The sequence below is a fragment of the Macaca thibetana genome, chromosome 15 (genome assembly GCF_024542745.1).
Source record: "Macaca thibetana thibetana isolate TM-01 chromosome 15, ASM2454274v1, whole genome shotgun sequence".
Lineage (NCBI taxonomy): Eukaryota > Metazoa > Chordata > Mammalia > Primates > Cercopithecidae > Macaca > Macaca thibetana.
Window position 1 is genome coordinate 42,742,454 of NC_065592.1, and position 1,030,811 is coordinate 43,773,264.

At 45.6% G+C, this 1,030,811-nt stretch overlaps 11 protein-coding genes, 3 non-coding genes and 4 pseudogenes across 41 annotated transcripts; 8 read left to right on the forward strand and 10 right to left on the reverse strand.

The window, feature by feature from the left end:
- Window positions 1-184,763: 184,763 nt before the first annotated feature.
- Window positions 184,764-184,867, reverse strand: LOC126938192 (small nucleolar RNA U13). Its single transcript, XR_007720015.1, has one exon. It is a non-coding gene; the product is annotated as a small nucleolar RNA U13 (small nucleolar RNA).
- A 45,605-nt stretch (window positions 184,868-230,472) lies between these two features.
- On the reverse strand, window positions 230,473-230,606 carry LOC126938161 (U8 small nucleolar RNA). Its single transcript, XR_007719987.1, has one exon. It is a non-coding gene; the product is annotated as a U8 small nucleolar RNA (small nucleolar RNA).
- Window positions 230,607-293,177: 62,571 nt separating this feature from the next.
- TOMM5 (translocase of outer mitochondrial membrane 5) lies at window positions 293,178-789,044 on the forward strand. Its single transcript, XM_050762280.1, has 3 exons — window positions 293,178-293,193; window positions 784,783-784,968; window positions 788,529-789,044. Exons 2-3 carry the CDS (start codon window positions 784,848-784,850, stop codon window positions 788,561-788,563), a joined length of 156 nt encoding a protein of 51 aa, XP_050618237.1. The 5' UTR covers window positions 293,178-293,193; window positions 784,783-784,847; the 3' UTR covers window positions 788,564-789,044.
- Window positions 308,969-457,618, forward strand: SHB (SH2 domain containing adaptor protein B). Of its 2 annotated transcripts, XM_050762165.1 has the most exons (6): window positions 308,969-309,707; window positions 361,501-361,621; window positions 401,936-402,151; window positions 420,575-420,746; window positions 427,921-428,040; window positions 456,746-457,618. In XM_050762165.1, exons 1-6 carry the CDS (start codon window positions 308,991-308,993, stop codon window positions 456,927-456,929), a joined length of 1,530 nt encoding a protein of 509 aa, XP_050618122.1. In that variant the 5' UTR covers window positions 308,969-308,990; the 3' UTR covers window positions 456,930-457,618. The 2 variants fall into 2 exon arrangements, with proteins under 2 accessions (XP_050618122.1, XP_050618123.1); XM_050762166.1 differs by lacking the exons at window positions 420,575-420,746; window positions 427,921-428,040; window positions 456,746-457,618 and adding an exon at window positions 418,103-418,962.
- Window positions 440,182-440,245, forward strand: LOC126938155 (U7 small nuclear RNA). The gene has a single exon (XR_007719983.1). It is a non-coding gene; the product is annotated as a U7 small nuclear RNA (small nuclear RNA).
- On the forward strand, window positions 471,277-488,387 carry SLC25A51 (solute carrier family 25 member 51). Of its 5 annotated transcripts, none has more exons than XM_050762231.1 (4): window positions 471,277-473,400; window positions 477,396-477,520; window positions 482,922-483,032; window positions 487,398-488,387. In XM_050762231.1, the coding sequence occupies exon 4, from the start codon at window positions 487,440-487,442 to the stop codon at window positions 488,331-488,333; it is 894 nt and encodes a 297-aa protein (XP_050618188.1). In that variant the 5' UTR covers window positions 471,277-473,400; window positions 477,396-477,520; window positions 482,922-483,032; window positions 487,398-487,439; the 3' UTR covers window positions 488,334-488,387. The 5 variants fall into 5 exon arrangements, with proteins under 5 accessions (XP_050618188.1, XP_050618189.1, XP_050618185.1 ...); XM_050762232.1 differs by having other exon boundaries at window positions 477,396-477,508; XM_050762228.1 differs by lacking the exon at window positions 482,922-483,032.
- On the reverse strand, window positions 488,543-495,405 carry LOC126938090 (bifunctional phosphoribosylaminoimidazole carboxylase/phosphoribosylaminoimidazole succinocarboxamide synthetase-like; annotated as a pseudogene). Its single transcript, XR_007719942.1, has one exon. The product of XR_007719942.1 is annotated as a bifunctional phosphoribosylaminoimidazole carboxylase/phosphoribosylaminoimidazole succinocarboxamide synthetase-like (transcript).
- On the reverse strand, window positions 495,186-495,868 carry LOC126937281 (bifunctional phosphoribosylaminoimidazole carboxylase/phosphoribosylaminoimidazole succinocarboxamide synthetase-like; annotated as a pseudogene).
- On the reverse strand, window positions 512,011-573,865 carry DCAF10 (DDB1 and CUL4 associated factor 10). 3 transcript variants are annotated; one of them, XM_050762129.1, is made up of 7 exons: window positions 573,235-573,865; window positions 555,444-555,557; window positions 532,345-532,542; window positions 519,390-519,592; window positions 516,664-516,774; window positions 513,838-513,983; window positions 512,011-512,875 (listed from the first exon to the last, which is right to left on the reverse strand). In XM_050762129.1, the coding sequence occupies exons 1-7, from the start codon at window positions 573,771-573,773 to the stop codon at window positions 512,507-512,509; spliced, it is 1,680 nt and encodes a 559-aa protein (XP_050618086.1). In that variant the 5' UTR covers window positions 573,774-573,865; the 3' UTR covers window positions 512,011-512,506. The 3 variants fall into 3 exon arrangements, with proteins under 3 accessions (XP_050618086.1, XP_050618085.1, XP_050618087.1); XM_050762128.1 differs by having other exon boundaries at window positions 512,570-513,983; XM_050762130.1 differs by lacking the exon at window positions 532,345-532,542 and having other exon boundaries at window positions 512,570-513,983.
- On the forward strand, window positions 588,756-612,039 carry EXOSC3 (exosome component 3). 4 transcript variants are annotated; one of them, XM_050762245.1, is made up of 5 exons: window positions 589,941-590,428; window positions 591,112-591,261; window positions 593,110-593,261; window positions 594,366-594,588; window positions 610,131-612,039. In XM_050762245.1, the coding sequence occupies exons 1-4, from the start codon at window positions 590,105-590,107 to the stop codon at window positions 594,565-594,567; spliced, it is 828 nt and encodes a 275-aa protein (XP_050618202.1). In that variant the 5' UTR covers window positions 589,941-590,104; the 3' UTR covers window positions 594,568-594,588; window positions 610,131-612,039. The 4 variants fall into 4 exon arrangements, with proteins under 4 accessions (XP_050618204.1, XP_050618202.1, XP_050618203.1 ...); XM_050762246.1 differs by lacking the exon at window positions 610,131-612,039 and adding an exon at window positions 594,902-595,030; XM_050762244.1 differs by lacking the exon at window positions 610,131-612,039 and having other exon boundaries at window positions 589,947-590,428; window positions 594,366-594,808.
- TRMT10B (tRNA methyltransferase 10B) lies at window positions 591,142-620,423 on the reverse strand. 5 transcript variants are annotated; one of them, XR_007719936.1, is made up of 11 exons: window positions 620,316-620,423; window positions 611,947-612,161; window positions 611,361-611,469; window positions 610,297-610,421; window positions 607,295-607,447; window positions 605,487-605,565; window positions 604,752-604,819; window positions 599,028-599,151; window positions 597,630-597,753; window positions 592,837-593,031; window positions 591,436-591,652 (listed from the first exon to the last, which is right to left on the reverse strand). XR_007719936.1 is itself a non-coding variant. In XM_050762207.1 (10 exons), the coding sequence occupies exons 2-9, from the start codon at window positions 612,130-612,132 to the stop codon at window positions 597,647-597,649; spliced, it is 951 nt and encodes a 316-aa protein (XP_050618164.1). In that variant the 5' UTR covers window positions 612,133-612,161; window positions 620,316-620,423; the 3' UTR covers window positions 591,142-591,235; window positions 597,630-597,646. The 5 variants fall into 5 exon arrangements, 4 of the variants coding, with proteins under 4 accessions (XP_050618164.1, XP_050618166.1, XP_050618165.1 ...); XM_050762207.1 differs by lacking the exons at window positions 591,436-591,652; window positions 592,837-593,031 and adding an exon at window positions 591,142-591,235; XM_050762209.1 differs by lacking the exons at window positions 591,436-591,652; window positions 592,837-593,031; window positions 620,316-620,423 and adding exons at window positions 591,142-591,235; window positions 618,326-618,455.
- FRMPD1 (FERM and PDZ domain containing 1) lies at window positions 626,103-734,567 on the reverse strand. 3 transcript variants are annotated; one of them, XM_050762064.1, is made up of 16 exons: window positions 734,526-734,567; window positions 680,131-680,235; window positions 664,916-665,073; window positions 663,987-664,089; window positions 661,084-661,129; window positions 653,111-653,218; window positions 648,550-648,645; window positions 643,133-643,258; window positions 641,885-642,004; window positions 640,551-640,687; window positions 639,394-639,520; window positions 639,158-639,253; window positions 637,249-637,431; window positions 635,770-635,917; window positions 632,135-632,941; window positions 626,103-628,618 (listed from the first exon to the last, which is right to left on the reverse strand). In XM_050762064.1, the coding sequence occupies exons 2-16, from the start codon at window positions 680,229-680,231 to the stop codon at window positions 626,238-626,240; spliced, it is 4,737 nt and encodes a 1,578-aa protein (XP_050618021.1). In that variant the 5' UTR covers window positions 680,232-680,235; window positions 734,526-734,567; the 3' UTR covers window positions 626,103-626,237. The 3 variants fall into 3 exon arrangements, with proteins under 3 accessions (XP_050618021.1, XP_050618022.1, XP_050618023.1); XM_050762065.1 differs by lacking the exon at window positions 734,526-734,567 and adding an exon at window positions 725,700-725,840; XM_050762066.1 differs by lacking the exon at window positions 734,526-734,567 and adding an exon at window positions 684,960-685,007.
- Window positions 789,045-802,907: 13,863 nt separating the features above from the next.
- FBXO10 (F-box protein 10) lies at window positions 802,908-871,812 on the forward strand. Of its 4 annotated transcripts, none has more exons than XM_050762084.1 (11): window positions 802,908-803,078; window positions 838,281-838,871; window positions 842,458-843,291; window positions 848,987-849,136; window positions 852,081-852,217; window positions 856,140-856,210; window positions 858,470-858,622; window positions 859,933-860,202; window positions 864,041-864,354; window positions 866,636-866,817; window positions 869,995-871,812. In XM_050762084.1, the coding sequence occupies exons 2-11, from the start codon at window positions 838,287-838,289 to the stop codon at window positions 870,167-870,169; spliced, it is 2,871 nt and encodes a 956-aa protein (XP_050618041.1). In that variant the 5' UTR covers window positions 802,908-803,078; window positions 838,281-838,286; the 3' UTR covers window positions 870,170-871,812. The 4 variants fall into 4 exon arrangements, with proteins under 4 accessions (XP_050618041.1, XP_050618040.1, XP_050618043.1 ...); XM_050762083.1 differs by lacking the exon at window positions 802,908-803,078 and adding an exon at window positions 803,236-803,396; XM_050762082.1 differs by lacking the exon at window positions 802,908-803,078 and adding an exon at window positions 827,876-831,150.
- Window positions 871,813-878,568: 6,756 nt separating this feature from the next.
- Window positions 878,569-896,966, reverse strand: POLR1E (RNA polymerase I subunit E). Its single transcript, XM_050762191.1, has 12 exons — window positions 896,768-896,966; window positions 896,094-896,197; window positions 894,918-894,994; window positions 893,149-893,234; window positions 889,470-889,528; window positions 888,486-888,630; window positions 886,906-887,013; window positions 886,187-886,283; window positions 883,953-884,086; window positions 881,312-881,393; window positions 880,415-880,546; window positions 878,569-879,218 (listed from the first exon to the last, which is right to left on the reverse strand). The coding sequence occupies exons 1-12, from the start codon at window positions 896,841-896,843 to the stop codon at window positions 879,059-879,061; spliced, it is 1,260 nt and encodes a 419-aa protein (XP_050618148.1). The 5' UTR covers window positions 896,844-896,966; the 3' UTR covers window positions 878,569-879,058.
- On the forward strand, window positions 891,139-892,218 carry LOC126938100 (60S ribosomal protein L21-like; annotated as a pseudogene).
- Window positions 896,967-906,143: 9,177 nt separating the features above from the next.
- On the forward strand, window positions 906,144-951,145 carry ZBTB5 (zinc finger and BTB domain containing 5). 4 transcript variants are annotated; one of them, XR_007719935.1, is made up of 3 exons: window positions 906,145-906,380; window positions 946,708-948,800; window positions 950,309-951,145. XR_007719935.1 is itself a non-coding variant. In XM_050762111.1 (2 exons), the coding sequence occupies exon 2, from the start codon at window positions 946,712-946,714 to the stop codon at window positions 948,743-948,745; it is 2,034 nt and encodes a 677-aa protein (XP_050618068.1). In that variant the 5' UTR covers window positions 906,144-906,380; window positions 946,708-946,711; the 3' UTR covers window positions 948,746-951,145. The 4 variants fall into 4 exon arrangements, 3 of the variants coding, with proteins under 3 accessions (XP_050618068.1, XP_050618070.1, XP_050618069.1); XM_050762111.1 differs by having other exon boundaries at window positions 906,144-906,380; window positions 946,708-951,145; XM_050762113.1 differs by having other exon boundaries at window positions 906,181-906,218; window positions 946,708-951,145.
- On the reverse strand, window positions 947,893-966,493 carry GRHPR (glyoxylate and hydroxypyruvate reductase). Of its 4 annotated transcripts, none has more exons than XR_007719939.1 (10): window positions 964,678-966,093; window positions 964,273-964,403; window positions 963,255-963,327; window positions 962,595-962,711; window positions 960,724-960,812; window positions 959,261-959,365; window positions 958,454-958,589; window positions 956,981-957,111; window positions 951,674-951,813; window positions 947,893-947,911 (listed from the first exon to the last, which is right to left on the reverse strand). XR_007719939.1 is itself a non-coding variant. In XM_050762217.1 (9 exons), exons 1-9 carry the CDS (start codon window positions 966,447-966,449, stop codon window positions 952,348-952,350), a joined length of 987 nt encoding a protein of 328 aa, XP_050618174.1. In that variant the 5' UTR covers window positions 966,450-966,493; the 3' UTR covers window positions 952,160-952,347. The 4 variants fall into 4 exon arrangements, 2 of the variants coding, with proteins under 2 accessions (XP_050618174.1, XP_050618173.1); XR_007719938.1 differs by lacking the exon at window positions 947,893-947,911 and adding an exon at window positions 951,135-951,490; XM_050762217.1 differs by lacking the exons at window positions 947,893-947,911; window positions 951,674-951,813; window positions 964,678-966,093 and adding exons at window positions 952,160-952,469; window positions 966,367-966,493.
- LOC126938096 (mitochondrial intermembrane space import and assembly protein 40-like) lies at window positions 952,476-956,974 on the reverse strand (annotated as a pseudogene). The gene has a single exon (XR_007719943.1). The product of XR_007719943.1 is annotated as a mitochondrial intermembrane space import and assembly protein 40-like (transcript).
- Window positions 966,494-1,030,811: the final 64,318 nt, after the last annotated feature.

Sequence of the window (1,030,811 nt, forward strand, 5' to 3'; positions counted from 1 at the left end):
GTGGGCAGGATCTGTAGGGACTTAGAAGGAATAACGGGCTTTGCTGTTTATCTGCATGCCCACTCGGCTCCCACCCAGATCTGTCCCCCAGACCCCCGACCCTGTGCCCAGAGCACTTGTCCTCCCTGCTCTGAGTGGCGCTTGACTGCCCTGGACCCACTTCCTGTCTCTCCTTTTCTCTCCAAGAAAGTGCACCGCTCCCTTGTCTCTTTACCATCTCTTCTTTGCTATATGCTAAGGTTAAGCTGGACCAGAACAATCCAGAGACCAATGAGGACGTGAATGGCCAGCCAGGGAGCCAATATCTGTTAAGACTTTGTCACCCTGTGGCCTTAGCCATGTTGCTTCTCCTCTCTTGGTGTCAGCTGTTTATTTGCAAAGCCGGGGCTGGACTCGACAAACAGCGCTCAAAGTCCTTTTGTAGTTGAAATATTCCAGAGGATGCTGTCACTTGGAAATACGTTCTCTCAGGTGAGTGAGTAATAAATGCAACTTGAGAGGCAGACAAAAAAGATGCCAGCAATAAGCCCAAGGGGGCGGGTAATGACAAGGTCTCTGGAGGTGAACAAGATGAGGACTTTTGGGCTGGGAAACCTCCAAGGTCCCATCTCTTTGTGAGAGTCTGTGAGTCTGTTACATTTCAAGTCAGCTTCAGAAAGCACTTTCTAACTAGCAAAGTGGTCCCATGATGGAAAGCACCACCTTGGGAGAGAATGAGCTCCCTGTCACCAGGGTGTGCAAACAGAAGCCAGACAAACCATTGGCAAGGACACTGTAGGATGGAGGTTGTAAACTGAAATGTGTTCAAAGGCCAGGAACATATTTTGAGAGAGAGAGAAGAGAGGCCACATTCACATAACTTTGATTACTGTATATTGTTATAATTGTTCAATTTTATTACTAGCTATTGTTATTAATCTTTTACTGTGCCTAACTTATAAATTAAATTTTATTGTAGGTATTTACATATAGGGAAAAACATAAGCTATGTTGAGTTTGGTACTACTGAGGTTTCAGTCATCCACTAGGGGTCTTGGAATGTACTAACACTTTAATCCTACCTGTTCCTAAATAGGGATTATTTTGTAATCTGATAATTACATGTTTATAGTAATTAGCATGTAATTTTATAGCAAATAACGTGTTTATAGTAATTCTCAGATCATTGGGTCTGACAGGCAAATTTCTTTTTAAAGCTTTGTTGGGAACAGGCCCCCCAAAATCTGGCCATAAACTGGCCCCAAAACTGGCCATAAACAAAATCTCTGCAGCACTGTGACTTGTTCATGATGGCCATAACGCCCACGCTGGAAGGTTGTGGGTTTACCAGAATGAGGGCACCTGGCCCGCCCAGGGTGGAAAACCGCTTAAAGGCGTTCTCAAATCACAAATAATAGCATGAGTGATCTGTGCCTTAAGAGCATGTTCCTGCTGCAGATAACTAGCCAGACCCACCCCTTTATTTTGGCCCATCCCTTCATTTCCCATAAGGGATACTTGTCGTTAATCAAATATCTATAGAAACAATGCTAATAACTGGCTTGCTGTTAATAAATACGTGGGTAAATCTGTGTTCGGGGCTTTCAGCTCTGAAGGCTGTGAGACCCCTGATCTCCCACTTCACACCTCTCTATTTCTGTGTGTGTGTCTTTAATTCCTCCAGCGCCGCTGGGTTAGGGTCTCCCCGATCGAGCTGGTGTCAGCAAGCTTGATGTTAAATATATTTTAAGTGATCATAATTTATTGAATTTAAAAAGAAAAGAACAATGGGGAGGATAAGGGGGACTACCATAGCTATAAACAGCACAATATTATTCAGCCTTAACAAAGAAGGCACTCCTGCCATTTGTGACAGCATGGATGGACCTGGGGTACCTTATGCTAAGTGAAATAAGTCAGGGAGATGATTCTTATTTGTGGATGTAAAGAGTAGCCCACTTCATCTGCTTCGGTGGATTCTGCATCATCACGCCATGAGTATGTCAGTGGTCGGATGTCAAGAGCAGATGATGTTGATGACAACTGGGCAGGTAGTATCTCCAGTGTGGAATGCTGAACAAAGGGATGACTCATGTCCCACGTGGGACAGAGCAGGACAGTACAAGATTTCATCATGCAGTTTAAAACTCATGAATTGTTTATTTTTGGAAGTTTCTATTTAATACTTTCATACTATGGTTGACTGTAGGGTAACTGAAATTGTGAAAAGTGAAAACGTGGATAAGGGGGCACTGTTGTACCAAAGTTTCTTTATCCATCTAGCCATCACACAGAAAGACAGATAAATACTGCATGGTCTCACCCATATGTGGAATCTTAAAAAGGTGAATGCATAGAAACAGAAACTAGAAGGGTGGTTACCAGGGGTGAGGGGTAGGAGAAATGGGGCAATGTTGGCCAAAAGGTACAAACTTGCACATGAAAAAGTTCTGGAGACCTAATGTACAGCATGGGTATTATTAACTATACAGTTAATAATATAGGACTGATCCCTTTGCTCAGTATTCCACACTGTAGATGCTATCTGCCCACAAGTCATCGATATCATCTGCAACTATAGTTAATAACTATATAGTCAACAACTATAGTTCATAATCAGTAATAACTGCTAATTAATAACTAACTATACAGTTAATAAAATTAGCCATCCCTGGCTAATTTTCATCCTTGTTACTGTACAGAATTCCTTGGTGTGACTATACCACAATTAATTCATCCACTCCTGTTGCTGGGCATTTAGGACATGTCCAGTTTCAGTCTGTTACAAATCATGCTGCCATGAACATTGTTGAATGCCTTTTGATGGCTGTGTGTATGCACTTCTGTTGGGTGCATACCTAGGAGTGGAATTGCTGGGTCACTGGGCACACATGTGTTTCACTTATAGTAGAAAATGTCAGTCAGCTTTTTGAAGGGGATGTATCCATTTACACCCTGATAGCTGTGGATGAGTTGGTTGCTCCAAATCTCCCTGTATTTAAATATTAACCACAAATTTTTAAACACCCTTTACAGGCCAAACAAAATACAGATTTTATCTGTAGCTGCCTGTTTTCAATCTCTCGAGTGGAGAGAATTCAAATGGCAGAGCAGCTGAGGATTAGACAAGAGCGTTTCCAACACCTCTTTTTGCTGGAGAGCTCAAAATTGGCTCCAGCAAATGGTTCAACTCTTTTCGATTCCTCCATTCCCACCCAATACCCGCCCCCGCCAAAGCTTGTAAAACAGGCTTCCCCCTCCCTACTTACCTCCCTAGACCGCTGTGAAGATTGACTAATAAATGTCTGCAAATCAGCCAGTGAAAAGAAACAGGGCTGTAAGTAGACAATAATCATGATATTAATCAGCATCACATCCAAGGGCGTAGCTCCATTAAGCCAGCCCTTGCCCCACCACTGACCCCCCTCCATTCAGCTGCTCACTCCACTATTCTGTAAGCAATTTTCAGGCATCTGCTCTGGGCTGGGCCCTCAGCTATAGGCTGGAGCTATAGCATGTTCCAGGAGGGCCTGGAAGAGTTCCTGGACTCACCCCCCATGGTACAAAGGAGGAAACTGAGACCCAGGAACAGAAAGGAATCTGTCCAGGTCACAGCACCCTTCAGGCACAGCTAGAGGCTGAAGCCCCTAACTCTAGCTCAGGCTCCTTTCTGTACCGGTGAGGCCCCAGACATTCTCAAACGACCCCCCTTTTCCCCTGGCACTGCCTCCATGCCACTCCCTGTGCGCCCCACTCCCTCTAGTCCCCACTAGTTCCTCTCTTTGCAGCTGCCTTGATGAGAAAGGGATTCTCCCAGCCCCTCCCAATTTCCCAGTCCTTTGCCTTCTCCTCAAATCTGTCAGGCTGGCAACGCTCTCTGGGTCTCACCATGCCCACCCTGCCTCTCTGTTTCTGCACTGAGGTCCTCCTGGGTGGAGACTCTTCTGAGGTTCTGGTGTCAGACAGAGCTGGAACTAAATCCTAACCCTGCCTCTCTAACTAGATGTATAACCTTGAGCATGCCAAGGTTAACTTAACCTCTCTGTGCCTCGTTCTTACGTCTGTGAAATGGGGATATCAATGGTACTTATCTCCTAAGGTAGGTATGAAGAATAAATAACATAAAGTGTTTGGAAACCATTAACCTCAAGGCCTGACAGGAGTTTTGACACCCAGAGAGATGAAGGCACCAGTCTGTGGTCACATAACATGTCTGTGGAAGAGGCAGGAACTGATCCAAGTCTCCTGGGTCCCAGCCTAGGCTCCATGCACCACCTTCCAGGGATTTCTGCTGGTTTGTGCAGACCAGTTGGATAGAAGTTTTAAGTCAGGCGGTAATGAGACTAAGCACCAAGAAAGAAGCCCATTTCCAGCCCTGACAAAAGGCTGTTCTCTTTAGTGGGAGCCAACCATATACTAGGTGTACACATGCTTTATAGTCATGAACTCTCGTCTTTGTTACAAAGGAGGCAACCACTTTACAGAAGAGAATATTGAGGCTCAGAGAAGTCCACAAGCCCAGTAAGTAGTGGAGCAGAGTGAGAACACAGGTAGGGCACGTGACTTTGCAAGACGCTAGGCTGCCACCTGCTGTGAGATTAGGTTGCTCACATCTGCATAAACCAGTCCTCAGATAATCGCATGGGTGCTGGAGACTGAAGTGGGTACTGGGACCTCCTTTATTAGAAGAGGCAATTGCATCTTGGATAGCCCCTGGGTCCTTACAGAATGACCTTTTCGGAAAACCTCTAGCTTCCCTTCCACACTCTGGCCCCACTACCTTCACCTTTGCCGTTACCTTCACTGTCAGCAGGGGACTTCAGAAAGATGCACTTGCTGTGGTGTTGGTAATCATATTCTTTTCTTCTTCTTTTTTTTTTTTTTTTTTTTTTTTTTTGCGAGGGAGTGGGGAAAATCTTTCCACGTTGCCCAGGCTGGCCTGAAACTCCTGGGCTCAAGCAGTCCTCCTGCCTCAGCCTCCCAAATAGGTGGGAAAATCACATTTCCTGTTGCTGAATCCAGATCCCACTCTGCCTGTTTCCCTCACCGGCTTCTGGGCATTTCCCTTCTCGCTCTTGACCTCAGTTTCCGCATCTGTACACTGACTCAGTGGATCCTTCAAAGTGACCTTGATTCCCAGGCAGCCACTCTTTCCTCACCAACATTTCCACCTACTCCAGGCAGGTGAGACTCAGCTGGAGGCCAGAAGGAAAGCAATGGATTAGAGTCATTCACACCAGGGAGTGAATGGCTGATGGCTCCCTACCACTCCCCTCCTTCCTTATCTTAGCCTTAAAATCAAAAACAAACACACACAAACAAAAACACCAGGGCAGCATCCTGGTGGCATCTTATGTGGACTGAGGAAGAGACGGGAACTAATGAGAAAGACAGGAGAGTGTGGGAACGGAAACCTCCACAGCTTGACGCCAGACCTCAGGCTCAGGAATCAGACAGAGCTGAGCTCAAATCAGTTCTGCCACTGACCAGAACTGTGGCCTTGGCGAGTTCTTCATCTCTCTGAGCCTCAAGTTCCACATCTGTAAAAGAGAATAATAACCGCTGCCTCTGTGAACAACATAACACTCATGCAGTGCCCAGCGCCGAGCTGCGCTCCTGATGGGTGCAAGGAGGTGTGGGGCCTCCTTCCTTCCTTCTTTCCTTTTATCCCACCATAGAATGTAGGCCTCCTCCCACCTCTACCCCAGGATCTGGGTGTGTAGGCCACGAGTAGGGTGGTCTGCCCCCACCATCCAGGATGGGAGTGTGGCAGGTGACCTCCCTCCCAGAAGCCCCTCACCCTACATTCTCTGGCTGGGCGCAGATTTTGGAAGCTGAGGGTTGGCTGTGGGACAGGCCTGGCTCCAGACTCCGGGGTGCCAGCCGGGGTGGCGGCGGGAAGCAGCTTGCCTCGAGGCAAGTTTGGCTCAGCCCACTGCTTTGTTTAGCTTCATGCACTCAACTCCTCGCTTCTATTTGAAAACCTGAGTCTGATGGGATGGCCTGGCAGCTGGCAAGAAATGTGGGGAGCTGCATCTGGTCAGTGGGAGGCCTGACTGCATATATGTGACAGCCTGGCCCTCTCTCTGCCTGGGATGGCATTCATTCATTTGGTCATTCAGCCATCAAATATCTACTAGGGGCCTGCCATCTCCCAGGCTCTGTTATAAATGCTGGGATCCAGCTGCTGGGCAAGACTGACATGGCCCCCACTCTCCAGGATCTGGGTGTGTTGGCTGGGAAAGGGCCATTAGTCAAAGGAAGCACAAGTTAGTGTAAAGTGCTCAGTGCTCTCAGGGGTGGGCATATACTATCATTAAGGTGCGTAATGGGCATTAACCAGATGGAAGGGACAGTGGCTCTGTTCCGGTCAATCCAATCATCCAACAATGACTTACATCCATTCCATGCTGGACCCTGTACTAAGCCCTTGATCAAATTGTCACTCTACTCACCAGAAGCTCCTTGAGGACTGTGTCGAGGCATAATTATTCTCCCCTGGACCTTCCCTGCAAGACCCCAGCTTGATTATGCAGAAGGGATTCAGATACTGGAACTGGAATTAAAAGTCATGCAGAAAAGCAGATAATCCTTCCTGGCTGAATAGAGATTTCATGAAGGATTCCAGATTACCACTGGCATTACTTTGAATGCTGGGGAAGTGAAAGACTCAGGATCGAGTCCTGATTCTGCTACTCACAGGCTGTGTGACCTCAGGCAAGCCCTTTCCCTCTCTTGTCTTTAATTTCCCCTCTTGTACAAGAAAGGGGTTGAAGCAGGTCAACTCCAGAGTCCAGGTCACAGAGCTCAGGACAAGGTCTAGTGCAGAACAGGGGCCAGGGAATGCCTCCGTCATTTGTCACAGGGGGGCAGATGCAGCCAGGTTTGGGGATGGGACAAACAGCACTAATTGGTGTCATTAACAGTTTCATCCTACCTGTTCCTAAATCGGGATTATTTTGTAATCTGATGATTATATGTTTATAATAATTAGCATGTAATTTTATAGTAAATAGCGTGTTTATAGTAATTCTCAGATCATTGGGTCTGACAGGCAAATTTCTTTTTAAAGCTTGATGTTAAATATATTTTAAAGAGATCATAATTTATTGATTTTTTAAAAAAAGAACAATGATAATATGGCGTAAGTTCTGGGACACATGAGATAGGATTCTAGATCAAAAAGGAAGCAGAGATTAGCTTCCAAAGAATAAGATGTAGAAAAGGAAATAGCAGCTTCACCATGGAGAAACCTGGCAGACTCCACTTTATCCAATTGATCCAGGTGAGCCTCCCCAGTGATGTCATGTGGCTATCAGGTATCCATTGGTATGATGTAACTAGAGGCCACTTCATCTCTGTTGAGCGTTTTCCTTAAACCTTAACCTGTCTAAGCATGAGAAGAACGTTAGACAAATCCAGATTGGGGACATTCTACAGGATCCCCAGCCAGTCCTCCTTAGAACTGTCAAACAGGGAAAGACTGAGAAACTATCCCGGACCAGAGGGGCCCATGGAGACTCATGACAACTAAATACCATATATGCTGGATGGGATACCAGTGCCAAAAGAGGACATTAATGGGAAGACTTTACTTAGTGAAATCTAAGTAAAGTCTAGAGTTTACTTAATAGTAATGTACCAACGTCAAGTGTCTTTGTTTTGATGTATATAGCATGATAATGTATAATGTTAATAATGGAGGAAACTGGATAAGGGGTACATGGGAATTCTTGGTTATATATGCAAATTTCTTGTAAATCTAAAATTATTGCCAATTAAAATGTTTATTTTTTTCAAAAAAAGAAACAGAAAAACATTTGGATACTAAAATTATTAAAGTCTTTTGGCAAAAATGGGGGAAGAATGATTAATAAACAAAGTACCTTACTTCTTAGAAAATGCCATAGAAAAACTCATTTCATCCTAGTTGATGGGGTTAAGATTTTTAGTAGTTATAAAATTACTGAGAAAAATGTTTGAAACTAAACCAAAATATGAGGATTTGTGTAAGATGGTGTCTTATAATCTCCATGCTTTGGCTTGGTGCTAAAATCAGAGCTGCAGAAGGTGCAGGAAAACAAGGGTCACTAACTCTGGAAGGGTTCCTAAAAGCTTTTTAGAAGAGGGGGCATTTTGAATAGGGTATTGAAGGATATATAAGAGTTATCAAGCTAACCAGAAAAGATAAGAATAGGAATCTCTGCAATATCTGCCTTCATGGTGTTTTTTTTTTTTTTTTTTTCTTATTACTTTCTACAACAGAAATTACACTGTGGTAATGATGGTGTGTATTTGTATGTTTGGTAGGTATCCTAGAACTATCAATCACTGGACCTGCCCACCCACTCTGCCCGCTCTGACTTCTAACGGATGACACTACTCCACATTCAGCCTCTGCTGCCCAGGCCTCCGTGTTCTTGCTCCAGGCTGGCTTTACAGGTATGAGACCTGTGCAGTTGCACAGGGCACTTGGTTTTTATGCTCTACTGTGGCTGTCTTGAAATTCTTAGTAATTTGGCCGGGCATGGTGGCTCACACCTGTAATCCCAGCACTTTGAGAGGCTGAGGTGGGCAGATCACCTGAAGTCAGGAGTTTGAAACCAGCCTGGACAACATGGTGAAACCCCGTCTCTACTAAAAATACAAAAATTAGCCGGGTGTGGTGGCACACACCTGTAGTCCTGGCTACTTGGGAGGCTGAAGCAGGAGAATCACTTGAACCAAGAAGGCGGAGGTTGCAGTGAGCTGAGATCACGCCACTATACTCCAGCCTGGGCAACAGAGTGAGACTTGGCCTCAAAAGAAAGAAAAAAGAAATTCTTAATAATTTTACTCTTCAACTTGGTTTGTAGTGAAGTCTGATAGTACAATGGAGCCTGCACGTGAGCAGAGGAGATATGCCGGGTAGTAAGGCATGCATGCGTGGGCTCAGGTCTGCAGGGACAGTGGACACTGTGCAGATCAAGCAGTTGGCGTTGCCACCTGATGTGCATACACACTATACCTGGGGCAGTCCAGGGTGTGGTAGGACCCTGAGGGGTGGCCAGACCCAGGACCTGGGCTCATATTGGTGGCAGTGGTGGCAGGAGTCAGGCTCCAGGAGAGAGGAGATGTGACTATACTGCTAATAAATCACCCTTGATGGCAAGTGAGCCCTTTGCCCTGCAGCAATATCATCAAGCCAGGTACCTCGGAGAGACTGAGCAAGGAGCTGCTTCCTTTCCAAGGGTGACCACCAGCAGGAGAATGCATCACTGAGTGACTAACATTATTTTCAATTGTGTCCATTGAAAAATGAGATTAACAGTATAAATTTTGATGATCTAAAAAATGAATTTGTAGAGAAATGAGCCAAAGAAAACTTATAATCAATCAAGATATTATTAAAGTATTATTAGAGGATATAGAAAAGAAGAAATAAGCGACTCTATAGACTCAAAACCTCAAAAACTAACTACTAATATTTGGGTGTATTTCTCCCTAGATTTTGCTATGCATATTTTTACACAATTTGAATAACATATATTCCATCAAGTGAATATACCATATTCACTTTCCTTGACATTTATGTAGTTTCCAATTTTTTATATTAAGACTTTGCTTTACATCCTTGTGCATAATTGTACTTTTAAATAGACTGTTCCATTTCAAAAAAGCATAAAGTTTTTCATGAATTTCAAGTAATTTTTAGGCGCAGAATTTCTGTTCTTTTTTCTCTATGGTCTCCTTAGGTGAGCCATTCACTCATGTGTTTGGTTATTTCAGTACTGACTTCTCCTTAACTTTATAATAATCAAATTTAATAACTTAGATGAAATTGACAAAGCCTTTGGAAGATGCAAACTACCAAAGCTTCACTCAGGAAGAAATAGGTAACGACAATAACCCTATATCTATTAAACAAATTGAATTTAAAATTGAAAAGCTTCCAATAAAGGAAACTCCAGATTCAGATGCCTTTACTGGTGAATTCTAATACCAAGTCATTCGAGGAAGAAATAATACCAATTCTACACGAACTCTTACAGAAAATAGAAGAGGAGGAAACACTTCTCATTTTATAAGGCTGACATTTCCCTGATACCAAAAGCAGACAAAGACTCTCCAAAAAAGGAGAAAACTACAGTCTAAACTTCTTCATGAATATAGATGCAAAACTCCTCAACAAAATATTATCAAAGCAAATTCAGCTGTACACACAAAGAATAATTCATAATTGCCACATTGGGAAATAAACTAAATGTCTTTCAACTGGTGAATAAATAAGCAAACTATGGTGCATTTATGTGATGGAATACTGCTCAGCAGTAAAAAGGAAGACTCAAAAGGCTTCATACTGTAGTCAGCTATTTATATAACATTCTGGAAAACGCAAAATGATAGGAACAGAAAATAGATGATTGATTGCCAGGATGGGGAGAAGGATGTTGATGGAGGCACAGCATAAGGGAATTTTTTGAGGTGATAGAAGGCTCTGTATCTTGATTGATGTGGTGGTCACACGACTGTGTATGTGTCAAAACTCACAGAACTGTATACCAAAAAGCATGCATTGTATTATATGTAAATTATATGTAAATACAACATGCACATAATACCTCATTTTAGTATATGTAAAGAATGTCTTAATTTAAAAAAGAATTAAAAGACCATCTATGCTTCCATTTATAACGTCCTGGAAAAGACAAAACTAAAGGGACATAAAATAGACCAGGATTGTAGGAGTGGGGGTGGAAAGAGGGGTCTGATTACAAACAGGCAGGAAACAGCACTTGGGGTGATGGGAATATGCTATGTCTTGATTATGGTGGTGGTTACAAGGCTATATGTGTTTCATAGACCTGTATACCTCAAGCTGGTGAATTTTAGTGTATGTGAAACCTTAATACACCTAACTTTAAAAAGTCTTATGCCCTATGACTGCTTGGTTTATCTATGGCAGCAATCCTTAAAAGGACATGTGTATACATTTTCCTCAAGGCATTTATTTATGTCAAATTATCATCAAATGCCCTGCCTCCAGATCTCAGTTTTTTAATCGGTAAAATGGGGATGTGGCCCTTGTTATTGTGTCTCTTAGTGGAGAAGGGCATGTGTATTAGGCTATTCTCTCACTGCTATAAAAAAATACTTGAGACTGGGTACTTTATAAAGAAAAGAAGTTTAATTGGCTCACAGTTCTGCAGGCTGTATGAGCACGGCACCAGCATCGGCTCGGCTTCTGGTGAGGATCTTAGGAAGCTTACAATCATGGCGGAAGGAGAAGCAGAAGCAGGTGTCTCACATGGTGACAACGGGAGCAAGGCTGGGGTAAGTGCCACACACTTAAAAAAACAGATCTCGGCCAGGCACAGTGGCTCATGCCTGTAATCCTAGCACTTTGGATGCAGAGGTGGTGGATTACTTGAGGTCGGGAGTTTGAGACCAGCCTGGCCAACATGGTGAAAACCTGTCTCTACTAAAAATACAAAAATTAGCCAGGAGTGGTGGCCCGTGCCTGTAATCCCAGCTACTTTGGAGGCTGAGACAGGAGGATCACTTGAACCTGGGAGGTAAAGGTTGTAGTAAGCCGAGATCAAGCCAACGCACTCCAGCCTGGGCAACAGAGCAAGAGTCCGTCTGAAAAACAAAAACAAAAACCAGATCTTAAGAGAACTCATCGTCTCGAGGACAGCACCAAGCCAGGAGGGATCCATTCTCATGACCCAAACACCTCCTACCAGGCCCCACCTCCGACACCGGGGATTACATTTCAACTCAAGATCTGGATGGGGACAAATATCCAAACCACGCCAGCATGGTTTTGAAGTTTGACAATTCTAAATTTAAAATCTGTCTCCACGACTTCCCAGCTGTGTGCCTTGGCACCTTAGTCACCTTACCAGGCTCCAGTTACAGTTATGATAAGCACTTGCCTCATAGGAAAACTGTGAGGACCAAATGGCAGAGTGCATAGTCAGGTGCAATGACAGGCACGGAGTAAACCTGCCATAAGTGGCACCAGTGTCTCAAGTCCTGCTAGCCCCAACCCATACAGAACTGTACAGGGAGACACAGTACTCTGGGATGGGCACCTGTGGTGGGCCAAATAATGCACCCCAGACATCCACATCCTTACCCCCAGGACCTGGGAATGTTGCCTTGTGTGGCAAACGAGACTTTGCAGATGGGATTAAGGACTCGAGATGGGGAGATTATCTGGCTTATCCAGGCGGGCCAAATGGAATTACAAGTATCCTTATAAGGGAAAGAGGGAGTTAGGAGAGACAGAGGCAGAGAAGCGGGCGTGCAAACAGAAGCAGAGTTCAGAGTGATGTGGGTCCACCAGCCAGGGAATGCAGGTAGCCTTGCTGGAGAGGCAAGGAGACGGAGCCTCCCCTGGAGCCTCCAGAGGTAACCAGCCCTGGTAATCCATTGACACTTCTGACCTCCACGAAGCCACCGAGTTTGTGGCACTATGTTACAACATCCACAGGAAATCAACACAGCATTTTGGGTGAATGGATCCTATTTCCCAGACCAGTGGGACTTGGTGTGGTACATGAAGGGCATGGCTCTGAATGTGAATTCCATGTTCTTGGAACTGGGCCTGACTGGGGCAATAGAGAATGCAGGGCCCCAGCACAAATGGAAGCTCTGAGCACAGTTGCTCCTGACATGGTCTAAAGTGTGTCGTCCACCTCCTCCCTCCTGGCTCACGGACCCACCCGGTGATCCTGCCTCTGTCCTCTCACCCCCACACCATGAAGCAGCTGCCGGTAGGCTGGACTGCCGTAGGGAAAACTGTTAAGTATGTGTCCACTCCAGAAGCATAACCCTCCCCGGTTTTCTCAAGGACCATCCTGAAAACTTCACCCTGCGTGTGATGACAAACCAGTATTGAATTTGGAAGCGATTCAGATCCTGCCTTTTTTTGGCTTTGTTTTGTTTTGAAGGTGCTTTCCACCTTTCCACTGATGTCCACTGGAGGGTGCTGTGCACATGTTTATAGGAGGCTCTGAACACAGCTCAGCATCCGCGTGGCATGCAAACACTGAAGTAGAGAAACACGGACAAAGACATATCTACACACATGTGCCTACATTCAGACATATGGATGCACACAGACCCACAAATCATCACACACATAGCACTCACACATATGAGGATAGATGTGTATATCTATATACAGTCATGTGTCACTTAACACGGATGCATTCTGAGAAAGGCATCATTGGGCAATTTCCTCTTTGTGTGAACATCATAGAGTGAACTTACACAAACCTAGATGGCAGAGCCTACTACACACTGAGGCTGTACGGAATAGCCTATTGCTCCCAGGCTACAGACCTGTACAGCAGGTACTGCACTAAACACTGTAGGCAATTGTAACACAATGATAAGTATTGTGTATCTAAGCATAACTAAACATAAAAAAGGTACAGTAAAAATACCATATTATAATTTGACTGGGCCACTGTCACATATGTGGTCCGTCATTGATGGAAATATCATTATGTGATACATGACTATAGAGGTACATACACACCAGCAAGTATGCACGCAAACATCTACTCATGAACACAGTCACAGGGCCAAAAACACACACAGAGGCACACAAAGCACATATCCACATACATGGTAGATATGTTCAGATACACACATACAGGTTTACATAGGTTCATCTATACACACATACACATATGCACACACACACATATACACACACACATATACACACACACATATACACACACACATATACACATATACACACATACACATATACACACACACACATATGCACACAGACCATTAATCCATACATGCATATGAGCTGATTATCACTGGCAGACAAACAGCCACGTGCAGAACGTCATGAATACACATTCTGACATGCAGACTTAAGCATAAAAACATAGACATGCATCTGTAGTGAAACACCAACACGTGTGCACATACATGTACTCCCTAGCCTGGGCCTTCGTTACTTCACTTGTTCAAAAAACGCAATCCCTTGAGGGATGATTAACACTGTAGTGTTTTCTAAGAAAAACAATGGAAATGTCAACTTCGTAGTCCCGATGGAACTGTTTATTTGTTAAATGTTAGTGAAAGGCATTTCTAATAATGCACTGAGTCTTTTAAGAGAAAAATAGTAGCCCTGCTCTGACAAAGCAGAAAACCGAAACCATAGTTTTGCAAACACCTTATTAACATATGGAAGGCTCAGAGCTACTCTAAAAGAGATTCTGTTTTTAAAAAGTGGAAAAATTTCAGATTCAGGTAAAACCAAACAATTATGTGAAGTTGAAGAATCTTTAAGTCCAAACAAGTCCTTCCTTCTCAGAAAGGGTGATGATAAAGAAACATGAGCCTTTGCAAATGATTATCAGATGGCCAGGCCTGGAAATTTGTCCTTGATAAGACAAAGGCATTAAAATAAAGGAAAACATGAAAGGAGAGAGAGAGAAAAGGGCCTATGAAAATAGTTGATCCTATAATAACATTGCAGAGCTGAGAAGTCAGCTGTCAGAAATGCATCCCGCTTGGCAGCCAAGCCCTGCCGTGAAGCGAGAGTGGAGCGTGCTCCAGCAGAGGGTCCAGTGGGGGTGTGAGTAGCTTTGCATGGACACACGCTGTTTACTGCTCTGCCTCTGTTCACAGGATCCTCAGAAGGCAGGGGAGGATGCTCAGGGTCTGGGCAGGACACCCAGGTCCAAGTCCCATTTCTGCCACAGCAGATCCCTGCTCATCCCTGGGTCTCGATCTCCCCAGGTATAGTGAAGAAGTTGCCGTCTCTAATCCTGAAAGTTCCTTCCTCCTCTGACACTATCATTACCAGCTCCCTGCACCTCTGACACCCCACTGTATCTGGTGACCAGAATCATTGCAAGTGGCTCTGTTTGTGCATTTAACAAAGTGCCGTTCCAGCCCATCAGCTCAATACCAGGGAACAATAGCTCAGGAACAGATAAAAGGCATTCATCAGGCAGCCAGGCCCAATTATCATGTCACACTGAATGAATGTATTTTAAAATCTTTTCTGACAAGAAAATGTTCCATGTAGGTACCTTCAAATTAGCTGGAAGATCCAGAAAATTTCCTATTAGGCCTTCTTTGAAGAATCTTTATTCCCCCCCACTGTTGCAGAGGAATTCCTTGGATATTATTAATTCCTTCCAAGAGTGTGACCTTGTGCCTCCTGCTGGGACTGAAACACTTTTCCTGTCTGCTCAACTCCACGGGAGCCATTGCAGAGATGACACACACATGGCCCAAATGGGAGATCACCTGTCCATCAGTTTCAAGTGTCGGGAGGGCGCTAGTGGAAATTCTATTCAATTTTGCTCCACCAGCATTTGCTGAGCATCTGTGGTGTGTCTGTGAGCCCTGAGATAAGAGCTGAGTCCACCCAGCTCTTGTCCCTGAAGGGAGACTCCACTAAAGGGGACATGCTTACAAACAGATCAGTGTCAGGGGAAGGTCATGTAGCAGAGTGGAAAGCCAGACAGACTTCATTTTGAAGCCTGATGTGGTCACTGGCTGTGTAACTCTGGGCAGGGACTTCACCGCTCTGAGTCTCACTTTCCTCACCTCCAGAATGGGGGAGAGGCACATAACTCTGGGGGTTGTTGTGAGGAGGGACAGTTTCAGGGGAGGCAAGCCATCCCTCCCTTTGACCCACATTGTGGTCAAGGCCTGGCATCCCCACCTTGTCCCTGGCTCCCTGGGCTGAAGGGTTGTTTCTGACCTCTTCTCCACTCACAACACACAGCAGTCTCTGCGGCTTTGTCTTCAGCTTCATGTTGCAGAGGGCTCCATTTGGCTGTGGTCTGGGAGAAGAGATTTCTTTGGCATGGCGAGAAATTGTGTCAAAGGTAGAGCTACCTGGAACTCACGGCTCTGGTGCGGAGATCTGGAAAGGCAACAGCAAGCACTTGGTGGAAAAGAGGTATTAGTACCCTGATTCAGGGTATTAATTTCCAAGTGAGTACAGAACAATTTGCTTGCATCTTCATGTGACTGTGGGTTTGTGCAGGAGCAGTTGCTGACTAAGGGAGATTTCTCATCGACCCACAGAATTCCAAGGCTGGAGGGGGATCTTAGAGGCCAGCTAAGCTCTTGTTTTACAAATGGGGAAACAAGTCCAGAGAGGGGAAGGGGCCTGCTCAGCAGCACACAGTGAGCCATGAAAAAGTTGGGCCTGGATCCCAGATGTCCTGTGCCCTTGGCCTCTGTTCCTCTTTTGATCCTGCTGTGCCACAGATCACCACCTAGAGGCCTGGGATGGGGCTCCTCTTTCCAGCCTTCTTCCTCTACACTGGAGCCTCTGGCTGCTGCCCCCTTGACTCTGGCCTGCCCGAGCCTACAGACTCTTCTCGTTCTCAGCCATGGGGCATCTCAGGTTCTTTAGTGCCGTAGTGTGGAGATCCTGTCTCCACCAGCCCTGGGGACCCCCAGGCCTCAGGAGAAGTCCACACACTCCCACTGGCACCTCTTCAGTGGGATTACTCCCAACTAGTCCAAATCAGGCTTTGTGGATGACAGAACCACAGAGTGAAGATCTGACTCCAAGTTAGCCCTCCATGAAAGGAGGAGCAATTACACCAAGAACAGATAGTGGCTCACGCCTGCCATGCCAGTGCTTTGGGAAGCCAAGGCAGGAGGATGTGTGAGGCCGGGTATTTGAGACCAGCCTGGGCAATACAGTGAGACTCCATCCCTACAAACAAATTTTTAAAAATTAGCTACTCAGGAGGCTGAGGCAGGAGACTTACGTGAACCCAGGAGGTTGAGGCTGCAGCAAGCAGTGATTGCACCACTGCACTCTGGCCTGAGTGATAAAGCAAGACCCTGCTTCAGAAAAAAAAGCACATCCTCACTGTGGCTCTCCCTCCATCCTGCCTCCCTCCCATGCCCCTCACATCTCTCTCCGGACTGTACTCCCTCAGCTGTGCTGACTCTGCTTTCTGAAGGACACGGTGGGGACACCTCGTGCTACCCCCATCAGAAAGGTTCTCCTGAATCATTCATCTCACACCATTGTACCCCCAGATCACAGAAGTGTCATGATCCAGAGGAGGGCTCAGGGTCTCAGCTAGGCAGATCTGAATGCTGGCCCCACCCCTGGCTGGCTCTGTAGACTGAGGAGGTTGCAGAGGTGGAGACTGGGGGACAGCTTGCTCAGCACCTTTCTGCACTCCTGGTCAGAGAGGCTGGAGAGCTGACCTTGTGTTTTCTGTGTTCTCCCCACTCTCACACAGCTATTAGGGTCCCGGAGGCGTCAAGTAGACACACTCCTATGAGGTCTGCAAAATGCAAGGGAGTCAGGGGTTACCTTCCTTTCTGTCTCCTTGGCTGTTCCCAGCAGTGGGCAAGGCTGAGGTTTTCCTGTGGCAATGACCCAGTGTCTGTTACCCACATCCCTGGGTGCTGGAGCAGTTGCAGTGGCAGAAGAGTCTGAATGTTTCCTCTGCACATCCCTGGTCAGAGTGAAATGAACAAAGTCTTATCTGGAGAAAGTACCAGGCAACATATGCTCAATTAGTAACTAGGAAGATGCAGATATATGTTTTCCTCTTCCTAAGGAACCACGGCTGAACTGACCCTATGTCTAGGGTGACACAAACCACTTATCTCTCTTTTTTTTTTAAGAGACAGAATCTTGCTCTGTTGCCCAGGCTGGAGTGCAGTGACACAATCATAAGCTCACTGCAGCCTTGACCTCCTGGGCTCATGTAATTCTCCTGCCCAGCCTCCCAAGAATCTGGGACTACCAGGGCGTGCCACCATAATTGGTTAATTTTTAAATTTTTTGTAGAGATGGGATCTCACCATGTTGAACTCCTGAGCTCAAGCCATCCTCCTGCCTTGGCCTCCCAAAGTGCTTGGATTGAAGGCGTGTGCCACTGCGCCCAGCCAATGCTTTAAAAATCTTAACTAAACCTGAACCTGCTTCCTCTGAGCCTCGTGCTTCACCCTTTACAAAGTGCTTTCTCACGCATGACCTCATGTGCTCCTCTGCTCAGCTGGGAGGTAGCAAGGGTGGGGAAGGATCACCATTCCCATTTCCAGAAGAAGCAGCATCAAACAGGACCAGTGGAAGGTGCTGGGGTCAAGGTGTCAGACTGAGCTGAGCATCAGCTGCATGAGGACCTGGGAAGGGGTGGTAGCGCCAACAATCCCAGAGCCCAGGTGTGGACTAAAGAGTCATCCAGACTAAGATATTTCTCATGTGCCTTTTACTACTTCTCTGTTTCCATAGAAACCTGGAGACTTGGGGATTGTCTGTGGGGAGGTTCTACCTTCTCTCCCACTTTCATAACCATACAGGGTCTGGGGACCAGCTTCATCTCAACAAGTAAGACGGTGGAACCTTCACTGCCAGTGCTGTCCAGTGAGGCGGGGTGGGTTCTCTGACTGATGGGGCTGTGCCCCCTGCTGGGGCAGCACCTCCAACCCCACTGTGGCCTGCCATGTGCATGGACTTCTATGCACTGGTCATTGCTGGTGTTACCTGAGAGCCTTTGCAAGCATCGTGGAAAAGAGACATACTCAGGAGCATGAGCTCTTTCCTACCCTGTCTCCATCACTTCCCCAGAGAGAAGAAAGGCTGGTTCGGAGGCTGGGCTCTGGCCTAATTCACTGTCCGAAAACAGCCATGCTTTCTGCCAGGCTTGCTTAGGGGCTGGGACATTCACTTGAAAATGGTAGGAAGGAAGACGCCCACACACACATTCCTACTGCATGGATTCAGAGATCCACCAAACATGTCCCAGCCACCCCTCCCTGTGGGGCTCCAAGCTGGGCTCTGGGAATGCCCGGAGAAACCTGATGTCATCCCCTGCTCTCAGGGCCCTAAAGCCCAATCGGGGAGACAGATGCACAGACATTAATATAGTCCACTATGCTAAGTGCTGGCTTCAAAGCATGCTCAAAGAGAAGGCACCAATTCTATCTTCCTAAGCAGAGAAGAGGGGGATCTTAAAGGACAGGCATCAAAGGTTGTGGGGAACAGCATTCCAGCTAGAGGGAACAGCATGAGTGAAAGCCCAGAGGACAGAAAGCACGTGCCTGGGAACAACAAGAACTTTGATCTGGGTTCACATGAGTGCGGGAGGAAGAGAGACAAGGCCGCCAAGGCGGGTTGCAGTGAAAGGCCTTGACGACAAGGTAAAGCAGCTTCCTATGACCTTGTAGGAGGGGGAAAGAGCAGAGTTAAAAACCTTCTGATCTCTAGGCAAGCTGTGTGTTGGGAAGGGCACAGATGAGATGAAATCCATCCATCAAACAACCAGTCAGTGAGCAGCAAGTCCAGATGGGGCCTGGGCCAGGGTGGGCCAGAGCACAACAAGCGGGAGACCAGGAGAAGTCTCTACAGCAGAAGGAATAGACCAACACCCAGGCTCTGGGCTAGGTGCAGGCTGTTCACAGCTGGATGTCTCCACCTCAGACTGTATCTTTCGAGGCAACACCTTCAGAGGCAGCCCCAGAGGCCCACAGCTGCCAGCTTCCTCCTATCTCTCTTGTAAACACAGATGTTTTATTACCTTGTCAAAGGAATATTCTTACAGCTTGCCTTGGGGAAAACAGAAATTCAACCCCTTCAGCCTCCTGAAAAACTGCCATTGTGGGTTCTCCGACTTGAACACAAAACTGCAGCCTTCTCTTCTTTGAAAGCAGAGGAGGGCCTCCCCACTTAGGCCTCAGTTCCTTCAGATGGGAAAGGTAGGAGTTGGATAAGAAGGCCTCTTCCTTACAGTTTGCCAGGTTATCTCCCCACTGGACTGGGGCCTGAAGGTGAGGGCTGTGTCTCCCAGAGCACCTGCCAAGGTGCAGGTTCTCCAGACCCGTTTGTGAATGAATGAATGAACACATACCTGAGAGTGCTTTTCTGCTGTGTTGTCTTGGGATTGCACAGCAGCCTGTGAGACACAACTCGAGGGCAGGCAATGCCCTCCACCCACTGGAGGGGAAATTTGGTGGCTGCTCCAGGGTTCCAGGCTTTTCTTGCCACCAGGTTTAGGATTGGCCGTGAACTTCCCGTGAGGTATTTCAGATCAGGGACAGAAAGGGCTGGGGCTACTCCCAAAGGACACACATTTCTCAAGGACAGTTGAATCCCTCAGTTACACACGACAGCTTCTGTCTGGTTTGATACCCACTTCCCATCACATTCTAAATAATGATCCAGAAGCCCCTGTTCCTGGGACCCAGTGAAGAATGACTGCTGAGGGCAAAGGGCAGCCTCAACTTAGCCTCTTGATGGCTGCCTCAGAAAGGCAGCTGGTATGTGGTATAAAGAACTGGACACTGGGCTCGGTGGGTATGGATCTATCTGACCCACCCCTGTAACTTTGGGATGCAGGCAAGTTCCTGGACCTCTCTGTGACTCAGTTTCCTCTTCTGTAGGAGAGGAGGAATAATACGGATCCTGGGAACTGTAGGCTCAGAGTGCAGGAAGTGCTTGGTTAAGCTGGGTTCCTGTCCCTGGGTTCCAGCTCTCCCTCCAGCCTCTGAGGGACCTTGGCAGGGTCACTTTCCACCGGAGCATCTGCAGAGCAGACCTCATAATATCCACCTCTTGGAGCTGCAGTGAGGGTTAAATGAGATGATTTACATAAAAAGATTTGTAAACTGAAAAGTTTGTGCAACGTAATGGGCCTAATACTGTATTTTTAAAATATCTTCAAACGAGATGACTACATGTTCTACTAAATCGAAAGTGTGTTGGCCTAGCTGTGGAGGTGATTTGAGTCCAGACCTGTGAGTTAAGTCACTTTCTCTTAGTAGGTCAATGGCTGGAGCGTAGGGCATGTAGTGATAGTGGGAATTTGGGACAGTGGTGATTAGGGTAGTAGGAGCTGATGCTAGAAAAATGGTGAATTAAGACAAACAGTTTTAGGCTTTATCCAGTAGGCAACGTGAAACATGGAAAGTCTTTGAGTGGCAGCAAGAAATGATCAGAGTTGGCAAGTAGAAAGAACATTCTCGTGGCCTGCATGGAGGATGGATTGGGGAGGGTGAAACTGGGGGCAGGGCAACTGATGCACAGTTATCCTGAGGTCCAGGAGGGGGATGGCAAGGCCAAAACAAGGTCTGTGTAACTCCGAGGTCCAGGCCTCACTCATTAATTAAATATAGGATGGGAGACTTTTTACTAAGTGCAAGGTTGAGGATAAGAGTATTAACCTTTTGTAGGAGGGGTTAAGTGTCATGAGCAGGAGACAAGCCTTGGTTGAGCATCGCTTCACCCCGGCCTCCCAGAAGGCCCCTCTCTGGCTTGGTAATGATTTCTTTGAAGTTATCAAACATGAACAGATTTGTACTTTGCTCTACTTGTTTGAGTGAATGTTTTTATTTAGGCCTTTATTTTTAAGGCCACTTTCTTCCATTTAAGGAGGACAATGGCTTCCATCATGGAAGTAGCACTTTTTCCCCATAAGAAATGAAAACCCTGCAGGCCCTGGGTGGATGACTGGGTCTCTTTGGGGGGTGGTTTGAGCAAGTGAGCAGCAGGATAATGTCCGTGGGACCAAGGCTGACCCCAGCCTCACTTTTGTCAATATATTCCCCCTGGTGTCCTCAATCCTGGCTCTCTGATGACTGGAGTCAATATCTGCTTTAATGTGTTTTGGTCTCATTAACATGGACTGGATTAACCAGCCCACATGGGCTTTTCAATTAGGAAGATAAATTTCTGACAGTGTTTACAAAGGGATTAGATACCTGCTTAGCATGTGACAGGCCTTGCCTTTTCTTCCTCCTTCCTTCTCCCCCTCCCTCCCTCCCTCCATCTCTTCCTCTCTTTTCTCCCTTGCTCTCTCCCTCATTCCCTCCCTCCCTCCCCTTCTTTCTTCCTCTCCCTCTTTCTTCCCTGTGTTCCATGAATGAATGGGCTTACTCTGTTTCCCTTTTAGGGATTGCTATGGTTTGGATCTGTGTCCCCACCAAACCTCATGCTGAATTTTCATCCCCAGTGTTGTAGGTGAGCCTGGTGGGAGTGATTGGGTCATTACGGTGGATTTCTTGTGATGGCTTTTCTGTCTCTCAGTTCCAAAGGTCATCTCAGAGAAGCAGCAGCAGCAGACAAGCTATGAGGGGCCCCCAAAAGCAGGTCTAGCACCATGCCCTTGGTGTTGTTCTCGTGACAGTGAGTGAGTTCTCCTGAGATATCTGTTCATTTAAAAATGTGTGGCACCTCTACCCCGTCTCTCACTGGCTCCTACTCCCACCATGTGACATGCCTGCTCCCCCTGTGCCTTCTGCCATGATTGTAAGTTTCCTGAGGCCTTCCCTGAAACCGAGCAGATGCCAGCATCCTGCATCCTGTATAGCCTGCAGAACTGTGAGCCAATGAAACCTCTTTTTTTAATAAAATACCTGGTCTCATGTATTTCTTCATAGCAATGCAAGAATGGCCTAATATGGGGATATTTGGCTAGATGGGCTGGTATGAGTAGACATGTGATTAATATCATTTAACCATCCTAAGTGACATCAGTCCAGCTGCCCAGCTCTACTCCAGCCTTTGCTTGCACACTTCCAGCCCCTGAGGGCTCACTACCTCAGGGGCCAGCCCATGTCACTGACCATAAGAAGGCTCTTCTCTGAGCTGAGCTGAGCTGAGCTGCCGCCTGTCCCCCAAAAGAGTTCCACCTCATGTGCTAGGCCTACTTTCTGGGACCTCTCAAAGCTTGTCTGCTGCTGTTGCTGCTGCTGCTCTGAGATGACCTTTGGGACTGAGAGACAGAAATCTCATGCCTCCTGGGGGTCTCCCTCTGTGCTGGACAGGGCACCCCTCTCAATGTCTCATCCTTTGCAAGGAGACACCGCTTGCTTCCTACGGTCACATGTGTGTATAGTTTCCATCATGCTATGAATAGCCTTTTGTGCTCTCTTTTTTAAATTAAAGAAACACTGTAAACATTATTCCACATGGTATGCCTACTCTTCAAAACACAGCTACTCTTTTAAGCACTTCAGAGTATTCTGTGTGGAGCCTCATGGCTGGCTTCCCCATCTTCCACTGACGGATGCATACCTCACTTTTCAAATGTTTTCACGGCATCTTTGTTGATTTGGCGTTTTCCTCCTATTGAATAATCTCCTCAGGAGAAATTCACATTAGTGAGATGCCTGGATCATTTATCTTGATTTGACTTTTGGTACATATTGTTAGATCGCCTTGCAAAATGTCTGCTCCAAGATAAGTCGTACCTCCCTAGCGGAGTGTATCACTTCAACTAGAAACTCATTTTAATATATATATTTTTTATTTTGTGGGAATAAAGCCATCTCGAGGTTGTTTTAATTTGATATCTTTCACTGAGGATTAAAGAAAAGAAAAGCAAAAGGGGGGAAAAGACATTTTTCTTTGTGTTGGATTGTTATTTGTCTTTCTCCAGTGTGAATTGTCTGTTTGAACCCTTTGCTCATTTACATATTGGGGTATTGATGTTTTTCTCACAAATTCCAGTGAGCTCTTGAATTAAACCTTAGCCTGTCCTTGCTTAGACATTTTCTTCCTAGAACTTTCACTTTTATTTTAATCATGTTGCTCTTCCTGTTTTCTGCTTGGGGGAGCCCACCATTTAGGAGACAAGCTTGGGCACTGACCACCCAGCTCCTACAACTTGCACCACTGAGGTCCAAAAGAAGAATATTAATAAAAGCACCGTACTGGATGCTCTGGGTATCTCTCTTCTACTCCTCAAAGTAACCCTGACAGGACCTCGTGCCTATGTTACAGATGTGGAGACAGGCTCAGAGAAGTGACATGTGTGTTGCAGGTCTCACAGCAGGCACACTAGAGGTGGTGCAGGTAAGCATTGTCTCTGGGTTTGTTACCCTTTTCCACAATACCAGCAGCCTGCAGAGGAGTAAGAAAACATCTGCTGCCAACGTCTCCAGGTTTGTGACTTCAAACTCCCCTGGCAGAGGAGGGAATTACCATATTTGGGGACAATTTACATCAAATTACCATGCACCAGCCAACAGCTGCCGCCTGGAGCGGGAGGCTGGCTACACAGAGCCATCACATTTATACACATGATAATGAAAACCTGCACACGGGCCTCCACAGTCTCCCATAAATATGGTCATTATGATCTTGTTGGCATTGCTTGTTGAATTCCATCTTGCAAATTGTTTCCTGGTTGCGTAGGGGAGCTGACTTGGGCTCTTCTCAGTCTCCTTTCCTCTAGACATGACAGTGTTTGGGGTTTGCCCACTGTCCTCAGACTGTCCTCTGGCACAACTCTCAGGACAGCCTCCACCCCATGCTACGAGCAGTCAGCAAGTTCCCACTGTGTGCACCATGTGTGGGACTGATCGCAGAGAGCCGCAGAGCTGAGAGGGCTCTCAGGGCAGCCGACAGGCCCACTCCTGCATTTCACAGACTGACAGGATATAGGACAGGAGTGGGGTCAAAGTCCAAGATTAAAAAGGACCCTTTGCATACCCTCCAGGTACTGAACCCTGGAGGGGTAGCACACAAACCTCCCCAGGGCACCCAGGGCTTAGGCAGGCCATGGCTCAAAGTCCCCATTGTAAATAACAGAAATCTTTCTCAGCTAGCTGGAAGACAGGGAGTGGCAGTGAAGGGATTTGTTATAAGGAATCCCATGAAATCCAGGGGCTAAATTGGGCCACATCTCCGGAAGGACTAGAAACAGGAAGTGGAAAGTCAATAGGAAAGCAGGGCACCCTCTCCAGCTCTTGTCTGCTTTTCTCTGCACAGGGACTCCGATCTCCTCTGTCTTTGAATGAACGTCCCCTGTTCCTCCCTCTACATGGTAGAACATGGACACCCCAAATGTCATGTTTCTATGTGATAAGTCCAGCCATCCACAGGGTGACTGTCTCTGGCGTCCCAATTCTAAATTACCAGAGAACTGAAGAATGGGCTCTAAAGGGCTCAGCTTGGGTCAGGTGCTTACTTCTGGTGCCATCACCTGTAGCCAAGAGGGTCAGCTCAGTTTCTAACACATGGCAGCTGACAGCCCATCCTTGTGGGCAGGACTGCAAGATTAAAAGGAAAGGGCACTGAGAAGATAACCAAATTGGCTTCTGCCCTACCTTCAGCCTAGTACTTTTTTTTGAGACGTGGTCTCTCTATGTTGCCCAGGCTGGTCTTGAACTCCTGGGCTCAAGGATCCTCCTTCCTTGGCCTCCCAAAGTGCTGGGACTACAGGCATGTATTAGTTCATTCTCATGCTGCTAACAGAGACATACCCAAAACTGGGTAATTTATAAAGGAAAGATGTTTAATTGACTCACAGTTCAGCATGGCTGGGGAGGCCTCTGGAAACATGTTCATGGCAGAAGGGGAAGCAAACATGTTCTTCTTCACATGGCAGCAGGGAGGAGAATGAGTGCTGAGTAAAGGGGGGAAAAATCCCTTATAATACCATCAGATCTCTTGAGAACTCACTCACTATCATGAGAACAGCAGCATGGGGGTAACTGCCCCCATGATTCAATTACCTCCCACCAGGTCCCTGCAACAACATGTGGGGATTATGAGAACTACAATTCAAAATGAGATTTGCATGGGGACACAGTCAAACTATATGAAGGCATGAGCCACCACACGTGGCCTAGCATTTTTTTAATAATTAAAAATTTTACTAAGATAACTGTAGAATCACATGCAGTTGTAAGACATAATGCAGAGAGAACTCTTATGCACTTTGCCAAGTTTCCCCTCAATGGTGACATTTTACAAGACCATAGTATAATATCACAATCAGAATATTGATATTGATATAAACCACACATCTTATCCAGATTTCACTAGTTTTACTTATACTCAATTATGTGTGTGTGTTAGGTTTTACACAATCTTATCCCCTGGGTAGATCTTTGTATGGGATACAATCACACCACAGTCAAGATATTGAACAGTTCCAATACCACCAAGATTCCTTGTAGAGCCTTTTGTGGTAAGCTAAATAATGCGACCACCAGTATCCCCCAAGATATACATGTCCTAATCCCTGGAATCTGTGAATGTTATAGGGACTTCGCAGATGTATTTAAGTTAAGGATCTTCAAAGGGGGAGATGATGCTGTTGGATTATCCAGGTAGGCCCTAAAAGTAATCACAGGGGTTCTTGTGAGAGGGAGGCAAGAAGGTCAAAGCAGGAAGTAGGAAATGTGATGATGGATGCAAGAGGCTAAGGTGATGCAAGGAAGAGGTCATAAGTCAAGGACTGCAGGCGGCCTCTTGAAGCTGAAAAAGGCAAAACACCGATTTCCCCCTGGAGTCTTCAGCGGGACTGTGGCCCTGCCAACACCTTGATTTTAGCCCAGCAAAACTAATTTTGGACTTCTGATCTCCAGAACTGAGAGAGAACACATTTGTGTTGCTTTAAGGCACTAAGTTTGTGGTCATTTATTACAGAAGAAATCAGAAATTAATATACCTTTTCATAAATAATTCAGCAAAGTTTCTGGATACAAAATCAATGTATACAAATCTGTAGCTTTTCTATACACCAACAACGATCAAGCTGAGAATCAAATCAAGAACCCAACTCCTTTTACAATAGCTGCAAAAATAAAATAAAATACTTAGGAACATCCCCAACCAAGGAGGTGAAAGACCTCTACAAGAAAAACTACAAAACACTGCTGAAAGAAATCACAGATGAAACAAATGAAAACACATTCCATGCCCATGGATAGGTAGAATCAATATCATATGACCATACTGCCGAAAGCAATCTACAAATTCAACACAATTCCCATCAAAATACCACCATCATTCTTCACAGAATTAGAAAAAAAAAATCCTAAAATTCATATGGAACCAAAAAAGAGCCCACATAGCCAAAGCAAGACTAAGCAAAAAAGAACAAATCTGGAAGCATCACATTACCTGATTTCAAACTATACTATAAGGCCATGTTCACCAAAACAGCATGGTACTGGCATAAAAATAGGCACATAGACCAATGGAACAGAATAGAGAACTCAGAAATAAACCCCAATACTTACAGCCAACTGATCTTTGACAAAGCAAACAAAAACATAAAGTGGAGAAAGGACACCCTATTCAATAAATGGTGCTGGGATAATTGGCAGGCCACGTGTTGGAGAATGAAACTGGATCCTCATCTCTCACCTGATACAAAAATCAACTCAAGATGGATCAAGGACTTAAATCAAAGACCTAAAACTATAAAAATTCTAGAAGACAACATTGGAAAAACCCTTCTACACATTGGCTTAGGCAAGGATTTCATGACCAAGAACTCCAAAGCAAATGCAATTAAAAACAAGGGTGAATAGCTGGGACTTCATTAAACTAAAGCACTTTTGTGTGGCAAAGGGAACAGTCAGCAGAGTAAACAGACAACCCACAGAGTGGGGGAAAATCTTCACAATCTATACATCTGACAAAGGACTAATATCCAGGATCTACAACAAACTCTAACAAATTATTAAGAAAAAAACAAATGATCCCATCAAAAAGTGGGCTAAGGACATGAATAGACAATTCTCAAAAGAAGTTATACAAATGGCTGACAAACATAAGAACAAAATGCTCAACATCACTAATGATCAGGGAAATGCAAATCAAAACCACAATATGATACCACCTTATTCCTGCAAGAATGGCCATAATAAAAAAATAATAGATGTTGGTGTGGATGTGGTGGACAGGGAACACTTCTACACTGCTGGTGGGAATGTAAACTAGTACAACCACTATGGAAAACAGTGTGGAGATCCCTTAAAGAACGAAAAGGGGAACCACCATTTGAGTTAACAATCCAACTGCTGGGTATCTACTCAGAGGGAAAGAAGTCATTATATGAAAAAGATACTTGCACATGCATGTTTATAGCAGCACAATTCACAATTGCAAAACATAGAACCCACCTAAATGCCCATCAATCAATGAATGGATAAAGAAACTGTGAGAGAGAGATATATATACACACACACACACACACACACACCCCCCACATACATACACACACACACACACACACACGATGGAATATTACTCAGTTATAAAATGGAATAAATTAACAGCATTCACAGCGACCTGGATGAGATTGGAGACTATTATTCTGAGTGAAGTAGCTCAGGAATAGAAAACCAAACATTGTATGTTCTCACTCATATGTGAGAGTTAATCTATGAGGATGCAAAGGCATAAGAAAGACACAGTGGACTTTGGGGACTCAGGGGGAAAGGGTGGGAAGGTGGTGAGGGATAAAAGACCACAAATTTGATGCAGTGTATACTGCTTGGGCGATGGTCCACCAAAATCTCACAAATCACCACCAAAGAACTTACTCATGTAACCAAACACCACCTGTTTCCCAATAACCTATGGAAATAAAAAATTTAATAAAAAAGAAATTAATATACCCTTTTATGACTGTATCCATCCTCCCCAGCAACCACTAATGTGTCTTCAATATCTGAAATTTTACCATTTCAGAAATGTTATATAAATGGAATCATGCATATGTAACCTTTTGGAATTTGCTAAAGAGGGCCAAGAAGGGCCTCTGGAGCTCTAGAGAGAGAGAGATTGGGTTGAAGATGCAGGTTCAGAGGTAATGGTGTCCCACAGCTACAGAAGCCCAGGGGTGGCTGAGATTACCCAGGCAGAGAAGGAGGAGGGACAGCAGATGGAGCTGGCAACACCTTGGGGATGAGTAGAGAAGGAAGATCCTGGGAAGGACACTGAGAAGGATCAGTTGGGAAGGGATGTCATCGCAGGACTGACCGGTAGGGTTCAACACTTAGTGGCCATGACATTTACTAGGGAGGGCAGGGCATTCCTGACAATGCTGCCTTCTATGGGGTACATTCTGTGTGCCTGGCCCTGCTCTGTGCACTGCTCCGTTCTTACCTTGCCACCTGCGAGATAGGTTTTTTGTTTTGTTTTGTTTTGTTTTTGAGACAGGGTCTCACTCTCTCAGCCAGAATGGAGTATAGTGGCATAATCAAAGCTCACTGCAGCCTTGACCTCCTGGGCCTAACTGATCCTCTTGCCTCAGCCTCCCATGTAGCTGGGACCACAGGAACATGCCGCCATGCTCGGCTAATTTTTTAAATTTTTTTGTAGAGATGAGGTCTCATTATGTTGCCCAGGCTGGCCTTGAACTCCTGGGCTCAAGCAATCCTCTCATCTATCGTGGCCTCTCAGGGTGCTGGGATTACAGGTGTGAGTCACTGCATCTGGCTGAAATAGGTATTATTACATCATTTTGGGTGAGAAGACTGGGGCTCTGAGTGGTGAAGGGACCTGCCAAGGACACCTGGTTGGAGTGGCAGAGATGGGAATGGAACCTGGGCTGTCTCTCTGGGCTCTGGTGATTGTGTATTAAACTCTTCTGAGTCAGAGAGAGTAGGGACAAAAGAATAGGATTTGGAATGAATTGGCTTGGACAAGTGCATGGGCTGGGGTACTGAGGAAGAGGAGGGCGTGGATCTGAGCCACAGCCTGCTGGCATCCGTGGTGAGGACAGCACCAGGGGTGGGAGGAGGGGGAATGTAGCACATTGTTGAAAGAGAAGGAGCCAGTCCAGAGGAAGAGGTTGCAGACTCAGGACAGACAGACAAGAAGACTGGAGGAGTGGGAACCAGAACCCAAGGGGCTGAAGGGCCAGCCCTGCGCCTGGTGAAGGATGCACTTTAACAAGAGGGCCCCTTCTGGGGCTCCCTCCCTTTTCCTAGGTCTCCCCTTAAAGGAGGGGAACTGGCTCCTCCCAAGCCTCCTTTGCCCCTTCTCTGAGCTATCCACACCCACCTTGTCGCCTGGTGAGGAGCAGCAGGGAATTCTAAACAAAGACATCAGGGAACTGGAACAAGAATGGATCATAACCATCCCAGCGCCTGCCAAGTCCCCCCACCCCTCACACACACACCCCTGGGCTCCTGCAAACACTGCCTGGCTCAAGTCCAGCGCGGGGCCTTCTGGTGAGAACCCCTCCCTGGGAGTGCAGCCTTCTGGGCCGCTTTCCTTTCAGTAGGACTGAGCTGTCAGGCGCCTCCCAGAGATTTCAAGACGGTTCCCCTCCCCCAAGGGATGCCTTTGTCTTTGTCTCCATAGAGGAGACAGCAGCAGGGGTTGGGATTTGGAAGAGGGGAAAGAGACAGGGTCCCTGTACCCAGAAAGTCTAATTGGGGTGAAGGGTGGCCAGACACGGATGCTTTTTGTGTGGGTCATGGGAGCTCAGAGGACTGAGAGTTCCCTGCCTTCTGGAAGGTAGTCAGAGAGGACTTCATGGAGGAGATGGCCTTTGGGCTGTCCTGGAAGGACAGTAGGTTAGATGGGCAGACATGAGGAGGAAGAGTGTTTCCAAGTGAAGGGATCACATGACCCAAGGCTCAGAGGTGGGAGAGAACCAGGGGTACTGGAGAACAGGAGGTGGGCCCATGTGAGTGGCCCTGAAGAGTATGGGTGGAGACGCTGGGGAATGAGGCCAGAGAAGTCCCAGGCCAGCCAGATGGCAAAGGGCTTGACTGTCAGCAGAGGAGCATGAGCCTGGTTTCTCAGCCCCTGGGGAGCACTGAAAGTTTTGATGAGGATGACAGCCCTGGTCCCTGGGGTGGAGAATAGAACGAGTAGGGTGAGGTGGAAGCAGGGAGAACAATGTGGAGGGGCTATGGCCTGGACAGGGCAGTGGCTGTTGGGGTGGGCAAAGATGCACATGTGAAAAGCACCTTCAACAGAAGGAAGAACTTAGAGAACATGGACTGGGGGAGGGGCGAGAGAGAATGGACCGTCAGGGATGATCCTCAGGCCACACAAGCAGGCCCTTGAAGGTGCAAGTGGGTCAGGTGGAGAGTGTGGTGGGGGCAGGGGTGGTAGTTTCCTGAGCACAAATGTCTGTGTCCCTTTGGGCATCTGTGGCTGGCAAGGGGGCTTTGCTCTGGGTAAGATGCAGGTGGGAGGCTCCAAGCATGTTGTATGTGGCAGGGCTAGGTGCTGTACCCAGGCAGACCCAGGACCTGTCACAGGAGAGGTGTCTCAGGGAAGAGAGCAGAAGGCACTAGGGGCAGGAGCAAGGGATGACCAGCCACTTGCCCCCACATGAAATGAGTAAAAGGAGAGTTTGGGGGATTTTGTCCCAAATCCAGAGGGACAGGTCAGGGAAGGAGCCCTCAAGGAGGTTTCCTCACAGGGACTTGGGGAAAGGACAATTCCAGGAGACACAGCCTGAGCAAAGGCCTGGAGATGGAAGTCCATTAGTGTAGACTGAGCCCAGGCGGATTTGGGAAGGGGAGCGGGGAGACGGGAGACGGAGAGACAGAGGAAGCGGCTCTAGAAAGGCAGATTCAGGTGGCTACAGGCGACCCGGGTTCTGGGTGCGGATGGGAGCTGTAGCGCAGGCAGCAAGGAGGGAGAGTGGGGTGGGCAGAAGGGAAGGATGATGGAAGCTTTTCATAAAGGCAGAGGCAGGGTGGTTGCTGGGCCTGAGAGGTCAGCGGGCCCTGGCCGCCTGTCTCGCCAGGACCTCTCTGTTTCCATTACTGCCTGGGTCCTGACTCCTTTATATTACATTTCTCCATCACCCACTCATAAATCCTCTTCCTGCCTGGGGCTGGGAGCCCTTGAACAGAGAGCAGCTTTGATTTAAAGGCAGGGCTGGCAGTAAAGGGGGAACAAAACTATCCAGAGAAGAGCACAGGCAGCACAGGCTTCCCCGGAGGCGACAGCGTAATTAAAGTGGGGCTGCCTCTCTCTTCCTGAGAGCTTCCTAGAGGATGGACAAGGGGAAGGTTGCCACCTGCTACATGGGTCCACTGGGCCAGCACATTCCCAGCTCCAGGAGGTGGGGGCCAAACTCAGAGCTGCACACACTAGGCTCCAGCTGAGCTCCCTGCTGTAGTCAGCAGACTTCTAAGATTGTCTCCAGTAATCCCCACCTGCTAGTAAGCATGCCTTTGTTATGTTGGGAGTCTGGGGTGGACCTAGTGACTTGTTTCTAATGGATACAGATACATAGCAAATGAGATGGGTGCCACTTCCATGACTGGGCTATTAATACAAAAGACTGTGAATTCTTTCTTGCTAACAGTCTCTCTCTCTCTCCCCCTCCCCCTCCCCTGCCTTTTGCCTTCTTGGTTTGCACACTTTGATCAAGCAAGCTGCCATGTTGGAGAGGCCCACATGACAAGGAAATGAGGGGGGTCTCTGGCCAACAGTTAGAGAGGAACTTAGGCCCTCAGTCCAAAAACACCCAAAGAATTAAATCTTGTCAACAATTGCATGAATAAGATTGGAAGGAGATCCCTCCCCAAGGCGTCATCAGATGAGACCACAGACCCTGGGCTGACACCTCCATTGCAGCCTCACAGAAGAGGCTGCATCTGTCATCAGATGACACAGAAGATACAGCTAAGTCATGCCTGATCCCAGGCCCACAGAGACTGGGAAATAACACATGTGTACTATTTTAAGTTGCCAAATTTTAGGGTAATTTGTTACGCAGCAATAGATAACTCATACACCTGCTGATCTGAGTCAGTCAATTCCTTGCTCTGAATCCCAATGTTCCCATCTGAATAAATGGGCTAACAATACTCAGCCCAAGGGACTGATCAAAGATGAGAACGAAAAGCAGATGGGAAAGAGCTCTGAATGCTGTAAAATGTTGTGTACATGGGTTGCATTTTTGTGAATATAACTGTCTCAGTGAGGGGCTGGGGAGAACATGGTTCTTATCTTGACTTCTCAACTTATCGGCTGAGAGGCCTTGTGTAAGTCAGTTAACCTCTCAGTCCGCAGCTTCCTCATCCGTAAAAGGGGTTTGTTGGGAAAACGAAAGGAGAATTCAGGTAAATCATGCAGCATGTGCCTGGCATATAGTAGGCACTCAGAAAAAATCATAGCCCTTCTTGATTCATGTTGTTACTGTTGTGGTGATTCTGAATGAGATGAAGGGATGAGGATGGTGAATGCTGGCTCTGCCCACTGCACTGGGGCAAGAGCCTTGGCATCTGCAAGATCTCTTGGCCACCAACCTGATCTCAGCCGAGTGTGCCTCTCTGGGGAAGCTGACAGCAAAGAGCAGATTGATCCTGCCCAAAAATCATCACCCTATGCATGAGCTTGTTAAGGCTGCCGTACTAAGGAGCCACTGGCAGAGAAGCATCTGACATGGAGGACGCAGAAGCAGAGCTGGCCCCATGGCCTGTTCTGCAATGGACTGGCTGCTGTTTATTCTGTGCTTCTGAGACCAGTTTGAGAGTGCTCTGGGGATGCCCTGGAAGTCTTTGATGGGAAAGTCAGGCCTTCTGAGGAGTGACAATGATGTTTTGGAACCAGGTCAGAGAGCATGTGTTCTGAGTTGAGGATGCAGAGTGATGATGGGAGATGAAGGAGAGGAGGGGTCAGAAAGGATATCCTGGGGACAACATACATCTTGGTTAGCCATCACCATTCCTGGCCTCTGTTGGGTGTTGGATTCTGACTGAATGGCCTCTGGACATCCCGTCACCTACTGGTGAAGGCCTCTCTGCCACCCTCCTGGGCCAAAGTCAGCTGGGTAAAGCAGAGCCATTGGCCCTGAGAGGCACAGTGACTTACTTGCGCAGGGCCACTCAGCCAGTTGGTGGAGTAGGAAGCAGAGAGTGTCTGTCCAACCTCAAAGCCCATGAGAAAAATCAGCCTAGAGGAGCTGTGTTTCGAAGGCTGGACTCATTCCTGGTCCTCGAAAAGAAAGGATGAAATTGCAGAATTCAGCACATTTTAATCCTGAAGTTTTTTATTCAAAGGATGACCATCCTACAAGGTAAGAGCCCAAGTGTGTCCTGTTATGAACAATAGCAGAGACAATGACTATAAATAGCTGCCATGAAGGTAAAGAGTTAGGTTCCGACAGAGAGACAATGACATAGGAGACAGAATTGGGGTGGGGGACAGGTATCAGAAAAGGGTCCTCTGAAAAAGCAACGTTTGGGCTGAGACCTAAAGGCTGAGCAAGGATCAACCAGGGGAAGAATAGAAAAAGAGAGTCACAGGAAGAAGAAACCGTGTATGCAAAGGCCCCGAGGCAGGAAGCTTCGGGGTGTGTACATGATGGAAAGGAAGCAAGTTTTCCTGGAGCTCTGTGAACAAGAGGACTATAGCGTGAGGCCAGAGGACCTTGAGGCCAGAGGCCAGAGGACCCCTTGATAAGAAGTTTAGATTCGATTCTAAGTGATCCAATTCCCATTGTAAGTGGATTAGACCTCAAGGAGTCTAGGGGTGGAAATAAGGGAGTGATAGATGGATTTGGTTGGAGACATTGCCATGTCCTGATATTAGTTAGAGGGGTAGTGTATCTGGCAGTTGATGAAGAGATGAGTAAGATAAAGGAAACTCATTGGAAAGCACCTAATGCCTTTGGATGGGGTAGCCTCAGTATAACTGGGCAGCTGGAGAGCTTGCTCCAGGCTTTGAAGGGCTGGACTGTCAGAAGCCATGGTGCTTGTCCATGTGCTCTCCAGAGTTAGTCCTTGCTCTCCAAGGCCATTTGGACATCTGGTCCAGGCCTGAGTCACCTTCTCTGCCAAGTGATCACATTGACAGGCTCTGCGGGCAGGAATCTGCTCTTTGCCTCTGTGGTAGTCAAAAGAATGCCTCGAGAGATATCTATGACCTCATCTTCAGAACTGGTGAATATGTCAGCTTGCATGGCAAAGGGAAATTAACGTTGCAGATGGAATTAAGGTCGCTAATCAGCTGACCTTTAAACAATGGGGTTATCCTGGATTATCTGAGTGGGACCAGTGGAATCACCAGGATCTTTTAGATGTGGGAAAGGGAGGTGGAAGAGGAGGTTAGAGTGATGTGATCCATGGATCTGAGGAGGACCTGATCCATGATTGCTAGCTTTGAAGTTGAAGGAAGAGGCCATGAGCTAAGGAATATAGGTGGCCTCTGGAAGCTGGAAAAGGCAAGATATGGAGTCTCTTCTAGAGCTTCCAGAATGGAGTCTCTTCTAGAGCTTCCAAAAGGGAATGCTGCCATGCCAGCACTTTGACTTGAGCCCACTGAAACTCGTGTTGGATGTCTATCCTATGGAAGTTTAAGATAATACATTTGTGTTGTTTAAGCCACTAACTTCGTGAAAGTTTGTTCTAGCAGCAATAGGAAACTACAACAGTCGCCCTCCCCTAAAAGGGCACCATCTCAGTGTGGGTGGGTGGTTTGTTCTCGAGCCTATAAAGTCACCTTTCCCCCAAACCCAGGCACAGTGGAAAGAGCACTGGACCTGAAGCCTTTGAAGCTGGGCCTCAGTCTCTGCAGCGTTGTCAACTACCTTTGAGACCTTGGGCAGCTCCCTCCCCTTCTCTGGCCTCAGTCTGCAAAGGGGCTAATACCCACCCTGTATGACACCTTGCAGGGGGACAGCACTCTGCAAGCCATAAGGTGGTGCACATGTGGAAAGGATATTCATGATGCAGGGGGGTGACATGCTTTAAATGTTTGTCCCCTCCAAATATTTCATGTTGAAATGTGACCTCCAATGTTGGAGGTGGGACCTGGTAGGGAAGGTGTTTGGGTCACAGGGGTGGATCCCTCATGAATGACTTGGTGATGAGTGAGTTCTCAGTTCTCACTCAGTTTCCTGAGATCTGGTTATTTAAAAGAGTGTGGCACCTCCCCACGCTCTCTCTTGCTCGTGCTCCCACCATGTGATATGCCTGCTCCCTGTTTGCCTTCCGTCATAATTGGAAATTTCCCGAGGCTCTCACTACACTTACTGTATAGCCTGCAAAACCATGAGCCAATTAAACCTTTTTTCTTTATAAATTACCCAGTCTCAGGTGTTCTTTTATAGTGGTGCAAAAACAGACTAACACAGGGAAGAAGTTCATAGTGCTCAAAGACGAGATATTTCAATGTAAGAAAAGACACAGGCATGAGGAAAGATAACATAAAGTGGAAAAGCTACAGGGAGATGTGACTGAGGGGCCCCCATTCAAGACTACAGCCAGGCAGCACTGAATGTGTACAGGGGACAGTGAGCCCCAGGACACACAGCTGGTGAAGCTCTGAGGCTGGAAAAGCAGGCAAGAGTCTGGCCTCGCAGGGCCTCAAGTGCCAATATTTTAGTCTGTTTTCATGGTGCCAATAAGGAAAACCTGAGACTGGGTAATTTATAAAGAAAAAGAGGTTTAATGATCTCACAGTTCTGCATGGCTGGGGAGGCCTCACAATCATGGCGGAAGGTGACGGAGGGGCAAAGGCACATCTTAGATAGCGGCAGGCAAGAGAGCGTGTGCAGGGGGGAACTGCCCTTTGTAAAACCATCAGAGCTCCTGAGACTCATTCACTATCATGAGAACAGCACAAGAAAACCCTCCCCCATGATTCGGTTACCTCCCACCAGGTCCCTCCCATGACACGTGGGGATTATGGAGCTATAATTCAAAATGAGATTTGGATGGGGACACAGCCAAACCATATCAGCCAGGCAGAGCCACCCAGCCTTTATCCTGAAGACAGATTCTGGGGAGCCCTAGTGGGGACCCAGTAACTTATTGGAAGGCCATGCCAGGGGGATGGGGCGCGAGGAGCACCTAGGAGACTAATATAAGAATCGTAGCTCGGGGTGGGAGGGCGGGTCCTCAGACAGGTGTAAATCCTCAGTTCACTCACTCAGGACTCTGCCCTTGCCAGCTGGGAGCCCTTGAGCAAATCACTTACTATCTGTAATCTCAGTCTTTCTCCTGTTTGGTGGGGCTTGTTGGTGGTGCTAACTCCATTATAGAGTTGTGGGGCTCACCCCAGAAAACATACCCACCACCCTTGATATGGACCCCCTTGTGCTGCCCAAACCTCCAGGCTCCGTTCTCACTATCCAACGACGTCCATCCCATCAGGTGGACATTTTGGGTCCCTTCACTGCCCTTCCATCCACATCCCGGCCCCCCGCCGCAAAAGCAACTTCTCTTTCCTGTTGACTCTCTATCCTTTCCCAGCAAGGGCTTCTGATGTGTGCTCCGAGCATCCCCACATTCTTCAAAAGACGTGTTTGGAAACAAGAAATTGCTAGAGAGATGATTCAGTCCTTGGCCTCAGCTTGTGTCTGGACATAAGCAGGCCCATCTGTGGAGGCCGCACTGCCAAATTCTGTCACTCTTGCTCCATATGGTCTGTGCCCCCCTCCATCTCCCTCCAAGAAGCTGCAGTCTGTGCCTGTCTCTCACTCCGCTGTGGTTGCTACATGGAAAATTCAGCGAGGGGTGTCTTGGTTCTAGTGAGCGGGCATCTCTGCTCCTCTCCTGCCTTGCCCGGGACCACTATGGGGGCAAACATTGGGGGTTGGGGGGGTTCTGGGCTCCTTTGGAACCTCTTCCTTCTTGTCCACATAGGGCCACAGTGTGAAGTCCTAGAGCTGAGAGGGACAGAGGGAGGCTGTCAGCTCCTGCCTTCGAAGTAGAGGTCTCTCCGGCAGAAAGTAACTTCCTGAAAAGCTGGCTCTGTTGTTCACGGGTCCAGTTCCCTTGTCCTAAACAGTGATGTCAGATAGCCTCTTCAACCACAGCCTTGCTGGCAGGCAGCTGGACTTGGCACTAAAAGACCTGAATTCATATCAAGCTGTGTGACCTTGTGTTATTGGTTAACCTCTCTGAGTCATCTTGTGACCGTTGCGAGTGGTTCTTCCTGCCTTACTCACCTCTTAGGTTGGTTGTTGGGGTCTAATAAGATGCCAATTGTGAAAGAGCTTGGTAAGCAGCAGGGCAGCAGATCTCAAAGTGTGGTCCCTGGGCCATCAGCCAGAGTATTACCTAGGAATTCGGGAAGAATGTAGACCTACTGGTCCTGAAGCTCTGGGGGTGGAGCCCAGCAATGTGGATTTCCACAAGCTTTCTGGTGACTTCGGTGCCCACTGAAGCTTGAGAAGCTCTGGGAAGAGGAGCGTATGGATGAGATCATCCCCATCTCCTCTTTGGTATTGGCTCAGAGAGTCACCTTAAGTGTGCCGGGGTCTGTGCCACTTTTGGCTGTATAAATATTTCATTGCAAACAGTCTAAGGTTTAAAGATCCGCGTGATTTCATCTGGGCAAATCCATTTCAAAATAAATTCATGGTGTTTATGGGCAGATAGAAAAAGCAACTTCCCAGGGAGATTTAAACCCAGGTTGGCAAACTCAAAGCCTTCGGGAGCTAAACAGGTGATGTGAATGTGGGAAGAAGTTGGGGAAGGACAGGGAGAGGCAGAGTCTGGCAGCACTGCAGAGCTCAGCCCTTACCTAATGGCATTAACAAACAACAAAAACCCGGAGCTGGCCAAACAAAACACATATGTTAGACAGATCTGGTTCAAGGTCTGCCAGTTTTTAACTGGTACAAATGCTGAGGGATGGGGAGGAGAAAAGAGATTTGGTCTCAACAAAGCTATGCATTGGCCACAGACTTAGTTGCCCTGGAAAATAGTGTTTGGCATGCAGTTACAATTCCCAGGTTTAGCCTGGGCTAACAATGGCATGATTTCATTAATTTGCTTGTTTATTTGTTCCACACAAACTCTTTTCTAGTGCCCATGCTAGGTTCTGTGGCCCCAAAGCTGAATCAGACACTTTCTCTCGAGGGGCCGGACATGTCTGTGGATGCCTCCTGTGCATCGTTTTACAGCATTCCACGGAGTGCTACTTGAGGGGATAATGGGTATTCCATGGGGAAAGTGGTCCAGGGTTAGCTAAGCATGGAAAGCACCTAGTTAAACAAAGTTACTTCACTGCAGGACTTCTCAGAGCCTTTACTATGTGAATGTGTATTACACATTACATGATCTCAAAGTGTCGGGGCCTCTGGGGTTCCTGATGGGCCTGTATGTCCTGACCTGTATTGGGGCTGGTGAGTAGGTGTGGGATCCCCTTGAGGTGTGGCAGGGTCAGGGACCTGCTGCAGTTAAGCTTGGGGGTGTCTTCTTCCCCTGGGACCTTCAGGATTTGCAGTGAGACACTGAGGGGACAGTCCTCACGGGGTGGATTTCACTTTTCGTGGCAGTACGAGAGCTCGAAGGGTTTAATGCAGAGGTCCCCTGGTTCCATTTGCTTTTGAGAAATATGACTGTGCTGGAGACGGGGAGGAGGGATCCACATTGGAGAATGGAGAACTGTCGGTGTCCCGTGCAACAGGAATGCTGAAACCTACTCCCATGCCAGTTTCTGTTTCTGGATTTTATTACCAAGAAAGGGTGAGAAAGCAATTTCTGTATTCAAACAGGGTTTGATCTCTTTTCTACAGCACATAAGCCACTGATCCACCAAGGAGCTTGAGGAAGCCTCAGACGGAAGGCCATAGTTTCGTTAACTGCTGCTTTTACAACCGAGACTGGCTCTGACTTCTATGAATAAAATTTAGAGGTTCAGGACAGATCTGAAAACCAATCTCTCCCTTTTTCTCTTCTCAACTCTCCCCACTCATTGTCTGAGGCTGGCACGCGTGCTCTTTTCTCTTTCTCTCTCCCCACCCCCTTTCTTGCTATCCTGCTGGCTCTTTCTCCCTCTGCAATCTATGAAGTCAGTCCAGTTTGGGACTCGATCTCTCTTTGTTCTGGAAATCCCCACAGCAAAAGGAGAATGAATTGCCCTTGGTCCAGGATAATCTTTTGCAGAATTAAGATGGAAACACATTCATGAAAAACCACAACACAAAACAAAACAAAACAAAAAATCCCAACTTCCCTGAAAATATAACTCACAGAGATCATGTCCAAGAATAACTTCTTGAACTAATCAAAACGGATTCCAAAATTGTCTCTGAAGTATGCTACCTGAAGTTCAGTTTCAGATACAGGGGTCTTATGTCTACAGTGGAAAGGGTGAGAAAGTCTCACTTTCTTGATAAATCAAGTCATATTTAAGAAAGGCCTGGGAATGTGAAAGTTTACGTTGGAAGAATCAGAAAAAGCTGGACGCAAGGCAGGGGCAGCGTTTTAAAATGTCTATGTGAATCCCCCACAGCGTGTGCCGCACTATTGGTGTATCCACGTGGAGCTCTCATTCATTTAATCCTCCTCATTACCTATGGTCTGTGGTCCAGGAAAGTCAAGCGCTTTCCCGAGGCCACACAGGCAAGAAAGGACAGCTCTGGAGTGAAATGCTGGTGTACCAGGTTTAGGCCAGTCTGTGCTGTGTCTGGGATGGACCTCAAAGGGTCTGTGCATCTGGAGGATAGCAGGAGAGAGAGGTTTCGATTTGCTGGAGCAGCAGGAGGCGCCTGCTGGCCTGTCTTTGTGACAGAAGGGAACAGGACTCTCCCCACAGACGGGCCTTGGGGATTTCTCCCCCTCACTCTGTCCTCAGTCCCTCCTTTTGCCAGCCCTGGGTCTGTCAGTTTGCAGGGAATACACCAGCCAGCAATCCCAAGTCATGCTCCCAGGCCAGTGAAAACATCACTGGAAATCTCCGTCTGGTCTACAGGACAGGTTCCCCAGACCAGCGGACCCATGGGAATCTGCTTGCGTGGATCTATAATACGCAGTGACAGCCTGCTCGGCCATAAGAGTCAAGGCTCACGTTTCTCAGGTGGCTGGAGGGGGTTCTAATTCATGGGGGACTCTGGCTTCCATCTGGCCAAGACTACAGAGAGCATCTCTTCCCATGCTGATGTGGCTGCCTCTTGCTTTGAGTCTCATCCTATCTTTGGTCTGTGTGCAAAAGGCAGGTTTGAGCCACGGGAGCAGCAAATAGGAAGCCTTTCTCTTCTTTGGAGTTTAAACAATTACTGATCCCACCCAAAAACAGACTTGGAGCTGTCCTTAACCCTCCTACGACAGAGACAAAGGAAATGGATGGCCTTTGTGTACATTAGAACATGGAGTCTAGAACAATGGAGGTCAAGGCCCCACCTTGGCCACAGCTAGGATGTCCTGATCCAAGTAAAACCAGCACCAAACGTGTCCTCATGGCTGGTGGGTGATTGTTTGTTTAAACAGGAGCCATGCTGCTAAAACACCTGCTCACCCAAGCAGTTTCCAAGGTCACAGCTACTATACTTTTGTGATTATTTATCCAATCCAACCTTTCCCAAAGCATCTTTCCCTACAGGATGTTAGTAGGTGTTGTATGGGGAGAAAGGAGGTTTCTACAGTAAAAAAAAAAAAAAGGTTGGAAGAATAGCTGTATTCAAGACTATTAATTAGGTTTAACTTAAAGGCTTTTCAGAGCCTTTAATATGCTAATATGCTTTATGCATCTCTAATGGGGGAGTAGGCAGTATCCTCCTCCCGCCTCCCACTTCCCCACCCTGACTGTTGACCATAGATCCTTTTTTTCTCCAGAACACCTCAGGGGACAAGGGTTTCATGAAGTACATTGTCGGAAAGTAGTTCTTTTTTTATATCTTTGCTATACCTTTCTCAGGATTGGTACTAACCACAGAATGGGAAAGCAGGACATCAGAGAATGAAGGTGACGGGAACATGGTGGCTGGACACCTCCAGACAGCTGAGAGGTTCCTAATGGCCAGGGAAGGAAGGGAGACACTGGGCCACCCTAAAAGCTATTGTTTTGTGTTTCTTGAGATGTTTTCACCACAGCTCCTTCTTCTGCCCCTAACCTGAGTTGTATATCACTTAATATTGGATTTGGTTGCAAATAGAGACTCCATAATAGTGGCTAAACCAAGATAAAGGTATATTGTTCTCTCACATAAAAGTGTGCAGAGGAGGCAGTTCAAGACAAGTTGGGAAAAGACAGTATCAGGGACTCAGACTCTTTCTGTTTTGTTCTTCTGCCACATGTAGCTTCCATCCCCAAAGCCACTTCACAGTACAGGATGGCTGCTGGTGTTCTAGCCATTGCATCCACATTTCTAGCAGTAAAAGGAGGAGAAGGAAGATAAAAGAGCAATCTCTCCCTTTTATGGGCTTCCAAAAATACTTCTGAGCTCTTCTACTTACATCTCATTGATCAGAACTTGAACACATGACCACACCTATTTGCCAGGGAGGTTGGGAAATGTATTAACTGGGCAGCAATATGACCAGCCCAAGAATGGAGGTTCCAGCTAGAAGGGGAAAATGGATATTGGGAGACAATTGGCACTCTGCTACACATCAAAATTATTTCCATGGCTAAGGAACTTTGGTTTGGGCCCAGAACCAATCTCAGTTCTTCCCCAGGTTGTTTTAATTTGAAGCTGGAGAAGAAGATTCTTTTTCTTCTATAGTTACCAAGCTGAAGAGGGTTTGAAGGGTTTAGAACCATGCTCCTCAGCATGCAGAGAAAGCTTATGTAGATGGAGAGAACAAAGGCAATATTCAGACAGATACAAAGGTGAGAGACTAGGGGAAAGAGAATGAAAGAGGGATTGATTGATTAATTGATTCCCAGTTCCAGTCATTCCTAAGGCCAGGCTCACCCCTGCCCTCTTCTGGTCACATGAGCCAATAAAGCCCCTTTTGACCTAACACTATTTCAACTTGGGTTTCCATCACTTTCCATAAAAGAGCCCTGGCTGCCAATATTATCTTTTACTTCTGAGAGCAGGGACCACATGGATCCCTATTTTAGTAAAGAGAGTGTTTTCCTAGAATTAAATTGCAGAGGGAATTTATTACTTGATCTCGGACATGGAATGACATAATTATACTCTTGCATGTCTGCGTAGGTCTTTACAGTTAAATCCATTAGCTCACCTGAGTGTCACAATCTCTCTGAGATGTAAGTTTCTCCCTCCCATTGTATAGACGTGGAACTGAAGCTCAGTGGGATAATCTGGTCTTTCTACATGGCTGCTCGGCAATGACATCACTCATTGTTCCAGCAGCATTTTGTGTGCAACCTCTATAAAGATGAAGGCAGTGTGACTCCATCATAATTTGGAGGAGAATGCATTTTATATGGTGGATGAGCTTAAGAAAGCTTGGTCCAGGTGATTTAATTCAGGGACAGGCCTCAATGTGGAGGATGACCATTAGACCATTAAATATCAATGGTTTGCATCAAGGCTTGGGCAGGTGTGTTTTGCAATTGATCCACAACTCACACCTGGAAGCCTTTACAACAAGATTCTCTAACAAGGGCCTGTTGTGCAGGCCTTCAGTGCGGCCGGTTAAAGGGACAGTCCTCATTGTCAGCACCTGGTTGCAGGAAACGTGTCTCTGGATTGTGAGAATTCCAGAGTTCAGTCTGCATTCTCATCCAGAGAGAAGGGCACTTTCAGCTGAGGTGCCCATCTCTCTCACGGAAGAACTTGGGTCATTTCGGAGCTTGCAGTTCTGCCTTATGTAGCATAAAACAGACAACTTTAGTTTGGCACAGCTTTATAGGATGAGTCACTGACTTTACCAGGGTTCCCCATTGCAAGGAAAAGAAACTGTGTCTTTAGCAAACATTTTTTTAAAAATAATCTATTGCAAGGATAATTGTATTTACAGAATCAAGAGAAAGTTGGAGGAACAGATTTGGAAATGAACAAGAATCAAAGCAGTTGTAGGTCATGAAGCTGGGGTAGAAAATCACATTTCAGCCTGGCCAGGAATGATGGTCCCAACAACGGACACGATAACCACTTCCATGAATGGTTCTGAATGTGTTCCATGTTTACCTCGCCCACTCCTATGAGTCACACTCCCAGGCAGGGGCTTTACTGGTTTGAGTGCTGTGGTTGCCAGAGCACAGAAAGCTGGAGATCCTCTCCCTTCACCTCTGTGGCAGAGGGGTAGACTTGGGTACCTCCCAAAGCAGTGGACCACTCTGTTTACCAATTACAGCTTTATTCATTTAAAAAGTGGTCCAGGTGGTTCTTAGAAGATGTTGGTTTTAAGATCTGAAAATAAAATGACAGAAGCCACTGTGTTTCCACTTTTGCCCTCTCCTCCCAGTCCCTTAGAGCCAAATTCAGGGGGTTGGCAGGTGTCATGGGTCACCATGCACATTCCCTTGTCCACACTGCCACCATACTTACTTTTCAGGACTGTGCACATCTGATCCTGCCCCTGGCCTTCACACACAGAACAAATGCTGTACCCGGTATTCAAGGCCTTCATTGTCTGACTGCAAACCAGCTTTCCCCTTCTCCCGCACCTCAGCCCTTACCACCTGTTCTCCTACCATGGAACGATTTACATTCTTCAAACACACTCCTTGGAACGTTTGGTTCTAGTCTTCTGTCTCCTCTTCCATCTAGGGAACGCCTGTACCATCCTCCCCGACCACTCCTGCGAGTTTTATTTTGACTCATTTCTTCATTATCTAGAATACTTACTGAGTGATATGGTTTGGATTTGTGTCCCTGCCCAAATCTCATGTCAAATTGTAATCTCCAGTGTTGCAGGAGGGGGTCTGGTAGGAGGTGGTTGGATCAAGGGGGCGAATTTCCCCCCTTATTGTTCTCGTGATAGTGAGTGAGTTCTCACGAGATCTGGTTGTTTAAAAGCGTGTAGCTCCCCCACCCTTCTCTCTTTCGCTTCTGCCCCAGTCATGTAAGACGTGCTTGCTTCCTCTTTGCTTACCACCATGATTGTAAGTTTCCTGAGGCCTCCCCAGCCGTGCTTCCTGTACAGCCTGCAGAACTGTGAGTCAATTTAACCTCTTTTCTTTACAAATTACCCAGTCTCAGGTATTTCTTTATAGCAGTGTGAGAACAGACTAATACAGTGAAGTAGGCAGAATGATGGCCCCCAAAAGATGTCTACATTTGAATCCTTGGAACCTGAGAATATGTTACATGGCAAAAAGGGCTTTGCAGATGTTACTAAGGTTAAGGATGTTAAGATAGTAAGATTATCCTGGATTATCCAGGTGGATTCAATCTAATTGCATAAATCACATCAAAGGAGAGAAACTCCTGGTTGTGATCACAAAAAGAGACGTGATTATAGAAGCAAGTCAGAGAGGTGGCAGAGAAGGACTTGCCCTGCCATTGCCACCGTTGGCGATGGAGGAAGGGGCCATGAGTGAAGGAACAGACAGCCTTGACAAGCTAGAAAAGGCCAGGAAACAGACTCTCCCCTCGAGCCTCCAGAAAGTAACCAGCCCTGCTGATACCTTGACTTTAGCCTAGTGAGAGACCCATGTCAGACTTCTGACCTGTAGAACTAGAAGGTGATACATCTGTGTTGTTTTAAGCCACTAAGTTTGTGGCAGTTTGTTACAGCAACAATAGAAAATGAATACTCAAGTAACTTGTTTTTTTCAAGGCTATGAAGAGTTATACTTTCTGAGGCTCTGGATATCTGAGAGTGTCTGCCTATTGCTGTGGCCTATGAACAATGAATAATTCAGCTGACTTTATAAAGGGTTATTGGGTCGTATAGTCTTTTAAACTAAAAATCTGCAAATGTTGTTTCATTGTTGTGCTGGTAAGGGCTAACACAGCAGGCCTGAGGCTGTATCCTCAGAAAAACGTGCTGTCAAAGTTGGCCCTTGGCTGGTGTCTGGGGGAACCTGGATTTCGGGAGGGTTCCATCATTCCCAGAATGGATCAGAGCAGCTCACTGTGCCTAAGCTGTACCAACAATATGCTTTATACCAAACACCTGTTTTTCTTCTGGGAGTCTGCAATTTTGGTGTGTGCCAGCCAGAGGGTGCCTTAGCGACAAGCCCCCGGCGAGTACTTCAGGCACTGAATCTCTAGTGAGCATCCTGGTAGACAGCATTTCACACATGTTGCCATTATTCATTTGCTATTGGAATTAAGGGTGCCCTGTGCAACTTCCCTGGGGGAGAGGTCTCTTGGGAGCTTGTGTCTGGTTTCCCCTGGACTTCACCCCATGCACCTTTTTTCCTTTTGTTGATTTTGATTTGTATCTTTTCACTGTACTAAATGTCCTCACAGCTATGTAATAGATGTGCTACTACATGCTGGGCCCTGAGAGTTCTCCTAGCAAGCCATCAAACCTGGAGGTTGTGTTGGAGACTCCTGACACAGATGTGTCATTGTAGCATTTAGTGCCATGGGGGAAAGCTTTGATGCCCGTAACTCCGCCCACCCCTTCATAGAAATTCTTTCTTTTCCTCCTTATCTGGATATTTATAATAATTTTTCTTTAGCCTTGAAATTAAAAAAAAAAAATCACCAAAGTCAGTCTAGATGCGCATCTCTTTTCATTACTTTTCCCTGGTAGTCCGTGATCATTTTTAATCTAAACATGCCAGTCTTTAGCTAGGGGAGGTTTTCATCTAGTGTAGCAGGTATCACTGTCAAAATTAAACTTCTTTTTTCTCCTCTAATTTGAAAGAGAAGTGGCACAGAGTCACCTTCATCACTCTTGGAATGTAGGGAAATTCTTTGTGCAAATAGCCTCCTCCCAAGACCACTGAGACAATTACAATGTATCATTGGGTGGGTGGGGCACCAGGCCTTTTATCTGAGGGCAGGGAGGTCACCAGGAATTGGGTACCCACTGGAGCCCCTCCTGACCCTGGATTACCATCCCTGGTTGTTGGTGCTGGTGAACACAGAAAGGACTGGAGTGGAAGGGCATTTGTGTCCAGTGCCAGGCACTAGCCAGAACAGAGCACCCAGTCCCTTCCACGCCTTGGGGTGCTCACCAAGGCGGTCAGTCCCCAGCCCCAGCTATCGCAGCTTGACTCACTGCCCGCAATATTGCACAGTTATTGCGTGGGTCACGGGCGTGGCCGTTCCTGTATTCCAAAGATGACAATTGATAATGCCCTCTGGCCACTGTGTGAATCAAGTGTCCCCTGTGTTTCTGAGATGACCCACCAAAGCCAGCTGCTACAGGTTAGTGCTGCCCTCACCTCACTGTCATAGCCAGGGATCACAATAACATGGCTGGGCAATATGTGAATTAGGGACTAGGAACTGAGCTCCTCATGCTGGTGATGGACTGGCTCATATTAGAGCAGATTCCACTGGGGAAAAAGAGTGCTCTGGAAATTCTGGCACATGATTATTTAATGATTCTTCTTGCATTTCTGTTATCTATTGTTGTATGACAGACCACTCCCACAATTTAGTGGTTTAAAACAACTGTTGGATTCATTATTGATTACAATTTTGTGTATTGGCAATCTGAAATGTTCTCCTGCTGCACTTTTTATCTCTAAACCTAAGTATCTTAAAACAGTTTCAATCAAACATTTATGAGCTGCAATTGTCTGGTGGCTTGATGAGCCGGAGGGTCCAAGGTGGCCTCACTCACATGTCCAGCAGTTGGTGCTGGCTACTGGCCAGTGTCTTGGTTGCCTTCCACATGGCCTCTCATCATCCAGTAGGCTAAACTGAGCTTCTTCACAACATAGTTCTCAGGCTCCAAGAATTAAAGTGGAAGCACAGAAGTCACAAAAGACCACCACTTCTGCATTCAGTTGGTCAAAGCAAATCACAGGCCAGCCCTAATACAAGGAGATAGACTCTGTCTTTTGCTAGGACTGTCAAAATTACATTGTGTGGACACAAGGGGGCATGACCCACTGGAGGTCATTTTTAATAATCTACCAGTTTCCTTCCAGCATTCCTATGATCTATAGAAATTCTATTGGGGTAAAATAGAGACCTAATCTTTTTTCCACCTGTCTGATCTTTTATCTATCATTTAAATCTCCCTTTATTTGTATGCACTGGGTTCTAGAAGAATATATCAAGCATATGTTTTAATTTGCTAATTTGATTTTTTACAGTGTCCAATCTAACTTTCACTAACTCTGTTACCTTTTTATTCATCAGTTATGCTTTTAATTTGGAAAAAGGCTTGTATGATTTCAGACCAATTCTTTTCATAGGTGCAATGTTTTCCTGAATGTAACTGAGAATACAACTTAAAGTATTATCAAAATTTCCCCCTATTTCTTGCCATAAGACTAATTGGAGGCAGCCATTTTGTCTCAGTTCCTCAAAGATAGTCTTTCTTTTGAACCATTAAATATTTTTATATCTGACAATTTTTCTCTATTTGCTCATCCTAACAAATGAGAAAGCTAGGTTTTGTTCAGAATTGGGAGCTGAAATGGGTTTATTTAGAGAATGTGTGACTGTGTGGTTAAGTCTTTCAGTTCCATGTGAACTAAGAAGGAAAACAATGGGGTTTTATGTGTTTTTACCTTTCCAAGATAGAATTTTTATGGAGTTAGACAGAAACAGTCAAAAGGAGCACATGGCCAGAAATCGTTTCTGATTTGTTGCAGCAACCAGAAGTAAATGCAGGCATCTCTAACCTGCACAGCTGCCCTCATTAGAGGCTAGTTGCAGGGGTGTATGATCTTTGCTTGTGGAGACACCTAGACCCAGTGCAGGCCGAGGGGCTGCCGTGGCCCACCACGCAAAGTCCTAGTGCCAGTCAACCTCCAGAGGCTGGAGGAGGATGGAGATTTTAACTCCTCTCCTTCCCTATACTCTTTCTTTCCTCCAGAACTGATCATTTTAAGTTTGAGGAAAGCACTGAGACACTCTTGGGGCCCTCGCTCCTCAGATGAGATTCTTTTTCATTACAATGATATCCACTGCAGTTAGCCTTCCCTCTTGCACAATGTCTCATATAAATGTCTCAAATTTCTGGCAAGTGCCACCCTTTGTTGGTATTCATCCCTGGTACAGACTGTTCCTACTTTATATTCCTTTGGTCAAATTAGTGGGAATTTGGAAGATGAGGGGAGTTAAGATAGTTTAACCTTGGGCTAATGACCATACTGGTCCACAGGAAATAAGGGCTGGATCCCAGACAATATGGAGGGTTAGAACCATAACTCCTTGTTTCCCGCCCAATAAGAATGGGACTCAAAGGGCCAAACTGTTAATGAAATGTGGACAACAAAAGATCCATTCACTTGTGTGTCTTGACCTGTGCCCTTAATTCCCACAAGTAAAGCCCACAGATGAGCTTATAGTGCAAATTACAAAAAATAAAGAGGAACAACCTTCAATAAGTGAGAATCAGGCAATATAACAAAAAGCAGAATTAGACAAGTACCTCAGATAGTTGAAAATCTGATAGAGATTATAAAATAAATACTTCATAATAATCAAAAACATTTGTAAAGGCCACACACAGTGGCTCACACCTGTAATCCCAGCATTTTGGGAGGCCAAGGCAGGCAGATCACTTGAGGTCAGGAGTTTGAGACTAGCCTGGCCAATATGGTGAAACACCGACTCTATTAAAAATACAAAAATTAGTTGGGCATGGTGGCACTTGCCTGTAATCCCAGCTACTTGGGAGGCTAAGGCACAAGCATCGTTTGAGCCTGGGAGGCAGTGGAGGTTGCAGTGAGCCGAGATCATGCCACTGCGCTCTAGCCTGGGCGACAGAGACTGTCTCAACAAAACAAAACAAAACAACAAAAGTGTAAAGGATACTGAAGACAAGTAAAACAAAACAATATGGGGGAGAAACAGGCAGATTTAGAAAAGAATCAAGTGGAACTTTTAGATGCTAAAATATAATCATTGAAATTAAAAACTCAATGGACAGAGAATTAGACACAACTAAAGAGAATTAGTGAAGAGGAAGATAGCTTTGAGACTACTACCCAGAATGCAGTACTGTGAACTAAAGAGACTGAAAATGTGAAACTGAAGTTGAGAAGATAGAATGAGTAGCTCATTCTAGGAGGATAGAATAAGGAGCTCCAATATACATTTAATAGGTTTTTGTATGGTTAGAGCTGAAAGGAATTGGGAGAGGCACTATTAGAAGGGAGAATGGCTGAGAATATTTGATAATTGATGAGAGACATGAAATCTCTAATGACTAAGGATATTCCCAAACTGATGAAAAGTAAGAATTTTCAGATTCTATAAGCACAAGTAACAAACAGGATTTTTGTTTTAATCCTAAACATATCAGAGTGAAACTACAGAGGACCAAGACAAAGAGAAGATCTCAAAAGCAAAGCAATGAGACAGACTTATTAGAAATGACAGTGAGGCTGAGCATGGTGGCTCACGCCTGTAATCTCAGGACTTTGGGAAGCTGAGGTGGGAAAATTGCTTGAGGCTAGAAGTTTGAGACCAGCCTGGCCAACATAGCAAGACCCTCTCTCTACATTAGAAAAAAAAAAAGATGACTTCTCAACAATAATAGAAACCATAGACAATGAAAAATAGAATTATTTTTAATTTAGCTGTTGCTAGCTTTATTCCCCAGCCTTATAAAAATATAATTGACAAATACAAATTTTATATATTTACAGCATGCAATGTTATATTTTGATATATTTTTACATTGTGAAATGAATAAATCAAGTGAATTAACATACTTATCACCTCATATACAGATTATTTCGTACTACTGTCTTAGCAATTTTCAAGTATATAATACATTATTAGTAAATATAGTTACACTGCTGTAGAATAGACCTCCTGAACTTATTCATCCTAATGGAAATGTTGTGTTTTCATCACCATCTCCTCATTCCCCCACCCCTATCTCTGGCCACTTGTAACCATTATTCTACTCTCTGCTTCTATGAGTTCAACTTGTTTCAGATGCCACATGTAAGTGAGATCATGTGGTATTTGTCTTTCTGTGCCTGGCTTATTTCACTTAACACAAAGCCCACCATGTCCATCCATGTCATCACAAACACAGGATTTCTTTCTTTTTAAGGGCTAAATAGTATTCCATTATATATACCACATTTTCTTTATCCATTGATGGACACTTAGGTTGATTCCGTATTTTGGCTATTGTGAATAACACTGCAATGAACATGAAAGTGCAGATGCCTCTTCAGCATACTGATTTCATTTCCTTTGGCTGTATACCCAGAAGTGGGGTTGCTGGGTCATATGGTGGTTCTATTTTTAATTTTTTTAGGAACTTCCATACCATTTTTCTTTTTCTTTCTTTTTTTTTTTTTTGAGAAAGAGTCTTGCTCTGTTGCCCAGGCTGGAGTGCAGTGGCACAATCTCAGCTCACTGCAAGCTCTGCCTCCCAGGTTCACGCCATTCTCCTGCCTCAGCCTCCCGAGTAGCTGGGACTACAGGCGCCCGTCACCACGCCCGGCTAATTTTTTGCATTTTTAGTAGAGACAGGGTTTCACCGTGTTAGCCAGGATGCCATTTTTCATAATGGCTGTACTAATTTACAATCCTACCAACAGCATACAGATGTCTCCTTTTCTCCATATCCATGCCAACGCTTTTTATTTTTTGTCTTTTGATAAGGCCTTTCTAACTGGAACAAGGTACTATCTCATTGTGGTTTTAATTTTGTAATTTTCATTTCCCTGATGATTAGCAGTAGTGAGCATTTTTTCACATACCTGTTGGCCATTTGTATGTCTTCTTTTGAGAGATGTTTCAGGTCCTCTGTCCATTTTTTAGTTGCATTGTTTTCTTGCTATTGAGTTATTTCTCTTTCTCTTGAGCGTGTCTACTAGTTTTTTTTCTCAGTGGTTATTACGAGGCTTACATAAAGCTGCTATAGTTATAACAGTTTATTTTAAGTTTATAACAACTTATCTTTGACTTCTCACAAAATCCTTACACTTTTTCTCCTCCCTCCCAAATTTTATGCCATTGATGTCACAATTTACATCTTTTATGTATTGTATGCCCATTAATAAATTATTATAGCTATAGTTATTTTTAATACTTTTGTCTTTTAACTTTTACACTAGAGTTAAAAATTATTTATGCAACTTTATTACAGTATTAGAGTATTCTGAATTTGAGTATATTCTTACCTTTACACTGAGTTTAATAGTTTTATATATGTTCATGTTGTTAGTTAGCATCCTTTTGTTTGAACTTGAATTCTCTTTAGTGCTTACTATAAGGCAGGTCTAGTGGTAATGAACCCCCATAATTTTTGTTTGTTTGGGATAACTGTAGACTGCTATAACCTATGCATTCATTAAAAACAAAAACAAAACTGTAAAACTAATTGGACTATAAGAAGGGTTGAAAAAGTCATTTTCAGACAAATACCAAGAAAGTTTACTATCAGCCGACCCTTTCTGCAAGAATTATGCTAGGATATGTTTTAGGTAAAAGAAATTCAAGACCAGGAAGGAGTAGTAGAATGAAAGAAGCTGTGTCAGGAAAGAGATAGTAAATATGTTGTTAATTCTAAACATGCATTGAATGTATAAAGTACTAATTATTATCTGAAGGACATAAAAATAAGGTGCCTTTAGCAAAAACTTGGAACCAACCAAAATGCCCATCTATAATGGACTGGATAAAGAAAATGTAGCACATATACAGCATGGAAAACTATGCAGTCATAAAAAAGAATGAGTTCAGGTCCTTTGCAGGGACATAGATGAAACTGGAAACCATCATTCTCAGCAAACTAACGCAGGAACAGAAAATCAAACACCGCATGTTCTTCCTCATAAGTGGAAGCTGAACAATGAGAACACATGGACACATGGAGCGGAACATCACACACCGGGGCCTGTCAGGGATGGGGGGTAAGGGGAGGGAGAGCATTAGGATAAATACTTCATGCATGTGGGGCTTAAAACCTAGATGATGGGTTGATGGGTGCAGCAAACCACCATGGCACATGTATACCTATGTAACAAACCTGTACATTCTGCACATGTATCCCAGAACTTAAAGTAAAATAAATAAATAAAATAAAATAAGGTGCCTTTTACTTAAGGCACCTAAAATACCTGACAACAATGAGACAGGAGGAGTGTATCAAAATCCAAGGTGTTCTGACATCCTTGAATTGTTTGGGAAGAAGGTATAGATAGTGATAAACTTGATACTATCCAATATACACATTACAAAATCAAAGATAACCAATACAAATGGAAGCAGTATGTTTTATCTCTTAATGAGAGGAGATGAAACATGTAATAAAAGAAGATTTGATCACACTGACAGAATGCAAAAATAAGGCATGGTGAAAATATAAAGCATTAAATAAGATGATAGAAATAAATGCAAGTATATTGGTAGTAACAATGTAAGTAAATAAACCAAAATTTCTGACGACAGAATACAGGTTCTCAGATTGCCATTTTAATAAAAAGTCCTATGCTGTGTATTCTAGGAAAATATTGACCAAAAGAAAGATGGTCTATTTTCCTTTGGCCTGGGAAAATAGACCAAAGTCTTTGATGACAGAATAGAGATTCTCAGATAGATGTTTTTATTAAAAGTCCTATGCTATGTATTCTAGGAAAATATTGATCAAAAGAAAGGTGGTATAGATATTTAGACAAAATTGATGTTAGTGTCAAATGCATTATTAGGAATAATGGTGGTCATTACATAATGAAAAAAGAAACAATGGATAAGACATACAGAAAGTCTCAAATTATACAGAAACCTAAGGCAGAGACAAGTTGGGTGAATTGAAGAGACAGAAAGATGGCCAGTATTGCTCTAAACTGCCCCATCTGGGGCATCTTCTCTTCTCACCTATACCTCTCTGAGTGTCATCGCTTCCTGTCTTGATCTCAGTAATCACCTACAAGCAAAGGACTTTTTCTAGACTTCAGATATATATGACCAGTTGTTTGCTGACCATTTCCCTCGAGGCCTCCAGGTGCCCCCCCACCCAATGTGTGTAACCTCATCGCCACCTCCTCCGCACATCTACTCTTCTTCCTGTGTTCCCCTAATCTGCATGAAGCTGTCAAAATCCATTCATCACCCGAGCTAGAGAACTGGGAGTCTTCATGTGGACCAGAGTCCGATGTTCACAGGTCTTTGCATGGCAAATTGACATGGCAAGCCACGTGGCACTTGGGAAGGGACTTGGGGGACAGGAATCAGCAAAAGGATTTAGATCATATTCTTTTAAATTTTTATAATTACAAATAATTCAAACAGAAAAAGTGTTTATGATAAATGTTGAAAGCCATTTAAGATCCCAGTTCCTCAAAGACAATCACTGTAATAGGGTACGGACAGTTCCTTTCAGACCTTTTAAATGTATAGGCATTTATAGGTATATGTATACTTATGTTTTGATTCTTTTGCACAATTGTGACTATATTACATAAAAAGCCAGTCCTTGCTTTTTTTACTGAATATATTTTTTATTTTCCATATCAATTTTTGACATGTGCATAATACATTTTATGCCTATATCTTAAATCATTTTGCAAATCTATATAATGTTTCAAGTTTTATATATATAAAATGTCTCAAATTATATATATGTATATAAAATATTCAAATTTCCCATTTGTACAAACAGCCGCAGTGAACAAACTTGGACATGTATCTTTGTGCAGTTGAACGAAGAAATCTGCAGAATACATAACTAGAAGTGAAATGCCTGGGTCAGTGGAGATTCACATTTTAATCTTTGATGGATTATGCCAAATTGCCTTTAAAACTTTCTCCCAATTTACCCACTCCCCGACTGGGTATACATTTCCCTACCATCTTACCAACATTAAGCTTTATCAATTTTTAAGTGTTTTGCCGATCTGATAGGTAAAAATATATTTTTGTCATTTTATTTATTTATTTATTGAGATAGAGTCTTGCTCTGTTGCCCAGGCTGGAGTGTAGTGGTGCAATCTTGGCTCATTGCAACCTCCACCTCCTGGGTTCAAGTGATTCTCCTGCCTCAGCCTCCCAAGTAGCTGGGATTAGATTACAGGTGCCCACCACCACGCCTAGCTATTTTTTTTGTATTTTTAGTACAGATGAGGTTTCACCATGTTTGCCAGGCTGGTCTTAAACTGCTGACCTCAAGTGATCCACCTGCCTCGGCCTCCCAAAGTGTTGGGGTTACAGGTGTGAGCTACTGCGCCCAGCTTACTTTTGTCATCTTAATCTCTACTTCTTTGTTTGAGCACTGTCTTTCTTTTAAGTGAATTTCTAGTCCAAGTCTCCTGCACATTTGCTATTAGGTTGTTGTTCTTTTTTATTGAGTCGTAGAAAGTTCTTTATACGTGAACACCATTAACCTTTTGTGTGTAATAAATGTTGAAAATGTTTTCCCTCCATTTGTCATTTGTACTTTAGTTTTATTTATAATGTCTTTTGCCTCACAGACATTTCAAATATTTATGTAGTTAAACCTTGTCATTTATTATTTCCAGATTTATTTTTATTTTACCACCTTGTTTTTTTAACGACCAGTAATGATTTTACTCTCTAGTTAATCTTGAGTTACTTGAGGGCATAGGCTGCCTCTCATTCACATCTGTAGATCCTTCTCAAGAAGTCACTCACCCTAGAGCCCTCGCTATGATAAGTGCTCCGTAAATAAGCACATGTTTAAATTTTATTGAATCGACAGAGTTCAGTGTGCTGTAAAATAAGCAAACATAGAAAATGTAATTCCAAGATTGAGGCTGAGGGAAAAGCTCCAAGGTGCTTTGGCATACAAAGCAAAATGTATGGTGAATTAAAACTGTAATTTTAATTGATATATGGAGTAAGATCAGGGTTAAATTCAGCTGGCAATAGAAAATTATTAAAAAGATCACAAGAAATGTGTTCTATATTGGTTTCACTTTAAAAGCTGTTTTTGTCCCTGAATTATCTGCTTTCGGAATCAGAGTTTAATATGGAAGAGTCATAGTTTAATATAAAAATAGTCACAGTTTAATATAGAAAGTCAGAATGTAATATAAAAATAACAAAGTGGGGAGTTGAGATGGTAATCTGGATCTCATGTAAAGCACATGCCCGGTGACTGGGGCCACTTTACCCTGTGTCTACTCTTTGAGGGTGACAGTCTACACTGATTGCGGAACACACGGGTAAGAGGAAAGACAGGCTCTTAAGTACGAGAACTGCACACCTCAAGGTATAAAATGGCGCTGTTGTTTACATTCTTAATGCTGCTCGTCGAAACTTGGAAGGCATGTGATGTTGGGGAAATCCCTGGGCCTCATTTTGGCTGTTTTAAAAACAAAGCAGGGTCACTGCATGATCTCAGCAGTTCCTCCCGAAACTGAGGTCCTCGGAGCGTACAAGACCCTTCCTGTAAAATGATTTCCAGGGCCCTGCCTCTGTGGAATTCCCCTGTGATTCCATCTGAGGTGTGAAGGCAAACCCATCACAGTTGTTACCAGCTGTTCTGTGAGGCTGCACCAGGAGCCCCCAAGAGCGTCAACACCAATGTCTGTATAAGTTAAATTAAATTCCAGGGTCTGGTGTGAAGCTGGAACAGGCCTTGATGTTTTTATCTGTCTGCTGCTGAATTCCTTTGGGGCCTATCGCCTCAGCTGACAGTGCATGAGGGAAAGGGAATGGAGTGAAAGGGACAGCCTTCTCTCTTTTATTTATGTACCTTAATAATCATTTTATTATATAAATTATACTCTGGTCACTTCCTAAAAGGACTCTAGATAATTCATGAATTCACTTGAATTATGGTACTCTATCCCTGCCCTGTGCCAGACCCAATGCTGGGGGCTTGGGGAAAGAGAAACACATGAAAAAATCTAATACTGTGTCTTACATGGTATTAGAGAGCCTTGGGGTGTAGAGGGTTATGGGGACACATGCAAAGAAAAAGCAATTATGATAGTCCAGAGGTGGGCATGGGAAGAGAGAGGGAAAGAGGATGTCAATTTCTTGAGTACCTTTTCGGAAGGAATATCTCATAATGACCAAGAGCACAGGATTTGGCAACAGGTAAGACTGGGTTCAACTTATTTAAACCTCAGTTTTCTCATCAGCAAAATGGAGTAATAACAGAATTTCCTTTATTGGGTTGCTAGGGAGATTGAGTGAAAAATGCATATAAAGCACTTAGCAGTGCTAAGTGTCCAGCACATGGCAAGCACACCATATGTGTTCCTGCCTTTATTATTATTCTGCTTATCAGTCAGTAAGATGCATTGTACTTGGTTTACAGATGAGGAAACAAAGGCTCAGAGAGCTTATATAATTTGCCTAAGGCCACACAGCTTGGAAATGGCAGAAGCAAAATTCTAATGAACTTCAAAGCCCATTTTCTTTCCACTGCTGTGCTGTGATGCTCCTGAAGGAAGGTTCCCAAAAGACCTGATATTTGAGTTGGGCGTTAAGGAATGAATAGAGGTTGCTTTGTGGGCCTTAGAGAAAATGAAATGCCCTACAACCTTCCAACCTCAAAGAGGTGAATTTGGCCAACAACCTGAATGAGCTCAGAAGTGGATTCTTCCCTCAGAGACTGCAGAATGGAGTGCAGCCTGGCTGACACCTTGAGTTCAGCAGACCCGAGCAGAGGATACAGTCATCCCATTCTCAGGCTTCTGACCTACAGAACTGAGAACAAGCAAATGGGTATTGTTTTAGGCCGACAAATGTACGGTCATTGGTTATGCAGCAATAGAAAATGAATACAATGATTCAAATATAAATATAAAATGAACATGGGTCAAACACTTCATTTAACTCAGTAAATGAGGAGATCCATCAGCTGTTACAACTCACTCAAAGGAGAATTCACAGAACTGCACATGTAGGCAATCAAGAATGTTGAAATGGATACAAACGTCATCAATATCCCCAGAGCAATAAGCAATTGCATCTCCAGTGGGTAAAATTCATTCCTGCTTCTTTTTTTTTTGCTTTTTTTTTTTTTTTTTTTTTTTTTTTTGAGATGGAGTCTCACTCTGTTGCCTAGGCTGGAGTGCAGTGGCGCAATCTTGGCTCACTTCAACCTCCACCTCCTGGGTTCAAGTGATTCTCCTGCCTCAGCCTCTCGAGTAGCTGGGAGTGTAGGCCCCTGCCACCATGCCCGGCTAATTATTTTGTATTTTTAGTAGAGACGGAGTTTCACCATATTGGCCAGGTTGGTCTCAAACTTCTGACCTTGTAATCTGCCCGCCTTAGCCTCCCAAAATGCTGGGATTACAGGTGTGAGCCACCACACATGGCCAATTCATGTGTACTTCTATGGACTGGAATTATTTGCATTGCTATCAGTTGTCTACAATGTATAAAATTGTAAGATAGCTTGAAAACAGTGAAAGGAGCAGATAACCTAAAAGGATGCTTTAGAAGAACATCTAGTAATCATGTTTTGCCCATTTTAAAGTCTTTCCCAATTTTTCCTGATGAGTGGCATGGAAATACAGCTTCAAGATAGGCCACGGCCACACACATTCCTCTACAATGTATTGCCTCCACTCAATCCTGCCACAGATAAATTGTGAAGTGACCACAGGCTGGGATTCCATGCGGCCAAGTTTGGCAGGGGCTTAGCCCAGCCTTGACCATTTACAAGCCCTGAAACACCCATTATCTGGCTCATTATTTTCTCTTTGCACAAGATTCCTGTGGGTAAGGCAGAACCAGTAACAATTATCCCCATTATCTTTCCAAGGAAACTGAGGCTCAGAGAGGAGGAGGACATGCTCAGGGTCACTCTGGGAGTCAATGACAGAACTTGGATATGACCTCCCTTTTCATCAGGGCTTACCTTCTTCACTGCCCCCTGCCTCCTTATCCTTTGACTGGTAAATTTCTGTCCCTCAGCCCCTTTCCTCCTGCCTGGTGGACCATCCTTCCTGCAGCCACATTGCAGGGTGGGGAACCTGGGCACTGGCTATGACCTTGCCTGTCCCTTGTTCAGTATGCAGGCAGCAATCCTGCTGTGCAAAGCCAGCCTGATCCAGCACCCCTGCTCCTACCAGACTCTCTCCCATTGTGCACTGAGCACATTCATGCCTGTGTTCCCTTCCCTTGCTCTAGCAGCCCAACAGTCCCCAGAACGATGCCCAGACATGATTTACCCAGACCTGCTGTGCCAGGGCCACCTGCTCTGCCTCCCAGGCTCTCCACCCTGGCCACTCGCCTCTGTTGGTTTCCCATTGGCACGGGGGTGGGAAGTCATCTGTGAGACCAGGCACGCCGATCTGCTGGAGACTCTTCCCAAACTGTCCTCCTGACCCCATGCCAAGCACTGGTGCAGGGCAAGCCATTGGTGCCAGGCTGAGCAGCTGGGCGGCAAACTGGCCACCTGCTCAGCTCACAAAGTATAAAGTTTTTATTTTGTGTTGACTTGTTTTAATTCGTAAACTTTATTTTAATCTTTAATTTAACAGAGATGAGGTCTTGCCATGTTGCCCAGGCTGGTCTCAACCTCCTTTTCTCAAGTGATCTGCCTACCTCAGCCTCCCAAAGTGCTAGGATTACAGGTGTGAGCCACAGTGCCTGGCCTGGATGGACTTTTGAATCCTGAAGCTGAGACTGTCAGAGCTGACAGGTTTTGAAAAGAGCCTTACACTGTTGCCATGGGGTCACAGAAGTCTAGAGAGGAGTAGGGACGTGCTCATTGGCTGGGAGCCTGGTGGTTGGCACTGCACCTGCCAGGTCAGGCGGGGCTTTAGAACTGACCCATCCTCACCATCTGCTCTTTAGAGGCCCCTGTGGGTGCAGATCACAGGGAAATAGGGTGCAGATTGATCAGGACATTTTGATTTGCTAAAGAAACAGAATGGCCAGGGAATCTGAGTGCTGAAATCAAGTGCCAGCTCAGGTGTGTAATGTCAGGGTCTCAGTCTCCCCACACCTCATCCCTTTCCCTGTCCCTGTATCTTAGGCTCCAGTCCTGCACGGGAGACACATGCTATCTCCTAGACACAGGACGCTCTTCAACACCACTAAGCCTTCCACTGTGTGTCTCCTGCTGCCTGTACTGCCCTTTTCCGATGCCTACTTGTTTTACGGTTCTGGCAAAACTCCCACATGGACCTCTGAGCGTTTCCTCCTGGCCACACTCCTGCTGCCGCCAGTGGAACTGACCTGCCTCAGCGGCCCCTCACCCTTCTCAACAGGTTCACAGCACCTGGAATACCTGCTTCCTCCCTTTATTCACGTGTCCCTAGAGTCTTTAGTTTGCAGGCCTCTGGGAGTGGTGGCCAGGCATACCTCCATACCTGCACACCTGGATGAGGTCTGGCACGCACTTAGTCCTGGAATCCAGTTTCAGCTCAGTTGTGTGACATCAGGGTCTTAGTTTCCTCACTCCTTTTGCCTAAATGTGTGTTTGCTACATGTCTGCTGAATGTGGGCTATACTTAGAACACAAAAAGGGAAAATATTTTCAGGGATATTTATGAAGGCTTTAGAAAACATCAAATGTATGCGATTATGGGGAACCATATGGAAATAATATAACCAAACCCTGAGAAATTTACCTTGGTAAAAAATGTCATAATAGAGAAAGGATCTTAAAGGCAATTTAATGAGTTACTGATCTTAACTAAATGGAATGTCTTTTTCACTTATTTTAAAATACATCCTATTTATTAAAATTGTAACAAATTTTAAAAGGCCCAGATGTCTTGAACAATCCTTGAGCATGAATATTTTTGAAATGCATTAAACTTTTTTTTCATCCAATCTGTGGGATGGAAAAAGGACATCTTTTTTTTCCTTTTTTTTTTTTTTTAATAAAGGGAGAAAGGAAAGAAGGAAGGAGAAGAGAAAGAAAGGAAGAGAGAGAAGGAAGGTTGGAGGGAGGGAAGGAAAATGGAGAAGGAAGGAAGAGATGGGAAGGGAAGGAAAGGAAAGGGAGAGAACAAAAGAAGGAAGGGAAAGAGGGAGGAAAAGTTGTCACAATACCGCTTTGGTTTTCTTCACTGTGCTGGTCATACGATGCCATCAGGGTAAATGACGCCACCTCTCTGGGTCTTGGCTCTTTCATCAAAAGCTAGAGTTGGGTGCTGTCGTGAGGGAATGCTGGAAGGGCAGATGATCATTGTATTATTTGTATTTCAATTACCTTGGGCCCAGTCTTTGGCTACTGACATTTGAAGCCAAATCTCTTTCTCATTCCAAGCCTCAGTTTCCCAAATGAGGGAGTTGGACCAGATGAGATGAAGGTCACTTTCTGCTTCCACAATCTGTGAACCAGTCTCTGGCAGGCTGATTGTGAAAAAACAAAAAGTGCTGCAATAAACATATGTATGCATGTGTCTTTATAGTAGAATGATTTATAATCCTGGATAAAGAATATGTGGCACATATATACCATGGAATAATATGCAGCCATAAAAAATGAGTTTGGGTCCTTTGCAGGGACATGGATGAAGCTGGAAACCATCATCCTCACCAACCAGCACAGGAACAGAAAACCAAACACCACATGTTCTCATAAGTGGGAGTTGAACAATGAGAACACATGGATACAGGGAGGGGAACATCACACATCGGGGCCTGTTGAGGGGTAGAGAGCAAGGAGAGGGAGAGCATTAGGACAAATACCTAATGCATATGGGGCTTTAAACCTAGATGACGGGTTGATAGGTGCAGCAAACCACCATGGCAATGTCTAACTATGTAACAAACCTGCACGTTCAGCACACGTATCCCAGAGCTTAAAGTAAAATAAAATTTAAAAAGAAAAAGAAAAAAGATGATATCAGAGCCAGGAAAGTTCCAGTGCCCAGGCTTGAAAGGAGACATCTCCCTCTTTCTCACGGTTTCCCCACTGTGTATAGCCGGACAATTCAGCCAGCTGCTGGGGACCTCCAATGAGTCCCTCCACATTTCGGATCCTTTTGTCCTTTGTGCCTGGAAGTCGTTCAGCTCACCCTGACCTTCTGCCTGTCCCTCATCTGTCAGAGCAGCTGTTGGAAAGTGAAGCAGTTGGATCTAGGCAACAGGGGAAGAGTTGTTTGCTTTAGTGCTGGGGAACGAAGAAACCCACACAGCTCCTTTTGTGGGTTATATTAAAATGCATCTGCAGGGGTTATTATTCCTAATTATAAGTAGCTTAATAATGTCTCTGAAGCCGAGGGTGTATGGAGATGGCCAGGAGCCTTGAATCTGTGTTGTAGCTCAGCTGGAAAAGAGGGAAGGATGCTCTGGCATAAATACATGGATGTTCAAATTGATGGCTCAGGTGTCCAGGGTTTACAGACCCAAGCTTTGGGAATGGTGGTGGGTGGCACCCACTTTCACTGTGTCCATGGCTGAGTCACACCCTTGGCCTGTCCACAGTCAGCTACACCTTCCCTGTCCTGGGCATTCAGTTTTGTGAGGCAGTTTTTTATTTTTATTAAAACATTTTTTATTTTTTTTGCAACAGAGTCTGTCTCACTGTTGTAATGCTGTCACTCATGCAGTGGCATAATCTCAGCTCACTGCATCCTCCACCTTCCGGGTTCAAGTGATTCTCCTGCCTCAGCCTCCCAAGTAGCTGGGATTACAGGCATGCACCACCACGCCCAGCTATTTTTTGTATTTTTAATAGAGACGGGGTTTTGCCATGTTGGCCAGGCTGGTCTCAAACTCCTGGCCTCCAGTGATCTGCCTGCCTCAGCCTCTCAGAGTGCTGGGATTACAGGTGTGAGCCAGTGCACCGGCCTTGTGAGGCAGTCTAGACAGAGCATGCTGAGTGGCACTGTGACAAGTAGAGGGACATTGAACAAAGCCATGCTAAGGGGAGACATCACAAGACCAGCTCAGTGTGTAAATGCAAACAGGACTCCTGAGGGCTCGGGTGAGTTTTCTATTTGTGTTCAGGAGGTGAGGGGACCAAATGCCTCAGAGGCTGGCGTTTGAGACCCATAACCTCTCCAGTGGCAGATGGGACACTGAGGCTTGAGCTGTGACCTTCCTGAGGTCCCACAGCTGGGCAGAGCAAAATGAGGTAGAAGCCCAGGGTTCGGCCTGACCCATTCGTCTCCCTTTTCCACCATGGGGCCTCCCAGGGTTTCCTCTTCAAGCCTCAAAGCAGGTCAGGGCTGGAAGTAGCACAGAGCTGATGAAGGGGAGGCAGTGCTGTGCTGTCTGCAGAAGTCTAGAACCTTGGGCCATTAAGGAGGTGCTAAGGAATAAAGAGACTCCTTGAGCCAAGAAATGGACCAAGAAGATACTTGCCCTGGGTAGGGGGATGCCCCATATCTAGGGTCAGATGTACATTTGACGTGATTTCTGCAGTTCACTGTTTGGCAAATGCTGACATTAGTGGGGCACACAGGGCCCAACAGAAAACGGAGCCCTGGCCTGGGAGGCAGGGAGCTGAGTGTGTGATGTGGTTCTCTCTCTGCCTTCCAGGCCCTGCTGGTTCAGTGCTGAGCACCTATGATGATGCCAAGTGCTACACAAGTGGCTTTCATCTGCTTCACTCATTCTGTCCTTGTGCTGTGTGCTTCCTGCTCCCTGGTGACCCCAAGACTGACTCGGGATAGAAGTGATAGGGAGGGGACACCTGGAGAAAGCCCCCAAGGTGCTGTGGGCAGAAGCAGGGTCCTTCTTACTCTCTGAGTGTCGGTGTTGACAGTGCTGAGCAAAGTGCAGTGGGTGGTATGAGGCCAGGCTCCCCTTTGTACACCCACCAATAGCATCAGCCGGGAAGTCAACATGCTACCGTGAGAGCTGTTGAGACCAGGGTGCAAAGATGCATGAGGAATAGAGTGAGTGCAGGACTGCAAGACGTCAACAGCAGGCAGGAGAGCAGCCCTCCGCCCAGCCCACTCTAAGGGTCCAGCCCTCTGACGGAGCCGCCGGCTGTGACTCTGGCTCTCTCCCGCTGTGGGCCCTCTCCTGAAGCCCCATCCCACAGACAGCTGGGCCACTCCCTTGCTCCCTTCCCAGGGGTGGTCAGCAGCCCAGAGTCCTGCCCAGCACTGCAAAGGAGGAAGAAACCTCAGCAAATGGAAGCCGAGGGGAGCTGCCAGGAGCTGTCCTGAAGGGAACTGAGCAGAGGCTGCTGGCTGAGCCACCCTGGAGGGGGCCGCTGGAGTCCCCCAGAAGCTCAGACTGCTCACAGGAGCCAGGGACTATCATAAGTGCCCTGTTGGTGCCGTTGAGCAGAAGAGGGAGACAGGGATGTATCAGAGGGCTCCAGAACCTGCCGTAGGAGCCCAGGCTGGCCATGTGAGGAAAGCTTCTGCTGGGCATGAGTCTCATTTTGAAGCTGGTCTCTGGAATCCAAGCTTCTGGAGTGTCCCATGTACAGGGTCCCCTGAAAAGCCCCAGGGTCCTGGTGGGAGCCTGGCTGCACCCACCATTCTGCTGTATAATTGGGAGCAATGGAGGCAAAGAGGATGCCGTGACTCACCAGGAATCCACAGGGGCAGAGCCGATCGAGGAAATGCCATGGATCCGGAGACTCGGAGAGACCTGGGTCTCTATGTGGTGAGCCAAGGCATGGAGGCCTCAGCTAGGCAAGGGCAGCGCTCAAGCTGGAGCTGGGAGGGAAGGGACACACCGGAGTGACTCAATTCCTTAAAATAAATCTCTCTCCCTCTACACACACACACACACGCACACACACACACACACACACACACACACACACACACAGACTCTGTTTCTCAGGAGAATCCTGACTAACACACATAGTGAAGAGGCAACCAAAGGTGGCAGCGTGAAAGCTACTGTGGAATTTTGGAACGAGAGATAGCAGGCAATGACATGCACATTCCCCACCTCCACCCCAGATGCAAAAATCCTGAGCAGCACAGCTCTCCCTGGCTCTCTGGGGGATTGCTTCCAGGACCTGCTCACAAATACCAAAATTCACACACACTCAAGCCCCTGATATCAAAAGGCATGGTATTTGCATATAACCTGTGCACATCCTCCCCTATACTTTAAATCTTCTCTAGATTATTTTGAATACCTAACACAATAGAAATGAGATGTAAATAGTTGTTATATGGTATTGTTTAGGGAATTATGACCGTATTTAAAAAGCCTGTATGTGTTCCGTATAGACACAACCATTCTTTGGATTCAGAGGGATGACTGTATTTAGGAAGAGACTGAATTTCTTATCAAAGGCAGGCTAGGGGTGTATCAAGCAGGTTCAATGCAGGGAACACAAATCCCACTGGCCCCTTAGGCGGGAAAGGATTTAACCAGGGCATGGGTGCTTACCCAGTCATGGGGAGGGTTAGAGGACTCGGCTACAGTAAGAACTCTCAGGACTACACAAAACTGACCCATTGGGGTTGCAAATGCCTCTGAGAACCCACTGGGGCTCTGCTTGAATACAAAAGCGAAAACTGCCACTGTTGCAGCTCCCGCTGCAAAAGGCTCTGGGTACCAGGAAGCTGGAAAATGGACAGGGAACCCTGCTGCAGGGAAACTGTGTTTCTGTGGCCTTGCTTGCTGGAAGAACAGAAAGCAGGGGTCAGGAAAGTGGGGCTTCCTCACTTCTGATTTGCAAAACTCATACAAGTGTACCCAGTGGATGGTACTCACTTCCCATCCAGGATTCTCACCACAGGACATCTGGGAAATGTCATCTTAAGCTGCCCAGCCTCTCCAACCAGAAGAAGGGTGGACTGCAGCAAGCCAGTTCACAGGACTGTCCAGGGAACTGGGTTCTGGAGACTGTGGGGGCCTATAGGAGTGCATGCAAACAGGAAAGCGAGGCTCACACAGACAACCGCAATCAGCCACAGGGTGAGCGGCCAGGCCTCAACCACGCCTGCCTTCCTAGGTGCAGGGGATAAAAGAGCACAGCTGCTTGGAGCAAGAAAGGGTTTGTTGCTCTCCAAGTGGAAGGTAAAGAGCATTTAGTAGGAGATGGGAATTTCGGTCCAAATGCAGTTGAGATCATATCTTGGCTTTGTTCCCCACAAACGCACAGTTATTTGTATTTCAGCATAAAATTCAAACTCCCAGAACCTGATTAACAAAGGCAGTGCACCACACATTCCCCCAGAGGCCAGCCAGATGGAAAGCCCAACAGAATTCCACTTTGAAGTGTTCTCTGTTATCTGACTCATTTGCAAAAGAAATGAGCTTTATGGGATGTTCGAATGTTTCCAGACATAACCAGTTGCCCCCAAGCGAGAATAAAGTTATAATCTCTCCTTCACCTCGTGCACATGCAGGCGGGCACGGATGTACACAGCACAGTTAGAATCAAAATATGCCTCCCTCGCCAGTCTCCCCAGGGGGCCGGCAGGAGAGGGAATAAAAATAAAAACGCCGCCGTGGATGAAGTGATGACGGATTTGTTTCTCCCCCACTTTGACGGTGGAATCAGAACAACTGTATGGCTAGTCTAACAAATAGCACACTCCTTTGTCATTAGGAAAATGCAAAATAGGTGTCTAGGTATGGTCAGTCATACAGCCTCCAAGGCTCTGTGATATCAGGAAAAGCGCAGATAGATTTGGGCTCAAATCTCAGCCCTGCTGATTCCCAGCCATATGACCCTAGAAAAGTAGCTTCTGCTCTCTGAGCCTCAGTTTCCTTTTCTGTAAAATAAGCATAAAAAAATTGATCTCACACTGCAGTTATGAGAAGAGCGTGAAAGGGCCTTGGAAAGCACAAAGGGTTGTGCATACCTCGAAATTCCTCCCTCTACACATCTAGTGATCCTGCCACCCCCAGGACACTCCTTTCCCTGAATCCAAGGAGCAATTTCCCACCCCCCGTGCCTTTGATCATGCTGTTCCGTCTGCTTAGAAGCCTTCTTCTGCCTATTTCCCCACATCCTTGCCAACATCTGCTGTTATCTTTTTTTTGGTGGCGGTGCTGGAGTGGACATTCCCCATGCCAATTCAGAAGGTGGAAATGGTGTAGAGGCTTGGCTGTGTTCACTTCTCAGTAACTCAGCATCTCAGGGAACCTGGAACATTAGAATCGAAAGGGCCTACAGGGACCATCAAGTCCAACCACTCATTAATGGGATAGGAAAATGGAAGCAGAGAGGGGCCAAGATGTATGTCCACCTATGCCAGGCACATCAGCCAGGTGTGTTGAGGGGCCCTGCAACACCTAGGTCACCTAGGTACCTTATTGGCCAAATTTCTGGGTCTTTTCTGTTTTTCCCCATTGTATTTGTCAGGGTTCCCCAGAGAAACAGAAACAAGGAGAAATATCTAATCTATATCTATCATCTATCGATCTATCTATCATCTATCTATCTATCAATCAATCATATAACTGTAATGAGAGAGAGAGAAACAGACTGACTGTTATTGTAAGAAATTGGCTCATGGAATTATGGAGACTAGCAAGTCTAAAATCTGCAAAGACGATGTCCTGTCCTATTTTGAAGGTCCTCAGGCAGGAGACTTTTCTCTTACTTGGATCAGCCTTTGATTCTAGCCTTCAACTGATGGGATGAAGTCCAACCCATCATGGAGGACAATCTGCTTTACTCATTTTACTAAGTTAAATGTTCATCTCATCCAAACCCCACCCCTGACCTAACAGGAACACCCAGAATACTGTAGAACCAACTATCTGGCCCAGCCAAGCTGACACATAAAATTAACCATCATATGAAGGTTGAAATGAAAGTTGAAAACCCTCAGGACTTAAGTAAGCAGGAGTGTGTCTATGAGATGCATATTTAAAACACAAGGAACAGGTACACAAAGGTGATAGGTGTGGTTTGGACATTTTAAAAAATTCAAATGTTTCTAAATGACATTTCCAGTTTTAAATGGCAGTTGATAGTACCCTTCTCCACCCCAACCACAAATGTTCACTAATGGAACCACGAAGCCACAGCATTGCTTGCAGGCACACAGACGACTCAGGTGGACAGACAACTTTCTGCTTAAATCTGAGAGGACACGCCACTAATGATAAGACAGGTGAAGAAGATTGAAATACCTTCTGGCGTTCACCTCCTGAAACACAGAATTACTTAAAGCAGATAGGGGGCTCCTGCATACCTCCTCCACCATCTGACCCTGGACAAACCTAGAGTCAAGACCAGTGACGGCACCTTCAGTGTCCACCCTCGTTCCCTAACCACTATCTTCCTACTTAATCCATGCCCAGGATCTCAAAGAAAAGAGCTGTATAAACCTCAGGGGTGTTTAAAACAAGAATGACAGGCCATTCGCACCTGCCAGGTTGAGGGGGAAGCCTGGCAACACTAAGCACGGGGAAGGAGATGACTGGGAGGCAGATTCACTAACAACTAGCCCCAAGGGAGGCCTCCTACTGCATGGAGGGCAGCAGAGACCATCACTTCACCGATCACCAGGAACAGGAGCCCAAGCACTCTTCCCACCGCATCTTGGACTGCAGTATTACCAACACCGGAGTCCGGTGAAACAGAACACACTCACGTGCAACAAGTTTATTACTTACAGGTAGGCAGCAGGGCACAAGAGAAACCTAGGATTCACTGGAAGCTGGTCCCCCAAGGCTCAAGATAACTGCATGGGGCAGATGGAGTCTTACCTGAACGTTTCCCACTTTGCATCAAACCTGAGAGGCCCTGAAAGGCAGCCCACTCTGGGTTTTAGACCTTAGGGGCAACAGGACTCACTGGGCAAACTTTGATGGACATCCTGCTTCCAGGGGAGACAGGAACACAGCCTGGACTGTCCCAGGCAGTTCCTTGCTAACTCAAGATGTTACATTCCCTAGAAGGGACAGGAACAAGGCCTAGGCTGCTCCTGGCCTCCTCTCTCTCAGGATATTGCATTCCCAGCACATTCTACAGTTATGCTTGAGAATTACAAGCAAAAAGAGGAAGGAATTGGGTTGGTCCAAGGCTACCCAGAGAACTGTCCTGCAATGACCTCACTTTAACCTTCACACTTCAAAGGATCATGGTAAATTTTGCATCATCTTCCATGGCTTCGCAACCATATTTGACACAATTGAACATTCCCTTTTCTAAAGACTTTCTTCCCACGGCCTCCAGGAAGCCATGCTCTCCAGTAGCTCCCCACCTTGCTGGATGTCACTTCTCAGTCTTTTCTGGTCCCTCTTCTGTCCTCCACTTGTTACTACAGACATACGTCATTTCATTATGCTTCACTTTATTGCACTTCACAAATATTGCTTTCTTAAAAAAACGAACTGAAGATTTGCGGCAACCCTGTGTCTCGCGAGTCTATTGGCACTATTTTTCAAGCAACATGTGCTCACTTTGTGTCTCCATGGTGCATGATGGCATTTCTAGTAAAATTTCAAATATTTTCATTATTAATATATCTGTAATTGTGATCTGTGATTAGTGATTTTTGATGTTTTATTGTAATTGTTTTGGGACACTACAAACTGCACCTATGTACGACAGCAAACTTAACTGATGGATGTTATGTGTGTATTGACTGTGTGTGACTGTTTTGACTGCTCCACTCACCCTGTCTCTCTCCCTGTCTTCAGGCCTCCCTATTCCCTGAGACACAACCATATTTAATTTAGGTCAATTAATAACCCTACAATGGCCTCTAAATGTTCAAGTGAAAGGAAGAATTGAATGAACATCTCTCTTTTTAAATCAAAAGCTAGCAAAGTGCTACTCCAGTGAACACATGAATAATAAGGGAGTAAAAGAGCCTTATTGCTGATAAGGGGAACGTTTGAGTGGTCTGGATAGAAGGTCAAACCAGCCACAACATTTCCTTAAGCCAAAGCCTAATCCAGGGCAAGGCCTTAACTCTCTTCAACTCTATGAAGACTGAGAGAGGGGAGAAAATTACAGAAGAAAAATTGTAAGCTAGCAGAAGTTGGTCATAAGGTTGAAGGAAAGAAGTGATCCCCATAACACAAAATGCAAGTTTAAACAGCAAGTGCTGACATGGAAGCTGCAGACAGTTATCCAGAAGGTCTAACTAAGATCATTGATGAAGGTGGCGATGCTTTTCAACAGATTTTCAGTGTAGATGAAACAGCCTTATACTGGAAGAAGATGCCATCTGACACTTTCATAGCCACAGAGGAGAAGTCAATGCCTGGCTTCGAAGCTTCAGAGGACAAGCTGACTCTCTCATTAGAGGCTAATACAGCTGGTTACTTTAAGCTGAAGGCACTGCTCATTTGCCATTCTGAAAATCCTAGGGCCCTTGAGAATCATGCTGAATCTATTCTGTCTGTGCTCTTTAAATGGAAGAACACAGCCTAGGTAACAACATATCTGTTTACAGCATGGTTTACTATTTTAAGTTCACGGTTGAGACCTACTCCTCAAGAAAAGATTCCTTTCAAAATATTACTGCTCCTTGACTCTGCACCTGGTCACCCAAAAGCTCTGATGGAGATATACAAGAAAACGAATGTTGTTTTCATGCCTAACCCAACATCCATTCTGCAGCTCATGGTTCAAGGAGTAATTTTGAATTTCAATTCTTGTTATTTAAGAAATACCTTTCATAAGGCTATAGATGCCATAGATAGTGATTCTTCTGATGGATCTGGGAAATGTGAATTGAAAACCTTCTGAAAAGGATTCATCATCTGGATGCCAATAAGAACACTCATGATTCATGGAAGGAGGTGAAAATATCAACATTAACAAGAGTTTGGAAGAAGTTTATTCCAACCCTCAGGGATGACTTTGAGGAGTTTAAAAATTCAGTGGAGGAAGTAACTATACATGTGGTGGAAATAGAAAGAAAATTACATTAGAAGTGAAGCCTGGAGATATGACTGAACTGTTGTAACCTCAAGATAAAACTTGAGTAGATGATTTGCTTCTTACAGATGAGCAAAGAAAGTGATTTCTTACGATGAAATCTACTCCTGGTGAATATGCTATGAACATTGTTCAAATGACAACAAAGGATTTAGAATAGTACATAAAATTAGTTGATAAAGCTGCAACACGATTTGACAAGATTGACTGAAATTTGGAATGAAGTTAAACTGTGATTAAATGCTATCAGAGGCTGGACACGGTGGCTCACGCCTATAATTCCAGCACTTTGGGAGGCTGAGGCGGGTGGATCACCTGAGGTCAGGAGTTCAAGACCAGTCTGGCCAACATGGCAAAACCCCATCTCTACTAAAAGTACAAAAATTAGCCTGATGTGGTGGTGTGCACCTGTAATCCCAGCTACTCGGGAGGCTGAGACAGGAGAATCGCTTGAATCCAGGAGGCAGAGGTTGCAGTGAGTCAAGATTGTGCCATTGCACTCCGGCCTGAGCGACAGAGTGAGACTCTATCTAAAAATACAAAACAATACAATACAATACAATACAATACAATACAATACAATACAATACAATACAATACAATACAATACAATACAATACAATACAATACTGTCAGCATTGTATGCTATAGGGAAAACTTTTATGGAGGAAAAATTCATTGATGCAGCAAACTTCTCTTTTTTTTTCTGTTTTTTGAGGCAGAGTCTCACTCCGTCACCCACGCTGAAGTGCAGTGGCATGATCTTGGCTCACTGTAACCTCCACCTCCCGGGTTCAAGCGATTCTTCTGCCTCAGCCTCCTGAGTAACTGGAATTACAGGTGCATGCCACAATGCCCAGTTATGTTTTGTACTTTTAGTAGAGACAAGGTTTCACCATGTTGGCCAGGCTGGTCTCAAACTCCTGACCTCAGGTGATCCGCCTGCCTCGGACTTCCAAAGTGTTGGGATTACAGGTGTGAGCCAGCTCATTGTTGTCCAATTTTAAGAAATTGCCATAGCCACCCCAATCTTCAGCGACCACCACCCTCATGAGTCAGCAGCCATCAGTATCAAGGCAGAAGCCTCCACCAGCAAAAAGATTACAACTCATTGAAGGCTCAGATGATCCTTAACATTTTTTAGCAATAAAGCATATCTTAATTAGGGTAAGAACATTTTTTTAGACATACTCTAGTGCACACTTACTAGGCTACAGTATACTGTAAACATAACTTTTATATGTACTGGGAGACCAGAATATTTGTGTGACTCACTTTTTTGCAATATTTGCTTTATTCTGCTGGTCTGGAACCAAACCTGCGATGTCTAAGGTCTGTCTGTTTTGGTATATCCCAGGTCTCAGTCCTCAGATGCTTTCTTTTCACTATACACACTTAGATGACCTCCTTAGTCTCATGGCTTTAATTCTATCTAGCTACTAACAATTACCAACTTTACATGACATCCATACCTAAACTTTTTCCTTAGAACCAGGCTTGGATTTTCAACTGCCAACCCAACATCTCTACTTGGATATCTAAGTGTATCCAACTCAGCCTCAGCTCAGGCTGCTGTAACAAAATACCATGGACTGAGTGGTTTAAGTCACTGAAATTTATTTGTCATAGCTCTGGGGGCTGGAATGGTCAGGCTCTGTTGAGGGCTCTCTTCTTGGCTTACAGACTGCCCCCTTCTCATTGTGTCGAAAAGTGGTGGGGAGAAAGAGAGAAAAAGCTCTCTAGCAGCTCTTTGGAGATGGGCGCTAAAACCATCATGAGGGTTTCACCCTCATAACTTCATCTGAACCTAATTACCTCCTTAAAACCCCACCTCTAAATATCATCACACTGGCAGTTAGGGCTTCAATATATGAAGGGGCTGGGGAGTAGGACACAATTCAGTCCATAGCACTATGAGTTGTCTCAAACTTCTGAGGTCCAAAGCTGACCTCCTGGTCATCCCCTAAACCATGCTACACAGTCCTCCCTCTCTCAGTAAATGACAGCTGCATCTTGGACTCAACCTTGGACCCAACTTGGACTCCTGACAGCAAATCCTCTTGGCTCTTCATTCAATATATATCCAGTCTCTTCTCACCACCTTCATTACTACCACTCAAGTCCAGGCCACTACTTTCTTTTTCTTGGAATATCATCATAGTCTCTAATCTAGTCTTCCCTCTCCTACCCTAGTCTGCCTACAGTCAGTTATCCATAGACACTGAGAGTGAGTCTCTTAAAACATAAGGCAGAGCATTGCATGTTCTTGCTCAAAATCCTCCATGGCTGTCACTTCACTGAGAGTAAACGTCAAGGACTCTATAATCACCAAGAAGGCCCACCATGACTGGCTCCCTGACACCTCTCTGACCTTATCTCCTCTCTCTCTCCCCATCACTCACTCTATTCTGATCACACTGGTGTCTTGGCTATTCTTTCAGGCCTCTAGGCACCCCATGTCAGGGCCTTTGCTCCTGCAGGCCCCCAGATATCCACATGGCCCTTCCCTCAATTCCTTTGGTTTTTGCTCAACGTCACTTCTCCATGAGGCCCAGACCACCCCATCTCAGCCCCTTAGCACTCTTTATTTTCCTTACTTGGGCTTATTTTTCTTCACAGCATTTCTCACTTTTGAATATACTATTAATTTATTTATCATGTTTATTGTCTGTCCCCCTCCAACCCCAACCCCACTGACATTGTCAGGAAGAATTTCAACAAGGATTGGAAAACAGGCAAGGTAAAGAAAGACCAAGCAGCAGCCAGGATTGTAGCCACAGTCCCTACCACTGAACCCTAGATGTGCCACCTGCACAGCTGGCATCCGGCCTTGGCTGCTGCTGTTGGCTCTGCTGGCCCTGAAAATTCAGTGTTGCCACAGTATATGGCCAGAAGCGGAATTTTCAAGACTCCTTACTTCTTTATATCAATAGGCCCTGACCAAGGCAGCTGCACTGACAGCTGAGCCTAGGCTCTAGCAACAAGAGAAGTGAGGAAAGCAGGTATTAGATACAATAAATGACCATCAGAAAGGGAATTCAATAATAAGCAGTCAAAAAAGGATAAATGTCTGCTATATCGGGGTACATTGGACCATTAAGGACCCAAAAAGTCCTAAAAAGTAGGCATTGTCATAAGATTACTTCATCATAATGTAATAAAACATAGCTGTCTTGTTAAACAGACAAAGTTCAATAGGCTATAAGTAGAAAATAGGCTTATTGTTTCCCCTGCTCTTCTGCATAGTTTATTACTTCCTCAATCCCTGGACGAAATTTTAGGTGTGTCCCATAACTTTTCCAGTCATCACTGGATAACACAAATAATTCATCAGTCATTTTCAATGTGTGCTAGGAAAAGACATGAAACTTCTAAATATTCCTCATTTATAATTTTTCATATCAATGGAGCAAAAGCCCTATTTAAGCTCACTTGAAAGAGCAGGTGCCAAAGAGAAACATAATTTTGTTTTAGAGGGTCATATAGAGCTTTTTAAAAATCAGCTTCGCTGAGAAATAATAATTTACATACAACAAAATTTAGCAATTTTATTTCTACAATCTAGTTTCATTGAATTTTTTTTGAGATAATTGTAAGTTCACATGCAGTTGTCAGAAATATTACAGAGAGATCCTATGTACCCTTAACCAGTTTTCCCCTAGTTGTAGCACTAATGATACACTAGTGTAACACTAATGATTGTGATACTATAACGTCATAACCTGGATATTGACATCGATAACACCCCACTGATCTTGTTTCGTTTTCCCTGATACTCACTTGTATGTGTATAGTTAGTTCTATACAATGTCATCACATGTGTACGTTGGTGTATTTATACCACAGTCAAGATACTGAAGAGTTCTATCACTACAAGGACCGCTCATGCTGTCCTTTTATAACTACACCCATATTCCCCCCAGCGTACACACATTGAGTTTTCACAAATGTACACAGTTATATAATCATCTCCACAACTTTAATAAAAACATTTCTAACCCAGAAAGTTCCCTTACACCCTTTGCAATCAGTTTCCTCTCCCTCATTCTGCACCCTAGGCAACCACCGATCTGCCTTCTATAACTGTAGTTTTACCTTTTCTAGAATTTCATGTAAATTTAGTCAACATAATGCTTTTGAGATTTACCCATGTTGTTGCAAATATCAGTAGTTCATTCCTTTTATTGCTGAATAATAAAAAGAATGAATATATTACATCTTATCTCTTCATCAGTTCATAAATGTTTAGCTTGTTTTTAGTTCTTCCTTATTATGAACAAAGCTATAAACATTCAAGTCCTCTCGTGAACATGATTTCATTTCTCTTGGCCCAGTAGTATGACTGCTCTATGGTAAGCATATATTTCAGTGTGGATAGTTTCTAAGGCTATAGCTTCACGTTCACTGATTTTTCCTTCTTCAGAATCTAATCTCATATTACTACCATCTGTGTATATGTGTTTCATTTCAGATATTATGTTTTTCACTTCCAGAAATTCCATTTGGAGTTTAAATTTTACAAACTTCCATTTCACTCCTCATCCTGGTCACATTTTCCTCCACCTTCTTGAAGCTATGAATCATAATAGCTGTTCTAATGTTCTTGTCTTCTAATTCTATAATTTCTATCATTTATTGGTTTGTTTCTACTAATTAGTTTTCCACCTGGTTGTAACCCACATTTTTCTATTTCTGTGCTTGCTGCCAAAGGGAGAGCTTGGGTGCTGGATATTGCAAATTTTACCTTGTTGGTTGCTGAATTTTATTATTTTCCTTTAAATATCATTGGACTTTGTTCTGGAGCATGAATCAATTGTATTCTTTTGAGGCTGCAAGAGCAGCTTTTAGGGTAGGGTTAATTTGGCCTCACTAGTAAGGCAATACCCTTCTGAGAATCCTACTCAGTATCCCGCGTGTTAGGAGGTCTTTCCACTTTAGTTGGGGAGAACATGAATAATTATCAGCTCTGTGTGAGCTTCAGGAACTATTCTGGAGACTCCTTGGCAGGAAACAGACATATTTGTTTAGGATTTTAAAGCACAACATTAAATGCAGAAACTGTAAAGTAAAAGAGTGATACATTTGACAACATAAAAATCTAAAACCTCTTCCTTGGGTTTCCTCTAGAATTCACTTCAATTCAGCTGCTGTTTCTAATTGATTTGAGGCCAGTTGGTAGAGGGAGAGTACCAGTGGGTCCTGAGGAGGCCCAGGGCCTGGGTCTGGGGCCAGCTCTGCCTCTCACAGTGTGACCAGAGGGTAGTCGTCCCCTCCGAATTTCACTCTTCTGACCTGGAAAACAGAGGACTGGATAAGCCATTCCCAGAAGTACTCCCAGTCCTGATACAGCCCACCCATCAACCAGGTAGTACCCATTTCTTGCTCATCTCTTTGCCTCTGTGATATCCAACTCTCAGGGACTCCATGCCACCCCAAAGCAACCTTCTTAGTCCTATTTCCCTTTTTAAATATAATTTAGTTTTTATTTGATTTATGGACTCAGTCCCAGTCACTAAACTTCATTCAGCTTGGATGGCTTATTGATTTTCAATAACAGTGGAGCAGAAAAATAAAGAGATGACAGCAGTACTTGGCTGCAGACCCAGGGCCGGCCACGGGAGGCAGGAATTAATCATCTTGGGGGTGATCACTCAGGCTGTCCCTGTCAGGGCAGCAACACAGGGAGCTCAGCTAGCCTGGGACAGCACAGCAAGCCATGCAATGATCGTCTGCTTGTGATAACATGAGCTCACCAGACTGTCCCATCTGGGTTCTAATCCCAGCATTACCGAAGGTAAGTATCTGCTCACCTCTAGAGACAAGGAGCTAGAGGGAAGCTCCACCATTTGGATTAACAGGGAGGAAGAGATAGCCATGTATAAAATTGCCAACATTCAGTAAGTAAATGCAAAGATAAACTGGTGATAAAAGATGAAAGGGATGCTGAGGTCCTGGCTATGTATGTTGATTTCAGCATGACTTCTCCTAGCTGCCTGCAGCAGCTAAAAACAGCAAGACTGGTCTGTGACTTCCCTGAAGAAGTGCACCAAGCTTTCTTTGGTTGCTAGACTTTTGCATGTGCTGTTCTCTGGATGATAATCCAGCCCTCTCTTTGCCTGGCCAACTCTTGTTTCTCCTTCAGGTCTCAGCTTACTTGTTGCCTCCTCTGGGAAGCCTTTCCTGATTCCCCCACCCCACACTACCTCTGGTTAGGTACCGTTACCCCGTGCTCTCGCAGGTTCCTATGCTGGCCCTGTTATGACATTCATCACACTGCATTACAACGGTTACATCAACAGTGCAATAGCTCATTGTTACAGCAATAACAATGGTCTGTTTCCTTAACTCTAGCCCCTACTTAACTCCCACTGTGCCAGGACAGGGACTGTGCCTACTTTGTTCACTCAGTGTGTGGTATATAAGATATAGTCAACAAATATTTGCTGAATAGATGATAGTTGAAAAGAATGATTTTCAACATTATTCGGTGATTCAAAAAATACTTATGGAGCACCAGTTCCACACCTCCTGTAAGTAGGTATTGAAGTACATTAATTCCCCTTCAAAATCTGCTTGACATCTCCTTAAGTGCATGTGTAATAAAACACCAGAGCAATAAGGTGACCAGCCTAAAGTCACACAGCTGGGATCTAGCCAGGCCAAATTGGAACCTGAGTCTGCAAATTCCTAATCCCAGTTCTGCCTCTTTCCTACCAGTGGAACTTAGTTGGTCTCTTCTATCCCAAAGACCCCACAGTTTTCTTTTCTGCCTGACGAGAGGTCATGCCAGACCAGTTCTTGACCTTTGAGAACTGATGAAAGCAATGAACTCTAACCCCTTTGCGTGTTCTGGGAATGCACATATGCACGGAAACATTTACATATAATTTCATGGGTTCTCAGACCCCATAAAACCCAGCCACAGGTTAAGAGGCTCTAAACTCACCAAAGGCCTTGCCAGCTCTCATAGTCTCTGGATGGTTTATGTTTCACCCAGTGACACCGGTTTTATGAAGTGGCAAAATTTTTTCCACTCATTTTTCAAAGTCTCAGCCTCACCTCCTCTCCCCAGCCCAATTGGCAGCAGTTTCTCCCTGCAGTGAGACTCTATTAGCCCCCAGACCCCAGAGCCCTGCCAGAATGTGGCTGTCACACTGAGTCCCAGTCTGATTTATTCTCCATGGTGTTTCTCTGGATGAGAAGTTATGCATAACAGCAGAACTCAGCCCCTGATAGAAGAAATGGCCAAGTTCAATCCTTAACAAATAAAACCACTGCCGTTCAGTAATTCCCATGGTTGATGAAAAATGTGATTTCCTTGCTGCAGCAAATGTGGAAGGCGGGAGATGTAAAGATGCTCCCACTTTGGTCTGTGGAAGAAACCGTAACACATAAATCAGTGAGATAGATAACCTTCTCCTCTATTCATTATCTGGGCAGGCCAGAGCTAATGTGTTTGTTTTTAAATCCTCTGTTGTCAGCCACCCTTCCCCCTCAAGGATGCCTGTACTTTTCTCAAACCCACGAGGAGCATTGCAGCAAAGAAACAGAACTTTCAGTTTCTGGAGATTATACTGATTCTCCAGGGTCTTAAAGGTTAGGCTGAGAATTTTATCCTGTGGGTCAGTGAGTTTTATCTAGGGGCTTCTAGGCACAGACCCCTGATGAAGCAGCTGGTGAGGGTGTTAGAACCAGGGTCTCATGCTAGAAAGATCATTCTGGCTCTGGATGGGGGCCCATCAGAGGGGCTAAGAGGGATAGGGGTGCAGAGAGGTAGGGGCTGTGGGAGAAGCCTGATGCAGTCAGGGAAGAGGGTTGAGAAGTCTAGGGAGATGTCTCCTTTTGTTCCTTATTGTTTCCACAATGGGGATGGCAGTGTGCTCACTAAAACTAGATGCAGATAGGACACTGCTCCTCTGTAGGTAGGAGCATCCAAGGAGATGTAGGGGGAAGCAGTTGGGCGGAGCTTCTTGGAAGACACTTTAGAAGAGGCTTCTAAACCAGTGGTGTCTTTTTGCCCTTCTCCAGGTCTTTTTTCTTCCTGTCTAGAATGCAGATGAGATGGCCAGTGCTGCAGCTGCCTTCTTGCAACCACAAGGGAAAGGCTAAGAGACCCAGACACCTCAACTCTGACATGCTTGAGCTACTGAGTCAATGCAAGACACGGCCTGCTTCTAGATCATTATGTGAGAAAAATCCCTGTAGGGCATCAAGTGAAGAAGTTATGTAGGTAGGTGGATGGATACATCTGGCACTCTGGAGAGTCATCACATGGGGTTAATGGAAGACACGAGGGTGGGCAAGATGGTGCAGGGAGTGGATAGGATAGATAGATAGATAGATAGATAGATAGATAGATAGATAGATAGATAGATGATAAATAAATAGATATTGATTGATCAATGATAGATGAATGGATAGAAAGACAAGTGGTAGAGATGAGTGAATAAATGAATAGATAGATAATAAATGAATGGGTGGGTAGATAATAGATAGATATAGATAATACGGATGGATGATAGCTGATATAGATAGATGCTAGATGATGGATGAATGGATAGATTATATAGACAGACAGATAATAGATGGATAGATGATAGATGATATTGATAGATGATAGAATATATTGATAGAGGATAAATGATAGATAAATGACAGACAGAGAAAGATAGAGGATAGATAGAAAAGATGGTCCTGGAGAACACCAAACTTCAAGCAATAGGCTGAGGACAAGGTGTCTGTAGAGATAAAACAGCCAGAAAAAGAGAGTACACTTGGGTACTGTGGAGTCCCAGGAGCAAGGGAGGATAGTGGTGAGTGGTCAACAGCACACACAACAGAGGGGGCCACAGGCTGACACCAGAGAAAAGGACTTAGCAGTGATCCTGACAAGGACTAAAGGGAGAGCCCTGATCATTCCACCATGAAATGTCAATGCTGGTCTGTCCAAGGGCTCTACTGTACCCTCCAGGCCCTCTCTGTGGGGCTGGGGACACAGGCTGGTGGCCACCAGAAGTCCACATAGAGAACAAGAAAATGAAGACAGAATACTTCCTTACCCCACTGCCTTGACCAGGATCTTTTTGAACATGGTTACTGTGATATGCTTCTCCCTTTTCCCAGCTTACATTCGGATGTGCTTTGTTGACCTTGCTAGATTTGATTCTTCTTTGCTCAGAGGGTGTGTGGCTTGGGTGTTCAACACCAGCTCTGTCCCAGTGCTCTGTGGGGCGTTAGGCAACTGGCTCAGCAAGTTGAAGGCAGAGCTCAGGCCTTCTAATTCCAAATCCTTGAGACCACCAAACCCACGCGTGGAATATTTCCTAGGTCTGGGTTTTAACAAGCACATCGAAATTGGCATGCCGCCGACAGTTTGCTGGCTTGGAGAGGGAACCAGGATATTTTTTTGCAAATTGGGTACTCTATCATGTAGAAAAACTTCTTTTCAGGAGGTAAAACATCTGGAGTTACATAGCATGAAAGGAGACTAAAAGGCCAGGTTACATACTGAACACACAGCTCTCCGGGTTTTAATGATGCTCAAAGATTTGAAATGTTCAGCAAATCTGTTTGTTGCTGCTCTGACTTTCGATGTTTCCCTAGGGAGAGGATGCTGTTTTTTTCTGTCTTGTTTAACCCAGTAGGATTCCTGGGGATGGATGCATCTTCTGAAGCTTGAAAAAAACTCTCCAGGAAACCTCCAGATCTCAGAATTGAAGTCACAAAAAGATGCTTCTAAAAATAGAGAAAGCCTGGCAAGGACAAGGGCCTTGGCCTACTCAACCCAGCCACACAGGCAGCCTTTTTCTTGATACCAAGCCCGAAGTTGTCTGGAAAGAGCAGCCCAGATTGGAGAGTATTTGGGACTTCTGCTCAAGGGCATAACTGCAGTCAGGAAACCTAACAATGAGCAAAAGACTGAAAAAATAACAGAAATATGGTAAAAGGGAATATTGCAAAGCTCTGAATGCTTAGGATTTGACCAGAGACTTACAAAGGACTGGTGCCCACTCAGGAAGTCCAACTCCAGTTCCAACTTGCCACTGACTCTCTGGATGTTTAGCAAGTCTCTTTCCCTCTCTGGGCTTCAGTTTTCCCATGTATAAAATAGGGATGGTAAATCCCAAAGCCCTATCTGCTTCCAGAACTGCTGGATGATAATAGATTTGAAAGCTGTACAGATGTGAGACATTGCACATAAAAAATAACCCAATTCTCCAGGGAAGAGTGCCAGCTAAGCCCATCCAGACAGCCCGAGGGGCTCTATGGGCAGCTGTGGAAGAAGGCTCTTCCATGTAGAAACACGTGTGTGCCTCTGGAAATGACCCTCCTTGTTGGGCCCATTTAAGTGAGTGTTCACAGTGATTGTGGTGGGTTATTCCTCAGCGTCTGCAGTTCAGCTGGGAATTGGCCTTGTCCCTCATCTAATCACCAAAGGGTTGAGCCTCAGGAGCCTAAAGTAGATACTACCTTTCTTCAGCTCCAGGGGGTACAGCTGATGCTTGTGTTTGGTGTGATTAAATACAACAAAACGAGAAAAGAGACTTGTTGGCAGGCTTGTGTTCAGAGTTACAGAAATTGACTTTGTCTTCAGAGTTTCTCAGTCAAGTCGCCTCAGGAGCTTCTGTGTGCAGGGGACAAACCCATTTCAGGTGTTTAAGAAACATCTTGCCTGATGGGAACTTCTGAACCTTGTATGTGAGTGTATGCACATGTGTGCATGTGTGTGCATATGTGGGTGTGCATGCATTGCATATCTATATGTTCATGCAGGATGTATGTATATGTGCATGGGCTATGTAGGGGCATAGTGCGCATGTGTGCATTTGCGTGTATGCACAGGCATGTTTGTGTGTGCATGTGTGTGTCCACATGTGTGTTCTGTGGGCCTGTGTGCAGGCATGTGTGTTTACATGTGTGCACGCGTATATACTCTCCCTCTCTCCTGAGCAGGGAGGTTTGCTCAGTTGCACTGTGGCCAGAGGGTGATTTAATAAGCCCTGGGTCTCCTTGTCCAACATGATGAGCTATGGAAATGGCAAAAAGCCTTTCCAAACCTGAAAGACAGATGAGTTCATTTTCAGGTTTTGCCATGAATCGGTGGTCCCTGGAATGGCTAATAGCTCAGAGAGGCAGCATTTGAATCCAGCAGAGCCAGAGCAGCTGTGGGATTACTGGCTGAGGTGTGATTTAGGATAGTTATTTAGGAACATCTACCATTTTCCTATAATGCTTGAGAAATTGCCTCTCCTGAGAAGAGAAATTTCAAGAGGGCCTGGAACAGCAATGGGGGAGGGTAGAGAAAATGCAGACTCCTCTAGTCTGAGCAGCACAGCTGCAGGCGTCCAGAAAGCCTGGTGTTCCAGACCCCTCTAGGCAGATTGGCTCCATCGATCGCCTGGCAGCCCTCCCTCTGCTCCCCGATCTGTGCACAGGCTCATCTCCCAGGACCTCCCCCCGGGGCACCCCCCAACATCTATCTGATGAAATTAGTATTTGAAATACAATAAAGTGATTAGTTCACTTGACTGTGACAAACATATTTAATCTTGGCCGATCAATAGTGTCAGAAAACCAGCACCATTAGTTAAATTATCCTCTGGACTCAGAAAAGCAAACAGCGTAATTGAAGAAGGCAAACTCTCAAGGCCTTCATTTCAGCGCAGACACTTCCTACCTTGTGCTTTTGGCAGGCTCCAATTTGAACATTCACCATACCCACTTTCTGTGCAGCCATCACCCCTGGGACCCTCTCTGGGCCTCAGTTTCCCCTCCTGTCAGTATAGGGCAGAGATTAAGAGGAGAGACTCTGGTGTTCAACCAATTCAAATCAGCTTCACTCAGTGGCTGACTGTGGGCAAGTGACTCAACTTCTCTATGCCTCAGTTTCTTCATCTATAAAATGGGGATATCGATTCTAGTGTCTGGTTCCTTGGGAGGTACAGGGAAAGAGGCCTGGCCTGGGTTCTTGTCTGGCCACAGTTTGACCACTTTGACCCCTTCCCTCTCTCAGGCTCCCCATCTATAAATAAGGAAGTGAGATGGAGCATTGTAAAGACTCTTGCAGCCCTGATGTTCCACGAGCCTCTGAGCCAAATGTCCTCGTTGATGTGCATGGGAGTTACTACAAGTGAGCTGGGGTAGGAAGGCTAAGTGATCTCAATAATCCAATGGAGGTGTCTTTTTTGTTTTGTTTTAAGATAGAATCTTGCTCTGTCACCCAGACTGGAGTGCAGTGGTGAGATCTTGGCTCACTGCAACCTCTACCTCCCAGGCTCAAGCAATTCCCATGCCTCAGCCTCCTAAGTAGCTGGAATTACAGGCATGCGCCACCACGCCCAGCTAATTTTTGTATTTTTAGTAGAGACAGGGTTTCTCTATGTTGGCCAGGCTGGTCTTGAACTCCTGACCTCAAGTGATCTGCCCACCTTGCCTCCCAAAGTGCTGGGATTACAGGCGTGAGCCACCGCCCCCGGCACAGAGGTTGTCTTTGAGGCAATGTAACTGGTGGTTTTGGACTTAGCAGGGTAAGAAGGTAGTGCTAATAACACAGGGAACCATGCCTTCTGGCTATGAAATAAAATCAATTCCACTTCATCTCAGCCCATGAAGCCCCAAAGGCCTTATGTCCACAATGGGTCTGTTGGTGCCAGGGGAAGGAAGTGCTTCCCTCACTTCTTTGTCCAACATTTGCTAGGTGTCATCTCTGTGTCTGACCTTGTACTGAGAGTAGAGACACAGGGAAGGGCCATCTCCAAACTTTGCCCTCTAGGACCTCACAGACTCATGAAAAACCAACTTTAATATGAGGCTGTGTTAGTTTCCTGTACCTGCTGCAACAAATTATCATAAACTTAGTGACCAGAAACAACACAAATGTATTATCTTACAGTTCTGTGGGTCAGAAGTGCAATATGGGTCTCAGTAGGCTAAAGTCAAGGTGTTAGCAGGGCTGTGGCCCTTTCTGGAGGCTGTAGGGAGGAATTCATATACTTGCCTTTCCAGCTTCCAGAGGCTGTCCGCATCCCTTGGCTGGTGGCCCCATATCACTCCACTTCTGCTTTTATCATCATATCCCCTTCTCTCTCACACTCCTGCCTCCCTTTTATAAGGACCTTTGTGAGTAATTGGGCCCATCTAGATAATCCAGGATAATCATCCCACAATTTTCTGAACTTAATCACATGTGCAGAATCCCTTCTGCCATGTAAGGCAATATATTCCCAGGTTTCTGGGATTAGGACATAGGCATCTTAGGGGAGTGGCATTATTCTACCTACTACAGATACCACATTCCCAAAGCTGGGGGGAAAAATAACAGGGACTCACTTTCCTCAATAAGGTGCCATTGGAAGTGGTCTCTGAAGCATGAGTAGGATTCAGGCTTTTGGAGAAGAGAGAACACTCCAGACAACAGGAACAGTAGGAGCAAAGGCCTGGTGGTTCCAGGGGCATATTATGTTTGGAGAACACCATATCCGGAAATAAGCAGCTGAAACAGCAGAGAGGCAGAGGCCAGGACACTGAAGGCCTTGTATGCTATGCTTTGGGGATGGGAAACCACAGAAGGGTTTTGAACGGAGCAGTCAGATCAGACCTGAATTTCACGAAGGTTATTCTGGCTATAAGATGGGGATTGGTAGGAGAGGGTAAGGTCAGAAACACCAATAAGAAGGCTGCTATCTAGGTCCCGATGAGATGATGATGCCTGAACTAAGTAATTGGCCGTGACAGAATTATCCGAGGCAGGGAGTGTGGTACTCAGGGCCTGGGATGGTTGGATATGGGGTGTGAAAGAGAGGAGAAGGCTTGGACTACTTGCGGATCTCTGGCTTGGGTGTGTGGCTAGAGAGCAGAGCTGGAGCCTATAACTGATAGAAGAGTCTTGTCTCTAAGTCCTTTCTTCAGGATGGCCACAGTCTCTGGCGCTGCGAATGTGCCTGCATGCTTCCGTGCTTGCATGCTTGCGTGTTGCTGTCCCCACTGTGACTGTGAGATCCGGCTATCCTGCTCCAGGAATGGCTGCTGTTCCCCTGCAGAGCAGAACACCGATACCCGGGGCCTCTGTCTGCTGGCACGCTGCCTGGGCTCCAGAGGTATTTCCACATGCTGCAGGCCAGGGCCCACTCCTTCTCCGAGAGGGGCATAATCCGTACTCTCTCCAGGACTGATTGTTGTTTGAGGAAAATCCACCTGCTTCCAATTACTCTGCAGGTCAGGCTGATAAAATGTTGGACTGAAGGTAATCTCCAATGAAGAAAATGTGTTGGCTTGGAGTGTTATTTAAAGAGAACCATCCACTGCACAAACACCTCCTGAGGGGAACTCTGTGGGGAAAGGGGCTTGAGCCCCTAGTCCTGGCTCCGGTTCCCCAGCCTGGGGGACTTGCCAGGGCTCAATTGGAAAAGACTGCAGGCGTCACCTGAGCTCCATCCCTCCCTCCCATCCATTCCATTCAACAAGAAACAGAGCACCGTGGTGGTCAAGCCATAAGCGTTGGGATCTCATAGCCACAGTTTCTGAATCCCAGTTCTACCAGTGACTGCCCATAAACATTACCCTCGTTGGAGTATCAGAGGAAAGCACTAAACCTTTGCCCTTTTGTACTTAGGACCTCTCCTGGACGTGTCTTACCCTTCAAGTTTCCTCCTTAATAAGAATATATGTGGGGGATGGGGAAAGAGCAATTAACACCTTTCCAGTCCTTGAGTGACCGGCCTGCCCCCTGCCAATTACTGCATCAGGACCCACCTGCTCTTGAAAGGGCTGACCAATTATCAGAAATAAGTGTGAAAGCTAGTCTGCAGCCTGGAGCCTCATTACCTGCCTCTCCATCAGCCTAGAGGGGAGGGGGAGCCCCAGTCTCCACTCCCTGCAGTGGGGGAGAATCAAGGAAAGATGATGTATTTTCTGAGAGTTCTTCCACCTTCAAGAAGGAAGGGGGCTCACTCTGCACTGCTATTATAACGAAGCAGAGGCTTGTGCATTTCTAAAAAATTATATATGCATGTTTCTGGAAAATAATGCATTTAGGTATTTGCCTATATTTCTTCTAACTGTATTTTCCCTCTCAGTTCCAGGTAAGAACCTAGCCTTTTCTCTCCCTTGACTTGGGAGGAGCTGCTTGCAGGCATCAGTTACTTCTTGGCTTTTGCTTTCCAAAAACCTGAGCTGCTTGAGGGTTCTGCGCAAGGGAGGGAGACAGAACTGGCCTGTGAGAGGGGAGATTAGCCATGGCTGGGAGCAGGACCCACTCCTCGGCAGTCCTCAGAGGGGAGTGGCTGGGTGTCCCCAAGGAGACTGGGTTCTGCCTCCACAGCATCCAGGCTCAGCAAAAATTCCTGGGCACCACAGATGGCACAGAGGCCTCAGGACTGCTGGCAGTGACTACGTGCAGGCCAGGAGGGGCAGCTGCCAGACAGAGGGCTGGGAGCCATTCTCCCCTTTCCCCTGCACCCTGTGGGCCTGGGGAGGTGAGATGCCTCTTTCAGTTTCTGAAATGACTGAGCTTGAGTGTGTACCCCCATCCTGACAGGGGTGGGGGACGGGATGGAGGCCGTGAGTTTAATTTAGAGAAAATAAAATAACATGATTTGTCTTGCACATTCACGTTTTTAAAAGAAGATATAGGGTGTGAAGGTTAGCAGAAAAATAGGCCATTCCAGGACTCTGGTTTGGGTCACTGGAAGCCAATATGAAAATGACCAGAAAGAAATTCACTAAATGTTAACAGTAGTTTTCCCTGGGTAGAAGAATTATGGGTGATTGACATTCTGTTCTTTTGTCCTCAATATTCTATAAATTTTTTCTAATAGGACATTTTACTTCAGTAATAAGAAATAACCAGAATTTATGTACACCTCCATCCCATCACCTTCAGTGGCCACTCATTACCTGCAGGCTAAAATGGAAATCCCTTGGCATAGCTTTCAAGGGTTTTCCTGCTCCCTGAATCTATCCTCTGCTTGTGCCGTTGGTCCCTCCCTGTGCTCCGCCTCCCCTCCCCATGCCTGGCCATTCATCCCTCAAGACTCAACTCTGAAATGCCCTCCACCAAAGAAATGTCTCCTCCTTGCCCACTTCCAGTGTGGCCCTTAGTACCCTGTGTTTTAATGTCTGTATCCAGCCACGTCTGTCTCCCCAGCCGGTCTGAGGAGGACAGGGACCAAGTCCAATTCATTTCTCTTCCCAGTGTAGCTCAGTCCTGCGCACACAGTGCCTACTGAATGTTTGCTGGATGAATTGTAGAGGACCTGGGTTCTTTCCCTCCTCAAGCAGGGTGAAGTGGGCAGTTTCCCCAATACATGCCTGCAGATGGCAAGATTTGAGTGGGGACAGGCCAGGCCAGTCCAGCTCATCTTTGGATATTGTCTTGCCAGACACTGCCTGTGCTTGCTGATGGGCAGATAGGAAGGGGGAGCCCCATGAGTCAGGCTGCGATGGTCTTCAAGCAAGTTATTCATGTTCTTCAGAGATGGCCACTGCCATGCACCAATCCCTTAGCAAGCCATGAAGTTCCAAGGCAAACTTCCCATCTTCAGCCTTGCCTTCCATTTGAACCTTCCCACACCTGGGGTCTTCCACACCAAGGAAGGTGAGGCCGACAGTGAGGAGGGCCCATAATGCATGCCACACAGGCTCACTCAAAACAGCATGGAAAGGAGAGCCTCCCTTGCAGAGCACGCCTCTTCTTAACAGTTGCCCCACTCCTCATAGACGCCTTCTGGACATGGCCTCACTGGGAGACATTCTCCACCGATTTCTCATGTTTCCACACGTCTTATGAGTGGAGGCACCGATAACTTTCTCTCCAGACTGTCTTTTCATGGGTGTTTTTTGTTTGTTTTTTTGTTTGTTTGTTTGTTTTTTGTTTTTTGTTTTACAGGTATTACCTGCCTTTTGCTTTTTTTTATTTGATAATATTTTAATGACTACCTCTTATCCAATAAATAGATCTAACTTTTTTAAGTTTATTTTTAATTGTGATAAAATACATATAACATCAAATTTACCGTCAAAGTCATCTTCAAAAATATAGTTCAGTGGCATTAAGTACATTTACATTGTTGTGCAGCTATCAACACCATCCATCTCCAGAACTCTTCATCTTGCAAAACTGAAATGGTACCCATTAAATACACTTCCCATTCTACCCTCCCCCTGACCCTGGGCAATCAGCATTCTACTTTCTGTCTCTATGAACTTAACTACTCTAGATATTTGATAGAAGTGAAATCATACAGTACTTGTCCTTTTGTGACTGGCATATTTCACTTAACAGAATGCCTTCAAGGTTCATCCGTGTTGCAGCATGTGTCAGAATTTCCTTCCTTTTTGAAGCTGCAAATGCATCTGCTTAAGACCCTGCTCTCCATTTTTTTACATATATACCAAAAATGGTATATATAGAATTGCTGGGTCTTGTGGTAAATTTTTTTCATTTTTTGAGGAACCACCATACTGTCTTCCATAGCAGCTGAACCGTTTTACATTCCCACCAACAGTGCACAAGAGTTCCAGTTTTTCTACATCCTTGCCGACACCTGTTATTTTCTGAAATTTTTTATAATAATTTTAATGAGTGTGAAGTGGTATCTCGTCGTAATGTTGATTTGCATTTCTCTAATGATTAGTGATGCTGAGCGTCTTTTTCGTGTGCTTATTGGCCATTTGTATATCTTTTTTTTTTTTTATACTTTAAGTTCTAGGGTACATGTGCATAACGTGCAGGTTTGTTACATATGTATACTTGTGCCATGTTGGTGTGCTGCACCCATCAACTCATCCTTTACATCAGGTATAACTCCCAATGCAATCTCTGCCCCCTCCCCCCGCCCCATAATAGGCCCCGGTGTGTGATGTTCCCCTTCCCGAGTCCAAGTGATCTCATTGTTCGGTTCCCACCTATGAGTGAGAACATGCGGTGTTTGGTTTTCTGTTCTTGCGATAGTTTGCTGAGAATGATGGTTTCCAGCTGCATCCATGTCCCTACAAAGGACACAAACTCATCCCTTTTTATGGCTGCATAGTATTCCATGGTGTATATGTGCCACATTTTCTTAATCCAGTCTGTCACTGATGGACATTTGGGTTGATTCCAAGTCTTTGCTATTGTGAATAGTGCCACAATGAACATACGTGTGCATGTGTCTTTATAGCAGCATGATTTATAATCCTTTGGGTATATACCCAGTAATGGGATGGCTGGGTCATATGGTACTTCTAGTTCTAGATCCCTGAGGAATCGCCATACTGTTTTCCTCATGGGTGTTTGTATAGTGAACAGCCGCCCTGGAAGATAGAGATCATTTTTCCTTCCAAAGCAGAGGGCAGATTTGGTTGCTGTCCTGTATAATAAAAATAATGTCTCACCTTTGAAGCAAAGATAGCTTTGCTTATAGGTCATAATGAAAGATTTGGGTTATTTAAACTTGGAGTTCCTAATTTTGATACACACCCACTATGCATACCACATCCACCAGGCTGCTCACCATCACCCCCACGGGACTTGGGGAGCAAGGAAAACTGATATAAATATGAAGCTCATGCTGCTTGCAATGCCATGGGTAATAAAGTCTTTTGTCTCTGGCCCTGGAGTCTCGTGTCTTCTGCTAGCATCCATGAAACTGTGCAGGGAAGCTTGGTAGCTTTCAAGTAGGGAAAAATTAAAGACCCTCCGCAGCTCTTGATGGGAATAAATTCAAAGTAAAGACTGAATTTTATAAAATTAGGTTCCAAGTTTTTTGAAGTTTTATAAAACCAAGAATAGGTGTGCAATTTGTTGAACAGCTACTGGGAGCCAGCCCTTTACATACACAATTTCACTGAATCCTCCCTATAGCCCTGTGATGCATGTGTGATAACCCCATTTTACAGATGAGGAAACTGATGCTCAGCTAGGTGAGGGGACTTGCCCCCGATGAAGTGCATTAGAAGCCCAAGATATTCTCCCTCGGCTGTGGTGCCTCCCTCTCAGAAAATCCCAGCAATGCAGAGAGCTCTGAGCAGGCATGGGAAGCCCAATCTAGGAGACAATGGGTATTTCTATAGCAACCAGCTCCCCAAAAAACCTTCACCAATACAACAAGCCTTAGCCCTAACTCTGAGGCCTCTAGGCTGCATCCTTAGGGGTCATCCTTACAGAAGGATTCTGCTGGCCTGTAGAATTGATTCAGAGAACGTCAGGGGAGATCTCAATCTTAGCAACCATTGGCATTGAAAAGTACTAGAATGCATGTATCCTTTTGAAATGGTTATCCAACCTGTGGCCCACAGGCCGCATGCAGCCCGGGATGGCTTTGAATGTAGCCCAACCCAAATTCGTAAACTTTTTAAAACATTGTAAGAATTTTTTGCGTTTCGTTTTTTTGTTTTTTTTCTTTTTAGCTCATCAAAGCTATCGTGTTAGTGTATTTTATGTGTTGCCCAAGACAATTCTTCTTCTTCTTCCAATATGGCTCAGGGAAGTCAAAAGATTGGACACCCCTGGGTTAGACATGACCGTAATGCAGTCGAGCAGCAAATATGAATCAAAGACCTAGTATGTGCCAGACATTGTTCTACGTGCTAGGCATACAGCAGTGAAGAGGACAGAAAATGTTTCTGCTCTTGTATTGCTTCATCTTTAAAAGAGGACACAGACAATAAAACGATAAATGCATAATTTAGTAAATGCTAGTGATAAGTGCTACCAGCAAAAACAAACAAAAATTAGCCTGGCATGGTGGCATGTGCCTGTAGTTCCAGTTACTCCAGAGACTGAAAGGTGGGAAGATTGCTTGAGCCTGGGAGGTCCAGGCTATAGTGAGCCATGATCATGCCTCTGCATTCCAGCCTGGGTGACAGAATGAGACCCTCTCTAAAACAAACAAAATAAAAATCACAAAAAACAAACAAGGTGAGGAGAATGAAGAAGGGTAATAGGGGAGGTGAAGGAAGATTTCTCTGAAGAGAAGAGGTTTGAGCTGACATCTGGTGGGCAGGGAGAGGAAGCCAGATACATATGCAGGGGAAGAGCATTCCAGACACAGAGGACAGCAGGTGCAAAGGCCGTGGGGAAGGATACGCTGGCCTGTTCAAGGAACACTGAGCTGGCTGGGTGGCTGGAGGGGAGTAACCAGGGTGAGCCTGTTAGAAGATGAGGTTGGACTGGGGGAGATAACAAGAAGATTCCTCCCACCGAGGCCAGACAGATCTGCATTTCTATCCTAAGACCTGCTACTTTTCACCTGTAAGTTTGGATGGCCTCACTTGCAACGTGTGGCCAGTGACACCTTCCCAAGTGAGATAATGTGTTTGAAACGTGATGTCCTGGGCTTAGTAGTGGCTACCGTAATTTTTATGTTTATTACTGTTTAATCTCAATGTCTTCTCCTCACTCTCCTCCCATTCCTGCACCACTAAAATTGGATGCTGTTGCTGCAGCAACTTTGGGCCTGTGAGCCAGGGTGCCAGTGGGGTGGAGGGTTGAGCCTTTACCAGTAATTACCGCTCCCGGGAAGCCCTCTTGGCTCAGCTCCACGCTCAGCGTGGCGAGGACGACAGCCACTTGTCAGAAGCCTCCCAGAGAGACCACCTGGAAATGAGAGCAGCCCCAACCGGGGAGCCGTGCTGAAGGGGGAAGGGCAGTGCGGGCCCCTTTGTCATTAGGCAGCCAGCACTGGAGGGATCACTCTGGCTTAAATTAAGGATTTAATGAGATGAGGCCAAATTAGATGCAATTAAAAAGACACTTTAGAGCTGGCAGACAACCAAGAGAGGCAGTAATGACTTTTGTAGAAGGGAATCCCACAGGCTGGGGGTGCGGGGCTGAGGAGGGGTTGGTTTTCTACTCCTGGAAACATGCAGGGCTGGGGGATGGGAGGATGAAATAGACTCCCTCATTGTCAAGGCTGATGCCCATGGAGGCATGCACAGCTGCCCAGGCTTTCTGTTTCCAAACTGGGATGTTTGCAGCCCCCAGGCCTTTAGTAACTTCACCAAGCATTGCCTAAAGAGATATTCTTTAATTATTTTAAATCTTGAAACAAAAATGCTGTGCAGGCTCCCAAACACTAGTTCAGGGGGCCCCTGCCGACCTGTGCCCTCGTGCTGATGTGCTGATGCAGTTCTGTGTGGATCTCAAGACAAAGCTTCTCTGGCCCTGCCTGGGGCCTCCATGAGGAATCTGAGTGGACACGCCATTGCCTGGGAAGGAGGCTCACACTGCTTCCCTTGGGTAATTCAGGCCTGGACATGAATTTGCACATCACACTGTCCATGTGAGCCCACTGTAAGGTGACTTGCATGCTGCACTCGATTAACTTTCCAACACAGCTAGGGACCCGCTCGACACCACAGAAGGGCTGGGCCAAAACCAAGGACTGGGGGCAATGCCCTAAGTCTTGATGTTATCATACTGGAAGAACCCTTTAGTGCTTACTGTAAGTGCTAGGCTCCACTAGTCTGACTTTTGTTCACTTAAATGGGCTCCATTTAGCAATGTAGGGTCACACTGTTACCTTGCTTATAATACTAGATAATGCATTTAGGATAAAACTGAATCCTAAAGCTTGGACTTAACAGGCAAAACAAAATGAATTTGACTGTTCAGAAAGTTTGAGCGAAGAGCTGTCAGACACAGGCACTGAGGCATGAGATTTCCTCAAATGACAACCCGGAACATCCTTCCAGCTACATTTGAAAAGTATTTTTTCTGCCAAACAATGAACATTTAAACTAAGAAACCTACTCATCATCTCCCTCCAAATGTAATACTCACCGTTTAAAAAATGAGAGCAAGACTTAGGTATTGTTAATAATTCAACCTGGAAACAAAATAACTGCCTATTGTTCCTCTTGAAGTTTCTAGATCCATTTAACTGGTGAATATTCTGAGATAGTAAGGTAAAGTGCTTTGAAAAGATGTTACCATTTGCCACTACTTTTCAGGGTGGATCAGGATTTTAATAATATAGAAAAACCAAATCAAAAATACTGAAATCAATTGGATATTGATGCTGATACTGAACTGTAACTATTAGTTATGATGTCCAATTTCAAATTATTTGGGTTATTGAAATAGTCTCATTATTCTCATTGGTTGACTTTATAATAAGTAGTGCTTATATATTTGAACTGAAACATAAATTTATAATGTCACTCTTGTCAGTTTTATGTAATGGATTTCCACCTATAAATGTGTTTGAATATTACTTATGAAATGGTTGGAAACCGCTGACCTAGTCCAACCCAGTCATGGTACAATCAGGAAACAGACCCCAGAGAGGGATGGGGTCTTGTTCAAGGCCACAGAGAGAGTCAGCGGCAGGATTGGACTTGGAGGCAGGATCCCTGACCTCCACACCAGGGCTAGGGCTGTAAAGAGGCCTTTGGGACTCTGCTGCAACTCTGGCACCTGCCTCTGCCTGGTGCAGCCCTCTTCTCTCTCGGTATGAACCCTGTGCTCTCCCTCCCTCTTCCATCCATCCCTCTCCACACAGTGACCAAGTTCTTTCCTTCAAAATCCCAGGGAAGATCAGAACGTTGGTCTGAACCCCTTCTCCCTGGAGCCACCAAGTCACAAGGAAGAGCCTGATGACCCCCTGTTGGGGGAAGGGATGCAGAGAAGTGCCAGCCCCCAGCCCCACTTCTGCTCTCGGGTGATAAGTGCTTGAGCACACAGTGGTGTGACACCACACCACGTGCCTGGCTTCCAAGTCCACCTCCTCTCTTACCAAATGTAAAATGGGTTACTTCTATACTGACTGTGGACTAGGGAGGTTGTGAGAATTTAGGGAATCCATCCATGTAAGGCATAAAGTAGTCAATGGCTGTTAGCCATTATGATCTGTTTTATAATAAGGGATTGATGTAAGCCGTGATTTTTAAAAAGGATTTGGCTGCTAAGGAAGTAGGGCAAAAAAATGGCTTAGAAGTTAAATGTAGGGCACTTGCAGTTCTTTCTCTGTTTTGCCTTCAGCCTTATCCACCCTCCTTCCTATGCCCCGTGTGCCAGTGCAGTGGTCTTCTCACTGCCCACAGATTGTGTGCCACTTTCTCAGGCCCCCATGCCTTTGCTCAAGCTGCTCCTTCTGCCTGGAAGACCCCTGCTCTCCTCCTGAGGCCTTGGTGTTATGCCCCCTCTTCCCAGAAGCTGCACAGGATCCCTCAGTAGTGGCAACTCCAGAATTCCCAGAGGAGGGCTTAAGATCAGGGCCATATTGAAAAGAGCAGTGAGCATGGCCCTGGGAGACTTGTCTGGAAGCTGTGTTTGCACAGCTCATTCACTGTGTTTGCTTAGACTGTGTGTTTATTTGGGTTGGCTTTGTAGGACTGATGGAGATCACAGGGAACTCAGGCACCTCGCCGCCACCTTAGAATGAAGCTCTGCTCCTTCTGTGTGCATTCAACGCATGGCTTGTGCCGGTCTTGTGGTAGAGCTGGTGTTTGGTCCCCAGTGCTTCCTCGCCTGCCCTCTGCCCTCTGCTCAGCCTCTGCACCCCCCTCCCCAGCCACGAGGCATGACTAGTTCATAAACCCCCTCAGAACAGTCACCAGCACCCAGATCCTCTGAGCTCATGCACCCAACCACCCAGCTCATTTCACAAGAGGGAAAACTGAGACCAATTAAGATTAAGGCCCTTGCTTCAGCTATAAAATAGGTGCTTGCAAACACCTTATGTCTGGAGCCAGGAGAAGGGATGTGCCATGGGACCAGAAGTCAATAACAGTTGGATTAATAACTCAAGCAGTAGATAGTGAAATAAAACAAAGTCCAGAACCTATTGAACGAATCAATAACACCTGATTGCCTGCTACAAGCTGAAAATACCAGACGCTGATTACCAAACCCTCAAGCCACTAGACAATTATCATTGTATGCAGTGGCTTTCAAACTCTAACATGTATCCGGCACCTGGGGGCTCCAGAAAACCCAGAGTGCTGGGCTTCACCACCAGAGTTTCTGATCAGCACATCTGGAGAGGGGCTCAAGAATCTTCATTTCTAACAATGTCCCAGGTGATGATGATATTGCTGGCCCCGGGGAACACACTCTGAGAATCACTGATCCAATGTTTTATCTTCTCCAACCCTGAAGACTACTGGGTGGCCCAGGTGGCTGCCACAGTGGGACTTGGGATTTCATCTGGAAACCAGAAGTGTAATGATCTCCCCCCAGCCTCCCATCCCCACTGCCGATGGTCCACTTAAAATAGATCGAACCAGCCTTCCTTTCACCCCAGATCCTGGCCCTTACTGCATGTTATTGAAATGGACCATTTAGCATCTTTCTCCCCCTTGTTTCTCCCTTGGCCTAGGAGTTCCTTCCAGGTGGGGACTGCCTCATTCATCTCAGGATTCCTGCAGCCTGGAATAGGGCCTGAGACTGAGGTCTCATTGGACCTTCCTTGATTGACGTTTGCGGTCACTGAGGCTGGTAGAGGAAAAGGGATGTGCCCACGCTCATGCCGGCAGTTAGTGATGGAGCTGGGCCAGAACTTGTCCCCTCCTCTGAGCCCAATCACCAGGTGCCCCCCAGGTGTGGCTTGTTCTTGGTTATTTCTTCCTTTTCAGGCACTCTGAAAAGAGGTTTCCTAGCCATGCAGCTTCCTATCCACATCTTTTGCTTTTCACTTTTCTCAGCTAGAATGGTCAAAGTAGGCACCCACCCCCCTCCCAGCCCCTCTTCTATCCGCCCCTGCCTTAGGGAGCACAGCCAGACTTTCCCACTCCCGAGGCTTTGTACCTGCTCATTTTTCCTCCCAGGTTGAGCTCAACCATTCTTGACCGTGCAGTTTATTCCACCTTAAAGCCCAGATCGAGTGTCATCTTCCTGCTACCCCTAGACTATCTGATACAGAAGCAGTTCCGCCTTTTCTGGGCACTGTCAGGCTTTTGTCCAAAATGTGTCCCCAGTCCCTAGGACAGGGCCTGATGGAGATGTGGGCTCAGTGATTGTGGTAAAGCTATAGAAAGGACCCTGGAGATGAAGCGCAACCCCTCATCCCACAGGTAGATGGGAAGAGATGTGCCCACGCTCGTGCAGGTTGGTCATCCAGATGCAGAGGGAGCTGCAGGAGTTCAGGCAGCAGTGACAGACAGACCCAGGGAGAAACCTGGGAAGAAGGGAGTTTCAGGGGGTCGGGCTTCCTATTAACCTTATATGATCCAGTGCCTGCCTGTGGTGACACTGGGAAGGTAGGAGGGAACCCACACCTACAGAGGTCACCTTCCCAGGCTCTGGTACCCAACCCACTGATTAGCCATTGTGATAAAGGAGTCCTCTGAATTGGGATGTCCCATCAGACCTGAGTTGTGAAGACTCTGATTAATTCACTCTTCTCTGCTTCCCTAATATAATCTAGACTCTCCAGATTCTCTACCTCCCCACCTTGGCTGAGACCTCTCTCTTCCGGAAGCCCTCGTGGACCTCTGCCTTCACTTCCTGAGCTCTCAACACTTTCTGCCTCAGTTACTAATATAATGAGACAGAAATAATACAAGGTGGTCACAGGAGAATAGAAAATTCCAGGCAGCAGTTTCACACACACACAGACACACACACACACACACCCCCGTTGAAATAGCTGTATAACAAAAATGAAACTGTTGACATAGCTGCAGAAGCTTGGGCCAATAAGACCCTGAAAATCAGGATGTGGCCAAGCTGGCTAACTCAACCCAACGTGGTACTGGATTTGACCTCAGTTTCACCAATGACCTCATTATATGCTCATTAACATAATCACACACCCACCAGTGCCGTAACAGTTCCGGAACACCCATATGTAGTATAATAATGGGTGGCACCACATTTCCAAGAAGTCCTCACCTTTTCCCAGAAATCTTCATGGATATTCCACCCCTTGGTTAAAGAAACCCATGAAGTTAGAAACCACAAACCCCCTTGTGTGACTCTCTCTTAACACACCCTCACTCCCCATTCTTGAGTGTGTACTTTTGCTTTGCAATAAATCTCTGTACTTTTACTATTTTTGACTGAGCCTTGAATTCCTTCTCTCGACAGTGTCTGGAGGCCAGGGTTGTGAACTAGGGTTCTAGATCAGGCCACACTTCCTTCATCTTTGGGATGAGGCTTTCGGCTTCACCTCCAGAGTCCTTTCCATAGCTTCACCACAATCACTGAGCCCTAATCAGGTCCTGTCCCAGGTGCTGGGGATAGAGAAGGAGTCCCTGTAACAAGGATTCATGTGCAAGTGACTTATCAAGAAGGTGCCTCCCAGAGAAACCAGTAAGGGAGTAGAAGCAGAAGAGGGAGGGAAGGAGCCAAGCAAGGGGGTCCCACAAAGGGTAGCTTCTTGCCGACCCACACAGCACTCTGCAGTGTAAGTTAAGCCTCAGGGTGTCCTGTGCCAAGATCAGGGAGTGAGGCATCACAGCCCCACACCAGCCAGCCGTTAGCTGAGGGGATTTATTTCCCAGGTACTTCAGTCTGTCTGCATTTACTGGAAAAGTTTCCAGTAGCCTGGGCAGGCGGCTGAAGAAGAGTCACAGGTGTGTAGCCCATTGAGAGCAAAACCACACAGCAGGCAGGGGAGTGCACAGAGCCAGCAAAGACACGTGAGGTGTGCTGGGTGGAGCCCCTACAGTGCCCACCTTTGAGACAAGCGCCGTTCCTGTGTTCAAGGAGCTCACAAAGGAGAAATTGGTATGCAAACAGGCTAATTCAGTTTCATCTTCGATCTTGGGTATTACTTATCCTCACCTTTCTGAAGATCACCTTTGCAAGATCACTTGCAAAACAGGGAGTTATAAACTGGAGATTGAAGCATGTTTTGCACTGGCAGGGAGGGAGGGTGGGGCTGAGCTGGCATTATCAAGCCTGATTTGCATCTCGCACTCCCCAACCCAAGTGCAGGCTGCCATGGCAAAGACGGCTGAGATGGTTAAGACACCTCAGGAATCACAGAGCCCTGGCTCCCCACAGACTAATTGTGAGGCCAGGATATCAAAAGGGACTGATTTACCCAGGGATGCGGGCGTGTTTTCCTAATTCTGACAACCTTTCATCCTCCATCTCTGACAGAGACAGAGGCATTAATCGAGGCATTAATCAAGTCATTTCCAGTACAAATCCACACTCCCATCTTCAGTTATCAGGGCCCAGCAGGTGGGGATGGGGGAGGAACAGGGGCTCAGGCCCTGAGAGGGCTGTCTGTGTGTGACAAAACTGAGACTCTGTGAAGAGGGGGCCCTGTGTCTTCTCAGTTGATGTTGGAACGCAAGCCTAATACTTGTAGGAAGTTCAGGTACTGCCAGAGCCAAAAAAAGGGGGTTGTTTCCAAGCCATGGTTTCCAAACTCTGTTCCTCCAAGCCCTCCATTGCAAGAAGGGACCACCAAGGTCACCAGGAGAGAAGGGACAAGAAACTGTCTCCACACTTCAACATATGGCATTCCATGAGAGGCCACTGGAAAAGGCATTTGCAACTGAAGCACCCCAGGTGCACTGACCTGGTGAAGCCACTCCTCTTAGGCTGCAGAGCCTGGGAGGGGCCTGGGAGAGGAGGGACGGGAGGGCTCCAGCAAGCTGAGATGGAGCCTGGCCTGGACCCACAGCTCCAGGTTCCTGGTTTATCCCCACCCCGTTATCCCTACCTCCAACAAAATCTGAAATTCAGTGCATGAGGCCTGAAAGGGACCCGAGAGGTGATTCCGTGCAAATTTCCTCCTTCCATCAGATGCCTGGATGCTCTCACAGCATCAGTGACAAATCCAGCCCTAGCTTGAACACGCCCAGTGATTGCATGCTCACTGCTTCCTGTGTACCTCCCTTCTGTCTTCGCATAGCTCGGTATGAAAGTCTTCCTCCATTGCTGCTGCCAGAACTGCCCATGGCTCAGTTTTCTCACTGTGCCGCTGGGGCTATGTGGAGATGCTGTGTCTCATAGAATAGAGCCCTTTAGGTAGCAACAGCAGTAACTACAACCGTAATAGTACCTTACTCCTTAAAAAGAACTTCTATTAGCCCTCCCACTCAATTTCTACCTTAGGGACCCTTCACAGTAACAGCAAAGATGTTTCACTGCTTTGCTATTCGGAGTGTTCTCACCTTCACTGTGCCTCGTTTCTCACAAGAACACTGTCCAGCGCGCACAGTAAGGATCCTGTCTGTCCATTTGCCAGCAGTGGTCAACAGAAGGGCTGGGATTTGTCAAGATTCAGCACAGATGGACCCCAAAGTTCCCATTTTCCCGAGATGAAGCGTTGGATGCTGCACCCCCATGGCAACGGGGCCCTCGTTCTCTCATCTAGCAGGTGTCCCCAGTGCTTCCCTCAAGGGCCCATCCAACTTTGCAAGCCCCCTAATTGGGGTGACATTGAAACGTGTGTTTGGCTCCTGTAGTTGTGATATTTGATATTTAAATCATCTCAGTCTCACATGGGAGGGTGGGGAGGTGGCTGCACGGCTCTGAGCCCTGGAAGAAACCCTGAGTCTGTGAGTATCCATCCCCTCTCCTCAGTCTGGCTGCCTGCAGTCATGTGGGCCCAAGTGGTTAAATTCCACATAGGGGTCTGACCTTCAGATACAGGGCAGCTCTGGCCTGGCAGAAAGCAGTTGAGTGCCGCTTACTCATAATGCCCCAGCTGATTCATTTTTCATTCACTTGGCCAGTTAGTGGATGAATTAAGTGATGCAGCCAGAATTAGCAGCTACAGGCTTCACTTTGCCAGCATTAACATCTCCAGTTTTGAGCTCCTTTAGATAGACACAGTGAGGGAGAGGAGGAACACTGGGTTGGGACTTAAGGTGAACTGGGTTCAAATCCCAGTTCTGGTACAACAGTTTGGTTGTATTGCTTTGGACAAATCCATTCCCTGTCCTGGGCTTCATTTTGCTGGTCTTTACCATGAAGGGATTTGCATCTGGAGATTTCAAAGGGAGATTTTTTCAGGATGTCACTCCTCACAGTCTTGTTCATGAACCAGTTAGCTAAATGGCAAGGACAGATAAGAGGTTGCAAACTGATGGCCCAAGGGTTGGATCTGTCCCATGGATGTGCTTTATTTAAGAAGCATACTGTTATACAAGGATATATTTTTATTTTGAAAGTGTTGGCCAGGCATGGTGGCTCACATCAGCAATCCTTGCACTTTGGGAGCCCGAGGAGGGTGAATCACTTGAGGTCAGGAGATCGAGACCAGCCTGGCCAACAGGTGAAGCCCCGTCTCTACTAAAATATAAAAATTAGCTGGGCATGGTGGTGGGCACCTGTAATCCTAACTACTTGGGAGGCTGAGGTAGGAGAATCGCTTGAACCCAGGAGGCAGAGGTTGCAGTGAGCTGAAATTGGACTGCTTCACTCCAGTCTGGGTGACAGAGTGAGACTCTGTCTCAAAAAAAAAAAAAAAAAAAAAAAGGATGTTTGGATGGGAAATGCACATTCCAGTTTGGCCCAGACCCCAACATCTCTTATTTTCCTACACCTGGCACGTTTTGGTCACTCATGTTACTCTATCTGGCATCTGAAGACATTTGAGTTTGCAACCCCCAGGTCAGTGGAATCACTTTCTATACACAGAATAAGAGTGAAGACAGCAATTCCCACATATGTTTTATGGTTCCATTTTAACTAAACCAGTTTCTATCCACTGAAGTGTTTGGCTTAATGCTAGGGTCTCTACACAATTTCACAACGTCTCAATTTCCTTATTTCTTTTTTTTTTTTTTTTTTTTTTGAGACGGAGTCTCGCTCTGTCGCCCAGGCTGGAGTGCAATGGCGCGATCTCGGCTCACTGCAAGCTCCGCCTCCCGGGTTCACGCCATTCTCCTGCCTCAGCCTCCCGAGTAGCTGGGACTACAGGCGCCCACAACCGCGCCCGGCTAATTTTTTGTATTTTTAGTAGAGACGGGGTTTCACCGTGGTCTCGATCTCCTGACCTTGTGATCCGCCCGCCTCGGCCTCCCAAAGTGCTGGGATTACAGGCGTGAGCCACCGCGCCCGGCCTCAATTTCCTTATTTCTATCCACATAGGATTGTGGTGAGATTCAAGTCAGCCATATACAGTGGGGATTACTTTTATTATTCCAAAATCTGCTTGCCAGAGTCATTGCATTTTAGAGATGAATGCTAAATTCACCTTAGTGGATGATTGCTTTGTTTGGGAAAACATACTAGTAGACCTTTGTTATCTAAAAGCAAGGTCCAGGACTTGGTTTTAAGGAGTGAGAAGCAGTGGTGGAGGTTGTGATAGATGGATAAGAACAGTACTGCTTCAGATAATAAAGTGAGATTAAGCCTTACTTGGGCAGAGAGTTTATGAAGTTAACTGATTCCAGATTTCTTGAGAGCTCAAAAACAAGATTCGGGGGGGCCTTAAGACACAGGAAAAACAACACAGGTAAAGGGTCTTGTCCCCAAGCAGGAGTGAACTTGAGCAGCATGGATCAAGGTGACTCCCCAAGAGGGTACAGCTTCTTTGACCACAATATTCATTTTTTTAAACTATAAATGTTAAGTTGACAAATGTCAACATACTAGAAGAGGAGCTGACAAAATATGGCCTGTGAATTCAGCCCACTGCCCATTTTTGTATGGCCTGAAAGCTAAGAATGATTTTTTTATATTTAAGCATTTAAAAAAACTCAAAAGAAGAATATTTTGTAACATGTGAAAATGATGTAAATTCAAATTTCAGTGTCCATAAATAGAGTCTTATTGGAACACAGCCATACTCATTTGTTTATGTTTTGTCTGCAACTGCTTTTGTACCACAACGACAGAGACTGTGTGACTGTATGTGGGACTCCGCAGTGTACAATCACTGCAGTAAGTGGGCATAGATCCCTTGGAGGAGAAATGGGGGAGTCATCACAGGATATACTTGCTGTGGTGTTTTGGGATCCTTTTCCCTAGGGACTAGCCTCCTCCTGGGTCAACAGACTCTGGATATGAAAACTGGCTCATGCCTATAAACCGAGTGGGTAACCATGCCCTCTTACTAGGGGGCCATCCTTAGCCTCCTGCTCCTTTATTCATGTGTTCTTCCTATTGGAGGTGTTAGGCAGCACCCTCGTGGGCTACCCATGTATTTTACTGCTAAGTATACTGTCTCAGTTGGCTTGGGCTGTGTATTCGTCTTCAGAGGAGACAGAACCTACAGGATAAATGAAAAAGGATTTATTAGGGAGAATTGGCTCACATGATTACAGAGGTGGGAAAATCCCATGATGGGCCATCAGCAAGCTGGAGAGCCAGAAATGCTGGTAGCATGGCTCAGGACAAGTCTAGAAGCCTCAGAACCAGGGAAGCCCATAGTGCAGCCCCAGTTCGAGGCCAAAGGCCAGAGAGTCCCCTGGAGGACGCTGATGCAAGTCCTGGAGGCTAAAAGCCAAAGAATCTGGAGTCTGATGTCCAGGGACAGGAAAAGGAAAGGTGTCCCACTCCAGAAGGGGGAGAGAGAGAATCCCTCTTCTTCTGTGTGAATGTCCAAGTCAGGCCCCCAGCTGACTAGAGAGTGCCCACCCATATTAAGGGTGGGTCTTCCTCTATCAGTCCACTGCCTCATAATTCGATCTCCTCTGGAAGCACCCTCACAGACACACCCAGAAACAATGCTTCACCAGCATCTGGGTATCCCTCAATCCAGTCAAGTTGACACCTAAAATTAATCATAGGTTGCAATGACAAAATACCATAGGTTGGGTGGCTTAAACAACAGACACTTATTTCTCACAGTTCTGGATGCTGGGAAGTCCAAGGTCAAGGTGCTGGCTGATTCTATTCCTGGAGAAGGCCCTTTTCCTGGCTTGCAAATGGCTGCATTCTTGATGTATCCTTACATGGCAGAAACAGAGTGAGCTCTGGTCTCTTCCTCTTCTTATAAAGGCACCAATCCCATTATGGGTGCTCCATCCTCATGACTTTAAACCTAATGAGCTCTTAGAGGTCTCAGCTCTCAACACCATCACACTGAGGGTTAGGGTTTCAACATAAGAATATGGTGCAGGTTTTGATTTGCATTTCTCTGATGGCCAGTGATGATGAGCATTTTTTCATGTGTCTGTTGGCTGTATGAATGTCTTCTTTTGAGAAATGTCTGTTCATATCCTTTGCCCACTTTTTGATGGGGTTGTTTGTTTTTTTCTTGTAAATTTGTTTGAGTTCTTTGTAGGTTCTGGATATTAGCCCTTTGTCAGATGAGTAGATTGCAAAAATTTTCTCCCATTCTGTAGGTTGCCTGTTCACTCTGATGGTAGTTTCTTTTGCTGTGCAGAAGCTCTTTAGTTTAATTAGATCCCATTTGTCAATTTTGGCTTTTGCTGCCATTGCTTTTGGTGTTTTAGACATGAAGTCTTTGCCCATGCCTATGTCCTGAATGGTACTACCTAGGTTTTCTTCTAGGGTTTTTATGGTATTAGGTCTAACATTTAAGTCTCTAATCCATCTTGAATTAATTTTCGTATAAGGAGTAAGGAAAGGATCCAGTTTCAGCTTTCTACTTATGGCTAGCCAATTTTCCCAGCACCATTTATTAAATAGGGAATCCTTTCCCCATTTCTTGTTTCTCTCAGGTTTGTCAAAGATCAGATGGCTGTAGATGTGTGGTATTATATCTGAGGACTCTGTTCTGTCCCATTGGTCTATATCTCTGTTTTGGTACTAGTACCATGCTGTTTTGGTTACTGTAGCCTTGTAGCATAGTTTGAAGTCAGGTAGCGTGATGCCTCCAGCTTTGTTCTTTTGACTTAGGATTGTCTTGGAGATGTGGGCTCTTTTTTGGTTCCATATGAACTTTAAAGCAGTTTTTTCCAATTCTGTGAAGAAAGTCATTGGTAGCTTGATGGGGATGGCATTGAATCTATAAATAACCTTGCGCAGTATGGCCATTTTCATGATATTGATTCTTTGAGATACCATCTCACACCAGTTAGAATGGCGATCATTAAAAAGTCAGGAAACAACAGGTGCTGGAGAGGATGTGGAGAAATAGGAACACTTTTACACTGTTGGTGGGATTATAAACTAGTTCAACCATTATGGAAAACAGTATGGCGATTCCTCAAGGATCTAGAACTAGATGTACCATATGACCCAGCCATCCCATTACTGGGTATATACCCAAAGGATTATAAATCATGCTGCTATAAAGACACATGCACACGTATGTTTATTGCGGCACTATTCACAATAGCAAAGACTTGGAATCAACCCAAATGTCCATCAGTGACAGACTGGATTAAGAAAATGTGGCACATATACACCATGGAATACTATGCAGCCATCAAAAAGGATGAGTTTGTGTCCTTTGTAGGGACACGGATCCAGCTGGAAACCATCATTCTTAGCAAACTATCACAAGAACAGAAAACCAAACACCGCATGTTCTCACTCATAGGTGGGAACCGAACAATGAGATCACTTGGACTCGGGAAGGGGAACATCACACACCGGGGCCTATCATGGGGAGGGGGAAGGGGGGAGGGATTGCATTGGGAGTTATACCTGATGTAAATGACGAGTTGATGGGTGCAGCACACCAACATGGCACAAGTATACATATGTAACAAACCTTCACGTTATGCCCATGTACGCTAGAACTTAAAGTATAATAATAATAATAAAAAAAAAGAAAGAAAGAAAGAAAGAAAGAAAGAAAGAAAGAAAGAAAGAAAGAAAGAAAGAAAGAAAAAAATAGCTGTATTCACACACACACACACACACACAAAAGAATATGGTGCAGGGAACAGACATCCAGTCCATAATAGGCCCTATGTTCTCTTTCCACCACTACAACTTCCTGTGGTGGGAAGCTCCAGTCTGGCTGGTTGTTACCATATTGCCTGCATCACCACCCCATAAGTGCTACCACCTGGCCTCTCTATTATTTCAAGACCTGTGATGTTTATGGCTGTCTACAAACCCAGCTCTGTGACTGCCTGTCCTCCTGTCAACCCCAGTTGGCAGAGGACAGTCACCACTTAGGGGTGTGGATGCTCCAGTCACCAGAACAAACTTGACGGTTTAGTGAATGTCAAGTCCTTGGGGCATCCCATAGAACATAATTTTCGGGTGGATCTTCTGGCCTCATATAAGAAATCCACTCCAGCATGTTTACCTACCTGAGCCTGTGAGCCCTCCTTCTACCACCTGCCAAGGTAACTCTGGCATCATCACCTTGCTCAGCTTGTCCATCAGCATTGCCAGTCTTCTTCTAATAGCCACCTTACCTGTGAATTTGCCTCTAACCTTGAAGTCCTTGCTGGGGTAAGTCTCAGAGTCCCAAAAAAGTGCCCCCAAGTCAACAAATTCTCTCTTAGTTAGTCATACGTTCCAGCCTCCTGATCAAGCACCCCCAAAATCCAATCCCAGGGCTATTCTTCTGGCTTCTCATGCTACATGCTAGCTAATTCTCGCACCTCCTTTGAGGTGTAATCTCTTTCCTCCCTTATCAGACTCAGCATGTCCCAAGCCAGGTTCTAGGATTTAATCCTGGTTATCAGCCTGGCAAAGGGGGAGCAGCAGCTCCTGAGGACAGGGCTCCTGCTTCCTTGAGGAGAGAGGGGTTAGTAGGGGCAGTGCAAGGTTTCTGCAGTGCCTTCCTACAAGGAGGAAATGCAAGCTTGTACTACAGAAAGGTGGGCCACCTCTGGAAATGCTGGCCATTCAGGAGGGGTCTACAGACCCTGCAGATTCTTGTAGACATCCCCCAGAGGTCCCCACTCATGTTTCAAGGTTTCATGTTTCCCTAACCAGAACCTGCCTTAGCTTAATAGACCTGTCTTCCCTGGACATTTGAACATCTATGGCCCTCAGCAACTCTATCAAGTTCTGAGTCTGCTTTCATGGCAAAGGTAATGATTTCTTTGTGCTCTACCGAAGTGGCAGCTCAGGCTCTCACACTTTAACTATTTGTTAAATGCCCTGAATTTCTCATTATCCCTCTGCAGGGTGTCACACCTTGGTCAAACCCGGCCAAATCCACAGTTCTTATTGGCCTTGTTCCCCCTATTCCTTCAAGTATGTGTATTATTGTACCATCAAGGGTGTTATTCTCCACTGGGACATTTTCCCAAGACATCACTTGTGAAATTTTCAGCAGTTGGGCCACCACCTTGTGCCAAGGACTATCAATGTCCCACATTCCACATGTCCCACTTGGGATGGAAGCCTCCTTAACACAGCCAGTCAGTGAGGAAGTGGGGCCCCAAAGCCCATCGTTCTACTGTCTGCTCTCTGACACTCTACTTCTGCTGGGGTGGGTCCTCCAAGATGCAGGCACCAGGATAGGGTCCAACGTGCAATAGATGTATTAGGAGAAACACCTGTAAAGGAGAAAGGGTGCTGGAGTAGGAGCAGGTGGGGAGGACCTTCAGACAATGATGCAGGTCTGACACCTATGGAAGGAGAATGGGAAGGAAAGATTGTCAGGAAGGAAGAGTATCAGATCCCGTGCAACTCTAGAAAGGTCTTGGCCAGGGAAAGTTACCAAATACAGGTAGCCTGTTAGAGGAATTGTGTGGTAGGCAGGAAGGGGCCAGCACCAGTATCCCTCTGTGCTGAGTCTTGAGCTGGGAGCAGTCCTGGAAAGCATGGCCTTGGGGTGAATGCTGTGATGAATTCAACTGTCAGTCAACTCCACCCTGTCACAGGCTCTCTTAAAGAGATCAACACACCCACTATAATATCTCCATTGGTTTGTCCCACCTTTTGTGCAATGTCATTAAAATTAATATAGTTTACTGACGGCTAGGCTTGGTGGCTCACGCCTGTAATTCTAGCACTCTGGGAGGCTGAGGTGGGCAGATCACCTGAGGTCAGGAGTTCAACACCAGCTTGGCTAACATAGTGAAACCCCATCTCTACTAAAAATACAAAAATTAGCTGGGCGTGGTGGTGGACACCTGTAATCCTAGCTACTCAGGAGGCGGAGGCACGAGAATCACTTGAACCCAGGAGGTGGAGGTTACAGTGAGCAGAAATCACGCCACTGCACTCTAGCCTGGGGGATAGAGTGAGACCTTGCCTCAAAAAAAAATCTATATATAGATATAGATTTTAGATATATAGATATATATTGATTTTACATATATATAGGGATATATACACACACACACACACACACACACACACACACACATATATATATATATATATATGAGAGAGAGAGAGAGAGAGAGACCACCAAGCCAGGCAAAGAAAGGCATGGAGTCAGATAAAATCCAATCAGGTGTTATTTTAAATTTTGTTATAAGTGATATCCCTGTCAAAAAGAAAAAAATAGAAAAAAATAGGGAATTCAAGTTGGTATTACACAAGTGATAAGTTAGATGAAACTAGGTACAACACAATTGTTGAGGGGAGGGGTGTCGCAAACTCAAATTAGCTACGTAATTTAGGTCATGGTGTAACTTGAATCTAAGGGGCCTGAATTGAGAGTCCAGCTGCTCTGGGCTTGGAACCCCTTGAAGTCACATTAAAAAGTGCTTGAGAGGAATCACCCAGGATAATTATGGTTTGAGTCTTCAGTGCCAACCACTACCTCTGGCCACCAGTACCTGCAGCCTGTGAGATGGTAATAATAGCATGACTGTAATGACTGACCCAGAACCTCAGCTCACCTGAAATGAGGGTGCTGTAGCTGGGTTGGCAACCTCAGTTTTCTTGGGATGAGAAAGCAGTTCCCTTAGTAAAAAGGTGTCTTTTTAACCCCTGGAAGGTATAAATTAAATACATAAATAATGAAGTCAATTAATAGTAATACATTTGTGTTAAACTTAGGAATGATCTGTATATACTTTGTATTTGTAGGTTTTGTGATGTGTAAGAGAATTTGGCATATCTGAGATTACACTGTAAATGTGTAATTAAGTAACTGATTTTTGACTTGTGATTTTGCATTAAAAGTTGTAAGATAATTTGATGAGTTTAGTAAATAGTATTGAAATGTTTATGAGAATCTGAGATTCATCATATTTATTACTTTATTAAATTTACAAGACTAATTTTAAGTGTTTGGAAAGGTTTTACTTGTTAGTCAGGCACTAAAGTGCCCCAAACAAAAACAGATGCATCACATTTATATACAAATGCACTTCAAAAGGCTTAAGGGGATTTAATAAAATGAGTTGTAAATGAGACTGTTTCAGGGAATTTGAATTTACAGTTAGGATAATAAAATTTGAAATTAATCTTAAAGGCTTAGGGAAAAATAGGTTCTTATAGTTTGTTACTTTTTTCTGCACGCAAAAAGTAATAATTCTGAAGTCATCAAGAACTTCCCCTGACACTTGCTATATCTAAAAATGAATTCAGAATTGTTCCCTACCCTAGGAGCTAAACATTGGCTCCTGAATGGCGAACAGCAGTACCACACACACAGGGGTTCAGATGAGTCCCGGGGCACCCGTGCTCCTTCCTGTCCTCCTCTTCACATCTAAATAGCCCCCTGGCACTTACACGTCCTTCACGCCCTTGGGATCTGCCCTCCTGTCTCCCCTTCCCCTTGGGGTAGCATCACCCCTGCCCCAGGTTTCTCATCTGCCTCACAGGGATCTCCCTGACTCTGGTCTTCTCTCCTCTCACCTTTCTTTTCTTCCATTAGAAGAATTGCAAAGACACTGCTGAGTGGAGAAGGAAGCCCAGCCTAACTGACTCTGGCTGTCTTTGTGTATCTGCTGGCCCTGACAGCCCCAGAAGTCTGTAGGTGGTCCACCCAGGTCTGAGTTGCAGGTTTTTGCCTACAATGTTACTGTCTTCCTCACCAGCCCAGCCTGCTTTGTTGTTGTTCTTTGAATCTTTTTAAAAATTTTATTGATGCATAATAGATGTACATAGTCTGGGGGTACGTGTAATAATTTAACACATTTATATAATTTGTAAAGATCAAATCAGTGTATTTGGGATATCCATCACTTAAATATTTGTCTTTCCTTTATGTTAGAAACATTCAAATTATTCTCTTCTAGCTATTCTGAAGTATACAACAGATTATTGTAAACTATAGACACCTTAATGGTCTAACACTAAGCCTTATTTCTTCTATCAAACTACGTTTGTATGCATTAATCAACTTCTCTTCATCTCCTCCTCCCCACTACTCTTCTCAACCTCTGGCAACCACCAATTTATTCTCTATCTTAATGAGATTCACTTTTTTAGCTCCCACTTATGGGTGGGAATAGGCGATATTTGTCTTTCTGTACTTGGCTTATTTCACTTAACATAATGACCTCCTGTCCCATTCATGTTACTGCAAATGACAGGATTGCATTCTTTTTTATGGCTGAATAATATTTCATTCTGTATATAAACCACGTTTTTTAATCCATTTATCCATTGATGGGCCCTTAGGTTGACTTCATATTTTGGCTGTGTGAATGGTGCTGCAATAAACATGGAAGTGCAGGTATCTTTTCAATATATTGATTTCCTTTCTTTTGGATATATAGCTTAGATTTTTTTCTAAGGTCCTTAGGTTTTTCTAAGTATATAAGTATATTACATTCCCAACAGTGGGAATGAAAAAAAAGCCATTTTATCTAGGGTGAGATGATATCTCATTGCGGTTTTGATTTGCATTTCTCTGATGACTAGTGATGTTGAGCATTTTTTCATGTATCTGTTGGCCATTTGTATGTCTCTTGAGAAATATCTATTCAGATCTTTTATCCATTTTTATATCAGATTATTTGGGTTTTTGCTAATGAGTTTTGTGAGCTCCTTACATATTCTGGTTATTAATCCTTTGTCAGATGAGTAGTTTGCAAATATTTTATCTCATTCTGTGGGTTGTCTCTTCGCTTTGTTGACTGTTTCCTTTGCTGTGCAGAAGATTTTTAGCTTGAGGAAATCTCATTTGTCTAGTTTTGCTTTGGTTAGCTGTGCTGTTGAGGTCTTACAGGAAAAATTTAGCAGAAATGCAGCATTTCTCCAATATTTTCCTCTAGTAGTTTTATAGTTTTATGCGTTATTTTTAAGTATTTAATCCAATTTTTATTTGATTTTTGCGTATGTGAGAGATAGGAGTCTAGTTTCTTTCTTTCTTTCTTTCTTTCTTTCTTTCTTTCTTTCTTTCTTTCTTTCTTTCTTTCTTTCTTTCTCTTTCTTTCTTTCTTTTTTTTTTTTTTTTCTCTTGAGATGGGATCTTGTTCTCTCACCCAGGCTGGAGTGCAGTGGCACGCTCATGGCTCATTGCAGCCTCAAACTTCTGGGATCAATTGATCCTCTGACCTCAGCCTCCCAAATAGCTGGGACTACAGGCATGTGCCATCACACCTGGCCAGTTTTTGTATTTTTTTATAGAGTTGAAGTTTTGCCATGTTGCCCAGGCTGGTCTCAAACTCCTGGGCTCAAGATATCTGTCTGCATTGGTCTCCCAAAGTGCAGGTGTGAGCCACTGCACCCAGACAAGTTTCATTTTTTTTTTTTTTTTTTTTGAGATGGAGTCTCGCTCTATTGCCCAGGCTGGAGTACAGTGGCATGATCTTGGCTCACTGCAAACTCCACCTCCCGGGTTCACCCCATTCTCCTGCCTCAGCCTCCCGAGTAGCTGGGACTACAGGTGCCTGCCATCACGCCTGGCTAATTTTTTTGTATTTTTAGTAGAGACGGGGTTTCACCCTGTTAGCCAGGATGGTCTCGATCTCCTGACCTCATGATCTGCCCGCCTCAGCCTCCCAAAGTGCTGGGATGACAAGCTTCACTCTTATGCATATAGTTACCCAGTTTTCCCAGCCTCATATATTGAAAAAATATTTATTGCATGTTCTTGACTGAAAATGCATGGATTTATATCTGGGTGCTCTGATCTGTTCCATATATGTATCTATACCTATCTCTATAGCCAGTACCATTCTAATTTGGTTACTATAGCTTTGCAGTAAGTTTTTTGTTTGTTTGTTTTTGAGACAGTTTTGCTCTGTTGCCCAGGCTGGAGTACAGTGGCATGATCTCGGCTCACTGCAACCTGCGCCTCCAGGGTTCAAGCAATTCTCCTGCCTCAGTCTCCCGAGTAGCTGGGATTACAGGCATGCACCACCATGCCAGGCTAAGTTTCATATTTTTAGTAGAGACAGGGTTTCGCCATGTTGGCCAGACTGGTCTTGAACTCCTGACCTCAGGTGATTGGCCCACCTTGGCTTCCCAAAGTGTGGGGATTACAGGCATGAGCCACCCCACCCAGCCTGCAGTAAGTTTTGAAGTCAGGTAGTGTGAGGCCTCCAGCTTTGTTCTTTTTGCTCAGAATTGTTTAGGCTATTCAGGGTCTTTTAAATTTCCATATAGATTTTAGAATTTTTTTCCCTATCTCTGTGAAGAATGTCATTAGTATTTTGATAAGCATTGTATTGAATCTGTAAATTGCTTTGGGTAGTATTGTCATTTTAACAATACAGATTCTTCCAATCCGTGAGCATGGAATAGTTTTCCATTTTTTGGTGTCCTCTTAAATTTCTTTCATCAATGTTTTATAGTTTTCCTTGTATAGATGTTTCAGTTCTTTGGCTAAATTCAGTTCTTTGGCTAAAATATGATTTCTGCATATTTTATATTCTTTGTAGCTATTGTAAATGGATTTCTCGATTTTTCTTAAATTATTCACTGTTTGCATATATAAATGCTACTGACTTTTGTATGCTGATTCTGTAACCTGCAACATTACTGAATTCATTTATCAGTTCTAACAGTTTTTTTGGTGGAGACCTTAGGTTTTTCTAAATAGTTGTCTGAGAGCAAGGCTAATTTGACTTCTTACTTTCCAATTGGGATGCCCTTTATTTCTTTCTCTTGCCTAATTGCTTTAGCCAGGACTTCCAGTATTATATTGAATAAAAGTGGTAAAAAATATAGGCATCTTTGTCTTGTTCCAGATCTTAGAGGAAAGGCCTTCAATTTTTCCCTGTTCAGAACAATGTTAGCTATTGATTTGTTATATATGACCTTTATTATTTTGAGGTATGTTCCTTCCATTCCCAGTTTGATGAAGGTCTTTATCATAAATGGATGTTGAATTTTATCAAATGCCTTTCTGGCATCTATTGAAATAGTCATATGGTTTTCATTCTTAGTTCTTTGTTCTGTGAATGTGATGTATGTTTATTGATTTGTGTATGTTGAACCATCCTTGCATCCCGGGGATAAATCCCACTTGATCATCGTGAATGATCTCTTTAATGTGTTGTAGAATTTGGTTTCCTAGTATTTTATTGAGAATTTTTGCATCTTGGTTCATCAGAAATATTGGCCTATAGTTTTCTTTTCTTGTTGTATCCTTGCCTGGTTTTGATTTCAGGGTAATACTGGCCTCATAGATAGAATGAGTTTGGAAATATTCCTCCTCTATTTTTTTTTGAAGAGTTTGAGTAGAATTGGTATTAATTCTTCAGCTTTGTTGGTTTGTTTTTTAAGAGACAGAGTCTTACTGTGTCATCCAGGCTGGAGCACAATGGTGTAATCTTACCTCACTGAAGCCTTGAACTCCTGGGCTCAAGTGATCCTCCCATCTCAACCTCCTGAGTACCTAGAACCACAGGCATACACCACCACACCCAGCTAATTTAAAAAATTTATTGTAGAGTGTCTGAATGATCTTTCCATTACTGAGAGTGGGGTGTTAAAGTCCCCTACTATTATTGTATTGCAATCTATCTCTTCCTTTAGATTGCTTTTCATATTTGGGATCTCTGGTGTTGATGCCTATGTATTTTAAATTGTTATATCCTTCTGAGAAATTGATCCCTTTATCATTATATAGTGACTTTCTTTGTCCCTTTTTACAATCTTTGACTGACTTGTAGTGTATTTATCTAACTATAGCTATAGCTACTTCTGCTTTTTTTTTTTTTTTTTTTTTTTTTTGTCTGTTCCAGTTGTATGAACTCTTTTTCTACCCCTTCATTTTCAGCCTATCTTTACAGGTGGGTTTCCTGTAGGCAGCATATAGTTGGATCTCATTTCTTTATCCATTCAGCCACTCTCTGCCTTTTAATTGGAGAATTGAGTTCCTTTATATTTAGTATTATTATTGACAACTAAGGACTTACTACTGTCATTTTGTTGTTTGTTTTCTGATTGTTTTGTAACTCCTCTCTTCCTTTCTTCATTTCTTACTGTCTTACTTTGTGGTTCAGTGATTTTCTCTGGAAGTATGTTCTGGCAGTATATTTTAATTTGTCTTTGTTGGTTTTTTTGGAGACAGAATCTTGCTCTGTCTCCTAGACTGGAGTGCAGTGGTGCAATCTCAGCTCACTGCAACCCCTGCCTCCCAGGTTCAAGTGATTCTCCTGCCTCAGCCTCCCAAGTAGCTGGGATTACAGGTACCCACCACCATGTCTGGCTAATTTTTGTATTTTTAGTAGAGACAGGGTTTTGCCATGTTGGCCAGGCTGATCTCAAACTCCTGAGCTCAGCTGATCTGCCCACCTCAGCCTCCCAAAGTACTGGGATCACAAGTTTGAGCCACCATGCTTGGCCTAATTTGTTGTTTTTTATTTTTAGTGAACTTACTATAGGGTTTTACATTGTGGTTACCATGTGGTTTACAAAAAAAAAAAAATCTTATAGATGTAACATTATTTTAAAGAGATGGTATCTTATTTTAGATCACATACAATAGAAACAAAGAAAAAATGAAAATAAAAGTTTACATTGTAACTCCATCCCCTCCACATTTTGACTCTTAGTTATCTCAATTTACATATTTTTATATTACCTGTCTCTTAACAGGTTGTTGTAGCTATTATTGTTTTTGACAGATTTATATTTGGGGTTTCATACTAGAGTTATAAGTACATTTCATACCACAATTACAGTATTATAGTATTCTGCATTTGTCCATGTACTTAATTTTTTACCAGTGGGTTTTATACCCTCAAATATTTTAAATTTTGCTCTGTTTTTGCATATTAGTGGGTTTTCTTTCAGATTGAAGAACTCCCTTTAGAATTTCTTTCTTTTTTCCTTATAGTGGATATTATCTGACAAGCTTTAGCATTTCTTGTAAGATGAACCTGGTGGTGGTGAATTCTCTCAGCTTTTGTTTGTCTGGAAAAGTCTATCTCTCCTTCATTTTTGAAGAATAACTTTGCTTGATACAGTATTTTTTGATGGCAGTTTTTTCCTTTCAGCACTTTAAAAATGTCATGTCACTCCCTCCTGACCTATATGGTTTCCACTGAGAAGTCTCTTGCCAGAAAGACTTTATGTTTTATTTGTTTCTTTTCTCTTGCTGTTTTTAGGATCTTCTCTTTGTCCTTGACATTGGAGAGTTTGATTATTATATGCCTTGGGGTAACGTTGTTTGAGTCAAATCTGTCTGGTGTTCTCTGGCCTTCCTGTACCTGGATGTTTATATCTTTCTCAAGTTTGGGGAAGTTTTCTGTTATTATTTCTTTAAATAAGCTTTCTACCTCTTGCTCTTTCTCAGCTCCATCTTGAACATCAATAATGCTTAGATTTGGTCTTTTGAGGTAATTTTCTGTATCTTGTAAGTGATCTCTATTGCTTTTCATTATTTTTTTCTTCTTTGACTGTGTATTTTCAAATAGACTGTTTTCAAGCCCACTGATTCTTTCCTCTGCTTGATCTATTTTGCTGTTGGGAGCCTCTAATGAATTTTTCAATTCAGCAAATGTATTTCTCCGTTTTAAGATTTCTGTTTGATTCTTTCGTTATTTCAATCTCTTTGTTGACTCTCTCTAATAAACTTCTAAATTGCTTTCCTGCATTATCTTGAAGATCCCTGAGTTTCCCTAAAACTGCTATTTTGAATTGTTGGTCAGAGGGCTCACACATCATTGTCTTGTTGGGGTCCATTACTGATTCCTTGCTTTGTCCATTTGGAGTGTTCATGGTTCTCTGTCTGCTGTTGGTTCTTGTGGATGTGTGTCTATGTCTTTGCATTGAAAATTTAGTTACTCATTTTAATCTCTATATGACTTGTTTTGCTTTTTATTGGATATATTTGCTTAGAGGTTCTTTATTGCTAAATCACTGTCTTGTTTTCGGCTCTAGATGGCATCTTAAGCCCACATTTACTTTGGCTATAGTAAAAGATTGGAGCACTGCCCTTCCTAAATGGAGTATCTCAGCAGTGTGGGAAGCCTGGATAGGGGTTTGTGCCCAGGGGACCTGTGGAATGGACCTCCTACAGCATAGTGCTAATGAACCACCACTCTGATTTAGTGTCTCCTTTGGCAAAGTTACAAAGCAAAATTTCCAGAGATGGGGATGCTTGTCCCACCTCACCACTTTCTCTCTGCCTGTCCTCAGTGATAGTTCTCTCTTTCGTCACTTGTGATGCTTCCCATGGTTTAGGCAGAGGTCTACAGCCAGGGAACCCAAGATGGTGGGGAAGCTGGTTGTCAACCTCGATCTCATTTTTTCTACTGTAGAAATTGTGTGTTGGGGAAAATATTTTCATGCTCTTGGTGCTGGGAAGAATGGGGGAAGGGGTTCACAATTGTGGAAGTCCAGTTCTTCTTACTGTCTGCTTAGAGATTTTTCAATTCTCTGTGGCCCCAGGAACTGTCTCATCTTCATTCTTGAGTTCTGGGATATTACTGGTGATAATCTCGGCACTGTATATTTGTTTTTGGTTTTCTATGGAGGGGGCAGTGAAACCAACTTGCTTCTATGCTGCCATTTTGGAACCAGAAGCCCAGCCTACTCTATTTTTAGTCATTGGCCAGGCTATGTGCATTAGGAAAGGTAAAGCCTCCTCCCTCTGCTTGTTTGCTCTTTCTTTTTCCTCTTTTTTTTTTTTGTTTTTGTTGTTGTTGTTGTTGTTGTTTTGACAGAGTCTCACTCTGTCACCCAGGCCGGAATGCAGTGATGCAATCTTGGCTCACTGCAATTTCTGCCTCCTGGGTTCAAGTGATTCTTGTGCCTCAGCCTCCTAAGTAGCTAGGAATTACATGTGTGCCATTATGCCCAGTTAATATTTGTATTTTTAGTAGGGACAGAGTTTCACTATGTTGGCCAGGCTGGTCTTGAACTCCTGACCTCAAGTGATACACCCGCCTTGGCCTCCCAAAGTGCTGGGATTACAGGCATGAGCCACCGCGCCCATCCTGCCATCTGTTTCTTTTGCTGCACTTCTGAGTTAGGAATGGAAGCCGTGATGAGGGTGAAGGTGACAGTGGCCACCTTCTCTGAGACTTCCCTTCTGCTGATCACTTTTCTCTAAAGATCTCATCACCCTGACCTAACTCAGTCTCCACCATTTCTGTATGCCAAGGTAAAGATGGGCATTGGCTGAAAGACAAGGAAGCAAGGAAAAGTTCTACATTTTGCAACCAGAGAGCATGGGAGCAAGTGCCCAATTCCAGCTCCACCATGACTTTCTGTGTGAGCCTGAGTAAATCCTTTCCCTCTCTGGGCCTGGTTTCCCCTGGCCCCTTATTAAGTAAAGAAGACCCTTTCATCCAGCAAAGTCACTTCTAGGTCTTTGCCTGAGAAATATGCTCTTATATGTGCCCAGCAGACAAATAAGGCTTGCAGCCTTGCTAGCAACCATAAATGTCAATCTAAAATGTCAATCTATAGAAGAATACGTGAGTAAATTAGAGTACACACAGACTATGTCAGTCACGGTCTGAGGGAAGGTTTGACTGTGTCCTCACCCAAATCTCATCTTGAATTCCCATGTGTTGTGGGAGGGACCCAGTGGGAAGTAATTGAATTATGGGTGCAGATTTTCCCATGCTGTTCTCATGATAGTGAGTAAATCTCACGAGATCTGATGGTTATTATAAGGGAGAATTTTCCTGCACAAGCTCTCTTTTTGCCTGCTGCCATCCACGTAAGACGTGACTTGCTCCTCCTTGCCTTCCACCATGATTGTGAGGCTTCCCCAGCCACATGGAACTATAAGTCCAATTAAGCCTCTTTCTTTTGTAAATTGCCCAGATTTGGGCATGTCTTTATCAGCAACATGAAAATGAACTAATACAGGGTCCGGTTAAGAAATACAATTAGGCCAGGCGTGGTGGCTCATGCCTGTAATCCCAGCACTTTGGGAGGCTGAGGCAGGTGGATCGCCTGAGGTCAGGTGTTTGAGACCAGCCTAGACAACATGGTGAAACCCCGTCTCTACTAAAAATACAAAAATTCAGCTAGGCACGATGGCAGGCACCTGTAATCCCAGCTACTCTGGAGGCTAAGACAGGAGAATTGCTTGAACCTGAGAGGCAGAGGTTGCAATGAGCAGAGATTGGACCACTACACTCCAGCCTGGGCAACAAGAGTGAAACTTCATCTCAAAAAAAAAGAAAGAAAGAAAGAAATACAATTACCACCAGTTATTTTCCTCACAACAGTCTGTTACAAAAATATTCAAACATAGCGGAAAATTTTTAAAGTTATAAAGCAAACATCCATATACCCACCAAAATTAACATTTGGCCTTATTTGCTTTATCATCTATCAATTGATCCATCTGTCTATCCATCTTATTTTTAAATGCATTTTAAAACAAGAAACTAAAAAATATGTTTTGCCCAGAAACACTTCAACATGTATATCATTAACTAGCATTCCATATGCATTTACAGATTTTTTAAGGTAAATTTTTATATTAATCAAATGCACAAATCTTAAGTCTACTATTCAAAGAGTTTTGCTAAATTCATCCACTGATGTAATTCAAACCTTTCATCAAGAGATAGAACATATTATTCACACCAGGAAGTCCACTCATGCTCTTTCCCATCCAATTCCCATTGCTCCCACCTCCACCTGCAAACACTTTTCTGGTTTTTTGGTTTTTTTTGTTTTTGTTTTTGTTTCCACCAGAGCTTAATTGTATCTATTCTAGGACATCACGTGAATTGAGTCATACCATAAAAGGCCTCTTTTAGTGAGTCCAGTGTTTTTAAGATTCATGCATGTGGATGTGTGTATCACTAATTTGTGTCTTCTTTGCACAGTATCCTGTTGTGTGGATATACCACAGTTTGTCCACTCTTCTGTTGATGGACACCTGGGATATTTCAAGCTTTTATCCATTGTGAACAAAGCTGCTGTGGACTTTTGGTTTTTTAACAATTCTTTTTGTGGTCGTATGTTTTTATTTGTCTTGGGAGAATACCTAAGACTGGATTTGGTTAATGTTTACATTTATAAGAAGGATAAAGCACCGCCTACCTTCATGTTCTCTCCCATCCTTTGCCTCAGTGTAGGTGTAAGCCAGCTGGTGCCATCTCCCTCCCTTCATGGTGAATTCTATGTTAGAGTCCTCTTCCTGCTTCATCCTTGTTATTGAGCCTTGCTCAGGACCACTCCAGGCCACCAGGTATGCTTCAGTACTTGTAACTCTTATAGGGCTGGAAGTCTTTATCGCTTTCATTTCAGGAGTCCTGCTTCCTTGCAAATGCTTCTATCTCTCCCTCAGAAACCTCCAGCCTCCCCACATCAGTTGATGGACATTGACCTCTAGGCTGATTCGAAGCTCTGAGTGCGCTCTAATGTTCTACAAGCAGCTCTGACTACCCGTGGTCACCAGCCTGAGTTCCTTCTGGGTCCATTCAGAGTGGCTGGGGAAGGAGCTGTGAGGCAAGGAGCAGACAGCTGGACTCCTGTGACCTGGTCCAAAGATGCAGACTCAGAGCCAACTCCCTGGACCACCAGACTTCAGCACTTCTTATCTCCCTTGGATGTCTGCACTCAGGCCTCACTGCCCACCTGCGGAGAGGCCACCATCTGCAGACTGGAGATGGGGCCTGAGTGGGAACATGAGTGCTCTCCAGCCTCAGTGAAGCTCAGCCTTCACCCAACTGTGTATCATACATAGCACCCAGGTTAAGAATGAGAACAGTGGACACAGACACCCTGGTTCCAGACCTGACTCTGGCCATCTTCACGTGTCTCCTATTGCTTCTGTTGTGATAAATTTCAAATATATTGCAAACTAGAGAGAGAGGAGCTGCTGCTGGCTCTGGCTGCTTTTGTGCACCTGCTGAGTTCCTTCTCACCTTACACAACCTGAGCTTTATGACCTAGAGCAAGGTACTTCCCTCTGAACCTCAGGTTTCTGTCTGTAAAAAGCCATACGAATGGCAGGTAGTGGGGTGTTACAACTGACCTATGAGCTCAGGCAGGCCAGGTGAGCCCAGGTAAATGGAAGCCCCTTCTACCATTTCATCTGGCCCCTCCCTCTTGAATTCATGCCCAGTCATTACCTCCATCACCCTCTTAATCCTCACCACATCCTTGGGAGGGGGTGTGGCCGTACAGGAATTATTAACCCCTTTTACAGATGAGAAAATTGAGGGGTAAAGCAGAAAACTGACCTGTCACATCCCCATGAGGGAGCCTGGGCTTCTGACTCTCTTTGTGCCTGTCCTTCTGTTTAACATGTTAATTTATGGTGATCTCTCACGTGTGGTGAGGAAGAGGGTAGAGCCTCGTGGCTAAAAGCCAGTTAGGAACCAGACCACCTGGGTTCCAATCTAAGCTCTGCAGCTACTAGGGCAAGTCACCTAACCTCTTTGTTCCTTGGTTTCTTTCTAAGTAAAATTAGTATTCTGAGAGTACTTATATTGTTAATAATAGTAACATTAGTCTTATTACAATACATTGTGAGAATTAAATGAGTGAACACAGGTAAAACAGAAGGATCTAGAACATAGTAGGTGCTATGATTTAAGTGTGTCCCCCAAAAGTCGTGTGTTGGAAATTTAATCCCCAACCCAACAGTATTGGCAGGTGGGGCCTAATGGGAGGTGCTTAGGCCATGAGGGCTCTGCCCCCATGAATGGATTTTAAAAATCTGCTATAAAGAGGATTGTGGGAGTGAGTCCTCTTTCTTCTGTTCCTCCTCCATGTAAGGACACAGTGCTCCTCCCCTCCAGAGGATGCAGCGTTCGAGGCACCATCTTGGAAGCAGAGGGCTCTCTTGCTGGGAACGTGAGGCTGAATGAGGGATGCAGAAATGCATGAGGCCACTGGGTACCTTCTCTCCAGTGGATGCAGGACTTGAGAGGAGGTGAGTCTGACTGCTCTGGGTGATGCCTGCTTGGAGCTACTTTTGCCAGCAGCCACAGGAATGTGCATTTCCCAAACCCCTTCCCAGCTGCCCTGACCACTGGCAGTTAGCCCGGGGAGCCACATTTTCCCACAGCTCACAGTGCCTCTCCAGCGGCAGCTGCAGAAAGCCCTCTCTTTGTTTAGACTCTGTTTCCGAGGTCAGATCTCCTCAGCCAGCAAGGCTCTTCAGCTAATGATGTCCATGGAGACAGAGGAGGCTGCTACACACAGCTTTGCCCAGGAGTTGCCCCAGGGTGAGACAATTGCCACGGGCAGTTCAGCCTGCAATGGAGCAAGGTTGGTGAGCACATCCCAAGGGGCAGGAGACCTGAAAGTCAGGGCTGAAGGAGTCTTTTCATGAGTATCCTGCAGCCGCCTCCTCCTTGTACTCAAGGAGGGCAGACAGGCCCAGAGACCTCTGTCACCAGGAGTCAGGGCAGAGCCAGGCTTGCAATCCAGGGCTGCTGCCTGCTCCATCCTCCAGACAGTGGACCCCAAACTTAAGCAGGCATCAGGATTACCTGGAGGGCTTGGTTAATCACTGACCAAGGGGCCCCACCTCCAAGTTTTGATTCAGTAAGTCTGGCATAAGGCCTGAGGATTTGCCTTTTAACAAGTTCCCGGTGATGCCTATGCTGCTGGTCCGGGAACCACACTTTGAAAAATCATTATTTTAGGAAGCTGCCTTGTGCCTAGAAAGGTGGAATGGAGCCCAAGAATGAGGTGCTGAGGAGGTAGGAATAGCAACTGCCTTCTGGAAGGAAATGGAGGACAGAGTAAAAATAAACTGGAAGGTTCTAGGATAGGCAGGCTTCAGGGGGAGGCTGGGTGGAGGAGGAAGAGGCGGAGCCTGGGTCCATTCAGACTAGAGTGAGGCCAGGTGCCTGGAAAGCAAAACTTAAGGAGACACTCACTCTTAGGTTTGTACAAGCACAAGGTCAGCAGCTGCAAGAACCTGAGAGGGACTGTCTCTTTAAACATTGTGGGCCGGGCGCAGTGGCTCACGCCTGTAATCCCAGCAGTTTGGGAGGCCGAGGTGGGCGGATCATGAGGCCAGGAGATCGAGACCATCCTGGCTAACATGGTGAAACCCCATCTCTACTAAAAATACAAAAAAGTAGGCAGGGCATGGTGTCGTGTACATGTAGTCCCAGCTACTTGGGAGGCTGAGGCAGAAGAATGGCATGAACCTGGGAGGCGGAGCTTGCAGTGAGCCGAGATGGTGCCACTGCACTCCAGCCTGGGCGACAGAGCGAGACTCTGTCTCCAAAAAATAAAAATAAAATAAAAAATAAAATAAAATAATAAATAAATAAAAATAAAATAAAATAAACATTGTGCACTAGCACCTGACTTGCTTCATTCCAGTCCCAGCTCTGCCCTTGAGGTCCCCATGTGTCTGTCAGGCTGTCAAGTCAGCAGTGCAGTCAGTGTTTTCATGAGTAGCGACCTTCTGTGGGGCTCTGCATTCCTGATGGAAAACTCCTCTTGGTTAGAAGCATGGCATTTAAAAGCCTAGGCCAGGAAGAAGGTAGGTGCACATGTGTGAAAGTGAGAGAAAGAGAAGACCTGTAAAGAAGGCAGCCAAAGGGACGCATGGCAGTGTGTAGACTCCCTTCTAATTGAAGGAGTCTGGATGCCTGAAACAGTGGCATCAACACCACCTGGGGAGCTTTAAAAAATTCCATTGCCTGGCCGGGCGCGGTGGCTCAAGCCTGTAATCCCAGCACTTTGGGAGGCCGAGACGGGCGGATCACAAGGTCAGGAGATCGAGACCATCCTGGCTAACCCCATGAAACCCTGTCTCTACTAAAAAATACAAAAAACTAGCCAGGCGAGGTGGCGGGCGCCTGCAGTCCCAGCTACTCGGGAGGCTGAGGCAGGAGAATGGCGTAAACCTGGGAGGCGGAGCTTGCAGTGAGCTGAGATCCGGCCACTGCACTCCAGCCTGGGTGACAGAGCGAGACTCCGTCTCAAAAAAAAAAAAAAAAAAAAAAAATTCCATTGCCCAGGCCACACCCCAGAATCTACATTTTAGCAGGATTGCCAAGTGATGTAGGCACAGGAACATTGGGATCACCTGGAGAGTTTTGTAAAATACTGATGCCTGGGCCATGACCCAGAGATTCTGATATAACTGCTCTGGGTTTGGTGTGTGCTCTGGGGTTTTAAAACTTCCCACGTGTTCTCAGGTGCCACAGAGTCTGAGTACCATTGGTGTAGACAGCTTCAGAGGTCTTTAGAATTGGTGTTGGAGGCAGTGTGACACAGGAGAACTCACACAGGATTTTAGTATTTGGAGTGCAAATTCCAAACTTGACTCTGCCACTAACTAGCTATGTTGGCCTTGGCCAGATCATTTTTCTCTCTCAATTTCCTCAACAGTCAAATGGGAATATTAACAACCTCCCTGGACCAAAAAGTTAATTATGATTAATTATTAGAGTTCAAGGGAGTCTTGGGTAACATTTAGTCATGGATCCTCAATTTTACCCTTGAGAAAGCTTAAGACCTCTCTGGGTTTCAGTTTCGCCACTTGTAAAATTTAGAGATTGGACCACTAAGGGCTGGTTATGGTTTAAATGTGTCTTCCGAAAGCACATGTTGGAAACTTAATCCCCAGTGCAGGGTTGAGAGGAGAGGCCTAGAGAGAGATGATTAGGGCATGAAGGTAAAGCAAATGCATGAATGCCATTATTGTGGGAGTGTGCTCCTTATAAAAGGACAGGTTCACCCCGTCCTCTCTCTCACCTTCACTTTGCCTTCTGCCATGGGATGACACAGCAAGAAGGCCGTCTCCAAATGTGGCCCCTTGATCTTGGACTTCCTAGCCTCCAGAACCATGAGCCAAAATATCCATCCATTATAACTTACCCAGTCTGTGGTATTATGTCACAGCAGCATAAAACAGAGTAAAAGAGGCCTTTCTCCAATCCACTGTGCATGTTTCTCCCATTGTGCAATGGTTCCTTCTGGCAGCAATTCCTGCCCTATCTTTCTTAATGCAGTGCTTCCTACCTTTCCACTCAAGAGTGGCTCCAGCACCCCTTCCTTCACGGTTCTCTCTCCCTGCACCCTTCATCCTGGCCTAATTAAACTATAGGTTTACATCTCTTATGGGCTCAGAGTTTACATCTTTTAGGGAGCCTTCCCTGACTCTCTCCTCTCAGGCCCAGGTTAGAGGTGCCCTATTCTCCCCAGCCCCTCTAGCTCTTTCTCTCGTCTGATCACCAAACAGATTATAAGAGCCCTGTGGGCACTCTGCATGTCTACGTTGTATCTCCAGTAGGTTTTCACCAATTAAGTGTCTGAAAGTTAAAGAAATAGCATTGGGAGTCTGTAATCAATCTATTTTACAACAAACTGTTGCTCAAAACTTGTAGCCTTTGCCATCTGCATTCAACTTAATGTGTAGAAGGTAACTGAAGCGTGAGGAAGGTCTCATTAATTTCATTAATCGAGGTTCTTCCCTCCTGACACTACCTCAATTATCTAACTGCTGGAGGAACAGTTTTCTGGATGGTGAAAGAGCAAGTGATTTACAGGCCTCGGTGGATCTCGGCCATAGCCTCTGTTTAGAATGCACTTTCCTATCTGCTGGCTGCGGCTGGAAAGATGGCAGGGCCAGAATGGTTATAATCCCACTACAGTAGGAACTGCTTGAGGGCCGGCATTGTGTCTGTTTTGTTCACTGAAGTATTCTTGGCACATGGTAAGCACTCAGTAAATATTAACATCTGCTCAATAAGAAGCCTTTCATACAGACGACAGAAAGAGCGACTTCGGAGGGCTGGGTGGCTCACCCAAGCCCACAAAGCTGAAGCTTCAGAACTGAGAAGTCCCAACTTCCTGTGCAAGGCCCCTTTCTACTGTCCAGGACATGCAGTATCTGACCTGGTGCAGAATTTATGCTCCAAAACGTACCAACATTTTATGTCCCTTTCACTCACACCATATCACTTCAAGGGCTGGAGTGATGGTACTTAATCCTGGTGCCTTGCAGAAGTCTTAGGAACACATTTTCCCATAGCCCAGCATCTTTGGCTTTGGCCTCTGTGGAGCCAACATGCTGGTGTGATTGAGTATGCCCAGCGACAGTTTGCTTTCTGGTCAGATTCCTAACTGCCCACCTCACTGTAAGCACAAAGCAAAAGGGTCCCCGCACCCCCTGCTCCAGCCCTCAGCTCAGCACCTGGCAGGGACACTTAGTGCTCAAAGAGAAGAGCAAAGAGAGGCTAAACGAAGCACTTCGCACTTTCTTCTAAGTCAGGCAGGGGCAGATGGTGGCTGTGACATGGCAATGGCAGGGGGCTCAGTCAGCGGGAAAACCATCCCCTTCATTATCCTCCAGCAGTAATTGATGGGAAACCACGACACCTGCCCAGAGAAGTCAACGGCCAACTCCCGATCACATTTCCTAGTTTCTTTTAACACTTGCTGTTAACAGGACAATTGGTGACCTAGAGAGGATTTGGCTTTTAGTCTTAGCTCCACCACTAACTTACCAAGTCCACCTGAGTCAGTCAGTCTGTACCATCCAGGAAAAGCTGCCTTAAAGGAGTGGAAATGAATGATAGCAGTAGCTATTATTTGTGTAGTACTTGATAATTTTTAAGTACTTTCACATACATCATTTCATTTAGTCTTGAGAGCAAGTCTGTGCACCCATTTTGCAGGGGAACAAGTAGAAAAATGGGTTAAAGACTTGCCCATGGTCAGTCACACAAGCATATGAAGCATGACGGGGACTTGAATCCATGTATTCTGACTAAAACTCTCATATTTTTTTCCTTCTTTCTTTTTTATCTTCTTTTTCCTTTGTTCTTCTTCCGTCACCCAGGCTGGAGTGCAGTGGCACAACCACAGCTCACTGCAGCCTCAACCTCCTGGGCTCAATCGATCCTCTCATCTCAGCCTCCCAAGTAGCTGGGACCTCAGGCATATGCCACCATGCCCAGCTAATTTTTGTAATTTTTGTAGAGACGGGGTTTCGACACATTGCCCGGGCTGGTCTCCACCTCCTGGGCTCGAGTGATCTACCTGCCTCAGAGTCCCAAAGTGCTGGGATTACAGGCGTGAGCCACCGTACCTGGCCTCACTTTTTTCTCTTCATTGCCAGTCAACTGACTTGGACAAACATTTTCTGATCATACACTGCAAGCAAAGCACTGTGGACAAGACAAACATAAAGAGGCCATAGTTCCTGCCCTCTAGAAGCCCAGAGTCCAGTGGCAGGATCAGGCACATACTTTACCAGCAGCCCTGGGGGGAACAGAGGGTGGCCATGGCAGAAGTGTTACAGGACAGGGGTCCTGATCCAGACCCCAGGAGGGGTTCTTGGATCTCCTAGAAGAAAGAATTCAGGGCGAGTCCACAGTGCAAAGTGAAAGCAAGTTTATTAAGAAAGTAAAGGAATAAAAGAACGGCTACTCCATAGAGCACACCTGAGGGCTGCTGATTGCCCATTTTTATGGATATTTCTTGATGATATGCTAAACAAGGGGTGGATTATTCATGCCTTCCCTTCTTAGACCATATAGGTTAACTTACTGAAGTTGCCATGGCATTTGTAAACTATCACGGCGCTGATGGGAGTGTAACAGTGAGGATGACCAAAGGTCACTCTTATCGCCATTTTGGTTTTGGTGGGCTTTGGGTGGCTCCTTTACTGCAACCTGTTTTATCAGCAAGGTCTTTATGACCTGTATTTTGTGCTGACCTCCTGTTTCATCCTGTGATTTAGAATGCCTTAGCCATCTGGGAATGCAGCCCAGTAGGGTTCAGCTTCATCTTACCCAACTCCTGTTTAAGATGGAGTTGCTCTGGTTCACTTGCCTTTGACAGAAGGGGTGGATGGCCCTATCAGGGTGGAGTGGGTATGGCTGCATGAAGGGGGTGATGTGTAACACTCCCTGGAAGGAGGAGTAGGGGCTCAGGAGGAAAGAGAGAGGGTGGAAGAGTCAGAGACATGTCACTGTCAGACACTAGGAGTGTGCAGAGGGGACAGAGGGTTCCCAGTGTCCAAAGATACAGTAGGAGGGGAAGCTGGAAGTTTCTCTGACCCAGAGCAGAAAGAGACCAAAGAGTTCAAATTTCTTTCTGCCTGTGGCTGGGAAATTGAAAGGCTTTAAACACTGTCACCTAGCTCAGATTTACTTTAAAAATTAATTTTAAAATGATGTTCTTGCTATATGTTGTTTACAAACAGAAGCAAAGGAAAAAATAAAAGTCACCTTTAATCACCTTGCCTGAAGATAACCAATATTTTCTACGAATATTTTTCTAAAATGTCATACAGTTAATACTCCCTTGTAAACTTTTTTCACTCATTATTTTGTGAACATCTTTCATGACATCAAATATCCTTCTTCAACTATGGTTCTAATTTTTGGAGACTCATAGACTCCGCTAAAGATGTGATGAGCATAGACCCTCTCCCAGAAAATGCACATTCCCAAACACACACCCGTCATGTCTGCCAGACAGAAATGCCGGCCCAGGGTTGCCATTTCTTTGGATTTTTCCAGGGAGCTGGAAATCCATTTCTCATGTTAAGTATTCTGATTTTTAAAGGTTGGCAACTAACTCAAAATATTAAAAAATAAAAGCAAAACTAAAACACTGTGGGGACCAAATAAACTTGTCGAAGGTCTCAGTCTCTTCTGGAGAAGCTGGTTTATAATCTCCGGCCAAGGCCAAGGTTGAAGGGATTTAGGGCTTATATAGTCAGATATGTTTCCAACCTCATCTCCCATGCCACACGTTTTCACAGAGCCAAAACGTTCTCTACCATTCCCACTCCCACACCTCTGCTCATGCAGATTTCACACATAAAATGCCCCCACTGTCCATATCCCACCCAGTCTTTGCAGGGCTTTACAACTCTGCTCCTTGGACACTTGCCATGCCTCTCTCTGTTCCTAGGCACTTGTCCCCTGCTAGACTGGGAACTCCTAGAAGCAGCACCATTTGATTCATCTCTTTGGACCCACCCTCCCCCATGCAGGGCCCCCAGAGAGGCTGGAGTGGATGCTCAGGAAGCACTGTCAGGGGTGTCAGAGCCATCAGCATTTATCCTGGTGCAAGTGAATTCTTCCCTAAAGCAGATGGATGGATAATCACAGCCTGGCTTTAGCAATCTGCTCTGCATTCACCCCTCAGGGTGTGTGAATTGCTGTGAAGTTCTTATGGGGGAAGGGGAGGAACAGAAAGCGACTCTGAAAGGAAGGTTTAAAAGGAGGAGCAAAGGTAGAAAAGCTTTTGTAAAAATCTGGAGCCCTGCCTTTGAGCCATGGAGAGAAGAAGACAGAACCAGACAGGTGCACTCAGGAGGCCCAGGCCTGCTCTGCCATGACTCTGGACAGGAGGCTTCCCCTCTCTGAACAGAAGATGCATAACCAGATCACCTCCTAGGGCCTCTCCTTTCCAAAATAATAAGATTCTGCATGGCAGTCAAGGGGATTTATGGTATCCCTGGTTAACCCAATCCAGAGGCTATAGGCACTGACTTCGGGTGGTCTCTCTCTCTGATGGGGCCTCTAGAAAGGAAAGTGTTTAGCCAGGAACTGTCCCCCAGAGCCCATTAGCACAGCTGCCCCTGCTAACTCTGGAGGTGATTGCTTGGTGAGGTCCTGCAGGCCCCAAAATGTTTCCAGGCCAAGGGAGATCATGCTGCTGGGCAGACTCCAGGACCAGCTCGAAATTCCTCCCGTGGCATCGAGAAGCAGTGCTAAGACAGTTAGTACCTACAGGACCTTGAAGAGGCCGCGAAAACTCCCTGAGCCTCAGTTTCTCCATCCACAAGATGTGAATGATAGATCCAATTCTGCTTGACAGTTGAGATTTTGACATTAAAAAGTCCAGCACAGAGCCTGGCACATGGCAGATGCCTAAGAAATGTTAGGCCTCCTTCTCTATTGGGCCTCAACTTGATAGGAACAAGTCAGACTTTGGACACAGCCCCAGGCAGTTCTGCAGATACCAGGAACCCGGCTTTACCTTCAACAGAAAGACCCCAGCCTCGCCCTGATTCAGTCTTAGCGAAAAGCATCCTAGCAGGACAAGTGGGCATAGGATGCTGACTGCACAGAGCAGCATTGAATGACAAAGGGAGATGAGAAGCTGGATCAGGTGTGGAGGACATGGAACCCCTCTCTGGATGTCAGAGACTGTGAGTCAGGGTGACCCCAGCCAAGGAGCTGTCTTAATTGTCTGGACCGAGCCTCAGACCCTGAGCAGGGCCCAGCTGGCACTTTCCAATGGCAAAGACTGGTGACCCCATGAGAAGGGACATGAGACAGAGTGAAGCTAGAACCCCCAGTTCACAAATGAGGAAACTGAGGCCTACAGTGGAGAAGTGAGCGCTCAGAGGCAGGGCTGGCACTCAAGTTTTCTGAGTCCTTCCTGGGCACCCGCTGCCTACCAGTAGAGGAAACCAGGAGGCGGGATAGGATAATGACTTCGGGCACACAGACCCAAGAGTTGAGAAAGAAGAAACCATTGCAAATGTCAAGTCAAACATTGCTCCCCCCGCCACCAGGCACTATGCTCACCTGTGTCGTGCAATGTCTGCTTCTAAACCAGCCAGTTTAGCATCACTGGCTTCAGTCTTAAAAGTTAATCATTATGTTCCTGCCTACTTTTTTTAAGTTCTGGTTTATGTGTTCAGCATGCATGCCTCATCTCAACCTCTACTGCTTTCTCCACGCATTGCTTGCTTCACTGCTGTACTCTTGAATCCTGCCTCAGTACATGAGACATAAAAGTCTCCATAAATGCATGTTAGTAGAGGGACAAGTTCATTGATTTATGAGCAGGTTCTGCGGCCAGGCCCTTTGCCGGGTGCTGGGGGCACAGAGATACATCTGAGTGGCTCCCTCATCCTGAAAAGCAACCTCTGTGGCTTAGCTGCTGCCACACATGGCTCCCTTGATTAGAAGCTCTCTGAGAGCCGATAGCCTGCATTACTCAGTTCTGTTCCCCATGGCACAGGTCTAGCTCAGAGCAGGGGCTCAGAGGTCATGGGATTAGGGGAACAGAGAAGCAGACGTTTCGACTCTGCCTTTTGACCCCAAGATATTTTTACCTTGATGAAGAGTCAATAAGCTAGAACTGCTACAACCCTTTATGTCTGTCTCCATCTCTCTCTGTATCTCTCCTTCTCTGTTTCTGTCACTCTCCTTTCCCCCTTCCCTTCCATCTTTCCTCCCTCTTAATGTCTGCCCTAGTTCATAAATTTGCTCACATTTTTTTCATGGGTTAACTTACAAATAAAGACAAGCTCTTAGTCATTTACCCAACATGTGATCATAAAGACTGGTGGCAGTAGTCAGCATAAAATGTTGACAGGGGCTAGAAGTCCACAGGGTGGAAATTTTTATTGACTAAAAATTGACCAAAGCTTCAAATCTTCTTGACACTATGTTGATTGGCTCAATATGACCCAGGAAACTTGGGCTTGGTGGAAATAATGGCCATAAAAGAAAAAAATATATATGACACTCTCATAAGTCAATTTTTTAAAAACAAACTGGTAAACCAAGTCTTCGTGGTGAAACAGTGATTGAAATAATTTTAGTAAGACTTAAATGGGAATGGGGAAACTTGAGAAGAAAACTAAACTGAAAAGTAATCAAATGAGTCAATTAACTTTACGGTGCTTGCTTTAAAAAATAATTTTTCCATAAGAATTCATCCGTGTTGATATAATTCTTATTAAACTGTTGATAGCAGCAGAGTCCAATCCCCAGGCTTGCGTTGCAGTGAGGGAGACACGGATGAGTGGCCTTGTTTTACCTGCCTACCATCTCTTATTACTCACTGTGCACACCCAGATGCCTGTGATGGGCTGCCTGGTTCCTCCTGATTTGTAATCATCATTGTCTTACCAGTGATTTTTGTACTTCCAAATGAGTTGAGTTTTTACACTAATCGCTACCTCTTTAATCAATTAATGAGACTTAAAAGGTCATCTATCATTGGAAATTGCAACTGGAATCACCAAAGCACTACATTGGCCCACAGATGCTAAAGAATTGCATCCTACATTAATAATTGTACTTTGGCTTTAATGAGATTCTTATTAACATATACATTATTAATTAGACCATTAATGCAGATGTCATTTTGAGTCACACCAAGATTCCCGATGGCTCACATGGTTATTAAACCTTGCTAATTTGCACAGTGAATTAATATTATATTAAAGGTTCTCTCCACTGTGTATACTAAATTAAAACGCTTACTTTCAACGTCTCACCCACAGCATCCACGCACACTTGTTAGGGAAAGGAGTAAGAGGGAAGGATTTCCATCCTAAGACCTGAGAGCTTTCTATCTTGCAAATAACTTGGTGTCTGCAAGTAGATAGAGAAGGAGAAGCTTAGGGAGTGGAGAAGAGAGAGGAAATCCCTCCCCCACACCCCACACCACAGAAGGGGCCTACTGTTCTTTAATTAGCAAGGTTTCCTAATGTGTCTAAAATAGAATATTTAAACTTTTTTCTCACTATAAAGTATCATTTATTTATTGTAAATAATTTAGGAAATACACATAAGCAAAAATGAGAACGTTTTCATTACCCATTCTTTCAGCACTCAGTAATTACCACTCTGAATATTCTCGTGTGATATTTTAGTCTACTTTCTCTATACTTAGACATCCTTTTACACGAACAAACCAATACTCTATGTACTGTTTTAGAACGTGTCTTTTTAACTTAATATTTCTTGGATACCTTTCCATATCATTTAGTGTTCTTCTAGAGCATCATTAATTATCACATTACACATATCAATCTATGTGATTCTTTCCCATGGCTGTGGGATGGTCAGCTTTGTATGTCACCTTGGCTAGGCTACAGTCCCCTAGTTATTCAGTCAAATACTAATTTAGATATTGACATGAAAGCATTTTGTAGATGTGATTAAGGTCCATAATCAGTTGTCTGTAAGTAAGGGAGATTATCCTGGACAATCTGGGTGGGCCTGACTCAAATCTATTGGAAAGCCTTAAGAGCAAAGCTGAGGCTCCTCTGAAGAAGAAGAAATCCTACCTGTGGACTGCAGCTTCAGATGATGCCCAAGAGTCCCAGCCTGCCTTTCCTGCTGGCTGCCTTACAGATTTTGAACTCTCCTAACCAAACCCCACAACTATATGAGCCAATTCCTTACAAGCAAGCAACAAGCAATAAATGAATATATAACCTGCTGGTTGTGTTTCTCTGGTTGATCCCTGATGAATGCAGGCTGCGTAAGATTTTACTACATGGCCCTACCATAATTTATTGAACCAATCCCCCACTGTTGGACATTGGGCTGGATTATCTTGCTGTCAGCTTGGCCACCTCCTGTTTCAGGCTGGAACAGCACTTCCCAGTATGTTGTTTCCTGTGTGGTTCCAGGATGGGGATTACTGATGGGAGAAACCCATGCAAAATTTGGAAGGAAGAAGGAAAAGGGAAGCCACTGCTGTTGGGAGAGAATGCCAGTCAGGCACAGTGGCAGTGTCACCAGGCATGGCAGCTTCAACGCATGCCACAGCTTTGCTGACCACCCCGTGAACTCTCACCCCGTGGATGCACTTTGGTGGCCAGATGCATGCAGTTCCTCAGACTTTCCCACAAGCTCATCCCCGCCACCTGCACCTGGCTTCAGACAGAAGTGGTTAGCAATGGTTTCTCCAATGCTTCAACATTCCCTTTCTAGAACCTCACTCTCACTACTACTCCCAGATTTGCATAAGCCCTAACTCCTGTGTTAAACCCTTTATTCCCATAATACTTATAATAGCTCTGTTTTCCTGAATGAGACCACTAGTGGTTCAGGGGAACTGGTCTTTAAGAATGGGAATGTGAAATTCTTTCACTACTATTATAATTAAGGGCATAAATGTCACCATTGCAAAATCATGGTAGTCCATGGCACAAAGTGGCAAAACATTTCCTTAAGTTATTACCTGTAGTCACCTGAAGTCAGGTATGCGGAAAAAAAGTCAGGTGACCCACTAGCTGCTGTAGCAGAACAGTGGAAATAGTGTGTAAGGACTGTAGGTTAGTTAGCTACTTCTGACTGTGCTGATGAATTTGAAAAAAGAAAATGATGACCCTGGGCTTAAACTGACCAACTCAAGGCCAGGTAGGAAAAGACAAGGCTTTTCCTTGTCTTTTGATGATGACTGCCCTGAAATAATCCTTTGGTTCAAGGTCACAGAGGTCATTGACCTGACCACATCCTCTAAACAGCAGGCCTGATACAACAGTGGACTGGCCTTTTAGAGGCTCATTTATGGCACCTGCCGAGTAACAAACCTTTGCAGGGCTGAGGTAATGTCCTGCAGAATGGGGTATATGCTCTAACTCAGTGACCAATGTCTGCTACTGTTTCTCCCACAGCCAGCATTCATGGGTCCAGGAATCAATGGGAGGAAATAGAAGTAGCTCATACCACAACTACCCTTAATGATTCACAAGCAACATTTTCATTTCTATCATTGTGGCTTTGAGCTCCCTGGTGCAGAAATCTTGATTCCCAAAGGAAAACCACATCCATCAGTGGACCCAACCATAGGTCCACTGAACTAGAAGCTCAGACTGCCACCTGGCCGCTCTGGGGCCCCCGTGCCATTTAACCAAGAGGCAAGGAAGGAGGTACTGTGCTCACTGGAGTGATTAGTCCTGATTACCAAAGGGGCAGTAAGCTGCTACTACACGATGAGGACAAAGAGGAGTCTTTCTGGAACACAGGAGATTTTTCTGGAATGCCTCTTAATACCCCCATGGCTTATGGTAAACATGCATTAAAAATAACAGCATGGTCTAATGCCATAGGCTCTTCAGGAATGCAGATGTGTTTCCCACCAGGCAAGGAACCCTTACCAGCCAAGGTGCTTGCTGAGGGCAAAAAAGATTAAGAATGGAAGTGGAAGGAAGTATAGAAGGAAATTTAAATGTTCCAAAAGCTAAGTAAACAGGTTCCCCTGCTTTAATGGAGCCCTCATATTGTGAGATATTCAAAATAGCAAGTTTTCCTAGCTGAGGTTTCACAAATCTTCAAATGACAAAAAGTCAGTTAGGCCACAACTTTCCCAAGCCTTCTGTACTGAGTGAGGAAGTGTCCATCTTTACCCTGTTCAGGGCACACAGCTCTGTCCTCAGAGGTTCAACCGCCAGTTCACACAGCATCAGAAGGCAAATGAGAAAAAGATGCCCCTTTCCCACATGAAGTTTCAAAGAAGCTACATTATTATTATTAATTTTTTGTTTGTTTGCTTTTGAGATAGAGTCTTGCTCTGTCGCCCAGGCTGGAGTGCAGTGGCGTAATCTCGGCTCACTGTAGCCACCGCCTCCTGGGTTCACGTGGTTCTCCTGCCTCAGCCTCCCAAGTAACTGGGATTACAGGCATATGCCACCACGCCTGGCTGATTTTTGTATTTTTAGTAGAGACGGGGTTTCACCATGTTGGCGAGGCTGGTCTCAAACTCCTAACCTCAGGTAATGCACCTGCCTCGGCCTCCCAGAGTGCTGGGATCACAGGCATGAGCCACCACACCCAGCCCATTATTTTTTTAATAATCATTATTATAACAATCATTTTGTATATATAACACAAAGAAAATTGTAGAACATCAAAGAATACTCGTATATTGAGTATTCTTTGAATACTCATTGAGTATTGAATTGTATACTTAATTGTATACATTGAACTGTATACTTAAAATTTCTGCACTGTATGTACATTAAACCAAAATAAAGGATGTTAAATGAAATAGAAATTTTAAACTCATACTCTCTGTAATTAGAACTAGAATACGATTGTTTTAAAATTGCTAAATATGTTGTACAGCACCCCTTTTGTGCCCCACCTCACATCCTCTGGGCAGCCTTTTCTACTCCAGCTGTTTTTGAGACAACCAGCGTGTGCAAGTGTAACCTGAGAGCAACTCACTCAGTCGCCCCTGTTCCCTCCTCAACCCTCTTGTTTTTGGCTTCAGGGGCTTTTCTGCTGTGGCCACATAGGGCATTCTGACAAATGTGCAAACTTTGAAGTACAAAGGAGTTAACCTCTCACAGGGCAGCAACCTTCGATCAGAGGGGGATTGGCACAAGTGCAGAAATATACCCTTCTTCTGCCCCATGGCAGATGGTTCTGGAAGGTATTCAGCATGGCTCCTCACAGGGTCCCACCAGATGGAGCGCAGGTGTTCAGGGCAGTGTCCAGCTGCATAGCTTGGATTGATTTTTTTTTTTCTTTTTCACTTTTTACAGTTTGTTGGGTGTCAGTTCCCACAAATAAACCACCTACCCACAAACTTTTGTTTTAGCCTCTGCTTTTTAGGGAAATCTAAGCTAAGATGTACATCTTGCTTTCATGAACACAGATTATAATCATTTTAACACTCACTTGCTCCAATATCTCATTTTCCCTAAAACTGGTTGCTAGATTTGACAGATTACAAACCTTAAGTAATTTAAAATACATTTTAATTTCAGGAAGCTATGTTCTCCATTGGCAACCAATATTGGCAAAGTTAAATATGTTCTGAGAGCCACAAAAGTGTTCGGAAATGCCTTTAGTAAATTATTGATGCAACTGTATTGCTAAACATCAATGGGAGAGTTCAGAAAACAATTTAAGGTTTTAGGTCCTCACAAGTTGATGTCCCATCAACAGCATAGCAGTTAATTTCAATTGTAAATTTTCACATACAGTAGTCCAAGTTCATCAAAATGCTTCAAGTTATATGTCATTTAGAAGAATGAAAGGCCATAATATTTTTCAGCATTACAAACCCTTCTAAAAATAATATTCTATTCAAGTTCTATTTAAAAATAATATATACAACTTGATTTTGAAATGTTATATGGGTCATAATCATTCTGATTACAGAATTCACAATTAAAATTGGTCTTCTTACTTTTTTTCTCATATTCTCTTCCTTAAAGAAGTTGGCATCAATGATCTCCAACTTGTTTAACATTAAGAATATATTTTCTTAAATATCATCATTTAATTTTTCTTTAAATAATTTTTAATTCCTCTCATGCTTCCAAATGCATTTTGGTTCCTGTATCTTCTTACTTCTACTACTAATTTTACAGAAAACATGTCAAATTGGAACTAAGAAATGGAATTTAAATGTGGATATTTTTGAGAGTATGTCTCCGGACTGCATTCTACAATCTATATTTTTGTAAACTAGGTCTCTCAATTACAAAAGTTGCTCCTCCTTCAAAAGTAGAAATGAAACAATATGAATCAACACAGTTAGAACAAGACATTATACTTCCATCTGCCAGAAAATTGTCATAAATGTGAATATAACCCATCCTGAAAGTGAAAAAAAAAAACAATATTTTCTAATTTTCAAAACAATGAAATTGCTTGCAAAGCAAATGGTGCCCTGAGACATGACACCCTTATGCAGTGTACAACCTGAACGGCTGCACACGAAAGCCCTGTGGGCAATGTATCTTCTTAGCATTTTATGCTCCCCCATAACCTGGCCCCAGCCTACCTTTCCACTGTCCCACTTCACATGCCCTCTGCTCCAGCTAAATAACCATTTGCTATGCCAGGCCTTGCTTGTGCTGTGCTGTTTGCTTTGGATGCCATTCCTGCCCTTCTGCTACATAGTAACATCTTACCCAGTAAACAGCTCCCTCTCTCAAGCCTCCAGAACATTGTTTGCAAGTCATCTGGGCCCATGCTCCTGACCAGACTATGAACTCTCCAATACAGGAAATAGATCTACAGATCTATTCTATCCCAACTTTCTGGGAGTCAAGCCTACTTCACAACAGGCTCAGAAAAGTGGGGTGAATTGAAGAATGACTAGGATCCAGGAAACTCTTTGAGGATCATGGCATTTCTTGGTGGTGGCACTGGCTGCTGTTGGTATGATGACAGGGCTGATTCTCTGAGGACCCTTCACAGGGGGCCCCTGTCCTAGGGAGTAGGGAGGCAGGGAACTATGAGGAATAAACTTTCTTCATCAACTTTCCCTGCAGCTGAGATCTTCTGCAGACCCAGGGCCTTTGGCAACTGCCTCAGCAATTTAGCATTTATTGAGCACCTACAGTGTGCTTGGCTCTGAAATAAACCAGGCAGACTCTGCCCCAAGGAATTCACAATCTGATAAGGAAGACACATGTGGATTTGTGATGACAGCCAAGTGTGTTTGTGTCAAGTGCTTTGCTAAAGGGAAAGTGTGTTAGTCTGGGTTCCCGAGAGAAAGAGAGAGAAAGAGAGTGAGAGATACTATAGAGAACTGGCTTATGCAGTTATGGAGGCTCAGAAGTGCCAAGAATGCTATTGACAAGCTAGAGACTCAGGAGAGCCAATGGTGTAAGTTCCAGTCTGCATTTGAGTTTGAAGGCACATGAGAACCAATGTCCCAGCTCAAAGGCAGAGCAAAATAATCCTTTCTTACTCAGTCTTTTATTCTATTCAAGTTTTCAACAGGTTGGGTGAGGCCCCCTCACACTGGCGAGGGCAACCTTCTTTACTCAGTGTACCAGTTTAAATGTTCATCCATCCAGAAACACCTTCACGGACACACCCAGAAATAATGCTTAACCAAATAACTGGCCACTCCATGGCCCAGTCAAGCTGACACATAAAATGAACCATCACAGAAGGACTATTTGATGCAGGCACACATCAGGCAGCTCCTGGAGAAAGAGAGATGAAAGCTGAGATTAAGATTGAGGAAGAGTTCTTCAGAGGAGAAAGTCTAGGGGAGAAATTCCAGGCAGAGGAGACAGCAGGTACAAATGCAAGATGTGGAAGAGCCTGTCCTTTTGGGAGAACTATGAGTTATTTGGTATGAGTAGGGTGATAGATAGGCCCTTGAGACAGGTACAAGTCAAATCATGCCTGGGAGTTTATACTTTATCCTGAAACCAGTAGGGACCCTTTGGTAGCAGGTAAGCAGCAGAGTGACATGGGCAGATTGGAATTTTAGGAAGATCATCTGGGCATGATCCACATGCCCTGAAGGCTGAGCCAAGCAATATGACCCTGAGGATTCACAAAAAGGAAGAGCAGATGATATGGTTTGGGTATTTGTGCCTTCCAAATCTCATGTTGAAACATAATCCCCAGTGTTGGAGGAAGGGCCGGGTGGGAGGTGATTGGATCATAGGGGTGGATCCCTCATGAATGGTTTAATGCCATCCCTTTGGTGATAAATGAAATTTTGTTCTGTTATTTCACACGAGATCTAGTTGTGTAAAAGTCCGAGACTCTCCTGGCCTTGCTCTCTTGCTCCCACTCTCGCCATGTGACATGTCTGCTCCCACTTCACCTTCCTTCATGACTGTAAGCTTCCTGAGGCCCTCCCCAGAAGCTGAGCAGATGTTGGTGTCATGCCAGTACAGCCTGCAGAACCGTGAGCCAAATTAACTTCTTGTCTTTATAAATTACCTATCTTAGGTATTCTTTTCTGGTAATGCAAAAAAACGGCCTAACACAGAGGGCATATGGGTCGCCCAGAGATCTTGTTAAGTCACAGTTTCTGATTCAGTAGGTGTGGAATGGGGCCTCAGATTCTGCACTTCCAACAAACCCCCAGAAGATGCTGATACTGCTGGTCTATGAACCACACTTGGAAGTGCAAGGGATGGAAAGCTATTTGCCAACCAAGTCACTGGGGGCTGTTAATTTTTAGATCACCTCCTATACGTCCAGGCTTTCACTCACACAGGGTTGAAGCCATTTTCACTGGGCCCTGCCTGTCCCACCCCTCTCCCATATACACAGAGGAATCAGAGGGTGCCTACATCCTGAGGTGGGAGCAGAGGGTCACTGGTAGATGGACATTGGGTCACAAGGTCATGTGACTCAGGCTGGTGTACAAGCAGCTCCTGGTCCTGCAATAAGCATTAAAGAGATGCATTCATCACATAGCCCTGGCTTCTGGAGTGCTGTGCTTCGCTCTGTGAGAGAGACTATGGTAAACCATAACACATCAGGAGTGGGTGAACAGAATGGGAGAGGATCCAATTCTGGAAGGACACAATGGCTGAGGGATCTGAGGCACCAACCTGGAGCTCAGTGGATCTGGGTCACCTCCAAGTCTCTGAGGGGTGTCACAGGACAAGGGAAACAGACATGATTTGTGATACCCAGTGGCTGAGCTAAGACAAATCGATGGAATGGAACTGCAGCAAAAGACTTGATCTCTCTTCATTGTAAAAAGCAAATTCCAAGAGTCAGAGCTACCCAAATAAAGGATGAGCTACCTTGAATGGTAATGAGCTGCTTGTCACTAGAGATGTGCAAGACTGTTTTAAATCATAAAAGGTTGAGTGGGATGACCTGTGAGTCCTAACACTCTCTTCTCTATTCATCCATCTCAGGAGACTCTAATCATTCCAGTGAGTCCAAACACTCAGCAACGCTGTTGCCTTCAGAGCCAACCCGCCCTCTGTACCAACAGTCAAGTGTTAATCATATTTTTACATTGTCCACTCATAACCTACTACCTATTCCTGGCTGTACCATGCTTCAGAGAAATCCCCACTCTGGGCTAGGAGTCAGGAATCATGTCACCATTTTGCTCTCTGACCTTGGAAATGTTGTGCTTCCTCTCTGAACTTCAGACCTGACATTGAATATCATACCCTGCCTGATCCATCACCAAATATGACAAGTGAAAGTCCACTCAGTTCACTTAAGTTCTGCTGGTGACCCCAGGGCCTTAAACATAGTCAGTGCTCAATAAATAGTTGATGAATTGGCTTATGCTCAACATAGTGACTGGAACTGTTGAATTGAACTGGACTGAATTGAATTGACAAACATGTATGGTACAGAGCAGCAGAATGTTGGTGCTAGATGAAATTTACAAATCATTTGGCCTCAGCCTCTCTTACCACCTTTCCTTCCTTCCCTATCCTATCCTCATTTTCCACTGAAGGACAAAGGGGCTGATGATCACTGTTCTCATTCCTCACAGAAAACACTGTCTGAATCATCTCACCTGTACTAAAGAGTTCTAATTTGTTGTGTTTGTACCAGACCTCTTCCCCAAGCCCCAGACCTGTTTGGCCTCTACCCACCAATACACTTATGATTATTCAACATGTACCACACAATCAATATATCTCACTCCCTTTACACCTGCCCCTGCTGAGCTCCCATAGCAGCGTATGGCACCACCATCCCCCAGTATCTTAGTTGAGAAACCTGGGGTCATCCTGGATTTTCCTGATTCTTTCTTAAAAACTAGGCTGACTCCTGGGAGTGGAGAGCAATGAATGATTCCTGAGTTTATTATTTTCCATCAGTAATAAACTCAATTTTACAAGCTTAGAATAATAATTTGAAGAAGACGCAGTGCAGAATTGATCTGAAAGTGCACCTTTCAGCAAAGCACACAAATATTTGCTGAAATAGCCAGATTATAAATTCCACATTCATCATAGTTTCTTCCGGGAGCAGCACCCCCTCCCCATCAGGTTGGCCTTGCTGGCAGCCACCCTGGATCACGCTTTCTTGCCTAGGAGGGGCAGAGTCTACTTGAAGGGCTGTAGGGGAAGTCGCTGAGTGGACTGGAAGTCAGATCTGGCTGCTTCTTTACCCACCTGTGAAAAGCACTCAGGGAGTTGGATCAGAGCATCAGAATGCAGATCCCTGGGCCTCCCTGAATCTGTAGCTGGGACCGTGGAATGTGCATTTTTAAAAGTCTTCCCAAGTGATCCTGATACAGTTGGTTTGCAGGCACCATTGTGAATATTACCTAATTAAACCAGCTCAAGAGGTCTTCCAGTTCCTGTGAGGCTGTGGACAGTCACCCCTGCTCCTATCCAATGCTCAGGATGGGAGTTGGCTCTTAAGTGTGACTGGAGCTGCTGCAAACCACAACTATGTGATGTCCCAGCACAACCTCCTTCTCAGGGTGGTGCCAGCCATGCCAAGGACCAGGTTAAGGAGTGAACTGGTAAGACCACTGTTTGGGGTATTAATTTGTATAGGGCACTAGAATATTTCTGAAAATATAACAAAATGTATTTCCTAAAATACTGCACCAAGATAGAACCATGCATGGCTAGAAAGAATTCTCTGCTAACCTGCTTGGTCTGGTAACAGAATGCTAAATTGCTTTCCAAGTCAGGGCTCCTACTAGCAAGCAACAGAAACAGTCTTCTAGCTGGTAACAAGCAGAAGGCAAATTTAGTGAAAGAACAGTGAGGACCTCACAGAATACATGGGACAGATGCAGAACCAGGATTAGAAAATGGACAGGGGCCAGGACCATGGCCAGAAGCTGTCACAGAGCAGAGTACCAAGAACTCCGCTACTGGCCCCAAGTCCTGCTAGCCACAGCTCACATAGTAAATCCGCTTGCACTGGGCACTGAATCCGCCAGCTTCCCTGCTGCCACCATGACCCTTGGAGGCTGGTGCTGCTGCTGCACCAACATGGAGCCTCCACTGTCTGTGTCACTGGAGCAGATGGAAGTGACTGCTTGTGGCCTCACTGCAGAGAGGCTGGAAAGTGAGTGTCCAGCCTTTTCTGCTTCTACTGTGAGAGTCAGGCTCTGCCAAAGCATAAGCTGGGCACTCAGATGCCAGGATACCTCCCAAAGGACAAATGTCCACTCCAGGGAGACCTGCTTACCTACAGAGCTCTGGTCTTACAGAATGGAATAGTCAAGAATGGGGCCAGAAGTAAATATTTCAGGAGAGTTAAAAGAGGATTAATGTCACCATTAGCTATCCCTTCTCTTTAGATAAATGTCAAGGCTTTCATTTTGAAGCTGAGTCAAGCTGTTAGCCTGCCTGGAGGGACATCTCCATGTCTCAGTTAGAGCCTGGCCATTTCCCAATCACGAGGTCTATCAGGTCAGGCCAGGAAGGAGAGTTAGACCCTGAGATTCAGGGGAGTCGAAGCTGATATCCATGGAATGTGTCTTAGTGACCCTCTATAATTGTGGTAACATAGCTTGGGAGTAGAGTAGCCTGCATTCTGGGCAATGCTCATTGCAATGGTATGATCTGTGGGAAGAAACAGAAATGCTCTGAAGTGGAGAAAGGAGGAGAATATAATCACATATGCTTTCATTTGTGCCACATGCTTGCCCACCCCAGGAGGGTCCCCTGGGACTGGGGATGACCCTGTTGCATGGTCCTCTGCCCTCCCCCACCTTATGGACTTTCATTTATCCATGGCTAATCATTCTACAGACAAAATTACCAAGGCCCAGAGAAGGTCCTCTGTCTGCCTGAACACAGAAATTGCAGGAATGCAGGCAGAATCAGGCTGCACCCTTTTCTTAAGATCAAGATCAGCTTGGATTCCAAGGGGCCTACACAGTCAGCTTCTGCTAAAGAACCTAACATGCCAGTGACTCACAGTGAACATTTATTTCTGGCTCACATCTATATCTGCTGTGGTCAGCTTTGGCTCTGACCCACACCGCCTTCATTTCAAGGCCTAGACTAGATGAAAACACCTTATTTTGGTCCCATGGTAGAAAGGAAAGAGCAGTCATGGAAATGTGTGACGGCTCTTGGAGCTTCTGCTCAGAACTGGCTGTGTGGCCAAACCTGATGTCAATGGGGTGGAGAAATTATACGATCTCCTCACAAGACGGGCAGGAAATAGTGGGAAGCAATAGCACAATCCACCGCAGAGCCGTCCTTGGGAAGCCGCCACAGTGGCCCCTCCAGCGTCTGCTGCTCCTGAGCCACTTGTCCTCCAGGTTCAGCCCCCAGCTGTCCCATGCCTCCTGCTCCTTCCGCTCTTTTCATAGAGTTTGACCCAACAGTCCTAGTCCCATCTTTGAGATGTGGGGACTGAGGCCCATGGAGGAGACACAGGTCACCAAACTCCTCCCTAATGCCCTTCCCTGGGCAAGTGGCTCCATGTCAACCCCCATCTTCTTCCTTGCATCCCCTGAGTCCCTCAGAAATACCTCTCTGTGGACCATCGGCTGCATGCTGGCTATGAAACTATATGCTTCTCACTGAGTCTTCCAACCACTCTGTGTGGTCAGTAATATCGATTATGCCCATTTCACAGATGAGGAAACTGAAGCTTCCAGTGTAAATGACTTGCCCAGGGCCATACACAGAGATGGTGCGAACCAGGTTTGCCCAACTCCAAAACATCCCACCACTGCCCCTCACACTGACTCGAATCCCTTCCTCCCCAGCCCCTGCCTGCATTCATGGCCACCCAAGGTGTCATCCGCGGTCGAGATATCACAGCCACAGGACTGTCTCCCTCCCCACCTGCTCTAATCTTTAATTCAGACCCACCAAGCCAGCCCTTCAGCTCCCATTGCCAGCCGCAGAAATGAGGATAAATGCGGCTGTCAGTGGCTTCCTGCCTCTTTGTTTTTTAATTTACTTAGAGTTGGGCCACAGAGATGGCAGGAGAGGAAGCAGATGGCTCAGCATGACAGATGGGATCCTATCCAGTGACACAAGGACAAGGTGAGGAGAAAGCGTGATCAAAAGAAAGCGCAGCCCCAGTGTGAGGGTGCACTGCTTGAGCTCCCGTGCCAGGATGGCAGCACTGCAGCCGGCCTGCCAGCCTCCGGGGCACAGACTGGCACCTCTCAGGACTGGGGCTCCAGACCTTCAGCCAACAGTAAGGACCCTGAGGCTGGGAGAGTGACTGCAACCTGCCTGGAGTCACCCAGTCAGCCATTCACAGAGCTGGGACTAGAAGCCAGGACTGGGTTTGAAGAGGGCAGCTCCTGTCCCACCTCTGTCCAACCTCCTGAGGAGGATGGCAGGTGAGGGAGTCGATACCTCATGGAATTTTACACTTGGGCCTCACCTGGCGCCCCAACCTGGGTATGTCCTGCAGGGAGAATGTCACTGTACACAGGCATGGCTGCACTCGGATGGGAGAGGAGCCGAGAGATGAAAGGCCCTTTTGTTCTTGCGCACACTCGGTAGACCCAGGCAGGCAAAGGTAGGTCCTGCAGAATTCCAGAGCGGGGGCTGGACCAGGCTGCAGAGCCCCAGTGCAAGAAAGTGATAATTTGGAGTTTCCAGGGAGAATCCTAGGAGGAGGTGAGAGGAGGGGGAAGAAAGGGGCTCTGGAGGCTGAGAGGCTGCAATGGCCAAGTGCAAGTTTTACTCTATTCGGGGGAAAGTCTGCTTGTTTTTGTGAAAAGAATGAAAAGGGCTGTATTTTCCACCTCCACAACAGCGTAGGAAAGAAACAGCACTGGTGAGATAAAGAGATGATTCAGAAAGGGAACTCACTCAGAGCCAAAGGTGACCACGGGAAAGTCCTCTGGGGATTTACAGTGATCTTGGGGAACACTGACTTTTCCTTGGAATGAAAATCGGGGGTTTAAGTCCATCTTATCATAAAAGGCTGCATTGGAGATATAGTATCATGAAAGCCATTTTGTAGGAGAGCGAGGAAGGTGGAGATGGCAAAACTGCTACAAGCATCAAGAGGGGAAGGATCTAAGGAAGCGCACTTGAAGGGCATGAGGACCAGGCCCCCATCCCAGCCCTTCCTGTCCATGACCATGTGTGATCCTCATGGTGGCCTTGGAGTGAGGAGACTATTGTCACTCCCAGTTACATATGAAGAAAGGGACTCAGAGAGAAGTGGCCTGCCCAAGGCCACCCAGTGTATAAGAGGAGGATCCAAGATTTGAACCCAACTCTATCCAACCCTAAAAGTTCACTGTTTCTTCTCATGAAACCTGCTTCCACTTAGACATGCTAAGCTTGAAGGCAGGGTAAGGTCTTTGTCCTCACTGACAGTAGCTTTTCTCACCTGCCCCCATGTGAGCCACATAATATACTTGGCATCTCTAGAAATCACAAGGCTAAGCTCCTGGGGGTGAAACAGGTGCCGTACACCCAAAGCAGCAGCCCTAACCCTAAGAACCCAAGAGATAGGAGCATTTCAAGCCGATTTCTGATGGGCCCTGGCTCCCTGTTACAGAGTAGGAGCCCAGGCTCTGCAGTCTGACCCAGGGGGTGCGGAGATGAACAAGGCTGTTCTCCAGGCACCTACAAGGCAGGATCTTCGCAGGAAACATAAGTCCATTCAAAGAAGACACTTGAAAGAAGGGACCACTACAGAGGTGTAAGCAGGATGTTGCGGCACCCAGACACTAGCAACAGTGGGAGCCACTGACACCCCTAGGCCTGAAGGGGCTAAGAGAAGGAATGCTGATTTTTTTTTTTTTTTTTTTTTTTTTTTTTTTTTTTTTTTGAGACAGAGTCTCACTCTGTTGCCCAGGCTGGAGTGTAGTGGTGCGATCTCAGCTTATTGCAACCTCCAACTCCCGGGTTCAAGCGATTCTCCGGCCTCAGCCTCCCGAGTAGCTGGGATTATAGGCGCCCCGCCACAACTCCTGGCTAATTTTTGTATTTTTAGTAGAGACAGGTTTCACCATGTTGGTCAGGCTGGTCTCGAACGCCTGACCTCGTGATCTGCCTGCCACGGCCTCCCAAAGTGCTGGGATTACAGGCGTGAGCCACCACACCTGGCCTGGAATGCTGTTCTTAAGAGCCTAGTGAGGCAGGGCCCAGTGGCTCATGCCTGTAATCCCAGCACTTTGGGAGCTTGATGCAGGTGGATCACTTGAGGCCAGGAGTTTGAGATTAGCCTGGCAAAGATGGCAAAACTCGGTCTCTACTGAAAATACAAAAGTTAGCCAGGCATGGTGTCACACACCTGTAATTCCAGCTACTTAGGAGGCCGAGGCATGAGAATCACTTGAACCTGGGAGGTGAAGGTTGTGGCTGCCTGGCACACCATGGTCACAGAAGGACCCAGACCCTGCCATGGCATGATCCTAAAGCAAGAAGGGAGCAGGGAAGAGCTACCCTGACTGTTCCTTCTCTCCTTCTCTGATCACCCAAGTGCCTCCCATGGGCTGAACCCAAACTAATGCCTGAAGGCAAAGGAGCCTAGATGATACCATCCATGTGGGTTAGCCCCCCAGAGACAGAACAGGGTGGAGAAAGTCGGAGGATGGCCCTGGAAGGGATTACAAATAGAGAAGAACCAGCCCACCCTGAAATGTGGCTATCAGATTTTTCCAATAAGTACCTCCTGATCAGGGCTTGACAAGTCCACTCTTACTTTTAGGTTAGATGTTAGACATGATAACCCTATAATTAGGGACAGGCAGATTTTCCTTACTGCTTCTTCCCTTTCATAAAGTTGTTGCTTTCATGATTGACCCTGAGCCTGAAGGGCCCTCTTGTCTCATATCACAAAGGTGAATATTATGGTTCAAGCTGGAGACGACACCATGTTCCCCATCCCTTCCAGTTCAGGGAGAGTGGTTGAGGGGGCTCCTCCCAGGTAGTAGTGGAGCATCTATCCTGACACTAGACCCTTTCTTCCAGGCAGGGATAGGCAGTGTTCCTTGAGGACTCAAAATACACAGTTCACATCAAGAACCACCTTCACCGATTTTGATTGTACACCAAAGACATCATGAGTCTCCAATCAAACACAGATCTTTCCCTCCCTCCTGAGCATCTCTCCTCTCCCCTTAGTCCTGCCCTGATCTGGAGCAAGTCACTAGAATTCAAAATAATTATTGGAGAAACTAATTTGAAACCTCTAAGTCACTCAAAGAGGCACAGATGGTCTGCAAAGCAATTTTCCCAGTGACTTTGGGAGAAGAGGGAGGAATGTGAAGGACAGCCCTGACTGTCACCATCTATGAGACAATGCAGCAGGGATTAGCAAAACCACATTGTTAACATCAGCCAGAGCTTGTTCATACTCAGCACAGATTCAACAAATCCAGTATTATTGCAATTTTGATATCCTATGATTTACATGCTCTATTTTCCTAGTAATAATTCCCAACTTACTTGCTTTCCTTCAAATTCCCCAAATTCTTTACATCCTTTAAGGTCTACCTTAAGAGGCACCACTATCATTCATTCATTCATTCATTTATTCAACTGATGCTTTTGAAACCTGCTTTGTGCCAAGTACTGGAGCTACAACTGTGATAGAGACAGGCTTGGCCCTGGCCCTTGGGGAGGGTTTCTCCATCACACAGTCTCTTTCATCTTTGACCTCTCCCAAAGCACCCCTCCCCGATGGCCCTATCACATTTGACCTTCGATGACGATTGCATAAGTCAGTGTCTAATCCTCCTCACGAGAATGTGTGCTCCTGAAAGACTGAGAGGGCGCCTTTCTCTAAATAGACCAGCATAGCACCAAACACACATTAGATTGGACTCTAGCGACATCTTTCAAACAGATGAAGTCAGTCGTTTAACTTCTGCCTCTTCATCTGTATAATGGGAAACATTATCTCGGGGTTTTCTGAGTCGAATGTTCTGAGTTGATGAATGTGAAAGCACTTTGCAAATTGTACGCCTCTAAGCCCCAGAGGGGAACAAGCCTGTATTTACCACCATGGCCACGCACAGCAGTTAACCAAAAAGAAACTCCATCCAGCTCTTCTGCAGATCCAGGACTGCAGTGTGAATCTCTCCGGAATCCGAGAGACAAAGCAAGTGCTGAAGAACCCCGCCCCAATCCTGCATCCCTCCTTGCAGTTAAAAGGCGGGTCAATTACTACTGGCTCATTTGTAATCATTACAGTTGTGAGATTTTCCTGCTGATTGCTCCAGTTAAGAAGCCCCTCATCCGTGGAAGGGGCTCAGGGCTTGAGAGCTCCTTTTGTCTTGGAGTTCCATCCAGTCCCACTCGCTCTGAAGCTGGGAGAAAGGGTGTCAGGAATGGGGTGCAGGTGCCAGTCTGCCCTCAATATCTATGGAGCCGCAAATGTTTTTCTGGGCTGACTTCTGATGGAGGAGCTCGGGAGATAATCCCATTATAGAAAGGGACCCCTGGACATTTTCATCAAGTTGATGCATATCGTCCATATTTCATCATCACCCAGGCAGGCTTTCTCACTCTTTTGACACGAAAACAGACAGGTGGGGCTGTTTTGATTTGGGCTGCCTGGTTTTTTCCCCCAGGGAAGCCACTTCCTCTGGCTTGCATGATAATTGAATTTCACGGATGGAATCTTCCACATACTTCTCAATTAGGGATGTGTACAGGCAGCAAGATTTTTCAGGTGTTGATCTACGATTGTCACTATTTTTTTTTTTACCTTTAATCTTCTTAATTTCTGCCAGCTCTAAATCCAGCTTTGCTAAATAGTATTATTCTGACTTAAATGATCTAATCTGTTTGCCGTAAACCGGGTACAGCTGAAAATCATGTATGCAGGAGACTCCCTCATTAATCACAGCTGACAAGAAATCAGAAATCAAGAAGCAAAATAGTCTCCGAAGGCCAAGTGGGGAAAAAGTGGGAAAAGTAGCCAACTGGGTCTGCTGGCCAAGCTAGGAGGGTGGGGGCTAGTCCCAGTTCTGTTTCCGAGGCTCTGGCTAAGTCTGCTTTCTGTGGGCTTCAGTTTCTACTTCCCTTTCTTAAAAAAAGGAAGGAAGGAAGCAGAGATGGGGGGGTGTCAGATTAATTGAGTCCACAGGGATCTTTTCAGCTGCAACATTCTCTAAGCCTATACATGACCCCCCAAAAATGCCACCCAAATGATATCTTGGTATTTAAATGCACAGCTGGGGCTGGGTGCGGAGGCTAAAGTGGGGAGATCGCGTGAGCCCCAGAAGTTGAGGCTGTAGCTCACTGCAAAATCACACCACTGCACCCAAGCCTGGACGACAGAGCAAGACCCAGTCTGAAAAAATAAAATAAAATAATAAATGCACAGCTGTTGTTGACTCTTAAGAACACTAAGAGAACCTATAGTCTGAATCACTTTATCACAGCATTTTCTGAAGTGAGGGAGGCAAGATGATCGCAGGTAGTAAAGGAACACGGAATTCAGTCACACAGCAAAGCTGCCCCTCTTTCAAGCCCCGATCTTCTCAGCAGCTCAAGGAGAAGGGCTCTGTTCGCTGCGAGCACATCGTTGATGCCCCTCTCAAGCCAGCTCATCTCCCAGCGTAACAGAGGCAACAGCCCTGGGCACCGCAGTTCCTCTGTCAAGCAGCCGATCCAGTTAGCCACCAATACCTGCTTGGTGGTGGGGCTCTGTGTGGTTTCTTTTTGTCCATATAGGGTAAAGGGTGTTTCCTTTTAAGACATATTTATTAAGGACCTGATTTTAAAGAATATTAAGTTAATGCAGAAGTTATGTGGCTATGGCAAAAAATAATGGTAGTAAGAATGTCTGGTTTCACAGTCTCTGGAAAAATATTTAGTGCCTGGTGGAAGACCAGGCACTATTCAGGCACCAGGAAGACAGGTGAGTGACATCCTTAGGTCCTTAACCTCCCTCCCAACCCCCTAGTCCTATTTCCTGAGTGTCCAGGCTACCCTCACACCCCCACACCACCCCCAGCCTGCATCCTAGCACTGATCACAGAGCCAGCACACTCACCCCCGTGGGGGCCAGGGTTTCATCACTCTGCAGTAGGTGACCAACTATACTGGTTTGTTTGGCCTTAGGCATTCCTGGGATGAGGGACTTTCCATTTCCAGGCAATCTGGACCATCTAGTTGGTCATCCTCCCAGTGAGCCCACCCACTCCAAAAGTCATGCCTCCCTCCAGCTTCCTCACCCTCACCTCCTGGCTGTAGCTGCAGCTGCGGTGGAACAGCCCCCTCCCCCACACCCGCAACCTGGCACCCTTCCAGATTCTGGTCTCTGCTTAGCACCGCCTGTCACCGTCTTTTATAACCCTCCCCCACTCCACTCAAGAGCTACTTCACACTTCCCCCGCCCTCCCAGAGACCCCCTCCATTCGCCACTCTTCTCTCCCGCCACAGATGAGTTTGCTCCACTGAAGATACAGAGCACCCAGGCAGCAGGGCTGAGCAAGCCTCCTCCCTCCCTGCCGACCCCCTCTCACCTCCCCCTGCACCTGGATGCAGGGAGTCCCACCCCCGCCCCCTTACTCTGTTCTCCTTACTCTGTCCTGTATCTGCAGTCACTCCCATCCTACTGGCACCTTCCTGTCAACAACGCCCTCTCTATCAAGCTACCCTCTCTCCTGTTGATCCCAATAGCTCTCGAGGGCTGTCTCCACTTCCCTTTCTCCCCTTCCGGTCACTCACTTCCCCATCCCTGCACTTTGGCTTCTGCCTCCTCCAAAGCAGCTCTCTCCAGATCTCTCTGATGCACACTGCTCATTGCCAAATCCAGTGGATACTCAGTGTCCTTTGTTCTGAATGTTTTACAGATATTACCTCACTGGGCCAGGCATGGTGGCTCACACCTGTAATGCCAGGATTTTGGGAGGCTGAGGTGGGCAGATCACCTGAGGTCAGGAGTTCAGACCAGTCTGGCCAACATGGTGAAACGCCATCTCTACTAAAAATACACAAATTAGCTGGTGTGGTGGCGGGCGCCTGTAATCCCAGCTACTCAGGAGGCTGAGGCAGGAGAATCACTTGAACCCCGGAGGTGGCAGTTGCAGTGAACAGAGATCACACCACTGCACTCCAGCCTCAGCAACAGAATGAGACTGTCTCAAAAGAAAAAAAAAAGAAAAAAAGTATTACCTAATTGAGCAAGACTATGTGTTAACATGAAATAAAATGATACAGGCCAGGCACGGGGACTCAAGCCTGTAATCCCAGCACTTTAGGAGGCTGAGGTGGGCGGATCACCTGAGGTCAGGAGTTTGAGACCAGCCTGGGCAACATGATGAAACCCCATCTCTACTGAAAATACAAAAATTAGCTGGGCATGGTGGTGTGCACCTGTAACCCCAACTACTCAGGAGGCTGAGGCAGGAGAATCGCTTGAACCCAGGAGGCAGAAGTTGCAGTGAGCTGAGATCATGCCGCTGCACTCCAGTCTGGGAGACAGAGCAAGACTCTGTCTCAAAAAAAAAGAAAGAAAGAAAAGAAAAGAAAATGATACAACAACTTAGCAAGATAGGCATTATTTACCCCCCACCTTTTACAGATGAGGAAACTGAGGAACAGAGAGGTTAAGTATCTTATCTAAAGTCACACAGCTACATGTGATGGAGCAGATGGCTCAGAAATCTGTGCTCCTAACACTCCCCTCTGGCACCTCTCTGCCATCTTCACTTCTGATGTTCATTGCCTTCCTCCTAATTTTTGTGTCCCCAGCACCTGGGATAGGGTCTGGCCCCTAGAGGCTGCTCAACAAGTGTTGTGGACTGAACTCACCGAATGCTTGTGGTGCACTCCTATCCTCAGGGAAGTCATGGTCTAGGGGAGGAAGCAGACAAGTGACTGAACAGCAGCCACCAGTGTGCTCTGCAGGATATTTTCAGAAGCCTCCAGGGACACAAGGAGGAGAAGATGACGAGAGTGATGAAGAATAATAATAGCGCCAGCCACACCAGAGTGGCCACTGTTTGTTGAATTCTAATATGCACCAACGACTATGCTAAAACATTTATGTTATCTCATTGAGACTTCAAAACAATCCTGTGAGGTAGGCATTATTTTTAAGTTCAGTTTAGAGATCAAGAAACCAAAGTTCAGAGAGGTTCGCAGGGAAAGCTAGTGGAAAAGGTGGAGCCTCAGACCTGGGGCGGGGTGTCTGGAAGGTGTTCCAGAGGTGGTGCCTCCCAAGCAGGGTTTTGAAGGACCAGTGGGAACCAGTCAACTGAAGAAGAGCACAGGGGTGCTCCAAGGGAAGGACACAGCAGCTACAAAGGCCCAGAGGCCAAGAGGCTGGGCCCGTCAGGGAACCTCAGACAGCTGAGCTGGCTGGAACTCGAGGATGAAATGGGGACTGGGAGAGCTGAGGCTTTCATGGGAAGCAGGTAGAGAAAAAGGCAGCATGGCAAGGCCCCCGGGAGGAATTTCAGCTCCATGGAGCAGAGGCTTTCAAATGGTGGTGTGTGTGTCAGAACTGCAAAACTGCAGCCCTGGGCCTCCCTCCCAGGTAATGTGAATCGGTAGATCAAGGACAAAGGTCAAGAATTTTTGGGTTTTTTGGTATATGTCTCATTAAGACTCAACTATACTTAACAGCTTTATGAAATATAATTCACATGAATACACTGTACATATTTAAAGTATACAACTTGATAAGATTTGACATATGTTTACACCCACGAAACCATCACCAAGACTGTGAGCTTCTCCTTCATCCCCAGAGCTTTCCTCTTGTTCTTCGTAATCCCTTCCCACCCCATCCTCACTGGTCGGCTTTCTGTCACTACAGATTAGTTTGCATTTCCTAGAATTTTATACAAGTGAAATCATACAGCATGTATTCTTTTTTTGTCTGGCTTGTTTCACGCAGCATGATTGTTTTAAGATTCATTTTGAGGTAGGCACCACATTTCTATCAATAGTCTGTTCCTTTCTATTGCAGAATAGCATTCCATTGTATGGATGTACTATAATTTATCCATTTACCTGTTGAGTGACAAATAATGCTGCTATGAATATTTGTGTGCAAATCTTTTAATGCATGTATACTTTCATTTGTCTTGGGTAAACACCTCAGAGTAGGATGGCTGGATCATAAAGTGTAAGTTTAACTTTTTGAGAAATGCCAAGTTATTTTCCAATATAATAGTACCATTTTACGTCAGCATCAGCAGTGGATGAGAGCTCCAACTTCTCCACATTCTCAACAACACTTAGTATGGACAGTCTTTTGACATTTAGCCTTTCTGACAAGTGCATAGTGGTATCTTATTGTGGTTTTAAATTTCATTTCCCTGATAACTAATGATAATAAGCATCTTATGTTCTAATTTGCCTTCTTTGAAGCATCTGTTCAACTCTTTTGTCCACTTTTAAGCGGGATTTTTTGTTTTCTTATTAAATTTTGAGATTTCCATATTCTCGATATACATCCTTTATCAGATATATGAATCCCAAATATCGATCCAGACTGTTGCTCAGCTTTTTGCTCTCATAACAATGTCTTTTGAAGAGAAGTTTTTGACTTGATTAAATCCAATTTATCAAATTTTTAATTTAATTTAATTTAATTTTTTTTTTGAGATGATGTCTTGTCACCCAGGCTAGAGTGCAGTGGTGCGATCTCAGTTCACTGCAACCTCTGCCTCCTGGATTCAAGTCACTCTCCTTCCTCAGCCTCCCAAGTATCTGGGATTACAGGGACGTGCCACCACGCCCAGCTAATTTTTGTGTTTTTAGTAGAGACGAGTTTTGCCATGTTGGGCAGGCTGGTCTCAAACTCCTGACCTTAGGTGATCCGCCGGCCTCGGCCTCTCACCGTGCTGGGATTACAGGCATGAGCCACCGTACCGGCCTCAAATTTGTTTTTATGGACTGTGCTTCTGGTGACATCGCTAAGAAATCTGTGCCTAATATGAGTTCACAAAGATTTTCTCTTATGCCGCTTTCTAAAAATCTATAGTTTTAGGGGTTACAATTAGGTCTTTGATCCATTTGAGTTAATTTCTGTATATAGTACAAAGTATGGATGTAAGTTATTGGTTTTGTGGTCTTTTTTGCATGTGAATATCTAGTTGTTTCAGCTTTTGTTAAAAAGTTGTCTTTTCTTAGCACCTTTGTAAAAAATCAGTTGTCCATATATGTGTGAGTTTATTTCTGGACTCGTTATTCAGGCTCTCTATTTTCTTTCATTGTTAGCTATATTTATATCAGACAAAATAGATTTCAAGACAAAAACTGTAAGAGGAGACAAAGGTGGTCACTATATAATGATAAAGGGTTCCATTCAGCAGGAGAATGTAACAATTTTAAATGTGTAGCACCCAACATGGGAGCACTCAGATATATAAAGCAAACATTATTAGAGCTAAAGAGAGAGCCCAATACAAAAATATCTTGAGACTTCAAAACCCCCCTTTCAGCATTGGACCAATCTTCCAGACAGAAAATTAACAAAGAAATATCGGACTTCATCTGCACCATAGACCAAATGGACCTAATAGATATTTACAGAACATTTCATCCAGTAGCGACAGAATGTACATTCTTTTCCTTAGCACATGGATCATTCTCAAGGATAGATCACATGTTAGATCACAAAACAAGTCATAAAACATTCCAAAAAATTAAAATAATATCAAGCATTTTCTCTGACCACAGTGGAATAAAACTGGAAATAACAAGATTATTTTTGGAAACTATACAAACAATGGAAATTAAACAATATACTCCTGAATGACCAGTGAATGAATTAAGAATAAAATTGAAATTTTTTGGAAACAAATTATAATAGAAACACAACATATCGAAACCTATGGGATACAGCAAAAGCAGTACAAAGACAGAAGTTTATAGCTATAAGTGCCTCAAAAAAATAAGAAAAACTTCAAATAAATAACTTAATGATTCATCTTAAAGAACTATAAAACAAACAACAAATCACACCCAAAATTAGTAGAAGAAAAATAATAATAAAGATCAGAGCTGAAATAAATGAAATTGAAATGAAGAAAACAATACAAAAGATCGATGCAACAAAAAGCTGTTTTTTTGAAAAAATAATTGAACAAACCTGTAACCAGACAAAGAAAAAGAGAGAGAAGACCTAAATAGATAAGATCAGAGATTAAAAACGAGACATTACAACTGATACCATAGAAATTCAAAGGATCGTTAGTGGTTACTATGAGCAACTATGCCCCAATAAATCAGAAGATCTAGAAGAAACAGATAAATTCCTAGACATGCGAAATCTATCAAGATTGAAACATGAAGAAATCCAAAACCTGAACAGCCCAACAAGTAATGAGATTGAAGCTGTAATAAAACATCCCAGCAAAGAAAATTCCAGTACACAATGGCTTCACTACTGACTTCTACCAAACATTTAAAGAAGAACTAATCCTGACCAGGTGTGGTGGCTCATGACTGTAATCCCAGCACTTTGGGAGGCCAAGGCAGGTGGATCACGAGGTCAGGAGATCGAGACCACCCTGGCTAACAGTGAAACTCTGTCTAGTAAAAATACAAAAAATTAGCCGGGCATGGTGGCGGGCGCCTGTAGTCCCAGCTACTCAGGAGGCTCAGGCAGGAGAATGGTGTGAACCTGGGAGGCGGAGTTTGCAGTGAGCAGAGATCATGCCACTGCACTCCAGCCTGGGTGACAGAGTGAGACTCCGTCTCATAAATAAATAAATAAATAAATAAAAGAAGAAGAAGAACTAATCCCAATCCCACTAAAACTATTCCTAAAAACAGAGGAGGGAATACTTCCAAACTCATTCTATGAGGCCAGTATTACCCTGATACCAAAACCAGAAAAAGATACATCAAAATAAGAAAACTATGGGTCAGTATCACTGGTGAATATTGATTCAAAAACCCTCAACAAAATACTAGCAAACCAAATTCAACAACACTTAAAAAGATTGCTCATCGGCCAGGCATGGTGGCTCACACCTGTAATCCAGCCCTTTGGGAGGCCGAGGCGGTTGGATAACCTGAGGTCAGGAGTTCGAGACCAGCCTGCCAACATAGTGAAACCCTATCTCTAAAACACAAAAATTAGTTGGGCGAGGTGGCATGCACCTGTAGTCCCAGCTACTTGGGAAGCTGAGGCGGGAGAATTGCTTAAACTCAGGAGGCAGAGGTTGCAGTGAGCCAAGATAGCGCCACTGCACTCCAGCCTGGGCGACAGAGCAAGACTGTCTCAAAAAAAAAAAAAAAAAAAAAAAAAAAAAAAAAAAAATTTTTTTCCTCAAGACCAAGTGGGATTTATCCCAAGGATGCAAGAATGGTTCAACATATGCAAATCAATTAATGTGATACATCATAACAAAAGAATGAAAGACAAAAACATATAATCATTTCAATTGGTACTGGAAAAGCATGTGATAAAATTCAGCATCCTTTCATGATAAAAACCCTAAAACAAAGCTGAGGATAGAAGGAACATACCTCAACATAATAAAAACTGTATATGGGCCTGGCGTGGTGGCTCGTGCCTATAATCCCAGCACTTTGGGAGCCGAGGTGGTTGGATAACCTGAGGTTAGGAGTTCGAGACCAGCCTGGCCCATATGATGAAATCCCATCTCTACTAAAAGTACAAAAATTAGCTGGGCATGGTGGCACATACCTGTAATCCCAGCTACTCAGGAGGCTGAGGCAGGAGAATCACTTGAACCTGGGAGGCGGAAGTTGCAGTGAGCTAAGATCATGCCACTGCACTCTAGCCTGGGCGACAGAGCAAGACTCCATCTCAAAAAACAAAAACCTGTATGACAGACCCACAGCTAGTATCATACTGAATGGGGAAAACTGAAAGTCTTTCCTCTAAGATCAGGAACACAAGTATGCCCACTTTCACCACTTTCATTCAACATAGACTAGAAGTCCTAGCTAGAGCAGACAAGAGAAAGAAATAGAGGGCATCCAAATTGGAAAGGAAGAAGTCAAATTATTCTTATTTGTAGCTGTCATAATCTTATATTTGAAAAAAACCTAAAGATTCTACCAAAAACTATTAGAACTGATAAACAAACTCAGTAAAGTTGTAGGATACAAAATCAACATACAAAAAATCAGTAGCATTTCTATACACCAACAGCAAACAATCAGAAAAAGAAATCAAGGAAGTAATTTTATTTACAACAGCTACAAATAAAATTAAATACTTAGGAATTAACTTAACCAAAGAAGTGAAAGAACTCTACAATGAAAATTATAAAACATTGATGCAAGAAATTGAAGAAGACAAAAAAAAAGGTAAAGATATTCCATGTTCATGGATTGGAAGAATATTGCTAAAATGTTCATAATACTCAAAGCAATCTATAGATTTAATGCAATCCCTATCTACCAATAGCATTCTTCACAGAAATAGAAAAAACAATCTAAAAATTTATATAGAACCACAAAAGACCCAGAATAGCCAAAGTTATCCTAAGCAAAAAGAACAAAACTGGAGGAATCACATTATCTGATTTTGAATTATACTATAGAGCTATAGTAACCAAAATGTCATGGTACTGGCATAAAACAGACACATAGATGAGTGGAACAGAATAGAAAACCCAGAGATAAATCCATACAGCTACAGTGAATTCATTTTTGACAAGGTGCTAAGAGCATACATTGGAAAAAGGACAGTCTCTTCAGTAAATGGTGCTGGGAAAATTGGATATCCACGTGCAAAAGAATGAAACTAGAACCCTGTCACTCACCATATACAAAAATCAAGTCAAAATGGATTAAAGACTTAAATCTAAGATCTCAAACTATGAAATGACTACAAGAAAACATTGGGGAAACTCTCCCAGACATTGGATTGGGCAAATATTTCTTGAGTAAGAACCCATAAGCACAGGCAACCAATGCAAAATGGATAAATGGGATCACATTAAGTTAAAAATCTTCTACACAGCGAAAGAAACAATCAACAAAGTGAACAGACAACCCACAAAATTGGAGAAAATATTTGCAAACTACCCATCTGACAAATGATTAATAACCAGATATAAGCCAGGCGCGGTGGCTCATGCCTGTAATCCTAGCACTTTGGGAGGCCGAGGCAGGTAGATCACCAGAGGTCAGGAGTTCCAGACCAGCCTGGCCAACATAGTGAAACCTCATCTCTACTAAAAATACAAAAAATTAGCTGGGCATGGTGGCGGGTACCTGTAATTCCAACTACTTGGGAGGCTGAGGCAGGAGAATTGCTTGAACCCATGAGGCAGAGGTTGCAGTGAGCTGAGATTGTGCCATTGCACTCCAGCCTGGGCAACAAGAGTAAAACTCCATCTCAAAAACAAAACAAAACAAAAAAGCCACACACAGAATACATAAGGAGCTCAAATAACTCTATAGGAAAAAAATCTAATAATCTGATTAAAAATGGGCAAAAAACTTGAATAGACATTTCTCAAAAGAAAACATACAAATGGCAAACAGGCATATGTAAAGGTGCTCAGCATCATTGACCATCAGAGAAATGCAAATCAAAACTACAATGAGATATCATCTCACTCCAGTTAAAATAGTTTATTCAAAAGTTAGGCAGTAACAAATGCTGGTGAGGATATGGAGAAAAAAGGACCCTCATACACTGCTGGTGGGAATGCAAATTAGTACAACCACCATAGAGAACAGTTTGGCAGTTTCTCAAAAAAACAAAAGTAGAGCTACTATATGATCTAGCAATTACACTGCTGGGTATATACCCAAAAGAAAGGAAATCAGTATGTCCGAGATAGCTGCCCTCCGATATTTGCTACACCACTATTCACAATAGCCAAGATTTGGAAGCAGCCTAACTGTCCGTCAACAGATGATTGGATAAAGAAAATGTGGTGCATATACACAATGAAGTACTATTCAGCCATAAGAAAGAATGAGATCCTCTCATTTGCAATGGTATGAATGGAACTGGAAGTCATTATGTTCAGTGAAATAAGTCAGACGCAGAAAGACAAACTTCTCATGTTCTCACTTATTTGTGGGAGCTAAAAACTAAAATAACTGAACTCATGGAGAGAGAGAGTAGAAGAATGATTACCAGAGGCTGGAAAGGGTAGCAGAGGCAGGGAGGTAGTGGGGATAGATAATGTGTCCCAAAAAAATGGAAAGAATGAATAAAACCTTGTAGTTGCTATCACAACAGGGTGACTATAGTCAAAAATAATTTACCTGTACATTTTAAAATAACTAAAAAATATTGTTTTGTAACACAAAGGATAAATGCTTGAGGAGATGGATACCCCACTTTCCCTGATGTAATCATTACGTATTGCAGGCCTGTAGCAAAATATCTCATGTAACCTATAAATATATAGACCTACTATGTACTCACAAAAAATTAAAAATGAAAACATTTTAAAAAGAACCTTACAATAGTAAATACTTCCATTTCCCCACTCTCAAAATTTCTCTTATTGTTATACATTTACTTTTACATGTTATAAATGCCATGTTGCATTGTAATTATTTTCGTGTTAACAGTAAATTATCTTTAATAGAATTTCAAATAATATTTAAAAATCTTGTTTACCATGCAGTTACCATTTCTAGTGTTTTTAATTACTTTCCATGAATTCATGATTCCGTCTGGTGTCATTTTCCTTCTGTCTGACCAAGTTCCTTTAGTGTTTCTTATAGTGTGGTGCGCCAACTAAGAATTCCCTCAGTTTTTTATGCATTTTTTTAAGTATTTATTTTGCTCTTGCTTTTGAATGATCTTTTTGCTGAGATGTAAACTCTAGGTTGACAGGCTTTTCTCTCTTTCAGTCCTTCAGAGGTGTCATTCCTGCTATTGTTTTTTCTTGTTGCTTTTCTTTTTCCTTTTTGTTTCTTCTTGTGGCTCCAGTTCCTGCTGCTTTTTAAAGTTTCTGTTTATTTTATTTTATTTTATTTTATTTTATTTTGAGACTGAGTCTCACTCTGTTGCCCAGACTCGAGTGCGGTGGCTCCATCCTGGCTTACTGCAACCTCAACCTCAACCTCCCAGGTTCAAGTGATGCTCCTACTTCAGCCTCCCAAGTAGCTGGGATTACAGGCGCCCGCCACCACGCCCAGCTAATTTTTGTGTTTAGTAAAGATGGCCAGGCTGGTCTCGAACTCCTGACCTCAGGTGATTCACCTGCCTTGGCCTCCCAAAGTGCTGGGATTACAGGCGTGAGCCACCACACCTGGCCTAAGTTTTTCTTTATCAAAAGGGTTGAGCTCTTAGATGCCTTAATATCATTTTCTTCATGTTTCTTGTATTTGAGGCCCATTGGGCTTCTTCAATCTGTAGCTTTGTATTCATCATTATTTGTAAAACACATTGTATACATGTTCAATCTTTTAAAATGTATTGACACTTGAAAACCAGCGCATGGTCTATCCTAGTGAATGTTCCACAGGTTCTTGAAAAAAAAAAAAAATCAGTATTCTACAGTTCTTGGTGTCAAAGTGCCTTATAATGTTGTTCAGATCTTTATCCTTACTACTTTTGTTCTGGTAGTTTTATCAATTCCTGAGAGCATAAAAACGATAGTTGTAGGGCCAGGTGGTAGCTCACACCTGTAATCCCAGCAGTTAAGAGGCCAAGGTAGGGGGATCACTTGAGCCCAGGTGTTTGAGACCAACCTGGGCAATATAGCGAGACCCCATCTCTACAAAAAATGACAAAATTAGCTGGGCATGGTAGCATGTGCCTGTAGTCCCAGCTACTCAGAAAGCTGAGGCAAGAGGATGGCTTGAGCCCAGGAGTTCCAGGCTACGGTGAGTTGTGATTGTGCCACTGCAGTCCAGGCTGGGCAACAGATTAAGACCCTGTCTCAAAAAACAAAAACAAAACTAAAAACTATGGTTGTGGATTTATCTATTTCTCCATGTATTTCTGTCAGTTTTTGCTTCATGTATTTTGAAGTTCTGTTATTACACACATTCGCATTTATTATTAAATGTGTTTAAAAAACAATTTATCATTCTTTTATTGTCCTCATGAATTGGACCCACTTTTTGTAATGAAGTGTGTTTATCTCTGATAATACTTCTTGTCTCAAAGTCTATGTTATCATCAGATAATACGGCCATTCCAACTTTCTCATAATTAGTGCTTTTGCCTAATCTCTATCCTTTTACTTTCAACCTATCTATGTCTTTGTGTTTTTAAGTATTTCTTGTATACAGCAGAAAATTAGCTCTTATTCCTTTAACCAGCCTGAGAATTTCTGCCATTTAATTGAAATGGTTAGTTCATTTACATTTAACATGATTTTAATACATTTAACATGACTTTAATGGCCATTTTGCTATTTGCTGTCTATTTGTCCTGTTCTTTTTTTCTGTTTTTCTCGTCGTCTTTGTGGTTAATCAATTTTTTTAGTATTCCATTTTAATTGCTTTATTGGATTTTTACTATTTCCAACATTTTATTTTGAAAAATTTCAAACATGCTAAAAAGTTGAAAAGTTTCACAACTTTTAAAAGTCGTATACCCCATACTTTCTTAATAAACCTGCTTTCACTTAAAAAACAAGTTGTATTCCCCATATACCCACCATTAACATTTTCTACACCTGTAGAAAAGAAAAGCCCTCAATTGCTCAACTCATCTTCTTTATTGGGTGCCTTATATCTTTATTTAAACAGAGTAGAGGCAACTACATTTGAAGAGTTTCATTATAGAAATGTAATTCCTAGAACATGGGAAGTGAAAGTCTCATCTTTACATATTTATCAGGCCTTACAGTGAGAGGAAATAGAACCATCTGGAGTGTGTCCAGAGGGAGTGACCAGGCACATATAGCAAGCAAACAGGACATAAAGAAAGAAACACTTATAAGTCATAGCCTTACAACCCCGTGGTGATGGGGTAGGAGGCAGGGGGCAAGCTGTTTGTGCGAGAATCCGGCCATCAGTGTTAAAAGGATGCTCCAGGGAAAAAATGTTAGTTCTTCAGTAAAAGGAAGATATATGCAAGAATTCTCTTATTCAACAGATACTTATTGAGCCTTTTAGGTTCAGACATTGGGCTAGGCACTGCAGATACAGTGGTGAACAAAACAGGCAAGGGTTCTTTGTCTTTGTGGAGGAGGTTAATATTAAACAATCCCACAGATAAATACATAACCATCAATGGCGATTTATGAGGGAGATTGGCTATGGCAGGAATTGGAGAGCAGGAGTAAATGCTTTGAGACTCAGCAGCGTAGAATCACGGGAAGCACTACTTAAGTGGTCACTTTTATTATTATATTATCATTAATATTATCATTTGTTTCATTATTCATTCATTTCACATTTTCTGAGCACTCACCTTGGGCTGTGCAAGGAGACGAAGCTGCAAGAGATAGAAGACTTGCCCTCCAAGTGGAAGGGCTGTCCAAGGGCTGTGATTAGAAACCAGGAGTCCTTGGAGGCACTGTCAGCCTAGGAAGCAGTAAAGGAAGTCCAGGGGTGGGAGTGGGGACAGGGAGGAGGGGTGCTTCCTGGGACAATGGGAGTGAGTTGGATCTTGAAAGGATGAGTGGAAGGAGACTTGAAGGATCGAAAGCAGGTAAACTGTTGGTATCAATTCCCCTCACACTCCCCTTCAGATCTCCGGGAAACCTGACAAATGCGAGATGTCCCCTCATCTCTCTAACCCCTTTCCCCTTCTCCCTTCTCCACCCCTTCCCACTTGGTGAGGGTTCAGCTCAGCTGGGCCCCTTAGCCAATTAACACTCTTTGCATCTGAAAAGCTCAAATCAGCTCCTCAGAGGTGTTAGAGATCAGAGTAATTAAGGTCTCTTTCTAATGCAAATCTAAACCAGAAATTGGATGTTTGTCTCCTTGGGAAATTAGGGTCCCCAGTTCTACCGGGAGCTAGTGAAACTCAGCAGGGGGAGGTGATGGCTTCAAGAAGCCAATTTATTTGGATGCTCTCCAGAAATATTTGATTCAATTAAATCAAAACTGACTCCACATGGCAGGGAAAGTGATCTTCTTTAAAGCTAAATCGGATCCCAACTCTCCCCCGGTCTCTGATGCACTCTAAATAAAGTCCAAGCCCCTCACCACAGTCCTGAGACCCAGCCTAACCGGCCCCTGCCTTTCCTCCAGCCTCATCTCAGGCCCGTTTATTAAGTGCTTGTCACACTTTGTGATTATTTTATTTACTGGTTGCCCTTCCCCACATCATTAAGTAAATACATCCCTGTTGCTGTTCACCCTGGAGCACAATATATAAAGTTGTCCAAGTGAAAAACAGCTCCATTGCAAATCAGCACTGGCAATTTGGAATGTGCCCTAGAGCCATTCAGAAGAGGGCTTGTATTCAAAACCACCTCAACACCATCTTTCCCTTCTCTGCCCTGTAGCACCAGCTGTCACCGACCTCTAGTTCCATCCTGGGTTCCCTCTTCTGGAGGATAACTGCTCACCTCTTTGCGATCCCCCTCAGCTTCCTGAGTACTCTTCCTCTATGGCTGCTAAAAACTAGCCAAACATATCCTCACAAACACACCCTCCCAATGCAAAGGAAATTCCTCCAAACATAGAAACAGACAGAGAAATAGCGTGTAACTAAATCGTTTGTTGTTCTTTATCCTGTCTCCCCAGTTGGAATGCATGCTTCGGGAAGGAAGGGACCTGTGTCTATCTTGGTTACCATCCTATCCACAACGCCCAGAGCAGTGCCTGACACTTGATGGATGTTCTAGAACTCTGTTTTAAAAACATGGATTTTTCTGAAACTGCCTATGTATAAGCATGGTGTTAGCACTATGGGTGCAGAGGAGGACAAACCCAGATTCAGCCTTCAAGTAGCTCATAACCTATTGGGGAGACCCCCCCAGGGCCAACTACTCCTTTGTTCACTAAGCACTTGTGTCCCCACTACAGTGGAGTCACACCATAAGTTCAAAAAATAAGCAAACGCCACTATATGAGTTGGGGGGAAAGAAAAGAAGCAAGAAATGACCATCTTCCCAAGGTAGGCAATTCCACTCAGCAATTACACCCCAAAATGGGCACAAAGTGGGAGACATGAATTGAGGTCTCTCCATACAGAGGGGAAAGGCTGTGCAGACACAAGGGCATGAGGCCACATGCCAGGGTAGGCATGTGGAGAAAAGGAAGGGGAGAAAAGAGTAAGTCACAGTGGTAGTAATAACTAATACCAGCTGCCATTTATTGAGCGGTTACTATGTGCTGGCTGAGTATCATGCTAAATGCTTTATACACATGTACTGTGTGGTCCTCACAACAACCTGGAGTAGAAATACTCCTATTATCAAGAAGTTGATTGTAGCCAGATTATGGAGGGCCTGCAGCATCAAGTCAGAGAGACTCGAGCGTACTGATGGGGTCAGGAGGAACAGGAAGTGTTTCAGTGATGGGGGAGGACATGTTCAGATTTGGTTCTTAGATTTGGGCTGCAGCAGAGGGATCTTAAAGCCCAACCTTCTGCATTAGGTGAATTCACCCTCAAGTCAGTCTAAATCGGCATCCTCATGGGAGATTCTGATGTCCAGGAAGGCCCAGAGACCAGGGATGGCTTGAGAGGTTGACTAGGCCAGCACACGGTGCAGAAGAGATCAATCCACAGCCCTCTCTCCTGTCCCAGCCTCGCGCACTCAGGCTCTCAGAGGAAGCTGGTGAGGGATCCCCGTCTGAGCCCTTAATATGCAGAGGGAAGACTGAGGCTTGGGAATGAGAAGGGACCCACCTAGGGTCAGTGGATGCATGAGGGAGCAGCGCGTGGAAGAACTCTTCCAGAGTTCTGGTAGCAACTTTCTCCTTTTCTCCTAGTTCATTTTCTCCCACGACTCAGAAATTGCAGATCTGATGTCAATGTCGTCTTCCCCTACTCCTTCTTCTCCCCACCTACCCCAGCAGGACAATCAATGGTGAGAAGACAATGAATACTGAAATCTTTTGTCTCCCAAAAGGTCACAGTGCTGCAGACAGAAGAGCGGTCACCATTTCTCTGGAAGATGCTGTTTGCCTTAATAATGTTAGTCCCTTGGTTATGCTAGTCCCTTTTAACATAAAATAAAAAGAACAAGAACCAAGTTTCTCAGCTCTCAAAGCCTTTTCCCAAGTATCCCCTCATTGTATTCACACAGTAGCACTAAGAACGAGGCAGTACAATACTGGTCCTTCCAGTGCACAAAAAGGAAACTGAAGCATAGAGAAGGAAGGGGCTGTTCAAAATCCTCCCTCATCTCAGGTTTTCATATGCCCAGGACGGTGACCATTATCCCAGACTGCCTCATTGAGTTTCTCAGCTCACTCTGACATAAAACCTAGCAGAGAGACGGGTCCAGTCTTTCTGGGCAGCAGTGCTAACAAGATGTTCCAGGAGTTTTTACAGTGCTCATATGTTTTAATCTTCTTCTGGAAGTCTAGCCTAATAAAATCATTTGAAAATAAGCAAAAACCAATGCAAAAGGATGCCTTCCCAACCCAGGTACTTATTCTGGGAGAACTGTGAAAAATTGGATGCAACACAAATAGTCAACAATAGGGTGTCTCCATATGATGGGAAATTGAGCAGCCATTAAAAATGGTATTTGTGAATAATTTTCATGACATGGCAGAAATGCCATTAAGAAGTAGAGCTTCAAGCCAGGCGTGGTGGCTCATGCTTGTAATCCTAGCACTTTGGGAGGCCGAGGAAGGCAGATCACAAGGTCAGGAGATCGAGGCCATCCTGGCTAACATGGTGAAACCCCATCTCTACTAAAAATACAAAAAATTAGCCGGGCGTGGTGGCAGACACCTGTAGTCCCAGCTACTCGGGAGGCTGAGGAAGGAGAATGGCGTGAACCTCAGAGGTGGAGCTTGCAGTGAGCCAAGATCACGCCGCTGCACTCCAGCCTGGGCAACAGAGCGAGACTCCGTCTCAAAAAAAAAAAAAAAAGTACAGCTTCATTCAAAAGTATAGAATATATGCATGCATAGAAAAAGACATGGAAGGAAAATTATGAAAATGTTAGCAGTGCTTCCTTTGGTTGTTGGGGTAGTAAGCAAGCACATCTTCTCTTTTCTGAACTCTTCATAAGTTTATTTATTCAACAACGGTCTATTACGTCTATTAAGCATTTTCCAAGGCCAGGCCCAGTGCCTGGCCTTGGGAATCTTATGGTGAACTGTAGAGGCCAATTATCTGCCATCTGGAGCCTGTGGCCCAGTAGGGGTGACAGAAAGTAACTAGGCAATCATAGATCAAAGGGATAAAAGCCATGAAGTGGCCAATACAAGGTGGCATGGGGTGACATAGCAAAGATACATATCTCTGCTTTTATAATTGAGGAACGTTAATGTTTAAAAGGCTAACCCACCATAATGAAGATGTTAAAATATTTTAAAGAGCTCTGCAGCAGCAGAGGCGACTGGTGGGGGAAAGGCCTGTGCAGGGAGAAACCCCTGGCCAGCCCCTTCCCTTCTCTGTGTGGTGGAGACCGAGGATAGAGGACTAAGCATCCCTGCTTTTATATTGCAACACCATTTTTGCAAGTGTTCCTCAAGAGACAAGATTCATCCAGCGAGAAAGCAGTGGGATTTGCCTCCTAGCAGGGGCCAAGCTACACCTGACAGTATCCAGCATCATTTTCTGCCACCCAAGGGTACAGAGACAGGCGTCTAGTTAACCCCTGAGATGCTGGACTTCTCAATGCCTGTAACACTCTGGAAAGAGTTTACAAGTGAAGCAGTGCCTCACAGGAGGCAGATGCACACAGCAGCAGGGCCCTGAGGGTCGTCGAGGTATTCACTCTGCCCTATCATCTCATCAGCTACCCATTCATAGATTATCTTGCTTTGGGGTAAGACATTGCCTTGCATCTCTTCCTAGTGGATGAGTCTTCTGGAAAGATAATATTCATTTTACATATGTTTTTGGAGGTTCTTTTAGTCACACATCACTATAACTCTTGCTACTCTCTTTCAAAAGCTTAGGCCAAAATGAAATCATGTCACTCCTGTTTTCCAGCCCCTGTACGTTTACTCACATTGTACCTTCTCTCTGGAGTTCCTTTGCCCATCTCTTTGTGTCCAAATCCTACCACTTGGTCAAGGCCCATTTCAGATGCTCCCTCTTTTCAGGTTCTCCTTCATTTAATCATCAAGCGTTATTGTTGTCAGGCACTGGGTTAGGCACTAAGAATGCATTTACATTAAAGCTGCCCTTGTCCTAAAGTAAATCAGTCTATAGGTGGGAAATATGGGTGATATAGTCTGGATGTGTCTCCTTACCGAAATCTCATGTTAACTTATAGTCCCCTGTGTTGGAGGTGGGGCCTGGTGGGAGGTGATTGGATCGCGGAAATGTATTTCTTATGAATTGTTTAGCACCATCTCCTATGTGCTGTCCTTGTAGTGAGTTCTTGTGAGGTCTGGTCGCTTAAAAGTGTGTGGCGCCTCCTCAACTCTGTTGCTTCTGCTTTTGTCATGTGACGTGCCTGCTCCCCCTTTGCCTTCTGACATGTTTGTAAGTTTCCTGAGGTCTTTCCAGGAGCCAAGCAGATGCCAGCATCATGCTTCCTGTACAGCCTGCAGAACCATGAGCTAATTAAACTTCTTTTTTGTTTGTTTGTTCATTTGTTTTGAGGCTGAAGTGCAGGGTGCAATCTTGGCTCACTGCAACCTCCACCTCCTAGGTTCAAGTGATTCTCCTGCCTCAGCCTCCCAAGTAGCTGGGATTACAGGCACCACCACCATGCCTGACTAATGTTTTGTATTTTTAGTAGAGATGGGGGTTTCACCATGTTGACCAGGCTGGTCTCGATCTCCTGACTTCAAGTGATTCACCTGCCTCAGCTTCCCAAAGTGCTAGGATTACAGGCGTGACCCACCATGCCCAGCCTAAACTTCTTTTCTTTATAAATGACTCTGTCTTAGGTGTTTCTTTATAACAATGTGAGAATGGACTGATACAGTGGGCAAAACTAAAAGGAAATGAACCTACTTCATAATACCATGTCATATATGGTAAAAATAGATTTATAGCTATACATACAGATAGATACATAGATATAGATATACGGCATCCAGACCTCTCAGAAAAGTGGGAATGAGTTACTTCAGGGGAGAGGAGAGTACATTGAGACAATGCCTGAGCTGGGTTTTGACAGATAAGTAGGAATTTCCTAGGCAGACAAAGGAGAGAAGGATGGCGTTTCAGGCAGAGGGCATACCAGGTGCAAAGGCATAGAAATGTGAACCAGCATGATGCATTTGAAGAGCTACAAGTCATTTGGGGCCATTGCTGAGGTATAAAGTAAAAAGGGAGATATGGAGGCACCAAGAGAAAAGTAGGAGGGCCAAGGTGGTGGAAGATTTCACCTGGACTTTATGCCTCAAGCCACAGGGGATCAGTGGACCAGTGCTGGAGTTTAAATAGAAGAATGAGGCATCAACTTCTGCCATGTAATAAGCAACCTCAATGTCAGTGGCTTAAAGCAACAATCAGCTTTTATGGCTTATGCATCTGGGGTTGGCTGGGGCTTGGCTGATTTGGGCTGGGCCTTGCTGAAGTGACTTGGCTCTTCTCCATGTATCTCTTATCTTACTCCTGGAACTGCCAGGCCAGCCTGGGCATGTCTTGCTCATGGCAATGATAGAGGCACAAGAGCACAAAAAGAAACATGCAAGGTGTCTTGAGGCCTGGCCTCAGAACTGGCATGTTGTCACTTCCACCTCATTCTGTCCACCAAACAAAGTCACATGGCCCAGTCTAGATTCAAGAGGAGGGGAACCAGTGAGATCTCCTACCAAGTCATGTGATAAAGGGCATGGCTATATGGAGAACTGGAGAGTCAGGTCCATCCATGCATTCTACCACAAACCATGTGATCAGGTCTCTGCATTAGGTCACTAGGTAGCTATGTGGAGGGTGCATTACAGGAGATAAGGCAGTTTCAGAGATTCAGGCAGGAACTGAACAAATGCCCTAAGATCTCACAACCTGCTCTTTCTATCTATTCTATGTACTGGGATTTAGCCAGATTATACAAAATGAAAGCTTATCTTGGCCTTTTGTTCAATTCTAAGAACTCAGCCCGAGCACTTTGGTGCTTGCAGCAGTGCATAAGAAGCCTTTGAAATAAACAGATATTCAATAAACTAGTGAACAAGAGTTTTCTCTAACTATCTTGGAAAAGACATCTCTGAGACAAAAACAGACCTGAGCTGCAATATTGGATAAGCCCCACTGATCACAAAAAATCCTAACATAGGTAATTGACTATTGGCAAATGCAATAGAACCAAATAAAGCAGGTAATTAACAATTATTGTACTCGGAGGTAATGGAACTACAAATCCAGGCTGCCTCGGCATTTGTCCTAGGCATCGATAAGAACAAAGTGTTTGTTAGTGGGTGGGTAACCCAGGTGTGAAATTCATTTTATTAGACTAGATCTAAAAATAGACTTGAACCAGAGAGTGGAAAAGAACAGAATTTATCCCCACTTGCTCACTAGGGTACCCAGGGAATAAATTAAAGGTGCTGGGTTTTTTTGTTTGTTTGTTTACAAAGGGGGAATTGTGGTATATTGCAAAAATGACCACAGTTATTTCCCTTTCTGTGTCTCTGCCACTTTGCAGATGTGACTTTGTAACTCTTCCTATCAAAAGTGGTGTCCTCAGCTCTTGAGTCTGTGACTAGTTTTGGCCAATAGAATGTGGCACAGGTGACATTGTACTAGTTCCAAGTCCAAGCCTCAAGAGGCCTTGAACACTGCCACCTGCTTTCTTGGGACCCTTATCTTCATGATGTGAACAAGCTCAGGCTAAGCTGCCAGTGGATGAGAGTTCATGAGTCAGGCCAGTTGTCCCAGCCAAGACCTTAAACATACACAAGAGCTCAGCCCAAACTAGCAAAACCAAACTGCAGCTGCCCCACAGCTAGCTACAAAAGCAAGAGTAATTCTAGCTGAGTTCAGAAAACTGCCAGCTGAGCCTAGCCTAAACAGCCAACCTACAGAATCTTGAAGCAAATACATGGTTGTTGTTTTAAGCTACTACGTTTTAGAGTGATTTGTTACACAGCAAAAGGTAACTGATATAGGAGTATACTGGATCAGGCCGGGTGCATTGGCTCACACCTATAATCCCAGCATTTTGGGAGGCCAAGGCAGGCAGATCACTTGAGCTGAGGAGTTCAAGACCAGCCTGGGCAACATGACCAAACCTCATCTCTACAAATAATAATAATAATAATAAATACAAAAATTATCCAGGCTTGGTGATGCAGACCTGTGGTCCCAGCTACTTGGGAGGCTGAGGTGGAAGGATGGGTTGTGCCTGGGAGGCAGAGATTGCAGTGAGCAGAGATTGCAACACTGCACTCCAGCCTACGTGACAGTCAGATCTTGTCTCAAAAAAGAGAAAGAAAGAAAGAAAGAAAGAAAGAAAGAGAGAGAGAGAGAAAGAGAGAGAGAGAGAAAGAAAGAAAGAAAGAGAAAGAAAGCAAGAAAGAAAGAGAGAGAGAGAGAAAGAGAGAGAGAAAGAAAGAAAGAAAGAAAGAAAGAAAGAAAGAAAGAAAGAAAGAAAGAAAGAAAGAAAGAAAGAAAGAAAGAAAGAAAGAAAAAGAAAAGGCCAGGTGTGGTGGCTCATGCCTATAATCCCAGCACTTTGGAAGGTCAAAGTGGGCAGATCACCTGAGGTTGGGAGTTTGAGACCAGCCTGACCAACATGGAGAAACCCCGTCTCTACTAAAAATACAAAATTAGCCAGGCGTGGTGGTGCATGCCTGTAATCCCAGCTACTCGGGAGGCTGAAGCAGGAGAATTGCTTGAACCTGGGAGGCGGAGGTTGCAGTGAGCCAAGATCGTGCCATTGCACTCCAGCCTGGGCAACAAGAGCGAAATTCCATCTCAAAAAAAATAAATAAATAAAATAAAAAATAAATAAATAAATAAATGAAAGTTTTCTGGATCCAAACAGAAAGAAATATACCAGATAAAATAATGACAACTGCTACCAATTACTGGGCACCTACTTACTGTATACTGAGAAGCTTGTGTATCTAAAACTGTTAGGTACTTCATTTATACCACATTAATTCATCTTTGAAAACCTTCTAAATAGAGTTATTTTCACCATTTTGCAAATGAGTACATGAGGAAACTGAGGCTAGGGAGACAGTTTAAGTAACTTGCCCAAGGTCACACAGCTACTGTATAGGTTTACAAACATACTCCTAGACAAGTTGGGCCTCTCAGAGGCTGAGAAGCCTGGGCCACTTCCAATTTTTGGGGTGCCTAACATAATAATAAATGAAGATACGAAGAAACAATTACCAGAATTGTGATATACAGTCATGCATCACTTAACTATGGGGATATGTTCAGAGAAATTCATCCTTAGGTGATTTTGTTGTTGTGTGAACATCATAGAGTGTACTTACACAAACTTAGATGGCAGAACTATGTGCCTAAGCTATACGGTATAGCCTATTGCACCTAGGCTACAAATCTGCACAGCATGTGACTGTACTGTACACTGCAGGGAATTGTAACAGAGTGGTAAGTATTTGCATATCTAAACACAGAAAAGGTACAGTAAAAATATGGTATTATAATCTTGTGGAACCATCATCAAGCATGCAGTCCTTCATTGATCAAATGTTGTTATGTGGTGCATGACTGTATTTTAAATCTTTACATTTATCAAATGAGCACTTTCAATACCAAAAAAAAGGCAATGAGGTATCATTGCTAATCACAAGATAATTCCAGTATGTATTTTAAAAGCATATTAATTGGCCGGGCGCGGTGGCTCAAGCCTGTAATCCCAGCACTTTGGGAGGCCGAGACGGGCAGATCACGAGGTCAGGAGATCGAGACCATCCTAGCTAACATGGTGAAACCCTGTCTCTCCAAAAAAAAATACAAAAAACTAGCCGGGTGAGGTGGTGGGCGCCTATAGTCCCAGCTACTCAGGAGGCTGAGGCAGGAGAATGGCGTAAACCCGGGAGGCGGAGCTTGCAGTGAGCTGAGATCCAGCCACTGCACTCCAGCCTGGGGGACAGAGCAAGACTCCGTCTAAAAAAAAAAAAAAAAAAAAAAAAGCATATTAATTTATAAGGTACTACGAATGGTGTGGTTCAGTAATGGGATGCAAATATTACTTTGGTGAACATTTCCTACTTTGATCTGGTGAATGTACCTCTTCGATGGGACATCTAACTTCCTTTGGAAGTGTTACAGTTCGGTCTGTTTGACCCCTCAAAATCTCATGTTGTAATTTGATCCCTAGTGTTGGAGGTGGGGCCTGGTGGGAGGTGTTTGAGTTATAAGGGCAGATTCCTCATGAATAACTTGGTGCCATCCTCAAGGTAATGAGCGAGTTCTTGCTCTATTAGTTTCCTGGAGAACTGGTTGTTAAAAAGAGCCTGGCACCTCCTGCCCCACCATGTGATCTCTGCCCACACAGGGCACCAGCATCTGCTTCTGGTGACGGCTTCAGGCTGTCTGATGGCAGAAGGTGGAGGGGAGCCTGAGTGTGCAGAGATCACCCGGCTAGAGAGGAAACCAGAGAGAGGGGAGGGAAGCACGATGCTTCTTGTATATCCTGCAGAACCATGAGCCAAATAAACCTCTTTTTAAAATAAATTATCAAGCCTCAGGTATTCCTTTATAGCAACACAAAAATGAGTGAAGACAGGAGATAACATCAAAAGATTAAATATAAGGTCTTTCATGAGGTCAGGCCCAGCCATGGGGCCCACCTGGCCATCGCCTGCCCTCAGCCCAGCCCCCCTGAAAGGCCTATGCATTAGCCAAAGGAATCCATCCTATAGCCTCCAGCAGCCCTCAGCTGAGAAATGAGCTCCCAGAGAGGGTTCTTATGGAAACTGGAGTTTCTGCTCTCATCAGAGAATTGAACCATCTTTGTTTTATATCACAAAATGATTATATTATGGGATATTTCACTCCATTTTGTCCAGGCTTACCCTGAACCAACCAAAGTAGAGATTTACCGAGATTTACCAAGAAGTCAGACAGGCTGGGTAGGGTGGCTCATACCTGTAATCCCAGCACTTTGGGAGGCCGAGGCGGGTGGATCATGAGGTCAGGAGATCGAGATCATCATGGCTAACACAGTGAAACCCCATTTCTACTAAAAATACAAAAAATTAGCTGGGTGTGGTGGCGGGCGCCTGTAGTCCCAGCTGCTCAGAAGGCTGAGTCAGGAGAATGGCGTGAACCCGGGAGGCGGAGCTTGCAGTGAGCCGAGATTGCGCCACTGCACTCCAGCCTGGGCAACAGAGCAAGACTGCCTCAAAAATAAAAAATAAAAAAGAAGAAGAAGTCAGCCAACACTGCCAGTATAGACGTAGAGAAAAGGATAGGAGATGCAGGGCTCTATGTGGTTCAGAGGGTTGAGACGGCATCTCAGAGATTACTCTGTGGCTCGATCTTGGAACATGAATAGGAGTCTGCTGGGTGGAGAAGATCATTACAGGTGGCTGAAATAGCACTGGCAAAGGCATAGGGTTAAGAAAGCACGTGGAGACATGGGAATGGTGCAGAGGCCAGTGTGACTATAGCCAGGGGTGGGTCGGGGAGAGTGGAGGCAGACAGAGCTGGAGGAGAGATTGGGGAAATACTGGAGAGAGTGTTGTACCCGAGAAGGCCTGGCCAGGTCTCCCTCCCTTGAGGGATGCCGCCTTTTGCTGCCAAAGAGTAATCTCAGCCCTAGAGTGCAGCTGTGTGCCCAGAAGAAATCCCTATGGGATGCATTCCATCCACTCCTTGCAGCGGGTCTTTTCAAAATATTTCAGCAGCCCCTTGTTTGCCTATAGCTCTTATGCAAGCTGCTGCAGGCCAGGTGTTCCTTGGAACCTAAATTCTGCATTTCTCATCTGTATCATTTACAAACCAACCTGGATATCTCCCTGCTTCTAGACAAATCTGAGGTCTTTTACACAGGTCAACCTGTTGAGAAGAGAAAAATGTAATAAGGTCCCGGCCGGGTGCAGTGGCTCACTCCTGTAATCCCAGTACATTGGGAGGCCAAGGCAGGAGGATCACCTAGGGTCAGGAGTTCAAGACCAGCCTGACCAACATGGCAAAACCCTGTCTATACTAAAAATACAAAAATTAGCTGGGCATAGTGGCCATGCTTATAAGCCCAGCTACTTGGGAGGCTGAGGCAGGAGAATCGCTTGAACCCAAGAGGCAGAGGTTGCAGTGAGCTGAGATCACTCCACTGCACTCTAGCCTGGATGACAGAGCAAGACCCATCTCAAAAAAAAAAAAAAAGAAGAAGAAGAAAGAGAAAGAAAAAGAAAGAAAGAAAGAAAGAAAGAAAGAAAGAAAGAAAGAAAGAAAGAAAGAAAGAAAAAAGAAAGAAAAGAAAAGAAAAATGTAATGAGGTTTTGAAATAACAAAGTCATAATTCCCTGATAATTTTACAGTCTTGAGAGTAAAGAAAGGCCAAGAAGGTTGGTTTGAAGGCAGAGAACAACTGAGGTGGTCTAGAATCACCACATCTTGGCATCTAGAGCCCTCAGGGTTCTCTGAGACCATCTGATCCAAGGATGGCAAATATATGGCACATGTGCCACCCTCCCCACATCTGGTGTCTAGGGCAGACATGGTTAATCTATTGCTACACACTCTTTAGCCAAGCATCTCTTCATTAAGCACAGTTAGCTCATAAGTGAAAGCCAGTTGATCATTCCTGATGGTTTCCATTACTCCCTTTTCACAGATGAGAAAATGGAGGCACAGGGAGGTTAAGGGGTTTGCCCAAGGAAACCTTTCAGATCCTCCCCGCCATTTCCTCATGGTTTGTGGAAGACAAACACTTTTATGCCTCAACTGTAATCAGGGAATGACTCCAGCACCTGGGATAGGGTTTTAAAAGCAACATAATTTTTTCCATTTCCAGTTCCAGTTGTTATATGACAATGCTTTGAAAGGTATATTTTTATTATCATAATAAAAGAACACATAACGGTTAGTAAGTTGTGCCCACACACTTAATAAAACCCTAAGGACTTTATTCATTCACCCAAGGGCCAGGCAGTGTACTGGGTATTGAGTTTATGAGGACACCAAAGACATCCCAGGGGCCCAGGGAACTAAAATGTCCAAATCTGATATTCTGCTTAGTTGGGAGAGGCGAGAGCTGGCCTCACAAGCAGGCACAGTGCAAATCCCTTCCCAGGGATGAAAAGGACCCAGAGGTTCCACACATGGCACCCCTCACTCGGTCCTCTATACAATCTTTTCCAGAGCCCCTGACAGGCCACTGTTCACACACCTCCAGGGACCATTACTTCCCAAGACTGCCAACTGTATCTTCAGCTGCTTCTACCTGCTACAAATTCTGCCTTTTGCTGAAAGGGAATGAGCCTCCCTGTAACTTCCACCAAACAGGCCTTGCCTTTGTCCTGTGAGGAACTAGTTTTCTGAGGACCTAAGAGAGAACGTTGTGGGGGAGGGGTGTCTTGTAAGAGAAAGACAAAGCCAAGAGGAAAGGAAAGGCACTAAAACTGTCCTTCCCAATTTATGGAGTGGCGAGACCATTTCCTATCCCCACTCATAATTCTTAAGCATATCAGTGGAACATCATCTTGCCCATTCTGCCCTGGCACACGCTGAGATCCTCGTAAATCCCAGCTCCTGCCGAAGACCCAAAATGCATTGTCTATGGGATCCTATACAAGAGAGCTGGTTGCTATGGTAACAACTGGAGGTAAATTTCCTAGCACCCCCAACTAAACTATTAATCAGAAAGATGAGGAAAGAGCCAGGGTGGTCAATAAATGAGGGAAGAAATCGGCTCCTACTGGGAAGCACACAGAGCAGGGCCACCCACCCCACCCCCACCCCCACTGAGGCCTCACTCATCCCTCCCTTTGATCTTCCGATGCAGGAAGAGAAGCAGCCAGAGCCTGAGGGGAAAGCTGCCTCCATTCTCCTCTCCAGCTCTTTGTTTCTCATCCTGGTGGAGTCAGAGAGGTTCCCAAGTGGAAGCTGCACCTGGCAGTGAGGGCCCCAGTTAGCAGGAACATCAAAGGTAGAAATGCTGGAACCTGAAAAAAAGAATGCTCTGGCCAGCTTGAAAGAAGCGTTCTACTGAAGTGTGGTGATAAATCCAGATTAGAATCAGCATTGATGGATCATAGAAGGATTAAAGTGACAGGGTCCCAAATCTTAACAAAAAGTTTGCAGATTTGTTTGCTTGGGTTTTTTCCAAGGACTTTATCTTCCTTGTTTTAATGTTTATCCTTGGCTGTCTTAATAAGGAGTGGTATGGAAAACCCTGGTGATGCCTCCTCCAAGTGAACTAGATCCACCATGCAGCCCTCTGCTGCTGTGGGGGGAGGGGGTGGGCAGCTTGCTCTAATTATAGGAAACACTCCTGGGAGAAAACACACCCTTTGCACACAGAATCCTGCAAAGGGAATGTACATTCCTCTCTATTCTTTTGTACAATCTCTCCCAGGTTGCTTTTTAGGTGGCATTGTGCCTCCCTTGCTCCCCACTTCTCTTGTCCAAGGATGCCATGCTTGGTTAGGCCCACCTTTCTCACAGAAGGAAAAATGGGGGATTGTCAGGAAAGGGTCCTAGGTTAGGCTTTGTGTGAAAGCCCATCACTCCTAGTAACACTGTGACTTTGACCTCAATTGGCCCAGGCTCTTCCTGTTCCTCGAGGACAGGAAAGAAAGTGCACTGGAGAAGATCAGCCCTGGCTTCACTGCAAACTCATCATAGGACCTTGGGCAAAGCCCTTCCTGTGTCTGGGCCTCAGTTTGCCAAACGGTGCAAGAAAGAGCCTCAAAGACTGTAACAGAGGCCAGCTCCAAAGGCCTCTTTGGTACTCTCTGGCTCTAAAATTAAAGTTTCTCAAGTGAGAAAAGAGGAAAGGAAGGAGATGAGAGGGTAGAAGGGAGCTTTCCACCCTGGAGGCATGAGGCAGAGGTGGAGAAGCTGAATTAAAGCCATAAAGAGAAAATAGGGCGGCACCGGCCTGTCTCCCCCACCACACACACAAAGGATCCTGCACGCAGGTCCTTAGGAAAAGCCACTGGCTGCATAAGCCGCTTTGGCTGCTGCCGCTGTTAAGGAAGCATCTCCAGAGAACTGTTTCTAGTCTGCCTGAGCAGGGAGAGCCTTGAAGGGCCCTGGAGAAGGGAACGGACTGAGCTGGGGTTTCACAGTGAGCAGGTGGGAGAGGCAGGACTTGCAAGCACCCTGGCCTCCCGCCTGCAGACTTATGCAGTCTCTACTGCCCCATGGCCAAATATTCTTGCACTGTCTTCCTTGGATCTTTCCTGTGATTTGTGCACATACTGCAGTGAAAATGGCAGAGAGAGATCCTGCAGGGATTGGTAATTTTTCACCACGGGTGGCACTGAGACTTCCCTGCTCCCTGGAGGAGGGAAATGAAGAGTTGATTAAGTACTCGAAACATCCCTGCCTGTGTACTATTTAATAAGCGCCTCGCCTGTCTCTCAGCCATAGAGCAGACATTTGGTTCGCTAATCCAATTTGGCAAGCCTCTCCCAGGCTGCGAACGCTAGCTGCTGGGCGCCATTTTGTTTGATGTGTTAGGAATCAATGCGGGCTCCCAGCACTCGCTCGCACTACTGCTTGACTCATTACTAACGAGACCTCTCCCTTGCACAAGTCACCGACAGAGAACCCCTCCATGTTCCAAGAAGCTCTGAGGACCTGGTGATCATCCAGTCATCCCCCTGATTCTCTTAGCAAGGAATCTGAATAAATCAGCAAAAGCAGGTGTGGGACTGCAAAATATTTGCTTCCCCAACTGTGATCCAAGCTATGTTTTCCACTTAGCAGGAGGAAGTCTGTAAGAAGGACAATATTTTAGCATCTTCCGTAAAAACCACAGTAATGGTATTTTCATTTTGATATGTGATATCTCTTATTCAGATGCAGAATTAGTGCTCGGCGCATCTGTTTCTTTCAACCAACAAGAGCTCTGTGAATTAGTAGGGTTTCTCTTTGCCATGGCCACCAGGAAGCTCGGATATAAATGCTGGTTGATAGTTTGAGATGCAGGCATATTTCTGCCCACTTAGTGAGCTTTCTCACCTCCTTTTTAATAAACATTTTAAAGTATTATATCATATGTGTTCCTTTAAAAAAATGAATGTGAATTTATCATTTTTCACCACAAACTTGCCTTAAGCTGTTGGAAAGTTCCTTTCTTTCCTTTTTATAGAGAACACTCTTGGAAAAGGGAGATAGAGTGAATGTTTATTTTTTGCCTCCATAATATTAGCTCCTCACAAGCGACAACCAGGATCTTCTTATGAGGTCCAGGTACCTCACTCTTAGTCTAATTGTTCTGGGCACTTTTCTACTCTCTGACCCATGAGAGGTTTGTACTTCTTGGGCCATGGCGATAGGGTTTGAGTGACACCTTAAACCCTCTCATTGAGTGGTTCAATGAGAGCAAAAGTCAGAATTTCTGCTGGAAAATGCTGGGAAAAGATTTCTATCCTTTTCTACAGGGTCTGAACTTAAAAGGACATAGGCTTAGGGACTGCTAAAAGCCATTTTGTGACCAAAAGGGAAAAGCCTGTCTGAGAATGAGTCAACCTTGAGGAGGAGGAACTGAGAGACAGAAACAGAAGTGCATCCTGACATTACTTGAGCACCTATATCAAGCTATTCCTGAAGTTTGATAGTGCAGGGATGTGAGCCAATACACTGACTTTGGGTCTGGTTTCCAGTGACGTACAGCTAAAAGAGTCCTGATAGTTTCTAGAGGTCAGCAAGGGATTCACTGCACCTCTGCCTCCAAGTCATCCTATCCCAAGCCCCCTCCTCAGGAGACCCTGTGACCAGTCTGGTATCCTCCCCAGGTAGGCAAAGATAGTCATGGTGGCACTAAAAGCCTCTTTAATGTCCTGATACAAGTGGGATCGGTCCTTTTTTTTTTTTTTTTTTTTTTTTTTTGAGGTGGGGTATCACTGTCACCCAGACTGGAGTGCAGTGGCGCGATCTCCACTCACTGCAACCTTTGCCTGGGTTCAAGCAATTCTCCAGCCTCAGCCTCCCGAGTAGCTGGGACAGGTGCATGCCACCACGCCTGGCTAATTTTTGTATTTTAGTAGAGATGAGCTTTCACTATGTTGGCCAGGCTGGTCTCAAACTTCTGACTTCAGGTGATCCACACACCTCAGCCTCTCAAAGTGCTGGGATTACAGGAGTTAGCCACCGTGCCCAGTCCAGTCTTTTGTTGATGATCTCTAGGCTTATGTCTGCTGATGGCTTCTGAGTCTATCTCCAGGTGGGGTCTCTCTACAGTTCCTCACCTGGTGCCTCTTGGCACCTTAGCCTTAGCATCTCCCACCACTGTGAAGGCACCTCTGTCCATGGCATCTCTTCTAACTCCGTTCTGTCACCAACAAATTGATCACCAAGGCCAAGCAGACATCTACCAGATGTCTCTCGAATCCACTTCTGCTTCTAGTTTTCACTATTTCAGCTTCGACTCAGGTCAAACACTGGTCTCCACACGGAAGCCTCTCCTCCAACTTACTCTCCACGCCTCCATCTGACAACTCCTCAAGTGCTGCCCTTACCTCACAGCTTCCCTGCTCATAACCCTCAAGGGCTCCCTCCCACCAAACCCCCCATCTGGAATTCAAGACCCTCATGATCTGACCCCAAACTGTGGAGACTGTAGCAAAAAGCACATCTTTTCCCACAAATAGTTCACTTCTCTTCTGCCATATTTTTGTTTACATGGTTTTAATTCCCTCTGTTTCTACTACTGAACTCCTACACATCTGTCAAAACCCAGCTCCAATGCCCCTCCTCTAAGAAAACTTTCTAATTATCCCCCTTTCACCTTAACAGTGGAATTGTACATTCCCACAGACCTAGAAAAATTACTTTATAAAATCACAGAGGCCCACTCTGACAATTTCAGGGCCCAGGACAAGTGAAAGAGAGCTCTTGCAGCCCACAGTGCCTATTCTCTTCTCTTCCACCCTCCCCACAACTCCATCCTGCAATGTGAGGGGTCTTGTGCACACAAGCAAGGACCTTCAAGCCCTCACGTCCAAGCTTCACCCCACACCCCCAACAGCCCCTTGCCAACTGCCCCAGTCACTCTTTGGCCATCCCTTGAGGTTGGGGCACCATGGCATGGGAGAAGAGGCCAACACAGGTCCTGGAAGCAGGCTTGGTCCCTTTGAGCAGTAAATCCCAGGGTTGAGAGTACAGGAGTGAGGTCCAGAGAGTGTGTGGGTGGGCCCTCTCCCCTGTGGGACGGGCAGAGCTGGGCCCTCTACAGTCAAGCTGTCCCATATCAGTGTGCACGTTCATGGGGAGCTCCTGCAAGTCTAACAAGCCCCCAGGGCACGAGGCGACTGCCAGGCAGCAGCCCACGCCAGGAATAGCAAGGGTCTGAACATGAGACCCGGGTCCAAGGGTGGATGGCGACATCAACCATGTGGGGTCTTCTTTGTTACATAATGGGTAAAATAAACTTGGAGCTGCAATTCTCCAGAATGAAGCTCAAAAATAGTAAGTTCACAGCAAGGGCGTCTTGGTCTCAAAGCTGTGCTGAGCTTTGCTGTTACAACTCGATCTCGCTTATGGATTCTCCAGCAGCCCAGAGAGGCTGTGACTTGGCAGGTTGGTACATACGGGGCCTCCTGCCTCTACTTCCAGGCCCTTTGTCTGCCTGGTGCTGTGAAGACTGACCAGACCCCATGGAGCAAGTATTAGAAAGAAATCAGGCCATTTCCTGGGTACATGACTCTGCCAGTGAAAACGAGCCTCCGTGTCACCCCCATAGAGCCAGGACCACCCACAGTAGAATCGTAAGGATGTCTCCCCAGGGGTCTTTGCTTACCCTGCACCATCTCTCCTGGATCTCATTGTATGTCTGCTTGAATTGAGGAGTTCCAGACCAGCTTGGGCAACATAGCAAGACTTTGTCTCTACTTAAAAAAAAAAAAAAAACTTAGACATGGTGGTGTTCATCTATCATCCCAGCTACCGGGAGGCTGAGGCAGCAAGATTACTTGAGCCCAGGAGTTGAGGTTGCAGCGAGCTATGATCATGCCACCACACTCCAGCCTGGGTGACAGAGAAACACCTTGTCTCAAAAGCAATAAGATAATTTTTAAAAAATGTATGCCCTCCCTAACTACTCAACCTCCTTCTCCCTCAGCAATCTCAGACACAGTTGGGCCTCCTCCCAACTATTTGGCCCCCAGGCAAAAAAAAATCTGGCATGAAGTTTGAGAAGTGGAGGAGGGGTAGGAGAAGGCAGAGTTTCCTTCCTTCTTTGTTGTGCCAGGAGTCTTAATCACCCCCTTAAGTTTAAAAATATATATATATTTTTTTTTTTTTTTTCTTTTTCTTTTTTGCCTTAGAGTCACTGATCATCAGGACTGAAAGTGCCCTAGTACAATTCTCTCACTTTAATGATGGGGAAACTGAGGCCCAGAGAGGGTAGTAGCTTGCCTGAAGTCCCACAGCAAGTTGGTATGGAGCCATGACTAGGACGCAGGTCTCCTCACTCCAGTCCAGTTCTTGTTCTGCCCCACACTGGCTCTTTGCTAAACTCACCCCTTGCCCCATGTGGCATAGAACAGACCTCACCCTCTTACTACCTGGGTGAGTTTACAAAAGCCACTTACTCTATCTGAGATTCAGTTTCCTTACTGCTCAGAGGGGAAGAGCAATTCTTACCTGCTGGAGTCATGCAGGTAGAGGAGCCAGCACAGGGCCCAGAATGTGGGAGGTGGTTGAGCCCAGTGTGGGTCCTTTTATTTGCCCATTATAAGCATGACAAGGAAAGAAATGGTCCTCAGATTAGCTTCCTACGGCTGCTGCAACAGCTTGTCACAGAGTGTGAACAGCCTGGAGTCTGTATGAATCTGCAGCAACTACAGATTCTTAGCCTCCTCCGAGGAAAGAATTTGTCCAAGAGGAGGCTAAGAATCTGTCCAAGGGGCATAAGGCTGAGTGAGAGATGGAGGCAAGTTTTTGAGCAGGAGTGAGTTTATTAAAAAGTTTTAGAGCAGAAGGCCAGGTGTGGTGGCTCACTCCTCTAATCTCAGCACTTTGGGAGGCTGAGATGGGGGGTTCGCTTGAGGCCAGGAGTACCAGTGTGGTCAACATAGCGAGATCTCTTAAAAAACAAACAAAAATGTTTTAGAGCAGGAACAAAAGGAAGTAAAGTACACTTGGAAGAGAACCAATTTGGTGACTTGAGGAATCCAAGTGGGCTGCCTGACCTTTGATCTCTGACCTTGTTTATACGTTGTCATGCTTCCCGGGGGTTGTATCTCTCCTTCCTTGATTTTCCCTGGTGCAGGCCGTCTGCACGCATAGTGGCCTGCCAGCACTTGGGAGGGGCCGTATGCACAGTGTGGTTACTAAAATTGTACGCATGCTCGCTCGAGGTGTTTTTCCCTTACCAGTTGAGAGTTCTCAGAGGAAGGTCCCATGTCAGTTAAACTCTGCCATTTTACCTCTTAGTGTACATGCTTGAGCCACTTGCCGCAACCTTTTTTTTTTTTTTTTTTGAGACGGAGTCTTGCTCCGTTGCCCAGGCTGAGATGCAGTGGCGCGATCTCGGCTCACTGAAACCTCCGCCTCCTGGGTTCAAGCAATTCTCCTGTCTCAGCCTCCTGACTAGCTGTGACTACAGGCGCCTGCCACTACACCCAGCTAATTTTTGTATTTTTAGTAGAGACGGGGGTTTCACCTTGTTGGTCATGCTGGTCTCAAACTCCTGACCTCAGGTGATCCACCTACCTCAGCCTGCCAAAGTGCTGGGATTACAGGCATGAGCACCGCACCTGGCCACTTGCCCGATCTTATTGGGAAGTGACTGATTACCAGCTTCAGGTGTTTTCTATCTATTGGAAGCTTGCCTTTGCCTGGCACCAGCTACAACCAATTATTATTTGAGAGAGACAGTGAAACAACCAGCTGACCGTCACCTGATCATCACCTGACATTCCTGGTGGGTGTGTGGAGCCTCTCCCGCCCTGCTCATGTCTGCCTAACTACCTATTCTAGCAAGAGGAACTTAAAACAACACAGATTTCTTATCTTACAGCTCTGGAGTCAGATGTCCAAAATGTGTCTCATGGAGCTAAAATATAGGTGTCAGTGTAATGGCCCAAAGGGTTCACCTTGCCCACTGCCTAGACAGAGCCCATTTCTCAAGACAGGGAAATTGCAATAGAGAACAAGTAATTCACGCAGAGCCAGCTGTGCAGGAGACCAGAGTTTTATTATTACTCAAATCAGTCTCCCGAGCATTTGAGGAGCAGAGTTTTTAAGGACAATTTGGTGGGTTGGGGGAGGCCAGTGAGCCAGGAGTGCTGATTGGTCAGAGATGAAATCATAAGGAGTCAAAACTGGCTTCTTGCACTGAGTCAGTTCCCTGGTGGGGGCCACAAGATCAGGTGAACCAGTTTATTGATCTGGGTGGTGCCCCCCTATCCATCAAGTGCAGCATTTGCAAAGTATCTCAAGCACTGACCTTAGGAGCAGTTTAGGGAGGGTCAGAATCTTGTAGCCTCCAGTTGCGTGACTCCTAAACCATAATTTCTAATCTTGTGGCTAACGTTAGTCCTACAAAGGCAGTCTAGTCCCCAGGCAAGAAGAGATGTGCTTTGGGAAAGGGTTGTTGTGGTCTTTGTTTTAAACTGTAAACCATAAACTGAGTTTCTCCCAAAGTTAGTTCAGCCTGCACCCAGGAAAGAACAAGGACAGCTTGGAGGTTAAAAACAAGATGGAGTTGATTAAGTTAGCTCTCTTTCTCTGTCTCAGTCGTAATTTTGCAAAGGCGGTTTCATTAGTAGGCCTGGGTCCCTTTCTGGAGGCTCTAGGGGTGAATCCATTTTCATGCCCTTTCCAGGTCCTAGAACCACCCACACTCCTTGGCTTGGGGTTCTCTCCCATCTTGAAAGCCAGCGGTGGCGGCAAGTCTCCCACACATCACCTCACTCTGACTCTCCTCTTTTACTTATAAGGACCCTTGTGATTCCACTGGGCCCCCCTAGATACTCCAAAATAATCTCTCCTTCTCAAGACCAGAGGATTAGCAACCTTAATTCCATCTGCAGCCTCCATTCTCCTTTGCCGTGGAATGTAACATATTCACAGGTTCTGAGGTTTAGGATGTGGAGAGCTATTATTCTGCCTATCACAGAATAGGCAGAAAAATTATTTTGGGGCTTGGGGCGTCTGAGGAAAATCAAGGCTTCACTTCCAGAAAAATGTACATGAAAAATTGTGGCATATAATCTCAGGGGATTCACTGGCACCCATTCATGGACCCCAGCTACGAACTCTTGAACTAAAAGGATAATGTGGGTCCTCCACCCTGCATGACATTTGTCATAGATTTATTAGTTGTGCACTCCCATGTGTACATATGCACACATGTGTGCATGAATCTACTTGTCGTGTATGCTGACTTATCCAGATACACGCACCTGCATACACATGTACCTGCCACACCATTTTCCTACAGAAATAGCAAGACTTTCTTTGGCTTCTCTTTGTGTGAGATGCAGCCAGGAAGGCACAGAAAAAAAGTCTTCCCCTGCCTTTGCCTTTCCATCCAGCTCATTTCTCCCCGACCCCAAGGCCTGTGGGTCCACGGGCCCTCTGGGCTTGTCCCTCTGCCTGACTGATCTTCATCAGCGGCCCTGGTAGATCTGACATGGTGAGTGCGGACCGGCCCTGGCTGGCAGGTGCCCTGTTGCTTGTTTTGCTGCAGCATGTTTGGCTTGCAGAGCAGCTTGGGGTGCTACTCTGCACTTGCATTTTCAGAGTGGTGTCCTTTTAGGGTTCCTGGCCCTCACACCTGTGAATTCAGAGCCAGAAATGCAGTCAACAGAGGCTAGTCACAAGGAAGACAAAAGGGTTAACTGCATCATGCACCTGCATGGACAAGAACACTCACTTCTAGGGCCACCATCCACCCCCACTCCCCCACGGCCGCCTGTGCATCTCCAGGACGGCAGGTCCCAGAAAAGAGGAAGTCACAGGGAAAAGAGTGGCCTAGCTCCTACCTCAGCAGGACAGAGATACACCATTGCCCCCAGCCCACCTCCCACAGATGCCCTCCTCTCACCCCCGCCATGCCAGGCTCCTCTGAGAGCCCCGCTTCTTCCCCAGCCTGTGGGATAAGCCGTCAGTCACTATTTACCTTGCTTGAGTCCTGCTGCTTGATCAGGTAGCAGACGCTCCAAGTCCCAGGGGCAGAGAGGAGAGAGGGAGGATCACTGTGGTCTAGCCTCAGGTGAAATATTGAAAAACTCTATCATGCTTCTGAGCCTACAAAAGGCAACTTCTTGCTGAAATATCTCCAGTAACTGATTATGTTAAGAGAGTGTATCTCTCCTTTCCAGCCTTGAGCCATTCACTCAAAAATCTGCTTTCCTTGATTATATTACCTTTGAAAGGGACAGGGTCTAAGACAGGAGGGAAACTAACTGAGCCACCCAGAGGGGGATCCCTGTAGCTGGTGAAGGGTCTGGTGGGGCCTGCACCTTCCCAGAGAAAAATGCTGCTCTCTGATCTATGAGGAATGCAGTAAGCCCTTCTGGCAGCTCTTCAGAGGACAGTCTACAACCAGTTGGCGACAATGACCTTCCACGCATGCATGGAGGAGGAGCAGTGAGGCAGGTGGCATCTGGTCTCTCTCCCCTCCCCACCTCACTGCTCATGCCAGTTAGCTGTGACAACCACTGGGCTCAAGGATAATGACATGCTCCTGGAGGTGTGGCTTGGGGAGCACTGAGGAGCCACCTAGGACTTCCTACTCTCACTCTCTTCATCCAGGCTATTGCAGCTCTGGCCGGCAGTGACATAAGGGAAATGGGGGCTCCCAGCTCGACATGGAGGCGTGGCAGGGAGGACCTAGATGTTGGGAGAAGGGAAAGGAGGCTGGGAGAAGGTCACTGCCAGAGAGAGAGAGAATAGGAGGAGAGGGCAGTGTAGCGGAGACTACTCGCAGCCAACCTGATCATGATTCCCCTGCTTCCTGGTTTTCCAGGAGTTGACAGTGTGCCCAGGCTCCACTGCAGCCAGCAGCAGCCACAAGATACAGTTAAGGCCAAGGTGATGTAAGCAGAAGCCATTTGAGGGGAGTTTCCAGAGAGCCTTTTTAGTACTGTCTGTCCTTAGACTCTGCTCTGGGCCTCCTGCTTCAGAGGGCCTCACTCGAATGTCTCTCTCTCTCTCTCTCTCTCTCTGTCACACACACACACACACACACACACACACACACACACACACACAGCTATGGTTTGAATGTGTTCCCCAAAGCTCATGTATTGGAAACTTAATCCCCAACGCAGTGGTGTTGAGAGATGGGGCCTTTAAGAGGTGATTAGGTCGGAAGGACACTGCCTTCCAGAATGGGCTAATGTCACGGTCTTGAGTTATCAGGAGTGGGTTCCTGATAAGGAAAGGGGTGAGGCACCCCGTCGCCTTTCTCGCACACTCTCACGTCATCCTTCCATGTTAGGATGCACCAAAAATGCCCTCACCGGGGACAGCCCCTCCATCTCAGACTCACTAAGCCTCCAGAACTGTAAGAAACAAATTCTTTTCTTTATCAATCACCCAGTCTCAGGTATTCTGTTATAGAAACACAAAACAGACTAAGATGGCCACACACACACACACACACACACACACACATAAATATTTCCTAACAAACACAAAGGTGGTCTCTATCATCTGGGATCAGGTCCTCAACACAGACACAGTGCAATCCATACCCCAAATATTCATTCTTACCAACACCATGCAAGCCCAGGGATACACACATTCACAACTCTTGCCCCGCCCTTGAAACACTCTGAGCCTGGAAATTTTGCGTCTCTGTGCCTGAGGACATTGGAGGTGGTTGCTGCTCAGAAAGCAGGAAGGATTTGAATGGCAGAAGAGCTTAGATACTGGAAAAACACAAGTTGCTTGTTAATTCTTTCCCAGCAGATATCATGGGTTTAACATTCCTACACAACAAAGTAGCATTTCCCAGTTGTCCCAAACATCTATTTTCTTGCTTCTTCTCAAGTTCTAGCCCACTATTCTGAAGGTCCTCACCAATTACAGGGCATTCATAGCAATTGTATCTGGCAGCTGAAGAACATGTTGCCATATTCAACAACTCATACTGCTCTGAAATCCGCAATATGTAGGTCTAAGTAGAATTGCATGAAGAATGGTACGAAGTCTTTACACTGGCAATCACATAGATGTTGAATGGTAGAAGGTCAAGTTTTATTTTCACAGAAATGTTTAATAAGATTTATTTAAACGTGTTAAATAAAATTTAGCTTTATTTAAGTAATGTTAATATGCATGAATTAGAATTAGTATTTTACCTTTTTAAAAAAAATTTTTTATGTGAGATGGGTAACGTGCTGACATCGTACCAAGGTTCATGAGGGTGATATCTCACACATGCATGTGAACATGCAATCATCATGCTTGTGAACTACAAAAGAATCTTACCTTTTAATTTGTTAAATTATGACTTCTTTAGGAAAAGACTTCTCTAGAAGATATATACAAAAAATAATTTTAATTATTGAACTTCTTTAGGAAAAAACTTCTCTAGAAGATGTATACAAAAAATAATTTTAATTATTGAATTTCTATGTTCACTTTTTTTTTTTTTTTTGAGATGGAGTCTCACTCTGTCACCCAGGCTAAAGTGCAGTGGCACAATCTCAGCTCACTGCAACCTCCGCCTCCCAGGTTCAAGCAATTCTCCTACCTCAGTACTCCCGAGTAGCAGGGATTACAAGTGTATGCCACCACACCTGGCTAATTTTTGTATTTTTGATAGAGATGGGGTTTCAACATGTTGATCAGGCTGGTCTTGAACTCCTGACCTCAAGTGATCCACCTGCCTCAGCCTCCCAACGTGCTGAGATTACAGGTGTGAGCTGTCATGCACAGCCATCCATGTTCACTTTAACTGACACTTCTTAATGAAAATAGATTCAAATTTTGTATATTTTGACTACAATTACATTAAAAAAATACTTTAGATCAGGGGTTGGCAACTTTTTCTTAAAGACGCAGACAGTAAATATTTTAGGTTTGTTGACCATACAGTCCCAGTCACAGCTACTCAGCTCTGCCACTGTAACATGAAGACAGCCACGGACAACATGTAAAAGATGGAGCATGATTGTGTTCCTTTAAAATGTTTTAAACAAAAAACAGTTGACTGGACTGCAGGTTATGGTTGACCAATCCTTGCTTTAGACAAACAGTCCCCAACCTTTTTGGCACCCGGGACAGGTTTCCTGAAAGATAATTTTTCCGTAGACCATGGTTGTGGGGGAATCGTTTCAGGATGAAACTGTTCCACCTCATCAGGCATTAGATTCTCATGCAACCTAGATCCCTCGCATGCCCTGTTCAGGATAAGGTTCCCTTGCCTACGAGACTGTAATGCCTCAGCTGATCTGACAAGAGGTGGGGCTCATGCGGTAATGCTTGCTCACCTGCCGCTCACCTCCTGCTATGCGCCCCAGTTCCTAGCAGAGAGCTGGTCTGCACCTTGGGGCTTGGGGACCCCTGCTTTAGAGCATTGCTGTCAACAGAAGACAAGTTTGTGAAAATGTTGATATTAACATAATTATTGAATTTTGCTCAGATGATAGAAAAATAATGTATGGAATAAATACATCATGACTTTTGAATTATGTATACCTTGGTTTTATTATAATACCTTGGTCTCATTCAGACTTTGCCAGCTCATCAACAGAATCCCAGATATATTCAGTCATAATTAAATTCAATTGTCTTTGGTGCTTCGTGGCTTCCAATCATAGAAAAACTATAGCTCAATTCCACATTGAATTTGGGCGCAAGAGAAAAAAAGTATAGCTTGACATGTTTTTGCCTTTGTCATTTTGAGGGCAGGAAGATAAACATATATTACTTAGTAGCCTGTTGGCTTGAATTATAACTTTTAAATACATAAACATACAGTAGCTAGACCTCCCTTTGTACTCTTTTTTTTTTTTTTTTTTTTTTATTGAGAGACAGAGTCTCTTTCTGTAGCCCAGGCTGGAGTGCAGTGGTGTGATCTCAGCTCACTACAACCTCCGCCTCCTGGGTTCAAGCGATTCTCCTGCCTCAGCCTCCCGAGTAGCTGGGACTACAGGCATGTGCCACCATGCCCAGCTAATTTTTATATTTTTAGTAGAGACAGGGTTTCACTACGTTCCAGGTTGGTCTCAATCTCCTGACCTCGTGTTCTGCCCGCCTCAGCCTTCCGAAGTGCTGGGATTACAGGCATGAGCCACCGCACCCAGCCTTGTACTCTTATTGTGGGCCCTGCAAAAGGCAGGAGCAGCCTGAGCCCTTTAAGAGGGGACAGACTTGGCTGACTTCCCCTTTTGCCTTCTTCCTGCTGCCTCCTTCCCCTTCCCTGGGACAGAGATGTAACTGTCGGATTTTGGCTGCCCTCTTGTGACCATGAGGAAGAGGCCAAGTAAATGGCAGAAACTTAGGCTTGACCACCCCCGCAAAGTGCACCAAACCCAATTCAGAAACCACCCACCCCTGGACCCTTACCATTTGAGGAAAATGAATCACTATTTGGTTAAGTCATTAACCAAAATTAGGGTTTTCTGTTACAAGCAGCCAAACACAAATTCCAACAAGGGTATGGGGTATGTGACTCTCATCCCACTGCTTTTCTGATGCATCTCTCCCAGCTCCCAACACACTGATACATTCATTCATTCATTCATCCAATAAGCCTCCCCAAGGGTCTATTCTGGTCCAAGGCCTAGGATAGTGCTGGGCCTACCATGAGGAACTGGAAGAAATGTAGGGAGGGATTGTCATAAGGAGCTCACGGCCTCATAACAGAGACAAGATGGAAACGATCATAGATCCTTGCTTTACCTACAGTGTTAATTAGGACACAGGTCCAGATATGTCATCAGGAACCCAGGCTAACAGAGGCTTAAACAAAAGAGGAGATCATACACAAGAGAATACTCTTAATCCATAAAAAAAATTAAATCCTGTCATTTGCAACAACATGGATGGAACTGGAAGTTATTATGTTAAGTGAAATAAGCCAGGTACACGAAGATAAATATTGCATGTTCTCACTCATTTCTGGGAGCTAAAATGTTGAACTTGTGGAGGTAGAGAGTAGAATGATGGTAACTAGAGGCTGGGAAGAGTGGAGAGGAGGATAAAGTGGGGTTGGTTAATGAGTACAAACATATAGTTATGTAGAAGAAATAAGTTTTCGTTTGATAGCACAATAGAATGACTATGGTGAACAGTAATTTATTGCATATTTCAAATCAGCTAGATTTGAAATGTTTCCAACACAAAGAAATGATAAATGTTTGAAGTGATGAATATCTTAAAGACCCTAATTTGATCACTACACGGTGGATGCATGTTTCAAAATATCACATGTACCCCATAAACATATACAATGACTACATATAAATAAAAAAGAGAGTTAATTTATCTCAAGTGTAAAAGTCTGGGCTGGTATAGCAGCTGTAGCTCCGAGGTTGTCAGTGGTCCAATTGTAACTACCCAATTGGGTTCACCTTGCCTGCTGCCTAGAGAGAGCTGATTTATCTTTATCAAGTCGGGAACTGCAATAGAGAAAGAGTAATTCACGCAGAGCCAGCTGTGCAGGAGACCAGAGTTTTATTATTACTCAAATCAGTCTCCCGAGCATTTGGGGAGCAGAGTTTTTAAGGACAATTTGGTGGGTTGGGGGAAGCCAGTGAGCCGGGGGTGCTGATTGGTCAGAGGTGGAATCATAGTGAGTCAAAGCTGGCTTCTTGCACTGAGTCAGTTCCCGGGCTGGGGCCACAGGATCAAATGAGGCAGTTTATTGATCTGGGTGGTGCCCCCCTATCCATCAAGTGCAGCATTTGCAAAGTGTCTCAAGTACCGACCTTAGCAGCAGTTTAGGGAGGGTCATAATCTTGTAGCCTCCAGTTGCGTGACTCCTAAACCGTAATTTCTAATCTCGTGGCTAATATTAGTCCTACAAAGGCAGTCTAGTCCCCAGGCAAAAAGGAGGTCTGCTTTGGGAAAGGGCTGTTACTGTCTTTGTTTTAAACTATAAACTATAAACTGAGTTTCCCCCAAAGTTAGTTCAGCCTGCGCCCAGGAAAAAACAAGGACAGCTTGGAGATTAGAAGCAAGATGGCATTGGTTAAGTTAGAGCTCTTTCACGGTCTCAGTCATAATTTTGCAAAGGCCGTTTCACAGTCTTCTTCCTTGTTGCTCTTGGTCACACCGGAGTTCTGTGGCCCACCTGGTCCAGGATGCCTCACCATGTGTCCACATTCCAGCCAGTGGGAAGGGGCAGAGGAGAACACGCCCCCTCCCCAAGTTGGACACAGCTTACTCCCACCTCCCACTGGGCACAAGTTAATTACAGAACCGTAAGTAGCTCCAGGGACACGTGGGAAAAGTGGTCTTTCCTCTGCTCAGTCTCGTGCTCAGAAAAATACTTAGGCTTGTAATACTACAGATGAAAGGAAAACCAGCCATTTTTATTACCCTTCCTAAAACTTTCCTGAACCACCAATGTAACGAACTTAGATGTGTAGGCGCCTCACTTCTGGCATCCCATTCCTAACAAGACACTGGTATTTCCTATATTCACCCCCCATGCCCTATTACCAATTAACTGTCTTTTGAAAATTTCATTAACGTTTTATTTATTTCCATGTATTGCACACACACACACACACACACGCGCGCGCACGCGCGCAACAAAATATAAAACACTGTTTTTATCACTTAAGTGGAGTTACCTGCTAAGCGATGGGAATGAAACCGCCTTTGCAAAATGACTGAGACAATGAAAGAGATTTAACTTAATTGACTCCACTTGCTTCTAACCTCCAAGCTGTCCTTGTTCATTCCTGGGCGTAGGCTGAATTAACTTTGGGATAAACTTAGTTTATAGTTTAAACAAAGACAGTAACGGTCCTTCCCAAAGCAGACCTTCTTCTTGCCTGGGGACTAGACTGCGTTTGTAGGACTAGCCACAAGATTAGGAATTATGGTTTAGGAGTCATGCAGCTGGAGGTGACAAGATTCTGACCCTCCCTGAACGGCCCCTAAGATCTGTACTTGAGATATTTTGCAGACCCTGCACTTGATGGATCATCTGGCCCCACCCAAATCAGTAAACTGGCTCATCTGATCGTGTGGCCCCCGACCCGGGAACTGACTCAGCACAAGAAGACAGTTTCAACTCCCTGTGATTTCATCTCTGACCAATCAGCACTCCTGGCTCCACTGACCTCCCCCTGCCCACCAAGTTATCCTTAAAAACTCTGCTCCCCAAATGCTCGGGGAGACTGATTTGAGTAATAATAAAACTCTGGTTTCCCACACAGCCTGCTTTGCGTAAATTGCTCTTTCTCTATTGCAATTCCCCTGTCTTGATGAATCGAGTCTGTGTAGGCAGCAGGCAAGGTGAACCCCTTGGGCAGTTACAGGAATTGAGAACGCCAAACTTCAGTGGGAATTGAACACTGGGCCTTCTGCTAGGTTCACTGGCTAGCTCTGAATCTTGGTTCAGGAAACTGGCCTCACAACTCAGGATTCCAATCCATGGCCTTTCAGGTCTTCAGAAGGAGCTAAAGCTGTGTGTTTATTGTTAAGCCTGTGAATCATAAATTTTTGAACCTGAGTGAGTGTTATGATAGACATCTGAGTGAAGCAGTCCATTTTGATGTGGCTGTTTTCATTCAAAGGACATGTTAACATGGTACTTTTAACCCAGGTCATTTGGGGCTATATCAAAATGTAAAAACTGTTTTCTGGGCAAGCCACCTTTAGTCCTGCCCTCTTTCCCAGCTTCAATCCACTGCTTGCTCTACTCCCCCCACGCTATTGTCATTCAGCTGCAAAATTTATGGCCTTAGCAAATCGCCCATAATAAATGGGCTCTAGTAAAAGATCTGTAAATCCGCCATTCCTCTCCCAAGGGAAATTTAATAAAAACGAACTCAGATAAAAACACTCATTAAGAATTGCAACAAAGATTGATACAGTGTTTAACTTATAATTAATACATGTCTTTCTCTAGGATATTTGAAAATATTTTATTCTCATGATTTTTGACCAGTATCGAAGTGGTTCCACCAGTTCTCACATTTTAATAATGCCTGTGGTGTGTCTTTTCTTTGTACAAAAAGATTATATTTGAGGTTTCTTTTGGGTTGGTCCTTGGACTGGCAAATTTCCAAATGGCTTTGACTGAGCCATTTGGAAAGGTAATTCTTAGCCATTACCTTTCATTTTCCTTTCACTAGCTGACCTAACATGGGTAGAAATAATGAGGTTTTGTGAGGTTTATTTTTGACAACTTTGGTGGCTTTAAATACGTATCTTTGACCCAATTTTTAAATGGTTGTAGATTTTAAGGTATATTATCTACTAACACATCAAATGGAACCTCTGGGTCTTTAGTTGTCACAAACAGAATCACTTGAGCTGTAAGGAAGAACTTAAACCACTTCCGTTTGGTGTTTTTAACTCTTCATTGACTAATTTCTTTTTTCTTTTTCTTTTCTTTTTTTTTTTTTTTTTTTTTTTTTTTGAGACAGAGTCTTGCTCTGTTGCCCAGGCTGGAGTGCAGTGGCACCATCTCGACTCACTGCAGCCTCCACCTCCCAGACTCAAGTGATTCTCCTCCCTGAGTATCAAGTGATACTCAGCCTCCCAAGTAGCTGGGATTACAGGCATGTACTACCATGACCTGCTAATTTTTGTATTTTTTTTTTTTAGTAGAAGAGGAGTTTTGCCATGTTGGCCAGACTGGTCTCGAATGCCTAGCCTCAGGTGATCCACCTGCTTTGGCCTCCCACAGCGCTGGGATTACAGGCATGAGCCACCACACCCAGCCTCTTTGGCTAATTTCTTTTACAGTTTCTTTCTTTCTTTCTTTTTTTTTTTACTAAATGGGGAAAAAGAAGACTGAATAGGTAGCATATAATCTATCCTGCTTCTAATCCATCACCACAGTTGGCTCAGTTTCCTCATCTATAACAGGGAATAATAATGGTACATAATTCACAGGGTTTGAGCACTCAACTAAGATGCATAAAGTGCATAGCACAGTGCCTCGCACATAATAAATGGTCATTAAATGATAGCTGTTGTTGTATTATTGTTATTCTTTAGCACAACATTAAATCCTAAATATCTTCCTCCAAAAGGGATTAAATTATGATTTAATTTTACGATTTGGTTTTTGAGGACAGGCTCTGAAACTGGCATAATGAAAATGGTGCCTTCACAATGGAGAAAATTGGAGGAGAAGATTAAAATTAAATCAACAATAGTGTGATGGGTTGACATCAGGAATGTAGATGACATTCCTGATAGAGCACATGGAAAGCACCCAGCATCATTTCTGTGTAATTCCTGCCAAACCTCATGTTGAAATTTTATCCCCAACATTGGAGGTGGGTCCTAATGGGAGGTGGTTAGGTCATAGAGGTGGATCCTTCATGAACGGCTTCATGAGGTTCTAGCCTCAGGTGATCCACCTGCTTTGGCCTCCCACAGCGCTGGGATTACAGGCATGAGCCACCACACCCAGCCTCTTTGGCTAATTTCTTTTACAGTTTCTTTCTTTCTTTTTTTTTTTTTTTTTTTACTAAATGGGGAAAAAGAAGACTGAATAGGTAGCATATAATCTCTCCTGCTTCTAATCCATCACCACAGTTGGCTCAGTTTCCTCATCTATAACAGGGAATAATAATGGTACATAATTCACAGGGTTTGAGCACTCAACTAAGATGCATAAAGTGCAATAGTAAGTTTTCACTCTACAGTCCCTACCAGAACTGGTTGTTAAAGAGAGCCTGGCACCTCTCCCCACACTCCCTTGCTTCCTCTCAGGCCATGTGATCTCTGTACACTCAGGCTCCCCTTCTCCTTCTGCCATGAGGGGAAGCAGCTTGAGGCCCCCACCAGAAGCAGATGAGCTTCTTGTAGAGCCTGCACCATGTTTCCTGTACAGCCTGTAGAACCATAAGCCAAATAAATCTCCTTTCTTTGTAAATTACCCAGCCTTGGGTATTCCTTTTACCAATACAAACAAACTAAGACAGCTTCTCTAAGGATAAGTCTATCAAAGCAGCATAAAGAGCCATCCCAAACAGGTATGGCCTTTGTCCTATTGGTTTCTGTGTGGCACCCGTGCTAAGGAAATAAAAATGTCTTGTGTGAACAGGTTTCCAAACTACTGCCACAAATTTTCCTTTGACCTGTCGCTGTGACAAATTGCATTAATGTACTTATTCATAAAGAGCCACCTTTACATTCCTGTAGTAAAGCTGACTTGGTCATAATGTAGTATTATTTTAATATACTACTGAATTGAATACTAATACTAAAATTTATATGGGATTTATGCCTCTATGTTCTTAAATGTGTAATCATCGTATTGAACAGTCTGAAGTCAGCAGGGTATAAATATAAAATGGTTTTATGGGTGTTTTTTTTTTTTTTGGTCCAATCGCTTATCTTCAAACAAATTCTTCCAAATCTCTTCTTCCTGTCCCATAATGACATTTGAACAAATCATGGATTTCTGGTCACTTTCAATTAATAAAAAGTCCAGGCCAACCTATCACCAGTTTAAAACTTCAGTTACAGCATCAGCAGTACTGTGTCCAAGTGCAAGGATGTCAAGAATGTTTCCTTATCAAACTTCCAGGAAGAATTTAGAGCTCAGACAGAACCCCACAGAAGCTTTTTCACAAATGTGCAGAGGATGCAAATAAGTGCCTTTGCTTGCTCTCCATGGTCAGCATGAGTTTACAGCAGGAATAAGGGCATTCAGAACACCTGGAAGCAGTAGATGTCCTTTGGAAAGAACAAGATGATGGTGGCCTCAGGCAGAGAAGCCTGTCTGCTAAGTACAAAGACCATGTGCACCAGTCTGATAATAGTTAAGGGAAGACATTGGTCTCTAGTTTACCAACCACCTAAGGAGAAAGTGAGTGAAATTATCTGAAATGAACCATGCCGAGGCTGGATCCAAAGCAAGATTCTTCATGAGTCTGGACTTGGAGGTCTCTGTAGTTATTCCTCCATTCTACTGGGGCTACAATCAGCCTGCTCACCCCCATCAAGAGCAGTGTGAAAGGAATGAACCACTGATACACACTGCAACATAGATAATCCTTGAAAATATTATGTGCTGTAAAAAGAGCCAGTCACAAGTGACATTATACTACATAATTCCATTCTTATAAAAGTCCAGAATGGGGACTCTAGAGAAACAGGAAGTAAATTTCTGCTTGCTTATGGCTGGGGGGCAGTGGTTGAAGGATAGGGGAGTAATAGCTAAGAGGTACAGGGTTTCTTTTTTCGAGATAATGAAAATATTCTAAAATTGACTATGATGATGGTTGCACACATCTGTGAATGTAGTAAAAAACCACTGAATTGTACCTACTGTTAAATGGGTGGATTACATGGTTTGGATATGGTTTGTTTGGCCTCACTAAATCTCATGTTGAAATGTGATCCCCAGTGTTGGAGGTGGGGCCAGGAGGAAGGTGTTTGGCTTGGTGCCATTCTCACAGGAGTGAGTTCTCACTCTTAGTGCCCAAGAAAACTGGTTGTTGAGAAGAGGCTGGCCCCTCCTCCTCTTTCACCATGAGTCTGCATGCCGGCTTCCCTTCCTCGCCTTCCGCCATGAGTGGAAGCAGCCCGAGTCCCTTGCCAGAAGTAGATGCTGGCACCATACTTCCTATACAATCTGCAGAACCTATGCCAAATAAACCTCTTGTCTCTTTAAATTATCCAGCCTCAGGTATGTCTTTATAGCAACACAAATGGACTAAGACATATGTTATGCAAATTATATCTTAATAAAGCGATTTTTAAAAAAAGAGAGACAGAGAAAGAGATGCAGAGATTCTGCCAACCAACGACAAAGTGTGCAAGAAAGACAACATGTTAAGGTATGGCAGGCCCATGTCCTGCAGCTCTTTACGTCTGAGATGTCTGAATTCAAAAGGGCCATCTGATTCATGTGGCAGGCACAGCTGGGGAGGTTTGAATCAATGGGTAATGAGGCAGGAGGCACATGCACATCCTCAGAAGCAAGAGGAAGGGGATGATGAATACTGGGGTACTCAGGCCTGTGAGCAACCCCCACCCACATCACAGAACTCCTCTTCCTGCTGTCTCCTCTCTGGGAAATACTCATTTGCTTCTGGCCTGGGGACGAGGAAGGGAGACAGGAAGGACTGACTTTCTAGAAAAATGTTTAAAAACCGTATCTGCAGTTGACTCCCTGTGGGCAGCAAAAGGGACTTTTCTTAGAAAAAGACTCTCTGAAGTTGTGCTTTCCTCCAGATTTCTAACATTCAGAGCTGCTTTCCCGCTCTGGCTACTGTGACAGGCCCCTAGCCACAGCAGTTTCTCTGCACGGGGAGTGGGCACCAGAAACCACCAGCACTGGGATTTCTTTCCTTTCTTTGCCCCTGCTTGGAATGGGGACTTCTGAGGGACATGTGCTCCCTGTCCACCCTCACCTTCGCCCACGGGGAGGAGGCCTGAGTCCTACTTATGCACAAGCCCCATGAATGTCACCTGAAAGAGAAGAGCACTTAGCCAAGGGAGGAGGAAAGCCACGGCTGGGGTGCAGTGTAAGCAGGATGGTCTGTGAGGTGTCAATGGCCAACAGTGATCTGGATGCTTTAGTCCTCCCTTGGGGGTGACTCGGATGGTCTTTGCATATATTGTCCCATCTACAGGGTTGAGAAAACAGCTCCTTCTGTGCATGTCCCCCCTTTTCTATCACATTCAGCAGAGAGAGGGCCATTCTGGCCCCTGTTGAGAGGCCAGGCTGGCTTTCAGGATGGGGGAGATCCCCAGGGAAGGGTACAGTTACCCATGAACCTTCCACCAGCCTTTTGTTCTGCTCCCCCTCACCAAGTCCCCAGGAAGGACAGGTCCCCCAGGTCTCTCAGGTGTGAGCTACCAAGTCAAGTGCCTGCTTTATCCAGACAGGCAATGCCAGAGAACAGCTGCTTCACCATCTCTGTGTCACCAGCAGTGATGACAGGGATGGACTCTCTGACTCCAGGGGTGCCATCCCTAAAGAACAGGCAGCTACAGCAGCCACCTGGCCACAACAATGGAAAGGAGAGGTGGCTAAGGGTGGGAGAAAGCCTTTGCCATCTTGAGCCATGAGAGCAAAGGGGAAACAGATGGTTCATCCATGAATAACCAGGTCAAAGACCCCACAGCAGCAGACTCTGTGGTCCCTACTCAAAAGCTAAGAATTCTGTTCCAGCAGCTTCATGCTAGACTTGCCCAGAGTGAGCACATGCCCTGGAAACCCTGTAAAGAGAAGCACCAGATGTCATTATCTAGAAACCTTCATTACATTGTGACCAGGGAAGTCAGACAGACAGACAGACACACACACACGCACACACACACACACACACACACACACACACGCTGCTCCCCAAGATTGACATCATTTGGTTAGTTTAGTTAGACTCTACTTGGTCCAAAAATAAGTTAAGGAGCCTCCAAACACTGTAGCTATGTGGCTAAAAGCCTGTGCTCTGTTCTCAGGCCATGTCATCTTGTCATGGCACAGAGCTGAGTTTGGCGCCCAGTCCTGTCACACAGCAGCTGTGTAGACTTGGGTCTGTGCTTCACCGCACCCAAGCTCCCGCTCCCCTTTGTAGGATGGTTACAGAGATGGGAAACTATGTAAAGCAATTAGCAATAATGGGAGCTGTTTTTGTTTAACAAAATACTTCAGTCGCATTTCCCAATGGGAGGTTATTTGCTGCTCCCGCAGCCCCCAGCTTGGCCCTGGGAGCAGTGAAGGGAGGGAGGGAATTTTTTCTGCTGCTGAGAAAATCTCCTCCTTGTCTCCCTTCATTTTCAAGGCTCAAGCCCCTAGCGCCAGTGTCACTTTATGTAACTGGATAGCTCTTGGGAGTGAGAAGCACCCAGTGAAGTGAGGAGCACTCACTTCGGCTTAGTGCATTCTTTCTGTAGCTAATGGTTCCACCGATTGGCCCCTGTGGTCAGGGCGAGGTACTGGTTTTGTTTGGTTAGTGCTTAGCTCTGCTCTGGGATGACAGTCCCATCTCCCTTCTGGCCCAGCACCCATTCATGCCCCCCGTTCCCTAGTTGTTTGGGGCACCCACTTGTCTGGCCCAGCCATCTGGGCATCCCCAGAGCCTGCATTCTTCCTGCACTTCACCTGTTCCTTCACATAGAGTACAGAGGGCCCCTTCTGCACACCCTGAAGGCCTTAGCCGTCTGGGAGGGCAGCCCCCACATCCAAGTCTTCCAGGCACACTACACCAAAGTCCTCACCCACCCTCTCAGCACAGGCTGCCCAGCAAATCCTCAGGCGAAGCAGGCGCTGTTCTCTATGTTCACAGTTGCTATGCGCTGAATTGTGCTGCCTCAAAATTCATATGTTGAAGTCCTAATCCCCAGAATGTGACCGTATTTGGAGACGTGGTCTTTTAAGAGGTGATTAAGGTTGAGTGAGCTCACTGGGATGGGCTCCAATTCAGCCTGACTGGTGTCCTCATAAGAAGAGAAGATTAGGTCCCAAGAAGCGTAGAGCAAAGATGATGCACACACAGAGGGAGAAGGCGGCCACCTAAAAGCCACAGAGAGAGGCTCAGAAGAACCCAATCCTATTGTGACTTGGACCTTGGAATTATAACCATCAGAAGTGTAAGAAGATTAACTTCTATCCTTTAAGCCACCCAGTCTATGGTATGTGTCATGGCATCTCTAGGAAACGGATACAGCAACCACCCCACACGTGCCCCAAACTCCTGGGGATGCCTGTCAGGCTGCCCTAGGGATCTCCCACCACACTGCCATCATCTCAGCCCCTCTTCTTGGGGTCATGCTCCAGATTTCACAGCTCAACCAATACCCACCCAACAAATGGGATCTAAGACTTCCTGCAGCCTCCACAAGTCTCTAGGAAGGATCCTCTGGGGTCCTCGCTTGCCCAGTGGGGAGCACACCCTCCCCTCAGTCCCTGATCCAGATTTCTGTCAAGTACCTTCTCCCTTCCAGTCCTCCGGCTGGAGCTGGGGAGGTTGCTGGAATGAGGAGAAGGTGGAAGGAGCCTGTGCAGCCAGCTCCTAAGAAATCCAGATGTAGGTGCCTGGGCCTCTGATGCTTTTTGGCTTTCTTTACAATGTGGCTGTGATGGTTAATTTTATGTATCAACTTGGCTGGGCTGTGGTGCCCAGATATTTGGCAGAACATTATTCTGGATGTTTCTGTGAAGGTGTTTTTTGGATGAGATTAACATTTAGATCCATGGACTTTGAGTAAAGCGGATTACCCTCTGTAACAGAGATGGGCTTCATCCAATCTGTCGAAGGCCTGAATAAAGAGAATATAAAAGATAAAATAATAGACTGACCTCCCCTGAGCAAGAAGGAATCCTGCCAGCAAACTGTGTTCGCACTGGAACCACAACTCTTCCCTGAGTCTCAGCCGGCCAGCACACCTTGCAGATTTTGGACTTCCAAGCTTCTACAATCCCATGAGCCAATTCCTTGAAACAACTCTCTCCATATACATATACACATATCCTGTTTGTTCTGTTTCTCTGGATAGCTCAAACAGGTCCAGTGGCTTTCTTTAGATCTACTGCTTTGGGTATCAATTACTCATTCTGAGGCAACTGGAAAAGTCCCACTCACTTCCTGCCACAAGTGAAATTGGATTATAGTTTTCTGGGATCTCATCCTCAGGTTTTTGGTGTAAAGTTATGCTATTTTCAAAAAATACGATCATATGCATTTCGTACTTTTCCCAGAAAGTTATCTATTTCCTAAAGATTTAAAATAATCCACCCATAAAACCACTTCCTTTTCTGAATGCAACTCTTTAATAACTTTCTTGTTTTCTTCAGATCTATTATGATTTGGCTACATTTTGCCAATTTATGTTTTCTTATATAATTCATTTTGACCATTTTTATACATTCTTTTCTCATTAAAAAATTTTATGTCTGTATGCACATTTCTCCTTTCTTATTCTCTATGTTAAATTTTTGATTTTTCTTTTTTTTTTTTTACTAAACTTGTTAGAGCTCTTCCTCTCCCTCTTCCCTTCTATTCCTCCAAAAGCCAGTAGCTATGGCCAAGCAAGGTCAGTGCCTGCAGGGGTGAGGGAGAGCCTTGGTAACCAGAAGCAGGCTGTCAGAGCCCAGGTGGAGCACCAAGCGCATTGTGCAGGGGTGCTGCCAGGCATGGAGTGCAGAGCCTGAGCGTGAGAATATTGGTTCAGAGGCGGAGGTGTGCAAACAGTGTGAGGCATCAGAGAATAAGAGAAAAACATTCAAGAGGGGATGCCTCTTGACATTCTGACAGCGTAGGGTGTCAGAATCTAGCAGGACGAAGAAGGCTTCCAGGTGGGAAGGGCAGACTGGTGCTCAGATGTGGTGGGGAGGGCATCTGCACAGGGTAGAAGGTGCACTTGGAGGTTGATTACATGAAGGAGATTGATCAAATAAGTAAATATGCAGTCAGTCTTCTGTATTTGTGGGTTCTGCATCCATGGGTTCAACCAACGGTGGATCAAAAATATTCAGGGAAAAAACAATAAAAAATAACAATACAGTAATTAAAAATAACAAATTAAAAGACAATATAGTATAATAGGTATTTACATAGCATTTGCATTGTATTCAATATTATAAGTAATCTAGAGATGATTGAAGGCATATGGGAATATGTGCATAGGTTCAATGTAAATACTATACCATATTAGATAAGGAACTTGAACATCCTTGGGGGGGTCCTGGAACCAATACCCTACAGATACTGAGGGATGACTGTATTAAGGATAATGTGAATAATATTTCTCACTTCCAGGGAAGGGAGCTATAACATGTAGAAAATAAGAGAACTAGAATGAATCCAGCCATATTGGACTAGGACTGGGGCTGTTGGTGTGAGCCCATTGATTTCAAAATATGGAGATAGATAGAAATATAGATGCAAATGTATATATATTAAGGGAGATATGTATACACATATCTTCAGAGGAAGAGCATAAAACTACAATGGCGAATCCTGGCAAACAGGAGGCCTATCAATGTCCACTGAAAGGGCCTGGGGTAGTGATACCCCAAAAGCAATGAGCACACCTAGTGTTCAGGTCTTGGCTTCTAAATGCCATTCTCCATTCAAAGGAACAAGAGTTCCCTGGAGAAATGGCTGACTCCAGAGTTTAGAAGGGGAAAGTGCAAGATATCCTGGAATGTACTATCATTTTAGAAAGCAAGGTAGCTTAAAGAATGATAGAAACATGTCAAAATGAATCAGCTTAAAGGCGCTACCAAACACCAAATCAGAGGCAATTTGGGCACTAAGATAAATAGTGATAGTAATAAACCATCACTTATTAAATAAAACAGAAAATCCTGAGACTATCTGACATAAATTAACAAATGAATATATTAAAAGTTTAATGAAGAATGGGACACACTCTCAAAATATCTCCCCACAAAGCACTTATTAATTACGTAGAGGAAAAGAGTAAAACTATAATGAAGAACCCTGGCAGATACAAGGTTTATCAACTTAGGTTATCAGCATGAACATTATGAACAATGGGATGAATCGGCATTCTGAGCCACCTGCAAGGTTGCAATGAGAAGGTCACAGAAGCATCACTTCTGTGTTATTCCTACTTCAGACACGTAACTTGAATCTAACTGTAAGGAAATGTCAGACAGGCCCAAATTAAAGGATATTAAACAAAATAAATGGCTCATAATCTTCAAAAGTGTCAATGTCATGAGAGTCAAAGAAAGACTAAGGAAGTGTTCCAAAGTGAAGGAGTCTGCAGAGACAAGAAACTAATCACTAAAGGCAACACATGACTCTAAATGGATTCTTTTTGATGTAAAGAACATTATTGGGATATTTGGCATAAGGAACATTATTGGGACATTTGGCAAAATGCAAATAGAATCTGAGGATTAGATGGTAATAAAGTATTGATGAAAATTTCCTGATTTCGATGGGTATGGAGGACTAGTAGGGAGGGTCTGTTCCTCACAATCCCCTCTGTTCTACCCTGTGCTTCCTCTCTTTTGTTGGGGCAAAGAGAAGGAAGATGGAAAAGGGAAAATGTCTCTTACTTAATTAGGCAAGCTTGTTATTTTTTTCCTAGATAATGATAACTGAGGTGTGTATATATGTGTATGTATGTGTGTGTTTTATATATTTTGATGCTATGTTACTTATAGCATAAAGATTTATAATTGTTATATATTCAAAACAACTGTACCCTTTGTCGAAATAAAAGCTCTTTAAGGCCAGGGTATGGTGTCTCATACCTGCAGTCCCAGAACTTTGGGAGATCAAGGCAGAAAGATTGCTTGAGGCTAGGAGTTGGAGACCAGCCTGAGCAACACAGCAAGACCCTCATCACTTAAAAAAAAATAATAAATTTGTTTGAGTTCTTTGTAGGTTCTGGATATTAGCCCTTTGTCAGATGAGTAGATTGCAAAAATTTTCTCCCATTCTGTAGGTTGCCTGTTCACTCTGATGGTAGTTTCTTTTGCTGTGCAGAAGCTCTTTAGTTTAATGAGATCCCATTTGTCAATTTTGGAACAACCCCATCAAAAAGTGGGCAAAGGATATGAACAGACATTTCTCAAAAGAAGACATTCATACAGCCAACAGACACATGAAAAAATGCTCATCATCACTGGCCATCAGAGAAATGCAAATCAAAACCACAATGAGATACCATCTCACACCAGTTAGAATGGCGATCATTAAAAAGTCAGGAAACAACAGGTGCTGGAGAGGATGTGGAGAAATAGGAACACTTTTACACTATTGGTGGGATTGTAAACTAGTTCAACCATTATGGAAAACAGTATGGCGATTCCTCAAGGATCTAGAACTAGATGTACCATATGACCCAGCCATCCCATTACTGAGTATATACCCAAAGGATTATAAATTATGCTGCTATAAAGACACATGCACACGTATGTTTATTGTGGCACTATTCACAATAGCAAAGACTTGGAATCAACCCAAATGTCCATCAGTGACAGATTGGATTAAGAAAATGTGGCACATATATACCATGGAATACTATGCAGCCATCAAAAAGGATGAGTTTGTGTCCTTTGTAGGGACATGGATGCAGCTGGAAACCATCGTTCTTAGCAAACTATCACAAGAACAGAAAACCAAACACCGCATGTTCTCACTCATAGGTGGGAACTGAACAATGAGATCACTTGGACTCGGGAAGGGGAACATCACACACCGGGGCCTATCATGGGGAGGGGGGAGGGGGGGGGGGATTGCATTGGGAGTTATACCTGATGTAAATGACGAGTTGATAGGTGCAGCACACCAACATGGCACAAGTATACATATGTAACAAACCTGCACGTTATGCACATGTACCCTACAACTTAAAGTATAATAATAATAAATAAAAAAAAACAACAATAGGAAGTGAAAAATCTAAATATCACACTTTCAACTGCTTAAATAAAAGAAAATATTAAAAAATTGAAAAAAAAAGAATAAATATATATATAAATAAAACCTCTTTGCTGCATTGAATCTGTTTGGTTTTGAATCCTGCTTAGCCTGAAATTAATATTAGGGCTCCTGCTGTCTTTATGTTTATATGTGCTTGATATAACCTTGCATGTCATTTACTTTCATATATATATTTTTATTGGGGAAAGTATACCATTTTAACCATTTTTAGGACTACGATTCAGCGGCATTAATTACATTCACAGTGTTCTGCAACTATTACAACTATTTTGAAAACTTTTTATTCTCCCAAACAGAAACTCTAACCATTAAGCAATAGCTCCTCATTTCCCCTTTCTCCAGCCTCTGGTCATCTCTAATCTACTTTCTGTCTGTGAATTTGCCTATTCTAGGTACCTCAGTATTTCTCCTTTTGTGTCTGACTTACTTCATTTCACTTAGCCTGTCTTCAAGATTCATCTGTGTTTTAGCATACATCACAACTTCATTCCTTTTTGCGGCTGAATGATATTCTCTAGTACACATATAACACATTTTGTTTACTCACCGACCTGCTGATGAACACCTGGATCACTTCCACCTTTTTTCTATTGTGAATAATGCAGCAATGAACATTGATGTACAAGTATCTGAGTCCCTGCTTTCAATCACTTTGGGTATACACCTAGGAGAGGAATTGCTGGATCCTATTTGCTTTTTGCATTACTGTTTTACTTTATTTTGAAAGCCTCTCTTGTAGGAAGCATACAATTCGAGATTTGTTGTCATAAAATAAAGGAATATAGCCCATTTACACTCATAGTTGAAATAGATTATTAGTATTATATCTATTACCCAAAAATTATTTTAATGCTTTCTTGCTTCTTCCAGTGTTTGCTGTTTGGTATGGTGACCAAGTATTCTTGACTTTCTATATTTTCCTCTGGGTGTGTGTGTATATATATTGCATATGTTATATAATTATATATTATTATTATTATTATTATTATTAAGATGGAGTCTCACTCTGTCACCCAGGCTGGAGTGCAGTGGCACGATATTGGCTCACTGCAAGCTCTGCCTCCCAGGTTCACGCCATTCTCCGGACTCACCCTCCCGAGTAGCTGGGACTACAGGCGTCTGCCACCACGCCCGGCTAATTTTTTCTATTTTTCAGTAGAGATAGGGTTTCACCATGTTAGCCAGGATGGTCTCGATCTCATGACCTCGTGATCTGCCTGCCTCGGCCTCCCAAAGTGCTGGATTACAGGCGTGAGCCACCGTGCCCAGCTATATTATATATTGTAATGCATTTATATTATGTGTATTTATATATGGCACATTTTCTGTCTCAAATTCTACAAATAATTACTTTAACTTTTCAAAAGCATTCTTTAACTCACATTTTTTTCTAACTATTAATCAAGAGTACATCAATACTTCCCAAGTTCTCTTTGCTTCTTCTTGAGAATATTTCTAACTTTTCAAATTTTGAGCCACTTTTTAAATTCTTTAGACTTTTCTCTGTTTAGCAGGCATTTATACCCTGTCATTTCATTTCATGGCTTCCCTATTCTTGATTCTTAAATGTGCTTCATCTCTTGACAATTTTAAATACTTCTCAGAGTTCCTTATTTAAAAAGGGCTCAGGGTGGTATATTTCTTAAACCCTTGCATATTTGAAGGTATCTTTCCTGAGACTGCAAACACTGTAAGTACCTTGGTTGGACATCAAATTACTGAATCACAATCTTTTCCTCTATTCTTCTGAAAACTCTGTAGATGTTCTTTATCCAAATTGAGGGCAATAAGAGCTTGAAGCCAGTCTGATCTTCCTTCCTTAGTAGATTTCCTCTTTACTCTGTGTATATACTTATAGGCTTTTAAGAATCCTGATTCTTCAAACATTTTTGTGGGGTGTCTAGGTAGAGGTCCATTTCCAGCCATTTTGTCCTGGGATATATCAATCTCTAGTGAGCTGCACACTCAGGGTGTGCATAGTGGTCCCTTATCTCTTGGATGATGGCTTCTCTCTGGTCTCACCCCTCAGAATCACCAAATTTCCTCTTGGTGCGTCTGTGCTCCCTGGTCTGCATATATATAGACTTTCCTCCTGCCTTTTAATTTCTGTATCTTTTTCTCTGCATTTTTGATGAGATTTCTCGACCTTGACCTCTACAGCACTGATTTAATATTTTACAGTACCAATTCTGTTCTTTAATCTCACCCAGGGATTAGTGGTGGGTTTTCATTCTGTGATTACATTTTTAGTTTCTCTGACAGTGTTTCCTTTTCTTATCAATTCCCTTTTCATTTAATCTTTTTTTAAAAAAATCTCATTCTATGGCTTTTTAAAGAATGCCTGTCCTTCTCTTTATGGCTCTCTACATTTATTTCATAAGGGTTATGACTTCTGACATGCAGAGTAGGATGTTGAGTACGATTTTCCCTGTAGACCAAGAACTGTTGTTAGCAAGACCCAAAATGAGGCTGAAGGGCTAGGTGCCCAAGTTCTAGCTAAAGGGATGCAGCCTATGTAGAGCCTCTGACTTGATCCTGTAAAGCCACCTCCTTGGGGGCTTTGGGCCATTCTTGGGGTTCCTGGACAGACATCTGGGCCTGCATTTCTGAGAACGCTCCCACAGAGCCATGACAAAGCACCAATTCCCAGCTGTCTCCCTACCCTTGAAGCTGTCAAAGGCAGAGTTTCCAAAGCCCAGGAGGTTTCTTTGGCAGCAAAAAAGCTCCAGGGCTTGACAGAGTCAACATTGTTTCCTGAGGGGAACTCGGTTTTTCACCAGCTTCTAACCAGAGCCAATCCTCCTTCAGTTTTTCCCCGGTCTTCCTCCTTGCCTCAGCCTGGGAACAAAAGCATTTCAACAAACCCGCAGGATCATGCTAATTGGCAAATAACTCAGGCTCTCGTGCCCTGAGGGGGTCATAGGTCTGTTGGGTACTGCCAGGGGAAGAAGAAAACCGAACACCTTAGCAAATGCAACATCTCCTATATTTAATTGTATTTAAATATGTCCCCTCCAGGAGTCTGCAGGCCCTCAGGGGTACAGGAAGTTATGAGCTAAAACAATTTCTCCTAATTGCTGAACCAGACACCCAAACAGAACCCTGGGTTTGAGATTCTCGTACAGAAATCAGCTCATTCTAATTACTGGATCAGCTAAGACTCTACCCTAGACCAGCGTCTCAAAGTGGCTTCCTCAAAGCACTCTTTCTATAAAATGTTAATAGGTGTTTCTGAAAATAGGGTTCCAATTAAAATAAACTTGAGATACTCACAGTAAACAGAGTGTCAGGTTCTTTCCTACAGGACTTCTTGGCATCTGGCATGCTAATTGCCTATTATTCAGTCAATCACTGGGGATACACTGAGTATCTGTTGTGTGCCAAGCATTGTGGAAACAGAGATTCCCACATGGTCCATGTCTGCACGCTTACAGCGAGTTTTATAATACCTTCGTACTCAGTACCTGCAACATCAGATGAAAACTTGTTAGAAATGCGGCTCTTCAGCCTTGCCTCCACACTTACTGAATCAGAATCTGCATTGTAACGTGCTTCCTGCATGATTAAAGTATGAAAAGCCCTGGAATAATGCATTGCTAGGAGAGAAAAGGAAGGAAAAAAGAATGGCCGAACTGGGAAGCCAGGAACTTTGCTATGGGGCCCAGGTAAAACCATGGGCAACCAAACTGGGGAGGGGCACATTGTCCTCACTTCAGCTTAGACAGTGAGGCTCAAGCCAGGAGGACTGAGAAGAATGCAGTTCCATTTTGGCATCAACATCTGTTGAGATAAGGTTCGACTTTGAGGAAAAGAATGTTAGAAATCAATTTTCGGTGCTGCAAAAGAAATAGCACTTGAACATAAATTTAATTTTATCAGCAAGGCAATTTTACTTCTATAAAAGGGTGCAACTCGTGGATGGAGCAATGGCAAGAGCACACCTGAACAAGGGAGGAGAACGGGTTTTTATTCCTGATGAAGGTAGCCCCTACTGCTATGTCGTTCCCCTATTGGCTAGGGTTGGTCCACACAGTCTAAGCTAATTCCGATTGGTTATTTTAAAGAGAGCAGGGGTACAAGTCAGAATGGCGGGATGAGTAGTTTGGCAGGAGGGACGGTTACAGAACAGGTGACTCAGGATGACTCAGGTCAGAGCAGGTGACCAGGGGTGAATCAGGATGGAGCAGGTGATACAGGCTAGAAGGAGGTCATTTACTGAAACTAGGGGCAAGGAGACGAAGAGAACGAGGAAGTTAACTTTTAAATGAAGAAAAAGAACAGGGAAGCTGTGTTAGATACAGTGAACTCCAAGTTTTTCTTCAAGGAATCAGTATGTCAGTATGCTCAGCTCTCTTATTCTTTGTTCTCCATTTTAAAGTTTAACTTCCTGGTTCTCTTCGCCCTCTTGCCCCTAGTTTCAGTGAACAACTTTCCCGCCAGTTCTAATCAGTAGTTCACATCTGTTCCCCTGGTCACCTGCTTTGACCTGAGTCACCCTGGTCCCCTGCTCCGTCCTGACTCATCCTGAGTGACCTGTTCTGTAACCGTCGTTCCCGCCAAACTAATCACCCCACCACTCCAACTCGTACCCCTGCTCTCTTTACAATAGCCAATCAGAATTAGCTTAGACTGTCTGATCCAACCCTAGCCAATAGGGGAACCATGCAGCAGTAGGGGTTAGCCGCATCAGGAATAAAAACCCCTTCCCCTCCCTTGTTCAGGTGTGCTATCGCCATTGCTCCGTCTGCAAGTTGCACCCTTCTATAGAAGTAAAAATTGCCTTGCTGACAAAATTAAATTTATGCTCCAGTGCTATTTCTTTTGCAGCACCAAAAATTTATTTATAACAGCTAAACGTACTGATATATTGGTTCTTTGGAGGGGATCTCAGAACTCGTTGTACTTAACAATTTACAGGCTAAAACATTTGAAGAGGAATCTATTATATCCTACAAGAAAAACCCCAAATAAGAGTCTCTTAAACAAGATAAAATGTTTACTCTTCTCTTACTTTCAAGAAGTCCAGCCATTAGAAGTACTGGGCTGGTATGACATACTGCAAGATCAAGGACCCATGCTCTTTCTATCTCATTACTATACCACGCATAGCTTCCATTTCCAAAGTCAGCTCATGGTCCGAGATGGCTGCCAGACCTCCAGCCATTACAGCTGCACTCCAGCAAGCAGAAAGGGAGAAGCTTGCTTTTTTTTTTTTTGACAGAGTCTCGCTCTGTCACCAGGTTAGAGTGCAGTGGTGCAATCTTGGCTCACTGCAACCTCCACCTCCCGGGTTCAAGCAATTTTCCTGCCTCAGCCTTCCAAGCAGCTGGAACTATAGGTGAGTGCCACCATGCCCAGCTAATTTTTGTATTTTTAGTACAGACGGGGTTTCTCCATGTTGGCCAGGATGGTCTTGATCTCTTGACCTCATGATCCTCCCGCCTTGGCCTCCCAAAGTGCTAAGCTCACAGGCATGAGCCACTGCACCCAGCCATCTTCCTGCTTTTAAAGGCACTTCCTTAACAATTATACACAATGTCTACTTATATCTCATGTGCTTAAATTTAATCACATAATCACACCTAGCTGCAAGGGAGGCTAGGGAATGTCCTCTTTATTCCAGGTGGCTATACGCTGAGTTAAAAATCAGAAGTCTGCTTCTATAAGCCATAGCATCTCTCAGGACCATGTTTGGGAACACTAAGATATGTAACTGACAACCGAAATGAGTAACTGAGACAAAAGTCTCAATCACTGAGGTTTGTTAAGCCAACTTTAGGGCACATCTAGGAAAAAAACATGAGCCACAGACACATTTGTGACTGCTTTTCCAAAGAGGTTTTCAGGAGGTTTAGGATTTATACATTCCTTGAAGAGGGGGAAGGCATGTAGGGTAGGCAGTAAGGAAAACAGTTACATTCTTGTGAGACTTCAGTTAGTGCCCAGTAAATCTACATTTTACATAAGGCAAGGTAAATGTTTAAAGAAAAAAAGGAAGCAAAGGAAGAATCAATTATCCAGTCTGTGGGTAGGTAGAGGAAATGAGTCTTGACTTTGTTCTACACCTGGGAAGATAACTTTGTAATAGACAGTATCAGTGTGGAGTTTTAGAAGCTAGACTTAGATTGTTGACCCAGAGTTACAATTGGCATGTCCTTGTTTATAGAGGCCAGCAAAAAATTTACTTATGAATGATCTGTAGGGGCAACCCTTTGCAGATGCCTGAGGCCTTTAACCCTACTCTGGGGATGCATAAGTTTAGTAATAGTTACTCATTTGGAAGAGGGGGCTGCAAGGACTCAGCCTTCAGGCTTAAGCTTCCCTTTTGCATAAGAAGTTTGAGGAGTTCAGCCAGGCACAGTGGTTTAAGCCTATAATCCCAGCACTTTGGGAGGCTGTGGTCAGTGGATCACTTGAGGTCAAAAGTTTGAGACCAGCCTGGACAACATGGTGAAACCCCATCTCTACTAAAAATATAAAAATTAGCCAGGCACGGTGGCACACACCTGTAAACCCAGCTACTCTGGAAGCTAAGGCTTGAGAATTGCTTGAACCCAGAAGGTGAAGGTTGCAGTGAGCCAAGATCATGCCACCACACTCCAGCCTGGGCAACAGAGTGAGACTCCATATCAGAAAAAAAAAAAAAAAAAAAAAGAAGCAGCAGCAGAGGAGGAGGAGGAGGAGGGGGAGGAGGAGGAGGAGGAGGAGAAGAAGAAGAAGAAGAAGAAGAAGAAGAAGAAGAAGAAGAAGAGAAGAAGAAGAAGAAGAAGAAGAAGAAGAAGAAGAAGAAGAAGGAGGAGGAGGAGGAGGAGGAGGAGGAGGAGGAGGAGAAGAAGTTGTTGTTTTGTTTGAAGAGTCCTGAGTATTTTTGTTTGTTTGTTTGTTTGTTTGTTTGTTTTTGAGACTGAGTCTTGTCCTGTCGCCCAGGCTGGAGTACAATGGCACGATCTCAGCTCACAGGAAACCTCCGCCTCCTGGGTTCAAATGATTCTCCTGCCTCAGTCTCCCGAGTAGCTGCAACTACAGACGCCTGCCACCACACCCGGTTAATTTTTGTATTTTTAGTAGCGACAGGGTTTCACCATATTGGCCAGGCTGGTCTCAAACTCCTGAACTTGTGATCCACCTGCCTCAGCCTCCCAAAGTGTTGGGATTACAGGCAAGCGCCACTGCACCTGGCCTGTCACGAGATTTTTTATTTTCCTTTGTATAACTTTAGACAAGGAGTCAACTCTGCCATAGATGATATTAGCAGCAGACACAGGGATGAGGCGCCTATTTCATGGGACCAAAGAGTGCAGAAATCAGTGGGGAGCCAGAGCTAGCAAACACAAGAAGACTGTGAGCATATGTGGGACCCTCTCATGGCACAACCTGGAGAGATTTCAAGATGGCTGAAGATCTAGCAGATTTTAAGTTATTATTATTAACACAACCTCCTTTCTACCCACAGTGTGTGAGAACCAGGGAGTTCAAGGTTACACTCGTTTCCAGCATCAAAGAGAAAGAGACATATGGCATAGTTCTGTCAGCTCTATTACTTTGGGAGATGGATGGGGTCATCCCATGCAATGGTTCATCATTTCTCAACTTCCAAATAATGAGAATAACATTAAGTTCATGGGGAGAATTTTGTGAATTTAAATTTTGTATTTATATATTTTTCCTTAAAACACTAGTGCTTGCAACTGCTTGCCTACTTTTCAGCAGAGGTTTTTTTTTTTTTTTTTTTTTTTTTTTTAAGTGAACGAATGGCAAATGGCAAAATAAATATTAATAGGAACAGAATAAAATTGCAAGTTCAACAAGTTTGCAATGAACACCTGGTTGTTACTACATTTTGCACAGGTAGAAGAGAGCCATGTTTGTAAAACTGTTTCTCACTCACATTTGCAAGATGAACTTAGATGTGTTGAGATTTCCTGGTGGACTACAAAAGGTAAAATGATGTCCAGACACTCTGTCCCTGAAAGGAGTGGAGGTCCACTGCTCTAGAAAAAGGCTAAAGGCAGGCTCTGAAACTTGGGAGGCCAAATCAAATGGCCCTACCATCTTCCATAGCCCAAGCCATGATGACCCCCACATGCCAGCAGTCACAAGCCCTGTTCAGGCCTCCCAAATGCCTCACTGTGCACCCCCTGCACCCTGAGAGGCTAGAAAACACAAGGCTAAGGATATGGACCCTGGAGCTGGACTGCCTGGTGCAAATCTCATCTTGACTTAGTAGCTGTGTAACCTTGTGCAAGTCTTCTAACTGCTCCATGTCTCAGTTTCTGCATCACTGAAATGGGAGTAATAATAGCGCTTATTGAAGAGGGCTGTGAGTGAATGGACCTGAAGCATATGAGCCATGTGGGTGTCGGCTCCTGTTACTGTCACCGCGGTTACCACCTTGTAGACCAGGCCTCATGGAGGCCATTAGTGTTCTCACCAGAGCCTTGGCCCAAACCATTGGACAGTGAGTGCCCAAAGCCCCGAGCCCTTCAGTCACCCATCCAAAAACCTCCAGTGACTCCTTGAGAGCCACGGAATTGAGTAGAAACTTCAAATCATCCCATTCAATGCTCTTCACGATATGGAGACTGATAGGTGTTGAAGGAGGGAAGGAGGAAGGGGATAGAATAAACAAATGCAGGGAAGGAAGGAAAAGAGTGACGGGGCACTGCATCATTGCTTCTGCTCATTGGCTACTGTCCTAAATGCATGGTCAAGTTGGAAATCAATTGTTTGGTTAAGCTGGTCATCTTAAGAGAGTCTGTTCCCTCCGTGTTTCAAAACCTAGACTGTAATTGGGTTAACGTCAAAAATAACTTATCACTCTAAGATAGGCATTTGGGGATTTTGTCTGTGACTGGCCAGGAGAACGTAGCTTTGTGGATCCCCTGGGTGTGCACAGCCCTTGACTGGTTGCATTATGAACAAGATCAACCTAACAGGACTTAGAGATGGACATCTGCAGAATTCACCTGCACTTTCTCTTCTGGGCAAATCAGAGACACCCAGCAGTACTGGGCCCATCCACCACCACCCCCTGCCCGCCCCGGCCCAGCCCAGTTTCCTGAAGACTGTCCCAGTTGGAGCAGGGAAAGCCCTGCATTGCAGGAAATCCCTGAGTTCCAAACCAGGATGGTTGGTCCCCGCAAGGACCTGGCATCAGTGAATTTACTCTGGCTCTCAGGGACTCCATGTTTGCTCTGAGAAGATACCAAAAGAATCCAAATTCCTCAGAACTGTAGTTCTAACAGAGGTTCACAGATGATGTGTTATCAGAGCTTCTGGGAAGCTGCTGGCTTCTAACTAGGACCTTCAGTGTTGACTGAAGTTTGGGCACATGTGGTCAGCCTGGAGCCTGGGCAGCTTCAACTTTTGCTTCCCCACATTGTCCCCACCCTCATAGGCCTCACCCCAGACCAGCTACATCTGAATCTCTGGGGAAGACCCCCAGGCAGCAGCGTTGTAAAATCTCACCAGGTGATTCCAACCCACAGCCAAGTTTGTGAGAGCCAGTGATCTGGAATAGGGGCTGCAAACTTTTTCTGTAAAGGACCAGAGAATGACAACTTTTAGCTTCACGGGCCATGTGGCCTCTGTCCTGACTGCTCAACTCTGCCATCATATGGCAAGGGTAGCCACATATAATACACGAACAAATGGGCATGGCTGTGTTCCAGGCAGAGCCAGCCTCGTGGGCGTTCAGCCCGTGCAAGCACAGGGCCCACACTTAAAAGGACCCCTGTGCCTAGCTTAGTGCTCTGCTATTGCTGTCTTGACAGTCTTAATAATTTTTGAACAAAGGGTCTCACGTTTTCACATTGCACTGCGCTCCACAAATTCTGTAACCAGTCCTGGTTCCAATAAAACTCAATAAAACAGACTTTAGGTCACATTTTCCCGTGGGCCACAGTTTGCCAACCAATCACCGATCTAGAGCCTTGTACCCAATGTTCAGTCCACTCGGAGTTGGTATGGAGACCAGCGACAGCAGCAGAAGCAGCTGGTGGCTTGTTAGAAACCCTGAGTCTCTGGGCCAAGCATGGTGGCTCACACCTGTAAACCCAGCACTTTGGGAGGCCAAGGCGCAAGGATCACTTGAGCTCAGGAGTTCGAGACCAGCCTGGGCAACATAGCAAGATCTTGCCTCTACTAAAAATAAAAGTTAAAAAATTAGCTGAGCATGGTGGTGTGTGCCTATAGTCCCAGCCTGCTCAGGAGGCTGAGGTGGGAGGATCGCTTAAGCCCAGTAGTTCGAGGCTACAGTGAGTCGTGATCATGCCATTACACTTCAGCCTAGATGACAGAGTGAGGCTATGTCTCAAAATAACAAAAAAAAATTAATCCCGAGTCTCAGCCCAGACCTGCTAAACCAGAGCCTGCAGTTTAGCAAGATCCCCAGATGATTCCTATGCACAGTAAAGCTTGAGAAGCACTGCCCAAAGAAAGGGGTTTAAAAATGGGGTTGACCACAGAAATGAAGTGGGGGTGTTTTAGGCAGGCATTTTCTTAAAGCTGGCTCCTTGAAGCTCTGTCTGTGTGCACGTGTGTGCACATACTCATGTGTGTACAGGCATGTGGAAATAAACGAAGGTCTTGGTTTGCTTGAAACAGAGCCAAATTAAACAAAAAGCTTTGTCCTCAATATAACCTGCACACCCATTCATCCATTCCTTCATTTACGCACCACACACATTCTCACACACACGCAGTGGTTTACGTTCACACGCAGGCACACGTTCCCAGGCATACCTGCTCACTCACCTGCACACACACATTCACACCACCATTGCTGCCCCCTGCAGGAAGGGCAGAGGAAATGTGGTGAGGTGCTGGCAGGGCCAGCCCTGTTGAGAGGGAAGAGGCATTCCCTGAGGGGATGCCAGCCCCCAGGCCTGGAGGGGAGGGTGCGGGGATCAGCAGTTTAGCATGAGTGGGGCAGAAATACAAGGAGTGGCGGGGGGGGGAGTCAGAAGCAAAGACCAAAGGGACCATAGAGGCAGGAGCAGGGCAGAGACGAGTGAGGGCAGCCCGGAGCCCCAGGAGCACTCTGAAGATCCTCAGGGCTGAACGTGACCCCAAGCCAACCATATCACAGGCTGCCAGAAACTAACACTCTAAGGAATAGTGAGATGTGCCCTCCCTTAGTGTCAAAGGGGAGCCTGAGACCCAGAGAGGAGCAGAGACTTGCCAAGGTCACACTGCTGGCAGACCCCAGGCTGAAGATCTGGTTATCAATCAAATCCTGCCTCCTTGCTTGCAAGTTTTCCCATCCTGGCTGGGGTTTCAAGACATTCCCATGGTGAAGGATTTCACAGTTTTGGGGCAGAGGGTGGCAGTGGCTATTCTTTGCAGGGAACAACCTGCTAAGAGCAGAGCATGGCAGCCCTGGAGGGACCCCCAGCTGAAGCTCAATAGGATGCACCCTCTGACCTGCTTCCCTTTGCACAGTGAGGGGAGGGATAGGGAGCTGACATTGTCCCTCCAGTCCCTGTATCCATGGAAGTCTCCCGAGACAGAACAAGCAGCTTTGGGTCCTGTCTGTTGCTGAGTGTGTGTTTGGTCAGGAGAGAGATCCTGGGAGAAAGGAAGCAATTATATTTAGTATTTACTGCCCCATACATGATTCAGTTGAAAAAGAATGTCACCTTTACTGTAAAAATCAATTTTAATTAGGGAAATGCTTCTACACGTGACAAAATTCTCAGCCTCGGGACATACAAGCATTAATTAATAATGCTGCTGCTCCATCTTTTCTGTCACCCCCAACCCCAATTCAACAGGAGGCCATGGGGCCAAAGAATTGTCATGCTGGAAGGGACAGGAACCAGCCCTGGGGGAGGAAGCCCTGTGCTCTGGGAACCGACCACTTCCTAACCTCCTGCACCAGCCAAGGCGCAAACCTGCCGGGAATAGGTTACTCCAAGAGACAAACAGAGTGGACTGTGCCAGGACCCAGGTAAAGTCCTCAATTTCCTGATTCAGCACAGGTATCAGCAAGGGGACCCAACACACCGCTTCTGCCCTCTGGGACTCAGTTTCCCCACCTGTGCAATAATGAGGGAGTTGGCCCTTCCAGCTCTGATGTTCTATAACTCTAGGGGCTAGACCAGGGCTGGCAAACTACAGCCTACAGATCCAATCAGGCCCTCAGCTGTTTCTGTATAGCTCCTTAGCTAGGAATTTCACAGATATTTTTAAAGAACTATTTTTTAAAAAAGGAAAGAAAACCACAAGGAAGGCTATGTGACATAGTCTGTATGTGGCCCGCGAGGCCTAAAATACTTACTATTTAGCCTTTTACAGAACAGGTTTGCCAATGACTTCCCTAGACAATGCTAGATTTGTGCTCCTCTCCATCAGAAGTCATAGAACTCTCTGGAACTCTTTGGGATAAGGAGGATTTATCTGCAGCTGTGCAATAGTTGCTGAATTCTCCCACCTCCACCGTCCTGTAAGCTCCTGGGAGGCTTGTTCATCAATGCTCTCCTACACCCCAGCACACAATAGATCTTCAGTTACTATTTGCTGAATGACCGAATGAACGAAGTCCAGGCTCTTACATCCTCGTAGCCTATATGCAGCCCCCCTCAGGCTGAACACTCACTTCGGTGTCATGCAGACTGAAACCATATGCTTATTTTACCCAATTAACCATCACTGAGCACTTTACTAGAACAAGGTTCCATGCTAGGCTGGAGCCCAGGCCTGGCTCTGCCCACCAGGAGCTCACAGTCCAGTAAGAAAGATCAGACACAGACACAAATAACTACAATACAAGATAGGCCACTATTCATACCCTGAAAGGAAGGTAGAGAAAGTGCAATGCACACACAAAAGGAAGCGGCAATTAAATCTAAACACGATTAACAGTCCACTCGATAAATGGGCAAAGGCAGGAAAAGACAATTCACAAAAGGGAATGTACTCCAATAAAACAAATATATTGGAAAGTCTTCAGCCTTACTAGTAACCAGAAAAATGCCAATAAAAATTACAATATATCTTTTTACGATTATTAACATAATAAAAAAAATCCATTTCAAGCCATAATGCCCCGTGCTCTCAATGGCACAATGAAAGGCTGTCTCGCACAATGCTGTCAGGTGGGAGTGGAGGTGAATGACTACTTGAAATCAATTTGGCAATCATATCAAACATCACAAAAATGTTCAAACTTTATGACCCAGTCATCCCCCTTCCAAGAATTTGTCCAAAGAAAATAATTCAAGTTAAGGAGAGGTTTGTATGCTAATACACGATATGACTACAGTAGCAGTTGTTTGGAAGCAGTCTAAAACCTTCCCGTGAAATTATCTTCCCAGGATCCCTTTCCTACACGAGCTACCTGGTCCTTTAAAGACCACCACGTTAGTGGAATCTGACCCTGCCCCCTTGCTCCACAGGAGGAGCCAGCTCCTGAAAAATAGGGTCAGTCTCTATTTGGGAGGCTGTATTGTCACATGTAAAGCTTGGGTGTGGTCAGTGGGTATTTTCTGCCACATGGATAGGAAAAGCAGAGGAAGCCAGTCTGCTGAGGGAGAGGGGAAAGAATGAAGCCAAGGCAGGCACCAGTGCCTCAGGCGTCTGCACCTAGGTTCCAGGTCCCCACGGCCCAACATTTCTAACCTTGGCTTCTGCAAGATGCCCCAGCAGCCTCTGCACAAAGATCCCTTTTTGCCTAAGCTCTTTTAGGTTGAGTTTCTGTCACTTATAACTATTACTAATATACAGTGGAACAGTGGATAACCATTAACAATTGTGATGTTATGAAGCAACATAGGAAAAGAATATTTTGACCTAATAAAGGGTGAAAAAGAAAAGCAGGCTGGGGGGCTGGGCACAGTAGCTCTTACTTGTAATACCAGCATTTTGGGAGGCCAAGGCAGGAGGATTGCTTGAGGCCAGGAGTTCAAGACCAGCCTAAGCAATATAGCAAGAATTCCTCTCTACAAAATAATGGGGGGGGTGGGGGGCGGGGAGAAAGCTGGGCATGGTAGTATGTGCCTGTAGTCTCAGCTAATAAGGAGGCTGAGGCAGGAGGATCACTTGAGCCCAGGCAATTGGGCTGCAGGGAGCCATAATCCTGCCACTACACTCCAGCATGGCTGTCACAGAGAGATCCCATCTAAATTAAAAAAAAAAAAAATTAGATACAACATTACATGTGCACTACATATACCAATATATGTGCACAGGGAAACTGGAAAGGGATATATTAAAAGTTGTGTCAATGTCAGTGATGTGATACGAGTGATTATTTCCTCTATGCCCTTACTTGCATTGCTTTTCTTAAAATAAAATTCTGATTGAGATGAGCCATAGAACAAAACAACAGTGATGCTAAGTGAACACTGCTTGTTGCCCAGAGAGAGGGTAGATATGGAGCTGGGGAACTCAAAAGAAGGATGTCTTTATTACCTCCAGCTGGAGAGATCGGAAAAAAAATGATGAAGGAAGCAGCATTTGAAATGGGGTTTCAGCAACGGGAAGGACTTGAACACAGAGCAAAGTCTGCCAGGCGGGAAAGAAAATCGAGATTGAGAGAAAAGGATAAAAGAGTGTGGAAGAGCACCGCATTTAGGGAAGGAGGAAACATTCCCTGTGGCAAGAGCAGAAGGTACAAAGTGGAGATCAGTAAGAAATCAGGCCACATTCCAGAGGTTTTAAGCTGGCGACCTTCAGGCCACATTGGCCCAGTTCTTTTTTTGCTCACTGGCGCATTGATGACATATTTCTAAATTAGGTGCTATGCCTCTCATCTCTAACCCTATCCACTCTAAATTTGCCTTTTATGATGACAGCTGGGACACTAATATTCTGCTTGGCCTGCTGACGCTCTTAGCCTCTGCCAACAGGGGGCGCTAGAGAGATATCGCAAGGGGGAGGAGCCAGGGAACCACACAGTGAAGGTGGGAGCCCTTCCTGATCTGGCTTTAACTTGTAGGGTTCGAATCGCATACGTCATATGATCCAGCAACCCCACTCCTAGGTACGTCTTTGAGAACCTCTTCCATGAGCCCTGGGAGGCATGACCAAGAATGTTCATAGTAGCGTTTCATGATAGCAAAATACTGGAAGCAAACCAAATGCCTAATACCAAAAGAGTAGATAATATGTGGTGTTTTACACGGTGAGATATTGCACAGCAGGGAAAATGAATGAACTAAACTACAGGCATCAACATGGATGAATTTTAGAAACAACGTTAGGTGAAAAAAAGTAATTTACAGAAGACTGAATACTTTACTGTAATATCAAACGGTATGATTGTTTCATAAAGTTGAAATGCAAATGAAAGTAAATAATGTATGGCTTTGGAATATGAATATATGTGCTAAAACTATTTTTTAAAAAAACAGCCAGGAAATAATAAACACCAAAACCTGGATTGAGGTCATTTCTGGGGGAGGCGAGGGGCTAGAATAAGAAAGAGGTACCCAGACACATGCAAGAGTACCAAGAAAGCTCTAGTTCCAAAAGCGGATGGTGAGCTCATGGGTGCTAATTTTACTATCGTGTTTTGCAGTGAATATATGCATTACAAATATTGTTCTGTATATATATAAAACATTTCATAATAAACATCTTGAAAAATTCAATCATAAAATAGCTTGTGACCAAGAAATGGTGTTTTCGGGAAGATCCTGTGGGCTCAGCCCACAAATGTATTGGTGGCTAAGGTCTGGGCAAGGATGGAGATGCTGGTTTGGACTCTGGCCAGCACCATGTCCAGGTATCCCACCTGTTTGCTGCATCCCCAGGCATAGCCAACCCTGAGAGGAGTCAGGAGAGCCTTGACCTGGACATCTGGACCAGCTTCCAGTTCCACGTCTAGCTTACCGAGTTACCTTGATCAAGCTCCCTCACCTCAGTTTTCCCATTTGTACAATGGGAGAGTAGGGAACAGGTGATTTCCCAAAGCCTTCATTCTAGTGTTATCGAGTGGCCCAGGTGCCTTGATGGAAAAGGTGAGTTAGGAGCTGATGGTCCTGCTGTCACCAGCTGGGGGACTTTGGGCTCTTTAAGAAGCAACTTAACTTCTCTCTGCTTAGTTTCCTCATTTGTTAAATGGGGATGGACCGGGTCTCTACCTCCTAGGATTATTGTGAGGATGAAATAAAATAATACTTGTAAAGCATCTAGCATAGAATCTGGAAAAGAAAGCCGCCAATAGACAGCAGTCATTGTGTGGAAGACCAGGCAGCCTGAGTGGCCACACCCATGCTGTGCAAGTGCCCTCCCAAGGGCCATGCTCCAGGAGGTGCACCTGGCCCATGTCGTGCCAGGCCTTTTCCTGGTATCACTATCACTGGCTCCCTAGTGCTGTCACGATTAGCTCCTTAGTGTGACATTCAGGGCTCCTGCCACCTCTTGCCAGCCTCCCTCCCAGGCTTCCTATAGTGCATCCTTCCTTCCTTCCTAGTGCATCCATTGGTGTCTGAGTCTAATCTGCTGCCCCAGGGTAGATTCCCACTCCACTTCAAACCAAGAGTGTTCACCCCACTCATCAGTAACAGGCCTGAGGCTTGCTCCACAGCTCCTGGGATGCAAGGACCATTGCATGCTTTCCATAATAAAACCAGTTTGCCCAGCCATGTCCATGGTTGACAAACAGTCCCTCCACCTCGCTTACATGTTACAGGAAGCCCCCAGGCTTACACAGTCCAGTTCTCAGGGCTACTGTCCCTTGTGGTCATGGCTACCCCGCTTCTTGCTCAGACCCCTGGGGGCCATCCAAAGGCAAGTCATTGTGCTGGACATCCTACTCCTCCTTCTTCACCATGCAAGGCCATGTGGGTCCCTGCTGAGGCTCCTGGGGCTCCCAGGCTACCATATAGCCCCCGTACCCACCCAAGGAGCCACACTGCTATGAGGCTCAGGCCCCTCCACCCTCTTAGGAGCTTGCCATGCCACCACCTTTCCGAGGCAGGGGATGGGGGAGCAGGACAGGCACTGTACCCTGAGGTTGGACACATGAAGTTCAATCCAGAGCATGGGTCCTCATGCCCCCACCTCACACAACCCAGTGTGATCACCTAGGCTCAAACCCCCCAACTAGAGATGGTCTCAGTTCACCTCTCCCTGGCAAATTCTTCACTCTGGACTTAAGACTCCAGAAAGCCTGTTTCCTTCCCCCAGTGAAAGGTCAAAAACAAAATGAAAAGCCCAAACTTTAGAAACATAGGCAGGTTCCTCCGTAGGCAGGGAGACCTGCAGGCTACAGTGAAGCCTGGGGGGAAAATGCTTTTGTTCCTCCTGGAGGGCCCAAGAGAGTCAACACAACAAAAAACCAATTAATTTTTCAATACTCCTGTTGGTTACATATTCAGTGTTAGCCAGAATCCAATCTAGCCCACTTTAAAAGAATAGTTCTTATCTTCTCCATCCCACAAAACGCAAACTAAAAGGATAGAAGGCTGTGCATAGCAAGTAAGTAATCATCTTTGGGGTGGCAGGAAAATGTCTGCCTCTTCAGCGGGAAAGCTTTGGAGACACATCATGTTTCCCTTTGACCCTGTAGTCCACTGAAGAATGACCCCCAAAATCTCCAGGTCCTAATCCCCAAAACCTGGGAATGTTACCTTATGTGGCAGAAAGGGTCTTGGAAGGAGTGATTAAATTAGGGATCTTGAGATGGGGAGGTTTTCCTGAATTATCTAGGGGGACCCTAACTGCAATCACAAGTGTCCTTATAAGAGGGAGGCAGAGGGAGATTTGCCACCAGTGGAGAAGGCAATGTGACCACGGCAACAGAGACTGGAGCGCTACAGCGGCAGGCCAAGGAATGGAATGCCAGAACCTGGAAGAGGCAAGGACATGGATTCTCCTCTGCAGCATCCCGAAGGAATGTGATTCAGCCCTGTAAGACTCGGTTTGGATTTCTGGCTTCCAAAACTGTAAGAGAATAAATTTCTGTTGCCTTAAGCTATTAGGTTTAAGTTAACTGGTTACAGCAGCCACAGGAAACAAACATAGCCCTGACTGCCAGGAACCTGTGACCAACTGCAACAATCTTCTTGGTCTAAGAGGTCTGAACAATTAGGTTCCTCCTGCTTTATCTGTAGGGTATAAACAATTTGTGTCTAGAAAGAAAGAGGCAAGTGAATGGATAGGTAAACTGAGGCTAGATCATAATAAGGATAGTCTCGAGCTCTTGACCTCATGATCTGCCCACCTCAGCCTCCCAAAGTGCTGGGATTACAGGCGTGAGCCACCGTGCCTGGCCATAAATGATCTTAAGTGACAATCTAAGGACTTTAGCTTTTACTCTGCAGATTGTGGCAAGCCATAGAAGTGGAGGAGGGAAATGGTGCAAACAGATTTCTTTTTAATACACTGCAGCTCTGTAGAGAAAGAATGGGAGGCGGCCAAACTATATGCCAGGACACGGGGAAGAAACTATTGCAATAATGCGAGAAAGAGAAGAGGATGGCAGGAGCCTGAGAGGTCAGGTGGGGAGACAACCACAGAGGCCTTTAGGTTCTGGCACAGAATGAAGAAGAGTAGCTTTTATAAGAAGGGGACAGAGGAGAGCAGGTGATTTTCAAAAAGGACAAGCCAGGTTCCCTTTTATTTGGATGAAATCTAGCCTAAGAAGAGGAAGGCATTTGATCACATGCCTCTGGATATATTTTTAAATGGCAAAAGCCAATCAAATCATTCACTTAAAAAGGAAACACTTTTGAAAATTCCAAGCAGATCAGCCCATCTCTGACTAGTATAGTGATCAATATAAGTCAGTTCACATACTTGCTTTGTGTCATATTTTGCAAAGCATCCAGCCGCATTTCATGTGGGGCTTTGCGTGATCAAGGCAAATGACATGCAGATGTGGGACTTTTACAAGGGAGGTGGCCTGCAGAAAGGTACCTTAGGCTGGGAGGCAGGAGCTCCTGGGTTCAGTCCTGACTTTGCCCCTAGCTGTGTGGCCTCAGACAAGCATTGGCCCCTCTCTGGGCCTCAGTTTGTCTCTAGAGCAGCAGTGTTCAAACAGGCGGCAGAGCTCGGGAATTCCTTTTTGTTTGTTTTTTGAGATGGAGTTTCACTCTTCTTTCCCAGGCTGGAGTGCAATGGCGCGATCTCGGCTCACCTCAACCTCTGCCTCCCGGGTCCAAGAGATTCTCCTGCTTCAGCCTCCCAAGTAGCTGGGATTACAGGCATGCACCACCACACTCGGCTAATTTTGTATTTTTAGTAGAGATGGGGTTTCTCCACGTTAGTCAAGCTGGTCTTGAACTCCCGACCTCAGGTGATCTGCCCGCCTCAGCCTCCCAAAGTGCTGGTATTACAAGCGTGAGTCACTGCGCCTGGCCAGAGCTCTGGAATTCTTTTTTTTTTTTGAGACAGAGTCTCGCTCTGTCACCCAGGCTGGAGTGCAGTGGCGGGATCTTGGCTGACTGCAAGCTCCGCCTCCCGGGTTCACGCCATTCTCCTGCCTCAGCCTCCCGAGTAGCTAGGACTACAGGTGCCCGCCACTACGCCTGGCTAATTTTTTTGTATTTTTAGTAGAGACAGGATTTCACGGTGTTAGCCAGGATGGTCTCGATCTCCTGATCTTGTGATCCGCCCATCTCAGGCTCCCAAAGTGTTGGGATTACAGGCGTGAGCCACCGTGCCCAGTCCTGGAATTCTTAAGTGCACTGGGGCCATACAGGCCTCAAAGAGGCCAGGTATCCCTCTCCTGCATCTTGCAGGAGGCCTGTTCAAAGGTAAAGGCCATTTGTTTTCTTCCTTTAGCTGACATTTATTGACTACTCACTATCTGCCAAGCACTGTTATAAGACCCTTGCCTGTGGTACTTGTTTTGCCAATGAGGAAACAGAGGCACTAAGAGATGAAATGACTGGTTCAAGGTTGCACAGCTAATACGTGACACAGCTGGGATTCGAACACACACAGTCTGGCTCCAAGGCCTGCAGTTTCAGAAGCTCGCTTCTTGTCTCTGCTTATTCTGTGTCCCCACAGCCTTCCATTTCATCCTCCATTGCACCTGGAGCATGCTGCTGTGGATGTTTGTGTCCCCCACCCCACAGCTTGATATGTTGAAATCCTAACCCCTAAGGTGATGTTACTAGGAGATGGGGACTTTAAGAATTGATTAGAAGGCTGGGCGCTGTGGCTCATGCCTGTAATCCCAGCACTTTGGGAGGCCAAAGTGGGTGGATCACCTGAGGTCAGAAGTTCGAGAGCAGCCTGACCAACATGGAGAAACCCTGTCTCTACTAAAAATACAAAAATTAGCTGGGCGTGGTGGCACACGCCTGTAGTCCCAGCTACTTGGGAGGCTGAGGCAGGAGAATTGCTTGAACCCAGGAGGCGGAGGTGGCAATGAGCCAAGATCACGCCACTGCACTCCAGCCAGGGTGACAGAGTGAGACTCTCAAAAAAAAAAAAAAGTGATTAGGTGATAGGACAGGGCTCTTGTGAATGGGATTAATGGGATTAGAGCTCTTATAAAAGAGGCCCCAGAGAACTCCTTTGTGCCTTCCACCATGCAAGGACACAGCAAGAAGGTGCCATCTCTGAACCAGGAAACAGGCCCTTATCTGACACAGAATCTACCAGCACCTTGATTTTGGACTTCCCAGCCTCCAGCACTGTGAGAAATAAATTTCTATTATTCATAAGCCACCCATTATGGAATTTTTATTATAGCAGCCCAAACAGACTAAGACACATGCTGTCCAGTATAACTCTAGGTTGACCTGTCAGACTCTTCCTGCCACTCTCAGAGCACCTCAAGGATCAGAACTAAGTCCATTTTTATCTCTGTCCACTCTCCCCACCCCCATAGCAAGCCTGACACCTGTCAGCTTAGCTATCAGTGACAATTACTAAGGAATTGTCTGAATGAAGGTTGAAATGAGGATCAGAGCGAAGCCCAGCAATAAAGCACCTCCTCTGCCCACATACTGGGCACCAACTCTGTGCCAGACCATGCGCTGGGCACTGTGGACACAGAGGAATTCGACTGGGCCCCTGACCTCTGGAAGCCCAGCCTGGCCAGGCAGACAGATCTGCGAGCTGATAACAGAAGCCCAGTGTGCCATTGTCTAGCATCACCCAGACAAAGCTCACTTACACTGGGGAAAATCATAACATCGCAGGAAACCTGCCTGTGCGTCTGACAGCCAGCCCCTCACCTCACAGACTTGGAGCCCAGCCTGTCCTGGGGGAGGGCAGACAGATGGTGACCCTTGCCGGCCAGCCCCCCACCATCCCCCAGAGAGCTCTTCATTCCCTCATTCAGTCAGACACGCACAGAGCAGCAGGAAGCTGGCTCCGGGGGACACAGATGAGATGAATCAGACACGGTCCACTCCCTCAGGGATGTCACAGGCTAGTGGTCAGGGTGAGCCACAGACACAATAACTGTCTCCCTAACATGCAGGACTCCCTGAGCCACCAGCAAACCACCTCCAGGTGCCAGGTGAAGGGAGGTTGATTCACATATTACAGCTTCCAGACACAGTTGAACCAAACCTTGACTTCCAGACACGCATTGAACCAAAGCTTGACTTTACTGTCACACAGCAGTCACTAGCAGAACCGGGACAGAAACTCAAGCATTCTCTCTCTTTATTCCCCATCCTCTGCTCCAGTTTGGAAAGTGGAGATGTTAGAGACTTAATAGGTACCTGTTCTCCCTGGCAGTTTTTGAAATTTGGGTGACAACAGACAAAAGAACTCAATGCCCCCATTTCCTGGGCTCACAGCGACAGTGGCCACAATTCTGGTGCAGCTATTGCTCTCACAGCCAGCTTAGCCAAGGGCCTGCTAAATTCCAGACAGAGACACGTGGGTTGACCCCAACCCACACCATCAGCCTGACCCAGTAGGTCAGAATCATGGCTGCCCCCAGAAGGAGCCAGCACTGTCCCCAAACCAACCTCCATTTACAGCCCCTTCATGATGCAGGCAGATGCTGTGATGTGTTGGCAGAGGCCTGGGCACACTGGAGGGTCTATGCTAAGGACAGAAGAGGCCTCCACATCCTGTGCCTGGTAGGAATCTTGAGGTTTACCAGTGCATGGAGGCTTTAAGTGGAGCTTCCTGCTGTGTGCAGTTGTCTAGTGAGCAGGAGCACAGGCTCAGGAGGACCGAACTTGAAGTAAGATGCTCAGCACCCTGAGCCCCGTTTTCCTCATCTGTAAATGGGGATATTGAGAGGAGCCTCGAATAGCCATAAGGACCGAGTGGGATAAAGCACGCAGAACTCTGAGCACAGTGCCAGCCTGTAAGCAGAGCTCAGCAGACCATAGTTGCTGGTAGTAGTAATCACAGCATGAGTTGTAGCAACAGTGGTATCAGAGCTGCTCAGTCACTGGAATGAACAGACGCTACAGGTTTCAGAAGCGGCCTGCAAGGTCTTCAGACTCCTAGGAGCTACCTCAGGACTCAGAGGCCACACGTTGGAATCAGACAGGGCTATCCCTAGAAGGGAGCAAAGCATGGGGCAATTCAGTTAACCCAGGGCCACCCTGTAGAGTCTACACAAAATGATTATCATAACAACACAGTCAGTGCCAGATGGTGTCCATCTTAGCGTGGTCAGTCAGCAATGCCCTGCAGCACCCCAACACCCCCCAGGCAAAGGGCCTAAGGGGTCTGGGCTTAGGGAAGTGCCAAATACTTTGGCTCATATTCTATTCCCAGTACCTAGCGCAGAGCCAGACACGCAGAGGACCCTTGATAATTTTGGTGGGATGAAAAGGACTACTGGGCAGAGTTCTGGCCCCTGTCAAAGGACCTCCCTCTCACTTCTGTTTTATATAATGAGCTTCTATTATATGGAAGATTTTCCTTTGAAGTAAAAGAGTTTTTAAAAAATAAAACTGAGGCCGGGTGCAGTGGCTCACTCCCAGGACTTCGGGAGGCCGAAGCAGGCAGATCACCCGAGGTCAGGAGTGTGAGGCTAGCCTGGCCAACATGCAGAAACCCCGCCTCTATAAAAAAATTCAAAAATGAGCCGAGTGTGATGGCGGGCACCTGTAATCCCAGCTACTGGGGAGGCTGAGGCAGGAGAATCGCTTGAACCTGGGAGGTAGAGGTTGCAGTGAGTCAAGATCATGCCATTATACTCCAGCCTGGGCAGCAAGAGCAAAACTCTGTCTCAAAAACTAGATAAATAAAAATAAAAAATAAAATTGAAATCCAATGACCTAGTTTATGCTCCTCCTTTTATAGAAGGGGAAGCCATGGCACAGAAAGGCATGGGGACCTGCCTGAAGGCACAGAACTTGGCAGTTCCCACAGATTCAGGCTTTCTCCCTCACCTGGTTAGGTCATGTTCCAGGATGCTGAGGCTGTGGGGCGAGCAGCAGGACTGGTCTGGGTGCTGCTAGAGTTACAGACGCTGGGCTCCTGGCGCTAGAAGGAAGGAGAGGTGCAGAGCATCTGACCCCCCCACTGCTGGGAGTGAGACACGAGTGCACCATCAGAGGGGCCGCCCAAGATTTATGCACCAGAACGTTCACCATCATCTTATTTATAATGTCGAAAAATTGGAAATGACCTAGAAACAGGTTAATAAATTATGCCAAAACCTTTCAGTGGAATATAAATCAGCTACCAAAATTTATCTCTTTGGAGATTATTAACTGGTGACTTAGAGTCGAGGCTAAACAAGGCTGACACCAATTTTTAAAAATACGTATATATAAAAAAGTGTTAAGAATAGTTTTTGGGGGAGGCTGGAGGGAGTTAATGAGTAATTTTTTTATGGTTTTACATATTGTCTGTTTTTTTCCCAGTTTCCTACAGTAAACATACATTGCTTTTAGACTCAAAAAAGTAAAAAAAAAAAATTAAGATTCCCTGCCCAAGGCCAGGTAGGACCCTCTGAGAGGGCCAGCCTCATTCATCCCTTAGTGCAGCAAACTACCACTGTCTTATTTCAGGCCCTTCTGTTTCCAGACACTGGAAATGTCTTAGACACGTGGATCCCTTTTTTTTTTTCTTTTTTTGAGGGAGAGAGGGTCTCGTTCTGTCGCCGAGGCTGGAGTGCAATGACTTGATCACTCGTTACTGCAGCCTCAACCTCCCAAGGCTCAAATGATTCTCCCACCTCAGCCTGCCAAATACTTGGAACTACAGGTGCGCACCACTACACCTGGTTAATTTTTGTATTTTTTTGTGGAGGCTGGGTTTTGCTATGTTGCCCAGGCCGGTCTTGAACTGGGTTCAAGTGATCGGCCTGCCTCAGCCTCCCAAAGTGCTGGAATTACAGGCGTGAGCCACTGCCCTTGGTCTTGGATGCCATCTTTAATCCATTTCATGAGTCAGTTGCCAAATATTAATAATATTAATAGGCTTCTTCTAATTGCTGAGGCAACCATTAAAGATTCTCAAAGTGTCATAATACATATTTTGCATTTTGGGAAACCGTTTATATGTTCAAACTTTAAAACACCAAAAGCGACTATTTTTGTCTTTTGTGCCCTGTAGGTTGCCCTTTGCATTTAAGAAGGAAACATGCCCACTCTTCTCTCTGCTTAGACTTTAGCAGTTCCTTTTTTCTTCCAGCTAAACTTATCGCTGGTGCTAATGGTCCCTGGTGCACTGTGTGACTTGGAACAAGTCACTTGACCTCCCTGGACTTCAGCTACCCCTCTATAAGGGCCTTTCCAGCTTGAGATTCTTACTCTCTCTCAGCTTCAGTTCCCTCGTGGCAGCCAGCTGGCAGTTTTCAGCCTCCAGCTGCCTTGGCTGCGCCCTTACATGGTGCCTCTCAAATGTTGGGTCAGTTGATTTCAGCATCCAGAGTTCCAAGAGAAGTCAGAGAAGAACGACACCTTTCAGGGGCGGTGCTAAGATAGATTCGGCATCCTAAATGGACAAATCATTCTAATCTAAATCTTTATGGGCTCCCAGTGCCTCATTAAACATCCAAGCCCCTAAGGCTCTGAATCACAGCTCCTCTTCCCTCGCAGCCCTCCAGGAGGAGTTCTGATTACCCCATAAATTACATGTTGTCAGAGAGTATCTGCAGGCCCTTCATCTTGCAACATTTTTACAGGATGTGGATCCTGCCAGGCTCCCACTCCCTCCATCCCCATGGTTACCAGGGAGAGTACCAGTCGAATGTCCTCCTTGGAGCACTAGCCAATCTCCACTGATGCTTCTCCCCTCTCGGAAATGCATTAAATTCTCCCAAATGGAGAAGTATTCATTCTCAGCTCTTCTACCAAAATGAAGTCCAGGTGGCCTGCAGACCCTGCTGCCTCAGTAAAACTCAGTAAAACCAAACAAACCACTTTATAGACACTCTCACTCCTCCTGGGTGTTCAAAGGGGCTGGCCCAGGGGCCAGAACCAGTACTGGGACCCCAGTCTCAGGGTCAGACCCCAAATAGCCATGGTGACCAGCCAGCCAAGCAGAAAGAATGGCCAGAGAAACCATAAAAACAAGGTGGAAAGGAAGGGGCCAAAACCCCCTCAGCTCACACCACAGGCTCAAAATCTCCATCTCTCAGCCCAGTGGTGGCTGCATTTGATCCCCAGGTCTGGTGTGCCTCCACCTCACCCCTCTGGCCATTTTGATCCATTGCCTACTATCTTGGTTTGGGTTCCCCCAAATGCTGACTATGAGACAAGGATTTAGGTATATTTATTTGGGAGATGACCCCAGAAGACTCCTCTTGGAGAGTGGGATGTGGAGCAGGGAAGTGAGTCAGCCAGCAAAGGGTACAGTGCAAAGCTTTAACCCACTGGGGAACTCTAGGAGCCAGTGCCAAATTCATGCCTCTGAGTGCTCCACACCCCACCTTCCAGAAGCAAGGAGCTGGGGTATGTGCACACAAACCTCAGTCAGTCATTGGCACGAGACTGCTGGGAGGACAAATTCTCCAGCGCTTGTGACCTGCCATAGACTCTGGCAGGCAGGATAAGTCCTTGGGCAAAGAGATGCAGATGCTGTACTTGGAAATCAGGTATCCATCATGATGCTGGGGATGAAGGATTAGCTGCTACACCTGTTTAGCCACTTAGAAGGCAGCTCACCTCCTCTGGGAAGCTGTTCTGGCTGCACATCCTGTGCAAAGTTAGACAGCTTTACTCCTTGTAACGTCATCTCCTTTAAAGGAGGCAAGAAATGTCAGGATGCTGGGACTCGGGGCAGGGAAGTAAGCTGCCAACACAGCCAGTGATTGCAGAGACAGGCTGCTGTGATGATCTCACTAGGAAGCATAGTGTGACCTGCACCCGGATGCCCCTCCATTCCCCATACTCAGGTGATGCCTTTGTACCCTAGGAAAACTTAGATAGCCCTGAGCTACATGATCTACGTGGGTTCCCAGAGTTCCCCGGTGAGAGGAAACGCCAGTCACCCACAATGGTCACTTGCTGATAACACTCCCTTTATTGGCAGCCTCCCTTCCCTGCTTCACTTTCTCACTCTCCTACATGTGTGTCCTGGAATCACCTTCCAAATAGACTACTTGCACTCAAACCTTTACCTGAGGCCTACTCTGAGAAACCCAACGGTGATAGCAGGCAATGAGCAGAAGTAGACGGACACTGAGATGCTTTTCTGGAGAAATCTCAGTAGTAAGACTGACTAGTATAAAAATGTGAGTTCTTCACAAGTTAAATTTTCTGCTCAATACAGTCCCATCAAAATTGTAATGGAAAAACACTTAGAACATCATTTTTAAAAAATAATTTTTAAGTAGTATATTAGCTTCCTACTGCTACTGTAACAAATTGCTACAAATTTAGTGGCTTAAAACAACACAAATTTATTCTCCTATAGTTGTGGGGGATCAGAAGTCCAAGATGAGTCTTAAGGAGCTAAAAGCAAAGCGTTGGCAGGGCTGGTGCCTTCTGGAGGCTCCAAGGGGTAATCTGTTCCCTGTTCTTCTGGCTTTTAGAAGGTGCTCGTACTCCTTGGCTTATGGTCTCAGGACTCCAATCCCTGTTTCTATGGTTTCCTCTCTCTACCACCCCTGGCTCCCTCTTACAAGAAGTCTATTACCCTATGTAATCACATAGGGCCCTTCCCAGATAATTGAAGATAATCTTCCCATCTCAGAATTCTTAAGGATCTTAATCACATCCGCAAAGTCCCTTTTGCCATGTAAAGTAACATATTCATAGGTTCCAGAGATAAGGACCTGGACATCTTTGAGCGGTCATTATTTAGCCCTCCACAGTTAGAGAAGACAAGTAAACGAGCTGAAATTGCAAAGAAATTTTTGAAGAAATAAAGAGTAATGAAGGTAGAATTGCTTACCTGATAAATAAACTCTAGAATCCTAATAATTGAAACTGTACTATTGGTGGAAAAATCAACAATAATAGGATCACAGAAATAGACCCAATGATATGTTAAAGTTGGTTTAAGATAAATGTGGTAGATCAAATAGGTGAAGAAAGGAAGAAGTTGTTATTCAATATACAGTCTAGTTGGTTAAGTTCCTGAGGACAAATAGTTTCCTTACAATTTAAAACAAAATATAGGTAAAGAGTGTAATGTTTAAGAGTTTAACCAATAAAGGGCTAGAAGGAAATAAAAGTAAAAATATTTACTAGCTTTTGGTATTAAGAAGGATTTCTCTGCCTGTAATCCCAGCGCTTTGGGAGGCCGAGGTGGAAGGATCTCTTGAGACCAGCCTGGGCAACATAGAAAGACCCCATCTCTACCAAAAAAAAGAAGGATTTCTCAGTATAAAATCAATAAAATTCATAACAGAAAAGGTTAATGAATTCAACTACATAAAACTTAAAGTCTCTATGTCAAATGTACCACAATATGATGGTATATTTGATCAAATAGCACATAAAAAGGAGTTTGACATCCTAAGTCATCAAGGAAATGAAAATCATTATTGCAATGAGTTGCCACTACAGTCCACGAGAATGACTAAGATTTTAAAAACTTACAACACCATATGTTGGCAAGATATGGAGAAACTGGAACCTCATACATTGCTGGGGGGAGTGTTAAATGGTACAATCACTTTAGGAAACAGTATGGCAGTTTCTAAAAAAAGTTAAACGTACACTTGCCATGTAATCCAGCAAACCATTCTTAGATATTTAGCAAAAAAAAAAAAAAAAAAAAAAAAAAAAAAACATATGTCCACAAAAAGACTTGTACAAAAGCATGCATTGGAACATTATTTATAATAGCTAAATACTAGAGACAACCCAAACATCAGCCCACCAGAGAATGAATAAACAAATTGTGCTATGTTCATACAATGGAATATCACTAAGCAATAAAGAAGAAGAGCGTATCAACCATGACAACATGGGTAAATCTCAAAACACATTATGCTGAGTGGAAGAGGCCAGACGCAGAAAAGTCCATGCTTTACAATTCCACTTGCATAAAATTCTAGAACAAGCAAGACTGATCTATGGTGATAGAAATCACAACAGTGGTTGCCTCTGGCAGAGCAGTGGGAGGGTGAGGATTGACTGGAAGAGAGCACAGAGAAACTTTCTAGGGTAATAGAAATATTTATATATATGTTCATTTTTTTCTTTCAAAGTAGTGATCGTCCTGAAGAATCAGATAGGAGTACTCAGGGTGTTGCAAGCCCTGATTAGGCAGAGGCATCAGTCACATTTCATGCAACTCTAATCATCATGTTCTATCTGCCTTCCAAAACGAGGAACAGGTAAGGATTATCCCACCCATCGACAAGTATCATATATTTTGATAGAAATGTGGGTTACACAGGTATATGCATTTGTCAGAATTCATGAAACTTACATTTAAGCTCTGTGTCAGGATGACCAATCTTTTGACCTCCCTGGGCTACATTGGAAGAAGAATAATTGTCTGGGGCCACACATAAAATACACTATTGTCACAGGATCCTTGAGGTGTCACTTTTCTGGCTGGAAACCTCTGTGGCTGCTGGCACCTTTGCCTGAGTTTTGCTTGGGCCCACTGGACTCATTCTGCCCACTTGGCCTGGCAGGCTTTGTTCACCTTGCACTACCAGCCTGGATCCCACAACTGCCAAGGGCGAGTCAGGTGCAGAGTGACAAGGGGTATGTGAGTGAGTGAGCGTGAGGTCTGGCTGCAGCAAATAGCCAGGCACAGCAGCTGCAGCAGGGCAGGTAGCTCCAGGCACTGGCATGGGTGCTGGTTCCCTGCAAGGCTGCAGCTGGACGAGGAATACTGCAAGCAGTTTCCATGGCTGGCACTGGGGAACATGGTGGTGCCTGGAGGCTTGGAGACTCCAAGAACTGTAGAGCCCAGAAAGGGTGTCACAGCCCTGGCTCAGGGAGCTCTTAGGTCTGGGATCCCCAAAGGGCTGAAGCTCTTCTCTCCTTCTCTGTTCTCTCCTTCTCATCTTCTGCAATGTGGCAAGCAAGGGACATGTTTCAGTCCTGTTTGTGTTACAGTTCTTTCAGCCCTGCCATTCAGTAGGTCCCAAATTCTTGTCCTGCATCCAGAAAGAATGAGGAATACAGACAAGTGGAGGGTAGCAAGGTGAAGAAGTGCTTTACTGAGTGACAGAACAGCTCAGAGGAGACCCGCAGTGTGTAGCTGCTGTCTGCAGGCAGGTCATCCCAACAAGTGTCCAGCTCTAAGCAGAGAGGAGACCCACAGTGGATTAGCTCCTCTCTGCAGACAGGTCATCTGTGCAGATCTGGCTGAGTCTGGGGTTTTTATATGCCTCAGAGTGGAGGAAGTATGTGCTGATTGGTCCATGGGCAGCCATGGGCAGACCCAGGAAAGGCACCATAAGTTCTCACTCTGGTTGGCAGATCTGGAAACCTGACCCCTAGGCCTCAGGCTTTCCCTGGCCTGAAGGTGGGGTTTCATCAGGGACCCACCCCTTTTTGCCGAGGAGCCTGTCTGTCTCCTGCTGCCATTAACCTGCCATCCATGGTGCCCACAGTGCCCAGGCTGTTCATGCTGAGGGGTGCCTGCAGACCCGCCCTAGCTGCCCTTATCCCTGCCTTGGCCTCTCTCCCCTGCTCATCTGCATTCAAAGTCTGGAGGGGGATGAAGCAGCAGGGAGCTGGCATGTTAGCACTGCCCTAAGTGTGCACATACCCAGCTGGATCATGACAGCACCCGGGCTCAGCCACAACTTTGCTCCAAAATTGGAGTGGGTGCTGGGAGTGGGGAGAGGCCAGGCAGCAGGAGCAGTGACTTCAGAGCCTACAGGGACGGGGGCTTCCTGGGACCCTAGATTGCAGAGATGCCTGGGTCCACAGCTGTGGCTGGGCAGCTGCAGCTGCCCCAGTAGGGTGGGGCTCCCACCCCTCCTACTTGGAAGTGGGCAGGGCTTCCACCTGTTCCCAGTTCTCACTGGTTCTGTGGAGTGGGCAGCCCTGCCTACGCCTCCCCCACTGCAGCCAGCAACACGGCAGCAGCCGGGCCACCACTGCCATCACCAACACTAACAATAGCTGATGAGCTAAAAACAAACAAAAAAAATCTCATAATGTTTTAAGAAAGTTTACGAATTTGTGTTGGACTGTATTCAAAGCTGTCCTGAGCTGCATGCAGCCCGTGGGCCACAGGTTGGACAAGCTCAATTGTGCATTTCAGTAATAAAAAGTGACACCAGGTGCATTGGCTCATGCCTGTAATTCCAGCACTTTGGGAGGCCAAGGTGGGCAAATCACTTGAGATCATGAGTTCAGACCAGCCTGGCCAACATGGTGAAACTCCGTCTCTACTAAAAATACAAAAATTAGCCGGGCATGGTGGGGTGTGGTGGGGCTGAGGAAGGAGAATCACTTGAACCCGGGAGGCAGAGGTTGCAGTGAGCTGAGATTGCACCACGGCATTCCGCCTGGGCAACAGAGCGAGACTCTATCGCAAAATTTTAAAAACAGTGAAAGAAACAAAATTAAAGGCCAATAAATTAAAAATAATGTTTGTGAAAATACGACGGTCTTATAACTTTAATATATAAAGGTTACTTGAAAGTGAATAAAATAATTAACATCCAAAAGAAAGAAAAATGAACACGAACAGTCAATTTCCCCCAAAAGAGATGAATACACACACACACAGACACACACACACACACACACACACACACAGATACACACAGACATGAAGGTATGAAAAGTAGTAATAAAATAGTAGGAATAGATATTACACATGTATATGTATATATATATACACACACATATGTGGATACATACATATATATGAAAAGTGATCAAATACATCTGTCTACGAAAATTAGTAATAAAAGAAATAGCAAGTATAATACCAATAAATCTAGATATCGAATTAATTAACAGCAATTGTTTAACAATGGTGAAACTAAATGGCTATCTGGATAAAGAAGGGGACAGTGCTCAGTAACTGCTCACCCAAGGCTTAAGCAAAATCCCTCCTCGGTTCAATCTGTTTTCAAGTCTGCAGCACATGCAGAAATGACACCATCCAGGTCGGCATTCTGAAACCCAGCCATCGCTGTCCGGGTCACCCAGAGCTCCATTTGGAAGCGGAGAGGTGGAGAACCCTGAGCCCTCCAGTTCCCTATGCTGCCCATGAATTACCATCCTGACTCATACATTCTTTCCCACCTCCCTCATATCTGCAGTCCACGTCATTACCTAGAGTCTCACTCATTCAGTTCTCCTATCTGTCTTCACTCTGTATCTCCTAAGTCTTTTCAATCACTCCCTCCTGGGTGTTCTCATGTCAAAGATAGATTTTGACAATCTGATATCAGTCAATAATTTCCCAGAAGATCATAGGGCCTGAGGAAAGAGGTTTCCCTGATAAGATATCATCTTATTTCCTGTGTATAAGAATGTGCTATCACTAAACGAGCAGAAAAGAAGACAGTTCAGAGAGGTGAAATGCAATTAATAAACAAACATATTAAAATATTCAACCTCACTGGGAATAAGAAAAACACAAATGAAATTAAGGCCTCATTTTTACTTATAAAATAAAAAAAAATTAATTTGCATTTACAATACCTACTCCTGAGAAGAGAATAATAAAATTGGGGGTACTGTGTATTGTATTGCCCTTTGAGAAAGCAGTTTGACAATATGTATTGAGTCATAAATGTTCATACTGTTGACCCAGCAATTCATCTTCTGGAATAGTACACTGAAGAAAAATGTCTAAAAAGAGAAGAAAAAAAAATTCACGTACAAAGATATTCACAGTTGTTCAGAAACCATATAAATAACCCACAAGAAGAGAGTTAAGTAAATTAAGGCACATGTAAAAAATGAAACAGTGTGTAGGCATTAAAGTATGACTTAATAGAAATGCAAAAGCAATTTACTGAAAAAATGATCAGCCACCCTCATGATTAAATAAATGCAATTAAAGTGATAGGGACATACCATTTTCCATCCTTCAGATGGACAAAGATTTAAAACCTCATTAACATCCTGTTGGAAAATCAGGGCATGTTTATTTACTGTTTGTGGGAGTGTAAATATTGTGACTCCTTGTGCATATGTGGGTAGACCATCCAAGCATACAAAAAATATGGGCAGTAATGTAATGAACACCTGTGTATCTCCTACTTAAGCTCCAAAACATTCACATGTATGTGACTTCTTTGAAGAGCAATTTTGCATTGCCTATCACACTTCTAAATGTATACATTCTTTAACTCCAATAATTGCATTCCTAAGAATTTTATGTACAAAAATAGTTCCACCTGTGCACAAAAATAAGTGTATTAAAAGGTATATTGCAGTATTCTTTTTAATGGCAATAGAGTAGAAACAACAGAAAGTCCACATAGTTGTCCTTTGTAGGGACATGGATACAGCTGGAAACCATCATTCTTAGCAAACTATCACAAGAACAGAAAACCAAACACCGCATGTTCTCACTCATAGGTGGGAACTGAACAATGAGATCACTTGGACTCGGGAAGGGGAACATCACACACCGGGGCCTATCACGGGGAGGGGGGAGGGGGGAGGGATTGCATTGGGAGTTATACCTGATGTAAATGACGAGTTGATTGGTGCTGACGAGTTGATGGTTGCAGCACACCAACATGGCACAAGTATACATATGTAACAAACCTGCACGTTATGCACATGTACCCTAGAACTCAAAGTATAATAATAAAAAAAAAAAGGAAAAAAAAATTCCAAAAAATAAAAATAAAAAAAATAAAAAAAAAAAGAAAGTCCACATAGTAGAGGGTTGTTGAACAAGCCCTGCTCCATCCCCACAATAGAACAGCATCCCGCTCTTGAAAGGGAGCGAATTCTCTCTATATGCTAATAAGGAAGTATCTCCAAGAAATAGCATTGAGTGAAAAAGCAAGGTGCAGAACAGTATGCGCAGTAGGATCCCACTTGTCTATTTTAAAATATATGCACATATATATTTGTATATGCATTAAAAATTTTGGGAAGAATTCCCAAGAAACTGATGAAAAGCAGTTTCCCTACTGGAAGGCAGACTGAGGGAGGATGGAGAAGACTTTCATTTTCATCTTTTATTCCTTCTGAGCTGTTTGCATTTTGTTTTACCATGTGCATGTGTTGCTTTTGTGATTTAAAAACTAATTTTAAAAGATAAGTATGAATGCTACATTGCAAATGGGAAATGCATATATACTAAGTGAACAAGATGGACTCTGCTCTGCATGTCATGCAGCTGTATACAGCAGGGTCTTGTGGAGACAAAGGTAATCCTGCTGCCTGTGTCCTTGACTCTGGCCCTGCCATCTACTCCAGAATCCCCTCCCTCTCCCCAAACTTCATCCTCTCCCTTGAGCATTAGCACCTCAGGTGTCTCCTCATTAAATCAAAACCAAAAACAAAAACTCAGCAACCTCTCTGGCTCCAGCACTCCCTGTTCCTTTCACAGCCCCTCCAAGCTGGCTTCCATCCCATCACCCCCTTGTCCCCAGCTTTTTCCAAGCTCTCAATTACAGTCACTCGATTGTAAAATTACTTTTCCATTACCATATCACTGGAGCTCTCTGCAGAGGATCACTTCCTCATTATCTCCTCTTGAGTCTTGGGTCGCCCTGGACCCTTCCTGACTCTCTCAGCTCCTGGAAGCCTCTTCCTGGCCAGTCTCCTCCCTGAACTCTGGCAGATTAAGCTCTAGCCCTCCTCTCTTATGTCTATATACAGTCTCCCTAGATGATGTCATCTATTTGAGCTGCAGAATCCTCACTTGTATAGTGAAGACACCTGACACCGCCTATGGATGCTGTACTGTTTCTTGACCCAGAATACATTCCTAGGAATGACAACTCACTTCTGCTTTGTGGAATTGCTCATTCTCCATTCCACACGGTCACAGGGGAACTGCCAATCACAATGACCCCGTCCTCTAACTTCAGGACTGGGGCACTCTTATTCATTCTTAATCCAGGCCAATCAGAGTTCTCCCAGAACTTTGCTGCTGGCAGAAATTAGCCTCTTTCCCCTGGAGATACTAAGCCTTTCTGGTGGAGAGAACCTACATGCAGAGTGAAGCCAAATACAGCCCAGCAGAACTGAGATGCGGAGAGACAGACAGATGGACAGACAGGCTATAACTGACATCATTGAACGTCACTGAACCCCTAGGTCCAGCCATGCCTAACATCAGAACCAAGCAGCCCCTGGACTTTCCACTTACATGAGCCAATAAATTACCTTTTCACTTGAGACAGTTAAAGTTAGAATTATGACTCATAACTAGAAGAATGCTGGCTAATATACTCCTAAACCACTATCTGAAGCTTCACATTTATAAGCACAACAGTCTGCTGGATATCTCCACTTGCAAGCCACCATGAACCTCAGCCCAACACGCCCAGAGCTGAATCCTTTGTCTTCCCTGCCCCTAGCCACCCAGCTCCTCCACCATGGTCTTTTCCCAGCCTCTCCAGCTACTAGACACACAAGCTAAAACAGAGCCAACAGAAAGCTTGAAATAATAGCTTTTTCTGCCTTGTTTGAGATTTTCCAATTCAATTTTGTAAACATCAAATACTGTATTCAGTTGTATGAGTTCCAGGAAACTAGGTTAAATGGCATCTTTAGAAAAATTGAGGATCGGCTATGCAGGAGCTATGCATCAGTGCCTCACGCAAATGCTTTCCAAAAGGTTAGACTTCCTCCCGCTTTGCTAGCCCAGAAATCATTGCTGATGAGTCCATGCAGACTGGATTTCACCTTTCCCAAACCTTATACTTTCAGCTAATGGCAGTCCCAACACTGCCATGAGAAGCAACTTGCCAATCACTGCACACCTCCAAGCTCATCACTCCACTCCTCAAGAACTTTCTATGGCTCCCCATCACCAAAAGGCTCCAATCACCCTGGATCATCTACTGCTCCCTGGACATACTGCATGCATTTCTGCCCCGGGATTCCACTCACTCTCTTCCTAGTCATTCTATTTCCACCTCGTCTCTGCTTCCATCCTGCCAAGGCGTGGATCAAATTCGCTCCATCCAGGAAACTGTGGTGCCACCTTCATTCCCAAGTAGGATAAAAATGCCTTCTTCTTCCGATACTCAAAGAACTTATTTGTAACTCTGATACCTCTGAGAACATATTGCCTTTGGTTAGTTTCCATGTGTGGGTTCACACAGCTCATCTCCCCAGCTAGGTTGTCAAGTCTACTTGAAGCCTCGCCTCAAAGCTGGATTGATGTCTTCCTCCTCTGAGCTCCCGTAGCAACGAGGTGCATCTCCCACACTGCCTTTCACAGTGACTATAACTGCCTCTTCCCAAATCTGGCTCTCCTCTTTTTGTGTGGGTGCCAGGCAAACTCATGTGTCTCCATCACAAGACCCCCGACACATTTGCTTGATGCCATCAGGTTCTGTTCCCTTAATCAGATGCCTTTGAGAGCTTGAATCAATTCAGCTCAGCCAGAAAGGAGCAGTGGCTGCCTTATCTAGGGTAAAGGAGGTGAGAAGGCAGAGATTCCTGCCTGGGGACATCCAGAAGTCACCAAAAATTAAGCGTACATTCACAGGGCTAGTCACCCCTTCAACTGCTGATAGCCCCTTCCCTGGGATCTCGATAGCAGGTTTGGACAAGGACATCACATGCAGAAAGCTGCCAAGTCCTCTCCCTTAGAAACTCTTCAGGAGCTGAAAGAAGAATGAGCAGAGACAAGGAGAAACAGCCAAAGGAGAGGAGAAAAATCGAAAGAGCCAGGTGTCAAGGAGGCAAGGAATCCATTTCGAGAAAGAGGGCTGAGAAGGAGCCAGAAGAAACTGGCTTCCCTGACCGAGAGGAAGTCTCAACTAGGCTGATGGGTTAGGGAGGATAGGGGTAAGTCTGGAGCCCGCTGGAATCCTTCAAACCTGCTTGTGTAACTAAGAAGGAAAAAGCCTTTTCTTTCTTTCCACCTCCAGCCCTTTGCTCAGGTGCAGCCTTCTTCTCCTCTAAAACCATTTCCTACCTGAAAAGTCCTCTCTGCCTTCACTGCCCAGCTTGATCTGACCCCTCCACGAAGCTGCCTTCTGGGTGTCCTGCCTTCCGGATTGTGGGAGAGATTCCCAGTCCTTTTAGCTTAAGGCTCTGACTCTTGATGATAAAAGGCATTTCATTCTGCTGCATGTCACACTTATGTGCGGCCTATCCTGCCCTCAAGGCTGTGAAAGCAAGCTGCAAAGAACAGGAGGAGAAGGGTAAGTGACTCCTGCAGACCCACTAAGTGCTGCACCCAGGCTTGGGATGCTTTCCCTTTCTGCTCTGAAAGCCCTGAGGCTCTGAGGATGAGACTCAAAGCAGCCATCAGAGGTGAGATATGTCTTTTCCTTTTAACAATGTATGCATAAAACCCCACACCCATTAGGATGGCTAGTCTCGAAAAGGAGAAAATGATAAGTGTTAGTGAGAATATGGAGGATATATGTACCACTGAGCGGAATGAATGGCACAGCCACTACGGAAAACAGTGCGGTGGTTCCTAAAAAACATTAAACATAGAATTATAATACCAACTGGGTGTGATGGCTCACGCCTGTAATCCCAGCACTTTGGGAGGCCGAGGTGGGCAGATCACCTGAGGTGAGGAGTTTGAGACCAGCCTGGCCAATGTGGTAAAACCCCGTCTCTACTAAAAATACAAACACACACACACACACACACACACACACACAAAATGAGCCAGTCATGATGGTGCACACTTGTAATCTCAGCTACTTGGGAAGCTGAGGCAGGAGAATCACTTGAACCCGGGAGGCGGAGGTTGCAGTGAGCTCCACTTCTTGGTATATACCCAAAAGAGTTGAAAAAGCAGGGTCTCAAACAGATATTTATGCACCTGTGTTCATAGCAGCATTATTCACAACAGCCAAAAGGGAAGACCACCCAAATGTTCGCCTATGGCTGGATGGATAAGCAGAATGTGGCATACATACACACAGTGAAGTATTATTCCAACTTAAAAGGAAGGAAATCCTGACACCTGCTTCAACACGGATGAATCTTGAGGACACTATGCTAAACCAAAGAAACCAGTCACAAAAAGACAAGTATTGTATGATTCCACTTCTATGAGATACCTAGAGTCGTCAAATTCGTAGAGAAGGAAGGTGGAATGGTGGCCGCCAAAGCATGGGAGGAAAGGGAACGGGGAGTTATTGTTTCGTGGGCACAGACTTTGAGTTGTACAAGACAGGAGAGTTATAAAACTGGATGGTCGTGATAGTTGCACAACAATGGAAATATGTTTAACACCACTGAACTGAACACTTTAAAATGGTTAAGGTGACAAAATTTTGGTCGTGTATTTTACCATAATTTTTTAAAAGCATGCAAAACTTGCATTCCACTCCATAATATATCCATCTGATCTTAGTATTAAAATGATTTATGAATTTTTCTCTCTCGAAATCTTTGGTAACAATTGATGTTCCAGGAAGATGCCCTGTGTTTATCCTGTCCCCGGGGAGGGAAGCCAGAATCCCTGTGTCCGCCCTTCCTCTGCCCTCCTCCCCCAGGTCCTCAAGTGCTCTCCTGCCTGCCAAGAGCTTCCTCCTTGCCTTAGGGAGGCAGAACTTTGTTCTGCATTCTTCTATGCTGCTGATGGTGGGAGCAGCCTACTCTGGAGGACCGGAAGCTTTTGAAGAGTATGGCCAGAGAAGGAAAGCTGAGTGAGATGTTAGAATTAGACCAAATGCAGCTTCTTCAGTTGACGAATTCAGTTTCACAGAGCAATCTTTTTTCCTTTGTTAGAGTAGTGGCTGTCTCCTGGCTCCCACAACTGCACAGAACAAAGGAGCTCAATTCAGCTAAGAATCGCGTTTCCATAATTGTGCATTGGAGTGCTGAGGCTACCCTAGGATACGCCTGCGGCTTCCTACCCATCCACTCCCCTGTCTGCAGTCTCAGCTTCTCCTCTCCACACATCACTGAAAGGGGATTCCTAAAACTGGGCCACTTAGCAACTTGATGTCCAACACAGCACTAGGCTCTACAGGTCATAATTGGACAAGTCTGACCCCATTCCTTCCCTGCCTCCTACGGCTCCCCCTGTCTCTAGGTCAAATCTGAAGCTCCATAGCCTTGTTCCAAGCCTCATCGCCTGCTGCCTTCCCAGTGAGCCAGAAGCTCACAGTTTCCCCCAAGCTTTTGGACACTCTGTTCTCTCCACTTGATTCTAAAACCACTGTCATCCCAGAGCACCATATCTGCTCTCTTTCAGGTCCAAAGAACTTGCTATTGTGTGCTTTGCTCCTCTGTTAAACTGTGGTCACCCTAAGTCTGAGGTTGCTCACAGTTCAGCTCTGGCCAGGTGTGGCATGGAGGAGACATTAACAAGCATTCTAAAGAAATTAACTAGAGAGGGCTCCCTTGAAAGAGGTTCCCAGACTCACTGCGATTTTCTGTCCTCTGCAGACAGTTCCCAGCACTTCATGGTTCAGGCCATGGGTGGGTGCCTGATCCAGCCCAGGCCGGTTTGAGTCCTTCTAGGGATTTCCCCAACAGGACCTGGGGAAAGAGGACCCATCTGTCTCTTGGTGTAAAGCTCTGAGCTGTGGGACAATGGAGAGTGGTCAGCACTGTGTCCTCTAGTGTGGAAAAAGCCATCAGAGGCACAGCTGACACGAAGATAAGCAGAGATGAAAGATGGTCCTGGCTGCATTCAGCTACAGGGACATGATTTGTTGACGTGAGTGAGGCATTTCTATGATTTTGTGACATGGAAAAGCCCAGTGTCTTTTCAATAACTCCCTTTGCCCTTGGCCTAAACTTATTTGTGTGGGGTTTCTGTGACAGCCAAAAGCATCCTGACCATAAATGACTGAGTGAACCAAGTGTATTCTGACTTTTTATTCTGACTTTTGTCTTTGCTGCAAGGAACCCTGAAGTCAAGCTTGGAAGACTCCCTGTAGGAAGAGGTCCCAAATATACCTTATCATCCACCTGGGGCAACAAGAGGCCTTTGCCATTGCCCCTGTTCCTTCTTCCCTGGACCCAGTCTCAGATGTTTTCCTCCCTCTGCCTTCCGTTCTAGAGAACTCCATGAAATTCCAAAGAACCTATCCCGACAGGCAACTGCCAGTCTGTCCTCTTTGGTTCCAGGAGCTCAAGCCCAATGGAGTTTCCTCCCCAAAGGAGTGGCCCAGTCCTATTCCTCACTTGTCCCCTGCCCAGGACTTTTTCCTGGGACCCCGCACAGACAGCCTGGCCAGCAAGGAGGGGTGACTGGAATGGAGGCCAGGGGTGACTGGAATGGCTTGGGTGAGGGGGTAGGGGTGGGGAAGTGTTTCTCTCACTGTACAAGCCAAGAGCTGTTCGGAAGTCGATTTCAAGATCCCATCTCAGTGCTATCTCTCCAGCCCCTCATCCTTAATGAGATGAGACAAGATGAAACAAGATAAGAGAATGGGCAAGAGACAGCCCAGAGAGCACTGGAAAACCCCTGGCTGGTGCAGAAGCCTCAGGCTCCAGTCCCAGCTCTGCCCTGACTGGCGGTACAAACGCATGAAAGCCCCTTCCTGTCTCTGAACCTCTCTTTCTCCAGCTGCAAATTGAGGGGGTTGGATGGCTTCTAAGGGCCCTTTCAACTATGATAGAGGAGGACTCATCTGTTAGATGGGAAGGGAGAGGGAACAGGGAATTCCCAGGGGCAGGGGGAGAGAGGGCAGCACACACATCAGAGAAGTGCAGCCATGTGGCAGCCTGGGACCCCAATCCAGTCCCATGCACAGCCGGAAACTGATGCTTGCCATCCTGCCTATGGTCCCTCCCTTCAGACAGCAGGGCGATTTGGGGGTCCCCCCAGAGATAAGAACCTTATGGACAAGGTCTGTAACTCCAGTGCCCTGTGGAGGTCCCTGCAGCCTAAAAAGGCATCTCTCTTTGCATCCACCCCACCACCTCTCCTCCTCCCACTTCATCTTGGCCCCCTCTGATGGCAGGGAAAAGAGATCCAGGGGATAAGCCCAAAGAACAGACACCTTTGAGGGAGGTTTCAGGAGAAGAGGGTGACAGGGAAGCCATGGCTGGAAGTCAGGAGACCCTGGCCTACCCTGTGCCCCCTGGTTAGTCCCTTCCCCTCTCCAGGCCCAGGTCTGTCCTTTGCACAATGAGGGGCGGGGCCACTAGGCTGCTGAGAACCCTGCCTTATGGAGCCTTTACCCTGGGAACAATCCTAGGTCCTCAGTCTCCCAGAGATGGTGCAGCTCGATAATCTCATCATCTCACTTACCTGGGGCATTTGATGGTTAGCCTGAGAAGGAGAGAGAGAAACAGTCCCATCCAGGCAAATTATAATCCTCAGCCATCACACGCAGCCAAGGAGCCAAGGACAAGACGTAGGCCACCTCCCAGTGCCAACCCTGCCACCATTCCCACCATCCCCAGTGTACAGCCTGCATCTTTTATGTGTACTGGAAAAGCAGGGCGAGGGGGGTTTGAATAGGAATAATCCTTTCCCTGCCCCAAGGAAGGCATGGCCCAGCCGAGTCACACCTGTGCTGTGGGAAGAGGCTGAGATCTAAGAGTCAGCTGTGCTGCCTCAGGCCCCAGGGAAAGGAGAATGGGAGGAGTCAGGAAGGGGAGGCAGGAGGAAGGGGCTTCTCCTGGCTTCGCTGCACCCAGTGAACCTCCTGGTGGATCCCCTATAAGTAAACACTCCCACATATAAATGTAGGCTCCAGTGCAGCCCAAGGGCAGAGAGAAATGATTTGTGGATTATGCACCTTCACCCTGTAGAGATAGATGAAGAGTTGTTTCTGCCCCAACTAGACCATGTCCGCCAAGGCCAGGGCCCTCTCCTGGGAACTGACCATGTCAAACCACTCAGATTTCAAGACTGTTACCGTAGTTAGTCCACCCTGACTAATACACAATCCCGAATGAGTGACTTGAGTCTGTTTCTTCTTAACTGTGGCTGGGTGCCTGAGGTTCTCCCTGGTAGTTTGAGGATCCCCAGGAAGCACTCCCATCCCTCTGGGGAGCCCCTCCTGTCTACCCTGGCTCTTCATGTCTGAACCCAACTCCATCCTTCTAACCCCCTGCATGTCATCATGTCCTCCCTCCGACTCCACACCTCACCCTCTTTCATAGACCTTCATTTCCCCAAGAACCATTAGCCGCAGCCACATACATCACTGAAGGTCTGAGGTTAACAGCAGGGGATTACTTTACAGAATAAGAAAACCATTTAAAATTAAACATCAGGCATCACTCTTGCTTAAAGCTCATCTGCCAAACTTACCATGGGGAGTCTCTTATTGCTTTGGCTTCTGATAAGATTCCAGCCACTTTGTGTTTATTTATTCATTCAACAATTATTGATTGTGCACCTGCTGTGCTCCAGGCACCCCCTCCTAAGTGCTAGGACATGCAGAAAACAAAGCCATCCCTTCAATCACAAAGCTTACTTTCTATTAGGAACAAAAGACAATAAACTAGCAAATAAACACACAATATACTGTCAGAGTTAAGAAAAAAATTATTCAAAACATGAAAATGATTCAAAACATTGTCTAACAAGCTGCCTAATTGTCTTGTGACTTTCTAGGGCTAGGCTGTCCAATACGGTAGCCATTTGCCACATTGGCCATTTAAGTTTAATTTATTAACTTTATATTAATTGTAAATTGGCCATTTAAGTTTAATTTATTAACTTTATATTCATTACATGAATTAAATATATTTATTATAATAAATAGATATATTTTAGATGGGGTCTCACTCTGTCATCCAGGTTGGAGTGCAGTGGTATGATCTCAGCTCACTGCAACCTCCACCTCTCAGGCTTAGGCAATCCTCCCACTTCAGCCTCCTGAGTAGCTGGGACCACAGGTGCTCGCCACCATGCCCAGCTAATTTTTTGTATTTTTGGTAAAGTTGAGATTTTGCCATGTTGCCCAGGCTGGTCTTGAACACCTGAGCTAAAGCAATCTGCCTGCCTCTGCCTCCCAAAGTCCTGAGATTACAGGCATGGGCTGTACCATACCTGGCTCATAAATTATGTGTTTACATATAATTTATATATGAATATTAAATTATTCATGTTATGTTATCTTAATATTATAGTAAAATACATATAACAATATTTAATAGACATTTACTATATTGATTAAATTTCTTAAAATTTAATTCAAACAACTAAAATTCTGTTTCTCAATCACATCAACCACATGTCAAGAGCTGAACAGCCACTTGGGGGCTAGGACTATCCTATTGGTTGGTGCAGATTTTCTTCATCAGAGAAAGTCCTTTTAGACAGCGCTGTTCTAGGAGAGTCACTTTGGCTTGACTTACTATTTACTATTGATTAGGGCCCAGACTCTAGGAAGTTAAATGTTAACTTCAAGAAGATTAATAAGCTGCAAATGATGTTTGTCCAGCAGAGATGCAAATGGTTTCTATCTGGAAGAAAAGATAACCCCAAAGGTTGCAGTTTTATCGTCCTATAGGACATTAACAAATTTAGTATCTAACTTTGCCATCTTATTCCAGCACTCTCTGTCCATTGATTACATATAGCAGGTTCTCATATCCCCTCTTGAACCAGCTCTGTCATTTTGCTGATTCCTCACTAATGAGTTAAATAAATCACTGACACATCCCACTAGATGCTTCTATGAAAGTCATGTTTTTGACTCTTTGGAAATTATACTTTGACATCAGGTAATGATCAGTGCTATGAAGACAATTTAAGCAGAGTGAAGAGACAGTGACCGTGTGTGATGTTAGCTAGTTAGGTCAGGGAAGGCCCTTTGGGGGAGGTGACCTTTGAGCAAAGACAGAATGAAACAAAGGAGCAGTCCTTTAGATACCCAGGGGTGCAAGTTCTGGCAGAGAGAGGAGCAGGTGCCAAGGTGCGAAGGCAGTGTGGAAGCTGGATTGCACTTGGTGTTTGAGGCAAGCAGGAAGTGGTGTGGTCCTGGTGGGTGATGAGGTATGGACAGATTTCTTAGGGCCTTGGGATCCAAAGGAAGGACTCTGGATTGCATTTTGGAGGTGCCTAAGGTGGGGTAATAACTACTCCCTCTCATACTCCAGGGGAGAGTTGAGGAACAGCCTTTGTGATCAGTCCTGCTGGGGTTCTCACTGGTGGTGGGGCTGGGGAGGGGCACCCTTCCCAGAGGGGTAAAGCTCCCTTTTACCCCCTTTGCCAGAGGGGTAAAACATGCTAAGTCCCAGAGGCTACATTCACAAGGCCATGTGGATGGGCCCGCAGAGGTGTGTGAGGCGGTAGACCTGGGAGTCACCTCCCCTAACTCTCTCTGCTCTCCCATTCCTCTATCTAGAGTTGCCAGGGCCCTTGCCCATGCCGTGCCTCATCTAAAGGCTCTCAGAGGAGTTCTCTAAACAAAGAAAACTTTTTCTATACCGATGATGACTTTTGCAGACCTTTCAGAAGGTTCCAAAGCAGCCAGCTTTCAAATGAGCAGTTTTGCTTCTCCTTCCAGATAGGGAAACTGGGTTTTCACTAGATCTGGTAATAGCTCTGGGGCTTCAGAGCACTGGTGAGGTTGCTAGTATGGGTCTAAGGATTTAAGCAGGTAAAGTGAAGGTAGGAGGGGCTAAGAGACGAGTGAAATGGGGTGAAGGTACAAAAAAGACCTAAAGATCTCTATAAGGTGCAGAGGGACCCTGTGGGCTGTGGCAGCTGAGGTTTCAGAGGTGGGGAGGCCCCAGGTGGTGTTGGTTCAGGCACTATGGTACTTGTGCCAAATTCCAGCTCTCCTGACTTGCATGAATTTGGGCAAATTGTGAATCCTCGGTCATGTGTAAGATGAGTAGAAGAATGATGCTCTGCCTGGGTGCAGTGGCTCACACCTGTAATCCTAGCACTTTGGGAGGCTGAGGAGGGCAGGTTACCTGAGCTCAGGAGCTCAAGGCCAGCCTTGGCAACATGGCAAAACCCCATCTCTACTAAAATACAAAAAATTAGCTGGGCATGGTGGCGCACGCCTATAACCCTAGCTACAGGGAAGGCTGAGGCATGAGAATCGCTTGAACCTGGGAGGCAGAGGTTGCAGCGAGCCGAGATTGCGCCACTTCACTCCAGCCTGGGTGACAGAGTGAGGCTCCCTCTGAAGAGCTATTGGGAGCATCAAACAAGATGATGTGTATGGAGAACCTTGAACAGGGCCTGGCGTGAGACAAGTGCTCCATTAACATTAGCTGCTGTGATTGTTATCAAAGGTGATCCTGGACTGTGGGGCTGAAGTGGAGTGTTAATTCCAGGGGACACTGAGGCCACCTAGGTTGGCGGCGGGATGTAGAAAGAGAGGAAGTGTGTGTTGAGTTGGGGCAGGAGGTGCCTGGGGGCCAACCGTTGGAATGATAATATGCCTGTATGGGAACCCTCCAGGGCCATGTTCCAGGCTCCTAGCCCCTGTCCCCTCCTCCCAAACAGAACCTAGAGTGAGGCTAAGCCGCTAGGCAGCCCTCAATGTCTCCCCACATTACAGAGTCCCAAGCTTTACATATATTATATCATCCTTAACAGCCCCGAAAGACAAGCATACTTCCCCCATTTCCCACCCCGATGCAAGGCCTGGGGTGAGTTGACCAGCCAGGTGTTAGGTGCTCAGCTAGGCAGAGACTTCTTCCTCGGCTTCGCTCAAAGCAGTCTCCTATTTATTGGTGTCCATATTGGACTTTCACTGAAAATGTTGCTTGATAAAAGGATGTCACAATTTAAAGAATAAACAAGCAGGGAAAGACTGAAAAAGGCCTAGGTTTGATCATCTTAAGGGACCCTTAAAACTCTGACCTTTCTTGGCCCCTTTGCATGAATACCTTCCAATTATCCCCTTAGCATCAGTAGGACCCAAAAGGTCTTTTCCTCCAAGGTCATTGTCAGGGATGCTCCTTTAGCCTCACACAGATCCATGAATAGGCAGAAATGCCTGGGATTCTAGGGAGACTCTGCTCAAGGGCAGAGGAAGCTTGAGATGGTGCTAGAGAGAAAAGAGAAAAGGACATGATATTGTCCCTTTCTAGATCCTTCTTGTTCATTGCAATTCTGCAGTGGCCTGCATGACACATTTCAATGTACCCCCCGCCCCCAGAGTGATGCACAGAAGGCAATGATCCTTGAAGCTTATCTGCTCACCCAGGCAGATCACAGGACAAAGGGCAGGCAGGGGAGAGCCTGTTCTGCTCCACCCCACCTCACCCCTGCCTGGCTCTGGAAGCTGTGTGCCCACTTGCACTGAACACCTGCCACTCCCCTTTCTCCCAGGACATGGAGCCATCTCTACCCTGGGACAACTTCATTCCACTGCTCACTCTGCTTCCTCCCTCGGGAAGGGAATGTCCTTCTGAGTCAGGAACCTCCCAACCTCCACCTCCGAGTATGGAAATGATCTCCCTCCCTAACCTTATGGGAAGTAAGATTTTGGTTACTTTAAAATTTTTCTTTTTTGCACTTTTCTGTGTTGCTTGACTGTGTTTAATTAGTAGGTATTACAAATATAAAGCAATAAAGCTATTAATTTTTTTTTTTTTTGAGACAGAGTCTCACTCTCTAGCCCAGGCTGGAGTACAGTGGTGCGATCTCTGCTCACTGCAAGCGCCGCCTCCCAGGTTCATGCCATTCTTCTGCCTCAGCCTCCCGAGCAGCTGGGACTACAGGTGCCTACCACCACATCCAGCTAATTTTTTGTATTTTTAGTGAAGATGGAGTTTCACCGTGTTAGCCAGGATAGTCTCAATCTCCTGACCTCGTGATCCGCCCATCTTCAGCCTCCCAAAGTGCTGGGATTACAGGTGTGAGCCACCATTCCTGGAAAAGTTATTAATTTTTTTTTTTTTTTTGAGGCAGAGTCTTGCTCTATCACCCAGGCTGGAGTGCGGTGGCACGATCTCAGCTCATGGCAACCTCCACCTCCTGAGTGTTCAAGCAATTCTCCTGCCTCAGCCTCCTGAGTAGCTGGGATTACAGGCACCCACCACCATGCCCAGATAATTTTTGTATTTTCAGTAGAGATGGCGTTTCACCATGTTGACCAGGGTGGTCTCAAACTCCTGATCTCAGGTGATCCGCCAATCTTGGCCTCCCAATGTGCTGGGATTACAGGCATGAGCCACCTTGCCCAGCCAAAGCTATTAATGTTATGGAGGTTTTTTAATGGCTAGCTATACTTCAGAGTCCAGAAAGCGTCCTAAGCCCCTGCCAGCAAGGACGCCTATCTCTTCCAAGCCCTCAAAGCTTTTCATTTTCCCTCTCTCATGTCCCTGAGCACCATTCATCTGCAGATATAGGTGCTTTGTCTAGGTCATAGCTCCTTCCTGACCAGAGAGTGTGCTGAGAACCAAAGTGGGGGATTTGTCTCCATTGCCCACACTCCCATAACCACAATCCCATAACCCTTTCAAAAACACTACAACTATAACCACCCACCAATATCATTACCACCTGCTCTGCCCCATTACCACAACCATTACCACCCTCCACCATCACTACACTCATCATCATCAAGGCCACAATCACCATGGTCACCACCATCATCACTACCGTCATTCCCCCTATGATGGGCCAAAAAATTATTCCCTTAAAGATATCCACACTCTAATCCCTAGAATCTGTATATTTGTTACCTTACATGGCAAAAGGGACTTTACAGATATGATTAAGGGTACAGACCTTGAGATGGGGGGATTATCCTGGGTTTCCGGAGTGGGTACAATTTAACCACAAGTCTATGAAAGCAGAAAACCTTCCCTGTCTGTGGTCAAAGACAGAGATGGACAGTGGGGGAAGGGTCAGACAGATATGACATCACTGGCTTTGCAACCTCGCTGGAAGAAGAAGGCCATGGGCCAAAGAATGGGTGTGGCCTCTACAAGTTGGAACACGAAAGGAAGTCGACTCTCCCTAAGAGCCCCCAGAGAGGAAGTAAGCCTGCTGACACCTTGATTTTAGCCTAGTGAACCCTATGTTGGATTTCTGCTCTACAAAACTGTAAGATAATAAATCTGTGTTGTTTTAAGGCACTAAATTTATGATAACTTGTTACAGCAGCAATAAAAAGCTAATACAACTTCCATCAACAATACCATCATCAATACCACCACAACCACAGCTACGCATCGACACCACCACTACATCCATCACCACTACCAGCAAAACCTACCATCATCATAAGCAATGATATCACAATCACTGTCGCCATAGCCCCATCAACAGCAACACGTTTACTCCCAAAACACCCATCAGCACTATTCTTATTCCAATCACCATCACAGATAACACTCACCACCACCACTATCTACATCATCAGCTCTGCCACTGATACACCGATCAACAACACCACCACAATCACCACTACCCATCAATACCACCCAACAACAAAAACACTCACCTACCACCACCACCGCCCACCATCAATACCACCACCCACTACCACCACTACACACAACATCACCAACACCCATCAGTACAACCCACCACCAACAAAAGCACCCCCTACCAGCAGCACCAACACAACCTACCTACCACAACCATCACCACCACCAATGCATCCCCCTCCACTTCCACCATCACCACGACTGAACATGCACACCATGAATGACTGGTTGGTTACATGAATGAATGAATATGTGTCTGAATGAATAAGTAAAGAAACAAAGAAAAAGACAACCTCAGAGTGTCTATGAAAGAAAGTCCACTCCACCATTTGGTGACTTGTGCTGGGTAATATAGATGGATTTGTTTGTCTGAACTTCATCTTTTGAGCACTCTTTCCTTCTTTTTGACATACCCCCATCTGCTGCCTTCTGCAGCCACTGCCCAGCACCCCCAAAAGCACAGTCATGGAGCAGCCTCCTCTAAGACCATGCCCAAAGGACTGGCCAGCCTTTGAGAGAGAGGAGCTGAAAGTCTGGGTTCCTGGTGATTGAAGCGGTAGTGAGCAGCCAGCTGCGGCTGAGCTAGCTCCTGGGCAATGAAATGGGACAGTCCAAGTGGCTCTGAAACAGCCTAGGTAGGGAAAGAGAAGGGAGAAACTGTACCATCCCACCCCAAATTATGGAGATGTTTCTGGGGACTTGGCTGTTCTCGCTGCCTAAGAAACATGTGCTCTTCCCTCCCTGCCACTCAGCATGCAGCCTGGTGCTCTGGGGTCCATGACTGGGCCAGCAGATCCAAGTTCTACCTTCTAACTCCTGCCCTGATGATGGCTCTCTGAGTCTGTCTCCCTATCTGAGCAATGAGGAACTCAAGAAAGACATGCCTGGTACCCCTCCAGCTCTGACAGTCAGTAATTTCACATTTCTACCAAGAAGATTTCTTAAATCAATAGGTGAAGTTAGTCTCCTCGGGTGGACAATTCCTCTCTGACCGCATCCTTGATGGCTGACATGATCCCAAAGTAGTGGTTAGGGATGAACATCCAAGAAGGGATGGAACCCTTTATCTGTAGGTCCCACGGGCTCAGGCAGTCAGGAATGTTAAAGCTAGGAGAACTTTAGGGACCAGCTGACCCAAGCTCGGGAGTAAAAACCTCCTCAAGACCCCCAGCCAGACAGCACAAGACTCCAGACCAGGGCCAGATGTTCCTGCCCATCTGAGCTCTTTGTGCTGCCTCAGGAAACCCAGTGGACCTCAGCACTGTTCTGAGAGTCCCACCTCATACTCACAGAGCTGCTGCAACCCATGCACTACCTGGAAAGCTGAAGCCCTGGGCTCCAGTGACGAAGCCTCAGGCCACATCATCCTATGGGCCCCACAGAACTTGGAGCCGGCAACAGCTGCACCTGCCTTTGAAGCATTTCCCAGGGGCCCTGAGGAGGAAGGAGGCAGGCAGTTGTAGAGAGGGCTCCATAACTGTAGTCTCCCTCGTCTCTGCTTCCCATGTCTCTCATGCACTGTCTGGTGGTCTCTTTCTGACTCTCTTTTGATCTCTTTGCTGGACTTTGATCATTTTTTATCTCTATCTCTTTCTGGCCCTGTGTCTCTTTCTTTGTCCCTGTCTCATTCTTTGTTTCTCTCTCTCCTCCTTCTCTCCTTTTTTTTCTTTCTCCCCTCCCTCTCTCTCCCCTCCGTCACTCCCTCCATCAGTGATTTTGCTCTCGGAATTTCAAAGATAAGTGCCGATTTCAAGGTCATATTAATCTAGTTCTAGGGAAATCCCTATTCATGAGAGAAAATATCCAGGAATTACAACAGTACTCATAAAACCCCACAGCCTGGTGAAGACGGACGAGCCCAGGGAATGAGAGCCCTGAGTTTCTTTCCCAGCCCTGCCCTGATTTGCTGGGTGGTCTTGGGAAGCCTTCTTGGGGCTTAAGCTTCTGCATCTATAAAATGAGTGGGCTGGAACACATTGATCTCAAGCACCAGCTCCAGCTCTCTAGAACTGGAAGGATCCAGATGCTCAGGCTCCACAGCTCAGCCAGTGGGAATCCTATCTGCGGGCACCATCGACCACTGGCTTTTGGGGGCACTTGCTGGGAATATCGCCAAAGCTCCCTGTGCCAGCAGGTGTCTGTGTGCTCAGTGACTAGCATCTTGCACTAATCCTTGCTTCTTCCTGCTCCTTTGTTTAAATGTGGAACATACGTTGGACTTGGCAGCAGATGAACCCAGCTGCCCTTCAAGAGGATCTATCTATGGTGGGTAGATTAAAGGAGGCCTCTCAAGTAGCCCTGCTGGGCAGGGAGACAAAAGCCAGAAATCCATAAAGAAGCCATTCCCTTAGTCACCAAATGTATACTGAGCAGCACCGATGTGCTGACCACCTGGCTGCATCAGACACTGCCCCTGCCTTTATCATGAGATGAAGAAGAAAGAAAACGATCTTTCTCTGCAGAGTGAATAACATTCTGCGGGAATGCACAAGTAACCGCATTTTTATTTGAATGAAGAGATCAAGAAAAGTTTTTCCAGAAAGTAACAGTTGATCTGAGGCTCAGTGGGTGACAACATAGAATGTCACTGGACACAGAAGAGAGGGGAGGGCACACTCCATGCACAGAGATGGAATCAGCAAAGGAATCGGGGGCCCATCTCTTCAGGAGCAGCTGAGTAGAGCAGTTAGGTTGAGACCAGACTGTAGCGGGGTGTGGGATGCTTGAAAAGGAGGTTAAGGAGATAACCTCGATGCTGGGGCTTTAGAAAGCCACTGAAGGTTTTTCAGCAGGGGAGTGACAAGCTCAGATTTAAGCTTTAGAAAGATCTCTGGGATTGTCAGTGTGGGGCTGAGATGGAATAGGAGAGACAGGAGGCAGAGACTTTCTGCAAGACCAAGAGAACACAGAGGCAGAAGCTATGCCAACAATCAGAATACATTTGTACATCAACACACATACCCTAGGCTATAGGGTAGGGGAAGAAGCCAAGGGGAGTGAGTCAGAGATACGAAATGAGGTCTGAGAAGGACTTGGCAAAGGAGAAACTCACCTTAGAAGACAAATCTGTCAAGGTAGGAAGAGAGCAAAAAAGGGATGTCTCAGAAGCCCCATGAATGAGCCTTGTAATTGAAAGAGACCGCAAGTGATAAATCGCCACATATCAGAGGTGGCAGGGGCCTTCAAGACTGAGAAATTCTTCATCTCCACTGTGTGGATGGGGAAATCAAGGTCCAAAAACCATAAAGAACTTGCTGGATCCCCTGGCAAAGCCCATGGCAAGCCTAGGCTACAATCAAGAGCTCCCACCTCCACATTCTACAGTTTGCTCCCTCTCCCACATTTTGCCAGGTTCGTGTGTGGCCCCAACTTGCCAGGAAAAAGAACCAGAGTTGTAGGAACCATAGGAAGGTGCCTGGACTCCTAGCTCCTCTGACAGCCAAATCTAAAGGCCAGGGATCAGAGGTAGGTGGGCCACGGTCGTATCAGGGACTGTTCCGCCACTCAGAGTCCAGTGAGCACACAGCTAGGACAGGGGCCCTGAGGGTGGAAAGAAAAGAGGGAGAAGGGGGCATTGTGAAATAAAAGTTAGCAGGATCAGGTGACTGATGCTCCAGGGTGAAAGAAAGCAAGAGCCCGGGCATGGACAAGCTCTGGCGATGTGGGACACTTGTGGGATGATATTGTCATTAGTGAACAAGGCCTGGTCGGAGGTGACCCCAAAGTGAGGGCACTAGCAGGATGAAGGGGGCAAAAGACAGAAGGATCTAGCCTGGAGTGAAATTATGAGCTTAGCTTGGACAGGTTGAGTTTGAAATGATAGTGGGGCACCAATGGTGAATATTTTTCAGCACTTACTCTATCGTGTACATTGGACACAGGGTATTTATGATATCTCCTTTAGCCTCACAAGAGCTCCTTTGGAAGACACTATTCTTATCCTTATTGGATAGATGAGGAAACAAAGGAACAGAGCTATAAATAAATTTGTTCAAGGTTCCCAGCTTGTAAATTTCCAAGCCAGGCTGGAAACTCAGGTCTGCCTCACTGTTTTGCCTTCCATCACTAAGGAGCCAAAGAGAGGAGGTCATTGAAGAAGTCAAACCAGGTGAACACTGGAAAGTAGAGAGGAGAGAGAGAAAAGTGAGAGTATGGCAAACCCTGAGCAAGATGAAGAATCCAGTGTGGAGTCAGAGAGGGGCAGACAGAGGTGGAGGGAGAATCAATAGGGTCTTTGTTACAGGAGCCAAAGTTGGAGAAAGTGTTCAAGCCAATGTCGAGGTAAGTCTTGAAGTCAATCCAAAGTGTCTTATGTGGTGAAGATATAGTGACCACCATGAACACAGAAGAACCTTGGGGGATGAGGAATCCCCGTGTTTCAGGTGCCCAGGCTGCCTGGAAGACTTAGAAGGTGCAGTTAGAGTTCAGAAGAGAGTCTCATTGGAGCAGGATTAAAACAACCAATTCTGACCAGGCGCAGTGGCTCATGCCTGTAATCTCAGCACTTTGAGAGGCCAAGGCGGGTGGATCACTTGAGGTCAGGAGTTCAAGATCAGCCTGGCCAACATGGTGAAACCCCATCTCTACAAAAATTAGCCACGCACGCCTAATGGGAGCTACTTGGCAGGCTGAGGCACAAGAATTGCTTGAACCCGGGAGGTGGAGGTTGCAGTGAGCTGAGATCACACCACTGCACTCCAGCCTGGGTGACAGAGCAAGACTCCATCTAAAGAGAGAGAGAGAGAGAGAGAGAGAGAGAGAGAGAGAGAAGGAAGGAAGGAAGGAAGGAAGGAAGGAAGGAAGGAAGGAAGGAAGGAAGGAAGGAAGGAAGGAAGGAAGGAAGGAAGGAAAGAGAGAGAGAGAAAAGAAAGGTCAATCCTGTGAGGACATATCAGCAAACACACCCTGGAAAGAAAAACAGACAAACTGGACTTCAGCAATCTTAAAAATGTTTGTGCTTCAAAGGACACTATTAAGAAAATTAAAAAGCCATCAAGTGGGAAAAAAAAATGTTTTGCAAATCAGGGCTATAGTGGTTCGTAACATTTAAGAAACTTAGAAACTAAACAATAAAAAACAAATACCCCAGTTACAAAGTGGACAAAGGATGTGAAGAAACAGACATTTCTCCAAAGAAGATATATAAATTGCCAATAAGCACATAAAAATTACTCAATGTTATTAGTCATTAGAAAATTGCAGGTTGGGTACAGTGGCTCACATCTGTAATCCCAGAACTTTGGGAGGCCAAGGCAGGAGGATCTCTTGAGCTCAGGAGTTTGAGACCAGCCTGGGCAGCATAGTGAAACCCTGTCTTTACAAAAATAAAAATAAAAATTTAATTATCCAGGCATGGTGGCACACACCTATAGTCCCAGTTACTTGGGAGGCTGAGGCAGGAGGATTGCTGGAGCCCAGGTGTTTTAGGCTGCAGTTAGCCATGATTGTGCCACTGCACTCCAGCCTGAGTGACAGAGTAAGCCCCTATCTTCAAAAAAAACAAAGAAAAAAAAACAGAAAAAAAATGCAAATCAAAACCATAATGATATATTACTTCACACCCACTAGGATGGTTATAATCAGAAAGACTATAACAAGTGTTGCTGAGGACACAGAAAAAGTGAAACTCTTATATATTGCTGGTGAAAATGTAAAATAGTATAGCCACTTTAGAAAACAGTTTGGCAGATCCCCAAAAAGTTAATTATAGAGTTACCATATGACCCAGATTTTTTTTTTTTAAAGACAGAGTCTCACCCTGTTGCCCAGACTGGATTGCAATGGCACTGTCTCAGCTCACCGCACTCTCCGCCTCCTGGGTTCAAATGATTCTCCTGCCTCAGCCTCCCAAGTAGCTAGGATTACAGGCACCTGCCACCACGCCCAGCTAATTTTTGTACTTTCAGTAGAGACAGGGTTTCACCATGTTGGCCAACTGGTCTTCAACTCCTGACCTCATGATCTGCCTGCCTTGGCCTACCAAAGTACTAAGATTACAGGTGTGAGCCACCGTGCCCAATCCTGACCCAGACATTTTATTCCTAGGTATATACGCAAGAAAAGTGAAAACACATGCTCAAATAAAAACATTTACCCTAATGTTCATAGCAACATTATTAATAACAGCCAAGAAGTAGAAAGAATCTAAATGTATATCAACTGATGAATGGATAAACAAAATATGGTATATCCATACAATGCAATATTATTTGGCCATAAAAAGAAATGAAGCACTAACATATGCTATTTTTACAGACGAACCTTGAAAATATTATGCTACATGAAAGAAACCCAATAAAAAAGGCATCATATTATATAATTCCATTCACATGAAATGTCCAAAATACGCAAGTCCACAGAGACAGAAATAAAATGGAGACAGCAACTGAATTAGTGGCCAGGCACAGTGGCTCAAGCCTATAATCTCAGTGCTTTGAGAGGCTGAGGCAGGCAGATCATTTGAGGTCAGGAGTTCGAGACCAGTCTGACCAACATGGCAAAACCCCATCTCTACAAAAAATACAAAAATTAGCCGGGCATGGTGGTGTGTGCCTGTAGTCCCAGCTACTCGGGAGGCTGAGGCAGGAGAATGGCTTGAACCTAGGAAGTAGAGGTTACAGTGAGCCGAGATCATACCACTGTAGTCCAGCCTGGGTGACAGAGTGAGACTCTGTCTCAAAAAAAAAAAAAAAGAAAAAAGAAGTGAAATTAATTTGTTGCTAGGGGCTGGAGAGACAGAGGAATGGGTAGTGACTGCTTAAAAGGTATGGTGTTTCCTTTTGAGGCGATGGACATGTTCTGGAATTAAATAGTGGTGATAGTTGCACAGCCCTGTGAGCATATTCAAAACCACTGAATTGTATACTTTATATGGTGAATTTTATGGCATGTCAATTATATCTCAAGAAAAGAGAGACAGAGAGCAGGTAGAAGTTTCCCAAGAAAATCTTGAGTGGTTGTTTAATCCCTCAGGGAACATCAGAGAAGCCATTTAGGCTACCCAAAAGAAAAAAAAAAAACACACACATTTTATTCGACTGTTAAATTCTTTTGAACTTATTACTCCGAGGGCTAGCTTATGTTGCATTTTTTACTACCTTTTTATAAAGTTATATATTAATAACAGCTGGATTTATAGAGAAATACCTGAAAAGCTTGTTATCTGAAATGTAAACAGTGGCTGCCTCTGGGAGATAGTATCTTGTGTGATTTTAAATTTATTCTTTAAGCTTTTATGTATCACTTACATTTTCTTTATGCATATTTATCAACTTTATAATCAATAAAATCCATAAAGCTCCTTTTGTTTTTGGGAAAAAATATATATATATATATTAAATTGGATATGTTGAAAAAATGTTAATAGATAACTTTTAAAATTCTTTCAACTTACATGAAACCAATGTCATTTTGGTAGTTGCTCCCAAGATGGAAAAACTGTCCAATTAGCCAAGTGATCACAATTCAGTTATTTTCTGAACACTGAACAAGGAGCTGTGTGTGAGAGAAGGACGTTTAGGGCATGGTTCCTGCATTCAAGGGTCTTTTGATGTAGTAAAGGACCTCAGATGTGTAAATAAATAACTGAAAGCAAGGCAGAACATGAAAGTCTAGAACAGAGGCACCCGTAAGATGCTGCAGAATCCCTGAGGATGCTATGATTCTCCACTGAAGGATTCAAAACGGCAGGTCCACGGCAGAGCTTGCCTTGAGGCTGAGTCGGATTTCACTGTGTGGATGGCAGGAGGGACAGGCAACAGCCAAGGCCAAAGGTGAAGCATTTTCAAGCCCACCCACCCTCCCTGTCCCTGTCCACCTCACACTCCATGCCCTAACCTTCCGGAGCTGCTGATTCTCCTGGGCACAGGCCTGGGTCTTGCACCTTCACCTTGCTGCTCACCTGGAATGTGCATTCCTCCTTCATCACCTAGTTCACTCCTGCTGTTCCCTCCAAGACTGGGGTCCCTGTCACTCTTTCAGGAAGCCTCCTTGACTGAACAGGTGGAGTTCAAAGCCTCCCGCCCAGGTTCTGACAGCATGCTGAGTCTCCAGCACTGGTGCACTTTACCCCCTGCACTTGAGATTATCTGTTTGGGTATTTGTTTCCTCCACCAGATTGTGAACTCCACTGAAGAAAGGCTGGAGCCTGGCACAGAAGTTTGGTGCCCAGTAAGTGCTTAACTAATGGCACATGCACTGTGGCTAGGATGTGCAGAGCAGGAATGGCAGCCACAGCTCTGTCTGGCCGATACATTGCCCTCCTCCCTCCTTCTCCTCCTCCCACCTCCTCCTCCTCCTCCTTCTTCTTCTCCTCCTCCTCCCGCCTCCTCCTCCTCCTTCTTCTTCTCCTCTTCTTCCTTCTTCTCCTCCTCTTTCTCCTCCTTCTTCTTCTCCTCCTCCTCCTCCTTCTCTTCCTCCTCCTACTGTTCTTCTTCTTTGATTTTTTTTAGAGACACTGTATCACTCTCTCACCCAGGCTGGAGTGCAATGATGTGACAATAGCTCACTGCAACCTCCAACTCCTGGGCTCGAGTGACCCTCCTACCTCAGCCTCCTGAGTAGCTAGGACTACAGGCACATGCCACCACACCTGCCTGGTTTTTTGCATGCCACCACACCTGCCTGGTTTTTTGTTTGTTTGTTTTTGTTTTTGTTTTGGTAGAGGATCTCAGTATGTTGCCCAGGCTGATCTTGAACTCCTGGCCTCAAGCGATCTTTCCACCACAGCCTCCCAAAGTGCTGGGATTATAGATGGGAGCCACTGTGCCTACTCCTTCTCCTCCCTTCTTCTAAGGGTCTATTCTGCCCTCCTCCTGACCACAGAGTCAGGCCAGTAATGCTGGCTGGGTCAGTTACAACTCCCCAGCCCCAGATTTAGTAACTGGTCCAGGGCTGCATTGACCCAATCCAGGCTAACCAGTGTTCGTCCTCTAGAGCAGCAGGGAGAAAACACTTTCCTTGATGAGGAGTTAGACTGACGAGGGCCACATTCCTACTATGTAAAGAAAACCTGTCTTCAGGAAAGAATGAGGCCATTACACAAGACAAGCAGAAACGGGGAGATGGCAGTTGCTCATGGTTTTGGAGACCCTAGTTTCAGTCTCAGAGGTCTCCAGAGCTGGGGCCTTTCTCCAATTCTGTGTCCTATGCCAGGACCTGTCATTAAATATCCCTGTAAGTATAAGCTAGGGAGCTTGGATTTCTGTCACTTATAAAAAGAACATCCCTTTCCAGTGCTGGGGTCCTGGGTACAATGTAAATCTGGAAATGTCAGCTGAGGCCAGGCTGGGGAAGACTCTAAATGCTGTCCTTGGGGATTTAGCATCTATACTGCAGGTGCAGTTAAAGTCTCATGACAGAACACCAGCAACATGTGACTTTCAAATCAGAGGGGAGGCAAGACTGGAAGCCAGTTGGAAATGCAAAATAAAACCACCTCCATATATCACAGAGGTCAAGGAGAAAGAAGATTGAATAAAACCCTGATTTTGTTATGTAGGAAAGAGCAGCAGGGCTTGTGATGAATGGGGAAGTAAAGGAGAAAGGTGGTCATGTCTAATAAATAGTCATTTCAGAAACACAGCCAACATCTCTGTGTGCAAACATTAGTCACTCATACAAATGGGATCTCAGGGGTTTTATAAACAAGCAAGCTGTTGCCAACACCCAGATCTGGCAGATGATACATCCATCACGTGTAAATACTTCACGTAGCATCGATTACCCTGATCAATTTTAGGCATCTGTCATTTTCCAGACCTGCAACCCAGCACAGGGAAATTACAAAGAAATACAATAGAATGCTCTGATCATTCTACCACTATGGCTCATAGGAAAACAGTGAATAAATCCATGGCAAAACTCAGGGGGTTTTCAAGGCATGAAGAAAAAAATTATTATTGTGTTTTTCCTTAGAATTTTTTCTTAACTAGATCAAGAAACCACTCTTTTCAAAATTCACTAAGAAAACCACCCTCATCTTGGGAGGGAGAAAGATCGATAATGATACATAAGAAATACGAACAAGAAATGCTTGACACTGGGAGCTGCAGTCCTCGACTCTGATACTGTAGTGTGACATGTCCTTAAAGGAAGAGGAAGTAAGACTAAGAAGGTGGAAGGCAGTAAGGAGTTCTATCTTGGTAGGTGATGGGGAGCCATAAGAGTTTTCTTAAGCAGGAAAAAGACATGGTCAGAATGGGTTCAGAAAGGGCCTTTCTAGACAGGCATGGGAGGCACTATGGCCCCTGCATGTGCAGAGAAAGTCAGCAGACTTGTAATTGTCAGTCAAGACAGATGATGGGCTGGGTGCAGTGGCTCATGCCTGTAATCCCAGCACTTTGGGAGGCCGAGGCGGGCGCATCACTTGAGGCCAGAAGGTCAAGACCAGCCTGGCCAATATGGTGAAACCCCATCTTTACTAAAAATACAAAAATTAGCTGGCCATGGTGGCACGTGCCTGTAATCCCAGCTACTCAGGAGTTTGAGGCAGGAGAATCGCTTGAATCCAGGAGGTGGAGGTTGCAGTGAGCGGAGATCGCACCATTGCACTCCAACCTGAGCGACAGAGTGAGACTCTGTCTCAAAAAAAAAAAAAAGAAAGAAAAAGAAAGACGATAGGAGGATGGGAGTCTGGAGTGGGATGTGAATGAGAAGCCATTAGGACTGAAGTGGTGGTGGAGGCCCTGCAGTGAGGCAGGAGAGAAGAACGGGCATCTACCAAGGAGGGACTGCGATGACTGGTCCTTTACTAGGTGCCAGGCACCAGGCACTACTAGTAGCACTTTCTCCACTGGATCTGCTTTAGTCCCTCCAAACAATCCTACAGTATTCCCAAATGCACATATAACAGAAAAGAGCCTCAGAGAAGTTGAGTAGCTTGCTTGAGGCCACACAGGTTTTTTGGACACAAAAGTCTGAGTTCATTTCAGTACAAAACATGACCTCCTGATGGACATGATTTACCCCTTTCAACTTTATCAGGTAGGTGCTGAGGCTCAGAGATTTTTAAATGCACCGACTTTTCCCCAGCTAGTGAGAGCCCCTGTCTCAGTGTGAACTCAAGCTCTCATTCCAGCCTCGCCTCCCCGACCAGCTGATCCTGTTAAATGAACCTTTGTTCCATCACAGTGAGGAGCTCCCATCCGATGCATTGTTAAGCCAGAAAGTCTTATTGGGGATGTCTTAAAAGGAATCTTGGAAGGGCCTGGGGGAGGACATGGGATAGGAGTGGGCTTCTCAGAGCCCAGAATATGCTCTTCCTCCTGTTCAGGAGGAGTCTCCTTGCCTTTGAAAATAATTCCTCCAAAGTCTCCTAACCCCCAATTCTCTATCCAGCATCCCTGGCCTGTCGTGGTAATTTCTAAAGCCGCTGCCTTGAAGGCTCACAAATCCTTCATTCATGCTCAGACATATAAATTGCATTAGCAGAGAGAAGAACTATGCATCTGGTGGGGTGATGGCTGAAGAGAGAAGGTACTGAGCTCAAGTACACACACGTGAGCATACCCAGGCCTGGCCCTCTCCAGGGGAGCCCAGACAGGAAGGATGGGCCTCTCCAGGCCTCTTCAGGCAGGGATGAAGGAGCCTGTTTCCCTCTTAAGAGCATCCCAGGTATGGGGGAAATGGAGCTCCTGAAGTAGCAAGCACACATGCACACTCCCGGGTCATTGGCGCTGGAATTAAGTTCACTCAGAGGCTGAGCCCAGAGGGTCTGCCGGAGTGCATGGGTTAAACATCTTTTCCTGCAGACAGCCCAAAGACTCCAGATCTTTTCTTCTTTAATGCTTCCAGATAGTCATTAGTATTCCAATAAACAAAATATTTTTCAATCCATGCATATTTATCTTGAATCCTTGCTCTGTTTGGGGTTTTGTGTTAGATTCTGAAAACCCAGACCTGAACTGGAAATAGTCCCTGATCTCAAGTTCTCGATCTAGAGGGAAGGCGGACAGTGCACAGGGTCAAGGGCTTAAGAAAAGGGCTCTTTGGAGACAGACAGGGCTGGGTTCAAATCTCAGTCCCCACGCTCACTGGTTCTGTGGTCTTGGGCAAGTTATTTAAATAAATGAGCCTCTGTTTCTTTACCCATCAGGTAAAATCTATCCAGCAGGGTTGGTATATGGGGGAAGAGGGAGGGAGGCAGGGAGAGACACACAGAGAAAGAAAGAGAGAGACAGAGAACCCAGCAGAGAAAAATATATGAAGGCTTCCTAAGGAGGTAAGTGGGTAGGTTTTTTTGTCTTTTGTTTGTTTTTGAGACTGAGTCCTGCTCTGTTGCCCAGGCTGGAGTGCAGTGGCATGATCTCGGCTCATTGCAACCTCCGCCCCCTGGGTTCAAGCGATTCTCATGTCTCAGCCTCCTGAGTAGCTGGGATCACAGGCGCCTGCCACCACGCCTGGCTAATTTTTGTATTTTCAGTAGAGACAGGGTTTGGCCATGTTGGCCAGACTGGTCTTGAACTCCTGACCTCAGATGATCTACCCACCTCAGCCTCCCAAAGTGCTGGGATTACAAGCATGAGCCACCATGCCTGGCCACGGTAGGTTTTTGACATATAAAAAGCCAAGAAAAGTCATTGCTAGGGACTCATGGAGAGGTTGGGGCAAGGGAGAAATCAGTGGAGCACAGGATCTTTAGGGAAGTGAAACTCTTCTGTATGATAGAGTAATGGTGGATACATGTCGTCACGCATTTGTCAGACCCTATAGAGCCAGGCACAGTGGCTCAGACCTGGAATTCCAGCAGTTTAGGAGGCCAAGGTGGGAGGACTGCTTGAAGCCAGGAATTCAAGACCAGCCTCGGTAACATAGCAAGACCCTGTCTCTACAAAAAAAAAAAAAAAAAAATTTAATTGGCAAAGTTTGGTGGTGCACACCTGTAGTCCTAGCTACTCAGGAGACTGAGGCAGGAGGATCGCTTGAGTCAAGGGTTCAGACCTGCAGTGAGCTATGATCATGCCACCACACTAGCCTGAGTGACAAAGTGAGACCCTGTCTCAAAACAAACAAACAAAAACCTATAGAATGTATAATACAAACAGTGACTCTTAAGGTAAACTATGAACTTAATAATAATGTACCAACATCGGTTCCTGATTCTAACAAACATAACACATTGGTTAAGATGTAGATAATAGGGGAAGCTGGGATGCGTGAGTTGTATATGTGGGAACTCTCAGCAAAAACAAAGGCAGGTGCCAGTGACATATGGCTGGAGGCTATAGTACCTGGAAAACAGTGAGCCTGGAGAGGTGGGTTGAATATCATGTTAAGGTGTCCATGCTTTATCCTGAAACTATGGAGGAAGGGCAATTATTTCATCAAGGGGCTTAACATGATCAGCCTGCAGTTAGATTGTTACCAGACAGACCTGAAGCTATGACAGAGGCCAGGACAAGAAATTATGAAGATCTGAGTGAAGACAGCAGCAATAGATGGAGAAAAGGGGCCAGATGCCAGAGATATCCTGAGGTTGTCTTGGATGGGACCTGGTGATTGATTGATTGATTGATTGATTGATTGCCATGAGTGGGAGAGGAGAAAGAGTCTAGAGAGTGCCCAGGTTTCTGGTTTCCCAGCTAGGTGGGTGGCAGAGCTCTGGAATGAAGAAGGGGCAGATCTGAAGACATGATAATCCCATCAGCTCCAACACAACTTTGAGAGAACATCATTGCAAATATTGTGCAAAATACTTCCTGGAATTCTTCCAATCTGTCCCTTTCTGGGGGCTCACTACCTACAGACATATGCCCAAGTTTGCATTCTTGGATGCTCAGCCTGTTATTGAGGTCTTTCCAATGCTTGAGCTGAGGGCTCTTTCTCTGTATCTTTGATTACTGGACCTACCTCTGCCCTGGGGGGGCCTCACAGACCTTCTCGCTCTGCCCCAGGGCAGCCCTTTAGAGATCTGCAGACAGTGCTCATGTCTCCTGAGTCTCATTCTTCAGCTGAACAGCCCCAGCCCTTCCCTTGCTCTCACACAAGATAGCTGCACCACCCTAGACATACTCCAGGACACGAAACCTCATGAGTGTCTGATGCAGCCCAGAGTATCTACTTCTAGACATTATTTCACTCTGAATGCCCTCTGGGGTTGTCTTAGTTCTGAGGGCGGCTCTTCATACCTCCTACTCAGCCAGCTGAGCTCTTCTCTCATTTACCTCTGTTGAGCCAGAATTCTGCATCTGGCTTTTCTGCATCAAGAATAGGACTTAGGGCTGTGCACAGTGGCTCACGTCTGTAATCCCAGCACTTTGAGAGGCTGAGGCAGGTGGGTCACCTGAGGTAAGGAACTTGAGACCAGCCTGGCCAACATGGTGAAACCTCATCTCTACTAAAAATACAAAAATTAGCCGGGCATGGTGGCAGGCGCCTGTACTCCCAGCTACTTGGGAGGCTGAGGCAGAAGAATCGCTTGAACCAGGGGGCGGAGGTTGCAGTGAGCCTAGATCATGCCACTGCACTCCAGCCTGGGCGACAGAGCAAGACTCCATCTCAAAAATAAATAAATAAATAAATAAATAAAATGAAGGGATTCAGCATGACATCAGCAAAATGTCAGAGTAAAGACTTCTGAGAATTGTCTGCTCCATATAAGCAGTGGAAATACTGCCCAAAACTGGCAGAATCAATGTTCTCAGAACTCTGAAAATTAACCACAGGCTTGCAGGAATCCAGGGAGCATTTATTCAGAAAAGCATATGTCCTTTCAAAGATGTAGCCATAAATGTTCATAGCAACATTATTCATAATAGCAGTAGGTCCCAGTGAACAACTGCTGAAAGGATAAATAAAATGCCACTAAATCTATACAGTGGAATATTATTCATCCTTCAAAAGGAATGAAGCCGGGGGGCTCACACAATCCCAGCAAGGCTGAGGCAGGCCATCTCATTTGGGTCAGGAGTGAAAAAAGCCTGGCCAACATGAAAACCCCAAGACTAAAAATACAAAAAATTAGCCAGGCATGAAAGAAGACTTGGGAGGCTGAGGCAGGAGAATCACTTGAAAAGGCAAAGGTCGCAGTGAGCTGAGAAAAACTACAAAGCCTGGGGGGCAACAGAGCAAGAAAGATCTGGAAGAAAGAAGAAGGAAGAAGAAAGGAAGAAAGGAAGGAAGGAAGAAGGAAGGAAGAGAAGAAAGGAAGAAGAGAGAGGAAGAAAGAAAGAAAGAAAGGGAAAGAAAGAAAAGAAAAAAATGTAGAACTGATCCATGCTACAACATGGATGAAGCTTGCAAACATTATGCTAAGTGGAAGAAGCCAGACACAAAGGACCACATAATGTATGACTTATCTATATATGAAATATATTTTAGATATATGAGATATCTAAAATAGGCAAATCCATAGGGACAAAAATGCATTTGTGATCATCATGGGCTGGGGGAGGGGGAAATGGAAAGTTATGCAAATGGGAATAGTTTTCAGGTGATGGAAATGTTCTGAACCATAGATAATGGTGATGGCTGCACAAATTTGTGAATGTAATAAAAATGACTCGGCCATGTGCGGTGACTCACACCTGTAATGCCAGAACTTTGGGAGGCTGAGTTTGGGAGGCCGAGGTGGGAGGATCACAAGGTCAGGAGATTGACACCATCCTGGCTAACACAGTGAAACCCTGTCTCTACTAAAAATACAAAAAATTAGCCAGGCGTGGTGGCACACACCTGTAGTCCCAGCTATTTAGGAGGCTGAGGCAGGAGAATTGCTTGAATCCGGGAGGTAGAGGTTGCAGTGAGCTGAGATTGCACCACTGCACTCCAGCCTGGGTGACAGAGTGAGACCCTGTCTCAAAAAACAAACAAGCAAACAATCAAACAACAGAAAACCCCAACAAAACCCAAGAGCCATTCTAAGAGCAATTGGGGTTATTGAAGAGCTTTAAACATGAGAGGTTTTGAACTCCTGGCCTCAAGCAATTTTCCCACTTTAGCCTCCCAAAGTGCTGGGATTACTGGTATGAACCACTATGCCTGACTGCTCTTAGAATGAGTAAGACCCTGGATGACCTAGTTCCTGCCCACCTCTTCTCCTCATCCACATCTGTCTCCCTGTTTTGCGCTGAAGCAAGGCTGGCCTCTGTTCTGTCCCGGTACTTGTTCCCCCTGCCTGAGACCCCCTAGCTTGCAGGGCTGGTCCATTCTCAGACACCAAGTCTAAGCTCACAATTCCCCACAAGGGCTCTCACTCTCCCCAATGTGCCTCCCTCAGTCGCTCTGCCTCACCTGCCTATTAGTCCACACCACGGCACTCCATACTCACCATTTATTATTTGCTTCTCTGTTATCTTTCTTTCCACCCTAGAAGGTAAACCCCATGAGAACAGAGACTTTGCCTATCTTGTTCACTGTTAGCACAGGGTGGACGCTCAATACATGCTTTCTGAATGATGAATAAAGGCAACGTCCTCTCAAATACATGATATTTTTCTGTCCACGCTTCATTAGGGGTTTTGGATAGCATACTTGCCTGATAATGGGATATTCAGATCCCCTATTTGAAATGTTTTAGGCCAAGATGAAATAATTACTATCCTACTGGCCACATTAGTAGCTTGAGAGGCACCAGGAGGGACTAGTGCCCAACAGAAGCCTTGCCCTCTTGACTGAACGACTCATTTTCCCTATTCATGGATGCAGATTAACGTGGGCTGCTGACTGTGTCCCTGCCCGCGGTAGGCTCAAGCCATGCTTTGCTTTGCAAGCTGTTGATGCCAAATGTAATCAGGGAGGAAGGGCTCATCTTGGGTGTTAGGCAGGAGATTCTGCTGGATATTTTCGAGACAGTTTTTTCTTTCTTTCTTTCTTTTTTTTTTTTTTTTTTTTTTTTTTTTTTTTTTTTTGAGACAGAGTCTCATCCTGTTGCCCAGGCTAAAGTGCAGTGGCATGATCTCGGCTCCCTGCAACCTCCACCTTCCAGGTTCAAACAATTCTCCTGCCTCAGCCTCCCAAGTAGCTGGGATTACAGGCACGTGCCACCACGCCTGCTAACTTTTGTATTTTCAGTGGAGACGAGGTTTCACCACGTTGGTCAGGCTGGTCTTTAACTCCTGACCTCAGGTGATCGCCCGCCTTGGTCTCCCAAAGTGTTGAGATTACAGGCTTGAGCCACCATGCCCGGCTGAGACAGTTTTTGCTTAGCCAGTATTGGCCCTTTCCTCAACCCAGATTTCCATACAATTTCTCATGCAAATGTCTTCATTTCTCAGGCACATAGATGATATCTACTTAGATTGTTTCCATTCTTTTCACTAATGCCCACAATACTCCCTTCTGTAAACATCCTTGTGCACACATTTTTGCACTTTTTTTCTTTTATTACTGCTCCCTGTGGAGCAGGGCTAACTCAAAGGCAGTGCACCCAGAGTCAGCACATTTTTGCGTTCTTATCCGTTTACTTCCTCAAATACATTCTTAGAAGTAAAATTATGGGGCTGGGTGCAGGGGTTCATGCCTATAATCCCAGCACTTTGGGAGGCCATAGTGGGAGAATCACTTGAACCCAGGAGTTCAAGACCAGACTGGGCAACATAGTGAGACCTCATGTCTACTTTTAAAAATTACCCAGGCATGGTGGCATGTGCCTGTGATCCCAGCTACTCGGGAGGCTAAGGCAGGAGGATCACCTGAGCCCAGGAGATTGAAGCTGTAGTGAGCCATTATCACACCACAGCATTCCAGCTCCAGGCGACACAGCAAGACCCTGTCTCCAAAAGAAAAAAAAAAGTAAAATTATTGAGTTGAAGAGTATTCGTTACAATTTCAGACATATTACCAAGTTGACCTCCAAAAAGGGTAAATCACTTTATGCTTTATCCAGTAGTATACCAAGTCCTGTTTTTGAAGTCGTGTTCCAAAAACTTTTTATTCCCAAATCCCACCTCACCATATTTCATTTCTCACAGAGAAGATGAAAGTAGACTCCCCGTCTCACTTGAGAAATTTGCTGAAGTGGAAACCCATCCTTTAAGAGAACAGCACTGGTGTTGGCTGGGAAGGGTCCTCACCTCCTGAGGTCGTTCTGGGGCAAACAGAACTGGTATCTCAGACAGACACCCTCCTTCCAGGTGGAAGTGCTCTGAGCCATGGCTGCTGTAAGTTCTCAAGACAGCAGAGAAGAAGTTACCCGCGACATGAGGCAGCCTTGGTGCAATTCCTAAACATTCCTGACACCTCCACAGAGCTGCCTGAAGAGGAACCGTGCCAGCAGAAAACTGTTCTCTCAGTGCCCTTCCCCACCTCCCCATTCCCACACTTTGCTGGTCGAAGTCAGACTCATCTTTAGTCAGAGAAAGGCATTATTCAGCAACAGCATTGTTCTCCATCAAAATGGCAAAGATTTAAAAATGAAAATAGTGGTGGCGGGTGTGCAGTGAGATAGAAGAGCTCCTACATTGTGAGTGGGAATGTGATGGGCCAGTAAATACCCAAGGCCATAGAAATGTTCACACTCTACGACCCGGCAGTTCCACTCCTCAGATTCTGCCCTAAGGGAATACCCAGATGCCATCACAGGTTTTATGTACATGAATGCTCATTTCAGCATTATTCATAGTAGCAACCAATTTGGAAACTACCAAAATATCTGACGATAATGAAGTGATTACACAAACCCAAAGTATTGACTATTAAACAGCCATCAAATATTATATTTTTAAAGAACATGTAATGGCATGGGCAAAGACCCTTGATATGTGAAATGAAAGACCAAAGTGCGGCCAAATTGTCTATATACAACGACTTCAATGTTGTTAAACATAGATACGAAGCCTGGAAGGACACTCCCTCAAATGTTTACTGTCGTTGCTCTGGATTAAGGATAGTCATAATTATATTCTTCGTCCTTTTTTGTTTTTCTCAAATTTTCTTTTAGGCGCATATATTTTTAACTTGGAAAAACTTATTAAAAATAAAAAGTGCTATCACATCTCAAGGCTCAGCTTAAATTATACTTTTCCCTGGAAACTGTCCCACATGGGTATGATAAGCATTACAAAAATGTGGCCATTAACATGACAAGTTCCTGTAACTGTCAGACCTAGTCCTTGAACCTTGGCCCCCTTGCACTTCTTCTGTGGCATGCACCTCAGCCTGTCTTGCTTGAGTTCCTTAATCAAGTGTCTGCCCCACCAGCTGCCCTTTCTCCAGCCTGTCCTCCAGACGAGGACCAGAGGAGCAGGGACAAGGCTTTTTTTCTGTTTTTCAGGGCTGAATACAGTGAATGTTTATCAAATTTGGTGAATATGATAAATCAGATCGTTCAGAAAATAAGAAATTCTAATTGTATGCAGAAAATCTAAGTCAGTGGAGCTCATATTCCAAGATAAAGGGATGCCAAGATTAGGGGAGCTCACGCCTGTAATCCCAGCACTTAGGGAGGCCAAGGCAGGAGGATCACTTTAGCCCAGGAGTTTGAGGCTGTAGCGAGCTATAATCATGCTGTTGCATTCCAGTCTGGGTGACAGAGCAAGATTCTCTCTCAAAAAAAGTGGGGGGGAGCGGGGAGGGAATGCCAAGATTAAGATCAAGACCTCTGCTTCTGACTACAGCCAAGAGAAAGAGCCCAGCCAGGCCCTCAACATCAGTGCCAGCAACAGTCCCTCTTGCTCACCACATCTTACACACACTTGCTTTCTTGCTTGGTCTCTGGGTCATGGCAATCTCCTTCCAATCTCAGGGCCTTCACACCTGTTCCCTTTGCATGAAAGCTTGGCCCCTTTCTAGCTGGGCATCTACTTATTCTCTTTCAAGTTTCAGCTCCATAACGGTCTGGTTAGGTCCCTCCCCATAGCTCTATTCTCTTCCTTGTACCATTACCACAATTGTCATCTGCATTTGTGTGAACATTTGCTTTATGCCCACCTCTCCCACTTCACTGTAATCCCCATAAAACCAGGTCCGTCTTGTTTATGGCCGGTCCCCGGCACCAGGCGCAGAGCTTGGCATAATTGTGGGCTGAATGAATGAGGTAAGATCAATTACATGGAAAGGACCTGATGTTTAGTAGGTATTTTTCCCCCATTTTCCCGCTTCCTCAGATCTCAGAGCTGATCCAACTCCCTGTGTTGAAGCTGATGATCTGATGGTGGCATCAGACTTTTAGAGCTGACTGAAGCTGGGAGAGGCTACGTCGCAGCGCTTAGCTCAGCTTGCTTTGCTGGGGCTGTTTATGGAGGGAAAGTACAGGATCCATTTGGCTCTAATCAGAGCAGAGGGACTAGGGTCAGGATCAGAGCACAGGGACTAGGAAAGGAATGCTGGGCATAAGATCCAGACCATGTGACTGGGGTGACCTGGGTACAGTCATGGGGAGGCCACACTAGCACAGTCAGGTTTTCACGCTGTAGCCCAGCTGGGGTACACAGCTTTTAGCAGTAGTGTAGGGCCCAAAGCCCAGGCTCCTGACTCCTGGCACAGTGCTCCAAAGAGCCAACACGTGGTGTTGGAAACAATCCCAGGCTGGGCTCTGTTTTCCCACTGCCCAAATCTCTTCCACGGAGCAGGTTTTGGTATGGTAGAAGGGAGTGGATAAAACCTTTTCTGCAACCCTTTATCACCAGTGCAGGAGATCCAGAGCTGCTGGCTTGGGTTCAGCTCAGTGCAATGACAATATTCCTTACATCTTTACACTGCTTTGTTATCTCCAAAGCATTGTCACTTTTGTTTTCCAGCCTCACAGTAATCCTGTGAGTATAGGAAAGCAGCTGATTAACCTCTTATCACGCATGAGAAAACAGAGGCCCAGAGGGGCGTGTCTGCTTGCCCAGACCTTCACAGCTGCTCAGTGGAAGAGCCAAGCCCGGAAGCTAGGCCTCCTGACTCCCAGTCCAGAGTTGGTTCAGTATTTTTCACACACAACCATGACACTCAAATCTGTGTGGTTTCTTGTAGCACTTTCTAGTCGGTGGCATCTCAGCACTGTTGGGGATTTGACAAACAGCCAGGGGAGGAGATGATGGGGTGATGGCTGTGCTGGTGTGGCCTCCCCGTGGCTTTGGCTGTGGCTGGGCCCCAGTTTCCACCACCCTAGTCATGTGGTCTGGATCTCGGGGTTGAATGTTTCTGTCCTAGCCTCTCTACTCTGATCCTGACTCTGATTAAAGGCAAAACAGATCCTGTGCTCTCTCCATAAATAGCCCCAGCAAAGCAGGTAAGACAGCTGTGAGAAAGCCTAGGGAGTGTTTTTGATGGAATCGGAACCAGGGGTTACTGGTACTGAAGAGGAAATGCGCTTTCTGGTTAAGAAGACTGTGAAACAAAGAGAAAAAGAATTCAGAACCACCTAGGAGTCTGATATAGGGTTCATTAAGAACCAAGAATGATACTGGGAAAAGCCCAGCTTGGGGGTTGAGTTCTGACCTCCAGTCTGGTTTTCATGCTGTAACCCTAAGGAAGTCATTATGCCTCTTTGGGCCTTTTTTTTTTTTCCCTTTTGAGACGAAGTCTCGCTCTGTCACCCAGGCTGGAGTGCAGGGGCACGATCTTGGCTCGCTACAACCTCCACCTTCAGGTTCAAGACAGTCTCCCTCTCAGCCTTCTGAGTAGCTGGGATTATAGACATGCACCACCACGCCAGGCTAATTTTTGTATTTTTAGTAGAGATTGGGTTTCTCCATGTTGGCCAGGCTGGTCTCAAACTCCTGACCTCAAGTGATCCACCTGCCTCAGCCTCCCAAAGTACTGGGATTACAGGTGTGAGCCACTGCGCCTGGCCAAAACTGTTGGGGAGGCAGAGAGCTGGTCACCCTCCTGGTGGTGGCCTGTCCCCTGCGCCCATCTTTGGGCTTTAATTTCCTCCTTTGTAAAATCGCAAGGGGAAAGGAAGGAATCAAGATATCAAGTGTCTGGTTTTCCCACTTTGTCCTGACTGACCTGCAAATTCTCACTGTGACAGTGTCCACACATACATTATATGAATGATCACTTCGTAAAAAAAAAAAGTCCAAAGAAAGTAAGTCTTTGTTATATGGGACACCCTAGAATATAGTGCTTACGAGCTCTTTCTCTCTCAGGAGCCAGCCTCCCTGGGTTCAAATCCAAGCTTGCCACTTATTAGCTATGTGACCTTGGGCAAGTTACTAAACCCCTCTGTATTTCAGTTTCCTCATACTTAATACAAGAATAATATTTGTACCATTGCATAGGGTTGTTATGGATCAAAGGACTTAAGAGAACTATAAAGCACTTAGGATAGAGCCTGACATATGGTAAACACTCATTAAATGTGACTCATCATTACCTAGCAAAAGCTGATACTCTCCATTCCACTTAAATGAAATTGAATGATAACTGAAGATTTCTCTTGGTTAAAATGTTTAAAACTATAATTATTTCAGACATAAATTAAGAACTATAATGATTTTGAATGTAAATCTTTCTAAAACACACTATAAAATGTCTTTTCTTCCTTTCTTTCTTTCCTGCTTTTTTTTGAGACAGAGTCTGGCTCTGCTGCCCAGGCTGGAGTGCAGTGGTGCAGTCTCAGCTCACTGCAACCTCTGCCTCCTGGGTTCAAGCGACTTTCCTACCTCAGCCTCCCAAGTAACTGGGACTGCAGATGAATGCCCAGCTAATTTTTGTATTTGTTGTTAGAGACGGGGTTTTGCCACGTTGGCCAGTCTGGTCTGGAACTCCTGACCTCAGGTGATCCACCCACCTCAGCCTTCCAAAGTTCTGGGATTACAGGCATGAGCCACCACACTCAGCCTAAACAGCATCTATTAATTATTATACTTTTCCTCCACTCCTGACTTAGGCTCAACAAGAATGGGAGCCCCCCCAAAGGCACAGGTCTCTGTCTCTGCTACCTTTCCAGTTGGCAGAAGAGTGCCTGGCACAAAATGAGTACTCAATATGCTTTTGCTTAGGAAATGAAGGCAGGACAGTCACAGGCATTAGGCTCTAGGATGTTTTATAGAGATGAAACTCTTGGAGGTTGATGAGGGATATTGAGCCGTGCCTTTTCACAAATGGACCCAGATAAGGGTCCTTTAGTGCCAGAGTTTTAAAGTTTCCTCACCTCTGTCTTTACTCTTCAGCTACCATTATCACCACAGTTGTCCTCCTAAATCCTGCCTTTGAAATCCTGGGCCTGCTTAGAGCAAGTCCCTTGGGGACCACCACAACCAGACTGCCATGGTGCAGGCAAAGAGAAGCCAGATCATTAGGACAACTGCCCTTGGTGACTGCTTATTCCTTCACACACACTAAGGCATCTACTGTTCATACACAAATGTGTGCGATTGGAATCATTATATTCCCATTTTACAGATTAAAACAAAACAAGGCTTAATGTGGTTAAGTGACTTCCACGCCACCAGTAAGTGGAAAAGCTGAATATAAAATCACAGCTGGCCTGGCGCAGGCGCTCATGCCTGTAATCCCAACACTTTGGGAGGCTGAGGTGGGCAGATCACTTGAGCTCAGGATTTCAAGACCAGACTGGGCAATATGGCGAAACCTGTCTCCACAAAAACTACAAAAATTAGCAGGGCATGGTGGCGCACACCTGTAGTTTTACTCACTTGGGAGACTGAATGGGAAGATCCCTCGAGCCCAGGAGGTCGAGGCTACAGTGAGTCATGATCCCGCCACTGCCCTCCTGGGTGACAGGGGAGACCCTGTCTCAAAAAAATAAATAAAAAGCACAGCTGGAATAGCTTGTTCAAAACCTAGCCACCAACTGAAATGGCCAGGTGTGAGGACAAAAGGCTGGGCAGTGGTGGGGTGGATAGGAATCAGGAAAATGGAAGATGAGGAGTACCAGGGCAGGCCATTTGGAGGTGGCCTAGAACAATTCCACAGACAGGGCATAGGCACCAACAGCAGCTTTGTATGAGATAACCAACAGGGGGATGAGTCAAGATCACTTAAAGGGGCTGGAATGAGGAGCCTGCCTCCAGAAGCTTCCATCTCCTTTTGGATTCACCATGGTCTAGTAATCCGGCAGCCAAATGTGTTAGAACTGTCTGTAAACAAAGAGTAAAAAGGCTAGGCAGAGCTGGGCATGGTGGCTCACACCTGCAATCCCAGAACTTTGGGAGGCTGAGGCAGGTGGATCACCTGAGGTCAGAAGATCGAAAACAGCCTGGCCAACATGGTGAAACCCTGTCGTTATTAAAAATATAAAAATTAGCTGGGTGTGGAGGCAGGCACCTGTAATCCCAGCTACTCTGGAGGCCAAGGCAGGAGAATTGCTTGAACCCAGGAGTCAGAGGTTGCAGTGAGCCGAGATCATATCAATGCACTCCAGCCTGGGCGACAAGAGTGAGACTCTGTCAAAAAAAATGCTAGGCAGAGTCTATTTTTTAAGTAAAGTGAACTTCCTAGTTCCTAGTTAAGTTCTTGGTCTTCAGCTTTGTTTTGTTAGGAAAGCTCACGTAAGTAGATGGTTGTTTTTATTTTTAAAATGCATTATGGCAATACATAATTATCTCTTGCTTTGATGAAGGCAATTCAGGCCCTCCAGTGCCCGCTGAGCCAAGGATCTTAAACATAAAGAGTAGAAGATCATGCGATTGTAGTGAATATATTCAGTCCGTGAAGGGCTCTCAGGGAGTGGAAGGAAAGGACCTGTTCTCTGTGTCTAAGAGGGCAGAGCCAGAACCAGCAGAGGAAAGCTACAGGTAGAAGAAATTTTTTTTTCTTAGTAAAGAACTTCTCAAAAATCAAGCCGTTTAAGATCAACAGGGTTGCCTTGAACAGAAATGATCTCCCTGTCAAAAGAGGCAAGCAAGCAGAGGTCTGATGAGTACTTGGCAGGGAGGTGTAACAGGGGGTCTGGGGCTCAGGGTTGGCCCCATTGACCTCTGATCCGAGTCCCCTCCCATCCCAAAGGGTACTGGTCTGCCTGCAAGTGAGGGTGCCTCCTTGCAGTAGGAATCTGTGCCTGGTGGATTTGCCAAGCATATTCCAGTCCATGAGACCTTTATTAGTGCTCCTGCTTTGGGGTGGATCACTTCATTTCTTCAAAATTAAGATATAATTCACACACCAAAAAATTCACCTTTTAAAGTATACAATTCAGTGGGGTTTAGTATATTCACAAAGCTGTGCAACCATCACAACTATCTCATCCTAGAACATTTTCATCACCCCAAAAAGAAACCCACACCCATTAGCTCTCACTCCTCATTTTTCTCTCCCTCCAGCACCTGGTAACCACTAACCTGTTTTGTATCTCTATGCATTTTCTAAGACTGTTTCATATTAATGTAATCATACAATGAGTGGTTTTTGTGTCTGGTTTCATTTATAATGTTTTTATGGCTCATCTACATTGTAGTATGTGTCAGCACTGTATTCCTTTTCTTGGCTGAATAACGTTCCAGTGTGTGGGTATACTCCATTTTCTTTATCCACTTATCTATTGATTGACATTTTATTTTGACTTGGCTATCATGAATATTGCTCCTATCAACATTTGTGTACAAGTTTTTGTTTAAACATGTTTTTAATTCTTTTGGGTGTATACTTAGGAGAGGAATTGTTAAGAACATAACTCTATGTTTAACTTACTGAGGAACAACCACTGTTTTCCAAGGTGGCTGCACCACTTTACACTCTTACCAGAAATGTATGAGGATTCCAATTTGCCAACACTTGTTATTGTCCATATTTTTATTATAACCATCCTATTGGATATGAAGTGTTATCATTATGGTTTTACATTTGCATTTCCCTGATGGCTAATGATGTTGAGCACCTTTTCATATGTTTATTGATCATCTGTAGATCTTCTTTGGAAAAATATCTGTTCAAATCCTTTGCCAAATTTTTTTTGCAATTATTTATTTATTTAGTCTTTGTGGGGATTTAAAGTTTTTTTGTTTTTTGTTTTTTGTTTGTTTGTTTGTTTGAGACAGAGTCTCACTCTGTTGCCCAGACTGGAGCCTGATGGCCCTATCAGAGCTCACTGCAGCCTTGACCTTCCAGGATCAGGATCCTCCCACTTCAGCCTCCCAAGTAGCTGGGACCACAGGTGAGCACCACCAAGCCCACTTAATTTTTTTTATTATAATTTGTAGAGATGGGGTCTCCCTATGCTGTCCAGGCTGATCTTGAACTCCTAGGCTCTAGCTATCCTCCCACCTCAGCCTCCCAAAGTGCTAGGATTACAGGCATGAGCCACTGAGCCCAGCTTTTCATTTTCTTGATAGTGTCCTTTGAAGCAAAAAGTTTTTTTTTTGTTTTTTTTGTTTTTTTTTTTTTGAGACAGAGTCTCGCTCTGTCGCCCAGGCTGGAGTGCAGTGGCCGGATCTCAGCTCACTGCAAGCTCCGCCTCCCAGGTTTATGCCATTCTCCTGCCTCAGCCTCCCGAGTAGCTGGGACTACAGGCGCCTGCCACCTCGCCCGGCTAGTTTTTGTATTTTTTTTAGTAGAGACGGGGTTTCACCGTGTTAGCCAGGATGGTCTCGATCTCCTGACCTCGTGATCCGCCCATCTCGGCCTCCCAAAGTGCTGGGATTACAGGCTTGAGCCACCGCGCCCGGCGCAAAAAGTTTTTAATTTTGATAGAGTCCAGTTTATCTATTTTTTTCTTTGGTTTGCTTGTGCTTTTGGGGTTGTATCTAAGAAAGCACTGACTAAGAAAGTCCAAGGCCATAAGATTTAAGTTGTATCTAAGAAAGCACTAACTAAGAAAGTCCCAGGCCATAAGCTTTATACCTATATTTTTTTCTAAGAGTCTCATAGTTTCATCTCTTGCCTTTGATACATTTTGAGTTAATTTTTGTATGTAGCGCAGGGAGAAGTCCAATATATGAAATCAACCTAAATGTTCATCAACAGATGAATAGGTAAAGAAAATGTGGTATATATACGCAATGAGATACTATTAGCCTTTAAAAATAAGAGAACCCTGTCATTTGTGACAACACAGATGAACCTGGAGGACATTATGCTAAGTGAAATAAGCCAGGCACAGATACAAATATCACATGCTCTCATTTATATGTGGAATCTAACAAAGTCAAACAGCTAGTCATGGTGACTCATGCCTGTAATCCGAGCACTTTGGGAGGACAAGGTAGGCAGATTGCTTGAGCCTACAAGTTCAAGAGCAGCCTAGACAACATAGGGAGACCCCATCTCAATTAATTAATTAATTAATTAATTAAAGTAAAATAAAATGACAAAAAACTCAAACTCATAGAAGCAGAGAACAGAATAGTGGCTACCAAGGGCTGGGGATCAGGGGTTGGGGAAGAGATTGAGGAAATATTGGTTAAAGGATCCACACTTTCAGTAGACAGTGAGAATAAGTTCAGAAGATCTATTGTAGAGCATGGTGACTATAGCTAATAACAGTGTATTCTATACTTGAAAATTGCAGACAAGCCAGGTGCAATAGCTCATGCCTGTAATCCCAGCACTTTGGGAGGCCGAGACGGGGGGGTCACATGAGGTCAGGAGTTTGAGACCAGCCTGGCCAACATGGTGAAACCCCTGTCTCTACTAAAAATACAAAAATTAGCTGGGCGTGGTGGCACACACCTGTAATCCCAACTACTCAGGAGGCTGAGGCAGGAGAATCACTAGAACCTGGGAAGTGAGGTGGAGGTTGCAGTGAGCCAAGATCGCGCCACTGCACTCCAGCCTAGGCAACAAAGCGAGACTCCATCTCAGAAAAAAAAAAAAAAAAGAAAGTAAAAGAAAAAAGAAAAAAAGGAAAATTGCTGACAGACTAGATTTCAAATGTTCTCACCACAAAAATGATAAGTATGTGATATAATAAATATGTTTATTAGATTACTTAGCCATCCCACAATGTACACCTATATCAAAATATGACGTACAACATAAATACAATTTTTTGTTAATTAAAAGTAAATTAATTAATTTTTAAAAATCAATTGATCATAGATGTTTAAGTTTATTTCTGGACTCTCACTTCTAGTCCATTGATCTGTATGTCTATCCTTATGCCAGTACCAAACAGTCTTAATTACTGTAGTTTTGTAGTAAGTTTTAAAATTAAGAAATGTGGTTTCTCCAACTTTGTTTTTTTTTTTTTTTTTTTTTTTCAAGATTGTCTTGGCTATTTTGAGCTTCTTGCATTTCCATATGAATTTTGGGATCAGATTGTCATTTTCTCAAAAAAAGCCAGCTGGGATTTTGAGATAAGTTGCATTGAATCTATAGATCACTTTGGGTAGTATTGCCATCTTAGCAATATTAAGTTTTCCAATCCATGAGCATGGGATGTCTTTCCATCTGCTTAGGTTTCTTTGATTTCTTTCAGTGATGTTTTATAGGTTTTAGTGTACTAGTTTTGCACCTTTTTTGTTAAATTTATTTCTAAGTGGTTTGTTCTTTGTGATGTTACCACAGAGGAATATTTTCTTAATTTCAGTTCTGGATTCTCCTTTGCAAGTGTATAAAACTGCAAGTGAATTTTGTATATGGATCTTGTATCCTAAATTTTGCTGAACTCATTTATTATCTCTAAGTTTTTTTAAATGAATTTCTTAAGTTTTTTTATACAGACAGTCCCCAGGTTACAATGGTTCAACTTAAGATTTTTTTTGACTTTACTATAGGTTTATCGGGACATAACTCCATCATAAGTCAAGCAGCATATGCATAGTAGTTCATGTCTATTTGCATGCAAAAGAGCTAGTTTCACTTTTATTCCTTTCCAATTTAGATGTATTTTATTTTTTTTTTCTTGCCTGGTTTCTCTGGCTAGAACCTCCAGCATAATGTTGAATAAAAGTAGCAAGAGCAGACATTCTTATCATGTTCCTGATGCTAGAAAAAAAGCTTTCAGTCTTTCTCCATTACATATTACATTAGCTGTGGGTTTTTTATACATATACTTTATCAGGTAGAGGAAGTTCCCTTCAATTTCTAGTTTCTTGAGTATTAATCATAAAAGGGTGTTGAATTTTGTCAAATGCTTTTTTGCATCTATTGAAATGATCATATGGTTTTTATACTTTATTCTATTAATATGGTTTATTAAATAAATTGATTTTTCTATGTTGAACCAACCTTGAATTCCTGGAATAAACCTCACTTGATTATGGTGTAATCTTTTTATATGTTGTTGGATTCATTTTTCTAGTATTTTTTGAGAATTTTTGCATCTATATTCATAAGGAATGTTGGTCTGTTGTTTTCTTGTGATGTTTGTCTGACTTGGGTATTATATAAGTTATACAGCTAGTATCATGATAATACTGGCTTCACAGAATGAGTTGAGAAGTGTTCTCAGTTTGAGGAAGAGTCATGTTAGTTCTTTAAACATCTGGAAGAATTTACCAGTGAAATCATCTTTTTTTAATGGGAAGGGTTTTTTTTTATTCACTATCTTTTCTTGTTATACTCTGTTCAAATGTTTTAATTTTTCTTGAGTTAGTTTCAATTGTTTGTATCTTTCTAGGAATTTTTCCATTTCAGGTTATCTAATTTTTTGGCATCAGTTTTTGTTTTTAAATGATCACTCTGGCTGCTATATAAAGAACAGATTACAGCAGGGCAAAAGTAGACATGAAAAGACCTGTCAGGTAGTTATTGCAACGATAGTTGGAACAAGGCCAATGGAAGTATGGATTGAAAGAAGTAGAAAAATTCAGGACACATTTTGGAGGGAGAATCAATAGGTCTTGAGGATGGATTAGCTGTGATAATGGGGAAAAGCAGGAAATAGAAATAATACCTATACTTTTGTCTTGAGCAACTAAATGTTTGAGCTCTTTGGTGAAAATTGAGAGGACATGAGGATAAATTGGTTTGGGATAGAGAATCAAGGGTTTTCTTTATCCCTGTTAAGTTTGAGATGCCTTTTAGATTTCCAAGTGGAGCTACAAATGTGGAGACACAAGTCTAAGATCAGGGAAAACTATGGGCCAGAGATACAAATTTGGTACTGTTTGGTGGAGAGATGATACTTAAAGCTATGGCTCTGGATAGATTGTGCAGAGAAAAGAAAAAAGGGCCCAGGTCCAAGTGTTGAAGTATTTCAATACTTTTAAAGCTGAGCAGAGGAGGAGCCAGGACAAAAGGCTGAAATGGACTGGTCATGAGGTAAGAGGAAATTCAAGAATGTGATGTCAGAGTATACAAGAGAAAAAAGAATTTCAGGAAGACGGGGAGTGGTTGTCCATGTCACATTCTTTAGAAAGCCTGAGTGATAGGAGAGCAGAGAAATGTCAGTTGCATCTAAGAAAAGGATAAGCCACTAGATTAGGAAAAAATGCTTTAAAATGTAATCCACAATTGTTGAATTTCAAATCTCCATCAAGTCTGTGTCTCTATGAATTGGAAAGACAAACACAAGGCATTCTCCAGTAGCTCAAAGGAGAACAGAGAACATCAAAGTGACTTGAATGATGAATCCAGATTTTAGTAGGAATTCCTAAAAGAAAGAACAGAGCAAATGAAGAAATGATCATCAAAGAAAAGGTAGAAGAAAATGTCCCTGAACTGAATAAACACTGTAGCTTTCAGATGAAAAGGGATTACAGAATACCAGACGACTCATTGAATAAATAAGATGTACTTTTTTATATAAACTGCTGAAATTTTTCTGTCAATGTAAATTGACTAAGTTCCAGCTATTTGTTACACATAAACAGAAGAAAACTTCTATAGGCTAATCAGAGCAGGAGAAAAATAGGTTATCTTTAAATGAAAAAAATCAGATTGCCACAGTTCTCTGAAATAATGAAGTCAAGAAGAAAATAATGTAACATCAAGAGTTTGAAGGGAAAAGATTGTAAACTAAAAATCTATATCCAACCATGTTGTTATTTATATACAAATGCAATGCTCAAGTAACTTTTGGGATATAGGTAAAGCCACATTCTGAGAACAATTTTTGGGTTTAAATATAGGTTTAAATACTTTTTGCTTTTAAATAAGAAAAACATTTTTTAAAACTCAGCATTCAACTAAAAAAGATAGTTAGGGGAAATTAATTCAATCAATCCAATTAGCAGATGGTAAAGGTAAAAGCAGATATTAAGGAATTAAATACCCACACAAACATGCACATACACAGGAAGTAGAATTAGTAAATACCTCCAAGAGCAAATTCCTTGAAAAGATCAGCAATAGAGGAAAGTAACAATGATCTCTAATCAGGAAAAATAGAGAGAAACACAAACAATGATGGAAATGAGAAATGTGAGAGATTCTAAGGAAATGCTAAAATTTGAATTAAAAGAAATAATCCTCTAAAAATATAAATTACCAAATTATTCTGAAGAAGATATAGAAAAGATAAACAAAAATAGAAAGGCCCAGAAAACTTATTTCTAAAATAAGCCCTTAAATAGGCACCAGGTCCATATAGTTTTACAGGTGAATTATTTTAAGCCTCACACAATAGATAACTCCTGTGCTATTTAGGTGGTTCCACAGCATAAAAGCTGAAATGCTCCTTAATTTGTTTTACAAATCTAACATGTCATTCATATCAAACCTCATAGCTTTTTATTCACAAAGATATACCAAGCACATTAAAAGCTAAATATTAATATCACATAAATACATTTGCAAAATAGCAAGTCAAATGCTGCAAATCAAATCAATATATATTAAACTATATATTCATATCTAATTCATTAAATATTGCATATATTTATATATGCAATATATTAAAAGAATAATATATCAGCATTACAAGTCTGATTCAATATTAGAAAATCTGTTGTTATAATTTGTTTTAATAGATTAAGAAAGAAAAATATGATCATCTTGATAAAAACCCAAAAGGAATTTCATAAAAATCCTGAAGATAAAGGATATGTAATTATATCCACATCCATTTAGAAGAAAAATTCTAAGCACAGATCTTAGAAAATCAGAAGAAAGAGGAGAATGAAGTATACTTATCACTTCAGTGTCTAATATTATCTTGAAGGGCCTAGCTAATGCAATCAACAAAAAATAAGAAAAAAAAAAACTAAGAACTTAACTCTACATTATTAATTAAACTTTGGTATAATCATACAATGGAAAACTCTGTCACACATATCAAAGAAGATGTAATGTCATGGAAAAATACAATGTATATAAGAGAGATAGTGATAGATGATACAGATTATAGATACAGGCAACATATTGAGGTATATACAACAAAGTTTTGAGCGGAGAATGTTCTGTTGATGGAGACAGTGGGTCGTCCTGCTCAGCTGGCCTCTCATTCACTATTCACTGGGGTTTCAAGAGATTTCAAATAAGAAGGAAGGGGTTTGCTCAGGAAGAGAAAAATCTGACCTAATTCCTATTCTTAGGATGAAAAAGATACTATAGTCCCCTGGTTAGTGAGGGACCCCCAAGACTTCACAGAGTTGATGGAAAACAAAAGAGTTCTCTTAGGAAACTAATCCCTTAAAATTGTAATCCCTTTATAATTTTATAGTCATTTGAGAGGACCAAGTAATATGGGAAATGAAAATAACACTGCATTAGGTTCCAGTCTAGCTGCACCACCAGCTCCAGTATGTGACCTCAGGAAAGTCTCCTTTTCTTTCTGGGCATCCATTTCTCCATCTGTACAATGAAGGTGCTCATTGTAGACTAGACCACTTCTACAAACCTACCTAGCCTAAGTTCTAAGATCTCACAGGTAAAATAAAAACTCACCTCCATCCCCCCGGGATGGCTCAGGCAATGCTCCGGCTGCAGTCCAGTCCTCCGCTGTTAGATGGTGTTCTGCTTTCCCCTGGCTAAGTCCCCAGGAGCCCAGCATCCATGCCTGTCCCTTCCATCTGCTCTGCTGCTGGACTCTCTAGGATCTTCTTTGGCCCTGCTTCAGGGTTGACAGCAAAGTTATGCTCATAGGCTCCTGTGTTCTCCCAACATGTTGAAACTCAAGCCCATTTGGCAAGAAATTTGGCACCTTGGTGCCAAGGATGGCAGTCTGCCCACAGCCCCACTGCATGCCAGGTTTGGCCTGCAGGTTGGAGCTTGCTTTCCTTCTATCCAGGGCTTGAGTCACACTGGGCAGGGACTACAGGGTCACCGGGCTTTCCATGTGGCCTGGGAGAGTTTCTGGTAAGCTTACGCTAGCTCTTTTGGGCCGTCCTTCTCAAAGGATGAGTGGTAGCCAGTAATAAAGTAGCTCCTTGCCACTGGCAGGAAGCCTCTTTACACCCCAAAAGGGAAAACCTCTGAGTTTTCATGGATTAGGAAAATTCTGCCTCTTGAGACCTTACCTGAGGCCAGGCTAGGCTTGAACTCTTAAGGAACATGGTGGAGGAAATCTTTCTATAGGTCCACAGGAAACGGAGGAGATGTTCCTGCTCGGGCTTCAGGGTCAAGCAGACAAGCCTGGTCCAAATGCTTAGTCCAGTTACCTCCTAACCTCTTTTGTGAATTCGTGTTTTTCTTACATGCTGTGTTATTTTTTTGGTTTAGTTCTTACATGCTATTTTATTCCTATAAAGGAATACCTGAGGCTGCGTGATTTACAAAGAAAAGAGGTTTATTTGTCTCACGGTTCTGCAGGCTGTACAAGCATGGCACCAGGATCTGCTCAGCTTCTGGGGAGGCCTCAGGAAGCTTACAATCATGGAGGAAGGTGAAGGAGCAGCAGGCCAATCACATGGCAAGAGCGGAAGCCAGAGAGGGAGGGCACCATGTTCTTTTAAACAACCAGATCTTGCGTGAACAAATAGAGTGAGAATTTACTCATTCCCAAGAGGACAGCACCAAGCCATTCATGAGGGATCCACCCCCATGACCCAAACACCTCCCACTAGGCCCCAGCTCCAACACTGGGGTTCACATTTCAACATGAAATTTGGAGGGGACATACATCCAAACCATATCACATGCTTTGTATGGTGTCTGGTAAACATATAGTACAGTAACGGCTTAATAAATGTGAGTTGACTCTTCCTCCTCCCTAAACCTTCCCCGTCTCAGATGCCCTGACACACACACACACACACACACACACACACACACACACACCTTTCCACCTTTCCCAACCAGGGCCCTGGAAGCCCAGATTACGGGGGAATTAGAAAATAGATAAAGGGGCCGGGTATAGTGGCTCACACCTGAAATCCCAGCACTTTGGGAGGCTGAGGTGGGTGGATCACTGGAGGTCAGGAGTTCAAGACCAGCCTGGCAAATATGGTGAAACCCCATCTCTACTAAAAATACAAAAGTTAGCTGGGCATGCTGGCACATGTCTATAATCCCAGCTACTTGGGAGGCTGAGGCAGAAGAACTGCTTGAACCCAGGAGGTGGAGGTTGCAGTGAGCTGAGATCCCACCATTGTACTCCAGCCTGGGCAACAGAGTGAGACTCTGTCTTTAAAAAAAAAAAAAAAAAAAAGAGGCCGGGCATGGTAGCTCACGCCTGTAATCCCAGCACTTTGGGAGGCCAAGGTGGGTGGATCAGAAGGTCAAGAAATTGAGACCATCCTGGCCAACATGGTGAAACCCCATCTCTACTAAAAATTCAAAAATTAGCTGGTCATGGTGGCGTGTGCCTGTAGTCCCAGCTACTTGGGAGGCTGAGGCAGGAAAATCACTTGAACCCGGGAGACAGAGGTTGCAGTGAGCCGAGATTGTGCCACTGCACTCCAGCCTGGCAATAGAGCAAGACTCCGTCTCAAAAAAAAAAAAAAAAAAAAAAAAAGAAAGAAAGAAAGTAGATAAAGGCACCAATCCACTCCCCACCATTCCCCACTCTCCAAATGTGACTCCTCCCCCTACTTCCAACCACACTGCCAACAGAAGGCCCAGAAGCCCTCTCCCTCTGCACCCCACAACATCACAATTATATTCAACAGTTACTGAGCAGTTCTCCTGTGCCAGGAGCTGTGCTGAATGCCTTTTGTGCAGGATTCCCCAACCCAGGAGCCAGAGCAGGCCACCCTCAGGGGTCCCAGCCAGGCCCTAGTTTTCAAGACAAAACCTTCTGGGACTCCTGCAGCCCCAAAGCCCAACCCTTCAGGCAACACCAGCCCCAAAGATCCAAGCAGGTGGACACGGTGGCTCACACTTGTAATCCCAGCACTTTGGGAGGCCGAGGCAGGAAGATCCTGAGGTCAGGACTTCAAGACCAGCCTGGCTAACATAGTAAAACCCTGTCTGTACTAAAAATACAAAAATTATCTGGGAATGGTGGCAGGCACCTGTAGTAATCCCAGCTACTCGGGAGGCTGGGGCAGGAGGATCGCTTGAACCCAGGAGGCAGGGGTTGCAGTGAGCCAACACTGCACCACCATACTCCAGCCTGGGTGATAGAGTGAGACTCCATTTCAAAAAATTTTCTTAAAAAGATCTCCAAGCATGGCTTCCTGAGGCTGGACATTACTAACAGCTAACCTTCGAAACCCAGTGCTCTCCCACATGCTGCCTTTTTTAATCTTAGGATTGTAATTTCAACTTTTTTTCTGAACTGATATAGCAATGTTCCTTGGAAAAGAAAAAAAATTGAAAATGACATTTACCGAAGTCATTCTTTCAACTTTGCTTTTCAGTTGGGTTTTACTGAGTTTGACAGATTGGAGATACAGGAACAGCTTTCTAGTCCTTTCATAAATATATAGATCTGCAACCCTGAAACTTGAAAGGAAAGGAAATTATCCATTCGAATAGACTAGGTTTGCCCAGCAGCTCCCTTTCCCCTTCCATTCTCTCCCGATACATAGTAACAGAATTTCATAAGAAGTCTCCTAGCAGCGTTTCCACTGTAATTAATTGCTTTTCACTCAAAGTGACACATCTAAGAAATGAACTAGCACAAAGAAAGATACATTTAAGAAATTGAGAGCTCAGTTAACTTTGCTACAGATTGCTGTGAAAAGTAGCTCTTCTTTAGAAACAGAGGGACTCTCGAAGATTAAAGAAATTTGCCTCACTTGGAAAAAGATTACAAGAAATGGAGCAAAACGTTATCAGGTGTTGACTCCAGGTGATGGAGGGTAGATACATAGTTCCTCGCTTCTAATGCTTTTGTGAGCTTTCTACATGTTCAAAAATCAGCATGAGTTATTCTTACAGAGAAAATAAAAATATATACTCGGGGTGATGGCTGCTGAGATTAAGACCCCAATGTCACAAGTCATTTCCCATCTCTCACTTCCCACCTTTTCCTGGTAAAAACATCAGAGGAAAGCGGGGAGAAGGTTGTACCATTGAGAAGGTCTCGTCCTTGAGTGAGCAGATGAGAATTCAAGAGATCACACAACTTGCCCATGGTCACGAGTCATTGGCAAAGTTATGATTGCTCTCTGTGGTTCTAGGTTATCAGGTTATCTGCCCATAAAATGGTGTGATACTTTCCCCATCGCTCAGTTCTAATAAGTAATTAAAAATTGCTCTAAGCCAGTCCGGAAACACAGGCACACCCATTAGAATAGACACTTCCAAGAAAACAGAAAATAACAAGTGTTGGTGAAGATGGGAAGAAATTGGAAGCCTTGTGCTCTGTTGGAGGGAACATATGATTGTATACAACTACTATGGAAAATGGCATGGTGGCTACTCAAAAAATTAAAAATAGAACTAACATATGCTCCAGCAACTTCTCTTCAGGGAATATTTCCAAAAGAATTGAAAGCAAGGGTCTCAAGAGATATTTGCACATACCCATGTTTACTGCAGCATTATTCACGATAGCCAAGAGATGGGAACAACTCAGAGGAATGGATGAAGACAATGCATACCCATATTATCGAATATTATTCACCCTTAAAGAGGAATGCAATTCTGATACATGCTACACATGGATGAACCTTGAGTGCATTACACTAAGAAATAAGCCAGTCACAAAAATACATATACTGCCTGATTCCACGCATATGAGGTATCTAAAGCCATTGAATTCATAGAAACAGAAAGTAGAGTGGTAGTTACCAGGGGCTGGAGGAAGGAGGTGAGAGCAGTTTTTGTTTAATGGGTATGGGTTTCAGTTTTGCAAGACAAAAGCCTTCTGGAGCGCTGCTTCACAACAACGTGAATATATTTAACATGACTGAACGGTACACATAAAAATGTTAAAACAGCCAGGCACGGTTTCTCATACCTATAATCCCAGCACTTTAGGAGGCCAAGGCAGGTGGATTGCTTGAGTCCAGGTGTTTGAGACCAGTCTGGCCAATATGGCAAAACCCTGTCTCTACCAAAAATACCAAAAAAAAGAAATTAGCTGGGCGTGGTGGCACAGGCCTCTGGTCCCAGCTACTCAGGAGGCTGAGGTGGAGGATTGCTTGAGCCTGGAAGGCAGAGGTCGCAATGAGCTGAGGTCGCTCCACTGCCCTCCAGTCTGAATGACAGAGTGAGACCCCATATCAAAAAAAAAAAAAAAAAAAAAAAAGATGAGATGGTACATTTTATGTTATGTGGGGTTTTTAAACCCACAATTTTATAAAGAAAAAGAATAGGTTGAAGACATAAGCAGGCTACTGTCTGTTTCCATGGGCTTAAATGCATTTCTCTAATAACCCTGGCGGTGATCTGATTAGCAGGCAGCCTGTGGTCACCCTCCATAGATCCCATTGGTTCCTTCATGTGACACCCACAGCAGGAACCAGACAGAGGTGTGACCAGAGCCCAAGAACAGGGAGGACCCTGAAACCAAGTTGACTTCCTGTGGATGCCCTTTAACTCCTAAGTGAGCACCCCCAGGGAAAGACAGGGTTGGCCTCAGAGCTCAGCAGGTCTGAGCCTTTTAAGAGAGGAGGAGTTGAGTCCCCTCCGGGAAGAGGAGGGCTGAGCGGCAGAAAGCTAGGAAAGAGTTACAGTCAGGACCCTGCAGAGTCATAGATCACTTGGGGCCCAAGGATTGATTTCCAAAGCAGAAAGAGGAATCAGAGATCAGCCCTTCCTCCTGCTGGGCTACCTCTCATGTTCAGGTCACTCAGCTTGTCTTCTTGGTTTCACTCTGATTCCTCCAGCCTCTGATACATCCTATTACTTACCTTGGTTCCTACCTCTCGTGTCTCCCTGATCTTACTACCGTTTGCACCTCTGCTCATGAATTTTTTCATTTATTCTTCCACTCATTCTTCTGCTTATTCATTCATCCATTTGACCTATTACAGAGGTTAAGAGCACAGACTCTGCAGCCACACTGCCTGAGTTCAAGTCCCAGCTCTGCCCTTGACCTTGAGCAAATTACTTCTCTGTGCCTCCATTTCTCCATCCCTAAAATGGAAATTAAAATGATGCTTACCTCAAAGTGTTACTAGAACATTAAAGGACTTAAATGCATGCCTGGCACATAGTCAGCACTCAAAGCATGTTAGCTTTGATCATTCATTCATTCATTCATTCAGTGAGCAAACATTCACAAAATATGCACGTCGGCATAGGTGAGACTATATTGGGGGCAACAAAGAGAAAGAATTTAGATACAGTCCTTGCCCTTGATTAGCTCCCAATCTAGTGCGGGAAACAGACTTACACACAACTAAACGTAAACCAAAATAGGAACATAAGCAAAACACAGTGGGCAAGAGAGCAGAGAGAAAGGAAGAAATGATTTGTTGGAGAATGTCTTCTCAAAAACGTGGCCTGTAAGCTGGATCTTTAAGTCAGCATAAGATTCAAGAAACTATAAGATATAAGAGGCTGGAAGGAGCCTCTTCCTGGTGGAAGTTGAGCCTGGAAATGTGTACCTACTCGGGAAATGAAGAGAAGTGCTATGCCCCTGGGTTAGGGTTGCCAGAGAAAATACACGATGCCCAGCTAAGTTTGAATTTCAAATAAACACACAAATTTTCAGTACTAACATGTCCCAAATACACATAAAAAAAATCATTGCTTACCTAAAACTCAAATATAATATAATCGTGCATCCTACATTTTTATTTGCTAACTGTGGCAGCCCTGTGAAAATAAGCCTGCTTTGAAACCTGTGACCCAGGTCACAGTTCTGGGGTCCCCCCTCACCCCATTTCTGGTTTGCTACCTTCATGAGTCATTTGGCATTCTTGACTCTGGGCTTCACAGGGAACTTTATGAACTGTCAGCAAATCATTTGGTGTCACTTTGTTATTAACAGTCACTGTCCCCATCCCCTAGGCAGAGATGAATGGAAAAATCTCACATTTGTTCATCCTATTGAAGGTAGCTGTGTCTTCTGTTTTTATGTTGGCGTCTTTATTTTTCTGAGATCTTATCTCTTTTTTCCCCCCCTTTGACATTCATTAACATCACGATGGGAAGGAATTCATTCCCTTCATGGCTGTCAGGAAGAGGGGCGGGCAGGGGGGATCCAGCAGAATGGAGTGTCTGAAGCCTGTAGCACTGGCTGTGAGGTGCACTGAGAGGACCGGGTCTTCAGGGTGGGCCCAGAGCTGCTACATGCTGGTGGCATTTGAGCCAACTCTTGGGGCGTGTCTAGCTTCCACACAGGCTGGGCCTTCCAGAGGTTACCAGCAGTGAGAGAAGCAGCTGCTAAACCTTCACCTACAGAAGAGTAGCCCAGGCAATCTGCAACCAAGTCAGAGGCTGAGGACATGAAACGCAGTCCTCAGGACCCTCCCCTCATCCATAAAACATGCCATGCAGAGTCATTTCACGCCCCAGCATCCACCTGCTGTTCCAGAAAGGTACACCTATTCATCTTTCTCAAAAATGTTTATGGAGAGGAATTATCAGCAAGAGAAAACAAATCCTCAGGCGAGATAGTGCCCTTTGTGGGATATCTATTTCTGCGGAACCCTGACAGTGGGGATGATGTCTGGCTTGACTGTGGTATGCCTGAGAGCACTGGGTAGAGACAGGCTTTAGAAACATCCCTGGGGCTGGGGGGATTCTGCCACCCTGATGCCTGCCTATATGATGGCTTAGCTGAAAGACAGGTGTTGAAATGAAGTTTCTGAGATTAAAGGCAAGTGGAAGGGGGTATTCTTTACCTGTTGATACACTCAAAGCTTGCACAGGCTCTCAGGTCAGAAGACACGAGACAAAAACTAATAATGGAAAGAAATGACCCCCCACTTGAACTCAGCTGCCTCGAGCAGAAGGATTTTTCCCATCAGGTGCCACAGACAGGACGGAGGACCTATGAGCTTCTCAAAAGCCTCGAAAAATGTTTCATGGACTACAAAAATTCTCACTGACTCCAAGTCACAAAATGAAAATTCCACAGTCAAAATGTAATGAAACGCCCTGAAATTCTGCGTTACATCAACTCTACACATCGTTATACTTAGTATCTGTAATTTTTTTTTATATTTGAAAACAATTAGCAGATTCTTTCACTTCAAGGAATTCCTAACTATGCATGATGATTTCTAAGAAATCATAGCCATTGAAAATAAAATTAGCAAAATAATCCTCAAAGCAAAATTATTAAAATGCCCCAAAAACTATTTTAGAGAAAACAAATTGCATTTCCAGTGGGATGTGGGGGCATTTTGGTGTGTGCTATGTCATGGGCCAGTGTATCTAGAAATTAGACTGCTCAGCTTCTACAAAGGTCTTTGAACAAACCTGGTCCCAAGGGACCAGGGCCCCCTCAAAAGTTGTAAAGAGAGCAGGTGTATACAGGCAGAAGTGAGAAAAACACGGTCTTTGCAGCCAACTAACTGTTTTGTTCATGTCACTCAGAGACCATTGACACTGAAAGGAATCCTGGTCATCATGGTGCCCAGTGCAAGGGTGGGGCTGGTCTCTCAGTCTCCGGACATCAAACTTATTTGGTAAGATGAGACACCTGAGACGCAGAGAGGGAGCGGTCACCTAAGGTCACACAGTACAAGCTTCCATCAGGGGCCATAGACACAGGATTAAGTCCTTGCCCAGATTTAGTCCTTGCCACTGTACTATGCCTGGGCTTCCTGCTTCCTTCTCCAGGACACTAAGTCATCCCTCATCCTTAGCAGAATATCTGGGTCACTGGACATTCACTCACTGATTTAATTTTGGACAGTCTAGCTCATATTCTTTTTTTTTTTTTTTCTTTATGAGATGGAGTCTCGCTCCGTTGCCCAGGCTGGAGTGCAGTGGCGAGATCTCGGCTCACTGTCAGCTCCACCTCCTGGGTTCACACCATTCTCCTGCCTCAGCCTCCCAAGTAGCTGAGACTACAGGCACCTGCCACCATGCCTGGTTAATTTTTTGGTTTTTTTTTTTTTTTAGTAGAGACGGGGTTTCCCCGTGTTAGCCAGGATGGTCTCGATCTCGTGACTTTGTGATCCACCCGCCTCGGCCTCCCAAAGTGCTGGGATTACAGGCGTGAGCCACCATGTCTGGCCTCTAGCTCATATTCTTAGATGTTTATTGATGTTTGCCATCCATCTGTTCATCCTTGGGCTTTCCTAACCTTGGTCCAGGCACGCTGCTTCCTAGGCCTTCTGGTTGGAGGCTGACCTTATCCTGTGCAAATCACCTAGGCCAAGATCCCCTTTCCAGCCAGGGCTCAACTAGCAGACCAGCCAGCTGGCTGACCCCACAGCCACGGCAACATTTTGGCACGTGGACCATGCCCTTTGTCACCCCCTTGTGGCCGCTGGGAGAGGTACACCGCCTGGGACTCAGGGTCCACCCCATGTGTGCCAAGTGCATTTGAGCCAGCTTGATTATTCTTTCTGGAAAGGCTTCCTTATTCCTGGATGACTGTGACTTGGGCAGCATTACTCTCCTCCACTCCTGCTCTCCCATTTAATTGCCCATGGCAGCCTCAGCCTCCCCATTTGAGTCATCAGTCCACCAACTCCCAAAGATTCTTGAGCACCAGTCAAAGGCTATAAATCTGTGAGGATGCAGTCCATGGCAGGAAGTTACAGCCGGTAAAGGGCAGCTGAAGCACTCACCAAAAATTTAAAAATAATTTGAGGTTCAAATTATACTGTGCCAAGAACTTCAAGAATTAAGAAATGGCCTAATGTAGCTGTGGACGCCCCAAAGAGAAAAGAATCAAATTGGTCTTCGGGAGACAGGAAGTCTTTTGAAAACAGAAGGAAAGGAAGAAGAGAATTCTGGAAGAAAACAAAAGCCATGAGAAGCAATAACTAACAGCCTGGGCAACATGGGGAAACCCCGTCTACACCAAAGATAAAAAAATTAGCCAGACGTGGTGGCGTGCACCTGTGGTCCCAGCTACTTTGGGGGCTGAGGCAGGAGGATGGCTTGAGCCCAGGGAAGTCAAAGCTGCAGTGAGGCAAGATCATGCCACTGCACTGCAGCCTGGGTGAAAAAGTGAGACCCTGTCTCAAAAAATAAAATTAAATTAAAATTAAAAAAAAGTAATAACTAAGGTAGAATTATGGTTTAAATAATATTTCCAAGGAAAAAGATAAAATGGAAATGAACAGTTTCTTTTTCTTTTTCTTTCTTTTTTTTGGGGGGGGGGGATGGAGTCTCACTCCTGTTGTACAGGCTGGAGTGCAGTGGTGTGATCTTGGCTCACTACAACCTCCACCTCCCAGGTTGAAGCGATTCTCCTGCCTCAGCCTCCTGAGTAGTTGGGATTACATGCATGCACCATCATGCCCAGCTAGTTTTTGTATTTTCAGTAGAGATGGGCTGGCCAGGCTGGTCTTGAACTCCTGACCTCAGGTGATCTGCCCACCTTGGCCTCCCAAAATGCTGGGATTACAGGTGTGAGCCACCGCACCCGGCCAAACTCTTTCTTACTATCTTCTCTAGGTGCTCAGATTCCTTCATTAGTTCTTTTTGCAAAGCATGCACCACACTCTGACTCTGCAATGTTTACATGCTATCCCTTCTGCTGTTCATTAAGACCCTCTTGGTTGCAAGTAACAGAAATCTAACTGAAATTAGCCAGGGCAAAAAAGAAATGTATGGATGGAAATAACTGAGAAGGACATGGATAACACTGCATAAGGTAAGCCTTCAAATCCAGGGCTGGCTCAGTATGATCAGTGTGCTCTCTCTTTCTCTCCTTTTTCAGCTCTGATTTTTGCTCTGCTTTTCACTCTTTGGGGGTCCATTCTCTCCTACCATATCTGGGCTTCCTCTAAGAGTCAGGGATAATGGCTTCCAAGGTAACCAGTTTCACGTCCTTCCAGCTGTGACCCCAAGAAAGAAATAGCAAGAAATGTCTTCCCCACTTGTCCCCAGGGAAAGCCTTTCCTTGACCAGCACCACTTCTATTCTCTCCCCTGGATCACAGGAGCTAAAAGCTTGGGAATTACATGTCCCAGAATCCCTGTCTTCAGAGTCCTGTATTGAAAAACACCCATGAGAAGCACCTGCCAAGATCTAGAAGGGAGAAAGAAGGCAGAAGCCAGATTTTTGCTCCTCTGGCAATGTCAAACTTTGGGCTTAGGCAGACAGGGCATTTTGCAGCAGTTTCTAGGTACTTTCCTGAAAACCTCAGACCTCAGGATTGGAGGCAGCTGAGATCATCCCTAGTAGTTTTCTGAGTTCCTTCAAATTCTCTATCTATGAAAGCTAGTGATAAAACCAGTGGCCTTCCTTGACCTTGGCTTTTCCAGACTATCTTTTGAGTTTTGTTTGTGCAGATTTTCCAAGCACCTGATTGCCTTCATTAAAACCCTTTCCACGTGGAAGGCCTAGAGTGGTTTCTGTTTGTGATCAATTCCCCCAGTGATTTATGCATGCACTCTTGTGCAGGGGGGGAGGAATGAGGGAAGTCAGGGAGAAAATGCTAGGAGCCAAATCAAGAGCAAATAGTCGAAGAAATGTTCCGGTAGGGGATGAGGTGAGACCATGAAGGGTACTGAGTGCCAGACAGTCAGACTTGATGTGCTGGGGAAAAAGGAAGCCAGGCGAATATGATGGCAAGGGCCACATTTTAAGGGCAACCCATGGTGGCATGTACGGAACAGGTTAGGATGAGGGCAACAGAAAGGAGGCCGAAGCGATAGAAGTGCCCTTGAATGGCGAAATGGGAAAGTACAGAAAAGGGTGCATCTGACAGGTGTGTTGGAAGAAAAAGTAGGATATTTTGGCGTATTGTTATTAAGGACTTAATAGTGGCTGCCATTTATGAAGCTATGATTAATTACGCATCAGGTGGTCTGCTAGGTTCTTTATTTATATTTGTTATAATCCTGCAAGGCCAAAACTATCTACATTTACAGAAAAGAAAACCAGGTTCTAGGAATATTCATTGATATGCTCAAGGTCAATCAGCCAGGGACATAAGCCAGAACTTGAGCTCTCCTCTGCTGCCCTTCACAGCGTATATTCATCCCACCAAACTGAGCTGCTTTTCTTCCCATTCCGGGCCTTTTAACAACATAAACAGCCATGCTCCATCCTCACTTGGTAAGAGGCAGTGGCAGACAATCAGAAGAGTAGAGCCTCTGTCCCCGTGACATGAAGCTCTAAGACGAAATGACCAGTCAAATCCAAACTGACAGATATTCTGTAAAACAACTGGCCTGGTCTCTTTAAAAAACGTCAGTGTTATAAAAGATCAAAAAACAAAAAAGGCTGAAATGCTATTTGAGATGAAAAGAGACTCAAGAGACTTGACAAGTAAATGCAGTAAGTGATCCTGGATTGAATCCTGAATGAAAAAAAAAAATACTATAAGAAACATTTTGTAAACAATTGGGAAAATAAACCAGATATCCATTAAATGGTACTGTATTAATGTGAAACTTCCCAAGTGTAATTATTGTATTATGGTTCTGTAGGAAAATGCCCTTGTTCCTTGGAGATAAACTGAAATATTTAGAAGTAAATCAACACAATGTTCCCAAATAATTCTCAGATGGATTAGCAAAATTAGTTAGGTAGCTGGGTAAGATAGGTACACAGAAAGAGAATGCAGATGTGGCAGAATGCTAACAATTAAAGGGTCAAGGGAGGTTACTATACTATGCTTGCAATCTTTCCGTAGTCAAAAATTTTTCAAAATAAAAATTTGAGGGAAAAAACCTTAAATGTATCCATTACCCCACCCCTGCAAAAGAGAGAAAGAAAAAAAAAGGAAGGCCTTTAAGTTGAACATGCCTGAGTTTACAACAAAGCGCCTGCCACTTCCTAGCCGTGGGACCTCTGAGCTCTCAGCTGGAGAAGTGTGCAGTAATGCCAACCCACCATGCTTCTGTGGGGGTGATGTCAGACACAATCGGTGTGAAGCTGGGAGCTCAGCATCTGGCACAGTGTTCTCACTGTTCATATTTGTTTGTTCTCTTCCCTTCCTCCTTCCTAATCCCCATTTCATCTGCAGAATCCATTAAACTGGGCACTGAGGGAGATTAGCTCAGGACAAATAAGAAAAACTATGTACCCTGTAGGGCACACAATGGAGACATGACACCCCTGCAGGGACACTGACTGCAGCCTGCCTGCCTACCTGTGATGCAGGCTGGCCGATCCTCCAAATGTCAGATTTTGGCTGGGGACATCGAACAGCCAAAAGTCAGAAATGCCTCCATCCCAGATTTTGTCACCCACAACTTGCTGGTTCATATCACAGATGAGAACTCAGACACTAACCAGAGTTTCTCAAAGTGGGGTCCTCGGCTCATCGGCAACAGAATCGGCTGTGGCTCATGTAAAAATACAGATTCCTGAGCCCCACTCAGCTCTGTTGAGTCGGCTTCCCTGGAGTGGCTGTGGGAGTGTCCATGCTAACACTGATGTCTATGTGGTTCCGAGGCACAGTTGAGTCTGAGTGCCCTGACCTGCACTGTGGCTGTGGGAGATGTGCTACCTTATTGCAAAACTGGTCCACTGGAGGAGTGAATTCCTGTGGAGTGCCTAATAATAACATGCAAAGGCTATAACCACCACAAAAATGTCTGTCAATAGGAGCAAACAGAAATACAAATTGACTTGTACATAAAGATAAAACTGAGCCAGGCGCGGTGGCTCACACCTGTCCAGCACTTTGGGAGGCCAAGGCGGGAGGCCTGAGGTCAGGAGTTTAAGACAAGCCTGGCCAACATGGTGAAATCCCATCTCTACTAAAAACACAAAAATTAGTCGGGCGTGGTGGTGGGCACCTGTAATCCCAGCTACTTGGGAGGCTGGGGCAGAAGAATGGCTTGAACCCGGGAGGTAGAGGTTGCAGTGAGCCAAGATCGCGCCATTGCACTCCAGCCTGGGCAACAAGAGTGAAACTCCATCCCAAAAAAAAAAAAAAAAAAAAAAAGATAAAAGCAGGAGGCTTAGGAAGAAAGCAGTGCTTCTCTCTGGCCTGTGCCAGCTCCTGACTCAAAGCGTGCAAATGAGACACTGCACAGCCTTGGAGTGAGGAGGCCCATAGTCTAGAGCCCCCAAACAATCATTGTCTGCATCTTAAGACTGAAAGGATCAGAGTGGGCTCGAAGGCCTGGGCAGAAGGAGCCCCTCCACCCACCATGACTCTGGAAAACTGCAAAAACCAACAGTTCTCTCCTTCGGACATTTACAATACGCAGTGATTCTACAGTATGTTGTAAACCCTAAAAGATCCAGAAATCCTAATGATGAGATGCTCACTTAGATTCTGCTCCAGATGTACCAGTGCCTCTCTGCACTGTGCCCAGCAGCCTCAGAGGACTCTCTATGGGGACGGATGCTCTGTCGGATGCCGCTTAGGTGAAGGAAGATGACAGCAGTCATCTGGGTTCCCTGAGGGCCCTGCAAGAGCTTGTTAGTGGATGTTTGGTTTGGAAGGTTACTGAGCTCCTTCCTCTCTCTTCCAGCCAGGAGATCAGACCATTTGGCCAGGAACATTCCCTTCCAACCCTGAGAATCCTCCATGCCAAGCTAGCTCCTGCTCAGGGCAGGCATCTCCCCACAGGGTCTGAGTTATTTTAGGAGACTTGATATCCCGCACTCAGCCCTAGGGAGGGTAAGAAAAGGACAGACAATTGGGCGGTATCCATCCCCATCCTCAGACTGAGAAAGACGACAGACGGCCATTTGCAACTTTAACTCTTTCTTGGCTCTGGCAAAGACCAATGCATCCTACTTAGCAAAGCCTCAGATGGCAGCATGGTAACCATTTCAATTCGAGAAAAAAAAAAAAAAACAACAAAGTGTAGTGGGAGAAAATTATGCATGGAAAGTGACTTTTAAAAATTGCCTTTAAATATTATAGCCAAAGTGAGAGGCTGGAAATTGCATCAGAACATTTTTTTGGAGTGGTTTAACACTGAAGAAATCCACCACTTTCCCAACTGCAGGGCTTCAAGTAATATTTCATCTTTTCAGGAACACCAAAGTTTAGTTTGAAAATGAGGAAAATTGGATTAAATGCTTCAGATTTAGGGTGTTTTCCTGGCACCCTAGCACATGAAGTCACTCACAAGTAAACCCAGGTAACTTTAATCTTAGTGGTTTCAATGTTTAATGCCTTTATGTTCTTTTTTTTCTTTTTCTTTTTTCTTCTCTTTTTTTTTTTTTTTTTTTTTTTTTGAGACAGGGTCTCACTCTGTCACCCAAGCCAGGCTGGAGTGCAGTGGCACAATCATTGCTCACAGCAGCCTTGATCAATCCTCTCACCTCAGCCTCCCAAGTAGCTGGGACCACAGGCACACGCCACCATGCCTGGCTAATATTTTATTTTGTATTTTTTGTAGAGATGAGGTTTTGTCACGTGGCCCAGGCCGGCGGTCTTGAACTCCTGGACTCAAGCAATCCACCCACCTCGGCCTCCCAAAGTGCTGGGATTATAGGCGTGAGCCACAGCGCCCGGTATGTCTTTTGTTTCCATTGTTACAGTCAGTGTGCGAAGCCCAGGCACGGGAGCTGGGTGGGTCTAACATCTGGACTGCTGTGCACAGAGAGGATGCTCTGCAGGAGGATGTGGGAGGGAGGCAGAGATGGATGCAGCCAGCAGGAGAGTCTGCAATGATTCTGCAAAGATAAAGGTGCCCTTTTGCATGTGGTGGTGTGGTTTAAGGCCAGAGGTAATAACTCAGATTTAAGAACTGTGACTTGGTGGATTTCTACTAGATTCAATCCCACACACAGTCACTGGGGCTAGCACTTGGCAGGCACTCAGAGAATCCCGGGTGGGCAGAAGTGAATAATGCACAGCCCCTGCTGCCTGCCCTCCAGACCTCTCTCAAGAAGAGGAGGATCACACATCCTGGGTACCTGGTAATCCCAAAGCTAATCCCCCATAGAAGAAAACCTAAAGGTGCTGGTTGGCTCATAGTATTTAAGCCCTCCTCAGTTGCAGAAAAACACTGCTGTGTTCTTGATCACCACTTGCTTCTGAAGCAAATCAAAGCGAGCACAGCCTTCCTGCTTCACTCTGACACCAGCCTCCTCCAGTCTGTCCCAGTTCTGGCCTGACCTGAGGCAGAAGCTCCTAGCAGAAGCTCCAAGCAGAAGCAAGGTCTGACCACCCACCCAGCCCTGCAGATATCCCCATATATTCTCTCTCTGCCAGCGCCCTTAGAACCCGGGGACTCCTTGGCACCTGACTGACCTGTGATGTCCTCCGACCAGGCCTGATTTCTTTTCTCCCCACGTTCACTTCCTCCTTGCCTACAAGCTTCACAGATCCTTCTGCCAGACCTTCAGGCTATCTGACCCAGACCTTTCTGCCCCTACATGCCCCTGTGTACTTCTGACTCTCACTGGCCTAACTTGACCTATTGCCACTAAGCCCCGGGTTCCAGTGGTGGCCTTTGAGACGGCTATCAGTCTGACGTTTGGGACTGAAAAAGCCACTGCACTCAGCGGATTTGCAGGCTTCATAATTTATGCTGCATTTGCCAGATGGCAGGCAGTTTGACCATTAAGATGCATCACTGCAAAGCAATTCAACTCATTTGCTCTCTTAGCACCCACCTGTAGATCAGGGCCCTGCGTACACAGCCCCTTGAGTAAGGTCACCAGAGAAAATACAGAGTATTCAGTTATACTTGGATTTCTGGTAAATAAATAATAATTAGCTATAAGTATGTCCCAACTATCTCATGGATGTCCTTTGTTGTTGTTGTTTTTGAGACAGGGTCTCCCTCTGTCACCCAAGCTGGAGGGCAGTAGCACAATCATGTCTCACTGCAGCCTCAACCTCCCAGGCTCAAGTGATCCTCCCATCTCAGCCTCTTGAATGGCTGGGACTACAGGCTTGCACAACCATGTCCAGGTAATTTTTTTTTTTGAAGGAGTCTTGCTCTGTCATCACCCAGGATGGAGTGCAGTGGTGCAATCTCGGCTCACTGCAACCTCCACCTCTGGGTTCAAGTGATTCTCCTGCCTCAGCCTCCCTAGTAGCTGGGGTTACAGATACCTGTGCCTGGCTAATTTTTGTGTTTTTAGTAAAGATGGGATTTCACCATGTTGGACAGGCTGGTCTTGAACTCCTGACCTCAAGCGATCTGCCTGCTTCAGCTTCCCAAAGTGCTGGGATTACAGGCGTGAGCGCCCAGCATAATTTTGTTTATTTTTTGTAGAGACCAGGTCTTACTATGTTGCCTAGGGTGGTCTCCAGTTCCTGGGCTCAAGCAATCCTCTCTTCCCTGACTTTCCAAAGTGCTAGGCATGAGCCACCATTTTTTTTTTCTTCTAAATATGGCAGCCCTATCCTAAGACACCTCTACTATCCTGAATGGAAAACAATGATCTGCCAGCTTATATTTTACAAACAGGGAAACTAGCCCCAGAGGTCACAGAGGATGTCAGATAAGAATGCAGGAGTCTTCACTCCAGACTGGAACTCTTTGCTTCCACTACACTTAACTTTGCTAAAGGCATATACCCTCTTCTTGCTAGAAGGTGACTGTCAGTTGCCTGGAGGTGATTTCAAAGGGTCACTGAGGTCATAATTTATGACCTCTCTGCTCCACCCCATCCTCACCTCCACCCCCTTTCCTATTGCTGTAAGTATCACAGAGGCTGTCCTGGGTTATGGCCATTCTGGGGCCACATCATTAATGGCCACCTCAGAGAGGAAGTGGACTGTAAGTGGCAGGGCCAGAGACAGCTGTGAGTGAGAGCCCATAATTGGGTAACACAAGGACAAGTGGGATTTGAAACAGGCAAACACCGGGCAAAGCATGTTGGGAGAGGCCCACTTAATTCACAGAGACACTTGGAATTAGCTGTAAATTCTCTGGGAAGAGATCAAGGCAGCGGCATAAACAGCTCAATTAAACTGTCGGCTCAATGCTCAGTGCACAGTAATGGTCAAAACACAGACTTTAATCTAGATATAGAGGATTATTTCTCGACCCATAATGAGATTCCTAAGATTAGTTGTACCTGATGTGGAGAGAACAACAGCTGGCTCAGCGACACTGGGGACAGGCTTGCATGTCAGCAGGACTGGGACTCATGTGGAAGGCGCTAACTGGATGCCACAACCTTCCTGGAGCCCCCTCTGGATGCCAGGAAGGCAGGGATGAGTCATGTTCTGCTTCCTCCATTTAAGAGATCTGAGAACAGAACCCCAGAATGCATGCGCTTCAAAAGTACAGCAAGTCAAAACAGTATGGCTCTGGCATAAAAACAGACACATAGACCAATGGAAAGAATAGAGCCCAGAAATAAACCTGAGTGTATATGGTCAACTAATTTTCGACATGGGCACCAAGAACACACAATGGGGAAAAGACAGTCTTTTCAATAAATGATGTTGGGAAAATTGGATTTTCACATGGAAAATAATAAAATTGGACCCTGACCTTACCCCAGACACAAAAATCGACTCAATATGAATCAAAGACCTAAAGGAAAGACCCAAAGCTACAAAACTCCTAGAAGAAAACACAAAAGAAAAGCTCCTTGACACTGGCCTTGGCAATTATTTTTTTGGGGTATCACACCAAAAGCATAGGCAATGAAAGCAAAAATAAACAAGTGGAACTACATCAAATTAAAAAGCTTCTGCATAACAAAGGAAACAATCAACAAAATGAACTGGCAGCCTACAGATTGAGAAAAAACATTTGCGAACCACATATCTGATAAGGGATTAATATTTAAAAGATGCAAGAAACTCACACAACTCAATAGCAAAAGGGTTTGTTTGCTTGTTTGTTTTTTGAGATGGAGTCTCGCTGGAGTGCAGTGGCACGATCTCGGCTCACTGCAACCTCCACCTCCCGGGTTCAAGCAATTCTCTGCCTCAGCCTCCCGAGTAGCTGGGATTACAGGCGCCCACCATGCCTGGCTACCTTTTTGTATTTTTAGTAGACATGGGGTTTCACTATCTTGGCCAGGTTGGTCTTGAACTCCTGACCTTGTGATCCACCTGCCTCGGCCTCCCAAAGTGCTGGGATCCCAGGCGTGAGCCACCACGCCCAGCTTTTCTTTTAATTATTAAGTAACCCAATTTAAAAATGGGCAAAGGGCTGGGCGCAGTGGCTCATGCCTGTAATCTCAGCAGTTTGGTAGGCCGAAGCAGGTGGATCACCTGAGGTCAGTCATTCAAAATCAGCCTGGTCAACATGGTGAAACGTCATCTCTACTAAAAATACAAAAATTAGCCAGGTGTGGTAGCGGGTGCCTGTAATCCCAGCTACTTGGAAGGCTGAGGCAGGATAATTGCTTGAACCTGGGAGGCAGAGGTTGCAATGAGCTGAGATCACACCACCGAACTCCAGCCTGGGTGACAGAACATGACTCCATCTCCCACAAAAATAATAATAATAATAATAAATTAAATTAAATTAAAATGGGCAAAGGACCTAAATGGACATTTCTCCAACAAAGACATAAAAAATGGCCAACATATATAGGAAAGGTGCTCAACATCACTAATCAACAGGGAAATGCAAATTAAAACCACAATGAGATCCCACCTCCCATCTCTTAGGAGGGCTATTATCAAAGAGACAAGAGATAACAAGTGTGGGTGAGGGTGTGGAAAAGCGAAAGGGAACCTCTGCACACTGTTGATGGGAATGTAAATTTAGTGCGGACATTATGGAAAACAGTATGAGGTTCCCAAAAAAATTAAAACTAGAACTGCCATATGACCCAGTAAACTGTCCTCTGGGTATATACCCAAAGAAAATGAAGTCAGCACCTCCTAGAGATGGTGAACTTCCATTGCAGCAGCATTCACAATAGCCAAGATACAGAATTAACCTAACATTCACTCAATGGATGAAAGGGTTAAAAAATTGTGGTGGATACTCCATTTACTCTGATGTGATTACTATACATTGCATGCCTGTATGAAAATCTCACATACCCCACAAATACATATACTTACTATGTACCCATAAAAATTAAAAATATGCTGAGTGCAGTGGCTCATGCCTGTAATCCCAGCACTTTGAGAGGCCAAGGCGGGCAGATCACTTGACCCCAGGAGCTCGAAACTAGCCTCGACACCATGGTAAGACCCTGTCTCTACAAAAAACTTAAAAATTAGCCTGGCGTGGTGGCACACAACTGTAGTCCCAGCTACATAGGAAGCTGAGATGAGAAGATCACTTGAGGCTGGGAGGTTGTGGCTGCAGTGAGCCAAGATCATGCCACTGTACTCCAGCCTGGATGACACAGTGAGACCCTGTCTCAAAAATAAATAAATAAATAAAAATTAAAAATAAAAAAATTATGTACACTCAATGGGACACCACCCAGCTTTAGAAAAGGAGATACTGCCATTTGTGATGACATGGATTAATCTGGAAGATGTTCTACTAAATGAAGTAAGTCAGATACAGAAAGACAAATACTCTATGATCTCACCTGTATGTGGAATCTGTTTTTAGAGAAAGTTGAATACATAGAAACAGAGGGGGGGGGGGGGTGGTTACCAGAGGAGGCGAGAGGACAAGATTGGGGAGAATGCGGAGATGTAGGTCAAAGGGTACAGATACGTAGAATAAATAAGTCTAGGACTATAATGTACAGCATGAGGACACAAGTTAACAATATTGCATTGGATACTGGATATTTGCCAAGAGAGCAGATTTTAGGTGCTCTTACCACACACACAGAAAGGTCACTATGTGAGATGATATGTTAACTTGCTTAATTTGACGGCAGAAACTATTTCACTATGTATATGTATATCAAAACATCATGTACATCTTACATATATATTTTTTCAAACATAGTAAGTCTGACATGCTCCTACCTCCAGGCCAAGGCTAGCAAGCTGAAGTGGACAGAGATGTCCAGCTGTGACCTTCTGTTCTTCCACTCTCCATGATATCAATCACTTCCATCCACTCATTCATTCAACAAATACTTATCATGTGCCTACAGAGTATGACCAGAGGCACTGTTCTGGACACTGGAGATACACAGTGAACAAAAGGGCAAAGATCTCTTTCCCGCTGTGGGGCAAGACAAAGAATAAACAAGAAATATACGTAAAATATACAGTAGGTAAAATGAGGAAGAGAGTTCTCAGGAAAATAAAACGAGGAAGAGGGATGGCAAGTGTTGAGCGGGGACTGCAGTTCTAGACACTGTGCCCAGGGGAGGCCTCACTGAGCATGTGACATTTAAATAAAGACCTGAAGGAAGTGAAGGGTGAGCCATGGGGATAGCTGGGGAAAAACACTCTTGGCAGAGGAGACAGCAGTGCAAAGGCCTCGAGGCACGAGTGTGCCTAGAGGCTTCAAGGAACAGCAAAGAGGCAGCTGGACTGCAGCAGGAGAGAAAGGATAGTATAACAGGAGGTTAGGAGTTTAAGGGGACCAGTCATACAAGGCCTTATGGGCCACTGTAAGAATTTTGGCATTTCCTATTAGGAAAATGAGGATTCCAGGGGGGATGTGAAGAGAGGAAAGACATAATCACACCCATTTTTAATAGGATCACTGACTGCTGGGGTGAGATGGAGGCAGGGAAGATGGATAAGACACTCCCACAATAATCCAGGCAAGAGATGAAGGAGTCTTGGTCCAGGGTGGTAGAGATGGGGGTGGTGAGTAGTGGCCGGATTCTGCATATACTTTGCCGACAGGCTGGATAAAGTAGGAATGAACTAAGGGGTCATGGATGACAGAGGTTTTGGCTTCAGATGTTTACTGAGCTCTAGTAACTCCCAAATCTATACCTCCAGCTCAGACTTGTGCCCTGACCCTCACAGCTGTTTATACAGGTAGCTAATGCCAAGTCAGCCACCTTCTCCTTCCTGCAGCATCACCTTTCACTGGGAAGTGGTTGGTCACCACTCACTAAGTGGCCCAAAGGCAAAAACTTGAGAGTCAGGCAGAGTCTGTCCTCTAAAATGACTTAACACCCTTTCACTACTTCAACGTTATTTATTCATTCAACAAAAGTACTGAGTGCCTTCTGTGCACTAGCTACTGTTCTATGCACCATTTTCTGGTTCCTTAATGTTCCTTTAACTGCTCTGCCTACTTTCTGTCTCTCCCCAAGAAATACATCTTCCACACTGCTTCCCAAATAATCTTTATAAAATGCAGAAAACATAAGGTAATTAATTTCCTTGCTCAAAGACCTTCAGTGGCTCCCTATTGCCTACAAGATAAAAAATTCTCCTGAGTTTGATATTCAAAACTCTTCCTGATGGGGTACAGCCTACCTTTCTACCCTTACCCACCATTCCGTGCATTCACAGATTCTCAGCTACTCCCACTCCACTTGGAAACTCATTATGGCCCAAGTGGTTTGCCACATGTTCTTGCTTCTATGCCTTTCATGATGTGTGGCTTCTACACCTCTCTCTCTGTGTAGAATTCTCTTGTCTAATTCTACTATATCATAATGCTACTCACTCTTCAAGGCCCAGACCAGATATCACCTCTACTAAGAACCCATTATGATCTACCCCGTCTCATAATTAAAATCTCCCTTCCCCATAGCCCCACAGCTCTTTGTCCCTTGTTCTGTCTTGCACTTCTCTCGTCTTGCCTTGTATAATTATTGGTGACAGACTGTGGTTCAGATGATCTCTGCATCCCCCAGGGCCTGGTACACAGACAGGGGACTGATGTTACCATTCAATGGACAGAACTGAATAATGTTATCTAAAAAAAAGTAGATGAGGCCGGGTGCGGTGGCTCATACATGTAACCCCAGCACTTTGGGAGGCTGATGTGGGAGGCCGACATGGGCAGATCACCAGAGGTCGGGAGTTCATGACCAGCCTGATCAATATGGAGAAACCCCATCTCTACTAAAAATACAAAATTAGCCCAGCATGGTGGTGCATGCCTGTAATCCCAGCTACTCAGGAGGCTAAGGCAGGGGAATCGCTTGAATCCGGGAGGTGGAAGTTGTGTTGAGCCGACATCATCCCATTGCACTCTAGCCTGAGCAACAAGAGTGAAACACTGTCTCAAAAGAAAGAAACAAACAAACAAACAAAAAGGGCTGGGTGCGGTGCCTCACGCCTGTAATCCCAGCACTTTGGGAGGCTGAGGCGGGTGCATCACGAGGTCATGAGATCGAGACCATCCTGGCTAACACAGTGAAACCCGTCTCTGCTAAAAAAAAAAAAAAAAAAAATTAGCTGGGCGTGGTGGTGGGAGCCTGTGGTCCCAGCTACTCGGGAGGCTGAGGCAGAATGGCATGAAACCAGGAGGCGGAGCTTGCAGTGAGCTGAGATCACTCCACTGTACTCCAGCCTGGGCGACAGAGCCAGATTCCATCTCAAAAAAAAAAAAAAAGAAGAAGAAGTAGATGAGTCTGTTGGGTTGGTGGTGGCACTCTTTTTCTGGACCTGTACAAGTGGCACAGCCTTCCTCCAGATACTGGAAAGAGGCGCAGCAAAGGAGACACCATGCCCCTGGCAGCTTGAGGGGCTCTTGTTCTAAAGTGATAGGCTAAGATAGAACAGAAACAGAAATAGGGCCATAACTCAACCTTTCTAATAAGAAAACTAGGGTGGGACTGGAGGAGGACATGAAAAGCAAAAATTCCAAAAATGATGGACACAATTTACAGCATCAGACAATGTTGAGTTTGTGATGTCAAGAGACTGGAGACCAATCCTAGCTGTGCCTCTTGATTTAATCTCTTCCCTTCACTGGTCCCAGTCTGCCCTCTGTAAAATGGAGTGGCTGGATCTCTGAAAAGAGAGTCCGTCCATCTCTTCCTTCCTATAGTGCTCTAATACTTCTCCCACAAGTGTTTGCCTTCCTAAACCATTTGGCATAGTCTTTAGGAAGCTTTTTCTATTTCCCTTCAGAATGATTATTTCGGACTCTGAGTCTTGGATAGTTGTCTCTACAAGCTCCTAAAGGAAAACACCCATGTGGTTTTTGCCTGCTTGAGGTAAATACCACCTTAGGCCAGCTACCCCATCTGTAAACTGGGAATAACACCAGATTGCAGGGATGTTGAGGAGGGTTAATTATATACAGAGTGTCTAAGGGTTGAGCAGATACACAAGTGCTCTGGACGTTCTTGGCATAATACTATAGCATTACAATAATTCTGGCTTGCAAATTACACCCCAGTAGAGGTATCACATGGGAAAGTGGATACGACCCTATGGCCTGCTGAAAGTGACATGGAAAAAATAAGTTACGAAATATAACGTCTCTTCCTGAACCTTTGGAAAAGGCAGAGATAACCCTTCCATGTGCAAGGCAAAAGAAGGGAGCAAGCTTCCAGATTCCAGAGAGGACTTTCTTGTCTCAGATGGCCTGGCCTATTGCCAGGATCTGAGCTCAGAAGTAGAAATGGGAAGGAAGGTAGCTGGGGAGGATTTGTGGTTGGATGAAAGGTGGGGCCTAAGACAAGGATGTCCTTGCCTTTCAGGTTTTCTACTGAGGCCTCCTTATATGCAAGATAATTAAGTGCCAATGTGACAGAGGAGCAATTTAAAGGGTAACAGAGATATTTAAGTCTAGGTATATTCAAAATAAACATCCTAGCCAGGTCAACTTCTGGGTCCTCTCTGCGTGCCCCAGACACATCAAACACGCGCGCGCGCACACACACACACCCCTTAGATTATTTACTGTGAAATGCTAAGTAAATAGATCTCAGGCAATGAAGAGGCTGTGTAGTTGGTGACAGTATCTGTGACTATGAGACATAGTGGGTTTGGAAAATTCAATTGGCCACAGAGGATGACAGTATTGTCTGACCAAGGAGGGAAAGGGCAAATAGCTTGATTCTGGAAGAACAAATTTGAAGTCAATTCCACTTTACTACTGTGTGTGGCTGAGCAGACGGAGGTCAGCTTCAGGATAAGACCTAGTTCAAGTCCTGCTTCTATCACTTCTGCGCTGTGGCCTCAGGCATGAGTCTGGGTGGGTTACAGAGAGGAAGCAGTAACAGCTCTCAGGTCTTCCCTGTCCAAGTGTCTCAGACTGAGAGTTTGACCTCCACTTCCAGCGTGGCCAGAACTACAATGTGATCAAAAGAGCCCCTGGCCTTGCTGTCTGCCCTCACAGTTCCCGCTGTTACTACAGGATAGCGGAAAAACAGACTCCCCCAAATCACATCTATAATAGATGGACAGCAAATGCAGATTCTTGATTCGGGCTATTGTTTTAGTAAATCAACATTCTTAGAGAATTTCTCAGCTCTCAGCTGCCCACATCTCAGAGTTAAGTCACATTTTGGGGCTTGCCCAGGCAAATTCAAAGCAGCACCAGGCACTAGTGGCAGCTACTTCATCTTCAGGCAGCATTTCCCTCTCAACAGGGAGCATGCCACCTCCCCTAGGTGCAGATCCCAGGAAAAGTTACACTGAGCAAACTGGGCCACTCCTTGGGCCTATTTCCCCAATTTTGGTTAATAATCAAAGGATGATCTGAAATCGCAAAGAAGAGACTCTTGGAAAAGACATAATTGTGGTGCCACCAGATTTAGGAACTGCCATCCAAGTCCACCTGTGTGACTTTCCCCTGGGCCTCAGTTTCTCCATCTGTAAAATGAGGTCATTTTTTTTTTTGAGACGCAGTCTGGCTCTGTTGCCCAGGCCGGAGTGAAGTGGTGCGATCTCGGCTCACTGCAACCTCTGCCTCAGCCTCCCGAGTAGCTGGGATTACAGGTGCCTGACACCACACCCGGCTAATTTTTCTATTTTTACAGCGGGGTTTCACCATCTTGGCCAGGCTAGTATTGAATTTCTGACCTCGTGATCCACCCGCCTCAGCCTCCCAAAGTGTTGGGATTATAGGCGTGAGCCACCGCACCCGGCCGAGTTCCTGTATTAAATGGAGCCCTGCCAGCCCCTACAACATAAGGCATTAAACGTTCCCACCACTTGCTCCGCCAGGCTGGCAGTGAACAGGGCTAAAGCCTCGACTTCCTCAGAGGTGAAAAGGTAAGCAAACATTCCGACCTCCCCTAGACTTGCTCTCGGATTGGTGCTGGGCCCGGCTCCCACCGCCTATCCCGGCCACATCCGTCATCTGGACTGCTAATACACTCATTAGCATAAAGATTCCTCCGAAGACCCGGTGCACGGGGCTGAACCGGAGTCTGTCCCTTTAAGGAAAAGGGGGACAGCCAGTCTGTCCCTAAGGACACTCGGCACTGCATTTCCTCCACACGGGCCACGCTGTAAACTAGAAAGGTTCCGTGTTAATCCACCCCCACTCCTCAACCCCGACAGGGGGATCCTTGGAGTGAACAACGCGCGGGGTCCCGGAGGACTGCGGACAGGTTTGGCCTCTGCGCGTAGCAGGCTCCGCCAGGCAACCTCTCGCCCGAGGCAGCGGCGAGCAGCAAGCTAGGCGGAGCCGGCTGCGCGGCGGGACCCCGGCGCCCTGGGGCACGACCCTGGTGCTGGCGCCTGGGCGGCCGCGGGAGGTGGCGCGTGCCGGAGCGGAGAGGTGCGCCCACCCCAGGCCCGGGCGCGAGGGAGGCGGGGCTTGGGCCGCGGCCCCGGGCCAGGCTCGCGGGGGTGGGCGGTGCTGGGTCTGCGGGGGCGGACGGGGGGCGGGGCGCGCGCGGGCTCCGGGAGGGCGGGACGGCGGCGCGGGGCGGGCTCTGGCGGCCTGAGTGTCACACACGCGGCGGCTCGGGAGGCGGCGGCGGCAGTGGCAGCGACAGGCGCCGCCGGGACGGGCACGGGCGCGCGGGCTCGGGCGGGCGCCGGCTGCCTCCCTCCGTCGCTCGCTGTCTCTCCCGGCCGCATTCTCCTCGGCTGCGCGGCAGAGCTCGCCCCAGCGCTCGCAGGAAGGAAGAAGGGAGCCGAGGACGCCGAGAAGTTCCCGCGGCAGCCGCAGATCCCGGCCAAGGCGGAGGCTGCGGCTCCGACGGGGCAGGAGCGCGCTCCACGGCGGGGGGCTCACGGCCACAGGGTCCGCGGCGGTAGCGCTCGGACCTTCCGCTCTCCCCCGGGCAGTGGGCCGGGACCCCATGAGACGCGCCCACGAGGGGCGCGAGATCCCTAGCTCGGGCGGCGCTAGGCGGAGGGCGGTGCTGCAGCTGCCGGAGCCAGAGAGCTGCCGGCAGGAGGCGGCGGCGGCGAGAACTTGAACTTGGCGTCGCGAGCGGGCGCCCCGGACGCCCCCCGCCGGGGCCGGGGCGCCGAGGGACCTGCGCGGCAGCGCTGCCCCCCGAATGGCCGCGGCGGCGGACCGGGCTCCCACGCCGCGGCCCTAGGCGGCCTCTCGCCATGGCCAAGTGGCTAAACAAGTACTTCAGCTTGGGCAACAGCAAGACCAAGAGCCCACCGCAGCCGCCGCGGCCAGACTACCGCGAGCAGCGGCGCCGAGGCGAGCGGCCCTCGCAGCCCCCCCAGGCCGTGCCGCAGGCCTCCTCCGCCGCTTCGGCGTCCTGCGGTCCGGCCACCGCCTCCTGCTTCTCGGCCTCCTCGGGCTCCCTGCCCGACGACAGCGGCAGCACCAGCGACCTCATCCGCGCCTACCGCGCGCAGAAGGAACGCGACTTCGAGGACCCCTACAACGGGCCTGGCTCGTCGCTGCGCAAACTGCGCGCCATGTGCCGCCTGGACTACTGCGGCGGCGGCGGGGAGCCAGGAGGGGTGCAGCGCGCCTTTTCGGCCTCGTCCGCGTCGGGCGCCGCGGGCTGTTGCTGCGCCTCCTCGGGCGCGGGGGCCGCCGCGTCGTCGTCCTCCTCCTCCGGCTCCCCGCACCTCTACCGCAGCAGCAGCGAGCGGCGGCCCGCCACGCCGGCCGAGGTGCGCTACATCTCCCCCAAGCACCGCCTCATCAAAGTGGAGAGCGCGGCGGGCGGCGGGGCCGGGGACCCCCTGGGGGGCGCCTGCGCGGGCGGCCGCACCTGGAGCCCGACGGCTTGCGGAGGCAAGAAACTGCTCAACAAGTGCGCCGCCTCAGCCGCGGAGGAGAGCGGGGCCGGCAAGAAGGACAAGGTAAGGTGCCCCTTGGCCTCTTCCCGAGGTTCCAAAAGAGCCACGGTGCGCACGGGGAAACCAAGGCACCCACCGCTCTGGTGTCGAATCCCTACTTCAGCTTCGGCCTAGGACCCTGGGTCGGGGCTGGCGTGCTGCTTCCCCGGTTCTGCCCCCTCCCGCTCGCTTTTCCTGGGACCGGCGGCCTCCTGACACCACCGCTTTCGCCGCTGCTCCCAGAACGTCTCCTCTGTGAGCCCACAGCCCGAGCGAGAGCGCCCGGCCCAGCCTTGTCCCAGGAAGACGGACCCAGCCAGCCCTTCCGGCTGCCAAGGAGTAAAGTCAGAGTCAGAGCTGTCAAGGACTTCAAAGAGCTTTGACTCCTGACTCCCCTTACTCCAGCCTCCACCCTCCGCTCACGCTCTAGGTGGGGAACTGAGGTCCAGAGCAAGGAAGGGACTCGCCCAATATTACACAGCATTCTTGGTGGCAGATCTGGACCGGCTGTCTCCAGCGTGTATATGTAAATCCCTCGCGGCTGCCCTGCCCGGCCCTGCCCCGCCCCGCCCCACCCCCAGCTCCAGGTTTCCAAATCCGGGCTGCCTGGTACCGGAGCTGCTCCGGGAACCTCCACGCGTGCTTTTCCGGTTGAAATGCGCTGCCTCCAAGAGCGCTCCTCACCGAACCCGTCAGTTCCTGCCGTTGCGCGCGGGAGGGGGTCAGCCTATCAGGCCCGGCTGGAAGGAGACCCCACCCCTCCTATCCTCACCTGCTTCCTTCCTGACCTCAACCCTACCCCATACGGTACCAGGAACACGGGGGGGACTTTGTGACAACCCCCTTCCTAACGCATTAGGCCATCTAGTTCTCTCCCTTTGAAGCAGACGAGTTAATTACAGCCAGACTAGGCCCCCTCCTCCTCCTTCACACTCCTGTGAAGCCCTCCCTTCCCCCATAAAATAATACTTGTTCTGTCTACTTCTGGTGGAAGGCAGTGTTTTGATTAAATCTGAGGCCCGGTGGGAGAGCTTCTTCCTTCTCAGCGCCCTGGTCCGTGTCTGTTGTTCTCCCCACCTTCTTCCCCCAAAGATAAACCTTTGCCCAGGCCTGGGCTGGGGGAGACAGATTAAGAGTCTGAGTTCCTTTTAGGACTGGACGTCCAGACAGCAGTGAGGCAGGCTCTTACCTGCCAGCTGGTGCTTGGAAAGGGATCTTATTTGTTTGCCAGGAGAGAGGAGGAAGGGAATGTCCCTCCTCTAGTTTTTCTGCCTGGCCTCCTCTCCCCGAGGTCCCCGGAATATCCCATCCCCTGCTTGATCTGCATGGGCAGTCCGTGGAGGATCCCACCTCTCCCTGGAGGCAGTTTGGGGCACGCCTCGGAAGCTTGGACTCTGGGTTTCCTAAGCACCCAGGATGCCACACCTAGATGACAACTAGCTGGGAGCCAGGTGGCCACCCAGAAGCTGCCTTGGGAGAGGGGGTAGATTTCCCTGGGAGCCACCAGGACCCTGGGCTTGTGGTTGATCAGTGAGGGAAACACCAGACAGGCTCCGTGCAGTCTTATGCATGGCCCAGGCTTGGCTTGGTGCAGGCACTGGGGAGGTCTTGAATATAAAAGAAGGCACGATAGGGTCACGCAACTGCACCGGACTTTATGCATCCTCCTTGTTACCCTGCAGCCACACCCCAGGTGGGCAGATCTCCTTTCTGTTTCACTGCTAGTGGTTCAAAACTTCAGTAAATATTTTTTTCCCAATTACAATTAAGACTGTTTCAAACACTGAGAAATGATTTGTTTTATAGCCAGGTTGTCAAGATGTTTAAGACTTGACTTCTTTTCATCACCAGATATTTCTTATGGGTCTTTTCTGTGCCCTCCCCTGCTGGGTGCTGGAGCAGAGACCCTCTGCAGTGAATGCTATGACAGAGGCCATAGTGGCATGATGGTGATGAGTGCTATGATGAGACCTTGTGTTACAGGGTTACAGGAAGGATGAAGGGCACAGGAGAGGTTGGGGGGTGTGCCATCGAGGAGTGCACCTTGGAGGCAGGGCCGTTATTGTGAGGGGGGTGGTGGTCACCATGGTTGGCTGGAGAAGAGCCCTGTGCTTCAGGGAACTGCAGGTGAAGTCCCATGTGACTGAAATTGAGAGGTTGAGATAAGTTGGGCAGGGCCTGGATCAGGGAGGACCTTGTAAGCTAAGCACAGAGGGGGCCTGTGAAGGGATTTAGCTGTGAGAGTGTTGTGATCAGATATGATTTTTTAGAAGATCTCTCTGGGCTGCTTTTCACCTACTAGGTTGTGACTGTAAGACCTTTGATCTTTTGAGAAGTTGTCCAGATGTTCTTTCTACCCAGGAGGGAGGAGGCAGCCAGAGAGGGTCAGCAGAACGTTCTAGTGCAGTGATCCTCAAACTTTAGTGTGCCTAGAGGGCTGGTTACAACAGATTGCTGGGGTCCATCCTGCAGCAACTAACTGAGCATGCCTGGTGGGGGACCTGAGTATTTGCATTCCAGCATTTCCCAGGTTGAGGGGAAGTGGCTGAGGGTCCTGGGGCCATGCTTTGAAAACCACTCATGCAACAGTGGCTTCTTCTTAACTGTCCGTCTGGGTCTTCTGGTCAGGGCAGCCTTGGAATGCAGAGACTCTGGATGCCCTTGTTTCTGCCATCTGTGTGTGGCTACTTCCTGATCCTTGGCCAGCACCCCTCCACCCCCACCCCATCAGGCAGTCAGGAAGCAGTTGTTTTCACATTATTTCCAGCCAGACAGCTTTTGGGAGGCCAGGCACACTGTAGATCCAGCCTTCCTTCTGCCCCTCACTCATGGATCCAGGAAAACCCACTTCTGGCTCCTCATTTAGTCTTTGTCCATTGTTAGAGGTCTCACCCTCTCACCTAAGCTGGAGTGCAGTGGCGCAGCTATGGCTCACTGCAGCCTCAACCTCCCAGGCTCAAACAATCCTCCCACCTTAGCCTCCTGAGTTACTGGGGCCACGTACTGTCACACCTGGCTAATTTTTTTATTTGTAGAGATCAGGTGTCGCTATGTTGCCCAGGCTCCTGGGCTCAAGTGATCCTCCTGCCTTGGCCTCCCAAAGTGCTGGGATTACAAGTGAGAGCCACAGCACCCCACCCACTTTTCCGATTGTAATTATTTGGAAGAAAAACTAGCCTTACTCTAATGGTTTCTCCCCTAACATAGTCCATTTTTCCCAGCATTTACTTTGTGCTCAGAGATGTCTTGGTATAAGTGTGAGGAGGGGAGGTAATGAAGGATGCAGGAGATTTGTCCATATCTCTGGCCTGAGCCCCTGGAGGAGATTGACAGGAATTTCATCCTTTGTTTCCCAGTGTTTTTATCTTGGAGAATTTGGGGAGATCATCACCTAGGAGGTGGCTTTGAGCTGGATCTAGAGTTGGAAGTGGAATCCCAGCGCAGGGGAGAGGGTGACTGCAGGCTGCAGGAGTGCTTATGTGTCAGGGTGTGCATATGTAAGTGTATACGTGTGTGTGAACATAGACGTGTGCATGTACGTGTGTGTATGTGTATAAAATCTCAACATGGGGCCTGTTCTTGGAAAGCAGCATTTTCATGCAGCTGGGCCTTGTTTGGGGAATGAGAGATGACAATGTGAGAGAGGTAGGGGCTTGAAGTTAGACCCCACAGGGGAGACCTTGAAGGTTGTTGAGCCAGGGAAGGGATGTACTCAGAGCCATGGTGAAGGGGCATCCAGGCTATAAACAGCTGCCAAAATCTGGGGATCGAAGTTAGGGCACAGCTGTAGTTCTGGTGAGAGACGGTAAGGGCCTGAGCTCCTGGGAAGAGAAAATGAAACTGGAATAGGTAGACACATTATTCCTTCAAGTTGTGCTTTATAAAAAAAAAACAATGATTACAAAAGAGGCCAGTTACTTTGGTAGGTCTCCTTTTGTGCAGCCAAACAGGTCTTATCCAGTTATATTTTCTGCTGAAGTCTTGTTTCTTTTATTATAATTAAATAAATGTTGTTTCCACCACAATTAAGTCAGGATGCATCATGACATCAGTTTTCCCGGGTTTTAAATACATACTGATGTGTACCAACACTTTATATTTTGTCAGCATCCAGAGTTGAGTTAAATAACACTTTTTCCATAGTTACAGAATAAATAATATCATGTCTAACTTCTTTTTTTTTTTTTTTTTTTAACATCCAGCAAACAGTTTCTAAACTGCCTGCTAGGCAGGGGGAGTTCAGAGAGAAATAAGTGGTGGCTAACTTTCCAAGAAGGAAGCTTCTCAGTTTGCAGTTGAATACCAGCTTCTCCTGGTCTAGTCAGGGAGACAGATACAACCAGAGAGACAATATCACAACCTGAGGAATGCCAGAAGTGTGTACAGAGGGCTAGGAGGGCCTGAACTTGCCTGGGAAGCCAAAGAGGGCCTTCAGGAGAAGATCGCCCTTGAGCTGAGCGTAGAAGGCTGAGTGGGAATTCCCGAAGCAGGGGAGTGGGGAAGAGGGCTTTTCATGCAAAGGGAATAAAGCAGCCAGTGCCATGGCCTGGAGGCTGGAGAGGATGGCTGGGGGCAGCAGGGCAGGTGTGGCGGGAGACTGCAGAGGGACTTTGGAGCCCACAAAGGGAAGAAAGTCTCATGTGCCTTGCTGCATAGTTGTGAATTATCATTTGTCCTGTTTCACATACAATCATTGATGTAGGGCTTGATTGAAGCCAGGGTCAAACATGAGTTGTCAGTCATTCCCATTTGATGAACAGCCACATTCTCAGTTCTTAAAGTGTCACTGATGGAAAAGGTCAGGGTCGCACTTGGTAGCTGTGGTTTGGCTTGGGACACTTTCCCCTATGAAGTCCCATCCCCTGAAAGTAGTGTGAGAGAAATGCTGCGTATCAAATCCAGTTTTTCCTGGTTGAGTCCCCAGAAGGGAAATGCATTCTCCAGGCTTCATAGTAATCACTTATTCGGTCATTTAATTCTCACCATCCCACTGGGAGAGGCTTGGCTGCTGTATTAGCTGTTGCTACATAACAAATCACCCCAAAACACCTGTGGTTTGATTGTGGGCCGTGCAGTCTCTATCGTAGCTCTTCAGCTCTGCCACTGTAGCTTGAAAGCAGCCATGGACGATATGGAAATTAATGGGAACAGCTGTATTCCAATAAAACTTTACAAAAAACAGGCAGCTGACCTGTGCACTGTAGTTTCCAACCCCTGCTTTAAACGATAAGCTTTTATTATAGCCACGAGCCTGTATATCTGAGTCATTTTTCTGGTCTCAGTTGGGCTCACTCATGCCTTTGCAGTCAGTGGGGGTGGGGTGGGTATGCAGCCCTGCTGATCCTGGCTAGGCTTTCTTACGTGTTTGGTGGGCTGGTTTAGGATGGCCTTGGGCTGCAACAATTCAGCTCTGTTCTGTGTGGTCTCTCCTCCTCCAGCACATGTTCGTATGACAGCAGCAGGGTTCCAAGAAAAAGCAGGAGCGCATGAGGTCTCTTGAGGTTGGAAACTGGCATGCTGACCCTTCTGTTGACCAAAGCAAATCATAAGGCCAGCCACGATTCAAGGAGAGAGGAGGAGCTGCAGTGTCCCATGGCAAAGGGCAGGGATACAGGCAAGCCATTAATTAGAGCCTTCAATGCCATCATCTACCTTATCCCCATATTCCAGGTAAAGAAACTGAGGCTTAGAGAGGTTGATGACTTGCCTAATGTCACATAGCTACAAAGTGATAGAGCAAGGATCACACCAGTGCAGTCTTGAGTTCAAAACCTATATGCTTCCTCTATTTTCCATGGTTTCAATGGAAATAAGTAGTATAAAGCTTGGATATTTACAGGAATATGTGTTACATGTCTCCTCCTCCTCTTTACTTAATGCTACTTGCAGCCCTCTGCCCTAATTTCTCCGCTTTCAAGCTTGTCTTTGGTGTCCCTAGAAGAGGCCCTAGATCTGGCTTTTCTGTTTCTCTCTCTTCCATCTGCCTCAGAGTTCCAGAAATGAGATGTTAATGCAGCACTTGAGTTATTTTATAGAGAAATTCTGAGCACAGAGTTGGCACATCCCAAGGGACAGCTGCACAAAACGTGAGTCTTGTAACTGTCATGTCTTCTCATTCTAACACCAAGCATTCCTTCCCTTCAAGGATTCGCCAGGCTGTGTGTGCTCTGTTTGGAGAAAGAGACTGGCGGTACACTGGCCCTGATCAACAAGGAACTTAAGTTTCCTTGAAAGAGATCAGGTGACTGTCCTCTCTAATCTGACAATCTCAGAACATGACTGATTACCCCAGGGCTTAACCCCCATGACTTGACCATATCCTCTTTTTGCCCCCAGAGCATTTCTGACCCATAAAAATTAGCTTTAAAAGTCAAATCTGAAACAGCTGTGGTTTCCTCTGATCAGTCAGCAAGGTTGAACTTGCCTGTGGTCAAGCCTTCCCCTGATTAGTTTAGCTTGTGCTGGGAGAGCCCAGAAGTGGTGACCTGTGGGGAACGGGTAGGCCAGCTTGGCCCTAGAAAATAAACTGGGACGTGTGACTTTCCAACAGAGCTGGGATGCTGGCTGGCTGACGGCAACACACCCTGTGGTTTTCTGAAGTTGGTTGATGGTGGCGGTAGGAGTGGTGCTTTTTTCTTTTTTTGAGACAGGATCTCACTCCTGTCCCCCACACTGGAGTGCAGTGGCACAATTACAGCTCACTGCAGCCTCAGCTTCCCGGGCTCAGGCGATTCTCCCACCTCAGCCTCTCAAGTAGCTGGGACTACAGGCAGGCACACAGCAGCACACCCAGATAATGTTTTGTTTTGTTTTGTTTTTTAAGTAGAGATGGGGTTTCACGATCTTGCCCAGGCTGATCTCAAACTCCTGGGCTCAAGTGATCCATCCGCCTTGGCCTCCCAAAATGCTGGGATTACAGGTGTGAGCCACTGTGCCCAGAAGGTGGTGCATTTTCCGCGGGACAAAGGCGGTGGTCGTCTTTGATATCCTAACTTTCATATGGCCTGTGCTGACTGAGGAATTGCTATATTCAGGCCACCATGAGGAGCTGTGTGGATACAGGGATGAACCAGGGCCTGGATAGTGCCCGCCCCTGAAAAGCTTATCTTCTGGTTGAGGACACAGGAACCAAGGTTCAAACTCACATCTGTATGTCAGAATTTATCTGTAAATAAAGTGGTGTGGGTGAGCTAAAAGCTGTCTTGGCACAGAGACTGTTCTGGGCAGGGCCTTGATTTCATGGAGCCACAGGAGAAGCAGCGTGAGGAGGCAGTATTTGAGTAAGAAAAGCACAATCACTTGAATTAAGGGAGCTTTCCACTACAGTAATATTAGCTAATACTTTTATTGTACATGCTCTGAGCTAGGTGCAGTTCTGTGTGCTTTGTATGTAACCTTACTCCTCACTACAGTCCTTTGAGGTAGCTACTACTACTGCTGCTACTATTCTTGTTTTTACGTATGAGGAAACCAAGGCACAGAGAGGTTAAGTCACTTGTCTAAAGTCAGGTCGGCTGGGCGGGGTGGTTCACGCCTGTAATCCCAGCACTTCCTGTAATCCCAGCACTTTGGGAGGCCGAGGTGGATCACCTAAGGTCGAGAGTTGGAGACCAGCCTGGCCAACATGGTGAAACCCCGTCTCTATTAAAAATACAAAAATTAGCTGGGCGTGGTGGTACATGCCTGTAATCCCAGCTACTTGGGAGGCTGAGGTGGGAGAACCGCTTGAATCCGGGAGGCAGAGGTTGTAGTGAGCCGTGATAGGGCCACTGCACTCCAGCCTGGGCGCCAGAGCGAGACTCCATCTAAAAAAACATAATAATAATAATAATAAAGTCAGACAACCAGTAAGTGGCAGAGATGAGATGTGAAGCCAGATCCAGCATCTATTTGTAACCACTCTGCCATACTACTGCACAATCGCATGCCCGAATTTGCTCTATTGTCTCTGCCTTATTTGTGGCTAGACTTACTCTTTGTAAAATATCCCCTCTGTTGGCATGGTAGAAGTGACTGATTTCAACATTTATGTAAGTGTTCCACAGCTTAAAGGGGGCAGTTTCACACCGGTAATTTGTTTGCTTCTCAGAGCCACTCTGTGAGGAACAGGCTGTAATCTCCCTTTTGCAGATGGAGAAACAGAGGCTCACGGGGAGGAGTGCCTTCTGCCCTGCCTCGCAGCAGAGGCAGAGCTGGCGGCCAGTATCTGCTGTGTGTATTGACCTTGTGTTGAGGCCAGTGCCCTTTGTGCCGGCGTGGTGTGGAGGTGGCGTGGCCGAAGCTGGAGTCTACAGGAAGGGTGACAGCCTGATTGATTTCCGCTTCTTCCTGTGTTTTGATTCTGAAACGCTTTGCTGAGACCATTAAGGAGCATTGACAGAGGACCTTGCTTCCACAATGGAATTTTCCTTCTCTTCCTGTTTGGTATTTTCCAGTAATATTTCTATTAATGTTTCACTTTCAACCGCACTAACTTCCTGAGAATTTGAGCTTTCCTAACTCCCGAGGCAGGAAGAACTGAATTTTCCTCTAAATCATTCAGTGCCTTTCCATTTTCTCCAAGGGGAGCTGTCTCTGGATTTCCCATTATGCTGTAAAGGAAGGATCTTGGAGGTGGGTCCAGGGGATGGAGAGAGAATTAGAGCCCCAGGGAGTGACTCAGGCCCAGTTTTTTCCAAGCAGCATATAATACTCCTGGTCAGAAAGGGGCTTCCCAAGGCGGGGAGAGTGACTCGACAGGTGGGCGGGTGGGTGGGGGAAGCAGATCCCCTGGCCCACTGCCGGGCCTTGACTTACAGGCTGGACCCAGAGTTCCCAGTGTGGCTGTGAGAGCCCATGCCAAGTCCTTTCTTCTCATTCACTCATTCATTGTTGAGAGCCTGCTATGTGCTGGGGATTGTTCTGTTTAGGTGCCGGGAATAGAACCATGAACAAAGCAGATAAGAGTCTATGCTCCCCTGAGCTTGCTCTCTCATGACAGGAGTCAGGTAAATATAGTTATGTCAGGGGTAGGGACTGTGAAGAAAGTAAAGAGGAATAAAGAGGTGAGGGCAAGTGTGAATTTGGGGTGGGATGCTTTTTGTATGGGTGCTCAGAGAGGGCCTTGCTAAAGATGGTGATGGCATGAACCACCCTGCTCTCCGAGGAGGGCATTCCAGGCAGAGGGAAGAGGAACAGTGCAGAAGCCTGAGGCAGTAGCATGCCTGGGTGGTTCGGGGAGCAATGCAGAGATGAACGTGACTGAGCGGAGCAGGCAGGAGGAGGTGTGAAGGCAGATGAGGGCTGAGAGGTGTGGGGCAGAGGAAGTCGGGCCTCACAAGCATCGAAGAAGCCTTCCTCGCTAACCCTGGGTGAGATGGGGGCAGCAGAGGGTTCTGAGCAGAGGGGCCAACCACGCAACTGACTTGGGTTTTTAAAGGGTGGCTCTGGAGATTTTAGAGCAGAGGGCACCAGCGGGCAGACCACTGGAAGCAGGGCTGTGGCAGCAGGTGATGAGAAGAGAGCAGATTCCCGTGTGTGGTGAAATTGGGCCTTGGGATTTCCTGACAGAGATGAGGGAGAAGAGCCAGAATGGCTGCAGGGTTTTGGCCCTGAGCAGCCACCAATGAAGCAGATTTAGCAGCTGAGGCCTAGGGGTCCAGGAGGTGCCTGAGATCCCAGGGAAGAAATGGATGGCCCTCTGTGTGGGCTCTGTGTAGGAGGAAATGGGGAAAACCATCGGGAAGAGGAGGCCTCATGGGAGATGGGTCCAGAGCAAGGTGTGGTTGGGGCATCCGAGACAGATGGGATCCCATCCACAGTGGCTGAGATTGGAAGGGGAACTCTGCTGTGTGCAGTCAGGGGTGGCCAGAGCTTGGGGCATGCCATGGTGTATTTGCCAGGGATAGGGGAAGGTGGCAAGGGGCCAGGCCCCACCTGCCACTGGTCTGAAATTGCCCCAATACTCCTAATTCAAAAGAGGCCACCTGCTGTGTTGCATGGCTGAGCTGGGCACCACAGGAGGGTGGAGACGGTGCAGTGATTAAGTCTCCAGGGACAGGGCTGGAGTAGCCACTGTTTTGCTCAGCAGAGCATTTCATTGCTGGCTGCTTCTGATAGGAAGTGGTCCCTTATATTCTGGGTTCACTGGTACATGGGCTACGGGGAGGATGCAAACAGAACTAGGAGGAATGAGAATTTTCAGGTTTCTCCAGGCTACAGCTAAATTCTAAAAATGAAAATCATCAGAAAGTTCTTAACAGTGAAACTTTACCATTTCGTTGGATGTGCACTGCCAGAAAACCAGACAGCCTGGTAATCCCTCTGGTGCATTCCAAAGCCACACATGTGATTGGGGACTGTGTGGCATTTGTGAAATGGCGTGGTGCCTACCTGCCCTGTGTGGGGCCCCAAGTTGGCTGTGCTCTGAGCCAGTTCCTCAGAAAGGGGCCAGCTTGCATTTTGAGCTATAGTTCCACGTTTATCTTTTGACTAACCTTTTACCCCTTGTAACAAAATTAAGACAAGTTTGGTATAGAAAATAATAAGTAAGCAAAACTCAGAAGCCAATCCTAATTCTATAATTCAAAGAAACCACCATTAACATTTTACTACTTTTTTATCTAGCCATTTTTCAGTGCATATATATATATATATGTTTGTTTTTTCCTCCACAAAAATTAATACCATCTATTTTTTTTAAACTTAAAGACACGGAAAGATGTCTACAATATCTTAAATATTTAACAATGGTAATTTAATAGCTGCATTGTATTCTGTTTACACGTTAGGCTTTTCCTCATTTTCACCAATTTAACAGTGCCATAATGAACATCTTTGTAACTTAATTGTTTGCATAGGTCTGTGATTATTTCCTTGGGATTGATTCTGAGAATTGTTGGATAAGACAGCAAAAAGTTTGATACATACTTTCAAATTGTGTTCTAGAAAGACTTTACAAGTTGACACCTGTTCTACCCTTCTCACACAATCCTGGGAATTCTAATGCAAGTTAGTTGCATTTGCAGTTTCCTGGATTCCTTGTGCAAATGTGTGTTGACCATTTGTGTTGCTTTTCTAAAATTGTTTACTTTATCATCTGTTCATTCTTTTCTGCTGCAGGGTTTTCTCTGTTGATTTATAAGAATGCTTTGTGGATTAACAATGGCAGCTCCTTGCCTGCCATTTGGGTTGCAGAATATTTTTTAAAGTTTGTAATTTGCCCTTTGGTTCTATATGTGGCAATTGTTGGTTACAATGAATTGTTTTCTATTTAATCAGTCTCCACATTCATGATTTCTTGAGCATGCTGCTGAGAAAAGTCTTCCCGTTTGGGCACAGTGGCTCATGCCTGTAATCCCAGCACTTTGGGAGACCGAGATGGGTGGATCACATGAGTTTAGGAGTTCGAGACCAGCCTGGGCAGCATGGCAGAAACCCGTCTCTACTCAAAATACAAAAAATTAGCTGGGTGTGGTGACGTGCGCCTGTAGTTCCAGCTTCTTCAGAGGCTGAGGCACGATAATTGCTTGAACCCAGGAGACAGAGGTTGCAGTGAGCTGAAATCATGCCAGTGTACTCCAGCCTGGAAGACAGAGCAAGACTGTCTCAAAAAAACGAAAAGTCTTCCCTACTCTAGTATTTATATTTTCTTCTAATACGTTAATGGATTTTCTTTTCTTTTTTCTTTTTTTTTACATTAAAATTTCCATCCCCCTAGAGTTTGATTTCATGGTATGAAGTATGGTTGTCATCTTGTTTTCCAAATGGCTAGTGTGTTTCTGGACACCCTGTATTGTTTGTTAATGATCTGTCTGTTTTTTCAGGTACCTTTTTAGACTTAAATATTTTGACTCCATCTTGCCCTGACAGTGTTTAGGTCTCATCAGTGATTATGATAAGGACGATGAAGGCCTGTCTTTATAAAATGACACCTTTCTTCAGCAGATACCCATGCGCTTATTACACATTCAACTCCTGACATCTGAGGAAAGTAACTAGGTATTAACTAGGGCTTCATCTTTACCCACCACGGCAGAATGCCAAACCTGCTGTGGTGGGTGGGATGTGGCCAAGACAGCCTTATCTTGCCTCTGGTGAAGTCGGCGTCCTCCTCTGATACCAGAGGCTGGGCTGTCTAGGTGTATTTGAGGCGATCACTTACGGTGGTCTGCCCTGCCCATGTGGCTTGAACCAAGTGAGTGTTTCAGTTTTCACAGTGATTTTTGTAGAGAGGGGGTGTAGTGTTCAGTCATCCGACCATATTCCAGCACTGCTCTGAGTCCTATGGGACAATCAGAGACGGTTAAGCCTGGGTGCTCTAGCTTAGAGCCCAGGAGTGGGTATTGGAGAGGGAGAAATTCATTGCCAGCGTAGACAGGCAGGTAAATGACTCCCTGAACAAACAAGAGAAGCATTTGGGCTGAGGTGGGTGTGGCTGGTGGGAGAGTTCAGAATGGGTAGGATTTGAAGGTGTGGCCTGTCCACACAATTTTGGTTACTCAAATTTTTTAACACCTGCAAAAAGTCCAGGTGATCATAATTCACCAAGTTCTTCCTCTGCACCCCACCCCTTTCTGTCCCCCATCAACCCAGGTGTCCCGTGTCTTCAATCAGTGAGAGATTTTTTCCAGACCACTCTAGCCTGTTTCTCTTTTTCTGGCTCATGCTGGTGTCAGGAAAATCCATCCTGCAGTGTTTGCTGTGAGGCTGATGACATTAACAAAATCGGTATTAAAGGAACAGATTAAGTCCAGGAGTGTTCATGGGGAATAAATCCAGGAAAAAAATGCAGATTTCTGAACACTGCTGAACACGACTGTGGTTCTAAGAGGCTGAGGGTGTCTGCCTAACTCACCGCACTGTGTGTCACATCACGTCACTGAACCCAGGACCAGCCCTAGCAGCACAGTAAAATTACCTGCACATTATTTTACAAATTTCAGTTCCCTAGGCTCCCATCCCAGATTAATTAATTTCTGGAGATGGGGCCAGGGCATCAGTAGTTTTTGAAGCTCCTAGATGATTGTGATCTGCAGCCAAGGTAGAAAGTGGCTGTCCTTGACCTTTGGTGTCCCAGAGAGCTGAGGATCACCCCATCCAACCCTCTTCCAAGCTGAAAACTTCCAGGGTTGAGATTTATCACCTTTTGTCCAGCCACCTTTGCACAGCTGAGGTTGACTTTTTTTTTTTTTTTAATGTTTACTCTAGCTTGTTTAGCACCTGGTATTCACAGGAGTTCTGCTGGCTGAACTTTTTCTTTGTAGATTCGACTACTGTCTTGGTTTAACTCTCTGAGGTCAAGTAGAACCAGTCTAACCTTGCTTCTCATAAGGACCCTCACATGTGCGATTGTATCTTCAAAGGCAGAGAGAAGCTGCAGGCTATAACATTGTTCACAGAGTCAGATTCCCAGCCAGGACCCCAGCTGCTAAGGGCAAGGATGCTTTGATGTCACAACTGTGGGGGTCTTGATGGAGCCCAAGTCTAGGAGCTTCCTGTGGGCAGGAAGTAATAGGCTAGAGCAGGTTCCCAGTGGGTGAGTTGAAGTTGGCACTGAGGTGTTAACTGTGCAGGCAGGTGACTGGATGGGGAACAAGGTCAGATTCCCAGGTGGATTTGGGGAGTCTCAGCAAAGGAACTGTCAGAAGTGGATTCCAGAGGAGTAGGTGGCAAGTGGAGCAGAGGTTGTCTGGCTGAAAGCAGTGTGATGTCAGGGTTGGGCATTCCCTGTCCTGGTTCTTGGCCGCCTTGTGGGGGCTAGCTGGCAAGGTCATATACCACAGGAGCCCAGGGCTGTTGCTCCAGACACAGCAGAACCCAAGTGTGTCCCACTGTGGTGGCGTGAAACACTCACTGGCTTTAGGGTCAGAAGTCCAGAGCTCAAATCCTAGCTCTGGTGCTTGGAAGCTTAGTAACTTGGGACAAGTGATTAAATTCTCTGAGTCTGGAATGCCCCATCCGCTATGTAGGTAAAATAGTAATAGATGGTGTTTCCTCACCATTCACTCTGTCACCATAGGCAACGCTTCCAGTATTTGATCCTTACTGTGGGTCTTTGAGGTAGTGCTATGAGAACCCCCATTTTACAGATGGTAAGGCATTTGGGAGATGAGGTTCTGGGGAAGTACATTGGGTCATTGTGAGGATTAAATAAAATCGTTTGTTGAAATGGCTGAGCATAATGTCTAGCATTTAGGAAGAGCTTTATGAATGTTTTATATTATTTTGGCCTGTGTGTCTTGGGCCTCAGTCCAGTTTGGAACTTCGGGCTTTCTATAGCCACAGTAAAGTCAGTGGGCTTGCCCTTTCTGGGCTGATGATGTGGTCCTCAAAAAGTGAACCTGTCCTTATCTTGATGGGTCTGCTTATGGTTAAGCTTTACCTAGGATCACTGCTCTGATCTAAGAGCTTGAGGTACGTTAGCTCACTGATTCCCACAACACCCCATAGGAGGCAAGTTCTATTAAGAGTCCCATTTTGGCTGGGCGCAGTGACTCACATCTGTAATCCCAGCACTTTGGGAGACTGAGGCAGGCAGATCACGAGGTCAGGAGATGTTAGACCAGCCTGGCTAACATGGTGAAACCCCATCTCTACTAAAAATACAAAAAGTTAGCCAGGCGTGGTGGCACATGCCTGTAGTCCCAGCTACTCAGGAGACTGAGTCAGGAGAATTGCTTGAACCCGGAAGGCGGAGGTTGCAGTGAGCTGAGGTCGCGCCATTATACTCCAGCCTGGGCGACAGAGAGTGACTCCATTTCAAAAAAAAAAAAAAAAAGAGTACCATTTTGCAGATGGAGAAACTGAGGCAAATAAGTTTGTATCTTATTTTAGATGACACTGCTAGTAATGGGCAGAGCTGGAGCTGGGGTTCCAGCCAGGCAGTCAGTCTGTGTTACACAGACGCAGGGGACAGTGATGGGGTCAGCTCTGTGTCAGCTGATGGCCATTTAGAAACCATAGCTCTCTACTGTCGATAAAGTGTCTGGTTTGGGCCAGGTACACTCCATAGGCATTCTCAGGACAGTGCTGCCAAAGGGGCATCAAGGAAGGCTTCATGGAGGAGGTGGCATGGGAGCTGGGCCTTCATGCATAGGGAGGATTTGGATATTTAGAGATTGGTGGATGTGGAGGAGGACTTCCTGAGAGAGGGGCCTTCTGAATGATCCCTAGTAGATGATGGAGGAGAAGCCAGGTGTGGGAAGGCCTTCAGGGCCAGGCCACAGTTTGGTCTTTAGTCTGTGGGTAATGAAAGGTGGTAGAGGGAGGGAGTGAAAGGGTCAGCTTCATGCTTTAGGGACACTTGTATGTCTGTAGCCTGAGGGGATAGTTTACAAAGGGTGGGTGGGGGGTGGCTCTAAGCTGGCCATGGAGGTGAGGACCTTAGTTAGGAGGACATCAAATGCTTTAGGCAGAGGCATCAAGGGCCTGAAATACTGCAACTGACTGCTTAGGCAGCTCTCAGATGACACTGGGCAATCAAGAGAAATTGACCGAGCGCTTGTCAGGAGGATAGATTTTTCTGTCAATAGCTGAGACATCCTCTGTGGGAGTTTGTGAGTTACTCAGTCCATCAGAGCATTTGTCCACATTCTGTCAGAGCCAGACGGAACATGTGCTGGGGTCACGGAGTCTGGGCCGGGAATGGCCCTGCTGGTCGGAGAGTTGGGCGGAGGAGGCCTCGTACAAGTCAGACTGCTTGTTTCTGTTGAAACACGAAGCAGGAAAGGACAGAGCTACCGAGCAGCACATCCAAAAGGAAAGACATGGGGGCACTAAGGAGATGGGGGAGCAGGCCGTGTGTGTTCTGGGGGTGGACAGAGCTAGTCACCTGCCCTTGAGATGGAGTTCTCCCATCTGATGGCAGCACCTCGTGGAGTTAGAGGCATTCCAGGATGTCCAGGCAAACGATGGCAGTTCGAAAGAAGCCATGTAAAGTTGCTGGCATCGTAGTTGAAGTCTTCAAAAGACAGCAGTGCAAGAGGGGAAAGGGAAAACCAGGGCTCTGAGCCAATGCAGGATGCTGACCTTCAGAGGACGTCCTTCCAGGGAGAAGCTCTTTGAAAAACAGTAAGTGCTCAGGTCCCCAGAGGGAAAGAAACATTAGCCTCGATGAAGATGTTTGCTGGGCTCAATCGAAGAGCCCCTTGAGGATCCCTGGACTATTCCTTATGCCTTCACTGCTCCATCAGAGGGCTACTCTGGCTGGCAGAGCTCGCTTTACAGGCTCAGAAGAAACACTTTGTAAAGATCTAGGAATAACGTTGCCATCAGTCAGCTCCTGCTTGCCGGGCTTCTGTGGGGCTCTGGATCATCTGAAAGCCATCTGTGGTGTGACTGTGAAGTGATGAGATGGTGGGAGTTGGTGTCATCACTTCCTCGTCACCCACAGGACTGCTGAGAATGCTGTCACAGCCTGGATGATATTCCCAGGCCTTGGGCCTGAAGGTTGTCAAAGTGCAGACACTCAACCCAGGCATGCTTTGAGGTCTTGCCTACTTGCCCCTTGTCCCTCTGCCTTGAATTTTTTTTTTAGTCGGAGTCTCACTCTCTCGCCGGGTTGGAGTGCAGTGGCGCGATCTTGGCTCACTGCAACCTCTGACTCCCTGGTTCAGGCAATTCTCCTGCCTCAGCCTCCCGAGTAGCTGGGATTACAGGCATGTACCACCACACCCAGCTAATTTTTTTATTTTTTAGTAGAGACAGTGTTTCACCATATTGGCCAGGATGGTCTCGATCTCCTGACCTCGTGATCCGCCCGCCTCGTCCTCCCAAAGTGCTGGGATTACAGGCATGAGCAACCCCGCCTGGCCTGCCTTGAATTTTATGTGCAACTTTGACTCAGATTCTTTGTCACCTGCAGACTAGGGTAGAAGTGGGCCTGGTTTTGAAAAGGCAGAGAAACTTTTCTTTATCCAGGCAAACTGTTTGGTTTGAGGAATCCTTACAGATGATTAGACTTGAAGCCTCCAATGGAAGCAGAAATTGTGACAACTCAGAGGGTGCTAAATAAGAAGTTTGGTAGTAAAAGATTGTAGTCAGTGGTTGAGGTGTGAAGGCACGTTCTTTTTTGTGTGTTTTATACTGTTTGGTTTTCTATCTGCCTGGCCTTTTTGGGAATGGTTATCCTAGAAAATATCTTACTCTTTGCTTTTGATGGTTTCTTCTGATTACACCTTTTTTCTACAAATTAGTGGACACTTAAGAGTATTGGATTTCTTAACATTCGGCGGCTTCTAGTTCCATATATATTCAAGCATTTCTTACTCTGAAAAGTAAATTTCAGTTGTATACATTGATTCATTTAGAGAGTCATTTTATGCTTGCACATTTCTGATGGCCGCCTTCATAGTTATGGGGAAGGGACTTTAGATCTGTGAAGAGTACTGAAACAAAACATACATTTTGTTCATACGTTATTGTGTCTTCCCAGACTTTTCTTCAAAAAAAATCCCAAAAAGGGAAATCAGGGCTTCCCTTGCAGAAAGAGGCCTGGCTGCCTTAGAAGATCCATATATTTGAATTTCAAAGGTTTGTTTGAATGTGAAATCTAAGGTAACTTTGCATTCATAGTCTAAATTCAGAGACGAGCAAATTAGATTGTCATTATTAAGTCTATTCCTTAGACTTAATTGGGCCATGGCATTTTCTGTTGCTTAGTTCTTTAGTGGTAGAAGGGAAACTTTCCCATTGCTGAATAAAAGAAAGACTACTTGAGCTCTTTTGCTGAAGGATTGTGCCATTTTCCTGCATTGGTTCTGGGGTTGGATGGTCAAGACTTTAACAGGTAGATTTAAGATTACAGGGTGAGACTTGGGGACCGTAGCAAGCTGTGTTTCAGATCATCATGCATTCAATTTTTAAATGTTGGCTGTGCGCAGTGGTTTACGCTTGTAATCCCAGCAGTTTGGGAGGCCAAGACAGGAGGATCACTTGAGGTCAGGAGTTCGAGACCAACCTGACCAACATGGTGAAACCTCGTCTCTACTAAAAATACAAAAATTAGCTGGGCATCGTGGCAGGCGCCTATAATCTCAGCTACTCAGGAGGCTGAGGCAGGAGAATCGCTTGAACCAGGGAGGCAGAGGTTGCAGTGAGCCGAGATTGCACCACTGTACTCCAGCCTGGGCAACAAGAGTGAGACTGTCTCAGAAAAAAAAAAGGCCCATGGTACCTGCTCCAATACTGGCCTGCCTAGGGGCCTATGAGGGAAGCAGTGTGGGCCAGTGAAGGAGCTCTGCCCAGGGTTATTCTGGGTTCGGGGTCACACTGTGACTGTGGGCAAGTCACTTGACCTCTCTGAGCCTGTTTCCTTTTTGTTTTGTTTTGTTTTTTGTTCGTTTGTTTTTTTGAGACTGAGTCTTGCTCTGTTGCCCAGGCTGGAATGCAGTGGTGTGACAGTTCACTGCAACCTCTGCCTCCTGGGTTCAGGCGATTCTTCTGTCTCAGCCTCACAAGTAGCTGGGATTACAGGCATGCCTCATCACACCCGGCTAATTTTTGCATTCTTTTAGTAGAGATGGGGTTTTGCCATGTTGGCTAGGCTGGTTTCAAACTCCTGACCTCAGGGGATCTGCCCACCTCAGCCTCCCAAAGTGGTGGGATTACAGGCATGAGCCACCACACCCGTCTGAGCCTGTTTTCAATGAGGATGTGGGCTGGGCTCTCACACCTGTAATCCCAGCACTTTGGGTGGCCGAGGCAGGAGGATCGCTTGAGCCCAGCTTGGGCAACATAGGGAGACCTCATCTCTACAAAATAAATTTAAAAATTAGCCAAGTGTAGTGGCATGCATCTGTGGCCTCAGTTAATTGGGAGGCTGAGAGGTAGGAGGATCACTTAAGTCTGGGAGGGTACGGCTGCAGTGAGCCGAGATGGCACCACTGCGCTCCAGTCTAGGTGACAGAGCGAGACTCTGTCTCAAAAATAAGTTAAATAAAACAAAAAGGATGTTCATTCCTGTCTTGAGATCAGCTGAGAAGGTGCCAGTGAATAGACTGTATAAATCAAAGTTGCCCTAAAAATGTTGTAGACTTGGTTTTAGATCAAAAAGTGTGACTGGAAACAGTGAGAGAGCAACGTGGAGAGGCTTAAAAGTTGTTACCCTGGGACCCCAGTGGTGCCCTCCTAGGGAAAAGCACCTAAAACATTTGGCAAAACCCCAAACTGGAAATTACCTGAATATCCAGCCATGGGAAATGGCTGATGTGTGGCCTAAAGTGAGAGGGAATACAGCCAACAAAAGCTGAGTTGAGTAACTCCACTGCAAAATCGTCAAGATAGAGAACGCTCAACGACGTAATACTTTTTGATTTTTTATATGTGTATTTATCATTATTATTTTGAGGCAGGGCCTTGCTATGTCGCCCAGGCTAGAGTGCAGCAGTGCCATCATAGCTCACAGCAGCCTCCCCCTCCGGGGCTGAAATCATCCTCCAGACTCAGCCTCCCAAGTAGCTGGGACTACAGGCACTTACCACCATGCCCAGCTAATTTTAAAATTTTATGTAGAGTCAGGGTCTCACTGTGTTGCCCAGGCTGATCTCAAACTCAAGTGATCCTCCCACCTCAGTTCCCAAAGTGCTGGGATTACTGGCATGAGCTGCTGCATCCGGCCAAAAGTAATACTTTTTTAAAGGCAGGATATAAAAAAATGATGAATATTTGTATTCTTTTCCAATTACTACATTCCCACCTACTTATGTAGAAAAAAGACTGGAAGGAAATTGACCAGAATGTATACACTTTTTATCGCTGGAAGGTTGGAATATTTTACAGTTCTTAAAAACAAGTGCAAATCGTTTAATTACTATTGGAAATTTTTTTTAAGTAGTAACATTGCAAGCACAACTTGGGGGAGGGGATGAGAAGGTGAGGTAAGGGAGCGCAGACTCTCCACCTCCCAGCAGAGTTTTTTGCTGGGGCCATCTGAATGAGTTGTTGAACTTCAAAGCTGCTGAGTGTCTCATTGTGTTGGAATGCTGGCAATGAGGATCGCAGGAAGTGGTGACAAGCCCTTTGTTATATAAGCTCACCAGGCTTGCTCATTGGTGCCAGCTTTGGCCCTTAGTGTTCGATCAGGACTTTATCTGTCTGTGTCCGGGGCCACAGCCTTAGCTCGGGCAAGGACCTGTGCGGGAACTGCATAGTCAGGCACAGGAAGCTGCAACTCACACCCTTGTTTGCTTAACACCCACTGGCACATTGGGCTATTCCATGAAAGGAGAAAGGACAAAGTGGAGGGATTTACTGGCGCTATTCCTGACCTGTAAAGATGGGGGATTTTCCCTTGCCTCTTTGGAAGAAATCTGTCTTGCATCCTCCAAAAGCAAGAGCAACCTGCTTTTTGATCTGCTGCTGTTTCTCAGTTCCTGTTAATTCTGTGTTTATAATTGTGGTCCTGCCGAAGACATTAGCCAAGAGGGGTAGGAATGATGCAGTTCCAGAGCCAGATTGCAGTTTTCCCCTCTGTTAACTTCCCTGTTGGAGGCAGGCAGGGCCAGTCCTCGCACAGGACAGGTGCTCAGTGAAGCCTTGCAGTCTCCAGGAGTTTTCTGTACCGAAGGGGAGGTGTGTGTGCACACTTGTGGGTAAGAATATTGGACTGTTGCAACTAGAAAATAGCTCAGCCTTGTGCCTGAAGTGATTAGCTGCTTTCTGTTGAGCACTTACTGTATGCTCTGCTCTGCTGGGTTCTTTAGGTACACCTCTCATTGGAGTTCTCACAGAACTCTGTAAGGAAGATACTATTTTTCATATAAGTAAGCAGACTTGGAGAGGTCAGGGGACATGCCCAAGACCTGCCAGACTTCTCTGTTTTTACTGACAGAGATAAATACCAGGGACTGGGCTCTTGGAGAACATGAACTCATTTTTCACTCACCCCCCACAGCTGGCACTGAACCTGAAACATTGGCCACTCTGGGTGTGTTGAACCTTGAGGTACCATGGCTAGGTGATGTTGGCAAGGCCCCTCCCCTCCCTGGGCCACGGTGTCTGCATTTGTAAAATGGCCAGGTATTCTTTTCTCTCACCAGGCCCCATCTTTTCCAAAAATTTCCCAGGACAGCCCTTAACAGCCCTCTCCAGACCGCAGGTTCCTGTGGAATGTGGTTTGTCTTGTAAGAGGTAGTCATAAGCCACAAGCAACGAAGGGATTTTTACTGTCAGGCCGAGGCCCAAACATTCTATGACTGTTGTCCCCAATTAATGAGACACAAGAAACAAAGTTGTGCAACTTTACAATGAAGCCACATCTCATTGCGATTTCAGTTCCTTCCGTGTTAGAGGCATGCGTCCTGCCCCTGGCAAGCTTGCACGTTTCATTCCTTGATCACCCACCTTTTCACGTAAATTGGTTTGGAAAAGCCGTGGGCAGTTTCTAGAAATTAAATTCACTCCAGAGTATGGAAGTTTGACCACCCAAGATGTTCAGAGGAATGTGGTGTCTCCTGAGGGCCCTACTCAGAGAAGGAGGACTGGGTTGGGGCGGAGGTGCGGGGGGGCGGTGGCAGCTTCAAGCATCAATATGTTGCCCTCAGGGCAACTGCTTGTACTTGTTTGCCTGTATTCAATTCTTATGTGTCTAACACAGAGGTCAGCAACTTTTTCTGTAAAGGGCCAAATAGTATTTCAGGTTTTGCCGCAATACGGTTTCTGTTGCCTCTGTTCACTTCTTCAGGGGGCCATAGACAATATATAAATGGACAGGCGTCGCCACGTTCAGCAGTGCTTTACTTACAGAAGTAAAGCTTTGCCGATCCCTGGCTGAAAACATTAGGCGCTTCTTTTCTTCTTTGTTCCTTTTTTTTTTTTTTTTTTTTTTTTTGGAGACGGAGTCTTGCTCTGTCGCCCAGGCTGGAGTGCAGTGGCCGGATCTCAGCTCACTGCAAGCTCCGCCTCCCAGGTTCACGCCATTCTCCTGCCTCAGCCTCCCGAGTAGCTGGGACCACAGGCGCCCGTCACCTCGCCCGGCTAGTTTTTTGTATTTTTTAGTAGAGATGGGGTTTCACCATGTTAGCCAGGATGGTCTCGATCTCCTGACCTTGTGATCCACCCGTCTCAGCTTCCCAAAGTGCTGGGATTACAGGCTTGAGCCACCGCGCCCGGCCTTTTCTTCTTTTTTCTTATCTCAGCTCACTGCAACTTCCGCCTCCCGGGTTCAAGCAATTCTCCCGCCTCAGCCTCCCGAATAGCTGGGATTACAGGCACACACCATCATGCCTGGCTAATTTTCATATTTTTAGTAGAGATGGGATTTCATCATGTTGGCCAGGCTGGTCTTGAACTCCTGACCTCAGGTAATCTGCCCTCCTTGACATCCCGCAGTGCTAGGATGACAGGCGTGAGCCACCTGTACTTGGCGCCTCTTTTCATAATCATGACCCATGTTGATTTGTCATCGCTGTGTTTTATACATACCCATTTTGACCTCATTGTTTTGACCCCTCCCCCTCTTGATTTCTTTCAGCTGTCTCTGGCCTAGACACGCTAGAAGATCTTTAATCAATTTTTACGTTGCACAGAAGTTGCCCACGTTCTCATGTCAAAAAGCGTATGTCTTTTTAAAATGCGTAATTTTTACTGTATGTGTGTTGTGCTGTGTAGGATCTCTCATTGTATAGTCAGGTTCATTACAAAGTGGTAGGAAATTGATATTAGTCAAATTGTTTATTGTTGTGGCTTTTTTTTTTTTTTTTTTTTTTGAGACAGGGTCTCGCTCTGTCGTCCAGGCTGGAGTGCAGTGGCACAATCCTGGCTCACTGCAACCTCTGCCTCCCGGATTCAAGAGATTCTTCTGCCTTAGCCTCCCGAGTAGCTGGGATTACAGCTGTGCACGCTCCACCTATCGGCTAATTTTTGTGGTTTTAGTAGAGACAGGGGTCTCACCATGTTGACCAAGCTGGTCTCGAACTCCTGACCCCAAGTGATCCACCCACCTCAGCCTCCCAAAGCGCTAGGATTACAGGCATGAGCACCTGGCCTGTTGTGGCTTTTACAAATGCTATTAGAAGAAAAGTCCCATACCTGATATCCCATGTTGCTGGAGTCTTGACCCTTTTGATTTGTCCTTCATCTTCTGTCTTCCGAAAATGAGTCTGGACGTGTCATCATTTAGACACTACCCATGGCTTCTATCATGTTCAGACTCATAGCTTGACATTCCAGCTGACCCTTACCTGTTGGAAAGGCTTCTTGTTACTCCATCCCTTCCACAACAGCCAGCTGGGAACCTCTGGCCTTACGCCAGGATGCAAGGCTCACCTGTATGCCTCTGTGTTTTCACGTGTGTGTCACACCTTTATCCTCCTCATCCTCTTAAGTTCAGCTCAGCTGTCCTGCCATTTGGGAGGCTTCCTGACCTCCCACCCCTCCCTCCTTTGTGTACACATGTTCACACCTCTGGCGGGAGCAGTCACACCATGTCATGGCTCCTGGAGAGCCACAGTGAGAGCCCTGCACCTTGTACAGGGCTTGACCCCAGAGTGGATGCAGGAGTGCTTGTCAGATAAGTGATCTCAGAGAGGTTGACTGAAGAGCCAGTATGCTGTAAAACCCCAGTAGTCCCCAAATTGCCAGTAACTCCAACATGAGATAAAACCTCCAAACTCCAGTGCCCTCCAGAGCAGCCAAGACTCTACGTTTTAGGCTTCTAGTGGCCTCATGCAGGCCTGTGCTGCCTGCCTTTTGGTGTGGTGGTGAGGTTTCTGGGTGAGTGTGTTGGTGGGCATTGGGAAGAGCAGCTTTTGTTCTCCTCAGTGGCAGTGGGAGTGATAATTAAAAACAGTTACTGAGCACCTCCTCTATGCAGAGCTTTAAGCTGGGGACTTGTGTGTGATCTGCGAAGGATTCAGGACCTGTGAGACCTTAGGAGTGCTTCACCTCCTTCAGCATCATGCTTGGCACATAGTAGGTGCTTAATAAACGTCTTATAGATGAATTAGACTGGAAAGAAACTTTTCTGGAAAGATTTGTTGCAGCCAGATTGAAGGGCTGCAAATACCATACTAAGGAGTTAATTGAGCCTTTGGCCCACAGGCAGTGGGACTCCAGGACAGGTTTGTGCAGGGAGGGACGGCTGCACAACATGTGTCGCACTCACCCCATTATTTGCCCTTTCCGGTGTGACTGAGTTGCCAGATAATGAGGTGTTGGGCTGCACAAAGTGCTTCCTTGTGCTGGAGGGAGGCAGAGCCAGCCTTGAAGCCAGTTGGCCACCGGCCTCCTCCCTGTAATTTATGTGCAGTGGCAGGTTAGAGTGGGCTGCCCGGCAGAACCAGGGCATGCCCGGCTCTCCGGGTCACCGCCTTGGTGTGCTGGCTCCAGCATAGGGGCCATGGCCCTGGCGTGAGGCTTGGCCCTAAGCTTTCTCTGCCGCCAGTGCATTCAGGGAGACTGGTTTCTTTTCTTAATTTTTTTTCTTGAGACTGAGTTTCGCTCCTGTTCCCCAGGCTAGAGTGCAATGGCACGATCTCTCCTCACCTCAACCTCCACCTCCCAGTTCAAGCCATTCTCCTGCCTCAGCCTCCCAAGTAGCTGTGATTACAGGCATGCGCCATCACACCCGGCTAGTTTTGTATTTTTGTATTTTCTCCATGTTGGTGAGGCTGGTCTCAAACTCCTGACCTCAGGTGATTCCCCTGCCCCGGCCTCCCAAAGTGCTGCGATTACAGGTGTGAGCCACCGTGCCCAGCCAGGTTGGATGGTTTCTATGGCAGGGGAAAGGGGAGCCCCGCTGACCCTTGATACCTTTCCCCTCCAGCTCCACATTCCCAGACTCAGACACCTTGGGTTTCTCTCCCACCTGAAAGTGGCCATCTTCACAGCGGTACTCCCAGTAATCGCTTTTTCAGGGAGGATGCAACTTACTGCTTTCAGATGGGGAAATGCACAGTTAAGATGTCAGTCTCCAGAATCTAAGTACACAGAGCAGTTATCTTGTTCAAAGGAGGGTGTTGTTTGTCTTTGTTTTGGGTTCAGTTCCCTATATGTTTACTAGGTAATGTCCCCAGGCATAGGCACAGTGGGGAATGCAGGACAGGGCACTGTGGCGAAGGCAGAGAGAAACTGGGGGCAGAGCATTGGACGCAAGGCCTTCCACTGCAAAGCAAGAGAGGGTATTGCAGTGTGTCAGATGGATTGATTCTGGGAGAGTAATCTGGGCAGGCTACTTGGAGGAGGTGGTTTTGGTCTGGCCTTGAACACTGGCTAGAGGAAGAATGAAATGTACTCTAGGCAGAGAACACAGCTTGGCCAAAAGCACAGAGGTTGGCAAGGACAAGTCGGGTCTGGTGAGAAAGGTGGAGGACTGGAGCTCAGAGTGGGAACAGGTGGGGCTGTGGGCGGTCTGGCAGACTGGGGGAGTTTGAGCAGCTCCTAGGGCCTGGCCAGAGACTTAGCTGGGTAGTCATGGGTTTGAGGAGCCTCTGTGACTGCAGGGAGCCCAGGAAAGCCCAGAGCCTGGCCTGGCCCGGGGCGGACATTTGGTGGGGATAGTGGGAATTAACAGGAATTCGACTTCGAGACTGGGCCACGTCGCCCCAGGAAAGCCCAGAGCCTGGCCTGGCCCGGGGCGGACATTTGGTGGGGATAGTGGGAATTAACAGGAATTCGACTTCGAGACTGGGCCACGTCGCCCCAGGAAAGCCCATGCTTGGCCAGGCTGGAATTGGGCCCCCGCTGTTCTGGCTGTGGCTGCTGCTTTCTTGGCCCAGCCTTCCAAGAGCCTGTCACAAGTGATTTCCGAGGGAAGCCAACAGAGGAGCATGGTGGAAATGTCACTCCCTTGGAGGCAGATCCCCTCTTAAACACCCAGCTGAAGGTGGAGGCAAGAGCGCGCTGACCCCCGCACCGGCCACAGCTCGCCTTGAGCTGCCCCTGGAGGCAGAGAGACTGGGGATTTCCCCTTCCCATTTTAGGGTTGGAGAAGTGAACTGCTTGGTCACCCAGCAGTCAGGGAATGCCTGAGCGGGGCTGGGGCCTCCCCACTCTGAACCCAGTGTGTTACACACAACACTGCTCCTCGGTAATTAAAGGGCATGTGTGCAGTTCGGAGGTGAGGTTGGCAATTAAATGATAACCAAAGCTGATGGGTGATTTCTGGATCTACTAATACGTAGTGAGCTCTTTCTATGTCCTGGGCACCATGCTAAACTCTGCTTTGCTTTGTTGCAGCAACACTCGTGGGTATTTTTGTTACCCTGATGAGACGGGCACAGAGGGTTTAAGTAACATGCTTGGTGACCCCGCACGGGACAGATGTGGCAGTCCCATCCTAGGGCCTGCGCTCTAAACCTTGATGCCGCCTCAGCGAAGCCAGACGTCGGCACGTTTCCCCCGTCTGCCCCAGCGCTCCTAGCGTACTTTATAATTAGAACAGACTGCAGCACCAGCTAATGATTTCCTCATGAGATTAATATTCAGAAACTCGGGAGAAAATTGAAGAACAAGAAAGGAAATAGGTAGAGAATGAGGTTGTTTCCACTAAGGCCCAAAGCACTATTTAAAAAGTATGTTTGAGAGCCGACTTCGGCTGCATTTTGGCAATTGGAAGGCTCGCACTGTGAGTACCTCTCCTCTGCCTGTGCTTCGGGCATTGAGTACTGGCCCCTGCCATGACCTGTTTGTGGAGGGCAGTGGATCACATCCCTCCTGTCAGAGCATAAGCCTGAACCACGAACCAGTTTGTCAACTTCTCAAAGCCTCTGGTGGCTTCCCACTGCCTTTCGGAATAACGTTGAGTTGCTTTAACCTGGCATCCAAATCTCCACCCTACCACCACCCCCAATGAGGTTTTCTCCACCTCCCTTTTCTTCCCTGAACTCACCCAAGTTTTACACCTCTACACCTGCCTGTGCCCATTTCTTCTTCCCATCATCTGTCCAGCCTAGCAAATGCAGGTTTGCCTCAGATTCTGCTACTTGGCAAAACTCTGTGCGACACAGTCTCCCTCTTGCCCCATACTCATGGGTCATGCCTGGGCCTTGTTTGTGACCACCTGGCCCATCTCATGTTATAGGGGTAAGGTTTTAGGTCTGAGTCCCTTCTCCATACACAGCTCCCGCCTGGCTGGCGGATTCACCAGTGCATGTGCATGGTTATGGGAAGGGAGCTGGGGTAGAACCTTTACTGAGCAAAGGTAAAATGCAGGCTCTTGATTAGGGAAAAGGGCTCTCCGGGTATCAGGCATGAAGGGGAAGGGCTGGTTTCAGCTTGTGTAGAAAGAGAGCAAAGAACTTGGTGGTGGTCACTTTTTGATCCTCCATCCCTGTGCAGAAGAAACTAAGCTGTGGCTTGTTAGCCTGGAGAAGAGGACTTCAGTAAGGACAAATGTCCTCAGACATCCTCTGCTTGGGTCCCACCAGGTGCCCAGTCCTGTGGAAGTTTAAGCGTCCCTGGGGCAGTATCTTCCATCCCAGCCCTGCCACGTGTCCCCAGTGTGACTTCGTTCCCACCATACCCCACCCTGCACCCTCCCTTGCCACTCATCTTCCAGAGTGCACATCATTCCTCTGCTCCAACACTTTCATGCTTCCTCCGTTTATGGCAAAGTCCCAGAGACTTTAGCATCTAGAGCCCTCAAAATCTATCTCCAAACCCCTTTTCTTCATTTGGCTGTATACCTCCCCACAAACTCTGCAACGTCATAAACTGGTCTCTTGACTTCCTCTTTCCTCACTTGCAGCCCCCCCCACCATGATGTGCCCTATTGCTGATACCCCTGCCTGAGCCCAGGGGAGACTGCCACCTCCTCCAGGAAGCCCTCCCAGCCACTCCAGCACTACCTGCCTGTCTGCCCACCCGCCCACTCACTCGCTGTTGGTGGTATGGCATGCAGTGGCTGGGGACAGGGGTAGCTCTTCACTTGACCAGAGCAGCAGAGCTCTGGCTGACCCTGTGCCCTCTCTGTCCCTCCACTGCACTGCGTGGGTGCTGACACATATCTGGGGATGCCTGCCTTCCCAAGCCCCCCTTTAGGGATAACGGCCGGCATTCATGCGGCAGCTTCCCGCCGTGGTCTCGTTTCCTCCTCACAACAGCCCTCAGCAGCCCATCATCTCTGTCTTACCCTTGAGGCAGCCAAGACTTGCCCAAGGTCACACACGTGGCCAGCCATTGGTGCAGTGGCGGCCACACCCCAGCCTTGCCCCATCGAGTTGTGCCCCCTCTGCTTCTCTGAACCTAGTGTTCAGCTGCCACTGACGGCGAGTTCTGAGCCTGGGAAGGAGTTGCCTTCCTGCAGACAGCAGACAGCGGCTGTGGGGAGAGACCTGCTGACCTGAGGTTGTGAGCTAATTTCTGAGGAGGAAAAACTCCCAGGCTTATCCGCCACAAATAATCACCACAAGAATTAGCCTGCTGTGAACACACCGAGGGCGTGGCTCTAAAACGTGGTCTCAGAACCCAAATCCTGGATTCTGGCTCAAAATAAGACTGGGGCCCAGGGATTAGTGGAGGTCAGGGTATGGGCCACCAGACTCTCGTGGAGAGGCCATTTGATGGGATTCCTCCTCCTCTCCCCTCGAGCTCCGGCTGCAAGTTGCCCCAGAGGCCTGTGGCCTACTGGACCAGCCGCTGCCCTTGCTGAGGCAGGAGGGGATGGCAGGCCTGGCCAGCCTGGCCTGGACTCATGAGGGAGCTGAGCTTCCCTGAGGTACTTCTTACATCAGGGCTGTTTCCGGATGACCCCCTTGCTACATGTTTTACTGCGGTTGTGTGGTCAAGTTAAAGAGGTTGTTCAGGAAGCAGGATTACAACAGGACCTTGTCATGGCTTTGTGACCTCTGCTCTGTAGATGGCGGGGACTGGGCCCACAGGGAGGCGCCAAGGGTAGTAAAATCCAGAATCTTAGAATCCATTCATTCGCATACTCCTTTGCCACAAAATGGGATGGGCATGCTTGGCCCCAGAGCCATGACCCGCTTTGGATCTCGCAAACTTGAAGTCGCAGTAGCACATACGGGTTAATGACTGAGCAGTTCCCATGATGCTGTAAAGTCTTGCCCTAGGCTTTCTTTTGTGCTTATCGTTCAAAATGCACTTTTTTGCAAAAGATCCCATTTTATCAGTTTTCTTCTTGTTTAGATGTAATGATGAATCTCAAAAGTGGTTTTTTTTTTAGGTTTTTTTTTGTTTGGAGATGACATTGGAGGCTTAAAGGCCTGACAGCAGTATCTGACAGGGCACTTTATCTTAAGGATGCTTTTCACCATCCCAACTATATATTATCCACATTTTTCTAGGGAAGAAAATGTTCTCTGGCCATCCCTTTTGTGTAGTGTAGTGTCCTGGGCTGTCACGCCCGCCCGCCAGCCCCACCTGATAAGCTTCAGGAGTTCAGAAACATGTTTTTCTTCACAGCTGACAGTCTATCTCAAAAAACTTCCATCTCCTCACTTCCTCGGGCTCCCGATCCCACCCGCTCCGTTCCTGCCTTTGTTCTCTTTGGCAGACACTCCCTCTCCAGGGTTCCATCTGCCTTTCCCCACTTCTCCTTGATACCTTTCTGGGGGGTGGCCCCTGCCCACTGTCGCTCCCCAACCCCAGTTTCTCCCTGCCCCACCCCCGTGGCCTCCTGTATGCCCAGGCAGCTCATCGGTTGGCCTGGGAAGCTGGGCTGGCTCGTGACCCGAGTGGGGAGCAGAGTGGGCTGCATCCCTGTGTCCTGGGGAAGGAGGCACTGGGCTGGGGCAAAAGGGAGTCTGGGAGTCAGGCAGACCCACTGCTTTCCTTTGCTGTGTGACCTTGAGCACATTTCTTAACCTCTCTGAGCCAGTTTCCTATTTGTAAAATACATTTTTTCATCTACTCAATACCTTACTGTGTGCCAGGTCCTGCATTAGATTCAGGGACCAAAAAAAGTGAACACAGGCCCTATCCCAGAGTCTCCATTCTGGGGTGGGGGAGTCTTAGTAATCATGGTAAGATGACTCCCTGGGTGTTTGGGAAGGGATAGTGACAGACACAGATGTGTTTTATGAACCGTACAGTGCACAGGTGGAGAGTGTTGGTTCCTGGGGCTCCCAGGTCCATTGCTTTTGTGATAGAATAGGGCCCGCCTTGTGGCACTCCTAAGTCTGGAGGTCCCCCATGCCTAACCTGACCACGCCTGGTGCCTGTGCGCCCCGCCTGTTGTGTGCTGCTGAGCTCTGGCCTGCATAGAATGTCTGGGCTGAGGCACACATGCATGGGGTTTGGGGTGGGGAGGGCAGAGCCAGACAGCCAGACCCAGGCGGTAAAGCAGGGCTAGGGGAAGATTCTGGGTGCTGTTTGGAGTTCTCCAAATAGAGTTTGGCCTGACTTTTAAAAACTCTTAGACAATGTGTCAGGAGTTAGTTAAACCACTTTTAGTCAGTAGGAAGAGAGCCAGATTAAAAAAAAAAAATCTTGTTAGAGTGTGACAGAATGTGAAATGTCACTTTTTAGCTCCTCTTCTAGCCCAGCCACCTTGTGTCATGGCTATTTGTGAGCCTGTGGCTGTCTCCCAGTAAGCCTGTGGCTCCTGCTGGAAGGACCACTCCTTCTACTCTGTGTTCCAGAGCCCAGCACAGGACCAGCCCAGGGAGGCTGAATGGGGGAGCAAACAGAACCGCAGGGCTCAGAGGAGAGAGGCTCACTTCTAGCAGAGGTGGGGGGTCTCAGAATGGTACATGGGGGCTGAATCGATGATAATGACACAGTTGAGCCCCTCCCGTTGCCAAGCACTGAGGTGGACTCTGTTACCATCCCCACTTTATAGTGAAGAAACAGGCCCAGAGAAGTTGAGCAAGCTTCTCAAGGTGACATGGTGTGGATTTGAACCCAGATCTCACTCTAGAGCTCATGTTCTCATGTGCCAAGCATTTGAGGTTAGATAGAATTTGAATGTGCAGTGATCAGAGAAGAGAGAAGGAGGGCACAGTATGGGCAAAGACCCACTGGGGAAGCTGGGGGCTGGTGACTCTGCGTGTGACTGGAGCGGGCAGTGGGGGCATGTGTTGGAAACAAGCTCACAGCCCCGTGGACCATGGACCTATGTGGAGGTGAGATAGGAAGTTTCCAAATGACGTGGAGTACTCCAGCAGTTGGTACTTTACACAGACTGCTGACAAGAGCCCTGTATGCCATCTCTTTCTCCAGTTCTCTTATTTGAGCCCGCTGTTGTGTCATAAGGAGGTGGCAGGATTCTTCTCTAGGAGGAGAGGGAGTTGTGTCAGCCTCGTAGGGCCCAAAGCCAGGCTGTCTACAGGGCAATACACAGAACTGCTTTTACCGCAGCTCCTGTGCTGCGTGGTCCTGCACCAGCCCCTTGCTCTCTCTCGGTCTGTTTTGCCATCTCTGCAGGGAGGAGTTTCACAGTAGAGTCACTTCTAAGTCTGTTGAGCATAACATTAAGAGACAGCACCCGACTTTGAATCACAGCTCTGCAACTTACTGCTTTGGTGACCTTGGACATGTTATCCAGCCACCCCATGCCTCGGTTTTTTTCATCTGTAGAATGGGGACAATATGAGAATCAAATCCTTAGGGATGTTGTAATAAAAGAACTGAGCATAGTCCCTGGTAGCTGCTGTCAGTATTTCTTGTATTATCATTGTGCTTGTCCCATCCTTGCTCTCTCAAGTCTCTCACTGTCCCGTGGCTCAATGGAGAGAACAGAGGGTCCGGGGCTCAGAGACTCTCCAGTTACCTCCACCAGCAGAGCTTCTGCTGGGCGGGGGATGCCTGGGTCTGCCCTGTCTGTCGGAGCTCGTTTGCTCTGTAGACGTTGAGATCATCACCGCCAGTGGCCGCCCAGCCTCAGCCAAGCTCTTGCAACATTCCCAAGGGCTCTGGGGGTTCCTTGTGCCCAAGTCCTGCATGGGCAGAGCTCTGGGCAGCAGCACGTTTTGGCAAGTCTTTAGTGGTGTCATTGGTAAAGAGTTTCCTGTGGCTGTGCTTGTTAGGACTGAAGAAATGCAGTTTTTACAGCACTCTTTTGTTCCTCCCCGATGCTAATAAACTGTTAGCAATTTTCGTTAAAAAGTGGCTGTTTTGGAAATTCATTCCCCTGTTAGTTTTAAGTCACTGAGGTCTGGTCTGGAGAGAGGGCAGTGCCCCATACGTTAGAGTGGGTCGAGGCGAGTGTGGCTGGTGTTTCTCTGAGGTCTTCACCTTCTGGGGCAGCAGGGCTTGAACATGAAGGCCCTGGTGTCCCGAGCTCTGGAACAGGAATTCAGGCCTGTCTGTGCCTCGGTGCTGCAGGGAGAAGATCTTGGGCTCAGATTCTTTGCCTCTTGACTCACTGTATGACCTTGAGCGAGTCACTTCCCCTTGCTGGGTTTGGGAAACCACTGGGGATTATGCTGAGGTTTTACCTGAGCCTGTTTCTGCTGGAGACCAGTGATTCTCAGTCTTGCATGGATTGTATCCAAGCTCCTAGGGGAGCTTTTAGAAATACTAATCCCAGGCCCCACCTCGGGCCACTTAAAACAGGATTTCTGGGGGCCACACTCAGGCATGGGTGCATTGTTAAAGATCCCCAGGAGGTTTTTCTGATGTGCAGCTATGTTGAGAACCACTGGACTAAACCAGGAGTACTGTGTGACCCTCAGGAACCTAAAATATTTTCTGTATGGTAATTTAAAGAAGAGGCTTGCTGACCTCTCCCTTGACTATCCTCTTGTTGAAGGTAGACACTGACTGAGCTTTGTCCTTCTGTCCCCAATACCTACCCCACCATGGGCATTGCTGAATCTCAGGATGTGATTCTGTGCTTCTCCCACGGCACCCAACCTTTCACATGCCGCTGGGGAAAGAGGTGGAGAACCTCTCCCACTGAGCAGCCTATGGAAGTGAGAGGGAGGGATGCAGTTTTTTAAGGTTAGACCAGTCTCTTCAACACTGACTCCCCTATCCCCAGTCCTATGCTTTAGGGTACCATAAAAATCTCAGGAGGACCATAGAGTTTCTAGTGGCAAAGGATCTCAGTCTAGGTCCTCCTTGCCAGGTGCTCAACCCGCTTCTCCTTGAGGTCGTCTGTGGCAGGGAGCTCACTACCTCCCAAAATACCCTGTTAAACTTTGAATAGCTCTTTGTCTGATCATTCTTCCTAAAATTGAGTTGAAATTTTTTTGAGAACTTCTACTGGTTGGTTCTCATTCTGCCCTCTGATCCCACAGAACATGCCTGCATCCTGTGCTAGGGGTTGACCACTGTCTTGCATGCCCCCAACAGACACCCCTGAATCTTCTCTAGTAGATAACCCTTGGTCCCTTCAATTATGCCCATGAGACGTGGAGGAGAGTCCCGGCTCTTTATCATTCTGGTGACCGCTCCTTAATTAAAGTACAAGGCCCAGGCTGGATGCGGTGGCTCATGCCTATAATCCCAGCACTTTGGGAGGCCGAGGTGGTTGGATCACCTGAGGCCAGGAGTTCTAGACCAGCCTGACCAACATGGTGAAACCCCATCTCTGCTAAAAATACAAAAAATAGCTGGGCATGGTGGTGCACACCTGTAATCCTAGCTACTCAGGAGGCTGAGGCAGGAGAATTACTTGAACCCGGGAGGCAGAGGTTGCAGTGAGCTGAGATTGCGCCATTGCACTCCAGCTTGGGCGACAGAGTGAGACTGCGTCTCAAAAAAACAAACGGACAAACAGAAAACACAAAGTATAGGGCCCGGAGCTGGACATGGTTCTCCATTGGTCCTCTGGTTTGTGCAGAGTGGAGAGAGACGGTCTCCTCTCTGGTGGTGGATCATAACATCATATCACTGTCCATGCAGCCTGTGGTCAGGTTGGCTGTGGGAAGCTGTGTTAGACCACATGAGCGCTGCATCACTTTCATAAAGTCCCAGGCAGTGGAGGCCTCTGAATTCTTGCATACAGGTGGCAAGTTATTACATTATTTCTTCCTCCTGTCTACCTGCATTTGGTTTTATGTGGGGTGTTAGCACACTTCCCAAAGGGCTTGCCCGCAGGGTGAAAGGTGCACACTGAACTCCCTCACCAGGTAGACGGGAAGTGTCGCCGTGAGAGAGCTTCAGGGGCCCTGGGTTTATGACATCGCTGGGCCAGGAATGAGGTTAATATTTTTAATGGCGAAGGGTGAGCCCCATGATTATCCGAGCTCATTCATCAATGGCAGAACCCGTTTTACCTGTTACGTGCCCTCGGTGTGGGTAATTCATGAATGGGAATCCAGTTTTCTTTTTAAAATCCCAAGCCACCTGCCCCTTCTTAAATCCAGGAGGTGGTGCTGGGGAGGGTGTCAGGATTTTACAGCAGATTTTTCCTGGATAGGAAAGGCCGTGGACAGCTTCGAGAGCCCTTCCTGCCTTATTCACCAAGCGTGAGCCAGTCCATAAGACTGAGAGTTATGGAGAGGCTGGGGCTGTGACAGCTCTAGTTGTGGGACCCAGGATAGATGGGAAACTCAGGACCACCTGTTTCATCCTGTTGCCCACTAATCAGAGGATGGGCATGACAAAAATATGGGCGGGGGGAGTGTAATGAGACCACTCAGGTGGACCCTCTCCAAGCCCTTCCGAAATGATTGGTCAACTGAGGTGTTGGATTAATTTTAATTTTTATTTTTTGTAGAGGCAGGGTCTCCCCCAGGCTGGTCTCGAACTTGGGGGCTCAAGTGATCCTCCCAGCTTCTACCGTCATGAGCCACCACAGCAGCTGGGGTATTGGTTTAAATGTCTCCAAGAAGTACATTTTTCTGGGATCTGTGGGTTGGAAGGGTCCCCTCCCCAAATTGGCTGGCCCCAGTCACTGGTGTTATCCCTGAGAAATGGGCATGATGGGGCACCCATAGAGGTGATGGGGTGCTCACTTTTATCTTAGGAAAGCACGGCTTTAAATTATTCCCAGATGCCCCATCGGAGCCAGCACCTGCTCCAATGGGGCATCTGGGCTGTGATTGCAGGCTGACCATGCTGACCCTGAGGGCCGCCGCCTCTCCTTAGATCGTCCAGTCCTCACTGCATCGTGGATGCTTGGTTTTCTAATTCAGCTGATCTCACGCTAACCAGATGAAAACGGAACCACCTCTACCATAAAATTCACTTTTTTTGCTAGTTCTGATGAGAAAAATCAGGTTTTCTTTACAGTCATCTTTGAAAATAACAACAGCCAGCATAGTTTAGCACTTAGTACTTAGTGCATGCTGGGCCCAGTACCAGGGCTCACTCTTCCTAGGGAAGCACGTTTCCCTTCTGGCTCTCATTCCCTCCCGTACCTGGCATGGATATGCTTCCATGTGCAGAGGTTTGGTGATGGGGTCCGGGGCCTCTCCATAGGGACAACTTCAGAACAACACTGGTGTTCATACTGTGTAACTTGAAGACAAGGACTCTGCCACACTGCACTGGTTTTGGTATGTGGGGAAGTAGGATCCCCTAGGCAGGAAGGATACGACTCGTATAGGGTGGAGGGAGAGGAGAGCTGGAAGCCAGGCCTCAAAGGCTGCAGGCGGAAGCACTGCTTCCCCAGGTGTGGCCCGGGCAGGGCAGGTTGCAGGTGTGCCGGAGTCACAGGGCAGCTGAGGAAGGGGAAGGGAGACTTCCAGCACTCAGCTGACTTAAGGGAGTTGTCAGGTGGCCTTTGCTCACGGTTGGCACAGCTGAGCCAAGTTTTCAAAGCTGCTGCTTCTTCCTGTCAAACTTCCCTTCAGAGATCTCTTCCTGCTGCCCAGAAGGAGCCTGGACTTAGAAACTCATACAACAGGCTGTGGGTGGCCCAGGAGGGCCAGAGCTTTGGGGTGATGCTGGCCTGGGTTGAAACCTACACAGCCTTCTGTGCTCTGAGGCCTTGGCAGGGTTCCTAGACACTTCTGAGCTTCGGTTTTCTCATCTGAAAATGAGGTGATGAGGAAGGATGAAGTACGACAGTGAACGTGAAAGCACAGAGCCAAGAGCCTGGCTTGTAGCGAAGGCGCTGTCTAGGCGGTGCCCCCACTGTACGTGTCGTCCCTCAGCCTCCTGCGAGTTCTAGTCCTCTAGAACACTCAGGCTCTTGGAGGGTCTGGTCCGAGGTTCTCGGGCCCTGGCACTGGAGGATCCCAGGCTCTAGGACTCAGTCCCCGTGAGTCCTGCCTGGCCCAGATCTTCACAGGGAAGTGGGTGAAGAGAGAAAGCTGGGTGGTAGGTTGAGGTGTCTTGTAATAGCCAAGTTGTCAACAAGGGGCCTGCCTCCCCATCACTTGATTTACTCAGCAGCAGTGGATCAAAGTTTGCTCTTTTGAAATGGGTAAGTCTGGGATTCAGTTCAAGATACCTTTGCCTCCCTTTCAGGATAGAGTGTTTCCAGTGGCAGGTGATTTATGACTTTCCATTTGGAAGGGGATTTTACAATGTGCATTAATAAATAAGGGCCATTCTGGGCCCAGTTCACACAGCTGTTGTCAAGTGCTGTGTTGGTGTTTCATGGACCAGCCCCCGTGGTGGTCTCAGGTGTGCCCTTAAAGCAGAAGGGACACAGGGTGGGAAGAGGGTCTGAAAAAGTCAGTGCTCTTAAGCAATAACGTGCACACCAGACCATTGACACCTATAGGAAGGCTTGGTTTCTAAAGTAATACTCAGAGGACTGAAACACCCACCTGAGGTAATGCTTCTGCAGAAAGCATGGTGATCTTCAGTGAAATTAGAAAAATGGACGGTTAGGGGACTTCTTATGAAGCTAAACTTAATCACCTTAAAGGACTATCCTTTATTCTCAATTTCCTTTTTATCTTTTTATTGTTAGATTGTTATTGTCTTCACCTTTTTTTTGTTTGTTTTCATTTTTGTTTTTTTGGTACATAGTCTCTCTCTGTCACCAGGCTGGAGTGCAGTGGTGAGATCTGGGCTCACTGCAACCTCTGCCTCCCGGGTTCAAGCGATTCTCCTGCCTCAGTGTCCCAAGTAGCTGGGTTTACAAGCGCATGCCACCACGCCCAGCTAATTTTTGTATTTTTAGTAGAGATGGAGTTTCACCATGGTTGGCCATGATGTTCTCAATCTCGTGACCTCGTGATCTGCCTGCCTTGGCCTCCCAAAGTGCTGGGGTTAAAGGCATGAGCCACCGTGCCCAGCCCTTTCCTTCATAAAATATGGGTGAGGACAGATGGTAGTTGGGTTCTTTTAGTGTTCGTAATGTTGTCTTTCCCCTTCTTTTTTTTTTTTTTTTTTGTATAACTTTTTTGTATAGTGGTCCATGAAATCCAGGATTCTGGCCCTAACAACCCACTCTACCCATTCTACAGATAGGGAAATTGAGGAACTGATAGAATGACTTAGCTAATGGTGCCCTGCTGGCAAGGGGAGGGGATTACAGTCTGGGCCTCAAGCTCCCCATGGAAACTTCTGGATGTTGGTGTTTGGGGAGGGGTCATCAAGATCAGCTACATAATTTACAGGGCCCATCCCACAAAAAATAAGAATGTGAGGCCCTTATTTAAAAATTATTAAGAATTTCCAAATGGTGATGGCAGGGTGTTAAACCAAGTGCAGAGGCCTTTGTGACTGTACAGGCCACTCACCTGTGAAACCAGCCCTGAAAACTATAAATGTCAGTCCCTGATATACTGGCATTTAAAACTAAGAACCTAATGTTCTTAACCCCAGAAATAAAGTGCATTGGGCCAGGCCTCTTAAAATCCACGTTATGCCGGACTTCAAGCATTTCCTCCGCTCTCTGCAGCCCTCTGTGAGGAAGCATGAGTTAGAGAAGGCCGCAAAGTGGGAGGAATCGCAGCGGTGAGGCCTCTTATAAACCTGGAGGAAGGAGGTGGGCAGCTGGTGTTTATCTGGGCTCATTTTGCTGTGTTGTCTACAGAGTGTGTGCTCTGGGGGCTCAACATCTCTGAGGGGGGATGTTGTAAACATGGTCCAGGACCAATGGAACTGGGGTCCCCCGCCCCAGGCCAGACCTGTGTGGACTTTGGTGGGCGGGCATTTGCTTTCTGACTGGGAGCAGCAGCTGGTGTGATAGCTGGGTCCAGCCAGATAGCTGGGTCCATTGGCCACAGCTGCTGGTCATGCCCTCACTGGACTTTGTGGTTTAGGGCAGACTGCAGCCCTTTTCCCTTTCCCCACTGGCTATGAGAGTGCACCCCATCCATCTCGCAGTGATGTGGAGAAAACCAATTGCAGTACGTGCTGTTGTGCTGAAGCACACGGGAGTGTGGGCAGACCTGCTTGTGTACATGCATGCATATGCACATCTAGGTGCAGTGGCAGATGCTGTGCAAATGTGTATGTATTATTTACCAAATACTTAAAACGGTGCTTACCATGCATATTGGTCTGAGCATCTGACAAATACTAAGTCATTTAAATCTCATAGCAGGCTGGGTGTGATGGCTCACACCTGTAATCCCAGCACTTTGGGAAGCCGAGGTGGGCGTATCACTTGAGGTCAGGAGTTTGAGACCAGCCTTGCCAACATGGTGAAACCCCGTCTCTACTAAAAATACAAAAATTGGCCGGACGTGGTGGCGCATACCTGTAGTCCCAGCTACTCGGGAGGCAGAGGTGAGAGAATTGCTTGAACCCGGGAGGGGGAGGTTGCAGTGAGCCTAGGTCACACCATTGCACTTCACGCTGGGCAACAGAGTGAGACTGTATCTCAAAAAATCAAATAATAAAATAAAAATAAATTTTAAAAAAATCTCAGAGCAACCCCATGAAGGTAGGTCTTAGTATTATTCTCATTTTATAAATGAGGAAATGGAAGCACAGAGAGATCAAGTATGTCATGTAAGTTGCCCAAGGTCATGCAGTCAGAAAATGGGCAAGCACTTGAGTAAAACCTTGCTTGTCTATACTGTTGCATGAATTGTCTCTTATTGGCAAGGACTTCTGGCTTTGCCCTGGAGAGAAATGGCCCCATAGACCCTCCGTAGATTCATTTTCTCATTGACTCCCCTAGCATTTACTCGCATCCCTTTATGCCAGGCTGGAGCTGGGCAGAGTTGATTGGACCACTTGGTGTTGAAAGCTTTGGGCCTGGTGGAGATTTCAAGGCAAAGGCTGTGGTGGAATAGAATCATTTACATGTTTACAAATAGGCATCTGGCTAGGATGCAGTAAGGGGTCCAGGGCCATGAAGGGGAGGCTCCAGGAGCAAGGAGGGTTCCCTGGGCCTGGGAAGCTCAGTGGTCCTGTGTCCACTCGTTCATGCCCTGGCCCTGGAGGGCTTGATCAGAGAGGAGCAGCGGGCAAGGTGCTCCCCTCACCCCACCACTCTGTGGAATGGCAGGTGACCAGGGAGGCAGAGAGCGTGCGTCTTGTGTGCTGTATTTCCTTCATTTCTTACTGGTCCTTTTTCTATGGCTATAAACACATTTCTTTGATGTTATATTTTAGAAAAATAGAATCCCTTTATAAGTACTGTTTTGAGACCTGATTTTGTCAATTGCTGAGATGCCAAAAAGGATTTTGTTTTAATAAATAGACACCTTAACTTCTTTCACTGGCTGTTAGTATGTTTCCTCAGCTAACTCACTCTGCTCTGGAGCTGGCCTTGCCGGGTTAGAGGTGCCATAGGCCTCTGGCTGGAGTTCCTCTTCCGCAGTTCTGGTGTGGCCTGAGCCGTATTTGTTTGCACAAAGGAGGAGATTGGTTTTAGAGGCAGTCAGGAAGGGCATCACTGAAGGTGGCTTGCTTCTTTGTGTGTAGGGTTGTGAGCAAGCCTGGGTTTCCAGCATCCCAGCTGCAGGGTGATGAAATGGGCACACCGTGGTGTTCTGATTTACCACTAGCCAGTCATGAGGGACTATGGCCTGGTCCACATGGACTTGCCCCTGAGGCCTTCATTGGTATCATGGGGTGCATAAGCCCATCCATTATTGGCACAACAGCTCTGGGTCCTCCTTGAAGCTGCCAGGCTGATGTTGCAGGCCTTTGCAGGGTCTAAAGAGGCCCGTAGGGTCCCCATTTGGTTTTGTCCATGAAATTCCTCAGGGAGGTGCCTGCTTAGTCCTGGGATAGGGCCCTAGACCAGGAGAAAATGATACTTGGGCTTTGGGAGGGGAGGCAGGCTGTACTAGGGAGGGTGGCTTCTGGGGACTCCTGTTATTCTGTGCAGTCTCCGATGCATTTGCAAAGCTGTTATTTGCTTCAAACCCTGGGTGGGAGATGGGACATGAGATCCAGGTTAGGAGCCAAGCAGATGGGAGCCCTGCACAGTACCGTTGCTTCAGCTGGGTAAACGTACCAGAAGAGACCTCTTGGCTCAGCTCCATCCCTCTCCAGGAGGTGCCCCCTGCCCTGGGCAGCAGTTGCTGTCAAGACCCCACCCTGTCTTTTCTGCCTCCCCAGTCTGGCCTTCTCCAGCTGACTCAGCCACAGCTCTGTGCCCGAGGGCTTTTCGAGAACATAGGAATGGGAATAGGTGCTCTGCCTACACCAGGAGCTCCCAGGAGTTGGTGCCTGACCCCCAGCTCCCTCACTCTTGGTAAGGTAATTCTGAGGGGTGGGTTGTGCATGGTTTCCCAGAGTTTCCTCTATCAGATCAAGCTCCAGTTGCCCAGCGTGGGTAGCTGGCTTAGTAACCCAGCTTTCCTGATACCCTTCTCAGGCCCATTTTCCCTGTCCCCGGTAAGTGTCTCCTCCCAGATCAACCACTTGCATTTGAGTGCCTGCTTCAAGTTCCCCAGACTAAGAGGCATGGCCTGTGGCCTCTAGAGGATAAGAGCAGCATCTTTTCTGTGTTCTCTAGTGCCCTTGCCTCTGCCAGCATAACGTGCCAGGCACTGTGTATCCCTTGGTTCATTGACTCAGCTTCTCCCGCACCGCAGAAGGAAGATGTTTTCCCAGGGGAAGTGAGAGGGCTCAGGCTTAGAGAAGGTAGAGCTCCGTAGCTGATGAGAAACCTGGAAGCGTTGGAGCTCAGGGCCCAGAATCCACCACCGTGGAGGCCCCGCCCTGCCCTGCCCTGCCCCTGGTTTCAGCCCAGCACACCTTGCTGGGGCCCTGCTGTGCACCAGGTGCTATATTGTAATAAAAAGGAAACAGAGCTCCAGAACCTGCCTTCCCGGTGGAGTGGAAGCAGACAGGCCTACACATAGCTGCAATTCAGGGCAGGGTGGGAAGGGCCCTTCACCCAGGCATTTACTCCCCCTGCCTAGCACATGCCAGCCCTCCTTGGGGAGGTGAACTGAGTAATGCCCATCTCCCCTGGGAACCTGGAAGCAATGCAAGAGCAGGGGGAGGAGGCCATCGCCTGGCACGTGGAGGAACGAGGTGATCGGACTGAACAGCGATGTGCACGATCACAGACCTGCTTGACATCGCGAAGCCCTAGCCACAGTAACTTTCCTGTACATTAGAAAGCTCCGAGTACATGTGAGAAACAGGCCTGTGAGGTGCAGGGATGGTTTCCCAACCTAGATGATGGCACAGGAGAAAGAGTTCATCAAGACTTGGTTGCTGGACGATACAGCATTATTTTTAAAAATGAATCAGCATTTATGGAGCACCTGGTGTTAAGCGGAATATAATTGGAAGCCCTGAGACACGGGGCTGGTAATTGTGGCTGATGGTGCGTATCCTCAATAAAGAGAGAGTGACTCTTGGGGAGAGCAGCTGTTTAGTGCTACTTGTGCCTTAAAGGGGCCTGGCCAAGCCTTTTAGCTCCCCTGTGGGAAATGTGCATGAGTCATCCTAATGGGCCCCATTCGGGGAGAAATGATCCTTCACTTGGTGCAGGTTCCTGCGCCTCTGCAACTGATCATTAAAACGCACTGTGCTCGCCCGATCTTGTGCTCTTCCAGGTCTGGGCTCTTTCTCCCCTTTAACCTCGGCTTCGAGCACAGGAAGCACACACAAGAGAGAGGGTGCACTTGGTGACTCCCAGGCCTTGGCTGGGACACGGACGCCTGGCTTTGAAAGGTACCACGTTGCACAGGAAAGGCCTTTGGCTCACAGGCGCTGCTGTTTTGCTTTTACATACTTCTCCTGTGAGCACACTGGAAGTTATTCTTACTGTACAGAGCCTTACGTTACCGTGAGAAAGCCTCGCGGGCATTCCTGATCCTTTCTTGGGAAGGGAGTGGGGGACCAACAGGCTGTGCCTATGAGAAGCAGAAAAATGCCTCGAATTACACTGTCTAAAGCGAGTTTGGGAGGCACGCTATAAATACGTAGTTCAACAGGTGACATAGGTCCTCTCATGGTTGGAATTTGGTGGGAGTCTGGTTCTGTCACCCGCTCAGGAGTGTTCTGCTGTGTCACTTGTCTACCTGGAGCCTCTGGTGGCTCCTCATCAACATGGGGAGGGGGATAGTCTGGATTTCTGATGTCCAGATGACCCTGGGCAAGACCCAGACTCTGCAGGCTGCCTGGTGTGTTGAGCTGATGATCACACCTGACATCGAGCACTTGCTGTGTGCCAGCCCTGTTCCGAATACACCATGTACATTAGCTCAGGTAGGCCTTGCCCCATACTCATTCCACAGATGAGGAAGCTGAGGACAGAGAGCTAAATGATTTGTGGAACCATCTGGCACCCATGACTCTGGGCTTAACTAGTGCCTTCCCCTTACCCTTCCAGCCTTCAGCTCTGAAGGAGAAACGAAAAGAAAATCTTGCTCTTATTCTTCGTGACCAGGGCTGGTCTGAGAGCATTTTCTAGACAGTGACCTCAGGCCCCTAGAGGAGCACTCATGCACCCTAGAGCAGGAAGCCTGGGAGGAAGGACTGTCTGGCAACGTGGACAGAGGTTGATGGAGTCTGCAGGAGAGCTGAGCAGAGCCAAATAGGAATTCAGGGGAAAATGAGGGGCAGCTCAGTCAGTGGTTCCACGGGGACCCAGCCTGGCCCAGAGCCCACCTCCCACAGAGAGCTGTCCAGAGCGATGGGTGCTTGGTCCCTGTAAGGGGAGGTAGGGAGGTTCTTCTGTGAGGGAGTTGTGGTGGATATACTCTGAAATTTTTAAAGATGATTTTAAGAGGAAAGTTAGCAGTACAGGTGTTGAAGAAATTGTGTGGACCTAGGAGTTCGGAAGCATGGGTTGGGTTGGGTTACCTGTTCCTGGCATTAACCTTACTAAGTTCATCCCCGCTCAGGGCCTTCTGTCCCCAGTGGATAAATGGTTTTCAGAGTGTGCTTGGTGTCCCTTTCTTCAGTGGTGCATGTTGGGATTCTGTGTAAGATTGTCGTTGCAGAAATCATGTACACACAAGAGTTTGAGATCTAGTAGAAGAGACCATCCCCCAGGGATCCTTTCTGTAGTGGCTGCAGACCCTTTCCTGGGTGTTTTGTCCTCAGGAGGGATGTGCTGGATTTTCTATCCATAGTCCCTGGCTGAAAGCACTTAAGAAATTCTAGGATTGAGGTATTTCTGAGTTCAAAATAGAACCTCCCACTACTTGAGAGATGCTGAAAAGCCTGACTCTACCACTTGAGGTTCTGGGGTAAACAGAGGGTGGAGCCAGGCTCTGTTCTCAGCAGCCTCCTACCCAGGACCCATAGCTCACTCTGAGGGGGTGAAGCTGGAAGACAGTGGGCTGTGTGTGTATGACGGGGAGAGAGAGAGAGGAGAGAGAGAGAGACCGAGCAAGCAGGCTTGAGAGGAGCTGACAGAGGCTGGAATTTGGAATGTGTTTTTCCTAACAAGTTGGAGCCTGCAGGTGTCTATGCAAGCAGTTGTGGCCGTGGGAGGGGCAGGACTGGAAAGACCAGTGGTGACCACTTTAACCCCCCACACTCCCAGCCTCCTGACATGTGGGACAGGTCACTGTCAGGTCTGTAAAGGCGTGTTTAGGACAGAACCCTTAGGTCAGTACAAAAACGGATAGTGGCTGCAGGGAGACATGTTTCAGCTCAGTGTAGGGAAGACCACTTTAGTGGTGATGGCTGTCCCAGAGGACTGTGTTGCCACATCATGAGCTCCCTGCCCCTGGAGGTGTGTGGGCGGAGCACTTGGCAGGGGCCTTCACGATGCAAGAGGGGGCTTAGAACTTTGAGGCGAACCAGTCCAAAGTGGAGTGGAAAAGCAACCTCCCCACCATCTGATTTCCAGCAGTTGCAGCTGAGTGCATGAATGTAGCTAATTAATCTTCCCTAAATTAATTTCCTTACCATGTCAGCAATGATTTATTGGCATGCCTATAAGGAGAGTTGGTCTGTGATGATTGTCAAAGCCGAGGACAGGAAGAGGCGAGCAGTGGGTGCTTGTGTGTGTGCCTGCATGGAGTGTCCCCGTATCTCTGAGTGGTGTAACAACCTGGTGCTGTGGACCCCTCAGGGCCCTGGATGCTGGCCGTAGGCAGGGATCACACTGCTGTCTCCCAGCACACAGGCAGAAGTGCCTTGAGAGTTGCGAGAGCTTCTCCACCATTTTGCCAGGTGCCTCAACTAGGGCATGAACCTCACCTAAAGCATGAAAGGGGGGAAAAAAGAGCATTCACAAATATTTTCCTTTTCGTGGTTGAGAAATAGGACAGCTGTTGCCATGCATAATTGTAGCCATTTTCCCTAGTAATCACTGGGGCCTTGGTGGGGGTTTCTTTTCATGTCTTTGTCTTGTCTTCCCTACCAGATTTTCATCTTCTCGTGGGAGAGACCCTGCCTCAAGGTACTTTTGCCCCTCACTGTACTTGCCTTCGTCCTGGAGGTGCCACCTGCTGTGTAACAAGGACACGGCCTTTTCTTTGTAAATTACTGACACATCTTGAATCATCTGATTATTTGCTCCTTACAACGTTTATGTGAAGCTGAGAAGGCAAACCACCCTGCTCCACTTCACAGGTGACCTGCCGAAACTCAGAGAAAACAGGTTGCCCGGAGTTACCCAGCAAGGGTGTAGCAGAGCCAGTTCCAGAGTTTCACTCGCCTGGACTGTCCCTGCCTGGCCACATCCTTTCTACACTGCCACCTGCCTTTCTCTATATTTACATAGCCTCGGGCAGCTGCTGCTGCCCAGCTGCCACTGGTCAGCCTTGGGGCTTTGGAAATGCTGCCTGCCTCGGCCATGGTAGGGGTTCTGCAAACAGCCACCCACTTAGCAAGTCCTTAAAGCCAGGGTTCTGCTTGGGGCAGCTCAGACCTCTACGTCCAAGTTGAGTCTGAGCTCTGCACTGTGTGTGCACTAGAAAGATACTGAGTGTGGCAACCAGTCAGCTGACCTTCCCCCCAAAACAGAAGCCCATCTTAGAGCCTCTGTTTGGACACCCCAAGCAGCAGGAACTGCCTTTCCCAGGCAGCATGTTCCTTTATTGGCCGTCAGTGTCCTTCCTGAATCACCTGGCTTGTCTCTGTATGGCTTCTGGGTCTGCACAGAACATCTGTCCACTGTCTCTTCTCTGAGCAGACTCATCATTATTTGAAGCCCTCTCCAGACCCCCAAATCTCTGTTTCTTTAATGTCATCTTTGTTGGCATGGCAACAGAGCCTCCATCCTGTGGACATCAGGCCCACCAGGGCCTGTGTTATGGTGGGGGGTCCCAAAGGAGGACTGGGACTTTAGGCCTCGGAGGGGAGACAGAGGCACTTGTGCTGCTGCTGCCGCCTCACGTCCCCACCTTCAAGGAGCCCTCCTGATCCCCAGAGCTGGGAGAGGGCCAGGGCTCCTGGCAAGCCAAGACAAAGAGCCCCAGGCCGTCATTCTCTCACAGTGACCCCCACACAGCCAATGACAGGTCTGTGTCAAACACCACACCGCATTTTTAGCCAGGTGAATAATGAGGGTTGAATTACGATGCAGTCAGCACGTCATGTCTGCGCACCTGCCGCCTTGCTAAGGCAAAGGAGAGAGTGTCTTATTTGCACTGTTCCTTACTGTGACCCTAGGCAGGGGGGCTTGCTTCATGACCTTCCTGTGATGTGCCCAACAACACTCTGTGGGTGTATGTAATGTGATGAGGGGAGGCACAACTTCATCAATGATCACATTCTCTAAGAGATTAGTGGCCCCCAAACTGTTAAGGAAATTAATGTACAGTCTTAAAGGTGAATCATTGAGAAAATGGTCTGGGAACATTGAGAACATTCTCAAGTGCATTCATATGTGGTTTGCTTTGGAGTAGAGCAAAAGTCATGGGCCTGGCAAGAATCAGGGGCCTTGTGGGGTGCTGCCCCCTCACTTTCCGGGGAGAGGAGAGCAGCACAGAGACCCTTCGGCCAGCAAGACACTCTCTCCTTTGCCTTAGCAAGGTAGTGGGTGCGCAGACGTGACGTGCTGACTGCATCGTAATTCAACACTCATTATTCAGCTGGCTAAAAATGTGGTGTGATTTGTGACACAGGCCTGTGCTGTCCCACAGACAGCAGGGCACTTAAGGGTGACCATGGGGCAGTAGGGACAATGTGGGCCACCCAATCCTGGAAGATGGCAGCCTGTCTGCCTCTCTCACCATTCTTTTTTTTTTTTTTTTCTTCTTCTTTTTTGAGATAGAGTCTTGCTGTGTCACCCAGGCTGGAGTGCAGTGGCATGATCTCAGCTCACTGCAACCTCCACCTCCCGGGTTCAAGCAATTCTTCTGCCTCAGCTTCCCAAGTAGCTGGGACTGCAGGCATGTGCCACCATGCCCAGCTAATTTTTGTATTTGTTAGTAGAGATGGGGTTTCACTATATGTTGGCCAGGCTTGGTCTCGAACTCCTGACCTCAGGTTATCTGCCCACCTCGACCTCCCAGAGTGCTGGGACTACAGGTATGAGCCACCATGCCTGGCCTCATCTTTCTTTTTTTTTTTTTTTTTTTTTTTTTTTGAGACAGAGTTTCGCTCTTACTGCCCAGGCTCGCCACAACCTCTACCTCCTGGGTTCAAGTGATTCTCCTGCCTCAGCCTCCCAAGTAGCTGGGATTATAGGCATGCACCACCAGGCCCAGCTAATTTTTTTGTATTTTTAGGAGAGACGGGGTTTCTCCATGTTGGTCAGGCTGGTCTTGAACTCCTGACCTCAGGTGATCTGCCTGCCTTGGCCTCCCAAAATGCTGGGATTACAGGTGTGAGCCACCACGCCTGGCCATGCCTCATCATTCTTTTTAGCAGGTTTGAACAATTTCAGCAGAGATTCCCTTTGTATTTCTGCAGTGGCTCCTCTTGGCAGTGCCACCAGCCCTTCCTGGAGCCAGGTGATCTTCCTGGAGTGAGTTTGCTGAGAGTAAAGTGGCCTTGGCCTGAAAGCTGCTGTGGGTTTCAAACAGAGAGCCTTGCCTTGCACACCCTCAGGGCTAGGATCCCTGTTGGGCCACCCCCTCACCCCCTCCCTTTCGGGGTGGTGGCAGGGCAGAAGTCTTTTTTTTCATTTGTTTAAATTTTTATTTCCATAGGTTATTGGGGAACGGATGATGTTTGGTTACATGACTAAGTTCTTTAGTGGTGATTTGTGAGATTTTGGTAGCCCTCTCCCCCTGCACAGGCCGAATTGCTCAATCTGGAGCCAGCCCACATGATTGCAGAGAGGTTGCCATTTCCTCCACGTCTTAGATCCTGGAGATGGCACGTTGGGTCCTCTCTTTCTCCAGTTGACCCCCAGGGAAGAAAGCAAAAGAGCTGCAGTTAGCACAAACTTCTTGCTTCACTTCAGTGAACAGGACTGAGCAATACCTGGGAAAAGTGAAATTCCAGAGTAATATCCGGAGGCTTGCCTCTAGACTGGTGGGGAAGGGTGCTAGCTCTAGCTTATTGTTTCCCAAGCTTTCCTGATAAGGATCACCTGGCTTGCTTGTTAAAATACAGATTATTGGAGCTAGGAATCTGTTTCCTTAACAAGCGTTCCAAGCCATTCCTGTCTTCAGGCAAGTTTGGGAAACTGTCTGTCTACTGTACCAAAAATAGCCTGTGGAAGAGGAGTGCTTTTAAGCAAGTTTAGTTTTGCATATAGTACATGAATAGGTTCTCCTTGTTTAAAAATGTTTTAACATTACAGAGAAGTACGTCTCTTTTGACTTCCCCTAAGCACCCCATTCCAAGTCCTTCCCTCCTCCCCAAAGAGGGGTCAGTTTGGAGTGTGCATCTCCCAGACCCTTTCTTTAACTTAATAGAGATACAGGTTTCTGTTTTGTTTTTCATAAGTAGGTATCATGTTGTAGTTATTCTACAGCTTGCTTGCTTTCCATTCAGAGCTATGTCATGGAGTGCTATGCCAGCTCACACAGAGCAACTGCTTTTTTTTTTTTTCAGCCTGCTGCATAATGTTACATCGTATGGAAATAGCACAATGTATTTAGCGGTTCCCCTATTGATGGATGTAGTAGTTTCGGGTCGTTTCTCATTATTACTTCAGGCAGCATCCTTGCCCATGGACCCTTGTGCACATTTGGGAATAAATACTGAGAAGTAAAATTGCTGGGTCAAACTAGGTGCATTTGGGGATTTTAATGGATTCTGCCCAAAGTTACCCTTGTGTCTCCACCAAAGTATATTTCCCCTGAAAGCATGTGGAGAGGACCTAATTCTGCTCACAAGTGCAGCTGTCCCACAAAAGAAACTAAAACTCTCACCAGTCCATAGGGAAGTGTGACCAAGGGGCAACACCCACCTTCCTCTAGTCCTTTCCTTTGGGGATGAACAGCTGCAGACGACTTCCTATCACAAAGTGAAGTTCCTAAGATAAAAACACAGGGGCCCCAGCAGTGTGTGCGTTCCAGAGAGGAGGCATGGAGAGGCCATCCCCAGGCCACTGCTGGTTTGCTAGGTGACTATGACGACGCCCTGCCCTCTGGGCTGCAGTGGGCCCTGTGGAAAACAAGGGGAGACTAGATCAGGTCTCCAGGAGGACAAACTTATGGAAGCCCTTTAGGGGCTTTGGGCTGACCTGGGGTCTGTAGTTTTGTCTGAAAGCAAGAAAGATGCTTGCCAGGGGTTTCGCACTCTTCCCAAGAGGCCAAGCAAACAAAAGAAGACGTGGCTCACTGGCTAAGCAGTTGCACTCTGCAGCCTTTTTTTCTGCTACTGCTCAGCTCTGCCTCTGTGGCTGCCAGGTCTCTGCCAATCTGAGACTAAAATCAAAGGAAAGCTTCTTGTGGACCCAGGTGGCCTGACCCGCAGAGGAGTCCTGGCTGGCTGCCTTTTGGTTGAATTGTTCAGTTACATATACAGGAGTTGTCCGCCAACTGGGAAGTTTTTAAAGCAAAGCAAAAGCAATCCCATCAGAAATCCAACCCCACATCTGGAGAAAACTCATTCCCTTTCTTTTAGCTCAAAAAAGCAGCACCCTTCACACAAACCTTCTGCCGGGCCATCTGGACTGGTGGTGAGCCCTGGGCAGCGTGGACAGTGGTCATACTGCCCAGTCCTGGTGGCTGGGGCCTGTGGTACTTCACAGGGCACTCTGGTTGACTGCCTGCTCAACTCTCCTAACACCTGGTTGAATTTTTATTCCCAAAACTAGGACATGATTTTGCGAAAGGTCAGACAGTTCAGTGTAGTGTTTGCCAGGTTTCAGGTTGCTCAAACCTCAAATTTCTTTCCCTCCACCAAACTCACTTTGAAGTTCAAAAGCAAATTGATTAAATATACATTTTAGGAACTTTCCAATTTGCTTCTTAAACTAACAGAATTCTAGACTTTTTTTTTTTTAATGGAAGGATTTTCAACTGTCAGCAGGTATAACTGGAACCATATGTCAGCAGAGACCAGGGGCTTTTCCTGGTTTTAGGATTTGTACATTCTTATTGAAACGGAAGTAAGTGGAGCAGGCACCTCTGGCTCCATGACAGCCTGAGCTCAGATCTCATTTTCATTAGAAAATATAGGTAGTACTCGCTGAATCACAGGCCTTCCAGAACTCCTGTCCCAGGGCAAACAAAGATTTGGTTTATATCCTGCAAACCTCTATGTTTGCAAATTACAGAGCACTTCTGAGAGCTGGAAGGGCGATTTCTAGATTACTGTGGAGACTGCAACCCACCTGCCCCTCCCACCCCACCAGCAAATCCCCCCAAATGATTTTGTTTTGCAGAGGAAATATTTTTTCCCTTCCTTATTGCAGAATAGATGGAGCATGTTCATGTTGAAGAGAGACAGTGAGGAAGTCTGGGACAAGAGAAATGAAATTAGATGTCCTCTGCAGCAGCTACATCATTTTCTCCATTTGGATGTCTGGCCCCTTGAACTCTGAGACACAAAACCCTGCACCTGACCAGCATTTGAACCATTCTGTTTGACAGCAGTTTACGTGTATAATTTTCTCTAATGTATTCTGCAAATGGTAGAGTAGAAATAGCAAATGAAAGACATTGCAAGGCCTAGCTCTCTCCCACCCCTTCTTTCCCTGGCCTGGTGTCATTTGAGCTCAGTGAGTCTCAAGAAAGGCTGCTATTACAATGTCAGTATCTGGAAGCCACCCCCACTGGGTTCCCCCTGGGACTCAGAGACTGAGCCGCAGCCGCGGAGAAAGCGGTGGAGTAGGGGCAGTGGGAGCCATAGATGCTCTAGTGCTGGGCACTCTGGGCTTTGGTCTTCACTGATGACCTTCTCTTGTTTGGGGAGCAGTGACCGCTGTGTGCTAAACCTCCTGTTGGCCTCCAGCCACTTGCCAGGGACATAGCTGCCGCCTGCTGTCCCTTTTCGGGCATCACATTCCTGGCAGCTGGTGGTCACTCGCTCACCCTGCCAGGACGGCTTCCACAAGCTGCCATTTACCAGGCAGACAAAGGGGGATTTTCCCTTCCCCTGAGTTTGCAGGCCCCTCAAATGCCTTACATTCCAGAAGCTGAGAGAGAGAGAGAGCAGGCTCCTGTGGTTTCTAATTAAACCCACAATTTAAATAACAATTCATGTAACCCCAAGGGTTGAGAGGAACGCTAACCTACCCCTCCCAAGAGAAGCAGCTGGTGGCACTGGCTGAGGAGCTGAGGGCTTGGCCTTTGCCAGATATGTGACCAAAGAGGGCAAGAGGGAAGTCCCAGGGCAAGTTTGTGATGAAGCGGGGCTAAGTAGGAGGGGCGTGGATTCGGTGGGTTCTGTGCCCCTCCTAAAGGTTAGGAAGTAAAAAGGGAGGAACACTTGCCATGTTTAATTGGAGCCTCCAATCGAGAATTTTTGCTCTTCTCCAGGGAAAACTTGGAACGGTGGTCTCTGAAGTGTTAGAATCCCAGATACTAAGGTTCTCATGGGAGTCCCCCCCACCCCCAGGTGACTCACTCTTTGTGAGTTGTAGAATTTTTCTCTGGGGAGAAGAGGCAGGGGCTGTGTTCTGGAATACAGACAAGCGGGGAGCTCAGGCAGGGCCCTGGGAGGTGGAAGATCTGGCCAAGCCTCTGCTCACACTGGACCTCAGTTTACCCATGTGTTGTCGAGGGGTCTTTGAGTCTGTTGCTTTCAGTGTCCTTTCTGGCCCTGGCTGTCTGTCGATCCTTGAGCTGCTTTTGTGTTTTTATTTGGCCTGTCTGTGGCCACAGTGATCTTTGTAGTACGTTGATCTCACCAGATTGTTGTCTGATGACCCAAGGCGTGGTTGTGTTCCAGGTCTGGGGAAATGGAACGCCGAGCCAATTATCTCTAGACAAGCTCTTCTGTGCCTCAGCCAGCACCAGGGGCTTGTCAGCATTTCTAGGCTTTCTGTGATCTTGTTTCCAACTTTTCCTCCACTTCCATTGCATTAAACCAAGCAACTCACATTCCCTGAGGATGCCCTCCAGGTTCTCACCTCCATGCTTAGTGCGTTTCAGATGCCCTTCTGTTCTCACCTCACTGTGCCCAGAGCCGGCCAGACATGCACGAGCCCAGAGGGCTCTTCCTCGCAGTGGAACCCTGCCAGTGTGGGTCCCATTCCTTACCCCTGTGAGACGTGGAGCTCCCTGAGTCCGGGCGCCGGCTTTGGTTCCTGCCTCCCCTGCCTCTCCTTGCTCATCTAGCTGAGGCCCAAAGCATAGCTGTGAAGAGATGTGAAACAAAGAAGCCAAAGGTGGACTCACACCTGCCGTCTTCCTCCCTGCAGGTGACCATAGCCGATGACTACTCAGATCCCTTTGATGCCAAGAATGATCTCAAGAGCAAAGCAGGAAAGGGGGAGAGTGCTGGCTACATGGAGCCCTATGAGGCACAGAGGATCATGACAGGTAAGCGGAGCTGAAGCACAGGGGCTCACGGCTGGGGTCAGGGGGTAGAAAGGGAGTGAGGGCACTGCTGGGTGGTCCCCAGCCAGCCTCAGTGGGGGCATGGTGTGTGCTTTCAAGTTGGTAGGTGGGGGCAATGCTGTATTAAATCTTCCTCACAGTTGACCTGCTTATGTTTCACCTATATTAGGAAAAAAACTGGCAGGGCACCATGATAGTCCAAATACAAGGATATCACGTGCAGTTAACCAGAGATAGGGGCCAAGAAGTAAGTGGGGAGAAGAGGGAGAAAAAGTAGTTCTATGAGCAATTTCTGAGTGAAGAAAGGTAGCATTTGAGACATAAAACTTTACTTGGAGCTTCCTAGTAGGCAGGGCAAAAAGGGAAGCAGGCTGGGTCACCTGGCTTTCATTGTTTAGTAGAAGAGAGCTTACCAGATTACTAGTAGAGACAAAATTATTTCTGATCACATACCCAGAAATCTTTGTTTTGGAGCTGGAAGCAGCATAAAGAACCCTGGTCTACATGACAGGGTTACAGTAAGCATGGAGACATTCCCCCAGTGGCTGTTTCTTGTTGGCCCTTGATGACAAAACCTTGTCAAAGGTATTATGTGGAGTCAAAAAGAATGTGGCTGGGTACGCAGCATCCTGGGGGCCTATTTTAGCCGGAATAATACAATACTTGGAGCATCTTTAAGGAGTGAAGGGTTATCAGACATCAGTTATCTTGTAGGCAGGATTGGGGGAAGGTCACAAGCAAAAGAGAAACCCCTGTTGTGGCTTCTCCTGGTTCAGGAGGGCAGGCCAGACACTGAAGAGCAGCTGTGTGGGCTGCCCCCGTGACCCCACACAGGCAGGGCCATGAGCAGCGACACATCAGCACATTGTGCTGCAGGGTGCAGGAAGGTGGCTGGGAGCAAGTTTGGGGCTGCCCTGGCTTTGGAGGCCTCTCGAATTGGTACCCTGTATATTCGGGGGCCTGGGGTACAGATACTGTGGCCCTCTTATTGTTTGTCCGGTTTTTGTTTGTTTTTTTGGCATTCCTGTCTTTGAGCACCTTCTCCTGATTCCTTCTTGAATTAGTAGAGACCCCATCTCTACTAAAACTACAAGAAAATTAGCCTGGCAAGGTGGCACGTGCCTGTGGTCTCAACTACTTGGGAGGCTGAGGCAGGAGGATTGTGTGAGCCTGGGAGGCGAAGGTTGCAGTGAGCCAAGATTTTGCCACTATACTCCCACCTGGGCAACAGAGGAAGACCCTGTCTCAAAAGAAGCCAAAGTTCCTCAGGTCATTTTTAGCCAGATGAACAACTACTCACCTTTGAGGTCTTCAGCAGCACCCAGTAGGGGACTCCAGCTCCATTCCTAAGGCACCAGGCAGGGGCAAACCCTCCATGAGATCGGGGCTCCCAGCAGATGCCATCTCGCATCCTCCTTCCATTCCCGAGTCTGGACTCCTATAACATCCTGCCTGTGGCTCCATGGGACCTCAGCCCCTGTCCCATGTTCTGTACTCAGAGCAAGCCACTTACTTCTATTGGTGCAACTCCAGGAAAGGAGCCGAACCTCTCAGTTTCCCTCAGCCTCATGATGAAGAGATATAATGAGGCTTAATGGGGGTGTATGTCAAAGTGCCCAGCATGGAGTCTGGTTGGTCTGGACTCATCTAGGCTGGTCTGGACTAAAGCAATCCTCCCACCATGGCCTCCTGAAGTGCTAGGATTGCAGGCATGAGCCACTGCACCGGGCCGACTTTGCCATTTTAATGAGGGCACACCCCACGGGGTTAGGTCCAACGCAGGGCAGTTTGATTGAGGCAGTTTGATTTAGAACCTGTTAAAGACCTTATGCATTCTCTCTCCAAAGAAGCATTCTAGCACATGCTGCTCTGTGTTTGCATCCTAGCTTGGCAGCTATGCCCTAGTTTACCCACAATTCTTGTTTTTTAAGAATATAGGTTATGAAAAGGGGTGTTTTCTGGTTGTAATGATCCTTGCTGAAGCTGCCTTTGACTCAAAATTATTTGTGTGTAATTCTTTGTGGCGTCACCCCAGTGATTGATGGCAGGGCTGAATGTGGGCTAGGATGAGCCATCAGTGCGTAGATGCCCCAGGAAGCTCGCAGAGCTGACGTGAAGCTCTTCGAAGGGGAGATGGTGGGGGAAGAGAGGGTGGTGCTGGTGACGGCAGTGGAGTGGGAGTGGCATGGAAAAAGTTTAACCTTTTAGAGTGATCCTTTTTGGATGATATTACATTTTATGTGTATGTGTGCATGTAACTTGTAGTTATAGAGCAGTGTCTTAAGTAAGTAAGCAAAACGCTGACAGGAAGGCTGTGCCCTCTGTGTGCCGCAGGCGGCGTACCTGTGCAGGAGGAGCCCGGGCGGGAGTCAAACAGATCTGGGATGGTCATTTGCCACGTGAATGACCCAGGGACCTCAGTTTTCCCCTGCAAAGCAGTAGCCTCAGAGCAGGCAGTCATTAGTGCTTCTAGCTGCTTTGGGCTGCTAACTGGCCGTGTGACGATGGGCAGCACGTTGTGTGCCCCCATATTTATGTATGGAATGATGGGCCAGTGATAACAACAACAGGGAGGCAGCTGGTAACAACTCTCGAGTACTTGCTTACAGCACTTGATGTCAGTTCTTAACTGGGTCCTCACCATTCCCCTTTGGAATATAGGCTGCCCCACTTGACCAATGGAGAAACCAAGGCACAGAGAGGTTAAAAACTAGTCCAAGACATCCCAGCTGGTAAGTCAGTTGTGGGGCTGACTTCCTAGCCTGTTTGAACCATCATGTGGGACTTTCTTTCCAGGGCCTCTCCAGCCCTGGTGCACTGCAGTTTGGTTTTCAGATTCCCCAGCACAGCCATCTTGGGCAGTGATTCACTGACGAGTCTTTGTCCTCTGTGTCCCTTGGCTCCATTCAGCAGCTGGTGGGGAGATTGGCCCCGCCTTGTGGGCTACAGCTAGGATGGAAGGCCTGAGGAAGTGTGCCTGTTTCTCCCAGGGGCTCCTCTCACCCCTGCCCTCTGAATGCCTCCGCTTATCCTCTCCACAGGCTCCAGTTTGTGTCACCTGCAGGAAGTATGTTCTGCTTCCAAGATGGATGCTCAGCCCTTCGCAAACCTCCGAGCCCAGTTGTCTGGGCCTCACTTGCCATCCCCATCGCGCCTCTCAGCCCAGCAGCATCGCTGGGGGTGTCTCCTTAAACGCTGCAGCTCTGTGGAACCTAGTTGGAGAGCTAGTGACCTGGTCCAAGCTTTCTTTTTTTATAGAGAGGGAAACTGAGGCTCAAAAAAGTTATCCTTTTGAGATTTTTTTTAGAAACCCACTGATTAAATGTGAAGCTGTCTTGTAAACCAGTGAACTGCCTATCCCCAGAGGTATCAAAGCAGAGGCAAGACAACCAGCATTGGGCAGTGACATGAAAGGGAGTTGAGTCTCAGATGGGTGGCTGGCTCAAGCGACTTCTGAGGTCTGCATTAACCCTGAGCTCCCAGGATGCCATGATTCACTGTGACCTGCCTTTCAAGCACAGTACCTGTCATGAGTCACCCAGGACCAGCCCCACAAAGATAGCACCTGAGACCAACTCTGAATAGGAGGGATCTGAGTAGGGCTGGCAGCTTCCTTTCGCAGTGCTGGCCTGGCTAATTGTTCAGTCCTGTTTCCCCTTTTCATCTTCCTTGACTCGTCTCTCAAGAGCAAATTCTGGTCTTGGACTTTTCTATGGCCTGCTGCCCATCTGGGCCTCAGTTTCCTCATGTATAATTTAAAGAGAAAGTACCAGAGTGCTTGCGGGTTTCCTTCATGCCCCAGCATCTCTGTATTTAGAATCCCCAGGCCACGCTTCCTGTTGAACCAGTGATCAGGCTGCTTCACAGCCCCTTCTTTCCCTCTTCCCTGGTCTTGATCCCAGGCTTAAGGTCCCCAGATATATGAAATCCTGCTGATGCAGCACGAAGGCTGCAGGACCCTGATCAGGCCAACTTGGGTGCCTGGATGGGTCAGGGTGCTTAGCCCACTGAGGGCCATGGTGTCATGGTAAAATAGGGCCTGTGATCCTGATGCCCATGTGGAAAACAAATTTTGCATGAGATTGTTGTTATTGGAGGACAGAGGGCCTGTTTGTCCTTCCTGTGGTACGCTGTGCTGTTGAATTCTCTAGTTATTCCCTGTAGGATCGCCTGCCCACCTGGAGGTAGGTTGCACTCTTGCCAGTGCTGGAGCAAGTGGTCCTTGGGTCCTCTGCAGTGCACTCGGTCATCGCAACGGCTCCAGGCCAGGCTGTGTTGGAGACTGGACCGAGTAACCTGGGCAGATACCACCACTGCCCCCCAGGAGCATCCACAAAGCAGATAGGCATGGACCTGGAGTGGTCAGTGAGATGAGCATGTGGCTCTCCAGGAGTTCAGAGGAGGGAACAAGGGCTTCCAATTTGGGTGATCCAAGTAGAGTGGGTTGTGGGAGGTGGTGGTGATGAGCACTGAGTCAGGCATCCCAGGCCAAGGGGAGAGCTTGAGAAAGGCATAGAGGTGGGCCCTTGTTGCTAGAGAGGAATGGTTGGAGATGAGGCTTTTGATAGGATAATGATAGGAAAATCTCATGGGGCAAGAGCATGTAGAGATTGACTGGGATCTGGAAGCCCAAGTTAACCTAAAGGCACAGAGTGTTTTTGTGCCTGAGATCTTCTCTCCACGGGCCTTCAGCCCTAGGAATTCTTAGAGGTACCCAAGGAGTTGTGGTAACATGACAGTCACTAGCTTTTGCAAAGGGCTTCCTTGTGTGCCAGGCACTGCTCCAGGTACTCTCCATGGATTAGCTCACTTAATCCTCGCCTATGAGGTATAGGGATGTTCATCATCCCCATTTTACAGAGGAGAATACCGAGCTTCAGATTAAATAAGCAGCAAAAACAGAATCAAGAAGCACCTTCTGGAGCCCTCGCTTGCAGCTAAAACGCTCTCAGATCTGTCTTGTGTTCTCCACAGGGTCTGAGGAATAATTGGGAAATTTAGTTACTTAGGCCGCCTTTTTAGATGTGACTAACCCTTCCTCTGGCATCCTTTATAAAACTGTTCAAAGTGTCATCTCACAGGATGAATCCTTAAGCATTAATTGAAAGCATTTTCACATAATTTTTAATATGTAAGCAATTACACATTAAAAAGTCCTTAGCATGTTTTTATTATTAAATCAACTTTATAGCCTAATAAGAGGAAATTAAAGTCGTTTCACACAGAGCCCCCCTGCTCTGACGTGGCTGTTTTTCCTTGCTTACAACTAACCTTCTGCCCTTTTTAACTGTGTGCTAGTAGGCACAGTCCAGATGAAACCAGTCACTGATTTTAAAGGCAAGAGGGGATGTTCTTTTGTATATTCTCATCCTCTGGTGTGACCTCTTCTAGTGGCAACATGCTCTCTGGGAGAATCATGGGGTTTATCATGTTAAAGACAATGTTCCAATTGTGGCCTCTGTGTTTCAGGAGAAAGAAGGCAGGAAGTACAGGTTCTGGCCTTGGCTCTGCCCCTGGCTCTGTCCTTGGGCAGGTTGCTTCTCTTCTCTGGGCTTCAGTTCCCTCATCTCTAAAATCAGATTCTGCCTCCTTCACAGAGTGTCAAGAGGATTCTTAGAGGTCATGGATCTGGAATGACTTCATAAACCCTTAGGTTACCCGCCTCTGCGGCCACACTGGGCTTTTCCAGCTGCCCTTGTCCGGCCTCGTTCTAAGTGTCCTGAGGGTCCTGCCCCACCCCCAGCCACCTCCATGTGGCTCCAGCCTCAGCCCCTCCCAAAAGCATGCATGCTGCCATCTCTGCTCTCAGGACAGACAGGACACCATTCTGGACAGCCAGCTCTAGAGGCCCTTCCTAGGACTCCTGTTCTCTCATTCTGGAATGAACTCTCCTGGAGACCGGCAAATGCTTCTCAGAAAAAGGAGTCTGTGAGTCTTGCCTGGGTGTCAGAGAAGCCGTCTCTGGCCACCCTGCCCGAGACTTCAGCCTTCCTCTCATGTTTGCCATCAGCCCTGACCCCTGGTTCCAGGCAGCACTGTTCTTCTGACAGCTGGGAAAGCAAAGAGCCTTCTGTCTGGGTCCTGAGTCCAGGCCCTTCCCAGCCCCAGCTCTGCAGTGCCGTGGACTCTGCTCCCAGGATGTCTACACACTTGCCTCCCTGCACAGCTCTGCTCCCCAAAGCCTGTAGCCTGAGCCCCCTCATTTCCTTCTGTCCTGCTGCCTCTCATCCTCTGCAGGCCTCAAGCTCCTCCCTCGCCTGCCCTCCCCACCAAGTCACCACAGGCTTCAGCCTGGCCTGGTGGTCACAGCTCTCCCCCAGCAATCATCTAGGCCCCAGCTGGATGATGGCAGGATGGAACTGTCCTTGAGGAGCAGTGCTTCTCGCCCCATGTAGGCTTCCTGCCCGAGGTCCAGAGAGGGGTGTGCACTAGCCAAGTTCACACAGCAGCAAGCCACGGGGCAAGTCTCCTGATTTCCATCCTGGAGCTCCTGGGCCTTGTTTTGAAATGTTGTGAAATCTGTTGTCACATCCTCCTGCCTGGTAGATAGCAGGCTTGGTCATGGACTGTGCAGAGTTCCCTGGCTGGTCTGTCATTTACCAGAATGACTTACCTATCGGACAGGAAGGAGATCATCAAGTGTAAATAGATTTTGTATTAGTCACCTGATGACTTTCCTATTCTTAAGAAACAACAGGGCTCACACACCCAGCCCAGTGGTGCTCACCCGCAGACCTGTGGGCGGGGAGGGAAGTGGGAAGCCTGGGTTTCCATGGCGACCTGCGGGCCCACTCTAGGAGCCACTTTCTTTTCTCTCACCCCTGCTCCCCTCTTGTCTTTGACCCCTGACACTGAGCACATTCAGGTTTTCAGGAAAGGTGCAGCAGGCCTGGAACAGGCCAAGGAAAGCAGACAGTCATTGGCAGCACCCTCGCTGTGGGTTGAGGGTCTTTGCCCTCCAGGTGCTCCTGTCACTTGGGGAAGGTGGACAGGGGCCCAGAGAACACTCAATGTCTGTAGCATAAAACAAACTAAGAAAAACTACACTGGAGAGAGAAATCTGGTCTTGGAGAGCACAGAAGAAGGAGTAGTACAGCCTCCGGGACCAAAGTGTGCTGCACAAAGACGGCAGCATCCCAGCAAAGCCACACTTGAGGTCCTGTCTCAAAATGGCCTTCTCAGGGAGGCCTTCTGGCCACTTACCTTACATTTCCACACCTTCCCCACTTCTCTGATGTTGTTCCTTGACACTTGTCGTTATTTCGCTTATTACATACTTTTTTTTACATTTTCCTTGTTTGTTGTCTGTCCCACCACTGAGATGTGGCCTTCACAAGGGCAGAGACATAGATTTTATTCCCTGTTGGAACCTGAAGTACCTGGTACAAAGTAGGTGGTCAGTAAACACTGGTTGAATGAATGAGTGCATTAATTCACTCCAGAAACCAGGGCTGGTCCACAGAGTGCTGGGTGCCCCTGAGGAGCCCAGGGACCTCCTGTCCTCCTCCAAAGGATGCCAGATCTGGAAAGTCTGAGTTTAGCCACTTGCTAGGTGGGCAGGGAGGCGCTGCCTTGGCCTCAGGGTGGGAGTTGAGTAGGCGTTCTGAGCAGTTCTGTTTCTGCAACTGGCAGACTGCGTAGGGATAGCTGATTCTGCCTCTTCTCCTTCCCTCTGGGCCGAGAGCTCTGTGAAGGAAGGGACTGGTTGTCACCCATCTTCATTTCTCTTCTGGGCCCAGTAAATATTCAGCAACTGAATGATTGAGTATAGGAATGCAAGTCTGTATGGAGAAGAAATGAAAGAAAAGGAAACAAACAAACATACTCACTATCAACAGCCTCTCCCGTTCTGCTGAGACTTGCTTGCTTGAAGTCACAGGGTCTGGGTCGGGGGAAAACGCAGTGCATTCATTCATTGCTGGGTGGCTATTTGCGAGCGCCTGCCAAGTGCTGGCACTGTTCTATGCTCCAGGGTCTATCCATGAACAAAACAAAGTTGTTCTCATGGAGTTAACAGTTGAGTGAGGGACCAAGGTGGCATTGCCTACCCATGATTCCCTGAAACTCATTTCCTAGACGCTGCGGCTCCAGGTTATCGAAGGCTGGAATTCAGGGGCTTTCTCAAAGTCAGGAGCTGAGTGGAGACTTGTCCCCAGGGCCAGGGCCATCTTCAGTAGGAAGGACGGTCTCAGTGCTGTCTTCTGGGGATAAGGGGGACAGCTGTGGCCCAGTGGCTGGCAGGTGTGTTCCTCTGTCCTTGGCCCCAGTAGAGGAGGAGCACAGGCCCTGAGGGTTGCCATGGGTTTTTCCCTTGCTGCTGGCACTAAGCCTCATAGGTGTGAGGGCGCAGCAAACAGATTGCAGTCCTGTTGAGCGTTTGGCAGCGAGGGCCCAGGCCCCTCGGAACACAGCCCTAACTCCTTGTCTTTCCTGGCAGCTGTGAGAGAAATGTGCATTTTACCCAAGGTAGAAATATAGAAACAAGAATGTGAAACGGAGGCGTTCACCTCCCCAGGCCTGCCTCAGCCTTGCATTTCAGAATCCCAGAGAGACATTAAAAGATCTGAAAGTGCAGAAACTGATGGAGATACCTGTCCTGAAATAGGCTCAGGGAGACTCAGGTTAATCCGCAGCAAAGCTCCTGCATCCTACACCCGCCCAGCTCCTTGCATGCTGGACAGGGTGTGGAAACCGTGCGGAAACCCACACTGCAGGGGTGTGGCACGATTAGGAAGTCATTTAGGAAAACAGGCCTGCCCGGGAGTGTGGATGGAATCTTGCAGCGCCTAGCAAGAGGCAGGGAGACAGGTTTTGCAGTTCCGAGGCTATAGCAATCATCTAGGCCAGGCCAGGGGCTGTGGGGTCAGGGTAGGTGTGGTGGACGGGCCCACCAGCCAGTGGGTGCTGTGTGGAAGGGAGAGGAGAGGGTGGGATGACAGCACCAGTGGGGTCCTCCGTTAGTGGGTGGATGGGAAAGTCAGTCACCTGATGGGGCCTGTCCTATCAGAGAAGGGAAGGGAGGTTCCTGGGGAGGAGTCAAGAGTTGAGATGTGGTCACCTTTGAGATGGGAGCAGCCAGCTGGGTGCTTGGGAGAGATTGAATGCATTCATGTGTGACGGAAGGTACTGGAGTCAGATCAGAGGAGGGCCCCAAACTATTCCAGGGGCCTGGGGGCCACCGTGAGAAGTCCTGGATTGTGTTTCTGGTCTGGGGAGAGGAGTAGTGTGCAGGGAGTGGCCAAGGAGACGGCCAGCCACAGTTCCTGACTTTCAGAAGCCTGAAGGAGGAGATTCTGTGATTTGCCCACACCCTATTATTTGACTAATTAATTAGTACTGTCCTCTAAGTAGGACTCAGGCTGCCTTTCTGGAAACTTAGAGATGACAGAAGTCTGTGTTTAAAGGTTACCTTTTATAGATGATACCAGGAATCTCCCTAAGGCTCTGAGAGGAAGCCGGTGAGGTGATTTCCATTTTGCAGATGACAAAGCCGAGTCGTCGTGGCTAACAGGACTTCTGGCCCCTTCTCCCTGCAGGGGTCACTGCCTGGTGATGCAAGGGAGGGATACTGAGTAACAGCAGGTCTGAGTCCTGCCTCGGTGGCGGCAGTGTAGCCGGTGCCTCGGGTTCGGTGATCTTCCCCACCTCTTGGAGAGTCCCGCCTTCTCCCTTTCAGCCAGCTTGGCCCGTGTGTGTTCCTGTGGTTAGTGAGGGCTGGCTGTGGTCCTTTTCCAAAACAGGCAGCTGAGCGGAAGGAAAAATAAAGTGCCGCCTCTTCACTCTCCCTTTCAGGGTATAGGCGTGTAATGGTACCTGGCTACCTAAAAAAAAAAAAAAAAGCACCAAACGAGGGGTCATCTCCCAAGCCCAAGCCTCAGCTTTTGGGCCTCTCTGTTCCTACTGCCCCCATCACCCCATTCTGTCCATATGCCGACCCAGCCCTCACCGTGTCCACTGTGATATATCTGCTAGACTGGGAGCCCTCGGAGGGCAGGATGGCAGGACAGGCCGGGGCTGGGGTGTCTTGCGCTCAGACTGTGGGTGCCATGTGTTTGAGGTTTTGGCCTGGAACTTTCTGGTGAAGAATGTCCCCTCATCCAGAACTTGCCGGTTTTGGGGGGAGCGGTGTGTGTACATGGTGAGTAAACGTCCCCACAAAGCTCTCAGCTCCCAGAACTGGGTCTTATGCCTGCTGGGCTGGCTCACCTCTGCCCTGGCCGATGGGGCAGCATGTATCCTGTCTCCAGCACCCCAGCTGGTCTCTCACCTGCTGGCCTGTGGTCCTGTTCCCTCCCATCTGCTAAGCCTCAAGTCTCTGTGTGGACACTGGCACATGCACTCATGTGCCCACACCCCCAGCCACACAGCCCTCCGTGAAGCCACCCTCTCTGGCAACTCCTCACCAGGTCGGGGGCCTTCGGCGTCTTTGTGCTGCCCTAGTGGGCCTGTCTTGGCCCCTGGGTGCCCCTTTCCCACCCTCTGCCCCTCGGGCTGGGTTCTGGAGTCCTCAACTTCCTGAAGTGAACGGCCTTCATCATGCCTGCCTTCAGCTCTAGCCTCTTGCTGCCCAATTCAGAATACCTCTCGCCTGGTCCCCACACCTTTGCCAGCAGAGCCCTGGGGGGTGGGCTGGGGGGCGGACTGGGGGGCGCCCACCTCCTCAGCAGATCTTTATTCACTCGGTTCCACCGCGGCCCTTCCCTTCCAAGTCCCACGCAGCCCCCAGCAGCTCAGGTTCACCTTCCCCAGAAGCCTCTGCACGCTTTAGGCTCCCTGACCTGCTGCTTTCCCCAGGTGCCTGTGACTCAAGGCAGAACCAGGCCAGTTGGCGTTCAGTTTTCTGCTCAGGTGGTGTTTATTGAAGCCCCGTGCTCTCATGCCCTTCACAGCATCTCTCCTAAACCTCCCTGAGGCCCAGGGAGGGAGCGCCTGGGTTGTTTCCATTTGCCAGTGAGGAAACTGGAGCAGAGGCTTCCACGACGGCTGGGGGCCCTGGAGCACCTCTGGGGGCCTGGGAGTTGTGTTCCAAAGTCCAGGAAGGAGCAGGGCAGGTGGTGAATGGGCCAGATGGACCCTGGGCTGAGGGAAGTACATGGTCCTGAGATGGATCCCCCGGGCCAGCTCGTGCCCTCCCCAGTAACAGAGGCAGCGGCCTGGAGCCAGGAGGCCCCAAGCAGTAGCCTCACCACCCCACACAATTGGGAACCAGCAGGTGGGCTTCAGCATCCTCCCTTCCTTGACCTCTTCTAGGATTTGCTTCTGTTTCTGTGCTATGTCCCTTTACCTTATGGAGAACTGCTTCTGCTGAGTGAGTCTTTGCTGGGGGAAGGGTTAGTGCTGAGCCACTGAGTGGCCTGCTTTGGTGGCCACTGAGGGACATAGTATTACAGTTGGGACAGTGTCAGACCTGGGTAAGATAGAGCAGGGGCAGCCCGGCCTCATGCTCCTGTCTTGCCCTTCAGGGTGAAGCACAAGAGGGTCTTTGTGGAGCGTCCGTGGAAGCCCTGCTGTTCTGCAGCGAGCACAGGGGCTGGGAGGTGGAGCCCACCTTGGCCCTCCCCTCAGGAGGGCTGTCCACCGGGGTGTGGCTTATGACTGCTGTCACATGTAGGTGTAGAACCCTGCCCTCGTGGGACCGGGGGCCGCGGGGCAGGTGTGGCCCATTCTGCTTGGTTAAGACTGGGTGGGAAGGGTGGTGGAAGCAGGTGCATCGAGGAGCATAGCCTAGCCCCAGGGTTTAAGGGTGGAGTTGGAAGGAAGTGGAGTCTCTAGCCTAGGACAGAACCCAAGGAGGTCACGTGTTTAGCTGAAGGGGACTCACAATTGTGAAAAGCACCCACCTGGGGCAGGTCCCTAGGCTTTTAGCTCTCCCATCCCTGCCCCGCTGTCACTCTCATCTCCATCTCAGCCCAGGCTGCCATGCAAAGTGAGCTGTCCTCCAGCTGATCCTCAGAGGAAACTAGACAATATTTTTAATTATTGTCTAATTTACACCCAGAAATTAGGAGGAAGGGCTTGGTCCTTATTAATAGTCTCAGCCTGTTTACCCCCAGACTTGAAACTAATTTTCATCTGGACCAAGATTTGTTGTAAATTCCCAAGGCTCCATACTAATAAAAAGTTTCCGGCTGCCTTTTGGGCCCCAGTTCTGTGCCCTGGACCTGGCTCCCAAATTTGCAGAAATGTATGATTTCTTGGGGTGAGACAGGGTGGATCTTAAAACTCACGGTCTCCACCCCAGGGAACTTGATGCAGGGTCCTGTATCTGCAGGAACTGGTACTGCAGTTAAAATTCACAGTCTGGTTTTAGCTCACTTTTTAACTGAACTGTATGTGATGTTGTTGGAAAAGCTTGAACTCGGGTATTAGAACCTTTCCTCTCTCTGGAAATCTTCCTTCATAGAGTGAGAATTTTAGAGCCAAGCTAGGTTGGGGGACTAGACAGATTAGTAGTGGGGCTAGGGTGAGGAGGGTGTGGGAGGATCGTTCTCACAACTGTCCCCTGAATGGTGGCCTGAGCTGAAGTCCTAGCCCAGGGCCCCTAGCAGTCACTAGGGTGCCTTCTTATGTGGTTCACGTGGTTCGGTAGTGCTCTTGCAAAGCAAGGCCTCCTGCCCTGCCTTCTCCTGTAGGAACCCTGTGCAGGTCAGTCATTTGCTCTGCCTCTAGGTCCTCTGCAGGGAGTGATGGCTTTTCCACCTCTCTGTTTAAGCATCTAGGAGGAAAACAACTTTGTTTCAGGTCATTTGTGGCTTTGTGGAAATTTCTAATTAATATTGTCAGATTGTTGGCATTGCTCTTATTTCTTCCAAGACCTTGGCCTTCAGTTATATGTGTGGGGTTATTGCTATCACCATTTATATTTATTTCTCTTTTTGCTGACTACCCATATCTCGTTTCATCATCAGAACAACCCTGGAGGCAGTCCTTGCTATCCTTTTCTTAAGATAGACAAACTGAAAACCAGAGAATCGAAGTGACCCACCCAGGGTCAGCCGGCAGTAGTGCCAGGGCTTGAGCTAGGGTCTGTTTGCTATATCACATCAGTCCCCATCCCCTTCCTCTCCCTTCCATTAAAAAGAGTCTGTGTGCAGAGCCGGGTGCTGTGAGGTGGGATCAGGGTGGATGGAAGTCACTCACCACCACTCCTGCCCTCTGGAGCTTATGGGGAAGATGCACATGGCCTTTTCTCTTCTCTCCTCTTCATATCCTTTGGGCTGTTATCTGCAGAGGTCTCAGCGGGTAAGTGTAGGTGAACTGCCAAGCACTGGAGTCATTGTTCTAACGCCATGGTAGATGCTGGGAGAGAGCCTTTCTGCCGGCGAGGATGTGGCCCCCAAGGGAACTAACCCTCACCCTCTGGGGCCAGCCAGTATCCTCCCACTCTAAGAGGCTGCTTGTGCCTCAGTGTCCCTGGCACCTGGTCTCACCATGCAGCGAGGCAGGACCACAGAAGACCTAGCTTGGAGAGTGTCCAAACCAACCTAGCTTGGAGAGTGTCCAACCCAACGCGCCTGGACGTGGCTTCCAGGTCAAAGCGTCCAAAGGGCTTGGCCTGGAGAAGCCGTCCTTGGCTGAAGGACAGAACTGGCCAGGCTCTCCCCAGCCCACAAAAAGCCTTGCATGTCCTCACATTCAGGGGTGAGGAAAGGCATAATTGTGTCTGGAAAGAGCCCTGGGTTTGACACTAGCCATGTAGCTGTAATTATCATCTTTAATTACACGATGGTGCCTTTGCCAGGAAGATGTGCTTGACGATTATCTCCTCTCCTGACAAGGGTGGTTCCGTCTCCCTTTGTAAGTACTGATGTAAACACACAGGCTCACTTGAGATTTTGGGATTACCAAAGAGCCATTCAGAGTTGCCTACCTAAGGACCCCTGCCTTTCAGAGGAGAAAGGGGCAAGCCAGGTATCAGCCATGCAAGTGCTTTCTTGCCTGCTGCTGAAAAAGAATATCCATATACCTCTGAGTTGACTTGATCTCTGAAATGGAAGAAAAAAAACAAACTTTTCCCTGATGCTTAAAATAAAGAAAAAAGGAAGAGCAAAAAGCCATGTAATAGTAACCCCTGCGTTTACATACCAAGCACATCCCTGCTCATTTGATTCTCACACCACCCTGGCGAGGCAGGCAGGACACGTGGTGCTACCTCTGTTGTATAGATGGTGAGATGAGGTCTCAGAGAGGCTAAGGGACTTTCCCAAAGTCACACAGGAAACCAGGACTAAAGCACCCTGCCAGCACCTTGACTATAAGCCAGGCTTTGGCACCTGCAGGGCAGTATTTTGGTACATTTTGTGAGATCCCTCAACCCCAACTCACTCTGGGGCTCCTATGTGGCAAATAAAGCCCCTCAGCCTTGAGGGGCTTCTGAGGGCCAAGTGTCATGCCCTTTATAGGACTGAATTGAGGGGCAGCCCCCAAAGACTTAGGAGGCCAAATGACAGTGCATTCCCCAATGGACTATACAAGTTAGCCCAGTGTTACAGACAGAATCAGCCCACCCGGCCTCGGAACAGCGCCACCGGGCAATCAGCACACAGTGCAGAGGATGGGAGGCTCGGTAGAATGCCCCCCGCCCCCGGGCTCTGCTCACCACACTGGGTCAAGGTGAAGGGCAGGCTGCCCTGAAGATCCATGAGTGCAGGGCCTTCCAGGGTCAGTTGGTACCGTGGTCAACATGGGGAAACAAGGGCAAGGTGGTGGGCAGTGGTGAAAATGCAGATTCCTAGGCCCCATCCTGTAGAGGCTCTCACTGAAGCCCAGGAACCTGCACTGCAGTACATGGCTCCATGGCTCTAGGACAGATGGTCCCATGGTTAGAGAGTCCCTGCTTTAGCAAAGGGCTCAGGCCTGGGGTCTCCTTCAGTTCTTCAAGCTGTGGCCTGGCCTGGCCTGGTCTGCCAGCAGCAGCAGTGCTTCCTGACTTCTCCCTCCCTCTCTCTTCTCTCTCCACTGCCTGTGGGAGGGATGGACATCCATTCTGTTGTCTCCTTGAAGCTACCTGTGCAAGTCCTGAGGGCCCAGCCCTGGGCCTATGGAAAGGAGTGGAAACCACTCACTCAGGTGTGGCGCCCCAGCCTCGTGGCTCTTCTTGTCAGCCTTCACAACGCTGTGATTCTTACGGGAATCTTGTAAATCTCTGAATGGCCAATAGAACAGGGCGGGGGTAGAGGGCGTGGGGTGGCTAGTGGAAAGAGTCATGAGCTGGAGGCTGCAGAAATGAATCCCAGCTCCTCTGACACCTGGTTTGAGCTCGGACAGGGCATTGCCTCTGTTTCTCCATCTCTGAAGTCAAGGCTTCAACCAGATCCTGAGGTGACTTTAGTGCTAACCTGCCCTGGTAGTGGCGACGGTCACACAAAGACACGCTGGATGCACACAGGGACACAATCTCCCAGAACACAGAAGCCCCCCAGGTGCTGCTGGTGGTTGGGCTGCTGCCTCGGCTGCCTTTGTTTGTCCCCAGTCTCCATCAGACCTCCACTCAGGATGTGGCGCCTGGTGTCAGCAGCTTCCACTCAGCACTCCGGAAACCTGTGTGTGAGCTAAAGTCACACTGGCCTCCCTAGGGCGTGTCTTTCCACAGAAGCCTACTTCCGAATTGGACCTAATTGTTGCATATATACCTTTAAATAATTTTTTTCAGTGTATTTTAAACAGCTGTCATTTTTGCACATGCATCATTGGAATATAGTGGAGCAGCCATTTGAGCTCCTGGTCACCCTGAGTCTGCAGCAGGCTCTCTCCTTGCAGGAGGAACACCTCAGGGAGGAGAGAAGCTAGGAGGTTTGAGAACAGCGTGAGATCAGCTCGCCTGCTGGGCTCAGCGCTTCCCAGATCCCTCCTCACTGTCCCCTGATGAGTTTCCCAGGCCTGGCTGGATCATGTTACTTTCCTGCTCAGAGATCTCCACTGGGTTCCACAGATCTGAGCCCAGACTTTCCAGGCCTTCTTCAAACCCCACACCCTAGAGGGTTCCCAGGGCCCAGCAGTGCCCCAGCACCCACTTGTTTCATGTGTAAACACTCACTGTCCTCTTCACTGAGGGACTCCCCAGGGCTCTGTGATCCCACAGGGAATTCCTCCCTCTTGTTCTGCCCTGCTGTTGAGTTCCTCCAGCAGCCTGAGCAGGGCCTGAGTGACTCACAGTGGGTTCCCCAGAGCCCAGCACAGAGCTTGACTCTTGGGAAGAGCTGGTTGAAACTGGATGAAAAATGGGCCTTTCCTATGCTCACATTTCATCCTTGCCTTTGAAGTCAGTTTAATGGCTGCAAATATATTAACCATTGGACTGTTGAATTTCCTGTTTGTCCCTGAAAAATAAGCATTCAAAATAGGATTTCGAGGACAGGCGGGGCAGCTCACACCTGTAATCCTAGCACTTTGGGAGGCCAAGGAGAGTGCATAGCTTGAGCTCAGGAGTTTGAGGCCAACCTAGGCAACATGGCGAAACCCCGTCTCTACTAAAAATACAAAAATTAGCTGGGTGTGGTGGCATGTGCCTGTAGTCTCAGCTATTCAGGAGGCTGAGGCAGGAGGATTGCTTGAGCTCAGGAGGTAGAGGTTGCAGTGAGCTGAGACCGTGCCACAGCACTCCAGCCTGGGTGACAGAGCTAGACCCTGTCTTTAAATAAATAAACAAAATAGGATTTTGAGACCACTGGAACATGTGCTTTCTTGGATTTGAAAACAGGCAATGCAGAGACCATGTATCTGTCCCTGAGGGTGGTGGGGGAGGTTGTGAGTCTCTGGGGCGCCGGCGGTTTTGGGAAGTTTGCCGTTTATGGAGCCCTTGGTGGTCAGGAATCCCAGGCCAGCAGGATAGCGGTCCAGCTCAGTACTGTGTTGGGGCCCTGGCCCTAGTGCTTCCCTCCCTCCTCCCTCTGAGCTGCCTGCTCCCGGCCACTGGTGCCTTGGAATTATAACTCAGAGCTCAGAGCAACAGGAATGCTGTAAATCTCCATCGCGCTCCCCTTTACAAGCAGGCAGTTGGGCACGGCGGCACTTTACAAGAGAAAGCAGCTCCACCACAGCAGAATGCAGTGAGTGCCTGTCACACAGGCTGTCTTGCCTCTGCCTCTGCTTGCTCTGTTGGACACAGTGGGTACCACAAGCCAGGAAGAAGCGTCACTCTTGTTTATCCCCATCCCATCCCAGAGCCCTCTGCCCCTTAGCATGGTCTCCTCCTGGGCCTCAGGCCCCCAGGGCCTTATTGTCCTTTCTCCCACTTGCCGTTGTCACACAGTGACAAGCTGCTGTCACCCTGGACAGCTGTTGTTTGACAAGCTGGCCATCTCCCCCGGGGTGAGGGAGCAGAGTGCCTTGGCCTCCGTGTCTCTGTGATGTGAGAGGTACAGGGCTCCAGTCCTGAGGAGGGTGGAGCTGGACAGCCCAGAAGGCCAACCACAAAGATAAGATAACTTGGAGTACAGTCCTTTAGGAGTTTTGCCCACTCTGCAGTCATTTTGCACCCTCCTGTGCCAGCTCCTACACTGGGCGTCCAGAGATGGACATAAATGAGACCCAGGCCCCAGTGGATGTGGACTCAGGTCTGACATGTCTTGGGCTTTACTGATGAGCAAGCCGGGGGGAAGGGGCTGTCTAGGCAGCAGCCCGAGCTCAGACCTTGAGGAGAGGACTAGTGGCTCTGGGGACCCACCGGTGGTTTCGTAGGTGCTGAACTGACACCTGAGTTGGGTCCTGAGGTTAACTCAGAGGTGGGTGCCATGTAGAGAAGAGGGAAGGGATGGCTTGCAAATGGAGATACAGCCTGTGGCCGGCATAGCTGCAGCTTCAAGAACTTACAAAGGGGAGACATGTGGCTGCCAAGATGTTCGATGACCAGTTTATAAAGGGCTTTCCGAGCCCCCTAAGAGGCTTGGACTGTATCCTCAGGACTATCTGGAGTTGTTGAACCTTCAGCTGCTCCGACCCACCTCCTGCCTGTCAGCTTACCATTTCCCTGACTCAGACTATTGAGCTCATTGAAATCCTACTGACACCAAGCGGACACACAGGTTTATCGCATCAAGCCTCTGCTCTCAAACCTGGGTCAAGTTGGAAAATTAGTCCAGGATAAGAAGGTAGATGTGGAGAGTCACAGGGCGGTTAGAGCCAGCACTGGCAATGTCTTTAGGCCTTGGGTGATTAATTGACATATGAATCAGACAGATAATTAGCACTACATTGGGGTGCCAAAGGGACAGAATTCTTCTTCAGGGTGGTTAAGGGACTACCGTAGAAGGAGGGGAGATCTAGGCCCAACCTTGAATGCCTTTGGGTGTTGAATGAGGAGCTGAAAGGAAGGCCATTGCTGGGTAGGTGGGGACTAGCAGGCTCCAACCTTGGCCCAGAGCCAGCACATCAGTGGACACTCTGTGTCTGTCCAATATTAGGAGATGGGGAGCCGGCTGGTGCTATAGAGATAAGGGCTTTAGACTCTCACCTAAGTGTTCATTGACTTACTAAATATTTTTAAAGAACTGCTGCTTTATTTAGGCTCTAGGCTCCTGTGTACATGATCACAGAATTCTGCACACGTACAGGCCTCAGACCTGAGTTAAGGACCCTCCACCCGAGGGCTGGACAGGCTGCAAGGCCGTCCCCTCTGGGTGCTATTTCTCCCTGTTGAGCAGGCTGCAACCATGAGTACCAGCTAAGCTCAGACTTGATGATCCAGGTGAGAAGCAGAAAAGTTCATCCTGGGTGTGAGGGAAGAGGAGGGGCTCAGATGCTCCTGAAAATGGAGTCGCTTCATGCAGCCTGTGGACAGATGGCACGGCGGCTTCCTCAGGAGGCTGTCCTGTGTCCACTCCCACCTGCAGACCCTGGCTGACTGCAGGCACACAAAATGGCTGCAGTCATTTCGGCTTGGACATTATTCAAAACCGCCATTTCATGTCGTCCACCACATAGAAAAATCTCCACAAAGCACCCTGGTACATTTCATTTTAAACAGTGGGAGCTTCCTGGTGAACCCTGTAAGAGGAATTAGTTGCAAATTAAACCCCCAGGAAGCAGAATGACTTGACCTATTGTATGGAATGGTTGGGTGTAAGCCAATTGGATGTTGAAAGACACCTGCCTAAGATGGTGATTTGGGTCTCAGAGCAATTGATCTTAAACCCCTCTGGCAGATGTAAGGGAGTGCCATCAAAGTGTCCTCAGAACAGTGACCTCTGCAGAGTAGATGAGAATGACGGGAATCAGCCAGCGTGGAACGAGGCCCCTGCAGGTACTGGGGGCTTTCTGGATAAGTTTGTCCTCCTTGTTTTGAGCACCCTTCATCTCATTGCTCCCTCTCCCCTAATACTCCTTCTGCTATTAATATACATGACATTGACAGTGAGGAAGGCAAGCTAGGAAGGCGGCTTCCCACCAGTGGAGGAGGAATGAGAGTAAAATGACCTTTGGGGTGATGCGAGACTCAGCAGGGCCTCTGAGGTCCTGTGCTTCCCAGGCTTGGAGCACTCTGTGACCCAGGCTGGCCTGTGCAGGAGCATTTTTCCAGACTGACAGTGGCCAGCCCCTCTACCAGAGCTGGGAAAAGCAGGGCCTTCTCCCCACCAGCCGTGGGCAGGTGGCTGGAATATCAGGCCCAGAGACCAGCAGGTATACACAGCAGAGGAGGGCTCACACTACGAGGAGTTTAAAGATTCCTTGGGAGGGTGGGGCAGGACTTCCCCAGGGAAGTGGCCGCCTCTTTGTCTCACCAGGACAAGGATGAGCGGGATGAGCTGGAGCCTCAGCGGTCATGTGGCCTGTGGCTGGTGCCTTCCTCCGTCAGGGGACGTGAGTGAAATCTGAAGTGCGTGTCTGTGTGGTGGCAGCTGTAATGTGACAGCTGCCGCCTGCCCGCCCTTCCCCCAGCCTGTTCTCGAGTGAGGAAGCTTGTCTGGCAGCGCCAACTCAGCTGTCATCCCACATCAGTTTTTGTAGGTTCCCAGCTAGTGGAAAAGTGCCAAACACAAGCAGATGATACACTTAATGAAACACTCAGGAAGAACGCTTCAGTTCCAGATATTAAGGGTTTGTGTGTCATGTTTCTGAGCCCTGGAATCAGATCATGCCTTCTCAGCCTTGTCACAGAGTACAGGGCTCTTCCTTTTAGGAGTGAATATGAGAAATATTTCATGGTGAAGTAGAAGTTTCTGCTATTGAAGGGCAGCATACGTGACTGATACTACGAAAGAAAAATGAAATGAGACGTCTTCTCCATGTGGACATAAACCTATTGACTGGTGAGTCACTTATACCAGATGTCAGCTAGAAGGAAGGTTGTGTGTCTGTGCACACTATGTATATTCCTTATATGTAACATCTGCATGGAGTTTTATGGTTACAGGACTCTTTCATATACCCTTTATTTTATTTTAAACAGCCCCATGAAGTTGATATTAATATTCTCCCCACTCCACAACAGAGGTTGCCAAGTCTCTACTGGGGCAAATCACTCCCCAAAGGGCATAGGCTGGCGGTCAGCACAGCCAGGGTTTGAACTAAGTCTCCTAAGTCCAGTTCTAAAATGAACTTACTGGTATTTGGAATTGCCAGTGTATTTCATATGTGGAATCAAAGGGGAAGTAATCAGTCATTTGAGTTATATTTGCATTTATTCTAACCTGATCAAGTTTGAATGAGGGATGGGACAGAAGAGAATAATATTTATATGCACGATGCTCTTCATTGGTTACTCTTTGATATCTACTGATGTCATTTGGCTTTTGAGGAGCTGGAAGCACAGGGAAGCTGGAGTATTTGCCGAGGTCATGCGGCTTGGAGTGGCCAGCTGAGAGTCCATTCCAGATCTCATGGTCACATTCTACTGTCTCACATTGCAGCGTTGCTATAACCATATGTAAATATAAAGTAACAAAGGGATAATATGAAAAAGGGTGATTCCGTAAATAAATGAACCACTGAGGCCGATCAGCTGCCTATGGTTCCATCATTTTGCAGACAAGGAAGCTGCAAAGGAGAGGGGGTGCTGTCTGGGGTCTCTCAGCAGCAGCTGGGGCCAGGCTCCTGACCCAGCCATGTTCCACCCATTGCCCTCCTAGGTCTCAGCTTCAGGTAAGTCTTCACAGTCTAAGTTTTTTGTAGGTCTTCGAGCCAATAGACAGGAATGCTCTTGGAGTTGATCTCAGTTCTGTATCGTCAGCTTCCTAGTTAGAAGAGAACCTTAAAATTCCAAAATTCAGGCAACTCCTCCCTACCAAGTGAGACTGTAAGCTCAGGCTTATATCAAAAATTCTGTATTTCTCAACGATGAAGTCCACATTTGCACTCCCAGTTATTTTTAGGTGGAAACTTTATATTTTCTGTTTCGTATCACATTGGCTTCCCTGCGTAACTGAGCTTATATTTTCTGTCTCGCAATAGTGTTGGAGAAGCCTTATTTTTAGCTCGGTTCGTTTTTCTTCCTGTGACTTCCTTTTTCTTGTTTAACACACACACACACACACACACACACACACACACACACACACACACATATTCAAGTAGGCATCCGTTCCCATCGTACTCTCCCTGCCAGTTCTCATTCACTTGGTCACAAGACTTCATCCAAAAGGCAAGTGTTAAGCCTCATCTCATTCCAGGAAGAAAGGAAGAGGAAGAGCCTTCAGCAAATCTCAAGAATCTACTTGTAACATGGGCTGCTGCTTGTCATTTTATTAAAATCTCTTCACCTGTCACTCACCTCGCCTGCCACCAACTCCTGGCTGAGACACTCTCGTGTGCACACCTGATAAGAAATGCTTTGGATCCCCCTTGCAGAGAAAACCTATTGACTACAGTTGGGGGGATGTTCTCAGGGGCTTGGGTCTTAGGCTCCTAGAGGGCCTAGAGTGTGAGACTGTGTGTGTGTGTCTGTGCGTGCGCGCATGCATATGTGTATGTATATGGTGCTCACCAGACCCTGTTTCCATGCCTGCCACCTGTAGCCTTTGATTCTGGTGGCAGGCACCCCCGGAGGGCACTTGCCTGTGGGCCTGTGGTTGATGATCCTTGTTGGTGCTGTCTAGTTCATTTACACCATGCTGTATGGTGGCAGGCCAGAAGTGAGAATCCAGTCTAAAATGTTAGGAAACAGGCCAGGGGAACATGGCTTACACAGCCCCCTGTGTGGGATAAAGTACGGGGCAGACCCCAGGCCCCTGCTCACCCCGACTCTTCCTCAGAAACCTTCAGTGGCTCCCTGTTGCCCCTCCACTGAAGTGTGAGCCTCTTTAACCTAGTGGTACTTGAGCAGGTGACACACTTAACTAGCCCCAAAGAAGACCACGTTTTTAGGCCGTGAGCTTCTCTAAAGCTGGACCAGGTTTTTGTTTTTTATTTTTATTTTTTTGAGATGGAGTTTCGTTCTTGTTGCCCAGGCTGGAATACAATGGCGCGATCTCAGCTCACTGCAACCTCCGCCTCCTGGGTTCAGGCGATTCTCCTGACTAGCTGGGACTACAGGTGACCACCACCACGCCCGGCTAATTTTTGTATTTTTAATAAAGACGGGGTTTCACCATGTTGGCCAGGTTGGTCTCGAACTCCTGACCTCAGGTGATCCTCCCACCTCAGCCTCCCAAAGTGCTGGGATTACAGGTGTGAGCCACTGTGCCGGGCTGGACCAAGTTTTTATTAAGTGTTTTCCCATAAAACAGCAACACAGGTGCTCACGAGGGGAGGAGTGAAAGAATGAACTAGTGAAGTGATGCGTCGTATCTGAACCTCCTCCTTCACCTACTCTAGCCATGTGTCTCCCGAAGCATGTTTCTAGTTGGGAGCCTGGGACCCTCTGTTAATCTGTGGGAAGGAACCTGTTGTGGTGCTGCCTGTAACCCCTTCAGATCCCTCAGTGAGGCATAGCCTCTTCTGACAGGGTGTCTGACCTCCTTCACTCCCAAGCACACCTCCCTCCACGGAGCGCAGCCTTTGGGTTATCGTCCATCTCAGTTTGGTTTTTGGTTCAGAGCTTTGCTGATGAAAATTGGGTGATGGGCATCACTTTGCCGTGTGACTTAGAGGGTATCAAGCTTCCAGAAGAGTGGGGCTCTCTGCAGTGAAACCATGGGTCCCAAAAAGTCATTAGGCCTGTCCTTGTAGCTGTGTTTTTAAGGAAAGCTTTCATCATTTCCTGTGCTGAGACCATAACTACGGTTCTTTAATGTGTCTTTAAAAATCGAGTACCTCTGTGGATGACCAGGGTCATGTTTGGGGCCATGTTATAATTAAAATGTACATCTTGGAATTGAAAACCGAAACAAAATTTGTTCCAAACTTAATTTCCTAAACTTCAAAATGTATAAACATTACATGAAGTGAAAATTGTTTAGAAATACTCATGAATGCAGAAGGCCGTTTCACTGGAATATTAAGTAGAAGTTGATGGAATTCCATGACAGTGTCCCCGAAAGCATGGAGCCCTGAGGAGAGCGTGCACAGACTCTGATCAGAAAAGTGGAGGTGGGAAATTCTAGCTCTGCCATACCAGCTCAGGTATCTGCCCTCTCAGTCTCAGCCTCAGTTTCCCCATCTGTCCTAGGGGTTAGTGTAGAACTCCTGGCACTGTGCCTCGTTCCACATAGGCCCTCAACAAGTGCTGTCACAGATATTGATAATATCAAACAGCAGAGTCTTCATATGCCACATTTGCAACTTCCTTTTAAAATTTTAATTATTGGCCGGGCGCGGTGGCTCAAGCCTGTAATCCCAGCACTTTGGGAGGCCGAGGCGGGCGGATCACAAGGTCAGGAGATCGAGACCACAGTGAAACCCCGTCTCTACTAAAAGTACAAAAAATTAGCCGGGCGCGGTGGCGGGCGCCTGTAGTCCCAGCTACTCAGGAGGCTGAGGCAGGAGAATGGCGGGAACCCGGGAGGCGGAGCTTGCAGTGAGCCGAGATCGCGCCACTGCACTCCAGCCTGGGCAACAGCGTGAGACTCCGTCTCAAAAAAAAAAAATAAATAAAATAAAATTTTAATTATTACATTAAGTAAATGTGCTCTGAGTAAGAAGATTCAGCATACAGGCTTATAGGAGGTAAAAAGTGAAATCTCCCTCCACAGACAAGGATTGTTAATAATTTGTTATGTTTTCTTATAGCCCTTTTCCATTTGCTTACAAAAATACACATCTGTGCATATCTGCAAACACAGTTTTCTACATAAATGCTATGTATGTTTGGTAGAAACATTGTTCTATGTCACAGATCTTGTCTGAGGCCATTTGTTCTATTGAACAATTCTGTGTGACTGTAGCATGATGTGTTCAGTTGTTTTCTTATTCATAGACTTGTAGGTTATTCCTAGTTTCTGGTCCTTTCATTCTGGGCTCCCTTCATTCTGTAGCAAACATTTGTGAGCAGTTATTTCTGCCTGTGGGTCTGGATATTTCCGTAGAGTAGGTTTCTAAAAGTGGAACTTTAGGCCACAGGATATTTAATTTTTGTTAGATCTACCAATTTTACCTCTGAAGAGGGCATTTCCAGTTTATACTCCTCCAACAGTCTATGAGTACGATTCCCTTCTTAGAATACACAAATGTTTTTTTAAAACATTTGTTTTCTGTGCTAAATTCTGAATTTGCAAAAGCCTGTTTGTTTATGTTACTCCTTCACCAGTATTTACTGAGCATCTGTGGAACTGGGTTCTGCTCTGGGAATCGCGCGAATGTGTTAAGTGGATTCGACTGGAACTTGACCCCCAGAGGTGGGGTGGGGTGGGAGCTGAGCACACAAAGGGCTAGAAAATGGTAGAAACCTCAAGGCTCCCAGGGTGGGGAAGAGACGACAGTGAGAATATCGGATTCATTTCTGAGCCCCCATACCACCTCCAGCACCCTTGACAGTTTAGAGTACCTGGTGCTCTAAACTGAACAGAGGCTGAGACTTGAAGCTGGGGCAGCAGCATGTCAGGCAGGGCACCTGGAGCGGACTCCGTTAGAACAGACCACCAGGGGAGATGAGGCCGTCTCCAGTCTCGTGTTCTGGAAGTTGATGACATCTTTCACACAGTCTGGAACCTCTTCAGGACGCCTTTTCAGGGACCTGAGCAGGGACTGTTCTTGTTTCTTCCAGCACAAAAATGTTTATTATCCAGATGTTTCCTTCCACATAATTCTTGGGATGGTTGTGTGGATGGTGTCATCTGTAATAGCTATTGACAGGAAAGAGCCGCCTGAAAGTAATTTCAAACAGTGGCAGCTTTCAGGTTCCTGGCTCTTGTGCATGACATCGCACACACACCTTTTCCTTCCCCACTCCTCTTTAAAACAAAAGCGAAAACGACGACGACGACAACAAAAAACACTGTAGTAGGGTTTTATGTACTGTAGAAATACACCAAGAAATACAAGAAGTGACGTCAGAGTTGGAAAGGCCATTAGGGTAGGAAGTGGAGACAAGGAATTGTGCCGACTGCTCACTCTGTGACTTTGGCAAGGCCCTTCGATTTTGAGTTTCCTGTTTCCCCGCTTAAATGGAGTTGCCAGTTCTGTCTGCAATCAGGTGATTACAAGAACCAAATAATCCGAAGGGTTTTGCGGACCATAAAGTGCTATATGGAAGGAGGGAGTCTTGCTGTTAGTCCTTTTTGTTCAATTTTGGTTGGCCCCTGGCAGGCAATCGCTTCTGGGCCAGGTGGGGAGCCCCACTGAGATCCTTGGGCTCATGGCGGCTTTGCTACTGTCAAGTCTCCTGAGTGTAGAATTGCAGATACTCTTAGGGAACTGCTGTTTGGCTGCATGCCTCATTCTTTGGGGTCAGGAGAAGTGGCAGACGGATCCCCCTGTAATGTGATAAAGATAATTCCTCATGGGCTTGACTCTGAATTGATCCAGTCTTTGCAGGAACTTTGTTTCCTAAGAAGAGAAACAGACAAGCAGCTAGTCTGAGGACCACGTTCTGGGTGTGTGGGGAAAGGGCTCTCCGTAGAGGCATGTGTTAGGGTTCTCCAGAGAAACAGAGCCAATAAAATGTGTGTGTGAGAGAGAGAGTGTGTGTGTGTGTGTGTATGTGCATGTGCAAAGAGATTTATTACTTAAAAAAATGGATCATGTGATTATGAAAACTGGCAAGTCCCAAAATTTGTTGGTAAGTTAGTAAGCTGGAGACCCAGGAGAGCCAGTGGTTTAGTACCAGTCCAAGAGTAAAGGCCTGGGAACCCGGAGAGTCAATGGTGTAGTTCAAGTCTGAAGGCAGGAAAAAGGCTAATGCCCCATCTCAAAGACAGTCAGGCAGGAGAGTTCTCTCTGACCCAGGGGAAAGTCAGCCGTTTTGTTCTATGCAGGCCTTCAACTGATTGGATGAGGCCCACCCACAACAAGAGGTGTGCAATCTATACTGTTCATTGTACCAATTTAAATGTTGATGTCATCCAGAAACACTCAGAATAATATTTGACCAAATATCTGGGCACCCCGTAGACCAACCAAGTTGATGCATAAAAAGAACCATCCCAGGCAGGAAAGCACAGCTTTGTGTATGGGAGAGAAGCTTCTCGGTGGGCAGGGTTCTTGTTGCATGTGGTGGTTAGATTTTGGAGGCGTTTGCTGGAAGGTGGTCAGGATGCCGGGTCAACGTCCAACATGCTGGTAGGATGGGTGCTTTCGACAGGTCCCCTTCCACCTTAACTTGTTGGAGCCACAGCATTAGCTAGTTACAAGAACAAGAAGAAGCCTGTGTGAATATCCACTCTTTGTAGAAGCAGACTGAGAAACTCTGGAGTCAGAAAGGCCTCTGAGATCATCTGGTTCAACCCCTCTCACCTCACCTGCGAGGAATATTAGCCCTGATGGATCAGGCAGCTGGCCAAGGTCACACAGCCGGTGAGCGGGGAGCCAGGCTGGTCCCAGGCTGGCAGCCTCCTCATTGTTATCCAGAAGGCAAAGGTTGTCTCTCAGTCCCTGGGGGGATTAGTGCCTCTCTTGAAGCAGTTCCAAAGTGAAGAAGGGTGGGCAGAGCACGTGCCAAGATCTCAGCAAGTTGCTTCCGCCGGGGCAGCTGTACTGGGCACTGAGCACATTGTCAACAGCACCCCTCAGCTTGAGGCCGTGACCCTGTGATGAGCCCCAGGTATACAGGTGGGGTTTGGCCACTTTGGCTGGGAAGGCTGGCATGTGGTGAGGGGTACCTCAGCCCAGGTGACCAGGACCCCTAGGGTATATAGGTAGAGGGGAAGGTCTTCCCCAGCAGAGGACCCTGGCTCTGCTCTAGGCAACTGGCACCCTGCCTCCACTGCCAGTTTGTAACCACTAAGCACCAGCCAGACTGGCACCAGCAGCCTGTGTTGGTCACCCCTCTGACGCATCTAGAATGTGCTGAATACCTCCTTGGTGGGCCACTCTCTTCCTCGTGATACCCACCTCAGGCTTTCCTCCCAGGCCCCCCGATCATGATGAATCCTGTGGGGAGCTGCGTGTGATCAGATCAGCCTCAAGGCTAGAGGGCGGGGAGCCTGAGATTACTCCAGTGACCCTGACTGATGACCAGCTGACAGCCAGAGGGAGAAAGCGACTTGCCTGGTGTCACTCAGCCTGGTGGGATCAGGACAGAGCTGGAGCTGGGACTGGGCTCTTCCAGCGCCTGCCTCTCTTGCTGACCTGAATGTGACCGTGTTCTTTTGTCCCTAGGGGAGTGGAGGGAACACCGACTTGGGCTGGAAAGGCAGGGTAGATGGCTGCACAGTTAAGGACATGGACTTCGGAGCCAGGCCGCCTCCATCCCTTCCTCGATTGCCGTGTGGCCGTCCATAAAATGGCAGTGTCTGTGGGGTACCACCTCATGGGGTTGTCTTGAGAGTTAAACGAGAAGCTGGATGGCATGCACTTAGCGCAGACCCCAGCATGCAGTGTTCCTAGAATGGTGATTACTGCACTGTTGACAGTTGAGTTTTTGAGACCTTGGCCCTACCACTGAGCTTGTCTGAGCTGTGGACTTGGCAGCAGTCAGGCGGGGAGGGGCCTGGTTGCACCACAGCCCCTCTGAGGCTCGCTCTGTGAGGTTCTGTGAGAACTGCAGGTGAAGCCACTTGGTGAGCAGGGAAGCCCCCACAGGGTAAGGGGTGTAGCCGTGACTGGTCTGGCGTGAAAGCCTGTCCCCTGTGGCTTTACCTCATTAGAGTGTGGCCCCAGGCCTCTCTGGAGGTGGAGACCTCACCGTGCTCAGCAGACTGGAAGATCGCGTGTGTGGGGCGCTGGCCCTTCGTGCAACTGTGGTCTGTCGATACTCAGAAGGCACAAGCTCAGATGCACATCTGTCTGTGTGTGCCGCTGCCCTGTGAAGTCCTGCTGAGCCCTGGCTCTGTCTGCAGCACAGGGACCCCGGGGATGCCCGCCCTGTCACAGTTGGCCTGAGGATGCTGGTGCCTCCCATGCTAGCCCAGCCCCTGCTCCTCATCCCGGTGGATGTACCAGCATTTCCACATCTGGGGGCTGTTCACAGGAGTGTGTTTTGCTTTCTGGAGCCCTCGGCATCTTCTGCCCACTTCTTGAAAGGGTGGAGCCCTAGTTGTTTGCAAGGCCCAACCTTCAGATTATCAGTATCTAGTTACCACACCCCCGTTTCCTGCCAGCTTCTTAAAGGATTTTGTGTATGTGAAGCACAAACCCGATGAAGGCTCCTGGTCTACCTTTCCCAGTTTCCTGCCTTTAGAGTCTGCACCCCTAGTCCTGGCATCCCAGATCCTCCATAGTCTGGCCCCACCTTCTGTGGGGGCCATTCCCTGTTTCCTTCTACCTCATGAGCATTAGGCTTAGGGCAACAGGAACCCTGATTTTCACCTCAACATCCCCCAGCTTACCTCTCTCCCAGACTTGGTTTATGCTTGTCCTGCTGCAGTTCCCCTTTCTCCTGATGGCCTCATCTTCCTCCTCGCCTGGAGAGCCTTCTACACCTGGGCCCACCCCTTACTGTTTGTGACACCAGGCAGGTCAGTCAGCATCCCTGGCCCTCAAGGTGTCTCCTTGCATCAGGACTTGAGATTCTGTGAAATGCCACCTCCACCCTGAAGTTTTACTGAATCCTAGGGCTGGATTTCCTTTCTGCCTCCACCGAGCTGCTGGTACATGCACCACTCTAGGGCCCTGGGAGGCAGGCAGAACTAGGCTTGTCCTGGCTTAGCCTCTGCTCCTGTCTGAACCTCAGTTTCTGAATGATAAAATGCATTATAACTCTTGCCTGTCTGTTTTGAGGAGGAGGAGTAATTTACTCCCAGTGCCCAGGACACAGGACAGTGCCTGGCACAGGCAGGCACTCACTCATCACTACCGTCCAACTCAGTGCTTACAGACGGTGGTGTCCCGTTTCTCCTGCTAAGCCATGAGTTCCCTAGGAGGCAGGAGTCTTATCTAATGCATCTAGTGCTCAGCATCTGGTCTCGGGTCCAACGTGGCATATAGCAGGGGCTCAGTGGGTATTTGAGGAAGAAAAGCAGGCATCCCACTTGCCTATGAAGTTGGATCTTGCAGTCAACGAGGATTTAGCGGTCTCCTAAGCAGACGTGGCTCCTTTAAAGGGAGGCCCATTCGCCCCCTGCTTTTGGCTCCCAGAGCAGCAAGCTCGCCTCAATGAGTCTCCACAGGGGATGGCGCCAGAACCTGGGCCTGCAGCGGCTCAGAGGCCTCCGCACGCAAAGGCAGTCACTGGAAGATGCAGAGTGACGGCAGGGCTGAAGGATACTGGATCATTGCAGAGCTGCACGGTGAGGTCCACGTGGCCTTTTTATTCACAATGAAAGCAGTTGGTCGTCATCAGGTTTGCAGGCTTTGTCTCTCTTCTAGTACTTCAGGCCAGAGGGGCTCACGAGAAGACCCTGTCCCTGTACAGATGACCAAGGGAAGGGAGCAAACCCAGGCACCCTGACTCCAGACTTGGGCCTTTCCCTTGCCCTCGGGCTGAGCATAAAAGATCAGGCAGTACAGGTTCAGCCAGGCAGCCACAGGCCCTGCTCTGCTTCCGAGGTGACCATTGTTCTTGTCCCACAGCCCTGCTTCCGCGGAGCCCGCCCTCTGTTGCTTGGGTGTTTCTGTGCACGCCTGGAAAAGAGATGACAGAAGAACTCCAATTAGTCAGTCTCCTGGCTCCTAGACAGCTCCGGAAACTAGACTAGATAGAGGAGGAGGAGGTGGGGCCTCCTGCCGTGTGACGGTTGGGGTGGCTCCAGCTCTGTCTCTGAGCTGCCCTGCCCTGCTCTGCCCTTGCCATCCTGCAGCATCCACCCCAGAGGCCCCCTGCTGTTCCGTGCCACTTGCCCTCAGCCTCTGAGGGACCCCTGAATTCAGACGCTAAAAGCACCCTGGTTGGGGGGAGGATTCTTCTCCAGCAGATGTTTGAATGGTTTAGATGGGGGGGAAGTCGTCTCCCTTTTGATGTGGCACCTGGAACTTGGCTGGTTTTGCCGCGTGTCTAATTAGGAAGAGCCGCCTGCCACTCCTGCGGAGCTCATCACTCACTCCGCGGAGCTCATCACTCACCCCGTGGTGCCCGGTATGCTTTTAACACCTCAGAGACCTGACTGCAATAGATGCCCTGGCCCCCAGAAGACCAAAACCAAGACTGACTGATTAAAAAAAAAAAAAAATGCCAGAAAGCATCTGGAAAAGGCCAGGAGAGCCCTGGTCCAGGAGTTAAGGAGCCTGGGGCCTAGTCCCTGTGACTTTCTTCCCTTCCCCTGGCCTCAGTTTCCCCATCTCTAAAATGGGGTGACTAGACATACATGAGACCTTCCCTGTGTGTTTTGTGTTACGTAAAAGAGCTGACCTAGAACTTGGCTCCTATGTGGGAGTGTCAGATTATCAAAGCGGCACTGGCCTCGGGAGTTGTGGACCCAGAAATGGGAACAGGCTTAAAGGTTGTTATTGGGACCCTCCCATTCCCAGTGCATTGTTGGCCTGTGAGGCTCCAGTCAGCAGGCCTTCTGTGGCTCTGCGGGCAAAGACAGCCTCGGAGGAGGAAGAGTCTGGGAGATGGGACTCCAAGGAAGTGCCCAGGAGTGGTCATTGAAGTGACAATATTCACAAAACACCTTCTTTGCACCAGGCAGTGTTCTAAACACCTGACGTATATGGATTCATTTAATCCTCGTAACATCCTTCCTCCAGTGGGTGCCGTTGTCTCCCCTCTAGAGATGAGGAAACTGAGGTAACTTGCCCCAGGTCACCTGTTGGAGCCAGGATTCAGGCTAAGCAGTCTAGTGGGATCGGTGTTTTCAGTACACAGTGCTGCTGTGGCTGTTGGTTCACTGGACCCAGGGCTTTGCCTCCCTCCAGGTAGTTGGCGAGGAGCAGCCCTGGCAAGTGGTAAGTGCATCATTCTAGTAATGCAGCCCTTCCTGACATCGCTGGGGCCCTGAGCCTAATCTACCTGCAACGCTGGCGTCTCGGGCACAGATCCCCGGTGGCTGCAAAGCCATGTGAGAGAGATCAGATGGCATGCCCACCACTGGCAGAATAGAGATTTCCTGGGCCGAGAGGTAGTGGCAGGGCCTGGGAATGGAGAGCCATACAACTCTACCTAGCTCTGCCACCCTATGATTAGGGAGTGGTATGGATTCCCAGACAAGCCCATCCGGGAAAATTAAAGGTGAAGGGCCTACAGGCCAGCGTCTATCATTTCCAGCGAGGCTCCTGCACGTCTGTGCCAGCCTGTGTCCTGCCCAGCTCCTCCCTGCCCAGAGGTACCTGGGCATCACTCCTTAACCACTCCTGGGGGTGCTGCCATGCAGTACTTTTAAGGCCATCCAGAAACCCCCTTCCATCTGCCTCCAGCATCATCTGTCACTGGGCACCTGTCAGTCCCCAGCCCTCCCGAGCAACCTCATGTATACCTTAAGCTTCTGATTCCCTAGACCTCTGCCTTGGTTCTTCCTCTGGTACCCATTTTCTCCGCCACATCACTGTGCTATGACCTCCTGTCTAAGTTCTTTAAGGCTCTCCCAGGTTCCCCCAATGGAAACCTGTCTCTTAGTTATCAGATCGTGGTATCAAGTCTGCTCCCATTAAGGAGGCTGAGTGTCTGTCCCTGTTGGGAGCTCTGCCCTCTGCTACCAAGGGCTTCATGAAGGCCAGGACTGCATCTCATTCCTCTTCGTCTCTTCTCCTATTGGGCATTCAGTAGATACTTGGTTGGTTGCGAGGACAGGTGGATGCCAGCACTGCTGGAAAAGATGGGGACTGGGCACCAGAGAGGCTGCTGATTTCCTTGCCCTCAGGTTTCCAGAGAGCAAACCCAAGCCTTTTTTCCTCTGTTCCTGAAGAGAAGGTAAAGAGGTAAAGAACAGGTTTCTTCTGATGTTTACCATAGGGCCTGTTACGTATCATTTCATTAGATGCTTATCTTTTTTTTTTTTTTTTTTTTTTTTTTTTTTTTTGAGACAGAGTTTCGCTCTTGTTGCCCAGGCTGGAGTGCAATAGCGTGATCTTAGCTCACCTCAATCTCCACCTACCAGGTTCAAGCGATTCTTCTGCCTTGGCCTCCCGACTAGCTAGGACTACAGGTGTGTGCCACCATACCTGGCTAATTTTTTTTTTCTATTTTTAGTAGACAGGGTTTCACCGTGTTAACTGGGATGGTTTCAATCTCCTGAATTCATGATCTGCCCACCTCAGCCTCCCAAAGTGGTGGGATTACAGGCATGAGTCACCACGCCCAGCCTGCTTATCCGTTTTTTTTTGAGACGGAGTTTTGCTCTTTTGCCCAGGCTGGAGTAAAGTGGCGCAGTCTCAGCTCACTGCAACCTCTGTCCCCTGGGTACAAGCGATTCTCCTGCCTCAGCCTTCCCAGTAGCTGGGATTATAGGTGCCTACCACCACACTCAGCTAATTTTTGTATTTTTAGTAGAGACGGGGTTTAACCATGTTGGCCAGGCTGGTCTCGAACTCCTGTCCTCAGGTGATCCACCCCGCCCCGCCCCGGCCTCCCAAAGTGCTAGGATTACAGGCGTGAGCCACCACGTCTGGCCCATCCTCTTTCAAAATAGAGATTTTGAGACTCTCCATAATAAAATGTTTAGGCATACTTCATTTTATTGTGCATCATTTCATTGTGGTTTGCAGGTATTGCATTTTTTTAAAAATGAAAGTTTGTGGCAGCCTTCTGTCTAGTAAGTCTGTCAGCATCATTTTTCCAACAGCACGCGCTCACTTTGTGTCTCTGTGTCACATTTTGGTAATTCTCATATTTCAAACCTTCTTTATTATTATAGCTGTTACAGTGGCCTGTGATCAGTGATCTTTGATGTTACTATTGTCATTGTTTTGGGGCACCACAAACTGCACCCACATAAGACGGCGAACTTAATAAATGTTATGTGCGTTCTGACTGCTCCACTGACTGGCCATTCCTCCATCTCTTTCCCTCACCTTGGGCCTTTCTATCCTGTAAAACACAACAATATTGAAATTAGGCCTATTAATAATTCAACAATGGCCTCTACATGTTCAAAGGAAAGGAAGAGTCACACATCTCTCACTTTAAACCAAAACCTTAGAAATAGGCCTACAGGGGAAGGCATGTCAAAAACCGAAATTGGCCAAAAGGTAGGCCTCTTGCACCGAATAGTTAGCCAGGTTGTGGATGCAAAGGGAAAGTTGTTAGAGAAAATTAAAAGTGTCACTCCTGCGAATACACAATCGGAAAGAAAGCAAAACAGCCTTATTGCCGTTATGGAGAGAGTTTGGTCTGGAGAGAAGCTCAAACCAGCCACAAATTCCCTTAAAGCCTAATCTGGAGCAAGGCCCTAACTCTTCAATTCTGTGAAGGCTGAAAGAGTGGAGGAAGCTTCAGAAAAGCTAACAGAGGTTGATTCCTGAGGTTTAAGGAAAGGAGCCATCTCCATAACATGGAAGTGTATGGTGAAGGAGCAAGTGTTGATGTAGAAGCTGCAGCAAGTTATCCAGAAGATCTTGCTAAGATCATTGATGAAGGCGGCTACGCAAAACAACAGATTTTCAATGTAGACAAAGCAGCCTTCTACTGGAAGAAGATGCCATCTAGGACTTTCAGAGCAAAAGAGGAGAAGTCAATGCCTGCCTTCAAAGCTTCAAAGGACAAGCTGCCTCTTGTTAGGGACTCATGCAGCTGGTGATTGTAAGTTGAAGTCAATGCTCATTTGCCATTCTGAAAAATCCTAGAGCCCTTAAGAATTATACTAAATCTACCCTGCTCGTGCGCTGTGAATGGAACAACGAAGCCTGGATGGCAGTTCCTCTGTTTACAGCATGGTTTATTGAATATTTTAAGCCCACTTTTGAGACCAACTATTCAGGAAAAAAAGATTCCTTTAAAAATATTACTGCTCATTGACACTGTTCCTGGTCACCCAAGAGCTCTACTGGTGATGTACAAGGAGATGAATGTTGTTTTCATGCCTGCTAACAACATCCATTCTACGGCCCATGGATCAAGGAGTAATCTCAACTTTGAAGTCTTGTTATTTAACAAATACGTCTCATAAGGCTATAGCTGCCAGAGATAGTGATTCCTCTGATGGACCTGGGCAAAGTGAATTGAAAACCTTCTGGGGAAGATTTACTGTTCTAGAAGCCATTAAGCACATTTGTGATTCATGAAAGGAGGTCAAAATAGCCACATTAATAGGAGTTTGGAAGAAGAGTCCAATCCTCACAGATGACTTTGAGGCCTTCAGGACTTCAGTGGAGGAAGTAACTGCAAATATGATGAAAATAACAAGAGAACTAGCATTAGAAGTGGAGTCTGAAGATGTGACTGAATTGTGGGACTCTTATAATCAAACTTGAACAAATAAAGCGTTGCTTCTTATGGATAAGCGAAGATAGTTTTCTTGAGATGGAATCTATTCTTGGTGAAGATGCTGGGAACATTGTTAAAATGACAACATAGGATTTAGAATAGTACATAAACTTAGTTGATAAAGCAGCAGCAGAGTTTGAAACATTGACTCCAATTCTGAAAGTTCTGCTGTTTGTAAAATGTTATAAAACAGCATTTCGCTCCAGAGAAATCTTTCGTGAAAGGAAGAGTCAATCTGTGTGGCAAATTTTATTGTCTCATTTTAAGAAATGTCCCCAGTTGTGGGGAGGGGCATAAAAAAAGGAATTTCCACAGCCACCTCGGCCTTCAGGAACTACCACCCTGATCAGTCGGCAACCATCAACATCAAAGCAAGACCCTCCACCAGCAAAAAGATGACTCCCTGAAGGCCCAGATGATTGTAAGCAGTTTTTGACAATAAAATATTTTTTTTATTAAGGTACTATATATTTTTAAGGCAGTGGTATTGCACATTTAATATACTACAGTATAATATAAATATAACTTTTGTATGCATTGGAAAACCAAAAACTTTTACAGGTGCCTACCACCATGCCTGGCTAATTTTTGTATTATTAGTAGAGATGGGGTTTCATCATGTTGGCCAGACTGGTCTCGGACACTTAACCTCAAGCGATCTGCCCACCTTGGCCTCCCAAAGTGCTGGGGTTACAGGCATGAACCACTGCACCCAACTTTGGTGGGGTTGTTTTTTTTTTTTTTTTTTCAGGGAGGCACAAAGTTGGTGAATACTGGAGCAAAGTATAGCTCGTTGCTTGCGGACTGGACAATCTTTTAAATCCCTATCACATCCTCTCAGGATTATCGTCTGCTCTCTTTCCCCAGCCCTTAACCTTCTCCACATTCCCATGGGCAGATCCCACCATAGCCACAGTCTGTGGGCAGCACACCCGCCTAGCTCTCCTAGTGAACAGGCCCAGGCAAATTCTTAGGGTCCCTTTCAGTTCTAACATTCTCTGATTCTAAAGAAAGTGCTTTATTCTTCCGTTCTTTCTATGTATGTAGTTCTACTTGCAAACCTTTCTGCTACAGAAGTCAACAGAAACCCCCACCCTGTTAATGTTTCTGCTCTCTGCCTAAGAGACATGAAATTACAGCCTGCCACCTAATATTAAAGGTCATTTTGCATGAATGTGTAGATGGTGATGTCCAGATAACTTGTGACTTAAAACATATGGTCACAGACTCCCCTGTGAGATCGGTCTCTGGACCCTCATGGATTGGCCCAGCTAGTAAGGAGGACGGGCCTGGTAGTTAGGCAGGAGACAGCAACATCTGGCAAGCTGGCCTGGCACAAGGGCCTTTGATGTCCTGGGGCTGTTGGTGAACCTCTCCCAGGAGAGAAGATGCTCCCAAATGGGCATTTTCTCAGGGAAAGGCAGCTGCTTCCTAAACACACACAGCTCCTGGAAGCCCAACCTGCTTAAAATCATATTTACTCTCATGGGGCTTAAAATCCTATTTACTTTCGTGTGCTCCTCATCTTAATCACATTTTTTCTGCTCTAGTGTCTTTATTCATTATTTAAAACAACTTTCAAAAATAATTATGCGATAATCCCTTCTCCTCTACACAGTAGCTGTTTACCTTCCTGTATTGGGTTTTACAGCTCTTGGTGTTGTGGATGTCTGTACTTACAACGTTGCTGTCATCACAGTGTAGATATTATAGGCCAAATGTGTGATGTCGGTATTTACCAATGCCCAGGCAAGGAGCAGAATTCCCTGTGGGGCCCTGCTCACATTGAGACTTGTTTAAAAAGCCAGCGTTATGCTTTGCCCTCCACACATAAACAATCTTGCATTTTACTTTTTAGCTTAGCATAATTTCATGCACGGTTTTCCATGTCACTACATAATCTTCAGATTTATCATTTTAATGGCTGCTTAATATTCCATCCAGTTAACAGGCCATAATTTACTTAACTGTTCCCTATTGTCTGGGCCTTAATGAAAATTTGAATTCGCCATGTAATATGGGGGGGAGGCTTGTTTTAATGATTACCGTTTTAACATCCCCTGCCCTAACTGCATGCCATTACTAGCCCAGCTTTGGTAAGGTGCAGATGCTTCTGGAACAATAAATCCTGCATGAGAGTGTATGTACAAGCCCTCTGATTTAATAGCTAATCTGTTCACTGCACATGTTTCCCTTTAAGGCTGGTGTTTATGTAGAATATCCATCTCTTCTGCATATTGTGTAACACTAAACTGTATGCATTTGGCATATTGTCCCAGATCCTTTATCACTGCTGTCAGGGACTTTCATAAAGTATCTGGAATTTGGGGGTAAACAGTGGTTTCTGGCTGCCAGTTCTCTTTCATTTATCCCACCACATTCACTGAGTATCTCTTTGGCGTGAGAGTGAGCAAAAGCACTCGTGATTATCAGGGCCCAACGGGAAGTACATCTGTGAATTGTTTGTGGTTCCTTTAGATTAAATGGTGAATTGCATGAAAAGTGCTTCATCAATTGTGTACATAGGAGTGGTTGCTGGTCTTGCTTTTGTGAAGGAGGGTGAAGAGGAAGGTGGTTTTCCCAGGTCAGTGCCTTCTCAGCTGCCGTATCCTCAGCCCCCAGAATTCTGCAGACAGGAGGCTAGACTTCACTCCTCAGAACTGAGGAAGACGAATCCAGGTGATGAGGACCCTACAAAGCAATAAGTAGCAGATTAGATAGTTTGGTAGATTTAGTGATTTATGAAGTTGTCCACCGTGCTTAACAGTTGGTCTTCACCTTAAAGTGACAAAGTCCTACCACTCTATAGCTTTTCCCTTCTCTTTTCCTGTTCCTCCCTCTGTAAAAAAAAAAAAAAGGAAGCATCATCCTCAAAATTAATAAATGATCCCAGTTTACTCATGGGACCCAGCAAAAGCTATGTTTACCAAAGTATGGGACACCTTCTCATAGATGTGATATTAGGTGTCCTGAGAACTAGTGAGAAGATTTTTCCCTTTTTTTTCTTTCTCTTTCTGGAGAGAGAACATTATTCATATTTGCCAGAGAAAGTGTCTGTTTGCTGATTGCATTTCCCAGTGGCTCTCCAACACTTGCAAATCTCCCCTCTCAGCAGAGAAAGCAAGCCCCACGCTCAACTTCCCGGCAGGCATTGTTGGTTCTCATTCATTCTGCTTAGTATCTATTTTTGGCAAAGAATGATGGCTTATGGGATGGTGATCCAAATTCTCCTTTTTAAATGAGTTATTTTATCTAAAAAGTGAGGCAAGATAAATAAAAATGGTAAGTAACCACCCAACTGGTAGGCAGAAATGGCCCAAGTCGTGAAGTCACATGACTCAATAAAGTTTAGGAAATACTAGCATAAAGCTAATTCATGTAAATACTAACAATCACAGGCACAGCATCCTTAGCTTCTGTTTCATCAGGGCGTGTGTCCACATGAGCCGACCTGGATCATAAAGCCCAGCCTGAAAGCAGCTCTCTTTCTCAGAAGGGCTGATGTCATTTGTGTGTGTTTTATCAGCTGCTCTTCAAGGAGCATAACTCCCGTGTCTTCTGCCATATCTTTATGCCATCAGAATTCTGATTTTGGGAAGGCCTCAAGAGAGCATTGAAATAGCTCACTTATAGTCCTCACCCTGTTTGCATCAAGCCTCACGTCTACTCCCTCACCTCCTTGGACCTGGTGCTCTAGCCAACATGGACAGTGAGTATACATAATGATAGAATATTAGCCTGAAAAAGGAAAGTCATACACATGCTACAATATTATAAAACTGAATGATTCCACGTTGTTCAGGATGTGCCTAGACTGATCAGATTCATAGAGACAGAAAGTAGAAGGGTAATTGTGGAGGCTGGGGAGGGATAATGGGGAGTTAGTGTTTAATGGGTACAGGGTTTCAGTTTGGGAAGATGAAAACGTTCTAGAGATGGATGGTGCCAAAGGTTACCAACAGTGTGAATGTACCTAATGCCACTGAATTGTACATTAATCATGGCTAAAATGGTCTTGTTGGCTGGGTGTGGTGGCTCACACCTGTAATCCCAGCACTTTGGGAGGTGGAGGTAGGCAGATCACATGAGGTCAGGAGTTCGAGGCCAGCCTGGCCAACATGGCAAAACCCCATCTCCACTAAAAATACAAAAATTAGCCAGGTGTGGTGGTGCACATTTGTGTTCCTAGCTATTTGGGAGGCTAAGACACAAGAATCGTGTAAACCCGGGAGGCAGAGTTTGCAGTGAGCTGAGATTGTACCTCTGCACTTCAGCCTGGGTAACAGAGTGAGACTCCATCTAAAATAATAAAATAAAATAAAGTGCTCAATGTTATTATATGTATTTTACCACAATAAAAAATGAAGTAGGCAGCAAGCACCTTCTTTCCAGCCTCATTGCATTGGCTTGTCCTGGTCCTACCACCAGGAAGCTGCCCCTCTCCTGTTTTCATTTGTCAGAGCTGACGGTTCAAATGCCATCTCCCTTCCCTCCTGCCCTGCCACTCCCAGGTCCTGCACTGAGTCCCCGTTGCTGCCAAGCATGATGGCAATTTAGGCACATGTTGTGGGAACAGTGGGGTTCCTGAAACCAACCTCCATGGTAAACCTTCCCCACATTCCCCGCTCAGGCCATGCACATAGTATCCATGATCAAAGAGCAGGTCAAATTTCCCTGTTTGACCGGGAAGTGCCTGATTTTAGCATCCTAGCATCCATCCTGCCAGCTACCACTGGCCTCCCAGGACTGAGCAGCAGACAAAATGAACACCTCCTGTCTGGGACCTCATCTAGACAGGCAGTCACCCCTTAGCCCACACCAGTGCCAGGCCTTAGCATCTTCTCTAGAAGATTAAGAGCTTTCTTTCTTTATTCAGAAGTGAAGCTGGACACCCTCTCAAATCCCTAAATGAATTCAGTCTGTTTAGAAGATGTTCTAAGGGAGGTAGAAATAAAGGGAAGGGGTCACTCAGCCTTTGCAGGAGAGAAAAGTGGCCTCTGGTCTCCTTGGGGAGGCTCTTGCTGGTTCTTTTAAATGAATGTGTGAGCAGGTGGAAACTGGGAGCTTGTGGGAACTGCATGGCCTAGTCTTTTCCTTGTACAGATGACGACTGAAAGTCCAAAGAGGGCAAGGAACTGCCCTAGAGGGAAAGACCCCAGCCTGCCTATGAAGCAAGGAGTCAGAAGCTCTGCGTGTTCTGGGTGGACATCAGGACACACCTGGAGCATGGAGCATCATGTTCACATCTGGGCTCTGCCTCTTAAGACTGAGATTCATGAGTGGATGGAGGCAGGGCTGTCATTCGGTCTGCCAGCCTGTGAGCCTTGTGAGCAAGCCTGGCCCAGGAAGAGCAGAGACACGGCATTGAGGGGTGGTGGGGTAGGTAAAACCCAGACAGAGGTCTGTCTCTCTGTCACCCTCACCACCCCACTGGCAGCTCTGAGTTTGTGGTGTTTCTGGGTGCGAATCCAGGTGAGGAAGTGCATACCACACTTCCATTTAATCTCTGCTTCCTTCCTTTTTGCCTGCAGAATTTCAGAGGCAGGAAAGCGTCCGGTCCCAACATAAAGGTATCCAGTTATATGACACCCCTTACGAACCTGAAGGCCAAAGTATTGACTCGGACTCGGAGAGCACAGTCAGCCCCCGACTGCGGGAGAGCAAGCTGCCCCAGGATGATGACAGGCCCGCCGATGAGTACGACCAACCTTGGGAGTGGAACCGAGTCACCATCCCAGCCCTGGCAGGTAAGGAGCCCTGACGCTGCTCAGGAGGCAGCTGCTGAGCCGTGCTCAGCACTCACCTTGGTCCCCACCTGCGCTCAGGACAAACTCCAGGACTGTTTAATAATCTAATTGGGTGGTGTTTTTTCTCAGTACCCTCAAAGATGTAGGCTGCAGAGGAAAGGGAGAGGTGAGGGAAGGGAAACCAGGCCAAGGAGAAATTCTGGGCCTGGCTTCCAGGGTCTCAGTGTTCCAGCCTCTGCACTTTTCAGAGACGGCTCAGATGCTGTCATTGTCTGGCTCTGTCATGGTGCTATTTATTGATAATGCCGTAGCTCACTGAAACCAAGAGTTTAGTTTTCAGTTTTTTTATTTTTTGAGACGGAGTTTCGCTCTCGTTGCCCAGGCTGGAGCACAATGGCACGATCTCGGCTCACCGCAACCTCCACCTCCCAGGTTCAAGTGATTCTCCTGCCTCAGCCTCTCAAGTAGCTGGGATTATGGGTGCCTGCCACATTGCCCAGCTAATTTTTTGTATTTTTAGTAGAGACGGGGTTTCACTATGTTGGCCAGGCTGGTCTGAAACTCCTGACCTCAGGTGATCCGCCCACCTCGGCCTCCCAAAGTGCTGGGATTACAGGTGTGAACCATTGTGCCTGGCCTGATTGCAGTTTTCAGAAGGAACTGTCTTAGAAAGTAAGAGGAAACCAGTGTGCACAGCAGCTTCTGTTGAACCTGAGCCGGCCCGGCGAGCCCACCCAGTGCTGCGAGCTGAGCTAGGCCTGCAGGGTTCACAGGGCTGCTGTGTCTTCTATCCCAGCTTCAGCGTGCACCTGCTCACAGAGCACAGGTGATGGGCAGAGCTCAGCCCCTCCCAGATGACCTTCCTCTGGCCAAGAGCCCTTTGAGTGACTTGGGTGTCCCCTTCCTCCCTACTCAGAGTTTGGTTTTTCTAGAATCTGGGTATCTGTCACATTTCTAGAACTCCTCTCCCACAGCCCTTTTGAAAAGTGATCTTGGGCATGTGCATCATAAATCATAAACCTAAGCCCACACCTTTTTATTCTAATCCCACTCCTCAAAATCTATGCCAAAGTTATGATAAAAAAAATTCAGAAGGCTGCGCGCAGTGGCTCACGCCTGTAATCCTGGCACGTTGGGAGGCCGAGGCGGGTGAATCACCTGAGGTTGGGAGTTCAAGACCAGCCTGACCAACATGCAGAAAACCCGTCTCTACTAAAAATACAAAATTAGCTGGATGTGGTGGCACATGCCTATAATCTCAGCTACTCAGGAGGCTGAGGCGGGAGAATCGCTTGAACCTGGGAGGCAGAGGTTGCGGTGAGCCAAGATTGCACCATCGCACTCCAGCCTGGGCAACAAGCGCAAAAGATAAAAAACAAAAAAAATTCAGAAAAGGCATTGTTTATAATCACGGAAAATTGAGAGCAACCCAAGTGTCCGGCAATGGGGGCTGGATTTCTGTGCGTCTGTGTGGTGGAATATTGGAATATTGTGCAACCTCTAAAAGGTGATGTTTAGCAAGAGTTCATAACAACCTAGAGAAATGCTTATGTCTGTTGTTAAGAGATGAAAAGCCAGATGCCAAACAATGTTTAGGTGTCTGAGAGTTTAGGCATGTAAAAAGAGAGACAGTGAGTGACATTTAATTCCTACCACACTGACAGTCATAAAGGGAAACTTTTTATTTTTAATTTGTTTAAAATTTATTTTGCCTTAAATCTCCCCTTTTTTCATATATAACTAGACCCTTTCTCCCTTTCTAACCCCAAACAGTGAGGCCTCTACCCTACCCTTATCCCAGGCCCCTTAATTGCTGTTCTAGCCATTCCAACATAGATTACTCACAGTTCCTTGAATATAGCATGCACTGAGCAAATCCCTTTTTTCTAGCTAAAATGCCCTTCCCTGCCTGTCTTATCTGGAGCAATCCTATGCCTCCTTTGAGGTCCAGCTTAAACATTATCATCTCTCCAAGCCCTCCCTGGTACACAGCCATGCACCCCACAGGCTTCCTGCTGCCCCTATGGGTCTATCGAGTTTCCTGCATACATCACTGGGGGAACATTTCTCACACCACATCAGGGTTAGTTCTGTTTTGGTCTCGCCTGCCAGGCTGTGAGGTCCTCAAGAACAACCTGTCCCATCACCTTTCTGGAGCCCCAGCTCCTGACTGAGAGCCAAAGATAAGAGTCATCCTGTGACTGGGGGTCCTTAGTTGCCCCAGGCCTCTCCTGTGCATTTTACAGCCTCCTCTAGTCCCTTGAACCAAAGGAATCCAAGGCCTGTGCCCTGGGAATGGCTGATCAGGGGCTGTGCTTCTCTGGGCATGGGAGGAACTGGGGCCATCCAAGAGCTTACTCTTTGCAAACACGAGTTTGATTAAAGGGCTAAAAAGGCTCATGTGGCAACTTTCCCAGACACCCAGGGCCCACATTATAATGTAGCACCACAGGCAGGTGTGGGGTCTCACCCTCCCCTGGACTGACCACCTGTGGGCCTCTCAGGGGCTGCCCTTGCCTCTGACAGTCTAGTCTAGCCTGGCATCTTGATACTAAAAGTGTAGTCCCTGAACCAGCAGCATTGGCCTCACCGGAGCTGGTTAGAAATGCAGGGTCTCAAGTCCCATCCCAGGCCTACGAGTCAGAATCTGTTATAACAAGATCCCAGGTGATTTGAGAAAGTGAAAAGCAGTTCCCCTATTGGACATCATCTTTGAAAACTCTCAGGCCAGAACTTGCCCACTTCTGCCCAAAAGTGGTTTTAGAACTCCTGTACATTTAGTTGTTCACAAAGGATCATAAGGTCTCAGATGGAACTGTCTCAGAATGAGTTTCTGAGCCCACAAGCATCCGTTTTTGGCCTGGGTTTTGTGGCAGAGTTGCCATCACAGGTGTCACGGTCAGTCTAAGTTATTGGGCTATTGATAGAAGATAGACACAGAATCACATCCAGGTCTGTGTCTCATCCGGTCACTGGCCTCTGTGGGTCCTGCTCCAGGGCGGGTGCTGGCTGTGCGTTTCCCAAGCAGCTTTTGGCTCAGTTCTGCCTCCTGGGGCATAGAAGAAGGAGACCATCTCACTCAGGGGCTGGAGGGGTCCTATGGGCACCAGCCTTCTCTCCCCATGTCTGTGGACAGAGTCCATTGGGTGCTTCATTGGCAGGTGAGAAGCATCCTCACTGTTTCCTGTCGCTGGAGGGAAAGTGGAGAGGTGGGTGGGCCATCTCTCAGGTGGCGAGGACGAATTGAAGTAGCTCGGTTAGATTGCTGATGTGTTGCCACAGCCCCATGGGTAAGACCAGACGTGCAGCTGCCCAGGAATGACAGCAAGGACCCCCACCTGAGTCAGTGTTGTGTGTGCCTGTGAGAGTGTGCATCCACCCGCATGTGTGTGCATGTGTGTGCAAGTGTATGCACTCACACTTCAGTGAGTCGTTGGTGTGGTCAGTGAGTAAGGCAGCTTAGCTGGGCCCCATCCATAGCATAGTACCTGTCGGAAATGCCCTGTGCAGTTTTTTCTTGGCTTTTGGGAGCTCTCTGCACTGAGTCTTTGGAGCCTGGGATGCAGGATCTGTAGCTGGAGGAAGAGCTGTATGGGATGGAATTGGCTAGCCAAAATCATTACCCTCTCCTTTCACCCCTTATATTCGCTGATTGTGCAGATTTGGCCTGGGTTAAACTTGGGCTGGGAATGGGGTCAGTGCTTTCAAATTTCCAAAGGGTGGAGAGTATGGGGGACCCTTAAGGGACAGACCTGGGCCTGCCAAGTGGGAGTCACAGGGATTTAGGGCCCAGGTGAAGGGTAAGAATTTTGGTTAGACCTGAATGTGTGTAATGAGCTTCCCATCACTGGGGGTTTGCAAGCAGAAGCTTGAGCAAGGCAGGGCTGTGACAGAGGGTGTGTCCTGGGAGGTCAGTCTGCAACCAGCTCTGGGGACGCATCCAGGCTTCATTCCATCAGAACCCCAGCATGCTGATCAGAGAGGGAGAGAGGGGAAGATGGCTGAATTATCTCCATCCATCTATGAAGCAAAAGTTCCTTGCAGCTTTCAAAGCACTGTCCCGAACTGCATTCATGAAAAGAGGCGCCTCTCAGACACTGCCTCAGCATTCTCCACCGGTGCGCCCTTCTTGGGCAGTGTTTCTGGAAGTCAGCACCTTCCTTCCCATCTCATCAGGCTGGAGCTGCCACCACGGAAGGCTCAGTTATCACTTCACAGCTGACACGAAAACAGCTCTTAGAGTGTGTGAGGTGGCCCCAACTTCTTAGGAATGAAAGTTTCCCCTTCTCTGAGAATGGCCGACATGGAATTTTATTAAGGATTCGGAGACTTGTTGGTGAGAAATACTTGGAGCTGTCCAAAGAGCAAACCCTGGGTGTTCGTTACCTGCTCTTCTCCAGGAAGCTGACTGGCCTCACCAGACCTCCACTCCCACTTGTGGGATCCCAATCCCCAGGACAGTGCCCAGTCAGGTTCCACCACTAGCTACTGGCTGCAGGGAGTGGACTGCAGCTCTGCCTCCACAGAGAAGTGGTGTGGCTTCCATCAGGCTGTCAGCCCCCTTCCCACCCGGCAGAGACCCCTGCCTTCCAGAGCAGGCTAGACTCTGTTCCTGGCCCACTTCGAATCATCCCAGGAGTCTTTACAGCAACCAACAAATTGCAAGGCTGGCAGGTGGGTCTAGAAATGGCCTTCTTGCTCTGTCCCCAACCCACCCCCGCCAGATACAACTCGGGCCCACACGAGGCCTATGTGACATCCCCTGCCCAATGTTGGGAAAGGGACAAGGAGCCTTGGATGATGTCATGATGTCTGGGGGTGGTGCAGGTTGGTGTGGCAGGTCTACCTGGTTGTCGGCCTTTGTGGCACAGATTGCAGGATGGACAAATGGAACCCGAGCAGAAAGTGGCCGCGTAGGGAGGGGCCCACAGGCAGGGACCAAGGAGCTGGGGCGGATAGCCTGTAGAAGCAAACTCCGGTGGAGGTGGCATGGATTTGGTGTCTTCACACCTCTGAAGGACCAGTGTGAGGACTGGGAATGAACGTGTCCTGGGAGTCTCAGTTTCCCCACCTGGGAAGTGAGACCAGTAGTTCCCACTTCAGAAGGGTCTTCCTGAGACTTGATGGGTATCACATCAGGAAAGTACTGGCATCGTTGCTAGCACTTAGCACTTTCTGTGTGCATTGTCTCATTCAGTCCTCACAATCACTCTCTGGGAGGTTAGTTTCCTCCTTCTACAGATAAGGAAGCTAAGGTCCCATGAGAAGAAATAACTTGGCCGGGGGCCCAGCCCATGGCTGGTCAGCAGCAGAGCCGAACTTTGAACCTGTCAGCTCCAACTCCAGAGCCCCTGCCCTAACCCAGTCAAATGTCTGGCCTCCCTGGTACTACCCAAGGTGCTGCAGGAAATGTGATTGGAGCTCTCATCCTCCCACAGCCCTCAAGAAGTATCGCATGCCCTTCATCTCACTTGCACTAATTTCTGCCACATCTACACCAGGATATGTTACTGGGTGGTGGCTTCCCACCTGAAATGGTTCCAGCCAGGGTTTCTGTAAGGGACTGGATTCTGGAGGTTCATGCCTTCATTGTAGGGGAGCCAGCGCCATCCCATGGGTTGGTCGTGTCCTGCCACCACTCAGCACAGAGAGGGGCCCACATACCATAGAGTCCCACTCTCCCTGTCCTTCTGGGGAAACTAAGGCTCAGAGTGGAGAAGGGAACAGCTGGAGACCTCATGGCAGAGCCAGTCAGGCCATACACAGAGGAATGACCAGCATTTCCTTTTAACCCAGTGGGTAAACGGCTATGTCTGTCATAATTTGCTCTTGTGTCTGAGAAGTAAGTAACTGCAGCTCTTGAGCTTGATGGAGGAGCCAGATGACAGGAGGGTGTGCGAAGGGCACCCCCCAGACCTTCTTGAGAAACTAAGTCATCTCATTTCGACTCACCCTCTGAAGCTTTGTCTCCATGAAAGTTACTCTTCAGGCAGTGTCCTGGGCTCAGTCAGGTCTGCCTTCCAGCAAAGATAAAAGACACATGACTCAAATCGTGCTCAGCATACTTATTTTGGGTACTTATCTGTCTTCCCTACTAGCTCCTTGACAGATTTTAGAAGTTTAGGTCATGTTGGGACCCACGGGGCAATGGGAGGAGTCATACAGTCCCAAGTTCACATGCCAGCTCCACCCATCACTGCTTCAGGACCCGAGACGGACTGTTCAGTCTCCTTGAGCCTTAGTTTACTTATCTGTAAAATGGGGATGGTCACAACTTCTCACATTGGATCTCTGTGATGATTAAATAAAAATAAAAGATCTGAACGAAAAGACAAGGTAAGCCCTAAACGATCATGCATGTAAGAATTGGTTTTGGTATTCAGAGAGGGCTTGCTATATTACATAAAATTCAATTTAACATAGAAATCATGCTGCATGAAGAAGTACTTAGTGGCCACAGAGGACCTGTTGCCAAAGCTCATTCCCAGTAATGCTTGGCAGTGGGAAGCAGGGATGGTGTGGAAAGCGACACTTCTTCAGGAAACCCCATATCTCAATCCAGCAACAGTTCTAACGAGTCCCGTGGTTCTTCCATTCTTTACTCAGTCCCTCTGAGGATTAGGCCGCTGGCCCGCCTGGGTGGGAGAGGGTCCCCGGGGCCTTTCTCCGATCCACACCTTCCCTCTTCTAGGTCTGACATGTCTGTGGATTTCTTTTTTGCCTGGAGCAGTGAGTCTTAAACTTGCAGGCTTCAGAATCACCTGGAGGAAGTGTTATACAGATTGCTGGGGTTCCACCCCCAGGGTTCCTGATTCAGTAGATCCGGGGTGAGGCATGGGAATTTGCATTTCCAACAAGTTCCCAGGTGATGCTGATGCTGCCATCTGGGGACTCCACTTTGAGAACATAGAGTATATAGAGTACATGCTTTGTATTAGGTGTGGAGTTGGGGTAGAGTTAGGGAGGGGAGATCACCTCCTCCAGGAAGGCTTCCCTGGCACAACCAGTTCCTTCCCCTCTGTGCTCCTACTACACCCCGTACTGGAGTACACTGGTTTATTCTGAAATAGCTAGATACACACTAGACACTGTCAGCCTGTGGGGTGCCTACGCTGTGGTGTCACCCCTTAGGCAGCCTCCCTCTTGAGTTTTGACACCTTCAAAGCCTCATCAAGTGAGGCTAAAGGGAAAGTAAGGCCCCAGGTATGTCTATTTCCTAAACACCTGTGAATCATCTCAGAGCCAGCTCAACTAGCTAATTTAAAATAATCCCATTAAGGTAAGGAAGGATGGGGAGGAACCAGGGACAGGAAATTAACATTTATTGAGCAATAATTGTAATTCCAGCGTGGGTTAACCCTACAGAGCCTTGCAAGGTAGGGGTCACTTCATTGTCGTCACTCAAATGACGGTACTGAAGCTCAGAGAGTGTGAGCAGCTTGTCCACAGTCACACAGCTGTGAACTTGGGCCAGTCTGACTGCAGAGAACTTGTTCCACTGCTGTGTTGATATCCTGTGTGTGGCTGGGGTCAGGCTGGACATTCCCTTGCACACCAGTACAAGGCAGAAGCAGTTGCACCCATACCGTGTTGCCCTCGTGACTTGTCACCGTCCCCCACAAACACAGTCACTCTGAAGCTGGTTTAACGCCACCATTGTGTGTGTAGGACACTGCTCCACACCTGCTATTCCCACCAAGCTATGTGACTCATCTTCATGTGCTCAGAATAAACAGGGCCCCGGCATCTGCAGAGGATCCCTTGGAGAATCTTAAACCCGGCCGCCACCACCTGTCCTAGCCGGGAAAATGCTGTCTCTTCCAAACTGGCTCCCCTTAGGCTCCCATGATGCTTCCTGTCTCCTGTATAGCTTCCCAGAATGCCTTGAGCCTGTGAGGAAATTAACAATTGTGTTTGTACCAAATGCTTTTTGCTATGTAATGAGTAACAGTTGTAATTAATGTTTAACACGTGTGAACAGCAGGTCTGCCCAGGAAAGGGGGGTTTCAGTGAGAGAACTGGGATCACTTGCTTCCTTTGGCTAATGTGTTACTGAGGGACAGGTTTTTCCAGTTGGTTTTTCTATTTGACGTATGAATAAATTCATTTAGTAATCTAAAAAAAAAGGAGAGAAGAAAAACATCAATGTTTAATAGCTTTGTTTCGTCTGCTAATTACAATGATAGAAATATTCCTCCCAGTGCCTTTGTCTCCTCAGTGGAAAAAAAACAAAGAGTTGACAGAATACCTTTGCTCTTCTGTTTAGCAGCTCAGAGATCTTCATGTGGATGTGATTTTTAAATTCCTTGAGGTCGGAGACCCTGCCTGTCTTGTTCACACATGTGATCTGTGCCTGGCCCACAGTGAGCCCTCAGATATTTGAGTAAATCAGGCCGGATGCAGTGGCTCATGCCTGTAATCCCACCACTTTGGGAGGCTGAGGCAGGTGGATCACCTGAGATCAGGAGTTCAAGACCAGCCTGGCCAATATGGTGAAACCCTGTCTCCACTTAAATCCAGGTCTCTACTTGAATCCAGGCCTCGTGAATCCCGGAGGCCCCTAACAAGTTCAGCATAAACCCTGTGTGTAGTGCAATACGGTCTCAAAAACAACCACGGTAACCACAGTGATACAACTATAAGTACTCACTGTGGCCCCAACTCTCAGTGCATAGTACCACCCCCACTGTACAGATGAGGAAACAGAGACAACTTGGCCCAGGTCATCCTGCCAGCAAGTGACAGCACAGGACTTTAAATCCAGATACCCCGGCCCCAAAATACAAAATTAGCCAGACATGGTGGCAGGTGCCTATAATCCCAGCTACTTGGGAGGCTGAGGCAGGAGAATCACTTGAACCCTGGAGGTGGAGGTTGCAGTGAGTCAAGATCGTGCCACTCACTCCAGCCAGGGCAACAGAGCAAGACTCTGTCTCCAAAAAAAAAAAAAAAAAAAAAAGATACTTGAGTAAATCGGGTCTCGGGAAAACCAACCCCGTGTTCTCTTAGGAGCGGTAGAATACCAATAAATCTCATGGCCTGCCCACACACAGACTGTGTTTTCATGTCTTTCTTGCATGCTGTATACCTGTCTCCTCGCTATGTGAGGCAGTGGGAAGGCATTTCTGAGTAGCCATTGACTGCTGTGGCTGCTACCTCTGGCCTCAACTCCCAGGGAGAAGTGGACAGCATGTCCCTGCCTGTCTGAGGATTGGCTGTGAATCCAGATGCCACATTGTGGACCTGGAGACTGGTGTGCTGGTCAGGTGCAGGCAACCCTGGCAAGCCATGTTTGTGGCCAGTACTTGGCCTGTCGCCCGACCACCACTCCCCATCTGTCCTGGCCTCCCTCACAGCCATCCACAATGGGCAGCAGAGAAACATGCACAGTGGGGCTGGGGCTTTGGGTCTTACAGACAGGGAGACTCATTCCCACAAATGCCCAGCCTGCTCCTTGCAGGTCTTTCAGCTCGTGGATGGGGAAAAAGTCACTTTCCCAGGCTCTAGGATTCTATATAAGTGTCTGTGGGTGTCTGCAGGTGAAAGTGTCAGGAGACATACTGTATCAGACGTGTGTAGGTTCCAGGTATGTTTGACAGATGGGCCTGGCCCAGAACTCAGGAAGGAACTCAGGCGCCGGGGCGAGGGGTATCTGGATTTAAAGTCCTGTGCTATCACTTGCTGGCGGGATGACCTGGGCCAAGTTGTGTCTGTTTCCTCATCTGTACAGTGGGGGTGGTACTATGCACTGAGAGTTGGGGCCACAGTGAGTACTCATAGTTGTATCACTGTGCTTACTGTGGTTGTTTTTGAGACTGTATTGCACTGCACACAGGGTTTGTGCTAAACTTGTTAGGGGCCTCTAGGATTCAGGAGACCTGGACTCAAGTCCAAGTTCACGTCTAGCTGTTGACTCTGGGTGAGTCAGTCCTTTTTCCAGCCCTCCATTTCCCATCTGCATAATGAGTTATGACAATAAATATGGCTTGCTTTGGCAGCCGTAGAGGCCTCTGCATTCGGGTTATTTCATCATCTTCATTGGGCTTTATCTTTAGATTTCCTGTAGCCAAGCAGCAGATCTTAGGGTGGGGTCCTTGCTCCCAGTAATAGCATTCATTTTTCTTCTGGGGATGTCACAAATAAGAGGACAAAGGCACGCCCCTTCTGCCAGGCCCGCTGTCCCCATCCCAGGCTTGGACATGTGTGTACGGCATTCCTGGAACCCAGGCAGCGTCCTGGCACCTGCCTCACAGCCTTCCCGCTTGCCTGCTTTGTGGTGAGTTGCTGGCTGCCTCCCTTCACAATGAGGACCTCTGTTCTCAAGCACCTCCCATCTTGAGTGGCAGCACAATGCCCTGAGGCCTGTGTGTGTCTTCCAGGCGAACACAGAGGCCTCTTGTTGGTGATCCTGGAAATACAAATCAAACATTTGCTGAGCCACTTGTCCTGCAGGTATCTGGAAGGAACCTACACTCACTGGGCAGGTGGGGTAAGTGGGTGAGCGAAACTCCCTCTTGAACTGGAGGGAAGAAGGGGCCTCACCTCTCTGGGCCTCGGTTGTGTCATCTATAAAATGGGAGTTCTCATACTTGTTTAGGAATTCTAATACTTGTTTTGCTGTGTGTTGGTGAGGGTCAGATGAGATGATACAGTACATTGTTTGGAAAGCTGAAACAGCAGAGGCCCACTGTCATGCAAACAGAGTTTCAGTCATCTACAGGTGTTAGTGCATTGTTGTGAAAGTTGATGGCATTTTCAGACTCCGGGGGTCATGTAGTCCATCCCACCTCCCATACCAATGCATAATCTCCCCTCCTTGCCCCTTTCTGGGGTTGCACAGCTCCCTGGTCAGCAGCCCCTTCTGTGCTCTCCACCCCAAGCTCTCCCCACTCTCACACACCTTTCCCCCTCACCAGCACCCTGGAGTCCCAGCCTAGCTGTCGGTGCTATGCAGGAACCCCTGCCGGGGACTGTGTGCAAGGCCCTGGGCACCTTGACTCTGCCTCTGTACTTTGTTTTTATAGAGTACTAGAACATTTGTGAACCAACACCAGGGCCAGAACAGCCTTCAAGCCCCTCCTGTCAGCCACTTATAGTTTACAAATGTGGCCCATGTGCATTCCAGCTCATCCGCAGAGGGGCTAAGAAGCCTGTGGCAGTTGAGAGCTCCTTGCAAGTCAGTCTACACACAGTGCCTTGTTTTTCATCGTTCCAACCTTTATTGCCTCTGCTTAAAGGAAACTTCATCTTATACTGGAGAACTGAGAGGGTCATAGACTTCAGGCCAGAAAGAAGCAGCCAGACAGTCAGAACTTGGAGAACCATACCAGTCTCCTGGGTCCTGTTGCTCCATTCCAGTTCTCTTTGAATGACCCCCTATCCCCGGGAGTCACTGCCCACCCCCTTGGTCAGTGGTGAGGACAAGAGGATGTGTGGCAGACTGTCAACTCTTCTCTCACTGTACCTCCGCCGGGAAAGGCACTCCTGGGTGGGGGAGGCTGCCCAGGGCTGCAGTCCCAAAGCAGAGGGCTCAAGGGCTAGCGCTGGGACCCACTGCCTGTCATAGCAACCTGTTCCTATTGCCCTGGGCAAGTTACCTGACCATACCAGGCCTCACTTGTTAAAACATGGGCAATAATAGCACTGACTTCATAGGTTTGCCACAATGACTAGAGAAGAACACGGACTTTAAGTCCTCCATGGTGCCTGCCCATGAGCAGGAATCAATAAATAAAGAGTAAGCTAGGCCAGGCGTGGTGGCTCCTTCCTGTAATCCCAGTGTTTGGGGATACTGAGGTAGGAGGATCACTTGAGGCCAGGAGTTCAAGACCAGCCTGGGTAAGATAGTGAGATGCCACCTCTACAAACTTAAAAAAAAAAAAAACTTAGCCCAGCATGGTAGCATGCACCTGTAGTCCCAACTGCTTGGGAGGCTGAGGCAGAAGGATGGCTTGAGCCCAGGAGTTCAAGGTTACATTGAGCTATGATCATGCCACTGCACTCCAGCCTGAGTGACAGAGCGAGACCCTGGCTCTTAAAAAAAAAAAAAAAAAGATGAAGCCATTTTTCAAAATTGTTGCCAAAGTCACTTGAGGAGTGAGTCCAGCTCCTGAGTTTCCTTTGTTGGCTGATGAATAGAAGATAATCCTGTTGAGCAGGGTGCAGGTTCATTCCTTCAACAGATGTTGAGCATCCACTGTACATCAGGCACTGTTTTAGGTATTGGGATTTTAGCCTTGAACAAAACAGAATGAAATGCCCTGTCCTCCTAGAGCTTCTGACTCCAGAATTTCAGCAGGAGCCATAGAAAAAGAGGTGGTTTCTGATACAGGCATTGTTTCAGAGCATAGATGTGGCCGTGGGTCGGGGTTACCTGCTTATAGGGGGCCTGCCTGGACCTTGGTACGTCATCTATTACCTTCACGGTACAGGTATTGTCAGCCCTGGTTTGCTGATGAGGCAGCTAAGGCTCAAAGAAGTTTAAGAAACATGCCCCAAGTCACTCAGTAATGACAGAGACAGGATTCAAACCCAGGTCCTCCTGATTCCTAAGCTGTGAGTCGAGACACTGCAGCTCCTCCATTCCCTGGGTGGGTTTCAGCCATGGGCCATTCATTGGAGCTGGCTGCAGGTCAGCCATGGGGAGACTCCAAGGAGACTGAGGCACAAGGCCCCATCTCTGCGAAGTGTCCAGTTGTGAGAAGACACCTACATGCCTTAGTGTTACAGAGGCCAGTGCCAGGACAGTGGTGCAGACTTCGGCACTCAGAGGAGGAGAAAGGAATTCTACCTGGGGGTCTAGAGCAAAACCTACCTCAGGAGGTAATGTTGGAGCTGAGCTCTGAAGAATAGCTGGGATTTTTGCAGAGAAATAGTGAAGTAAAGGGATTCTAGAGGGTAGACTTAGCCAAAGCAAAGCCCTGAAGACAAAAAAGCAGATGATAGATCTGGGGACTGCCTGTCCTTTGTGACTGGAGCCTAAGGGTGGGTGTGGAACCCACAGGGGTTTTGTAGGGGAAGATGCATCATTACATCAAATTCAGAGGAACTTGAGCACCAGAATGAATTTGCCCTTTGCCCTGGGGCACTGGGGAGCCAGGGAGGGTTTGCAAGCCCAGGAGAGCTATGCTTTAGAGATCCATCGGCTTTTTGGAGTTTGCTCTCTGGCCAGCTCTGAACAGTGGACAGGACAGTGAAAAGAGATCCACCCCGAAGGAACACATTTATCTCATCCAAGCACCTTCTCCACATGAAACTTCTGTGAGTTAGGGGCAGACAAGAGACTGGAGAGGGCAAAGGAAAGTAAATCCCAGGCGCAGCACCCACAGCACCCAGGCTGACTGGGAAGGGTGGTGTGGATGCCCCCTGAACTACGGGAGATATACTGAGGGCTGGGAGCCACCGAGAGGGAGACGATGGTTCTCTGCAGGTGGGATCAGGGTAAGCTTTGTGGAGGAGGTGGCATTTGTGCCAGACCTTTTCTAGACATCATTCAGATGGAGCAGAAGGGCAGTAATTCTAGGCCTAGAAGTAGGAAGTGCACAGCAGGGAGGCTAGATGAGGCCCAGCTCCTGCCAGACCAGCAGCCCTCAGGTATTCTTGTGGGGAAGGAACACCCAAAGGTGGGATGAGCCTGACCCTGCAGGCCTGCAGTCCTGGGCTCGACCCTCACCCTGCTATTTGGCCTTGAGACCCTGGAGGAGTTCCTCCTACCCTTCCTCTGAACCTCTGTTCCTCCCCTCTTACCCATGTGGCAGGGCCAGTAGGAGGGATAGAACTAAGCTAGGTGTCTTGGATCCTGTCTTCTGTTGTTAGCAGTGACCACACTTCAGGACTGATTGGTATAAAATCTGTAATACAAGCAAAAAGGGGACCAATCCAGATGGGAGGGCCAGGAAAGCTTCCTAGAAGCAGGGCACTTGAGCTGAGTCTCAAGGAATGAGTCCTGTCACCATGGCAGAACTTTTGGAAAGATATTGACCAGGCTCTCTCTCCCATCAGCCATGAGGATCTGGTCTCCATCATCGAAACCAAAGTCAGAAGCTTCAACCTGAGCCTCAACCTGCCCAGCTCTAAATCTCACTTTCCTCCTTCAGATTCCGACTTCCATTTTTAATTGCCCATAGGTGAAATTAATTAGGTTCTGTCATTCTAATGACTCACGGGGGTAGCATATTTTTTTCTCTAAATGCAGATATTCTTTTGAGGGATTGTGTCTTTATCTTTTGCAAAAAAAATTACTAAATTAAAAGAATTGCCATGTTAAATTGCAGATTAAGGAGAAACTTAATTAGAAGGAATGAGAGCAGTTGTGTTTGCAGCTTTTGTTCTTAACATTTTTTTTTCTTAGGCTGCCGAATCACTGCACTAGGAGTTCGTATATTTGTATTTTAGGTGAAATGATTTGCCTAATTAAGCCTGTCACTCATCACCACCTGTTCTCTCTAAGATATATGGCTATATTATTAAGCTTGCCAGCAAATGTATAAATTATTTCAGTGGGGAATTACAGTGTTGACTAGGATGTTACTAGTTTTTAATCCAATTTATCTGGTATGAAAACCAATTTTTTTCCCAATAAAGCAAAACAGCAGCTCATTAAGTTTCTTCATTTAATCACTTATTGAGCATCTGTTATGTTGCCAGTAACTGGGCTAGGCATGGGGGAAGGGGCACATGGTACAGCCCCACCCTCAGGGGGCTCACCGGGAGCCAGGAAGGACACGCAATTAGGGTGCTAAGATCAAGGCGAGTCTTGGGAGAGGTGAGGTCCAGGAAGTCTTCCTGAAATAGGTGACCTCTGGAGGGTAAGTGGAATGAGTCAGGTGAAGAGGTTGGTTGACCTGAGACTGGACAAGCAGCCGGGTCCTAGAGAACCTTTGGGGTTGTGCCAAAGAGCTTGGGCTCGCTCCACAATCATGTTCTGTGCTCCATGCCTCTGTATCAGGACATCGATTGTAGAGAATTATATTGGCAGAAATCCCCCAATCCTGATTTTAGCCGGTGGAGCCCCAGGATGTCAGGAGTGAAAGTGACTTATAATTCATCTGGTCCCTCGGTCTCCTGAGCCTGTGGCAAAACTAAGCCTAGAACCTCACTTGCCGCTTAGTCCCCTTCCTATGCCAGGCCACTCCGCTGCCCTTTGACACTGGCAGCCCCATGGGCCAGGATGCCTGCTGAGTTGTATCCTCTCTATTCCTAACAACCAGAAAATTAGCAGCAGGGAGGTATCGTGGAGAAGTACAGGCTGGTCCCATGCTCCCTGACCATATCCCCTTCTGTGCCCATCCCAGTGGGGAATATCACCCTCCCCCAAGCCAGAAATCTGGGCATCACACAGCAGTCATCCCAGGCTCACTCCCACAAGTAGTCAAGCTCCTACATCCCTGCCATCATTGAGGGGGTCAGCCTCCATCACCTTTCCCTGACTGTTCTTCCCGTCTTCAGGATTGACCCCAAACCCACCCTCCACCAGCACTCAGAGAGGTCTCTAAAGCCCATCCTCTGATTATCCCCATCCATAGTCCAAGCTCTTTAGAAAGGGTCTCCAGGATGACGTGGCCCCAATGGGATGTCTATCCATCCCCAGTCCTCTCCCCTGCCCAAGGTCACCCATGGAGGGCTCTGCAAAGTAGGGGCTCGGGTAAGAACCTGCTTCACCTCTTTCCTTCTCCCAACCTCCTGTCCAAGACCATATGTCCCATGATTTGTTGCCATGAGGGTGCTCTCATTCAGCCGGAACCCCAGTGGGAGATCCAGGCTACTGGAAGTCCAGGGAGGGGTAGATGCCAGTAGTATGTGTGTGCTAGGGCCCCAGCTCCAGGTTTTAGCCCACCACCACAAAAGCCCCCTTATCAGCTGATGGGAAAGGGCCTTCTCACTCTCCAGCCCCAGGACCTGTCCCCTGGGAAGGCCTTGAGGTCATTCCTGTCTGTGTGTGGTTGGACACAGGACGGAACTGTGGCCAGAAGGAAGGTCAGGAACCCCTAGCAAGTCCTCGCTCTGCCCGCTCTCCACGCCACCCACCCTGGCATCACGGAGCTGTAGGTGTCTCTAAGGCGTGGCCTCCATGCTGCTTTCCTGGAGTCTTAATTAGGGCCTTTGGTGAGTCTTCCTCTCATGGGTAAGGCCAGCCCATCCTTCTAGTGCTTAGGTAAACAGCCTGTGGTCACCCGTAGTCCTCCTCCTCTCACACTGCACTTTGCATGCACAGGCAAGTCCTGTCATCTCTGCCTGCAGAATGTGGCCAGATCTGACCACTGGCGGGCACTGCCTCACTGCCCTCCTGTGTGCTCTCTGTCCCTCTAATTAGCCAACTGTACTTTTTAGAGCAGTTTTAGGTTCACAGCAAAATCAGACAGAGTCCAGAGTGTTCCCACATACCCCTTGCCTCCTTCTCTTTTGAGCACAGCAATCATGTAAGGAAGCGCCCGGTCAGAACGGCTCTCCACGTCTCTCAGAACAAAGCCAGAGTCCTTCCTAAGACCGGGAAGCCCGGCTTCCTTCCCAACTCCCTTCCAGACACTCTGGGTCATTTTGTGTCTCACTCTAGGCACAGTCCCACTCCAGGGCCCTTCACTTGCTCTTCCTTCTGCCTGGAGTGTCCTTCCTACAGATGTTTCTCCCTCGCTTCAGGTATTTATTCAGATGTCACCTTTGGAGAGGGCTTTCCTGCCCTGCTGTATTTTTCTCAGTGGCACTTGTCACCAGCCGTTGATATGCAGATTGATTTATTGCTTGTCTCTCCTCACGAGGCCTCTGCGCTCCATAAGGCAGGGATCCTTGTCTCTTGCACCTACCGCTATTTTCCCGGCCTTGAACTGTGCCTAGTACATGTGGATGAGTGGTTAGGAGCGTCATCGCAGGTGGACTACCTGCCGGTGTCACTGCTTGGTAGCAGGCTGACCACACGCTCGGCACAGTCCTGAAAGTGGGTGGGTCCGGTGTCTCTGGAGCCTTCTGTTGGCAAGAGCCTCCCTTCCCACTGTTTTCCAAAATGGTTAATGGAGAAAGAGTGTCTTAGAGGGACAGAAATGCCCCATAGTCCCTGATAGGGAAGATGGTTCAGTAGCTGAGATGTAGAACAGGTTCATCACACTCCTCGCTTTCAGCAGACAGCACGTTTCCCCGCTGGCGCTGAGGTTTCTCCAGGTCCTCCTGTGAGCATGGGGGTTGATTGCCGTGTGTCTGGCCGGGCTTGGAGGATAGCTTGCCACAATCATGCTTGCTAATTAGAGGAGAGGTTTATGCCTTTGTGTGGCACAGCCAGGGACATGTTTGTGGGCCTGCAGCTGGCCTCAGCTTCAGGAACCTTCTTCTGCAGGCTCTGGCCTCGTTTCTTAGGCACCCTCTGTGTGTCAGGTCCTGGAGTATCCTCCCTTCTGACCTTCACAGCAGCCTGGTGGGACAAGAAACAGGGACTCGAAGAGGTTCAGTAGCGTAGCCAAGGCTTGCAGCTAATCACTGACAGGCTTAGGAGAGGAACTCAGGTTGGTTCAGTTGCTTCTATGAGGTGCCTAGTACTGTGTGTGCATTGAGCAGACACGATAAGTGTGATTTATAATAACAGACTGCGTTCCAGGCACACTACTAAGATTTATAGGTGTGTCACCGGCTTTAATCCCCATGGGGTGGGTGCTGTCATTATCCCTGTTTTTCAGAGAAGGAAACAGGCCCATCTGGATAACTGGCAAGGTGGACTACTGGTCTCCAGGAACCCTCTGGCAACTCTAGTTTTAGCTCAGTGCTTTCTGTTCTTTGTGGTGTCTCCAGGGTCTTCCTCAAGGAGCATCCTCCCCCAGCCTCTGGGAGTGAACGATGCTCCCACAGGCCCAGGGCGGGGAGAAGAGCATGTGAATGGCCCTTCCTGTGCTTTAGGCACTGCTTCAGCCTCACCTGGGCGCTGGATCCTGGACCCATGCAGGGGATCTGAATACAGGGGATGTAGTATGACCCCCAAGTGGCACTCTGTAGGAGTATCCCAGGGAAAGGGACAGATGTGGCCAATATGGCCTGAGGTGGGATGAGAGGAGGAGAGGAGCCACTTGGAGGCAGATTTTTGGCCCAATACAAGAAACAGCCTTTTCCCCTGAGAACTGTCCTGAGGACAGAGCTCCCCCAAGGCAGTGCCATGCCCCACTGCTGGAGGCCGCAGAGAGGCTCCTGTGGGGGTAAGGCTGAGCTCAGTGGCCTCCGGAGGCTCAACCAGCCCCTCACATGCCCCATTGGGCTGTGACCACGTGGGTGTCCTGTCTTAGGAAGCCAAAATCTTTTGTGCCATGTTATTTCTTTGCTTGAAACCCTTCCTCCTGCAAGTCGTAAAGTGCCAAATAGAGCAACTGAACGTTACCCTTCTGTGCATCACAGTAGCTCCCTGGGCTGAGCTCTGCTAACCCTGCACTTTCTCTCTCTCCCTCCCCACAGCACAGTTTAATGGCAACGAGAAGCGGCAGTCATCCCCCTCGCCTTCGCGGGACCGGCGGCGCCAGCTTCGTGCCCCTGGAGGGGGCTTTAAGCCTATCAAACATGGGAGCCCCGAGTTCTGCGGGATCCTAGGAGAAAGGGTGGATCCTGCTGTTCCCCTGGAGAAGCAAATGTAAGTTCTGAGGGAGCAAAGCCCCACCTCACCTCCCAGTTCACCTAGTTTTTGCCCTCTCTTTCATGTCATCTTCTTTTAAAAATCCATAGATTGGGCCAGGTGTGGTGGCTCACACCTGTAATCCCAGCACTTTGGGAGGCCGAGGTGGGTGGATCACTTGCCTCGGAGTTCAAGACCAGCCTGGCCAACATAGTGAGACCCTGTCTCTACAAGAAAAAAGAAAAAAAAAAAATACAAAAATTAGCCAGGTATGATGGCATACACCTATAGTTCCAGCTACTTGGGAGGCTGAGGCAGGAGATTCAGTTGAGGCCAGGAGGTTGAGGCTGTGGTGAGCTGTGATCACACTACTGCAATCGAGCCTGGGCCACAGAGCGAGACCCTGTCTCAAAAAAAAAAAAAAATTCCCAAACTGAGACATGCTAGAACTCCAGGGGCCTTCTAGTCTACCCCTACCTCCCCCTCCGTGTACACATGGGCAGGCTGAGGCTCTTGGAAGGTCGAGGCTCCCACCCAGCCAGTGGTAGGCCCAGGATTAGAACACATACCTCCTGGCTTCTAGCCCTGAACTTACGCTGTCCACACTATGTGGCCACCCTTACCTTCAATGGCAGGAGGGACAGCAAAAGAGTCTACAGGGTGCACTCCTCCTTTTCACATCCTAGTTTCTCATTTCATCATGCAGCAAATAAATTCTTGGAAAAACGAAATATAAACTAAATCCTTTCCCCTAAGTGTAAAACTGCGTGTAAATTAGATTTGTTTTCTAGCTACAGTCGTGTTCTTGCTCCATGTCTGCTTGATACTGTTAGAGTTGGGCAAGGCCTTTCCACTCCTGATGCAGGTTTTCTCAGCCCCTTTGCCCAGAGGTTTCTCACCTCCAGTCAGTGGCCAAGTCCCATCCATGCTGCCCCCAAGGTCCGACATCCCTTTCTGTCCTTGCTGCCCCCAGCACTGTGCAGGGGGCAAAGCCCTTTATTGCCCCTCCCCTTGGCCATGGTTATCATCTCGTTGCTCTGCCAAATCATCCCTGGGTGCAGGTTCCTGCTCTGTTCTGAAACCTTCAGTGGCTCCATGTTACCCCCAGGATAAATGAATAGCCTGCCATTCATTCTGTGAATTGTCCCCAAACTATGTTTTCAGTTTCTAACCGTGCCTCATACCTGGATTAGAATGAGCTTCTCCAGGAACTTGACAAAGCAGGTGCAGGACTTGCGCTGGTGTCCTCAGGTGTCTTGTCTGCTTAAACAAGAAAATATACAGTAAAGGGTTGTTAGCCCATTGCCTAGATGAGAACATCAGAACCCAGAGTGGTGCAGAGCCTTGGCAAGGACTCATGGCTCAGAGTGCCCCCAACCTCGTGACCCAGTCCCTACCCTCTCCCCTCCTCTGTCCTCCACTTACTCTTTGCTCTTCCCACCCTTTGAGTAGGCACACATAAGGCCACAAGAGTCACTGACACCACGCACAGTTCGTGAGCCCTCCCTGGTGTGTGTCATGTACTGTGTTTGTCTTGGCCCGGGGATTCTGGTCTTGGCATGGCCAGCAGGGCATCCCCTCACAGGAAATTCTCACTCGGTGAGCAGGATGCAGGGTTTTCCGAATGACGTCATATGCCGCCCTTTTAAGCAAGTGCTGTCACCTCTGGAGGCTTCTGCCACCTTTGTGAGTGCTCCACTCCTGCGGTACAGGGCGCATGGGCGGGGGGTGGGGGCTGGGGGGTGCTCCTAGCCAGTGCTGTGAATCATGTCTCACAGCTGTGCAGATCATCTGGCAGGTTTTGCTTATTTCTGATCAAACTGTGTACTTTTAATCAACAAACTGTGACCCACAGATGTTCGGCATGTGTCCTGACCAGCCGTGGCCAGGTCTGCCTGGGTCAGTCTGGGCCCAGCCTGCCCTCTCCCATCCCCGGACTCAGCCTTCATCGCAAGACGGGGGGAGTTGGGCTGCCTTTCCTTTCCCATTCCCGCTTCATGAGGCCCCCAGCCAAGTCCAGCGTCATGACTGGCTTTTCCTCCCCCATCGTCTCATCTCTCCACGATTAACTCCCCAAGATGAGTCAGAAGTCCTGACTCATCACCCAAGGGGTGTGCTTAAGGTAAAATCCCACTTTGGATAGAGCCTGATGACCCCACTAAAGAGGATCACCTCGTCCCCTGCTGGACTGATGCTGCTCTAGAGTTCAGGAGGCGCCTTCCGGTCTGAACCTCTCCTCCACCCTAGCACAGAGGGAGGTAGGAGGGGAGACCGAGGCACTGGGGGTATGCCCCGGGTCACACGGGGTGGCCGTGGATGGGCAGGCACACATCTGCCTAGGTGCCCATACCACCTGCCTCGCCTCCTGGGACAGCAGAAAGGCTGCTCCAGTGCTCAGGGTCTGTCCCCACTGCCTCCTGGAGGCAGCCCCACACACACCCCTCTTCCGTCCTCCATCATTACCATCAGTGTATAAACATGTCCCAGTAACAAACTTTGCCAACATAAGTTAAAAAAAAAAAAAAAAAAAAAAAAAAAAAAAAACCTTGACCCAACATTCCTCTCTAGGTACTCCGCCTGCTGAGAACAGAAACTCCATGAGGGCAGGAACTTGTCTAAGTCACCACTGCATCCCCTGTGCCCAGAACAGTGCCCAGCACATAACAGGTGTTGAATAAATAGCTGTTGCATGAATGAACAGTATCCAAAGAGCTGCCAGCACTTCTCCCCTCTCTGTCACCTCCCCTTCTCTCTCACCCACCACAACCAGCCTGGGTCCCCAGACGACCCCCTCTGTCCTCCATGGCAGTCACCACAGTTGACCACTCTCCTTCTGGGCCTCTGGGCCTGGTGCTCCTCCTGCCTCCGTGGCCACTCTTCCATCTCCTCTGCTGGCTCCTTGCCTCTTCTTGACCTGAAGGTCCGACTTTGCAGGGCTCAGTCTCCAACTACGTGCTCTCCCTGGGTTGTCTCTCCCAGGATCCTGGTGGTGACTCACAGATGCATAGCACCAGCCCACACCTCTCCCAGAGCTCCTGACTCCTATGTCCAGTTGCTTCCTGGCATCTCCATTTGGCTGACAAGTGGGCATCTCAAACTTAACATGTTCAAAACTGGCTTCTGATCTTCTCCTCAAAACTTGCTCCTCCCCCAGCTTCCACACCTCCATAAACACATCTAACTAGGTGTCACATCTAACTAGGTGTGGCTCAAGCCACAAACCCGGCATCATCGTAATTCCTTTTTTTGCCGGACACCAGCATCTGTTGCTTTACCAAATTCTGTCAGTGTTCCCTCCAAAGGACGACCAGAATCCATCATTCCTCCACCTCCGCAGCCACCTGCCATGTGAACTACTGCACTAGCATCCTGACTTGTCTTCTCTGACCCCTCCTCAGGCCAAGCTGACTGACCGTCTGTAAGATTTCCCAGGGCAAACATCTCTTAAGACTCTTACTGCTGAGGATGAAATCAAACTTCTCCTCTTGGGCACAAGAACTGGGCCCACCTCCTGCCCGCTGCTCACAGTGCCTGGGCTGTTCTTGCCGCCTTTCTGCTCTGTGAGCACCAAGCGCATTCCTACCTTAGGACTTTTGCACTTGCTGCCTTTTTTGCAGAGAAGATGTTTTCTTTAGCTCTTCACAATTGGCTCCTTCTCATGTTCTCAGGCCACATGTTATCTCCTCAGGGGCCTCCCCTGTCTGTTCATTTCTAAGCAGGCATCTCACCCAACCCCAGTCACTGCCTTATCATAACCCGAGGATGCCTGCATAGCCCTCGTCACTATCTGGAATTGTTTCCTGTATCTCTCTGTTGACTCTCTCTCTCCCTCCGTCAGCCCCGTGAGATCAAGGATATGGTGAGTAGTGAGTAAATACTGGATGAGCTCATGGGTATTGGCTGGGGTGAGGGACGAAAGTTGAGTCTCCCTAATCCCCCTGGTTCTGACCTGACTGGCCAACCCCGTGAGGTCCAGCCCATCCCTGAGATGACCTCCTGCCTGGATTCTCTTTCCAGGTGAAGCAAGGCCTACGTGGGCCCAACAGTTGGCCATAGCCCCCCACAGGATCGCCCAGCCCAGCCTGACTCCTGGTCTCCAGCCTCCTGCTGACAGGCTGGCCAGTGCCGGCCTGGCCTCCAGATCCAGCACCCTCTGCTCCTTCTCTCCTTTGTTCTTCAGCCCCTTGTCCCCTGCCCTTGCCTCTGTGTGGAGCGGTTGGGGAAGGGACTGGTAGCTTATCGTGTTAACCACCCGGATTCCCCTTAACAAGAATCCAGAGGCCATGCCCCCCCTCAGAGCAGGGCTTGCTCCTGAGCTCAGGGAGGGTGGACGGCAGGCAGCACCTCCCCAGGGACCACTTCTAGGCCTTTCCCTGAGGACGGCTCAGCTTCAAATGGCTGGGACTTGTTTTTCTAATAAAACGTTTTTGTCCATTCACTGAGGGTGTGTTACACAGTGAAATCTCCCAGAGGACAGCCTTCCCAAACCTGTTAACTCCTACTTCTGAAGTCAGTGCTGTTTGTGTTCCTCCTGATTACAGCCATGTAGCCTTTCTAAAGCATAACATGGGCCTTCATGTCTCAGGAAATGTTTTACTTGTGGTGTTTTAATTGTGGCAACCCATGCATCCCCCAACTTCACATTCCTCTTTACATATTTCTCTGTACCTTTAGAAAGAATGGGGTCTATGGTCTGCATGCTCTTCCTGCCTTCTCCCCTAGAAGGTCTCCCCTCCGGATGTCCAGCTTGGTGGCCACCGCCTGGACCATCCACCGCTTGGCCACATTCCCACTGGACAAGGACACTCACATTTACTCTCCAGTCCTTGACTTTAAAGTTGATTTTTTCTCTTAGGGTTTTAATTTTGCTGTGGCCACTGCTACTAACTGTTGAGCTCTGCCTTGTGAGTGGGGGGAATTGCATGGGGATGGGCGGTGTGGGTTTTTCTCTGAGGAGAATGTCAGTGCTGGAACTCTCAGGGGCACGGTTTGCAGGACACTCTGAGACAGGCACCGGGAGGCAGCATCCCCACTTGCACCTGGAAATGTAAAATGCAGCCTCTGGATGGGCAGGGGCCTGCAACCATTGTAGATGGGGATGTCACCACGTGGTCTGTGAGGGCAGTCTCTTTCTACTAATGCTGCAGCTGCCGTCGGTTAAGACTCGCCCCACATCAGGCTCTACGTTAGCGCTTCCTGTGGGGCCACTTGTTACATTCTCACAACCCAAGAGAGGTTGGCATGATCCTCCCGTAATAGAAGCCACCTGGTCAGCGGCTTGCCTGGCCAGTGGGCAGCAGAGCCACCATTTGGAGCAGCATCCTTGTCTCTGTGGACAAAGCACACTCCAGCCATGGTAATGCTCAGTGCCTCTGCCTCTTGTGGCTGAGTCTCACCCCCTCCACTGCCCCACAGAGACCATCATGTAAACAGGAATGTATTTTGAGTGTGTCCACTCATGGGCAATGAAGATCTTTATTCTTGCCCTGCAATTTTACTGTCAGCTCTTCCAGTCGTGAAAATCAGTGAGCCAGGCATGGTGGTGCGTGCCTATAGTCCCACTACTTGGGAGGCCGAAGCAGGGGGATCCTTTGAGCTCAGGAGTTTAAGGCTGCAGTGAGCCATGATCACACCACTGCACTTCAGTCAGGGCAACAGAGTGAAAACCTGTCTCTAAAAACCAAAAAAAAAAGACACACACACAAAAAGAAAATCAGGCCAGATGTAATGACTCACTCCTGTAATCCTGGCACTTTGGGAGGTGAGGTGGCAGGGTCACTTGAGCTCAGGAATTCGAGATTAGCCTGGGCAACATAGTGAGACCCTGTCTCTAGAAAAGATTTTAAAATAGCCAGGTGTGGTGGCACGCACCTGTAATCCCAGCTACTCTGGAGGCTGAGGCGGGAGGATTGCTTGAGCCCTGGAGTTTGAGGCAGCAGTGAACTGTGATCGCACCACGGCACTCCAGCCTGGGTGACAGGATGAGACCCTGTCTCAAAAAAAAAGAAAGAAAATTATTGCGCCCGTTTCCTCCTCTGATGGGAGATGGGGGATGAGTCAGGCCCTCTGCATGGCACTCCTCTCCTCAGATTCTGCCGCCTGCCCTCCTCTGGCATGTTGGGTGTCTGGGAGCAGTAATGCTGGGATTCCCACATGCTCAAGTGGCGCTAGAGCCATCTGGCAGGAGCACGGACAACTACCTCACTGCCCACCATCCGTGTCGCTGCACACATCCCTGAGTCAGAGCGTGGCCCTCCCGTCAGCACCCTCTGATGGTTTCCCTGTTGCTCAAACAGAGAAAAGCCCCTGCTGCAGCCCCATTTCCAGACCTCTTGCCCACCCCTTCCCCTTGCTGCCTCTGTCTGTCCATGCTGGCCCCTGGCTGTTTCCAGAGCACTCTAGGCAGTTTTCTGCCTTGGCCTTCGCTGCTGATTTGTCTACCAAGAAAGCTCCTCTCTGGCTTCCCTCCTCCCCTCCTGCAGGTCTACACGGAAATGTCACTTTTTTTCTTCTTTCTTTTCTTTTCTTTTTCTTTTTTTTTTTTTTTTTGAGACAGAGTCTTGCTCTGTCTTCCAGGCTGAAGTGCATTAGTGTGATCTAAACTCACCGCAACCTCTGCCTCCCAGGTTCAAGTGATTCTCCAGGCTCAGCCTCCTAAGTAAGGGGGATTACAGGTGCCCACCACCACACCCGGCTAATTTATGTATTTTCAGTAGAGATGGGGTTTCGCCATGTTAGCCAGGCTGGTTTTGAACTCCTGACCTCAGGTGATCCACCCGCCTCGGCCTCCCAAAGTGCTGAGATTACAGGCATGAGCCACTGCACCTTGAAAAGGCTTCCCTGGCCACCCTGCCTGAAATAGTCCCCCACTAGCCCCCAGCCACATGACCCTATGCCACTTCATCTCCATGGTGCCTGTCCTCACACTGTGTGCTCTGTGATGACTTGAGTGTCTGTGGCCTGACTCCCTGCACCAGAGCGTAAGCTTCCCGTGAAAAGAGACTGGGTTTTGTTTGCTGTGCTCTCCCCAGGACCCGGCAGCAGCAGGCGGGCAGTGGATACCCACGGAATGAACCAGTGCATGCCTGCTTGTGGAGGGAGGCTCCCTGCGGGTGCTGAGCCTCCCAAGGCAGGTTAGGGCCATGGGAATCCCATCGTGCTGGGCTCTGACTGCTCTCTGCCCTCTCCACAGATGGTATCATGGAGCCATCAGCAGAGGAGACGCTGAGAACCTGCTTCGACTCTGCAAGGAGTGTAGCTACCTTGTCCGGAACAGCCAGACCAGCAAGCATGACTACTCCCTCTCCCTGAGGTGAGTGCCGCCCCGAGCACCCCCAGCCCTCCTCGGCAGCCTCCGCGAGCACCGCTGGTCACTGTGCCTGTGGTGGAAAGACCCGCCAGTGTCCCCTGGGAAACTTGCCAGCACACGTTATTTCAAGCCTGGGTTTTTCGATTTGATCCTATTCTCCTGGGATACAGAGGAGTTTTTATGTTTGCCGTTGCTGCCCTCCCAGAAGACGAGGGGCCTTTTCCTAGGATTTTATATTAACTATCCGAGAATAGCTTTCACATCTGCTGTGAGGCGGGGTGGTACGAAGCTCCTAGCATGCCTCATCCCTCTCTCAGAGCCCACGACGGTCCTTTCATTTTTTTGAGGAACATATTGTCCCCAGTTTGCAGATGAGTAAACAGGCTCACGGAGGGGGGTGTGACTGGCCCAAGTGGCTGGGCCAAGACTTGTGACCAGCCCGTAACTCTCTGCCACTGTGAGCACGACCCTTTCCTAGTGCTCTGGCTTGCAGTTTGGGTGGGCCTGAGTTTGGGTTCGCGCAAAGTCTAGGAGGAGCGCCGGGAAGAGCTGGTATTACTGCCTGTGGCAGCTTTGGAAACTCTCAGATCTTTCTGACCTGTGAGACTTTTCTGTCAGGATGGGCAGGTCCAGAAATAAGAAAAGGGTGTTTTAGTTGGGTGCTGTTGCTGGATGGGACCCAAAATAATGTCTAAACCCATTTTGCAGAAAAACTGAGGCCCAGAGAAAGGACAGATTTGCCAAGGACACATAGAGAGCTGGTGACATAATTGGGGTGTAAACCCAGGCTCTTCAGCCAGCACAGACCCACAGACCCCCCAGAAGCAGTGAAGCCCTCTGCCTGGCATCCTCTCTGTCCCACTTACCACTGTTAGAGGCCATGGGAGGGAGAGCAGGCCTGCGGGGACACGGCTGTCAGGAGAGCCCACACACATGCCGGCCATGTAGACAGAGGCTTCAGTAAAACCAAGGAAGGTGAAACTGGCCTGTGTTCTCTGCTGATGACTGACTCTTCCCCCCGCATTTTCTGGGCTTTGCCCTGAAAGGGACAATGACAAACTGCAGAGTCAGGAGGGCGGCAGGCACGGGCAGAGGCGGGCAGGGCATGGCACACAGGCTTTGGGAGTCCACCTAGAGAAGAGAGAGCATGTGGACACGGGGTGGGGACCATGCGTCTCTCTAGGACTGTCAGGGCAGAGGGAACCAATGAGCAGATTAGGGACTTCTGGGCAGATGATGGATAGACAGATTCCAGCTCTGCAAGAGGAAGAACTTCCTAACAGCCAGAGCAGATCAAGAATTAGAGCTACCCAAGCGGCCTCGAGGTAGTGAGCCTGTCATCACTGGGGGAAGAAGACCAAAGGCTGGACCACCGCCTAAACAGAGAGGATGCAGAGGGAACTTCTAGCCAGTGGGTAGGGCACTCCAGACAAACAAAGAAGAGGTACTTTGCTCTTCTCCAGGCTGCTGGTGCCTGCGTAATTCATTGTCTGCCATCAGACCTGGTGACTGAAAGAATCGGATCGGTTATGGCAGCCAAGGAAAGTTCAATGTGCTAAACTGCCTCTGGGGCTAGACAGGACTGGCTAAAACCAGAGGGGCGGAATTGGACTGAGGAGAGGGCAGCGGCAGGGGGGTGTGCATGTCACCAGGCGTGCTGATGGCGCCATCGAGGTGAGTGGCACTCTTCTGGGCTGTGAGAGGTAAAGGAAGCAGGTGGCATCAGCGACAGGACTCAGTGTCACCAGCCTTCCCTGCATACTGGGCTTCCTCAGTGCTCCAGGGACCCTCTGGGGCACTGGTCATTTGAAGTTGTTACTCTGTCTCCCTCCCCATCTGTCTCTGAGTTCCTCAGTGAATCTCATTCCTCCTGGAATCCCCGTGGCTGGGGGCCTGGCTTGGAGGGGACTCCACGAAAGGAGCAGGGAGGACTGGACAGAGCACTCCATGCCAAGCCTGTCCATTCATCCTGGAGGGCCAGAGCCCCGTCAGCTGCTCCAGCTTCATGTTCATCCAGGCAGAGGTGGGGAAGTGCTGAGACCCTGAACTGAGGGCCTGCCTGGCTGGCACTGGGGCCCTGTGGTGACTCCAGTGCAGACCTGCCTTCAAGGGAACAGCAGCCTATTGAGTACCCAGGATGTGCCAGGGCTGAGGTCCCAACCAGGGAGCACACAAGGAACCTAGACCCAGTGGCAGAAGTAATAGCACCAGCTGTCTCCTGCGGAATTCTCAATCCCCTATGCAGTGCACCCTCAGTTATAAAAGCAGGCCCAGATGCCAGCTCACGGTGGGGCTCAGAGGGCCAGGAGCATCATTTCCCCTCCTCGCTGGGGTGTGCCATTCCCTAGACGTAGGACTGCCCTTGACGACATGTTGATTCTACCCTCACAGCGTAGGCATGTAGTCCCGAGGGCCCGGTGCGTTTGGTGGGGAAGGCAGGGGACGGGCCTCATGCCTGGCTTCCTGCACTCACTGGCCTTATGGCCTTGGCCATCTGTGCACTGGGTATGGCAATGAGCTGCTGACAGACAGCGTCCCCAGCCCAGCCAGCGCCGTGTCAGTGTTATCTAGTGTGATTCCCATTACCCTGCCCCTGTTTTCTGGGGTCAGCCCTGCAGTTTGATTGAAGTCCATTTTTAACAGCCACAGGAAGGACCCATTGTCCAGAATTCTGGATAGGAGTCCTGTCCTGCCACTTACTGCTCCCTGTGTGACCCTGGGGTAAGTTTCTTGCCCTACATCTGTCCAGTGGGGAGTTGGGCTTTGATGGGCTCTAAGGCCACCTCCACCAATGACATCGGGGGTTCTCTAACTCTCCCCATGTCCCCATCTGTGGGCTGGACCACCTGCACCTCCCAGGTGAGGGGAGGAGGTGGAGGGAGACTGGGAAGGCAGCCCAGCAGCCTCTACCATCAGACTCTGTGTTTGCCTTCCTGCACCCATCCCGTGGACCTGATTATCAGGAACTGTCATTTGGGTGACTGATCTGCACCCAAAGGAGCTAGAGGTGGGAGTCTAGTTTTGCATGCAGATCCAGAGGCATTAGATCACCACCTCCAAAGACCAGGGGTGTTCTCACCTGCCCAGCTTTCCCCTGAAGAATGCCAGAACTGGGGAGGTGGGCTGGGCTAGGCCTCCTATGGCCGAGCCAGGTAACCCACTCAGGGGAGATGAACTTGCTTCCCAGAGGAGCCCCAGCTCCCGATGACCAGTCCCACTGCTGGCTGGGGAGCAACGCCCTGGAAAGAATCACCTCAACCACAAGGGGAGCTGTCCTGGTACTGCATGTCCTGGCTGCCTGGAGCAAGCAGCATCGTTGTCAGCCACCAAGTGAGGGGCCTGTTCTCTCAGATACTCACGGCCTGCCTGGCAGGGGTGGGTGGGGAATGGCATTCCTGACACTGTCAGGAGCTTGGTGCAAATTGACATTGGAATTCCAGCTATGCTGGTTATCCACCTCTGGCCATTTTCATGTGAGCTTGTCCTGCCCTGAGGGTGTTCTAGGGTGAAGAAAGCATCTGGGGGAGTTCAGCCTCAGAGGACACCCCGTCCACCTTTCCCTCAGCAGGTATTTTTCAGAACCCTCTGTACCAGCCACTGGGCTGGGCATCAGAGAGAGTCCAGAGGTGAGAACAGTCAGGCCCAGCCTCCAGGGGCTCAGCCTGGCCAGGCCAACCTGTGTCATGTTGTACACAGGTCTGCACAGGGGATCTTGGGAGCCCAGAGCTCGGTGTGGGTGGGTGGTCCCTGCCACAGAGAGTCAGGAGAAGCTGCAGGGAGAAGCCTGCACGTGAGCCTTCAAGGGAAGCCAGGTGTTCCCCAGACAGGGATGGCTAGCAGGGCAGCTCAGGTAGAGGGGACAGCCCAGGCAGAGACGTGGAGGTGCAGGAGAGCCTTGGCGGGTCTCAGGGGCTCCCAGAAGAGTTGAGATGCAGTTCTCAGTGATAGGGCCACTGATGTGCAGGGTACACTCACCAGGGTCCTGCTGCGAGGCATATTCTTCCTCATCTTAGGCTGGGAGAAGCTGAATGCCTGCCAGGGTCCACAGCAGAGCCAAGACTGGAGTGGAGGCCATGGGGCTCCCATGCATGTCCTCCCATCTCCTCCCCAGCATTCCTTACACCCAGTTGAAAGGTCTTCCAATGTCAAACCTGGAAGTGTTTGAGGCCCATTAACTCCAATCCCTTTGCTTCCTGGGTGGGGAAACTGACGCCCGGAAGGGATTCGGGATTGATGTAAGGCTGCCTGGCTGGCAGCTGACCACTGACCACAGAGATGGTGACAGCTTCCCACTGTGGTGACCAGACAGGTCCCTGGACCAGCCCAAGCTGCCACCTGTCTGCATCCCACCCCCCAACTTTCTGCACTTGCAGTAACCCACGGTGGTGCCGGCACACACCTCATCCCATCTCGGAGCCCCCTCCATGGCAGGGGGCCCCCACCTGTGAATCGTCTTCAACGATTCTGCCTGATTACTCTTGAACAGTTTCCTTACCCCTTCCTGCCTGCAGAACTCTCCCCCTTGGCTGCCCGCCAACTCATTGACCTGGCGCCCACCACCGGCCCCTGGGTACTCTCACTCCATCCTCAGGGAGCAAAGGGTTGAGCTGAGAAATTGGCAAGAAAATGTCAAACTCTTAACACAGTTTCCTGTCTCTGGAAAGTCTGGCAGTGGAGGAAAGGGATGAAAAGCCTTGAAAAAAATCTCATTAAAAGGCTCTTCAGGCACTTTGGCCTGTGAATGAGTCATCCCGAGTTCTACTTTGGTGAGTTTTTGCAAAGGAATGTGGACAAGATGAAGGAAGGACTTCAGAGACTGGGGGGCTTGTAGCCGGGGGCAGGCAGCAGGGAGGCAGGGTGAGTGCTGTGGCCTCCAGTTCTGCTGGGCAGGCTCTGCCCTCATGGAGCAGGGATCCTGTGTGACCCATGGGAAAGGGGCACTGAGTGGCATCTCTGAGGCCTCTGCAGGCAGCAGCTTTAACAAGGACCCAGCCCCTGCTCTGTTGAGGTGGTGAGAGTCCCAAAGCCAGTGGGGGTAATGGCCGCATACGGTCCTCACAGAGGGACCTTTGGCTTTCTAATCCCTGAAGGCAGATTGCCTGGCCTCTTGCAAACGTGATCTAAGGAGGCGCCTCTGGGGTCTGGCCTGTTTCCATCATGCTGTGGCACTTGGTTGTTCACAGCCTCCCCGACCCAGCCCGTGAGCTCTGCCCTGTCCAGTGTCAGTTATTGAATGAGCTGCAGCCCTGCAGGAGCTCACAGCCTGACAAGGAAGGGAAGACACTTACGCCTATAACCCATGGAGAATGTGTTCAGGGCTGCCCGAAGTAGAAAGTACTCTTTCTGTGAGAGGTTCCAGGCTATGAAAGAGGGAAGGAACCAGGAAGGGGAATGTGAAGGATGAGCAGGTCTTGGACCCATGGACAGGGGAGAAAAGGCAGGCTGCAGAGAGAATGGGCCCAGAGACAGGGCAGTGCGGAGCTTGCATAAGCACAACAAATGACACATTCATCTGAGCCCAAGTGAGGTGTAGCCCTGATCACCAGGTGGAGGGGTTGGAGCTTCACTTGCGAGGCAGCAGGGAGTCCTGAAGGTTTGAAGCAGGATGCAATGCTATTGTCAGGGCTGTATTCTAGAACCATGAGTGAACTAGGGGGCCCGTGAGTACTGGTGAGGAGGGACACAGCTTCTGCCTCCGCATCCCCTCAATGATCCCCCAGTTCCCCGCCATGTCCCTACACATGCCACGTGAACTGGCACAGACCGGGAGCTGGGGAGGGGCCTGTTATAGGAGTCCAGAAGATGAACAGCACGTGAGCAGGCCTCCCAGGAGACCGAGGCAGCCCTTTTCAAGACGGAGAGGGAAAACAGGCTCTGCAGTCAGATAACTGAATCCAAGTCCCGCTTCCATCTCTTTGCCCGCGCCCGATGCTAGGCAAGGTACTGCACCTTCCTGAGCATCACGGGATGCTTGCCTCAGCAAGAAGTAAGGCTTGGCAGGTAAGCTCTACACACAGATGGTACTCAGTATATACCAGTCTCTGCTTCTCCCAGCTTTTCCAGAGCCTTCAGAAATCACCATGGAAGCAGCAGAATGGACAGAGCCCTGGGTGAGTCCAGGCTGTCCCTGCTGTACTGGGTGACTTGGGCAAGTGTCTTCTCCACTTGCATCGAAAAAATGAGGGTCTGGGGTCTGATTAATAAACTTGCTTCCAGTTTAAGGGTTCCGTGACTAGACCACTTTCCTCTCAGTCCAAGGATGGCAGGAACGTCCCATCTCCTCCGAGGAGGGGAGGAGGAGCAGGACATTATCAAGAACATGCCTCCTGTCCTTCAGATTGCTTGATGACATCTATTTGTATCCGGCTTAGAGCAGCCGGGTTTGTGTTGACTGCTGGGTACTTAGTCTTCAGCCAGCAAATGCCTCCTGCAGCTCCAGAGGAGGTTGGGTGGGTGTAATAGGGCCAAGAAGAGCTGAGGGGCACTGGGAGGCGCATGGCAGTTAGGGTTGTTTTTCTCTTGTCTGTCCCTTCATTGATTAATATAGCGAAGGGGAGAGTTTTCAAACAGTAGGCATGTCTGGGTCCAGGCAGGCAAGTGATTAATCTTAGTTTGTTGCTGCTGACAGCTAGGAGCAAGAAATAATAAAGGTTTGAGGGGGCGGTGGGAGTGGGGATATAAGGAAAGCCTGCTCTCTGCTCATCTATCAGCAGGGAGCAAGTCTCCACTTCCTTCTGCCATCCAAGCATCCCCTTGTTGGGTTAACATTTGAGACTCCAGACACTTAGCTCCATGGTGGTTGCCTGCTCCCATGTGTGAACCACCAGGGCAGTCCCTGCAAAGCCACAGTGGGAACTCCCTGGCCATTACTGAGTTCCCTGCACAGCTCCAGAATACCTGGACTTAGTCGGTTTCTGTATTCCCCAGCCAGGCCCCTGCAGGGGTGATGAAGCCTTTTAAGAGCAGACTTCAGGGAAGGCAGGTGTGTGCAGCTCAGGTGCAGTACTGCTTGCCCTGGGACCCCCACACTGCTCAGCTGTGGTTGCAGGGGCCCTGAGCTCCTGGCCATGTGCCCCACGGCTCTTCCAACAGAGGGAGCTCTGCACAACGGTGAAGACAATGGCTCTGGATCTTGGTTTAGGCTCTTGAAACCCAGCTCTGCCACATACTAACAGGGTAGTGTTGGGCAAAGGGACTGAACATCTCTGAGCCTCGGTTTTCTCATCTATAAAATGGGTTTCACAGGTGTATTAATGAAGAGACAATATATGTGAAATGCTTAGCATATGCCCCAGCATATAGTGAGTACTCTATCAGTGGTAGCTCAAGTATCTTTATTATAGACCTCAGAAAGCCACAGGTTGTTGGGGAAAGAGCTCGGTGTGGCCTAGTGCATTGCAAATTGTCTGGGTTCAACCTGGAAGTCTCCATCTTTGCCCACATCCACTCTCCTTTACGATGATGGGTTCTAGATTTTATGTGGCTACAGCTGGAAAGCATGCTAGAGAATCTCGCAGAGCTGGAGTCCAATCCAGGCGCCCCTCATCCTGGATAACCTCTCTTGAACCTCTCACCTCTCTTGCACTCTGTATGTTGTCCTTTGGTGTGACTTTGGATGAGTGAGTAAACTTCTCTGACCTCCTGGTTGCTCATCAGGAGCTGGAGATGATGACCACTCAACAGGTGGTCCTTTTGCAAGATCCTTTTGCATCACCATGCTGCTGCGCCTCCAGCTCTCCTGCCCATCTTCCAAACTTACGGTCTGGCCTCCTCATCTCATAGGGAAGCATGTTAGCAGCTAGTCAAGGTAACAGCTCCAGGAGTACCCTGGGCAGAAATCTTGGGGTTTAGGGAACAGAAAGAGACTTTTTCGATTTTCTGGTCCAATATCTTAAACAGGTAGAGATACTGAGGCCCAGAGACAGGAAGAAGCTTGCCTGCCTCTGGCTTTCCCAGCAGGCCCTATTTGCTAGCAGCATTTGAGCCAGCCTGAGTCAGGGCAGCAGGGGTGATGGGGGAAGAGGGGGTGTGTCTCTTTGCTTTTACCACATGGAGGATTTCATGTCCTTTCAGCGCTGATGGAGGAAAAATGAACTTTCTGCTCAATTAGCGTGCTTCGTGTTTTCTCCTTCTAAAAGGTTTAAAGGAAATGCCACAATTAGAAGCCGCTGCTGTAGGCAAAACAGAGACTCCCCAAACGCTCTTTGCGAGGACTAAATGAGAACAGTGAACTTTAGAATGTGCAGATGCCTTGCAGGATAAGAGAGTGCACTGTCGAGAGGACACTGTGAGGAATATTAGATGACATTTCCCTTTATTCAGAAATTACTGAGAACATGTGCCCTGCTGGTGGTAAAACATTGCCAAGGATGCCACCCTCAACATTAGACTGGCGCCTCTCCTGGACTCCAAGCCTGGTGCTTTGGTGATTCTGGTGCAGTGAGGATGGGGAGTGTAGGACCAACCCTGGGCTTATGCCTGGGAGGCCTGGGTTCAAATCCTAGCTCTGCCTCTGACAAGTTACAGGATCCCAGACTAGTCACCATGATTTGCACCCTTCTTTCTGAAGGGTTCAGACAGACCCTAGTTTGAGTTCTGCCTATTCTCTGAGCCCTCTGTTTACTCTCTAGCACAGCAGGTGTAAATCCTGCCACGCCACGTGCTCTGGGCTGCTGTAACGTGTGAGTGAGGTGATACGGGTCAGCATGCCCAGCATAGGGCCTGATATTTGGGAATAGCCAGCTTTCACACTGTGATAGTATGTTCGAGAAGAGTAGCAACCATTGCTATCATTTTTACAGATAAAGAAACTTGCCAGGCATAGTGGCTCACGCCTGTAATCCCAGCACTTTGGGAGGCCGAGGCAGGCGGATCACAAGGTCAGGAAATGGAGACCATCCTGGCTAACACGGTGAAACCCTGTGTCTACTAAAAATACAAAAAAATTAGCCGGGCGTGGTGGCAGGCGCCTGTAGTCCCAGCTACTCCGGAGGCTGAGGCAGGAGAGTGGCATGAACCTGGGAGGCGGAGTTTGCAGTGAGCTGAGATTGCGCCACTGCACTCCAGCCTGGGCGACAGAGTGAGACTCCATCCCCCCCAAAAAAAAAAAGAGAGACTGTTGTTCACATTACGTCACAGTTAATGCGTTAAAGAGATGAGATTGCAACACAGCTCAAGGCCTCTTTCTACCTTGTGGGGTCTCTCGGAGTAGAAACACCCCCATTCCTCTCTGGCAGACACTGAGAAGTCCAGCCAATGGCCAACCCCGTCTCTGAACCTAAGCTGGATTTTCTGACAGCACCTGTGACCGTGAGCCCCGTGCCCAACATTTCTCAGACACCTTTCCACAGGCAGTGGTGACATAGAGAAAGCCCAGAGACCTGAAACCAGAGGGGCTGGTTCTGTCTGGCTATAAGCAAACAGTGTCAGCATCCATAACCCAACTGGAGGAGTCTAGTTTCTTCTCTGGGTCCAGCCCTCAAGCAGCTGTGAAGAAAGCACAACTCATTGCTCCTACTTTACAGAAGAGGAAACAGAGGCTCAAAGGGGCTTAGAAACCTAAGGCCATGTTGTCAGGGAGGGGCAGAGGCTGACCCTGCCCAGCTCCTGGACCACTGTTCTTTCTTGACCCTTCTCAGCCAGTTGCTCCAGCTAAGCTTAGAAGTTCTCCGTTTGTACCCAGGTGCTAGGCTGATGATGCTGAGACTATCTGGTAGCAAAGTAGGAGACCAAGGCCAATTCAGAGGGGCCAGTGGCAGGCGGCCTACATAGCTGGCGAGAGAGAAGTTTAGGGAGCCCTATCTGGCCCTGGGTGTGTGACAGATCAGGAGCGAAGGACTAGGGCAGTGGGAGTAGAAAGGAGAGGCGTACGAAGGTAGAATTGATGAGAGGGAGAAGGAGTGAGGAGTCAAGGACCACAGATTTCGGAGCAGCTGGGTGGATGGTGGCATTCCCGGCTGCAATGTAGACCTGGAAAAGACCCAGGAAAACAGACTCCCCGCAGCTCAGCTTCCCCCTTCCCACTGCCGCCTAAAACCCAGAGGCAAGAGGTGCCTGCACTCATTCTGCCTCACTCTGCCAGTTCACGGCCCAGTGCACCACCCCCCAACCTGGCAGTGCCAGACGTGCCCGTCAACAGGCTGGGGTTCCCCCTCTGAGCCAGGGATGCAGCATTGCCCTTTGTTTTACCGGAGCTCCTTGGTCTTCTCCAGCATCTGAGCAGCCCCGATTACATTTCCAGCCGGTTTTTAATTGTCTCATATCAGCCCACATAAATCTGCCTGTGCAGCTCCGCCACCGGGGAAGCATTCCAACTGCCCGTCCATCTCCAGGAAACCTCTCGTGCCCCGGGACAGTTGCCTTCTGAGGCACTGGGTGGTCTCTCCAAATGAGAAAAACATTTCTTTCCAATCACATTTCTAACATCTTGTTAATTTGAATTATTTAATAATATTTTTGCAAAAGCCATCTGGGAATGAGTTGGTTGGCGACTTGGGAGAAGGCATACAGGGTGCTGCAGGGAAGGCCACGAGGACAGCTGCACATGTCACATCTGCCATCAGTGAAAGGGTGGCTGCATGGAGAGAAAGGCTGTGACCAGGAGCCCAGGGATCATAGCCTGAATCCCACCATTACCACCAGCCAGGAGGTCACCAGTAAGTCACTTCCCGTCTCAGCCTCCAGCCCTGAGGCCCAGATTTGCAATGGCAGTGGAGGCTCTCGTAAACTCTGAGAGGCTGCACAGATGCAGGTGGGGTTGTTTGCAGAGCCTTTGTGCTGTAGGGGCTTATTTTACTGATAGCTGAGTAAGTGATGCAAAGGCTCCGCGGGAAACATGATTGGCCCTTACCTTGAGGCATTTGGTGGGGCTTGATGCCACTAACTTCACACGGTAAAATCCCAGTGTTAAGGCAGGGCCTGACTGTTCCCCAGACCTTTGGGCAGTCAGAGCCCAAAGGGAGTTGAATCATCCAGGTCAAGACCCTGGCATTCAGGTGGGGTCAACTGAGGCACAGGGAGGGAAGAGGACCTTGCTGAGGTCCTGTGGAAGGCTGCTGGTAGAGCCCCTAGATGTCCCAGCTCCCACACCAGGGTTATCACTCTTTGGAGCCCCATAAGCACTGTATTTTCTTCTCTCATTTTCTCCACAGACATTGTCAGTACTTGAGGCAGATTTATAAAATCAGATGTCAAATTTTATAGCCCTCGTCTTCGCTCCTGCAGTTCAAATGTTAGGGCTATAAAATGAGGTTTTGTTGTGTGTGCGGCACGCTGGCACACACGCGCCCTTGCCCTCTGCTGGAGCAGAGGCCGTTCCATCCACGGGCCTGTGTCTTGCGCCTGCCCTTCTCTAGGAAGCTCCGCTGTGAGCAGCCTCCATCCTCCTTCCAGCACAAGTGTTTTCTGCCACTTTTAATAATGCTTTGCTTTTTTTTTCTCTCTTTATCTTTTTAAAGATTATTTCACCCAAGAGGAATATCAGAAACAATTGGGTTTGGCAAAGCCAGCTTATTACAAATGCTTTAATTAAAACCATTTTTTAATTTTAATTTTATTTTATTTTTGCCATTTCCTTTGGAAAATCCACATTCTGCTTATGGCCTCAGGCAGCTTGGCGATCACCCTGCCACGTTTTAAGCACAGGCTTTCAGGGCAGGGCTTATAGACAAGCCAGCAGCAGGGTTTTCACCACTGAGCTCTTATCGTGCCCTGGGCTGTCAGCTGGGTGAGGAGACAAAGACACATCAGACTCTAAGCTCACAGTCTAGACAAGGAGACAGGACGGTAGGGAAGTACTGTGATGGACAGAGGTGTGGCAGAGGACAGAGTGAGGGACGAAGAAAGTAAGCCTGACTAGGGGCATCTTGGAAGTCTTCCTGGAGGAGGGGCCAGTTGAGGAGGACTTCAGATGATAAGATTTTTGAGAAGAAAAAACTGGGGAAGTTATGGGGAGGCAACAGCGAAGTACAAGGACGTTTAGGTTGGAGATTAGAGGAAAGGCCTATGCAGTGTCCTTCCTCCCTAAGGTCCCAGCTTGGCTAGGGTGGCCGGCTGTTCAGTTTTCCCTTGGAAGTGATAGAGCCTCTCTCTCTTTTGTAAAATGTCACCCAGTTTTTGTTTCTAGGTTTAAAACTGAGGTGCATAAAATGTTATAGCTCTTCTAGAATTTGTCCAGCAGGTTTTCCAGTTTTTACTAGAAAACGCCCAGGAAGAAATCTAGGTACATAAACCCTGGGACCTTGCTTTCTAAATTTGCCGTCTAACATCTGATTTTTACCCTCAGGGTTGTAGTGTGAAATGATTTGTCATCTGCTAGGAACCTTTCTTGGCTGAGGGTTCCTTTGGGAATGTGTCTTTCGATCTCAACACCCCAGAGGGCCTGGCACAGGATAGGTACTCAGGAAACATTTAGAGATGGTATTCAGGAGAAAAATAATCACAACATTCAAAATGAGCCATGATTGTAATAAAATCAGTTTACAAAGTTCAGCCCAGTCGGTGACCGTATGTCACATGCTTGTACGCATGTATGTGGGAAAAATATAGAAAGGCACTATGCCGAATTGTGATTAACCACTATCTGCGGTGATGAAATGGCAGGTTTTTACCTTCTTTTGGTTTATTTTGGATTTGTGTTTTCTGGATTTTCCATAGTGAATCTCTTTTATAATGGTGTTTTGTTTTGTTTTTTGAGACAGAGCCCCGCTCTGTCGCCCAGGCTGGAGTGCAATGGCATGATCTTGGCTCACTGCAACCTCCGCCTCCCAAGTTCAAGCAATTCTCCTGCCTCAGCCTCCAGAGCAGCTGGGATCACAGGTGTGCACCACCATGCCCAGCTAATTTTTGTTTTTTGTTTTTAGTAGTAGAGATGGGGTTTCACCATGTTGGTCAGGCTGGTCTTGAACTCCTGACCTCAGCTGATCTGCCTGCCTTGGCTTCCTAAAGTCGCCTGACCTATAATAGAGGATTTTTTTTTTTTTTAATGAGGCAGAGCAGGAAGTTCATTGGCTGTGGAGTTAGGAAACCCGTTTTCTGGTTCCAGCTCTGTCTTGAACTTTTCTTTGTGACTTCTCTGTGCCTCAGTTACTTGGGGGTACTTTAACTGGCTCAGTAGAGAAAGAGCATAGAGTATTGTGGCTCAGAAGGTAGACCACCTGGAGCCAGAATCCCTCCCTGGTTCAGATCTCCATTCTGCATCTTACTAGCTGTGTGGCCTCCATTTCTACATCTGTACAATGGGGAGAGTAATAGTTCCTACATCTCAGGATCGTTGTGAGGCATAAATGCAATCGTGGTGCAGGACCACGATTTTGTACACCCTGAAGCCCTAGTCAACTCTCTCTGGCTCCCCACAGCAACCTCACTTTACGCTCAAGGAGACAGGCTTAGAGAGATGAGGGGCTCACCTGTGGCTCCACCAGCCCTCCACATCCCAGCCCTCCATCCCTTCAACAATCCCCCATGCCCTCCCAGTCTGCCAGAGAACAAGCTGTGTGCCCATCATTTCCTCCTGGCACTAAAGGCATATGCCCCACCGAGGCTGAACACAACCTCGCAGGGAGAAACGCATTTGCACGGTGCTGGGCAGGCTTTTCTTAGCTCCTGGTATAGCTGGTGTTAGGAATTGACTTGAACAGGCGTCCGCAGAGTGTTCTCAGAGGCAGGAAGAATGATGCCAGTAACAGTGATTAGAAACTCGAGGCAGTGTAGGATTCTGATACATCAATGGTAAGATGACTGAGGCAGCAAACGCAGGAGATGGTGTGACCTGGACACCCACATTTCAGACTCACAGTCTCCAAATATTCGCATAACCCCATGTTGAGTTCAGATTTTCAGGCTAGGAAAATGCATTTTCCTGCTCTGAATTGTTCCAACCCTAACCAAAATAGTCATCTCTGAAGAAGCTAGGGTTGCCTGTTTTACTTCTGTGGGAGCTGTGCTTTCAGGAAGCAGTCAGTTCCTAGAGTAAGTAACTTTGTGGAACTCAATTACTTGCAGACATGCTGGGGGGGGAAAAAACAGCAATAATTAATGTGGTCAAACCCAAGCCAAATAATAAAATGAAAGCTTTGTTGTCTGTCAAGGCAGAAATCAATTTCATTACGGAGCAAAGAACCGGAGATTTAATTTTGAGAAAATTCTCCACCTTGAGAAAAGAGATTGTCAAGAAGCTGCCAGAATGAATGTCCAACATGAGAAGATTTGCCCCCCAGAACCCAGACGACGAAGAACTGACAGTGGCTTTTCAAAGTTCCATTTCCAAACCTTCCAAGTGTGGCCAAAGCCAGTGGGCTTTTGCTTCTTAAAATTCTTGGGCCCAACTGGACACAGTGGCTCATGCCTGTAATCCTAGCACTTTGGGAGGCCAAGGCAGGAGGATTGCTTGAGCCTAGGAGTTCAAGACCAGCCTGGGCAACATAGTGAGATGCGGTCTCTATTAAAAAAAAAAATTAAAGTTAATTAGCTGGGCATGGTGGCTCACACCTGTAATCCTAAGCTACTCAGGAGGCTGAGGCAGGAGGATCACTTAAGCCCAGGAGTTAGAGGTTACAGTGAGCTATGAATGTACCACTGCACTCCAACCTGGGCAACAAAGCAAGACCCCCCCCCCATCCCTTCCCACCACAGAAAAGCTCTCGGCCCCTGCCCCTTTTGGGGTGGTCAAGAGACGAGTGTTGCTATACCTGATGATACTTTCATGTCAATAAGACCCTGTCTCTTGGGACTTTGGAGGGGCTGGAAGAGGGGGGTACTCAGGAGGTCAGCAGACCCCAAAAAGGAGTTCAGCTAAAGCTCAGGAGTGTCCGTGTTAATGACGGAGTTGTGTCCAGCCAGCAGGGCTGATAGCCAAGCTGGACAGACCCCACAGGACCCTGTTCAGTTGCTAGCTCCCACTGTGTGACAGATGGTGACTGCCTGGGGAATGGGCAGCGGAAGCGACCAGGATGGGAAAGAGCAGGAAATTCTGCCCCAGGGGGACAGCTGGAAAAGAGCAGCCCAGGTGTTCCTGTCTGAGGGACCTTCGCAGGGCAGAAGCAGTGGACTTGGCCTGCAGGAGCTAGAGCTCGGAGCTGGGCTGACCTCAGCAAGCTGTAGTTAGTCACATTTCAGCTCAGGACATGGAAGAACTTAACGATGGGCAAAGCTGTCTGTTTGGAAGGGGTTGTCTTGGTGGGGAGTGAGCTCTCTGGTGGTGGTGGTAAGTAGCAAAGCTGGACAGTAAATATTGTGGATATTACAGAGGAGTTTCCATCATCAGATGGAGCTAGAATGATGGTTCTCAAACTTGAATATGCATCAGAATTTCTTAGAGGGCGGTTTAAAACAGATTTTGGTTGCAAAGAGACCCAGGGGGCCACAGGCTTAACAAGTAAGTCTCTGGGTACTGGTGGACATTCTAGGACACACTTGAATCAACTCTATTTTTTAAGAACCTCCACTCCTCTTCCAGCGCTGGGGCTCTGGGGTGTTTGTAATGAAGGCGAGTCCTTTTGTTTAATATCCTTCCTTCCCATGTGGTGTGAGCATCTCCTATGTGCCAAGCTTCAAAGGTTGTCTCTTCATCATGTAGATGGGGGAACCAAGGCCTGAGAAGGCAGAAGCCAGGACCCCAGCACCCAGTTCTGAGCTCTTTACTTAGCTTTCAGTGGACTTCAGGGAACATTGTATACTATTCTCCATTTCACAGATGAAGAAACTGAGGCCTGGATTCCCAAGAACTATTGGGAGTTTTTCCACCAGGAACCACAGTCATTCATATGATTTGCAAAAGGTCCTTGGCAGGGTTTCTGGGTGGTTCCCAGCCAACCAGATGCCTTTGAAATTGGGGAAGAAAAACCACCCTTGGGTTAGAGGCAGTGGCCTTTGAGCAGCAGATCTGTCTTAATTTGCAGTTTTAAAAGGCCCCTCTGGATTTTTTTTTTCTTTTCAAATAAAGTTTATTGTGTATAATGAAGATATACACCATGATGTTATAGAATACATATAGATAGTAAGAAGGTTACTATAAGCTGGATGCAGTATCTCCTGCCAATAATCCCAGCGCTTTGGGAGGCCAAGGCAGGAGAATTGCTTGAGCCTGGGAGTTCAAGACTAGCCTGGGCAGCATAGTGAGACCTCATTCCTATAAAAAGTTTTAAAAATTAGCCAGGCATGGTGGCACACCCCTGTTGTCCTAGCTACTTGGGTGGCTGAGGCAGGAGGATTGCATGAGCCCAGGCATTTGGGGTTACAAAGTGAGTTATGATTTCACCACTGCTCTCCAGCCTGGGCAACAGAGCAAAACAAAAAAGGTTCCTATAGTGAAGCAAATTAACATATCCCCGACCTTACATAGTTAACTTTGTGTGTGTGTGTGTGACTAGAGCAGCTAACATCTACTCATCTAGCATGAATCCCATATGAAGTACAATTTGTTTATTACCTGTGGTCCTCCTGTTGTGCATCAGCTCCCTAGACTTGTTCATCCTGCTTGTCTGCTCCTTTGTACCCTCTGACCTACATCTCCCCATCTCCTCCCCACCCTGCCCCAAGGACCCACTGTTTTTTTCTCTATCTCTACATATTTGTATTTGTTTTAGATTCCATGTGTAAATGAGATAGATCATACAATATTTTTCTTTTTTTTTTTTTTTTTTTTGAGATGGAGCTTCGCTCTTGTTGCCCAGGCTGGAGTGCAGTGGCGCGATCTCGGCTCACTGTCACCTCTGCCTCCTGGGTTCAAGCGATTCTCCAGCCTCAGCCTCCTGAGTATCTGGGATTACAGGCATCCACCACCATGCCTGGCTAATTTTTGTATTTTTAGCAGAGACAGGGTTTCACCGTGTTGGCCAGGCTGGTCTCCAACTCCTGACCTCAGGTTATTTCACCTTGGCCTCCCAAAGTGCTGGGATTACAGATGTGAGCCACCACACCCGGCCATATACAGTATTTTTCTTTCTGTATCTGGCTTTTTTCACTGCCCCTAGTGTCCTCCAGGCCTGTTCCTGTCTGGTGAATGACAAGATCTTTTTTAGGACCAAATAGTATTCTATCATACATACACCACAGTTTCTTTATCCATTCACCCTTGACAGACCTTCAGTTGTTTTCATATGCTGACTACTGTGAATGGCACTGCAGTGAACATGGAGTGCAGATGTCTTTACAAGATGGTGATTTTATTTCCTTTGGGTATATGCCCAGAAAAGGGATCACTAGGTCATAATGTAGTTCTACTTCTAATTTCCTTACAAAGCTCCTTACTGTTTTCCATAATGGCTGTACCAGTCTACATTCCCACCAACAGTGTATAAGAGTTTCCTTTTTTCTGCATCCTAGCCAACATTTGTTATCTTTTGACTTTCTGATGATAGCCATTCTACTGGGTATGAAGTGATACCTCATAGTGGTTTTGACTTGCATGTCCCTGATGATTGCTGATGTTGAACACCTTTTCACATACCTGTCAGCCATTTTTTTAATGTCTTCTTTGGAGAAATGTCTGTTTGGGTCTTTTGCCCATTTTGTAATCAGGTTATTTGTTTTTCCACTATGGAGTTGTGTGAGTCCTTTATAAATTTTGGATGTTAACCCTTTATCAGATATATGGTTTGCAAATATTTTTTCCCAATCTGTAGGCTGCCGTTTCATCTTATTGTTTCTTTTACTGTGCAGGAGCTTGGATATAGTCCCATGTATTTATTTTGAGCTTTTGATATGATATCCAAAAAAATCATTGCCAAGGCCAGTGTCCAGGAGCTTTTCCCCTAAGCTCTGAGAGTTTTATAGTTTCTGTTTTTGTATTTAGGTCTTTTATCCATTTTGAGTTGATTTTTGTATATAATAGAAGATATAGGTCCAGTTTCATTATTTTGCATATGGAAATCTATTTTATTAGCATCATTTATTGAAGGGATTATCTTTTCTCCATTGTGTCTTCTTGGTACCCTCATCAAAAATTAGTTGACCCATATGTGTTTGGATTTGTTTCTGGGATCTCTGTTCTGTTGCACTGGTCTCTGTGTCTGTTTTTATGCCAGTACCATACTGTTTTGATTACTATAGCTTTGTAATATAATTTCAAATCAGGAAGTGCGATGCCTCTAACTTTTTCTTCTTCAGCATTGGTTTGGTTACTCAGGGTCTTTTATGGTTCCACATGAATTTTAGGATTGTTTTCTTCTTTTGCTGTGAAGAATGACATTGGGGTTTTGATAAGGATTGTTGAGTTTCTCATCTTTACTTTTTTTCTTAAATAAAACTGTAAGTTGGATCAGGTGCTTTGTGGATAGTGAGTCCGCTTCATTGCTGTGCTGGTGAACACCCTTGGTCAGTTGGTGAGGAGGCCCCCACCAGGGTGGTCCAGGAAGACTGGTGAGGGTGAGCACCGTGCTTTAGCAAGAGCCAGGGTCCATGGGGTGACTCGGGATGAGAAATGAGGAGCGGGGGGCATTGCTGCTTCCTTCCCCTCCCTGCATGCCCCCTCCCCCTGCCTCATCTCCCACCCCAGTACCCCATTACTGCAGATTCAGTCTGCTGGTCTTGCCAGAGAATCCTCCACAATAGAGGCATGGGGCAGGGGGCTTTATTGTAGAAAGAGAGTAAACCTCTGCCCTTCTCTGAGCCTCAGTGTCATCTGTAAAATGATGGCAGGGAACCATATGATCTCGAAGTATCTGGTTGGTGTCTTGTCTCCCTCAGAAATGTTGTATACAGAGCAATGCACACAGTAGACACTTAATAAATGCCACTGACCATCTATGACCAGTTTCCTGTTTAGTTCCTTTTCTGAAAGGATCTCACTTTGTCACCCAGGCTGGACTGCAGTGGCGTGAACACAACTCACTACAGCCTCAACCTGCCAGGCTCAAGCAATCCTCCCACCTCAGCCTCTCAAGTAGCTGGGACTACAAGCGTGCGCCACCATGCCCAGCTAATTTTTAAATTTTCTACAGAGACGGAGTCTCACGATGTTGCCCAGGCTGGTCTCTCAAACTCAAGGGCTCAGGAGATTCTCCCACCTTGGCCTCCCAAAGTGCTGGGAGGAGCGCGTGAGTCACCACGCTCAGCTTCCTTTTCTATTTTCATATGGATCCTGTGTGCAACAATGTGCCTTAGAGAGTGTGGTGAAAGAACACTTGATGTTTCAGGAAATCAATCTGTGGGCAGTAAATGCCTTGCCCCGTGTCACCCAGCCACAGAGCTGTGCCAGAACCCAGGTATCCCACCCCAGCCAGGCGGGCTGCCCAACTGGAGGAGATGCTCCTGCAGCCACATCCATGGCTTCTGGGCTGCCAGTGCAGCCACGAATGACAGAGCAGACAGATGGGGAGCCTAGCTCGGTGCTCAGCCCAGACAGCACAGAGCCAGCCAGATGCACCAGACACACCAGACAGGCAGCCACTGGTGCAGTGGCTCCTGCCCAGCAGGTGAGAACAGGACCCACGCCAGGACCCTGAGTCCTGCATTGGCATCAGTGTTTTCTGAAAGGCACTATTCTTCATTTAAAAATTTAAAAATGCATTAAGCTAGAATCTAGTGCCAGCCCCCTGTTTCAAGTCATACTTATCTGAGGGGCCTGCCAAAGAGTGCAGATTTATACCCAGGCTCCAACGACATCCTGCACACTCGGTAGCACCTCCGCACCTGGAGAGCCTCGCTTCCCCACTGTCCAGACCTCAGACTACCCTTATGGGTGAACAGTGAAAGCTCTACTTCCCAGATCAGGGACCTGAAGCTCAGACCAGGCACAGCTCAGGGCAGGGACTCAGACACAGATCTGGGTGGCCCTGAGCCTGGGCTGCATCCAGCACCATCCTCAAGCACCCCAAGGCCTACCCCCCTCCCCGGCCCTGCCTGAGTCAATCCCAGGGTGCTGGCCCCCCTTGTCCTATAAAAGCTTCCCCTGAGGCTGCCTTGGCCCAGCCTCTGCATGGTCCTGCTCTGGAGACTCCTCAGATGCAGTACATCCCTCACCATGTGCTGCTCAGGTGGGACTGGGGGGTCCTGTCCTTGGAAACAGCCTGGAGCCCTCTGGAACTAAGCCGTTTGGCAGATTCCGCTCTGTGTCTTAAACCCTTACATAAAGGGGCCAGGCGAGCCAGGATTCGTCAGACGTTCACACTTCATGTGGAGGTTCTCATCTGCCCCTCACCACAGCCGTGAGGGTGGACTCTGGTTATTCCCATGTTGTGGATGAAGAATTTGAGGCACTGGCCGTCTAGTGAGTGGTATGGCTTTAGCCTAGGCACTGTTGGAAGCTAGGGTACATTATTCTTTGTCGTGGGGGCTGTCCGTGCATTGTAGGATATTTAGCAGCATCCCTGGCCTCCTCTTACAAGATGCTAGTAGCACCCATGTGTCAAGACATTGCTGAATATTCCCCAGGGAAGAGGGAGTGCAAAATTGCCCCAAGTAGGAGCCACTGCTTTAAGGAGCCTAAGGGCTCAGACAGCCTTGTCCTCAGTAGGAAGAGATCACCCTTGGCCTGGATTCTGTCCATCCTGTTGGCACAGGCATGAGAAGCCTGCTTTTGTCATTTTGCTGTCCCCAAGCCCAGGATCCACTGTGGCCAGCACACGCACCTGTCTCCCTCCATGAGGGGAGCCATTCTGCCCTGCGTTGTTCCTCCTGCTGGGCTGCTCCCACCCACCCTGGCATGTCCATCACTGGCTTGAGAACTCGGCACTGAAAGGACCCCCTCCAGCTTTTCCAGAGGGAGACGTTGAGTCCCAGGGAGAGGGGACTTGCCCAGCCAGTGATATCAGTGGTATCAGAGTTTGAACTTCCCCCTTTGGGGGACGCTTAGGGCTGAAGAGTGGAGAAAAATAATTTCCAACACACATAGGCCTTCGTGTTCCTAGAAAAGTCCTCAATTAAAGGTTAAAAAAAAAGAGAGAGAAAGAAAAAGAGCCCTAGACCCTGTTTCCCCTTCCTGAAGCTTTGGCAGCATTTCACCATCCCCTCCGCTTCTGCGTCCAGCCCTCCTTGAAATTTCCATGTGCACTTGGCTGAGGCTGGTGGGAACCCTGAGGGGGGCACTACAAAAGGCATCCAGCGGGATCCCCGCACCAAGTGTCATTGCCTTCCCACTTACACACCCCTGGTAATGGGAGGCTCACTCCCTCAGCCTGAGCCCTCATTTAAAAACCTCTTGTCTGATGATGTGTTGGTTTTCTCCTGAGAAAATTGACCAAAATGGATTCATTTTGACATACCTACTGCTTTGTGTGCTAAAACGAGCCTTATGCCTCTACATGTTCGCCAGGAGAGGCATCTGCCAGGTCTCCTGCCTAGAGATGGCTTTCTGTCATGATTTACTGAAGGCCTTCACCCTGGGCCGCCAACTTAGAGCTTGAGAAATGCCTGGGCGTCTCGGGAAGGCTAATCGCTGCTGATGCGTGTATTGAAAGTCTAATTATTTGGTTGTAAATCACGTCATTTCACTCAGCAGCATTTACATCGAGACGTTTGTTCACAATAACTTGGCGTGTGTGTCTTTGGCTTGTCACTGTGAAGGCTGCTTTGGAAACTGTGGGCGGGATGCAGGTGTTGGCCGTGTGGGCCTCCTAAGCTCCTTTATCCCAGCTCCCTTGACTCTTAGAACATCTCAGCTAGAAGGAGCCTCCATGCCCCCTGCCCCCCGACGCCTCACAGTTGGAGAACCCAGTCACACAGTGACATGCACTCACATCCTGGTCCCCTGGCTCAGGAAGCCCTGATAGCCTTGCACGGTGACTGGGCAAGTTGCTTCTCCCTCAGGCCCTTGTTCTTCTCATCTGTGCAGTGGGTATCTTGCCTATAATGCCAGCCCTCCCAGCTTCCTTGGGAGGCCACACGTTCGTCCAGTCATGGACCAAGGGAGCATTTAAGGTCTTCTCAGCCATGCCAGAGGCAGGCCAGGACCTGTGTGAGTGGGCTCTGCCTGGGCTCTGGGTAATTGGACCACAGAGGTGGACTGTTGAAATACTTGCTGCCGTGAAGCCACATCTCTCACAGTGTTGGGGCGGTGTCTGAAGGGAGGTACCCCAGGTCCAGGCTACAGCTCTCCACGCATCTGGGATTCTTGGCTTTCCGCTAAGATAGCAGGGGCCTCTCTTTGCTGAATGCTGTACTGAAACAGTGGCCTATTTTTCTTCAGAGAGATTTCCACCCCCTCTTTGTCTGCCACACATTGAGGGAGAACGGGGTCATGCGTCTGCCTGGCAGGCAGGCACCCACTCCGGCTCTGTGAAGATTCAGTGGACTTGTGTTCAGTCTCACTTCTCGCCTCAGTGGCTGCATACTCCCAGGTCAGTCACTTGAGCCCTCTGACTCTGTTTCCCCACCTGCAGTCTGTAGGCCCATCTCTTGATGTTGCTGTGAGGAGGTCCATAGAGCACTTGGCAGCACATCCCCAGGCGGTAAGATGGGTAATGCCGTGCTTCTCGAATCTTCCAGCACTATGTTGCTGGAGTGGCTGTGTCCTGCTCACGGGGGTGAGGGGGAGAGTGTCTTTAGAGGCATAGACCTAGCAAAATGTCACACCCCTGGAGGTCAAAGAGGCAGCGGGAGGAGAGCAAAAGCTGTGTCATAAAGGCACTGCTTTCGAGAGGCAGAATCGCCATCCTCGGGTGGGGTTATGGCAGGAACTGCCCATTTTGCAGGCTTGGTAGGTGACCACGGAGGTAGCTTGCTATGGTCACCCTCCAGGCTGGTTCTGTCACCCACATCACAGCAGGTTAGCATTAGAACTGGGCCTGACTCCCTTGGATTCGGCACAAACTTCCCCGTTTGCTTCTACCCCGTCGGAAGCAAGTACATGTCTGTGGGGGTGGAAGGGCCCTCCCCGATGCCAGGCATGGAGGCGGCGCTCCCAGGGCTCAGAGTGTGAGCACTTGTTGCCCTGCTCACCAAGGCCAGGGGACCTGCGACACCTCCCTCCCCTGGGAATTATCTGGCAGCTGATGGTTGAGTGCACTTTAAATGCACAAGCTCATTCTGCCTCCCCTTCCACCGACCTGGCCCAGGAATCTTTGCACAGCGTAACATTTAAATGTTTAAAATGGCCCAACAGCATGGTGCCACATTCTTTGGGATAATAGAAAATAAAGTCATAAGAAAGAGTGGTGGGTAAAAAAATACCAAAATAGCCCAAGAAGAAGAAAAGACACAGCCACTTAGAGCCCGAGTAGGGAGGGGCAGGGCCAGCGCTCACCTTACGCCTTCAAGAAGACCACGATTTTGCAAGGGAACTTGTCTCACATTCATGTTTTATTTAGGCCTGGGCAGGGGGCACTGGGCGGCTGAGTGGCCTCAGGAATAAGTCTTCCAAATCCTAAGGGAAAAGGGCTCTGGCACGTTCTTCCCTGTGGCCTCCCTGGGGGAGACTTTCTGATATGAAAAGCACATGCCTGTGTACTCACCTCGCAGGGATGACCCTCCGGAAGCTTCCTGGTCCTTCCCATTTTGCCAGTTGTCACTGGCTCATCCTGGAACTGTTGTTGGCTGGATAAAGTATCCACTGTGTCCAGCCTCAGAGTGTGCAGCTTCTCCCTTTGCTGGGCCGCAGTCGGGGACAAGGTCGACCAGCCACCAGCCTGCCCTGAGGAGCTTATGTCTGGAGGGGAGGACGCATGGGGCCTCACTGCCCCGGCTCTGGGCAGACCCGGATGGATGGATGGATGGATGGATGGGTGACGGGCACAGTGCCTCGGCTGTGTGCCCAGAGGCCAGAGGGGGCTACGGCTCAGTCGGCTGAGAAACATCACAGTGGGCTTGCAGGATTCTCAGCCTCCAGTTCTCACCAAGCTGCGGGGAAGCCAGATCTTGGGGCAGAAAGAGGCCAGCGGGTGGCTGAGCAGAGGAAGATGAGGCTGTGGTGGGAACTTCTGGGCCCTGAATGCCAGGCTTTGGAGTTCAGCAAACATAGGTTCAAATCCTAGCCCTACCATGTCCCATGAGACACAACCTTCCTGAGCCTCAGTTTCCCCATCTGTAAATAGTGATCATTCTAACAACTTAGCAGCTTTGCTCTGCAGTTTAAATGAGAGAATATGTGGCAACAGCTCAGCTCAGAGCCCAGTACCCAGTAGGGGCTCTTGAAGTACTGGATGTCATTACATCCGTTTTGGCCATGGGGAGCCTTGGATGGTTTTGACCTGAGGGCTAATGTTCTGAGGACATCTGGGTCAGGACAGCAGCTCCCTACACACCTTTCAAGCTAAGGTAAACCAGAAATCCCCTCTGTGTCTGGAGTCCTGTAACTGGGTCCCACGTGTTAGTCCCAAAGGCCAATTTCCATCCTTCTCCCGCATAAATATTATATGCAAGTATTTTTAAGTCATTTCATCATGAAAAGAAGCGGTTTAACATAACTATTACTCAGGATTCTTCATGAAATATGCATCAAGCAATTAGGTCTAAAAGCGAGAGGTGAGGCCTCGTACCCTGCTCAGCGGCCGGCAGCTGCAGGCTGAGTAATGTTTTATTAAAGCCCGTGATTGCGCTGCGAGGTGGGGCCTGTTATTAGCCCTACGTGCCCGGCACGTTTGATAATCCTGATGATGAGGAGGTGCTTTTTGTGATGATAATGAGCCATCTGAACGCCTGTGACAGCTCCAGCACCCCGGCCTCTGCCAGCCTTACAAGACTCATTAGACAGGTCACCCACCAGAGACACCTCTCATTGTGACTTTGCCCTCGCAAGATGTCCTGTCAAAGGAGACGGGGCTGATGCAGGAGCTTGGCAGGCACAGCAGACTGTTGAAGCTCCCCGGGGGCAGTGTCCTCCCTGAACCACGATGGTGCTGAAGTGCGGAAGTCCACGCTGCCTTGAAGAAAGGTGGGAGGAGGTGTGGCCCAGAGCCCGGCTTACCTGGCTCGGGATGCAGGACCAGGGCTTTGGGCTCACCTGCAGCCTGCCTTGCTGTGCACCTTGGGCCAGGGTAGTATACTGTCTGGCCTCAGTTTCCTCCACAGTACCCCAGGGGAGTGAGAGGTGACCCCCAGACTGCTTGCAGCTCAGAATACATGCTGTCTGCAGCGGCCACGCATCCCTGGGCATACTCCTTGCCTGATGTACCCCTCTGTTCTCCACAGAAATGCTCATGCTTCCTTTGCTCATGCTCGCCTCTCCTTTTGTGTGAAGGTGGGAGTCAGCGAAGCCACTCCTGGCAGCTGCTTTTAAATCTTCAACTGTTAGGTGACATCTCCCTCATGGGGACCTTAACCAATGAGAATGTATTGTCACAGCATGTCTCCTGGCTGTGTGTGGACAAGGCGTCACCTGACCCTTGCATTGGTCGAGGATTGGCAGATAGTCTCGGGACCTCAGACCCCTGGGGGGCGGTCCTGGGGGCTCCACCAATCAGAACATGTCATTCCCAATCCTCGGCACAGCCCCTTGCGTGGGTGCCACACATTGTCTTTTACTCCCAGCCCCTCTGCTGTCTCTGACCTGCTGTCAGCCCTGCACCATGGGCGCTGTGGAAGCGGAAGATCAGCGTGGAGGGGATGTTTGCTCAGGGTCTGACGCCTCTCACCCACCCCCCTGCCTGGCTTCACGTGGAGCACTGAGGGTTACATGAGGCCCTCTCTTAGGTCTGGGGAGTGCTGAGGTCAGGAGCACTGACTCTGGACATTGGCTGCTGATGATCACTGTGTGATCTTGGGCTGGACACCTCCCCTGTCTGCTCCTCGGTGCTTAAACACATAGAGCCTGGCCTATAGGAAGGATTGTCCCTGAAGGCAATCCTGGCCGATGCCCCAGCGAAAGCAGGACTTGGGGATGAGGGCAGCGGTGGAGGGAACGTGTCAGGCTGCTTGCAGACCCCTTCCTGCAGGAAGCCCTCAGCAGGTAGGCAGCACATGTGGAATCCAGGACCTAGGGCTGGAAGCACCCCCCGGGGTCATCTAGTCAGCCTCCCTGTGGATGCAGTGGGAGAAGGGACAGAGCCCAGCAAGGCACAAGGACAGCCTGAGGGCTAGGGAACCCACGGGGTGCAGTGCTTGAGCCCGGGAGGGTCAGCATGTGAGCGTGCCTTTCTCCTTCTGCCTGAGAATGGTCAGGCCTCAGACTGGGGGTTCATGGAGCCCAAGTGCTGGTCCCAGCTCTGCCTTGGTCTCTGAGCTTCGGGACCAGCCTGCCCCATTGGCACAGCCTGGCTCAAGGTGGTAAACTTGTGGGTGCTTACACAAGCGAAATAGGAGTGTGTTGGGGGGGGATAAACAGCAGGCTCAGACAGGCAGGAGGGACTTCCAGGGGACGTCTAGACTCTTCTCAGCCTGGCAGCTGCCCCAACTCGCTATCTGTCAGCAGCCAAGGTACAGAGGACATCGTACCTTGGCCATTCTAAGCCCCTATCCTGTGAACAGAGGAGCTTAGCGTCTGCTTCAGACTGTGAGAGCCATTGCCGCCGTCACTGTCCACATCCCTTGCCCGATGCTGTAGAACAAATTAGTGTGAAATGTCACTTTCATCCATGTGAGTTACTCTCCTAACTTTGAAAATGAAACTGGCTCGCTCCCCTACAGCTTCATACCTGCACACTGGCAGACTCTTCCCGCCAGCGGCCGTGACCGTCTGCCTGACACCTCCTCCACTCTGTCCCCCAGGCATAGATCTGTGAGAATCACAAAGCCTGCTGGTCCAGCACCCCAAAAACATAAGGCCACTCAGTGCATGCACGTAGAGGGGAATGATGTGCCCAGGGTCACACCCTCCTCCCTGCTGAGTGTCCCTGGCACCTGCAGCCCCTTCTTACCAGCCCTGCTCTCTCGCCCGCCCACACCCGTTCTCCAGGCGAAGCTGGGCATGTGGCTCTGAGAGCTCAGCTTTTTAACTCTTCTGCTGTTTTCTCAGCCACGCAGTTTCAGTGTGTTATTTAAGCAATCACAGCCCTTTCCAAGCTGGCACAGATCTGTGGTCTCTTCGGCGTGGCGGGTAGGTGAGTCTTCACTGGAATGGAGTTTTACATTCTTCTTGTCATATACACGCCGTTTCCTTTCTGCAGCCTAAGCAAGTGCGCCGCCTGCTTCTCAGACGTGTCTAGGCAATTCTCCAATGAAATGACCCTTCACTGAGGAGCAGAACTTGCCACAGGCTCTGTAATTAGAACATTGCCAGCCTTAAAAAAATCTTGATTTAAATTTCAGTTCTCTACAGGAATTATTCTCTCTTGAAATGTAATTGCTCTCCCAACGATTTCCGTTAAGCTGAGGGTGACATCTCTCAATACATTATTATAAGCAGACATATTGCTTAGTGCTCGCACTTCATTAAGCATTTGTTCTGCCCATTTGAAAATGGTCCTGGAGCCCAAGTTAAGGTGTCAATAGAGCGGGCACTCGTAAGCTTGGGAAGCCCAGTCCTGACTGGAAGAGATGTGTTCAAGCCCTGAGAGGCCTTGTGGGAGCGACAGTGGCGAGGGGCAGAGCTGGAGTGGAAAGGCTGCAAACCTTCAAGTCTGCTTGGAGCTTAGGTTGGGGGAGTCTTCTAGAGGCCGTGGAGATGGGGGCAGGTGATTTGTCAGAAGCTCCAGCTTTCTACCTAAGGGACAGACACCCGATAAAGTGGACTGTGCTTTGGAAAATCTAAAGCATCCACAGATGTGGTGGCAGGATCATAGTGGAATCATAAAAGGTGTGGAACTGAGTAGGCAGGAAGACGGCAGCCTGGACCGAGGCAGGCTGGTGGAGGGTTGAGGGGTCCAGTGTGGCTGCAGCCCCAGCGAGAGCTGGGAGAGGTCTGCTGGGGCCAGGCAAATGCTGGTGGGAGGACCGTGGCCTTGGCTCTGTGTGAGCAGATGCAGGTGGGCTCCAAGGGCTTTGAGCACACAGGCTCTGCTCTGATCTCTGAGGAACCCACCCCACTGCTTTTCCTTGAGCAGACTTCAGGAGGTTCCTCTCAGGCAAGTGTGAAGCCAAGCATGGTGGACATAGACTGGGCTCTGCTCTGTGGCATGCTCAGAGGAGCTGGGATGGTGGCTAAGTACCTGCAGTTCAGGAAGGCATGCGTGTCCTCAGTGCCACCAGATGAAGGAAGGAGCTCTGCCTGTGGGAGCCTGGAAGACCACCCAGCAGAGACAACACAGGCTGGACCTTGGGAGAGACAGGGTTTATGAAGAAGGGGAGGATGCAGAGGGCAGGTAGTACAGACTTTCTGCCCACATTGCATTGGCTAAGCCAAGTCACATGGGTAACTGCCTGCAAGGGAGGCTGGGAAATGTAGTCCCTGGCTGGGTGGCCCCTTCCCAGTGACAGTTTTCTACTACTGAAAGGGAAGGACAGATCACTTGCCATCTCTGCCACACAATTTCCTCCTCTGGAAACTGGGGGTGATGACCCTTGCCCTACCCACTTGTCATGGCATTGGGGATATGAACACACTTTGCACCTGTCAGGCAAGGCTTAAACAGGGATATGCACTAGTAGTATAAACAGGGACTAAGTTTTGTTTTGTTTTTCTGAAGAAGCCCCTAGAATCATTCAGTGTTGGAATGCTCTCCTGTAGCCTGGCAGCAGAACCAGCCGTGCTGCTGGTTCTGGGTCAGATGCTGGAATTGGGGGTGCACTTGGGTGCAGCTGCGTTTCATCTGGTCCTGGGCCTTGGCCCTGGCATGGAGAGGTGCAACTCCCAGCCACTTCATGGCTGGGATCCCTTCTGTCCCAGACAGCTGAGGAGTCCCTTGGCCTTAGCCTGAGTGTCAGAGGGGTAGTTCTGATAACCTCTGTGTTTTGTTCACAGGAGCAACCAGGGTTTTATGCACATGAAACTGGCCAAAACCAAAGAGAAATACATTCTGGGTCAGAACAGCCCTCCATTCGACAGTGTCCCGGAAGTCATCCACTACTACACCACCAGAAAGCTACCCATCAAAGGGGCCGAGCACTTGTCCCTCCTCTACCCCGTGGCTGTGAGGACCCTGTGAGCGGACCAGACCTGCCCTGCTCTGTGACAGAGCCTGAGACTTGGAGGTGCCGGAGGCCCCCCACCAACCAGCCCGGCCACTGTTGCTGGCTGTGTCATTTGTGTTGTGTGTATGGTACTAGCACACCACTGCATGTCTCTAGAATGCTGTTGCCACTTACGGGGGCTGGAGAAGGCCTGGATAAAGACAGAGGGGCGGCCAACACACCACCCCAGCCCCCACCCCCACCCTCTCCTTGAGTTTCTGTGAATTAAAATATTTGCAAATCCAAAGAGATGCCTTCCAGGATGAACAAAGGCAGACCAGCTCCGAGGGGTGGGGGTAGGGCGGGGCGGGAGCTCCCTGGCTGACATCTCTTTGTTCTCCAGCTGTCTCGAATTCACACCTGTGTATGGGGCAAAGTTTTCCCACAGGGGCCCCCAACGGATGCTGGGAGCCAAATGCTGGTGCTTTGAGAGTCCCGGAGGCACTGGCGTTCCGCCCCGCTGGTGTGTGTGTGTGTGTCTGTGTGAGTGTGTGTGTGAGTACAGATGTGAGAATGTGGTCACACACAGATGGGTAAGCCCGCTGATCTACTTGTAGTCACTCAGTGTAATCATTAGGCGATCTTCAAGGAATCATTGTGCAGTCAAAAAGAGGATTCAATTATTTATGAATAGGGTATGTAAATAAAATAGTCATTTAATATATAGCCTTATCCTTTTTTGATATACTGCAGAGGGTCTCTGAGGGGTCAGTGCTTGTCTACTGGTTTCACTCCCAGAGAAAGGTGTGTCTCCTCTGGGCTTCCTGCTGTGGCAGGCCCCAGGGAGGGGAGGGAGGCCGAGGCCTCAGCTCCAGTCCTCAGCAGCTCTGGACACCAGAGCCATCTGCTCTGGCAACTGGGCTGAGGCAGTCGGTAGCACTCTGGGAGTCAACCCAGAGCTCAGGGTTCAGGCTTCAGCAGTGGACAGTCAGGAGCCTCCAGTGTTGATCAAACAACCGGTCTTTCCCTCCTGCAGTGGGATGTCTGTGTTGACACCCCCCCAACCCCCGGACACAGCACCCAGCTGGCTACAAAGGGCTCTGTCCCCACTGTCTGTCAGTGCCACCTGGGAGGTATTTAACATGTAGGGAAAGGGAGACAGAGAAGGAACGTCATTTGCCCAAAGCCACACAGCTCACTAGCGGCAGAGCGGTTCTGCAGCCGGTGCTCTTTCGTTGGTTCTGCATGGCCTTGCTGTCACTCTGCCCATGGAGGAGGCAGAATCCTGACCCCCCAGGGACATTGAGCCCTCAGTGGTCCACACTGCTTCCACACACAAACACACACACACCCTCTCTTGCTGGCCGCAGCAGGGTCCTCCCACACAGGCCAGGCAGCCCCGATGAGGCTACGAGCTTCTCAGCTCTGCTGCTTTTTCCACCCAGCCAGCAGCATGAAGCCCTCTCCTGAATGAGATACCACGGTTCCAGAGCCTTCGCCAGGCACCAGCTGGTCTGAACGAACTGGAAGTTTGACGACTGTCATCCCTGGCCCACCTGGGCAGAGCACAAGGGGCTGAGTTTGAACATCATCAGCAGGTTCCGACATCAGCACTGCTCATGTCTTTAGAGACTGTTTGGAGGTGATTCCAGCTCACTGTTGAGATGCAGAGACACAGGAGGACTCGCCAAGGCCACGTGTTGAGCTGGGACAGAGCCCTGCCCCTTTAGGTAGCTGCACAGACTTCAGCGGTTTGTGCAAAGCCCTGCCCTTGGCGACCCGTCTTTAGGGACCAGCCGCCTCTTGGGTTGTCCTCCCGGGTCCTGTCTGGCAGTCCATGTGGCCCAGCCCTCATGGAGACCATGCTGGCTGTGGCCTGGGTCTAGTCTCCTAAAGAAGCCAATCCTTTCCTTGCGTGTTTGGCATTTCCTAGAGCATCCCTCAATGAGGGAGGATGGCGGGAATGCCCTGGAAGGATTCATGCTTTCCTTTTGGGGAGTGGGAGGGTAGGTGGGAAATGACAAGATGAGTGAGGAGTTGGCACTTGTCCAAACAGAGGAGCCTGGACCCCAAGGCTTATCCTCAGAGGAGGTCCATGAGAGGCTGAGGAAGTGGGGGGACAACCCTCCGGCAGGGCAGGAGGGTGAGACCTCTCACCCTGGCAAGTTCAGGTCCGGCCACTTCCTGAGGCTGCTGGGTGGGGCCGCACCTCATGGTCCTTCTCTGTGGACAGTCTTCCCGGGCAGATCGCTCCTCAGGAAAGGCTCTGGGAGGCTCTCAGTGGAAGCTGGCAGCTGTACCCTCTGGCCCTGACTTGGCCTCTTAGGGTATTCCTGGGACCCTCCCTCTGTCCCCGGCCTTCATCTTCCTGAAGTTTCCCTGGGAGGCCCAACCTTCCAAGCCCCTCAGGGACAGAGGCCAGCAGAGGAGCCAGCTTACAGGATGGGAGCTGCTGAAAAGAATTTTTTTCCCTTAATTTTATGAACCTCTCCCTCTTCTTCCTCTAATTGTGACCGTTTCCTCTGTCAGCCTGTATTCATGTTTTCTTGGACATCTAACAATTGAAACAGCTTTTCCCTTTCAGAAACACTCACATTCAGGTTACTGGCGTTGGTTTGGTTTTTGTTTTGGGTGTTTTTTTTTTTTTCATCTGCTGCCAATTAATGGGGGAAAAAATTGAGCTGGATTTCTTTGAGAGAAAAGAAAAGCTCCTGCCACACAACGTCGCGCCCTCGGCATTTTGTCTGAGAACCTCCAGCACTAGCGGCTGTTTCTGTATCTCCCTTCTTTGCTGGCTTTATTATTGACCATAATGCCTGACCACTTGAGTAGCTCTGTCCTTGAGCGCTGAGGAGTCAAGGGCCCTTCTGGCAGTCCCCCAAACAGGATGGCGCCCGCAGAAAGAAAGGAGGCTTTGTAGGGGAAGAGGGCCCCACTGCCTGCCAGTCCTGTCCTGAAGTCAGAAGAATGGCCCAGGCTGACACGCTCTCCTTGAGAGAGGCTCACAGCGCAGCCCTTCGCAGGAAAGGGGTGCAAAGGCTCCACGCCTCAGGAGGCAGGCCCTGTCCTCACAGGGCGGCTGTGGGCCGGGGCGCCTCTGTGGCCTGAGTGTGAGCAGGAGGGAAACCTGAAGCAGCTTCCCACAAGGCGTCCAGTCCACAGGGTGGAGCCCGCAGGCTCGCTCTGCCCATTTCCAGAACCAGCAGCCCCCTTTGTAAGATTTTGAACATGAACTTCCAGTAGCTCCCCAGACGCTCTCTCAGAAGTGGTGATGTCATTGACCAAGGGCCTGGCAAGGACCAGCAGCCAGGGTCACCATTTGCTCTTGCAGCCCTCGGGACAGTGCAGGTAGAAGCCCTGCCAGCAGAGCAGGCTGGCATTTGGTGTTGGCTCACAGACACCTGTGAAGGGTCCTGGCTGAATCAGGCAGCTGTCCAGCCAACTCTCTCTCCACCCTTCTGGAATTGGTGAACAGCAAAGACCAAATTCGGCAAGCTGTCCGGAGGGAGTGCAGGGCCCACAGTCTTAGATGTGGGCGCACCTCCCAGAACCCCACAGGGACCTGTTCACAGGCGCCCTCAGGACACAGGTGCCCCTCAGCCTTTCCACCTCCCTCCTTAGGGCTGTTTGCGACCCCGCCAGGAGGCTCAAACCAGCCACCTACTTCTGAAGTCTCTTGTAACATTCCAATTCTATGTGACACACTGTATAATGATGAATATTTAATGTGAAGCTCTTTAATATACTACAAGTGTCTTGTTTACCATTGGTCTTTTTTTTTCTCTGTCTTTGAGATAGGGTCTTGCTATGTTTCCCAGGCTGGGATGCAGTGGCACAATCTCCACTCACTGCAACTTTTGCCTTCCAGGTTCTAGTGATCCTCCTACCTCAACCTCCCACATAGCTGAGACTACAGGCATGCACCACCACGCCCAGCTAATTTTTCCATTTTTATTAGAGGTGGGGTTGTGCCATGTTGACCAGCCTACTGGTCTCAAACTCCTGGGCTTAAGGGATCCTCCCACCTTGGCCTCCCAAAGTGCTGGGATTACAGGCGTTTGCCTGGCCACACAATGTCATTTAAATGCACCTCCTTAGGCATGCATGATTTTTGTTTGTTTGTTTGTTTGTTTGTTTGTTTGAGACAGAGTCTCGCTCTGTCGCCCAGGCTGGAGTGCAGTGGCCGCATCTCAGCTCACTGCAAGCTCCGCCTCCCGGGTCTACGCCATTCTCCTGCCTCAGCCTCCCGAGTAGCTGGGACTACAGGCGCCCGCCACCTCACCCGGCTAGTTTTTTGTATTTTTTTAGTAGAGACGGGGTTTCACCGTATTAGCCAGGCTGGTCTCGATCTCCTGACCTTGTGATCCGCCCGTCTCGGCCTCCCAAAGTGCTGGGATTACAGGCTTGAGCCACCGCGCCCGGCCTGTTTGTTTGTTTTTAATGCAGCCATGTGCCCCAGGAATCTAGCTGAGCTCTTGCCATCAGCTTCCAAAGGTGGATCGTTAAAGGTAAAAGCAACCTTTCTGCTCCCTAATTATGAGGAAGAAAGAGGCCTGATGAGCTCAATGGAAATAAATGAATTTGTTCAGCAGACGTTCCTTGAGTACCTACTGGTCCTCAGGTCTAGTGGATATAGGGGTGAATGGGACCCAGCCCCTGCTCTCAAGAAGTTTCCAGTGTGTAAAAACAGCCCAAGGAGCTGTGGGATCCCAGATGAGAGAGGCTTGAATCTGTCTGCAGCAGTCAGGGAAAAGTTGGGCCTTGGGAGATGGTAGGAGTTCAGCAGGGAGCCTGGTGGGTGCATGGTCTGTGCAGAGGTAACAGGGTGGTAGAATCATCAGGGTGAGTGCATCAGAGCCTGATGTGGCGCAGCCGGCCTTGAGGGGAGGTGGCCAGACTCCTGGGACTCCAGAGGCCTCATCCCGCAGAGGCAAATGAACAGGGCAGGGCAGGGAGGATCTCCCTAAAGACGGGGAGATGCTGGCCACCTGTTTCCTAGAGGAGCCGAATTCTTAAGGAGAGAAGGGCAGGACATGAGTCTTGGCACAAAGTCTGCCATCGTTTGCCTGCCACCATCGCCATGATGCCACCATGATGACAGCATTAGGCAGCGCAGGTCCACCGGGAAGGTCTGCGCCCAAGCCCCTCCTCACCTACACCTGAGGGGGCACAGCCTTCCCCAGCATGTTGGGGACCTGCTCTGGAGTGATTCCCCGCCCCGCCCCCGCTGTCCCCACAGGAACTTACCTGCCACTCTCCTCCCTCCTTTCCTTCTCCTTTTCAAGAATGTGACTGTCTGTCTCCCCTGCTGCCCCCCTTCCTCCCCAACTCCCCAGGACTCTTGGGCTTTGGTTCACCTCTTCTCCCTCTCTCCCCCACCTCCCCAACACATCCCAGTGTCCCCGAATCCACACCTCTGACCGTCAGACTCCCTCAGAGCATTGACACCAACACCCCCATGTCCCAACATATGCACGCACACACACACGCCTGGGGAACGCCTGTGCTCGGGGAGGACAAAGCCCTGGCACATGGTCCTGGTGACAGAAAACATTCATGAGCTTGGTCAGGACCAAGCGGTCACAGGCAGTGCCAGTGCTCGGCCACCAGGAATTTCCTGAAGGGAGGGAGGAAAGGTCACCTCTAGACTGTGTTATGCGTGGTGGTGGGTGGTGGTGGTGATGGGTATTTCTCTTTCAGTTCAATTTAACACACGTTGAGCATGAAACAGACGGGACAAGCTGGTGACCAGGAGCAGGAGACTGAGCACAGGAAACCCCTTCCTCATCAGAGTCCACAGGAAGCGGTGGGCCGTCAGATGCCTTCATCCCTGCACAGAGAGCCAGCAGGGTGGGCCAGAAATAGAGGCCTAGACAGGGACAGAGGCACGCTCAAGGCCACACAGCAAGTCCCTCTCCATATGCCTTGGGGTGCTTGAGAGCGACCAGCTCCAAGGGTCACCTCAGCCAGTGCAGCTCTGGGAAGACTAGGGTAAGGCTGGGGGATTCTTCTCAGACAGAGTTAATGAGCCATTTCTTTCCTCATTGGCTTACCGGGTGGCAGCATCCCAGGCCTGTAGTGACTGGTGTCATCTCTGGCTTGGGAGACAGTTTCCAAAGCCTGATCATACCAGGATGGCAGGAAGTCACCAGTGTGGCTCTAGTGCCCTCGTGTGGTTTTCTTTAGTATTGCAGCCAGTCCCAGGGAGTGGAAATGCGGCCTCCAAGTCACCGTGTCGGTTACAGAAGGAGAAACTGAGGCCCAGAGAAGGAAGAAGCAGGCATGTAAACAGATAAATGGCAGGCAGTGCAGAGTGATGAATGATGGGTGCTCCAGCAGAAGGGACAGTAGAAGTGGCATCTGAGCAAGGCCTCCTCACCTGCAGGAAGCAGGGACATCCTAGGCAGAGGAAACAACTTCAGCAAGAGCTGGGAGGCTCCCTCTGACTCCCGATCTGGGCTTTTCCCACTACAGTCTACTCTAAAGCCGCGTCCATTCATGCCCACTGGGAAGGGAGGTCAGGCCAAATCAGAAAGGCTCAGTACAGAACAATTTTATGCAATATTATTTCAAAGTTACTGACTTCCAATTATAAAATTAACATGTACTTTGTGGTCTGGCACAGTGGTTCACACATGTAATCCCAGCACTTTGGGAGGCCAAGGCAGGCGGATCACTTGAGGTCAGGAGTTTTTTTTTTTTTTAAGAAAGTTTCACTCTTATTGCCCAGGCCGGAGTGCAATGGCATGATCTCAGCTCACTGCAACCTCTGCCTCCTGGGTTCAAGTGATTCTCCTGTCCCAGCTTCCCAAGTAGCTGGGATTACCGGCACCCACCACCATGCCCAGCTAATTTTTGTATTTTTAGTAGAGATGGGATTTCACCATGTTGGCCAGGCTGGTCTGGAACTCCTGACCTCAAACGATCCACCTGCCTCGGCCTCCCAAAATGCTGGGATTACAGGCGTGAGCCACCGCACCCGGCCTCTACCTTAATTTGACTTATTCCAATTTTTGTATAACCAGCTCTGCAGGGAATTGTTCAGAAATCTTTGTTTCTGGGTTTTTGTAAGGAGAAATTCATAGATGGGGCATTATGAGGTCAAAGGCTGGGTACATGTTCAAGACTTCCCGTCCTCCAGAGATGCATCAGTTCCTCTTCTGCTGCTATGTCCGGGAGTGCCCCCACAGAAAAGCTGTTCTGTTACCTTTAAAGACTTTTAGCGGCCGGGCGCGGTGGCTCAAGCCTGTAATCCCAGCACTTTGGGAGGCCGAGACCGGCGGATCACGAGGTCAGGAGATCAAGACCATCCTGGCTAACCCAGTGAAACCCCGTCTCTACTAAAAAATACAAAAAACTAGCCGGGCGAGGCGGTGGGCACCTGTAGTCCCAGCTATTCGGGAGGCTGAGGCAGGAGAATGGCGTGAACCCGGGAGGCGGAGCTTGCAGTGAGCTGAGATCCAGCCACTGCACTCCAGCCTGGGCGACAAAGCGAGACTCCGTCTCAAAAAAAAAAAAAAAAAGACTTTTAGCAACTTGGACCTTGCCTAAAACATGAGGCACACTATAAGTAGTTTTTCTTCATCAGGGACAGCATGAGTTCAGGCTACCCATGGGGTTGGACAGGAGACAGGGCTCTGCATGTAGGGTGAGTAGTTGTCCCTCTAAGAGAAGCTTTTCAGGGTACAGGACTCTGAGGGCTAACACCAGGATGGTCCCAGCAAGCTGGAACAGTTGTCCTGTTACCCCAGGGGCAAGTCCCTTACCTCCCATTCAGTAGACCCTCCCTCTGCCCCTGTGAGAGAACCAGGGTCTGGGGCTGGAGCTGGGGCTGGGGAAACCCAGAGAAGCTCAGAAGGAGCCCTGCCCTCCTCAGGTCCAGGACGTGGGTAAGCAGAGAAACAGCCATCACCCAGGGGGAACCCAGTCTAATTCTATCCCTTTCCAGCTGTGCAACCTGGGTAAACTGCAAAAGCTTCCACTTCCTCTGCTGCAAAGTAACACAAAACCAGCAGCCTCACGGGGTTGCTGCAAAGATTACACACAGTGTTGAATGACTGCCCTTAGCAAGGCTTAGCGTTGTCAACCTTCAGAGGTCAGCTAGGATGAGAACAAGGTGTGATGGCAGAGGCCAGTGTAGCCACAGGATTTCAAAGCAAAGAGGGACTAGGGCGCCAGAAAGGCTTCCTGTGGGAGGTGAGAAGTGGAGTCTATTTTATAAATAAAAAATGCTCCAGCCCCACTGGACATCTCCTGAAGTTAGGACCACAGCTCTTAAGATCCTCTTCCTCTCCAGCTGGACGTCCCAGAGCAGTGCTCACAGAGTTCTCTCCATCCCCTCACTCAGCATCCTCTAACATTCCATCTTTCTCTGTTATTTACATTAATTCTAACACACTATAATTATTATCTAAATAATAAGCATCTGTTGGCCAGGAGCGGTGGCTCATACCTGTAATCCCAACACTTTGGGAGGCCGAGGCGGGTGGATCACATGAGGTCAGGAGTTTGAGACCAGCCTGGCCAACATGGCGAAACCCCATTTCTACTAAAAATAGAAAAATTAGCCAGGCGTGGTGGCAGATGCCTGTAATCCCAGCTACTTGGGGGGCTGAGGCAGGAGCATTGCTTGAACCTGGGAGATGGAGGTTGTGGTAAGTCGAGATGGGGCCATTGCACTCCAACCCGGGCAATAAGAGCAAAACTCCGTCTCAAAAAAAAAAAAAATAGCCAGGCGTGGTGGCATGCACCTGTAATCCCAGCTACTTGGGAGGCTGAGGCAGAAGAATTGCTTAAACCTGGGAGGCAGAGATTGCAGTAAGCCGACATGGCACCACTGCACCCCAGCCTCAGCAACAGAAAAAAAAAAAAAAAAGCATTTGTTGTGTTTACTATTTAAATAATTACATTTATTATGTCAATATTAAATCTATTGTCTTTATTGTTTAAATGTTAAGTCTGTGCAGCAGCTTTATTCTTTAAATATTAAACAGGTATTGTATTCATTATCTATTGCCTGTCTCCACCCACTAGAACGGAACCAGAATGCAGACTCCACACAAGCAGGGATCTAGGACAGTTTCTGGCATACAGTAGGTGCTCAATAAGTATTTGTTAGCTGAAGTAACAGTGATAAAAGATCCTATCTGTGGCGGGTTTACTCTATGTGTGCCTCACATTGTGCTTGCATTGGTCTCCCACAATGGGAGCCCTGCTATGCAGATGAGAAACTGAAGTTCAGGCCTGGTATGGTGGCTCGTGTCTGTAATCCAAGTACTTTAGGAGGCCAAGGAGGGAGGAGCACTTGAGTTCAGGAGTTCAAGACCAGCCTGGGCAACATGGAGAAAACCCATCTCTACAAAAAAAATACAAAAATTAGCCAGGTGTCGTACTGCACACCTGTAGTCCCAGCCTCTTGGGAGGCTAAGGTGGGAAGATCACTTGAGCCCATGAGGTGGAGACTGCAGTGAACTGAGATCTTGCCACTGCACTTCAGCCTGGGCAACACAGGAGGCCCTGTCTCAAAATAAACAAACGGGCCAGGCATGGTGGCTCACATCTGTAATCCCAGCATTTTGGGAGGCCGAGGCGGGTGGATCACTTGAGGTCAGGAGTTCAAGACCAGCCTGGCCAATGTGGTGAAACCCCCCCCCCCCACTAAAAATACAACACAAAATTAGCCAGGCGTGGTTGCAGGTGCCTGTAGTCCCAGCTACCTGGGAGACTCAGGCAGGAGAAGTGCTTGAACCCAGGAGGTGGAGGTTGCAGTGGGCAGAGATTTTGCCACTGCACTCCAGCCTGGGCAACTGAGCGAGACTCTGTCTCAAAAAAATAAAACAAAATAAAAATAAAAAATAAAAGAAGTAAACAAAAGTATCAGAAAAGTACAAAGAAACTGAGGTTCAGAAAGGTGAAGCGATGCTAGGAAACAGAAGTTGGATTTAGTGGTGGAGGCTCAGAGGGAGGTCACGCCTGGAGGTGAATGGGATCTAGAGAGAAATTCCATGGTCCCTTCTGCCCCAAGAACAAGAGACAAGGGTGGCATTTTGAGTCCTTGAACACCACTGCTCCTCCATACCTGAAGGAGAATGAGCTTCCATCACACTGGATGTGCCGTCATGGAGAACCTCCCTCAGGGTCTTGGAACATGGTCACCAGGAAGGACCCTCTTCCTGTAGATGGAGATATTGAGGCTGGTGGGGGGCTCCCCAGTAACATCACTAGGAAGTGGTGGATCAAGGATGCAAACCCAAGTATTCTGACCTTGCAGCATACTACATCGAGTTCAGGGTTTCCCAGCTTGCCTGACCTAAGGTTTACACAGGTTCTTACAAAAATACAAATTCCTGGCCGGGCGCGGTGGCTCAAGCCTGTAATCCCAGCACTTTGGGAGGCCGAGGCAGGTGGATCACGAGGTCAGGAGATCGAGACTATCCTGGCTAACATGGTGAAACCCCGTCTCTACTAAAAATACAAAAAACTAGCCGGGCGTGGTGGCGGGCGCCTGTAGTCTCAGCTACTTGGGAGGCTGAGGCGGGAGAATGGCGTGAACCCGGGAGGCGGAGCTTGCAGTGAGCCGAGATCACGCCACTGCACTCCAGCCTGGGAGACACAGCGAGACTCCGTCTCAAAAAAAAAAAAAAAAAAAAAAAATTCCTAGGACCTCTGCTTGGAGATTTTTACTCAGGAGGTCTTGGGTCAGCCCTGGAAGCCGATATTTTTCACAAACTCCCCAGGGGTGTCTTATGATGAGGGAGCTCAGGAGATACTCCCCTGGGGTCAAGGCCAGGCTCCCCACCACCCTGCAGCTCACCATCCACCTGGGCCTTTGAACAAGTGCCAGGAAAGAGGAAAGCATCAACCATCACACTGCGCATCTGTGGCTAGCTCCATCCCCCGAAACAATAGGAGTGGCAGAGTCCCAGCCTCATCTCTTACTAGGTACGTAACTCAGATAGGTCATGGGACTTCTTTGAGGACACAAAGTATGTGAAAATCAGAGGAAATGACATATTGTGTGACTGCTTGGGAAACCCACACAGTATTGTGCAACTGCTTCTTGTTACATTGACTTGGCCCTTGGTAGGTAAAAATGTGTTTGTATTTCACAAGTATGTGTCACTCAGACAACAAGGAAGGTGTCCCTGATCTTACCCAGAGGTCACCAACCTTTCCGAGCTCTGAGATCTGTCAGGGGGCATAAACTTTGCCTGTTGGTGTGCTGGGAGAAAAAGCTGGGGTACAGAAATTATGTTAGGGAGAAAGCCACCTGGTGTCTTCCTCCTTATACACTTTTTCTCCTCCCATGCGTTTTCTGGAACCTACCTTGTTTGAATCCTAGTTTTCCTTTACGGATCACCTTTTCCAAGTAGCCTTCCCTTATTGCAGCTGGTACAACTTCCCTGTCCTATTAACACTCATAGCACTTGGTACGTGCGGATCTCAAGAATGCTGATCATTTTTCCTTAGGACTGGTTCCCCTCTGGGCTGCAGGCTCATTCATTTACACATTCCTGAGCCCTGCAGGACCCTGTGTTTCAAACCACAGGTCACTATTATGGGTCAGGATGTCAATTTAAAGCTATAATTTCCCGAAGTTGCCTGAGAAGAATCAGCTGGGGCTAGTGTTAAATATGCACAGGCCAACTGGCCTCTCTCCTGGGGATTCTGATTTAGACTGTCTTGGAACTGATTTTATATATATATATATATAGCTCATATGTATATATCTATATATGTCTATATTATATATACATGTATATCATGTATCATATATCATGTGTATATATTGTGTGTATGATACGTGTATCACATGTGTATATGATACATGTATATGTGTGTGTGATACATGTATCATGTGTGATGCATGTATCGTGTGTGTGATACATGTATCATCTATGTGTATATATGATTATATATATGTGTTGGGTTTTTTTGAGACAGGGTCTGTCTCCCAGGCTGGAGTGCAGTGGTATGATCACAGCTCCCTGCAGCCTCAACCTCCAGACTTAAGCAATCCTCCCACCTCAGCCTCCCAGGTAGCTAGGACTACAGATGTGTGCCACCACGCCTGGCTAATTATGTTATTGTTTATAGACAGGGTCTCACTGTGTTGCCCACACTGATCTCAAACTCAAATGATCCTCCTGCCTCAGCCTCCCAAAGTTCTGGGATTACAGGCATGAGACACTATGCCCAGCCTGGTGATCTATTTTTTAACCAGACTTCTAGGACCTAGGATCTAGGTCAACGCTTTTCGATCTGTAATGTGCACACAGCACACCTGGTGAACTTGTTAAATACCAATCCTGGTTTCCTGGGGACAGAATTCTGCATTCCTAACAAACTTCTGGGTGACTCAATGCTGGTGCTGTAAGCATAGGGCCCATAGGTAGTTTGCCCAAATTCAAGAGATTCTTATCTTCAGGCACATTAGGGAAGCAAGTATTGAGTGCTATTGTTCTCAACCTCAGCACACCCAGGAAGCTTTTATACTAAGGTTCAGGTCCCACTGCAAACCAATTAAATCAGAACCTCTGGGGCAGAGGAGTGGGGCGGGGATGGGGGGGTGTTGTTTTGTTGTCAAAGCTTCCCAGATGATTCTAATGTGAAGCAGGGCTAAGAATCACTGATTCACTGGGTCCCCACCAGTATTAAAATAAATGAATGAATAAATTGAAGAGAACAAACCATCTCACAGGCTTGCAGGGTAAACCCTGGGTCTCCATTGTACGTTATAAATACAGATGCACGTGAGTTGCTGGATCAGAGCAGGTTTGGACATAAGTGAAGCAGAAAGGGAGAAGGTCCTAGCGTTCACAGACCAGCCATGGGGACAAACCGCAAGGACATGGGGTGGGGGCCAGGGAGGGTGGGGCTGACAGCACCGAGGGGCTCTGCAGCAGGAGGCAGTGAGGTCAGATGGGGCAGCAGTGACCAGAAGCCTCTGAACTGAGCCATGCAGGAGGAGCAGGACATTGTCATGAAGCAAGCAAGACCTTTTAGGCACAGAGGACAAAAAATACGCAAGCATGGGGCGGGGGGCGTGAAAAGAATGCAGCAAGTTCAGGGAAGGGAACACCAAGTGGCTGACTGGCCCTTGGCCATTTGGTACTGGGGGTGTGAAGGGGAGTGGCAGAGATAGGCAGGGGCCTGATTGCAGAGGCCTAGGAAATGTGAGCTGAAGAGAAAGGAAGGTCAATGACCCCTTGTTAGGGAATGACCTCAGGTGATCTTGTCTGGGCAGAGCCACTCAGTTTCTGAGACTCCACTGACAGCTTGCATAAGGCTGTTTTCATGCACCATGAAGAGCCCATGAAGTCTGAGGGCACCAGACAACTTTTTAGAAAGCATTTTGAGAGAAGGAGTGGAGGGTGATTAAGCAAAGATCCACCAGCAACCTTCCTATGGCCCCTTCCCCCAAGAACCCAGGCCCTCCCTTCCAACAGCTCTGCTCTCCACCCGCATTTCATTTCAGCAAACATCTCCTAGGCACCCTTTTTGCCAAGCACTGAGTGGGAGAGCCAGGAAAAATCCAGACAGCTCTGCCCTCATGAGCTGGAGGTGGGAAAGATCATATTTTCATGAGTGACTACAACATAGGACAGGACATCAGAAGCGCCCCAAACTTTGAGCCATGGGAAGGCAGGGGAAAGAACAGTCAATTTTGCCTGAGATGATCAGGGAAGGCTGCTAGGAGGGAAAGGCGGCAAAAGGACCTTGAAGGGCTGTTTGGTGAAGGGCTAACACGTATCAATGGTGAAAGGGGGAAACAGGCTTAAGGAACACAGGTTTTGCAAAACACTGAGACTGCATATGGCAAAAGCACAGAATATAGTTGGGGTTGAGGTAGACAGACTGGCAAAAGGGCCAGGACAGGACAGCCCCGTGCACCAAGTTAAGGAGTTTGGATTTACTGGGGGAAGCAAGAGGGAACCATTGGAGATTTTTAAGCTGGAGGATGACATGATCACAGCTGGGTTAGAGGATATCTGGCAGCTGACCTAGTGGCTGGAGGTATGGAATGCAGCAATGGGTGGATAAGGACAGAAATGAAGGACTAACTTTAAGATGGATCTGGAATCCAAAAATAGAGGGTTTTCATCCCCAACATTCATATGCCCAAGAAGAGCCAATGAAGGGCCTGGAGGTTTCTGACAAGGAACAGAGAGCTGGAGGCGCAGAGGCCTGTGCTGTGACTGCAGCATAAAAGAAGCAGACTGGCTCAGCTCCAGACCTGAGCTTTCCCGTTAGCCCGGGATTTTCTGAGTCTGGTGTGCCCCAATTGTGTGTTTCAGTCTTTTCCTTCTTGTTCAGGTTTTACCACAGGAGAATAACCTCTCCATTCTAATCTGAAATTAATTATTTATGCTTATGAACACGCTGGATGCCTGCCTGGTTTATTTATTTTTCGAATAATACATCTGAATAGGCATTCACACAAGACAGGGCAAACATAATTTTGAGGCAAAGGCCCTTTCCAACTGTTGCCCGATTAATTGTTCTAAGCCATTGTGTAGCCTTATCCTTACCCTGTGGAGTCCAAAATTTATCCCTCGCATACTAATTAGATGGCAGGTGCCTGTGTCTGACAGTCAAGATTCGCACTATCCAGCCCCACCACCTGACCCTTACAGTCTTATCTCCTGCTGCTATGAGTTTCTCCACTGGCCAAACTCCACCCATCCACCCTCCAAGGCCCAGTTCAAACGTCTACTCTGTGAAGCCATCTCTGGATCTCCCTCGAGGGGGGAGGCCCCCCATGCTTCTGAATTTCCACTCTTTTGTTTTTGTAGCCTTCATCAGACGCTAAGCTCCCCAGGACCTTGCACGCAGTAGGTTCCTCAATGGAGCGTTTGCTGGAATAGGGGAGCCTGGTCTCCAGCTTCCCGAGAGGCAGCTAAGCACGGCAGCCAAAGCGGAGCTGGGCAAAGACCAGACCCGCTTTTGGAGTCAGTGTCTACAAAGTGCTCTCGGGGGAAGGGGGCACGCGGCGAACGTCGCCCACCCGGAGCCGATCCCCCCAAGAACGCTTCACTGGGGTGGGGTTACTGCTTGGGCTGTCCCCAAGCACAGTGCACACACTTCACACATCCACAAGCCTCCTGAAACGCCTCTCCCCTCAGACCGACCTTTCCGTTTCCTTCAACGCCTCCCATCTATTGTGTGCGTTCCAGTTTCCAACTCAGAGTCAGAACCCTCATTTCCAGAGTCTCCTACAACAGCCCGGGGACGCACACAAGGCACGGGTTACTTTTCAGACGGGGATTTGGGGCTCAGGGTCCAGCGACTCGTCCAAGGTCACTCTCAAGAAGTATGAGGGCTATGACTTTGACCCAGGCCTTCTAACTCCCCGGGCAGCGCTCCTTCCAAGCCCCCCGCAAGCGGTCTGAGCTTCGAAGGAAAAAGAGTTAAAACGTTTAAAAGTGATTCGTATGTTCCAAAGCACGCACAAAGTGTGTTCTGTGAACTGCGTAATGGGTCGCTGATAAAAGATCCCTCTGAAGGTTTGAAGATACCCAACAAGGCTCCACAGAGGGCACTTTAGAGTCTTCCGCGAAGGCGCTAGCCCCCTAAAACCGACAATGCCCCTAAAACCGACAATGCCCAGACACCCCCTGCAGGCAGCGCGCTAGAGAACGCGCGTTGGCTGTTTCTGGCACGCTGAGGCCACCGTACGGCATTAAGGGTGAAGCATCGAGGCTAGCAGAGCCCGCAACCTGACAGGTGTACTGGCGTGGCCCTCTACCTGCCCCGCCGCGGCGGCCTGCGGCCAGGAAAAGCAGGCTGGCGACATCTGGCGGGCCGCGGGCCGCGGGCCGAGGGAGAGGAGGCGGGGCGGCGTCTCCCTCACGTGACCCCAACGGCGCCTGGCGCGTAGTTCTGCGCCCCAGCCCCTAGGTCGGTCACGGTCTGCGCCTGCGCGGGCGCCGGCTCGCTATCGGTCCTGCGGGACGCGGGTGGCGATGGGTGAGTGCGGGGCGGGCGTGGGGAAGCACCGGGTTCCCGTAGCAAGAGGTTGGAGGGAGGGGAAATGCGCCGAAGGCCCCGTTGGGGTAGCCTGCCGCCCTGGGGGCCCATCCCCGTCTTCTGCGCGCTCCAGCTGCGCTGGCTCGGCCCCTGCGGGCCCCACCCAGGCGGCGCGCACTGAATCAGTTCTGAGCCTCCTCGGCTCCCGGCTCCCCCGCTTGCCCCGGGTGTTTGTCCGGCTGCTGGGCGACCTTTCCCGCGAAGGCGTTGTCCCTTCATTCGGGCGCGCCCGGGGCTGGGGAGTCACCTCCCTAGTGCACAGGAACCGCAGGGGTGGGGAGGAGCCAGGCGCTACCTGCACCCGGGGGAAAGCGGGGCTGGCACCGCGCAAGGGCCCTTGCCTCCCGGGAGACTGGGATTTCTGCCTCACCTCGGGACCCCTGGCTGTGGAGTGTCAGAGACGGAAGAGGACTTAGTGATCTTGTCCAACCCCCTCCCCGCTTTTCACAGGTTGGGGAAATGGACGCCTGGAGAACGGTAAGTTCAGCTACATAACCTGGCAGTGCTTGTTCTGCGACACCATGTTGCATCGCGTTGTAGGAAGCTCACTTGTACAAGGATTTTCGGGGACGATGGTGGTGGTGGTGTTAGTCTCCATCCATTATTTGGTGTTCAGTTTAGCTAGATGGAGTATGTCAGCACCTCAACTTTCTGCATAACCTTTGTTTTGCACCTCACAGCTCTACCTAGCTGATCTTAATTCCCACCTTCTGTTTCTCTCTACTTGTAATCTGTGAAACAGAAGCCCTTGAAATGTGTAGTGACCTTGCCATTTTGAGCCTCCTCTGCCTGTGCTTTGAAAGGATTCCGTAGGATCAAAAGATGCTTGGACTCTTGAGGTCCCATAGTGGTTCAGAGCACAGGTTACCGCTTTGGAACTGGGGTCACCCTTAGCGTATCTCAGGGGAAAATAAGCTAGGAGTTGATTTGTCTGATCTCTCATTTGGTAAAGGAAAGCAAACTCAGATTAGTGGATTTTAAAATCAGATATTGCTTTGTCTTTGTATTGGCAAGATAGTGTCATAACTAGGGCTAGACCCAGGCTGATCTTGTTCTGAATGCTGACTCAGACCTGCTGACTAGTGGAAAATTCACATCCTTTGAGAATTGGAGTTACCCTCTCCCCAGTTTTTGCAGAGACCTTTGTATTTGAATCATATCTGGATCATGCTGATCCATGTAGGCTGTACATTACAGTAAGGTTTTAGACTTTACACTGTTTTCTTAGTCACAGGAGCTTGACAATTGTAGTTGCTTGAAAGTCAAGTTCATTAACTGCTCCCTTATGATGAGATAGTTTTACGTAGCACACAAGCGTAAAGTTATGGTAAATAAATTTTGCAATAAATTGCAAAGAATTATCCACATTAATGAATAAAAGTATAAAGATCAATTTAGCAAAGAAATTTAACTATGTTCACAGTATAGGTAAACATGAAAATTCTAAACTGCACTACCAAATAATGCTGTGCACATTATCCTTCTATTGCTAAATTAAGAACCTGTTCACACTATCCTGGTGTGTAGGATTAAACTAGAGAAAAAGCTTTAAATCTGTGAAGTCCGAGAGGGTTTCATAACATTTTTTTTTCCCCATCTAGGCCTGTTTTTTAAATCTGAGAATCTTAATGTACAGTAATGTTCTTAAAATAGTTTGATATGGTGGTCAATAAATGGTTAACTTCTGTTAGCTGTAATTTTCCGCTTGTTTAATAACAGTCCCCATTCTCAGAGTCATAAATAAACTAACCTTTATTTGCAAAATTTCAGAAAGTAATACAAGTAACATTCCAGTAAAAGTGAACATGGACAAGATTTTTATTGTTGTTCATATACACAAATAACTTGGCTTGTCCTGTCAAGGAGCATATGTAAACAGCTTGTAGGTGGTGACTTTAGAATGTAAAATATTTCGTGTGCTCAGTATGTAAAAATAAAATGGTTTTGACATTCATAAATTGTCACAATATCATGTAATCATGTACATTAATCTAAATATTCTTGTTGATTTAACATTGTTTAATTCTGAAACTGAAGAAGTGCAAAGCATTACATGGGTATCAGGCATTTCTAGACTAAGTGTTAGGACTTCAAATATTGATTAATCTTAGCTTGTAAGTGTACTACTAAGAGTTTTTAACTCATGCCTATCAGCTGAAACAGTAAAAAGTAAGGATGTAGTAGACTAGTAATTATCAAACTCAATACCTGGACAAACTTCAGTGTCTAGAACGTATCTTGAAGTTAATCCTATTAAGCCCCAAAACTGCGTATATTAAGAAAGGGAGAGGAGAGAGGGAACAGATGATGTTCTGGAACCTTTTTATTTTCCTTTTAATCCTACTTTTACTGTGAATAACAGCACTAAACTGACTAACTGAAGATTTTGGGACACTTATAAGCAAGTAGAGTTAAGACGAAATGCCAGCTCTCTTAAGTAGTAGTAAAAGTTTTGCTCAAAGGAAAGTACATAGCCTTAAACAGTCAAGTTATGAAACAAAGGATAGAAATAGTTGTCTCACTTAAGAATTACAAGAAAAAAAGCTGGGCACGGTGGCTCACGCCTGTAATCCCAGCACTTTGGGAGGCCAAGGCAGTTTGGATCACTTGAGCTCAGGAGTTCAAGACCAGTCTGGCCAACATAGTGAAACCCCGTCACCACTAAAAATACAGAAATTAGCCAAGTGCAGTGGCACGCCTGTAATCCCAGCTACTCGGGAGGCTGAGGCAGGAGAATCACTTGAACCCGGGAGGCAGAGGTTGCAGTGAATCAGGATCGTGCCACTGCACTCCAGCCTGGGTGACATAATGAGACTCAGTCTCAACAAACAAACAAACAAACAAAAAAACAGTACAAGAAAATAAACCCAGACCAAGTAGGAGAAAGATAATAAAGAGGAAAAGCAATTAAAAAATGTTTAAACTGCTGGGTGCGGTGGCTCACACCTGTAACCCCAGCACTTTGGGAGTCCGAGGCAGGTGGATCACCTGAGGTCAGGGGTTCGAGACCAGCCTGACCAGTGTAGTGAAACCCTGTCTCTACTCAAAATAGAGAAATTACCGACGTGTGGTGGTGTGCACCCATAGTCCTAGCTACTTGAGGGGCTGAGACTGGAGAATCGCTTGAACCCGGGAGGCAGAGGTTGCGGTGAGCCGAGATTGCGCCACTGCACTCCAGCCTGGGCAACAGAGTGAGACTCTGTCTCAAAAAAAAAAAAAATTTTTTTTAAACTAGGTGGGCACGGTGGCTGATGCCTATAGTCCCCTTTGGGAGGCCAAGGCCAGCAGATGGCGTGAGCCCAAGGAGTTTGAGACCAGCCTGGGCAACGTGGCGAAACCCTGTCTCCACAGAACGTACAAAAATTAGCTGGGCTTGGTGGTGTGGGCCTGTGGTCCCAGGTACTCAGATGGCTGAGGAGGGAGGATTGCTTGAGCCCAGGAGGTCAAGGCTGCAGTGAGCACACAGAGCTGTGAGGTAGCCACTGCACTTCAGCTCAGGCGACAGAGCGAAACTCTGTCTCAAAAAAAAAAAAGAAAAGAAAAGAAAACAAAACTGAGAAATAGTAAAATTGGTAATTCACAAGCTGCTTCTTTGCTAGGAGTGGGAAGGTTATCAATTAGATAAACTGATAACTCTGCTCAAGAAAAAAGGGAACATATGTACACAGGTTAGAAATAATTTTTTAAAACAGCAAGTGTTGGATGGGTGCAGTGGCTTGTAAATCTCAGCATTTTGGGAGGCCAAGGCAGGAGGATCACTTGAGCCCAGGAGTTCAAGACCAGCCTAGGCAACATAGCGAGACCTCCTCTCTACTAAAAATTATTTTTAAAAGTTAGCCAAGCATGGTGGCATGCGCCTGTGGTCCTGGCTACTCAGGAGACTGAGGCCCCGAGGGTCCAGGCTGCAGTGAGCCATGATCGTACCACCGTACTCCAGTCTGGGTGACAGAACAAGACCTTGTTATTTTCTTTTTCTTTTTTTCTTTTTGGATGGAGTCTCGCTCTGTCGCCCAGGCTGGAGTGCAGTGGCGCAATCTTGGCTCCCTGCAACCTCCGCCTCCGGGGTTCAAGCGATTCTCCTGCCTCAGCCTCCCAAGTAGCTGGGACTACAGGTGCGTGCCACCACGCCTGGCGAATTTTTTGTATTTTTAGTAGAGATGTCGTTTCACCATGTTAGCCAGGATGGTCTCAATCTCCTGACCTCATTCATGATCCACCTGCCTCGGCCTCCCAAAGTGGTGGGATTACGGGTGTGAGCCACCACATGTGGCCAGGACCCTGTCTTTAAAAATAAAAATAGGCTGGGAGCAGTGGCTCATGCCTGTAATCCCAACACTTTGGGAGGCCAAGGCGGGTGAAACACTTGAGCCCAAGAGTTTGAGACCACTGTGGACAACATAGTGAGACCCTGTCTCTACAAAAAAAAAAAAAAAGGCTATATGAATTAAACCAGAATTTTTTTTTTTTTAAAGGAAATCCAGTTATCAAAATTGACTCGAGAAGAGAGAACCTAACAGAACAATAACAATGGAAGAAATTGGGAACATTATCACAAAGCTGTCATCCTGCCAAACTCCAGGCTCAGGTGATGTCACAGGTGAATTCTTTTAAACTTCAAGGAACAGATCATTTTGATAAGGTTTAAATTGTTCTACAGTATGATGGGGGGGTCGGGGAATCACATACTCTTCTTACAAAGCCAGTGGAACATTGATACTGGCACTTAATGTGAAGATAGCATTAAAACTGGAAACTTATCTGAGTGCTAAGGCTTATGCCCATAATCCCAACACCTTGGGAGGCTGAGACAGAAGGATTGCTTGAGCCAAGGAGCTTCAGACCAGCCTGGGCAACACAGAGTGACCCTGTCTCTACAAAAAAGTGAAAAATTAGCCAGGCATGGTGATGCACGTGTGTGGTCCCAGCTGGGAGAATTGCTTGAGTCTGGGAGCTTGAGGCTGCAGTGAGCCATGATTGTACCACTGCACCCCAGCCTGGGTGACAGAGGAAGACCCTGTCTTGTAAAAGAAGAAAAAAAAAATGACAACATGATCTGTTATGAACAATAATATGAAATTTTAAAATATTACCAAATGGAAGTTAGCAGTATGATAAAAGAATATTTCACCACAGCCAAGTAGCATTTATCTACCTATTACAAGGGTGAGTAATCACCAAGAAATACACTAACATAATACACCAAATGAATAAGTCAGAAAAGACTAATAAATTAGCTTGCCTTTGTTGAGTACCTACTGTACACTAGACTGTTCTCCCAGGCACTTTACATGTTATTAGCTCAGTTAATTGAGCTAGTCTATGAGGTAGTTAACAGCCGTGTTTTATAAAGAGAGTAAGCTATAGAGTGACTTGTCAAAGGTCACACAGTACGTGTGTGGTGGAGCTAGGATTTAAACCCAGGTAATTAGTAGGTTCCGGAGGCTGTACTCTTAAATATTGCACTGGCTCTATCTCCAGTGTTTGTATGATCATCTCAGGAGCTTCCTAAAAGCATTTGACCAAAGTTTAAGATAGACTTTTGAGTTATTGGTGGTGGGAAGGTGTGGAGGTGATTGAACTTCAGTACAACAATAATAAATGTATATTTCCTTCCCACGTTTGAAAATTCTCTCAGTTTGACTTCTCAGTTGACTAGAAAAATGGAATCCTTTTTTATTTTATTTATTTATTTATTTTTGAGACGGAGTCTCGCTGTGTTGCCCAGACTGGAGTGCAGTGGTGCAATCTTGGCTCACTGCACCTTGCCTCCTGGGTTCAGGCAGTTCTCTTGCCTCAGCCTCCTGAGTAGCTGAGATTACAGATGCCTGGCTAAATTTTGTATTTTTAGTACAGATAGCGTTTCTCCATGTTGGCCAGGCTGGTCTCGAACTTCTGACCTCAAGTGATCTGCCTGCTTCGGCCTCCCAAAGTGCTGGGATTACAGGTGTAAACTACCGCGTCTGGCCTGGAATCCATTTTTAATGGGAAGCACAATTTCATAGTTAATAGTTAGGGGCAGAAGCTGAAGTTATAATTGCAGCTCTGCTAATTCTTAGAATGAATATAGATTGAAGTCTTGGGGTTTTTGGCATAATTTGTGAGATGAAATTATGTGATAGCAGTAGGAAGGCCTCTTTCACTTCACGTTTACAGTACAGTCCTACAGATGGGCGGGGGTGGATGATAAACAGGGAGGAGGGATACTTGAGTGAAAATAAATCTTATATAACTCAGCTGATCAGTGAACGTTTTTGTGTCTTGATGATTTGTTTCCCTGTGTAAACTTGAAAACTGCTAGGACCTGGATTATGAACACTGAGATGACAAGAACTTCCTGTTTAAAACCAAAAGCCAACTAATGATAATCCCTAGGGAGTTCCCACAAGTGTCAAGAAAAATATAAGAACTATGATTATATATATATGTAATTGTATGGGGATTATAATGATTATAATTTATTATAATCCTTTATTATAATTTAACTTTGTTCGGGAAGTATTTGTCCAATAAGAAGAAAGAATTACACATAAAAGAGAAGGCAAAATTTTTTGCAAGTGATCTTTTACATTGTGGAAACTGAAACAAATTCACCAAAAAACTGAGACATAGTAAGAATTCAGTAAGTTAGCTGGTTCTAACCTTAATACCCAAGAATTGTTAGTTTTTTTCTTATGCAAACAAAAACTAATTAGAAAATTGATGGAAATAAATAGCCTATGAATAATAATAATCAGGCAGGGCAAAGTGGCTCATGTCAGTAATCCCTCTTTGGGAGACTGAGGCAGCAGGATCGCTTGAGCCCAGAAGTTGAAGACCAACCTGGGCAACATAGTGAAATCCCATCTCAAAAAGAAAAAAATTAAAAAATTTAAAACAAAATGTAATAGTAACCAAAAAGGTAAAATACATTGATGTAAGAAATAAGATCTATGTGAAAATCTTAATGCTTTAAGGTTTGCAAAAAGTTGTAAGTAAATAGGAAGATACCAAGTTCTTGCAAAGTTAACATTCAATTTTGAAAAGATGATCAGTATTTAAAATTAAAATAGACTTGCCATGTCGTGTCTGTCATTCCCTCCAGACAGCTAGTCAATGACCTCCTGCTGTACGTGGCCTTGATACCTTCTGTGATTGTACTTATCTCCCTATAGTGGCCAGACTGGTCTTGAACTCCTGACTTCAAGTGATCCACCCACCTCGGCCTCCCAAAGTACTGGGATTACAGGCATGAGCCACTGTGCCCGGCTACCTGGCCTATTTTTACTATATATGCATCATTTTGTGGATACATCTTCCGCCATAGAACACCAACAGGATTTTGGGAAAGAGTACATGGAAGTTTACCTGAGAAAAGTGAGAGGACCAGAAAAACTGTAATAATTCTCTTTGGAGGGGAAGCCCTACTAGGTGATGAACTGTATTCTGATGCTGCAATAGATTAAAACAGGTTAGGACTAGAGAAGAAGTACTAGGCTCTTTGTGGAAAAGAATGGAGTGCAGAAATAAACGTGAATGCCCATGGGTATTTAGATTATGCTGCGACTACTGGAAACAGTTCATCAGTGATGTTGGCAGTCTCTTGTCTTTGCCTCACTTCTTATACTGATACGCCAGAGAGATTACAGTGTATGTGATAAATGAAACCATAAAAATTATGGAAGGGCCTGTAATCTGAGCACTTTGGGAGGCTGAGGCTGGCAGGTCACTTGAGGCCAGGAGTTTGAGACCAGCCTGGCCAATGTGGCAAAACCTTGTCTCTACTAAAAATATAAAAATTAGCAGGACATGGTGGCACACACCTATCATCCCAGCTACTTGGGAGGCTGAGGCAGAAGAATCACTTGAACCAGAAAGGCAGAGGTTGCAGTGAGCCGAGATCATACCACTGCACTGCATCCTAGATGATAGAGTGAGACTCTCTTAAAAAAAAAAAAAGGTTGTGGAAGGAAGCCTGGATTACTTGTTTATAGTTTTGGAGTAATGAAGACCTTCTGAGGAGAACAGGAAATCTAGAAGTTGAGATATTTAATATCCAAATTAAGAACTTTAGTGTATAAAAATGATATAGACATGGAAAAATTATTTGCCATAATTTGACTAATATAACTAGATTCATTTTCTTCATATCCAAAAGGTATTTTACAAATCAGTAAGACAACCAAAGCGCCAGCAGAAAAATGGGCAACATATATGAAAAATATAGAGTAAAGAAGTGGTCAGTAGAAATGAAAGATGCTGAATCATATTCAAAATTTTAAATGGCAGGCAAGGTGGCTCACTCCTTGTAATCCCAGCACCTTGGGAAGCTGAGGCATGAGGATCACTTGAGGCTAGAGGTTGGAGACCAGGCTGGCTAACGTAAGACCTCTTCTCTACAAAAAAAAAAGTAAAAAAAAAAAAAAAAAAGGTGGAATGTGGTGCTGTGTGCCTGTAGTTCCAGCTACTCAGGAGGCTGAGGCAGGAGGGTCATTTGAACCTAGGAGTTCAAGGTTATGGTAAACCATGATTGTTCTACTGCATCCTGGCCTGGGCAACAGAATGAGACATTGTCTCAAAAAAAAGTTTTTAATGGCAAAAGAATTCACATGGTTTAGGTACAAGGTTGCCCATTGCTGCGTTGTTTAAAGGCAAAATAGAAAAAAATAATACCCAAAGGAATAGTTCTACTATAAGGACACATGCACATCCATGTTCACTGCAGCACTATTCACAGTAGCAAAGACATGGAATCAACCTAAACGCCCATCAGTAGTATAAGGATAAAGAAAACGTGGTATACATACACCATGGAATACTATGCAGCCATAAAAAGAACAAGATCGTGTCCTTTGCCGGAACGTGGATGGAGCTGGAAGCCATTATTCTTAGCAAACTAACTCAGGAACAGAAAACCAAATACCACACGTTCTCACTTATAAGTGGAAGCTAAATGATGTGAACTCACGGACACATAGAGGGGAACAACGCACACTGGGGCCTATAGGAGGGTGAAGGGTGGGAGGAGGGAGAAGATCAGGAAAAATAACTAATGGGTACTAGGCTTAATACCTGGGTGACAAAATAAACTGTACAACAAACCCCATGGCACAAGTTTATCTACATAACAAACTTTCACATGTACCTCTGAACTTAAAATAAAAAATTTTTTAAAAGGCCAGGCCAGTGGCTCATGCCTGTAATCCCAGCACTTTGGGAGGCCGAGGCAGATGGATCGCTTGAGGCCAGGAGTTCCAAAACCAGACTGGCCAACATGTTGATACCCTGTCTTTACTAAAAATACAAAAATTAGCCAGGCATGGTGGCAGGCGCCTGTAATCCCAGCTACTCGGGAGGCTGAGGCAAGAGAATCACTTGAACCCAGGAGATGGAGGTTGCGATGAGCCGAGATCGTGCCACTGCATTCCAGCCTGGGCAGGAAAGCAAGACTCTGCCTCAAAAAAAAAAAAAAAAAAAAAAAAAAAAAAAGAAAAGGTGGGTGGGGGCAGGTTTAATTAGACCTTTCCTCTAGATACTTCTGGAAGGTCTTGGAATTAAAAACATACAGCTTTTATAAACCCACTCACACACTTGGCAAGCTGAATTGTCCACAGACTTTTCCAAACCTTAATAATATAAAATAAAACCATAAAAAATAATAATTAAAAAAAGCAACCATAAATAGGAGATAGAATAAATTGTATGCAGTGCAGTCATTTCAGAGTACGGTGCAACCATTCTAAACCCTGAGGTATCTCTGTGCTGATGTTAGATTCCAAAATGCATTGTTACACACCTCACTTTTTTCGCCTTGGTAGTGTGTGTGTTTCTTTTGAAAATGATGAGTAGGTTGGAAGAGGGCAGGGAATAGGGGTGGGTGAAGGTGAACAGAGTCCAGCTGATTGCTGCAGAGTCCCTGGCATTAGTTCAGGTGAGATGAGACCCGAGTAGGCCAGTGAGCCTGGAGGAGAGGCTTTCTGTGTGTTTAATTGATTTCCAGCTTTTTTTCTCTATTCATTTAGGTAATACACATTTCTTTTGTGAATTTTTATTTAAATTTTTGTTGTTGTTGTTACTGGATCTACAAACAGCCCAACTCCAAGGAATCTGGCGTCTCTCAATGGAGCATACAGGTGACTTCATAATCTAACCGCACTAGTAACTGGCAGAATTGGAAGTAATTTCTCTCTGTTTAAATGGCAGTGAAACAAATTTTCAGAGCAGGTTTCTTCAACTGAACAAAATATTTTGAACCTTAGGTATGGCTCTCCTGATCAGGGAGGGACTGTGAAAGGTTTGAGCTCTGACACTGCCCAGCTCTCTGGATACAACCAAGTGACTTTCTTTGAGTGGGGAGAAGTTTCCTGACTCCTCATATTACCTTCCTTAGGGTAGACTTTGGGCCTGCAGTGATATTAGTCCTAACTTGCTCTTAGTTAAGAAGAGTTCATCTTTAGAAACATGACAGCAAAGCAACTCAAACTCCAAAGAGGCATTAGGCCATAGATTGTACAGATACCTACATTTTCTTAATAATAGTCTATATGCTTAGAAAAGGACATACAGATCTTAGTGTAACATACTTAAATAAAATAGTTTCTTTCATCTGCTTCACAAGAGAAAGCAAAATATTTTGGCCGGGCACAGTGACTTACGCCTATAATCCCAGCACCTTGAGAGGCTGAGGCAGTTGAATCACTTAAGCCCAGAAGCTCGAGACCAGCCTGGGCAACATGGTGAAACCCCATCTCTACAAAAAATACAAAAATTGGGCCGGACGCTGTGGCCCACACCTGTAATCCTAGCACTTTGGGAGGCCAAGGCAGGCGAATCACCTGAGGTAAGGAGTTCGAGACCAGCCTGGCCAACACGGCAAAACTCCGTCTCTACTGAAAATACAAAAACTAGCCGGGCATGGGTGGTGTGCACCTGTAATCCCAGCTATTCAGGAGGCTGAGGCAGTAAAATCGCTTGAACCCAGGAGGCAGAGGTTGCATTGAGCCAAGACTGTGCTACTATACTGCAGCCTGGGCGACAGAGTGAGACTCCATCTCAAAAAAAAAAAAAATTAACCAGGTGTAGTGGCACGTGCCTGTAGTCCCAGGTAGTCAGAGGGCTGAGATGGGAGGATTGCTTGACCCCAGGAGGTTGAGGCTGCAGGTGAGCCAAGATTGTACCACTGCATTCCAGCCTGGGCAACAAAGTGAGACACTGTCTCAAAAAAAAGAAAAAAAAAATTATATATATATATATAATGTAGTATTATATATATATAATGTAGCATTGTTCAGAGGGTCTTGGGATTTTCCTGAGGGTCCTAACCTGCTTCTCTGTCCTCATCAGCTACCCATCCTTCTCCACCTATGTTGTGCCCCTGCAGGCACACACAGGTAACCTCCAAGAATGCAGTGCCGGTGCTCCTTTAGCCCAACACCTATGCCTTAGCCTGTGCTGCTCCACTGGCTAAAATGTGCTTCACCCTTACATGCATAGTGACACTTATTCAGCTTTCAGAGTCGAGCCCAGGGGTCATGTTCTGCCTGTCATTCTCTCCAGACAGCTGATGAATGACCTCCTGCTCTACGGGGCCTTGATACCTTACATGATTTCATTTATCTCCCTGTTGTCTAATTATTTGCATGTTTTATCTCCCCTGACATAGGTACCTGACATAACTATTTAATTTTTACTTTCCATCTAAATACCACTAAAAATTCAAAATTAATCCTACACTGAACCTTAAACACTTCTTTATTTTTAATAACTATATGTCTCATCCTGTGGATACATCTTCACTTACACATTATGTCCTTTACTGTTGAGCATTTGTGTTCAGTATTTGCTGTTAAAAGCCTGGCTGTGACTATCTTATGGCTGAATCTTTGTGTACATGTTGTGTGAATTGTTTTCTTAATCTGCCGTCTTAGAAGGAAAATTATGGTTGTGTATGTGTTCCATATTCGTTACACATCGGTGGCTCCGGCAGATACATGCCCCTTAGGAACTAATGCTTTCTGATTCTTTCTGTGCCTCAGCTCTGTGCTTTTGACTTTGAGAGTGATCATGGTTTTCCTTAACATCTTTTGTCCTGAATGTTGAGCAGTTCACCACAGCATGTGTGTAGTATGAGGAGGAAAAAAAACATAAGGAACTTGGCAATTTTTTGTTCCAAGTGAAAGACCTAGACAGTTTTTTGTTGTTTTTATTATTTCCCATTGCAACCCTTAAATATGGTTTGGATTGCTTCCACCTCGTGGCTGTTGTGAATAGTACTTCTGTGAACGTGGGTGTGCAACGTCTTTGAGGCTGCGCTTTCAATTATTTTGGTTATATCCCCAGAAGTAGGATAGTAGGATTGTTGGATCGTATGTTCTTTTTTTTTTTTTTTTTTTTTTTTTTTTTTTGTTAGCAGGGTATTACTCTTTCACCCAGGCTGGAACACAGTGACATGAACACAGCTCACTGCAGCCTCAACTTCCTGGGCTCAAGAGGTCCTTCTGCCTCCACCTTCCCAGTAGCTGGGACTGCAGGTGCACGCCACCATGCCCTGCGAATTTATTTTGATTTTTGTAGAGGCAGAGTCTCACCATGTTGCCTAGGCTGGGCACAAATTTGTGGCCTCATGCAATCCTCCCGCCTTGGTCTTCCAAAGTGCTGGGATGACAGGTGTGAGCCACTGTGCCTGACTACTATTTTTAATTTTTAAATTACTGTTATTTTTAAAAACAAGAGTCTTGCTCTGTTGCCCAGGCTAGAGTGCAGTGGTGCAATCATGGCTCACTGCAGCCTTGACCTCCCTGGCTCAACTGATCCTCCCACCTCAGCATCCCACATAGCTGGGGCTACAGGCGTGTGCTACCATGCCCAGCTAATTTTTAACTTTTTTGTAGGCATGGGATCTCTCTATGTTGCCCACGCTGATCTCAAGCTCATGATTCAAGCAATCCTCCCGCCCCAGCCTCCCAAAGTGCTGGGATTACAGGCATGAGCCACCATGCCTGGCCAGTCTCTTACTGTTAAGGAATTAAAATCCAGTTAAAAAATATTTAGCCTCATATGTATATTTCTAATATATAGAAGTTTGTATATATTTCTATTATATCTAAGATATAATACAATTGTCATGTTATCCCCCAAATAAAGGTGATCTCCAAGATCAGCACTGGAAGGTCGGAATTGTTCAGTATGACCCAACTATTTGGATCTGGATTTTTTCAGGGAGGAGGAATCAGATTTAGATGACTGGCAAGGAAAGATCGTACATTTTACAGAAGGAGGTGTTTTATAGGGGTGGAACTTTGGCTTAGTTCCTATCATTTTCAGCAGTATCTAGTATAGCTACCTCTTATCTCAGGGCAGCCTCACAAAGTCATTGCCATCTGTGACATGGTAGCAGAGATATGAGCCCTGGAGTCAGTCAGACTTCATTTCAGAATGCTGACCCCACCAGTTACTAGCTGTGCCTTGAACAGAACAAAAGAGAATACTGGTTTTGTTCATTTGTAAAACTGGAAAAATAATACTTTATGGAGTTGCTTTGAGAATTCATATATGAAAATAGAGTGCATGGTACATACCTGCAGGCCCTCCTTGCACCCATCATCCCACACCTCCACCTTCCAAGGTGCATGTTCAGTGTCCCTTACCTGTGTTCCCGCAATGGTTGGTTATCATAGCAGCTGTCACATTGGTGTACTTGTCCACGTTGGCACATTCTATTAGTTTGTGAGTTCCTTATCTTTGAATCTCTAGCAACTTAGCAGAGGACCTAGCTCATAGTAGGTACCAAAGAAGTGTAAATATTAATAGAATGAATGTAGTCTTGCTGTTTTACTTCTCATGGGAGGAATGTGTGCCTATTTCAGCAGGACGATAGATACCGTTACATAGTGTAGTCAGTAATTACGAACTAGTCTAGTGGCTCTGAAAATTATTGCTGTTAGGACTCCTTTATACTCTTAAAAGTTATTGTGGGCCCCAAACAGCCTTTGTTTATGTGGACTGATATTCAGGGTCTTTAGGAATTTAAAATTAAAATATGAATTTTGAGGTAATGATAAACATGTTAATCATTTGAGGTAATGATTACATGTTAACACATTTTCATGAAAAATAACATTCATGCCTCCCATTTTTTTCTAATGATTTTACAGTCATTAGAAAATATTTTACAGTTTTCTAAGCCTCTTGCATGTCTAATTTAAAAGACAGATGGAGTTTACTGTTTACTGCAGTCTGTTGTGATAAGTCGTTTTGATTAAAGTATATGCAAAAAATCGAGCCTCACATAGATATGTAGTTTGAAAAAGGAAAACCTCCTGGACTCCCAAAAGGATCTCAGGGACTTCCAGGGGTCTTCTGAGAACGCTTGAAGAATCCCTGATCTAGTCTGAAAAGGAAAGTGTGGTGTCCAGATATTAGAGGATGGATTAGGGAGAAATCCCATGTGTTTAGCTCTCTATAAAACGGGTTTACCCGTTGTCATTTATTATTTGTAGGTTAAAAAAAGTCCTTCATGAAAAAGAAAGATCTTAAGCAACATGATGGATTCAGAAGCTCATGAAAAGAGGCCACCAATACTAACATCTTCAAAACAAGATATATCACCTCATATTACAAATGTTGGTGAGATGAAGCATTACTTGTGTGGCTGCTGTGCAGCCTTCAACAATGTCGCTATCACATTTCCCATTCAGAAGGTCCTCTTTCGACAACAGCTGTATGGCATCAAAACACGGGATGCAATACTTCAGTTGAGAAGGGATGGATTTCGAAATTTGTATCGTGGAATCCTTCCCCCATTGATGCAGAAGACAACTACACTTGCACTTATGTTTGGTCTCTATGAAGATTTATCCTGCCTTCTCCACAAGCATGTCAGTGCTCCAGAGTTTGCAACCTGTGGCGTGGCGGCAGTGCTTGCAGGGACCACAGAAGCAATTTTCACTCCACTGGAAAGAGTTCAGACATTGCTTCAAGACCACAAGCATCATGACAAATTTACCAACACTTATCAGGCTTTCAAGGCACTGAAATGTCATGGAATTGGAGAGTATTATCGGGGCTTGGTGCCCATTCTTTTCCGGAATGGACTCAGCAATGTCTTGTTTTTTGGCCTTCGAGGTCCCATCAAGGAGCATCTGCCTACCGCGACGACTCACAGTGCTCATTTGGTCAATGATTTTATCTGTGGAGGTCTATTGGGTGCCATGTTGGGATTCTTGTTTTTTCCAATTAATGTTGTAAAAACTCGCATACAGTCTCAGATTGGTGGGGAATTTCAGTCTTTCCCCAAGGTTTTCCAAAAAATCTGGCTGGAACGGGACAGAAAACTGATAAATCTTTTCAGAGGTGCCCATCTGAATTACCATCGGTCCCTTATTTCTTGGGGCATAATCAATGCAACTTATGAGTTCTTGTTAAAGGTTATATGAAAAATACCATCAGTTAAGTGCCATTTATCAACTGAATAGACCTTCTAAGAAGAATGCAGTTTGACCTCTTTCTTAATTGGCCGAATACAAGTTGGTGTCATGACTCCAGGGCACAGTGAGTTATGGGCAAAGCTATTTTCCTTCAGCATCAACAAAACAGAATAAAACGTTCCAGTAGGAAAATACAAAGTTTTTTGTTTTGTTTTCTGTTTTGTTTTGTTTGTTTTTTTTTGTTTTGTTTTTTTTTATCATTACCTAAGAGCTTTAGGCTAATTGCCTGGAAAATAGCTGTCCATCTGATGGCCTTTGACAGGGAACCTAATCCCCAAGATAGGATTCTTTTTCTCTCAAACCGGTCTTGAAGTCTCCTGCATTGAAACATAAGTGGCTGTGACTGGCCAGAGAGAAGGTCCTCAGGGGCCAGGGGCTCCTCAAGCTTCCTTTGTTACTCCATTGCTTGCTTCTCTGCCCTCAGGAGCAGCTGCAGAGGACTTTCTTCATTAGGCTCAAGCATATGACAAAGGGGCAGAACAGAGAAGACAAACAGCTTATTAGGTATAGCCTTTTCATGATAAATTGCTTGTATTATTTTTGAAACTAAGCACCTGTTGGATAGTCATTGTACTGTCTCTGTTTAGATATGGTAGATCAAGGAGCTATGAAAGTTCCCGTTTTGCTTTCTAGGTTTGGAAGTTTTCTGTTTGATTCTGACTGTGACCTTCAGCCCTTCCAGAATGTCCTTATAATTTCACTTATTTCATTGCCAAAAGATGGAGGGACTTAAATTTTGTTATAGGTGTTCCATCCTGTTAACAAGTTTTCATTTTGTGTATAGATCAAATTCTGTTTAGCTTGGTTCCTTTCAGTTACTGGTGCCATCTCAGCAAAGGTCTGTGGTTATTTTTCCCCTTGAGTAGGAGTTGGTCATATTCAAACATCCTGTTCTCTTAAAACTCTCCTTTTAAAAAGTAAACGCTTCCATAACATTTTGTTTTGGAAGTCTATTAATGGAATCCCACTTACTTCCCCCTAGTTTCTAAATGTTACAGAGGGGGGAAAAGACTCAGGATAGTTTTAACCACCGCCCCCCCCCTCCCCCGAATGTTCGCTGTCTTTTATTTTACTCTTGGAAATAGAGACTCCATTAGGGTTTTGACACTTTGGGAACCCCGTTTTACCATTGTGTCAGTAAAACAGTAAGATAATTTGAGAGCATACAATCTAAATAAAGACATTTGAAGGGTTAGTTTGAATTCTAAAAGTAGGTAATAGCCAAATAGCATTCTCATCCCTTAACAGACGAAAACTTTGTCAAAGGAATTAGAAAATGTGAAAATATTTTTTCCAGATGAAACTCATATGCCACTTCCAATTGACTAATGAAATACAAGAGACAGACTGAAAAAGTGGATTATGAATCTTAAAACCCTTTCTGTAAATATTATGTAGCTAAAGATTGATTTCCAGCTTCTGACATGACAGTAGGTTTCTTGTTAACCAGTTTTTCTTCTTTCTGGGTAATTGCATGTGAATATATGCACATACTGACCAAAATAAAATCGGGGCCGCAACTTGGTAGTTTACTGAAAGTTCCTGGGCAAATAGTCCATAAAAGCTGTTAACCTCTAAATGCACTATGGCTGGTTAAATACAGTGAACATCCTTCTTCCAGCTGTAAAGGATGAAGTGTATTAAGCATTGGCCAGGCAGTAATAAAGGTAAATAGCTCTACAGCAGCTCTGTCTGACAATGTTGTGCTGGATATTGCAGTTTGTTTTCAAGGTGCAGATGTAAGGATTTAAAAAAAATAATAATTTGGCACCAAATAAATATGAGTAGCGTCCTTTGGCCTATTAAATAGAGTCAGGATTTGAAGGGAATTGAGTTTGAGAAATGAATAAATAAAGGCACCTTGGTGCCTGACCCCCTCGTTCATGTGTGTGACTCTGTCAGTAGGTGTGTCCAGCTCCTCAGCCCAGGGCAGGTGGGTTAGCCTGGGAATAGACACCATTGGGCCTTTGGTTTTGTTGGGCTTCCTTTTGACTTTACACTCCATACAGGTGGTAGAAATCTGAGTTCTAAAGCACTTTTGTGAAATACAAGCAAAGTGAGAATTCTAAGGAAAATGCTTTGGTTTCTGCTGTCTCAAATAAGTGGCGTTTAAAAACAATTATTAATAAATATTTTTAATGGTTTTAACTCAGTTTTTTTTTTTTTTTTTAAATTTCTTTGTCACTCTTTACAGCTTTTGAAGACCAAACTGCAAATACATTACCAGGGATGGTTTTGTGTTGTCCTATAGGCTTCTTAAATTTGACAAAAAATTTAGCAGAACTTGTAACCAACAGCTTTGAACTTGAAGTCAAAATGTATTGTTAATAAGAGATTCTAACTATTGCTTTTACCTTCAGTGTGAACTAGTGTGGTAACAACTTTGAAAAGGCAGGCCAGGCGTGGTGGCCCATGCCTGTAATCCCAGCACTTTGGGAAGCCAACGCGGGTGGATCACTTGAGGTCAGGAGTTTGAGAACAGCCTGGTCAACACGGCGAAACCCCATCTCTACTAAAAATACAAAAAATTAGCCGGGTATGGTGGCACACGCCTGTGATCCCAGCTACTCGGGAGGCTGAGGCAGGAGAATCGCTTGAACCTGGGAGGTGGAGGTTGCAGTGAGCTGAGATTGAACCACTGCACTCCAGCCTGGACGACAGAGCAAGACTCTGTCTCAAAAAAAAAAAAAAAAAAAATTGAAAAGACAAACATGATTGAATATCTGAAAAGCTTTAAAAGTGGCCTTTCTGTTACGTATGTGGCACAAATGGCTCATGAGTACAGGACACTTATGGTCTTGTGTTCTATACTTCATGTGTGATGCCACCAGAAATGTTATGGATTCTGTATTGAACACACTGAGAGTGGTATGAGCCCTCAGGACTGCACCACAGAGTAAACACAACCTTGATATGGTGACGAATATGTGTGTCTTTCTTGTTTCATTTGTGCTTGGGGACAAAATCGATGCCTTTGTCTAAATAGTCGATATTCATCTTAACATGGTTGGCTGTATAATCACCGGCTATATTGTGAACTGTGCAATAAAACAGAATCGTGTGTATATAATTACCTTTGGATACCTGAAATTCCCAAGCTTGGTTACAATGTAATGCTCAGTATAAGGCTGTGCAAACATGTAAGGGAATAATGGTGGTCGATGGGATATATGAAATGGGATCTAGAGGGCTTCGAGTGAAGCCAATCATGTTGAACTAACACTGTTTCAGTGTAGATGAAGTAGAGTGAGGCGTATGCAGTCATAAAATGAAGGGTGGGCAGGAGTTTACATTTGAAGAAAGGGTAAGCACTCAGACTTGGTTTCTTTTAAATTAAAATATTTCTTTTATCATGTGCAAATGCATATCAAAAACTTGAACAGGTATTCTCTTGAAATTTGAGGAGTTTTAGTTTTTAATGCTGTCTTTGCTTAATATTAAATATGTGTTGTGTGGGAGTCTCTAAATGTTTCCTCTTGAAGGTTCATTACTGAAAGTGGTTAAGCGCACAATGCTATTTTTGATAGTTTGAGTTTTATGACCATATGAGTTTAAATGAAATATGTTAAATGTTTCAGAGTTAACAATTTTTTTTTTTGATAATTTGGAATAAAGTTTGTTTTTGTTTTAAACAAACAAAGTTTGTTTCACTCTTTTTGGTCTTCTCTTATGGTTGAGTAGTTCCTTAATACTAGCACGTTCCTTTTTTGTGGTATTAATAGATTAACCTGTTAGTCTTTTTATTGAGAAAACAGCACACTACCTTGGCTTTTAGCAACTTAACCTGGGAATGTGGCAGGTAAAACATTCCTTTGTCTATCCATCTTATTTGGTCAAGAGGGTTTCATGTAAGTTTTTTTCCAGGTAGTTTAACTGCAAAGCTTTTTTTTTTTTTTTTTGACAGGGTTTCTGTTGCCCAGGCTGGAGTGTAGTTGCACGATCATGGCTCACTGTAGCCTTGACTTCCTGGGCTCAAGCGATCCTTCCGCCTCAGCATCCTGAGTAGCTGGGACTACAGGCACGTGCCACCAAACCCAGCTAATTTTTGTAGAGATGGGGTTTCACCATGTTGCCCAGGCTGGTCTTGAACTCCTGGGCTCAAGCAGTCCGCCCACCTTGGCCTCCCAAAGGTCTGGGATTACAGGCGTGAGCCACCGTACCCGGCCACACATTTTATTTCTTAACGGTATTCCTCATACAATAAACTTCCCTACTGAGTTTAAACTTTCTTGGTTTAGCTTCTCAGTACTTTCTGTTGTAATAGAGTACCCTCATGTAATGTTTACTCCCAAGTTAAATAGTCTGGATGTTTGTCCTTTTCAGTTTTTTGTTTGTTTGTTTGTTTGGTTTTTTTAAATACCTACTTTTGCTTTCAGAGCTGGTTAGGAGAGTGTGAAGCTTTAGCCACATTGTGAATTTGCTTGTTAAGTTTTAGGTTGTTTCCTGGCTTTAGAGATCGTTGGGATTGCCTGATAAGGACAGCAAGGTAAAGGAGCAGTCGCTTCTAAAAGTCCTGTTTTGGATGGAAATCCATCATAAAGAGAAAGTGCAATATCCTGAACTTGTAAATTTAGATTTGATAAAAAGGGTGTTTAATCATCATATCATCTGGTGAAATCTGTTAACCCACCTGTAGCAGCCTCTGTGGAGTTCTAGCAGCCACTGTAGAGTTCTAGACCTCCAGAGTGAGGAGTAGGTGTGACCAGGAACGGCCCTGGGGGATCTCTGCTTAGCTACAGAGCTCTCCCAATCCCCAAGAGACTGGCTTCCATCTTAAATCTTTTTATTTATTTATTTATTTACTTATTTATTTAGAGATGGGGTTTCACTCTTGTTGACCAGGCTGGAGTGCAATGGTGTGATCTTGGCTCACTGCAACCTCCGACCCCTGGGTTCAAGCGATTCTCCTGCCTCAGCCTCCTGAGTAGCTGGGATTTCAGGCATGCGCCACCACGCCTGGCTAATTTTATATTTTTAGTAGAGACTGGGTTTCTCCATGTTGGTCAGGCTGGTCTCGAACTCCTGACCTCAGGTGATCTGCCTGCCTTGACCTCCCAAAGTGCTGGGATTACAGGCATGAGCCACCGCGCCTGGCTACCTTAAATCTATCTGACGTTCCCAACCAGGAAATTTTTTCTCCAAATGATTGTATCTGATTTTAAAGTAGAAATTGAAGGTAAAATAGGATTTATCTCAGTTCTTATCTCCCTTCAATCTATTCTTCATATTGTCAATTTTTTTTTTTTTTTTTAAAAGATGGTCTCTGTCGCCCAGGCTGGAGTGCAGTGGCAAAATCTCGGCTCACTGCAACCTCCACCTCCTGTGTTCAAGCAGTTCTCCTGCCTCAGCCTCCTGAGTAGCTTGGATTGCAGGCATCCGCCACCACACCCGGCTAAATTTTTATTTTTTCAGGAGACAGGGTTTTGCGCCGGGCTGGTCTCACACTCCTGACCTCAAGTGATCCACCTGCCGTGGCCTCCCAAAGTGCTGGGATTACAGGCATGAGCCACCATGCCCGGCCGTCAGTAATTTTTTAAAATGTCACTTCAATAAGTGCCTTTCCTCTGTCATAAAGACCAGACACCTTGCTGTGGCCTACAGGAGACAGGATGATCCAGCCCTTGCCTCCCTTGCTCTCATCTCTAGCTAAAACTGCACTGCTGTCTCTGCACTCCAGCCACTGGCACTTCCTGATTACTTGGGGCATGCTGTACTCATCTTGCTCCCAGCTTCTGCCCACGTAGGTGCCCTCTGCCCTCAGCACTACCTTTCTCTACTTGGTTTATAGACTGCTGTCCTTCAGATCTCGCTTGAAATGTCACTTCCTTGGGGAAGCTGGCTTACACTCTCAGGACTCGGTTAGGTTCCCCTGTCGGACTCCTCCTATGTCACCATGTTTCTATTTTTCACAGCACTTACCTGTTTTAATTACATCGTGAATAGTTTTTGTTTGGATCTTGGGGAGCATGTATTCACTAGTACATTTTATTTGTGTTCTCTAATTTAAAATTTTTTCATCTTGCTTGATTTTTCTGCAGCTAAATTAGAAATTTGTAGTTTTCCCCCTAAAAAATGCAATGATGTTCTTTCTGTGATTTTCTGGTCACCTTTCTTCCAAGAAATCCATGTGCTCAAAGTGCTTGCTTGCGGTTTGCCCCATAATAAGTCATTGTTTAATCCAAAGATCTGAGCAGCAAACTGAGCTGATCCTTCTGGAGAAAGTATGGTTGAACAGCCGAGACCACTGGGTAGTTGAAGAGGAAACCACATATCCTGAACTCCTCAGTCTGGTGTGAGGGGAGGACAGCAGATAACTGAATGTACAGTGTTCCCAAACATCACTGATCCCAAACCATTGCTTCTGCCTGCCACTGCCACAAATACAGTACGACTGCCACCCCTTCATACTCAGCTTTAATCCTCAGAGTTTCATCTGGTCCTTTATGTGCAGATGTTACTCGAAGTCCACATGGAATGCCAAAATTTTCACAGGCCTTGATTTTTTTCATGGTGACTAAGGTCAGAAGTAGAACCCATCGGTACTATAACACTGCACTGACTTTCTGATTTCAAAAGCAACTGTAATCTCTACAACCCATGCAAAGTTTTTCTGTACCATTTGGAACCCTTCAGGAGTTACACTGAAGCCTTGATACGACTGTTTATCTTTTGGCCAGAAGTGGTGGCTCACGCCTGTAATGCCAGCACTTTGGGAGGCTAAGGCAGGAGGATTGCTTGAGCCTGGGCAACATGGCAAGACTCCGTCTCTATTTTTTTTTAATAACATTTTTAAAAGGATGATTAAAAGACTGTCTTTCTGTATTGGCTTTGATCTCCTGATGGTCACTGTCTCTAGGAATCATTATCAATAACATCAGTGAGAACAATTTCTTTGCTGGTCACATCAACACCAAATTCATTCTTCATATCAACCAGTGTACAGTTCTAGGGGGCAACCAGGATGTCTCCAGTATTTCAAAACAACCTATGTGGCATGACTCAGGATACCCACTTCAGTTTTATACCAAGTGCAGCAAAGCCAAATTTTGCTGCAGTTAGCTGTTCCCTAGACCACTGTGGGTCATGATTGGCATCATCCTTGAAAAACATCTCCATTTTAGGTGGGTAAAACTCATAGCCTTTCTTGGCACCAGGATTTCTTTTGAGTAAAGAACCAGTTGCTATTCTTCCGCAAACCATTCAGTTGGAATTATTTCACACTGGGGCACAATGAAAGCTGTCTCCTCACATTTTCTGGTAAAAGCAGTTTTAATACCTGCTTCCTGTAACAACAGAAAAATGCAACTGGTAATTTTATTTGAGGTTGCAACTTTTCCTTCCAGGTGATTCTGACTGCATTTCCTGCTGTCATCTGGCCCTTAGACTGCAGGAGGACTTTTCCTGGCCTATTTAACAAACAATTCATAGACCTCTTTTGTTTTACCTTCACACAGTTTTTTAGCAATGTTCAGTACCTCAGCCATCACCGTTATCCTGAGTGGGATGAGAGTTGCACCCGTGCTGAGAGGCAGAAATCTCTGTTGTGAATATTTGATACCTGTTGCTTTATTTATTTATTTATTGACACAGATTCTCACTGTCACCTAGGCTGGAGTGCATTGGTGCAGTCTTGGCCCACTGCAGCCTCAGCCTTCCAGGCTCAAGCGATCCTCCCATCTCTTGCCAGTACCTGGGACCACAGGTTTGTGCCACCACACCCAGCTAAATTTTGTAATTTTTTGTAGAGACAGGGTTTCACCATGTTGCCTAGGCTGGTCTCAAACTTCTCAGCTCAAGTGATCCGCCCACCTCACCCTCCCAAAGTGCTGGGATTATAGGTGTGAGCCACCGTGCCTGGCTCTGTTGCCTCTTTAAAAAGCTAGTCCTGGCAGGGCACAGTGGCTCACGCCTGCAATCTCAGCATTTTGGGTGGCCAAGACAGGAGGATCTCTTGAACCCAGGAGTTTGAGGGTTCAAGTCCAGCCTGGGCAATGTAGTAAGACCTTGTCTCAAAAAAAAAAAAAAAATCAAGAATGATGGGACACATGGATATTCAGTATCACAGCATTCTGGAATATCCTATGAAATGACCAAATAAAGGTCAGCTTTCATTTGTTAATGGGTCATGGAGGTCATCTAAGGAAAAGGTACTTTTTACAATACATCTCAAAGTACTGAATTGTTTTAGCTTGGGCTTCTATAACAAAGTACCATAGACTGGATGACTTAAATCAGGGTTCCCCAACCCCCTGGGCCATGGACAGGTACACATCTGTTCAGAGACAGGCCACACAGCAGGAGGTGAGCAGTGGGTGAGCGAGCAGCCTGAGCTCTGCCTCCTGACAAATCAGTGGCAGCATTAGATTCTCATTGGAATGCAAACCCTATTGTGAACTGTAAGCAAGAGATCTAGATTGTGTACTCCTTATGAAAATCTAATGCCTGATGATCTGAGGTGGAACAGTTTCATCCCAAAACCATTGCCTCGCTCCACCTATCTGTGGAAATACTGTCTTCCATAAAACCAGCCCCTGGTGCCAAAAAGGTTGGGGACCACTGGCTTAAACAACATTTATTTTTCACAGTTCTGGAGGTTGGGAAGTCCAAGATAAGGAGCCAGCAGATTTGGTTCCTGGTGAGGGCCCTCTCTCTGGTTTGCAGAGGGCTGTCTTCTTGCTATCTCCTCACATAACAGAGAGAAAGTTCTATAAATTAGTTATCTTTATAAGATTACTAATCCCATCATGGGGCACCTCTCTCATGACCTCTTTAACCCTAATTACCACCCACAGGCCTCACTTCCATACACTATCACATTGGAAGTTAGGGCTTAAATATATGAGTTCAGTCTACAACCTAAGCTGCATGATTGATGAGACTGTTCTTTATTCTCCTTTGGTTTCCAAACACTGCCAGCGATCCCTGACTCAGAAATGTCTAGCCAATTTGAGCTAAAACACTTGTGCATGAGTCAGGATTCAGAGGTACAGGCACTCCATTTTTCTTATCCCTCCTGTCACTGTTTCTGAATTGTGGAACTCAGTTGAATGAAATGGACTAGGAAAAGCAAGAAGAAAGTATTGTTTAGAATAGTTTGTCGTGGGCCCCTGCTTTGTTACTGTTAGAAGCACCTTTAAGGCAGTGACTGTTTACACTATTTTAGGGCAGCTCGCCTCTATAGCTGCTCTGCCTTTCATCAACAGAAACAAACTCAGTTCAGGTACTCTTTATTAAGCAATTCCTTCCTTCTGATGTACACTAAAAAATGCATTTAGTTACACTGAGAAGCTCTCTATTTGTTTCAGATAATATGAAGAAAAACTATTTCTCTTTCAAGGGTCATCATATCTATAATAGGTGGTTTATAGTAAGTAGCTTTCTCGTTTCCTTGGGCAAAAGAAGCTTCAGAATTTTTCTTAACCCTCTCAGTTTTCTGGGGAAAGTGGCTAAACAAATTTCCAGCTTTTCTCGGGCTTCCCCTCCTCACTAAATAACAATGATAGAGTTCTGAGATGGACCAAGAGTAGGAAAAAGTGGGTACAGTTGGAAACTGAGGATCTTTCATTTGTAATCTGTGTGTAAAATATGGAAGTAAAGAGTAAAAAAAATTAGGAGATGAGGGCCTCAGTTTGAAGATACAGTTGATTTGGTTTTTGGTAGAGATGGGGTCTTGCTATGTTGCCTAGGCTGGTCTCAAACTCCTGGCCTCAAGTGATCCTCCCGCCTCAGCCTCCCAAAGTGCTGGGATTATAGGCCTGAGCCACCATGCCCAACCAGCAACAGGTTTTATATACCTTGAGAAAGTTAAAGGGGAGTCCAAGAAGATTAAAGTTTTGCTGTTGCTATCTAGAGCTCTTGAAAGCTTCTGCCACTTGTGATCAAAGAACAGGAATGCATGTTGTTTGTGTCTGGGAGCAATACCACACCTATTTGAGTCTATTTCAACTCAAACTAGAGGAAAGCAGAATCCCCAAATTTCAATTTGTGCCTTTTACAGTTTTTTCCTCATTTATTTAGCGAATTTGTATTACACCTACTCAGTATTGTAAAACTGCCATTTCAGGACAAATCATTTTTAGTTAAGAGGTTCTAAAATTATGGAAAATAAAGAGCATTGGCTGCCCCAGACAAGTTCCAAAGTAAAAATTAAATATCCCTTGATTGCTCCATTACCTCCCAGGCTGGATTAGGTCCCTTCTGTGCCAAGTGATAACTGTTTCTTGCCTGTCTCTAACTGCATGTTTGTACTGTATCTCCCAGGACAGTGTGATCTCCTTGAGGGCAGGGTCTGTTTTTCAGATTTCTGTATCCACAGATTAGAGGTTCTCATAATAAATGTATTTAATAAAGTAATGAATCTGATCTCTGATATTTTCTTTATCAATTATTCTCCTTGTTTCAGAAACACTTTTAATTTCTTAAGAATTTCTTTTAGAAATCATCAAGAGGAATACATAATGGATAATTTCACTTATATGGAGTTCTAGAAGAGGAAAATCTATAGCAGGAAAAAAAAAGAACAGTGGTTCCCTCTGGGAGGATAGGGGCAGAAGTTCACCTGGAGGAGGCAGGAGAGAACTTGCTGGGATGGTGCTCGTGGTCTATATGTTGACAGGAGTTTGGATTACACAGGTGTATACATTTATATAAATTTAAGTAATGTAGAGTTAATCTGTGTACTTCATTGTATGTACATTTTATAACAACAAAAAAACAAATTTTAAACTCTAGTCAATGATGTGCATGTGAGGACTTTTAGAAGGATGAGTACAGGTGTCAGCAATCTAAAATGCATCAAAAAATAAGATGGATTAGGCTGGGCGCAGTGGCTCGTGCCTGTAAATCCCAGCACTTGGAGGCCGAGACAGGTGGATCACCTGAGGTCAGGAATTCGAAACCAGGCTGGTCAACATGGTGAAACCCCATCTCTACTAAAAATACAAAAATTAGCCAGGCATGATGGTGGGTGCCTATAATCGCAGCTACTTGGGAGGCTGAATCAGGAGAATCACTTGAACCTGGGAGACAGGTTGCAGTGAGCCAAGATTGCACCACTGCACTCCAGCCTGAGTGACAGAGAGAGACTCCGTCTCAAAAAAAAAAAAAAAAAAAAAAAAAAATTAAGATGGACTGATGGATCTAGTTAGTTAAGGGATAAAATAAGTAAAATATTAATGGTAAAACCTTGGTAAACAATGTTCACTGTAAAATTCTTTTAACTTTGCTATTTGGATATTTTCATAATAAAATGTTGCGAAAAAGCATTAGGGGATTTATCATTATTGCTGAATACTTGAGAAACTTAGTTTAACTCTTTTAGTATGCTATTCTTAGATTGCTATGAAGTTATAAGATACCACTGAAATACTTGCAGGAAGGGAATATAAGCCTGTGGCCTAGCAATTTACTTGTCTTCCCCACTAATGATAATAATACAGCAGTTCCCTCCCACTCAGGTCTGGACTATCCACCCCCCCCCTTCCGATTGTGACAGGGCTGGTGGCTAAAACAGAGGCTAATCTTTCAAACATTCTTTCCTGCCGGGCGTGGTGGCTCCCGCCTGTAATCCCAGCACTTTGGGAGGCTGAGGCAGCTGGTGAGGTCAGGAGAGTGAAACCATCCTGGGTAACATGGTGAAATCCCGCCTCTACTAAAAATACAAAAAAATTAGCTGGGCGAGGTGGCGGGCGCCTGTAGTCCCAGCTACTCAGGAGGCTGAGGCAGGAGAATGGCGTGAACCCGGGAGGCGGAGCTTGCGGTGAGCCGAGATAGCGCCACTGCACTCCAGCCTAGGTGACAGAGTGAGACTAGGTCCCCAAAAAAAAAAAATCTTTCCTAAGACTGCCCAGCGATAAGGGTAAGTCTACCCACCTCCTGACTAGCAGGGACCAGGCTGACCAGGAAAATTATGATTTTCCTGCAATACACTGCAACTTTCAATAAATGCCAGGAAATCTTTCTTTTAAGTACATACATTTATTAAGTACGCAAGAAAAAAACCATTTAGGTAATAACTACTTAAGAATAAATGCAATGTGTCCAGAACAAATCTGATGCTCTGTATTTTAACTTTTAAAAAAATCACAGTTAAACTTGTATCCTTCATTTTACCCCAACAAAAACTAACTTTTTTATAGAGAAGGACTTTAACAAGTAATGTCAACAAGGCATTCTAAAATACTCATAATTTAAACAGCTTGCAAGGAGACAACTATTTTTTTTTGAGACAGGGTCTTGCTCTGTCGCCCAGGCTGTAGTGCAGTGGCGTGATCTCAGCTTACTGCAACCTCTACCTCCCAGGTTCAAGTGATTCTCCTACCTCAGCCTCCTGAGTAGCTGTGACTACAGGCATGTACCACCACGCCCGGCTAATTTTTTGTATTTTTAGTAGAGACAGGGTTTTGCCCTGTTGGCCAGGCTAGTCTCGAACTCCTGACCTCAGGTGATCTGCCTGCCTCAGCCTCCCAAAGTACTGGGATTATAGGTGTGAGCTACTGCACCCGGCTCCTTGGAAACAACTACTTAAAAAAACAAAACAAAACTTTTTTTTAAGGCTAAAAAGTGTTTTGAGTTGTGTATGCCCTGCTTAAAGTTTCAGTTGTTCCTTTTCTGGATTTATTGCTATTGTTAGCAACAGTTGCAGCTATTTACAGTTCATACCAGGGAGTGTTAATTTCTGTAGCTGCTCTCTCATTTTGAGTTAAAAGATAAACTACACAGTACCAGGTCTGTTCCTGAGAAGGTAAGAAATCTTAGCTTAGTTAACTGCCCAGTAATGTAAATATCATGTTTTTGTTTTGTTTTGTTTTTTGAGATGGAGTTTCGCTCTTGTTGCCCAGGCTGGAGTGCAATGGCGCGATCTCGGCTCTCTGCAACTTCCACCCCTCAGGTTCAAACAATTCTGCCTCAGCCTCCCGAGTAGCTGGGATTACAGGCATGCGCCACTACACCCGGCTAATTTTTGTACTTTTAGCAGAGATGGGGTTTCAACATTTTGACCAGGCTGGTCTCGAACTCCTGACCTCAGTTGATCCGCCTGCCTTGGCCTCTCAAAGTGCTAGGATTACAGGCATGAGCCACTGCACCTGGCCAATATCATGTTTTAATCAGGGAACTCTTAGCTCCAGTTCAAGAAGTGTAAACCTGATAATGTACTGACAATGATGTAGCTGAAGGGACATACTGTTGTTCTTCTATACTGGCCTCAAAAAGGTAAGAGGTTCTCTAAATGGACTTCTGTTATCTACACAGAGATCCATGGCATCTGTCATCCATGGAAGCTCTAAACCTTAACTGCATTTTCTATATCAGTGGTTCTCACATTGTGGTCCCTAAGATCTATAGCATCAGTGGAGGACTAATTAGAAATGCAAAACTAGGGTTCCCACTCCAGACCTACAGAATCAGAAACTCTGGATGTGGACCCAGCAATCTGTATTTTAACACATTTTCCAGGTGATTCTAATGCACGATAAAATTTGAGGACCACTTTTTTTGTTCTCTGCCAAAAGGGAGGAGCCTGGAGGAGAACTCAGTGGACAGGCCCAGTGGTTGTTGTACAAAAATTGGACTTTCCCAAGAGGGGATGAAATGCCATGAGGTAGGAGATAGCATGAAGTCTCTCCAAAGAATGAGAATGACACTCCCTGACTAGAACAAAGTCAGAGCTAATTTAATGCGGTATTACAGCAGATGCTTCTAACACTTGGTGAGAGGACAATGATAAAGCTCCCAAGAGTGCCTGCCCGTTGTCTTGAGTTCTCCTGTAGGGTGGGGGAGTCAGGGATAAGAACCTGATTCTAAGGCCTAAGATGGCAGTCTATTTCTGCCCAGCATACTCACTGGGACACACTGCCAAATAGAGATGATGCATAGTTTCCTTATCCTAGACACCAGATCACCACTGATGGCTGATAACATCTCTGTTAATACATCTACCTTTACCCCATCAGGAACCAGGCAATCCTATAATTATCCCATTATTGTGGGAAAAAAAAATATGTGATTGAAGCCACACAGATCAAGAGAGAAACTTCTAAGATTATGGCTCTGGAAGCCATAAACCTTAAGTTTTAAGCTTGCTTATCTTTGTCCTTTAATAATATTGTGGATGTTTTTTTCCGCCTGGTATGTAGTTTTTGCAATGCAGCAACCAACTGTACATAATGTTCCATAAATGTACATTGTCATGATTTAAATACCTGTTTCAAGTTGATATCCTAAATAGTTATTAGCTTTTATTTAGTTAGTTAGTTTTGAGACAGGGTCTCACTCTGTCACCCAGGCTGGAGTACAGTGGCATGATCAAGGCTCACTGCTGCCTCAACCTCTTGGGCTCAGGTGATCCGCCCACCTCACTGCCCGCCCCTCCCCCAACCTTCCCCAATAGCTGGAACTACAGGCTCGTGCCACCATGCCCAGCTAATTTTTTGTATTTTTTGTAGAGATGGGGTTTCACCACGTTGCCCAGGCTGTTCTCAAACTCCTGGGCCCAAGCAGTCTGCCCGCCTTGGCCTCCTAAAGTGCTAGGATTACAGGCATGAGCCACTGCGTCCAGCATTATTTGTTTTAAAAGTAGCATATGACAGCTACAAACCACAACAGCTAAGCCCTAGTAGATGAAGGTCTGGGGAATAAATGTACTTATGTGTTACAAGACAACTCTGAAAATGTTACTGGCCCTATACATGTAAGCAGCAGCTTTTCAACTTTTTCACAATGATATTAGAATAATTTTACCTAATTACAGAATACAGCTGCAATACATTTCTCTTACAGTATGACACCTGTATTCACAATGTTCTACATAGTTTGTAAGCAGGAAACATTTTCTCACTGAATTATCAAAGCTGTATAGCAACTGAAGTTAGGCTATGAAGTCAGAAGAACCAGGTAGGAGTCTGACTCTGAAACTTACTAGGTATATGACTTTAGGTAAACTAAGCCTCAGTTTCTTCCTCTGTAAAATGGGAATAACTGTACCCACTTCATAAGAATGCCTTAAGGATTAAATAGTGCCTGTGAAGCACTAAGGCTAGTACCCAACACTAGCACACAGTAAGCAAACAGAACAATAGCCCCTAAAGATGTCTATATCCTTAATACTCAGAACTTGTATGTAATGTTAAGGGCAAGTGTTAGTTAAGGTTGTAAATGGAATTAAGTTTGCTAATCAGCTGGCCTTAAAATGGAGAGATTATCCTGCATTATGCAGTGGGCCCAATGTAATCACAAAGGTCAGTGTAAGTGAAAGAGGGAGGCTAGAGAATAAATGTCAGTGTCAGAGAAAGAGATCAGAATATGCTATGTTTGGCTAGGCACGGTGGCTCACACCTATAATCCCAGCACTTTGGGAGGCTGAGGCAGGAGGATCACTTGAGCCCAGGAGTTTGTGCCCAGTCTGGGCAACATAGTGAGACCCTGTCTCTACAAGAATAAAAAAAATTAAGTAAATTTTTTTTAAAAAAATAATATGCTTTTCTGCTGGCTTTGAAGGAAGAAGGGGCAATGAACCAAGGAATGCAGGTGGCCTCTAGATGCTGGAAAAGGCAAGGAAATGAATTCTCCCCTTAAGCTCCCAGAGGAAACACAGCCCCACCAACACCTTGATTTCAGCCCAGTGAGATCCATTTCTGACCTCCAGAACTGTAACATAAATTTTTGTTGTTTTAAATAACTGAGTTTGGTAATTTGTTACAGCTGCAATAGAAAACAGATATATATTGTTGATTCATTATTATTAATGCATGCCAAATAATTATTTCCCTTTCAATTAAAAATATATTTCTAAATAGCCCAAAATATGTCAGTCATAAAGATAACAAAATGGTGATAATTAGTGCTATAGTTAGTTAAATCAGTTTATCTGAATGATTAATTTCACAAAATAATTTGAGTTCAAAGGGATTCACTCTTTTTTTAATCTCCAATGATTTACCAAAAAGAGTGTCCCAGATATGATTATAATATTCTGGTGAATGAAAATAATCTGGCAAAATTAACCATCAATCACACTGTTAAGTAATACAACAAGAAAATGAAATTCTCGGGAACACTGTGAAAAATAGCATGTTCTAAGTTTATATAAGATTCAGTCACTGTAAACAGCTTGACAAAAGTAAAAATCTAAGAATGATGCTTCCTATTGATAAGAATACAATTTTCACTGAATAAAGAACTAATTTTTAAAACTCTACAAAACATATTCATACCAAATAAACTTGTAAATGGCTAGAACATTAGTGAACATATGTGAAAAATGCAATCTTAGTAAATGTGTTTTTAGTGTAAAATGCCAATTCTACATTTTAGATAGTAGCCTTCCCAAGATGAAATGTCTGTATACCAGCTGAGGCACAGTTTATCCCTGGAAGTACAGGAAGAAATTTAGAACTTTAATTTTTAAAAACCATATCCTTTTAAACTTTCAATTTTCCTCTGTGTATGTTTTAAAATGTACTTAACAAATCAGTACAATAGTATACCCATCATTTATAGATAATCAGAATTTGGATCTTAAATATTTTCTGATGGAGAGTGCATGATTGAAAAAGTCCGGGATATCACTAACAAGAATTACCAAGCCACTTCCTTTGTCATAGCCTTGTACTTGATTTTGGTCTAAAAATGCACATATAGGGAGTTCAAACAAAAAAATCTCCAGCAATTACTAAATCAAGTTTGCCGTCAACCTTTTAAACAGGTTAGCCACACACAAAGTGTGTCAAATGTTTCAAAGTAGCATTTATTTTTTAAAAAGCATGTTATGAGGTAGACTTATATCACATATTCACTGCATGTATAATATAAAGGTTTTTTTAAATTAAAACCTTATATTTTTATGTAGGTATGTATATAGATAAAATAAACTCATCTATAACTCTACATTCATCCATTTGAAAGACTCAAAACAATTCAATTAAAAAGGTAAAAATGATAGTTTTAGAAAGCTTTTGTAATTCTGAAATGAAGAACATTTGATCTGTCCAAAAATTTGTGGGAGCGAGGTGGTTTTAATTTTAGAAGTTATTTTACTAAATTATACATTTTATAGCTAATTCTCAATGAATGTGAATATCTTTATTAGAAGGTAAGTGAAAGATACTATAATTCTTTTATTATTTTGTACCCATCATGTCAAAATGATTACATCTAAGTAGGACCAGCTACATAACTTGTGAGCACAGTACAAAATAAAAATGCAGTGCCTTTGTTCAAAAAGTTGAGAATTTCAAGATGGCTATAGCAGACCATTAAAGTAAGCATGAGGCCTTTCAACTTTTTTTTTTTTTTTTTTTTTTTCCAGACAATCTCAGTCTCACTCTGTTGCCCAGGCTGGAGCGCAATGATGTGCTCTCAGCTTACTGCAGTCTCAACTTCCTGGGCTCAGGTGATCCTCCCACCTCAGTTTCCCAAGTAGCTGGGAGTATAGGTGCATGCCACCATGCCTGGCTAATTGTGTGTTCATTTTTTGTAGAAATGGGGTCTCATTATATTCCCCAGGCTGGTCTCAAACTCCCGGGCTCAAGCGATCTTCCTGCCTCGGCTTCCCAAAGTGCTGGGATTACAGGCGTGAGCCACTGCACCCGGCCTACATGGAACCTTTCTAAGTATGGGGCACTATGTAACTGCACATGTGCAACCCCTTTAAAGCCAGCCCTGAACAGAAGTCTCTTTCAGCGACAGCTATGGAATACCAAGACGATAGTTATCTTTGTCCCTTGAGTTCCCAGTACTAAACTAGGCATATAATAGCTATTCAAATGTTTGTGGAATGAAAAACTGAGTCTTAACTTGCAGTTTGCCACGTCAATGAGAAATGTTTGGTTGCTTATGGTTAGAACAAATCTTACCCTGATGAATATAGTCTGTTAATTATAATAATAAATGATGGATTCATCTATTACTGAATAATCTGCACACTGCATTCTGCTGGCTTCATGAGAGCTTGAAGCCACATATGGTGAAGGTTCATTTGATTAATTCAACAAATATTTATTGAATAACTACTATGTGTCAAGTCCTGTACCAGGCACTGAGAATACAAGAATAAATAAAACAGTCTGCCCTCAAGGAGCTTACAGTCTAGCATAGGAACTTAAAACACCTCAGAACCTACTGAGAAAACTCTGGTTATCTAGTATATTATCTAGAATACTCCAAATTTCCTAAAAATGTGAATCTAAAATTTATCAGAAAACACAGTTGGGCAATTGAAGATGCAGTGAAATTTAAAAGAAAATTCAAATATTCACCCTTTAATGTAAAAACCATGAAATCTAAATGAGGGAGAAACTTAAGAAAGCTGAAAATTCTACCTATTTTAAAGACTTTGGACCAGATTTAAACTTCAAAAATTATTTTATTATCTCTGGGTGACATTTTCATTTATAATGGCATTTATATACACATACATATAGGAGGTGTATGTGAGATATATTCCTTGGGGCTTTTGTTAAAACCCATATCTTTATCCCTAGTTCATTTACAACTAAAGAGAGCAGCATAATGGTAACTTTGAGATTTTCCTTTTGATAGTAATTTCCATTAACATTTGGGAGAAATTCTTAGGACATGATTTAGAATCATTTCTAGAATATAAATTTCAGTATAATCTTATTCTATAATGAGATAAAACTGTGTCTTTGTAACAATATTTGATAATTTAAGCCTATGTTTTTATGGTTATTGAAAAAGTTTAATGGCATCCAAAATACTCTTTTGTCTATCTGAATTTTTTTCCTGTACTCTTCTTCTTTTTTCTTAAAAGCATGATAGACCCCTCTGCAAATACAGAGCCTTTGTTGTTGCTTTGCTGTACTTTGGTACATTGCTGTTTATTCCTTAATCTAGCAGCATCCTTAGTTTGTAGTATATCTTACTTAGTTGCAACTAAAAAAAATTGGTGGCCTGGGCTTTAACTGGGAGTTTCTATTATCTAGAAGGTTACTGGGAACCTTTCAGAAAAGTGGAAAGCAACCAAAAGAGCTGTCTCAAAGACTGTGCCCCCCAGAGTTTTTCCAGCTCTTACTGTAGACACTCTGGACAGGCACAGTTATCTCAAGTCCAAGCTCATAACAGCATATTAGAAGAAAGTGGGGAGCCTGTTAGAGGCAGGCATATTGATAGTGTGGGAGGAGACATAGCAAATTACTTAGCAGATATTTAAAAAATTTTTAAATCCAACAGCAGTCTGAGGCAAATGATTCTGTATACCTCAGGGCTGAGAGAATCACTTTATAGCATATTTGTTATAGCCCTTTACATTTTACAAAGTGTTTTACATACATCAGAGCTGGATACTTATAATAATACATTATGAATATAACTTCAACTTTTCATTATGAAAATGTGAATTATACTGAGCATGATGTTTAAGAAGAAGGCAGGAAGGTATACTAACATACCTAAAATACTCACATCAAAAATAATTACAAGTTTTTAATTTTGGCACTTAAGAGATATACATTAGCTATCCAAAAATTAATATGTACGGTTTCCTTCAAGACCAACACGGGGTATCACTGAGTGAATTTTCACAGCACTCAGTGACTGCTGGTCATTAAATGGGGATGATTGTCATCAGTATAAGTATCACACTATTTGTCCTGCTAAATACAAGTTTAACAGATACTTATGGATGCCAGTACCACATATTCTGACAAATAAGGGAAACACTAGGCTTTTAAAAGATTCTCAGAGTGTTTTCCCTATATTGCACTTTCTAGATAACACAATGTTAACAATGATATAATGTGATCTTGGTTCTAGACACAGGAGTGGGGAACACATGAATTACCTTTTTCTTGTTCCTTTTCTTAAAATTTTTAGTATAGTCTCAGGAATATAGCAAGGAGAAATAACAAAATGTACATGTGCTTTGGGCCTCTGAGGAAAAAAGACCACCCACACACATTTTTAAAAGACTAAAATAGATGTCTCTTCTGCTTTAGCCATTTCATTTTCACAACTGAAAATAAGGAACTACTATATATTTGATGTCCCTAACTCATTAAACATAGCATTGCCATAAATGCACTGTTCTGCAGAAAACTTTTTAAACAGGAGCACAATTTGTACTACATTTACTAACAATTATACTACATTACCAATTATAAATTATGAATAAAACTGAATAAAATTCAGAGTAAAAAACATCAGATTAGATTTTACACTCAAGTGAAATGGGGCTTTGAAATGTTAAGTAATTTCCTCCAATACTATAGCATTCCTGATGCCGTTTAATTCCTTGATTAATATTCCTTGATATCTTTTTCATCGTCCCCATACCTCAGGGAGGACAAAGGTTCTTTTGAGTTTGCTGGCTGTTAATTTTTAATTCTCATCTGTGTGGCTCTGTTTTTTTCACAAGGCCATTTATCCTTCATTTTTTTTTTTCTATTTTACAGCTGCTTATTCTGCTTGAAGTTTTTTAGTTAGGAATGGCCAGAATGTGTGCCCTGAGTTTATGATAGTCTCATGGAAACTGTTAATCTTACAGTTTTTTTTTACATGATACAAATGGTAAGCTAGCTCTATAATTAAAAAAAAAAAAAATACTTCCAGAAGATACTAAACAAATAACAGGCAGGCTTACCGTACTTTACAAATTAAAGAGCACAATGGTAAAGCAGTAAGCACAGGCTTTGGAAAAAGAAACAAACCTGGGTTTGAATCCCAGTGCTGCCTCTCACTGCCTACTCCATGACTTAAGGCAAGTCATTTAATCTTTCTGACCCACTGTTCCCTCCAAAGTAAACTGGGGCTCATTCCACCTACCCTGCAAGTTTTTGTGAGGGTTAGTAGTGAAGTCTGTACATTATTTGACACATGACAGGTACTCTCTATAGTAGTTAAAGAATCATTGGCTGAATTTTGAGTTGGGCAACTTTGCTGGTCTAGCATCTGATATGGAACTCTTTCCAGAGTTGATAAAATTTATGAAATTTCTTTTGAATATCAATATGACCACTGTACTTGGTAGGTTATTTTTAAATAATAACATAGTTTGGGTGTTTTCACCTCCAAAACTAATTTTATTTTATCTATTTTTTTTTTTTTTTTTTTTTTTGAGGCAGAGTCTTGCTCTGTTGACCAGGCTAGAGTGCAGTGGTGCCATCTCGGCTCACTGCAACCTCTGCCTCCCAGGTTCATGCGATTCTCCTGCCTCAGCCTCCTGAGTAGCTGGGATTACAGGCGCCCGCCACCATGCTTGGCTATGATTTTTGTATTTTTGGTAGAGACAGGGTTTCACCATGTTGGCCAGGCTGTTCTCAAACTCCTGACCTCAAGTGATCCACCCACCCCAGCCTCCCAAAGTGCTGGGATTACAGGCATGAGCCACCATGCCCAGCCTATTTTTATTTTTTGAGACAGGGTCTGGGCCCAGGGTGGAGTGCAATAGTGCAATCTGGGCTCACTGCAGCTTCCACCTCCCAGGCTCAAACCATCCTCCCACCTCAGCCTCCTGAGTAGCTGGGACTATAGGCGTTTACCAACATGCCCATCTAATTTTTGTATTTTTGGTAGAGACGGGGTTTTGCCATGTTGCCCAGACTGGTCTGGAACTCCTGGACTCAAGCGATCCTCCCACCTTGGCCTCCCAAAGTGCTGGGATTACAGACGTGAGCCACCGTGCCCATCCCTATTTTCTTTAAAAAATGTGTTTTTTACAAAATGTATGGCAAGTCTATGTATTTACTGTGCTTTTGTGGTAACTTTCTCAATGATAAAAAATTTCCGGTTTTGTTAACATCCATGGTAAAATGATCTAATTTCAAAAATTTGTTTTAGAGCCAAGATCCTTTTAACCTCTATAAATGTGTGTGAATAGTTAGTTGGTAGGTCCTACAAAGAAATGTCATTTTTATTCATGTATTTTGGGTTGTTTAAACATTTATGTAAGATTTAAAATACTTTTCTTCTTATGGCTAGAAGTCTCAGCTTCTACTCCCATGCCTGCCTTTTTAAAATCTATTGGCCAGTTTAAGGGTATTAACAATAATACAACTTAAAGACAAAATGTCCATAAGTCATTGTTTCTAACAGACAGCATAACACAGTAGAAATTGCCCTGAGCAAGGAATTAGAAGACTGGAATTCAAGTCCCAACTCTGCCACTAACTTTGTGGGATGACCTTAGGCAAGTCACGTCACTTCTCTCATTTGTCAATTAATGCAAATGATTCCATTCTAAGTTATTTTCCACCTCTAAAATTACTTTCATTTACTGTTATTGTTTATTAAATAATGAAAACAGTTTCTGGGAATTGTCTTAAGCACCAAATGGGTGGAGAATAATTTTTTTTTTTTTTTTTGAGACGAGTCTCACTCTGTTGCCCAGGCTGGAGTGCGGTGGCGCAATCTCGGCTCACTGCAACCTCCACCTCCCAGGTTCAAGCAATTCTCTTGCCTCAGCCTCCTCGGTAGCTGGGATTATAGGTGTATGCCGCCACGCCCGGCTAATTTTTGTATTTTCAGTAGAGATGGGGTTTCACCATGTTGGTCAGGCTGGTCTCGAACTCCTGACCTCGTGATCTACCCGCCTCGGCTTCCCAAAGTGCTGGGATTACAGGCATGAGCCACCGTGCCTGGCCAGGTAGAGAAGAATTTACTGCTAATTAAGGTTATGTTTTTCAACCTGCAATCCAGAGACCCTCAGAATAAAGATTACTTGAGGTTCCTATGAAAAACGCAAATTCCTGTCTTCCCCCTGGCTGAATCAGAATCTCATAAGGTGAGGCTCAGGTTTCTGCATTTTTCACAAGCTCTGTAATGGGTACAATACACCCTAATGTTTGAGAACCAGTGGCCTAGAGAGAATGCAACCTAAGAGGGCAAGGCTAGTGCATAGCTTAAATTGCTCCAGCCTTTGGTAATCCCTTCTAAACACAGTGCCACCCATGTGGAGGAGACTGCAAGAAAGCTGTTATTCAAAGAAGAACAGTCAGCCTTGTGCTTGAGTCCTGCTTTATACTTATGTGTTTCATAAGAAAACACAAGGCAAGTCTTCATATCAGCACTTAGTCTTGATATCCAAGTCACTGACTACCATACTTATGGTAACAGTTTGAAGAGGACTGCAACTCTCCCCTCACTAATGGTGACAGAGTTGGCTTGTGACACCTGGCTCAGGGAAGAAAAATGAGTAAACCCCTACCTCTACTCTTAATTCCTCTTCCACCCCAATACTGTTAACACATCATCCTGTGTGATTCAAATAATCTGGCAGATGAAATACAGAAAATCTAAGTCACATTGTTCTTATCACTCTATGACCAAATATTGTACTAATCTAATTTTAAAAATCCTTTTCTGTGCAATAGAAATAACTAAAGCCCATTCTGTCTCCTTTCCTTTCTAATGCTGTTGATAGGAACAAAATATCAAGTAAGGATACATGCTAGAGATGTTAAATTCATACAAGTAAAGTAAATTACAAAGAGAGGTGGTAATATTTGCTTCTAGAATTTCACAATAAAATCCCTCTCGCCATGAAAATCTTTTTATAATTTTAACAGGAAACTTAAAAGACATTTTGTTGCAAGATTATCTTAACAATTATAAGAATAATGCCATTATCTGTGCTCAATATGGATAAACATAACAGCAACTTTAAAAGACCAAGTATACTCATAAGTGAAGATGAAATTTCTTTTTCAACAACCAATATGCCAATATCCAGTTTCTAGGTTTTATTCAATTCTAATGTCATGGGTTTCTCCTACTCCAATCAAAACTCCTGCCAAATTCCACAAAATTGACACCAAAATCAACACAAAGAAAGAGAGGGACAGGGAGAGGAAAAGAGAGAAATAGTGAGGAAGAAAGGAACTTGACAAGAGCTACCATGCAAAATGACCAGAAGAACTGGAGTTCAGTGGCACAGATCAGCAGGAGCAGAGGAATGCTGAAAAAGATGATGCTGCATAGAGTCTAACTTGGAGATGCCTGTATGATGCTGGATGACCAAGTGCTAAGGTCACAAGTGTGTTCATGGACCCATAAGAACCAGGATCTTGACCCAAACTTATAAGATCTTCTAAAAAGAAAATACTTCATCTAAATTGAAGTAATTCCTAAGTCAAACACCAGAAGAGTTCCTTATTTGATGTAAGTTGTGCCTAAAACTTTGGCTGATACAAAGAAACCCGTCCACTAAGGCACCCTGAGGCAATCTGACAATGTGTTGGAGAGAACTTTGTTGTCAGTACCACATCATTATGAGAGTACAGAGAACGGATCACCCGCAAGGGACTGGCTTCTTTGGGCAAGCAGTCAACAAGTTCACTGCACTGTTTGTCAAATCCCAACAAACGAATCCCATAGCCATGTGGGGAAGAAATCATTCGCCCATCGGGGCTGAAGCAAAGTTCTTTGATGTAACCCCTGCCTACATTGGCTTCTTCAATGTAATGAGTCAGTCGTAGAGAACAGCGAGGTGAGACAGGTCGCACTGGAGCTCCTTCTTGGAATTCATAGACACAAGTACACTAGGGGGAGAGAAGGGAGACAAACCAAGGTTACAGAGCCCAAATAGTTCTACAGATATTCCTTATTTTTAAAAAGCTCAACAGATTGCCAAAGCCACAGAATTGTTACAAGAAATCACTCAGAATAATGCTATCCCCCTCCCAACTAACAAAACTTGTAGGCCCCGTACTTTATTATCTTCATAAGCTAAGGTTATTCTGTGTTATGATGCTTTAAAGCCTTTTGTTCCCTGAGGCTGCCTGTGACTTCTGTAGTAATACATTCTCTTTTCTAAGGGCAACAACAATGTTGATATTTTAAAAATTCCTGGAGTACATCCAAGCCCTAGAGTATCTTACCTCTTCCCCTACACAATTCAAAGGCTCTTCTCTTCTCTCCTTTCAGTTGTGGCCTCTAGGACCAGTGAGATCCTTGGAAGACTCTTGCTTTCCAGAGTGATGAGAATCATAAAGTCATTTAACACCTTTCCCCCTAGTCATCAGTATAGTCCCTTCCTTTCCCAGAGTTTCCCCTGGTTTTTAAAAAAAGAAAATTATGATACTCAATTGGCTTAGTAAAATCTCACATTTAGCCAGCTTAGCTGAAACATTTCAGACCTATGTTTATTATACAAGGGTTTTTTTTTTTTTTTTTTTTTTTTTTTTTTTTTTTTTTTTTGCGGGGGGGTGAGATGAAGGAGGCAAGATTTAAGAAGCTGGGCAAAATCTGAGCTGATGCTGGCCTTTAAAGTACGTCCCACCTTGTTCAACTCCAGCAGGAGAGGAATAAGAAGAGTTTGGAAGGGATAATGATACCATATGAAGCAAGAGAGGACAGAAACAGGAGAGTCGAGAAGCAGGATCTCTAGCAGTATGCCCTTGAAGGCAGAGACTGCAGTCAGTGATCGGCCTAAGGTCTGCACACACGGCAATGGCAATTTGTCCAATGAGCCCTGTTGAAGGTGGAGTGCTGCTGCCTGTACCTCCTCATCATCACTGTTGCTTGAGCACCGAAGAAGAGTGGCCCAGCCTTTTGGGTGCAGCTGTAAGGATGTGATGCAGTTTCCGTGGTCACTCTCACCAAGAACTTCAGGGGTTACGACTTCAAGACTATTTCGTGGTGAAACTCCTGAGATACAAGAAAAGGAGGATGTGGAATTTGTATTATCAAAAAACTAAGGCAGTTCATCAAAGCTTTTATTTCTGGCAGCCACCTCCCATGCCATCATTCCTTAGTCTGCCCCTTATGCTACCATATGTTAAAGAGCATGGTACTCCCCAGTGTATGGTGTGTGAGTTTTGGCAGGGTGAAGGTGTGGGGAAATGGTATAAATAGAATGAAAGAATCCAAGTTCCCACAGCAGTAATCATCGCCGACCTAAGGCTAAGGCATAGAAGCTGACTAGGGGTTCTTACATCTCAGAAAGCTCTTTATTTAAGTAAGAACCAAAGTTATGTGACATGAAAGGACTCTAGAAAGGTAAAAGGTAACAATTCTCATCTTATTGGACCTGGTGCTTTCTGGTCCAGAGAAGGAAATACCTGGAAGCCACGAGAATTGCCTTTAAGCAAATAAAAAGATCAGGAATTATGCCCCCGCAACAACAATACTATAAACAAAACAAATTTTGGAGGTGAGGAAGGACACCTCACATAAAGGCATGTCAAAACAAGGGATGGGAGACATTGCCAATCATACATCTTCCTGGTGATTCTACTATGCCTCATCATTTCCTTCTGCCTAACTCCCAGTGAAAATGACTGCTGGAGTAAGGCACTGTTACTAATGGGAGTGTGTTATGTCCTTCAGGTGCATGAAAAACCACTTTCATAGACACTGTAAGGAAGCAACTTAGAAACTTAATAGCAAGAGAAATATTTCAACACTTCTCTGACTGCAGAAGGAGTTACTTTGAAGGTAATGAGCTCCCTCTGTCAGATCCTTTGTGAATTGCTTGTCAAGCAGATGTGTTAACTTCTTTTTAAAGATTCCCTTTAGATTACTACATCATTAACAGAAACCTGTGAAGCTCTCAATTACACTGCTATAACAAAACTCTACTGAAATGACTATTTCACATGTGATTGAACTTTAACAATTTTAGAGAAAAACGCTTAAGAATTAATTTGGAAAACCTATAATAAAAGCAGACAAAAAATGCATTCTAAGTAGGTGGTTTGCTAACTGTGCCCCTTGGGGTTCCTCAGGAGCTGGCAAAAGTGGGAAACCACGTGTGAGCTAAGGTGGAGATGGGGTGAGGAAGACTGGAGGGTCAAGAGCCTCCCTAATTTTTCTTGAACCAGAGCTACTTTGATTTTATTTGTGCTACATCTCTTAAGAATCCACAGCAGATTTCATGTCAAAAATAGAGTTCTAATGCTGAAATATATTTGAAAGCCTCTGCTCTATACAGCTGTTATATCTGCCAAAGGATGGTGTTAACATACTCTGACATCTGAAGATGCAGGATTTCCAACATTTAGAGCAACTTCACCTATAAGCCCCACCTTCTCCCATGTTTTCCCTCTCTTTCCACCCTCTCATTTTCCTCTTCTTTCCAGCCTTCTCATATATCATCTCTTCCCTCATTCTCAACTCTCTGTGGCATAGAACTGCTGTATATTTGTGTTTGTGTGTTTACCACTGGTCAATAACAAGCAAGCATGTTAACTATTCTTTTCTTCTTAAATTAAGTTTCTTTTTCTTGTGGATGGTGTAGTCAATCAATAAAGATTTTTCTCAATGATTATTAGAAGCCTTGACTTGTTTCCCATAGCACAAGGAGAAGGAGAACAGGAAGAATCTGCAAAAGATGTTTGTGTTACAAATCAAAGGAAAAATGTTATACTTCTGGGCATAAATCTTTACATTTAAGATGAGGAGCCTTTAACCTTAAAGTGAAATATCACAGACTTCAATATCCAGAGGCAAGTGGATAGGCCATAGGTTAGGTTAGAAAGAGCTCTTAAACCATTCTACTGACATAAGTAGCCATGCAAGATAACCAGCATCTTCCAGGCAAAGCTACCCAGTGAAAACACAAATTAGAAGCCTGAGATTCAGTCTCTGCCCAAAATACCAAGGTAGAGAAATCTCTATTTCCAAAAGTGACTCAAAATGACAAAAAACAAAAAAAGCCATATCTGGCTCTTAATACTCAGTTCACAAAGAGAAGAACAAACAATAAATAATGTAAGAGCTTAGATGTGGATTAGTATGAAGAGGAATAGTATGTGGAATTTGTATAGGTAGAAACCATTTCAATTGGGGGGTGGAAGGTATAGGGCACAGCACCTAGTTCTGCCAGAATGGCTAGGAAAAAACTGGGAAATACAGAGTGGAGCCAGATGGTATCTTTATCCTACAAACCCTTTGAAGCTGTCAGGCATTGCACAGACAAAGAAATGGCAGAGCAAAAAGTCTGAGGGTAGCCAGGTGACTTTCACAATTACCTGAAAATTCATGCCTTATATTTATACAGAACTTTCACATGCATAATCTCATTTAATTTTCACAACAATCTTGATTGAAATCTACATTTCTGAACTACTTGCTCTCCAAACTAGACCAAACTAAGTCCAGCTAATAAAACCAAAACTCATATTCCATTAAGATTTAACTCAAGATATTCAACCCCAGAGACTCTTGGTTAGCTTTTTGAAGATGATGACTGAGGGATAAATCACCTCATCTCCATTGCTTTTATTTTTATGGATCAAAACCATAAAGTTGATTTTAAACAATCAATAATTAATCAGATTGGCAGAATCTGTTGTTACAAGATTATAAAATCCAACTTTTAACCTACCTTCTCTTTGAGAGGCTCGTGACATGTGTTTCTCAGAAGAATTAGAATCACTATGATGACAAGGTGAGCCAGAAACTCTAGGACCAGATGAACTTGATGAAGTGGTCAAATCTTAAAAATATAAAAAATTCTGACAATAAACCTAGCATAACTCTGGTAGTGGCTTTTCACTTTTTAATTATTCTGCTCGAACCATAGTTTTAACATTTTAAAAAAATGGTCATATATAACTGGCCTATAAGACTGAGGAAGGCAAGACAGCTCTTTGAAGTGTTCTAAGATCTAGTCCCTTTCTGAATCTTTTATATCAAAGACTTGACTATGTGAAATAAAAATGAAAAACAAAATAATCATAGGAGCATCTTTGGATCCTCATCATTTCTGTACTAAAATGAAACCCAAAAATTCAATGAAAATGAAAACTAAGCTCTTTTTTTTTTTTTTTTTTTTTTTTTTTTTTTTGAGACTGAGTCTGGCTCTGTCGCCCAGGCTGGAGTGCAGTGGCGGGATCTCAGCTCACTGCAAGCTCCGCCTCCCTGGTTTACGCCATTCTCCTGCCTCAGCCTCCGGAGTAGCTGGGACCACAGGCGCCCGCCACCTCGCCCGGCTAGTTTTTTGTATTTTTTAGTAGAGACGGGGTTTCACTGTGTTAGCCAGGATGGTCTCGATCTCCTGACCTTGTGATCCGCCCGTCTCGGCCTCCCAAAGTGCTGGGATTACAAGCTTGAGCCACCGCGCCCGGCGAAAACTAAGCTCTTAAGCCTATTGTTTTTATGTTAAAATAGGGTCCAAACATCAGGCCCATTACCAGAAACATGAAGAGATTCTTCTTTAAAGTATACCAAAAACTTCCATTATCATTATTGAAATTATGTGAATAGTCTTTTTTTTTTTTTTTTGAGACAAGGATCTTGCTATGTTGCCCAGGCTGGACTCCTAATTCCTGGGTTCAAGTGATCCTGCCACCTCAGGCTCAGCATCCTGAGTAGCTGGGCCTACAGGCATGCACTACTGTGCCAAGTTTATGTGAATACTCTGAAATGTGACACAAAGTTTACATTGAAAAAAATAAAATGAGGATCAGGTAGTGGAGTCTGATATATTACTCCAAATAGCAATGTCTATTTCATCATCACATTTTGATAGTGGTCCCACACCTATGTTAAGAATTCTTACTAGTCTAATATCCTGTGATGTTATTATCAGAATTACCATTAGAAAACTGAAAACTTTGTTGGTTTTTGAGTTGAAATAGGCCAACTAGACATTCAAAATCACTATTTCTCACTAAGTTAGAGTTGCTTATCATGTTTAACTTAAAAGGCAAATTTGAATCTAAAAGGATTATACTCATATATTTATGAAATCCCTTGTTTGCAAGTAAGTTGGTAAAACTTAAATTTCTAGTTTTAGCAATTACACCAGGCACTGTAGTACAATGATGTCTGTACTTTCCCAAAGGAATCTTCGGAAGTGGTCCTGTGCACATGGAGAAAGATTCCTTTTTTTTTTTCTTCTTTTCTTTTTCTTTTTTTCTTTTTTTCTTTTTTTTTTTTGGACACAGGGTCTCTCTCTGTTGCCCAGGCTGGAGTGCAGTGGGGCGCAATCATGGCTCACTGCTGCCTCAACCTGCCAGGCTCAGGTGATCCTCCTGCCCCAGCTTCCCCAGTAGATGGGACTACAGATGCATGCTAGCATATCTGGCTAATTTTTGTATTTTTCGTACAGACAGGGTTTCACCATGTTGTGCAGGCTGGTCACAAACTCCCAGGCTCAAGCGATCCGCCCACCTCAGTCTCCCAAAGTGCTAGGATTACAAGCGTGAGCCACTGCGCCTGGCTAAATTTTTAAGTTATTTGTAGAGATGAGGTCTCCCTATGTTGCCCAGGCTACTCTTGAACTCCTGGGCTCAAGTGATCCTCCCACCTTGGCCTCCCAAAGTCATGGGATTACAGGTGTGAGCCCCTGTACCTGGTCCCAACCATTCGAAGCTGCCTTTTAATAGCAATTTATTAGCATTCTATGTTCCAAATGCTTACGTCTTTTTTCCCCTGGATTTTGTTTATAATGTAAATTATATAAATTTGTTCATAATGTAAACCACTCACCTCTTTCCCAAAGGTAGATGAAATATAGTCTTTTTTAAATCACATAATGTTGATAAAATACAATACTTAAGTTTTTCTGAACCCTAAATTCACTTAAGTCTAACAAAATCAGCAATGGGAGAAGAGACAGAGTTTTAGCAAGAGAGTGTTTAGAGAGTAATGAGATAAGATGGCACCAACTATCTGTGTCTGGACATCTATAAGTCTAGGACACAGATAGACTTAAAACTAAAACTCTGTATTGACCATAACTTAATAAAAGCTCTGCTTGATTCCAGAAGGACTTAAGACCTTGTGCCATCACTAATTTTTGAGATAGTGATGATTTAAAATTACTGATGAAAAGATCCTGTGGCTAGCATAAAGCTAAAAGAAAATACGTTAGGGTTGGCAGTTATTCCTCCTAGTCCATTTGTGATTCAGAGGTACATATGAATGATATGTCAGAGATACATACAAATCATTACACTTGCTTGGATAAAAACCCATCACTGAGCTTTCTAAAGAATGCCTTTTGTCTTCCCCTTTCCTGCTATCATTCTCAGAAAAGAAACATATATTATCTCTCTGTTTGAGATTCTTGAGAAAAATCTTTTTGACTAAAAAAGAAAAGCTTACCTGAACTTGAAGTAGTTCTTCTTGCTCTTAAAATGGGATAGCTGCCTACTTCTAAAGACTTAGTTAAGTCAAGATCATGCAAAATTAAGAGATATCCAGAGGACGTTGAAATCAACATTTTGGAACAATCTGGTGTTAACCTCATTCGCATAAGAAAACGTGTGTGAAAGAATTTCTTATGTGGACACCCATCTTCTGTATACCTACAGGAAAAACCAAGCCAACAAAATCTAGAGTTATCATAAATATAACGGTTCAGTAATAATCATATTTTTGCCCTTCAAAATAAAATTTAGGGAGGATGACGTGAGCTTGGTCAGTGGGCTCAAAGTTACAATTAGGAGGAATAAGTTCTAGGGTATTATATTTCACAGTAGGGTGATGATGGTTAGTAGTAAGATATGGTATATTATAAAATAGCTAGAAGAGTGACTGTTACATGTCCTTACTGCAAAGGAATGATAAGTGCATGCTAATACTGATTTGCTCATTATACAACATACATGTATCAAGACATCAAATTGTACCCTATAAATGCATACAGTTACAATGTGTCAATTAAAAAATATTTGAGGCCAGGCATGGTGGCTCATGCCTGTAACCCCAGCACTTTGGGAGGCCAAGGCAGGAGGATTGCTTGAGCCTAGGAGTTCAAGACCATCCTGGGCAAGATGGTGACCCCATCTCTACAAAAATTTAAAAAATTAAAATAAATTAGCTGAGTGTGGTGGTGTGCACTCACAGTTCCAACTACTCAGGAGGCTGAAGTGGGAGGATCACTTGAGCCTAGGAGTTTGAGGCTGCAGTGAGCTATGATCACACCACTGCACTCCAGCCTGGGTGACAGACAGATAGACGCTATCTCTATTCAAAAAAAAAAAAAAAGGAAACTTCAAAAATGAGATGTCTTTCCAATAAATTTTATTTTATGTTAATAATTATTATTTAAAATAATATATGTTGTTTTAATCAATTGTAGGCTAATAATATTGTAATGATCATTAAATCCAGAAGAAATGTAACACTAATAGCCCTGTGGTCACAGAAAACAATTTTAAAAATTAATGTCAGTTTACATGCATATTTTTGATACCAATAAGAATGATCAGTAGGCTGGGGGTGGTGACTCACGCCTGTAATCCCAACACTTTGGGAGGCTGAGGCGGGAGGACAGATGGAGCCCAGGAGTTCAAGACCAACCTGGGCAACATAGCAAGACCCTGTCTCTACAAAAAATTAAAAATTAGCTGGAGACTGAGGTGGGAGGATGGTTTGAGCCTGGAATGTGGAGGGTGCAGTGAGCTATGATTGCGCCACTGCACACCAGCCTGAGCATATAACAGGATATAATTCTATGAGAAAATATAGTGAAAATGAGTACCAGAAGAAAAAGTTGTAAAACTTCCAGCTGTTAAAAAAATAGAATTTACAGTCAATGTATCTTTAGATTTACACACATGCTTAATAATGTTTTTGCTCATTATTCCTTCATTCATCTCCAACATTCCTTTTTGATCCTTTCTTTCTGAAGTGCATTCCTCAGAATTTTTTTTTTTGTTTTGAGATGGAGTTTTGCTCTTGTTGCTCAGGCTGGAGTGCAATGGTACTGTCTCGGCTCACTGCAACCTCTGCCTGCTGGGTTCAAGTGATTCTCCTGCCTCAGCCTCCCAAGTAGCTGGGATTACAGGCACATGCCACCACACCCATGCCTGGGATTACAGGCATGAACCACTGCACCCGGCCAGAATTTTTTAAAGTTAGACTTTGTTGAGGTAAATTCTCTCATTTTTTATTGTTCTGAAAATCTTTTTTATTTTATTTTATTTTTTTTGAGACAGAGTTTCACTCTTGTTGCCCAGGCTGAAGTGCAATGGCACAATCTTGGCTCACTGCGACCTCCGCCTCCCGGGTTTAAGCGATTCTCCTGCCTCAGCCTTTAAAAAAAGATAAATTTTTTTAATGGTGTACATGATGTTTGAAATATGTATATATTGTGGAATGGCTAAATCAAGCTAATTTTTATATATATATATATCCTCACATACCTAGCATTTATGATGATAACACTTAAAATCTACTTTTAACAAATTTCAATTATATATAATAACAGTAAATTGTTATTAACAGTGGTCATGTTGTACAATATAAATCTCCCGAGTAGCTGGGATTACAGGCATCTGCCACCACATCCAGCTAATTTTTCATATTTTTAGTAGAGACAGGGTTTCACCATGTTAGCCAGGGTGGTCTCAAACTACTGACCTCTGGTGATCCACTGCCTTGGCCTCCCAAAGTGCTGGGATTACAGGCGTGAGCACCATGCCCGCCTGTTCTGAAAATCTTTATTTCACTCTTTTTTAAGAGACTGGGTCTTCCTCTGTTACCCAGGCTGGGGTGCAGTGGCACAATCATAGCTCACTATAACCTCAAATTCCCAGGCTCAAGGGATCTTCCCACTTCAGCCTTCCACGTAGCTGGAACTACAGGTGTGCACCACCACTCCTGACTCATTTTTAAATTTTCTGAAGAGATGGGGTCTTGCTATGTTGCCCAGGCTAGTCTTGAATTCCTGGTCTCAAGTGATCCTCCCACTTGAGAGCCACTATGCCCAGCTCAACTCATCTTATTGAATAAAGGTTTAGCTGAGCATATAATTTTAGGTCGTTGTTGCTTTCTGAATATTTAGGATAATTTTCCACAGAGTTCTATCTTCCATTGTTACTATTTGTGAGTCTGCTATTAGTCTGACTGTTACTTTGAGTAATTTATCTTTTTTCCCCCTCTGGTTAATCCTCTCTCTGTCTTTAGACATATTTGCATATGTCTAAATTACATATGAAATTTACATACACTGCAATTTCACCAGTATATGTAAATTTGGATCTTTTTTTATTTATCTTTATTGGGATTTGTTTGACTTTCCAAGTCTTAAGATTCATATTATTCATATATTCTGAAAGTTTCTCAGGCATTATTCCAATATTGTCTATCGCTGATTTTCTCTATTCTTTTGGAGCTCCAAATATATGTATGAAACATTCAGGTTTGACTCTCCTTTTCTTATAACTTGCTCCTTTATATTTTCTATCTTTTCATTTCCATATGTTATATTCTGGGTAACTTTTCAATATCTATTTTCTCATATATATATATGTTTTCTCATATATATATATATTTTCTCATATATATATATATGTCTTTTTTTTTTTTTGAGACAGAGTCTCACTCTGTCGCCCAATGCAGTGGCATGATCTTGGCTCACTGCAACCTCCACCTCCCAGGTTCAAGCGATTCTCCCACCTCAGCCTCCCAAGTAACTGGGATTACAAGCACCTGCCACCACGCCCAGCTAATTTTTGTGTTTTTAGTAAAGACGGGGTTTTACCATGTTGGCCAGGCTGATCTCAAACTCCTGACCTCAAGTGATCCACCTGCCTCGGCTTCCCAAAGTGCTGGCATTACAGGCATGAGCCACCGTGCCCAGGCAGTTTATGCCCTTTATTTTAAAATTTCCTTGTTGGCTAGGTGCAGTGGCTCATGCCTGTAATCCCAGCACTTTGGGAGGCCAAGGTGGGAGGATCACTCGAGCCAGGAGTTAGAGACCAGCATGGGCAACATAATGAGACGCTGTCTCTACGAAAAAATGTAAAAGTAGCCAGGCAGAGTATCGCACACCTGGGGTCCCAGGTACTTGAGAGGCTGAGGTAGGAGGATGGCTTGAGCCCAGGAGGTCAAGGTGGTAGTAAACTATGATTGTGCCACTGTATTCCAGCCTGTTGCCCAGGCTGGAGTGCAGTGGCACAATCTCGGTTCACTGCAGCCTCCTCTTCCCAGGTTCAAGCAATGCTCCTGCCTTAGCCTCCCGAGTAGCTGGGATTACAGGTGTGCGGCACCACACCCGGCTAATCTTTGTATTTTTAGTACAGACAGGGTTTCACCATGTTGGCCAGGCTGCTCTCAAACTCCTGACCTCAAGTGATGCACCTGCCTTGGCCTCCCAAAATGCTGGAATTATAGGTGTGAGGCACCGTGCCAGGCCTAAAAAGATAAATTTTTTTAATGGTGTACATGATGTTTGAAATATGTATATATTGTGGAATGGCTAAATCAAGCTAATTTATATATATATATATATATATATATATCTCCTATATATCTATATATAGATATATATAGATATATCTCCTCACATACTTAGCATTTATGATAACACTTAAAATCTACTTTTAACAAATTTCAATTATATATAATAACAACAGTAAATTGTCATTAACAGTGGTCGTGATATTGTACAATATAAATCTCTTGAACTTATTCCTCCTAATTGAAATGTTGTATTTTCAAAATTTCCCTCCACTGTACTTCACCTACCTGTCCCAGTCCCTGGTAACCACCATTCTACTATCTGCTTCTATGAGTTTTTGACTTTTTTATATTCTACATGTAAGTGATATTTGTCTTTCTGAGCCTGGCTTATTTTGCTTAATATAATGTCCTCCAGGCTCATTCATGTTGTTGAAAATGACAATTTTTCCTTCTTTTTTAAGGCTGAATAGCATTTTGCTGTGTATATTACAACATTTTAAATCCATTCATTCATTGATGGACGTTTAGGTTAACTCCATATCTTGGCTACTGTGAATAGTGCTGCAGTGAACATGGGAATGCAGATATCTTTTCGACATAGTAATTTAATTTCCTTTGGATATATACCTAGTAGAAGGATTGTTGGATTTATATGGCAGTTCTATTTTTAAGTTTTTGAGGAACCTCCCTACTCTCTTCCATAATTTATATCTAATGACCTTTGTTAATTCTTACTAATTCTGGTAATTTATCTGAGAAATTTCTAAGATTTTCTATATAGATCAAGGATTAGAAAACTTTGGCGTATGGGCCAAATTTGGCCCACTTACTGGTTTTATTTATTTTATGTTTTAAAGACAGGGTGTCCATCTGTTGCCCAGGCTAGAGTGCAGTGGTGCAATCATGGCTCACTGCAACATTGAACTCCAGGGCTCAGGAGTCCTCCTGTCTCGCCCTCCTGAGTACCTGGGACTACAGGTGCACACAGCCACATCTGGCTAATGTTTTAAGTTTTTTGTTGTTGTTGAGACGGGGTCTTGCACTGTTGCCCAGGCTGGAATGCAGTGGTGCGATCTCAGCTCACTGCAACCTCTGCCTCTCAGGTTCAAGCAATTCTGCCTTAGCCTCCCGAGTAGCTGGGATTACAGGCACCCGCCACCACACCCAGCTAATTTTTTTTTGTATTTTTAGTAGAGATGGGGGTTTCACTATGTTGATCAGGCTGGTCTTGAACTCCTGACCTTGTGATCTGCCTGCCTCAGCCTCCCAAAGTGCTGGGATTACAGGCGTGAGCCACCGCACCTGGCCATGTTTTAAAATTTTTTTGGAGATGAGGTCTCACTACGTTGCCTAGGCTGGTCTCAAACTCCTGGGCTTACACAATCCTCCCACCTTGGCCTCCCAAAGTGATGAGATTATAGGCATGAACCACTGTGCCTGACCACTGCCTGGTTTCATAAAGTTTTCATGAACGCAGCCACATGTATTCATTTATGTACATCTATGATGGCTCAGAGACTGTGTATCATACAAAGCCTAAAATATGTACTACCTGGTCCTTTACAGAAATAGTTTGCCAACCCCTGATATATCATCTGTGAATAATATTGTTTTCTTCTTTCTAATCCATATATAATTGTTTTCTTCCTTCTTTTATTGCACCAACTAGTACCCTCCCCCACTTCACCCACCCCATGACACTGATGAACAGTAGTGGTAACAGTGAGCAAGTTCTTCTTCCAGATTTTAGGGAGAAAACTTCTTAAGGTTCACCATTTTAAAATGTGCTGTAATTTTTTAGTATATACATTTGGTAAATTTCCTTCTATCTCTAGTTAATTAATGATTCAGGAGTTTCATTGAGGTATAACTTACATGCCATAAAACTCACTCATTTTAGGTGTAAATTAAGTAATTATTTATTTTTATTTATTATTTATTTATTTATTTATTTATTTTTGAGACGGAGTCTCGCTCTGTCGCCCAGGCTGGAGTGTAGTGGTGCAATCTTGGCTCACTGGAACCTCTGCCTTCCAGATCAAGCAATTCTCCTGCCTTAGCCTCCCAAGTAGCTGGGATTACAGGCGCCCACCACCATGCCCTGCTAATTTTTGTATTTTTAGTAGAGACGGGGTTTCACCATGTTGGCCAGGCCGGTCTCAAACTCTTGACCTCAGGTGATCCACCCATCTCGGCCTCCCAAAGTGCTGGGATTACAGGCGTAAGCCACCATGCCAGGCCACAATTAAGTAATTTTTTAGTAATACAGGGATGTGCAATCATCAACACAATCCAGTTTCAGAACATTTTCATCACCTTAAGAGATTCCTCCTGCCCATTAGCAATCATGTTCCCACTCTAGCTCCGGGCAACCACTAATCAACTTTCTATCTCTATAGATTTACCTGTTCTGGATATTTCATATAAATAGAATCGTACAGTAAGTAGTCTTTTGCAAATTGGCTTTTTTCACCCAGCATACTTTTTTGAGGTCATCCATGTCGTAGCATGTATCAATTCTTTGTTTTCATTGCCAAATAGTATTCTGTTGCATACATATACCACATTTTGTTTATCTATTTACCACTTGCTGGATATTTGGATTGGTTCCATTTTTTGCTTATTATGAGTGCTACTATAAACATTCATGTATAAGTGTTTGTGTGGCCATATATGTTCATTTCTCTTGAGTAGATATCTAGGAGTGGAATTGGTGGATCATATGGTAACTCCATGTTTAACATTTTATGAAACTGCCGAATTGTTTTCTAAAGTGGCTATTCTATTTTACATTCCCACCAGCAATGTGGGTTTCAGCAATGAGGGTTCCAGTTTCCCCACATTCTTGCCAATACTTGTTATTAATTAATAATATGGAGTCTTCCAATCCACGAACATGGACTATCTCCCCATTTATTTACAACTTCTTATATTCCCTTCAGCAATGTTTTATAGTTTTCAGTGTGCAAATCTCATACCTCTTTTGTTAAATTTATTCCTATGTATTTTACCCTTTTTGATGCTATTGCGAATGAAATTATTTTCTTCATTCAATTTTGGATTGTTCATTGCTTATAAGTAGAAATACAATTGATTGTATATCCTGTGAATTTACTAAACTTGTTTATTAGGTCTAGTGGATTTCTTGGTAGATTCCTTACTATTTTCTATATACAGAAACATACCTCCTGCATATGAAGACAGTTTTACTTCTTCCTTTTCAATATGAATGCCTTCTTTTTTTTTTTTTTTTTTCACCTGATTGCACTTCCAGTGCAATGTTGTACCTCCAGTATAATTTCAAATAAAAGTGGTGAGAGCCTTGTTTCCAATCTTAGGGGGAATGCATTCAGTCTTTCAATGTTAAGCAAGATTCTTAGCTGTTGAATACATTCCCTTTTATGCCTAGTTTTATCACAAGGAGATTTTGTCAAGTGCTTTTCTGTCTTGATGATCATATGGGTTTTGAACTTGATTAGTATGATGTGTTACATTAACTGATTTTGGGAGTTAAACCAACCCTGTATTCCTGGGATAAATTCCACTTGGTGATGACATAAAAATGTTTATATATATTGTTAGATTTGCTAATATTTTGTTGAGGATTTTCCATGAGCATGAGTTTTTTTTTTTTTTTAAGGAATATTTGTGGCTTCTATTCTTTTTTTTTTTTTTTTTTTTTTTTTTTTTTTTTTTTTTTTTGAGACGGAGTTTCGCTCTTGTCCCCCAGGCTGGAGTGCAATGGTGTGATCTTGGCTCACTGCAACTTCCACCTTCTGGGTTCACGGGATTCTCCTGCCTCAGCCTCCTGAGTAGCTGGGATTACAGGCATGCACCACCACGCCCGGCTAATTTTTGTATTTTTAGTAGAGATGGGGTTTCACCATGTTGGCCAGGCTGGTCTTGAACTCCTGACCTCAAGTGATCAGCCTGCCTTGGTCTCTCAAAATGCTAGGATTACAAGCATAAGCCACGACACCCAGCCCTGTAGTTTCTATTTGTATGGTATCTGTCTGGTTTTAGTATCAGAATAATACTAGACTCAAAGAATGAGTTGGAAAGTATCCTGTCTCCTCTATATTCTGGAAGAGTTTGTGAAGGATTGTTATTATTTACTATGTAAATATTTGGTAGAATTAATCAGTGAAGCCATTTGATTCTGGGCTTTTCACTGTGGGAGTACTTTTAAATTACCAATTCAGGCCAGTCACAGTGGCTCACACCTGTAGTCTCAGCACTTTGGGAGGCCAAGGCGGGCAGATCACTGAGGTCAGGAGTTTGAGACCAGCCTGACCAACATGGTGAAACCCTGTCTCTAACTTTTGTAAAAATACAAAAGTTAGCCGGGGTGGTGGCGGACGCCTGTAATCCCAGCTACTTAGGAGGCTGAGGCAGGAGGATCACTTGAACCCGGGAAGCAGAGGTTGCAATGATTCCATCTTAAAAAAATAAAAAAAAATTACCAATTTGATTTCTTTACTTGCTGTAGGTCTATAAGTCTATAGATTTTCTATTTATCTTAAGTCAGTTTCAGTAATTTGTGACTACCTAGGTGTCTACCTGTTCATCTATGTTGCCGAATTTGTTGCTATAAAGTTGCTCATAGTACTCCTTATTAATTCTTTTAATTTTTGTAAGGTTGGTTATGATGTCTCCTCTCTTGTTTTTAATTATGACTGAATGTTGAATTTTATTTCTCATTTGAAACAATCATACAAATTTACCCATTTTATCTGTTAATGGGGATAATTATATTAATACAGTTTCTATTGATAAACCATCTTTTCATTCCTTGAGTAAGCCCGACTTGGTCATGATATTTTCTATAATGTAGGGTTCAATTTCCTTGCATTTAGAATATTTGTATTTACATTCATAATGCAGATTTGCCTTTCTTTTTTTAAAATATTATCTTTGTTAAGTTCAAGTATCATGGTCATACTAGTTTTATACATGATGTAAGAATTCCCTTTTTCAATAATCTGATCAGTTTAATAAAATTAGAATGTTCTCTTATTTGCAGTATTTGGTAGAAGTCACCTGTAAAATGTACAGAACTGCTCTTTTATTAGTACCGTAGGTAGGTTTTAATTCATTTTTTCCATTTCTTTAATGGCTGTGGCAGAGGTGATATTCAGAATATTTAAATAACAAGCACTGCACAAACACTTGCCAGTCAGAATAGATGCAGATGGCTGTGCTGGAACAGGGTCCTGGAATCGCCATATTGTGTAACGGGGGCTTTTGCTACTGAATCATGGGAAGGTTTTGAGGGAGGTATTTCTAGAAGAGGGGCCTGGGTAGTCAGAGGGTGTCAGAGGGTAACTCAGGGCACTGCCTATTTACGAATTAGTATGGAAGAAGTTCAATCTTTTCACAGTGCTTCAGCTGAACCAGTACATATTGGCTAAATATTAGTCCTAGTAATAGGTGTATTTCAGGTTTTCTATTTCTTCCTTTGCCAGTTTTGCTAAGGTGTATTTTTTAGTAAACTGCCTATTTCATCAAAGTTTTCAAGTATATAGGGAATAAAGCTCATCTATCGTCTTATTCTATACTGTTGTCTCCTTTTTTGTTGCTGATATTAGTTATTTTTGTCTTTTTTTTCTTGATGAATCTTGCCAGAGAATTGCCTATTCAATTAGCTTTTTTAAAAGAGCAGGCTTTAAAAAATCCTCTATTATATTTTCATTTTTAATATCATCAGTTTTGTGCTTTTACACTTATCATTTCCATACATCTACTTTCATTGGGTTTATCCTTTTACTTTTTTCCAGTTTTTTGAGGAAGATGCTTAGTTCATCAGTTTTCAACCTATCTTCAGTATGATTTCTTCTTTGATTCATAAATTATTTAAAAGCGAGTTTATAAGTCTCTAAACATGAGACTTTTTAATTAATAACTAAATGATACTAAGAACAGGGAAAATGGTTTGTATAATAATAGTTCTTTGGTACCAGCTGAAACCTACTTTGTAGTTCAGTACATGCTCAATTTTTGTACCTGTTCTAAGTGTGCTTCAGAGGATATTTTTACTAGTTGTTGGGAGCGGAATTCTAAATATGTGTAATACATCAAGCTTATTAATAATATTTAAATCTTCCACAGCCTTATCCATTTTTGTTTGTTGTTGTTGCTGTTTAGATGGAATCTCACTCTGTCACCCAGGCTGCCTCACTGCAACCTCTGCCTCCCAGGTTCAAGCGATTCTCCTGCCTCAGTCTCCCAAGTAGCTGGGATTACAGGCGTGTGCCACTAGGCCCTGCTAATTTTTGTGTTTTTTTTTTGTTGTTGTTGTTGTTGTTATTGTTTTGAGACGGAGTCTCATTCTGTGGCCCAGGCTGGTGTACAGTGGTGCAATCTCAGCTCACTGCAACCTCCACCTCTTGGGTTCAAGTGATTCTCCTGCCTCAGCCTCCCAAGTAGCTGGGATTACAGGCGTGTGCCACTAGGCCCTGCTAATTTTTGTGTTTTTTTTTTTTTTGTTGTTGTTGTTGTTGTTGTTATTGTTTTGAGACGGAGTCTCATTCTGTGGCCCAGGCTGGTATACAGTGGTGCAATCTCAGCTCACTGCAACCTCCACCTCTTGGGTTCAAGTGATTCTCCTGCCTCAGCCTCCCAAGTAGCTGGGATTACAGGCGCCAGCCACCACGCCTGGCTTTTTTTGTATGTTTAGTAGAGATGGGGTTTTGCCATGCTGGCCAGGCTGGTCTCGAACTCCTGACCTCAGGTGATCCACCCACCTTGGCCTTCCGAAGTGCTGGGATTACATGTGTGAGCCACCACACCTGGCCTAAATTTTGTATTCTTAGTAGAGACAGAGTTTCACCATGTTGGCCAGGCTGGTCTCCTGACCTCACGTCATCTGCCCACCTCAGCCTCCCAAAGTGCTGGGATTACAGGTGTGAGCCACCACACCCGGCCCATTTTTGTCTATCTTATCTATTAGTAAATGAGAGAATGCTGTTAATATTTTCCAGTGAGATGGAGATTTCTCACTTCTTTCTTGTAATTCTCTCCACTTTTGCTTTTTATATTTTTATGCTATGTTTTTAGGTGCATATAAGCTTTTATATTTTAGTGAAATTAATCTTTTGTTATAGTACCTTTTTATCAATAATGCTTTTTGCCTTAAACTTTATTTTGTCTGCTATTAATGTAGCTACAACTGTTTTGTCTTTGATGTGTAATTCTGTTTGTTTTTTCTCATCCTTTTACTTTCAACTTTTCTGGGTTTGTATGTTTTAACTGTGTCCCTTACAAAGAAAATACAGCTCTGTTTTATTTTTAATCTAATCTAACACTGTCTATTTTTAACTGGACAGTTTAGTCCATATACGTTTATCACAATTATTAATATTTGGATTGAAGCTTAGGTTATCTGCCTACCAGTTTTATGCTTTGTGAAATAACAAAAAATATTTTTCCTGAAATTAAGGAAATTTATTTTATAAGCCAGTTTTCATCATGAACTATACAACTTGGTCTCCTTCCTGTATAATTTTCTCCAACATTTTTAGTTGCAGTATATGACAGTTTTGTGCTTCTTAACTTATCTTTTCTTTTAAATAATTCTCTTTTTTCCTTCCCTTCTCTGCTTCTATGGGATTCATCATGTTTTATTAGTTTTTTACCCTCTACTAATTTGGAAGTTATCATTTATATTTCTATTCAAATTTTATTTCTAAATTTTAGTAAACAAATTCATTTAGTAGGTATGCTTGTCTTTGTCTAAAGATAACCAATAGTTTTGTCTTCCACTCAAAAGTATGGGTAGCTACAAGTCTCTAAGAATAGCCCCTCTCTTTTTACATATGACCTCTAAAAAGAATATTCCAAACATGATGGCCACACACAGTGGCTCATGCCTGTAATCCTTGTACTTTGGGAGCTGAGGCAGGAGGATCACTAGAGCCCAGGAGTTCAAGACCAGCCTGGGCAGCATAGGGAGACCCCGTCTCTACAAAAATTAAAAAATTAGGTGGGCATGGTGGCACATGCCTATAGTCCAGGCTACTCAGGAGTCTGAGGCAGGAGGATCACTTAAGCCTAGGAGATCCAGGCTGCAGTGAGCTGTGACTGCACCACTGCACTACAGCCTGGGTGACAATGCGAGACCCTGTCTCAGAACAACAACAAAAACAAATACACATAGAAATGATCATGGTGTGTTTACTGTATTATCATTTCACCATGGCTAGCAAAACAGGCATGTTTCAATTATTTTTCAAACTTCAACTCTGTAAGTATCAATTTCTTTAAAAGGAGACATTTTGTTGGAATGTTTCACAACAGAGGCATAACTGGCATTTTAGGTGGGACAACTAGTCCACTCTGCACACTGACCTGTGTACTGCAGGATGTTTAGAAACTCTGGTCCTTGCCGACTAAATGCTAGTAGATAGCTGTCTTTCCCCGTAGTGACAACCAAAACTGCCCCACGCTTTATTTCTAAACACTCCCTTTGAGATCAGTACCACTCCAAATGAGAACTACTCTTTTAATGCATGAAAACAAAAGAACAAAAATTGCAAAATAAATATATGTAGAATTGAAGGAAGAAAAAGTGAGAAACAGTTTAGTTTCGCAGGAGAAATAACAAAAATATTTTTCCTTAAATTCAGGAAACTCTTTTTATAAGACAGTTTTCATCACTAACTATACTACTTGGTCTCCTTCCTGTATCATTTTCTCCTAAAATTTTCAGTTGCAATATATGAGTAAGTACAATTAACGATATCATCACTTTTTGGTTGTTTTTCCTAAAGCCAGTTTCTTTCTTGAGGCTACGACAGAACACTGAATTTGTTCATCATCTTTAAAAAAATGTTTTTGTTCATAATCCTAACATGGTCTCCTATTCACAAACCTGTTAGTGTCCCAAATAATGACATTTCCATCAAATCCTGATGTTACTAAGAGTCTTGTATTAGTATCATATTCGATGTTCTTCACCCAGCTAGTGTGACCATGTAAAGTGCATACTTTGGTGTTCAATTTTCTCAGATCCCATAGTGCTATTGTAGTGTCATCAGAGCAGGTAGCAAACAGCCGGTTATCAAGAAATCTATAAAAGCAGAAAAACAAAACCCTGGTTCATTTAGTCTCTTTTTAAAGGAAAATTGATTTCAGAAACAGTCACTATATTACCTAGTCAAGAAAGAAAGAAAAAAAGGACTACACACTCACTATATAAACCCAATGACTCTGATATACTATAAAAAGTATACTTTGCATAATCACAGAGCCAGGATACTATGATTTAATGACAGTCACATTGCAATTGGATCCATTTGCTTTAAATTACTGATTTTTATTTGAAATTGGAAATAGGGGTAAGTGTTTGGAAAACAGTGACAGAAGGGAAAAAAAGAACTTCAGAATCTCTATAGGAAACAAAAATGATGAGAGAGAATTTAATAGGAGATAGAGAAAGTTTTGAAGACTTGATTGCCGAGAGGGACACATTACACATAATCAAAATCATGAGAAATATTTGCTCTGCTATAAGTAACATCTTTTTCTATTTAAAACACACTTACACACAAAAATTGATGTAAAAATTGCCATTTTTAAAAATCTTTTAACTCAAAGGTATTTCCCACATAATCTTTTAGCAACATTTTATTAGGACCAGTCAAGATTACAAAATAAGACTTAAAATACTATATAATTCAGACTTTTTATTATTTTACACTAACTTCTCAATCCTTAGTGAGAATATATTTAATACAAATGCTTAAAAAATAAACTACTATTCACACTTGAATTTTTGTTTAACATTAGGATGCCTTCTGTAATACATGCTGTTACCCTAATCTCTTACCAAAGAAATGAATTCTGGTGCTTCTTCCAAGATAAATTTACATATAATTGTCAGAAATCAACCTCAATATCCACAAATACCATAACGACTTTCCTAAAATTGATCATGGTTTTCAAATACCAGGCGTTTACACAGGTTGTTTCTGCTACCTGAAACAACCTTCCTCCTGCCCCTGGATGTGGCTAATTCTTGCTTTCTTTTTAATACCATCATGTGTCGCTTAATGATGGAATACATTCTGAGAAATGTGTCCTTAGGTGATTTTGTTGTTGTGTGAACATCATAGAATGAACTTACACAAACCTAGATGGTACGCACTGAGGTTATATGGTATATATGGTATGTAGCCTATCACTCATAGGCTACAAATGTGCACAGCATGTTACCGTACTAAATACTGTAGGCAACTGTAACACAATTGTAAGTATTTGTATATTGAAAGATAGAAAAAATCCAGTAAAAGTACTGTATAAAAGATTTAAAATGTTACACCTGTATAGGGCACTTACCATGAATGGAGCTTGCAGGAGCAGGAGTTGCTCTGGGTGGGTCAGTGAGTGAGGGGTGAGTCAGTGTGAAGGCCTAGGGCATTGCTGTCCATTACTGTAGACATTATAAACACTGTACACTTAGGCTACACTAAATTAATTTAAAACTTTTTCTTCAGTAATAAATTAACCTTAGATTACTATAACTTTTTTTACTTAATGAATTTTTAATTTTTTAAACTTTTGACTCTTTTGTAATAACAGCTTAAACACAAACACATTGTACAACTGTACAAAACTATGTTCTTTCTTTATATCCTTATTTTATAAACTTTTTTCTATTAAAATGTTTACTTTTTAAACTTTTTTGTTAAAAACAAAGACACACATTAGCCTAGTCCTACACAGGGTAAAAATCATCAGTATCACTGTCTTCCACCTCCACATCTTGTCCCACTGGGCAATAACAGGAACAGAGCTGTCATCTCCTGATAACAATGGCTTCTTCTGGAGTACCTCCTGAAGAACCTCCCTAAGGCTGTTTTACAGTTTACTTTTTTTTTTTTTTAAGTAGGAGTACATTCTAAAATAACAATAAAAAGTATAACACAGTAAGTATTAGGCAATAGGAATTTTTCAGCTCCATTATAATCTTCTGGAACCACTGTTGTATATGATGTCACTCACTGAAACGTTGTTATGTGGCATATAACTGTATTCAGCTGTTATCCCCTCCAGGAAGCCTTTCCTGTTTAACCAGCCTGGTAGACCTACCAATTCTCTGAGCTCCCAAAGCATTCTGGGAGCTTCTATCATAATACTTAATATTATACTGTTGGTGAAACCCCGTCTCTACTAAAAATACAAAAAATTAGCCGGGCGTCGTGGTGAGCACCTGTAATCCCAGCCACTGGAAGGCTGAGGCAGGAGAATGGCGTGAACCCAGGAGGCAGAGCTTGCAGTGAGCCCAGATGGCACCACTGCACTCCTGCCTGGGCAACAGGGCGAGACTCCGTCTCAAAAAAAAAAAAAAAGGCCGGGCGCGGTGGCTCAAGCCTGTAATCCCAGCACTTTGGGGTGGGGTGGGTGGACCGAGGCGGGTGGATCACGAGGTCAGGAGATCGAGATCATCCTGGCTAACATGGTGAAACCCCGTCTCTACTAAAAATAGAAAAAACTAGCCGGGTGTGGTAGCGGGCGCCTGTAGTCCCAGCTACTCGGAGGCTGAGGCGGGAGAATGGCGTGAATCCGGGAGGCGGAGCTTGCAGTGAGCCGAGATCCCGCCACTGCACTCCAGCCTGGGAGACACAGCGAGACTCCGTCTCAAAAAAAAAAAAATTATACTGTAAGGAACAACTTTACTATAAACTCCTTGAAGGCAGAAGGAACCTGTCTGCCTCGGGTCATGGTTAGATCTGCAGTATACAATACACATGGTGCCAGACACATACGCACTCAACAAATACTTATAAAATAAACAAAAGAGGAGTTCACTGCCTAGCAGAAAAGACAATGTAACTACATAATTACACAAAATAATTGTGTGGAATAAGCAAAGAGGGTGGTTGGGAAGGACTTCATGATGTTATCATTTGAACTGAACAAAAGACGAGCAGGAACTACCTAAGTGGCCGGGGGTAAGCAAAGGTACACAGGCATGTGAGCGGATGGTGCCCTCTGAGAAGCGGTGTTAGGAATGCTGTGTATGGGAAAGTAGAGATGACTAGGGATTACATTATGGATTTATTCTATGGTGATTCCCAGTAACTATTTTTTAATTATAAAAATACATTTCTTGGCCAGGCGTGGTTGCTCATGCCTATAATTCCACTTTGGAAGGCCAAGATGGATGGATCGCTTGAGCTCAGGAGTTTGAGACCAGCCTGGGCAACATGACGAAACCCCATCTCTTATTTTAAAAATAACAATAACAAAAAACATTTCTATTGAAAATATTTTTAATGAAAAAAAATCCATCACCAAAAATAACCACTTTATTGATGTTTAGCTTAATTTCTATGTTTTAAACCTAATATTATCTCAAAAACATATTGCCATGTTATTAAAGATTTATTGACAAAATCATTTTTAATGGCTGAATAGTGTTCACTGTATGAAGAAACCGAAATCTTTTTTCTTTAAAAAATTTTTTTTTTTTTGGAGACAGAGTCACGCTCTATCCCCCAGGTGCTCACTGCAACCTCTACCTCCTGGATTCAAGTGATTCTCATGCCTCAGCTTCCAGAGTAGCTGGGATTACAGGAACCTGCCACGACGCCCCGTTAATTTTTGTATTTTTAGTAGAGACGGGTTTCGTCAGGTTGGCCAGGCTGGTCACGAATTCCTGACCTCAGGTGATCTGCCTGACCTCAGGTGATCTGCCTGCCTCAGCCTCCCAAAGTGCTGGGATTACAGGCATGAGCCACCGTGCCCGGCTTCTTTTTAAAATGAATATGCAATTTTTGGGTGTTTGGATTGCTTACAATTTTTTACTACTAAAAAACACTAAGATGAGCATACTTACAGCCAAATATTAATCACATCCCTATTTATTTCTCTAAGTATATTCCCAGAAAAACATATTGCTAAGTAAAATGGGATTTTTTTTAATGTAAGTTTTTTTAATATAGCCAAATTGTCCTCCAGAAAAACATACCAATATAGAGATCCATCAGCAGTTAGGAGAGTGTCCATTTTCCCAAATCCTTGCCACATAGGTCTTTAAAAAAACTTTCTCCTAAGTGCTAGGAAAAAATATCACTTGTTTTAAGTTGAAACTTTTATTTTTAGTAAAGTTGAAACTTTTTCACATTTATTAGAAAGATATATTTCTTTGCTGTTCATGTTCCTTGCTGATTTTACAACTGCAGTAGTAATTACTGTGTTGTAAAAAAAATCTTTAAAGATAATATATCAGTTTTTCAAATACTATGCATTGTATATATTTTCCACATATTTCTTTTTTTTTTTTTTTTTTTTTTTTTTGAGACGGAGTCTCCCTCTGTCCCCCAGGTTGGAGTGCAGTGGCACGATCTCGGCTCACTGCAAGCTCCACCTCCCGGGTTCACACCATTCTCCTGCCTCAGCCTCCTGAGTAGGTGGGACTACAGGCGCCCGCCACCGCGCCCGGCTAATTTTTTGTATTTTTAGTAGAGACGGGGTTTCATTGTGGTCTCGATCTCCTGACCTTGTGATCCGCCCGCCTCGGCCTCCCAAAGTGCTGGGATTACAGGCGTGAGCCACCGCGCCCAGCCTACATATTTCTTTTATATGGTTTATATTTTCTTACCATATCAAAATTTTAATTTTTTTTTCTTGAGACAAGGTCTTGCTCTGTTGCCCAGGCTGGAGTGCAGTGATGATTATGGCTCACCGCAGCCTTGACCTCCCAGGCTCAAGCAACCCTCCTTGTCTCAGTCTCCTGAGTAGCTGGGACTATGGGCACACGCCACCATGCCCAGCTAATCAAAATTTTAATTCTTATATTGTCAAGTCCATTTTTCCCTTATAGGTTTACCTTTACTGATAATGTGTTGTTGTTGTTGTTGTTGTTGTTGTTGTTGTTTTGAGACTGAGTTTAGCTGCTGTTGCCCAGGCTGGAGTGCAATGGCGTGATCTCAGCTCACTGCAACCTCCGGCTCCTGGGTTCAAGCGATTCTCCTGCTTGAGCCTCCTGAGTAGCTGAGATTACAGGCACCCGCCACCACACCCAGGTAATCTTTTTTTGGGGGGCGGAGTCTCACTCTTGTCTCCCAGGCTGGAGTGCGGTGGCGCGATCTGGGCTCACTGCAACCTCCACCTTCCGGGTTCATGCCATTCTTCTGCTTCAGCCTCCCAAGTAGCTGAGATTACAGGCACCCGCCATCACGCCCAGCTAATTTTTGTATTTTCAGTAGAGACGGGGTTTTACCATTTTGGCCAGGCTGGTCTCAAACTCCTGGCATCAAATGATCTGCCTGCCTCAGCCTCCCGAAGGGCTGGGATTACAGGAGTGAGCCACCACGCCCGGTTCCTGCTAATTTTCTTTACATTTTTAGTAGAGACAGGGTTTCAACATGTTGGCCAAGCTGGTTTTGAACTCTTGACCTCAACTGATCTGCCCCTTCGACCTCCCAAAGTGCTAGGATTACAGGTGTGAGCCACTGTGCCCAGCCCTGATGATGCTTTCTAAAGTAAAACTAGTTAAATGACTTCCATACTTGACAGAAATTACGTGACTGAGACTGGGCACAGTGGCTCACACCCATAATCCCAGCACTTTGGGAGGCCGAGGCCAGCTGATCACTTGAATTCAAGAGTTTTGAGACCAGCCTGAGCAACATGGTGAGAACTCGTCTCTACGAAAAATACAAAAATTAGCCAGGTGTGGTGGCACGTGCCTATAGTCCCATCTGCTCAGGAGGCTGAGGCAAGAGAATCGCTTGAGCCAGGGAGGCAGAGGTTGCAGTGAGTCGAGATAGCACCACTGCACTCCAGCCTGGGCGACATGAGTGAAACCCTGTCTCAAAAAAAAAAAAAAAAAAAAAAAATTACATGATTGAGAAAAATACATGCAAAAAATATTTTCTAAAAGACTACTGGAAAGTTAAAGTTTTAAAATAAATTGAGCATATTCATACTTTTGAAAAGTTTTTAAAAAATAACAAAGATATTTTATTCAGTCTACAGAAAATACTTAATGCACTGATGGATTTAAAACCCCAATGGGGTTATATTGCTGCAGGCTACAGTGGTCTGAGAGTCTTAAGGAAGAGAGATTATTAGAATGAGAGTTTCAGAAAGGTCTCTGAACTGGCTAGATTTCCAGACTGTTGGACTTTCATAAAAAATAAAAAGGGGGATTAGCTTTTTAATTTTTGTTAATAAGGTCATTTAAAAAACGATAATTGTTGCATGAAAGGATATTTTAATACCAAAAGTATAGAAAAATATAAAGTTGGAATAAAAGCAAATAATTTTGAAATGAATAAGTTTAATGAGAAATTTAATACTTTGACTTTAATTGGCTCATTTTCACCTCAAAATATTACTTGTTAAAAACTTTGATATTGGAAGTTGCTGTTTAGTAAAATATAAATTTAAAAAAAGATGGCTGGGCACAGTGGCTCATGCCTGTAATTCCAGCACTTTGGGAGGCCAACAAGAGTGGATCTCCTGAGCTCGAGTTTGAGACTAGACTGGGCAACATGATGTAACCCGTCTCTACTAAAAATACAAAAACTAGCCAGGTGTGATGATGCATGCCTGTAATATCAGCTACTCGGGAGGCTGACGCAGGAGAATCGCTTGAGCTGGCGGGGCGGAGGCTGCAGTGAGCCGAGATGGTGCCACTGCACTCCAGCCTGGGCAGCAAAGCAAACAAAAAAAAACTTTGGTATTGGAAAATCACTGATAAAGAGAAAAAAAAATGTAGAATATTAAGAATGTACACTAGGAGATAAATTAAAGCACCCAGAACAATTTTTATCCCAAAATCAACAGATGCAGAGAATGTAGCGTTAGACAAATCCTTGGATATGTGGGCCTCGTCCTCTCAAAATAAAACTTAGTCTAGCTTAATAAGTTAATAATTGTAAAATATTTATAACTCCACAGACCCCAATAAATAGGAGACAACCCTTCAAACACACTGAAATCTATGTCTCTGAATCACAGAACTCCAAATGTCCCCATCAAACCCCAACATACATGACTGTAACAGCTATGGGTAAGATGATATCTGGACAAATTCAAGGTCTTCATTGTCAGAGGATATGGTAAAGGACAAAAGAAACTGAAAGTGAATTATATTAAAACACGTACCAACATTTCATTGTATAAATGAAAGTGTTGTTGAGTCTATATCTTAAAAAAAATTAAACAAAAACTCATGAAAATAAACATTTTCCTGTTTATTTAACTACAGATGATCCCCGACTTATAATTGTTCAACTAACAATTTTTTGACTTTATGATGTTTATCTGGGTATTAAATGCATTTTGACTTCCAATATTTTCAACTTACAATGGGTTTATTGGGAGATAATCCCATCAGAAGTTGAAGAGCATCTGCATATGCAAATTCTCAGAACAAGAATAAATTAAATGTTTGGCATTTTTTACATAATCTCCCCAATGAAATTATGATAGCAAAATATGACATCTTTACTTCATATTTGAATTTGTAGTATAATCAAAAAGAGGGTCATTTCAGCTCACGCCTGTAGTCCCAACACTGGGAGGGTGAGCCAGGTGGATTGCTTGAGGTCAGGAGTTCAAGACCAGCCCTGGCAGCATAGAGAAACCCTGTCTCTACAAAAGATTAGCCAAGCCTGTAGTCCCAGCTATTGAGAGGCTGAGGCAGGAGAACTGCTTGAGCCCCGGAGGCGGAAGTTGCACTGAGCCATGATCGTGCCACTGCACACCAGCCTAGCCTGGGTAACAGAGCAAGACCCTGTCTCAAAACAAAACAAAACAAAACAAAACCCAAAACAGAGAGTCATTTCTATATAAACATTCAAGGGCCTCATCAATTTTGCCAAGAGCCTTTTTCCTTAGTCCTGTGAGATATTCACATAATGCTTTGAGGTCTCTATCATGTCATAATTGATGTCATTTTCTTTTATCTAATTGATCACTACTCTAACTCTATGATATCATTATCTGCCAGTGATTTTATATTACTTGACCAGTTCTCTAACATAATTTTCAGGGTTTTGCAAAATTCTATATCCTTTGTAAGATAAGAAATTTCATGTTCCCACTGATGCAGCACTACATTTGCATGATATAGTTTGACATTTAACAATAAGCAGCAAACCAACAAAGACAGTGGGAGGGAGAAATAGATCCTGGGATATATTTAAATGGGTATTAATTTTTTTTTTTTTTTTTTTTTTGAGACGGAGTCTCGCTCTTGTTACCCAGGCTGGCGTGCAATGGCGTGATCTCGGCTCACTGCAGCCTCCACCTCCTGGGTTCAAGCGATTCTCCTGCCTCAGCCTCCCGAGTAGCTGGGATTACAGGTGTCTGCCACCACGCCCTGCTAATTTTTGTATTTTTAGTAGAGATGGGCTTTCAACATGTTGGCCAGGATGGTCTCGAACTCCTGACTTTAGGTGATCTGCCCACCTTGGCCTCCCAAAGTGCTGGGATTGCAGACGTGAGCTACCGTGCCCAGCCTAAATGGGTACTAATTATTATTATTTTTTTTCATATGGAGTTTTGCTCTTGTTGCCCAAGCTGGAGTGCAATGGCGCGATCTCAGCTCACTGCAATCTCCACCTCCCGGGTTCAAGTGATTCTCCTGCCTCAGCCTCCCCAGTAGCTGAGATTACAGGTGCCCGCCACCATGCCCAGCTAAATGGGTACTAATTTTTTTAAATGTAATATCACTAAATAAATATTCTTATGATAACCTCGGGGCTTCTCCCTGCAACTTCATAATGTGGGGGGGACCTATATCTTTTTTTTGAGATGGAGTCTCGCTCTGTCGCCCAGGCTGGAGTGCAGTGGCATGATGTCGGGTCACTGCAACCTCCGCCTCCCGGGTTCAAGCAATTATCTGCATCAGGCTCCTGAGTAGCTGGGATTACAGGCGCCCACCACCAGACCAGGCTAATGATTATTAAATGAGCTCTGAATCCACATACAGATCCCTCAGGAATGAGAAGTAAGCCTGTATAATGGTGTAAGTATTTAAATTACAGACTTTTCCCACTACTTTCCCAAAATATGAACAGAAAATATTCTCCATAACTATCAATGTTTTTATTTTTTTATTTTACAAGATAATAAGCAAACTACAAAACTAAGAAATGAACTAGAAGATATTACCAAGTATGTACAAAATGACTAGAACCAAACCAGAAAATGCATGCCCGTATCTCTGAACAATACAGTGAGGTGATCTAATGGAACTGAGTATGAATTCCAGCTCTACCACTTACTACATCTAAGAACTTGGGCAAATCTCTTTATTTGAGTTATAGTTTCTTTATTCCTTAAATAGCTACAATATGTGTCTCACAGAGGGATACTGTAAGGATTAAGTAATATATAAAAAGTGCCTCACAGAAGGTTTGGCACATAGAAAGCATTCAAACAATAGAAGTTAGTATTATTAATAAATAATGCAGGCCGGGCACGGTGGCTCACGCCTGTAATCCCAGCACTTTGGAAGGCCAAGGAGAGCGGATCACGAGCTCAGGAGATCGAGACCATCCTGGCTAACATGGTGAAACCCCGTCTCTACTAAAAATACAAAAAATTAGCCCAGTGTGGTGGCGGGCACTTGTAGTCCCAGCTACTCCGGAGGCTGACGCAGGAGAATGGCATGAACCCGGGAGGTGGAGATTGCAGTGAGCCGAGATCGCGCCACTGCACTCCAGCCTGAGCGACTGAGCCAGACTCCGTCTCAAAAATAAATAAATAAATAAATAAATAAACAAACAAATAATGCACACTTAAGCTCATGCACCAAAGACTCTTCAGATTCTCACTCAAAACTCTTTTTTTTTTTTTTTTTTCCTGAGACAGAGTCTGGCTCTATTGCCCAGGCTGGAGTGCAGTGTCGCAATCTCGGCTCACTGCAACATCTGCCTCCTGGGTTCAAGCAAGTCTCCTGCCTCCCAAGTAGCTGGGACTACAGGCATGTGCCACCACGCCCGGCTAATTTTTGTATTTTTAGTAGAGACCGGGTTTCACCATGTTAGCCAGGCTGGTCTGGAACTGCTGACCTCAGGCAATCTGCCCACCTCGACCTCCCAAAATGCTGGGATTATAGGCGTGAGCCACTGCACCCAGCCAAAACTCTTAAGTTATGTATACTTCTAAACGAGCTTCAAAATCGATTTCTCTAATCAACAGATCAGAAGAAGCAGATTCAAATTTGTAGGTATGAGTTGCTATGGCAGGCACACTGGCAGCAGCAAATGAAGGCTAACATTGATAAAGAATACATTCTAATAGCGGATTAGTCAAAGGTCATTTTGAGTAAAGGCAAACAACTTTGCACAAGTCTTATCTTTCTAAGAAATTTTTAAATTATAAAATATTAGCAACATAGAGAAAACTATGAAAAATGTAACAAACATCTGGGATACCACTCAGCTTTATCAATTTTAACATTTTATCTTTCACATATTTTTGAACATTACAAACACAGTTGAAGTGCCTTGTGTATCCCTCCCCAATCCCTTCCCTTCTCTTCCTCCCCAGGGGGAACCACTATCCAAAATTTGTTGTTATTCTATATAAATTTTTAATACCATGAATTCATATGTATATAACCACAAACACTTTATAGTATTGTTTTGCATTCAGTTTTTTCTCTGTAAATGTTGAATAAGCACCCACCATATGCTAGGCACAATTCTAGATGCTGGAATAGAGCACAGAACAAATACATGCCCTCACCAAGCTTATGTTTGTAATGTTTTCAAATTTTATGTAAATGGTATCACACTATAAAGCTCATTCTACATTTTTTTCTTTTCTACTTCAACTTTAAATTCTGAGATGTGTAGCAGATGCTGATGCTTTTAGTTCATTTATCTTAACTGATGTATAGTATTTCATTGTATAAATACACCAGAATTTATCTATTAATTTCCTCTTGATAGACATTCCAGTTGTTTCCAACTTCTATCACAAACAATGCTATAATGAATCTTCTTTATATACCTCCATGTCCACATTTGCATTAATTTCTTTCTTCTTCTTCTTTATTCTTTTTTTAAGAGACAGGGTCTTGCTCTGTCACCCAGACTGGAATGCAGTGGTGCAATCATGGCTCCCTAAAACCTCGAACTCCTGGGCTGAAGCAATCCTCCTAAGCTTTCCAAGTAGTTGGGACTATAGGCACATGCAACCACACCTGGCTAATTTTAAAATTTTTTGTAGAGACGGAGTCTCACTATGTTGCCCAGGCTGGTCTTGAACTCCTGCCCTCCAGTGATTCTCCCACCTCAGCCTCCCAAAATGCTTGGATTATAGGTATGAGCCACCATGCCCAGCCTGCATTAATTATTTAAAAAAACATTAATCTTCAACTTTACCATATATGGCTAAACTGCCCTTCAAAATAATGTTACAAATTTATACTTCATCAGTAATATCTAAGAGTGCCTATTTCTCAACATTTTGCTGCCAAGAGAAATACCAAGTATTTTTCTGCCAATTCTTGGTATTTATTGTTATTTTTATTTGCACATCCATAATAAATAAGCTTGAACATCTTTCTGTAGTTATTGTTCATTATAGTTTTTTACTTTTTGTTTTTTTTGAGATGGAGTTTTGCTCTTGTTGCCTAGGGTGCAGTGCAATGGCGCTGCCTCGGCTCACTGTAACCTCCGCCTCCCGGGTTCAAGCAATTCTACTGTCTCAGCCTCCTGAGTAGCTGGGACTACAGGCATGCGCCACCATGCCTGGCTAATTTTTGTATTTTTAGTAGAGACGGGGTTTCTCCATGTTGGTCAGGCTGATCTCGAACTCCCAACCTCAGGTGAACCGCCCACCTTGGCCTCCCAAAGTGCTGGGATTACAGGCGTGAACCACCGTGCCCGGCCTGTTCATTGTAGTTTATCTTACGTGATTCTCTGCCGCTTTTGCTAAAATATAATAAATATTATTATCTTATATACTAATACTTTTCTGGTTATGTACATTGAAAGTACCTTCTCCCACCAATTATAGCCTATCTTCTCACATTGTTATGATGCATTTGGTTACAATGAAGTTTAAAATTTTTATGCAGTTGAACTGATCAATCCTTAATGATTTATGCTTTTTGTATCTAAAAAACATCTTTTCTTACACTTAGATCACAAGTATAATCTATACTTTCTCCTAAAACTTTAAAGGTTTGGTTTTATAATTAGATCTTTAATATAACTGGAAGTTATTTTCACTTATGGTGTGAAGTAGAGATCTAATTTTATTCTATTTTTTCATATATATAGCCAAACCTCTCTTTTCCATTTCCCCCCCACACTGATTCATAATGCCCCTGCTATCATATACAACATTTTTATAGATACATAGGTCTGTTTCTGGGATACTCCACTATCACTTAATCTACTCCTGTTTTAAGACTACATACTATAGGCATGCACCACCATGCCTGGCTCTTGCTGTTCTATATAAGTTTTTAAATCAATTTTTTTTCTTTTTTTTTTTTTTGAGACGGAGTCTCGCTCTGTCGCCCAGGCTGGAGTGCAGTGGCGCGATCTCGGCTCACTGCAAGCTCCGCCTCCTGGGTTCACGCCATTCTCCTGCCTCAGCCTCCGGAGTAGCTGGGACCACAGGCGCCACCACCACGCCCGACTAATTTTTTGTATTTTTAATACAGATGGGGTTTCACCGTGTTAGCCAGGATGGTCTCGATCTCCTGACCTCGTGATCCGCCCGCCTCGGCCTCCCAAAGTGCTGGGATTACAGGCGTGAGCCACCATGCCCGGCTAAAATCAAATTTTATGAAAAACTCTGTTGGTATTTTAACTAAAACTACACTGAATTTATAGAATAATTTGGGGAGAATCAACTTCTTTATGATACTGACTTTTTGCCTCCAGAGAAGATTTGAATTTGTTTGGTTTCCTTTTTTTTTTTTTTCTTTTTTTCTGAGAGGGGGCCTTGCTATTTTGCTCAGGCTGGCCATGAACTCCTGGGCTGAGCCTTGGCCTCCCAAGTATCTGGGACTACAGGTGTGTGCTACTGCACCTGGCAGACTTACATTTGCTTTTACAGGTACATGACAGCACTTCCAACCTGAATCCAATTGAAAATTGTTGGCTGGAGATTTTGAACTATACAGTAGTGTGAATTTGGGTCCCACACATGCATGAGTGCTGGATTGTGGTTAGATATTCAGAGGAGGGCCAGGCACAGTGGCTCATGCCTGTAATTCCAGCACTTAGGGAGTCTGAGGTGGGAGGATCACTTGAGGTCAGCAGTGTCAGGCCAGCCTGGGCAACATAGCAAGACCCTGTCTCTACAAAAAGAAAAGGTATTGTGGTATTTGGGTGTATGTTTTATTTGCATAAATGATAATGATAGTGTATTACATATTCTGCTTCTTACTATTTCTTCTCTCTAAAAAACTACTAGGTTCTGAAATCTCATACATGTGGCACAGGCATATCTAATCTGGGTTCCCGTTGCCTGGCATCATGTGCCACATTTCACCTGTGCATTCTCTCATTGATGGTGGACACTCAGCTGGCTCCAGTGCTCTCCCACATACATACACCACACCAAACAACCTCAAACCTGTGGGCTCTTGTGGATCCTGTGAGAGTGTCTCTGGACTGTATATTCAGTAGCATAACTGCTGGGTCATAGCGTTAGTAGCCCCAGATCCTTCCAGAAAGGCGATAGCATCCACACCCCATCAGCCATCATGATACAGAACCCATCCATGCCAACATTTGGCTTATCCAGCTTTTAAATTTTTGCAGTCCAGTAGATGTAAAGTGGCATTTTGTTCTAATTCTCATTTGTGTGATTACTAATAACTTTAAGCTTCTCTTTACATGCATAATAGCTGTAGGGGTTTCCTTTTTATCAATTGTTCGTCCATATCCTTTGCCCATTTTTCTACTGGGGTTGCCCTCCTGACTTTTATTTGCAGGAATCCCTTGTATATTCTGGGTATTAGTCTCTTGTCAGCTTTTAACATTGAAATACCTTTTCTCATTTGTTCAGCTATGCATTAACTCTGTTCATATTGCCTTTTTTTTTTTTTAAGAAATATTCCACTTTTTAAAACTTTTTTCTTTCTCTTTTTTTTAAGACGAAGTCTTGCTCTGTCACTCAGGCTGGTGTGCAGTGACACGATCTCAGCTCACTATAGCCGCCACCTTCTGGGTTCCAGCGATTTTCCTGCCTCAGCCTCCGGGTAGCTGGGACTACAGGCACTCACCACCAAGTCCGGCTTTTTTTTTTTTTTTTTTTGTATTTTTGTAGACATGGGGTTTCACTATGTTGGCCAGGCTGGTCTCAAACTCCTGACTTCAGGTGATCCACCTGCCTCTGCCTCCCAAAGTGCTAGGATTATAGGCATGAGCCACTGTGCCCAGCCACTTTTTAAAATTTTTAAGTTCAGGGGTACATGTGTAGGTTTGTTATATAGCTAAACTTGTGTCATAGAGGTTTGCTGTACAGATTATTTTGTCACTCAGGTATTAAGCCTATAGTACTCTAGTTATTTTACCTGATCCTCTCCCTCCTCCCACCCTCCACTCTCTGGAAGGCCCCAGTGTCTGTTGTTCCCCTCTATGTGTCCATGTTTTCTCATCATCTACCTCCTACTTCTAAGTAAGAACATGCAGTATTTGGTTTTCTGTTCCTGCATTAGTTTGCTAAAGATAATGGCCTCCAGCTTTACCCATGTTCCTGCAAAGGACATGATCTCATTCTTTTTTACAGCTGCTTAGTATTCCATGGTGTATATGTACCACATTTTCTTTATTCAGTTTGCCATTGATGGGCATTTAGGTGGATTCCATGTCTTTGCTATTATGAATAGTGCTGCAATGAACATATGCATGCATGTGTCTTTATTCCTTTGGGTATATACCCAGTAATGGGACTGCTGGGTCGAATGGTAGTTGTTTTTAGGTCTTTGAGGAACCAACACACTATTTTCCACAATGGTTGAACTAATTTACACTCTCACCAATGGTGTATAAGTGTTCCTTTTTCTCCATAAGCTCGCCAACATCTGTGTGTGTGTGGTTTTTTTTTTTTTTTTTTTTTTTGACTTTTTAATAACAGCCATTTGTTCAGGATATTTTTAAATCTTCTACTGTCTAATTTTTATCTGCTTGATTTATCAGTTTTGGACAGAACTGTATTAAAATATCTCACTATAATTGTAGACTTCTAATTCTTTATAATTATATTTTTGCTTTGTGTATTTTAAGGCTATATTTAAGATGCATTCAAGTTCATAATTATTTTATCTTCTTGGTAGACTTTTCCTTTTATTAATGTGTACTGTTTCATTTTATCTTTATTAAAGGCCTTGGTCTTTCATCTGTCTGATATTGACAATTTCTCTGTTTTCTTTTCCCATTTCTCAGTGGTTTTATTTTTGGTATTGCTAAACATCTATTGATACATCAACAGATAAATCATTTAGTTTTTTATTCAAATTGTTGACTCAATAAAGAAAATTAATCTATTTATATTACTTTGAATTACTCACATATTTGAAACTTTTTCTACTTCTCGTTTTCTGTATTCTATTTATCATCCCTTTTCTTTAATTTTTTTTTACTTTTTTAAACTCTCCTGTCTTTTACTGAACTGATATAAGTTTCCAGTATTCTCTTTTGCCCTTCTGCAGCTTTGAGAGCAATAATGGTTTGTATTTCCATTATTTTAGTTAAATCTTTTCAGTTTTTTCATCGCATATATTTAATTATACAGTTTTCTAGAAGAGTCTGAATTACTTACTATTTTTATCTTCCTCTCGAACATGAAGAGGGCCTTAACATATTATACCTTTCCACTTAACAAAACTCTCCTATGCATACAACCTATTTGTAGTTACTGTCTAGAACCACACTGTCCAATTTGGTAATGTAGCCATTACCTGCATCTGCTTTTGAGTCCTTGATAGGCAAGCAGTCTGAATTAAGATGTGCTCTAATGACTGGGTGCGGTGCCTGACGCCTATAATCCCAGCACTTTGGGAGGCTGAGGCAGGTGGATCGTTTGAGGTCATGAGTTCAACACCAGCCTGGTCAACATGGAAAAACCCCATCTCTACTAAAAATATGAAAATTAGCTGAGTGTGGTGGCACATGCCTGTAATCCCAGCTACTCGGGAGGCTGAGGCAAGTGTATCATTTGAGGTCAGGAATTCGAGACCAGCCTGGCCAACGTGGTGAAACCCCCTCTCTACTAAAAATACAAAAATCAGCTGAGTGTGGTGGCACATGCCTGTAATCCCAGCTACCCGGGAGGCTGAGACATGAGAATTGCTTCAGTGCAGGAGACAGAGGTTGCAGTGAGCCGAGATCATGCCACTGCACTCTAGCCTGGGCAACATAGCGAGACTCTGTCTCAAAAAAAAAAAAAAAGAAAGAAAGAAAGATGTGCTGTAAGTATAAAATACAAACTGGATTTTGGATTTTGAAGACTTAGCATGAAAAAAATGAAAGTAAAATAGCTCAATAATTTTTATATTGATTACATGTTGAAATGATAGTATTTTGGACATACTGGGTTAAATAAATTATTAAAAATTAATTTCACCTCTTTTTTCTTTTCTAATGTGACTACCATAAAATTAAAAATTACATATGTGACTAGCATTACATTTTTATTGGATAGTGCTAATCTAGAGTTTTAGTTTTTATTTTGTTTTACATGTACCCCCCCAAAAAAAAACCTCATAAATTTTTTTCTTCATGTTAATAACAGTTAACATTTTACCTAATAAAAATTCTTTAGTCTGGATTAACAGTTTCCCTGGACATAACATGGTATTGAACATTATTTTGCCTTCATACTGAAGATATTAATATTACTCCATTTCCTCCTGATATCAACTATTGCTAATGAGAAACCTGTTTCTGTAACTATTTTACTTCTGTGGGTAATCTGGCTTCTAACTTTGGTGGCTTCTAAGATTTTCTCTTAATTTTTGGTATTCTAGAGTTTCACCACAACCTGTCTAGATTGGATTTATGTTTATTTAAACTGCTTACACTATAAAGTTCGCTTTTGATTTGATGTCTCAGGCCCTTCAGTGCTAAAAATTCTCAGCCATTGTTATCTTCAAAAATTAGTTTTCTACCAATATTTTTCGATAACTCTATATACACTGTAATCTCTCAATTAATCCTGTCTTTCAACTACTTTTTCATATTCTAACTTTTTTTATGTGTTCTGTGTGAATTTTTAGTGCTATATTCTAACTCATTAATTAATTTATCAGTGGTGTAAAAGGTAAAGTTCATCCCATCTATTGAGTTTTTTATATACCAGCTACATAATTTCTTTTTCTTTCTTTTTATAAAGATAAGAGTCTTGCTCTGTCTCACCTAGGCTGACAGCAGTGGTGCAATCATAGCTCACTGCAGCCTTGAACTCCTGGGCTTAAGTGATCCTCCTGCCTCAGTCTCTCAAGCTGCTGGGATTACAGGTGCAAGACACCAAGCCCAGCTTGAATTTTTTATTTTTTTTAAATTTTATTTTTCCATAAGTTATTGGAATACAGGTGGTGTTTCGTTACATGAGTAAGTTCTTTTTTTTTTTTTAAATTATTATACTTTAAGTTCTAGGGTACATGTGCATAATGTGCAGGTTTGTTACATATGTATACTTGTGCCATGTTGGCGTGCTGCACCCATCAACTCGTCAGCACCCATCAACTCGTCATTTACATCAGGTATAACTCCCAGTGCAATCCCTCCCCCCTCCCCCATCCCCGTGATAGGCCCCAGTGTGTGATGTTCCCCTTCCTGAGTCCAAGTGATCTCATTGTTCAGTTCCCACCTATGAGTGAGAACATGCGGTGTTTGGTTTTCTGTTCTTGCGATAGTTTGCTGAGAATGATGGTTTCCAGCTGCATCCATGTCCCTACAAAGGACACAAACTCATCCTTTTTTATGGCTGCATAGTATTCCATGGCATATATGTGCCACATTTTTTCCTTCATTTCAACTTTGGTGAATCTGACAATTATGTGTCTTGGAGTTGCTCTTCTTGAGGAGTATCTTTGTGGCATTCTCTGTATTTCCTGAATTTGAATGTTGGCCTGCCCTACTAGGTTGGGGAAGTTCTCCTGGATGATATCCTGAAGAGTGTTTTCCAACTGGGTTCCATTTTCCCCCTCACTTTCATGCACCCCAATCAGACGTAGATTTGGCCTTTTTACATAATCCCATACTTCTTGCAGGCTTTGTTCATTTCTTTTTCTTTTTTCTTTAGATTTCTCTTCTCGCTTCATTTCATTCATTTGATCCTCAATCGCTGATACTCTTTCTTCCAGTTGATCGAGTTGGTTACTGAAGCTTGTGCATTTGTCACGTATTTCTTGTGTCATGGTTTTCATCTCTGTCAGTTCGTTTATGGCCTTCTCTGCATTAATTATTCTGGTTATCAATTCTTCCACTCTTTTTTCAAGATTTTTAGTTTCTCTGCGCTAGGTACGTAATTCCTCCTTTAGCTCTGAGAAGTTTGATGGACTGAAGCCTTCTTCTCTCATCTCGTCAAAGTCATTCTCCATCCAGCTTTGATTCGTTGCTGGCGATGAGCTGCGTTCCTTTGGAGGGGGAGATGAGCTCTTATTTTTTGAATTTACAGCTTTTCTGCCCTGCTTTTTCCCCATCTTTGTGGTTTTATCTGCCACTGGTCTTTGATGATGGTGACGTACTGATGGGGTTTTGGTGTGGGTGTCCTTCCTGTTTGTTAGTTTTCCTTCTAACAGTCAGGACCCTCAGCTGTAGGTCTGTTGGAGATTGCTTGAGGTCCACTCCAGACCCTGTTTGCCTGGGTGTCAGCAGCAGAGGCTGCAGAAGATAGAATACTGCTGAACAGCGAGTGTACCTGTCTGATTCTTGCTTTGGAAGCTTCCTCTCAGGGGTGTACTCCACTGTGTGAGGTGTGGGGTGTCGGTCTGCCCCTAGTGGAGGATGTCTCCCAGTTAGGCTACTCAGGGGTCAGGGACCCACTTGAGCAGGCAGTCTGTCCGTTCTCAGATCTCAACCTCCGTGTTGGGAGATCCGCTGCTCTCTTCAAAGCTGTCAGACAGAGTCGTTTGCATCTGCAGAGGTTTCTGCTGCTTTTTGTTGTTGTTGTTGTTGTTTAGCTGTGCCCTGTCCCCAGAGGTGGAGTCTACAGAGACTGGCAGGCCTCCTTGAGCTGCTGTGAGCTCCACCCAGTTCAATCTTCCCAGGGCTTTGTTTACCTACTTAAGCCTCAGCAATGGTGGGCGCCCCTCCCCCAGCCTCGCTGCTGCCTTGCAGTTAGATCACAGACTGCTGTGCTAGCAATGAGGAAGGCTCCGTGGGCGTGGAACCCTCCTGGCCAGGTGTGGGATATAATCTCCTGGTGTGCCTGTTTGCTTAAAGTGCAGTATTGGGGTGGGAGTTACCCAATTTTCCAGGTGTTGTGTGTCTGAGTTCCCCTGGCTAGGAAAAGGGATTCCCTTCCCCCTTGCGCTTCCCAGGTGAGGCGATGCCTCACCCTGCTTCACCTCTCGCTGGTCGGGCTGCAACAGCTGACCAGCACCGATTGTCCGGCACTCCCTAGTGAGATGATCCCAGTACCTCAGTTGAAAATGCAGAAATCACCTGTCTTCTGTGTCGCTCGCGCTGGGAGCTGGAGACTGGAGCTGTTCCTATTCGGCCATCTTGCTCCGCCCCCCCATGAGTAAGTTCTTTAGTGTGGATCTGTGAGACCCTGGTGCAACCATCACCCAAGCAGTATACACTGCGCCATATTTGTTGTCTTTTATCACTTGCCCAACCCCCCACTCTTCCCCTCAAGTCCCCAAAGTCTATTGTATCATTCTTATGCCTTTATGTCCTCACAGCTTAGGTTCCACTTATCAGTGGAAACCTGTGATGTTTGGTTTTCCATTTCTGAGTTACTTCACTTAAAATAATAGTCTCCAGTCTCATCCAGGTCATTGCAAATGCTGTTAACTCATTCCTTTTTATGGCTGAGTAGTATTCCAACGTGTATATATATACCACAGTTTCTTTATCCACTCATTGATTAACGGGCATTTGGGTTGGTTCCATGATTTTGCTATTGTGACTTGTGCTGCTATAAACATGTGTGTATAAGGAACTTTTTCAAATAATGACTTCTTTTCCTCTGGGTAGATACCCAGGAGTGAAATTGCTGGATCAAATGGTAGTTCTACTTTTAGTTCTTTAAGGAATCTCCCCACTGTTTTCCATAGTGGCTGTACTAGTTTACATTCCCACCAGCATTGTAGAAGTGTTCCCTGATCACTGCATCCCCACCAACATCTACTGTTTTTTGATTCTTTGATTATGGCCATTCTCACAGGAGTAAGGTGGTATCGCATTGTGGTTTTGATTTGCATATCCCTGATCATTAGTGATGTTGAACATTTTTTCCTATGTTTGTTGGCCATATGAAGAATTCTTCTTCTAAGAATTGTCTATTCATTTCCTTAGCCCACTTTTTGATGGGATTGTTTTTTTTCTTACTCATTTGAGTTTGTTGTAGATTCTGGATATTAGTCCTTTGTCAGATGTATAGATTGTGAAGATTTTCTCCCACCCTTGTCTGTTTACTTTGCCAACTGTTCCTTTCACCATGCAAAAGCTCTTTAGTTTAATTAGGTCCCAGTTATTTATCTTTATTTTTATTGCAATTGCTTTTGGGGTTTTGGTCATGAAATCCTTGCCTAAGCCAATGTCTAGAAGGGGTTTTTCAATGTTATCTTCTAGAATTTTTATAGTTTCAGGTCTTAGGTTTAAGTCCTTAATCCATCTTGAGTTGATTTTTGTATAAAGTGAGAGATGAGAATCCAGTTACATTCTCCTACTTGTGGCTAGCCAGTTATCCCAGCACCATTTGTTGAAAAGGGTGTCCTTTCCCCACTTTATGTTTTTGTTTGCTTTGTCGAAGATCAGTTGGCTGTAAATATTTGGGTTTATTTCTGGGCAGCCTGACATTTTTAATTTCTAAGAGTTCTAGCTAGTTCTTTACTACATTGACTTTTTCTTGTTCAATCTCTTTTATTTGTTTCAGTCTTTAAGCTCTCTTTAATTGGAAAGTATCTCTTAATTTATTTCTCTGAGCATCCTAAAAAGGCTTAAAAGTTTCTCCCAATCATTGGAATACCATGCAGCTGTTAAAAATAATAAGGTAGTCCCATGGGTATTAATATCAAATGATCTCTAAACATGTTATTAAGTGAAAAAGGCAAGGTAAATAATAGCATGTGTAAATGCTACCATTTATATAAAAATGTACATATGTGTGAATGTGTGTGTGTGTATATATATGTTTGTATATGCAACAATTATCTAGAAAAGACAGCAAGAAATGGGTAACAGTGGTTGCCTCTGGGGAGGGAAACTGGGTGGCTAGGTGAAAGAGGTGGAGATAGACTTACTTTTCACTGTTTACCCTTTTTGTACCTTTGAATTTTGTACTACATGCATCTATTACCTAGTCAAAAATAAATAACATAATTTATTTTTAAAAATAAAGTCTTTGTTGAACTGCTCCATAAAATTAATTTCATCCAGAGAAATTAATGATTTTGGTGGTTGATTTTGTTATGATGTTAACATTATATGTCTTTATAAATTTTAGAATTTGAGTTATAGGTTTCTTTTGAGTAGAAAAGGTTTTTAATTTCTCTCTCCTCCTATTTAATGGTTTCAGAGTTTCTCCCACTTGGCCATCTGGGCCCCCAGTCCACAACTAGGCCTTATAATGACATTTCGGGGCTCCAGTTTAATAATGATATTGGAAATATCATACATACACATTCAGTTACTGATTCAGCAAGTGGCTTCATTCGGTAGCTATTGATGAGGCTGTGTCTTTATCAGCTGAAACCTATAGTCTCTGGTAGTGAATAGCTTTTTTCTCTTTTCAGCCTCTCATAAATAAGACGTATATTTTAACCAAACCCGGGCTTCATGTAGTGATTCTGGCTCTGGTTCCTGCCTCGCATGAAACAGTTAAGCACTTTTTAATCCTTTTACCTGACAGGAGCAAAACTACTAGATTTCAGTGCTAGACCGAAAGCCAGCTGTGGTTTCAGCCCTATTTAAAACTTGGTGTCCGTGTTTCATTTCTGGCCCACAAAGATGTTTATGTTGTTCAGAATCTGGCTATATTTTTTGTGCTATTTAACTTATTGTTCTATGTGTTTGGAGCATAGGAGTTACATCACAACACCCAGTATGTTACTTTGGCTAGTAATTTCCATATTTCTTTTCTGAGAAAATTAAAAGTAATAATTATAAAAGTAATATCTCATTACATAGAAAAAATAGAAAATTACTCATATTCCATCCGTTCTAATACTGTTAGAATTTTTAAATATTTCCTTTTAATCTTTTTCTCCTGTATCATCTCCTATTTGTATAATTTGTATAACAATTTTAAACTGTGTCATGCCAAGCATTTGTCTGTGTTGCTATGTAGTCTCTATGACCATCATTTTAATAACTGAATACTAATCACCAAACTACTCAATTATAATTCACTTCCCACATTATTAAAAATTAAGGAGCTTCCAATGATGCTACAAAGAAATTGTCTATGCATGTACTTTTTCCTCTTAACAGTCTGTATTTGGAGGGTGGAGGGTTGGAAGTGAGAGGTGCTAAGCAATGGGACTGCCATCATTCTGCAAAGATGATTAGCACAAAGGCATTACAGGACTAGCATAATACATGGCTGAGGTTCATAATGATGACCCTAATATATGAAAAGGTAAAATTATATAGAAGTTAAAAATGTATTTCAGAAACATTCCAAACCAACATAGCTAAGAGTAAGTTTTGTAATTAAAGGATTAGTTTTACAAGGGATTAGATTCACAGTTCACAATGTGGATCATCTAACACTGCTGGATAAGGCATCACATCTTCACTAACTTCCAAAACAGAACATTTTGGGCCACACTGATAAAGTTCACTTTTTCACTATAATACTAACCTGATATTATTTACACAGTCTTCATGAGCTTCAGAAAGTGTTTTTATGTGCTTTGAAGATATAGGGTCAAAAAGCAGAACTTCAGTTTGTTCACAAGCAACTGTCAGCACTGACCTGAAAGTAAATGACACATTTATCTTGTTTAGTTTTCTAGCATTCACTGGTTATTGATGTTCACTCATTTATAACGACACAAGCTATAGGTAAATGACTTTTTTTTTTTTGCCCATGTTAGCAAATGTTTAAAAGATTGATACTGTCTGTGGTTGGCAATAGTAGTAGGAAATGGTACTCTCATACATTATGGTGGAGTGTAATCTGGTACAGCTTATGTTTGGACAGCACCTCTAAAGTATCAGAATTTAAAATGGGCATATGTTTTGACTCAGCAATTTTTTCTGGTAATTTAATCTAGAGAACTAATCACTTACAAATACCAAGAGACATATAAAGATATGCTTCATTGTAAAAAGGAGAAATTTCAAGTATCTTCAATGTACATGACAGAGGGAATGACTGATTATACAAGCCATGGTACACAATACTTTGAAATACTGTAGAGAAGTTAAAAAGAAAGGGGTGGCTTTATATGAATATGAAAGAACTCAAAAACATATTTTTAAATAAAAAAGGTGGTTGCCAAAAAATGTGCATTGATGAGACAACTTAGGGGAAAAATCATATACAACCAAATTATATATTTCTTCATCACTATCAATAAAATGCACTGGAAAATAGTTGGCATATAACCTATCAGACCAGTTAAACATAGTGAAATTTCTCGGTCTTTTCATTCATGGTTTTTTAGGTTTGTCTCTTGTTTCAGGCCTTCCCCACTGCAAAGTTATATTTTTATAAAACTTGTATAAACCTCATTTTGATTTGTGAAAGTCTATTGTATTTTATTTATTTTGATTAAGTATTAGTGTTTTGTGGGTGCTGCTCTTTCAGATTCATTTCATTTCTAGCAAATGAAATCCTGAGTATTTTATACAACTAAGATGAATGTACATAAGATAGAATTTTAAATAGCCAAAAACTTTTCTATTAGGAACAAACTTTTTAGGTAAAGTGGGAGATTAAAAAACAACTGTTAAACTGAAATCTTGGCTGGGTGCAGTGGCTCACGCCTGTAATCCCAGCACTTTGGGAGGCCGCGGTGGGCGGATCACAAGATCAAGAGTTCGAGACCAGCCTGGCCAACACAGTGAAACCCTGTCGCTACTAAAAATTCAAAAAAAGTTAGTCGGGCGTGGTGGTGGGCGCCTGTAGTCCCAGCTACTTGGGAGGCTGAGGCAGGAGAATCACTTGAACCCAGGAGGTGGAGGTTGCAGTGAGCCAAGATCATGCTACTGCGCTCCAGCCTAAGTGACAGAGTAAGACTCTGTCTCAAAAAAACAAAAACGTTGAAATCTTTTCTCTATTTAGTAATCATGGACTTGTCTGCATAAACCCTTTTTTAAGACATTTGAACTTCAAAGTTTAATAATATCTGAAATTTTTTATGCTAGTCATTGGGAGTAAAAATATTCAAATTAATATTTGTAATTTTTGAAGACATATAAATAGCTATTTCTTTTTGTAAGTCAGAAGAACCCTGAAATGAAATTTTTCCCTTTTGTGCATAGTAGTGAATCAATGATTCTGGGAGACTTTTTTTTTTTTTTTTTTTGGTGGAGATGGGATCGCACTACCGTTGCTCAGGCTGGTCTCAAATTCCTGGCCTCTAGTGATCCTCCCACATCAGCCTCCCAAAACTCTGGGATTACAGGCGTGAGCCACCAGTCCCAGACTCTGGGAGATTCTTTTTTTCTGAGACGAAGTCTTGCTCTGTCACCCAGGCTGAAGTGCAGTGGCACGATATCAGTTCACTGCAACCTCTGCCTCCCTGGTTCAAGCGATTCTCCTACCTCAGCCTCCTGAGTAACTGGGATTACAGGCACCGCCACCATACCCAACTAATTTTTGTATTTTTAATGGAGACAGGGTTTCACCATGTTGCCCTGGCTGGTCTCAAACCTCAAGTGATCCTCCTGCCTCAGCCTTCCAAAGTGCTGGGATTATAGACGTGAGCCACCACACAAAGCCAACCTCTGGGAGATTCTTAATCTTGAACATTGTATAAAAGGGATCTATAAAATTGTTAGTTATTGTTTTGCTTGAATCAAACTATAGTATATTTTTGTACATGGTATGATATGTATCTTTTAAAAGATATGTATTTGTTTAAAAGATACATACTGCTTTGTTTATTGCTGGTATACAATTTGTCCCAATATCAAGGCTGATCTTATTTACATTGGTTTGTAATGCCATCTTTACTACATACAAGTTTTGTTATTGGACTCCATATTGGTATTCTATGCAACACCACACTATCTTAATTTCTACAAGGTTTATGGTATATTTGTTATGTGGCAAAGCAAGACTCCCTCATTTGCTTTACAAACACTTTTTCTTGGCTAATGCTATGCTTTCTCTTCAAGTAAATTTTATATATACCATGTCAAGTTCTGCTAAAATGTTTTGTTGAAATTTTATTGAAATGCACTGACTTTATAGATTACTTGGGTAGAATTTATATGATACAAGTTTGATTTACCTTATACAGCAGTATGCACATTTTCCCACACATTAAAGATTTTCTTAGAGTATCTGAGCAAATCTTGGACCTTTGACCATCCTTATACGCTTAGAATCAATGTATCAATTTATGTATACACACACACACACACACACACACACAGACACACACACCAGGTGCAGATGTTAATTGAGATTATATTAAATCTATTAATACCAAAAAGTTGTGTTGTTTTTTTTTGAGATGGAGTTTTGCTCTTGTTGCCCAAGCTGCAGTGCAGTGGCATGATCTCAGCTCACTGCAGCCTCTGCCTCCTGGGTTCAAGCCATTCTCCTGCCTCAGCCTCCCAAGTAGCTGGGATTACAGGCGTGTGCCACCATGCCCAGCTAATTTTTTGTATTTTTAGTAGAAATGGGGTTTCACCATGTTAGCCAGGCTGGTCTCGAACTCCTTACCTCAGGTGATCCACCCACCTCGGCCTCCCAAAGTGCTGGGATTACAGGCGTGAGCCACTGCGCCTGGCCCAAAAAGTTGTAATGTAACTGCTATCTTGACAATATGGAATCTTCCAATCCATGAACTTAATATATCTCCATTTATTTAAATCTTCTGTAATTCTCTCAATAAAATTGTATAGTTTCCTCCATATAGCCCATGCCTACCTTCTGTTGAACTTATTTCTGGGAACTTGATTTTTTAAAAATATATTTGAATAAATGTTCTTTTAAACTTTTTGCTGATGCTGGACACAGTGGCTTATTCTTGTTATCCCAGAATTTTGGGAGACCAAGGAGGAAAGATTACTTGAGCTCAGGAGTTTGAGACCAGCCTGTGCAACACAGTGAGACCTCGTCTCTACAAAAAATTTAAAAATTAGCCAGGCATGGTGGTGCACACCTGTAGTCCCAGCTATTTGGGTGGCTGAGGTGGGAGGATCAGCTGAGTCAGGGAGGTTGAGGATGTAGTGAGCTATGATCATGCCACTGCACCCCTGCCTGGCTGACCAAGACCCTGTCTCAAAAAAAAATTTTTTTTGACTTTGCTTATTGCTGGTATACAGAAATGTAACTGATTTTTTAATACTGATTATTTATCCATCAGTCATACTATTCTATTATTTGGGGGTTTTGATTGATAATACCATCTAAAAATAATTGCTTTGTTCTTCGTTTTTTTTGTTTGTTTGTTTGTTTGTTTGTTTGGAAACGGCGTTCCACGCTTGTTGCCCAGGCTGGAGTGCAGTGGCGTGATCTCAGCGCACTGCAACCTCTGCCTCCCAGGTTCAAGTGATTCTCCTGCCACAGCCTCCTGAGTAGCTGGGACTACAGGCGTGTGCCACGATGCCCAGCTAATTTTTGTATTATTAGTAGAGACAGGTTTCACCATGTTGGCCAGGCTGGTCTCGAACTGCTGACCTCAGGTGATCCACCCGCCTCGGCCTCCCAAAGTGCTGGGATTACAGGCATAAGCCACCATGCCCAGCCTGTTCTTCTTTTTAAAAACCTGTTTCCTTCTCTTTTTCCTTGTTATACTGACTAGGACTTTCAGAACAATGTTGAATAGAAATGTTAATAGCAGGCATTCATCTTTTTCGTGATCTTTAAGAATATATTCAACATTTCATCATTAAGTACAATGTTTGCTGTAGGGTTTTTGGGCAGATTCCTACTATTAGATTAAGGAAAGGTCTGTTTCAATTTTGCTAAGCTTTCTTTTCATGAATATATGTCAAACTGTATAAGAGATTTTTCAGCATTTATTGAGATATTCCTATATTTTTCCTTTCATATATTAATGTAGTTGTTTACATTACTTTACTTTCTAATTTCAAATCAGTCTTTTATTTTTACCTCATTGCTAGATTCAGTTGACTAATACTTTGTTTATGATTTTTCTATCTTTATTCTTCAGTGAAATTGTATGGTAATTTTGCTTTCTTGTGCTATTCATGTCAGATTTTGGTATAACGTGTATGCTAACATCACAGAATGAGTTAAGACTGGCCCTTGTTATTTTATACACTGGAATAGTTTACGTAAATTGGGATTATTTATTTCTTGTAAATTTGGTAGTACTAGTCTGTAAAGCCATATAGACCTAACTACTGATGCAGTATTATTGGTTACGGTACTACTTGGGCTTTCTAATCTTTTACTAATGTCAGTTTTGGTAATTTCTACTTTTCTAGGAATTAGCCTATTTCATTGAACTTTAGAATTTTATTGGCATGAGGTTGTTCACAATATCTTGTTTCTATTTTTAAACTTTAATGGCCAGACACAGGGGCTCTCACCTATAATTCCAGCACTTTGGGTGGCTGAGGCAGGAGGATCACTTGAGCCCAGGAGTTTGAGACCAGCCTGGCAACACTGCAAGACCCTGTCTCTTAAAAAAAAAAAAAAACTGAAGGCTGGGCACGGTGGCTCACGCCTGTAACCCCACCACTTTGGGAGGCCGAGGCAGGCGGATCACAAGGTCAGGAGTTTGAGACCAGGCTGGCCAACATGGTGAAACCCCATATCTACTAAAAATACAAAAAAAAAAAAAAAAAAAAAAAAAAAAAAAAAAAAAAAAGCTGGTGTGGTGGCACACACCTGTAAGTCCAGCTACTTGGGAGGCTGAGGCAGGAGAATCGCTTGAACCTGGGAGGTGGAGGTTGCAGTAACCTGAGATCGTGCCATTGCACTTCAGCCTGGGTGACAGAGTGAGCCTCTGTCTCAAAAAAAAAAAAAAAAAAGAAAAAGAAAAAAGAAAAAAAGATAGTGACAAACAGTTTCAAAGTGGTTCAATTGGACTCTGATCTCTATTCCTTCTTTTTACCTTCTTTGGGTATAATCTGTTGTTCTGTTTCAGCGTTCTTGAGATGGATGCTTACTTAGCTTATTGACTTTCAGCCTTTCTTCTTTTCTAATATCTGCATTTAGGGATCTAAGATTTTCCTCTATACATGGCTTTAGCTGCAATTGCATAAATTTTGATAGTGTTTTCGTCATTCAGTTTCAACTATTTTATAATTTATACTGTGATTTCTTCTTTGACTCACAAGTTATTTAAAAGAGCATTTCCAAAAATAAAGAGATTTTCTAGTTATTTATTTCCTGAATTTTCACTGAAAAACAAATTGCTCAATCTCAATGCTTGGAAATTGTATGAATTTGCTTTCTGTGCTGTCTGATATTAACACAGCACACCAACTTTCATTTAGCTAATGCTAGCAATGGTATGCCTTGACATCATTTTACTTTAAAACTTTGTGTATCCTTACATTTCAGGTATGTCTTTTGTAAGCAGTTTTCAAAAATCTGATCTGACAATCATTGTCTCAAATTACATTTAATGTAACTACTAGCAATCTTTGAGTTGAAATCTGTCACCTTACAATTTACTTTCCATTTGTCCTGTCTGTTCTATGTCCCTTTTCAGTTGCTTTAAACATTTTTTTGGCCAGGCACATTGGCCCATACCTGTAATCCTAGTGTTTTAGGAGTCCAAGGCGGGAGGATAGCTTGTGGTCATGAGTTGGAGATCAGCCTGCACAACACATGGAGACCCTATCTCTATAAAAATATAAAATGGCCAGGCATAGTGGCTTATGGCTGCAGTCCTAGCTACCCAGGAGACGGCGGGAGGATTGCTTGAGCCCAGGAGTTGGAGGTTGCCGTGAGCTGTGACAGCACCAATGAACTCCAGCCTGGGCAACAGTGCAATATCCCATCTCTAAGAATATATATTTGCTATTGATATCTCCCCATACACTATGTAGTATGTTAAATATATTCTTTTACTATTCTTTTAGCGAATATCTAAAGAGCTAACGTCATGCATCAACTTTTTAAAGTGAAGTACAAAATTATTACTTCCTGGATGATGCAAGAACCTTAGCTCAGTTCACCTTCCTTTAACCCTTCCTAATATTTAATTTTTTAGGTATAATTATATATAAATTTAATACTCTACTAAAAGTTCTCATTGTTTTATACCATTCCCAGCCTGGACAACAAACTGAGACCCCTTGTCTCTACAAAAAATAAAAAAATTAACCAGGCATGCGGGCATGTGCCTGTGGTCCCAGCTACACAAATGGCAGAAGCAAGAGGATTACTTGAGCCTGGGAAGTCAAAGCTGCAGTGAGCAGTGTTCATGCCACTGCACTCCAGCTTGGATGACAGAGAAAGACTCTGTCTAAAAAAAAGAAAAAAAAAGTTAACATTCATTTTGATTTACAAGCATATTTACTTTTTGTTCTTTTCATTATTTCCTGTACCTCTGGTCTTCCACCTTTTTCCTTCCTCCTAAAGAATAATTTTGTTATCTGTTTCTGTGTAGACCTGATAGTGGCAAATTATCTCAATATTTGTCTGGAAATATCTTTGTCTCTTGACTTCCATTGTTCTGCAGTGAAATTAACTGTCTTTTTGAGCCTCCTTTGAAAGTAATCCATCTCTTTCCTCTAGCTGCTTTTAAGATTGTCTTTGTGCATGTATATGTATTATTTACAGCTTTACGCTTGTAGCTAAGTGTAGCTTTATCTTTCTTTCTTTTTTTTTTTTTTTTTTTTTAAGCAGTTGGGAGGGATTTTTGTTTTTGTTTTTAAAGCAGTTGGAAGGTTTTTTTGTTTTTGAAGCAGTTGTTTCAGAAGGTTTGGAGTGTGGTGGCGCTGGAAAGAAGTGGTGCAATCCCAGCTCACTGCAGCCTCAACCTCCCAGATTCAAATGATCCTCCTTCTTCAGCCTCCTGAGTAGCTGGAACCACAGGCGCATGCCACCACACCCAGCTAATTTTTTTGTTTGTATTTTTTTGTAGAGTCAGGGTTTTCCTATGTTGGCCGGGCTGGTCTCAAACTCCCAAGCTCAAGAGATCCAACCACCTCAGCCTCCGCAAGTGCTGGGATTACAGGGGTGCACCACCATGCCTGGCCTACTTTTTTTGTCTTTCTCTTGCTTGAGATATATAGCCCTTCTTTAATCTACAGTGTGTTTTGTTAATTTTTAAAACTTATCCATTATCTGTTCAAATATTGATTTATCTCCATTCTCTTTAATATCTTTCTAAACTCCATTTATATTTATAAGATCTTTTCCCTGTATTTTACGACATGTCTCAGTCTGTGTCCCATTTTGGTAAATCTAAGCTTTATTCTGTATATTTTTTTCTCATCTATTCTCAAGTTCACAAATCCTTCAGCTGTGTCCAGTTTGCTGTTAAATCATCCAGAGTTTTTATCAGTTACTGTACTTTTTAGTTCTAGGGTTTTCTTTTTATAGCTTCTAGTTCTCTGCTAAATTTCTCCATCTAATAATTGTCCCACCTGAGTAGCTGGGACAAAGGGGCACGTCACCACAACCAGCTAATTTTTGTACTTTTTTTGAACATATTAAATAGTTTTAATGTCAGATCTCCTGTGGGTCTATTTCTATTGTTTGCTGATTTTCTTGGCTTTTCAGACAACGAATCTCCTTGTATGAGTGCTCGTCACTGTATACAAAAATTACAGGGATAATTTAAAGCACTGAATGATATATTATCTTTTTTTAAAATTTCTTTAGAGACAGGGTCTTGCTCTGTCACCCAGGCTGAAGTATAGTGGTGTGATTATAGCTCACTGTAACCTCAAACACCTGGGCTTAAACAATCCTCCCACCTCTGCCTCCAGAGTAGCTAGGATGGCCGGCGCACACCATATTGCCCAGCTAATTTTTAAATTTTTTGCAGAGATGGGATCTCTGGCTGTGTTGCTTAGACTGGTCTTCAACTCCTGGCCTCAATCAATCTTCCCTCCTCAGCCTCCCAAAGAACTCGGATTAAAGGTGTAAGACAGGGCACTCAGCTGCATATTTTCTTCTTGCATAGAAGATTCCTATTTAATTGTGGCAAGTAAGCTAGAGTACAGGTGCCGGCAATCTGAGGTCTTCTTAATCTACCTAGGGAATGAGATGATTCGAAGCTGACCTTTAGTCCCTATGGGTACCGTCTATTCTTGATTCACCTTTAGTCCTAGGGTATATTGGGTGGGGGGAGAGGAGTTTCAATGCCAAACCTAAATTGCGATTCTTGTAATCTCATCTATCCCACCCATAAATCCATTTGAAATACCATTCAGAGGCCAGGCGCAGTGGCTCACGCCTATAATCCCAGCACTTTGGGAGGCCGAGGCGGGCGGATCACCTGAGGTCGGGAGGTCGAGACCAGCTTGACCAACATGGAGAAAGCCCGTCTCTACTAAAAATACAAAAATCAGCCGGGCGTGGTGGCGGGCGCCTGTAATCCCAGCTACTCCGGAGGCTGAGGCAGGAGAATCGCTTGAACCCGGAAGGTGGAGGTTGCCCTGAGCCGAGATCGCGCCACTGCCCTCCAGCCTGGGCAACAAGACTGAAACTCCGTCTCAAAAAAAAAAAAAGAAAGAAAGAAAAAAGAAAAAGAAAAAAGAAATACCATTCAGCCTCATTGCTGCTGCTGCTTTTGAGATTGACAGATGCCTCTCAGAAAAGTGAGCTCAAATGCTGGGCTCACATCACTGGCTTTCCTATTTTGTAGAACTTGACCCTGCAATATCTTCATTGCCCTGATAATGCTCTAATCCCCTCAAACATAAGCTTTCTATATCTTACATTAAATATTTAATATTTCCTCTAGCTTTTCTGATTATTCTCAGTTGGAAGTTTGGTCCAAACCATCTACCTCTTGCATATAAAATTGTCCCCCCAACTTTTTGTTTTTTTAAGACGGAGTTTTGCTCTTGTTGCCCAGTCTGGAGTATAGTGTTGCAATCTCGGCTCACTGCAACCTCCGCCTCCCGGGTTCAAGCAGTTCTCCTGCCTCAGCCTCCCGAGTGGCTGGGATTACAGACGTTTGCCACCACGCCCAGCTAATTTTTTTGTATTTTTAGTAGAGACGGAGTTTCACCATGTTGGCCAGGCTGGTCTCAAACTCCTGACTTCAGGTGATCCAGCCGCCTCGGCCTCCCAAAGTGCTGGGATTACAGGCATGAGCCACCGTGCCTGGCCGCCCCGTCCCCCCACTACCCTTTTGTTTTGTTTTGTTTTTTTGAGACAGTTTCGCTCTTGTCGCCCAAGCTGGAAGTGAAGTGGGGCAATCTCGGCTCACTGCAACCTCCGCCTCCTGGATTCAAGCGATTCTGCTGCCTCAGCCTCCCGAGTAGCTGGGATTATAGGCGCCCACCACCACGCCTGACTAATTTTTGTATTTTTAGTAGAGTCAGGGCTTCGCCATTGTAGCCAGGCTGGTCTGGAACTCCTGACCTAAGGTGATCCACCTGCCACGGCCTCCCAAAGTGCTAGGATTACAGGTGTGAGTCACAGTGGCGATCTATGTCCCCCTTTTTATTCTGAATATTGTCTGTGCATTTTCTCAGTATCATGAATGTTTTTCATTTTTATAAGTGTTTTCAAAGACAAAACTTTGTCCCTATTCAGTATTTCTATTGGTTTTTAAAATTTCACTAATTTCTATTTTTTTTTTTTTACTGTATTTCCTTCTGCTCTCTTTAGATTGATTTTCCTATTATTTGCAGATAACTTTGCTATTCTCTTTCTTGAGATGAATACTCTTAGCTCATTAATTTTTCTTATCTTCCTTTCAGTTTATTAAAGACTATAATTTTCCTACTAAGTACAGCTTTGCTTGTATCCCACAAGTTTTGAGACATATGATTTCATTATCATTTCGTTCTGAACATTTCTAGTTTCCATTATAATTTCCCCTTTGACCCATGAATTTATCAAATTTTTTGAAAATGTATGAGACTTTTCTAGTTTTTTTTGTGTGTTTTTTTTTGGTTTTTTTTGAGACAGAGTCTCAATTTGTCACCCAGGCTGGAATGCAGTGGCAACCTCAGACTCCCAAGCTTGAGCAGTCCTGCCTCAGCTTCCTGGGTAGCTAGGACTACAAGCACATGCCACCACACCAGGCTAATTTTTAACCTTTTGTAGAGACAGTCTCTCTTCCTTGCCCAGCCTGGTCTTGAACTCCTGGCAGATCCTCCCACCTCAGTCTTCCAAAGTGCTGGGATTACAAGTGGGAGCCACTGTGCCAGGCCTCTGGTTATCTTTTTAATTATACTTGTCTCTTGACTAACAAAAATATATTATATTTTTATATAATATATATTATATATTATATTTTTATATAATATATATTAAAATATATTTTTAAATATATATTATATGCTTTATATAATATATATAATATTTTTCTTGAGACAGGATCTCATTCTGTCGCCCAGGCTGGAGTACAGTGGCATGATTTTGGCTCACTGCAACCTCTGCTTCCGGGGTTCAAGTTATCCTCCCACCTCAGCCTCCCAAGTAGCTGAGACTATAGGCATGAGCCACCACAAATGGCTAATTTTTGTATTTTTTGTAGGGATGGTCTTGAACTCACGGGCTCAAGTGATCCACCTGCCCCAGCCTCCCAAAATGCTGGTAACACTGGTATGAACCACCATGCCAGCTAGTTATCTTTTTATTTACTTCTAGTGATCACATTGTAGTGAGAAACTGTATTCAGTATGATACTAATCTTTTGAAACTTGTGGTCTCATATGTGAAAATTTTATAAATGTTCCTTTTGTGTTTGAAAAAAATAAGGATGAAGCAGCTGTTATGTACAGTGAAGTGTGATATTCAAAAAGGTTAAAAATTCAGGCCAGGCACAGTGGTTCACACTTATAATCCCAGCTCTTTGGGAGGCTGAGGCGGGTGGGTCACCTGAGGTCAGGAGTTCAAGACTGGCCTGACCAACATGGTGAAACCCCATCTCTACTAAAAATACAAAATTAGCCAAGCGTGGTGGTGCATGCCTGTAATCCCGGCTACTTGGGAGGCTGAGGCAGGAGAATTGCTTGAACCCGAGAGCTGGAGGTTGCAGGGAGCCAAAATTGCACCATTGTACTCCAGCCTGGACGACAAGAGTGAAACTCTGTCTCAAAAAAAAAAAAAGAAAATTCGATGGTAATATAAATTAACATGAATAAAATTTAAAAACATTTTCTAAATAAATTAACCTATATAGATTATTAAAATGCTCACCAAGTGATAACCATTGTAGCTCAAATTGTTCATTAAATAATTCTAGTAATTTTCAATCATTTATTAATTTTTCAAATTGTAGGCATAATCTTTTATTTGACACAGATACCCTTGTCTGAACCATATTGACATAGGAAACTAGATAAAGCCCTTCTAAGAATATCCACGTTAAATTTATAGTCATTAAGTAACTTGTAGTCATGATAACATTTTAAAAAATCACTCTTTTTAAAAATTTTTTGTAGAGACAAGGTCTCCCTATGTTGCCCCAGCTGGTCTCGAACTCGAGCTAAAGCAGTCCTCCACCTTCAACCTCCCAAAGTGCTAGGATTACAGGCGTGAGCGGCCACACCTGGCCTAAAAAAAAGAAATCACTCTTAACATCAACAGAATTATTTATGGGAGCTGAATCCTCTTTTTGGCTTTTGCTGAAGTAACAATAAGTATATTTAAAAATGTTTTTAGCCCTTCAAATGCTTGCTGTTAGTTTCATGTATTCAATATTTGTTTAAATGTATTAATAACTAAGTCACAAAAATAATTTATTGATATACTTAATTATATTAAACCTAATCCCTCAGTCCAGGTGAGAGGTAATATAACATGGCAGTTAAGAGCATACACCAGGGTATAGAACCTTCATTTAATAAACTTTCTGCTTCTTAATTCCCCCAACTAAATTTGTCTGGTAGAGAGAAAAAGATGCACTTTGGTAGTCATTTTCATTTATAACGTGAGTGTCATTAATGCCTACTGTAGGCAGGTATTCATTGGGTGTTGGCACACTTATCCTATCTAAATAATAGGGAAATTAAACAAGAATGATTAAACTAAGGATGTGCATCCCAGAAGTTATTCATCCATAAACCATCCCCATAGGCCTCGATCATCTGCTGTAGATTCTATCCTGCCATGGGAGTGTATACCGTGCCAAGAGAATTAATATATTTTGATGATAACTGCAGTAGTACAATACTATTACTCTCATTTGACTGCTCTCTTCTTTCTGGATCTCCCAAGGCTGCAGTTCCCAAAGGGGCCATGTGAGAGTGACATGAGAAAAGTAGGCAACCCTACTCTTAGGAAAGCCAGATGGTCACTGGGCCTATGGATTTTTTTGTGTGTGTTGGAGGGTGCCAGGCATGGGTCAGGAATAATTAGAATGGGTGCTGCCCTGTAGTTCTCCAGTAAGATGTTTGTTGACAGCCTCTTGCTGTCCCAGTTCTTAACTCTTTAGTTGCTATATAATTGGTTACTAAAGGAAGTCCCAAGGAAGGCAATGAAGCATTAAGATGACACTTAACAGGCTTGGGGCAGTAACTATTCGACCACTATGGATATATCAATATTTTAACAACCGTTACAGCTGAACCAGTATCAGCTGAATAGCAGGCCTGAATGTAGTCTATAAATGCCATTAAGAGTAAGATTTTAAGAGGTACTGTTCTTTTATTTATTTATTTATTTATTTTATTTTTTGCAAGACAGGGTCTCTGTTGCCCAGGCTGGAGTGCAGAGGCACAATCCTGGCTCACTGCAGCCTCTACCTTCCGAGCTCAAATGATCCTCCTGCCTCAGCCACCTGAGTAGCTGGGACAAAGGGGCACGTCACCACAACCAGCTAATTTTTGTACTTTTTGTACAGACAGGGTCTCCCTATGTTGCCCAGGCTGGTCTCAAACTCCTGGGCTCAAGCAATCTGCCTTGGCCTCCCAAAATGCTGGGATTATAGGCATGAGCCACTGCGCCAAGCTACTCTTTGTCTTTTATTGGAATATTTAGTACCTTATAGTTATTGTAACTAGTAATGTTTGGATTTATTTTCAGCTATTCTTTGTGCTTTTTATTTATTATACCTTGTCTTTTTTTATTTTCCTTTCTTGCCTTCCTTTGGAATTTTTTTTCTCATTCCGTACTTTTTCTTGTACTAGTCTGGAAATTATAATCTTTCTTGTCTTTTGGTTCCTTGAAAATTTTAAATACCTATTAAAGCCTAAAGTTAACATATATAATTATCCCCCCAAAAACATAAAAACTTAGAATATCACCTCATCCTTTATTTTTATTTTACTTTGAGACAGAGTCTCGCTCTGTCACCCAGGCTGGCGTGCGGTGATATGATCTCCACTCACTGCAACCTCTGCCTCCCAGGTTCAAGCAATTCTCCTGCCTCAGCCTCCCAAGTAGCTGAGTTTACAGGCGCATGCCACCACGCCTGGCTAATTTTTTTGTGTTTTTAGTAGAGACAGGGTTTCACCAGGTTGGCCAGGCTGGTCTCACACTCCTGACCTCAAGTGATCGCCCACCTCGGCCTCCCAAAGTACTGGGATTACAGGCATAAGCCACCACACCCGGCCTCACTTCATAATTTATATGCTATTATTGTCTTCTATTTTTGTTCCATCTCTGTTAATCCCAAAAGACATTATCAGATTAACATGTGCATACATATTTAACACTTTTTGTTCTTCATTCCTGCTAGCTTCTCAGACCTTCCGTTTGAAAACAATTTCCTTCTCTCTGAACTTAGAATTCCTTTATTGAAGGTCTGCTGGCAAACTTACTCAGCTTTGCTTGTCTGAATATGTATTTATTTCATCTTTGTTCTTGGCAAGGACAAAGAACCTGTGTTTGCTGGGTATAAATCTAGACTGAGGATTTTTCCTGGCATATTGAAAATAATTACCACTGTCTCTAGATTTATATTATGGTTGATGACTAATTGGCTATCACTCTCATAGTTACTCCTTTGAGGCCTTTTTCTCTCTTTTTTTTTTCTAGACGGAGTTTTGCTCTTGTTTCCCAGGCTGGAGTGCAGTGGCGCGATCTCGGCTCACCGCAACCTCCACCTCCCAGGTTCAAGCGATTCTCCTGCCTCAGCCTCCTGAGTAGCTGGGATTACAGGCATGCACCACCATGCCCAGCTAGTTTTGTATTTTTAGTAGAGACAGGGTTTCTCCATGTTGGTCAGGCTGGTCTCGAACTCCTGACCTCAGGTGATCCGCCCACCTTGGCCTCCCAAAGTGCTGGGATTGTAGGTGTGAGCCACCGCACCCTGCCCCTTTTTTCTCTATCTTTTAAGATTTTATATTTATTGTCCCACAGTTTCACTACAATAGGTCTAGAAAGAATTCTTGCTTGGGTTTGTTGGGCTTCTTAAATCATGGCTTGGTGCCGTTCTTCAATTCTGGAAAGTTCTCAGCTATTATGTCTTCAAATAGTCTCCCTTATACCATATGATACGCTTATATGGTATAAGCGTACCATATAGTTTGCCAGAGTTCCTGAAGAAAGTGGGACTATTTTCTTTAGGAACTCTGGCTAACTATATGGTACGCTTTTTCTCTCTATGCTCTATGTTACTAAATCTTTTCATATTTTCAATGTCTGTGTTTTCCAGGTCTGTATTCTAGTTAGTTTCTTTGCTTCTATTTTCCAATATGTGAATTATCTCTACAGCTGTGCCTAATGTGTTCTCATGGAGGACAGCTTGACAGGGTCTGACATACTATAATTTATTAACATTATCAATTTTACTTTTTCAAAATGTCATTTTAGAAGGTGATACACTTATTTTGACAATGTTTCTATCACTTAAAACATTTTTTGAATTCTTTAGAAAATACCTTCTAGTCCTTTTATCTTTTTTATTGCCAAATTCCTTATATTCTGGTCTCTATTAAATTCATAATTTTAATTTTTACATTCTGTGTCACCCCCTCCTTCTCTGTATTGAGAAGTCCTTGTAGGTAACAGTGGTTAAGCTACCCGGTAAGCTGATTTAACTCTTATTTAACTGAAGGATATGATAAATTATCTCCTTTAACACAGATATGTCACCTATCTGTAAAATTACTTTCAGTCCTGCACAAATGTAGGGCATACTAGATGAAGTAAGAAGACTGAAAAATTAAAACACTGAAGTATTTCCACTCATCACCCTGATAAAGATGAAAAAGAACGGCAGTATGCAGTGTTGCCAAGGGTATGAGGAGACAGGCACTTCCATATGTGTCTAGAATGTAGGAATCAGAATATAGTAATGAGAATTAGTATGATCTTCGCAGAGGGCAATTTAACAATAGGTATAAAAATCTTCATAACAATAACTCATTCTAGGGATTTATCCTAAAGATATAAATACAAAATATTTGTTCAAAGAGGTTTTATTTAAACTAATGAAAAATGTTAAATAATGTTGTAGGAATATATTTATTAACATAAGCAGTTCACAATATACTGTAAGGAAAAAAGCAAGCTACAAAACACTGATTCCATGTTTATATTAAAATAAACATACACAAAGTAAAAATTTCCTTAAATATCCATTTAATCTCTGGGATCATAAGCGATGTTTAGGGTATTTTTTGCTCATTTATTGTCTAGGTTTTACACAATGAGCATATATGTTAATTGTGTAATTTAAAATTATTGAATTAAGTGCAAGAGTTCCTAACCACCTTTTACAAAACTGTTATGAGAAAATGCATTCTAGATTCAAACAAAAACTTTAAGCAATATATCCCTTATTCTTACAGCTCTAAAATCTGTTCTTCTCATTATACTCCCACCTAAAATCCCACATCCAAAAAGTAGAAATAGCTACCTCTGAATTCCTGAAAGTATCGGTAGGAGGCTGGGAGGAAAGGGGCCGGGATATGAAGAGAGAAATTCAATATTTGAGAACAGACTGTTAGTGTTTTGAGGGAAACTTTAGGAATAGGGCTTGGCTGAAGGAAGGAGGCTGCGAGGTTCCATGAATAAGTTTCAGCAAAATAGTTTCTCCTCTCACCAGTTTTCCACCTTATTCAGGTGTGCATCCACTACTACATGCTCCAACCAATTGCTGTTGAGACCCCTGAGATCCCAGCACCACATGTGATTAGGAAGCACTTGCATCACTGAAATGGAAGAGAGTCTACTTGTGCACAGTAATTCCTGCTTCTATTCCTTTGCTCCTTCCTTAGCAACTTTAGGTCTGTCTTCAGTAAACTTTTTTTGCTTTGTAAACCTATTCTTTTAACCTTCTGTAACATGACATGCTGCCCTTCTATGACCTTTGACATACCAATCATCTCCATTTGAAATACTTCTATCCCTTTACCAACCCTATCTTGACTAATTTATTTCCTACTCATTTTTTTGATTTTGATTTAGGTGTCACTTCCTCAGGGAATCCGTGAACACAGAGTCCTTAACAGGTTCCTTCAAGACTTTATCTCAATTAACAAATATATTTTATGCATTATTTAGTAAGGCTGTCTACTATCTAGTTGAACCATTAAGTCCCAGGCTCAGTGAAAACAGTGCCATTAGCTGGTTTTGCTCAGCACGGTTACTCCCGCATTTGGAACACAGCAAGTGCTCAACAAATACACGCTGAATGAGAGAATGAATGAATGAACACCTGGGTAAACAACCAGCAACCGAGAGGCTTTGATGGGATAAGAATTACATTAACTATGTCACCTCATGGTGGAACTGTGCAAATTTTTTCTTTTGATGGCGGACTTGTGTACTGACAAGAAAGTTTTAAATAGATACGATTTTGGAAACTTCCTGTTAAACCAAAGCCATACAATAAATATTTAATCAGCCAAGAAAAAGGCTGTAGTCTAGCCTGGAGACTTCACAAATGACCCAAATCATGAGAGCCACGTCTCTACAGTGTCTTAGTACTGTATCTTCCTTGAGCAAACGACGCACTTGTCCCATCATGGCAAGTTCAGGTACAGAGTGCAAGGAATCTACAGCCTTCCTACCCCGACACAGGTTTAGGTGGGAAAACGCGAGCCTAGGATGGGGAGAACGTGGACATTTATTCAAAATGTATTTACTGAGCACCTACTGTGTCCCAGAATGCCCTAGTTGTGGGTTGGCTCTGACAGGTCCGCTGTGTGGCTTCGGGCATTTCTCCTTCACGGAGCCCACGTCCTGAAGGCGAGCAAGTGGGGCCCCGCCTTCCTGCCTCAAAAAGCTGGGCTGGGGGTTCCAGGGGGCGAGAATGCGCTTCAGAAAGTGCCAGGAGGCACGAAGGCCAGCGGCTCCAAACGGCCTTGCTAACCTCGGCCCGGGCCGGGGGAGCGAGCCCAGGACTGCCGTCCGCTGGCAGCTGAGCCGGGCGGAGGCGGGCGCCCGCCCTCCGAGGGGCCGCGCTTACCCGTCGGGCGAGTACTCCAGGTTGAAGACGGCGCCGTGGGTGCGGGTGCTGAGGTACACCGAGTCCGCGGGATGGATGGAACCGTAGAGGCTAGTCATGGTGCGAAAATTGTCCCGCGCCGGGTCCACGAACAGCCCGCGGCCCAGGCTGCGCTCTTTCAGCCACCCGAACAGCCTGGCGCCAGGGCCGCCCAGGCCCGCGCAGAGGCCGTGTCGGCCCCGGCTCTCGGCCTTGCAGTCTGGCCCGGGCCGCCGGCGCGGAGGGGAGGGAGGTGACGGCTCTCCCTGAGCGGAGGCAGCCGAGGACTCCGGAGCTCCGGGCAGCCCGAGCTCTCCGGAGCGCGGGGCCGGGGACAGCGATGGGGCGCCGGGGCGGCGAGGGCTCCGGGCGGGTGGAGGGGGATGGGTCGCATCAGCCCCGGGATGTAGCGGCGAGGGCGGCCTAGTGGCTGCTGCCTGCCCCTCGTGGGGCGCCGGCTCCTCAGCCCCGGCTTCGGCCGATCCGTCCCCTCCAGGGCTATGAGGCCCGAAGGGAAACATGACCAACGCCCCCGCCCCCCGCTCCGGGCCACTGCCCCGCCGGCCGACACCTCAGTGCCCCCGTTCAGCTGCCACTTCCGGCGTGCAGCGACCTAACGTCACCGGCTGGAAACCCGCGCCGCCCCCCCACCCCCCGGCCACCGTCCGCCGGGGACCGGGAAAGCTGAGACACCGCCGGGCTTGAGGCGCCGCAGCCCCGGGAATGGAGGTAGGGAGCGAGCAGTTGCCTGTGTGAGCGACTGAGGATGCCGGGGGCTGGGCTATATGGGGCGTTAGCATCTGGGCACCTGAACTGGGTGGCAGAGAGTCGGTCTGTAGTTGTCAGTGAGTGGTGGCCGCGAGCCTGGAAATGAGTGACCTGACCAGTCAGTCCTGTGAGGCTGAGTATGTACTGGTGTCTCCACTTTACACTGGGATCAGCGAGGGATTAAGAATTAGTGCATTATGTGCAGGCCACACAGAATAGGTGGCATGCCATTCTTTTTTTTTTTTTTTGAGATGGAATCTTGCTGTGTCGCCCAGGCTGGAGTGCAGTGGCGTGATCTGGCTTCACTGCAACCTCCGTCTCCTGGGTTCAGGCAGTTCTCTGCCTCAGCCTCCCGAGTAGCTGGGATTACAGGCGCCGGCCACCACACCCAGCTAATTTTTTTTTTTTTTTTTTTTTTTTTTGTACTTTTAGTAGAGACGAGGTTTCACCATCTTGGCCTGGCTGGTCTTGAACTCCTGACCTCGTGATCCACCCGCCTCAGCCTCCCCAAGTGCTAGGATTACAGGCATGAGCCACTGTACCTGGCCAGTGTGCCCAACTCTTAAAGGCACAAGTTCAGGGTGACCACAAGCAACTTCTTCCAAAACCTATTTGTCACAAGACAGAGAGACTCAGAGGAAACAGGTTTGGATGTGCTACCCAAGGAATGGCTGAGATAGCCAGTCTGTGTATCTGGGCTTAAATGAAAGATGGCAAATAGGTGATGGTTACTTTTATGGATCAACTTTACTGGGCTAAGTGATGCCCAGATAGCTTGGAAAAACATTATTTCTGTGTGTGCCTGTGAGGGCATTTCCAGGACAGATTAGCATTTGAATCAATAGAAGATCTGCCCTCACCGATGTGGACAGGCATCATCCTATTCATTAAAGACTGAAAAGGAACAAAAAGGCAGAAGAAGGGTGATTTTACTTTCTCTTCTTAAGTTGGGACATATCCATCTTCTGCCCTTAGACATCAGAACTCTTGGTGCTCCTGGCTTTGGACTTGGGGACTCATCGTCAGTTTTCGGGCCTTCAGTCTTGGACTGGGAGTTTTATACCATTAGCTCCTCTGATTCTCACACCTTCAGACTCGGACTGAATTACACCACCATATTTCCTGGTTCTCCAGCTTGCAGACCGAAGGTCATGGGACTCTGCTACAACGATATGAACCAATTCCCATACTAAATGTTCTCTTGTATGTATATCTCCTATTGCTTCCCCTTCTCTGGAAAACCCCTGGATGGGTCCTATCTACTGTAGCAGCCTACTTGCCTGGCGTTCACTCTCTTCATATGTATGCCAGCACGTGTGTCCTACTGAACCCATCCTAGAAGGCCTAGGCTGTCGAATTTTGTAGCTGTTACCTAGCTTTCCTTGCCTACTAGCCAGAGTAGGACAACTATTTGAGTAACCACTCTATAGATTAGCCACTGGTCCAGGAGGCTGCCAGACCAAAAGTCTTTGCCGATACAGACTCATGCTTTTGGGAATTTGAATTGGGAAATCAGAAGTGAGGCAGTTGGCCATGATGGTTGGGACTGAAAAGTCATAAGGCAGAGTGAGGCCACTGGAGTCCTGAGCAAACCAAAGGAATAAGAGAAATCATGAGAAAGCAGCAGCCATGAGAGAGAACAGACTCGGGGTAGAGGGTGAGGAAGAAAGTTGATGGCAGGAGGAGATACAGATACATAAAAAGAGACAGACTCAGAACAGGCTAGACTTGTTCTTGGCAGAGTCCCCTAGGGTCTTCCTGCAGAGTCCTTGAGGTACCAGAATGATGGCTCAGTTTCAGTTTCAGTTTCCTGTGGGATGATCACTTGATTTCACAATACCTGAACCAGGACTCATGCACTGACAAGAAGAATCAAGGGCCAGGCACAGTAGCTCACACCTGTAATCTCAGTGCTTTGGGAGGCCAAGGTAGGAGGATCTTTTTTTTTTCCCAGGGTCTCACTCTGTTGACCATTGTAGAGTGTAGTAATACAGTCGTGGCTCACTGCAGCCTCAACCTCCCAAGCTCAAGCGGCAGGAAGATCCTTTGAGGGCAAGGAGTTTGAGACCAGCCTGGGCAACATCATGAAACTCTGTCTGTCTATGAAAAATAACAAAATCATTCCATTGTGGTGATGCATGCTTGTAGTCCTAGTTGCTCGTAAGGCTGAGCCAGGAGGATCCCTTGAGCCCAGGAGTTCAAGGTTAAACGAGCTATGATCACCCCACTGCACTTCAGCCTGAGCAACAGAGTGAGACCCCATTTCAAAAAAAAAAGAATCGGAATGACAACCAGGAAAACAAATGTGTCCTTTCAACCAGGGAGCCTTCTGTAGCCCAAAGAAAACAATGTACTCAAGGAGTAAGTGATCCTATCATATAAGCTTATTGAAAAATAAAAAGCAAACATTCATATAATGTTTAGTATGTGCCTAATATTATGCTGAGTAAAGAGATCCTATCATATTAACTTATTGAAAAATAATAAGCAAACATTCATATAATGTTTAGTATGTGCCTAATACTATGCTAAGCTGGTTCATATATATTAACTCAAAACTCAAGATATGTTGGTACGATTATTATCCTCATTTAGAGATGAGAAAACACAGACACAAAAAAGTCAGCCTGAGAGTGATAAAGCCAGTAGTCAAATCCAGGCAATCTAGGTCCAGGTTCCATGCTCATAACCAGGTGCTATACACACATTTGTAGACTGGCTTGGATCTACAGCGATCACTGTACATACAAGCTCCTTGCCAAGGATGGCAACTCAATAGTATTAAAAAAAAAAAAATTCAAGCCAATCTACAAATATCAGCTCTAGCTCCCCTTTTCTTCTGAACACTTTTAAATTCTGAACCTTTGAATAACTGTAATCCCATAAAAAAGAACAACTTCTATTTGTTGAGTAAGTGCTTCACCAGGCTTATTGGTAGGAACTTTGCAAGCATTGTCTCTAAATCTCCCTTTACTGGGGGCAGCCATAACTTGGCTACTATGAGGAAATGCAAGCTCAGTATTGCCACAGCTACAGATTTTTCAAAAAATGCCACATGTGGAAGTTCAAAATGAGGCCTGCTGTAGGCTCAATGATGCCACAAGAAATAGGACATAGGATGATATACCTAACACAGCAAGGAGATGCCTTGTGTGGCCATGAGTAGATCTTTGAGAAAAGACAGAGTCACTCTGTTTTACAGGCGTGAGCCACTGTGCCTGGCCTCATATTCTCTTTATTTAAGAAGATACTTGAGGTTATGGACCTCTAGCAAAATGGACAGGCAAAGCAAGAAAGTGGAATAAAAGTGATCTAAGTGGATCTAAGAAGGAGAGCAGTGCAGGAAGGTACAAAAGACAGGTGTACAAAAAGGGAGGGAAATATGACACATGCTGCAACATGTATGAACCTTGAGAACATTATGCCACGTGAAATCAGCCAGTCACAAAAGGACATATATACTGCATGGTTCCACTTCTATGCAGTACCTAGAGTTGTCAAATTCACAGAGACAGAAAGAAGAATGGTGGATGCCGGGAACTAGGGTGAGGTGGGGATGGGGAATTATTGTTTCATGGGTACAGAATTTCAGTTTTGCAAGATGAGAAGAGTTCTGGAGATGGATGGTGGTGATGGTTGCACAACAGTATGAATGTACTTAACACTATGTATGTACTGAATGTACAAGTAAAATTGGTTAAGATAAATGTTGTTAGGCATATTTTACCACAATTAACAAAAAGACAGCTGTGCAGCAGGCCTGAAGAGCAGTGCCCCCAAAGTGGGAGGAGCACAGAGTGGGAAGTCTCCAGAGGAAAAATGGAAATGGAAGTTTGGAATCTATTAAGGTGAGGCAAAAGACTCCGATGCCAGAGTAGTAGAAAAAATTAACAAAGTATATAGAATAACAAGCAACGAACTGAAATAAGGCAATCACCAACTCCATGAAAAATAAAGGATTGTGTAAAATGTACAATCTGTCAAGGCAGATAACAATATTTGCACTGGTAATATTGTAAAAAATGGCTTCTGATTTAACCAGAAATTATGCTGTAACTATGCCATGTGTTAGCAAAGCATAGAAAGGGAAGGATGAAGAGTGTGGAAATAGGAAGAGCCAAAACCACATCTACCTTGTCAGGAAGTCAACACATTCTCTTAAAATTAAGAAATCAAGCAGTATCAGTGTATTATATTTAAACACTGAGGTAAAATATCAGATAAGGCTGGGCGCGGTGGCTCAAGCCTGTAATCCCAGCACTTTGGGAGGCCAAGACGGGCGGATCACGAGGTCAGGAGATGGAGACCATCCTGGCTAACCCGATGAAACCTCGTCTCTACTAAAAAAATACAAAAAAAAAACTAGCCGGGCGAGGTGGCGGCGCCTGTAGTCCCAGCTACTCCGGAGGCTGAGGCAGGAGAATGGCGTGAACCCGGGAGGCGGAGCTTGCAGTGAGCTGAGATCCGGCCACTGCACTCCAGCCTGGGCGACACAGCGAGACTCCGTCTCAAAAAAAAAAAAAAAAAAAAAACCGGATAAAATTGCTGTAGATGAAGGTAGTTGTCTTTTCGGATGGGAACTGGAGGGTGGCAATGGGTAGGAATTTTCTCGTCTTCTCAGACTGAAACTTCGTATCCTTAGGCATGAAGTCCCGTTTCCACCCCCCATTCCCCACACCCAAGCACCTGGCATCCACTGCTGTTTTTCAGAAGCCTTGTAGACTCAAAATTACCTGCACTATTTAGGTGAAAACTAAAAGTGGATATTTTCAAAGGTGTAAGTCATGTTACTGTTTTTCCTCAAGTATACTGTTTTCAGCCTAGAGCAAAAGTAAACTTTTAAGTGGTCTCTGCAGGGATATGTGACATTAAATGTTCATAAAGCTGGAGAAACACCTAGCAAGTTTAAGTTAGTGGAGCTTTTCCTGGTACAGAAACTCCTTCACAGAGTTCACACAATGCCTTTGATATACTGGTTTCTAGGTTCTCGGGATCTGAGTGTGTACGTGCATTTGCACAAATTTGGTTGTTTCAATCTGGTGTGTTTGATGCTATGATAAATTATGGACAGTGAGCTATGGAAACACAGATGAGGGACAGTTCAACAGAGGGTCAGAAGATACTCCTTGGAGGAGCTGGTGATCAAGCCAGTTTTTAAGGAGAGGTTAAGCAGAGGGAGGGAGACTGGATTGTTAAGCAGGGTGCATACAAGGCATGAAGAATGGCACAGATCAGGGCATGTTTGGTAAATTTACAAGGGATTTGGTGTTGCTCAAGAAATGGAAGTCAGGGAGAAACAGAATGAGGTGCAAGGTGAGCAGAGGAGAGGGTCACAGAGTCTTAGTTTTTTCCCTGTAGGTGATATGATGCTCTTGGAGGGCGTTCAGGCAGGAGAAAGGCATGGTCGAAGCTGTGTTTGTTGTTTATTTTGCAACAAGTTTTTCCATACATTTGCCCCATCAGGCTGAATTGTCATCAAGAAGGTATCTATTTTAACTGTCTCCATATTATGTTTTTAGTTATGAAAAATTTTCAAACAAAATTAGAGAGAAAAGTATTAAAAACATAACTATATGCCCATCATCCAGATTCCATTATTAGGATTTTGCCACATTCAATTCATCTCTTTCTCTCTCTCTCCCCTTTTTCTGTGAAAATAATTCTTTATTATGGTAAAATATATATAAACATAAAATTTACCATTTTAATCATTTTAAGGTATACAGTTCAGTGATATTAGGTACATTCACATTGTTGTGCATCCATCACCACCATCCATATCCAGAACGTTTTCGTCTTCCCAAACTGAAACTCTGTACCCATGAAACAATAACTCCCATTGCCCCGTCTCTCCAGCCTCTGGCAACTAAATAGCAACTTTGTGTCTCTATGGTTTGAAGGCATTTCATATAAATGGAATAATACAATATGTGGCCTTTTACTTAGCATATTTTTTAGATCAATTTTACATTGTAGTACATATTAGCATTTAGTTCCTTTTAGGTTTAAATAATATTCTGTTGTATGATATACCATGCTTTGTTTATTCACTTATCAGTTGCTGGACATTTGCATTATTTATACTTTTGGCTATTAATCATTATGCTATGAACATTCATGTCTAAGGTTTTGTGGAAACATAAGCTTTCAGTTTTCTTGGGTATATCCTAGAAGTGGAATTGTCTGCCTGCCTTTCTTTCTTTCTCCCTTTCTTTCTTGCTCCCCTCCCCTCCCCTCCCACCTCCCTTCTGCCCTCCCCTCCCCTCCCCTCTCTTCCCCTCCCTTCCCCTCCCTTCCCCTCTCTTCCCTTCTCTTTTCAGAGATGGGGTCTCTGTTACTCAGGTTGGTCTCAAACTCCTGGGCTCAAGTGATCATCCTGCCCAGCCTTCTACAGTGCTGGGATTACAGGCATGAGCCACCAGGCCCCTGGCTGGAATTGCCATGTTATATGGTAACTTTATGTTTGCATTATTTATACTTTTGGCTATTAGGAAGTGAGCTATGGGAAGGGAAGGGAAGGGAAAAAGAAAGAAAGGTAGGCAGACAATTCCACTTCTAGGATATACCCAAGAAAACTGAAAGCTTATGTTTACACAAAAATTTAGACATGAATGTTCATAGCATAATGATTAATAGCCAGAAGTATAAATAATGCAAACTTTATGTTTAAGAAGCTGCAAAACTGTTTTTCAGTTTTCAAAGTGGCTGTACCATTTTACAATTCTACCAGCAAGATGAGTGTTCTGAAATTTCTATATCCACAACAATACTGGTTATAATCTGTCTTTTTTATTGTAGCCATCCTAGTGGAGGTGAAGTGATATCTCATTGTAATTTAATTTGAATTTCCCAGATGACTAATGAGACTGAGTATCTTTGCATATGCTTATTGGTTGTTCATATATCTTCTTTGAATAAATGTCTATTTGGATCCTTGGCCCACCTTTAAATTGGGTCATCTATCTTTTTATTATTGAGTTGTAAAGTTCTTTATATATTCTAGATACATGTCCCTTATCAGACACATAATTTTAAAATCTTTTCTCCTGAATAGTGAGTTATCTGTTCTAATTTTGATAAAGTCAGATTTTTCTATTTTTTCCTGAATGTGATTTTGGTGGTATAACATCTAAGAAGCCACTGTCAAATCCAAGGTCACAAAGATTTGCCTCTGTATTTTCTTCTAAGAGTTTTGTAATTTTAGTTCTGAGATTTAGGCCTTTCAATCATTTAATGTTTGTATATAGTTTAAGATAGGGGTCCAACTTCATTCTTTTGCATGTGTATATCCAGTTGTGCCTACACCATTTATTGAAAACATTGTTCTTTCCCCATTGAATTGTCTTGGCACCTCTCTCAAAAATCAGCTAATCATAAGCATGAAGGGTTTTTTAAAAATATTTTTTCCCATCTCTCAACTTTTAGCTGAAGATGATGGGTTATTTCTGTATCTCAATTCCATTTCATTAATCTGTGTCTATCCTTACACCTATACAACATTGTCTTGATTACTGTAGCCTTGTAGCAAGTTTTGCAATCAGAAATATAAGTTCTTTTGTTCTGACAAAAGAAGAACTTTGTTCTTCTTCAAGATTGTTTTGGCTATTCTGAGTCTGTTGAATTTCCATACAAACTTTAGGAGCAATTTGTCATTTTTTGCAAGGAAGGCAGTTGGAATTCTGAGAAAAATTGGATTGAATCTGTATTTCAATTTTGGGAATAGTGTTATCTTAGCAATATTTTTTAAAATTATTATTTTTTGTGGAGATGTAGTCTCACTTTGTTGCCTATGGTGGTCAGGAACTCCTGGGCTCAAACAGTCATCCTGCCATGACCTCCCATTAATAATATGAAATCATCTGAACCATGAAAATGGGGTGGGGTGCCTTTTCAATTATTTAGATCTTTGTTAATTTCTTTTAACAATACTTTGTAGTTTTCAGAGTTTAAGTTTCTGACCAGGCACAATGGCTCACGCCTGTAATCCCAACACTTTGGGAGGCTGAATGTGAGGATTGCTTGAGCCCAAAAGTTCAAAATCAGGCTGAGCAACATAGTGAGACCTCCATCTCTACAAAACTAAAAAAAAAAAAAAAAAGTTTGACATTTCTTTTGTTGAATTAATTCCCAAATATTTTCTTTTCTTTGATGCTATATAGTGGAATTATTTTTAAAGTTTTATTTTGGGGTTGTTCATTTCAAGGGTACAGAAATATAATTAATTTTTGTATATCCTGCAAGCTTGCTGAACTTGTTAGTGTTAGTTCCAATGTTTGCGTGTGGGGGGGGTTGGAGGGGTGGGTGTCTTAGGATTTTCTATATACCAGATCACATCACGTGCAAATATAGATGGTTTTAATTTTTCTTTTCCTATCTAGATATCTTTATTGCTTTTACTTACCAAATTACCCTGGACAGAACCCCCAGTATAATGTTGAATGGAAATGGCAAGAGCAGACTTCCTTGTCTTATTCCCGATCTTAAGTGCAAAGCTTTCAGTCTTTCACTATTAAGTGTTATCTGTGGGTTTTTCATAGACGTCTTTTATCGAATGGAGGAGGTTCCTTTCTAATCCTAGTTATTGAGGTTTGGTTTTGTTTTTGTTTTTAAATCATGACAGGGTGTTAGACTTTCTCAAATGCTTTTTCTGCATCCTTTGAGATGCCATAATACATTAATTGATTTCAGATGTTAAGGGACCTTGCATACTTGGGATTAATTCTACTTGGTCACAGTATACAGTCCTTTCTATATGTTGCTGGATTCAGTTTGCTAGTGTTTTATTGAAGATTTCTGTGTCTGTATTCATAAAGGATATTGATCTGTAGTTTCCTTTTCCTATGATGTCTTTAGTTTTGATATCAGGGTAATACTGGCCTCATCAAGTGAATTGGGATATGTTCCCCCCTCTTCTGTTTTTTGTAAGAGTTTGTGATAACTGGTATTGATTCTTATTTAAATGTTCGGTATAATTCACCAGCGAAGCCATCTGGGAATGGGCAGACTCTACCTTATTGCTATTACTGATGAGTTTGATATTACCACCTGATCTGGTTTGGTTGTGACCCCACATAAATCTCATCTTGAATTTTAACTCCCACAATTCCCATCTGTCATGGGAGGAACCTGGTAGGAGGTGATTGAATTATGGGGTAGATCTTTCCTGTGCTGTTCTCAGAACGCTGAATAAGTCTCACAAGATCGGATGGTTTTAAAAACAGGAGTCTCCCTGCACAAGCTCTCTTTGCCTGCCACCATAAGATGTGACTTGCTCTTCCTTGCCTTCTGCCATGATTGTGAGGCCTCCCCTGCCATGTGGAACTGTAAGCCCATTAAACCTCTTTTTCTTCCCAGTCTTGGATATGTCTTTATCAACAGCATGAAAATGGACTAATACACAACCTCATGAGATCTTGTGCCAGTTATCAATGTATTGTCTCTCAGGTCCAAATTCATCCTTCACTGCCTGCTCTGAGAAAATGGATCTGAGCCTTACATTTTTTTTTCCTTTATTCTCTTTTGTGATGATATGCTTTATAGGTAGAAGGCCCTGAAGAGCCATTTCAGGAGGAATGGGTTTTGCTTCCTCGTCTCATTGTGCTCACTGGCACACTTCTGCAGCACAGCACCTTCTCCAGCATCTGTTCCTGCTTTGATTGGTGGCCACAAACACTTGGCAGCCAGCAATATTCCTTAGCACCCTATTGGGCAGTTTTATAGCAGAGGCTTCCAGGAGACTCCTCCCCATGAATACGTTTCCTCAGCAACCTAAAAGTGCCAGAAAATTCTAGAGGGTGGATTTATGGGAAGTTCCACTGGCAGATTCCCAATGACTTCTTGCCATTTAATGAGCCATAGCTGTACTCTCTTCAAAAGGGTCTCAATCAGCCCTGGCTGGAGGCGAGAGGCTCCTCCTTGGGAACTCTATCACAGCATTAGAGTAGCAGCTGTTCCTTATATCTGCTATTGCCATACTCTTTAAAGCTCTCTAGTTCTTATTAGCCAGTGCTTCTTTATTCCAATACCCTGTTATAGCTAATAATTCCTCATATATTAAACTGTCTCTATTCAAATGAGCATGGTTTGTCTCCTGATGAGACTTTGACTGATAAAGATATATCAAGCTTTTCCATGGATCCATCTATGCCTGGTCCTTGTATATAGAAGGCATTCAATGAATATAGTCCCTTAATAACATCATGACACACAGTTTTCTTATGTAGTTGTCACAATTTCAGGCCCTTTCAGCCTTATATTTATTGAGGAGTTACTGTCTGTGCTCAGGAATCTTACTGTGTGGCAGGAGATAAGAGGAGAGAATCAGTAGCTAGAAGAATACAACAGCTAAAGTGGCCTTGGTGAATAGTCCAGAATGATAAAAAAAAAAAAAAAAAAAAAAAAAAAAAAAAAAAACTTAGAGCATTAAAAAAAATTGCATGAGATGACACTGCAGAGATAAGCTAGAATCAGATGATGACAGGCCTTGACTTCTATTGGGAAAGGCAGTCTGCTGTGGCCTTGAGCATCTCTGCATGTGCTTGCTAAGTATACCAAACGCAAGGCCTAACTTTCCTCTAATACTGAACCATTTCTAGCTAGTCACATTGGCATTTAAGTAGGTTAAGATGACCACAGCATAACTACCATGCAACAGCTCACTCCCTCAGGGAAGGAGGCTGGTTTGTTTGCCACTTGCTACAAAAGATGCTAGGCCCTTGGCCCTGGATCCCTCAGTTGTGGTGCAAATTGCTACATGTGCAACCACTGTCTGGGCCCATTGCATTTACTCCACAGCACTTGAGGACAGGCCAACCAGTGCTATACCATGCTGATACTTCCACTGTATGCTGTATTGAATAATAAATTTCTTCATCTGATCCACCAAATTTCATCTACATTGTTACCAATGGAGTTGTGGCAGGTGAACCTGCTTTCTTGCTTAGTCATCTCCTTTGGAGTCTTGCTATTTCTTGCTATTCTCTAGGAGGTTGGGGCTCTTCTCTAACAAAGGGTGCAATGACACAGGCACACACACACTACAAAATGAAAATAAACATGAACTAGAAAGATGTTTCCTTACTTGAGAAATGCAGATAAATGTCAAAGCTATTGGAAACCAGAAAACCAAGTAATTTTGAGTATTTAAAATCAGTCCTGTATTGTGATACACCAAGACCAAACTTGAATGTTATTCCACATAGGAATCTAACCAACAGAATGTAGTTCAGATTTGGGGAATGATGGTGAGGAAACTATATTTTATGGAATTGCTAACACATTTAAAACTGTAGTTGGTAAGAAAAAGTGTGTTCTGGGCTGGGAGTGGCAGCTCACGCCTGTAATCCCAGCACTTTCGGAGGCCGAGATGGGCAGATCACCTGAGGTCAGGAGTTCAAGACCAGGCTGACCAATGCGGCAAAACCCCATCTCTACTAAAAATACAAAAATTTAGCCAGGTGTGGTGGTGCATGCCTGTAGTCCCAACTACTTGGGAGGCTGAGGCAGGAGAATTGCTTGAACCCAGGAGGTGGAGGTTTTCTGTGAGCCAAGATCGCATCACTGCACTCCAGCCTGAGCAACAGACCAAGACTCCATCTCAAAAAAAAACAAGTGTTCTTTTACTTTTTACAATAAATCCTGTTTGAGAAGTTATGATCCTTGTGTAAAAACAGCTGTAGCAAGTAGTCTCTCATTTGTGCAGTGATAACTGTGGGCATTTATGTTTTTAGATTAAATCCTGTATTTGAGTAAAGATGTTAACAATACTTTCATGGACTTTTATGGTTAATTTCAGTATGTAAATTAGCATGTAGTTCATTTATAATTTTAGAAACTAGTAAACTAAAAAAAAATTTCACTCAAATTATCACTTCCTTTGTAACACCTATCCTGACCCCTGCCTTCCTTCCTTGTAGAGATAACTATTTCATCCTCTGTACCCTCAGGGCTGACACTCTATTCAGGTTGTTGCATCCACCTTAACACTTGCTATCTTCATGTGGAGACAGTGAACTCCCCCAAGGGCAGGGACCAGGACTCAGCCGCCTCCCCAGCTCAATTCCTGACTGAAAGCAAATGCTCAACTAGTGTTGTTGGTTAAAAGGAACACATGCCCAACCTCACTAGTCTGTAAAGAAAAGCAACCATGAGATGCCACCTTTCCAACTTCTAAACTAACAAAGATTAGTTATAAAGAGGAAGTTCTGGGAGGAGTCCAGAAAGCTACATTCTGGTCCAACCTTTCCAAAGGTCAATTTGGCAATTTCCCCAAGTGTCATACTAATGTTATGTAACCCCAAATTCAGGCTCATGTACCTGATGCAAAGCTGAAGCCAAACACTAAGACACAGGTGCTTGGAGATAGAGAAAGGATTGTTCAATTGGGCCAAGGCAAGAAGGCAGAAGAGAAAGATCTCTCAACTGTAGCTTAACAAAGAGATGACAGCAGGCGTTTTTATGGGGTAGGGTGTAAAGGAGGGAGAGTTGCCAGGAAGGTAGGGGAAAAGTCTGTGCCTCTACAGTCTCAGATAAAACTTTGAGCAACCAGACTTATAGGTGCCAGCAGCTGGTCGAAAAGTCCTTAATGGCATTCATTCCTTCTGCAAAATATTTTCATGATCCTGAAAGTTATCTCTCCTGCTAGACAAAGAAACAGGACATCAGCAGTTTATAATTATATTGTGGGAACAAGAGATATTGGGCAAAACGCGAGCGCTTACTATGTGCATGCAAGCAAGGGCCTGATCAGAATTTTCACTATGGCCGGGTGCGGTGGCTCACGTCTGGATTTCCAGCACTTTGGGAGGCCGAGGCCCGCAGATCATTTTGAGGTCAGGAGTTGGAGACCAGTCTGGCCAACATGGTGAAACCCCGACTCTACTAAAAATACAAAAATTAGCCAGTCGTGGTGGTGCATGCCTGTAATCCTAGCTACTTGGGAGGTTGAGCCAAGAGAATCACTTGAACTTGGAAGGTGGAGATTGCAGTAAGCCGAGATCATACCACTGCACTCCATTCTGGGCGGCAGAGCGAGACTTGGCCTCAAAAAACAAAGCAAAACAGAAAAAAAAAAAAAAAAAAACAACAACAACAACAAAAAAAACACCAAACGGAATTTTCAATACCTCAGTTACTAAAAATGCCAGAGAAAAATGCCAGAGTACTTAAATCTCAAGTAGCCTGGTTACACTCCGAATGGGGAGACGTAGGCCAGAGGCACTGGAAAGGTGAGCAGTGCTTTGGCTGGAAACCCGTCAGCCTCTGACAGAGAACTGGCATAATCTACCTCGCGATCTGCAAGGAAACACACGGGCCGGCAGAGGGCAAATCGCGCACGCCGCCTGCACCGGGCTCCGGCCTCCTCCGCATTCCACAGTTGTTGCACTTTTCCCACTTTTATAACCGAGAGAGGAAGTACGCGCTGCTCGAAAACGCGAAACGCGCATGGGACCCTAGGACCGACTTGCGCGCCCTCGACGGCTTGAAACCGGGTTCCAGACACTCGTTCGCGCCCTAGGGCTCCCGTCGCCCAGGTCCGGGTGCTCATTCTCTCCAGGGCGCAAGACCGCGAGGTGGCGAAGCACCTACTTGGCTGCGCGCGACGTGGCGGGGATGCTGCAGGCGGCCCCACCCGCTCTGGGCATGTCAGGGTAGGCGGTGTTCAGGAGTAGAGCCCCGCCCAGCCACCGCCTTCGGGTCCTGAGAAGACTCTCCTCCCGGCCTCCCTGTTTCAGCTGTTGACCTGCGAGAGAGCTACACCGCTCGCCACGTGCGGTCCCCTCAGGGTAGTGGGCCTCATAGGGCTCCGCCGCCAGATCTGGGCCAAGTTTCTTCCAGAGACTTCACTACCGACATGGGGTGTATGAAGGACGGTCCAGAGAACATTTCCCGACCTGCCTGTTTGCCTGACCTGAATGTGAGGTCCTTGAGCGCCCTTGAGCCGTGGCCTTGGGCCTGCCAAGATTGAGGCAGGCGTGGTCACCGAATACTTCTGGAGTGGGGAAGCGGGCACAATTTACACTGTCCCTGCCACAGGAGCTTCCACTTTTGCCAGGGAAACTAACCTGGAGGTGGGAGCTCCACCTTTTATTATATTGTTGGCCTTTTATTATACCCAGGGGAAAATAGTTTATATTTATAAATATAAAATATTATATTTTATATAATATATATTTTATATATTTTACATTATATATAAAATATTATATAGCTATAAAAATATTTATATAGCTATTATATAGCTATATAAAATAGCTTATATTGTTTATATATATTGTTGGCCTTTTATTATACCCAGGGGAAAATAGTTTGCCAAATTTGGAGGGTGTGTTAAAAATGATCTGTCTTAATCATCCTGAAAAATCTAAAAATTTGGCTGGGCATGGTTGCTCATGCCTGTAATCCCAGTACTTTGGGAGGCCAAAGTGGGCCGATCACTTGAGGTCAGGCGTTCAAGACCAGCCTGGCCAGCATGGTGAAGCGCTGTCTCTACTAAAAATACAAAAATTAGCCAGGTGTGGTGGTGCACTCCTGTAATCCTAGCTACTCGGGAGCCTGAGGTAGGAGAATCGCTTGAACCTGGGAGGCAGAGGTTGCAGTCAGCTGAGATGGTGCCACTGCAGTTCAGCCTGGGTGACAGAGCAAGACTCTGTTTAAAAAAATATATTTATATATTATATATATGTATATGTTATATATTTATATGTTATATATTTCATATATTTTATATATATATAACATTGGAAGCAGGTGTCTCAAAGAGGTGAGCAGCAGAAAGGGAGGGCAGTTAAAGGCCATCAGTCAGTCATGGCCTCCCAGACCCTGGGAACTCTACCACTGCTGGAGAATCTGATCAAGCACTAATTGAAGGTTCCAGTTGACAGAGAAAACGGTGATTTCAAGTAAGAACCTCAAAAGTCAGATGATTGGAAGCTCTGTGGATTTGGAATTCAACTGCTTCTCACCTGGGCAACTAAGTGTGCTCCAGGGAAATTTGAGTTACTTATATTCCAGGCCATGCAGGACTATCGCAAGCATGTGAAATATGTATATTTGCAGGAGGAAAAAGTCTAGGGAGAAATACACACCAAAGGAATACATTCGTTCATTCATCAGGCATTACCTATTTCATGCCACACCTTGGGCTCTAAAGAATCAGAACTACCACGTAGCAAGGGAGAAAAACGGGTAAGAATAAAACATCATTTATTTCCTTATTTTATTTTTGTCTGTGTTTTCTAAATGTGACTAGATCTCTAACAACCAAGAAGGTTTTATTTATTTTGAAAAAATATACTTTCCCTGTTAAAAGGTGAGCCACTCTTCTGAGGGCAGAGTCGGAAAGAAGGGTCCAGAAGCCCACCTAGCGTCCGATTTCCTTCTTTTTTTTTTTTTTTTTTTTTGTTTTTTTTTTGTTTGTTTGTTTAACAGAGTCTCGCTCTGTCGTCCATACTGGAGTGCAGTGGCGCCATCTCGGCTCACTGCAACCTCCGCCTCCTAGGTTCAAGTGATCTCCTGCCTCAGCCTCCCGAGTAGCTGGGATTACAGGTGCATGCCATCACGCCCGACTAATTTTTGTATTTTTAGTAGAGACAGGGTTTCACCATGGTGGCCAGGCTGGTCTTGAACTCCTGACCTCAAATGATCCACCCGCCTTGGCCTCCCAAACCGCTGGGATTACAGGCGTGAGCCACTGCACCCGGCCCCAGCGTCCAGTTTTCAAAGCCCCTCTGCTCAGCTTCCAGAGATCCCAGGAAACTCTAAGTGGGAGCATCTCGTATCCCCACGATGCGACCGGTCACAAAACACGGGACCCGAGACACTGAAAGTGGAGGCTTCTTGATGGATCAAGCTGCGCAGTTCTCATACCGACCCGCGGCCAGGCTGTAAGACAGGTGGTCGGCTACAGACACAATCACAGCCACCTTGGACAAGGACCCGTGAGCTGACAGCCATTAAGCTTCATAAACTGGTCCAAATCTAACGGACCGCTACTGCCGGAAACGGAAAGTCCTCAAGGGCGGGTGTTGGAAGCAGAGCGGAAGCGGAAGGAGAGTACCGGAAACGGTGTTTGGTGGCGCACGCGATGGCCGAACCTGTGTCTGTTGCGGCTGAATATCTCGCGGGCAGCAGGGCGCGCGCTGCACGCACAGTACTAGGTCAGGTGGTGCTGCCGGGTGAGGAGCTGCTCCTGCCGGAACAGGAGGACGCGGAAGGCCCTGGCGGTGCTGGGGAGCGACCGTTGAGCCTGAATGCTGGAGCGCGCTCGCGGGTGCGCGTTGTATGCGGCCCGGGCTTGCGGCGCTGTGGGGACCGCCTGCTGGTCACCAAGTGCGGCCGCCTCCGTCACAAGGAGCCCGGCAGTGGCAGCGGCGGCGGTGTTTACTGGGTGGACTCTCAGCAGAAGCGGGTGAGCTGGGACTGCGGAGGGGTGGTGCGGCCGTGAGAGTGATAGCCCTGGTTTGAGAAGACCTCCCAAAAGAAGAAGGGATGAGATCCTGAGGCCCTCTTGTTCAGGCAAACCTAGAGCCACCGTAGTCTTGTGCCCACTTCTGCATGTCCTTTAGAGGGACCGTGAACAATAGGAACATAGCCTGAGAAGGGCGACCAGGAGAGAAAAACGTTTGGAGACCGTGAGTCATGATTATAAAGTCTTCAAAACTCCAAACGTCAGGGAGCAGCAGGCTTGCCCATTCAAGTCTCAGAGGGCAAGACCAGGCTCAATGAGTGGATGTCATAGGGAGTTAATTTCTCCTAGAACAGGTAAGAACTTTCATACAGAAAAAAATTGTCTAACTATGGAATGGGCTTCCTTGGTTGTAAGGATTCCTTTGCCACTGAACTTATGCCACAAAGCTAGGAACTTACTGGTTGGGGTGCTGAAGAGATAATGGGGTTTGGACTCAATTAACAGACTACCAGAAGCTGCACACCTGACACTTTATGATGTGATTTTCTTTTACCGAAAGTGGCATATGATCAGATTTCTTTCTCTTTAATGACAATAAAGTAACCACGAAGGACGTGCTGAAGGTATCTTCCAATGGTATCTTCTCATTTATGGCTGTTTTCTCATTCTATTTCCTTTTGTAGTATGTTCCAGTGAAAGGAGACCATGTGATTGGCATAGTGACAGCTAAATCTGGAGATATATTCAAAGTTGATGTTGGAGGGAGTGAGCCAGCTTCTTTGTCTTACTTGTCATTTGAAGGTGCAACTAAAAGAAACAGACCAAATGTGCAGGTAATTATGGGAGCCTTTGGCTTCAAAGAAAGAAACATCCCTTCCCTAGAACACTCAGATATCCAGAAGGCTACCTGAATTGTCTCCGAAGTATGACCTAGATCTTTGAGCATGTATATAATTGCCCCAGGCTCCAAGAGTTTCTTCAGATGCTGCAGGATCAGAGCCACATAATTTTTTTTTTTAACATTTACAATTTATTTTACATTGGCTACATTTGTTCTTGGGATGTTTCATTTCTACTGAGTTGAAAGGTTGTATCTGTCATCACCATTATTTGTTATGTCCATATCCTCGGGACAAGGATGTCTGCTGTAGGCTTAGAGGAGTGACAGGTGGTGCAAATTGACATTATCAGCTATCCATCCATCCTGGCTGTAGGTCCTAGAAGCTGATAGAGGAGTAATACTGTTACCTTGGGTTTTCAGGTTGGGCTTTTCAGGTAGCATAGCCACACGCTTCTTGTCTCTCCAGCCTGAAATCTAGTGATGTCTTTGCCTCTTCACATTTACTTCTCATGCAAATTTATTTGCTTAATCTCATTTGATTCTGTCTCTGATTTTTGGCATGTCTATCCCTTTATCTCCACTTTGCAAGTTCAGGCTTTAGCTCCGTCTTGACTGGTCTCAGTCACTTCTTCATTAATCCTTGCCTCCACGCTTTTACCTCACCATCCAGGGTTTTGAGAGCTGACATCCTAACACAGTTACTTTCTCGAAAAGGAAAAACGAGATTCTCCAAAATCCACAGAATTCCTTGGCATTACACTCCAGGTGTCTTTCCTCATCCCTAATTATATCCTTCATACAGCCATACTCTAATCACACCAAACGCCATTAGACTCAATTTCCTGCCCTTATTCCTTTACACATGCTGTTCCCTCTGTCTTGATTGCACTATCCCTTCGCAGCCTGTGGAACACATTCTTATCCTTTGAGACCTAGGCTAAACACGACCGCCTTTGTAAAGCCATCCCCAGTTGTGACTTTTCTCATATTTTTGCTCTAGCACTTAACTGGATTTAGCCTCGACTGAGGTTTGTTTATATGTACCTCCCCACTGCCCTCCAAGACCAAATGCTTCTGAAAAGCAGAGAATGTTTTGTTCCTCTCTAGTTTACATAGTCACCAACAAACAGTGGGTACTTAATATGTTTTGAGTGAACAGAATTGAGTTCACTCTCCATTTCCTCAGTTTCATCCCTTTAAGGTTTAGCTCTATGAGGTTTTTAAGTAAACCTTGCAGGGAGAAGTGTCAGTGAATTATTGTTTTGTTTTGCTTTGAATAATTTGCATGCCGGAGTTCCTCTCTGTAAATTGTAATTCTCTAGGGTAGTGCCACCTAACATAACTTTCTACAGTGATGCTGTTTTGTATCTGCACTGATTAGTATGGTAGCAGTTGAGCACTTGAAATATGGCTAATGCAACTCAGGAAATTAATTTTAAATATCTAATTTTAATTAATTTAAATAGCTGTTGAGCACTTGAAATGTGGCTAATGCAACTCAGGAAATTAATTTTAAATATCTAATTTTAATTAATTTAAATATAAGTTTAAACAATTGGCTACCTACCATATTGGACAGTGCAATCCTAGAGGTGTTCTCTGGCCTTGAGATGGGCTCCTTGTCTGTGATTTCCTGGTTGGTGAAAGGGAATGATACATGTGTTCCTTTTTTTCCCCAAGACTCAACTTCAAAGTGACTGTGGGAATCCTGTAGTACAGTCAGTCCCTTAGCCACAGAACTGTAGGTGGCTGGCATTGATGCCTGTGAGAAAGAACCAATAGCAGCACCTGTAGAGTAGTTTGCTGAGAGGAAATGAACTGGTTTTTAATATCATTGTAGGTTGGAGATCTCATCTATGGCCAATTTGTGGTTGCTAATAAAGACATGGAACCAGAGATGGTCTGTATTGACAGCTGTGGACGAGCCAATGGAATGGGTGTCATTGGACAGGATGGTCTGCTTTTTAAAGTGACTCTGGGCTTAATTAGAAAGTAAGTCCTGATGTCTGCTGCCTTGCCTGCCTTCTTTTATAATTACACATTCTTGGAAAGTTGGTTAATCTTCAGGATTCAGATTATTTGTAACATTTAAATTTCTCCTCAAAGTTAAAAATCAATATCCATTTTAACACATTTGGAAACTCATGAATTTAATCCTATCTTCTTGGAAACGTATCAAATTCAGATGTGTTTGGCTGTGTAGTTTCTGGTGGGCTAATACTTCATGCTTTAAGCTCTTACTCTGTATTCATGTCTTCCCTCCCAGGCCTGTTCCTTAGTTGACTCAGCCCAAATGTGAAAACTGGCCTTTCCCCTGTTCTGAGTCACTTGAATACAGATGCAGTCTGCAGTTGTACAGAATTATCAAATTTTTCTAATTATGGGGGTCACACGCAGCTTAGATCGTGATGTTCAAGGTTATGTAGCCATTCACAGAAGGCTTCTGACACTTGGTCCTGGTAAGTTTAACAGTTCCCACTGAGGCAGATTCTCTTTTTGGTGTTTACAAATTTACCCACCCAAAGCTGTGCCATATTCAGGGGCTTTACTCCTAGAGCCAGTGAAGTTCAGAGCTATCTTGTATGCCTCTCCTTGCTCCGTATCCTAAAGATCTGGAGAATTAAGTTTGGACATCAGAGAAGCATGTTATTAACCAAGAAACATGTTATTAACCAAGCACCACCCTTATGGTTTGAAAGAGCCAATGTTCCTCTCCAAGTACTGTATTTAATGCAAGAGAATATGGTCAGGAAAGTAAGTTTAAAGTGTCTTTTAGCACTGTAGGTAACAAAAAAAGTTATGATTCTCAGTCTAGAATTAAAGTGCTCTAACAATCTAGTGGAATGACTTTTACATTTTTTGCAAAGTTGGTAACCTAGGGAGTTTGACTTCTTCGTAAGGGATAGCCCACTTCTGTGATCTTTAATATACCTTTGAACATTATAAAGTTTCTTGGAAGGAGGCAGCAAATGTCATCATGTGCCTTGTTCTTGTTGAACAACTACGGAGAACTCAGAAAAGGAATCACATTCTAAAGGAGACTCTGGACACCTTCGCCGCTTTATTAAATTTCATTTCCTTTTCTCTTCCCACCAGGCTATTAGCTCCAGACTGTGAAATCATACAGGAAGTGGGAAAACTCTATCCACTGGAGATAGTATTTGGAATGAATGGAAGAATATGGGTTAAGGCAAAAACCATCCAGCAGACTTTAATTTTGGCAAACATTTTAGAAGCTTGTGAACACATGACGTCAGATCAAAGAAAACAGATCTTCTCCAGATTGGCAGAAAGTTGATATAGGTGGACTTTTTTACAGGTCAGTTGATGCAAAAAACTATGGGTTTCCTGGGGAATACTTTTTTCACGTGAACCTCTCCCCATTTAAATACTCAGAAGATAAGGTGTGAATGTATATTATCAGAGTCCTAAAATATTTTTATAAGTAAGTTACTGGTTTTCACCCACGCTTTAGAGAGAAAATCATTGCAAAATCATATTTTCTGTTTCTGTACAATAAAGTTTACTAAAAAACAGTATTATGGTATATTTGGAGTTAACTCCCTTAGTATTGCTACAGCTTCCATAATTAACTGGAAGTCAGCAGTAAAATAATTTTCTGATTATAATAGTAAGCCAGGTTCACCACAGGAAGTGCAGACTACATGAAAAGTATAAAGCAGCAAAACGTCACCTGTAGTCCCATTATTCAGGGGGTGAGTATATAACAATGAAATACTGTGTGTTTTCCATTTACCAAGTATTGTGTTTTGCATGGATTAACTCCTTTATTCTTACTAACTGCAGAAGACACTTATCCTCATAATTGAAACGGAGGTACAGAATTTAACTTGGCCTACATTCTCTGTATGTTCGTCAAATTGAAATTATATTATAGCTTATATGCTACTTTGTAATATACTTTTGTCTACTTCAAATAGCATGATACATTTCACAACTTCCATTAAAAATTCATTAGTCACATATTTCATGTTATAGGATATTTTTGATGTAGTATATTTGATATATTTTGGTATAGTTTATTATTATATAAATAATGAGGATTTCTGAATCCAAATCTGGCCAAGTCTTATTTTGCTAAAATCATTTCCTAGGAGCTCAGCATAGAAAACTCTTCTATGCTATTTAGTATATTAACCAAAACCTTTAAAGGTAAAAAGACTGCCAGGCGATCCACATCAGTGATTCTTGGTTTCTAGACCTCTTTGAGAATATGTGAGATATAGATGCGCTGAAGCCTATCCATAGAAAGTCCTTTTTGGATGAAAGAGATTATAGAACTCATTGTTTATATGTTGATAAAGACCAAGGAGCTTTATGTGTTCCTAATGATGTTTTCTGAGGACTGGGCGGTTTTTTTACTTCAATAGATTTTAGGGCTACAAGTGGTTTTGGGTTACGTGGATGAATTGTATAGTGGTGAAGTCTGAGGTGTACCAGTCACCTGAGTACTATATATTGTACCCAATATGTCGTTTTTTTATCCTTCCCCTTCCCCCTTCTGGGTCTCCAGTGTCTTATACCACTCTGTGTGCTTACCTGTAGCTTAGCTCCCACTTACAAGTGAGAACATTTGGTATTTGGTTTTCCATTCTTGAGTTACTTCACTAAGAATAGCTTCTAATACTATCCAAGTTGCTGCAAAAGACACTTGGTTCTTTTTTATAGCTGAGTAATATTCCATAGGATATATATATACACCACATTTTATCCATTCATTGGCTGATGGGTACTTAGGTTGGTCGCGTATCTTTTATGATGAACTATCTGGCCGGTTTTTAAATAATAGAAAGATACTGGTGTAATTTATTAGGTGATCACAGTTCCTTAGGAATTAAATTGTGAAGGGGAGGGGACAGAGCAGAGAAGTAATCTTTTGGTTCTTTTGAGTTATTGAATACATTTCCTGAATTTGCTAGCTGCTTAACTAGCAGGTTAACTAACCCAAACTGTCAGAGTAACTGAAGCAAATATGTCCAACTGGGACATAAGGAACATGAGATTTGTGTAATAAGCAGGTTATCTAACATGCTCATGTGTCAAAATGTAACACTTTCTAGCCGTTTTCAAGACAGACTTTTATCAATACTGTGTTTGCTTTACAATTTAATCTGTTACAAATACATATGAAGAATCTAGTTGGTACCAGGCTCAGAGAGGATAGAAAGATAGGTACACAGATCTGTCCTGTTAGGATCCTGCCATTAGGAAGAGAAGTCCTCCATGTGCATACTCCACAGGGTAAGAGCCATAGGAGGGAACAAAATGCTATGGGGACTCAGTAGGGATAGGTCAGAACAGGCTGGATCCTGCAAAGCTTATTACAGAGCTGGGAGACGATAAGCATGATCAGACAAGGCTGGAGAAAGTCATCCAATTTTATGATGCCAGTTTAGTGAATATTAAACTCTTGATATAACCATTTAAACAATTTCAAGAGGTCTCTCACAAATAGATATACAACAGTTCAATTAGCACATCCAAAGCCATGTGGTTTTGGGGCTAATTCCTTGTTACATAAATTTCTTTTTTTTCTTGAGACAGTCTTGCTCTGTCGCCCAGGCTGGAGTGCAGTGGCACGATCTCGGCTCACTGCAACTTCCGCCTCACAGGTTCAAGTGATTGTCCTGCCTCAGCCTCCTGAGTAGCTGAGACTACAGGCACGCGCCACCGCGCCTAGCTAATTTTTGCATTTTTAGTAGAGACAGGGTGGTTTCACCATATTGGCCAGGCTGGTCTGGAACTCCTGACCTTGTGATCTGCCCGCCTCAGCCTCCCAAAGTGCTGGGATTACAGGCATGAGCCACTGCGCCCACCACATTAACTTTTTATTACTTATCTGGGCACTTCCTGTGAGCCAGGCACTATGGGAAATTAAAAAGCATTCAGTGTGGTCCCGGACATTAGCTTACTGTGAAGCTCTGAGAATATGTCATGCAAAGGCAATTATGTGCCACTGACACCCTCTGCCCTGCTCTTTGGTCAAGGTTAACTCCAGCACCTCACTCTTGCAGCTGCAATTTTTTTTTTTTTTTTTTTTTTTTGAGATGGAGTCTTGCTGTGTCACTCTTGTCACCCAGGCTGGAATGCAGTGGCGAAATCTCGGCTCACTGCAACCTCCACCTCCCGAGTTCAAGTGATTCTCCCACCTCAGCCTCCCAAGTAGCTGGGACTACAGGTGCATGCCATCACACCTGGCTAATTTTTGTATTTCCAGTAGGGACAGGTTTCACCATGTTGGCCGTGCTGGTCTTGAACTCCTGACCTCAGGTGATCTGCCCGCCTCGGTCTACCAAAGTGTTGGGATTAAGGCGTGAGCCACCACGCCTGGCCACGCACCTGCAATCTTAGGCCCATCATTCCACTGAGTTCCGAAGAATATAGCCTTTTCCTGAAGTAACTCCTTTCTTCAATGCTTCAGGCCAGTTGCGAGTCTCTAAGTAAGTCGACAGGATATCAAACACTGTTAGAGAGTAAACAGAAAACACAGTGACCACACAGAGGAAAAAAAGAATGAGTAAATGAAATGAAAAGGATGTTCTGTAATATTTCATTGAACCTATTCTGCACCATATGTGGTACTAAGGTCCTGCGGGGAGAGAGGCAAGGACACAAGCTCTGCTTACTCTCAAGGACCTCAACCTACTCTGAAAGATACAGGCCTGTAGGGAGTAACAGAAAGGAACACAGTAAAATGGGAACACAGAAGGGCCCTGCCATGGCCTGGGATGGGGAAGGAAGCCAAGATGTTCCTGAACTGAACCCTGAAGATCAAACAGGAATTCAGTGGTCAGTGAGAGGTTAAAAGCAGGGCATTCTAGGTCAAGGGGACAATTTCTTTCTTTTCTTCGTCTCCTTCTCCTCCTCCTCGTCCTCCTCCTCCTTACTCTCTCTCCCCCCACCCCCCGCTTCCCTCTCTCTCTCTCTCTCTCTCTCTTTTTGAGGTGGAGTTGTGCTCTTGTTGCTCAGGCTAGAGTGCAATGGCACGATCTCAGCTCACCACAACCTCTGCCTCCCAAGTTTAAGCACTTCTCCTGCCTCAGCCTCCCAAGTAGCTGAGATTACAGGCATGTGCCATTACACCTGGCTAATTTTGTATTTTTAGTAGAGACGGGGTTTATCCACGTTGGTCGGGCTGGTCTCGACCTCCCAACCTCAGGTGATCCACCTGCCTCAGCCTCCCAAAGTGCTGGAATTACAGGCATCAGCCACCGCACCCAGCTTTTTTTGTTTTTGTTTTTGAGACAGAGTATCACTCTGTCACCCAGGCTGGAGTGCAGTGGTGTGATCTCGGCTCACTGTAACCTCCACCTCCCAGGTTCAAGCGGTTCTCATGCCTCAGCCTCCGGAGTAGCTGGGATTACAGGCACGCGCCACCATGCCTGACTAATTTTTGTATTTTAGTAGAGATGGGATTTCACCATGTTGGCCAGGCTGGTTTCAAACTCCTAACCTCAGGTGATCCGCCCACCTCAGCCTCCCAAAGTGCTAGGATTAAAGGCATGAGCCACTGCGCCTGGCCAAGGGGACAATTTCAACTATCTTTAACATAGTTGGTGACAAGGAAGAAAACAAAGAATGCCTCTTGGTGGCCAGAATATGTGTCACGAAGTGCATGCAATAAAGTCCAAGCACATTAGTTAGTCACAAGAGACTGACTCAAAGGCCACTTAAACACAGTGCAAAGCAGCAGCACCAGAACTCACACACACTGGATGGGGGCCATGTAAGAAGTACCTTGATTGATGGCCAGGATCTCTGAATGATAGTTTTTCCCATTCTGGTTTCTGACCATGTATTCCTGGATTGGCAAGCGTGCGGTCTTGACAGAGTACTCCCAGGCCTTTTGAAATGTCACCTTCTGTAAATACAGTTAAATCTTTTTCTTATAAAAATTATCCATGAGTATATTCCCAATGTAATACAGCTTTAAAATTAAGTACGCTATTGTGGAATGGAAGAAACTGCAGATGAGTTAACTGTCTCAAGAGATTATGTGACAATATCTTACTTTTGGGGGGTCACTTATCCACAGTCCTCCACTCACTACCACTTAGAACCAAGAGGGAAATAAGCAAAAGAGGCATATCTGCAGCTACAGTAGACATCAAAAGGCCCAAGAAGTCGAATCAATCAGAGCCCATTCTGAGCCCTAACTCAGTAAGACCCAATTCTGGATATCTGGAACTTCCAGCTCACTGCCAAAAGGCAGCATCAAGAGAAAAGGTAGACAAGATTCAAGATGGGTGCACCACTGCAACAAGTGGCATTAAGGTGTGAGAACAGACAGCCCAATTAAAAGAAAGGGACCAGGTGCAGTGGCTCACACAACACTTTGAGGCCAAGGCCAGAGGACTGCTTGAGCCCAGGAGTTCAAGACCAGCTTGGGCAACAGAGGGAGACCCTGTCTCTACAAAAAAAAAAAAAAAAAATTAACAGGGTGTGCTGGTGTGTGCCTGTAGTCCCAGCTACTCTGGAGGCTGAAGTTGGACAATCACTTGAGCCTGGGACATATGTCAAGGCTGCAATGAGCTGTGATTGCACCACTGCACTCCAGCCTGGGTGACAGAGGAGACCCTGTCTCAAAAATAAAAGGAAGGGCTCTGAAAACTGCAAAAAGGAGTCACAAGAAGTCCATCAACTTGAGGCCATTTAGTGGCGGAATACAGAAACTGATGTCCCTTTATAACATGTTCCTCAGTCATGAAGTCCCTCAGACTGAGTCTTGACTCAGTCAAATTACATTGCTGCCTTATAAGAAGCACAGGAAAGATTATCCACCTAAGATTTCAGGATTAAAGAGAAAGGTTCAGATTACTGGGATAATTAACATGCCGAGGCTTGGAAGGGGTCTCAATAGTGAACTATCTTACTCTAACCACCCATCCAATGTCTGTCTATTCTCTATGACTTCTCCTCCAAGAGGCCATATGGCCACTCAATGAACAGCTCTTGTGACAGGGAGTTCATGAATCCTGGGACAACCCACCCAACTTTGATAGTACCAGCTGATAAAAAATTCTTACTGATCTTGAGCCAAATTCTCTGTTTTCTCTGAGACTTCCACTCCTTCATCCTAGGTCTGTTCCCCCAAGGTCAGACTATGCAAGTAAGATGGCCATTCAGAAACCTGAAGGCAGTGATCATGCCCCTAGGAATCCTCTGGTCTCCAGATTGTAGCCTCAGTTCTGTCAACTCTTCTTTGACTATGACTTAGTTTCAAGTCCCTTCATCATTCAGGGCAAGTTCTTCTGAACTTGTTCTAAGCTAGTCAATATCATTTTGTTTACAGTCCCATAACTGACTGGCCATCATGAGTGTGGTCTAACCAGGTGGAATAGAGTGAAGTGGACCTAATACCTTTTTGATGCTGACACCTGCTTCTCACTCACATGAAACAAAATTTTAAGAGAGAACTTCCAAAAATGTTTTAAGAGATGCAACTCTGATAAGACAAGGGCTTAACTGAAAGGATAAAACTCCTTTGCATATATGAGCTATGATACATTTTATAAAAAGTCATTCCTTTATAATCACTTTGAACTAGAGTACAGAATTCAAAATTAGTAGGATATTTGGGTGTTGCCCTAGAAGAGCTTACAATTTAGTTCAAGTTCTTTGCACAATGATTCATAATAAAATGAATCTCCTTGAAGAAATATTGTTCTTAGCTTATTTCTGTGAAGAAGCCAAACTCCAATAACAACCAAAAAGTTCTAAACATCTCACGAATCTTCCAGTTATTTTTCAGTTTACAGGTGGACAGATAACACAACGTATTAAAACTGCACATCTATAAGTCATGCACTTCTCACTGACCCTCTGAACTTAACTGCCTCAAAAAAGGGACTGTTGGCCAGGCACTGTGGCTCATGCCTGCAATCTCAGCACTTTGGGAGGTTGAGGCAGGTGGGTAACTTGAGTCCAGGAGTTCGACACCAGCATGGGCCATATTGTGAAACCCCAACTCAACAAAAAATTAGCTGGGCTTGGTAGCACCCACCTGTGGTCCCAGCTACTTAGGAAGCTGAGGTAGGGGGATCAATTGAGCCTTCGAGGTTGAGGCTGGAGTGAGCTGTGATTGTGCCACTGCACTCCAGCCTAGGCAGCAGAGCAAGGCCCTGTCTCAAAAAAAGAAGGGGGGGCTGTCACCCTGCTGCAGGTAAGACTAATAAACTTTTAATTAATTATTATTATTTTTTAGAGACAGGGTCTCACTGTGTTGCATCACCCGGGCTGGAGTGCAGTGGTATGACCACAGTTCTCTGCATCCTCTAACTCCTGGGTTCAAGTAGTCCTCCAGCCCTCCAAAACTTTTTTTTGTTGTGAGACAGTCTTGCTCTGTCACCGGGCTGGAGTGCAGTGACGCAATTTCGGCTCACTGCAACCTCCGCCTCCCCGGTTCAAGAGATTCTCCTGCCTCAGCCTCCTGAGTAGCTGGGATTACAGGCACACACCACCATGCCTGGCTAATTTTTATATTTTTAGTAGAGACAGGGTTTCACCATGTTGGCCAGGATGGTCTCGATCTCTTGACCTTGTGATCTGCCCAACTTGGCCTCCCAAAGGGCTGGGATTACAGGCGTGAGCCACCACGCCCGGCCCAAACTTTTTACTTTGAAATATTTAAAACCTAAGAAAAGTTCAAAACAATAATACAATCAATATTCATTCCTATAATCTAGACTCACCAGTTGTTAATATTTTGCATTTTTTCTCTCTGTATATAAATACGTATTTTGGGCTGGACAAGGTGGTTCATGCCTGCAATCCCAGTGTTTTGGGAGGCTGAGGCAGAAGGATTGCTTGCAGCCTGGAGTTCAAGACCAGCCTGAGCAACATCAAGAGACTTCGTCTCTAACAACAACAACAAAAAATAGCTGGCCATGGTAGCACGTGCCTAGGTACTCAGGAGGCTGAGATGGGAGGACTGCTTGAGACCAGAAGTTCGAGGTTGCAGTGAGCTATGATCACACCACCTCACTCAGCCTGGATGACAGAGCAAGACCTTGTCTCAATAAAAAACAATTTGCCGAACCATTTGAAAGTAAGCTGCAGACATCACAATACTTCTTCACTAAATACTTAAGCATGCATCTAAGAACAATGACATTCTCCTACCTTACCACAATACCATTTTCACTTCAAAGAAACTTTTTAATAAATCTGTAATTTCACTTAATACACAATCTATATTAAAATCTGCTCAACTCTCCCCAAACTGTCTTTTATAAAGCTTTCCTCTCAATACAGAATTCAAACGGGCTCACATGCTGCATTTGGCTATTACGGCTTTTTAACCGTTTTTTCTTTTCCTAATTGTTTTGTAGAGATAGGTTCTCACTATGTTGCCCAGGCTGGTCCCAAACTCCTGGCCTCAAATGATCCTCCTGCCTTGGCCTCCCTAACTACTGGCATTATAGACATGAGCCACTGTGTCTGGACGAACCTCTTTTAATCTAAAACAGCCTCCTGCCTCAGTTAAGTCCAGTCCAATTGTTTTGCAGAATGTCCCACATTCTGATTTGTCTGTTTCCTCATGATTAAATTCAGCTTAACCATTTTCTGGGCCAGGTGAGAGGGTTCACACCTATAATCCCAGCACTCTGGGAGGCTGAGATGGGAGACTGCTTAAGTCCAAGAGTTCGAGGCTGGACACAGTGAGACCTGTCTCTACAAAAAAATTTAAGAACGAGGTTGGACACAGTGGCTCACACCTGTATCCCAGCAATTTGGGAGGCTGAGGCAGGAGGATTGCTTGAGTCCAGGAGTTTGAGACCAGTCTGGGCAATGAAGTGAGACCCTGTCTCTACAAAAAAAATTCAAAAACGAGGCCAGGTACAGTGACTCATGCCTGTAATCCCAGCACTGTGGAAGGCTGAGGTGAGTAGATTGCTTGAGTCCAGGAGTTCAAGACCAGCCTGGGAAACATGGCGAGACTCTTGTCTCTACAAAAAATATAAAAATTAGCTGGGCATGGTGGCACATACCTGTAGTCTCAGCTACCCAGGAGGCTGAGGCAGGTGGTCTGAATGAGCCCAGGAGATTGAGGCTGCAGTGAGCCATGATCACACCACTGCACTCCAGCCTGGGCAACAGAGTGAGACCATGTCTCAAAAAAATAAATTAATAACTAACTAGGTGTGGTGGCATGGGCCTGTAGTCCTAGCTACTCAGGAGGCTGAGGTGGTGGGAGGATTGCCTGAGCCCAGGAATTTGAGGTGAGGTTGCAGTGAGCCATTATCACTCCACTGCACTCTAGCCTGGGCAACAGAGCAAGGCCCTGCTTCAAAAGGAAAAAAGAAAAAACATTTTCTGGCAAGAATACTTCACCTCAGGAGGCAGAGATTGTACCTCTATGGGTGATACTAAGTTTGATCAAGTTTGGATAAGATGGTGACCACCAGAATGCTTTATTGTAATGGTAAATCTTTGCCTTTGTTATCTGTAGGGTGATACTTTGAGACCATGTAAATAGCCAGTTCCTCCACAACCTTTCTTTCAATTGTCTGAGTCAATGATTATATTAGGAGTGACAAAATGATGATTTTCTAATTCTATTATGCATTTCTTATTAGCTGGCATTCTTCTGTAAGCAGCCCCTGCTCATTTTTTAGATGATCACTATGGAGTCATGGAACACCAATGTTTTTAAAATAAATTTAATTAAATTAACCTATCATCTGTGTTAAATATATGTACATCTCATACATACAGGAACAAATAGCACACATCTACATATATGTAAAATATACCCACACATATTTTGTGATCATATAATGTCTCAAGAAGGATACACAAGAAAACTTGACATTGGTTGCCTCAGAGGAAGGGAATTGGAAGACAAAGGTAGGAAAAAGACTTATTTTTCACTCTACTCTTTTATATTTATATATCAATCTTTATTATTTAACTTATTATCTATGTAATATGTTAATTAGTAAATATAAACAAGCTTATCTTGACAAATAGCTATATAAAATAAACATATTTCAAAATTCCAGTGACAACCCAATTATTCCTCTAAAACTCCAACCAAAAAGAATGTGGATAATTCTAGGAGTTTGAAGTTTTGGGATAGAAGACTATTTCAGCAGAGAGGTCAACGTGAGAAGGAGCAAACTACTCTCTCAAAGAACAAACAGCCAGTAAGAATGTTGAGTCGATGCTTACTTGTCAAGATGAGAGTTTTCCTTGCAGAACTGGAGAAGCTCAACAATGGCTATTTATGTAATTACCAAATAGTGCCCAGTCCAGTTCCCAACTCTTGATTTTGCTGACATTGCTCATGAGGAGAGAGGGAACTTCATCGGCTAGAGGGCCAACCTCATGGGGATGGCTTTCTTCCTGTTCCCTCTGAGTTCTTAGATCCTCTAGATGAGATTATGACAGAGCACATGCCTCTAAAAGTAAGCACTGCTTTTTAAAACACAGATGTTGGGGCTGAAATGTAATACTTACCTTCTGAATGCTTTCATCCACAAGCCCACCGAGGATGTAAACTTTGTTTAGATCAACATCTTCAAGAGCTAATGAAAAAATGAAGGCCAATGAGATCAAATCTGTTTTATAATTTGTAAATCCAAAGAAAGCAAAATGAAAGAATTATTAACAATAAAAGTAGAAATTCAATAGAAAACAAAAAGAAACTTGCTCAATAAAACCAAAAGCTAATTTTCTAAAATGGCCAATAAAACAGACAAACTGTTGGCATAGCTAATCATGAAAAAGGCAAGCAGACCCAAATCAACATTAGATTCAGAAAGGAAACAAAATTAAAACTACAGAAGAATGTGAAATAATTATATGAGAATACTATGATCAACTGAATACCAATATATTTAAAAATTACGTGGAATGAATGATTTTCTAGGAAAAAATAGATCTAATGTTGATCCAAGAAGGGCTAGTGGGACAGCTGACCAAGGATACTGGGAAAGACTGGCAGGCAGTACACAAGGCCCGGATGAGCATGGAAACCCTAAGTCTGTGAGCTGTGAGCCACACAGTAAGACATATCAAAGCATCCAGCAAGGCACCTGCCCATAAGAGGAGCGCAGCTCATGTACATTACTTTTTTTTGTGGGGGGAAGGGGTGTCCTTCTTGAGGGGCTTTAATAAATTCTGCCACAGGGAATAACGAAACACAGTGTTAGGAACAATGGGCTATACGAATCCATGCATTCAACTACATACCATGTTCTGAGTCAGGAGTCAGGTACACAAGGGTTTCCAGAGGAAATAAACTAAAGCAGTCTTCTTCTTCTATATCTAGCTGAAAATGCAAACAGTCCAATGTTAAAACAGCTCACGGCCAGGTGGGGTGGCTCACACCCATAATCCCAACACTTTGGGAGGCTGAGGCGGGAGGATCACTTGAGCTCAGAAGTTCAAGACCAGCCTGGGCAACATGGTGAAACCCAGTCTCTACTAAAAATACAAAACAATTAGCCAGGCATGGTGGCATGTGCCTGTAGTCCCAGTTATAATACTTAGGAGTCTGAGATGCGAGGATGGCTTGAGCCCAGGAGGCGGAGGTTGCAGAGAGCCAAGATCATGCCACTGCACTCTAGCCTGGCTAAAAAAAAAAAAAAAAAAAAAAAAAAAAAAAAAGCTCAAAGTTCAACAGCTAGTTACTGGGCTTTGAGTTTCTATCAGGCATAGCTCTAGGTTTATCAAGGAACTGCATGTGTGACAGACTGACAGCTGCTTCTCAGAAAGTACTTAGGAGGGAAAGTAGACACAGACATTCAAACCTATTTGAAATGAGACAGCGACATGGGGTTCTGACAGAGGTACGGGGAGCATGTTCCAGGACTACCGATGAGGGAGTAACAACATCAGGATGACCTTCTGGGGAAGGAAATGCTGGAACTGGGTTTCTGAAAGGAGATTTAAAAAAAAAAAAAAAAAAAAAACCACAGGGTCTGGCTCTGTCACCCAGGCTGGAGTGCCATGGCACATCTAGGCTCACTGCAACCTCTGCCTCTCAGGTTCAAGTGATCCTCCAGCTTCAGCCCCCTGAGTAGCTGGGACTACAGGCACGCACCACTGTACCCAGCTAATGTTTGTATTTTTAGTAGAGGTGGGGTTTTGCCATATTGCCTAGGCTAGTCTCGAACTCCTGAGCTCAAACAATCCACCTGCCTCAGCCTCCCAAAGTGCTAGGATTACAGGTGTGAGCCACCATGCCTGGCCTCAAAAGAGATAATACTGACATACACAAAAGGAGAAGAACTCAAAACTGAGGGAATCACCTAAGAAAGGCAAGAAGACAGGAAAGTAAGGGAACTATGTGGACCTGTAAAAGGAACTGTTTGGCTTCTGTAAAATAATCATTTTAAAAAGTACATAGAAGAAAACTGGAACTAGCTGCACTGCAAGAGAGACTGTGAAGACAGTAACAGCAAAACAGCTGGCTGTGCAGCCCTGTGCAATGCACCCTTCACATTCATCTTCCGTGGACCTTCCTGGGGAAGGCCACAACTGCTGTCTCAGCTACACAATGCAAACACACTGGGCATTTTCAGTGACATTTCTGAGAAACTCATCTGGATTCTTGCATGTATATGTATCACTAAATGTATGAGATCCTAAAGAGAGGTGAAAAGTACCTTAGTACTCCCTAAAACTTATCTTAAATTTGCATTACTTCTAAAAGGATTCCTTCTCTTCCCCCAAAACTCATGTTTCCCAGTTCACCATTAATGAGAACAAGAAAGGAGTCATGGCATTTCCCAAAAATATTCCTGGAGTATACAGTCTAGCATAAGATATACAGGATACAAAATATAGTCCTAGACTCTGGTAACAGTACTTTGCCAATGCAGTAGGAGGATGAGAAAAAATTTTAAATGTAAGACCTAATGAGAGGTTCTGAACTTTTTAGACTTCAATACTGAAAATATAACATTATATATATGAAAAAGTAAATTTTAAAAAATGCTATTACCCACAAAAACTTTTCAGATGACAATTCAAATAATATGCAAAAAGAGACTTACCAGGTAACTAGAAAATCCATCATTCATCCTCACACACTCTTCATAAAGGGGACTGTCTATTGTGAATCCAGTGAGGCAGATCCAAAATGGCCTGTCAGCTTTTTTGTTTGAACCATACAACCTTCGAATCTGTCCAGCCAGTCTACTTAATTCCTTCAAAGAAGTAAGAACAACTCAGGGCGAAAACATGGCAACTCACTCTAAATTAGCTATCAAGAAATGGCTACAATCAGTTCACTGAACGCTACTCCAGAAAACCCCATGAACTAGGAGTACATGTGTGCGTGTTATACCTTGTGGTATCGCACCTTACAGACAAAAGAAAATGATACGAGTCCGGAAACAGTGAGGTAGTGGAAAACTGAGAATTTGCCCTCCTGCTGGCCCTGCTGTTAAATGTTTATTTTTATTTTATTTTATTTTATTTTTTTTGAGATGGAGTCTCGCTCTGTCGCCCAGACTGGAGTGCAGTGGTGCGATCTCGGCTCACTGCAAGCTCCGCCTCCCGGGTTCACGCCATTCTCCTGCCTCAGCCTCCGGAGTAGCTGGGACTACAGGCGCCCGCCACCACGCCCGGCTAATTTCTTTTTGTATTTTTAGTAGAGACGGGGTTTCACTGTGTTAGCCAGGATGGTCTCGATCTCCTGACCTCGTGATCCGCCCGCCTCGGCCTCCCAAAGTGCTGGGATTACAGGCTTGAGCCACCGCGCCCGGCCTAAATGTTTAATATATGAAATTCTTATTTTAGCTTTTATCTAAAATCTTATGTAATACTATTTCAGTTATTAAAGAGGTTTGATTAATATACAGAAATGTTTATAGAACATCAGATAAATTTGGTACCTTCTTCCTAACTTCAGGAGATGCAATAGGGTTGGAAGTTTTAACTTTTTGCCCTGAATCACAGACAATGCTCTTACATAAAAGCAGTTTCACAATTTAGCTTGATTTGTTGGATAGGAAAAAAAGACTCTGGGTTTGATTTAATCTGCTATCTTAATTAAGCAGTATGGATTTTTTTTTGAGACAGGGTCTGGCTCTGTTACCCAGGCTGGAGTGCAGTGGTACAATCATAGCTCACTGCAGTCTCAAATTCCTGGGCTCAAGTGATCCTCCTACCTCAGCCTCCTGACTAGCTGGGACTACAGGTACAGGCCACCATACCTGGTTAATTTTTAATTTTTTAGAGACAGGTTCTTGCTGTATTGCCTAGGCTAATCTCAAACTCCTGGCCTCAAGTGATCCTCTTGCCTTAGCCTCCCAAGATGCTGGGATTATAGGCAGGAACTCCTGGCCTCAAGTGGTCCTCTTGCCTCAGCCTCCCAAGATGCTGGGATTATAGGCAGGAGCCACTGTGCCCAGCCTAATAGTAGGGAATTCTTGGTTAACATTTTTAGAGGGCTAGAGTTAGAAGTTTCAGGTAAGAACCTCAGATCTGCAGTTTTCCTAACTTATCTGAAAAATATGCAAACACTAGCACATACAATAGATGTCTGAAAAGAGAGTTTAAAATTTACATACTGTGATATAAGGCCTAAAATTAAGGCCCAATATTATGTGCTGCCTTGACATCTGTCAGAACTGGGAATACTTCAAATAGCCTAATAGTAAGCTCCCCTCCCAACTCTGCTCCCGTAAATAAGGTCTCCTAGCTTTAAAAAAAAATCCTTTTTATCAAGGGTCCAAGGCATAGTCTCTGTTTATCCCTAAGGAGTGAGTTTTGGTTCCCTGCCAGCCCATGGAATTCTCCAAACAAGCCAATCACATCCTCCTATAGTAACCAGGGGGCACCTCACCCCCTAGATACTACAAAGCCCACCTCACACAGCCCCTTGTTGTTCATTCTGTTCTTGATTACAATCCCCATTTGGCCCTGTATGGTATACAGTATCTTTCTCCCCGGGCTGTAAGTATATGAGACTCAGGAACTGCTGTGAATCGCATCTGTCCAGTGTCAGGTGTCATGCATTCTGCCATTCTCAGAACTCTAGTGTGGGAATCCTTCCCTCATCAATGGGGTGAATGAGCATCAGTTAAAACGCATACATTGAGGCTGGGCATGGTGGCTCATGCCTGTAATCCCAGCACTTTGTGAGGCAGAAGCGGGCAGATCACCTGAGGTCAGGAGTTTGAGACCACCCTGGCCAACATGGCAAAACCCCATCTCTACTAAAAATACAAAAAAGTTAGCCACGCACAGTGGCTCACAAGGTCAGGAGATTGAGACCATCCTGGCTAACATGGTGAAACCCCATCTCTACCAAAAATACAAAAAATTAGCCAGGTGTGGTGGCAGGCACCTGTAGTCCCAGCTACTTGGGAGGCTGAGGCACAAGAATGGCGTGAACCCAGGAGGCGGAGCTTGCAGTGAGCCAACATTGCATCACTGCACTCCAGTCCAGGCCACAGAGTGAGACTCCGTCTCATTAAAAAAGAAAAAAAAATTAGTTGGGTACGGTAGTGGGTGCCTATAATCCCAGCTGCTCAGAAGGCTGAGGCAGAAGAATCGCTTGAACCCGGGAGGCAGAGGTTACAGTGAGCTGAGATTGTGCCATTGCACTCCAGCCTGGGTGACAAGAGCAAGACTCCATCTCAAAAAAACAAAAACAAAAAAAACACACACGTTGCAAAAAGTTCTTCCACCAGCTAATCTTCCCACAACGTGCTACCAAGCAAATACTCCTCTTCCCAAAGATTCAGTGTCTGGCAAACTGAACCTGAAAGGTTCCATCCAGACCGAGGACATCATGAACAAAGAGGCAAAGATGTTGGGCTTGAAACAAAAGACAAGGTAAAAATTTGCAAACTAAACCAAACTACATATATTCTCTTCCAGATTCTTTACAACAGCCACCTTGGAACTGAGTAATCCAGTATAGGAAATCAAACACTTTCCTAGTTTACTAAGGAATCCCAGAAGCTGGAGTTGGCCATATTCTTCGTGAAAGCTGCACCCTTCTGGGCCTCCCTCATGCGAGCAGGAATTCCAGTGGATGTTCTACCTTCTTTGACATGTGGTGGGTCATACTCAAATCGATACACAGTCTTGGTCCTGAGTGTTTGGCTTCCAAAAGTTTCTCTTTGGTTAGAGCTCTCAGGAAACGTTTGCTGTGCTGGGGGCAGATGCCTAAAGCAGAAAGATCAGAAAGAAATAAAAGTGGAAAACCAGAGGAATAATACTATATAAGAAACAAATCTCCCTAGCCAGGTGAGTTTTGTTTTTGTTTTTGTTTTTTTTTTTGCATATAAAGAGAAACTTGATAGCGGTATAAGGTATTCGTTCATTAGGAGATTTACACATAGCAGAGCGGGAAGGAGTATGGGCTCTGGAGCACACAGCAGGGTTTAAATCCAAATTCAGTTTGTTCACTGATTAGCTAAATTATCTTGGGCGTAATTATGTTACTTAATTTCTCGAAGCCTCAGTCTCTTCACCTACAAAATGGGAATGATAATAATAGCTCCTCTCCACTGAGGTAATCCACGTAAAATTCTTAGAACTGAACCTAGCACAGAGTACTGAATAAATGATACTGTTGCTGGTATCATTCCATCTATTCTGAGCTTATAAACACATACGCTAATCAGACAGTTTATATTTGAAATGCAACCTTAAATTTTGCTTCTTTTTTTTTGAGACGCAGTCTCACTCTGTTGCCCAGGCTGGAGTGCAGTGGCTCAATCTCGGCTCACTGCAACCTCCACCTCCGGGGTTCGAGATTCTCTTGCCTCAGCCTCCCGAGTAGCTGGGACTACAGGTGCCCGCCACCACACCTGGCTAATTTTTTGTATTTTTAGGAGAGATGGGGTTTCACCATGTTAGCCAGGACGGTCGTGATCCACCCACCTTGGCCTCCCAGAGTGCTGGGATTACAGGCGTGAGCCACCGCGCCCAGCCGCAAATTTTGCTTTCTTTGATGTTTTGATTCCCAAGAAAATAGGACAGTGGGTCCCACATCCCAGATGCCTCTTTTTACTTAAACAAAATTCCTACTCTCCTTGGAACATGCAGACACGTTTGCTAAAAAATAAATATGATTATAGCAGCAGTCTCATTTATTGTCACCTGGATTTTCTGCACGATTGGCTTTTCTTCGTTCTTTTTCTTGCTTTCTTTTGCTCTTCTTTGCTGCAACTATCTTTTCCCAGTGTCTCTGTTTTCTCTGGACATTTTTCTTATATTATCCAGAAAACAAAATTGTTTGAGAACTTCATAAGCACCAAAAAAGGAAAATGAACATTAGAAACATTTACTTATTTTTTCTCATTTATATATAAAGTTTGGCGAGAAAAAGGAAATTACTCATAAAAACAAACCTAGATTGGATCGTGTTTAGAGAAAACAGAGCCCCAGAAAAAGAGATGTGACCTGGTCAAGGTCACAGAAAATTCATTAGTGACAGGGCCTGGAGTTTAGATTTCCTGACCTTTCAGAGGTGTATCAAAAATTCCTTTTGAACTTTATTTACTTTTCCTATGACTCAAATGAAACTAAAACTTTAAACCAGTTAGCAGAAAATTAATTCATCACTTAGAATACACAAAACTCATTCCCAGTTTCTCTTTTCACTACCAGTATCCATCCTTAAAACAGGGGTGTCTGAGACATTCCATCATTCAAGGCCGATGGCCAGGCAATACACTACACTCACCGAGCACCATGCTGTACTGCCTGTGGCCAGGGTCTCTCCCTCCTGGCACTCGCCTTCCGCATCAATCTGCAGAAGCTGGAAGCCTTCAGGAAGTCCATCTTCACCTGTCTCCTCTAGGATGCCTTCTTCCCCCTGCAGCACAGGTGATTCTACTTTCTGAGTACTCCCTTCCAATCTCCAGTCCATGTGCTTAGTCCTCTGTTCTTTCAACCAGACTGGAAAAAGGCACAATTATGTAAGCTATTACATTATTTCACTAACATAGGTATCTCCCTACATCCAAATAACAAAGTGTTATTGTGTTACCAAAAGATCAGAAGTGTGTAAAATACTGAACCAGATTTACTGGACTGAGAAAAACTTGTGTCTTCCAGAGAAATGATTCAGCAGAGAAACAGTTCAGTAGTAAGGAAGCCAAATACACTTTTTTTTTTTTTTTTTTTTTTTTTTTTGAGACAGAGTTTCACTCTTGTTACTCAGGCTAGAGTGCAATGGCGTGATCTCAGCTCACTGCAAACTCTGCCACCTGAGTGCAAGTGATTCTCTTGCCTCAGCCTCCTGAGTAGCTGGGATTACAGGCGTCTGCCACCAAGTCCAGCTAATTTTTCTATTTTTAGTAGAGACGGGGTTTCACCATGTTGGCCAGGCTGGTCTCAGACTCCTGACCTCAAGTGATTCACCCACCTCAGCCTCCCAAAGTGTGGGGACTACAGGCATGAGCCACTGTGCCCGGCCCCAGATGCACTTCTTAGAGGACATGCACAACACCTGACATCTCCAAGCAATCAATGATTATCCACTGCTGCAGTGACACAGATAACCAAGTTATTTATTGTGTACTTTAAAATGCATTATATGATTTGAGAGTAGGACAGAGATTGCAAAAGCCACGTCACCTCCCCCATTATGTTTCAACCAGTTTATTTTCAAAATCTTTCCTTTAGCAAATATTTATTGAACACCTATTATAAATAGGGTACTATACTAGAGACATTCTGGGAGGATGAACCAAAATATACAGTAGAGTGACATGAAACCAAGAATTCTTTTAGGTAGTTGGTATGTATCAGACTTAGTTTTTTTAAACTATGTATTCCCTCCAACTCAGCTGAGTACCACCTGCAGTAGAAAGCCACAGTCACCAATGAAAATGTTTAATATCCCTCAGAAGTGCTGAGGTTGAAAACTATGGACAAGCACTGTTACAGAACACTTAACAAATGATGTCATAATTTCAAAGTGGAGTTCAAAATCTAAGAACGATATGAGTGAGAAATGCTTTAGTCGGCCGGGCGCAGTGGCTCACGCCTGTAATCCCAGCACTTTGGAAGGCCGAGGCAGGTGGATCACCTGAAGTCGGGAGTTCGAGACCAACCTGACCAACATGGAGAAACCCTGTCTTTACTAAAAATACAAAATTGGCCGGGCGTGGTGGCACATGCCTACAATCCCAGCTACTAGGGAGGCTGAGGCAGGAGAATCCCTTGAACCTGGGAGGCGGAGGTTGCGGTGAGCCGAGATCATGCCATCGCACTCCAGCCTAGGCAACAAAAGTGAAACTCCGTCTCAAAAAAAAAAAAAAAAAAAAAGAAAAGAAAGAAATGCTTTAGTAAATGGTCAAGTGTCATAGACCAAGAATGATGTGACCATTACCTATGGCTGGTCCTCTGAGTGTAGTCACACAACCACTATTTTATGAAAAATACATCTTAAAAAGTGTAAGTCTATGCAGTATGATTCATGTACATGGTAAAAAGACCTATTTATAATGAAAAGTAATAATCCACACTCCTATCCCTTCCACCTCTAGTGGCAACCCTTGTTAACCAGTTGTTTTTCGTTCTTTTGGTACTTAACTCCTTAACCTGAACTCATATGCTTATATCATTATTTCATGATTCATCAGCTTTGAATGTATTGACTCGCTATGAAACCTAAGAATTCAAATCGCTTAAATCAGTCCCTACTATTATTATTACTATTTTTGAGACAAGGTCTCACTGTTACCCGAACTTGAGTGCAGTGGCACAATCATGGTTCACTACAGCCTCAACCTGCCGGGCTCAAGCAATCCTCCCGCCTCAGCCTCCCATGTAGCTAGGACTACAGGCATGCATCACAATGCTTGGCTAATTTTTAAATTTTCTGCAGAGATGGGGGTCTCCCTATGTTGCCCAGGCTGGTCTCCAACTCCTGAGCTCCCACCTCGGCCTCGCAAAGTGTTGGAATTACAGGTGTGAGCCACTGCTCCCAATCAACCCCTATTATTTTTATTTATTTTGAGACAGAGTCTCACTCTGTCGCCCAGACTGGAGTGCAGTGTTGCGATCTCAGCTCACTGCAACCTCCGCCTCCCAGCTTCAAGCAATTCTCCTGCTTCAGCCTCCCCAGTAGCTGGGACTACCAGGCCCGGCTAATTTTTGTATTTTTAGTAGAGATGGGGTTTCACCATGTTGGTTAGGCTGGTCTCGAAGTCCTGACCTCAGGTGATCCGCCCACCTCGGCCTCCCAAAGTTTTGGGATTACAAGTGTGAGCCACCGCACCTGGCCTATTATTTTTAATTCTTCATTAGTTACCTTGATTTTGAAATTTTTTTGAGATCAGGTTACCTTGATCTTTACATTTCTCTGGCAAAGATTTTAAGAGTACAGTTTAATGAATTTGTGTGTGTGGTAAAATATATTAACTCAACGAGCTTTAACAAATGTATAAGGCCTGTGTTACTGACAATCCTGTCAAGATATGGAACATTTCCATCACCCCGGAAAGTTTTTGTTGTTTGTTTTTGAGACGAAATCTCACTCTGTTGCCTAGGCTGGAGTGCAGTGGCATAATCTCGGCTCACTGGAACCTCCACATCCTGGGTTCAAGCGATTCTCCCACCTTAGCCTCTTGAGTTGCTGGGACTACAGGCGCGCACAACCTTGCCCAGCTAATTTTTGTATATTTGGTAGAAATGAAGTTTCACCATGTTGGCCAGGCTGGTCTCGAATTCCTGACCTCAAGTGATCCACCACGTTGGCCTCCCAAAGTGCTGGGATTACAGGCGTGAGCCACCGCGCCTGGCCTCACTTCAGAAAGTTTAACTTTTTTCTCCACTTTCCAAATCAGTCTTCATCCCATTCCCACAACTTGCCAAAGGCAACCACTGTTGTTTGCTATAACCATGAATTATCTGTATCTATTATACAACTTCATATAAATAGATGCAAACATTATGTGCTCTTTAGCACTTGACTTTTTTCCCCTTAAAATATTTGAGATTTACACATGTATGTATCAGTAGTTGCTTTTTTATTGCTGAATAGCATTCCACTGTATGACTATATCACAATTTATTCTGTTGATGGGCATGTGAGATTTTTTCCAGCTTGGGGAATAAATCTGCTATGAACATTTTCATAGATGTGTTTTTGTGGACATATGTTTTCACATCCATTGACTAAGTTTTAAGAGTAGAATTGCTAGGTCATAGGATAGGTGTATATTTACCTCATAAGAAACAACCATCCATTTCCCAAAGTATTATACCATTTTACACTGCCTGTCAGCAATGTATGAGCATTCCAAATGTTCCACAGCATCACCATCTGGGGACCCCTATGCAGATTTCTGGAGCTCCTTTGCTACACAGCTCCCTCCTTGCCAGTACCCTGCTGTATGCAGCCATCTCAGCAGCCCTAAATTCAACTGTTTCCTCCACTCAATGACACCGATGCACTCTGTATGGGCTCCATGTCACTATATACCCTCAGGTAGAAAGCCAGGGTGACTGTGGGGCTTCGCTTGTGTGATTCTTCTCCCTCAAGGATTAGTCTTGTCCTGACTACTGCCCAATACCTGAAAACAATTTCTTCATATCCTTTGTCTGGTTTTATAGTTTATTGTAGGAAGGTAAGTCCAATACCCATTCCTTCTGTCATAACAATTACCAGAAGTCTTTAATACTTTTAAGAATATTTTTAAACTTCTGTTTCTTGTTCAAGACAAAGTATTTCTGACTCCCCAATATCTTTAGGCTGTGAACATAAACACCCTTATATTTCTATCTCTGTTCCTCCTTTAATTTTCCAACTGAGCCTTTAATTTTATATGGTCAAGGTAGGTTTTACATTTTGCCCTGACAAAACAATTAAGTGCTTTGTCTATCCCTGTGGTATTTTCTAAAATTTGTAAACCAAATTTGTAAACTATTTTTTGAGATAGGGTCTCAACTCTGTTGCCCAGGCTGGGGTGCAGTGGTGCAATCACAGCTCACTGCAGCCTTGACCTCCCATGCTCGGGTCATCCTCCCACCTCAGCCTCATGAGTAGCTGGGACTACAGGTATGCACCACCATACCCAGCTAATTTTTGTATTTTTAGTGGAGACAGGGTTTCACCATGTTATCCAAACTGGTCTGGAATTCCTGGGCTCAAGCAATCCACCTGCGTCAGCCTCCCAAAATGCTGGGATTACAGGTGTGAGCCACTGCACCTGGCTGTAAACTGCATTTATATTATTATAACTCCATAAATATCATTCACTGTAGAGATGACTAGTGTCCTAGAATTATATTTTCTTTTCCATTTTGACTCCTGTGTTTGGAAAACATTTCTAGTGTTGAGTTCACATTGCCTTTTTTCTTGTACTCCATCAAATGCTCAAAATTGGGCCAAATTGTAGTTGTTTTCAGTTCAGACACACTTAAATAGGTTTAAGTGGAAAAATAGCATTCTTAGAATTCAGACACACTTCCTAGCTTGCCACTTGTGAATGATGGGACAATATCTAGAAGATTTAAGTCTCTGCCATAGAGTCTCTCATGAAATGGGATAAAACCACCTCACAGGATTGTTGCAAGAATTAGATACCTTTCACTTACTGATATAAAACAAGTACTCACGAAATACTTGCTGTTGTTAACTACTATTCACAACCCCTTCAGTGTTGTTCTTACAGCTGTTCTTAAAAGGTAAATCTTCTGAGTAGTTTTGGTTATTTGTGACATATCATGTGAACATGTGACCACCAGATACATTCCTGAAGATGACCAAGTAAATTACCTTCCAGATTTTCAAAATTATAGATTTGAAATTTGTGTCCATTTGTCTGCCTAGGCTAAAGTTTATTTCTGTTTAGAAATCCTTTAAAACCCAGTACAAATTAATTTTTAAACATATTTACAACAGACTCTATCACAAAGAATTAGTGGCATGTATAAAATTTCATAATGTATGTCATATTTCCAGAGAAATGAGGAAAATGCCAAGCTGGCTGGGCGCAGAAGCTCATGCCTGTAATCGCAGCACTTTGGAAGGCTAAGGAGGGAGGATCAATTGAGCCTCGGGGTTCAAGACCGGCCTGGGGAACAAAGTGAGACCCCATCTCCATAAAAAATAATTAGATGGGCATGGTGATGCACACCTGTAGTCCCAGCTATTGGGAGGCTGAAGCCAGAAGATCGCTTGAGCCCGGGAGATCGAGGCTGCAGCGGGCTACAATGAAGTGCCATTGCACTTCAGCCTGGGTAACAGAGCAAACCATGTTTCAAAAACAAAACAAAAAATCCAAGCTATTCTTAAACATTTCAGAAGCACTCCACATGAATGAACAGTGAAGTTGATTTTTTATTTATAGATATAGATATATATATATATATATATATATTTTTTTTTTTTTTAAAGATATAGGTCTTGCTATGTTGCCCAGGCCAGTATTGAACTCCTAGCCTCAGGCCATCCTCACACCTCAGCTTCCCAGTCACTGGGTAGAGGTGTGAGCCACTGTGCTGGCGCATATATATATATATATATATTTTTTTTTTTTTTTTTGAGATAGTCTTGCTCTGTCACCCAGGCTGGAGTGCAGTGACATCATCTCGACTCCTTGCAACCTCTACCACTCAGGTTCAAGTGACTCTCATGTCTCAGCCTCCCGAGTACCTGGGACTACAGGCATGAACCACCACACCAGGCTAATTTTTTGGTATTTTTAGTAAAGACCAGGTTTTGCCAAGTTGGCCAGGCTGGTCTCGAACTCCTGATCTCAAGTGATCCGCCCACCTCAGCCTCCCAAAGTGCTGGGATTACAGGAGTGAGCCACTGCACCCAGCCCATAAACATGTATTTTTAACAAAAGATATCTAGACCCCTGTTATGACAGTTTTTTAGATGACTGAACAGACTTTGTTATGCCAACCATCAGTCACCTGCATTTTTCTGCATATAGGCATTCAGAAAAGAACAAATGAAAAGATAAAGATAAACTAATCCTTAACTGACAACTTCATTTTATTAGGGTGAGAAAACCAACACCAATTTGTTAAATAAATGCTAATTTGTTAATAGCCATGTGATCTCTTCCTCCTTTAAACTTCAAAGCATTTCGTATTTTTACCTGTGTTGACCATTCATTAGTTCATAAACATTCCACTGAGCTCCTCCTGTATGCCGGGGCCTGTTGGGGAATGACTGGGAGGCTCTCTGGAGCTCTCTCTGGAGGTTGTCTTGCTGAGGAGGAGAAAAGAGATCGAGGATAGGAGATCCTAGGAGCTACAGACTTCCACTGTTGTTCTTAAAAACTGGAAAGTCTGTGCTGGTATTTTCTCTCCTATCAAACTGAATTCCTTTGTAGGAGGGCTTATACCTACATTTACCTAAACACTGAAGAGTTCACAGTATAGTTCCTTGAAAACAGCAGTGTTTATTTTTTGTTGAATTGAACTGAAATTTACCGCCACCACTCCCACTCCCTTCCTTTCTTTTCCCCTCGTTTTACCTCATGCTTCTCCAAATCTCTGTAGTCCCTGAGAATGTTTCTTAGACCAGGAACTTGGGATGCAATAATCTTGAAAATCAAATAAAAACAACTCCAACCACCACCAGAAGAGTAATAAAACAAGCTAACACTCCTGAAGGCAGAGCCCACCTCTTTTGTATCTTTGTATATCTGTTAACTGGCATAAGGCCTGGAACAGAATGGAAGCTCAGTAAATACTGATTAGGTGATTGCCACCTAGGGATCCTCAGAAAGCAAAGGTGAAGTTGGACATCACAGAAGCAGAGATCTGCTCAATCTGTGTGGGGCATTATCTACGCCCAGATTTAGTTTTTTTGTTTGTTTGTTTGTTTGTTTTTTTTGACATAGGAATTACCATTTTAACCATTTGTAAATGTGCAGCTAAAAACACACTAAGAGCATCCACATTGTTTGCCACCATCACTACCGTCCATCTCCAGAGCTTGTTCATTTTCCTAAAGTGAAACTCTGTGATCTTTATGTAACTGTCCATTACCCAATCCTGGCAGCACCTTTACATTTCCTATCTGCATGAATCTGACTGCTGCTCTGGTTTGAATGTTTGTCCCCCTCTCACATTCAGCTTGAAATTTAATTGCCATTGTTAACAGTATTAAGAAGTGAGATTTCATTTATTTCCCGTTTCTTCATTCAAAATCTTTTCTGAGCCTCCATTGTGGGTCCAGTGCTCAAAACTGGGACTATTCCTTACTTTCATTCAACAAAGTTACTAAGCACCTGACAGAACAGTACATCCTGGGTACTTGGGGATGACATTCGTTCAGCTTTCATGGGGCTCCAACTATCTGACCCAGCCTTGCATGACAGCTGCCTGTTTCCCCACTAGATTATAAAGCCAGGGAACAATTCACCTGTACACACTTAGTGCTGAGCCTGTGAGCATCCTAAGTGTTTGATAATCACGCTCTTCTGCTTAGAACCCTGCAGTACTCTCCATTTCACTTAAGGTAAGTAGCCCAAATCCATACAATGACCTATGCAGATCATTAAGGTCCACCTTCCAGTTTCCCCTGCACTCTCTGATTTGCTGTTCCTCAAACATACCCTTCAGGGCCTTTGCGTTCGCCGTTCTCTTTACCCTCAATGCTCTTCCCTCAGACACTTACAGACTACCTTCCTCCCCTCATTCAGATTTGTACTATCCAACATAACTTACTTTATTTTTTGTCGGAACCTCCTCCATCCCTACAAGTGTTGTTTGCTTATAGACGCTCATTAAATACTTGCTGAGTTCATAAATACTCCACTCCGCACCCTCACCCTAGGTTGGCAGAGGCCTCAGACCTTTGCTAGCCCAAGTCCCACCTGATGGGCACCTACGCTGCCGCTAAATGATGGCACATCGACTCCAGCCCGAGAGCACCCCGCCTGCGGGTGCCTCCCAGCCCACAAGCTGCGGCGCGTGCGAGTAGAGGCAGGAAGGGAAAGCCCAGGAAGGTAGTGTACCACAGGCCACATGACTGCTAAACGCTGCTTTCCTAGCGTCCGCCCTGCCGCGAGGGAGGCAGCTGTCCCAGGCTGAACCCCGCAGCCCCCAGTCAGCCCCCTAAACCAGCAGACGGCTTACCTGATCCCGTCACCCCAGGCAGCAGCGGCGGCGGCGCCTTCGGATTTCGCCTCCGGCTTCGCTTCCGCTTCCTAACCCCGCTCGGAATGGCATCCTGGGAATTGTAGTTTTTCATCTGCCGGCCGCGCGTGGGGCCGGGCCGGCGCGGAGGCTGTGGCTTCTGCTCCCAGCCCGGGCTCTGGGGAGCTGCGTCCAGCCGTGGGGCCGGGCCGGAGCGGAGGCTGCGGCTTCTACTCCCAGCCTTGACGCTGGGGAGATGCGTCCCGCCGTGGGGGTTGCCCGCCTTCTCTGAGCCCCGGTTTCCCCGTCTGTTAGACGGCGATCACAACACCAACAACCCCTTGCCAACTTCACAGGGCTCCTGCAGGTGACCAGGTGCTATGTTGGTTGTCAAGGGCTGGACATTATGGATATTGCGAAACTGGGGTGTGTGAAACAAAAAGAAAAACAAAATTCTAAGCCCCGCAGCCGACTGAATGGACCTCCCTCTCGGCCAAGGGGATTCCAAAGAAACATTAAAAACTAGTTAAGGCCATATTGGGAAGCGGGAGCGGAGCGGGGCCGTTGGACATGTCTGATATTATATCCCGTCCCTTTCGGAGTTTAGACCCAACTGGAACTGGCAGAACAGAATCTTTGTAGCAATAAGATACCAAATTCCAACCTGACATCACATGACAGAAAAAGAAACCAAAAACTTTTACCCCAAAATATGTTTCATTGCCTTAATTTGAAATGGCCCTGCAAAGCTGTTTTGTGTTGGGGGTGCGGGAGGGATTTGCACCTGTAAAAATATCTCTATTACCATAACTAGATCTTTCCCCTCCCAGGTCCTCCCAATTCTGAAGAGATTAACTGAGTCTAGCACCTTTTTTCCCCTTCGTTAACAGGTGAAACCAAATTTGGATCGCCTATCATTCCACAGCCTTGCCCTTCCCCAGGCTTTGCCATAGCCAGCAGAGCCCTCGAGCTGACACAGCCCTTTGCTGAGCACACAACCTCCCTCTCCACTGCCCCAGCGCACAAGAGAGATGTCAGGATGATTCCAGCCCCTGGGCACTCTTCTTCCTCCATCAAAGACACGAATCGGCTTGCCCAAGACTTGGCCTCCTTATCAGCCACTCTTCCTTCACTCCTGCAGTCCTAGGGGTCTCACCCATTCAGAGACACTCCAACCTGAATGAGCCCGAACTCCTGTTCAAGAAACTACAGCCTGGTTGGATTCCTCCTTGGCCCAACTTTCCCTCTCTGGACTTTTCTTTCCAGGGCTCCTCCAGCACCTACCACCCATCCCCAATCCATGCTCCAATCCATCCTTTATCAGCTTCCAGGGCGATTTCTTTCTTTTCTTTTCTTTTTTCTTTCTTTCTTTTTTTTTTTTTTTTACAAATTTTTCTTTTTCTTTTTTATTGTTATTTTTATTTTTTTTTAAATAGAGATGGGGTTTCACCATGTTGCCCAGGCTGGTCTTGAACTCCTGGGCTCAAGCGATCTGCTCGCCTCGGCCTCTCAAATTGCTGGGATTACAGGTGTGAGCCACTGTGCCTGGCTTCGATTTTTAAATACTAACACTAAACACTCATTCCCGACCCCCTCCCCCACCCCCATATGGCTTTTTCTAAAGCCCAGCTTTAACATCTCTGCTCTGCTCTGCTCAGAGACGGCCCTGGCTTCCCACTGTCTGCTGAAATGCCCCAGTGGGGCTTGCACAGTGGCTTAAATGATCTTCAATGACGCCTTCAGGTTTTAGCTCACACTACACCTACCAGTCCCTGCACCTCACACTGAGCCATGCTGAACGCTTTCCCCCACTCCCTGCCACCACTCTTGTGTCCTTTGCCTCTGAATAAGCTCACGGCCACTTTCCAGTGGGAGGAAAAGACCTTCTAGCTGGTCTCATTGCTTTCCCCAAACCCCACTCCATGCGTTTGCCATATGATTATGTGTCTCTCCTGATGTAAAATCTAACCCCCTTCCCGAGGTCTTGTATTACACAACCCAGCTCCTGCATGCCCCTCCCAGCTTCATCTCCTATCACTCTTCCTCCAGCTTGCTATGTTCCAGTTGTACTGATCCTGAAATGCTTCAAACGCCATGTGAGCCTTGCAAATACTGTTCCCTTTCCTCTCACTTTTCCATGGCTGGCTTCTTATGCTTTAGGCCCCAGCTTCAGCATTCCCTCTTCAGAAAGGCCTTTCCTGACGACCACTCTGGCAAGATTGGTTCATTGTATCCCTGTCTTGGCATCTTTTTTTTGTTTTCTTTGTTACCTCTCAGTAATGGATTTTTTTTTCTGTGTCTTTTCTACAATTATAAGTTCCTTGAGGAGACTATGTCTGCCGTGTTCATGGTTGTATTCCCAGCGCCACTACATAGTAAATATTTGTCGACAGAGTAAATGAATGATTTTTCTCTACGTTCTTGACATATCCAAATTCTATCTGTCAAATCCAGGACCTGACACACAGTACTCAATAAATACCTCTTGACATGCTAGTTTTAATTAATGCTGCCTTCTGCAGGAAGCCTTCCCTGATTACTACTCTGCCCCTTACCCAAAATGACTTCTCTCTCATTAGACCCCTCACCGCACTTTATCTGTTCTCTCTGGAGGCCTTGAGTGAACCGTGCCTTATGTTGTAAGCCTCTATCTCCACGTATCACCTAATCTCTATCAGGAGCTTTTCAAAATATAATAAGATTCTTCCCCAATTAGTTACATTCATAATGCTGCATCAGGCATCACCTGGCATGGGCATCCCATGAATGTTTGTTGAAAGAAATGAATCAGCCAATGTGATGGTGGGTGGGAAAAAGAAGGAAAGGTGTAAATGTCCCATCATTTCTTAGTCACTAAACAACTGACTCTTGCATTTCAGGGTAGCAAGTCCCCGTTCTGCCTATCTCATGTTGGAGGCTGCGTGACTCTAAAGAAAGTGCTAAACAGTGCAATTTCCCCTGCTTCTTTAGCTTTTCAACAAACAGTGAAGGGTTTCCCAGCAATTCTGGAACTTAGTTCTCCTCATGGGAACTGTAGAGAAAAATAGCAGCTCCATACAGTAGCAACTCAAGACAGTTAATGAATTTGAGGGGAGGAGAAGCAAAGAAAAAGGAAAAAAACACTTATTGAGTGCTGAGCTGGAAGCTTCAGTCTTCTTTCTGCCTTCCATGATTATGTATTCTTCACAATAATGCTGAATATATGTTATTCAACAATCTCTAGGGTGTTGGCCATATTAGAAAAATGCATTCAAGGTATCTAAATAAGGCATCTGCCACATCGTAGGCCCTCATTAAATGAAAAGTATTATTTCCTTTATCCAGATGGGGAAACAGGCCCAGAGAAACACCTAATAACACAGGCCAAACCCAGGATTCAAATCCTCATTGAGACCAGGTGCGGTGGCTCGCCCCTGTAATCCTAGCACTTTGAGAGGCCAAGGTGGGCAGATCACCTAGGTGCAGGGGTTTGAGATCACCCTAGGTAACATGGTGAAACCCCTCTCTACTAAAAAAATACAAAAATTAGCTGGGCATGGCAACAGATGCCTGTAATCCCAGCTACTCAGGAGGCTGAGGCAGGAGAATCGCTTGAACCTGGGAGGCAGAGGTTGCAGTGAGCCAAGATCACTCCATCCTGGGCAACAAGAGTGAAACTCCATCTAAAAAAAAAAAAAATTATTGTTGAGTGAAGTCCCGAGCTCCTCCCCTAAACTTGTGAACACATAGGTTGTGTTCACATAAATGAGTGATTTACCTCTTCAATGATTTCTGCTGGCAAAAGTTTCAAGTCCGGCCGGGCGCGGTGGCTCACGCCTGTAATCCCAGCACTTTGGGAGGCCGAGGCGGGCGGATCACAAGGTCAGGAGATCGAGACCACGGTGAAACCCCGTCTCTACTAAAAATACAAAAAATTAGCCGGGCGCGGTTGTGGGCGCCTGTAGTCCCAGCTACTCGGGAGGCTGAGGCAGGAGAATGGCGTGAACCCGGGAGGCGGAGCTTGCAGTGAGCCGAGATCGCGCCACTGCACTCCAGCCTGGGCGACAGAGCGAGACTCCGTCTCAAAAAAAAAAAAAAAGTTTCAAGTCCTGTTTAACATTAGGCAATTTTTATTATTTTGGTGTCCTGTAGTTCCTATTTTTCATTGCCATGAAACTGCTTCCAATCTGTGTTCAAGAGCCTCATTTAAATTGTAGTCAAAGTATTCTAAGAAACAGGCCTCTAAGAAAATATGTCTTTTCCTGGCACAAGTACTGGTTAACTGGTTTCTAGTTATTAATAACAAGTCATTGGTAACAGGAGATGGGAAGGATGCCTTTTCACGTCTTCTCTCAGGTATTGTTTTCCTTCTGATTGGAGAGAGCTGAGGTGTGTGACTTAACACTCTCCTCTCTGTTCCTGCTTTTGCTGGATGGAGAAGAGGAGCCCTAGGGAAAAGCCACGGGGGCAGCACTGAGCCCACAACTGGTCAGGAGCACCAGAGGGACAAGGGACTCCTTTAATGAACTCTAAGAGCCTAAGGTGAGTGACTAAACCACCTTTGGCCTGGACAGAGAAGCCAGGCAAAGAGGCATCCCAAGGGAGGCTTAAAATCAGTTTCCCTGGGGTCTAAAAACAAAATGCAGGGTATGGTTTCAGACTAGAATAGACATCCATAAGAGCTGACAGTTATAACTAGCATTTATCATTTACTAGATTGAGTACTTGCTGGATTTCTATCCCATAAAATGGGCACTATTAGTATCCCAATTTGCAGAAAAGAAAACCAAAGCACTGAGAGGTGAAGTGGCTTGTCTAAGGTCCACTGGGATGAACTGGGATAAACTGGCTCAACTGGGGTAAGAAAGGTATCCAATATATTTCTTTTGCTTTAATATTCTTAAAAAGGCAAATCTAATTCAAGGCTTTAATGTTCAACTTTTTATTTTTATTTATTATTATTAATTTTTTTTGAGATGGACTCTCGCTCTGTCACCCAGGCTGGAGTGCAGTGGCACGATCTTGGCTCACTGCAAGCTCCGCCTCCCGGCTTCAAACGATTCTCCTGCCTCAGCCTCCTGAGTAGCTGGGATTAAGGTGCATGCCACCACACCCGGCTAATTTTTTGTATTTTTAGTAGAGACGGGGTTTCACCATGTTAGCCAGGATGGTCTCCATCTCCTGACCTCGTGATCCGCCTGCCTTAGCCTCCCAAAGTGCTGGGATTACAGGTGTGAGCCACCGCTCCTGGTCAATGTTCGACTTTTTATATATTTAAAACATGAATAAGGTGCAAGATTCAGGGATGCAATCAATTTCAGATAAAGCACATGTGTGGCCTTGCAAGTAAAGAACTTCCTGCCACCTAGTGGCAATCTATGCTTGCTGCAGCGGGGCAGCCAAGAATCCCAGGCCTCCTGGTGCAGGCGCTGCAAACAACTTGTGAAGGTCGAATCTATTAAATATCACCGGTATTCACTCCTATTTGCAAAGGTTATTGCCAAATAAGTGTGATATGAGAAGTCAAGACTGTTTTTCAGTGACCCCCACCTTTCTCCCTCACCCCTGCCTTCTTGAGTATTCCTTTTGCTTCTACACTCCTTGGGTATGCTCCTTTTACGATAAACGCTTTGCTAATAGTGATCTAAATAATCTGTGCCCTTGAGAGTCTATAAGCATCCTGACCAGGGGTAGAGACTTGTCTTACTCATCTGTAAATCCCAAGGCCTGGCACAAAGGCAGTACCCAGTGAATGTTTGTTGAATGAATATAAGTGAATGCTTTTGACTCAAACTCTATGATTCAGGCCAAGATTAAGCAGCAGTTTATTTGAATACTCTATATAGTAAACATTTGAAGAGGGTGGATGGGAAAGTGGAAGGGGCTTCTCAGGGAAGTGTCCAAGGCAAGAAAGGGCAGGAGGCCCTTGGGCCATTGACCTGCTTACAGGGCCGTGGATGCCCGGAACTTCTGGGTCAAACAGAACACGGCGGCTGTGAGGGCCGTGCACTGACGGGCCAGGAGTTTCACACTCAGGTCATGGTAGCCCCTCTCGCAGGTCGATTTAGCAGCCTCTACAAACTGATGGTAGGTGTACACCACATCCCTCAGGTTCCCCGCTGCCTCCCTGTGCCGGGTGGAGCAGCGGCTACAGTCCGTGAACTGAAAGCACAGGCCAGCCAGTTGGACCAGGTGCTGGAAGGTGTCACGCACGGCCCCCTGCATCTCTTCGGGGGACTGGTCCATTCTGATCACATGCTGACAGCTCGACAGGAGCTTCTGGGAGCCCATGCAGAGGCGGCTCCGGCTTTCGGTAAAGTGCCAGGTGCACTTCTCTGGGGGATGTTTGTTTCCAATCCCCCAGGAAGTTTCTAAAATGTCTTGTAGCTCCAGCAAGCTCTCCATGAGCTGGATGAAGCCCTCAGGGGTGCTGGCGGGGGTGGCTTTCAGCTGTCTCAGTGCCCTGGAGCAGTACTCTGGCCAGATGTGGCTTTTCCTCGACAGGGGTGCAGTGCTGCAGCTGTGGGTTCGGGCAGGCCTCCAGGGCAGAACCACCGGGCTTCCCGCAGAGGGCGGTGAAGTGAGGGGGGCCGTGGGGTGTGCTTCCAAGTCCCGGTCTTCCTCCTCTGTCTCAGGCTGCGGGCCACGGAAGCATGTGGCATAGGAGAACTGACAGCTGCACTGCTCCATCCCTATCCTGGGAGCCACCATCTCATTCATGCCTGCAAAACCCAAAGATGTAGCCATCCTGAGACTGGCAGAGACTTCAGGACGGCTTTCTGGGGCAAAGCACAGAAAAGACTTCTCAGCAGAAAGGCAGATGCTAGAGCTGTCACTTTTGCCTTCTGAGAGTAAGCAATGGTTTGAAGTTTCTAAGTGAGGATCCTCTTGTGGACGTGGTAGTGGCTCTGGCAGGGAAGGCCCAGGATTAAAACAGACCCACTCAGGGCTGTCCCTATGGGCTGTATCTTCCCCTGTCACATGGTTAGGTGTCTCTGCCTTGATCCCCTCTGGAGGGAGGGCTGATGAAATTGTCTGCTTCCCAAGAAAGAAATCAGGGTCTAAATCCAACTCTACGAATAGTTTTTGTTCTTGAGCCTTGCAGGCTTGCCCTGGGGGTTCTCTGCTCTGTCCTTGAGGGTCTCGAGGGGCATGTGGTGGGATCTGCTCAGTCCCTGTTACAGGAGCATCTAAAGAAAGGGAGGTTACTATTTTACCAGCTGGAGAATTAATATCAAGAGTCTGTGAAACATTATCTGACACATCACCCAGGGAGTCACCTGAATCCTTCCTAGATTCCTCCTGAAATATCTTGGTGCCATTTTTGTTTGTAACTTCTCTGTCTCTTTCCAAAGATAGTTGTCCTTGTTGCTCTTCCTTTGTAGGAATAGAAGCTATCTTCTCTCCTGGATTTATTCCACATTCATCACTTCTAGGCTCATCTCCAGGAGACAACAAAGGCTCTGTGTATTTGGGGGCAGTTTCTTGTATATGATTTGTACAAAAAGATTCCAATCCCATTTCCAACTGGACATGGGGCTCCAACTGGAGCTCTAGTGTGTCTCCTTGAGAGACATTATGTAGCCCTGGGTTGCTGGCCAAGCAGACTCTGTCTGGGTTAGGGTCGCCACTGGAGAGGGAGAAGGAGCTGTCCCCATGCTCTATGGTGGGTTCTTTGGGGGCAGTGCCATCCAGGTCTTGAGACAGAGGTAAGATTTGGGAAGGCCTTGCCTGAGCAGTATCTGGGCCAGATGAACCTGGATTAGAACTGTGAGGAGTGCTTGCTGAGGAGCTGGCAACAGGGACAACACCAGAATTCTCTTTATTGTTGGGGTCAATCCGGAAGCGAATGGCAGAAATAGAAGACACTCGAGAGTCGATGACTGATTTGGTTTCCATGGTCTCGGGCTCCATCTCCATGACCCTGGAGGCTGGGTTTGTGCTCTTGGTCTCCCTCAGGGGAGCTAGCAGCCCCAGGGCCTTTGTCTCCAGAAGGCCAGGCTCGCCCTCCATGTCCTGCAGAGAGGACACAGTTGGGGAGGGTGCACCAAGGGCCAGGTAGGGCTCCCTGTCATAGTAGCACACGTCGTCTACACTCTCCAGGGAGGCTGACGGCACCAGGGGAAATGAGACCTGAGAGGTGTAGTCGGTCTGTAGGAAAGACCTTCTTTTCCTCAGGGTCTTGGCGTACTTCTTGACTCCTCCCCTCCTGCTTGGCTCTCTTCCATCTGGCCCACAAGGCAGGCTGCTCTCAGGGCCACAAGTGCTGGCCTTATTCCGCAAGCTTGTGGCACTGGGTTCTGCAGCAGAAACATCTCTGGGCCCTGGGAGTCAGGAAAGACAAAATATATTAAAAAGCAGAAAACCAAAGAGGTTTATAGAGCTTGGGGCTCAGGCCTTGGGCTTGCCTGGGTTCAAATTCTGGCCAGGCTGTGTAACCTTGAGCAAGTTCAATCCTGATCTCCTCAACTTCCTCATCTGAAAGATGGGTATAATAATTGTGACAGACATTGTTTTATTTTTTTGAGACAGAGACTCGTTCTGTCACCCAGGCTGGAGTGCAATGGCACGAGCTCAGCTCACTGTAACCTCCGCCTCCCAGGTTCAAGCAATTCTCCCGCCGCATCCCCCTCAGTAGCTGAGAGTACAGGCATCTGCCACCACGCCAGGCTAATTTTTGTATTTTTAGTAGAGATGGGGTTTCACCATGTTGGTCGGGGTGGTCTCAAACTCCTGACCTCAAAGGATCCGCCTGATTAGGCCTGGGATTACAGGTGTGAGCCACCGTGCCTGGCTGACACTTTTTTTTTTTTTTTTTTTGAGACAGGGTCTCACTCTGTCCCCTAGGCTGTAGTGCGGTGGTGCGATCATAGCTCACGGCAGCCTTGAACTCCTGAGTTCAAGCAATCCTCCCACCTCAGCCTCCCAAGGTGCTTGGATTATAGGATTGAGCCACCGCACCCAGCTGTGATAGACATTTTTAAATTTTTGGCTCCCTAAGATCCATTTAATTGTCTTTTGGTCACAGCACCTCAACTTCGATTTAGGGAATGACATCTCCCCAGTGGTTAGAACCTGCTGGAAGTGTTCATGAAGATGCTCTGTCCACGCCAGCCAAGTCACTCAGCCAATCAGCTACAAATTCCCCACAAGTCCAAACTCAAAGACATTGATTAAAAAAAAAAAAAAAAAAAAGCAGTGCCGTTCTTTCCAGCCACAATATCTTGATAATACAGGTAGGGAATCCTGTTACTAGACTCTTAGCCTGGTTGCTGTCTATTTCTGAATCCACAGTTCTTTAGGTTTGCCAGCAATTCTATAAACAATCTTACTTCCTAACACTTTTTCTTTGTGCTGATGTTAACCCAAGTCTTTTAGTGCCAATAGTGCCAATCAGTGCTGCCGTGCAGGTTAAATTAATTAGCGCATTTTTATAAAGCACCCAGCACAAGGCCTCTGCCTCATTAGGTATTCACTAAAAGGAAGCTATTCTTGTTATTGCCATTTCATGTCTGAATGCAAAGGGGCCACGACTCTGTCACAGGCATCGAGTTTTGTGCATCCCAGGATGGATCTTTCTGGGAGGAGAGGCACTATTGTGAAGAACCCTTGGGAATCAGCCAGAAGGAATTAGGATCAGAGCCTAGCACTTGAGAATCAGATAGCTTGTGTAGTCAGACCAGTCATTTCTAACCTGGCTGCAGGCTATTAGAAACCCTATCAAGTCCTATGCTGCTCCCCAGAATCTCTGAGGCTAGGGCCTAGGAATCTATAACGTCTGGGTTGTTGTCGTTGTTTTTATGTATTTATTTATTTTTTGAGACAGAGTTTTGCTCTGTTGGCCAGGCTAGAGTTCAGTGGCGCGATCTTGGCTCATTGCAACCTCCACCTCCCGGGTTCAAGCAATTTTCTGACCTCAGCCTCCCAAGTAGCTGGGATTACAGGCATGCACCACCACACCCAGCTAATTTTTGTATTTTTTGTAGAGACAGGGTTTCATCATGTTGGCCAGGCTAGTTTCAAACTCCCGAACTCAGGTGATCCGCCTGCCTCGGACTCCCAAAGTGCTGGGATTACAGGCATGAGCCACCGCACCAGCTGAATCTATGATTTTCAAACAAGGTCCCTCAGGTGATTCTGATGCCCAGCCACGTTTGACTGCCCTAGGCTACTGACAGCCACTGACCAAGGAGTTTCTAAGTCCCAAAGACAGAGAAGCTCAAGTAGTGAGTCAGGGGCCAGATCAGAACCTAGGCTGAGGAATCCTAGTTCTGGCTCTCTTCTCAGCAACACACTGGCTCCCTATAAAAAAAACAACAACAGTGTCCGGTATGAACCCGGTATGTCCCTGACTAGACTCCCATAAAAGGGCCCTGACTGATGGTTTCTGCCACACTTCCATCCTGCCCCCAGCACAACGGCTGGCCCTGCAGGGCAAGGCTGGGGGCACGGAAAGTGGTTGTCTGGGTTCTTTGGGGAGCAGTAAGCAGTCTGGCCATGGTTTCTCCTTTCCTTAGGGGCATAGTCAGTAGAACTCAGTGTAGATGGTGGAGACTTCATTCATTCATTTAGCAACAATTGCTAGACACTGTGTGCTGGAGACACAGTGAGAAACACACAGTTCTAACGCTCAAAGGAGTTCTCGGTCTAGTGATGGAGAGAAACATCAACACAGAATCATACAAGTAAATATGTAATTTACATGCTGTGCTAGGTGCCAGGCAGGGAGAGCCTCAGGTGCTGCAAGAACATGTGACAGGGATGGGGAGACCTGCCCTGGGCTGGGAAACCTGGGAAATGTTCTCTGAGGAAGTGAATTCCAACTGGAATCTGATAGATGGATGGCACCAGCAGCCACGATCAGGGGAGGGGTGTTTTGGGCAGAAAGAGCATGTGCAAAGGCTGGAGGAGGGAAAAAACAGGCACTTGTAGAAAGTGGCAAGGAGGGTTGTATGGCAGGAATGCAGGAGGAGGGAGAGACACAGGCAGAGGCCATGTCACAAAGGGCCTCAAAGGGCCTGACAGGGCTCCCAGAGGAGCTGGCCTTTCTCTCCAGAACAGTAGGAGAGCACAGGAGGGCAGGGAATAGAGGATCAGAGAGCAGCAGGAAAGCACCGAGACAGGAACAAGGGCTGCAGCTCTCCCAGCTCCTGGCAGGTCACCTTCAACATCCACGTGCTCTTTTCCAGTATGTTTCCTTCAGAATGCAGTGTGTGTGTGTGTGTGTGTGTGTGTATGTGTGTGTGTGTGTGTGTGTGTGTGTGTGTGTGTGTGTCCTGCCCGGATCTCAGTTCTGCTTGGGAAGTCATCCTACACGGAAAGACCCTCCACACTCGCAGTGGAGGAATGTATGAGGAACCTGATTGAAACACAGCCACCAGATCCCCCACCTTCTGATGTCAGGGTCCCTTGGACCCCAGACGGCCTGTCTGTCTGGTTCTTCTTGCTTCACGGCCTCCTTTAATGCAGCCTCAGGATCAGTGATGACATAGCCACTTCGTTCTGCCCGGCACTCCTGCCAAGCCCTTTTCTTTTGTGTAAATTCTGTCCCTCCCACAAGGCCCAGCCCATTTGCCCCCTCTTCTGGGAGGCCTTCCCTGATTCCCACTGTTGGACGAATCCCTTCCATCTCTGCTTGCCACAGTTCTCTGAACCTCCCTTGCAGCCCTGCCACGATGCCTAAAATTTCGTCCACAGAATCTGTATCTACCTCCTCAGAAGTGGACAGGGACCCTGTTTCACTCATGTGTCTTCCTCTCAAGCTTGGCCCCGGGCCTTGGCCCCCAGGAGGCACTCAGGAGCTGCCTGCTGTGTCTGCAGACCTGCAAGGGAGGGCTCACCTGAGGGGGGGCCTGGGGGAGTGAGCTTATCAGCCGCATCATAGTATTCCTCATCTGAGCTGCCATCCTCAAAGGCCAGTGGTGGGTGCAGGGCCAGGGATTCCAGCATGGAACTAGGCTGGGCCTCAGTCCAGCCCTGCTGACCCCAGGCTGGTGGGGCTCCCCCTTGCCGGGAAGCTGTGCTGTCGGAACTGTCACTCAGGTAGCTGGCCGGGGAGACACTGGAGCACAGGCTATAGTAGTCGGCGCGGCTGCCTTCATACAGCCTGGGGTCCAGCCTGACTGTGCTCAGTTCTGGTGCCCACCCAAATGTCTCCAAAGCAGCACTCTCGGAAAACTCTGTCTTCTGGCACTGGGGGTTGGCTCTCTGGGCCAGGTCCAGGAGACAGAGGAAGCCACTGGTTTCAATCCCGCTTCTCTCCTCCTGGCTGTCAGAGTCAATGCTCTCTGGGAGGCTTGGCGAGCCGAAGTGGAAGAAAGCGGACCTGATGGAGGAGCAGGTATCTAAGTCATCCTCTTCCAGAGCGTCCATGGATTCGCTCGAGCCGCTGGTCCTGTAGCCGCGGCTCTCAGTGTTGGCTGAGTCGGACGCCTCAGACTCGGCACTGTCTGTGGTGCTGCTGGCCCCGCAGGTGCTGGGGCCCCTCCTAGCCACCTCAGGTGTGGGGCTGTTCCCAGGAGGCTGCTCCTCCTTTATGAGTGATCTGCAGGGTGCCAGCTTCACCAGGCGCCTGTCAGAGAGAGGTTCGAGTACGCAGTCCACCTCAGAGGACTCCTCTGAGTCACTGCAGGCCCTGGATTCATAGCCTGCAACACAAGGTACACCAACAGTTACACAACAGAACTCTACCGCCTGTGTGTCCTTCTAGCCCCCCCGACCCCCACACAAACCTGCCAGATGAGAAAACTGAGGGCCAGAGGGTGGCTGGCCTAAGACCGTGCTATACTGACCAACACGGGATCTGAGGGACTCCACCTTCCATGTTCTCCCCACAGTATCAGACCGCCTGTCCCACATCTCTCTGAGCTAAAGGAGGCTGGATTAACTCCATCCCCACCTCCAAGAAGAACTGTCTGTTCATGGAAATGTGGTATTTACTTTGATTCCTCTTTGCAGGGGCAGCACTGCCCAGGTTTGCTAAGCCCCTCCCCAGACCTCAGTTCTGTCCTGTCTGGGCATCAAAGTCAGATGGGGAATCATATTTTTAAAATACAACAGATCCTTGGCCCTACCCCTGATGTACTGAGTCAAATCTCTAGAAGTGGGGCCTGAGAATCTATATTTTTAGCAATTTTATGGGGAGTATGAGGCTGCTAGGCTGGCACCATTCTAAAGCCTGGCCTTCTGGATCCATGGGTGCTACGGGCTTTGTAGGACAGTGAAAACTTATCCAGCTGCAGGTTCTCAGGAAGGATTAATGGTAGGAGGGTGGGGAGCACTGAGCCAGGTTGCAATCTCTTTATTCCTGTAAGCCTCCAGAATGATCTTTCTCAAACTTCTCTCTGACCTCATCACACCCTGCTTACACCTTCTGATGGCTGCCCTGCCCATGGGGAAGAGCCTGACCGCCCCCACAACAGTTACAGACTCTCACAATATGGCCTTGTTACCCTTCTCACAGGATGGCCGTGGCGCCTCATGCACAGTCTAGTCCTCCCTTCCCTCAAAGGATGGCCCTAAGGCCTCCTCTGCAGGCTCTTCCCCCTCTCCCAGGATGGCCTTGAACCCTCCTCCATAGTCTAGTCCCCCCGACAGGATGGTCTTGATGCCTCCCCTTCAGTCTAGTGTCTCCCTCACAGAACGGCCCTGAGGTCTCCTCTGCAGTCTAGCTGCCCTTCTCATGGTGGGGCTCCTATCTCTTTTCACCATCTCCCTTTTCCCCTCTGGCAATGTGGTCCAGCCCCTCCTCAGGCACCCAGTCCCCCACAGCAGGCTTCCCTGCCATGTTCCAGCCACCCATAGGGAGAGCTTCTTTCAGGTCATGGCCTTTTCCTCAGGTCATTCCTCCAGGGTCCCTCGGCCTTGAATGATCTGTCTTCCTTTCTGTGCCTGGTTAACTCCAGCATGTTCTTCAAGATCTACTTCTAATACCTCTTCCTCTAGAGGACTTTCTCTGACAGGCAGCAGCAGTCACCCCCCAGCCCCTCCACAACAGCCCTGTTCCCACTCTGTGTTGTCTCCCTGAGCAGACTCTGAGGAGTCACCCTTTGTTCATAAATACATTGTGTAACAACAAAGGTAACAGGCCGGTGTGGTGGCTCACGCCTGTAATCTCAGCACTTTGGGAGGCCGAGGTGGGCAGATCATTTGAGGTCAGGAGTTTGAGACCAGCCTGACCTGCATGGTGAAACCCCATCTCTAGTAACGTACAAAAATTAGCCGGGCGTGGTGGCATGTGCCTGTAATCTCAGCTACTCGGGAGGCTGAGGCAGGAGAATCACTTGAACCCAGGAGGCGGAGGCTGCAGTGAGCCAAGATTGCTCCACTGCACTCCAGCCTGAGTGACAGAGCGAGACTGCCTCTTAAAAAATAAAAATAAAAATAAAAACGAAGGTAACAGATACTCCAAACTCATCACTTTCTGTTTTACTTACTGTATTAATACCTATTCTCTTGAGCTGATTTCTACTTTATCCATATAGAGGAAACACTGCAATGGTGTGCTACTGACCACCTCTTCCCATCTCCACATTCAGTGACATCATGTGGTGGTAGCCTGAAATTAGCCACGGTGAGAGTGTTGACACCATGGAATTGGGCAATTCCTTCAAATTGTTTTTTGTCCCCCTGCAGGGAGTTGTTAAACATTTATCAGCATAGCCCTGGGGACATGCTGCATCAATGATGCTGAAGCAAAAGCCTGGCAGAAACTGGGAGCTGGCCTGGGGGAAACTGTCTTACCTGCCTTGCAGAGATGTTCTTTTATACTTCAAGAGATTGCAAAAGAGTGCATAGGTATGGAAGAGAAGCCAGGTCATCTACTTCCTGAACAAATAAGTGACATCGCTTTTTGATGAGAAATAATGATAATCTATTTTTTTTTTTTTTTTTTTTGAGAGATGGAGTTTTGCTCTTGTTGCCCAGGCTGGAGTGCAATGTCACGATCTCAGCTCACTGCAACCTCCACCTCCTGGGTTCAAGTGATTCTCTTGCCTCAGCCTCCCAAGTAGCTGGGATTATAGGCGTGTGCCACCATGCCCAGCTAATTTTGTGTTTTTAGTAGAGATGGGGTTTCACCATGTTGGCCAGACTGGTCCCAAACTCCTGGCCTCAGGTGATCCACCCGCCTCAGCTTCACAAAGTGCTGGGATTACAGGTGTGAGCCACCGTGCCTGGCTGAGAAATAATGATAAAATGCAGTGGATCTGAGACGATCTTAGGAAATACTGCAGGGAACTAGAGCTCTTCCACAGCATTCCTTGGTTTCAGGAAAATTTCAGATACAAAGAAAGCTTCTTTGTTTAGTATTTATGAAAGATCAATTGTTTACTAGGAAATAAACAGAGAAATAGCTCTCATCCACTTGAGCTGAAGCCTCGGCTCAATTCAATTCACCACCTCCCTTTAGGCTGCCCTTACCTACAAGGCCAGTGAAAGGGGCCTGTCCTTACTGGGGCAAGACTCAGCGCCTCACCTTCTTCTGTGGATACACGGTGCGCTTGTTGTTTGTTTCCAGGCCAGAGGAAAATGGAGGTAACTGGGTCAACCAACAGCCTGTAGTACCCAGCAATCAGGCAGGCTAGGTCTTTTGCACTGTTGGATTCCAGCAGCAAAGTCAGCACCTTGGAAAGCAAATAGAAAGCTCATGTTTATCAAGGACCAAGGGACAGTCTGAAGACTGACAACAAAGCCATGTGGGACCAACGAGAGATTCCAAGTAAATCCGGCCATGGTCCACCGATAGATCTCCTGGTGCCCCATATCCTCACCTGCAAGGCTTTAAATGAGGATCTGCATGTACTCATACACGGACACCATTGCACATGCATGCACGCAAGCACACACTCACACACACACACAGTGGGCCCTTCCCACCCAATCTGTACAGTGTCTTCTGGCTCCTCATCCTCTACCCCAGCGCCACATCCAAACTGCCCTATCCCACCCTGTTCATTCCTGCAAGAGGGACCTTGCAAGACTAAACTTAGAAAAGAAAAAGGAGCAAGAACATGTGGAGAATGAGGGAGAGGGTGATAAGAAGAATAAAGCACCACTCTGGAGTATGTTGGGATTAAATCAAAGGAGGGCAGAATAAAAGTAAGACCTTCGAGAGAGGCTCAAGAGGTACCCTGCACTAGTGACCTTTTTTTTTTTTTAGACAGAGCTTCGCTCTTGTTGCCTAGGCTGGAGTGCAGTGGTGCAATCTTTTGCTCACTGCAACCTCTGCCTCCTGGGTTTAAGTGATTCTCCTGCCTCAGGCTCCCAAGTAGCTGGGATTACAAGCGTGAGCCACCACACCTGGCCCACTATTTACCCATTTTAATGCCCACCACTCAAAGCTTTTGGGCAGCAATCTGATCCCATGCATGTGATAAAATCCTCTAGTGGGCTGGGCGCGGTGGCTCACGCCTATAATCCCAGCACTTTGGGAGGCCGAGGCAGGTGGATCACGAGGTCAGGAGATCAAGACCATCCTGGCTAACACAGTGAAACCCCGTCTCTACTAAAAAATGCAAAAAATTAGCCAGGCATGGTGGTGGACGCCTGTAGTCCCAGCTAATTGGGAGGCTGAGGCAGGAGAATGATGTGAACCCAGGAGGCGGAGCTTGCAGTGTGCCGAGATGGCGCCACTGCACTCCAGTCTGAGCGACAAAGCGAGACTCTGTCTCAAAAAAAAAAAAAATCCTCTGGTGTTCTCCATCTACGTCTCTAACCCCTACAGGAAAGCACATGGTCCATCTCAGTTTGTATAAAAAAAACCTTTTAGGACTTCTTCAGGAAAATGTACCATTTACCACTTTCCCTTTGATAGAACAGGACGGACAATTCGTCCTCTTAAGCAGATATTGGACATTAGACTTTATTATTATTTAAAATTCATATAAACTAGCCTGGCCCCCATTTGGCCCCAGATTCCAGCAGTTGAATTCAGAATCTCTCCCCGTTGTGTTACCTTGACGTCCTGAAGATACACTTTGACCACGCTCACTTTCTCAGACTCTTCTGTTAGCTCTACACGGCTAATGTTTGCAAACTCTGCCAATGTGGACATGATGTTGAGTTTGCTATTGATAATTTGGCTAATCCCATACTTGGCTCCAACTAGAAGGGCAATGTAGGATTCTCTATCCTGTAACTGCAGAGGGTGGAAGGGGAATTAGTTTCCATTCGCAAGCTAGTGGAAATACATTTCACATGTAAGCAATAATACCTCTGGCTGCAAACTCCTTGATTCCTGCTTTAGGTCCTAACCACCAATCCTCCAGACTATTGCCTGATGGAGCCCCATCAAGAGCTAAATCAAAGTGTAAATTTATCTCCCCAAACTCTTTCCAACACAGCCCTGAGCCACAGCCATAAACACATCTGTATTTTCACAGCTATGTACCTATCTTCCCGCTCTATGAATCCCTTCCCTGCCATCCTTTCCCATTTAAATCCTGATCCTTCTTTAAAAGCTTACATCAAAACCTACTGCCTATGGAAAGCATCTGCCTGATGTCAGCCTCCTTAAGCCAGAAATATCCCTTTCCTCTCTGTTGTTCCTGTGCCACTTCCTCTTACTTCTCTACTAGCACTGAACACTTATGACTTCTTATTTTAATTATTTGTATTAAGTCTCATTTCCATGTTAAGTTTCTCAATAACAGAGTCTGTATTTATCTCTATTTGTAACCCGCAGTGCCCGGCAAGCACCCTGAACCGGTTCCATGTCGCTGGTTGCTTCTCCCACTACCAGTTCTTTCCTTAGACAAGAAAGGTAAAGCGAGATTGGGGACTGGAACTGGACAGCTGGGAGAGGGCAGAATTAGCCCTTGGAAAAATTGGGAAGTTTTTCTTGTACCTTCAAAACTGTCCTTTCTGTGATCTAGTCTCTTTTCCACCTTTTGGGTCTTCTACTTAAACAAAGAATCCATCTGTGTCTCCCCTTCCCCTAACTAGCTGATGCTCTTCCTTTCTTTCAAAACACTGATTCTCTTCTTCCATCTACGTTGTTAGGTTAGCAATCTGATTACATTGGCCCATCACTGTAAATGACTGAGACGCACACCAAATCTTTTGAAAGGACTTTGGTTAATATTTTTTTTAAACGCCACTCTAATTGGTAAGTTGGTTTTGTGCGGCAGGGTCCTGGGGCTGACAGTGCTGGAGGAAAGCTCTCTGAAACCACACTCCCGAGACACTGACTGCCGAGAAGCACATGCTCTAGGCCTAGGCTGAGAAAAGCAGCAGCAGGAGAATGGGAAGAGAGCCCAGGGCTTTTCTGCTTCTCTTCTTCCTTCTCAGGCCCACCCCTCATTCCTCCCTTCTTCTGAACAATCACTGACTCAGCTTGGCAGTCAAACACTCTTATTTTTCTTTCATGATTTCCAGTTTTCCTCTTCACCTTCGTATACCCAAAGCTCCAGCGTGAACTGCTTACCATCCCCTTCTGACCCAGAAGGCCTTTTCCTCTCTACTGAAGTCTGGCCAAATTCAGCCTTCCTCTTGCCTCTTTCCTTAACCCCTTCTCCTTCCTATACTCTACTGAAGCAAGTAGTGCTACCTTCTGTCTCCAAACTCCACAGCAATAGGCCGGAACCTGTCTCATGGCTTTGCTTCATTTTGTTGGGTAGCTTGTTTCATCCTTCAAGGATGGAAATCACCTCTTATTCAGCCCTGCTTCCCCTAGCATCTATCACAGGGGTAGCACCAAGCAAGGGCGTGATAAATATTTTCCAGTGGCATACTATTTAGTTTCCCAAACAAATTCTAGTACATGACAGAGTCCTCAGGAATTTTAGGCTAAAATATACATTGATTTTCAGAGGATCTCTAAGGTCCCTTATGTGAGTAGCATTTCACAGTTCTTTAATACATACCATTAAAGTAGCATTAAAGATTCTTCCACCATATGTCTTGAGTTCTCCGAGGATCTGTAGATAATTTAAACGTAGCTGGGCAGCAGAAATAAGTTGCTTAAATAGAAAACAAAAACAAAAACAAAAACTTGAAGTCAGAGTTATTCATTGGTCTAAAATCCAGGCGATGTTGAAAATGCTTTCCCTAAGGTTTCACAGCAGACTGCTGGGTGGGTCGGCAAAGGCACCTTCATTACCTTCTGTCGGGGTTCCAGCAAATTCTGGTTCCTCTTCATGTGGAAGCTAATGGCTTTCTTGATGTCTTTGCCTTTCATGTTTCGGAGTAAAGTTGGAGATATAAAGTTCTCTATTCCCCAGTCTTTCCTGCCATGAGACATTGGAGACAAGGAGGCCCATTTCTACAGGGTACTTGGCTCTAATGAAGAGCATAATTACATTTGATTCAGTACTTAGTATTCCCATAATACAGCAATTATGAGCCACTTTCTCCTCCTCTCTTTTTCTCTCTCACACACACATACACACACTCTCCACAAAAATCCCTACAGGCACTCAGGAATTAAACCCCACTGATCATTCTGGGAGCTCATCACTCTTGGCATGGTGTGACATTCTATCAATCAGAGCAGGGGTTCTGAATCTTTTTCACTACAAAATACGTGGCAAATAATGACAGCATATGTACAAGACACTCTCATGGGGCAACGCATAGCTCCTGTGAATCCCTCAGGCCAAGCTTCAGCATGGTGCCAGCCTAGCAGCCTCAGAATCCCCCAGAAACTTGCTAAAACTACCGAAGCTCAGGCCCTGCTGCTAGAGATTGGACTCAGTACATCAGGGACAGGGCCAAGGATCTGCTGTATTTTTAAAAATATGATTCCCCATCTGATTCTGATGCTCAGGCAGGACAGAGCTGAGATCTGGGGAGGGGCTTAGCAAACCTGAGTGATGCTGTCCAGAACAATTCTAAGCTAGGAATCAGAAGGTGCTGAAATTGTAGGACTTGAAACTGCCCTAGTGGAGACATAATGCAATAGGAACTGGTTCATATCCATGGGAAAAATTAATTTCCAAGGCATTCCCACCCCTAGAAGAGCTTAACACTGATGCTGGCAACTGATTTCCCAAAACATCTTCCCGGGAACTGGGAATTTACAAGGGGATCCTGTGTCGTTCCATCTGGAGTTGGCTTCTGTCCCAGAGAGAGCAGCCAGGTTCAGACATCTGGGGGAGCCAGGTCGGATTAGAAAGGGTGCAGAGGGAAATGGATGAAAAGACAACAGACAGATACATGGGTAGGTGGGTGACTATCAGCTTTCTGTGGCATCTGGCCCTCCTGGCCAGGGGCCAGCAAGTTATAAATGCAATGCAGCTGCCATCCCCTGCCACTCACTCTATATACTTTAAAGAGATCTTCTGTGGCTGGGCACAGGCGTAGATCCGCTCCTGGATGTGCAGAGCCGCGAGTCGGAGTGCAGAGCTACATTTCATTTCTACAGCAAAGCGCTCCTGGAGCACATCACTGCAGCTCTAGAAGAGATTATATAGAGCAGATGGGAAACAAAAGCAGACGTATTGTGTACCCTCATTTTCTCAGGTGAAAGGCAGCAGGACCAGGAGCTCCGCTTTGAGAGCTGGCTCTCACAGTTCTTTGCTGTGTGACCTTGGTTAAGTTGCCAAGACTCTCTGAGCATTTGATGTCTGGTAAATGAGGATAGTAAAATCTACCTTACGTGGTTTCTGTGAGACTTAAATTAGATAACGTATATGAAAGCAGGTACAAGGCACACAGTGTTATACAAATACAAAATATTGATGGCATTGTTATTGCTATTATTATTATTATTTTCTGCCACCATTTCTGTAAGACTTGGGGCAGTCCAATCCACCTAGTCTGAGTTATCTCATCTGTAAAATACTGATATCTGCCAAATGATTCTTTTTCTTTTTTCTTTTTTGGAGACAGAATCTCGCTCTGTCACCCAGGCTGGAGTGCAATGGCATGATCTTGGCTCACTGCAACCACCACCTCCCAGGTTCAAGTGATTCTCCCACCGCAGCCTCTCAAGCACCTGGAACTATAGGTGTGCGCCACCATGCCTGGCTAATTTTTTGTATTATCAGTAGAGATGGGGTTTCACTGTTTGGTGAGGCTGTTCTCAAACTCCTGACCTCAAGTGGTCCACCTGCCTTGGCCTCCTAAAGTGCTGACATTACAGGCATGAGCCACCGCACCTGGCTCCAAATGATTATTTTTCATCAGAATAAAAATGACATAATAACTCTCATCTAAGGAGGTAGAATAGGAGGAGCACCAGGCCCCAGATCAAGAACTAGGTTTTGGCTCTGCCACTAAGTGGGTGACCCAGACAAATCACATGACCTTCCCAAGACTCAGTGTCATCATTCTAAAATGAGGTTTTGAAGCACTAAGGCCCCTTTTAGCAATAAAAACTGTAATTCTAAAGATCCTAAAATGGTATTACAAAATGTATCATCTACATTGGGGACTGAGCCTGAATTTCATTCTGATATTACACATCTGCTAAAACAGCAACTTAGTGACGGAAAAGGCAATTCTGAGCGATGATCAGGCCCATTCTCCTTCAGATAAAGATAATCCCTACCAGGGAGTTGTTTAATGGCCTCGAGCTCACGTTCAAAATCACCCAGTGCGCCATCTCTGAGAACAACCACTGTTATTTTAGGAAGCACAGACCCAGTCACCTGCAGATAGAGGTATTCAAAGGCCACGGGGTCTTCTTTCAGGAGGTCCAGGGGGTCCTTGGGAACAAAACAGACCCTGAAGAGGCAGCGGTAGTCATGTGACTCCTCCCTTTCTACCACCTGCGATGGGTAAGGGAGAGATTATTAATCTCCTAACTGCCTTTGTCCTTGCAGTCATTCCACAAAACTACTCTATAAAACACAGACAGTGAAAGACAGTCCCCAGAGATTTCAATTCTAGTGCTTCCCAAGACAGCCATAGACTTTTGCTCCTAATTTGACTTTCTTTTTCATGGGTACAAAAGGTAAAAGGTTCAAAAGGGCAGCATTTCCCACTCACCCATCTTCCAGTTTCCTTTTCCAGAGGAAACTCCTGCTTTCAGTTTCTTGTGTGCCCCTTCCAGAGACAGTTTATGTATATTTGTACTTCAGTATAAGTCTATTCTTTTATCTTCCACAAATAATAATATAGTACATATACCATTCTACGACTTACCTTATTTCACTTAAACTATCTTAGGAATTTAATTTGATTTTCTTTCCCAATGCAAATGGAATAGAAGTAATTAAAAAGTCTACAAGCAGTAAACTTTCTAATCGGTGAGTGCATTGGGTAAGAATTCATCTGCAAAGAGGAATGTTCAGGGTGGCTTTTATGAGGTTATGTCTTACTCATTTCCAACTGTTAAAATCCTCCTCATCTTTGTAACAGACTCAGAAAGATTTGTTGAACTAACCTGTGTTTAGCTTTAAAAAGTTGGTACAACATATTATTGAACGGTTGGGAGATTGAGTGGTATAGACTGTTTGGCTATGTTTACTCTATTTTGCCATCAGGAACCATATCAGGGGGTAAGTCCCACAAGAAGGGCTTAGACACAGCCACAAATGCTTCCCTAATGGCTCAAAGGCAGCAAGTGCAAGGGAAGATCATCAGAGCTAGAAGCAAAAGATCAGAGTTCTATCAGCTATGTTACCTTGAGAAAATCACCTTACCTCTCTAAGCCTTTGTCTCCACATCTGCAAAATGGAGAGGACCTTAAATCTGTGTCCTGCCTACCTCATACTAGCAGATGAAAATCAGGCTTGTCCCATAACCCCCAGGCTGAGTGAGCTCTGTGCCTTCTGGGGCAAGAGAAAGTGCATCAAACCTGCAGATGTGCTGAGCCCTGTCCCCAGAGGTTCTGGTTGAGGCGTGCAGCCAGCCCAGCCCATGCCTCCCAGGAACAGGCGGTCAGTCCTCCCTACCTGCTGGATGAGTTCCTCTTCGTGTAGCAGGTGCAGCCGGGAGATGCTGTACTGCTCTTCCAGGGCCAGTGCAAAGTACTCGATACTTCGGATGGACAGCTTCTCCTTCACAGTGAGGATGATGTCCTAGCAGGCGCAGAGAGGTGGAGGGGTTACTCAGGGAACAGGGAGGACTTCCCTAGCCTTCCTGCCATTCCTTAGTGCAGCTAGGGAGAGAAAAGCCTGCACTGACAGGCCCAATGCTGACTTAGGCAGGGCTCTGGTCCCCCTCATCAGGCCCCTTACAGCCCTGCAGCCACAGCTCCCCTCTCCTCAAGCTCCATCACCATCCATACAGCCACCCTGTCTTGCTTTACTTGGAAGGCTGAGTCTATCCAGTGGAGGCTTCTGCCTCTCCCCTATGTCTCTAGACTTATTCTCCCTCTGGAGTTCCCAGTCTCTCTTTTTATTTTTTTATTTTTTTGAGAGAGTCTTCAGGCTGTCACCCAAGCTGGAGTGCAGAGGCATGATCTTGGCTCACTACCACCCTTGCCTCCTGGGTTCAAGCAATTCGCCTGCTTCAGCCTCTCGAGTAGCTGGGATTACAGGCACATGCCACCATAACCGGCTCATTTTTGTATTTGTATTTTTAATAGAGACAGGGTTTTGGCATGTTGGCCAGGCTGGTCTTGAACTCCTGACCTCAAGTGATCTGCCTGCCTCAGCCTCCAAAAGAGCTGGAATTACAGGCGTGCACCACCACACCCAAATAATTTTTTTGTATTTTTAGTAGAGACAGGGTTTTGCCACATTGGCCAGGCTCCCAGTCTGTATCTTTGACTGCTTACTAGACAAAATCCCACCACACACTCACTATGCAACTGAGGGAAACAACTTTTTTTTTTTTTTTTGAGACGGAATCTCACTCTGTTGCCCAGGCTGGCGTGCAATGGCGCAATCTCGGCTCACTGCAACTGCCACCTCCTGGGTTCAAGCGATTCTCGTGCCTCAGCCACCCAAGTAGCTGGGATTACAGGCGTGTGCCACCGTGCCCAGCTAATTTTTTGTATTTTTTGTAGAGATGCAGTTTCACCATGTTGACCAGACTGGTCTCAAACTCCCGACCTCAGGTGATCTGCCAGTCTCAGCCTCCCAAAGTGCTGGGATTACAGGCATGAGCCACCACATTCGGCCACAACTGAGGGACACTTCTGAACCTCAGTCGCTTCCTCTCCAAATAGAGGACAATAATGCCTACTTCCGACTTCCGAGAGTGGCTGACAGGACGGAATGGTTGTGAATGCTGCGCTGAGGCATTCTGGTTGCCACGCCACTCTTCTTGCTCACTAGAGAAGCCCTCTGTGACCACAAGGTCTTTGCTGCCTCGAAGCATTCACACACGCTGTTCCCTCTGCCCAGTATACTTTCCCCATTACTCTTTCCAGGTCTGTTTCTTTCTCTTCCTTCGAGTTTCAGCTCAAATGTCGCCTCTTAGAGAGGCCTTCTCTGGCCAGCATACATAAATGTAATCATCCCTATTATTCTCTGTCCCAGTGTCCTGTTTATTTCCCTCACCATTATTTAATATTATTTTCTTCAATTAACAGCCATTGTAAAGTTAAGTGAATGGGTTCTAGACCTCCACTCCCAATTCCTAGCTGTAATTGCTTCTTCTCTCTATGCCTCAGTGTTTTCACCTGTAGAATGGGAATAATATTAACACCTATCTCATAGGGTTGTTGTGTACATTGAATTGATTTCCCCTTAGAAGGCACTTAGAACAGCACCTAGCAGATGATATGTATTCAACGCATGCCAACTGCTAATCTCTGTTTTCTTGCTTATTGTCTTTCACTTCACTAGATGGTAAACTCTCTGAGGATGTGGGCCTTGCCTGTGCTGTGCTCCATTATGCAGTATATCCCATGCTTGGCACATAGTAGATGCACACAAACTTTCACTTGGTGAGTAAACAACAATCACAAATGTCCTGCCAGAACCTCAAATGTAGTAAGTCTCACACCATGAGGTGCTACTCCCTCCTCATGACTCCTGATTCGGAACCCTCTCTCCACTCGTTCCTCACCCCCATAACTACCCAGTGACTAGTCTCAAAGGGTCCATTTGCTTCTGCAGCTCCACACCATTAATTCAGTGCTGCCTGTGTGCCTGGCATTGTGCTGGCTCCAGTGGAAAGCCTGTCTCTTGACTCTGTCCCTTCTCCATTCTCCCATGTCTACCTCGGCTTGCGCTCATGCATTTCTCCTGGCTTTGTACAGGGATGTCCTGTGAACCCTCCGGCCACCCATCTGTTCTCCACCTTGCATGTAGAGCAAATGTTGGTAAATGTAACCTGTGGAGCAAATCCAGCCCACTGCCTGTTTTTGTAATTAAGGTCTTATGGGAATATAGCCATGCGCATTTGCTACAATGGCAGAGTTGAATAACTATGACAGAGACCCTGTGGCTTGCAACACCTAAAATATTCACTATCTGGCCCTTTACAGAAGGTTTGCTGACTCTTGATCTAGAGGAATTTGTCTAAGCCTTGTACTGGGCATGCTCTCCCTTGCTCAAGAACATTCAGTGGCTCTTGATGGCTCACTGGCCAAAATCCAAACTCCTTAGTTTAATATCCAAGACTCTCAAGGTATCAGTTGTCAACCCACTTCTCCCACTTTATCTTCGGCTGCTTATCCCAATGCGCTCTGCCCACAGGAGCCACGCACTTGTCAAACCTGCCCATTTCTGGATCTTTGTTGGTGCTGTTCCTCATGCCTGGATGTTGCCTTCACACATCACTCCTGGCCCACTCCAGTCAAAAGCCAATCTATCTCTCTACATCTGCCATGCAGGCTACCACTCCATTCCCCCAGAGGCCTTTACTTGCCACCCAGCTGGAAGCTTGCTCTCCCCTGAGCCTGCACCACATGGCTTCTGTCCTGCTTTCACGGTCTTAAGCACACTGTACCTCATTTCACTGGGATTTGTCCCCAGGTCTCATCTCCTCACCCTACCCCCCACCCCAAGACTTCAGGCTTCCTAAGAGTACAACCCTGGGTAATTTATTTATTTATTTGTTTATTTTATTTATTTTTTTGAGATGCAGTTTCGCTCTCATCGCCCAGGCTGGAGTGCAGCAGCACAGGTTCAAGCAATTCTCCTGCCTCAGCCTCCCAAGTAGCTGGGACTACAGGTTTGCACCCACCACGCCTGGCTAGTTTTTGTATTATCGGTAGAGATGGGGTTTCACCATGTTGGCCAGGATGGTCTCAAACTCCTGACCTCAGGTGATCTGCCCACCTTGGCTTCCCAAAGTGCTGGGATTACGGGCATGAGCCACTGCACCTGGCCCCTGGGTAATCTGTTGCCAAGTTGTTGGTGATACAGAAATGCCTGGCACATAAAAAGTGTTAATAAGTTTTTACTGAGTCAAATGACATATTCTTTTTCTTGATTTAGAGAAAAAGGATTTTCTAATACAAGAACTTTTCTTCCCTTAGTAAGGGAAAGGGGAAGATAAGTCACTGATGAGCTGACAGTAATTTTTCCTTTTTTCACTCATAAGATTTATTTTTATCCACCTCTCTCTGTGTGGATAAAGGCTTTGCTTTAAAAAATTTGGCTACTACAGATAAATAAGATTAACCAGTATTATACTGGCTAAGTCCTTGTTCATTTCCCCAACTCTCTATCATCTTAAGTTTAATTCCCCTGTAACGTGAGCCTTTATTGTAAATTACCTCAAAGTCCTTTTGGCCACCAAAGGGGGACTTGTTTTAAAAAAATCAACCCTTCTATTCCAATCCACTTTGATCAAAGATGATGAAAGTAGAACTCTTGTCTAATCCATTTGCAGAGCTTCCCTTTTCTGCAGAATGGCAGAGTGACAAGATCCAGCACAGGGTTCAAAAACAGAACAAGTTTGAAGCCAGTTATGAGCTAGCTGACCTTGACAATTTTTGGACCTCTTGGGCCTGTTTTCTCACCTGCAAAGTGGGGATAACACTAGTTACTTCACAAGGTTGCTAGGGCATTAAATGAGAGCGTACACAAGAAAGTGCCCAGGAAGAGTGCCTGGCATGTAGTAAACACTTAAAATCTATTCCTCCCTTGCCTTCCTCCTCTGGACTTGGAGTTCCCCAGGTTCAGAAAGCCCTTCTCCAGCTTCTTCTAAGTCACATTTAGGAAGAAATAGAACAGAGCATTTGGAGCAGCTGTAAGAATTGCCAAATGAAGGTGCCAGAGAGAAACACTAGATGTGTGCATGCAGGTGTATGTACATTGTACATATGTGTGCATGCATATGCGTGTGTGAATGTACTGTGCAGATGTATGTGTGTGCATGTGTCTTGGCTACTGTTTGTCACCTATAGATGCATGGGCCCTCCTGAACCTGCTCTCCCGCTTGTACCAGAAGAGCTGGGCCCAATGTTTCCTCTTACATGGTTTTTAATGTTTGAACAACTTTGCTTCTTCACTGCAGCCTCACTCTAACACTATTTACTCCCTTGTTTAAGAACTGTTAGCACCATACATTATTATCTATGGATAAAACTCAAGCTCTGTTGTTGCCTGGCATTTGAGGCCCTCCACAGCCACTCCTTCCACAAGAAAACAGCCTGTGCCCCAGTCCTGCTGAATGGTTTGCTATCTCCTGGGCAATTCCCATTTTTCTGGCTGTGTTAGTTCACGTGACTCTCTGATTGACACGTACCCTACCCTCAACTGCCCTGTCCCTACCAGCCCTTGTTGAAATCTCAGTTGTCCTCCAAAGCTCAGCACAGGTCCAGCTTCTTTTCCAAGCCTTGTCTGATGTCCGGACAGGCTGGAACAGATGGTACTCTTCCGCTTGCACGTGGCCTTTATTTCATCCTGCCTTGGACAACTGAGCATTCCCTGAATGTCCACCCTCCCTCAACTAGACTGCAAGCTCCTGAAGACAGAGACCACCTTTGACTAAGCTCAGCAACCCCTCTCAGACCATCTCATATGGGGAAACTTGTGAAGTATAAGTTCAATTGATTTTAACAAAGAACAGAATAGGTAGCGCCTGGGCCTTTCCTGACATCTCACCTGGGTTTTTGGCTGCTCTAGTGTTTGGGGTAGCAGGTAGAGTCACAGACAAATGGCAGGGAAGTCTGGGGGTTATGGGTGAAGGCTTAGGAGTTCTAATCTGACCTTTGGGCAAGTCACTTCATCTCTGTAAGTCCTGATTCCCACCCCCTAACCCCCACTCAGTTAAGATGGTGGTAAAAATACCATCTTTCTGGGTGGTTGTGCAACTAAATGAGATAACATGGTACTTGGCTTATTATTACAGGGTCTCAGACCATGGTGTTTGTGAGATCACCAAGACAGATGCGGGGCAAGATGCCTGAGGGTCCTAGCAGCCAGACATTCTCTTGGGAAAAGAAGTTCAAGTTTATTCTTAATACCTTCACGGTTGTGTTTGCCTCAAACTTGAAAGCTTTGGTCTGTCCATTCTCCAAGTATAGCTTGAGCACGTTGGGCATGCACAGCAGAGAATTACCCTGGAAAACACAAGAGAATTGTTGTATCCCTGTCTTTTTTTATTCCTTGTGGAGACAGGGTCTGATCTGTCACCCAGGCTGGAGTGCAGTGGTGTGATCTTGGCTCACTCCAACTTCCACCTCCCGGGTTCAAGCAAATCTCCTGTCTCAGCCTCCCGAGTAGCTAAGACTACAGGTGCACACCACCATGCCCAGCTAATTTTTGTTTTTTTTGTTTTTTTTTGTTTTTTAGTAGAGATGGGATTTCACCATGTTGGCCAGGCTGGTCTTGAACTCCTGACCTCAGGTGATCCACCTGCCTCAGCCTCCCAAAGTGCTGGGATTACAGGCCTAAGCCACTGTGCCAGCCTAATTTTTGTATTTTTAGTAGAGACAGGGTTTCTCCATGTTGGCCAGCTGGTCTTGAACTCCTGGCCTCAAGTGATCTGCCTGACTTGGCCTTCCAAAACACTGGGATTACAGGCTTGAGCCACCGTGCCTGGCCTGTTGTATCCCAGTCACAGCTTTCCTGCCCCTGGGTATGACAAATCCTTGACTGTCTGGACCTGCCTGGTTTCGAGAGTAGGATCCTCCCTAACCTCCTCACCATGTCAGAGGTTCCTTCTTGGCACTTGGGAATTTCTCCAATGCACAGGCATGCTTTGTCAAGGGATACCCATGAGGACTGTTAGATATGACAAATGGTGGAGAAGAGTGAGCCCTTCCACGAGCGTACTGATAGCACTGTGCGAGCCTGTGCAATGTCTCATGACCATCAGTTCGCATTTTACTGCTGGCTGTACCCTTATGGGATCCAAATTGGCAAGCCAGATGACCAACATGTACACTGTTCAACATGGGCCTTTCAGAGATTCTTAGACTCTACTTTATAGGATTGGGGTGGGAGGGGGAGGGTAGGAAAGCCTCTTTATTGCTGCATTCCCTGTAATGAAATATCACCAAAGGGCGGAGGGATGCTCTCCACTACATTCACCCCAATTATCACCCTTGATGCATGAGGTCCCCTAAGGGGCTCTGCCACTCTCGTAGGGCTGTTTGGGGAAAAGGCACAGGACTGGTCTGTGTATGGTGGCCCCATGCCAGCTAGAACTCCTGGGATGGAGCAGGAGAGGGTTTTGGAGAATCTCCCAGTTCTCCTAAGAAGTGAATTCGGAGTGTTTGGTTGCAAATACAAAGGGCCCTTGGGGCTGGTGTCCTCCAGAAGCACAGAGAGATTTTAGAGTTCCCAAGATCTGAGCTAGAATTGCCCCCCTGTACTCATCTCTATAAAGAGTTTGGGTATAAAGCCCACATATGGTGAAACTTCATCTCTACTAAAAATACAAAAATTAGCTGGACGTGGTGGCAGGCGCCCGTAGTCCCAGCTACTCTGGAGGCTGAGGCAGAAGAATTGCTTGAACCCGGAAGGCGGAGGTTGCAGTGAGCCAAGATCACACCACTGCACTCCAGCCTGAGCGACAAGAGCAAAACTCCATCTTAAACAAACAAACAAACAAATAAACTGCCAGTTTTTTCAGATGAGACTATTGAATCTTCTAAATATAAAGGTGCTTATATCTTCTAAGCAAGATTCACAGTCATCACTTTTTTTTTTTTTTGGTGACAGAGTCTCACCCTGTTGCCCAGGCTGGAGTACAGTGGCACCATCTCGGTTCACCGCAACCTCTGTCTCCCAGGTCTATAACTTTTTAAAAAAAAAAAAACACACAGTATTTTTACGGAAGAAAAAGGAAGATGTTCATATTCCAGTGCCATTTCACACTACATCAGGATGAGGGATTTCAGACCGCTTACTCTGCTGCCATCTTACTTCTCTGGCTTGGAGTTTTTAGAAATCTGAATTTTGGGGTGTCCCAGGTGGGAAATTTTTTCCTTAGTACTTTCTTTGTGATTTAAAAGGTTTACAAAGAATGTATTCATAGCAACATTACATAACTACCACCACTTACTTTTCCCTAAGGCATCTTCCAATTTTTATCTATATCTGTAAATAGTTTTTAGAGAGCTGCAATAATTTAATATGCATGATTCTATGTTCATTTTCTACCCAATGTGCATTTCATATACAATTTTTAGGTGGGTTTAATGTTCATAATTTTAATGCCTTTATAATATTCTATTGAGTTGAAATATCAGAACTGATTTCACAATTCCTCTGCCCTAGACAACTGAGCATGTTTTTCCATTTTGGGAGCTATTTAAAATGTTGATACTACAGATATCTTTAAATATATGGATTTTCACATTTAAATTATTGTATAGACTAATAGGAATGCAATCTCTGGGTCACTTTTTATGGCAGTCATTAAATTTTGTTTTTCCACTCAAAAACGTTTAAGCCAATTTATAAAGCCATCAGTAGTGCATGACTATAATTACTTTCTCAGCACTGGGGCTTACATTTTTTCTCTGTGCTCGTTTGCTAAGTATAAAGTTTTACTTTTTAACATTTTTCCTTTGTATTTGTTTAACTGTGAGCAAGTCAAACATATTTCAAATGTTGGTTTACTATCTCAGATCCTTCTTAACACAGTGATTGTGTATCTAAGGCAGTCTTATCATGTTCCAAGGGGAAAAGTTTAACAGCCAATTTTATCATCTTTTAAACACTTGAAAGGATGAATAGACAGGTTACAGGGATGAACTCTTACTTGTTTTGCTATCTCTGCCTTGTGCGGCTGATGCAGAGACTCCCAAAGATTCCCTGAGGTGCCCCAACCTTCCAAGTCTTCCCAGAGACAACTTTTTAGAACGCTGTTCCTTTAAACTCCCCAACCCCACCAAAACTCTGAGCCAGTTTTGTAGCCAGTTCAGGTGAAAGTTGTCCTTATCTGGTCCCCTCAGCACAGACAGCAGTGAATGGGAGGTCATGGCCATTTTAACAAATCAACCAGGTGACCCTGTCCACACCTGTAGTGCCTTTATTCTCTGCCTGTCCTGCTAACTGGTTCTCACCCTTACTACTCATCACTGTGCATGACTCTTGAGATGAAGAGTCATGTGTTGAATTGAAACTTAATTTTTTTTTTTTTTTTTTTTTTTTTTTTTTGAGATGGAGTCTGGCTGTGTCACCCAGGCTGGAGTGCAGTGGTGTGATCTCAGCTCACTGCAAGCTCTGCCTCCCAGGTTCACGCCATTCTCCTGCCTCAGCCTCCCGAGTAGCTGGGACTACAGGCACCTGCCACCACGCCCGGCTAATTTTTTTGTATTTTTTAGTAAAGACAGGGTTTCACCATGTTAGCCAGGATGGTCTTGATCTCTTGACCTCGTGATCCGCCTGCTTCGGCCTCCCAAAGTGCTGGGATTACAGGCGTGAGCCACCATGCCTGGCAGAATCTAAACTTAATTTTCTAAAGAGACTCAATCCAATTTCACAAACATGACTCAAATATTGCCAACTGACAGGTGATTTCTGAGTCATGCATTAGGCCTCCCACTGGCCCCTTCCTGAACAAGTCCACCTTTCTCACTCAAGTCTATCTGAAGGTATGCCCTATTAAGTAGCAGGGCAGGTAAAAAATAAGTGCTCTGTAGATGTGGACCAGGTTGCCTGGATCCTTTGTTAAAATGGTCATAGCCCCCACCCCCTCTAACTCCCCCGGCCTTTGCTGGTCTCTATGGTGAGAAGACAAGATAAGGACAAGTTTTGACTTTAAAGTTTCAAAGTCTAATATTAAGAAATTCAGAATGGCAATAGTTATAGACTACTGGGGGGAAAATGTACAAATTATGAATAAATGCGCCTTTTATCCAGCACTCCACGTTAAAATCAAACTCTAGCCAACATTTTCCCTTTACAAATTTGTCTTCTGAACCCCCAATCCTGGGTCTCTCCATATCAAAAAGGACTAGACAGCACGTCACAGTGAAAAACCAAAGAATCAAAGTCACATGGACCTGGGCTCCTGCATTTTCCCGCCATGTGATCTTAGAGTTAAGTCTCTTAATCTCTCTAGGCCTCTGCTTCCTCTTTTGTTAAAACATCTCCCTTGCAGGGTATTGTGATGACTAAGGACTGTGTACACATAAAGTTTAGGTCACATAATAGAGGTTCAACAGATGATGGGCTCTTAAAAATAAAAAGCAATCCCATCACCACTGGCACAATTATCAATAGATCACCTTCAGAGGGGATAATACATTTGAAGATGCACAATGAGAAATTAACTATTGGAATCTGTTGAAATTTCTTTGGCAGAAGAATGGAGTCACAGAACAATAAAGGGCCAAACCCAGTGCTCTTCTTCCCAGTCCCCACCCATGGCCCAGAGCTCCCACCAGCTCTCCCAGTCCAGGGTCTGCAGGCGTCTGACTGGGAAGGTGCACAAAGCCTCTTGCAAATGCACTGCACTTCCTCTGCATCCTCTCTGTGCTGTGGAATTCCAGAGGTTCAGGGAGTTATGTGCCAGAAGGCAGCTCGCCAGCTTCATAAGGAGTAATTTCAATCACTTGACTAGTGACACACCTGGCTATGTCCACTGATGAGCACTTCTTCAGCAAAGTGCACCTTCACAGGGTTGGTCTTCAGCCTGGCTCTCTTCTCCTCAGTCAGGAAGGACGATTTAGGGACTCCCTGAAAAACATTAACATGATACATTTTGGAACAGTGCTTTCATAAAAGCCAGGTATATCTATCTTCTCATTTCTTAAAAACAGAAACTTTGATAGCTGTTGCAGATTCAATTTAAACCCACAGGAAAGGAGGATATCCCATTATAGGTATTTTCATAAAATCTAGGGATCCCAAGCCAGATAATGTTCTCATGTATCTGAGAATAGTTGGACATTCAGCATGGTAGCAAAATAGCTGTGATATGATGAAGACAAAGAGTTCTGGCCTGTGAACGGGACGATCTCAATTCCTACTCATGTTTTACTGCTCAATAGTTGTGAGAACTATCTCAAACTCAAATTCTTATGAAAGAAAACCAGGTAGGTGTGTAAAGCACAACAAAATAACTCTGTGTGACTTTGGTCCAGTCCTTGCCCCTCTCTGGCCTTCAGAGTCTTCCCATCTGTATAATATAGGAGTTAGTTGGGGTTCCCTGAAACTCTGACCCTTATGACTTACCCTTGGCCCCATTTTGCTCTTATCTTTTGTCAGGTACCCTCTTTTCCCAAAGAAGTGAAGGGAGTCATCACAGGTTGGTATGAGTATATGGTGAAATGTTTGGACTAGAATGTATCAGGCCAAATTGTGACACTTGCTGAATAGCATCTTACATGATCTTCTAGACCAACAGGCTGTGACCTTCCTGGATGAAATCCTGATACACTATTTTCCAGCCTAACATCCTATGTTCCCTTGGTGTGGACAGTCCTTTAGGCCAGCCTCTAGAATGTTTCCATGTGTAAGAGTACGAAGATGAAACTCTGGGCCACATTCTGTGAAGATGGGAGAAGAGATACATAACAACAATCAGGGAAACTCTTAGAAACAATGTTCGTAGACTCAAATACCAACAGACCAAATCCATGAAGTACATGAAGTGAACAAGTAGCCCTGAAATTTTAATGCAAAAAGGTAAATGTGATTCTCACGGATAATGGCAGGACAGGATTCATGACTATGACTCAACATCTCAAATATATAATTTGCTTTAAAAAAAATTAGTAGAAAAGCAGGGAAGAAATAATGTTTGCAGAGAAGAAGCACACCTGTAGAAATTAGAGAAGGGATAGAAGGAATAAGAGAAAGAAAAGCTACAACCCAAAATTAGTGATAAGACTATCAGATTGCTTTGAATGAACTCAAGACTCCCATACCACTTGAATCTAATGGGCTTGTGGACCTACAACATGTAACAGCTCGTATCATCCATGGAACAGAGAATGGAAGAAATGTTAGGAGACTAAAGATGATCAAATATCAAGTTTTCCAGAAAATGAATATGGAGGATTTAGGAAAACACATATTGGTAAGTTTGTCGTTAATTCTTGGCAAAATCAGGCCGGGTGCGGTGGCTCCTGCCTGTAATCCCAACATTTTGGGAGGCTGAGGCAGGCAGATCACCTGAGGCCAGGAGTTTGAGACTAGCCTGGCCAACATGGTGAAACCCCGTCTCTACTAAAAATACAAAAATTAGCCGAGCATGGTGGCACATGCCTTTAGTTCTAGCTACTCGGGGGGCTGAGGCAGGAGAATTGCTTGAATCCAGGAGGTGGAGGTTGCAGTGAGCCAAGATTGCACCACTGCACTCCAGCCTGGATGACAGAGCAAGACTATATCTCAAAAAAAAAAAAAAAAAATATATATATATATATATATATTCTTGGCAAAATCCAAGATAAGAGATGGAGTTACCAAGAACAAGTCAGAGCCAACCAAGTTCATTTTTCCTTTGAAGATAGAAGTCCATATTGGTAGACCAGGGTTCTGTAGATATAGCAGTATTCCTTCATTCTTGCAAAGCATTTGATAAGGTCTCCTATAATCCCCCTGTGGAAAAGGCCAGATGCAGTGCCATTAGGTGGATTCATAAACTAGTTGACATATACTCAAAATAGTTCTGATTTCTAACTAAGTAACTTAGTCTCAATCCTCAACAGTGATGTTTAGCAATGCCTTGGTTGAAGCCAGAGAGAGTGAACTTGCCAAACCTGTGAAGGACAGAGCTGCAAGGTGTCATCAGATATCAGGCAGCAAGAATTTTGGGGGCAAGATCAAGGAACTGGGAATCTATAAGAGGGTGCATGGGAAACTTAAGGACCAGAGATAGCTATGGGTCAAAGGCCAGGAAATCACTAAAAACAAATATAAGAGGGTATAAGGAGCTGGACTGTCAAGAGCTGCAGGGAATAAGATAAAGTGAGTGGTCAACAGGTACAATCACCACCATCCCAAAGACTCAAAGGAATAAGAAATCAGGGGCAGAACAGAGGAGAGATGCAGAGAGAAAAGGAATCTGGGCCGGGCGCGGTGGCTCAAGCCTGTAATCCCAGCACTTTGGGAGGCCGAGACGGGCGGATCACGAGGTCAGGAGATCGAGACCATCCTGGCTAATATGGTGAAACCCCGTCTCTACTAAAAATACAAAAAACTAGCCGGGCGAGGTGGTGGGCGCCTGTAGTCCCAGCTACTCGGGAGGCTGAGGCAGGAGAATGGCGTAAACCCGGGAGGCGGAGCTTGCAGTGAGCTGAGATCCGGCCACTGCACTCCAGCCTGGGCGACAAAGCGAGACTCCGTCTCAAAAAAAAAAAAAAAAAAAAAAGGAATCTGCGGGAACACTGTTGTCTCTCACCTTTGGGAGATAAATCCTGGAAGAATTGGGCCCAGAACTGGATCATGCTCAAGAAAATCAACTGGCAGGAAACTGAAGGAACTGGAGTGGACTTAGGCAGAGGAGGTTCCCTGACAGGAAGTCACTGGAGAATGACTACAGCTCTCAACTGTACAAATAAACCTTTCAGCCCCACAGTTCCCTGACTGTAAAATCTCAGCATGCCAGAACACTGGGCAAAAGCAACATGACAGGGATTAATGTGAAGTGTGGCATTGAGCATCCAAAAATCAATTGCACAGAATTCAATTCAATTGCACAAGCATGGAATTGAAGGGACGTGGCTTGGAAGCTATTCCTTTGAAAACAAGCTCAGGATTTAGTTGGTCACCAGTTTCACCCAAGCCGACAGTGTGATTGAGCCTGCGAAAATGTTAACCCAATTTTGGGCTTTACTAGCATTCCTGGTGCATGTCCACTCCCCATGGTACTCAGCATTGGTGGAACTGTGTTCCTTTCTGGGTGCCACTATTTGGGAGGGTCACCATGAAATTGGACTCTGTCCAGAAAGCTCTCAGAGAAGTGAGAATTCAGAAAAACGCATCTATGAGGAATGGTCAATGGAACAGCTGTTTAGCCTAGAGGTCACTCTTCCAAATCTTTGCCATTTCATACAAAGTGGACTTGCTTGGGACTAGTTGGTGGGAGTCATAGGGAAGAAGGGCCATTCTTACATTTGGAACCACCCAACCATGAAACTGGCTGCTTTGAGAAAAAAACATGCTGACATGAAAATGCCCAACACACAGGCCCCACTGTGGCTCCTGTACTTTTATACCTGAATATATTGGCATCTAGAACATATAAATCACCTACTTACATCCACTTCAGCTATCTAATATTTTAAAGAGACAATTCAAAGAATATGAGTTACTCATTATTCTAGAACTTCTAAGTTCTCCCTGGATTCTAAATTAATTCATCAGAAAGCAGCAGACCTCAGCTGATAAAATCTCTTTGTGCATGTTTTTTTGCTGAACTAAGAGTTAATGTTTAAAAGGGCACTGAAAGGGACATGTTGGAAAACATTCCTATATCTTTTGGCAGTACCCTCTGTCCTGGGCTACACGCTGTCACTCATGAAGGCAGCAGGGATTACAAAGATACAATAGCATAACACTAAGGAATGTGGGTTCTGGAGTCTACCTGGAAAACAACACAACTTCACTGATTTCTGCATGTGAGACTGTGGGCGTGTGAGGCCCATGGCATCCTCATCTGTAAAGGGGGGATAATGAGTGTATCTTCCTCGTAGCATTTCCTTTTGGTGCAAATTAAATAAGACATTAAATACTGGCATTAATATTATTACAAATAATTAATGTATTATAGACAATGAATATAGACAATACAGATCTACAAATTTAAATCAGAACCTTTTTCATAAAATTCTGTGTTCTAGAGAAGCAGTAATTAATGTTGCAACTGTGGATTTTAACATTCCTAATCAGTTTCAAGTAATTTGAGGACTCTAAGAATCGACCACAACAACGAGGCTCCTTGCTAAAGCAAGATATATATGATCATTTTGCAATGTTTTTAAAATTCTTCGGGGCCAGGCGCATTGGCTCACACCCGTAATCCCAGCACATTGGGAGGCTGAGGCAGACGGACCTCTTGAGGTCAGGGGTTCGAGACCAGCCTGGCCAATATGGTGAAACCTCGCCTCTACCAAAAATATAAAAATTAGCTGGGCATGGTGGTGCATGCCTGTAATGCCAGCTACTCAGGAGGCTGAGGTGGGAGAATCGCTTGAACCCAGGAGGCGGAGGTTGCAGTGAGCCAAGATCATGCCACTGCACTCCAGCCTGGGTGACAGAGCAAGACTTCATCTCAAAAATAAATAAAATAAGATAAAATTAAATTAAATTAAATTAAATTAAATTAAATTAAATTAAATTCTTCAGAGCAGTTCTGGTGAGAGGCCCAGGAGCAGGCTAGCCAATATTTAGGGCATTTCTCAGAGGTACTGATGGCCACAGACTGGGCTAATGGCAATTCTCCCTGAGAGACCTCCAGAGCACAGTATTTACGTTCCTCTCTTCCTGGAAATCTTGTAGGAATCTCAGGAGTGGTACTGGACACATACCAATTTTCACCTTCCCATACTTTTTATTATTTAAAGGATTCACCTCTATGCTGTTTCCCTCGCTCCCTGCATTAAGTATTTTCTTTTGCTCATTTCTTGGAAACAGATCAGGAAAAAACCTGCCTGATTAAGATTAAAATACTCTCCAATGAGAGATAACCAGCTAAATAAAAAGGACATCCTAACACCTGCACTATCATTTAAACTGATTAGATTTCCCTGTTTCCATATTGGTTTCATATTATTTAACAGACAAATTATGTTAAGAATAGAAGAACTTCCATTTATCGATACATAAAATACTTGGTCTGACATATGGCAAATATCTTCATTCTAATTAGGTGGGTTTTTTCCTACTCTATTTCCAAGAAATAAAAACAAAAGATAACACTTGTCAAATACAGAGAGGAGACAACAATTTCTCTGCTTTCTAGTGTTATGGAGTGTTTGGACCACAGAAGGTTTATATTTTCATGTAATCAAATCACCTTTGTTCCACTGTGCTTCCTTCCATGCCCTAAATGTGTAGGCCACCTTTCTACAGCCTGTGACCAGACAGACATCCATCCATATTGTTTGCATTTTTAGAGCTGAGACCAGATTTTTTCCAAATACTTCAACAAATGTCCAAGTTTGATTTCTTGAATAATTGCCTTTTCTCCCACAGATTTGGAATGCTATGTTTTTCACAAACTATACACATACACACACACATACACACATATAGTTTTATATATATATATATATATAGTCTCTCTCTCTATATATATATGGTCTCTCTCTCTATATATATATATGGTCTCTCTCTCTCTCTCTCTATATATATATATATATATGATCTCTCTCTCTCTTTCTCTCTCTCTCTCTCTCTCTCTCTCTCTATATCTCTATATATATATATATATATATAGTCTCCGTCACCCAGGCTGGAGTGCAGGGGTGCGATCTCAGCTCACTGCAGCCCCGACTTCCTGGGCTCAAGTAATTCTCTCACCTAAGCCCCTGCCAGTTATAATCATTTTGTTTTTGTTTTTGTGTTTGTAGAGACAGGATTTTGCCATGTTGCCCAGGCTGGTCTTGAACGCCTCAGCTCAAGCTATCCACCATCCTCAGCCTCCCAAAATACTGGGATTACAGGCATGAGCCACTGCACCCGGCCTCACATACTATGTTCTTATACTAGCATCTACTCTTGAACTTTTTATCTGATTACATTGACATGTTCAACATTTCACCAGTATAATACTGTTTTAATAATTGTAGCTTTGTTCGTTTTTAAATCTGCCTGTCAAGGCCATCCTCATTATCCTTTTTAAAAAAGGTTTTCTTGATAAGTCTCACTTTGATAAACTTTGTTAAATCCAAATGAAAGTCCCGTAAGAGTTTGCTTGAATTTATATTAAGTATATAAATATAATAACTGATATATTAATAATACTTAGTCTTCCCATCAAGGAACATAGTATGTATCTCCTTTTATGTTAATTTTTTTGTATATGTCAGAAATATTCTAGTTTCCTCCACATGAGGCTCACCTATCTCTTTCCCTTAAAGTTTTTGCATTTTATATAACCTTTGTCCTTAAAGAAATAGCTCTTAGACTTAACAACAGTACAATCTTTCTGTTTTCCAGAGGATCATTTATATTTTAATTTTTATTACTTTATTCTGTTTTGTGTTTGTTTTATTAATCTTTTCTTCTAGCTTCTTGCACTGAATATTTAATTGATTTACTTCTGTATTAAATGATAAAACCACTCAAGGCTATGAATTTTACTCTGAGTATAGCTTCAACTGCACAAAATTAGTTTTAAGAAGTACAGTTCTGGCCGGGCATGGTGGCTCACACCTGTAATCCCAGCACTTTGGGAAGCTGAGGCAGGTGGATCACCTGAGGTCAGGAGTTCAAGACCAGCCTGGCCAACATGGCGAAACCCGTCTCTACCAAAAATACAAAAATTAGCCCGACGTGGTGGCAGGTGCTTGTAATCCCAGCTACTTGGGAGGCTGAGGCAGGAGAATCACTTGAACCCGGGAGGTGGCGGTTGCAGTGAGCTGATATCATGACATTGTACTCCAGCCTAAGTGACGGGAGCGAGAGTCCATCTCAAGAAAAAATAAAAGAAGTACAGTTTTAATTTTCAATTATTTTCTAAATAGTCTATAATGACAATTTTGCTCTTTCTATTTGACTCCATCTTTACTTAGGAAATTACATTTTTATTTCCGAATGGCTGAATGGTTTTTAATTAAATTTTTAATAGTTATTAGCTTCTATTTTATTATATTCAGAAAAAGGGACCTGCACAGTTTTTCATTTGGGGAATTTATTGAGTTTTCTTGGTAGCTTGGTATGTGGTCAATTAAATTAGGTTATTAAATGCATTATTAAAATTCCCTATGCCCCTCTTTTTTTATTTTGGTCTATTTGTGGCCAAGGCTAAGAAGTACATATTAAAGTTTCTCACAATAAAAATTTTCTATCAACTTTTGAAAAACTATCTCCTTAGTAGTTTTTCCTTTGAAAATTTGATTATATACTTTCCCTAAATAATACATGAGGAGCTTCTTGGCCTGTGGTGGTTTAGGATCATCTATGCCACACCTTGCTGTGTGGTGAAACTCGGAGCCGATAAAACACTTTCATATCCAACATCTCATTTGGTCCTCCTAACAACCCATTAGACAGACAAGGCAGTTATTGTCATGACCACTATTTTACAAAAGTGAAACTGAGACTAAACGATTTTCCCAAAGTCATGCCACTCAAACCTGTCTTAAAAGTCCAGTTTGGTGCACTTACCATCATCCTACTGTGTATAGTCATAGATCTATCTCCTCAGCTGGGCCAGACATTCTGGAGGCCTGCACCATATCTGTTTCCTCCACAGTACTTCCATGGAGGAGGTCTTCAGATAACATGGACTGACTGGCCACCCACTGCCGGGCAGCTGTCACCCTCCACCCTCTGTCTTCCCTGCTTACTTTATGAGGGATATCCTCTGGGGGAACAGGGTCTTAGGGCCAAGAATGGTGAAACTAACACACAGGACATAGAAAGAGATTTACCGATGTGCAGCGAACAACTGTGATTGAAAGAGACTCTTCCGCTTCCCTGAAAAAAGAAAGAATAAAGAAAAAAATTTAGTCATTCTGTGTGATGGATGCACGTGCATGCACACATGTGTGAGCGTGTGTGTTAGGGTCAAAAAGACTGGCAGAATGAGTATAAAGCAGCTTCCTTTGCCTTAGCTTTTTTGGCTCAGCAAAACTGAGAAAGATATTGGGAAATGCAGCAACCTACAAAGGAACTTAAGCTGACCCAGAGAGCTCCTCCCACCTGGAGGGAATCTTCATATGGCCACCTCCACCATCTAGTCTATATCTACAGCCACAACATTAATTAAGGCACTTAGCCTTAATTTAGTCCCATACAATGAAGAACTCATCTAGTGACTACTAGTTATATTTATGTCCCCCAATTTTTTTTTTTTTTTTTTTTTGGAGACAGAGTATTGCCCTATTGGCCAGGCTGGAATGCAATGGCACAATCTTGGCTCACTGCAACCCCTGCCTTCCCGGTTCAAACAATTCTCCCGCCTCAGCCTCCCAAGTAGCTGGGACTACAGGTGCCCGCCACCATACCCAGCTAATTTTTGTATTTTTAGTAGAGATGGGATTTCATCATGTTGGTCAGGCTGGTCTCAGACTCCTGACCTCATGATCTGCCTGCCTCGGCCTCCCAAAGTGCTGTGATTACAAGTGTGAGCCACTGCTCCTGACCCTAAAATATTTTTAAGAGAAAATATGGCAATAACACAGATAACTTAGGTTGCTATTTCAGAAAACTCATGCTAAGCATTTCACTAAATGGAATGAATGTCTGTGGATAACATTTATCAGATAAAAGCCAAAGGGTTTATGGTGTTTGGGCACACAGAGTGTAATGAGCCCAATCATATAATCAAGATAGTGAACATCTCTGTCTTGCATTATCTCTTAGATTTCAAAAGTGATCAAATCAAGCAGATAACTGCCGAACCTCTACTTTATATTAGCAGGCAGAACAGAGAAAATCGATTCATATTTTCCTTTCTCTCTGCCACTGCTATCATGGAGAAGCAGTTTGCAAAATAATTTCATTTGACTTCTTGTAATATGAACATTTAGGCCAATTGCTGCTGGTATGTTATTTCCTCAAATGGATAAACTCAACCCAAGATGTCTAAGTGTCTGGGGACTTCCTCTTTTCCATTTTAAATGAGAACAGGACTTTTCTGAGATAAATCACAATAAACCAAAGTGCAAAGGCTCTAAAAGGACATATCGGCCTCGCAGCTATTTGGAGAAATCTGAGATGTTTTCTTGGCATTGTTGTATCATTTTGTTTTGCTTTGTGTTTTACCTTTACACGTGACACTGAATAATACATGCTGTTTTTAGACACTGGGAGCTAAGCTAAAAAAAAATGAAGGCATCCTGGGATTCTCACATGCAAAACACAGCAGAGGTCACAAATGCACAGCACACCTCAAGTCACGCACCCCTGCTCAGAAGCCTTCAACTGCTCGCCCTTCCAGGGGGAGAATCACACTGAAACGTGCTGTGCTGGCATTCAAGACCCTCCATCACCTGGACTTCACTTCCTAGAATGTTTCTTCAGGCAAACTGAACTGCTCAGCAGCCCCTACTTCCCACCCTGTTGCTTCTGCTTACCCCTTTGCCTGAATCACCGTTCATCTCCATCTTTTGGACCAAATTTTACCCAGCATTAAAGACACAACTGAAATATTTCTGCGCCCTTCTCTGTTTTGTCAACTTACAACTTCTGCCCAAGTTGGAGGACTCTCCAGCATTTACAGTGTATTTCCTCGGCTTTTCTTTTTCTTTTTTTCTTTTCTTTTTTTTTTTTTTTTTTTTGAGATGGAGTCTTGCTCTGTCGCCCAGGCTGGAGTGCAGTGGTACGATTGTGGCTCATTGCAACCTCTGCCTCCCGGGTTCAAGCGATTCTCCTACCTCAGCCAACCAAGTAGCTGGGATGGGGAGACCACTTGAGCCCAAGAGTTCAAGACCAGCCTGGGCAACATAGCAAGACCCTATCTCAAAAAAAGGGAAAAAAAAAACAAATTAATACCATCCCAAAGCCAGATCAGCCATTCATAAAAAAGCACAAACTGAATTGTATATATATCTTCAAGTTAGCTTTCACCTACCTCTGCTTCTCATCTCTCTTTATATTAGTCATTAGAACAATGTTGAATGAAAAATTTTAAATCCAAAGCTTGCATGTGTCCTTAAAATGTCTGCTTGTCCTCTTTACTCCTATTAATGGCACTCCTCCATCTTAAAGTCTAGGTTGCCAATTCCCAGCGCTAACCATATTCACTCATTTAACTGAGCACCCACTGAGCCCTGGTCTCAGGAAACCATTGTCTAGGTAGAAAGTGAGGCATTTCCATAAGTCACAATGACACCAGGCAGAAGGTTTGGAGGTGCTACATCAATGAAACTACATATATGCCAACCAAGATGCACCTGCAATTATATTTAAGAAGAGATATCAAGAGGGATAAAGAAGAACAGATTTGGTATCAATTTAGTTCAATCTTTGGCATATGTTACAATGTGTCTATAAATCTTTAGAGGGTAGGGCCTATGGGTTATTTATGATCATTGCATTCCCTGCAGTGCTTAGCACGGTGTCTTGGGCATGGCAGGGCTTTGACAAATACAGCACTCTGTGCCCCCCAAGCTCTTTTGTAGCCAAGTGAGAGAGACTGGACTACAACAGCCACTAACAAGAAGGCGTTTTAATAGATAAAAATAGCCGTTCTAACACAAGGCTGTTTTTGCTGCTTTAAAGGATACTTAGCCTTATTAAAATCAGGGGATCAGTTATGCCATTCCTGTTGCCCATCTTTGTTCTTTGATAATCTGTGCAATTCTGTTTATGATGGAAGACCATTTAGTACCTGAGAATATCAACTGCTCGTTCCCAGGAAAGGTCTTCAGCAGGCTCATTGTTCATTTGGAGGATCTGATCACCAGGGAAAAGCTTGCCATGTGCAGAGCCTCCTGTTGGACAGAAAATAAGTAATTGGTGCTCACGCCGGGAGGACCCAGACTCCATGTGTAATAGCAGCACAGCTAAATGGCAGCCTGATCCAGTCCCCAGGGGCACTAGCTCACTACCCCACCTTCAGTCAGGCTTGGGCTCATGTGGATCTTAATCTTCCTGTTTATAAACCATGGATAAGATACCTATTATCTATCACCAACTTCCAGGGATGTTAGAAGACTGTCCTGAGAAAGAAAACTAGCCAGAACCTTCTAAATCAACAGAGTTGGCCAGTAAATCCACTCCATTCATCTCTAAAAAGCTCTGGTGTGTATGTGTGTGTAAATAGAAATTAATACATTTTAATGAATCCCAGATTAACACACCTCAAGTATGAAGACAAGCACTGGACTTTCCCCACCTGCTCCTCTCCTCCCTGGTACAGCCTATATTTCACAAGGTTCAAGTGAAAACAAATCAATAGTTTCTATTACTGTCTGACCAGAAAGTATCCCCAGCTAGGAGCAGGTGGGGTTCAAAGAGGAGGGCTAGCTTAGCCAAATACTTTCACTGCCCCTGAGACCAGCCAGGGAGCCATGGGTGGGCAAAGGCCTAGCCAAGGCCAGCGAGAGCCTGGGGTTTGGAGCAGCAAGTGCGCTTGAGGCTGCTCCCTCCCAGCATCAAAGTAAGGTGCAAAGCCCAAGACAGAATTAGGTGTGCCTTTTCTAACTTCCCAGGGTAGGATTTTCTGCATTTTGTTGTAGGATAGAGAGATCAGGGAGATTTGGGGCTATTTCCCCTTAAGAAACCAAACTTCTTTCTCATTTCCCAGTCATCCCCTACCTGCTGTGACAGCCACCACTGTAAGGGGAAGGCTCTCAGAAATGTGAAATCCGTAGTCCTGGAGGAGGGTGTCTTTGTCTATCTTTACTGTGTGCCGCACAGGGATGAGGGTCTGAGTTGGGTTCCTGGCGGGCCCATCAGCTGCAGCAACTTTAGCCCTGCAAGAGAATGACTATGTAAAAAACAGAAAGAGAAGACTCTGGTTGTTGGTCATGGACTGGGTCAGCCCTAAGCATCATGGAGAAAGATGCAAGCTGAGCAGAAACCATCTCTCCTCTTGAGATAAATAAGACACAAATGCCACTAGCAGAACTTAGGACTGTCCTCTAAAAGAGAAGTCATACAGACAGGCATTCTTAATGAGCTAATGTTAAATATCTAGAAAGCACCCATGAAGTACTATGGACACACAGAGAAGGGGGAGAGCAGTTTCAACTTTGTAGGGCAGGGAATAGGGAATCAGGGACACATTTGGTACTCAGAAGAAGAGGTGGCATTTGAGCTGCACTCTGAGACATGTCTAGGGTATGCCTATATAGCCCAGATCCTGGCACACAGAAGATATTCAATAACTGCTGCTGAGTGAATCGACGGATGGATGGATGGATGGATGGATGGATGGATGGATGGATGGACTGACAGAAGGACAGGCAGACGGGCATCCCAGGCAGGATGTACTGCTGGAGTCAGAGGTACAGGAGAGGAAAAACATGGACAGTGAACAGAAACAAGGAGTTGTCAGGTTCAGATGTTTGATGATGGATAATTTTATAGCAAGATTTTGTCTTTGGTGATTTTTTTCTTTGTTTCTTTATGATGAATTTCGCTTCCCTGTAAGCTTTGTAACTGCAAGGATTCCAATATAAAATCTCAGATAGCAAGGACTCCCTCTATATCAATCTTTAAAACATGTATGTTCTTTAAAAGCAGGAAAGTTATATTTTCTATCTCTCAAATATTTTTAGGGAGTGACAAAGCAAGTCACAAGTTATTCTTCATTTGTCTGTGGTAAATAATTTTTCCCTCTAACAGTCAGTGGTTCTTTCTGAGGAAGATCAGATAGTGATGGGATGAGGTGTTTATTGTCATTATAAACAACAGAAATGTGAAGGAGTAACAGCTGTCTTGGGGCTCTGCAGTCAGGGTCTATCATTTATTCTCATCCATTTACCAAACACTGTCAGGAACCCTGCCTAATGCAATAGGCCCTCACTTATCTGAAAATCATCTCTCTCTTTTATAATGATCTCCAGTTTCAGCAAGGATCCGGAAATATGAAAAACTGTCTCACAGAGCCAAAATGTAAGTGACAAGCACAAGTCCAAAGTCTTGTGTACACTATCCACCAAGGACCCCCCCAGGCCCTGACTTAGAGCAAATTTAGGCTGCGTATGAAGAAATGACCCAGCCCACACAACCTAGAAGCAGACAGAGCCGTTCTTGGAGGCCAGCATCAGGTAATACTGAGCTGGAGCAGCAGAGAGACCTAACGAGAGGGAAGAAACAGAAAACTGAAAATTCACACTGAATAAAGCCCATAGCTCTTCCTGATTTTTTTTTCATTCTTTCTTTTTCTTTTTTTCTTTTTTATTTTTTTGAGACAGGGTGTTACTCTGTCACTCAAGCTAGAGTGCAGTGGCATGATCTCAGCTCACTGAAGCCCCCCACTCCTGAGTTCAAGTGGTTCTCATGCCTCAGCCTCCCAAGTAGCTGGGACTACAGGCTCGTGCTACCACACTTAGTTAATTTTTTGTATTTTTAGTAGAGACGGGGTTTCACCATGTCGTCCAGGCTGGTCTCAATCTTCTGAGCTCAAGTGATCTGCCCCTCGTCCTCCCAAAGTGCTGGAATTACAGGCATGAGCCACCACACCCAGCCTATACCTGATTTTTAAAAAACTTTTAAAGCTATAAAAAGGTTTTTCTAAATGCAATAAACAATACTCTACACTAAAAGTCACAAATCAACATTTAACATTACAGGTGCAGTGCCTCATGCCTGTAATCCCAGCACTTTGGGAGGCTGAGGCTAGCTAATCACTTGAGTCCGGGAGTTCAAGACCAGCCTGGGCAACATGGCAAAACCCTGTCTCTACTAAAAATACAAAAAAATAGCTGGACGTGGTGGTGTACACCTGTGGTCCTAGCTACTCAGGAGGCTGAGGTTGCAGTGAGCTGAGATCACACCACTGCTCTCCAGCCTGGGTGACAGAGTGAGACTATCTCAAAAACAAACAAACAAACAATTTGGTGTTAAATTTTTTTAACAACAGGATAAGGATACCCTAGACTTACTTCTATTTAATGTAGCAGGTTAAATGCTAATAATAGTTATCAGGGAAGGAAAAATGAAAAAAGAAATAATGAGCATAGGAATGGAAAAGTACCACCTTATTTTTTGTTTTGTAGCAGATGACATTCACACAGAAAATGATGAACAAAGAAAATTTCTAGTGCCAAAAGATAAGTTTAGTGGAGATGCAGGATAGAAACACAAAACACAGCCACAAAAAGCATTAAACAATTCATTAAAAGCACATTAGCTAAATGTACATTTGTTGTTAGGCATTCTTAATGAGTGAATGCTAAATATCTAGAAAATGCCAAGAAAGAATTCAAGTAACAAAACTAGTGAGGTGTACTAATGTAATGCAGGGGAAGAAGGATTTATTTAAAGTAAATAATATAACTTTCCTTAAAGCAATAAAGGAAGACACAATAATTGGGTTAAAGTTATGCTGGGTTCCTGGATGGAAACACTAAGTATCAAAAAAAGAAAAAAAAAGTTCTAAATTAAATAGAGATTTAATGTAATATCAATAAAAAATTCTTCCAGATTAAAAAACAGCTTGACAAATTGATGGTAATCACAGCAATAACAACAATAATAATAACATTTATGAATACTAACTATATTTTAGGGAGTGATTTACCATATATATATATCTCTCACTCAACCCTCAAAATAAACTTGTGAGGTGGGTACAATTATTATTCCTGTTTTATAGTTAAAAAGACTAAATCTTGCTCTGAGAGATTTTAACTTGCTTAAAGACACACAGCTGGGAAGCAGGTGTCAAATTGGGGTTACTTTCTTCAATAGACACACTAGCGCAACTTCTAGAGCAGTGCGGTCCAAATGAAATACACACACCACACACGTAAATTTAAGTTTTCTAATAGCTACACAAAAACAGGAAAAAAAATAAGTGAAATAAATTTTAATAACATATATTTTATTTAACTCGATATATCCAAAATAGTATCATCATTTCAACTTGTAATTAATACACAAAATTATTGATGATTTTGCATTCTTTCATATTAAGTCTTTGAAATCCAGTGTCTATTTCACACTTACAGCACATATCAATCTGAACTCTAAATTTCTATCAGAAATACTTAGATTTCAGAAAAGTTACAGTTGAAAATTAAGCACTCCTTTCAGACAAAGGCAATAATCGAAACTGCATGGTGTGGCTTTCACCAATGAAACTGAATAGAAATTCTAGAAAGTCCTTTAAGTGTCTGGAAGTTTCCTAAAAGACTAAACATGGTGTACAACACGATCCAGCAATTCCACTCCTGGGTATGTACCGGAGAGAAATGAAAATACATGTCCACACAAAAACTTGCACATGAATATTTATAGTAGCATTTTCTATAAATATCCAAAAGTGAAAACAACTCAAATATCCATCAACTAATAACATGGATAAATAAAATACAGTATTCCACAACAGAATATTTGGCAATGAAAAGGAATGAAACATGGATGAATCTGGCTAAGTGAAAGCCAGTCACAAATGACCACATATTGTATGAGTCCATTAATGTGAAATATCTAGAATAGACTAATCTATAGAGACAGAAGGTAGATTAGTGGTTGTCCAAGGCTTCAGGGAGGGAGGTTTGGGAGGTTTGGGAGTCACTGCTAATAGGTATGGGTTTCTTTTGTGGGGGATGAAAACCTTCCAAAATGGACTCGTGACAGTTGCAGATCTCTGTGAATACACTAAGAACCATTGAACTGTACACTTCACATGGGTGAATTGTATGGTATCTAAATTATCTATCAATAAAGCAGTTGAAAATAAGTAAATAAAAAAATCCTGAAGTGGGGAAAGCTTATAATACAAATATATGAAGAATGGGCATAAATACATATAGTAGATACCCACATTTCACATGCTCAAAGCAAGTGAATTGACAACTCTCACATGAAGAAAGCAAGCTGGAAATTGACACAGAAAATGTACAACCTTATTAAAGAAGCACACCCGAAAGGGCTATGGAGTACTATTATGTGTCATACCAAATATGAATAAAAATAATAAGGCCCAACACGTACTAGTCCTGAGATTAAAGCATGACAATACAAACTGGCAATTCAATCTCTCTAGGAAATCATTGGTGAAACTGTAACATTAATTTAAATTTTAAATTTGATCTTCTGTTTCCATGTTGACTGGTATTCCTTGAAGTGATGACCACAAAGGAAAAAATATCATATTGTTTATCCTGGACCATGAGTTCCTAGAAGACAAGGGTGGCACCCATTCATCTCCGTGTCTCCCATGCCTAGTAAAGTTCTAGAACAGAGTATGAGCTCAATAAACCCTGGCTCTTGAGTATTGAAAAATATCAATCTCAGCTTTATTTAGAATAGTGGGAAAACTCAAAACAACCTGACAGGGAATAGATAAACCAAACACAACAAAGAATGACCTCGAAGATCCTACATCAAAAAGTATTATGGGCCTATAAGCTTCAGACATACAAAGAAACACAAGCTAGAAAATACCCTTCCATAGCACTGTGTAAGCTATTGTTTACCTTTCCTAAGTGAGAGCTGGAATTATTCTCCTCCTAATAATTCCCCACCACCCACAGAACAAAAGCCAAACTCCTCAACCTTGCCCTCATGGACCTGTGTCCTGAGGCTTCAGTCCCTAGCCAGCATCCACCCACCACTCCCCTTCCCAGGCCTTCACTCCAGACTGATCTTACCTACTACACCAGTTTTACCCCTGGGCCTCAGCTCACACAACTACCTCTGCAGAAAGTGTGAGGCCAAGTCAAGGTCCAGCTCAAAGGTCACATCTTTTTTATCTGATTTCCTAGCCAGATGTAAATTCTCTCATCTTGGAGCTCTGATCCTCTCTTATGGCCCCGAGTACCCCAACCTTTATTTAAAGTTATCTGACTCCATATAGTGTTACTCTTAACAGACTATTTATTCCTTGGAAACAGGAATCACATTTTATCCACCTCTGCATTTCTCACATTGTCAAGTGAAGATCTTTGCTCACAGGAAGCAACAGTGCTTATTGGGCAAATAAATGAGCAAAATACTGTACACATCTAATATGGTGCTATATATAATATAGTTGCTATATTAGTTGTACCTCTAATATAATTAGCAAAAGGTGAAAATGCATATACAACAAGTAATAAACAGCAATTTGAATATAAGTAACAGAGATGAAAGTTTGTCATTTTTCTTTTGTTTGCTCAACCCTATGACTATTGCCCTAATCAGAACTTATCTTCTCCAGGTCTCAGAGCTCAGTAAATGGTATCATAGGGATAATGACAATTGCTCAAGCCAGAATCCCAGAGTCATCCTTGACTTTCCCTGACTCTCATCCTTCAAATCACTCACAACATGAGAAGATCTCAAAAAGGGTCAATTTCTTTCCGTCTCCACAGCCACCATTCTGTTTCGGGCCCCCCATCACCAGCCCTACTGACAGGTTTCTACTAGGCTACTAACTGGTCTCCCCACTTTCCATTCTTGTCTCTCCTGAATGATTCTCCATCTAGCCGCCAGACTGATTTTATAAACACAATTCTGTTCCTGTGTCTCCCCTGACTGAACGGCCTAATCCAAAATCCTGAATATGGCTTAATACAGCTCCTGCCCATCACTCCAGCCTCCAGGACCAAGCCATTCATTCTCTTTGATATTTTTGTTCTAGCCAAACTAGTCTCCTCTAAGTTCCTCAAACACATTGGCCTTTGGACAAGCTCTTCCCTCTGTCTAGAATAACTCACCTGCCTCCAAAACACACACACATACATGCGTGCGTGCGCGTGCGCGCGCACACACACACACACACACACACACAACTTCCCCAACATATCCAATCATGCTCTCTACCTGCAAAACTCCTATTCAGTCTTCGGATTTTGGCGGAAACATCTCCTTCTACTAAATGCACCTACAGACCAGTGCAAAGTCTCTTGTCCTCTCTGGACTAGTTTGTGCAGCAAGAACCACATATTTCTTGTCCCATGTGCTGAACTCAGTACCAGTCATAGAGTAGGGCTTAATAATTGTTTGGAGAACAAAACAAAGAACAAACCTTACTACAGGGTTTCAACAGAATCCATTTTGATGCTTTTCAAATGGGCAGGCTCCGTTATCTTCCATTTGGAAGACTGCGGTCCTCCACAATGGTGGACAAATGACATTGCACTGTATTGACTAATCCCTGGACAGTGTCAGTGGCTTTGGCCCAAAGTCTGGATCTGACATTTTCCCCAAAGGCCATGTTCTAGCTTTTGTTTGGAAAGGGATTAACCTAAGTACATGACCAAACCGTGGCCTCTCCTCATAGAGAACATTTAATATTGACAGTAAGCTAAAGGAAATGATCTCTGTAACAAAATTTCCTCCTCTGAAGCATCTTATAAATATCAAACTAAGCACTGATCTCAAAACATATTTCTGCTGCCTTTGTAATCGCTTCAAACCATAAACGTGAGGTCATTTCTGTGATCTTACACTGGAAGAACAGAAGCCCTACAGTTACACTAATGAAATTCCTGCCAGATAACTGGATCTCCCCTAAGGTAGAACCACAACAAACATGTTACATTTATCATGAAAACAGTCTCATGTAGATGAATTCTACTTTTCATAGCTCATAAGTTTATATTGAGCTGCTTAATAACACTGAAAAGGAAAGCTACCAGATGGATACTGATTGCACTTCAAATATTCTCTGGCTTTCTATCTGCTCTCTGATATGTCGGAAAATATATTCTACCTCTATCCTGTAACAACAAAGAATTCACCTCCGAGTTCCAGCAGGATGTGGAGAAACAATTTTGAATCTATGTTTAAACACTTTATTATGTTCAGCTTGAGTGATTTTAAAAGCTAAATCTGGTATAAACTGGATTTCATAATGTAAAGACTATTCAGAGAAAGCAGAAATAGAGGCAGCAGTCTGTACCAGAAGGAAATGTAGCATGTAATCACAATCATAGGAATGTGCTTGTGGTTGTAACAATTTCTAGGGGGCCATTCACGGTGGAGATTGTGAGGGTAGTGCTCCTACAGTTGAAAGGAGAAATTCTTCCATTATTACTTTAAAAACAGGATTCAGGAAATAATGGCAACTCTGCAGATGTAGTCCAGGAGCCTTCCAGACTATCCTCAAATCTTTCTACTTTTGCCTATGGGTCAAGACACAATAAAAAAAAATTGGTGCCTGAAAGGGTCTTTCTACACCATTAAAAGTATTAGAGGCCGGGCGCGGTGGCTCAAGCCTGTAATCCCAGCACTTTGGGAGGCCGAGACGGGCGGATCACGAGGTCAGGAGATCGAGACCACCCTGGCTAACACGGTGAAACCCCGTCTCTACTAAAAACTACAAAAAACTAGCCAGGCGGGCGCCTGTAGTCCCAGCTACTCGGGAGGCTGAGGCAGAAGAATGGCGTAAACCCAGGAGGCGGAGCTTGCAGTGAGCTGAGATCAGGCCACTGCACTCCAGCCTGGGCGACAGAGCCAGACTCCGTCTCAAAAAAAAAAAAAAAAAAGTATTAGAAAGGTCAATAGTATTAGAAAGGTTTTAACAAAACCATTTTTAAAATTAATACATAGACTACTTATAGTTGTAATAACCAAGTAAGTTTGGAAAGTGTGTAAAACCAGCAGCAAGGGCTTCTGAAACTAACATGCCAACATGTGTGTATATGTGTGTGTGTGTGTATGCACATATGTGTGCATTGTGTGCCTGTGTACACACATGCGTGGTTGTGCACACATGTATGCATGTATGTGCCTTGTGTCATTGTGTGTGTAGATATGCATGTATGTTCATTAGTATTAATATTCAAGATAAGTTCAAAGAAATCATCTTTTCAAGCCCTGAGGATACAACCAAGCAGTGAAGAAAGCACAAAGTTGCATTAAGTTCTTTATGCTTCTTTAGATCTTGCTCTATAAAACTAACATTTCTAGATTAAGCATAAGAGAATTTAGTAAATCTTGGTGGGGTGCGGTGGCTCACGCCTGTAATCCTAGCACTTTGGAAGTCTGAGGTAGGCAGATCACTTCAGATCAGGAGTTCAAGACCAGCCTGGGCAACATGGTGAAACCCTGTCTCTTCCAAAAATACAAAAATTAGCTGGGTGTGGTGGTGCATGCCTGTAATCCCAGCTACTCGGGAGGCTGAGGCACGAGAATCACTTGAACCCAGGAGGTGCCAGTTGCAGTGAGCCAAGATCACAATACTGTACTCCAGCCTGGGCAACAGAGCAAGACCCTATCTCAAAAAAAAGAAAGAAAGAAAGAAAGAAAGAAACAAAGAAAGAGAGAGAGAGAAAAAAAGAGACAATGAATTCAGTAAATCTCATGCTTATTTGTTTTAATAGTATAATAAAATGATTCTAAAGTTCATATGACAGAATAGATGGGTAAGAGTAAAAGCATTGAAAATGAAGAGTAATAAAAGCTTAGTTTAATAGGCAATGAGGCTGGTCACGGTGGCTCACGCCTGTAATCTCAGCATTTTGGGAGGCCGAGGCCAGTGGATCACTTGAAGTCCGGAGTTCGAGACCAGCCTGGCCAACATGATGAAACACTGCCTCTACTAAAAATACAAAAATTAGGCTGGGCATGGTGGCTCACGCGTATAATCCTAGCACTTTGGAAGGTCAAGGTGGGCGGATCACCTGAGGTCAGGAGTATGAGACTAGTCTGACCAACATGGAGAAACCTTGTCTCTACTAAAAATACAAAAATTAGCTGGGCATGGTGTTACATGCCTGTAACTCCAGCTACTCGGGAGGCTGAGGCAGGAGAATCACTTGAACCCATGAGGCGGAGGTCGCGGTGAGCCAAGGTCATGCTGTTGCACCCTAGCCTGGGCAACAAGAGCGAAACCCATCTCAAAAATAAATAAATAAATAAATACAAAAATTAGCCGGGTGTGGTGGTGCATGCCTGTAATCCCAGCTACGCGGGTGGCTGAAGCAGGAGAATTGCTTGAACCCAGGAGGTGCAGGTTGCAGTGAGCCAAGATCGCACCACTGCACTCCAGACTGGGCTACAGAGGGAAACTATATCTCAAAAAAATAAAAGGATAATGAGATGCATAATACTATTATAATGTAAGTAATTTTAATACAGCTGTGTAAAAGTAGGCAGTTAGATCAATGAAACAGAATAGCCAGCCCACAAACAGGTCCAATCTCCCACTCACAGATGCCAGAACTTCACATACAATAAAGGAGGGGTCAGTAAAGAATGAATCAAGAAGGCAAAGATCACTCACAGTTAATGGTGATATGAATGACTACTTACTATTTTGGGAAAAAACCCAGTTAGATCATCATCTCCTAGCATATACTAAAATAAACTCCAACTTAAATAATTAAACATAAACATTTTAAGCTGTTAAATTGAATTGAAAATTAAACTTTTATTGGATGAAGATTTTTGTAAGCTTAGAAGCAATGAAAGAAATTGTGAAGGAAAAGAATCCCATTTAACTATGTAAAAATGGAAACTTCTGGAAAGAAAAACTTGGTATTATTATTATGATTAGTTTTGAGACGGAGTCTCACTTTGTTGCCCAGGCTGGAGTGCAGTGGCTCACACAACCTCCGCCTCCTGGGTTCAAGAGATTTTCCTGCCTCCGCCTTCTGAGTAGCTGGGACTACAGATGCGCGCCACCATGCGTGGCTAATTTTTGTATTTTTAGTAGAGATGGGGTTTCACTATGTTGGCCAGGCTGGTCTCGAACTCCTGACCTTGTGATCCGCCCACCTCGGCCTCCCAAAGTGCTGGGATTACAGGCTTGAGACACGACGCCCAGCCGAAAAATTGGTATTATTAAGTGGAAAAATATATTATCATCAAGTCTTTGTCATTTTATCACTTCTGTAGTCACACAAAGCTAATAAGAAGACAACAATTTGATTGAAAGCAAATAGTTAAAAATTAGTTTATGATGTAATGTCACTGTGTTGCAGCTTTTATTAAGCAGTTTGCATTGCATGGTTTACATAGAAATTCAAAACACGTCACAGAGACCGTTTGGGAGGTTAGCTATTTTTAAAAGAACACTGATACTGTAAATGTTATTTTCCTGTTGGAAAACGAAATCGAGTGGTAACAGAGGAGTCATCCTTATCATATCTGCACAATTTCCCATTCCTATAATTATAGGTCTCACCAGTTCACTCCGACCCAAGCATGGACACTCATTTAAACTAAGGGCTACCAACTGAATTTGACTAATGAATGTAGCAATAACCACCTACTGAAAATTAATCTAAAATGTAAGAAATCACAGGAACTTTGAAAGTTGACACCACTCCTCTGTAAAATACCTGTTTAAGTCTCTATAAAGCTCTAACATTACCCTGTGTGTATAAAAGTTATCAATTTGTTTAGTAATGCCTGGCAATGGAAATGGTTATTTTTGACTAATTTACTCCTAGACAACTCACTTAGGGCCACAGATAAAGTTTAAATTTTATGGGAAAAAATGCCAATGACAAGTAAAGCAAGTATAACTGGCTGAAATGACTGAGTTTTTAAAAGTCAGAAAAAAACAGAATTGCTAAAATATGCATGTAAAATTATGTGACTACAGATGCATATCTGTGTTTCTTCTTTCTGCACTATGGAAGTCATTTCAATACACTTCCTTGATTTCTTGCCCCAGCTACCAGGAAATTCAGGGCTAATGTTAGTATTCAAATGCTAAATCCTTAAGTCTGATTGGTTTGCAATCTCTTTCTAACATTTCTTATTTTAATTTTCCCATGTTTTAAAACTGTAATCATTAAAAATTCCTTTTGGAAGAAGGAGGGATGGGCATTTAAAATATATTTCAATGAATAATACAGTCCCCTACTACGAAAGCCCTTAATCAGTAAAAATTTATTGAATGTCTGTTACATACTATGGACTCTGTTAGGGCTGAGGATACTTTGTGAAACAAAACAGTCAGGGTCCCTGGTCTCATACATGACAGGAAGGTTGGGGGAGAAAAGCCATATGATGGCGGAGGTGATAATGAACAGGTAAATAAATATATACATAATTATAAAGTGTGATGAGCAGGTAAGTACCCTGGAGGAAACAAGCAAGAGAATGGACTCCCTGTGCCTTGGGTGGTCAGGAAAGGCCTCTTAAAGAAGGTGATGTTTAAATTTAACCTGATGAAGAAGGACCTGCCATAAAAAGGGGAAGTAAAAGAACTTTCCAGGCCAACTGAACAGCAAGTACAAAATCCCTGAGATAGGAAAGACCTCAATGAGTTCTAGATACTTTTAAAAAAGCAAAACAATGGAGAATGGTGGGCAAGGAAGGAAGCGGAGCAAGGTGAGGCTGGACAGTTGGGCTGGGGACAGACTGTGAAGAGACTTGTAGGTTATGGCAAAATGGTAGGTGAGCCACTGAATGGTTCGGGGTGGGGTAGGGTGGGGTAGAGCTGGGAGCTAGCATGGGACAGGAACATTTTACATTTTGTGTTTTTTTTTTTTTTTTTTTTTTGAGACGGAGTCTCGCTGTGTCTCCCAGGCTGGAGTGCAGTGGCGTGATCTCGGCTCACTGCAAGCTCCGCCTCCCGGGTTCATGCCATTCTCCCGCCTCAGCCTCCCAAGTAGCTGAGACTACAGGCGCCCGCCACCACGCCCAGCTAGTTTTTTGTATTTTTAGTAGAGACGGGGTTTCACCATGTTAGCCAGGATAGTCTCGATCTCCTGACCTCGTGATCCACCCGCCTCGGCCTCCCAAAGTGCTGGGATTACAGGCTTGAGCCACTGCGCCCGGCCACATTTTACATTTTGAAAAGTCCACTGTAGCTGCAGACTAGAGAATCAGCTGGAACAGGGAAAAAGCAAGTGAGTGATCCTTGCAGGGCTCCCAGGGACAGAGAGGTGGACAGTTCTGAAGGCAAACTGACAGGAGCTGCTGATGGGGTGGGTGCAGGGGATTCAAGGAGTCAGGATGATGCTCAGGTTTCTTGACTAGGCAACAAGGTGGTAGGTGGTACCATTTAGTCTATCCCTAGGAAATGAAATTATTTACCCCACACTCAGCTTTTTCAGTTATTGATCATTTTCTAGTAATCTAAGGACACCAAGGATTAGAGATGAGAAGAAATTCATACAAGGCTACAAATGATTTATCCTAGAAACATGGAAATTATATCTTCCATGGGCACTGACAGGAAACTTTCTCTCTTTGTTTTTCTCTTTCTCAAGCACTTGGAAAGCAAAACTCCCTAGACACAAGGGAAGATGTTTAATATCATTAACCACCAGGGAAATGCAGACAAAACCCCAATGGGACACCACTCACACCCACTAGGATGGCTACAATAAAAGAGATAACAGCAAGTGTTGGCAAAGATGTAGAGGCACTGGAACTCTCATATACTGCTGGTGGAAATGTAGAATTGTATGGCCACTCTGGGAAACAGTCTGGCAGTTCCTCAAAAGACTAAACACATAGTTGTTATGTGGCCCAACTATTCCACTTCTAAGTATATACTCAGGAGAACTGAAAATATATGTTCAAACAAAAACTTTTACACAAATGTTCATGGCAGCATTATTCATAATTGTCCAAAAGTGGAAACAACTCAAATGCTCATATCACATACATGTCTATCTATCTATCTATCTATCTATCTATCTATCTATCTATCCTTATTTGGCTTTATATATCAACCCAAATGTTTATGTTAAATCAACTGATGAAATGAACAAAGAAAATATTCCATAATGGAATATTATTTGACAATAAAACAGAATGAAATACCAATTCACACTATGACATGTCATACTGATCCATGTCAGTATGATAAGCAAAATAAGATAAGCAAAAGAAGAACACATTATGCTAAGTAAAATAATATTTTATGCTAAGCGAAAGAAGCAAGTCACAAAAGAACACCTACTGTATAATTCCATTTATGTGAAATATCCAAGATAGGCAAATCTATAGAGATAGAAAGTAGCATGGTGGCACGTGCCTGCAGTACCAGCTACGTGGGAGGCTGAGACATGAGAATTGCTTGAACCTGGGAGGCAGAGGCTGTAGTGAGCTGAGATTGCACCACTGCACTCCACCCTGGGCAACAGAGTGAGACTGTCTCAAAAAAGAATAAAAGAAAGTAAATTAGTGGTTACCTGGGACTGGCCGAGGGGAGAATAGGAAGTGACTGCTAAGGGGCACAGGGTTTCTTTTTATAGTATTGAAAATGTCCTAAAATTAGATAGGGGTGATGATTGTCACCTTTCATTTACAGTCTGTGAGAAGGCAAGATGTTAAGAGAGTTCCAAGGTCAAATATCTAGGCAACGTCAAGTTAAACAGGTCTCTTTTTCTGCAGGACTTCTCAGAGCCTTTAATCTGTATTATGTGCATAATGTGTATAATAAATCACCAAGTCAGGGGAGGCAGAAGTAGGATATAAGATGCATCATTTCTCAAACATATGGCCACAGAATCTCTTCTAATGGAGCAGCATCACACAGCACTAGGTTTTGCAGACCCCACTGTGGGAAACAATGTGCTTAGCAGCTTTTCCATTCATTCATCAAGCACTACCTGACCACCTACAACACTCATGCAAGACAATCACTTTTGGGCTATAGAGATGAGGCCAGTCCTTCCCTGACCTCACAGAAGGCAGGTCTAGAAAGGAAATGAATGGGCTCCAATAAGTTGAAGGCACCAGGGGGAGCACAATGCCAATGCTACAAATAAAATACTATGGGGTCCCATGGAGAAATTCATCCTGACTCTAGACTGAGGAACACTTCATGGAAGACCCAGCACTTCAGCCAGGCCTTCAGCTGTGGGGGGTTCTGGCCACATGGAGATGGGAGGAAGGGATCTGGCCCAGGAGCCCAGGTCCAAGGGGTGAAAGAGAAGACAGGGTGCTTGTAGTAGAACAATAAATGTTCCCTTTAGCTGGAGCACACTGTGAAGGAAGCAGAAGACAAATAGCTGGAAAGGATTGCGGCTTCAAATGTCAGACCAAAAGTGTTTAAGCTTCCTCCTATAATAAATGGGGACCCATCCAAGCTTTCTGAGCATGGGGTAGGAGTGGTCCTAAACAAGTCACTCTTTGAGCCTGAGGTGTTTCATCTGTAAAATGGAGCTAATTCTACCAGCCCCATTTTATCTGACCTCGGTGAGTGAGGATCACAGAACTTGGCCACAAGGCAGTGGAGCCCTGAGCAAAGTTTATTACTCAGCAGCAGAACAGCTGTTTCCAGTTCCTTTGGAAGAATGTGTGTCTCAGAAACACCTGACACGTGATATTTCATCTCTGTGGCAGAGCCAGATGGGAAATCCAAGCAAAAATGAACGCTTGGAAACAGAACATATCTGAAAGTTCTCCTGTAGCAGACAAATCAGATCTGTATTTGATTTCATTTTATTTTCTTTAGAATGACATAGGGACTGCAAGGAAGGAACAGCCACTGGAAATGAAGACACGGAAAGAATATAAACAGCAGATTGCCTGACTTTCATGTCAAGTACGAAGACAAGAGGTGTGTGTGTGTGTGTGTGTGTGTGTGTGAGACAGAGAGATCAAAAGAGTGTATGTGTGAGTGTGTGCTCCAGAGAGTGTATATGCATGTGTGTACGAGTATGTATGAGTGTATTTCTGTGTGTATGTCTGTGTATGAGTATGTTTGTAAATGTTGTAAATGTGTATGAGAGTTGCAGTAAGTATGTCTGTGTGTGTGTAGGTACATGTTTGGGGTAGGGTACAGGGAAAAGCACTCCAGCAAAATTGCTGACTTATTTACACTGCTCCCACCATATGGTGTAAGAACAAAGCAAGCCGGAGACAGTGATCCCAAGGTGCGGCCAGGACCGGCACAAGCTCCTCCCCCTGAGACTCCAAACCTTTATAGATAGAAATCTCTGCAAACCCAGGAGCCTTACCGGGCCGAGCTGTCCCGGGAGCGCCGAAGCCATCTTGCCACCATTTGTTCTATTCTATGTGCTTTCCGTGTCTGGAATAAACTGGTCTCCAGCTCTTCCATTTACCTAAAAGGAAGAAGAGTGTTCTTAAGGTGCTAACCAAAATATTATAAAGAGGATTTTGATAAATCAGGATGATGCTTCCTTTATTTGCCCATTGTAAGACACACTGATAAAATAACTAGCGTTCTCCTTTTGTCTAAAATCAACATAAACAGGTGCTCAGTGTCCACAGAGTGAACAACTTGAGCAACCCCCAATCTTGCAGCAAACAGACTGGGTTTGTGTCTTAAACAGTTAAACATAAGGATGAGAGAGTAAAATAGATAACATTTCTCAAACTTTGTGACTGTGACCCATAGGAAGAAATATGCCTTACCATGTGACACTGTCCTTCCCTCTCCCAACTATGTGTGCAACCCTGGACAATGCGGTTCAGTTTTGCCTGCATCAGGAACCCCATGGACATGGAAGCATTCTTCATCACGTTGTGCAGATTCCTCTGAGCGCTGCTGCTTTTGTTCAATCTTTTATATTTAATTTTTGAATAAGTATTTCACTTACATAATTCAACACTAGCTTATAAAAAAGATATACAGTTACTGTATTGTGTGCTGAAAAATTTAAGAGGGTAGATCTCAAGTTAAGTGTTCTTATCACAATAAAAAATATGTAGACAGTGAAAAGTCTGTCTTATACCCTTCCTTGCTCCCACCCACCCAGTTCCCATGCCCATACGTAATCACTGCTCTTGTTCTCCATTTGTCCTTCCAGAGTTTTTCTTTCTTTCTTTTTTTTTTTTTTTTTTTTGAGATGGAGTCTCGCTCTGTCACCCAGGCTGGAGTGCAGTGGCACAATCTTGGCTCACAGCAACCTCCACCTCCTGGGTTCAAGTTATTCTCCTGCCTCAGCCTCCCAAGTAGCTGGGACTACAGGCACATGCCTCTGCACCTGGCTAATTTTTGTATTTTTAGTAGAGATGGGGTTTCACGATGTTGGCCAGGCTAGTCTTGAACTTCTGACCTGAAGTGATCTGCCCTCCTCGGTCTCCCAAAGTGCTGGGATTACAGGCATGAGCCACCGCATCCAGCCTGTCTTATTCTTTTAAACAAATTATCTTGGAACACTTTTAGATGTATAAAAAGGTTACAAAGATAATACAGGGTTCCCATATCCCTTCATTCAGCTTTCCCTAATATTAACATCTTACATAATTATTGTACCTTTGTAAAAATTAAGAAATTAACATTCGGACAATATTATTAACTGAACTACAGGCTACGTTCAAATTTTACCAGTTTTTCACTAATGTGCTTTTTCTGTACCATGATCCAATCTAGGACACCATGTTGTATTTAGCCAGCTTTGCTAATTTTCCCCCAATGCCATTTCATCTGCTCTAGAGCAGCAGTCTCCAACCTTTTTGGCACCAGGGATTAGTTTTGCAGAAGACAATTTTTTCCCCAGACAGTGGGGGGATGGGATGAAACTGACATCATCCCAGATTATCAGGCATCAGATTCTCATAAGGAGCGTGCAACCTAGATCCTTCCCATGTGCATTTCACAATAGGGTTCGGGCTCCTATGAGAATCGAATGAGCTGCTGATCTGACAGAAGGCAGAGCTCAGGCGGTAATGCTCACTCCTGCTGTGGGTCCTGGTTCCTAACAGGCTGCGGACCAGTACTGGTCCACGGCCCGGGGGTTGGAGAACCCTGCTCTAGAGCATAAAAAGGTAAGATTCCTACATCTTTTTAAGGTACCAGTATAACATTGATACAAATTCTGACAAAAACAATATAATAATATAAAAATACAATCTCCCTTATGAAAATAAAAGTAAATACACCACATAAAATATTAGCACAGAGAACCCAACAGCAATCAACAGAGGAATCATGGGATCTATACCAGGGATACAAGGAAAGAGAACTAACCAGGTTATAAGAATGAAAACACCCTAACTGATCACTTTGAAAACCTGGAGACACACTTTTCAGGCATATGGAAGCCAAATACAAATTAGTGGGTAAAAAGGCTAACATGAACATAGGCTGTAACCAAAAACAAATTCCATTGAGATCAATGATAGTCAGTCTAGCTTTACTCTACAATGGGGACATGAGACCCGAACACTGTCTTCAGTTCTAGGCATCTCACTTTTTAAAAAATATAAAAAGAATAACAGAAAGTAGATTTCTGATTAAACACTGTGAATTGAGACAAGGTCTTAATTTCTTCTTCCTAAATCCTATAAATCACAGTAAAGAAATAAAAAACATGTAAACCGATAGGATAATGAATACAGAAGAGAAGACAACAATAGATGACAGATGTCGATAATGTTTGGAAGAGAGGCATCTGAAATGGAGTAAGTAAAACTCTTCGGTTTTCAAAACAAAGAAAACAGAAAGCTATGTTCCCTCAGAGGGGGATTCTGATGAAAAATGAGCTGGTGGCTGGGCATGGTGGCTCAGGCCTATAATCCCAGCACTTCGGGAGGCTGAGGGGGAAGATTGCTTGAGTCCAGAAGTTCAAGACCAGCCTGGGTGACATGATGAAACCCCATCTCTACCAAAAATACAAAAATTAGCCGGGCATGGTGGCGCACACCTGTAGTCCTAGCTACTTGGGAGACTGAGGTGGAACGATTGTTTGAGTCTGGGAGGTGGAGGTTGCAGTAAGCTGAGATCATACCTCTGCACTCCAGCCTGGGCAACAGAGTGAGACCCTATCTCAAGAAAGAGAAAAGGGAAGGGAAGGGAAGGAAAGGAAAAGGGAGGGGAGGGGAGGGGAGGAGAGGGGAGGGGAGGGGAGGGGGGGAAGAAGTGCTGATTTACCCAGTGGCTCAGGAATTAGGGGCAGTAAGTACAGGAGAAAGCAAGGATGAGCATAAGGCTGAAAATATGGAAATACCCACCTAGACAACTATCTCTTTCCCATCCTGCTGAAGACAAGAGGCTTATTTTTTGGAGAAAATGAACAAGAGAAGCTTGGGGAGACTAGGCACAATAGACGGTATAGGAATGAAAATAGAAGAAGTAAGTAAAACTATTCTAACTGAATGACAAGACCTCTAGCCCCTTCCTGTGCCCAGTTCTCTGAATACTGTCAGCGAGTACTTTATATCCTGCTATGGTTTGAATGTGTCCCTGAAGTTTATGTGTTGAAAACTTAATTTCCATTGCAACAGGGTCCTGAAGGCTGTGTCCTCATGAATGGATTAATGCCATTACTGTGGGAGTGAGTTCCTGATAAAAGGATAACTTTGGCCTCTTTCCACGCTCTCTTGTGTGCTCTTTTGCCCTTCCACCTTCTTCCATGGGATGATACAGTAAGAAGGCCCTTACCAGATGCCAGCACCTCAATATTAGACTTTCCAGCCTCCAGAACTGTCAGAAATAAATTTCTTTTCTTTATAAATTACCCAGTCCGTGATATTATATAGCAACACAAAACAGACTAAGACATGTCCCAAGCAAAAGATTAAAGAATCCTTCTCTGGAGGACTGAATAGCACCAGAGAAAAGACCTTCAGATACTGACATTTTCAAGATCCCTGCAGGGAAAAGGTAACTTGCTGCCAGATCATCTTGCATTGAAATGTATTAATCAGTGAGCCAGACCCATCATACAAAGTTTCCAATTATTTGTTTTACTGCTTTACTCTTACTTATGAATAAACATTTAAGGAAAGCATGCATTATAAAAAACAGACCAAATCAAACAGAAAAATTCAGAAGAAACAGAGACAATGTAGAAAACAGATGGAAAAAAATCAATCTATAACTTAAATCTTCAAAAAGATAAAGTATTATATTCATGAAACAAGAAGACGATTTTTTTAAAATAAACTATCAGAGAATAAGAATGAACACTTGGAAATTAAAAATAAGACAGCTAGGCCGGGCGCGGTGGCTCAAGCCTGTAATCCCAGCACTTTGGGAGGCCGAGGCGGGTGGATCACGAGGTCAGGAGATCGAGACCATCCTGGCTAACATGGTGAAACCCCGTCTCTACTAAAAATACAAAAAACTAGCCGGGCGTGGTGGCGGGCGCCTGTAGTCCCAGCTACTCGGAGGCTGAGGCAGGAGAATGGCGTGAACCTGGGAGGCGGAGCTTGCAGTGAGCCGAGATCGCGCCACTGCACTCCAGCCTGGGTGACACAGCGCGAGACTCCGTCTCAAAAAAAAAAAAAAAAAAAAAAAAAAAAAAAAAAAAAAAAAAAATAAGACAGCTAGAATAAAACATTCAATTATTAATAAAAACAGAAAAATATAGTCAATGAAAGACTGCAGGAAGAGAAACCAAAGCCAAAGACAGAGAAAACATAAAAGACAATAAATGTATAGTATCTGTCCAGGAAGTGTAATATTCATCTAATAAAGTTCCAGAAGTAGAAAATAAAGGAAATGGAGGTAAGGAAACTGCCAAATAATTTGATAAAAATTTCTCGAAGAACTTAAATTTTCAGATTAAGAATATATACTAATTGCCCACCCTAGAGAATGAAAAAAGACCCACATCAAGTAACAACATTGTAAAATTTCAGAAACTAGAAACAGAAAATATCTTCTAAACTTCCAGAGAGAGAAAAAAAAAGATCACATACAAACAATTGAAATTAAAAATGGCACTAAACTTCTCAGTAATAACAATGGAAGCTGGGAGCCATTGGAGTTCTCACATTTTTGAGGGAAAAGCATTCTCAATCTAGAATTCGATACCCTGTCAAACTACCAATCAAGTACAAAAGACATTTTTAGATGTTCAGGTCTCTAAAATTTTACCTTTCATACATCCTTTCTCAGGACGCTGACACAGGATGTGCTTCTGCAAAACAAGGAAGTAAGGAAAAAAGAAATGAGATCCAGGATATTAGGGATGGAACATAGATAAGAGGCAAAAGAAGCATCCCAGATGACCGTGAAGGGATGCATTGAGGTAACACCTGTATAAAAGACCCAGAGAGCAACTATTGAGATGAGTGAAGACAGAGGTCTTAGGGAAAATAAATAGAATGGATAAGTTGTCTGATGTGTTTGTGTAGAAAATTTCACTGAGAGGCTGTTGGGGCATATGGGAGAATTAGCAATAAGCACATGAAAAACTAAGCCGATCAAAAACAGAGGGAATTATGAAATCCAAGGAAAATAAAAAGTTGTATAAGAAAATAAAATTATAGTTCACTGCTTGGCTCAGCAATTAACAATATTTACATTGTCATGATAATGTAAACACTGAAAAATGGTTTCTCAAGAACAGTGATGTAATGACACTGGAATGATATGGTGAAGGGAAGCAAGTGTAGTAGCCTAAGAGCTAAATCCTCATTTATCATAATAATTAGATAATGTCCAAAATTAATAAATTGGAAAATAAGAATGCAAGATATTTCTTAGAAATATGCAGGAAAATACCAGAGGAAATGACTAGAAGAGTTGAAAGAGCTTCTAAGAACAGAAATTAAAGGATGAGGAGGAGTGGGGCAGGAAATGCTGATTTCTATTATAAACCCTTAATACTATTTTATTAAATGATTTTTAATAATTTTTAACTTAGTTTTAAAAACTGAAGTAATATATACTTCTGGTAATATACACAGAAAAATATAATGAAAATAAAATCACTTACAATTAGCTACAATCACTACCTCCCAATTAGTAAGTTAATTTTTCATTTTTCATGCTTACACATGTATATATGTTTCTTAATTAAAATGATATATTATACCTTCCCACTTATGATTTCATAAACATCATTCCATGTTAATATTTAAGCATTTACACCATCATTTAAAATGGTTATATGGTATTATTTTCTCTGACCATATCATAATTTATTTAATAAATCTATCATTGGACATTTATGTTGTTTCCAATTTTTCACTATTATGAAAGCTTTACAATAAAAATCCTTATTCATGGCAAATGGCTACTACTTCCCAGATATTTTTGGGGGGATAAATTCCTAGAAGTGAAATTACTGGACATAAACATATGTTCACTTTTAAGAATTTGGATGTATATTGTTGAATTGCCTCCAAGAAGTTACCAATTTGCACTCCTGCCAGGACAGACCTTTTGAATACTATCCCTTAAAAAAATTTTGCCAGTAGGATGGAAATTATTTACTTAAATATTTATATTTTGAAAACATAGAAGACAAAAGTAAATTACCCTCTATATTCTTATAAAAACTAGACATTGTCATTTTTTAAAATATTTGCTAATGAGATTGAAAGTAACGTTCAATTATTGGTTTAAATATATATTTATATATAATTAAATATATATTTGTATATAGGAAATGTATATACTTATATATATGTTTCCCATATAAAAATATATTTCCTGTATATATAGGAAAATATTTTAAAAATTAAGTATCACACATAAATCCATCACATTGAAAATTATACAAAATAAGCATCCTACTTCAAGTATCCAACCCATTCCCCTAGAGGTTAACACAGTTAACAATTTGGTATGTATTCATACTATCTTTGTCCTGAATTAATAGAGACCTATATCATGTATATTAACACATCTTTTCTACAAAAATAGAGTATTATACTCAGTAGTCTGTACTTTGTATTTTTTAACTTGCAAATATATCCTGTATATCTTTCCAGATCAGAACTATGTACAGCTGTGATTGGAAGTTATTTGATTACTAGCACAGCTCAACATTTTTCATGTGCTCCTGACCATTTGTGTTCATTTCTTATTGCTTTACTGTTTCTGATTTTTCCTTATTTTTCTGCTGGAATGTTTGCCTTCTTGTAGCCAATTTGTAAAAGCTTTTTCGTATAATAAGGATTATTTAATGTTCCTTTGCCAAGGATACAAAATAACATCATATTTCTTTGAGACTTACCATGGAGGATCAAGAATGTAGGTTATAGTGTCCTGACAAAACAGAGACTAAACACAGAAGACAGAAGAATAAATGTCTAGCAAAACCCATGGGATATTGTTTTCAAATATCAACTGCCCCAGTCAGGGCCCCTCTAGGATCAAGTCCATTGGAAATTCTGGGATATTGATGTTAACTTGGTCTGTCTTACGTCTGAGCATCACGCTTTCCTATGGGGTCTAGGAAAGGAGATTTAAAAGCAAGTCATATGAAAACACATTGAAAAATCAAAGAATGTTTATTAAATAAAAACTTGGAGGTGGCCCACATGATCATGGTTCACAAAGAGCCCAAGGGCCACCATGTGGAAGACACATATTCTACATGATTCTGGAATTTAGAGACAGGATTAATGGGGAAATGCCACAGTGCGGGGGACTCCAGCTCAGACTAAGGCAAGAAATTCATGTTCCTGGTAGATCCAAGCATGGAATGAGTGTCCTCAAGAATTGTTAAGATCTCGGACACTGAAGGTATTCCAGGGGAGGCTGCATAAACTGCATGAATATAGCAGAAGGGACACAAGGATGGCATAGAGGGACATATCCATGGAATACATGGAGCAGATGACTCCTACAGTTCCTTCCATTCATGCAATCTGAGGTCTCCACTAGATCTAAGAGCCAGGCAAGATGGTCTCTGTTGCAGTCTGTCTCAAAATTCAAAGCCCCACATTACCCAGAGTAGTTGGAAATCCTGAAGTAAGCACAGCACTGGAAGAAGCGCGATGTCTGACCTCTACATTCTTATAGTTTCCACATGATTGCAGAGTTGTCAGGGATCTCAAACATATCCATCAGACTGAAGGCCATCGAGCTTTTCCATTCCTTTTGAAGGTCTTCAAACTACAGTGGTTACTTTTTAAGTAACTGCTGCCAAATACAATTTAGCTAATTGGTTTCTATAAACATACATGGTTCTAATTAAGAGAATTAATTTGTGTTATATATCTGGACTGTGGGTAGGCAAGTACCTTCATCCAGGGATCCCCAAAGACTAAACAAATGCCTACATCAACCAAGCCATTAAAAGTGCTCCATGACTCAGCAAGGTCTGAGCAGGAGAGTTTAAAGTCAAGAGAATGACCTGCTAATGGTTTTAATGTTAGCCTGTGGATTGCTGGGCTAATGGAAGGAAGTAAATGTCCATATCATCCAAAACGTTTGAATCTTCTCTACAGTCCCACTGCCAAGAAGTTATCTGGCCTCTTATGTTCTGTCATTCCCTGTTGAACCCATCTTATTGTTAGAAAGTTTCTTTACATAAAGCTGAATTCCATTCATCTACAGCTTTAGTCTTCCACACCAGTGCTGCCCTCTGGCCACTCCTACCACCACTGCCCCAAATAAATCAGCTCCCTTTCTGGATTTGAACATAGAAATCTTTCAGCCTTTCAGTCTCCTTTGTCCCAAATTAAACATCCTCAGCTCCTTCAACAGTTCCTTGTAATACAAGATCTTTTTAGAGCACACATCAACTTGGAAAAATACCTTAAAAGGCATGAACCCTCAAACTGAACACAATTCTGGTTGCCTGGAACAATGTGAATATAAAAAGGCAAACTCTCTCAAAATATTTTGTAAATGGAGAAGAAGACTAAATATGTCAAGGTGATAGCTATTTTAAATGCAAACAGACAATTAAAAGGGATACAAAAAGGTGATAATAAAAGACTTCAGGAAACTAGCACAAGCTATTGAGAAATGAAAACATCAGTGGAGGCAGCAAAAGATAAAAGAGAAACTGAAGTGCCCAAAATCACTTGCACTAAATTGAAATTGTAAATAAAACTAGATAGCACTTCAAGAAAAACTGTCAGGCATAGAACCAGATTGAGGATTTCAACTTACAAATAATAGGGCCAGCAGAGAACATGGAAAAGGAACACACAAAATTGTAATCAAAGAAATAATGAAAGGCAAATTTATTAAGCTGAAAAATAGGTTTCAAAAATAAAGAGCACAAAATACAACTCTCAGATATGCCTCAAGGAAGACTCTTCACATATCAACTCAAATTTTTAAACTGCAAAGATTAAAGAATCATCCTTAAAACCTGTGTTTAAAAAGGAAAAGAGAATGATCATTTGAAAAAGATTATGTTCATATATTTTGCAGCATATTATTCAGGTATTGACTCAAGTTCATTATCTTTCTCTCTGGGAGATGTAAAAGTTTTATAAGTGCTACTTGAGACACTGTTCTTGAAAGACATCTCGGCTGGGCACAGTGGCTCATGCCTATAATCCAAGCACTTTGAGAGGCTGAGCAGGGAGGATTGTTTCAGCCCAGGAGTTTGAGACCAGCCTGGGCAACATAGTGAAATCCTGTCTGTACTGAAAATAAAAAAAGTTAGCTGAACGTGGTGGTGCACACCTGTAATCCCAGCTAATCGGGAGACTGAGGTAGGAGAATCACCTGGGCCCAGGAGGTTGAGGCTGCAGTGAGCCATGATCGTGCCACTGCACTCCAGCTTGGGTGACAGAGTAAGACCCTGTTTCTAAATAAATAAATAAATAAATAAATAAATACTGGGGAATCATGCTTGACTCTTTTCCTGTTTTGTGTTCCACATGGATTCAGTCACCAAATTCTGTTGATCTTGGTCCCAATTGTCTTAATCTGTCACCTCCTCTCCTTTCTCAGTGCTACTGCCTGAGTTCAAACTTTCATTCTATCTGAAGTACTACAATAACCCCCAGCCAGTCTCCTTACTCTTCATCAATCTGTCCTCCATGTGAGTGCCAGAGTGATATAAAATGTAAGTCTAATCACATCACTTTTATTTTCAAAATCCTCCAGTGGTTCCTCTTCATCTTTAGGATAAAGTCTGAGCTCAAGAATTATAGTAATATCAATAGCACGACTATGCCAACAACATTACCACTTACTATGTGCCAGGCACTAGGCTAAGCAATGTACACAGGTTATCTTATTTAATACTTTTAATAATTCTCATTTACAAAAAAAGGAAACCGAGGCATGAAGAAGTTAAGTAACCTGGCTAAGAGCATACAGCAAAGAAGTGGCAGAACTGGAATTAAAAATCAGATTAGCTTGCTTGTCTCTGAAGCTGGACTCAGCCATTCCATCCCACTGCCTCCCCCCTGGCCTTGGGATGGCAGCCAAAGCCCTTTGTGATCTTGCCCTGCCTACCTGACAACTTCATCTCCCTCACACAACACTCTGCAGAACTGTATTACCTGTTGTTCCCCCGAAAGGCCTTGGTTTCTCATGCCCTCATGTCTCTGCAGATACTGTTCCTTTGCCTAGTCCATATCCCCTGCCTGCACACCCATCAAATTCCTACTCGCACTTCAATGAACAGGCACAGTAGTGGACTGGATCAGCACAGAACACTCCCCTCTCCAGCTTGTTTTCTCATCTGTAAAAACAATGATAATGATCCCTGCCCAGCTATCCATCAGGGTTGGTGTAAGGCTTACATTGCATTATGCTGTGACAATGCTTTGAAAACTATAAAGTTCTATGGAAATGTGCCCAAGAAACATCTCTTTTTCTGAGGTAGTGTGAGCTCAGTTGTGTGACCAAATTTGTGTGTGGCAAAAGTTTGAAGTAGAAGAAGTCGATTTCTGCCACAAAAAGGAATGAGGTCCTGATGCATGGTACAGCATGGATAAACCTTGAAAGCATTATGCTAAGTGAAAGAAGCCAGACACAAAAGGCTACATGATTTCATATAAATGTCAGACTCCATTTATATGAAATGTCCAGAACAGGCAAATGTATAGAGATAGATAGAAAATTGATTAGTGGTTGTGAAGGCAGTGAAGAAGGGAAATGAGAACTGACTGCTAATGGGTAAGAGATGTCTTTTTAAGGTGACAAAAATGTCCTAGAATTAGACAGTGGTGATAGCTGTACAATTTTGTGAATATTCTAAAAACCAATAATTGTATAATTTAAAGGGTCAATTTGATGGTATGTGAATTGTATCTTAATTTTAAAAAGAAAAGAAAAAAACGCTTATTTCTGGTGCCCAGCTTCACCCTTCTGTCCTCCTTTCCTTGCCAGTAAGTAATAACCCCAACTCTGTAAGGAATCTGTTTTTCTCACTTTTCCCCCATTTCATCTTAATAAAACCCTATAAGCATTAGAAGCACCTGGAAGACTGGTTAAAGCATAGATGTCTGAGCCACAGAGTTTCTGGTTCCGGAGGGCTAGGGTAGGGCCCAAGAATTTGCATTTCTAACGTCCCTCCAGATAAAACCTAGGGAATGCTGAAAAGAGCACTGAACTAGACATCAGGACACCTGGTTTCCTTCCTGGCTTTGCCATTAATTAAGCCTAGAATTGCACAAGTTGCCAAGCCTCTGGTTATCCCTTTATCTCAACATTGCATTTCTCTAAGTATCTGCCGATTGTAAAATTGTATTATGTTGTCACTGAAGTCTTCCAAGGATCCCCATCCTTAAAATCCAACATCTTCCTGGATGTCCAACTCCGTCTCCCACCACTGCCCCCAAAAGACTGCTCTCTTGGCCAATTTGGGGAAGGAAGGAAACTAACACTTTCACCTGTAGATATCACTCCTCATGACAACCCCACATAGTAGGAATCCATAACTCCATTTGGAAGACAAGAGATTGAGGCTTGGAGAGGTTAAAAAACTTCCTCAAAGTGGCCTAGGGGAACCCAAGGCCCATCCTTCTCCCATCATGTAATTCTCTGTTTCGAAGCTTCTCTGTCTCTCAAAAAAAGCCCCTAGGTAGCCCCTCTTGAGTCTTTGTTCTGATCTCTCCCACTTTCCAGGACTTATTCAAATCCTATGTAACTGTCAACAGTTAGCTCAAACCCACCACATTTAGGACGGGTTCCTGGCCACCCACCTACCATGTTTCACAAGGTTACCCAATCACAGAGCTGCTGTGTGTAGTCTTGCTCTTCCAACAGCCTGTGACCATCTCCTTTATGCTCTTGTCTTGTGTTTTCTTTTTTTTTTTTTTTTTGAGACGGAGTCTCGTCGCCTGGGCTGGAGTGCAGTGGCCGGATCTCAGCTCACTGCAAGCTCCGCCTCCCGGGTTTACGCCATTCTCCTGCCTCAGCCTCCCGAATAGCTGGGACTACAGGCGCCCGCCACCTCGCCCGGCTAGTTTTTTTTTGTATTTTTTTAGTAGAGACGGGGTTTCACCGTGTTAGCCAGGATGGTCTCGATCTCCTGACCTCGTGATCCGCCCGCCTCGGCCTCCCAAAGTGCTGGGATTACAGGCTTGAGCCACCGCGCCCGGCCTGTCTTGTGTTTTCTAACTTCATATGGATTCAGGTCTTGTTTTCTGTCCCTCAGATTGTAAACTCCTTGAGGGTAAGGGAGAAAAGTACCCTGCTTCTTTACAGTCCCTGCAGAGCCTAGCAGAATGCCTTCAGCTCAGTCAAGATTTGTTGAATTAATAACAGCAGGTTACAGATGTCTGAAATGCTATGCTAAGACGAGAACCCCAGAACAATAAGCAGCTATAACTACTGAACCTTCTAAGCCCAAAGAAAAGCTATTGGCAGATATTTTAGGGAAGTTCACATTACATTTCTAATGTCAATCATTTGATGTTGCCTTGGTTCATTACCATGATCATAGCTTAGTGAGAGATAATGGGCTCACACATCTCCATGAATTTCTTAAAAAGAACTCAGATTACGATGATGCTTCATCAGAAAAATGACATTCTTAGAAAGCAAGGAAGGGGGACTTATCTATTAGACCACATGATTATTCCTCAAAGTGCAGTTACAACCAGGACCCCAGGAAGGAGTTTCAAACCTCTCTTCCCTACTCAGGGATCTCAGCCAAGTTTTTCACAGTATCACAGGCACTGATAGTTTAACCTCACAAGTCATTTCACCTGTGGCCATAAGAAGCCGAGGTAAAGCCAATTATTTCTTTTCTTTTCTTTTCTTTCCTTTTTTTTTTTTTTTTTTTTTTTTTTTTTTTTTTTTGAGACAAAGTCTGGCTTTGTCTCCCAGGCTGGAGTGCAGTGTCCCCATCTTGGCTCACTGAAGCCTCTGCCTCCTGGGTTCAAGTGATTCTCTCACCTCAGCCTCCAGAGTAGCTGGGATTACAGGCACATGCTACCACACTCGGCTAGTTTTCTTGTATTTTTAGTAGAGACAGAGGTCTTGTTATATTGCCCCAGCTGGTCTCAAATTCCTGGCCTCCAGTGATCCACCTGCCTTGGCTTCCCAAAGTGCTGGGATTACAGGCATGAGCCACCGTGCCCAGCCCAAACTGTTTATTTTCATTTCTTATTTTGGGATGGCACTACATATCATTCTTGTTCCTCCTCCATCTTCCCTTCCCTCCTTTAAGCCTCTCTCTTCAACAGGAACCCCTCCCCTCTTTTTATTATAGAAAAGGGCATTGAATACCTGTAAGGGGGTTTATCATGGACCAGAGAAAAAACAAGGCTCACAGCTGGTTCTCTAGGTTTTCTGAGCCCTTCAATCATGTCAAGAAGTTCTGGCTGCCTGCATCCTCTGCCATCTCACCTTGCCTTGCACACCAGATGAAAAGGAGACGCAGGAGGTGGGAAAGCACCCGGACCCCTATCACCCAGGGCGGCATTCCCCAAATGACAATTGACCTCAAACTGCCCTCCTGGCTTTTGCCATGTTAGCAAACTGCCAGAACACCACACCTGCAAAACACGGTCTGCGTAAAACAGATTCTAGAATACAGTGCCTCCCATTTTAGCTTCATCCTAGACAATAGTACTCATTCAACCACAGGTTTGATGATGCTGCATATGTTTTTTTCTTGGTGCACATTAAAATAAATATATAGCAATTTAAACAAAAAGCACTCATTCACATATCCACTAAAACAGTCTTGAGTGTCGTGTGGTACAAAGACAAGCCTTTGGGAACACTAGTTCAGGGCATCGTCACGCCCCTCAGATTTCCCATCTGCCTAACAGGATTAGACGTCTCTTAGAAAGGGCTTAGCCTCTTATCTAGCTCAGTACAGATGGCCTCTGCATGGCCCTTTGAGAGCTACAGGGTGGCAACAGGAACAGACAGCTCTAATGGGGATCCAGGCTGTGCCTTTCTCTTGCTAGGGATCTGAGAGGATGGGGACCCCAGACCACTCCTAGTAGAAGACTGGAAGTTGGTCACACAAGTCATCCACTTTGCCGGATGAACAGTATCCCTAGAAAGGATGTGGGAAAGGGCTGAAACGAACACCAATGCCAACATTGGTGTTGCTGATGTGACCTGCAAGGCCTCACCTCACCATGTTTGTCTTACTGCTTACCCTCAAGCAGCCTCAGTGATGGGCGGCAAATAACATTGCTGAGGCAGCTGCGGCTGCTGAACCCCTTGCCTCCACCCTGGTGCAGGGAAAGAGCACTGTGCAGGGAGACAGGAGACCAGCAACCAGCTTCCTGCTCTACTCCCAGCTCGACACGCGACTCAAGTCACATCCCTTCCCTCTGTGGCTGTTTTCCTACCTGTAAAGGTAAGAGTTGCACATGGATAAAATTTGAAAATACTGTGCTTCATGAAAATACTGTGCTTCATGAAAGCCAGTCACAAAAGACCACATATTCTATGATCCCATTCATATGAAAGCCCAGTAGGGAACTCTGTAGAGACAGAAAAGAGATTAGCGGTTGCTTAGGGCTGGGGAAACAGGGCGTGGAGGAGTGATAGTGAAAGAGTAAAAGGTTTCTTTTAGAGGTGATGAAAATGTCCTTAAGTTGACCATGCTGATGTTAGTACATATCTGTGACTATACCAAAACCTCTGAATTGTATGCTTTGAATGAGTAAATTTCATGGTATATGAATTAGACCTCAATAAAGGTGTTTTATAAAAACAAATGCCATAAAAGGAGAAAAAGAAAAGTGATGGGGTTAGAAACATGACCTCAAAGCTCTTTCAAACCAGAAGTTTCTGACTCTCTTTAAACAAACTACAGTTCCCCAAATGCTTCTGGCCACCAGACTTCTCATCCGTTTTGGGCAGACTGCTGCTCTCTCAAAAGATGTTTGTCACCCAACAAACATCTGGCCCTATGCCAGTGTCTGTGGGGAGCAGGAAGATGCATCGGCCGCAGTGTCTGCCCGCCAGGAGCTCTAACACACGGTAGATGGCAAGACCATGAGAGAGGGCTGCATGGAGGGGAGGGGCTCAGAAGAAGGGGGATCACCTCTAGGTCAGGGGAGCACCAAGATTGGAGGCTTCTCCATGCCAGAAGCACCTGTGCTGGGCCCTAAAAGGCTGATGAGGACCGTGGGGCCTGAGTAGCCTACTTGGAAAAGCTAAGGGCCCAGGCTGAGTGCAATCTACCTGGGGCTATTCTGGGCCCTGCCCTGACTTGGGAGGCTCACACAGAACATTAGGTTCCTGGAAAGTGCTTTGATGGCAGAAGTGCAGCTGACTCTGCAGTGACTGCAGGTCTTGCGATACCTTCACTTCCTTCATTTATTCTATAGATATTTATTCAGTATCCTCTATGTGCCTGGCACTGTTCTAGGTCTTGGGAGTCATTAGGAACAAAAAAGATGAGAGTCACTACCCTCCTGGAGCTTACATTCTAATACAGGTTCTCATTAGACAAGAAACAATGAACAAAAAGGAAATTAATTAAGACTGTCAGAAAGTGGTAAGTACGCCGGGTGCGGTGGCTTGTGCCTGTAATCACATCACTTTGGGAGGCCGAGGTGGGTGGATCACTTGAGGTCAGGAGTTCGAGACCAGCTTGGCCAACATGGTGAAACCGCGTCTCTACTAAAAATACAAAAATTAGCCAGATGTGATGGCACATGCCTGTAATCCCAGCTACTTGGGAGGTTGAGGAAGACAATCACTTGAACCTGGAGGTGGAGGTTGCAGTGAGCCGAGAATGCACCACTGCACTCCAGCCCGGGCAACAGATTGAGACTCCATCTAAAAAAAAAAAGAAAGTGGTAAGCACTAGAGGGGAAAAGAGATAGAATTAGCATCAATGCCTTGAAGCTGGAGGTCAGGGGTAGGCGGAATTTTATTCACTCTGAGATCACCCGCACATATCTCCAGGGAGCTCTAGGGTTCTGCCCTTTCTTTCCAATTCTCTGAGTCAAATCTCTAGCCAAGGGCTTAGCCATGACACATCTGGACAAATGTCACCATGGGTCCTGTTTCCATTTCTTCCTCTCTGAATCAATGCTAATATCCACAGATTCAAGAAACACTCAATGATCATCAACAATGTGCCAAGTACAGGGGCTGTGGGGGACACTGAGATAAGCAGGCACAATTCTCACCCTCGAGGAGTCTGCAGTTCACCGGGGAAGTCAGACACACACACCTAACCAGAATTCAAAGCAAAAGAAAGGAAGTGATCTGCTAGCAACATGAGCAAAGGCTGCAAAGTTTTTGAACCATTATCTATAGTTTTCAAAGCACTCTCACGGGCAGATGATCTTGTTTGGTGGTCACATCATGGTATTCCTCCTTCGAAGCTTTCACAGTGCACTACTGGATTCACAGTTCTTCCCCAGTGACCTTTCATGTCAGCAGCACAGGCCTTGTCATGCCCTGGTTCCAACCCTGACTCTCACTAACCTTGCGCTAACCTTGCATCCTTGGACAAGTTACCTTAGCCTCCCTGAGCCTGTACTGTCATCTGTGAAATGGGGCTGACTTCACCTGCCCCACAGTAAATTAGATAATATATGTGAAGCTCTACCAGAATGCACGGCACAAAGGAAGTCCTCAATGACAGCAGCTATGATGTTATTCTTCATTTCAGAAGGCTATCCTCTTGAAGCTTAACTATTTCATCTGTCTTTTTTGTCTTCCTAACTCAATTCCTAAACTGCATTTCTCTCCAATTGCCCTCAGTCCTAACCACCGGGTAATGAGTTACTGAATGAATGAATCAACCAACCAACCAACTGGAAATTGGAATATGGGAGAGAGAAAAGGCATGGACAACTCTCAGGTTTCTGGTTTGGATGACTGGGGATGGTGGTCCCTTTCACCAGGAAAGAAAACACTAGGAGAAGGGTGGGTTTGAGGAGTAAGATGAAGAGTTTGGTTGGGAAATGCTGAATTTGCAGTACTGAAGGACAGTCATCATGTCCAGTAGATAGTTTGAGCTAAAAATAATAATCTGACAGTCATCAGGTTGTAACCATGAGAATGAATAATTATCCTAAGAGATGCTGCATATCAAAACTGGGGCCTTTTACATAAGACCAATGCCCAGGTTCCACCCACCTACCCCCAGATGCTGATTCAGCTCAACTGGGGTGGGGCCTGGGCAGGGTTTGTTACAGGAGCCCTTGGTAATCGTAATGTACAGCTAGCGTTGAGAACCATTAGGGTAGGATGAGCAGAGCTGAGGAAGGAATGACGGTGACACCATTATTTTAGGGGCTGCAGAACCAAGGAAGTCATGGAAGGAAACTGAGAATGAATGATTACAGAGGCCTGATAAAAATCAAAGAAGCCTGGGGAGAAAAAAGGTTCAGAAGACTATGTAGGCAGTTTGGTGGCGCCTCAATAAGTTACACGTAGAATAACCTTGACCTAGCAATTCCACTTCTTGGTATCTACCCAAAAGAATTGAAAACAGATGCTCAAACAAAAACTTGTACACTAATGTTCATAGCAGCACTATTCACAATAGCCAAAAGGTGGAAACAAACCAAACATCCATCAACAGATGAATGGATAAACTCCTTGTGATATATCCATACAATTGAATGTTATTGTATTGTATGGAATTTACGCAGCCATAAAGTGCTGCATATGGAATTTATGCAGCCATAAAGTGCAATGAAATACTGATACATGCTACGACATGGACGAACCTCAAAAACATCTATGTTGAGTGACAGAAGCCAGACACAAAAGGTCACATGTTATATGATTCCATTTAGATGAAATATCAAGAATAGACAAGTCTGTATAAAGACAGAAAGCAGATTCGTGGTTGCCAGGGATTGGAGGAGAAGGAAATGGAGAATAACTGATGAATGGATTTGGGACTACTTTTTGGGGTGATGAAAAATTTCAGAACCAGGTAGTGGTAATAGTTGTATAACATTGTGAATGTACTTTATGCTGCTGATCTGTACCCTTTCACATGGTTTTAAATTGGTAAATTTAATGTTATATGTATTTTACCACAAAAAAGTACATAACCAAGCATGTCAAATACAGCCAAGACAGCCAAAAGATCCATCGGAAAAGGGTCCACAGACTTGGCAATTAGGACCTTCAGATAACACATTCTCCTTGATGCCTCCTGTTACTGTACAGCCGCACAAAGTAGCTGGGAGCCGGGCTAGAAGCCTCCTAGGGCCTTTCCAGCTCAGAGGTTATAAAATCTGGTGGTCTTTAGTGTTCCTTTGCCATAGTTCTTTTCCTCTCCATAGGCTTTTTCATTATTATAAATGCCCTGAATCTGTTAAAATTCTCTCGACAACCATCTGGGCATAATTCAACAAAATTGTAGAATGTGAATTCAAAGTCTAGATTTGTTTTTTTAATACTATCAAATGATTCATCTAATGTCATTACACACCAACTAATTTTTAACAGCCTCTGGGTATGTTTGATACCACACACACCAAAAACAAAACCCACAGCAACTACAGTACTTGGGAAATTCAGACTAAGGACTCGCAGAGTTCTAGCCCATATGAAGCTGCTTGCCACACTGGTGGGCTGAGATTTGACTCCACATTTCTGTGTCTGGGGAAGGAAGGCAGGATTATAAACCTATCACACTAATAAACAGTAACCACCACCACCACCACAGCACAAGCAACCAAGAATGGCTTGCAGGGCTGGGCCCAAGACATGCCTCGCAGAACTCTTGCCCATTACTACGACATCAAGACTGTCTTGACTTTGAGGTTCCTTCCCTGAAAGTCCTCACCCTTTTCATAGACCTACTGCTGGCCATGGGTTTGCAGGCCCCTAGACTCTGCATTTTTCAATTCCAGTCCCTGGACTCTAGACTCCACTTTACAGGTCTGCAGCCATCTCAAATCAAGGGATTTGGTCCAAAAGTAAATGCAATTCGTTCCATTAGATCCTCTTTCCACTGGGATCTGTGCTGGGTGTGGTAGAGGAGATCGAGATTAAGCAGACACAGCCCTTGCCCTTGGGGTGTTCATCGTGTTATAGAGAAGACAAGCCACCTAGAAAACTCCTAACCAATATAAGGCAGAGAGTGAGCCCCATAAGAATGGGCTGTCTAAAATGCTGTAGGGAGTCTAGGAAGAGCTCCTGCCAACAGCAGGGCAGTGTGTGTCTTGCTCATCTCTGCACGGGGCTCAGGAACGGCTGATTGCTGTCAGGCGGCCAAGAACGCCAGGTGCCGCCTGCCAATCAGGACCCTATGCAAGGGTTCAGGCCAACGGGCCACTCTGGCTGTCTTAATTAAGCCCTAATTAAGCATTCTACCCGGAAACCTCTTCTCCCTCCTGTAGAGCTGCCCAGTTTACAGCAAACAATTCAGGGAGCCCGGTCAGCTGTTAGGAGGTGGCAGCCAGTAGGAGCGGCACCAACAGCTGTGAATGAATGCCGACTCGATTCAGAGATCGCCGAAAACCGCAGGACCCAGGAACTCAGAAATTCAGCCCTAATTAAGCACTCTGCCCTCTGTCTCTAACCTCAGTAGAGAAAAGTGTCCAGTTTGGGTCACCCCACTTTAAAAGTATATAGAGATGATCAGGGCTGGGAGTTCTGCCTAAGGAAAACAGGAAAACACTATGCAGTAAGATGCTCCCCAAGACACGAGCTCTAGGAATGAAAAGCAGAACAACTGGCCACAGAAGCATGTTTAGGTAAGTTACAGCATGTCTTCTTCCTTGAATTTCCAAAAAAGGAGAACCAGAAACCATGTAACGTTCCAGAAAAAGCCTTTGATTTAATGTAGAGTATAAACCATAGGCCATAAAGCCATATTTATGCTCTGGGTACAACTGTAAAAGTGATGCGGGGCACAGACAGGCAAGAACACAAAACAACAAGCTTGATCTGATGGATGCTAGGTTTAGGCTGCCAATTCTTTTTGTTTCTGCTTTAATTCCCATTGTTACTGTTTGTGCAGCAATGATACCTCGTTTAAGGATCAGAGAGATGATCTCTCAGAAGAGAATCAAAGCTTTATGGGTTGAAGCAAAGGTTCCCCAGGGAGTGGCAACAGGACAGACCAACACACACCAGTTCGAGCAGCAGCAGGTGCACGCCTCATTTTGCCCTGGCACTGCACCCTGTGTGGCTCTCAGCAAGTCTCTTCTTCTAATACCTCCATTTCCACCTCTAGATCTAGAAGTATTCTAAGGCCCCTGCCACCTCCAAATTCATGATTCTGACTGGTGGAGAGGTCAGATCAGAGATCTAATCTATTCTCTCATGTGCAGGCACTGACCAGCCCATGCTGGGTCACACCTGTGGCACCTACATCATGAGCACCATTAAACACCCTACTCTCCCCACTTCCCAAGCCCAGAATCCAGGCACCCACCTGAGAGTCTGTGTACCCTCCCCCATATCCAACCACTTTCCAACTCCTGTAAATGTGACCTCCTTAACATCTCTCAAGTTTCCACTTCTTTCCATCCCCACCACCATCACACACACATTCAGGCCGGCATGCCTTTTTTTTTTTTTTTTTTTTTTTTGGACAGTCTCACTCTGTCACCTAGGCTGGAGTGCAGTGGCACGATCTCACCTCTCTGCAACCTCCATCTCCCAGTTTCAACTGATTCTTGTGCCTCAGCCACCCGAGTAGCTGGATTACAGGTGTGTGCCACTCCCCCGATTCATTTTTATATTTTTAGTGGAGATGGAGTTTCACCATGTTGGCCAAACTGGTCTCAAACTCCTGACTTAGAGTGATCCACTTGCCTCAGCCTCCCAAAGTGCTCAGATTATAGGCGTGAGCCACCATGCCTCACCATGATCTCTTTCTTATGTGGATCATTGTAGCACCTGGTCTCCCTGCCTTCAGTCTTGCTCTTCTTCCAGTCTATTCCACACACCACAGAGTAACCTTTCTCAAAGAGGAAAGTCTGACCTTGTCACTTTCCTGTATATAACTCTATAATGTCACCCCATAACTTTTAGGATCATTTTTTAGGGCCCATGATGTGAATTCTAAAGCCAGATCTCTTGGGCTCTGATATGGTTTGGTTTGGCTGGGTCCTCATTTAAATCTCAACTTGAATTGTATCTCCCAGAATTCCCACATGTTCTGGGAGGGACCCAGGGAGAGGTAATTGAATCATAGGGGCCAGTCTTTCCTGTGCTATTTTCATGATAGTGAATAAGTCTCACAAGATCTGATGGGTTTATCAGGGGTTTCCACTTTTGCTTCTTCCTCATTTGCTCTTGCCACCACGATGTAAGAAGTGCCTTTCGCCTCCTACCGTGATTCTGAGGCCTCACTAGCCATGTGGCACTGTAAGTCCAATTAAACCTCTTTTTCTTCCCAGTCTCAGGTATGTCTTTATCAGCAGCATGAAAACAGACTAATACAGTAAATTGGTACCAGTAGAGTGGGGTGTTGCTGAAAAGATACCCCAAAATGTGGAAGCGACTTTAGAACTGGGTAACAGGCAGAGGTTGAAACAGTTTGGAGGGCTCAGAAGAAGGCAGGAAAATGTGGGACAGTCTGGAACCTCCTAGAGACTTGTTGAATGGCTTTAACAAAAATGTTGATAGCAATATAAATAATAAGGTACAGGCTGAGGTGTTCTCAGATGGAGATGAGGAACTTATTGGGAACTGGAACAAAGGTGACTCTTGTTATGTTTTAGCAAAGAGACTGGCAGCATTTTGCCCCTGCCCTAGAGATTTGTGGAACTCTGAACTTGAGAGGGATGATTTAGGGTATCTGGCAGAAGAAATTTTTAAGCAGCAAAGCATTCAAAATGTGACTTGGGTACTGTTAAAGGCATTCCATTTTAAAAGGGAAACAGAGCACAAAAGTTCAGAAAATGTGCAGCCTGATGATGCAATAGAAAAGAAAAACCCATTTTCTGGAAGAAATTCAAGCCAACTTCAGAAATCTGTGTAAGTAGCAACCAGCCTAATGTTAATCCCCAAGACAACGGGAAAAATGTCTCCAGGCCATGTCAGAGACCTTCATGGCAGCACCTTCCATCACAGGCACAGAGGCTCAAGAGGAAAAAGTGGTTTCATGGGTTGGGCACAGGGTCCATGTGCTGTGTACAGCCTAGGGACTTGGTGTCCTGTGTCCCAGCTGCTCCAGCCATGGCTGGAAGGGTCCAATGTACAGCTTGGGCTGTGGCTTCAGAGGGTGGAAACCCCAAACCTTGCCAGCTTCCACATGGTGTTGAGACTGCAGGTGCACAGAAGTCAAGAATTGAGGTTTGGGAACCTTTACCTAGATTTCAGAAGATGTATGGAAATGCCTGGATGCCCAGGCAAAAGTTTGCTGCAGGGGTGGGGCCCTCATGGTGAACTTCTGCCAGGGCAGTGTGGAAGGAAAATGTGGGGTGGGAGCCTCCACACAGAGTCCCTACTGGGGCACTGCCTACTGGAGCTATGAGAAGAGGGCCACCATCCTCCAGACCCCAGAATGGTAGATCCACCAACAGCTTGCACCAGGAGCCTGGAAAAGCCACAGACACCCAATGCCAGCCCATGAAAGCAGCCAGGAGGGAGGCTACAAGCCACAGGGGCGGAGCTGCCCAAGACCATGGGAACCCACCTCTTGCATCAGTTTGACCTGCATGTGAGACCTGGAGTCAAAGGTGATCATTTTGGAGCTTTATAATTTGACTGCTCCGCTGGATTTCAGACTTGCATGGGACCTGTAACCCCTTTGTTTTAGCTAATTTCTCCCATTTGGAATGGCTGTATTTACCCAATACGTGTACCCCCATTGAATCTAGGAAGTAACTAGCTTGCTTTTGATTTTACAGGCTCATAGGCAGAAGGGACTTGCCTTGTCTCAGATGAGACTTTGGACTGTGGACCTTCGGGTTAATGTTGAAATGAATTAAGACTTTGGGGAACTGTTGGGAAGGCATGATGGTTTTGAAATGTGAGGATATGAGATTTGGAGGGGCCAAGGGCAGAATGATATGGTTTGGCTGTGTCCCCACTCAAATCTCAACTTGAATTTTATCTCCCAGAATTCCCACATGTTCTGGGAAGGACCTAGGGGGAGGTAATTGAATCATGGGGGCTGGTCTTTCCCATGCTAGGCTCATGATAGGGAATAAGTCTCATGAGATCTGATGGGTTTACTGGGGGCTTCCGCTTCTGCATCCTCCTTATTTTCTCTTGCCTCTCGCCTCCTGCCATGATTCTGAGGCCTCCCCAGCCTGTGGAACTATAAGTCCAATTAAACTTCTTTTTCTTCCCAGTCTCAGGTATGTCTTTATCAGCAGGGTGAAAACAGACGAATACAGGCTCATATCTCAGCCATGCCACTTGCTAGATCTGTGACTATGGGCAGGTTACTTCACAATTTTGTGCTTTGGTTTTCCCACTTATAAGATGCAATAACAACAGTACCTGCCTCATAAGGTTGTTGTGAGAATTAATGAGGTAATGCAGGTAAACAGCTTAGAACAGTACCAGGCATTTGATAAGCCCTTCGTAAGTGGTAGCTGCTGTTATAATTTACAGGACTTCAAGGACCTACCTGTGCAGGCCCCAGGAGAGAGGGGACTCTCTAGCCTCTTCACTTTCCTCTGTCTTACTGCTCTCCACTTCCCAAGGGGTTCCAGACCTAGTGAATCTCTTCCTTTTTTGTTCATGGCACGGAGCCTTTGCATGTGCTGTTTCACTGCCAGGTACACCCTTCCTGCTGCTGGCTTCCCTAGCTGACTTTTTAAACAGGTTTATTGAGATATGATTCACATAGCATACAATTCAATTTAAAATACACAATTCAATTTAAAGTACACAAGTCAATGGTTTTTAGTATATTTACGGAGCTGTGCAACCATCACCACAATCCATTTTGAAGCATTTTCATCACTCCAAAAAGAAACCTCATACTCATTAGCAGTCCATTTCCCCCCAGTTGTCTCCCTGCAAGCCTAGGCTAACTAACCTACCCCAATTGTTTTGTTTTTTTGTTTTGTTTTGTTTTTTGTTGTTGTTTTGAGATGGAGTCTTGCTCTGTCACCCAGGCTGGAGTGCAGTGGCACAATCTTGGATCATTACAACCTCTGCCTCCCAGGTTCAAGCGAGGCTCCTGCCTCAGCCTCCCAAGTAGATGGGATTACAGGTGCCTGCCACCACGCCTGGCTAACTTTTGTATTTTCAGTAGAGATGGGGTTTCATCATGTTGGCCAGGATGGTCTCAAACTCCTGACCTCAGGTGATCCACCCACCTCAGCCTCCCAAATTGCTGGGATTACAGGAGTGAGCCACTGTGCCAGCCCCCAGTTAGTTTTCAGGTCTCAGTTTATACCCCACTTGTGAAGTTTTCTCTGACCTCTACTCTGGGTCAGTGCTTTCACAGTACCTAGTATCTTCCCTCTCTCAGACTATATTTGACTATTTACTTGTATATATCCCCTGCTAGAATATAAGTTCCACATTGAGCAGGGCCGTGGTTGTCTGATTCACCATGATTTTTCAGTGCCTAATAGATATTCACTAAATACTGGCTGAATGACTAAAATCAATGGGGCGAATAAGCCAAAGCCAAGGCCCTATAAAGACAGCCCTACTGAAAAAATCAACAGTAACAGAGCCTTCTCTATACTACAAATACTAGAAGTCACAACATATTTAAAAATTCATGACATTCAAGTTTCCTACAACTACTCCCATTACAGCCACCGCTGAAATAAGGCACATCCTTGCAAAATGAGTTTGATTTAGGCACTTTAACAAAGTAAGTTCTTGAGTGAGAGGGAAAACAGCTCTGGAGGCTGAGTAGGAAAAGGCAAGAAAGAGCCTTTAGCCGGGCGCGGTGGCTCAAGCCTGTAATCCCAGCACTTTGGGAGGCCGAGACGGGCAGATCACGAGGTCAGGAGATCGAGACCATCCTGGCTAACACGGTGAAACCCCGTCTCTAATAAAAAATACAAAAAAAAACTAGCCGGGCGAGGTGGCGGGTGCCTGTAGTCCCAGCTACTGGGGAGGCTGAGGCAGGAGAATGGCGTGAACCCGGGAGGCGGAGCTTGCAGTGAGCCGAGATCTGGCCATTGCACTCCAGCCTGGGTGACACAGCAAGACTCCGTCTCAAAAAAAAAAAAACAAGAAAACAAAAAAAACAAAAACAAAAAAAAAAAATATAAATCATTGCCGGGCGCGGTGGCTCAAGCCTGTAATCCCAGCACTTTGGGAGGCCGAGACGGGCGGATCACGAGGTCAGGAGATCGAGACCATCCTGGCTAACACGGTGAAACCCCGTCTCTACTAAAAAATACAAAAAACTAGCCGGGCGAGGTGGCAGGCGCCTGTAGTCCCAGCTACTCGGGAGGCTGAGGCAGGAGAATGGCGTGAACCCGGGAGGCGGAGCTTGCAGTGAGCTGAGATCCGGCCACTGCACTCCAGCCTGGGCGGCAGAGTGAGACTCCGTCTCAAAAAAAAAAAAAAAAAAAAAAAAAAAAAAAAGAGCCTTTAGGTGTTCAATAGCCTTTAAGTGTTCAATACTTGTAGATTTTATGTGATCTAGCATTACCAGATCATTACCGGATAAAATGAATACGAATACATTTTGTTTAAAAGAAAATGTTCATAAGAAAAGAAGGAAGGAAGAAGTTAGTTCTGGAAGTTTTCTATAAACCCATTCTGTTAAGCAATTCTTATTTTCCTGCAGATTCCCCATTTTAACGTTACAGCTGCATTCCCCAGCCAATAAACTATGTCCTGGATGCTTATTTCAAAATCCAGTGATCACCAGAAGAAAGGCAATTACCTCCCAATTAAACATTAAGACAATTTTTCAATCTATCCACAAATTGCTGCAAAACAGTTACAAAATAAAAACAACGAAAGTCTCCCTCTCACGCACTTCAATCTACTTCATAGGCTGATGGCAGATTAACTTTACTGAAAGCACAGCTTGGTCATACCTCCCCCTTATTCAAAACCCTTCAATGGCTCCCCATTGCCTTCAGGATAAAGAACAAACTCCTAAGTGAGTATTTGAAGATCCTTCTCCTTCTGACACTGACCTACTTACATGGCCTCATTTCTTTTTAATCATCTTCACATAACCCCCATCCTAACAAATTGCACTGAGCCTCCCGCCATGCTTTGATCTTTTTGCACCTTTGCCTAGAATGTTATTTACCCACACCCAAACTCTCAATGTCAAATTCCACCTCCTTTTAAGCTTCATCTAAATGCTGCTGATTTCATGAAGTCCTCCCTGATGTCCCCTTCCCTCACACATGCTCTCTACCATCTCTAGGCTTCCGTAGCCCTTTTACTAAAGATGATTCTCCTGTATTTATCACTGGCTAGCTTGGATTACAGTTACTTTTGAACATGTTGTCTACCTCCTGATAAATTCGAATACATCTCCCCCAGCACTTAACATGTGCCATGCAAATACAAGGTACAAAATATCTGCAGAATGAATGAATAAAATAACAAATAAATGATAGAAAACCCAGTATAATTACAGTTAGACACAGTCTAATTTATCAGTGTACTTAGAGAAGTAGCAAGTTTTAAACACAGAAAACATACCTCAGTGGTTGAGACATTTTTTTCTATCTGTAAACCTGTTTTTGTTGAAATTCCCTATTTATTTTCTTTCTTTTTTTTTTTTTTAAGATGATGTTTTGCTCTTGTTGCCCAGGCTGGAGTGCAATGGCGTGATCTCGGCTCACCGCAACATCTGCCTTCCGCGTTCAAGCGATTCTCCTGCCTCAGCCTCCCAAGTAGCTGGGATTACAGGCATACGCCACCACGCCCGGCTAATTTTGTATTTTTAGTAGAGTTGGGGTTTCTCCATGTTGGTCAGGCTGGTCTCGAACTCCCAAACCCAGGTGTTCCACCTGCCTCGGCCTCTCAAAGTGCTGGGACTACAGGAGTGAGCCACTGCGCGCCCAGCCTATTTACTTCCATTTTTGGCCCACCTATCTTTCAATCCTGCTAGGTGTGTGTGTATAGTAGTAATGCAGAGAAGCAGAGTAGAGAAAGGGGATCATAATTCAAAGCTGGCAGCAGCAAAAGAGAAACTCTCTCTTCGGTAAAGAAAACTCAGAATCCACAAAAGAGACAAAGTGAGTCACTGCCCTGGGTGTCAAACACATGGAGAGGATGACTTAAGCCATGGCAGGCAGTGATTCTGTAACTTCACTGCCTATCAGATCACCTGGAGGACTTGTTAAAACACAGGTTGCTGGGCCCCACCCCCAGAGTTTCTCTAGGTCTGGAGTGGGGCTAAGAGTTCGCATTTCTCACAAGCTCTCGACAGGTGGAGACCACACTTGAAGAATCCTCAATGCAGAGCATCAAAGGAATCAAGCGAGTCAAGGTCAAGGGATCAGCTGTGGCATAGGCATTTCTAAAACTGGAAGATTCGTTTTAATTAAATTAAGACATACGGAAAAGTTAAATTAGGTAGTAATTTTTTTTCCCCTCTTCTCACTCACTTGTAATTCAGAGGCTAAATTCTACAGAGCTGACCAGAGAGGCATGGACAAGGAAGTTAGGGGACCTGGATCCAAGTCCTGATTCGGTCACTAGTTAGCTGTGTAACCAAAGATCGCTCATTACCCTCTCAGGACATCACTGCACCCATCTGAAACAGAGATTTATTCAATGTGAAAGTCTCTAGTCCGGGGTCTCACATCCTATGATCCCCCAATTTTGAAAACCTGTTGGCAAGTTAGTTCCAAAAGTATTTAATGATTATCCTATTTATATATATAATGGTTAAGGATGCTGCCTTTTGAAAACACAAAACAAATGTGAGAAATAATTACCGGTTAAATTTGAGAAGAACCCATAATAAATAAATTGCAATTATGAAGACTGAAAGAATCTTACTCAAACAGGTTTCATAAAGGGTAAGTGCTAAAGAACAAATATACCATGGAAATAGATTTTTTTAAGATATGGAGAAGATATCACAATTGAAAAGAACCAAAACAATTCCCTTTCCAAGAACAGTCTAGAGAAAGCAGCACACATTACAGAATGAGCAAACACCAACTTACCAGTGGCGCAGAGCTGAAGGGACTCTTCCACGGAAAGAAATCCACACCTCTTCCCCCTGCTGGTACCTCCCCTCCATCCCAGGACACTGCTCCCGGGCCTCCCAGCACACAGCTATTTTTAAAGATAAAAGGCCACATTCCCAACATTGCGGCCACAAGAATGTGAATATCAAATGACCTTCCCATAGCTCATCGATAAGCCCAAGTAAAACTGACTGCCAGGCCATGTGGGCAAAGTTGGGTGGTATCTCTGTGGCACAGGCCCCCTCCTCACAGGACCGTGACCCTCCTCATCTGCGGATACTGGGCAGCTGCGGCTATGCCTCTCAACAAGTCTGGCTTCTCCTTTCAGCACGACAGGCACAGAAGTCCTGCAGATGCCATTCTCATCCTCAAGACCTCAACCACTTGAGCCAGTTGAGAGAGGAAACCCTAGAGGTCCTTGATTGGCAAACTGGCTTCCTCTGTGCCAAGGGCAACACAGAAGATGACACGCAAGGTCTCAGGATGCATCCATTTTATAGTTGCAGAGTTTATTCTGTGCCACATAATTCTTGGTCTCCTGCTAGTTCTGCCCAGTCGTGTTCAGTTAAATTTAATAGCAATGGCATTAGCTCACTAAGCCTCACAGCAACCCAGGGAGGTAGGTCACCCCCAAGCACATTATCCCCCCTTAACAGATGGGGAAATGACGCCACAGGAAGATTAAATAACCTGCCCAGGCTCACACAGCCTGCCACAGGTGGAGCACAGGATGATCTCAGCCCCCGTGCCAGCTCATGGACAAAGAATACTCTGGATAAAGCCCTTTGCAATTTTAGGATCCCATGCAGTGTGGGTGGTGTGCATTACAGAGGTTGAAAAAGAAATAAGCACAGGGGTAACGTTCTTTTTTTCTTCTTCTTTTTTTGAGACAGTCTCCCTCTGTCACCCAGGTTGAAGTGCGGTGGCGCGATCTCGTCTCATTGCAACCTCTACCTCTGCCTCCTGGGTTCAAGTAATTCTTGTTCCTCAGCCTCCCAAGCAGCTGAGATTACAGGTGTGTGCCACCACACCTGGCTAAGTTTTTTTTTTTTTTTTTTTTTTTTTTTTAATTTTTAGTAGAGATGGGGTCTCACCATGTTGGCCAGGTTGGTCCTGAACTCTTGACCTCAAGCAATCTGCCTGCTTCAGCCTCCCAAAGTGCTGCGATTACAGGAGTGAGCCATCATGGCCAGCCCAGGGGTAACCTTAAAACTGCTTCAGGCTAGGCACAGTGGCTCACGTCTGTAATCCCAGCACTTTGGGAGGCTGAGGTGGGCAGATCGCTAGAGGTCAGGAGTTCTAGACCAGCCTGGCCAACATGGTGAGACCCTGTCTCTACTAAAAATACAAGAAAGCAGCTGGGCTTGATGGTGCACACCTGTGGTCCCAGCTACTTGGGAAGCTGAGGTTGCAGGATCGCTTGAGCTCAGGGGAGTGACAGTTGCAGTAAGCCAAGATCAGGCCACTGCACTCCAGTCTGGGTGACACAGCAAGACCCTGTCGCAAAAAAACAAAACAAAAACAAAACAAAACAAAAAAACCATGCTCCAATTGTCTCTCTTTTCCTATGTCTCCCCAAAATACCGTAAGAGAGGAGTACTGTTTAATACACAGCTATGAACTGAAAGATGGTATGGGCACTGATGCAAGGTAAGGACAGAACCGACTGGGAGGCAGCAAAGGGCCTTAGTGAAGAAGGATCAAAGGAGAGGGGAGGCCAAGTAGGGTTCTATCAGTGACTCTGTACCTCAGAAGGCTAAGCACAAACTGGTGACTGCCAGCCTGAAATTATGCCCATTTCATTCCTTTATGCATTGAGCACTTGCACATCTCTTCAGTCAAGAAGCTTGAAAAGTCATCAAGGAGTGCACATAAATCACTAAAATACAAGTAAAAAAGAGTAAGGACCAGTGCAGAGAGGCTAGTAGAATGGGAGTTTGATGGTAGGAGATCCCCTCCAGCTGTGGATAAAGTAGAGTGAGCTGTCAGAGAAGGCTTTGTGCAGGAGGTGAGCAGAGCATGAAGGACAGGAAAGTAAGACCTGCAGGGGTAGGGAGAAAGGCAATGGGGGCAGCACCTGGGGAAGGGCATAAAGTGCACAGAAGGAAGATGGCACTGGGCTACCCTGAAGACCAAAGGTTCAGCTTAGGATGAAGACGATGAGGCATAAAAGGTATGTGAAGTAGGGCGGAGGTATCGGGGTACAAGTGGCAGGTGGAAGAAGCCAGATCACCAAAGGCCCTAAGTGTGGGACTAAGGACATTTACATTTCGCTCCTAGCCGCAGTAGTCAGCACTGTGCCTTGCTCACAGTAGACACTCGATAAGTGTTAGTGGGGCAAAATGCAGGAAGGCAATTTCATTTCTGAGTAATGCAGAACAACTGTGAAGAAGATGCCCAAAAAATGCCCCCATTTTCTTTTACCAATTGATATCTAGTCAGGAGAACTCCTACTACCTACCTAAAATTTGCTATGTTCTGCCCCACATGGAGACCGGGGAATACTTGCCATCAGCTTCTCACCCAAGAACACTGTGAAAATTAACGATGAGGTAATGTCTGAAACGCTCAGAGCTCTTTGGAGATGTGTGGCAAAAGGCATCACTATCTTTAATATTTAAAGAGATTCTACCCAGCTCTGATCTCTTTTTCTGCAGACTAATGTTACGTCCACAGGATAAGGTGATGCCAGATTGGCCCCTAAATAAACCTCTCCAACAGATGGTGCCAACACAGGTGCATACTCCTGAGCCCCTCACATGTGGCTGATGGGGTCCGGAACCATAAGGCAGGAGTGGTTTCTGACCACCCCAACGTTGCCAAAGAATTCAGGAGCAAAGTGCATTAGGTAGAAAGTGATCTTCTGTGGGACCCCACTTTTAAGCATGAGAAAGCCCAGTGAAGACTTCAAGGGGAATCATTTTAGCAAAACCCACATCCTAAGCCAGTTAACATTTTTAGGTCTAACACAGTGCCCAAGAAAGGAAGAAATAAGAATAGCTCCCTGGGCTCAATTACAAATGGAGTGGAAAAAATAATTTCAAAAGTTCAAGGGGAAAAAAAATCAATCTATTTCCTTCTCCCAAAGCTTTCACTTCTATAAATATACTCACACAAATGGACCTAAGACCACTCTTCCTTCTGAAAACACTACCTGTCTGGAATTTGCAAGATAAATGATGTGCCCATTTAGTTTTCCACCTAGTGATGCTCAAACAATGCTCTCCAAAAGCTTCTCTCTTTTTCTTAATTGACACTTGCTTCCCCTCTCTTATAAACGTAATACATGTGGCTGGTAGAAAATTTTGAAAGTTTTCTTTTTTAGAGAGAAGATAATAAAAATTGTCCACTAAAAGCTATAAGTTGCTAATTACCCTTCTAGTCTTTTTGTGTGAAAAGACACATTTTCAACATAATTGGGAACTTACCATATATGCTGGTTTCTAAACTGAAAAACACACTGTAAACACTTCCCTGTGTCTTTATTATTCTACAACATTATTTTTTATTTGCCATAGATAAGAGTGCCATTTTTAAAGCTGAGCCCCTATTGCTAGATATTTGGTTTATTTTCGATGTCTGCATTACAAATACGTTGAGATAAACATCTCTGATAGTACATCTGTAATTATTCTCGTAGGATAAATTCCTAGGAATGGCACTGCTGGGTGAAAGACTATACAAGTTTTTAATGATTTTGATATAGCCAAATGGCCCCCCACAAGGCTATCCCAATTATGCTCTCTCAGTCAGTAGAAAATTACTTCCCCCAATTACTCAGTCACCCCTAATTTATTAGATTTATAAAGGGGCTTCTGTTTGCAGTTCTTTTCCTTGCTTTCATTGCTGATTTTATTTGTAGTTCTTTGATTATTCCAGAGTCAGGTTTTTCCCCGAATGTTTCATGTCTGTAGTATATCTTAGAGAATATTTTTATTGTGTGCTTCTATTCATCAAAAAGTCGATGTCCTTGGATGAAGCTGGAAGCCATCCTCCAGAAAACTAACACAGGAAAAGAAAACCAAACACCGCATGTTCTCACTCATAAGTGGGAGTTAAACAATGAGAACACATGGACACAGGGAGGAGAACAACACACACTGGGGCCTGTGGGGGGTGGGGTGAGGGGAGGGAGAGCATCGGGACAAATAGCTAATGCATGTGGGGCTTACAACCTAGGTAATGGGTGGATAAGTGCAGCAAACCACTATGGCACACGTATACCTATGTAACAAACTCGCACATTCTCCACATGTATCCCGGAACTTAAAGTAAAAGTAAATAAATAAATAAAAGTCAATGTCCTACACTCCCTCCAGAGGGTATCTCCCCCACCCCACCACCAAGAGCAGCCCAGTGGTCTCCCTGCTCTGAATCTGTCACCCACATTTTCATCTCAGTGCCTTCCACTCCTCTCCCAGGAAACATTTCACAGTTCCAGCAGGTGAGTCAGACACAGAACTTAATAACCAGTCATTTATTCAGTTATTCAGTTATTCAGGTGATATCTCTTGGGCGTCTGTCATGCTCCAGGTACCAAACTAAAACAGAAGTACAGTCAGCCCTTCCTATCTGTGGCTTCCACATCCATGGATTCAACCAACCTTGAACGGAAAATATTTGGGGAAAAGATGTATGGTTGTGCCTCTACAGAACATGTACAGACTTTTTCTTGTCATTATTCCCTAAACAATGCAGTATAACAACTATTTACATAGCATTTACACTCTATTAAGTATTATAAGTAACCTGCAGATAATTTGAAGTATACAAGAGGATATGCATAGGTTATATGCAAACATCACACTATTTTATATAAAGGACTTGAGCATCCATGGATTTTGTTATCTGCAGTGGGGTCCTGGAACCAATCGCCTGTGGGATTCTGAAGGATGACTGTATAAACAAAACACTATGAGAAGCCAGGAGAGGCAAAGTCATGAGGTCAAAACAGCAGAACAACACCAGAATTGAAAAATAACTAGGAGTTTTACTGGTAGATGGAGTGGGGCAGTGGAGAGGCTAAGCAAAGGAAATAGCACAAGCAAAAATCCAGGCCTGCTAGAGCCTTGTGCATTGAATAAATGTTTTCATTATTAAGGCACGAGAACAACGAGTTGAGGATGAGACTGGAAAGTTAGCTCAAGCCGAATACCCATGCTAAGTTCACCTGCTGATCGGCCCCCTCCCCCTGCATCTCCACTCTGGCATGCAATCCCCACCTGGTGCATCTCCAATGCAGACTCCTCCAAAAGACTTCCTGGAGAATCATCTTCAGCATCCATCTATCCAGATCTCTCAGCCTGGGGCAGAAATCCTGGCACTCACACCAATTTACTCAGCAATCCCCAATGAACAGATCATTCTGTTCACTGACTCTTGGGTATCAGATTTATTAGTCCAGCTAGAAAAGAAATTTCTGGCTAATGATGTCTCTCATACCCCTAGGCTGTCAACACTAGGCTAAACTTCTAAGGGGCAATCAATAAAAGCCTATGGAATCTAAACAAATTAAATTGGGCAGACTAAATACAAAAGAGGGATGAGTGTGCACAGGTTGTACGCATCTAACTGTCACCCAGACAGCTAGGAAAATTGAAACTGTCTTTGAAAATCAGCTTCTGAACACAATCATGGCAAAAGATAGATTAATTCTCTTTACACATGTGATTCTGCATCTTCCCAGACATTTCTCAGGCACACAAACAGTACTTGTTAAACTGAGCTGCGTGTCCCAAGAGCTTCTGTACATAGAGGTCAATCTATTCTGAAGACTTGGATACTTTTTTTTTCTTTCCAGGAAGGCAGGAGACTAAGAGAGGAAAGAAGGTCCCTCACATAGGTCATCTCTGCTGGGATTTTCCATACTGATAATTCCAATTCAAAGCAAAAAATCCTAGTGCCACCTGGGAGGCCCTGGTCTCCATCATTCATGTTTTTATGCAGTGACAAACATTTCTAGACAGCTCCTCCCTGAGGGCAATGGGCCCATACATTGATCAAGTGGCTAGGCTCTCCCTGTTCCGGTTCGGATCCCTCAGTCCTGTATTCATCCCCTACCATAGCATTCATGATGCTGACTTCTTATTTGTCCCCACACTAGGTTGTGACCTTTATAAGGCCAAGGACTGTAACTCCATCTGTATTTGCTCTGGGGCCTAGAACATCACTTTCCAAATAATGAATGGCCATGGTTTGAATATATCCCCCAAAGTTCATGTGCTGAAACTGTGATCCCCAAAATGGCAGTGATGGGAGGTGGGGCCTAATAGGGGATGTTTGGAACATGGGAGCACCACCCTCATGAACAGACTAATGCTGTTACTGCGGGAGTGGATTTATTATTGTGGGATTGCGTTCACTCCTCGTGCCCGCTCTTTGCCCTTCTGCCATGGAATGACACAGCAAGAAGGCTCATGAAAGATACGGGCCTCTTGATTTGGACTTCTCTGCCTCCAGAACCACAACCAATAAATCTTTATTTATTATAAATGCCCAGTCTGTGGTATTCTGTTATAGCAAAATGGAAGTGAGGGCAATCTGGCTGTGACATCTGTCACCCCACTAGTCACCAGGGTTGATTCGGCTGATCTGGCTGGCTAGGCAGATGTCCCCTTCCTCCCTCACCATTCCATGTGCATCCCTCCCAAAGCTGCGTGCTTGGGCAAAGAGGACGACCATCCCTGATGGAGGAGGACTGGTCTTCAGTCAAGGGTATACCAGTAGCTGTGCTCCCCTGCTAGAACCTCCAAACAAGCTGTTATAGCAACACAAAACAGTCTAAGACATGGATTATCTATCTATGTTGTGAAATTAAATGTAGTGTCGAAGCTGTAAAGGACCTTGGATATAACCTAGTCCACAGATAGGAAACTGAGGCCCAGACAAGGGGAAGCAACCTTCAAATTCACACAGAGAGGTGGTGGTAGTTTGCAGGTGGAAGAGAATAAGAAACAAAAATGTCAGGAATGCTGTAAGCTTGAGGAATTAGGACACTGGGGGGCTTTATGAAATTTGGAAAGGATGATAACTTGAGGCAAAATTAAACTTTGTTCCAGACAGCCTCTAACACATAGAACCAGTTTTATGTCTCTTCTCCATGACAGCCCTTCAGATAATATAAAAAGAATATTAACATTTATTGAATATTTACCGTGTGTAAGTGGAAAACAGGGACCATTATATATTCCCTGTATCTTCTTTTCTGTAAGTTTAACATGCACAGATAATCAATTAAGAAAGCAAGTAAACAACGGGCCTCAGATCATGCAGCTGGTAAACTCAGGCCTGATGGAGTCACCTGGGCGCTTCCCCCTGCACCCTCCTGCCTCTGTGGCTCTAGTACTAAGACTACAAAGCACCAAGAAGAGCCAGCTGGCCCGAGTAAGCAAGTTCCCAGGTCAGTTTGGCCATGTCCCAGAACAACAGGCAGCAGTTCCAGGGGCTGGACATTAGGTCCACAGCCTCCCCATCGTTTCAAAGTGCAGAGAGGGGGCACCACCCCTCTGAGTCTCTGCTAGCACTTGGCTGATACAGCAAACCAACTCCAGGAGAGAATATAAGATGGAGAAACACAGAGGCCCACATATGCTCTTGACTTAGCCAGGACACTACTGATGACTGTAGAGACCAATGAAGACACCTGGGAGCCAGATGCAGCTAAGGAAGTTGTCATAGTCATGCATTCATTCATTTTATCAGTCAACACTGTACCCCTCAAGCCTCATTCCGGGCTCTGTATTGAATGAGCAGCAAGGCTCAGTCCCTGCCCAGGAAGCTCATAGTCAAGTGCGGAAAGTTACACAGCAACACCCCATGAGCACACAGTCTGGGGAGTATTGCCTTGCAGAAATGAGGGGGCAGGAGGGAAGGCTCCCTCAGTCTGGAAAAGATATCCCAGACAAAGTGTTATATTTTGGTGTGGGGATATTTTGAAGTGGCTACACCAAACAAGCCTTGTCAAAATGGAAAATCACTGTTCTTTAAACCCAGCAAGAGAAATGAGAAGTGGAGATCTCTAAGCAGTGCAGTCTGAATATCTTCCTTACTAGATGGTCCTTAAGGTCCCTGTCACACCTGAGCTTCTTCCAGTGCAGCTCCATTGGATGATGACCAGGAAGGGGGCCACCTGAGGTCAACTTTGGATATACTGTTCTATCCATCTTTCTCTTCTTTATCTCTTAGTCACCCATTAGGGCTCGGTTCAAATGCCAGTCCCTCCCAGAAGCCCTCCTAGATCTCCCTGCAAGGCATGGCCAGCCCTTGCTAGGTTCCCAAGGGTCTCTGCAAAGCGCAGTACCCTGCCCAGCACTGACTTACTTCCAGCCGCGGGTGGGGCAGGGGCTGTCTGATTCATCTCTCTCCTCCCTCCCCACCTCTCCTCCCCAGCCCCCAGCCCCACACAGGCCTTTCTTAGCAAAGCACATTGAAATGAGTGGAGCATCTAGGAGGATGCCATCAGACAGGAATCCTGGGGGCAGCAATGAGCAGAGAGTCTGGAGCTGCTCAGTATCCAGATCCTGCCAGGCCACTACCCTCCCCCTGCTTTCCCTCAGCTCCACTACCAGCTTCACCAGACCCAGCTCTTCTGCTTGCCCCTCGGCACTTTTTTTTCCCCCAGTGCTTGAAAAGTCAACTGCAAAGAAAGCAGCACACTCCCTTTGTGGAGAAAAGCACGTTTTAGTGGGAGTTGCATTTGGAGAGCCCAGAAACCAGCAGCAGATTGGAGATCACACTTAAAGGACCATGGAACTTCTGAAACAGGCTAGTTGTAGGGCAAGAAGATGATACTACTACGCTCTTACAGCGTTGCTAAGGAGCATTTCCTGATTTTTTACAGAGTATTTGGGCACTGAGAATATAAATAGTTTCCCTCAAATTCAGTGACCCAATCTCAGTCTAAATTAGGGGGAAAATGTGTCCCTTCTTTGTCCAGAGCACATTCACTGTGGGATCTTCCCTAAGTCTAAGAACCAGCAATGAATATTTTAATAGCCACAGCTTCTCCTTCCCACTGACAAAGCCTCCACTGACTAGCCACAGCATGCTGGTAGAAATGAGGGTATGCACCAGGAAGACCTGAGCTTTCTCCTAGGCAGCCTAATCCCTGAGGGCCCCACCCACATCTGTACAAGAAGAGTGACTGGAAAAGCCCTGGCACCCTTCAGAGCAGCAGCCAGGATGCTGAAGGAAGGAGGAGACAGAAGACATGTGGCCTGAGGATCTGAGGCCAGTGACCCTGGAGAGCTGGGTTCAAATACAATAGAAACAAAAGGGAGTTGCAAAAGTAGAGGCAGTAGAGAGCCCACGGTTGAATGGCGGCCACCCTAAAAAGATATCCAAGTCTTGGCTGGATGTAGTAGCTCACACCTGTAATCCCAGCACTTTGGGAGGCTGGCGCAGGAGGATTGCTTAAGCTCAGGAGTTCTAGATCAGTCTGAGAAACATAGCAAGGCCTCATCTCTACTAAAAATAAAATTTAAAAATTAGCCAGTTGGTGTGCGCCTATAGTCCCAGCAATTGAGAAGGCTGAGGTGAGAGGATCACTTGAGCCCAGGAGATCAGCACTGCAGTGAGCTTGATCATGCCACTGAACTCCAGCCTGGGTGACAGAGCGAGCTCCAGTCTCAAAAAAAAAAAAAATTCCAAGTCCCAATCCCAGGAACCTATAAATGTGATCTTATTTGAAAAAAGGATTTTTACACCTGTAATTAAATTAATGGTCTTTAGATGAGGTGCTTATCCTTGGATTATCCAGGTGGACCCTAAATCTCGACAAGTGTCCTTATAAGAGTGAAACAAGGATTTGAAACAGACAGGAGGAGACAATGTGACCAGGGAGGCAGAGACTGGAGTGAGGCAGCCACAAGAAATGCCAGTGGCCACCAGAAGCTGGAAGTGACAAAGGAAGGATTCCCCTTAGAGACTCCAGTGGGAGAGCAGCACTACCAACATCTCGATTTTGTACTTCTGGCCTCCAGAACTGTTAAAGGACACAGTTCTGCTGTTTCAAGCCAAGATTGTGATGATTTGTTACAGCATCCACAGGAAAAACTACAGCACCTAAGAAGTAGTCAGACAGATGAGGGATCTGAGTCCCAGAGAGGGGGCTAACTCACCTGGGGCCACCCCACATCAACCACTGGGCCAGGACACTCAGGGCTCTCTGACACCAAAGAGCATGCAGTTCCCTAGTGGCCCAGTGCAGAGCCCAGTAGGAGGACCCACCGGGCGCTAACTGGCCTCAGGCTGTGCTAACGCAAATACAGACTCTGAAGTGAGGCTGCAGTGGGCTTGCTCCTCTCTGGGAGGATCAGACCCTCACCTGCACAGCTGTGTCCCATTCTTAGCTTTTCAGGGGGCCAGACAAAGTGGGTATTCTGCCTGAAGAAGTGAAGATGTGGGCGCCTGATCCCTGTCTCTGAAGGTCCAAGTGGCCTAACTAGCTGTCATAGGGAGGAAGAAATGGATTTTTTGTGTGGGGCTTCAAAGAGCAGGATCCGGGCCAATGGGGCAAACATTGCCCAGAGGAAGATTTTTGGCTTGAAATAATGAAGAACTTTGTAATAACCAGAGCCAACGGAGGATGGAATAGGAGGGTGGTGGGCGTTGGCAGGTCCAAGCAGAGGGAGGCTGGGTATGCTAGGGGAATTCCTGTACCACACAAAGGCTGTACTTGATCATCTCCGGAGCTGGCGGTCTTGTTTGAGGGTCTATGACTGGTAGCTAAAATATCTGGAAACATATATGTGAATCTAGGTTTTCAGCACATAAACAAGGCACACTCTCACTAAGACACTTATTACACAGCTTTTGCAAAGAGCTAAGTACTGAAAATAACCAGGAATGAGCTTGAGAAAGAGACCATCTATTCTTCCATCTCCTATACACAAAACGTCCCTCACCCCAGGGGGTAAGAAAGAGGCGAAGTATGTATCTCCACACAGACATCATCTTCTAACCACACCAGGAACTAACAGCACATTCACAGGTACCAGGGGAGCCCTGGACAGTCTGGACTGGTGTCTTTTTCCAGGGAAAGCCAGAGAGAACAGAGACTGCAGCTACCAAATAAATTATTTTTATAAGAACAAATACATGCCATCCTCATTTTTAATAATTGCTTTTCCTTTTGCATCCTTCTGAATTCTACATCGGAGCAAAGAAAACAACAAAGCAGTAACTCAGAAGCTTCACATGTGAATGGCCACAAGTCAGCATCAGACAGGGGTTTCAATTGGCAGGGGAGGTGGGATTGTTATCGTTGGTTTTAATACAAACTGTAGCCTACACCCTATATTCTAGACACTCAGAGAACAGGAAGCACAGCTTTTCTCAGCTGCCTGCACATCTGTCTTCTCTTAAGTCAAAAGTCTCAAAGAATGATGCACTGTTGCATCCAGATGAATTCCTCTGAAGCTCTTTCCATTCAGGATTTTGAAATTTTGCCATATCACCCTTTTACTGAAGCAGCTGAGGTTCTCAGATCATTCCTTGAAAGAGGTCAAAAGAACTTTTAAATTTACCATCTTATCTTTTCCAACTTGTAATTAGTGGTTTCTTTCTTTTTCTTTTTCACCAAAACAACTAACATTAAGGGCACATATCATTTAGCAGCCAGCTTGAGAAATGACTGGTGGCCTGAACTACTTTTAACTGCTGGCAAAAAGGTCTCTAAACATCAGGTGAGTTCCTGAAAACACTGTGTCACTTAATGAAAATAATGGCTTTTGTCCTCATATCAATCTGCCAAGCACCAAGTCTGGCTTCCCACTGTCCTTCAGGCAGATAGTTAACTTAAAAAAAAAAAAAAAGCCTCAGATTTGCAAACCTGCATAATGTAATCTGTAGTTACCAAAACAAATTTAAGCCACTGTTAGTACTGCTTCCATGAACATATATTAAGTTTAGTGTATATCTCAGGATACAGTAAAGTACAACTACAATCACTGTGGATAAATCAAAATTTTATACATTGAATGGTATTAAGTGCATAGGTATATTTTGTGTTTGAAAGCTTTCTATATTGATCTTTTTTACAGTTAAAGAATGCTTTTGTAATATAAACAATGATTGTCAAAAGCTTCAAGGTTCAAATTTTACATAGTATATTCCTTTAAAATAGGCACACTGAAAGACTAAATTTGAAACTCAGATTCATCTTGGAGGTTGCATCAACCCATCATCAAACGAAGGATCTACATCTTGAGGGATCAGAACGCCACGAGTGAGTTCAGCTGAGAACCATATGCAACCCCTAAGCATCAGCCTCATGCTTCTGGCTTGACTCAAATCATTTCAGATCTCGGGAAAATCACAGGCTTTTGTCAATCCAGTACAGACCTGCATTAGGGCTAGGCTCTGTGAAAAGGGCTGTGGGCTATAAAGAAGAAGGACATTGTGCCGGCCCTCCCAAGGGCTTTCTGTGAGCTGTGGCCACATACACAAGTAACCGCACACAAAATCCTTCAAGGCTGACAGCAATGACTTCTCCATGAGAGGTACCAAGTATCAGGGGATAGTGAAATCCCTGGGATGAGGGGATCTGGAAGACAGCTTCCTAGGGGTGGTAGGATTTGAGCTTAGCCTTCAGGCATAGGCAGGACCACCAAGGCTAAAGCACACGCTAGACAGAGGGGCTAGACGGGGGAGCAAAGGCCTAGAGACCTGAGGCCAGGGGTATTAAGAGTGGGGGAGCTGGGCACGGGGGCTTATGCCTGTAATCCCAGCACTTTGGGAGGCTGAGGTAGGCAGATCACAAGGTCAGGAGTTCGAGACCAGCCTGGTTAATATGGTGAAACCCTGTCTCTATGGAAAAATACAAAAATTAGCCAGGCATGGTGGCAGGTGCCTGTAATCCCAGCTACTGAGGAGGTTGAGGCAGGAGAATTGCTTGAACCCGGGAGGCGGAGCTTGCAGTGAGCCAAGATCACACCACGGCACTCCAGCCTGGGTTACAGAGCAAGACTCTGTCTCAAAAAAACAAAAAAACAAACAAAAAAGAAAAGAAAAGAAAAAAAAAGAGTGGGGACAAGGAGCAGAGGAGGGGGTGTGAGAGAAAGGATGGAGGTAGCCCACCATGCCTGCTGGGCTGAAGCCTCGGGACTTCAGTATCCATACAGGGAAGACCCACTGAAAGGCTCTGAGGAGGAGCATGATGAGATCAGAGCCACACTTTACAGTATACAGCACCGAAGCCAGATGCTCAGAGAGAATGGAAAGATGGGGGCATATTTGAGAGAGATTTTGGAAGTAAAAATAACAGGGCTTGGTCGCTGTTACTTTACAGGGCAAGGTCACTTGGTTCTTACTGAGTAGATTTCAGTAAGGAGGGAACAAGGGAGATGGCACAGATGATTAGCCTCCCCTGCCGTAGTTTCCAGCTTGGGAGGAGGAGGGGATGATGGCTGAATGGTACCCCACAGCAAGCGGGCAGAGCCAGTACTTTCGTACCAGGGCTGGTGGCACCAGGGGCTCAGCTCCACTCCTGCTTTCCCTTTATGCATCAATGAGCACCTCTGGGGTCAGGGAAGGAGGGAGGGAAAGAGATCCTAAAGAAGGATCTACTGTGCAATGTCCCCAAAGCAGCAGCAGCAGCAGCAGCAGCAGCAGCAGCAGCAGCAGCAGCAGCAGCTCACCACACTATTCGGCCTGATCCTGCAAGTGAAAGTGCCGTGGGTGGTCATTTCTTCAAAATTCCTAAAATATATAATTCTGTATTGAAGGGGCAGAGAGCCTGCTCAGGAATCTCCCTGATAACTGTGAAGATAATACCTGCACACACAGCCTGTCTAGTTGTACATGCACCAAGCCCCTTCAGGCCTCCAGGCCTTAGCATTTGCTGTTCCTTCTGCCTGGAACAGTTTCTTCCTTCTCTCACCCTCAATTGAATTTTATTTGGTGCTTACTATATAACTGGCACTATTCTAAGTACTTTACATGTATCGACTCATTCAGTCCTCCAACAACCCTCTCAAGGAGGTACTGTTATTATCCCTAGTTTACAGATGAAAAAACTGAAGCTCAGTTTAAAGATTAAATAACCTGATAGTGTAACACATTTAGTTAGCCAAGGGGCAAGTATTCAATTCCAGGTGGTGTGGCCCCAGAGTCTGCATTCTCATACACAGAACTACCCTACCCTACCTCTTACAGATGCAGAGCTGCACTGACCCTCACCCAGCTCCAGGCAAGACTGGCTCCCTCTCTCCTGCGGCTCTCACTGGCTCAGATAGGCCTGCCCTGACCATCCTCCAATGGAGTCCCACTCCTACTACTTTCTCTCACATTTCCCCGCTTATTTTCTTCCCAGCCTTTGGCACACCCTGTAATTACCTTATTTATGTAATGACTTGTTCATTATTTTCTCCAACTAGAATATAAACTCCAGGAAGGCAGAGACCTTGCCTTTTGTTTCAATGTATTCTCGAGGTACCTAGAACAATTTTCTGGCAGACAGCAGGTGTTCTATGAATAACCATTGATTGAAAAAAAATGAAGGACAGTACCATAGATGCTACATGGTACTACACAGGGTCATAAGGTATTGCAATGTTATTCTTCACCTTCCTGTCCTCTTTTTTTTTTTTTTTTTTTTTAGAGATGGAGTCTCACTCTTCTGCCCAGGCTGGAGTGCAGTGGCATGATCATAGCTCACTGCAGTCTGAGTGAGGCTCAAGTGATCCTCCCACCTCAGCACCTCAGCCTCCCAAATAGCTGGGACCACAGGTGCACACCCACTACACCCAGCTAATTTGTAAATTTTTTGTAGAGATGGGGTCTCACTATGCTGCCCAGGTTGTGTCCTATTCTTTGAAACCATTGCAAATCTAAGACAGAAGGGAGCCATTACCCCGCTCCCAGCTATATGGACAAAGCTGATATATTTAGAGCTGTGTCTGACTGTCAAATCTGCACCCCCCACCCAACCAACCTGGGTTCTTGAGCACCATAGTGATAAGCTTGTGTGAGGCAGGGATTGAGACTTCTGATTAGCCTTCTGTGACCTCCCACCACCTAACAGTATTTACAGGGCATTGCCTGTTGTTGATGTTAGTATCTGATCTGAACACCCTCCAAATAACAAAAAGCCCCTGCCCCTTGAATCAGGAGGCACCTCGAGTACACATCACATTGTCACAAGAACTCTCTGCTGGTGGTGAGGTTCAAAACCAATGCACATGCTTAAATAAAAAGCACTATTTACTCCAATGGTGGCTTCAAACACTTATTCAGCTTGCCTATGAACCCTCTGATAAAAAGAATTTACTTTTATCCAACACCTATCACATGGAAACACCCTGTTAGACACTTTTACACATGATCTCATTTAATCTTGTGAGTTTGGAATTATTATTATTCCCCTTTCACAAATAAAAAAAGTGAGGCTCAGAGGTCCAATACTCCACAGCCAGCAAGGATTCCAGCCCAGGTTCAGAGTCTCCAGAGCCTCTTCCTGCTGCCCTTTCTCTGAAGTGCTCTGCCTTCTCTGTGCTTCCACCTGGCTCACTGTTCTCATCTGTCTCATGCTTTCCCAGCTCTCACCAGTTCCTTGCTCGTAGCAGCTCCTTGACCTACACATGGCCTTTCTATTCCTCACCACCTGTTGAAATCCTCTTCTTCCACCTTCCACTGTAAAGCCTTCTCCAATATCTCCAGTTGGAATTCACCCTCCTTAGTGTTCACAGGGATCCCAGGCGATAAAGCCCAGAATGAAGATCCTGTGGCACAAGCCTCTTTATTCCTCACCAGAACCTGAGCTCCTTGAGGGTAGGGCCTGTTGGTAATTTTCATGTTTGTGCCTCCCGAATGAGTAGTGAGAAAGTGCTTGCTGAACCAATAGAGAATGAAGAGGGAAAAGACTGGTGGCATTTGAATGCATCAGAGAGATAAAAGGCTCTGGACAAATTAGCTTCGAGGATGGGGTCTCATTCAGGAAAGGCAAACAAGTACCACAACTCTGCTCTGGTCACCAGGCACACCTTCACCAGCTCTCTGATTTCATAATGCTTGAAACTTAAAACCAGGATGTCGAGGAAGGACATAAAATCATAAAATCACTTCTGCGAGAATTCTTTCATGGTAACGCGTTTCACCCACACACTGGCAACACACTAATTGCAGCACAAGGGGAACAAGATATCGGGCAAAAGAATAAAGTTCTCCTTCTAGCATCACACAGTTAACTACCTCGTGCTTGTTTTGCTGTGGCTGTGCCAGAATGCGTCGGTCCTGGAAAATATGAACTTGGCTCCTTAACCGTATGCACACTCAACACCGACCAAAGGATGCCCGAAATTGTCTCGATTGGAAATCATCTCAACCATCATCTTAAACTAGAAACAAGTAGATGCTGGCCTCTAAGTCAGGACCCCTAGAACAGTGCATTTTTCCCCCCAAACAACCATTCTGAGGTTTTTACAAAAATAACCGACTCACAAACAGAAACGCTTCCTGATCTATAAGTCACTTTGAAAACAAATCATTATGTTGTTGAATATTTCATGATGGTCCAAAGCACTGAAGAAGGCGAGCTGAGCGTTCACCAATCCTCCCCATGCCTATTTTGGGACTTCCAAAGCAAACTGCAAATGCCTCCTTTATTTTCTAAACGCTCATTTGCAAGTGCTAGATGGATTCTTGGTGAAATATTGCCTCCACCCAAACTGACTAAATGCAGAGAACCGGAGGTTCCGCTTCTCCAGAGTTTACAGCTGAAAGAGACAGTGAACATCTAGTGAACACGACTTCCACCCTATTTCATAGGTGGCAAAAGCAGGGGGCACTTGCCCAAGGTCACACAGAAGGTGGGTGGATGGCAGAGGAGCCACCAGAAGCCAGAGTCTTGACTCCTAACCCTCGGAGTATCCCCTGCTCCCCGAGGCTGACTCAACGCCCCTCCTAAATCTCAGCCAAAGCTGCTGCAAGTTAGCGACGCGACCCCAAAGACTCACTTCCGTGGGTCATTCCTCTCCACCTGCCATGAGTTCTGGAGCTGAGACACTCAGGGATGCCCCTCTACTCAAAAAATAACAACACAGGCATTGGCACTGCAGCTGATCGTCCCTAGCGAACCCCTTCTGGTTCAGGTGTGGCCATCGAGGACGGGCAGGGAGGGTTGGTCTGAGGTCACTCAGAAAGTTGGCACTGGCCGCGGCCGCACCTGAACCCAGGTCTCTCCCCCTCCAGCGTTGCCGCTCTTTCCACTCACTACACCATGCAGATCTCGGAAACTTAAACACACATCGCTACTGTGCAAGCAGTTCACGGTGGCAGCTCCTTAGCTAGCCTACGGACGCGCCCCCGAGCCGGGCTTAGGGACACGAGGACCGGAGGCGGGCGCGGGTCACCCGGGACTGGTGGTGCAGGCGGAGGGCGGCGCGGAGGAAGCCTAGGCGCAGGCCCGGGGTGTGGGGACAGGCAGTCTCCCCAAAACTTTGCGGTGCCGGGACCCCTCCCTTACCTGCAGAGGAGGTGCCGCCCGCGCGGACAAGGACCTAGCGGGCTGACGCTCTCGAAGAGGGGCGGCCCCGCCCAGCGGCGGGCACGGTCGCGGCCAAGGCTCGGGCAGCAGCGCTGCTCGGGCTCGGCTCGGGCTCCGCCTCCCGCGCCGCGGCTGCAGCCGGAGGGGGTGGCCAGGCCGGGCCGCGCCCGCGCCCGCGCCGTCTGGCGGCGGCAGGTGCTGAGGCTGCAGCTGCGCGGCCGCCAGCTGCCGGCGCCGCGACCCCAGCCCCGGGGGAGGAGCCCCGCGCACAGCCTCCGCGGGCTCCCAGGTCCCGGCCCGCCGCAGTGGGCGGTCCCGCTCCCACCCGGGCCCTGCCTCCGCCGCCTGCCTCAGCTCACCGCCGGGGCACGCAGCGTCCGCTGAGTACCCAGGGGGAGACTGAGGCTGGAAGAGGAAAGGGACTCCCCAAGGTCACCCAGACCCGTGGGGTTGGGCCAGAACTGGAACCCCGAAGAGTTCCCAAAACGACCCTCTTCTCACGCCTCGCTTCCGCCAGGAAGAGCCCCACCTATGGGGAACCCTGAGGGACGGAGATGACTCTGACTCGCCCCCTGACCCCCATGCCCTGCAGGTGTTCGGCTGAAGAGAGAGGGAAAGCGTGGGCCCACGTTAGGCACTGTGGACCACCGCCGCTGCCTCCCTAAACTCCTTCCGCGCTGGGAAACCGTTCTCCCAGCTTTCCTCGGCCCTCTCCAGTCACTCTCTCGGTCTCCTTGAGGGTTCCTCAAACCAGAAGCTCTAAAATGCTGGAACGCCCTGGGACTCTGCACTCAGCCCTTTTCTGACCCCCTGAGCCATCTCGTCCACTCCCCTGGTTCTGGTCCTACCCTACCACCTCTCTGACCATTATACCCAAATCCGTGTGTCTATGCACGAACTATTTTCTGTGCTGAACTCTACTGAACACCTACTAGGTCCATATCCTGCATTAGACACTGGAGATACAATACACCTTTAATAAAGCAGTCCCTGTCCTCAAGGAATGTACAGTCTAGGACTATTAAAATACAGTCCAGTTCCTGTAACAATAGCCAGATCCCATAGGGCCAAGGGCACCACATAGGCCTGCACTGACAAAGTGAAGGCCTCCTGGAGGGGACATGCTCTAAATGGAAACCTGAAAGGCCAGTGGAATTGGCCAATGAAAGGGAGGAGTGTGGAGAGAGCCTTTTAGGTTGAGACCACAGGAACAAAGACCCCAAGATGAGAGAGATCCCACAGAGGGAGTGGCAGGAGTTGAGACATAAAGCAGGGGAGTGAGCAGGGGCCAATTCCTGGTCAAGGAGTTTGCACCGTGTTCTCAGTGCACTGGCAGGTTCATGGGAGCAATTCTAAGTAGGGATGAGGCACCACCAGATTGGGATGTTAAATCATTCTGGGGATGGTGCACAGGCAGATGTTAACAAGTGCATCCTTCATCCAAGGGCAGTAGGGGGAGACTAGCAGCACTTTGGAGCCAAAGTCTGGATGAAAGCAGGTGCTCCTCCTCTGTGACCTTCATTTCCAAATCCAGGAGTCCATCCAGAAACTCCTGAGTGGCTCCATCGCTGAAAGACCTCCTACGTAACTGCACCCAAAGCTCCCTTTTCTCTCAGTGCCCCAGCCCTCTGCCACCCAGATCCACGGGCTGAGTGAGCCTTTTGCTTTCCTCAGGGGTCTTTGCACTAGATGTAGTATACAAAGTTCTGCCCCAGGAGACAGAAGAGCCATGAGGGTGGAAGAATCTGAAGCCATAGTGGGAATAAAGAAAACTTTTTAAAAATCAAGTATTCTGTCTCTCTGAATTATTTCTTACAATTGCATGTGAATCTACAATTTTCTCAAAATAAAGTTTAATTTTAAAAATTAGTTTGTAGATAAATATTAATCATCAAATTACTCTCTCCAAGGCAGTTAAACACCAAAAAGCATAGCACTTGTCAGAAAGTAAGATAAGAACTGTTCTCCTGTCCAGTGAGCACAAATGTTCCCCATGGAATTTTGCCCTGTCCCCCTCCATTTCCTAGCTACCTGCGTCAGTGTCAGCCTCTCTAGGTGCTGGACCCAGGCCCTGACCCCGCTCTCCTCAGATTCTCATTCTGGTCCCTCTTGCCCCTCAGCCTCTTTTGCCATTGCCCTCATGCCCCTCCTTGGCCTCTTTTCTCCCTTCACTCTCACAGAGCAATTCTATCAGCTGTATGGTTTCAGCCAAACCTTCTGTCTTCCAAACCCAGAGACACAACTGCCTGCTGGACATCGCCTAAATGTCCCTCAGGTGCCCCAGTCTCAACAGAGCCAAAATCAAATCCACATCTTTCCCCCAAATTACCCCTTCTGCATTGCTTCTCTATCTCAACTGGTAGCAGCACTTCCTTCCTCTGGGCACCTCAACTAGAAACCAAAGGGACAGTCTAGACTCTTCCCTCTTCCTGGCCTTCATACTCTACTGGCCACTAAGTCCAATCAGCTCTGTCTCCTTAACTTCTCTTACACATGTCTCCTCCCCCTCATCCTGCTGCCCTTGCCTTCGTTGGAGCCTCACCATTTCTTGCCAAGGCTGTAGTAACCGCCTCCAGTCTTTCCTATTTTCATCCTCCACATACTGCCAGTGATCTTTTTCAACCACAGACCTGACCAGTGACTCTCCTGCTGAAGACACCTCCATTGTTCCTTCTTGATCATGCAGCAAAGTCTTAACTCCTTAGCATCACATGAGTCCACAGTGATCCTATTACCCCTGTGGCCCCATCTCTACCTCCCCCCACACCTGCACACCAAACACCTTATGTTCCTAGGGTACCTTATGTAATAAGAGGCACATAACATAGTGTTAAAAAAAAATGTAGTCTTGAGTCAAACTGCCTAGGTTCAAATCCCAGTGCTGCTGCTTTTTAACCTATGTAATTTTGGAAAAGTTCCATTACCTCTCAGTTCTTGGTTTTTTCCCTTTGCAAAGGGAGCATAATAACAATGCCTAAAACCTAGGAGTGTTCTAAAAAATAAGAGTTCCTGGAGATGAAACAGCATTCATTACTTGCTACCCAGCACTATTAAGAATGCATCTAATCATTGTATGCAGTAAGGATTACTCTACTTATTTTACAGAGAAAGAAACTGAGGCTCCAAGAAGTAAAGTTGCTTGGCCAAGATTCCACAGCTTTAAAATAGCTGCACTGGGCTTCATGTGAAATTCTAAATCCTATACTGCTAAATACTTTACATAAGCTATTATTGCCCTCTGGGAGGCTTCCTTGTTTTTCTAGCCTTTAACCCAACCTGCTGGACAAACTTTTCTTCTTCCTTTAAATCCTGGTCAAAAATATCTTGTCCTCCATGAACTCTTCTCAGTCCTTGCTTTGAGCCTCTGCTATACTTATGTACAGCATACAGCAAATTAAGCACCCAGCACACCCATTACAATGATTTGTTTACATGTCTGTCTTCTTGAGACCTTCTTGAGAAAGACAATGTCTTATTTATTTTTGCCTTCCCATAATTCCATAAATATTTATTGAATGAATGAATAAATCAACAAATAAAATATATATGTTTCTCAAGTTTTACCCTAACAGCTGTCATTTGGATATAGATTACTTTTAATCTCTGTTTTTGTCACTCGGAAGAGTCATGTTTGGTGAGGGGATAGCATCAAATGATCTAATATTAATATAGAACAAGATATAGCAAGAATGAAATTTCTCATATTGCTATGTGGTTGTGCCTTGTCCCTCTCTGATGTCTCTCTTTTTTTAGTGACACTATGTCATAGCCCATAATGACAAGCTATGTTGCATCCTAATGAGACTTCCTGACTCAAACATCTGAGATTCGAATTTATTTCCCATAAGTACCATTTCAGCTAAAAGTTTGCTTTCTCTATGGCAACGATTATGCCATTTGTCATCTGCTAAGTGCCCATACCTTACCCTTACCTGTATTAATCTCCTTTGCCCTCAAATACTTCTGAGACCTGACTTAATAGTTGGCTTTTCTATACAACTTCCTTCTTAGAATGCCTAACTCTTCCTGACTTCATATCTATTGTTCCCAAAATAGAATCATTTACTGCTTCAAATTTCAGCTTTACTGTCTGCAGTGACTTAAGACAAGTTTCTGTTCTTCTTCAGAATGATCAAATTCCATATGGTTTTAAAAAAAAAAAACAAAACCCTGACCCTGTCATTTTCTATGGAGTAGTGTTTTTAAATGTTAAGTGTTTTAGATGTTAGAAATATTTATTTTGTTTACCAGAACACAAGTAAATTGGCAATTTTAATGCTTCCAGATCAAATTGATGAGAAGCAGTATGGGTGAAAGAAAGAACACTGTATGGGAAGCAGAGGGGAAAAGAGCTATAGGAGTGCTCTGCCACCGCACCCGAGTCCTCTCACTCTTCAAGTCTCAGCAGAATGGAGGAATGGGACCAGAATGACCTTCCAGGTCTCTTTCAGATCAAAAACTACATGATTCCTTAATGGGCCTCTAAGTGGTTATTCATTCATTCAGTCAACATTGTTGAGTGCCTACTACAGACTTAAGACTTCTGAAGTGAATCCACAGTGGATAGGGGATGAAATGGTTTGGTGAAGAGAGTGTTATTACACCACATAAACTGATTGTATGTTCTTAATATTCAAGGTCTTATGCAGAAATATAATGAGACAGTTACATCAAGGCTTGGGTGAGCCACGACTCAGGGACTATAGGAGTACTAGGGTTATTAAAAACAGCCCTATCTGATATCTATGCCAGTACTTCTGCTGAGCTACTTGTAGAAAAGCAGTGCCCTAGAGTTCTGGACCCTAGTTCTGTCCCTGTCTTGCTATGTAGCTATGAGAAAGTCGCATCACCTCTCTGAGCTATACTTTACTCCTCTATAAGAAGTGGCAATTATACCTGATGACAACCAATGTACCCTGAGCTCTAAACCAAATGATTCTTTGAGATTAAGGAAGCTGAAGTGTTAACAGTCACGAAGAGAGGTACTGCTCTTGGCAAAAGAAATTGGGTGATTATCATGAGGATTATATTACCTCTTAAGGACAATTAGATTGTTGCTCTACGGAGAGAAAATTTGACATAAAAACAATATGTTCTTACTCCCAAGATTCGAGGACACCAAAGCAGACATTCACTGCTCACTTCTTAAAAACGAATTGTCCAATTCACTGCATAATACTAAGAATAGGGAGTTGAGCTAGCAAGTTCATTATCTGTGTACTGGTGAAGAGAGATAAGTCTCCCAACACCCTCCAAAACTTGCTTGACTGCTTATCACAGTCATTCTCCCAAAAATGATCTATTTTTACCTTTTTTAAATGGTAGGGCAGGAGGATGGAAAACACATCTCATTTCTGGATTGCTTCCTTAGCTCTCATCTAAGCCTCGTCTGCTTATATTTCTTTTCCTGTTCCTAATTGCATTCTCTGCTCCTTGATAAAACTGGTATTCCAATCTATTGCTAATGTAATGGACATAACAACTCAGTTAGAAACAGAGGATGGCAATAAGATATTTGTATAGAATTGGGAATGATTATCACAAGTTTTAAAAAATATTCAAGCTCTTTATGTCTCTTGTCAGATGAATTTTTATCTCATTCCTCAAGTGATAAATCTTTCAGTGTTTTGAGAGACAGTTTGAAAAGATAGGACTAGGTTCAGCATCCATTACTCTTGCCTTTTTATCTCTTTTTAAAATTCTCTCTCTCTCTCTCTCTTTTTTTTTTTTTTTTCCTGCTGGCTCAGCTCCTGGGAGATCAGCTCCCCAGAAGAAGGCACGTCTTGAGGTTGTGGTCAGCGTCGAGTGTGGCCCTACCCTGGTCTTGACAACTACATCTGGCCACTTCCCAAAGGCTTCATTCTGCTTTGCATCTGCTGGGTGACTGCAAGTCCCCAGTGCCACTGTGCTCCCCACAGCCCCCAGGGGCAGATGCCACCCTCTCTAACACTATTCTTTTCACCTCTTTACTTTTGCATAGCACTTTTCAGTTTGCAAAACACCAAACACAGCAATCATCTCATTTGATTCTCTCAACAGCTCCTTGAGTTATGCAAGACACACATGACAATCCCCACTTTACAGATGAAACTGAGGCAAGCTCAGAGAATTCAAGTGACTGGTATGAAGTCACAGAGTTGGCAAATGGGATTCAGATTCAGGTTTATCTGGGAAACAGAGCTCTACTGTTGGGGAGGAAAGATGGCTGCAATAGAACTGTGTTATAGAGAAACTTCCTAAATCACCTTAGCATGCCTACCCAGGGGGCTTCTCTGAAGATGGGGGGCCTGCCTCCTGAGCCCCTCTCTCACCCAGCTCCCTGCTGAGGGGACCCAAATTGTGAGCCATCCAGTGAATGGGGCATAGGACACTGTTGCCTATAGCCAGAGCCCAAAGGAGATTCCACACACACAATCCTAGTGCAGGACTGGCAAAGGGCAGTGTCGCTGCCACACTGTCCACAATTGCAAGAAGGACAAAGGCCCAGGAGCTGGGAAGTAGTCGGCCTCGCTAGTGAGTCTGCAGTAAAGGCTTTCAATCCTGGGCTACCTGAGGGGCCCAGCTGACCCCAGCTGAGCAGGGCCCCTCGACAGGTGAGGAAGAACTGTCCCTGCCCGCTTCCTGCACATAGCTCTGCGGGAAGACCCCTGACTCTGTCAACACCTGCCGCTATAGAACGGAATGTCACGGGTGGGCCAAACTATCCCCTGAGGGTCACGCCTAGCCCGCACAGCATCTTTATGTGGGTTGGAAAAAAGCTTCCCCCCTCAGACACCTTTGTGAAAATGAGAAAATATGCTTCCTTCTTCGGGCCGATGTAGCTCCACACCAGGGTACACAGTTCAGCAAGTGGATATTAGCCCCTGTTAATCCTCTCCACCAGATGCCCTTGCAATAAACAAACTACACAATGGCACACAGCAGCCCAACCCCACTCTACTAATTCTGGGAGTGTCCAAAGATCCTAAAAGCCTCTTCCACCTCACCTCAGCCTGGTGGACCCAGCCAGGTAGCTTTGTTCACCACCAGGCCACTGGAGAAGCATCCTTCTTTCCTTTCATGATCGCTGAACTATGGTACCCAAGAAGCCACAAAAGCCCAACCTGCCCAGGCGTTGATGGAAGTAGCCAAAGCAGATCAGAGATTATTTAAGGGGAGTCAATAGCTTGAAGGAGCACAATCAAGACGAATAACTAAAAGAGATGAATCACATTGAGATCAATTTAATAGAAGAAAAACTAACTTTTTAGAACCAAAAATGTAAGGAGATTCAAGTAGAGGTTAGAAAGAAACGATCAAAATGAGGAAAAATGGTTTTTGAAAGTTAGACACACAATCTTTTAAATTTTCAATTGTGGAAATGAAAAATGTAATGAACACCACTGAAAACTGATTTAATGATGAGTACCAAGCCAAAAATAAAAAGAAATAGAAATTATGAGTCAGAGGATTTTCAAACATTGATGAAATATCTAGAAGATATGCAAATAATAGTACCAAATGGAGCAGAAGAAAAATAACAAAGGAACAAAGCAATAACCAAAAAATAACAGAAAAAAAGACTAAGCCCATAGTCTTGAATTATCAGATCAAATTTATGCACTTGAATTACCTATACATTAAATGTATGGACTTGAGTTATCAGGTAAAAAAGACTCTAATTTCTACACTGTATTAATTTTAAAACACACACCTAGAACTTCCAGTCCCAGGCATTTCACTGAAAGGGGTAAAATGTCAGGAGCAGTAGACTGGAGTAAGATATTTATGTATGGTTTAATACCTGAGCAACAACTTTAAAAACTACACAGAGAGATACACTCAAAATTACTTTAGATAAATCAAAGTAGCATTCTTAAAAAAGCCCAAGTAGCCCACAGGGAGACAGGAAAAAGAAAAACGAGGAGTGAGAAATGGGGAACAAACAGATGGGAGAGAAGACTTCCAAGAGTTTCCCCTGTGCAGAAAGAAAACAAATAACAACATAGCAGAGTTAAGTTCTAACATTTTAATAACTATATTAAGTGTAAATAATCTAAATACACCAATCAAAAGACAAAGATTGGCAGAATGGATATTTAAAAATATATCCTGGTGACATTTCTGAACTCCAAGAATAAGGAGTAAATGTCATGAGCTTCCAGGCAATGTGAATAGCTTACCGAAGGAGGAAAAAGAGCCCTCTGGAATTATGGATCCCACAAATAGTCCTTGCCACATTTTATTGAGACCTAATATTTGTTAGGCACTGTTCTAAGCAGTTTATCTCTTTTTAATAACCCTATGGGTTATATATTAATACCCCCACTTTATAAATGAGAAAACCAAGGCTAAATGCTCCCCTGGTCACTCAACTAGTAAGAGCTTGGATTCAAATCCAAGAAATCTAGTGAAAGAAACATTTAAATAAGTCCAAGTCAGCTACCTGAAGGGGAGAAGGATGATAGAGCTTCCAGGCAGAGAGAACAGCTTATGGGAAGGCTCTAAGGATGGAAAGGAACACCTATTAGATGCTATGTATTTTTAATATACTAACACAAAAACTCCAACAAGCAAGTATCATGTGTCTTTTTTGCAGATGAAGATACTCTGCATGGTTAAGTAACCTGCTCAAGATCATCCAGATAGCTGGTGTTGGTGATGGAGTCAGAATTTAAATCTGGTTCTGCTACCCTCCTCTGTTCTGTCAACAGGTGAAAACAGCTTTTGGAGCATATTTCCCGTGGTGATTGTCTTTCTCACCCCAATAGTTTTGCTGTAGTGATCCAGAAATTTAAAATTTAAAGAGCAAAGGACCTGTCCTACCTTTCTAGGTTATTTTGGTCAAGCCTGCTCTGGGTCCGAGAGATCTTCACCTATAAAACATAGAATTGGACTATGTCAGTGTTTTTCCAACTTTGGTAGAAAAGAGACCAGTAGAATCCTTTATTTAACTCAAATCCTACTAAACAGAAGCCTCTTGTAGAGGACAGGTATAAGCAGAGTAAACCTGAATGAAAGTAACTGGGGGATGTCGGGGAGGCACTAGACTAATCTGGACCCCCTCCAGCTAACACATTCCCTAAATTCTGGAAACAGTGCATGGACAGTCTCCAGACACAGGGGAAAATCTTGGAAGGTTTCTCTCCTATCTTAGGTGTAGGATAGGGAGAGGGAGGGATGATCTAGATTTTCTTAAAAACAAGGCTTTATTCATGTTTTGTTACTATGTACCATGTACTGCAACACTGTGTTTCAGCCTATTCTTTGAATCAGGGGGGGATGTCCTGGAAAGGATCTGGGCTGTGGAGTCAGATGTAGCTTGAATGCCAGCTCTTGTTAGCTTTATGACCTTGGACAACTAATGTAACCTCTTGGTTTTCTCATCCTAACACACAGATAATACTGACCTTGAAGGGTGTTGTGATAATTAAATTAACCAGTAAGGATAAAGCACCTAGTACAGGATCTGGGGTGTTGCAGGCATTCAATAAATGGCAGCTATTGTTATACATTTTGAAACTCCCAGCTCTTGACAGTTTAAGTCTGCCTTTTCTTTTGCAATTGGTGGAGTTTGGGTCTTTCTTTCATCCTTTTTTCCTTTCATTTTGTTTTATGCAAACTGACTGGTATTAAGAGACATGATACTTCTTGCAAAGGAAGTTTCCATAAAAATCACATGGTCTGTAATCCCAGCACTTTGGGAGGCTGTGGTGGCAGATCACGTCAGCTCAGGAGTCCAAGATCAGTCTGGGTAACATGGCAAAACCCAGTCTCTACCAAAAATACAAAAACAAGCTAGGCCTGGTAGTGCGCTCCTGTAGTCCCAGTTACTCGGGTGGCTGAGGTGAGAGGATGGCTTGAGCCCAGGAGGACAAGGCTGCAGTGAGCCCAGATTTTACTGGGCTCCATTGCACTCCACCCGGGGTAACAGAGCAAGACCCTGTCTCTAAATAAATAAGTAAATAAATAAATAACATGGTGACTTATGAAAAACCATGTACTTATTAATGCCACTGAAGACATTATGTATTATTATCATAATCTGGATCCCGATTAATGACCAGTACACATCCTGGTTAACCTGAAACCAAAGAGCAAATACTCACAAAATAATTCATTGTTAAAACATATTTTTTTTCCAAAATAAAGGATGATTTTATGAGTCTACTATTGACAAAGATAACCTTACTTCACAGACTTCCTGTCTTAAAATAAGTAATGTCTTGTGCATCATTATGTAGTTGAAGGCAAAGCCTGAACTTCCAAAGCCTAGGAGGCCTAAGAGTACGCTTTACTGAAGGCTAAAATCATGGCAGATTTCCTATAATGGACCATGAATTCCTGCCACCTCCCATGAAGCCTAATGGGAGAACATTTCAGAGCATATGGTACTTTGTCAACTGATACTAATGTGTCCATTAGTGCAGCTCCAGAGGGAATTTCAGTCTGTGCCTAGAGAATGGTCACTTGGGGAAAAGAAACAGCTACTTATAACCCCTTCTTCTCCCATAACTCTGTCCTCGGTTCAGCCACCCCTCCTCCTTCAGCCCTACCAGGAAGAGGCATAGAATAGGGGTATGCCATTAATGGTATTTGTGTTACCTACACTGAACCATAATCCCTTAACACGCACCACCTTGATGTCCTTTGGAGCCCTTATGCAGACAATATCTCATTTGACCTTCATAATACTCCTAAGTGAAGCATCGTTATCCAATTTCACAGTTGAGGAAAACAGGAACACACAGCAGTTAGACCATTTGCTTGAGGCCAGAGGTAAGTGACAGAGCTATGCTTGGCCCCAGTGCTGTGCCCCAAACTCATGCTGGCTGTATAGAGGCATCTACTTGGCCTGAATGGGTTCTATGAATTGTTTTGCAAGGTGTGGCCCAAATTAAGTATATGCAATTCTATTCACTCATTCAAGTAAAATTGACTGGGAGCTTATGGGTAAGGCACTGTGCTAAGTGAGGTGGGATAGTGTCCTGGGAAGTGCATGGACCCTGGAGTCATCCAGCCCATGGATGTATGGACATCCTGGCCTTAGTAAGTGCTCATAAAATGCTAGTTACTTTTACTGAGAGGTGTTATGGAGGATCCAGAGATGAATCAGACATGGTCCTGACCTTCAAAAAGCTCTACTAGGAGACATAATGTATGTCTTCAAATAACTGTGATAGGAGGAGAATGTGCTTTTTATCATGAGAGGTACAGAAAACTTCTAGGGCCAAACTATGGGTTGAGGTGTCCTGCAGAGCCACAGCAAATTCCCAGGGTTACAATGGGATATTTAATTTTTCAAGGGAAACATGGCGACACCCAGAATCTACTGGACATGTGCAAACTGCTGGCTCCAGGCAGTTCTCAGATCATGTTACATTCCTATGACATCATATCTTTGCAAAGCTGAGTTTTCGTTAGTCCCTGTAATAAAAAAAAGTCGCTGTAAAAAAAAACCCAATAAAAAGTTGGATTTTTTTTGCACAAAACCCAACATGGAACAGGAAATGCGTCCAACCTGATGCAAGGTTTGAGAAGTTGTACAGCATCCAACAGGCACACACATCCCTTTAGTAACCTACTGTGGTTATTTTAAAATTAAATAAAAATATAATATTTAAAATGTATGTGCACTTTCTTTCAAACAACTACTGAATTATTAGGACTTCAATGCTTATTAAGTTGTTTGGATCTAACTACTTAATATATGGAACTGTTACACATTTATTTTTACCTGGGGGTGCTATGAAAAATTACTGTGGGCACCATGAAACGAGAAAGCTGGGGAACCTCTGCTCTCAGGGCTTTCATAGCAGGAAGTCACTTTGAGAGGGGAGAGCTGGAACTGTGAAGATCAGGATAGACTTTGAGGAAGAAGTACAGCCAACATTGGAAGCAGGTACTTTACCAAAGTAGGGGTGCTAGAACACATTATAACTGTTTGAAATGGCTCTCCCCTGGGAGCACCCAAGATCTTACTAAGTGGGGAACTTGCAGAATTTTTAGTAAGCCCATCAGTTGAAAAGGCCTTATTTTCTTATCAATTTTGAAGGGTAAAGGATTTAGAAAATAACTCCCATGAGGTTGCAAGCAGGAGACATCCTTGACTTTTTGCACCATGGTCCCAAGATAAGACCCCCTCTCTTTGTGATGATACACAAACAAAAGTTGTTTAAGACATCAAAGATTTACTAAATGGAATCAGTTCCTGAAAGTCTGTGGGCAGAGTTTTATAATCAGGTGGGCAGCCACCTCCCTGACATTATCAGGCTGCTCTCCGGGCCACAGAGACATGGACTGCTCATAACACAAGTCCTTTCATTAAAAACCATAAACCAGGCCAGACGCAGTGGCTCACACCTGTATTCCCAGCACTTTGGGAGGCCGAAGCAGGCAGATCACTTAAGATCAGGAGTTCAAGACCAGCCTGGCCAACATGGTGAAACCTGTCTCTACTAAAAATACAAAAATTATCCAGGTGTGGTAGCAGGCACCTGTTATCCCATCTACTTGGGAAGCTGAGGCAAAAGAATCGCTTGAACCTGGGAGGCAGAGGTTGCACTGTGCGCCGAGATCACACCAATGCACTCCAGGCTGGATGACAGAGCAAGACTCTGTCTCCAAAAAAAAAAAAGAAAGAAAGAGAAAGAAAAGCATACACCATTTTCCTTTGAAATCAGAATTAAAATCCCACAGTTGTTGTGGGTTATTCAAAAGGTAACACCCAATGATCTCTTTTCTCTCTTGGCACACCTTTTTCACTCACTATCAGCACAACCATTTGTCCTTGTGTAGCATTTTACACTTCTCAATGCACCTTCTCACCTAGCATGCCCTTCTACCCTCACAATCATTCTGAAAGGCAGAGAGGACAGATGATATAGATCCTGTCTTACAGATGAGCAATGCTGGGCCTGGAGAGATTAAGTGATGGCCCTGCAACTTTTCTAGTCTAAGTTTATGCTAAGTGAAAGAAGCCAGACTCAAAAACTACATTCTCTATGATTCCATTTATTTAACAAAGGCAAAACAATAGGGACAGAAAACAGATTGGTGCTTGCTTGCCAGGGTATAGGGGTTAGCAGAAGGGTTGACCACGAAGAAGCAAGGGGGAATTTTGGGGACTGATGGAACTATTCTGTATCTCTATGGTGGTGGTGGTTACATAACTGTGTATGTTTATCAAAACTCACAGAACTGTGTACTAAAAAGGGTGAATTTTATTAAATGCAGTTTCGATTTCTAAAATTGAGAAAACATCAAACCAGTTCAAAAAAGGGGGAGTCAGAATGTCTAATGAGGAATTAAATTGAATGCCAACTTCTGGGCAATACTAATCTCCACCTCCGTTTCCGCTAGAAAATATCGACTAAATTCTATGTTGAACATTAACGGTATATAAAATGGCTCTCTTTAGAGGGGACTTACAAAGAAATTTTGAGTGCTTTCTTCAAGGTTAGTGCAAGCTTAAAAGAGAGGCTACCCATAGGGGACAGCCAATACATGGACAATGCAGTTCATTTTCAATGCAAATTAAAATGAATTCTCATTTCTCCACTGTCATAATGGCAATTTCAATGGTATCTGAAGAGTGAGAATGAGTCAAAAGACAATGGATCAATGTCTTCAAAATTCTGAGGGAACTGTTTTCCACCTAAAATTTCATAGCCAGCCAAACAATTGGTCAAGTGGAGGACATAATAAAGATATTTTCATACTTTAAAAATCTCCAGAACAATAAGAACACATGCACACAGAGAGGGGAACAACACACACCACGGCCTGTTGGGGGGGTTGGGGGTGAGGGGAGGGAACTTAGAGGGTGGGTCAATAGGTGCAGCAAACCACCATGGCACATGTATACCTATGTAACACACCTGCATGTTCTGCACATGGATCTCTTTTTTTAAAACAAAAAGAAGAAAAAAAAAGTCTCCAAAATTTTACCTTCCACATATCTTGTCTTAGGAAACAACTGCAAGAGCTTCTGTAAAAAATTGAGAGTAAACCAAGAAGGAAAAAAGACATGGGTTTCAGAAAACAGAAGTGCAAAATAGAGGAGAGTCGGAGGGAAGTGGGAAGCAGCAGGACAAGAGCCGTGCATTGCAGCAGGGCTGGAAAACAACCATTCCAGATTAGCACAGGAAGGACTATGAGAAGGAAGTTTGCAGGGCGGGGGGCGTGGAAAGAACCACTGGTGTGTTTAAGCAGAAATCCAAATGTTGATAGGTACATCATATACATTTTGGGACACTTTGGGAAAACTAGTAATAAATACAGAGAAAATTAAACAAATGAGAAAAACACGCTAGAGAAATTACACCAAGAAAAGCTAAGGATTGTAAAAGAAAAGCTAAAGGTTGTATAAGACATGTACTTCTTGGCATAGCAGTGAAGGAAATGTGCAAAGTCATAATAAGTAAACACTGGCTATCAACTGAACAACAACAACAACAAAAGCAGTTAAATCTGGGGATTGATGAAGGTGGGAACTGGGGAGACAGTACAAGAACTAAGAGCTCATCCTACCATAGTAGGAAATACATTTCTATTATTTCTATAGGTAATGTTTAAAATTGATAAATTAATATATAATAGTATAAGCATATGATTTAGAAATGTGGAGGCAAATAAAATAGAAAAGAGAATAATTGAGTGTGGTTCCCTCTGGGGAGAAGAACAAGGTGTTAGAGAGAGATGGGGCAGAAGACTGCCATTTCTTTTTAAATACTGTTGTTAAACACCTCTATTATGGTGGGAACATTTATACTACAGAAATGTGTAAAAACTCCAACTCAGGGCTTCTTCTTTTATTTATTTCTTTATTTAGAGACAGGGTCTCACTCTGTCACTCAGGCTAGAGTACAGTGATGTGATTATGACTCACTGCAGCCTCAACCTCCCAAGCTCAAGTGATCCTTCCACCTCAGTCTCCCAAGCAGCTGCGACTACAGGTGCATGCCACCATGCCCAACTAATTTATTTGTTTGTTTGGTTGTAGAGACGGGGTCCTGCTATGTTACCCAGGCTGGTCTTGAACTCCTGGACTCAAGCAATCCTCTTGCCTTGGCCTCCCACAGTGCTGGGAATACAGGCGTGAGCCACTGCACCAGGCTGCCTTTTTTCTTTCCCAGAGACCTAGTTTACAGCACACCACTGGTTCTCACTGGTTTCTTTTATAGAAGTATTACTTGGATACAAATAAAACTATTTTAAAAATAGGATAGGCTGGGGCGGTGGCTTATGCCTGTAATCCCAGCACTTTGGGAGGCGGAGACAGGCAGATCACGAGGTCAGGAGATCGAGACCATCCTGCCTAACATGGTGAAACCCCGTCTCTACTAAAAATAAAAAAAAATAAAAAATTAGCCAGGCGTGGTGGCAGGCGCCTGTAGTCCCAGCTACTCGGGAGGCTGAGGCAGGAGAATGGCGTGAACCCAGGAGGCCGAGCTTGCAGTAAGCCAAGATCGCGCCACTGAACTCCAGCCTGGGCGACGAGCAAGACTCCGTCTCAAGAATAAATAAATAAATAAATAAATAAATAAATAAATAAATAAATATAAAAATAGGATGGTATTGCCCAGTTGTTATGAAGGCTTAAGAAAAAGAACTTTCTCATACATTGCAAGTGAAAGTGAAAGTTGTTACACATTTCTGGAAAGAAATTTAACTATATGCATTAGAAGCATTTTAAAAATAGGCCAGGAGCAGTGGCTCACACTTGCAATCCCAGCATTTTGGAAGACCGAAGCGGGCAGATCACTTGAGGTCAAGAGTTCGAGACCAGCCTGGCCAACATGGTAAAACCACCATCTCTACTAAAAATACAAAAATTAGCCAGGCATGGTGGCAGGTGTCTGTAATCCCAGCTACTTGGGAGGCTGAGGCAGGAGAATTGCTTGAATCCGGGAGCAGAGGTTGCAGTGAGCCAAGATCATGATCATGCCACTGCACTCCTGCCTGGGAGACAGAGTGAGACTCCATCTAAGAAAAAAAGAAAAGAAAAAAAAAATACATATATATATAGAAAGAAATATATGTATATATTTTTATATATAAAAGAAAATACATATACATTACACATCAGAAATTTATCTTCAGGAAATTTGTGGGGATTTTTTTAACCTGTCTAGCATCCTTCCCTTTGAGAACTCATCCCTTTCTTACTCAATACTAATCTTGCTTATCTATGTGATTTTAGGGTAGCTGACCCCACCCACAAGGTGCACTAAGGACTCAGTCTTGGCTAATTATAGTACTCCAGCCCTGGCTATAATGATTGGTTCAAGGATGGCGTGTGACCCAGGCTGGGCCAATCAGTGTTTCCTTGAGACTTTTGCAGGAGCTGTCACAAAAAGTGTTTTTTCTCCAGAATGGTGAGTTATGAAGACTACATAAGCTTGCAGCTGCCAGTGACGACCTTTACCACTTTGTGGAGAGAGAGCCTGCCTGCGAATAAAACCTACACAGAAGAGAGGAAAACTGAGATAGAGAAGGAGAAAGCTACAGCACTTGATGGCATTGCTTGAGCACTTGAATCCAGCCATCCCTGAAGCCAGTGTATTCCTGAATTTATCAGGTATTACCACAGTAAATTCCATTTCTGTTTAAAATAGTTTAACTTGGTTTTCTGATAATGAACAGCCTAAAGAGCTCTAATACAGAAAACACCATGAATAGGTCCAGTGATTTGTTAACAAGAATGTTCATCAACATATTGAACAGAATATTAGGAAATTGAATACAGGTTCAACAATAGGATACTGTTAAATTATGGTACATCCATTAAGTGGCACAATAAATGCCTTATTGTAGAAGAATAACTAATGACATGGAAAAATGTTCCCAATATATTTTTGACTAAAAAAAGTAGGTTTAAATAGATGTGTTAAATAATCCCATTATTGTACATACCGTTTAGCCCATCCATGTACATAAAGACATTAGATACTGGCATGACCAGTAATTTTTCTTATTTTTATGACCAGTATATGTATTGTAATGAACATGTATTACTTCTGTTGTCAGGAAAAAAATCATTAAAATTATTATCTTAACTTTTACTCAAGTTAGTATAAAGAAACACGGAGGCCAGGCACAGTGGCTCATGTCTATAATCCCACTACTTTAGAGAGGTCGAGGTAGGAGGATCACTTGAGGCCAGGAATTTGAGACCAGCCTGGGTGACATAGCAAGACCCTATTTCTGCAAATAATTTAAATATTAGCTGGGTCTGGTGGCATGCACCTGCAGTCCCAGCTGCTCAGGAGGCTAAGGCAGGAGGATTGCTTGAGCCCAGGAGGTCGAGGCTGCAGTGAGCTATGATCATGCCACTGCACTCTAGTCTGGGTGACAGAGCAAGGCCTTGTCTCTGAAAAAAGAAAAAGAAGAAAGAAATATGGAATTTGTGAATGTGTTATTCTAAACTGTATTGTTCAGTGACTCCAATATCAAGGCGCACATTGGAAACGCTTTAGAGTTTACTGCTAAGAAAATTATTTGTCTCTTTCAACAAACCTCCATGCTTCCCTTAATCAGTTAATAAAAGCTATTTAACTCATCACACATTTCTTTTCGCCCAGGCTGCCAAGAAAATCAGAGTTACTTTCAATGCTAAGCGATGGCAAGTGGTTTGCTGATAACGACAAATCCCATAGCTTCACAGCCTAACCTGCTGGTTTCCAGATCTGTATTTACATACTATGCCATTTACCCATTGTAGGGATACTCTAAGTGCTTTTTTGCTTTTTTATTATTTTTTAGCTTGTTATTTTGTTTTTAACTTTCTTGCTTTTAACCATTTTTTCAACATCGAAGTGCTTTTTAACATGCTGTTCTTCCCTTCCTTTTCCATTCAGTGATCTCTTCTTCTTCAAGACCCAGGTGACATCACCTCATCTGTGAAGTGCAGACAGACTTAATTTTTCCCTTCTTCTGTAGGACTTTCTATTTACCTCTATTACAGCATTACAGCACTTAGCACATTACATTATAATTGTTGACTTTTGTGTCACTAGAATGTGAGCTCCTTGAGGTCACGGTATGAGTCTAAGGCCTTTTCTAACCACGACACTGTCCAGAACATTAATCATTGCCCGGAAAAAGTCAAGTTATCTAAAGGAAGCTATTCATCCCTACACTGAATAACAGGAGACACCAAAATCATGGGAGCTCTACAAAGAACCAACTAAATACCTTCTGGCTGAGTTTGTCAGAATGCCTAAACCGGGATGCCCACTGTCCATGGTGAACTCTAATTCCAGACACAGGGATCACAAGAAAGTTTTAGACTTCTGAAAAAGCTATGCATGAAATCTGGCCTCAAGCAATCTCACCACCTCAGCACATTGGGAGGCCGAGGTGGGTGGATCACTAGAGGTCAGGAGTTCAAGACCAGCCTGATCAACATGGTGGAACTCCGTCTCTACTAAAAATACAAAAAATAGCCAGGACTGGTGGCCCACGCCTGTAATCTCAGCTACTCTGGAGCCTGAGGCAGGAGAATCACTTGAACCAGGAGGTAGAGGTTACAGTGAGCTGAGATTAGGCCACTGTACTCCAACTTGGGTGATGGAGCGAAACCCTGTCTCAAATAAAGAAACCCTGTCTCAAAATAAAATAAAATAGAAAAGAAAAGAAAAAGAAAAAAGAAAGAAAGCCTGACATAGAATAGCTTCTAGGGAACATCAACAGTGCCAACATTTCATTGGACCTAAGGCACCATCAATTGTAAGACATATTCCAATCTCAGAAGTTAAAAAGGTGTGCTTCTTATTATGTAAAGTGGTTCAATGTGACATAATAGTGTTATAATTGGTTAAGTAGCTTAATGATTAGGCAAACTAGATGAAAAGATTAGGGGCTTCTACACTGCATAGATTCCATGCACATAGCCACGCATACACACACACACATGTGGGGTACACTGAACTTCAAAGCCCAAATGAATAGAAACACATTTTCTGGCTAGCAGAAAAAAAAAAAAAAAAAAAAAAAAAAAACTGTTGTTTCTCTTTCTTGCTTTGAGAGTGTACAGTAAAAGGGATTTTTTCAAATTATTTTTATATTATTTTAGCTTTAATTGTGCTGTCGTTCATGAAACAGAGCTGCTCTGCTTTTCTGTCAGAGATGGCAAGGGCTTTTTCAGCATCTCGTTTATGTGTGGAATTTAAAAAGAATAAAGTTTTATTCCATTCTGTGTGAAAAAAAAAATAATAAAAAAAAATAAAAATAAAAAAGTGTGCTTCTTAGAGAGTCAATAAGGTATGGCAAGTGCTACGGACCAAATGATGGTGTCCCCCCAAAATTCATACGTTGAAATCTAAACTCCAATGTGATGGGGATTTAGAAGGTGGGGCCTTTGACAGGTGATTAGTGAATGAGGGTGAAGCCCTCACAAATAGGCTTAGTGCCCTTATGAAGGGGCTGAGGAGACTGGAATTATCACCTTCCACTCCATGAGGATACAGCAAGATGTCAGCAGTCTGCAACACAGAAAAAAGTCCTCACCAGAACCCAACCATGATGACACCCTGATATTGAACTTCCAGCTTCCCGAGCTGTCAGGAATATATTTCCATTGTTGATAAGCCACTCAGTCTGCAATGTTTTGTTATAGCAGCCCCAAAAAACTAAGACAGTAAGTTGCTTAATGCATGCCTCCAAGAGAAGCCAGGAGGAAGGCAGGGCAGGCTGGGGAACTCTAAATACTCTAAACACTCTAAACTCTGAAAAGGTTATACAGGCCCACCAGGTCCGCATTCCTGCCCAGAGAATTTCAACATTTTTTCAAAAGCACTGAACTATAAACTAAATATAAAGAGGTCCAATAAAGTTCTGATATTTCCTATGAGGATTACTTTAATGTTTTTAGGAAAGCATCAGGTATCAAATGTTTTCCAGACAAAATGATGTTGGTGGGTGGCCCTGCACTGCTAGTGCCCCGAGCATGCAATTGGTGTGCCTACAATAGGTCATCTAGTACTGGAGGAAGGGAAGGATGGGGACTGCAGCTCAGTCCACTCCATATAGAGCAGCCCCCACTCCACTCCATGACCAAGCAGCTGTGAATGAGTGGCCTCCAGCACCAACATCTGCCTCAATTGCCTACATCTGCTTTGTGTGGGCTTCAATTACTTCATTTATAGAAATGTAGACTGATTAGTCCAGTGGGTCTCAAACTTGAGTGTGCATTAGAATTCTCAGCAGGGTTTGTTAAAAGTCAGATTGCTGGGCCCCACCCCAGAGTTTCTGATGTAGTAGAATTTCTTTTTCTTGGAGATGGAGTCTTGCTCTATTGCCCAGGCTGGAGTGCAATGGCACAACCTCGGCTCACTGCAACCTCCGCCTCCCAGGTTCAAGCAATTCTCCTGCCTCAGCCTCCGAGTAGCTGGGACCACAGGCATGTGCCACCACACCTGGCTAACTTTTGTATTTTTAGTAGAGACGGGGTTTCACCATATTGGCCAGGTTGGTCTTGAATTGCTGATCTCAGCTGATCCATCTGCCTTGGCCTCCCAAAGTGCTGGGATTACAGATGTGAGCCACCACGCCCGGCCTGATATAGTAGAATTTCTAACAAGTTCCTAGATAAAGCTGATGTTGCTGGTTCAGGGACCACACACTTAGAATCACTGACCTGATCTCCATTATTTATCTTATCGGGAAGACGCTGGAGCACCAGGAAGGGAAGGAGCTTGCGAAAGATCACACACTAAGATTTTGGTAAAGTCAAGCCTAAATCCTTTCTCCTCATTGTGCTACATCAAGTGGCCATCCCTCAGGTAGGTAGGTTCCCTTAGCTGCCAACCAAGAGGGGCATGGTTAGGGGCTGATAAGCACTTTACATCCACAAAATTTGTTTTATATTTAAATTTTAAATACAGTTGCTAATAATCAAATGAGACTCCTGGGAACATCAGGCTTATTAAGAAAACAAATCCATCCCATCAAAACTATTATTTCTTTTTGCTTTTAAAACTTGACTTCTCTTTCCTCCTCCTCCTCCTTTCTTTTTCTCTGTTTTTCTTTTTTCTCTCTGTCTACATTCTTCAGAGCAATTTGCAGTAAGATTTCCCCAAAGACTAATATGTTTACAAGTTCTCTTTTGTCCTGAGTCCAAGTGTTTCCTTCACATTTTCCAGTAAAACTCCATCCTGCTATTGCCTCATCCATTATCACAGGAGCAGAAGAAAGACACCTAGGGCTGGAAGTATTGGGGCACACAGCCTTGCAACATTACGCACTACAGAAAGCCTTCTGCAGAAATCCAAATTCACAGCAATTAGGTGAAAAGACATACCCAAGCAAAGGCTTGTTAGTCTGAAAATTAATTTTACCATTTAACACAGATTTTCTTAAGTGTCTATTATGTGCAAAACAGCATGCCTCGCTAGTAACTGGGGTCTGCCAGTACCAGGTTTTCCTTTTTGTCTGAGCCTTATTCTGCTTTTAAGCGTGCCAGTATAAGTCACGGTCCTATTCCTGAGCATCTAATACATGTCCTATGCATTGTTTAGGAGCTCAATAAATGTCTGTTAAATTGAGTTGAATTTAAGCCTGGGTGGGCCCTGCTAATTCTTAAGGACCTCCCATTTTCCCCATTACTTGGTAGCCTGAACAGGCTATATATTTTCCCAACCAAAGTCTGGCAACTTTATCACAGTACCTAAGTAAGAATCCTCCACCACTAGGCCGGGCGCGGTGGCTCAAGCCTGTAATCCCAGCACTTTGGGAGGCCGAGACGGGCGGATCACGAGTTCAGGAGATCGAGACCATCCTGGCTAACACGGTGAAACCCCGTCTCTACTAAAATACAAAAAAAATTAGCCGGGCGAGGTGGCGGGCGCCTGTACTCCCAGCTACTCGGGAGGCTGAGGCAGGAGAATGGCGGGAACCCGGGAGGCGGGGCTTGCAGTGAGCTGAGATCCGGCCATTGCACTCCAGCCTGGGCAACAGAGCTAGACTCCGTCTCAAAAAAAAAAAAAAAAAAAAAAGAATCCTCCACCACCAAGCATCCCAAAACTAAAGAGATTAAGTGCTACCCACTTGGGAGAAGGCATAATAAAATAAAATTGAGCTGTTTAAAATGAAAACTATAGCCTGGGCAACAAAGTGAGACCTTGTTGCTACAAAAAAAATTAAAAACTAGCTGGGCATGATGTGGCATGGGCCTATAGCCCAGCTACTCGGCAGGCTGAGGCAGGAGGATCCCTTGAACCCAGTAGTTGGAGGTTACAGTGAGCTGATTGTACCACTACACTCTAGCCTGGGTGACACAGTAGAGAGCCTGTCTCAAAAATAAATAAAATAAAACAATACAATAATCCCAACAATGACTGGAGATGAAAGGAGAGGACTCTAACTCTTAAGACTTACTTGCACAGTGATGCAGGAAGGTGCCAGAGATATAAAGAGCAACAAATACAATTTTGTCAGGAGAGCTATTATTTCAGAAATTGAAGAAGGTAGAGGATTAAAAAGTAAACATGAAACTTATGGGGAAAGCAAAGAGGTGTCCTGGGGATTTAACATGGCCCTTGAACCAGGAAGGAGGAAGATGAGGGAAATTCTGCAACTTGGGAAATTGAGGTAAGAGGCTAAAGTTGGAAGGCACAGGACTTTAAACTGGAGCTGAAAGAGTGGAGCATGAAAAGATTATGCTTCTGCAGGACCATAGGAGCCTAAAGAAATAGCTCTGGGGAAATGCAGGAAAACCTGAGTCAGCAAAGATCGCCTCGGAGGTGGAGTAACTGGCAATGACTACAAAAGCCCAATTATGTGTGGAGCTCAGTTACATTAAAGGGAATGAAGACACACTTATGATCACCTGCAAAGCAGGTGTACTCTAAACCAGGGCTGCTCCAACTTCAAAGTGCACACAAATCCCCTAGGGGCCTGCTAAAAAAGAGATTTCAGGGCCCCACACCCCAAAGATTCTGATTAAGTAGGTATGTGGTAAAGCCCATAATTTATTTATTTATTTATTTTCTCTCTCTCTCTTTTGAGACAGGGCTCGCTCTGTTGCCCAGACTGGAATGCAGTGGCCCGATCACAGCTCAATGCAACCTCTATCACCTAGGCTCAGGTGATCCTCTCACCTCAGCATCCCAAGTAGCTACGACTACAGGTGAATGCCACCACCTCCAGCTTTCTTCCCCCCACCCCCCGCCAGATACCGGGTCTGGCTATGTTGCTCAGGCTGGTCTCAAACTCCTAAGCTCAAGTGATCTGCCTTCTTGGCCTCCCAAAGTGCCGAGTCCTTCATTTAATTTTTTTTTTTTTTTTTTTTGAGACTGAGTCTCTGTAGTCCAGGCTGGAGTGCAGTGGTACAATCTCAGCTCACTGCAACCTCTGCTTCCCAGGTTAAAGCGATTCTCATACCTCAGCCTCCCAAGTAGCTGGGACTACAGGCTTGTGCCACCACACCTGGCTAATTTTTGTATTTTTAGTTTTAGTTTTTTTGAGACAGAGTCTCGCTGTGTCGCCTAGGCTGGAGTGCAGTGGCACAATCTCGGCTCACTGCAACCTCCACCTCTGGGGTTCAAGCAATTCTCCCTGCCTCAGCCTCTCGAGTAGCTGGGATTACAGGCACCTGCCACCATGCCTGGCTAATTTTTGTTTTTTTTTTAGTAGAGACGGGGTTTCACCATGTTGGCCACGCTGGTCTTGAACTCCTAACCTCAGGTGATCCACCTGCCTCGGGCTCCTAAAGTGCTGGGATTACAGGCATGAGTCACTGTGCCCGGCCATTTTTGTATTTTTAATGGATACAGGGTTTCACCATGTTGGCCAGGTTAGTATCGTGGCCTCTCAAAGTGCTGGGATTACAGGTGTGAGCCACCGCTCCTGCCCTCATTTACATTTTTAACAAGCTTACTGGTAATACAGCTGCTGCTGATCTGCAGACCCCTCTTTGAGAGGCGCTGCGGACAGCCACCCAGGTGGGAAGGAGTGCCCTGGGCCTGGAGGGGCAAAGCTGTGGACACGAGGAGGGCTCCTCTTTGGAAGAGATGCACCTCTCCAACCCCTGAAATAGCTGCAGGGTGAGAACTGCATCCTGCCCCACACACACCCCAGTTCTCTCTTCTCCATGCTCTTCACCTGTAGTTTCCTTCAGCTCCTTACCTATTTTCTCCAGGTCCTTTGGCTTTGGAAGCAATTTAAAGCAATTATGTCAACAGGACCCTGGGACAGGTCCATGACCAGATGACCCTCTAAGCACTTAGGAAATGTCCAGGGTCCCAGAGTCATTTAGATGGCTTCATTTATTTGTGCTGATGTCTGGGACCAGCAAATGGGGAACACTCCTGCGCGTCCACCTGTGCTTGAGGAAGTGAGCAGTACGGAAGACTTCCCTCAGATGACTTCCTGGCAGGGAGCTCTCTGCCTGCATTTCATCTAATGCACTTCAGAAAATCAAGGACCTGAATTCTGAGGCAAAATCATCAGTATTAGAGATGGAACAACCCTAATATCTCATTTAGGGCCTATCCCTGAGGATCAGACCAAGAAAAGCAATTACAGTGCAAGAACTGAGTCTTTTCATGCATGGGATTTAGCGATTTCAAACAGCTTTGAAGAGTTTTTCATCTTTCAAACTGCTACCTCCTCCAAATCACAGTGTGTGCAGCTGTTGAAAGCTGTGAAAGGAAACTAGTGCATTCAGATGAGAAATCCCGTGTTCAGACTTGGGATACTTAGTCAAAGCTACTAATGATGTCTCACTCCAAGAATATCTGAAGAAATTTTTCTTTGATGAAAGAAGTTAAATATTTCTCTACTACTTTAACCCTGAGTGGTCTTCATTTTTTTCTGACATATTGTTAGAGGGTATAGTATGTTAAGGGAGGTAAAAAGTCTCACAGTAAGAAAACTGATTGAAAGACATCATGCCTGGATTATGAGAGAAAGGGTGTATGTGTTCAGAATTCATTTCAAGTTAATTCAATGCCATAGCCATTGATTGAACAGCCCTCTGGGTAGGCACTGTGCTGATAGGGTGGAAAGTACCAAAGCAAAAAGTGGAATGATCCCAGATGAGGATAACAATCCCTCACATCCTTTCAGTGACTTACACCAAAAATTAATTTTAAAAAGTTTTACTCCTGTATCTCATTTTCTTTTCATAATAATCATAGAGAGTGGGCATAGCAGGAATTAATATAACGAATCTACAGATAAACTGAGATTCTAAAATTAAATTATGTCCCCTCACCCTTCATTATTTAGATTTTATTACTAGCTTTTATTTTCAAGAGTGTGAACTGGAATCAGGTTTTGAGGGAAACCCCTTTGTTTGAAATCCTTAGGATTTAAGAAGCTCCAAGACATGAAATATAAAAGCAAAAATATGGCAGAATGTAGCACCTTAGGTTGGTTAGTCTCCATTTGCTCCCCCTTCCCCTCTCCCTCATGTATATTTCTGCCCATTGTCTCCTGTCTCCTGCTCTGTGTCCTGAGAGGCCCACCTCTGTAACTGCATTATGCAGTCACATTTCAGGTGAGTCTGACCAATGAAAGGAGCCAGCAGGAGAATAAAGGGCAGTAACTAAGAGACATAGGGCTAGTTCTTTTCCCACTCCCTTATTTGTCCTTCCTAGACTATAGCACCTGCTGGGTGGCTCTTGCTCTATGGCTCCAGCTCTCACTAGAAACTGATACTACTCCTTCCTTGCCTTTTCCCTTAAGGATGTTAACAGCTTCCTACTCTTGGTTCCCTTGACCTGGTCCACACCTCTGCAAGCAGTGCCTTCATTACCATCTCTTGAATCACCTCAGCTAGATCCTGTCTTCCTGCTGGGGCCCCAAACCATACGCACCTCTCCCACATCACCCTAATCTGCAAAAATAAATCTAATACCACAAGGAACGTAGTGAGCCTAAAATGTCCACAGTCATAAATTCATTGATTTTTTTCCCTTTTAATAATTAATGTTTGTTTCTCCAGTGCTTATCTGTCAGAATCCTACCTTGGTTCCTTGTTTATCCCTGGCCTGAACTTTTACGATGGTCTTAGTAGACTCCCGTCTCTAAAGCCTCCTACCTTCAATCAATTCTGTCTATAGCCTGCTACAGCATTAAGCTTCTTGGTGCACAATTTTAATCATATCATTTCTGCAATGGCTCTCGAATGAATAAGGGATAGGGTTCAAACTCCTTGGCCCAGCATGCAGGGCTGTCACTGGTGTGTCCAGCCATATCTGTGACTCCCCTCTGTATTCTGTGCTCTCTAGTCCCCAGCCCCTTGCCAAAATGTATAATCTTCATTTTTGTTCACAGTTTCCTTAGCCTAGAAGGGCCTTTACTTTGAAACTCTTCACAGACTTCAAGGTTCAGCATTAAGGCTGCCCCTTGCCTGAAGAATGTCTGTTTCCTTAAAGAGATAAACAACTGCTTTTTCTTCTACACTCCCATGAGTCTTTTGTATTTCTTTGTTATGGCACTTAAGACATTGAACTTCTCAACACATACAGTTATCTTTGTCCATCTTCTTTCATATCCCATTCCAGGCACCTTTCCCAACCAGAGGCTGTCTCATTCATGGTGGTACCCATAACAATAAGAACAGGACACAGCACACAGTGGTCTCAGCACACATACCTCCACGAATGACTGCATCAATGAATGCAACATCCCCTCATCACCCAACACAGTGTCTACCATGTGGTCAGACTTTAAAATATTCCAATGATCTACTGAACAGCAGGTTAATCTATACTAAATGTCGTATGTGAGATCTGCATATCTGCCTATTTTGTATAATATATATTCATATGAATATATATTATTTTATCATATGTCATTTTTTAAAAGATCACTCTTTGGAGAAAGTATTACCACATACATAAGCATCTCTTTTTTTTTTTTTTTTTTTCTTTTTTAACTAAATGTGCTAAAGCTGAACAAGGGCCTAGATGAGGTTTCTGAAGGGCAATTGGCTGCTTGCAGCTTTGAAATATCCTACTTCTTTCTCATTTCCTATCAGTCAGTCCCATCCTCTCCTTGCATCCAATTTTGTTTAATGAGACTACTGCAATGTATTTATTTTGGGGTGATTGAATTTAGAAAGACATTCATCTAACACGCAATTGCTGCCACAAGCTGAATGGCTGAATCATAACAGAGATGATGGCATTAATCCGAGGACAGCTGTTTCTTATCATTTCTAACACAAAAAAAGCTCAGGCCAGGCTGGAGTTTCTGCCTCAGTTGCAAGGTGGGACTGATAGGATCTGGAGCAGAAATGCTTCCGGACAGGTGGGAGCAGACAGGGAAAAAGAAGAAATGCCCTGTGAGGGACTAAACGTTCGGTTTTTAGAACTTTGTCTCTCTGATGTGTGAAGGTTGCTTCTGACCCTCTGGGATGCTCAAGAAATTCCAGTTCTAATAAGATAATCTGATAAGGACAGCAGATTATCTGTTGTAATCATGTGTAATTAGCATTTTAAGAGTTTACACTTCTGTTGGTAATTCTTTGCAGCTATTAAAGCAAAATGATAACAATGCTGGCTTACATTTGCACAGCATCTTATAGTTAACAACATGCATTCGATTCACTGTCTCAGGCAAGATAAGCAGCCGCCACCCATGTGCCCAGAACTCAGGGGCATACCCAATATGGCGCCCAGGGAGCTGGGCAGCTCCTTCTAAGGAAATCTCCCGTGGCATTTGCCTGCTTCAGATACCCATAATCCACTATGAAAGCATTACTCCTTTAAACTCAGGCACTTTTAGTGTTAAAGCAAAAACGTCCCCGGAAGCAAGCATATAGCCAACTCTGCAACTGATTTACACCTGAGTATGAATGCATTCTCAGCAGAACAACTGGCTGAGGTTTTGAGCAGTTGTGTCAAACTGACTTCCTCTTATGTGGTACTATTGTGAGCTCTCGCTTGAGGACCCCTCGACCTGAGCAAAAGTATCCTGTTCAGGAGATTTCTCCCCAGGCCCTACAAATCCCAGCAGCCCTCACCCAGCTTCTCATCTGCTGGAGCCTATTCACTCCCTCGTAAATGCATCTAAGGTGCTTCCCACACTGGCTCTCCCCTACTGGGGCCCATATCTGCTCCCTGAAGCATTCTTTGCCTGAACAAATTCTGGGAGTGTTGGCCAATCCTGAAGCAGCTGCTACTCCTTGCTCCGCAGCCAAAGCATTAGCCAGCCCTGCTCTTTTCCTGTAAATTTCCAGGGCGGGAGTCAGACCCAGTCCCCTGGGGCCCCAACTGCAGGAGACACAGCTCAAGCTGTGAGTGGTCCCGCTGAAGTGAGGTGAGATAGGCACCCACACACCCCTTCCTTATCCCCTGGGCCCACGAGCGGCACTTAGCACACCATGCTCTTATCAGAGCATCATAGGGGAGTAGAAGGTGCAGTGGCATTGCTGAGAACAAAAAATAATGAGCAGTTTCACCACTGACAAGGCATACAACTTGAGGCAGGTGCCTTCATTACCAAGGCTCATTTTCTTCATCTATAAAATGGGAATAAATAGCATATTCTTCACAGGGCTGCTGTGAGAATTAAATAACATGCACCGTAAATCACTTAGTCCAGCACCGTGCATAGAGAAGGCCCTAAGTAAATGGTTGCTACTGATCATCATGATTTTTAAAAAAAAAAAAAAACTATTTGGGGTAATGTTCAAGGGCTTAGCATAGTAGACAGCTGTTATATGATATCCAAACAAATCCTCTTCAGAAGCCTCCAGTCATTCTATCCTTCGACCCTTGGTGAGGATGACGGTGCAAGAGTCATGTAACCACTTTCTGCTAAATCCTGTTTTAACCACTCTGGGTGGTCTGTCCCATTACTCTGGGTATCTGATAGCTGTGTCTGAATTCTCTGTGGAAATTCCTAGTCTAAAATCCTGTTACAATTCACTCCTTTATTCCGTGAACAATTAATGAAGGTCCACCCTAATGCAGGCCTTTCCTGTCCCCTGCCTCCTTTATCCTCCTCACTTACTCATTCTTCGCCTTCCTGATATGAAATATTGTGATGAAGAATCAGTCAGTCACTCCTTCTCTCTTTATCCCTTCTTCCCTCTCCACCAATTTCTGGCTATCATTTTGGATACATGTGAGAAAATCTTTTTATTTTCTAAACAAAAATAGGTAACATGCAAACTGAAAAGAATTAAATTAAAACTACAATAAATAATGAAAATATTGGATGTCAAGTTATCTTATGAGCCTAGCACTTTTCTTTAACAGAAAGCATTGAAGGCTGACTCTTGGGAATTAGGTTCTTCAAAATGCTATTGCAAATACACACCACTAAAATATTACAGTAAAGAAGGTGCTTTATCATCTCTTCCTAGTACACAGTGCCTGGAATAGTAGGAAACAAGATGAAAATAAACAAGGGCCAGAAGATATTTCATTATTGTTTAAAAAAAAACTGTGCCATACTTTCTATAGCATATAAATACAGACGCATGAAAAGGATACAATGAAAACAGGAGTTGAAACGAAGACCCAGTGCTCCAAGACTGCTCCACCAGACAGCTGGGACATCAAACAGGATTTCAGAAATATCATATAACAGCTGTCTACTATGCTAAGCCCTTGAACATTACCCCAAATAGTTTTTAAAAAAAAAAAATCATGATGATCAATAGCAACCATTTACTTAGGGCCTTCTCTATGCACGGTGCTGGACTAAGTGATTTACGGTGCATGTCATTTAATTCTCACAGCAGCCCTGTGAAGAATATGCTATTTATTCCCATTTTATAGATGAGGAAAATGAGCCTTGGTAATGAAGGCACCTGCCTCAAGTTGTATGCCTTGTCAGTGGCGAAACTGCTCATTATTTTTGGTTCTCAGCAATCCCAAGCCACTGCTCCTTCTACTCCCCTATGATGCTCCGACCTGGAGGCAGATAAACACGAGTGTTCCACTTCTAATTTTGCCTATTTGTGTAGAAATGAAGGGCAAAATGGAATTCTAGCCTCATCTGGAAGTCTTTGGTTTTTGTGTTTTTAAGAGCTACCTTGACTTAAGCGGGCCTTGGACTGTTCTTTGTGTTAGTGAAACTTCTAGCGATCACAGTGACCCTCTGTTACAGGGTAAGGATGGAATGCAGCTGCCAACTGCCTCCCAGTAATCTCCTATTGAGGAATGTATCACAGCACCAACTCCAGGATGTGGGGGAGGACGGGGACAAATGAATCTGAGAATACAGGGGTTTTTTTTCCCATCTACTCACTGTCAATTGGCACCTATGAAAAGCAGTATGCAGCTAGTAAGCACCTTCACTATATCAAGCGAACCCACCAAGACTACATGGCAGGTCCCAAGTAATATATGACTAAACCTTTTTAGGTTTAATTTCTTTTTTGTTTTGTTTTGTTTTGCTTTTTCTGAGATGGGAGTATCACTCTGTCGCCCAGGCTGGAGTTCAGTGGCACAATCTCAGCTCACTGCAACTTCCAACTCCCGGGTTCAACTGATTCTTCTGCCTCAGCCTCCCAAGTAGCTGGGATTATAGGTGCCTGCCACCACACCTTTCTAATTTTTATACTTTTAGTAGAGATAGGGTTTTGCTCTGTTGGCCAGGCTGGTCTCAAACTCCTGACCTCAGGTGATCTACCCACCTTGGCCTCCCAAAGTGCTGGGATTTCAGGCATGAGCCACTGCACCAACCTTGATTCAATTTCCCTGCAGCTTTTGCCCTCCTCCATTTCTGCATGAATACAGCTCACTTTTTCTCCCTCTGACCTTCTTTACCTTTCTCCCACAAACATTTGTTGAGCATTTGCTATGTGCCAACCCCTGAACTAGGTACAAGGAAATAACAAAGATCTCTGACCTCAAGGATTTTCCAGTTATAGTCCTGGGTTGTGAATATCACAATGGGGGACAGGTACTGGAGGCACGCATGTCACAGAGGAGATGTCAGGAAAGGTTTACATGGAAAAAAAAATGGAAACGTTCCAAGTCTTCCCTGTTTGGAAAACATTTTATCCCTGCTGCAACCTAAATTCTATTCCACTTTAGAGCTCTGTCATAGAACCCCATGGCATGTTGGCTTACATTAGTCACTTGGGGCTGGGTTTATCTCCTCCATTCCATTCAGTATAATTCACTCCTCATAAATCCTGTGCTAGGCTGTGCTGTGGGAGAGGAAAATGATAAAGTCAGTCCCAGGACTGGCTCAGCAGGGAGCTCACAGGAGGAAAGCTATGCAACAGAAGGATAAACCAAGTGCAACAGAGGATGACATGGACACAGATTTGTCTCCTCCCACTAAAGGAGGCAAATGCCATGGAGTGCTTTAGGGAAGAAGTGGCATTTGAGAGGAGCTTTGAAAGGTGAGCAAGATTTCTCTAGTCAGAGACCGAAAGACAGACGATGCTTTGTAACAGATTCAGAGAAGGCAAGAAGAAGGGGAAAGAAAGAGACAGGGTGTTTGAAGGAACTGCAGTAAACCAGTGAGGCTGGCATATAGGGTATATGGTCAGGGAGAGGTGTATGATTGGAAGAAAAAAACCTGGAAACGTTAATTTGGACCAATCTGTGGGGGCTTTCAATACTTGTAAGGTATTGATACTTAATATGTAGGCTATTTCCCACTCAAAAATGCTTCCCATTTGGGGAAGTGGCAGTGGAGATGCTGGCGAGAAGTAGCAGCGGAGATGGAGAAGTGCCACTCTTGGGTCAGGGACTGAGTGTCACCTATTCATGTGTCCCCTATAATAGCCAGCACTGCTCCCCCCTGTTCCATACGTATTTGTGAGACTGAACTGTATTAAAGATTCGATTTGAAAGTATGAATTTATGTCTTGCAGATGTCTTGTCCTTTTTGTTTTAATCCTGTCATAAAAGTCATTCAGTTCCAAGTCACACTACGTCCCTGCCGAAGGCTATCATTATCTGGCAGTTATGTGGCACCTCAGAGCAGTTGCACCTCATTTGCAGTCCTTAATTACCTCATGCACCATTTTAATTGGTCTGTGATTGTCTGTGTGGACAGACTTCGTATCCTTTCTGGAGTCAGCTGGGGCTGCCCCACCCTTTCCTACAAGCTCAGTCATCTGAACATCACTAACTGAGAAGACTCAGGAAGCCTGCTGATCTCCGAAGCATGCAAAGAATGGGCCCTCATGGGGAGTTCTAAAGACCAGAGGGCTGCTGGGACCCACCAAAGGGCAGCTGTCCAGTGAAGTCAAGAGTCACTTTAGGCAGGCCTTGTTAGGAAAGTAGGGAGGAAAGTACAACAGGGGCAAACTGTAGGGACCGCCCAGAGTGTGACACAAGAATTCCAGATGAGGTTTGATAATTACATCAGTAGGGATCTTTAAAAATGCTTAAGATGACCCATTTAGAAAGCAATCCACCGCAAGAGATGGCTTAGAATTATGGAATTAATGAGGACACAGTGTCTCCCGAATCCAGTCAAGTGGTCAGATTGGATTGGGATCATGATCTCGATTTAATCAAAAGATAATAATGGCTAATTTTACTGAGCATTTACTATGTGCCGGATACTTTTCTAAGCACTGGATCTACATTAGCATATTTAATCCTCACAATAATTCTATAAAGTGAATGCTATCATTTCTCCATTTTACAAGTGAGGAAACAGGCACAGAGCCAGCAAGACTTATCCTAAGTCACACAGTGGGCAAGTGGTAGAGTCTGAATTTGAAACCAGGCAGTCTGGCTCTGGCATGTGCTGAATGCAACACTCTCCCACCTGTCTGAGGTCAGAGTGTCTCTTGTTCTCATCACTCCGGCCAGCAGAACTGGAGGACAGAAGAGGCCTGAACTGTAACATCTCATTCTGAGATATGAAAGTTTGTCGTCACGGCATAAAGGGAAAAGCTTAGTTCTGCAGCCAGACAGAACTTCTTAGAAACACATTTCCATCATATTAGTGATCTTGGGCAACTTACTTAGCCTCTAAAGGTTACAGTTTCTTGGGCGTAGGATAGAGATTAAGAGCAAAATCACATACCTAGGCCTGAGCCTGGCATAGTGTGGGTGCTCAATAATGACTCTTATCGTGGTCTGTGTGCAGTCTGCAGAAAGCAAGCAATGCATAAGAATGGGTCCTTCTACATCCAGCAGTGTTTAGAGGAAAAGACTTCTGAGTCTAAGAGGGATCGTTCAACCCTATGTTTCCTGTAGCTTGGTGGTAATATCCCCCAGGAACATCAGCCCCCTTTATTCTAACTCTAGGATAACTGTTGTGCCTTCCAGTCTATGATTCGGTCTTTGTTCCTGCCAACTCTGCCCTGAGGGGTCTGTCTAATCCTGCTGTTCTATCTCCTAGAGATACAGAGGGACCAGACCCATCTACAGTACTGCGAATCAAGCCCTACTTCTGATACTAGAATTTTCAATCATGGCTTCATGCTAAACCTCAACATCTGACTTCTGTGCTTGACCTTCAAGTGGGTAAATCTAACAATAGTATTATCTGTTATTTCTTCTCAGTGCAGGTGAAATTTATAAGAAAACTCTGTTCTTTTTCATGGTGCAACAGCAGGATGCAATAGAAAGTGGCCTGTCTCTCTGAGCTCTGTCTCTACCTCTTATGTGTGACCATGAGCAACTCCAATCCCTGCCCTTTCCCTCAAGAGTTCTTAGGATGATGGAATAAAAGAACAGACGTGGGCCGGGTGCGGTGGCTTACACCTATAATCCCAGCACTTTGGGAGGCCAAGGTGGGTGGATCACTTGAGGTCAGGAGTTTGAGACCAGCCTGGCCAACATGGTGAAACTCTGTCTTTACTAAAAATACAAAAATTAGCCGGGTGTGGTGGTGCACACCTGAAATGCCAGCTACTCAGGAGGGTGAAGCAGGAGAATAGCTAGAACTCAGAGGCGGAGGTTGCAGCGAGCCAAGATTGCATCACTGCACTCCAGCCTGGGCAACAGAGTAAGACTCTGTCAAAAAAAAAAAAAAAAAAGAGAGACGAGCAGAGTGGCTCACGCCTGTAATCCCAGCACTTTGGGAGGCCAAGGCCGATGGATCACTTGAGGTCAGGAGTTCGAGACCAGCCTGACCAACATGGTGAAACCCTGTCTCTACTAAAAATACACACAAAAAACTAGCTAGGCATGATGGTGGGTGCCTGTAATCTCAGCTACTTGGGAGGCTCAGGCACAAGAATCACTTGAACCTGGGAGATGGAGCTTGCAGTGAGCCGAGATTGCGCCATTGCACTCCAGCCTGGGCGACAGAGGGAGACTCTGTCTCAAAAAAAAAAAAAAAAAAAAAAACAGAACAGATGTGTTCATGTGTTTTGATGACAAAGAAACACATGAATGGAATGGAAGGAGGGAGTTATTATCACTGAGGTTTTACCTAGTTTGGGAAATCCTGGAAATGTTAAATAAGATTGCTTTAAGCCATCTGGGGCTTGGGGTACCCTAGAATCTTGAGGCTGTAAAGTGTTGTCAGTACTAAGGGCAACAGTGAGTGATCCTGAAAGAATTAGAAATGAGATTGTCCTCTGAGAATTAAAGTAGGACATCAACACATAATGCATTAGAGATTTGCTAAGTCACCTTAAAGAAACAGAATGGTCCTCAGACCAGGAAAGCTTGATGAAATCTCATTGAAAATAGTAATACAGATAAAGAATAAAAGCTCAATCAGAAGGGAGGTTGATGAGCTAAGAAAACGCTAGAAACCGGTGCAGTGGCTCACGCCTGTAATCCCAGCACTTTGGAAGGCCGAGGTGGGTAGATCACCTGAGCTCAGGAGTTCGAGACCAGCCTGGGCAACACAACTAAACCCCATCTCTACCAAAAAATACAAAAAAATTAGCCAGGCATGTGGTCCCAGCTACTCAGGAGGCTGAGATGGGAGGATCACTTGAGCCTGGGAAGCCGAGGTTGCAGAGAGCCGAGATCACGCCACTGCACTACAACCTGGGTGACAGAGTGAGACCCCTGTGTCACCAAGAAAGGAAGAAGAAAGAAAGAGAGAGAGAAAGAAAGAAAAGAAAGAAAAGAAAAGACTAGAAAAGGTAGCAACCCTGCAAGGTCAGACAAGCAAGTCTTGGCAATGTTCACCTAATACCATCCAGGGCAGAGGGGCTCTGGTTAAGAAGGAGATTTGGGTAATTCTAATGACAAGTATCTCCCTATTATAGAGGTCTAGGCCAGATGCCTCTAAACATTCTTTTAATTTTTTTCCCCTTATTTTAATTCCAAACTTATCAAGCAATCTAATTATAGTTTAGCTTCTCATGTAGATCCACCTACAAGAAATAAATTCATTAGCCATTGGACTTAGGCATCCCTTGGCAATTGTATTTCTTACCATCAGTTAATAAACTGACACCTGATTATAATATGACTTCTCATGTGGCCTACTTAATTGGCTAGAATGCTCTAGTCATAGGCCTTGAACATTTGAAACCTTCAGCAATTCTAGTTTTCCTTGTAAATTAATAAGCTAGCGTCCTGGTTATGTACAGTAGCCTTGTGAGCCTAGACACCCTTGAGTGCTGACAAATTAGACTTCTTAACCTCAGGGGCAAAGGGCCAGAACCTGGACCCTGCCAGCTCATTAAGGTAATGCCCCACCGTGAAGGTTTTTTGGGAAACGTTTCAGCTGGCCTTTCCCTGGAGTCATTCAGTCAATTTCATTGCCCACACCATTCCTTTTGAAACACTACAGAAGGAACTGACTCCCCCGTGCAATGCAGGGATTCCCTCTATGGCAAAGCCTACCAACAGATGAATACGAATAAGCCCATATTCTTCATCCTGCCTGTCTCATTGGGGTCCCAGCCTGCCTTCCCCATGTTATTTCCCAATTCTTCTCTATATGCACTCTGAATTCCAGACTTGGTGTCTTTGCCTGTGTTGTCTATTTCTGCCTAGAATAATCTTTTTCCCTCTACCCCTTAGTCCCGTATGCCAAATCCCATCTTTGATTCAAGACTTGGGCTAGGTGTCTACTCTTCCACAACCACTTCCATGATTGCTACCCCATCTCTGAAGTCCCATAGATCATTCCTGTTCACTTGCATTTTCTACCTATGTTAGAGTGATGCCATAAAAGGTCTCTAAGAATCTCAGAAATAAAGTCCCCTCTCTGCTGACAGCATTTTTCCCTTGTAAGAAAATCTTCCTGGGAAGTCAGATTCATTCAGTCTTTCATGTATTTATTCAGTCATTTGACAGATATTTCCTGAGTGCCTCTATGTGCCAAGCGATAGGAGGCAAGGGTGGATAAGATGGACAGGGCTTGTGTCCTCATTGCAGTTTCCAGTCTAGTGAGAGATGACATACACTAAATAAATAAACAGTTAATAAATTATGGCTGTAATAAGTGCCATGAAGCAGTACATGGTACACAGTTCTCTGAGAGTACAGAAGAGGCTTTCCAGAAAAGTTATCTTTAAGTTAAACCTGCAGGTACATAGGAGCCAAGAGAAGAGAAGGTGCTTGAAACAGTGTGAGTTGAATGATCTCAGTGGCCAGCGTCACTGAGCTGTGGCAGCCTGATGTTTTCAGTCCCTGGTTGACTACCCTGTCTTCAGATAATGCTAGGAACAAATTTAAAAACATTTTTCCTCTGCCCCTCTGTTTTCTAGCTCCAAGCAGACTATCCCCTTTACACAAACAGCCAGCAAAGTATCACATGATTTGTTGTATTTAAGCTCTCTTAGTTATAATTACATTCCTATCAGCCAATTGATTTTGTTGGTTTGTTTCACATTAACTTTTCCTAATTTCATTCTCAAAGGGTAACATTAACTTCATGCTTTAGGGAATCTTATTGTCAATCTCATCTACCACCTGTAAGGTACAAAAATCTTTGTTTTGTTATCTGTTGCATCTGCAGTGCTATGATGCCTGTCACATACATAGTAGGTGCTCAGTATATATTCACCAAGTGAATGGATGGATGGATAGATGAATTTTATCTTCCCTCTTACACCAGGAGCACACTACTTGCCTAGTTCACATTTGGGCTCCTCTAGCACTTAGGACAATGTCCTGCACATGGTAGGTAATCAATCAATAAGTTATTTGAAAATGAAAAATCGCCGGGCGCAGTGGCTCAAGCCTGTAATCCCAGCACTTTGGGAGGCCGAGACGGGCGGATCACGAGGTCAGGAGATCGAGACCATCCTGGCTGACACGGTGAAACCCCGTCTCTACTAAAAAATACAAAAAAAACTTAGCCGGGCGCGGTGGCGGGCGCCTGTAGTCCCAGCTACTCGGGAGGCTGAGGCAGGAGAATGGCGTAAACCCGGGAGGCGGAGCTTGCAGTGAGCTGAGATCCGGCCACTGCACTCCAGCCTGGGCGACAGAGCGAGACTCCGTCTCAAAAAAAAAAAAAAGAAAATGAAAAATCACCTTGCCTTTGCTTGAACATTTTCATGACTGCAAAGAACTTCTTGCTTTTTCAGGCAGTTGGTGCTAGTTGAACTGCTCTAGCTATTAAAGTTCCTCCCATTCTCAGGTTAACATCTACCTCCCTACTGGTCCTAGTTCTGTCCTCTGGACCCATGAAGGACAACTCCTCATCCTCTGCCCCGTAGCAGTCCTTCTGATATTGGGAAGAGTGACCAGGTTCTCGTAGTCACTTAAAAACAGGACATCTCTCCAGTGTGAACTCAAATCCTTTAAAATACTTTGAAGTAGGCTGGGCACAGTGGCTCACGCCTATAATCCCAACACTTTGGGAGGCCAAGGCACACGAATCACCTGAGGTCAGTTCGAGACCAGCCTGGCCAATGCAGTGAAACTCCGTCTCTACTAAAAATACAAACATTATCCCAGCTACTTGGGAGGCTGAGGCAGGGGAATCGCTTGAACCCGGAGGCAGAGGTTGCAGTGAGCTGAGATCGTGCTACTGCACTCCAGCCTGGCAACAGAGCAAGACTAAGTCTCAAAAAAAAAAAAAAAAAAAAAAAAAAGGAAAAAAAATTAGCTGGGCATGGGGGCACATGCCTGTAATCTCAGCTACTCAGGAGGCTGAGGCAGGAGAATTGCTGGAACCCGGGAAGCAGAGGTTGCAGTGAGCTGAGATCATGTCACCGCACTCCAGCCTGGGCAATAGAGCAAGACTCTGTCTCAAAAAAACAAAACAAAACAAAAAAAACTTTGAAGTACTCCTAGCATACTTCAAAGGAGGACACAGCCCTCATAGGTTTGTGGGTGTTCTGAACTCTCACAGAGAGCCACTGGGCAAGCAGGTTCTCTCTCCAGGTCAGGAACCCAGACCGGAAACAGTGCTAGCAATAATGAATGTTTACTTCACAATTAATAATGGTTTACTGGTCAATCCACATCACACCCCTGGGATATAGGTCAGGGTTTCTAGGCCTATAAATGGTCGAGGAAATGAAGCAGAAGATAAGGGCTTAAGTGTATTTTGCATACGTGCTGGGGCCTGAGTGGAGGAGAGAACCACTGAGCTGAGGGCTCAGGAAATCAAGAGCCTATATCCAGGCTGATCCATTGGGAATCGCCACTGGCCTCCCTCCTAGGCTGAGAGAATCACTGTAGGTCCAATGTCACTATAACCAGATCTGTGAAATGCTGCACGTTCTAAGATAAGGAGTAAAGGGAAAAAAGAAAACAGAAGATAGACATTGAAGGCTTACTGTGTGCCAAGCTCTGCAGTAAGCTCTGTGCACTAACATATGTCAAAAATGTTTCCAAATACAGCACCTTAAACATAACAGACCCAAAGCTATGCATACAGGTTTAATATTATTTGAAATAAAGGGTGTATTACCTGGAGGCTCAAATATCTTTTTGTTACACATAGCTTTTATTGTAGTGGGATTTGCTCCAAATCCTCTTAGAACCAATACACTTGGGCAAAAAAAGAGTCTACCAAATAAAATAAGTGCACATCTTTGATTTCATCAATTTCATTGTATCGTAAATGCACAAGACATTTTTAGTGATTCCCTTTGAAAATCAGAATCCTTTCAAAATCATTTTATAATTTGAAGAAATCCCTTCTTTATATTAGATCTTCAAGAGTAAGGCTTCCTGCAAGCAATGATTCTTAACCTGTTGGGAAATTTTGAGTCCTTTGAGAATCTGGTGACAGCCCCGCGGGCTGTCCCCAGAAGAACATGTAGATTTGCATAAGCACAAAAAAACTGCTTATACAATTTCAGGGTCTGTGAACTCAAGGTTAAGGACCTCTAACCTCTCACATACATTGCTGATGAGAATATAAATTTTTACAAAAATCAAGAAGGGAAATTTGGCAATAGCTATCAAAATTACAAGTGCTAGATCGGAGGGCATTTGTTCATCAATAGGGGACTGGTTAAATAAATTTTAGTTAAATAAATTTTAGAATGTCTATACACAGAATACAATGTATCTTTGTTTTAAAAAAAGAATGTGAGGGTGGGCGGAGGTGGCTCATGCCTGTAATCCCAGCACTTCAGGAAGCTGAGGAGGGCAGATCACCTGAGGTCGGGAGTTCGAGACCAGTCTGACCAACATGGAGAAACCCCATCTCTGCTCAAAAAAAATACAAAATTAGCCAGGTGTGATGGCGCATGCCTGTAATCCCAGCTACTCAGGAGGCTGAGGCAGGAGGATCTCTTGAATCCAGGAGGCGGAGGTTGCAGTGAGCCAAGATCACACCATTGCACTCCAGCCTGGGCAACAAGAGAGAAACACTGTCTCAAAAAAAAAAAAAAGAATATGAAAGTTATTAATGTACTGATATAACACAATCTCTAACATATATGATATGATAAATGAAAAAAGAGAGATATAGGACAGTGTAAACAGTATACCATTTTTTGTTGTTGTTGTTGTTTTGACACAGTGAAACTCCATCTCTAAAAAAATAAAATAAAATAAAGTCAAGCAAGTCCTAAGCCTCACTTTCCTCATTTATTCAGTTATTCAACAAATGGAGTGTCTCTTATGTGCTAGACACTGTTCTGGCCACTAAAGATACCGCAGTAAAAAAAAAAAAAAAAAGAGACAAAAATCTCTGCCCTTGCTTGAGGGATGGATATCCCAATGACTCTGATTTGATCATTATACACTGTATGCTTGCATCAAAATATCACATGTACCCCGTAACTATGTACAACTATTATGTATCCATAATGATTTAAAACTCAAAAAAAATCTCCACATTCATGGAGCTGACATTCTGTTGTGAGGAGAGAGACAACAAATTAAGAAAACTATGTAGTATGTTCAATGGTGGCAAGTGCTGGGAAGAAACTAAAGTTGGGAAGAAACATGAGGACTCCTGGCCGGGGGGAGTTGTAAACTAAATGGGGCTTCAGGGCAGGCCTTTCTGGGAAAGTGACATTGGACCTGAAAGTGAGGCAGCTCCAAACCCTGTGGATAGGGTGGTGGGGAAAGCAGTCCAGGCAGAGGGAAGAATCAGGGCCAAGACTCTGAGGCCCTGAGTGGGCTTGGCTTTCCTGAGGAAGAGCAAGGAGGCTGGAGCCCAGGAAGCTAGTGAGGAAGGCTGGGGGAAGGACAGCCAGAGAGAGAAGACACGGGGCCCCTGTGGAGCCTCTGCAGCCACTGTAAGGGCTTTGATTTCCACTCTGAGTCAGATGGGAAGCCGCTGAAAGGTTTTGAACTTGCATTTTAACAGGAGCACTTTAGCTACCGTGATGAGAACAGACTTGAAGGGGTGAGGGTGGAAGGTTACTGCAATCATCCGGGTGAAAGGGGATGGTGGTTTGAAGCAGGGATGTAACAGTGGAGGAGTGAGAAGTACTCTGATTCCGGATATGCTTTATGAAGGTGCAGCAACAGGATTTGCTGACCAGATTGGATGCAGGTGTGACAGCAAGAGAGGAGTCAAAGATGACTCCAAGGTTTTGGGCCTCAGCAACCTGAAGGCTGGAGTTGCCACTACCTGGGATGAGGAAAACTGAAGGGGAGGAAGTTTCTTGGGGGCAGAGGAACGAGAAAGAAATATTAGGAGCCAAGTTTTAGACGTTTTAAACTTGAGATGCCTTTTTTTCTTTTTTTCTTTTTTTTTGACGGAGTTTCGCTCTTGTTGCCCAGGCTGGAGTGCAATGGCGTGATCTCAGCTCACCACAAATTGCGCCCACGGGTTCAAGCGATTCTCCTGCCTCAGCCTCCCCAGTAGCTGGGATTACAGGCATACGCCACCATGCCTGGCTAATTTTTTGTATTTTTAGTAGAGATGGGGTTTCTCCACGTTGGTCAGGCTGGTCTCAAACTCCCGACCTCAGGTGATCTGCCCGCCTCAGCCTCCCATAGTACTGGGATTACAGGCGTGAGCCACCGCGCCTGGCCTGAGATGCCTATTAAACATCCAAACAGAGATGTTGAGTGGACAGTTGGATGTTTGGTCAGGAATTCTGGAGCATGGTTGGACTGTAATAATATTCATCTGTAAAACTGGGATAATATAATAACACCTACATAATAATACTTATTATTGGGAGGATTAAACAAGACAATCCATGTAAAACTTTCAGTGTACACAGGGCCTAGCACACAATATGCCCCCAATACATTTCAGCTATTATTCTTATTGAAATTTAAATACTGTCAGTATTTTTATCATTACTATGAAGTTATGAATATGGTTGCTTTTAAGATTAATAAGTTGTTTCTGTGTCAATTCCCAGGAATGATTTGCAAAAGAAAACTAAGTCTTGCCAGGCACAGTGGCAAGTGCCTATAGTTCCAGCTACTTGAGAGGCTGAGATAGGAGGATCACTTGAACCCAGGAGTCCAAGTCCAGCCTGGGCAACATAGTGAGACCAACTACCCTCCTCCCATCTCAGGAAGGAAGAAATATAGTGGAAGAAAAGAAGGGAGGGAAGGAAGGAAGGAAGGAAGGAAGGAAGGAAGGAAGGAAGGAAGGAAGGAAGGAAGGAAGGAAGGAAGGGAGGGAAGGAAAGAAAGAAAAAAGAAAGAGAGAGAAAGAACAAAGAGAGAAAGAGAAAGAAAGGAAGAAATGAAGAAAGGAAAGAAAGAAAGAAAGAGAAAGAAAGAAAAGAAAGAGAGAAAGAAAAAAAAGAAAGGAAGAAGGAAAGAAAGGAAAGAAAGAAAGAAAGAAAAAAAAGAAAAAAAGAAAGGAAGGAAGGAAGAAAGGAAAAGAAAGAAAGAGAGAAAGAAAGAAAGTAGGCAGTGCCTTTGGAATTGGTCTCTAGGCCCCAGAGTTTAAAACTCGAAGAGTTGGGCATTCATCCTAGTCCTTATAAGTTATGCCATGTTTCTTAAATAATCAGTATGTTACTTCATCAACCCAGAATTTATGTCAAGCTTTGAAAAGGGTTTGACATGGAGGATGAGGCAGTTTATCAGGAGAAATTGAATACCAGCAAGGACCCTGTGGGGAAGACATTCCCAGCCTGTTCATGTAGCCTTGGTGACACAGGGTTTAAACGGAATGAAGCATGAGAACTGACTACCCCATCTCGCCTTCAATAGCTGTAGATGTTATCTCTGGCCACAAGTTTATCTGGCTCCTTTTAAAATTGATTCACAAAAGCCACGACCCATGTCTTCCTGAAATAGCAAGCTTCTCAGAGGAAATTCCCTTGAAGAAGCACACCCTCGCTATCGTCTATTAATTTATTCAGTGTTCTTTAGCTGTTTTATGTCGGGGAAGTAGAAACGAGAGCTGGTATGGTTTTATTACACATTTCTAGATCTTTGAAGCAGCGAGCTTCTAACATCAAAACCTAAACAATGAGGTTTCTCATTATTTTCACTTCTCTTTGAATTTTGACTATAAATCCTTGACTCTGTAATTCTCCTTAATATCTATGACAGGCTTGATGCTCAATAACTACCTATTAAGAACCCTCCTAATCTCCATTTATATGCAAAGGAAAGAGATGTTGAAGTGGTTCAAACAGTCCAAAAATGCTTGTGTAACAAATAGATGACGAAGGTCACATATAATCCCAGATCTTGTTTGATGAATTTAGCAATGGCAACACAACCACACGGATACAGATGGACGTACCGGTGAGAGAGAGAAGAAACAGTAACACGAAGGAGGCGCTTTTTCCCCTAATCCTTATTTTTCTTCCGTCTTTAAATGAGGCCATGTAAACTGAACTGACTGCCGCTAATGAGGAGGTCATTGCTCAATTAAACCTCATGAAACACCACTTTCATTTCTTTCCCCTGATTCTTTTGTTTCTAATGATTTTTTTCTTTTTTTTTTTTTTTTAGATGGAGTCTTACTTTGTCACCCAGGCAGGAGTGCAATGGTGTGATCCCGGCTCCCTGCAACCTCCGGCTCCCTGCAACCTCCGCCTCCCGGGTTCAAGTGATTCTCCTGCCTCAGCCTCCCGAGCAGCTGGGATTACAGCACGCGCCACCACGCTTGGCTAATTTTTGTATTTATAATAGAGACGAGATTTCACCATGTTGGCCAGGCTGGTCTCGAACTCCTGACCTCAATGATCCACCTGCCTCGGCCTCCCAAAGTGCTGGGATTATAGGCATCAGCCACTGTGCCGAACCATGTTTCTAATGATTTCTATATTCACGGTTACTATGCTTCAAGCAGTGGCTTCATGTGAAAAAATAAAAATAAAACAAAACCCTTCTCCCTTCTCCCAGGAGTCAAAGACTAACCCCTCAGGGTCTCATAGCCCAGAAGGACATGTGAGGGGCCAAGGGCTCCCTTACATCTCTGGTTCCGTGTGGACACCCCTACTCCAGCCTCCCTCTGGCTGTGTGTCCCAGAACCCTGGGTGGAGGAGAGCTAAACAATCCAAGAACTGATCATTCTGAACTGAGCCAGTCAAGCTGATCTGTGGCAAGAACTTAATAAATTCCTATCTTGTATCTGTTTTTCTGTTTTAAAGGGAATCATTTTTGTTTCTATTAATTTTAAGGTAAATTTTAGTTTTATATTTCCAGCAAAGCTAAGAGGGAAAAGGAAAGTTTTATGCATATTCAGCATCGTCGTGACAGAAGAAAATGCTATTTAGCAAGCGGTGCTTTATACACCAACCTCCCTTTGGCTTTAAAATTTGAACTCAGGGCCACCAGAAAAATACAGGTGTCTTTTTTCCCATGGGCAGTGTGGCCATAAAGTTTGTCATCCAACCCAGAATACTGCTGAGAGTGAAACAAAGCAATACAAAGAATGCCACCAGTACAACAAGCAAATCAGACATCACTTTCATCACCAAATAAGTCCCTAGTCTACAACAATTTTTTCATTGCTCAAGAGGCTTGATCCAATAGACGGTTCCATGGCTAGCACACAGAATAAATGCCCTCTTCCACCGGGATAAATATGCCCTACTGTTTTAAGAATACAACAGCAGGTTTCTTTCCTTCTCCTTTCTCTTATCCAACCATCTCTACTGCCATTTTAATTACAGAGTCCTGTCGCAGATTCTGTCTAACCAGACCAGCCATAACCTTAGCCCCTACATCCTTGCTCCAAAAAGTTCATCCAGGGGTCTAAAGATTATACAACCCATCTCCTGAATTCAGTTAGTGGGCAGTGAGCTGAACATTTAAAATTCCATAAGGCTGAGTGTAGCAGTTCATGCCTGCAATCCCAGCTATGTGGGAGGCTGAGGTGGAAGGATCATTTGAGCCCAGGAGTTCAAGACGGGCCTGGGCAACAAAGTGAGACCCTGCTTCTACATAAAATTTAACAACTAGCTAGGCATGCACCTGTAGTCCCAGCTACTCAGGAGGCTGAGGTGGGAGGATCCCTTCAGCCCAAGAATTTGAGGTTGTGGTGAGCTATGATCATGCCACTGCACTTCAGCCTGGGTAACAGAGTAAGACCTTGTCTCATTAAGTAAGTAAGTAAGTAAGTAAGTAAATAAATAAATAAATAAATAAAATTCCACCAGAGTGACAATACAATTGAGAATTAGTCTTATCTGCTATATAAACCAGGACAGAGGTGTAAGGCAATTTCCAAAGTCCTATCAGATAGGTGGCCTTTCTCGCCATTAGCAGGGGGATCCTCTAAGGCACAGAATATGCACAATCTAATTCTATATTCACGGTGGCTAGTGCCCAGAGCAGGGGCTGGTGTAGAGTGAGTTCTCAGTATGTGCTATGGAATGACCAGGCTGCTTTCTCATCTCCATCACCTCTGGGTTTTTGAGTGCCCATGCTTTTCCTCCCCCTTTCAATGCAGTGAAGGAGAGTCCTGCCATGATCTGTCAGCTGGCTGGGGTGGGCTTTGTTCAGCCCTCAGGCACTGGCTAGCATTCTGCATCTCCCAAGGATTGTGCTGAGCCAAAGAGAGCCTCCCACAGACTCCAGGTACCAGGTTTGGGCACAGGCTGAGTCTGCTGGGTTCCATTCAGTTCAGGAACATCCAACAAAGTCCATTACCTTCCCAGCCCCAGGCTGGGTACTGGAAGCACAGCCTGAAAGTCATATACAACATTGAAAGGTTATATATGCACTGAAGCACGGTGACTAACAGCAACAACTCCACAGTCGGTTTGTATTCCAGCTCCACAATGTACTATCTGATTATCCCTGGGTGAATATTTAACCTCTCTACGCCTGACTTTTCCATTTGTAAAGTGGAAATAATAGAGCCTGTCTCAGCGGGTTGATGTGAGAATTACACACAATGATTTAGAACCATGCTTGGCACAGCAGAGATGCTCAATAATGCTAACTATTACTATTTTGGGGTTTTGGCTCCTCTTCCTGCGGCCCTAATGCTTGGCCCACTTCCCTTCATTCTCCCTGGTTCTGGCTGGTTCCCCCATTTTTCAGGAGGGTCTTTTCTTTGCTCCTGGCAATGCTGAGGACCAAGGACACACATCTTCACGCTAACATTTGGCTGGTGCCTTGTTCATCAGGATTTAAATCTGAAACCTTTATGAGGTTAAGCAATTATCTACCATCCCTGAACACAAGTGAATCATTACATAACTATTTTTCTAAGAAGGAAAGAAAACTTGGTCCACACAGAAGGAGGACCAGATTTGGAAGGAGTTGCTCTGAGCCAGAAGCCCCTGTTTCTAAGCATACCTTGTGACTACATATTTCCAGTTCTTTCAGGGACAAAAGTGGGCGTTTCCACCCACCTCTCAGAAATTCTGATACCAGTGAACAAAAAGAATCTTCTCAGGATTTTTAACAATCAGGCTGTTATTTCTTCTCTACCCACCCTAAGTTCTCTACCAGGTACTAGATCATCTTAACTAGTAATGATTGGTTATATTTATTCAATTAGGCAAATGGACACTTTTCTTTGTGCTTCCCAAGAAATCTTTAATATAATCACCAAAGCCACTACTACCTAGTCAAGAAAGGTAAACTTTGAAATAAACTGGATATTTTTCACTTAGATTAAGAAAATTCTGAATTTTTATAATTTTATAGTTCATAGCCTCAAACTCCAAATAATTTTAATTCACACACTTAACAGCTGCATTCAAAAACACTGCATTGCTGCCATGCTTGCCCTAGCCAAGTTCCAGGTGGTACCCTTTGTATCATCTCCAACACTTAAATTATAGATAATTTCAGTGAAAAGCAAATAATCAAAACTATTAGGCCAGGCGCAGTGGCTCACTCCTGTAACCCCAGCACTTTGGGAGGCCAAGGTGGGCAGATCACCTGAGGTCAGGAGTTCAAGACCAACCTGGCCAAAATGGAGAAACCCTGTCTCTACTAAAAATACAAAAAATTAGCCGGGCGTGGTGGCACGCACCTGTAAGCCCAGCTACATGGGAGGCTGAGGAAGGAGAATCATTTGAACCCAGGAGGCAGAGGTTGCAGTGAGCTGAGATCACGCCATTGTACCCCTGCCTGGATGACAAGAGCAAAACTCCGTCTCAAAAAAAAAACAAAACAAAAAACTTATTAGCCAATAAATATAAAAACCTCCCGAAATGTGATCATTCTATTAAGTATAAATCACCACTGCTCTGCCACCCACCTCTCCTACTCCAGTCCTTAGGAATGTTTCCTTCTGATGGGTCTGGATTAAATCCTTAAGACACAACAGTTGAACTATTGTGTCCCAGAAGTCTCTACTTCCAGGATGACTTAAACACATCTCTGACCTAGCTCGTTTTTTTTTTTGGTTTTGTTTGTTTTTTTGCTAACGATGTCTGCTGACCTGAACCAATGGTCAGTTGCCATATGCTCCTAACACACACTTACCTCCTTCCTTCCACCAGTGTCCACAGTCTTCACACTGATCACCAAATCCCAGCATCAATCCTGGAAGAGACTGTAGAGACCGGCCAATCCAAGCCCTCATTTTACAGATATGGACTCTGGAGCAACTAAGAGATAGACACTTGGCCAGGGTCATGCAGCTCATTAATGCAAGAGCTGGGACTAGAATTGCTTAACTGGAGATTCATCTCCCTGTGGTGTCATTCTTCTTCCAACTGGTTCTTTTGCCCTCTGCCCTAGTTGGCTTTCCTGCACTCACACACAGTCCACGCCCTCCTGGGATTTGGCAGCAGCCTGTGAGGCTCACCTGGAGTGAACTAACCCAGCTCAGCTGGCCTGGGACTCTACCTGCAGAGGAACAAGGATCACGTGGCTCTCCCGGAAACATAAATATTGTGTGGGGATGCACAGGATGTTCAAGTATATCCATCACCACAGGTCTGCCAAGTCTGCCATGCTGGGAAGCAAACAGAGCTTACAAGTCATTTCTAATATCTGAGACTGTTAAGTTCTTTCTTCCTATAATTTCAGGTTACCCTGCAATAAGAGCTTTGGTAGTGTCCCCTAAAATAAACTTGTTTACAATAAACATTTACTTAGGAGATAACCAAACAGCTGTCATTTGCTAGGCACTGTGTTAGCATCAGAGATACAAAAATGAGAAGACGTGATTCCCACCCTTATTTTGGTGGAAGAGAAAGATGCATAGACAATGGTAAGATGTTATGCTAAGTGTTTTGACGCTTGGACAAGAGTAGGCACAGGTCTCACAGACATGCAGAAGCAACAGCTGAGCCAGCACAGGAGGGCTAGTGGAATTTTTTTCATGACCTTTTTATTTAGAATAATTTAAGATTTATAGCAAAGTTACAAAGATAATGCAGAGAATTCCATATACTTCTCACCCTGGTCTCCCCAGTATTAACATCCTATATTACAGTGGTACCATTGTTACAACTAAGGAACCAGCACTGGCATGTAACCATTAACTAAACTAGTAAAGACTTTTTGGAAAAGGTGATATCTAAGGTGATTTCTTTCATTTATTTATTTATTTATTTATTTATTTATTTATTTTTATTTTCGAGACAGAGTTTCACTCTTGTTGCCTAGACTGGAAGGCAGTGACTCAATCTTGGCTCATTGCAACTTCTGCCTCCAGGGTTCAAGCAATTCTCCTGCCTCAGCCTCCCAGTAGCTGGAATTACAGGCTTCTGCTATGACTCCCGGCTATTTTTTTCTATTTCTACTAGGGGCAGGGTTTCACCATGTTGGCCAGGCTGGTCTCGAACTCCTGACCTCAGGTGATCCACCCGCCTCGGCCTCCCAAAGTGCTGGGATCACAGGTGTGAGCCACCACACCTGGCCAGGAAAAGGAATTTTAATCAGAAAGAATTCATGTACAAAGACCTATCTTCCTCAACAACATCATCCCTTTTTACTCTCTTCCTCAACCTGTTGACTCTTCTTCACTCTTCTTCTATTCTTCTCTTTTCCCACTCAATCTCCCACCTCTATCTCCACATCTGCTGGATGTTCCCTGAACTCACCAAACTCTTTGCTTTGGGTCTTTGCACTATAAAATGTATATTTAGGAAGATCACTCAGGCTGCAGGGTAGAAAATGCACTAGTGAGGATAAGACAGAATAAAGAAGACCAATTAATGGGTGGCCTGAGCAAAAGTGGTAGTAGTGGGAACAGAAAGAATATAATGACTTTTAGAGATATTAAGGAGATAGAATCAATGAAACTTAGTGGTTAATTCAAGGTAGGGCCTATGGGTGGGGCAAGAGTCAAGTCGACTCCCAGATTTCTGGCTTTAACAACCAGAGGGAATGGATGGTAGTGCCAGTCATTGGGCTAGACAGCACAAGAGTTAAGATGGATTAGAAGAGTGCTATGGTTTGAATATGTCACCAAAAATTCTTGTGTTGAAAATTTAATCCCCAATGCAACAGTATTAGGAGGTGGAATCTAATGGGAGATTTAGGTCATGAGGGCTCCACTCTCTTGAATGGATTAATGCTCTTATGAAAGGGCTTTCAGGAATGGGCATTCTCTTCCCCTCCCACCTTTTGCGATGTGAGGATACAGCAAGAAGGCCCTCACCGGACCAGATGCCACCACCTTGATCCTGGACTTCCCAGTCTCTATAACTGAAAGAAAATAAACTTCTGTTCTTCATAAATTACCCAGTCTCAGATATTCTGTAACAGCAGCCCCAAATGCATTAAGACAGATGGGAAGAGGATTGGTTCTGCCTTGAACAGGTGAAGTGTGTACCCACGGGACATCTGAGAAGACAGTGAAGTTAGGAGGTTGGTTGGATATACAACTCTGTGTTTCTGGAGAGAAGTGAGCTGGAGACATATGTGGTAAATCATTAGCCTAAATACGGCATTTGAGGCCAGGCGAGATTACACATGAGTACAGAAGAGAAGGGGATCCAGGAGAGGTCCTTAAAGAATGTTGCCATTTAAGTGTGACCCAAGGAAGAGTGTGGAAGGAGGCTATGGAGCATCTAGAGAGGTGAAAAGAAAGCTAGAAGAATGTGGTATCCCTGACCCTAAGAGGGGAGGCCTTTCCTCAAAAGGCCACATGGCCAATAGTGTCAAATGCTGCAGAGGGTTTGAGGCCCACAAGAATCTCCTGGATTTGGGAATAAGGACTTCTTTCAAAGGAGGAGTTTCAGAGAACAGATGGGGCCAGAAGCCCAACCTGTCCTTAGGCTGCAGAATAAATAGGAGGTGGCTGGGCATAGTGGCTCACGTCTGTAATCCTAGCACTTTGGGAGGCCGAGGTGGGTGGATTACTTGAGGTCAGGAGTTTGAGATCAGCCTGGTCAACATGACGAAACCCCATCTCTACTAAAAAAAAAAAAAAAAAAAAATTAACCAGCATTTGGGAGGCCGAGACGGGCGGATCATGCAGGAGATCGAGACCATCCTGGCTAATACGGTGAAACCCCGTCTCTACTGTGAAGTGGCGGGTGCCTGTAGTCCCAGCTACCCAGCTTACTCGGAGGCTGAGGCTGAAATGCAAGAGAGGAGGAGCTCACCTGAACCCAAAAAAAAAAAAAAAAAAAAAATTAGGCATGGTGGAGGCTGCAGTGAGCCAAGATCGTGCTACTGCACTCCAGCCTGGACAACAGAGTCTCCATCTCAATGAAAAAAAAAGAATAAATAGGAGGTGAGGAAAAGAGGACTGTGGGTGCTCTGCAACTTTTTAAAGAAGATTTACTGTGAATCAGAGGCCAGAGATAATTTAAATGGGACTGGCAAATGATAGTAGATACTGGGAGTTTTTTGGTTTGGGTTTGACAGGGTCTTGCTTTGTCACTCAGGCTGGCATGTGGTGGCACGATCATGGCTCACTGCAGCCTGTATCTCCCAGGCTCACATGATCCTCCCACCGCAGCCTCTGGAACAGCTGGAACCACAGGTGTGTGCCACCACCATGACCAACTAATCTTTTTATTTTTGGGTAGAGATGGCGTCTCACTTTGTTGCTCAGGCTGGTCTCAAACTCCTGAGCTCAAGTGATCCTCCCGCCTCAGCCTCCCAAAGTGCTGGGATTACGGGCATGAGCAACCATGCCCGGCCTTTTAGATACTGTTGTGGTAAATAAATAAATAAATAAATAAATAAATAAAATAAAAATAAAAAACACCTTCTCCATTTAGAGTATGCTTAATTCATAATTTTTCTATTGAAAAATTATGTCTTATGGTTAGTAGTAGCTACTACCATTTATAAAGTGTCCACCATAAGCCAGGCACATTATGTACATAGTGTCCACCATAAGCCAGGCACATATTGTTTTATTTCACTCTTTAAACAACACTTTGAAGTAGCTACTATATCCTTCTGTTACAGTTGAAGAAACTAGAGCCCAGAAAAGTTAAGCATATGGCACAAGGTCTCAAAACAACCTCAGAGGAGCTGGAACTTAAACCTAACCTTCACTCCAAAGCCCATGCTTTTTCTACTGCAACTGTATTACCTCTCCTAAATACTTCCTACAGCTGGCCTTCATTTCACAGTGCAAAACACAAGCACTAAGCAGGGGCCAGGAATTTCACCCACCACTGTGAGAGACCTGAGGGAAGAGATGGATAACCCAGACACACACTTCTTGTTCAAGGACAATCTCTGAGTAAGGAATAAACAGTCTCTGGCTTTGAATCCCAGAGCTCCTTGCGGGGGACTCAATATGTCCCTTTGGGGACAGAGCGAGACTTTTTTTGGCTTCCCAGAGCTCCTTGCGGGGGACTCAATATGTCCCTTTGGGGGTTTTTTTTTGGGAGGGTGGGGGGAGGCTTGCGCATGTACATGAGAGGAGGTAGAGCCAGAGAGCTCAGAGTAAATCAATCATTGTTAACTAGAAAAGTGGAGGTGTGAGTATGGGAAAATTGCAAAATTTTATGAGAATTTTGCAAAAATTGTTTTTCACCTGGAGAAAACAAGTGTCAAGGAAGACCCAAGCTGCCATGAGGAAGAATGATAAGCCTTGCATTTGAAACTCTGGAGGACATAACTGGGGCCAGTGGGGACGTGGTATGGAAAGGCAGGTTTGACTCTAATAAGAAGAGTTGCCCATCTAATAAGAAGAGTTGCCCATCTAAGGGTGGACAGAACTGCACCACAAAGTGGTGTTTCGTGTGACTAGAGATAGTCAAATCGAAGCAGGGGTGTGGAAGTTAGGGGCCAAGCATTAAAGAAGGCTTGGATAGCATTTTAGACTATCCTGGATCTGAGATTTTGAGAGGCCCTCTGAAGAAAATGGTTAAGACAAGGTTTCACATACAAAGGCCTGGCCTTTATTCTCCCCAAATGAATTCTAAATATTATGTAATGGGAAGATTGGCATGTTCCTTTATTCGCAATCTGTACAAACAATGTATAGCAATTTAACTTTGCTAAGAAAGAAAGAATGTCTTCCTACCTTTAGGAAGCTCTGTGTCTTTTCTAAGATGAGACCAGTGGTTATCTACTGGTATTTTTAGCCAGTAGATAACCTTGTCATCCTGATAATGTCAGGGACAGAGTGTGGACAATGGATACTGGTAGCCTTACCCTTGTTTCTCATGGAGATTAGAAATAAGGAGTTCATTTCCTACTTTCTCAAAGGGCTCTTGACAGGGGGTTACAGCAAGCCTAACAGAATAAGAGGAAGATCTATAAGCACTAAATCAATAAACGATCCTTTTCTTCTGTCTCTTTCTTTCACTGGATAAATATTAATTGAGTACCCTCTATATTATACAGGCACTGCATTTTTATGGAAAGGCAAGGAACTATACCCAGCTGTATAAGCACATTTTCATAACATATGCATGTATCTTTTGTGTAATAGGGATGGGATGGAAATGATGGCAAAATCAGCTCTAACTTCTGCAGGGAGATGGCTATAAATTAGTATGTGCTCTAAATGATGTCAATGCAAACTAAGCCCTCAGTACATTTTACTTTTCCTGCTGCAAAATAACTTCTAGCACAAGAAAGCAAACCTCTTCTAAAAACAAAATCTTCCATTCCCTTGTTTGTAGTTCTAAAGGCCTGGAGACCTGACATCTACACCCCTGGTCCAGAAAAAAGAGGGTCACCAGGAAACACTGAGAACTCTGAATTTAAGGTATTAATTCTAATGATCAGGGAAATTTTTAAGTTTGCACAAAATTAGTGCTACAAGGATGTTCACTGAAGTATTATTTATACAGAAAATATGGAAGCAACTGAATACCCAAAGGAAGAGATTTAGTAAATAAATTATGGTAAATCCATATACTGGAATGCCATACAGCCATCATTAATGATGTTCAGAGGAATATTTAAAGATATAGGAAAATAGTCAATATCACTTAATGAAAAATGCAAGTAAAAATAGCATATACTAAATGTTCTATTTTTGTAAAAATACATAGATACAAATGGGTATGGAGATTATATATATATATATATAGCTGCACACACACACACACACACACACACACAAGAAAGAGCAAGAGCTATACATGTATATGATAGAAGAAAGGCCAAAAGAATTACCACCAATGTGAGTGGCTGTAGTATCATGGGGAATTACTTTTTTTTCTTTAATTCTGTATTGTCTAAATTTTATTATAGTAAACGCAATTTTTTTTGTAAAAAAAAAAAAAGCAAGTTATTTGAAGTTTGATAAGGGTTTATATAATTATATTGCTATAAATAAATACAAGCAAATACATTTTAAAGTTCATTCTATAACTCTGCCTATGACAGACTAAAATTATTTAATTGATTTTTATTTAGTCAAACAAAAACAATCTGTTCTAAAAGAGTGAGAAATAAGTAACTATATAAAAATAATATGTAGGGTCAGGTATGGAGGCTCACGCCTGTAATCCCAGCACTTTGGAAGGCCAAGGTAGGTGGATCACTTGAGGTCAGGTGTTCGAGACCAGCCTGGCCAACATGGTGAAACCCCATCTCTCCTAAAAATACAAAAATTAGCAAAGCGTGGTGGTGCACACTTGTAATCCCAGCTACTCAGGAGGCTAAGGCAGGATAATTGCTTGAACTCAGAAGGCAGAGGTTGCAGTGAGCCAAGATTATGCCACTGCACTCCAACCTGGACAACAGAACAAGACTCTGTCTCAAAATAATAATAATAATACTAGTAGGATTTGGGGGAAATTTCTTTTGGGGACAATTTCCTTTCAATCTAATATACAAAGCCACCAATTTTTAAATTCTAAACACTAGTAGATATGAAATGCATTCATTCACTCATTCACTTGGGGGTACTTACTGAGTTTCTACCATGTAAATATCTGTATTTATCCTCGGTTGCTTGGAGGATGACAGAATGAGCAATGACATGTTCCCTGTACTTGAGGTACTTACAGTCTACATGGCAAGAGATCAAATATTCATGAATTATCCAGACAACAAAGCGCTAAAGGTTAGAACTGAGAACGGGGTGTCATAGAAAGCAAATGCCAGTGAGGTGAAGGTTATCAATATTCTACCTCTCCTTTAAGGTTCAAAGGGCCCCTCTTCCTGAAGAGGCATCTGTCTCTTAGTGAGCAGTAATTTCTAGAAGTAAGTTATCCTCTCTGCTAGGTGAGGACTCTGGTTAGCATCTATCACAAAACAACCCTTACTGAGAGCCCAGGGTCCTTTCTTTGTCCTGACCCTTATTTCATTCATCTTGGGTCCAGAGTGAACTTTAAAGTCAAGTTTATTTTAGGAATTCCAGGCCATGTTCACCTCCTGAAGGAATGAGGAAGAAGAGGTGTGGGGCTGGATAATAACACAGTCCAGATTAACAACTGGTGATGGGTGAGGTAATGTGGAAAGAAGGGCTGCCTTTAGTCTCTTGATGAGTAACAGCCACCTCTTATCCTGTCCCTCCCAAGCCCGGGTTTAACAACACTCCATTCTTTTCATCGTTACCTCTGAGGGGAGGATTGTCAATGAGAATATTCACAGTTAAAGTATCGAAACCAACAAGGTGCAATGGGGAAAGGTGCTAAACTGGCAGCCCAGAGACCTATCCTAGTCCAAGCCAGTTCTAACTAGCATCCCTTTGGGTCTCAGTTTCCCCATTTGCCAAATGAAGGGGTTGAATTGTTCAATACTCAAAGCCTATATAGCTCCCTATAAATTAGGAATCACAAGCTTCCTGTGATTTTATGTTGGATTTATTCCCCAATCATGAGTCATCAGTCAATCTCTGACTTTGCAAATACAAATTCCTCACCAATGATGGAAATTAAAGCACTTAATTCTCTTATGAGTAGGTTGCACACTCTGAATGGTGTGTACTGTACTGTCTGGGAAGTTGAGGCAAAGGAAATGGCTCTTTAATCCCTCCTGGGATCTAAATGGAAAACAAGACAGGCTGTGACATCAGCTCCCATTTCCTCTGCGATCAGACTAAATAATACAAATATCAATATTAAATTATGCATGCATACTTTTTATTTTTGCCTTCCATGGCAAATCACAGTGAATCCTTTGCTCTTAGCTTTTAGTTCAAGGTTATGTAGGAAGAACAGGAAAAATGAACACAGAATTACAGCATATTTAGAGCTGCGGGCAACTTTAAAGATTAGTCCCAACCTCTCATCATCCCATCATTGAGGAAAAATGAGGGGTCCAAGATGTGAAATAGCTCCATCCAATGTTGACTTCCTGAAGCATATTTTCTCAATTTGCCTCACCTAAACCCACTGTCATTGGACAATACCACCACCTACATGCCAAATACATAAGCACTTTTTTAAAAAGCCAAAAAAGAGAAGCGAATCTCTTTTCATGAGTTTCCTTCATTACAACTAGATGAACCATGCAAGCGGAAAACTGAATTCACCAGGAGGAATGTATCTGAGACAGGAATGGGTCATCCTCTTAGACTGTATCCAACACCAATTCTTCACTCCAAGATCTAGCTACTCCGTATTTCTATCCCCTACCTACTTCTGTCTCTACAGGTATGCAAGCACCAGACCTAAGGAAATTGTTATGAAAATAATATTGCCCTTTAACAGGCTAGCCATTTGCTACCATATCACCTACCGGGTGTAAAGGTGCTGCTTTAGCTGGGCATGGTGGTGGTTGCCTGTACCCCAGCTACTTGGGAGGCTGAGGCAAGAGGATCCCTCGAGCCCAGGAGTTTGAGACTAGCCTGGGCAATATAGCAAGACCCTGCCTCAAAAAATTAATTTAAGAAAGTACTGCTTTAATTTAGGAAATAAAATTCAAATGCTTAAAATCTGTTCTTTTCACCAAGAAGCATGATTTCTGCTAATTTACCCCATCTTTCATTTCCTGTGAAAGTTACTCAAAAGCATCTCTGCAGAGAAAATAAATTAATTGATAGTTTCATATGTAAGCTATTTTTCTAAACTTGTCAGCATTAGGGGTTGAAGTTACTGGAACCACGTAACAAGATCTCATCCCTTCCCAATCACTTTGCCTCACTATTCGGATGGATGAGATATGCCTTATTGTTACATCCATCTATTGTGGAACACACACTCTTATTTTTTAACAGATGAAGTTTTGCTCTGCCACCCAGGTTGGAGTGCAGTGCTGTGATCATAGCACACGGCAGCCTCACACTCCTGGGCTCAAGCAGTCCTCCTCCTGCCTTAGCTTCCTCAGTAGTTGGGACTACAGGCATGTGTCACTACCCCTGGTTATTTTTTTCTATTTTGTTAGAAATAGAAATATTTCTGACCACATTCGATGACATTTTCATAGTCAAGCGCTCCATACCAGAAAGTTCAAGATGACAATAAAATTCAAGATGCATAGGTTGTTTTAAAAAATGCATAGACTGTTAGAACTGGAAGAAACTTTCAAAAGCGTCTCAGTATATGCCTTCCCTTTCCAACTAAAGAAATGGAAGAACTGGGTGCGGTGGTTCATGCTTCGGTCAGGAGACTGAGGCAAGAGGATTACTTGAGCCCAGGAGTTTGAGACCAGCCTGGACAACACAGCAAGACCCTATTTCTAACAAAATAGAAAAAAATAAGCAGGTGTAGTGGCACATGCCTATAGTCCCAACCACTCAGGAAGCTAAGGCAGGAGGAGGACTGCTTGAGCCCAGCAGTGTGAGGCTGCCATGAGCTATGATCACACCACTGCACTCCAACCTGGGTGGCAGAGCAAAACTTCATCTCTTAAAAAATAAAAAAGAAAACTAGCCAGGCCTGGTGGCACACACCTGTAGTCCCAGCTACTCAGAAGACTGAGGCAGGAGAATCATTTGAACCTGGGAGGCAGAGGTTGCAGTGAGCCAAGATCGTGCCACTGCACTCCAGCCTGGGCGACAGAGCAAGACTCAGTCTAAAATAAATAAATAAATAAGAAGAAAGAAATGGAGTTGCAGTGAAATCAGATACTCATCCCTCATCACACCGCTAGTTGGCAGCAGTGCCAGATCTAGTGTCCATGTCTCCAGTGTTCATGTTCTTTCCACAGTCCTTGCTGCTTTCAGCATCACTGTAGGCTTTCTAAACACTCACGAAGGGTTGGCTGGAGGCTATTCCTTGGGAGTCAGCCACTCCCATTCCAGAGCTGCCTCTGCTATTCCACTGCATGAATTACAGATGCAAAAGGTTGCTAAAGCTGGAATAAGCAGATGAGTTTCCTTTCTTGCCCCAGTGTCTTCCATTCTGTCAACCAGAAAGGTGACTGTGCTTATAGTTTTTAGTTGCTCTCATAGTAAATTATTGTCCTGATTTATCCAAAGTCCATTGCTGCTATGCAATATGCAATCAAGAAGGAACATTCTGGTTTTGAATTATGTAAGCAATTCAGTCATCTGGGCTTGTATGTAAGAAGTAGATATGGCTAGTTGGCTTGTGTAACTTGGGGCAGCAGCCTACTCACTCGGTTTGGATGCTTCTGTGACAGGAAATCTGGTTGCATCAAACTCCTAACTCCAGCGATGTCCATTCATGTGGGCACTGTTAAAGACTAACAGATGAGCAGTAGGGTGCAGGGGAAAGATAATTCAACTTGACATGATAATTTTCTGCATTAGAACCCTGTCCTGTGCATCACCAGCAGAATGACTTCAGACTTTAGTGCACTTTAGACTTCAGCTGCGATGTTCCAGATCAAGGGGCTCACACCAAAGCTGGACTTGGTTTCTGAGCCTCCTTCTACTCATCTGTAAAATGCTGATCAGATTTGAACTTGCTTTATACATATTGTGTTACTCGGCTAACAGTATTTTAAAGACCTCTGTGCTTCAATAATCTGTAAAAAGGCCAGGTGCAGTGGCTCATGCCTGTAATCACCGCACTTTTGGAGGCCGAGGTGGGCAGATCACCTGAGGTCAGGAGTTTAAGACCAGCCTGGCCAACATGGTGAATCCCCGTCTCTACAAAAACTACAAAATTTAGCCAGGCATGGTGGTGCGCACCTGTAATCCCAGCTACTCAGGAGGCTGAGGCAGGAGAATCACTTGAACCTGGGAAGCAGAGGTTGCAGTGAGCTGAAATCGCGCCACTGTACTCCGGCCTGGGCGGCAGAGCGAGACTCTGTATCCAAAAAAAAAAAAAAAAAAGTTTCATCTTTGTCTCTTTGTTTTAACTTATGTAAAATTTCAAACACTGTCAAGAAAGACTAGAATAATTAACTAATATGAAGTCACCAGTTTTTAATATTTTGCTGACATCATTTATCTCTCTCAATACTTTTTCCCCTCTGAGGTATTTTTAAGCACATTTGGGGGCCGGGCGCGGTAGCTCACGCCTGTAATCCCAGCACTTTGGGAGGCGGGGGCGAGAGGATCGCTTGGATCCTGGAACCCAGGAGTTCCAGATCAGTCTCAACAACAACAATTAGCAATAAAAAATAAATAAAAATCAAAGCACATTTGAGCAAATTGTTTTAAAGATCTCTGTGCTTCAATTTTCTAATCTAGGAAATGACGATTATAATATCGAATTCACAGGTGACAATTATACTGAATATTCAATAAATGTTAGTTATCACTGTTTACAGTGGTACCTTATGTGCACAGCCCCCTCCAGGGCGTAAAAGCACTTTGCAGCGCAGCGCTCCAGGTTCAAGACAGATGTTATTGTTGTTGTTGTTATTATTATTATTATTATTATTATTATTATTTTGAGACGGAGTCTCGCTCTGTCGCCCAGGCTGGAGTGCAGTGGCGCGATCTCGGCTCACTGCAACCTCCGCCTCCTGGGTTCAAGCGATTTTCCTGCCTCAGCCTCCCGAGTAGCTGGGATTATAGGCACGCGCCACCGAGTCGGGCTGATTTTTGTATAAGATAGATGTTATTAAAGACAGCGTGGAGAAACCCAAGTCTGCGTTGCTGAGATTGCTGCCGCCCGCCTCAGACCGCACTTCAGATCCGCTGGGTCAGGACGTGGAATGTCCCTTGCAGGCATCCATCGTCCAGTGTGGCAACGGGGGGGGGGGCGGGAACAGGAAGTGGGGATAGGCCCAGTTCCGGGCGCGAGGCGGCCACTGGGAAGAGGAGAGCGCGGCATCTGGAAACTGCAAAGTCAGAGCCGCGATGTTCCGGATTGAGGGCCTCGCGCCGAAGCTGGACCCGGAGGAGATGAAACGGAAGATGCGCGAGGATGTGATCTCCTCCATACGGAACTTTCTCATCTACGTGGCCTTGCTGCGAGTCAGTGAGTGTCTCCCGGGCTGTGACTGTGAGACTAGCGGGGAGCTCACCGGCGGGCACCCCTTAACTCTAATCCTACAGGCCATCGGGGCCCTTGAACTGAGCTGAACGGTAGCGGGGAGCAAGGAGGGTACGCGTTGAGGGCGACGGGCATATGCGCGGTTTGAGGTCTGCGGGTCAGGGTCGGGGCACTGAAGTGCACGTGGTGGCCCGGCGCGCGTGGTTAATCATCCTGGTTCTCCCAGCTTTAAGAATGTTTGAGCTGCCAGGCGCGTTGGCTTACGCCTGTAATCCTACCCAGCACTTTGTGAGGCCGAGGCGGGCGGATCATTTGGGGTCAGGAGTTCGTGGTGGCGGGCTTCTGTAATCCCAGCTCCTCGGGAGACTAAGGTGGGAGGATTGCTTGAACCCAGGAGGCGGAGGTTGCAGTGAGCCGAGATCGCGACACTGCACTCCAGCTTGGGTGACAGAACAAGACTCCATCTCAAAAAAAAAAGAATGTTTGAGCTGAAAGAGCTTAAGTAATGATCCCTAGAGGAACTCCCTCGTTTTGCAGACAGAGAAACGGAACCAGAGTAGGGAAGGTCACTCAGCGATTCAGTGAATGATCTTGACCTAAAATCCAGAACTCTTAACTCAATACCAGGTTCCTTCCCTCTCTTTTCTTTTCTTTTCTTTTCTTTTCTTTTCTTTTCTTTTCTTTTCTTTTCTTTTCTTTTCTTTCTTTCTCTCTCTCTCTCTCTCTCTCTCTCTCTCTCTCTCTCTCTCTCTCTCTCTCTCTCTCTCTCTCTCTTTTCATTTTTTCTTGAGACAGTCTCGCCTGTTGCCCAGGCTGGAGTGCAGTGGCGCAATCTCGGCCCAGTGCATCCTCTGCCTCTCGAGTTCAAGTCATTCTACTACCTCAACCTCCCGAGTAGCTGAGATTATAGGCGTGTGCCACCACGCCCGGCTAATATTTTTATTTTTAGTAGAGATGGGTGTTTCACCATATTGGCCAGGCTGGTCTCGAACTCTTGACCTCAGGTGATCCGCCTGCCTAGGCCTCCCAAAGTGCTGGGATTACAGGCGTGAACCAGCGGCCAGGTTCCTTCCCATTCAAAAGTGCTGACCTTTGAAATCCAAAAAGTTTTGCTTCATCTCTGTTTCTTTGTATAGAGGGTGAAGTAAATGATTACTTTTTTGGAAGAAATGGGAAAAAAGAATATGAATCTATAGGATTAATGCAAATATTTGAGGGTTTTTTTTTTTTCTATATTTTACAATTGACAGGAAGTTACTCCCATTATATAGTCTTGACAGTGGACCTTTGAGGGAGGCAGGGCCTAAGATTCTTCATATCATTTTACATATGAAAACTTGATTTTCAGAGGGGACTTAGCAAGGAAGGACGGTATCAGAGTTATAGGAACACTGAACATAAGAACTGGAAGCAGCTTTATGATCAGTTCTCGAATGCCCTGCCTTCTCATTCTCAATTCAGTATGCTTTCCATTGTTCCTTGCAGTATATTATTGGCCAGCCAGTCTGGATGGAGTGGCAGGGATGGTTCAAATAAATGAAGGCCATACCAAGGTCATCCTATTGAAGGCTCATGTTCGGCCTAGGCTGAGATCTCCCTTATTGTGTGTCTCTTTCACTGTCTGTGGTATTACTCTGCTTTCACAGGAGATCAAGTCTTGGGGAACAGAAACACCCATGTCATCCTACTTCAACAGCTTCTTGCAACTCCCAAATTTACTTATTTCCTGCCTCCTGCCTTTTTCATTGATCTAGCTGCCAGTAAAATATTTGCTGCTTCTCAGTGATCTTTGTATTTGATATGAATTGTTTATTTTCACTTTTAAGTTGAAATATAATTTGTACATTATAAAATATACCCATTTAAAGTGTACAATTTAGTGGTTTTTAGCAAAGTCAGTTGTGCAGCCATCACAATTTGACAATATTTTCTTTCCCCCTAGAAGAAACACCATATGCATTCATTGTTACCCTATTTTCCCTTTTCTACAGCCTTTCACAGCTACTAATCTACTTTTTCTCTATGGATTTGTCTATTCTGGATTTTTTTTTTTTTTGAGACAGGGTCTTGCTCTGTTGCCCAAGCTAGAGGGCAGAGGTGGAGGCTGCGGTGATCGTGACTCACAGCAACCTCGACCTCCTGGGCTCAAGTGATCCAACTACTTTCAGCCTCCTGAGTAACTAAAACTGCAGGCACACGCCAGCACGCCCTGCTAATTTTTGTAGACACGAGGTTTCATTTTGTTGCCCAGGTCGGTCTCGAACTACTGGGCTCTATCAATCCTTCTCATTTCTACCTTCCAGTGTGTTGGGATTACAGGTGTGGGCCACCACACCTGGCCCTGGATATTTCATTTAAATGAAATTGTCAAATGCATGGCCTTTTGTGTCTGGCTTATTTCACTTAGCATAAGGTTTTCAAGATTCATCCATGTTGTAGCATGTGTCAGAACTTCATTTTGATGGCTAAATAAGTTTCCATTGGAAGGATATATCACATTTTGCTTATCCATTGATTATTTCACGGATTTTTTTCTGTCGTTAAGAATTAGTAGAAAAGGTTGGATATACTGCTGACTTTATCAGCTTCTGACAGATCTCAGTGTCTTCAGTTTAATATTAACAAATTGAGCTGAGTGCAGCGGCTCAATGCCTGTAATTTCAGCACTTTGCGGGGCTGAGGAGGGCAGGTTGCTTGAGCTCAGGAGTTCAAGACCAGCCTTGGCAACATGGCGACCCCGTCTTTTAAAAAAATACAAAAATTAGCCAGGCATGGTGGCATGTGCCTATAGTCCCAACTACTCGGGGGACTGAAAAAAAAAATAATAACAAAGTGTTCTATTTGTATGAGTATTGAGAAAGAAGGTGATTTGAGTAACTTTTTTTTGGTCACAACACTTTTACACCGAACAGTAATATCACTTCTTTAGATCTATATGTTGACACTTACTTTTCTAGACATTTCTATGTACATGATCTTATTAGACCCTCTTAATGACTGAGGTAGGACTGTATCAGATGTAATCAGAGTATGTAAGTGATACAAAGCTAATCAGTAAGAGACCCAAAACATATTTTCCTCCTTTTTTCTCTAGCAGTGTCCAGCTCTTCTGGTTCTCTAGTCCAGTGTTTTCCCATAACTTCTGCCTTTCAAATGAGTTTTTAAAGGTGAAAAATACCCATTTGTTTCCTCTAGAGTTCCTTTTACAGTTAAAATAAATCGCCAGAGTAAAGGATTGTCATTTAAAAGAGAATTGGATTTATACTTTATCGTCCTAAGGGGCAACCTATCTGGAGAAAAGGTTTTACATAGTATAAGAATGAAATTTACAGTAATAGATGAATGACAGTAGAATGGGCTGCTTTGGAAGGCAATGAGTCCCTTTTGCTGGGTTGTACAGGCAGATGCTTGACCATCACTTGGAGTTACTTTCAAAAACATTTTGAATAAACCTATAAGGTTTCCTTCCCCAGTCTTATAATTCTATAATGTAGCCTATGGACTAATAGATTTGAAAACTAATTTTAGATTTATTTTTCTTTCAGCTCCATTTATCTTAAAGAAATTGGACAGCATATGAAGACTGGACATCTCATATGAATGCACGATATGAAGAGCCTGGTTACAGTTTCGACTCCTCTCTGCAAGTGAATAGGCCCAGAAAGGTGTAAGAGACTCTTTGAATGGACATAAAGTTCTGCTTGTTAAGAACAAGTTTGGCTCTGGTAACTGACGTACAAAGCTAAAATTTAAAACTATTTGGGAAGTATGAAACGATGTCTCATGATCTGGTGTACCCTTATCCTTGTGACATTTCGCCTCTGACAATACTGGTATAATTGTAAATAATGTCAAACTCCATTTTCTAGCAAGTATTGAGGGAGCTGTGTCTGAAATGGCACTGTCTTGTCAGTCATTTCTGTTTACCTTTTCTGCCCAGAGTATATTTGTGAAGAGTCTCTTAATAGTTATGTTTCGTGGAAATCAACACATAACCACAACGACTTTTAAGCACAGGATCATTAGTCTATGTTTTTAATAAACATATCGATTAAGAAAAATTGGGTTTCTATTTTTCTTATCCTACTTTTTGCTGCAATCACTAGTGAGACTATTATAATATTGAGATTATTGCAAGCTTCAGTAAGTTCGTCTTATTTTGGACTAGAGAATTTGCCAATCCTGATGAAGCGTCATTGTGTTTTATTGCCAGGCAGTCTTAATGAAAGGTAGCATTACTGCTTGATGCTGAGTATATGAAATATTAGTACCACCAAAGGAAAAAAGTACTATATTTTTAAGCCAAATAGTTCTCCAAGTTTGTTGTGTCGGTGGGGGGATAGTCCTTAACCTTCTCCCCAGGAGCAACTACATACACCTCTTTTTAGCTGATTTTATTGGTATTTACCTTTTTGTCTCTAAATAATGTGATGGTCGTGATTGGGATTTAGGTGTCTTTCCTCTCTTTAGCTCCATCACTCACATATCTTGTCATCTCTTCCTTTCAAAGGATAACTGTGGGGAAAAGAAAGAGAGATCAGACTGTTACTGTGTCTATATAGAAAGAAGTAGACATAAGAGACTCCATTTTGTTCTGTATTTGAGATGCTGTTAATCTGTGACCCTACCCCTAACCTTGTCCTTGCAAGAGACATGTGCTGTGGTGACTCAAGGTTTAAAGGATTTTGGGCTGTGCAGGGTGTGCTTTGTTAAAAAGGTGCCTGAAGGCAGCTTGCTGGTTAAAAGTCATCACCATTCTCTTAATCTCAAGTACCCAGGGACACGTACACTGCCAAAGGAAGGTCGCAGGGACCTCTGCCTAGGAAAGCTAGGTATTGTCCAAGGTTTCTCCCCATGTGATAGTCTGAAATATGGCCTCCTGGGAAGGGAAAGACCTGATTGTCCCCCAGCCTGACACCTGTGAAGGGTCTGTGCTGAGGAGGACTAGTGTAAGAGGAAAGAAGGCCTCTTGGCAGTTGAGATAGAGAAAAGCATCTGTCTCCTGCAGGTCCCTGGGCAATGGAACATCTCAGTGTATGTTCTGTTTACTGAGAAAGGAGAAAACCGCCTTAGGGCGAAAGGTGGGACTTGCTAGTGCAATGCTGCTCTTTGTGCACTAAAAAGATTTATGGAGATGTTGCCATATGCATATCAAGTCACAGCACTTTTCCTTAAACTTCAGTCACAGAGATCTTTTTTCATATGTCTTACTGCTGACTTTCTCCCTACGATGATCCTATTATCCTGCCACTTCCCTTTTTCTAAGATGGTAAAGATAATGATCAATAAATACTGAGGGAACTCAGACCGGGCAGGCATGGGTCCTCTGTATGCTAAGGGCGGGTCCCCTGGGCCCACTTTTTCTTTCTCTATACTTTGTCTCTGTGTCTCATTTCTCAAGTCTCTCGTTCCACCTAAGGAGAAATGCCCACAGGTGTGGAGGGGCAGGCCACCCCTTCAGATAACATAGTGTGATTTGAGTAGGTCAGTATCATTAGGAATGATTCTGAGTATAGTGCCTGGTTTTCTTTTGCTGTATATCCTTTTGTTTTTTTTCTAGGCTTGGTTTTTCTATGGAATCTCCACTAAATCAACTAAACTTTTTGCCATTTATCTAAATCATTCACAGCAATCAGCTTTATTAGGTACTCTGTTTCATTTTCCTGAGTAAGCCTTTCCTGGAGTCTTCTGACCTGCCCCTGACTGGACTGATAGCCTTCTATGCCTGATGTGTGGCTGTATTCTGGGAACTCCCTTCACTATTGTCCGGGAATTCTTTTTCTTCTCTTTTATTGTATCTCATGTTTTCTGTTACCTAGTGTCTTGGTTTACTCCATTGTTTGATGGAGCATTTTTTTCTCTAGCAGTGTCTTCCTGAGAAAGGTGACATAGGAGGTGAATGACCTTGCTGGTCTAAAAATGTCTCTATTTTTTTTTTTGACACAGAGTCTTGATCTGTCAACTAGGCTGGAGTACAGTGGCGTGATCTTGGCTCACTGCAACCTCCACCTCCCAGGTCAGTTCAAGCGATTTTCCTGCCTCAGCCTCCCAAGTAGCTGGGATTACAGGCACGTGCCACCACACCTGGCTAATTTTTGTATTTTTAGTAGAGACAGGGTTTTGCCATGTTGGCTAGGCTAGTCTCGAATTCCTGACCTCAGGTAATCTGCCCACCTCAGCCTCCCAAAGTGCTGGGATTACAGGTTTGAGCCACCATGCCTGGCCTTAAAAATGTCTTTATTCTATAGTTTGCTGAATATAGGGTTCTAGATGAGCAATCATTTTCCTTGAGAATTTTAAAGCAAAACATCTAGCTTTCAGTGTTACTGCTGAGAAATCTGAAATCATTCTGATTCCTGATTTTTTTGTGGGACTAAATTTTTCGTCCTGAGAAACAAGGATCTTTGTTCCTAGTATGCTTGTGTTCCATGATGACATCGCTTAGTGTGTGTTTATTTTAATTCACTGTGGTGGGCACTTGGTGAACCTATTTAAACTTGAGACTTGTATCTTTTAGTTCTCAAATTTTGTAGGTTTTAAAATAATTTTATTATTTTTTATGGGTACGTAAGTATATATTTATGGGGTGCATGAGATATTTTGATACAGGCATACAATGCGTAATAATCACATCAGGATAAAGGGATTATCTGTTACCTCATTTATAATTTCTTTGTATTACAAACATTTCAGTTAAACTTTTAGATATTTTTAGATGTACAGTAATTATTGACTGTAATCACCCATTATGCTATCAAATACTAGAACTTATTCATTACATCTAACTGTATTTTTGCGCCCATTAGCCATCCGTGTTCCTCCTCTAACCTTTCCCAGTCTCTAGTAACCATCATTCTACTCTATCTCCATGAGTTGAGTACCTCCCACCAATGAATGCTTGTAGGTTTTTATTGATTTCCTCTCCTTCTTTTTCCTTCTGCTCTCTTTTTAGAATGATAGTACTTTTAATGTTTTCTTTTTCCTTTATAGTCTATTTTATCTATAATTACTTTTCTTTTTTTGTTGTTTGTTTCATATTAGATGCTTCCGTTGGTTGTCTGCTCACATTAAAAAATTGGGAACCAACATGGATTAAAGGCTCGGAGTAGAGCTTGTTGATGTTGAACTTTGCCAAAGGGCCATCTATTGGGCCATTTTTGTTGAGAAAACTTTTTGTGTCTGTATCTTTAGTTATTCCCTATTGAGCTGGTCATTCCTCAGAGAACAAAGACTCTTCCAATCTCCCAAGTGCTGAATGAGGCCGTGCCAATGTTCTGGGATTCAAAGGAATGGGGCTGTGGTGAGGCTCAGGAGAGAGAGGTGTGCGTATGTGTTTCAGTATCCAGTATGCATTTGCTCACTGTGTCTCTCTTTTGAGTATAATAACTCTGCGCAAACTACTTGGCATCCTGTAATCTAGAGACCTTCTATTTTACCCTTTTCAGAAAATAAACTTTTTATTTTTTGGAGACAGTTTTGCTCCAGGCTGGAGTGCAGTGCATGATCTCGGCTCACTGCAACCTCTGCCTCCCTGACTCAAATGATTCTTGTGCCTTAGCCACCTGAGTAGCTGGGATTACAGGCGCATACCACCATGCCTGGCTAATTTTTGTATTTTTAATAGAGACCATGTTTCATCATGTTGGCCAGGCTGGTCTCGAACTGCTGGCCTTAGGTGATCTGCCCATCTCAGCTTCCGAAAGTGCTGGGATTACAGGCGTGAGCCACTGCCTGGCCAAAAAAAAAACTTGTAATTTTGAGAGGGCACTGTGTAATGGAGGCTGTTTAGCTGCATAGAGTTGCAGAGAGCATCTGATTACTTAAACCTTGCACCAAGTCTTATTTTAATGTGTACCCTTCTACCCCTTATTTCTAGAGGCACCTGAAGCCACCAGTTTCTGAGCCGTTTAGGGATTCCATGATATAAATTAGGTTGTGAGTTTTTTGTTGTTTGTGGGTTCCTGTGGGTTTTTTTTTTCTTTTCCTACTGCTGGCTCAGAATTCAGTTTTTCAGTCTACTACATTACTTACTGTTGATCTACCTGTTTTCCAGCTTCTAACATTTTATTCCTGTTTCCTCTTTTCTTCCATCCTTTTAGGTTTATATCTTAAGACAAAACTTTTACTGTCATTTAATGGGATTTTTGGGAGGGAGTGGAGGTAGATACATGTGCTTAATCTACCATCTTTACCTGGAAAGCACGTATTTTAATTCTGTGGTTCTGCATTTATTTCTTAAATTAAGAAGGTGTAGTGTGTGGCACTGTGGTCATATGAATACTGGCTCTAAAGACAGGCAGATTTGATTTTGAGTGTTGGCTCCAATACTTACGAGATGGGTGATTTTCAGCAAGTGAGCCTCTCTGAATCTCATTTTCTTTATTTTTATTTTTTTTTGAGACAGAGTCTCGCTTTGTCGCCCAGGCTGGAGTGCAGTGGCACCATCTCGGCTCACTGCAAGCTCCGCCTCCTGCGTTCACGCCATTCTCAGCCTCCGAGTAGCTGGGACTACAGGAACGCACCACCACGCCCGGCTAATTTTTTGTATTTTTAGTAGAGACGGGGTTTCACCGTGTTAGCCAGGATGGTCTCGATCTCCTGACCTCGTGATCCGCCCACCTCGGCCTCCCAAAGTGCTGGGATTACAGGCGTGAGCCACCGCGCCCGGCTGAATCTCATTTTCTTTAACGATAAAAGTAGGATAATAGAAATCTCTACTTCAAAGTGTCATAAGGATTAAGTGAAAAAAATGCGAGTAGAGCAGTTGGCACAATTGCTTGACATTGGTAAATGTTATTAATGGCTAGTCTTTGGTATAAGGCATTTAGAAGTGATTTGTGCTGGCATTCATGGCATAGATAGATCTCATTGCTGTTTACAGGTGCTCTGAGATAGCATACTCATCCTCTAATTGTGTACAAACTTCAAACTTACCAAACACTTAAGTTCATTATCTAAAAATAGCCTTAACCAATCAATATTAAAGCCATTTTACAAATGGAGAGGTTGAGACTGGAAGTTTCAGTGGCCAATGAGTAACAGCTGGCCAAGGCTTAGGGGACTTTTTTTTTTTTTTCATTAAAAAAATTATTTCTAGTCAGTCTGTGCTTATCCAGGGGACTTTTAATGTTTGTTTATTCCTTGTACCCCATCTTTACGTGCTTTTCTTGGAGGAAAATAGTGTAATTGTTACCCTGGATTCCAGTGTATGTTCAGGCTGGAGTAAGAGAAGATGTGATGGTTGAGTTTTTATGGCCAACTTTTTAACATTTAGGCCATCAGCTCCACAGTGGGGTTCAATACTTGGAATAAACAGTTCTGAAATACTGTAGTAAGAAACAGTTGGAGAGATATATACAGTTTGTTTGAATATGTAATGTGAAATAAGAAAGAACCATAGCAAATCTGAATTTGGTAAACTCTTGAAAGGGTTGCATTGAAAGAAATGGGGATAGTGAAAAATGTTTATTCTCCACAAACAGGTTACCAGCTTAGTAGGAATGTTGCTCCTAAATTAAGGTAGTGTTCTTCCTGCTGTCAATGCAACATTAAAAAAAACCAAAAACTGCTTTATCATTGCTCTTTATAGTTCTTCTGTGAAGTAAGTTAGCATTACAATTAACAATGTGTTCAGCAGTTCACAGGCTGGAAAATTTGGGCCTACATTTGGAATGAAGAACAAGTACAGGAATCAGGACTTCTTTTTCTCTTCCCCCTCTTTGCTTGAGCTAAGCTTGTCTCTTACAAGATCCAGGCACCAGTCTTTTTACTCTATTTTGCTTTTATAGCTTGATCGTGTCATAAATTCTGTATGTAGCTGTCGTCAAGCCGCTAAAGCAGGGGTTGGCAAGCTTTCTGTTAGGGTCAAATGGTAAATATTTTAGGCTTTGCGGGCTCTTATGATCTCTTTTTTTTTTTTTTTTTTTTGAGACGCAGTCTCGCTCTGTCGCCCAGACTGGAGTGCAGTGGCTCGATCTCGGCTCACTGCAAGCTCCGCCTCCCGGGTTCACGCCATTCTCCTGCCTCAGCCTCCCGAGTAGTTGGGACTACAGGCGCCCGCCACCTCGCCCGGCTAGTTTTTTGTATTTTTTAGTAGAGACGGGGTTTCACCGGGTTAGCCAGGATGGTCTCGATCTCCTGACCTTGTGATCCACCCGTCTCGGCCTCCCAAAGTGCTGGGATTACAGGCTTGAGCCACCGCGCCCGGCCTCTTATGATCTCTTAACTCTGCCAACTGTGGTTGGTAGTATGAAAGCAGCCACGGACAATATGTAAATGAGTGGGTGTGGCTGTGTCCCAGTAAAACTTGATTTACAGAAAAGATGGCTGACCAGATTTGTCCTACAGGACATCTAAAGTAAAGAGCACAATTTGGCTAAGTGTGAAATGGTCACCAAATCACTGTTTTATTACTTTAAAGATTTCATTCTATCATAGATCAAAGCGCTGAGATTACAAATTCATTCATCAGCGTTATTGAGTTCCTGCTATGTGCCAGGCACTGTGCTAAGAGTTGAGGATATGGATGGGCAGGGGGACTGCCTTTTTGAGGTCTATAATATGCCATAAGATGCCATGTGAGTAAATATCTCAAAGACCTGAAAACCTTGCTGGAGGCTCAGAGAGAATTTCCCTGAAAACATGACATGTAAAGGAACCTGAAGGGTTAAGTTCAGGTTATCTAGGGGGAATAGGTAAAGGGAGAGTCAGGCAAAGATCATGTTGATCAAGGTGGGGAGTTCAGAATTGTCCACTTAAAACAATATTGGATGCAATATGGGTACTGTATTAGAAGGAGAGGTCAGAGGGGTAAATGAGCAGCTCAGCGTTTATTTAGATATGTGTAGTGAGGAAAGAAAGGCATCAAAGAAGACTCCCTGATTTCTGGTTTAAGCAGCGGGGTTGATGGTGCCATTTGCTGAAGTAAGGAACAAGTTTCAAGGGGAAAATAATGGGTTCAATTTTGAGCCTGTGAGGCAGTAGGGAGGACTTCCTTAGGAAGAGACACATAAAGTAAGGTTTGGGTGAATAGGAATTGGCCAGATAGAGTGGGGAGTCTTTGAAAAAGTGTTAAAGCAGATGTATTTGAGGAAGAAAGACCAGTGTGACTGAAGTGTGTTGTGCACAGTGCAAGAAAGCCTCAGTCCTTCCAGAAACTCCTGTTATTTATTGTGTTTTCATATTTGAGTCTTAAGAGATTCCATTCTGACATCTGCTGGCTATTTTATATACTGCAGTTCCAAATTCCACTACACAAGAACAACCTTTAATAACGTATTTCTTGAAATTTGTCATAATAAATTTGAGATAAAACACAAGACCTTTTCCTTACTCCATGTTATGGACATTACCCAGGAGACAGTGAACAGTTGTTACTTACATTGCTACTTGTGTGCGCTCAGTATTACAGATATGCATATGTGGTGCCAGTTGCCTACTTTAGTATAAGTACACAAAACATAGAAATCACATATATAAAAGTTGAATGTACTTGTTACTGAGATGTAAAACATTACAAAATCATTTATGCACTTTGTCTTTTAAACATATGAAATATTTTCAGAGTTAGGAAATGTGTTCTTAAATTGTTTCTTTCCTTCAGAAATACAACATAGCTGGTTTTAGTCCAACAGTCATTATAAGGCTAAAAAGATCTACTTTAAGCATGTCTAATAGTTTTTCATCTTTTTCTCAGTCACGTTAGTAATAGAGTTGACCCTCGAACGACACAGATTTGAAGTGCACAGGTCCACTTACATGCAGATTTTTTTCAATAAATACATTGAAAAATTGGAGATTTGCAATAATTTGAAAAAAAAAGCACACATATGTAGCCTAGAAATATTGAAAAAAATTAAGAAAAAGTATGCCATGAATGCATAAAAATATGTAGATCATAGTCTATTACTGCCATAAAATGCATACATCTATTATAAAAAGTGAAGATTTATCAAAACTTATGTACACAAACAGACCATATATAGCATGATTTGAGTTCAAGAGAAAGATGCAGTATTAAATCATAACTGCATAAAATTTTGTTTTGTAATAGTGTACTACAGTAAATCCATAGCCACCTCTTGTTGCCACTGCAGGGAGCTCAAGTGTTGTAGGTGTCCACTTAAAATGCCATGTGACGCTCATCTCTGCATGAGCAGTTCCTCTCTCCAGTATATTGTGAATCAAAGTAAAAGTGATCCCTCTCTGTTCTTGCGTATTTTTTGTGTTTAATGCCATACCATAAAACCTTGAATAACTCCATGAGATCCATACAGAGTGCCACTAGTGATGCTGGAAGTGCTCCCAGGAAGCAGAGAAAAGTCATTACATTACAGGAAAAAGTTGAATTCTTGATATGTACTATAGATGGAGGTCTGTAGCAGTAGTTGCTCCGATTTCAGACAAGACTAATCTTGTAAACAGACAACCTAAACTTACAATCTAAATAAATACAGTATAGTACTGTCAGTGCTTTTTCTCTTTGTAATTTTAACATTTTCTCTAGCTTACTGTGTTGTAAGAATACAGTATATAATAGTGATACAAAATATGTGTTAATCTATTTTTTATGTTATTGGTAAGGTTTCTGTAAGTTTTCGGGGAGTCAAAGTTACATGCAGATTTGTGACTGTGCAGGTGTCGGGGCCCCTAACTCCCACGTTTGTTCAAGTGCAGTGTATTTTCATTTCCACTTAAGTCTACAGAGGCCAAAAATGCAAAAAAGAAAGAAACTATTAGATAAACAGATGTACAAAGATACTACTGCAATTGAAACTAAACGTTCCACAGGCAGCTGCCTCACCATACAGTCACTTGAAATGTTCACTAATCGGATTACATATCCAAGTATAAATTCGGTGAACAAAATGATTTAGGGACATCAATATGTAACGTAGAAATTGTGGGTTGTTGACAAGTAGAGATCTGTCTACATGAAAAGAACACTAGAATTAGGATTTCAAAGTCCTAGATTATAGTTTCAGCTCTGCTATTTTTTATGTGACTGTGTGAGTCAGATTTTTTAGTTGCAAACACCAAAAAAATTTTGACAGAAAAAGAAAAGCATTTTATTAAAAGGATAATAGGGAGTTCAGCATCACCAGGAGGCCTAAAGAATCAGGCTTGGAGAGTAGGCAACTGGAACATCACCCTTTGTTCCTTGGTCATACTCCACAGAGCTAGGGCAGTGAGGACACCATTTCTGCTGAACATTAGGTGCCACCGCTTACTTTGCCAAAGCCACATGCACAGAACCCTGGATCATGGCCACCAGTGTTGCTCTAAGAACTTGCCGCACTTGCCATGGTCCCAGAGAAAATTGTTCCAGAGACTTTACTGTGTCTCTAGTTGCTAATTCAAAATCGAGAGTAATTTGTAGCATTATAGGATCACAAGGAGAAGCAGATAAAATATGCGGAATTTCCACTTCTATAGTGAAAGGCATGTTCTGCTTCCCAGCAAACTCATAAACAAGGAATTCCCAAGTGTAGGAAGGGACCTCAGATCCTGGGCAGCCAAAAAGCATGGCATGTCCACTGTGTTGACCATGGACACCACTCTGTGTGAGCCTACTTTTTCTGGAAAGCAGAGTAATTAAAGCTCCCATGGTTGAGGAGATTGTGTGTGTTCACTTACTCATTTGCCAGTAAACACCAACCAGGTGCCAGGGATGAGTAAGTTTCCTCTTGAGTTTAATGGTAGGACAGAGGCATGCAGAAATGAGATGAGGGCAGAAAGAAGAGAAGGCTCAACTGTAGTTTATGAATGATGTTCTTATATTTAAGTAGTTATATTTTTGGCCAGGCGCGTTGGCTTACACCTGTAATCCCAGCACTTTGGGAGGCCAAGGCAGGTGTATCACCTGAGGTCAGGAGTTTGAGACCAGCCTAACCAATATGGTGAAACCCTGTCTCTACTAAAAATGCAAAAGCCTGTAGTCCCAGCTACTCGGGAGGCTGAGACAGAAGAATCGCTTGAACCCAGGAGGCGGAGGTTGCCGTGAGCTGAGATTAAGCCACTGCTCTCCAGCCTGGGCAACAGAGTGAGACTCCGTCTCATTTAAAAAAAAAAAAAAAAAAAAAAAGGCCGGGCGCAGTGGCTTATGCCTGTAATCCCAGCACTTTGGGAGGCCGAGGCGAGTGGATCACGAGGTCAGGAGATTGAGACCATCCTGGCTAACATGGTGAAACCCCGTCTCTACTAAAAAATTACAAAAAATTAGCCGGGCATGGTGGGGGGTGCCTGTAGTCCCAGCTACTCGGGAGGCTGAGGCAGGAGAGTGGTGTGAACTTGGGAGGCAGAGCTTGCAGTGAGCCACGATCAACGCCACTGCACCTCCAGTCTGGGCGGCAGAGTGAGACTCCATCTAAAAAAAAAAATCCCTGGCCAGGTGTGGTGACTCACACCTATAATCCCAGAGCTTTGGGAGGCTGAGGCAGGCGAATCACCTGAGGTCAGGAGTTCAAGACCAGCCTGGCCAACATGGTGAAACCCCGTCTCTACTAAAAATACAAAAATTAGCTGGGCCTAGTGGCTGGTGCCTGTAATACCAGCTACTTGGGAGGCTAAAGCAGGAGAATCGCTTGAACCTGGGAGTCGGAGGTTGCGGTGAGCCAGGATTGCGCCATTGCACTCCAGTCTGGGGGACAAGAGCGAAACCCCATCTCAAAACAAACAAAAAAAATTCCCATGTGGCATGTGATGCTTGCACCACTAATAAGGAGGACATATTGCTCTTGTAGGACGCTGCTGTAGCACTTTGAAAGTCAGCTGTTTTATAGAAACACCAAAATGATAATGTTAACTGGCACAAATCCAGAAACTCAAGCTTTTGATTGTTTATTGACCATCATATCTGAACTGCCAGTTTCATGGAGTAGGATACTTTTCAAAGGATTAAATATGGCATAGCTATTCCAGTCAGCAAGGTAAATCATCAGGCTCATTGCAGTGTGAGACTACCCCTGTGGTCTTTCTACTCTACCTAGCTACTGCACAACTTTGTGTCTTAAAATAAATTGTTGGCTTTAGGTTTTAGTGTTTGGTTTTCCCATTTATAAAAGAGAACACTACATGGTAACTTAGACCTCACCTAGAATCATACCACATTCATCATATGGTAATAATAGATGGAATACATTTTTATGGAATATATTCTATAGAACCAGGGACTGAAAAAGGTCAGTAGGACCACGGGGTCAGTTATTTCAGTCCACAATTTGGTGTAATAATTTCTTTTTCATAGTATTCTTGGTAAATTATGTTTCTGTAGCTGATATTCTCTCGTAAATTCCAGAGGTCTATATCCAACTGCTTTTTTTTTTTTTTTTTTCCCCAAGAGACAGGGTCTTGCTTTGTTGCCCAGGTTGGTCTCAAACTCCTGAGTTCAAGTGATCCTCCTGCCTACTGCCTCAGCCTCCTGAGTAGCTGGGATTACCTGTGAACTGCTTTTTTTTTTTTTTTTTTTTTTTTTTTTTTTTTTTTTTTTTTTGAGACGGAGTCTCACTCTGTCGCCCAGGCTGGAATACAGTGGTGCACAATCTTGGCTCACTGCAACCACCAACTCCCAGGTTTAAGCGATTCTCCTGCCTCAGCCTCCTGAGTAGCTGGGATTATAGGCACACGCCACCACACCCAGCTAATTTTTGTGTTTTTAGTAGAGACAGGGTTTGACCATGTTGGTCAGGCTGGTCGCAAACTCCTGATGTCATGATTCATCCGCCTCAACCTCCCAAAGTGCTTGGATTACAGGTGTGAGCCACCATGTCCGGCCGTGAGCTGCTTTTTAAATCACTCCACTTGGATGACACACAGGCATCTCAAAATTATTTTTAATTGATAATTATATATATTTATGGGGTGCATGTGATATTTGACTCATGCATACAATGTGTAATGATCAAATCAGGGTATTTAGGATATCCATCTCAAAAATGTATCATTTATTTGTATTGGAAACATTTAAATCTTTTAGCTATTTTGAAATATACAATAAATTATTGTTAACTATAGTCACAGTCACACTACTGTGCTATCGAATGCTAAAATTTATTCCTTCTTTCCACTTCTGTACCCATTAACCAACCTCTCTCTATCCCCTTCCCCTCCCAGCCTCTCTGGTAACTGTCATTCTACTTGCCAACTCCATGAGATCAACTTTTTAGCTCCCACGTATGAGTGACAACATTCAATATTTGTCTTTCTATGCATGGCTTATTTCACTTTACATAATGACGTCTAGTTCCATCTGTGTTGCTGCAAATGACAGGCTGAATAGTATTCTGTTGTGTATATATGCCACATTCTTTTTATCCATTCATCTGTTGATGAATACTTAGGTTGCTTCCATATCTTGGCTATTGTGAATAGTGCTACAATAAACACGGGGATCCAGGCATACCTTTGATATACTGATTTACATTCTGGATAAATATCCAGCAGTGGGACTGCTGGATCATATGACAGTTCTAGTTTTAGTTTTTTGAGAAACCTCCATACATTTTTCTATAATGGCTGTATAATTCAGTGTATGAGAGTTCCCTTTTCTCCATGTCCTCACCAGCATTTGTTATTTTTTTTGTCTTTTTGTTAATAGCCATTCTAACTGACAGTGTCAAATTTAACAAGTTCAAATGGGAGTTCTTGATCTGCCCCCACTTCCAAATATGTTCCCCTTACAATAGTTCCCATTTCAATAAATATCACCTCCATGGGCCCAGTAAGTAGGTTAAGCTACCAATCTCTGCTTCCACTCTTAACTCCTGTCTTCACATAGTAGCTGACATACTGTTTTAAAAGGTATCAAATCCTCCACCCCTTCAGTGGCTTCCTGTTACATACAATTTTAAAATCCTTATCATGGCCTACTAAGTGCTGCATGATCTGGCCCCTGCCTACCTTTCTGATCTCACTTCTCCCCGTTAAAAAGCTTCAGAGAAGCTAGACGTTTTCCATTTCCACAAAGAGCAATCTTTTCTCCTTCAGCCCAATCCACTTGGCCCAAGAGCTTTCACAGGGCTTACCCTGCCCCGCTTCCATTTGGCTCTTTATCTTACTCTGAGAGGTCTTCCTTGACTACCCTTCCTTGGTCCCTAATTTATTTAGTTTTATTTTTGAAACAAGAGGCTCACCCTGTCACCCAGGCTGGAGTGCAGTGGCATGATCATGGCTCACTGTTAACCTCGAACTCCTGGGCTCAAGCGATCTTTCCTCCAGCCTCGGCCTCCAAAAGCGCTGGGATTACAGGCATGAACCACCACACCTGGCCCCTATTTATAAATTACAGTTCCTTCCGTACATTTTCTACAATTTTAAAGACATACTGGTTTAAATGACGCTTGATTACTGTCTACTTTCTCCACTACAGAATTAACTTAAGGAGAATAGGAACCACACCTGCTTTGTTCAGTTTTGTGCTCGTAATAGTAACGGCACCAGCAGCAACAAACATACAGCATTTACTTTGTGGCAGGCATTATGCTAAGCGCCATACATACAACTAATTTAATATGTACTCCTAGTATATTGTCTGGACGTAGCCAATGGTCAGGTTGTTCAATGAATGAACCCAGCCCCTACATGCTCACCTACAGGGAGCCTAGCACCCCTGGAAACTGCTCCTTATACTGTTAGATAACTGGTGCTCGCAGGAATCTTATTTACACCGTATTGGCCTTAGCATGTCTCCCTGCAGTTTCCACCCACTGGTTCTATTTCTGCCCCTTCTGGGGCCACGCAACACGAGCCTGAATCGTCCTTCCGCAAGCTCGCCTTTGCAGTACCCGAAGACCCACGCGCCCCCTCCTGGTCTCCATTCCTCCCACCTCCCGGTGCCCCTCCGGCAGATACAGCTTTTCTGCGTGGTGGTCGGGAAGCCCAGCCCCGGCTAGCCAGCTGCTCCCGGCATCCTTCGCCGCCTTGCGCGTCACGTGACGGCCGCGGCCCCACACGATCCCCAGGCAGCTGTCCGCCCCCGGGCGGGGCTGGCCGCACGCCGCAGTCCTACCGGCTGCTGCGGCTCCGGGGCGGGTGGCGGGTGGCTTCCAGGGCACGGGCGGCCGCGGCCCGGACTCCGTGGTGGGCGAGCGCCCTGCGAGGTAAGCGGCCGGTGCGCAGAAGCTGCGGGCGAACTTGGGCGTCGGGGGAGGGGACCCGGGGCGCTTCCCCAGGCGACCGACCCAGGAAACGCCGTTCGGTCCTGGCCGAGACTGAGCGTCTGGTCGGGCTTCGGGCATCAGGGGTCTGGCAGAAACGTGAGGGGTGCCCTCAGGCCGCCCGCGGCTCCGCGCTCTCCCGGCACCCGGAGGCTCAGGCACCCCGACGGAGAGCTGTGCCTTGGTTTCCCCTCCCGTAAAACTACCGGACGCCGAGGATGTATCTCAGCGGTGCCTCCAGCCCTGAGATTTTTCGAGTGTGTAAGTGAAGTCGAAGAAGAAACTGACTCTTGGGATGGGGAAGACCCTTCACCTAGGAACGCAGGGGCAAATATGGGGCTGGGCATCCACTGTGTGTTTTATGCAAATCGCAAGCCTCTCAGAGACGGTTTCTTCATTTTTAAACAAAAAGTGATAACGCCTGTCCTGCCTCGCCCTTAGGACTGCAGTGAAGAACAGAGGGGAAAGTCATTTGAGGAGCCAGAACTCGAGTCAGCTGTGGGTTCAGATCCCAGTTCTGCCACTTATTGGCTTTGTGACCTTGAGCCAGATTGATTCCTCATCTGTTAAAAGGAGGTAATAAGCTCATAGGTTGCTGGGAGGATTAATTGTAAAGGGTTTAGCACACAGTGTCTAGCACAAAAGCCTCAGTAGATAATGCTGTTAATATAAGCATTATTAGTAAGCTAGAGATTGCCCCACGTAAGGGTTTTTTTGGGTTTTGTTTTGTTTTGTTTTAGGCAGAATAATCACTTTTGTTTCTATATTTTTAGTCCTGAAAACTGCCGTTTTGGTTTTAAGACCTCTTCCCTTTTTCTCATTCTGGGCCCCCTTTGCCTTCTCTTTTACAATTGGCATATGAACCTGTTGTTCCTACTATATGAGTCAGGCTGGATGGGAACGTCAATTTACTTGAGCAGATGGGTATCAGATTCCCTCTGAGGGGAGAGAAAAGTGCCAGGCATGTGTTGCCACCAAAAAAAAACAGTACAGTGATTGACTGTCAGAGCTGGAGGATGCCTGGGAAACCATCTAATCCAGCTGTCTCCTTTGCAAATGGAGAGACTGGACCCAGAAGGACGACAGGACTTTGATTTTGCTCAGGACCCAACAGAGTGTTGGCAATGGGTAGTGGAGAGGACGGACCTTTTACCAGGCGCTGTGCTTTCCCTCAGTTCTAATCTCATTCTGCGTTTATTCAGCAGCTATATGGAACCCCTACTGTGTCTTGTACACCTACTAGGATCTGGACATAGAGCAGTGAACAAGACACACATGGTCCCTGTCCTCACGGGGCTTTTTCTAGAGCTAGCTGTGTTAGTTTGAGGTTATATAATGTTATATATATATATATATCCATCTCCCTGCCCGTTCTCATTACATTTTAAAATAACAATAAGCTGCAGCTCGCAGTGAGCTTACCTCATAGCAGCTGGCCTTCAGGGATAGGAGCACACAGAGAGACCTGAATTATTTCAGGATCCCTCACACCAGTTCCAGAGCCCTTGTTGGAGCCTGGTGAGATTTGAGAGACTGGAGAAAAAGCTGCTCTGTCAGGGCTTTTAAGAAAGGATTTCCTTCTGCCCTGGAGCACTTGGATTTCTTTGTATTTCTGGTTTCAGGCCTCTTATTGTTTTTAGATTTCTGAAAAGAGCCGACTTCACCGTAGTGCCTTCATTTTGGTTGCCGTGGTTATCAGGGGAATTGTATTTTTGTGATCGCACAAGTAGCTGTTAAGCAATAAATGGTCAAGCAGTCACCAGTTCACCATGAGTTTCCGTTCTCTGGTTTGTTTCAGTTGCAGTGCAGTTACACTATTCCTTCCTTCCCTCCCTCCTTTTTTCCTTCAATAAACTTGCATTGGTGGCCGTGCCAAGCGGAGTGGGAGTGAGTAGAAATAGATAAAAACATACGTAGACTTTGGCCTTAGGGACCTCAGATTCTTTGGCAGGGATAAAACTGAGGGCAGATTAGTGGGGGCTCTAATGATGTAGATAGGGAGTCAGCAAGAGCTCTCAGAGATGATGGGAGGGATGGTGTCCTGGGCAACCAAGAAGACATCACTTGCTTTTCACAGGATGATGTGAAATAAACAAATTCCTTTTACCTGCTTCAGTCAGGAAATAGATGGAACAAGCTTTGTTCTTTCAGTTTGCCTTAATGAATGAACCTATTCTTGAGTTACCTGTCCTGGCTTTTGTTTGAAATGTCTGCTAGTTTCTCTCATTACCCTCTTTCTGTTAGTTTAGTGATTATTAGTTTCCCAGTCGTCTAAAATGTTTGATATTGTATACATAAAGGAATGTATACAAAGAGACATTTGATTAAGATTTTTGTCTATTTCAGTTTAGATGTTTAACATATATGTCTCATTTCTCAAGTTGGGTTTAAATTCACTCATGTATTTCCTTATTTTTTCTAAGTAGACTCCCAAGTCCTCTGTAATGCCCTTATTAGTGAGAACAGTGTCTCCTTCTCCAAGCTCTCTGGGGCTTATACATTCCAAAGAGGTCAGTCTTACTGTCACTCTCCAGAGGGGAGAGAACTGCATTGTCTGAGGAGTCCACACACATTGTCATTCCTGACACCGCTATATGGCATCACTGTTGAGCTGTCCTACACAGTCCACGAATGTGTGATCACTGCTGTCCAACGCCCTTATTGGACTAAATCTCTGCTAGCATGATTCCATGCTTGGTTTCCAAGGTTAGAGCTTGTTTTATTTATGCTTGCGTGCTCAGCCATTCTCCCCAAAGCACCTCACTCCGGGCTTTTTGTTGAGCTTTTCACCAGGCTGGGTTCCCCTGCTCTCCTGGAGAGTTCTCTTTTAGGGCATTTGGGGCCCTTCCTGCTAGCAGCCTTGGTCATGGTCATCTAGACCACCCAAGAGATGTCTCTGTTTTCCAACTTCTTATCAGAGTTTGCGGACTTAATCCCTTCTCTTCCTAACCTTAACCCAAATCCCTTTGGCAAATTGGTTCCGCATACTCTCCCGGGTTCTGCCTACCAAGGATTCTCAGGAATGACAGCCTTCAACAAGGTATCTACCCCAGGACTTTGGGTGCCTACTCACCCTACTTTTCCATATGTAAAGTGGGGTCCTCAGGTCACCCTGAGCAACATAGATTTAAGCATTCTGGAAAATTTACTTGGCGTGTACCCCGTTAGGGATTTTGCAGGCAAGTTTTTAATTTAAAAATAAAGGATTTTAGTTTTATCAATTTTTCTAAGAAACAATAATCAGTATATTTATTTCATTTATTTGTCTTAAACTTTTTGAATATGAAATACAGCAAATATGCATTAAAAAACCACAAATATATAGTTTAGCAAATAACTATAAAGGAAATACGCATGTAATCACCAACATGTCAAGAACCAGAACATTGCCAATACTCAGTGCCTGCTTCCAAATCATAATTTCCTCCCCCAGAAGAAATCATCTTGACTTTTGTGATAATCATTTTTTTTTTGCTTTTCTTTGTAATTATATCACCTATGTATATATCCCTAAACAATATAGTTTAAGTTTTTTAACATCACACATATAGAATCATACTGTTTGCATTTTGTGTTTTGCTTCTTTTGCTCAACTTGTTTGTGAGATGCATCCATGTGGCAACCTCACTTATTTTCATTGCTAACAGTGTTTCATGGTATGACTGTGCCACAATAGATGTATTCATCCTGTGGTTAATGGATACTTGAGTTACTTATAGTTTCTGACTGCCAAGTACATCCTTAGATATTTTCTGTTGTATTTGAACAAGTTTCTTTAGGTTATATATGTTAGAGTAGAATTGCTTTACTAGATAGTGTCAGACAGTTTACTTTCCCACCAGGAGTATATGAGAGTTCCAGTTGCTTCATATCCTGGCAAATAGTTGGTTTTATTGGTTTTAATGTTTTAACTATTTTCATGTGTGTATCATGATTTTCTTGTGGTTTTAACTTGCTCTCATTGCTTACTCTTGAGGTTGAGCACTTTTTTCTTTTCTTTTTTTTTTTGGAAACAGGGTCTTGCTTTGTCACCCAGGCTGGAGTGCAGTGGCATAATCATGGCTTACTGTAACCTCAACCTCCTAGGCTCAAGCGATCTCTCCCACGTCAGCCCCCTGAGCAGCTGGGACAGCTGGATAATTATTTTAATTTTTTTTTTTGTAGAGACCAGGTCTTGCCATGTTTCCCAGGCTGGTCTCAAACTCCTGGACTCAAACTGGTCTTCCACATCAGCCTCCCCAAGTGCTGAGATTATAGGTGTGAGCTATGCCCAGCCCTTGAGTAGTTTTTTGTTGGTTAATTGGATTGCCTCTTTTGTGAACTGTCTATTGTCTCTTGCCATTTTTAAATTTTTTAGCCGGGCGCGGTGGCTCAAGCCTGTAATCCCAGCACTTTGGGAGGCCGAGGCGGGTGGATCACGAGGTCAGGAGATCGAGACCATCCTGGCTAACACGGTGAAACCCCGTCTCTACTAAAAAATACAAAAAACTAGCCGGGCGAGGTGGCGGGCGCTTGTAGTCCCAGCTGAGGCAGGAGAATGGCGTAAACCCGGGAGGCGGAGCTTGCAGTGAGCTGAGGTCCGGCCACTGCACTCCAGCCTGGGTGACAGAGCGAGACTCCGTCTCAAAAAAAAAAAAAAAAAAAAATTTTTTTTAATTGATTTTTCAATAAGGAAATATATAAAGGAAATCTATTTCCTTTATTTTTTTTTCAATAAAGGAAATATATATCCTTTATATATTTTGGTTAGTGGCCCCCCTGTCCGTTGTACATTTTAAAAGTATCTTCTTATACTGTATGGCTCTCTTTTCACCTCTGAAATGGTGATATCTTAGATCCCATTCTGTAGAAGCAGGGCATTATTAAAATAGGGATTCTTGTTCAAGTGGGACTGTGGGAGAAGCGCTCAGGAAGAGGAGTATGAGGAAAGCTGGATTGAGGGAGGAGAGGCACAGCCTGGTGAGGGGGCAGTTGCAGTTCTCTGGAGAAAGGGACATCTGTGAGTTGTTCTCAGCTGATACCACATCTGAGTGACAGGTGTGCTAGCCAGTAAAGAGGATCTGGGTGGAACCAGTAGTATTCTCCACAGTCCACTTCTTGCACCATACAGATAGGTTTGCTTCTTTTTTTTTTTTTTTTTTTTTTTTTTTTTTTTTTTTGAGACGGAGTCTCGCTCTGTCGCCCAGGCTGGAGTGCAGTGGCGCGATCTCGGCTCACTGCAAGCTCCGCCTCCCGGGTTCACGCCATTCTCCTGCCTCAGCCTCCCGAGTAGCTGGGACTACAGGCGCCCACAACCGCGCCCGGCTAATTTTTTGTATTTTTAGTAGAGACGGGGTTTCACCGTGGTCTCAATCTCCTGACCTTGTGATCCGCCCGCCTTGGCCTCCCAAAGTGCTGGGATTACAGGCGTGAGCCACCGCGCCCGGCCTAGGTTTGCTTCTTATATTAAGTTCACTCTATCCAGGTACAGCTTCTCCAGGATTTAGGTTAATCACAAATCCTGGGAAAACTTGTAAGACGAAGGTAAGTGAGACAAATTACAACCGTTGGTCCAGAAATCTAACACATGCCCATATCATCCTCTTCCACCATCCATTTTAGTTTCCCCTCCTTTGAGCCTTGAATGTATGATAGAACTTGGTGATGAAGCCACCTGGGCTTGGAGGTGTGAAGTGTATTTTCTTTGCAATCTTATTTTTGACCACAGATTCAATGTCTTTAATGGTTCCAGGGTGATTTTGTTTTTATATTTCTTAACTAAGTAATATTTTCCTGGGAGTTTATCCCTTCATATTTATTTACATAAAGTTGTTTATAATATTTTCTTTTTTCGAGACGGAGTCTCGCCCTGTCGCCAAGCTGGAGTACAGTGGCGCGATCTCAGCTCACTGCAACCTCCGCCTTCCGGGTTCAAGCAATTCTCCTGCCTCAGCCTCCTGAGTAGCTGGGATTACAGGCACGCACCACCACACCCAGCTAATTTTTTGTATTTTTAGTAGAGACGGGGTTTTACCACATTGGCCTGGATGGTCTCGATCTCTTGACCTTGTGATTTGCCCACCTCGGCCTCCCAAAGTGCTGGGATTACAGGTGTGAGCCACTGCACCCGGCCGTTTATAATATTTTCTTATCCTTTGGTGTACAACATCTGTAGGGATATCCCCTCTTCCATTCTGATTTCATTTTAATGCTTTTTTTTTTTTTTCCCTTCTTCGTTGGTTTTAGTAGAGGTTCTTTTCAGAGAACCTGCTTTGATCATCAGTGATAGTCTTCATAATAAATTTGTTTTCTGTTTCCTAAGTTCTGCTCTGTTCTTTATTTTTCTCTTCTATTTTCCTTGGATATATTTTGTTCTTTTTCTGACTTCTTGAAATTGATGTTTAGTTTCATTAATTTTTATCTTTTTGATTCTTTCTATTTAAGGTTATACATTTTTTTCCAAATTCTGTTTCAGCAGGAGTTCACAAGTTTTGATATATGGTATCTTTGTTGTTTATTTCTTTTCTTCTTTTTTTCTGAGACAGACTTTCACTCTTGTTGCCCAGGCTGGAGGGCAGTGGCACAGTCTCGGCTCACTGCAACCTCTGCCTCCTGGGTTCAAGTGATTCTCCTGCCTCCTCAGCCTCCCAAGTAGCTGGGATTACAGGCATGCGCCACCATGCCCAGCTAAGGTATTTTTGTATTTTAGTAGAGACAGGGTTTTACCATGTTGCTCAGGCTGGTCTCGAACTCCTGACCTCAGGTGATCCACCCGCCTTGGCCTCCCAAAGTGCTGGGATTACAGGCATGAGCCTTCTTAGTTGTTTATTTCTAAAAATATTCTAATTTCCATTGTAATTCTTTCTTTAACCAATAGGTATTATATTCGAGAAATGTGTTTTGTAATTTCCAAACATACTAACATTTTCTAATTATCCTTTATTAATCAACTGTGGTCAGTGAGCTTGTTCTGTTTTTTGTTTGTTTTTGAGACAGCCTCACTGTCTCCCACATTGGAGTACAGTGGTGTGATCATAGCTAACTGCAGCCTTGAACAACTGGCTCAAGCAATCCTCCTGCCTCAGCCTCCCCAAGTAGCTGGGAGGACTACAGGTGTGAGCCACTGTGCTCGATGCTGTATAATTTTAATCCTTTGAAATTTCTTGATACTTCTGTTAGGGCTGTGTTTATGGTCAGTTTTTATAAATGTTCCATGTGTATTTGAAAGTAATGTGTATTCTACAGTTACTGGATTCAATGTCCAATGAACTGCCATTAGATCAAGTTTATTAATGGTGTTCAAATCTTCTTTATCCTTACTGAGTGATTTTTTTTTCCTATGTATTATAGAGAGATGTGTTTAAATATCTAACTATAATTATGAATTTGTCTACTTCATCTTTTAATTTTTTATTTATTTATTTATTTATTTTTGCTTTATATCTGTAAGGCCATATTATCAGGTACATACAAACATAAAGTTGTTTTATCTTCTTGGTGAATTAATTTACTTTTTATCATTATGAAGCTGCCTTTTTTGTTTCTAATACTTTTTTTTTGCCTTATACTTTATCTGACAGTATAGCTATGCCATCTTTTTAAAAATCTACACAAGGTATATTTTTTCCATTACTTTTATCTTTTCTGTAACTGTGTTTTAGGTAAGTCTCTTATAATTGGGTTTTGGTTTTTTAAACCCTGGGAAAACTTAAAAGGAAGTTTTTGGGTTTTGGTTTTTTAAACCTTGGGAAAACTTATAAGGAAAATTTATAAGGGAAAACCCTGACTTTCTTTGCCTTTTAGTTAGAACATTTAGTCCATTTTCGTTAATAGCACCACTGATGTATTTTTGTTTAGGTCTGCCTTATTTTATGCTTTCAATCTGTTTGTCCTGACAGTTCTCTATTTCATTATAGCTGTCTTCCCTTCTTTGGGGCTATTTTTCATCATTCACCTTTTTTTTTTCTACTAATGTGGATGTGATACACGTTTTCTTAATGATTATGCTTGAAATTTCAATTTGACCAAAGTTGATAGATTTCGGATATAAGTGGTGAATATCCTTACTTTTTTGGACAGATAGGACAGCAACCTTAGACCACATGAACTGCATTTATCCTTTTTCCACCTTAGGGTAGATGAGATGTAAATACAATGTATCAACCTTGATTAGAGTCTTACTAGCCTACAGAGAGAAAAAGGAAGTGAGTAAAGAATTCACCTGAGAATCAACAAAGTAAATTGGGCGGGGGGGGGGGGGGGGGGCGGGCAGGGGTGTGCCAGTGGCTCACACCTGTAATCCCAGCACTTTAGGAGGCTCAGGTGGGTGGATCGCCTGAGGTTGGGAGTTCGAGACCAGCCTGGCCAGCATGGTGAAACCCCATCTCTACTAAAAATACAAAAATTAGCGGGGCGTGGTAGCAGGCGGCTGTAATTCCAGCTACCCGAGAAGCTGAGGCAGGAGAATCACGTGAATCCTGGAGGCGAAGGTTGCAGTGAGCCGAGATCGGACCATTGTACTCCAGCCTGGGCAACAGAGCAAGACTCCATCTCAATAATAATAATAATAATTTACTTGAGAAAACTGTGTATTTGTCAGGATTTGTTTGCTTGTAGGTGATCAGCTTAAACTATCTGAACTTGAAAAAGATTATCAGCTGGCTTTAAAAAGAAAATGTTTCTGTGTCCCTGGCCCTTTCATCTCTTGCAGTCTCTCACCTTGATTGTCTGAGTCTGGCTTCATTCCTCACATGGACTCTTTCGAGTTGCCCCATTCCTTGCAAGGGGATGGGGGATTCTTACTGTCTTCTTTGGGTTAAGTATCCATCCTGTGAGGCAGAGGACTGCACCACTCTCACTGGCAGCCCCAGCAGGACTAAATAGAGTGGAAGCAGGGTTTCCCTGATGATGCAGAAGAGGGAAGATGCTGGGCAGACATAGCTAAGGCCAGGTACAGTGGCTTGTGCCTGGAATTGCAGCACTTTGGGAGGCCGAGGCAGGTGGATCACCTGAGGTCAGGAGTTCAAGACCAGCCTGGCCAACATGGTGAAACCCTGTCTCTACTAAAAAATACAAAAATTAGCTAGGTGTGGTGCCTCCTAGTTCCTTTCTTGGAGTACTGGGGTTCCTAACTTGTGAAGTGATGATATACGAACTTCTAGCCTCACCATCACATATATATAAACTCATAGATCATGAAATAAGAATGAATTTGATCCTGCAGTTGTTATGCACTAAAATATCACTACACAATAAATGTTTACTCATAGGAATTGAGGATAAACATACTACATTTTGGTTGTTATAACTGCTCATTAAGATGATGTGTAAGGCTGGGCATCGTGGTTCACGCCTATAATCCCAGCACTTTGGGAGGCTGAGGCAGGAGGATCACTTGAGCCCAGGAGTTTGAGACCAGCCTAGGCAACATAGTGAGTGACACCTCATCTCTACAAAAAAAAAAAAAAAAAATTAGCTAGGTGTGGTAGCGGCTGCCCATAGTCCCAACTACTCAGGAGTCTGAGGCTGGAGAATCACTTGAGCCCGGGAGTTTGAGGCTGTAGTAAGCCAAGATCACATCACTGCACTCCAATCTGGATGACAGAGCAAGACCTTGTCTCAAAAACAAAACAAAACAAAACAAAAAAGACATATAAAAAACACCTGGCATTTAGTAAGCCCTCAAAACACCCTTGCCTGCCCCTTCAAGGACATGCAATAAATTTATGTGAGAATCAGTACTAAAACCCAGATCTGGGGACCCCCCCTACAACTCCCCTTCTGTCTCCTAGGTAAACCAAAATGAACAGGCAGTGCATTGAAAGGAGAGAGGGTCCTTATGGCTCCAAGCCCACTCAGAAAGCACTATCAGAACACAGCTTTCTGGTTTATGTCATCAAATTTCAAAGCTGAAAATAAGAAACAGATGGTTATTTCTCAAGCTAAAGAGAGCTATGGTTTGAAGAAATGATGACAAGCCCAGCTGAAGTTTTTCTCATCTTCAAACTTAGGTTTTGTCTCATTTTCTTTTTTTTTTTTTTTTTTTTTGAGACGGAGTCTCGCTGTGTCTCCCAGGCTGGAGTGCAGTGGCGTGATCTCGGCTCACTGCAAGCTCCGCCTCCCGGGTTCACGCCATTCTCCCGCCTCAGCCTCCCAAGTAGCTGAGACTACAGGCGCCCGCCACCACGCCCGGCTAGTTTTTTGTATTTTTAGTAGAGACGGGTTTCACCATGTTAGCCAGGATAGTCTCGATCTCCTGACCTCGTGATCCACCCGCCTCGGCCTCCCAAAGTGCTGGGATTACAGGCTTGAGCCACCGCGCCCGGCCTTGTCTCATTTTCAGTGGTGTGTGTAGGTGTGTGTACAGGGCTCTTTGGGGTTATAATATTTTACTATTACTTTAAAACAGTTTACTCCACAAACTAAGGACATTTACTTTGATTTGAAGAAAGATTTTAAATCATTAATCCATTACAGTTGCTCAGTTAATGCAGTTTGTAGTTATTTACACTGGTGCTTGTGTGCTTCATAATGTTGGAAGAGAAATTTTTTCGTTTCCTGTCAATACTAAATAGAGTTCTGAGCAGCCCTTGATTTATTTTTTTTCCACTTTTTTTTTTTTGAGACAGAGTCTCGCTTTGTTGTCCAAGCTGGAGTGCAGTGGCATGATCTCAGCTTACCGCAACCACCGCTTCCCAGGTTCAAGCGATTCTCCTGCCTCAGCCTCACAAGTAGCTGGGATTACAGGTGCCCACCACTATGCCCGGCTAATCTTACCTTTTTATTAGAAACTAAATTCCAACACTTTGATACTAATATGGCCCTCCGTGGGTAGAAAGTGTGTTTCCCTTGTTAAACAAACGCGGGACATGAAACAAGAGTTAAGTCACCTGCCCTCAAGATTAGTCTGCAAGGGAGAGGCAGAGCCCAAACTAGAGTGTGAATGAAGCCTGTTGGGTCCCTTTCGTCTGAGTCATTTCCGCACGCATAGGGCCTTTTGTGCTGGGACTTAAGGCAGCTCCCCATGGTCCCCCAAATTAACTAGAAACTGTTTACCTTTGGCTAAGGGTGTTCCATGTGAACTGATACAACTGGCCTTTCTCACTGATCCCTTCAGACTCCTGGAGCTGCAGCCAGACTGAACCTCCCAACATGTCCTAAGCCCAGCTGAAAGTTTTCTACCTTGGGGGCTTTTGCTGATGCTGTTTCCTCTGCTACAGACCCCTTTCTTCCTCCTCTGAATGTCCCAGGCCTATGCAAATTTCAGAGTCCAGTTCAGATACCAGCTCCTCCATGAAGCTTGGCTTAGTGGTTAAAAACAGAGTCTTTGGGGTCAGGCTGGGCTTCAGCGGCTCTGTACCTCTCTAACAAGTGATTGGGGCAAGTCATTTGTCACGTTAAGTTCTCTTGGGCTTAGTTTCTTGAACTGAAAAATGAAGACAATATTAATTTCAGTCATTGCTTCTCAAATTTAGGGTGCACATAGGTTCCCTGGTGATGTTGTTAAAATGCCAAATCTGATCCAGGAAGTACAGGGTGGTGCCCAATGCCTGCCACTTCTAACAAACTCCTAGGTCCTGGGAGCACATTTTGAGTTGTAAGGCTTGAAGAGTTCTTCAGGGAATAAGATGAAATAATGCATGAAAAGCATTCAACATTGTGCCCCTCAAATAGCAGTACTTAGTAAAAGGTACCTGCTGCTGTTTTTGTTGTCTTCCATTATTATTGATTTCCCTAGCTGGAGGTCACATTTTTATTCTTTAAACAAGGACTTTCCGGCCGGGCGCGGTGGCTCAAGCCTGTAATCCCAGCACTTTGGGAGGCCGAGACGGGCGGATCACGAGGTCAGGAGTTCGAGACCATCCTGGCTAACACGGTGAAACCCCGTCTCTACTAAAAAATACAAAAAACTAGCCGGGCGAGGTGGCGGGCGCCTGTAGTCCCGGCTACTCGGGAGGCTGAGGCAGGAGAATGGCGTAAAAAACCCGGGAGGCAGAGCTTGCAGTGAGCTGAGATCCGGCCACTGCACTCCAGCCTGGGCGACACAGCGAGACTCCGTCTCAAAAAAAAAAAAAAAAAAAAAAAAAAAAAAAAAAAAAAGGACTTTCCCTTTTTTATGGCACTGTATTAGTCTGTGCTCACGCTGCTGTGAAGAAATATCTGAGACTAATTTATAAAGAAAAGACGTTTAATTGACTCACAGTTCAACGTGGCTGGGGAGGCCTTAGGAAACTTACAATCATGGTGGAAGGCACCTCTTCACAGGGTGGCAGGAGAGAATGAGTGCAAGAAGGGGAAATTCCAGAGACTTGTAAAAGCATCAGATCTCATGGGACTCACTATCACGGGAACAGCATGGGGGAAACCACCCCCCAGGATCCAGTTACTTCTACCTGGTCCCTCCCCTGACACATGGGGGTTGTGGGAATTATAATTCAAGATGATGTTCTGGGCAGAGACACAACCATATCATTCTGCCCCTGGCCCCTCCCAAATTTCATGTCTTCATATTTCAAAACACAATCATGCCTTTCCAACAGTCCCCACAAAGTCTTAACTCATTCCAGCATTAACCCAAAAGTCCAGGTCCAAAGTCTCATCCGAGACAAGGCCTATCCCTTCTGCCTATGAGCCTGTAAAATCAAAAGCTAGTTACTTCCTAAATACAGTGGAGGTACAGGCATTGGGTAAATACACCCATTCCAAATGGGAGAAGTTGGCCAAAGGGGCTACAGGCCCTATGCAAGTCCAAAATCCAATAGGTTAGTTATTAAACCTCAGCGCTCCAAAATGATCTCCTTTGACTGCATGTCTCCCATCCAGTTTATGCTGATGCAAGAGATGGGCTCCCAGCCTTGGGCAGCTCCAGCCCTGTGGCTTTGCAGGGTACAGCCCACCTCCTGGCTGCTTTCACAGGCTGGTGTTGAGTGTCTGCAGCTTTTGCAGGCACATGATTCAAGCTCTCGGTGGATCTGCCATTGTGGGGTCTGGAGGATGGTGGCCTTCTTCTCACAGCTCCACTGGGCAGTGCCCCAGTGGAGACTCTGTGTGGGGGCCCCGACCCCACATTTCCCTTCTATATTGCCCAAGCAGAGGTTCTCCATGAGGGCTCTGCCCCTGGAGCAAACTTCTTCCTGGACATCCAGGTGTTTCTAGACATGCTCTAAAATCTAAGTGGAAGTTTCTATACCTCAATTCTTGACTTCTGTGCATCCACAGGCTCAACACCACGTGGAAGCCACCAAGGAGCAGGGCTTGCACTCTCTGAAGCAATAGCCTGAGCTATACCTTGGCCCCTTTTAGCCACGGCTGCAGCTGAAGCAGCTGGGATGCAAGGCACCATGTCCCAAGGCTGCACAGAGCAGGGGGTCTCTATGCCTGGCCCAGGCCCATGAAACCATTTTTCCCTCCTAGGCCTCAGGCCTGTGATGGGAGGGGCTGCCTTGAAGGTCTCTGACATACCCTGCAGACATTTTTTATCTTGGTGATTAACATTCCTCGTTACTTGTGCAAATTTATGTGTTGGGCTTGAATTTCTGCCCAGAAAATGGGGTTTTCTTTTCTGTCACATCCAATAGGCCAGTCATTAAACCTTAAAGTTCCAAAATGATCTCCTGCAAATTTTCCAAACTTTTATGCTCTGCTTTGTCTTGAATGCTTTGCCATTTAGAAGTTTCTTCTGCCAGATACACTAAATCATCTCTCTCAAGTTCAAAGTTCCACAGCTCTCTAGGGGAGGGACAAAATGCTGCAAGTCTGTTTGCATAGCAAGAGTTACCTTTACTCCAGTTCCCAAAAAGTTCCTTATCTCCATCTGAGACCACCTCAGCCTGGACTTCATTGTCCATATCACTATCAGCATTTTGATCAAAGCCATTCAACAAGTCCCTAAGCAGTTCCAAACTTTCCACATCTTCTTGTCTTCTGAGCCCTCTAAGTCTCTAGAAGTTCCAGAATTTCCCACATTTTCCTATCGTCTTCTGAGCCCTCCAAACCATTCCAGCCTCTGCCTGTTACCCAGCTCCAAAGTCGCTTCCACATTTTCAGGTATCTTTACAGCAGCTCCCCACTCTCTGTGGTACCAATTTACTGTATTAGTCTGTTTTCATGCTGCTATGAAGAAATACCCACAACTAGGTAATTTATACAGAAAAGAGGTTTAATTGACTCACAGTTCCACATGGCTGGGGAGGCCTCAGAAAACTTACAATCATGGCAGAAGACATGGCAGGATTGTGAATGAGTGCAAGCAGGGGAAATGCCAGATGCTTATAAAACCATCAGATCTCGTGAGACTCACTCACTATCACAAGAACAGCCTGGGGGAACCGCCTTCATGATCCGATTACCTCTACTTGGTCACATCCCTGACACATGGGGATTTTGGGGAGTATCATTCTGGATGAGATTTTGGATGGGGACACAGCCAAACCATATCAGGTACTAAGCATTTTTCCCCGTGAATTGTGGGGTTTCTTTGGTTTTCTTTTTGTCTTTCGGGTGTTTTTTGGTAGACATATCTTTGTTTTGCCAGACTTGAGAGCAGGGTCTTTATCTGATTCCCACTGACTCACAAGGTGCTAGCCACTTGGTCTTAACACACAGCAAGTGTTGAATACATACGTGGGTTCTTATTTACTTCTTTTTTTATTCCACGGGGATCTGTGTGGCAGCAGGGAATCTATAGCTAATGATTTGAGTAGTCTCAGCTCTGCTAATATACCAGATAATGATGAGGGTGATTATTTATTCAGTAAATGATTGTAGAGCACCTGCTATGGGCCAGGCGTAGTTCTGAGCATAGTACGAAGCAGTGATACAAAGTTTCTGCCCTTCAGGAGCTTACATTTTACTCAGGGGAGACAGACAATAAATGAAGAAAAGCATTTAATTCCACAGTGAATTTCCTCCTAGAGGTGCCCAGGCTCTGTCACCCGGCGCCCTGGGTCCACAGGTGTGTTTCCTTTTTCCCATGGTTCATCCCTGTGGAATAACTCAGCATTTCCTGTGTCCCCTCTGCCCCCTCACAGATCCACTCACATAAAAGCATTCGTGAGCAACGGAGACATTATTAGAGAGCTTGTGGGGAGCCAAAACAAGGGCTTCACTTTATACTCAACTGTTAGTACCAAAGAGTTCCCCTGTTGCCACTTCCTCCCACCACACAGTTCCCAAGTGCAGCTCCCTGAGGGATGTTTTTATTCCTGACCCCAGCCTGCCTGCCCGTCTTGGTGCCTGGTGAATGGCACATGGAGCCCACCCTTCCCGGAAGCAGTGGGAGTCCAGATAGCAAATGAACAAAGCAGCAGCCTTCCTTCCAGTGCCCCACAGGTGCAGAGCTCTGGACAGTGCTATGAGGGAGGTTGTTCCCACTTTCCCCTTTACAGATGTGTTTCCATTTCATCCCTTTAGATGTTAGACTGGCTGAGGGCTTGTTCATCAGACCACTTCTCTCTCTCAACTCCTTCACTAGTGATCTCAGTCCATGCCATGGCTTTAAATGTCATTCAGGTCTCTATTCAAACGTCACTTCCTCAGAGACCTTCCTTGACAACGCTGTCTGAAATAGCACATGCGTGCATATATACCCCTTAACCTGCTTTATTTCTCTTTGTAGCATTTATGTTAATATCTTTTTCGTTTATTGTCTGTCTCTGAAGGTAGGGACTTTCTCTCATTTACTGTTTTTCAGTTCTTGGAACAATGCCTGGCACATAGTAGGCAATCAACGAATGTTTGTTGAATAAATGATTTTTTTTCTCTGGAAATTCTCAAAGTCTTCATGAGGTGTATCAGGCCAGCCATTGTCAGCCTCAGTTTAGAGGCAAGGAAATAGGTTCAGAAAGGTTCAAGGACATGCTGAAGTCACAGGGCGAGGCAGCAGCAAGAGCCTGCTTGTTGACAGCCGAGTCTTATGGGACTTGCCTCCTGAGAGGGTGGCCTCTGCCTCTCCTGCTGAGGCTGGGACACCAGGTGGCCCAGAGGCATGTGGATACCTCCAGTGGGAGGTTAGGAGAGTGCTACACAGAAACTCTGAGTTCGAACACTCTTGGGACCATAAAAAATGGAACCAGGCTGGGCATGGTAACTCACGCTTGTAATCACAGTATTTTGAGAGGTTAAGGTGGGAGGATCACTTGTGGCCAGGAGTTCGAGGCTGCAGTGAGCTATGCTCATGCCACTGTACTCCAGCCTGGGCAACACAGAGATACCTCATTTCTTAAAAAAAAAAAAAAAAAAAAAAAAAAAGATTTTTTAAATCAAAAAACGGAACCACTTGGGGCCTACTTCAGACCGTGCTCCCTCCATCCCAGACAGGCTCCCATCATTGTTTTTCCAGTTCTTCACAGGCATCATGCTCCAGGTGCACAGGCTCTGGGGACATTTGTTACTTTTAATTCCACATGCAGAGACCCCAGTGGTAAAAAGGAAGGGCAAAACTTGAATGCATTAAAAAAAAAAAAAAAAGTGTCACCTTGTTCTAAGAAATCCCTGTTGCTTCATGGATATCCATGGATTAGTGTAAAGATACAGTAAATAAAGCCAAATGGAATGACAGGGAATGTGCTTGTGTGCTCGGAGTCCAGAGGGAGCAATTGTTGGCTTCATTGTAGATTCAGAGCCCTGGAGTTGGGCACACAGGCAAGTCTGGGGGAAAGCAAGTGCTGAAGGGTAGACAGTAACCTGCTAGGAAATCCCCCTTCCCCTGAGAGGCCAGTGACTAAACCATGTACTTCCTACTATAGGTGGGCTTCTTGGAACCCCAAGAAAATGGAAGCTCCAGTAGTTTCTACCTCAGGTGGCTTGGCCCAAAATCCCCCAGACACCCTCACGTCATCCTAAGGGAAAGAAATTATAGTTAATATTTGCAAAATTGTGAGTTCCTGCCCTCACTGTTCCACCTAAATACCTCTCCTGGATGGATCTCCTTAAAGTATAGCTCTGGTCAGGCCACTTCCCTTCTGAGGAATCTATAATAGACAAGTACAAGCTTCTTAGTCTGGCATTCAAGGCCTTTCCCATCGTGCAACTTGTGTAAGAGGGTAGAGCACCAGTGGCTCCAAGGGGTCAGAACTGATACCACCCGGGGGAGAGTAGTGCAGTCAATCTCAAGGTGCCCAAGGGCTTTATAATAATGCCCTTTAGAGTTTCACATGCTCTTTCAGCCAGAAATGGCTGGGCTCTGCTATGATAACAAACAATCTGCAAGTTCTTAGTACCTTAACCCAAACAAAGGTGTATTTTTCATGCATGGTGTATGTCCATCTTGGCTTGGTCAGTGTCTCTGCTTACTCTAATCATGTAAGGATCCAGGTTCCTAGAGTAACTGTCATCTCAAATGTTGCCAGTTGCTGTGCCACAGAGAAAAGCAAGCTCTGAATGATCTTGCATAGGCAATGAAGTGCTCTAGTTGAGAAGTAATGCACATCTCTTCTACTCAAAACCCATTGGCTAGTACTAGCCTTGTGGCCCCATCTGACCTCAGGAGGGATCAGATATACAATCTTGTCATGTGCCCAGAAGGAAGGAAAACTGGAAGTAGTTGATGAAGAGCATTGATTCACAATACAATGTGCGTTGGATTTTTTAATCATCACAGCAAGGCTTTGGGGTGCTATCAAGGACCACAATTTATATGTGAGGAACCTGAGGCCAGAGAGGTTAAGTGACTCATTCAAGGTCACCTGCAACTGGACCCCAGGTCTTCTGGCTTTGAAATGATTGGTCTTTCCATGATACAGAGAGAGCCGCGTCACTGAAAGGGTTGAAGCTGAGGAAGAAGGATGCTGCATCAAAGTGTGGGTGGGGCCCTTTATTACAATCACCAGGGAGCTTGTTAAAAATGCACATAATTGGTTCCACTCCAGAGATTCTGATTCTGGAGGTCTGAAATGGAGCTAGGAATAGGCCCCAGGTGATTCTTAGGTGATGGTTGAAGAGCCACAATTAAAGAATCTCTGCTATGGGAGATCCTACTAAGTCTGGCTTAAAGAGTTTCTTTTTTCGGCCAGGTGTCGTGGCTCACGCCTGTAATCCCAGCATTCTGGGAGGCCGAGGCAGGTGGATCACCTGAGGTCAGGAGTTGAAGAGCAGCCTAGCCATGGTGAAACCCCGTCTCTACTAAAAATACAAAAAATTAGCCAGGCGTGGTGATGTGCACCTGTAATCCCAGCTACTCAGGAGGCTGAGGCAGGAGAATTGCTTGAACCCAGGAGGCGGAGGTTGCAGTGAGCCGAGATCATGCCATTGCACTCAAGCCTGGGCAACAAGAGCGAAACTCCATCTTAAAAAGAATTCTTTTTTCTTGATCTCTATAAGCTGCAATAGTGCTTAATTCTTTCTGTCTCACATTGTTATCAGCTGTGACAGCAAAGGTTGCTATCACCTAATGGGCAATACATTAATTATTCACCTAAAATTTGAGGTGGGGGCACGATGGGGGCTCCTTTCTGCTTATTCATTTACTTAAAAACACTGTTATTAAGCATGTACTTTGTGCTGCATATTGGATGGTATGTGGGGTTCTTGCTATATTCTCTATAACTGAATTGTGATAGCCTAGGGTATTCCTTATTGATGAGCTACTATGGGAAACGTGGCAAACCCATCTGGAACAGAAATTGTCAGTGCTGGGTACTATGGGATGTCACATGGGGCACACGATGCATTGACTGGGTTGAACACTTATAGAGTAAAGTAAACCAGGCTCAAGTTGACAGGGAAGCAGAGATGCATTTATGAGGGTTGGTGGTTGCGATTTGGGTCTCTTATAATCCCTCCTGAGACTTAGAATACTGACCATTAGCAATAAATTCCAGGAGAACCCTACTGGAAAGTCCTGCAAAAAGACCATATGGAAGCCTCTCACCTGGAAGGCTGTGTAGGTTAGGTTCCTTTAGTGTTAGCTGATTTCACTCTTGAACACCTGTCAGAGTTGCCGCTTGTAGAAGGAAAGAACATCATGGATAAAGCATCTCAGAAAGCGCACAGTGTGGTGCTCCCTGAAAGAAGAGTATAGGTTATACTCAGAGGAGCCGAGAAATCAAAAGCAGACTGGGGATTATGAGAACACAGAGCCTAACAAGTAGGTCAGAGCTCTTAGCAGTGATTAAAGATACTCCTTTCAGATGCAGCAGTTGGTCCTGGTTAAGATGAGATCGCCCACTGGGAGGAAATGTTTGGGTAGTTTGATGGTTAGCATACTTTCATATGGAAGGTTATGAAAATGGGGATAATGATGTCCTTTTGGTGGTTTTAAATTGAAGTGGCTAAATAATAAGGAAAGAAGAAATGAAACCAGGACAGCTAGAAAAGTGTTATAGATGAGCCCGTCTTTATAGGGAGATAGATAAGAAATGTAGAAAGATAAATGTAAATGGTGTGGGGACATAGTATATGTAAGCTGTTATGTGGGAGGGAGATTATCTGAGCTAGCTAGAAATGGATTTTGTGAACAGTCAAGGCCAGCTAGATGAAATGTAATATGTGAAGTAATTGAATTCAGAGAACCATGCATAGGTCACCAAAACTTTATGGAAAGACAGCAAAATAACATTTTAAAATTACTTCTCAAGTGAGGCAAGCCAAGAACATGGTTGGAGGAGAGGGCCTAACTGAGGCTGAGCTGCATCTACCCCACTCAGGGGTCCTGGCAGAGCTCCTTCCTTATGAGAATGACTTTGTGAGGAGAAAAGCAACATTCAAATTAAGTAATTAGAGGCAGAGCCATCCAAGGCCTCCGAAGGGGTAAAGAGGTCTGGGGTAAGGTTCAGAAGGGATGTAGAGTGCAAGGATATGAAGTTGTGAAGGAAAGAGTGAGTTATGTGAGAGTTCAATATAAAAGGGTTCATTTGAGCTGCCAGAGGTACTGCTCTCTTGTGATGATGGTCAGATCAGTTGTAGGTAATCATAAATCATCACTTACTGGCATCATTGCCTGAAAGAACCCATAGCCTGGGGAAAAAATCAGAATCCTACTCTCATAGTGCATGGACACGTAGACCCAGTATTGGAATAATCTAGGCACCCCGTAGCTAAGAATGCTCTCCTTATCTTTTCTGTTGCCCTGAGTAGTTGTAATAGAGAAAGGAGTCAACACCAGGTATTGAGTCTTCAGAAAGAAAAATACCCAGTCCCTATCATAAACAATCCAGTGGAGGACGCAGAAGGCTTAGAAACAATGACCAAGCCAGTAGAAAAAGCATCTCTAATACCCCCGTTGTGGTTTTGACATATTCCATTAAAGAATACAGAACAGGCCGGGTGTGGTGGCTCACACCTGTAATCCCAGCACTTTGGGAGGCCGAGATGGACGGATCACCTGAGGTCAGGAGCTCAAGACCAGCCTGGCCAACATGGTGAAACCCCCATCTCTACTAAAAATACAAAAATTAGCCAGGCGTGGTGGCACATGCCTGTAAAAACAAACAAACAAACAAAACAAAAATATCTTCAACCGACTTATTTTTTGACAATACAAAAGCAGTTCAACAGAGAAAGGATAACCTTTTTAACAAATGGTCCTGGGACAGTTGGATAGCCATAGGCTGAAAAGAAAAACTTCAACATAAACTTTACACTTCAATAAGAAATTAACTCAAGATGGACACAGGCTTAAGTATAAAGTGTAAACTATAAAACTTTTATAAAAAAAGACAGGAAAAAAATCTTTTTTTTTTTTTGAGATGGAGTCTCGCTCTGTCGCCCAGGCTGGAGTGCAGTGGCGCGATCTCGGCTCACTGAAAGCTCCACCTCCTGGGTTCACGCCATTATCCTGCCCCAGCCTCCTGAGTAGCTGGGACTACAGGTGCCTACCACCACAACTGGCTAATTTTTTTTTTTGTTTTGTTTTGTTTTTTTTTTTTTTTTTTTTGAGGCGGAGTCTTGCTCTGTTGCCCAGGCTGGAGTGCAGTGGCGCGATCTCGGCTAACTGCAAGCTCCGCCTCCCGGGTTCCCGCCATTCTCCTGCCTCAGCCTCCCGAGTAGCTGGGACTACAGGCGCCGCCACCACGCCCGGCTAATTTTTTTGTATTTTCAGTGAAGGGTTTCATTGTGTTAGCCAGGATGGTCTCGATCTCCTGACCTCGTGATCCGCCCGTCTCGGCCTCCCAAAGTGCTGGGATTACAGGCTTGAGCCACCGCGCCCGGCCGAGATGGGGTTTCATCGTGTTAGCCAGGATGGTCTCAATCTCCTGACTTCGTGATCCGCCCACCTCGGCCTCCCAAAGTGCTGGGATTACAGGTGTGAGCCACTGCGCCTGGCCAGGAAAAAAATCTTTAAGATCCAGAGCTAGGTAACAAGTTCTTAGACTTGACACCAAAAGCATAATTTATAAAAGGAAAAAAAGGTAAAACATGTGGTGATACTGTGGTGCTGGCGTAAGGATTGACAAATAGATCAATGAAACAATAAATAGTCCAGAAATAATCCCACACTACCATTGTTTGATTTTTTTTTTAAAAAGGCACCAAAGCAACCCAATAAGGAAAGGAGACTGTTTTCAACAAATGGTGCTAGAATAACTTGATATCCACATAGAAAAAGAAGGAACCTCAACCACTACCTCATACCATGACAAAAATTAATTCATGATGGATCATAGAACAGTATGTAAAAGTCAAAACCACAAAGCTTTTAGACAAGAGAGTATATCCATGACTTAGAAATTAACAAAGCTTTCTCAGAGCGAAGAAAATAATCATAAAAGGAAAGAAATGGTAAGTTAGACTTCATTAAAATTAAAAACTTCTCACCAAAAGATTCCATTAAGACAATGAAAAGGCAAACCACAGATTGGAAGAAAATATTCAAAGAACATATATCTGGCAAAGGACGTATAAAGAAGTCCTATAATTAAATATATAAAAAAAATTAAAAATAGACAAAAGGACCGGGCTCAGTGGCTCACACCTGTAATCCCAGCACTTTCGGAGGCCAAGGTGGGAGGATCACCTGAGGTCAGGAGTTTGAGACCAGCCTGGCCAACATGATGAAACACCATCTCTACTAAAAATACAAAAATTAGCCAGGCATGGTGGTGGGCACCTGTAATCCCAATTACTTGGGAGGCTGAGGCAGGAGAATCACTTGAACCTGGGAGGCAGAGGTTGGAGGTTGCGGTGAGCCCAGATCGCACCACTGTACTGTAGCCGGGGTGACAAGAGCGAAACTCCGTCTGAAAAAAAAAATAGACAAAACATTTGAACAAGTACTTCAAAAAGGAGATATATGAGTGGCCAATAATCACATGCAAAATATCTCAACATCGTGTGTTATGAAGAAAACGCAAATTAAAATCAAAATGATATACCATTACATACCCACCAGAATGATAAAATTTTAAAAACCAGCAACAGCTGGGCATGTTGGTTTGCTCCTATAATCCCAGCACTTTGGGATGCCGAGGCAGCAGGATCACTTGAGCCTGGGAATTCGAGGTTGCAGTGAACTATGATCACAACACAGCACTCCAGCCTGGGTGACAAAGTGAGACCCTGCAAAAAACAAACAAAAAACACCACAACAAATGTGGAGCAACTGTGCTGCTTATTCTTTCTTGGTAGGAGTGTAAAATAGTATAGCCTCTCTGGGAAAAGAACCTAGGAATTCCACTCCTAAGTACTGACTCAAGAAAAATTAAAACATGTCCACAAAAACACTTGCATAAGAATATTCACAGCAGCATTATCCATAATAACCCCAAACTGAAAGTAATTCAGGTTTCCATCAAGGAGAATTAATTTTTTTAAAACTGTTGTATATTAACACTTAATACAATGAAATACTACTGAGCAGTTAAAAAGTGAACTACATGCAATGAAATGAGTGAATCTCAAAATATTATGCTGAATGAAAGGAGCCTTACACAGAAGAATACATACTGCATGATCCCATTTATATGCAATTCTAGAACAGACAAAACTAATCTGTAGTAGAAAATCATGATAATGGGAATTTGAGGAGATAAAAAAAACAGTGGTTGCCTCTTGGGGTTGGGGTTGGAACTTGACAGAAGAGTCATGAGAACTTTCTAGGGTATTCCATTTCTTGATAGGGAGTTGTATTGCACATACGAATGCATTTGTCAGTTCTGCAAATACACACTATGGTACATCCATAGCATGGAATAGTCCTCAGCATCATAAACTTTTGATGCACACCTCAAGTAGGATGAGCCTCCACTGAATTACACTGAATGAAGAAAAGCCAGTCTCAATAGGTGACACACTGTATAATTCCACTTATATAACATTTTTGAAATGATACAATTTTAGAACTGGAGGACAGATTAATGGTTGCCATTAATTAATTCTGTTAGGGACAGAAGAGAGGAGGCAGGATGGAGATGTGTATAGTTACAAAAGGGCAACACAAGGGATCCATATGGTGTTGGAACCATTCACCATCTTTACTGGTGGTAGATACACAAAGTTACACAGGTGATAAACTTGTATAGAACTTAATACACATGCACAAGTGAGTACAAGTAAAACTGGAGAAATCTAAATTAGATGTTGGACTATATCAATGTCACTATGCTAGTGTGATATTATACTATAGATTTGCAAAAGGTTACCATTGGGGTAAACCAAGCAAAGAATGCAAAGGATATCTCTATTGTTTCTTATAACTGCATGTGAATCTACAATTTTCTCAATGAACATTTTTTAAAGACAGCTTCTTAAAGAAGCTGTTATGCTATCTTGACATACCACATAGCAAGGAAGCTATCAAAGGGTACAGGGGTTGTGCCAGAAGGACTGAGGAACCAATGTGGGGCCAAAGATAGCTTTGTTTGAATTTTAATAAAAGTAGGTATTTCAAAGACTTGAAACTCATAAAGTACGTTTTAGTCCATGACTTCATAATAATAGTTTTAAAATATACACTTGGCCAGGCGCAGTGGCTCACTCCTGTAATCCCAGCACTTTGGGAGGCTGAGGCAGGTGGATCATGAGGTCAAGAGATTGAGACCATCCTGGCCAACATGATGAAACCCTGTCTCTACCAAAAATACAAAAATTAGCTGGGCATGGTGCCCCGTGCCTGTAGTCCCAGCTACTCGGGCGGCTGAGTGAGGAGAATCGCTTGAACCCAGGAGGCAGAGGTTGCAGTGAGTCAAGATTGTACCACTGTACTCCAGCCTGGTGACAGAGCAAGAATCCATCTCCAAAAAAAAAAAAAAATATATATATATATATATATATATATATATATATATAACCTGAATTCCTGAATTGTTCACTGCTGGTCTGAATATGTCCCCCCAAAATTGATGTGTTGGAAACCTAATCCCCAATGCAACAGTGTTGGGAGGTAAAAGGTCATAAGGGCTCTTCCTCATGAATGGAAGGGTTTGTGGGGATGCATTCTCCATTCTTCTGCAGTGTGCAGACACAGATTTTTATCCCTCTTGCTTTTCTACCTTCCACCATCTAAGAACAGAGCGAGGACGTCCTCACCAGGTGCCAGCACCTTGATCTTGGACTTCCCAGGCACCAGAACTGTGAGAAATAAATGTCTGTTTTGTTTTGTTTTGTTTTGTTTTTTTCTTTTTTTGAGACAGAGTCTTGCTGTGTCATCCAGGCTGGAGTGCAGTGGCGTGATCTCGGCTCACTGCCAGCTCTGCCTCCTGGGTTCACACCATTCTCCTGCCTCAGCCTCCTGAGTAGCTGGGACTACAGGCGCCCGCCACCACGCCTGGCTATTTTTTTTTTGTATTTTTAGTAGAGATGGCATTTCACCGTGTTAGCCAGGATGGTCTCAATCTCCTGACCTCGTGATCCACCTGCCTCAGCCTCCCAAAGTGCTGGGATCACAGGTGTGAGCCACCGCGCCCGACCATAAATGTCTGTTTTTTATAGATGAGTCAGATTCAAGAATTCTGACACAGTTGCACTAAACAGACTAAGACATAAATTGGTACTGGAGGAGTGGGGTGTTGCTATAACAAACACCTAAAAATGTAGAAGCAACTTGGAAACAGATAATGGGTAGAGGCTGGAACAGTTTTGAAGCAAATGCTGGAAAATACTTCATTGACATGAACGCCACATTAAGGGTGGTTCTGGCCAGAGCCTGGGAAAAGAAGGGATATAGGGGAAGCCTCATTCTTCTTACAGATTACTCGAGTGGTTGCAACAGTGAAGACTAGTCTGATGAGGTCTCAGACAGAAATGAGGAATAAGGTACTGGAAACTGGAAGAAAGGTTATCTTTCTTATAAGGTGGCAAAGAATTTGGCTGAATCAATGTCTGTGTCCTAGGACCCTATAGAAGGAGAAAAGAGAGAAAGCTAGGAAAGCTAGGTGATTTGGCAGAAGAAATCTCTAAGCAGCAAAACATTCACAATGTTGCGAGACTGCTTCTAACTGCTTATAGTAAAATGGGAGAAAAAAGGATTTAAAGACAATTTATAATTAAAAGGGAAGCAGAACACAAAGATTTGAAAAACTCTCAGTCTGGTTATGTAAAGAATTTTTAAAATGGTTTAGAAGAGAAAACCAAGGGTGTGGCCAAGTGACCATTTGATTTTCAAGGCTGCTTCTGCCGTCACAGGCCTTGAATGCTAATGCTATGAGGGCAAACCAGCTTAAAGGGACAGGCCCAAGGTACTCTTGGAACCTTGGAGCTCATTGCTTAGGGATGTTTCAGGCCTCTGTTCCCTGGTCACCCCACTGGTGGCTCAAGCAGGCCCAGGTGTGGCTGGGCTACAGATCCCAGGGCACAAGCAGTCTACCTTGGTGCTATCCCCGTGGGGCTAACTGTAGACTTGCCGAGTGCAAGAGCTGTGGAGTCATGTGTGCCTCTACCTAGATTTCAAAGGATGCTGCAGGGAGCCCCTATTTGGGCTCCAAGTAGAGTGACCTAGTGGAGTCTTGGAAGCAGGGCCACTAGCACATAGCACCAGCCTGGGAAAGCCACAGGTATTAACTGCAAACCTTCAGAACTGTGTGGGCTATGTCTAGCAATGCTGTGGAGGCAGGGCCTTCCAGGGCCTTGGAGACCCAGCCCCCAACCCATTGTGTCCAGAAGGTTGGACATGGAGTCAAAGAAGATTATTCTCCAGCCTTAAGATTTAGTGTTGTTTGCCCTGTTTTGGACTTACTTCAGACCAGTGACTTTTTTCTTCTTGTCTGTTTCTCTCTTGCAGTGGGAATGTCTATCCTGTGCTATCCCACCATTGTATTTTGGAAGCACATAGCTTGTTTGATTTTACAGGCTCACAGCTGGAGGGGAATTTGCCTTAGGATGAATCATGCCTTGACTGTCATCCGTATCTGGTTTAGATGAGACTGTGGACTTAGACTTTAAAATTGATGCTGGAACAAGTTAAGACTTTTTGGGGCTATTGGGATGGATGCACTTTGCATGTGAGAAGGACATGAATTTTGAGAGCCAATCACTTTCAGAGAACAACAGGGAACCCATTCATTATCTTGAAAACTGAGAAATAGGCTGGGTGCAGTGCCTCATGCCTGTAATCGCAGCACTTTGGGAGGCTGAGGTAGGTGGATCACTTGAGGCCAGGAATTCAAGACCAACCTGGCCAACATGGGTAAACCCCATCTCTACAAAAACTACAAAAATTAGCTGGGCATGGTGGTGGGCGCCTGTAGTCCCAGCAACTTGGGAGGCTGAGGCAGAGAATCGCTTGAACCTGGAAGGCTGAGATCATTGAACCTTCCGTGAACCTGGAAGCCAAGATCACGCCACTGCACTCCAGCCTGGGCAGCACAGCAAGACTCTGTCTCAAAAAAAAAAAAAAAAAAAGAGGCTGGGCACGGTGGCTTATGCCTGTAATCCCAGCACTTTAGGAGGCTGAGCTGGGCCAATCACTTGAGGTCAGGAGTTTGAGACCAGCCTGGCCAACACAATGAAACCCCGTCTCTACTAAAAATACAAAAATTACCCATGCATTGTGGCAGGTGCCTGTAATACCAGCTACTCAGGAGGCTGAGGTGGGACAATCACTTGAACTTGGGAGGTGGAGGTTGCAGTGAGCCAAGATCATGCCTCTGCACTCCAGCCTGGGCAACAGAGTGAGACTCTGTCTCAAAAAAAAAAAAAAAACACCAAAAAATGGAAACAAAACAAAAGAAGAAAACTGAGAAATAAAAGGAAAGCATCAAGCTGGCTCTTCCTGTATGTACTGTGCCACTGGATAACCAAATAGTGGATGAATAGAATTACAAAATCTCCTTATAAAATTATTTCAGCTAATCAAAGCCAAATGAGTTTTGATGGGGCTTGGTTTTTGTTTTGTTCTGTATTGTTTTTGGTGTTCTTTGGTAAATTAAGAGCATTAACATTTCGTTACCACCAATGAATTGCTGGATAGAGGCATTGAGCACCACTGGCTACTAACATCAAAAAAGAGACAACCAGAAATGTGGCTCCTAATAAAAAGGTGCAATGCCACTTGTAGTGTTGCTAAAGGGGTTGAGCCTGAGTTTGAGCAAGCCTCTGGATCCAGCTGCCAGCATGCAGGAAGTGCAGGTGACAGGAACAAGTGAACTCTCCTTCAAGTAATACGTACTGTCAGCAAAATTCAGACCATGAGAAACTCTGGTCAGATGAGTCAGGGTTTTCAACAAATAAATTCTAAAGAAAAGATAGAGGGGAACCGGCAGATGAAATGAGAATCAAAAGACCTATCAAAGCCACAAACTTGGCCGGGCGCGGTGGCTCACGCCTGTAATCCCAGCACTTTGGGAGGCTGAGGCAGGCGGATTACGAGGTCAGGAGCTCGAGACCATCCTGGCTAACACAGTGAAACCCCGTCTCTACTAAAAATGTGAAAAAATTAGCCGGGCGTGGTGGTGGGCGCCTGTAGTCCCAGCTACTCGGGAGGCTGAGGCAGGACAATGGCGTGAACCCGGGAGGCAGAGCTTGCAGTGAGCCAAGATCCCGCCACTGCACTCCAGGCTGGGCGACAAAGCAAGACTCCTTCTCAAAAAAAAAAAAAAAGAAAAAGAAAAAGCCACCAACTTAAGGACAAAACTAAAAACTCTGGCCTCTAAGGATGCATAATGAGGTGATAAAACCATAAAGAAATGCTCAGATGTGAATTCTACACAAATCAAGACTGAACTTACTTTTTGAGGAAGGGTTGGAATGGGGGACACAGAGAGGCTTTTAGGGCGCTGGCAACATTTTGTGTTTGATCCAGGTGGTGGTGAACAGGATACTTGCCTTGTAAAATGATTCCCTGAACTACACATTTGCTTTGTGTGATCTGTGTTTTGTTTCACGTTTAAAATGTTGGCTAGAGCTGTTCTCCGGGTGCTGTAGGAGCCCAGGGGAGTCACTTAATTTCTGAGGGGAGAGGATAAGGAAAGGTCCTCTGAAAGGTATTATTGGGAAGGCGAGGGTAGGTTGGGAGCAGTGTCAGAGATGAGGCTAGAGAAAGACAAGCTCACAACTGATCTTCTGTACTAGGCTTGACCCAGGACTCCATGGGGAACCACTGAGGAATTTTAAGCCAACAAGTGACAAGATCAGATTTGTATTTTAGAAAGATCCCCGGGCGCGGTGGCTTACACCTGTAACGCCAGCACTTTGGGAGACTGAGGCGGGCGGATCATGAGGTCAGGAGATCAAGACCATCCTGGCTAATACGGTGAAACCCCATTTCTACTAAAAATACAAAAAATGAGCCGGGCATGGTGGCACATGCCTGTAGTCCCAGCTACCCAGGAGGCCGAGGCAGGAGAATCGCTTGAACCCAGGAGGCAGAAGTTTCAGTGAGCCAAGATGGCACCACTGCACTCCAGCCTGGGCAACAGAGGGAGACTCTGTCTCAAGAAAAAAAAAAAAAAAGAAGAATCTGTCATAGTAATCCAAACCAAAGAAGTAATGCAGGGACAGGGAGGTTAGTGAAGAAAGTATTGATAGGAGAGATTGCTTAAGGAGGCAAAAACACAGGACTTCAGAGAATATTGCGTAGAGAGGGAGGGAAGGAGGGAGAAAAGAAATCAAGGAGGTTTCTCTAGTTCTGTCTTGGGCAGCTAGGTGGAAAATGATGGTGTTATTATTAACCCAGGAATACAGTACAGGTGGTGGAGCAGGGATTGGGAGAGATGATAATATATACTATTTTAAAAATGGAGATGATGTTTACATGCAATGATATGCACAGAGCTGAAGCATACAATCCAGTGAACTTTCTATTTTTTATTTTTTATTTTTTGAGATGGAGTCTCGCTCTGTCACCCAGGCTGGAGTGCAGTGGCACAGTCTTGGCTCACTGCAACCTCTGCCTCCCAGGTTCAAGTGATTCTCCTGCCTCAGCCTACCAAGTAGCTGGGATTACAGGCACGCACCATCACGCCTGGATAATTTTTGTGTTTTTAGTAGAAACGGGGTATCACCATGTTGGCCAGGCTGGTCTCAAATTCATGACCTCAGGTGATCCACCCGCCTTGGCCTCCGAAAGTGCTGGGATTACAGGCATGAGCCACCGCACCCAACCTCCAGTGAGGGTTTTTTGATGTATGCACCCATATAACTAACACACCAGTCAAGATATAAAACATTTCCTTCACCCTAAAGTTCCCTTGTAACCCCTTCCAGTTAATCTCCACCTTGCTGGCAAGCACTGTTTTGTTGTGTTTGTTTTTTGAGACAGGGTTTTGCTGTCGCCCAGGCTGGAGTGCAGTGACACCATCAGCTTATTGTAACCTCAAACTCCTAGACTCAAGGGATTCTCCCACCTCAGCCTCCTGAGTAGCTGGGACTACAGGTGCACACCACCATGCCTGGCAAAACTTTTTTAACTTTTTTGTAGAGACAGAGTCTTGCTATGTTGTCCAGGCTGATCTCAAACCGGACTCAAGCTGTCCTCCCACCTCAGCTTCCCAAAGTGCTGGCATTACAGGGGTGAGCCACTGTGCCTGGCCTAAGCGCTATTTTGATTTTTATGACCAAGGCTAGTTTTGTCTTTTTTGTTTGTTTTGTTTTGTTTTTTGAGATAAGTGGCTTGCTCTGTCACCCAAGCTTAAGTGCAGTGGCTCAATCCTGTTTCACTGCAGCCTTGATTTCCTGGGCTTAAGTGATCCTCCCACCTCAACCACCCTAGTAGCTGGAACTATAGGTGTGCGTCACCACACTCAGCTAATTTTTTGTTTTTTGTTTTGTTTTGTTTTTAGAGATGGGGTCTCAGCATGTTACCTAAGCTGGTCTCAAACTCCCAAACTCAAGTAGTCCACCTACCTGGACCTCCCAAAGTGCTGGGATTACAGGCATCTGCCACTGCGCCCAGCCCCAGCATATTATTTTTGAGGTTCATACATGTCCTTGTCTACATCAATGGTTTATCCCTTTTTATTGCTGAATAGTACTCGGTCATACAAATACACCAGAACTTGTTTATCCACACTTCTGTTGATGGACATTTGGGTTGTTTCCAGTTTGTTTGTTTTACTATTATGAATACAGCTGCTGTAAACATTCTTGTCTAAGTCTTTGTAAACACCTATTTCCATTTATCTTGTATAAATAACTAGGAGTGGAACTCCTGGGTCATAGGATAGGCCTGTATTTAACTGTAGAAGAAACTGAAACACTTTTCTAAAGTGATTCTAAGGCCAGACGTGGTGGCTCACACCTGTAATCCCAGCACTTTGGGAGGCCAAGGCAGGCGGAGATCACTTGAGGTCAGAAGTTTGAGACCCGCCTGGCCAATATGGTGAAACCCTGTCTCTACTAAAAATACAAAAATTAGCCAGGCATGGTGGCACGCACCTGTAGTCCCAGCTACTTGGGAGGCTGAGGCACGAGAATTGCTTGAACCTGGGAGGCAGAGGCTGCAGTGAGCAAAGAGCATGGCCACTGCATCCAAAAAAAAAAAAAGACATCTCTAGGAGTTACTCCATGATTTCTCAACCTATTAGTGAAGGTCTTTTGCCAACTTTGTTTTGTTTTGTCTTTCACTATGTCTTCTCCCCTCTTATTAAACTGTCAGCAACTTGAGCACAGAGACCATGTCTTAATCCCGATTTATTAATATTTTCTCTTAGGATCTGTTACATAATAAGGCTTAATAGATGTCTATCGGATGAGTGAACGAACAAAATTAAACACAGAAGTTAAGTGGAAAATTAGAATAATTTTCATAGCAGGTGATCCCTACTACATCCGATGAAGTCTTGCCTTGAACATGTGCAGCCCAGCCTTCAGCCTAGGAACTGCCCCTCCTCCCCCACCCCCTCTGTGCTATTCAGTCTATTCTGGTACCTCGCCTCACAAATGCAAGCCTCTTCAGCAGCACAGAACTCAAATCTGCCTTCCTGGTGGGACTGCCACTCTGCTTGGGCTCCATCTCTTTACACCATAGTAAGAAAGTGCCTCAGAATGAACGCCAGGATGTTCTTGGCACTCACCTCCTATGTTTCCTTTCTTTCAAAACTCAGTCTTTTTTTTTTTGAGATGGAGTTTCGCTCTTGTCCAGGCTGGAGTGCGATGGTGTGATCTCAGCTCACTGCAACCTCCGCCTCCCGGGTTCAAGCGATTCTCCTGCCTCAACCTCCTAAGTAGCTGGGATTATAAGTGTGCACCACCACACCCGGCTAATTTTGTATTTTTAGCAGAGACAGGGTTTCATCATGTTGGTGAGGCTGTTCTTGAACTCCTGACCTCAAGTGGTCCACATACCTCGGCCTCCCAAAGTGCTGAGATTACAGATGTGAGCCCCCGCACTCAGCCAAAAGTCACAGTCTTGAGCAGCTTACTGCTCAGTGCCTGAAAACACATATTCACTTGCCTCATATATTTTGTCCAGCTTTATAGTTGTTTATGGCAGGAAGGGAATATCCAGTTTCAGTTATTCTGTCATGGCCTGAAGTGGAAGTGAGGGTTCCATTTTGGACATGATGTTCAGTTTTTGGTATCTATGGAACATCCAGGTAGAAATGTCCAAAAGAGAATTGGATATTCACGTGTGGAGCTTGAAAGATGATTGGGGCTAGACATTTGGATTTTGTAGTCATGCATTTCCAGTGGTAGTTGAAGCCAAGGGAATGGACGTGAATTGCTCAGCTACAAAGTGGATAGAGAATGAGTAGAAGAACAATTTTCTCTTAAAAAGCCTGAACGGCCAGGCTTGAGGCTCATGTCTGTAATCCCAGCACTTTGGGAGGCCAAGATGGGCTAGATCACAAGGTTAGGAGTTCGACACCAGCCTGACCAACATGGTGAAACCCCATCTTTACTAAAAATACAAAAAAATTAGCCGGGCATGGTGGTGCACACCTGTAACCCCAGCAACAGCTACTCAGGAGGCTGAGGCAGGAGAATCACTTGAACCTGGAAGGCAGAGGTTGCAGTGAGCCGAGATCGCGCCACTGCACTCTGGCCTGGGTGATACAGCGAGACTCTGTCTCCAAAAAAAAAAAAAAAAAAAGCCCAAGAATGTATAACTAAAGAAATAAATGAAGAACAGGAAACATCAGTGTCATAGAAGCTGCCATAAATAAACTGGTGTCCATCTTGGGGAGTGGCAGATGCCAACTTTTCTCTCTTAGTAAAGTCTCACTGCTGATCATTAGAGAAGAACCTACTCACCTGGGCTCCAGTATGAATCTGCAGAATTAAAGCCACGCCTGTCTTGAGGAAGCTCAGCATTTCTTCCAGACATAATCATACATTTGTGCTCCTAGCCTTCTTGGGGCTTAGATAACTGACAAGTATGATTAGCATTTTCATAAAATTGAGAGGATACCCAAGGCCCTAGAGAGGTCAACAATTTGATGAAGGTCAGTTGTTTCTAGTCCTACTTTATTTATTTATTTATTTATTTATTTATCTATGAAATGGAGTCTCACTCTGTCACCCAGGCTGGAGTGTGGTGAGGCAGTCTTGGCTCACTGCAACCTCTGCCTCCTAGGTCCAAACGATTCTCCTGCCTCAGCCTCCCAAGTAGCTGGGATTACAGGTGGCCACGACCACGCCTGGCTAATTTTTGTTTTGTTTTGTTTTGAGACAGAGTCCTGCTGTGTCGCCTGGGCTGGAGTGTAGTGGCACGATCTTCACTCACTGCAACCTCCACCTCCCGGGTTCAGGCAGTTCTCCTGTCTCAGCCTCATGAGTTGTTGGGACTATAGGCACACGCCCCGAAGCCTGGCTAATTTTTTTGTATTTTTAGTAGAGGCAGGGTTTCACTATTTTGGCCAGGCTGGTCTCGAACTCCTGACCTCAGGTGATCCACCTGCCTTGGCATCCCAAAGTGCTGGGATTACAGGCACGAGCCACTGCACCCAGCCAAATTTTTGTGTTTTTTAGTAGAGACGAGTTTTCACCACGTTGGCCAGGCTGGTCTGGAACTCCTGACCTCAGGTAATCCACCCACCTTGGCCTCCCAAAGTGCTGGGATTATAGGCGTGAGCCACCATGTCCGGCCATTTTTCTAGTTTCTACTTTCTAGTTGTCTAGGGACTTGGGTTTCAGACTTGGAAGTTGCTCTAGGTCATCTACTCGGTCCCCTTGTTTTTTAAGTGGGAAAATTGACACTCATAAATGAGAGACCTTGAACTAGGTATAAAAACAAGTAAATGAAGCCAGCTTACATTATCAGGGATATCTGATGGCATTCAAAGGGCAAGGATAAAGCTGGGCTTTGAGAATAGACTAGAGCCATGACCTGCAGTGCTATAGAAAACTGGACGCCCCTTGCTTCTGCCCTTTTCTCTGCTTTTTTCTGTGTCTCTAATTTATTCTTCTCTCAATGTAGATCAGCTTCTTCTGTCTTTTCTCCTCCTATGCCCCAGCCTGGGGAAAATGATCACCAGAGGCTATTCCTGAGTTTATAGCTTAGGAAAGAGGCCACTCATTCCCCACCATTCAGGAATGAGGCCAGCCTGATTCTAGAATTGCAACTCCTGTTCTCCTGGGAAAGGTCTCGATGGCCCCTTTAGAACCATCCAGAGTCCAATCAGTAGCAGTCAAGGGGTCGGGGATCCTTTGTTCTACACACACATCTGCTGGGAGCCTTACCTCTATAATCATGTGATTTAAATCACTGGTAGGGGAGAAGAAGATTTTCCAGAAAAAGCAATAGGTAGATGGCTGGGCAGCCAGCCCATAGGGGTTCAGAATAACCAATTAACTGCTCAGGATAACCAATGGCAGAGCCAGGACCAAAACCCACAGCATCTGATTCAGCAGTAGTCTTTCCTGGGGCTGCCCCACATGGGGAAACAGTAATTACTTGATCTGGGAATGAGCAGAGACAGACAGATGGACAGTCACTGCCTCAGTTCTTTCCTAATAGTATGAAGAGATAGAGGTCTCTTCCCTGAGAGTGTAGGGGATCCAGAGCTCTAGGAGCCTAACAGCCAAAGGTGTGTTCCCTCTTAGGAGTCCAGACTCTTCTAGTTGCAAGTCATAGAAACCCAAATCAAACCAGCTTGAGCAAAAGGGGGATTTAGTAGAAAGCCATTAGGATATCCTACAAAATTGAAGGAAGAACTGTAGATTCTAAGACATCTTTAAGAATCTGGAATTGGTGCTATCAGGACACACACACGCATGTGCTCACCTTGTTTTCTTCCTCTTTTTAAAGTGTCATATTTCTGTTTGGCTTTTATACCACAAAGTTTTTTCCACACGGTGGTGAACCTGGCAGTTCTGGAGTCATAGCCTTATAACATCTGACCATAGAGAAAAGAGAGTCTTCCTTGCTAATTCTTGGTAGAAAAATCTAGAGTAGGATTCACATTGAAAGGATGGGTCCTCTGACTGGCTGGGCCTCGTTTATTTGCTCACCCTTGGGCTCAGGAGATGGCAGGGGGTATTTTAAGAAAGGTACTGGAGGCCGGGTGCGGTGCCTCACCCTTGTAATCCCAGCATTTTGGGAGGCCAAGCCGGGCAGATCACCTGAGGTTGGGAGTTTGAGACCAGCCTGACCAACATGGAGAAACCCGGTCTCTACTAAAAATACAAAATTAGCCAGGTGTGGTAGTGCATGCCTGTAACCCCAGCTACTTGGGAGGCTGAGGCAGGAGAATCGCTTGAATCTGGGAGGTGGAGGTTGTGGTGAGGCCGAGATCGTGCCACTACACTCCAGCCTGGGCAACAAGAGTGAAACTCCATCTTAAAAAAAAAAATTTAAAAGGGGGACTGGTAAGTAGGGTAGACAGAGATCTCTTTTGTTTTGTGTCTGTCTCCCAGGTGACCATGGAGGCTGGTGGCCTGCCCTTGGAGCTGTGGCGCATGATCTTAGCCTACTTGCACCTTCCCGACCTGGGCCGCTGCAGCCTGGTATGCAGGGCCTGGTATGAACTGATCCTCAGTCTCGACAGCACCCGCTGGCGGCAGCTATGTCTGGGTTGCACCGAGTGCCGCCATCCCAATTGGCCCAACCAGCCAGATGTGGAGCCTGAGTCTTGGAGAGAAGCCTTCAAGCAGCATTACCTTGCCTCCAAGACATGGACCAAGAATGCCTTGGACTTGGAGTCTTCCGTCTGCTTTTCTCTGTTCCGCCGGAGGAGGGAACGACGTACCCTGAGTGTTGGGCCAGGCCATGAGTTTGACAGCCTGGGCAGTGCCTTGGCCATGGCCAGCCTGTATGACCGAATTGTGCTCTTCCCAGGTGTGTACGAAGAGCAAGGTGAAATCATCCTGAAGGTGCCCGTGGAGATTGTAGGGCAGGGGAAGTTGGGTGAAGTGGCCCTGCTGGCCAGCATTGATCAGCACTGCTCAACCACACGCCTGTGCAACCTCGTCTTCATGCCAGCCTGGTTCTCACCCATCATGTATAAGGTGGGTGTCCACATCAATAGACGGCCTTTCTAGTCCTGACCCCAGGGGCTTGGCCTCTTTTCTGGGTTTTTAATCCCTTTTTTGGTTGGAATTGAAAGTTAGGAGTTATTATTATACTCCTACTCCTCTGAGTGCTGAACCAGTTGAGAAACAGGCACAGTGATCAGTAGAGCTCAGAATTCTGCTTTATTCCTGGTAAAGCTGTATTTAAAAATGGCTTGGGCTTGGAACCAAAATTCTTTTGCACCTCTTCCCTTTCCAACTGGACCAACTGGAGCCACCAGTGGAGCAGCTAGGCGGGAAAGCCGGGTTCTGGGAGCATGCCACTTAGTGACAGGAAGCAGAGAGCACATTAGCTGCTCATGGAGGCAGGCCCGAGCGAGAGCCACAGAGGAAAAAGGCTATACAGGACTAGTCACCTTCAGCACATGAACCCCACACCCTGTATGGGATCAAGGGAGGGCAGGCTTTTACCATGATTTGCTAATTCTCAAGGGCGATGGTGAGAAGGTCAGGAAATATTTGTCCAACACATTCCTTCTGTGAACGCAGAGCCAGAAGATGGTTCAAAGTAAAGCAGGTATCCAGGTGTTGGTAGTTCCTGGCAGAACAGTCTATAGCTTATACATTGCCTAGAAACTTGGATTATGTAGGCAGTCAATTACATCGCTTTCCTGCCTGCTCATAAAAAATAAAAGATTTTTGGCCGGGTGCAGTGGCTCACACCTGTAATCTCAGCACTTTGGGAGGCCAAGGCAGGTGGATCACCTGAGGTCAGGAGTTTGAGACCAACATGGTGAAACCCCGTCTCTACTAAAAATACAAAATTAGCAGGGCATGGTGGCAGCAGGAGAGTAACGCAGGAGAATCGCTTGAACCCGGGAGGTGGAGGTTGCAGTGAGCTGAGATCCTGCCATCACGCTCCAGCCTGGGGAACAAGAGTGAGACTTTGTCTCAAAAAAAAAAAACGGCCAGGCGCGGTAGCTCAAGCCTGTAATCCCAGCACTTTGGGAGGCCGAGATGGGCGGATCACGAGGTCAGGAAATGGAGACCATCCTGGCTAACACGGTGAAACCCGTCTCTACTAAAAATACAAAAAAACAATTAGCCTGGTGTGGTGGCGGGCGCCTGTAGTCCCAGCTACTCTGGAGGTTGAGGCAGGAGAATGGTGTGAACCCGGGAGGCAGAGCTTGCAGTGAGCTGAGTCACTGGCCACTGCACTCCAGCCTGGGTGACAGAGCAAGACTCCGTCTCAAAAAAAAAAAAAAAAAAACTATATATATGTATATATATATGTGTGTGTATATATATATATATATAAAAGATTTTTTTAAGTATATTGTCATTATTACCAATAACAATTGTCTCTCATGTTTGTAATGATCCTTATACCACTGGTCATTTATAACAGACATATGTCATATGCATGCCATATGCCTTATAGCCATTATCTCATGGGTTCCTCTCCACATGTCTATGAGATAGGTAATGTCATCTGATTTTATAGATGAGGAAACGGAGGCTCAGCAAATTGTCATATCAAGGTCTCAGACTTAGTAAGATCCAAAGCCTATTCATAATCTAAGTGACTTTCCATCTGTCACCTCATTGGACCCCCACAGCAAACGTGTGTAGATGAAGTAGATGTGGTATCCCTATTTTGCAAATGAGGGCTACTGAAGCTCAGAGATGGTAAGTAACTTTCTCAAGTGGGTAATTAGGGAAGTTAGATCCCAAATTCAGGCCTTCTCATCTAAATGCTTATAAAATTACATCATGCTATGTTACCTAAAAGCTTAAAAGCCTATGTTTTAGCCCTAGAGTATTTCAGAAGAACTGATGAACTTCCCGGTGCTGCTCTGCAGGCCCAGAAGGAGAGTTTGTTTCTGGAAAGAAACAATGTTCCAGACCCTTCACATTTTGTAATGCATTTATTCTTAGAGTAATATTTTGATTTCAGCCTCTACTTCTCCCTCAGAAGTACAACCATAGATCCTCAAGGGATGAGGCCTGGCATTAGACTTGTTCGTAGCCTGCCCTCTGGCTTAGTGCTTAGCATATAACATACGTTAGTTAGTATTCAGTCCGTGATTGTTTTTCAACTAAAGCAGGCACGGGGGCCTGGGATGGTCTTGCCTGAAAAATGCAAAGGCCAAGACGATTTCACAGCAGTTTTCAGTGACTTCCAAGGAGAACCTTAGCAGTGGCTCTGCATCTCCAGAGAGCTGGCTTTTATCTTTAGAGAGAAAATGGATTTAAATAGCAAGGAAAAATTAGGTTAGCCATAAGGAAGAACTTAGAGAAGTTAAGGGGGCTTAAATTCTGGGACAATCTATCAAAGATCACTGCTAGAGAATTTTAAAAATTGTTCAAGGGGTAAGTACGTCTGGATTATTAAATAGAATCATGAGATAGTCCCTCATTTGATGGTTCAAATACATCTGATGAAATACGTGTGAAATCCAGAAACAGGTCTTTTTCAGGAATAGAGAGTGAATGGGCCTCAGTAAGACTGCTTCTCAGTCGGGCCCAGAGAGCCAAGGGGGCCAAATGAATTAGGCAGGAGAGTTCAGCACTGCCCCATCTCCACCCCAGACTCTTGAGGACACTCTGCTCCTTGTGTCCCTGACCCCAGATGATAATAACTGACTTTGACTGAGTGCCAAGTTTGTGCCTAGCATGGTGCTTTGTGAACTAGTGAGCCCCATGCTGCAGACAAGGAAACTGAGGCTTAAAGAGGTGAAGTCATTTGTCCAAGATAACACTTGCAGTCAACCCCCAGAGCCCATGCCTTTTTTTTTTTTTTTTTTTTTTTTTTTTTTTTTGACACTGAGTCTCGCTCCATCACCCAGGCTGGAGTGCACTGGCGCGATCTCGACTCACTGCAACCTCTGCCTCCCAGGCTCAAGCTATTCTCATGCCTCAGCCTTCCAAGTAGCTAGGACTATAGGCGCATGCCACCACGCCCGGCTAATTTTTGTATTTTTAGTGGAAATGAGGTTTCACCATGTTGACCAGGCTGGTCTCGAACTCCTGACCTCAAGTGATCTGCCCATCTTGGCCTTCCAACGTGCTGGAACTACAGGCATGAGCCACCACACCTGGCAGAGCCCATGCTTTAAACTACTGTTCAGTGCTTCCTGGCAATGGCAGTATACTTTGTCCCCTCTCTTTAGAGACATATTTTGCTGTGCACCACATGCATCAGTTGCCACACAGAACTCTTTGCCAGCACATGTGGCCAGGCCTCTCTCACTGCCTGTCCCAGCCCTGGTGCATGGCTTGAGACTTGAAGTTTTAGGAGGAGTCATGATGCAGTGTGAACTTCTCTGCCATCATCTACTTGTCTCCCTTCCTTTGAGATTAGAAGGACGGAGGTGCAGGCAGCTCCAGTTTCCCTCCCTCTCCGATGCAGAGCAGCTCCCCAGTTTGTTTTGGGGACAGCTGACGTCCAGACCCCAGTGGGGAGGGGAAGATGATCAGCAGAATAAATGGCCTTTCCATGTTCTACCCTCCTTAAAGGGCAGCTAGAGTCCAAAACAAATCTCATCCCTCTTACAGCCATTTTCTTCTTTTCATTCCCCAGACAACATCAGGTCATGTCCAATTTGACAACTGCAACTTTGAGAATGGGCACATCCAGGTCCACGGTCCGGGTACTTGCCAAGTGAAGTTCTGTACCTTCAAAAACACTCATATCTTCTTGCACAACGTGCCCCTGTGTGTCCTGGAAAACTGTGAATTTGTGGGCAGCGAAAACAACTCTGTGACTGTTGAGGGTCACCCATCTGCAGATAAGAACTGGGCCTACAAGTATCTACTAGGGCTTATCAAGTCCTCACCCACTTTTCTCCCCACAGAGGACTCTGACTTTTTAATGTCCCTGGACCTAGAGAGCCGGGACCAGGCCTGGAGCCCAAAGACCTGTGACATTGTTATCGAGGGCAGCCAGAGCCCTACCAGCCCAGCCTCTAGCTCCCCAAAGCCAGGCTCCAAGGCTGGCTCACAGGAGGCAGAAGTGGGTAGTGATGGTGAAAGGGTGGCCCAGACCCCAGACAGCAGCGATGGAGGCCTGAGTCCCAGCGGTGAGGATGAAGATGAGGACCAGCTGATGTATAGACTATCCTATCAAGTGCAGGGCCCACGCCCTGTATTGGGGGGCTCATTTCTGGGCCCACCTCTACCAGGAGCATCCATTCAGCTGCCCAGCTGCCTAGTGCTGAACTCACTGCAGCAGGAGCTGCAGAAGGACAAGGAGGCCATGGCACTGGCCAACTCTGTGCAGGGCTGCCTCATCCGCAAGTGCCTCTTCCGCGATGGGAAGGGAGGCGTCTTCGTCTGCTCCCACGGCAGAGCCAAGATGGAAGGAAACATCTTCCGGAACCTGACTTACGCAGTGCGGTGTATACATAATAGCAAGGTGCTGTCATGGCTTTAGATTGGTCAAGGGGCTCCTGGGACTATATGTAGGATGGGGCTATTTTGCATTTTAAAAATAATTTTCTTTAAACTTATTCACACACACTTGACGTCATGTCCGTCATCTGATTTGGAAAGGGCAGAAACAATTTTTCTCATTTCACAGAAAGAGAGGCCCAGAGAGAGAACGTGGTTTACTCAGGGTTACATAGCAAGTTAGGCAGAATTGAGACTAGAAATGCGGGTCTCCTGCCTCTTTTCACTAAGTCACACATCTCACCCATGTCGGAGTAGGAGAAACAAAGTCTTTGGCCTGAATAAGAGAAAATTCAGGGAGATATGATTACTGCCTTCACTCCAAACTGGAGTAGGGTTGTTGAGAAGGCTTCCCAGAAGAGGAAATGTGTGTGCTGGGTACAATGAGTACAAGGTCCAGAGAAAATTGGACACGTGATGAGAAGGGGTGGAGAGTGAGGGTGTCCCAGCAGCAGGAACATCCTGTGCCAGGGCCTGGGTGTGAGGTTGAATTCAACCATGCAGTGGGGATAGGTTGAAGGATGAAGCTGGGGGTGAGTAAAAACTACCTTACCCAGGCCTGGAATCCCCCTTAAGACATTTGGACCTTATGCTAAGAACAGTCCTAGCCACTGCTGCAATCGGCACCTTGTATGTGCTGGGACTTAGGGCACCACAGGACCATCTGCAAATCCTGTAAATGGCTGATGACAGGAAGGCCTTCCGAAGGGAAAGACAACCCATGCAGAAGAAAGCATGGCATAGCACCTAGGTTCGAGTCTCACTTCTCCACTAACTTGCTGTAAACATGACCTTCACTTCTGTAAAATGGAAATAAGCATCCCTATTTTTCTCCTCTCACTGGCTGTTGGAGGTCCCATGCCGGAAGTACTCAAACTAAAGAACATTGTACAAAGGTCACTCATGAGTGTTGCAGGCTTCTAAAATGGTTCATAGCAATCGCATTTTAATTAATTTAAATTTAATTGTGTTTTCCCCAGCCCACTTCCAAAGAGGATTTCAGGTGATGTTACTCTGAAAGCATAATGCAAGACTACTGTACACAGAATAAAAGAAAATGGCCAAATAAAAAGGGAAAGGTGATAGCTTTGCTGTCGTGAGTACCATGATGAAAGGATCTGGTTGAAGCCCTCAAGGAAGGCATTCTTCCTTGCATAGTTATTGAGAATAAGGCTTTCTAGTTAAATTCTGGCTCTGCCCCTTAAGTCCTGTGGACTAATGTTACTACCTTTCTCCAGGACGTGATGAGGATTAGCTAAGGTCACAAATGTGAAGTGCTTAGCAGTGTGCCTGTTATATAGCAAGTGCTTGATAAATGTTTTAATTGACTTATTTTTTTAAGATTACTGCAGTCCAGTTTGAGAGGCCCTATGATAGAGGTAAACCATGGGTGGCATAAAAGCCCAGAAAAGTGGGTACCTGACCCAGCCTCGAGGAACCACAGATGGTTTCTTGGAGGAATGGTGCCTGGACTGAGCTGCCCAAAAGAAGAATAAGAGTTGGCAGGGGCCGGGCGCGGTGGCTCACGCCTGTAATCCCAGCACTTTGGGAGGCCAAGACGGCCAGATCACGAGGTCAGGAGATCGAGACCATCCTGGCTAACATGGTGAAACCCCGGCTCTACTAAAAATGCAAAAATATTAGCCAGGCGTGGTGGCGGGCACCTGTAGTCCCAGCTACTCCGGAGGCTGAGGCAGGAGAATGGCGTAAACCCGGGAGGCGGAGCTTGCAGTGAGCCAAGATCATGCTACTGCACTCCAGCCTGAGTGACAGAGCGAGACTCTGTCTCAAAAAAAAAAAAAAGTTGGCAGAGTGAAGATGCGAGGCAAAGGAGGTGCGTGTGAAGGCCCAGAAGTGAGGGGAGACGCACCCTTTCACCCTTTCAAGCAAGGCCTTGATCCTTGCTCCTCCGCAGAAGGCTGTCACCTCTCTCTGTCCTCTAGAACATCCCAGGAGGGTAAAGGCTGGCAGGAGGAGCCTGATTGCTTGAGGCTCCAACAGGAAAGGTGTTGGCCGGGTGCTATGACTCAAGCCTGTAATCCTAGCACTTTGGGAGGCCGGGGCGGGCGGATTGCCTGAGCTTAGGAGTTCGAGACCAGCCTGGGCAATACGGTGAAACCCCATCTCTACTAAAATACAAAAAAAAAAAAAAAAAACAAATAGCTGGGCACGGCAGTGGACATCTGTAGTCCCAGCTACTCCGGAGGCTGAGGCAGGAGAATTGCTTGAACCTGGGAGGTGGAGGTTGCAGTGAAAGCCAAGGTCGCGCCATTGCACTCCAACCTGAGTGAAAAAGCAAGACTCTGTCTCCAAAAAAAAAAAAAAAGAAAAGTGTCACTGACTGTGATTTTCTTCTTTATGTGTCATAAATTTTAGTTGGAAGTCAGATAGCTCGTGTAGGACAGTGGCGACTGAGGTCAGTAATACTTTGTTTGGAAATGGGCACACCTCTTCTTTTGCCTGGCTTTTCGGGGGTCTATCTAGTTAGGAGCTGAGCCCGTTTGAATTATGGTGATGATAGGATTATCCTCGGCTTCCTGTAGGCTTCAGCTGCCTCCAGCATTACCTCGTGCTAGTTTTCTCCACTTCAGGTCATCCTTTGCACCCGCTCCTCAGAGGTGATCTCTCGCTGCTCTCGCCCTCCCCCAGCAGTAGACTGCCATTATTTATCACCCTGCATGATGGCAGGGTTTCCCTCTTGTCCTGGGTCATCCTTAGTCTAGGTAGGTGCTGTGACTGTGGTCTTGAGAGCAGGACTTTTTCAGTGACCCTGGCTCCTCCCCAGCACTAGGGGACCTCTGATGATCTGGCCTAAGTCGCTTTCCTCCCGACATCCCCAGAGATAGAGTTTTTCCCCCTGTTTCTCGATGCGAAAGGTTTGTTCTGTAAGAAAATTAGGGGGAAAGAACACATGGGGAGCTTAATGGCTCTCTCACTTTCGTCCCCAGCCTGCATCAGGAGGGTGCTGTCTCCAGTCTCTCATCTGCCCCCGGTTTTCTCCATGAGCACCTAGTGAAGGCCACAGAAAAGTGAACAGGTGCAGCTACTCCGAGAGTTTCTGCACTCACACTAGTTCACAACTGACCTTTAACAGTGTTAGCTGAGTTCTCCTCACTGGCTTGTGTGACACATGCAGCCCTGCATTCAGCAGGGAAGTGCTCAGGCCTCGTCTCCTTGGAGGCGCCTGTCTTTTTGCAGCATTCAGGCTAGCTAGTTGTCCAGCAGCCTCAGCTCTGATGGGTTCCAAAAAAGCTATGTTTGTGTATATCATCTTCTTTCTACTTTCTCCATCCTAAGCAGAAGCTGAAACCTTACAATTTATACTCTTGTTCTACTTTAGTCTTCACAGAATTTTATCTTAATGCAACATATTATTAGTAGCACACAATTTATAATAATGTATTTTATTATTAATCTGTAATTGTTTAAGACAACATAGATAGATGTATTCCAGATTTTTTATATATTATCATGCTTTGGTATCCGTAGGGGCTTGGTTCCAGGATACTAAAATCCACAGATGCTCAAATCCCTTATATAAAATGGTGTAGTATTTGCACATAACCTGCACACATCCTCCCACAGTTCAGTCATCTCTAGATTACTTATAATACCCAATACGATGCAAATGCTATGTAAATAGATCTTCTACTGGGTTTTTTTTTGTTTGTTGGTAGGTTGGTTTTTTTTGTTGTTTTATTTTTTTTAATTGAGACGGAGTCTCCACTGTGTAGAGTGCAGTGGTGCGATCTCAGCTCACTGCAGCCTCCGCCTCCCGGGTTCAAGCGATTCTCCTGCCCCAGCCTCCCAAGTAGCTGGAACTACAGGCATGAGCCACCATGCCCAGCTAATTTTTTGTATTTTTAGCAGAGATGGGGTTTCGCCATGTTGGCCAGGCTGGTATCAAACAACTGACCCCAGGTGATCCGCCCACCTCAGCCTCCCAAAGTGCTGGGATTACAGGCATGAGCCACCGCATCCGGCCTATACTGTTTGTTTGTTTGTTTGTTTTAATTCAGTTTTATTTTATTTTTGAGAAGGGTCTCACTCTGTTGCCCAGACTGGAATACAGCGGCGCAATCTCAGCTCATTGCAACCTCTGCCTCCTTGATTGAAGCGATTCTCCTGCCTTAGCCTCCTGAGTAGCTGGGACTACAGGCGTCTGCCACCACGCCTGGCTAATTTTTGTATTTTTAGTAGAAACGAGGTTTCACCATGTTGGCCAGGCTGGTCTCAAACTCCTGACCTCAAGTGATCTGCCCACCTCGCCCTCCCAAAGTGCTGAGATTACAGACATGAGCTACCACACCTGGCCTGTTTTTTAATAAATTTTATTATTTATTATTTTTAATAATGTATATTCAATCCGCAGTTGGTTGAATCCATGGATGTGGAACCCACAGATATTGGGAGCCAACTGTGCTTATTAAATATAAAAAGAAAATATCTGGGAGGCTGAGGCAGGAGAATGGCGTAAACCCGGGAGGCGGAGCTTGCGGTGAGCTGAGATCCGGCCACTGCACTCTAGCCTGGGCGACAGAGCGAGACTCTGTCTCAAAAAAAAAAAAAAAAAGAAAATGTCATTGGAAATATATCCCTTTATTAGCAGGTTGCTGGGTTATGGTACCTTGTTTGAAGGAGGCTTTGTTATACCAATATTTCTAATCATCTCTTGGTTTGGCGTCTCAGTAGTTTTCCACCCGAGGGTGATGCACCATGAAAGATTTAGGATGTGGAAGAACAGGTCTTTGTTTTATAAAGTGGAAGGGAAGGTGGGAGCGGAGAACCTGTGTGGTACCTTACTGTCCATGCCGTCTCAGACAGGTGGATTTTAGTGGAGGTGCATTGGAAGTGGTGGACCTGGAACTTTTTTTCATTAAAAGTAGCTGCACCCTTGACCCCTAGGGAAATCTTCATGCAACCTTAGTGCATGTAGAGTTTGAAGACCACTCAATCCCATCTTCCCCTAAGCGTCCTTTCTATCCCATCATCCCATTGTGCTGCTTGCAGGTTCTAAATACGGAGCACAGGGCCATGCTTCGGTCCAGGTTTTAGTTAAAGGACCAGTGTGGGCCAGGTGTGGTGGCTCATGCCTGTAATGCCAGCAGTTTGGGAGGCCACGGTGGGAGGATCGCTTGAGCCCAAGAGTTCCAGACCAGTCTGGGCAACATAGGGAGATTCCATCTCTACAAAAAATAGAAAAATTAAAAACAAAATTACTACAGCCCACATCCATAGTAAAAATAAAAATAAACAAAAATCCAAAAATTAGCCTGTAATCCCAGCTATTTGGGAGGCTGAGGTGGGGAGGATCACTTGAGCCTGGGAGGTGGAGGTTGCAGTGAGCCAAGATTGTGCCACTGTACTCCAGCCTGGGCAACAGAGCAAGACCCTGTCTTTAAAAAAAAAAAAAAAAAAAAAAAAAACCAATGTGAAGACTGTTAAGGAGCCTGCAGGGCAAAGCCAGGCAGGGCCTGGAGATGGCTGTGTCCTGGGAGCACACAACGGGAGCATGGCTGTGCCAGCATTGAGGCGTTTCTCTCGCCTATGGGGTAAATGGCATGGATGAGGTGGTGAGGAAAAGACTCAGGTGTTCCTCCAGTGGTTTCTAAGAAAATATTTGTAACAGGAAAATAAATGGCTTTCTCTTTTCTTCTTAGATCATCATGCTCAGGAACGACATTTACCGCTGCCGAGCGTCAGGCATCTTTCTTCGCTTGGAGGGCGGTGGCTTGATTGCCGGCAACAACATTTACCACAATGCAGAGGCTGGTGTAGACATCCGGAAAAAGTCCAACCCACTCATACTGGTACTTTGTGTTCGTTCCCTATTCAGGGTGACTCTTGGTTTTCAGAAAACTTTTGTGAGGATATTTAAATACACGTGGCCCTCTTGTATTTGCATGCTTCCTGTTTGCAGGTGGCTCCTGCTCTGTGTGTCCTTGTGTATTAGCAGTGACTTTGGACAAGTCATTTTCTGGTCATCTCCCCATTAATAAGGAGGAGGACCAGAAAGACAGGAAAACCTCACAGGGCCCTCAGCCCTTGTATGCTGTGGTTGGCTTTGAGTTTGATAAGGATAAAGAGAATGATGTCTGCCCTAAAGACACTTGGATCCAAAAACAAACAACAGCAGCGAACCCCACCAAGTTAGTTTATTCATTTGTATAAAAGCACATTTCGGATATTTAGTTCTGAAGATTATTTGTTTCATGGTTATTGTGAGGCCATATTGAGTTCGATTTTCTACCAGTGTGAAAACCACTTAAAATCCTAGAGTATGTGGCCAATGACATGAGAGCAGCTTCTTTTCTGCTCTGGCTCTTCCTGAGAGGCAGGTTTGGGGTTTGGGGGTTTTTTGTTTTGTTTTTACACAGATTTATGGGGTATGGGAGAAATTTTGTTACATGTGTACTGAGAGACAGATTTCCCAGAAGTTGGGAAATGTAACAGAATTTTTTTGTTTGTTTGTTTGTTTTTTGAGACGGAGTCTCGCTCTGTCGCCCAGGCTGGAGTGCAGTGGCGCAATCTCGGCTCACTGCAAGCTCCGCCTCCCAGGTTCACGCCATTCTCCTGCCTCAGCCTCCAGAGTAGCTGGGACTGCAGGCGCCCGCCACTATGCCCGGCTAATTTTTTTGTATTTTCAGTAGAGACAGAGTCTCACTGTGTTGGCCAGGATGGTCTCGATCTCCTGACCTCGTGATCCGCCCACCTCGGCCTCCCAAAGTGCTGGGATTACAGGCATGAGCCACCGCACCCGGCCTGTAACAGACTTTTTATGGGCTTGAAAAAATAATAGCCACCGTTAATGCATAATGCTTATTATATGCCAGATACTTTTTTAAGCACTTTGTAGATATTTACTTATCATTTAATGCTTACAGAACCCCGTGAAGAATTATTATTATCCCTATTTTGTAGTAAAGATATAGAGCACAAAGAGGAAGAGGATCCTGCCCAAAGTCCTACACCTAGTGACAGAGCTGGGATTTGAATCCAGGCAGTCTGACTCAAGGGTGATGTCTGAACCCATTATATCTTGACTGCCTATAAAGATACAGAGAGAAGGCTGGGCACAGTGGCTCATGCCTGTAATCTCAGCACTATGGGAGGTCAAGGCAGGAAGATCCCTTGAGTCCAGGAGTTTGAGACCAGCCTGGGCAACATAGCAAGACCCTGTCTCTACAAAAAATTTTAAAAATTAGCCAGGCATCTAACTCACACCTGTAGTCCCAGATACTTGGGAGGCAGAGGTGGGAGGTGGGAGGATCGCCTGAGTCTGGCACGTCGTGGCTGCCATGACTATGGCATGGTAGTGAGCCATGATTGTGCCACTGCACTCCAGCCTGGGCAACAGAGCGAGACCCTGTCTCAAAAAAAGAAAAAGAAAATACACCCAGCTAGCCAGTGTCTCCTGCCCACCCCTTCCCCTCACTGTGTTTCTGCCACGCAGCTAGTGGTAGATGCATGGCCTTGGCTTAGGAAATTATTGCCCCTCTGGCTAGAGAGATGAGAGGGGTTTGCCCTTCTGAGGATAGAGGGACAGCAGGTGGAGGGGGGAAGGGAGTAGTACATTTTAGTCATGGTGTTGTAAAAGGGTACGGGGATGGAAACACCACTGTGCACTCCTTTCGGAGCTCTTCAGCCCTGTGCGGGACTTCCCTTAGGCAGTGGTTACCCTGATGAGCCTACCAAATCCTTCAGGAAAAATCCAGAAAGAGTAAGAATAAGGAGAGTTTGCACACGAAACACTTTAAAACCAACTAGAACTTTATTTCTGTGAAATCGTTTTGGAAGAGATACAGCTAACTTCCCAATTTGCAAAGTATAGAATTGGCCTTCCGCTATAAATTAACAATTAGAGTGAGACAATAGTATTATTCTAATCTAAAAATATTAAGTCACTGTGCAAAAGCAACTAACTGGAATGGGAAAGAGAAAAACTAGGCTTCAGATCTGGCTCTTCCACAAATGTACTTACTATATAATCCTGCACCTGTTTTCCCATTCACACAAAGAGATATCAGAAATGAATATCTTGCTGGGTGTGGTGGCTCACACCTGTAATCCCAGCACTTTGGGAGGTCAAGATGGGAGGATCACTGGAGGCCAGGAGTTCAAGACCAGCCTAGGCAACAAAGCAAAAACCCTGTCTCTACCAAAAAAAAAACAAAAAAAACCAGAAAGATATCTGTTGGCATCCTGTAGCTCATACACCTTCTAAGACCTTATGCCCCATGGGACAGCTTGGCACCCCAGTGTCTGCATCTCCCACTGACCCTTCCTAAATGAGAAAGGACTAGAAGTCAAATGACTCTGACCCCTCTGTGGATGTGGCCCCTTTAGGACTGCACTTGGCCAACATTTGGTTGCCCTGGGGTGCTGCCCTTCCCCAAGAGATGGCCTGGAAGTTATGGCCTGGCCAAATGATTGTGTGTTTGGGGGACTCATTAGAGGCTCTGAAACTTTCAGTAGCCTGCCTTGCAGGTGAAGACCAAGAGCCCTCCTAAGAGGCTGGGCAGCGAAGACTCCAATCTTCATAGTCTCCCTTACAGGTTTTGATGTGTGTACTGGTGCAGGAAGGGCATGGTGGCAGCACGACCCGTTCCCTTTGTCACGGGCTAGGGATCTTACAGTGACGTCATTTTTTCCACTGTGTTCATCCCGCCATGGAGATGTGGGCGGCAGTTGGGCACTCTGCTTCTCACCGGCATGTCTGATCTGGCTTCTGTGGTGTCTCATTTTCACTTGCAGTGTAACCAGATCCACCATGGCCTTCGCTCTGGCATTGTCGTCCTTGGCAATGGGAAAGGCATCATCCGGAACAATCAAATCTTTTCCAATAAGGAGGCTGGCATTTACATCCTGTACCACGGAAACCCCATCGTGAGGTGTGTGCTGCTGTTTCCCTCCTTCGTCTTTGTTAACCTCCTCCCTGTCTCTCCTCCATTTGAAAACACTCTTTACAGAAACAACTGTACAGATGCAAGCACAGAAGCGACTTCACTCATCATCCCACGCCAGTAACACAGCTGCTTTTGTGTTTATGTGCCCTTCCAGTTAACTCTGTGTAGGCGTTCTATTTGGCAGTCACTACTGAGCACTTTCAACATGGGCAGAGTCTGCTCCCTGGGAGCTTACTCTAGCCTGGAGAAATGGGCACAGAAGTACCCCAAGGCAGGGATGGAACATAGATTTCAGCTCACCTAACAATTTCAGTTAGTTGCTAGTGGTGACTGGAGGAGCTGTGTCAACATCCTGGTGCTGGCCCTGGCCTCAGCACGAAAGCATGTATGGTCAGGGACTGATATAAGTGATAGGTGGGAGGCGGCAGTGGCAGTCCTGGGACCCTGTCTGCCGTCGCAGCTCTAGTATGGGGCAGACTGTGATAAATGCTGTCAGAGTGGTACCAGAAGGAGAGACTCATTCTGACGAGGAGGATGTGGGAAGGCCTTATTTAGGAGGTAGCATCAGAGTCAGACTTTGGAATATGGGTAAGACTTGACTCATGCAGATGGGGGCAGGGAGGGGTCGGTGGATGTTCCTAGTAACGGGAACAGCATGAGCAAAGGCAGCAGGGCACAGCAGATTCAGGGGTTAGCAAACTGTTCATGGTGGCTTGAGAAAAAATCTGACATGGTGTGACAGTGCTATAGAATATTTTAAATTGGGATGGTCCCAGAATATCTTGGGCCCTGTGGTCACCACAGCATGACCCTTGATGTCCTTGTGGCAGACCATCTGTGCCACACAGCAGAGTGGAAAGGAATGATGGAAAGAAAGGCTTGGGCCAGATGAGGAAGGCCTTACGTAGACCAGGCTGAGGCTGGGGAGCCTGTTCTGTCTACACAGCAGAGACTCATTAAAGGCTCTGAGCAGAAGGCTCCCACAGTTATGTCTGTGCTTTAGGAGAATAGCTGGCATTAATGGGCAGCAAGTATATTCAGAGCGCTTTCCCCCCTGCATTATTCCATAGGTACTTTGTTTCCATGTTGTTGCATGCATGGCCTTTATATTCATCACCTTGGAAAGTTTCACCATATTCCAGTATTTTGATATGCCATAATTTTTGAACCAGACCTAATTGCTGGTTCAAAAATTATGGAATTTAATCCTGTTTTTCACTGTTACAGACAGCTTACTAAAAACAATTAGTAGTCATAGAGCTCGTTCCCTTCTTCTGCATTATTGCCTGAACAGAAGAGTATTTGTATGTATGTGTGCCGTTCACTGAACACACATTCCAGCCACCCTGTATAAGGGGGCAGTGATACACAACATGTATAAGAACAGTCCCTGCCCCGTGGAGTTGACAGTCTCATGCTGGAGACGGACACACACTCACACAGCCATGATAGAAGACTCACCAAAATGAGCACTTTACTAGGCATTCGTGCAGACTGCCTGAAGAGCTCAGCCGTGATCTCAGCTGAGCATGTCAGGGAGCTGACATTTGAGTTGTGCTTCAAAGATAAATAGGATTTTATGGCCAGGGGAAAGGCATTCTGGGCCAGAGGCAGTGAAATTCAGGGTATGTCTGAGAAAATGGTGAGAAATGTGGTGTGTCCGGGCACGAGATGCCAGAGGGATAGTGCAAAGGCAGGCTGCTGCTGGACGGCAGAGGACCTTGAATGCCAAGCGTGACAGGCAGAATAATGGCCCCAAGGATGTCCATGTCTTAGTCCCTGAGCCCTGTGCATATATTGCCTTACAAGGCAGAAGGAACTTTGCAGATTTGATTGAGTGAAGGACCTTGGAGAAAGATGAAGGGAGGTTATTTTGGATGATACAGGTGGGCCCAGTGTAACCACAGGCCCTTATGAGAAGGAAGCAGGGGAATCAGGTTAAGAGAGCAGGGGCCGGGCGCGGTGGCTCACGCCTGTAATCCCAGCACTTTGGGAGGCCAAGGCGGGCGGATCACTTGAGGTCAGGAGTTCGAGACCAGCCTGGCCAACACGGTGAAACCCCATCTCTACTAAAAATACAAAAATTAGCCAGGCGTGGTGGCAGGTGCCTGTAATCCCAGCTACTCGGAAGGCTGAGGCAGGAGAATCGTTTGAACCCGGGAGGTGGAGGTTGCAGTGAGCTGAGATCGTGCCACTGCACTCCAGCCTGGGTGACAAGAGCAAGACTCCATCTCAAAAAAATAAAATAAAATAAAATAAAATAAAGTAAAATAAATAAGAGAGCAGGAGATGTGAGGACAGAAGCAGAGGTCAGAGTGATGAGGCCACAGCCCAAGAAGTGCAGGCGGCCTCTAGGAGCTGGAAGGGATGAGGAATGGATTCTCCCTGGAGCCTCCAGATAGAACACAGGTCTGCTGACACTTTGATTTTAGCCCTGAGAAACCCATTTTCAACTTCTGACCTCCTGAACTGAAAGACAGAAATTTGTATTGTTTTAAGCCACCAAATTTGTGGTAATTTGTTATAGTAACAATAGGAAACTAATACACCAACCTGAAAAGTCTGGGCTTTACCTTGGAGATGCTGGGGAACCATTAAAGAGTTTTGGGTGAGGAACATCATAATCAGATCAGTGTTGGGTTTATAAAACATAGTCATCTTGAGAGAATAAGTTGTGCTTTTTTCCTTTGTTTCTTTGCAATGAGAGATAAGAGTCTGGAGCAGGATACAGAATGAAGTTTAAGATCCCTGAAATGGCCTGGATGAGACAAACCATAGCATATATTTTTGCAACAGAAAGTTACATAACCTATTATGTTTCTCTTTTTTCCTTGGATGCAGAGAAGCACAGGACTCAAATTGTGCTCATCTGCAGTTAATATCCCATCCCGGGCTCTTAGTATGCTGATCTGTCTGCTTCTTCTAAATGTTTTCTCATCCCTCCTGTATCTTTATTCTGCTTGCCCCATGTACACACATACACGTTTCTCCAAGTGGCCACGGATCCTTTCTGGAGGTGAGATTTATAGTAAAAATACGCCAGGGCTCAGTTACTCACGCCGGTAGTCCCAGCTACTTGGGAGGCTGAGGTGGGAGGATCACTTGAGTGCAAGAGGTCGAGGCTAGCCTGAGCAACATAGCGAGAACCCATGTCTTAAAAAAAAAATTGTAAACATTTTCTGGCTCAAACATTTGAGGGTTGGATAAAATACATATAAGGCCAGGCGCGGAGGCTCATGCCTATAATCACAGAACTTTAAGAGGCTGAGGCGGACGGATCACTTGAGGCCAGGAGTTCGAGACCAGCCTGGGCAACATAACAAAACCCCATCTCTACAAAAAATACAAAAAATTAGCTGGATGTAGTGTTGCACACGTGTAATCCAGGCTGAGGCATGAACATCTCTTGAACCCAGGAGGTGGAGGTTGCAGTGAGCTGAGATTGTGCCACTGCACTCCAGCGTGGGTAACAGAGCAAGACCTCAAAAACAAAACAAAACAAAAAATATGTGTGTATATATATATATATATATGCATGGGTATATATGTAGATGACAGTCAGGTGAGGCTACAGTGAACTGGATATCATTGTGCGTGTATAGCATAGTTGGGGGTTTAGTTTTTGGTCAAGCTGTCCCAGTAACAACTAAACGTTTTATATGCCTGGATTATAAAGGGACTTTGGGAAATGCTTTTATGCCGCTGTGGACTTGAGCCATAGGGAGGCTCAAGTGATCCTCCACCCCAACCTCCCAAGAAGCTGGGGCTACAGGTGCACACCACCACACCTGGCTAATTTTTTGGATTTTTTGTAGAGACAGGGTTTCCACGAAAGAAGGCGGTCTCCTGGAAGCATGACATTGATGCCCTGGGCTCACCTCTTTGTTTTGTTCTCCTTCCACTTTAGCGGGAACCACATCTTCAAGGGCCGTGCTGCCGGCATAGCAGTGAATGAGAACGGCAAAGGCCTCATCACAGGTATGGATGGAACTGCCTGGCACCTGGCAGCCAGGCCAAGGTCCCCTGGCATCACCTCCCAGCTTCAGAACCTCACACTGTTCCTTTACCCCCACAGACAACGGCCTCTTTCTCTGACTGTGGGCTGGAGCTCAGGAACGCCAGCTGCATGGTGGCCGTGCTTCTTACAGGAGGGCCTAGCACAGAGTGGGTGTCTGTTCCTTCCAGGCCCAGAGTCGACAGGCCCATCACCAGGTGCCTCACAGATGTTTCAGAAGCACCAATGCCCAGCCACCTATCCGAATCCCTCCTCAGTCTTTGTTCGGACCTCTGCCTGCTCTGGAAACCTCCACCCGGCTAACCCTTGCTTATACTTTGGGACTTAACTTAATTGTCACTTCCTCAGGGAAACCTTCCCTGACTTCCCCATCGTACACAGATACACTCACTATACCCAGGATGCCTCCTCTCTAGGGCCTTTGACTTAATTTCTTAGTGGTTTGTGGTGTCCGTCTCCTCTGTTATAAAGCGGTGAATTCCACAAGGCGAGGGTCAAGTCTGTCTGGTACATCAGTGTAGCCTCAGCACAGAGCAGAGCTAGGCCTGGGGTATGAAAGGGATTCCACAAATGCTAGTCCAGGGAATCCCGTTGACTGTACTTACCAGACATAGATTGAGCACGTGTTGCATACAGGCCGTATTCCAGAAGCTACAGGTGCAGCAGTGAACAAGGCTCTCAGCCACTGACATTTTAGGAGAGGAAGCGAATAAATAAATCAAAGCCTACATATATGAGCAGAAAATATCCTATCTGAGGGTGACAAGTGCTCTATGGATAATTAAGGCAATAGAGGGACTGGGTGGGCATTTGGGATTGTGTGGTCAGGGCAGCCCTCTGAAAAGATGACAAGGAAGCCAGATCCCGAGTGGGAGTGGCTGGAGGAGCTGGGAAAGAACCTTCCGTGTAGGGCCGCCTGTGAGAACAGACTTAGCATGGCCGAGTGGACATCACTTGTGGGACTGGAGTGTGGTGCGCAAGGGGCCTGCAGTGGGGTCATGGAGACAGGAAGAGGCCAGTCACACAGGCTCCTGAGCCATTGCACCTCAGTCCCAAGAGGCTGCGTCTTCCCTGCCAGTGTTGGAGCAGCAGTGTCATGGACTACCCTTCTGACCCATGACTCTTTCACCTACCCCTGAGAGATGGTGGCTCCCAGGAGGAGGAGGGGATGGGTGTGGTCAGAGCTGAGGCTGAGAAGGACAGGTGAGGCTAGCGCCTTCTCACAGGCTTGTGGGTAGATGGCCACATTCTGCCTCTGAGGGCTCTAAAGCCAGTTTATTCTTTTTTTTTTTTTTTTTTGAGACAGAGTTCCATTCACTCTTGCTGCCCAGGCTGGAGTGCAGTGGCGCAGTCTCGGCTCACTGCAACCTCCCTACCTCCCGGGTTCAAGTGATTCTCCTGCCTCAGCCTCCCGAGTAGCTGGGATTACAGGCATGTGCCACCACGCCCAATTTTGTATTTTTAGTAGAGACAGGGTTTCTCCATGTTGGTCAGGTTGGTCTCGAACTTCTGACCTCAGGTGATCCGCCCACCTCAGCCTCCCAAAGTGCTGGGGTTACAGATGTCCAGCCTATTCTTTGCTTCGTTTCCTTTTTGTTTGGTTGGTTGGTTTTTTGGATACCAGTGTCACTCACCAAAGCTAGTTTATTCTTTTTTTTTGAGGCAGGGTCTCAGTCTGTCATCCAGGCTGTAGTGCAGTGGTGCGATCATAGCTCACTGCAGACCTGACCTCCAGGGTTCAAGTGATCCTCCCACCCCAGCCTCCCAAGAAGCTGGGACTACAGGTGCACACCACCACACCTGGCTAATTTTTTTGTAGAGACAGGGTTTCACCATTTTGCCCAGGATTGTCTGGAACTCCTGGGCTCAAATGATCTACCCGCCTTGGCCTCCCAAAGTGCTGGGATTACAGGCATGAGCCACCGTGCCCGGCCAAAACTAGTTCATTTTTAATCATCAGTCCTCAAGGCCATTGGGTAAAGTAGGTGCCGGGGAGATAGGAGTGCACAAGATAGACACAAGCCTTGCCCTTGGGGAAGGGAGTCAGCAGATAAGTCCCTGAAACGTCAGACAGCAGACAAGATTTACAGTGCTAATTGCTGGCAGGATAAGGCCAGGGCCTCCTCGTCTGGAGTGGCCTTGATCGAAACTGTTCAAGTCCTATTTGCCAGCACTGGAGCTGGCCCTTGGGTACTAACCTTCTTTTCTGCTTCTCTCCATAGAAAATGTCATCCGTGAGAATCAGTGGGGAGGTGTGGACATCCGCCGTGGAGGGATCCCGGTTCTGAGGAGTAACCTCATCTGCTTTGGCTATTCAGATGGCGTGGTTGTGGGAGACGAAGGCAAAGGCCTCATAGAAGGAAATACCATCTACGGTGAGGAGCTTGTTCCCAACCGGGCCAGGGAGGCAGGAAACCCAGTTTCCATCTCCAGTTTGTGGGTCCTGAGAAGGTCACTGCCTTTCCCCGTGCCTCAAAGACCTCATCTGAACAGGCATTCTCAGGCCACAGTCACCCAGGCCCTCTCAGAACAAAGAGCCTCTTATAAATCATGTTGTAGTCCAGATTGACCCCGGGGGTTAGCAAAGCAGAAGGCTTTATCCCCTTTTAAAATAGCAAAAGACAGGAGTTGTGTCATGTCTTAAGAACAGGACCATTTCAGCCCTGGCTCATGTACATCTAACTCCTCTCATCCTTTCTTTTTTTTTTTTTTTTTTTTTTTTTTTTTTTTGAGACGGAGTCTCACTCTGTCGCCTGGGCTGGAGTGCAGTGGCCGGATCTCAGCTCACTGCAAGCTCCGCCTCCCGGGTTTACGCCATTCTCCTGCCTCAGCCTCCCGAATAGCTGGGACTACAGGCGCCCGCCACCTCGCCCGGCTAGTTTTTTTTTGTATTTTTTTTAGTAGAGACGGGGTTTCACCGTGTTAGCCAGGATGGTCTCGATCTCCTGACCTCGTGATCCGCCCGCCTCGGCCTCCCAGAGTGCTGGGATTACAGGCTTGAGCCACCGCGCCCGGCCTCATCCTTTCTTTTGATCCAGAGAACTGAAAATATAATGGGAAAACAAGATAATCACAGGAAGAAAACTATTCTCACTCAGTGACTTTGGGCAGAGCCTTCATCTGTCTGGACTGTAGCTCTAATAATACAGTGATGATAATAAAGGTGACTCAGGCCCACCTCTCTGCTCGGCCCTTTCTATGCACAATCGCATTTAATCCTCATGATTGCCTTCTGAAGGAGGCACAGTTGTTAACCCCATTTGAAAGATGAGAAAACTGAGGGACAGAGAAAGGTTTGGTAACTTGCTCAGGGTCTCACAGCTGGCAAGTGGTAGGGCTGGGATTCCAACTGAGGCTGCCTCCTATGCAGGGAAGGATTGGTGCCCCCTTGGCACTGTCACTGTGGGTTCATGTGCTTCTGATGTGGACATGTGGCCCTGACAGTCCTCAGAGCGCTTTCACACTGTGTGGAACGAGCCAAGCTTGTGAGGTTCACCTGATCCTGACGACCTCTCTTGTGTGAAGGTGAAGTCTGCAGCTAGAGCTATCAAGTGGCTTGTCCGAGGTCATTAGCAAGTCAGGGACTCTCTCCCAGGCCAGTGGCTTTTGCTTCCCCTCTCAGGGAGACTCAGGTGCCGCTTTACCTGAGTTCAGTGTCGGTGACCAGCTCCTCTCACTGTTCCAGCTAACAAGGGCTGTGGTGTGTGGATGATGTCGTCCAGCCTCCCCCACGTCACCAGCAACCACGTCAGCTACAATGGCCTGTATGGAGTGGCAGTGTTTAGCCAGAAGGATGGCTCCAGCGAGTTACCTCGAGGCCATAGGGCTCAAGAGAACTTCAGCGAGGATGGGGACGCCATCCTCTGGGAGACAGAGCTGGAGAAGGAGGACGACCCACTGCGCCGGCCCATCACCATAGCTCTTGTTGAGTCTAACAGTATTAATCACAATGGAGGTGAGTGTACCCCCTCAGCCCCTGCTCAAGAACCTTTCATGGCTCCCCACTGTTTTTTTTTTTCTCCAATTTAAAACTCTTAATTTAATTTTAATTTAAAACTTTTAATTTAATGTTAATTTAAAAGTAAACTTTAATGTCAAAAATGCAAACTTGGGGAGGGCAGAAAGATCACACACAAGGTCGCCACTTCACACTTGGAGGGTTGCACAGCGGCCAGGGAGAGGCGCTCCTCACTTCCCAGACAGTGGGGTGGCTGAGCAGAGGCGCTCCTCACTTCCCAGACAGTGGGGTGGCTGAGCAGAGGTGCTCCTCACTTCCCAGACAGTGTGGGGGCCAGGCAGAGGCGCTCCTCACTTCCCAGACAGTGTGGGGGCCAGGCAGAGGCGCTCCTCACTTCCCAGACAGTGTGTGGGGGCCAGGCAGAGGCGCTCCTCACTTCCCAGACAGTGTGGGGGCCAGGCAGAGGCGCTCCTCACTTCCCAGACAGTGGGGTGGCTGAGCAGAGGCGCTCCTCACTTCCCAGACAGTGGGGTGGCCAGGCAGAGGCGCTCCTCACTTCCCAGACAGTGTGGGGGCCAGGCAGAGGTGCTTCTCACTTCCCGGACAGTGGGGTGGCTGAGCAGAGGCGCTCCTCACTTCCCGGACAGTGGGGTGGCTGAGCAGAGGCGCTCCTCACTTCCCGGACAGTGGGGTGGCTGAGCAGAGGCGCTCCTCACTTCCCGGACAGTGGGGTGGCTGAGCAGAGGCGCTCCTCACTTCCCGGACAGTGGGGTGGCTGAGCAGAGGCGCTCCTCACTTCCCGGACAGTGGGGTGGCTGAGCAGAGGCGCTCCTCACTTCCCGGACAGTGGGGTGGCTGAGCAGAGGCGCTCCTCACTTCCCGGACAGTGGGGTGGCTGAGCAGAGGCGCTCCTCACTTCCCGGACAGTGGGGTGGCTGAGCAGAGGCGCTCCTCACTTCCCGGACAGTGGGGTGGCTGAGCAGAGGCGCTCCTCACTTCCCGGACAGTGGGGTGGCTGAGCAGAGGCGCTCCTCACTTCCCGGACAGTGGGGTGGCTGAGCAGAGGCGCTCCTCACTTCCCGGACAGTGGGGTGGCTGAGCAGAGGCGCTCCTTAATTTTTAGACGGTGCAGCCACCAGGCAGGGCCTTCTGCAGACTGATCCCAACTTGCCCTCAGGCCTCATCAGCCACTTCCAGCCTGATCCCCAATCCCCCTGCATTTATTCACTAAACTTGAATCCATTCTTTCCTGCCTCCTAACCTGCTGACCTCACTCATGCCGTTTCTCCCATCCACATGTCCCAAACTAACGTGAACTTCAAAACCTGCTGTGAATGGATCCCTTCATTCCTTCCTCCTTTGAACCAGGCCCTCCCCAGCCCCACTGGCATTTGTTATGGGGCCTCATGGCTGTATTTATTTCTGTGGCTGTTCCATCAACACTGATAGGCCATGAACTTGAGACAAAGAACTGAAGTCCACCCAGCTCAGTGCCCCTGTCCCTGCAGTACCAAATCCCACCTCTGGCACATACACTTTTAATCAATGCTAGGATACATTTCTCACAATTTAACACCTCTCCTGAGATGCATATCATGGTTGAATTGGCAATGAGTTTTCTTTCCTAGGCAGAAAATAAAAATGTTTTAAATCTATGTTATCCTAAACCTGATGAAAAATGGAGGCCAGGTGCCAGGGATCACGACGCCTGTAATCCCAGGACTTTGGGAGGCCAAGACATGGGGATTGCTTGAGGCCAGGTGTTGAAGACCCGCCTGGGCAACATAACAAGACCTGGTTTCTTAAAAAAAAAAAAAAAGAAGAAGAAGAAAAAGAAAAATTAGCTGGATCTGGTGGCATGTGCCTGTGGTCCCAGCTACTCAGGAGGCAGGAGGATCACTTGAGCCCAGGAGCTCAAGGCTGCAGTGAGGTATGACTGCACCACTGCACTTTAGCCTGGCAACAGGAGTGAGATCCTGTCTTTAAAGAAAAAAAAAAAGGTGTTAGAAGATGTTTGATATTTCTTGAATTAAAAAAAATTACTGTGTAGTTCATCTAACTCCAGGGCTCCCAAAGCTAGCTGATTATCAAAATCACTGTGGGGTGGGGGTTGGAGGGTAGGATGGATGGGTAGGTCGGGAAATGGAGGAAGGCTTATTAAGAACAGATTCCTGGGCCACGTGCAGAGCTCACACCTGTAACCCTAACACTTTGAGAGGCCAAGGCAAGAGGATCGCTTGAGTTCAGGAGTTCAAGACCAGCCTAGGCAACACAGAGATCCCCATCTCTACTGAGATAAAAAATTTTTTCAAATTAGCTGGGCGTGGTGGTACATACCTGTAGTTCCAGCTACTAGGGAGGCTGAGGTGGGAGGATGCTTGAGCTCAGGACTCAGAGTTTGAAGTTGCAGTGAGCTATGATGGTGCCACTGCACTACTGCCTGGGCAATAAAGCAAGACCCTGTCACAAAAATAACAAAACAAAACAAGATTCCTGGGCCTGGTAAGCACTTGCCTGTGGTAGTGGTAGAGGACAGGGAGATGGATAACCAGCAGCCCTAACCCAATTATTCGGAAAATGAGTTCTGTCCCCTCCCAGGTCAGTTTCCTCCATGTGGCCATGCTGTCTGTCTGGTACAACAGGCAAAGCCGGCTACATTCACAAATACTTATTTTTGTTGTTCTCAACCAAGCCAGGAGAAGCAACAGGCTGGTGCCACGAAGAGATTTGAGCTTGCAGGCTCGTGGCTCCACACTGCTGCAGGGCCCCAGTCATCGTCCTGCACACGACCTCCCCCAGCACTGCCCCAATAGGGGCTAGGGCAGTGGTGGGCAGAGAGACCTACTGCAGAGCCCTCCCCTCCTCACCCCCAGATCTGGCTGCCCTACTGTCTTTTCCTGGCAAGCCATGGGGCTCTAATCCTGCTGACTTGGGGCTTTTCTCTTTTTTTTTTTTTTTTTTTTGAGACGGAGTCTCGCTCTGTCGCCCAGGCTGGAGTGCAGTGGCGCAATCTCGGCTCACTGCAAGCTCCGCCTCCCGGGTTCACGCCATTCTCCTGCCTCAGCCTCCCGAGTAGCTGGGACTACAGGCGCCCACAACCGCGCCCGGCTAATTTTTTGTATTTTTAGTAGACACGTGGTTTCACCGTGGTCTCGATCTCCTGACCTTGTGATCCGCCCGCCTCGGCCTCCCAAAGTGCTGGGATTACAGGCGTGAGCCACCGCGCCCGGCCTGGGGCTTTTCTCTTAATGTACCTAGTGTCTCTGAGTACACACAACCCCAAGCATCAGTTTCCCTTTCCCAAATTTCTAACACATTTTTGACACATATTTCTTCGCTTAGTAAGTTTTCTACTCCAAAATTACAGAATTTTCATTAAGAAGAAAATTTCCCCAAACAGTAGGGAGGCAGATTCCAGCTTAGTGTAGGAAGGAGAGCAAAGCAAAACCTTCTAACGAGTAGATCTGCCTGTCCAGAGGGGGAGTGGGCACCCCGTCAGGGAGGTGGAAGTGGCAGTAGGATGGCGGTGGTGCTGGAGGCATTCAAGCACATGGTGGGAGCTCAGGCCAGAGAAGCCTTCTCACATCATGTTTCCCTGGCTACACTGAATAAGGACTTCATGCAGAAGAACCAGAGTTTTGTTGATGCACCTGGATTTCCTCCTGTTTCATCAGCTTGGAAGATGCAAACTCAAGGGGTGGTTCTGAGTGTTGCTACCTCTTCTTCTCCATTCTGTTCTCCTGGAGTGCACAATTCAGGGAAGGCTTTTCCTGACTGCTGGTGTCAGGGCTGACCCTGGGACCCCCCCTGTGCTTTCCAACCCCTCCACCCATAGCCTCAGGACTCTATGTCCAGAGCAGCGAGGCACTGCATGTCATCACCAATGTGATCCACGCGAATGGGGACAGAGGCATTACTGTGGCCCAGAGCAGCCAACCCACCCGAGTGGCCAACAACAGCATCTCCTGCAACCGGCAAAGTGGGGTCAAGGTTGAGGCCCAGTGCAAAGTGGAGCTCCGGGGCAATGGTATCTATGACAACAGAGGCCATGGCATTATCACCAAGGGCGACAGCACCATCGTCATTGAAAACGATATCATTGGCAATCGGGGCAGCGGGCTGCAGCTGCTGCCTAGGTCCGACACTAAAGTGAGTATGTGTGCGTGTGTGTGACATGTGGTGCCCACACAGGGCACAACCCTGGGACAGTCCTCGTGGCCTCTGCTGAGAACAGAACCGTAATCACTCAGCACTACAAGGGACAGTATCCCTCCTGCCAGGACTCAGCCTGGGAAATGTGGGTGGGACTTCCCACAGGAGGGGACAGAGAAACCGAGTCCTGAAGGATGAACAAGGGCTCACCAGCAGGAAGCCAGGGATGGGGTGTCACCTTGTCATGGCGTTGGGAGCCTCCTGAGGTATCTTCATGGTCTCCAGGTCAAGGTCAGACTATTTCAGCTCTCTTTCCTTAACAGAATCTTGCACAGTGCCTGGTGTACAGTAGATGCTTAATGAGGAGAGAGATCCTGCCTTGGGGACTTTGCACACACTCTTCCCTATATACCCCACATATCCCCTGCCCCCCTTGCACTACAGTCCTGCAGCTTAGCTGTGTCTGTTCAGGAAGAGTACCTAAGCCCCCACCTACCACCCGAGGCTGTTTGAGGTACCCCTTGTCTGGTGCTTTTGCCCACCCCTACCTCACATATCACTCTCCACCGTGCTCGGTCCTCACAGCACTCTCCACCGTGCTCAGTCCTCACAGCACTCTCCGCCGTGCTCGGTCCTCACAGCACTCTCCGCCGTGCTGGGTCCTCACAGCACTCTCCGCCGTGCTCGGTCCTCACAGCACTCTCCGCCGTGCTCGGTCCTCACAGCACTCTCTGCCGTGCTGGGTCCTCACAGCACTCTCCGCCGTGCTGGGTCCTCACAGCACTCTCCACCGTGCTCGGTCCTCACAGAGCGCTCTCCACAGTGCTTGGTATCTCTTCCTTTACCTATTTGTCTCCCCGCCAGACTGAGCTCTGAGCACCTTTCTATGCAGAGCCCTGTTTCATTGTGGAGCCAAACAGACCTTGTCCCTGCCCTTGTGGAATTATGATCCCAAAGGCTCTATTTTTATTTTTAGTTTAACAGTTTTGGGGGTACAGGTGGTTTTTGGTTATATGGGTAAGTTCTTTAGTAGTGAATTCTGAGATTTTGGTGCCCCTGTCACTCAAGCAGTGTACACTGTACCCCATATATAGTCTTTTATCCCTCACCCTGCTCCCACCCTTCCCCCCGAGTCACCAAAGTCCATTATATCTTTCTTATGCCTTTTCATCCTCATAGTGTAGCTCCCACTTATAAGTAGTAAGCAAGTAAGGACATAGGATATTTGGTTTTCCATTCCTGAGTTACTTCTCTTAGAATAAAGGCCTCCAAGTCCATCCAAGTTGCTGCAAAGGTCGTTATTTCATTCTGTTTTATGGCTGAGTAGTATTCTGTGGTGTGTGTGTATATATATATACACATATATATACCACATTTCTTTTTTTTGTTTTTGTAGATGGAGTTTCACTCTTCTTGCCCAGGCTGGAGTGCAATGGCATGACCTCGGCTCACTGCAACCTCCACCTCCTGGGTTCAAGCCATTCTCCTGCCTCAGCCTCCCAAGTAGCTGGGATTACAGTCATGTGCCGCCATGCCCAGCTAATTTTGTATTTTTAGTAGAGACAGGGTTTCACCATGTTGGTCAAGCTGGTCTCAAACTCCTGACCTCAGGTGATCCACCTGCCTTGGCCTCCCAAAGTGCTGGGATTACAGGCACGAGCTGCTGTACCCAGCCTGTACATTTCTTTATCTACTCTTTGGCTGATGGGCAGTTAGGTTGAATGCATATTTTTACAATTGTAAATTGTCCTGCTATCAACGTGCGTGTGCATATGACTTTTTCATATAATGACTTTTTTTTTCCTTTAGGTAGACATCCAGTAGTGGGATTGCTGGGTTGCCTAAAGCCTTTTTACAGTTCTGCAGCTTCATAGGTTAGTGACTTTAGGCAGGGAGTGAAGAATTCTGGGGCTTTGCCTCTGAGCACCGCGGGAGCAGAGGAAGGGAGAGAGGGACACACTTTTGTCTCAGCTGGGTTGTCAGTGGCCCTGACTTCTGACACTAGGTCCCCTCTCTGCAGGCCTTTGCATATTGTTTCTCCTTCTGCAGCAGCTCTCCCTGTTCTGCATCTCATAAATGCCTACAACTTACCTATCACCTCTTCCAGGAAGCCTTCCCTGGCTCCCCCAGACTGTTCTTGGTGCCCTTCTTTGAGCTCATAGGCTCTTCATTGACCTGCCTAGCATGTTCCTGTCCCTCGGTTTTAGAACTGATCATTCACTTGCCTGCTCAGTCTATGAGTCCCTGAGGTGTGACAATCTTTGGCTGCCTCTCCCAGGTAATAAAGAACCGGATCCACTCATTCCGGGCCTATGGCATTGCAGTGCGGGGCCGTGCCAAGGCCCTGGTGCAGGAAAACATCATCTTCCAGGGCAAAACAAATAAGACCATCTTTCAGCAGATCTCAAACAACCGAGAATGTGTCATGCAAAACAACAAGTTCCTGGTCTTCAAGAAAAAGTGAGTGCCTGGGGTTGCCTGAACCAGTCCTCTAGAGCCACAGTAAGCTCCCCGAAGAAGCCAGGCCCACACCCGGGGATTATGGTTGCCCGGGCTCCCTGCAACACTGCCAGCTGTCGACTCCAGTCAGAAAAAAGCCTGTGCCTGGCTCTGTGTCAGGCCGGGGCTGAGGATTCGCCGGGAGGGAATAAGCTTTTTAAGAGTCAGGGGTACGTGGTTTCAAATCTCAGCTCTGCAGGTTACTGGCTGTGTGACCTTGGGCAACTTACTTCACATCTCTGAACCTTAGTAAAATCCATTTAATAAGATCACGCGACCTGTCTGAATCTCTGAGGGGTTGTAAAAATGTTAGTTGCTGCTGCTGCTGTCCTTTAGTCGCTCTGCCTCAGTGTATCACAATTGCTGCCACCCATCTTCCCCAGACCTCTCTGTCCTTTCATGTTCCCCATTTCAGCGACATCACCATCCAGTGTTCTCACAACAAAACTTCTGCTCCCTTTTTCTCCCTAATCTGAAGATGTCCAGTCACTCACCAGGTCTTGTTGATTCTGCTTCTAAAATGTTCCCTTTTCCGGCACCACCTCTTCCCCAACTGCTGCCACCCTACTTCAGGTCTCAGCACCGCTTACCCTAACCTGTACCGCCTATATTACTGCAGTGCACAGCTGTTCCAGCTGCCTCTGCACGGGCTGTGTTCTGATTGGTCCGTGCTTTTGCTTTCCCATTCTGGTTGTAAAATCACACTGATATTTGCTGTAGTTGGTATCACTCCTGCACTGCCAATGTCACCTATCCCCCCGCAGCAGCCTCCTGCCAGTCTCCCTGCCCATGACTACCCCCTGCTGCACTCTGGAAGTTGTCCCATGTATCCCGCCAGTTTAATCTTTCTAAGTGAGAGCTCCGGTCACATCGCATCCATGGTTAAAAACCTCTCATGGATCTTCATGTTCTGTAGTAATGATCTCCATACTTTTTGTATTACACACACACTCAGGAAAAAATATTCTTTGAAGAAACCCCCTGATGTAGGTATACCTATTTATTTATTTATTTATTTATTTATTTATTTATTTATTTGGAGACCAAGTCTCGCTGTGTTGCCCAGGCTGTAGTGCAGTGGTGCAATCTCGGCTGACTGCAACCTCTTCCTCCCAGGTTCAAGCAATCCTCCTGCCTCAGCCTCCTGAGCAGCTGGGATTACAGGTGCCCACCATGACTCCTGGCTGATTTTTGTGTTTTTAGTAGAGATGGGGTTTCACCATGTTGGTCAAGCTGGTCTCGAACTCCTGACCTCAGGTAATCCACCTGCCTTGGCCTCCCAAAGTACTGAGATTACAGGTGTGAGCCACCGTGCCTCACTGGTATACCTATTTATAACTTCTATGTGTTTATTCTAGCAGTATATTATTTACATTATAAACTATCTCCAAAATATAAAATGTTAAAGTATAAAGTTAAAAAAAATCAAAATTCTAGTATTTTCTTCCCACATCCCAGCAGATTATATTGTGGACTCCCTGGGATCCACCTCCTCCTCCCCTTTGGAGACCCCAGGGTACAGGGTACAGCCCGGACTTTGCCAGAGGCAGCGCTGGTATTGTGCACTGTGTACCCTGAGGTCCTAATTGTCTTTTCCAGCCTCTCATTTCATCTCCTTTTCAGTACTGATCCCCTGCTGCCAAACTCAAATATACACAGTCCTCCCAACATGCTTAGGCCTTTTTACTCACATGCTAGTAACCAACCTCTGATTCCGTCCACAACTTTCTAATCCTTTCACTGTAACATCATTATCATAAAAATACATATAAGACAACGTGTTGCCTTAAGCAAATGGAGATTTAGCGTGTAAAGTTGGTTCCTTGTAACTCAAGCATTAGAAAACTGTGACCACAGCTTCACTATCATTTTATTTTTCCCGGCCCTCCATACTCTCTACAAGAGTTTGGGTGACTGGAAACCCACTAAATTCTATCCTCCGTAGATTTACATTTTCCCAGATGTCATATAAAAGAAATCGTGGCCGGGTGCAGTGGCTCACGCCTGTAATCCCAGCACTTTGGGAGGCCGAGGCGGGTGGATCACCTGAGGTCGGTTATTTCGAGACCAGCCTGGCCAACATGGTGAAACCCCGTCTCTACTAAAAATACAAAAATTAGCTGGGTGTGACGGCACGCAACGGTGGTCCCAGCTACTTGGGAGGCTGAGCCAAGAGGATCACTTGAACCTGGGAGGAAGAGGTTGCAATGAGCCCAGATCACACCACTACACTCCAGCCTGGGTAACAGAGCGAGACTCCGTCTCAAAAAAAAAAAAATAAATAAAACCCAGAAATCCTGCAGTATGTAGTCTTTTGAGTCTGGCTTCTTTCACTTAGCCTAACATGCTGGAGATTCATTCATGGTGTTGCATGTAAGGCATTCATTCCTTTCGATTGCTGAGTAGTCTTCCCCTGTATGGGTGTACTGCACAGTTTATTCACTCATCAGCTGAAGGGTATTTAGGTAGTTTCCAGTTTTTGGTGATTATGAATAAAGCTTCTATAAACATTTGTGGTCATACAGCTGAAAAGAAATGAAAGAGGAAAAGTTGGGCACTGTTGCACACACTTGTAATCCCAGCTACTTGGGAGGCTGAGGCAGGAGGATCACTTGAGCCCAGAAGTTTAAGACCAGCTTGGGCAACATAATGAGACCCTGTCTCACAACACCCACCCTATGATCTTATCCAGATTCTTATTTAAAGAGGGGAAATCGGCTGGGTACAGTGGCTCAAGCCTATAATCCCAGCACTTTGGGAGGCTGAGGTGGGAGGATCACTTGAGCCCAGGAGGTTGAGGCTACAGTGAGCCATGATTGTGCCACTGCACCCCGGCCTGGGCAACAGAGTGAGACTGTGTCTCAAAAAAAAGTGGGAAAATTTAGGCCTGTAGGGGGACCTTGTCCAAGGCTACATGCAGAGTTGAAGGCAGAGCTGGACGTGGAATGCAGGGCTTTTGCCCCTTAGTTTCTTATCCTCCCACCTCTTTGGGCTAACACTAAACTGGAAGATAAAACCTACATCCAGATTTAAACACCTGGATCCACCAATCTGGAACCAAAGTTAAGATTGTGCAGGGCATTCAGCCAGCACTGCAGACCCCTCAGAAGTTCACTGACTTTTGTTTTGCACCTCCAGGTCTGATACGTGGCGCCTGGTGAACCCGCCAGCACGGCCCCACCTCGAAACCTCTCTGAGACGCCCCTCGGCAGCCCACAATGGGCAGAAGGTGACAGCCATGGCAACAAGGATCACGGCCCGGGTGGAAGGTGGTTACCACAGCAACCGCAGTGTCTTCTGCACCATCCTGTGAGGACCCAGACCTGCTTCAGGGCCAAGCCTGGATGGGTGCTCAGAGGAGCTGAGGTGGAAATAGTGCCTGAGAAGACTCCGCCCCTCCCCTCCCCCCCCACCAACAAATGGGTCCCAGGCCTTCAAAACACAGTACCTCCAGAACACTTCAGCTCCACAGCCCGTAACAAGAAGGAAGTGGGAAATGGTTTTCAAGAAGGGATAGAAGTTGGTGGGTTTCCAGTCACTCAACGTCTGTAAAGATTGTGAAGAGCTGGGGAAGCTCAAATGCTGAAGCTTTTGGTCAGGATTTTCTTTGAGTTCTAAGGAACCGTGTTTTACACACACCAAACCCAGACTCTTCTCAGGAAAGAACAGATTTACTTCTGATGGTGGGAAGTGATTCTAGTGAGGTGGAGAGAGACAACTGCCCCAGAATTTTCCCCTTTGCTGGACCTGTCTCCCTCTCAATCTCTCCAACGACCCTACCACACCCTCCCAGTTGTCTCTGGAGGCTGGAGAAGTTGAGTTTGGTTGACTTGAGGACTTGGACATGGACCTGGGAGGGAGGGAGGACGTGGGAGCAACAGGAGGCCGCACGGAAATGCTGCCCAGGGATGAGAGAGGGACACACTGAAACAGGTGGGGCTCCAGCGTGCAGGCAGGTGCTCGGCTGGGTGGACAGGGATGCACAAGGCTCTACTCCATCCCCAAAGGCTCCCAAATGCAGGAGGTTTCAAACCCCACGTCAGCGCGCCCACACCAGCCACCCTTCTTGGCACCAGGCTGTCCAGATGGGGGAACCTGGGCCTCTCGTTTGCATCTGTGTTCTCATGGATGAGCGCTGGCCTTTACTGACCCTCCCGAGCCTCCCGACTCTGTGCCTTGGCTCATGCTTTTTCCTCCTCCTGGCATGCCCTTCTCCCCCATCTCTGTGTCCTCCTTTCCTCAAGGTTTAGCCAACACACTGCCACCTCCACATAGCTCTCCTCGCCCTCTTTCCCCCTCTGGGCCTCAGTAGCCTTCTCTGCTCCCTCTCAGGGTACTGAGCACTTTCTGCCTTGTCCTTGAGCTATCTGGGTCCATAGCCTGACCCCCCACTCACCTGTGTGCTCCCTTAGGTAGGGCCACATCTGACTCCGTGTCCCCAGATCTCAGCTCTGGGGCTGGGGTGGGATGAGTGGCCTGAGTGAGGAGAGGAAGGCCAGCTCCCAGAGGACTTTACTGAACCGTACTGTGAATATGTCCAAGTCCCAAAGCCAGGCGAGCTCAGACCCCACTGCTTGAGGAAGGGGGCTGGATGCAGGGCCAGCTCAGCCTGAACAATCCCCTCCCACTCGGCCTTTCCTGTGGGGCCTTCACCAGCCTGCTGGGGTCACTGTCGTGCACGTGGCTGCATGGCTGGTTCTATTGGCCCTAGGTGCTGCTCTGTTGGGTGGGATGGGAGAGGGGAGAGGGAGCCAGGAGCACTGGGTTCTCCCTGAGAACACTGGCACAAGAGTGCTGGCCTCTTCTATCCCTGGCGCTTCCTTTGCACTTGTTTGGTGGCCCCAATGTGAGTCGCTGTAGAAAATGCTGCCTTTACTATTTTCTAAGAAATGACTTTTCTGTGAACCAACAGTAACAAAAACCTCAGTAACCAAAATAAAGTTCTATATTTTAAAAGAGGCACTTTGGGAAGCCTTTCCTTGGTCTGGGCATACCCTGGGGCTCCCAGCCGGCCAGGCCCAGCACCGTTTCCTCTGGAGGAGACAGGAGAGGCCTGGGGCTATGTTGTTGGGTCCGCTGGTTCCTGTGACAGCTCCTGATAGAGAGCTGGGGGGCTCGATCGGGCTATAATTCCACTCCTGCCTGCTTGCCCAGTGGGCTCTGTGAAGACAACAGAAACAGGCTGTCCCCGTGGATCACTGGACCGTCAGCTTAGGGACCTCAGACCCGGGAGCACACTTCTCCAACTTCACTTAGAATTTTTGCTATATCCATATGTCACCTGACAAGTTAGTACTTTTTCCTTTAAATCTACTTAATTTTTAGAACTTTTAAATATGCAGAAAAATTGAGCAGATCGATGGTTACGACAGAGTTCCCATACTACCCTTGCCACCCCCAGGTTTCCATGTTATTAACATCTTATGCTATCAGTGTACATTTGTAAAAATTCATAAACTAGTACTGGTACATTACTAACTAAAGTCCATGGTTTATTCAGATTTCTTTCTTTTTGAAATGGGATCTCACTCTGTTGCCCAGGCTGGAGTGCAGTGGCGTGATCATGGTTCACCGCAGCCTTGACCTCCCCAGGCTCACTCAGGTGATCCTCCCACCTCAGCCTCCTGAGTAGCTGGGACTACAGGCATGGGCCACCACACCTGGCTAATTTTTGTATTTTTTTGTAGAGATGGGGTTTTGCCATGTTGCCCAGCCCAGTCTCAAATTCCTGGGCTCAAGTGATCCGCCTGCCTTAATGCCCCAAAGTGCTGGGATTACAAGCATGAGCCACTGTGCCTGGCCTTAGATTTCTTTAGTTTGTTACCTAATGTCCTTTTTCCATTCCAGGATCCCATTCTACAACATGTCTTTTCTTCACACACTGAAAAGGCTTTTTATATAAATAAACGTTAAACTATTAAAATGAAAATATTCTCTTGTTTTGGTAGTTACTAATATTTGCTGCCCCTCAGGGAGAGTAACATGCCCTATCATGTTGCCATGTAACCTGATTTGCCCAGTGAATGTGGGCAGAAGTGGTTAATGGTCACTTCCAGGCAGAAGTTTAAGGGCCATCAGAACTTGCCCCGATCGCGTGTCCCTCTGCCGTTAGACCGCCACGTGTCAGACACGGCAGCCTGGGTCCCGGGCTGAAGCTAACCCAGAGCAGGGCCCCAGCTGCCTGCTGGCTGACAGACACGTGCAAATGAACTTCTGTTGAAACCAGACATTTGAGGGTCATTTGTCACTGCAACTTAGCCTAACCAGCAGAACACGAGTACTTGCTACATTCCTGAGCCACCTACAATCATCTTAAGTTCTGTCAATAATATATTAAACATTGACTTGGCGAGGTCATTGTCCCCATCTTGGAGGCTGGGAGTGCTGATGCTCCTGAGACCTGGTAGGGGCAAGTTCCCTATCAGATGTTAAGAGCTTGCAGGGGAGAGGTGTGGGGAGGGCTATCACCTGGGGCGTAGGTGGCAAGGAAGGGAACAGCTGGGACACAATTTCCCTCCAGGTCATTTGGAGGCAGAAGTGGGAAGAACAACACCCACCTTGGCTCTTGTGCATTTGGGGAAGAATCGGGGAGTGAGAGTGCTTTGCACAACAGGTCAGACCTGCCCAAGAAAACCCAGCCCATCTAACTGTTTACTTGAGCCAAAGTCTCTCTCCCTGGCTAAATTCTACCCCTCCTTCAGAAGCTCCCTAGTCACTACTTCTGTGGAACACCTTCCGCGGTCTCTGCAAGTATCAGTTCAGTGCTCCTTCTCCATGCTCCTGTGCCCACTCAGCCACACGCCACCTGCAGATGGCACAGAATCCTCTGTATTTTCAGTCTGTTGGTTTAGGGCAGGGATTTTGCCCATCTTGTTCACTGTTGATTCTCTATGCCCAGCACAAAGCTCACTAAGTGTTGGATGGATGGGTGGACAGACAAGCAGACAAATGAGGAAACAAACCCAACCTCATTCCTAGAATCTCTACCTCCTGGGGCCCCCAAAGGACATCTCTTCACTCTGTTCTGTGACAACTCTTCAGATATTTGCAGGCAGCACCCTCATCCCCCTGGGGTCTGCTGCCCTCCTGGGTTCCTCTCATATGTGCCAGTTTGCAGGGTGTCTCTTCACCACTCTGGTCATTTCTCGAGACTCATTCCAGTGGCCTGGGTAGGTCTTGGAAAGCCCAAAGCGGCAAAATGGAGGAGTCCTGTCCTGCGTCTTAGGAGGAATGGCCCAGCTCCATGGGCAGCACTCATGGATCTAAAGAGAATTCTCTAAGGTACTGTGTTTCCTTGGAATCATTTGCTTTCAGTCTACAGTAGCAGCTTATACTGTGTCCTCCCTGGACTTACCTGTTGGTCAGTCAGGCCCCAACATTGATGTCTGCTGATGGGAATGTACAAGCACAGCAAACACCAGTATGATTTCATCATCTAAGCCTCCTGGTTTTGGTGAGGCCACTGCCCTGGTGTCCAAAGGAGGTCCTAAGTACAGCACATGGTGGACATGGTATGGCAGACCAGGCAAGAGCCAGAGTTGGGCCTTGGAACAGCACATGAGCCTATACTGTCAACAGCACCCCTGGGCTCCCCTTCTTCAATCTCCCTTCCAACAACACAGAGAAAGCTCTCTCCAAATGCTTCCTCATGGTGGGCTCACTGGGGCATGCTGGGCTTATTCCTACCCTGATCAGCCTCCTGACACAGGCATGCTTGCCCCATTGGGACCTTCTCACTACCCTCCAGACCTCTGCAAGGTGCCCTTCATGGAGCTCCTGAGCCTATCAGCTGTGGTAGTGTGCTTTTAAAATGAAGTCAAAGCTAGCACGGCCTCCTGGTGCAGCCTGAGCTACCCATCGTGGAGCTGTCACCTCTACTCTGAGCCCAGTTGTTGCCTGAGTGCAGCTGAAGATCCCATCTGTCTGGCAGTCAGGATTGCATTTCACTTCCTGCTTTGGGCCCATCATTCATGTCATCTGCTATTCTCCACTAAAAGGCCAGAGCTCCTTGGGTAAAAGACTGATTCAAAGCTGGGCATGGTGGTACATGCCTATAGTCCTAGCTACTCAGGAGGCTGAGGCAGGAGGATGGCTTGAGCCCAGGAGTGCAGTGAGCTGACTGCACCACTGCTCTCCAGCCTGACTGACAGAGCAAGACCCCGTCTCTAAAAATCAAAACCAAAACAAAAGACTGACTCCAGGGCTGCAGCAGGGAAAGTACAAGGTAGGCCTGGAATATCTTATGTCAGAAAGGAAGCACCCTTAAAATGATGGGATCCAGGAGGTTTCCTGAAGGAACTCAAGATTGGCCAAATACGTACAATCCGGGCATCACAAGGAATCACAGTAACAGACTCGACTCCACACAGAACACAAGACTCTTGAGTCTATGCCGATAACCAAATGAACACAAAACTTCTAAGGGCGAGAAACAAGCTCCGCCTTATAAGAGCATGCCAATAATTAGAATAATTTACAAAATCACCATTTTGCAACCATCTTGGGAATGCATTCAGCAAGAATCATCCATTGAGGCTGAAACTAGTAGGTGAAAGTTTGATGAGGAACAGGATACTTAGTTTCAAAGTATCCCTCCACAAATTACTTATGAACTAAAAAGGAAAAACAGTAACTTCACAAAGGGGAAAACACCTTAACTAATACAAGTTAACAGCAGCAAGGAAAGCACAGCCCCACATCCTGGGCCCCTAATGTGATGCACTTGGGTGAAGCATCACTTCTGTGCTATCCTGCCAAAAATGGAAATCCTGATCCGATCACAGGGAAGCCCCAAATGTCAACTGACAGACAACCTACAGAATAACACCTCACTCTCCAAAATGTCAAAGCCAAGAAAATCCAATACAAATCTGAACTGTTTCAGATTGAGCAAGACCAAAGAGGCATGGTGATTGGTGAAATTTGAACATGAACTGTGGGCTAAGTCATAGTATTGTATTAGTGTCTTATTCCCTGCATCTGGTAGACCGTGGTTATGGAAGAGAAAGTCCTGATTCTCAGGATGTATACACTGAAAAGTACTTATGGGTAAAAGGGTAGGATGTTTTCCTCAAATAGTTCAAAGAGAAATCTCAAAATATCTAAAGCAAATAGTAAATGGGACAAAGTATTACTAGTTGGAGAATCTGGGTAAAGGATATACAAGAGTTCTTGCAAGTTTTCTGTGTAACTATACCAAAATACTTTCTGAAAAGAGAAGACACTTGAAAGAATGTTATGTAATTCACTATTTCCAGGTTAGGGTCTCCTGCAAATGTGGTAACTATGCCTTCTTGACCCCATCCCAATTAACAGTGTCCAACAGGTCAGGGCAGCAAGCAGAGACTTCCCTCCAAGGAACAGACTTCATTCTGTTAATCGAACCCTGCAAGTTAAGACTATCCCACAAATTACAAATCTTCAGGGCACCAGCATCTGGCTCACAGTCCCCCTTTCTTCAAGGAGGCCATCAGGAGACATTCTGGCAAATAGCTTGGTGAGATCAAGGTATCTTCTGGGAAGCTATTAGTAAACAAATGGGCTTCTACAGCCAGAAGAAACCCTAGTACAATTCCATTATTCTGCAAGTGTTTTCTACCTAATAACCCTGCCAAGGAAAGTCTGACTCATTCTGCAGACACTGACCACTTTTATGTCAGGTATTGTGCTAGGTAGAGCCCTCTTCTGAGCCTTTCCTAAGGATTCACAATGTCCTAATATACAGAAATTTGCTTTTTAGCCCTGGGAATGTGTCCCCGACATTTAGCAAGATACACCTGTTGACAAACATGACAAGTATTTGCCCGCCGAGTCTTTCCCTATCCATACCACCAGTCATTACCACCTGCTTCTCCACTAGGTCAGAGGTTGTTCAGAGGGTCCCAGTCACATGCTCTGTCCAGTCATTTCCAGAAATTCAGCCTCAAAGTGTCAAACCCATCTGAATTTTAAAATTAATCACAACCTGAGGATGTATTAGAAGTCCTTTTGTGAGATTATTTTTTCCAAGGAAGAGTCACATACTTGATTTTCACAACGGCTTAAAGAAAAACAAGAGGTAAGTAGATTCCCTGCCCACACCTCTGCTGGAGGAAGACAAAGTATGCTCCAAGTGCCTCCTACCCAGGGCCAGAGGCAGTTGGGGACAAAGCAGAGGAGCACAGCTCCGAGGGCATCCCAGAGCACAAAGAAAAAAAGGTGCACCTGCCCCAAAACTCAGCCAAGACTCCTTTCCACCGTGACTCCCAAATGGAGGGCCCCAGGTGCTGTGTAAACTTCTCCTCTCAGAGGAGCTGAGCTCTGTCTCCCTTCCTTCACTGACCCGGCCTCCCAGGCGCTGAGTATCACAGATCTCAACTGCTCCCACTTGAAGCAGGACCCTGGAGATCTGAGACTGGGCTCAGGCCACGTACCTAAGCCTTCCTGTGTCACACTCCGGTCCTTATAGCACCCCTCTGGACACAGCTTCTCCATCTCCTCAGTGGCACATACAATTGGTTGGCAGTTATAACCCATTCATGTCCTTCCAGAATGCCTCCTGTAACTAGAGGCTGGCAAGCTGAAACCCATTTCAAAGACTCCCTTGCTGCTAGGATTCTACATGCAAATCAGGCTCCTACATATGCACACCAGAAGGAAGCAAGGTGGAGGCCAGCTGCTTGACTGTCTCTGGTGACAAGGTGGTAGAAATACAGGACCTTTGAAAGTATAGGTAGGCTGGGTGCGGTGGCTCAGGCCCGTAATCGCAGCATGTTGGGAGGCCAAGGTGGGTGGATCACGAGGTCAGGAGTTCAAGACCAGCCTGGCCAACATGGCGAAACCCCATCTCTATTAAAAATACAAAAAAATTAGCTGGGCATGGTGGCACATGCCTGTAATCCTAGCTACTCGGGAGGCTGAGGTAGGAGAACTGCTTGAACTGGGACCCGGAGAGCAGAGGTAGCAGTGAGTGAGATCGTGCCACTGCACTCTAGCCTGGGCTCCAGAGCGAGACTGTTTCAAAAACATAAAAAGAAAAAGAAGAAAGCATGGGTAGCTGAAATCAGCAGCCCTGTGGTGAATCTTCAGCTTCGTGAATTCCAGGAGCAGTTATGGGGCAGAAGTGGCTTCTGAGTCCCCGAAGGCAGCCCCAGCCGTGTGTTCTTGAATTCAGCAGTCCCGACGGCAACCTTCCAATTCCCAGTCTTCTGGCCCTTCTCACGATTCTACAGCACCTTATCCGTACATTAAAATCCTTTCTTCTTAAGATACCGAGAGCAATTGATTTTCTGAACTTAACACTGATTGATTCATTCTCTTCAAAGTGTGGCCTTCAGAGCTGATCCCTGCCTTCTATGTGGCCTCAGCCAGGCAGAGAAATTGGGTCACCACTTCCTCTGACTTGGCTCCACCCCATTACAACAGGCTGTATCCTACTGGCCTGTGGCAGCTCCCCATCACACTGGTGACCCAGTTACCTTCTGATAAAGCCTGAAGTGTCATTTCCCAGGCGTGCTGAGCCAGATCCTCCTTCCTTACCACGTGCTCCACTGACCCTTCCAGACCTACGAACACCACTTCACATTTCTCTTTGGAAACCTTCATCCATTAGGTTTGACTCAGCCTGGTGAGATCTTTCCCCCAAGCCCCATCCTCCCAAATCCCCACACAGGTGAACCAACATGAGAAACATCTGCCATTTATAATCACAGCAGTAATGCCAAAGGAGAGAGATGAAGTCCAACCTGGCCATCACTTTATATTTCTGCATAAGACAAACACAATTGAGATGCTCGCTTCTGGCTTCATACCTGTGCCAAAGCAAGGCTTTTTTCCTTATTTTACTTTTTTGAGACAAGGTCTCACTCTGTGACCCAGGCTGGAGTGTGGCCACGCAATCACAGCTCACTGCAACCTTGATTTCCCAAGCTCAAGTAATCATCCTGCCTCAGCCTCCCGAGTAGCTGGGATTACAGGCACATACCACCAGGCCTGACATTCCCCCACCCCCACCCCCCACGGATGGGGTCTCCCTATGTTGCCCAGACTGGTTTCAAACTCCTGAGCTCAAGTGATCTTCCCGCCTCGGCCTCCCAAAGTGCTGGGATTTCAGGTGTGAGCCACCATCCCTGCACCTTTCCTTTTTAAAACATAAAAATGGAAATGAATAGGACCAGCCAGTGGCTATGATGCAGCCAAAATGCCGTGTCTGGAAAGTATGCATCTAGGTAATCTTCCTCCGCTTTGCCAGGCGGTCTGAGGTCTGGGCTGGAGGCAGTGGGAGGGACAGGGTGCCCAGTTTGTGATCTTCTTCACTGCCGGCGGCCACAGACACCCTTCTTTTGGAGATCTTCAGCCTCATGGCTTTGGCTATCTCCATCATCCTAAGGAAGACACAAACAGAACAACTGGAGAGACCCCTCAATGTGACTGTTCAGGGGGCTTTGGCAAAAGGTAGCACACATTCATGCTCCAGGCCATAAAGACAGAATCCCAAAGGTTGCCAGCAGGCACAAAGCCCCTGGCAGAGAGGCAGGCAAGGTCCCCTCACCCACTGGGAACCATTAGCCAATTTCATTTTAATGTGCTGCCCTTCAAAAAGATCCATAGGGGTGATGAAAAACCAGGGTATCCAGAGCCCTGTGAGCAAGTTTTTTTTTACCTCCCATAACCAAACTTTTAGCAACCAGGATTGAGCACTTGGTAGAATCTGACAGGTTCCAAGTACCTGTTATCTTTTTTCAGCCTCACTGCCTGTGGGTACAGTTTGTGGACAGCCCTCAGAACAGTCCCTCCATGGACTGCTACAGAGTCCAGACAGAGGTGTGTTCACAGGCTCTCCTAGACACCCTCTGGGTTCCCGGATGTCAGATGCCCCTAAATCACTGACAAAGATCAGCTGACCCCACGGTTCCTGGGCAGCTCTGCCCCTACTGTCTGAATCTCCTCTACGAGGCCAGCCGGAGCCGAAAAGGTCACCTCCACCACCAGCTCTCCCAGTCTGGTCAGAGAAGTGCAAACATGACATCCCTGCCAAACGGAGGTTCCACCTGGCCTTGAACACGTCCCCTGGCAAACCCTTCCATCTGATTGTGAGGAAGCTCTTCTTACTAAGCTCAAATTGGGTTGTCCTACAACTTCCACCCTGGGCTGCACCCCTCAGACCCATACAGAATCCCGCTCCCCTGTGACAGCAATTCAGAGAATGGAGGCTGCCTGGTTATTCAGGAACAGAATGTTATGGAAAGGCTCAGGTCTCAAGGCCAACTACTCCCCTCTTGGTTGTGTAACCTTGAGAAAGTCATGTACTTTTCTGAGCCTGATTTTTCAATTGTTTTCTAGGGAAATCAGTGAGATAATGACAGAATTTAAGACCGTGCCTAGCACAGAGAAGGCACTCAGTAATGTCTAGTTACTCATTCGGTCAATGATTCATTCACTGAAAATAGTCCTCTAGTTCCAAGTTGTTCCCACATTTAAACATCCTCAGTTCCCTTGGTGGTGCCTCATGCTTTCCAGTGGTACCAGAAGTAAGACATCAAGGCACCCTGCAGGGAGCTCTTTATTCTGTTGTGCTCACCTTTTCTCACTGAGCTTCAAGTCCCCCTGTAACATTGTCAGGTCAATTTGGAAGTCATGTATGTGCAAGGCAAGTATGATCACATATGCAGTAATCTTCGCCTTCATAGAATCCGAAATTAAGTTCCGTAATCTAGAAAATCAGTGGCAATAAAGGAGAAACAAAATTAAACTCTCAATTTCTCCAAAAGCAAAATAAGAACATCCAACCCTATTCTCATATGCACTGAATGTCTTCCCAATTTCAGGAAAGGAAAAGGAATGTGGGTGACTTCTTTGCCCTTCCAAGGTTCCTGGGCCTCACGCACAGTGGAGCAGTGGGCCAGTCCATGTTTCCCTCTGAGGCAGACAGAGAAGGCTGGGCCTACACTCTCCCTGGACACCGCTAGCGCTGAGTCTGTCCCCGCCTGCTCAGCAGGGCTGCTGGGAAAACAATCATCCCGAAATCAGCTGTGCTGATTCTTCCAAGCACACTCTAGAGCAGAAAACATACTCCAGGCAAATGGCAGGAAGGAAGCCCGGGGCAACGCTTGCGGGTCTTTCCTGAGTCACCGAGTTGGGCTGCCCTTTTCTGCAACACTGCCTTTCCGCAAACACCAGCTCTGTGGGACATCAGGAAGGGCTCTTCAAAAGTATGTGAAGTAAAACAAGTCTTTATTGGAGGACTTCCCAGAGCTTCTAAGATTCCCCAAAAGTAATACTTTTCCAAAAAGGACAGAGTATGTCATATTTAGCGTTTGCTAAACTTACTGGGGCCCCAGGAGCCTTCCAAATGGCAGCAGACTCTTCAGCACTGCATCTCTGTGGACGTGGAATTGAGTCCAAGCCCCTGCTGCTCACTCCCAACCCTCACCCACTTTCTCCTGCACAGGAAAAATCCCAGAAACCACCCCCTGACCTGCCATTGTTGTACGTCAAGCAGGTAAAGTGCTTCAGCAGTTTGGTGTTGATGATGTGGGGAACTCCAGGTCCCAGGGCACCTACAACACAAAGTTGAGTTTGATCATTTTCTCTCAAAACCCTCAGGCCACACCTCCACCATGAGTTGAGAGAAAAGCCAGGAGCTGGGCCACTGTAATGACCAGAACCAGGTGGTAAGAGAAGCAGGGCCCACAAAGCAGAACGGCCACATCGAAATGAAAACATGCTTGGTGTGCTTCAGCCTGCAGCTTGCCCTGCACAAGAGATGCTGGTGATGGGGCAGTGACAAGAAAACACAGCCGGAGGCCTAAGGACGTAGATTTAACATGACCTTAGAAAACAAAAATTGTGCTGAAAGCTCAGGGAGAGATGGGGAAAGCTGGAATTGGAATGTGAAAATAAGAACTAAGTGACCAGATGCAGTGGCTCACACCTGTAATCCCAACACTTTGGGAGACCGAGGCAGGCAGAACACCTGAGGTCAGGAGTTCAAGACCAGCCTGGCCAACACAGTGAAACCTCACCTCCACTAAAAATACAAAAATTAGCTGAGTATGGTGTAATCCCAGCTACTCAGGAGGCTGAGGCAGAACAACAGCTTGAACCTGGGAGGCAGAGGTTGCAGTGAGACGAGATTGCGCCACTGCACTCTAGCCTGGGCGATAGAGTGAGACTCCATCTCAAAACAAAACAAAACGAAACAAAACAAAAAAAAACTGGCTGGGCATGGTGGCTCACGCCTGTAATCCCAGCACTTTGGGAGGCCAAGGCGGGCAGATCATGAGGTTAGGAGTTCAAGACCAGCCTGACCAACATGGTGAAACCCTGTCTCTACTAAAAACACAAAAATTAGCCAGGTGTGGTGGCGGGCACCTATAACCCCAGCTACTTGGGAGGCTGAGGCAGGAGAATCCCTTGAACCCAGGAGGTGGAGGATGCAGGGAGCCAAGATCGAGCCACTGTATTCCAGCCTGGGTGACAGAGCGAGACGCCATCTAAAAAAAAAAAAGAACTAAGCAAATACAAGCTGAGTGCGGTAGCTCACACCTGTAATCCCAGCCAGCACTGTGGGAGCCCAAGGAGGGTGGATCACCTGAGGTCAGGAGTTCAAGACCAGCCTGGCCAACATGGAAAAACCCCGTCTCTACTAAAAACACAAAAATTAGCTGGGCATGGTGACGCCCGCCTGTAATCCCAGCTACTCAGGAGGCTGAGGCAGAACTGCTTGAACCCAAGAGATGGAGGTTGTACTGAGTCAAGATCATAGGACTGCACCCCAGCCTGGGTGACAGAGCGAGATCCTGTCTCAAAAAAAAAAAAAAGCATGACTAAGCAAATACGGTCATGTCCCACATTACGTTCTTTTGGTCAATGACAGGCCACATATGTGACAATGGTCCTGTAAGATTTTGTTTGACACAGGGTCTTGCTGTCACTGAGGCAGTGGTGCATTCATAGCTCACTGTAACCTTGAACTCCTGGGCTCAAACACTCCTCCTGCCTCAGCCTCCCAAATAGCTGGGAGTACAGGCGTGCATCACCCCAGCTAATATTTTTATTTTTTTGTAGAGACAGTGTCTTGGTATGTTGCCCAGGCTGGTCTCAAACTCCTGCCCTGAAGTGATCCTCTCACCTTGGCCTCTCAAAGTGCTGAGATATAGGCATGAGCCAACATGCCCAGCCGGTCCCAAAAGATTATAATATCATAGTTTTACTATTCCTTTTCTGTTTAGATACATTTAGATACACAAATGCCATTGTGTTACAATTGCCTATAATATTCAGCATAGTAACATGCTGTATAGGTTTGCAGCCTAGGAACAGCAGCTTATAGCATATAGCCTAGGTGTGTACTAGGCTATACCATCTAGGTTTATGCAAATATACTCTGTGATGTTTGTACAATGACAAAATTGCCTAAGGATACATTTCTCAGAACATATCCCCATCATTAAGTGACACATGACTATACTGAAAAACAGAAGTATAGACTATTGGATGCCCAATCACAGTAACAACAACTAAATATGCCTTGTGCCTAAAACCACAGACATCTCCTGGGTTTCCAACTCTGGGTAGGTATGAGGGTGTGACCCACAAAGCGTCCTGGCTACAGGTGACACTGGGTTACCATCAGATTGACGCTCTCCTGTTAGAAATAAGCTGACACAACACAAACCTGCCACAAGCTTTCAAGATACATATGTGTAACTCATAAGCGCTCTCTCCACACACACACACACACACACACACACACACACACACACACGGCTGATGTTTGTTCTAACAGTCCCTTAAAATTTTCATTTTATTTGACCTGGATATTCTACCTTGCCTAATGCAGAATAGAAGTAGCAAATGTTAGCTCTGGAAGGACCCTGAACTCTCATATAATCCAACGTGGCCCCAATTTTCAGATGAGAAAAGGGAGATCCAGAGAGAAAAAGGGGCCTGGCAAGTCCCCTCGACATGTCAGCAGTACCAGCAGGAATCTCACAGTTGACAATAAAGACTTGGACAGACACATTGATTTTCTTCTCTCATTAGAACTGATCTAAGAATTATAGACAAATAACAGACTGGAAACAATTAGAATTAAATGTTTACCATAGACTTACTTTTCCGCTTAACTACCCTCTGAGCTCGAAATTTGATGAGGGTATCCAGAAACCATATGCATCGGGCCTGGCGGTCTCGGCTCTCCACGTCTGATGGCAAAGACTTCAACGCTTCTATCACAAAGGTGCAATGGCTAAAACAAGGAAAAGAAAGAGAGGCTTGTGTCAGGGTAAGATGGGCTCTGTCAGGAACTATTTCCCTCTCACAACAAGAGCAGCAAGCGCCTCTCACCCCTGACACACTCAACAGCTAATGAAAGCCTGGGCAACAAGGCAAGACCCCATCTCTACAAAAACTTAACCAGCATGGTGGCACACTCCTGTGGTCCCAGCTACTCGGGAGCCTGAGGCAGGAGGATCACCTGAGCCCAGGAGGTCAAGGCTCCAGTGAGCTGTCTGCGCCACTGTACTCCAGCCTAGGTACAGAGCGAGACCCTATCTCAGAAACAAAAAAACAAATGAACAAAAGCAGCTGATGAAGGCCAGTACACTCAACACTCCTTGTAACAGGAGGAACATGGTTTAGTGCAGGGATCAATACAGGGCTAGACAGTAAATATTTTAGGCTTTGGAGGCCATACAACCTCTGTTGCAACTACCTGACTCTGCCATTGCAGTGCAAAAGCAGCCACAGATACTACTTAAGTAAATGAACAGGGCTGTGATCCAATAAAACTTTATTTATACTTTACTTACTCACAGGCAGCAGGCCAGACTTGGCATGTGGGCCGTAGTTTGCTGACCTGTTTTTATAGTCAGGAGCATACACTCTGTAGTCAGCCTGCCTGGGTTTCAATCCTTTCTCTGCCATTTAATGTCTTAGGCAAGTTTCTTTTTTTTTTTTTTTTTTTTTTTTTTTGAGACTAAGTCTCACTCTGTTACCCAGGCTGGAATGCAATGGCACAATCTTGGCTCACCGCAACCTCCATTTCCTGGGTTCAAGCAATTCTCCTGCCTCAGCCTCCCGAGTAGCTGGGATTACAGGCATGTGCCACCATGCCTGGCTAATTTTGTATTTTTAGTAGAGATGGGGTTTCTCCACATCGGTCAGGTTGGTCTTCAACTCCCGACCTCAGGTGATCCGCCTGCCTCGGTCTCCCAAAGTGCTGGGATTACAGGCGTAAGCCACCACGCCCAGCCAGGCAAGTTTCTTGACATCTGGTACCCTAGTTTCTCCATCTATAAATTGGGGCCAATGATAGTACAGGTACTTTTCTCCTAAGGATTTTTTCTAGATTAAGAGATGATGCCAGTAAAGCTCTTAGAACAGTGCTTGGCAATAATGTTAAGGCTCAGTCAATGCTCACTATTATTTTCAGGCACTGTTCTGCTAGCAAGACCCTGGACTCACAGAGATAAAAAGGCTCTTCAAGATCATCTCATAGCTGCCTCATTTTACAGACAGAAAAACTGAGGTTTCAAGAAGGGAAGATTAGGACAGAGCTCGGGGACTCAGTTTTCAGACTCCCTGCTCAGAGTTCGTTCCTGCACCGGCCCGAGTCACAATCACATTAAGACAACTATGAACTAGTAATGAGCTCTTTTTTGGAAATATCTTTGAAGAGAAAAGAAAAAAAAAAGTAGTAATAATAGTAATTCCAAGGCACTGGAAAGGTGCTAGATTTCAATGACAAGCAAAATTTAAAAACAAAAATTGGAGGAACAAACTTCAGATTGACAACTCTTCATCAAAATCAAATTATTAAAAGAAAAAACTCAAAAGCAAAAAAAAAAATCTCACCATCATCCTAAAAGAAGCTGTTTTAATGGGAAAGGGGAGGGAGAAGGAAATAATCTCTGATTTAAAATATACAATATTTTAAATACATAAATTGAATGTTAGAAAAGCTCGCCTACCATATCATCACAGAGAAACCATCACTTTGGACAGCACCCATTCCCAGGCCAGCATTTGGGCCCTGTCAGTGACAATCAGCATCAGCATGACACTGGGTGACACAGGCCAGCTCTGGTTCCCAGCCCCGGAGTAGAAGGCCTCACCACCCTTTGCCCTGTCGCAGGTCCCATGCACTCAGAGACCAACCATCTCCCCTGAATGTGACCCACAGCTCCTGGAAGCCCAAACATTCAAGAAAACACTGGCTCACTAATGTTCAAATGCTGAACAGACATACCTCCTCACTGACTGACACCCAAAGGACCTGCACAGTGTCTGACTACTGTTGTGTCCCAACAGCACTCCCCAGAATCCCCATCTGCTTAAGTAAGGGTACCTGTTCTCCTCAATCATCTTCAGTATTTCTTCTGATGTGACGTTCCTGAAAGCTTCAGATGGGCTCTGAAGAGCTTCATACTCAGCAGGGGAAAGAACTAGTTACAGGTCAAGAATATAATCCAACCAAAATAGAAACATCCAACTAGCTAGATCATCTCATAGCAGCGTCATGTCACAGACAGGTAAACTGAGGCTCAGAGAGCCGAAGATCACACAGGGCAGATCACATAGGGGCAGAGCTTGGTGACTCAGTTCTCAGACTCCCAGCCCAGAGCCCATTCCCTGCCCAGGCTTTTCTGCCTTTTCTCATCACAAAGCCACTGCAGACATTTTCCTTCTAACTGGACTCATTGAGTGGTGACATTCTAAGTTCCAACCCTTCCTTTTACAAAAAAGGAAGGGTTGCCCTAGACTTTGGGCATTTGACTGGTTCAAAAGTCTTATTTTGACTATCCATGGAGAGTGACCCCAAAGGTCTGAGCTGTGGGCATTTGGCATTTTGCTGAGGAATGGATTTGAATCCCAGGGGCTGGTCCCTCAGCTAGTGAGGAAGCCAAGTTAACCTCCTGGCAAGAGCACTGAGCAACTGCAAGGGTTTGGATGGAGCTCTTGTGAATGTCACAGAACACAGACACCCTCAGAAAACCTGACTATGCACTCACATGCAAACATCTCCACTTGTGAAATAACGCAGCTTTTCTACTGCAAGAAGGATACGATCTTCAAATTTATACACGTCTTCAGGCTTGGTTGCATCATCATAGCAGGGAGGAAGGTAGAGGGAGTCATCTTGCAAGTCATTGTGGATAGCATCACTGACCAGAGCTTTTCAATAAAGAAACAATCCACGTATCACCCTCTTTGTTTCCAGTTCCCCAACATTCTTTTCAGTCTGTACACTTGAGACCACCAACAGTCCAGAAACCCCAAGTGTTCTGCCAAAGTGCTTCTGCCAAAGTGACTTGGCCTCTCCATCAGGCTGACTGCTTCAAGACTGCCATGTTCACTCATGAACAAACACGAGCTAGGCACTGGAGAAGGTGGAGGTGGCAAGATTCCCCTCAGGTAACTTAAAATAGAGTTGGGACAGACAGCTGTGCTAATACAGAAACATTTGTAATACAAAATGAGAGAAACTAAAAGTGAGGGACGTCCAAAATAGCCTTTAATGGCTTAACTTCTAGAAAAATTTGCCACACATTGTAGGTGGAACAAAACTTTCAGAATATAACGCTGTAACTGTCCTACAAGAATAACTATGAGGCCAGGTGTAGTGGCTCACACCTGTAACCCCAACATCTTGGGAGGCGAAGGTGGGAGGATGGCTTGAGCCCAGGAGTTTGAGACCAGCCCAGGCAACATGGCAAGATCCCGGTCTCTCCAAAAAACTAAAACTAAAAAAATTAGCTGAGTGTGGTGGCACACATGTGTGGTCCCAGCCACTTGGGAGGCTGAAGTAGGAGGATCACTTGAGCCCAGGAGGTTATGGCTGCAGTGAGCCACGTCTGCACCATTGCACTCCAGTCTGGGTGATAGAGCAAGACCCCTTCTCCAATAAATAAATAAATAAATTTGTGAAAGTGTTGAAATCTATATAATCATAGGGTATGGAAAGATTTTCCAAAAATTACTAGAATTCCATTCTTAATAGAAAAACTGCTCTGCCCAGGGCACAGTGGTGTGTGCCTATAATCCTAGCTACCTGGGAGGCTGAGGAGGGAGGACTGCTTGAAGCCAAGAGTTCAAGATCAGCCTGGGCAACACAGCAAGACCTCATCTCCAAAACTGGTAAAAAGAAAAGCTGCTCTTACACAAACTTGCTTTTATGTTCAATTTGAACAATAAATACATTTTAAAATAATACAATTAAATACTCCAGGGGCTGAATACCGGAAACAGAGCCACCGATCCCAAAGTGAAATGCCACCTCTGGAGGCTCACTTCCATCAACACATCAGCCTTTTTGACCAAAGCTTCCCTGCAACTCACAAGGACAGACCTGAGGCCTTCTCCCTCCTCTGTGCCCTGTAGGCTGTAACCCCAGCGCCATGACCTTGGCAGGCACGTATCCATTCCATGTCTGTCCCTGTACTTGACTGTGAGATCACTAGAAGACAAGGCCATGTCGGATGTTTCTTATTACTTTCAGAGCCTGTCCCTGAGAAGGCCTTCAGCAAGAGGCAGAAAGGAATCCAGCCCTAGATCCCAGCATTCCATCTGTGGATAGGTAAAAGATCTCAAGAGAAGAGAAAGCTGTCATTATGGGCAGACTCTTACGCCAAGTTCCAACTTCTTACCAGTCACACCCTTCGTATCAATGATAGTCTCTGCAGCTTTAGCCACCGCCTGATTCAAAGATTCATTGCCAACTCTGTTCATTCTCCTGGCATTCAGAGCTCGCTTCTGTTTGGTGGTACCAAAGGCTTCAATACAAGAATCCATCTGTGTAAGAGATAAACCTGGTTACTGGGAACAGGGCAGGTAGGCGCTGCCCCTCCTAGCTGTGTCACTATGGGGACACTCTCAGCATCCCAGAGCTATCATTACCTCACCTGTGAATAAGACTGAATCGCACCTATTTACCTCACAGGACTGCTGTAAGCACCAAATGATATTAACAGATTGGCCAATCAGTAGCATCTCCATCAGTAAGATAAAAAGACTTGACTAGGATTAGGGCTGGGAAATCTGTAGCACACAGCTTACCATTCTCCCATTCTATACCCATAACAGACAGGGATAATAGATTTACCATTCTCCCATCCTATACCCGTAACAGACAGGGCTAATAGATCACTGACTCTTTCCCCTGAGCCAAAAGGTAGCCTCACATCCCTTCTCAATACAGTGCTCCACGTAGCACCAGAGACTCAATCAATTTGCCATCTTGGGGTGAGATGACCTTTGTAGGGACCTTCTACATTGAAAATCCTCAAGTTTACTTTGTTTTAACATGAATATTTTCAGGCTACAACCAATATATTCTAAAACTTGGACTAAATCCTAAAAACAAGCATTATGCTACACTTGTATCAGCCCAGAGAACCGACTCCAAATATTGGCACAGAGCTGTGTTCAGCTGCCCGAGATGGCAGCAGGATTGTTCTCTGTGGGACCAAGGAGGCTTCTGCAGGCACAAACTAACTGTCCAGAGAAACAGACTGAATGAGTTGGGAGCAGCCAGGGAGACCCTTGTGTTCAAGCTCATTTCACTGATGGAGAAACCCAAGGTGTAGAAGGAACTTGCTTAAGGTCCCACAACTTAATTCTATCACACTCACCTTTTCTCTGTAAGTTTTGGTCTGACTGTCTAGTGCCAGTTCACTCTCAACTGATACATCTATCAAAACACACAAAAACAGAGAAAGAAAAGTCAATTGGGAGGCCTACAAATAGTAATAAATATTCATTTGTCTCTCTAAGAATAATAGATTTCTTTACTATAGGACTTCCCTGAGCCTAACATGAGTGTACACTGTGAATATTTAATATGTAGCTTTAGTACACAGTTAAAAAAACTTGGAGAATAAATTAGAGAGCCAAATCAAGGGGTCATCTGGCCCAACCCCTTCATTTTAGAAATTAAAAAACAGAAGGCCCACAGATGAAACGACTTGCCCCAGGTCAGTTCACCAGGTAGAGACAGGATTAGAAAACAATCCTTGGCTCTTTCCAGGAAATAATTTTGCTTTCTTGGTGAAAGACCTAAAAGCAGGCATAAACATGAGGTATGTGCTACTTATACGATGCTCTCTAATCATCTACAAAGTACTCAAATAAGGGGCAGTATAACCTACTAGACAACCGCACAGGCTCTGGAATACAAGCTCCGCCATGCCTGACAACAGCACAAGCTCTGGAGTACAAGCTCTGCCGTGCCTGACAACAGCACAAGCTCTGGAGTGGCCTTGCCTGTTATCTCAGACATCACCCCTGATAAGGTCATCTAACCTCTGTGCCAGTTTCATCATTGGTAAAAAAGAAAAAAAAAAGAACAGTACTTACTCCAGAAAGTCGGTGTGTGCAAGGAAAGTGCTTGGAACAGTGACTAGCATACAGTAAGGACTTAAATGTTATCTCTGTGTGTGTGCTAGCTAGAATAAACTCATATTTACTAATTTCTTACATATAAAAACAAAAATGTGTTTAATCAACATGTTAAATTACAATTTTCCTTGCCTCCTTGGATTTTACAAGAACAGTTGGAGGATGACTTAAATATAGTTATATATGTTTGCAAAGCAGGGGGACACCTAGGAAATTCACAGATGGGTGTCAGGACTCAAGAGTCCTTTAAAATTACATGTAGGGCCAGGCACGGTGGCTCAAGCCTGCAATCCCAGCACTTTGGGAGGCCGAGACGGGCAGATCACGAGGTCAGGAGATCGAGACCATCCTGGCTAACACGGTGAAACCCCATCTCTACTAAAAAATACAAAAAACTAGCCGGGCGAGGGGGCGGGCGCCTGTAGTCCCAGCTACTCAGGAGGCTGAGGCAGGAGAATGGCGTAAACCCAGAAGGTGGAGCTTGCAGTGAGCTGAGATCTGGCCACTGCACTCCAGCCTGGGCGACAAAGCGAGACTCCGTCTCAAAAAAAAAAAAAATTATGTGTAAAATTTGGCCGGGCATGGTGGCTCACACCTGTAATCCCAGCACTTTGGGAGGCCAAGGTGGGTGAATCACTTGAGGCCAGGAGTTTGAGACCAGCCTGGCCAATGTTGTGAAACCCCACCTGTACTAAAAATACAAAAATTAGCCAAGTGTGGTAGCACACACCTATAACCCCAGCTACTCAAGAGGCTGAGGCAGGATAATCGCTTGAACCCGGGAGGCAGAGTCTTCCATAAGCCCAGATTGCACCACTGCACTCCAGCCTGGGTGACAAAGTGAGACTGGGTCTCAAAAAAAAAAAAAAGAAAATTATATATGAAATTCCATATTAAAAAAAAAACCCCATGTATTTGTGTATTACATATGTTTCTCAGAAGTAGGTCGAGGTCCTTATCAGAATGTCAAAAGGGATGGAAGAACTGCTTTGAGGGAATAAAGCTGGAATTAATGCCCCTGAGGTATCAGGCAGATTCACAATGCTCCCAGTGATTCTTTCTTGTCTACTACCCTATCCTGCCATGGTTCTCAGTATTTAAGGGCATCACTAAGATTCAAGTTCTGAGATTTAAGGAACAGAAGCCCCTTGAACAGAAGCCCCTTGGAAGATCTCACACTAGCCCTGAGCATTTGAAGATGACAAAGCAGAGAAGTAATGTAAATTCTTCCACTGGATTAGGGGAAAAAAATAGATCTTCCCCAAATTAGTGCAGAGACTTGTCCTCAACATGAAAGTTACTATACAACTTAATAAGCAATTTCCTTTGTCTACCAGAAATTCTAAAACCTCTTTACCCCAACTATAACGGTTAAGAATTAAGAAAGATCCCTTTCAGCCAGAACCACCATCTTGCAGTAATTCATCAAAATGACGAACAGAAAGGGAAAGAGGAGAGGAACCCGATATATGTTCTCTAGGCCTTTTAGAAAACATGGAGTTGTTCCTTTGGCCACGTATATGTGAATCTATAAGAAAGGTGATATTGTAGATGTCAAGGGAATGGGTACTGTTCAAAAAGGAATGCCCCACAAGTGTGACCATGGCAAAACTGGAAGAGTCTACAATGTTCCCCAGCACACTGCTGGCATTGTTGTAAACAAACAAGTTAAGGGCAAGATTCTTGCCAAGAGAATTAATGTGCAGCACATTAAGCACTCTAAGAGCCGAGAAAGCTTCCTGAAACACGTGAAGAAAGATGATTAGAAAAAGAAAGAAGCCAAAGAGAAAGGTACCTGGGTTCAACTGAAGCACCAGCCTGCTCCACCCAGAGAAGCACACTTTGTGAGAACCAATGGGAACGAGCCTGAGCTGCTGGAACCTATCCCCTATGAATTCATGGCATAATAGGTGTTTAAAAAATAAAAGACCTCTGGACTGTAAAAATGTTTCTCTTTATTGAGCAGAAGTGTGGTGTCCTCTCCCCCAAATATTTAAAGCAAATTTTAATTACGTCCTAGTTCATTATATAATGTCTTTACTATTCAAATTTAATGTACCTCTTGCTGAAAGATGTGAGGTAGCTTATTGTGCAACAAATTGTTTGTGCAACAAATTCGATTGTTTAGAAAATAGCCAGGTATTACGTATGAAATATTTGTACTGGTTTGAAGATAGACCCTCGAAATCATCAAGGAAGAAATAAAATAATTTACAAAAATAAAAAATAAAAAGAATTAAGGCAGTTCTTTGAGGCAAAAGATTTTATATCAGACATGTCCTCTAATATTCTGCTCTGATCACTGCTCAGCTTGCTTTTATGAACCTCTGATCTCAAGTCTCTAAACACTATGGGGACAGGATCTGTGTCTGTCTTGCTTACTGCCACATCCACAGCCCCAGCTTGGTGCCTGGTACATTAGGTTATCAATAAGTGTGTGCTGAATAAAAACTCTAGGCTGGGCGCAGTGGCTCACGCCTGTAATCCCAGCACTTTGGGAGGCCAAGGCTGATGGATCACCTGAGGTCAAGAGTTTGAGAACAGCCTGGCCAACATGGTGAAACCCCGTCTCTACTAAAAATACAAAAATTAGCCAGGTGTGGTGATGTGCGCCTGTGATCTCAGCTACTCAGGAGGCTGAGGCAGAAGAACTGCTTGAATCCGGGAGGTGGAGGTTGTAGTGAGCCGAGATTGCACCATTGCACTCTAGCCTGGGTGACAGAGTAGGACTCCATCTCAAAAAAAAAAAAGTATACATATATAAAACCATTTTCTCAACACAGACAAAGCAGAAAAAACAGAATAAATAAAAGTAACTACAAAATGTGTTTTGTAAATCTAAAACTCAAGCCAACTCATCCAGCAAACCCAAACTATGCATTGTTTCTGACAGCTTTCATGACTGGGACCTACCTGAAAACAGTGGCTGCATGTTGAATAATTCAGCATCGTATACTTCCATTTGGCCAGAGGTCTTGTTCAAAATTCCCACAAAATGCCTGAATAAAGAAGGAATAATACAAGTAATAACGGATTATTCAAAAGTATTATTTGTACAGCTTCCTTTTTTTTTTTTTTTTTGAGACAGAGTCTTGCTGTCGCCCAGGTTGGAGTGGAGTGATCCTGGCTCACAGCAACCTCACAACACCTCCCGGGTTCAAGCAATTCTCCTGTCTCAGCCTGTCGGGTAGCCGGGATTACAGGCACATGCCACCATGCCTGGCTAATTTTTGTATTTTTAATAGAGATGGGGTTTCACCACGTTGGCCAGGCTGGTCTAACTCCTGACCTCAGGTGACCTGCCCCTATCAGCCTCCCAAAGTGCTGGGATTACAGGTGTGAGCCACTGCGCCTGGCCCTTTTTCCTGTTTAAAAGTTCTCAACCTTGCCGGGCGCGTTGGCTCAAGCCTGTAATCCCAGCACTTTGGGAGGCCGAGACGGGCGGATCACGAGGTCAGGAGATTGAGACCATCCTGGCTAACACGGTGAAACCCCATCTCTACTAAAAAATACAAAAAACTAGCCAGGCGAGGGGGTGGGCGCCTGTAGTCCCAGCTACTCAGGAGGCTGAGGCAGGAGAATGGCATAAACCCCAGAGGCGGAGCTTGCAGTGAGCTGAGATCCGGCCACTGCACTCCAGCCTGGGCGACAGAGCAAGACTCAGTCTCAAAAAAATAAAAAAATAAATAAAATAAAAGTTCTCAACCTTCTCTCTGCCCACACACCTGAGAAATGCATCACCTACTCATGGGTAACAATAATCTCCCTCTACCCCTACCCCACAGCAATTCTCTGCATAGAGAGGGAAAAGGAAAGGATGGATGGGATGGGAGGATATGAGGTGGTTCTGGAAAACAAAGAAAAAAGCTACCAGGTGATTCTGGTAGTTGATCACATTCGGGCTCGCTGCTGTACTGTAATGGAAAACTCTTTTGGGGTGTAGGAATCTAGAATTACACTAGAATTTATGGCACAACAGTTTTATGGAGGCAAAATCAAGTAAACGGGAAGGAGACCAGTTGGAACTAGGGCATCGTTGAGAGGGGAGAGTGCAGGGTTAGTAGTTCTCAGCACCTATACAGCAATCTGACCTCTATTGGAGTATGGTCCAGTAAGGCTCAGAAAGGGCCTGGTTTGTAGTTCATTGTTGGGTACCATCACAGGGCCCTGTCTGCATCATGCCAGCCCCCGAGAGTGATATAGTTGAGGTTGGACAATCTTCATTGTACAGACTAGGGGTCAGTGATGGGCAGAGTTACCCAGCCGCTCAGTCAAACAGCAGCACAGAGGGATGAGAATCCCAGGCTTCTCTTTCCCAGCCCAGAGCCTTCAACACTACCAAGTTCTTTACCTGTCGTTAGTTCCCAGGTAAACTTCACGCAAGCTTTGACCTACTAGTCACACATTCCAAATTAATGGAGAGAGCTGCCTTTTGGAATAAGACAGCTATAAACAAACAAGGTTACAAATGAGGTTTTTAGGAAATTCAAGTTATCTTTCCTTTCCAGCAATGTCTACAGGTGAGGGGAAGGGCTCTATGTCTAATAGGAACACAGGAATCACCTAGTAAACCGCTCTAGATGGCTCCTACTGCCCTTAAAACAGACAGGAAACAGCAGTGCCAGTGCTGCCACCACTCCCAACCCCATCACCCTTCCCGCTGTCCCTTCCCCTGCCATTACCTGCACAAAGTGTTGCATTTGAGGGCTCCAGTACCAAAATTGTTTCCCACATAGGAAAGTCTATCTGTTTCAGCTGCCTAAAATGCAGAGAGGAGAAACTCCATTTACAACCAATGTTGAAAGGTATTAAGCATCATCTCTCTTTTCTACATTTGCTGAGGCTTTTGAATCCAGACTCACAATGGATTAGAACTAGTTCATCTCTGGCAGATGATCCAGCTCTACTCTCTCTAAGGGAATATGGGGTGTCCCTGCGGGGGAAGCAAGACAACTTTTGGAAGAGAAGCCTCAGATGGTGCTAGCTTCTAAATGGTATGAAAAGCTCTTGGGGGAATTCTATCACAAGACTTGAGAGAGAGGCCCTGGGCTTCTAGCACTTATAGGCATGCAACAAAGTGATTCTGTAAGCAATCTCTCTTTGGCCCAAAGTCCAAGCCCTTTTTCACCTTCTTTGCCCATCTCTCCCATGACTGTTCTTTGTATACTCTCAGGACCATGGCTGATTGACTCCCCAATCATAAGCAAGCTTTCCTGCTTCTCTGCATTTGTCCTCGCTATCCTTTTCACTTAGAACACCAAACCTTGACTGCCAAACCCTCGTTCCAGCCTTCAAAGCTCAGCTCCAACATGACCTCCCCAAGGAAGGCATTCTGGCAGAGACCTCTCCTCCCACTGAGCTCACTCTGCCCTGTAATCTTCCGCACGTGGCCTCAGAGCTTTGTGTAAAAGTGTCCCTCACAGCCAGTTCTCATCTCTCTAGAGCAGAGGTTCTCAATCCAGGGAAATCCACTCTGGTGCTACTGGCATCCAGTGAGTAGAGACTAGGGATGCTGCCCCCACAGCAAAGAATTATTGGCCCCAAAAGTCAATAGTCCTGAGGTTAAGAAACCCTGTTCTAGAGTATGAACTCCGAGTGGGGCTAGGCCTGATTTGGCTGTTTTCCTAGAAGCTTGCAGCACAGGGATACAGAGGAGGTTCCATAAATGCTTGTTGAAAGAATAAATGAATGAAAGATGGAGCCTGTCCCCACATCCCAAGTTGCTGGGCATCAGAGTTCTTCAAAGGTCCATTTGCTACTACTCTCCTGTTTCTCCCCTCACTCCCTCCCACACCACCCACTCCCAGGCGCCTTCTGAGCCCTGCAGAGTGGAGACAGCTGGCAACTGCTTCACTTACCAGGATCCGTTGATTCCTCTTCCTGGGGTTGGTGGAATCTTTGTTCTCATACAAGGTAAAGCGCATGTTGCTCGGACTCTGTAGCTTCCCGTTGGAGAACTGGACTGTAAGAGTGCAGCCCAAGAATCAGGTGAGAGCAGAAGGCCACACAATGTACGGTGGGACTAGACTGTCACTGGGAGGGAGTGAGTGTCAGAATGGGGATGGCAAGGAAGCTCGGGTCCTGACCCAAAGGGAACTAGAGGAGATCCGGGGCCAGCTGAGAAGAGGGGTTAGGGAGGTGGGAGAATCCTGGGGAGGGGCTGTGACAGGGGAGAATGTCTCGCGGAAGGAGGCTGACAGCAGACGCCTGGTCCACACCTAAAGTGACAGAAGGAACCCCCGCCCAGTGAAGAGAGGGAAACGGGGGAGGTGGGAGACCTGGTGGGTGAGGGGACAGCAGGGTCCTGGACACAGCCCTGGGGAGCGGGTGAGTGGGATGTCCCAATCCGGCTGGGCGGTAGTGACAGAAAGACGGACAGGGCAGCCCCGACCGAGCCCAGGAGAGTGGTGGAGACTACAGGCGTCCTGGCCCCGCTGGGGAGAAGCCTAACGGAGTGCGAGGGGACAGCTGAGATACCGAGACGGAAGGGGGGAGGGTTAGAGGAGCACTGCTCCAGCTCTGCAGTCTTTACCCAGTACAGCTCTCTGGCTCCCGTCGGGCGCCCCACAATACTGCCACCTCGCACTCGGCAACACCTCCGCCGCCATCTCGCCTGTCTGTCCGCCAAGTACAGCAGTTAAGACAGCAGTAGCCACAAATCCGCTTTTAAACACGCGGGAGCCTAGGCCGCGCGGCAGGCCGGAAAAGGCGTGGCCCCAGCCGGGCACCGCCCACAGTGCGCGAGCCGCGTGTCCCCGCCCCCCGCGCGGAGAGGCGCGGTCTCCGCCCACAAGGTGCCACATACTCGCGCGACTGGCCGAGGCGCAGCACGTGATTAGCTCAGCGCTCGCCTGCACTCTGGGTGTTGTAGGTCCAGAGCCTGAGGCGTCCTACGGCTTCAGCCTAAGCTTGCTGTGAGCGTTCTTCCGGCTCAGCACAGTCTAGAGAGAGTGTCGTCTCTCTCCTACCGTGACAAACACGTCTTCCCAAGACCTGAAAGACCAAGTTCAAATTTAGAATTCTCTAACAGGAACTCCTTGAGCCCCAACTAAATGTGGCCGCTGGCAAAAAGCCGCCCCTCTCTAGGACCTCCCACCCACCCACGTGGACATCCAGTTCTAGGTACAAGCTTTGTCCACAGTCCGACAAACAGCGACCCGCAATGCGCTGTGGCGTGCACACATGTGGCCCGATCAACCCTGAGGTGATGGAACAGAAGCCCAACCAACCCCAGAGCCTTTGGGCAGGAGATTCTGGACTGAAATAGAAGAGGGAGTCCGAGCTGATAGACATGTCCGTTTTTCACTGCGGATTCAACCATTCTTCTGCACGGGGAGTTTTCAGAGCAGAAAAAAGGCAAAAGCAGGACCTTTAAGCATGGACCCTGGCCGAGGCCCCCTTTGCCCAAAGATGCGTGCTATTGAAGGGCAAGAACTCAGGCTGACTCCCCTCTGTCTTCCAAATCACCTTCTTTCAGGACTCTTTTCCTTCCACACATCCTCACACCCGCCTCCAACACGCAGAATCCTAGGAATAATCTTAAAGCCTGCAACTTGTCACTCTTTTCTAATTACCCAGTCTCAAACTTAAAGAAACACTGCAAGAACTTTTTTTGCCCTGAACCATTTAGAGTAAGCTGTCAACCTGATACCCTTTCACCCCTGAAGACTATAGTATTTCCTACAGACAAGGACGTTCCCTAAATAACAACACAGCCATCAGCAAATTGCCAGGCGCAGAGGCAGAGGCAGTTCTATCCCTTGATTCTAGGAATTTGAGACCAGGCTGGGCAACATAACAAGACCCTGTCTCTACAAAAAAATAATCATTAGTCACGTGTGGTGGCACACGCCTGTCGTCCCAGCTACTCAGGAGGCTGAGGTGGGAGGATTGCTTGAGCCTAGGAGGCAAAGGCTGCAGTGAGCTGTGATGGTGCCGTTGCACTGTAGCCTGGGCGACCAAAAAAAAAAAAAAAAAAAAAATTAAACAGAAAAGAATCAGGAAATTAACACTGGTACATTACTACCATGTAATCCTCACATCCCATTTAAGTTTACCATTGTCCCAGCGTTTGTTGTTTGTTTGTTTTTTGAGATAGGGTCTCAGTCTGTCACCCAGGCTGGAGTGCAGTGTTGCAGACAGGGCTCACTGCAGCCTTGACCTTCCGGGCGCAAGTGATCCTCTCACCACAACCTCCGAGCTAACATACAGGTGTATGCCACCACAGCCAGCTTTTTTTTTTTTTCTTAATTAAAAAAAATTTTTTGTAGAGACTAGGTCTCACTATGTTGCCAGGGCTGGTCTCAGACTCCTGGGCTCAAGTGATCCTCCCACCTTGGCCTCCCAAAGTTCTGGGATTACAGGTGTGAGCCATTGCAGCTGGTCCAATCATGTTTTTATAGCAAAAATGTCCTGTCAAGAATCATGTGTTGCATTTAGCTCTCATAGCCCTTCCTCCCTTGGAAGGCTACCTTGCTTGGCCCCACTTCATGATTTTGGATTGAATTGTTCAGGGAAGGAAAAGGGAAGAAGAAGAAAGAAGAAATAAGGATGAAGAGCTTAATTGTGTGATTGTCTCCCCCATTGATCATTTTTCTCACTAAACTTATTTGGGGTTAACAATAAACACTTTGGGGGTTAATAAACAAATTTATGTTTGTTTTGATCACTGCTTTATCTCCAACTCCTGAACATAGTAGACCCTCAATAAATATGGAATGAATTAATGAATGACACGGCAAAGAATGGGCCTGAATTATCACTAATCTTGGAAGCCTAGCACAGGGACTGGAACTCAAACATGTTTGGTAATGTTGGTTGAAATCAACTAGCATAGGGTTTACACATAACAGACTCTATAAATGTTTTTTGGTTGAATTAAAATGTGAACAGTTAAATCAAAGTTAAAGGTGACCAAGATAACAGTGGCTATGATGAGCCAAGTATAATTCTTAAGAGAAGTATCTTGGTCCCTTGTGATATAGGAACACATTGTATGGCCTTGTTACTCAAAGTGTGGTCCATGGAAACAGCAGCCTTGACATCACCTGGGAACTTGTTAGAAATGTAGGATCTCCAACCCTATCAAATCTTCTGAATGAGGATCTGCAGGTGATTCATGCGCACTTGAAGTTTAGGAAGCACAGTTGTACCAGACTGATTTCCTTTTAAGGCACATCTTTGCCAGTCAAATAAATTCTGTGAAAGTCCCCTGGATTGACTGTTTTGTAGCAAGGAGAAAAGGTGAAGAGTACAATACACCCACTGAAGCAAAAACTCCTAGAATTACCACAGGCAAGAATTCCAAATGACAGATATTCTATCCATGGAAGCAAAGTGTTGATGGTCGGGTAGGTGGGAAGGGGATCATACTATACCCCTGTGTTGTTTAATTATTTAACAGTTATTCAAAAGACACACCTATCACACCATGTACATATACATACGTGCCTGTATAACTGGGATGGGGCAGGATGGAGGGAGCCCTTCTTAGGCATTAACCAAAATGCAAAAACCTATAGTGGCCTCTTTTTTATTTTATTTTATTTATTTATTTATTTATTTTTTGAGATAGAGTCTCATTCTTGTCGCCCAGGCTGGAGTGCAGTGGCGTGATCTGGGCTCACTGCAACCTCCGCCTCCCGGATTCAAGCAATTCTCCTGCCTCAGCCTCCTGAGTAGCCGGGATTACAGGCACCCACCACCACGCCTGGTTAGTTTTTATAGTTTTGGTAGAGACAGGGTTTCACCATGTTGGCCAGGCTGGTCTCGAACTCCTGACCTCAAGTGATCCACCCGCCTCAGCCTCCCAAAGTGCTGGGATTACAGGCGTGAACCACTGCGCCCGGCCAAGTGGCCTCTTTTATATTCAAATCGTGGATAATCACAGGCAGAATTTAACACATAATATTTTTTTGGAAATTTAGTTTGGAAATAATTCAGAGACACCTGGAGTTCTCTTTTAGTATCATTTTTCAGAGAAGGAAAATGGTTTTCCAGAGGGGGAAAGGAGAGGGAGAAAAGCAAAGTCCGCCTTTCCTTTCCTGGGGTAATATCTCCATCTGCTGGTGTTTCAGAATAACACTAACAAAGACCTGAAAAGGCTAGTCAGATTCCATAAAGCGACTCACCCTGTACTCTGGTCACCCAGGCTGGAGTGTAGCGGCGCGATCTCAGTTCACTGCAACCTCTGCCTCCCGGCTGCAAGCAATTCTCCTGCCTCAGCCTCCCGAGCAGCTGGAATTACAGGCGTGTGCCACCACGCCCAGCTAATTTTTCTATTTTTAGTTGAGACGGGGTTTCAACATGTGGATCAGGCTGGTCTCAAACTCCTGACCTCATGATCCGCCAGCCTCAGCCTCCTAAAGTGCTGGGATTACAGGCGTGAGCCATTTTTGTGTCCTGTTCTATGAATTCTCTATTTGTATCCTTTGCTTACTTTTACAGTTGGTTGTTGGTCTTACTGAGATACAGGAACTCTTTATATATTAAGGAACCTAGCCTTTTAAATCTATGTTATGGCCGGGCACATTGGCTCATGCTTGTAATCCCAGCATTTTGGGAGGCTGAGGCAGGAGGATTGCTTGAGGCCAGGAATTTGAGACCATCCTGGGCAACACAGTGAGACCCCATCTCTACAAAAAATAAAAACTTGCCAGGCATGATGGCACATGCCTGTAATCCCAGCTACTAGGGAGGCTGAGGCAGGAGGATTGCTTGAGCCCAGAAGGTCGAGGCTGTGGTGAGTCTATCATGCCACTGTACTCCAGCTTGGGTGACAGAGTGAGACTGTCTCTAAAAAAATTTTTTTTAAGTCTATGTTATATGTTGCAAATAGTTTTCTCTGTTCTTTGTCTTTCAATTATGGAATTTTTTGCACAATTGAAAAATGTAAATTATTGTTTAGCTTCGTTTATCAGACTTTTTCTCTCAGGCTTTGTATTTTGTTTAAAAACGTCTACTTAGGCGCAGGAGCGGCTCCTGCTAGTCCCGACAGCGGCGCCGGTGACTGAGGGGCCAGGACGTGGCGAAGTGGTGGCGGCGGGCGGCAAAGGAGCAGCCATGAGGGCCGGGCCCAGTCACCGATCGTGCTGAGGAGTCATGGAAGAGTTTTTAAACCAGGTGGGGTTTTGCCATGTTGCCCAGACTGGTCTCAAACTCCTGGACTCGAGCCATCTGCTTACCTCAGCCTTCCACAGTGCTGGGACTACAGGTGTTAGCCACCATGCCCGGCCTAAACTATAAGAGATTTAAAAGAAGATAACAGCCCAAGTTTCTCTGGAAGCTTGCAGCTGGCAGTACTATCAAGACAAAATGCTTTTAGGACTGTATGGAGAAGGCACTTTCCACCACTACCTAACAATATGGAATATGTATAATTTTTGACTGTGTATTTCTGCTGTGATTTACTAGCTCATATTCTTTGAATATTTTCCCCTTTGGTTATCTGTCTTCCTCTTATTTACTTATTAAAGTTCTTTGTATATTGTGGCAAAAAAAAAAAAAAACAAAAAAAACAAAAAAAAAACGTCTACTTTACTCCAAGATTATAAAATACATTGTTTGGCCAGGTGCAGTGGCTCACATCTGTAATCACAGCACTTCGGGAGGCCAAGGTGAGCAGACCACCTGAGGTCAGGAGTTCAAGACCAGCCTAGTCAACATAGCGAAACCCCACCTCTACCAAAAAATACAAAAATTATCTGGACATGGTGGCGTGACCCTGAGTTCCAGCTCCTTGGGAGACTGAGGCAGGAAAATTCCTTGAACCTGGGAGGTGGAGGTTGCAATAAGCTGAGATCATGCCACTGCACTCCAGCCTGGGCGACAGAGCAAGACTCTATCTTTAAAAAAAAAAAAAAAAAAAAAAAAAAATTGTTCCAGGTTTTCTTCTTTTGCTATTATGGGTTAGTTTAAAAAATATCATATTTGATTAAATTGATATTAAATTTGTTGTAAAAAGTCAGGTGTTACCACTTGAGGGTAGTTGTCCATGTTCTCTGGCATTTTGAAGAATTGGACAAAGCACACAAACAAAGCAAGGCAGTGAAAGCAGACATTTATTTATTTATTTATTTATTGAGACGGAGTTTCACTCTTGTTGCCCAGGCTGGAGTGCAATGGCATGATTTCGGCTCACCACAGACTCCACCCCCTGGGTTCAAGCAATTCTCCTGCCTCAGCCTCCCGAGTAGCTGTGATCACAGGCATGTGCCACCACACCTGGCTCATTTTTTATTTTTATTTTTGTTCTTTATCTTTTTTGAGATGGAGTCTCGCACTGTTGCCCAGGCTGGAGTGCAGTGGCGTGATCTCGGCTCACTGCAAGCTTTGCCTCCAGGGTGAACGCCATTCTCCTGCTTCAGTCTCCTGAGTAGCTGGGATTGCAGGCGCTCGCCACCTCGCCCGGCTAATTTTTCTCCTTTTGGTAGAGAAGGGGTTTCACCATGTTGGCCGGGCTGGTTTCAAATCCCTGACCTCAGGGGATCCGACTGCCTCGGTCTCCCAAAGTGCTGGGATTACAGGCACAAGCCACTGCACCCGGCCGGTATTTTCATATTTCAACTGTCAGGCAGAAAACGGAGGGCTTACAACTGCCACGGAGCAATTGCCACGCAGAAAAAGGTAGGGGTGAAAAGGAAGTAGCCTCTGATAACCAGTCAGCAGCAGTGGGTCTGAAGGTCACTGCCTCCAGATCCTGTTCCCCTGCCTCACAGGTAGATATCCAACTTACTTTTTCCATGACTGTCTTGCTTATTCTTTCAATATTATCTCCCCTTATGAATCTTAGAATTTAGTTGTCTAATTTCAAGAAGTATCTTATTGATACCTTTTTGGGGAAATATATAGATTACCTTAGAATAATTTTGTCAGTGATTTGAAAATCTAAGCAACCTGAAATTCCAGGTTTTCCTAAATACTACTAAAGTAACAACACCTGTTGTAGGAACTAAATTGCTACAGCTGTCTGTAAAACTAAAAATTAAGGAGGCCCTCTTTTTTTTTTAAACGGAGTCTCTCTCTCTCGCCGAGGTTGGAGTGAAGTGGCGCAATCTCGGCTCACTGCAACCTCCGCCTCCCGGGTTCAAGCAATTCTCCTGCCTCAGCCTCCTGAAAAGCTGGAATTACAGGCATGCGCCACCAAGCCCAGCTAATTTTTTGTATTTTTAGTAGAGACGAGGTTTCGCCATATTGGCCAGGCTGGTCTCAAACTCCTTACCTCAGGCAATCCACCGGCCTCAACCTCCCAAAATGCTGGAATTGCAGGCGTGAGCCACCATGCCCGGCCTAAGGAGGCCCTCTTAAAACGTCTCACCACCACCTCCACTCCTTCCCTGAATGACATTATGAACATTTGATAGTATCCTTTCACACTCAGCCAGCCATACATTCACAAACTTTTACGTGTACCTCTGCATGCGGGTACCTGTATGTATGTATGTAAGTGTGTGTGTATATATGTATTTATTTTTCTGAGATGGAGTCTTGCTCTGTCCTCCAGGCTGGAGTGCAATGGCGAGATCTCGGCTCACTGCAACCTCTTTCTCCCTGGTTCAAGTGATTCTCCTGCCTCAGCCTCACGAGTAGCTGGGATTACAGGCGCCCGCCACCATGCCCAGCTAATTTTTGTATTTTGTTAGTAGAGATAGGGTTTCGCCATGTTGGACAGGCTGGCCTCGAACTCCTGACCTCATGATCCACCCTCCTCGGCCTCCCAAAGTGTTAGGATTACAGGTGTGAGCCACCGCGCCTGGCCGCAGGATTTTATTACTTTCGTTTTGCATCTATGGGAGCCTTAGTCATGAAGGAGTCACGATACTTACCAAATTTTTGTAATATTTAGTTGCACATTTAGGTTTGTTCTCCACTCCCCCTCTCCCCCCACCCCCGCCCCTTGTACTAACAAAGCTGTGGTAAAGAGCCTTGGGTTTATTATTCCACATCTTTGTATTTGGGTAGCATATATTTCTAGAAAGGAATTGCCAGCTAGAAGGGAACAAACGCATGTTTTAAATTTTGATAGATACTACGAAGTGATAGTCAAACAGGGCATCAGTGATACTCCCGACCACAATATAGCAGGTGTCCACTTCCACACACTCCTAAGTTCTGAATATACAATTTTAAAAAGTTTTGTGAGCCTGTAAATCTGAGTAATCTAGGTCATGGCATTTACCTTTGAGAGCCACATACGCAAAAGAATCTCTCCTATTGCCTGGCTTACTGTCATCATTCCATATTTTCTTTATTTTACCAATGAATCTGGCAGTAAAATATGTGTGATGGCTATAGAGTGTCAGCGAATCTTAAGGAAAAGAATTAAACATCAGACTCCACCGAGGCCTTCAAGAAATCCATGCAAACAGGTTGCTTTTTGATATCAACACATCCGACCGGTAACTGAAGGGATGGAATCAGCTGTAGGGGTATCCGGTGTGTTCAATTCTGTAAAGCGAAGAGTTCCTCCCCCTGCCTCTCGCAACGAAATCCCACTCTGTGGCCTAGGCTGGAGTGCAGCGGCGCGATCTCGGCTTACTGCAACCTCCGCCTCCCGGGTTCAAGTGATTCTCCTGCCTCAGCCTCCCGAGTAGCTGGCTGGGATTACAGGCGCCCGCCACCTAATTCTTGCATTTTTAGTAGAGACGGGGTTTCACCATATTGGCCAGGCTGGTCTCAAACTCCTGACCTCAGGCCATCTGCCCGCCTCAGCCTTCCCAATTGCTGCGATTATAGGCGTGAGCCATCGCGCCTGGCCAGGAGTTCCATTTTTATGGGAGCTCCTCCAAGACCCTTAACCCCCACCCCCAGAACACAGCCATGTTCGCGAGCCTGCCTTTGTCTCCAGAGCCAAGCAGCGCTCCCAGACAAGCTGCACAGGAGAAGGGAGCTTTTTTCTGCCGTCCTCACCCGAAGAAAGGGGGCTTCTTCCCTGGCCCCTGTGCCCGATGCTGAGGGCTCGGGTTCTCTCTCCCAGTGTGCACCTAGAAACCCGAGCGTCGCCGCGGCGCTCGCACTTTTCAGATCGCGTCTCATACAAGTACGCGACCCTTCCACGTTTGGGACATGAATGGGAGAGCTTAGCGCTTCCTATTTTGTTTTTTGGGGTGCGGGTGATTATGAATCTGGGCACGGAGACGACAGGCTTATATGACCTGCGGCCCAGTGCGGGGCCAGGCGCCAGGCTCCTGTGGCGCCACCGTTTCCAGACGCGCAGCCACCCGGCTGGACGAGGGGCGGGGTCCGACCTTTTTTATTCGCCGTTTTTACCCTGGACTTCGGCTTAGTTCAACCTAAAGAGCCTCTTGGAATCTTATCTTTCCCAACATCCATGAAGTGGGAACTCAAATCTCGAACCCCGTACTTGTGTGTGTTCAGCGAAGGGAATTGACCCCGGGAGAAGAGCCCTGGGTCACTAAAGGGCCGGGCACCACGTGGGTGGAAAAATCCTTCAGGACCAGCCAATGGCGGTAAGGCTGCCCTGAGGGCCCGCCTCTCGGGCGCCCTCAGACTTCACGCAGTCGTTGTTATGATTGGCGGAATTAGGCGGAAAGCCCGCTTGCCTAAACCACAGAGGGTTTTGATTGGTTGCAGCGAACAGCTGCATTTCTATAGTCCAAACCTGGAGCGGTTTAGTGATAAATCCCGCCCTAAAAGGCATTTGTTAACCGTTGTACGTGTTGTAAGGCAAAGGGTGATTGGTCAGAGAGCTCACGGAATCAGTCGGTAGTAAACACAACCAGACTCCAGGGACCGTGGATTGGTCAGTTTTTCTGGGGGCCAAAGAAATTCCTCCGGGTTCCTCGCGCCGGCTGGCTGCACTCCTACCCCGGCCCCGCCCTCCCCGTTGCTGATTGGTTGTAACCCCACCGGGGGAGGAGGAAAAGGGCGGAGTAGGCGCTCTTGCATTACGTCACTTCCGTTTATCCTCAGGCGCCGCCGCGGTGTTCTCGGAGTGCCGCGGCGAACTGGCTGAAGGAGCTAGGGTACTAGAGGCGGGGTGGGAGGGGGGCGGGCGGAAGGGGGAGGAAGTCCCATAACGGAGACGCAGGTCTGGACGTTCCCACCTCCTCTGACACTGCCGAGTCCGATCGGAGAGGGGTCACCGCCTCCTTCAGCAAGGAGGAGGGGGGCGGAGCCCGGCTCAGGTGAGGAGACCCCGTCAGGGAGTGTCGTGATGGCGGGCGCGCTCACGTGGGGAAGGTTGAGCACCAGGGGCGCGCCAAGGCGTCGGGGAGCGCGCAGACGTGTACTGGTGCCCCCAGCCTACCCTGACTGTGTTCCTGAGGGGGCATTGTTACCGTCAGAGCGAAGGGGCCAGGCGCGTTCTTCTGCGCAGGCGTCCCCGGTGTCCCGACGCCAGGCTGTCTGCAGGCTGGGGCGGGAGCTGGTACCCCTGCGGATCTCTGGCTGGCTACGTAGGTTCCCGAATGGGGTGGGAAAGGCCTCAGGCCCAACGGCCTGGTGGAATGAAGAGAGGATCTGCTGCCTTGCGGGATGGGGTCGGACGGCTCCCTTGCCCCCATCCTGGGTCTTCTTGAGCGACGAGGTTTGATTTCACCAGAGCAAGGCCATAGGCAAACTGCCATCGGGAGCCGGCGGCCGATCCTGGAGGGGTGGAGCCAGTGTTTTGGAATGCACCAACTTGTTAAGAGAGGACTGAAGTGTTTAATAGGCATTTATTGAATGCCCACTACTCCCAGGCTTCGTGCGAGGAGCTGTGGGGGATGCGGTGGTTAGACACTGCTGTCCCATGTTCTCCTGTTTGGAGGACAGATTTGTATGTAAATAATAAAAGGCAGTGAATTAAGGGGAGTTGAAGGTTAGTTTTTTCCTTTAAAAACGGCCATTTTTTAATTAAGTCAGCATTCTGGCATAGTGAAGGGTACTATGGAAACTAATTTTCTGAACAGAAGACAAATCCTAAATAATTTGGAGGAAAAAATTTAGGTGAAAGCACAGTAAAGTCTTGATTCCTAAGTAGTAGTCTCTGACTCTAGTTAACTTGAATAGAAGAAACTCTTCACCTTCAAAAATTGAAGCAAAAAATATTCCAAAGCATATTCTCTTATTTTTCACTTGTATTAAGTAGAAGACGTTACAGGCTTTTCTTTAGAAGTTGAAGAGAATGCTGTGCCTTAGTCATTATTGGTAATTTGTTGTGCTAGTATGGGCTGTTGTGCCTTAGATGTAAAAGGCTGGGTAGAACTTGCTTTTCATTTGCCTAAACTCTTGTGATATCTGTGTTGACGGTGGTTGGCAGTAAGCTAATAGTTCAGAGGGAAAAGACCAGATGGGAAGAAGAGAAGGATTTTAGAGAAAAGCCCCTAAGCCAAAGGAAACCGTTCACTGTTCCTTTTAACCCTTCTGGAAATCTCATCAAATTTGGGAAGATTGACCTGGCCACCACAGCCAGCTTGGTGACCTTACAGGTAAGACTGCCTGGGTGGGGACCTGTTCTGGGCCCTTGGGTTTTGCTGAATAAGCAGACTCTTTTTTTGAGGAGTCCTGAAGTCAACCTGTTTACTAGAGATTTGCACCTTTCCCTAAAAGTTGTGTCAAAACTTTTAGTTAGCTGAAGATGCTGGATTTTGGTTAATTGATATGTCTGTAGCAAAATTCTGAAAATGGTAAGATTTGGAGGAAAGGCATCTTACAAGCTTAAGAGTGAACGCTCTCAAGAGAGACTCACAAGACTGTCCCCAAAGTGGAAGTAATAAAAAATCACTAGGATATCAAATAGTAGTTAAAGAACTCAGCATGAATTATATCAAATTGGAGACTTAAAAAAATCTTGTGTTCAGTGAATTTGACAAAACCTGGTGTAGTGCTGACAGAGAATTTTGAATCTGGCTCACATTCGTTTTGGAAATGGAAAAAAGAACCCAAGGTATTGATTCTATGTTAGGTTTCAACTTTTTTTTTTTTTTTTTTTTTTTTTTTTTTTTTTTGAGACGGAGTCTCGCTCTGTCGCCCAGGCTGGAGTGCTATGGCCGGATCTCGGCTCACTGCAAGCTCCGCCTCCCGGGTTCATGCCATTCTCCTGCCTCAGCCTCCCGAGTAGCTGGGACTACCGACGCCCGCCACCTCGCCCAGCTAGTTTTTTGTATTTTTTAGTAGAGAGGGGGTTTCACCGTGTTAGCCAGGATGGTCTCGATCTCCTGACCTCGTGATCCGCCCGTCTTGGCCTCCCAAAGTGCTGGGATTACAGGCTTGAGCCACCGCGCCCGGCCTCAACTTTTTTTTTCATGTGAATTAATTTTAAATACTTTCCCTCTGTCAGTTTTAAGCATGTGATTTTTCTTTTACTGTATGTAATATTTCTCAAATATTATGGATGTTGTCTAGTAGAGCCAGTTTTGTTAGCGTAGCGGGTGGGATGGAATGTAGCACTACACTGCCTTTTGTCTAAGTGTGAAGTGAACTTCTCATCTCCTAAAAGACTAGCTGTTTCTCAGTGAACTATTGTTCTTTACATATGTTTTCATCATTTTCACCACTGAATAGTGGCTTTTAATTTCAAGATCCAGTTTTGGAGGTGCCTTTCATTTTATTAGTTATACATATATTTCCTAAAAGCTTTGATTTATCTTGACATCCCAAACAGATTAGGAACTGTGTTGGACTACTTATTATAATAGATATTCTTACTCTCCAAGATTATTTTATTGGTGATGTTGGATTTTTCTTAACCACTTTGCCAACAGGAGTGATGCGCCACCCACCACCCTCCACCCACTCGGACCACTTGTGTTACAGCTTGTACCCGCATTTAGTGGTTCCCAAACCCTTGTCCCTTGTTCAAGAAGAATGAGGTTACTCTGACAATTCGAAGGGTGAGGAGGGCAGAGAAGAATTTTATTGAGTGCCTCAGAGAAGAGGACATTCAGGGGTGGTCCCCCACCCCTGCAGTCAGGTGGCTTCTTTCCCAGTGTGGCTGGTTCTGGGGCTTCTTAGGGACTCAGAATGGGGAGTGTGTGCTGATCAGTTTCTGAGTATGCAAAAAGGTTAAAGGGAAGGCCGGGTATGGTGGCTCACGCCTGTAATTGCTGCAGTTGTGGAGGCTGAGGTGGGCAGATTGCCTGAGGTCAGGAGTTCGAGGCCAATCTGGCCAACATGATGAAACCCTGTCTCTACTAAAAATACAAAAATGAGCCCAGCATGGTGAAGTGCGCCTGTAATCCCAGCTACTCGGGAGGCTGAGGCAGAAGAATCGATTGAGCCTGGGAGGCAGAGGTTGCATTGAGCTGAGAGCCTGCCACTGCACTCCAGTCTTGCAGACAGAGTGAGACCCTGTCTCAAAAAAAAAAAAACAAGGTTAAAGCAAAGACACCACTCAAAGGTGGGTACGACAGTGTAGAAAACCAATTAGGAAAGGGGTAGGTATATGTAAAATAGGTGAAAGTTGGGGATCAATCAGAAGAAAGCACATCAAACGGGAAGACAGGTTCTCAATCTGGTCCATGGATTTGACTTGTAGCTTGGCTTTCAGGCTTTAAACTGTCTTTGGCTTGGAGGTAGGGTTTCCCTGGGGATGTGCCCCTATCTGCCTAGGCATTTGTCTGTCTCCTGCCTCTATCATTAGTAGTCATTGGCAGTCGGTTTTCCTTCTTCCTTGAAGACAGGATACCGTAACTAAGCATTATGCCATAGCTCAATTGGCAGTTTTTTTCCTAGTGTTACATGAAATAATGCGTTTTATAATCACAGACATCTTAGATTTTTTTTTTTTTTTTTTTTTTTTTTGAGACGGAGTCTAGCTCGCCCAGGCTGGAGTGCAGTGGCCAGATCTCAGCTCACTGCAAGCTCCGCCTCCCGGGTTCACGCCATTCTCCTGCCTCAGCCTCCCGAGTAGCTGGAACTACAAGCGCCTGCCACCTCGCCTGGCTAGTTTTTTGTATTTTTTAGTAGAGACGGGGTTTCACTGGGTTAGCCAGGATGGTCTTGATCTCCTGACCTCGTGATCCGCCCGTCTCGGCCTCCCAAAGTGCTGGGATTACAGGCTTGAGCCACCGTGCCCGGCCGTACAGACATCTTAGATTTAATAAAATTTAGTAAAATTAATAGACTTTTAGCCCAGGTGGCACACACCTGTAGTCCCAACTACTTGGGAGCCTGAGGCAGGAGGATCACTTGAGTTCAAACCAGCCCAGGCAACATAGTAAAATCCTGGCTCCCTGCCCCCCATAAAGAGTCTTTTGTACCCAACTAATTCATTATAATTGTAACCAGTGAATTTTCCTATTTTCCTAACTTGCTTTCCTGCTCTGGAAAATGTTTGTCACTGAAAAGAAGCCTATCGAGAGTGATATTTTTCCTTATATAAATGGAAATTAACAAATAAAATGTTCATTTTACAGATTTTAAAGGATGACTAAGTGATAGGTCTACTCTTTGGAAATTATACTTGGTCATCTGTTACTTTGTATGATAACAGGTTTACAAATGCCTTTATTCCTAATTTATTTTTTTTTTGAGACAGCGTCTCACTCTGTCACCTAGGCTTGAGTGCAGTGGTGCAATCTGATTTCAGCTCGATGCAACTTCCGCCTCCTGGTTTCAAATGATTCTTGTGTCTCAGCCCCCCGAGTAGCTGGGACTATAGCTCGTGGCACCATGCCCCACTAATTTTTGTATTTTTTGATGGAGACAGGGTTTCACCATGTTGGCCAGGCTGGTCTTGAACTCCTGACCTCAAGTGATCCACCTGCCTCAGCCTCCCAAAGTGAGTGATTGCGGGCATGAGAGCCACTGCACCTGGCTGATTGCCAATTTCTTAAGTTTAAAATGCTTAAGGTGAGTTGCTCCCCTTTTTTTCTATGCTTGATATTGTTGACATGGTATAATTAATTTTTCAGTACATCTTAATTAGTCAATTATAATGTAAAATCCACTCAACCATCTTCCTCTAAAAATGCAAGGCTTTCACCTTTATAGTCCTTATGTTTTAGTCTTTTTTGCAAAGAGAATTTGAGGAAGAAAGACCGGGAAAAGAAAATCCAGTGTTTGGGCATTCGGTTGTGGGAGGAGCCCAGAAATGCTACAAAAATCTAAACACGTTTAAGTTACTTACATTGTACTTATTTTGAATAGATGATCAAAAGCAATTCTGCAGGTCAAGTATAGGTCACTTGCTGACCATTATTGATTTGATAAATGATTGAGAAGTGAAGGCATATACTGCTTTGAAAGTAAACTAGGTGTAAGAAATGGATTAAGTCCATTTTCATCTTCTCTTTTGGAAAGGCACCATAATAATAGTGCTCCAATGCTTTGTCATAGTTTTCATCTTGATAAAAGTTTAGTTTTTTTTTTCTTTCTACTTTGTTCTGTTTTGCTTTTGAGATAGGGTCTTGCTCTGTCACCCAGGCTGGAGTGCAGTGGGATGGTCATAACTCACTGCAGCCCCAATCTCTTGGGCTCAAGCAACCCTCTGACACCCAGCCTCCCAAGTAGCTGGAACTACAGGCATGCACCACCACGCCCAGCTAATTTTTGTAGTTTTTGTAGAGGTGGGGGTCTCCCTATGTTTCCCAGGCTGGTCTTAGACTCCTGGACTCAAACATTTCTCCCACCTTGGCCTCTCAGCATGTTGAGATTATAGACGTGAGCCACCATGCCCTGCACCCAGCTAATTAAAAAGTAATTTTGTAAAGAAGAGGTTTCACTGTGTTGACCAAGCAGGTCTCAAATACCTGGCTTCAAGTGAGCCTCCCGCCTCAGCCTCCCAAAGTACTGGGATTACAGGTGTGAGACCCTGCATCTGGCCTAATTTTTTTGGGAGGGGGGAGTGTTCGCTTTTGTTGCCTAGGCTGGAGTGCAATGGCGCGATCTTGGCTCACTGCAGCCTCCCCCTCCCGGGTTCAAGCGATTCTCCTGCCTCAGCCTCCCAAATAGCTGAGATTACAGGCATGCGGCACCATGCCCGGCTATTTTTTTATTTTTAGTAGAGACAGGGTTTCTCCATGTTGGTCAGGCAGGTTTCGAACTTCTGACGTCAGGTGATCTGCCCACCTCAGCCTCCCGAAGTGCTTGGATTACAGGTGTGAGCCACCGTGCCTAGCCAGACTATTTTTTTCATTAAGAAATAAGTTTCTTGGCCAGGCCCAGCACTTTGGGAGGCTGAGGTAGGTGGATCACAAGGTCAGTAGCTTGAGACCAGCCTGGCCAATATGGTGAAGCCCTATCTCTATAAAAATAAAAAAAAATTAGCTGGGCATGGTAGTGCACGCCTGTAAGCCCAGCTACTCGGGAGGCTGAGGCAGGAGAATTGCTTGAACTGGAGGTTGCAGTGAGCTGAGATTGTGCCACTGCACTCCAGCCTGGGTGACAGAGTGAGACTCCACCTGAAAAAAAAAGGAATAAGTTTCTTTATCTGTCAGGGGCAAAAGACAATGAAAGACATGTTTAAAAATTGTTTGTGCTACACATCAATTGGGATTGGAAAGAAAAGAACAATTTTTTTTTTTGAGATGGAATTTTGCTCTTGTTGCCCAGGCTGGAGTACAGTGGTGCGATCTTGGCTCACTGCAACCTCTGCCTCCCAGGTTCAAGCGATTCTCCTCCTGCCTCAGCCTCCCGAGTAGTTGGGATTACAGGCATGTGCCACCACGCCCCACTAATTTTTTGTATTTTTAGTAGAGACGGGTGTTCTCCATGTTGGTCAGGCTGATGTCAAACTCCTGACCTCAGGTGATCCACCTACCTCAGCCTCCCAAAGTGCTGGGATTACAGGTGTGAGCCACTGTGCCCTGCCAAGAAAACATTTTTTAAAATTGTTTAAAGATTTTGGGGGGCAACTGGGATGGTGGCAGACAGCATTTTCTAGGGTGTCAAGACATTCAGATTTCTTAAACATATTAAAATACATGTCTCAGATTTACAGGCAGCTAAAAGAAGCCACTAATAGTTGGTTTTTATGGACTTTTAGATGCGTTTGTGAAACTTTTATGATATTTAAAGTGTTAACTGGCTAAAGATGTTCTTTGATGTAGCTATTAAAGTGGCAAGCTAGTTATTTAAAATTTTAGGAAAATGTAGCACAAGAGAAAAGGAAATTTCTAGACAGGTACAGTGCAAGTATAAAATTCTAGCAGGATGGGCCAGGCCCAGTGGCTCATGCCTGTAATCCCAGCACTTTGGGCGGCTGAGGCAGGCAGATCACAAGGTCAGGAGTTCAAGACCAGCCTAACCAACATGGTGAAACCCTGTCTCTACTAAAAATACAAAAAAAAAAAAAAAAAAAAAAATAACCGGGCATGGGTGTGTGCGTCTGTAGTCCCAGCTACTCGGGAGGCTGAGGCAGGAGAATCACTTGAACCCGGGAGTCAGAGGTTGCAATGAGCCGAGATCATGCCACTGCACTCCAGCCTGGTGACAGCAAGACTCCGTCTTAAAAAAAAAAAAAAAAATTCTAGCAGGATGAGGCAGTTACATTTGCCATAAATTATTTTGAAGTTTCAATGTAGTGCTTTCAGACTCTATCATGTAAGTGACTTCCTGTGGCATGTCAGTCTTTAAGGCAGCACTCTGCTAGTGGGTCACTTCATTGGTCTGTTCTTGTGTTGCTATAAAGAAATACTGGGTAGCTTATAAAGAAAAGAGGCTTAATGGCTCACAGTTCTACAGGCTGTACAGGCATGGTGCCAGTACCTGCTTGACTTTTGGGGAGGCCTCAGGAAACTTTTACTCATGGCAGAAGGTAAAGTGGGAGCAGGCGTGTGACAAAGAAGTGTGGCACCTTCCTACCCTCTCACTGCAGCTTGCTCCAAAGCACTGAGACAGTGAAAGAGATCTAACCTAACCAACTCCATCTTGGTTCTAACTCCAAACTGTCCTTGTTCATTCCTGGGCATAGGCTGAACTAACTTTGGGAGGAACTTAGGTTATAGTTTATAGTTTTTGAAAACAAAGACAATAACAGTCCTTTCCCAAAACCTCCTACTTGCCTGGGGAGGACTGCCTTTGTAGGACTAACAGTAGCCACAAGATTAGAAATTATGGCTCATGCCTGTAATCCGAACACTTTGGGAGGCCAAGATGGGTGGATCACCTGAGGCCAGGAGTTCGAGACCAGCCTGACCAACATGGTGAAACCCTGTCTCTACTAAAAATACAAAAAATTAGCCGGTCTTGGTGGTGTATGCCTATAGTCCCTGCTACTCAGGAGGCTGAGGCAGGAGAATCGCTTGAACCCGGAAGGCGGAGGTTGCAGTTAGCCAAGATCATGCCATTGCAATCCAGCCTGGGCAACAAGAGTGAAACTCCATCTCAAAAAAAAAAAAAAAAAAAAAAAAAAGAAAAGAAATTATGGTTTAGGAGTCACGCAGCTGGAGGCTACCAGATTCTGACCCTCCCTAAACTGCTCCTAAGATCAATGCTTGAGATATCTTGCAGACCCCAGCATTTGATGAATCAACTGGCACCACCCAGATCAATAAACTGGCTCATCTAATCTTGTGGCCCCCACCCAGGAACTGACTCAGCAGAAGAAGACTCCTTTTGATGTCATCTCTGACCTGACCAGTCAGCACTCCCAGCTCACTGGCTTCCCCCCAACCCACCAAGTTGTCCTTAAAAAACGCTGATCCCCAAATGCTCAGGGAGACTGATTTGAGTAATAAATAAAACTCTGGTCTCTTGCACAGCCGGCTTTGCGTGAATTACTCTTTCTCTATTGCAGTTCCCCTGTCTTGATAAATCACCTCTGTCTAGGCAGGGGGCAAGGTGAACCCATTGGGCAGTTACAGTGGGAGAAGATAAAGCTCGTCCTGCTTCCTCCTAGTCGTCCAGACTGAGGTCTCTTGACATTGGGGTCTGTGGTCTGTGATGGTAGCATGTGGTATTAGCAATGAGAGGATTTAAGTAAAAGAATGGGAGAAGAAAAACCCTTCCTGCCACCTCTTCAGAGCACTTGCTCTCATTTTCATTCCCTTCACTGTCATTTTATACACATCTTTTCACCCGCACCTCCAGCCCTTAACCCTGACCCTGCCTTTCAGCTCCATCCCTTTACTCCCTCCAGTTCCCTAGTCCTTATTCCTAGCCCTTGTTCATGCTCACAACTACATTCTTTTTATTTTTTTATTTTTAATTTTAATAGAGATGGGAACTTGCTATATTGGACAGGGCATTCTCGAACTCCTGGCCTCAGTCCTCCCACTTTGGCCTCCCAAAGTGCTGGCATTACAGGCGTGAGCCACTGTGCCCAGCCTCAGCTACATCTGTTCCCTCCCCTGAGTGTCCTCTCATCAGTCACTGAGCCCATGTCTTATTGGAGGTTGTTCTCATTACAGCAAAGTGAGATTTTGTACCTGGACATGGGTTCATACAGCTTCTTCTTCAGTTATTGAACTAGTTGGGTAATGTTGGTCCTAGAAATGAGTAGACAGTCACTGCTTGGGAGTCATACATAAGAGATAATATTTGTAAAGTACCTATAGAACCTGACTTTTGGTAGGTATTCAACCTTCTCATCTTCCCCCTGCATCACCCAGCTAATAGAAACATAGTAGTAAGTGATGGTGCAGTGTTAATTAACAAGGCACTGGTGCTTTGGCAGTTTGCCACCACAGTAACAGGTTTAAAGGATACTCTGTGAGTGATCCCAGGAGGCTACGTTATTGCCAGGGAAAGGCTGGGCACTTTATTCCACAAATTTGAGTAACTCAACATATGTGTAAGTTGAAGGCTGCCTTTGCACTAAAGTTTCATTTATCTTATATATATGTGTGTATATATACACACATATATATAAACACACATATATATTATTATTATTATTATTTTTAGAGAGGGTCTCACTCTGTTGCCCAAGGTGGAGTGCAGTGGCATGATCTCAGGTCATAAGCCTCTGCCTCCTGGGTTCAAGCGATTCTCCTGCCTCCGCCACCCAGAGTAGCTGGGATTCCAGGTGTACGCCACCACACTCAGCTAATTTTTGTGTTTTTTAGTAGAGATGGGGTTTTGCCATGTTGCCTGCCCAGGCTGGTCTGGAACTCCTGAATTCAAGTGATCCACCCACCTCGGCCTCCCAAAGTGCTGGGATTACAAGCACAAGCCACTGCACTGGGCCTATCCTATATTTTTGAAGAATGAGAGTCTGCGTACATGAGTTTCTTCATAAATGTAAAACTTACTTAAGTGGTAGTCAGACTTTTGCCCTTAGAATTCCATTACACATGTAAAAATTATTGATGACTCCAAAGAGCTTTTTTGCAAGTTATAGTTTTCAATATTTAACATATTGGAAATTAAAGTTGAGAAAAAAATTAAGTACTGCATTTATTTGTTAAAAAAGTATATGTGAACATAAAAACATTTTTATAAAAAAGCGGTTTTAAAAAAGTAGTGAAGAGAGTGACTTTTCTTTAAGTAAACTTTATTTTTTCTAATAGATTTAGATTTACAGAAAATTGCAGATAGTAGAATTTCCATATACCTACACCTTGTTTCACCATTAACATCTTAACATTAGTATGGTATGTTATAATTAATGAACCACTATTATTGTAACATTATTACATAATAACTTTATTAACTAAGGTTTATTCTTTATTCAGATTTTGTTAGTTTTAATGTTCTTTTTCTATTCCAAGATCCCATCCAGGATACTGTAACCACCCAGTAGGTTCACCTTGCCCACTGCCTAGACAGAACCGATTTATCAAGATGGGAATTGCAGTAGAGAAAGAGTAATTCACGTAAAGCTGGCTGTGTGGGAGGACTGGAGTTTTATTATTTGTCAAATTAGCCTCCCCCGAAACTCAGGGATCAGAGTTTTTTGTTTGAGGGTTTTTTTTTTTTTTTGAGACTTTTTTTTTCTTTTTTTTGAGACAGGGTCTTGCTCTGTCACCCAGACTAGAGTACAGTGGTGCGATCTCGGCTCACTGCAACCTCTGCCTCCCGGGTTCAAGTGATTCTTCTGCCTCAGCCTCCCGAGTGGCTGGGATTACAGGCGCCTGGCTAATTTTTGTATTTTTGGTAGAGACGGAGTTTCACCATCTTGGCCAGGCTGGTCTCAAACTCCTGACCTCGTGATCCATCCACCTCAGCCTCCCAAAGTGCTAGGATTACAGACATGAGGCATCGCGCCCAGCCGGGGATCAGAGTTTTTAAAGGTAATTTGGTGGGTAGGGGGCTAGTGAGTCAGGAGTGCTGATTGGTTGGCTTGGCGATGAACTCATAGTGTGTCCAGAATTTATTCCTTTCGGTGGGTTCTTGGTCTCGCTGACTTTAAGAATGAAGCCGTGGACCTTTGCGGTGAGTGTTACAGCTCTTAAAGATGGTGTGTCCGGAGTTTGTTCCTTCAAATGTTCAAATGTGTCTGGAGTTTATTCCTTCTGATGGGTTGGTGATCTCGCTGACTTCAGGAGTGAAGCTGGAGACCTTCATTGTGAGTGTTACAGCTCTTAAAGGTGGCACATGCAGAGTTGTTTGTTCCTCCTGGTGGGTTCATGGTCTTGCTGACTTCAGGAATGAAGCTGCAGACCCTCGTGGTGAGTGTTACAGCTCATAAAGGTAGTGCGGACCCAAAGAGTGAGTGGCAGCAAGATTTATTGTGAAGAGTGAAAGACCAAAGCTTCCACAGTGTGGAAGGGGACCCGAGTGGGTTGCTGCTGCTGACTCAGGTGGCCAGCTTTTGTTCCCTTATTTGGCCCCACCCACGTCCTGCTGATTGGTCCGTTTTACAGAGTGCTGATTGGTGCATTTACAGTCCTTTAGCTAGACACAGAGTGCTGATTGGTGCGTTTTTACAGAGTGCTGGTTGGTGTGTTTACAATCCTTTAGCTAGACACAGAGTGCGGATTGGTGCATTTTTACAGGGTGCTGATTGGTGCGTTTACAATCCTCTAGCTAGACAGAAACGTTCTCTAAGTCCCTACCCGACCTGGAAGCCCAGCTGGCTTCACCTCTCAATAGGGAGTCAAAGCTGTTCTCTTATGCTGAGTCAGTTCCTGAGTCAGTTCCTGGGTGGGGGCCACAGAACTGGTTGGCAGGTCCAGGTGGGGCTGTTCTGTTGTTAGAAATGTAAAAATCTGAAAGACAGAGTCTCGCTCTGCAGTGGCCAGATAAAAGCTCCGTCCCGGGTTCCAATTCTCCTGCCTCAGGTTCTACAGTAGTATTTTTTAGTGTTTCATCCAGGATTCTCGATCTCCTGACCTCGTGATAAAGTGGGGATTACAGGCTTGAAATTGCAGCTTAAAAGGTCAATCTTAGGTTTACAGTAGTGGTGTTATCTTCAAGAGTAATTGGGGAAATTGCAGCTCTTTTTTTGTTGTTGTTGTTGAGACTGAGTCTTGCTCTGTCACCAGGCTGGCAGTGGCATGATCTCAGCTCACTGCAACCTCCACCTCCCGGGTTCAAGCGATTCTCCTGCCTCAGCCTCCCAAATAGCTGGGATTACAGGCACACGACACCATGCCCAGCTAATTTTTATTTGTATTTTAGTAGAGATAGGGTTTCACCATGTTGGCCAGGATGGTCTCTATCTTGACCTCGTAATCCAACCGCCTTGGCCTCCCAAAGTGCTGGGATTACAAGTGTGAGCCACCGCGCCTGGCCTGGGGAAATTGCAACTCTTATGACCTCTGAAATAATAGCTGTTAATATTGTTATAAATAAAGTTTCGGTGCCACAAAAGAAATAGCACTCAAACATAAAATTTTCTTTTTAATTCTCAGCAAGGCAAGTTACTTCAGTAGAAGGGTGCACCCTTACAGATGGAGCAATGGTGAGCACACATTTGGACAAGGGAGGGGAAGGGTTCTTATCCCTGACACGCATGGCCCCCGCTGCTGTGTCATTCCCCTATTGGCTAGGGTTAGACCGCACAGGCTAAACTAATTCCAATTGGCTAATTTAAAGAGAGTGTTGGGGTGAGTGGTTTGGCGGGGAAAATGGTCATGACAGAGGAAGTCATCAGAATGAGTCAGGGTGGAGCAGGTAATCAAAATGAGTTGGGTGGAGTAGGTAATTGGGATGAGGGTGGAACAGGTAAAGGGAATGAGTCAGGGTGGAGTAGGTACGAAAAAGGTTGCTTTACGAGGAAGTTTATAAGTAGAAGGCAAATAATTGAACATACTGACATACTGATTCTTTGAAAAGAAATTTGGAATTTATATCTAACAATCCCTCCTTTTGCATTTCCTTACAGTTCTTTTTAAATTTTTTAACGTGTCTTGGCTTAATTGTTTTGCTTGATTTTCCAAAAGAAGATGCTTCTCTGGATAAGGTGGAAGATAGTTAAGGGAGGTTTTACTAAGTGCCGTTTTTATGAGCCTCTGCACCAACCCACAGATGCATGGTATGACGCAGCACCCAACCAGAATAAGTACACCCATTACAACTGTGAGGGAAGTATGAATTGAGACTATTATTCCTTTCTATTTACTGAACCACTTTTCTGGCCATCCTGTAAAGGGGTCATTTACCCCTGAGTTGTTGGCTAACTCATTGGACAGAGCAGTCAGACCTTGCAATGCCTTTGTTGTACTTCCATCGGGGTGGTGGTATTTGGGATGAAGGTACAACATTGAGTTTTAATCATAATGCAAACTCCTCCTCTTTCTGCTAATATCATGTCTAAGGCTATCCTATTTTCTCAAGTCATCTGGCTAGTAGCCCCTAATTGCTCAGCTATTCCTTTAACAGCATCTCTAGTGTAGTTAATAAATCGCTGTTGGTTGTAGTAGGTGTAGTTTATTCAGTCTTCATTTTGATTAATTGTCATCTACCAAAATACTGACTCAAATCCTGCAGCTATTTGATTTCAGGCATTAAATTGATGTGATATTCCCTGTGGGACTCTAATTGTGTCTAAATAGACGTGAGAGTCAAAAGACCCGTAAGGGGCTTCTCTCGCTTTACAAAGATCTTATTTTTCCTTCCTCTGGTTGATGAAATGCCAGGGTGAGATAGCCAATTGGACTAAAGCACAAGTGCCACTCCAGTTATTTGGCAGAGTGTCCAGTAAAGGTCCACCACAATACCACCGAACATCCGCTTGGGGATGAACAAGACCTGACTGATTGATAAGTTCTTGAAAACTCTTAAGCTCACTGGATCCCTTTGGGTCTCCAAGGAATGCCAAGTTTCCTCCCTGTTGTGAGAGACGCAAGGTGAACTTAGTATTGGGAGGTGGAAGCTGGATGGCCCTTGGAGGCAGACTGGCAGGGTGTCGGACTTCGGGATATAGCAGAGAGAGAGCTTGGCACAACTTACTACTCCAGGCTATAGAATCCTGGAAAAGAGCTGCTATGCAGCCCACACCTGGTTGACTGGAGGACCACTTTAGTGGAAAGGGGATAATCTGGGTCTCTGGCCTGCTGTGCACACAGCATAACAATTGTTTTTGTTTAATGTGCAGACAGAATATTTGATGTGTTCCATCCAGTATTATGCATCTTGGTATCCTGTCTTAATTGCCAAGGTTTAAGTCTAGCTTCTACGATGCTCTAGTAAAATGAATGTATGGTTTTAGGAAATTACAAAAACCGGTTGGGGCAGTCCATCTTTGCTCTTTTAGTGGTCTACAGGATGTTGGACCAACTATAGCATAAAAGCTTAGCCAGCATTGCAGGGCAAGACTCCTGGTTGACACTGGGGTCTTTATCAAAATTTCTCCGGATTAAATGGTCCCAGTTTACTAAGGCCCAGTCTAAGGAGAGTCAGGAGGGACAGAGGTACTTTTCTGAAGTAGAGAGCTGTCGACTTGGCAAGTCCCCCACAGGGTATATAACAAGGCAAGCATCAAATGCAACAGTTTGAAGGGAAATTGACTTGGTTATAACTAGATGGTCAGCAATAGAGTGAGGAAAGAAGGAAGAGTAATAGAATACATGAAAGACAGTTAAATTTTTCTTAGCCTTAGTTTGGAAGGGTTTTCCCCTGGGACCATGGCCCAACACTCTGGGGAGGGTGGCGCTTTCCTGACTCGGGTGTGATGAGTCCATCCCATTTCCACTGTATGAATAGCAGTCTCGGTGGTTAGCAGCACCAAGTAGGGTCCTTCCCAGGCTAGTTCCAGTTTTCCTGCTTTTCACCCTTTGATGAGAACATGATCCTCAGGCTGGTGCTGGTTTACCAGAAGTTCTAGGGGTGATACCTGTGCAAAAAGACTTTTAGTTTTGAGGGAAAGGAAAGTTGAAGATAAACTAAGTATATAATTCTAAGAAATTGATCTTTTGTTTTAAATGTGGGGACGTCAGCAGTGGACTTTATAGTCCTTGGTGCCTTCTGAGAAATTTCCTTTAGCACCTATTTTTATTAGTTTTTAGACCAAAGAAAGCCAAACACCATTTTATATTTGACAATGCTTCCTGTATGATTTTTATACCAAATAAGCTAAATTTCACCTTTATATTAGTGTGTTATTAATGTTAAACTCAATTTTAATAAAATCTTGTAGACATATTTATCCAATTTTAACATCTGACCACAAGGTAAGATTTTTATAGACTGTTTTTAACCTTTTATAATTTTTGTTAAAGAGGAGGTTCGTGCTTTAAGAAAAACCCGTTGTGCTTTTATTTTAATGCCCAGTTCACAGAAAAACTGGATGATACCCTTTTAACTTTAGCCAGTATGTTTACACACACAATTTCCTTTACGATTAACATTTTAAAAGTTGCCTAAACCTTCAAAACAAAAAAATTTTTTTAACCTTTTAGTATAGGTAAAAATTTACATTCTTATGCCTTCTTATAATCCCTTTACCAAAAGTATATTTTACTTTCCTTATACACCTTGCACATAAACTGTTTCTTCAATAGTTTTACATTCAGGAGGCCTAATTACTTTTAAATTATACAACGTTTCTTGCTTAAATTCCCTTTTATAACACTTTTTTTTTCACGCCTTTCATAGACAATTCTTCGACATGCCTCAGCTTTCTGACTTGTTGCAAACATCCCTTTCTTTAAACAACCAGTTAATTTATTTTAGGACAAGAATTTATCATATAACATTCTTTTTACATAAATTCTCCCCCCATGCTTTTTTTCCCCAAAGATGTTAACCATTCTTTTCCAAAGTGAACTTCCTTCATGTCTGTGGACTAGACTGCCTAAGACCACAAGATTAGGAGTTAGGATAATACATGTTACACTGTTAACTTTTAGCAAACTTTACTTTTGTTGAAAACCGTGTAAGTTTGGGATTTCAGTTATCCTTTGCTATTAATAAGACCTTGTTTAGACCTAATTAACTTAGAATTGGTATAGATGGTTCCTTCCTGGTTCTGTAAGCAACTTTAAGGCTTGGCTGAGTGCAAACAGTTCACATGTTTGAGCAGACCAATTACTAAGTAATTTTCCTAACTCTGCTTCTGCAAGAGTTTCCCTGTCAATTACTAAATACCCATTGTGTCTTTTTCCCCTCAGTCACCTAGGAGGAACCATCTAGCCTCCTGTCCTGAAGGGAGATCCTCTTAGGTCTGGTCAGACCTTCATATGGTAATTAATTAAGATTTAGATCCCCTGTTAGGAAACCTGCTGGCTTAAGGGAATTATCAATGGTTATTGTTAAATCATCTTTTTCTAACAGCTTTTTCTAATAGCCCCATACTTTAAGATTTTTGAGTTAGTAAGCTACCTTTCTCTCTTTTTTTTTTTTTTTTGGACTTAAGATAGTTATGAACTGGTGAGGTGTGTTCACAGTGAGGTTTCCTCTAAAAGCTATTTTTCTACTTTCTTCTGCTAGCAAAGCAGTTGCCGCTACAGATTAAATGCATTTGGGCCATCTGAGGGTTATTGGGTTAAGGATTTTTTGATAGGAAGGCTTCGGGTTGTCAGTGGCCTCAGTGCTTTCAGGCTACGCCCTTGTTTACACTGACAACAAGGTGGTATTGAAGTGTTACAGGGTCACCAAGAAAACCTTCAATTATCAATTACAGGTTTTAAATTTACCCTGGCTTTTAAAGGAATAGGGTATGCTGTTTTCTCTTTACTACTCTCTTGGTCCGCAGTCCAGTGCTCTAACCCTGAGCTATACCCCCTCCTGTCTCTTTACTACTCTCTCTTTTTCTTTTTCTCTTTGACTTTCTGTCTCTCTCTTTTTCTCTCTTTGACTCCCTCTTTGTCTCTCTGTCTCTCCCTCTCTCTGTCTCTCTCTCTCTGTCTCTCTCTCTCTTTCCCCTCCCTCTCTTTCCTCTCTGCTGTTCTTTCCCTGCTTCTGCCAGCTGCTTATGCTGCTGTTCTCCCCTCTCCTTTCCCTGCCCCTAGAGGGACCGGCAGGAGTGGAGCTACTCTTTCTTCCCCTGAGCAGAAAGGAAAGGGGAGTTCTGAGTATTTTTCTTACTACCAGAGGTTTTTGTGAGGTTCAACCCCCGCCATGGGGATTTCTCACCTCTTTGTGAGGTTCAGCCCCCCCTTCATGGGGATTTCTCACCTCTTTCTGAGGTTCAACCACCCACCGTGGGGATTTCTCACTGTTTTTTGTTTGTTTTTTAATGGAGTCTCGCGCTCTGTCCCCCAGGCTGGAGTGCAGTTGTGCAATCTCAGTTCACTGCAAGCTCCGTCTCCCGGGTTCATACCATTCTCCTGCCTCAGCCTCCTGAGTAGCTGGGACTACAGGTGCCCACTACCATGTCCAGCTAATTTTTTGTATTTTTAGTAGAGATGGGGTTTCACCGTGTTAGCCAGGATGGCCTTGATCTTCTGACCTCGTGATCTGCCCGCTTTGGCCTCCCAAAGTGCTGGGATTACAGGTGTGAGCCACTGCACCCGGCCAAACTCTCACCTCTTTTTGAGGTTTAACCCCCCCCATGGGGATTTCTCACCTCTTTTTGAGGTTCAACACTCCCTCATGAAAGAGGGATTCCTCACCTCTTTCTGAGGTTAACCCTTCCTGCCCCCAATGGGGATTTCTCACCTCTTTATAACTTCCAAGACCGACTAAGGAATACTTCACTGCCCCCCGTGGCTTTCTTTCCCTAGTCCCGACTAAGGAATGCTTTACCGCCTCTGCGGTTTCTCTTTACTTGGTATGTCCTAACCGAGGAATGCTTTACCATCTGTGGCTTTTTCCTTAGTCCCGACCACCAAGGAAATACTTCACTGGCTCCTGTGGTTTCTCTTTACTTGGTCTGTCTACAGAGTGTTTGCCACAGTATGTGAGGATCCTTTACACTAGGTTGCTGGCCAGTTTTTTTTTTTTTCCGTGTTGCTGAGAGCTCGGGTTATTCTTTGCGCTGGGTGGGTCTTGATTTCTCACCCCTGAGGCTGCCACAAAGGGGCGGGGTGCGCCTCCTCAGGAGAGAGAACCAGAGACCGCCCCCAGAGGGGAATGTAATCACGGGCGAGCCCCCAAATTGTTATAAAGTTTCGGTGCTGCAAAAGAAATAGCACTCGAATATAAAATTTTCTTTTTAATTCTCAGCAAGGCAAGTTACTTCAGTAGAAGGGTATACCCTTACAGATGGAGCAATAGTGAGCACACACTTGGACAAGGGAGGGGAAGGATTCTTATCCCTGACCCACGTGGACCCTGCTGCTGTGTCGTTCCCCTATTGGCTAGGGTTAGACCGCACAGGCTAAACTAATTCCAATTGGCTAGTTTAAAGAGAGTGTTGGGTTTGGCGGGAAAAATGGTTATGACAGAGCAGATAATCAGAATGAGTCAGGGTGGAGCAGGTAATTGAAAAAGGTTGCTTTACGAGGAAGTTAAGTTTAAAAGTAGAAGGCAAAGAATTGAACATACTGAAATACTGATTCTTTGAAAAGAAATTTAGAACTTATATCTAACAATATTTAGAATTCCAGCTGCTCTCATCCTAACTTGGTGGCTGGTGGCCTTTCATTTGTTTTACTGGAAGAGCCTAGCTTTGGGGAAGGACTGTTATTTAAACTATAAACTAAATTCCATCCCAAGGCTAGTTCAGCCTACACCCAGGAATGGACAGTGGTTTGGGGGTTAGAAGCAAGATGGAGTTAGTTACGTTTGATATCTTTTACTATCATAATTTCTTTAGTTATAATTTTACAAAGGTGGTTTCAATAACACATCATATTTAGTCATCATGTCTCCTTAGGTTATTCTTGGCTGTGAAAATTGCTTATACTGTAAACCAAAAAGTATTTGAGACAAGTTTCAATCAATTTAGAAAGTTTATTTTGCCAAGGTTAAGGATGTACCCGTGACACAGCCTCAGGAGGTCCTGATGACATGTGCCTAAGGTGGTTGGGGTACAGCTTGCTTTTATACATTTTAGGGAGACATAATACACCTCTGTATTTATACATGTACGATTTACATTGGTTCAGTATGAAAGGGCGGGACAACTCAAAGGTAGGGGGTGTTCCAAGTCATAGGTAGATTTAAACATGTCCTGATTGGCAGTTGGCTGGAACAGTTGTTATCTGCAGAAAAGAATGTCTGGGCTATGCTGAGGGGTTGCAGAGATCTAAGTTTTATCATGCACATGAAGCCTCCTAGTAGCAGGATTTAGAGAGAATAGACTGTAAATTTTTTTTTTTTTTTTTTTTTTAATCAGACTTAAGGTCTGTGTTCATGTTACTGCTGGAAGGGTATAATGAGGCATGTCCAGCCCCTACTTCCCATCATGGCCTGAACCAATCTTTTTTTTCTTGTTTGAGATGGAGTCTCTGTCTGTCGCCTAGGCTGGAGTGCAGTGGTGCGATCTTGACTCACTGCAAGCTCCACCTCCCAGGTTCACGCCATTCTCCTGCCTCAGCCTCCCAAGTAGCTGGAACTACAGGCACCCGCCACCACACCTGGCTAATTTTTTGTATTTTTAGTAGAGATGGGGTTTCACCGTGTTAGTCAGGATGGTCTCGATCTCCTGACCTCGTGATCCGCCTGCCTTGGCCTCCCAAAGTGCTGGGATTACAGGCGTAAGCCACCACACCTGGCCTCAACCGATCTTTCAGGTTAAATTTTAGGATGCCCTGGCTGAGGAGGGAGTCCATTCACATGGTTGCAGGGGTCCTTTTAACTTTATTTTTGGTTTACCATGCTTTCCTTGTTTTCAATAACTTTGATAGAGTACCAGTCAGGTATTGTAAATAGGGAAAAACTCTCTTTAAACCATGATTTTCCCCTGTTCTTACACCACAACAATCATTAGCACAGAAGAAGACTTCTATGGCCTAATGTGGGTTTTTTCCCCCCACACAAGGGGTGTGGACAACAACTTGGTATCCTCCAATTCAGTTCCAAATATAGGAAACAGGAAACTTACCTTGACCCCTTCACGGGCCTTGTGACCTGGGTGCCTCACTTACTTGGCTCACAACTCTCAACCCCTCATGGGAAGGGTGAGTGGGTGCCGGAGCCAGAGCAAGCGCTTTTGGACACCGTCAGGGGCAAAACTTCACGTGGCCCTGAGGCAGTGTCTAGGTGGCTACGCACAACCCCTGAAGCCCCAGAGGGTGTGTGTTACAGTGTGTTCTTTTAGCTTTGCCATCCACAGATGGCTTAAGTGTTAACAGCTCAGTGTAGGGTCAGTGTGACAGCCTTTTGCACCCATGCCGAAGTCCTTGTCCGGCATCCACGAGGAATGAGGTCGCACAAACAAATTGAAGGGTGGTGAATGGGGCACCAAATTTACAAAACAAGCCTGGAGTATCTTGTGGCACAAGAAAGTAAGTGCTTAAAAACAACAAAATAACATGAAAATGGGAGTATGAGAAAGGGATGCAGGCTCCAACAGGAGAAAGACTTCCCAATGGCCAAAGCTGGAACAATGTGAGCAAATAAATAAATCAGTATTTAAAAATACTGACGTAAGTGACTAAGTAAATAGACAAAGGAGTCAAATCTGCCATAAGAACAGCTAGACTCCAGGGGATTTTATTGCCCTACTCCTAGAATCAGCCATTTCTTCAAGGAGCCCTGGCTCTTTTTATTGAAAAATAGAATTTAAAACCAAGGTCTGCACACTAGGAATGCTCAGAGTGGCATTATTATACTTTTTGTTTGTTTGTTTTTAAGAGATAGGGTCAGGCATGGTGGCTTACGCCTGTAATCCCAGCACTTTTGGAGGCCTAGGCAGGCAGATCACCTGAGGTCAGGAGTTCGAGACCAGCCTGGCCAACATGGTGAAACCCTGCCTCTATTAAAAATAGAAAAATTAGGCCAGGTGCAGTGGCTCATGCTTATAATCCCAGCACTTTGGGAGACTAAGGCAGCCGGATCATCTGAAGTCAGGAGTTCGAGACCAGCCCGGCCCACTTGGCAAAACCCCATCTCTACTGAAAATACAAAAATTAGCCGGGCATGGTGGCATGCGCCTATAATTCCAGCTACTTGGGAGGTTGAGGCAGGAGAATCACTTGAACCCGGGAGGTGGAGGTTGCAGTGAGCTGAGACCTCACCATTGCACTCCATCCTGGGCAAAAAGAGCAAAACTCTTATCTCAGATAAGTAAATAAATAATAAAAATTAGTTGGGCATGGTGGCACACATCTGTAATCCCAGCTACTCGGGAGGCTGAGGCAGGAGAATTACCTGAACCTGGGAGGCAGAGGTTGCAGTGAGCTGAGATCGTGCCACCACACTCCAGCCTGGGTGACAGAGTGAGACTCTGTCTCAAAAAAAAAAAAAAAAAAAAAAAAAAGACAGGGTCTCACTCTATCACCAAGGCTGGAGTACAGTGGCATGATCATGGCTTGCTGCAGCCTCGAACTCCTAGGCTCAATCTATCGCCCCCCTCTGCTTCCTGAGTAGCTGGAACTACAAGTGTGCACCACTACACCCAGCTAAGCTAATACTTGGTTTTTGTATGTATATATGTATGTATGTAGGTATGTATGTATGTATGAGACAGGCTCTGACTGTTGCCCAGGCTGGAGTATAGTGGTTCAGTCATAGCTCACAGCAGCCTTAAACTCCTGGGCTCAAGTGGTCCTCCCTGGCCTCAGCCTCCTGAGTAGCCAAGACTACAGGCACTCACCACCACGCCCAGCTATTTTTTTTTTTTTTTAAGAGACAGGGTCTTGCGATACTGCCCTGGCTGGAGTGTAGTGGCAGGATCACAGCTCATTGCAGCCTCAGCCTCAGCCTCTTGGGCTGAAGCCATCCTCCTACCTCAGCCTCTCAAGTAGCTGGGACTGCAGGTGCACGCCACCATGCCTGGTTTTTTTGTTTTTTTTTTTTTTTTTTTTTTTTTTGTAGAGGCAAGGTCTTGCTATTTTGTCCAGGCTGGTTGCCACCTCTTGGCTTGAAGTGATCCTTCTTCCTTGGCCTCCCAAAGTATTGGGATTACAGGCATGAGCCACATACTTATAAAAAAATTTTGTAGAGACAGTGTCTCATTGTGTTACCCAGGTTTGTCTCTAATTCCTGACTTCAAGTGATCCTTCTGCCTTGGGCCCCCAAAGTGCTGGGATTATAGGCTGAGAAGCAGGGGCTGGCATGCCCATGCCCTGTTTTACATTTTCTGTAGATCTCTTTAATATGTAGTTTAATAGAAGACAGTTGGATTCTATTAAATGCTTCTGCGTTCAATTTGCTGTGATATACTACTTTGATTAAAATATACCAAAAAACTCCAGCATCACACAAATATGTAGTTGGAAAGGGAGGATTATTTCAGTAGCTTTTTCAGATAATTTTGGATATTCTTACTCTGATACCGTACCAAAACTCCACAAGTGGTATTTTCTTAAGTGATTAATACATTGTGGAATCTGAAATTATGTCAATGAACTTTTCATATTCTGTTGCATTAAAATACATTAGCTTTTGTTTTGTACCTTGAATGAATTTTTACCTATACGTTATTTTATAGCATTGTTACATGGCTATATGGTCATTTGGAAAAAACTGATTTCAGAGTTATGCAGATCTTCCAAATGTGGAGACATTTATTATACAATGTAAAAAAATCACATTTCATTAATATCACCAATGATCTGTCAGAATAATTTGAGCATGTGGGAAGCTGTCAAGCTCACAGTGACAGATACAAGTTTTCCAAAATACTAATTTTCACCTGAATTCTCAAACTTTTTTATTGGCAGTAAGTACTAAGTTATTTTATTTAAAATGACAGGCTCATTTCATTCATTTTTTCATTCATTTTCAAGAAAATGGCAAATACTTCTAAATAACCATAATTTGTCATTCGTTCTTTCAAGTAAAAATAGTGTCCCATGAGAAAAGCAATTAGTTGAGCTCCCACTTCAAAAACTGCACAAGTACTTTTCCTTGAGGCAACTTGTATTTCAGAATACAGGAGGAAAACTTCAGGTATACTTCCGATTTTATCACACATGTTGAAAACAGGTACTCAAGAGTCGAGACTTAATAACAAATGTAGGGAAGGGGAAGCTGGGTCTCCGTTGGAGTGAGCATTGGGGTAGTAGTAGCTGTGTTGAGCATAGATGTTTGGCATTCTGACTTGATTGTTCCTGCTGCCTAGCTTAATTTCTTCCCAGCTCAATCTCACGTATCCAGCCTTCCCATCAATTCCATGATCAAACTAATAGCCTTTCAGTAAATTACTTTTATGTTTAACTAGGATCAGTTTTTTTTCTGCAACCAATAACTCTGGCTGATACGCTGCTTAAACTTTTTTTTTTTTGAGATGGAGTCTCGCTCTGTCACCCAGGCTGGAGTGCAGTGGCTTGATCTCAGCTCACTGCAAGCTCCGCCTCCCGGATTCATGCCATTCTCCTGCCTCAGCCTCCCGAGTAGCTGGGACCACAGGCGCCTGCCACCATGTCCGGCTAATTTTTTGTATTTTTAGTAGAGACAGGGCCTCACCGTGTTAGCCAGGATGGTCTCGATCTCCTGACCTTGTGATCCGCCTGCCTCGGCCTCCCAAAGTGCTGGGATTACAGGCGTTAGCCACCGCGCCTGGCCGCCAAAATACTTTTTAAGGAAGTAATCTGGAAAGTGATGATAGTCTGTAGTTCAAAATTATGTGCCTCACGGTTATCCTTTCTGATGACTTGTAATTATTTTTTTTTTTTTTTTTTTTTTTTTTTTTTTTTTTTTAGACGGAGTCTCGCTCTGCCACCCAGGCTGGAGTGCAGTGGCCGGATCTCAGCTCACTGCAAGCTCCGCCTCCCGGGTTCACGCCATTCTCCTGCCTCAGCCTCCCAAGTAGCTGGGACTACAGGCGCCCGCCACCTCGCCCGGCTAGTTTTTTGTATTTTTTAGTAGAGACGGGGTTTCACCGTGTCAGCCAGGATGGTCTCGATCTCCTGACCTCGTGATCCGCCCGTCTCGGCCTCCCAAAGTGCTGGGATTACAGGCTTGAGCCACCGCGCCCGGCGACTTGTAATTATTAACATCAGTTATGAGCAGTCACTATCCAATACCTACCTTTCTAGCCTATTTTCCAGCCAAACCAAATACATTGTTTTACCCACCTCAACCCCTTCTCCACCTTTACCTCTGTCTAGAATGTACTTTCCCTCTCAGTTTGTCCAAATCCAACCAAGACCTAGCTCTGTTGTCAATGCCACCATGAAGCTAGAAATAACCGTTGCCTTCTCCAAACCATTGAGAGGTTCCTTCACCTCTTATGTGGCACTTAGTGCTTTCTACTTTGTAATATCATTATTCATGTATATCTTATTCCACTAAACATCTGTGACAGTACTGTCCCATACAAATCTATGCTCCACAGCACTTAACCTTGAACAAGTAAGCACTTTAAAACATTAGATGATGCTGGCATGGTGGCTCACACTTGTAATCTCAGCACTTCGGGAGGCCAAGGCAGGAGGAATGCCTGAGCACAGGAGTTCGAGACCAGCTAGAGCAACATAGTGAGACCCTTCTCTACAAATAATAAAAATTTAGCTGGGCATGGTGACATGTGCCTGTAGTACCAGTATTTGGGAGGCTGAGGTGGGAGAGTCACTTGAGCTAGGGAAGTGGAGGCTACAGTGAGCTGTGATTGCACTGCCACACTCCAGCCTGGGTGGCAAAGCAAGACCCTGTCTCAAAAACAAAACAAAAAACATATTACATGGATGGACTTGTATACAAAAAATACACAAGTACCTTTATGGGCTGTTGAAGTCCCCTGAGCTGTATATCCCCTCTACTACCTAGCTCCAAGCTGCTGGGCCTCTTTTCCCCCTTAGTGGGTCAGCTGTCTCTTTTTGCAGCTATCAACTTAACCTCATTTAAGCAGCCACTCCTTGCCCTCATTCTGGAGTTGCTGCTTCAGTTAGTTAGGGAACTAGAAAAACTTGAATTTTGTTTCAAACAAAAGACTGTGTGAGGGCTTGAGGGACTTTCCTGTGAGGAAATCTTTAATCCATAGTCTTTGATCTTTATTTTGGATATTCTGAGACTTTTTCTTTCTGGTTTTTGGCTGATTTAGAGATAGTTGTGATTCTCAGAAAAGTGATTGTTCGGTAATATGTTACAATTCATCCATATATAGCAAAAGTTTATTCAGCAAATAATTTACTGAGTATTTTATGTCAGGCACTTAGAGAGAGAGAAAATACAGTTCCTGCCCTCAAGGTGTTTTAGTAGAAAAAGCATTTGAGTTCGTACTGGGAATGTAAGTACGGTACTAATACCTTTTCTTATTCAAACTGAGTTATAGAGTTCTAGGTCAATTCATCCCTAGGGATTTTGGCCTGGAAAAGTGGCAATGTGGGGAGAATTGGAGAGTTAGGTGGATGGTAAGGGCTTCCAGCATTAGCTCGCCTTCCTCAGTCATGCTTATCTTTAGTCCCTAGTGGAATTTTCCTGTTTTATAGAACTAATCTGTTCAGTTTCTGAGCCAACCCTGACAGAGCAGAACCAGAGATACTATGACATTAGTCATGCTGACACGTCTGGTTTCTTGGGGTTAACCTAGGCATCATTGTCCCCACCTAGTTCCAGCTTTCCTTTACTCCCACTTTGCTGGTCAAATAAGAACAATGGATGTATGTTCCAGTATCCTACTCTGTCTGACTTGGAGCCGTGTCAAAATTCCTAGCCTGAGCCAGATGGGTGACTCATGCCTGTAATCCCAGCACTTCAGGAGGCTGAGGCAGGTGGATTGCTTGAGCCCAGGAGTTTGAAACCAGCCTGGGCAACATGGCAAAACTCCATATCTACAAAAAATACAAAAGTTAGCCAGGCATGGTGACACGCACTTGCAGTCCCAGCTACCCAGGAGGCTGAGGTGGGAGGATCACCTTGAGCCTGGGAGGTCAAGGCTGCAGTGAACCGTGATCAGGCCACTGTACTCCAGCCTGGGTGAGAGAGTGAGATCCTGTCTCCAAAAAAAAAAAAAAAAAAATTCCTAGCCTGCACTTTGGGAGCCTGTGGTGGGAGGATTGCTTGAGCCCTGGAGTTCAAGAGCAGCCTGGGCATATTGAGACCTCATCTGTATTTTAAAACAAAACAAAACAAAAAAAACATCCTAGCTTTCTTGAGTGGGTCCTTGCTTTGTTTTGCTCTCTGACATTTGTTTTTATCTATATCATCTCTACAAGTGGAGGAAATGTTCTGTCTAGTTATTTTTCTGCTGATGAAATGGGAGAGTTCCCTGACTCCCCTCGCAGGATGCGTGACAAGGGTGTGGCTCGTCTGTTTGGCTACTGCCACTGCTAAAACCCCTTACAGGAGGAGCACAGAGACAGGCAGGGGCAGGAACTGGGGCAAGCTGTTTTAGGGTCTGGCCCCACAGTGGCGTCTAGGGGTGGGTGCCTGTAGCTCCCGAAGCCCCACTGGGCATGCTAAAAGTGTTCTTTTAGCTCTGCTGTCTGCAGATGGGTTAAGTGTTAACCAGCTCAGTTCCTTCTTGGTATTTGGGTTCTTGTCCGGAATCCAGGAGGAATCAGGTCACACACAGACTTGAAGGATTAAGTGTTAACCAGCCCAGTGCCTTCTTGGTATTTGGGTTCTTGTCCGGAATCCAGGAGGAATCAGGCCACACACGGACTTGAAGGATGGTGTATGTGGGGATTTTATTGGATGATGGAGGTGGCCCTCAGTGGGATGGATGGGGAGCTGGAAAGGGGATGGAGTGGGAAGATGATCTTCCCCTGGAGTTCAGCTGTCCTGCGGCTGATCTCCTCTCTGACCATCCCCAGCTGAATGGCTCTTGACATTCAGATGCTCCTTCTCTTCTCTCCTTCTCTGCCAAGCTGCTCTTTTGCTCCTCTGCACTTCTGTCTGTCTGCTCATCTGCCTGTGGAACCTGGGGTTTGGGGTTTATATGCATACAGGATAGCATGGCGTGGCAGGCCAAAAGGCAACATTTGGGCACAAAAACAGAATGCCTGTTCTCATTTAGGGCCACAGGTTTCCAGGCTTGAGGGTGGGGCCTTAGCTGGGGTACTGCCCGCTTCCCAGTATTTCCCTGTCTCTTGTCCGTATTACTAGGGTTTTTGTTTTTGCTCAGCCCACACAGAAGTAGGATCTGCTAGGGTTTTATCTAGATTGGGCTCCTGAATGTTAAGGATTCCTTAGAATGTTAATTTGCTTTCTGCAGGTGACAGGTGTGGATCCTGCCTGGCAGACAAGCAGCAAATTACTTGATATGGTAGTAGATGATGTTTGAGTATGGGTGCAGTTTTTGTTATGAATAGTATAGTATTGAGAAGCATGTGGGTATATCAGTGTATGAATTAAATAGTTTAAAACGTGCTGGCTTGTTCTCCGAAGACACAAAGGAACTTTTTTCTTAGCCTAAGTAAAGCATTATTAGAAAAGTAAATCTATTGAGAAAAGTCAACTTTTGATTATTGTAATCAAATTAATGTTAATTATGTAATGTAATAATTACATACATGTAATGGACAGTAATATGAGTGTGTTTTCTTAATTATATTTAGTTTTGAAATTCCTAAATATTTGTTCCTGCAGATAACAAATACTGAACTATACACTTGCTTTGGGTCAGACACAGTTATACATCAGTGAATTGCTTGCCACACTCTCCTCTCCATACTCTCCTCATATATTGACTCATATTGTCACATTTTGGAGCCTTTTAAAGAGACCTGAAGCCTTTTTCCTTGGTTAGAAGGCTTCAGACAGGCAGCGTTGGGTAAGACTCTTACTTACTCAGCCTGAGCTCTGTTAAGGCTTTTAGACTGGCCCTCTGACTTTGCTAGAGTTACTTGAGAGTTCTCAGTAACAATGATCTTGATTCATGATTCCCTTCCATTAGAGTAAATAACAAATTTTATACCCCCCAAATGAACTGAATTTTAAAAATAATCCCTCTAGATGCAAAAATATTCTAAAGATTTTGAGATAGCTGTATTATATGGGTTTTCCTGGGAGATGTAATTTGAACTTCATGTTTGACTGTGTGGCAGAGATCCAACATAAACCAGGTTAAGTTAAAGGGGAATTCATTGGCTCTTGAAACAAGTTCTAGGGTGGTGCTAACTTTAGTCATGCCTGGATTCCAGAGTCTTGATATCTTCTGAACACTATTTTTGGTATCAATTTCTTCTGTGTTGGCTTCATTCTCAAACAGGCAAAAATGGTCATTCTCAGTGCTGGATTTATATCTCCCTCACAGTTTGTTATCTGGGTGAAAATAGTCTCTTTCTTGATAGTACCAGCAGAAGTCCACAGGCAGACTCCATTGGCAGAACTTGGGTCACATACCCATGTCTGAAACAATCACTAATCAAGGAGAGTGGGTACTAAGTTGGCTGGGTCTCCCTGGATCCTCCATCTCCTGGTAAACTAAGGGGTTTGCGGCAGTTCGATCTGTACCACATGGACTCATGGACTAATAATGGATGGGAAGTGGTTTCCTCCAAAGACACAGATGGACCCCTCCTCCCGGAAAAGGTGGAGATAGTATTTGAATGTTGATTTGTGGGGAAATGGTAAAAAATTTCATACGTTACAGTTACTTAGTGCTGTGTAACAGATCTCCTGAAAACTTCATGGTGCTCACACCTGTAATCCCAATGCTTTGGAAGGCTGAGGCGGAAGGATCCCTTGAGCACAGGAGTTCGAGACCAGCCTGGTCAACATAGGGAGACCCCATCTCTTAAAAAAAAAAAAAAAAAAAAAAAAAAGCTGTGTGTGGTGGTCCGTGCCTGTAGTTCCAGCTAACGGGAGGCTGAGGTGGGAGGATTGCTTGAGCCCAGGAGTTCAAGGCTGTAGTGAGCTATAACTGTGCCACTGCACTCCAGCCTGGATGACAGAGCAAGACTCTGTCACTATTTAAAGAGAGAGAGACACAGACAGACATGTGGCATCTTAGAATCCAATGAAGGAATAGAGATTTCTTGTTCACCTAATGGTTATGGGACAGGGGTAGGGGATTGAGAGTGCAACATATATGATGTAAATATACAAGAATATTCCTTACTAATAGACAGTAGCATCTGTTTATCCATATGGTTACATGTTGCTTTATTCTTTAGTATCACCAAGTGTGTGTAGCAGATACTGTGTGGCTCTGACCAGATGCCCTTGATCCCTATTATGGGTTCTGTGCACCCATTCTCTAGCTATTGTGTGCTTAACAGCTTCCATCTGTGACTCTTGAGGACTGCCTTTGGGTGACTGGCATCACTTTGTGCATGGGCCCAGAGAACCAGAAGTGCCTGGCAGTTTACATTGCCCTAGGGAGGCTTTTAGTCATTGACTGAGTGACTGCAGGGCTATGAAAGACCAGCACCTTTGCCTTGAGGTAGCTCAAACTCAGAGGCATTGTTTATACTCCATAGCACACCTGCTAGATCACAATAAGGCTGGGATTTTGCCCCATATCATACCTTTGCTTGGCTGCTGCTTCCTTCTCCTGCTCCTTACTCCCATTTCTCCTGGGAACAACTTCTTGATAAATCACTTGCACTTGAATCTTTCTCTTATGGTTTGCTTCTGGGGAACCCTAATTAAAACAGTATGAGTCTAAGCCTCCTTTGTATTCATAGTCTTTGGAATCACTTTCGAGCTTTATATTAATAGTGATATACACTGCTATTTCCAACTAATTCTTGGAATATTGACTTTTGGGTTTTGGGGATGGCCAAAACATATATCAAAAATAATGCTAGTATGTCAGCTGCATTTGGTTTAACTCATGACCCCATTTTTACTGTGAGTTGTGCTTCTGTTTCTAGATATTAAATAGCTTATCTTAAAATTCAGTCAGTGCAATTGAAACTGCCTTTGCAAAATCATAACTGAGAAAATTATGACAGCGAAAGATATCAGGCCTAACCGACCCCATCTTGCTTCTAACCTCTAAACTGTCCTTGTTCATTCCTGTGCATAGGCCAAACTAGCCTTGGGAAGGAATTTTGTTTACAATTTAAAGCTAAACTGTTCTTGTAAAACAAATGAAAGGCCACCAGACACCAAGTTAGAATGAGAGGGGCTGGAATTCTAAATATTACCAGCCATCATTAGGTAGGTCATAAGAGTTGCAACTTCCCCAATTACTCTTGAAGATAACATCACTATTCTGAACCTCAGATCGGCCTTTTGAGATGTCTTTTCAGGTTTTTGCATTTCTGACAACTGGATGGCCCCACCTGGACCTGCCAACCAGTTCTGTATCCCCCACTGAGGAACTGACCCAGCATAAGAGAACAGCTTCAACTCCCTAGATTTCATCCCTAACCCAACCGATCAGCACTCCGACTCACTGGCCCCCACCCACCAAATTATCCTTAAAAACTCTGATCCCCGAGTTTTCGGGAAGACTGATTGAGTAATAGTAAAACTCCGGTCCTCCCACACAGCTGATTCTGTGTGAATTCCCCTTTCTCTATTGCAGTTCCGCTGTCTTGATAAATCGGCTCTGTGTAGGCAGGGGCATGGTGAACCTATTGAGCAGTTACACAACCACAGCAATAGGTTGCCCTTCACTGTGCATGAATCATTCTTCCTGATCCATTCAGAAAGATTGGTATTTACTGTGTTAATAATTGCATTACCTGGTTTGTGATACAATAACTATTTATATCATTATTGTATCATAGGAAGCTTTCTGTCCCTTAAATAATATAAGAATTATCCTCTCCATAACATTTGATAGATATTTCCTACAAAACTATTTAGTACTGATGCCTTTTAGGGGGTGATAAGGACAGTTTTTTCTAATTGTATGTATGTGGTTATAGTCTATTCAGGCTTTCTTTTTACATTTATTATCTTACCAAAAGTATATGTAAATTTGCTAAGTGCATGTCTTTTTTTTTTTTTCTTGAGACGGTCTCACTCTGTCGCCAGGCTGGAGTGCAGTGGCACTACCTTGGCTCAGTGCAGTCTCCATCTCCCAGGTTCAAGCGATTCTTGAGCCTCAGCCTCCCAAATATCTGGGATTACAGGCCTGTGCCACCACACCCAGCTAATTTTTTTATTTTTGGTAGAGACAGGGTTTCGCCATGTTGGTCAGGCTGGTCTCAAACTCCTGGCCTCAAGTGTTCCACCCACCTTGGCCTCCCAAAATGCTGGGATTGTAGTCATGAGCCACTGTGCCTAGCCAGTGAACATCATTTAATGAATCAGTAGTTCTACAAGATTTAAGACAAACACCAGGCCTTACCTTCCCTGCTTTCCATTTTCTTTTCTTTTTAAATTTTTTTTGGCGATAGGGTCTCACTCTGTCACCCAAAGTAGAGTGCAGGTAGTATGATCTCAGCTCACTGCACCCTCCACCCCTGCGGGCTTAAGCTATCCTCCCACCTCAGTCTCCTGAGTAGCTGGGACTATAGGTGTGCATCACTACGCCCGGCTATTTTTTTGTGTTTTTGGTAGAGATGGGGGTCTCACCATGTTGCCCAGGTTCCTGTTTTCCATTTTCTCTTCTCCAAGACTACCACTTTCAACTCTTAGCTAATTCTTTTGGTAATTACATACATAAAATAATATGCTTGGAGCTAATTTTTTTTTTTTTTTTGGAGATGGAGTTTTGCTTTGTTGCCTAGGCTGGAGTGTGGTGGTGTGATCTCGGCTCACTGCAACCTCCGCCTCCCAGGTTCAAGCAATTCTCCTGCCTCAACCTCCCGAGTAGCTGGGATTACAGGTGTGTGCCACCACACCCAGTTAATTTTTGTATTTTTAGTAGAGACAGGGTTTCACCATGTTGGCCAGGCTGGTCTTGAACTCTTGACCTCAGGTGATCTGCCTGCCTTGGCCTCCCAAAGTGCTGGGATTATAAGCGTGAGCCACCATGCCTGGCAGGAACTAATTCTTAATTTCAGTTTAGGCATTATCTATTGACATCTTCCTTGATTAAAGGTAAGACTGTTACTCTTTATGAATTTGTTAATTTCTCCTTGTAATTCTACCAGTTTTGCTCAATGCATATTACTCATTCTTCTATCTTCCGAATATAATTAAAATTTTTGTTAGATCAGCAGTTTACGAAGTACAGTCCAGTGATCTATATGGGCCCCCCAGACTTTTTCAAGGGGTCTGTGAGGTCAGAACTTTTTTTTTTTTTTTTTTTTTTTTTTTGAGACGGAGTCTCACGCTGTTGCCCAGGCTGGAGTGCAGTGGCGCGATCTCGGCTCACTGCAAGCTCCGCCTCCTGGGTTCACGCCATTCTCCTGCCTCAGCCTCCTGAGTAGCTAGGACTACAGGCGCCCGCCACCGCGCCCCGGCTAATTTTTTTTTGTATTTTTAGTAGAGACGGGGTTTCACTGTGGTCTCGATCTCCTGACCTTGTGATCCGCCCGCCTCGGCCTCCCAAAGTGCTGGGATTACAGGCTTGAGCCACCGCGCCCGGCCAGAACTTTTTATGATACAAAGACTTATTTGCTTTTTTTTTGGAGCAGTTTCCTTGTCTGGGGTAGATACCTGGGGTTTGTTGTCTCAGGTCAAGAAAATTTGGGACACAGACACACACGAGGAGTTTAGGAGTGGAGGTTCAATAGGCCAAAGAAAGAAACAAAGAGAAAGGAAAACAGCTCTCTCTCTAGTGAGACAGAAGGGCTTCTGTAAGGAATTGACCAGCCGGTGGCAGAATTTGCCAGATTTTATAGGCAGGCTTGAGTAGGTGGTATCTGATTTACGTAGGGCCCACAGATTGGTTTGATCACGTGTGACGTTTACATAGCACATGGGGAAGGCTGGCTATTCTATCCTAATCTTATTATGCAAATGGACTTTCTCCTTGGCCTGCCCCATTGTCTGCTCCTTACTGTACACATTGCTGAAAAAGAGAAGGGAAGATGAAGCCACCGTTTTGAACGTGATTGGCACAACTGCTGGCATCTATGTCTGCAGCTTGATTTTACAGGTTGCTCTTTGTTAGAAAGAAAAATGACTTGGGGCTGCTTTTCATTAAAAGGAAAACCTTACTGAGGGCTTCTTTACCCTCACTGTCTGCCTAATTTCTCTTTAATTCCTATGTCATTTTTTACTCATTCTTTTTTTTTTTTTTTTTTGAGAGTCTCATATTATCACCCAGACTAGAGTGCAGTGGGTACAGTCTTGGCTCACTGCAACCTCCACCTCCTGGGTTCAAGCAATTCTCATATGTCTCGCCTCCCGAGTAGCTGAGACTACAGGCATGTGCCACCATGCCTGACTAATTTCTACATTTTTAGTAGAGGCAGGGTTTCACCATGTTGGTCAAGCTGGTCTCAAACTCCTGGCCTCTGCCCACCTGGACCTCCAAAAGAGCTGGGATTACAGGCATGAGCTACTGCGCTGGCCCTTTTTTTTACTCATTCATGAATGTGGAATGGAGTTCCAGAGGCCATGCAATGTGTGATATCACAAACCTGAATGCAGAAGCAAATATGAGAATCCAGTTGTCTTCTCTTAATGCCAAAATATAAAACAATACCCCTCTTATGTTTTTGGAAAACAGTTATTTATTTTTAAAATAACCTTTTTTTTATATAGAGATGGAATCTCACTATGTTGCCCAGGCTGGTCTTGAACTCCTGGGCTCAACTGATCCTTCCACCTCAACCTCCCAGGGCGCTTGCTGGTTTTACAGGTGTGAGCCACCGTGCCCGGCCCAGTTATTAAAATGGTATGTTAACATGTAATTGTTTATCATTTGTTTATTTTTATTCTTTTTTTGAGACGGAGCCTCGCTCTGTCACCAGGCTGGAGTGCAGTGGCGTGATCTTGGCTCACGGCACTCTCTGCCTCCCAGGTTCAAGCGATTCCCCTGCCTCAGCCTCCCGAGTAGCTGGGACTACAGGCATGGGCCACCATGCCCAGCTAATTTTTGTATTTTTAGTAGAGTCGGGGTTTCACCATGTTAGCCAGGATGGTCTCGCTCTCTTGACCTCATGATTTGCCCGCCTTGGCCTTCCAAAGTGCTGGGATTGCAGGCGTGAGCCACCGTGCCTGGCTGTAATTGTTTATTATTATTTTTAAATAAGTTGACAAATAGTTTAAAATTTTCTGTTTTAATTTCTTTAGAGTTCCTTTTTTTAAGAAAATTTACCCTACTTCTTTAGCAGTCCATGGCAGAGTAATCAGGACTTAATAAATTGGTACTTGAAGATGTTACAGTGTAACACCAACTCATCTGTCCTTCTGTTGTTTGGTTCTTTCTTTCATTTCTAGGAAGATCACCTCTTACTCAGTAAAACTATGCATTTCCAAAGTCACCTGGATTAATATGTAGAGGGGCCCTGTTTGTCAGAGGGATGCTATGGTGGACATCTGTCATTTGCAGCTCCCCAGAATCTTTGAACACCCCTTCCCCCTTCACTTTTGGATAGCCTGCAAATTGTGAGTCCCACTTTCCCAAGGTGGAATCATACTTATGGTGCAGACATTAGCCTCTGTATTGCCTGAAGATGGTCTGCCAACAAGGTATAACAGGAAGTTCCAAGCATCCCTGAAGTGTTTTGAGAGGAGCGTGGAGAACTTGAGTTGGTCTCAGGGCCTATGATGGGGGATCTAGTGTAGAGCTGAGGATCTCTAGGCTGATGGGAAGTTAAAAGATTGTATGTACTGTTTGCCTATATTCCAGTATTATTTAAACCTTTTATCTTTGTTGGGGTTGTGTTTAGCTACCTTAGCAGCCTCTTTTCAAAGGTCCCCTGGCTCTTGGAAAATTTCCTCAAAATGGTGTTTCTGGGACCACAATTTTTAAAATTTGATGATTTATTTATTTTAGAGATGAGGTCTTGCCATGTTGCCTAGGCTGGTCTCGAACTCCTGGGCTCAAGTAATCTTCCTACCTTGGCCTTCCAAAGTACTGGGAATTACAGATGTGAGCCACCATGCCCAGTCCCATAATTTTTAAGTAACCTCTTTTTCTCATATAAGCTCTGTTGGTTATTTAAAAAAGAGAGAGAGAGAGAGAAGCATTGAACAGAATATTACTGTCCTTTTAAATCAGTATGCCTGGTTGAAATACTATTTATTTGCAAAGTCAGTCTTTTATGGCCCCCCTCATCCATTAAGTCAGGAAAATAATTCCCACCTGCCACTGTTGTTTTGAAGATTAGAAATAATGTAAATTAAAAGTACTTAGAATAGTGACTGTCAGGCTCTCAGTAGTTACTGTTATACCTGTAATCCCAGGCTGGCAGGAGGATTGCTTGATGCCAGGAGTTCAAGGCTGCAGTGAGCTATGATCATGCCATTGTACTCTAGCCTGGGCAACAGGGTGAAACCCTGTCTCAAAGAAAAAAGCACATTAAAAAATATATATTTTATTACCACTACCATTACCTCTGTTACTATCACCAGTGAGACTTACTACAATGCTGGGTGATATGGTTTGGCTCCTGTCCCAACCCAAATCTCATCTCAAATTGTAATCCCCACGTGGAGGGAAGGAGGCGATTGGATCCTGGGGGTGGTTTCCCCCATGCTGTTATCGTGACAGTGAGTTCTCACAACGTCTGATGGTTTTATAAATGACAGTTTCTCCTTCACACACACTCTTCTCCTGCCACCATGTGAAGAAGGTCCTTGCTTTCCCTTCGCCTTCTACCATGATTGTAAGTTTCCTGAGGCCACCTCAGCCATGCAGAGCTGTGAGTCAATTAAACCTCTTTCCTTTATAAATTACCCAGTCTTGGGTATTTCTTTATAGCAGTGTGAAAACAGACTAATACACTGGGTCTGTTCCCCACTGTAGGAGAGAAAGCAATAACGCTGAGTGTCTGGTGTTCCTTGGTTTATGCCTGTTGGGGCCAAGCTTCCATGGTCGCTAAGAGCAACTCTGAGGCTTGTACAACTTCCCACCACAACTCCCTGTTTAATTTATTTTATTCCTCAAACCAGAATGTTTCTTCCCCGTTACTGCTACAGAATAATCACCCCTCTGGAACTTGGCACTTATTCATATATGAGTATACTTTCTAAGGCAGAGCTATAGACTTATGAGCAGTAATTGCATTTCGTTTAATCTCCCCAAAGCCTTGAGCTCTGTGGGCCCTGAGTGAGTTGGGTGGGGACCTGGGATGTGTGTGCTGCTGCCTGCCACTGCTGGCTCTCTGCTTTCTGCAGGAAAGCTTGGTAAAGCAAGAAGGGATGTGGCAGTGGCTGCATCTTTGGAGATCTCATCTCTCACACATGATAGCAAAGAGCAGACACCTCAGTGGGAAAGTGTGCATTTCAGTGATCTATTTTGTTGTTGGAAATTAATCAGAGGTCAACAAACATAGGAGGCAAAACAATATGGCCAACACGTGGCTGCTGCTTTGAGGCATTTTGCTTTTCCGATAGTTAACTTTCCAAGTATAGCTGAATAGCATAATAGTCTCAGTCGCCGCCGTAGACCGTTGGGTTTTGTGGACTTAGTTTGCCATTTCAGTTATTTCCCACGATCCTGACCAACTTTGGCCTGTAAGACTGTACGGCTGGGGCATCAGAGCAAGTGGTTGGGCCTGGGGAGCCGCTTGGCACCCATGCTGCCTTCTTATGAAATGCCATGATGGTATTTGTGAATTTTGGAGATTTGCAAAGATCTCAGGTATATCCCTTTAGAATGCCACGGATCTACCTTTTTTAAAAAAATTTTATAAATATGATTATACATTTTTATGTATTTATTTGAGACAGAGACTTGCTCTGTCGCCCAGGTTGCAGTGCAGCGATCTTCGCTGTCTGTAACCTCTGCCCCCTGGGCTGAAGCAATCCTCCCGCCTTAGCCTCCCAAGTACGCTGGGACTACATGGCGGGCACTTGCCACCATGGCCGGCTACTTTTTGTATTTTTAGTTGAGATGGGGTTTTGCCATGTTGCCCAGGGTGGTCTCGAACTCCTGAGCTCAAGCAATCCACCCACCTCGGCCTCCCAAAGGGTTAGGATTACAGGCATGAGCTACCACACCCAGCCTATAGTTCCATAAGTCTTATAGGTGAAAAGAAGCAACAACAGAACAGCAGTCCCCTGTCCCATCCTTTTTCCCCATCAATTACCCACTTCTCAGAGGCAACCACTTTCAGTTATTTCAGCTATTTCTTCCACTATTGACTTCCTTTTTGTTTGTTTGTTTGTTTTTTGAGACAGGGTCTCACTCTGTCTCCCAGATTAGAGTGCAGTGACGTGATCTCTGCTCACTGCAACCTCTGACTCCCGGGCTCAAGTGATCCACCTCAGCCTCCCAAATAGCTGGGACTGCAGGCACACACCACCATACCCGGCTAATTGTTTTTGTATTTTTAGTAAGAGATGGGGTTTCGCCGTGTTGCTCAGGCTGGTCTCGAACTCCTGGGGGCTCGAGGGACCCACCTACCTCGGCCTCCCAAAGCGCTGGGATTACAGGCATGAGCCACCATGCTCAACCAACTTCTCTACTGCTAAATAACATGCCAAATTACTATTTTTTGAGATAACCTATTTCAGACTGTATTTCTAGATTAATAAGGAAAGCGAAGATTTAACTTTATTATACCTCATCTCCTCTACCCCCTCCCCCCATGCAAAGTTGCTTTCTCTCATCTTCCCAGTATCTCACATTTGGTTAGTGTACTTATTTTATGACTGTGTAAATACTGTCTACAAATGCATTACATATTGTGTCCTACAAGTAAACAACCTTGTTTTTTTCTTGGAGTTAATCGTTGATCCATTTAAAATTTTCTTGTCTTTTTTAATGACCCATCTTCACACTTTGATAGAACTGGTAAATTCTAAGCACTCCCAATCACATCAGGTTATCTATCCATTCCTTTTTTTTCCACCCCCCTTGGAGACCCACTCCTTGGAGTCCTTCCTGCTCCAGTCTGACTGCTTTTGCTCTCCAGGCCTGCTGCCTAGTTGTCATCTGGGGCTTCATCATTATCCTTGGGATTCCCTTTGCCTGTCTTCTCTAGTGAGTCTCCTGTTTCCTGCAATCTTAGTCGCTTCCTGAGAAAGGGTAAACCTTTGGGTTCTTATCTGAAAATGCCTTAGTTTATCCTAATTGATTAATAGTTTGGCTGAGTGTGGAATTCTAAGTTGGAAATTTTTTTTTTTTTTTGGATAATTTTGAAGGAACTGTCATCTTCTAGCTTGCAGGGCTGCTATGGCAAAGACAAACGCCCATTTTATTCCTGATACCAGCCTAGTGTGGGGATTTGTATTTTCATATTGTTGAGTACTTGTTGGGCTTTATTAGTCTTAATAAGAAAATTTATTCAGTTCTCAAAATTTAAAAAAATACCATTTCTTGGCTGGGCGCAGTGGCTCCTGCCTGTAATCCCAGCACTTTGGGAGGCCAAGACGGGCGGATCACCAGAGGTCAGGAGTTCAAGACCAGCCTGACCAAGATGGTAAAACCCCCGTCTCTACTAAAAATACAAAAATTAGCCGGGCGTGGTGGCATGCACCTATAATCCCAGCTAGTGAGGAGGCTGAGGCAGGAGAATCACTTGAACCAGGGAGGCAGAGGTCAGTGAGCCGACATCACGCCATTGTACTCTAGCCTGGGGGAACAGAGCGAAACTCTGTCTCAAAACAAAAAAAAAAACCATTTTTTACATCATTTTCACCCTCTGTATTCTTACTTTTCTCTTTCTGTAGTCAAGATATTGGACCTGATTAATTCCTTCTCTTTTTCTTATTCATTCACTTATTTTTATTTTCTGAGACAGGGCCTTGCTCTGTTGCTTAGGCTAGAGTGCAGTGGCCCAGTCACAGTTCACAGAAGCCTTGACTTCCCAGGCTCAAGTGATCCTCCCACCTCAGCCTCCCAAGTAGCTGGGACCACAGGTGCACACCACCATACTCAGCTAATTTTTTTTTGAGACAGGTTTCACTCTCACCCAGGTTGGAGTGCAGCGGTGCGATCTCTGCTCACTGCAGCCTCTGCCTCCCAGGCTCAAGTGATCCTCCCCCTTCAGCCTCTTGAGTAGCTGGGACCAGAGGCACACACCACCATGCCCAGCTAATTTTTTGTATTTTTGGTAGAGACAGAGTTTCACCTTGTTGCCCAGGCTGGTCTCAAACTCCTAAGCTCAGGCAGTCCTCCCACCACAGCCTCCAAAAGTGCTATAGGATTACAGGCATGAGCCACCGCATCTGGCCTAGGGTTGTTTTGTTTTGTTTTTGTTTTTTCTATTGGATAGATTTTCAGCCAGGCCTCCTGCCTTAGCCACACCTTCATTCCATTTCCCCTGGCAAGGGCAACCAGTTCCTTGGCCTTTGGGAATGAGATTTATATGTTAGGTTGTTTTATCCACTGCCAGTTTAGGATTTTCACTTTTGGGGTGTGCTGAGTCAGTTAGCACTGATTTACCTGCTCCCCAGCTTCCAAAATGCTATTGAAGCTCTTCTCATTCTCGTTTTTCTTGTGGGTGTATACCTTTAAAACAACAACGAAACCAAAAAACTTCAGTGTTTTTTTTTTTCTTTCTTTCTTTCTTTGAGATGAAGTCTGGCTCTGTCGCCCAGGCTGGGAGTGCAGTGGCATGATCTCAGCTCACTGCAACCTCCGCCTTCCGGGTTCAAGCAATTCTCCTGCCTCAGCCTCCCGAGTACCTGGGATTACAAGTACACACTGCCATGCCTGGCTAATTTTTTTGTATTTTTAGTAGAGACGGAGTTTCACTATGTTGGTCAGGCTCGTCTTGAACTCCTGACCTCAGGTGATCTGCCCGTCTCAGCCTCCCAAAGTGCTGAGATTACAGGTGTGACCCACCACGCCTGGCTTAGTGTCATTTTAGTGGGGTTTCAAGAATGAACAGGGGGCAAATGCATGTGTGCAATCTGCTACCCTCTATAACTGGAAATCTTCCACACTAATATTAATTTGCCCTTTTCACTTATTTAAGGTTCCTAAGATTTTGGAATTTCTTTGCATTCATTCCTCATCGTTAGGGAATGCAAAACTCTAACAAACTTCTGTGGGATAGATATCCATCACTCACACACTGGTCTTTACTAACTTAGCCCCTTAGTGTTATACATGGCTCCTATGAAGAGTAAAGGGAAGCCTGTCAGTAGCTGGGCCCACATGTGTGCATGCCTCCTGGGCTGATGGCTGAATTGGCATTTGCTCCTTATATGACAAGCTCTTAGTGTATGTGCCCATTATCAGAGAGATCACAGGCTTCAAAGGTCCAAGCTTGGCCATCCATTCCACTCTTTTCATCATACCCTTTGTGTTCTGACTTTGAAGCTTTTCTAGGTCTTAACATTTTCTTTGTTTTCCTGTAGAATCATGGATTTTCCTGGTCACTTTGAACAAATCTTCCAGCAGCTGAACTACCAGAGACTTCATGGCCAGCTCTGTGATTGTGTCATTGTGGTAGGGAATAGACACTTTAAAGCCCACCGCTCCGTGCTGGCGGCATGCAGCACGCATTTCCGAGCCCTGTTCTCAGTGGCAGAAGGAGATCAGACCATGAACATGATCCAGCTGGATAGCGAGGTGGTGACAGCAGAGGCCTTTGCTGCACTGATTGACATGATGTATACCTCCACCCTCATGCTGGGGGAGAGCAATGTTATGGATGTCTTATTGGCAGCCTCTCACCTGCATTTGAACTCTGTTGTTAAGGCATGTAAACATTACTTAACGACAAGGACGCTGCCCATGTCTCCCCCCAGTGAGCGCGTTCAGGAGCAGAGTGCCCGCATGCAGCGCTCCTTTATGCTACAGCAGCTGGGACTAAGTATTGTGAGCTCAGCCCTCAATTCTAGCCAGAATGGCGAGGAGCAGCCAGCCCCCATGAGCTCTTCCATGCGCAATAACCTGGATCAGCGCACGCCCTTCCCCATGAGACGCCTTCATAAGCGCAAGCAGTCTGCAGAAGAGCGGGCCAGGCAGCGCCTCCGACCCTCCATGGATGAGTCTGCCATTTCAGATGTTACACCGGAGAATGGGCCTTCGGGGGTTCATTCTCGGGAGGAGTTCTTTTCACCAGATTCTCTGAAAATTGTGGATAATCCTAAAGCTGATGGAATGACTGATAACCAGGAAGACAGTGCGATCATGTTTGATCAGTCTTTTGGCACTCAAGAAGATGCCCAGGTGCCCAGCCAGTCTGATAACAGTGCTGGCAACATGGCACAGTTGTCCATGGCCTCTCGGGCAACTCAGGTTGAGACTAGTTTTGATCAGGAAGCTGCAACTGAGAAAAGTAGTTTTCAGTGTGAAAATCCTGAGGTTGGCCTTGGTGAGAAGGAGCACATGAGAGTGGTGGTTAAATCTGAGCCCCTGAGCTCGCCTGAGCCTCAGGATGAAGTGAGCGATGTGACCTCACAAGCAGAAGGCAGCGAGTCTGTAGAAGTGGAAGGAGTTGTGGTCAGTGCCGAGAAGATAGACCTCAGCCCTGAAAGCAGTGATCGGAGTTTTTCAGACCCCCAGTCTAGCACAGACAGGGTAGGTGATATCCACATTTTGGAGGTCACAAATAACCTAGAGCATAAGTCCACTTTTAGTATTTCAAATTTTCTTAACAAGAGCAGAGGAAATAACTTTACTGCAAATCAGAACAATGATGATAATATCCCAAACACCACTAGTGACTGCAGGCTGGAGAGTGAGGCCCCCTATTTGTTGAGTCCAGAGGCTGGGCCTGCAGGTGGGCCCTCCTCTGCCCCTGGCTCCCATGTAGAGAACCCATTTAGTGAACCTGCAGACTCCCACTTTGTCAGACCTATGCAGGAGGTGATGGGCCTGCCGTGTGTGCAGACTTCAGGCTACCAAGGAGGAGAACAGTTTGGGATGGACTTTTCCAGGTCTGGTTTGGGCCTCCACTCCTCCTTCTCCAGGGTAATGATAGGTTCCCCAAGGGGAGGAGCCAGTAACTTTCCATACTATCGCCGCATAGCTCCCAAAATGCCAGTTGTAACTTCTGTCAGGAGCTCACAGATCCCAGAAAACTCTACCAGTTCCCAGCTAATGATGAATGGAGCTACATCCTCATTTGAAAATGGCCATCCTTCCCAGCCTGGCCCTCCACAATTGACCAGAGCATCTGCAGATGTTCTGTCAAAGTGCAAGAAGGCCTTATCAGAGCACAATGTTTTGGTTGTAGAGGGAGCTCGCAAGTATGCCTGCAAAATCTGCTGCAAAACTTTTCTGACTTTGACAGATTGCAAGAAACACATCCGTGTTCATACAGGTGAAAAGCCCTACGCCTGCCTGAAGTGTGGCAAGAGGTTTAGTCAGTCCAGCCACCTGTATAAGCACTCAAAGACTACCTGCCTGCGCTGGCAGAGCAGCAATCTTCCCAGCACTTTGCTCTAGCTGTTTGTCCTTTCAAGACAACGCTGAGGCCAGTTGTCGGACTGAATTTCTTTTGGTAAGCAGTTAATGCCTTTGGGTTCGAGGCTTCTAGCTGCCCAGTGGCTCTTAAACAGTTTAGCAACTAATAACCAGAGAACTAACATGTAGTAGTTGTGCTGCTGCATTTCTGAATCAAGTGCACGTCTTGGGAAAGGGATGCAATCCCTGAAACCAGGTTCTTCCTTAGGGTTGAGTAATGCAGTCAGAAAGTAGTTTGTAATTGATGTTGAGAGTGGCACATTTAAAAATTTTAAAGTTGAAGTGCAAAAAAAATTTTCTAGCAATTTTTGTAAAACTGTGTAGCATTTAAATTTCCTATACCTTCTGATGGGAATATTATATCCCTGTACAGTGATGCAAAATGCACTTATGTGTAACCAGTAGTGATTTGGTGCCTGTCTTAAAGGAAGGCCTTTGAGGACACGCCTGTCTGCCACAAATGCTTTAAAGTGTATCCTGAGCTAGTCCTAGGCCTCAGAAAGTACTGTATTTTTTATTTTTACCTGATTTGCAGTCACACACACTGCACTTTGGTGCTGACACTGGGTCCAGAGTGAGCATTCTCTTGGACTATTAGGTGTATATACTTTTGAATACATCACTGTTGGATAGATGTTTTAACAGTTTTTTCTGGTTTAAAAACCAAATTGTAAATGGAGTATGTACTTGTAGAGAGTGACAAGGTATTGTTTCCGTATGTGCTGTTTGAGCAGTATTTTAACCAACTTGTATTACAGATGTTACAGTTCTATGTTAGGAAGTCAGAAAAGAGCTTGTGTTTGTCTTTGTTCTGATGACGTGGAGTCGTTTTGTGGGGTCTTCCATGGCACCTTTACCCATTGCTCCATCCAGATGCTGAGGGCCAGTCTAAGCTGACACATCCTACCCCAGGACAAGCCTGTTCTCCATTTCTTCACTCTTCCCTCCCCATATAGCAGCTCTCCCAGGTTTACTGTTTTCGATGACAAATTAACCAAAAATGCCCCCACACGGGTTTTATTACTGTTACATACTATACTTTAACAGTACAGACCCTAATTTTATTATTTGTTGCTTCCCCAATCTGATACCAAATGTTTAAAATTGTTTGAAATCCAAACATGGTAGTGCATGGGTAAATATTTTCTAGCCTGTTTAAGAGTTGACAGCCCATAGCATAGAAGTAATCAAGTAGCATCTGAGACTGTTGGAGGCACTCGGGTCACTGCCCAGGTCCTCTCTGAGCCCTGCAGCCTCACTTCCCCAGCCTCACCTTGCTGTCCTCTGGCACTGTGCCATCGGGGCTGTTAGTGGCACCTGTGTGAGGCCAGGTGTGCGTCCAGGGGAACAGCACAGGTTAATGCATCTCCCTAGGACTCATGAAGTCAGTTTAATTTATGCACGAACATGAGTTTATGTTTTATATGCTTTCTTAGAGATACCAAACCATCATGCATAATTCAGATAAATTATTCAGTTTTTGTGTTTAGAAAGCTAAGTCTGTGTAGCTGGAAACAAAAATAAGCGTGTTTTCTCTCCTGTTAGAGTATGCAGTTACACATCTGTGGATAATTTCATGTTCCAGCAGGGCTTGGCATCTCCCATGGACTGATTCCCAGGAAGAAAAGCCCAAAGGGAAACCCGCGATTCCTTTCGAGTAGACGTGGGAAAGAGCCCGTTGGAGGATATGGGGTCCTGTGAAATTCAGTTGTGTGTGTGGCTCCTTGTTAGCAGTCATGTTGACATAGTATTAGGAGGCTCCCCCATCCACCCTTTACGTGATGTAGGGACCAGTGTCTTGTGAGATTAACCTCGGGACACAGTGGGTTAGCCTGGAGAAAACAAGAGGCCCCACCTGGACCCAGGGAGAGGAGCCAGTGACACAGGGAGAGCGGTGCAGCCCTCTTTCCCTTCCCTGTGGAGGAGGTGGTGCCAGGAGCCTGCCCGCTCACCTCTGCTGAAGCATAAGTGGACTTTGCTTTTGGGGCTTCTCTCTGATACATGCTGGAGCCCTGCCTCTCCACTGCTAGATGGAACCTGGAATCTCTCATCTACCTCTTAGTCGGTCAGTTTCTACGTGTGAGAAGCAAGCTTGTGGGCCAGTGTCCTTGTACATGCTGTAGCACTTAAAAAATAATTCCAGGGTTCCCTGGAAAGCCAGTCCCAGGGTTCCTATGATCTGTAGTTTCTACCTGGATTATAACTGGTATTGGGTACCTGAATTTTGATTGGTTAGCCTTAATTATAGTCTGGCGTGATCATGTAGAATCTTTTCTGGTGATCAGATCATAGAGTTCTATCAAGGCATCCATGTCAGTGGTGCTATGCTGGTTACAACTTGAGATTTTGAAATAAAAAATTTGTCATATTCATGCCTCTAAATATGTGTTATTTTTCTTTAGGTTATTAAGGTTGAAACAAAAGAGGGTAATATATTTTTGCCACCCCTTGACTAGTACTTTGTTTTAAACCAAACCTAGTAAGTTAACTGGTCATTCCCCTCAAATCATTCCCTTCTGCCTTCCCCCGCCTTCCTTTTCTGTCTTTGAGCTATGCACATGCATGAGATTTTGCTTTCAGTCTACCCAGTTGCTCTCCAAGGGCCTACCTAATCTTGTGCTGCTCCCTGGACCTGCCTCTCAAGTTGGAAACTCCATCTGCCAGTACTGGAAGCTGATTCCTTGAGCACAGAGCAGGGCTTTGGCAATGGCAGTGCTGTGGCCTGACCTTGGAGAGGAGTGGGTAAGGTGGTGATTTTAAAAAAAAAAGCCATCCACCTGGGGGCAGGGAGGGGCTGGGGGGACAGGGTGGGCAAAGGGAACCATGTGTAGGTGCTGAAACTGATTTTAAAATTAAATCCACCTACCGCTAATTGTTCTTGACCAAAATAAGAGTGTTAAACGTCCTTACCTAGTTCTCATTTCTTCCAGTTAACTCCTTTTCTGGAAGGGCTCTTTAATTTTCCTGATGGTCTAGGTATCAGATTCAAGTGCCATGGTCACAACTGGGTTCTGCTTGTCCCGTCCTTGGTGAGGGACAAGTGAAGGAATCTGGGCAGAGAAGATGAGGCGTAAGGTGGTTTGGACAGGTTCCAATAAGGAAAATGCCCAGGGCTGAGGGCTGGGGTGGGAAGCAGAGCCAGGCAGATCATTAGATGCTGTGACTTTCAAACAGATGCTCTTTATATTTTTAAAATTTTTTTAGAAACAGGTCCTTGCTACATTGCCCAGGCTAAGTGTAGTGGCAATTTAAAGAGTGATCATAGCACACTGCAGCCTTGAACTGGCCTCAAGATCCTTCCCACTCAGCTTGCTGAGTTGCTGGGACTATAGAGGTGCATCACCATGCCCAGCCATACACACTTGTTAGCTTCCCCATTTACAGGCCAAGACGGTCTCTCAGAGAATTATTTAATGATAGAATTACACACTTTTGGCTCAAGTGTGTCCAGCCACCAATGTGACAAGTACATCTATCAGAATCACTCTTTCCTCAGAGAATAAGACTTTCCCTTGGCTCTGCCTGTGGATCCAAATCAAGCCTGGGTACGGTTTGCCTCCCGGCCCTCCATCTCTACTGTTTGGCTACAGCATGAGTTCACTGGGCATCGGCTCCCCTCTCAGGCCAGCCAACAGGTTGTTAGCTGCCAACATGGACATGGTGTTGCGAGTTCTGTGGGTGGCACTGCCAATGTGGGGCAGGATCACTGGAAAGAAGAGAGAGAGAGGAAGATAAGAAGGGTGGTTCAGCAGCCTTCAACTGGGCTGTTTTCATGGCTTGGGTTTGCCAGTAAGAAGAATAGAGACCACCTCATGGTTCCATGCCTTGCCTTTTCTCCCTTGGTCACTAAGCATGACACTCCCCCAGAGCTGAGGTTCAGACTAACAGAGTGAAGGGCCTCCAGGCTACTAAAACCCAGTCACAATGTGATGAAATACTTGTATTCTAGGGCTAGGTGCAGTGGCTCATGCCTGTAATTCCAGCACTTTGGGAAGCCAAGGCAGGCAGATCACTTGAGCTCAGGAGTTCAAGACCAGCCTGGGCAACATGGCGAAGCCCCATTTCTACAAAAAATACAAATATTTAGCCAGGTGTAGTGGCCCACACCTATAGACCCAGCTGCTTGGGAGGCTGAGGCAGGAGGATTGTTTGAGCCTTGGAAGCAAAAGTTGCAGTAAGCTGAGATCGTACCATTGCACTCTAGCCTGGATGACAGAGGGATACTCTGTCTCAAAACAAAAAAAGGTGAACCTGGGTGCCAATTTGTGCACCTGTACCATGTGCACCTGAAAATGATGCCACATGACCACAAGGTTTCTGAATATAACTCCAAAATGAAATGCTGAACAGCACAGTTATCTCTGTGCCACCCCAGAGCAAGTGAAGTTACTTGCCTCCAAAGAACTGTCAGCTGGGTGCAGTGGCATATTCCTGTAGTCCCAACTACTCCAGAGGCTGAGGTGCAAGGGTCACTTGAGCCCAAGAGTTTGAGGCCAGCCTGGGCCACACAGCAACACGCCATCTTTTACCAAATAAACCCCACAAAACTGCTTTTGGGTTTTTTCCAGGTAGAAATCATGTTTCCTTTTAATTGAGTACATTTTCTTCTTTAAATTCATCATCATTGTAATGGGGTCTTTGTTGCCCAGGCGAGTCTTGAACTCCTGGCTTCAACTGATTCTGTCTCGGCCTCCCAAAGGGCTGGGATTACAGGTGTGAGCCACCACGCCCAGCCATAATTGAGTACTTAATTCACAGTTTCCTCTCCTCTCTGGTAATTAGATCCCCACCTCTCAAGAACATTGCATCTGATCAAACTGAGAGCCAGCATGAACACGGACCCCAAACCAGAGCTTTCAGAATAACAAAGAATAGCAAAAACCAGCCTTTCCCTACACTTAGGAAGGGACCGTGAATGACAGGGTCCAAATTTTCACCATCCAAATAGAAAACCGGGAGCTCAATGCCAACATGGAAACCAAAATATGTCAGGAATGAAGTATAGTAACCCATATACATACTCAAGGTCAGGATGGGTTTGGAGAAATTTGCATCTGACCATTTGGCCTCTTCTAGTAGAGAAGAATTTTTGAGACAGAGTCTTGCTTTGTTGCCCAGGCTGGAGTGTCATGGCACAATCAGCTTACTACAGCCTCAACCTCCTAGGCTCAAGCGATTCTCCCACCTCAGCCTCCTGAGCAGCTAGAACTAGAGGTGCATACCACCACACATGGCTAATTTTTAATTTTTTATAGGGATGGGGTCTCACTATGTTGCCCAGGCTAGATTCGAACTCTTGGTCTCAAGTGATCCTCCTGCCTTGGCTTCCTAAAGTGCTGGGATTACAGGCATGAGCCACCCTAACCAGCCCCATCCCAACATTTTAGACATAACAATGAATCAGAATAAATCTGCTCACTCATAAGAAACATTCCCAGATAATGGTTTTTGGTTGCTGAGATTGAGTAGCACATTATTTCAAAGTGGCAAAATTAAGGGCCATCTAGGAGAATTCAAAAGTGGTGGCTACATTTGCCGACAGGTTTACACAGGACACATATAAACAACCCCCATTTTGTTCAGTGTATATGTCAAGAGGCCAAGCCCCCTGATCATCAAAATACATTATTTTGTACGTTAGTTTACAGGACAACAGAGGAAAAAACACTTTGTTGGGGTGACTAAATGGCATTTTGCGAAAGGTCCGTGTCACTCTGAAGGGATGGAAGGACTGAGTCCTATGGCCTTCATTAACTTGACCCCTCCTCTTTGGTTGCAGTGGCCTCAGTGGGAGCTGCTGCTTCTACATGTTCTGCGGGCTTTTCCTCTACCTCTTCCTCACCTTGGGGACAAAGATCTGGGTATTTCTGCATGCATTCCTGCATGGCCCCACAACTGGTCTACACAGCCTGACCCCTTGACATTCTCCATACTATAGTGGGAGCAGGAAAAGTCCAGTTTGAATTGTTTCCCACAGGGGCCGCTGGCTGTTCCCCCAAGGCACAGGCAGTTCCAGTTAATGTCTCCATTTAGCAGCCTCAATCCGTGCTCCCCTCATAGGGATCACTGGGGTCATCAGCTGCGTTGCTTGGAGCTGCAAGGTCTTTTTTCATCACAAATATGATTGGATCCTTCCCTTCCTGCCGGCAGTAGGACATGGCTGCAGCCCAGTGCTTAGATTTTGCAGAAACAGCAGCGGCGACTGCAGCTTCATGCCCTGACCGCCCTCTCCTCAGACCAAGAACTGTCTTCTGAAGCAGTCCAGGGGCCCTGAGCTGAATTCCAGGACCTGGGGTAGGGGTGGGAAGGCAGTTTTCCTGGCTGTGGGCGACAGCCCTGACATCACACCCAGTGCTCCTTGCAGGCTGGGGTGGGGGGAGGGACGGGAGCGTTTCCAAGGGCTGCGATAATGGGAGCATTCACTGGGGAAAGCAGCTAAAGACCTTTTGTTTAGGTGTCCATTCCAGAATGCAAATTAAAGACAGAGACTGGCCCAGACAACCTAAGGCCCTGATCACTCTGTTAGTCTGGAGGCATAAACTCCACCAGCTACCTGAGCAGATCTTAATATAAAAGAATCATTACGCATAAAGTTGTTAACTCGCTAACTGAGCAGGTGACAAAAATCCAAACCACAAAGTGTGGTCCCAGGACCAGCAGCCTGAGTGGCATCTGGGAGCAGTGAGGAGCACCCTCTCTCAGACCCCACCCCAGACCTGCTGAAATAGAAACCCTCGGGATGGGGCTAGCAACCTGTGTGTGATCAGTCACTCCGCCAGGTGATTCTGACGAACATAAAAGTATGAGAATTGGCCGGGAGCTGCCGGGCGCTCATGCCTGTAATCCCAGCACTTCGGGAGGCCAAGGCAGGTGAATCAGCTGACGTCAGGAGTTTGAGACCAGCCTGGCCAACATGGACAAACCCCATCTCTAATACAAAAATTGGCTGGGCCTGGTGGTGCACGCCTGTAATCCCAGCTACTTGGGAAGCTGAGGTAGGAGAATTGCTTGAACCCAGGAGGCAGGGGTTGCAGTGAGTTCAGATGGCACCACTGCACTCCAGCCTGGGCGACAGAGCGAGACTCTGTCTCAAAAAAAAAACCAAAAAAAAAGTATGAGAACCATTGCACTATGGTAGCACAGAGGTAGCAACTGCCGGAGGCACTTCTGGTGCTGCAACTCAGACTTCTGTGGCAGGGGCACTGACTGGCTGTTGCTTTTATCTCTGAGCGGGGCTCAGTGCGGCTGGTTCACCAAGTGTTGGAAAAACTGCAAACTGGATTCCCCAGCCACTATGGGGAGCAAACTGGTACTGTGAGGTTAAGAAGTGCTGCTGCCACTCCCCCAAAGACAGGAAGGGAGGGCAGAAGGAAGCAGGCCCTCCCACACCCACACCCAGAGGGCCTCCAGTGCAGCTGGCACAGCAGAAATGGGGTGTGCAGAGGCCTGGCCCCAGCCCCACAAAGCAGAAGAGAGAAGGGGGCTTTGTTGTGAAACAACAGCTTGAAAAACTGGCCGAGTTATAAATATTGGCATTGTCATTACACTTTTAATTTTTCACACCTAAACTGGTAATAGCAATTTAGAGTAACAGGTTTTACACGAGTCACCGTGGTATAACACATGTAGACATGTAGTCAGCCCACTTTGTTGTTGTTTTTGAAATGGAGTCTCACTCTGTTGCCCAGGCTGGAGTGCAGTGGCACAATCTCGGCTCACTGCAACCTCCACCTCCCAGGTTCAAGCGATTCTTCTGCTTCAGCCTCCCAAACAGCTGGGACTACAGGCACACACTACCATACCCGGCTAATTTTTGTATTTTTAGTAGAGATGGGGTTTCACTATATTGGCCAGGCTGGTCTCGAACTCCTGACCTCATGATCCGCCCACTTCAGCCTCCCAAAGTGCTGGGATTACAGGTGTGAGCCACCACACCCGGCCCACTCTTTTTTTTTTTTTTTTTTTTTCCCTAAAACAAATCCTCTCACACCTACACTCTGTTCCTTTAGGGACAGAGACCCAGCAGAACATGCTCAAGAGGACGGCTCCTGTCATACACCCATGTCACTAACAGTGTAAACATTTAAAGTCCCTGGTGTGTCCCTTTGGGTTCAGCACTTGCTCACACTAGCTCCACACCCGGCCCCTCAGGACCCCCTCGAAAACACTGGTCCTGCAGGGCAGCAGGGAGTTTGCGTCAGAAAATGCAGTTCTTACCACAGTTCTTCAGGGTCAGAAGAGGGTGGTTTGTAGGCAGTGGTTCTGGGGTCGTCACATCCAGTCCAGCAGCTGCGATCTGACCACTGGCCAAGGCCTGGTACAGGTCGTCCTGGTTTACAACGTCGCCCCTGGGAATGACAGTGGTGACGTGGGTACCATGAAGATCCCTCCGCCCAGGCCACCTTTGAGGCAGAACCACCTACAGAATGAATTTTTCCACTCACCTGACACTTGGCACTGACTTTTAAAGCACTAAGTCTTAGGTATACTTACAGTATGTCTATCAGTCTTATATACTCAGAGAACTCCAGCCCTGCCTCCTCCTAGCTGTGTGACCTTGGGCAAGTTTCTCAAATTCTCCGTGCCTCGAATTATCTGTGTCTCAAATTATCTGCTCTGTGACATAAGGAGAATACCACCTAACTCCCAGGCATGTTGGGAGGATTAAAGCTTTCTTACATGCTCTACTGCATGAACAGGGCCCAGAAGGGCATCTGTTAGGCCCCATCCAAGTGTTTCTGATCCGGTTGGCCCCCAGACCCCCACTGAGAAGCACCACAGTGTGCTATCAGGCACCTGCCTAAACCAGAGCAGAGGAATGAGCACACCCCTAACCACATCCATCAAAGGCAGCGGCCACTGAAGTCAAGAACTGATCTTCTAGAGACTGTATATTGTGCACTAAGTAATACAGGGTCCTGGGCTGTCCTGGGTACACGCAGGCACCCGGTACACGGCAGCTATGACTGGTGCCAGCCAGCAGTGCGAGTCCTGTGGTCCTGCATGTTTCACTCTTCCATTCCCAGGTTACCTGTTTTGTGGCTAAACATTGGTAATTACAGGTACCTTTGGGGTGGATAAGTCCTCAGGGTGACCTCACCTAATCCCCCTTCCCCTAAACTTACGTAAACAGGCTCAAGGGGGACCAGCTAGGAAGGCCTTGGAGTGGCAGAGAAGGAAGGTCTGACCCCCATACATGCTCAATGGCCTGACGGCAGCCCTCGGGACAGTGTGAGGAACTACAACCACGTGAGTTTTAGGGTCTGTCTGCCCAGGGAGGTAAGATTCAAAATATCACTGAACCACAGCCAGCCAAAGCCAGGCTCAGCAGTGTGGGAGGCGGCCTCCAGAGGGCCCTTCAGATCCTGAAGTCCAGCCCTTTGTGGTTGAGGACAATGGGCCTGCCAAGGCTTCCTGGGAACACTCCCTGAAGCCACCCTGCTGTGTGCCAGGCCCTGCCAGGCAGGGGCCACTGCTGAGAAGCAGGCAGGCTAGGCCCACTCCGACGGCTCTTCTTCCCTGTGTGGAGCTCTCGTGTATTCCCACGAATTTCTGAGTGGGTTGGTTGGTTTATGGAAACCAGCAAGCTCAGCCTGGGGTCTTAACAACCCACGGGGAAGAAAATCTCCAGATGGCAGCAGTGGGGACGGCTCCTCTCCAGGCTTGCTGGGTAAGGTGGCCCTAGGATACCTGCTGATGTTGACGAACACAGCTGTTTCCTTCATCTTCTGGAAGAAGTCCTTGTTGCAGAGTCCCTTGGTTGCAGGCGTTAAGGAGCAGGCCACAACGATGAAATCAGACTGGGTAGCCAGCTCAGGGGTAGACACTGAGGGAGGGCAGGACTCCATCAGGCACTGAGTCCCAGGCTAGGGACAACCAGATGGTGGGAAACCAGCCCCTTGCTCCCGACTCCCATAACAGAGACTCCCAAGATGCTTCCTGAAGGCTGAGTCTCTACCTGGACAACTCTCATGAGTGTACAAAGTCAAATCACACACAGTGGGACCTGGACCACTCTGGCTTTAATCACCTTCAGGGCCCAAAGTGTCCAGGGGCGTGGGGAATGCTTGAGATCCAGCCTGCCTTCTGCTCACCAGGCTGTGGACCCGCCAGGGGCTGGATCCGCCTGGACTAAAGCGCACAGAGGCTAGGGCAGTGCTTGCCAGTTGATGAAGGAAAAGCGAGTGCAAGTGCCCAGCCCTTCCTCACACCCATCACCATCCCCGCTGCTCCGCCCACAACGGGGATGGCAACACAGGACGCTGAAAGACGGGAGCCCTGGACTGCTCTGCTGGCACGGAGAGGACCTGGGTAAGTCCCTGTGCCCCTTGAGTGGGCCTGTGTCCAGGGGCAGGGAGATTAAACATCTACCAGACACAGCAGCCCCTGGACATGACTGGAGCTCCTGCCCTCTGCCTGAAAATGCCACCATTGAGAGAAAATACTGCCTCTCAACTGGGCACAGATAGGCTCCTGTGGAAATCAAGCTTCACTTACCAAACTCTGCCTGGAATTCCGCTGCTTCCTCAGGCCTGGGCTGGCGCCCTGTGTATAGAAATCTCTGGACACCAAATGGTTTCAGACGCCGAGCAATGGCCTGGCCTAGAGCAAGGAGAGTCCGTGTCTCGTTCCCAGTCCCGCAGAGGGCAGGGGCGCCACCCAGCAGCTCCGGGACAGCGGCCCTCAGGGCAGACCCTTTCATCAGCACAGCCCCAGAGCTGCCTGCTCCTGTCTCCCCCAAAGTGGGTGGGGGGCTGGCTGCCCCGCCGTAACCAGCCCCCGGCCAGCCCGCACTGCCCCAGGGATCTGGAGACAGCACCTCAGCTCCCCTGAGGCTGTCACTGGCTGATGCTGTCCTCACATGGTCCAAGCCATCTGGAAAGCCACTCAGGTTTTTCCTAACCTCTGAGAACTGGAGAGAGTTTTCACAAAGGAGACGCCTGGTCAAGCAGTCCCCTCCTTCATCCTGGACCCTCTGCTTCTGTGAATGCCGTCTCAGACTCCATTTGACTTTTGGTGGCACTGCCAAACTGCCAGCTCACCCCAGACCGACACTTTTCATGTACGCTGCTGCTGAGGCAGATTTGTGCAGTTGGATTTTCAGGCTCAGAACGTGCCCCAAAGCTGTTGGGTTCCTCCAAGCAACTCTCTAGTGGGAGGCAGGGCTGTTTGCTGGTTAGACAGTTTCTCCACACTCTCCACCCTCACCCGCACCCCTGCACCAGGCAGGATGACAGAGAATCCCGATAGCTAGCTGCTTGGCTAGGCCCAAGCGCTTCTGCCAGGCTTCTCCAAATAACGGCCACTGGAAGAAAAGTGGCTCTGCCTCATCTGCAGAACTGCAGATCAACTCTGCCCACTGAGCCCTCTGGCCCGAGTTAGGGCTTCGTGAGTCACAAACCTTCCAGAACCAAAGCTGGAGTAGGTGTCGGGGGAATGGGCTCTCTCACAGTAACCACTCCTAAGGGCCCCAACACAGCATTTGTAGTCTTCATCTGTTCTTTACGGAGCTGGAATCATGAAGCCCCCTGATCCTCAGGCAACTTGCTTTTATCACCTAGTGAGACGGAGTCTTAGGCTGGAGGCAGTGGCCGGAAGCTCACTGCAAGCTGCTCCCGGGTTGGTTTATGCCTCAGCCTCCCGATGTATTGGCTACAGGCGACCACCACCACCTGTGTTTTTTTTGTACAAAACTGGGGTAACACCGTCAGCTAGAGATCTCCTCTCGTGATCCACCCGTGGCCTCCCAAAGTGCATTACAGGCTTGAGCCCTGACAAGGAACATGTTTGGGTATTTGCCTGTGTTTTACTAAACTGTAACCCTCACTAGAGATACCTCTACTGCAGGCAAAGTGCCCTGACAGCATGTGGGTCTTCTCAGCCTTCAGAAACGTGGTGCCAGGGATGCAAACCACAGCTGTGAGAGCCGGGGCGGGCAAGTGGGCAGGTGGGGGCCTCACCTATGCGCCCCAGCCCGACGATGCCGACAGTGCTCTGCGTGAGTCCATAGCCACACAGCCAGAGGGGCTTCCACGAGGTCCAGCCACCACTAGGGGAGAGAGAGTGGCAGGTGAGAAGCCCAGCCTTGGGCCAAGATGAGGGGGCGCTGAGAACCCAGCACCTCTGACTGTGGTCCAAGGTACAAACCCATCCTCCAGGTCAGGGACTGAGAGTGGGATGAGGCACCGCCCCTCAGCGCTGCAGACGAGCAGCAGCAACGACTCCTCCTTTAAAGCCACTAGGGACACAGAACTTGAGGGCGGGAAGGGGCCTTACTGGCTCTCATCCTGTTTTGCAGATGGGAAAACAAACCAGACAGGGTGACCTACCTGAGGTCACACAACCGGAGAGAGCTGAGAGCAACAGGCTGCAAACTCAGGATTTACGATTCCAAAACAAGTTCTCTTGGCACTTTAGGGCAGCAACAAAGAGTACAGCCACAGGGCCCACGCTGCTGCCCTGGGCAAGAGACGGAGCCTGCCCTGAGCCACCTCCCGTAGACATGCTGACTCCCCAGACAGGACAGAGAGCAGGACTCAGCACTGTCTACTCTGCTCCACGCCCCGTGCTGGGGCCCACGCTGCTGGTCACACACTGTGACAGCCTGCGTTTGCACACCTCCCACCGTGACTCAGGCCAGTCCCTCCATCTGCACATGGAATGCTTCCCCCAGCTTTTTTTTTTTGAGAAAGGGTCTTGCTCTGTCACTCACCCAGGTTGGAGTACAGTGATATGATCCCAGTTCACTGCAGCCTCTGCCTCCCGGGTTCAAGCAACCCTCCCTCCTCAGCCTCCCGAGTGAGTAGTTGGGACTACAGCGTGTAACACCACACCTGCCTAATTTTTGTATTTTTCGTAGAGACAGGGTTTTGCCATGTTGCCCAGGCTGTTCTCTAACTCTTGAGGCTCAAGCAATCTGCCCGCCTCGGCCTCCCAAAGTGCTGGGATTACAGGTGTGAGCCACCGTACCCGGCCCACTCTAACTCTTGATATACAGGCCGAAATCCCTGATCTGAAACCTTCAGGCTAGATTTTAAAATTGGCCTTTAAAATGGCAGCATGGCGCAGGTAGTAGATTCCACACATCACCCTCTGCAGTGTCTGGGCAGCACCCTGTTTTAAACGGTGTTATGTCTGCAGCAAAACTTAGGAAAGTCACATTAAGTGGGAGAAATAAAAGCCTTAAATAGTCTCCTGTTAGTATGAAAGAACTTTCAGCTGTCCAACGTTTTTAGATTTTTGGCATCTAAGGGACCGTGGACCTGCAGCCTTCAGGACTCAAGCAGACGCCCACCTGCTACTTATTCTGTGAAGCCCTCCCTGATCCACACTCTCCCGGCTAGCCCTCACCCACCAGCAGAACTTGTTTGTCCTCCCTCATCCTCTTCTCTCACCACTTCCCTTCCTGCCTTTATTGCAGCTCTGCCTCGTGCTTTAATTATTTTAGCTGAGTCCTCACTCAATGGGGCACACCTGGGGTCAGGGACTGAGCAGAGCCAATGTTTCTGCCAGGCATTCACTTTTTTTTTTTTTTGAGACGGAGTCTCACACCGTCACCCAGGCTGGAGTGCAATGGCGTGATCTCAGCTCACTGCAACCTCTGTCTCCTGGGTTCACATGATTCTCCTGCCTCAGCCTCCCAAGTAGCTGGGATTACAGGGGCCCGCCACCACACCTGGCTAATTTTTTTTTGTATTTTTACTAGAGACGGGGTTTCACTGTGTTGGCCAGACTGGTCTCGAATTCCTAACCTCATGATCCGCCCACCTCAGCCTCCCAAAGTGCTAGAATTACAGGCGTAAGCCACCGCACCTGGCCTGCGTTCACTCACTTCTTCACTTCCTCGATGGCCTCCGGCAACCGGCGGCAGGTGGTAAGTAGCAGGGAGACTGCAAGTTCCGCGGTGGCATCTGTCAGGACATCTGGGGTGTAGCCAACTCGGATCCCACTACGAATCAAACATGTGGTGGTAACATCAGCCTCAACCACCTTTACTGATGTCTACTGCTGGGATATTTCCATGGAGTTACTTTGTTCCCTCTTTGATCTGCCTGCCAGGAAGCTCAGAACTATAAATGAGCACTCAAAAACGGTCAGTCTTCATTCCTATTTAGATTGTCTCCCACTTTGGAAGGATATGAAGATGGAAGATTAGGGTTCAAGGACTGAACAAGTAACTTAACCTTTCTGAATTTCCTCATCTGAAAGAGAAAGAATACCTGCCTTCGCTACTTCAAGGTATTGTTGTGGGGATCAAAAAAGATAATGAATGTGAAAGGGTGCCACCTACACAGAAGTTACCCACTGTTTCTGACCGCTGGGGTTTATTGTAACTGACCTGTGCACATGTGGACAGATTCTATCATCAGCCACCCACATTCTCCCTGAACGGCCGAGGGATATGAAGTAAAAACAAATCAACAGCTCCTCTTTCTTTCTCTCATACCCACCCCTCTCGCTAGGCCCCCTCCAGATCCCAAGCTACAGTTACCGCTTCTTGATTTCATCCAAAGCCAAGTGGTCCACGCCCACGGACAGGGTGCTGATAACTTTGAGATTGGCCCCTGTTGTGCAGAAAGTGCTTTGTTAGTATCTTTCCTCGAGGAACTCAAAGCCACAGCACTGGGGACTATCATGGGGACACCGCTTATTATTGTTTTCTTAGAATAAGAGGCTGACATCTCTGTTTTTCACTTAAAACTCTGAATAATCCCCTTTGACAGCCTCAGACACTGCATCTCAGGGAGGTGAAGTGGCCTGGCTCAGTCACAGGCAGAGCTGGGTTCACCTCAGGGCCTCTGCCACCAAGGCCCCGCTCTTCCCCACTGGCCGTCCACCCAGTGAGGCCTCGGGTCTCCTTCAGCCATGCTGGGGCCTCCCCCATGGACACCTCTGAGAGTGCCAAGGTGGTGGCTGGGACGCGACCCTCTCTACCCCCTCCTGCAAGCAGGACACCAGAAAGCTTCCAGGCCAAGGCCAGGGCACGGGGTGACTCAGCACTGACTCACAAGGGTCCCTTCCCATCTGGCAGCCCGAGTCTGAACCTTTTCTCAAAACTGTCACAACAGCCTCGCAGGGGGAGGCTGATCCTTCCGCGGGCTGAGAGGCATGGCTGCGGCTGCGGGAGGACATCCCGCTGGAGCTCGGTGCTGAGCTGGGTCCTCCCTCACACGACGCACAGGCCCAGAATGGCCAGGGTCTTGCCGGAGGTCACAGAGCAAGGTTGTGGCAGGGCTGGAGAACCCAGGGCCTTGGATGCTCTTCCCCACACCCACAGTCTCCACACCACGGTCTTTGCCTTCCCAGGGCCCCCCCGCCAAGGGGTTCACAGCAGGAGGGAGGGGCAGGGCCTGTGCCAGAGCAAGCTATCTGCCCGCTTAGGCCTGGTATCGCAGGAACCGCCCTCAGAACCCAGACAGCACTGCAGAGCAGCCCAGGAGCCAGCGGCGCAGGCTGAGGGGCCCACAGGGCCAAGCCACCCTCGAGTCCCCTGCCCACCCAGCGCGCACCTGCGGCATCCAGGATCCTCTTGTCCACACGGTCAGAGAGGAGGCAGAGCAGGCCGTGGGCCCCCGCCACACCTCGCTCCAGCTCCTTGACGGGGATGGGCTCATCCGAGTCCCACTGCTCCACCTCACAGCTGCGGGGAAAGGGAGGCCCTCAGGAGAAGCAGGAGCCGCACACCTGTCCCCACCCCTCCCAGCTGGGAACCCTGGCCTCTGATGGCCCTGGCCTCAGGCTGCCCGGGGCTGGCTGAGGGGAGGCAGGGTCAGGCAGGGGTGGCCTCAGAACTGTCCCGAGAGAACAGGTGACAGGTGAAGGGCTAAAGGGCCCCCGAGCAGAGCCTAAGCTGCAAGGGGAAGGCATGGGGACAGCTCTCAGGTCAGCACAGAGAAGAGCTTTCCCACACTCACAAGGGCTGGGCGGCCAAGCAGGCAGCCAACTGCAGGGAAGGCCCGTGAGGGGCAGGGTGTGCCTCAGGTGGGGGCCTGGATTCAATGGCCTGTTGCATCTCTTCCTGTCCGTGGAGTCCATGAAATAGAAAACTCTCATAGTTGGACTGGGCCAGGACAGATAAGGTCAAGGCCACCCAACGCTTCCACGGCAGCTCACGGGAACCGGATATTTGTCCCAGTGGTGCACCATGGAATTCAGTACAGCCAGCATGTGTGGAGCCTCTATGCGGCAGGACACAGGATAGCTACTCGCACCTCCTGACCGAGCCCGGGCCACGGACCACTTCATCCACCTCCCCATGAGCAGGATACAGTGTGAGCTACTGTTACCACGAGCGCGGCTGCTGCCTTCCGCCTTCTGCTCTACAAAGTGGGTCCTTGGCAAAGGTTTTGTTGCAGTGAACAAAATGTGAAAATCTCATCTGGCCCTAGAACTGCCTGCTGAGGCGGGGTTGCATCCTCTTCCTATCTAACATTGGAAACACAAATCTGATCAAATGCAGTGATCAGACAGCAGTCAGATGCAGAACTCCCAGGAGTTCCTCCACTTGGGAGCTGCGTGGCTTTGGGAAGGAACTTAACCCTAAGACCAGCCTCCAGTTTTTAATTAGTTTTTAACAGTGCTGCCAGGATTAAAAGTTTATGTATATGAAGCACCTGGTAAGGTTGGCCCACAAAAAGGGTTCCATTTAGCAAGGGTGGGCCAGGTGCAGTGATTCATGCCTGTAATCCCAGAACTTTGGGAGGCTGAGGTGGGAGGATCCCTTCGTACAGGAGTTGAAAACCAGCCTGGGCAACACAGTGAGACCCTCGTCTCTGCTTAGCCAGGCATGGTGGTGCATGCCTGCAGTAGTCCCAGCTACTTGGAAGGCTGAGGTGGAAGTATCGCTTGAGTCCAGGAGGTTGAGGCCGCAGTGAGGTATAATTGCGCCACTGCACTCTAGCCTGGATGAGAGTGAGACCCTGTCTTAAAAATAAATAAATTAATTAAAAGGGTCCTCAGGCCGGTCATGGTGACTCACACCTGTAATTCCAAACTTTGGGAAGCTGAGGCAGGAGGATCGCTTGAGCCCAGGAATTTGAGACCATCCGGAGCAACAGAGTGAGACCCCCATCTCTACAAAAAAATCAGAAAATTAGCCGGTGGTGATTGTTTGCACCTGTAGTCCCAGCTGCACGGGAGGCTCAGGTGGGAGAACTAATTGGGCCCAAGAAGTCGAGGCTGCAGTGAGCCACGAGCGATCAAGCCATTGCACTCCAGCCTGTGCAGCAGAGTGACTCTGTCTCAAAAAAATAAATAAATAAAGATAAGTAAATATAAAGAAAAAGAGTCATCAAAGGCCCCTGCCAAACGTCCGAGGGGCCAGGTCAGTGACCGCCACATCCCTGACCCCACGTGCCCTGCGGGAGCGTGGAGAATTAGCCTGGACCTTGCCTCAGGGGCAATCTCCCCCTCTCCAAAGCCGGAACTGCAGGTCCCAGCGTCGTCTTAAGAGTCCTGGAGAGAACTGGGCCCCAGAGAACTTTCTCCGAGCCTCCCCAAAACTCCAAGCCCGCCCCAGCCAGCCACAAGGCCCAAACGCCCCGCCCAGCTCTCCGGTCCCCGGGACCACCCCGCCCCTCCCCCACGGGGCCCGGGGCTCTTACTCTGCCGCCCGGGCGAGCGCGGCCCTGCCCTCGGGGGGTATCCTGCGGGTGACGAACACCTTCATGAGTAGCACCGGTCTCATCCGCCGTGCAGCCGCCGACTCAGACCTGGCAGGACGGAACCTGACCCCGGAACGGACCTGGGCCGGGGCGGGGCCAGGCTGGAGTGGGCGGGAGAAACGCCGCGCGACGTGCTCAGGGGGGTGTGGCTTCGCCTGCGGGAGTGCGCGGTTGCGGCTGGGCTGTGACTGCGCGTGCTCGGGGAGTGGCAGCCACAGTGACCCTACACCGTGTCCTTGTGTGGGGGGGAGCGGGGGGTGTGCGCCTCGTGCCACTGGGGAATCAGGGCCCCGGGGGAGTGGGAGCAGTATCTTCTCCAAGGCCTCATGGGACCCCTAGTTTCTGTACACGCTCAGTATCCTGTTTCCACAGGCTCAGGCCTTAAGAGACTGAAAGCCCCTACTTTTTCTGTGTCTTGGGTTGGCCCAGGGTGGAAACCCAGGTTCCAGGCTGTGAGGAAGTCCAGGACACACAGAGAGGTCATGTGTAGGTGTTCAGGCCGACAGCACAGCCGGGGGCCCAGCTGACAGCCAGCTCAATGACCAGAGGTATGAGTGAGGAAGCCTTCCGATGACTCCAGGCCAACTCCTATCTGACTACAGCTACAACCGCACGCAAGAGCCTTTAGGATAATCACTGGCTGAGCCCAGAGCCCAGTCAATCCCGGAACCATAAAAGATGATAATGCACTGACTGCTGTTGCTCTCAGCCGTTCAATTTTGGAGTAATTCTTTATGCAGCAATAAATAACTGATACACTATGTGTGCGAAACCCAGAAGCCGTACGAATACAACTAATTCTCCATTAAAAAATTAACCGTACCATCCTGAATGCATCTAATCTTGGAAACTAAGCCTGGTTAGGGCTTGTATGGGAGACTGCCTGGAAATACCAGGTGCTACAGGCTTATGTTTATCTAAAAAAAAAAGTAATAACAACAAAATCATAAGACAACAAACCGGGAAAAATACCATATATTTGCAACTCATTTTATAGACAAGGGGTTAATTTCCTTATTGCACAAATAGTTCCTAAGACAAAGATGCCCAGCTTATCTGAATATGCAAAGGATACCAATGGACAGTTTACAGAAAAGGAAATGGCTTTTAAATGTATAGCCAGGCACGATGGCTCATGCCTGTAATGCCAACACTTTAGGAGGCCGAGGCAGGCAGATCACTTGAGGTCAGGAGTTTGAGACCAGCCTGGCCAACATGGTGAAACTCTGTCTATACTGAAAATACAAAAATTAGGCGGGCGTGGTGGTACATGCCTGTAATTCCAGCTACTCAGGAGGCTGAGGCAGGAAAATTCCTCGAGTCCAGGAGATGGAGGTTGCACTGAACCGAGATCCCACCACTGCACACTCCAGCCTGGGTGACAGAGCGAGACTCTGTCTAAAAAAAAAAAAAAAAAAAAAAAAAAAAAGTGAAAAGTGCTCAACTTGACTCAAAAAAGAACTGCATATTAAAATTACAGCAAGATACCAATGTAAAAAATAATACATTGGGGAAACAGGTGCTTTCATACGTTGCTGGTAGGAGTATAAATCAAGCAACTTCAATAAAGAACGTTTGGCAGTAGCTATCAAAATTTAGACTGCACATCTTTTTTGACCCAGAAATTTTGCTTTTAGGAATTTACCTTACAGACGTATTCACACATGTGCAAAATGCTGTCTGCCAAAAGCTCTTCATTGTGGCATTGTTGGAATAGTAAAATATGGGAAACAACCTAAAGGTCCATTCATAGGGGACTGTTCATTACATATGCTTCATTCCTACAGTGAAATATTCTGCATCAATCAAAAGAGTGAGGCAGCCCTGTGCGTACCAGTGTGGAATGATCTCCAAGATGTACTGTCCAGTGAGAAAACAGGGTGATGCAAAGTGCATATGTTACCATTTATAGGAGAAAGTATATGCCTTTTTTTTTTTTTTTTTTTTTTTTTGAGACAGGGTCTCAGTCTATCTAGGCTGGAGTGCAGTGGTACGAACTTGGCTCACTGCAACCTCCACCTCCTTGGCTCCAGTGATCCTCCCACCTCAGCCTCCTGAGCAGCTGGGACCACAGGCACGCGCCACCACACCCAGCTAATTTTTTGTATTTTTCGCACAGACAGGGTTTCACTATGTTGACTGGGCTGGTCTCGAACTCCTGGACTCAAAGCAATCCACTTCCAAAGTTCTGGGATTACAGGCGTGAGCCACGACACCTGATCACCCATTCCTGTGTGTTAAATATCCCTGGAAAGATGTACAAGAAACATCTTTCTTGTTTCTTTGGGAACAGGCCGGGCACAGTGGCTCACGGTTTGTAATTCCAGCACTTTGGGAGGCTGAGTCAGGAGCATTGCTCAAGCCCAGGAGTTTGAGACAAGCCTGGGCAACATAGCGAGACCCTGTCTCTAAAAAAAAAAAAAAATTGTTTTTAATTACCCAGGCGTAGTGGTGTGCACCTGTAGTCCCTGTTACTTGGGAAACTGAAGGAGGAAGATTGCTTGAGCCTGGGAAGCTGGGGCTGCAGTGAACTGTGATCGTGCCACTGCACTCCAGCCTGGGCAACAGAGTGAGACCCTGTCTCTAACAAAAAAAAAAAAAAAAAAAGGAAAAAAGAAAGAAAAAGAAAGAAGAAAGAAGAAACTGGGGACAGTGGCTGTCTCTGGGGAGAAGAACTGGTGAAGGGGGACAGAGTAAGAGACACAATTTTCACCCTTTGGGAGTGAATTTATTGTGCATTTATTATCTATTCTCAAAATAAAGAAAACATTCATTTAAAAATAGCACTTGGCCAGGCACAGTGGCTCATGCCTGTAATCCCAGCACTTTGGGAGGCTGAGGCGGGTGGATCACCTGAGCTTAGGAGTTCGAGACCAGCCTGGCCAACATGGTGAAACCCCATCTGTATTAAAAACACAAAAAAATTAGCCGGGCGTGTGGCAGGTACCTGTAATCCAAACTACTCAGGAGGCTGAGGCAGGAGAATCGCTTGAACCCAGGAGGTGGAAGTTGCAGTGAGCCAAGATCACACCACTTCACTCCAGCCTGGGTGACAGAGTGAGACTCCATCTCAAAAACAACAACAACAACAACAACAAACCTCTGTCTCAAAAATAAATAAATGAAATGAAATGAAATAAATAAATAAAAATAGCACTTGGCCAGATGTGGTGACTGATTCCTGTGATCCCAGCACTTTGGGAGGCTAAGGCAGGAGGACTAATTGAGGTCAGGAGTTCAAGACTAGCATGGACAATATAGGGAGGCCCCCCCACACCCCTGTCCCTACAGAAAAATCTAAAAATTGGCTGGTTGTGGTGGCTGAGTCCCAGGAGGCTGAGGCAGGAGGATCACTTCAGCCCAGAAGTTGAAGGTTACAATAAGCTATGATTGCACCACTGCACTCCAGCCTGGGCAACAGAGTGAGACTCTATCTCAATAATAATAATAATAATGGTCTCCAAAACACTTCCTGCTGTCATTTTGAGTCCTTGCACACTAAATATCAACTCCCCTGCCTTAGCTGTGGCCTTGCCCCTTCATTGCTCAGGTGTCTCCCAGGCTGCATTTCTACACTGATGCCTCTGGAGTGAGCAGCTCCAGCCCCCTTCACCAGCCTCAGCGCCATAAGCCGCCTCTCTCCTGCCTCCTCCACCTGAGCATCCCCAGGCATCTGGAACTCAACACCTGCCAACCCAATTCATCCACCTTCTCCCCAGTACCCTACCTGACACCTGCGCCCCTCCCGCATATCCATCAAAGAGACAGCCACCCCAAGCCAATACCTAGAAGTCACCCCTCACTCGTACATTTCACCCCTCCCACTCCCACAGGCTTGCATGGTGGTTGAGAGCTTGGGTCTGGAGCCAGGATGCTGGGTGTGAATCCAAGCTCGGCCTTTGGTAATAGTGTGACTTAAGCAAATGACTTCATCGCTCTTGCCTTCAGCTTCCTGTTTGTAGACTGGGGAGAGCGACATACGCACCCTACTGATGGTGAAACATGGAAACGTTAGTGAGTGACCATGTCCAGTGCTCAGGGCAGTGTCTGGAACTTACTAAGAGCTCCCAAAATGCCAGCTACTTATTATGATGACTGGTTTTACCCAATGAAGCCCAGGTCAGGCCTCCTCTGCTTAGCAGATCCCTCTTCCTGTGCCCTCAGCTGGTTCCGTTCCTACCACCCAGTAGCACTTATTGAGCCCCAGCTGTGTGCATTGCTTTGGGGGAGGGGACCCACTAACCTTCCACGTCCCCTCCTGGCCCTGGTGGACAGCTTTCTCCCGTGCCCAGTGCCCTTGTTTGTCCTTGTGTGTGGGAGGAGCTGGGCTCAGGATTAACAGAGGACACTCACTGGTTAACAGAGGCCGAAGGGCCTGGCCTGAGGACAGAAAAACACCTCCTTTTGTCAATGTTTGATGTGTTTCAGAAATGTTCCCTAGCCAGGCAGCACAGATAATGGTCTGAGGGTAAGACACTTATTAATGTGTTACTTAAGAGAGGGGGTAGCAGGGTGGAGCTGTGGCCAGGATTCAGGTGGCCCAGGGACTTGCTGTGTGATCTTCAGCGGGTGATGTCGCCTCTCTGTGAATATTATGGCGCTGAGGCTGGTGAAGGGGGCTGGAGCTGCTCACTCCAGAGGCATCAGTGTAGAAATGCAGCCTGGGAGACACCTGAGCAATGAAGGGGCAAGGCCACAGCTAAGGCAGGGGAGTTGATATTTAGTGTGCAAGGACTCAAAATGACAGCAGGAAGTGTTTTGGAGACCATTATTATTATTATTATTGAGATAGAGTCTCACTCTGTTGCCCAGGCTGGAGTGCAGTGGTGCAATCATAGCTTATTGTAACCTTCAACTTCTGGGCTGAAGTGATCCTTCTGCCTCAGCCTCCTGGGACTCAGCCACCACAACCAGCCAATTTTTAGATTTTTCTGTAGGGACAGGGGTGTGGGGGGGCCTCCCTATATTGTCCATGCTAGTCTTGAACTCCTGACCTCAATTAGTCCTCCTGCCTTAGCCTCCCAAAGTGCTGGGATCACAGGAATCAGTCACCCTCATCTGGGCCCTCACGGAGCAGAATGGATTCAGATCAGATCAGTGAAGAAGAGGTCACTCTGTGGTCCACTGGGCCTCCCAGGCCTAGGAGCAGGTAACTAAACAGCCCTGGAACAGAAGTGAGGTCAGCGGAGCCAAGGGCAGGCCTGGGCCCCTCCGCTTATCCTAAGCTGGCTTCAGCTTCTGTGTCTCTGACCAACGGCCATCCCAGGGCACCCAGGGTTGGTTTCCTTGAATGGATTCGTGTTTGTGAAGTACCCATATATGTGTGTTGTGCTGTTGTAAGCACTATATATAGCACGTCCTCTCCACAAGCCAGGAGGCAGGTACTATTATTATCCCCATGTTACAGGTGAGGAAACTGAGGCACACAGTAGTTTTTAATAACATCTTGTTAGTGGTAGAGTGGAGTTTAAACCCACTGGCTCCAGAGCCTGAGCCCCTCACTTCTCTTCCCCATTGCTTAAGTGTCTGATGAATGTCTAGCAAGGCCCAGAGCCCATGCAAACGCTGCCTTGTTTGACAATCGCAATAACCCTCAAGGGTAAGTGTTATACCCATTGTGTGGCTAAAGAAACTGAAGCTTAGAAAGATGATCTGACCTCACCAAGGTCAAACAGCTTGTAAGCGGGGGAGCCAGGATTCAGACGCAGGTCCCTCTGACTGCAAACCCTAGGGCTGCCGTGGCCTCACATGGTCCCGTGCACTTCCTCCAGCCAGTCAGCAGCTGACCCAGGCCTGGGTGGCTCATAATATTGGGCATTTCATATAGGAACCACACCAAGTATTGAAGAGGTCATTTCTGGACTGAGACTGCCCCGTCCAGGCTCCTGAGAGTACACACATCAGACTGGGCTCAGAGACCAGTCTGTGTGACCACAGGCCCCTGCCTGGAACAGCGTGGCCAACATGGAACAGACCTAGCATGGATGGTCAGGACACCCAGGCCCTGGGAATGGGAGTGGTCCCTGACCGCATCTCCCAGCCCATTCTGACAGCTCGTCCACACGGACACAGACACCTTAACACACTCAAAAAGGACCCTCCTCGGGATGACCTTCAATTCCACCCCCGAACCCTAAGGCACACCTGCCAGTCCCCCAGCCTCTGGGGCAGTGGGTGTCATTCTTGGCCCCGTCACCCTCCAAACAAGTCTCAAGGCTAGATGGCATTGTCATCTCTTCTGGTTCCGGGGTTGACTGGGCTCAGCCAGTGGTTCTCGTTCAGGCTCTTTTGTGTGGTTGTAGCTGTAGTCACATAGGAGTTGGCCTGGAGTCATCGGAAGGCTTCCTCACTCATACCTCTGGTCATTGAGCTGGCTGTCAGCTGGGCCCCCGGCTGTGCTGTCGGCCTGAACACCTACACATGACCTCTCTGTGTGTCCTGGACTTCCTCACAGCCTGGAACCTGGGTTTCCACCCTGGGCCAACCCAAGACACAGAAAAAGTAGGGGCTTTCAGTCTCTTAAGGCCTGAGCCTGTGGAAACAGGATACTGAGCATGTACAGAAAGCAGAGCTCCCATGATGCCTTGAACAAGATACTGCCCCTCTCCCCCGGAGCCCTGATTCTTCATTAATAAGTGTGAGGAAGATGTACTAGAGCAGGGACTAGCGGACGTTTTCTTCAAAGGGCCGGGGAGTCAATATTTTAACACTGTGGCCCACACTGTCTTTGTTGCCACTCCTTAACGCCACCATTCTGGCACAGGAGCAGCCATAGACAATACATAAACAAAGGCTGCAGCCGGGTTCCAATAAAACTTTGTTTATGGCCATTAAAATTTGAATTTGCATGTCTTTTATTTATCACAAAATATTCTCTAGATTTTTCTTTCTTCTTCTTTTTCTTTTTTTCTGAGCAGGACCCATTCTTAGCGTGGGATTCATACAAAACTAGGTGGCCAGATTTGGCTTGTGGGTGTCATTTGTCCCTAAGCCTCTGGACTTGGGCAGAGCTTCTCACTTTAACTTAAAAAGGAATTACCCGGGGATCTTGTTAAAATGCAGATTCTGATTCAGTGCACTCGGCAGAGGCCAGAGAACCTGCATTTCCTTTGAGTTCCTGAGTGTTGCTACTGCTGCTGGTCCACAGACCGCACTTTGAGAATCATCCAGCTTAGTCGGTCTCTCAGGTTCAAAGTGTGGCTCTGCACTGAAAAAATGCTCAGTCAGAAGGCTGGATGCACTCAGGGACCCGGAATTTTCCTTCCTTCCTTCCTTCCTTCCTTCCTTCCTTCCTTCCTTCCTTCCTTCCTTCCTTCCTTCCTTCCTTCCTTCCTTCCTTCCTTCCTTCCTTCCTTCCTTCCTCCCTTCCTCCCTTCCTCCCTTCCTCCCTTCCTCCTTTCCTTCCTTTTTTTCTTTTTTTCTTTCTTTTTTCTTTTTTTTTGGACAGGGGTCTCACTCTGTCACCCAGGCTGGAGCACTGTGGTGAAATCTCAGCTCACTGCAAACCCTGCCTCCCAGTCTCAAGGGATTCTCCCACCTCAGCCTCCCAAATAGCTGGGACTACCAGTGCACACCACCACGCCTGGCTAATTTTTGTACTTTTTGTAGAGATGGGGTTTCACCATGTTGGCCAGGCTGGTCTCAAACTCCTGGCCTCAAGCAATCCTGGGCCCCAGCATTTTCTGTGTAACCCTCATCTCTGTCCCATGTTTTTCCTGCTTTATTTATTTCCTTGTTTTTGTGTCTCCCGCCAGTGCAGCCTCCCCAAGCTAGAACATAAGCTCCTTGAGAGTCGGGCCTTGCTGCTGGGTTGCCCCACAGTCTGGCACCGTGCAGGTGCTCAGTCAATACTCTTTAAATAAAGGAACGAGTGATGCAGGGGTTGCCTTGTTGGCCTCCCTTATCGCCCATCCCCACGGGGACTTCGTCATTCTATCACCACCTAGTGGGCACTTTTGTGTACTGCGAGGTGGGGGAGAAAAATGTCCATGTTTGAGTCTGATCCTGGCAGAAGGTAGAGAGATGTGAGCAGAGAGACGCCCCTTCTGATGCCCCGTATCAGTGTTTTTGTCTGCTGGCACAGAGCTCCTCGGAGAGCCTTCCTGGAGAAGGCAGCATTTGAGCCGAGCAATGAAGAAATATGCTTTGGAATGGTAGGAATGTGAGAAGGAGAAAAGGCATTCCTGGCAGAGCAAACCGTGAGCAAAGGCCTAGAGGCTGGAGGGCGTGGGCATCGCCAAAGGGAGGAGAAGCGCCAGCAGCCGAGATGCACAGTGGAAGATGAGGCCAGATCAGGGTGTAAGGAGGTGGAGAGCGGCCCCAAGGGAAGGGAACCTGCACTGAGTGAGTGATCCGTGCCAGGCACTCCACACACAAGAGTTCATTTAATCCCCACAAAGACCAGTGAAGTTGATTTTAGGACTCCCAATTTACAGATGAAGAAACTGAGGCTCAGAGCAGTGGAGGGACTTGCCCACGGTCACACAGCTGGTAAGGAGCAGAACTGGGTTTGAATAGAGATCATCTCCCTACCTCTGGTCTGTGCTTGGTGAGGGGTGGGGCAGGGCACATGCTGGAAGCCCATTATACAGATATGGAAACTGAAGCCCAGACAGGGAGAACATTTTCTGATGACGCACAGCAAGCAAGGCCCAGTGTGGCTTTCACCAGGCCCTGCCTGGGCTTCTGTCTGATGGCTGGAAGCTGATGCTCCCATACAAAGGATATGAGCAGCTGGCCACAGAGGGTAGCAGAGAGCCCAGTTGGGACCCATTGGCCAGCCCAGACGCCTGAGAAATGTGCTCAGACTTTGGCTCCCAGTGAGGTGTGGCCCTGGGGGCAGGGTGAGTGTGCAGAGCTGCAGGCTGGAGGGGGGCCAGGCCTCTCTGAGGAAGGAAGGGAGGCATAGCAGGACCTGCCCCCAGGCTGTCCAGAAGCCAGCCTCCCAGGGCAGCCGGGGTGGGAAAGAAGGCCACCCAGTTCTCCCAGCTCATCAGCAGACCTGGGTTGCCCCCAGACTCAGCCTGCTGCAGCCTTGCACCCCACACAGGAAGCCACCTGCCCCTTTCTCAGCCCCTCAGTCTGCTCTTCTGGGGAGCAGAGGGCCCCAGCCTGGAAGATTCAGAGGGGCAAGGGAACCACCCCTACTCAGACAGTATCGGGCTTCAAACTATGTGATGCTCACCCTACAACAAGCCTTCAAGTGGGCACTGTTAGGATTCCCATTTTCTTTTTTTTTTGAGACGGATCTGTCACCCAGGCTGGAGTGCAGTGGCGCAATCTCGGCTCACTGCAAGCTCCACCTCCCGGGTTCAGGCCATTCTCAGCCTCTTGAGTAGCTGGGACCACAGGCGCCCACCACCACGCCTGGATAATTTTTTTGCATTTTTAGTAGAGATGAGGTTTCACCGTGTTAGCCAGGATGGTCTCGATCTCCTGACCTCACGATCTGCCCCTCTTGGCCTCCCAAAGTACTGGGATTACAGGCGTGAGCCACCGTGCCTGGCCAGGATTCCCACTTTCTTTTTTTTTTTTTTTGAGACGGAGTCTCACTCTGTCCCCCTTGCTGGAGTGCAGTGGCCAGATCTCAGCTCACTGCAAGCTCCGCCTTCCGGGTTCAGGCCATTCTCCTGCCTCAGCCTCCCGAGTAGCTGGGACTACAGGCGCCCGCCACCTCGCCCGGCTAGTTTTTTTGTATTTTTTAGTAGAGACGGGGTTTCACTGTGTTAGCCAGGATGGTCTCGATCTCCTGACCTCGTGATCCACCCGTCTCGGCCTCCCAAAGTGCTGGGATTACAGGCTTGAGCCACCGCGCCCGGCCAGGATTCCCACTTTCAAGTCGAGACAACTGCAGCTCAGAGAGCCTCAAGTCCTTCCGCCTGAAGGACCTGCTCAAGGTCACCACGCTTGAGCTGGACTCAAATCCAGGTGAAGGTAACTGCTGTGGTTTGAATGTCCTCTCCAAAACTCATGTTGAAATGTCCTCTCCAAAACTCATGCAGCTGGGCATGGTGGCTCACACCTGTAATCCCAGCTACTCAGGAGGCTGAGGCAGGAGAATCGCTTGAACCTGGGAGGCGGAGGTTGCGATGAGCCGAGATGGTGCCACTGCACTCCAGCCTGGGCAACAAGAATGAAACTCCTTCTCAAAAAAAAAAAAAAAAAAAAAAAAAAAAGAAAGAAAAGAAAGAAAGAAATGTGACTGCTATTGTGACGACAGTGTTGAGAAATGGGTCCTTTAGGGTGATTGGGTCATGAGGGGCTCGGCCCTCACGAAGAGATTCATGCAGCTATTGTAGGAGTGGGTCACTTACAGCAAGAGTGAGCTCCTGATGAAAGGATACGTTTGGCCCCATTTCTCTCTCTGTCTTGTGTGCATGCTGGCCATGTGATGCCTTGTGCCACGGGATGACTGTCTGCAGTTGCTGGCACTATTTTTCTGGACTTCCCATCCTCCAGAACCATGTGCCAAATACAGTTCTTTTCTGCACAAGTTACCCAGTCTGCGGTATTCTGTGATAACAGCAGAAAATAGATTAAGACAGTAACACTGAAGCATGTGACCACAACCCTGATGGCTGCCCTGTCCTGACCTGCCAGCCAACCCCAGTGGCTCCTTAGGCTACATCTGCTTATTCACCCATAGCCTCAAGGCATCACAGCGGCAGGCCTCTAGCTTTGTGCTAATGTGACCCCACATACATACCCCACTTCTCCCTCTGACCCTCTCCTTTTACCTTCTCAGCTTCAAGCCTGGGAGCGACACAGGGCAAGGACAGGGTAGGGTTCAAGCCTTTTCATGGTTCCAGTGCCCAGCTTGGGTCCCCACACGGCGAACACTCCATAGACATATTCTGTGTGAGTAAATCCCTGTAAATGGGGATACCATTTCCAACTTTTAAGTGGGAAAGCTGAGGATTAACAGGGGACAGTGTCCTGCCTGGGTCACCAGCAGGTTCAAGGCAGAGCAGCACCCTGTCCAGGCTTCTTGCCATCCAGCCTCAGGTTTCCTCCGTGGGGCGATGCAGCCTAACAAAGCTCCCTCAGCTGCTGGCACTACCTAAAGTCCTGCCGGTGAATCCGAAAGCTAGCACCTCGGGCCGCTTTTCTGCCAGGCATGGGCCGATCGCGCAGATGCCCAGCTGGCCCTCTGGCATGCAAATACCCGGAATGTGAATTGGTTGGAGATTGCCAGGAGAAGATTCCCGTGGCCAGGTTTCTAGGGCTCCCTGGGAGGGAGTACATTCTTTCTGCTGGGGATTTTTTACCAGAGCAGTTTCCTTAATCCTTCTCAGGGCATAGCTGGGATTTAGTAATGAGTTGTAATAGCCAGAATGATTGATTCTCTGAGCCGGGACCCAACTGTTCATTCTTGAACAAGCTGGGCTCCTCTTTTCCAGATGTCCTGGCTCAGCTACCACAGGGTGAGGTTGGGAGCAGGAATCCAGAACCAGAGTCACACCACTGCTCACAGGGGCAGAGCCTGTGCCCCCATTGTACAGATGGAGCCACGGAGGCCCAGAGAGGCTATGAGGTGGGGGTGGAGTCAAGAGCCAAGGTGGGCAGAACAACTTTATGTGCAGACTCAATTGTGGGTGGAGCCAAGGGGAGGGCTACCTCCCAGGACTGAGGCAGCAGGAACAGGGCCTGCCGAGGCGTCATGGGACCTCAGGAAGCTTCCCCCCAGGAGACGAGCTCTGCGTTGCATTCTGTTTTACAGGGGTGCAGTCAGGGAGGATCTGTCCAAGATGAGAAACAGCAGGAGTGACCCCTGGAAGCTGTGTCTTTGGTCAGGTCCCCAGAAGCAGGCTCTCTGCCGAGGATTTGTGAGCAAGTGATTTATTAAGGAAGTGCCCCAGAATAAACCAGGAAAGGAGTGGGAAGCAGGAGAGGGGAGGGAAGGAAGACTAACAGCACCAAGTCTGGCCCATCCAGCAGGGAGTTGCTTCATTGCTATCCCAAGGGCCGCTCTGGAATGTAAGTTACATCTCAGGGTAATCAAAACCCCACCCCAAGCAAGGAAGCTGGGCTTCCATACTCCCCACACCCCATGAGCTAGCATCACCCAAGGAGATCTGGGCAGAGTGCAGCGTCCTGGAGGAGGAGGCATGGGCCTTGCTATGTGACGACCCGGCGGGGCGTGCAGGTTCTGAGGAAGAAGCGTCTGAGCAGAACCTGAGGGAGGAGCTCAGGCATGCTGCTTGAAGGCCAAGGTTGCCCTGGATAAGGACCAAGGTCCCATCCCTGATTTAGGACAGGCCAAGGAGGAGCAAGGGGATGGAGGCAGGGGATGGCTCCCTGCAGGCCCAGGTGAAGTTCATGCTACCATTTCAGCAAAAGTCCCATCAACCACCTCAGGAAATCCCTCTGGCATCTGCCACTGTTTGGGGCCAAAGGCTTGAACTGTGATGAGTTTTGTGAAAGGGAAAACTGCCTCATTCTGCCAAAGCTGTTCAGAAGTGAGTCACTAGCCCAGAACAGGCCCCACATAGCTGCGCCAGCTCAGACCCCATGTAGCTGCACCTGCAGGAACTTAGGCCCAAGGTGGACATCAGGCCTGGGCCCCAGGGCAGAGCCATGACCAACAACGGGCAGCCCAGGGAGCTACTCCCCACCCTTTAGTGGGTCCCTCTTCCCTTCCCTCCTCCCCTCCCTGAAGGCCCTGCCCAGACCTCTTGGCCTCCAGCCTTGCCTCCTCCAACCTGATCTCCTGGGATCACCCAAGGGTCTTCTCTAAAAAGCAAATCTAGTCCTGTCCTTCCCCTGCCTGCCACATTCCATGGCTCCTCATTGCTCTCAGGAGAAAGACCAAAGCCCCTGTGTGCGCCCAAGCCCTCTCCTGATGCCGCAGAGGTGTGGCCTATAGGGACTGAGAGCTGCTCACTTCAGGCAGAAGCCAGGCGTCCTGGCAGCCCCTGAGAGCCTGCAGGGCATCCCAGGCAGCCGCCCAGCTGGCCAGGAGGAGCTGCCCCGGACCTGCTCCCAGGCCTCCCTTTCCCTGTAATTCATATATAGAAAGTATCTAAATCAGGAACCAACCCTCCACCAGAGGGAGCGGTGCCCTGGAGGAGAAGTGGAGCTTTTCTTAGTCATTATATTTGGTTTTATTTCAGGGGAAAAAACCAAAATGAAACATTTAAGGTCTTATTTTCACAATCACCTGTGGAATGAGGAGGCTTCCAGATGGTATTTGGTGACAGCACCAGGAACCTGGTGGTCCTGCGAGGGCATTCAGGGGTAGGGAGTCTAATAAATAAAATACATAGGGGTGGGTGGATTTCCCCCAAGATGCTCTAAGGATGCCCTCTCTGGGTGCAGGAGTCAGTCTGAAGTTACCTCCTGGGGGAAGTCTTCTGTCCAGTTTTTAAATGGAAGTTCTGGTTGCAGGCAGCAAGTCTCATCACTGAATAGAACCGGTTTTCATTTGGTGCAAACACTACCTCCTCCAGGAAGCCCTCCCAGGACCCTTCCCAGCCCCTAGTGAAAGTGCCTCCCTCCTGCTGGCCTGCCACTTTCTCCCCTGTGGTCCATTCTGGATGTCAGTACGGGCCGGTGAGCATCCCCAGCGGGCGCCTGAGTCATCCCCGGAGTGCACCTGGAGAGCCCCTTTCTACTCACACTTTACAGAGCCCCGTGCTGGCCTCAGCCACGCCCATCTTCGCATTTAAGCCTCACAACAACCCTCCGAGGTAGTCATCACCATCCCCATTTTACAGAAAAGGAAACTGCGGTCTGAGGCCACAGGGGTGACGTCCCCGAGCCCCACACCTGGTGTCACAGTGGAGTGGAGCCTGGCTCCTTGGCCCTAAGTCCAGCCCCCATCACAGCTGCTGCATTCACAGTCAGTGCTCAACACGTGTTCACGTGTTTGGAGGATGAACCAAACCTGAGTTCTCGGGGCTCCCCAACCAGCATGAAGACGGTGTAACCACAGCACGGATGGGCGGGCCGCTTGGCAATGGCCAGGCTCATGCTCTGCTGAGCCCTGGAGGTCACGACTCCCCTCCTGCTCTGTGCAGAAAAAGAAAAGGCAGGCACCTCTCCCTTCCCTCACTGGAAGGTGAGGCCCAGGGGGTCTGGCCTGTGGGATGAGAAGAAGCCAAACGTTGGTGCCCATCACCTGGTCCTCAGCCTCTCCTTAGGGCAGAGTCAAGGCCCAGAAGGTTGAATGATGAGCTGGAAGCTGGGGACAGAGCCCGCACCAGTGCCTCTGCCTCTTATCAGTCAGTCCGATTTTTGTTCTCTGACTCCCCCTGCTACATACCAGAATGGTGCTCTCTCTCTCTCTCACCTCTCTGGGATCTGCACCTCAGTTTGCTTGTCTGTAATATGGGGGTAATTGAACCTACAGAAAAGGATCCAAGGATACATGAGATAACACAAGTGCTTGGCACAGGACCTGGAAGAAAGTACATTTTTTTTTTTTTTCCGCTCTGTCCCCCAGGCCGGAGTGCAATGGCACAATCTCAGCTCACTGCAACCTCTGCCTCCCGGGTTCAAGCGATTCTCCTGCCTCAGCCTCTTGAGTAGCTTGGATTACAGGTGCGCGCCACCATGCCTGGCTAATTTTTGTATTTTTAGTAGAGACGGGGTTTCACCATGTTGGACCAGGCTGGTCTCGAACTCCTCAGGCGATCCACCCACCTCAGCCTCCCAAAGTGTGAGCCACCGTGCCCGGCCAAAAAGAAAGTAAATTCTTAATAAGCAGAACATGTAATTATTAGCTAGCACATATATTACTTTGCCTCCTTCTTCCCCACTCTTACAAATGGATCTCAAGGCCTAGAGCTACAAACTTGGTAGTTAGACGTCCTATTTGTTTAGGGTGAAAAACAAAACAAAATAATAGTGCCCAATGCTGGAGAATGCCTTGCAGAAATAGTATAGTGTCAGCCGGGCATGGTAGCTCACGCCTGTAATCCCAGCACTTTGGGAAGCCAAGGTGGGTGGATCACCTGAGGTCAGGAGTTTGAGACCAGCCTGGCCAACATGGCAAAATTCCATCTCTACTAACAATACAAAAATTAGCCGGGTGTGGTGGCGGGTGCCTGTAGTCCCAGTTACTCGGGAGGCTGAGGTGGGAGGATTGCTTGAGCCCAGGAGGTTGAGGCTGCAGTAGGCTGTGATCATGCCACGGCACTCCAGCCTAAGCAACAGAACGAGACCCCGTCTCAAAATATAAAATCAATAAAATAAAATAAAGCGTAGCGTAATAGCATTTTATGAGCATTTAAAATATTCAAGGTATTTTATCAAATGTTAAATACTGATAAATTCTCATTTTGTCTCAGCTCTCCTGACTTTTCAAATGTATGCCAAAAAATAAGTCATTTCAAAGCTGTCAAGTGAGCTGTAAACTGGATTTACAATATTGCAAAGTAAGGCATTTCCTCAAACTGGCAAACTAATACAAACGTCTCCCCCTGTCTTTTGTCAGGCGTAGTCTTTCCTTCTTCTTTTTTCTTTTCAGACCTGGTGAGCAGGAAGCAGAGGACCGTTTTGAATTCAGCAGATTTTGAATAATGCCAGATCAGGAGTGGATCTCCTGGGATAAGATGCAATGGTCCCACACACTTGTATGTCACCAGAGTCTACCCTCTGGGAAACAGCAATTTGACAGAACACGTCAAGAGCTTGTGAAAATAAGTAATCCACATTCGACCTGATACCCAGAAAAAAACCGGGGTTCATTCACCTGGTGAATCTCAAACGGCTCTCCACGAGAATGCAGGTTTGGATCAGTAGGAGTTTGATGACTCGCCACAGGTAAGAAGAGCCCTGCGAGGATTCTCCAAAGCAGTGTCTCCCTGAGGGAAAGTGACAGGAGGGTTTTATGCAGTGATGGAGGGGACGAGGGGCCCGCGGCTGCAGACACAGGGCATCGTCGTGCCAGCCCACAGGTTGCCTGTGATGGTGATGAAGGTGTGGCTCCTCCCAAGGTGGAGCTCATGGTCAGCGTGGTCATGAGGAATGTGCACTCAGGTTCATGTAGAACAGGGGTGTCCAATCTTTTGGCTTCCCTGGGCCACACTGGAAGAAGAAGAATTGTCTTGGGCCACACGTAAAATACACTAATACTAACTGTATCTAATGAGCTAAACAAAACTGCAAAAAAAATCTCATCAGGTTCAAAGAAAGTTTATGAATTTGTGTTGGGTCACATTCAAAGCCGTCCTGGGCCGCTGGTTGGACAAGCTTGATCTAGAAGTTGCCTGGGTCTGTCAGGAGCTGGTGCCAGCAACGAGGTGACCACATTCAACACAGGGTTTGGGATAAAACACGCTGCAAAGCAGGAGGCTGTCAAACAGGCTTATTGCTCCGGCTGACGAAATGCCTATAGTCCCTGAAGACCCTCCCTGTCTGCTTACAAACCTGTTGGGATTGTATTTGGAGACTTGGAAGAAAAGTGGGGCCTGAGTCACATAAAGGCAGCCACAGGCTGTTTCTCTGGTTGTAGATCAACCTTTTCCCCACCTACATTCTTTTGTAAAATGTTGTAAAAGACTAAATGGCACTGGAGGAAAGACCCCTTTTTCCTCATTACTGACTCTCCTTGTAGGTTAACTTCCTTCTTTCCTCTCTTGCACCTGACTCCGACCAGATAGCACCAAAGGCTCTGTGACAATCAATTTACTCAAGATAGATTGTTGACTATACCATTCCTGAAAAAGAACAAGCTGCAACCAGTCAGATTGCTATAATTCATAAACCAGCCTTGTATGGAAAAGGCTGCTAAACTTTAGTCATCCTGCTAAACTTCTCTGTTTCTACCTATAGAGGTAAAACCTTAACTTCTCCATTTCAGAGCATTGATTTCATTCCTCTGAAGTCTGTGTTTCCCGGACAGTCATCCTTAAATTTTGCACTTGCATTAACTCGTGTATTTTTTTTTTTTTTGAGATGGAGTCTTGCTCTGTTGCCCAGGCTGGAATGCAGTGGCGCAATCTCAGCTCACTGCAACCTTCACCTCCCAGGTTCAACCGATTCTCCTGCCTCAGCCTCTTGAATAGCTGGAATTACAGGTATGTGCCACCATGCCTGGCTAATTTTTGTATTTTTAGTAGAGACAGAGTTTCACCATGTTGGCTGGGCTGGTCTCGAACTCCTGACCTCAGGTGCTCCACTTTCCCCACTCGGCTTCCCAAAGTGTTGGGATTACAGGCGTTAGCCACTGGCTGCATGAACTCTTTAGAACAGGATTCTGATCCTTTCGATTATCAGGTTGAAAAGCCATAGAAACCATTTATATACTTTAACCAAAAATATGTGTTGGGGTGCAGAAAATGATTCCTCAGAATATGGTGCTTGGGCATGCTGAGTACTTTTGAAAATTGAAAGGCCTCAGAAATAAGCCTGAGCATCAAGGTCTCTCTAACCTTGTCTTGTTCTCTCCCTCTCACCCCTCAAGTGCTCAAGTGCAGAATTTTCTTATCTGACCTAGAAAGCGTCTTGCCGAAAGAAACACATTTGCCTTCTATCCCTCTGTTACGCCACTATCCACTGCAGAAAAGAAGCTGGAAGAAAAGAAGTCAGAGGTCCAACCACACGTGGATGGACTTTTCCACAAGATAATGTCTGCCTCTCAGACTCATTCCATTTACAAGTTAATTTCTGTCTCCCTGGTCCATTCATTCTCCGTAATAATCATTTACTGCTCCTCAAAAGAATGCTGTGTATTCCCCATCTCCTTGCTCCTCTAGGAAAAAGAGTACATAAGCTTCTGTACCCGACTGGGAGACTGGGGTAATCACACTGTAATTCTCTCCCATGAATGTTAGTAAATGTGTATGCTTTTTCTCCTACTAATCTGCCTTTTGCCAGTTGATTTTCAGTGAATCTTCAGAGGGAAAAGGGAACTTTTCCCTTCGCCGGCATGCAGTCATGTAAAGATGTTCATCGCAGTGCTATTTATAGCAGAGAAAATGGCAAACACAATCAAACAACAGGGGGATGGTTAAGAAAAAATGCAAAATTGCAGTTAGACTCTGGTCTCTACCGTTAGGGAGGTTTTTTCACCCTTTTTGATTCTCACAGCAGCCCTGTGATGTAGACAAAACTGGGTCCATATTTATTCTCCCCATTATTCATGGGGGTGGGGGCCACAATGCAGACTGGAGTCACGAGAAATTCTGGGGAGAGCTTCCAACAGGAAATCAGATTCTAAACGGGGACACCTCCCAGGTGTCCTAAAGCGGAGCCCAGAGCTGACGCACAGCAGTGTGTCCGACGGACCCAGAGCTGACGCACAGCAGGTGTGTCTGACGGGGAGCCAGCGGCAAGTCCCCACGCCTGGGTGAAGATGAAACCACCTTTTCGAAAATTGTGACAGCGGCCGGGCATGGTGGCTCACACCTGTAATTCCAGCACTTTGGGAGGCCGAGGCGGGCACATCACCTGAGGTCAGGAGTTCGACACCAGCCTGGCCAATATGGTGAAACCTCGTCTCTACTAAAAATATGAAAAAGTTAGCTGGGTGTGGTGGCAGGTGTCTGTAATCCCAGCTACTTGGGAAGCTGAGGCAGGAGAATCGCTTGAACCTGGGAGGCAGAGGTTGCAGTGAGCCAAGATCGCAACACTGCACTCCAGCCTGGGCAACAAGATCGAAACTCCATCTCAAAAAAAAAAAAGAAAAAAAAAAAGTTATGACAGAGAAAGAGATCTGACCTAACCAGCTCCATCTTGCCTTTAACCTCCAAGATGCCCTGTTCATTCCTGGGCATAGGCTGAACTTAGTTTATAGTTTAACTTTGAAACAAAGATGCTAACAGCCCTTCCCCTAAAAAAACCCCTCCTTGCCTGGGGACCAGACTGCCTTTGTAAGACTAACAAGCTAGCCGTAAGATTAGAAATTATGGTTTAGGAGTCGCGCAGCTGGCTACAGTATTTTGAACCTTCCCAATTGCTCCTAGGGATAATATCGCGATTGTAAAACCTAAGATGGGCACTTGAGGTATTTCTCAGACCCTGCACTGGCGGTGCACTCTGATGCACCAGCTGGTGCCACCCAGGCCTGTAATCTGGCTCAACCAGTTCTGCGATCCCACCCAGGAACAGAAGACAGCAAGAATCCACTTCAGGCCTGGCACGGTGGCTCACGCCTGTAATCCCAGCACTTTGGGAGGCCGAGGTGGGAGATCATTTGAGGTTAGGAGTTCGAGACCAGCCTGGCCAACATGGTGAAACCCATCTCTACTAAAAATACAAAAATTAGGCGGGCGTGGTAGTGTATGTCTGTAATCCCAGCTACTTGGGAGGCTGAGGCAGGAGAATTGCTTGAATCCGGGAGGCAGAGGCTGCAGTGAGCCGAGATTATGCCACCACACTCCAGCCTGGGTGACAGAGGGAGACTCTGTCTCCAAAAAAAAGAAAAAGAATCTACTTCAACCTCCATATGATTTCATCTTCAACCCGACCAATATACACTCCTCACTCCCTGGTCCCACACCCGCTGAATTATCCTTAAAAGGCCCAGTTTTGAATTTTTGAGGGGCTGATTGAAGTTATGATAAAGTTCCAGTCTCCTGTTTAGCTGGCTCTACGTGTATCAAACTCTTTCTACTGCAATTCCCCTGTCGTGATAAATCGGCTCTACCTGGGCAACGGGCTAGAACTTGTTGAACTGTTAGTAAGACAGTGTAAGATCAGGCTTTATTCTGACCCACTCTCCCCATCTCACCCAGAAGAGGTGGCGTCCTAGGCTGTCCCTTCCTCTCTTGGCCTGATTGGAATTTCCCCCCGGTTAGGGAGCTCTGGAAGAACCCCCAATCCCAGGCCCCACCTTGCTCTGAGCTGGGCTTACAGGAAGCCCCCTTGTCCCATGAGGTCATGTGGAAAAACCCTGGGAAACTCTAACACCTGCTGCAGGTGTTTGCTGTTCCTTTTTTTTTTTTTTTTTTTTAGCTGTAAAATTTCTCTACCATGCAAAACTTGTCGATAATAATATAACAAACATTTCCATCTCTATTGCCCTGCTTAGGAAATAAAATCTTACAGGGACACTGGAATACTCTTGGGTGCCCCTTCCTGATCCTGTTCCCCACCTCTGTCACCAGGGGTAACCCAAGCCTGAACGGCGTGTTCATCCATAAATGATAAGTGGTGTTGCTTTGCATAGTTTTAAACTTTCAGTAGTGGTTTCTGTCTTTTATTCATTCATAAATTCACAAACATATACTTATTGAGAACCTACCGTATGTCAGGCACCATCCTAAGCCCTGGGAACATCCATAAACAGCAGACAGGATCACTGCTCTCGTGGGACACACATTCTGGTGGGGTGAGCCAAACCATAAACAACAGGTATGAAATTGAGATACATTATTAATACGTTAGAACGTGAGAAGGACAGAGGGAAAAAATAAGGGAAGTTGGAGAGGCAGGGGTGGAATATTGCAATTTTAAGTAGGATTGCAATTTTTTTTTCCCTTTTTTCTTTTTTGAGACAGGGTCTTTCTCTGTCCCCCAGGCTAGAGTGCAGTGGTGCAATCATTGCTCGCTGCAGCCTCAAATTCCCTGGGCTCAAGCAACCCTCCCATCTCAGCCTCCTGAGTGGCCAGGACTATAGGCGCACACCAGCACGCCTAGTTAATTTTTTTTTTTTTTTTGAGATGGAGTGTCGCTCTGTCGCCCAGGCTGGAGCGCAGTGGTGCAATTTCTGCTCACTGCAAGCTCCGCCTCCTGGGTTCATGCCATTCTCCTGCCTCAGTCTCAGCTGGGACTACAGGCGCCCACCACCACGCCTGGCTAATTTTTAAAATCTATTTTTTGGTAGAGACGGGGTTTCACCATGTTAGCTGGGATGGTCGCGATCTCCTGACCTCATGATCCACCCGCCTCGGCCTCCCAAAGTGCTGGGATTACAGGCATGAGCCACTGTACCCGGCCAATTTTTTTTTTTTTTTTTAAAGTAGAGACAAGGTCTCGTGATGTTGCTCAGGCTGGTCTCGAACTCCTGAACTCAAGTGATCCTCTTGCCTCAGCCTTCCAAAGTGCTGAGATTACAGGCATGAGCCACCACACCCAGCTAGACTGCATCCTTGTATATCTTGTGTATTTACTCAATATTGTATATGTTTTGTATAACCGTGCATCTTTATTCATTCCTGTCAATAAGTATTTATTATATCTTTCTCTTTCATTTGTCCTTATAAAAAACGTTGCCATAAGCATTCTTGTAAATGTCTTTTTTTTTTTTTAAAGTCAGGGTCTTGTTCTGTCACCCAGGCTGGAATACAGTAGCACGATCATAGTTCGCTGTAACCTCAAACTCTTGGGCTCAAGGGATCCTCCCACCTCAGCCTCCTGAGTGCCAAGACTACAGGTGCATGCCTCCACACCTGGCTCATTTGTAAAAAAATTTTTTTTTTTTTTTTTTGAGACGGAGTCTCGCTCTGTTGCCCAGGCTGGAGTGCAGTGGCCGGATCTCAGCTCACTGCAAGCTCTGCCTCCCAGGTTCACGCCATTCCCCTGCCTCAGCCTCCCAAATAGCTGGGACTACAGGCGCCTGCTATCATGCCTGGCTAATTTTTTGTATTTTTAGTAGAGACGGGGTTTCACCGTGTTAGTCAGGATGGTCTCGATCTCCTGACCTCGTGATCCACCCACCTCGGCCTCCCAAAGTGCTGGGATTACAGGCGTGAGCCACCGTGCTTAGCCCATTTATAAACTTTTTGTAAAAACAGTGTCTTGTTATGCTGCCCAGGCTGGTCTCAAACGTCTTACCTCAAGTGATCTTTCTGCCTCGGCCTCCCAATACACTGGGATTACAGGCATCAATATCTTTTTGTGCACGCATGGGAGAGATGTTCTAGAGCATGTATCCTAATATAGAACTGTTGAGTCCAGAGTATATTCAACCTAGCTTAGCTACATGGTACCAATGGCTTCTGCAAAAATAAATAAAATAAAATAAAATAAAATAAAATAAAATAAAATAAAATAAAAAAATTAGCCAGGCATGGTGGCACACACCTGCTGGGTCAATAGGCATAAGTGTTTTCAAAAAAAAAATTAAAAAAATTAGCCAGGAATGGTGGCACACACCTGTAGTCCTAGCTACCTGGGGGGCTGAGGTGGGAGAATCACTTGAGCCTAGGGGTTCAAAGCTGCAGTGAGCTAGGGTCACACCACTGCACTCTAGCCTGGGTGATGGCGTGAGACTCTGTCCTAAAAAAAAAGAAAGAAGAAAGTAATTTTTAAGATATTTTGTTTTCAAAAACCTAGAATTAAAGAACACAAGTATCTGGCATGAAGAAAATATCCTATAAGTTTGCAGAGAAAAAGTGGATTTCATACAGAGGATCATGGATCCGAACGGCACTAGATTCTTTAACAGCATCAGTGGAAACCAGAACATGATGGAGGAATATGTTCAAAATTCTGAAAGAAAGAGTTTGCAGTTAAATTAGTGATGAAAATTAGTAAACTAAGCCAATGGTGAAAGCAAGACAACTGGGCCAGGCACAGTGGCTCACACCTGTAATTCCAGCACTCTGGGAGGCTGAGGTGGTGGATCACCTGACGTCAGGAGTTTGAGACCAGGGTGGCCAACATGGCGAAACCCCATCTCTACTAAAAGTACAAAAATCAGCTGGGCATGGTGGCGTGTGCCTGTAGTCCCAGCTACTCAGGAGGCTGAGGTAGGAGAATCACTTGAACTCGGGAGGTGGAGGCTTCAGTGAGCCAAGACTGTGCCATTAAACTCCTGCCTGGGGGACAGAGAGAGACTCTGTCTCAAAAAAAAAAAAAAAAAAAAAAGCAGGACAATTATTAACTTTAAAAATCTTGAAAATAGATTTGTATTCAGAATAAAGCAAATAACAAATATTGATCTGATCAGAATGACAAATAACTATATTGGGAGGCTGTGAGGGGTGGGAATATAATGTATAAACCTGAAAAATCAAGAAGTAGCAATATAAGCATGGTATTTAGAGAAAATACAGTAAATACTTAAAGGATTGAATTAGTATCTCTGAGGCTGTGCACAGTGGCTCATGCCTGTAATCTCAACACTTTGGGAGGCCAAAGCAGGAGGACTGCTTGAGCTCCTAGGAGTTCGAGACCAGCTTGGGCAACACAGGGAGACCCCTGTCTACAACAAATTATAAAAGTTAGCTGGGCATGGTGGCACATGCCTGTGGTTCCCGCTACTCAGGAGGCTGAGAAGGGAAAATCACTTGTACCCTGGAGGTCGAGGCTGCAGTGAGCCGAGATGGTGCCACTGCACTTCAGCCTGGGAGACAGAGTGAGACCCTGTCTCAAAAAAGAAAAAAAAGAAAAGTATCTCTGGGACTGAAAAAGCAGAGCAGGGCCATGACTGGGGGAGCAGCTTCAGGGAATTGCTGATTTTTATAATAAATGTTGTAGAATTTTTTGACCTTTGAAATCATGTGCATGTATAACTTGATACAAATTAAAGTTAAATTTAAAAGGTCCCCTGAGATTAGCAGCCTTGTGCATATGTCTTTTAGATCTCTTCATTTGTTTCCTTAGGATAAATTCCAGAGATAGGACTGCTGGGTCAATAGGCATAAGTGTTTTCAAGACCTTATCACCCACAGTTGTAAACAGGGCACCCATCTTTCCCTTTCCAGAGCGCTAATCGCCTTTACTTGCCAGTCTTTGCAAACACCATTATCAATTTTCACATCTCTGCCAATCTGATGGTAAAACATGGTATTACATGGTAGTTTTAATTTGTGCTTCTTTGACTACTAGTTTTACATAGTTAACATATTTAACCATTTTTAGTTCTTCTTTTATTGATTTCCTGTTACTATTCTTTGTCCATTTTCTTCACCTTTTTCACTCTTGATTTGTAAGGGCTCTTTAAATAGCAAGCCTGCTCATTCTCTGTCTGTCACACATCGCAAATATTTCCCCCACAGTGGGCCCTTCTCCTTTCAATGTTCTTTTCTGATATAAGGGATTTTTTTGTTTTTATATAGTTAAGTCTATCATTTATGTTTTTGGCCTTGTGGTTGTGCCCAGAAAGCCCTGGCTCATCTGTGGGCTTTTTACAAGCGCAGCATCTCCTACAACTTCATCTACTATTCCTATTGAGTATTTCATCAATTTCAAGTTTTTCACATTTTTAATCTCTGAAACTGGGATGGTGCTCAGGTAGCAGTCACTGCCTGCTGCAAATCAGGAGGTCAGAAAACATCAGTGACTTGTCAACAAAAGTCCCAGAGACAACAGTGGGGTATTCTGCAAGGAAAGCTGCAACATCACCTGTTTCTTCTTCCTGCTGGGCATGGAAGGAGGGAACATTTCTCGGCCTCCCTTGCAGTTAGGAGTGGCTGCACAACCAGGTTCGAGCCACTGGACTGTGGGTGAAGGTGATATAGGTGCCTTCCCAGTTGGTCCATAAAACCTCCCATAAGATCCTCTACTGTCTTTCTTCCTGTTTAATGTCAGAGGAGCTGGCAGTGGCTCTGAGGGATGGCAGAAGCAGCTGAGGTCCCTGAGTGGCCACATGGGAGGCAGCTGGTTAACCAGAGATTCTCACTGCTCTTTGTGTAAATAAGTAATACACTTCCATTGTGTTCAGCCATTGAGGTTTGGAGTTATGTTCCTCACAGCAGCTAGCATTGCTGATACCTAACTGATGCCCTTGTCTTCATTCTGACTCTAATCCAAATTCCTCTAGACTGGATTTACTGTTTTATCACTAGTATGATGTTGATTCTTGATTTTAGATAGATATACTTTAACTTGTGCTCTTTTTAAAATCAAGTCTTAGTATTGGAGTTATGCAAAGTGTGTAAAATTAATTGGAAAATTTTTAACTTTTTTTCTAAGCTCTGGGAGAGGTTGCATAGCATAGAAATTAACTGTTGGGTGAAACTGACAAAATTCATCCTAAGAACTGTCTGTGTCCTTTTGTAAGAGCACTGCTTTAACAAGTCTGCTTTCTTTCTTTCCTTCCTTCCTTCCTTCCTTCCTTCCTTCCTTCCTTCCTTCCTTCCTTCCTTCCTTCCTTCCTTCCTTCCTTCAGACAGAGTCTTGCTCTTTCGCCTAAGCTGGAGTGCAGTGGTACCATCTCAGCTCACAGCAACCTCCACCCCCTGGGTTCAAGCAATTCTCATGCCTCTTGAGTAGCTGGGACTACAGGTACCACCATGCCTGGCTAATTTTTTTTTTTTTTTTTTTTTTTGAGACGGAGTCTCGCTCTGTCGCCCAGGCTGGAGTGCAGTGGCCGGATCTCAGCTCACTGCAAGCTCCGCCTCCCGGGTTTACGCCATTCTCCTGCCTCAGCCTCCTGAGTAGCTGGGACTACAGGCGCCCGCCACCTCGCGCAGCTAGTTGTTTTGTATTTTTTTAGTAGAGATGGGGTTTCACCAGGTTAGCCAGTATGGTCTCGATCTCCTGACCTCGTGATCCGCCTGTCTCGGCCTCCCAAAGTGCTGGGATTACAGGCTTGAGCCACCGCGCCCGGCCTTTTTTTTGCATTTTTAGTAGAGACGGGGTTTCACTATGTTGGCCAGGCTGGTCTTGAACTTCTGACCTCAAGTGATCAGCCCGCCTCGGCCTCCCAAAGTCCTGGGATTACAGGCATGAACCACCACGCCCGGCCTACTTTCTTTTTCTTTTCAAACTAACTTATAGACTAAATTGTGTTTCCCCAAAATTCATAGGTTGAAGCCCTAAACCCCAATGTGACTGTGTATGGAAACAGGGTCTTTAAGGAGGTAATTAAGGTAAAATGAGGTCACAAGGATGGGGCCCTCATGCAATATGACTGGTGTCCTTAAAAGAAGAAAGACACCAGGGATGCATGTGCACAGGGCAAAGACCTTGGGAAGACACAGCAAGAAGGCAGCTGTCAGCAAGCCAAGGAGAGAGGCCTCAGGAGAACAAAGCCTGCCAGCATCTTGAACTTGGATTTCCAGCCTCCAGAACTGAGAGAAAATAAATTTCTATTGTTTAAGCTACCCATTCCAGTCTGTGGTATTTTGCTATAGTAGCCCTAGCAGGACAACTTTTATTTTATTCATTTTTCATTTAAAAAAAATAAAATAGAAAAAGAAAGCCATCCGTAATTCTACTACTCAGGAATAACCATTGGTCAAATTGTGGTAAATATCCTGGCAAATACCCACTGACATTTACATATTTACTTATGTAAGTAGAGGCCATTCTCTATAGATACCAATTTGCAACCTGCTTTTTACAAAATGTAATTAATTATTATTATTATTATTTTTTAGAAAGAAGGTCTTACTCTGTCACCTGGGCTGAAGCGCAGTAGTGCGATCACGGCTCACTGCACTGTAGGACTTCTGGGCTCAAGTGATCCTCTTGCCTCAGTCTCCAGAGTAGCTGGGACTGTAGACATGTGCCATAATGCCAGGCTAATTTTTAAAGTTTTTGTGGATACTAAGTCTTACTATGTTGCCCAGTTGTCCAGGCTGGTCTCAAACTCCTGGCCTCAAGTGATCCTCCCACCTTGGCCTCTCAAAGTGCTGGGATTACAGGTGTGTGCTACGGTACCTGGCTACGCAATCTGTTTTTTTTTTTTTTTTTTTTTTTGAGACAGAGTCTTGCTCTGTCACCCAGGCTAGAGTGCAGCGGGGCGATCTCGGCTCACTGCAACTTCCGCCTCCTGGGTTCAAGTAATTCTCCTGCCTCAGCCTCCCAAGTAGCTGGGATTACAGGCGTGCACCACAACACCCAGTTAATTTTTTTGTATCTTTGGTAGAGGCAGGGTTTCACCATGTTGGCCAGGCTGGTCTTGAACTCCTAACCTCGTGATCCACCTGCCTTGGTCTCCCAAAGTGCTGGGATTACAGGTGTGAGCCACCGTGCCTGGCTGCAATCTGCTTTTTATACTTAATATCATAAATATTTCCCACGTGGCCAGGCGCGGTGGCTCACACCTGTAATCCCAGCACTTTGGGAGGCCAAGGTGGGTGGATCACCTGAGGTCAGGAATTTGCGACCAGCCTGGCCAAGATGGTGAAATCCCATCTCTACTAAAAATATAAAAAATTAGCCAGGAGTGGTGGTGAGTGCCTGTAATCCCAGCTACTTGGGAGGCTGAGGCAGGAGAATCTCTTGAACCTGGGAGGCGGAGGTTGCAGTGAACCAAGATCGCACCATTGCACTCCAGCCTGGGCAACAAGAGAGAAATTTCATCTCAAAAAAAAAAAAAAAAAAGTTAAGATGGTAGATTTTTTGTTATGTGTATTTTACCACAATTAGAAAAAAATGCTCTGAGGTTTTGTAGTTACCAGGCTGGGGCACCACCTATAGAATGGTGCCCACTGGGCATGGAGGGCATACAGCCCTGAATCCAGAATTCCTGGTCTGCCCCCAGTTGCCCTGTGGTGTTCTGGCCCGTGCCTTCTCTTTGGGCCTCACCTGTCAAATGCTAAACAGATCCCTGGAATGGAAAATGTCCATGCTTCCTCCTGACCCTGATGAGCTAAGATGAGAATTAGAACAAAACCGTGTGCTTTTAAAAGAGTAGATAGAAAATTAAAAATACAATCGAAAATCACACTATTCCAAGATTAAAAACATTCTTTAGAAACTGGGCTTATTAGACGACATACTTTCTGCATTGTATGGGAGAGGAGGGGGCTGGGTCACCAGCGCTGTCCGTAGGGGGCAAGCAGGTGAAATGATTATGAAATATGTCAAGTAAATGGTCCTTTTTTCTCGCCAGGAGATAAGGAAAGGTAATTTGGTCTGTCAGTCGCGCACACAGAAGACGTCATGGTCAACTGCATTAATACTGAATACTTTGTCCAGAGCCACAGAGCTCAAAGAAATTACAGAATCTTTCTCCTGTGAATTCTGGCACTCCTCTCAGCAGGCCTTTTCCCACCTGAATTCACAAGAGAGATTAATAAAAGGCAGGGCCGACGGTGGGACCAGAGCTGCTTTTCCCTCACACCTGGGACCCCCCTCCTCCGGCCCACCAGTTCAGCCTCATCTCTCGCCACACCCTTCCTGGTCCGGCTTCAGCCCAACTCAACCCCAGCTGTCCTGCTTTCTCCTCTTCCTATGGGCTCCTCTCCCATAGGCGCCAGTCAGAGCCCACCTGCCCAAGCCACCTCCTCCAGGACATCTCTCTCCAGTCCCAATCACCTCCCTTGTGACTGAAGCTCCCTCTGCCCCCACGTGCTTACGCTTCTTTTTGCAGTTGTTGTGAGGATTGTGTCCCTATCTCCCTTCTCCAAACACCTCAGACCTCCCTAGAGGACAGACTTGCCCAGCTGGCCTCTCCCACAGTGTCCAGCCCAGGCTCTGGCACTCAGCAGTGGAAGGGGTGAGTTCACGAGGCATCTACAAGCTTTCTCTCTTATGATCTAATAAAAGGGTATCTGTGGTAGATTCTTTCTTTTCTGTATTTTTTTATTTTCTGTATTCTTTTCTGACCTGGCGGAGATGAAGATGTGTGGTTATGGTTGGGAGTAGACGCTGGGATGCTCTCTAAACCCGTTGTTAAGTTGTTAAATTGCAAGAAACCATCTTCCTCTCCACCCTCCATTCCCACCCCATTCCCACAGCGTGAACAGGAAGCGCCCACTCAGAGCCCTTATTCCAAAGGTGGAGAAACCTCTTTCCTTTGCTGCTTGTGGGGACTTGTCAGTCTCTGGAACAATTAAACCTCTTTCAATGCAGTTATATTCCCTCATGTAATAAGTACTGCATTATTTTTAGACTGTTTTACCCAATTAATTTTATTATCAGTTAATTATGTATTACCATCTTAAGAAAATGAATATTTGCCCAGTTGCTTAAGCTAAATCATTAAATATGTATGTATTCCTTTCTTTAAATGCACATCTGTTATCTTTTACAGATGCAGAAGACACGTTTGGAGCCATCTGTGCCTCTGAAACAGACCCCCATACAAAAGTGCCGTACTGGCCCTACGAGACGGCTCATGTGGGGCTCGGAGGCACCTGGGAAGTGAGGCCCACAAACATGTCAGAGATCTCGGCCTCAGGGTAAGTGGGAGGGCCACTGTCCTAAGGACCAGCTTGGCAGAATCTGGGGTGAGGGGAGGTAGGTACAGCCCAGAGCCAAATGCATGAAGGTGTATGAATGTGGAGCAGCCCCTGGAGGATAACAGTTGAAGAAACAAACCTCGAGGCTGAGTGCAGTGGCTCACATCTGTAATCCACAGATTTGGGGGCCAAGGTGGGAGGATCACTTGAGGCCAGAAGTTTGAGATCAAGCTGGGCAACATAGTGAGACCCTGTCTCTGCAAAACAAAACAAAACAAAACAAACGAACAAAAATTAGCCAGGCCTGATGGTGCACACCTGTAGTCCAAGTTACTCAGGAGGCTGAGGTGGGAGGATCCCTTGAGCCCAGGAGGTAGAGGCTGCAGTGAGCCAAGATTGTGCAACTGTACACTGCACTCCAGCTTGGGCAACAGAGTGAGATCCTCTTTCAATAAAAAAAAGAAAAGAAACAAATCTCGATTGAGGTGGGCATGGTGGCTTACATGTGTAACCCCAGCACTTCGGGAGGCCAAAGTGGGAGGATCTCTTGAGCCCAGGAGTTCAAGACCAGCCTGGGCAATATAGTAAGACCCCATCTCTAATTAAAAAAAAAATTAGCCAGGCATAGTGGCACACAACTGTAGTGACAGCTACTTGGAAGGCTGAGGTGGGAGGATCTCTTGTGCCCAGGAGATTGAGGCTGCAGTGACCTACGATGGTGCCACTGCACTCTGGACTCAGAAACAGAGTGAGACCCTGTCTCAAACAAAATAAAACAAGAAAGAAACTCCTCCTGCTGCCTCTGGGTGATTGGGTGCAAAACTCCACAGAGGTCAGCAGGTCTGGTCCCTGTGGGACCCAGACTCACTGTGTGTGATCTGGGCCAGTCCGTGGACTTCAGCAGCCTCAGTTCCCTGACCTGCCAAAGTAGCGAGATTACAGGCATGAACCACAGTGGTCAGCTGAGAATTTTCTTTTCTTTTCTTTTTATTTTTGAGACAGGGTCTCAGTCTGTTGTCCAGGCTGGAGTGCAGTGATGTGATCATGGCTCACTGCAACCTCGACCTCCTGGGCTCAAGCAATCTTCTCACCTCAGCCTCTCGAGTAGCTGGGGCCACAGGTGCGTGCCACCATGACCGGCTAATTATTTTATTTTTTTATTTTTGGCAAAGACAGGGTCTCCCTGTGTCGCCAGTATGGTCTCAAATTCCCGAGCTCAAGTGATCGTCCCACATTGGCCTCCCAAAGTGTTGGGATTACAGGTGTGAGCCACCCACCCAGATGAGAATTTTCTTAGTAACAAATTAGATGAGACATCCCAATTGTTTGTTGTAGTGAGATTTAATTATAATTCACTCAACAAACACCTAAGCACTTTCTTGGTTGGGTGCTTCAATTTATATTCTTATATTCAATTTATATTCTCACAAATACATAGAGGGACTTAGGCCACAGTGTATATTTTTACAAGATTCCTGGAAGCATAGAGTAGGGAGTGACTGGTTCTGCATAGGGAAATCAAGGAAGGCTTCTGAGAGGAGGTGATGACTGAGCAAGTTACTTCATTCATCTGAAAAGACTGTGTACTGTGTAAGTGAAGGGGCGTCACTGTATATGGCAGCTCTGTTGAATGGGCCTTAAAGGACTCTTGGTTGCAAGTGAGAGATACCTAACTCATTGTAGCTTAGGCAACCAAGAAATTCATTGGCTCCCGAAGTGTGGAAGTCTGGGGGGAAGCAGGCATAGCTGGATGCAGGGGCTCAAGCAGCATTGTCAGGTTCTCTCTCTCTCTCTCCCCCACACCCCCGATCTCTTGCCTCTCTGCTTCGCTTTCTTCTATGAGTTAGTAAAGATGGTGGTGGGCAGCCAGATACAGAACCTCCCAGCAAGACAACTCTATCCAGGGAAGTCCTCCTTTCACCCAGGGACTAAAGTAACAATCCCAGAAAAGAATTCTTATTGGCTTCTTGAGTCACATGCCTGCCTCTGAACCAGTCACGTGCTGAGGGGTGGGGCAGAGTGATCCTCAGAGGGCCTGGGTTGGAGGGAGAAGCCACCAGGATTGACAGCCTCATGCTGTGGGAGGAGTGGTTCTCCCAAGGACGCTTGCAAACAAAATCATACATCCACTACAAAGAGCAGGGAAGACCTCTCCAGGCGACTCGGAAGGAGGTCTGTAACCAAAACATTGCCAAAAATGCTACTCCCAGGGTCTCTGCCATGCAGGATGCCACTATGACCAGTGGCCCCTAAGCTACTGGGCAACCCTGCTCATGTCCAACTGTGAGGACTGTTGATCTCTGAACTCAGCTGGGGAAGAGAAAAGAGGCACCCCCTCCCCACCTCTTCTCTAGGCTGTTAGAGCTCAAACGGTGCTTGGAGTCCACCCATTTGTTCCATGGAACTCTTTAAAAATAACAGCAAGAGCTCATGAACTGAAATGCACACAACTTTCTTTTGAAACCTCCTTTGCTCAGTCACAAACCATGGGAATTAAATTTGTGTAGTGCATTTAACAGACAATGAACGTTGAGCAAGGTCACAAATACATGTTGGGATTACAAGACAAAACACCGAACAGAGACCAGCCATCATCCTTAGCCTTGTTATGTGCTGCCTGTGCCTGGATTCCCAAATCTGACATCACCCTCATAGGCGCCAGATGGGCAGCCTCTCATGCCGCGCCCCCTGCTCCTAGCACGACACCATTTCTAAAAGGTGGGTCACTGCTAAGCAGTTGGAACGATATAGAACTGCTTTGTATTTTTCTTATGCATTTAAAAATACTTTCAGGCCAGGCGCGATGGCTCACACCTGTAATCTTAACACTTTGAGAGGCCAAGGCAGAAGGATTACTTGAACCAAGTAGTTCAAGACTGGGCAACATGGTGAAAACCTGTCTCCACAAATACAGAAAGAATAAAAAAAAATTAGCCAGGTATGGTAGTGCTTGCCTATAGCCCCAGCTACTTGAAAGGCTGAGGTGGAAGGATTGCTAGAGCCCCAGGAGGTCAAGGCTGCAGTGAGCCCTGATTGCACCACTGCACTCCAGCCTGGGTGACAGAGTGAGACCCTGTCTCAAAATAAATAGGCCAGGTGGGAGGGCACCTGTAATCCCAGCACTTTGGGAGGCCGAGGTGGGAGAATCACTTGAGGTCGGAAATTCAAGGCCAGCCTGGCCAACACGGTGCAACCCCATCTCCACCAAAAATACAAAAAATTAGCCAGGTGTGGTGGCACGTGCCTGTAATCCCAGTTACTTGGGAGGCTGAGGCACGAGGATCGCTTAAACCTGGGAGGCAGAGGTTGTAGTGAGCTGAGTTCTCACCACTGCACTCCAGCCTGGACGACAGAGCAAGACTCTGTCTCAATCAATGAATCAATCAATCAATCAAAATACTTTCAAGAAGGCGGTCACTGGCATCTTTTTGGCTTTTAGACCAGAGTGACATCCTTTAAGAAAGACTGTTCTAGTCCAACCCTGCAATTTTATAGATGGAGAAACTGAAGCCTAGAGAGGGAAAGTGACACTGAAAGTGATTTCAATAGCTAGACTCAAGTTGGTCTGAGACTCCTGGTCTGACACGTTTGAATTCGGTCAGGTGAGGAACTCGGGAAGGTCTGCAGGTGGCGCTGCTTCTAAAGGGCCTTTGGGACACTTGGGCTCAATTTTCTCACTTAACCTTGGGTTTCTGATTTAGAGTGGGAAATGCTGCTTTTCCTGATCTCAAAGGTGAAGGTTCCACCAAAGTTGTTCACACAAGTGTTATAAGAGAAAACTTTTAAACAAATTAGAATGTGGTACATCCTATTTAATGGTAATCTATGAAATGTACATCTATGAAAAATTGTATTGTTACCAAAAATGGCAGCTATGAAAATTAAGGATTATGGTAGATTAAGAGTAGTGGTTGACACTAAGATTACTGGCTTCCATGTATGCGTGCCCTTGACCCTGAAATTTGTAGTCCCTGCCACTGTGATTCTGGGCCGGTCTTACGACTTACTTTGACCAGTAGAATGTGATGGAGGGTGAGACACTGTGTCACCCCAGTTGCCCAGGCCATGACCAGCCAGCCAAGACATGTGAACATCGCCCCCTTAGACCAGCCAGGGGACCCAGCAACTGATCACAGATGCATAAACAAAACTAGCTGAGCCAGGCTCAGACCAGCAGGGCTGTTCCCCGACCATAGACTCTTGGGCAATAATAAATCTTGTTTTTTTATTTTTAATTAATTAATTACTTTTTTGAGATAGAGACTGCTCTGTTGCCCAGGCTGGAGTGCAGTGGCTCAATCTCAGCTCACTGCAACCTCTGCCTCCCAGGTTCAAGCGATTCTCTTGCCTCAGCCTCCTGAGTAGCTGGGATTACAGGTACCTGCCACCATGCCTGGCTAATTTTTTGTATTTGTAGTAGAGGCGGGGTTTCACCATGTTGTCCAGGCTGGAGTCGAACTCCTGACCTCAAGTGATCCGCTTGCCTTGGCCTCCCAAAGTGCTGGGATTACAGGCGTGAGCCAATGCACCTGGCCAAATCTTGGTATTTTAACTCGCTGAATGCTGACTGTTGGACTGTTATGTAGCAATAGCTGATGGAGACGGAGGTACTATTGAGCCTGGAGAGGGAAGCATGTGGAGATAGCAGGGCAGACGTGTCCATGAACAGCATGACTTTCACCATGCACCACGGAGAGGAGATGCACAGCAGTAGCCCGTGCCCCTCACACCAGGGAAAATTCTGGAGGGAAACCTACCAAATAGCTCAGGGATGGTATTAAGGGATGAATGGGGGTAATTACGTTTTTCATTTTTCTCTTTTCCATATTTCCTGTGATGTTCTTTTTTTGTGTGTGTTTTGGTTTGGGTTTTTTTGGGGTTTTTTTTGAGACAGGGTCTCACTCTGTCGCCCAGGTTGGAGTGCAGTGGTGTGATCGTGGCTAATCACAGCTTCAACTTCTCGGGCTTAAGTGATCCTCTAGCCTCAGCCTCCTGAGTAGCTGGGATTACAGGTGCCTGCTACCATGTCTGGCTACTTTTTGTATTTTTAGTAGAGATGGGGTTTCACCATGTTGGCCAGGCTGGTGTCAAACTCCTGATTTCAAGTGATCCACCTGCCTCAGCTTCCCAAAGTGCTGGGATTACAAGTGTGAGCCTCTGCACCCGGCCTTGGAAATAATCACTTCTAACCTGTGGGTTTCTAAATGGGGAGAGTGAGGATGAGAGTCCACATTTGGTGGCAAAGCCAGAACTAGAACTTACTTCTCCTGAGTTGGGTCTAATATTCCTCCTAGCGGATGCTAAACCTTTCCAGCAAGGTTGAGGCTCTGGGCTGGGGCTAGGGTGAGGCACGCTGCCATCAGGGTGAGAAGTTTCAGGAGGCACTTGCTCCCAGGGCCCAACTTGCACTCTGCCAGGAGAGCTGGTGCCTTGCAGCCTGCTGTGGGCAGAGCTCGTGAGTGGGTTTTGTGTGGTTGCCAGTGCTGCTGAAAGTGCACTGTCCCAGTGTGAGAAGCATGGGGTGAAAAATATGTGGACTCAGCACCTGGCACAGCTGCCTTGGGAGGTGTTGAGGAGCTGAAGAGCTGTGCAGAGCGGTCACTTGTTTTCCACTAAAATGTGATTTTTGTCTTATTTTCTTTCTTTTTTTTTTTTGAGTCACAGTTTCGCTCCATCCCCCAGGCTGGAGTGCAATGGCCTGATCTCGGCTCACTGCAACCTCTGCCTCCGGGGTTCAAGTGATTCTCCTGTCTCAGCCTCCTAAGCAGCTGGGACTATAGGCATGCGCCACCACGCCCAGCGAATTTTTGTATTTTTAGTAGAGATGGAGTTTCACCATGTTGGCCAGGCTGGTCTTGAACTCTTGACCTCATGATCCACCCACCTTGGCCTCCCAAAGTGCTGGGATTATAGGTGTGAGCCACCACACCTGGACGTCTTATTTTCTTTGTTGTTGGTGGTGATGTCCCTCCTCCCACCACCACCATCCCATGGGGAGGATTTAATAAAGGTAGAAATGTCTCAGGACAGTAAAATCAGAAGCCTGCAGAAATGGTGAAGTCTTAATCCCTTTAAGAACTGAGTTAGGGCTGGGCATGGTGGCTCACACCTGTAATCCCAGCACTTTGGGAGGCTGAGGCAGGGGGATCATTGAGGTCAGGAGTTCGAGACTAGCCTGGCCAACACAGTGAAACCCTGTCTCTACTAAAAATACAAAAATTAGCTGGCTGTGGTGGTGTGCACCTGTAATCCCAGCTACTCAGGAGGCTGAGGCAGGAGAAAGGCAGAGGCTGCAGTGAGCTGAGATCCCACCACTGCACTCCTGGGCAGCAGAGTGAGATTCAAAAACAAAAACAAACAAAAACCAACAAAAAAAGAATTGAAGTTAGACACTTTTAAAGATCTTTGAATATCAAAGCAACTTTTGGTCTGATCTGGTAAACTGAGCAAAGTGACAACTTTAAATCTGTGTCACTTCTTCAAGCATGTCAAGTGCCTTCAGAGTTTCTGAGGAGAGTACTCCTGGTCACAGATTACTTTCTCCTGTTGGTGGCGTGATGCCCTGAGGAGAGGAGAGGAGAGGAGCAGGAAGGCTGGGGGAAGTGGGAGGAGGTGGCAGAGGAGGGCCCCGCTGGAGAGGAGTGTGGGCAGGGGGGCCTGGGTTTCCTTCCAAGTGCCAGGTGAGCTTGTTCCTGACTCTGAGACCCCTTTACTGCTCCCCCTGGTGGGGTTCCTCAAGAGAAAACCCCACTGCACTTATGTGAAGTGGGCAGTGAGAGTGGGGCACTGGGCAGTGGAGTGGGCGAACCTGCCCAGAGCAGAGGGCTCAGTGGGGCTCCTGTGTTGGCATAAAGACTCAACAGAGGCCGGGCATGGGGCTCACACCTGTAATCCCAGAATTTTGGGAGGCCAAAGTGTTCAGATTGCCTGAGTACAGGAGTTCAAGACCAGCATGAACAACACAGTGAGACCCCATCTCTACAAAAAAACCATAGCTGGGTGTGGTGGCACTCAGCTGTGGTCTCAGCTACTCAGGAGGCTGAGGTGGGAGGATTGCTTGAGCCCAGGCGTTTGAGGCTGCTGTGAGCTGTGATCGCACCATTGCACTCTAGCCTGGGCAACAGAGTTAGACCTTGTCTCAAAAACAAAACAAAACAAAACAAAACAAAACAAGACTCAGCAGGGCTGTCCCTGGGGCAAAGCCAAGGGCCAGTGAGGAAGTCACGGGAACGCAGCGTGATGGAAGAGCACGTTTTCTCTCAGAGCTGCTCAACAAACATGGTGTAGCCACTGTGGGAAACCAGATGGCAGTTCCTCAAAAAATTCAATGTAGAACTACCATATGATCCAGCGGCTCCACTTCTGCATACCCCAAATTATTGAAAGCAGTGGCTGGCGTGGCTCATTCCTGTAATCCCAACATTTTTGGGAGGCTGAGGTGGGAGAATCACTTAAAGCCAGGAGTTCGAGACAAGCCTGGGCAACACAGCTTGTCTCTACAAGAAATAAAAAGATTAGCTGGGTGTAGTGGTGCCCACCTGTAGTCCCAGCTAGTCAGGAAGCTGAGGTGGGAAGATTGCTTGAGCCCAGGAGATCGAGGCTGCAGTGAGCTATGATCGCACCTTCTCCAACCTGGGTGACAGCGCGAGACCTTATCAAAAAAAAGAAAAAATGAAAGCAGGGTTTATACACACACACACACACACACACACACACACACACACACACACACAGAGTCTCACTCTGTCGCCCAGGCTGGCATGCAGTGGCATGATGATCTTGGCTCCCTGCAGCCTCCGTCTCCCAGGTTCAAGCAACTCTCCTGCCTCAGCCTCTCGAGTAGCTGGGATTACAGGAGCGTGCCACCATGCCCTGCTAATTTTTGTATTTTTAGTAGAGATAGGGTTTCACCATGTTGGCCAGGCTGGTCTCAAACTCCTGACCTCTAGTGATCCGCCCACCTCAGCCTCCCAGAGTGCTGGGATTACAGGCATGAGCCACTGCGCCCTGCTGAAAGCAGGTTTTACATAGGCACTTGTACACCAGCGTTCACAGCAGCATCACTCACAATAGCCACAAGGCGGAAGCCACCCAAGTATCCATCCACGGCCAGATAAATGGATAAGCAAAATGTGGTGTATACAAGCAATGGAATATTATTGAGCCTTAAAGAAAGATGGGAATCCAGACATATGCTGTCACAAGGATGAAACTTGAGGACATTATGTTAAGTGAAATAAGCCAGACACAAGGAAAAAAAAATACGATTCTACTCATATGAGATGCCGATAGCAGTCCAATTCATAGAGACAGAAATGGGAGTGGTGGTTGCCAGGGGTTCAGGGGAGAGGGGGAATGAGGGAATATTGTTTAATTGGTAAACAGTATTAGTCTGGGAAAAAAGTTCTGGAAATGGATGGTGCTGATAGTTGTACAACAATGTGAATGTGCTTAATGCCACTGAACTGTACACTTAAAAATGATTAAAGTGGTAAAATGTAGGTTATATACATTTTACCATAGTAAAAAAAAAAAAAAAAAAAAAAAGCTCTTCAACAGTGACTTGGGCTGCCTTGGGACGTAGTGGCCTGTCCATTAGTGGAGGTGTGCAAGTGAGGCTTGGACACCTGCTGGACGCTAGGGAGGGGTGCAAGGATGAGGGAGAAGAGTGGAGAGGGTCATCCTGTGATTTGGGTCAGGATGGTGATAACAAGAGTGGTTGACATTTTTTGAGCTCTTATTTGTGTGTTGTGCCCTGAGCTAAATGATTCAAGTAGATGGTCTCTTTCTCCCCTGGAGCCACTGAGGCATGGTCTATGCCATCCCAAGGACTGACAAGGCCACAGCCCTGGTGGGCAAAAGTCATTGCCGCCTGCCCAGGTCCCCTTCCAAGAAGGACGTGCTGCCCAGCAGCTGGGCAGGCGGTCAGCATACGGCCTTAAGTGACTAGCCCTGCAGGACAGCCTCAGCTGCAGAGATTCACCCAGCCCGAGGTCATACCCTTCCCTGGGCAGCCCACATCCAGCCACTGACTGCATGGGGGTACAAAGGCCTGGCCATCTCTGCATGAAACTCCACATTCAGAACTTTCTTTTTGTTTTTTTTTTGGGACAAGGCCTTGCCCTGTCGCCCAGGCTGGAGTGTAGTGGTGCGATCTTGGCTCACTACAACCTCTGCCTCCCGGTTCAAGTGATTCTCCCACCTCAGCCTCCCGAGGAGCTGGGATTACAGGTGCATGCCACCATGCCCGGCTAATTTTCGTATTTTTTGGTAGAGGCGGGGTTTCACCATGTTGGCCAGGCTGGTCTCGAACTCCTGACCTCAAGTGATTCCACCTGCCTTGGCCTCCCAAAGTATTGGGATTATTACAGGCATCAGCCACCACACCCAGCCCACATTCAGAACTTTTGAAAGGACATTCTGGCTTCCAGGGGTACCCCTGAGGTTGGCCCCGTTGTTGTTCAGCCCGCATGGCAGCTAGCCTTTCCCATTTGTCTGCTCCTGCCTCTACCCACCTTGCCCCAGGTGCTGATCCCAATCCTCTTCCATAAACATCCCGGTCAGGGGCTCGGGAGCCTCACCTGCAGCTTAGGTCACTCCTCTGAGTGGCGGTGGAGCTGGGACCAGGGAAGAGGGCCTGACCTGTCTTGGACAGAGAGAAGCTCTGCTAACCCTCAAGAGGGCCAGTCAGGGCTTCTTGGGTGACCCTGGTCCCCAGCACTCAGCCAGTCTGAGGACCCAGAGCCTTGGAGACCAGGGGCGAGTGTGCCTCGTGCTTCTATTATCCCCATTGTGCCTGCCTAATAGCAGAACCACACCACAATGACACTGGAGCTAAATTCTAATAGCTAGCCCTGCCCGTTAATGGCTTCTTATACATTTAAATTGGGTGTGATCCTTTGGGAACTGTAATGTTATTCATGGAGATTGTGTCACCTAATTTGAATACAGAAAACTGTACTTAAGAGATATGGCAGCTCAGATGGTTTCTTCTTTCCCTCCTCCCGTCCAGCTTCTCAGTTCGGCTTGGCTGAGGGTACAGTGTGTGCCAGAGAAGTATAAGGGCCGCTGCCATCATTGAGTAGAGAAAATAATGCAGAACAACAGGGCACGGTGGCTTACACCTGTTATCCCAGCACTGTGGGAGGCCCAGGTGAGGATCGCTTGAGGCTAGGAGGTCGAGACCAAAAAAAAAGGAAGTAAACAAAGGAGGGAGGGAAGGAGGGAAGGAGGGAGGGAGGGAAGGAGGGAGGGAGGGAAGGAGGGAGGGAGGGAAGGAAGGAAGGAAGGAAGGAAGGAAGGAAGGAAGGAAGGAAGGAAGGAAGGAAGGAAGGAAAAAAAATGCAGAGTGGAAGTCAATTGAAACCAACAAAAAGTCAGAATTCCACTCTGTGTGACTTGAGCAAATTATTTAGCCTCTCTGAGCCTCGGTTTTCTTGTCTATAAGTGACAAGAGTTTTAGTTCTCGTGCTGGGGGAGGACTGCACGTCAGTGAATACACAGAGAGCACACAGCACAGGGTACTCAAGTATCAAACATTTGAAGTATTGGCTGCAAAAATTCACAAGAGTTATTTGTTTGGACCACCTCGATCCTCATGTTTTTCAATGTAAATAACAATAGAAAGATTGGCAGGCAGGTTGTTTTTCTCTTTTTTGTGTTTTTGAGACAGGGTCTGCTCTCGAATACACCAGCAGCCTTGAACAAGATGTTCACGGCAGCTTGATTGGTGGGGAGGGTGTTTGCCCAGATGTGCAACAGTAGGGAAGGCTGTGGAGGAAAGTAAGGAACTCCAGCTGCCTGCAGAGAATGTGACATTGCCATAAGACCAGGAGAGTGGCAGGGCCCCTGTAAGGCTCCAGAACTCAGCACCTGCTCCCTCTTCCTGATGGAGGAGAATTCCTGCCCTGATAACGCACACATCACACAGGAAGTGGGGCTTTTCCCTACAGAAAACCTGGCTTCAGACCTAGGTAGCTCTGGATGACCAGGACAGAATCACATCTGAGCTGGAACTGTCCACATCTAACCCCACTGCTCCCCACACAGAGGGGACACTGAAGCCCAGAGAGGGATGACTTGTCCAGGGACACACAGCTGGCCCAGAACTCAGGTCCTGGCCTCTGTCTTGGGCCCTTCTCTGACCAGCTGCCTTTTCCACTACCTTGCAGCTGTCAGGAGGTGCCTCCTTCTTTGTCCAGAAAGAAGAAAGAGTGGCTGCACGGCTCAAGGGCTGTCAAAGGGCAAACCAGGTCAATGGTCCCACCCACCCACAGTGTCAGAGGTCCCCCACGAACGACTTGGCTGGGGCATCCCTCCAGGGGTGGGGATTGGCCCCTCCATCCTCATGGCAAGCATGCTAATAGGCCTCCTCCTATCACTGCCTCCTGTTTCTTGGATGGGATAAACTGTTTGGCCTTTGGACAAGATTATTTTTGCACCAAACAGGATTGTTATCACTTAATTGAAAATAATTATCCAATGCAAATTGAGTTCAACTTATCTAGCTGGAAATAAAGAAGTGAGTATTTTGGGTGGTTTCACTGCTGCAAAGGCAGGTATTTTAAGCAAATGAAAGTAACGAGATGCAGGCTGCGTTTTCTGCAGGAGGCCCTGGGAAATCTGGGGGCCTTTCTTGAGTTGGCCCCTGTGGCCGGGAAGTCTGGCTCACCCCCTTGTCCACATCAGGGGTTGCTCTAATGAGTCTGTACCGGAGGAGAAGCTCTGACAGAGCCGGAGGCCATGGGGGTGGCTGACTGTGGCAGGGGTGCCTATAATCCCACACAGTGGTTCCGTCCCTGCGGAGCTTATCTCAACAGACACAGGCCCTGCCCTCCTCCAGAAAAAAGAAGAAAAGGTAGGGGGAAGGAGAGAGTGCTCTTAATGTAGGTCTAATGTGGGCGGCCACGTCTCCTCCTCTGTGTCCTTTACCACAGGCACTGTGCCCTTCAACCACCCAGGTACCTGAGCCAAACCAAGTTCTCTGAGGTTCTCTCAGTCTCACCCACTCATTCGACTGGCCACCAACTCCATTTGCTTTCTTAAGTATTTCTTGGCTTTGTTAATTTCTTTCCACGCCCACTGTATCAGTTGCCCATTGCCGCAGCAATACTGCATAACAAACAGCCCCAGAATCTCAGTGGTCTGCAACCACAGGCATTCCTTCTCAGGGCCTGACCTTGGCTGGGCTCACTCAGGGGTTGGCAAGCTGGTGGGCATCTCTGCTGTACATATCCCTCATCCTCCTAGGGTCCACGGGCAAGCTGGACAGGTTCTTCTCATGGTGATGGCAGACGCATGAGAGGAAAAGTAGAAATACGTGAGGTCTCTTACCGTCAACTCTCAGACCTGATATCAAGACTCGTTTGCCCCATTCCATTGATCAAAGTAAGTCACAAGACCAAGCCCAAAGTCTCGTACAGCCAGAGTGTGGATGCAGGGAGGTAGAAGAATTGGGGCTAAAATTCACACCTACTACTGCCACCACTGACCTTTCTGGGACCTCCAGTCCTGACGTCCCCACTGGAGTCCTCACCTCGTTTCAAACTCTCTGATCTATTCTCCATACAGTAGTTAGTTTGCTCCTTCTAAAATGCGGACCTGAGCACATTACATTTCAGCTTAAAAATCCTTACAATCCTTCTTTCATGGAGGGGTCTTATTCCTGTTTTCTGAGAATAATTGAAATTCAATTGTAAAATTACTCTTTTTAGCAATACCCTAAGGAGCCTATGAAAGATGCAAACAGTACAATGATCATGGTGGCCCCTCTAATTGAGCAGCTCTGGTTCTCCTTGTTTCTAGGGGCAGCCCTGGCCGTGCGTACTCACACACGGCCATGCACAGGAGATCTGCAGCCCGGACAGGAGCCGGAGCACCTGGGAAGGACATGAGGCAAATGCTCAAGAACGCGAGAGCAGCACGCCCCAGCTGTGGGAGGGGCACCCTTTGAGCGCTGAACACGGGAAGGCCATGGCACAGTGCCAGGCTCATGGCAGGGACTTTATTCTCTTCCAAACTCCAACCATGAATCCACCCAGGTGTAAACCTTCCACAGTGAACCAGTTGTGCCTATGGAAGCTCTGTAGACAAGTGCTGCTCAAAATGTCACCTGCAGACCTGTGCTGCTCTGCAAACTCTTGGTTAGATGTCCATGAAGAGGAATAAGCAGCTCGCACTGGGATGTACATTACTGTCACTCAGCAGGCTATTTAGTCCTGCTGACTTTTTCCATAGCAAGACTTTCTCAATAAAGGAAGCAGGGCACTGATGTACTCTCTGGGGCAAAAGCTGCTTAACTCCTGGTAACAAAGTTTGTGGCCCAGCTACTTTCAGGCTGCTTCTGGGGACACTAACCTGAGGTGTCCAAGCATCTCTGAGTGGTACCCAGGGAAAATTATGAAGGCATTAGGCAAAAGCTAGTAGTTTAAAAAATCATAAATGCTATAATAACAAAAAATGAGAGGTTACCTCAATATAAAAAGAGAAAATTGGTTAAGTAAGTTATATACGTCCTCTTAATGTAGTTGACAGCACTTATAAGCGGTTGGGGACTTTATAACGGGATGAGAAAAGGCTTAGGATATGACAGGAAGTTACAACAGAAGCATGATATAAAATGGTGTTAGCAGCCCCCTGTGTAACATGTCGAGAAGATATATGTGCTCACATTCACATACTCGGAAGGAAATGCATGAAAATACAAATAGGGGATTTGTTAGAGTGATGTAGCGATGAAGTTTTCTTTTCTATTTTTTTTTAAAATTTGAGACAGAGTCTTGCTCTGTTGCCCAGGCTGGAGTGCAGTGGTGCCATCTCGGCTCACTGCAACCTCTGCCTCCCAGGTTCAAGCGATTCTCCTGCCTCAGACTCCCGAGTGGCTGAGACTACAGGTGCCCGCCACCACTCCTGGCTAACTTTTTCATATTTTTAGTAGAGATGGGATTTCACCATGTTGGCCAGGCTGGTCTCAAACTCCTGACCTTAGGTGATCCACTTGCCTCGGCCTCCCAAAGTGCTGGGATTACAGCCATGAGCCACTGTGCCCGGCCTATTTTTCATACTTTTGGAATACAGTTCTGTTACTTTATAATGAAAACAATTGTACACCTAGTAATAAAATATTTTCATGATCCATCCAGTTGGTACCCTCTATTTCAGTGTTTCATTAGATTCCCACATTTATACATTTAACAATCATTAATTCAGACACACAAATTCAGGGTTTATGATCACTCATACCCCTTCTTTCCTCCCTTCTTCTCTTTCTCCCTCCCTCCCTCCTTCCCTGCCTCCCTTTATGCTTTCCTTCTCTCCCTCTTTTCCTCCCTCCCTTCCTTCCTCCCTTCCTTCTTTCCCTGCCCTCCTGCCCTCCCTCCCTCCTTCCTTCCTTCTTCATTCAATAAACCTTTAGGCAGCACTCCTTAAGCGTGAGTCCAGGCACTGCAGGGCAGCAGTGAGAAGCCATCACTCCCGGGCCTCACTGGAGGCAGTTGGGCCTCATCCTTGCACTCTCTGTAATTCATCTCGCAAACATCTGCCCACTCTGCTCTGTGCCCCAGCCTAGAGGACAGACACAGGTTCACTCTGTTCAGCAAGAGAGAAGACAGATGAATATCCAGGACACTTTTCTTCTTCAGAAATATTGGCTAAGAGCTTAAAAACTTCATACATTCCTGTAACAAATTCAAACACTACTTTGTATGAAAGCAAAACTAACTTGCCAGAGATAAGCAAGAGGAACAGTTTGGTGTGTATTCTTCCAGATTTCTTCCTATGAATATGCAAAGACGTATTTCTTTATATAGACATTTATAAATTTATATTATGTAATATAGAATATATAAACATTTATATATTTATATTATATAATATAGAATATGTAAATATAGGCCGGGTGCAGTGGCTCACGCCTGTAATCCCAGCACTTTGGGAGGCTGAGGCAAGCAGATTGCTTGAGGTCAGGAGTTTGAGACCAGCCTGGGCAACATGGTGAAACCCCACCTCTACTAAAAATACAAAAGATTAGCCAGGCGTGGTGGCCAACACCTGTAATCCTAGCTACTCAAGAGGCTGAGGCAGGATAATTGCTTGAACCCAGGAGACGGAGGTTGCAGTGAGCCGAGATTGCGCCACTGCACTCCAGCCTGGGTAACAGAGAAAGACTCTGTCTCAAAAAAAAAAACAAAAAAAACAAAAAAAAATATATATATATATATATATATATATATAAATTTATTTATATACTCTCTCTATATATATGTATACACACACATTCCCAAACATCCATATATGTGTCTATATAAATCACACAGTTTTCTTTTCATTTTTAAATAAAGTTCTGCAACTTTAGTGTTTGCTGTTCTGAAGCAAAGCATACAAATGTGTGAAGTGCTGGGGGTCACAGAGGACAGTGCCAGTGCTGGGATGAGGTGGCCCTGAGGGTGGGGTGACTGTGGCATCCTTACCGTGCCCCTCACTGGGATGGCATGGTTTCCCCCAAGGCTTCACTGAGGTGGTGCTGCAGCCGGCCTCTGACCATGACAGGATTTGGCTGGGCAGAGACGTGAGAAAGGGGTGCCAGAGGGAAGACAGGGCAGAGTGAAGGCCTCGGGTGGGAGAGGCGGCCGTGCCCTCGGTGGCGCGTCCTCCACGTGGAAAGCTTCCCCGGATGGTGGACGGGCCAGTGGTGCCCAGACTCATGGCTTGATTCATGCACATCCCTTTCTCCTGCCTTCCTTCAGAGGCCCCACGCAGTGGCCCCAAGCATGCTCCGCAACAGCATCTGGAACCAGCCACATTGTGGAGAGAGAAATAATCATTGGGGTCCCGAGTCATCATGGAAACAAATGCTGTACTTGAACACTAAGGAGAGAGTTGCATGTGCAGAGCCTGCGTTGTTTATGCTGTGAGAAATGACTTCATAGGCTGAAGGGTGGGGCTGGATGGGGCTGGCTGGGCCTCAGTGTCCTCTGCCTATTCATTGTCTAGGGGGCAAGTCAGCCACACGCCCACTTCCATGTGTGGCTGGCTTGAAACGACAACTGGTTTCAGAAGATGAGACACCTTTACATGTGGGAATTTACCTAATGCTAATCTGGATAATTAAGAAAAACCCAGCCAAAATACCCTGAAAAGATTCAGAAGGAACTACTGCTGATCTTCGTGAACACAACGGCATATTTCTGCATCTTATTCAGATGGCACTCCCAAAATAACTGGTTCAGGGGCCTCCCAGGTGGCCAGTGGCAGGGGGCAGGTGCCTTATGAGGTCCTCGTCCTGACAGCCCAGCCTCGGGCACAGATTAAGCCATAGACACCCTCAAACCCTTCCATGCTTGGTCTATGGAGATGTAGCCACATTCCCTTCGCGTATGACTCTCTTCCCTTCTCTGGGTCTCAGTGTTGCCCTTTGTAAAATGAGGTGAGGGTGGGAGGGCAAGAAAAGGCCATTACAAAACAAATCATGAAATAAGGAAAAGAGTCACCAAGAATTCTTTCCAATCTGATCTTATTTAAAAGCAAAAAACACACTCCAGTCCCAGCTACTCGGGAGGCTGAGGTGGGAAGATTGCTTGAGCCCAGGAGCTCAAGGCCAGCCTGGGCAACATAGCAAGACCCCATTTCTTTCTTTTTTAATTTTTTTGAGACAGAGTTTCACTCTTATCGCCCAGGCTGAAGTGTAGTGGCATGATCTCAGCTCGCTGCAACCTCTGCCTCCTGGGTTCAAGCAACTCTCCTGTCTCAGGCTCCAGAGTAGCTGGGATTACAGGCACCTGCCACCATGCCCGGTTACTTTTTTGTGTTTTTAGTACAGACGGGGTTTTGCCATGTTGGGCAGGCTGGTCTTGAACTCCTGACCTCAGGTGATCCACCCACCTCAGCCTCCCAAAGTGCTGGGATTACAGGCATGAGCCACCACGCCCAGCCTTAAGACCCCATTTCTAAACACATGCACTCACAAAACAAAACGAAACAAAACCCAAGGGGAAACCAGATCAGCTAAGAACCCCTAAGCTGCCCTAGGTTCCAAGCCTCAACTCATGGCCTTGTCCTGATATCCCCTCACCCTATCCCAGTACACTGTGTCTACCTACCTATGTATTTTACCTTCTATCCTACACACACACACGCACGCACACACACACACACACACACACACAGATCCACAGAGTCTTGAGCTCTCCAGCTTGTGCCTTGGTTTACCCATCCATATTCTCATGTACAGTGACTTGGGACCTCAACCACATCATCTAGACTGTGGTACATCATATCTTCTCCCTTGTGCCCCAAGCTGGCATGGCTACCTGACCCACCTTTGAGATCATCAACAGCACAGGCCACCCTTGGTCAGCCATGCTGGGATCATTCCTGGAATCAGACAACTTCATCTGCAGTTGGGTGTCCCTGTCTCTGTCCTATCCATCTCCTCTCCCACCACAACCAAGCTCTGACCCAGACCAGTGCTCTCTGCCTGGATGACTCCTCCACTGGCCTGCCTATAGCCTTTGAACAAGCTTGTTTGAGATGCTTTCCCCCCGCATTCATTCTGCTTTCATCTAAGAGCCACTTCCTTAGGGGAAGCCTGCCCAGATTCCACTCTTCCAACCCAAGTCAGAACTCAACCACCTGCCCCACCCCTAACCAGTCCCACAGACCCTGTACCAGCCCCAGCTGAATGCCATGGCCATCTGTGTACATATTAACTTCCAGCTCTTTTACATTGCATTTTAAAACACTTAAAACTGACAATAACCTACATAAAGTACGGTTACAACGCAATACATTTTTCTATATTTATACATGCTTGTATGGGTTTAGGATACAGATGGGTAGATCAAGGCACAAACTGTGAAGCTAAAGACTCTCGGTGGTTGTCCCATATGTGTTGGGGAGGCGGGACTACCTATAGGTAACATAGACATTGGGAGTAAAGAAAGTAGACACATACTCAGTGTCCTGTTATGGGGTTAGGAGGTCTCAGGACGAGGGTCTTGATCTCCTAGATGAAGATATAGAACATTTTCAGCACCCCAGAAGGTTCCCTTGTACCCTGTTCTGGTCTCCCCAAGGGAATTGCTATCTTGACTACTAACAGCACAGATTAGTTTTGGCTGTTTTGAATTTTAGGGAAATGGAATCTTTTGTGTCTGACTTCTTTTCCCTGCAGCTCAATGTTTGCGAGATTCCTCTATGTTGTTGCAGGTGGTGTGGGATTCTGTTTTGTGAATACATCAGAACTTACTTACCCATCCGCTTATTGAAGGGCGTTTTCAAGCATTTTTGCATAGGTGAGAGATCATGCTGAAAGTGCAACTTTAAAAATCTTTTTTTTTTTTTTTTTGAGACGAAGCCTCATTCTGTTGCCCAGGCTGGAGTGCAGTGGTGTGATCTCGGCTCACTGAAACCTCCACCTCCTGAGTTCAAGCGATTCTCCCACCTCAGCCTCCTGAGTATCTGGGATTACAGGCATCTGTTACCACGCCTGGCTAATTTTTGTGTTTTTAATAGAGATGAGGTTTCACCATGTTGGTCAGGCTGGTCTCGAACTCCTGACCTCAAGTGATCCACCACCTCAGTCTCCCAAAGTGCTGGGATTATAGGCGTGAGCCACCGTGCCAGGCCTTGTATTGATATTTTTTAAGTCGGCCGGGCACAGTGGCTCATGCCTGTAATCCCAGCACTTTGGAAGGCTGAGGTGGGTGGATCACTTGAGGTCAGGGGTTCAAGACCAGCCTGGCCAACATGGTGAAACTCCGTCTACTAAAAAAAAAAAAAAAAAAAAAAAAAAATTAGCTGGGCGTGGTGGCACATGCCTATAATCCCAGCTGAGGCACGAGAATCACTTGAACCAGAAGACAGAGGTTGCAGTGAGCCGAGATTGTACCACTGCACTCCAGCCTGGATGACGGGAGTGAGACTGTCTCAAAAAAAAAAAAAAAAAACTTATTAGAAGACAAGCGAAGAGGCTAAAAAAATCTTGATAACTTAATGGCTTCTTCACGCTCTATTGAACTGACTGCTATCATTTACTTCTCCATTCTCCCATTGTCAAACATTTCCATTATCCATAATTATCAGGAATATTCTGTGAATATCTTAGTGGATCAGTATTTAAGGGGATCCTCATTAGTTGTTAGGAAAGAGTCCTAGAAGTGGCTGAAGAAATAACCTTGTGAGAAAACTCTTTAGACATAAGACCAAAGTGCTGAAATGAAGGTTGCATTGGTTTTCAAGGGCTGCCACACCAAAATAACACTGACTGAGTGACATCATCCACAGATGGCTAAGACCAAAGCAGGGTTGGGTTCTGCTGAGGTCTCCTCCTTGGCTTGCAGGTGGCTGCCCTCTTGCTGCCTCTTCATGTGGTCCCTGTGCACCCCTGGGTCTCTTTGTGTGTTCCGGTCTCCTCTTCTTACGTATTAAGAACACCTGTCAGATTGGACTGAGGCTCTCCATAGTGACCTCACTGTAACTTAATCACCCCTCTATAGGGCCAGCTACAAATACAGTCCCATTCTGAGGTTCTGGGATTTAGTACTTCAACATATGAATTTTGGGGGAACATAATTTAGCCCATAACAGAACCCCTTCCTCAGAGGTTGGAAATGTTCCCTGGTGTCACCAGGCTTGGGTGCAGTCCTCTCAGTTCCTTCTAAAGCTGAGCTGTATTTTGGTGTGAAGACCTCTCTCTTTCCGCTTCACCCCTGTGTTCATTTATCAGTTTCTCATCACTTCACTGTCAATCAATCTAGAGATTCTTAACCTTGGATGCACATTGGAATCACGTGAGTGCTTAAGAGATAATTGTGGTGTCTGAGTCCCCACCCAACAGATTCCGATGCCATTTGTCTGGGGGTGCAGGCTGGGCACGGGAGACTTTAAATCTCCTCAGGTGGGCCGGGCGCGGTGGCTCACGCCTGTAATCCCAGCACTGAGGTCCAGGTAGGCAGATCATGAGGTCAGGAGATCAAGACCATCCTGGCTAACATGGTGAAACCCCATCTCCACTAAAAATACAAAAAATGAGCCAGGCGTGGTGGCGGGCACCTGTAGTCCCAGCTACTTGGGAGGCTGAGGCAGGAGAATGGCATGAACCCGGGAGGCGGAGCTTGCAGTGAGCCGAGATCACGCCAGTGTACTCCAACTTGGGTGACAGAGACAGATTCCGTCTGAGAAAAAAAAAAAAAAAAAAAAAAAAAAAAAAACTCCTCAGGTGGTTCCAGTGGTTCCGAAGTGAACACCTCCAGTCTTTGATCTCTCTGTTTCTTTTGCCTTTTGTAAAGCATGAGACAGGGCACAGGGGCTGTTTAATTACCGTCTTCCAACGTTCATTAAAGCTTCATATTCCAAAGCCTGTTTTTAACTCCTTTAAACAAGTTCATTTTAAAGCTTGGTGGTAATTTGGCTCTTTTGTTAAAATTAAGTCCTTAAAGTAAAAATTAAAAGACAAAATGGAAAACCACTGGGCATAGAAAATCCACCCTGGATTTAATAGAATGTCTTAAGTTGTGGACTAGAGTGAGACTCTTGCTGCTCAGTGGGGGTGGCGGGGGAGCTTGCTATACATTGTGCTCCTTGAGGCTTAGGTTCTGTGGAAGCTTTTACAAGAAGAGGATAAAAACTAATTTTCATGAGAGCCCTGCTTCTGTGGTGGGGTGATTAGGAAACTATTGTGTTGAGTTTGGGCTCCTCCAAGTTAGCGCCCCAATTCTCAATGTTTGAAACAAAGCTTTAGAATATTCTTCCCATGGGTGAATCTTACAGACTCACTGAGCTAAGGAAGTCAGAGACAAGAGTACCCATTAGATGATTCCATTTATATGAAGTTCAAGAATAGGTGAGGCACTCCTCTGTCCCTGCGCACACTGCTCATCCTGCCTGAGATGACCTTCCCAATCTTGCTCACCTGGAAAGTTGACTGTCCTTCATATCACAGCAGAAAAGCTGTTTATCTGCCTCCAGGATGGCCTCAGTCACGCCCTCCACACGTCACTATTCGTTTTGTTTTCTGAGACAAGGTCTCACTCTGTCACTCAGGCTGGAGTGCAGTGGCATTGAGTATGGCTCACTGCAGCCTCGACCTTCCAGGCTCAAGAGATCCTCCCACCTCAGCCTCTTGAGTAGCTGGGACTACAGGTATGAGCCACCACGCCTGGCTTTCTTTTTTTGTTTTTTAATAGATGGGGTCTGTGTTGCCTGGGCTGGTCTCCAACTCCTGGGCTCAAGTGATCCTCCCGCCTTGGCCTCTCAAAGTGCTGGGATTACAGACGTGGACCACTGTGCCCAGCCTACTGTTTGTTTATGTGTGTGTTTTTGCTATTAGGCACTGTGGTGCTTTCTTGGGGGAGCTACTGTGTGTATCTGCAGTGTCTGGCACAGTGCCAGGCATTGAGTAGGCCCTAAAACACGTGATTTGTCACTAAATTGTGTTAGTTTATTCCTTTTTTTGTTTCATTTAAAAAAATTGAGATGGGGGTTTCACTCTGTTGCCCAGGCTGGTCTTGAACTTCTGGGCTCAAACAATCCTTCCACCTCAGCCTTCCACAGTGCTGGGATTACAGTCATGACCCATTATGTCTGGCCAGAATTGTGTTAGCTTAGAGTGGGAAATGGAGAGCTGTGACAAGACATTCTTCTGTTACAGTCATTCATTTGTTCATAATGATATTAAGCAAGATGGAGAAACAAGTGATTCAAATGCCTCTTTGGGAAACACTCCCTTGTTCGGGATCTGCAGGCACAGGTATGGATAGTCCCCACCTCCAGAGCAGACAGTAGAACGGCTCTATAAAACAGAGGGATGAGAGTTTGGGACTGAGGTGGGGCAGTGCTGGAACAATGGAGGGAATTGACGGGGAGAAGACAGAGAGAGTGGGTAGGCGGAGCTGCAAGGACAGTGGGAAGCTATGCCCAGTGTCATGTAACCTGTCCTTGTAGCCCCTAAATCTTCACTGAAACTCCTGAATCCCATAAAACATTTGTTGGGAGTGTATTTGTGTGTGCAAGTGTGAGCAAGCATGTGCATGTGTTGTGTATGTGGCAGCATGGGTGGTGCAAGTGTGCAATGTGCACGTGTACATACTTGCGTGTGTATGAGTGTGAATATCGAGTGTGTATGAGTACAGAACTGAGAGGAGTTCTGTGCTTCCTGCCTGAACTGTCTCAGGGGTGAAGCTGAGGCAGCATGTGGGCGTCATGAGGAAGTAAGCCTTGGTATCTCAGAAATCACACACCAGAGGGCTGGCACCAAACCTCTGAGGGACCAGGAGCCTCCAGCTGAACTGGGTCACACGTTTCTGGAGCGCCTCTTTGGGAGAGCAGGTCCTGGCCTACCCACAGGCAGGGCCTACCCACATTGAGAAGCCTGAGTCTCCAAGGGATTGGTGTTCAGAACTGATTAGCAACATCTCCCCCGGGATTTGACAGAAGGTTTGCCCTTCCTGGCCTCTAATGGGTGCCAAGCAAAACGCTGGGCTTTTGGGATACAGAGATGAAGCAGATCCTGCCCTCAAGGAGCTCCCAGGCTTCTGTGGGAGGCTGAGAATGTAAAGAGACAATTACAAGCCAGTAGCTAAGGGCCAGGATAAGGTGGTACTCAGAGGCTGGGGGGCAGAGCTGAGAGACACAGTGATGATACCTGCAGCAGAAGGGAAGGGAGTTTCCCGTGGAAGGGAGTTTCCCTGTGGAATTTCTGATGGGGTTTGGGGAAACAGTAGAAGGAGGGCATTTCCAGTAGCCCCTTGGGAGGGCAGACATCCTATAGGTGCAGCTCAGGCATCTCAGGACACCCCCACAGCTGGAGGGAGACTTTCTCTGCCCCTGTGCTCCTGCTGTGTTTGGAGCTGGAAGACGCGGTTCAGACTCTGAAGGACTCTGAGCCCCGTCTGATCTCTAGTGTTGTGTATGTTGTGAGCTGCTGCAGGTGCAGGACAAAAGGCCACACATAATTTGCATGGGATGGAGAACACATTTGCAGTTTCCTCCTCTCACAAATTGGAAATTTCACTTTCACAGCCTTTCTTTCCTCATCACAACCACACCAGTTTCTTCATAGTACCGCAAGAGTCTGTTGTCACAGAGAAACCCCAGCTTTCCTCTGTGGTGTTTCTGCCTCACTGGCCTCTAGGGCTCCAAAAAGTTCAACACCCAACCATAGATGTCCCCTCCTTCAGGTCTCCTCCAAACCCTGCTCCCACGCCCTGGTTCCCCACCTTGTGGAAAGAGTCTCACACTGGGGTCGGGCCTGGGCACTAGTCCTGGCTCTGCCCCCAACTCAGTATGGGATGTGAGGCTCTCTCCAGGCCTCAGTTTCCCCATAAGTACCAAGAGTATTCTAGACTTGATTATCTCTTAAAGTCCTCCAAGACAACAGTGACTTTCTGATCTTGAGAGTTTCTTTCTCCTGGGAACCCCAAGATAATCTATAGCACGTGCTGGGGGCTTGGCCCCTGGTGGCCTGGGAACTTGCTTCCTTCAGGCATCTTTTCTATTTGCTCTGCTACTGCTCCCCGCTCTCTTCCCAGTTTTCTCCTGTCCTCAGGTCTGGTTCCTGCATCTCAGAGTTCATTTGCTCCCTGGTCCCTCATAACTCTGTGGGAGATGCTATTTCAGAGGTGCTCAGTCCACCACACTAAAGGAGGGGATGGGAGTCAGCTTCCTGGCCCAGGAGGGAGGCCTCTTCTCAGTCCAGCCCCTCACTCTCATGCCACAGCCCAGCTCATGCTATGCCCAGAGAGTCTTGCAAATAGCTGCAGAAGGTGCCTGGAAGGAATAAGGCTATTGAAGCTCAATATTTAAACACATTTTTCACTCCCTCCTAACTTGAAGTTTGCAAATTGTTTTCCGTTGACAAAGTGTGGCAGAGAGGGTGAGAGGGTTGAGGGGGCACCAAGGTCTAGGTCTGGCCATTATTCTGACTTGATGTATGACCACATCAAGCCTTTTCTCAGTTCTTGCCTCAATTCCCCATCTGTGAAGTGAGGAGGAGAGGAGGTGAAGTCGGGTGGGCTAGAGTGGACTAGACAGTCCTTTGGCCCTTTGCAGCTCTAACACGCACCAGAACTTCAAAAATCCTGCCATGGCTGAGACTCTTTTGCAAGACGTTGCTGTGTGCACAGCCTGGCTTGCTGATGGGAAGGGAGGGCTCGTGAAAAGACAAGAACCCCCTGGAGCATACAGGCAGGCTTCCATAGCCAAGTCTGCAATGGGAAATCCAGAGTGACCCGGGAGGCCTAAGTTAGTCGAGGAGATAAAACCAGAAAACTCCCCTGAGCAGCCAAGTGCAGGAAGGTTGTCAATGCAAATCAGCAGGAAGCGATGGTTAGTTGGGTGCAGGCAGAGGAGACAGGTGGCTGGTGACCCATGACTTCTCCAGGATGATGGTGGGTCCTGCAGGCCCCCTGAGACTTGGTGTGGAAGATGAGGCAGGGTTGTGAAAGGAGGCTGAGGTGGAGGCGACTTTGACAAGCTCTCCTCCCAGAAAGATTAACCAGGGGAGGCTGGCAGACAAGAGGGCACTGGTGGAGGAAGAGTGAGTGGAGCCTGCAGATGGCTTCTAGCTCAGGGAGGTTCCCCATTCTGCTCCAATCTCTGAAGGCTTCCTGGTGGTGGGGTAGAGGTGGAGAGAGGAGCAAGGACTTTTCTGAAGGATGCAGTTAATTGTGAGGGACATTTCTAGTATCTGGGGTTATTGGAATTCATACAAGCTCGGAGGGAGGCTCTTCTCAGCCCCTGGGCCATGCTGGCCGGATGTTTGGATCTCCTTCACAGTACCATGTTAAGTGGCTCAGCTTTTTGTTGCTCACCTCCGGAGACCAAGAGCTGTGTGTGTCCCAGACAGCCTGTCCCACTGGTGGAAACTCCAGTCTGGAAGTGTTTCTTCACACCAAGCCAAAGTCTGTGTCTCTACCTGTGGGTCTGACCTGACGTCGGTCCTCTCTCCTCCCCAAAACAGAGTGGTTTGCATCAGCATTTGGCACAATCTACCCATAGATATTCAGTCTGGTTATGTCTATGGTAAATTTTATGTAAAAAGTAGGAATAGATAATATAAAACTATAATGCACAAGAGTTACCTGGTAGGCCTGGTACCAGGTTCTAAGAATTCTAATTTGGTCAGCTTCTGTGTCAGTTTGCCAGTCTGTGTCTCAATTTCCATATTCGAGATAAAGATCATTGTGATGTCTAATTCTATATGTCAACTTGGCTAGGCTATGATGCCCAGTTGTTTGGTCAAATGATAGTCTAGATGATGCTGGGAAGGTATTTTGTAGATGTGATTTATCAGCTGACTTGAAATAAAGGAGACTGACTTGAGAATCTGGGTGGGCCTCATTCAATCAGATGAAGGCCTTAGGGGCAAAAGCTGAAGTTTCCCAAAGAAGGAATTCTGCCTTAAGACTAGCAGACAGAAATCCTGCCTGAGCTGCCAGCTTGCTAGCCTGCCCTACAGATCTTAGACTGGCTAGCCTACACAACTGGGAAAGTTTGAATAAATCTCTACTATTAGTTCTGTTTCTCGAGAGAACCCTGACTGATGTAACCACCTACCATGTCTGTTCATATCTTTTAATTCCTTGGAAAGAAAAGCAATTTATGAGGACTATTAGAAAAGTGCTAATTTGTGCAGTGCTGTGTTAATCTAAAACACATCTCCACGCAAGTGACTCATCTCCCCTAGTCAAAATCCTTGATGGTTCTCTGCTGCCACCACTGGCATTGTGTCAGCTGCTTTTTATAAAGCATTATGCAAGTAGTTAATGACTAATGTATACATATCTAATATATATATACACACACATCTAATGCAGAACTTTTTTTTTTTTTTTTTTGAGATGGTCTTGTTCTGTTGCCCAGGCTGGAGCACAGTGGTGTAATCACAGCTCACCACAGCCTTGTTCTCCTGGGCTCAAGTGATCCTCCCACCTCAGCCTCCTAAGCAGCTAGGACCACAGGTGCAAGCCAGCAATCCCAGCTAAGTTTTAGAATTTTTGTAGAGATTGGGGTCTTGCCATGTTGCCCAGGCTAGTCTCAAACTCCTGGCTCAGCTAATTCTCCCACCTTAGCATCTCAAAGTGCCGGAATCATGGCCATTATCTGGAATCAGAAGACTACCAGAAGAAGGGCTGAGCCCAACCCCAAGAGCTGGAGAGATGGGTGAAGAGGGCTATGCACTGTGCCTGGCCTCACTTTAATTCTTGCAAGAGACAGAGATATTATCTTCATTTTATAGATGAGGAAAATGAAACCACACTCTTTAGCTTGAAATTCGGAGCCTTCAGTGATCTTGTTCATTTACCTCCCTCTATTACCCTCATGTGAACTAGAGTCAAGGGAAATTATACTAGACCTTCTTACTTAAGTGTCCTAGGTTATCCTACATCCAGGCTGTTGCCTCTACTTGTATTCCTCCTGAGATGCATTTCCTCTTATCCTAATTATTAAAGTCTTCTTCATACTTCAAGAGCTAATTCCAATGCCATCTCCTCTGTGAAGTTTTCCTGGGTCTTCAACACCAGTGACACTAGAAGTGACCTCTCTCCACACACAGTCCCACATGAAGGCCTCTTTGTAACTTAAGTTATACTCATCTGTTTCAGGGCTTCTCTTTCCTATCTTAAAATGGAAGCTCTCTGAGAGTAGGAAACAAGTCTGAGAGATTATGACAGATGACAACACTGAAACCCATGCAGTTTCTTTCTAAAGCAGTGAATTTTGATTCAAAACACAACTAGGCCTCCTGGACTAAACCTCTTTTTTTTTTTTTTTTGAGGCAGGTTTTTACTCTGGTGCCCAGGCTGCAGTTAGTGGCGTGATCCTGGCTCACTGCAACCTCTGCCTCCCGAGCTCAAACGATCCCCCTGCCTCAGCCTGAGTGGCTAAGACTACAGGTGTGTGCCACTACAACGGGCTTTTTTTTTTTTTTTTGGTAGAGACATGTTGGCCAGGCTGGTCTGAAACTCCTGGGCTCAAGTGTTCCACCTGCCTTGGCCTCCCAAAGTGCTGGGGTAACAGGTGTGAGCCACTGTACCTGGTCTAAACTTCTCTAAGAAAGTGTATCTGTGGTTTTTTGAAAGGCCAGGGTTGTTTTTCTCTGGCATTATTTTGGTGGACTTCTATTTTCTTTGCTCTTATCTTCCATTTGAATGACAGGCCCTCTATTGATAATTTAGAAAGCTTACATCTTGTTTCATCTGCCTGAGATTTGACAGAGCATAAAGGCAAGCAACACCAGCAAGCTCTGTAACCCCCAAAGCCTATAATGCGAGCCCCACATTCACTTCCCTCCTCTCCACCCTTGAAGCCACCTTTCCAAAGGAGCCACTGCAAACCTTTCCATTTGGAAGTGCAATCTCCCAGTCCAGTTGACTAAGTTGTCCAGATAGTTTTGGTTGTCCCCATTTTTGGTAACATCATTCAGAGGACAGTGCTGGGGACCAGTGAGTTAAATCCATTTACTTAAACCTAACTGTGTTTGGCCCCATGCTGGGCCCCGTGAGAAAGAATAAAGATGACATGGACTTTATCCTTTCTATCAACAGATATCTGAGCCCTTACACACCAGGAGCCATACTCTTTGGAGCACTTAACTCACCTGTATAGTGTCTATCTTCTCTGAAGGCTTAGAAGCCCCAGGAGGGCATAGATAACACCTGTCTAATTCACCACTGTACCTTGAGTTCAGGCAGTGCCTGGCACATAACAGGTATTCCATAAATATCTGTAGTGGAACTGAAAGGGTTTCCATCTGTCTCACCCACTAGAGAAAAAGCCAGAGTTCCTTAAGGGTAGGAAGTCCTAGATGTCAGCACAGGACCTGGCTCAGGTCAGATGCTCAACAAGTGTTTACTGAGTTAGCTGAATGGCCCCAGGTCCTGTGGAGATCCAGCATGGGTCACCCTGACCAGCACACAGGTTGTGGTGTGAACTCTGGGTTCTTCGTGGGTTCTCATTTGCCTCTGGCTTTTGCTGGGAACCGCGGGCTTTTGCTGTCTTATGTGACTCCCTTCCCTTACTTGTGACTTAAGAGATTAAACTATTAATGGTGTGGAAACTAAAAACAGACTCGTCTCCAGGAGGTTGCCACAGAATAGTTTTGTTTTTTTGAGACCAGGTCTCACTGTCACCCAGGCTGGAGTGCAGTGGTGCAATCATAGCTTACTGCAGGGGCTCAGGCAATCCTCCCATCTTGGCCTCCCAAGTAGTTGGGAATATAGGTGCGCACCACCACACCTGTCAAATTTTTAAATTTTTTTGTAGCAATGGGGTCTTATCATGTTGCCCAGGCTGGTCTCAAATTCTTGAGCTCAAGCAATCCTCCCACGTCAGCCTCCCAGTGTTGGGATCACAGGCATGAGCCACCGTGCCTGGCCTTATTTCTTATTTAATTTTTTTTAAAATTCTTTTTTATTTTTTTTAATAGAGACAAGGTCTGTGTTGCCCAGGCTGGTCTTGAACTCCTGGGTTCAAGTGATCCTCCTGCCTTGGCCTCCCAAAGCGTTGGGATTACAGGCCTGAGCAACTGCGCCTGGCCAGAGCAGCCATTTCTAAGCACTTAAGGCTAGGTGCATGCTCACAAAGGAACGGTGAGGGGATAAAACTGATTTTCCCATCAAAACAGTATCAAATTGAGGGATATGTTCATTATCAAGAACATGATACCTAAAAATGATCACAACCAACCATCATGGCGTGCTTATATAAAGTCTCTAGACTGTGCACAAGCCACATCTACATGACTGGTTGGGGAGACAGTGGCTCATGGGGCCACATGGAATCAGAAGACTACCAGAAGAAAGGCTGAGCCCAACACGAAGAGCTGGAGAGATGGGTGAAGAGGGCTATGCACAGAGCAAGGAGATTCTCAGAGGCTGGGTCACGAGAAGGCAACCAGGGTGATGCTTATAGCAAGGGCTCACCTTGTTTACCTGGATACAATGTGGCATAGCTGGGGAGGCTGTGGACTTGCTGCGTGGCTGTTAGATTGAGGGGTGCCCACAGGGAGGCAGTGCTACACACTGCCCATCAAGGATTATTCTTGAGTGATACCAAGGGCTACCAACTACCATTAGAATCACAGAATACCAGAGTTGGGAGGTAATGAGAATCCATCTAGGTTAATCCTACCACTTCCAACTTTATAATGAGAAAGCTACGGCCCAGATAGGGGGTCTCAAGTTGTCAGAGCTTCGGGCCCCTCTCAAAATGGCATGATTCCTTATGAGAGCATCTGATCAGTAATACTGTTCTATGTAAGACTAGTACACTGTTCTATGTAAGACTGAGCTATACTTGGGAGGCATATGTGGACATTTATAAGGATTATTCACTAGTGTGTGCAGGACTGAACTCCTTGAAGCATGTAACTCTGGGCAGGAAGGACATGATTCTGGTTTTCCCACAGGAAATCCTTTCTTCACATGTGTACTTATTGTCTCCCCTCACTTGGGCAGCCACAGGGCACTTCCAGAAAGACTCCAACCTCCCCTGGCTCCCTAACACCATCCTAGTGGCCAAGAGGCTCTCCTTTTCTATTCCCTCTGGGGGTCCTTCCATGTCTCCCTATGCCCCACACACCTATTCCATTGTTCTTGGAAAAAGCTTCTCCATCAAGGTGGACGATACCATCTCCTCAGCCTGCTCACCTGTCTCCACTGACTTGTCCCTCTGGATCCATCCCTTCCCACTTCCTTGATGTGAGTGCTGTAAGTTGAGTTTTCTTTAGTTCTCCAGCATCCCTCTCTCTTTCGGCAGCTTCCTGTCAATGTCAGCCTCACTCCAGCTAGTGTTCTGTACTGTCAGCCTTTCACAGGCAAGGGTTTAAAGAGACAGACACACTCTCCTCTTCGTAGTTGCTCATTCCCTCCTCAATGCACTGCAATCTAGTTTCTTGGCTCACTGCTATCCTGGGACTCCTCTGGCAAAGGTCTGCCACTAAATCTGATAGGTGCTTTCCAGTTCATGCTTTTACCCAACACACATTTCACAAACTGAAGTATAAGGATATACGTAAGATAAGAAATTATCATTAAGTTAAAAAAGTCTTGAGGAAGGTATAAATCAGAATGGAAAGTCGAACAGAGAAAAAAAAAAGAACATATGGAAGACCGCATCCCCCAATAAAAGCTTGGAATAAAAACAAAAGTGCAACTAGGCAAAGCAATTCTTATAGTTCTTGGGGTGGGAGTGGGTTGAATAATGTTCCTCCAAAAGATATGTCCAAATCTTAATCCCTGGTACCTGTGAATGTGACCTTATTTGGAAATTCGGTCTTTAGAGAGTAATTAAGGATCTTGGGAAAAAATTGCCCTTAGATAATTTTAGTGTGGGCCAGAACGCCAAGACATAGGGAGACACAGAAGAGAACCCTATGTGAAGACAGAGGCAGAGACTGGAGTTATACAAGCCAAGGATTGCCCAGGCCCACCAAAAGGTAGGAGAGGCATGGAAGTAATTATCTCAGCACATCAAGAAGAAACCAACTCTGTTGACACCTTGATTTTGAACTTCTGGCCTCCAGAACTGTAAGAGAACAAATTTCTGTTGTTTCAGGCTACCACTTCGTGGTATTTTGGGAGAGTAGCTCCAGAAACGAATACAGAGTGCATCCTTGCCGTTTCACAGCTCCATGCTTCAAACACATAGTTCACTCTCCTAGAGGGGTTCTTCCCCTTTTTGTTAAGCTGCAACACTTTTCTTCTGTTATAATGACCCTCTGAGAGGTCCTGCCCAGTCTCCCCTCTCTCTAGCAGGACCAATCATGCTTCTTTGGTGTTACCATCATACCCATATCTCTCACTGCACTCCTCAGCTGTAAGACAAAATACTGGTTTTCGTGTTTGTCTCTTGCTTGTTAGCCCTTGAGGCTTGAGATTTCTCAAGCAAGAATACTACCTGATGCAAAGAAAGTCCGTAGCCTGTGTTTGCTGAATAGCTGAATAGAAACACCAAAGAGGGAAGGATTAATATTGTCTGGGAGTGGTCATAAAACTGGAAGAGGATATTTTGGGTAGAGGCAATAGCATAAGTAAAGGCATGGAGGAGAAGCATGACCTATTCAGGAATTAGTCATTCACATGGTGGGACTGGAAGGGTGAAGGGGATAGAGGAGAAAGAAGAGCCGAAGAACTGCAGAAGATGAAGCATGAAAGGCTTTGAATTTTAGGCCAGAAGTTAGACTTCAGCCTGTAGACAGTAGTTTCCAAATGTTGTACATGTAGTTATCACCAGCATGCCTCTTAGATAAAGGTCCTACTCACAGGCTTAAGAGGTCAGTGACCTCTCCCTGCAAGGCCCCTGCAGGTGGATACTTGCCTTATGATCAAGTCTTCTTCTTGGCCCCACATGGACAAAGCAGGAAGTAAAACTGAAGATGGCCTATGGACTACCGAGCCTACCTCACCTAGTTTAATAAGAACAGTCCCAGTTCAGTGAAAAAATATTAAATGTTTCCAATAGATTACCTATGTGAAAGTAGACTTTGTCATATGTACATACCTGCAAAATGATCACAAGATAATAAACATACAGTTGGTCTTTGGCATCCTAGGGTTCTACATCCATGGATTCAACCAACTGCAGATCAAAAATATTTTAGTCAGGGAGCGGTGACTTATGCCTGTAATCCCAGCACTTTGGGAGACAAAGGCGGGAGAACTGCTTGAGCCCAGGAGTTTGAGACCAGCCTGGCCAACATGGTGAAACCCTGTCTCTACTGAAAATACAAAAAATTAGCCGGGTGTGGTGGCACACGGGTGTGGTCCCAGCTCCCAAGTAGCTGGGACTACAGGTGTGTGCCACCACACCCGGCTAATTTTAGTTTTTGGAGAGACAAGATCTCACTAATTTGCACAGGCTAGTCTCAAACTCCTGGACTAAAGCAAATCTTTCCATCTTGGCCTCCCAAAATGCTGGAATTACAGGGGTGAGCCACCATGCCTGGCCAATCTTTTTTTTTTTTTTTTTTTTTTTTTTTTACTTTTAGTAGCAATGAGATCTTGCTGTGTTGCCAGGTTGGTGTCCAACTCTTGAGCTCAAGTATTCTCCTGCTTCAGCCTCCCAAAATGTTGTGATTACAGGCGTGAGCCACTGTGCTCAGCCCCAAGTACCTTTTTGTAGGAAGAACTGCTCTGAGATTATGGCTTTAGCAAATGACACTGGTGTTTCATTCCTATCTCCAACCCTCTGTCAGGGGGCTGCCTAACCCAATTTATCTGGCTTAAACAATGACTAACTAAAAATAAAAAAAAAAAAAAAAAAAAAAAAAAAAAAGATACACACACTACAGCTCCATTGCCCCTTACTAGGGCAACTCTGAGGTGTGGCCTACACTCTTTCTAGCATTCTCTGTGAGTTTGAAAGTTCCTCTTTATGGGATGTGACTTGATAAGCATCCAGCATGGCTTCCTTCTCTTCTTTTCCCTGTCTCACTCCTTCCCACTCCTTTACTGGGTTTTCGTGGAATAATTTCCCAGGAAATCATTTTAAGAAGTAACTTAGGCCGGGCACGGTGGCTCACACCTGTAATCCCCAGCACTTTAGGAGGCCGAGGTGGGCGGATCACGAGGTCAGGAGTTCGAGACCAGCCTGGCCAACCTAGTGAAACCCCCACTCTACTAAAAATACAAAAATTGGCCTGGCGTAGTGGCATGCACCTGTAGTCCCAGTTACTTGGGAGGCTGAGGCAGAAGAACTGCTTGAACCTGGGAGGTAGAAGTTGCAGTGAGCTGAGACCATGCCATTGCACTCCAGCCTGGGTGACAGAGTGAGACTCCATCTCAAACAAACAAAAAAGTAACATACATTAAATGAACAGAAAAACTTTTGGCTCAAATCACACACCAGTCAGCTTCATCCCGTGATTTACTGCATGGCACTGTGTAATAAATCACCAAAATATTGGTGCTTCTTTGAAATGCAAAGTCCAACTGTAAGATCTAAGGGACTATGTTGGATTTGGATCCTGGTGAGGGATCCTACAGCCTAATGACATTCTGACCCAATTAAATGTCCCATCAGATTACTCTCCAACTCTTTCCTCCTCTCACTAGCTGAATCCTTTTGTTCTCACACCACAGTTCAGTTCACAGTTTATCTTGCCAGGGCTCATGCCATAGCCTGGCACTCTAGCATTTGTTTCCACGATCCCTAAACTATTAATTTCCCTCAGCTGGCTGAGTCTCCAGTGGCCCGGATCCTCCACAAAGTGGTCCAGACTGTAGACCTTCATGCCATGGAACCAGTGTTCCTTATTTCACATGAATGGCCATGTCCAACCAATCTCGCAAACACTGGCAATATGATGAAATGCAAAGCCTTGTAAGACAAGGGCACATCCTGTTAGATGTGGGAAGGCAACATGAACTCTCTCCCGAGTGAACACAATTCCTTTTGAGAAACAGGTTGGGGTTTCAACTAGGGTTTCTCAACCCCAGCACTATTGACATTTTGGGCCAGATTAATTGTGGGAAGCTAGTCTGTGCATTGGAGGATATTTAGCAACATCTCTGGCTTCTACTCACTAGATGCCAGCAGCATCCTCCTTTTGTTGTGAAAGCAAAGCATGATAAGACCAGGGGATCAGGATGGCTATAAATAAATGAAAGCCTCCCTTATTTTGTATGTAATGTTTTGTTGGCAGAAGAATTTTCAGTTGTTTTCTATGAGAAGCTTCTCTTCACATCTTTTAAAAACAGATTTTCCCTATATTGCTAATCCTGTCTCTCCTTACACAAACATATCCACATCAATCTTTTCACTGCAGCACTAATGAATAATGTTTCTTTGCTGCCCATCAGAGTGGCAAAGAGAAAAGGGAATGGCAATATTCCATGTGATTGTGGGAAGGGGGAGATGAATACTCACAAACTGCCAGGGACATATAAATGATTGGGGAAGAATCTGACTTGGGAATATAATTTGGCATCATGTATTAAAACTTTCATGAAATATATGTAAGCTCTCTGACCCTAGATTACATATTACCACAATTGAATAAATGGAGAAGATATTATGTAGAAGAATTTTTCAAAAATAATAAAAATTAGAAACAAAATGTTCAACAGGGAGCTGATTACATCATGGCACAGCCATAAAATAGAAATTCATGCAAAAATGCAGACATGTATTTGTTCCCAATGTAAGTGAAAAAACAGGTTACAAAACAATGTATATATAGGTATAGAAAAAAGTCTGAAGAAATAGACACTAATAATTTTAACTACATTTTTGAGTGAAAGAATCACATATGATTTGTCTTTAACATTTTCCCCCCTTAAAATGATTACATAATCTTTGTATAACAGAAAAATAAAGAGCCACTAATAAGTACTGCAAACAGCAAGGTCCATGAAAGCAAGGCTTTCCACGGAGAAAATGGGAGACTGGTTTCCCTGCTCTACTCTGAGAACACCAAACACAAACCAAGGTAGAACCCAAGATAGAAGCCACTCAAGCTGCTTCAAGTCAAAGTTGGGCCAGAGGTAAGATGTTTAGAATCTTCTCAATCCTACCAACTATACAGATCTTTACTGTTTTGGACATTTGCTTTTCTTCTCTTGTACTTATCCATGTAAAGTCTTATTTGATTAATGGTTGAATCTATACATATTTTAAACTTCCCATTATTGTATGAAGAGTCTATATGTTAATAAACTGACTGGCTGACTCACCTTAACTGAACATTTGGTGCAAGAGCTGGGGGCAAGGGAAATGGAGAGGAAATGAAGCAGAGGCTCCTCCATGTTTCTGTTCTTCTCTTACCAGGAAATGAAGACTGCATCATCATGCCCACAGGTGAAGTAGCTCAGCATCCTTTCCTATCTGCATGTAAATGCATGGACCCAATGGGTAAATTATACCCTAGAACAAAATGTTTGTCTATAAGTTTTGGGAAAAAATAAGACAATGTGCAGAGACAAACAGAAAAAAAAAAGTGCTTCCTTTCTCTCCTCCAAACAATCTGCTATATATGCAAGAACCTAAAATAGTAATCCTATTTCTGCCCTGAAAGGAGATGACTTTGGATCAGAAGGGGCACTTGTTATACCATATGAGTAATAAGCCAAGTTTGCCTCAAGTCCTACTGGAGAATAATGCCAATTATCTCAAGGTTTTCCACTTTTATAAAACCTTTTTTTATGGCTGCCACTTTGAGCAAGTTGTTAAAAAACCCTGGTTGCTTACTTTAGGGTGAAAACAACTCTAGCTATTAGGAAGCTATGCACCAACATATAATAAAGTTAGCTGAAATCTACACAGCAACAAGGAAAGTGGTAAACTCTCTGATCATATAATTTGCACTAATGCTGATTTGAGAGGACAGAATTCTTCCTTCCTCTCAGAAAGATGAGAGATGATTCTGCCAGAAATACAGGAATCTGCATACTTCCCAAAGAGTAAAATACAAATTTAAGAACCTGA

Coding starts and splice junctions, on each gene's coding strand:
- SHB (XM_050762165.1), top strand. CDS start 308,991: ATGGCCAAGTGGCTAAACAAGTACTTCAGCTTGGGCAACAGCAAGACC. Junction 361,622..401,935: donor GGCACAGAGGATCATGACAG/GTAAGCGGAGCT, acceptor TTTTGCCTGCAG/AATTTCAGAGGCAGGAAAGC. Junction 402,152..420,574: donor CACCATCCCAGCCCTGGCAG/GTAAGGAGCCCT, acceptor CCCTCCCCACAG/CACAGTTTAATGGCAACGAG.
- SLC25A51 (XM_050762231.1), top strand. CDS start 487,440: ATGATGGATTCAGAAGCTCATGAAAAGAGGCCACCAATACTAACATCT.
- DCAF10 (XM_050762128.1), bottom strand. CDS start 573,773: ATGTTTCCCTTCGGGCCTCATAGCCCTGGAGGGGACGGATCGGCCGAA. Junction 519,593..532,344: donor ATTATTTGGGACACTAACAG/GTTTGTGAATAG, acceptor TTTTTCCTGTAG/GTATACAGAAGATGGGTGTC. Junction 516,775..519,389: donor AAGAACTACTTCAAGTTCAG/GTAAGCTTTTCT, acceptor TATATTTTTAAG/ATTTGACCACTTCATCAAGT.
- EXOSC3 (XM_050762245.1), top strand. CDS start 590,105: ATGGCCGAACCTGTGTCTGTTGCGGCTGAATATCTCGCGGGCAGCAGG. Junction 590,429..591,111: donor TGGACTCTCAGCAGAAGCGG/GTGAGCTGGGAC, acceptor TTCCTTTTGTAG/TATGTTCCAGTGAAAGGAGA. Junction 591,262..593,109: donor GAAACAGACCAAATGTGCAG/GTAATTATGGGA, acceptor ATATCATTGTAG/GTTGGAGATCTCATCTATGG.
- TRMT10B (XM_050762209.1), bottom strand. Junction 607,448..610,296: donor CCCACCACATGTCAAAGAAG/GTAGAACATCCA, acceptor ACTTCTTTGAAG/GAATTAAGTAGACTGGCTGG. Junction 597,754..599,027: donor GATCCTGGCCATCAATCAAG/GTACTTCTTACA, acceptor ACTCTCTAACAG/TGTTTGATATCCTGTCGACT.
- FRMPD1 (XM_050762064.1), bottom strand. CDS start 680,231: ATGGAAGAGCTGGAGACCAGTTTATTCCAGACACGGAAAGCACATAGA. Junction 664,090..664,915: donor AGTGGTGGCTGTCACAGCAG/GTAGGGGATGAC, acceptor TCTGTCCAACAG/GAGGCTCTGCACATGGCAAG. Junction 653,219..661,083: donor CAGTTGTTCGCTGCACATCG/GTAAATCTCTTT, acceptor AATGTTTTTCAG/GGAGTCCCTAAATCGTCCTT.
- TOMM5 (XM_050762280.1), top strand. CDS start 784,848: ATGTTCCGGATTGAGGGCCTCGCGCCGAAGCTGGACCCGGAGGAGATG. Junction 784,969..788,528: donor CGTGGCCTTGCTGCGAGTCA/GTGAGTGTCTCC, acceptor TTTTTCTTTCAG/CTCCATTTATCTTAAAGAAA.
- FBXO10 (XM_050762082.1), top strand. Junction 852,218..856,139: donor CACGGAAACCCCATCGTGAG/GTGTGTGCTGCT, acceptor CTTCCACTTTAG/CGGGAACCACATCTTCAAGG. Junction 860,203..864,040: donor CAGTATTAATCACAATGGAG/GTGAGTGTACCC, acceptor CTCCACCCATAG/CCTCAGGACTCTATGTCCAG.
- POLR1E (XM_050762191.1), bottom strand. CDS start 896,843: ATGGCGGCGGAGGTGTTGCCGAGTGCGAGGTGGCAGTATTGTGGGGCG. Junction 889,529..893,148: donor CATGCAGCCACTGTTTTCAG/GTAGGTCCCAGT, acceptor GTGTTTTGATAG/ATGTATCAGTTGAGAGTGAA. Junction 884,087..886,186: donor AAGATGATTGAGGAGAACAG/GTACCCTTACTT, acceptor TCCTTGTTTTAG/CCATTGCACCTTTGTGATAG.
- ZBTB5 (XM_050762111.1), top strand. CDS start 946,712: ATGGATTTTCCTGGTCACTTTGAACAAATCTTCCAGCAGCTGAACTAC.
- GRHPR (XM_050762216.1), bottom strand. CDS start 964,775: ATGCAACAGGCCATTGAATCCAGGCCCCCACCTGAGGCACACCCTGCC. Junction 959,366..960,723: donor CGTCGGGCTGGGGCGCATAG/GTGAGGCCCCCA, acceptor TCCTTGCTCTAG/GCCAGGCCATTGCTCGGCGT. Junction 952,470..956,980: donor TCTGACCCTGAAGAACTGTG/GTAAGAACTGCA, acceptor TCTTCTTTCCAG/TGATCCTGCCCCACATTGGC.